Consider the following 1,152,581-nt stretch of genomic DNA (forward strand, 5'->3'; position numbering starts at 1 on the left):
GGTCAAAATAATGGGTCAAGTTGTTGATTGAAAAACCCAGAATTGATTTTGTATTTGCTGGGATAAGCTAGATGTCTTAGTTCATTTTGTGCTGCTATAACAGAATACCACAGACTAACTTCTAAAAAACAGAAATTTTCTTGCAGTTCTGGAGACTGAGAAGTCCAAGATCAAGGCACTGGCATCTGGTGAGGGCCTTCTTGCTGTCTCATCACATGGCAGAAGGCAGAAGGGCAAGAGCACAAGACAGAGAACCCATTCCAGAGAGTGCTTTTCATAATGGCATTAATCTATTCTTAAGGGTGGAGCCCTCATGGCCTAAACACCTCCCATTAGGCCTCACTTCCCAGTGCTGTTGCATTTGGGATTCAGTCTCTAACACATGAATATCTGGGAGACACATTCAAACTATGGCACTAGGTTATGCTGTAGTAACAAATTATTCCCTAAACAGGCACAGATGATGGTCCAGGGCAACTGTCCCCTGGTGTGAATCAGCAATTCAGGTCACTTGACTCTTGTGACTGTGGCATCACAGGGAGACAAGAGGTCTCCTTGTTTTCAGCTACAGCAGAAAGCACGAGGAGTATGCAGCCCACCTCTTCTATGCTTGGCCCAGTGGTGATACACAGTGTATCTCTTCTGCTTACAGCCCATTGGCCTGAAATGGTCACGTGGTCCCACTCAAGGGGGAAGGAGGCTGGGAAATGGAAGCTTCTATGTGTCCTGAAAAGAAATGATTGGCATACTGCTGAGCACTACTTATGTTTAAACACACCTATACAATTTTGGAGAAGCTTTCCTTTATTTTTTATCCAGTTGGAAAGACTTTGGTCTCTAAACTTCAGAGCTGCAGATAGTACCTGGTCCTCATTCTAGAGAAAGTAGCTCTGCAGTCCCAGCAGAAAGAAGCCTGACTTGAAGCTCCACCACTTTGGCTATCTGTTGGGTGTTCTTCAAAAGTGAGTGCCAATTCACTGTAGTACCCGGCACCTGGCCTTCCATGCTTTCATTATTAGGGAAACTAGATTCGTAGCACAGCTACTGGAGAGTACTAGGATCCTAGTAAGCTGGCTTTACAAACATGGTGTGTACTGCCTATTTTTGCTTTTATTTCAGAGAAAATAAAATGTAAGATAATAGGAACAAATACACGTGAACTGCCGGACGACTATTCAAAAACAGTTTGCCAGAGTAACTGGTAAGCCTGAAATATGTGTAGCCATGAAACGGCTCATCATCGGCTTAATTCTGAAGCAAAACTTGGTGAAACACGTGGTGGTTATCTTGGAGGTAAAATGCTGGCTTCCCGATGGGAAGTGAAAGTGTCAATCAAGTTGTGTTGGGAGATGTGATAAAGGCTGAGGCAGTCTTGCAGCTCATGATTTTATGCAGGGGCTAAGATGAGAAGGATGTTCAAAACAACCAGGGGATATTATTCTAGCTTTTGAGCATGAGACAGCCTCAAAGCACTGGGAAAGCTGGATGCTAGCAGGAGGCAGTAGAAATGCAGGTGTGAGAAAAATAAAAGCTGGGCCAGCGTGCTGGCAGGAAATGGATTCGAAAGGTAGGTCTGATAAATGTTTCAGAAAAAGAGAGCTGTCAGGATGAGGTAGAGTGAGCTTGGCAGCCTGGGATTTGGCATGCCATTGATGGTCAAGACCAAATGCTGCTTCTCCTATCCAGCCAGAAATTTTGCTTTAGAAATCATACTAGGGTTTTGCTCACAACAACCACTGTCCTCTCTCTCATTCTTCCTCTCACTGGGTTACCTCCTCCTTGTCAATGACCTCTTCTCTGATACTGACTCTTCAATCCATCATGGGTTTTTCCTCTGATTTTTTAAGAATAAGTGGAAATACCTATATTGTTTGTTCTTTCAGTTGTAGAAAATATTGAAAACCAAAAGGAAAGAATTTAAAAACACTGTAATTGCACTACCAAAAAGCACTTATTTTGGTATACAGCCGTGAGTTGCTTAATGGTGGGGATATATTTTGAGAAATGTTTTATTAGGTGACTTCATCATTGTACAGATATCATAGAGAGTACTTACACAAACCCAGATTGTATAGCTGACTACACACCTGTGATATATGGTATAGCTGAGTGCTCCTAGTCTGCAAACCTGTACAGCATGTTACTGTATTGAATAAGGTAGGAAATTGTAACACAATAGGAATCATTTGTTTATTTAAATATATCAAAACATAAAAAGGTACAGTAAAAATACAATATAAAAGATAAAAAATGGTAGGTACTCGCATAGGGCACCTACCATGAATAGAGCTTGCAGGTGGAAGTTGCTCTGGGTGAGTCAGTGAGTGGTGAATGGATGTGAAGGCCTAGGACACGGCTGCACACTACTGTACAATTCATAAGCACTACACTTAGGCACACTAAATTTATAAAAAATATTTTTCTTTAATAGAAAATTAAACTTAGCTTACTGTAATTTGTTACTTTATAAACTTTTTAACTTTTAACAACTTTTAGATTGTTTTTTAAGCAATATTTAGCTTAAAACACGAACTCATGTACAGCTGTACAAAAATATTTTCTTTTTAAATATCCTTACTCTATAAGCTTTTTTCATTAAAAAAAATTTTTACTTTTAAATTTTTTTTGTTAAAAACAAAGACACAAATACACACATTAGCCTGGGTCTACGCAGGGTCAGGATCATCAATATCACTGTCTTCCACCTCCACATCTTGTCCTGCTGGAAGGTGTTCAGGGGCAATAACAGGCACGGAGCTGTCATCTCCTATGATAACAGTGCCCTCTTCTGGAGTACCTCCTCAAGGAACTGCCTGAGGCTATTTTAGAGTTAACTTAAAAAAATAAGTAGAAGGAGCACACTCTAACAATAAAAAGTATGTAAATACATAAACCCAGTAATAGTCTATTATGATTGTTATGTACTATACATAAATATATATGCTATACTATTGTAAGACTGGCAGTGCAGTAGGATTGTTTACTTACAGCATCACCACAAACGTGAGCAATGCATTGTGCTACAATGTTCTGATGGCTATGACATCATTAGATGATAGGAATTTTTCAGTTTCGTTATGATCTTACGGAACAACTCTTGTATCTGTGGTCCATTGTTGGCCAAGGTGTCATCAGGAGTTGCATGACTGTATCTCCTTCCAGACTTGTGTTTATGTGTGTGCTTTTACAAAAATGGAATATACACACTATTCTGGGAACTCCTTTTCTCATTTAATATTCTGTGAAAAGCTAGACTTATTTATGAATGCTTATGAGATGTTTTACTGGCATTTCACACTCAATGTGACAACACCATCCTTATCATTTCTAACCTATGCCTCATTTTTTTCATTTTTCATTTCATTAACTTTTTCAACATCTTTTGAGCCCACAGTAGGGGCCTAACCACTTGATAATTGTCTTAGTTTATTTTCTGTTGCTATAACAGAATACCATGGACTGGGTAGTTTATAAAGAAAAGAAGTTTATTTAGCTCGTGGTTCTGGAGGCTAGGAAGTCCAAGATCATGGCACCACCAGCATCTGGTGTGGGTCGTCCCATGGCAGAAGCGGGGAAGGACAGAAGGTGGAAGCTAGTGCACAAGACAGAGAGAAAACTGGGTCAAATTCATCCTTTTTATGAGGTGCCCACTCCTGTGATAACTAACCCACTTTCATGATAATGACATTAATTCATTAATCCATATAATCACCTCTTAAAGTTCCCACCTCTCAACACTGTTACAATGGGGATTAAGTTTTCAACACAAATTTTTGGGAGGACACATTCAAACCATAGCAATGGTTAAAAATAAGCTCAGATACTCTCTTTTTTCCCTTCTCACATTTAATTGTCTCGAAATCACTCATTCATTCAATAAATATATTTTTCATCTGTCCTTACATGGCCTGTGTGCAGCCTGTGCCCTCATGATTTTCTCATTCAGTGAAATTGAGCACCTACTATGTGCCAGACTTTGTTTTTGGCTCTGGGCATACCACAGTGAACCAAATGGGGAAGGTACCTTCTATCATGGTGCTAGTATTCTAGAGGGGGAATAAATAATACTTCAATATATTAGCTATCCATTATTGCACAGCAAATTACCCCAAAACTTAGTGACTTACAATAATGACATTTACTATTTTACTGTGTTTGTGGGTTAGGAGTTGGGGCATGCTTTAGCAGGTCCTCTGCTTTAGGGTGTCTCACAGGCTGCACTCATCTCAAGGCTCGACTAGGGGAGAACTGGCTTTCAAAGTCTTTCATGTGGTTGTTGGCAGGATTCCATTTCTTGCTGTGTTGGCTACAGGCTACTGCCAATCCTGGCCACATGCACCTCTCTGTTAGGGCAGCTCACAATAGGGCAGCTTGCTTCATCAGAGTAAGCAAGCAAGCAAGAGCCAGAGAGAGAGAGAACGAGAGGGAGAGTGCCGGTAAAACAAGAGTCATGGTCCTTTATGACCAATCTTGAAGTGACATCCCATCACTGTGCCATATCCTATTTGTTAGGAACAAGTCCCTAGGTGGCCCATTGAAGGGGAGGGTGTTACACAGGGTTTGAATACCAGGAAATGGGGATCATTGTGAGCCATTTTAGAAGGCTGCCTCCCACAGTCAAGAAACAAGACAATTCCAGATCATACTCAGTGCTAGAGAGAAAATAGGATTGAGATAAGACAAAGAGCATCTGGGAGTGTTGGGGAGGTAGTCTTTAGTGAGTGTTTAGAGAGGACCTCACTGAGGAGATAACAATGAAGCAGAGAACTAAAGGGCAAGAAAGGGCCCACCTGGAAAGATTCAAGCCTTCCAGACAGAGGAAACAGAAAAGGCAAAGTGGCAGAATGAGCTCTGCCTGTTTGAGGAAGAGAGTGGAGCCCAGTGACATGGAGTGAATGAGCACGAAGGAAGTGGGCGCCTGCTGAGATGAGGCCCCGGTAATGAGTACATGAAGTGAATAGTGTCTGTGTTTTGAAATACTGAGTAACTTCCCTATGTCACAGCTTGTAAGTGACACAGCACTCACAAGGATTTGAACCCGAGTGCATCTGATGCTAAAATCCATGTTTCTGCCACACTAGTGTCTTGCAGAATTTACTAGAAGGGGATGCTGCTGGGTGGTGGTCAGCCACTCCAGGTGCTCACGATGTAAATAAGACTTTCAAGGCTAAAACCAGGATAGTCCTGAGGAAATTGGGATAGCTGGTCACCCTCAAGACACGACAGGAACACTGAGTTCTCTGACGTGATATGAAACTGAGGACGAGCCGGCAGCCCTGAGTCAGCCTGATGAAAAGTCGGCTGCGCCTTTTGTTACCAAGAAAACAAAACCATAGCATAACCCCACCTTGTTGTTAAAACAAAATGTTTACATTCTTCTGTTCTACTTCGCTCAAGTCATTCCTGTGGGACAAGTCGACCTAACATACAGGTGTAGTCAGGGGCTAGGAGAGACCTAGGCAGGCCCTTGTCCATTCTCAGTCACTGAAGTGAGACCTAGGGACTCAGGAAGGACTCTGAGTTCCCTTAGTCATCATTCCCTCCGGGCATCCTGCTTTTGGCATAATTACTGATAGGAGCACCTCCTGTCCCCTCCTGAATTAACCTACCCCCCTGCCTCCCCTCTCCATGCAAATGCTTAGCACAGTATCTGGCCCATGGAAGTGACTTCATAGAAATTCAGGGGATGAATGACTGAACAATGAACAGCGCACAGCAATGTGTGGTGTGACAGAAAAGGCTGCACTAGCAAAAATTGGAAGCTGATCTTTGGGTATTTCCTTGCTTTGGCCACTTTGCAATTTCCTGGGTGCTTGAAACAGGAAGTCAGTGACTCTAAGCCCCTGTGGGATCTGGCACCTCACATCAAGATATCTGAAAAGTCCTCATTCTTCGCTTCTCCATGCGATCCTACCCTATAGACCAGCCCTCCTTTTGGAACCTCTCCTGCTACACATTCTGTGACCCTGAGACTCTCTTTTATTTTATTTATTTATTTTTATATTCCCGTGTTTCCAAAGGAATAATAGGGCAGTTAAATATAGCTACAACTATGCCTTTCCATAGCCCAGAAAAGTCTGGAAAACTGGGAATATCCAAAGCTCAGGATGATATTGTGCACACAAAAAGTACTAGGCAGAGTAATGTTTAGATAGAAAGCAGGCTCAGTCATATAAAATATATGCATATATAGCATGATCTGCATTTCTGTGATGCTTCTGAAGTACAGAAGCATTCAGCACTTTAGTAACTCTTATTGCAAGTTACCTCTTCAATCATTTTTTAAAATGCTTTAAAAATTTTTTTGAGCTTATTGAGGTATGACTGACAACAATTTTATATATTTAAAGTGTACAACATGTTTTGATATATGTATACATTGTGAAATGATTACCACAATTAAGCTAATAAACATATCCATTATCTCATGTTACATTTGTGTCTCACTATATACATAGTGAGAACACTTAAGATCTACTCTTAGCAAATACCAAGTATTTCAAGTATATCAAGTATGCAATATATTACTATACACTCACCATGCTGTACATTAGATCTTCAGAACTTATTTACCTTATAACTGAAAGTTTGTACACTTTGACCAATGTCCCCATTTCCACCATTCCTAGTGACCACTGTTCTACTCTGTTTTTATGAGTCTGGCTTTTTTTAGATTCCACATGTAAGTAAGATTATACAGTATTTGTTTTTCTGTGACTGGCTTATTTTACTTAGCATAATGTCCTGCTGGTTCATCCATGTTATTGCAAATGGCAAGATTTCCTTATTTTTTTAAGGCTGAATAGTATTTCATTGTGTATATATACACCACATTTCTTTATCCATTCATTCACTGAGGGACACTTAACGTTGATTCCAAATTTTGGCTATTGTGAATAATGCTGCAATCAACATAGGAGTGTAGACAGCTCTTTGACATATTGATTTCATTTTCCCTGGGTATATGCCTAGAAGAGGGATTGCTGGATCATATGGTGGTTCTAGTTTTAATATTTTGAGGAACCTCCATATTGTTTTCTATGATGGCTATACCAATTTACATTCCCGCCAATAATGTGTAACAGTTCCCTTTCTCCACATCCTTGCCAACACTTATCTTTTGGCTTTTTGGTACTAGCCGTCCTAACAGGTATGAGGTGATATTTTATTGTGGTTTTGATTTGCATTTCCCTGATGATTAGTGATGTAGAGCACATTTTTATATACCTGTTGGCCATTTTTATGTCTTCTTTGGGAAAATGTCTATTCAGATTATTTTCCCACTTTAAATCCAGTTATTTGTTTTTTTGCTATTGAATTGTATGAATTTTTTATGTATTTTGGATAGTAACCCTTTATTACATATAAGGTTTACAAATTTTCTCCCATTCTACAGGTTCTTTTTTTCTTTATTTTACTACAAATTTAAAATTTTGTTTTAATTTTTGTGGGTACATAGTAGGTGTATATATTTATGAGGTATGTGAGATGTTTTGATACAGACAAATTTTGTCACAGAAAATCCCCTCAAGCATTTATCTTTTGTCTTATGATACAATTAAACTCTTAGTTATTTTAAAATGTACAATTAAATTATTGACTATAGTCACCCTGCTGTACTATCAAATAGTCGGTCTTATTCATTCTTTCTAACTATTTTTTTGGGTACTCATTAACCATCCCTACCCCCCCACCTCCCCCTTGCCCCCCTCTATAGGTTCTTTTCATTTTGTTAATTTTTTTCCTTTGCTGTGCAGAATAAAATGCTTTTTCAAAGCAAGTTAAAGCTGCTGTCTACTTAGATTAAGAAATCAACTTAAAGTATAATAAACAAAATATTTAAAAAAAAGAAAAAAAAAAGAAATCAAAACATCTGAAGTGGCTCCAGCAGAAGGAAAGGCAAGATGGGAATCAACAAAGTTTAATCTACATTCTTTCTTCTTCTCCTTTTCTACCAACACTGTGTTCAACTGCATAACAATAGTACCAATGAGCACGAGAAAGATAGTTTTTAGTTTAAAGACTATTTCAGTTTTAGTCAGACTACTTCAGACCTTAGACTCCAGACTTCATACTCCAGACTTTGGACAACAGACTCCACACTCCAGACAACAGACTCCACGCTCCAGACAACAGACTCCACACTCCAGACAACAGACTCCACACTCCAGACAGACTTTCAGACTCTAGCTTCAGACTTCAGACTCCAGATCGCACACTTCAGGCAGCAGACTCTAGACAACAGACTCCAGTCTCCACATTCCAAACAACAGACTACAGACTCCACACTCCAGACAACAGACTCCACACTCCAGACAACAGACTCTACACTCCAGACAACAGACTTTTAGACTCCAGATCAGACTTCGAACTTCAGATTCACTCCAGCCTTCAGACTCCAGACCCAGATTTCAGACTTTAAACTTCAGATTCCAGACTTAAGACTCCAGACCAGATTTCAGATTTCGGACTCCAGACCAAGCTTCTGACTTCAGACTTCAGACTCCATACTCCTGACCCCGGATTTCGGACTCCAGGCTTCAGAGTGTGGACTTTGGACTACTTCAGCTTTAGTCAGACAGACAACTTCAGTCAGACCACTTTTCATCTCTACCATCTAATCTCATCTTTTAAACAACCCCCTAAAAAGGTAACATTCCCAAGAAATCGAGGCCAAGAAACACTGAATGACATAGTCAAGACTACCCACCTAGTAAAGGGGAGGCCACAGTTTCCCTTACCCTGGCAACATGCACATGGCAGACCCTTCACTTAGCTGGTAGAAAGAACACAGGCTTGGGAAGGAGATGTCTGATGTTCACTCCCTGATGACCCTCTTGCTTGCTTCTCTGATCTCTCTGAGACTTGGGTGGCCCATCTGCTAAACAGGGATAAGTTACTTCCTGGGGATGCTAAGAGACTTCTGCCTCATGCCTTCAGTGCTGCTCATGTTGCCCCCTTGGAATTACATGTTCAACTTCTTTCTTCCCCGCTAGACTGTGAGCTTCTTCAGGGCAAAGACCAGGACTTTCTTGCCGTTAACCCCAGAAACTAGCACCATGCCTGACCAAAGGGCATGCTGATGACAATAAACACTGATTGTCCAAAATCACGTGCCTGGTCCCCAGTAGGCACTTGCTGATTACTGCTTTCTTCCTATCCTCCCTCTGCCACCCCTACCTCTCTGAGTCTGGAGGGGATGGCCATGTACTAGGCGGGGGGCAGTGTCCATAGGAAATTCAGGTCCTTTGCAGCAGTCAGTTTCATTTCCTATGATTGAAATTTCTGTGAAACATATTATGCAAGAGCAGAATTTTAATATAGTCATTCCCTGGACGATCTGGGCAAGACAGACCTACCCTGTACCAGTTCCTGGCACAGCTGGTGTTGGCCCAGTTACGCAAGTTTCTGAGGTTTAAAACAGAACAACAGCCTTCCAGTGTTTCTTTCAATGCCAAAGCAAACTTTCTCAGCAGAGCGGTCCCTCATTCTTGGAAAAGAGAGGAATGTCCTTTTCTTTTCCCTGTCTCCTCTTCTCTGAGAGAAAAGTGATAATTTATTATTGAGATTGCAGATTGGGCCTTGACCCCTCCTTTGACAAAGAGGCAAAACACTCCTAGAAATAAAGTTTTCATTAATGCATTCCTCTCTCCCCTTTCTCTGTCCTCTCCTCCCCTTTCCTGTTCTCTATGTCTCTGCTTCTGAATGTATCCCCAACTTCTTTCCAAATACTTCCTCCTGCATTGTCCCACCTGAACCTCTGCTACGTAATGCCCTCTGCTCCCTTTTTGCCATCGATAGTCTCATTTCCTGAGAGACACTGAGCTCATCAAGTTGGTTAGAAGAAAACATTATGATTGATCTAATTCATATTAAAGTGTGAATGACTGAAAGCCCAATATATTTACATTACTTCATATAATTGCCTTTTTACCAAAGGGGCTTATTAATCCAAGTAAACACTTTCCACTAGAATTCCCCTAAAGAATTTTGGGCTAGTTACTCCTCTGCATGTCCCTCAGGGAATGACTATTTCTTCATAACTTCTGTCTTTCTTTTCAAGAGTAAAATGAAGGGAAGGGTCAGTAATCTCATATTGGGTCTACACTGGGGATTATGCCCTCAGTGAGCTAGAGATGGGACAAGTTTAGGGACTGATTTTCTTTTTTTTTTTTTTTTTTGGTGTTAACTGGTTATTTATGTGAGAAAGAAATACTCCTATCTTACATTTTTAACAGATTTCAATTACAGGCAGATTTTAAATTTTAAGGTGAAGTTGAAAACAATATTTCTAGTAGGTGACATAGATAAATATGTTCATGACCTTGGCACAGGCCAGGATTTCTTAGGACACAAAGTGCATTAACCTTCAAGACAAAAACATGACAAATTGGACCTTATTAGGATTAAAACCTTCTCTTCATAAAAAAAAACCTTCAGGAGAGTAGAAAGGTGAGAACACAGTGGAAATCAACATTTGCCATATATTTATGTGGCAAAAGCCTTATATCTAGATTATTTAACTAAATCCCATCAATTAATAAACAAAGATGCAATGCATTGAAAAAAATTGGCAAACATGTGACTAGGAGTTCCACATACAGAACCAAAGGGCCAATAAGTAGATGAACATATCCACATCCTTATGCATCAGAAAAATGCATATTACAAATACAATTTAATACCACTATGCAATAGTTAACATTTTTGAAAACTGACAAAATTAAGTACTAGTGATGATGTCAAGCAACTGGAACTTTCTTATACCATTCCGTATGTAACCTGTTATAATCTCTTGAGTAGTATCTCCTTACATACAAGATGTACGTAAGCACACTCTAAAACCCAGCAACTCCACTGTTAGGTATATACACCCAATAGAAATGCCAGCATCTTGTGCAATGCAGAAAAGTGCTCAAAGCAGCATTATTTGGTAGTTTTCCAAACTGAAAAAAAATCAAAGTTGCATCAATAATAAAATAAATAAATAAAACAGCTACATGTTCCTTTATAAGGGGACATTATACAGATATAAAATTAATTAGACATATTAAAATGTATAAAAATCTCACAAACACAATTTAATTAGATTTAAAAGTCCTAGCCAGAGCAATCAGACAACAGGAAAAAAAAGTTGAATTCTCTCTCTCCACTTGCAATATGAGTCTCTACATAGAAGATCCTAAAGCCTCTCCAAAACTCCTTTTGGAGAAAACTTGAAAGGCCTCCTGAAATATATAAACAAGTAAAGTTTTAGAACACAAAATCAATGTACAAAAATCAGTAGCATTTCTATGCACCAGTAACATTGAATTCCTGAACATTTTCTATTTTTATTGCATTTTCAATTTCTTCCCTCAGTTACCTATATATTTTTTGATTTTTTAGCTAAACGAATTTATTTTTCTGTGCAATTTCACCTAGTTAATAAGTCCCAGGGCCAAAAAGTGAGAATAAAGTATTTGTATGCATCCTGTTTCCTCATTTTTTTTTTTTTGTCAGTTTGACATTTTTTTTTTTTATTATACTTTAAGTTTTAGGGTACATGTGCACAATGTGCAGGTTAGTTACATATGTATACATGTGCCATGCTGGTGTGCTGCACCCATTAACTCGTCATTTAGCATTAGGTATATCTCCTAATGCTATCCGTCCCCCCCCCCCACCCCACAACAGTCCCCAGAGTGTGATGTTCCCCTTCCTGTGTCCATGTGCTCTCATTGTTCAATTCCCATCTATGAGTGAGAACATGCGGTGTTTGGTTTTTTGTCCTTGCGATAGTTTACTGAGGATGATGATTTCCAATTTCATCCATGTCCCTACAAAGGACATGAACTCATCATTTTTTATGGCTGCATAGTATTCCATGGTGTATATGTGCCACATTTTCTTAATCCAGTCTATCATTCTTGGACATTTGGGTTGGTTCCAAGTCTTTGCTATTGTGAACAGTGCTGCAATAAACATACGTGTGCATGTGTCTTTATAGCAGCATGATTTATGGTCCTTTGGGTATATACCCAGTAATAGGATGGCTGGGTCAAATGGTATTTCTAGTTCTAGATCCCTGAGGAATCGCCACACTGACTTCCACAATGGTTGAACTAGTTTACAGTCCCACCAACAGTGTAAAAGTGTTCCTATTTCTCCACATCCTCTCCAGCACCTGTTGTTTCCTGACTTTTTAATGATCGCCATTCTAACTGGTGTGAGATGGCATCTCATTGTGATTTTGATTTGCATTTGTCTGATGGCCAGTGATGATGAGCATTTTTTCATGTGTCTTTTGGCAGCATAAATGTCTTCTTTTGAGAAGTGTCTGTTCATATCCTTCACCCACTTTTTGATGGGGTTGTTTGTTTTTTTCTTGTAAATTTGTTGGAGTTCATTGTAGATTCTGGATATTAGCCCTTTGTCAGATGAGTAGGTTGCGAGAATTTTCTCCCATTTTGTAGGTTGCCTGTTCATTCTGATGGTAGTTTCTTTTGCTGTGCAGAAGCTCTTTAGTTTAATGAGATCCCATTTGTCAATTTTGGCTTTTGTTGCCATTGCTTTTGGTGTTTTAGACATGAAGTCCTTGCCCATGCCTATGTCCTGAATGGTAATGCCTAGGTTTTCTTCTAGGGTTTTTATGGTTTTAGGTCTAACGTTTAAGTCTTTAATCCATCTTGAATTGATTTTTGTATAAGGTGTAAGGAAGGGATCCAGTTTCAGCTTTCTACATATGGCTAGCCAGTTTTCCCAGCATCATTTATTAAATAAGGAATCCTTTCCCCATTTCTTGTTTTTGTCAGGTTTGTCAAAGATCAGATAGCTGTAGATATGCGGCATTATTTCTGAGGGCTCTGTTCTGTTCCATTGGTCTATATCTCTGTTTTGGTACCAGTACCATGCTGTTTTTGTTACTGTAGCCTTGTAGTATAGTTTGAAGTCAGGTAGCGTGATGCCTCCAGCTTTGTTCTTTTGGCTTAGGATTGACTTGGCAATGTGGGCTCTTTTTTGGTTCCATGTGAACTCTAAAGTAGTTTTTTCCAATTCTGTGAAGAAAGTCATTGGTAGCTTGATGGGGATGGCATTGAATCTGTAAATTACCTTGGGTAGTATGGCCATTTTCACGATATTGATTCTTCCTACCCATGAGCATGGAATATTCTTCCGTTTGTTTGTATCCTCTTTTATTTCATTGAGCAGTGGTTTGTAGTTCTCCTTGAAGAGGCCCTTCACGTCCCTTGTAAGTTGGATTCCTAAGTATATTATTGTCTTTGAAGCAATTGTGAATGGGAGTTCACTCATGATTTGGCTCTCTGTTTGTCTGTTATTGGTGTATAAGAATGCTTGTGATTTTTGCACATTGATTTTGTATCCTGAGACTTTGCTGAAGCTGCTTATCAGCTTAAGGAGATTTTGGGCTGAGACAATGGGGTTTTCTAGATATACAATCATGTTGTCTGCAAACAGGGACAATTTGACTTCCTCTTTTCCTAATTGAATACCCTTTATTTCCTCCCCCTGCCTAACTGCCCTGGCCAGAACTTCCAACACTATGTTGAATAGGAGTGGTGAGAAAGGGCATCCCTGTCTTGTGCCAGTTTTCAAAGGGAATGCTTCCAGTTTTTGCCCATTCAGTATGATATTGGCTGTGGGTTTGTCATAGATAGCTCTTATTATTTTGAGATACGTCCCATCAATACGTAATTTATTGAGAGTTTTTAGCATGAAGTGTTGTTGAATTTTGTCAAAGGCCTTTTCTGCATCTATTGAGATAATCATGTGGTTTTTGTCTTTGGTTCTGTTTATATGCTGGATTACATTTATTGATTTGCGTATATTGAACTAGCCTTGCATCCCATGGATGAAGCCCACTTGATCATAGTGGATAAGCTTTTTGATGTGCTGCTGGATTCGGTTTGCCAGTATTTTATTCAGGATTTTTGCATCAATGTTCATCAAGGATATTGGTCTAAAATTCTCTTTTTTGGTTGTGTCTCTGCCCGGCTTTGGTATCAGGATGATGCTGGCCTCATAAAATGAGTTAGGGAGGATTCCCTCTTTTTCTGTTGATTGGAATAGTTTCAGAAGGAATGGTACCAGTTCCTCCTTGTACCTCTGGTAGAATTCAGCTGTGAATCTATCTGGTCCTAGACTCTTTTTGTTGGTAAGCTATTGATTATTGCCACAATTTCAGAGCCTGTTATTAGTCTATTCAGAGATTCAACTTCTTCCTGGTTTAGTCTTGGGAGAGTGTATGTGTCGAGGAATTTATCCATTTCTTCTAGATTTTCTAGTTTATTTGCGTAGAAGTGTTTTTATTATTCTCTGATGGTAGTTTGTATTTTTGTGGGATCAGTGATGATATCCCCTTTATCATTTTTTATTGCATCTATTTATTCTCTCTTTTTTCTTTATTAGTCTTACTAGCGGTCTATCAATTTTGTTGATCCTTTCAAAAAACCAGCTCCTGGATTCATTAATTTTTTGAAGCGTTTTTTTTTTGTCTCTATTTTCTTCAATTCTGCTCTGATTTTAGTTATTTCTTGCCTTCTGCTAGCTTTTGAAAGTGTTTGCTCTTGCTTTTCTAGTTCTTTTAATTGTGATGTTAGGGTGTCAATTTTGGATCTTTCCTGTTTTCTCTTATGGGCATTTAGTGCTATAAATTTCCCTCTACACACTGGTTTGAATGTGTCCCAGAGATTCTGGTATGTTGTGTCTTTGTTCTCGTTGGTTTCAAAGAACATCTTTATTTCTGCCTTCATTTTGTTATGTACCCGGTAGTCATTCAGGAGCAGGTTGTTCAGTTTCCATGTAGTTGAGCGGTTTTGAGGAGTTTCTTAATCCTGAGTTCTAGTTTGATTGCACTGTGGTCTGAGAGACAGTTTGTTATAATTTCTGTTCTTTTACATTTGCTGAGGAGAGCTTTACTTCCAACTATGTGGTCAATTTTGGAATAGCTGTGGTGTGGTGCTGAAAAAAATGTATATTCTGTTGATTTGGGGTGGAGAGTTCTGTAGATGTCTATTAGGTCCACTTGGTGCAGAACTGAGTTCAATTCCTGGGTATCCTTGTTAACTTTCTGTCTCATTGATCTGTCTAATGTTGACAGTGGGGTGTTAAAGTCTCCCATTATTATTGTGTGGGAGTCTAAGTCTCTTTGTAGGTCACTAAGGACTTGCTTTATGAATCTGGGTGCTCCTGTATTGGGTGCATATATATTTAGGATAGTTAGCTCTTCTTGTTGAATTGATCCCTTTACCATTGTGTAATGGCCTTCTTTGTCTCTTTTGATCTTTGTTGGTTTAAAGTCTGTTTTATCAGAGACTAGGATTGCAACCCCTGCCTTTTTTTGTTTTTCATTTGCTTGGTAGATCTTCCTCCATCCTTTTATTTTGAGCCTATGTGTGTCTCTGCACGTGAGATGGGTTTCCTGAATACAGCACACTGATGGGTCTTGACTTTATCCAATTTGCCAGTCTGTGTCTTTTAATTGGAGAATTTAGTCCATTTACATTTAAAGTTAATATTGTTATGTGTGAATCTGATCCTGTCATTATGATGTTAGCTGGTTATTTTGCTCGTTAGTTGATGCAGTTTCTTCCTAGTCTCGATGGTCTTTACATTTTGGCATGATTTTGCAGTGGCTGTTACCGGTTGTGCCTTTCCATGTTTAGTGCTTCCTTCAGGAGCTCTTTTAGGGCAGGCCTGGTGGTGACAAAATCTCTCAGCATTTGCTTGTCTGTAAAGTATTTTATTTCTCCTTCACTTATGAAGCTTAGTTTGGCTGGATATTAAATTCTGGGTTGAAAATTCTTTTCTTTAAGAATGTTAAATATTGGCCCCTACTCTCTTCTGGCTTGTAGAGTTTCTGCCAAGAGATCCGCTGTTAGTCTGATGGGCTTCCATTTGTGGGTAACCTGACCTTTCTCTCTGGCTGCCCTTAACATTTTTTCCTTCATTTCAACTTTGGTGAATCTGACAATTATGTGTCTTGGAGTTGCTCTTCTCGAGGAGTATCTTTGTGGCGTTCTCTGTATTTCCTGAATCTGAATGTTGGCCTGCCTTGCTAGATTGGGTAAGTTCTCCTGGATAATATCCTGCAGAGTGTTTTCCAACTTGGTTCCATTCTCCCCGTCACTTTCAGGTACACCAATCAGACGCAGATTTGGTCTTTTCACATAGTCCCATATTTCTTGGAGGCTTTGTTCAGTTTTTTATTCTTTTTTCTCTAAACTTCCCTTCTTGCTTCATTTCATTCATTTCATCTTCCATCACTGATACCCTTTCTTCCAGTTGATTGCATCGGCTCCTGAGCCTTCTGCATTCTTCACGTAGTTCTTGAGCCTTGGCTTTCAGCTCCATCAGCTCCTTTAAGCACTTCTCTGTATTGGTTATTCTAGTTATATAATCGTCTAAAGTTTTTTCAAAGTTTTCAACTTCTTTGCCTTTGGTTTGAATTTCCTCCTGTAGCTCGGAGTAGTTTGATCGTCTGAAGCCTTCTTCTCTCAACTCGTCAAAGTCATTCTCTGTCCAGCTTTGTTCCGTTGCTGGTGAGAAACTGCGTTCTTTTGGAGGAGGAGAGGTGCTCTGCTTTTTAGAGTTTCCAGTTTTTCTGCTCTGTTTTTTCCCCATCTTTGTGGTTTTATCTACTTTTTGTCTTTGATGATGGTAATGTACAGATGGGTTTTTGGTGTGGATGTCTTTTCTGTTTGTTAGTTTTCCTTCTAACAGACAGGACCCTCAGCTGCAGGTCTGTTGGAGTTTGCTAGAGGTCCACTCCAGACCCTGTTTTCCTGGGTATCAGCAGCGGTGTCTGCAGAACCACGGAATTTCGTGATCTGCGAATGCTGCTGTCTGATTGTTCCTCTGGAAGTTTTGTCTCAGAGGAGTACCCGGCCGTGTGAGGTGTCAGTCTGCCCCTGCTGGGGGGGTGCCTCCCAGTTAGGCTGCTCGGGGGTCAGGGGTCAGGGACCCATTTGAAGAGGCAGTCTGCCCATTCTCAGATCTCCAGCTGCGTGCTGGGAGAACCACTGCTCTCCTCAAAGCTCTCAGACAGGGACATTTAAGTCTGCAGAGGTTACTGCTGTCTTTTTGTTTGTCTGTGCCCTGCCCCCAGAGGTGGAGCCTACAGAGGCAGGCAGGCCTCCTTGAGCTGTGGTGGGCTCCACTCAGTTCAAGCTGCCCGGCTGCTTTGTTTACCTAAGGGAGCCTGGGCAATGGCGGGCGCCCCTCCCCCAGCCTCGCTGCTGCCTTGCAGTTTGATCTCAGACTGCTGTGCTAGCAATCAGCGAGACTCTGTGGGCATAGGACCCTCCGAGCCAGGTGCGGGCTATAATCTCCTGGTGCGCCGTTTCCTAAGCCCATCGGAAAAGCACAGTATTCGGGTGGGAGTGGCCCGATTTTCCAGGTGCCATTTGTCACCCCTTTCCTTGACCAGGAAAGGGAATTCCTGACCCCTTGCACTTCCTGAGTGAGGCAATGCCTCGCCCTGCTTCGGCTGGCGCACGGTGCACTGCACCTACTGTCTCGCGCCCGCTGTCTGGCACTCCCTAGTGAGATGAACCCGGTACCTCACATGGAAATGCAGAAATCAGCTGTCTTCTGCATCGCTCACGCTGGGAGCTGTGGACTGGAGCTGTTCCTATTTGGCCATCTTGGCTCCTCCCTGGGACTGATTTTCTTAGAGGCAATCATTACCTGGTAATTTTCCTGTCAATTGAATTATGATCTTAGAAACAAATGCTTTTAAACAAAAGGTCAGCTAGGTATGGTGGCTCATGCCTGTAATCCCAGCAATTTGGGAGGCCAAGGCAGGCAGATCACTTGAGGTCAGGAGTTCAAGACCAGCCTGGCCAACATGGTGAAATTCTGTCTTTACTAAAAAAAAAAAAAAAAGTACAAAAATTAGCCTGGCATGGTTGTGCACACCTGTAATCTCAGCTACTAGGGAGGCAGGAGAATTGCTTGAACCTGGGAGGTGGAGGTTGCAGTGAGCCAAGATTGCACCACTGCACTCCAGCCTGGGTGAAAGAGCAAGACTCTGTCTCAAAAAAAAAAAAAAAAAAAAGAAAAAGTAAATTAAAAAAATAAAAGGTGGAGGAAAATTTTCATAGTGTTTGATTTTCTCTTACAATTTTTATTCTTTGCCAATACAGCTTTGAAACTCTGTAGTTTCCTTAGTAACTCTGTAGTGTCTAAAAGTTCCTCAGTCAACTGACATATAACTCCTCTCTTTCATGTCGTTCACCACATAATTATGTACTTTTGTCAAGCTATCATTATAATTAGGATTCATATGCCTAATGTTTTTGCATATCTGTTGTATAGACAGGCAGCTTTGTTTCTCCACTCGATTCTTCTTTTTTGTTATTTTTTTAAACAAAAGTTTATTCTTACATGTACAGCAGGCTGCAAGACAACAGTTCATTCTAACTATAGGTGGCAAAAGATGTTATGGCAGGAAATGCAGAGGTTTAAATAGCAATGGAATCAAGGGTCATCATCGCCTCAGTCACAAGGAACAGCTTTTTTTTTTTTTCCCTCAGGTTTCTTATTTATTTATTTTCAACTCTTATTATAGATTCGGGGGCACATGAGCAGGTTTGTTACCTGGATATATTGTGTGGTGTTGAGGTTTGTGTTACAAATAATCTCATCACTCAGGTACTGAACATACTACTCAATATTTCGTTTTTCAACCCTTAACCTCCTTCCTGCCCGCTCTAGTATCCCCAGTTTCTATCATTGCCATCTTTATGGCCATGAGTACAAAGTTTAGCTCCCACTTATAAGTGAGAACACATGGTATTTGGTTTTCAGTCTATGCATTAATTTGCTTAGGATAATACTTTTTGCCAGATTTCTTAATTCCACTTGTGGCCAGGAGTCCCTTCCCTGCGTCCTTTGCTTTTAGCTCCTCAAGTTTCTTCTGCTCCTCTTTTTGCTTCTGCTTGGAAGCCTGTCTTCCTCCTCCACCTCTTTGGCCTGTTTCTTGGTCTCTTCTTGCCACCTTTGCAGCCGGACATGGCACTTGCTGCTCTTTCCCCAGACCCTATCACCAGATTCGTTTTTTATAAAACAAACATACTTATTCATTTGGCTCTACTTACCAACGAACTCACATCTAGCACTTACAAACATTAGGTACTGGCAGGCGGCACCGACAGCTGGGGCCTGGATCGGGGACACGTGGAGGTCAGGCTGGTGAAGGCGGCAGGAAGCTGGAGCACGATCCCAGGGGAAACAATCCTGGACCTTGACTCAACAGCCACTTCGAGGAGTGACCAGCCTGCATTTCAACCAAGACCAAAGCTGCTTTTGCTGCGCCATGGAGACAGGTGTGCGCATCTACAACGTGGAGCCCTTGATGGAGAAGGGGCATCTGGACCACGAGCAGGTGGCAGCATGGGCTTGGTGGAGATGCTGCACCGCTGCAACCTTCTGGCCTTGGTGGGCGGTGGTAGTAGCCCCAAGTTCTCAGAGATCTCAGTGCTGATCTGGGATGATGCCCGGGAGGGCAAGGACTCCAAGGAGAGGCTGGTGCTGGAGTTCACCTTCACCAAGCCAGTGCTTTCTGTGTGCATGCGCCATGACAAGATCGTGACCGTGCTGAAGAACCGCATCTATGTATACTCCTTCCCAGACAATCCTCGAAAGCTGTTTGAGTTTGATACCTGGGTCAACCCCAACAGGCTCTGTGACCTCTGCTCCAGCCTGGAGAAGCAACTGTTAGTGTTCCCGGGACACAAGTGTGGGAGTCTGCAACTTGTGGACCTGGCGAGCACAAAGCCTGGCACCTTGTCTGCTCCATTCACCATCAATGCACATCAGAGTGACATAACCTGTGTGTCTCTAAACCAGCCAGGCACTGTAGTGGCCTCAGCCTCCCAGAAGGGTACCCTTATTCGCCTCTTTGACACACGATTCAAAGAGAAACTGGTGGAGCTGTGCCGAGGCACTGACCCTGCCATCCTCTACTGCATTAACTTTAGCCACGACTCCTCCTTCCTCTGAGCTTCCAGTGATAAGGGCACCATCCATATCTTTGCTCTCAAGGATACCTGCCTTAACCGCTGCTCCGCGCTGGCTCCGTGGGCAAGGTGGGGCCTGTGATTGGGCAGTACGTGGACTCTCAGTGGAGCCTGGCAAGCTTCACTGTGCCTGCTGAGTCAGCTTGCATCTGCGCCTTCGGTTGCAATACTTCCAAGAAAGTCAACTCTGTCATTGCCATCTGCGTAGATGGGACCTTCCACAAATATGTCTTCACTCCTGATGGAAACTGCAACAGAGAGGCTTTCGATATGTACTTTGACATCTGTGATGATGATGACTTTTAAGGACCCTGGGAGCTATGCTAGAGACCTGCAGTGGCAGCCTGCAGAGCTGAGCCTTGGCAGTGAGCAAGCATTAGTGGGGCCAGTGCCCACTTTCCACTCAGCAGAGCTATGTCTAAATAAAGAGCTCACTTCCCCCCAGCACTTCTTGATGACTGTGTGCCCTAAGGGCCAGGCCAGAGACCCAGGAAGGCAGCGACCCCTTAGGATCCCTAACCTGGAGGAAATTGCCAGGGACCCAGAGGGAGTGCCCTAATCCAACCTGGGGATTTTTTAAAAGCTTCCTAGGAAGAGATGATCTCCGATGTGATGAATACAAATAAAAGGCCCTTAATGGCAAAACAAACAAACAAACATCAGGTACTGTTGGTAATTTACATGTGCCATCTCACCAAATTTTCAACCCTATGAAGTCCATTTTACAGAGATGATAACTTGCTCAAAATCATGCAGTTAGCAAGATGGCTCAGAATCTCTATTCATAACCTCTATACATACTGCCTTTGTTATGTTTCATGTTATCAGAAATGTTTAAAAATCACTTTGGAACGTTATTTATCACAACAAACAAAAGTTACATCATCCTAAGCTTCTAAAAGCCAATCTGAACAGTTTGACCAAATGAAAACTTAAGGTAGACTAAGATCCCATTGTACCCAACCTTGCATACTCAAGGTTGATGAGGTACTATTCCTGCTATTCTCTAGTTACTTGGTGAGACCATCACTAATCTCAACAGATTCTGGAGGTTTGAAGGCAGTGGCCACCTGAATCAAGAAATAAAATGTTGACTACAAGCAGAGCAAGTAACTGTATGATATTCCTTTTTCCCCAGGACAAATGTTTCCACTATTTTCATTCTGATCCATCAACAATGTGATTAGACTTCCTGGTCCCACTGAAAAATGGAACAGAGTTCTCACAATTTAAATCCTAAGGCCTTTCTTGAAAATAATAGCTAACACTGAACATTTAACCAGGTTCTAGGCACTATTCTGGATAAGAATTATCTCCATTTAATAAATGTGAAAACTGAGTCTTGGGAGATCTGCTCACTTATAAAGATAACATGTGGAAGAATTAAGATTTGAATCCAAGTCTGTCTGACTGCAAACGTTTTGCCCTTACAAACCATGCTACGTTGCTCCCATAATGTGGAGGCTGGGCATGACTGAATCGTGCTGAGCCCCAGGAATCAGTAGACATAACCTTGGATCTGAGGCACGTAGGCCACAGTTGATGGCTGCCTTGAGACAATCTAGAAGCTGATCTATGGCAGTGATTCATAGTGTGTCCTTCCTTTAGAGCAGGAGTCCCCAACCCCATGGTACTGGTCCGTGGCCTGCTAGGAACCAGGCCGCACAGCAGGACGTGAGAGGCAGGCAAGTAAGCATTACTGCCTGAGCTCTGCCTCCTGTCAAATCAGTGGCAGCATTAGATTCTCATGGGAGCATGAGCCCTATTGTGAACTGCACATGCAAGGGATCTAGGTTGTGTGCTCCTTATGAGAATCTAATGCCTCCAAAACCATTCGTCCCCCTCCCCGGTCTGTGGAACTGGTCCCTGGTGCCAAAAAGGTTGGAGACTGTTGCTTTAGAGCCAGTATAGCATATTTTAAAGATACTATATTTTAGTATTATGCAATAAATGAATGAAAAATTGCAATGAAGAGTTCTTGCTATGTTGCAGGTCAGGGATGATGACGATGATGGTGATGATACTAGCTAACAATGATTGAATTCTTTCTTTGTGTCAAGCATTCTGTTAAGCACATTATATGCATAACTTCATTTAAACAGGAAAGAAAATCACATGTCCTTTGAGTGGTATCCGGTACTTGAGCCATTACTCAATCATCATTTGACTTCCTTCTTGGACTTAAAATAGCATATGGCATTGTTTCAGGCAAGATTTGTTATTGCTTAAAATTCTCATATGAGGCAATCGTACCTGAATTGTGCAATGCATTTGGGCAATATTTGTATGAAGAAACCATGTGACAAAATGGGAACATGCACACACACATACAAAACAAACAAACAACAATAAAATAAATAAAAATAAAGAATTCAGCCTTTTCAGGAGAATCGCTTAAACCCAGGATGCAGAGGTTGCAATGAGTCGAGATCATGCTACTGCACTCCAGTCTGAGTGACACAGTGAGACTCTGTCTTAAAAACAACAACAAAAAAATGCAGCCTTTTGTATTATTTGAGTGTTTGGTTATGCTCTCATGGAATAAAAAGATTATGAAGCATGGGAAGTTGGTTTATGGAGATTTAGTGAAATGCATGGCATGTAGGCTTTGAAATCAGGTGGAGGTTCCAATCCTAACTATGTTACTTGGCAAGTTTGTGAACTCTTCTGAGCCTCCTTGACTAAAATGCTGATAATACCTGCCTCATAGACTTCTTATAGGATTAAACAAACACACTTAAAACAACCAGAAGAGATCTTAGCTCAAGATAGGGTCCTAACAGAAGTAATTGACTTCCACTCCCCAACCTTACTCTGGATTCTACCTGCCAAACTCTACAGTGTTTACTGACTTCTCCTTCCTTCACCCTCTATTCTATATCCCATTTTTATAGTTTTGTATTTCCTAATTACTTTTATTTACTCATTTATTGATTCAAAGGTATTTACTGAACAACTGCTATATATGAGATACTAGAGTAAGCACTGAGGAGGCAATGGTAAGCTAAACCAAACAGAATTCCTGGTTATGGCCTAGTGAGAGAGACAGGCATTAATCACACAAGCAGGAAGAAAGCTACAAGCTGAGCTACATGCTTTGAAGGAAAAGATCACATCTCTAGGCTGAAAAGTGAGGGAAGTGAAGTTGGGTGGGAGCCTGAAGAGAAGGAGCGTGGTCTATGATAGGTGGTGCTGGTGCTAGTGGATGTGGTGGTGATGGTGGAGTTGATGGTGATGATGGAGGTGGTAGTGATGGTGGAGTTGATGGTGGTGATGGTGATGATAAGGTGGTGGTGAAGGTGGAGCTGATGGTGATGATGGAGGTGGTGGTGATGGTGGAGTTGATGGTGGTGATAGAGGTGGTGGTGATGGTGGAGTTGATGGTCATAAGGTGGTGGTGATGGTGGAGTTGATGGTGATGATGGAGGTGGTGGTGATGGTGGAGTTGGTGGTGGTGATAGTGGAGTTGATGGTGATGATGGAGGTGGTGATGGTGGAGTTGATGGTGGTGATGGAAGTGGTGGTGGTGATGGTGGAGTTGATGGTGATGATGAGGTGGTAGTGATGGTGGAGTTGATGATGGTGATGGAGGTAGTGGTGATGGTAGAGTTGATGGTAATGATGGAGGTGGTGGTGATGGTGGAATTGATGGTGGTGATAAGGTGATGGTGGAGTTGATGGTGATGATGGAGGTAGTGGTGATGGTAGGGTTGATGGTAATAATGAGGTAGTGGTGATGGTAGAGTTGATGGCAATGATATGGTGATGGTGAAGTTGATGGTGATGGTAAGGTGGTGGTGAAAGTGGAGTTGATGGTGATGATGAAGGTGGTGGTGATGGTGGAGTTGATGGTGATGGAGGTGGTGATGATGGTGGAGTTGATGGCAATGATGAGGCGGTGGTGGTGATGATAGTGGAGGTACTGGTGATGATGGAGGGAATGTGGTAAAAAGTAGCATTCACAACAGAGGGAAGAGTATATTCAAAGAATCAGTAGTGGCGGAACCTCTGCATGTCTGAGAAGCTGAAGGATTAGTGTGGCTGGCATGTAGATGGTGAGAGAGAAGGAGCAGAGACAAAAAGGAAAGCAGAATCCACACCACAGACCCTGGAGGGCCTTGTAGAATATATTAGGCATTTGGATCCTAGTCCTAAGAACAACTAGATGCCACAGAAAAGCTTAAACATGGGGTGAGGTGAGGTGATCAGATTTGCATTGTGAAAAGATCATTCTAATTCTTTATGATCCAATAATGGTAGCTACTAGCTACACATGGCTACTGAACACTGAAATATTGCTAGTTTTAGTAGAGATGTAAAATATACACTGGATTTCAAAGACTTAGTATAAAAAACATAAAATATCTCATTAATTTAAAAATATTAATTATATCTTAAAAAAGTATTTCAGATTAAATGTAATTAAAATCAATTTAAAAATTATTTTTAAAAACAATTACTAGGCCAGGAGTGATGGCTCTTGCCTCTAATCCTAGCACTTTGGGAGGCTGAGGTGGTAGGATTGCTTGAGCCCAGGAGTTCGAGACCAGACTGGGAAACATAGGGAGACCCTGTCTCCAATAAAACAAAAAAGTTAGCTGGGTGTGGTGGCACACACCTATGGTCCCAGCTACTCGGGAGGTTAAGGCAGGAGGATCACTCGAGCCTAGGAGGTCAAAACTGCAGGGAGCCATGATCGTGCCATTGTACTCCAGTCTGGATGGAAGAGCAAGACCCTGTCTCAAAAACAAACAAACAAAACCCATTTCCCCCACTCCCCAAAAAACCAATTACCTGTTTCTTGTTAACATTTTAAAATATAGCTATTAAAAATTAAAAATTGGGGGTGGGTATGGTGGCTCACACCTATAATCCCAGCACTTTGGAAGGCCGAGGCAGGTGGATCACTTGAGGTCAGGAGTTTGAGACCAGCCTGGCCAACATGGTGAAACCCTGTCTCTACTAAAAACACAAAAATTAGCCAGGTGCGTTGGTGGGAGCCTGTAATCCCAGCTACTCTGGAGGCTGAGACAGGAGAATTGCTCAGACTCAGGACGTGGAGTTTGCAGTGAGCCAAAATCACACCACTGCACTCCAGCCTGGGTGACAGAGTGAGACTCCATCTCAAAATAATAATAAAAAAATTAAAAATTGCATATGTGGCTCCCATTGTATTTGAACTCGATGGTGCTACTCTAAGTGCAGTGTGGAGAAGGTGCTACGGAGAAGGCACAGTAGAGGAGAACATTTAGGAAGTTGTTTTTGTACTCCAGGAAAGAGAGGAGGAGGTAGCTTGAACTAGGATGATGGCAGTGGGTATAAAAAGAGTTGGATGAATTCAAGGTAAAATGAGCATGACTAAGAGCTGCAGCAGATGCATCTGGATGGATGGTGGAGCTTCATGTTGAAATACAGAACACCAGAAAAAAATCAGCCTTGGTGATATGGTTTGGCTCTGTGTCCTTACCCAAATCTCATCTTGAATTGTACTTCCCATTCCCATGTGTTGTGGGAGGGACCTGGTGGGAGATTCCCATGTATTGTGGGAGGGACCTGGTGGGAGATAATTTGAATCATGGGGGCAGTTTCCCCCATACTGTTTTCGTGGTAGTGAATAAGTCTCATGAGATCTGATGGTTTTATCAGGTTTCTGCTTTTGCATCTTCCTCATTTTCTCTTGCTGCCACCATGTAAAAAGTACCTTTTGCCTCCTGCCATGATTCTGAGGCCTCCCCAGCCATGTGGAACTGTGAGTCCAATTAAACCTCTTTTTTTCTTTCCAGTCTTGGGTATGTCTTTATCAGCAGTGTGAAAATAGACTAATATAGTAAATTGGTACCAGTAGAGTGGGGTGCTGCTGAAAAGACATGCAAAAATGTGGAAGCAACTTTGGAACTGGGTAACAGGCAGAGGTTGGAACAGTTTGGAGGGCTCAGAAGAAGACAGGAAAATGTGGGAAAGTTTGGAACTTCCTAGAGACTTATTGAATGGCTTTGACCAAAAGCATGATAGCAATATGTACAATAAAGTCTAGGCTGAGGTAGTCTCAGATGGAGATGAGGAACTTGTTGGGAACTGGAGCAAAGGTGACTCTTGTTATGTTTTAGCAAAGAGACTGGTGGCATTTTGTCCCTGCCTTAGAGATTTGTGGAACTTTGAACTTGACAGAGATGATTTAGGGTATCTGGCAGAAGAAGTTTCTAAGCAGCAAAGCATTTAAGAGGTGACTTGGGTGCTGCTAAAGGCATTCTGTTTTATACTGGAAGCATAGCAGAAAATTTGTAGCCTGACAATATGACAGAAAAGAAAAACCTGTTTTCTGAGGAGAAATACAAGCCACTGCAGAAATCTGCATAAGTAATGAGGAGCTGAATGTTAATCCCCAAGATAATAGGGAAAATGTCTCCAGAGGTCTTCACAGCAGCCCCTCCCATCACAGGCCCAAAGGCCTAAAAGAAAATGGTTTTGTGGGCCAGGCCCAGGTCCCCATGCTGTGTGCAGTCTAAGGATTTGGTGCCCTGTGTCCCAGACACTCCAGCCATGACTAAAAGGAGCCAAGGTACAGCTTGGGCTGTTGCTTCAGAGGGTGGAAGCCCCAAGCTTTGGCAGCTTCCACATGGTGTTGAGCCTGCGGGTGCACCAAAGTCAAGAATTGAGGTTTGAGGAACCTCCACCTACATTTCAGAAGATGTATGGAAATGCCTGGATGTCCAGGCAAAAGTTTGCTGCAGGGGCAGGGCCCAGATGGAGAACCTCTGCTAGGGCAGTGCGGAAGGGAAATGTGGGGTTGGAGCTGTCACACAGAGTCTCTACTGGGGTACTGCCTAGTGGAGCTGTGAGAAGAGGGCCATTGTCCTCCAGACCCTAGAATGGTAGATCTGCCGACAGCTTGCATCATGCAACTGGAAAAGCCACAGACGCTCAACACCAGCCCATGAAAACAGCCAGGAGGGGAGCCATACCCTGCAAAGCCACAGGGGTGGAGCTGCCTGAGGCCATGGGAACCCATCTCTTGCATCAGCGTGACCCAGATGTGAGACGTGGTGTCAAAGGAGATCATTTTGGAGCTTTAAGATTTGACTGCCCTGCTGGATTTCAGACTTGTAAGGGGCCAGTAGCCTTTTTCTTTTGGCCAATTTCTCCCATTTGGAATGGCTGTATTTACCCAATGCCTGTATCCCCATTGTATCTAGGAAGTAACTAACTTGCTTCTGATTTTACAGGCTCATAGGTGGAAGGGACTTGCCTTGTTTCAGATAAGACTTTGGACAGTGGACTTTTGAGTTAATGATGAAATGAGTTAAGACTTTGGGGGAACTGTTAGTTTTGAAATGTGAGGACATGAGATTTGGATGGGCCAGGGGCAGAATGATATGGTTTGGCTCTGTGTCCCCACTGAAATCTCATCTTGAATTGAACTCTCATAATTCCCACATGTTGTGGGAGGGACCTGGTGGGAGATAATTTGAATCATGGGGGCAGTTTCCGCCATACTGTTCTCATGGTAGTGAATAAGTCCCATGAGATCTGATGGTTTTATCAGGGGTTTCTGCTTTTGCATCTTCCTCATTTTTTCTTGCCGCCACCATGTAAGAAGTGCCTTTTGCCTCCTGCCATGATTCTGAGGCCTCCCCAGCCATGTGGAATTGTAAGTCCAATTAAACCTCTTTTCTTTCCCAGTCTCAGGTATGTCTTTATCAGCAGTGTGAAAATGGACTAATACACCTGGCAAAAATATTTTGAGCTCAGATTGGGACATATTGAATGTGCATGCTCTGAGACAAATGTCTCAAGTAAGCAGTTGCCTATCTAGGTCTGGAGGTCAGGTGAGATATTTGGGCGAGATATTTGGGCAAGATATTTAAATTGGAAAGTTATTGGGTTACAGACAGCATAAATGAGATTCATTAAGAAGAAAGCAGCCAGTGAGAAGTGGCCTCGGACCTAGACTTGGGAAATGGGGCAGAGAAGGAGATAACCTTGAAAAAGAGGGTTTAAAGGAAAGACTAAGTATGTGGTCATATAAGCAAAAGGAGAGAACATTTAAGAAAGGAGAGGCCAGCTGGGTGTGGTGGCTCATGCCTGTAATCTCAGCACTTTGGGAGGCCAAGGTGGGTGAATCACCTGAGGTCAGGAGTTCCAGACCAGCCTGGCCAACATGGTGAAACCCCGTCTCTACTGAAAATACAAAAATTAGCCAGGTGTGGTGGTGCATGCTTGTAATCCCAACTACTTGGGAGCTGAGGTAGGAGAATCGCTTGAACCTGGGAGGTGGAGGTTGCAATAAGCCGATGAGCCAAGATTGTGCCACTACACTCCAGCCTGGGCGACACAGTAAGACTTTGTCTCCAAAAAAAAAAGAAAGAAAGAAAAGAAAAAGAAAGGAGTGGTCAATCACGTCTGCTCTGAGAGGTTAAGCAACATGAGGACCAAAAAATGTCTGGGGGAGTGAGCAATGCAGTGGTCCCTGGTAACCTTTGCAAGTGCTGTTTGGATGGAGTGATGGGGTGGAAGCCAGAGTGGAATAGAGGGAAGACTGGGTAAAAGGAGAGGAGATAGAGACAGTAGGTACAGAAAACTCTTTAAAGGTGTTGGGCTGTGAAGTGGAGAGAGAGAGAAAGAAGTTTGAAGGAGACCAAAAACATTTTTTGCTGTTGTTCATTTTAAAAATAAATATGGAAAACTTGAGCATGTGTGAATATTGGTAGGAATGGTCTGGATAAGATGGAATAGTAGAACACAAAAGAAAAGAGAGGGATAATAAGCAGAGCATCTAGATAACATCTACATAAGACAAGTGGGTACCCAGCATCCTTGGAGGTCCCCTCTTCTACTGTGGTAGGAAGGTGGAGGGGGTGTTTGGGTATAAGTTCAGGTGTGGGAAGTTAGAATTTCTCTAGATGGCTTTAATTTTCTCTGTGAAATAAGAGATAAAGTCATTCCTGGAAAGGATGTGAGGAGGCAGAAGCTGCTGGTGGCTGGACAAGAGTGGAGTAAGCTTGAGATAGTGTTGCAGGAATTGCAAGAGAGCTGGCTCAAGAAATGCAATAAAGTACCTGGTCTCCTCTAAGAAGGCATGTCACAGGGTTCTTTTAGGTTTGGGGTTTTGTCACATAGGGACATAAGGAAAAGAGACAGTGGTGGCTCCAGAATTTCTGTTTAGTAGAGCTTTTAGAAGAAGCAATCTGATTTGGGGATAGGAGGGCTTGAAGCATCTTGTACAGTATTTTACGTTAGGTATATTAAGAAAACATCCATCAATTGTTCATATAGAAGAACAGGGAAGATGTAGGAAAATTGAGAATGAGGTAAAGCCCTCTCCTGCAACCTTGTGTTCACCACCACCACCGGAAAGAGTTTCTGGTTTTGGCAAGGGTGATATGGAGATTCTGAAGTCTGGGAGCTCTTCCAAAAGCCAGTAAGAAGGGCTGTGCACTATCTGAACTTCCCTGAAGTAGTTCATTCCAGCACTCCTGGGCAGCTGGCATTCATGTTCAGACCATCTGGTGGTCACACTCAGGATGGATTTTTTCCCCTATAAAAAGGGGTCAGATCTCTCTGTTTTGCAATTAGCAATTTGGGGGGCCAAGTATGACTCCCCATAGTATGCTATGAGAATGGGAAGCCCACGGATATGCTGATTCTTCTGCTGTGAGCTCCAACTTGAACCAAGTGTTTGTCTGAGAAGAATGGAGGTAACAAATGGATTGGAAAGAGGAGGGATCAGTGGACTCTGATCAAGATGCAGGAGATTTGAATGGGTCGTTCTGAAGGCTGGGTAACTGTAGGTAATGACAAAGTCCAGGGCGTGGCTGAAGTGGCATAGAGGAGAAGATCCCTGCAGAGGAGGAGGTAAAGGAACTGAGCAGCCAGGGTGTTGGGTAGGTCATCTGTGGGAACACTGAAGGCATTGGGTCTCCTGGAAGATCTTGAGAAGAACAAGACTCTGAGCAGGTCCCAAAGTCTTCAAAAAGTAAGAGGAGTAACTAGGAGGTCAGCAGATGGTGACAGAAGTTGAAGGGCATGAGGACAATGTGGTCCAGTGGCATGAGACTAGAGCCTCACGGGAACTGGTTTTCTTACACCATGTAGCCCAGGCTGGTCTCAAACTCTTGGCCTCAGGTGATTCCAGAGGGGCCTCCCAAAGTGCTAGGATTACAGGTCTAAGCCATCACACCTGGCCTGTTTTTAGTTAATTTTTTTTTTTCTAAGACAGAGTCTGGCTCTGTAACCCAGGCTGGAGTGCAGTGGCATGATCTTTGCTCACTGCAACCTCCATCGCCCGGGTTCAAGCAATTCTCCTGCCTCAGCCTCCTGAGTAGCTGGGATTACAGGTACCTGCCACCATGGCTAGCTAATTTTTGTATTTTCAGTAGAGATGGGGTTTCACCATGTTGGCCAGGCTGATCTGGAACTCCTGAGCTCAGGTGATCCACCAGCCTTGGCCTCCCAAAGTGCTGTGATTACACGTGTGAGCCACCGTGCCCGGCTATTTTTAGTTTTTAAAGGAACCTCCATACTGTTTTCCATAGTGGCTTTATTAATTTACATTCCTACCAACAGTGTACAATGGTTCCCTTTTCTCCACATCCTTACCAGCTCTGATATTCTGTCTTTTTGATAAAAGCCATTCTAACTGAGATGGTATCTCATTGTGGTTTTGATTTGCATTTCTTTGATGATTCATGATAATGAACATTTTTTCCTATACCCATTGGCCATTTATATATTTTCTTTTAGGAAATGTCAACTCATATCTTTTTTCCCATATTTTAATGAGTTTTTTTTTTTGCTGTGGAGTTGTTTGAGCTCCTTATATATTCTGATTATTAATCCCTTGTCAAATGGATAGTTTGCAAATATTTTCTTTCACTCTGTGAGTTGTCTCTTTACTTGGTTGTTTTCCTTGCTGTGTGTAAGCTTTTTCGCTTGATAAAATTCTATGTTTATTTTTGCTTTGGTTGCCTGTACTTTTGAGATCTTATGTAAAAATCCTTTGCCCAGACCAATGTTCTAGAGCGGTCCCTAAAGGTTTCTTCTAGAACTTTCATAGCTTCAGGTCTTAGACATAAGTCTTTAATCCATTTTTATTTGATTGTTGCATATGGTAAGAGATAGGAGTTTAGTTTCATTCTTCTGCATATAGATATCCAGTTGTCTCAGCATCATTTATTGAAGAGACTGCGCTTTCCCCATTGTATGCTCTGGTACCTTTGTAAAAAATTAGTTGGCTGTAAATGTGTGGATTTATAGCTGGGTTCTCCATGCTGTTCCATTGGTCTGTGTGTCTTTTTTTAATGCCAATATCATGCTGATTTTGTTACTATGGCTTTGTAGTATATTTTGAAGCCAGATAGAGTGATGCCTCTGGCTTCATTCTTTTTGCTCAGGACTGCTTTGGCTATTCAGAGTCTTTTGTGATTCCATATAAATTTTAGGATTGTTTTTCTATTTTTGTGAAGAATGTCATTAGTCTTTTCATAAGGATTGTACTGAATCTATAAATTGCTTTGGATAGTATTGTCATTTTAACAATATTAATTATTTCAATCCTTGAGCATGAAATATCTTTCCATTTTTTGGTGTGTGTTCTCTTCAACTTCTTTTCCCAGTGTGTTATAATTTTCTTTGTGTGGATAAATGAAATTGCTTTCTTGATTTCTTTTTCAGATTGTTCACTGTTAGTGTATATAAATGCTACTGATTTTTTTTTTTTTTTTTGATACAGGGCCTGGCTCTGTTGCCTAGAATGGAGGGCAGTGGTGCAATCTTAGCTCACTGCAACCTCCACATCTGGGGCCTGTGATCCTCTCACTTCAGCCTCCCAAGTAGCTGCAGGTGCACGCCACCATCGCCAGGTAATTTTTGTATTTTTTTTGGTATAGACAGGGTATCACCATGTCACTCAGGCTGGTTTTGAACTCCTGAGCTCAAGCCATTTGCCTGCCTCTGCCTCCCAAAGTGCTGGGATTACGAAGTCAGCTACCATGCCCAGCACTACTGATTTTTTTATTTTGTATCCTGCAATTTTACTGAATTTGTTCATTAGTTCTAATAGCTTTTTTTGGTGTGTGTGCGTGAAGAATTTAGGTTTTCCTAAATATAAGATCGTGTCATCTGTGTACAAGCCTGATTTGATTTCTTCCTTTCCAACTTGGGTGCCCTTGATTTCTTTCTCTTGTCTAATTGCTCTCACCGGTACTTCCAGTATTATGTTGAATAAAAGCAGTCAAAGTGGGTATCCATGTCTTGTTCCAGGTCTTAGAGAGAAGACTTTCCATTTTTCCCCACTCAGTATGATATTGGCTGTGGTTTGCCATATACAGTGAGGTATATTCCTTCTACACCTAGTTCATTGAGGGTTTTTATCATGAAATGATGTTGAATTTTATCAAATGCTTCTTCATCTATTAAAAAGATTATATGGTTTTTGTTCTTGGTTCTGTTAATGCAACAAATCACATATATTGATTTGCTTATGTTGAACCATTCTTGCATCCCTTGGACAAATCCCACTTGATCATAGTGAATGTTCTTTTTAATGTGCTGTTGGATTCAGTTTGCTAGTATTTTGTTGAGGATTTTTGTGTCTATGTTCATCAGTGATATTGGCCTGTAGTTTTCTTTTTGTTGTTGTTGTGTCCTTGTCTGGTTTGGGCCTCAGGACAATGCTGGTTTTGTAGAATGAGTTTGGAAGAATTCCCTCCTCGTCAACTGTTTTTGAGGAGTTTGACTAGAATTGGTATTAGTTATTTAAATATTTGGTAGAATTTAGCAGTGAAGCCATCAGGTCATGGGGTTTTCTTTGAGAGAAACTTTTCATTATGACTTTGATCTCATTACTTGTTATTGGTTTATTGAGGTATTCTATGTATGCACAATTCAGTCTTGGTAGGTTGCATGTGCCTAGGAATTTATCCATTTCTTCTAGGTTTTTCAATTTGTTGGTGTATAATTGTTCATACTAGTCTTTAATGATTCTTTGTATTCTGTGATATCAGTTGTAATGCCCCCCTTTTCATTTCTAATTTTACTTATTTCTTCTCTCTTTTTTCTTAGTCTAGCTAAAGGTTTGTTGATTTTATCTTTTCAAAAAGCCCACTTTTTGTTTTGTTGGTCTTCTGTATGGTTTTTTAAGTCTCAATATCATTTATTTCTGCTATGATCTTTATTATTTCTTTCCTTCTATTAATTTTTGGTTGGTGTAGGCTGGGCACAGTGGCTCATGCCTGTAATCCCAGCACTTTGGGAGGCCGAGGCGGGTGGATCACAAGGTCAGGAGATGGAGACCATCCTGGCTAACACGATGAAACCCTGTCTCTACTAAAAATACAAAAAATTAGCCAGGCGTGGTGGCGGGCGCCTGTAGTCCCAGCTACTAGGGAGACTGAGGCAGGAGAATGGCATGAACCTGGGAGGCAGAGCTTGCAGTGAGCTGAGATCATGCCACTGCACTTCAGCCTGGGTGACAGAGCGAGACTGTCTCAAAAAAAAGAAAAAAAATTTTGGTTGGTGTGGTGGTTAATACTGAGTGTCAACTTGATTGGATTGAAGGATGCAAAATATTGATCCTGGGTGTGTCATGAGGGTGTTGTCAAAAGAGATGAACATTTGAGTTAGTGGACTGGGAAAGGCAGACCCATCCTTAATCTGGGTGGGCACAATCTAATCAGCTGCCAGTGGGCTAGAACATAAGCAGGCAGAAAAATATGAAAAAGAGAGACTGGCCTAGCCTCCCAGCCTACATCTTTCTCCTGTGCTGGATGTCTCCTGCCCTCTAACATTGGACTCCAGGTTCTTCAGTTTTGGAACTCAGACTGGCTCTCCTTGCTCCTCAGCCTGCAGACAGCCTATTGTGGGACCTTGTGATCATGTAAGTTAAAACTTAATAAACTTCCCTTTATATATATATACATAAACGGAATATATATATATATATATATAAAGGGAATATATATAAAAAAGGGTATATATATATATAAAGGGTGTATATATATATAAAGGGTATATATATATATAAAGGGTGTATATATATATATAAAGGGTATATATATATAAAGGGTATATATATATATAAATGGTATATATATATAAAGGGTATATATATATATATAAAGGGTATATATATATATAGGGTGTATATATATATGTAATGGGAAGTTTATATATATATATAAAAAGGGAAGTTTATATATATGTTTTATATATATTCCATTACTTCTGTCCCTCTAGAGAACCCTAATACAGTTGGTTCTTGCTTTTCTAGTTCCTTGAAGTGCATCATTAGGTAAGTTTATTTGATGTTTTTTTACTTTCTTGATGTAGACATTTATTGCTATAAACCTTCTTCTTAGTATTGCTTTTGCTGTATCTTATAGATTTGGGTATGTTATATTTCCATTTTTATTTGTTTCAAGAAATTTTAATTTTTTCTTCTTAATTTCTTCATTGACCCATTGGTCATTCAGGAGCATGCTGTTTCATTTTTATGTGTATGTGTAGTTTCCAAGATTCCTCTTGTTATTGACTTCTAGCTTTATTCCATTGTGGTCAAAAACAATGTTTGATATGATTTCTCCTTTTTGAGTTTGTTGAGACTTGTTTTGTGGGCTAAAATATGGTAGACTCTGGAGAATGTTCCATGTGCTGATTCAAAAGAATGTGTATTCTTCAGCAGTTGGGTGAAATGCTCTGCAAATGTCAGTTAGGTCTATTTGATCTAGTGTATAGTTTAATTCTGATGTTTCCTTGTTGATTTGCTGTCTGCATGACTTGTCCATTGAACTCCCTTACTATTACTGTATTGCAGTCTATGTCTCCCTTGAGCTCCATTAGTGTTTGCCTTATATACTTCGGTGCTCTGCTGTTGGGTGCATAGATATTTATAATTGTTATAGCCTCTTGCAAATCGACCCCTTTATTATATAGTGACCTTCTTTGGCTCTTTTTATAGTTTTTTACTTTATTTTATCTGACATAAGTATAGCTACTCCTGTTTTTTTGTTTGTTTTTACTTGCATGGAATATCATTTTTCATCACTTCACTTTCAATTTACGTGGGTTTTTATAGATGAGGTGGGTTTCTTATAGCTGGATCTTGTTTCATGATCCATTCAGCCATTTTATGTCTTTTAATTGAAGAATTAAATCCATTTACATTTAGTGTTATTATTGATAAGGGCTTACTACTGCTATTTTGTTGCTTGTGTTCTCCTTTTTAAACTCCTTTCTTACTGTCTTCCTTTGTGGTTAAGTGATTGTTTTGGTAGTATGTTTTAATTTGTTGCTTTTTATTTTTAGTGTATCTATTATAGGTTTTTGCATTGTGGTCACCATGAGGCTTACAAAAAATGTCTTATAGATATAACAAGTTATTCTAAAGAGATGATAATTTATCTTAGATCAGAAAAAATAATAGAAACAAAGAACAAACTTAAAAAACAAGAAACCCTCTATACATTGACTCCAATACCTACCACATTTTGACTTTTCTTTTCTCAGTTTACATATTTTTATATTGTCTGTCTCTTAATAAGTTGCTATAGCTATTATTGTTTTTCATATACTTGCCTTGTAGGTTTCCTACTAGAGTTTTGAGTGGATTGCATACCATAATTACAGCACTGGAGTATTCTAGGGTTGTCTTCGTACTAGTGGGTTTTATACCTTCAAATGTTTTCTTTTTGCATGTTAGTGGTTTTTTTTTCTTTCAAATTGAAGAACTCCCTTTAGCATTTCTTGTAAGACAGGTCTGGTGGTTGTGACTTCTCTTAGCTTTTGTTTGTCTGGGAAGAGTTAATTTCTCTTTCATATTTGAAGAATAGCTTTTCCAAATATAGTATTCTTGGGTGGCAGGGTTTTTTCAGAACATTGAAAATGTTGTTGCACACCCTCCTGGCCTGTATGGTTTTCATTGATAAGTCTGTTGCCAGATGAATTGGAGTTTCTTTGTATGTTACTTGCTTCTTTTCTCTTGCTGCTTTTAGGATTCTCTCTTTATCCTTGACATTTGGGAGTTTGATTATTTTATGCCTTGATGTAGTCTTATTTGGGATGAATCCGTTTGGTATTCTCTGACCTTCCTCTACATGGACATTTATATCTTTCTCAATTTTTGGAAAGCTTTCTGTTACTATTTATTTGAATAAGCTTTCTGTCCCTTGCTCTTGCTCAACTACCTCTTGAACAACAATAAATTTTAGATTTGGTCATTTCCACGTATTTTAGGTAATCTTTCTTCCTGTTCAATCTTTTTTGTCTTTTGACTGTGTGATACTGAATAGCCTGTCTTCAAGCCAACTGATTCTTTCCTTTGCTTGATCTATTCTGCTGTTGAGACCCTCTAATAAATTTTTCATTTCAGCAAATGTTTTCTCAGTTCCAAGATTTGTTTGATTTTTAAAATTATTATTTCAATCTCTTTGTTAAATTTCTCTGATAAATTTCTGAATTGCTTTTCTGTGTTATCCTGAAGGCCACTGAGTTTCCTTAAAATTGCTATTTTGAATTATTTGTCAGAGAGCTCATGTATCGCCATCTTCTTAGGGCCTGTCATGGGTATCTTGCTTTGTCCAGTTAGGGAGATTTTGGTTCCCTATTTGCTGTTGTTTCTTGTGGATACAACTCTATGTCTTTGCATTGAAGGATTTGTTATTTATTCCAGTCTTTTCTGGCTTGTTTTGGTTTTTATTTGGTATATTTGCCTAGAGATTCTTTGTAATTTACTTGTTAATTTCTTATTTCCCCCACCACTAAGTTCCCACCTCCTTTTTGGTGCTAGATGATGCCTTAAGCACAGGTTTGCCTCAGCTCTAGCAAAGAATCAGAGTGCTGCAAGTTCCAAATGGAAGAAGTCCCAGTGGGGATATCTTGCCAGTTTGGGAAGGCTGGCTAGAGGTTCATGCCCAAGGGATCTGTGGAAGGTACTTCCTAAAGCTGGTGCTGCTAAACAGTCACTCTGATTTGGCATCTCCTTTGGCTTAATTACAGAGCAGAGTTTCCAGGGCTGGGCAAGGTAGTCCCACCTCTCACCTTGACTTTTGCTGTTTGCAGGGATATTTCTCTCTTCAGGCACTTGTGATGCTTTCTGTGGGTTGAGGCAGGTACAGGTCCCCTGCCAGGGAACCGAAGGTGATGGAGAAGCTGCTTGTCTACCTCTATCTCACTTTTTCCAGGGTAGAAACTATGCGTGGGGAGGAATTTTCCCCATGCTTCATGACAGGCAGATTGTGGGGAGGGGCACCGTGGATGTGGAAATCTGATTCTCTTAGTCTATTCCAGGCTTTTTCACTTGTCTGTGGCCCCAGGAACTGACTCATCCTCATATTTGAGTTCTGGGATATTGCTGGTGATAATATCTGCACTGTCTATTTGTTTTGAGTTTTCTGTGGACAGGGAAATGAAGCCAGTATGCCACCATTTTGGCGCTGAAATTCTCCAAAGTATACATTTTAAGTCGCTATGATAAGCGACTCTCATAGGCCAAATTGTTTTAAACATGACAAGTCTTAAAAAATCAAGTATCCACCGATTCTTTAACACAAAATATTAATATAAATACTAATTATACATCTTCCAGAGGTTGCGCCTAGAAACTTTTTGGAGTAAGTGAGACTGTCCATCTAATTGCCCAATAGGACAGAAACCTTGCAGGCTTTGAAAGATTCTTACACACCCAAAGGAAACAATTACATCATTGTATGTAATTTGGGGAATTCCTTCTTAGATACTTGGCCAGCAATATTGGCTGAGAAGCTGACAGTACTTTTGTCTGTGACCCTGACCAGTACACAATGCGCTCTAGTTACACTTAATAATAGAAACTGAATGAAAAGAAAACAGTGGTTACACAGCTTATATTCCTGACTTTGAATCATATCATGACTCATTGTTTTTCCATCTACATGGAAGTTGGCAACCCCTACACAGACTGGCATACCACAAAGTTGGATTCAGCAGTTATTTGGCTAAGATATATATCTATAGAGAGAGACAGAGAGAGAGAGAGAGATTGAGAGAGATGGAGTCTCACTCTGTCTCGCCCAGGCTGGAGTGCAGTGGCATGATCTCAGCTCACTGCAGCCTCCACCTCTTAGGTTCAAGTGATTCTCCTGTCTCAGCCTCCCAAGTAGCTGGGAATACAAGCGGGCACTGCCACACCCGGCTAATTTTGTATTTTTAGTAGAGATGGGGTTTCACCATGTTGGCCAGGCTGGTTTCAAACTCCTGACCTCAGGTGATCCACCTGCCTTGGCTTCCCAAAGTGTTGGGATTACAGGCGTGAGCCAGGCTAAGATATTTTAGTACATTTTTCAAGGTGCTCCAAATAAGTTAGAACCTGATAAAATTCTGCCTTCTTTTCATATTCTTCTCTGAAGTGGTCTGAAAGGCCATATAACCCTTATATATATTAAAATGATACCAGTCACTCATGGTTTTGCTTGACTATGTGGGTGAAAATAGTGCACTATATTTCTTCATTCCCATCTTTAAATGAAGTCAGCTCTTGTGTGGTAGAGGCAAGATGCCAGTCAAGACAAGGGGCCTGGTCTAGGCTTCTTTCCCCTGAAGTCTTGTCTCTGCAATGGCTACTTCAGATGTTTATACTCCATTCCTCCAGGTCTAGCCCATATTCTGAAAAGGCAAGGCAATCCACCACTCAACAAGTATTCATTGAGTGCCAGCCATGTTATTGGGGATGAGAATAGTTCAGTGCATAAAAGAAAACAAAATCCCTGCCCCCATAGGATTTACATCCAGTCATACTTAGCAGATGTGTGTGAATCTGGAAGCACCTTTTCTATAGCCTGATAGAATTCTTACAACAGGTGAAAACTACTTGCCTTGTCTTCGGGAGCCTTGTGCATTTGGATCTATCCCTTAACAACTAACCTTGTCTACCATCCTCACAGTCTGGCCCTTTACTTCTGGGATAGTCCATCAGAGATTTGAGGAAATGTTTCTTTCTCTCTTTTTCCATTTTCCCAAATTTAAATTCATGAAATATACATAAGTTCTCTAAATTAAAAACAACAGGATATTTTACCAACTTTCTGTTCTGAACTAACTTAAAATTTATGTTTCCAATCCCCAGAGATATGAACTAAAAAGCCTGAAATAAATGTAGATCAGTCACTTGAGCTGACATATGAAGCAGTCAACTTTACTCTGAGATGTTTTGGTTGATCTTTCAAGTTTCTAAAAGTATTTGGAAGTGGGAAACACTGTTCTTCATATGAGATAAAAGGAAGAAAAAAGGACCTTATAGTCAGGCTCATTGTGAAAAAACTAATATTAAGATAAGCTGAAGCAATCAAACGAGAGCATTTGCAAATCACTTGTTGGAGGTAAAGCTGGAAGCCTATGTAGTTCAGGAAAATGGAAGATGAGATGGCTGAGATCCCATGAACAGACCAGGTCTAATAGAAACTGTAATAAAACAGAGCTCAGCTACAGGAATTTTCAATGATGACAAAATTTTAAAGACATGCTTCTACTTTTGTATTGACTAAAGATCTTCAGGTTGAAAGTGTCAAGATCTGCTTAATAGCATATCCTCTGTTGCAACATTCAAAATCATCAGGATACTTAGATCTCAGTGAAAAATTGATGGTTGAAGAATAATTGAAGTATTCAGTCCATAAGGAAGCCTGAAGCTCCCTATACACCTTGAATTTCATGCTAAATAATCTACAAGTTCTGGAAAATGCTGCTTAACTCTAGAAAAACTGATTAATCTTGATCTTGGTCAGCTTATACTTGGTTCTTTACATATCACTTATCAATGGTCAGAAAGGGAAGAATACTTGAACTTATCCAACACAAAAATTCACAATTTAACCAATTGTTTCCCAGACACGAGGCTTACTAGATGTGAGCCTTGTAAACTTTTATTTAGCTGCAATTTAAAGAACTTTACATTTTCAGATATGTGTTGAAGACCCTACCAGATGCTTTCTTCCTCTTTGAGAAGAAGCAGGAAAAGAAAACTTTCTCTAAAGGGCAACTTGACTCTTTTCACACACTGAAGACTTTGGAAGCTGGTGGCAACAACTTCATTTGCTCCTGTGAATTCCTCTCCTTCACTCAGGAGCAGCAAGCACTGGCCAAAGTTCTTATCGGCTGGCCAGCAAACTACCTGTGTGACTCTCCATCCCATGTGTGTGGCCAACAGGTTCAGGACGTCTGCCTTTTGGTGTCAGAGTGCCACAGGGTGGCACTGGTGTCTGGCATGTGCTGTGCCCTGTTCCTGCTGATCCTGCCCACAGGGGTTCTGTGCCACTGTTTCCACAGCCTGTGGTACATGAAAATGATGTGGGCCTGGCTCCAGGCCAAAAGGAAGCACAGGAAAGCTCCCAGCAGGGACATCTGCTATGACGCATTTGTTTCTTACAGTGAGTGGGATGCCTACTGGGTGGAGAACCTTATGGTCCAGGAGCTGGAGAACTTCAATCCCCCCTCCAAGTTGTGTCTTCATAAGCGGGACTTCATTCCTGGCAAGTGGATCATTGACAATATCATTGACTCCATTGAAAAGAGCCACAAAACTCTCTTTGTGCTTTCTGAAAACTTTGTGAAGAGTGAGTGGTGCAAGAATGACCTGGACTTCTCCATTTCCGTCTTTTTGATGAGAACAATGGTGCTGCCATTCTCATTCTTCTGGAGCCCATTAAGAAGCCATTTGCCTTAGTCAATCTGGGCTGCTATAGCAAAAATGCCAATAGACTGGGTAGTTTATAGATAAGAGAAATTCATTTCTCACAGATCTAGAGGCTGGGAAGTCCAAGATCAAGGTGTTGGCAGATTTGGTATCTGGTATGGAACTCTTTCAGGCTCAAAGATAGCTGTCTTCTCACTGTGTTCTTACATGGTGGAAGGGGTGAGGGAGCTCTCTGAAGTTTCTTTTGTAAGGGAACTAATCCCATTCATGAAGCTTCTGCCCTCATGACCTAATCACTCATCAAAGGGCCCACCTCCAGTACCTCACATTGGGGGTTAGGATTTCAACAGATGAATTTCAGGAGGACACAGGCCTTCAGTCTATGGCTAGGATCATTCCCCAGCACTTCCGTTAAGCCGCAGAAGATAATTAACACCTAGACCTGCCTGGAGTGGCCACTAATGAAGCTCAGCAGGAAGGGTTTTAGTTAAAGAAAACTCCTAGTTTTTAGTTCAACCATTGTGGAAGACAGTGTGGTGATTCCTCAAAGATCTAGAACTAGAAATACCATTTGACCCAGCCATCCCATTACTGGGTATATACCCAAAGGATTATAAATCATGCTACTATAAAGACACATGCACACGTATGTTTATTGCGGTACTGTTCACTATAACAAAGACTTGGAACCAACCCAAATGTCCATCAATGATAGACTGGATTAAGAAAATGTGGCACATATACACCATGGAATACTATGCAGCCATAAAAAAGGATGAGTTCATGTCCTTTGTAGGGACATGGATGAAGCTGGAAACCATCATTATGAGCAAACTGTCACAAGGACAAAAAACCAAACACCGCATGTTCTCATTCATAGGTGGGGAACATCACACACCAGGGCCTAATGTGGGGTGGGGGGCTGGGGGAGGGGTAGCATTAGGAGAAATACCTAATGTAAATGATGAGTTAATGGGTGCAGCATACCAACATGGCACATGTATACATATGAAACAAACCTGCACGTTGTGCACGTGTACCCTAGAACTTAAAGTATAATAATAATAAAAAATAAAACATATTAAAAAAAAGAAAAATGAGCTTGGGAGTCATCATGCCTCCTGATCCCTTCCCCTGCCCCCAGCCCCACTTCTGGCTGGGACCTTTGAAGAGTGCAGTTCCCTTTTCTCCATAATTCATTCTGTCCATCTACTCATTCCAGCACACTTTTTGATCTGATTTCTATGGCTCAGCTCCAAGGTGCTTGTTTCAGTCCCCTGGGTTGCAGGAGCCCACAAAAAAAAAAAAAAAAGAAAGAAAGAAAGAAAACTCCTAGTTTTTAAAAGGGAAATATATACAACATGAAATATTCTGTTTCAGAACTTGGTTCTATGTTAACTTAGAAGTTTACTACTATTATTTTGCATAGGCAGTATTTTTGAAATGTCTTAAAAAATTACAGACATACTGACATCTGTGCAGAGTAAAAAAATTTTGAAGAATGTATGTTCATGTATAAAGATCTGTAAAATAATGCAGGATTTATGGCATATTTTCATTAAGTGGTTTTTGGTGGATGAGTTTCTTCTTATTTCATCTGACAATTACAATATACTTTATGTGAAAAAGACATAGACTGTGTGTTTTGTTTTGTTTTTTTCGAAACAGAGTCTCACTCTTATCTCCCAGCCTCAACCCCCTGGACTCAAATGATCCTCCCACCTCAGCCTCCTGAGTAGCTGGGGTTACAGCCACAAACCACCATGGCTGGCTAATTTTTGAATTTTTGTAGAGATGAGGGTCTCCCTGTTTTGCCCAGGCTGGTCTCAAACTCCTGGACTCAAGTGATCCTCCTGTCTTGGGCTCCCAAAGTGCCGGGATTACAGGTGTGAACCACCACGTTGGCCTTGCATTTTCGGATAACTTTCAGATAACAGCTTAGGATTTCAGTTAGATGCTCAAAACTATGAATATATACAATGAAAGTTACCCTTTCCCCAAATATTAGTACATTTCATATGCTGTGTTGATTTCCTAACTTTAATCAACATTTTTTTTTTTTTTTTTTTTGGTAGAGAGTTATAGGAGGTCTTATATCTAGATACAGAAGGAGACTTGGAGTCTAACCTGGGATTTGCCACATGTTAACTGTGAGCCATGCGACTCTGGGCAAGTTCTCTAATCACTTTAACCAAAGGAATAGTAATATCAGAATTATTTATTACATGTGTTCAGATGAAATTATAGATGTGAAGGTGCTTCAAAAATGTCAAGAACTAGGCCGGGTGCTGTGGCTCACACCTGTAATCCCAGCACTTTGGGAGGCCTAGGCTGGTGGATCACTTGGTGCCAGGAGTTCGAGACCAGCCTGGTCAACATAGCAAAACGCTGTCTCTACCAAAAATACAAAAATTAGCCAGGCGTGGTGGCACGCGCCTGTAATCCCACCTACTTGGGAGGCTGAGGCAGAGAACTGCTTGAATCTGGGAGGTGGAGACTGCAGTGAGGTGAGATTGTACCACTGCACTCCAGCCTGAGTGACAAAACGAGACTCCATCTCAGAAAAAAAAAAAAAAAGTCAAGAACTGAACAAGTATAAGGACTATGTCTGAGTTGGACGTGCTAATAGCTTTGTGGACAGTGTACAACTACCTTCAATATATGCAGAGGACACTGATAATAATTTGTGGCTAAATAAATGATTTCTATCTGACTTTGCCAGAAAATTCTAATTGACTTTGGGATTATAGAGCAATAGCATCAAAATCCACCTTAGGCAGTTCAACTAGGGAACAGAAATAAAGAAAAAACAAGTTTTTAGTTTCAGGAGAAATAATTTGAAGGAAGTTTTCTTGTGTCACAAATCACAAGGTAGAGAGCTGGAGATTTGGAATTAATAAGAAAGCATTTTCAGCCAGCGGGACAACCTGATGGTCAGGATAAAGAAAAATAGTAAGATAGTGACCTGTATACAAAAACCTCTCAATTTCATATTTATGTCTATTGATTAAGTTTCCCTGATGTTCCAACCATCAGAGTGGATTAGGGATGTGGAACAGGGTAGGAGAAACAGCTCTGGCTTTAAGGTAAAATTCTGGTTTCAAATCTCAGTTCTGTCATATATTATGCAATGCACATGACATTTTCTTGTGTAAGGGAGGAACAAGGATGCTTGCTCTGCTTCATATCTCACTTCGTGAAAATCAAATGTAATTACGAACATAAAAGGTAGATTATTAATATTAAGGCAGTTGAATTTTAAAAGCTCGTTTTCTTCCCTTATACATATTCCTAACCGTGGAGACAGCTAGGTTCTGTGGCAATGAAGAAAATTGATCAATGACTGTTTTGGTATTACTTTGGGAAGTAGGGATGGAATAGGGGCAAGGGAAGGGCTTAGCTTCAAACTGTAGATAGAAGTGGGAAGAGCAAATCTTTTCATGGTGAGAAGTGGGATGGAATGTAGGTGCTAGAGATGGCGCACCAGTAGGGACTGTCACAGGATTGCGGAAAAAAATCCGGGGCTGTACTTATCTGCTCCCTTAGGCAAAATGGTTCTGTGTTAGTCTGGAGGGTGAACCTATTTTAATGCAGGAGAGCATAGACTTTTGGGTGGAAGCGGACCCTGGAGATGTACTGGCAGGTGAATAGAGTGTGGAAAAGTGGGGAAAGGAGAAGCAGGATTCATGAGCCTGAGTTCGGGCTTCCATGGATGGAGAAGCATCAGGAGTGGAGTTTAAAGACGGTGTGTTTCAGGTGATGTGAGGTCCTGGATGCCCGAAGCTTCAAGAAAATACTGGTTGGGCACTTAGCCTTCCGTCTGGTTGCCAACCCCACACAGGCCGCCTCTAGCGTCTCGATTCGCTTTTCCCTGACCTGGAACCTCCGCCAAGCCCCCAGCTCTCTTCTTCGACCCAGCCTTGCACGGGGCAGCTGTCGGGGCAGGACCCGCCTCTGGCCTGTCGCAGCCTAGCTCACAGTCAAGGGCGGGAGACTGCCGGGAAGCACTGCTGCGGCGGCTCGCTTGGGGCCACCTGCCTGGAACGCGGCGCGAGGTCCAGCGTTCCCTCCCGCTGCACGGCGGCGCGCGTGCCCCGTGGAAGGGGCGGTGTCCGCACCCCAGAAGGAGGGGGCGCCCGGCCGCGCGGACTTTCCCTTTTGCTTACTTCCTAGTCCCGGGCAGGCCGGCTCGGAGGCAGCGAGAAAGCGCAGACAGGCGGCTGTTCGGCGTTCTCCCAGGCGGCTGTTCGGCGTTCTCCCAGGTACGTCGTGCGCGCCCCGCTCCTGTGGTCTCTCTGCACCCCTTCCTGGGGTCGGGTCGGGCAGGGGCGGAGGGGAGCCGCAGCCCGGTCACGGGCTCCAGGGACCCCGGGCTCCCGTTCGGCTGCACCTGGGCCCCTAGCTCCTGTCCGGGCGGGGATAGCGGGAAGCGCACCAGCCCCCGGGACGCCGGTGCTTCTTTGCGCGGCCCGGCGCGGGAATGTGGACACCAGCGAAGCCGGCTCAGGTCGGCCCTGGGGAGAAGCGGGGGCTACACTGAAAGGGAGCCCGCGGGTCCTGCGGAGCCCGAGGTCGGGACCCCGCGCGTGCAGTGCCAATGGGCTGTGGCTGGGCCGAGCGCTCTTCCAGCCTTGCAGGCCCCGGGGGGTTGCCGCGGGGAGCTTCCGCTGGGGCTCCGGGCCTCTGGCCGCCACCTCCCTCGGGAGGCCGAGGTGGGCGGTAGCCCCGGCCCGGCCCTCCCGCTTCCCTGATTCCCGGTAGGGTCGCCCTCCCTGTCTCCTGGCCCCTCTTGGCTCGGAGCGCGGATGACAAAGATTGGGTAAAGGCTTTCAACGAGCCAGTGGAGTTGAACGCTAGCGTCTCGCAGGGGGTGTGTCCTCGCTCACTGGTTACTGCTAGGATGGAGCTTGGATTTTGGTCACCGTGGCTCAGAGGTGGGAAAGGTTTCGTGCTCTGGGTCTGTCCAGGACTCTGGCTCCCTAACCCAAGTCTGGCCTCTGCTCCCTGGCAGGCTTCGCCCCACCTCTGCGTTCCTTCATTCTTAGGATGTGTGAGTTAGGTCTCTGATTAGAAAACAACTTACAGCGTTTAAGCAAAGTCGAGTTCTTCAAGTAAGAATGCTTTGAAGTGCCCTTTACAACTTCTTCAACTTCTAAACACAAATATGAACTTGTGTTTAGAACTTAAATGTAAGCCAGGAAAGTCTTTTTCCTGTTTGAAAGAGAGAGGAAAAGAGAGAAAGAGGTGATTGGAAGTGGTGGGTGGAGGCGGAGAAAGAGGAGAGTAATTGTTCTGGGTGTAGACAACTCAGTTTGCTGAGATGACTAATCTTTTGACTCTGTTATTAAGATTTTTACCAAAGAGCAACTGTAGACATGGTGGCCTGACTTGAAGGGACAGACCAAACAAACAACAAAACACAAAACAAAACAAACAAACAACAAAAGCAAGAGCAGAAACTATTGGAAAATGATTTATTCACCAATATTTTAAAGTTTCTTCCTGTTATAAGCAAGGAACATCTTTAAGTTCTTTATAATGTACCCGTTTTACATTTACAAAAACTGCCAGAAGTTGACAGCATGTTTTGGGGGTTTCCAAGCTATCAGTTAGTTTTTTGGGGTACAGTTTTATTGATAAACTAACAGAGGATAAAAAAATCTAATGGAATACCCCCAAATTTAAAAGAGGGCAAGAAAAGAGAGACAATAGAACATAAAACAAATGGGACAAGAATAAAGTACATAGTTGTCATAGTCCCTTTGGTGCTGCTGTAACAAAATACCTGAGACTGGGTAATTTACAAAGAACAGAAATTTATCCATTCATGGTTCTGGAGTCTGGGAAGTCCCAAGATTGAAGGGGCTGCATCTGGTGAGGGTCGTCTGGCTACATTATAACATGATGGAAAGCATCACATGGTGAGAGAGAGCAAGAGAAGACAGAACTTACTTTTATAACAAACTCATTCTCACAATAACCTGCCCCCTTGGTGATAACATTAATCCATTTATGAGGGTAGAGCCTTCATGACTTAATCACCTCTTAAAAGGTTCCACCTCTTAGCTTGAAGTGAGCCGAGATCGCGCCACTGCACTCCAGCCTGGGTGACAGAGCGAGACTCCATCTCAAAACAAACAAACAAACAAAAATTCCACCTCTCAACACTGTTGCATTGAAGATGAAATTTCCAATACATGAGCTTTGGGGCACACATTCAAACCATAGCAATAGTTCAATTACTTTAAAGCCCAAAATGTCAGTAATTATATTAAATGCAATTTAATACATCAGTAACTAAATGAGACAGACTAAATTTTATGATAATCAGACTAATATTTTCAGACTAGACTTCAGAACAACCCAACAATTATATGCTGTTTACAAGAGACACATTTATGGATACTAAAAGGTATAAAGTGAACAGACGCAACCATTTATCAAAAGAAAGCTGTTGTGGCAATATTACTATTAGACAAAATAGAATTAGGAAAAAAAATCGTAACTGTAGATAAAGAGAAACATTTCACTAAGTTAAAGGTTTCACTGAGAAGAAATAAAAATTCCGAATTTATAAGTACCTATAACACAACATTAAGAAACTAGAAAATAGAAAAAGAATAGAGCCAAATTGACTGAACTAGAAAAATATAGAAAAATAGAAAATTCATAGAAAAATCCACAATCATAGTGGGAGATTTTATCATACATCTCTCAGTAACTGATAGAAAAACCAGACAAAAGATCAATAAGGATAAAGAAAATGCGAACACAATGTAGTTCACATAAGGAACCTATACTACTTCCAACAGCTGCTGAAATCACAGAGCATACTTAAAATCTGACCATATACTGGCTGATAGAGTAAATTGCAATACGTTTTAGAGAATTGAAATCATACAGAATATGTCTTCTGACCATAATGCAATTAAAGTAGAAAAGAACAGAAAAACTTATAGAAAATTCTCATATATTTGGAAATTAGTAAATACATTTCTGAATAACCCATGGGTCAAAAAAAAAATCAGAATGAAAATCAGAAAATATTTTTAATGAATTATGAAAAAAATTACATATAAAAACTTGTCAGATGCACCTAAACTACTGCTTAAAGAAACTTATAACCTTAAGTACATATATTAGAAATGAAGAGTGACTAAAAATGAATGAACAAGCAAATACCTTAAAAACTAGAAAAGGAATAGTAAAATAAATCCAGAGAAATCAGAACAGGGGAAATAATAATATAAGAATAGAAATTAATGAGCTAGAAAATAGAGGATCTATCAAGTCAGAAGTTAATTTTTTGAAAATGCTAATAAAACCTCTGGCAAGACAATAAAAGGCTGGTACAAATAACTCATCTAAGGAATAAAATTGAGGACTTCTCTTTTGTTAAATGACGTAAGCAGGAGGCCATTATCCTGAGATTGTCTCTATACTTTGAGTTCTTACATAATAAACTGCAACCTAACTTAGTTACTACATAAACAAACTGAAACCTAACTTAGGAGTCTTTTTTTTTGTAATTAATAGCCAAATTTCCACCAAATCATAAATAGCCAAGCTTTAGCCAATCACAGGCAGCCAGCTGATCAGACTATGCCCAAACAAGGTAAATGCCTATTGCACCATGCCCAAATAAGGCAGACTCCTAGCTGAAGCCCATCAGGTGATTACTGTGCTCTCGTGTTTGGTCTATAAAAGCTCACTGCTCACACTGTTGGGTGCTCTCTGAAACTTTTGTGAATCTGAGTGCTGCCTGATTCATGAATCATTCTTTGCTAAAATAAACTCTGTCAAATTTAATTTGTCTGAAGTTTCTCTTTTAACAGTTTTTGGTGTTGCAAGCAGGATCCAAAGGAGACCTATAGTGACCCTCAGGAGCTCTTAGTGACCAAGTGAATGTACCTGCGGGGTTCATTGTGCCCATTGCTCTTTCACTGCAACTGGTAGTTGTGGGTAAGTTCCTGCTCAGACTTGAGCGCTTTACATTTGCATTTTCAGCTCTCTGACTTTATTTGAGCAATTCTTTGACTGGATTGTCTCCGGAATTGGATTGGATTCAGTGAAGAAACTGAAACTGGACTGGTGCTCTAGGAGGCCTCCAGTAGATAAGGTTACTAGAAGACAGGGAATCATGGGCTTATCTGGATTTAAGGAGTCTACAACTCCATCTGCAACTCCAGCCGATTTCATTTATAAGAATTATGGACCAAGAACCTGTGCTTTTCTAGAGAAATGTGTGAGCCTTACTAAAGGTAACTTAGAATTACAGTGGACTGCCAAGATCAGCTTGGTCGTGGAGACCCTAACCCAGCAGCGCTAGAGGAATTAAAGACACACACACAGAAATATAGAGTGTGGAGTGGGAAATCAGGGGACTCACAGCCTTCGGAGCTGAGAGCCCCGAACAGAGATTTACCCACATATTTATTGACAGCAAGCCAGTGATAAGCATTATTTCTATAGATTATAGATTAACTAAAAGTATTCCTTACAGGAAACAAAGGGATGGGCCGAAACAAAGGGATGGGCTCTGGCTAGATATCTGCAGCAGGAACATGTCCTTAAGGCACAGATCGCTCCTGCTATTGTTTGTGGCTTAGGAACATGTTAAGTGGTTTTCCACCTTGGATGGACCAGTTGTTCCTTGCCCTCGTTCCAGTAAACCCACAACCTTCAGCGTGGGCGTCATGGCCATCACGAACATGTCAGAGTGCTGCAGAGATTTTGTTTATGGCCAGATCTGGGGCTAGTTTATGGCCAGATTTGGGGGCCTGTTCCCAACATGTCCCCCTTTTTTGTTTTGCAAAGCAATAAAAGCAAAGGCAGCTTTGTCACGGTGAGCTACTTCTTGCAGGAGTCGGGATTTGCATCTGCATACCATACAAACAACACAGATTAAAAGTATAACCATCATTGAAATCACAGAGCCTCCAAGTGTCTTTATCTATTTTAATGGGTTAATCGCTGCTAATCTGTCTGCAGCTCCTTCAAGCACTGCAGTTCCTGGCATTAAGGTCAGGTGTGCTTGGGATGCTTTAAATATTTGTTCTTTTAATTTTGCAATATCCAAAGACAAGTTTGTAGAGTGTCCTTCTAGATGCTTTTTTATTCTTTCCTGAATTTTGATCTTATTTAAGAGCCATTAATAGTTTCCACAAATCCTTATGTTTAGCTCCTACAGCAGGCCATATCATATGATGGTGAGGTGCCACTATACCGTCATGTTTCCAGATAATAGGAACTCTTGCCATATTTCTTACTATTTCTACCATCTGACCATTTTGTTTAGACCAGCTGAACATAGTGTGGCCATGGCACGCAGACTGAGAGGTGCAATTTAAGCTAAACATCCCGTTAGGGGACCAATCAATAATGATTCCATAGGAATCGTTGCGCAGCACCTCTGCCTGTTCTGCAATGCAATCTTCCCAAACAAGTATGTTCATTATTTCTGGCCAGGTCCAATTCTGTTTACAAATAGGTTTTTGAGGGCAGTATGCCTCAATTATAGAAACAGATTTATTATGGTAAATACTGAGATCAGAAAGCATGTGTAACTGTGTCATAGAATGATTACATCCAGGCATTATTGCCAGCCAAGATTGATAAATATGCCCAATAAGTATAATTGTTCTCTGTGTCAGCCCTTGTTGAAGGAATACTCATGGCAATGGTGATCACCGCTATCATAGCTATCATTAAATTACTCATTGTGGCTGGTTGTCCCACTTTCCTCAGGTTTTCTTCTACCATCTGTGACAGTTTCTTGATCTATCCCCAGGTAGGTGGCTCTGTGTTCGATGGTTGTTGCTTGTGATAGTTTGGGTCCTCCTCAGCGTCAGTCTCAACATGGCTGCAACCAGGGGGTCCTCGGGATCCTCCCAGAATCTCTTCTTTGGCATCTGGCTCATGATAAGGTCTCAGGTGTCTTGATGGCATCCAAATTGGCTGTTGATTCTGGCCTGGAGAAACACAAGCATAACCTCTACCCCTAGTTATTATTTTACCTATTTCCCAACTTTTTGTTGTCAGATCTCTGCACCAAGCCAGTTGTTCTGCTTCTGTCTTTGCAGCTCGTTTCTGTAGATGCTGTTCAGCTGCTGATAGCATCTGGCCTTTAGGCAGGCTCAAAAAATTTAAAGTCAATAATGCTAGATTCAATTGTATGTGGGGTGTCCCGTAATCCCTGTTTCCCCTTTTTGCTTTTGCAACTGCTGTTTCAGGGAGAGATTCATTATTTCTACAATGGTTTGTCCTTGAGAATTATATGGGATGCCAGTAATGTATTTAATATTCCATATAGAGAAAAATGTAGCTAGAGCTTGGCTAGTATAGCCTGGGGCATTATCTGTTTTAATAGAAGGTGGAATGCCCATCACTGCAAAACACTGCAAAAGGTGATGCTTAACACAGGCAGAAGACTCTCCTAATTGGCATGTAGCCCAGACAAAGTGAGAAAAGGTATCCACACATACATGTACATAAGCTAGTCTCCCAAACGAGGGAACATGTGTGACATCCATTTGCTAAAGATAATTAGGTTCCAATCCTTGAGGATTAACTCCTCCTGTAAAAGATGAGGGATGCACCATTTGGCAAGTTGTGCATCACCGGATAATAGCTTTAGCTGCTTTCCAAGTACTGTTGTATCTGCGTTTGAGACCAGAGGCATTAACGTGGGTTAAAGTGTGAAAGTGTCTAGCATTAGATATTGCAGTAGCAACTAGGCGATCAGCCATTTGATTCCCTTCAGTTAAAGGTCCTGGAAGAGGTGTATGAGCCCTAATGTGAGTGATGTAAAAAGGGTGCATTCTACTCCTAACTGCTGTTTGCAATTGGGTAAATAAAGTCATCAGTTGTTCATCTGTATGAAATCATAACTGAGCATTTTCAATTAATTGTGTGGAATGAACCACATATGAAGAATCAGAAATCACATTAATAGGCATATCAAAAGCAGTCAATACCTCAATTATAGCTACAAGCTCCGCTTTTTGAGCTGAAGTATAGGGCGTCTGAAAAACTTTACCTTTCGATCCAGAATAAGAGGCTTTACCATTACTAGACCCATCTGTAAAAACATTCTCAGCACCTTCAGTTGGCTTAAATTTAGTTATTTTGGGGAGAATCTAATTAGTTAATTTCAAAAATGGAAATAATTTCATTTTAGGAAAATGATTATCGAGAATACCCACAAAGTCAACTAAATGGGTTTGCCAAGTAAGACTATTTATAAAAGCTTGCTGTATTTGTGCCTTCATGAGAGGGACAATAATTTTTCCAGGATCGTATCCATGTAATTTAACAATCTAAGTTCTCCCATTTCTTATCATCGTAGCAATTTGATCCAAATAAGGAGTTAGAGTCTGTGGCTAGATATCTGCAGCAGGAGCATGTCCTTAAGGCACAGATCGCTCATGCTATTGTTTGTGGCTTAGGAATGCCTTAAGTGGTTCTCTGTCTTGGGTGGACCAGGTGTTCCTTGCCCTCATTCCAGTAAACCCACAACCTTCAGTGTGGGCGTCATGGTCATCACAAACATGTCACGGTGCTGCAGAGATTTTGTTTATGGCCAGATCTGGAGCCAGTTTATGGCCAGATTTGGGAGCTTGTTCCCAACAGTGGACAAAGAAGAAAAGCTTCTTAAGGCAAACAGGCACTTATTTTTTAAAGCTACAGTAGCTAGACAAACCAAGAGAATCCCGTGTATGCTTTACTTTTGTATTTTTATTTTTAATATTTGTGGATACATAGTAGGTGTATATATTTATGGGGCACTTGAGATATTTTGATACAGGCATACAATGGATAATAATAACATCATGGTAAAAGGGGTATCCATTACCTCAAGCATTTATCCTTTCTTTGTGTTATAAACAATCCAATTAAACTCTTTTAGTTATCATAAAATGTACAATAATTATTGTTGACTATAGTCACCCTGTTTTGCTATCAAAGAATAAATCTTATTCATTTTATCTAACTATATTTGTGTACCCATTAACCATCCCAATCCCCCTGCACCTCCAACTACACTTCCCAGCCTCTGTTAACCATCATTTTACTCTCTTATCTCCATGAGTTCAATTGTTTTAATTTGTAGCTCCCACAAATAAGTGAGAACGTGGGATGTTTGTCTTTCTGTGCCTTATTTCACTTAACATAATAACCTCCTGTTCCATCCATGTTGTTGTATGACAGGATCTCATTCTTTCTTATGGCTGATTAGTACCCCATTGTATATACCTACCACATTTTCTTTATCCATTCATGTGCAGATGGACACCTGGATTGCTTCTAAATCTTGGCTACTGTGAATAGTGTGGCACTAAACATGGGAGTGCAGGTATCTCCTTGATATATTGATATCCTTTATTTTGGGTATATACCTAGCAGTGGGATTGCTGGATCGTGTGGTAGCTCTACTATTAGTCTTTTGAGGAACCTCCAAATTGTTCTCCATAGTGGTTGTACTAATTTACATTCCCACCCACCAACATTGTCCAAGGGTTCTCTTTTCTCCACATCCTTGCAGCATTTTTATTGCCTGTCTTTTGGATAAAAGCCATTTTAACTGGGGTGAGATGATATCTCATTGTAGTTTTGATTAGCATTTCTCTGATTATCAAGGAAGTTGAGCACCTTTTCATATATGTTTGCCATTCATGCGCCTTCTTTTGAGCAATGTCTATTTAGATCTTTTGCCCATTTAAAAAATTGGATTATTAGATTTTTTCCTATTGAGTTATTTGATTTCCTTGTATATTCTGGTTATTAATCCCCTTTCAAATGGATAGTTTGTGAATATTTTCTCCCATTCTGTGTATTGCCTCTGCACTTTGTTGATTATTTGATTTGCTATGCAGAAACTTTTTAACTTGATGTGATCCCTTTTGTTCATTTTTGCTTTGGTTGCCTATGCTTATGGGGTATGACTTAAGAAATCTTTGCCCAGACCAATGTCATGGAGAGTTTTCTTAATGTTTTCTTTTAATAGTTTCATAGTTTGAGGTCTTAGATTTAAGTCTTTAATCTATTTTGTTTTTATTTTTGTATATGGCAAGATACAGGGGTCTAGTTTCTTCTGCATATGGATATCTACTTTTCCCAGTACCATTTATTGAAGAGACTGTCCTTTCTGCAATGTATGTTCTTGACACTTTTATTGAAAATGAATTCACTGTAGATGTATGGATTTGTTTCTGGGTTCTGTATTCTGTTCTATTGTTCTGTGTGTCTGTTTTTATGCCAGTACCATTCTGTTTTAGTTACTATAGCTCTGTAGTATAATTTTAAATCAGATAATGTGATTCCTCCAGTTTTGTTCTTTTTGCTTAGAATAGCTCTGGCTATTCTGGGTCTTTTGTGGTTTCACGTAAATTTTAGGATTATATTTTATTAACATATTTCTGTGAAGAATGTCATTGGTATTTTGATATGAACTGCATTAAATCTATAGATTGCTTTGGGTAGTAGGGACATTTTAACAATATTGATTTTTCCAGTTGATGAACATGGAATATCTTTCCATTTTTTGGTGTCCTCTTTAATTTCTTGCATCAGTGTTTATAGTGTTTCTTGCATCAGTGTTTACAGTTTTCATTGTAGAGATCTTTTACTCCTTTGATTAAGTTTATTCCTGGGTATTTAATTTGTAGCTATTGTAAACGAGATTACTATCTTGATTTCTTTTTCAGATTGTTCACTGTTGGCATATAGAAATGCTACTGATTTTTGTATGTTGATTTCGTATACTACAATTTCATTGAATTTGCTTATTACAGAGAGACTAAAGATAGTTGGGTCTGTTACTAAGTGTGTTTTCTGTCACACTGAAAAATTATACCATGAGAAGGTACATGCTTCTAGAAATTACAGTTCATAGATACGTCAATGTACAGAATGCTGGTATGACAGTTAACAATTGTTTGCTTTGTAGTTTTCACTGGAAATTAAAGTTACTAAGGGTAAAGTAATCCCAGCACCGTGGGAAGCTGAGGCAGGATGATTGCTTAATGCCAGGAGTTTGAGACCAGCTGGGGCAATGTAGCATGACCCCATCTACAAAAAAAAAAAAAGAATTCTAATTAATATATGGTACTAGAATTACCAGAAATAATAAGGGAAACAACTCTGAAAAGAAGGTAAGATGTGTTTTGGGTAAGAACAGCTATAAAGTATGAGGGGATGTTTTGTTTTGTTAAGGAAAAAATAAAATAATATTTTTCCTAAAGTAGAATGCCTGGTTGTTAAGACAATGAGAAAGAGAAAGAGTATAGAAGAAAAACCGAATGAGTATAAGAAAGTTGTAGAAGGCTGTGGGATAGGAATCCTGGGAAGGGAATTTTATATGTGATCAAACTAAGATTTGAAGAAAAATCTAAGTTTTTTTTTTTAAATTGAGCATTAATATCAAAAACATACTGATACAGAACTAGAAATTTGTCCTCTATGTTAAAACAACAAGGTTTTCTTGGAGTATTGGTCTGCTCTTAATAAGAAATCGAAAGACTTTTCTTTACCTGCTGAGTAATTGGCTTAGGAAATGAAGATTCTGTGTTTTATCGAGGTAATTTATTGTGCTTCATGTTGTCTTTATTAGATCTTTGACTGCCTCAGAGACCTGAGTTCACCTTATTGAAAGAGCAAGAGTTTCTACAATTATGTGGCTTTATTTGCCTTTGAAGTCTTTTACCAATCACTCTAGTTAAATGAATAAATATTGTTCCATAGGGACCTGTGATCCTATTTTAATCAAATATTTTAAACCTCTTGATATTTTTGACTTCTCAAAATCAAATTATAAATTAAAACCTTTTGATGTTGAACAAACTTTGGAAGCTTCTAGATGGGCTTCTGGAATATCTCAAAAGAAATTGTTTTTTCTCCTGATAAAAAAAGAGAGATATTAAACTAATTAGGCTTATTTGATATGTTATATTGCATGGGAAGCATTGTTAAATTATAAGTGATGCTGAACTTTCTTTAAGTCATATTGTATGAGTATATTATTAATATGTGCTTCAGAAATTATATGAAATTCTTAGAAACCAGATAGTCATGGTATAATACTATCAGCCAAAATTCTATTTATCATGAAATATTATATGTTGCAGAAGTAATGCAATTTCCTTATCAATTGCATTATTGTGAACTCTCATCATATCTTTAACCAAGTCCATTTTAAGCTTTGTCATCTACAAAGAGTCACTTGTTTTACTCTGGTACTTTCCAGAACACTATGAAAAACAATTATATAAAGTTGTGTGGACCTATAGACAACCAACCAACGAAACAAAAATCGTCAAGTGTTCTTTTAAAAGATTCATGAAAACGACTCTGACAAGTATAGGTTTCTGATAACTTTAAGATCATACTACTGGACTGGGTAAGAATTTCCAGAACTCTAGTGAAGAAATGGATTGGTTCATAAAACTGCCAACCCAACATCAAGCAGAATAAGAATTAATTGAATACCAGGGAAATGCGTTGGCAGATTTCCATGCTAAGTCAGCCAGCACTGACATTGTTAAGATATGCAATTTGAAAGAACACTATAATATTCATCTGAATCAAATTATCTATGATAACCTATTTAAATGAACAGCATCATGCACCTGAATTGGAGAAACAAAAATGATATTTAAAAGGATATAAATTTAGTGTTAAATGTGGCCTCATGGATTAGACAGCTGTCTGGTCCTTTCTGAGTTCATATAGCTGCCATTATTAAAAGTTCTGCACTCTATGACTCATCACAGAATAGATAACATGAAATTATGAAAAAATATTGGTGTTATGAGTGTTCTAAAATTGCTAAAATGGCTTATAATCAATGTTTGGTTTGTCAAATCCACAATTTTTATAAGATAATAAAAACCTCAGTTGGTACATTTCCACCATCCACTGGACTATTTGAACATTTACAGATGGATTGCATTCAGTTGCCTCATTGGGAATCTGCAGGAAACTTAAGTAAGTGCTGGATATGTCATGTTGAACCAAATACTAATATGCTTTTAAAGATCTCCTAATTCACCCTATAACAGATTTCACTGATATTCCAAGTGTGACTACCTGTTCAAATTGCACATCTGGTCTTTCTATAGGGTTAGGCTTTTTGAATCACATATTCAGATTTCGTGTTTAAAGCTAACAGTAGACAAAACATATAGGAGAGGCTTTACAGTTAAATTATTCCAGAAACTGAATAAGAAAACCAAAAGGAGAGATAATTAGATAGTTTGTAGATGAATTCATAACCCTAATTCTCTAATTGTTGGTAGCCTCCATTGATGATAATTAATAGTGGAGCCTTAGATAAATACTACTATTGCTTCCCCATTGATGACCCCTGTAGCACACAGTGTCCCACAGTGTCTCTTATGCCCCTCTAGCATATATTTTTATCTGTGAAGGATTTAACTATCAATCATAGGCACAGGCAACTCCATGTCCCAATCAGTAGGAAATAAGAAGTCAGTGTGGATTAGGGATTCTAACAGTACTACTGTCACTACATAACCAACTGGAAATTTGACATTGTTCTATCCCTCTTAATTTGCACTATGGTATAAAAAGGAACTTTCTAGCAGGTGCGAATCCCTCTAAATGGGCATCTTTTGTTCAAATGCTCCTTCCCTGGCTTGGAATAAATGTAAATGAGGTTATGATTAGAAATCCCTTTCAAACATTAGCTACTACAGCTGACTGTACTGGAAAGGCTATAGTTGCCCAGTGAAGTTCTCTAAATTCTCTTGCTAAAGTTTCTTTAAAAAACAGGATTGCCTTGAACTATCTTTTGGTTCGTAGTGGGGTGTGGGGTGTGATAGGGGACACGGTGTATAATAGCTAATACATCCTACTGCACTTGCATAAAGGAATCTGTTATAAAGAAAATGAAATAAGGGTATAAAAGTTGGAAAGAAGAAAACCATCATTATGTCTTGAGGATGATTGGGGATACAGAAAATGAGAAGAATCCACACACTATTAGAATTACTAAGTTAATTTAGCAAGGTTGCTCAATGCACGGTCAGTATACAAAATTTAATTGAATTTCTACATATATGTATATGCCATATTGTGTTAGATTGTTTTGCATTGCTATAAGGGAATACCTGAGGCTGTGTAATTTATAAAGAAAAGAGGTTTATTTGGCTCATGGTTCTGCAGGCTGTACAAGCATGGCACTAGCATCTGCTTGACCTTAGGAAGCCTTTACTCATGGTGGAGGAAGGGGGAGCAGGCATGTCATATAGTGAGAGAGGGAGTGAGAGGGAGGGAGCAAGAGTGAAAGGGGAGGTCCCAGACTCTTTTTAAACAACCTGAAATCCTGTGAACAGAGTGAAAACTAACTTATTACCATGAAGAGCACACCAAGCCATTCATGAGGGATACACCTTCATGACCCAAACACTTTCCACCAGGTCCTACCTTCAACACTGGGGATCACATTTCAACAATGAGATTTGGAGAGGACAAACATCCAAACCATATCACATATATAAATATGTAAAACTATTTTAAATGTTTTTAAAGTATCGAATAGAAATAAATCTCACAAAATATGCTTAAGAACTTTAAGCAAAAACCATAAAATACTATTGTGATAAGTTAAAGAAGACCTAAATAAATGGAGAGATCTGTCATGCTCATGGATTGGAAGATTCAATACTGTAATGATGTGAATAGTTCCCAAATTGTTCTATAGATTCAAAACATTGCCAATTAAAATCTCAGTGGACTTTGTTTTTTGAAACTGACAAGCTGATTCTGCCATTTATAATAATATTCAAAGGGGCAAGAATAACCGAGACACATTTGAAGAAGAACAAGGAGGAAGAAGAACGTATTTGAAGAAGAATAAGGAACTCTATTAAGTGTATATATCCTAGATATTGAGATACACATTTGAAATACATCTATCACCTAGATATTGAGATATATTATACATTTAATATAGTGTGTTGCTGGTATAGGGATAGACAAATGAACATTGGATCAGAATAGCACTGAAACAAGATCTACCCCTATATGGGCATGTGCCTATTGACAAAGAAAATATTGTTGATTATTTCCCCAAGATGATCTGTAAAAAACAAGTTAATTGAACATCCATATGGGAAAAAAGTGAATCCTTCTGCTACCTCAAATATCAACCCCAGGTAGATTATAGATCTAAAAGTGAAAGGCAAAGCAATAAAGATTTTAGAAAATAACAAAGAGAATATCTTTATGAAAATACAGAAATATTTTAAAAATAGGCTAGAAAACTCAGTATTAAAATATATAAAATATAAGAACATCTGTTCATCAAAAGTACTATAGTTTGAATAGCGGTGTCTCCTCCAAAATTCATATTGAAACTTAATCCCCATTGTAACAGTACTAATCCTAAAACTAAGTATTAAGACGTGTGACCTGTGGGAAGTGACTAAGTCATGAGGGGTCTTTCCTCAGGTATGGGATTAGCATCCTTATAAAAGGCCTTGAGATGGAAGGTAGTGCCCCTTTGCCCTCTTGCGTTCTCCCATGTGAGGACACAGCAACAAGGCACCATCTTGGAAGGAGAGAGAAGCCCTCACCAGACAACAGTGCACATGCCTTGATCTTAGACTTCCCAGCCTCCAGAGCTATAATAAATACATTTCTGTTCTTTATAAATTACTTGGTCTCTGGTATTTTGTTATAGAAGCACTAATGGACTAAGACAAAAAGATTCCATTATGAAAGTGTAAAGGCAACCACAGAGTGGCAGAAGCTTTTGGAGATGATGAATATGTTTACTTCCTGGATTGCGGTGATGATACCATGAATGTATACATATGTATGTATACATAATGTATACAAATTGTGTTCATTGATTATGTACAGTTTCTTTGTATACCAATTATACCTTAATAAAGCTAAGGAAAAAGAAAATCCAGAATAAATATGCATGGTATGACCCATTTATTTAAAAAAAAAAAAAAAGAGGGAATGCGAAGCAGTGGTTTTGGTGCGAACACAAAAATTCTGGCTTCAACAGCATTTAAATTCCCAAACCAAGCATGTTTATGTTTTAATTCTTTGTGGCCATAAATTGTACAGCTCAGGCCTTTATAATCTCTCAGATTCTGTCAATGTGGGGAATTAGTTTTACTCATAAAAAGTTTTCTTCTTGGGGATAAATTTTTTAAAAAATTTTTTGTATAGTTAGCACACTGAGAAAATACAGACAAAGGCATACAGATGCAAGGAATGGGGTAGCTGAATAGAGCCAAAGAATGATATAGGGCCCAGAAGGTGGGCAAAGAGAAGGTTGTTGGGTTTATGGTTACAAGTAAACTAGCAGTTGTGGTGCAGATAGTTTTATTTCCCCCACATTAATCTGAACAGCCCATCCAGACTTAAACACTGCTTTTTGCATTTACTTCTAGGCAGGAAGACAGGGTTCTGATGGTGTGAGTCTCCTTCAACCTAGCAAACCACCTTGGTCTGCCTGGAGTTTCCAACACCCCTCCTGCCTGCTAGGGATAGGTGTGAGGCAGGTTGATGAACATGGAACTTTTTTCTTTTGGTCCCAAAGCATGCTACTCCTGGAGTTTCATTCAGTGAATGAGAACTATAGTTTGGTTCTGTGAGATCTCTGTGAATCAAGGTGGCCACTGAAGCGGAGAAAAGAAATGCTTAAATGTTAAGAAAGTTTGAAGTGCAGAAAAAGGTGATTGTAAATCCATATGGTTAAGCTTAGCCCATTTCTTAAAAGGCTTGATTGCTCATTCCTCCATTCATTGATTTACTCACTCTTCGAATCCATGTTATTGAGTCTTGCTCTATATTTCCAGATGGTTGTGCTTTTAAGTACTGCATACTGGTTGTATATCTGTGTTAGCATTGCTGAATGTATCAGGGAATTCATTTTTTTATCCCCATTCATTCGTTCCATTCATCTGTTTCTCTCTCTCTCTCTCTCTCTGTGTGTGTGTGTGTGTGTGTGTGTGTTATGCCTAGAAAACATTTCTCAAGAATTAGAATTACGATATGCTGTCAAACACAATGACTTATTTGAACCTCTTTTATTTGTAGGTTGAATCACTGGACAATGCCACATACTTTGTGGATGGTGTGGGTCTTGGGGGTCATCATCAGCCTCTCCAAGGAAGAATCCTCCAGTCAGGCTCTGTCTTGTGACCGCAATGGTATCTGCAAGGGCAGCTCAGGATCTTTAAACTCCATTCCCTCAGGGCTCACAGAAGCTGTAAAAAGCCTTGACCTGTCCAACAACAGGATCACCTACATTAGCAACAGTGACCTACAGAGGTGTGTGAACCTCCAGGCTCTGGTGCTGACATCCAATGGAATTAACACAATAGAGGAAGATTCTTTTTCTTCCCTGGGCAGTCTTGAACATTTAGACTTATCCTATAATTACTTATCTAATTTATCGTCTTCCTGGTTCAAGACCCTTTCTTCTTTGACATTCTTAAACTTACTGGGAAATCCTTACAAAACCCTAGGGGAAACATCTCTTTTTTCTCATCTCACAAAATTGCGAATCCTGAGAGTAGGAAATATGGACACCTTCACTAAGATTCAAAGAAAAGATTTTGCTGGACTTACCTTCCTTGAGGAACTTGAGATTGATGCTTCAGATCTACAGAGCTATGAGCCAAAAAGTTTGAAGTCAATTCAGAACGTAAGTCATCTGATCCTTCATATGAAGCAGCATACTTTACTGCTGGAGATTTTTGTAGATGTTACAAGTTCCGTGGAATGTTTGGAACTGCGAGATACTGATTTGGACACTTTCCATTTTTCAGAACTATCCACTGGTGAAACAAATTCATTGATTAAAAAGTTTACATTTAGAAATGTGAAAATCACCGATGAAGGTTTGTTTCAGGTCATGAAACTTTTGAATCAGATTTCTGGATTGTTAGAATTAGAGTTTGATGACTGTACCCTTAATGGAGTTGGTAATTTTAGAGCATCTGATAATGACAGAGTTATAGATCCAGGTAAAGTGGAAACGTTAACAATTCGGAGGCTGCATATTCCAAGGTTTTACTTATTTTATGATCTGAGCACTTTATATTCACTCACAGAAAGAGTTAAAAGAATCACAGTAGAAAACAGTAAAGTTTTTCTGGTTCCTTGTTCACTTTCACGACATTTAAAATCATTAGAATACTTGGATCTCAGTGAAAATTTGATGGTTGAAGAATACTTGAAAAATTCAGCCTGTGAGGATGCCTGGCCCTCTCTACGAACTTTAATTTTAAGGCAAAATCATTTGGCATCATTGGAAAAAACCGGAGAGACTTTGCTTACTCTGAAAAACTTGACTAACCTTGATATCAGTAAGAATAGTTTTCATTCTATGCCTGAAACTTGTCAGTGGCCAGAAAAGATGAAATATTTGAACTTATCCAGCACACGAATACACAGTGTAACAGGCTGCATTCCCAAGACACTGGAAATTTTAGATGTTAGCAACAACAATCTCAATTTATTTTCTTTGAATTTGCCGCAACTCAAAGAACTTTATATTTCCAGAAATAAGTTGATGACTCTACCAGATGCCTCCCTCTTACCCATGTTACTAGTATTGAAAATCAGTAGGAATACAATAACTACGTTTTCTAAGGAGCAACTTGACTCATTTCACACACTGAAGACTTTGGAAGCTGGTGGCAATAACTTCATTTGCTCCTGTGAATTCCTCTCCTTCACTCAGGAGCAGCAAGCACTGGCCAAAGTCCTGATTGATTGGCCAGCAAATTACCTGTGTGACTCTCCATCCCATGTGCATGGCCAGCGGGTTCAGGACGTCCGCCTCTCGGTGTCGGAATGTCACAGGACAGCACTGGTGTCTGGCATGTGCTGTGCTCTGTTCCTGCTGATCCTGCTCACGGGGGTCCTGTGCCACCGTTTCCATGGCCTGTGGTACATGAAAATGATGTGGGCCTGGCTCCAGGCCAAAAGGAAGCCCAGGAAAGCTCCCAGCAGGGACATCTGCTATGATGCATTTGTTTCTTACAGTGAGCGTGATGCCTACTGGGTGGAGAACCTTATGGTCCAGGAGCTGGAGAACTTCAATCCCCCCTTCAAGTTGTGTCTTCATAAGCGGGACTTCATTCCTGGCAAGTGGATCATTGACAATATCATTGACTCCATTGAAAAGAGCCACAAAACTGTCTTTGTGCTTTCTGAAAACTTTGTGAAGAGTGAGTGGTGCAAGTATGAACTGGACTTCTCCCATTTCCGTCTTTTTGATGAGAACAATGATGCTGCCATTCTCATTCTTCTGGAGCCCATTGAGAAAAAAGCCATTCCCCAGCGCTTCTGCAAGCTGCGGAAGATAATGAACACCAAGACCTACCTGGAGTGGCCCATGGATGAGGCTCAGCGGGAAGGGTTTTGGGTAAATCTGAGAGCTGCGATAAAGTCCTAGGTTCCCATATTTAAGGCCAGTCTTTGTCTAGTTGAGATCTTTATGTCACTAGTTGTAGTTAAGTTCATTCAGACATAATTATATAAAAACTACATGGATGTACCGTCATTTGAGGACTTGCTTACTAAAACTACAAAACTTCAAATTTTGTCTAGGGTGCTGTTTTATAAACATATGCCAGATTTAAAAATTGGTTTTTGGTTTTTCTTTTTTCTATGAGATAACCATGATCATAAGTCTATTATTGATATCTGAATAGAGTCCCTTGGTATCCAAGGGAATTGGTTGCAGGATCCTTGTGGATATCAAAATTCATAGATGATCAAGTCCCTTATAAGAGTGGCATAGTATTTGCACATAATCTGTGTACATTCTCCTGTATACTTTAAATCGTCTCTAGATTACTTATGATACCCAATACAATGTAAATACTATGTAAATAGTTGTACTGTCTTTTTATTTATATTATTATTGTATTGTTATTTTTTATTTTCAAAATGTTTAAAACATACTTTTGATCCACAGTTGGTTGACTTCATGGATGCAGAACCCATGGATATAGAGGGCCAACTGTAATCTGTAGCAACTGGCTTAGTTCATTAGGAAACAGCACAAATGAACTTAAGATTCTCAATGACTGTCTCATTCTTTCTTCCTGCTAAGAGACTCCTCTGTGGCCACAAAAAGCATTCTCTGTCCCATCTAGCTGTCACTTCTCTGTGCAACTGATTTCAAGAGCAACAAGGCAAAGTATCTGGGGCACTTCCCCAAACTTGTTGCTATTCCTAGAAAAAAGTGCTGTGTATTTCCTATTAAACTTTACAGGATGAGAAATACCTAGAGGGTGTATTTTCATGTGATCTGGATCTGTCTTTCTGGCTATTTGATAGGTTTCTCCAGCCATAGTTACTTGAGAGATTACACAGTGCAAGGTACAGTAAATTATGTATTTCTGTAATTTAACAAAATAAATACTCAGTTTAGGAGAATTTGAAATACACTTCCCACATCCGGACTCTGGTCTTCCTCAGCCTCTAACTACCTTTTGAGTTCTAGTTATTGTCCAATCACTCTGACTCTCAGTTCCTGTTTTTTAGTCTATATCTCCTGCATCTTGTTGCTTTTTCTTTCTTTGAAAAGTCTTGTTTTTAATTCTAAAAAAGCCTGCCCTTTTTCCCCTTCTGAATATTTTTAAAAGTACATGTGAGCTAAATAGATTTTTAAGCAAATATATACCTAGAGGTTCCTCATAATGACTCAAAAATAGTTCGATACACAGTAATTTAAAGGTATATACTACTACCATATGTTAATTTTGCAGTCTAGGTATAATAATACCACACATTAAATTTTGATGCAACTCTCTTTGGTAAGAGCTATTTGCTGATTCTATGTAACTTTCTTCTTAAGCTGGGAACCATGTGAAAGGAAGTGAGCCTTCTTTGACCCCTGCTCAATTCTCAACCAGAACTGGGTGTATGTGGTTAATTGGGCACTGGAGTCAGAAAGACCTGGGTTAGTAGATATGTAATCTTTGGCAGGTCACTTGACATGACCCAAAAAGTTTTTCTGTCTTTAAAATAGGGATGATGATCTCTATATCCTAAGATACTGAGAGTATGAGATGTAGGAATGTAAGTAAACCATTAGCCTAAGCTCCTTGATTCCCATTTTCTCTGGAGGGGTGTGGAGGGCAAGAGTACCACGCCTAAGAGAATGGGCACTTGGGTTCGTGTGTGGGGTGAGGGTGATGTCTGTAGTAGATGTTAGCTATTATTATTATTATTTTCCAAGAAGAGATTTCATTCCCTTATATATTATGGCTTGTAAATGGATATTTCTCTGTTATGGATACTAGCAGGGATATAAGGGATCCTGCTGTTTGCAGAAAAATACCACAAAGAAATATATGCTCATTAAGTGCAGAACAAGCTTGTCCTTAGGGAACTCGCATAGGGCTGCTGCTGTTTCACATGACTTCCCAGAAGAGTGTTATGGAGGAAACGGTAGCCAGCCTTAAAAAAAAATCAGGCCCGGTGTAATCCCAGCACTTTGGGAGGCTGAGGCAGGAGGATTGCTTGAGTCCAGGAGTTGGAGACCAGCGTGGGCAACATTGCAAAACCCTGTCTCTTCCAAAAAATACAAAATATTAGCAGGGCATGGTGGCATGTGCCTCTGGTCCTAGCTACTTGGGAGGCTGAGGTGGGAGGATCACCTGAGCCCAGGAGGTCCAGGCTGCAGTGAGCTGTGATTGTACCACTGCACTCCAGCCTGGGTGACAGAGCAAGACACTGTCTCAAAAAGCAAAACAAGCAAAAAACAAGTTTAGAAGAAGGAAACTTGAGATTCCACAGACACCAAACACAGTAATGGACTTTCTGCTTTACTTCTCTGTTTCCTACATTAAGCACCATGTTAATTACGAGAACAAAGTAGATTTAACATTGACTTGATCTATGTTTAATTTCAAGAACTTAAAATAGCAACTGAAATAGCTTCATAGTTAATTGATAGATTTAAAATAATCTTTAAAAAATAATCTTTAGGATGGGCGTGGTAGCTCACGCCTGTAATCCCAGCACTTGGGAGGCTGAGGTGGGAGGATCACCTGAGGTGATGTGGTGCCTATTCACATTAAAGGTGGATCTTCCTCTCCCGGTCCACTGACTCAAATGTTAATCTCCTCTGGCAACACCCTCACAGACACACCAGAAACAATACTTTACCAGCTATCCAGGCATCTTTCAATCCAATCAAGTTGACACCTAGTATTAGCCATAATACTCTCCAATCTTTTTTCAGTGTATATATACACACTGCTTTACAAAATTGGGATTAGATTGTAAATACTTCAACTTTATAAAGAAAATGGCATCTTCATTTTTTTCTGAGGCTGTTTAGTGATTATCTGACATTCCTGAACTCTGAGGGTCATTGTGAATCCCATTCAGATAAATACTGGCTTATTTGCCCAGGGTTCTAAATGGTTCTAAAAGCTACCATTGTGGCTATACATAAAAGATAAGTGGGAACTAAATTAGAGATCAGTTTAAGGGTTCTTTTTTTGTTTAACAGGAGAAAAACTAATTTTTTGTTAGTGCTTTATCCAAATGTGAAGTCTTTTATTTGTCAATAGAATATAAGCTCAAGAATCTTGTTTTATCTCCCTACCCCTTGAACATGCCTACTATATAGTAAGTATTGAATTATTGGGATGTTTTCAGAGTAGAGAAATAAGCAATTAAAAATTCTGTAGTCTGGGTGCTGAATCAATCATAATGAGAGAGGAGAAAATGAAAAGTCAGTTGGGTAGACAGCTAAGGCTAGTCTTCAGAGAAGCAGCCTGCCTGAAAAATCACAGCTACAGGCAAAAATAGAGCAGTCTGGGGAAAATTCAGACTGCACCTGCACAGATAAGCAGGCAAGGTCCAGCAGAGAAGCCTTTTGTTCTTTGTGTGATTAGCAGGCTCCCAGGAAAATGTTTTCTCTCTTTTTCAGATATGAACACGAGGGGCTCCATGGGAGACTGCACTGGAAACAGAGGGGGTTTACCTAAAACAAACCCACAATTATTCAAACAAGAAAAAAGGTATGCTTTGTGCTTACCTAGAGACATCTCACAGCTGTATAGATAGGTAGAGTTGTGCAGACAGGTTTTCAAATAAGAGAAGTTACTCAAACAGCTACAGAGATGAGAGGAGTGTCTTATAAAAGCTTTTGCATTCAACTGTAAAATGGCACCCCACTTGGGCTCTCCTCTCCACTGTGGAGAGCTTTCTTCTTTCACTTATTAAACTTTTGCTCCAACCTCACCCTTTGCGTCCATGCTCCTTAATTTTCTCAGTCATGACACAGTAAGTTCAAATAATACCTTAGACAACGAGACCATGGACCCTGACCTATTTCAATAATACTGAAGCATTGGGCAGTTTGAAAGAGGAAAGTTCTCAACAGTTAGAAATTGTAGTGTGAGTTATCTTAATGATGGACCTTTGAATAGCATTAAGTATAGTGCCAATATCTGAACAAGGAAAATAATCATTGTATTTCCTTTCTATTTCATACAAGTGTAATGGCTTCAAGTATTGCAGAGTAGATGTCTGGTGTTAATGTATACAGTGTTGGCTGTTTAAAAAAATGACCAGTAATTTAAAACAAATTAATTTTGAGAGTCTAACATATCATTCATGGGTTAATTCTTTCTGACTGGTCTTCTCTATTCAGTTAATTTTGTTCCCTTCTGCCAGATTAATTTACTCTTTCAACAAATATTTTTTGAGTGCCTATTATGTGCTAGGCAGTGCTCAAAGTGCAGGGGATATGGTAGGGAAAAAAACAGATAAAATTCCTTATCTTCATGGAGGAGAAGACAATAAATTTATGATAGGATTTCAGGTATTGATAAGTGCTATGAAGAAAATAAAAGCAGAGTGCCACAGTGGAATGACTGTGCATGTGTATGTGTGCACGTGCACGCAGAGTGGAACAAAAGAAAAGTGATTCTTCTTGCTTTAGTACAGCTGTTGCATAGGTTTGAGCACTTTTGGCAGCTCCAGGAAACCCAAAGTACCTGTGGCCCATTGAGAAGGTGTGGCACCTGCTGCCAGAGGCTTTGGGAGTAACCCACTTTCTACAGAAGAGCTCTGTGGTGCAGAAGCTGCCACATGGTAACTAGCACATGGAGCAGAAGACAAGCACAATGTCCTTAACCATAGATTACTTTACAACTCCACCTACTTTAAAGACGTTGAACTGATGAGAAAGTATTAGCTATGGCTAAATGTTGTATGTGAGAAGTACTTTGCAAACCTCTGAAACACTTTACAGATATTGTTATCAGTCAAACTGGAAGTAGAATGTCCACAGTGCAGTGTAACAAATGTGACATGTGCATGAGTTAAGAAACTGCTGTAATGGGAAAGATGAAAAAACATGCTTTATTTGTTTATTCCATTGTTCAGCTTCTCTTTAAATTCTTTCCACATGGACAAATTACTTGACAACAAAGTTTACTTAGTTTTCCAAACACTTGGGATCATCTCTAAAATTAAAAAAATTAATATTAAATGTTGGACCACGGATTTCAACCATGCAGTATGTTGCTTCTGGGGTCTGCTGTCCTATTCCAGCCCTAGTGAATAGTTAATGCCTTGAACTATTCCTATCACCACAGGTTGCCAGGCCACCAAATAACGAAGCCAATCCAGGATTTGTCCATACAGAAAATGTGTGCGCTCCCAGCTAAATCTCAGTTAAGGAGGTTGTTCTATATACAGCCAAGTAGCAGAAATATTCATAAATGTCATTTGCAAATATAATAAACAATGTAATGAATGGGTATTTCCTTTCTTGTTAATTCTATGTGCTCAATTAAAAGCCCCTTATGTGAGTTTTATAGCATTATGGTTATCATTGTTACTTACACCACACCGAATTTCTGAAAATAAATTGAAGTTCTTTACAATAAAATCCCAAACTAGAAAACAAGAGTCAAAGGCAAGGGTATATGCTAAAAGAAGGAAGAAGAGGGGAATGACTATATTGGAAAACCAAGGATAGTGGAAACTGCTCTAAATGAGCAAAAACAGCTCTGGGCTTTCCTGTAGTCATACATCAGAATGAACCCATTGTATATTACAAAGAATAACACTGGTTCATCAGATAAGAGAGACCTTTTTCTGCTGTCTTTGATAAACTGTGCTAGGGAGCTTAATGAACGCATAGTGTCTCTGACAACAATTTTACAAACAAAATGACAGCTTTTTCACATGTAGTTTTTTCTTATATTGAGTCTCAATAAAAGAGTAGTACATGTTTTATTCAACAGTTTATTTTCTCAAGACTACATAAAGAAATGAATTGCCCTTTGTTAAAGTATCACTTGAGGTGACATTTATGATCATATTATCACCAATTTTATAACAAAGATTTATGCATTGAGGTTTTATAGGTTAATAACCAAAAACTGTTGTGGACTTGGTGTCCTCGTTTTAGAAGAGGAATTCCGGGACTGTGGATGAACAGGAAGGTGGAAGGATCATCACACACTTTTAGCCTTGAGTTGGGCTTGAGTGGCACTGACTCACCGAGAAAGGCCAGGTCTGTGGACGGAGTGGGTACTGCAGAGGGTGGTCTCTTGCAATGGTATGGGCCTTGAGACCCAAAGATCCACTGATGTTGCCTCCTTCTCTGATGCCCTCCTTGAATCCCTCCCTGATCTGCAGTGCCCAGAGATGAGGGCATTGCTGCCAGTAGCCATTGTTAAACCATATGTATAGGGTTAGTGAGGAACAGGGGAGCAGAAAGCAAGGAAGGTGATTCCTTTAGCATTGTAAAATTTAGCTGTTACTTAGAAAGTACAGAAAGGCTGTCTCTTAGAGAAGAGATGGTACTTGGCAGGTTGATGCCAACCTCTCAGGGCTCTTCTGCTTAAGGGAGGATATGTTTTAATTCCATTCCCACCCCGCTTCCTGAACGAGATATACTATGGTCTTGAGATAGTGAGGTTGAAGACAAAGTCTTTCTAGTTAGCTCTGGATGGGGGCCATTACCTTCCTGCGACCTTAATGTGACTTGAGTTTATTCTGTTGCGCACCTCTGATGTCTATACAAATCTCAGCTGCTGCCAGAAGCTGACCAACTCTGTAGATCTTTATTTCTTTTCAATATTGTTATCACTAGTGTTTGGCCTAAGAAGAGATGATGCATGGCATGGAATTTAAAAAGCCAAAATCCAGACGGGGAAATACCTACTCATTTCTGGGAATAATAAAATTTGGTACACCCTAACTAACATATTTTAAAAATAGTTTTCTGTACTGTAGTTCACATTTCAGCTTTTAAAATTTCAATTCCAATTTTTCTATTTATGCACCTATCCACCTACCCATCCAATTCACCCATTTATTCATCCATCCATCCATCTACCCATCCTGAATATTATTCCATATATTTTACCTATTTTTTGCAATGTCTCATCACATTTCCACTACAGCCCTTAATGTGGAAAATATAGAACATAAAGAATGGAATGTTTTCTGGCATTTAACTTTCTAACCAGAATAGTAATATAGGCACAGAGGAGAAAAGAGACCATAAGTCATTTTGAAATAGGTGGTTAGGGAAAACAAAAAATTTTCTGCTGGAACTATACAAAAACACTGAAAGTTTTCATTGAAGAATATATCCCCAGAAACATTCAAGATAATCTCTTATAACCTTTTTGTTTTAAAGGATATGGATTACTGATCATCCTCTTCAAATCAACCTTCTCTTTGCAGTAAGGGCAAGTCTGCTTTTTCCCAACGATACACCAACCTCGGATGCAGAATTCATGAAAGCTGAAGCATCTTGTTAGGGAGGCTTCTAGATATGAAAAGGCAATGTCTGGTTCATGATGGCATGGAATGGTCCCATCTTCAGGGTCTAGTGGTGGAGTCATGACTTGATGAGGCACATCGCTTTTTTCGGGAGGTTCTGTAAGGGACCTGACAATGACAGTGAGCCTGGAGTCACAGCTGCATTTGCTTTATGACCCTGAGGAATTTACTTAGCTTCTTGGCCTTCTTGCCTCACTTGATTCGGGTAAGAATTAGATTAGATAAAGAATATGAGTCCTTTTTTTTTTTTCCTTTACAGTGATGTCTTCCATAAGTGTATTGTTATATTTCCCCACCTTGTTATTGTGCATTTCTCATGCATTTACCATAGCATTTCTCTGTTCTACTTTTTGTGCATTATTCATTAGCTTCATGTAATCAGACTTGTCTTAGGCACTTAGACAAGTTAAAATTATTTGTGGTCATAAAGTTACAAATATTTGCATTAACTTCATAATTTTTTTTCTTGACTTTTAAAAGTACTGATAAGGAGCCAATTATTTTTAATAGAATATATACCTACTAAACTTAACTTCTCAAACTCTAGGCATTTACAGATCCATTTGTATACGTCTCCTGGTCCAGAAAGTCTGACCCTTTGTCCCCAAACCTGAGTGAACCCTATGTGTTCTCACAGCACCAGGGACTTACTCTAGTGTAGCAGGACTTTTGGTACTTACATGTTTCTCCTAGACCATGTGTTACCTGTAGGACTATGTCTCATTCATTTCAGTGTCCTCAGCACCTTAAGCCATGCCTAAGAAATATTTATTGAATGAACATTTGAATGACTCTTTCAAAACTGATTATTTTTGGAAATATATATTTCCATGTTCCCTGATACTATGTATTTTCACAAAATGAACTATAATGAAATTCATCCTACTGATTTGTTTATTTCTACAATCGCTGCTCCCAATGTGACTTTCTGGGCCAAGATCACATGATCTTCTGACTGGCCTGCTACACACCCAGGTGAACAGCAACGATGTAGAAGTTCCCTCCCTAACAAATGGAGGAGCTTGGAGGTGTGGCAAGTCAAGGCCATGTATATAACTCCTCAGTATTAAATTTCAAGGTAACCAGGAGTTTCCATTATTTTATGTTCTTGGAATTGGGGTCATTTTTGCAATATGCTTTAAAATAAAGTGGTGTATTATAACGAAGATTTTGAACCAAAACTCAAACAGCCTTTCATTCAAAAGGGCTCGAATACAGCCCCATCTTCCACAGAGGTATAGAATTCAGGGGCCTTGAGCCAGCGCTGAAATGTCCACATTCTCTCTAATGTTCTTTTTCATTTTCAAAATCTCAATGCTGAAAAACTTGCACACTGGCAGAACTGCTGCAGAGCAAGACTCAGATAACCCATCCTTGTTAATATGACTCATATTTGCCCATTTCTCACTAATATGACTCATGCTAAAATGGGCCATTAATAATACTCCCGGAAAAGCAAATTTAAAGGTGACTACATTTTAGATTATATATGCACACATGTACAACAATCCCTAAGGGCTTTTAAAGGTGGAGAGAGAAAATATTTCCATTTGCAAATGGCAGAAGGGGCTCTGTTCCAACATTTGAAAAATAAATCATATTTAAAACTAGGGCCAGACTTGGAAACTTGCTGCAAAGAATGAGTTTTTTGGGAAAGGTATCACACTGAAAAAACCACTACAGAAATCCATATGGGGTATCTTTGTGTTTCTTCCCTTAAGATTTTAAGGTTTATGTGTTGGAGTAAAGGCTCCTATTACTTTTGAGATGCATTTGGTCCAGGTTTTACTCTCAGGATTGAATAAGTGGAAACTGTCCAGATTAAACAGAATTGAATCACAGGTACTGGACACTGAGGTATGACTGACTAAATTAAGTGGGCTTTAGGCAAAAGACAGATGGTTTAACCATCTCATAATGCCAGAGCTTTGAACTAACTGGGTACATAGTGATGACATTATTAAATTGATACTGTACTATAAAGATAAATAATACCCTTTTTTTGTATTTAAGAAGAATTAAAATACTGATGATTGGCCAACCTAAGCCTAACTTTGGTATCCATAGCAAAAGTAGTATCAACACAGGTTGATTTGTTCAGGGGTCTCGATGCCAGCATTTTTCAGCACATTGAGGCTTTCCTTAATGGTTACTGGAGTTCCCATAGAATGCTGGTTTCCAGGCTCAGGCTGTCTGGTACCTATCATATGAAGATCCCTCAGCCAATGGATAGCTATTTGGGATAGAACCCATTGGTGGAGGAGCCCATGGTCCAAGAACAAATGTCCAAATTTTGGTCCCTGCTTTTGTAATCCAAGGTGTCTTGCTGCCTGTGGCTGTATCTTCTTCTAAAGACTGAAGCTGAGAAGAAGGCTTGGTTTCCTCCCTTGGCTGCCCCCAAGACTACTGTTGCCACAGGTAGGTTCCTAGGATTATTTCTAGGCAAAGCACTCTTTGTATTTCTTGATCTGCTAAGATTCAGACCTTGGGCTCCACTTGGATAGTCTTAAGTTCCCCCCTGCACCTGATACTTCACTCTTTTTCTCACCTCCAAACCCCTTCTTTCCCTGATCTTTCTTGGCTATCTGCTCGCTTATGACTTCCACCAATTTCCTCTGCCAGCACCCTGCTCAGATACTGCCTTCCTGTCTATGTGGCATGAAGAGTCCTCTTTAGAAAGGAAATTACTGGAGGAGGAGGTTCACCTTAATTAGTTCATTATTCAGCAGGGACAAACAGGAAGACTCGACTGGGCTGGAGGATAAAGGACTGGGGTTTGGGCATGGAAGGTAAGCAAGATGGAGGAGATGAGGACAGGAGGAGGAGAAGGAGGAAAGAAGGAGGCTTGATGAAGGCCAAGCGATTTCCTTTGAAAAGGATACACATGATTACAGGAAAGCTGGTAGGTATTTTCAATGAGCCCTTCTTCATCAAGCTCCACAATGATCTTCTGCCCACAGACTGCACAGATATTGTCCGATAAGCTCCTTGTAGGCAACCCGCTGACACTGTAGAACTATCAGAGGAAATGGACAGAGCACAGTTGGAAAGGAGAGCACATGCCACTCTCTGAATGCAGGAAGCCACTGCCAGGCACTGGGACAGGCAGCCCTTGGCACATAGAATCTCCACTGCGGCCGGGCACGGTGGCTCATGCCTGTAATCCCAGCACTTTGGGAGGCTGAGGCAGGTGGATCACAAGGTCAGGAGTTTGAGACCAGCATGGCCAATGGGGTGAAACCCTGTCTCTACTAAAAATACAAAAAAATTAGCCAGGTGCGGTGGTGGGTGCCTGTAATCCCAGCTACTCGGGAGGCTGAGGCAGGACAATCGGTTGAACCCGGGAGGCGGAGGTTGCAGTGAGCTGAGATTGCGCCACTGCACTGTAGCCTGGGTGACAGAGCAAGACTCTGTCTCAAAAAAAAAAAAAAAGAATCTCCACTGCTTCTAAGATAGTTTAGAATGTGAGACACCGTTTCCTATAAGAAGAATGCTACAGAGGGGTTAAGGTTTCCAGGCAAAAACTCATTGAATTCCAAATGGACCCAAAGCACATTGCCAATTATAAGCTCTCATCTAACCTCCACATTGAGGAATCCTTTCACAGGAATCGTTTTTATCCAGGGCTGGAGTTAAGAGGAAGCTTCAGAGGAAGCCTTTGAGTTTAATCTATAGATTGGCCCTTCCCTTTATTGTCCTGGAGATTCTGATTCAGATCTCTGGAGTAAACCAAGGCATCTCTCTGTCATTTAAATCCCCATGTTTTTATTGGGTGCGTGCCGAGCAATCACCATTGGAAGGCAATGCATTTAGAACTTTACCTTGGGATATCTGCATCTTCCCGTACTGTGGGTAAGGAGTGGTTCTCAACACTGGCGGCATATTAGAATCCCTAGGAAGCTTTTTTTTTTTTCCAAACAAAGTTATTTTATAATAGTTTTAGATTTAAAGAAAAGATACAAAAATATTACAGAGATTGGCTATATACCACATATCTAGTTTCCCTATATTATTATTAGATTGATTTTAAGGAATTGGCCCACACATTTGTGGGCAAGTCAGAAATTTGCAGAGCAGGTTGGCAGGCCAGCAGGCTGGAAACTCTGGCAAGATTGATGTTGCAGTCTTGAGGCAGAATTCCTTTTTCTCTAGGAAGCCTCAGTTTTTGCTTTTAAGGCCTTCAACTGATTGGCTGAGGTCTATGTAGAATATTAAGGGTAATCTCCTTCATGTAAAGTGAATTGATTATAGATATTAATCATATCTGCAAAATAACTTTGCATCAACATGTAGACTAGTGATTTTACCAAACAAGTGGGTATCACAGCCTAGGCAAACTGACTCTAAAATTTAATCATCACAACCTCGTTAAGGGAGGAGAATTTATATAAATTATGTGGAATTCTTTTGCACAGATTTGACTGTTCTCTTCCACTTATTTATTTATTCAATCATTTATTTGATATCAACATGGACTCATGGATATTTATTTTATGCTTTGGGTTATAACCCAATACTACTACTATTACTATTTTGTTGCTCAAATTCCAGCTTTGGCCATTGGGAGCTCTTTCAGTTGGCTCCTGTGTCTCTTTGACATATCCCCAATCACTGTGGAGTTCTTTTGTTTTGTTTTTAGCATTTTCTTGCTTTTGGTCACTATGAGATGCTCCAGGCTTATATTGTGTATTCTTTGCCCAGACCTATAATGAGCGATTTCTTCAAGGAGCCCCAGTTCCATTTATTGTAGAATGATATTAGAAAACAAGATCTGGACACTATGTATGTTCATTGTTGCTGGGGTGTCATTGCCCCTAGGACCTCTTAGCTGACAGAACAAGGAATTCATCTGTATATACTAACACACACACACACAGATACACACACACACACACACACACACATACATATCTGTAAATATTTCTATATCTATCCATGTATATCTATATTAAGCTAAACAATTACAATTACAGAATACATGTATGGTGGTATCAAAATTGTTAACCCATAGACTTGACAGCAACAACTTTATCAACTAGAGCACAGTGCTTATGACACAGTTTCTTTTGTTTTTGGTCTTATGATCTCCATTCATTTCAGAGTTACTTAGGTCAGCACCTTTTTTCCCACCCCTTTCAATGAGGTTATTTCAAACATTTGGAATATGGTTAGATTCTTTTGGCATGATCTGAATTCCATCCTTGGATTCTCTGACTTCCTAAATTATTTTTAAAATTTGCATAAATTTAAGGTTCACACTTTCTATGGATTTTGAGAAATGTATAGTGTTATGTATCCACCATTATCGTATCACACAGAAGAGTTTCACCACTCTAAATTTCCTGTGCTTCACCTGTTCAACCACGCTCCTTCCCTAAAGCCTTGGCAACCATGGATCTGTTTAGCAACTCTATAGTTGCACCTTTTCTAAAATGTCATATAAATGCAGTCATACAGGATGGAGCCTTTTCAGACTGGTTTCTGTCACTCAGCAACATGCATTTAAGATTCACCCCATGGTTTTGGATGGCTTAATAGCTCATTCCTTTTCCTAAGGAGTTTTTTTGTTTGTTTGGTTTTTGTTTTTTTTTTGGAAGCAGATGCACTGGCTCTACTCCCAGAGATTCTGATTTACTTGCTCTGCTGTGGGGCTTAGGCACTGATATGTGAATGGAGATTGTATCTCCTTACCTTGGTCACAAGCACATGCACAAGTGTCTGTGAACACACACACACCCCCCTCATTAATCCAAGTCACTGGTGGCTGTACCAATGGCTTGAGGCAGTGGTTTTTATAGATTTGGTAGCTGGAATAAACAGACAGGATGACAAGATGTTAAGAACTGGTCAGGTTGGATCAGGTGAGAAGTTTCCCAAAAGCTGGTGCTTAAAGACTTGGTTGTCTTGCCAGGTAAAGTCTCTTTCTCTTGGTCCACTTGAGAACAGCCACATATAATTCTAATCTTCCTTTTCTGTCCATAAACAGGCTTTGGGAATTTTCCAAGGGGTATAACTTCTGTTTTTCATCGGAGAAACTGGAGTAAAAATGCTCCTTCCTGTGCTCACATTAAACCTTATAAGAAAGGCAGTTGTACTGTTCCAGCATTTCACCACAGAATTTGGGCTGCAGGCTTTAGGAAAAGAGTAAGATAGAGCCTATGGTGGAGGGGAAGGACAAATGCTGTGGGGAGGAAGTCAAGGTCATAGCCACTTAGGTCCTGCTCCAGAAATGGAGGGAGCAGTCCAGAAGTTCACCCTTTTCTTGCTACTTACACTGTTTTTTTCTTTTTTTAAAAAAATTAAATTTAATTTAAAATTCCAGGATACGCATGCAGGTTTGTTGCATAGGTAAACATGTGCCATGGTGGTTTGCTGCACCTGTCAACCCATCAGCTAGGTATTAAGACCCACATGCATTAGCTATTTTTCCTAATGCTCTCCCTTCCCCTCCTCTGACAGGCCCCAGTGTGTGTTGTTCCCCTCTCTGTGTCCATGTGTTCTCATTGTTCAGCTTCCGTGTACAAGTGAGAATAGGCAGTCTTCGGTTTTCTCTTCCTGTGTTAGTTTGCTGAGGATAATGGCTTCCAGCTCCATCCATGTCCCTGCAAAGGACATAATCTCATTCTTTTTTATGGCTGCATAGTATTCCATGGTGTATACATACCACACTTTCTTTATCCAGTCTATCATTGATGGGTTGTTTCCATGTCTTTGCTTTACACTGGCTTTTCTACTTCACATCTGGCTGTGTACCAGGAGACACATGTAGAGGACAGAGATATGGAATTCTTGAAACTACTAAGTCATCCCTAAAGCCTTTAGTTTGTAAGTTTTTAAGAGATATGCATGAGTCAGACATAGATAAATGCCCCTGATATCTGAATCAGGAATACATCTAACTACAAAGTATGTCCATTCTGAATTTTAATCTTAAAAGAGTTCAAAAAAAGAAAAGAAAAACAACTGTTAGGGATTAAAAAAATTCTAGGTAACAGTATAGAGTCAGAATGCATCTAGCACACTTTTTATATCTTCTACTTCTTCAGATGCTATATAATGTGACTGGTATTTATAATAAGTATTACCCAGAGGCACTGTTGATTCTCAACTGTTTTATGCAGCATCAAATATAGTTTTTATTTGCATTAGGCAGGGTTTCCGACAGAGCTAAAAGGTTTTGGTTATTGTTAATGTTTTACTAATCCTTAAATGTTGGCAATTGGAGTATGCTAGATACAATAACATATATAATTTGCATATTTTATTTTAAAAGATGCCTTATTCCACAAGTATTCTATATACATAAGACATGTATTTTCCAATTAATTAACAAAGAATTTTATGATGAAAGGAGAATCCAGGGAGCAACTGGGCTAGGTGAACCAAAAGAGTTCCAAAGGAAATGATAATCAGTATATGGAGAAAGACTTATTTATTTCTGAAAATGGATGCATACATGTAAGATGAGACCATTTCTCTTTGTGTCATACATGGTTTCAGAAAATGAAAGCAACACTTACCCCTATAGTGGAAGCCATGTAGTCTGAGCAGATCTCGGCAAAGTCTCTCCCCATTACTCCATAGTAGAGGCCGTAGAACAAAGACACAATGCCAAAATCCATGGAATCTCTAGCTTTGATTCTATTGAAAACAACAGTATAAGGAAATAAGAATGTGGCATATTTCCAAACAGCTGGAGTTTGGAAAATATTTCCTGTTGATGGTATCTAAGAGAACCTTGTGGGTATTTTTTTTTTCATTTATTTGTTTGATTTTTCTTTTTTAAATGAAATAATTTAAAATTCTCTGAATTTCCCTCAAATTGTAGCACTCAGTGCCGACTGGACAAAGGAATTCTTGAGATAGCCTTCAAGTGCTTCTTAGGACTGCAGTGCCTAGACAAGCCGACTCTGACCAGTGGTTTCAGGCTCAGCTATAGGTAGGCCTCAGCAGCTTGTAACAGTTTCCATCTCCAGGCCACACCCCAGGTAACTCCAATGGGCAGCTAACATTAAGAACCACTAGAGCAATAGTTCTCAGCCCTAAACATATATTAGCATCACCTGGGAAGATTTATAAGTGCATTAACATATGGGCCCACCACCAAGGACTGGAGTTTAGTTAATCCGGCTTGGGGTCTGGACAGCAGTATTTTTAAAGAGCTTGTCAAGTGATTGATTCTTTAATACAACAAGGATTGAGTATGTCTGCTGTAGAACTTAGATTTTTATAAAATGCTTTCTAATGATCTTTCCTAACAAGTGCTTGAGATAGATATTATCACCCCCACTTTGCATGTGAAAACATGGAGACTTAGAAAACATTATTTGCTTGACACAACAATTGGTACATCACAAAGCCACAAATCAAGCTCACATCTTGAAGCCCTTGATTACCATGCCAGAGTTGCTATGTATTAACTGAAAAAAACTTTTTGCAAGTTAAATCATATTTCAATTATACCAGTATTCTTTGTGATCATTCCCCCAGCCAGTTTGTTTTTTCTTAAGGGAAAGATCTCTTTTAAAAGTGAATAATTTGCCCTAAATTTAATTTATGAATCTAAATAATTGCACATTTGGTTTGCTCTATCTATAAAACAATCTCAAATATCAGTGGTGAGCCTTGGTGGTTCTGATTGATTCAGGGAAAGGAGGAAAATGTGGACAAGAGTTGGGTAGTCTCTCTCTAAAACCTATTTCTGTTTTCTGTTCATTGCAGGAAGAAATGGTGAAGACAGACAGCTTTGTAGATTTAGAAGGTACAGATTTTTGGGTGATATGAACTGAGGCTTCCAACACAGGTGGTAGCTTCATCCTTTCAGGATTTGTCTGCGTATATCTGAAAATTAGGACAGTGGGGGAAATGAAGAGTATCTTCCCTCCATGTCCAGGGAAATATGTATCAATAATTTTATTGATAAAAAGTATGGTAACACACTTGTGGCTCCCTAGGAAAAAAGCTTAATACAATGATAATCATTAAGTAGTGAAAAAAAATAGTTCCTTTTCTAAAGGGTTAAGTTTTTGGTATGCCTTACTGTAGGAAAATTCATGAATAAGGATCTTGAAATCTTATGAGGTAATAATCTTGGAACAGCTATAGTTCCCAGTGATTTCAAAAAAATCCTTATGAGTATTTTTATGTTCACTAAAATAAACCAGTATAGACAGTATGTTAATAAAGACATTACAGTATCTCTCTATATCCCAACCTAGCAATAATAGATCTGTACAATTACTTTCTACCCCTTTCCTGCTAGAAAATGTTAGTTGCTCCCGCTCTGAAAGTTTTATGAAATGCTTATAAAATCAGATTGCTATGCTGCCATAGGAAGAGCCCTTTCACCCAGGGCTGACTCTCCATCCAATTGCTTTCCCTGTTTTCTGAGTAAAGGGTTGATGATCTCTCCTTTTCAATTTCTGTTATGGTCCCGGAAGTTTAGAGTAACTTTGATGTGAGAGCTATTCTGGGGGATTTGTATTTGAGCTGCTTTCCATAGCTGTGTGGTATGTCTTCATTCCCCTTTCCAGGACACAGGCTGGTTACTCAGCCTCAGTCGTGTCCCTGAGAATGCCATCCACAGCATGTCTCAGCAACCACCTTAAGTGGGAGCACAGCTCTTGGTCAAAGATATGGTTATCCCTACTTCCTTTATTTCTCCCTAGACTTTCTTACTCTTTTATACCTTTACTTGTCTTTCAATTGCTTTTTTAAAACTCCCCATCTATTAAACAATAGATATTGACATGTTTTCTATCCTTCAAATCTTTTTTATTTATCTGGTTTCCCAGCTTATATTTTTTTTCCAATTAAAATTATTTTTGAGACGAGGTCTGGCCATGTTGACCAGGCTGGTCTTGAACTCCTGGCTTCAAGCAATCCTCCCACCTCTGCCTCCCAGGTAGCTGGGATTACAGGCATGAGCCACGGCGCCCAGCCTCTTACAATTTCGAAGCACTCGCTTTTCCTCCTTTTCCAAGTATCCCCAACACAAGGCATTTCATGACTATCAGAAACCAAATTCAAGAGACCAGTGCTGTCCAATGGAAATACAGCCACAAATATAATTTTAAATTTTCTGGTAGGTGCATTTAATAAGTCAAAACAAAACAAAACAAAACAAAAAGCAGGTGAAATTAATCTCACCAATACATTTAAATACTAAAATTTCAAAATATGATTGATATAAAAATGTTTTTTATGTAAGTCTTTGAAATTCAGTATGTATTTTACACTTAGAGTACATCTTATTTCATATTTTAGGTGTTTAGTAGTCACATGAGCTAGTGGCTACTATACTGGACAACATAATTCTAGAGGTTTTAGATAAGAAGATATATATAAAAGGAGATCTAGGTACTTGAGAATTTTGTAGAAGAGAAATTAGTTCAGTAAGAATTACTAGCACAATTGTAGGTACACTGTTAATAGTAATCTTTTAAATTTGCAGACCAAATATAAATTCTCCTTAAAGCTCCTAATTTTAAAAAATTATTTTGTAGGGTGCTTCTTTCTTCCCTTTCTATTGGTTTTCCCCAGAGAAGACTATGTGTGGATATCTACTATAAAACACGTGTGCATGGAAAATTGTAGGGCCAGATGCTTCTGGATTAAGAGAACATGACCAGGTGAGTGTGCCAAGCAAGTGCTTGGAGATATTAATGTCTTAATTGGAGATACTTACTTGAAAAACAGATTGAATCCACACATTGTAAACATGATCACCAAGTAACCCACAACACCAAATGCATAGCTGAGTTTGTAGATCAAAAGAAACCATTTGTAGACCAATCTGTGGAGTGAAAAATGGGGAGAAACACAGAACGTGGTAATATTATAAAATATTTTATCTTTTTCAAAGACTTACAAATCAGTTCTTAGTTTCTAAAAGTATATTTATAACACACAGAACACAGATGTATATAGCAATAAGCATTATATGAATAGAACTGTCATGCTCATGTGTTTCTGTGTATAGGCATATGTGAATTCTTTTTAAATTTGTCTACGTCCCTCACGTGCTTCACTGAAAAATAGCCTTCAGGAATGGTTACTCTCCCTGGGACCCTGCCTCCCCACAGCGCCCCCTTCTCATTTGGTCCTAGGGTTAACCTTGAGTGGTTTCAGCAGGAGTGCCTTGGAGGTGAACAAAAAGTGGGATGAGAAGTCAAAGGGGAGTCCAGAACCTCTTCCCCAGGAGTTTTTCTTCCCTCTTGTTCTGTTGCCCCTTTTGCCCCAGCCCGAGTGCAGATATCACCAGTAGTGGGCCCAGCCCTCATCCCATGTCCCCTCCACCCAAAGAGCCCTCCCCTAGCCCAGGGGATGAAATGATGAGAGCCCCAGGCTATTTCCTTCTGCTGTGTGGAAGGGTCCTGCTTGTACCCCAGCACCTTCTGTGACCTTCCAAGGCCTTTCCTTGTTCCCAAAGGGTCTAAGTGGAGAAGGAAAAGGCTGAGGATGGAGGGTGAGTGGAGAGAATCCAGAAGGAAGCCCTCCCCTCTGCTGGTTTCCTTCTTCATTGGCAGTAAAGGCCCTTAGAAAAAAACTACAAGAAGGACCATGTGACAGCTTCATGTCTAGGAGGATGGGGGAAGAGGTTGGGAGCCCAGTTCCATTCTTGGAGGGCCATAGCAGAGGGGCTGTGCCCATTGGTACAAGAGGTGGTGGATGGAAAAGCTGGGGGCTTATCTTTGTTGCTCAAAGAAAATGAAGAGGTGGCTGGAAAGCTGCTTACAAGGGTGTGCAATGGCAGAAGGCCCTGTTTGCCTCACATCCCTTTCCCTGCACATCCTCTTGGAGTCTCTTTCCTGCTTTTCACTCCAAACTGCATTCAGAGTCTCGCTCCAGAGATTTAGCCCCACCCTCTCACCCCCAAGCCCTGAGCCCTGTCTCTGACTCTCTCACCTTCCCCAGCTCACTCCCTGTTGGCGCCATTGCACCAAATGCTTAAGATCTATGATATTACTAGCATAAGGTTTCAATATGATTTTAATAGGTGCTCTATTTCACTGAGTTCTAGTCAGAAGGGACCTTCTGAACATCATGGTTTAAATGGGTTGTGGGCTAGCCGGTGAAATGAGTTGTCATATACATCACTTCTATGGTGAACCGCCTTCTGCACTTGAAGCAACTGATATTCAAGGGCCGTCTGTGCTGCCACCTCCTCCACCAGGTGTGATCCTGCCCCAGGGGGGAGTAGGCAGGGGTGAGCTACGTGGGGGACCGGGCAGAGGTGAGCTACGTGGGGGAGCAGGCAGGGGTGAGCTACGTGGGGTACCAGGCAGAGGTGAGCTACATGGGGGAGCGGGCAGAGGTGAGCTACGTGGGGCAGCGGGCAGGGGTGAGCTATGTGGGGGAGCGGGCAGGGGTGAGCTGCGTGGGGGAGCGGGCGGGGTGAGTTACGTGGAGACAGAAACTTGCATGGGCTGCAGAAGTTGGCTGAAATTACTGTGAGGCTGTGTGGCCTCAAAAGGAGGCCAGAGAAGGCTTTTGGGGTCTTTCTGCCACAGTGACTCTTGAGCCATGGGTTCTTTTCATTTTTCAGTACTGAGAAGCTTAGATCATTGCTCAGGGCAGCCAGATCAAGGCGGAGGTTTATGTTGCTAAAAGTGGTGATGGTGGAGAAACAGGCAAGCTCTGAGAAGGTCCCCTCTACTAGGCCCCCAACACCTGCCAGTACCAGAATATGGTTCCTTGAACTCCACACACACTGGTGACCCATCTCCTTGCCTTAAGGGGCCTCTCTCAAACTTCTGCCAGCATTAGAGATGTTCTAGGACTAATAACCTTTAAACTGCAGGGTTTCTCTGTGCAAAGCGGTTTGTTGAATTAATGAAGCCATAGCATGCTTTTGGGAGCAGGAGCTTTGCAGCCAAGTAGTTCTTTGGTCTGATCCAAGGCTTTGCTGCTTACTGCCCATGGGACTTTGGTCAATTTACTTGGCATTCCTTCCTATGATTGCCTAATTTATAACGTGAGGATAACACTAGCTCCTAAAGTTCTTCTGAAGATAGTGTGAGCTAATGTATTGATGTTTATTGACTTGGCACACTAAATGCTCAATATGTCATATCACTGTTATGGATGTGTTCAGTTTTCCAAATCTCAAGCCCTACTTCTTCTGCCATTTTCCTGCTTATTGGGGGTACCTATTTTCAGGAACAGTAGAGTCCAGAACTTCCTTTCTACCCAGACTTACACTGTAAGGCAGATAAGCCAGATAGGAGATTGTTTAACTGCTTCAGAGCAGACTCCAAAAGGAAAGCTTGGCCTTGGGTTGGATTCGATGTGATCAAGCCCAGCTCTTTGTGGCTAGTGTGTGTGTGTGTGTGTGTGTTTTGTTTTTGTTTTTGTTTTTTTTTTTTAGGTGGAGTCCTGCTCTGTTGCCCCGGCTGGAGTGCAGTGGCGTGATCCTGGCTCACTGCAACCTCTGCCTCTGGGTTCAAGTGATTCTCCTGCCTCAGCCTCCTGAGTAGCTGGGATTACAAGCACCTGCCACCACACCCGGCTAATTTTTGTATTTTTAGTTGAGACAGGACTTCACCATGTTGGCCAGGCTGGTCTCAAACTCCTGACCTCAGGCGATCCACCCACCTCGGCCTCCCAAAGTGCTGGGATTACACGTGTGAGCCACCGCATGTGTGGCTTATTTCTGACCCTGAACTTCACTGCTTGCCAGGCAAACCAACTGTAGTTGAGAGGAAACTCACTTCCCCTTCTTTGGGCACCCTATCCTGAAACAAGAGCTTGATGTGCTCTCAAAGAGAAACAGTAGGCTTTGAACTGCTGGTGCTGGAGACCACTGCTCATGGGTCTGCCTTCTACAGCAATGCTGATTTCTTCATCCAGCTCCCCTAGCCTGTAATGAAATCCTCTGCTTCCAAATGGAAGATAGTTAAAATGTGACTCACCTGTAATACAATAATTAAGCAAAGATCCATGGTAATTCTGGGGCCTATTGCCTCTTATGTACAGGAGCTCCATCCTGACTGCTCTTCTAGAAGAGGCCCTACTTCACCTTGCTCACTGATGTCTCTTCAAATGGCAGCTGAGTTTGCTTTACAAAGTCAGTGGAGCCTCTTGACTCTCAGACTATCCTCTAGAGCTTGGAGTTGTGCAGGCAGGAAGAAGCTGAGAGGACATGCTTTGGGCATGGGAAAGAGAGCGGACATATGCAAGCCATCAAGGGTAATGAGGCAGCATTTGGATATTTCTTGTAAAAAAGTTCCTCTGCATTGCACGAACTGATGTGCACAAAAACACTGCCTTTAGGTAGGGTAATTCATTATACAGTGGATAGGCGAACCATTCTCACAGAAATACAACATAGATTATATCCAGGGGATGAAAACAAGCACATTTTGATTCATCCCAAACTCAGAGCACTTTCACAAATCTTAAATAACTTAGAATATTTTCTAAGAAGGAGAAAGGTACCATACATTCACTTTACCGACTGATAAGCCAGACACTACAAGGGCTGTCCAAGATCCCAAATTGGCCAGTTTATAAGGTCTCCTACCACCACCCAGACCTCTTCCTCTTTAGTTTAGTGGAACTGAACTAAAATACTCATAACATGAATTCATGTATTTGGATATCCATTTTTATCATCACATTTATTTACCTGATTTCTCATTGGATATTTTTCCTTCTCCTAACTTGAAGGAAAAGTTGACATATGTGTTTCCTACTTTTTTAGAGGACGAAAACAAATGTCTAAATAATCATAAAAGTATTTCACTGAAGCTTATGATGTATTCTTCCAAAAGGTCAAACTTAGCATTATTTTATCACTATTTTAAATTTTACACACTTTATCTCATTCCAGTTTTATCTTGATGAGGATATGGATTTTATCCACAGAACAGGAAGGGCAAAAGCAAGCCTGTGGGCGCAGTATGTGATGATAAGCACTTTGGAAAGATTTGTGAATGATACGATGGAGTTATACAAATCTTTGGAGGCTGACAATGGTAATTAAAGTGACCATTGGAATATTAAACCATCATTTGTTATTAGAGTAATAAGTTGTCCATGACTTATGATTTATTATATATTTTCAGGTTGAAACACAACTTTCAACTCTTGCTCTATTTTAAAATGTGTGACACAACTTATAGTGGAATAAAGAAAAATGCTGAGGTAAAAATAAACTTGCAAATAATGCTCTAGAAATTTTAAACAATAGTTTCACTTCTCTTTCTTCTGCATTTCACTAGCTAATATTTGAAGTAATAAATTTTACATGCATCTCTGAATTGCCATTAAATAACGAAGGCAAACTAAGACCAGTGTAGCTAATTTCTCAATTGTTTTGCTACCAAAGGTAAAAGACACGTAAAAGAAATGTAACCCCCCCACTCCCCAACCCAGGAAAATGGCAATAAAATATGCTTTTTAATATTTAAAATAAAGGGGCTCCTGGGGAAGGAATGTATGGAATACATACCGTGGTGTCTTTCCTGAGAGAGGTTTTCGGGTAGCTCTGAAGAGGATGTAACTGGTAATAACGGAGAACATCCCCCACATAGACAGAAACCGCCACCAGTATAATTTTATCGTGAAATATAAGGGGACAACCCACATCTGCAACAAGGTCACCAGCTGTCAGAGAAATGAACAGGAAGTCTCTTTCAATGACCAAGTGCCTGAATGGCATCTCCATTATTAAATGAGTCTGAAGCATCTCTGGGAGAACCACCTTCACCATCATGTCTGTACCATGCAACTGGTTCACCATCAAACTGTAAGCTTCCCTAGACAGACCAGGCTATGGGGAGTATGGGCACAATTATCTGAAAATTCCAATGGGAAACAATCCAAAATACCCGCCTTCTGTCACTTCCTTTCATCTGACTATTTTAGATGAAAGGCCTTTGGGGCCTCCATAGAGATGTGATTTTGGACAAGGGAGCCTCACTTTAGTTGTATAATTGGGGGTACAGATGCCTGCACTGCTTCCCTGCACTCACTGAGGCAGGGATCAAATGAGATCAGGAATGGAAAGCACTCTGAAAACCATACTGCACTACACAGAGCCCAGGGGCTTTGTTACTATCATGTACCCATATGAAAGTGACAGCAATGTCAAAGGAGGAAGTGGAGGTCAGAGTTTCAGAGAAGCCCCTGGGATGTCTTCTGCCTGCAGTCCCAGGGCACTCTGCAAGGTTTCCTGTTCATTTGGTGCATAAACCCTTTGTGATCTATGCCATTGACCTGAGTCCAAGTAGCCTTCAGAGGGTCCTTTAATCTGGTCCCATTCCCATAGGTCAGGGAGCAGGGCAGAGTGAACTGACTGTCTGTGGGTCACTGATGTGATATGGTTACCATAGCTACACTCCTATTCTTCGAAGCAGGCCTAGTACCAGCTAGCCACCCCTCTTGGGAAAAGCAGACAGCTTTAATCAATAGCAATACCCTTTGGTCTTTTATGTTTTCTCGCATTCAGACTAACCACCTATTATTTGCTCAGAATGAACATAAGGGGAATGGCAAAGAGGTTTTTGTCTCAAGGGTGTACGTTAACTAATTTTTAGTGGCAGCCTGCAGCGCTCTGTTGAGGATTCTGAGCCTGGATCCTGGTTTAGAGGTAAAGTCTTATGATCAGTTAATGAAGTCTGCCAGCAATGTGGGAAGAGTGGTTAGAGCTTGTTTATCGCATATTCATCATCCTGAGTATTAAAAAGGCTGCTGCCATTTGTTTTCTTTACCTTCTCAATCTTCGCAATAGAGAGGCTTAGAACAAAAGAGTCTATGGATATATTGTTGGATCCTTTAAACAGGTCTTGGTGATAATAGTCTAAGGTCAATAACTAAAGCTCTTGGACAGGACTTCAAGATAGAAATGAGAAAGGCAAGGCCACAGCCATTCTTCTTTCAATGTCAGATAAGAAGACATTTCCCAGGCTCATCATTCTCTTTTGATTGGTTCATCCTCATAAATGATCTGAAGTCTTCTTAGAATTGCTCTGAATCTTCTTTCAGAGAACCCTATAGTTGTTATCATAGATATGCACTTGAACAAAAACACACACGGAGCAAGTCTGAGGTGAGTATCTGAGGAGTTTGGGAACAAATCCTATAACTTAAATTTTTGTTTTTTTTAACTTCAAGGAATACTTTCAGGGAAAAAAATCCACTGTTTAATCTTGCCTCCATTTATCAGGTAACTGCTTTAAATTTCTGTCCTACTTTGTGGGTGTGGAAAATGAATGAGTTAGCACCTTTATGAAATTGAGATAAATACACATACACAAATAGGAAAAACAAGCTTTACTTAAGGAAGTAGAATAGTTTTCAAGAGGACCCGAAACCATATGCTAAGTAACGAAGACTCAAGATGTGCTTACTTAAGCATTCAGCAACTTTGACCCTCTGCTATTGACAGTAAAAGTATGCAGTACCATGGCCTGGTATGGTGGCTCATGCCTGTAATCCCAGCAGTTTGGGAGACTGGGGTGGATGGATTTCTTGAGCTCAGGAGCTTGAGACCAGCCTGGGCAACATGGCCAAACCCTGTCTCTACAAAAATTAGCCAGGCATGGTGGTATGTGCCTGCAGTCCCAGCTACTCAGGAGGCAGAGGTGGGAGGACCACCTGAGCCCTTGAGGTTGAGGCTGCAGTGAGTTGAGATCATGACACTGCACTGGGTGACAAAGTTAGACCCTGTCTTAAAAAAAAAAAGTGTGTAGCACCTTAACAAAAATCTCATCAGCATATTGGTCATTTATTTTCTGTAGCTGATTTTGGAGATAGTTCTTTATCATAAATTATACATTTGCTGACTTAAAAGATCATTACTTTTGGTAGTAAAGAAGGAAATGGACATGAACTTCATCTTTCAAAGTCTGATGATCTGTCATTTGCATTTTTCCTCTTTCTATTTTAAGAATTTGATTCATTCTTATATTTCCCCATAAAATACTGGAGTTTTTTAAAATAAAAACTTGAGTTGGTTCATTTTAATTCAGTGGAACTACTATGCTCTTATATTTTGTACTTTAGATCTAAGCCAAAATATAAGACTAATCAATTTCTTCTAATCCATGGAGTTACAATCCATGATAGTTTGGAGCTACAGCTGGACTATATTTTAATAAAACCAGTTCTCTTCCTATAGATCTATAAGTATGAACAATTTCTAGAAGATGTCAAATTTCTCTTGATGCCTAGATTTAATTAATAGTGAATAACAATGTTCAATGTACAGACATAGTACTTTTAAAAATAGGCTTTGGAGATCAAAAAGGAAAAGAAAGCAAAAAATCATTAGAATGTATTATGTATGCAAATATTTTCTTAACTATCTTTAAAATGTAACCCAGCACCATATTTTCTCAATATATGAAGGGAAAGTTCAGAAATTTGCTCTGTGAATTCAGTGATTGCATGGGTAGTCATTTTGAAATGAGAGACACATTTCATATCAATTTAAAAGATACTTTATCAATTTCCAGAGCAGTTAAAAGTTCTCATTTTAAGTAGTAACTGCCATATATGAAATGTAGGAATGCTGTCCCTCATAAATAAACACATGAAATACGTGAAATCGAGGCACATACGGAAGGAATGCCAGAAGGAAGCCTGGCATCTGGAACTCATTAATAATGCCACAGGGGTCACCATCTGGGCATGTGTGTATAAAACACATCTGCACTACTGGCAACGGGTAGCTCATGCATCTGGATCATATCACTCACGTTCTCCTAAACCACATATCATAGCAGGAGGAATTTCCTGATGAATCAGATGCTGCCCAAAAGTACCATGGTTTTTTTGTGTTGCCATGCACATAATGAACCTGAAAAGAATTACAGATCAAGCCAAAACAAAGATACCTTTCATTTGTCTAATTGTACAGAATGATGAATGGGCCGTGCAATATTAAAAGAAGGAAAGAGAAAGAAAGAAAGAGAGAGAGAGAGGGAGGGAGGGAGGGAGGAAGGAAGGAAGGAAACAAGGAAACAAGGAAAAAAATAAATATGTGTGTTCATTTCCTCTGCACTGCAAATCCCAAACTATCTGCAATCATTTGTGTGTGGAGGGTGGTGGGATGGTGGAGGGAGGGCATTGGTGTGCTCAGAGGTAAGCAGTAAATTATCATAAAAAAATACCCAGGAAACAATGCTGCTATTAGTAAAAGACAATGAAGGAGAGTGTGAATATAAAGCAAGTAGGAAGAAAGTATGGGTTGGCATGTGGTGACTCATGCCTGTAGTCTGAGGACTTCGGGAGGCCGAGACGGGTGGATCCCTTGAGGCCAGAAGTTTGAGACCAGCCTGGGCAACATGGTGAAACCCCATCTCTACTAAAAATACAAAAATTAGCTGGGCGAGGTGGCACACGCCTGGAATCCCAGCTACTCGGGTGGCTGAGGCGTGAGAGTTGTTTGAACCTGGGAAGCGGAGGTTGCAGTGAGCCGACATCGTGCCACTGCACTCCAGCCTGGGTAACAGAGCAAGACTCTGTCTCAAAAAAAAAAAAAAAAAAAAAAAAAAAAGAAGAAGAAGAAAATATTGAAATGGAATGTTGGCATAGACAAAGGTTCCTTAGAAATTCAGTTGGTTCAATTTTTTTAATCTCCACATCAATCTGGATGGCTGATTTTGTTATTTAAACTTTTAAAGGAGATTCTGCAATGTTATGTACATATGTATTTAAGTATGTATGTATTTGTGTCTTGCTTCATTTTAAAAAGATTTGAGCAGACACAATGCTTTATTGGCCCAGTAATATTTTCTAGTATTTCACAGCTATTAATAGGCAGGAAGTTTGATTTAAATAGAGCTATGCTTCAATCTGGAAAATTATTTGCACTGTTTTGAGGCAAGTTAATAGTGTGTCTGAAACCCAAGTTCTGGGCATGTAGTCATCAGGCCTTCTACTGATTTGTGAAGTCAGAGAAGATTCTTTTTTGGCAGTCTTCTGTCTACTTGCTGCAGATATGGAAAGTAACTGCACATAAAAGAAGGTGGAGAGGGTGATGTTGAATGAAATTTTATTTCTAGTTAAATGCTGTTCAAAGCATTTGGAAATGATTTAACTTTGAGGCTTTGCCTACATCTATAACATATCAAGATTACCAGCTGGAAAGGGAAAAATTCAAATACCCAGATGCTTGGACTATGCTGTGCTAAAAATGTGACTATTTGAAAACATCCAGGTATTTAGTAGTATCCCACATAAAATAAGAATTTTCCACCTTCTTTCCACTTTTGACATCACATAGGAGCAGTTAACATTATATTTCTATGCTTTATTTTCTAAATAAACCATTTCTTTTGCTTTAGGTATTTATAATAAGCTGCTCTGATATACACAGCTCCTACAGACCACAGAACATAATCTATCTAGACAAATTTAAAAGACCACTTCAGAAGACGGGCATACGTGTTAAAAAGTTGTATCTCAAAATATTCTGAGCTTTTTGAATTAGTCTGTGTCCTCTTTAAGTACATGATCTGAATTATGCATAAAAGAATGTGAAAATAATAATCCTTTATAATGAATAATACCTTCAGGTAAAAATAATATGTATAAATAATAATACATCCAGTGTACAAAGCTTTTACACATATTACTATAAGTGCACTTCCTACTTTTTTTCCAACTTCCATCCCTTGCTTTTCTGTAAACTCCCATTTCAACAGTAAGTAACCTGGCTCCCACTAGCTGCTATTTACTTAATTGTTCAATTCCTGTGTACATACACAGCAGTATGAAAATTTTTCATTTGTATCCCCATGGGGAACAATTTTATCAAGTGGAATACAGTGCTTTTTTGCAGTTCCTATTGCCTTCATCTTACAGACTCTGCTCATTTCCAAAGTTACTTAGAGACGGGACAATACTTTTCCCCTCTCTACCCTTCAGTGAGGTTGTTTTCCATATTTTTAATGCAGTTAGATCCTCTTGCACAGTCTGCATTTCTCCCTGGAATCCCCCAATCTCCTAAATGATTCTTAAAAATGTTCCTATTTTGAAGTCCAGTTTTTGTGCTGTACAGGTCTATGACATTTGACAAATGCATAATATATTGTATCCACAAATACAATATTACACAAATTAATTTTACTACTCCAAAATTCCTGACCTACTTATTTTCCTCTCTTCCCCCCAAACCACTGATTGTTTTACTGTCTCTATAGTTTTGTGGTTTTCAGAATGTCATATAATTGAAACCATACAGTATGTAGCTTTTTCACATTGGTTTGTTTCACTATGACTTGTTTCACCAAAGTTCATCCATGTCTTTTCATGACACGATAGCTTATTTCTTTTTATTATTGAATAGTATTCCATTGCATGAATGTACCACAGTTTATTTATCCAGCTTTTAAAGGATATCTTGGTTGCTACCAGTTTTGGGCAATTATGAATAAAGGTGCTGTAAATATTTGCATGCAGGTTTTTGTGTGAATGTAGGTTTTCAGTTTAACTGGGTAAATACCCAGTAGAGTGATTATATAGTAAGCCTATGTTTAGCTTTGTGGGAGACTGCCAAACAGCCTTCAAAAATAGCTTTACCATTATTTGCATTCCCAACAACGAGAGTTCCTGCTGCTCCACATTGTTATCAGTATTTGGTATCGTCAGTTTTTTGAATTTTAGCTATTCTAATAGGTGTGTAGTGTTATCTTATTATTACCTTAATTCTCTAATGACACATGATGAGATGATGAGCTCCTTTTCATATGCATATTTGCCATCTGTAAGTTTTCCTTAGTAGGAATTGATTAATTACATGTGTAATTAATTACATAAGTTAATCCAGATCTTTTGCCATTTTTAATGAGTTGTTTTCTCATGGTTGAGTTTTAAGTATATTTTGGATATAAGTCCTTTATCAGATATATGTGTTTGCAAATATTTTCTCCGAGTCTGGCTTGTTTTTTCATTCTCTTTTTTTTTTTTTGAGATGTTGTCTTGCTCTGTCGCCCCGGCTGGAGTGCAGTGGCGTGATCTCGGCTCACTGCAAGCTCTGCCTCCTGGGTTCACACCATTCTCCTGCCTCAGCCTCCCAAGTAGCTGGGACTACAGGCACCCGCCACCACACCCAGATAATTTTTTGTATTTTTTAGTAGAGACGAGGTTTCACCGTGTTAGCCAGGATGGTCTCGATCTCCTGACCTAGTGATCTGCCCGCCTCGGCCTCCCAAAATGCGGGGATTACAGGCTTGAGCCACCATGCCCGGCCTCATTCTCTTAACAGTATTTTTCCATAGCAGTTTTTAATTTCAGTAAAATCTACCTTATTTATCTTTTCTCTGATGGATCATGCTTTTGGTACCATATCTAAAAACTCATCATCAAATACAAGTAAACCTAGATTTTTTTCCTATGCTATCTTCTCAAAGTCTTATAGTTTTGCATTTTACATTTAGGCCCAAGATTCATTTTGAATTAATTTTTCTAAAAGGTGTATTGTATGTTCTGTGTCTGTGTCTATTTTTTTTTTTGCATATGAAAATCCAGTTGTTCCACAACCATTTGTTGGAAAGACTATCTTTTCTCTATTGAATTGCCTTTGGTCCTTTGTCATGGATCAGTTGACTGTATTTGTTTGGGGGTCTATTTGTGGGCTCTCTATTCTGTTCCATTGACCTATGTGTCTATTCTTTCACCAGTACCATGCTATATTTATTACTTTAGCTTTACAGTAAGTCTTGAAATTGGGCAGTGTCAGTCCTCCAACTTTGTCTTTCAGTGTTGTGTTGTCTGTTGTGGGTCTTTTGCTTTTCCACATAAACTGTAGAATCAGTTTGTTGATATACACAAAGTACCTTGCTGAGATTTTAGTTGAGATTGTGTTTAATCTATAGATCAAGTCAGGAAGACTGGGCATATTAATGATATTGAATCTTCCAATCTATGAATATGGAATAATCTTTCCATTAATTTATATCTCTTTTCTCTGTATAGATCCTGTGCATATTTTGATAGATTTATGCCTAAGTATTTATATTTTTTTGGTGCAACTGTAAATGGTATTGTGTTTTAATTTCAAATTCCAATGGTTCATTACTGGTAACAATTGACTTTTGTATATTTACTTTGTATCTTCCAACCTTGCTATAATCACTTATTTCTATGAGTTTATGTTAGTTCTTTGAGATTTTCCATATAGACAATCATGTAAGATGGTTTTAATTTTTCTTTCTAATATGCATACCTTTTATTTCCTATCTTGCTGCACTAGCAAGGACTTCCTGTACAATGTTGAATAGGAGTGGTGAGACAGGACATTCTTTCCTTTTTCCTTATCTTAGAGGGAAATCATCCAGTTTCTCACCATTAAGTATGTTAGTTCTAGGCTTTCTGTAGGCACTCTTTATCAAGTTGGGAAATTCCCTTTTATTCCTAGTTTGCTGAGAGTTTTACATGAATGCATGCTAGACCTTGCGAAATGCTTCTGCTACATCTATTGATATGATCACAGGACTTTCTTCTTTAGCCTCTTGATGTGATTATTTACATAAATTGATTTTTAATTGTTGAGTCCGCCTTTCATATCTGGAATAAATCTCACTTGATTGTGGTATATAATTAATTTTATACATTGTTGGATTTGACTTGCTAATATTTTGATGAGGATTTTTGGATTTATGTTTTTGAGAGATTTTGGTCTACAGTTTCCTTTTCTTCTAATGTCTTCATATGGTAAGACTTGAAATTGGGCAGTGTCAGGCCTCCAACTTTGTCTTTCTGGTTTTTTTATGAGGGTAATGCTGGCCTCAATGAATGAATTTGCAAGTACTCCCTCTGTTTCTATTTTCTGGGAGAGATTGTAGAGAACTGGTATCATTTCTTCTTTAAATATTTGGTAGAGTTTACCAGTGAAACTCTCTGGGCTTGGTGCTTTCTTTTTTGGAAGGTTATTAATTATTGATTGAAATTTTAAATTGATATAGGCCTATTCAGTTCATCTATTTCTCCTTGTGCGAGTTTTGGTATAGTTTGTGTCTTTCAAAGAATTAGCCCACTTCATCTAATTTATCCAAATTTGTGGGCATAGAATTGTTTGTAGCCTTTTCTTTTTATGTCCATGGGATCAGTAATGATGATCTCATTTTCTTTTCTCTTTTTTTAGGGAGACAGGGCCTCACTCTGTGACCCAGGCTGGAATGCAGTGGCATAATCATAGCTCACTGTACCTCCAACTCCTGGGCTTAAGCAATCCTCCTGCCTCAGCCTCCTGAGTAGCTAGGACTACAGGCACATGCCATGATGCCTGGCTAATTTTCAAATTTTTTGTAGAGATGGGGTCTCATTATGTTGCCCAGGCTGGTCTTGAACTCTTGGCCTCAAGTGATCCTCCCACCTCAGCCTCCCAAGTGCTGGGATGACAGGCGTGAGTCACTAAGCCTAGCCCAATTTCTTTTATAATATTAATTATAAAAGTAATTTGTGTTTTCTCTTTTTTCTTCGTTAGTCTGGCTAGAGGTGTATCAAATTTATTGATCTTTTCAAAGAACCAGCTTTTGGTTTCATTGTGTTTCCTCTACTGATTTCCTATTTTTAATTTCATCAATTTTTGCCAAAATTTCTATTATTTATTTTCTGTTTGTTGTAGGCATAAATTACTCTTCCTTTTCTAATTTCCTCAGGTGGATTTTTAGATTTTTGATTTTAGACTTTTCTTCTTTTCTAATATATGCATTTAATGGTATAAATTTTCCTCTAAGCACTGCTTTTGCTGCATCCCAGAAATTTTGATAAGTTGCATCTTCATTTTCATTTAAATTATTTTAAAATTTCTCTGGAGTTTCTTCTTTGACCCATGTGTTATTTAGTATTATGTTATTTAATCTGCAAATATTTTTGAATTTTCCATGCTTTCTGTTATTAATTTCTAGTTTGATTCATTGTGGTTTGAGAGCATAGATTGTATAATTTCTATTCTTTTAAATTTATTTTGGAGTGTTTTATGGCTCAGAATGTGGTGTATTTTGGTGAATGTTCCATGTGATGTCAAGAAGAATATATACTCTGTTGTTGTTGGATGAAGTATTCTATAAATGTCATTTAGAGCAAGCTGATGAATGGAACTGTTCAGTCAATTATGTCCTTACTAATTTTATGCCTGCTTGATCTATCAACTACTAAAAGAGACATATTAAAATCTTTAACTATAATGGCCAATTTGTTGCTTTCTCTTTGCAGTTCTATCAGTTTTTGTCTCATATATTTTGATGCTCTTTTGTTAGATGCATACATATTAAGAATATCTTCTTGAATAACTGACCCCTTTATCATTATGTAATGCCCTTTCTTTCTTCCTTCCTTCCTTTCTTTTTTTGAGGCAGAGTCTCACTCTGTTGCCCAGGCTGGAGTGCAGTGGAGAGATCATGGCTCATTGCAGCATTGACCTCCTGGGCTCAAGCCATTTTCCCATCTCAGCGTCTGGAGTAGCTGGGACTACAGGAGCGTGCCACTATGCCTGGCTAATTTTTAAATTATTTATAGAGATGGGGTTTCATCATGTTACCCAAGCTGGTTTTGAACTCCTAGGCTCAAGCGATCCTCCCTCCTCAGCGTCCAAGTAGCTGGAACTACAGGTGCATGCTGCTACACCTGGCTAATTTGTTTTTTTTTTTGGTAGAGATAGGGTGTCACTTTGTTGCCCAAGCTGGTCTCGAGCTCTTGGCTCAAGCAATCCTCCTACCTTGGGCTCTCAAAGTGCTGGAATTACAGGCATGAGCCACTGTGCCAAGCCAAATGCCCTTTCTTATCCCTGATAATTTTCCTTGTTCTGAAGTCCACTTTGTCTGAAATTAATATAGCTGGTCCAGCTTTCTTTTGATTAGTGTTAGTATGGAATATCTTTTTCCAAATCTTTACTGTTGATATATCTGTAACAACATATAATTGCATCTTGTTTTTGAAAATTAATCCACTCTGACAATCTTTGTATTTTAATTTTTATATTTAGACCATTCACATTTGAAGTGATTATTGATATAGTTGGATTAATATCTACCATGTATGTAACTATTTTCTATTTGTTGCACTTGTTCCTTGCATCTTTCTCTCTCTCTCTCTGCCTTTTCTGGTTTTAACTGGGTATTTTATGAGATTCCATTTTCTCTCCTCTATTAGTATGTCAATTATACTCCTTTACAATTATTTCTAGTGGTTTCTCTAGAGTTTGCAAAATACATCCATAACTAATCCAAGTCCATTCTCAAATAACACTATACAGCTTTGTTGGTATTATAGGTACCTTATAACAGAAATCCCAATTCCTCCCTCCCATTTCTTATAATACTGCTATCATTCATTTCAGTTATCCATATAACATAATCACCCAATACACTGTTCCTATGTTTACTTTGAAAAATTAATCTATTAGAGGAATTAAGAATAAGAAATAGGGCCGGATGCGGTGGCTCACGCCTGTAATCCCAGCACTTTGGGAGGCCGAGGTGGGCGGATCATGAGGTCAGGAGTTTGAGACCAGCCTGACCAACATGGTGAAACCTCATCTCTACTAAAAATACAAAAATTAGCCGGGTGTTGGGGCAGGCGCCTGTAATCCCAGCTACTCGGGGGGCTGAGGCAGGAGAATCGCTTGAACCCGGGAGGCGACGGGCACAGTGAGCCGAGATCACGCCATTGTACTGCAGCGACAGAGTGAGACTCCGTCTCAAAAGAAAAAATAAAAAAAAGAAAGAAAGAAAAAGTTTTATTTTATCTCTATTTATTCTTTCTCTGACATTCTTTCTTTCTTTATGTAGATTATCTGAATTTCTGGACTAAATCACTTTACTTCTTTCTGAAGAACTTTTAAGAAACACTTCTTACAGGCCAGAACTACTGGTAATGAATTACTCATTTTTTGTTTGCCTGATAAAGTCTTTATTTCTCTTTCACTTTGAAGTGAATTTCTCTGAATATAGAACCCTAGACTGCTGGGATTTTTTCTTTCAATACTTTAAATATTTTACTTCACTTTCTTCTTGTTTGCATGGTTTGTTTTTTCCCCTCTCTGGCTGCTTTTAAGGTTTTCTCTTCATCTTTAGCTTTCCGTAGCGTGAATTTGATATACCCAGGTATAGATTTCTTGGTATCTACCCTACTTGCTGTTCTCTGAGTTTCTTGGATTTGTGGTTTGGTGTCTCCTTAATCTTGAAAAATTATTGATCATTATTATTTCAAATATTTTTTCAGTTCCATTATCTCTTTCTTCTCCTTTTGGTATTCCAGTATGTGTATGTTATATTTTTTGAAAATGTTCCATAGTTCTTAGATATCCTGTTCTATTTTCTTTTCACTCTTTTTTTCTCTTTGCATCTCATTTTGGGAAGTTTCTACTGACATTATCTTCAAGCTCACTAATTCCTTCCTCAGCTTTGTCCAATCTATTGATGAGGCCATTCAAGACATTCTTCCTTTCTGGTACCATTTTTTTTTTATTTTTTGTTTTATTTTTAGCATTTTAAAAGGTTCTTTGTAAGTTTCCACTTCTCTGATTACATTACCTATCTATACTTGGATGTTGTCTACTTTTTCCATTAGAGATCTTAGCATATTAGCCATAATTATTTTAAGTTTTATTTTATTTTTAATTGAAAAATAATAATTGTATATATTTATGAAGTACAATGTGATGTTTCTGTACATGTATACATTATGAAATGATCAAATTGGGCTAATTAGCATATCTATCACCTCAAATATTTATCTTTTTTTGCAGTTTTAAATTTAATTTAAAATTTAATTTTAATTTTAATTTAATTTAAATTTAAAATTTAAATTTAATTTAAAATTAATTTTTTTGCAGATTTAAAAATCCTCTCTTAGCTATTTTGGGACATTCAATACATTTATGTTAACTACAGTCACCATGCTGTGCAATAGAATACCAGAATTTATTCCTCATATCTAACTGAAACTTTGTACTTGTTTACCAATATCTCCCCTTTCCCCATCTACCCACCCCCCATGGCCTCTGGTAGCCACCATTCTACTCTACTTCTGTGAGTTTGACTTTTTAATCATAATTATTTTAAATTCCTGGTCTGATAATTCCAAAATATCTGCCATATCTGAGTCTGGTTCTTTGTCTCTTCAGACTGTGTTTTTTTTCTCCTTCTAGCATGACTTGTAATATTTGGTTGAAAAGCAGACATGATGTATTGAGTAACAGAAGCTGAGATAAACAGGCCTTTAGTGTGAGGTTTTGTATTAATTTGGCTAGGAGTTGGGCTGTGTTTAATGTTTGCTGTAGTTGTAGGTGTCAAAGGCTTCAATTTCCACTAGTGTCCTTGTTTCTGTCTCTGCTGTTGTCTTTGGGTTTCCCTAAACATTCCTTCTTATATAGAGTCTAAGCCTTGCAGCTCTTTCAGCTCTAACTTTTGGCTATTACACTGGACACCTGTTGATGTGGTGGCAGGGTGTAATGCTAGTGGGAGCATTCTGTTATCATATGGTCAAGTCTCTTTTAGGCCTGTGTCCCTGGGGTGGCCTTTACAAGTGTTTCTCAACTATTTTGTTTCCCCTTAGGTGACACAGGAAGGCTAGAGGGAGCTGGAGTTGGGTTATTTCTCTCCCCTTATATTGGATGAGGCTCTGATCAATCTTTTCCCTTGCTGTGGTAGGCCTTGTTTTGGAGAACATTCTGGATCTGCTTCAAAGTGGTCACTTTTTCCCTCCCCTGCTGGAAGCATGAGAGCACTTCTTGGGTTTTTATCGTAAGACCCTGGTGGAGTAGCTGGAGGTAAAACCTAAACAAAATTTGGGGTCCCTGACTGTGGCTCCCAGGAGTTTCTCACTCTCACACTACTCTATGCACTGCTTCCAGCAATCCTTCAGAGTTACTACATTTGATATGGCATTGTCGCTTCTGCTTTCAGGGAGGAAATCTCAGCTGTGATTTCCTGCATTCACCTGTCTCTCTAGATTTTGAGGTGGTGGTTTTCCCTGTGACCTTAATTCTCTGACAGGTCCAAGAAAAGCCATTGATAATCAGTTTGGCCCGTTTTTTTCTTGTTGTAAGATAAAAGTGCTGACTTCCAAGCTTTTTATATGTTGGAGCTGAAACCAGAAGTCCTTCCTATTTTTTAAAATTTCATCATTTTAAATATTAGGAAACAAAGGCTCCTCGTGGTTAAATGAGTAGCTAGAATCTTCCCACTTCTAAGCCAGTACTCTTTCCTTTCACCATCCTGCCACATTAGGTTGGTGCAAAAGTAATTGCTGTTTTTGCTATTAAAAGTAATGGGAAAAACCACAATCACTTTTGCACCATCCTACTATATCTCACAAAATCAGCCCAGGAAAATGTCCTCAGAAAAAGCATGAGACTGAATAGCTGGGCATGGAGGCTCACGCCTGTAATCCCAGCACTTTGGGAGGCCAGCCGAGGCAGGCGGATCACCTGAGGTCAGGAGTTTGAAAGCAGCCTGGCCAACATAGTGAAACCTTATCTCTACTAAAATAAAAAAATTAGCTGGGCGCAGTGTCAGGCACCTGTAATCCCAGCTACTCAGGAGGCTGAGGCAGGAGAATCTCTTGAACCTGGGAGGCAGAGGTTGCAGTGAGCCGAGATCATGCCACTGCACTCCACCTGGGTGACAGAGTAAGATTCTGTTCAAAAAAAAAAAAAAAAATTGAGGCAGAATAGAAGGGGGTGGCAAGGCAAGATAAGCAGATGTACTGTTTTGAAAAACAACAATTCATTATCTCCTCATAGAGGATGTAAAGCAATGGTTGAGCATTCTCTCTAGCTTTACAAAAGTGTCCAGAAAAGGATTCTTTTATTATCAAACTGCTTTTACAGCATATGATTACGTTTGCACAAATGTTATATACAAACAGTATCTCTTGGATGCTTTCGGAGTCAACTAATAGTACTGAACACTTACTATGGATCAGCCACTGTACTAGAAATTCAGAGATATTTAATGAGCTTGTTCTTGATATGAGAGCAAGTAACTAGTGAGGTTGGATTCTAGCCTCTCTGCAACTAGTTAGTTATATGCCCTTGGCCAAGGTTTTTAATTTCTCTGAACTATATTTCACAAAGGGGATAAAAAATAATTACCTCTCAAGGTAACTGAAGTAATGTACAGAAAGCACTTATCACAGCTGTAATAATAATAGTAATTTATATATAAATTTATATATAGTAATTTTATGTATAATTATTTTGAATATTATAGTAATTATAATATATATTAATATGTTACTAATATTGATAGAGGTTACAATATCAAGTCATGGAGATAAATTTCACTATGTAGCTCCTTGTAGAAAAGAGCCAGCAATATTGTGAATCTTATAAACATGTTCAAAGCTCTCAGTAGCTAGTCTTATATATGCCAAGAAAAACAATTAAAAGCTAGCTTCTCTCTGGATAGGGCAATTTAGGTCAGCATTTGTGGACACATGTCTGTCAAATTCCATCCCAAGGACTTTAAATTCAGTAGTGTATTAGGCCGTGGTTTTTTGGGATATTGTTCACCCAAGTATAAGAAAGCTGGAAACCAGTGTTAGAATAAGCTAGTGGTACTCTAGGAACAATTTCAAGCTCAAATAGTTGCAGACATCACCAAGAGTGCCTGAAATGGCTGTGCTCTGATGACCACTCTGGAGGTGAATCCCCAAGAAGGAATGCAAAGCATGGGGCAAAGTCAAGACTGCAGCATGGGAAAACCTGGCCTCTCATCTTGAGCCACAGATTGAGTAGTCCCTCAATAGAGACATGCAGGGGAATGGGGCTACTCAGCCTGTTCCTTTGGGACAATACCAATAATTAGATGGATTGATGTGCAAAGAAGTAGAATATATTCCAGAGACCAACAAAGTCTATGAGCTAACCCAGCAGTGTCTCAAGGCACCACGAGACCTGAATCTGTCCTTGACTATGGTGGGGGCAACTTTATGCAGGCTCCTGGCTTTGTCCAAGTGCTAGACAGGATCACCATGATCATTATCATCATGAGAGGCATGATAACAGGCACCTGGTCACCTCCAAGGTGATCCTTAGGACTACAGAGCCCCACTGGGTAGCCATAAAACATAGGAGCTGTGTGACAGAGGGACATAGACATAGCAACCTTAGAGAGCAAAAGTGGGGTGACTAAAGGAGTCAGGGGGAGGTGGCAGTCAAAAGCAAGTCCCTGGAGAGGCACTGCAGGTAGCACAACTTGTGCAGTTAGCAACAGGAAACAACTCAGATGACTCCAGCTAACCAACAGAGGTCAGGGTCCAGGGTGTCCACTTAGTCCAGTGTAGCCTGAGTCATCTAAGGTCAGACCCTTCAATGGCCACAAGTCCTTAAAGGGGATTCTGAGGCATAGGCAGGTCTGTCTTTGGCCAGGTAGAGCCAGTGTGTAAGTGCCACACTTACACTTACTGGTGCAGTGACACACACCCTCCAAGAGTTGACACAAGAGCAGCTGCTTCAAATATAAGACAAGGATGGTCTTTGTGCATATGCCACCTCAAAAATCATCAAATCTGGCCAGGTGCAGTGGCTCATACCTGTAATCCCAGCACTTTGGGAGGCCAAGGTGGGTGGATCACCTGAGGTTAGGAGTTTGAGACCAGCCTGGCCAACATGGTGAAACCCCATCTCTACTAAAAAATACAAAATTAGCCAGGTGTGGTGGTGGGCGCCTGTAATCTCAGCTACTCGGGAGGCTGAGGCTGGAGAATTGCTTGAACCCGGGAGATGGAGGTTGCAGTGAGCCGAGATCGCGCCATTGCACTCCAGCCTGGGCAACAAGAGCAAAACTCCATCTCAAAGAAAAAAAAAATCATCAAACGAAAATGTTGCAGGAGTGGTGCGACACAGTGCGAGTCAAGGTCTCCTGGAGCATTGTTTCCTTTCAAGGTCAGGGGGCTTCCTATGCAAAATCCACACCTGTGTTACTATGGAAAAAGAACATTTTTTTCTACATCAATTTAGAGATAATGATTAATTATAAAGAAAGAATGCATAAGGCTATGAACTGATTCCTTATGAATCCAGGTTTCTTCCTACATGAGGACTCTAGAAATTTTATCTTAGATACTTCCATTTTGCAGATAAGGAAACCATAGTTAAGATATATTTAAAGAACTTTTCTTTGATATGAGTGAAGAACTAGTGAGGTTTGATTCTAGTTTCATTCACTTAAAAACATTATCCAAGTGCAATATAAAGCATGTTTATTATAATTGATAAGACAACGGTGACATGGCAGAAAATGGATACATTTGCTTTAAAACAATAAAATGAGATTCCCCTTTCTAAAGAAAATGTTCAAAATTGCCTAAACTTCAATATAATAGAGAACTCAAAAGAATTCCTTTAGACCCTGTACTATATAGGAAATAAATTCTATGACAGGTAATAATAAAATAATATATTGGTCTAAGTCAACACTTCATATGTTGCAGGCAAGTTGAGTCCCTCAGTCTCTATAATGGCCATTCCAAGACCCAGAACCATGTAGAGTGTTAACTGAGGACCTTTTCCCTTGGCAACACTTCTCCATTTAATCCATGTTTGAATCTAAACCAGAGGATTTTAAAGTGTGGTTCCAGGACCGGCAGCCTCAACATTACCAGCACCATGAGGGAACTTGTTAGACATGCAAATTCTTGGGTCCCTATTGAATCGGAAACTCTACGGACAGGACCTGGGAACTTGATTTAACAAGCTCTCTAGATGATTCTGATGCACCCTGCTCTAACCATTGAGAAATACTACTCTAAACATTATGATGGCAAGGTCTCAGGCCCAACAAGGCCCACAGTATGACTCTGGCTCTGGTGGTGAACATGCTTGAATGAGATTGGTCTGTGAAAACGAAATCTTGTTCCATGTTGCTGAGGTCAGTGCAGTGTGTGCATGAACACATTTCCATGGATATGCAAACCATTAATGCCAAGATAGTTTACTGCTAATGAAACAACATTAGACAGTGTCTTAGTCCATTTTGTGCTGCTATACTAGAATATAACAGATTGGGTAATTTACAATGAAAAGAAATTTATTTCTCACAGTTCTGGAGGCTCAGAAGTCCAAGATTGAATGGCTAGCATCTGGTAAGGGCCATCTTGCTGCATCATCTCATGGCATAAGACAAGAGGGCCAGAAAATGAGAGAGAGAAAAGGTGGCTGAACTCATCCTTTTATAAGGAACCTACTCCTGCAATAAAGGCATTAGTCCATTCATGAAGGCAGAGCCCTCATGACCTAATTGCTTCTCATTAGGCCCCACCTCCCAACACTGTTGCATTGAGTATTATGTTTCCAACACATGAACTTTGGGGGACACTCTCAAACCACAGCATTCTGCTCTGGCTCCAAATTCATGTTTTTCTCACACATAAAATGTATTCATTTCATCCCAATTGCCCCAAAGTCTTAACTTGTTCTGGTAAAAGTCCAGTGTCTCATCTAAATCAGATATGGATGAGACTCAAGGCACAATTCATCCTGAGGCAAATTCCCCTCTAGCTTTGAGCCTGTGAAATTAACAAGTTCTCTTCTTCCAAAATAGAATGACAGGTCAGGCAGAGGATAGACATTCCCATTCCAAAAGGGAGAAATAGGCAAGAAGAAAGGAGTAACAGGCCCCAAGCAAGTCTAAAACTTAACAAGATAAACAATACTAAATCCTAAGACTTGAGGATAATCTTCTTTGACTCCATGTCCTACTTTCTGGGCATAGTGAGTTAGGGTTTGGAACCTTGAGGCCTCAGGAACAGCCTTGCCCCCATGGCTTTGCTAGGCTTAGCCCACACAGCTCTCACAGGTTGGAATCTCATGTCCATAGCTCTCCTAGGCTGGAGTTGCATGCTGCATGCCCATAGCTCTCCTAGGCTGGAGTTGCATGCTGGTAGTTGTATAGTTCTGGGACTTGGGGGCATCCCCACCCCGAAGGGCTCCCCTAGGCCTAGTGAGGACTCTCTGCTATGGCTGTGACTCCACACTTCTGCTGGGCATTGTCCTCCTAGGCACTCTCTGTGGCAGCTCTGCCCCAAGACGTCTTTGCCTAGGCCCTCTGGTTGTCTGCAACATCCTTTGAAATCTAAGTGGAGGCTGCCATGGCCTCACAGCATGTGCCTATAGAATTAGCGCCACCAAAGTTTATAGCTTGTACATTCCAGAGCCACAGGTTGAGCTGCACCTGGGCTCCCTGGAGCCACAGCTGAAGCAGCCAAGGAGAATGATGCTGGAATTCAAGGAGCAGAGTCCTGAGCTGGCCCTGCTCACTGGTCCTGTGTAGGGCACAATGGGGAGTCACCCCAAACCATTCTGCTCTCCTAGAGCTCTGGGCTTGTGATGGGAGGGGCATCCTTGAAGGTCACTGAAATGCCTTCAGGGTCATTTTCCTGTTGTCTTGATTACTTGCACCTGGCTTCCTTCTAGCTGTGTTAATCCCCTTTATCAAAGGGTCACTTGGCTGTACCCTTGCAAGCCTTTTTATTCTTTACGTAGCCAGGCTGTGAGTTTTCCAAATTTTATATTGTTTCTCTTTTACTTATAAATTCCATCTTTAAATCATTTATCTCTTCTTTCATTTTACTATATGCAGTTAAAAGAAGCCATGCAGGTCCTTCAGTATATTGCTTAGAAATTTCTTTCACCAGATACCCTGGTTCATTGCTCTTAAATCTGCCTTCCATAAAGCCCTGCAGCATGGACACAGTTAAGCCAAGTTCTTTGTGACTTTATAATAAGGATGGCCATTACTTCAGTTTCCAATACGTTGTTCCTCATTTTCTGTCTGAGACTTCAGGAGAATGGCTTCTACTGTTCATATTTCTACCAACATTCGGACCATGACCACTTAAGTGATCGATAAAAAGTTTCAGCCTTTCTCTATAGTTCTTTTCTTCTTCTGAGCCCTCACCAGACTTGCCTTTAATACTCCATTACAGCAAGACCAGCTGTTTCTAGCCTGCTCCTTCAGACTCTTCCAGCCTCTGCCCAATTACACAGTTCCAAAGCTGCTTCCCCATTTTCAGGCATTTGTTATAGTAATAGCCCCACTTTTTGGTATCAATTTTCTTTCTTAGTCTGTTTTCTGCTGTTATAACAGAATACCACAGACTGGGTAATAAATAATAAACAGCAATGTATTGCCTCATGGTCGAGGCTGGAAAGTACAAGACAGAGGGATTTGCATCTTGCAAGGGCCTTCTTGCTGTGTCATCTCATGGCAGAAGGTGAGAAGGCAAGAGAGAATGAGAGAGAAAATGGGCCCACATTCATGTTTTTATAATAAACCCACTCCCACAATAATTAATGGCATTAATCCATTCACAGGGGCAGAGCCCTTAAGGCCAAATCGCCTCTTATTAGGCCCCACCTCCCAGCACTGTTGCATTGGGGATTAAATCTCCAACACAAGAACTTTGCGGGATACATTCAAACCATAGCAGACAGCCTAAACCATTTCTTTTGGCTATTCCTAATCCTCCTTTTCCTGGACTGTTGGCAGAAGTTGTTCATGCATGAAAGGAAAACTGGTTTACTTAAACCAGGGTTTTTCAGTCTTGGGACCATTGACATTTTAGGCCAGATAATTTTTGTTGTGGGGAGCTGTTCTGCATTGGAGGATGTTTACCAGCATCCCTGGCCTCTATCCACCAGGTGCCAGTTGCAACTTCCCTCCCCTTTTCACCCCCCACAAGTCTTGACAGTCAAAAATGTTTCCAGACATTGCCAAATGTCTCCTGGGAGTGAAATTGCACTTGGTTGAGGACCACTGACTTAAACCAAGGCAGTTCCTTCAAAGTGCTAACCAAGGGAGAACATGTCCTGGAAAAAAACAATCAAGCTGATACAAGCTGGAGCAGGCTCCCAGCAGCCACGGGGGTGACTCACATTGTAGGATCGGCCATGCCTCTGTCTCCACTGAACCAGCACTATCTGGGCAATGACCAGAACGCAGAGGAAGATCAAGATCATTTCCACGTGCATGGAATCGTGGCCCCGGTGCATCTTGTACATCCTCTCCTGCTGCAGGCTGGAACCAGCAAAATGAGGTCATCTGAAAAAGCCCTCAACCTTGTGCATTTAGCAAAAAAAAAAAAAAAAAAAAAAAATTAACAAGTTTGGCTTACAAAAAGCAACAGGGGATTTCAAATATAAGGGTTGGTAAGCTTTGATTGTAAAGTTTTTCTAAGTTTTTCTTGGTTTCTTCCCTTTCGCTAGATCTGGAGAAGGAGCAGCTGGGAGGAGGTGCCTGACTCTCTTAGCAAAACCAGTTCCTTTGCTTTCCCATGTGGTTGGCCTCTGCCTTGTCTTTTAAGTTAAGTGATGGGGCTAAAAAAACTAATGATCCCAGGAGGACCTGGGGTCCAGTCCCTGATCTGCCACTTCATTGCCTCACAACCTTGGGGAAGTCATTTATCCTCTCTGAGCCTCAGTTTCCTCATTTGCAAATTTCAAATAACCATCCTTCTGTAACTGACAAGGGTGTTTTAAGACTATAAAGCACATGTTATTTTATTTGTGTCTATATGAGGAATAATTATTATTGAGCTGCATCGTATGAAACTTCAATTTTTGAAAGTCAAAAACAGTCAAACGTTGGTAATTTTAAATCATTTGCTACTATTTCAAGTAAAAGGAAACCCTGCAGATGGTGCTTATGCCAGAGGAGAGAATATTATCCACGGGGCAATGGAAAGCTTCTGAATGAGTTGTGTAAATTGTTACAGGACTATTATAGAGAGAAAGAATAGGCTTAAGTATTATCTTAGACATTCACAAACATTCCCATGATGGCTGAATGTTCCCTTTTTAGTTGGATGCTTAGTTTTGCACAATTATAGAGAAAATCAACAAAATAGTTTGTCATCTGGTTTGATGTTCTGGGGTAGCCTTGATGAAAACCTAGAGCAGTGGTTCTCGACCTTGTCTGTAAGGTAGGAATCACTGGGAAGCTTTAAAAAAACCTTAACCCCCCATAACCAGATCAATTAGATGACCATTTCTGGGTGTTGGGGGCTGAATTGCACCCTCTGAAAATTCATACACCAACGTCCTAATCCCCTGTACTTCAACATGCCAACCAAAACCTGCCAGCACCTTAATCTTGGACTTTCAGCCTCCAGAACTGCGAGAAAATAAATTTCTGATTTTTAAGCCACCTATTCTGTGGTATTTTGTTATGGTATTCCTAGCAAATTAATACAGATTTGCAGAATGGGATGTGACATCAGGAATTTTTCAGGCGTCCCATGTGATTTTAAGGGGCAGCCAAGATTGAGAACCACGAGCCTAGCAGAAGAGAAAGAGGCCCAGGGTCAAGATGAGTGAACATGGGGAAAAATTATGAATGCCGTCAATTACTTTCTACATACTGGTTATCATTATCTTTCATCCCTAGTGTGGCACCATCAGTCACAAAATCTCTTAAAGTTAAGTTTCCACTTACGTCTGGTTACAGTATGCAGTTAGCTAGTGCACCACCCAGAAAACACCACAAGTTAACAGTCTGTGCCGTGAGACAGTGACCTTTTAAAGGCACTTGATGGGTATGTGGGTTGGGTTCTCTCCCTCTGCCAGCATTTCTACAGCTACTCCAAAGAGCGGTGAATGCCTCAGAAAAGGGTCTCATCCAAATCCCAAGGGTGCCCCCTGCTGGAAAAGGTGTAGAAATCAGCCCACAGAGCCCAGTAAATACTCCTGCTCAAATTCAGTTTCTTTGAAAGGGATTCTCAGAATGTCAGTGCTGGAAGTTACCATAGGTGGAATCAATCTCCCTCATTTATCAAATGACGAAGCTGAAATCCATATCAGGTAAGCAACTTGAATAAAATTACATGGCTCTTAGTCTCTCTATTGGAAGTTGAGCTCAGGAGACAGGAATGATTTCTGGAAGCTCATTTAAACAAATAAACAAACAAACAAGCAAAAAACAAACTTGTTCCCCTGAAGATATGGGAAGAAAAATGAAAAGAGTACAAGTGCTTAGTTGTGGTTTATACAGCTCCAAATCTAAAATAGCTATTTAATATTCTATATAATTAATAGACTTTGAACTTAGGGCATATAGATAAAAGAGTGACTTCATCATCAGTCTAAAATAGGACTTGCATAGATATAAAATAAAATATGCTTTATGAGATTAATCTATTAATCTATTATATCAGACTAATCTATAATAAAAATGCATCTCAAATTGGTTAGCCTATGTTGAAGTACTTTGAAAAGTATATATTGGTGTACAAATGTAGTAAGCATTTTCTTTTTTGAGTAGGAATACATCCAAAATTGACTCCTGTAATACAAAAAAGGAGGAGCTTTTCATTCTTATTTCACTTCATGTGGTGCTCACAGGGCCCAATGGCCGTACAGTATGCACCAGAACACAGGGGCAATGGTATAGGAAAAAAACCAGTGTATCTTGTGCCTAAAATAAATAGTAACTTGACACAGCCATATTTTGAAGGATATATTAATCCACCTTTGTGGGACTGCATGATCTTTTCCTACAGATCATGCTGTAGAAAACAGATGAAATCCATGCATTTTGGTCTATAGTATTTGTGTATCCTACCCCATCTTCTCTATCCTGGAAAATTTACAAATAAAATGATGACTTCATTCATTTTGTCAACTGTTAAGATAAAAATCTAATTTTTAGCAAAACAACTCTTAAAAAATACTAATTACTTACTTCCATGCGTCTTCTGCAGAAAGCTTTGTATGAGAGAGCTGAAAAACATAAAAAGGGCCCTTATCAAAAAATGTCCTTATTTTCTTGGTTTTTCTGTGAAAGCAATATATGGGAAACCCAGACCATGAAAAATAACAATGCCACATAGTATTTGAATAATTTGGGATAAAAGTCCTAGTAAAATAATTTGCTTACAGAACTAAAACAACACAAACAAAAAAAGAGTAATCAGGTCACTATTAGTAAATATTTGATCCTGTTCCTGGATCAGAGAATCAGATGAGGCTCCATTTCAGTGGTTTTTTTTGGCAAATCAGTCAAAGTTACAGAGAGTGGTCTCCCAATAGTCCATGCTACTCTGGCTTCTAGGATATGAAGTATGAGTCTGAGCATCCCGAAAAAACATCTGTTTTGCTGGTATCTTAAATGATTGCAGTGAGTAAATATCTCCAATCTCAGTGAGTAAATATCATTTCCAAGTTCAAAGTTTCAGAGACAGAGCTGACCAGAGGCTCCATTGATTTGGAGCATTCTTGTACGCTCCTGTTAAGAAGGCATCATTACTGACCCCTGGGAAGGGAGTAATCTGGGCTTGTGCCCTTACAAATTGCTGGAAAGCACAGAGATCATCTCCAGAACCATGCTTTTTGGATGACCTGCAGAGTCCACCCATGAACTACCTTTTCTAGATTATTGCTAACCCACTACATTTGGTCATTTGAAACCTTTAAGGCCAATCATTGGAAAGACATAATCATGTAACTTTGGTGGAGAGCACAGAAGAGCATAGACAACCAATGTTTTTGCCCCCAAAGCAGAAGTTAGCAGAAAGGGACCTGTGGAACAAAGGAGGAGACTCATGCACCTTGACTACCTGAGGCTTGCTTCACTCCTGGAACTCAACACTTGAGCCCAGCTGTTGTGACTTCCATTTGAACATTAGGGACCCACCTGGTGGGATCACCTGGGGGCAGGGAGCCATGGAGAAGTTGCCAGTATTACCCCCTGTGCCACCCACTTCTTCTTTCCTGGCATCACCCAGAAAGGTCCTGGCATTGTGCAAATATTGCCTAAACTTGTACTTTTCTATTTCATCCAAAGCCTTGTTCTCTCTTAAACATGAGAAAGAAAACCTTAAAAGTACTGGAAGAAAACATGGGTAAACATGTTTATAATTCTGCAGTGGAAAAGGCATTTTTAAGTATAATGTAGAGCCCAGAAATTATAAAGTTAAAAAAATGACAGATTTTGAGGACATTTAAAATAAAATACATTATAGTCCTCAATATTTGAAAGGCAAATTGAACTGGGGAAAGCATAACATGTGAGGGGCAAAAAACTAATAAGCATATGTAAAAAGGGCTTTTATAATTTAATCAAAAAGAGACAGTCCAAAAGGGCAAAGTACATGAATGAGAAATTCACGAATTGAGATATACAAATGACCAACAAATTTATGGAAAGGTGTTCAAACTCACTAGTAATAACTGTGTTTAAAAAAAAAGTAAAAACGAGGACTTCTATTGAAACATGGTAAATAAAAAAAGTGCACTTACCTCCTCTCCCTCCCCAAACACCACTAGAACAATAGCAAAAGGACATAAGCCTCCAAGTCCAAGGAGAATGAGAGGAGTCCAGAGCAGCCAATTCTGAAACTGACCAGCAGATGGGCCAGCAGAAAGGGACACTGGGACACCATAGGGCAAAAGACACCGAAGCCCACCAGCATGCAGGCAGTGCAGAGCAGAATGTGTGTGCTAAGACCCTCAGGAGGGCTGTGGATTGCAGGGTCCTAGGGCATCTAGAAGTGGGGGATGCAACCGGGATTAGTAACAGAAGGTTCACTGAAAGTCAGTTTAAGGTTTGGAAGCCCCCACACTAGCAGAATACTAGTGGTTAAACCAGAGGCACAGGCTGAGAGGCACCAGGCATGTGGAGGGAGAGCAGAGGACACTGGCAGCCCTCATCTGAGTCTAGAGAGCCCTAGCACCATCCTCCCTGGCAGCATCACCTCTAGATCAGACTGCAGGGGCCCTGCCTTGCTTTAGAGGACCCCAGACATCTCAAACCCTGAAACACAAAATAACTGTGTTTTTATCTTTTCTCTCTCTCTCTTTTTTTTTTTCTTTTTTTTCTGAGGTGGAGTCTTGCTTTTGTCGCCCAGGCTAGAGTGCAATGGTGCGATCTCAGCTCACTGCAACTTCCACCTCCCAGGTTCAAGTGATTCTCCTGCATTAGCCTCTTGAGTAGCTGGGACTACAGGCACCTACCACCATGCCCGGCTAAATTTTTCTATTTTTAGTAAAGATGGGGTTTTGCCGTGTTGGCCAGGCTGGTCTCGAACTCCTGACTTCAGGTGATCCGCCCACCTCGGTCTCTCAAAGTGCTGGGATTACAGGCATGAGCAACTGTGCCCGGTGTCTTTTCTGTCTCTTAAGAAAATATTTTGAGTCCGGGCGCGGTGGCTCACGCCTGTAATCCCAGCATTTTGGGAGGCGGAGGCTGGAGGATCACGAGGTCAGGAGATCGAGACCATCCTGGCTAACACGGTTAAACCCTGTCTCTACTAAAAATACAAAAAATTAGCCGGGTGTGGTTGCGGGCGCCTGTAGTCTCAGCTACTCAGGAGACTGAGGCAGGAGAATGCTGTGAACCCGGGAGGCGGAGCTTGCAGTGAGCCAAGATCGTGCCACTGCACTCCAGCCTGGGCGACAGAGCGAGACTCCGTCTCAAAAAAAAAAAAAAAAAAAAAAAAAGAAAATATTATGAAAGTCTGGTAACTGATTGAGTGAGTAGACCTTGACTGGAGAGAGATGATGTAGGGCTGACACCCCAGGGGGCTGGCAGGTTGGTGAGAAGAAAAAGAATAGCCTGTGCTCTGGGAAACTGGAGATAAAAGTTTTGAAATTTGCCCATCCCAAACCATCTAAGTGGGATCTTGGCTGACCAGGCTCCTCAATTAACCGCAGTGAGGTAGTCTGGGAGCAGCTTGGAACTGCTTGGAAATCCCGAGTCTGAAAAGTGAGATGTGTGGTGGGAGATCCTATCTACCACAGCTTCCTTGGGAGTCAGTGGGGTCAGTCTGCATCCCTGGTTTAGGCACTGTAATGGGTTGAATGGTGTCATCCCAAAAGATATGTTTGAGTCCTAACCCCCAGTACCTGTGAATGTGATCTTATTTGGCAATAGGGTATTTGCAGATGTAATTGAGGACCTCAGAATAAGACCATCTGGATTTAGGGCAAGTGCTAAATCCAATGACTAGTGTCCTTACAAGAGAAAAGAACGGAAGATTTGACATCCAGAGACAGACACAGAGTAGCAAGGCAGAGTAGATGATGGCCGTGTGAAGACAGAAGCAGGAACCAGAGTGATGCAGCCACAAGCCAGGAACACCTGGAGTCACCAGAGACTGAAAGGGGCAAGTAAGAAGTCTCCCCTAGAGTCTTTGGAGGGAGCATGACTCTGTTGACACCTAGATTTTGAACTCCTGGCCTCCAGAACTGTGAGATAATACATTTTTTGTTGTTATGGCAGCCCTAGGAAACTAGTACAGGTACATTGAAACTTCCATCTTCCCTGTCCCAGTAGATCGTTGCTACCATTCAAGCCTGCAGCCAGCAGTGCAGGTAGGGAGAGTGCGGCTACATGGGCCACAGGTGGACCTGTAGGCAGGGCTGTGAGAACAGATCAGTTGATAATACTTAGACATGTGGCACGAGGGCCTCCACTTGTGCTCTTGGCCTAGGCATGTTAGACATAGGCTTGCCCACTTGGCTGGCAGCCAGACATACTCCTTACACACGGAATGAATCAATCTAAGCCAAGAGAAAAGACCTATAGATATGGACAGTCCTTGTTCTCCCTACGAAAAGGCCCAGCCAGGTCACCCTCCACTGAAGCCTGCCTGTCAACAAGCTTTCCCTGCTAGCAAGAGCTTAACAGTGCTGTACTGTCTCACCTTAGATACAAGTGAACAATCAAACATCACAAGACGTTTGAGACAGGAAAGAGTTCTGCACCCATGATGACAAGAACACTGTGCTTTAAAGAATATAGAAAAACAACCAAAAGCTCTTAGAAATTAAAAACAGGAATACAGAAATAAAAACTCAAATGAAGAATTGAAGATAAATTGAAGAACTCAGAAAGAATTAAAAAAAAACTCAAAGAGATGGAAAACAGAAGAGAAAATATAAGAATATTAGCAAATTGGGCTAGGAAATCTCCTCACATCCAAAAAAAAAAAAAAAAAAAAAAAAGAGTTCTAGAACCAGAGAAGAAGATAACAGATTGCAGGAAGTTTAAAAGAAATTATACAAGAAAATTTCCAAGGACTGAAAGATACCTGTTTTAAAAATGAAATGCTCACCAAGTACCCAGGCTGATGGATGAAAAAGACCCATATTTTTGTATATCTACATAAAAGAATCTGTAAGATCTACAAAATGATAACACAGATTCATATTTACTGACAGAAATATTTTCATGACATATTCTTAACAGAAAAAGCATGCTTCAAAACAGTTGTGTATAATCTGAGCTTATGTATATAAATGTATAGTTACATAAAGAGACACCTGTAATAAAAAAGCCCAGAAGAATGGCTCCCAAGACATTAACAGGAATGCTCCATGGATGGTGATACATCCTGGGCATTTACCTTCTTTTTTATACTTCTTTATATTAAGTGTATTCTACATGAACATATGTCACTAAAAAGTACAATACAAAAGTAAGCTTGCCTCTGTCCTGTCTTTTATCCCTTTCCGTGTCTGATCAGTTGCCATGTCCTTTTTTTCCCTGTTCCAGCACAGTATTTGTATGGATCTCTCATATCTTTCTTTTGGCTAGCTAAATCTGGGTGAGCTCCAGATGCTTCTGAATGCCTCCTACATAGCCCCACTTGGGACTCTCTCTCTCAGATATGTGAATTAACCTGCCCTAAAGTGAACATACTTGTTTCCCCACAAGCTGCTCCCACTTCGGTGTCCCCTCTCCGCCATCTCAGTTAATAGCATCCTGTCCTATCTATCCAATTGCTCAAAGCAGAAAAGCCTGGGACATCATCCTTGCCCCTAACCAGCACAGTACCTCCAACCCACTACGCTCCTGTTGACCCTACCTATAAATGCCTCACAAACACGCCCCCTTCTCTCCACCCCATGGCTGCTATGCCATTCATTTTGTCATTCATTTAGCAAATATGGAGTGGTGCCTCCTGTGTGCCAGCCGCTGGGTTAAGAGCTGGCATTGAAGGGTGAGAAAGACAGACAAGGTGCCTGTTCTCATGAACAGGACCTTGTGTTCTAGAGGAAATGATGCACAATAAACACGCAAACAAAACAACTGCCTAATGAAGTAAATGATATGAAGAAAATAAAATGTGTGATAAAGAATAACCAGCAGTGGGCAAGGGCTGTCACTCTTTAGATAGGGTGGCTAGGGGAGGATGAGCCGAAGGCCAGCATGCAAGGTGTCCCCCTCCTCTGAGGCCCTTGCCTTCACTCTTCCCTCTCCAAACAGTAAGAGTGCTCCCATTAAAGGTAGACTGATCCTATTGTCTTCCTGCCTGAAATCCAACATGGGTCACAAGGCCTTGTATCCCATTTCAGCCTCCCCTCTCTCCACTGCCCCTGTACATCCTCTGCTCCAGCCAAGCAGAGCTTTCCTGTCCCTGAATGCTCTCCCTCCACTCCCAGCCTCCATGCTGGGTTGCCTCATTTCTGCTCACCCTTGGATCCCACTTACTCCAGGACACCCTTTCAGTGAGGCCCCTCCCAGGATATCTACTGACCTTGAACATTGTTACCAGACTGCATTGTTGATGACTTATTTACTTACCTGAATCTGTAGGGGGCCAGTGCTGGCCTCATTCCCCCACTTAATCCTCATGTCTGGCGCATGGCACACTCAATGTGTTTGGAGACTGCCACCCCGCCCCTGGAATTGGCTTTCATTATCTCTCACCTGAACTGCTGCCTCCAAACTGATTTGGTCACTTTCAACTCTTCCCTCACAAAACCCACCTGTTAGAAAAATCTTTCTAAACCAAGTGGCAAAGCCAGAACAATGAACTTAGAAACTAGTGATGACCCTGGACCACATGTGAGTGCCAGGTAGGAATGTTAGGTTTAGAGGGCTGTATTCATTGGTAAGGAATTCATGTCACAAGGCAAGGCTGCATGCCTGTGGGTGGAGAGGAGGGGCTGTGTATGGCCTACCCCAAGGCAGAGAGCAGTTTTGAGGAAGTGGTGGGTCCTCTCAGCTCTCAGGAGAAATCCAAGCCTGGAAAGCAAGCCTTAGACAAGCAGAAGAGGGAACTCCTAAACCCATGGTCTCTGCTCTCTTACACTCCAAATTTAAGGAGTTTCAAACATACCTAACCAGTTGCAGGCTCAAAAGACCCCAGGGGTTGTAGCTGGGGAGGTGGAGGATGGGGAATAGGGAGATGGTGTTTGTCCAGTAAGGTATGCTGGAGTTAGGGTCTCACATCATAAGATTGCATGTTACTGTTCATTTATTCATTCAATAAATATTTATTGAGGCCCTGCCATTTGCTGAGACTGTTCTAGGTCCTGGAAATACAGGAGCGAGCAAGGCAGACCACATGGCTTCTCTGCTGGAGCTTTCATGCTGAAGGAGGTTCTTAGACAATCAAATACACACATAGACATACTTCAGGTAGTGATAAGGGTGATGAAGGAAAATAAAATAGGGTGAGGTTCAAACTAAAGGGAAGCTATCAGATAATAGGCTGGTCAGTAACTATCTCTATTTTCCCTTTCTTATCCCTAGCTCTAGTAACATCAAGAAACCAGCACTTCTTGAACTTTGATGTGCAAATAAATCACCCTGGGATCTGGTTAAAATGCGGATTTCAGTTCAGTGGGTCTGGCGTGGGAAATGAGACTCTGCATTTTTAACAGGCTCCCAGGTAACTCCTTGGCTGCTGGGTCCTGGACCACACTGTCTTGACATATGGGATTAAGGAAAAAGCTGGGAGTCCCTCCTAGGGCAGCCTCAACAGAGAGGCCATACCTCCTGAGGGCAGCAGACTAGGCAGTGATGCCAGCCTTAAGGAAGAGCAAAGATCAGCAGCAAATCCACCAGTACTAGATCCTCTGACACTCCTGGCACGCATTCATCAATTCAGAACCTCCCTTTCGATAATCTGGGTTTGAAACCAGCAAGAAAGTCATGGAGTTTCATTTTAAGTTTCCCCATTTGGTGGTACACAAGCCCCTCCACAGCCTAGCCCACTCTTATTTTTTGCTATAAGCATTCCTGACCCCTAGGTTTCTGCCAGTCAGAGTGGACAGTCCCCTCTCTCTGCCTTGTCCCATGGCCATCCATCCCAACATTAAAAAAAAAATCTCCAAGCCATTTGGTACTGCTGTTCCCTCCATCTAGAATTCTCCCGCCCATGAGGTCAGATCCTGTCCATTCACCAACACCCAGCTCGAACACCACGCCCTCACGGGTTGGAGGAGAAGGGGGGAAGTCAGGAGCAAGCCCTTCTCAGAAATCCTACAGCTCTTTGCCTGAACCTATTTTGGGACACTAATCTCTTCCTACCCGCTCTATGAGTGATTTTTGTTGTTGTTTAAGGGTTATCTTTGCCCTTAAGAGTTATTTTTCCCTCGTTTTACAGATGGCATTTGGGTTCCTCCAGGTAAGACCTACCCTCCTCCACCCCCAAATCCTCCTGGTACCTGGATGTAGCCTAAGAAGAATTGTCCTATGAATGAAGAATAAATTAAGATTGGGTTTGCAATGGACGCCAGCAGAAGCAGAAATGGGCTAGGTTGAGCACCAGGCAAGACAAGCTGACGATCAGAGTACACATCTTGAATCAGAAACCCTGGGGACAGACCAGCAGTCTGCGTGTTAACAGGCCCTTCGAGTGATTCTGATGACACTCGAGTTTGAGAACCAGGGCAGTCTAGCCAAGAGCCTGCAGTACACCCTTTCCCCTCCCTCGCAGCTTACGACCTTGACCGTGGGCCCTGGGGGCTTCCGCCGAGGAGGGAGGAGGGCACAGGCGGTCACTAAGGAGGGCGGGAGTGGAAGGGGTGATTCTGGAAGAGAAAGTGCGAGGATGCGAGAAGAGGGATGGAGCGAAGGAAGAGGATCAGAAAGAGGAAAGGAAGGTAGCGGGGAGGGCACAGAAGTGGGGAGGGAGGGAGTGGAGGAGGGACTGGCACCCCTCACGGTGGCATCTTCCAGAAGGTCATCCGTCCGTCCCCACGTCTTTCCAGGGCCGGTTCTCCCCGGTGGGGCCCAGGGTCTTGGAGACCAGTCTGTGCAGCCTGCCCGGCACCAGTGTGAGCCCCGGGACCCCGGCCTGGCGTCCCCCCCGCCCGCGACCCCGCGCCCCCGCGCCAGTACCTGCTCCTGCTGCAGGGGCGCCTCCAGCACCGGCGCTGTCTTCCGCGCCGCCGCCCCCGCGGCCATGCCTGCGCCGCTGTGCCTTCTCCAGGGCACAGCGCCTGCGGGGGAGGGTCCCGCAGAGTCCGCAGAAGGAGGCGCCGCGGGGCCTCGGGAGCCGAGGGTGGGAGCCGGATCTGCGGCGGCGGCGGCGGAGCGGCGGCCCCGCCCGGGTTGTGCGGGGCGGGAGACGGGAACCTCCCGGCGCGCCCCACCTCCGCCCCCTGCACGCTGGCCAGCGTCCTCCCCAGCAGCGGCCTCCAGGTCCCGGTCGCCAGCACCCCCGGTTCCTTCAGGACCTCAGGCCTCCCATTCAGCCAGCCATTGTCGCCAGTAAAGCGTCCTGAGTCCTACCGGGTGCGTGTGGCGGGAACCCCGGTTTTGTTACCGGGCGGCAGGACTGGAGGAGGGGTCAGAGGTGGGTAGGGAGAGAGAGGGGAGTAGAGGAGTGAGAAATGGCGGTGGGGGTGGGGGGGGGCGAGGGGTGCTGGGGAGGAAGAGGAGAGAGAGAGAGAAAGAGAGAGAGTGTTTCCTCTCCCTCAGAGGTGTTTATTAGGAGGCAGGAGATCGGGTGGCTGTGCAGATAGACTTTCCTCAGTTATCTGTGCTTCCTCCAAAGATAATGAAGGAGAGAAACTCCAGTCTAGGGAGAGCGCGGACCCTCTTGGCCCCTATGCTGCTCCAGGCCATGCAGGGCTCCTGGGACGCAAGCATCTTGCCTTTGCCCCTCTACCTCCAGGGTCTCCCCTCCCCCCTTTACAGCTTAGGCCTAAGCCTGGCTTCAAGGTTGAGAACAAGCTGGAACGTTTAGACAAGCCTTTAGAAATACGTGGGTGTTGATATGGGGAAACAGAAAAGAGGAGCACAGAATTAGATGATGTGTCCTACGAAATATGGCTTACCCCTTTCCAGTTTGTGATGGCTCGTATTTGTCAACACCTACAAAGGAGATGAACGGACCAAGATGGACATTTCTCTGCCATTGTGGAACGTAGAGCCTAACAGGGGATAGAGAAAAATAAGCATCTCAGTACAATTTATCACGGATGGTTCCTTGGTTTTCCAGCCTTAACTGGGCATCAGAATCCTATGGAGGATTGCTGAGTTTGTTAAAACTCAAGAGTGCTGGCCAAGCACAGTGGCTGATGCCTTTAATCCCAGCACTTTGGGAGGACAGGGCGGGCGGATTGCTTGAACCTAGGAGTTTGAGACCAGCCTAGGCAACATGGCGAAACCCCATCTCTATAAAATATACAAAAGTGAGCTGGGCGTGGTACACCTGTAGTCCCAGCTACTCAGGAGGTTGAGGCTGGAGGATCGCCGGAGCCCGGGAGGTTCAGGCTGCAGTGAGCCGTGATGGAACCACTGCACTTCTGCCTGGACAACAGAGCAAGACTCTATCAAAAAACAAAACAAAAATCTTCAGATTGCTGGAGTTGAGCCCTAGAGTTTTTAATATAGTAGGTCTAGGGTGGGGCCTGAGCATTTGTCTTTTAAACAAATTTTCAGGTGCCTTTGGGGCTGTTACCCACATCTGAAGACTGCCTTGTAGCATGATCAGAGTGTGTTGGAAAGAGTGTCTGAGATGGAGAGAACAGCGGATGCAAGGGCCAGGAGGCTGGAGAAGGCATAATGAATTGGAGAAAGAAAAATCATGGTTAACACTGATAGAATGCTTACTGTGTGCCAGGTGCCGTCCTGAGCACTCTACCTGTGTTAGCTCATTCAGTCTTCCTGACAATCCTCTGAGGTGGGCATTGTGACTGTCTGTGTTTTACACGGGAGAACACTGAAGCACAGAGAAGTCCAGAAGTTTGTTCAAGTTTTGAAGCTAATAGGTGGGGCAGTGGGAATTTGAACCCAGAGAAAACTGACTTCATGGTCTGGGTTCTTAATCTCTCAAGGAAGTAGCTGCGAAGGTCAGCAAGGGCCAGATCCATGTAAATCATATTAAACAGTTTGGACTGTAGCCTCAGGAGAATGAGAAGCCATTACTGAGTTTTAAGCAAGAAAATGACATTACCCGACTTGCCTTTTGGCTTCAAGAGTGGGGAAGAGGGCTATGACTATGACTCAAGACAGAGAGACCAGCCAGAAAGCTGTTGCTGTAGTTTCAGCTCTAAGGATGACAGTGGCCTTGGTGGTGAGAGTGAGTGTGTGCAGGGACAGAGTGGAGGGGAGATGGAGAGATGTGTTTGGGGATGGGAGATCTAGGTAATAGAATCTACTGTACTTGACTCATCTCTAAGGATGGTGCCCAGGCGTGTGGCTTGGGCAGTGTAGCATTTGGGCAGACAGTGCTGCCATTGCTGAGAATGGGAACATTGAAAGAGCAGCAGATTTGGGGACACAAAAATAGTGGGTTCATTTGGACATGTTACATCTCTACCTATCTTGTGGCCTGCCTTCATGTGGCAAGAGCCGTTTTTTCTCTCCAGCCCAGGATATCCTCACATTCATCTAGATTCTCCCAAGGCAGCAAAATAATAAAATGAAAATAGTCCATATGGAGATGGATATTCCCTTTCTATAAAATTCTGACCTGTTATTGTTATATAAGTCTTAGGTCCCTGATTTGAAACTCTCTCTCCTGGTTGATTGGCACCAAAAAGACCCACATACTTCCCTGGAGACCCATGTATGCACAAAGGTATCATCTTCCTTCTGGCTTCAGCTCAGCAATCATATCAGAATAAAACTCAAAAAGTGCATTTCTTTCCCATCAGTAACGATGGCTTTGCTCTAATCTATCCTCCTCTTATACCTGGTTTCTTCTATGATCAAATTGCAGATATTCAGAACGAAGATTTAATTTCCCAGTAAGTTAGGCAATGCTTCTGGAGTAGCTCACTGAAACAAGGTTAATTAATTTGAAATTTTGTTTTCCAAATCAAATGGTTGGCGGCTGACTTCGTCTTCTGTCCTGGAATAAATGAACTGTATTCTGCTGCTTAACACTAATCTCTTCAGCATTTTAGCTGTAGTCTGTGCATCCTCCTTCATGTCCTGCAATCTAGAGTCCTGAGGTGGTTGTAATGATGTAATGGAAGAAATTAGCTAATGTGGTAAATGTGTTTGAGAAACAAGCTGGGGTCAAGAATCACTAGTCAGTTGATTGTCATATTTGGTGCAGGAATCAACAGACTCAAGGAACAGAATGGGCACATACATTTATGGAAAACTAGTTTTATGAGAGGAGTAGCAAATCAACAGAAAAAAATAGATTATTTAGTAATTGGTTTATCCATAAGAAAAAAAAAGTTATACCATACCAACACAAAACTCGTGGTTAGAAAGCAAAAGTTTATCTAAAAGAATGTTTTTATGGTCTCAAGATAAGAAAAGATATATTAAACAAGACTCACAAAGAACAAATAGCAAAGAAAAAAGTTTGCCTGTATTAAAATGAAAAATTTCTGTACAACAGAAACTTGCTGTTAAAAAAGAGGCAAGCCATGAACCAGAATATATTTGTATATATCTCATTGACAAAGGACTAGTACTCAGAATAAGTAAAACTGCTAGAAATTAATTTTTAAAAAGCATAGATCAATAGAAATGGGCAAGGGATATAAATCAATTTGTATAAATAAAATTGTGAGACTTTAAAAATAATTTTAAGGGAATTAATGATTGAATTTATGAATAAGTGGATTAATTCAGAGTACACACTTCACAGGAATGCTTGTATATGTTCAGTTGCTTGTTCTGCTGTGGCTCCCTTCAGCCTTCCTACCCACAGACCACTCAGCAATTTTCCCCATTTTTCCTCCACTTTCTTGGGGCCACCAAACTTCCTTGGGCCAATGGTGCCACCTAATGGTTAGATCTTGCAGAATTCCATTGTATTGCTTTACAAATGCTCTTTTTCAAGTAACTTCCATTTTCAATTTACTCCTTTCCTCATTTCTCCTCTTTTTCATATTTCATATACCATATACAGATATCTCATGTCTTTTTCATATTCCCAGATAAAATGTGTATTTGACCCCTAGCATTAAGCTAGAATAAATGATTCAGAATGTCTCCAGCCAGGTGCAGTGCTGGTCACATGTGCAGTAGGATGGCAGAGGGAGACTCCAGGCAACTGGCAGAACTTCTCCTCTGTGAAGGGGATAGCAAGAGCAGGTTCGTCTACATGCGGGCAGGGCAGGGAGGTAAAAATCCATCCAGGCTGTGTGAATATCCAAGAGCTTGTCTGATCTCAGAAATCAGTATGAAAAAGACACCAAACTTTCTGGACTCCAGTGGTTCTTGGGGCCAGGGTTGGCTTTGTTATAAATAGGAATGATCACCCAAGAGGGGAGGAACGCTGAAGCCAGGTCCCATCTTGGCTGATGAAATAGCTGCATAGGAATGACTAGGCTAACTTCTTTTCAATCATCCTAACCCTCCATTCCACCCCCTCCCCAAACTCCTTTCTGGGTGCTAGGTTGGTCTTCACATGCAGACACTAGTTCCTTAGAACTGACAGAAATCCTGCAAGTTGGTCTGATTCCCAGCTGTCCGGGTTCCCGACTTACAGTCCCAGTTTTCCTTGGTCCCTCTGCCTAACTGGATGGACATTTTCATCTTCCTTTAATTAAATCTGTTTTTGCCTAAGCACTAGTACTCAGAACAAATGAAAGATTTTTTTATCTCATCCTTTAGTTATTAGTATTGTAACACTATTGGTTTCCACTCTTTTGGGCTAAAATGTATGGTGTTTAGCTATATTATGGTTACATGGCTTTTTGTGAGCTGGCTTGTAGCCCTAATTGCCATTTATAACATTGCTTCTATGGGAAAGTGCATTCTGCCTTTCAAACCACAGCCTTCCAAACACACGAACACAGTTCATTTGTGAGCTGGGAACCATCAGTATTAATGTCTCTTGGCCCATGGCAGCCCCACAACCAAATGACATGTGGTTTAAGGTTCGTGTAACAGCCGGTTCATTTAAATAATGTTAGCTAGGACTCAGCTTTCAGGTTCTCGGATTTCTGGTTAATTTCGAATAGAAGAGGCAGCAGAGTTGCAGCATTCAGACAGTGTATGCATGGTGCTCCCTGCTTCTTATCGAGTAATGGCACATTCTTTCTTTTAATGGTTTACCCTGCAGGTTTTAGGAGTCACCTCTTCCGAGGGCAAGCTTTTCAGTTCTGTTGAACAATTGATCTTGAAAAAGAAGAACTCCTTTTAAAAAACAACTATACTTTCAAGCCTGGAAGTTCAGCTAGGGTCATTCCAGTTTATTGAGTCCAGGGCCCCTCTCAGCAGGAGGGAAAACCACATTTAAATCCTTGATGGGGCTCCTTCTCCTCCTTTCTCCTTGTCTTCCTTTCCCCAGTGCCTCTTCTCAGAAGTTTCTTCTTTACTAAGTTAGAAGCCAAACAGCCCGTCCCAGGCAAGCTAGTCTCCACTGTGCTAGCTATAAAAAGAGTCAATATTTATCAAACACCAACAGTGTGCCAAGGCACTGGCTAAGTGTGATATATGTCTGTTATCATTTAATCCTCAAAAGGACTCCCAGTGATAGGTATCACCATCCACAGTTTACAGATGAAGACATTTAAGTCAAAAGAGATGAATTGCTTTATCTAAGAATGTGTAGCAGCAACCACTGCTGTTCCAGTGGCCTAACCCCTAGGTTGTGTGGGGAGGCCCATTGTTTCACTGGAGGTGCCCCCAGGAAACCTTGTCCTGATACCGTGTCCTGTGTTTTTTTTTCATTTCTAGTTAAGACCAAGAACTTGCCCTCATAATTCCTATACTTCAGATTAATTGCCAGAGGTGCAAGATCATGTGCACCTCTGTCCCAAAAAGTCACATTCTGGTGAAAGAAAAGTAATAATATTCTTATTTTCTCTTGACTTTAGATATTTGTCTTCCCTAGGGGCTTGAAACAATCAGTTATAGAAGCACCAAGAGCACACAGTTATTTTTACCCTCCAGTGCACACTGCTGGCCTGGAGGCCTGAAGTGTGACCTCTTACCTCTTACTCTGCTTTCTACCCACGACAATAGCTAAAACATTTTATACTCCTGAATAGTGCCAGGTGCTTTACATATATTTAATCCTAAAACAACACTATTGAGGAGGGAGAATAGGGTCTGAAGGCAGGGAACGTAAGGCCAATTCACGCAAATTTCCTGGAACTAAATTAAAAGGAAGAACCTGCACTCTGGCCTACTGTTGGTCCATTCTAGGACCTTTATTTGCATAAGGCACCAGTCCACGCCAGCATCTGATTGGCTATGGGCCAAACCTGCACTCTGGCCTATGAGTGGTCCATTCTAGGACTTTCATTTGCATAGGGTGCCAATCATACCATTCGTGGATTGGCTGCAGCCCAGTTCACTTTGGCCTCTAATTGGCGGTGAGCTAGCCCTTCATTTACGTATGGTGTAACCAATGAGAGACCTCTGCAGAGTACTGAAACCCCAGAAGACTTTGCTACCGGGGCTGTTGAGCCACTTGCTGGGGCTTCTCCCGTTCTGTGGAGTGTACTTTCGCTCCTATTGCCTTCCGCTTCAGTAAATCTAGGCTTTCATTGCTTGCTTGCGGGTGCTGTTCAATTCTTTGTTCAACGCATAAAGAACCAGGACAACTCATGATTAGAACCTTCCTTCCACTCGGTACCAGGTAGGTTATTATTATAATCCTCATTTTACAAATAAAGATGAATAAGGACTTCTGGGCCATCCCCTATGCTTGTGAAGCCCTTTCGTTTCCTTATTTAAATCTGCCGAGGTCCCACCCCTCCCCTGTTCCCTCCCCAGGCTTTCCCAGAACCCAGTGGCAATACATCTCTCAGCCCTTTGCTCCCAGCTTTTTGCATCAGCCTCTATTCCAGACTGCTTTGTTTTAAAGGTGCTTGTAAGTACGTCTTTGTCAGCCACCCACTGCAACGCATGGAGAGCAGAGACCATCTTTCATTAATCTTCATTGCACCCCTACAGCTAGTAAATGCCTGGCCTGGAGCCAAATCAACTGCCCCCAGGCCCCTCACTGGCTTATGCAGGGAGAGTGAGGACAGGTGGCTTTCTTTAGCTCATCACCTGCAGAAGTTCCTCCAGGAAGGAGAGGGGGTCGTTGTCAGTGTGGCCACAGCCTTTCCTTATCTACCCATTACAGGACCGTTGAGAACTTGGCACAGGATACAGACTTTAAATAAGATAAGAGACATAAAATGTTCTTTTCAATTCGCAATTGCAAAAATATGGAACCAGCCCAAATGCTTATCAATCAATGAGTGGATAAAGAAACTGTGGTATATACGTACACGATGGAATACTACTCAGCCATAAAAAGGAATGAATCAATGGCACTTGCAGCAACCTGGATGGGACTGGAGATTATTATTCTAAGTAAAGTAACTCAGGAATGGAAAACCAAACATCGTATGTCCTCGCTTATAAGTGGGAGCTAAGCTATGAGGATGAAAAGGCATAAGAATGATACAATGGACTTTGAGGACTCAAGGAGAGAGGGTGGGAAGGGGTTGAGGGATAAAAGGATACAAATTGTGTTCAGAGTATACTCTGCTTGGGTGCTGGGTGCGCCATAATTTCACAAATCACCACTGAAGAATTTACTCATAGAAACCAAATACTACCTGTTCCCCAAAAACCTATAAAATTTTTTTAAAAATGTGCTCTTAACATTATTCCATGCACTGCAGAGTGTATACTCCTTATTTTATAATGAGTTTATACTTATATATATATATATTCTTATAATACTCGTATTTTATAATATATTCTTATAAGCAACTACTACTTCTTATTTATTACTCAAAATGGGATATATTTTTGCTATCACTTAGAGATGCCAAGATGTGGATGGGAGAAGGCAAGCAGTGCGAAGGATAAGGCCTGGGTCTGCTCAATTCTACCTGTTCTCTTAGCCTTGTATTGAATGAACATAAATTTTGGTATTTAGCCATGTAACTGCTAAAAATATGTGGCACAAGTTAGTGTTGGCGATACAGTTGCTTTTTAAATTTATCCTATAAATGCAGTAATCCTAGCACTTTGCAGAATAGCTGGAATAGTGCACACAGGGAAATAAAACACATATTTACATTATTTGGGAGTATCGGAAATAGAATATCAGTGTTTTGGGTTTTTGTTGTTGTTGGTTTTGCCTTTTCTGTGGAAAGGATTTCAAATATTCCAAGTTACTAAGTGGTTATAAACAAAAATTTTGTTCTCGGCATGTTATCTAAATAGGAGTATTTTTCTTTTTCTTTTCCTTTCTTTCTTTTTTTTTTTTTTTTTTTTGAGACGGGATCTCATTCTGTCACCCAGGCTGAAGTGCTGTGGCATGATCTCTGCTCACTACAACCTCCTCCTCCCGGGTTCAAGCAATTCTCCAGCCTCAGCCTCCTGAGTACCTGGGATTACAGGCACCTGCCACCACGCCCAGCTAATTTTTGTGTTTTTAGTAGAGACCAGGTTTCACCATGTTGGCCAGCCTGGTCTCAAACTCCTGACCTCAGGTGATCCACCCACCTCGGCCTCCCAAAGTGCTGGGATTACAGGCATGAGCTACTGCCACCGGCCTAAATTTGAGTGTTTTAAAAATTTAATATGTTGATATAAAATTGCTTAATATGTTCAATTTTTGTAGTAAAAACATTCTATGGGGCTTTGAAAGAAGGAAAATTTTAGAAACCATCCTGGATGTGATGGTTAGTAGGTAATCTAAGGAATAGTTAGGCTTTACTAGTGTAAGATTTTTCTGACGATCTTACAGATATCCTTTAAAGTGGCCATGGTTTTGGTGATGACTTTAAGTGAACAACTCAAAGGAAGCTTTAGCCTGTGATAAATGTGGGAGGAGGACAGTGTCTGGGTCCACACACTCACTACAAGACTTGAATAAGAGCCCTCCCTCTCCTACTTGCTCTCTGGACTGTTTTGGAGAGAGGGTCTCTATTTTTTCCTCTTGGTTAATTTGTGTCTGTACTGTAAGTATATTAAGGCATTATTAGCAGTGAAATGAAATGGAAAAATTCTCTTAGTAATACGTCGTTTGCGTGAAGAATCGCCAAATAACATGGTCAGAACTGGTAGCCTAAGCATGAAAAACTTGATCATTTACTGAACTTAGGGTGAGGTAATTATCTTTGCTTTCTGAATGGCCTGAGCACTGGAAAGGTCGCCCCAGCCAATAAGGAATTAACTACCGATAAGACTATCCAGAAAAGGAAGAAAAGGTTGTGTAAAGTGAAGTTAAGTTTGGTTTAATGTATATTGATTTTGAGACACCTCCAGGCTACACAGACATAGTTGTCCACAGAAGACAAACTGAAGTCAGGAGAAAGGTTAGAGATTAGAGATTTAGTTTTCGACAGTGGCAAACTTTCCAGGAGTGAATGACATTTCCTAGGAAGTCTATAATGTGAGAAAGGAAGGAGGTCCAGGAATATAGTTGGTGGTTAAGACAGTGGGATTTAGGATCAAACATATTTGGCCTCAAGTGTTAATTATAATATACTCTAACTCTGTAATCTTGGAACATTTGCCTTTGGAAAAAAAAAACAGGCTTGAGGTATAATTTTTATACTTTATGATTCAGCCTTTTAAAAACAGTTTGATTCTATGTTTTTTTAGTATATTCACAAAATGACTATCACCACTATCTAATTCCAGAACATTTTTATTACCCCAAAAAGAAACCTTATATTCATTAGCAGTCACTCCCCATTTCCCCCTTCTTCTATCCCCTGGCAGCCACGAGTCTACTTTCTGTCTCTATGGTTTGTAATAAACATTATGTATAAATAGCATCATACAAGAAGCCTTTGTGCTTGGCTTCATAGCATAATTATTTCAAGGTTCCTCCATGTTGTAGTATGTATCAGTACTTCATTCCTTTTTATAATTGAATAATATTTCATTACATAGATATACTACATTCTATCTATCCACTCATCAATTGATAGACTTTTCAGTTTTTTCCACTTTTTGGTTATTATGAATAATGATGCTATGAAAATACATATACAAATGTTTGGTGAATATATGTTTTTAATTCTCTTGAGTATATCTCTACAAGTGCAGCCGTTGGTTCATATGGTAACTCTACATTTAAGATTTTGAAGAACTGCTAAACTGTTTTCTGGTGTAGCTGCATCATTTCACAAACCCATTAGCAGTGTATGTGGGTTCTGATTACTTCACATTCTCACCAACAGTTATGATCTGACTTTTTGACTCTGGCCCTTCTGGTGGGTATAAAGTCATATCTCATTGTGGCTTTGATTTGTATTAAATATTTTCCTAGAGACTAATAATACCAAGCATCTTTTTGTGTGATTATTGGCCATTTGAATGTCTTTTTTTTTTTTTTTTTTTTTGAGACAAGGTCTCACTTTGTTGCCTGGGCTGGAGTGCAGGGTGTGACAGTGATTTCTCTTGCCTCAGCCTCCCCAGTAGCTAGGACTACAGGCACGTGCCACCGTGCCTGGCTAATTTTTAGTTTTTTTATAGAGACAAGGTCTTGCTGTGTTGCCCAGGTTGACCATTTGAATATCTCTGGAGAAGAGTCTATTCAGTTCCTTTGTCCATTTTTAAATTGAGTTATTAGTTACTTTATTGTTGAATTTTAAGTGTTCTTTATATATTCTATGTGACAGTCTTTTATTAGATATATGCTTTGCAAATTTTTTTCTCATTCTTTGGGTTGTCTTTTCATTTTTTTGATAAAACTTTCAAAACATGAAAATTTGAAATTTACTCATGTGTTCTTTTGGTGTCATATCTAAAAAACCATTGCCTAATCCGGGGTCAAGAAGAATTATTCCTATGTTTCTTCTAAGAGTTTATAATTTTAGTTCTTAGATTTAGGTCTTTGATTGAGTTTGAATCAATTTTTTTTCTTTTTTTTTGAGACAAAGTCTCACTCTGTCGCGCAGGCTGGAGTGCAGTGGCATGATCTCAGCTCACTGCAACCTCTGCCTCCTGGGTTCAAGGGGTTCTTATGCCTCAGCCTCCTGAGTAGCTAGGATTACAGGCAGCTGCCATGACGCCCAGCTCATTTTTGTATTTTTTTTAGTAGCGATGGAGTTTCACCATCTTGGCCAGGATGGTCTCGATCTGCTGACCTCAGGTGATCCACTCACCTTAGCCTCCCAAAGTGCTGGGATTACAGGCGTGAGTCACCGTGCCTGGCCGAGTTTGAATCAATTTTTATATTTGGTGTGAGGTAGGGGTCCAAGTTCATTTTAGTTTCTTCTTTCATTTTTTTTTTCCTCATGTGGCTATCCAGTTGTCCTGGCACCATTTGTTATTTGTTGTAAAGACTATTCTTTTCCCATTGAATTCCTGTCTTGGCACCCTTGTGAAAAATCAATTGATCATAATATAATGGTTTATTTTGGAACTCTCAATTCAATTTTATCAGTTTATATGCCAATCCTTATGTCAGTACCACAGTGTGTTGATTATTGTGGCTTTGTATTAAGTGTTAAGAAAGGAAAGTGTGAGTCATCCAACTTTGCTCTTTCTCCTCCCTCCCACCAACTGTGTTCTTCTTTTGCAAGATTTTCTTAGCTATTCTTGGTGCCTTGCATTATCATAAGAATTTTAGAATCAGTTTGTCAGTTTCTGCCAAAAAGGCAGCTAGAATATTGACAAGATTATATTGAATCTATAGACCAATTTGGGAATATCACCGTATTAATACTAAGTCTTCCAATTCAGGAATGTGGGATGCTTTTCTATTTATTTAGTTTTAAAATTTATTTCAATTATGTTTTGTAGTTTTCAGTTTACAAGTTTACACTTTTCATTTGTTAAACTTATTACTAATTATTTTATTCTTTTTAATGCTAGAGTTGTTTTCTTAATTTTATTTTTGTATTGTTGATTGCTATAGAAATACATTTGATTTTTGCATATTGATTATGTATCCTGTAAACTTGCTGAACTCCTATTAGTTGTAGTAGTTTTTCAGTGGCTTCCTTAGAATTTTTTATATATAAATCATGTTTTCTGTGAATAGAAGTAGTTGTTTTACTTCTTCCTTTCCAATCTGGATTCTCATGCTCTCTCTCTTTCCTCTCTTCTGCCTTCTTCTTTCATTTTTTTCTTTTCTCTTTTTTCCATTTTGTGTTGCCTAGAAATTCTAGTACTATACTGAATAAGAGTGGTGAGAGTGTACCATACTTGTATTTTCCTGATCTTAAAGGGAAAGTATTCAGCCATTCACCATTAAGTATGATGTTAACCATGAGATTTATGTAGATGGCTTTATCAGGTTGAGGAATTTCCTTTTTATTGCTAGTTTACTGAGTGTTATTATCTGAAAAGATATTGGATTTTTTCAAGTGCTTTTCAGCATCCATTGATACAGTCATGTGACTTTTCTCTCTTATTCCATGAATATAGTCTCTTACATTTATTGTTCTTTATATGATAAATCAACCTGGCATTCCTGGGATGAATGCCACTTGATCATGTTGTATAATTCTTTTAATATACGGCTTCATTGTTAAGGATATTTGCATCTATGTTCATAAGGAATATTGGTCTACAGTTTTCCTTCCTTGTGATTTCTTTGTCTGGTTTTGGTATCAGGTTAACGTTGGCCTCATAGAATAACTTGGGAAGTGTTCCCTCCTCTTCTGTTTTTTTTTTTTTTTTTTGGAAAAGTTTGTGAATGACTGATGTTAATTCTTCCTTAAATGTTTGGAATTCACCAGTGAAACCATCTGGCCCTGAACTTTTCTTTGTGGGAAGTTTTTTTGATTACTGATTCAATCTCTTTCCTTGTTGTAGATCTATAAAGATTTTCTACTTGCTCTTGAGTCAGTTTTGAAATTTTGTGTCTTTCTAAGAATTTGTCAATTTTGTCTAGGTTATCCAATTTTTTGGCATATAATTGTTCATTTTATTGTCTTATAATCTCTTTTATTTCTGAAAGGTTGGTAGTAATAGTCCACTTTCATCCCTGATTTTAGTAATTTAGGTTTTTTCTCTTTTTATTTTGGTCAGACTAGCTGAAGTTTTGTCAATTTTATTGATCTTTTAAAAGAATAAACTTTTCATTGATTTTGTCTATTATTTTCCTATTCTCAATTTTATTTACATCTGTTATAATCTTTACAATTTCATTTCCCCTGCTTGCTTTGGGCTTAGTTTACTCTTATTTTTTAAGGTAGCAGGTTAGATTATTGCTTTAAGATCTTTTTTCTTTTTAAATATAGGCATTTGCAGCTATTTCCCTCTGAGCATTGCTTTAGCTGCATCCTATACATTTTGGCTTTGTTGGGTTTTTGTTTTCATTCACCTAAATGTCAAACACATTTAGGAATGTGTTGTTTAATTTCTGTATCTTTGTGAGTTCTTCAAATTTCCTTCTGTTATTTATTTCTAATTCCATTTCATTGTGGTTGGAGAGCATACTTTGTGTGGGTTTATAAGGTCCTTCTAAGTTTATTGAGGCTTGTTATACAGCCTAATGTGGTGTATCCTGGGGAATGCTCCAGTTGTACTTGTGTGGTAAGTTCAAGGATTTGGGGGCTAATCAAGGAAAGACAGGAGCACAAGATGGCAGTGTTGTACAATAAGCTTTTTTGGTGGTATTTGAACAGGGTTGCAGGAGAGGGGAAGTCTCTCACAGCAGGAGACCTTCCAGAGATAGGGCCACTGTCCAAAAGGGGAAAAGGGTAAGGGAACTCCTAGAGGAGAGGGGAATTGGAGGTGGGGCTCATGTGTCTAGGTGATGTCACTCAGCAGCAAGGTGGAGAGTTTCGGGATCAGATGGCTTTGAAGGGCAGTATTGGGTGGGGTGTGTTCTAGCCACAGAGTTTGTCTTATCTATGACAAGCAGATATGGGACTACATTTAGAGCCTATCCTGTTTTGCAAAACTGCAGGGCATGCAAAACAGGATAGGCAGTAAATGACAAAAATATACTTATTTAGGATATATTTAAGGCAATTAGATGTAAGAATTTAGTGTGGTCCTGGTGGGCTTTCAACTATGGTCCCAGCCTCTTGTGAAGAAGTAAACAACATGAGGGCCAATATACAGAGACCATCTTTGGCCCATTTATGTAACAACTTGAGAAAAGTTGGCTGATAGTATCATTCAAGTCTTCTATTTCCTCATTGATCTTCTGTTCTTATTTGTTCATTCCATTATTGAAAGTATGGTTTTGAAGTCTCCAGCTATTATTGTTGAATTGTCTATTTTCTCTACTTTGTCTTTTATCAGCACATCCATCCTACCTTCTTCTTTGCCCACATAACTCCTTATATCATAAAGGATTCATATTGGTCATCTGTCTGGCTTTGTTGGGCAGAGGGTAACTTTACTGGTTTGGGGATGGTTTTGTTTAATTTTTCTTTTCTAGCCTTGCATTGCTGTGAGCCAGTGCACACATTCTAATCCTCTGTAGGACAAGTGTTTAGTGGTATTAGACCAGGAAATGTAATAGAGACCATGCTTTACTCGGAGCCCTGCCCTGCTTTTCACTTTCATCAATGAGTGTTAAAATTGTTAGAAGTTGAAAACATTTAGAAGATTATTATGACCTCCCCGCACCATTCCCATATTTTTATTCCATAAACAAAAACACCAAAACCCATTAACTTATTTTTAAAAATATAAATAAGTATACAATTATCTGGTTTTCTCTCATGATGACTATTTTGATGATTTTTTTGAAAAAAGAAAAAATTAAGTGCTTTTTTCTTTTCCTGCTTTTGGAATTCTCACTTTATTGGCACCCTAAACACAAAGCTTTGTCCATTATGGAGGCACTATAAGAAAACCTCCTTTGTCCCATAGGACCTGGATGGCAAGTATCCAGGATATAGCTACCACTCCCTCCTCCCATGCCTGTGGCAGACACCATCACAACCATACGTACATCCTCTTCCATGAAATGTCTGTACATGCTTTGCTCATTTTCTAAGTGCTTCGTTTGATTTTTTTACTGTTAAGTTTTGTGGGTTCTTTATATATTCTAGATACAAGTCTTTTATTCCTAATCTGTAATTTGTTTTTTTACCCTCTTAACAGGGCCTTTTACATAGCCAAAGTTTTACCTTTTTATGAGGTTCAATTTATTCATTTTTCCTTTTGTGGATTGTACTTTTGGTATCAAATCTAAGAACTCTTTGCCACGTTCTAGGTCTTAAAAAGATAAATTTGTCTCATTTTTCAAAAACTTTTATAGTTTTCTATTTTACACTTAAGTTAATAGTTCATTTGAGTTAACTTTTGTATGCAATGTTAGACTTAGATTTTTAATTTTTTTATTTGCCTATGGAATAGCCAATTGCTCCAGCACCATTTGTTGAAAAGACGATTTCTACTCCATTGAATTACATTCACATCTTTGTCAAAAGTTAATTGAGTATATTTGTCTGGATTCATTTCTGGATTCTCTGTTCTATTCCACTGATCTGTGTCTGTCCCCCACACTGTCCTGATTACTGTAGATATATAGGAAGCCTTAACATGGGAAGAATGATTTCTCCCACTATATTATTTTTCAAAATAATTTTGGCTAGTTTAGAGCATTTTTGTTTTAACATATATTTTACAATAAGATTACCCATGTTTACAAAAAGCTTGCTGAGATTTTGATAGGAATTGCTTTAAATCTGTCAGTCAGTTTGGGGAGAATTGATATCTTTACTATATTAAGTCTTCAAATCTATGAAGATAGCATATCTCTCCAATTATGTAGGTCGTCCTTGATGTCTTTCATCAGCATTTTGGATTTATAAAAACATAGAACCTGTACATACACTGTTAGATTTATACCTAAGTATTTTATTTTCTTTGGAGCAATTCTAAATGGTTATAGTGTTTTACACTAACAACAAAACAACTTGTTGGTATGTATAAATTCAGTCACTTTTGTGTGTCAATCTTGTATCCTGTGACCTTACCCAACTCACTTATTAGTTCTCAGAGTGTTTTGTAGATTCCTTGGGATTTTTAAAATGTAGATAATTGTATTTGTAAATAGACAACGTTTTTTTTTTTTAAAACCCAGTTTGTATGTCAGTTTGTATGTCCTTGCCTCATTTGACTGCCTAGAACTTCCAATATGATGTTGAATAAGAATGGAGAGAGTGGACATCCTTGCCTTGTTCTTGATCTTAGAATGAAATCACTCAGTCATTTACCATTAAGTACGATATTAACTGTAGGATTGTTGGTAGATGCTCTTTGAGGTTAAGGAAGTTCCCCTGTATTCTTAGTTTGCTGACAGATTTTATCATGAATGAATATTGAATTTTATAAGCTTTTTTTTATCACATCAGTTGATATGATCATGATTTTTTTCTTTAGCCTGTTGATATAATAGATTACATGAATTAATTTTTGAATATTGTACCAGGCTTGCATACCTTAAATAAACCAGCATGGTTATAGTATATTGTTCTTTTTATGTATTGCTGGATTTGGTTTGCTAACATTTTGTTGAAGATTTTCATGTCTAAGTTAACAGGAGACACTGATTTGTAGTTTTCTTTTTTGTGTGTGCTGTCTTTGTCTGGTTTAAGTGTTAGGGCAATACTAGTCTTATAAGACGAGTTGGGAGGCATCCCTTCCTCTTCTGTTTTCTGGAAGAGATTGTGTAAAATTGTCATTAGTTGTTTTTTAAATGTTTGGTAAAATTCTCCAGTGAAACTTTCTGGGCTTGGAGATTTTGGTTTTTAGTGTTATTTTAATGTGAACTTATTGGTACCCATAAGAACAAATGGGGCCCAGGAAGACTGTGTTTAGGGGCATCTGGGGAGGTTTGGGTCTCAGTTACTATTGTCCATCACATGTGTTTGTTACATTAGATCATGAGCTTCTTGAAGGCTAGCCATGGTGTGTTGGTCATCATTGGAATCCCAGCACCTAGGACAGTGCCTTGCACATACTGAGTACTCAGTGTAAGGTTGCTGAGTAATGGAACTGACTATCAGCACTTTGATTGTTGCAGACTAGAACCCTGATGCTTCTTAGGGAAGCCAAGGGAGAAGAAGGCAGCACAAAAATGCCTGAGTCTTATTTTAGGGGTGGAAAAGTCTCTTTGGAAGAAGAGAGAAGTAGATAATATTTGTGATCTCATTCTTCCTCTTGCCTGCTTGAACTGCTACCATTCAGGCCTTGAACAACCCAGTGTACCAAGAAGCCGGTGTGTGGAGCACTGGTGGTGGGGAAGAACAGATGCAGACTAGCGCCCCTTCCTGCTGTGGGTGTCTTCAAACACAGAAACAAGCTCTGAGAATTATGCTTCAACATAGAAGATGGAAAGGAGATGAGAATGTATCAAGCTTAGGCATAACTTACTGAGTAATTGTTCTTAATTATTTATAGATGAGAAGACTGAGGCTTGAAGAAACTATTGACTTACCTAGGTCTCTCTGAATTTCGAAAGCTACACCAATGAACTTGACACTTTTACTGCAGCTTCTAGTCTGTTAAGTGGTTTATCTTGATATACTTTAGATGATACAGCTGTAGAAAATTTTGTACCAGTTACTGACACCAAGCTCTAGTGCTTTTCTCATTTCATAACATAAAATGATAAATTAATGGTTATTACTACTCTGAATTGGAACATCTTGAGACAGATTCTTTGATTTGTCCTTCTGATTAACTGATTAACTGATACCTTTATTAATTGAACTTTTTAGCACTTACCTATCTGTATCACTCTCTGGACAGTAATGGAGTGCATTTTAAAGTATTTTATTTTATTATGTTTAGTTATTATTTGTTTCTGAGCAATAAGGTATGTAATCATTTTGCAAGTTGAGAATTTTTTAATGTTATTGACTCTAAAATCTGTGGGTCTTATGCTAGATTTATTTGTAGCATCTAGGGCAATAGCTTCAGCATAATATTGCACAATATCATTGTTGATTTGTCAATATGTAAAACTGATGATACTTAATTTCTAAGGCTCTGTCTTAATAGAAGATATTCTGGTTCAACTTATTAAAAATTCTCTTCTTATAAGTACATTTACCCAGATCCTAATCTCCACTTAAACCCAACATTCTATTTTCAACTCAAGTGAACCACTCTCTCTTCTAAGTCATCCCTGGTGCGCGTACACATCTGCCTCTTAACATAGAGCATTGGAGTTATTTGTTTGCATGCCTCTCTTCCTTACTGGATTATGAGTTCCTTTTGGGAACAATTTATTGCTGTATTACCAGTGCCTAACACAATCCCTGTGGAGTACAAGCTGAAGGATGGCAGAATCATTGTGTACCCACCATCCAGACCAGTGTCTGGCATGTGGTAAGCACTCAATGCATATTTATTGAATGAATAAGCCAATGTCAATAGTTTGTGCTCAATAAGTAGTTGCTGAGTTAATAAATTAATTTGTATTTGTGCAATGTGTTTCATAGGCAAAAATCAAACTGTTCAATAATCCAGATTCAGTGACTACATGAGGATACATATGCCAGGATTTGCTTTTCAAGGTAACCCCATCCATTAAGAGCATTGAAAACTTGATAGTAAATAAGAGTTGAAAGATAAAAAGGCCAGCCAAATTGTCATCTAATGAGAGAATAGGGAATCAGGAATTGCTATAGTTTGAATGTATACCCTAAAATTCATGTGTTGGGAAGTTAATCTCCAGTGCAACAGTGTTGAGAGGTGAGATCTTTAAGAGGTGATTAAGTCATGACGATTCTGCCCTGTGAATAAATGAATGCCATTATTGCAGATGTGGGTTTATTGTGGAAGTGGGTTCCTGATAAAAAGAATAAGTTTAGTCCCTTTCCATTCTGTGTCTTGCACACTCTCTTACTCTTTCTCCTTTTACTACGGGATGACACAGCATGAAGGCCTTTATTGGATGCCAGCACCATGCTCTTGAACTCTTGAACTTCCCGACCTCCAGAACCATGAGGCACATAAATTTTTATTGTTTGTAAATTACCCAGTCTGTGATATTTTGTTACAGCAGCAGAAAACAAACTAAGACAGAAATGGAGGGTGTTTTTAGACAGAACTGATCTTTCTTAATCCTGTGAATTTCAATATACTGGTTTGTGCATGTAGACACTGCTTTCATCTTTTGTTCACTTAGAAAATGCGGCCCTAAAACCTTTTATAAATATCTCTTATAGAACAACTCATTTCTCAAGCTAGTTATTAAAGGGAAGGGGAATTAAATGCATAGCAGATATGTAGTTTTAAAAAAACTTTTTTTGAGAGACAGGGTCTTGCTATGTTGCCCAGGCTGGTCTCAAACTCCTGGCCTCAAACGATCCTCTTACATCGGCCTCCCATGTAGCTGGGATTACAGATATGAGCCACTATACCTGGCTATTTAGGCTAATCCCCACTTTGGGCATTTTAAGTTTATTAATGGGTCATGAGTCATCTTAGGAAACTCAGAAATCCAATATCCTTGATTACTTGCTGTCTTCTTCCAATAGTGGTTGGACATTCATGTTTTCATCTGCCCACAAAAGAAATCTGATAGTTGAAAATGTAAGAATATAATCATGATTATTGATATAATATAATCATGATCAAACAAAAACCTACTTGCTCTGCCCCAATGAGCATGTCTCATTGGCTTGTGCCCTCGTCAAAGACAGGAACAAGAGGCACGAGGTAGAAGACTTGGAAAGTGTATGGAGAGACATATAGTCATGCACCACTAATAACATTTTGGTCAATGATAGACTGTGTATACAGTAGTGGTCCCTTAAAATTATAATGGAGCTGCCCTATACAGGTGTACCATATTTTATCTTTTATACCATATTTTTCCGTACCTTTTCTATATTTAGATATGTTTAGAAACACAAGTACTTACCATTGTGTTACAGTTGACTACAGTATTAAGTACAGTAACATGCTGTACAGGTCTGTAGCCTAGGAGCAATAGGCTCTACCATATAGCCTAGATGTGTAGTAGGCTATACCATCTAGGACTGTGTGTGTACACTCTACAGTGTTCACTCAATGACAAAATGGTTTCACAATGTGTTTCTCAGAACACTCCCCTGTTCTTAAGTTCTTATATATGACAAGAGGCAGACATTTGGGTGATGCCAGAGCTGCTAACTCCTCAAAACATGACCAAAGGTTGAGCCCCATGAATAGCATTAGTACCCTTTTAAAATAGGCTAGAGGGAGCTTGTTCACCCCTTCTGCCACGTGAGGACACAGCAAGAAGGCACCATCTGTGAAGCAGAGAGCCCTCATTAGACACCAAAATCTGCTGCCACCTTGATGTTGGACTTTGCAGCCTCTGGAACTGTGAGAAGTAAATTTCTGTTGTTTATAAACTACCCAGTATATAGTATTTTGTTATAGCAGTCGGAAAGGACTAAGAGACATTTAATGGACAGATGTCTGTCTCTCCCTTTTTACCCTAATTCAAGTTTTCACCATCTCCTTCCTCCTCCTTGCATTCCAGTGGATACTCTCTAAATCATGGCTCTCTCTATCTGAGGGTTAGATTTGAGTCGGGGAAGGAATTAACATTTTTGCAGTGGTGATTCTTTTTTGGTATGAAAAATCTCAGGAAATGAAAAGCACAACTGTAAAGCTCATAAACCTTAAGTTTAGGGTACTGTTTCCACATAGCTGCAGCTGGACTGCTCAGAAGGGTCAAAAGAAGGCAATCCCTTTCTAGAGGCTGCAAGTCGCTGCTTCTGCAGGGTCAGCAGTGGTGAAATCTGTGAGATGTGGGGCATGGTGGTGGAGGGGGAGACACTTTCTGAGTCACTTGAGAAGTAGATCTCTTTAAACTGCTGGAGGGCTGGGCTCATGGAAGGAAGTGACCACCCATGCATAGCTCCATTCCCAGTTCCTTTTACTAAGACAAGACAGAAGACAAAGAATAGGTAAAACAGGATGTAAAGTTTATATACAAGAATATAATGTTTATCTGAAATATTTACAGTGTTGGTTAAAGCAATATTTTTACAACTTTTAAAGGTAAACTACTATGTATATTACAGGTAAGCTACAATGGGTTTAATTTGCAAAAGTTAAGTAAGAAATGTTTTAAACAAGGCTTAAAGTACTCAAGTCAATTATAAAATTTGTATCTTTTGCCTTTTACTTGAAGAAATCATGCTATAGAAATGGTTAATGTGCTTTTAATAAATGGAAGCACTGTAGCTGGAATGTAATACATGTAACAGTTTAAGTTCCCATTGAAGGTATAAAATGATGAATTGTTGTAAGACTTAGACACTGAGTCTCAGTCTGGAGCTGATGAAAATGTTGAGATAACAGCCAGCTTTATCTCAACAGGGTTTGTGACCCACAAGTTTGGGCCACAGAGCAAATTGAAGCAATTTGCATGTTGTGACCTCAGTGGGAAGTGAAAATCAGCTGACTCAAAACAACAAACAACAACAAACAACCAGACCCAAGTCACAGTTGCACCTATTCAAAACTAGCTTTAAAGTGAGCTATTTTTAAACTTCATAAAAATATTCATGATTTTATTAGTTTGAATATTTCTACAAGATTCGGGTGGGCTTTTCCTTTATGTGAAAACAGCTATCCACTCCTGTGGCCTCCTGGGGCCTTATTAACTCAGGAAATGCTGGGGATGCAAACGTGCAAAAGGCAGGGGGAAGCTGCCCAGGCTGAGGCTGGAGCAGCTGGGAGTGTGCTTGGGAAACGGGAGCTGAGATCCCGGAGCAGAAATGGTCAGCCGTGCTCTGGAGCAGGCCTGTCGGAGCCATCAGGATGCCGGGACTAGCACTGCAGCTTGCGGATGCTGCGGGAGATGCGCTTGAACTCTCTCTGCCCCTTCTGCCACCGCTTCACCGAGGTGATCACCAGCTCCCCACCCTGTTTCTGTCCCATGACCAGATAGGGCGCGTTGATGTCGTTCATCTCCTCACAGGTGCACTGCAAGCTGTCTTTGAGCCACAGCACCGATTTCTTCAGGTCCCTTTCGGACACACCGTTCAGCTTGTAAATGGTCTTGCTCTTGGTCTCCAGGATGATTTTGGTATCTCGGTTGATGTAGGTTATCTCCTTCACTTTTATTTTTAGTGCTATGAGAGAGGGCAGAAAGAATCGTGCCGGTTATAATGAGGGAATACAGTATACCTCCCCCCATTCTGCCTACTCGTGTGACTTGGCCTGGATGAGGAAAGAGAGGTTCCTAGAGCTAATGGGACCCTCAGAGGCTGCAGATCGGGGGTTGGGAGCTAGGGACAGCAGGTGGCTCCACTGCTAAAGCCTCAAAGCATTTGCCAGGCACTTTGTTTCCAATCAGCCATTTTTTCAAAACTCTTTCTCTTTGCGGGACTCAATTAACTTTTCTTCTCCTTTCCTCACCCACCCTTGTGTTTGTAAGAAAGTTGCATGTGGTGCCTGCTCTCCCCAACAAATGACTTCCTCTGTTGGAAACTTAAGCACGAAAAGAAATGCCTGACTTTTAGGTGAAATATGATCCCTCTGTGGCTGTAAAATTTAAACTCAATTTATTATGCAGGAGGTTTTTGGACAAACCTGTGAGGAAACTGTGTCACACAGTCATTGTTTTCTAAAGAACAGATTACAGGGAAGGAGAATTGATCTTACAGCTGCATTTGATTTGGTAAAGTAGGAGAAAAATATGCAAGTCTCTTTTTAACAGCACATGTTTAGTCATAAAAGTGTTTTTCTGAAGACCTCATCCTTATATGCTCTCATTTGCCTGTCCAAGGCCAAGGCGTTTACAGATCATGTATGTACGGTTTCCAAAATGTATATGTAGACTCGTTAGAATGCGAAGACCAAAAGTAAGTGGTTTACTATAAAGGACACGTTTTATAGTCATGAACAGTATGCTCTGGGAAAGAAAGCCCTACAAACGTGTATGCTGGAATTAAATTTCAAGACTCCATGAAAGCAGGAAAAGAATAGAATTTTAAGGTTAGAAGGGATCATCCCATTAAAATCGCTTGTTAATACACAAAGAATCTTAAATCCAGAGAAGTTTAGTGACTTGCATGAGGTCACCCAGTTTAGGTTGTCTGCTAGAACTCCGGTTGCCAAACCTCCTCCTGTAATACCACTGTGGTGTCTTGAGGCAATCTCAATGTTTTTGTAGTGGTTGCAGCATAAACTTGACCAGCTGCAATGTGTCCTAAGACCCTGGGTGCCCCTGACAGCTATTCTGTATAAATGATGTGTAAGTATGACTTCCTGACTTTGATGGAGTTTAATCTATGTTTAAATTAGTAATAGAGGAAGATTTTCCTGTGTTGCGTACAACTGTTTTTGAGATTTTCTTTTTCTTTTTTTAAATATCAGAATGGGAATTTGACTGAGTATGGCTTTCTAGTCAACCAGGAAATTATAGAAGCTCTATCAGGTAAATCAAAGATACTATGACTTGGCCAACCATGGTTTTGTCTAGTATGATATGCATCTGAACTGTGGTACTGAGTTCTCAGTTTTTGAGACTCAAGTCGTGGAATAAGCCATACTTGTGGAAATGTTTCATGCTCTTGTGTCCTCTGCATTGGGAGTAGGGTGTTGGATAGACCTCACCATGATGGGAGAAATGGACTGATTACACTTTACCTGGGAGCCTTGTCTGTAGTACAGATAGGGCATATATAAGATTTCACCTGGCCAAATGAAACATTCTCAAGCTCCAAACATCAGAAAAAAACCATCACTTTTAACCAGGAGGAAGATTTATTGGTCATCTTTGTCTAGGTCTAAAATAACTAATTTTGCAAATGTTTATCATGAGAAAACATTAGGGATTTTCTCCTTGGATTTTCAGCTAGGCCCAAACAGAGAGAATTGAATCCCCCACATAACCTTTCCTGTCCTGGAGGATGTGACTGAGGATGCAGAATGTGATAGGAGGCAGAGGTGATGATACTTTCTGGTCCTACAATGGGTTGTATATATAGGAAGGTAGTTCTGAACCATTTTTTATTCACCAGTACTTTCACCACTGAATTTCCCTTGTACTTCAGGAGCACAGTAGGGAAGAGGTGATGCCTTCCCAGAGTAGTCAAGTCAAATAAATCAGATTTCTATGCTTGTTCCTCCTACTCTTCCGTTATTCACAAAGAACAGAGGCAAGATGGAATAGTGCTTATAAACCAACAATCTTATGATGCAGTTCTTAAAATCCTGCTTCATTATCCCTCTATGGGTCAAAAAGAGTGAAGAAATAGAAAACAAAGCTTGTGAGGTATCTATGCATGTGATACCTGAAGTGTGATAACTTCTGTGTTGTTTTGAAAGGCTTTCTCTCTGTAAGGAGAGAGCACACTAAGGCACACAGGCATCCATGTTTTGGCTCATGTCTTGATAGGGCATCCTTAGAAAGGGGGTCTTCTGTAAGGTCAGCCACAAAGCAAGCAAGTAATAGGTGTGTGTGTGTGTTTCCCAAAGCCAATTGTTATGGAGCTCCACAGTGTAACAATCAACTTTTCATGGAAGTCAGGAAGGATCTGTTTTATGTGCAGTGCAAAGGATATAAACTGCCAGAAGAATATATTTTATAGGCTTTTTAATAGAAATTTTATAAAATGATATTTTTCTATCTTGCCCTTAATGAAATAATGTAGCATGGGGGCTGAGAACTGTGTTTTGGTAAGGCTCTGGTGATTTGGAATTATCTGCTGCTAACATGCCTGGCCCTCAGCCAGTTTGAGCGTTGTATACATTTGAAAACAGGCATATGAAACCCCGTCAGCCCCATTTGTGGCTCCACCTGAGGGGAAAAGTTGCTAAGGACTTTGAGCTACCTCCCTTCTTTCTCCTTCCTCAGCAGTGTGAAGCCTTTCCCAACACTGGGACTATGATAGTTCTGGGACCAGTCAGAGTTAAACCCAGGACACTTTCTGGAAGAGACCTGGAGCTGTCAAAGAGCAGGGATTGGATGGTTCCAGAGTTTTAGGGACCTGACCAGGCCTGAGATTTCTGGGATGGCAAGATAAGGACAGTGAGAGCTGGAGTGATTTCCCTCAGTCTTGAGGACTATGTTGAATATGTAGAAGTGTTAATATGGGTCTAGTAGACTCCATTATTGATTGACAGATCAGGGAACATACCTGCTTATGAGTAAGTTCAGCCTTGTGCCTGAATAAATACTTTTTAAAAAGGTACCAATAATTCCAACACTCCAAAAGGTACCTGCCCTTGGAAAAGGATAAAAGCAAGAATACCTCTGGGTGAAGTTCCTGGTCGTTCCCAACTCTGAATTTAGCATTGATCCTGTGTCTAGCTGGGCTCCTCTTCTGACCTGAGAGCCCTGAAGTCAGCAGATGAGGTGCTGGTGGAGTTCTATGTAGACAAAATCCCACTCTCTTTCCCCTTATAATCCTGTCTTCAGGGGAGTGACTTGCAACTTATGGAACCTATCACACATGTTTTTTATTGTCCCCAAATACCATGTCATCTATCATGTATCTTGCTAAAGTAAATTTCTAAGCTTTTTTTTTCTTTTTAAAACTATTTTCAAAACTGTGGCAAATGTGTCTAGACTTAGTCATACAAAATTTACAAAAACCTTTTAAAAGGGATTTTAAGATGGTGTTTTAAGGTTGTTAGGTGTTCCATGTTAGGTGTCTTCTCAGTAAGCCACTCTTCTTTTTCAATTTAAGGAACCCCTCCTCGACAAATTATTAATCAGTGCCTTGGATATATTCACTAATGGTAGAACACAGAGGAGCAAATCATTATGGGTTATAAAGTAAAAATATTTTTATTTGTGGCCAATTTAATGCCTTGAATCTGTTTGGCTGGGGCTAATATTTACACTTCCATCCCTGGTGCACATGTTAAGTAATCAAAAGAAAATAGAACTTGGGATTATGCCTGTCAGCAAAAAAAAAAAAAAAAAAAAAAAGGATTTAAAATGTGCCATCGGAAATTGATAATCTGAATAATTTTCATTATTTGATTATTGGCTTAACAGAACAATGAGTCTCACCTAACAAGATACAACTCAATGCTAGACAGTTACATAAGGAGGAAACTAGGATAGATCAAGTTAGATGATTTTGGGATACATGAGCTATAATGGTGTTTTACCCAACCTTTATCCAGCAACATCATAATGATTTGTACCTTGAAATTTTACTGGTAAATAAAACTTCTGAATGTGAAATCTGTTGTTGTTATTGTATTACTTACCAAAATCATTTTTACAAAGTGTTTCCATTATGTCGTTGTCATCATCATTTTTATTTTTGCAGGCTTCACATACCTTTGGAGCTAGAAATGTGAAAAACAGTCTTTAGTAAGTTTGCTTAAAAGAGAACAGCAGGTGGCGTTTGTAAACAACTCAAAGGGACTTATCCAGGCAAAAGTAGCAATTGTCCTATTTAACCTCAGCTTCTGCCGCCTCTATAAAAGCAGGAACACTCATTCCTAAGAAAGTTCTCCCATGCTTCCCAATTTTTTTGGGGGGGCGGTGGTGGGAGCAAAATGAGAATGCCTATATGTTGTTGTGTTTAATAAAGTATGACTCTCAAATAAAAAGGGAGTTGTGGGCAGAGTATACAAGTGTATGTAGTTATAGTTAACTGAGACACGGTGCAGCTTTTCGGCTCATCCTCCCAACCTCTGGGAAATTCAGTCTGAAAAAGTTATTCCCAAGGCCTTTTGAAGGAGAAAGCACCCAAAGAACCAAAGATCCTTGAGGGGTTTGGGAAAACTGGTAACTAGAAAATATAAACAAAAGATTGTCTTTCTCAGCCACAGGACACCAGTGTAGCTGGCTCTACTTGGCAGAGCTCTGTATCTCAGGGGGGCCAAATGTAGACTGGGAGGGGTGACTGGCTAGCGTTCCACATATGGGCTGTTTCCACCTTGAAAACACATCTCACTAATTACAACAGCCTGCTCTAAGTGGTTCTGTGTCACCTTGTGCCTTCTGCCGAGATTGTGCTTGAGTTAGGCAGCATTCATTTCATTGTTATCTGCAAGCTCCCTGGTACAGGTTCTTCTTGGCCTTCTGTGCCTGTTTCAAACTCTCAAACAAACAAATAAACAAACAAACCTGTTTCTGAAGCTAATCAAAGATGAAGCAAAATGGTTTAGTGGTCTGATCAAACCTAGGGATTGTATACTAGCACAATTATCAGAAGACCTGCTAAAAGCTCTTCTAAGAGTCTGATTTCTTGGGAAAAGTAAAAAAAGAACAATTATATTGCCCTTCTCTCATTTATAAATGTGTTAATTACGTCTTTAAAATTTAGGTGAAATTAGATTTTCACTAATGTGAAATTTAATGTTCATAGAAAACTATGTGACTTAATAGAAGTGTTATTTGTCAAATTAGAAAAATCACAAAGATGGAATTTTGAAGAACATAAACTTTTATTTTGAAGGAGAAAAGTGGCTTTTTGGAGAAATGTAAGATGCATAATGTTGCTGCTGATAGTGGGAAGAAATAAAAGCAACATACATAAAACTGCCCTTAAGTCCCCTCACCCAAACAAAATCAAACATTTCCAATTTGGAGCTCTGAGAATGTATATAAAATGTTACTAACCTGTATTGGTTGGTCTATGGTACATGTTGGACAAATGTTTGAAAAATGCCAAACATTTGCAATAAATTAGAAATCTAACCAATAAGATGATTGCAAACTCATGGTCCCTGCCAGGAAAGATTGCTAAAGAACTTTGCATTTGCTTTAACTAATGATGTCTGTAGGAAAACTACTAGAGATTGAAAGGAAGAGGCTGCTGAAGCCCTGAAAGGGATTAGGAAGCTCCCTTTTCCAACCCAGGGGACCCAAATCAGCTCAGAGGCATTGTATATGTTTTCCTTTCAGAAAAAATATCGAAAGCCCATGAGGTTTTCATTGCTTTGATGGTTTTTGCACAGGAACTCTCCCTCCGTTTTCTAAAAACTTGGGAATCTCTTTTGCATGATTTTCTCCAGCTAATCAAAACCACTCCTAAGTTAAAAACTGATAGCAATAGAAAAGTGATTTCCAGAGATTCCCTTTATGCCCTCTTCCTCAAGTATCTGAGCAGTTACAACCAATGCTCAATTTTCCACACACTCCGTGTCAGTCCCGGTTTTATTTCCAAAATCTAAATTGACAAAGGACAAAAAGACCCTTAAAAGGTTATCTACTTGTGCATCCTGGTTTTCCTTCCTGTACAGGAAATGTTCCTGTGACTAGAATCCTGTCCAGTGGTAGGAAGGTGCAGAATGAGGCTGAGCGAGGGGCCTCTGGCCAGAATGCTCACCACCAACTCCTCCACCAAACACCACTTCCAACGCTCTGCGCGGCTCCAGTGCTAGCATCTTTTAACAATAATTGTGTATCTATTTTTTTTTTAAACCGCCGTTCAGTTCTTCTTTTTTATTTATTTTATTTTATTTTTTAAACTACCCTTAAGTATAACTAGTACAACTCGGGAGGAGAATGCGAGACTTGGGCGGCGTGGGAGGGGTGCCTCAAATTTGATACAGGCTTGTCGTGATGACAGACCAGGTCAGGAAGAACTTCTGCCCTTCCCGCTACTGGCACCCCAAGCAGGGATGCACTGGGATGCGTGGCAGGGGCGGGATCTCCTGGAGCGTCTCAGCCGAGCAGGGAGTGGGGAAGCAAGAGGGAAGGCTTACCTTCCTCGGTGGCCGGCAGGATGTGGTCGCTGCTAGCGAGGGGGATGCAGAGGTCGTTGTCCTGGGGGAAACGGTCGCACTCAAGCATGTCGGGCCAGGGGAAGCCGAAGGCGGACATGACCGGGGCGCAGCGGTCCTTCACCTGCACGCAGAGCGAGTGGCACGGCTGGATGGTCTCGTCTAGGTCATCGAGGCAGACGGGGGCGAAGAGCGAGCACAGGAACTTCTTGGTGTCCGGGTGGCACTGCTTCATGACCAGCGGGATCCAAGCGCCGGCCTGCTCCAGCACCTCCTTCATGGTCTCGTGGCCCAGCAGGTTGGGCAGCCGCATGTTCTGGTATTCGATGCCGTGGCACAGCTGCAGGTTGGCCGGGATGGGCTTGCAATTGCTGCGCTTGTAGGAGAAGTCTGGCTGGCCGAAGAGGAAGAGCCCGCGTGCCGAGCCCAGGCAGCAGTGCGAGGCGAGGAAGAGCAGCAGCAGCGAGCCAGGGCCCTGCAGCATCGTGGGCGCGCGACCCCGAGGGGGCAGAGGGAGCGGAGCCGGGGAAGGGCAAGGCGGCCGGAGTTCGAGCTTGTCCCGGGCCCGCTCTCTTCGCTGGGTGTGACTCCGGGGGCCCGTAAAGCTGGCAGCCGGCGGCCGGGGCGCAGAGAAGCGGGACACCGGGAGGACCGCGCGGGCGAGACGCTGCAAGACCGCGAGCAGCTCCGGGGGGCTCCGACCCGGGGGAGCAGAATGAGCCGCTGCTGGGGCACAGCCAGAGTTTTCTTGGCCTTTTTTATGCAAATCTGGAGGGGGGGAGCAAGGGAGGAGCCAATGAAGGGTAATCCGAGGAGGGCTGGTCACTACTTTCTGGGTCTGGTTTTGCGTTGAGAATGCCCCTCATGCGCTTGCTGGAAGGGAATTCTGGCTGTGCCCCCCCCTCCACCCCAGATGCCACCGCGCGCCCGCCCTAGGATTTCTTTAAACAACAAACAGAGAAGCCTGGCCGCTGCGCCCCCACAGTGAGCAAGCAGGGCGTGGGCTGCGGGAGTGGGGGGCACGCAAGGCACCCCGCGAGCGGCCTCGCTTCCTCGCCCCGCGTGCCGCAGGGGCCCGGGCTTGTTTTGCCCCAGTCCGAAGTTGCTGCTGGGTTGCCAGGCATGAGTGGGAGAGTGTGTGTGTGTGTGTGTGTGTGTGTGTGTGTGTGTGTGTTGGGGGTTGGGGGGCTGCGTCCTTGGTAGCCGCGGAGCCGGCAGCCCCTGGGCTCTTTGTGCCCTGTGGTTGAGCCCGGGACCTGCCCGCCCGAGGCCGCCTCGGCGAACTTCGTTTTCCCTCGAATCTCCAGCCACCGTTCAGCAGCCTGTTGGTGTGCTCCCCAATGCCCTAAAAAAAAAAATCAGAATTATAAATATATTCGTATGAGCAGAACTTTACATGGAAAACAAAATACTAATAAAATGGGCTTGTTATTTTGTTGGGGTGAGTGCCTAGGAAGGGTTTTGTCTTTGTAGAAACGCCCCTACAAGAGTCTCACCAGTCACACAGGACTGCCCACCATTTCCCCGTTTTGGAGAAGAGATTTTTCCTTCTTAAATGAATGGCATGACTCAATACTCGAAGGCATCACGGGCTCTAACACACAGCCGCCCTTGCAGCTGTGCGCTCTGGAAAGCTGGAGTATGGGCCCCCAGGGCACTGTTTGTAAAGACTGGTGGCCGGCACTAAAGACGGGCACAAAAGATGGGCAGGCTGGGAGGGAGGGAGGGAGCGAGGTAGAGGAAGGAGTCCTGCCTAGAGATCCACGAGGGCTAGAATTAGCTCATTCATCCCCTACGTACCAGGGGGCACCATGCTGGGCGCTGGATGTGCAGAAATAAACAGGCCGGGAGCCTGGGATCTAGTGTCTCTGACTGCAAACAGTAAGTTCACAGCTGTAAACCAGGAATAAGGTGCCAGGAAAGGCAAAGTGAACGTGTGTGTGTGTGTGTGTGTGTGTGTGTGTGTGTGTGTGTGTGTGTGTGTGTGTACAGCTGTAAACCAGGAATAAGGTGCCAGGAAAGGCAAAGTGAACGTGTGTGTGTGTGTGCACGCGCGCTCGCTCTGGGTTGTGGGGGTGGGCTCCTTTTGCCTGATAGTCCCTAGTCTCCCTATGGGGACAGGAGGCCTTCGCTCTCCTCAGCCTCTGTCTCCGGGTAGCTGTGAAGATCCAAAGAGATAATCTCCGGAGGGCGAAGTTCTTTCATATGTAAGGTGGGCGCCTTGTTATTACTTCCCGACCGCTTAAGAGCCATTCACAGGCTCAGATCCCGGCTTCCTAATTTCCCTCCTTCCGGAAGATGCATTGGCCTTGGCGGCTCCCAGGCCCAAGTTATCAGGCACGCTTTGTGGTCCAGCTGCTTAGATGAGCCAGGTAATGAATGAGTGGGTGGCAAAAGCCCACTCAGTGTTATCTGCTGACCGTAAACACGCCAGGAAAATCGCCATCTAGAGAGAATGCACATTCTGAACTCCAAGCATCTGCGTCCCCAAGAGCCCAGCTTCCGGGTGCTCTGTTGGGGAAGGGCCCGGGGTAGCTGCAAAAGGCCTCTTTCCCCAAATTGGTCCAGGGCCTTTTCGTCTCTAACGAAAGCACCAAGAGGCCTAAAAGCCCCTTCCCAACATAAACTACTTTGCAATGAAACCACAAAGGAAACAGAAGCACACCAAACGAAAGAGCTAATAAAGAGCCTGAGCTCTGAGAGGTGCTACAACTTGGGCCTGGGAGTGGGACAAGGGCCCTCTCGCTTTCACGTCCCCCCCACCCCCCGCCGGCCCCGGCCAACCCCTAAATCCCCAACGCCCCCCGCTGGGGTCACCTCCTCCCCGCAGAGCCCCTTGCTGGGAGTTCAAGGAGCCCGAAGTGGGTCTGGCTGGTTTGAGCCCCGCGCTACCGCACGCCCGGGAGTGGCTGGGCACCCCCCACCCCCTGCCAGCGCTCCGCGCGCCTGCTGCATTGTTTTGGGAGCCCTCGCTGCACGGCTCACCGCCAGGAGGCGCTGGGAGTCGCGCCTGAGTCTCCATCCCTGCCGTGCGCAGTGTCCACCTCTGGCCAGCTTGTTTGCCCAGCCCGCGGCGTCCCCTGCGGTCCATCGCTGCTCCTCCCGGAACCCGCGCCACTTATTCTCTTCCCGACCCCTGCACTCGCTGCTGCTTGCCTTTCCCACCTCAAGTCGCGCTCCCCACTCCCTTCCTTCTGCTTTTGGGCCAAGACCGGTCCAGTTCATCACTGGGGAACAGGGCACTAACCTCCCGCGGAGGCTGGGACGCGCCCATATGAGCAGTGCACGGACTGGGACACTGGGTGACCATCCCAGCGCGCCTCCCCAGACTGGTCCCTGAGATGCTCACACGTGGCACGGCCCCGCGGCGGCGCCTTCACGAACCCGGACTCTTCTCTGCTGCCAGTTGACCTCAGTTCCACAGGTCTCCTTCGATCCTTGCAATTGATCAAAACCCACCAAAGGCTTTTATTTGTACCAATGGACCGTCCATGTTTACCCCCTCCCTGCCCATTTAGTCCCTGCCCGTTTTAGGCATGGAAAATCTATTCGCCCAAGCCCAGGGTAAGTGATGGTGGATGCCCACTCCACCGGGCATCTTGCTTAAAGGGGCCTGCCCATAGGTCCCTGGAGAGGGGCTTGGTCCAGACCACACACAGAATGAACATCATCCCACCCCAACGCTGCAGGCCTACGGAAGAGCCTCGACCTCCCGTGTCCTGGGTTTGGCTCTGCTTCTCTGCTTGAGTGTTTCCTGTGCTCAGAGCACTGAAGAAGCTTGAGGCACAAAGAAAGCCCCCAGCAATCTCTCCAGAACAGTTTGGCTTCTTGTTTAAACCTGTGCTGGCTACAAGAATTTCTGGACAGGCAAGAGCTTCACTCTCACGTTCAGATTCTGTCCTGTCGGGGAGTCCGCTTGGCCTCCACGAAGAGCTGGGAAAAGCGAGCCTCCCACCCCCACTCGCGAGTCGTAAAATGAAAGCGGATGGACCCTTATTTCTGAGGAGTGAAAGCGAGAAGAACGATGCGTGTAATATGCTAGTTCCTTAATTCACACAATCCAGCACCGGCTCCCGGATGATCATTTTGCACAGAAGCAGTCACTAGGAAACTGATGCACGGAGAAGTTAAGTAACGAACCGGGCCACACCGTAAGTGGTACAGCTGCTGACGTTACATGTGCCTCGGTGAGGTGAAGTGACTACCGGGCTAGCCTTGGGGACCTGTCGCGACTTGTCGGGTGTCTCCAACCGCGTTGCCGCCTGGCTTTCAGCCTTGCGCTGGCCAGCCGGGCAGGTGACGTCACCTCTCCCCGGGTCAGTGCACCCAGGCCTTCCCTGCTCCGGGTGAGTATTTTTTCATGGGATTCAGCCATCTGGGGGCGCCATTTCCCAAAACAGAGATTGTCCCTTTGTGGTTGCAAGTCAGGTTCCTTTACGCTGAGATCCTTTACATTTTTACTTGTAGGAAGGTTTTTTCGAGGGGTGGGGGGATGACCTCATTCCTTCGCCTTTGACCCTCCCTCTACCCGGCCCCACAACGAGGACGCCCCCGCCGCTGGCTGGGCCGCTTCCTCTCGCCACGCGGGGGGACCTGTGCCCGTGGCCGTGCACCTCCGTGTACGCTTCTGCTCCTCGGACCCCATCGGTTCAGACGCGGATTTCCGAGAACGAGACCAGAGTCAGCGTCTGGAGAGCCTTTGCCCCTCATCTTAGGAAGAGTCTAGTCTGAGAACAAACAGTTTGCCAACTCCTACCCCGAGCTCTTGCGCGTATCTCCTTAAATATTTCAAGGGTCTGGGCCCCAGATCGGTGCTCGGAAAGCAAACGAAGCGTCCAGGGAGGCCGAGGCCGACGCGGGGCTCAGCGCCCCCTTCTTGCCTGAAGGGGCGCGCTGGAGGAGGAAGGGCGCGGCGGAGACGCAGAAGGCAGTTCCTTGGGGGCAAAGCAGGAGCCAGCCTGGGGCCTACCCCTCCTCGCCCCGAGGGATTCCGCCCTGGAGAGAACTGTAATTGCCCAGGTCTGTGTAAGCAATCTGGTCTGTGGGTTCAAAGCCAGTGTGAACCCCACGTTCCCGAGACCTCTTTGCCCCAAGTACAGCGAAGTTTTGAAGCTCAGTAGAAAATGACTAAAAAACAGTCCAAACTCCAAAATGATAAAAACAAGTACACCTACAAGGATAATCTCCTGCAACAGAACATTTTCTAGTATTTCCCCACCCCATGAGTGTTTTAGTCCACAGCTGACCGGGAATAGACTGAACGCTATTTTGCACCACGCTTCTCTCGGGAAGATAGAGGCACATCATGGAGGCTGGCTGTGGGTTGGTGCCTTGGGAGAGACCAGTTTCTGTTTCTTCTGTTGTTCCTTCAATAAGAAAATAGCCCTAGAAATTTTGGGAGAAGGAATGGGGCGAAGGCATGGCATGTCTTTTTTGTATCTTTGGGCTGCTTCTGATTAAAAAAAAAAACACAAAAAACCTCGAGGGCAGTTCGGAGAGTTCGACTTGTGGGAAGGAAATTCCATTTCTGTTTAGTGCATACGTCCTTACTCTAGCCTTTTATTTATAGCATAAGGTCTCAAATTTGCTGGACCAGTAGAAATTCTTTGGTCTTTGCATTCCAAAATTTGAAATTTATGTTAACGGTGTACATCTATTTTGCAATCTTAAATACTGAAATATTTATTGGCACTTCTTTTCTCTCCCCTGTCCCTTTCTTCCCAACTTTCCCTGTCTCTTTTGGGGGTCCTAGTAGGTTATTGCTCACTGATGTGTTGCAACTACTGATGAGACCCTTGAAATGAAGTATCTCTTAATTGTTCACGTTAGGAAATCCTGAATGGAAACAGCAAAAACCCAAGGCCATTCATGCAGGGTGGTCCACAAACCACAGAGTGTCTCCAAAAAGACCCGTTCCATTGTCTGATTTGAACAGCAGGGGTCACTGGCTAAGCTGGTGTTTCACTCTGGTGAGAATTTATTGCCATCAGATAAGAGCACAAAGTCAAGACAATAAAGCCTGTAGGCTCTAAAGCAACAGATGGAATCTGAGTTCCTGCACACATGTATGATCTTTCCAGAGACAAATCCCAGAATAAAAAGCCCTTTGTCATTCTTACTGAAGTGACTTTTAGGAACACTTTTCCATACCCTACCTGTGTGTGTCTGTTTGGGTCTTTCTCTATAATGATAGGTTTTTATGCTGCCTAAACTGAGACATTTGTCAGAATCATTAAAGCAATTTATCCTTTTATGACATATACTCAGCTTTAGTAAGTCACAGGATTCACAGCAACACAATTAAATCTGTTAATCAGAAAAGCATGTGTTTTTGGCTGATTTAGAGCTAAGTGTGTAATCTGTAATTTCAAACCATAGTATCCAGCATATGCAGATTTAGCACTCTGACTGAATTTATTGGCACTACCAACCAAGTTTCATTAGTAGGCCTAATATTTCCGAATAGTTTGTAAATCTCTGGTGGTACAATGGGGAGTGACATATTATATAGAAATAATATTTCCAAATGTTAAATTTGGTTCCTGGTGGATTAGGTTCCTTGGTAGTCTGTGAAATGTCTAGTGATCATCTTGGCTATGTTGTCCAGAGTTTTGCTGTTTTGCCTTAGTTTCCTGGAAACTTAATGAATTAAAGAAATTTATGATTAAGTTCTGCTGTGGAAGAAAATAAGAGAGTGCTTTTGTGAGTATAGTTGATTTGTTATTATTCTTTATGTCCCAGTTTGTCTAGAGTTTGAAGATGAGCAAGATTATCTGAGGTTTTTCTATTACCAATTCTTGTCTGGAACACATACTGAAAACCTGTCTTTAATTCCTTTCCATTGGTATTAATAAGTTGAAACCCTTTGCTTGTTATGCTAGTTATTGTTCCATTCAGAGGAATTAAGGGTAGTGGGGATGGGGTAGGGAAGAAGAAGGAGGGAGTCACTCTTGCTTGTACCCAGCTTCAAAATCAGATTCCTTGCATTTTGAATTTTTTTGGGAAAGGGTACATTATTCCTCAGGATATTCCCATGGTGTCTGAATGATTCCATAGGTAGTCACTGGAATGATTTTCATGGGATGTCACCATATCACCACAGGCAAGACAAGTATTCTGCTCTGCTCTTCTCTTTAACCATAGCTGATATAATTAGCAACCTGAAACCTTAAAGATGGAATTCCCCAAGTTCTTTGGGGTTTAATTTCATTAATCCAGTCAAAAGACTGTTGGGCCTCTACCATGTGCTATGAGGGTAATAAAAAAGATCTATGCCTTTGAGGGATTTGTCTTAGTATTTGCAGGTAAAAGTAAAATTTCTGCTTGTCTGAATTTAGCTTAAAGGTGAAAAAGGCACATATTTCTGAGAGTAAAGCCTTGTTCCCAGTATACTTGGATAAAGGGTGAAGGCTTATGAAGAACCTCATACTGTGAAATAATCAGTGTTGCTCAGTAAAGGAGTAACCAAGCAAAGGCTAACAATTCATTTGCTGGTCATGTCTGAGGACTTCAGTTGCTTTTTGAATTGTGATCGAATAAGCTTTATTAGAAAGCAGACTACTAGAGAAAAATTCTGGAAAAGATCTTGAGAAATTTGTTCCTTGCTCTTCTATAAGACCAGCTTAAATGAACAAAGGGAGATTATACTCTGTTCAGTTTATAAATTTACTTTCAGAGAATTACATTCCATCTTAAAAACCCTAAATTGTAGTAGATACATAGGAAGTTCTCATGACCTACAGGATGAATGATGGATCTTGAACAATTGCATTTCCCCAAAAAACAGCTGAGAAATATGCTGATAGTCATATTGTGTTTCCCAAATCAACAGGAATGAATTTAAAATTAAACTGAGTTAATATGAAGCTTTTCACTCACAGCTTGCTTCCCCCACCCCAAATGCTTCTTTTTGTGTATAAAAGTTATACAACTCCATGTAAAAATTTCAGACAAGACAGAAAGTTATCAAGAGAAAAGTGGAAATCTCTAATGTCACTGCCTGGATCCACACAAAAAAGTTATATTCTTTTAACTTAAGAAAATAAACATACATGAAGCTGTATAAAAATGCAGTAACATGGCACATACTATTTGTAACAACTTTCCACGTGTCAAAATGGAGATCTAAGCTCTAATAAGTTACCTTTGAATATACTATTCAAGTCATATTCAGTTTCGGGAGTGGATGCGTATTATTGATGGCTCCTCTCTAGTTTCCTCCCGTTCTCAGGTGGCGCTGCTTGCACAGTAGCTGAATTATGCATTGTGATCAGGATGGCTCTGGGTGAGCATCTTACTGTCCAGATTTCTGCCAATATGCAAGTCTGATTATAATACCTCTGACACTTGGGCAGATTGGCCAGAACTCAGAAACTGTTTTTCTTGTACTTTTCAATATGGTATTTCCTGTATCAACTTATTTGAAAACAGGAATTTTAGATTTGCAAGGAAAAAAAGAGCTGTTCTGTTAACCTCAAAAATGACGTGGTTAGAATTTGAGAAGGGTTAGCTCTTACTTTTCTGAATCAATTTTTCCCATCCATGTATTTCAAATATTGCTTTGTGCAGAGAATGTACTTTGGGAATCAGAATTTTCTGGTTCCTGGAGAACAGGCTTGGAAGGCCCAATTCTGCCTTCCATGAGGGTGATTGACAGGGAAGGTGGGGGGAAGTTGAGGCAATGTAGTCTGGGAGACGAAGGTGTTCACTGTTAAGTGTAGCTTTGGAAGGGGACAGTGTCAGAATAGATCTGACACTCACAGGAGTGGTGCTCCTTTTGTTTACAGAGTGTGTGCCTACAAGTCCTCTAATAAGGATCTTTATGTTGGCATGAAATAGCTGGTAACTGATTTTTATGTTGTGTCTATCTATAGTTTTTCAGAATTAATTTAGCTCAAATAGATTTTTGATTTACAAGATATACAGGGCTATCCTTTATGCACAAGGAAGGTCCTGTGAACATTGATCACTAAGATATATGCCATTACTTGTTTTTATAGAAGTAAAGAAAATGTATACTGATTGATGCAAATCATCTTTCCCAATTCTCCTTAGAAGCACACATTAGTACTCATTTTTTTAATGCAGTAGGGTTAAAATGATGTTTGGCCATTTATAGAGCAAGTTGACTAGTTTACTCAGAAATTGTACCTATGGCTCTGGGCTTCAGTGTGATGCAAATCATGGAACACACACAGTACTGTATTATAATCACCACCAAACAACTAAAGTTTGTCTCTCACTAATGCAGTTTTCTGTGGAGGAGAGGGGCCTTCTAGGGCAGCGGTTTTCCCAGTTCAGCATTCTTAGCTGCTTGATATCGTGGTACTCCCATATCAAGATATGCTCCTGTAATCACTGAATAGGCAAAGAGAAGGCTGGTGAATCCATCACTGGAAGTTAAATAGTTTCCTTCAGAAGTGACACATCACTTTCACTCATATTCTATTAGCCAAATCAGTAAGAAGGCCAGCCCTAGCTTCAGAAGGGTAGAACATGTAGTCCTGCCAGTGGCTAGAAGTGGAGAAGAACTGGCTATTAGGGACTGATGCTTACCACATATATGTTCACATTTCATATGTATTGCTTTGAATAGCGCTTAAGACACTATTGATCAGTACCTGTCAAGTGATGAATAAACATTGTTGAGATTTATAGATTGACGTGCTGAAAAGTTGGGGCTAGTGAACAGACTGACAGTTGGGAAATATTACATGAAACTTTTTCTATGGTTATGCTTTGGTTTCTATCAGAGCAGAATCTATAGGTTATGATCCAGTTCCACTGCATTTGTAACTGGCAATGTCAACTGACATGAAGAAATAAAAATAGGCTACTGTTAGGAGAGCTACAGAAATATAATGTAACTCCCTAGAACTAGCATGCCTATGCTGATGGTCCTATGAAAGTTTTCCTACATTTCTAATGGATAATTTTAATTAACTCCTATAGGAGTTTCCCATAGGAACAACTATAGGAAATCAAAGCATTACCAAGAAGACATAGCACAGAAAATGTGCTTTAAAAATCTTCTTATATTATGGATCTGAGAAAGAGAGTGCTTACAAAAATGTAACCTGGGGGAGTAAAGCACTTTTAAGAAAGAAAAGTACTTTCTGAAATAACTTTCTTTAATCAAATAAAATCCTTGAGCCAACTGAAATGTTATGGGGCTGTAGCTAGGGATACACATTTATGATATATTTGTATAGCATGCATTACTGGTCCTCATGAATTAAATTTTCTTTTTGCATTTCGAGGTGATCCAGCTATGAAAATATGTTCATGAAATGTAAACTGCCAGGAGATTAGATAAATACCATAGATTGAAGGAAGGAAGATAAAGGAACCCTCCAAGATATTTTGATGCTCTTGTTTTCTGTGGAACAAGGAATGGCAAAAAGAGGAAGAACATGCTTCAACACTCCCCAGGGGAGGGGAGTCAGAGTCTTATCGTCAGAGAGGGGGAAATGAGGATTGCAGATGTTTTCTTAAATTCTCTTCTTCAGCATTGTTACAACCAAAGAAAGCAAATCCTGTGGTTTAATTTCAGATATATATTTGGTGCTGGGACTTATCAGTGTCTCCTAGGCTGATATCTGGGACAGACTGATAGGAAGAACTCAATTTGTGTTCAAATCTCGTTTCACTACTTTCCAGCTGTGAGATCCTGAACAAATCATGTAAACTCTTCATGCCTCAGTTTCCTCATCTATAAAATGGGGTTAATAATAGCACCTAGTGAGGATTAAAAAAGAAAAAGCACTTAGAAGAAATACATAGTGTTTTCTGTGTGTGTTATTTTTATTTCATCAGGTATACAGTAGTGTAGCCAACTCCACCCACAGAAGCTTCCTCTGGGAACTTATTGTGCAGATGTAATGAGGTGTTAGGAGACTTACCCAGGTCATAAATAAAGTCCCAAATCATTAGCAGAGTTGGAGTGCTGCTCTGCTGTTAAGGTTGGGGCTGGGAATGAACTCCCAGTATCATCCCAGGCAGGGAAGGATGTTAAGGATGGGGCTGGGAATGAACTCCACAGCATCATCCCAGGCAGGGAAAACAAATTTGACTCACATTTTGTTGCATGTTCAAAAGAAAATCAGGCTCACTAAATTAAAAAGAGATCTAATTATTTAAAAAATGTTGTTACTGTTGTTGGAATTTGAATTTGAAATCAAAATTATATTGCAAAATAGATGACAAGTAGTTGAAATATTAACTGAGGGAAACAGTTTTGGCACTCCAAGAAAAACCCTTGTAATTAATCTTCACTGGTAATCTCCTCAGGCTAACCATTGCTAATTAGAAACATGTTTTGTCAACCCATCCAGACTTTAAGCCTGGTGATGGTAGGAGTATATTTTTTTGTACTGCCATAGCCCCAAGACTGAGTAGTATGCTTTGCATACAGCAAGTGTATAATCAATGAAGTTTGTTACTACTTTGCACTGAGGGCTAAACATAACATCATACCCTTAAGGCAAACACAGAACAGAACGCTTTTCCTGGAATGGAGCTATTCTCTTTTCCAATCACGTGCTGTTGTTGAGAGACCATCTATGTGGAAAGAGTGATTTGGTTCTGACAGTGTGAGCCACAACATCTGCAGGCTGGCCCTCCACCCCAGGCCTTGACCTTCTCAGTCAGAAACAGTGATAAATAGTGCTTGTAAAAAATGATTTAATCAGCAAAAAGATGCAACCTTGTAAAATCCACGAGGGCAACATGACTGGTGTTTTGCAGATAAGTTCATACTGAGTATCATTCTTAGCATGAAGGCATTTACAGTCTTTACTTGATAAGTTATCAGAGGAGGCTTCTGTGCTTTGGGTGCAGATGATATAATTCTCAGCTTCCCATTCCTACCTGCTCTACTTTGCTGACCAACATGGTTTTATTAACCATGCCCCTTCCTACTCTCTTAGAAGGCTGGCATGCTTACAGGTGCTCTCTTATGTGATTCAGACTTTGTGTTACTTTTTTTTTATTGTGGTAAAATACACTGTATGTTAACATAAAATTTACCATTTTAACCTTTTAAAAATTTTTTTTAATTTTTAATTTTTTAAAGAGACAGGGTCTTGCTCTGTCACCCAGGCTGGAGTGCAGTGGCATGATCATAGCTCACTGCAGCCTAAAACTTCTGGGCTCAGGGGATCCTCTTGCCTCAGCCTTCCAAAGTGCTGGGATTACAGGCATAAGCCATTGTGCCTGGCCCCATTTTAATCATTTTAAAGTGTACAGTTCAGTGGCATTAAGTATATGTGTCCACTTTAAAAATCAAAATATTATTCACATTTTGGGGCATTTACTACTCATTAACAGTTTTACCAAAGGAAAACCTGGCACAGAAGAGCAGAGCAGGGACACCCTCATCACATGAGTTCTCTCAGCAGCAGCTTATTGTAAAATGAGTTGGTGGAGTAGGAATTAGAATTTATTGACTAAAGCAGAAATGTTGTGTTAGCCATAGCCATTATTCTTTTTTTTTTGATTTCTCGAAATTTTTATTAATTTTTTGTTTTTTTACAGCTTGATCCTCTTATGAAAAGGAAAGAATTTAAAGATGAATAATTACATTTTTGTTTAAACAGCAATTAATCCTCATTACTGAGAACAAAAGATCTGTGGCACATTGTCTTTGGAAAGATCTTTTGCAGATTTTTCTTCTAAAAAAACTATAATTCTTTCACAGATCACATATTCTCTTTACAAAGCAGCTAAATTTTATTCACAATGCCCCAAGTTGCAGTTCCACTGCTGAGGTAAGTAAAATACACGGAGTTCCCCTTAATTTGTGTTGCACATCTTCCCATTGAGAGCATCACTGCTTCCCTACCCTATGTGCAAAATCATTGTGTTGATGATAGCTGGCACGTTATTCCACAGTAGTTAAAGAACAACTCATTATTTTAAAGATAGACCAGTGATTTTCACTTATCAACTGGAAAATTTACTCCTTTTTAAAACAATTTTAATAATACCAAGATTTGACTTTCCTCCAAAGTTATAAGAAAGCAAAAAATATATAATATAATATAATATAATATGATATAATATAATATATAATGGTAATAAATAAAAAAAGGCAACCCTGCTCAGGTATCATCCAAAACATGATCACATTCAGAAAAAAAAAATTAAAACAAGATTTGGGACACATGCGTGCATACATACACACACGCATACACACACACACACCCCCCAACATGAACTGTGTATACTTGATATCTGAGGGGGATGTGCAGTAGTTTTAACAATACATGTTGATGGCCTGAACAAAAGGTGAAGTTAATACTGCCTGTGTTAAGCATTGCTTAAAAAATCTACTTTTAAGCAAAGCAAGTTGTCTTCCTTAGGTCAGCCACTGCCTGGTCCAACCAGTGCAGCTTGGCCAGCCTCACTATGAGTCGTCTTATTCCCTTGTCCTCTCCAGGCCGATATACTAATATATAGGCTCACAAGGAGCTGTAGGGTTTCCCTCCTGCCCTCTTAGGTAGAGAAATATAGGCACTTCTCTATCCAGTACAGTGCCTGCTGACCTCTGACGCTCAGTGGAACAGAATATAGTGTCATTTCCCCCTGACAATAAGAAACTTATAGCCGCCTAAAGAAAAGCAGTAGTTGGTATTTGTCAACTCACCATAAATAAGAACTGAAGAACATGGTCAGTGCTCACAATTCATGAAGAGATGAACACTCTAAGTCACCGAGAAACCAACACAACTGGATCGCATATTTGAGGTTCACATGGTGGCAATACCACTTGCAGTGTTTGAAGGAAAACCCCCAACACTATGCTATTCTGCCATTACACCTCCTTCCAATAGAATGACACAAAATAAAGGCACAGGAAAAATACCTTACATCCATTAATCCTAAGTGGGACCCAAAACAAAAGAGGCAACTGGCTCAAGAACAGGAGGGGAAAAAAGGTACTGCCATAATTGATCCTAGCATCCCTTCATGGCTGCAATGCGTAGCTCCCACTTTTCAGTGAGAAAAATCTATACTCTTGTGTTTCTAAAGGAAGCACAAAATATTCTTGCAAGATTTAAATACTGCTAATCAGTGGCAAAGAGTGTAAACAGATGAAACGGCAAAGTTTTAAAAGTTTTTTTGTAGTGTTTGGGAAAATAAAGAATCTGTGGTAGGAAGCAAGCAGGTTTAAGTACATTAAAAACAAACAAACAAACAAAAAAACCGAAAGCCCAGCCTCAAGCCTTAATCTACTTTAAGATGCACAAATACAACTCAAACTTCATAAAGCAGAAGAGTAAAATGTGCAAGAGCCATGTAGCATCCCTGAAGCCAACCATAGCCATTATTCTTGCTATTCTTTTCTCTCAACAGAATTGGTTAGACTTTCTAATAACTTCACGGAGATCACAGCTCTCTAAGCTGAGTGACTCTTTAGAATGAACACAGAAGCAGATCTGTAGAACTTTAAGCCAGGTGGAAAATTCTGGAATACTGTTTTCCTGTGGTAACTGCAGTTTTTGAAAGACCACCTCACCTTTCCGTGACTCTGACGGTAGAGACAGGGCGACATCACCTTCCTTCCTACCTGGAAAGACAGTCCTCAGTCCTTTTTCTCTCATTTGGTAAGAGCCAATCTGTGCTTTAACGCCTATTCCAAACATTTGTGTCCAAAAAGTAGGGCAAAGATGATGGCAGCAGTAAGAGAGAATGCGCTTGAGAAATTTAGGAGCCAAAGGAAGGAGGGGAGAGAGGGAGTCAAGTGAAAGTCTTTAAATGTGCTTTTGTTTTCATTTTAATTTCTAGATAGGAGAGTATATTTGATGATGGAAGTGATAATTCTCTTCCGTGGAGAAATCAAAGTTTGTAGAGAAAAATGATAGAATCGAAATGTTGGAAGCCAGCTGGTCTATTCTCCACCCAGTGTTATGTCCCTGATGGGGAATCCAAATTTCTCCTGGACACACACAGGGATGGGGAGCTCCCTCTTGAGCTATTCTCAAGATTACCTAACTCCCTTCACTGTCTCCTGCATTCACCAAGCAACCCTGATCTAGGGAAAGATACTGTATTAATTTGCTAAGGCTGCCATAAGAAAATACTACAGACAGCATGGCTTAAACAGCAGAAATTAATTTTCTCACAAATCTTAAGGGTAGAAGTCCAAGATCAGAGTGCTGGCAGGGTTAGTTTCTTCTGAGTCCTTTCTCCTTGGCTTGCAGATGGCTGCCTCTTGTTGCCTCATCACAGGGTTGTTCCTCTGTATAAGCACATCCCTGGTGTCTCTCCCTCTTATTAGCACACCAGTCATATTGGATTAGGACCCAACCTCAATGACCTAATTTTAATTTAATCACCTCCTGAAAGAGTTTATCTTCAAACATGGTTACATTCTGAGGTACTGGGAGTTGGGATTTCAATATACAAATTTTGGGAGGTAGAGGACACATTTCAGCCCCTAAGAGATGCTCTGGATGGAGTCATACCAGGGCACTCCAGTGAGCCACAGAAATCTTACAGATGTGCTGTGGTATCGATTCCTTTAGTCTTTGAGGTGGCTGTTTAGGGTGAGGGGCTACTGGGCACCAAGAGGAGCTGCCAAATTTTACTCCAGTGTGTCTTTCAAAGATCAACGTTTCGGGCTCTGCTTGGCCTCCAAGGCTTTCTCTAGAGGCTGCTCTGACTTTCCCTCCCCGTGACTCGCCTCACCCTCATGCTCATGAAATAGAAGGACTGCTTGGGAACCTCCAGACCACACCAAGATGTCTCTACTCTCTATGGCTTTTGTCTTTCTCGGTCCCTCTTCTTTTCTCCACGCTTATCCCTTCCCCACCCCTAACTCAGTCGGCTTCATGAACATGTACTCCTCTTTCAAGAAGAAGTAGCTTCAACATCTCTCCCTCCAGAAAGCCTTTCCTTGACAATCAGTGAGGAGCATCTCTGCCCGGCCGCCCATCGTCTGGGAGGTGAGGAGCGCCTCTGCCTGGCCGCCACCCCGTCTGGGAGGAAGTGAGGAGCACCTCTGCCCAGCTGCCCCATCTGGGAAGTGAGGAGCACCTCTGCCCGGCTGCCACCCCCTATGGGAAGTGAGGAGCGCCTCTGCCCGGCCGCCCACTCTGGGAAGTGAGGAACGCCTCTGCCCGGCCGCCCCGTCTGGGAGGTGAGGAGCGCCTCTGCCTGGCCACTCCGTCTGGGAAGGGAGGAGCGCCTCTGCCCGGCCGCCCCGTCTGGGAGGTGAGGAGCGCCTCTGCCCGGCCGCCACCCCGTCTGGGAGGAACTGAGGAGCACCTCTGCCCGGCCGCCCCGTCTGGGAAGTGAGGAGCGCCTCTGCCTGGCCGCCACCCCGTCTGGGAGGAAGTGAGGAGCGCCTCTGCCCGGCTGCCCCATCTGGGAAGTGAGGAGCGCCTCTGCCCGGCTGCCACCCCGTATGGGAAGTGAGGAGCGCCTCTGCCCGGCCGCCCCGTCTGGGAGGTGAGGAGCGCCTCTGCCTGGCCACCCCGTCTGGGAAGTGAGGAGCGCCTCTGTCTGGCCGCCACCCCGTCTGGGAGGAAGTGAGGAGCGCCTCTGCCCGGCCGCCACCCCGTATGGGAAGTGAGGAGCGCCTCTGCCCGGCCGCCCCATCTGGGAGGTGAGGAGTGCCTCTGCCCGGCTGCCACCCCGTCTGGGAGGAAGTGAGGAGCACCTATGCCCGGCTGCCCCGTCTGGGAGATGAGGAGCACCTCTGCCCGGCCGCCCCGTCTGGGAGGTGAGGAGTGCCTCTGCCTGGCCGCCACCCCGTCTGGGAGGAAGTGAGGAGCGCCTCTGCCCGGCTGCCCCATCTGGGAAGTGAGGAGCGCCTCAGCCTGGCCGCCACCCCGTCTGGGAAGTGAGGAGCGCCTCTGCCTGGCTGCCACCCCGTCTGGGAGGAAGTGAGGAGCGCCTCTGCCCGGCCGCCCCGTCTGGGAAGCGAGGAGCGCCTCTGCCCGGGCGGCCCCGTCTGGGAAGCGAGGAGCGCCTCTGCCCGGGCGGCCCCGTCTGGGAAGCGAGGAGCGCCTCTGCCCGGGCGGCCCCGTCTGGGAAGCGAGGAGCGCCTCTGCCCGGCCGCCCTGTCTGGGAGGTGAGGAGCGCCTCTGCCCGGCTGCCCTGTCTGGGAGGTGTACCCAACAGCTCCGAAGAGACAGCGACCATCGGGAGCGGGCCATGAGGACGATGGCGGTTTTGTTGAAGAGAAGAGGCGGAAGTGTGGGGAAAGGAAGGAGAGATCAGATTGTTGCTGTGTCTGTGTAGAAAGGGGTGGGCACAGGAGACTCCATTTTGTTCTGACTAGGAGAAATTCTTCTGCCTTGGGATGCTGTTGATCTATGGCCTTTCCCCCAGCCCCATGCTCTCTGAAACATATGCTGTGTCAACTCAGGGTTAAATGGATTAAGGGCGGTGCAAGATGTGCTTTGTTAAACAGATGCTTGAAGGCAGCATGCTCTTTAAGAGTCATCACCACTCCCTAATCTCAAGTACTCAGGGGCACAAACACTGCAGAAGGCCGCAGGGTCCTCTGCCTAGGAAAACCAGAGACCTTTGTTCATGTGTTTATCTCCTGACCTTCTCTCCACTATTATCCTATGACCCTGCCACATCCCCCTCTCCGAGAAACACCCAAGAATGATCAATAAATTCTTCATAAATTAAAAAAAAAAAAAAAAAAGATCAACGTTTCTATTAGTAGCACAATGCAAAAAATATTGTGAAGCACTGGTGGAAGACCCATATATTCCAGTAACTAGAAAGATTATGTTTATTATTCTAAATTAATATGTTGTCTCGCAAAGTGGACATGAACACTCATCACCACTGTTATGCAGTGTGAATGTAAGATAGGATTTATTTGGAGGAGAAAACTTAAAGCAGAGAAGTGCACAGGAACCTCCAAGCTCTCATGATCCCACATAGAGACACACTTAGGCTAGGCCCAGCTGGAATGGTTGTATCATGAATGGACCCACCCTGTCTTAGTCCATTTGTATCACTATACCAGTATACCACAGACTGGGTAGTTTATAAAGAAAAGAAGCTTATTCCTTATAGTTCTGGAGGCTGGGAAGTCCAATATCAAGATGGTGGCACCTGGCAAGGGTCTTCTTGCTGTGTCATCCCAAGGTGGAGGATGAGAGAGGGAGAAAGGGGAAGAAGGCAAGCAAGAGAGGGCTGAACTCCATTGATAAAAAACTCACTCTTGCAATAATAAGTCCATTCCTGCGATAGCAGCATTAATCTATTCATGAGAACAGAACCCTCAGGACCTAATCACCCTTTAAAGGTCCCAGTTCTTAACACTATTGCATTGGGGATTACAGTTTCCAGAAGTGGGCTTGGGGGCACACATTCAAACCATAGCACACCTGTACAATGCTCTATGTCAGTGCTGCTCACGGTGTACTCCATTGGCTGGCAGTTAGTTGCCAGTCCATGAGGGACACAAGGAGATGGCACCAGTATGTAAATCTACTATGTCCCTAAGCACAATGTGTAGTTCAGCAGGCATTTTATTTTCTTATAGCAAGGCTTCCTTGATGAAGAGAGTAGTGTGTTGATTTACAGTGTGATACAACTTTCAGGCCAGTATCAAACAGTTCCAGTCTGTCCTTTGAGCATAGGGACATATGAGCAGAAAGCATTAATGGAAGCCTCTGGTGGAGGAAGTGGCCTCATTAGGAAAGAAAGTCTTTGAGGCTCAGCAGCTGCTGTCAGCCTGGATTCCTCTGAGCTAACTCAGATTTGCTGAGTCAGCTTCTAAGCTAACAAACGTTGGAAGAAGTGAGCCTTCAGGGTTGTCCAGCTTTATTTCTCCTCACATACTATCCTTTAGGCTTATTATCAATTTCTTTAGTACGTGATAAGCCTCCGATCAATTCTCTATGCACTGACAGATTGTGTTTCTGGATCTGCAATACTGAAGACCATGCTCTGGTCTATGGTGACACAGGAAACTACTGCCACCTTTTGAGCAGCTGACCTTCCACCCAGCCACACTTTCTGACATCTTTCCATCAGGAAATACTTGACACACAGTATTTTCTCTTTTCTCATTTTCTACAGGATCTGATTAATTTAACAGTTTCCTTTGCCATGTTTCAGTCATGAGCCTTGATGCTATCTTTGTTTGACACTGTACTTACCTCCTTTATCTTTTTAATTATCATTTTAAACATCCTTAACTTGTTATTCAATTTGTGTGTGCGGGTAATAAGTAGTGTTCACAAACATTTTTCTATTTACTCCCAAGAATTGTTAGAAGCTGCTGATAATATTTTCTGTCTTAATTGTTTTTTGACCATGGAATTTGGTATTATGGCTGCATTTGGATGATTCATCCCTCCTTCTCAGATTTTCATTTGATGTCTTGCTCTTTTTCCGATGAGGAAGCTGCCTTTGAAGTGCATTTCCACCTGACTTTCCACTCTTCACCTATCAGTGGTCCAGTATTTAGGCATCATAAACCAGGATCTAGACAAGTGAACTTATTCTTTGACATTATTTACATAGCAAGTTGCTCATTTTCTATGCCCTCTTCCTTCCCAAATTGTTATCTCCAACTGGAAAGACATGAAAATTCAAGATAGGTCTCCATGTGCCAGTTTGTGCAGGATTTCAAAGCCACTTCAGGTGCAATCCATATTTCTTTGAGGAACGTTAAGTGGCCTGAAAATTGAAGGAGAAAAAAGATGGAATATCTCCTCAAGCGTACAGATGAAGACAGCCAGGTGACCTTGAGAAAGTTACTTTACCTCTTTATCTTGCTTTCTTTCTCTGTGAAATGAAAATCATGTATAATGAAATAAAACACATAGGAAACAAATGCTTAATTATGTTTGTGCATTTATGAAGTTGAGTTGACTTATTTCATGTGTATGTACATTTTGAGAGGTGACAACGTGCTAACAGCCCTGGCTCGCTCTCAGTGCCTCCTTGGCCTTGGCGTCCGCTCTGGCCATGCTCGAGGAGCCCTTCAGCCCTCCGCTGCGCTGTGGGGTCCCCTCTCTGGGGTTGGCCGAGGCCGAAGCCGGCTCCCTCTGCTCGCGGGGAGGTGTGGAGGGAAAGGCGCGGGCGGGAGCCGGGAAGGCGCGGGTTCCAGATGGGTGCGGCCCCGCACTCGGCGCGACCAGCTGGCACCTGCTGGGCTTGATCGAAGGTTGGGTCCTGTGCATGGACCACCGCTCCCTCTTCGCGGGGTCATTGGCCACGATGGCGGGTCTCCATCTCTTTCTCGCTTCCTCTCTTTTCCTCTTGGTTGTCTGGGATGAGCTCCCTCTGGGCTGCCAGAGTGTCCGGGATAGGCGCTGCAAAGTCCAGCGGGGGTACCAGTGAGAGGTGAAGCTGGCTGGGTTTCTCCCACGGGTGGGGACTTGGAGAACTTTTCTGTCTAGCTAAACGATTGTAAATGCACCATTAAGCCCTCTGTGTCTAGCTAAAGGTTTGTAAATGCACCAATCAGCACTCTGTCAAAACAGACCAATCAGCTCTCTGTAAAACAGACCAATCAGCTCTCTGTAAAACAGACCAATCAGCTCTCGGTAAAATGGACCAATCAGCAGGATGTGGGTGGGGCCAGATAAAGGAATAAAAGTAGGCCACGTGAGTCAGCAGTGGATGCCCACTCGGGTGTCTTTCGTAATGGTGGAAGCTTTGTTCTTTTGCTCTTAGCAATAAATCTTGCTGCTGGTCACCTTTTGGGTTTATGCTGCCTTTGTAAGATGTAACACTCATTGGGAAGGTCTGCGGTTTCACTCCCAAAGCCAGTGAGACTACAAACCCACTGGAAGGAACGAGCAACTTCAGATGCACCGTGTGTAAGAGCTGTAACACTCACAGTGAAGGTCTGCAGCTTCACTCCTGAAGTCAGCGAGACCACGAACCCACCAGTAGGAAGAAACTCCTGACACGTCCGAACATCAGAAGGAACAAAATCCAGACACACCGTCTTTAAGAACTGTAACACACACTGCGAGGGTCTGCAGCTTCATTCTTGAAATCAGTGAGACCAAGAACCCACCAATTTCGGACACAATTTCATTGTAGAGGATTTTAATTGAAAATAAAAACTAACTTATAATACCAAGTCTTTGTATAATGCTCACACTACGAGGACCTGTTTAAGTCCTTTGCATTTATTTATGTAGCTCATGCTCTTCTATGGGGTAGGTATGATTGTCTCCATTTTATGAATGAAGAAGCAAGGCATGAAGATGTTAAAGATCTTGCCTAGGGTCACACAGCTAGCAGGTGCTGTCAAGTTATGGAGTCTGTGTCCTTAGAACCTCTATAGCATGGGGCAGATTTGTTTTTCACATGCAGTGTACAAAGTAAAGCCCACTGGGGCTTTCAGAGCCAGATACCACTCTTCTTAGGATAGAAGTCATTCATGAATATTGAATACATGACATTTAGACTACCTACTTAAACCAGGTAGGGTTTAGTTAGGAAAAAGTTAAGAACATTTTGGGATCACAAGACAAATTATACTTTTTAGGTCATGGCTTGGTCCATATTATGCAAGAAAACCAAAGACCAGATCATGAAAATCTGAATTCTAATACATAGAAATCAGAATAGCAGTGAAATTTCTTAGGGATACATACAACTATATAATTTAGATTTAAAAAAGAAAAATTGGCCAGGCGCGGTGGCTCAAACCTGTAATCCCAGCACTTTGGGGGGCCGAGGTGGGTGGATCACGAGGTCAGGAGATTGAGATCATCCTGGCCAACGATGTGAAACCTCGTCTCTACTAAAAATACAAAAATTAGTTGGGTATGGTGGTGGGTGCCTACAGTCCCAGCTACTCGGGAGGCTGGGGCAGGAGAATGGCTTGAACCTGGGAGGTGGAGGTTGCAGTGAGCCCAGATTGTGCTACTGCACTCCAGCCTGGAGACAGAGCAAGACTCTGTCTCAAAAAAACAAACAAACAAACAAACAAAAAGAAGAATCACATAATTTTTTAAAGCTAGAAAAGGCTTTTGGTATTGTTTATAATAACGCTTCACTTTACAGTAAAGGAAGCTCAGGCTCAGAAAAGTTGAAATACTTGACCAAAGTCATGCAGAGAGTTTGTGAGAGAACTCCTGGTTCATGGCTAAATATTCTCAACAGCCTTGGTGAGCCATGTTTTATGGCGTAGTCTGGGGTTAGATAGCACAACAAAAATCCACTCTGATCGTCTGCGTTAATCAGGCTGACTGCATAGTTACTGAAGCTGCACTTCACCTTGAGTTGTGTACACAAAAGTGTTGAGTTAAAGCCTTTCTGGCCATCATCATGCCAGTCAGAAAGAGAGAATCAAATTTAAAAGGGGAGAAAGTAAAAGAAAATAATAGAAGACTGAAACTGCAATAACAAGGAATCCCCATGTTTCTGACCTTCCTGTCCCCCTTAGAGTGGACATAATTTTCTTCAGGAAAAAAAAAAAGACAAGTAGGAACCATGGTCACCTCTCTTGGACTTCAGTTTATCCCTTCTTCTGTTTTTAAAAAATGCATTCTCTAAAAAGCCCTGAGGATCTAACTTAAAATGGATTTCCTTCCTTCCTTCCTTCCTTCCTTCCTTCTTTCCTCTTTCCCTCCCTCTCTCCCTCCTTCCTTCCTTCCCTCTCTCTGTGCGATTTGTTTTTTTTTTCTTTGTTTATTTGAGAGAGGGTCTCACTCTGTTTCCCAGGCTGGGGTGCAGTGGCATGATCATGGTTCATGGCAGCCTTGATCTCCTGGGCTCAAGCAATCCTCCCACCTCAACCTCCTGCATATCTGGGACTACAGGCGTGTGCTAAATTTTGTGTGGTGTTTTTTTTTTTTTTTTTTTTTGAGATGGGATTTCGCCATGCTGTCCAGGCTGGTCTTGAATTCTTGGGTTCAAGTGATCCACCCATCTTGGCCTCCCAAAGTGCTGGGATTACAGGCATGAGTCACTGCACCTGGCTATCTGTGCTGTTTTTAAAAATACATTTTTTTGTATATAAAAAGTGGCATCACTTAAAGCTTTTAAAATTTGTGAATGAAATACAGGTATCCTGTTTCTCTATCATAGGCTGTGAGTCCAGCAAAGTGTTTAGCACAGAGTAAGTATTCTATACTCAAATGCATCAAAGTGAAATGATCTGAAATTCATGTCTTTATTCACTAGATGGTCTATGAGAATCAGTAAGAGGTCAAAAAGGTTGGAAGAAAGTGAGAAAACAACCTCATGATGGTGCCTGGGCGCATCAGTACTCTTGCAGCTTGAAATTGAGATGAGCCATTGATTTTCCATGTGGTTGAGCACATGATACCATCAGGTAGGTTTTAAGCAAGTCTTCTGGGATTTCATACTTAATCAGTAATGCAGTGAGTTTCCATTGCAACTGAAAGGCATTTATATTGGAAACGGGTGCCAGCTCTAGTGTGATGATTTCTTATTTCCAACTAGCTAGGGAGAGATAATTGCAGGTATTGATAAAGCCAACAGATTCGCTCTGTATGGTTCAGTGAACTGCTTTTTTTATTCTGTGTAGACAAATGTTATTATCGTTTATTTATGACCTGTGAGCAGGTTGTTATATCCTAGATTACTTATATTCAATGAGGCATCCTCTTTTATTATGCTTATTTCTTTGCCCTTCTCATTTAATGACTTCTACAAACTCTTCAGTGCAATAGGTTCTTCTATAGCAGCAGAAGAATCATCCTGCTTTGCCTAATGATGCACTGCTCGGTTTCAGCCATCATTGGTTGTTCAGTTGGTGGAGGCTGCATCCATCCGGCTTCCCTGTTTCTTGTTATGTACTCTCCTTTCTAATGTCACAGACACCCTTATGTGATGGGCACTTTCATTTTCTTTATTTGCTTCTGCTTCTGTTCTGGTGTCCATTCCTATTTTTTTCATGTTACTATGAATTTTGAAAAGTCAATTCTTAAAAAATACTTTTAATTCCATAAAATAAATATTTCAAAACCAACATATTATTTTCACCTTCACTATCCATTTTTTTTTCATTTGGACCTAGTTAGCGAATATGGAGGATAAAATTTGTTCATATTGCTCAGAGTATAGTGGTGATTATTCTCCCTGACCTTTGAATATCATGCACCGAAGAATACGGAAGTAGTCTTCTAGAACTGAGAATGAAGCATAAATAAGTTCACATGCTGCACTGTTGCTTAAAGCCATAGGAAATTGTGTTGACAGTCAAGAGAATGCTGGCAGTCACAGGACACTTCCCCTGTTATTTACACAAAGGCATAGTGCAGGTTCAGTAGCATAGCCTATGTGGCTTGTGGTTCATGAATCAGACTGCCTAATCCCTGGAACCACAAGGGACATCTGTAAATCCATTGGCCAGTTCCTGAGGTAAGGGCCCACAGGCAAACAGACTATTTCTAGAAAATGGACAGTAGGAAAAGCCTGATGTGGGGTGGGGGATATCAAAAAATGATATTAATTTTCATAAACATTTTATGAGATTAAAATACCATGTGTATTTTAATGTGAGACAAACCTCACATTGAGTGTGATAAAATAGAATAAAATAATTATGAAAAATTAAAATGGTGACATGCTAATAAACCCACAACAATGAAATCCTTTTGTCAAAGGAATGGGAAAAACTCAATAGAAATATTAGAAAAGTATGTAAATAATATTTCTTTAGGGAATAAAGAATTAATGTTACCAGTATTTTATTCAACAGAACTGAATAGGATTAAAATAATAATTTAGGCTAGGCATGGTGGCTCCTAGTCACCTAGCCTAATCCTAGCATTTTGAGAGACTGAGGTGGAAGGATCATTCGAGGCCAGGAGTTTGAGACTAGCCTGGGCAACATAGTAAGACTTCCATCTCTAAAAAAAAAAACTAGTCAGACATAGTGGCATGCACCTGTTATCCCAGCTACTCTGGAGGCTGAGGGAGGAGGATCGCTTGAGCCCAGGAGTTCAAGGTTACAGTGAGCTATGATCTCACCACTACCCTCCAGCCTGGGCTACAGAGTGAGACTCTGTCTCAAAAAAAAAAAAAGTTTAAAAAACTTAAAATTGTTTCTCTATATGGAAATCGCTTGATTGTCAGACTTCCAGGAAATACCCTGAACAATACCTTGCTAATATTCTTGTACAGATTTGCACATTTCTGAGTTTTTATGTTTTTACCAACTCTGAATGTACAAAACATGCATGCAAAGTGTGTATATTTCTTTCGGTGAGAACTAATAACATGGTAGTTTTCATATGTGAAGGATGGTTATTGCAAGATTGGGATTCTGTTGCAGTTAGCTGTGTAACTCTCTGTTAAGTGGAGAAGAGGGTATGTGGTTGAGGCGTAGGGAGGATGTCATCAACAGATATTTTCTTTCCGAAATTCTCCCTGCAAAATCCTGTTTTTGTTATATAACTGAAGACTGACATTCAACCTTAGAGTTCTTGAGACCCTGGCTGTTGATTAACAGGCTCCTGTGAGCAGTCTTCTTGATGGCCCAGTTTTTTGCTGTGATAGCTAAATGACAGCAGCAACAATGGCAACCTAGACACCTGCAACAACACTGCCACCCATCGAGGCTTGTAAGAAACTTGTGGTGCCCGCCCGTGGACTGGTGAATAGGCGAATTCCCCCACTTTGTCCCATAACGTGATGACTTGGGGACATTTTCAAAGGGGATAGGCCGTCAAGACCAGTCCTCCCAGTGTGTTACCTCACTCTTACGACATTTCAGCAAGTTATTAAGCAATTTTATTTTTTTACAAGGAAAAATTCAATTTTCCAGTCCTGGACTGTTTTACAGATGTTACTTGGAGGCATAATTTTTCATTTAGGCTTATGAGTGCCACTACACTTATGACAGGCTGAACTGAGCAACAGCCTGGAATGATAATGCACAAGTCGATCCAACTAAATTTGGCTTCAAGGTCCTCAAACATCACTGGCATTGGTTACAAGTGAAGCAAGTGTTCCCATTAATTTAATATCTGAAAAGATTTGTGTATCATCTTCTAATGTTCTTTAGATTGGCCTTGGAGGTTGGGAAGGTGATGCAGGTGGTCACATTGCATAGAACATTTATGTTCTCCTTTGACAACCAACTCACCTCTGGGCTCCTGGGAGCAGTTTCCACTGGAATGGAGAGCAGAGAGAATCATAATTATGTCTCAGCCCTGGTTCATCACCCAATGGGGACCTGTATTTCTACATGTGCCCTTATAAATATTTTGGCTAAATCAGGATCTCAAATGTAAAATCTAGTTCCCTGGGGAACTTTTTAATATAAACCAAAGTCTGGTTTAGGCTGATTTAAAAAAAAAAAAAAAAAACTTTGTGAAATGTATTTACTCATGATAATTGCAGATTTAAAACAAAGTCTTATTTATTTTACATGACACTAAAAACTAAAACAAAAAACCCCAGATGAACAAAAGTGGAAACATACTTCAAACACCTTATGACACATGATCAAATTCCTTATAAACTTAAATTTATGAAAATATAGTTTGGAAGTGGATAGGATATTCAGAGGAAGCACAATATTTATGGGCAATGCTATCATCATTGTTTTGCATTCTAATGGAATGTTTTTACTTTCTTATAATATGCACCCCTGAAGAGATAAAGTAGTGGAAATATAACATGCTTACCCATTCTGACTGTTCTTGTGTCCTGCAACAACCATAAAATCTGATAATCAGTTAACCAACTGACTCAGTTGGGATTTAGTCCAGGTTAAAGCCTGGGCAAGTAGCATTCTGGAGTACATCTCGTAAGTAGCTCTATCTGATGATGTCCTGACTATCCTCAAAGGAAGAGATTCTGTTTGTTCAGCATTTTGGGAGCCAAATGTTCTTTTAAAATCTGGATTGTCTGATGCTCATGTCAAAATCCAGACAGAGTGATAAATTACTCATAAATAAAAACAGAGGAAACTATTGCAGTGATGGTCGCTGGCTATGATCTTGGTAATTCCAGTTCTATAGCTCTACTTTTAGATACAGATCATTTTCATATTGAACATTTGATTCCCGATTAGAACCTCTGAATTTGAATGGCAGAAGAAGTTGCTGGAAGCTGTTAGCAAAAACTGTGCTGCCTGCAAATGATCCTTGGAATCTCAAGAATCCGGCAAAAAAAAAAAAAAAAAAAAAAAAGAAAACCTAGGGACTGGCCGGGCGCAGTGGCTCACGCCTGTAATCCCAGCATTTTGGGAGGCCAAGGCCGGTGGATCACGAGGTCAGGAGATCGAGAGCATCCTGGCTAACACGGTGAAACCCCATCTCTACTAAAAATACAAAAAATTAGTCAGGCATGATGGCAGGTGCCTGTAGTCCCAGCTACTCAGGAGGCTGAGGCAGGAGAATTGCTTGAACCCGGGAGGCAGAAGTTGCAGTGAGTGGAGATCACACCACTGCACTCCAGCCTGGGCGACACAGACTCCGTCTCAAAAACAAAAAACTAGAAACAAAAAACAAAAAACAACAACCTAGGGACCACCAAAAGCCATGTGAACTGCAGAGTACAAATAACTTGCATTTTCTGGAGAATAGATGACTATATTTATTTAATCGTTTCAATTATGACTCTGCTTATTAGCTGCAAACCCCAGAATCATAAATTTAATAGGAATCTTTAAAAAAGACACGTGTTAAAATTAGAGAATAAAGTTACACATTTGCAGAATTCAAGATTTATTGGGATGAGTATCTGTCTCATATGTTAGATAGAGTCTTCATAGGGAATATTGGCTTCTGGCACATACTCTCTTGGCTTCTGTGTTCTTTCTGTCTGCACAAAGTGCTTTTTGTTCCTCAAACCAGTAGAAACTATTTAAGCCTTAAGTGATTCTCCCTCCATTCAGCATCATGTAAACTATAAACATACATGTTATGTAAAGATACAAGAAAGGGTCCTAGCAAGTAAGTTTGTAGTGTTAGTAATATACTTCTATATGTTAGCACACTACCTATTTTGGAGTAATTTTTTTTTGGTCTGAGTGTTTTTGTTAATTCGCTTTGAATTTATAAATTTTAATTTGGTTCAAAAGTTTATTTTCTGTTTTTTTGTTTTTGTTTCTTTCCTCTTTTGAGACAGGGTCTTGCTGTGTCACCTAGGCTGGTCTTGAACTCCTGGCTCAAGTGATCCTCTTGCCTTGGCCTCCCAAAGTGTTGGGAATAGAGGCGTGAGCCATGCACCTGGCCTTCTGTGTTCTTTTGTTTGTTTGTTTGGTTTTAGCCTCCTAAGTAGCTGGGACTACAGGTGCATGCCACCACATCCAGCTAATTTTTTTGGTATTTTTGGTAGAGACCGTGGTCTCACCATGTTGCCCAGGCTGGTGTCAAACTCTTAGACTCCAACGATCCACCCTCTTTGGCCTCCCAAAGTGCTGGGATTACAGGTGTGAGCCACCACCCTGGCCTTATTTTCTATTTTTAATATGTGCTAGGATGCTGTAAATGAGTAAGACAGAAGAAATATAAATGAAGAATTAGCACATAGAAAAATTTCAACCTCAGGAGTCATCAAATGAATGTGATGAATGTACATTAAAAAGTCCCCCCCACCATCAGATTAACTAAGGTTTTTAAAAAAGCCCGTTGGTGAGACTAGGATGCTAGGGACAATTTGTTGTACTGCTGTTGGAGTGAATGTCATAAGAGAGATCCAAATAAAAATCCCTGGGGGAAAGATCGAGATTGGAAACAGCAGAGAAAATTTCTGGAGGGATTAGTGCTTCAGGAAGATTTGAAGGAGGAATAGAATTCAAAGAGATCGAAGGTAAAAATGGAAGGCAAAGCAGAGAGCTTGATTAAGGGTAGTACTTTTTCACTCCAGCATGTTTTGGAGATTTATCCCATTCATTTTAATGTTTTTATAGCATTCCATTGGATGAATATATAACAATTTATTTACTTATTCCCCTTCTGGTAGACAATTATGTTGCTTCCAAATTTTTATTGCAAACAAAGCTGTTTTGTGAACATCTTTGTATTTGTCTTCTTGTGCACATTTGAGAGATTTTTTTTCCTGGATGTACGCTGAGGAATAGAAGTGCTGAGCTATGGGGTATGCATTAGATAGTCCAAATTGCTCTCTAAAGTGCCTGTGCCAATTGAAACTACCACTGGCAGTGTTTGAGAGTTCTTATTTTCCCACATCCTTATACTTGATATTGGCAGACACATACATTTTTATCAATTTGATAGGTGTGAATGAATATCATAATCGTTTTTTCAGTTCCCTCATTACAGGTGAGACTTGCAATATTTTTCACATATTTATGGCTCATTCAATTTCTTCTTGAGCACATTGTTTTTCTCTATTTTGTATTTTTTGTCATTTTCTTTATTGATTTGTAGGTCTTTATAAATTCTTGATGTCATGTTTTTAAAAATACGTATTCTTGATGTCATGGTTTTTAGAAATCTATTAAGTGAATTGCAAATATCTCCACTCCTTCTTAGTCTTGTTTTTAAAAATGTTATTATGGTCTTTTCTCTCATCCAGAAGTAATTGTAATTTAGATAAAATTATCAATCTTTTTCTTTATAGTTTATGCTCTGTATGACTTGCTTAAGAAATTCTTTCCTAACATATTTTCTAAAGAGAGTGTTCTACCATTCTTTGCAGAATTTTTGCTTTTTCATATTCAAATCTTTACTTGGCTTGGAATTGATTTTTGTGTATGGTGTGAGGAAGGCTTGTAGTATTTTTTTCCCAAAAGATTGGCCAACTCTCTAAGCTCATAAATAATTCTTTTTCTATTTTATTTTTGTTATGTATGCATCACATGCCTGGCAAGTTATACAGGTTTCAGTGAACAAAACTATGGAAATCCTCTCAACGGCAAAGAGTGTGTGCATATCCCTATAGTCTGGGTGTTCCAGAAGCAGCTAGAGATGAGGAATACAGATCTGATTGAGTTTGAGTTCCAACTCTGTCATTTACAAACCAAGCAGGGTAAAAAGATATTAACAGAATGAATTGATTTGCAAAAGTTGGAACTGAAATAAATATTATTGGGCAAAAGTTTGGGATAGAAATATAGCGTATCCACATCAATTTCAAATAGTTGGAAGGGGTGGAATATGAGGTTCTTCACTGGGCTCTGAAAGTATGGGAATGAAATGAAGAGAACCTTTAATAATACTAACTCCGAGAGCCTAAATAAAAACACTGAATTAAATCAGTTGAATGAAACAATATCAATGGAGTGCAAGGTGGTATGTATGTGAAAACCATTTGTTATTGGAAAAAGAGCTGTTTGCATATAGCATCAGGACTTGGCTTACTCAGCTCCATTCCCAACTGACTTTTCCCTTGCCTTCCCCTTTTGTAAAGGCTAAAAGTGAAACACTCCGTTTTCTTAGGCACCTCCTGCCTGAGGTGACCACTTGGCTCAGCTCTAGCCAGTGATGCAAATGGACAACATTTCTTTCCACACAAAAAGACAAAAGCTGCCTGGGAAAAGGCCTTTAGCCCTCTCACCTTCTTCCTTCCTGAAAATTGGATGTGGGGTCTGGAAGTGCAGAGGCCATCGTGAGATACTAAGGACAGTGACTTGTGGAATTCTGAGCTACTTTGACAGCCCTCGTGTTTCTACCCTTAGACTTCTTGTTGCCAGAAACAAAATAAACCTGTATCTTTTTAACTTCTTGCAGTGAAGGTTTTAATTTTTTTATAGCTAAAAATATGCATACCTGATATAGCTTTGATACCTCATTCCTTCATTTGTTCAATATTGTTATCACTGAAAACATTATAGTAATGGATGTATGTTAGTGAAGTGATGGAGGATTGAACAGAGGAAGGGAAAGAAGAAGATGGAACATGTACATTGTGTATGTGGAGTTTAATTTGTAATAGGAAGAATAAGACATCAACACAGTAAGAGATAGTTTATGTACCAACATTTGGCCCCAAGTTTTATCAGATAATCTTTTACAAGCATGTGGGATTCATTGTGGCAGTTTGGGTATTACATGGACATCTTTGTGCAGCACTTTTTCCTGGGAACACATGCTATGTGCTCTGAAGGTTACATCAGGACTATTTTGTAGTATGAGATGTCAGTATGTAGTATGAGTGATAGTATGAGTGATAACCAATATTGACATACTCATACTACATACTCTGGCCACATGGCTCAGCTCAGTTACATCAGGACTATTTTGTAGTATGAGATATCTAAAGGCATGTTTTCTGCTACAAAGCAATCCATAAAAAATTTCAACAAACAATTCCATCTACCTGTTATAGACACAGGATGTCCCTCTTCCATTGATGTGGCTTTGAAAGAAATAAGCAGCCTGCTGTCATTTTGTGTTACCATCCTAAGCAGGCAGCAAGAATGCAGGAAAAAAACCTGCTTACAGCCAAGGGTCAGGATTAGGATGTAAACTCCTGGGAGTGTGTGTGTGTGTTTTATCCTGGTATCTCTCATGGTGAGTAATTCCTTGCTTGTATATTTCAAGAGCTCAAAATATTTTTGCTCTTTGCAATGGTCTGAATGTGTTCCCCCAAAATTCATATGTTGAGACTTAATTGCCAATGTGATAGTACTGGCCAGTAATGCAATAAATCAGATTATATCTTTGTAAGATTTAAGAGATAATTAAGTTATGAGGGTAGAGCCTTCATGGAAGGAATTAAGGCTCTTACAAATGGGCTTAAGGGAGTGGGTTCATTACCTTCTATCCCTTCCTCCATGTGAGGACACGGCATTTACTCCCTCTGGAGCATGCAGCAACAACATACCATCTTGGAAGCAGACCACAGTGCAATCAAATTGGAACACAAGATTAAGAAACTCACTCAAAACCACACACCTACATGGAAATTGAACAATCTGCTCCTGAATGACTTCTGGGTAAATAATGAAATTAAGGTAGAAATCAAGAAGTTCTTTGAAACCAGTGAGAACAAAGAGACAATGTACCAGAATCTTTGGGACGCAGTTAAAGCAGTGTTGAGGGAAATTTATAGCACTGAGTGCCCACATCAAAAAGCTAGAAAGATCTCAGATCAACACTATAACATCACAACTAAAAGAACTAGAGAACCAAGAGCAAATAAACCCCAAAGCTAGCAGAAGACAAAAAAAAAAATAATCAAGATCAGAGCAGAACTGAAGGAGATAGAGACACGAAAAACCCTTAAAAAATCAATGAATCCAGGGGCTGTTTTTTTGAAAAAATTAATAAAATAGACCACTAGCTAGACTAATAAAGAAGAAAAGAGAGAAGAACCAGGTAGACACAATAAAAAATGATTAAGGGTATATCACCACTCAGCCCACAGAAATACAAACAGCCATCAGAGAATACTATAAACACCTTTATGCAAATAAACTAGAAAATCTAGAAGAAATGGATAAATTCCTGGACACACACACCCTCCCAAGATTAAACCAGCAAGAAGCTGAATCCCTGAATAGATCAATAACAAGTTCTGAAATTGAGGCAGTAATAAATAGTCTACCAACCAAAAAAAGCCCGGGGCCAGACAGATTTACAGCTGAATTCTACCAGAGGTACAAAGGGGAGCTGGTACCATTTCTTCTGAAACTGTTCCAAACAATTGAAAAGGAGGGATTCTTCCATAACTCATTTTAGAGGCCAGCATCATCCTGATATCAAAAGCTGGCAGAGATACAACAAAAAAAGAAAACTTCAGGTCAATATCCTTAATAAACATTAATGCAAAAATTCTCAATAATATACTGGCAAACTGAATCCAGCAGAACATCAAAAAGCTTATCCACCACGATCAAGTTGGCTTCATCACTGGGATGCAAGCCTGGTTCAACATACACAAAACAATAAACGCAATTCATCACATAAATAGAACTACAGACAAAAACCACATGATTATCTCAATAGATTCAGAAAAGGCCTTCGATAAAATTCACCATCCCTTCATATTAAAAACTCTCAATAAACTAGGTATTGAAAGAACATACCTCAAAATAATAAGAGGCATTTATGACAAGCCCACAGCCAATATCATATGGAATGGGCAAAAGCTGGAAATATTCCCCTTGAAAACCAGCACAAAACAAGGATGCCCTCTCTCATCACTCCTATTCAACATAGTATTGGAAGTTCTGGCCAGGACAATCAGGCAAGAGAGAGAAATGAAAGCTATTCAAATAGGAACAGGGGAAGTCAACCTGCCTCTGTTTGCAGAGGGCATGATCCTATGTCAAGAAAACCCCATCATCTCAGGCCAAAGGCTTCTTAAGCTGATAAGCAAATTCAGGAGAGTCTCAGGATACAAAATCAATGTTCAAAAATCACAAGCATTCCTATACACCAGCAACAGACAAGCAGAGAGCCAAATCATGAATGAACTCCCATTCACAATTGCTACAGAGAGAATAAAATACCTAGGAATACAGCTAACAAGGGAAGTAAATGACCTTTTCAAGGAGAACTACAAGCCACTGCTTAAGGAAATCAGAGAGGAAACAAAAAAATGGAAAAATATTCCATGCTCCTGGATAGGAAGAATCAAAATGGCCATACTGCCCAAAGTAATTTATAGATTCAATGCTATTCCCATTAAACTACCATTGACATTTTTCACAGAATTAGAAAAAACTACTTTAAAATTAACATGGAACCAAAAAAGAGCCCATATAGCCAAGACAATCTTAAGCAAAAAGAACAAAGCTGGAGGCACCACACTACCTGACTTCAAACTATACTCCAAGGCTACAGTAACCAAAACAGCATGGTACTGGTACAAAAACAGACACAAAGACCAATAGAACAGAATAGAGAACTCAGAAGTAAGACCACACTTGTACAACCATCTGATCTTCAAAAACCTGACAAAAACAAGCAATGGGGAAAGGATTCCCTATTTAATAAATGGTGTTGGGAGAACTGGCTAGCCATATGCAGAAAATTGAGACTGGACTCCTTCCTTACACCTTATATAAAAATTAACTCATGTGGATTAAAGACTTAAATGTAAAACCTGAAACCATAGAAACCCTAGGAGAAAATCTAGGCAACACCATTCAGGACATAGGCATGGGCAAAGATTTCATGATGAAAATACCAAAAGCAAAAATTGACAAATGGGACCTAATTAAACTAAAGAGCTTCTGCACAGCAAAAGAAACTATCATCAGAGTGAACAGACTGTCTGATAATAAAATATCAAAGAAAAACACCTATTTTTTTCCTCCAAGACTTGAGTAAACAGGAGAAAATTTTTGCAATCTATCCATCTGACAAAGGTCTAATATCCAGAATCTACAAGGAACTTAAACAAATTTACACACAAAAAAACCAAACAACTCCAGTAAAAAGTGGGCAAAAGACATGAATAGACACTTCTCAAAAGAAGACATTTATGTGGCCAAAAAACATGAAAAAAAGCTCAACATCACGGATAATTAGAGAAATGCAAATCACAACAACGAGACACCATCTCATGCCAGTTAGAATGGTGATTATTAAAAAGTCAAGAAACAACAGATGTTGGCAAGGCTGTGGAGAAATAGGAAGATTTTTACACTGTTGGTGGGAATGTAAATTAGTTAAATCATTGTGGAAGACAGTGTGACGATTCCTCAAAGACCAAGAACCAGAAATACCATTTGACCCAGCAATCCCATTACTGAGTATGTACCCAAAAGAATATAAATCATTCTATTACAGAGATACATGCATGCATATGTTCATTGCAGCAATAGTCACAATACCAAAGACATGAAATCAACCCAAATGCCCATCAATGATAGACTGGATAAAGAAAATGTGGTACATATACACCACAGAATACTATGTAGCCATAAAAAGGAATGAGATCATGTTTTTTGCAGGGACATGGTTGGAGCTGGAAGCCTTTATTTTCAGCATACTAACGTAGGAACAGAAAACCAAACACCACATGTTCTCACTTGTAAGTGGGAGCTGAACAATGAGAACACATAGATACAGGGAGGGGAACAACACAGAGTGGGGCCTGTTGTGGGGTTGGGGGAGGGAGAGCATCAGGAAAAATAGCTAATGCATGCTGGCCTTAATAGTTAGCTGATGGGTTGATAGGTGCAGCAAACCACCATGGCACATGTTTACCTGTGCAACAAACCTGCACATCCTGCACATCCTGCACAAGTACCCTGGAACTAAAAAAAAAAAAAAAAAAATTGATGAATCCCAGTGTTGGTTAACATTAGTATTGGCCCACACTGAAATTCATATTGACCTCAGAGTGGAAGTTTATCTTTTTTTTTTTTTTTTTTTTTTTGAGACGGAGTCTTGCTTTTTTTGTCGTTGCCCAGGCTGGAGTGCAGTGGCACCATCTCGGCTCACTGCAACCTCTGCCTCCTGGGTTCAAGCGATTCTCCTGCCTCAGCCTCCCAAGTAGCTGGGATTACAGGCATGAGCTACCACACCCAGCTAATTTTTGTATTTTTAGTAGAGACGGGGTTTCGCCATGTTGGCCACACTGGTCTTGAACTCCTGACCTCAGGTGATCTCCACCTCAGCCTCCCAAAGTGCTGGGATTACAGGGGTGAGCCGCCATGCCTGGCGGAAGTTTATCTTTTGTGGTTGCTTTGACTTTGGGGGAGGATGGATATTGGAACTTCCCATGGGGAATACTGCTTGCTTGACTTATTTTTCTTCTCCATGATGTTAGGAGAAAAATCTCTCTGACCAGAAGGCTAACTCCTCAGCCAAAGTGGCAGTCCATCTGCCGTATCACTGGCTTTACAGGGGAAATAATCCCAAGAGGTCAGTTGATCCAGGATCCAGTCCTAGGCTGGGAAGACATTTCTGCTGTTTTACAGGTGAGGTACCTGAGGCCCCAAGAAGGCCAAGCAACTTAGCCAAATCACTAAGAATGATGCTGATGGTGGAGCGGAGATGCAGTGGGTGTAGGGGAAGACAGGGGTTGTAGTAGTGAGCGAATGAGAGTAGATGCTAGAATTCCTGGTTCTCAATTCAAGTCTACCAATCTGTATTGCAGAGCTGTCGTAGGTCAGCTTGTTGAGTGGTCCTGATGCTGATCTATAGGAATCGGAGACTAAGGTCCAGGCTGGATGGTGAGGAAGACAAAGCTTGTCTTGCTACCCTCTCCTGTTTGATAATTGTTCACTACCTCTTGTTTTTCAAAATCTCTTTAATAAAATATCAAAGAAAAACACCAATTTTTTTTCCTCCAAGACTTGAGTAAATTCTCTGCTACGGTTTCTTCATTGACTGTGTTCCTTTAGGAATCTTTTTTGTTGTTGTCCACTATACTTACAGTCTCTCCTTCTGTGACAAGTCTTCCTTGCAGTTTACAAGCATATTCAAGTCCCTCCTTATTAAGAAAAAAAACTCTATTCTGCATCCCTCATTATGCATTTATTCATGTCTTAGCTTCTTGAATGAGTCTTCACTTATTTTTTCCACTTCCTCACCACAAATTTACATTGAGCCAGCTGCAGTCTCTGCTTTGATAATTTTATTTTAACAGTGCTGTCAAAGGTCACTGTGATATCCTAATTATCAGTTGAGTAGATTCAGTTTTGGTTCTTATTTGACTTCTCTATGTCATTTGGCAGCTTTTCACTCAATTTGGGGTGGATCTTGAATATAACTCATAACATTTAAGGTAAAAATCTAGCTTCTTTTTCAACATTAACCCTCAATTATTAGCACAGATGTTAATTGAACTTAAGTTACTCAACATAAACATGTTTTAAAAAATAATTAATTGACTTGATTTTTTAGAATGGAAATTGAGGGGAAGATATAGAGATTTCCCATGTACCTCCTTTCTCCCTGCACAGATTCCTCTATTATTAGCATCTTACATTAGTATGGTGTATTTCTGATAACTGATCAGTCAATATTGACACATTTTTGTTAACTAGGTCCATAGTTTACATACAGGTTCACTCTTTGTGTTGTATATTCTGTGGGTTTTAACAAATGCATAATGTCATGTATCCACCATTACAGTATCATACAGATGAGCTTCGCTGCTCATCTAAAAATCTAAAAATCCCCTGTGCTTCACTTCCCTCTCTCCCTCCCTTCTGCAAGCCCAACCATGGATCGTTTTACTCTCTCCATAGTTTTGCCTTTTCCAGAATGTCATATAGCTGGAATAATACAGGATGTAGCCTTTTCAGATTGGCTTTTTTCACTTAGCAATATGCATTTAAGGTTCCTCCATATTTGCCTGTATCTTGATAGCTCATTTCTTTTTATCACAGAGTAATATTCCCTTGTAAGTATGCACCACAGTTTGTTTAGCTACTCATCTGCTGAAGGACATTTTGGCGATTATGAATAAAGCTGCTATTAACATTCATGTGCATGTTTTTGTGTAAACATATATTTTCAAATTATTTGGTAATTGTCACTCAATTTTGAAAGCTTCTCCTTTCTTGACTTTTATGGCATCCTTCTCCCTTTTGTTCTCCTCTTACTTCTTTGAGTATTCCTTCCTGTTTCCCTTTGCTGATGCCTCCTCTTCTGCCAGCTTCTCAATGGTGGTGTTTCCTAGGGTTCTATGCTGGGCCTTTAAATATCTTTTTATATTTTTCACATATCCTTCAGAGATGGTCTCATCCACTCCCAGGGCTTCAGCCATCACCTCACTGTTGTGCCCTAGCTTGTATTTCATTGCAGACCTTTTGCTGAATCCCAGACACACATGCACACTTTGCTTCTTAGATGTCTCCTGTACTGGATGTGGGAAACACCCCAGAGAGGAAGGTCATTCAATTCTGGGGACTGTTTGCCACATGGAAGTAAAAATATTTCTGTTTTTCTGACAAATACATGAGTGATGAAGCTTTTCTATTCTATTTCCTCTATGTAGGGTTTCTCAACCTCAGCATTATTGACATTTTGGGCCATGTAATTTTTTGTTGTAGGGGCTATTCCATGCATTGTAGGATGTTTGGCAGCATGGCTGGCCTCTACTTGCTACATACAAGCAGAACCTTCTCCCTGCAGCCCTCAGCCCCAGGTAGTGACAACCATAAATCCCTTCAGACATTGCCAAATGCCCTCAGGGGGTGGGAGGCAGCTCAAATCACTCCCCAATGAAAACACTTCTCTAACATAATATGTTTTCTCCCACTCAGTGTCTTTGCTTACACTTCTTCCTCTTCCTGAGTTGCCCTTCCCCAAGGGGAAAAATCTACCCATCCTTTAAGACTTGGCTCATTCGTCATCTCCTGGAAGAAGTCTTCTCTCATATCTCTCTCCCTTCCTTTCTCTGTAGAATTCCCTATTCCTTTGTGCCTTATTGTCCTCCTGTGATATTCCTGTGCCAACTGTTTACATGGTGATGCTCTTCTCTGCATTGCTAGTTGATTGGGGATTGGCATCATGCCTTCATCTTTGAATCCCTGGCACCTTCACAGTGTGTGGCAATTAATGTGCCCAATTAATATTGTTGAATAAATGAACCATAATGGCCTCCTCTGGTCAAAATCCTCTATGATAAATTCTCATAACATTACGTATCGTTCTTTCAAAGTATTTGTTACAGTAACAACTTTCCATTTTTTTGGAGTGTGATTATTAAATCAATGTATTTCCCCTTCACTAGACAGACCATAATAAGCTCTATGAAGTTTTTAGTAATCACTGAATCATGCAGTGCTTAGCACTTAATAGGTGCTTGGGACATATTTGTAGAATGAATAAATGATCTTGGGCAATAATGGCCTTGGGAGGTTCAGTTTGGGATTAATAATGGCAGCAGCAGCAAAAACTAGTATTAGTTTAAAGTGTTTTCATAGGTATTATTTTCATTTAATAATTTAAAAACTCCTACTAAAAAGATATTATTTCTATCATATAGATGAAAAAACTGAGGAAGATCAGAGAGGTTAAACATCTTAAAGTCTCATACTTTATGATCACAGTATTACAAATGTGGGCCCTGGGTTATTTCTTGTCCATACAGCCAGACTTGCAGAGATCGGTAAATGTTTTATGGCACATGAAGTGAATGAGAGAATATGTGATTCTTTTGTATTTTTTGTGTATTGGTTTAGAGCAAAAGCATTTTTACATATGAGAAGAGCTCACTGGAATTGATAATAAGGGCTCACACCCCCTCACTGGCCCTGTAGTAACACAAACACTATCTTCATTTGTATTCCAGGGGCCAGCAGAAATGGTTGATGTAAGATGTCTTATAGGTCCAGCTGATGCTAACAACCAATGAGAGAAAAATTTTCATGCTTTGAAGACTAAAATACTTTCTCTGTATGAATTTATAATATAAATGATTGACAACCTGAATAAGATAAGGGAGGCCTAGGTCCATGGTTCTTAAGATTTTGTGGCACATAGAATCATTTGATGGGACACAGACTAATGCAGACCCCTTAATCTGGTGATTTCTTACTACTAGAAACATGGGGATAACAATGGTCACTCCCACTAATGTGGAAATAGTGGAAAGGATGGATTTGCATGTATGAGTGCCTTATGGGTAAATTATAAATATATTCCTGAAATTGACTAGAGACGTGAGCACCTTGTGAACTTGAACGCTATAGGAGACCAGCAGAAGCTCCTTTGTGGAACATTGGAATTCCCAGGCCGCAGCCAAATGCCACTGGCTAATCACCTTAGAGTTTTAATTCAGGAATGATGGGTTGAATCTTGAAAATACATGAATGTAGAAAAGGTGAAAGGGGATGTCAAGTGTATACTAATGACCTTTAGAAGACGTATTAGAAATGGGATTGGATTCTTATGAAGTGGACAATTATTACTACCTGGTAATACGCTTTATTTCACCATGCCAGTTCAATGAAGGCATTCAACAGTTACTTGTTGAATAAAATAGGACCTCCATTCTATCATATGAATGCCTAGCTAGAGAAAAGCCTTCCCAGATCAAGAAACTTACCTCTATTTCATGTAATATTTGCTGAGGTGTACGGAAATCTATCCTGTGATGACACCAAAAGAGTCTATATTCTGTCATTTTATGTCTTACATAAAAAAGGATGGCATCAGAGACATTTGAGATGACATGTGGAATTCCTGTAAAACATTCTTGATGAGGCTGACAAAGACAATTCCTTAATGATGTTTGGCTCATTTTTGATATAAATGGAAAGACTGAAGACAAATGTGAACGAAGGAAAGTGTTTCTAATAATAACAATAATATGAATATATGAGGTATCAATCTTTGCGTTACTGATCATTGATTGATTTCTTGGTGAGATCTTTATCACAGGATGACCTTGTTGCCAAAAATTACCAAGTGTTGGGAAAATGTGTAGCTACTGATAGGAGCATGTGCAGATTTGCTTTTTGTCAGTGTGTGTTTATGTTACATGTAGATATTGTTACTTTATTTAGCAAGGCATTCTTTCTTCTTGAGTCAAGAATATAATGTAAACTCAAGTGAATTTCTCTTTAGTGAGAAGAGTGTTTTATTTTGTCCTTTCTGACCCTTATATTCATACTTTTGGCCACCCACAGGAGAATCCAGGAGAACCAGAGATAACTTCCATAGACTGGAAAACCAGGATGAAATTGTGTATATTTCAGTTTAAAAGATTCCTTTCAGGGGAATTATCACTGTGATGTTGGAAGATATTCTTTCATTCACAAGGCATTTGCAAGATCTATTATGTATGAGATTACTCACATGTAAATATTTTGTAGATGTAAAGCAAATTTGCTCCCTGCAAAATGGACCCAGTGGTGGGAACCAGTTTGAGGAGATGAGGCTGTATTTCCCTTCTCTAAGCATCACCAACAGAGCTGCTTATTCTGAGTCTGGAAGAGATCCAGTGGGATTTAGTTTTATGAGTTTTAATGTAAAGGTGTTGTATTTCATGAGATGAAATCATAACACAGTGGATTGCAAGAATTTTGAGAGATTATTTTTTCAGAGTGTTGGCAAGCACCATCCTCTAGAGAATTTTGTGTCTAAAAAAGAAATATAGATATTCTTTCATAGGATTCACATGATAACTAACCATTAATTCCTTCTAGATGGTCAGGGTTTGACTGGAGAGGCTGATTTGGAACATCTGGAGCAGGTCTCACCTCTCTAGTTGGCCTTTATTGAATTTGTGACTTCCACAGCATCCTAAAACTTCAAGGTACATGGGCAATGCATTTTTTTGGGGTCTTCTACTCCTAAGCCATGATTACAGTTCTTTTTATTTATTTATAGATTGTACTTCACCTTTAGTCTTCATGCACAGTTTGATTATCTATGAATTTTGACAATCCAAATGAATATTTGGCCAAGACAAGAAATGTTATCAAGCTGTATCTCAGGTTTCTTTCCTCTCCTGTTCTTGTTATGTTTTCAGCTGAGAAGAAGTTCTCTGTCTCTGTTTTAGAGAAAGCTGAGCCATTTCCTTGACTTAAGTTTGACCTTTTTTTGCTTCATTCTGGAACACGAATAACTGTCCTTAGGCTAAACATCTCTCTACTTTTGTGACTGTCTCATCTCCAATTTCCCTGTAATGCAACATGTTGGAATAGGTTTCTCATGAATGGCAGGGGAGAAACAAGACACTCTGGGGGATATCTGGCACTTCTTCTGATTTTGATGTATGTGGAAGGGAGTTTGTGTTCTATGTAGCTGAGAGCGTTCTTGAAACATGGCTCAGGCAAGAAAGTTTCGGAAGTGCAATTAGTTCAGCATGGGAGTCTAGCAAAACGAATGTATGCCCCAATGTATGTAGCTCTTTTCCCAGGGAGATTTGTTCCTACCTTATTTCAGAAATAATAGATGAACTCTTAAGACTTTATAAAAGTTCTGCAGCGGCTGACATATCATCTGTAAAGATAAAAAGATGTGTACATCAGCACAGATGTGTTTGTATGAAATCGTGCACATGATAGACCTCATGTGGAGCCTCTAGTGAATTCTCATGGTAACGCTGATGAAATTGGTGTTATGGAGGAAGGGAAAGGGGAGTTATGAGTTATTACCATCAAGCAACAAATGTTACATTCCTTATCTTTCTCAAATGCTGTCTTGCAAATGCATATCAGAGGAGGCTGTGATTGGAGAGAGTCCAGGCATTAGTATGCTGAGGGAGTCAAGCTGAGGGAGATTAAGCAGCTAGGGTATGAGCAGCAAGAGGAGCAAGCTTACTTGCAGCTGTAGACTATCACCTATCACCTTGCTTTCCAAACTTGCCTGCTTACCTGGGGAGTGTGTTAAAAATGGAGATTCTTGCAGACTTAGCAAATCAAAGTCTCCAGGGGAAGGACCTGGAAAATAGATTTTTTTTTTTTTTTTTACTTTCTCTGTCTACAAGGTTGATATGCAATGCCACTGAAATAATGTAGATGACACAGCCTCGAAAAACAGAAAGGGGTTTGTTTGTTTTTTTAACCACATTCTGAGATTTTATTTATTTATTTTTATTTTTAAAAATTTACTTTAAGTTCTGGGATACATGTGCAGAATGTGCAGGTTTGTTACATAGGTATACACGTGCCATGGTGGTTTGCTGCACCTATCAACCCATCATTTACATTAGGTATTTCTCCTAATGCTATCCCTCCTCTAGCCCCCACCCTCCAACAGGCCCTGGTGTGTAATGTTCCCCTCTTTGTGTCCATGTGTTCTCATTGTTTAACTCCCACTTATGAGTGAGAACATGCAGTGTTTGATTTTCTGTTCCTGTGTTAGTTTGCTGAGAATGATGGTTTCCAGTTTCATCCATGTCTCTGCAAAGGACATGAACTCATCCTTTTTTACAGCTGCATATATTCCAATTGCTACAAAGAGAATAAAATACCTAGGAATACAGCTTACAAGGGAAGTGAAGGGCCTCTTAAAGGAGAATTACAAACCACTGCTCAAGGAAATAAGAGAGGACACAAACAAATGGAAAAACATTCCATGCTTCTGGATAGGAAGAATCAATATCATGAAAATGGCCATACTGCCTAAAGTAATTTATAGATTCGATGCTATCCTCATCAAGCTACCATTGACTTTCTTCAAAGAATTAGAAAAAATCTACTTTAAAATTCATATGAACCAAAAAAGAACCTGTATAGCCAAGACAATCCTAAGCAAAAGAACAAAGCTGGAGGCATCACACTACCTGACTTCAAACTATACTGCAAGGCTACAGTAACCAGAACAGCATGGTACTGGTACCAAAACAGATAAACAGACCAATGGAACAGAACAGAGGCTTCATAAATAACACCACACATCTACAACCATCTGATCTTTGACAAACCTGACAAAAACATGAAATGGAAAAAGGATTCCGTATTTAATAAATGGTGTTGGGAAAGCTGGCTACCCATATACAGAAAACTGAAGCTGGATGCCTTCCTTACACCTTATACAAAAATTAACTCAAGATGGATTCAAGACTTTAATACCTAAAACCATAAAAACCCTAGAAGAAAACCTAGGCAACACCACTCAGGACATAGGCATGGGCAAAGACTTCATGACTAAAACACCAAAAGCAATTGCAACAAAAGCCAAAATTGACAAATGGGATCTAATTAAACAAAGAGTTTCTTCACAGCAAAAGAAACTATCATCAGAGTGAACAGGCAACCTACAGAATGGGATTTTTGCAATCTATCCATCTGACAAAGGGCTAATATTAAAAATCTACAAAGAACTTAAACAAATTTACAAGAAAAAAACAACCCCATCAAAAAGTGGGCAAAGGATATGAATAGATACTTCTCAAAAGAAGACATTTATGTGGCCAACAAATACATGAAAAAAAGCTCATCATCACTGGTCATTAGAGAAATGCATATCAAAACCACAATGAGATACCATCTCATGCCAGTTAGAATGGTGATAATTAAAAAGTCAGGAAACAGATGCTGGAGAAGATGTGGAGAAATAGGAATGCTTTCACACTGTTGGTGGGAGTGTAAATTAGTTCAACCATTGCGGAAGACAATGTGGCGATTCCTCAAGGGTCTAGAACCAGAAATACCATTTGACCCAGCAATCCCATTACTGTGTATATGCGTATATATCCAAAGGATTATAAATCATTCTACTGTAAAGACACATGCACATGTATGTTTATGGCAGCACTGTTCACAATAGCAAAGACTTGGAACCAGTCCAAATGCCTGTCAATGATAGACTGGATAAAGAAAATAGAATTTTTAACAAGCTGACCAGCTGATTGCTATGATCAGGTAAGTCTTGGAACCCACTCACTGAGTGTAATCAGACGGGCATTGAAAAAAGGTTGGGTTTTGTGAGTATGGGTGTCAAGGGTGGGTATGGATGCTAAATAACATAGTCAAAGGGACATTTCCAATGCTGTGTTTGTTGAAGAACACTGACTTTATGTTCTTCAATGCCCCATCTGTAATGCCCCACCCATTATATTTCTTTCAAAATTGATTCAAGAAAGACCTTTGTCTTTCCCAAGAAGATGGTTTATGTCATTTATGAGATGAAATGTTGCCACTTCCTGAGCTCCCATTCCCTCAGTTTCCAGGAAATGTGATGCCAGGTTTTATGCTCTATCACTATTACCACATCTACTACTATTATTGGCCTGTTAGATTTTCTTTTCCCACCATTTTTACCTTCTTTTAAAACCCTATTTTGATTAATTTTTATTTGTTTTGTAAGTGACTTCCAATTTCTTTTTTTCCCTGAAAAGTGGCAGAGTATAAATGTATTAAATTGAACCCATAATTAGTAGTTGCTAATGGAAGGAAAATAAGATGGTGATTAAATGATGACAAATTTAAATAACTTTCATTTCTGAATGCAGTTGTACCTGTACCAAACATACGTGCATTTTATCCTTACTCCTGCCAATGACCTAATGTGGGTTAGGGAGAGAGCCAGAGAGGCCTAGGTCAAGTACGGATACTTGGGAAAATGCATATTTTAAAGCTAACTGATGTAATTTGCATCTGCAAATAATAATAACAGTTCTATATAATAACAATAGGTTATAATAATATAATAGTTCTAATAATAATAATAGCTCTATATAGGTAGGGTGACTTTTTCCCTTTTATTCATAATTCACAATTATGTGTGTAATTAGAGATATGGTAGGCAGCATTTTTACTTCTTTTGTTTTCACATTAAAATAAAGATCCACCCAGGGAATGCACAAAAGCAAGAAACACAAAGCAGACAAAGGAATTTCTAATGAAAATCAAGCCCCTCACCCATTCTGTCCAACAACAGTCCTTATCAGAGGTTGTCACTTTGAACTGCTTCAGTTTTCAATTATGTCAGTGGCCACTTGATAATTTCAGGTAGTATGGATATACCATTGTTTTTGAATTTATCTTCTTTTGCTCTTTGCTGTTTTGAGATTTCATTTCTGTGTCCAAGTGGTTCCCTTTATATGCAGCGTATTCCATGAGCCCACACAAATAGAAGACTCACTTTCTTCAGGTCTGAGAATATTTGATTATTATTTCCCTAATAATCTCTCACTCTTCATTTTCTCTATTCTCCCTTTTAGGAAATCCTACTGGATCGTTCCTCCTCATGTCTTCCCTCCCTCCATCCTGCTCCCTTTCTTTCCGTTGCTTAGAGAAGATTTTGTTTTTCTTCCTGGAAGGTAAACACTGGCTTACCTACCTCTCTGTGAACAGGGTAACTGGTCCAACTTTTCTATTGCCAGGTATTCAACTAATTCCTTGTTTTCAGTTCTGTGCCTCACACTTGTCCTCCTCCTTGATGGCATTTGTAGGTTTCTTCTGCAAAGGCTGTTTCCCACCTCCACTGTAGACTTAACCTGCACATACTGGGACTGTAGCTGTCTCTCCTCTATTTGTCATCAATTGCCCCCCTGGGCCTTCTCTCTTTCAGAATGTATTTATGAATTTATCTCCTGTGGATTTCCTTACTTTCACTAAGTTTTTAGTCTATTAGTCAGAGTGGGTCACATTATGATGCATTAACAAACAAACCCTGAAATTTCAGTGGCTTCATACAATCAAGGTATATTTCTGCCTCACACAAAGTCCAGTTTGATGCTCCTGTTTGGGCAGCACTTCTGGTCATTTCTCAAAGCTGTGAGTCCTTCACTTCTTTTTTTTTCTGCTTTGCTATTCTATTAAGTATATATATCATATTTTACTAAAGCATCACCTGATCATTGGATCTTTAGATGACTCCAATGTTTTGCTTTTATAAACATTGCTGCTACAAACTTTTTAAAACATACTTTAAATTTTTCTTGACTTAGAATTTTTCCTTAGACATGGAATTACTTAATGAAGAGTCTAAAAAATTTTAACGTCTACCAAATTGCTCTCCAGAAGGCTTTTTCAATTTATTCTCCCACAGCATTATTATTGTTATTTTCTAATTTAATTTTGTACTTGAAGAATCTTTATTTTATTGAAGTTTTATGCATGGGAGAGAAGATTTCCTCCCTTTTGTAACAAATTACATTTCCTCTTTTTATATTGTTTGTTCATGTAACTTTAACATTTTTTCTAATGGAAATTATCAATTTTTAAAATGAACTCTTCATATATTAAGCCTAGTAACCCTTTAGATAACTCATTTTATCATGTGCTAGAGGCTTGTATAAAAACACGCAAACTTGGTTTCAATTTACAAAAAACTGCTGGCTATTTTATCTTTTCTCCTTTGCTGTTTTTCAGTAATGGAAGAATGAGCTATAAACCCACTTTAGAGGATTTATAGTTTCTCTTTTTTCTTCAAGAGGTTATGAACAAAGTTTTCCTAGAAAGTTTATTTATCAGTTTTGCTTAGAGGAGTGAGTGTAGTGTATAGTTTATTGGGAGAAGGTGAAGCAACGTTTTAGGACTGAGAGACAATGGTGGAATGGGGGCAAGGAGAGTAGCTAGCAGAGAATAAAAGGTGAATCTTTTTAGATATTTGGAAATGAAATGGCTGAGTGTCAGAGTGGAGACGGAGGGGTGTGATGGGGTCAAATCTCGAGATTGGGAAATTGTTAAATGAGACTATAACATATAAAATAGTTAAATGACAATGAGACTATATTGCAGAGAAATGTCTGCCACAATCAGAGCTTCAGCTAAAACCACACAGGGGACTTAATGATTGTTAAAAGCATTAAGGAAAGGTGAAACCTAATCAGTTTTTTATACTTCACTCTTAATGTGTTAATGACTTGTTCTGATTCTTTCCTGAGAATGCCCTTTGGTAGGAGGAGGGAGCAAACCTGCAGCACTGGCGTACGACTTGGAGATAACAATGAGAAGGAAAAGTCAGAGAGAGAGAGGTGGAGGATCCAAAGGCACATTTTCCCCTTTTGGTTGAGTGCGATGCATTCTGGACAATGACTTGGGCGCCACCAGGAAACGTGAGAATGTAAAGGGCAGGCAATATATGGAGGCTGTTCCCTGAGGAAGTGCTGGAGAGCACGCCACAGCTTGAGAAAACTAGTTTCTGAGGTAGGTAGGATGCAGAAAACCATGGCAAATGCAAAGGCTGCCCCAGGAGCCATGTGGGTGGATGTCTTCCATTTTAGCAGTGAAAGCTGCAGGGATATAGTTACAGCAGGATCATCAGGGATGCCTCTGTTTCTGATTCTCTGTGTGTCAAAACCTGCCAACTCTGCAAAAAAGATCCCAAACAAAAAGATACAGTTGATTTATTCTGTCTAGGTTCAGAGTAGAAGTTTATATAATATATTGGTCAATGATACTGAAAGAGCCAAAAATATGACAGTAGGGATTAAATGTCAAGCCAGATTTATCTTGTGTGACCATTTCTGGAGGATGTAAAATAGCACACTATCTTTAGTTTGGAAGCATATTAATTTATCTGGATTTTTTTTTTTTACTTGAGGGGTAAACTCATGTTGAGCATTTCATTAAAAATGGGTAATTCAATCCAACAACTAGACCTTATGTGGGGTGATTCTTTTTTACTTTAAGGTGGGAGAGCAAAGAGTATTTTTCAAAAACTAATTTCCTAATTCTCAATTTCTAGAGATCTCTTAAAGCCATCAGAACTATTACTGCCTAAAACACGCATGGCAAACAAAAGTGTCTCACTAGATTTCAAATAAGGGGAATAATCAATGTTAAGTGCTGCCTTATTGGATTTCTTCCTGATTTTTTCGAAGCTCCAGTAAATCTTTATAATTTCGCTTTTATGCACTAAATTGTGGTTATACTCTAGAATGTATCTCATTGTGAAGCAGATATAATACTAGCTGATACATATTAAAATGGTTAGGAAACATTGCTTTTAAACAATTGTGACTCACACCAAAATTTGTATTTAGTAACCTAAATACACTTATAAAACAGATGATATCCTGTTGTCCTAATTGCAGCTGATGCTCTGAAGCTGAGTACAAAGCAATAACTACCTCCTACATTCCAGAGGCGGGTGGATTAGTGACCTTCCTGCTGGATTTATAAGAGGATAGCAGAGCCAGTCACAAAACGATCAACCCTGTCTCTCACCTTCAAGCCATCCAAAATAAGGTTAGACCTTTGAAAGATGGGTTGGAGAAAGCCATCAAGGTAAACAGTTAAAGGTAAAAGGGTTGTGTCAGCCCAGGAGGTAGTGGCTGTGTGTGTGCATGTATGTGTGCATGTGCATGTGTGTGTGTATGTGTGTGTATGTGCGTGCGTGTGTGCGTGTGTGTGCGCACATGTATACATGGCCAGGGAGGTGGGCAGTAGCACTTCAAGAGAACTGCTCATAGATATTTGGCATATTCTTAAAAAAGAGAGAGAATCTCATTTCCTTTCCCGCCTGGCTGTTTGCTGAGCCACAGAAGTTTGTCAGCTCACTCCAGGTACTGGAGTGGAGCTCATAGAGATTTTTCTGGAAGCTGCCTGGCTCTGGCAAAGGGGTGGCAGCTGCAGGGCCTGTATTCCCACTGGTAAGAACGGCAAGGATGTGAATTTTCCACAGGTCAGCTAGACATTGAGGAGTGAACCCAGGTTGGAGTCATTGTTATGGACTATTAAATTAAGTCTAGCCTAAAGCTGCCTCCTTACATATTTTAAGTTCAGCCTAAAGGTTTCTCTGTACATAGTGAAGTGTGACCTAACTGGATGTGTAAATAGGCAAACATGGAGCTGAAACCAATCCAGCTGTTTCTCTACCTCCCTTCCATTTTTGTACATCACTTTCGTTTTTCTGTTCACAAATCTTTTTTAACCACATGGCAGCACTGGAGTCTCTCTGAACCTCCTCTGGTTCAGGGGCTGTCTGAGTCACAAGTTGTTCTTTGCTCAACTAAACTCCAAATTAGCTAGGCACGGTGGCTCACACCTGTAATCCCAGCACCTGGGGAGGCCTAGGTGGGGGGGTCACTTGAGGTCAGGAGTTCCAGACCAGCCTGAACAACATGGTGAAATCCCCTCTACTAAAAATACAAAAATTAGCAGGGCTTGGTGGTTCATGCCTGTAATCCCAGCTGCTTGGGGGGGCTGAGGCAAGAGAATTGCTTGAACCTGGGAGGCAGAGGTTGCAGTGAGCCAAGATCGCAGCACTGGCACTCCAACCTGGGCGACAGAGTGAAACTGTGTCTCAAAACAAAACGAAACAAAACCAAACCCTCCAGATTTAATTTGTCTAAAGGTTTTCTTTTAACATGCCTAAGAGGGCAAACTTCAGGCCTGAGGTCCAGAAGCCCCTTAAAAAAGAGTTTAAATCTCATCCAAAGCTGATGTTCACACCTATCCTGATGCATCTGACTATCACTGTAACAGAGGCTTACCCCATGGGAACCTGGTTCAAGGCAGATTAGGAACAGGGTCCCTGGGAGAAAGTTACCCTCAGTGAACAAGGAGTTGGAAAGGATGGGGAAGACCAAGACTGCAACCCAATGTCAGGATGGCACACGGGATCTAAGATGGACAACTATGCCCTCCTGCCCACACCCATGTGTTCTGTGTAAGAGGATCGTGTATGAGGAAGATGCAAAATAATAATGCCACAAGAGCCCCCAACCCCATTGTTGTGAGTGCCCTTGATTCTTCTGAACAGAAAGGACATTAAGAAAGAAGCTGCTGCCCTGAGATATTAGCAGGAGAGAGGCAATAGTGGCCACCACAAGATGGAGGCCAATGCCTGTGGCTGGCAGTGCAGAGAGGGCTGAGGCTTGGTAGCCAAGAGCAGGTGAGCACAGGATGTAGTCGCCTCAGTAATCCCACAGCAATGGCATTGGAACCCAGGAACCCCAGAACTGTGTGATGGAGAAAGCAGTTAGAGAGCAGGACTGGGCTGGTCAGATGATGGCTCCACTCTGAAAATAGTACCATCACCACTGTGTCTGCTCTCTTGGAGCCTCTCAGACACCCTGGGGCTGGGAGCTTGAAGGTAATTCCTATTTAGTAGATGAGGACCATTCATTCAGCCCACCTAGCCATACAGTGTCAAAGTGCTCTTCTACGATTCTCAAGCTGCATGGGACCTTGGGAACCCCTGGGTTACACTACAAACTCAAGTGTGACTCACCCATCCCCAAGGAGGGTATTTCTTTAGAAAGCCTCTGTGATACTCATTAGAGACCACTGTAGGATCTTGATAAGGAGGACAAGTGTGGCAACTTTCAACATTTAGTGGGCTTTAAAATAGTTTTTCCCAGACTATAATCTAAGACTAAAAACTCTAATGTTCATGAAGAAGTTAACATCGAATAAATCTCTGGTTGAGAAAAAAAGGGAAAGAAGTATACCTCAAATGCTTTGAGGTGTTGCTCTACTTGCTTCTCTTCTGGAGGACAGTGACTCACAAGTGAGATTCCTTGTAGGAGCCTTGAAACGGTGCAACAGCTGGTTTTATTGGAAAGAAGGGGTGCCAGTGCATATCAGACACCTCTCCCTGTCCATCAGATAGATTTCCTAGATGGCTGCAGGGTCAATGTGCAGTCTATGATAAATGCACTCACATATTGTAACCCAAAGAGAAACATGAAATGATTCCTTTGTCCAGGAGAATTTCAGAGGCTGAAAACTCCATGACCCTCTAACCTCTCAATCCCTTTCCTCTGTGCACTCTCTTTCCTCTTGCCTTGTTTTGTTGAGGGATTTTCTTTTGTCTTCTGATTCTGCTTCATTTGGCCAGCTCTCTGCGGGTCTTTGGCACCTGGGAAGGTCTGAATGTGGCCTTTGTGTTTGCTGAACTGCACTGTGCCCAGCCAGGCAGAGATGATCACTAAGCTTTTCTATAGCTTCATAACTGCAAATTGCTCAGCCATTTGTTGTTTAATCCTCACAAGCCCTTTGTCCTGGAGGCAGTGTGGCGTTATCATCACCCTTCATTTTCCAGTCGAGAAGGCGGACGATATGTGACTTGTTCAAGGACACAGGTTGAGTTGAGAATCTGTCTGCTTGGGCTACGGGAGACTTGCAAGTGAACACAATAGCAGTGAAGCCCAACTGGGAAGAGTGGGTTAAACTGGGCTAGGCTGAAGTTTGCATCCTTTTGAAGAAATTCTGATACCCTAAATTGAAGGTGTGAAAGAGTTACTGGTTGAAGACCTCTAGGGGGGGAATCATGCCACAAAGAGAGCTTGTAAACTCAGATTATTTCTGGGTGGTAGCACTTATAGAGATATAATTTTGAGGTTAGTGCCATATAGGTTCCTTGATTACTTTAGGTGATCTATCCAGGCAATAATGAGTCAATAAAAGTCTCTAGCTTGTACTCCCATCCTGCCTATTGTGAAGGCTTTGTCCCTTCCCCTGGACCATGTCATTTTCCCCCCCTTTTGAAGGTATCTTTGTTTTCTGCTTCAGGAGATATACCTAATGCTAAATGACGAGTTAATGGGTGCAGCACACCAGCATGGCACATGTATACATATGTAACTAACCTGCACATTGTGCACATGTACCCTAAAACTTAAAGTATAATAATAATAATAATAATAATAATAATAAAGAAAATCTAACTCACCAGGCTTTTAGCTTCCTCATTCTTCTCCTTTTCATCTTTTCTAAGCTGTCCTTTTATTAATCCTACCTCCTGTCCTTCCGTTTTCAAGAAAAAGTGGATCTGTCCTTTTGTCTGGGGGCAATCTTACCTTCCTCCCCTTGGTTGCCTTTGATTTACCTTCTCAGTGATTTCCTTCACTGTCCCCAGTCCCCTCTTCCTCTCTGGCATATAAAGCCTCTTCTATTGACTCCAATCCCTACACATATGCATTCACGATGCTCCTTTACCTTGATTCAGGTGATCCTAATAGTCCTTCCAGCTGCCTGAGTATTTTCCTCTTTCCTCCTTTTGTAAAGCTTTTGAACCAGAAGACTCCACTATTTGTCTCCGCTTCTTACCTCCCACCTTCAACTTCTCGTGGTCTTGCTCTGACATCACATGCTGTGGATGCTGCACTCATTCTTCTGTGTGTTTGGTCTCCAATGACCTGTGATTGGCCATACACAGGTTTTTTTTTTCTTGCCTTCATATGTGATTATTGTATGCAACATTTGCCATTGTAGATTATCCCATGCTCTTGGAATATTTTTCTCATTGAGTCCCATAATGCAACCTGTCCTTGTCCCTTTCTGTGTTGGACTGTTCCCTATGTCCTTCATAAGCCCCTTCAACCATATCCAGAGGTGATTTCTTATCTTATGTCCCTCACAGAATTCACTTAGGGCTTTCTCTAATGATCCACTATTATGACAACATGACACCTAAGTCTCTACTTCTACCTTGAAATACCCTGCTGTGCTCCAACTCCTAATTTCAGACTTGTCACTGGACATTTCCAAATTGATGACATGACAGCAGCTGAGGCAAAATGTACGTAAAATGGAATTCATCATCTGCCCTCTAAAGTCTGCTTCTTCCTCCTGAGTTCCCATTTCTGTTAATTATGTCACCAAGGGCTAAATCTTAGGGCCATCTTTGATCCCTTTCTCTCCTTGTCTCCTATCATCCAATTAAGTCCTGTCACTTCCTCCATCACAGTGTGCCTTGGATGTGTCCTTTGCCCTCACACTGCCGTGGTCCTGGTGCACTGCCTCTGACCTTGGCCTTCCTCATCTGTATCACTTGCTCCCTGGCCTCCCTCTCTCCAGGCTCTCCTCTACAATCCATGCAGCACATTCTCTAGAATTTCCCTGCATTTCCAGTTACAGAGTGACAGTTATTTTGTTCACATTGTTTCCTGGTTCAGAAATTAGCAGTAGTTTCTTATGACTTCTGAAATCAGCTTCAAACGTAGCTGCCTTCAGACTCTCTGCCTCTGGGCCCTGCCATACATTTCTAGCCTGTTCTCCTCCTTAATGTCCCATAAGATTCTGCTCCACTCAAACTCAAAATCCCTGAAATGCTCCTGGTTCTTTTTCACATCTTTGTTTTGGTTTATGGCATTTCCTCCTCCTCTGACGCGCTTTCTCTATTCTCCATCCCCAACGCTTCAAAACTGCCTATTCTTCATGACCCAGTCCAAATGCTGCTTAACTCAAGGGGCCAATTCAGGTGAGAGGAAGGAAGGAAGGAAGGAGATCCCTACAATGTCCTGACAGCTGTGCACTGGCACCCTCAGCCATCCATGTACTGTGTGTCTCTCCATTGCTCTTGTAAGCAGTGCTTCTCAACCTCAGCTGCACAATAGAATCACCTGGGAGCTTCTAAAAAGTACCAAAGCTCAGGCTCCATCCCAGACCAGTGAAATCAGAATATCTGGGGCCATGACCCAGTGATTCGTATTTTTAAGGCTCATTGAGTGACTCCTCTGTGCAGCCAAGGATTAATGTCTACTACTATGTGAATTTTTGTAGATTATTTTTAGTGGCTCTGCATTTTTTTCCTTTTTTCCAACTTTGGTTCTTGTGGGATTCTTTGTTTTTTAGCCTCTGGGATGTCTAGCACTGTTGTTTGTTTGTTTGCTTTGAGACGGAGTCTCGCTCTGTTGCCCAGGCTGGAGTGCAGTGGTGCTATCTTGGCTTACTGCAACCTCCACCTCCCTGGTTCAAGCAATTCCCCTGCCTTAGCCTCCCAAGTAGCTGGGATTACAGGTGCACACCACTACGCCTGGCTAATTTTTTTGTATTTTAGTAGAGACGGGGTTTCACCATGTTGGCCAGACTGGTCTTGAACTCCTGACCTCAGGCAATCTGCCTGCCTCTGCCTCCCAAAGTGCTGAGATTATAGGCATGAGCCACCGCTCCCGGCCAGCACTGTTTTTTATACTCAGTGGAACTTCAAAGAAAAAAAGTGTTAAGATTTAAGAATGGAAGACAAATAAAAAGAGTTGATTTTTAGGGAAGGAATGCCAACTGGCTCAGTGGCTATCCCACACTGGAAATGTCGAGTTAAGGGTCTTTTGTATGTTAAATAACCGACTTCAAGTGTTTGGTGTAAACTATTTGTATCCAAGCAGTTAATATGCCAATTAAGCATTTATTAACATTTGTCTCATGAAGCCTTACTTGCCCATGTAATAATATTAGTTTGGTGCAAAAGTTAATTGTGGTTTTTCCTTTAAAAGTAATTGTGTGTAGCAATTAATATAATGCTACATACAACTCAAATACCTTGGATGAGTACCTGTTCTACCTCTTGGGTTGTTCTCAAGATTAAACACACAAAACTTCTGGGAAAAAACGAAAGCTTTAAAAACCATGGTTAGATATTATTTTTAATGAAGCTGTATTTTTTTTTAAAGAAATGAATCTTAAAGAGCTCCTATTCAATGCATTCTCCTTTTCAGGAACACCATTGAATACCTTAACTCAAAAGGAAAACTTGTCTTGTGGTGGGCATATCTGCTTCTCTCCCTATGCTATATTTCTGATAACAATTTGTGGATGTTGCAGAGTTCATTTTAGTCTAGGGGATGGGAATGAATTTAAATTCATTTCTACCTCAGGTGAGGCAGACCCTTTCAGAAAAAAATAGGAAGTAAAGAAGGAAGACTGCTGAGAAAATTCTGTTTTCAACTTAGAAAAGCACAGAATGCCTCTTGGAGAGTGATTTAATGGCCTGGACTCTGTAGCTTATAGATTCATGTTCAAAATCTGGCTCAGTTTACCAGCTATGTTGATCTTGGACAAAGTGCTTGGCCTCTCTGTGCTTTGGTGTCCTCAGCTGTGCATAGAGAGTAACATTTAGGTCTCAACGTTGGGAGGATTGAGCCATATGATATATGGAAGGTAGCTGACACTTAGTAGGACCTCACAGAAGTTCCCTTTTCCTTAAGGCACCATGGATATCAATGAGTCCTGTTTTTGTCGTGACCTTGGCAGGCTTCCTCTTAGTGTTTTTCAGGGCATGCATTTTACTGGTATGTTTGTAAACAGAAATATACACTTTCACTTTGGGTCTGAGAGGTTTTCATTATTTTTTGAACCACATAATGATTTTCTTTCTTTCCTCTTCTGTAAATTCATTGAATGTTGGAATTCCTTTGCAGTACCTTAGCCATAAATTCTACTTACTACATATAATTTAAATCAAGCAGGTATAACATAGTTGCCCTCATTAGGAGACTGTAGGACGGTATACTAACTTTGCTTCCAAGGAATTCACATTGCCATTTGAAAAAATTTCGAAACTGATTTTCTCAGTTGCAGAAGTTTCTGGAAACTTGGATTGAAGAGTCTGCGTACTTTGGTGGGCTTCTAGTTAATGTATTGCCTTGAACATAGATTTGTTGAATGAGTCACAGTAGTCTCTTGTAAATCACAAAGAAAAGTTCATCCTCATTCTAGTTACAAGTCCTACACCATGAATCAAATCTTAGCAAAGACCAGCTTAGAAATCTTGAAAAAGGCCTGACATTTTGTTAAAATGACAGGCAACTAGATTCCTCCTGCCCTTCCTCCTCACATTTCCTTTCCTTGTTCAATAACAGTACAATTTGTGTAGTGGTATTTTCAGTCTTCTTTTTCTATACTGAAAGTAATTTTTTAAGCATGAAACTGGGTACTTTGTTGCCCCCATACAGAAAGACTTTACAAGTTTAGCTGGAATAGAGTTGAAGAGCACATAAAGTTGATGTCAAGGCCTACTTACATTGAAGTAAAATTAGATTTATGGATTGAAATGGGAAGCCTAATTTGTATGTGCCTCCTTCCTAAAAGCCAGCTCTAATCTAGAGGGAAAACTATCTGAACCAATCTGAGTGAACCCAACCCATTTCATCTTCTAAGACTGGTTTGTTCATTACTTACGGGATAAAGACAGAGACTAGCTCATGGGGATTAAGAATGACAGAGTGACCCTCCAACGCTAAGCTATAAATGTATTAGCATATTTTAGTACCTTGCCCAGATAGCCTGGGTCTTTCAAAAAAATTATTTTTTAAAGAATGATAGGATACATTTTTCCTCCACCCCAATTTAAATTTTCTGAATTTCTATTCACTGTTCAATATTTCCAATTCCTGGGTAACTCATCAATTTTTTTATTATTGTTTCTTTCCTAGCTTCTTCTGTTTCAGAGCTATGTTTCCCCAGTGGGCTACCACATCTTTGGGTTTCCAGTACTTGGAATTTTGCTTTCCAGTTGCAGAGCTAAGAAGCCAATTCACATTCCATCGTTGTCCGAAAGTCTTTTTCCTATTTTGAATACCCCATCTTGTCTGGATTTATCAAGGGGTAAGAAATATGTATTACTTTGGCCTGAAAAATTTCTTGCTGAGTCCCACTCCATTAGAAAATAATAATATTTGAAAGAAATCGGCCAGTCACAATTCCTAGGCCTGAACAGTTCAGACGATTTCAGAGAGAGTCTTTTTGTGATTGTTTCTCTTCACATAGTGACTGAAACAATTCAGGCTTAAAACACACCCTGATCATTAGTTGTTATTACAGATGGTAGGACAAGCAATTATGCTGAATTGAATTTTTCCCGTCTTATCTATTTCAGGTAAAAGAGTCAGTGTAGAGGATGAGCTCTTAGACGAGGTTTTCCGACGTTCCAAAGTTTTCCAACCCAGATGAAGTTTCTATCTGAGCTCCTGGCAAATCTTGAAGTTTTCCCTTCAATCCTGATAGGTTTCACCACAATTCTGATACATATTCCTTGGTTTAATTATGTGCCGTAGTCACAGAATTTTGGAAGCAGAAAGAAGCTTAAGGGTATCTAGTTAAATGCCCTCCTCCATATTCTACAGATGAGAACATGGAGTTTGAATGGGATCTCAGAGAAAAATGAACTAGGGTATTTTTTTGTTTAACTTTCCTCCCAAGGAAATAATCCTTATCTCAATATTTTCTAAATTAGACCAGCCACATTTTTCTTGCCTTGACATTCTCATTTCCCTTTGGACAGAGTAGGTTAGCCAAAATTTAGTGAAATGATAGACAATGATATTGCTATTTAATTCAGATTCTGTTTTTTTTTTTGAGACAGAGTCTCGCTCTGTTGCCCAGGCCGGAATGCAGTAGCGTGATCTCAGCTCACTGCAAGCTCCGCCTCCTGTGTTCACGCCATTCTCCTGCCTCAGCCTCCCGAGTAGCTGGGACTACAGGCGCCCGCCACCACACCCGGCTAATTTTTTGTATTTTTAGTAGAGACGGGGTTTCACTGTGTTAGCCAGGATGGTGTCGACCTCCTGACCTCGTGATCCACCTGCCTCAGCCTCCCAAAGTGCTGGGATTACATGAGCCACTGTGCCTGGCCTAATTCAGATTCTTTAGCACAAGAATTTATCCTAAGTAAAGGCAAAAGGTAACATTATTGGCAGTATTCAAACTGCCCTTGATTAGTGCCGTCTATGTAACTTTCCTGATTTATTTCTTGAAAAGCAGTCATTTGGTGTAAATATGCCCAACCTCTTACCCCTGAAAATGGCACCCCCATTTATTTTGCTCCTTTTGTCTAAATAAATAAGTTGATCTATACAAGTGTACTACTTCAATGACAATATATTTTGTAACACCTTTATTGAGATATAAATCACATACCAAATGATTCACTCGTTTACAGTGTATAAGTCAATGGTTTTTAGTATATTCAAGGAGTTGTATAATCGTTACCACAATCAATTTTAGAACATTTTTATTACTTTCCACAGAAACCCAGCATCCTTTAGCCATCACCACTCCTCAATACCCACTCCTCCAACCACTAATCTACTTTCTGTTTTTATGGATTTGTCTATTTTAGATAGTTCATACAAAAGAAATAATACAATATATAGTCTTTTGTGACTGCCTTTTTTTTCCCCTCTCAGCATAATGCTTTCAGGGTTCATCCATGTTGTAGCATGTATTAGTACTTCATTCTTTTTCATGGCCACTTAGTATTTCATTATGTAGATATACCACATTTTGTTTATCTATTTATCAGTTGATGAACATTTAAGCTATTTATACTTTTTCACTATTACATATAATGCTGCTATGAACAATTGTTTATAAGTTTTTCTTTTTTTTTTTGAGACAGGGTCTTGCTCTGTTGCCGAGGCTGGAGTGCAGTGGTGCAATCATGGCTTACTGCAGCCTCAACCTCTTGGGCTCAAGCAATCCTTCCACGTCAGTAGGAGCTACATGTCATCCTCCCAAGTAGCTGGGACTATAGGTGCATGCCACCACACCTGGATAATTTTTTATTTTATTTTGTAGAGATGGGGTCTTGCTATAATGGCCAGGCTTATATAAGTTTTTTTTTTTTTGTGGATGTATGTTTTATTTCTTTTGGGTAAATATGTAGAAGCAGAATTGCTGGGTCAAATGGTAACTTTATGTTTAACTACCAGCCTGTTTTCCAAAGTGGCTGTACCATTTTAAATTCCAACCAGCAGTATAAGAGGGTTTCAATTTTTCCACATCCTTGTCAATACTTGTCATCGTCTTTCTTTTTGATTATAGTCGTTCTAGTGGATGTGAAGTGGTATCTCATTGTGGTTTTGAATTGCATTTTCCTGATTACTAATGATGTACATTTTCATGTTTTTTTTTGCCATTTGCATATCTTTTTTCAATGAAATGTATTCAGATGATAACAATATGTTTAGGAAGAAAAAAATGCATGTCATTGGTAATTCAGATGAAAAGATTGGGAATAAGGACTGTTAATAGGAGATTAACATTTGACTACAGAAATCCAAGGAAAAGATTTAATTCTGTGTGGTTGTTATAACTTTTGTGTATTGAAAAAAAGACATTAGAGGAAACAAGTATGTGTGTATAATAATATATGCCTACATGTACACACCTCATATATATAAATACATGTACAATTAGATATTGAAAAAAATATATATATGTATTCTTCACTGCCTGGGATTCACATTTGGAATCCATACATATATCTATATCTATATCTATATGCATATCTACATATTATATCTATATATTCCCTACCTTCCAAAAAGTGACCTGAGGCAATAAAATAGGAATTTAAATTCATCCATCTGTTCAGTCAGCACTAGCTGTATCCTAAGAATCATGCTCAGTTCATAGGATAAACTAAATGAATATGACAGGCTAAATAACTTTAAGGCAAGTAACCAAAAACATCTTATAGCACACATGTCATCTAAAACTTTATATTCTACTACTCATGGGCTGCAGAATCCTGAAGTAGATGGAGTCACCTTGATTTGTCCAGTTGCATTCAGCCTGCACAATGGATGCATCACGAAGTCTTACTGATTTTTGTTTTGAAATATAATTTCATTTTTATTACTATAACCCTAGATTAGGCATTTATTACTTTGTGCTTGTAATATTGCTTTGGTTGGCCTCAGAAGTCTAGTCTCTGTACTTCATTTTATTCCAAAGACACAACAAGACTAATCTTATAAAACAAAACCAAGCTTAGCTTTTATTGTTTCATCCTTTTTGCTCAAAAATATTAATGACTCCCTTTTTCTTATTTCATAGTCTAAATGTTCTGCCAGGTTTAAAGTTCTCTGTCACCTTGCCTCTCCTTGCATCCATTAGTCTATTCATTAATTCATTCAATATATATTTTTGGGTACCTACTTTGTGCCAAGCACTATGCCAGGGTAGAGACTATTTCATTGAACAAGGTCCCTGCCCTCACAGAACTCACCATCTACTGGGGAGCCTGGAAGGTCAGTCGAGGAATAGACAAGGATGAGAGAAGAAAGCTCAGATCATAGTAGGACTGAGCTTAGAGGATGGGTGTTATGACCTCCCTTGGGAGTTGAAAATGAGAGACTTCTTGGTGGAAGTGGCAGAATGTGAATCCCAGCAAATGAAGAGAAGAATAACATTATTCTTCTGTGTAGTAGAGGACTGGAGGTGAGAATGAGCCTGCTTACTTGCTAATGGGAGTGAGAAGTTAAGACAGTACAAGAAGCAGAGGAGAATGGGGAATCAGTAGGCAAGGTCCCTGAGAAGTGGGTGGCATGGAAGGAAGAAGGAGGGATGAAAGGATGGGGTGCTAATTTAATTGGGTTGGTGATGGGAAGTGAAGGCAGGTATTCTGTTTTTGTATGGCTCTTACTTTTTCCGTGAAGCAGAAGTTGAGGGCCTCAGCTTCATCTGGGAGGTGGGGGTTAGAAGAAGGAGGCCTGAGGATAATGAGGATGTAGAGTAGCTGCTGTGTTATGAGAAGAACAGCACTGTAGGGTGCTAGAGACTGCCAACAGTGGTCCACGCTGTGCTGGTGAGGAGCACAGGCTCTGAGATAAGACATGCCTGGGCTCATTCCCTGTGAGTCCCTACTCTGACATCATGTGTGTTAATGTGGGCAAGGATGTAATGTCTTTGATCATCAGTTTCTTCCAAGAATGGAGATAATGAGTACACTGAGTTGTTCATGGGGTAGTTGTGAGCTTAGATAGCACTTGTAAAGCATTTAGTACAGTGTCTGGTAGGTAGTAAGCACTTAATAAATATTCCTCTTCTTCTTTTTGTTGTTGTTGTCATTTTTATTGCTGTTATGTTAACTTATGAGTTGAGTCTCTAGCAGTGCTAAGCAGCATAGATGTGGCATGCAGAAGGTAGAGAGTTTTTTGTACACAGAGCTGGGCTTTTCCAGGCCAGAGGTGATGGAAGGCCAGGTGGGCAAGTGAGTTGATGATATTGCAAGGAGCGGTCAGATGACAGAGTCCAAGCTGGATAATATGACAGATGGGGCTGATTGATAGCTGTGTCAGGAGTAATTCAGTGAGAGACCTAGGGCAGGAGATTGTGAGAAGACATCAGGAAGTTTGAATGGAATATTTCAGAGTTGGAGTGATCACAGATAAAGATATTTACTCTATGTCAGTATGACTATCTACTCAAGATGATCAGACTTGATAAACTGTCTAGTAAAATCTTTCATTACCTCTGAACCCCTAAGGAGCAGTCATGTGAAGGAACTGAGAGGCTAGGATGGAGTTTTGAGATTCCCACAGTGTGGGAGCATTTGCAGGTTGGGATGAAGACAGTAAGTGGGTTCTTCATGTTAAATGAAAGTGAGGAGTGACTGGGACATATGGCAGATAAAGATGAGGGGGATGAAGAAGAGTAGGGTTTTCCCAGAAAGTTGGAAGAGGAATGATCTGGAAGAAGTATTAGGGAATAAGAAAGATAGCTTCACCCTTGAAGGCTGTGGAAGAATATGAGGCCTCCACTTGGGAGTGGGAGCAGGTTCTCAACGACTCGCAGGATTCTCCTGAGGCAGGGAGGTCAAGGACAGAGAGCAGCTGTGGTCCCTAGGTGAAGATTGAGGGTATGGCGGAAGCTGAGTTAACAATGAAGTGCAGCACACAGCAGAGGGAGGTAAAAAGGGCCAGTGGGTGCTCCTCCAACTGGATTTCACTTTCTTCTTTGGGGTTTTCTGTGTGCAAATTAGTGGTGATTCATGAGGTCAGAAAGCTGTGCTGAGGCAGGGGGTTCGCATTGTTTATTGTCATCTTCGTGTTCAACTGTAACAATATTTGTACTGTAAGAGATAAGATGATCTTATAAGAGCTTCTTAAAAGATAAGAAGCATTTGTCCTTAAATTCTAAATTATAAAAGTTGCATTTGGTTTGACATGTTTTTCATTTTTAAAAATTATTTTTGCTAATAATCAATGAAGTTTTAGCTAAAATCTGCCAGGGGAGAGAAATTGATGTTAGCTCTTCTAGAAATGCTTATGATGATTTTGTTTTGCATCTAAGCATTCCATGTGTTTTCAGAGTTCATAAAAAAAATTTAATAAATTTTATTGGTTATTACATGTGTTCTCTATCAGATGAGAAAAAGAAAAAGAGAGTGAATTAAGAAACTTACTTGCTCACTTTAAATTTTTGAATAAAATCTTTTTCTTTTCTATATGCCTTATTCTCATGAAAGAAATCATAATTATTTTATTTTTTCTGTTCATCAATATGATACATGGTCAGTGTAGAACATTTTTAAAACATCTACAAGGTAGGACATAAAAGAATAAAGTATATACTCCTTCAACTCCCACGACTCAAAGGGGAAAAACATTGCTAACACCTTTTAAAGAATGACCTATAAAAAAAATGGTGGTGTGTAACTCAAAAGAAATTATGGAGAAAGGTTAACGATACATGGTTTAAGGTTTCTCTGCGATTATTATTGTCTTTTTTTTTGCCCTTAAAACTTGGTCTTTGCATCATGTAAGTGCAGCAAAAGTGTGTATGCTTCCCAGTGGAAATGAATCCACCAGGAGGCCTCTGTGGACTTGCTGCTAGTCCTGCCATGGGAGGGCATCTGTTTAAGTGCTGGACAACCTAATAGTCAGGAAGGTCTTTTTTATATGGCTTGTGCTTGTTAGAAAACATTTACCTGTGGTCAGATTTATGGTTAACAAAACAAAACAAAACAACCTGATGAATACCACTAGCTCAATATCTAGAATCTCTTAGTGTAGGGACTGTATTTGAGGAACCAATCTGGGACATTTCAGACTCAGAAGAATACTATTCAATACCTTATTGCCGCAGGGCACTAAACTTTAGTAGGATTGAACATATTGGTTTCCTTTCATTGAAAAATGACTTGAATGTTTTCAAAGGATGTCTAACAAAAACCAAGAAGTCCAGTGACTGCTAGTGCTATTGGGACTGGGACATAAGAACCCTGCCCAATTCATGAGAGCCCCTCAGTGGCTGCTAGGAGACAGCTCTGGGAAATATATTCCTCAATGGGATTTGGTAGACTGGAGGTGTGCTATCTTATTTTGAACTGTGATCCTCTGTGACACTTGCATCTCCCATGTGAATTTATGACAAAGTTATCTGTCTATGGGGCAGAAAGGAGGTGATCAGAAAAGGTCAGAGGAGAGTATGGAATAGCTCTGTGGTCAGTTATTCCAAAGCTAGGCTACAGGTGGGTGAAATAGTGGATGGCATGAGCTGGGGACATGGGCAGGATGAAGATGAACTTACCTGGAATTATGTATTCCATGGGCCTGCACAAATACCCCGATCCCCTTTTATAGATGTAGAAATCACCTGCTAAGATTCACCTACTTTCCTGGAGACACAGAACTGTACGGGGGAAGGAGCTTGGGTTTACATGTCAGGCAAGTATCATCCTAATGCTGGTCCTATAAACTACTCAATCTTAGAGGCAGGAGAGAGTCACTAGCATTCTCTTTTCCCTGAAAAATGAAAAGATCAAAAATATATGGCTGTTGACATGGATTTGTCCCTGTGCAATGCTGCAACAGTCTCCTTGAAGCTTTTGTCCACATTCCTAGCTGCAAAGGCAACGTATGTAAGCTCTGTGAGGGCAAGGTCATGTCTATTGGGTCCACAGATGTATCTCCAGGGCCTGGCACAGTGCATGCTCAATAAATATTTCTTGACAAAGAGAGAGAAGGTGGGAATAGTCAGAGTAATAGAGGTGGAAAGTAGAATAGTGTTTACCAGGGGCTGGAGGAGGCGGTAATGGGGAGTTATTGATGAACAAATCCAGAACTTCAGTTTGGGATGATGAAAAATTCTGGAGATGGACAGGGGTGGTAGTTGCACAACAATATGAATGTAGGGAACTTAAAGACACTGAACTGCACACACAGAAATGGTTAAAATGATAAATTTTATGTCATGCATATTTTAAACCCCCCACCCCCAGACAAGATGGATGTGTCTCTGTGGAAATAACATTTCCTGGCTGAGTGAGATTTCATTATTTTCTTACTTGCAGCTTATGTAAACAAACCAAAACATTTTGTCATCAACAACTGTAGTACATGTTTTCATAAGATTTTATGTTTTCTACATTAGTGGACTCACTTTAGCCATACTTTCTTCTGAGAGGTAGGCAGGGCAGGGTGGGTATTAACTGTCTCTAAAGCATGGGGCTTGTTTACATAGCAAGTTAAGAGCATTATTTGACTTAGAAATGGAATTAGTTTCCTAAGGCTTTTGGAGAATGTACATAATTTTACACAATAAGCAGCAAGAGGTAACATGAAGGTCTTGGATGAGAAGTGCCACAATGTTCTGGAGTAAGGATTTCAATTTGGTGGTAAAGAGAACACTTGCCTGCTCAGTGTTGATCTAAGGTTGACTGAGTAGAGCATCTTTTATGATGTTTTGCTCAAGGGAAACGAGACTGGCTCTGATCTCTGTTGGCCTGAGGAGGCTTCTACTCTTTTCCACAACCTCTATTCCTTCTTTCTGTAGTTCTTCACAGCATTGCCTATTCCTTGTGCCACCTGAGGCAGCAGATAATGTTTTAAGTTTTATTTAACTGCTGTTGCTTTTCTGCTTTCCTATTTATGTCAGAGATGATTATGGCTCAGAGAATCTCCATGTTCCCTCACATTTTCTAGCCTTTTGTAGCTAGGCAGGGCTATGAGATAACTGGCCAATGGGTAGAGCAGAAGCAATCCTTGTCACTTTCAGACTCAAGCATTTAAGGATCCATGTGAAGCCCTCCAGCTCCTTCTTCCACTGCTGTAGTGATTTGGAACATGTTGAGATGTGAAGCATCTGTCAGTGTTGGTCCCTGAGTCACCGTGTGGAGCAGATCCTCCCTCCCCTCTCTTTAGCCCTCTCCCACTGTGCAAGCATGAGTGAGAAACATATCCTTGGTATGTTAAAATTCTGAGACCTCAGGGTCAATTTGTTAACACCTATCTTGACTCACTCCCTATTAGACAGACTCACCCCCTATTCTCCTTGAGATCAGGAGTTACATGCATGTACTTCTAAAAATCTTTGTATCCTGGGTACCTCACACAGTGTTTTCCATGTGGTAGATGCTGAGTACATGCTTATTGAATGAATAAATGCATGAAAAGATAACTGAATGCATTCATAATTGGCCATGATAGGTATTCACATTGAACACAACATGAGCTGTCTTATCTACTTCTGGGTGTCGATAGCCACCTAGAGTCCTTAGAGTCTCCTTTGTCTACGACCTCCCTTCTCAGACTTGTTCTCATCTGTAAGGGTGCAGAGTGCTGACTGACCCATGTGGCATGCTGGGAAAGAAAAGCATAGAAAACACTTGACATTATATTTTGCTACTACCCCTGCTCAGCCAATCCTCTGAGCCTCAGCTATCTCCATTTTTATAATTCTGCCCCTGAACTGGGATTGAGACAAACCTTTTGCTTCTATTTGACATTTTCCTCTGCTTTAAAAAATGGGGAACAAATAATTATAATTTTGACAGCTGGCCTCTTACACTGTGCCATGCACTGTAATAAGTGCTTTACTTGAATTATTTTATTTAATTTTCATGACACTCGGTGAGATAACTACTCTTAGAACCCCAGTTTAGAGGGGAGGAAACTGAGGCCCCTGAGCTGGACTTGCCCTAGGTCTCATGGCAAGGGGAGCAGAGTAGCAGAGCTGGAATCTCTGTCATGGGCTCTCTGGGGTCAAGGCTGATATTCCTAAACATTAAACTGTTCTCTAATGCCATGTCCCTATTTGCAACTTTTCCAGAGCTTCCGTGCTGCAGGACTCAGTGTCTGGACTCCACACCTCCAACAACCTGGCCCCCAGGCACTTCACGGCCACATGGCTCACAGCCCCACATCTTCTGGCTTCTTTATTAAAGTGATTCTTTCACACAGTTCTTGCTGGACACTGTGCTAACTGCCTGGCCAGCTGATGTGTCCCCGAGTCTTTTAGACTGGGCAGTCTCCCTACCTGCTGCTCTGTGAAATCTTTCCGTCCCCTGGTTAGATTCCCTCAGATGTCTCAATTGTTTCCAGGCATTAGCCATTGAGAGGATCATGCTTTGAGGCAGATTTTCTGGCCTCCTCCTCACCTGTGTGCACTGAGCTCTTAGGTCTCCCTCGTTCATTTGATGGACAGCCATCAGATCACATTGCTTGGCTTGTGTCTAAAGTGATATTGTTCTCATTGCTAGAGGATTTCATGTAGTCATCTTTGAATATTCTTAAGACTTGGACACCTCCTCCACAGACATGCATATAATGGTTGCTGAGAATACCTCCTGCTGCTTTTAAGATGTTACAGTCAAGAGAAACCCAAAGTGAAGCTTTTATTTATTATTTTCTGAACACTCTACATCAATTTAGTCTTACTTTTTTATATTGAGGTATGACAGTAAGTGGACATGTCTTCAGGCACAGTTTTCAGTAAGACCTAGTTTAGGGAGTTGAGTTTTTAGAAGTGAATTCCCTTAAAATCTCCCTGAATCCATGGTCCCCATGGTAAGTCTTCACGATCTCAAAAGAAAAGTCCTATTTCCCTTCTGACTTTATATAACACTTATTAAATGACTTTTCTGTTTTTTTTTTTTTAAGTAATATATGCTCACTGTAGAAAATGCAGAGAAGTTCTGTAGAGCTCTTTGTCCAAGTCTGGTGGGTTTTTTTCTGAAATTTTAAATTAAGGTCTCTGTACATAAATCTCTGTTCTTCATTTAAATCAGCTGACACTAAACTGACTTTAAAGTCAGACCACTAGATCTTGGATTCAAGGCAGCAACTGAGGGCCCTCTTTGGGTTGAATTATGCATTGTAAGCTATTCAGAAGAAGGTCAAAAGTGCAAGCCCGAGGAGACAGGGAGGCCCCCAAAGGAGTGTGATTGTGCTGCCCCAGATAGCTCTCACCCTGAGCAGCACCATCTCCAGAAATAACATGTGTGGGTGAAAGCAATCAACAGCACTCAGATATGGAATTCCAGACAGCCACAAACATATCAACCTAAATGTAAAGTGGCACTGCTAACAGTCCATCTATAATTACATCTCATTTTATTAGTTGCAAAGGGTAATTGTATCCAGAAAATTCCTAATGCAAATATATGCTACAGAGATAATGTATATGTTGCTCTGAGAAAACAATGTGGTAGAGAAGTTTCAATAATGCTAGGTGATTTTCTAGCACTTATCACTGATTAAGCGCCATCTGGGCTGTAGGAAAACAGTGGGAAGGGGAGTTGCCAGAAGTTAGGATGTCTGAATTCTCTCTGGACTCTCAAATCTTTTAATCTCTCAACTCTTTCCCTTAAGTGTCCTGAGGGAGGGGAATGGCTTTGGAAAACACCAGGCAAGCAGTTATATTCTTGGGACTGGATGCTCAGGCAACTGGTTTTGGTACAGCTGAGGTTTAGGCCAACCCTGATGCATGCACCATTGGCAAAGTGATAATCATAACATGCCCTTTCAAGACAGCCTACGCAGCTCTGAAGGGATGTTGAATGCCATGCCTTTCTTCATCTAAGCTATATGAGTACAGATCTAATGATTAATATAATTGTTTTAAGCGCTGGCTTTTAGGAGCTAAGAGATGTTAGAGATCAAACTCCATATCTGTGAATGTTAGAATTGTATTAGGATTGAGCTACAATGTCCTATTACTGAGGTAGATATGAAATAGAGAGCAGAGAGCATAGCACTTTACAAAGAGATGCTCAGAAAATGTTATTGTTAATAATGAAATTATCCAGAAACTCAAATTACTCATATGCCTAGTAGAAAAATCATAATCCACTTTCAAATGGTTTTCAAATACAATGGCAGTTTTCACTATCATAGTTTCTGTATTTATTTATTTATTTTGTCATATTAGACATTCTTCTAAAAATAGATTATATGTTTTTAAGGCTGTTTTTAAGAAATGATTGCCTATTCTTAGAGCCAATGAGGCAATAATTTGAAATAGTTAAAATTACCTTTTTGAATACATCTGACAACAATTACAAAGAAATTGTAAAGAAATTACCTGTTGTGTGCATCAGTTGATCAGTGCAATATGTTTAGTTTCCACTGGAATCTGTCTGAAGAGTTGCTGTAGGATGAGTGACGCAAGGCACTTGAGTTGGGAGAAAGGCATGCATGGAATTAATATGTTCCTTTTTACTGTTTTTTGGAGATGCTAAAGACCTCTTCTTCTTTCCCTTACTATGTTCAGTCATTTGATAATGAAAGAGAGTGTGTGGAGGAAAGGGAAAGGAAGGAGAGTGCCAGAGGGCATAAGCAAGGCCCGTCTTCACCATGGGAGCTGAAATATGGGCATTCCATGCCTGCCATATGTCCGTTTCTTGCATTTTGGAGAGGGGCTCAGTGAGGGGCCTAGAGATTCTCGTGGGCCTAAGGGGAATACCTTCAGCCAATTCAGATGTTTCTAGATACACAAGGAAGGATGTAGGGGTGAGCCTCTTTAAGGATTCTAGCAGCTTAATGGGAAAGAAAAATGCTTGGCTCTTTTGCCCATTAGGATGGGCAGCTAGTCCCAGCACCAATGCCTTTCAGCCACTGATAAGGGTTGAACTTCCATGTTGTGACTTGGAAGCCAGAAGCTACATGGTGAAGGGGTGACAGCAGGTGGGAGGTTCCCGGGGATCATTCTTCGAGCCCAGACTTGAGAGACAGAGATACCCATGTGTTGGAATTTCTGCAGAGTAATTCTAGTATGCCTTCTATGTATGTATATATATCATAGGTGTGCATATATATGTAGTATATCATAGGTGTGCATATGTATGTATGTAATGAACATGGGCTAGGGAATGACTGCAATGTGTGAGTGACCATGTGGGAAGGCAGCCCTTGTTTAGTGTGAGATGACCACAAGGACTCACCCTCTTCTCCTGCTAATACTGATTTCATCCCTGTGTCTCTCCTTCTTGCCAACATAGATAGATCATCATGCCTGGGACTGTTTTCCTTCAACCTCACTCCTTATTTTCCATTTTACCTCTGCTGGTTCAGAGTGGAATTTGTGATTGCAGAACTCTGGGAGGCAGAAGTAGGGATAGCAGCTTTCTAAATGTACAGTGGCATGCCTAGTAGCACATCTATAATCATGTTTTATTAGTTGTAGAGGGCAATTGCATCCAGAGTGGCTTTTTTCCTAGCCACGCTGAAATGCTGCCTCTGTGTGATGTTGTCACAAATGGATGACTAAAGGACTTTGGGGGCATGCTTATCTTATTTTTGCCTTATTATTCTTTTTTTATTTTTATTTTATTTTATTTTTATTGTTTTATTTCAATAGGTTTCGGAGAACAGGTGGTGTTTGGTTACAAGAGTAAGTTCTTTAGTGGTGATTTCTGAGATTTTGGTGTACCCATTACCTGAGCAGTTTACACTGTACCCATTCTGTAGTCTTTTATCCCTCACCCCTCCCACTCTTTCCCCTGAGTCCCCAAAGTCCATTGTATTATTCTTATGCCGTTGCATCCTCGTAGCTTAGCTCCCACTTCTAAGTGAGAACATACAATGTTTGGTTTTACATTCCTGCGTTACTTCACTTAGAATAATGGTCTCCAGTTCCATTCAGTTCTCTGCAAATGCCATTATTTCAATACTATTCATGGCTGAATAGTATTCCATGACACACACACACACATGCACATGCACACGTACACACACGCCCCCCCCATATATCTATATCTATATCTACCACATTTTCTTTATTCGCTCATTGATTGATTGGCATTTGGGCTGGTTCCATATTTTTGCAATTGCTTATTGTGCTGCTATATACATGTGTGTGCAGGTATCTTTTTCATATAATGACTTCCATTCCTCTGAGTAGATACCCAGGGGTGGGATTGCTGGATCAAATGGTAGATCTACTTTTAGTTCTTTAAGGAATCTCCAAACTGTTTTCCATAGTGGTTGTACTAGTTTACATTTTCACCAACAGTGTAAAAGTGTTCCCATTTCACCACATCCACTCCGACATCTATTGTTTTTTGATTTTTTTGATTATGGCTGTTCTTGCAGGAGTGAGGTGGTATCACATTGTGGTTTTAATTTGCATTTCCCTGATAATTAGTAATGTTGAGCATTTTTCATATGTTTGTTGCCTATTTGTATATCTTCTTTTGAGAATTGTCTATTCATGTTGTTAGTCCACTTTTTGATGGGATTGTCTTCCACAATGGTTGAATTAATTTACACTCCCACCAACAGAGTAAAATTGTTCCAATTTCTCCACATCCTCTCCAGCATCTGTTGTTTCCTGACTTTTTAATGATCGCCATTCTAACTGGTGTGAGATGGTATCTCACTGTGGTTTTGATTTGCATTTCTCTAATGACCATTAATGATGAGCTTTTTTTCATGTTTTTTGGCTGCATAAATATCTTCTTTTAAGAAGTGTCTGTTCATATCCTTCGCCCACTTTTTGATGGGGTTGTTTGATTTTTTCTTGTAAATTTGTTTAAGTTCTTTGTAGATTCTGGATATTAGCCCTTTGTCAGATGGATAGATTGCAAATTTTTTCTCCCATCCTGTAGGTTGCCTGTTTACTCTGATGATAGTTTCTTTTGTTGTGAAGAAGTTCTTTAGTTTAATTAGATCCCATTTGTCTATTTTGGCTTTTGTTGCCATTGCTTTTGGTGTTTTAGCTGTGAAGTCTTTGCCCATGCCTATGTCTTGAGTGGTATTGCCTAGGTTTTCTTCTAGGGTTTTTATGGTTTTAGGTCTTATGTTTAAGTCTTTAATCCATTTGGAGTTAATTTTTGTATAATGTGTAAGGAAGGAGTCTAGTTTCAGTTTTCTGCATATGGGTAGCCAGTTTTCCCAACACCATTTATTAAATAGGGAATCCTTTCCCCATTGCTTGTTTTTGTCAGGTTTGTCAAAGATCTGATGCTTGTAGATGTGTGGCATTATTTATGAGGCTTCTGTTCTGTTCCATTGGTCTATATATCTGTTTTGGTACCAGTACCATGCTGTTTTGGTTACTGTTGCCTTGTAGTATAGTTTGAAGTCAGGTAGCTTGATGCCTCCAGCTTTGTTCTTTTTGCTTAGGATTGTCTTGGCTACACAGGCTCTTCTTTGGTTCCATGTGAAATTTCAAGTAGATTTTTCTCATTCTGTGAAGAAAGTCAATGGTAGCTTGATGGGAATAGCATTGAATCTATAAATTACTCTGGGCAGTATGGCCATTTTCACGATACTGATTCTTCCTATCCATGAGCATGGAATGTTTTTCCATTTTTTTGTTTCCTCTCCTGTTTCCTTGAGCAATAGTTTGTAGTTCTCCTTGAAGAGGTCCTTCACATCCCTTGTAAGTTGTATTCCTAGGTATTTTATTCTCTTTGTAGCAATTGTGAATGGGAGTTCACACATGATTTGGTTCTCTGTCTGTTGTTGGTGTGTAGGAATGCTTTTTGCACATTGATTTTGTATCCTGAGACTTTGCTGAAGTTGCTTATCAGCTTAAGGAGATTTTGGGCTGAGACAATGGGGTCTTCTAAATATACAATCATGTCGTCTGCAAACAGAGACAATTTGACTTCCTCTCTTCCTATTTGAATATCCTTTATTTCTTTATCTTGCCTGATTGCCCTGGCCAAAACTTCCAATACTATGTTGAATAGGAGTGGTGAGAATGGGCATCCTTGTCTTGTGCCAGTTTTCAAAGGGAATGCATCCCATTTTTGCCCATTCAGTATGATATTGACTGTGGGTTTGTCATAAATAGCTTTTATTATTTTGAGATACTTTCCATCAATACCTAGTTTATTGACAGTTTTCAGCATGAAGGGCTGTTGAATTTTATCAAAGGCCTTTTTTGCATCTATTGAGATAATCATGTGGATTTTGTCCTTGGTTCTGTTTATGTGATGGATAACATTTATTGATTTGCATCTGTTGGACGAACCTTGCATCCCAGGGATGAAGCTGACTTGATCATGGTGGATAAGCTTTTTGATGTGCTTCTGGATTCAATTTGCTAGTATTTTATTGAGGATTTTTGTATTGGTGTTTGTCAGGGATATTGGCCTGAAATTTTCTTTTTTTCTTGTGTCTCTGCCAGGTTTTGGTATCAGGATGATGCTGGCCTCATAAAATGAGTTAGGGAGGAGTCCCTCTCTTTCTATTGTTTGGAGTAGTTTCAGAAGGAATGGTACCAGCTCCTCTTTGTACCTCTGGTATAATTCAGCTGTGAATCCATCTGGTCCTGGGTTTTTTTTGGTTGTTGTTGGTAGGCTATTAATTACTGCCTCGATTTCAGAACTTGTTATTGGTTTATTCAGGGATTCAACTTCTTCTTGGTTTAGTCTTGGGAGGGTGTATTTATCTATTTCTTCTGGAATTTTTCCATTTCTTCTAGGTTGTCTGGTTTATTTGCATAGAGGTGTTTATAGTGTTCTCTGAAGGCAGTTTGTATTTCTGTGGGATCAGTGGTGATATCCTCTTTATGATTTTTTATTGTATCTATTTGATTCTTCTCTCTTTTCTTCTTTATTAGTCTGGCTAGCAGTCTATTTTGTTGATCTTTTGAAGAAACCAGCTCCTGCATTCACCGATTTTTTGATGGGTTTTTCATTTCTCTATCTCCTTCAGTTCTGCTCTGACCTTAGTTATTTCTTGTCTTCTGCTAGCTTTTGAATTTGTTTGCTCTTGCTTCTCTAGTTCTTTTAATTGTGATGTTAGGGTGTCAATTTTAGATCTTTCCTGCTGTATCCTGTGGGCATTTAGTGCTATAAATTTCCCTCTAAACACCACTTTAGCTGTGTCCCAGAGATTCTGGTATGTTGTGTCTTTGTTCTCATTGGTTTCAAAGAACTTATTTATTTCTGCCTTCATTTTGTTATTTGCCCAGTAGTCATTCAGGAGCAGGTTTTTCAGTATCCATGGGGTTGTGTGGTTTTGAGCGAGTTTCTTAATCCTGAGTTCTAATTTGATTGCACTGTGGTCTGAGAGACTGTTATCATTTCTGTTCTTTTGCATTTGCTGAAGAGTGTTTTACTTCCAATTATGTGGTCAATTTTAGAATAAGTGCGAGGTGGTGCTGAGAAGAATGTATATTCTGTTGATTTGGGGTGGCGAGTTCTGTAGATTTCTATTAGGTCTGCTTGGTCCAGAGCTGAGTGCAAGTCCTGTATATCCTTGTTAATTTTCTGTCTCATTGATCTTTCTAATATTGACAGTGGGGTGCTAAAGTCTCCCAGTATTATTGTGTGGGAATCTAAGTCTCTTTGTAGGTCTCTAAGAACTTGCTTTATGAATCTGGGTGCTCCTATATTGGGCGCATATATATGTAGGATAGTTCATTCTTCTTGTTGCATTGATACCTTTACCATTATGTAATGGCCTTCTTTGTCTCTTTTGCTCTTTGTTGGTTTTAGTCTGTTTTATCAGAGACTCGGATTGCAACCCCTGCTTTTTTTTTTTTTTTTTTTTTTTTTTTACTTTCCATTTGCTTGGTAAATATTTCTCCATCCCTTTATTTTGAGCCTGTGTGTGTCTTTGCATATGAGATGGGTTTCCTGAATATGGCACACCAATGGTCTTGACTCTAGGCAATTTGCCAGTCTATGTCTTTTAATTGGGGAATTTATCCCATTAACATTTAAGGTTAGTATCGTTATGTGTGAATTTGATCCTATCATTATGATGCTAGCTGGTTATTTTTCCCTTTAGTTGATGCAGTTTCTTCAGTGTTGATGGTCTTTACAATTTGGCATGTTATTGCAGTGGCTGGTACTGGTTTTTCCTTTCCATGTTTAGTGCTTCCTTCAGGAGCTCTTGTAAGGCAGGCCTGGTGATGACAAAATCTCTCAGCAGTTGCTTGTCTGTGAAGGATTTTATTTCTCTTTCTCTTATGAAGCTTAGCTTGGCTGGATATGAAATTCTGGGTTTAAAATTCTTTTCTTTAAGAATGTTGAATATTGGCCCCCACTCTCTTCTGGCTTGTAGGGTTTCCGCCGAGAGATATGCTGTTAGTCTGATTGGCTTCCCTTTGTGGGTAACCTGATGTTTATCTCTGGCTGCCCTTAACATTTTTTCTTTCATTTCAACCTTGGTGAATCTGATGATTATATGTCTTGGGGTTGCTCTTCTTGAGGAGTATCTGTGGTGTTCTTTGTATTTCATGAATTTGAATGTTGGTCTGTCTTGCTAGGTTGGGGAAGTTCTCCTGGATAATATCCTGAAGAGTGTTTTCTAAGTTGGTTCCATTCCCCCCATCACTTTCAGGTACACCAATCAAACGTAGGTTTGGTCTTTTCACATAGTCTCATATTTCTTGAAGCTTTGTTCGTTCCTTTTCATTCTTTTTTCTCTAATCTTGTCTTCAGGCTTTATTTCATTAAGTTGATCTTCAATCTCTGATATCCTTTCTTCCACTTGATTGATTCAGCTATTGATACTTGTGTATGCTTCATGAAGTTCTTGTGCTGTGTTTTTCAGCTCCATCAGGTCATTTATGTTCTTCTCTAAACTGGTTATTCTAGTTAGCAATTCCTCTAACTTTTTTCAAGGTTCTTAGCTTCCTTTATTGGGTTATAACATGCTCCTTTAGCTCAGAGCATTTGTTATTACCCACCTTCTGAAGCCTACTTCTGTCAATTTGTCAAACTAATTCTCTGTCCAGTTTTGTTCCCTTGCTGGTGAGGAGTTGTGATCCTTTGGAGGAGAAGAGGCATTCTGGTTTTTGGAATTTTCAAACTTTCTGTGCTGGTTTTTCCTCATCTTCATGGATTTATCTTCCTTTGGTCTTTGATGCTGATGATCTTTGGATGGGGTTTCTGTATGGATGTCCTTTTTGTTGATGTTGATGCTTTCCTTTCTGTTTGTTAGTTTTCCTCCTACCAGTCAGGTTCCTCTGCTGCAGGTCTGTTGGAGTTTGCTGGAGGTCCACTCCAGACCCTGTTTGCCTGGGTATCACCAACGGAGGCTGCAGAACAGCAGAGATTGCTGCCTGTTCCTTCCTCTGGAAGCTTCGTCCTGGAGGGGCATCCTCCAGATGCCAGCCAGAGCTCTTCTGTATGAGGTGTCTGTCGACCTCTGCTGGGAGGTGTCTCCCAGTCAGGAGGCACAGGGGTCAGGGACCCACTTGAGGAGGCAGTCTTTCCCTTAGCAGAATTCGAGTGCTGTGCTGGGAGATCCACTGCTCTCTTCAGAGCTGGCAGGCAGGAATGTTTGAGTCTCCTGAAGCTGCACCCACAGCTGCCCCTTGCCCCAGGTTCTCTGTCCCAGGGAGATGGGAGTTTTATCTATAAGCCCCTGACTGGGGTTGCTGCCTTTTTTTCAGAGGTGCCCTGCCCAGAGAGGAGGAATCTAGAGAGGCAGTCTGGCTACAGTGGCTTTGCTGAGCTGTGGTGGGCTCCACCCTATTTGAACTTCCTGGTAGTTTTGTTCACACTGTGGGGGGATAACTGCCTACTGAAGCCTCAGTAATGGCGGACACCCCTTCCCCCACCAAGCTTAAGGATCTCAGGTTGACTTCAGATTGCTGTGCTGGCAGCGAGAATTTCAGGCCAGGGGATTTAACTTGCCTGGCTCCATGGGGGTGGGATCTGCTGAGATAGATCACTTGGCTCCCTGGCTTCAGCTCCCTTTCCAGGGGTGTGAACGGTTCTGTCTCGCTAGCATTCCAGATGCCACTGGGGTATGAAATGAAACTCCTGCAGCTAGCTTGGTGTCTGTTCAAAGGGTTGCCCCGTTTTGTGCTTGATACCCAGGGCCCTGGTGGCATAGGCACCTGAGGGAATCTCCTGGTTTGTGGGTTGTGAAGACTGGGAAAATCGTAGTGTATGGGGCCAGAGTGCACCGTCCCTTACAGCACAGTCCCTCATGGCTTCCCTTGGCTAGGGGATGGAGTTCCCCAACACCTTGTGCTTCCTGGCTTAGGCAATGCCTCACCCTGCTTCAGCTCACTCTCTGTGGGCTGCACCCACTGTCTAACCAGTCCCAATGAGATGAGCCAGGTACCTCAGTTGGAAATGCATAAATCACTGACCTTCTGCATTGATCTCGCTGGAAGCTGCAAACTGAAACTGTTCCTATCTGGCCATCTTGCCAGCCACACTACTATGCCACTTTAAAAGATCCAGTTTCATTTTTCTACATGTGGCTTGCCAATTATCCCAGCACCATTTGTTGAATAGGGTATCCTTTCTCCACTTTATGTTTTTATTTGCTTTGTCGAAGATCAATTGACTGTAAGTATTTGGCTTTATTTCTGGGTTCTCTATTTTGTTACATTGATCTATATGCCTGTTTTTATACCAGTACCATGCTGTTTTGGTGACTATGGTCTTATAGTGTAGTTTGAAGTCAGGTAATGTAATGCCTCCAGATTTGTTCTTTTTGCTTAGTCTTACTTTGGCTATGTGGGCTCTTTTTCGTTTCCTTATGAATTTTCAGATTTTTTTTCTAGCTCTGTGAAGAATGATGGTGGTATTTTGATGGGGATTGCATTGAATTTGTAGATTGCTTTTAGCAGTATGTTCATTTTCACAATATGGATTCTACCAATCCGTGAGCATGGGATGTTTCCATTTGTTTTTGTCACCTATGATTTCTTTCAGCAGTGTTTTGTAGTTTTGCTTGTAGAGGTCTTTCACCTCCTTGGTTAAGTATATTTCTAAGTATTTTATTTTAATTTTTGCAGCTATTATAAAAGCAGTTGGGTTCTTTTTTTTTTTTTTTTTTTTTGAGACATAGTCTTGCTCTGTCACCCAGGCTGGAGTGCAGTGGTGTGACCTCATCTTACTCCAAGCTCCGCCTCCTGGCTTCATGCCATTCTCCTGCCTCAGCCTCCCAAGTAGCTGGGACTACAGGCGCCCACCACCATGCCTGGCTAATTTTTTTTTTTTGGATTTTTAGTAGAGATGGGGTTTCACCGTGTTAGCCAGGATGGTCTCAATCTCCTGACCTCGTGATCTGCCTGCCTCGGCCTCCCAAAGTGCTGGGATTACAGGCATGAGCCCCCATGCCCAGCCAGAGTTTGGGTTCTTGATTTGATTCTCAGCTTGGTTGCTGTTGGTATATAGCAGGGCTTTGATTTGTGAACGTTAATTTCTTATCCTGAAACGTTGCTGCATTTATTTACCAGTTTGAGGAGCTTTTTGAATGAGTCTTTAGGGTTTTCCAGGTATATGATCATGTCATCAGCAGAGACAGTTTAATTTCCTCATTACCAATTTGGATGCCCTTTATTCCTTTCTCTTGTCTTATTGCTCTGGCTAGGACTTCCAGTACTGTGTTGAAAAGAAGTGGTGAAAGTGGGCATCCCTGACTTGTTCCAGTTCTCAGGAGAATGCTTTCAACTTTTCCCCATTCAGTATGATGTTGACTATGGGTTTGTCATAGATGGCTTTTATTACCTTAAAGTTTGTCCCTTTTATGCCGATTATGCTGAGGTTTTTAGTCATAAAGGGATGCTGGGTTTTTTTCAAATGCTTTTTCTGTGTCTATTGAGATGACCATGTGATTTTCATTTTTAATTCTGTTTATATGTTTAATTCTGTTTGTATCACATTTATTGACTTGTGGATTATTAAACTATCCCTGCATCCCTGGAATGAAAGCCACTTGATCATGGTGGATTATCTTTTTGATATGCTGTTGGATTTGGTTAGCTGGTATTTTGTAGAGAATTTTTACATCTATGTTTATCAGGGATATTGGTCTGTAGTTTTCTTTTGTTGTTATGTCCTTTCCTGGTTTTGGTATTAGGGTGATACTGGCTTCACAGAATGATTTAGGGAAGATTTCCTCTTTTTCTATCTTTTGGAATAGTGTCAATAGGATTGGTCCCAATTTTTCTTTGAATGTCTGATAGAATTCAGGTATGAATCCATCTGGTCCTGGACCTTTTTTTCTTGGTAACTTTTAAATTTTCATTTCAAACTTGCTGCTTGTTATTGGTCTGTTCAGAGTTTCTATTTCTTCCTGGTTTAATCTAGGAGGGTTGTATATTTTCAGGAATTTATCCATCTCCTTTAGGTTTTCTAGCGTATGCACATAAAGGTATTGGTAATAGCCTTGAATGATCTGTTGTATTTCTGTGGTATTTGTTATAATATCTTCCATTCCATTTCTAATTGAGCCTATTTGGATCTTTTCTTTTCTTTTCTTGATTAATTTCACTAATGGTCTACCAATTTTATTTATCTTTTCAAAGAAACAGTTTTTGTTTCATTTATCTTTTGTATTTTTGTTTGTTTGTTTCAGTTTCATTTCATTTCATTCAGTGCTGCCCTGATCTTCCTTATTTCTTTTATTCTGCTGGGTTTGGATTTGGTTTGTTCTTGTTTCTTTAGTTCCTTGAGGTATGTCCTAAGATTGTCTATTTGTTCTCTTTCACACTTTTTGATGAAGGCATTTGATCCTATGATATTTCCTCTTAGCACCACTTTGCTGGATCCCAGAGGTTTTGATAGGTTGTGCCACTATTATCGTTCAGTTCAAAGAACTTTTTAATTTCCATCTTGATTTTATTGTTGACCCAGTGATCGTTCAGGAGCAGGTTTGTAATTTCTATGCATTTGCATGGTTTTGAGGGTTCCTTTTGGAGTTGATTTTCAATTTTATTCCACTGTGGTCTGAGAGAGTACTTGGTATAATTTTGATTTTCTTAAATTTTTTGAGACTTGCTTTGTGGCCTATCATATGGTCTATCTTGGAGAATGTTCCCTGTGCTGATGGATAGAATGTATGTTCTGCAGTTGTTGGGTAGAATGTTCTGTAAGTATCTGTTAAGTCCATTTGTTCTAGGGTATAGTTTAAGTCCATTGTTTCTTCGTTGATTTTCTGTCTTGCTGACCTTTCTAGTGCTGTCAGTGGAGTACTGAAGTCCCCTGCTATTGTTGTGTTGCTGTCTATTTCATTTCTTAGGTCTAGTAGTAATTGTTTTATACATTTGGGAACTTCAGTGTTAGGCGTGTATATATTTAGGATTGTGGTATTTTTCTGTTGGACTAATCATTTTATCATTATATAATGTCCTTCATTGTCTTTTTTAACTGCTTTTGCTTTAAAGTTTGTTTTGTCTGATATAAGAATAGCTACCCCTGATTGATTGCTTTTGGTGTCCATTTGTATGGAATATCTTTTTCCACCCCGTTACCTTAAGTTTATGTGAGTCCTTGTGTGACAGGTGAGTCTCCTGAAGTCAGCAGATATTTGATTGGTGAGTTCTTATTCATTCGGCCATTCTGTATCTTTCAACTGGAGCATTTAGGCCATTATATACATTCAATGTTAATATTGATATGTGAGGGACTATTCTATTCATCATGCTATTTCATTTAGAGTTCCTGTTAGCAGTTCTTGTAGTGCTGGCTTGGTAATGGCGAGTTCTCTCAGCATTTGTTTATCTGAAAAAGACTGTATCTTTCCTTCATTTATGAAGCTTAGTTTCACTGGATACAAAATTCTTGGCTGATAATTGTTTTGTTTAAGGAGGCTAAAGATAGGACCCCAATCCCTTCTAGCTTGGAGGTTCTTTGCTGAGAAATCAGCTGCTATCTGATAGGTTTTCCTTTATAGGTTACTTGGTGCTTTTGCCTCACATCTCTTAAGATTCCTTTGTCTTGACTTTACATAACCTGATGACTATGTGCCTAGGTGATGATCTTTTTGCAATGAATTTCCCAGGTATTCTTGGAACTTTTTCTATTTGACTGTCTAGATCTCTAGCAAGGCCAGGGAAGTTTCCCTCAATTATTCTCTCAAATATGTTTTCCAAACTTTTAGATTTCTCTTTTTCCTTGGGAATTCCAATTATTCTTAGGTTTGGTCATTTAACATAATCCCAAACTTCTTGGAGGCTTTGTTCATTAAAAAATTTCTTTTTCTTTGTCTCTGTTGGATTGGGTTAATTTGAAAACCTTGTCTTCAAGCTCTGAAGTTCTTTCTTCTGCTTGTTGATTCTATTGATGAGACTTTCTAGTGCATTTTGCATTTCTCTAAGTGTCCTTGATTTCCAGAAGTTGTGATTGCTTTTTATTTATGCTATCTATTTCACTGGAGGTTTTCCCATTCATATCCTGTATCCTTTTTTGAAAAATTTCTTTAAGTTGGATTTCACCATTCTCTGATGCCTCCTTGATTGGCTTAATAATCAACCTTCTGAATTCTTTCTATGGTATTTCAGAGATTTCATCTTGGTTTGGATCCATTGCATGTTAGCTAGTGTGATCTTCTGGGGGGTGTTAAAGAACATTGTTTTGTCATATTACCAGAATTGTTTTTCTGGTTCCTTTTCATTTGGACTATGTCAGAGGGAAGATCTGGAACTCAAGGGCTGCTGTTCAGATTCTTTTGCCCCACAGGGTGCTCCCTTGATATGGTGCTCTCCTCTTTCCCCTAGGGATGGGGGTTCCTGAGAGCCAAACTGCAGTGGTAGTTATTTCTCCTCTGGATCTAGCTACCCAGCAGAGCTACCAGACTCTGGGCTAGTACTGGGGACCATCTATAAAGATTCCTGTGATGTGATCTGTCTTCAGGTACTAGTACCTATTTTGGAGAGGTAGCAGGGGAGTGAAGTGGACTTTGTGAGGGTCCTTGGTTGTATTTTTGTTAAATGTGCTGGTTTTGTGTTGGTTGGCCTCCAGCCAGGAGGTGGTACTTTCAAGAATGCAGCTCTGGTTATACAGGGAGGATCATGCAGTGGGTGGGACCATAGAGCTCCCAAGACATTATGCCCTTTGTCTTGGGCTACGAGGGCGGGTAGAGAAAGCCCATCAGGTAGGGGCAGGGTTAGGTGTGTCTGAGCTCAGACTCTCCCTGGGCAGGGCTTTCTATGGCTGCTGTGGGGGATAGGGGTTTGGTTCCCAGACCAATGGAGTTATGTTCTCGGGGGGATCATGGCTGTCTCTACTGTGTCACACAGGTCACTATGGAAGTGGGAGAAATCTATATCCCACAGCCCAAAAGGCCAGTCTCACTCCCACCATGCCCCACCAACAGCACCAAATTTATTTCCAGGCAGCCAGTGATCAGGGCTGAGAACTTGCCCCGGGCTACAAGCCTCCTAGCTGAGAAAGCAAGCAGGCTTACATTTTCGTGGCTGTCCCACGGAGCCTGCAGCAACAATCCATCTCCTTCAAAGGGTCTGTGGATTCTCTTGGCTTTCCTGGTATGTTCCTGTGGTAGTTCTTGGAGCAAAAGTTCATGATGTGGGTCTCCACACGTTGCTCTGTCTGTCTGAGTGGGAACTGCAAGTTAGTCCTGTCTCTTATCTGCCATTTTTTCCTATCTCCCCTAATTATTCTTTTAGGTTTTTTCCATTGCTCCAAGTCTCTGCACTACATTGTTAGTGTGGTTTTCTTCTCCCTTTCAAGTGCAGAGTCTTTCTGAGTACTTTCATTATTGTATAATTGGAGCTTTAAAATATTTTGGGAGGGCGTCTTTTAGACATCCCAGTAAATACTGAAGGACATTATTAATCCAACCCCTTTTAAATGTCCAGCAAGAAAAGGAGAAAAGTGCATACATTTCTCTCCAATCTGATTTAATTTGCTTTATGTAAGGCATCCTCCTGGATAAAGCTACTGCTCTGGGACAAAAGACTTCTGGAAGAATTTTAGAACTTCTCACTCTTAACAAACTTAGAGGTGGCTTAATTGTTGGTTTATTCATTCATTTATTAATCAGTATTTATCACATACTTATTGTGTGCCAGTTGCTGTAGTGGGCACTGTAATACAAAGGTGAATGAGGCACAGTCTTTAACTTTCAATGGAGAAGACAGAGTCATAAGTAATAGTTGTGATACTATGTGTGGAGAGGATGGTAGAGACAAGAACAGGATGTCATGGGAGACCTGGCCCAGAGGGCCACTCAACCAAGCTGAGGGTCTGGGCAGGCTCAGTGGAGAGAGTGAGGCCTGAACTGACACATGAAGGATGAGGAGGCTGAAGAAAGGACAATAAAGTATAGGGGGAGAGGGACTCAAGTCCAGTGGATTTGGGAATTAGGAAACCATTAGTAACATCAGCCAGAGCAGTTTCAATAGAATGGTGGGGGTTTTTCAATAGAAAGCTGGATTGTAGCAGACTAGAGAGTGGCCAGAGACTGAGAAAGTGGAGATGAAAGGGAAAGGGTGAAGGCAAGAAGGATGGTGGCCTCCAGAGAGTCTTGGGGTCAAGGATGTATTTATTTTTATTTTTTATTTTTTAGGGCTTGAAAAATTTGTGCAGTGTTCCAAAAGCAGAGTAAAGGAGGAAAGGCCAGGAAGTATGGGAGAGAGCCAGGCAAGTGGTGAGAGTCAAGGGTTCAGGTAAATGAAAAGGCTTTACATAATGGGAGTTGCCCTGGCAGAGAAAATTTGGATCTGCCCGGTCTGTACAATAAGATTTTCTTTTTGGTGCCTGTTTGGTATAATGGGACAGGAGGCATTGATATGTTTTGGCTCTGTGTCCCTACCAAAATCTCACCTTGAAATGTAATAATCCCCCTATGTCATGGGAGGGACCCAATGGGGGGTAATTGAATCATGGGGGTGGGCTTTTCCCATGCTGTTCTTATGATAGTGAATAAGTCTCATGAGATCTGATGGTTTTATAAAGGGGAGTTCCCTGACACACACTCTCTCTTGCCTGCTGCCATATAAGACGTGCCTTTTGCTTTCCACCATGATTGTGAAGCCTCCCCTGCCATGTAAAACTGTGAGTCTATTGTGAATAATGCCACAATAAACATACGTGTGCATGTGTCTTTATAGCAGCATGATTTATAGTCCTTTGGGTATATACCCAGTAATGGGATGGCTGGGTCAAATGGAATTTCTAGTTCTAGATCCCTGAGGAACCAACCCAAATGTCCAAGAATGATAGACTGGATTAAGAAAATGTGGCACATATACACCATGGAATACTATGCAGCCATAAAAAATGATGAGTTCACGTCCTTTGTAGGGACATGGATGAAATTGGAAATCATCATTCTCAGTAAACTATCGCAAGAACAAAAAACCAAACACCGCATATTCTCACTCATAGGTGGGAATTGAACAATGAGAACAGATGGACACAGGAAGGGGAACATCACACTCTGGGGACTGTTGTGGGGTGGGGGGAGGGGGGAGGGATAGCATTGGGAGATATACCTAATGCTAGATGACGAGTTGGTGGGTGCAGCGCACCAGCATGGCACATGTATACATATGTAACTTACCTGCACATTGCGCACATGTACCATAAAACCTAAAGTATAATAATAATAATAATAAAAGAAAAAAAAAAAGAAAAAAAAAAAAAAAACAAAAAAACTGTGAGTCTGTTAAATCTCTTTTTCTTTATAAATTGCCCAGTCTTGGGTATGTCTTTACTAGCAGTGTAAGAACAGACTAATACAGTAAATTGGTACCAGGAGTGGGGTGCTTCTGTAAAGATACCTGAAAATGTGGAAGTGACTTTGGAACTGGGTATCAGGGAGAGGTTGGAACAGTTTAGAGTGCTCAGAAGAAGACAGGAAGATGTGGGAAAATTTGGAACTTCCTAGAGATTTGTTGAATGGCTTTGACCAAGATGTTGACAATGAAATTCAGGCTGAGGTGATCTCAGGTGGAGATAAGGAACTTGTTGGTAACTGGAACAAAGGTGACTCTTGTTATGCGTTAGCAAAGAAACTGGCAGCATTTTCCCTTGCCCTAGAGATTTGTGGAACTTTAAACTTGAGAGAGATGATTTAGGGTATCTGGTAGAAGAAATGTCTTAACAGCAAAGTGTTCAAGAAGTGACTTGGGTGGTCTTAAAAGAATTCAGTTTTATAAAGGAAACAAAGCCTAAAAGTTCAGAAAATTTGCAGCCTGATAATGTTATAGAAAAGAAAAACCCATTTTCTGAGGAGAAATTCAAGCAGGCTGCAGAAATTTGCATAGGTAATGAAGAGTCGAATGTTAATTGCCAAAACAATGGGGAAAATGTCTTCAGGGCATGTCTTCATGGCAGCCCCTCCCATCACAAACCTGGAGGCCTAGGAGGAAAAAATGGTTTCATGGGCCAGGCCCAGGGCCCCTGTGTTGTGTGCAGCCTAGGTACTTGGTGCCCTGAGTCCCAGCCACAACAGCTGTGGCTAAAAGGGGCCAAGGTGCAGCTTGGGCTGTGGCTCCAGAGGGTGCAAGCCCCAAGCCTTGGCAGCTTTTATGTGATGTTGAGTCTTCAAGTGCACAGAAGTTAAGAATTGAGATTTGGGAACCTCTGCCTAGTTTTCAGAAGATGTATGGAAATGCCTCGATGTTCAGGCAGAAACTTACCGCAGGGATGGGGGCCTCATGGAGAGCCTCTGCTAGGGCAGTGTGTAAGGTAAGTGTGGGGTTGAATCCCCCACACAGAATCCCCACTGGGGCACTGCCTAGTGGTACTGTGAGAAGGGAGCCACCATCCTCCAGACCCCAGAATGGTAGATCTATTGACAGCTTGCACCATGATCCTTGTAAAAGCCACAGATGCTCAATGCCAGCCCATGAAAGGAGCCAGTAGGGGGTTGTACTCTGCAAAGCCACAGGGATGGAGCTGCCCAAGACCATGGGAACTCACCTCTTGTATTGGTGTGACCTAGATGTGAGACATGGTGTCAAAGGAGATCATTTTGGAGCTTTAAGCTTTGACTGTCCTGCTGGATTTCAGACTTGCATGGGGCCTGTAGCCCCTTCATTTTGGCCAATTTCTCCCATTTGGAATGGGTGTATTTACCCAATGCCTGTACCTCCATTGTATCTAGGACACAACTAACTTGCTTTTATTTTACAGGCTTATAGGTGGAAGAGACTTGCCTTGTTTCAGATGAGACTTTGGTCTGTGGACTTTTGGGTTCTTGCTGAAATGAGCTAAGACTCTGGGGGTTTGATACATGAAAATGCCAGGATAAACCTAATCCTTAAAAATGGCTTTCTAGATCAGAGGTTACAAACAGTTGCTCAGGAGCCAAATTAGGCCCACAGATGTATTTTATTTGACACATATGCTGTTTTGTATCAAATAAATTCAAATAAAATCATGATCATTCATAATTGGTTTTGAAATGTGAAGACATGAGATTTAGGAGGGGCTGGGTTGGAATGATATGATTTGTCTCTTTGTCCTCACCCAAATATCACCTTGAATTGTAATAATCCCCACGTGTCATGGGAGGGACCTTGTGGGAGGTAATCGAATCATGGGGGTGAGTTTTTCCCATGATGTTTTTGTGGTGGTGAATAAGTTTCATGAAATCTGATGGCTTTATAAAGGGGAGTTCCCCTGCATGTGATGTCTCTTGCCTGCTGCCATGTAAGACATGCCTTTTGCCTTCTGCCATGATTGTGAGACCTCCCCAGCCATGTGGAACTGTGAGTCCATTAAACCTCTTTTTCTTTACAAATTGCCCAGTCTCGGGTGTGTCTTTATTAGCAGCATGAGAACAGACTAGTACAGACACCCTCTTCCCAGTCTGGAAGCCCTTTGAATAGGATATAAGGCAGAAATCACAATCTCTAGTATTCGTGAAGTGAGGCAGGTGGGGAGGCCTGTGCCCTTCTGCTGGGTGGCTGCTGTTTTACTCCGGTCGTATTTGCCAGGGCCCATTTGCTGGATCAAGAAAAGCCAGAATTCTGGATTTCTCTGTGAAATCTCCTAGTTTTGAAATTTTGGCAAATATTTAAAACAAAGCATTAAACAAAACAGCATATGTATCAAATAAAATATATCTGCTGGCCTAATTTGGCCCCTGGGCAACAGTGAGTTTCTAACTCTGATTTAGAAAGCCTCTTTTAGGGATTAGGTTTATCCTGGCATTTTCATGTATCCACTCTATCCTCTCTGTACAACTATGGAGGAAAATGTTAATATGGAAAATAACATGGATTGTTGGAGAAAAGAAGCACAATGATGTGTTTAATCCTCCTAAATCTAGTTATTTGTTATGACTTCTCCAGAACATTAATTTTACTAAGTTGATTGCCTTATGTCCATGCTTTTTAACTGAATTTTCTTTGTTCATCTTAAAGTTCTATGAAAAGTTGGATTGCTTCAGGAACCAGAAAGGACATAAATACCCAGCTTATTACTAAAAATAAAATGGAAAATAGTATATTTTTTTAATTGGGTCCCTTATATTACAGGGCAAGTCTGAGAAGAATTACAAATACTGAGGGAGAAGACATCTGCATGTTCCAAAGGAAGCAGATAACTTTTATAATTTGTGTTCTGCTTAGCTTTGATTATTAGTCATTTGTTTGTGGCAGGATAATGATTGATGATACATAAAACCTGATAAACCTTGCATCAAGGATCTAGTAAAGATGCTGCAATTCCAAAATTTGATATGTATCACGACAGTGGATCTCAGAGTTTACTGTGCATGAGAATCACCTGGTGGGCTTGGCTTGTTAACACACAGGTTGCTTGGCCCTGTCCCTGGAGTTTCTGATTTAGTAGGTTTGAAGTGAGCCCAAGACTTTAAATTTCTAATAAGTTCCCAGTTATGCTGATGCTACTGATTCAGGGACCACCCTTTGAAAACCACTGTTCTAGAAAATCTACAGGCTTTACTATTTACAGATAACACATCTGAACCATATTATGTTTACATTTACTGAAATTCATCCAGTCTTTTTGTTGATAAATGCTAAAGCTGATATATGTCTTTGGACCACTGGTTATGTGAACAGATCTGCTGGTTCAAGCAGAAGAGGTTCTTTATTACACATGGCCCAGGTTGTCTCTTCTCTTGGATGCTGTTGTTTCATCCAGGGTGGTCTGGTGATGTGTTCTCTAGGTTCCCTTGGCATAGTGACCCTGCAGAGGGAGGACCCAGATCTCCAAGGAAATGTGCTGCACATTGGAGGAAGGAGCCTGCTGGGCAGCACATTTCCTTGGAGGTCTGGGTCCTCCCTCTGCAGGATCACTATTCCAGGTCTCCAGGTTCTAATAATTCCAGTTGCTTCTCTTTGCTCTCCCTGCCCGAGAGTGGTTGCTGCTGTCTACAGTAACTATTTCTATGCTACCACAGAGTTCCCTTTTGCTTTTCAGTCCTCTAATATTTGTTGAAACCATTCCCTGTATTAAAGTCTCTCTGTTAAAACAGCAACTAATGTTGTTTCTACTTTTTTGACTGCTCCCTAAAGAACAGTGATGTCCATCTTATGTGATGTTAGACTGACCTCTATTCTGGAATTTAAAGGCAAATTCTGGAATGGATAAATTCCAGAATGGGACCCAGGAAGCATATAAACTGCTCTCTTTTTCTGGCTATAGTTTCATGGACTGCTTGAAGCAGAAACATAATCATCTGGGGTGCTAGTTAAAAATGCAGATCCTTGGGCCCCAACCCCAGACCTTAAACATTTTAAATAAACTTTCTAGGTGAGTTTCCATGATAGGTGATTCCTAATTTTTTTTTTTTTTTTTTTTGAGATGGAGTCTTTCTCTGTTGCCCAGGCTGGAGTGCAGTGGTGAGATCTCGGCTCACTGCAACCTCTGTCTCCCGGGTTCATGCCATTCTCCTGCCTCAGCCTCCTGATTAGCTAGGACTACAGGTGCCTGCCACCATGCCTGGCTAATTTTTTTTGTATTTTTTAGTAGAGATGGGGTTTCACCATGTTAGCCAGGATCACAGGCACTCCTGTGCCTGGAACATGAAGCCTTCTGGTGACAATTTTAGAGCAGAGAAGACTGTAGGAATGCTTTGGAACAATTAATTAGTTTGTACATTCATTTAAAAAACTACTTCTCATGTGCCTACCATGGGCCTAGAACCATTCCAAGCACTGGGCATATTATAATGTACAGGTCAAGTCTAAACCACACTCCCCAGAGTGTGATTGTCTCACTCCATAGGACTCTCCAGATGCATCTTCTTGAGCAATTGAAAAAGTAAAGCTTTGTATTCATTTTAAAGGTCCATGGCTATCCTCGTCCCACTCTTCTATGCCAAAATTTCGACGCTAGCCATTATAAATATACCTCCCTGCTGACTCCATACTTTATGAATATGTCTTTAGCCTTAGAGTTAGGTCTCTTGGCATTTATTTCTTAGAGTAGAGGTTTTCTCTCATTTTAGTAAAATTATTTTAAGTTAAATTTAAGAAGTACTTACTATGTGCCAGATGTTATGTTAAATACCTTTCTCTCTGAGAGTTCATAGTTTATGTAGGAAAAGATGGATAATAAACTAACTTAAAACACAGAAGAGGTGTTCTAGAGGCATGTATGTGGTATCCTGAGAGGATGGGGAGGGCTCCATCCTGAAGTCGGCAGTGGAAGGTAACTTCTCTATTGAATGAACGTGATTTGAAATAAGACTTCTCTTGAGTTGATGAGTTATATTGCTTTGTATAAGAACTGCAGAATCAAGCCACAAGGTACCCTATTACTTCACCCTGCAAGACAGGTTCTAAAGTTGGTTTCTGTTGGTTCTTGCTTTATATGGTGTCAGACTCATTGCTGAGAGGGGAATGGCGGGGAGGGGAAGAGGGAGGTATTGAAAATGAAGTTGTTCGAGGATGATAACATTGAGTCTTGATCCCATGTTTTCTGATCATCCATTATTCTCTTGGTTTCCTTTTGCCTCTTTCTTTTATACGTTTAGGATAACTTTTAAGCACCATATATAAAAAGGTTAGGTAATAATGATTCTTATTGATAAGATGGCATGTTTTCTTCGAATGTGGTTTCTAGTTAAGTGCTAGGTTCCAAGTTTCTCATAAAAAACAGATTTTTGAAGGAGTGTGCTGCCTATTTCGTGTGTAGATAAGGAAGAGCTGGAATAGGCTAGTATATAAGGAATACATGCATCCTGAAGCAAAGATGTTTCATTCACATGTTTAAACACAATTTTAAGTTACTACATCCTACTTCAAAATGTATGTTTAAATATAATTTTTTGAAATCACATGGTTGATGTTCAAATTAAGGAAGGTGAAAGAAAAGTTTAATGCTTGACTTAGTCACTAACGAAAACCAGAGAATTTATGCATCAGAAATATCTTGTGCCACAATATCTGAGTTAGTCGTCGTTTATGAAGATGATACCAGAAAAGGCATGCTATTAATATCCATTTAAAAAATCTTAAATAATCACATTTTATTAAAGGAGTCCAAGTCCTTATCATTTTATATTTTAACTACTTATTGCATTTATATATAAACTTGTTTATTGCTATTCACAGATACCGTGTTTTGTTACAAATTGAAGGTTTGTGGTAACCTTGCATTGAACAAGTCTGTAGGTGTCATTTTCCCAATAGCATGTGCTCACTTTGTGTGTCTGTGTCACATGTTGGTAATTCACACAATATTTTGAACTTTTTCATTTTTTTTTTATGGTGATCTGTGATCACAGATGTTTGGTGTTACTGTTGTAATTGTTTTGGGGTAACATGAGCTGCACCCATATGAGATGGTGGACTTAATCAATAAATGTTGTGTGTGTTCTGAATGCTCCACCAACTGGCTGTTCCCTCATCTCTCTCCCTCTCTACAGGCCTCCCTGTTCCCTGAGATACAGAAAAATTGAAATTAGGCCAATTAATAACCCTACAGTGGCATCTGTTTGTTCAAGCGAAAGGAAAAGTCACACATCTCTCACTTTAAATCAAAAGCTAGAAAGGATAAAGCCTAGTGAGGAAGGCATGTCAAAAGCCAAGATAGGCCAAAAGCTAGGTCTCTTGTACTAAACAATTAGCTAAGTGGTAGATGCAATTAAAAGTTTTTGAAGGAAATTAGAAGTGCTACTTCAGTGAACACATGAATGATAAGAAAGCAAAACAGTTTCATTGCTGGTATGGAGAAAGTTTGAGTGGTCTGGATAGAAGATCAAACCAGCCACAACATTCCCTTAAGCCAAAGCCTAATCCAGAGCAAGGCCCTAACTCTTCAACTCCATGAAGGCTGAGGAAGGTGAGAAAGCTGCAGAGGAAAAGTTGGAAGCTAGCAGAGATTGGTTCCTGGGGTTTAAGGAAAGAAGCCATCTCTATAACATACTGTAAAAATGCAAGGTGAAGCAGCAAGTGCTGATGGAGAAGTTGCAGCCAGTTATCTGCAAGATCTACCTAAGATAATTGATAAAGGTGGCTGCATTAATCAACAGATTTTCAATGTAGATAAAACAGTCTTCTATTTTAAGAAGATAGGACTTTCACAGCTAGAGAGGAGTAAAAGCCTGGCTTCAGAGGCTCAAAGAACAGGCTGACTCTCCGGCTGGGTGCTAATGCTGCTGATGATTTTAAGTTGCATGCAGTGCTCATTCACCATTCTAAAAAATCCTATGGCCCTTCAGAATTATGCTGTATCTACTCTGCCTGTGCTCTATGAATGGAACAACAAAGCCTGGATTAAGCACATCTATTTACAGTATGGTTTACTGAAGATTTTAAGCCCACAACCTGCTGCTCAGAAAAAAAGAAAAGATTCCTTTCAAAGTAATCCTGTTCATTGACAATGCACAAGGTCACCCAAGGGCACTGATAGTGATGTAAAGGAAATTCGTGTTGTTTTAATGCTTGCTAACACAGCATCCATTCTGCAGCCCACAGATCAAGGAGTAATTCCAACTTTAAAATCTTATCATCTAGGAAATACATTTTGTCAGGCTATAGCTGCCACAGATAGTGACTCCTCAATGGATCTGGGCAAAATAAATGGAAAACCTCTGGAAAGGATTCACCATTTGAGATGCCATTGAGAACATTCATGATTCACGGGAGGAGGTCAAAATATCAACATTAGCAGGAGGTTGGAAGAAGTTGATTCCAACCCTCATGGATGATTTTGAGGGGTTCAAGACTTCAGTGGAGATAGTCACTGCAGATGTGGTGAGATAGCAAGAGAGCTAGAATTAGTAGTGGAGCCTAAAGATATGGCTGAATTGCTGCAATCTCATGATAAAACTTGAATAGATGAGCAAAAAACGTGGTTTCTTGAGATGGAATCTATTTCTGGTGAAGATGCTGTGAACATTGTTGAAATTACAACAAAGGATTTAGAATATTACATAAACTTAGTTGATAAAGGATTTAGAATATTACATAAACTTAGTTGATAAAGCAGCAGCAGGGTTTGAGAAGATTGACTCCAATTTTGAAAGAAGTTCTACTGTAGGTAAAATACTGTCAAACAGCACCACATGCTGTGGAGAAATCTTTCGTGAGAGTCAATTGATGAAGCAAACTTTATTGTTACCTTATTTTAAGAAATTGCCACAGCCACTCCAACCTTTAACAACTACTATCCTGATCGGCCATCAGCCTTTAATATGGAAGTGAAACTGGCAAAATGATTATGATTCACTGAAGGCTCAGATGATAATTGGCTTTTATTTTTTAGCAATAAAGTATTTTAAAATTAAGGTATGTATTTTGTTTTTTCAGGCATAATGCTATTGCACACTTAGTAGGCTACAGTATACAGTATAAACATAACTTTTATATGCACTGGGCAACCAAAATGTTGTGTGACCCAAAATATTTGCAATATTCACTTTTTTTGCAGTAGTCTGGAACTTAACCTGCAATATCTCCAAGGTATACTTGTGTGTTATAAATATATATATGTATGTATATGTCTATACATACATATGTGCATATACAGACACACACATACATATATGCACAAAGTTATCACATATCACAAGTGAACAGCTTGAGAAATGTTTAATAGCTGAACTCACTCATCTAACCAGCATTTGGATAAAGGCACAGAATATCACCAATACCCTAGAAGCCCTTTTATGTTCCTTTAAGTCATACCCCTCCCTGAGGGTAGCCACTGTCCTCTTCCTAATAGCATAGATTAGTTTTACCTGTGTTGTATTTTGTATATGGAATCATATGATATACACTATTTTGGTTATATTTTGTTTAATCACTTTGATTTGGATGTATACATTGATTCATGTCAGTCAACATTTGAATAAAACTACGAGAAGCCCTTTTCAAATGTTGAAAACATGTTTTTTGAGACACATTTAAGATACATATTCCAATTTCTGCTTCTCAAAAGCTCTCAATTCTTTTAGGGCTTTTCTCTAAACTCTAGTGCATCACAGCCAGTGAGAGCAGAGAGATATGAAAAATAGAATATAAAATATTAATATTTATGTTACATCTTGAAATAATATTTTGGATATATTGGGCTAAATAAGACATATTATTAAAATTAATTTTATCTGTTTCTTTTGACTTTTTAAAATATGGCAACTAGGAAATTAGTTACCTTTGAGATTTGCACTGTATTTCTATTAGAAGCCTTTATTTAAAGTGTCAGCAGGACTAAGAGAGACTTAGTGGGTTGAACAGTAAAGATTCCAAGTAACATCCTCTCTATGAGACCACCAAACTTTTTAATTTGTCCCCGAGAAAGGGTCTTGCCCTAACTCTGGCACAAAAGGCAATGTGTCTGTAGTTCCCAGATTTGGATGAGATGGAGACTCGCTTGCCTTCCTATGTATTTTGCCACATTTTCAAAACCAAGTTACTTCATAAATGCATCAGTTTAACCACCAGTTTCTGCATATGTCGTGTTTGTCCTGACTCCTGTCTAGCTTCCTGTGGCTCCTATCAGCAGGAAGGGACTCCTTTCTTCTGTCTGAACCATCAGGTTTCACCTGTCCCTCACCTCTTCTCTCTGCCCTCTTTTCTAGCTGGAAAGCTAGAATAGGCACAGATTCCAAAAGACTTAATTTGCAAAATTTGTTGCAGGTCGATATTTGGTTCTCAGTGTACATTTTCACTTGGAAGCAATGTTTTTTTTTGTTTGTTTGTTTTTGCTGTTTTTTTTTTTGAGATGGAGTTTCATTCCTGTTGCCCAGGCTGGAGTGCAATGGCATAATCTTGGCTCACTGCAACCTCTGCCTCCCGGGTTCAAGTGATTCTCCTGCCTCAGCCTCCCGAGTAGCTGGGATTACAGGCACCCACCAACACGCCTGGCTTATTTTTGTATTTTTAGTAGAGACAGGGTGTCACCATGTTGGCCAGGCTGGTCTCAAATTCCTGACCTCAAGTGATCCGCCCACCTCGGCCTCCCAAAGTGTTGGGATTACAGGCGTGAGCCACCGCGCCCAGCAGAAGCAATGTTATACATTGTGGCTGAGGTCTTTGGCCAGTTGATGAGGCCTATTTTACTCATAATATATCTGAAGTATAGTATTTACATTTCTATTTCACACATGCTAACCAGAGGTGCAGGAGACATAGTAGCTCAGTCCTTGTCATAAGGGAGGGGAGGGTGGGTAACTGCACACTGATGATTTATTCATTCTCTGCATAAAAGGAGAAATTGTAATCACTTAAGCATTCAACTTGGGTGAAATAGAGAACTGCTGCTCTGGACATAGAATCCATGAAAAGGTTAGGTTAATTATTGTGCTTCCTATTTATAACATTAAAAAATACATTCTCACCCTCATTCAGCACCTATCACTTAATTAGCATCTATTTACTTCTAGTCAGTTGCATAGGAGAGTAACCCTACCTAAGTTTTTTTTGAGCCATGACTTTCAAGTGTACTTGACTTTTTTGCTTTTCACAAATACCCCATCTCTCTCTCTCTTTGTGTAATGGTGGTCACCAGCTGGGAAATGGATGAGAAGGCCACATCCTTAAGGCACTAATTTTTGCTCTGAGTTTCTTTTCTTTTCCTTTTTTTTTTTTTTTTCTGAAGGGTTCTACAAAGTACCATACTCTTAGGCTGGTCTTTACTTTGTGTCACTGGGGGCCCTTGACTCTCAAAATCCTTCTCTATTTCTGGGAGAAGAAAATCTGGGATTGAAAAAACTGTAGACTTTTCCAACTTTGCAACACCACCTGTATTTCTGAAATACTTATTTGCAAACCAGGCAATTCCTTCTTGAGTACATTTATTTCTTGTAATTTCTTGTCAATCACAATTAATAACAACTAACACACGTTACTAAGTTTCTGTTTTCTAACCCATTCCCCCTTAGGCCACCAAGTTCATTAAGTACATGGTCTACTTCCCTGGTTACTGCAGGCAACAGTTACCAAAGGTGACAGCAGTGATTATCTTTAAAGCTTCTCATATCAGTTTTCTACTGCCTGCTGCCTGACCACGAATGTCACCTATTTTAAGTTTTTTTAAAACATCAGCATTTTACAACTGCATATCTATATCTGTGTCAAGATAGACAAAATTATAACGTTTTGTATTTACTAACCTCAGAGGCTTAACACACAAAGAATTGTTTCTTGATTACACAAAATTCTGTTAGGCAGAACACAGAATTCTCCAAGAAACCCTCCAAGAAAGCTTTCTTCATGTGGTGCCATAGGATTGAAATTGCTTCTCTCTTCTGGCCCTGGACCTCAACTCATAACCCCCACCCCACATCTAAGGAGGAAGAGAAAGCAGGAGGGTCATGTTGCTTAGGAAGTTTCTAAGTTAAGGAGTGACTTACATCCTCTGAGAAAACTGCATACTGTAGAGTGTTTCTCCATATTCTCTCACAGAACACTTCTGAAACCAGGTGTGCAAGTTTTTCCCTCACCAACACCAGCTGGGTGTCCCACAGTTCAATTCAATTCTGACATTATCTGTCTGGAATTAGTGTAGACCTCACAGCTTAAGGGCTCAGTGCCACAGGACTTTTCCCACTTCAGATGCCAATTGCAAATCCAGGACTTCTGATTGACTGGCTATATATTGGGGATTCCCATGACCGCTTCCTTGCTTCAATAATTTGCTAGAATGGCTCACGAGAACTCAGAGAAACACTTTACTTACATTTACTGGTTAATTATAAAGGATGCAGAGGGCAAAGTATGGATAGGACAGTAGAGCTTCCAGGGCTGTCTCCAGGATGTGCCACCTCGCAGCAATTCCATGGGCTTCTTTGGCAGACCAGAAGCTCATCTAATCATGTTATTCAAGAGTTTGTATGGAGTTTAAGCACATACCTACCCTTTGCCTTCCTGGAGATTGGGAGGTAGGGCTGAAAGTTCCAACCCTCTAATTACTTGGTCATTCTGGTGACCAGCCCCATTCCAAGGCTATCTAGGGGGCCCCACCCTGAGTCACCTGATCAGCATAAACTCAGTGTGCCTACATTTTCCATTTTCCAGAGTTCTGGATGTAATTTAGGTTCAGTCAGTTAGAGGTACCTGTATGAGATTTGGAAAATGGAAATAACATGAAACCTCATGAGACCAGACTCATATTTCTGTTTCTTTCATGGCAAGGAATGGCCGTGAAAGTATTTTATTTTTCTGTGGTAACTGTAGTAGAGGCTCCAGTGTCTTATTCCTGGCTTCATGGCTATTGGGAGGCAGAAGATAGAAGATACATTTTGCTGGAGTGGATTGTGACAAAGGTGGCATGGTCCTGTGTCCACTAACTAAAGTGATGGTTTCCAATTTCACCTGGAGTCTTCCTGATTTTACAGCATTTTGGTCATGGCAGAGGTATTGGCTTCCTTGGTGGCCTGGTTCTGTCATTACTGGAAGCTTAGCCTTAAGTCTGTCTTTTCAAGTTTCCCATTTACTTGGCAAGCCATTTTATAACTTCTTATAAAATTTCCTTTCTACTTAAGTTGGCTGGAAAATTTGGGCCTAGTTTTCAGAAGGTTTTATATGATTTGTTGGCATTACCTGAATGTAGATATTGACAGTTCTACAGCCCCACTTCTGGGTGGCTTTGAAGGAACAGCAGTGAAGAGAAGGCCTCCCAGTGGGTTGAACATTGATTATTGTACACACTTCCTCATTTGGCCTGGAAGAAGAAATGTCCTGATTAATGGATGAGGATTAATGGTTTGACTAGACTCTCAAAGACTTGGAAGGAACACAATTGGTAACCCGGTGACAAAGCAATCTGGGGAAGAGATATGTGGATGGATCTTTCCAAGTAGGCAGAACATAAATATATTTGTGTCCTGTATGAATGCTCACCAAAGAGCAGCCTTAGTCAGGATGAACTCAGTGATTGGGTAGACAAGTTCAGTGAACTTCCCTTTGGTTCTCCCCAGCCACCTTTGTTGTTGCTCAGTGTGCTTATGGATAAAGTGGCCAGAGTAGCAAGGATAGAGATTAGGTATGGTCTCAGCAACACAGATTTCCATGCACTAAGGGGAATGCAACTATAGAATAGCAGATTTTTTAGCCTGCCAACAGCAGAGAACAACATCTAGCCTTCAATATGGCAGAATTATCCAGGGACCAGCTGGCCACTATTGGCAGTTTGATTACACTGGACTACTTCAACTGTGGAAGGAACAGCACTCATTCTCACTTGAATATACACTTACTCTGTGATATGGTTAGGTTTTGTGTCCCCACCCATATCTCATCTTCAATTGTAATCCCCATAATCCCCATGTGTCAAGGGTGGGATCAGGTGGAGGTAATTGAATCACAGGGGTGGTTTCCCCCATGCTGTTCTCATGAGAGTGAGTTCTCACGAGATTTGATGGTTTTAAAAGCATCTGCAACTTCCCTGGTTGTCCTTCTCTTTCCTGCCACCTTGTGAAGAAGGTGTTTTGATTTTCCTTTGCCTTCAACCAGGATTGTAAGGTTCCAAAGGCCTCCACAGCCATGCTGAAGTGTTAGTCTATTAAACCTCTTTCCTTTATAAATTACTCAGCCTCAGGAAGTTCTTTATAGCAGTATGAAAATGGACTAATACAGTAAATTGGTACTAAGGTGGTGGGGTGCTGTTGTAAAGATACCTGAAAATGTGGAAGCAACTTTGGAAGTGGGTAACAGGCAGAAGTTGTAACAGTTTGGAGGGCTCAGAAGAAGACAGGAAGATTTGGGAAAGTTTGGAACTTCCTAGAGATTTGTTGATGGTTTTGACCAAAATGCTGATAGTGATAGGGACAATAAAGTCCAGGCTGAGGTGGTCTCAGAGGGAGATGAGGAGATTTTCGGGAACTGGAATAAAGGTGACTCTTGCTATGCTTCAGCAGAGAGACTGGCTCATTTTGCCTCTGCCCTAGATCTGTAGAACTTTGAACTTGAGAGAGATGATTTAGGGTTTCTGGCAGAAGGAATTTCTAAGCAATAAAATGTTCAAGAGTTGACTTGGGTGCTCTTAAAAGCACTCAGTTTTATGTTTTCACAAAGATATGGTTTGGAATTGAAACTTATGTTTAAAAGGGAAGCAGAATATAAAAGTTCAAAAAATTTGAAGCCTAATGATGCAATAGAAAAGACAAACCCATTTTCGGAGGAGAAATTCAAGCTGGCAGCAGAAATTTGCATAAGTTAACCAGGAGCCAAATGTTAATCACCAAGACCATGGGGAAAATATCTCCATGGCATGTCATAGGTCTTTATGGCAGCCCCTCCCATCACAGGCCTGGAGGCCTAGGAGGGAAAAATGGTTTCATGGGCCAGGCCCAGGGCCTTGCTGCTTTGTGTAGTCTCAGGACTTGGTGCCCTGCATCCTAGCTGTGGCTACAAGGGGCCAAGGTACAACTCAGGCCATTGCTTCAGAGGATGCAAACCCCAAGCCTTGGCACCTTACACATGGTGTTGGGCCTGTAGGTACACAGAAGTCAATAATTGAGGTTTGGAAACCTCTGCCTAGGTTTCAGAAGATGTACGGAAATGCCTGGATGTCCAGGCAGAACTCTGATGCAGAGGTGGAGCCCTCATGGAGAACTTCTGCTAGGACAGTGCAGAAGGGAAATGTGAGGTAGGAGCTCCCACATAGAGTCCCAACTGGGGCACTGCCTAGTCGAGCTGTGAAAAGAGGGCCACCGTATTCCAGACCCCAGAATGGTAGATTCACTGACAGCTTGCACCAAGTGCCTGGAAAAGCCTCAGACACCTAACACCAGCTGTGAAAGCAGAGATCATTTTGCAACTTTAAGGTTTAATGACTGCCCTATTGGATTCCAGACTTGGATGGGGCCTGTAGCCCCTTCATCTTGGCCATTTTCTCCCATTTGGAATGGGTGTATTTACCCAATTCCTGTGACCCCATTGTATCTAGGAAGTAACTAATTTGCTTTTGATTTTACAGGTTCATAGGCAGAAGGGACTTGCCTTGTTTCAGATCAGACTTTGGACTTAGACTTTTGGGTTAATACTGGAATGAATTAAGACTTTGGGGAACTATTGGGAAGGCATGATTGATTTTGAAATGTGAAGGAGACATGAGATTTAGGAGGGGCCATGGGCAGAATGATATGGTTAGGTTTGTGTCTCCACACATATCTCATCTTGAATTGTAATTCCCATAATCTCCACATATCAAGGGCAAGACCATGTGGAGGTAATTGAGTCATGGGGCAGTTTCCCCTGTGCTCTTCTCATGATAGTGAGTGAGTTCTCGTGACATCTGATAGTTTTATAAACATCTGGCTTTTCTCCTGCTTGTGCTCACTCTGTCCTGTCACCCTGTGAAGAAGGTTCCTCGTTCTCCTTTGCCTTCTGCTATGATTGTAAGTTTCTTGAGGCCTCCCTAGCAATGCAGAACTGTGAGCCAATTAAATCTCTTTTCTTTAAATTACCCAGTCTTGGGTATTTCTTCATAGCAGCATGAGAATGGACTAATACATTCTGGATACAGATTTACCTTTCCTGCTTCTGCCCAAATCACTCTCTGTGGACTTTCAGAATACCTTATTCATCATCATAGTATTTGATGCAATATTACTTCTGACCACTGGACTCACTTTATTGCCAATGAAGTGCAGCAATGAGTTCCTGCTCATGCAATTCACTGGCCTTAGAAAATCCCCAATACCCTGAAGCAGTTGGCCAGATAGAATGGTAGAGTGGCCTTTTGAAGATTCAGTTACAATGCCAGTTGGGTGGGAACACCTTATGTGGCTGCTATAAAGCAGCAACTAATCTCTCCATTACCAAGATTTATATATCCAGGAAATCAAGGAGTGGAAATAAGAGTAGCTCCACTTACTATTAACCCTAGAGTTTTAGTAGTGAAAATTTTGCTTCCCATCTCAGTGACTTTGTATTCCACAAACATAGAAGACTTAGTTCCCAAAGGAGGAAGATTTCCTCCAGGGGATACATCCATGGTTCCCTTAAACTGGGAGTTGAATTTGCCATCTGCTCACTTGGGCCCCTCATACCATCAAATGAATAAGCAGTGGTTGGGGGAGGAGGGAGTATTGCTATAATGACTGGAGTGATTGATTCTGGCTTGTTGAGGGTTGCTGCTAAACAGTGCAGCAAGGAGAAATATGTCTGAGCTAAGATGTCTGCTGAGGCAAAAGGAATATGGAATGGATAATGGAAGAAGAAAAGTATAAATATCAGCTAAGACCATATGACTAGTTGAAATAAAACATCATAATATTATGAGTGTTTCTTTCTTATTTTGATATGAACACACACATAAACAAATTCTTTTCTTGCCCTCCTCCATTTCTCTACCACCTAACCTCATACCTCTCTCTTTTTTGGAGACAGGGTCTCACTTTATTGCCCAGGCTGAAGTGCAGTGGCACAATCATGGCTAGACCTCCTGGGCTCAAGCAATCCTCCCACCTCAGCCTCCCAAGTAGCTGGGACCACAGGCACATCTCCCTGTGTTGCCCAGGCTGGTCTTGAACTCCTAGGCTCAAGTGATACTTCTGCCTCAGCCTCCCAAGGTACTGGGATTACAAGAGTGAGCCACTGTGCCTGGACTAACCTTGTATCTTACTAGCTAAGTTATGGAATATCAAAGGGGGAGGTATGACTCAAGTGGAAAAGGAATGAGCATCACCAAAAGACAGATAAAGGGGCTTTGAATATTTTTGATACAAACAGGGTCAGCGTTTCAGGTTGGAGGAGAATTGTATGATGTCAGGTAGAAGCATGATGTTGTTATTATTTTTATTTGCATGGTAAGTATAGTTAAAAGAGTGACATAGAAAAGGGGCAGAATGCAACGCCTTTGTTATGTGTCGACTAAGCTGGAACTATGTTTCCCAGAATTTATTTCCTGTATGGGTTTTGGTAAGATAAAGCTGGGGCTGGCTACAAAATAAATTTGCAAGATTTGGAAGGTGGAAGTGCAATAGCAGGTATTACACTCTGAAGCCTGGTGGAGGGTACAAGGGACCTGCTGCTCCTCCACACGAGGCAGCCACTGGGCCCACATTCTCCTAGCTCCTGTCAGACCTTTTCCTTCAGTTTTTCTGAATCTTAGGTCAGGTGTGTTTACAGCTTCGTGGTGAAGTGTGCCAGCACTTTCTGCACATCCCCATTGAGATTGGGGATGTTGAGAGACAGATACAGGTTACAGTTTGTCTTTCTGGGTTCCCCTACTTCACACTTACCTCTTCTTTGCTTTCCAGTCCACAGATTTACAACTTCAGGTGGCCTGCACCAGACCCACAGGGCAGTAACAGTCTTCCGTTGAATTCTTTAGCAGTTTCTACAGTTGCATAAGGTCAGTCACTTTAATAATTCCCTTATTCCATATCACTCATACTGGCATTGCTTTTCTGCTAAAACCTTGACTAAAATAAATGAATTCTGGTTTTTTTGAACCAAACTCTGACCAATATAACTTAAAAGGTAATGGCCTATCTTTGTAGTTCATTTAACAGACAGAGTTAAAAGTTCATTCTGGACTTATTCTTCACTACCAAACACATGTTTTCTAATCACTTATTACTAATTCATATATGCATCCAACCATTGTTTGCCAGATATTGCGTGAGTCCAACAATGAATAGAGTTGGTTCTTGCCTTCAAAAGCTAATGGAAAAAGACAAAAAACAAAGACAAAAACAGACGTGGTAAATGTGACTTTTATTGCCACTGCTCCACTAAACTACTCATTCAAGGTTACTGAAGATTGACTACTGAAGGTCCTTTAAGTGCCAAATCTAGTAGCTATTTGTTTATTCTTATCCCATTTTACATCTCCAGAAGCAATGAACATTGAGCATTGCTAACTGTTGTCTAGAAAGTGAGCTCTCTAAGAGCAGGGTTCTTTTTTTGTCTTGTTTTGTGCTGTGTTCCCAGCACACAAAATAATACCTGGCATGCAGAGGAGGAGTTAATACTTGTTGAATAAGGCTGGGCATGGTGGCTTACGCCTGTAATCCCAGCACTTTGGGAGACTGAGGCAGGCAGATCACTTGAGGTCAGGAGTTTGAGACCAGCCCATCTCTACTAAAAATATAGAAGTTAGCCAGATGTGGTGGCTGTGCCTGTGATCCCAGCTACTCAGGAGGCTGGGGCACGAGAATTGCTTGAACCTGGGAGGTGGAGGTTGCACTGAGCTGAGTTTGTGTCACTGCACCACAGCCTCAGCCTCAGTGACAGTGAGACCCTGTTTTTTTAAAAAATATTGTTGAATAAATGATTGAATACATTTGTTTGTTCTTAAGATTTGCTCTTTCATTGGTTTTTGAGATATTGTAGTCTTCCTGTATTTCTTTTACTAATTTCTCCCCTCTATTTTCATTAACCTTTCCTTGATAAATTGAAGCCTTCCTCAATATTCAACCTCTGCTTACTTACTTCTTTTGTATTACATTTCTTGATTACACAAATACTTAATGAGTACTTAATCTGCATCAGGAATTATGCTGGTCACTTGTGACCCAACAGTGAACAGGTCAAGTGTGCTTCTCTGATTTCATCCAATTCCCTTCAGACAGAGCTATCTCCATGAAGGTGACTTCCAAAATTTCAGCTACCTCCTGGAACTTTTTAAAAAATAGAAGCCCTTGCTCAAATTCAACATGCCCATTACAGAACTTGACATCGTTCACCAAAATATTCTTACATATAGGCACCGGCACCCTTGTGTTCATCCTGCTGACTCTACATCTCTTGAGCCTACATCTGAGGCTCTCCATCTTCTGTCCCTAAATCTCCTGGTCTATATTTATCCATTCATTTCACTATTTTCCACCCTTCCTGGACTTGTGGCCATTTCTTGGTACTTTATTTTGCTAAGAGCTGATGCTCCTTCCTCCGTCTGGAATATCCTTCATTCTTCATGTCTTTTTACAATGGAAATCCTCTTTTTCTGTCAAAGTTCAGCCAATCACTACCCAAGAAATGCTCAAATTAACCCAGTAGGAATAAATCATTTTTACCCACTTCACTTGCACTTTTTTTCTGTCTTTCATTCAAGTAATTACTAACTTGTTTTCCTCCCCTAATAGATGGTCAGCTTCTTAAAGGGTTTTATTTTTATGGCTCTGACAGTAGCATCTAACATAATAGTAACTGACCATGGTAGGTACTCAATAAATATTTAATAAAAAAATATACAGGGGCAAGAATGAAGCACTTTACCAAGGGAGGAGGCTGAATATGAAAGTAAGGTAGGAAGAGAATCCACCAGTGGGACCAAGCACAGTACTTGGAACCTGGGACTGTCAGATGCAGACTGTCACAAGGTCAGCTGGGCACAGGCAGGGGTTTTGAAGACGTCTGCATGAGGAAGGGAGTGGAGTTCAGCTGTAGAAGGTTTGAAACACTTTTGACCCCAGAGGTCATTCTCATACTGGAATTCATGGAAACTCCTCTCAGTTTTTGAGGGAGAGTCTACTCTTGACCTGTCCCAGCATCAGCCAGATCTGTATTCTCTCTCTCTCTTCATTTCTATACCACGCTAGAACCTCTCAGTCATACATGAAAAGGTACTGACTGGTGGAGAGATTATAAAAGCTGGAAGGACATATTTGTTGCCTGAATTTCTCTGTCTCTAGAATATCTTTCTATGTCTTCTCTATAAATAAACACATCTTCCAAGTAGAAGTTAGAAATCTCAAGTGTTATTATCTTATCAAGTGTGAGGGTTATGCATTTGGCTGAATATTATCTCTCCATATACACACACACACAGACACACACACACACACACACACACACACACACACACAAGACTTGAGGAAATGGACATGTCTCATTGTGTTCTGTCACATCCATTGCAAAGGGAACTTGCCTAAGCTGTTCATTCATAAGTCTGACTCAGTGAGGAGTGGCTTTCTTGGGCTTGTATACATGATCAGGCCTCTTTGAACTGTTGGCTCTGTTACTTTGAAAAACTTTTATTTTTTCCAAAACAGACAGAAAAATGCAGTTTGCTTTTTTGAGCAGAGATAGTGGCAAGGAAAGTCATTTATGAGTTATTGCAAAATACCACAAGGAACAGCAGCTGAGGAAGGAAAGGGCAACTTGGGCAACACATTGACAACTATCTGGATGAATTAGAAAAGTGTGTTCCAGCAAGAGTTGGGATTAATAACAAATAAAACCACATCCTCCACAGAAAATATTAAACTTGGGACTAGACTATGTTTTATGTCTTTGTCCAGACATCAGGATTTTAGAGCTTGTGACAAGAATGATTTTGGTGAAATGTTTTGTGATGGAAGATGTATTATGATGATGATGACTGTTCATTATGCTCATACATTTTAATTTGGGATTATTAGCACTGGGTACTCTTTTGCAAAAAAGGGACGATTTCTACTGGACTTATTGTAAGATGCATTCTTTAGCCATCTTTTTTTGAAAATAATGAATTGTTGTGGATGAAATTTATGTATAGCAAGACAGCTTGTATTTCTCTCACCATTTCAAGAGTCCCAGTGGCGTTGCTCTCAGTATGTTAGAGGTTTGATTGTTTATGTGGGCTATTCTGTTTTCGTCCAGAGTCTGTGTATATAATCTACTTAGATTTTGGGGGTCTGCTGTCTCTGGCCACTCCAATTCTGGGTCTGACATCATATACATGTGTATGGTTTGCACTGAGGTGCTGCTTCTCTTTTGGTCTGCTCTTTACCAACAGGCAGTAATCCTCAGTTGCCAGAGTCAGTCCTAACTGGAATCCATCTGGCTCTCTGCAGCCCAGCATCCTTGCCTAGAAATATTGAGCAATCAACACTTTATATTTTTTCACCCATAATTATGATTTCTCACTTAGATCATGTTTAGGGTTCCTAAACTCTTCTCTAGAAGAGATTAATTATATTTTGCAAAGAAGTGGGAAGAGCTAATTCATTTGATGTGTTTATTTCATAACATTTCTAAAGATCTTAATTTATGTTTTGTGCACAAACATCACTCTAGTCATTAACCAATGGTCAGTGTCATCTTTGTTTTAGTGAGGGAGACCAGAAGCCTGAAGACATGATCATCTTACCTCATGGCCCAGCCTAGCCACTTAGCCTGTGGAAGGGTCAGGGTCCCTGTCTTTTAGGTCTTGTCACTTAAGTATTAACCATGTACCCTCCACGATCTCTTTCAGCTCATTCTCCACAAGCAGTAGCCAGGTAACAAACATTACAGGGAGTCAGACATAGAAAATGTTCCAAAAATCATAACTTTGTTACATCTTATTCTTTCAGGGGGAAAAAAAAAACTTTGAACTTAGCGTCTGGACCTAAAAATGAACCACGTAATTAGAACAAGGTTTCTTAAAAGCAGAACAAGTATTTCTTATTTACTTTAGGTTTCTGTAATTTCAGACTTGAGAGTTTTGTATAAAATGCTTGAAAAAAGAAATAGACCGTATAAGAAGTGTGCTAAAAGTTGAACAGTAATTAGCCCCTCTGTTGTAAAAGGAAAATGAAGGAAGCATTGAGGTTTGATTGTGCGAGACACAGTCAGGAGAGAAGGAGAAAAGAGAAATAAGGTAGAAACTCATTTTGGCTTATTTTGTTTTGTTTTGTTTTACCCCGATTTTTTGCAGAAGCCAAGATTAGTGGTAGACAGGACTCGTCTGTATATCTTAGGAAGATTTTCATAAGGATCACCTTTGCCTGTGTATACCCTCCAACTGTTCCTTGAGATTTCATTTGAAATCCAGGGGTCCCTTTGGTGTCTACTCTATCCTTTCACACTTACCTGCACTCTCAGAACACTTTGTCTGGCAGCCTCATGTCTGCGGAAGTATGACAGTACTATTCCAGCTCACAGACTCAGAACAAAAGGTGAGACAGAGAGTGTGCTTTTTCATGGAGTTTTGAACAATCAATTTGATCCCTAAAGTGCACGCATACATGCTTAGTTCATGAATAAAACCAATTTTACCTCTTTTTAAAAATGATTAATTCATCTACATAATAGTAGAAAACCCTTTGCCATGTGCCAATGAAAAGTAGCTTACCTTTTCTCTTCATTTTCCTCAACTGTAAAAGAGGGATTTGACAGGTTTCCTTCCATCACTGAAATATATGAGTCTATTTTTACTCTGTTACTAATTGAAGCAAATGATCGTATTTTCTCTTGTAAATGGGAAGGGTGATTCTGCTATTTATCTGGGTAGTCTTGCAAGTTGTGCAATCTCAAGCACTGAGCTATTGGTGTGGACTTTGCTTCTAAGCCATTCGCTGTCTTTTATTTTTTATTTTTTTATAGTTACTCATTCTCTATGAACTATACTAATACTTCCTAAAAGACGTTAGAGGAAGTCATGAGATGTTCATAAAATTCTGCATGACTTACAGAGCAAGTGCTGAATAAGTATAAGGTTTGATTATTCCTAGCAGCAGTTGCCTGCAAATCTGGGCCATGCCTTTGAGGGTAATTTTTTTTTAAATAAATTCTACCATCTTTATAATTTTCAAGTCTGTAGTTCAGTGGGCAATCTCTTTTGGTGAGAAATAACAGAATGAGTTATTTTTCAAAGCATATTTTCTAAACTGAGAGGTTGAAGGGAGTGATAATTTGGTTCCTTGAAGGATAAAATCTGAACCCTCCCTCAGGACTGGCAAGGCCCTACTGGACCTGGCTCATGCTGATAGGACTGTTTTCACCCCCTACCATGCATCTGTCTACATGCCAGCCAGCTTGCCTTCTTCCTGTCCCTTGGATGCTCCAGATCGTTCCTACATTAGGGCCTGAGCACTTTCTCTTGCTTCTGAATGCAATGCCCTGTCCCTGGATTTCCATGGCTGCCTCTTTCTTGTCATTTGACATTCTGCTTATTGTTACCTCCTAAATGAAGGCTTCAGTGGCTACCTAATTAAAACTAAACTAAAAAATTAAAACTTGCCCCCATCTCCACCTCACCTCCAGTCCAGTCAATTGTCTACCCTATCACCTGGTTGTATTCAATTAATGCTAGGTAAAATGATCTTGTCCATTTATTTGTCTTATTGTTTCTTGTCTGTCTACCTCTTGTAGAATGTAAATTCCTTGAGGGCACAAACTTTGTTTTGGTGACCACTGCATTCAACAACTGTTTACTGAGTGGATAAATAAATGATTACCCTCTGCCAGTGCTGTCCAAGTGAACTGATGAAGATGTTCTATCATTTGCACTATTCAATATGGCAGCCCCTAGTCATATGTGCCTATTGAATGCTTGAAATGTGGCTACTGTACTAAAAACTGAAGTTGAAGTTTTATTTAATTTTAATTAATTTAATTTTTAAATCATCACATGTGGCTAGTAGCTACTGTATTGGACCTTAAAGCTGTGTTTGGCCTATGGTACTTAGTAACTGAATCAATCAGTAGCAAGATATCAATAGTGATGTCAACAGCAAGAGCAGCAGCAACTTTTGGAGTGTCCTCTTCCTCTTTCATGATGCTTTTCTCTTTTTCTCTCTCAGTGGGATCAGTGAAGTAGAAAATCTTCATCCAACAAGACTGTGAAATACCATCTTTTGAAATGCTTTTTAGCATCCTTCAATGTGAGCAGTAGAGGAAGTTTAATTAATTGTCCTATGCTTTTCTGGGCTGCTAAAATGCATATTTATCATATATATTTTTTTCTGCTAATAACCTGTTAATTGTGAGGAATTACATATCTAGTAGTTTCATAAGAGGTAGGATGTCAAATGGCTTTCAACTAAAAGTTTAAAAAGTATATGCATCTTTTCAGAGGAAGACATTCACTATTATGCAGCACTCTTACTACAAGCTGTAATTTATTCAGAGGAAGCAAGGAGAACCAACATCCCCATTCATAGTTAAGTCAGGACAAAGCTCTTTTGTAAAGAAACTGTTTATGTACCTTCAACACTTTAAGGCATCATTTGGGGTGTATTACCTTACAGGTGATTTACATTTTCTGTTTAGTATCACTTCTTTTCCTTAGTCTGTGAAAGGAGGCTGAATGGAGAATTTTTTCCAGGTTTGCAGCTTTCTGCTGCTTAAGCCTGTAGAAATACTCCATGTATTTGGAAGTGTGCTGTTAGGGGAATAACAGTTTTTAGACTGCTGACTTGTCCATCGTTTATCATCATTATATGGTGTCTGTCAACAGAAAACCATTTCTCAGAATTCCACAAGGAGTCATTCCATGTAGAAGTATGGAGTCTTGTGAGAAGAAAAAGGCATTGCAATGAAAAGTAATAAGAAAGGGGGTGGAGGGATAAACAGAAGCTTTTAGAGCTAATTCATGGCTGGCGTCATCTCCATTAGCATTGGGACTGTTTGACATTGAGTTCAGAGAACATGACCAGGGCTGGTTTCCATCTGTCACGGTGATTAATGGGAGTATTGTTAGGTAATAATAATTTAATAACATAGCTGGAGCCAAAGAGGCACACCAAAAGTGTGTATGTAATTCTAAAACCAAGAGGAACACAAGAGCCAGGAAATTGGGGTCCTGTTCTCAGCTCTACCTCTTAGAAAAGGGCAGCCAGTAAGAAATTTTCCCCTAAGTTGAAAATGGGTAAGAGTCTACCAATGGGTAAAAAGGGTCATTTCAGCTCTTAGGAAGGATGGCCATCTTGGTGGTTTTAATGTACTTGTATCTCACGGATTGAAAAAGTTTGTTAAATTATAACTCTTCTGAGACATGGGAGTAATGGCAGCCAATGAATCAGACAGGGAAATAGACAATTCTTTACGTGAATAGGCTGGATTCAATTCTTCCAAATAATATCCAGATTGCATTATATGATTGGTCCCACACTTGACTCAGTGTCTATCATTAATGTGAAACCTAAATGAAGTTTTCTTGCTCTTCTGGGGCTGCAAGAGGCAAAATCTGGTCAACCTATAACAACATATTTCAATGAAGTTGCCCTTTCCCTCAGCTGGCAGCAACCGTGGGAGGGTCACAGACCCAACATGACCCATACAAACCCAGAACCTACACCATACGGGCTTTTACTCTACAATGTTGGAGCTTTTAAAGTGAGAAATCACTTTTCTTTCTTCTTCTTCTTTTTTTTTCTGAGACGGAGTCTTGCTCTGTTGCTCAGGCTGGAGTGCAGTGGCATGATCTTGGCTCACTGCAACCTCCGCCTCCCAGGTTCAAGCAATTCTCCTGCCTCAGCCTCCTGAGTAGCTGGGATTACAGGCACCCACCACCACATGTGGCTAATTATTGTGTTTTTAGTAGAGATGGGGTTTCACCGTGTTGGCCAGGCTGGTCTCAAACTCCTGACCTCAGGTGATCTGCTCACCTTGGCCTCCGAAGTGTTGGGATTACAGGCGTGAGTCATGCATCCAGCCAAAAAATCACTTTTCTTACCGGAAATTGGCAAAGTGAGACTATTTATATGTTGGCTTTCCTTCCTGTCAGTTTTTACTCAGTTTTTAATCCAGTTTTTACTTAGAAAATTTCCCCCAAATGGATCTAAGCACGAATGGAAAAAGGTTTCAGGAAGTAAGAGTGGGTTTATGTGAAAGGGGAGGATGGAACCTGGCCAAATGCCCTCTGGACCAAGTGGCATGTGTTGACCCTAATAGCTATTGCTCCTTGTTTAGTCTTTCATGGAATCGGGGTAGCTTGAACTCCTGTGGGAGAGAGAGGCCAAAATGCACTAAAGCAAACAAAGGAAGATTGAAAGTAAACTGCAATCCAAGAGAAGGAATAAGAGGGCTTTATTTTTGTTGTAGTTGTTGTTGTCTTTTTTTTTTTTCCTCAGTGGTTTGAACTATATTTCTTTTCCCCAGTGGTTTGAACTAAATTTCTTTTCCTGCTTCCAAATGGATGTTCTGGGGGCTAAGAAAATTAGGACAAAAATTCAGTGTTCTCAGATCAGGTAAAGGATTTTATTATATATTTGCAGACAGGGTAGGTGCTCTTCATCTCCTATGCCTGAGCAAAAGCAAATGGCTATCTGAAGGCAATCAGGGATACTTTCTATCACTCACAATCAGGGGGAGGTGATGCTGGGTGTCTAGCCTGTAGGCTTCTATTTAAATCTGGTCTCAGTTGGGATGTGTTTACACTATACAGAGTTCAATGGGGAATTTGACTTTAGTGGCAGCACAAGGTTTTGTATTAGCTTTTTCTTCCCCAGGGCAAGTCAAGGGGAGGAGTTCTGATGAGAATGAATTAGGGTCAAGGATATTGATTGGCCCACAGTATGAGGCTGTGGAGCTTTGGTGTAATTGGAGAATGAGTTCAGGGTCTGAACTTGTGTTGGTTTTGTTTTAGACTTTTCCTTCCTAAAGAGGCCTTGTGGAAGGAAGTTAGACAAGTCCTAGGCCCCACAGGCAAATTCTTGCTTTCCCTTCATTTCCCTTGGCATATTTCCTTGGACTAAGCTTTGGTTGCCATCAGAGTGATAAGATGAAGAGGAGACTTCAGTGTAGGCTGGGGCAATAAATAGAGGGGTAAGAGGCCACTTGATCTTTCTCTGGCCTTGACACAAGTGGAACTATCATGGGCTTTGGCACAAAGGCCTCTGGGTAATAAAGGTGCATTTTCCTGGTCTTCCTTTCTGAACATGCATTGCTCTCAGAAACATTGAAGGGATGACTGGGTTGAAGGACTGTGGATCCCCAGCTATTATTCAATTTTTAACTTAAGACATGATTTGTAAAGTAAACACTTCCAGTATCTACTTTGATGCTGCTTCTATTTCTCAAGTAGACTGCCACATATTCTTGACTTCAAGCTGAGCAGGCATGGATGGATCTATCTGTGATCTGAGTTACAGAAACCATAAGAGAATAAAATGACATTCTTATGGTAGTCAAGTCAAAGGATAGATTTGTCTCCTTTTCCCTCTCTTTTGTTAATTTACTATAAATCAGTGCAGTCAGCTTGCTGTAGTGCAGTGAGCACCAGCTTGGAAGTCAGATGCTGTGTTCAAGCTTTTGGTCCTCCTTCACCAGAGTGCGTAGCCATCCAAATCCTCACTCTATAACACAGAAAGGTTGAAGTGGAGAATCACCAGGTTCCCTTTCAACAGCACCATGCCAACACAACGAAGCAGACAACTGAGGCAATTCCAAAAGAAAATTTATGTCCAAAGACTTGTTTGCTTGAAATATAAACATCAAGGCATAAAAACAGCTCTAGCAGTTTAGTTTTAAAAGTTAATTTCAAGTTCCTTATTAAATTAAGTAATTAGAAAAGTTTTCTAACTGCTGTTAGTTGAGGCAAAGACACTTTGAGAGTTTGTGTGTGTTTTACTTAAAATTGCTATATAATTATTTCTTGACTTAATTTCAAAAACAAAGATTATAACATTCACAGAACTATTATATACTTTACAAGATTTAATCATCTGTTTAATATCCATGTTATCTCCCAAAGACATAGTTGGTTACTCTCCACATCAAGTACCTATTCATTTGTGTTCATCTCCCCAGCTCCTTGTCTTTCTTGATGACCGAGTCTTATTACTGTTATCTTCTATTCAGCTCCCTGAGGCCTCTCAGAGGGGTAAGGTGTAGAACATGCTAACAAGACTATAGGTTTGGTCTCCACACAGGTCACCTGTTTTGCCCTGTTCTTTGACCATAGCTTATGCCTTTTCTCTACCAGCTACTCACAAATGAGCCCAGGAGAATATGGATGGATCTGCAAAAATCCATCACCTCTGTGGGAAACAACAGTTTAAAGTGGGCTTTATTCTCATGATGATGGGTCAGTAATAATGAGATCATTGTTGTCAGGCTAAGAAAATATGAAAGTCTGCCAGAAGAAACCATTTTGGCACCCCCCCGAGTATATTAGGCCGTTTTCACAGTGCTATAGAGATACTACCCAAGACTGAGTAATTTATAAAGGAAAGAGGTTTAATTGACTCACAGTTCTGCAGGACTGGGGAGGCCTCAGGAAACTTACAATCATGGTGGAAGGCAAAGGGGAAGCAAGGCACCTTCTTCACGAGGCAGCGGGAAAGAAAGAAACGCCCAGGGGAAACTGCCATTTATAAAATCGTCAGATTTCGTGAGAACTCACTCACTATCACGAGAATAGTATGGGGGAACTGCCCCCATGATCCAATCACCTCCCACCAGTTCCCTCCCTTGACACGTGGGGATTATGGGGATTAAAATTTGAGATGAGATTTGGGTGGGGACACAGCCAAACCATATCACCCAGTGACAGTCACATGCAGAAGGCTGGAAAAGAGAATCAAATGAGACAGCCCTTCTCAGTTCTATTGCCTGGTCTGGTTACTTCTAGGTGATGGACATGGGGCACGCTTCATGGCTGGTTTACTGAACTGACAATGACTGAGCCTCATATGCTCTAACAGAGCAGTATGCTAGCTATCTGGGGTGGCAGCAACAGAAAAGAGGCCCCAAATGTAATCTCTGCTTTACAGTGATCATTCATTATTGTGCTTTACGTGACTGCAATGTCTTGACTGGAGAAAGTTCTCTCTTGTTTGTATGTGGTGATTATTTGTATGGTTTACTGTGAAACTGTGAGTTTTAAAGTTTCCATAGCTATATTCCTTTCTGGGCAGGAATTTCCTCAACCTTTCTATCTAAAAATTTCCAGTGAGAAATTGATAGAAGAAATCCAGGAAAGACACAATTATTTGTTACAGAAGAGGATTCTTGTATCTTACCATTAAAATTTTTTCCTAGAGAAAGAAAAGTACTGTGCCAAAATTGGAAAAAATGGTGAAGTACTTTTAAAGCTGTGAAAGTTTGGATGTGAGTGATTGGAAAAAGCTGCCCTTCCCCCATTTTTGTATATTGATTTTTGGTTTTAGCCTGGCCAGTGTTAAATTTTCCCTAGGTCAAATTGCCCTCCATTAATGCAATTTTAATTGAAGCAGAGAACTGAGGTAATAATTTCATCTTTAGCAGAAACTTTTTTCTCTTTTTTTTTTTTTTGAGAGTTAAGTTAGAATCTTATCCTTCTAAAGCCCAGTGACTTCATATGCAAAGAGTACATTAATTATGGAAGTTAATTCTGCATGAGCACTTTGCTAAGAATTTTTCAAACCCCACATTTTCGTCATTTTTGTTGTTGATTTTGCACCTTAATTGCTGTTATGCAAAATAGAGACATAGCATAAAACATACAATGCATATAACCTGGCTGAGAGAAAGTGCTTTTTAGGAAATTAATATGAGGAAAGTTTTAACGTTGTGTTTGTCTTTGCTTTTTTGAAGAGAAAAAGAACAAAACCAGCAACAAAAAACCCAAAACTTGGTCTGGCCACCACAGAGCACAGTAAAATCTGCCGAGATTCTGGGCTGCACCTTTCTACTGTTGAAAGTCTTTTATAACCTGGCTAGGAATTAGGCAGCTTTTAAATTTGGCAGGTCTCTGGGTTCCATTAAGAACTCATTTAAATCCTTTTTCAGTTGAGCCTGAATTTTAACTACCCCTTGTGGGTTTCAATTAGGATTGTTATAGAATTAGGTGAGGATGGAAATTAGATTAATGTAAAGAAACAACAGAAAAGATACTATGTTAGAAAATGTATGATTCACATATCTAGATTTTACCATAGTCATCAAACCATAAATAATATAGAAATGAATTATTAACCTGATAAAACATGTCAGGCAATTGATGAAATTACTGCATACTTTGGAAACCTGTAGTAACAATAAAAGCACGTATAGTTTTATGGCTCTGAAGCAAATTGCCTGCATCACCTGCAGCAGGTTTAGTTGAAATAACTAAACTAATTAGATAAGAAATAATGAATGAAAATAAATATAAAGGTCTAGGTCAGGTGAAGAAAAGCTGTATATAAAATCTGTATGTTATATTTGTATTAAGGTCTTGTTTTAAGGTATGTGAGAAAGGAAATTGCAAATTAAGTCTGGTGCTACGTATACTGAGAGCCCAAGTTGTAAAACTGTACAGTATTGTTTGGCATAAAATATTTTCTTTCTCCCAGCCCCCTCTTCTTTATTCCCAACACACAACAAATACTGTTTATCTCCTTGGAGTGGATGAATGCAAAATCAGACCCTGGTTGACCCTATTTTCAGAAAAATAATGACTAATGATGCCTAGTTAACTTCTCTGGCAAAACACTTAGTTATAACAAATCATGTAGTAAAATGGGCTTTTTAATTCATTTTGTGTTCGGTTATATGAATTTTAACACATTTATGGATTTGCGTTGCAACTACCACAATCAGGTTATGGAACAGTTCCATCACCCCTAAAAACTCCCTTCAGGTACTTTTCCCCTGAAGTCACATTCTTCCTCCATCTGGAAGAGTGCTTTTTGAGTTTTTGAGTGGAGATGTCATTGAGACACATCCCTAACTTGACATGTTCAAAACACGACACTTTCAAACCATTGTAAAAGTGTATTATCTCTTTCGCTCTCATTTTGGCATCTGTTCATATGTTAAGTGCTCCTCCCCGAGAGTGCTATACAATTGACAAATTTCCTCAAAACTAAATGGGATTGAATTGAATATGATCAACTGACCCAAAGGCAGTGCATGCAGAAATGTTACTGGAGTAGTGTTGCAAATTGTAATTCAAGGGATTAAGCTGCTAGGAATTAGCAATAGTCAAGGGAAGGGCTTATGATTTGGGATAGGTAGGACTTAAACCCGGGGAACAGAATGGGAAATGGATATTCCAGGCTGAGGAACTTCATGAGCAAAGCATACAGGTGGGAAAGTGTGAGATCTGGCTGAACACAGCAGGTAGCTCTGCATGGCTAATATGAAAGATCTGTGGAAGGTGATAGTGGAAAAGAAGCCCAAAGGTATACCAGAGTATGGATTTTCTCTAATTGATGGTGGGAGATCATTGACTTCTTTCTGAGTAGGTAGGAGATTTGATATGAATTGTGATTCCAGAAAAATAAATGTGTAGGACACACCCTGCTTTGGGGACAAGAATATGTGAGACATCCAGAAAAGGATCCCAATGACACCAGAAGTTTTCTTTAGCTGCTCCTCAGTGAATTCGAGCCTGCTTGGTATCAGAACCTTCTGCGTGTGTCTTATGCTTAGGTATGGAGACGCATGAAGATTAGATTTCATGTTGGTCTTAAAATATCCTTTGGTTACCCGTATTAAGTTTAGGATTAAAGAACCCTTGCAGTAGTGTTAAAGAGAAATACCAGGTGGTATTTTTCCAGTTATTAGAGTCAAGAGTCTAATGTCAAAAGGGGAAAAAACCCAGATCAGTAGCATTTCTTTTATTTTGTATAATTCCAACTTTTATTTTAGATTCAGGGGTACATGTACAGGTTTATTACATGGGTTTATTGCAGGATGCTGAGGTTTGGGGTACAAATGATCCCATCACCTAAGTAGAAGGATGGAAACCCTGAGGGTAGTTTTTTTTAGCCCTTGCCCTCCTCCCTCTGTTCTCCCTTTTGGATTCCCCAGTGTCTATTGTTGCCATATTTATTGCCCATGTGTACCCACTGTTTAGCTCCCACTTATGAATGAGAACATGTGGTATTTGGTTTTCTGTTCCTGCATTAATTTGCATAGGATAATAGCCACCAACTGCATTCACGTTGCTGGAAAGGTCATGATTTCATTATTTTTTATGGCTGTGTAGTATTCTATAGTGTATATGTACCACATTTTCTTTACCCAATTATTTGCTGATGGGCACCTAGGTTGATTCCATGTCTTTGCTATGGTGAATAGTGCAGCACTTCTTAGAGACATTATTTTACAAGACTTATTCTTGTCTGAGTGAGCTGTACATCATACATATAGGAAAATAATAGCAAACCTATACCTCAGATCTGCAGGAACTCATTCATACAAAAGCATGCAAGTGCATATACTATATATGGGGTATACATATTTTCTGGAAGCCCAGTTGTGGGTTAGGCTAGACTTTAGAAAACGGTGGCAGCCATCTCCTGGCACCTCAGCCTAAGTTATCCTGGCTAGGCCATTCAGCTCTCATCTTCTCAGTAACCAGAGAATGTCCCATCATTATTAAGGTCTTTTTGGACATTGGTCCTTTTTTGATGACTTTCTTACATTTTATTCTTTCTTCCTCCATTTCCTGCTAGCTTCCAGGTTCCTGATCCAGTCTCTTGAATCCTGCCTCAGTTGGCCTCCTGCATAATCTGCCTGGTTCATTCCTGCCCACCCAGCCCATACTTCCACTGGATCCTTACTCTTGCCTGTGTCTGGCCTCTGATGGACTTACCTGGTGTTGACTCCTGACCTATTTCTGATGTTACCCAAATGAGGCATATTACTACCGAGGATCTCTAGTCTGATTTATTTCAGATCACTGACTAAACTTTGAGCAGTGGATTAAAGTTCCATCTTCCACCACTGTTTGTACTTTTTACTCTAGTAATATGAAATTGTTTTCAGGCCTCCATGCCCCACTGTCTCCAAAAGAAGCATGTGACACCAGGATGTTTCGTAACTGCTTTACTCAAATGGCATGAAGAGTTGGTTTGGGGCACATTTAGTTCAGAAAAGAGTCCTGTTTTGGTTTGTTTGAGATAGGGTCTTGCTCTGTTGACCAGGCTAGAGTGCAGTGGTGCCATCATAGCTCAATGCAACTTTGGCCTCCTGGGCTCAAATGATCCTCCCACCTCAGCCTCCCAAGTAGTTGGGACTATAGGCATGCACCACTATGCCTGGCTATTTTTTTTTTTTTTTTTTTTTTTTTGGTAGAGATGAGGTTTCACTGTGTCACCCAGGCTAGAGAAGAGTTTTAAAAATTCTAGTTTAAGGCCAGGCACAGTGGCTTCCGCCTGTAATCCTAGCACTTTGAGAGGCTGAGGCAGGTGAATCACTTGAGGTCAGGAGTTTGAGACCAGCCTGGCCAACATAGTGAAACCCCGTCTCTACTAAAAATACAAAAATTAGCCGGATGTGGTGGTGTGTGCCTGTAATCCCAACAGTAGCTGGGCAGGAGGGAGGCTGAGGCAGGATAATTGCTTGAACCTGGGAGACGGAGGTTGCAGTGAGCTGAGATCATGCCACTGCACTCGAGCCTGGGCGACAGAGCAAGACTCCATCTCAAATAAATAAAAAAATAAATAAATTAAAATAAAATTCTAGTTTACTTCCAGATTAATAATCAGGAAACTGGATTTGCTTCTGCTTTAGATAGATTCAAGAGAGCTTAGAAAAGAGCCTTGGTTCAAAATTGGGTTAAAAAATGCATTTAGTTCTAGGGCCAGGGAATGAGAATGGTTTCTTTTAGTTTTAGATTCATGATATTTTTTGGGTTTTGCTTGGATTAAAAGGACAAAGACAAGATGGATATTCAGACTGTAGTAACTAGGTGACATGTCACCTGAGGGGCCGTGCAACAGTAGGAGTAAAATTTATTTTCTAAGTGATTGACTGTGGCACTGTGTAATATAAATGTTCCACACGATTACAGTCCTGTATCCAAAGCACAAGGAGGAGAGAGAAGATGCTAACACATGTGACATGACACCGCAAACAACCATTCCCCTTTGGGCCAAAGAAGACAGTTGATCTTTGTTGTCCCACAGAGGGGAAACTGATTTCAAGAGATCTGTGGAACATGTGTTCTGCTCATGTCTCTAAGGACTACCAAGAAGAGTAGTGTCTTGCTTAGGAAAACACTGAGACCTGGGTGTTAGGGTCAAATTGACCTCTTGAAAAGACGACTACCTTCTTCTGTGTGACCTTAAAACTGTCTCTTAAGAGCACTTGAAACTCCCTCAACCCCAGAGACATCCATCATAGCTTGGTATGATTAAGGAGGCCTTTTCCCCCTTTCAGAGCAAAATGACTGTTTTGAAGCTCTCCTGAATAGCTGAAGGGGAACGTTGTCACTTTGGTTATTCTTTCTAAAGACTGAGCACTTCCAGGGATATTCTGCAAATGTGGGGGTAGGAGGAAAGCACAGCTTTTTGCAATTGGATTTTTCCATGTCCCTGGGACACAGAGTATGTCTTTACTCACTGAACGTGTAAGTCCACCCAAGCTTCGTTGCTTGCCCTGCTAGCATGTGTCAACCATGCACAGTGAGATTATAGGGACTGGCGAAACAAAGGAAGGCTCTCCCAGGAGGGGAGGGAGTGGGAGTTAGTAAAGATGCATGTCTTATACAGCAGCAGATAATGGGACTGTCTCTGGATGCTATGTCATTACAGCTTTGCACTGAGACAGCTCAGTCCACTTCTACACACCTGCTTCTTCTCAGGCAGAGGGAGGGAGAGGACCAGCATGCAGAGCTGCACTTGCCCAGCATCAGGTCTGTGCTCCTTCCCTTTCAACAAAGCCCCATTCGCCAAGTCAGGCACTGACTTTCTTCCTGGCACTGAGTGAAGGGCTCCACAATCACCCTGCCATTCAATCCCTTACAGTGGGCTCTGCTATTATCCTTGCTCTATGGGTGGGGAAACTGAGGCTTAGAGGTGTTAATGACCTTCTCTGGGTCACAGAGATAACATATGTGAAGCCCGAATTCAAGTCCAGGTCAAATTTTTGGTTAGAGAACCTTAGCTTGTATCCACTAGAATTATAGAATTAAATTTCCCTGTACCTGAAATTGCAATGAAGTGAGATTGTTACTCTGATGACTAAAGTGCCTTTCAATTAAAAAAAAATTGGCTTGCTGTTTGTGATTTATGCCTCCAGATTAGGGGCTTGAGGATTAGGTAAACTAATTCTTTCAAGTCTGACTGTTTCCTCCTCATCTCTTTGTCCTACTTCCTCCATAGGACTTTCTTGGCAGCAGTTAGGTCTCTGTTCCTGTTGCCTCCCCTGACAGCCTATAGCTTCAGTGGGCACTGAAAATACACTTGCTTGCACTGTTGCTTCAGGGCTCTTGCACGAGGTGCTATGTGGTATGGAGAAAGACAGATTAGAACTGGGTAAGGAGAAGCCAGTGTGCCCAGGTGGAGGTGGGGCTGCAGTGTTACACACGACGGTCAGGGTAGGCCTCCTGGGGACCATGATATTTGAAGAAAGATTGGAAGAGCTGTGTGTGTGTGTGTGTGTGTGAGATGTGATGTGTCTTAACACCAAACTAGATCGTGAACTCCTCGACAGAGGTCCTGTTTTATATTACCTGGCATTCTGTATGCTGTGTTCATAGTAGGCACCCAGATGTATTTATTAACCTTAGTGTATACGAAATTTAGTAAATTGCTACCAGGAATGAATTAGGTATGAGTGAATAGTGGGATGATTTATTTTCTTTTAAGAGCCTCTCTTTCTTTTAACAAATAACATTCTTGTTCTTCTTTCCTCTGGCCATAATGGCAATATTTGCTTTCTGTAGAAAACTGTGGAAACCCTGCAAACATAAAGAAGAAAATAAAAATCACTCACAATTCCAGCTCTCAGTATAATCACTGCCATGCATTTTGGTGTATTTTCTCTCTTTACACACACACACACACACACACACACACACATATAAGTTAAAACATAGGATCATATTCAGTAATGATATTTAAAATTTTGAATGACCTGTGTATCAGAGGCACTGATCCGCTGTAACCCTTCAGCGGTTGGATGGTGGGGATGGTCGAGGGATCCTAGAGGATGGGTCAATGCAGCAGGAGGACACCATTTACTAGTACTAGGCCAGGTTGGCCATATCAGCACATCTGGAGTGACCACCAGCCCTGAGTGTACTGTATGTAGTTTTGTACCTTACTTCTTTTCATCTAACAAAACACAATCACAGTGTGATTACAAGTCTCTTAACTAAGTTTGTAATTTTAAAAATGTCTTTATTGTAGATGTTAACTTTCATCATGGCACTATAAGTATCAGCTAAAAATATCTAAATGCTTTTAATGACTTTTATCTTGGGCAAAGCAACACAACAGATCCTACCTTTCCACTGTTCCCCAGATCCTAGCTGGCTCAAGAGTCTTCTTGCCTCTGCTGCAGCAGTTACTTGGCTTGGTGTGTAGATGTCTGAATGCCATGAAATTTAGAGAGGAAAAGATGACAAGAGCAAAGTAAACAAACAAGAAAGGCCGTGGATCTTGGTTGATGCCAACAGATGCCGTGTCGTGAAGATGCTCTGAAGGAAAGGTGTTGACGGGGTCTCCTCACTCTCCTGGGCCCTTCTGACTAGTGACTGTCTCCTCACTGCTGCTGCTACCAGTGCCCAATTTGTTGCCTGAAGCCAAAAGCTGAAAGCTCACATAATCTTTTGAAGAGTACTACATAAGTAAATTGAGTTCTCATAATGAAGAATAGCTGAGTAAACAATGCCACACCATGTGGCTACATGCATTTCCTAAGATTAAAAACATTTGCAGTCACAGAAACAGACATGGGATAGGAAACACAGGTCTATTTTATTATGTGGGTTTTGAAATTAAACCAATTGTTTACAGTGAAGGTGCTGAAGTTCTGCAGATTAAAAGAATGAATTAAATGTATTTATTCAACAAATATTTATTGATCATCCACTACATGCCAGACACTGAGCCAGGTGCCAAAGACAAGCATGGGTCATAGAGCTTTCATGGTGCTTCCAGGGAAATTTATTAAATGGAGACAGAGCAGTGATTATGCTTTTCTTCATTTCATAAATATGAATAAGAGTATATAGTTGTTTCTCAGCGAAATGTTGATTTTCTTTATTTTAGGGCTTCAGCTGCTTCTGTATAAGAGAAACTTTACTTTCAGCCCCAGAAGTTCATTCCAGTGTGTTTTCGTGAATTTACAGCTATATCACAAACATTGCAACATATTGTTGTGCTTCAAATCCTCCAAGAGGGGACACTTTTGATGTGCTGAGACATTTAAAGTTGGAAGGCTGTTTAGGAAATTGATGCAAAGACATGTGCATTATCATATGTGGAGAGAAAAAGAAATGGCATCTTGAGAGAGGTGCACATATGCCAGGTTAGCCGTGTCCCACCTCATGGGATGAAGAGCTTGAGGAACCAAGGGAGATGCTAATCCGGAGCCCATGTCTGCTTTCAGACCATATTCTGAGGACCCAGAACTTCAGATTCCCTTGCCCAGGGTCTCTGAGTCCATGATCAGAGCCTGTGAGGGCTTCTTTTGTAGGTCTGCCGTTTTGAATGTTGACTGCTATCACTGTGCTGGTGTGTGCACCCAAGCATAGAAGATCCCCTCCAAGTAGGATGCAGATGGGAAAAGGGAAGGTGGCTGGACCACCACTGATGTTAGGTATGGGCCTGCATGTAGCTATGGAAATTTTCTCATTGGTTAAAAAAAATGATAAAGCAAGGTGATGTGTGTGTGTGTATGTGTGTGTGTGTGTGCATGTGTTTAATCTTTTCAACATTTCCCATTACTTCCTAGATTTATCCTCTGAGAATTTAGATGAAAGGGAGGTGACCTTTCATTAAATAGAGGATTCTGTTTATTAATGTATCCTCTACAGTTAAAGAACTCTTTTAGAGGAAAACTAAAGTTGAGCATTTTATTTTGTGCATCATTGTGTTCTTTGAAGCAATGGATTACATCTTAATCCTGCACACATTCTTAAGATGAGGACTCCATCTGGGAGGACTAACCTTCCACAGAAATGTCTGGGTTACACATGTCCATCCAGTCCTTTGCCAAGTGCTTAATGGAGCACGCAATTGTTGGTGAGATATACTGAGGTCCTCTGGGGAAACCTAAAAGAGAATCAAGGGACTCAGAGCAGCCTGGCGTGCACATCGTTTGGGTCCAGCTTCGATCGCTCAAGCCATTTGTTTTAAATAATTACAATTAGACACTCTTCTCTTTATGCTGTTTCTATTTTTAATTCCATTAAGTTTGAAATAATGGAGGTTATTTTACTCTGTCAGTTTTACAATTTTCCTTTGGGTTCATTTCTGTCACTGAAGTTAAAACTAGATAAGAGTTCCAGAATCCTTAAATCAAGAATCTAATGATTCTGTCTTCACACTGCTCTGGAAAATGCAGGAAATGCACTTCCAGTAAATACTTCTTCCTAAGCCTTATGGAGTCCTGCAGCCATAATTCATGACAAACTATCTCTTGCATTGAGACTGATTGCAGAATCATGAACTGTCAGAGCTGACAGGGATCTGAGAGTTCATATGGTGTCATTGCCTTATTTCACAGGGGAGGCATGAGGATTCAGAGAGGGGAAATGCTTGCCCAAGGTCACAGAGCAAGTATAAGTTGAGCTAGGACCCAGGACTCCATGATGTACTTTTCCATCTTCAGTTCATGCGATTGCAATGAATGATCAGGTGGTTCAAATTGTTTCATTGTTGTTTCTTGGTTTAGGCCTGAGAAACCCAAACAAAACCTCAACACCTTGCCCATCCCCTAAATTTTTGTGCTTATAACAAACCATTTTGAGTAAATTAGGAGTTCTTGGCTTATTTCAGCCTTATCCCTACACTGTCAATTCTTGTTATTTGTAGTAGTTATGTTCTGTAAGGTTGCCATAAATATCACTGCTCCTAGAGGAAACAGTTAGGTTCCCGTGAACCTCTGGTCACAACATTTTCATCAAGCAATCAATACGTAACCTTGCTTATATGTGTCTCTGCTTAAAGACACCTTATTTAATATACGTTGTTGATTCATTAACATTTAACTCATGGCCAACATCACTGTAACTCACGCCAGAATGGGGCTTATCTAGCACGTGTATTTTCTCTGTAAAGCACATCACAGCACAGCCTTCTTGTGCTTAGGAACACCAGACAGCACTTCAGCACTGTGCCTAGGGGCCGTTTTACCAGACAGCCCTTCAGCACTGTGCCTAGGGACCGTTTTACACAGAGAAGTCACCTACAACAAGCACAGACACATGAAATCTTGGCATTGCATAGACTCTGAAGAGGAGATGTGTTTATAGCATGAGAGCCGAAAGAAGAAGGCAGAGCGTTGGCTTCTTCCACCTCAGCTGGGAACGTGCACGTCAGGGACTCAGTTTTTTGGCCACTCCACGCGTACCTATGAGTGACCACAAAAGTGCTGTGAGTATTGATTTTGGGTGTTACAAATACATTTTCAGTTGGTGAATTTGCATATACAGAGTTTGTGAATAATGAGGATCGACTGTACACACAAGCTTGCACATATCACCACACATTATAATTTCATCCATGAATTTTTAGGTTTCACTTCTGGTTCCATGTGGAGCACTTTCAATCCCACATTGGTGGTGCAGTTTTGTTGGGAGCCTTTACACAGGCTTCCTAAAAGTCATTCTTCTAAGTGCACCTAGTTTCTAATAGTTGTGTTGCTGAAAGACCCCTTACAGTAGAGCCAGGCTCCATCTTCCTAATCCCAGAACTTCACAGAGTGGGAACCCTCTCTTGGAACCACTATCTATACTCTTCTCTCTCCGGTTATGCTGGCTTGTTACGGGTGAAGAGGTGGGTCTCTATACAAACTTGTCCCAAGCAGACTGCTTCATACCTGCTTTTGCCCCCAGAGTTCTGTTCTCAGCCCTCTTCTTACTTGAGCCTCACTTAGGAGTGCTTGTTAGTCCCATGCCTGACCCTAGCCAGGCCCATGACTCCCAAATCCTTACCTCTGGTAAGACCTGTCTTCTGCTCTCCAGATCTCCCTCTCCAGTTTCCTCCTTGACATTTCTACCAGAAAGACCCACTGGGACCTCAATATGTCCCAAAGAGTTCTCACTGCCTCCAGCCCCACTCCAAAGCCTGCTCCTTCTTCTCTTCTGCTGGAGGCCTTGGCACCTTGGGCCATTGCCAACCACTCACACAAGCTTGAATTTTGAGTGTCATTCTTAATTGCTCCTTCTCCTTTATTCCCAGCTTCTGCTATCTTGTGAAGTCCCACAGATAGTGCTCTTGCTCCCATCTGCCCATGCCTCTCAAGTGTCAATTACATGGCTCTATTCCAGTTCTTATTGAGTGTGGTTGTCAGTCTTGCATGCCTCTGAGCCACTCTCCACAGTGCTCCCAGAAGGATCTCTTGGGAACACAAATGTGACCATTTAACTCTCCTTCTTTAGATCTTTCAGTAACTTCTCATTGACTACTGGATACAATTTCAATTTAATAAAGGCCTTTTATAATATGACTCCTGCTTCCTCTCCTGTTGCATCTTCTATCACCACCCGTACACCAGCTACATTCTTTGAAATTCTTAAAACACCTCATGCCCTTCCTGCCTGCTTGCCTTTCTGTGTGCTCTGCTCTGCCTGCAATCCTGTTCCTGCACCCATTCCTCTTGTGAGCTCCTGCTCACTATTCAACACGTGGCTCAAGGTTTGCCTCTTCTACGAAGCCTTCCTTGACACCTACACACAATGTAGTCAGTTCTCCCACGTTTGAGCTTCTAGAGACCTTTGAGCAAACATAAATTATATCACTCTATTTTGGAATTTTAAAATAATGGATCTAGTTTTGGACATGTGTTTTAGATGCTTTGGGGCACATCCATGAAGAAATACTCAGTAGGCAGTCCCACAGAGTCAGGGTACGTAACTCCTAGGACATAAAGAAAATCCAACAAATCTTAAGACTTTATGGCACCCTAGTAGCCATTATTTCAAATTTGCAGGAGACATCCCTCTTTTTTCCTCTTCCTGCTTATTAGTTATTTTCATTCACGTGGCTACACTCATATCTGAGCCACATGGAATGAATTTGACTAATAAATTTCATGAATTACATTGTCACATACCCTTTCCCTAGTTCAGAGTTACAATTACTTTTGAGAGAGTATTGCCGATTTCATGTCTCCTTTTGCCTATTATGCATTTAAATTTCCCTGTTTTTCTCCATGAAGTTTCCAGACACAGCTATGAGAAAGCTGTTCTTGGTCTCATTAACTCCCTTGAAAGGACAACCATGCTTAGTGAGCACCAGGGGACTATTGCTGGAGTCTGGTCCCAGGGGTCCCAATCAAGGGGTAGAATAGGCATTTCTGAGCTAATTATTCAAGCCCAAAACATTGTACCCCTAGCAATGATCTTCCACTGGAAGACTGAAACTGTGCAGGTTGTATTTTGTCTGACTTTATCTCCATTTCCTGGTGCAAATTGCCCTTCTTCTTGCTCTTTTTTTTTGATTTCCTTCCTTCTCTGAGCCTCAAATTGTACTACAAAGCTTGTCACATAGTAGAGGCTCAAAAAAAGGTCTGTTGAGCTAAATTAGAATGAATTTTTAAGCTATGTGAAGGCCAGTTCCTCACAATGGCAAATTCTTACTTTGTGTTCTCTACCCTATGAGACTTCCTTCTCATGTAAATATGCCTATAGAAAAATTCCTTGGAAATGGTATTTATCCTTTACTTTTGTGTTTGAGCTTGTGATTAAAGGGGGTTGAAGAGAAGCTTTAGCTTCCTTGGCCACTTGCTGTGGTCTCTGACATTGTAGGTATCCCATGCTTATCGGAAAGTTCACTCTTCCGACCAAACTTGATTTGTAACAGGAAACTCCTTCCCCAGAGCCAAACAGCACTTGCTCCAAATATGTCTAGAGGGAAATTCAGATTCAAATCAATCATTCTCCCAAAGTCTTTTCTTACCAAAATATTCTATATATTGGAACAGTGATTTAGTCCATGTTGATGTGACCCTTGACACTTCTATATGGTTGATCTTCTTTCTCCAGGATGTCACATTGTGCTTAGACATTCTCAGTTTGTGAAAAATTATGAGGCTCATGACCCCCCTGAGAAGCCCACCTTGGAAATGAAGATGTCTATTGAGAGAGGAAATGGTCTCATATCTCAGGTAATGCAAAAAATTGTATTCATTTGTAGTCAGGGCATGGAAAAATTTCTGTAAATCATTCAAACTTTTCATCTTACACTTTTAATCCTGATTTATACTTTTATTACTAAAATATCCCTTAGTCCATCTAAATATTGACTATGTTCTATAAGAAAGAAGTAACAGTTATAACCATGAGGAATAAAATAATTCTTTTTGGGTCTCTCTTTTCATACTGTCTATTTTGTCAGTACCTGTCTTTCTAAAATTCTGTTTAATCTGCTGAATGGTTCCCTTGTCTTTCAACTTACTATTACTCTCTGATGTTGTTTTCTCCATATTTTAGGCAATATTTAAAAAATTCCTATAATCAATCATTCTCTGATTCCTTTAGTTAGTTCTATTCAGTCAGCAAAATTTCAAAGTGCAGTGAAATTAAAAATTACAAGCACTGCCAAATTCCAAACCTACTGACCTTGCCAAATGGACTTGAGAAAATGTTCTCCAATATAAACTTTAATTTTTTCCTATTGGTTAAAAATTCTTTCCAAAGGATGTCAGAAAGTAATAAAGAGGGAAACATTTTTAGGTCTAACTAATTAATATTTTAGACAAATTAAGGTTCTTATGATGGAGACCCCACTGTTTATTTAAACAAAGAAGCAGAAAGATAAATGTCACAGGACCTGTATATGAGGCATTTATAATTAATAATAAGTCTATTCCTTCAGAACCATCCTTATGTAGTTTTTCTAGCCAAAATGAGAAAATGTTCTCAGCTTGTGAGTTTATAGGTTAAGTTGAAGTGAAAGGATTTTACCTTCTTTGTTGTACCGATTGATCCTAAATGCTAGTCTTAGGCTGAACACTCAACAGGACAATTCTGACCACTCAAAGAGGATAATTGGGGTTCACTAGAGTTCTTCCCATGCCAGTGTTCAAATCATGTGTTTGCTTTTAAGCTCTGTTGCATTTTCATCAGGCATGTGTTGGCTTCTTTCTGCTAAGATCAATCACCTCATTCCTCTGTGTATTTCAAATTAAATGCATTTTTTTTCCCCCCAAACCAATGCTGGCATCACCATTTAAGGAACTGGAATAAAGAGCTGTGGATTCTAGGTTGCCAATAACTTTCTTCAAGAAGTCTAGCTGATTACGTGGAAAGCCAGGTGCAAGGTATATTGGGAGAAAGAAAGAATAAAGAGTTTAAAATTTGGTTAGGAGGAAAAGAGAAATATATGAAAATATAGCTAGTTAACATGGCATATGATAAGGGCAAATTAGTCTTGCATTGTTCTCAGTTTATTTACATTGGACTAGGGAAGCCTCATCAATGAGTTTGGTTTTGAAATAACTCTGATTTGAAACAAATGAGACATTTTAGTAGAATTCTGAATTGTTAAAAAAAATTTGGCCTAACTCCTGGGAGATAGATTATATATTTTTTCAAATGTTGTTCTCAAAAGCACAGTCTATTATATCTTGTTAGTAAATATTAGATGAAAGTTTGAAAGAGATAATGATGAATCAGCCTTTGGGTTTAGTTTCCTCATGTGTGAAATGTGGTTAGCAACTAGATGATTTACACATCTCTCTTACTCTTAGTTCCATGAGTTTAATATGGAGCTGTACGTAAGAGAGAAAAGCAAAATTAAGAGGATCTCCAAAATAATATTAGATTTAAAAATCCATTTTGTCTTTTGGGTAAAAGCAAGCAAACAAAAAGGACTAGAAATATCAAGTTATTGAGAAGATTAAAGAAAGTATACATATATATATATATACACACATACACATATATATGTGTATATATAATTGTTTAAAAAAACCATATTTGTACCAATAATTCTATCATATAAATTAAATATGACTAAAAGTCAGGTTGAATTTCCTTGTTTCCATGGTCTCAAACAGAGTGGACTGGGGAGTTCCACATTTCTGTCTTTTCTAAGCCAATCTTGATATCATAGTTAATTGCAATGACATCTTTTGTTCAAATAAACGGCAGTTGACAGAGATACAGCCTCTTTTGACCAATAAGTTTGAAGCGTAACGCCAAGAGCAAGAGACATAATTTGTGAGGGGTAAATCAGTGGAGTAATGGCATTCCATTAAAAAGATAATGCTAGTACAGAAATCCTGAGATAATGGAAGCAATTGCCTAGAAGGCTTATTTTCCCTTCTTTTAGCTTCATTAATCAGAAAAGGAGAATCAAGCCTGGACTGAAGACTACAGTTCATAGTAAGAGGAAGAATCTTATTTTTCCATCTTTAATTTCTATGATTGTCCAAATCTATATTAAAAACACTGGGAACATTCAAAATATTCATGAAGTATTTTAAGCAACAATAATAGCGCAATATAGTACACTATGTATAGAGAAAAGAAAGAGAATAGCCTATCACCAACTTTATGAAATTTACTGACTCTAAGTAGAGAGCGAGCCGGTCAGGTTTCAAGTTTTTCTTAAATGTCAATATTCTAAAAAAGAAAGCTGATTCTTGGGGAGTCTAAGGAAATGAATGATTCTTCAAGCATTTGCATATTTTATGACTAAAATCATAGGCAACTTGTTCCTCACAACATGAAACTAATTTTACATGTGTCTACTTAATGAAATATGTTTTTTGGAAATAATCTTATTTATTTCCCTGTATCCCATGAAGCCAAATCTCTCCTCAAATCAATCTCTTTCTTTCTCTCCTTTTTAGTATAACAAACATTTCTTGTTTTTGCTATTGGGACCTGGGTAGTTAAAAAATTTGATTATCCACTCAAAATTTCCAAGGTACCTATTTTCTTATGGGAAGTGATGGATAGATGTCATAAAATGCAATGCTAATGTCATGAGACATTAAAAACAATAAGCGTCCAGAACTTTAATCGCTAACTGAATAAGGCTTCCATCAAAGTAGTCACCTTTGGAGACAAGATGCTTGGATGATCATGGCCCTGCTCTAAACAATGTTGGAACTTTTCTTTTGGGAAGAACTTTGGAGTAAGGAATGGGCAATGTCAAAAATTATTTCTAAGATTGTACCGACTAACTATCTTTTGTATGAGAAGTCATATTACCCAGCATAATCACCCACATGCAGACTTGACTTTTTTATCAGTCAGGGTTCAAGCAAGAAATATATTGCTCACTTACATAATGTGTGTGTGTGTGTGTTTAATTGAGGACCTTTTAACAAATGTCTATTTATAAAAGATGTGGAAATGATAATGGGAAACCAGTAAGGGATGGGGGAGCCTTTACTTTTCCTAGGTTTGGATTGGATAAAAGTAGGGAGGTGCTATCGGCATGTTGAGTCAGATGTAGGTAAGAGCTTTCCCACTGCACCTGGGGACTACAGAGGAGGAAGGCAGCCACACCTCTGAGCTCACTCTCCTCTTTACCTTCAAAATTCTGATGGTGCTTCCTTTTGTCCATTCTTGATGGAAAGCTGGAGAGCCAGGGACCCTCCTTCCTTCAGCCCATACAGATCAGTCTGCTGGGACACAGAGCAGAGTAGAAAAGCACGGAGAGTGATCTGGAGGGGCGAATGGAGAATACCAAGCACAGCCATTCCTGGCTCATCTGTTCACAGTGATCCTCATTGCTCCACCAAGGACTGTGTGTAGCTGTGGAAGGCAGTTCTAAGAGAAGGATTCCTTACATAAATGGAAAATGGAAACTCACTGGAATAAGCATGCAGCCAACAGGGGAAATGAGTATGTTTTAGTTCATTCATTATGATTCAGCCTTATTCCTTTACCTTATTCCTTTACAGCCATGTCTTAGCTTTTGACAGGAACATATGTGAATGGCTTTTAATACATTCAAACTAAGACATTTTCATTGTTCTTTAGGTGAAACAAATGTATTTTTTTTGTGAAGACTTTTAATAGAGAGTGGAAAACTACAAAATGATGAATCAAAAGTGTGTGTGTTTGGTGTGTGTGTGCAGTCATCTCCATAAATTAACTATGCACATAGAGTCTTGAAAATCTCACTTGGATTTGGGAATTGGAGATTAAAAACAAAAATTTTGGACATCTGTAATAATCCAAATCTGCCTGCTCTTGACAGTTTTTATTTCCTTGAACCAGTTTCAGTGCCTTGGCAGGTTCAGTGATGTTTTATTTTTGCTAGAAAATAGGAGCAGGGCAGTAGTCATGACTGCCAGGGACAGAAAAGACAAATTATCCTGAGTGTGCTCTGGAAAACATTGAGAGCATTGATGTACAAGCCTTGATTTGCTGGACAGAGGTATGGATTACCTAATAGGGCTTCTACTTCTCTGGCACAATTAGGCTATCTTTCATCCAAATCAAGAGATTGAACATTTTTCCTATGAAAATCAGGTCAATTTTTGGTCTTGGTAATTCATCAGTTATTGTGCAGTTACTATCTCTGTCTGTTGAGTAACAGTGGTTCAAAGGTCCTAAATGAGATACTAGGAGGAAGCGTTTATTGTATATTCTTTTGAGTAATTGAGACAGAATAGAGAGTGATATAAAAACTGGTTTTTGTCCTTAAGAAAACTCGAGGTACAGATGGATTCAGTGGTAACTTCTAGCAAATATTTAAGGGAGCGATGCCAATCTTATACAAATTCTTTCAGAAAATAGAGGAGGAGAAAATGTGTCCCAACCTGCCTTATGAGCCAGCGTAGCCCTAATGCCAAAACCTGTCAAAGATATTACCAAAAAAAAAAAAAAAAAGAAAAGACAGGAAAATTGCAGACCAATATTTCTCATGAACATAGGGACCAGATTCTCAATGAAATATCAACAAATTAAATCAATAGCACATAAAAGAATATTACATAATAACAATGTGGAAGTTATCCCAGAAATGCAAGATTGATTTAATCCTTAAAAATCAATCAATGTAATTCACCATATTAACAAAATAAAGGAGAAAATTTAAATGATCATTTTCATAAATGCAAATTTGTCTTTATGTGCTTTTCTTTACATATATGTGAATTTATGATAAAACATTGCCCTTTAAAAACTTTCTGTCTCACTTTTTTTAATAAAAAAAGTAAAAAAAGTAAAGACAAGCTCTATAGTTTAGTTTAAAACTCTGTTTAAAGATTAGGTTAGTTTCTTTATAAGTAAAGATTATACTTAATTTTTTAAAAATTGCAGAAAGAGTGAAATTTATAAAAATCCTAATTGCTTACATAGTAGGGGTCAGATTTGACCTCAACTGGATCTGGAATGGATCTGTCGTCCATACTGTACACACCCACAGAATGCATTTTTCCTTTGCTCCACGTCCACATTCAGCCTGCGGTAAGTGAGCTCCCACATCTGTCCAAGTCAAGGTGCTGGGGTCTGAGGGCCTCTTTGGATGTGACTGGTGTCAACCTAAAAAAAGATGGGAGAGGTGTCCAAATCAGGGGTGCAGCTCAATGGAAAGCAACTCCCTGCTTCTTTCCCTCCCTCCCTTTCTCCAGCCATTCATCTGTGTAATAAATAGCTGAGGATCTACCTTGTGAAAGGCACAAGAGAAAAGAAGCTGCTGCCCTCCTGGAATGTATATTCTAAGAGGATTACTCATAGCAATAATAATATGCTTATCTTTCTCTTATGTATCAGAAACCCAAGGAGTAAATGTGGTGGTAATTTTTGGTCTACCACAGTTTAGATGGCTCTTGAATGGGCTAGAATATAACTTCCAGTTTTGTTCATTTCATTTCTGGCCAAAGACTATCTGCTTTCTTATCTTCCTTCCCCTTTCTCATTTCTGTACAGGATTCTACCTGTTTTAAGAGTTGGTTCTACCTTTCTTCTTGATCCACTTGATCACAAAGCAACCTTTCTAGAACATCGTTTTCTCCATCACAAGACAGTTGGTTCCAGATGGTAAAGCCTGATCATTTATGAACTCTTGATGGAAACATTTTGTGAATAGGCAAATAGTTTCAGTGTTTTTTTTCTTTTTTGGTTCTGCATTGACTCCTCAGAGATTCGGTTGGAAGTTGTAGGCCTAGTTTTCCTTGGAACATTACATAGTCAATAAATCCCTTGATTAATCTTACTTTGTGTCATGGAAGAACATGGAATTTCTTTGATATTTAATCTGTAAAGTTTCAAAGAAAGTCTTTAGGGCCTATCAAGGTAGCATAACAATATTTAAGCGAGAACAACAATAGAAATTAAGCTGAACTCTTGAAGAATTTCTATAGATATGTGATTATTTTGGACCTTGGGTGTTATGAATGATGTGGTATGACATACGACATTGTGAATATATGGCATGACACGATGTATCTCTCAGGGGAATAATATTGAAATTATTTATAAAATAATTTCTTCTAAGTTAGTTCCATTGTTTTCTTGTTCTGTTTGGTTGTTTATTCCAGGGTTCCTCTGTGAATTTTCTGAAACGTTTTAGGTTGAAACCTGAAGCACTGTTACTCTGTACGTTTTATGAGATTCAACTGAATATGTCTAGTTCTTGACAGCTAATTATTTCTTTTTTTTTTTTTTGTCCATGAGGCATTTTATTTGTAAATATATGTATTACATCCCTAGAAAAAGAATCCCAGGATTTTCCCTCCTGTGTGTTTTCGTCTTGCTTCTTCATGGTCCATGATGCCAGCTGAGGTTGTCAGTACAATGAAACCAAACTGGCGGGATGGAAGCAGATTATTCTGCCATTTTTCCAGGTCTTTGAGTTGCACGTCAAATCTGGGGCTGATCACCCCACACTTGTTTAGCCTGCCTGTGAGGTTCACAACAATTTTCCCAGCTCTGTGGTCATCAATGATTTCAAATTTGCCAATGTAACCATGCTTCATCATCACAGTGAGAAACCGGACGATGACTTTGGAGCACGGCCTAATAAGCACCTGGCGTTTGCCTCTCTTTTCGGCATTGTTGATGCTCTTGAGAGCATCTGCCAGGACATTCATGTGCACCATTGTGGCGGCGCAGAAAGATGGCAGAAAGAGGACTGACAGCTAATTATTTCTATACACAGGTTCCTAATGATTATTAGGCTTCATCCTGTCTCAAGGGTTTTTTCTCCTAAATGGAAATTTGTGTTTATCTAATAACACCATACTAGTTATTTAATGGACTATTGTCTGTCAACATTGCCTGTTTTGCTGAATATTGGGTCTGTACTTATCACTTCCACAGACGTTTCATTTTTGGCTTTTTTTGGGGGGTTAGATTATTCTCTGTCTTGAAGGAAATAATTATGTTTATAATGACAGGAACAGAACCTTTTCTTAGGTGAGTTACTTTCCTAGGTAGATGGTGCAATTTAATCCTCTGTTATATATTTATATTTTGTTGATAAGATGAAGTGAAAATCACCTATCCTCTGAAACATTCAACTTTTATTCCAGACGCAGTTTATGTAATAGTCCTTAAGGATTTTTCTGGAGGCTCCATTTTTCCCTACATGTCTTGTTAAGCTATGGCCAAACTGCAAATTACCCAGCCTTTGAGAGCAGGTGATAAATAAAATAACTGGATTGAGGTAGTCCAAAGAGATTTTGCAAAGTCATCTACTCTATCATATATTTTTGACTGTTCTTCAGGTGAAAAGTAGTTTATAATTAATAGATGAACCAAATCAATTCAAGATTATTAATTGAAAATGTGCAAGTAGGCAGGAAACCAGCATTTTCTGAGATCATTGTATCATTTAATCTTTCAACAACCTTCTAAGGAAAAATGTTACTTTTTCCTGTGTCACTGATGATAAACTAATGATAACTTGCTCACTATCAGGCATTGAGTTAGAAACAAGAGTAAGATTATAATCCAGGCTTATGGCATGCTGCTATGAACTGAATGTGTCTCCCTTAAATGCATATGTTGAAGCCTTAAATCCCCAATGTGGTGGTATTAGGAGGTGGGGCCTTTGGGAGGTGATTAGGTTTACAGGCGGCTATTAGGGTGGAGCCCCCACAATAGGATTAACATCCTTATAAGCAGAGACCAGAGAGAGAACGTCTCTTCTCCATCCCCCATGTGAGGATACAGCAAGAAGGCATCTGTTTGCAAGAAAGCCCTCACCAGAAACCGAATTGGCTGACATCTTGATCTTGGACTTTCCAGCCTCCAGAATTGTGAGAAATACATTTCTCTTGCTTAAGCAACTCAGTCTGTGGCATTTTGTTACAGTAGCCTGAGCTGATTAAGACAGCTGACTTGTTTAGGAATAGCAATCTTGCCTCTGCTTAGGGAATTTCTACTTTGAAGATTACCAGAAACAAGGGAAAGAGGAAACCACTTGGTCATCACAATTTGAAAAAAATTGTATAGAGTTTATCAGTGCTGAAAAAAAAAAGATAACAAATGAGCAATTTAACTAGAAAGGAAGAGAAAAGAATAGAAAATTCTCTCTGAGACCCTTGCCTCGCCTTTGGAAAAGGATTCGAGCTGGTATATGGCAAATAAAACTTTCAGCCTGGGGCTTGCCAAAATGTCAGAGGAGATTTCAATGTCTTTTTACTCTTGTCAGTGCAGTCTCTCCAGCTCAAGGAAAACAATTGTGTAACCACTAAATTCCTTGTGTCACTCATATGAACTAACAGTACTTCCTGAAGTGGGTATTCCATTGTCTGAAAGCAAACTGCTTATTCAGGCCAGACAAATGAGCTCTTTTCAAGTGCCATGCAATGTACTCCCTCAAAGCTGAATGATTCTTCTCTTCCCTCTCCTCTGTCTTTTGATGGACAAAAATCTGCTCAAAATCGGAAGACATTGTCACAGCCTGTGGTTTCTTTTCCTTTCTTTATTTTTTGGAATATTATAAGCATTTATCTTAATTTCTTTTCCAGATAGATCTACGATCTCTAATTCCTGAGATGCCAAGTCTCCCATTGTTTGGTGGTTTGTTTTCTCTCCATGGCTCGTTATGTTTTCTTGTTAACTCATCTGCAGCAGAGGGCGCTTCCTGAGCCCTAGGAACCCTGGGCCATTGAAGTGGCCTTGTAGAGTGGTGTGGGGTTGCAGGACCCTACAGATCTCAGTGTTTCAGGGCACTTTTTATGTTAATGTGTTACTCTTCAATTTCTGTTCCACTTAGCAGTAGAATTTAGACCCCACATCTGAGCATGGGCTGGGGTTCAGGCTTTAATTACTCAGAGATCACTTATTTCATCCACCGGCTCAGGGAGAAGGTAAGATTTGTGACGCTTGTCCAGGCCAGTTCACAGAGGTGTTCTATTTCCCATCTTAAATATGGGTGGTCCTTATGCTCTTGGGAGTTTTCAGAAGACTCATTTCAAGCCCTCCTTTTTCTCGGGCTTAATTTCTCATGTTTTGTCTCTCTGAGTGTGTTACCCCAGATGCCAGCCTCTTGGGCCTACATCTGAGACTGAAACCCTGTGAGTCATGGCCTTCAGCTCCTCACTCTTGTTTTGAGGTCTTTTCTATTTCTGGCACATGGAAATTTCTTTCTTGTTTTCACCCTCAGCTTATTTTTTGGTCATTTTATCTTTTATTTAGCATTTCTATGTGTTTTGGAGTAGCATGTACTGTGTCAATGCAGTCTACCATATTGATTGGAGGTTTCCCATTACTGAAAGTGTGATATTTTTATTCTATTTATGGTTACCTGTTGATTTTCCTGAACATTTTGTTATTCTAACCTTGGTTACACTTGTGAGATGACTATATATATACTTTGATAGAAAACTATGTCTATAATGTGCTGGCTCATTAAGAAATAACTTATTTAATTATGTAGTTAAACAGATATTAATTCAGAAACCACATAAGCCTAGAAAATAATGTGAAATATATTTAAGCTTAGAATTTACAAGAAGGCTCTTAGAAAGGTTGAAAGCAAAATTTGCAGAGTGCCTAAGGGTTGAAAGTTTCATTGACTCTTTCGAGCAATGAAACTTTGGCAAAGGATATGTTTTAATGAGTCTTTTTTTTCCCCCTGAGAGAGAAGACTGGAGTTCTACTTGCTGTATATAAAACTCCCTATAACCTCTTAACAGGTGTTCCAAGAATAAAGGAAACTACTGTTCTGCTCTCCTTGGAGACATCTTACCTGACACACAGATCCAGATTCAACCACAAGGGTAGAGTAGGGGATTACACGATTAAATTGGACCTTTTCTTCAGCTTCAGAATCAGAACAGAAAGGAGATTCCCATTTTGGATCTGAAATCAAGTGGCTTTGACAATACTTATTGTTATACTTTGTCCTTGTCCATTTATTTAACTCTTGGGTTTCAGGGGGAAGATTTTAATGTTTAATGAAGATATAATTCAGTTCATCTACTTTCAAGTTAAATTTATCTTTTTAAAACTATGCCCAGTGAAAAGCTTTATTTGCTCTACATTCTAGAAATACAATGCTAACAAATAAAGAGGACTGGAAAGCTGCAATTCTTTGGAACAGAATATTCCAGAACAGAACTGAAACCATGTGCCTATTTCAAGCATATTTGAAAAAGCTTGTATCACATTTTGTCTCGTCATGGGTTTAATGTCATTGGCAGGAAAGGGAAGGTAAAAATAACCGTCTAAACTCTCACTAAAGATTCTTGACCTGTTAAGAATTTCTCTTCAGATGCAGGAAATGAGATTATCATCTTTTCAGAGGGGTCAACACCAGGGGAAGGGTTAGAAGAGTGTGTGGCAATCAAAACAAAAACAAAATGAAAACGGAACACACTCCTTCTCTGCCCTAACACCTCATAAAAGTAAAATCCCAACCTAAACAATGAAAATCCAAGAGCTGTAAATAAGACCTAGTACACTGAAAGATCCAAATAAAATATGTAGTACTATATATATATAGATATACATAAAGTAACAGGATGTTTTGAAAGCTGTGGGACATCTGGCCAGGTGAGGAAGGAGTATAAAAACGTAGAAAAGAGTAAGGTCCTATTGTAAACATAAGGAGTTTCCTTAAACCTCTGGAAGAAACCTTAAAGGCAGGGTCTGTGAATTCCACACCATATGTGAAGACACTTTGCCAGTTTTGGTTTCTTTACCTTTGGGGCTCATCAGTGAGTTTGCTACAAGCTAAGAACTTATTTGGAAGTATGCGTGACCCTCTTGTACAGGGAAATCAAAACTAAAAGTTTCTGTAATGCCATGTAGTGAAAAGCACAGTGTCTGCTTTTCTTAGCTTGGGTCACATTTTTATTTTTATTTATTTATTTATTTATTTATTTATTTATTTTGAGACGGAGTCTCGCTCTGTCGCCCAGGCTGGAGTGCAGTGGCACAATCTCGGCTCACTGCAAGCCCCGCCTCCCGGGTTCAGGCCATTCTCCTGCCTCAGCCTCCCGAGTAGCTGGGACTACAGGCGCCCGCCACCACGCCCGGCTAATTTTTTGTATTTTTAGTAGAGACGGGGTTTCACATTTTTATTTTTATAAGCAGAGTGTTTCTGCAACCAAGTCGGTTTCCAAGGAATCTGAGAAATAATCTCTCTTTATTTCATTATATCATTTCATTATAAAGAAAGAAACTGATGACTTTGGCCAAAATTATGGCCAAAATGATATTGTGGCTGTGCATTTGGATAAAGTCATATTCTAGGTATTTCTAATAGTACTGGCACAACCTACCAAAGAATTAAACCTTGAGAAGGAGGAATCTGAGTTGAGTCTTCTAGTTTTTTCAGTTTGGGAGGTTTCTGCTTTAAAAGGGCAAATGTTTGTATGTGCCAACTCATGCGAAAAGTTAGGTTATCAGGTACATAATCTCCTTTTCCCTTTTCAAAAATACAGTTGCTTATTAAATTCTTATACATGTAACAGAACCAACACAAATGACATTTTTGGTGAAAACATAATTCTGTCTCTATTTCACATCTTCTTCTCACAATTCTCCAGGCCAGAGTTTTGAGATTGCCCTTTCTCTACTCTGAATTCTCTTTCTCCGCAGGATTATAAACTCATGGCCCTGTGATAATAGACTAAGAGGACTTTCCTCTGTACTATGATAGATGACATTGTGACTCAAGTCCTTCCAGAGAGATTTTTTTTGGTCTTGTCTGAAATGAATATAGTACCTCTTCATGGCCTGGGCAAATCTGAATATGAGTATGATAAGAGTGTCGAAGTGGAACATACAGTCTCAAGAATTCTTACCATTCCCACTATTTTCTATTTGGTGACTTGGATTTCTAAAATAAAATACACATGGTGTAAGTGTGGGAAGGGACCATAGATATAAAGCAATCTAACCTCCAACAATTAATGATGAAGAATCATTAACTGTTTTAATTATTTAATTGTAAACAAATCATTAGGCTTCTTGGTTCTAGACTCAAAGATCTAGAGAAGTTTGAGTCTAGAACCAAGAAGCCTAATTATTTGTTTCACAAACTCTCCTAGTGTTCATGTTTGGTTAGGGACTTTTGTGGATGAATCCAAAGGATAATGATTACTCCAAGAGGGAAAGGAAATAAGTGTCAGTGATCCATAATCTCTGTTTATCCCAGTTCTCCACAGATATCTAAGGGCATCATCTCAAGAGCTAATAATGCAAATGATTATCTAATTAATAATTTTGTGCTGTTCTTTGGAAAAAATACGCAAGGTTATTCCTGCAGCAAGTACTTTATAGACTTCAATAAATTTCATAAGATTTATTTCTATAATCCCTGCCTCGTACTGCTTGCCCCACAACTCAAATCTTAGTTATGCAGTTTGGGTTATTTTGCTCGTGGACATTTGATGTTTAAGTGGGATAGGGTAGGGTTCAAAACTTAATAAAGTATCTGGATTTTGTTATGGAATGATGCAAACTTTGGTGAATCTCTTGACAATATTGGGATTGGGAAATCTGCCAAGAATATTGCTTCTACTTGGTGACTAAACATTATAAGGCTTTCTCCGGTATGGCAAGTATTGAGAAATGTGGATTTTCATAGTTTATGAAACCTCTTAGTAAAAAAAAAAAGTAACTTTTTTTGCAAAATACTTTGAAAAAAGGAAAATTTCTATTGATCATTTGTGAGTTTATATCTATATTTTGGTGCTTCTCATCTAGGGGCAAAGTTGCCCCTGAGGGAACATTTGGCAATGTGTAGAGGCATTTTTTGTAGTCATGACTTGGGTGGAGGATGCTACTGGCATCTGGTGGATCGAGGACAGGGATGTTGCTAAACATCATACATGTACATGTAGCACTTCGCCCTAAAAAAGAATTATGTGTCCTAAATGTCAGTATTTCTGAGGTTGAGAAGCATTTCATAATTTTTTATTCTTTTTTAGAATATTAACAGTTTGCATAATTTGTGATGGCCTGGTAACTCTAATTTATACACCATACATGTTTGAAGGCCAGCACATGCCAAGCCCATCTTTTCAATGTTCTTCAATGTATAGTTTTATAGATCATAGAAGGTGGTACTAGGCAAGCCCTCTGTCTCCTCCCGACTCTTCAAAACACCCTCCTGCGAGGTTAGATCCTCTACTGGCATTTTACAAACACTGAAATTAAGCACACTTTGTAACTTCAAAAAGCATGACCTACGAATTACTTAAAAAGCAAAAGAAAATGGCTGAACCCTTATCCTTCTCTCACCTCCCACAAATATACCAGAGTCAGCCTGCACCATCACTAGCCTTTTAGTCTTTCAAAACAAACAAAAAAAGAGAAGGAAAGAGACTCCTTTCTCCTCCTTGTCTTAAGTCTGTTAAACTGTAGCATATTTAGGATAAAGGATTTTGCATTTTGTGACCACCTAGTTTACTATAAAAGAGGAACGTCAACAATCCTTACCTAATTTCTAAGTTGCACATTGTCCAGGTTTAGCCGATGGTTGGAGCATATTCATCCTTTCCCACACACTTGAATAGAAAAGGAAAAGATGTATTTGTCTCTTTGTTGTATTCTGAAATGCTTATTTGTAGTTGTTATGTTAGTACCAGTTTCCTAGGTCTGGACTGTTCTTATTTCCATAGTAACCAGATAGCCTATAACTCCTTTAAAAGGTGATCTATTTTTTTTTTTCTAGTAAATTAGAATTTCTTGCCTTTGTGCTCTGCTTTTTAAAAAAATCCATGGTTTGGGATTGTGAGCAAGTAGAGAGATGAGAGGATGCCACACACACTGAATGAAATGTGTATTTAACCTGTAAGAAATATGTGTGGGTTCCCTTTGTGTTAGGTAGTTTTTCTCTAAGATTATTTTTTAATCTACTTGACATAATAAACTACATATAACATCCAGATGTTCAGCATATTCAGTACAATGAACATTATCAATAATATGCGACATTCTGATGTCTACAACATGCCAGCTTTGTGCTGAATTCTTCCTTTATATCATCTACTTTAAAACAATTTCTTAGAACAACCCCATGGGGAAGATGCTATTATTATCCCCATTCTACAGATGAGGAAATAAAGATCGGAAAAGTCAGGAAATAAAGCTGGTATCAACTGATTATTGAGTGGTAGTGGTGGAAATAGAATCCAGTCTGTCACTGAACCATGAAGCTACTGTACCTCACCATTCAGTAAGCATCGATTGCAGGCAGGCTAGGGGCTGGGGCTGGAAAGATGAACGATACAGTGCCTTCCTTTAAGGAACTCACAGCTGAGTGAGGAAGATGGATACACAAACAGATAACTGTTTCAGCCTGAAAATATGCACAGGATGTTACCAGCGTACAGAACGTCTGACCTAGAAACTGGATTGGGTGCCTTATAAATGACCCCGCTACAGGGCCCTCTCTCTTCAATTACATTAAACCCAGGAACATGTCCAGCTTGGCCTCTGTGCTTCATGGAGGGTGCTGTGAGCCTACAGAGGGATGGAAGCCAGGTAGGAGGGTGGTCTGATGCCTCCCCCTGCAAAGTTAAGGACCACAAATGCCAGGTTCAGATGAGGTTGCTATCCTCTGGGAACACTGATCTTCAGTCAAGATGCTTGGAGGAAGTGGATCAGGGTCTGTGATTCTTATGTGTACGGGATATAGAGATTACCAGCAATGGTCCTGTGTGGATTGGTGATGGCTATAGGAAAGTTCTCTTGGACACAGGCAGCTCTGGGAACTCTCTAAGACCACAGAACAAATCCTGCATTTTTATAGATGGGGAAGATAAGACTTGTCTTAGGTAAGAGTTCCTTATAAAATGAAGGGAGCTTGTCTTGCTTGGCCAAGAGCATGTAAGCATCAGAGAGGGATTTGAATCCACACAGCTTATGGACAGATTCCATGCTCTTAATCAGAGACTGACAGCCTCTCGTTGAAATATAGCTGGCCCATTTTGGGCTGGCACAGACTACAGTTGAAGTTACAGGATTGTCTATTAAAGTCTTGAGGTTTCCTCATTTTCCCATTCAGCACTTTGCTCTCATTTGCATCTGTGTCTTTTCTGCATGTGGCGTTATTGATGTTATCTGTCCCTCAAGTTCTTCCTGTCCTTTAACTTTCCCTCTGACTTCTGTCACCAATTTTTCCATCTCTTTCTGTGTAAGTCTTTCCTAACCAAAGTTCTGCTAGTATATTTTATTAAATAATTCCTCTGTGAAAAAGACACCCCAAACTTCCAATTTCTTGGCCATATCCACTTCCCCATTTCCTCATAGCCTTCAAGAGGAACCCACCCCATGCCATCTTGATTTCAGACCTCTGGCCTCCAGAATGGTGAGACAACACAGTGCTATTGTTTAAGCCACTCAGTTCATCATACTTTGTTATAGCAGCCCTGGGAGAAAAATATGCCTTTCATTCAGCACAGATGCCATGATCTGACATCATAGCCACCCCACAAATCCCATATCCACTTTTGTCATACTTGCCTGGCATTCCCTCCTGTTGCATCCTGGTGAGATACATTTATTTGCATACTCTGGGGCTGAACTTGTGCAACAGAACATCATGGGAAGGAAACACATCCCTGCAAACTGGTCTTGCTTACCTTGAGGTTGCCCAGGCTGGCTAACCTCAAGTGGGCCCTTGGTGTTGCCCAGCTACCATGCTACCTCTCCCTAGAGTCAGCTCTCTCTCCTGCCATCTGACGTGACCATTATAGACCTCTCTCTTCAACCTTTCAGCACTTCCTTCCCACCTGCCTGATCCAGTGATGACTCTGCTGCCCAGCTCATGGAGAAAATGGAAGTAATTGGGAGAGAACTTCTATATGCTCCCCACCATGCACATCCACCCTTCTGTATCTGTATCAAGGTTTTCTGCTTTCTCTCTTGTTATTATGAGGAGCCACCCATGTCCTGTCTTCAGCCTGCTTCTTTCTTTTGCACCTGATTCCATCCCTCTTTGCCTGTTCCAGAATATTGTTGAAAAACTACCTATCAGGTACTATGCTCAGTACCTGGGTGATGAGATCGCTCATATCCCAAACCTCAGTGACACGCAAGTTACCCATGTGACAAACCTGCACATGTACCCTGAACCTAAAATAAACATTGAAAAAAAAAAGGAATATCATTTCAGCAATTTTCTCTGGGATTTTTCTCAACAGTTGTTATATGCTCATTTGTTTTCCCCGAAAATTCATATGTAAAGTCCTAACCCCCAGTACCTCAGAAGGTGACTGTATTTGGAGACAGGGTCTTTACAATAGGTAATTAAGTTTAAAGGAGGTCATTGGAGTGGGCCCTAATCCAATATGACTGGTGTCCTTAATAAAGAGATCAGGATGCAGACGCACACAAAGGGAAGACCATGTGAAGGCACCAAAAGACAATGGCCATCTGCAAGCTGAGAAGAGAGGCCTCGGAAGAAACCAACCCTGACGCCACCTTGATCTTGTACTTCTACTGTCCAGGACCATGAGAAAATAAATGTCTGTTGTTTAAGTCACTCAGTCTGTGGTGCTTTGTCATGCCAGCTGTAGCAGACTGAGACAAGGTTACAAATGTGCTGCCATTTCTCTCATCTTCAGCAGCCTGACCCTTTCCTTTTTTTTTTTTTTTTTGAGACAAGGTCTCACTCTGTTGCCCAGGCTGGAGTGCAGTGGCACAATCTTGGCTCACTGCAACCTCTGCCTCCTGGGATCAAGTGATTCTTTTGCCTCAGCCTCCCGAATAGCTGGAATTACAGGCGTGCACCACCATGCCCAGCTAATTTTTGTATTTTTAGTAGAGATGGGGTTTTGCCATGTTGGCCAGGCTCTTACCCTTTCTTGATTCCTCATCTCCTTTACTCTGCTCCTTTCCAGAAAGACCTTGAGTTTTCTGTGTTGGCTGTGTCCACTTCCTCTCCTGTCTGTTTTTCTTCCATCTCATTTTCAGATCTCTGAGTACTGGAGTGTCCCAGGGATTAGGCTTTGAACCTCTCCATTTCTTTCCCCATAATTACTTCCTGTGTGAATTAATTTAGTCTCATGGCTTTAAACACTACTCATCAGCTGCCAACAGCTTAGTTCATCTCTCCCTTGCCCATTGGGTATGTATACAACTGCTCACTCAAGACCTCTACTTGGAGGCCTAATCGCCAACTTCAACTTAAAACATCCCAAACTAAACTTCTGATTTCCATTTCCCATCCCCCTAAGACCCCAAATTCTGCTCTCCTGCCATCGTCTGCATCTCTTAGATGGCTATGCTCTCTATTTGTCTACACAAAGACAGACAAAACAAAAAAAAATAACTTTGGAGTTATCCTTGAATGCTCCCATTGTCTTATACTGGTCACTAGTCTATCGGCAAATCCTCTTGAATTATCTTACAAATATATCTAGAGTCTGACACTTATCACCTCTACAACCACCACTCTGGTCTAATCCTCCACCATCTTTCATCGGCATTATTGTAATTGGCACCCAACATATTTCTCTGCTTCAGTCCTTGCCTTTACTAGTCCTTCATTTTAGCCTCCATATAGCAAGCAGAGTGAGCCTTTAGAAATATAAGTCAATCATGTAACTGCTTGCCTTAGATCTCTCCAACAGCTCTCTTTTTCACTTAGAGTAAAAGCCAGAGTCCTTACTCCAGAAGGACTAGAAGAAGTCAACAACTAGAATCTGCTCCTCCATCCCCTGAATCCATTACCTCTGTGAACACATCACTTCCCTTACTTCATCCTCATTCACTCAGTTCCAGCCATGCTGATTGCCCTGCAATTTCTTAAAGATACGAGCATGCTCCCACCTTGGGCCCTTGCTCCTGCTAAACCCTCTTTCTGGGATGCTTTCCCCATAAGGAGAGACAGCACTTGTACTGTGCTAACTTTGGGCCAAAGCACTTTGCAGGTAAGAACATATTTGATCTGCATGTCTCATGCCTCGACTTCCTTCAGATCTTTGCTCAGTGTTGTGAGAAATGCCCTCTCTGACTACTACATGTATATGTATATATACACACATATATAAACTTATATATAGAATATATAGCTTATATATTTATATATAGTTTATATAGTTTATATATTTACAAACTATATATTCTATATATGGTTTATATATGTTTATATATATTTGTATATATATATATAAACCCCTCCCCATCTACCTCCCTCATCTCCCTATCCTCTTTACTGTGTGTTTTCCCCCAATCCTGTCATCATCATTCATGAAATACATTTACTTGTTTATTTTCTTATATGTTTCCTTCACTAGAATTATTATACACTCATGAGGCAGGGCTTTTTTGGTTCTCTGCTTCTGAAATCACTGACTGACTGACTGAATTTTATACTTGGTGCTATTGGCAAGCCTACCTGAAATCAGTAATGCATTATCAGGGTCTTACAGCAATCTTCTGCGGCCCTAGCACTGTATGTGCCAGACAGGCTTTGCAGGAGTGTGCAGGGGATGAGAGTGAGTGTTTAAAAAACATTTAAGGCCCTCCTCTCAAAGACCTTTTGGTTAGGTTGATAGCACTGCTCAAATACATGTGACACAGTGATGATTTTTCTTTGTGGGGTTAGGAATGGAACATGGGGAGCTCATATAGCCAGGCACAGCTTCTGTGAAGAAGAGAATTTTGAGCCAGTCTTTAAAGAATGGCCAGGGTTTAGTAACAGCACAGTGTGAGATGGGACACAGAGTGGAGAGAAAGCCAGGGTTTTGCGAGAATATATATGGAGATGTTTGCATGTATTCACATACACATTTAGCCACTATTTAGTCCTACTACAAACACAGAGAACACATGCACACACACACACATTTACAGAATAGAATGTTATTTTATTAAATGTTCTGTAACTTTCTAAAACTAATAATAAATTGACAGTACCTTTTTGAGACAAGTCACCTCCAATCTTATTGAATTTGCTTCTGCAACTATAAAATAGGCATAATAGTGCCTGTTTCCTCAGGTTCGTGATTCAAATTCTGTCTCTGCTGCTTTCTAGCTGTATGACCTTGGACAAGTCATTTAACCTCTGTATGCCTCAATTTCCTTATATGTGAAATGGGGATGATAATAAGTGCCTCATAAGATTGCTTTAAGAATTCAGGCTGGGCACAGTGGCTCACACCTTTAATCCCAGCACTTTGGGAGGCCAAGGTGGGCAGATCATGAGCTCAGGAATTCGAGACCATCCTGGGCAACATAGTAAGACCCTGTCTCTACTAAAAATACAAAAATTAGCCAGGTGTGGTGGCCTGCGCCTGTAATCCCAGCAACTCGGGAGGCTGAGGCATGAGAATCGTTTGAACCTGAGAGGTGAAGGCTGCAGTGAGCTGAGATGGCACCACTGCACTCCAGCCTGGGCAACAGAGTGAGACTCTGTCTCAAGAAAAAAAATTCAATGAATGAATACACGTGAAGTGTTAGAGCAGAGTCTGGCATATAGTGCTATATAGAGGTTAGCTGTCATTGTCACTAGGTGAGAATGAACTATGATAATGAACTCACCCACCTATTACTAGGCAAAGATTAAGTATAAAGCCTGTGAAAAGTGATGTATCACATTACACAAATGTATGCATGTGTATATCTGTGAGGAGTTTCAAGCGAGTATGTGTAAGTGTGTGCATTTTTCACCCTTGCCACAGCATTGAATGGTGGTTAACATGAATAGGCTCTTAGACATATAGTCTAGAATCTAATCCTGAATCCACTGTGTACCAGCTGTGTATCCACTGGGAAATTACTCAATCTCTCTGTTCCTAAATATCCTCATTTGTAAAGTGGGATTAATAACAACAACCACCATAATAATAATACCTCCTTTACTGGGTGGTTATGTGGCATAAATGCAATAGTATACATAAAGTGCTTTTCCCAGTGGCTTGGTGTAGCCAGCACTCAGTGAAGGTTAGCTGTTATTACTAGGTTAGCTGTTATTACATGATGAATCTATGTAACTGGGACCTTAATGTAGCAGCTCTATTAACCCCCCAAGTTTTACAACATAGTCTGACCTTGTGTGTCCCTTTTGGCTAGTAAAGCGGTTGGTGAGAGGCTGAATAATAAGTCCAAGCCTTGGGTTGAGCTTATCCTGCCTCATAACATGCAAACACTTAATACTAATCTGAATTTTTCCCACCCCGGCTAATCATTACTTCTCAAAAATGCTGACCAAATCTGAAAATAATCTTCAGTTCTGTCATTAATTTAAAAAGTAATATTTTCCAGTGTGGCTAGCTTTCTCAAACCGTTCTTCCAGTGAATTACATTCATTACTGTGGTGGGTATTCATTTTTGTTAAATTAATCTTTTAAGAGTGAGTAATGACCATAGAGTTGAAATATTTTTCCTCTGTGAGTGGGAATGCAGTTAGAAATTCATCATGGCCTGATTAGAATAGTAGAGATCTGTGAATGGGCATGATGAGGGTTGTTGTTGTTGCTATCTTTAAACAATTGTTGTGTTACCTAGTATGATGTCCTGATGTGTCATTGGCTGCATAGACTCTCCAAGATGCTTCATTCAAAATAATGGTAACCTTTGTCTGCTAACTGGCTTTCACTGGGTCTGTACTCTGAAACTGGTAAAAACCAAAGTGTATTTTGTGTGTGTGTGTGTGTATGTGTGTGTGTGTGTGTGTGTACATGCTTGACAGAGAATGAATCAATTCAAATCCAAAATATAATTTACAATTTTTGCCTACAATAGCTCTATTTCTATAGCTAAACATTCATACCTAATTAATTTTCTCTAGAAATGCATCTCTAGCCTGTGTGCTTTCTTTCATATGCAGGCTATCTGCATATTGCAATATTAATTTGGGTTTCATTTCTATTGCTGTAGGGTTTTACTTTTATCCACGTAATGTAGCCAGGCATTTGTGTTCCCATAGCTCAGGGGCCTTGGGGTTACAGGCTAAAAGGAGAAATTTCCAGTCACCCAAAAGCAACCACCCACCTCATCACTGGGTTTTGAAAGCCTGGGTTCACCGAGAGGATATCTTTGGCTCTTCTGCTGTGGAGAGAGGGTGGAGGATGGTACTTTAGGAGGCAGAGGCCATAGCAGGCACACTGCGCGGAGGGTAGATTTTCTGAGAGGAGAGTGTGGATTGATTGGAGGCTGTCAGTGTTTGTGCAGCAGCCCCTCTGTGGGGGCATGAGAAGGCTGACAAGGGGGTACTTTGTGCCCTTCAGCCTCAATGGTGAGGCTCTCTGAGGTCCAGGCTATGGTCAGAGGAATGCCTGCTGAGGGGCAATCTCTGGGCTTCCTGGGAGCCAAGGCGCATCAGCTAGGGGAAGGAACAGTGGGAATAATGGCAACCCTAAAACTGACACCTTGCTCAGAGTTTGCTGGCACTAAGAGCACCCCATATTTGAGTATGATTCCTTAGCGCCCCATATTTGAGTGTGATTCCTTTGAGGGTGGGGAGGGATTCTTAATACTGAGTGCCCAGTTTGTCAGTAGGCTCTTTGGGTAAGAGCTTAGAGCAGATTTAATTTGATTTAGAAAAACAAATGAATCGGAGATTTCCTGTATCCAAGTGTTGTGGGAAAAAATCCATACTGGCCATATTTATAAGCCTGTAAAAGGAAGGTAGTAAACAGTTAATTTAACCTAGAAGTTACCATGAAGTTTAGCAGCATGGCCTAACTGAAGCCTGTCCCAGTAAATGAAGACATGTCTGTTCCCCTCTCAGAGGGGATCTAGCCCATCTTTGTGTGATACTGTGCAGAATAGGAGAGCTCAGAAGACCATGAGGACACCTAGCTGTAACCTCTAAACCTGGAGGCACAGAGAAAGTGACAGCAAGGGTGATGGGGGTACTTCTCAGGTGCATCTTGAAGCACTTGTTTTAAGAAACCTATTTCTCACTCCAAACTTAGGAAACAAACATCTGCTTTTGTTTCTGTATCTCACCAGAAAAAGATGGAAGTTTCATATTTGAATATAAAATGGAACATCCATTGGACAATATTGAAAACGACTTGGAGAAAAGGAGATTAAGTAAAACAATAGATTTTTCTAACCATATCAGCCTCCATTTAAACCACGAGCAAACTCTGGTCAGAAATCTTTCACTGCCAGGGTTTTTTGCTTTTTTCATGTGTGGCATGGACCTCTTTGGCAGTTGAGCAGAGCCTTTTAGAACGATCTTTTAAAATGCAATGATAAACTACATAAATTGAAAAAGAAACAAGATATGTTGGAAGGGAATTATTAAAATATTAAGAAAAACAAACTTGTGCTATGTTAACATTTTTCTTCTTTGTTAAGGCATCCGATAACAATGTCTAGCAACAGGGCTAGCAATTACCATAATTTTGAAGTGTTGATCTCTTTACAAAGAGATGCCTGTGGGGAAATCGTCTAAGGCTAGAGAAACTTCAGGCTTTCTCTTGGAGTCTTTGGATTTGGCGACAAGCTCAGCCACTCTGGAGTCAGAACAAATGGAGGCAGTGATCCAGAACAAAAATGAAAAGAAATTTTAAGACCTCTGCCTGGGAGAAGGAAAGGGGGTCAAGGGTCAGGCTGCCAAAGAGAAAAGACCTATGCCTTCTGATTTATTCCCTTTTAGGGAGGGTGGGACGTCTGCTGAAGTGATGGCAGTTTCTGAACCAGCACAAGCGGCAGCATCAGCAAGCTGAGCTATCGCTTTCACAGGGATTTATCTTACAGAAGGAGAATTGAATGTTTCTTCATGTTCATTTTGATGCTCCTTTGAGGAGAAGCCCTGTTTATTATTTTCTATGAAAACCAAGCCACATGGACTTAGGTATTTTTCCATAGCAGCAGTAGAATTCCATTGTTTACCTGCAGAAACATATGACAAACTGCTCACTAAGTTCTTCAAGTGATATCTTTTGGAGCAAGCACTCAGCTGAGATATTTGTCTGAGGGTGTTTCTCTACCCTGTAGCTTTCTCTCTCTCTCTCTTTCTCACTTACCCACCCACTTACACACAAAAATGCATACTCACATGCTTTTCTGTTTGTTGTGCATAAATTCTATTATTTTTGTCTGTTACACTTGAAATTCATGTTTTTAAGGAAGGTTAGGGAAAACAGTTTCATGAAACACTAATATCAGATATTTAAGAATTATCAGTGCCATTTTAAAACAAAACAAAAGCATGATTACAAGGCAACCAATGGAGCTAAAGCTGAATTTAGCTTTAGAAATGATTGCAGGCTGAATTATATGCCATGTATACAGATATGCTTCTAGATTTAGCAATCAAGAAGCCAAGTATAAATATATATACAAGTAGACTTCTCTCTTATGACAGTAAATGTACATGTGGACACAAGCATGAAAATCCCGTCGTATGTATTGTTGTGGAAAAAAAGGAATTTAAATGTCTGAGTAGTATGAGCTGGAGGCTGGCATAGAAGTAAAATAAAGGGTTTAGGTTTGGTTTAGATTCTAGGTAGCACCTCTGCTCCCAAATATTATGATCTGTACCCTGTTGCAGCACTTAAGCTGTTGATTCCAGGCAGTCTGGCATTAAGCATAAATAATATCATTGGATGCATTCAACAAACTTGTGACCAGAAGAGCCCCCTTCCAATAAAGACATTGGAAGTGAGTATATTGGCAGGGCTGCAGGAGCATCATCCTGAAGACACTCGGTAGTGCATTCAGGGTCTTTGGAAGGAGAGATAGGTACTTTTGGGCTGTTGGAGGTCCTTCCCTGTAGGGATACCCAATATCATGTCTCAGGGTTTGGAGTAACAATTCTCTTTTCTCTTCTAGAACACCCCATTTCAGATAAAATGTCAGCTTTAAGAAATCTGTTATGGATGGGTCGCTCAAGACATTTTATTTTGCCAAGAATAAATTGGTAGCCCACAAAGCTAACTTCATTTATTTGACTTTCAAATTCCCCATTCTCAGAATTAAGATTCATGTAGTTCTTTAAGTTTGGAAATTCTATTTTTTTCTGCTAATTGGGATTGTGGGACTAGAAGTCTCTTCCCTCTTTAATTTACCTTTCATTTTGGATATCTGGATATTTTAATTAGAAAAATGATTGTTCACTTTAACTGCAGGTCATATACTAGCCATTCACTTGCAGATAATCTAGTAGGAATCTGATCTTAAATCAACGTGCCTGTTTTTCCCCCTTTATGGGAAAATATAGGTTAAGCTAGCTCATGCTTTTTCATAAGTAAACTCAATACAACTTTTAATAGGTATGTACAAATACACTTGCATCAATTACTTAAGAGTTAAATCTTCCTGGAAAATGAGATAATAGTAAACTAGAAGAAGAATTTTGTTTATTGAACTTATTGTACAAACTACAACAAGAGGAAAAGAGAATTTTCTGATTGATAAAAAGGCACCCACTATTGATAGATTTCCAAATAGCATTTTTTCAGACATGATCTCAACCATATTAATCTTTCAGGGGCAAAATAAATAGGTGACCAAGAATTATTTGCCACACTTTGGAAATCACACTGCTGGGGCTGAGGTAGCAACTGCCTGCCACCAAGCAGCCTAGGGCTTAGCGGTGTTCAAGATGGAACGCAAATTCCCCATCTTATATAGTGAGCAATGCCATTAGTCTGTTAGATTGTATGATGTCATTTCAGTTGTTTAAAAAAGGCAGGACAGTCTTCTCAAGGAAAACCTTGGAGTTCACATTTGAATGATTGCATAACCACTTCTTAGCAATGTGTACTCAGAGCCCTTCAGTGTTATGGACAATTTATTTTTTATTAAGTCACTTAGCAGTGATCCTGATAAAGTCATTATTCTAAGTATGTTATGGTGGTTATTTCAGACAGTTAAGCACCAAAAAAAAAAAAAAAAAAAAAGATTAATGCTGACACCGACGAAACTGGTCTTGGTCCATTTAACTGCTTATGTGTGCTGAGACAGCCAGCTGGAGCCTAGATATGCTTCTGGGATACTTTTAGGCTTCTTTTTTTTTTTTGAGACGGAGTCTTGCTCTGTTGCCCAGGCTGGAGTGCAATGGCGTGATCTTGGCTCACTGCAACCTCCGCCTCTGGGGTTCAAGTGATTCTCCTGCCTCAGTCTCCTGAGTAGTTGGGATTACAGGTGCTCACCACCACGCCCAGCTAATTTTTATATTTTTAGTAGCATACATTGAATAACTTACCTATTTTTCTATTTATTTTGTATACATTTTCCACTTTACAGCCACCTAAGTTACAGTTTTGGGCAATAAAGTGGGATGATCATATTCAGGGCTTCTATAGCTTGTCTATTATTGTCTTTAAAACAGGTAAGATTTACTTTCTTATCACAAAAGTGACCCTTAATCATTGTAGAAAATTTAGGATATTCAGAGCTAGCATTTTGGAGCATATATACATATATAGCTTTATATTTTAAAATAAATTTGAATCACACTATGCATACTATTTTTGAATGCTTTTTCATGAAAATATGTTGTGAATATTTTCCATATATTTTAAGTAGTTCTCTATAGTATATATAGTTTCAAAGATTGCATAGTATTTTATTGTATGTATGCTGCATAATTTAGTCAATACTCTCTTTTTAAACATTTAGGTAGATTCTAATTTTCATCTGTGATAAACAATGCTCCGATGAACGTATTTGTAGACAAATCTTTGAGTGCATTCATAGTGATTTCTTTAGAATAAGCTTCTAAAGGTAAAAGGATTGTGTTAGAGAACATTATTAAGTCTTTTCATGTGTGTTGTCAAATTTCCCTCCTGAAAAGCTGTACCAAGTGACAACCTGCACCAGCCATCTCCTCCTTGCCTTTCCTTCCTTTCACCTGCAACTGGTTTGCCACTTCTCCCTTTTAGTTTGATGTTTTGTCACAAAATTGCAACCCCTAGTTTTCAAGTGAAGTGATATATTTCCCCCTATTTGTTATACTTTTCCCTGAATGCAGATATGTCCTCAAAACACTTTTCAACACAAATTTTAGACGTAAGAGGCTAACGATTAGAATTGTCCCACAAGAGGAAACCTATTTGCCATCACTGCTTTATGGCTGTGAATGTGGCCATAACTGGGCTGAAATAAGACAACAGGTGATTAGAGGCCAGTCAATCAATGGTATCACGTGACGCTATCCACTGTTTAGGCTTGGATGTGTTTCAGGGCAGGACAGGGCTGAGCAGGGGGCCAGCTGTAGTGGTTTTGTGTGTACTAAGCCATCACCTTCTCATACAAAGATGGGCGAGGGCTCTTGCTTGTGGGCTTCATTTCAGATTCAAAGCTGGGCTATTGCACAGGGATCTGAAGGAGGTAGAGGAAAAACTAGACAAATTCCTCAGGGATTAGGTGGCCTAAGAGGGCTTCGCAATGGAAGCTTCCCACTTTGTTAGCTAGTAGAACACGTACCCACTCCTAAAATGGCAGTTAGTTTTAAAATCCAGGTTAAGCTGCTGTATCCTTTTCCTGTGTCTGAGTTTTCTGCTGAAATTTGTCCAGCGGTATTATGGAGGAGCTACTGAAGGGAGCCCCAGCTGCTTCTGGATGGGAGGGGTCAGCTCTGGGCACAAGGCAAAGGTTATCGGTTCAGGATCAGACATGAGCCCTGAATGAGCCTCCCTGTGGATGCTGTCTGCTCCTAGGCTGCTTGCTAGGCTAATGGCCCAGAGAACCTGAGCTTTCAACCTCTGCACCACACGTACCCTAGGAGACCTGGCTTCTCTGGCCAGGCCCGAACATCGGAAAGCAGGAAGTGGGATGTGAGGGCCGGCTTGTGACATAGACCAAAACCAAAGCACTTTGAAAATCAATTTTTAACTGCCTTAGCTCCCACTTTGTAAAGCATTTCTCAACAGCGTTCTCTTTGTTGCGACAATGAAATGTTTCTTCTGCCAACATTTTAAAACCCTTTTAATTTTAATGGATTGCTTTATTTTTCCAAAAAATCTGTGTATGCACAATAATTCAGAAAAAAAAACTCTTGAACTTTTGTCAGCTAGATTTCTGGCAGGCTTATAGAAGCTTCTTCCTCTTCTTTTTTTTGTAATTGCAAAATATTCTAGGAAGCAGAGAATGTTTTTATTCCTAATTCAGATATTCTTGTTGAGAGAAAACATGGTTTTTCAGAGAAGCTTTTACCTTCCTACCTTTCTATTAACTCTGCTGTGAATGAGGCTCAACCTCGGTGTTGGCAGAGCCCAGCCTGTGCTGGAGTGGATTCTGCCCCTTGCCTGCCCTGCTCTCCTTCCCCTTCTCTTCCCTGCCTTGTCTTCCCCCTTCTCCGTGGCTCTTTTCTCTTCAGTTCCCACTGGTTCTGCTGCCTTTCATTGTGATTTGATGTGGCTCTTGATAGTTTTAAAACTGAGTCATTGAAAGCAAGCATCTAGCCTGTTTTCTGGGACTTTGTGTGTGTATAATAACAACTTAGTGTCATACGTGTGTCGTCTCTCTTACTTACTCAATTATATGAACCAATAACTGAAACATGAGAAAGAAGCAAATTTCATGTCTGACTGTTGCCTCATATTGGAATCCTCCTGCCTCTTCAAAATGAAACAAGGAAGGCTTTAAGAGGAGAAGTTTCACAGGAAATGTGTGTGTGTGTGTGTGTATTTTTTTTTTTTTTTGAGACAGTGTCTCACTTTGTCACCCAGGCTGGAGTGCAGTGACATGATCACGGCTCACTGCAGCCTTGATCTCCTGGGTTCAAGCCATCTTCCCACCTCAGCCTCTCAAGAGAAGCTAACTTTTTGGTATTTTTTGTAGAGACAGGGTTTTGGTATGTTGCCCAGGCTGGTCTCAAACTCCTGAGCTCAAGCAATCTGCCTGCCTTGGCCCTCCAAAGTGCTGGCATTACAGGCATGAGCCACCACGCCCAGTCTCACAGGGAATATTTGCTACCTACTTTTGTATATTTTATCTTCGCTCTCTTTGTGTTTATCTTCTTTCTCAATGCAGTGACCTCCTCCCCAAACTCCAGACAAGCCCTTTTTGTAGCTCTAAGTAGTATCTTTTTGTGCATGAATTTAGGTCATTGTCATACCTTGGTCTCTGACTTTAGTTCTATTCTCAATACTAAATTCAAGTAAAAATAAGGACATTTTCTCCCATTTTGTAGGTTGCCTGTTCACTCTGATGGTAGTTTCCTTTGCTGTGCAAAAGCTCTTTAGTTTAATTAGATCCCATTTGTCAATTTTGGCTTTTGTTGCCATTGCTTTTGGTGTTTTAGACATGAAGTCCTTGCCCATGCCTATGTCCTGAATGGTAATGCCTAGGTTTTCTTCTAGGGTTTTTATGGTTTTAGGTCTAACGTTTAAGTCTTTAATCCATCTTGAATTAATTTTTGTATAAGGTGTAAGGAAGGGATCCAGTTTCAGCTTCCTACATATGGCTAGCCAGTTTTCCCAGCACCATTTATTAAATAGGGAATCCTTTCCCCATTGCTTGTTTTTGTCAGGTTTGTCAAAGATCAGATAGTTGTAGATATGCGGCATTATTTCTGAGGGCTCTGTTCTGTTCCATTGATCTATATCTCTGTTTTGGTACGAGTACCATGCTGTTTTGGTTACTGTAGCCTTGTAGTATAGTTTGAAGTCAGGTAGCATGATGCCTCCAGCTTTGTTCTTTTGGCTTAGGATTGACTTGGCGACACGGGCTCTTTTTTGGTTCCATATGAACTTGAAAGTAGTTTTTTCCAATTCTGTGAAGAAAGTCATATGAACTTGAAAGTAGTTTTTTCCAATTCTGTGAAGAAAGGCATTGAATCTATAAACAACCTACTCATCTGACAAAGGGCTAATATCCAGAATCTACAATGAACTCAAACAAATTTACAAGAAAAAAACAAACAACCCCATCAAAAAGTGGGCAAAGGATATGAACAGACACTTCTCAAAAGAAGACATTTATGCAGCCAAAAGACACATGAAAAAATGCTCATCATCACTGGCCATCAGAGAAATGCAAATCAAAACCACAATGAGATACCATCTCACACCAGTTAGAATGGCGATCATCAAAAAGTCAGGAAACAACAGGTGCTGGAGAGGATGTGGAGAAATAGGAACACTTTTACACTGTTCTTGGGACTGTAAACTAGTTCAACATTGTGGAAGTCAGTGTGGCGATTCCTCAGGGATCTAGAACTAGAAATACCATTTGACCCAGCCATCCCATTAGTGGGTATATACCCAAAGGACTATAAATCATGCTGCTATAAAGACACATGCACATGTATGTTTATTGTGGCACTATTCACAATAGCAAAGACTTGGAACCAACCCAAATGTCCAACAATGATAGACTGGATTAAGAAAATGTGGCACATATACACCATGGAATACTATGCAGCCATAAAAAATGATGAGTTCATGTCCTTTGTAGGGACATGGATGAAATTGGAAATCATCATTCTCAGTAAACTATCGCAAGGACAAAAAACCAAACACCGCATGTTCTCACTCATAGATGGGAATTGAACAATGAGAACACATGGACACAGGAAGGGGAACATCACACTCTGGGGACTGTTGTGGGGTGGGGGGAGTGGGGAGGGATGGCATTAGGAGATATACCTAATGCTAAATGGTGAGTTAATGGGTGCAGCACACCAGCATGGCACATGTATACATATGTAACTAACCTGCACATTGTGCACATGTACCCTAAAACTTAAAGTATAATAATAAAAAAATAAATAAAAATAAGGACAGAGAGAAAGGGAACATGACATCATTCATTTGCCGTGGTTTGTTTTTCTGATACCTAGTGAATGAATTGGCATTGTTTCAAACAAGGCCAATAGTTAGCGGGATTGAAAGCCAGGTCCTGTACCATGTTAACATGCATGAAAGGCATTTATTCTGTGGGTGTTAATCTCATGAAAACCAATGCGCATGCCAACTCTCCCCTCTTCTGCTGTCTACATGATCAGGAAAAAGAGAACAATTCCCTAGGAAGTAAACTCCATTGAGGCCTCATTAATTAAGAAAGAAGATCATGCATATTTGTAGTAGTTCAATAAGAATTGAGCTAAAGCTTGTGTTTATACTATCTTCTGTGGAAGCTTGTTGAACAAGAAAATCATGTCCACAAAGTAAAGAAAACATTTATTTTACTTAAAACAACATATTAAGCAGGTCAGAAGCATACTTTCTTTTACAAATAATTGTTAAGATAATTAGTTAAGATAATTAAAACAATTTTTACATTATCATTACACTATAAAAAACTCAGAGTAATAAAGCCAGATTTTAAAAATGTGGGTAATAACAATCATAAGCCTATGTAAAGGCTTATGTAAAGGCTTACATAAATCCATGTAAAGATAAGGTTAACAAATATTTGTTTCAATATTCTTCTTTTAGTCTTACAATAATCTGAAGTAGTATGACAGAAACTATTATCCCCATGCACTAGTTGGGTTAATTAACTGTAGCTGCCATAGCAGGGAAACCCTGATATGTCAGTGGTTTAACACAACAGAGGTTTCTTTCTCCCTCAGGAAAAGTGTGATGGTAATTGGATGAACCACCTTGATCTTGCAGCTATACCAAATAGAACATCTGACACATGTGGCCTCTGAGGTTGCTTCAGCTGAGGGAGGGCTGGAGGAGGTACACTGCTTTGTACCCGCCTTGACCTGGAGAGATTCAAGTCGTGTGCTTTCGGATTTCACCAGCTTGAGTTAGTCACATGGTCTCACCCTGACTGCAGGGAGGTGGAGTGATATATCTGGAAAGCATTGTCCTTCTCTGTCAAACACAATTTTACAAATAAGAGAACTGTAAATAATCAGTAACGTGTGCAAATTCACACAGATACCAAATGGAGAAGCTGGATTTTTACAAAGGTCTTTTAACCCCAGTTCCAATGAACATATACAATATTGTCTCTCTACATAATCTAATAATAGTATCTCTCTACATAATCTAATAATGTCTAATAATAGTTTACTAAATCAAATAGACTCTCATTTAATCCCAAAGACATTGAGACAGTTGTGTTTGTTCACATTTAGGAGAAAATATAAGAAGAACCCTGATTATTCCTGTTATAAGTATTATGTGGAATTCTAATTTAATGATAACACTTAATACTTCGTAGGCTTGTTATGTTTCCTATTCTCCCAATGTAACCAGATTTGTGATGGGACAGTGTGGTAGAGTGGAAAGACCATTGGCTTTGGTGCCAGATAGATTTCTATTCACATTCCTGTATCAACACTTACCAGTGGTGTAATGTTTTGAGCAAGTTATCTAACTTCTATTATTTTCATTCTCTTCATTTATGTAATAGAGACAACAATATCATGTAGGCTTTTTAAATGTATAAACAAGTTAATATTTATAAATTCCCTGGAAATAGTAGTTATTTTTTTATTTCCCTTAAAAAGCAGCATGTTCAAGTTCATAAAGCAAGATATCTTAGAATTAGATGATGAAATGCAAAATCAGACTTAATGCAAAGAAATTCCATCAAATTAAAAAATATATATAAGTACAAATACCCAGCGGAGAAAACTGCCCAAGCCAGCAATAAAAAAGCAATGTGAATTGATGAAGAAATCCAGATATATAGCCACCAGCTGGGTTTGTGAGGTTAGATTGATGAAACACAGGCTGATCTATATTTCTTGGAGTTGATGAGTGCAGGTTTTGATGGATCATCTGGTAGTATTTGCTCTGCACAGCCCCTGTTTTCATGTGGTTGATTATCTGTATTACACAGGAAGAAACAACGGGATGATAAAGTCCAACTGCAACAGTAAGTTTCCATGTGCGAGTCTGAAGTTGCTGTCGGTTGGTGTAACCAGAAGATGCTCTGGGAAACATCAGGGCTGGGCTGGGGAAGGGTGGCAGTGGAGCGCTGGGTGTGTTTCATTTGGAGGTCATCACCAATGCCCCCTGTGTCCCAAAGCCATTATCATGTGAGGATAAATATCTTCTGGTTTTCTTGAGCAATAAAAACAGTGCTAGATTTTAAGCATATGGTGGTAGAATATACTCATAGCTGTATGGAAAATGTATATGTTGACATATGGAATCCAGCAGAGAGATACATATACTGTCAGATTTCCCTGAGTTGAACATTCTCAAAGTCCAGGTCTTAAGTTTAATCCAAGATCCTATTGGGAAGGGGTTTTAACTTTACCCTTCTTCCTTTGGAGAGTGATATGGTCACCTTGGCTTGTTTTGTTGTAAAGTGAACAGTGAAAATAGAATTATGAGAATTGCACAGAAGTTAGAATTTGGCCTCTTCCAGAATTACTTTTCATAGAAATTACCAAAAGCAGATAGAAGATACCCAAGATGCTTTGGGCAAATTGTTCCAGGGTCTTATGATGCTTCTTATTAGAGTAGTCTGGATGTGATAGTCAAGGAGTCTTCCTCCGTGAAGTGTGGTATGAACTGGAGGTAAACTGGTTACTATAAATCAGGGTGGGTATATATTTAATAGAAATAAAAGCAATATCTCGAAGAGGTATATCCACTCACATGTTCATTGCAGAATTATTCACAACAGCCAAAATATGGAATCAACCTCTGTCCATTGAAGGTTGATTGGATAAAGAAAATGTGGCATATATACACAATGGAATATTATTCAGCCATAAAAAAGAAGGAAATCCTGTCATTTGTGACAACATGTATGAACCTGGAGGACATTATGTTAAGTGGAATAAGCTGGGCATGTAACAACAAATGCCATATGATCTCACTTATATGTGAAATCTAAAAAAGAGAGACTCAAAGAAATAGAAAGTGAAATGGTGGTTGGTGGGTTTAGGGTGAGGAAAATGGGGAAATGTTGATCAAAGTCATAGTTATTCAGGATGAGTAAGTTCTAGAGATCTAATGCTCAGCATGGTGACTGTAGTTAATAATACTGTATTGTATACTTGCAATTTGCTAAAAGAGTAGATCTTTAATGTTCTCACCACAACAAAAAAGAAAATAGCTATGTGAGGTGATGGATATGTCACTTAGCTTGATTGTGGTGCTCATTTCACAGTGTGTATATATATATAATGTTATACACTGTAAACATACACAATTTTTATGTATAATTATACCTCAATAAAGCTAGAAAAAAAGAAATCAATTACTGCTCTCTGTTCACAGACCTTCCTCTTAAGGTTTTTAAAACCAATTTTTAAAAGTTTTGATTTTTGTTAAAGATCTATCCTGAGCTTTCCAGATAGATGGGAAAATAGCATTTTGTGAGTTAAGGTGGAATTTTTGTTTTGTTTTATTTTTGTTTCATAACATTTGCCCCCTAAAATATCCACTGACAGTCACATTTTCATTTTGCTTTTTAGTTGATTGAGCTACAGTGTTTTAAGCTCTGGGGACACAGAAATAAACAGGAGAGGTCTCTGCTGTCATGGAGCTCATGCCATAGCACTCGGTCTAACATGCGGTGCGTGAGCTGCCAGCTCATCCATTATTCATTCACATCATTGAGCATTTGTACATGATGGGTGGTTTTCCATGTTCAGGTCATTCTTTTTTACCTACCCATCCATTTGTTTATTAATCGAGGGCCCAGAACTTACCTAGGACTTCTGAATAAATGCCTTCTACAATCACCAAAGAAAGAGATCACAGCCTTCCCAAGATTTCAGTGTTCCGTGGAATAATTTTTTATCTGTGGTTCCAACTTAGTGATGCTGGAACCTGGAGGTGATGAAGGCTTACTGAGAATAACAAAATCCATTGTTCTGAGGCTCATGCTATTATGAGGAGTTTAAAATGTGGAAAATAGCTTTACAGAAAATAAAAATCACAATCAAAAGGGGTACAAGTTATTGAAGATGACTTAACCAGAATATATTCAAGTTATTAAACTTAGAGCTGGGAACTTGAGAGACCTCCTTCCCTTCCAACGTTCCAATGTCCTCTTCCACTGTGTTCCAAAGCACGATAAAGAGAAAAACCCACTGGCTAAGAAAAATATTGCCTAGCTGTGCTGTAATTCAAAGCAGGTTTCTCAATCTTTTCCTTCTGAAATTTCTTTTGAGTCTCAGAGCAAAAAGGGTAACCACAGGCCCTGTGCGGGAATGATCCTGCCCGAATGAGGGCTGGGAATCCAGAACTTTTTAACAAATACTTTGTCAAGGCAATATTTATTTATCATAAAAATCAAACCAATTTTCTGTAGCTTCCATCTGTCTTAGCCTGCCTGTGAACCTGTGCATCTGCATTCAATGAGTTAAAGAGCTCTTTGCTGAATGGATTTCTAAACAGAAATTTGAACACAGTGGTTTAACAAGTGAGACAGAAATATATCTTTTTCTATCTCCTGCCCGCTCCTTCTGGCTTTTCTGTTTTTGCTAAAAGTACTACACATTCTTTGGCCTATCAGCATGGAGCCATCTATGAACACTCTTCTTTCTTTGCTCCCATCATCTATTGGCAGAAAATTTTAAAACGCAGAAGTACAAAAAAATAAATGTGAAAGTTTACTTTCACTCCTCCATCCTCAGTAGTTCTTTAAACTCAGTTACTTTTAACCATTTGTATTTTTAATTCTTATGCTTTACCCCCAATACTCTGAATAATATATTCACACCTCTGCTAATTAACATGTTAACTTTAGATAGCATTTATTCATTCCTTACAATGAAAGAAGAATAATTAGCTTGCTTATAGTACCCAACTTTTACCCTCCACATTTTTTGTTTTATGCTATTTATATTTGTTCTATTGCTTATCTTTATAAAATACTTAAACTACTTCTAGATAAATTATCAATTTTAGAAGATATTGCTTGCCTTACTATGAAAGACCAGGAAATAATCATGCCTGTACCTTTCCACTTTATTTCCTCCATGTAGCTTCTCTGAGCTACGCACTTCTTCCTATTCACTTTGCTTTCCTTAATTCTTTCCCTGTTTTCCTACCTTTGATTATGGTGATCAAATTTTCTCTGTTCCTTGGGTCCGTTTACTGATCTGAAAAGTTATGCATACACTTTATATTCTTTCTAAAGTTTACCCTTAAAATTTCAATATGCATGTTTCATGTGACCTAACATTAATCCATGTCTCTATCCTCTTCTAAAAGAAGGTCAAATCATAACATGCTTTAACCCAAACTCCTTCTTCCTGTCTTCTATGTTAACTATTATTTGAAATTTTAGTTGAACTTAGTTTTATAACTTCCCCAAAGAGATCATTTAGATTTACCAAATGCGAGAGCCTGGGAGGTGCCCTGCTCAGATGTCCCTTTAAGTTAGAACTTGCTGCAAGGAGTGTAGTGAGCTGGCAGCCTGCATTTGCTGTACTTTCAGGATCCGTGGCAGTGTTCATGCTGAAGCTCTGCTCTGCATGGGCCATCTCCAGCCAGTGGCTGAGCTCAGGAGGAGCATGCGAACCCATCATTGCTGCCTGACACGGGACTCCTTCACAGGCTGCTTTGCTCTGCCTTCCTGCAGTGGCCTGAGACTCTCAGAGGTGCACTGCTACCTCGGGGTCTTCCTTTCCGATCCTTCTTCATTTGCCCCTCTCCTTTCACAGATATCAGATCTGTGTCATGGTCTGAAGGATTTCCCTGACTACTCTTGCTTCATCTCTGCTTTCCTTTTCATGGGATTTCTCTGCAGCAGATCTCTTGCATTTCTGATTCCATGATGGTGTGTCTGCTTCCTGGAGAGCTCAAAATGACACCAGCGTTTTCTAATCATTCCTTTTTTCCCTTGAGCTTCTTGTACTCCTGCCATCTGTTCCACCCGGATGCTTTCTTAGCATACCATTCTCATTATCCTTAGTTTGTCCTACAAAGTCCTGTATGACCAGGTACCTCCTTACTGTCCAACGTTATCCTCACCCCATCAGTAAATATAGCTCAGCCTCATAGCCCTCCTTTTAGCTTCTCAAATGAACTAAGCTCTTTCTTTCTTGAGAGTTTTTCTGTGCTGGCTGCTTTTCCAGGAACCCTTTTCTCCCGGTCTTTGTAGAACCAAATCCTCATCTTTACATCTCTTGTATCATCACTTCAGGGATGCCTTTCCCTGATCACTCCCCTTCTGCGGCTTTTTTATGTGGTAACGCAGCAGCTGGTTGTTTTTATTTCCAAAATGATATTTTGCAATTATTTGTCTCTTTTCCACTATGTAGCAAGCAGAGATTATATTCGTTTCATTCACCACTGTAGACTTAGCACTTAGCACAGGACCTGGGACAAAACAGATAGTAAAGATCCATTTCGTGAATGAATAGTCCCCTCTTTCATGTTCACTGACACCATTCTTACCTCTTGTCTTTTCATTGCTATAATGTCCTTAACAGTCTTACTATTCACCACAGCTAGATTAGTCTTCCCTGAGTATAGCCCCTTTTAGTGTTCATTTCTGCTCAAAAAACCACCAAGGAGTTCCCATTCCTCATGACTTAGGTACAGATGTCTCAGCCTGGCACTCAAGGAAGCCACAAGGTCCATCTTTCTAGCCTCATCTCCCTGTGATGGTCTCTCTCTCAAGTCAAACTGGACAATCACCAGTCACCAAGCACATTCTGACATTCTGGGCTTTCTTCTCACCACATCTTGGGCTATGCTAGTTTGATCACCATACTTTTTTTCCCCATCCCTCTTCCATCTCACTATGTTGTTGAGTCAAAATCTATATGGACCCTCCCAGTGGAAATTCTTCCTTATCATTCTAAATTAATGTGCCAGCTTCTACTCTAAAATCCCATGGCCCATTGTTTGAGATTTAGGGCATTTTCAAACTTACTTTATATTAAAGTGATTATTTACTTGCCTTTTCTTAACCTTGCCAAAGTCCATGATCCTTCATGACAGGGACTCTCTTATACATCTTTTGTGGCCTCTACAGCACTGAGCCTATACCTTCTTACTCTTACATTTTTATTTTTAAAATTTTACTTTTATTTATAAATAATACTTTAATATAATTACCACTTTATTTGTATGAGTATAAAATAACATATATATTATGGAAGACATGAGAGACATAAAATATTAGAGAATAAGAAATAAACTGCAATTGCATCACCTGCCAATCATCATTTCTTAGCATTCTATTGTATTTCTTTTTGTTTTTATTTTTCAATAGATAATGTTTGTATTAGAAGAGATCATATTGAATATACAATTTTGTGTTTTGGAGAGTTCCAGGTGCAGTTGAAAAGTCTAGTTCTAAATTTTCTCTTTTTTTTTCTAGAAAATAAACAATAGGAGAACTAAAAACAACAAGAAAAAAAAAACCCTAAAAATACATTTAATCAAAAGTAAGAGAAAAAAGAAACCCAAGAAAATTCCAGATTTCTTTTAAGTGCTGCCAAAAGCAGAGCTGAACAGGAAGCCCATGTTGTTCTTCAGGTAAGACCAGAGGTTTCAAAGGGCAGTAAGGGCTGGAAGTTCTCAGAGCTGTCCAGCAAATATTCCTTTTGAACAAGAGGTCTCCACGCTGAAAGGGACAAGATAAAGCAGAGCAAGTTCTTTTGCTGAAGGAGGCAGAAGCCAGGTGCGGTGGCTCATGCCTGTAATCCCAGAACTTTGGGATCACCTGAGGTCAGGAGTTCAAGGCCAGCCTGGTCAACACGGTGAAACCTTGTCTCCACTAAAAATACAAAAATTAGCTGGGCGGGGTGGCCCATGCCTGTAGTCCCAGCTACTCAGGAGGCCGACGCGGGAGAATCGCTTCAACCTGGGAGGTGGAGGTTGCAGTGAGCTGAGATTGTGCCACTGCACCCTAGCCTGGGTGACAGAGCAAGACTTAATCTCAAAAAAAAAAAAAAAAAGGGAGGCAGAGAGGGAAGATTCAGAGCACAACCTGGGACTCTGGGAGTCCACAGGTGGCAATTCTTAGATAGCAATTGCAAAATATGACTTCCAAAATGGTATGACAAGCAAGAACAATGTGGGGAGTTCAGAAGCCCAGAGCCAGTGGTAGAAACTCTTTTGAACAAAGCTGTGCCCTGAGACCTTGTTTGTGGCAATGTTTGATTATTTTAAATTGAGTTACAGGCAATGTGTATAGAAATTATAGAGATAATTTGGACAGATAATGTTATGTTTTTTCCAAGAGGGTTTATGTTTGCTTTTGACAGGCATTTAGGTTACAGGGAATTCACCTTAATTCAATTCAGGATTGAGCTGATTTGAAACTAGGTTTTATTCTTTGTGATGACTGGTCTACTTATGATTCACCCTGATTCTTAGATCCTTCCTCCTTGGTTGACCTTTGTAGTAGTTTCCTAGGGCTTCTGTGTTAGGCTGTTCTTGCATTGCTATAAAGAAATACCCGAGCCTAGGTAATTTATAAGGAAAAGAGGTTTAATTGGCTGATGTTTTAGCAGGCTGTACAAGCATGGCTCCAGCATCTGCTTCTGGTGAGGGCCCCAGGAAGCTTACAATCACGGCAGAAGATAAAGGAGGAGCAGGCATATCATGTGACGAAAGCAGGAGCAAAAGAGAAGGGGAGGTGCCACACACTTTTAAACAACCAGCTTTCATGAGAACTCACTCACTTATTATCACAAGGACAGCACCAAGCCATGCATGAGGGATCTGCCCCCATGACCCAAACACCTCCCACCAGACCCCACCTCCAACATTAGGCATGAGATTTGGAGAGGACAAACATCCAAACTATATTAGCTGCCATAAAATATTTACCACGAAGGTGGCTTAGAACAACAGAAATTTATTCTGTCACAGTTCTAGAGGCTAGAAGTCCAAAATCAAAGTGTTGGCATGGTCATGCTCCCTTTGAAGGCTCCAGGGAAGAAGGATTCTTTGCCTCTTTCTAATTTTGGTGGTTGCAGAAATCCTTGGCATTCCTTGGCTTGGAGCTGCATCACTGTAGTCTCTGCTTCCATTGTTACATGACCTTCTGCTCTGAGTGTCTGTCTTCATGTCTCTTCTCTTACAAGGATACCAATCATATTGAATTTAGGGCCCACCCTACTCTACTATGCCCTCATCTTAGTTTTTAAAGGTCTTTTAAACAACCAAATCTCATGGGAACTCACTCACTATCACAAGGACAGCACCAAGCCATTCATGAGGGATCTGCCCCCATGACCTAAATATCTCCCACCAGGGCCACACCTTATAAGTAATGGCAAAAACTGCAATTATCTTTTGCATCCACCTAATAATTACAACTGTAAAGACCCTATTTTCAAAAATTTAACATTCTTAGGTTCTAGGTAGACATGAATTATTTTATTTTATTTTTTTGAGACAGAGTCTCACTCTGTTGTCCAGGCTGGAGTGCAGTGGCATGATCTTGGCTCACTGCAACCTCTGCCTCCTGGGTTCAAGCGATTCTCCCGCCCCAGCCTCCCAAGTAGCTGAGATTACAGGCACCTGCCACTATGAATTTTTGTGGGGGGAACACTATTCAACGTAATGCAATCTTGAACTCCATTCTGGGCTCCAGCCCTGTGAAAGTTCTGAAAATCCTGTTCAACTTCTTAGTGTTTTAGCCATTACTTCTGAACAAATGCCTTGAGGGCATATGTGCACCAAATGTCTGGCTTACCCTCCTGTGTTTCTTTCCTTAAGTTTGTTTGTTTGTTTTATTTTTTAATGGGGGAAGGTTAGTTTGATACAAGCTTATTAATCATAGCCTGAAATGGATATCTATTATAATGTTTTGATTTAGTATTTTCCATTATCATTTTTATTGCTCTTTATTCCTTCTTGAGTATTTAATTTTCATTTTGGATCATTTCTATTCAGCCTGAAGAACTTTCTTTAGATTCCTTGTAGTATGGAGTCTACTTTTCTCTGCCAGTTTTCTACCAAAATTATCTTGGTTTCTTTTAACTTAAAATGTCTTTACTTTGTCTCATTATTGAAAGATATTTTGTGGAGTATAGATTTCTGGATTGACAGTATTTTTTAAAAAAATCACTAAAAATGTTGCTCACTCTCTTCTGGCCTTCATAGTTTCATAGTGAGGAGTTGACTTATAATTGAAGCACTGTCCCCCTATATATAATGCCCCATTTTTCTCTTGCTGCTTTCCAGCTTTACTATTTATATTTGGCTTCTGACTCTGACTCCTAACTTCCGAGTCTGACTGTGATGTGTCTCAATGTGGTTATCCTTCTTGGTTTTCATGGAGTACCTTGGATCTGTAAATTTATGTCTTTCATCAAATTTGGAAAATGTTTGGCTATCACTTTTTCAAGTAGTTTTCTCCCCATTTTTTCTTGATTCTCCTGTTTCTGGGACTATAATTCATGCATGCAATTAGGTTTAACAGGTGCCTGAGGCTCTGTTCATTTCTTCCCCCTAATCTTTCCTCCACATTGATCTGTGTGCCCATTGGATTACAAATCCAGAAATGCTCTAGGTAAGTATACTTGCAATTGCAAATAGGAAACAATGTGTGCTAGAGTAAAGAATAGTTATGTAAGTGTGGCAATAAGGAAAAAGATATATAGAGATATGAGGAGAGGGTGGTCTTCTCAATGAGCCTATTGAATTTTTCCATCTCCCAGATAAAATATTTATTGTAATTGGCAGAAATATGAAGAAACACACAATGAATAGCATATTAAATAAGTTTTATTGAGAAATTAGGGGAAGAAATCTAATTTCCATTTTGTGACAATACCTACTAGTACAGCATTCATTTGTGAGTTCTCTTCCCACCGCTACCCCATCTCTATTTAAGTTGTGATATACATTTTCTTGGGGAAGGTTTTGGTTAGTACAGTGTATCTGAATGGAAATGTGGTGAGGCAGGAGAGATGGAAGGAAGTTTGGAGAGTGTCACATAACTCAGAAAAATCAAAGGGAGGTAAACTAGGAGGCTCCAGTCTTGCTAACATGGGAACAGAAAGGTAAAAACAGTATTGAAAGACGATAACTTTTCTGTAGAAGTCAAAAGTTTAGTTGTCTCAGGATTTTATGTATATGTAATTCCATAATTAGAAATTATATAACTGTTCTCAACTTCATCAGTTTTTAAAATTGTTATTTCTCTACTTAATCAGTTTTTAAATAATCCTTATAGATTTTCTCTTCTCCTTTAAAATTCTATAAATCCTGTTTCATCATCTTGGCTTTATTCATATGTATTTGGTTAAAGGTAGAGTATGGATGCTGTGAAATATTTGAAGACAAAGCTCAAATAACACTCTGATAGTACTCGTATCCAAACACTGACCCAAATAGGGCTAGCTGGATACACTCATGTACATGAGGGCATTTATCTCAAGGGAAAAATGTTGCTATATGTTTTGAAACGTTTTTTGGTAAAATATATTAATTTTTAATGTAGTAGAGTACATTGGTTATAGCATAAATGTAAATAAAGCTGTCCTCTACCCCAATCCATTAATGCTCAATTTAAATGTAAGTATTTCAAGATAAACTAATCAGGAACAGTTTTTCTCAAATCAAGCCAACCATCAAACTCCATTTGAAAAACACATTTTCCTCCTTTGTTTGAGAGTAGCATTGATCTTTCACTTGTTGCTTTATTTGTGAGCAAATGAAAGCATCTGAGGGGCAGGGAAGCCCCTGGGAGTGTGACCTTCTCACAGACGTTAGGCCTGCAGGTGGAATCCTCGATCTCCTGACATGGGGCTTAGCCTTGAAAAGGGCCTCTCTTTCCCACTCCTGGGAGTGCTTACTTCTGAAGCAAGGAGTGTCAGGAAGTGGAGCCAGCAAGAGAGGAATTTAGGTCCTCTGGAGACCTTATGGGGAATACTTTGGTTTCCCTTGAGAGCTCTGGCACCTTGAGCTCTTCTACCTTCTTGTTTGTCACAGGCCTAAAGTTGGGAGTTGGGGAGAGGAGTGGCTGTCAGTGAGACTAGGGCTGGAGTCTTGATGCAGACACCCGGGAGGAAGCTCTTGCTTAGTCTCCAGCAAGTGGTTCTTGTCTGGTTTCCTGGCTGTGGGTCGTGACTATCATTTGCTAAAACTTTAGGGAAGAAGGAGTGCTCAGATAGTGAGGTGTCCTGATTATATAACTCCTGGTTTGCTCAGAGTTAAGCAGGCCTCCTTCTTTGTGCCCAACTCTCTTGCTTTCTCCTTTCAACACTTCTTTTCACAACTCTCAGGCCTTGGGTCCTCATCTTAATGCTCAGTCTATGGAACCTCAGGAAAGAATCTAATATCAACCATTTGCCCTTTTTTGGGGTTGGGACAGGGGTGGGTAGTTCTTTTATTTTAAGACTTAGATCCCACTGTGGGAAAGCCTTTGCTTGCTACTAACCAAATTAGTAGGAGGTATTTGGGAGAGAAATTGGTTCATCTAATCTATTTAGGAGAAAATTTGACTTTAGAGTGAGGATGTAATCCCAAAAGTTTGTGTATGAGTTGTGAATTTCTAAAATGTGATCTTTAGGTGCTCAGGGGATTCTGGTGCAGGTGCTAGATGAGATGAGTTGGCAGTTAATTGTAACTTTCCTGTGGCAAAACAGAAAATCTCAACACAGCATTTCCTGATGACCAGTTTCACTCTTATTTGTCTCATAGACTACACACTACTTGCTCAGATGCTGCACCAATACTTTGCTAAGGAAATTCAATCTCTTAGTGCAATTTCCAAGACATATTTATTAATTGAGGCTGACTCATCATCCCAGAGTTCTAATATCATTAATAGGCCATCCAATGTCCAATGACATCAGTTTTGAAAATGTTCCTTCAGGTATTTGCACTAGTCCATTAACCCTGCTCCTCTTGTCTCCTGGAGCTGCAATCCTAGCTTAATCCCAATTTTGGACATTCATTTATGTATTCATTCATTCACTCAGTTCAAGCATTTAATATTTATTGGGTGTCAGCTCTTGTTGCTGTGCTAAACCCTAAGGTACTAAGATGAGTAAAACCTCAGAATTCCATAATCATTGAAGACCTTAGAGATCATCCAGTGAAAAGCAAGAAAATCAGGATAAAGTATCTCATGATGCATGAAAAAATAGCTCCTCTGCTCAAGAGAGGTGAGAAGCCAAGAATAACTCTGTGTGCCAATTTCCCAGACTCTGAGAATTTTATAGGCTTAAAGTTCCATGGAGATTCTGTTGTCGTTTATGCTTTTTTTCTATTTGTGTTACAGTTAACAAGATCAACCTTGCTGGGAAATGAACAAGCGACCAGGTGAGCTCAAGAGTCCTTTCCTTTTTCCCCAAACTTTTGGATTTCTCAAATAGAAACTGAGGTCATTGCATATTTTAGGGATGTTTAAATAGACTTAAAGGTAACAGGGGTGTTAACTGAAATCTTTCCCTTTTTGGAAAAGTGAGGGAAGAGAAAGGACTGGAGGGCACTGATAATTTGGGTGAAGTGTTTCTACTCAGAAGGGAAAGTGAAAAATTTGGATGAAGTCAGTTTTATTAAAGAGCTAGTAGCCTGTTAAACAGAGCTATAGTTAAACTTGTGTTAATACAGCTAAATGCAGATCTTTACATACTTAAACTACCCAGAGAGTTGCTCATTAGAATAGTGAGCTCATATTTATACTGAGCATTAAGGGAATGGTTTTGAATATTAAAAATGCTCTGCAATAGCAATTTTTATTGTGATTTGAAATGCTTGTCTCTATTACCTTTTTAGGAATTAGTGGATGATAGTCTTGTTCTCTTCTGGCATTTGTGAAACACGGCTTTCTTCTCTATAGTTCTCCTATTCCTAGAAACTGTGCATGTGCACGCATGCACACACACACACACACACACACACACACCTCATTAAAAAGGAATAACAATTCAGGATTTCTGAACATCTTTATTTAGACAATTTTATGTCAAAACGATAAAATGCATTAAATGTCCTTTTTAATGAAAGAGAAAGCAAACACTAAAATATATAACATCTGCTGGAAATAGAATCTAAATTAAAAACTCGTGTAGACGTAAGAACCAAGGGACAAAATACAGGGGCAGGAAGTATGGCAAGATGTTAGTGTTAAAAATAGTTTTTTAAAACATTATGCCTGATAGCAAGTGCATAGATGAAATATTTTTGGAGTAAAAAAACTCATTCTGAATCTTATCTGAAGATTGACGGCAATGTTTATTTGCTCAAGGCATAATTAATCTTTTAATGTATTCCCACTGAGTTTTCAGATTTTAATAGATGGAAAGGCCATATTCACTGACTATTTGAGGATTAAAATTTTCTTTCAGGAATAGTCATTCTTACCTGAATTATTAAAATGATTAATCCCTTACAAGTGACTAAGAACCACTGCTTACTTCTTTCCCACTTTACTCATCTAAATGAGGTTTGTGTTTATCAGCTGATATAATGTAGCCCCTTAAGTGAACAGTATCATCCAGTCGTTTTGGTAAGAGACCTTCTGTTTGGGGTAGGAAATAGAAAACTAATTGGAAGACAGATTTGTTTTACCTAACAAGGAAGAGGTATCATGAGGATCAAGTGAGAAAAAAGTGTATTGAAAAATTATAAAGCACATAATGAAATGCAAGATGAAATTATGCTGTCTGATGGCTCGTGCATAGCTGCAGTGAAATGCAGTGTTGTATAACCTGCAAGCTTTGGAGGCTAGTCCTGTAGGTGGATAAATGAGACAGCCTCTGATGTGGTATAATTTCAAGATTTCCATAAGCTCTACTCACTTCCTCAACAATAGAACCACAGCTTTGGACTGAGATGTTGGCTCCAGAAAGCCTCTGTTGAAAGGACTTTCCTACAAGGTAGAGAAAACAAATGAACTGACTTTATCAGACTAACCAGCTCTCACCTAAAGAAAGCCTATGAGGGAGGGAAGCACAAGATAGATAATTTTTGAAGGCATGAGTGTGAGATTAAGATGGAAAGTTCTGTGCATGCAGGTTAAGATGGAAAGTTTATTCTGGGGAGGACAAGCCCTCAGCAGTATCCTGGTAGGAGGTTCTGGTAATCTAGGGACAGCATGAGAGCACTGTGTCACTTGTCTGGAAAAGAAGATAGAGGAGAGGAAGTTTGGAAGTGAGGGACACACCCAGGGCCTACACTGCCTGTGCCACAGTTCAGCTGCAGCCCAATCCTGCATGCCTGACCTCAGTTCATTGATCTCTGAGCATGCCCATTCTCTTCATAAAGCACCTTTGTTTTCTGCCCAGTGCACAAACATCACGACCCGTGTCTGAGAATGTTGGGAATTTTATTAGGTCCATAAAGTTTTAGCTGTGGTCTAGTCCACTGAGGCCAAAATAAATAAATAGAGAGAGTGTAAAAGTAACATTAAAAAAAAAAGCCTGGCTTAAAGAAAGAAAAACTACTGAAGCTCTAAAATAACTTTGTCACAGTGGTTTTAGAGGGGATTTCTCCTTACCAGCTAAGAACTCTGTAAAGTGCAGGCTGAGAAACTGCAGTATAATTGCAGCCAACAAATTCACTTTTCATATTTTTCTGAGAATATTCTGTTCTGTGGAGTTAGGTTTAGAGGTTAAAATGATTGACAACTGATTGGCCACAGGCCTAAAGCTAACTGGATAAAAAAGCAAAATGCCTTGGCTTTAAGAGTCAGGCTTTCTGGGAAAATATTAAAGATAAAATTAATTACTATTGATAATGTAATGCATTTTCCTGTGAACCCTTTTTCTTAACTACTTTCTTCAGGTTCAAAATTCGTATCACTCAAATTTTCTCCTGCTTACATATTTAGTTTCGTAATAATAATATTAATTATGATTACTATTAAATATAATCATGATTTGAGTGCTTACTATGTGTCAGGCACTATTCTAAGACCTTGAAATGCATTAATTAATTTACTTCTCACTACGTAAATTAGCTACTGGTATTATCCTTCATTTTATAGTTGAGAAAACTGAGAGACAGACCAGTGAGGTGACTTGCCTTAGATCTCAGAACTAGGAAGTTGAGGCCTGAAATGAAAAAATATATATTTAGCTATGAGCTCTTAAGCTCATACAAATGAATTTGTAACTACACTACTTGCTTGGTGTCTTTCCCCATTGTCATCATTATCAAAATCCTTTTTGGGTGTTCGGTATGTGTCCTAAGAATGCAATTAATTAGTAGTGGAAAAATCATAATGTTGAGTGGAAAAAACAAGATTCAGAACAATAGTAGAATATGATGCCCCCTGTGCAAAATTTAAATTCCATACTTAAAAAACCATATAATGTTCATATCACATATGGGTTTTTGTAAAAGCCATATCAACTTCATGAGAGTAGGGCTTTCTGGTCCATGAGGAGGGGATTGGAGGGGATTGGAGGTGTTGGTGGTGAGTCTAGAAGCAAAAATTTGAAATGGGGACAGTTGTTAATTCTGAGTGATATGACTATTGTTCTCTGGATTTATTGTATTTCTTAAATTTCTATTAAAATTTTTTTTTTTAGGGATGGAGTCTCACTATATTGCTCAGGCTGGTTTCAAACTCCTGGCCTCAAGCAATCCTCCCTCCTCAGCATCTTGAGTAGCTGGGATTACAGGTGAGAGCCACCATGCCTGGCTAAATTTCTAAAAATATGATAAGCAGGAATATATATGAAGGACACTGATTCCTGTGCCAAAGAGGCCTTCAATTCAGTTAGAGAGTCAGGATGTGTAGATAAGGAGGAGACTAAGACAAGGTGTCAAATTAGTGCCATAGCGTGTAAGACTGCGGAGTTTCACAAGAGAGATCACTCAACGTGAGCAGAAGTAGGTACAGCTACATGGAAGAGGGAGATGTGAGTTGGGCCTTGAAGCTTTAACCTAGACAAGCGGAGAGGAGAGAATCCCAGGCAGAGAGCTGGACAGAAGGCCAGACTGAGTGGGGAAATCTAGCGGTGGCATTCACAGCAGTGGTGAGAGTCAAACGAAACAATGTATGCAGAACATCTAGTGTGGACTTTTATCAGTACAATACTGATAAATGTAATTCAGGCAATACCAAACAACAAAAGAGGCATTATCCAGGCTCTGTACTGATGTTCATGATCCCGGTGGCCTGTTGTTGAGAGTCACACCCAGGGGCATTTATTACCTTCATTTGAACCTCAAAGGAACCATAAGTGTTTAAGGGGTCATTTTGTTTATAAAGACAACGTCCCACTTTAAGACCTATTGCAAAAATGGCCACCATATGTTTCTAGAATATCGCCTCTGTTTTATCTCCAGAGCTAGCTTGGAAGTGGTATGAGAAAAAACTTAGAAAACAGTTATTTTTTGGCCGGGCGCAGTGGCTCACGCCTGTAATCCCAGCACTTTGGGAGAGCGAGCTGGGCAGATCACGAGGTCCTGGCCAACATGGTGAAACCCTGTCTCTGCTAAAAATACAAAAATTAGCTGGGTGTGGCAGTGCATGCCTGTAATCCCAGCTACTTGGGAGGCTGAGGCAGGAGAATCGCTTGAATCTGGGAGGCAGAGGTTGCAGTGAGCCTAGATTGCGCCACTGCACTCCAGCCTGGCGACACAGCTAGGCTCAGTCTCAAAAAAAAAAAAAAACCAAACAAACAAAAAAACAAAAACCAGTTATTTTTCATTTTTCACTCATTGAATTCTAACCATATGCCCTCAAAGACTGTCAGAAGAGTGAGGACACACACACAACTGAAGGAGGAGGCAGAAGGAGAAAAGGCCAATGGGAGGCAAGGGTGAATTCATGTGAGAGTTTAGAAGGAGGACAACTGTAGCCTCATTGAGTGATCTTGGAAAGATTAGTTCCTGATTGTTCCATGGTTTTCTAATTGGGCGAGTAGTTGACTTCACAACTGTGGCAGCATATCTCCTCTGAGTTAGCTGAGGAGTTTGTGTATCAGGACACACACTGTGAACAATTCTTCTTAGCCCGTTCACCTGGTATGATCATATGGGGCATTTACCACAAGGCCCCTGAAAAAGAAAATAGGTGTATTCATGGCTGTCTGGGCATTATGACATTGTGACACCAGACCCAACTCCTCCCGGTCGCCTCCCATCCTGCAAAACATACCCTTAGTCTCTTCCTAGTCCCAGTTCTCAGTGTTCTCACAGTCTGGGTGTTTCTTTTTAGGATGTAGGTGTTAGGCGATCGATTGGAATATGCATGGCCCCTATTGGACTACAACTTGGGTGATGCCTATTTTGTGGTTGGTCTGTTTCTCTGAGAGAAGGTAAATGGATCTGAGGTGGGTCTCAGAACACCACAGGGACACTCCATTGCACTCACAGTGGCAGCTCCCCACAAGCAGGGCTGGGTTTCTTTACCGGGAGTGCTTCTGCCCTTAGTGCAATTGCACTTTATTCCTTTCATTTTTACTGGGATCAGCTTTTCATTGGTCTTTTTCCCCTAAGACTGCCATATGGGAAGTGGTATCTTAGCTCTCATTGGCTTATTTTGTGTGGAGGTAGAGTGAGGGAGTCCAATTATTATTGTCTCAATAAGAGACATATTGAGACAATAATATTATTGTCTCTTGTCTATTATTATTGTTTATTGTTATTATTGAGATAATAATAATTAGACCCCCTCACCCTACCTCTGCTCAAGATAAGCTTTAGTTTACTCAGAAAAGCAAATTTAGCAACACCAATGAAAAAACATTTTTACAGTAAATTTTGTTAATCTCTAATGTATTTTCACACACATAAATATATCCTATTCTGGACCTAAATACATAGAATATAATTTTTACTTCTCTTTTGTCCAAGATGGGAAAAATGAAAGTAATAGTATTTTGAAAACTTCCCCATACACCTGCCATTCACTTTGTTTTTGTATATTCCTTATTGATGCTCATTGAGTGGTCTTTGAAAGGCTAGTTCTTGATTATTCTTTGGTTTTCTAATTCAGTGAGTAGTTGGTTTCACAACTGTGGCATCATATCTTCTCTGAGTTAGTGGAGCCACTGAGATGACTCTTAAAAGAAAACCCACAAGGCTATCTGGTAGTCAATCCAAATGGAATAACTTTAATACAGACAGTGGAAGAGCCAGTAGAGATGTCCTCAGTCCTTGTTCACAGCCCTGAAGCTAAAGGAGTTTAAGGCTAATTGAAGTTTTGGAGGAGAAGAACCTGAAGTCCTTCACGTATTGCAAGGTAGATTAGCAAAATGTCTGAAATGTATGGAATCTGGAACCAGACTACCTGGTTAGAATCTTGGCTCCTGATACTACTGGTTATGTAACCCTGTTCTTCAATGCTTTCATGGGTAAAATGCATGTTCCAGGCTAAGCTGTGTGGAAGCAGATGATAAGATGGAGTTTGGTGTGCAGGGCATTGATTAGAGATTAGGACCTGTAAAGGGAAAAGGGAGGAAGGGAATTGGGCGAGCGAGAATTCAAACAGTGATTCAGGCCTGACAATATAGGGAATAGCTCAGTGGGGAGTCCTGGAGTGAATATTGTCCATCAGTGTTACCCCAGGTCAGGCTGCAGTGGCCAGGTCTATCTTTCCCCAACTCATTCTGCTGACACAGGGTTCGTATTTGAAGAACATGACTCTGGACAGTACAGCTCTACAGTTGAGACAGACCCTGAAGGAGCTGGAGGCTACCTGCAGCTGAGAAGTGAGTCCTTTTTTGGAGTGAGATCTTGGTGACAAATTTCCATGTCTATCAAAAAAACAAGTAATAATAATACCTACCTCATAGGGTTATGATGAGGATTAAGTGAGCTATTATCTGGAGAGTTCTTAGAAGAGCTTTTGCTGCTATTATTGGATGTGCATATGTGTGTGCAAGTGAATGTATGCAATGCTACTGCTCCATCAACAGAATCTTAGAGAATGATTTCTAGAATGTAGTGAACTAAAGCAAGTGTTTCGAAATCTCGTTTGCTCTCTCTGTTATTGCAAATTCTGCTGCTGGAAGCTCATGGGTTATTTTATGCATTACTTTGTTACACAATTCAGGCGGGTCTTGACTTTGTCTTCTGGACATTATGAGCGTTACAAATCTTTTGAATCACCCTGGGCAGTCAAGATATAAACCTTGGCCCGTTTTTCCTACTAGATGATAAAATGTGAACAGTAGGAGCCAAGCAGAACTAAGGAAGGATGTGACTTAGGTTGGGGCTCCTAGGGAATGTTGAACAGATTGTGAAAGGAAGCAAACAATTTTGGAATAAGTGTGATGTGGTGCTGAGAAAAATGTATATTCTGTTGATTTGGTGTGGAGAGTTCTGTAGATGTCTATTAGGTCCGCTTGGTGCAGAGCCGAGTTCAATTCCTGGATATCTTTGTTAACTTTCTGTCTCATTGATCTGTCTAATGTTGACAGTGGGGTGTTAAAGTCTCCCATTATTATTGTGTGGGAGTCTAACAAATGTAAAAGAACAGAAATTATAACAAACTGTCTCTCAGACCACAGTGCAATCAAATTAGAACTCAGCATTAAGAAACTCACTAAAAACCACTCAACTATATGGAAACTGAACAACCTGCTCCTGAATGACTACTGGGTACATAACGAAATGAAGGCAGAAATAAAGATGTTCTTTGAAACCAACGAGAACAAAGAAACAACATACCATAATCTCTGGGCCGCACTTAAAGCAGTGTGTAGAGGGAAATTCATAGCACTAAATGCCCACTAGAGAAAGCAGGAAAGATCTAAAATTGACACCCTAACATCACAATTGAAAGAACTAGAGAAGCAAGAGCAAACACATTCAAAAGCTAGCAGAAGGCAAGAAATAACTAAGATCAGAGCAGAACTGAAGGAGATAGAGACACAAAAAAACCTTCAAAAAAATCAATGAATCCAGGAGCTTGTTTTTTGAAAAGATCAACAAAATTGATAGACCGCTAGCAAGACTAATAAAGAAGAAAAGAGAGAAGAATCAAATAGATGCAATAGAAAATGATAAGGGGGATATTACCACTGATCCCACAGAAATACAAACTACCATCAGAATATACTATAAACACCTCTATGCAAATAAACTAGAAAATCTAGAAGAAATGGATAAATTCCTTGACATATACACCCTCCCAAGACTAAACCAAGAAGAAGTTGAATCCCTGAATAGACCAATAACAGACTCTGAAATTGAGGCAATAATTAATAGCCTACCAACCAAAAAAAGTCCAGGACCAGAGGGATTCACAGCAGAATTCTACCAGAGGCACAAGGAGGAGCTGGTACCATAACTTCTGAAACTATTCCAATCAATAGAAAAAGAGGGAATCCTCTCTAACTCATTTTGTGAGGCCAGCATCATCCTGATACCAAAGCCTGCAGAGACACAACAAAAAAAGAGAATTTTAGACCAATATCCCTGATGAACATTGATGTAAAAATCCTCAATAAAATACTGGCAAACTGAATCCAGCAGCACATCAAAAAGCTTATCCACCATGATCAAGTGGGCTTCATCCCTGGGATGCAAGGCTGGTTCAACATATGCAAATCAGTAAACATAATCCAGCATATAAACAGAACCAAAGACAAAAATCACATGATTATTTCAATAGATGCAGAAAAGGCCTTTGACAAAATTCAGCAGCGCTTCATGCTAAAAACTCTCAATAAATTAGGTATTGATGGGATGTATCTCAAAATAATAAGAGCTATTTATGACAAACCCATAGCCAACATCATACTGAATGGGGAAAAACTGGAAGGATTCCCTTTGAAAACTGGCACAAGACAGGGATGCCCTCTCTCACCACTCCTATTCAACATAGTGTTGGAAGTTCTGGCCAGGGCAATCAGGCAGGAGAAAGAAATAAAGGGTATTTAATTAGGAAAAGAGGAAGTCAAATTGTCCCTGTTTGCAGATGACGTGATTGTATATTTAGAACACCCCATCGTCTCAGCCCAAAATCTCCTTAAGCTGATAAGCAACTTCAACAAAGTCTCAGGATACAAAATCAATGTGCAAACATCACAAGCATTCTTACGCACCAATAACAGACAAACAGAGAGCCAAATCATGGGTGAAGTCCCATTCACAATTGCTTCAAGGAGAATAAAATACCTAGGAATCCAACTTAAAAGGGATGTGAAGGACCTCTTCAAGGAGAACTACAAACTGCTGCTCAATGAAATAAAAGAGGATGCAAACAAATGGAAGAGCATTCCATGCTCATGGATAGGAAGAATCAATGTCGTGAAAATGGCCATACTGTCCAAGGTAATTTATAGATTCAATGCCATCCCTATCAAGCTACCAATGACTTTCTTCACAGAATTGGAAAAAACTACTTTAAAGTTCATATGGAACCAAAAAAAAGCCCGCATTGCCAAGTCAATCCTAAGCCAAAAGAACAAAGCTGGAGGCATCACGCTACCTGACTTCAAACTATACTACCAGTCTACAGTAACCAAAACAGCATGGTACTGTTACCAAAACAGAGATATGGACCAATGGAACAGAACAGAGCCCTCAGAAATAATACCACACATCTACAACCATCTGATCTTTGACAAACCTGACAAAAACAAGCAATGGGGAAAGGATTCCCTATTTAACAAATGGTGCTGGGAAAACTGGCTAGCCATATGTAGAAAGCTGAAACTGGATCCCTTCCTTACACCTTACACAAAAATTAATTCAAGATGGATGAAAGACTTAAATGTTAGACCTAAAACCATAAAAACCCTAGAAGAAAACCTAGGCAATACCATTCAGGACATAGGCATGGGCAAGGACTTCATTTCTAAAACACCAAAAGCAATGGCAACAAAAGCCAAAATTGACAAATGGGATCTCATTAAACTAAAGAGCTTCTGCACAGCAAAAGAAACCACCATCAGAGTGAACAGGCAACCTACAGAATGGGAGAAGATTTTTGCAATCTACTCATCTGACAAAGGGCTAATATCCAGAATTTACAAAGAACTCCAACAAATTTACAAGAAAAAAATAAACAACCCCATCAAAAAGTGGGCAAAGGATATGAACAGACACTTCTCAAAAGAAGACATTTATGCAGCCAACAGATACATGAAAAAATGCTCATCATCACTGGCCATCAGAGAAATGCAAATCAAAACCACATTGAGATATGATCTCACACCAGTTAGAATGGCGATCATTAAAAAGTCAGGAAACAACAGGTGCTGGAGAGGATGTGGAGAAATATGAACGCTTTTACACTGTTGGTGGGACTGTGAACTAGTTCAACCATTGTGGAAGACAGTGTGGCATTTCCTCAAGGATCTAGAACTAGAAATGCCATTTGACCCAGCCATCCCATTACTGGGTATATACCGAAAGGATTATAAATCATGCTGCTATAAAGACACATGCACACGTATGTTTATTGTGGCACTATTCACAATTGCAAAAACTTGGAACCAACCCAAATGTCCATCAATAATAGACTGGATTAAGAAAATGTGGCACATATTCACTGTGGAATACTATACAGCCATAAAAAGGATGAGTTCATATCCTTTGTAGGGACATGGATGAAGCTGGAAACCATCATTATCAACAAACTATCGCAAGGACAGAAAACCAAACACTGCATGTTCTCACTCATAGATGGGAATTGAACAATGAGAACACTTGGACACAGGAAGGGAAACATCACACACCAGCGCCTGTAGTGGGGTGGAGGGAGAGGGGAGGGATAGCATTAGGAGATATACCTAACGTAAATGACGAGTTAACGGGTGCAGCACACCAACATGGTGCATGTATACATATGTAACAAACCTGCACGTTGTGCACATGTACCCTAAAACTTAAAGTATAATAAAAAAAATAAACAGAAAGGAAGCAAACAAAATTCTGTGTACTGAATCCTCAATTCAGACTCTAGGAGAGCAGGGGGCTCTGTAGGGCTGACTTAAATCAAGAAGCCTGGTGGTTAGGGTGCACAGAAGGCCCAGCCTAGCTCTGTAGATTGGCTGGCTTTTGAAATTCCAGACTCTGGTTCAAGTTTTACCTGTGCTTGTCTCAAATGCTGTAGGCTCAAGGAGCAAAGAACTTCACCCTTTGAAACTGTCTGAGGTTACTTTTCAGATTGAATCGGGTAACAAAGGACTCACTCTTGTTGACAAAGAACAGAGGATGTTTGCTTCCTGGGGCATAGTGGTTGGTGCTAGGATATATTCATTTAAAGAATGAAGCTGTGAATAAAAGTTTTGATTTTGGAGGAGCTCACAGTCTGAAGAAAGGAGAGCAAAAATTGAGAAAAATGTGTGCATAAAAATATGAACTTAAATGTGAACACTGAAAGAGTGAGGACTACCTTGTGGCTAGGTGAGGTCTGAAGGTGTTTTTAGAAGAGGCTCTGAAGAGGGGAGTCTGGGAAGACTATGAGTAAAATAAACATTTTGAAGAACACTTTGAAGGAGGGAAGGAGATCATGACTTGTTGAAAAAGAGACCCCCTTAATAATACATATTTGTGAGTTCCTTATACAGCTGAACCGTGGACAACACCATTGTTAGGGGTACTGACCCACACACACAGTAAAAAATTCATGGATAACTTTTGACTCCCCCAGAACTGAACTACTAATAGCCTACTGTTGACCGGAAGCCTTACTAGTAACATGAACAGTGGATTAACAAGTATTTAGTATGTTATATGTATTATATATTGTATCCTTACGATGAAGTAAGCTGAAGAAAAGAAAATGTTATTAAAATCATAAGAAAGGGAAAACATTTACTATTCAACAAGTGAGAGAGGATCGTGGTAAGTTTCTTTATCATCATCATTTATGTTGAGTAGACTGAGGAGTAGGAGAATTTTTTATTTTGATTTTGCTGTCTCAGGGGTGGCAGAGGTGGGGAGATGGAGGAGGTGTCAGGGGAGACAGGAGAGGCAGGCACTCTCGGTATAACTTTTATTGAAAAACATTCATGTATAAATGGATCCATGCAGTTAAAACTTGTGTTGTTTAGGAGTCAACTCTATGCAGAAATCATATATCTGTCACTTTGGTATCCCTAGAACTTTACATAGCATTTGGTACATGGTAGGTTTCAAAAAATGTAGGTTGAACTGAGGGCAATCACTCAGGCTACTGCATAGGGGATGGGTTGGAGTAGATGGGGACAAAGGCAAAGAGAGATGTGACCATGAGCCAAGGATAAGAGGTCTAGAGAGGGCATGGCTAGGACACCAGGAATGGACAAAGGAAGTCTAACACGTGTGTGGATCTGTGTTTCCCAATCAGGGTCTATAGATACATTCTCAAGGCCCAGCAAGTGCTCCCTAAGATTTTGAAAAGGCTGCCTTTTCTTTTTGATCATCTGAGTAAAACATATTGTAACTAACCCTGCTGTATGATTTAGATGCTATATTTTCTTTGTATTTGTAGTTGAGAATTGGCACCATGTAATTGCCAAAATGACAGCATTTAACTTTTAATGTGCTGTTAGGCACGCCTGGTTGCCACTGGGTTGGTTGCTCCTAAGTCAAAATCATAGTAACTATTCCTTGGCTGCCACTGTTCAGCAGATGACTGTTTACCCAGGAGTCTGAACACTAGCAATGCTCAAAGAACAAAATTGTCCTACATGACTTTAAAATATATATTTTAAACTCTTTATGTAACAATGATGAGCTCTGGTGCATTTGCTCCTGTGGATGCCTGGGATTCAGGGGTCCAGACAGCATAGGGTATCAAGGAGGTGTGAATGACTATAAATGGTCACTATAGAATGATAGCAGTTTCCCTACAACCCCCTTGTCTCTGGCTTTCTGTCTTTCTCTTATAAGATTGAGTTGTGGTGCTTCTGGGATATTCATTATTTTGGCAGGTAACAGCTAAGCAAAAGTGCTAAAATGTTAAGTTGAAATTTGGCAAATATATTTTACATATCCCATTGTTTCTTCTAAATGCTGGAAAGAAAAAATAAGGGGATCATTATATGAAATATTGGGGTGGAGCAGTGTTTTCCATCCTTGTGTGCTTTTGGAATTAAGGCTGTAGAAATATAGGGAATCCTGATGAAGCTATAGACCAGGACATGCAAAAAAAAAAAAAAATGACCAGAGTGTGCAGGTCAAATTTTAAAAATCAGTTGCAAAGGCACAATTTCTCCTTTGCAGTGAAATTTGCCCTCAGAAGGAACTTTCATAGAGCAAGATTTTGGTTCCTTGAGTATTTGATGTACGGACTTGTTGATTTGTTTTGCAAGAAAATGGGATGGTGTGGCAGAGTGATCTATTGTTAAAATGTTGAAGCTTAATGAGAAAAGAAAAGGGTGGGTTCAATATGTAAATGATGTGATTGTACCACATGATATTATGGTTCATTATATGGAGGAAATGTTTGCAGTTACTGGAATACAGACAAAAGGTTGTAGAATTGGGTTATTATGTGGTAAATGGTGGCATAGATAAGCTGAACTCAAATGACGTTGGTTAGTAGCAGTTAGTTTCATAGAGTCCCTTGTGAATTGTGTGTGGTTTGGGCATGTTAATATTACCTGGTTCTTTCAGAATTATCAATATACTGAAGTGTGTAAGTGTAATCCATGCGGTCAGCTACTTTTGTCTGTTTTGTTTATCACTGTGTCTCTAGCACTTTCGACAGTATCTGGTACATAATAGATACTCAATAAAAACCTTTTGGAATGAATAAATTAAAATTTTATTGGTTTTATACTTTCATTGTGTTTAGTTCGTAGATTTGTTTTTGTTTTATGATTGCATAAGAACTTTATGCTTAAGAACTTGCAACCTAGTTCTACATTGTGCACATTGAAATGAAATTAAAATAGTTAAATTCAACCAGAGTCTGTGAAAGTGTTTATTTTTATTGGTGTCTATATCTTACTCTAGTTTGTCAAGTACTGCAATGGAGCAGGAGTAATCAAGTTACAAACTCTGTTTTGTGTGTGTTAGAGGGGAAGGGAAGTGGAAAGCGAAACAAAGAAAAGAGAAAAGGAGAGAGCTTAGACATGAAGCCAAGACTATGAAACTCAGGAGTTTCCAGGGACTGACACCACTGCTTCTGTAGTGGGTTAAATATCCCCCACCCCCCCGCAAAAGAATGTGAAACCAGAATTGTGAAGGTGACCTTATTTGGAGTAAGAGTTTTTGCCATTGTGATTAAGGCAAGGATCTAGAGATCATATCATCCTGGATGAGGAAGGGCCCTAAATTCAATGATGGGTGTCCTCATAAGAGAAAAGGAAGAGACACACAGAGACACAGAGAGGAAGGCCATGAGAAGAAGAAAGCAGAGGTTGGAGTGACGCATTTACAAGCTCAGAAGCACCAAGAACTATGGGCAGCCACCAGATGCTGGAGGAGAGGTGGGGAGCAGGTCCTCCCTCAGAGCCTCCAGAAGGAACCAACCCTGCTGACGCTTTCACTTCAGACTTCTGGTCCCTGGAACTGTAAGGGCATACATTTCTATGGTTCTAAGCTACCACATTTGTGGTAATTACTGCCCTAGGAAGCTAATACAGCAGTGGGATATTGAGATAAACAGAACCCATCCCTAGAACTGATGAAACACTAATACACTTGCTTATTAATAAATAATTTATTTTGTTACAGAAGTTTTTAAAATATTGTGTCTCCTAAGTGGATTCACATTTGAGAAGCTCTGCACAAGGCCCTTTAAAAACCACCCAACTCCCACAAAGCAGATTTCTGACATGAAGGACTTTTTCCCTTTGTCCAGAGCCTCAGTTACTGCCCTACACCCCCGCCTGTCCGTTGAGCACACATTGGCTTGAGTGCGCTCATGCACTCCAGGCAAGGCTCCTCTTTCATCGTGCCTCTCCTTTGAGGTAAAGAAAGAGCAAAATGAGGTGACTGGTTTGCTAAAGGAGCTATTCCAAATGATTATTGCTAACACCCAAACCCAAAGTCAGATACAATCCCATGAGTCATTCTTGACTAACATTATAATCGGTCCATGGACTTAATAATTGTCGCATTTCTGTGTATTGTCTTCTAATCATTAATCTCTTTCTGCATGTGAGGAGTACTTTTCAATGTGGATGTCCAGAAGTTAAGACTTGAAAAGAGTATATTTTCTCTTTATAGAAGTTTTAAAACTCAATTTAAAAATATTTCCAAATATGCCGGGAATATCTAAAATATCAAATAATCATTGAATAAGTGCCACATCCATGAGGGTTTTTTTTTCTTTTTTTTTCCTGGCAGGAAGATACATAAATTAGATCAGCATGGGTCCTGCAATCTTCTTTTAAGAAACCTGTACATTCCTTTCCTGTCACAATGGCTAGAAAAGGCACTTTATATTCCACATCCCAAATAGAGTCTCGGGTTTAGAAATGCTAGTGTTTTCATCTGCTTAAATCAGAGAGGACTCTGAAGGGTGGGGAAGAAGTATCATTTTTCATTTCAACTATTTTAAAGAATTAACTTTCCAGAAGAACTTTTGTTCCTATAATAAACCTAATTAGACCTACTTATTCATTTGAAAAAAAAAAAAAGAAAAAAAAACTTGGAAGAGCCAAGAATCTGCCAGCTCCATAATATAGTGGTTGACAAAGCTCTGGCGTTGAACTCTTGCAAGATTTCTGCAGGGCAAGAGGACTTTTGGAGTGGAAGCAAGTCTTACAAGGAAGCAAACCCAGGGCGACAAGATCTGGGTTTGACTCTGTTGCTAATGTGCTCTGCAGTCAGGGAAGAAAGGTTTCATCTCTGAATTTAATTTATCTGTTAGGATATTTCCCAAAGTGAAACTGCCTTCTCCCCTGACCCAAAGGCAAGTGGACTGTCTTGCAGCAAAGCAGCCCTCAGTGGAGGAGAAGCTTAAGAGATGCTATGCACGTGTTCCTAAAGCTGGGTGTAAAGGAACTTGAAATGTTGAATGAGGTTTTCAATGGATTGGCAAGCTTGGTATTGAGGTGTCTTCTGTGTTTAATCTGTGGGTGAAATAACTACCTTTTGTATTATGTTTTCATACACAATAAAACCCCTGGATCAGGAGGCCGAGGAGGCAAGCTGCATAGTAGAGAGACAGCTCTACGTGGGCTCAAATCCTACCTCTCTCTCTTCCTAGCTGGGTGACCTTAGAAAAAAGACTTAAGTCGCCTGACTATTCTTTCAGTTGTGAAATGGTCATAGCTATGGAGAATTCAGAGAGTTGATGCTGGGGGATGAAACAAGTTCGTGTGTCCAGATGCCAAGCATGGTGCTTGGCCCCAGGGTGGTCCTCTCCATGAAGGCACAACAACAAATTCTTATCTCTCCATTCTCTCACCAAGTGAGCATCCTCCAGTGCCTCACTTAGGTTCCTTATATCCTGGCACACTTAAATATTACTTCATTTCTAGACTTAGTTAAGATTTGGTTTGGCTGTAGGTCATAGAGGCTCCAAATATCAGCAGCTTAAACTGGATACAAATTGATTTCTCTGTAGTAGAAATATGCAGTAGACAATACGGGTGATCATTCTGCTCATGAGTCCTGGGGGACCTGGGCAACTGCTCTTTTCTTTCTCCCTCATGCAAGCCTCTCATCTCATTTCCCATCTTCAGTAAAAGAATAGAAGAGATTGCAAAAATTTTCTCCCATTCTGTAGGTTGCCTGTTCACTCTGATGGTAGTTTCTTTTGCTGTGCAGAAGCTCTTTAGTTTAATTAGATCCCATTTGTCAATTTTGGCTTTTGTTGCCATTTCTTTTGGTGTTTTAGAAATGAAGTCCTTGCCCATGCCTATGTCCTGAATGGTATTGCCTAGGTTTTCTTCTAGGGTTTTTATAGTTTTAGGTCTAACATTTAAGTCTTTCATCCATCTTGAATTAATTTTTGTGTAAGGTGTAAGGAAGGGATCCAGTTTCAGCTTTCTACATATGGCTAGCCAGTTTTCCCAGCACCATTTGTTAAATAGGGAATCCTTTCCACATTTCTTGTTTTTGTCAGGTTTATCAAAGATCAGATAGCACACACTGGGGCCTGTTGTGGGGTGTGGGGAGTAGGGAGGGATAGCATTAGGAGATATACCTAATGTAAACGACGAGTTAATGGGTGCAGCACACCAACATGGCACAAGTATACATATGTAACAAACCTGCACATTGTTCACATGTACCCTAGAACTTAAAGTATAATCAAAATATTAAAAAAAAAAATAAGAGAAGAGAATGTGGCCAAGAGGCAAAGGAAGTCAGATCTGAGAACTACGAATAGTGAGTTTTGATAATTTTTCAGTCCTTTGTAGTCCTTGAGGCCAACTCCACCCCAATATCTCAGTTTGATATCTCCAACAAGTCTGTGTTTTGCTTCAATGTGATTTTCTGTCATTGTAACGGATTGACTCATGACAAATTTATGCCTCTAGTTCAAAACTCATGGGAAGCACTGCTCATAGACCTGGCTGTGAGTCTGGGCTAAGTTAAAGTACTTTGGTTTTAAACCTAACATTAAAAAAAATCATATCATCTGTAAATGTACTAAGCAAGTTTATCATTTCAAAATGTAAGCTTAGCCATGAGGTTAGGAGCATGCAGTGTGGCGCCAGGGTACCTTGGTGCAAATCTGAGTCCTTTCACTTAACTAGAGGATGATTCTGGCAAACCACTTCATCTGTCAGTGTCTCAGAGAGATGCTAACCAATCTACCTCATAGGATTGTTCTGAGGATTAAAGGAATTAATATCGGTACAAGTTAAAATAGTGCTTGGATCATATCAGCTATAATACTTTATAAGATACTTGTATAAATTACTAAGATCTGTTTTGGGGGCTCTCAGTGCAGGCAGAGGTTGAAATTAATTTCACTCTTCTGTTCGTGGAAAAATTAATAACCATTAATTAGTTACTTTATAAAAACTTTACTGGTAATTTAAAAATATTTTTAAGTAACTACTCTAGAATTTACCAACTTAATATTGCCAGATTTTAATATATTGGGGTTGCTTCATACAAGATAAATCTACACACTTAGAATTAAAATATGGCACAGTTTCCCTGATAAAATATGGCATGGTTTTATTTTGCTATAAAAGTATCCACATAAATCCAGTATTATGGATGGAATGCAGCTTTTGCAAGCTATTTTATCATTGCCATTACCTTTTCTTTCAGTAATATTTTCTGGAGGCTTATTTGGAAAGCTGGGGTTGAGGAGTGTTACAGGCCATAGCCAGTACTTTCACAATAGCAGGCCTGGTGAATTGAGAATGATAAAGGCAGCTGACTCTGCAGACAGTGAGCAGAGCTTGAGAAATTATGAAGTATCAGGATTCCAAATCAGTAAAAGAGCTGGACTCCAATGAGGAGATATTAATAATTAGTTTACATTAATAAAATCTGTATCTGGCCAACTGACACTTTCTGAATCTCATTGAGGAGGATGTCAACTGTGTGATATGTCCTGGAATTAAACATAATCTGGGTGCATGTTGAGAAGGAACACCAGCTCTTGGTTAAATATGTGTAAAACTCTCAAGACTCAGCAAGGGAAAGATAACCCAGAAATGTACACTTAAATGTTAATGCTCCTGCAAAGAATTGTAGACCCTCATACAAACATCTAAATGAACAACCTCTTAGCCCTAGCTCAGGCAGCATCTGCATTATCATTAGTAAGGGATTGTCCTGACCTGCAACGAGAGTCTCTCGTAATATTCTCACAGCTAGTTGTTTTCAATTACTTCAACTTTTTCCCAAAACCAAGCTGCAGAATGTCAGAGCCTGAGACAACTGGAGCAATCCTCTTCACTCCCTGCATTATTTTACAGATGAGGGAACGGAGGCTTAGAGAGGAAGAATGGTCCAAGATGGTGCAGCAAATGGCAGCCTCAGGAAGAGGATCCTGACCAGTTCCCTGAAAGGTGGCCAACCATTATTAGTAATTAAAACAGAGGGGCAGTTTTCTCTGTGATGTGATTTGCATATGACATACTAGCATTATTTGCAGATCCTACTGAATCAGTAAGTCCGAGGAATAGCTAACCAGGAATTTGAGCCAGCAGGGACAATCCAAAATGCAACTCCAGGACAGACCTGCCACTGTAACTGACATGGCAGTCTGACTTGTCACCCCTAAAGGAAGGCTTTCCAAAGGGTAGCTACCTGGGAACTGTCATGCTTGTCATCAAAACAGAGGGTAAAGCATTTTGTTAGATAAACCCAGCCTGTTTATAGTATTCTACAGTGTATATAAAAGTCAATCGTTGGTTACTAGCTTGTGGTAAATAGTTATAGGCAGGAAAATGCTATCCTATATGGTTGGCATAAAGTCTAAATGATATTTCCACATCTAAATGTATTCTCAAAGGTAATAACATGTTGCTCGTGATTACTGCAGAGCTGATAGCACTGCCAAATTTAGATTTTTAAAACCATTCCTATTATAAACTTTTTGACTCTTGATTGCTATGCAAGCTGGGGTTTTCTTACTAGCTGGCCTGTTGAAGAAATTGGAGCTGGGGTACAAGAGAAGGTGTAAGGCAAGAAAATAATTGTGATTTACATGTTATTTTATTTAGAAATTGAGCAAATATTTATAAGGAGAGAAATTCTCTGATATAGTTGTTATTGAAAGTAACTTTTAAAAGACAAAGGCTTGATTCTTAAATGCATCTTACCTGTATTTCCTTAATGTCGCCTTAATTTTCTACACATTCATGAGCACAATTTATTTTCTTGTTAGTCTTCTCTTTCTTTATCTTTAGTCCTTCCAAATTTCCTTTCACAATATCTAGCTTGGAATCTAGGGTAGAGCCAAACGCCCGTGTGATCCCCAGCCATGAGGCACTAGGTATTAGTTCTGCTGCCTGGGTGGGTTTTCTTCTGTCCTTGACAACCCAGCTCTGATGCTATGGGGGACATGAGGCATAGGGTACAGTTGTGGTTGATGTCTCCCTAGTCCTCTCCTGGGAATGATTGTGTGGCCAACTGAGACCATCAGCAGTGGCAGTGGCGGTGGCAGGTCACATAGTCTAGTGGGTGGAAAGAGCCCTGTACTCAGGGTAAGGTTAGCTGGGTTCTGGTCCTCACTTCTGTGTGGTCCTGGGCAGATCACTCAATTTCTCTGAGAATCTTTTTCCTCATCTATTAAGTGACAGTGTTGGATGATGTAATCTCTAATTCCTTTCCATTTCCAATGTTCACGATTCAGGAGACTCAATTTGATCCAAGGCGTATCCAATTCTATTTAATAAGAGTCGTGTTATGATGGGATTCCTCTCTACATTCTCAAAATAAAATAAAAATAGATATTTATTTTGGAGTTATAGTAATTGAATGTGACTGCTTTTGGTGAAATTCCAGAATCAGGGAGCTTACTAAGCATTAATGAAGGAGCATAATGAGCCGAGGTCTCAGTCTGATTTTTCATTTTAAATTGAATATGATTGTTTCATCTCCCACTTATGTACCCTGAAAATATCAGATAGCAACAGAGCACAGTCAGAATTCCATGCAAATCTGTTATTCTCATGGCAGGTAGAGTTGCGCAAGTCTCTAGAAGGGAGAGTATCATGGTAGTTAGTGGGGACCCCTGTCTCAAATGTCTCCTTAGTTAGTGTAAGGAGCTATAATCACTCCAGCTCTCTGTACTTCATTGCATGTGTTCACATAGATGAAAATTGTTGGACAAAACAGCCAAACTTGTGGTGGAATCCTAGTGATTGGAGAGAAAAGACAGAACTAAATAAGAGCTCTCATTTATAAAATGTTGAAAAGAAAATCAGGCTGGGTGCAGTGGTTCATGCCTGTAATCACAAGACTTTGAGATACTGAAGCATGAGGATTGCTTGAGCCTAGGAGTTTGAGGTTGTAGTGAGCTACGATTGCACTACTGCACTCCAGCCTGGGTGACAGAGTGAGATCCCAACTTAAAAAAAAATGAGTACCATCTAGGAATCTGATTCATACAATCATCTAAACCAGAGGCTCTCAGCCTGATATAAGGACACACTGGTGAGTCTCCATTTTTTGGGATGTGTTGCAAATAATGTGTTCAGATGTATTAGGTATAATAGATAAAGTAATCTAGTTGCAAAATTTCACATGAAAACAATTAGAGCAGATTCAAAGTTATCCCTTTAATATTTTTATTTCTTTCATTTGAAGTCCAGTGTTTTTAAAAGTGAGAGGAAAAGGGGGTTTAATTACAACTAGGGTACAGGGAACTATGTATTACTTTGGGGTTTCCATGGGACTGAGTCTTGCATATGAACTCATCTTGCCTGGCAGGAAAAAAAAGTTGAAAACTGCTGAACTGAAAGATCACTTGTGAAACAATCTCATAGCAACCTAGATTGAGCAATCACTAGGGACTCAGTGAGTACTAAAATTGATAGATGTATCATTATTTGTCACTGGGGTGATCACACACACACATTCAACTTGCCTTTATAATATAAGGTACACATATTCACTGTAAAGGAATATTTAGATATTTGGAATATTTAGATATAAAAAGTAAATCATAATCCCAGATGCAATCATAGTAATCTATCTCTAAGAATTACTCTGATAATTAAATGAGTGAATATAACTGTCAAACAGTACAGCTGTGCCTGGCCCAGAGCCAGTAAGCACATCTGAGTGTAAACTGGGATCATGATCATGAACTTGGGCAAACATCCTTTTGATTACCCCTATAGCTGCTCCTCCTCCAGCATTTCCTAACTCAGTAAGTGGCACTCTCATGTTTTAAAGTTATTCAGGCCGAAACTTCACTCTTTCTATGTCTCTCACTGTGTATCCAGTACATTAGATAATCCTACTGATTTTACCTTTAATATATATCCACGCATCATACAAAGATTAATAATTAATTGAAACAATGTCTTATTAATGAAACTTTGGATTGATTTCAAATTTTTCCCATCATAAAAACTGCTGGCGTAAGCATCTTTAGGAACACTCCTAATTACCACAGAATAAGTTGTTGGAAGTGAAGGGTGACCTCAGATATAATTATTTGCAGGCTTTTACTACACTACAGAGTCCCAGATTCTCTTTTAGGGTAGTTGTGCCATATCTGATTCCACCATCAATATAGAGACAACCTTTATTATAAAGCTTGTGTTTGCACAGAAAGATTCCAGAGGTGAAGTTTTATTTATTGAGCTTGAATTGCACCAGAAAAGGTCAAATGTACTCAGCAGCATTTCAGATGCTTTGGGGGTGGCAAATATGAAAAATATGATGGAGATAATTTTGATTTGAAGCATTAATGCACTTCGGGACTGTCGATTTGCAGAACAGTGAAAGGACTGACAGTCCTCAAAGCCAGGCAAGCACAGCAACCACTCTTCTCCCAAACGCAAAAAGCCTGTAAGACAAACTATTTCTAAAGCTGATAATTCTGCCCTAACACAGGATGGTTACATCACCTCAAGTTTGAGTAAGGAGGAAAGAGAGATTTTTTTCCAGGAAATACTGCATGGTTTCAAGGATTCTTGAGCAAAGATAGCCAGAGAACATTCGTGAAGATGTATATAGGCGGTTCAGTCTTGCTTGCATGACTTTCTCTAAGATATACCAGCCCCCATGATCCAAGTGTTTCCCTTGTAATGTTGGTTAAAATCAGAGATTTCCATGCCAAGTATGAATGAGTTAAAAAAATGTGCATTTTTGTGGTGCTTTATCTATTGGTCTTTAATAGACTTTTAACAGAAGTGGGAATGGAAGTGGGTCAACCTGCTGGCCCTAGGGAGGCCTAGTAGCCACCTGGTTTAATACTTACGGTTAGAAATATAAAACTACCCTTGCAGTTTTGTGCAACTTGTGTTCGGAGAGCAGGGCTGGAAAAATTTGGTATTCCAGAGGGCCTGCAGTAGGTTCTTCAGAAATTCCTGTGAGCCAGTGTCAGGAGAACAAGGAAGACTGTTACAGGAAAGCTATGAATGTCTATAGAATTGTACCCTTTTCTTTTATCCCTATTCTATTGCTTGGAGACTTTGGTGTTTTTTTTTTTTTTTTTTTTTTTTTTTTTTTTTTTTTTTTCTGAGGATCCGAGGGTCGGGGGTGACATTAGATCTGTGTTTCCTGGACATAGGGCCATAGCCTCCTCATACTCACACATGCTCGTCCTCTTAAACCTGGCAAGAGACTTTAGATAGGTAACCACCCTGCCACATGGTTAGGGGTAGATACACTTCTCTAGATGTTATTCCATCATCTCTCTAGTCTTAGGAAGCATCTCTGTGAGCAATAAAGTTAACTGACTCCAAATTTTTCTGATTAAGAGCAGAACAGAATCCTGCTAACATCACCATTACCGTAAAGTTCTTAGACAAGAAAGAGGATCTTTTGGAAATATTTTGTAATCCACCCTGCTCTTTGTGAATGCTCTACAGTACTTAATCCATACAAGTACTTTTTTCTTGGGAATAATTTTAAATTTATTATTGTGGAAGCCCTAGTGATAAGGTGTGTAATTCCGATTCCTGCCCAGAGATGTGGAATCGGCCAAGGGAAACTACGAGAATGAACCCAATTTCCCAACAATTTCATATGTTGGAGAATTTACTCATCCCATGTTCCAAGTGTTGCCCTAAGAGCCAGCGTGGAGCAGGAGACATGCATTAGCTCCATACCCCCTGCTTCCTGGACTCACAGAGTGGAAACTGGTCTCTCCATGACTCAGGGTGAGGAGGTTGGACTGGGGGCCCTGCTGTTCCCCCTCAGGGTGTCTGATTTTTATCTCCATGATTTCACAGTTTGTTAACCTTTTCAAAAGTTCTGTGGGCTCCAAAATTGTTTACATAGCTTTATTTTATTTTTGGCACTAAAGATTTAATTTTGCTATTTTGTGAGAGTGAAAATTCTCTTGTCCTGTAATTTAAAGTGTGTGACATTTCAGTGTTAAGTCCTGGACTGGAGAGCTGTAAATTGACATTTTTGGGGCCACTTAAAGGTGAGCTAAATGGTTCTCTCTTGTTCTGGAGAAAGGGCCTTCCCTTGCAGAAGCTGCATCCAGACAGCCCTTGTACAAGTCACATGCATGGTGCCTAGAAAGAGGAAGGTTGGGAGCTTGATTCTACTGGAATCAACCTGTGCTAATGGGCTAATGAACTAGGTGAGACCCCTTCAGAGCCTTGCCTGCTTCAGTCAATAGACTTTCAGTGAGCATTTCGTATGTGCCGTGCACAGTGTATGAGGTGCTGGGGGTACAAACAGGGAGAAGACACAGTTTGTGTCTCCCAAAGGCTCAGAGTAGGGAGTTGTAATTGGAGTCTGGGGCCACATTGCAGCTCTGCTGCTTACTCATTGTATGACAAAGTCAGTCATTGACCTTGGTGGGTCTCAATTTTCTCATATGTAAAATGACTCCACACATCTGAGTTGTGATGAGAATCAGTTGTCAGATGCCGTCCACAGTCCTCTGAAGTTCACAATCGGAAATATAAATGAGTGCTTGCAATTATGTTCTTCATCCTTCAAAGACTTAGTCCTTCATCTGTAAAATAATTTCTCTACTCCACAGGGTCGTGGTGAAGATGAAGCAGAATGATCTCTGAAAATCTTCTCTAATGGTGCTAGCATGCACTAGGTGCTTGATAAGTATTACTTTTCTACCCTTCAAAACCTTCCTGTGGCCCAGATGCCTGATCTGGCATAGAGAGGCTAGTTAGGGAGGTACGTTGTTTGAACACTGAGGTGTCCTCCTACCTTTCTATCTGTTAATTTTGTATTAATTTTTAACAGATATTAAACTTGGGAGTTTCCAATAAAATTCTGGTTTCCTGTTTCTCCCTTTTAAATATGTTGCCAAAAGCAATACATATACAGAATTATAAAAAGCTAAATAGTAGATAAGAATTAGAAATATCAGTTTCCTACCTTCCCATCCTAAGTCAGATTCCCCAGAGACAGCTGTTTTTGTTTATTTTAGCTTTATTCCTTAATATGTAGTTCTGTATTTCTAAATAATATGATACTGCTACTTCTCATTATAATTATTGACTTTTCTTATAAAAGATAAAAATTTAAATACCTTAAATAACTCATGATATGGCTTGGCTCTGTGTCCCCACCCAAATCTCATGTTGAATTGTCATCCCTAGTGTTGGAGAAGGGGCCTGGTGGGAGGTGGTTGGATCATGGAGACAGATTTCCCCCTCAATGCTGCTCTCATGATAGTGAGTGAGTGCTTGAAGATTGGTTGTTTAAAAGTGTGGCACCTCCCCTGTTTCTCTCTCCTGCTTCATCATATGAGGACAGTGCCTCCTTCCTCTTCACCATCTGCCATGACTGTAAGTTTTCTGAGGCCTCCCCATAAGCAGAAACCTGTACAGCCTGCAGTCATGTGAGCCAAGTAAACTTCTTTTCTTTATAAATTGCCCAGTCTCAGGTAGCAGTGTGAGAACAGACTAACACAGAAAATTGGTACCAGAGAAATTGGGTATTGCTATAAAGAGATCTGAAAATGTGGAAGGGACTTTGGAACCGGGTAATGGGCAGACGTTGGAACAGTTTAGAGGGCTCAGAAGAAGACAGGAAGACGTGAGAAAGTTTGGAACTTCCTAGAGACTTGTTGAATGGTTGTGACCAAAATGCTGATAGTGATAGGGACAGTGAAGTACAGGCTGAGGTAGTTTCAGATAGAGATGCAGAACTTATTGGGAAATGGAGTAAAGGTCACTCTTGCTATTCTTTAGCAAGAAAAAACAAAAAAACAAAATAAAACAAACAAACAAAAAACTGGCAGCATTGTGCCCTGTTCTAGAGATCTGAGGAACTTTGACCTTGAGAGAGATGATTTATGGTATCTGGTGGAAGAAATTTCTAAGCAGCAAAGGGTTCATGATGTGGCCTGGCTGCTTTGAAAATCCTATAATCATATGCATATGCCAAGAAATGACCTAAACTGGAACTTATATCTAAAAAGAAAGCAGACCATAAAAGTTTGGAAAATTTGCAGCCCGGCCATGTGGTAGAAAAGAATAACCCATTTTCTGGGGAGGAATTCAAGACAGCTGCAGAAATTTGCATAAGTAAAGAGGAGCCGAATATTAATAGCCAAGACAATGGGGAAAATTTCTGGAAGGGATTTCAGAGAGCTTTGCAGCAGCCTTTCCCATCACAGGCCCAGAGGCCTAGGAGGAAAGAATGGTTCTGTGGGCTGGGCCCAGGGCCCTGCTGCCTGGCGCAACCTTGGGGCACTGCTCCCTGCATCCCGGCTGTTCCAGCTTTGGCTAAAGTGTCCCAGATACATCTCAGGCCACTGCTCCAGAGGGGACAAGCTGGAAGCTGCCAAGCCTTCCACATGGTGTTAAGCCTGTGGGTGCGCAGAGGACAAGAGTTGAGTTTTGGGAGCCTCTGCCTTGATTTCAGGGGATGTATGGAAATGCCTGTATGTCCAAGCAGAATTCTGCTGCAGAGGTAGAGCCCTCATGAAGAATCCCTACTAGAGCAGTGCAGAGGGGAAATGTTGGGCTGGAGTCCCCACACAGAGTCCCTACTGGGGCATCACCTAGTGGAGCTGTGAGAAGAGGACCACTGTCATCCAGAACCCAGAATAGTAGATCCACCAACAGCTTGCAGTGTGTGCCTGGTAAAGCTGCAGGCACTGAATGCCAGCCCATGAAAGCAGCCATGGGGACTGTATCTTGCAGAGCCATAGGGGCAGAGCTACTTGAAGACCTGGGAAACCCACAGTTTGTATCAGTGTGATCTGGATGTGAGACATGCATGAGTCAAAGGAGATTTTTTTTGAGCTTTAAGATTTAATTACTGCCCTGCCGGGTTTCAGAATAGCATGGGGCCTGAAGTCCCTTTGTTTTGGCTGATTTCTCGCTTTTGGAAAGAGACTATTTACCCAATGCATATACCATCATTGTATCTTGGAAGTAACTAACTTGTTTTTGATTTTACAGGCTCATAGGTGGAAGGGATTTATCTTGTCTCAGATGAGACTTTGGATGGTGGACTTTTCAGTTAATGCTAAAATGAGTTAAGACTTTGGGGTACTGTTGGAAAGGCATGATTGTGTTTTGAAATGTGAGAAAGATGTGAGATTTGGGAGGGGCCAGGGGCAGAATGATATGATTTGGCTCTGTGTCTCCACCCAAATCTCATGTTAATTTGTAATCCCCAGTCTTGGAGGAGGGGCCTCATGGGAGGTGGTTGAATCATGGGAGCAGATACCCCCTCAGTGCTGCTCTTGTGATACTGAGTGAGTGCTCAGAGACTTGGTTGTTTAAAAGTATGTGGCATCTTCCCCATCGCCCCTCTTTCTCTCCTGTTCTGCCATATAAGGATGATGGCTCCTTCCTCTTTGGCTTCTACCATGGTTGTAAGTGATGTAATTTGGCTGTGTCTCCACCCAAATCTTATCTTGAATTCCCATGTGTTGTGGGAGGAACTGGGTGGAAGGTAATTGGATCATGAGGACAGGTCTTTTCTGTGCTGTTCTCATGATAGTGAATAAGTCTCACAAGATCTGATGGTTTTAAAAATGGGAGTCTCCCTGCACAAGCTCTCTTCTTTTGTTTGCCACCATGTGAGATGTGCCTTTCACCTTCTGCTATAATTGTGATGCCTTCCCAGCCATGTGGCACTGTAAGTCCATTAAATCTCATTCTTTTGTAAATTGCCCAGACTCAGGTATGTCTTTATCAGCAGCATAAAAATGGACTAATACAGTAAATTTCTTGAGGCCTCCCCGTAAGCCAAAACTTGTACAGCCCACCCACAGAACTGTGAGCCAATTAAGCCTCTTTGCTTTATAAATTACCCAGTCTCAGTTAGTTTTTTTTATGGCAATGCAAGAATGGACTAATACAACTCATAAACACACCAACTTCTCTCCAGTGTCATTCACCCAAGGCAGTTATGTCATAATTATTTTTTAAATTAGCACTCAATATTTACATTATTAGGTTGATGTAAATATTACTCACAGCTCACCATGACTACTTTTCTTTCTTGTACCAGCTTTTTGTTTTTCTTGGAGTTTAAATTATCTCTTTCTCTAAATAAATCTGTCTAGTGTTATGCACCTATACTAATTAGTTTCCACATTCTCCAGGAGAAGATGGTTTTAGAAATTGATTCCACTTCTTTCCTTGGTGATATTTCTTCTGGAGTATTTCATTTTCCTGTTGTAATCTGAACTGCAGGAATTTCCAGGCCTGCTGCATAGGTGCAGATCTGGGTATTCCCATTATTGTTATTCTTAGACGTCTCTTCACAGCTCTTCTGAAACTATATTTCTCATTTTCTGCATGTCTCTGTTTACTGTCTTATTTTTGTGAAGCCATGTGTCAGTAGCTTTCTGACATAGGGTTACATGGGAGGTAATATTTTTTGAGACCTTGGCCATCAGAAAATTTTTTATTGTACATTTACACTTGATTATGCTGATAATAGAATTTTAGATTAAAATATTTTAAAAAGTTAGAATATTGCTAGCATTGCTCCAACATCTTCATTTCAGAGTGCTTTTGAAAAATTCAGTGTCTTATTGACACCTGACTCTTAGTATATGCCTGGTTTTTCTGTCTGAAATTTCTTAGGATTTCTTTTTATTCCTAATATTTAGAAATTTCACAGTGGTTTGCTTTGGTGTGGTTTGTTTTTCATTTATTGTTCTGAGCACTTGGTAGGACATTTCAATTTGGAAACTCATGGCCTTTAGTTCTGGGAAAGTTCTCTATATTGTCTGATTTTTACTTCCATCTGTTTACTTGGTGTTCTTTCTGGAATGCCTATTAGTCAGAGGCCAGACCATCCAAATCAATCCTCTATTTTAAAAAACCTTTTCTCTCCTATTTTCCATTGTGTTATTTTTTGGTCCTATTTCCTTTAAGATGTTCTCAACTTTACCCTCTTTTTATTCTATGTTTAAGATTTTTGCCTCCATATTTCTTATTCCAACAATTCTTTCTTATGCTCAGAAAGTTCCTTTCTTTTCTTTCTAAAATAATATACTATTCTTATTATTCCTCATCAAGAAGGCAATATTTTCTTTTGTCTCTGAGAATTTTAGGTTGAGGTTTAAGTTTCCTTCTTTCTCTGCATGGTCTCTGTTTCATCCAGGTTTCTTTTTGGTTTGTTAATTTTGGTCTTTGTATTTATTTCACGTATCTGATGATCATTGCTGACTGTGCTGATACAGGAGTAAGGTAGGGTTCAAATCAGGGGTGTACCTAGCATATTTAATATCTGGATCAGATCAATTTATGCACATGTATGAATATATTTATTTATTATAATACATATATGTGTCTATATGTGTACATATATAGCAAAATTATTGTCAGTAATGATAAAATCAGTTATTTTTTGGTTAGTTCTTTAGCTGAAAAACAATGAATAGAAAGAATAAATTTCTGTTTTAAAGATTTTATTCAAATTAAGTGAAATATTTTATGTATAAAATAAATTTTGCAATTGCCAAACAAAAGTATTATTCTTCACAGTTCTCTGTGTCACTGCTTTAATTTGTAAACATAAATAAAAACTCCAAGTGGTTATGTAGAATGACAAAATTAAGTAATTCAAGGATTCTTTTTCTTCACAATTACTTGGTGGTGGTGGTGTTTTTATTTTTATTTTTATTTTTATTTATTTATTTATTTTTAAATTTTATTTTATTTTATTATTATTATACTTTAAGTTTTAGGATACATGTGCACAATGTGCAGGTTTGTTACATATGTATACATGTGCCATGTTGGTGTGCTGCACCCATTTACACGTCATTTAGCATTAGGTATATCTCCTAATGCTATCCCTCCCCCCTCTCCCCACCCCACAACAGTCCCTGGTGTGTGATGTTCCCCTTCCTGTGTCCATGTGTTCTCATTGTTCAATTCCCATCTATGAGTGAGAACATGCAGTGTTTGATTTTTTGTCCTTGCAATAGTTTGCTGAGAATGATGGTTTCCAGCTTCATCCATGTCCCTACAAAGGACATGAACTCATTTTTTATGGCTGCATAGTATTCCATGGTGTATATGTGCCACATTTTCTTAATCCAGTCTATCATTGTCAGACATTTGGGTTGGTTCCAAGTCTTTGCTATCATGAGTAGTGCCACAATAAACATACCTGTGCATGTGTCTTTTTAGCAGCATGATTTATAATCCTTTGGGTATATACCCAGTAATGAGATGGCTGGGTCAAATGGTATTTCTAGTTCTAGATCCCTGAGGAATCACCACACTGACTTCCACAATGGTTGAACTAGTTTACAGTCCCACCAACAGTGTAAAAGCATTTGTATTTCTCCACATCCTCTCCAGCACCTGTTGTTTCCTGACTTTTTAATGATCTCCATTCTAAATGGTGTGAGATGGTATCTCATTGTGGTTTTGATTTGCATTTCTCTGATGGCCAGTGATGATGAGCATTTTTTCATGTGTCTGTTGGCTGCATAAATGTCTTCTTTTGAGAAGTGTCTGTTCATATCCTTCACCCACTTTTTGATGGGATTGTTTGTTTTTTCTTATAAATTTCTTTGAGTTCATTGTAGATTCTAGATATTAGCCCTTTGTCAGATGCATAGATTGCAAAAATCTTCTCCCATTCTGTAGGTTGCCTGTTCACTCCAATGGTAGTTTCTTTTGCTGTGCAGAAGCTCTTTAGTTTAATTAGATCCCATTTGTCAATTTTGGCTTTTGTTGCCATTGCTTTGGTGTTTTAGAAATGAAGTCCTTGCACATGCCTATGTCCTGAATGGTATTGCCTAGGTTTTCTTCTAGGGTTTTTATAGTTTTAGATCTAACATTTAAGTCTTTAATCCATCTTGAATTAATTTTTGTGTAAGGTGTAAGGAAGGGATCCAGTTTCAGCTTTTTACATATGGCTAGCCAGTTTTCCCAGCACCATTTATTAAATAGGGAATCTTTTCCCCATTGCTTGTTTTTGTCAGGTTTGTCCAAGATCAGATAGTTGTAGATATGTGGCATTATTTCTGAGGGCTCTGTTCTGTTCCATTGGTCTATATCTCTGTTTTGGTATCAGTACCATGCTGTTTTGGTTACTGTAGCCTTGTAGTATAGTTTGAAGTCAGGTAGCATGATGCCTCCAGCTTTGTTCTTTTGGCTTGGGATTGACTTGGCAATGCAGGCTCTTTTTTGGTTCCATATGAACTTGAAAGTAGTTTTTTCCAATTCTGTGAAGAAAGTCATTGGTAGCTTGATGGGGATGGCATTGAATCTATAAACTACCTTTGGCAGTATGGCCATTATCACGATATTGATTCTTCCTACCCATGAGCATGGACTGTTCTTCCATTTGTTTGTATCCTCTTTTATTTCATTGAGCAGCAGTTTGTAGTTCTCCTTGAAGAGGTCCTTCACATCCATTGTAAGTTGGATTCCTAGGTATTTTCTTCTCTTTGAAACAATTGTGAGTGGGAGCTCACTCATGATTTGGCTCTCTGTTTGTCTGTTATTGGTGCATAAGAATGCTTGTGATTTTTGTACATTGATTTTGTATCCTGAGACTTTGTTGAAGTTGCTTATCAGCTTAAGGAGATTTTCGGCTGAGACAATGAGGTTTTCTAGATATACAATCATATCATCTGCAAACAGGGACAATTTGACTTCCTCTTTTCCTAACTGAATGCCCTTTATTTCCTTCTCCTGCCTGATTGCCCTGGCCAGGACTTCCAACATTATGTTGAATAGGAGTGGTGAGAGAGGGCATCCCTGTCTTGTTCCAGTTTTCAAAGGGAATGCTTCCAGTTCTTGTCCATTCAGTATGATATTGGCTGTGGGTGTGTCATAAATAGCTCTTATTATTTTGCCATCAATACCTAATTTATTGAGAGTTTTTAGCATGAAGCACTGCTGAATTTTGTCAAAGGCCTTTTCTGCATCTATTGAGATAATCATGTGATTTTTGTCTTTGGTTCTGTTTATATGCTGTATCACGTTTATTGATTTTCGTATGTTGAACCAGCCTTGCATCCCAGGGATGAAGCCCACTTGATCATGGTGGATAAGCTTTTTGATGTGCTGCTGGATTCAGTTTGCCAGTATTTTATTGAGGATTTTTACATCAATGTTCATCAGGGATATTGGTCTAAAATTCTCTTTTGTTGTTGTGTCTCTGCCAGGCTTTGGTATCAGGATGATGCTGGCTTCATAAAATGAGTCAGGGAGTATTCCCTCTTTTTCTGTTGATTGGAATAGTTTCAGAAGGAATGGTACCAGTTCCTCCTTTTACCTCTGGTAGAATTCGGCTGTGAATCCATCTGGTCCTGGAGTTTTTTTGGTTGGTAAGCTATTAATTATTGCCTCAATTTCAGAGTCTGTTATTGGTCTATTCAGAGATTCAACTTCTTCCTGGTTTAGTCTTGGGAGGGTGTATGTGTGCAGTAATTTATCCATTTCTTCTAGATTTTCTAGTTTATTTGCATAGAGGTGTTTACAGTATTCTCTGATAGTAGTTTGTATTTCTGTGGGATTGGTGGTGATATCCCCTTTATCATTTTTTATTGTGTCTATTTGATTCTTCTCTCTTTTCTTCTTCATTAGTCTTGCTAGCGGTCTATCAATTCTGTTGACCTTTTCAAAAAACCAGCTCCTGGATTCATTGATTTTTTGAAGGTTTTTTTGTGTCTCTATCTCCTTCAGTTCTGCTCTGATCTTAGTTATTTCTTGCCTTCTGCTAGCTTTTGAATGTGTTTGCCCTTGCTTTTCTAGTTCTTTTAATTGTGATATTAGGGTGTCAATTTTGGATCTTTACTGCTTTCTCTTGTGGGCATTTAGTGCTATAAATGTCCCTCTACACACTGCTTTGAAAGTGTCCCAGAGATTCTGGTATGTTGTGTCTTTGTTCTCGTTGGTTTCAAAGAACACCTTTATTTCTGCCTTCATTTTGTTATGTACTCAGTAGTCATTCAGGAGCAGGTTGTTCAGTTTCCATGTAGTTGAGCGGTTTTGAGGTTTTGAGTGAGTTTCTTAATGCTGAGTTCTAATTTGACTGCAATGTGGTCTGAGAGACAGTTTGTTGTAATTTGTGTTCTTTTACATTTGCTGAGGAGAGCTTTATTTCCAAGTATGTGGTCAATTTTTGAATAGGTGTGGTGTGGTGCTGAAAAGAATGTACATTCTGTTGATTTGGGGTGGAGAGTTCTGTAGATGTCTATTAGGTCCGCTTGGTGCAGAGCTGAGTTCAATTCCTGGATATCCTTGTTAACTTTCTGTCTCGTTGATCTGTCTAATGTTGACAGTGGGGTGTTAAAGTCTCCCATTATTATTGTGTGGGAGTCTACATCTCTTTTTAGGTCACTAAGGACTTCCTTTATGAATCTGGGTGCTCCTGTATTGGGTGCATATATATTTAGGATAGTTAGTTCTTGTTGAATTGATCCCTTTACCATTGTGTAATGGCCTTCTTTGTCTCTTTTGATCTTTGTTGGTTTAAAGTCTGTTTTGTCCGAGACTAGGATTGCAACCCCTGCCTTTTTTTGGTTTCCATTTGCTTGGTAGATCTTCCTCCATCCCTTTATTTTGAGCCTATACATGTCTCTGCACATGAGATGGGTTCCTGAATACAGCACACTGATGGGTCTTGACTCTTTATCCACTTTACCAGTCTGTGCCTTTTAATTAGAGCATTTAGCCCACTTTCATTTAAGGTTAGTATTGTTATGTGTGAATTTGAGCCTGTCATTATGATGTTAGCTGGTTATTTTGCTCGTTAGTTGATGCAGTTTCTTCCTAGCCTTGATGGTCTTTGCAATTTTGGCATGTTTTTGCAGTGGCTGGTACTGGTTGTTCCTTTCCATGTTTAGTGCTTCCTTCAGGAGCTCTTTTAGGGCAGGCCTGGTGGTGACAAAATCTCTCAGCATTTGCTTGTCTGTAAAGTATTTTATTTCTCCTTCACTTATGAAGCTTAGTTTGGCTGGATATGAAATTCTGGGTTGAAAATTGTTTTCTTTAAGAATTTTGCATATTGGCCCCCACTGTCTTCTGGCTTGTAGAGTTTCTGCCGAGAGATCCGCTGTTAGTCTGATGGGCTTCCCTTTGAGGGTAACCCGACCTTTCTCTCTGGCTGTCCTTAACATTTTTTCCTTCATTTCAACTTTGGTGAGTCTGACAATTATGTGTCTAGGAGTTCCTCTTCTCGAGGAGTATCTTTGTGGCGTTCTCTGTATTTCCTGAATTTGAATGTTGGCCTGCCTTGTTATGTTGGGGAAGTTCTCCTGGATAATATCCTGCAGTGCTTTCCAACTTGGTTCCATTCTCCCCGTCACTTTCAGGTATACCAATCAGATGTAGATTTGGTCTTTTCACATAGTCCCATATTTCTTGGAGGCTTTGTTCATTTCTTTTTATTCTTTTTTCTCTAAACATCTCTTCATGTTTCATTTCATTCATTTTGTCTTCCATCGCTGATACCCTTTCTTCCAGTTGATCGCATTGGTTACTGAGGCTTGTGCATTTGTCACGTAGTTCTCATGCAGTGGTTTTCAGCTCCATCAGGTCCTTTAAGGACTTCTCTGCATTGGTTATTCTAGTTATCCATTTGTCTAATTGTTTTTCAAAGTTTTTAACTTCTTTGCCATTGGTTCGAACTTCCTCCTTTAGCTTGGAGTAGTTTGATCTTCTGAAGCCTTCTTCTCTCAACTTGTCAAAGTCATTCTCTGTCCAGCTTTGTTCCATTACTGGTGAGGAGCTGTGTTCCTTTGGAGGAGGAGAGGCACTCTGATTTTTAGAGTTTCCAGTTTTTCTGCTCTGTTTTTTCCCCATCTTTGTGGTTTTATCTACCTTTGGTCTTTGATGATGGTGGCGTACAGATGGGTTTTTGGTGTGGATGTCCTTTCTGTTGGTTAGTTTTCCTTCTAACAGTCAGGACCCTCAGCTGCAGGTCTATTGGAGTTTGCTGGAGGTCCACTCCAGACCCTGTTTTCCTGGGTATCAGCAGCAGTGGCTGCAGAACAGCAGAAATTGGTGAACCACAAGTGCTGCTGCCTGATCGTTCCTCTGGAAGTTTTGTCTCAGAGGAGTACCCGGCCGTATGAGGTGTCAGTCCATCCCTACTTGGGGGGGGTGCCTCCCAGGTAGGCTACTCGGGGGTCAGGGACCCACTTGAGGGGGCAGTCTGCCCGTTCTCAGATCTCAAGCTGTGTGCTGGGAGAACCACCGCTCTCTTCAAAGCTGTCACACAGGGACATTTAAATCTGCAGAGGTTATTGCTGTCTTTTGTTTGTGCCCTGCCCCCAGAGGTGGAGCCTACAGAGGCAGGCAGGCCTCCGTGAGCTGTGGTGGGCTCCACCCAGTTCCAGCTTCCCAGCCACTTTGTTTACCTACTCAAGCTTGGGCAATGGTGGGCAATCCTCCCCCAGCCTCGCTGCCGCCTTGCAGTTTGATCTCAGACTGCTGTGCTAGCAATGAGCGAGGCTCTGTGGGCATAGGACCCTCTGAGCCAGGTGCAGGATATAATCTCTTGGTGTGCCATTTGTTGAGCCCATTGAAAAAGTGCAGTATTAGGGTGGGATTGACCCGATTTTCTAGGTGCCCTCTGTCACCCCTTTCTTTGACTAGGAAAGGGAATTCCCTGACCCCTTGCGCTTCTCGGGTGAGGCGATGCCTCGCCCTACTTCGGCTCATGCACAGTGCGCTGCACCCACTGTCCTGCCCCCACTGTCCAGCACTCCCCAGTGAGATGAACCCAGTACCTCAGTTGGAAATGCAGAAATAACTCGTCTTCTGCGTTGTTTATGCTGGGAGCTGTAGACTGGAGCTGTTCCTATTCGGCCATCTTGGCTCCCCCCCCCCGCCCCGGTGTTTGTTTTTTGATCTACTGCTTAAACACAGGAATATGTAGTGCCACAGGGATTGGAGACATGGACTGAGCTAAATCAAAGTGGAAGAATTTGGCCCTTTGAACTTACTCTCAAAGGTAACATATACAGCTGAGTTTGTGTTAGTTGGAAATTGACTGAATAACAGGGAGTTTTCTGAATGAACTTTCAGGTAGAACACTAAAATGTGCCAAGTTGAAGTTTACATTTATGTTACTAATATTCAATTATAGTCACAGCACTTGCAAAACTTAGACCCAGAAAAGATTTTTTTTGGAGGAGTACTGTATCACTGAAGTTGAGCCATGTTACTCAGGACTCCTGCACAGAGTAAAAATAAAAAGCAAACCAACTTTTAATCAATTTAATTATTGGTTTTAAATTATCTATAAACAGTTCTTCATTGCTCACACCCTAGGCTTATGGCTCCCATCCTGCCCTTGCTGTGCAACAGGGGCCAGTCACCTGGATTTTTCACTTGGTGTTCCATAGATGTCATTTTTTAGGCCTTTTCTCTAGGGTCAGATTTTCTGGGGAGTATATGGCTGCCAGCATTTTGGGAGCTGCATGAAGGAACAAGGCTAGGTAGCTATGTTCAACATGTAGAGTCTTACTTAATCCCCCTCTTTTCAGTAGGTGGCTTCCATCCCACAGTTTGCTCAGTCAACCATTGCTCAGTGGTTCTGTTTTAGTTTTTTTCATGAAATAAACCTTCCATCTGCTTCTAAGATTAGGGATTGAGGGCCACCTGGAAGCACAGGTAAAGTAGGATCTAAGTGCTCCCTAAATGGACTTTCAACCACTTTCTTCTGCTTTTCTTCCCAATCTTCAACTCTGCTTTTAGAGATACAGGTGCATCGATTCCTGGCCATCCCTAGAAGTTTGTGTACCAAATCTGAATTTTTGTTCGCTTGGCATTCTCCTCTGTTGTCACTTTAAATCTTAACTTTTCTACTCAGCTAGGTTATTTTGTTTTGTTGTTGTTGTTGTTGTTTGTATTTTAAGACAGGGTCTTGCTGTTGCCAAGGCTGGAGTGTAGTGGTGTAATCTCAGCTCACTGAAGCCTTGACATCCTGGGCTCAAGCGATGCTCCCACCTCAGCCTCCTGATGGGACTAGAGGCTTGTGCCACCCCACTTAGCTAATTTCTGTGTTTTTTGTAGAGATGGGGTTTTGCCATGTTGCCCAGGCTGGTTTTGAACTCCTGGACTCAAGCAATCCTCCTGCCTTGGCCTCCCAAAGGGTTGGGATTACAGGTGTGAGCCACTGTGCCCAGCCTAGGTTAGTTTTAATCAATTGATTTCCATCTTCTCCAGTTTGGCTGGCATTTCTTTGATCTCTCTCTCTTTTTAGGTTGATGTTGCATAACATTTTTCATGACATTTTGAGATGGAGCAAAGACAAATGTATTGTTTCATCTATTTTATGTAATTGGAAGTCCCTTAGTAAGTAATTCTATTTATTATTTTTATGTAAAAGTAGACATTGGCATTTTAGGGAACAAAATGTAAAATTTAAGGTTTAAACTAATGTTTTGATAAAAACAATTTCAGAGCTATTTTAAAGTTGAATTGTGCCACTTCTTCTACCATCAGACCCTGAAGAGAATGAATTTGCTCCGCTAATAGGGGTACACATGTGTGAGAATCCATTATGAGGCAAATAAATTTAGATAAATGCTTTTGGATACAGGTTCTCACTGAGAAGGAATCAGCAGGTCAGAAAAATCCCTCCTCTAGTTAACTTAACCAGAAACAGTCACGCTTTACAAAATTATATGTTTTCCACCAAGCATCCCATAAGACTTGAGGGTCATAATACAAAATGATCAGAGTAATTAAAAGAGGGAAATAGCCATCCAGCTAAATTCCTATGAGCCCTGGTTCATATGAGAATCCTCACCCAGCTTATAGCTCACAGTTAAGAGCTAGCTCAACTGGGGGGACTCTGGAGAAACTTATTTACTTTTCTTGTCATATAAGGTTGGACCCTAAAAGGTGTTTTGTTTCATGCTATTTGCTTATTTTTTTTTGAATAGAAACATTTATTTCCAGTTCAAAAACACTCCTTAGGACCTGTACATTGAACAACAGTACAATACCATCTCACACCTTATATAAAATAACATTAAAACATCTGAAACTATGTTTGGAAACTATGTTTGCAAAAATGTATGGAAAGAGAACTTTCATAAACTCCTGGTGGGAGTTTAAAATGGTCAAATCGCTTTGAACAAATATTTGGTAGTATCTAGGAACACTGATAACCTACATACTATATGACCAAGGAATTCTACTCCAGGGTATATATACTAGAGAAATTCTTCATTTTATTTTATTTTATTTTATTATTATTATACTTATATCTCCCAATGCTATCCCTCCCCCCTCCCCCCACCCCACAACAGTCCCCAGAGTGTGATGTTCCCCTTCTTGTGTCCATGTGTTCTCATTGTTCACTTCCCACCTATGAGTGAGAATATGCGGTGTTTGGTTTTTTGTTCTTGCGATAGTTTACTGAGAATGATGATTTCCAATTTCATCCATGTCCCTACAAAGGACATACACTCATCATTTTTTATGGCTGCATAGTATTCCATGGTGTATATGTGCCACATTTTCTTAATCCAGTCTATCATTGTTGGACATTTGGGTTGGTTCCAAGTCTTTGCTATTGTGAATAATGCCACAATAAACATACGTGTGCATGTGTCTTTATAGCAGCATGATTTACAGTCCTTTGGGTATATACCCAGTAATGGGATGGCTGGGTCAAATGGCATTTCTAGTTCTAGATCCCTGAGGAATCACCACACTGACTTCCACAAGGGTTGAACTAGTTTAGAGTCCCACCAACAGTGTAAAAGTGTTCCTATTTCTCCACATCCTCTCCAGCACCTGTTGTTTCCTGATTTTTTAATGATTGCCATTCTAAATGGTGTGAGATGGTATCTCATTGTGGTTTTGTTTTGCATTTCTCTGATGGCCAGTGATGGTGAGCATTTTTTCATGTGTTTTTTGGCTGCATAAATGTCTTCTTTTGAGAAGTGTCTGTTCATATCCTTCACCCACTTTTTGATGGGGTTGTTTGTTTTTTTCTTGTAAATTTCTTTGAGTTCATTGTAGATTCTGGATATTAGCCCTTTGTCAGATGAGTAGGTTGCGAAAATTTTCTCCCATTTTGTAGGTTGCCTGTTCACTCTGATGGTAGTTTCTTTTGCTGTGCAGAAGCTCTTGAATTTAATTAGATCCCATTTGTCAATTTTGGCTTTTGTTGCCATTGCTTTTGGTGTTTTAGAAATGAAGTCCTTGCCCATGCCTATGTCCTGAATGGTAATGCCTAGGTTTTCTTCTAGGATTTTTATGGTTTCAGGTCTAACATTTAAGTCTTTAATCCATCTTGAATTGATTTTTGTATAAGGTGTAAGGAAGGGATGCAGTTTCAGCTTTCTATTTATGGCTAGCCAGTTTTCCCAGCACCATTTATTAAATAGGGAATCCTTTCCCCATTTCTTGTTTTTGTCAGGTTTGTCAAAGATCAGATAGTTGTAGATATGCGGCATTATTTCTGAGGGCTCTGTTCTGTTCCGTTGATCTATATCTCTGTTTTGGTACCAGTACCATGCTGTTTTTGTTACTGTAGCCTTGTAGTATAATTTGAAGTCAGGTAGTGTGATGCCTCCAGCTTTGTTCTTTTGGCTTAGAATTGACTTGGTGATGCGGGCTCTTTTTTGGTTCCATATGAACTTGAAAGTAGTTTTTTCCAATTCTGTGAAGAAAGTCATTGGTAGCTTGGTGGGGATGGCATTGAATCTGTAAATTACCTTGGGCAGTATGGCCATTTTCACGATATTGATTCTTCCTACCCATGAGCATGGAATGTTCTTCCATTTGTTTGTATCCTCTTTTATTTCCTTGAGCATTGGTTTGTAGTTCTCCTTGAAGAGGTCCTTCACATCCCTTGTAAGTTGGATTCCTAGGTATTTTATTCTCTTTGAAGCAATTGTGAATGGGAGTTCACTCATGATTTGGCTCTCTGTCTGTTATTGGTGCATAAGAATGCTTGTGATTTTTGTACATTGATTTTGTATCCTGAGACTTTGCTGAAGTTGCTTATCAGCTTAAGGAGATTTTGGGCTGAGACAATGGGGTTTTCTAGATATACCATCATGTCATCTGCAAACAGGGACAATTTGACTTCCTCTTTTCCTAATTGAATACCCATTATTTCCTTCTACTGCCTAATTGCCCTGGCCAGAACTTCCAACACTATGTTGAATAGGAGTGGTGAGAGAGGGCATCCCTGTCTTGTTCCAGTTTTCAAAGGGAATGCTTCCAGTTTTTGCCCATTCAGTATGATATTGGCTGTGGTTTTGTCATAGATAGCTGTTATTATTTTGAGATACGTCCCATCAACACCTAATTTATTGAGAGTTTTTAGCATGAAGCATTTTTGAATTTTGTCAAAGGCCTTTTCTGCATCTATTGAGATAATCATGTGGTTTTTGTCTTTGGTTCTGTTTATATGCTGGATTACATTTATTGATTTGCGTATATTGAACCAGCCTTGCATCCCAGGGATGAAGCCCACTTGATCATGGTGGATAAGCTTTTTGATGTGCTGCTGGATTCGGTTTGCCAGTATTTTATTGAGGATTTTTGCATCAATGTTCATCAAGGATATTGGTCTAAAATTCTCTTTTTTGGTTGTGTCTCTGCCAGGCTTTGGTATCAGGATGATGCTGGCCTCATAAAATGAGTTAGGGAGGATTCCCTCTTTTTCTGTTGATTGGAATAGTTTCAGAAGGAATGGTACCAGTTCCTCCTTGTACCTCTGGTAGAATTCGGCTGTGAATCCATCTGGTCCTGAACTCTTTTTGGTTGGTAAGCTATTGATTATTGCCACAATTTCAGCTCCTGTTATTGGTCAATTCAGAGATTCAACTTCTTCTTAGTTTAGTCTTGGGAGAGTGTATGTGTCGAGGAATTTATCCATTTCTTCTAGATTTTCTAGTTTATTTGCATAGATGTGTTTGTAATATTCTCTGATAGTAGTTTGTATTTCTGTGGGATCAGTGGTGATATCCCCTTTATCATTTTTTATTGCATCTATTTGATTCTTCTCTCTTTTTTTCTTTATTAGTCTTGCTAGCGGTCTATCAATTTTGTCGATCCTTTCAGAAAACCAGCTCCTGGATTCATTAATTTTTTGAAGGGTTTTTTGTGTCTCTATTTCCTTCAGTTCTGCTCTGATCTTAGTTCTTTCTTGCCTTCTGCTAGCTTTTGAATATGTTTGCTCTTGCTTTTCTAGTTCTTTTAATTGTGATATTAGGGTGTCAATTTTGGATCTTTCCTGCTTTCTCTTTTGGGCATTTAGTGCTATAAATTTCCCTCTACACACTGCTTTGAATGCATCCCAGAGATTCTGGTATGTTGTGTCTTTGTTCTCGTTGGTTTCAAAGAACATCTTTATTTCTGCCTTCATTTCGTTATGTACCCAGTAGTCATTCAGGAGCAGGTTGTTCAGTTTCCATGTAGTTGAGCGGTTTTGAGTGAGATTCTTAATCCTGAGTTCTAGCTTGATTGCACTGTGATCTGAGAGATAGTTTGTTATAATTTCTGTTCTTTTACATTTGCTGAGGAGAGCTTTACTTCCAAGTATGTGGTCAATTTTGGAATAGGTGTGGTGTGGTGCTGAAAAAAATGTATATTCTGTTGATTTGGGGTGGAGAGTTCTGTAGATGTCTATTAGGTCCACTTGGTGCAGAGCTGAGTTCAATTCCTGGGTATCCTTGTTGACTTTCTGTCTCATTGATCTGTCTAATGTTGACAGTGGGGTGTTAAAGTCTCCCATTATTAATGTGTGGGAGTCTAAGTCTCTGTGTAGGTCACTCAGGACTTGCTTTATGAATCTGGGTGCTCTTGTATTGGGTCCATATATATTTAGGATAGTTAGTTCTTCTTGTTGAATTGATCCCTTTACCATTATGTAATGACCTTCTTTGTCTCTTTTGATCTTTGTTGGTTTAAAGTCTATTTTATCAGAGACTAGGATGGCAACCCCTGCCATTTTGTGCTTTCCATTTGCTTGGTAGATCTTCCTCCATCCTTTTATTTTGAGCCTATGTGTGTCTCTGCACGTGAGATGGGTTTCCTGAATACAGCACACTGATGGGTCTTGACTCTTTATCCAATTTTGCCAGTCTGTGTCTTTTAATTGGAGCATTTAGTCCATTTACATTTAAAGTTAATATTATTATGTGTGAATTTGATCCTGTCATTATGATGTTAGCTGGTTATTTTGCTCATTAGTTGATGCAGTCTCTTCCTAGTCTCGATGATCTTTACATTTTGGCATGATTTTGCAGTGGCTGGTACCAGTTGTGCCTTTCCATGTTTAGCGCTTCCTTCAGGAGCTCTTTTAGGGCAGGCCTGGTGGTGACAAAATCTCTCAGCATTTGCTTGTCTGTAAAGTATTTTATTTCTCCTTCACTTATGAAGCTTAGTTTGGCTGGATATGAAATTCTGGGTTGAAAATTCTTTTCTTTAAGAATGTTGAATATTGGCCCCCGCTCTCTTCTGGCTTGTAGAGTTTCTACCAAGAGATCCGCTGTTAGTCTGATGGGCTTCCCTTTGAGGGTAACCCGACCTTTCTCTCTGGCTGCCCTTAACATTTTTTCCTTCATTTCAACTTTGGTGAATCTGACAATTATGTGTCTTGGAGTTGCTCTTCTCGAGGAGTATCTTTGTGGCATTCTCTGTATTTCCTGAATCTGAATGTTGGCCTGCCTTGCTAGATTGGGGAAGTTCTCCCAGATAATATCTTGCAGAGTGTTTTCCAACTTGGTTCCATTCTCCCCATCACTTTCAGGTACACCAATCAGACGTAGATTTGGTCTTTTCACATAGTCCCATATTTCTTGGAGGCTTTGCTCATTTCTTTTTATTCTTTTTTCTCTAAACTTCCCTTCTCACTTCATTTCATTCACTTCATCTTCCATCATTGATACCCTTTCTTCCATTTGATCACATCGGCTTCTGAGGCTTCTGCATTCTTCACGTCGTTCTTGAGCCTTGGTTTTCAGCTCCATCAGCTCCTTTAAGCACTTCTCTGTATTGGTTATTCTAGTTATACATTCTTCTAAATTTTTTTCAAAGTTTTCAACTTCTTTGCCTTTGGTTTGAATATCCTCCCATGGCTCGGAGTAATTTGATCATCTGAAGCCTTCTTCTCTCAGCTCGTCAAAGTCATTCTCCGTCCAGCTTTGTTCTGTTGCTGGTGAGGAACTGAGTTCCTTTGGAGGAGGAGAGGTGCTCTGATTTTTAGAGTTTCCAGTTTTTCTGCTCTGTTTTTTCCCCATCTTTGTGGTTTTATCTACTTTTGGTCTTTGATGATGGTGATGTACAGATGGGTTTTTGGTGTGGATGTCCTTTCTGTTTGTTAGTTTTCCTTCTAACAGACAGGACCCTCAGCTGCAGGTCTGTTGGAGTACCCAGCCGTGTGAGGTGTCAGTCTGCCCTTGCTGGGGGGTGCCTCCCAGTTAGGCTGCTCGGGGGTCAGGGGTCAGGGACCCACTTGAGGAGGCAGTCTGCTCATTCTCAGATCTCCAGCTGCATGCTGGGACAACCACTGCTCTCTTCAAAGCTGTCAGACAGGGACATTTAAGTCTGCAGAGGTTACTGCTGTCTTTTTGTTTGTCTGTGCCCTGCCCCTAGAGGTGGGGCCTACAGAGGCAGGCAGGCCTCCTTGAGCTGTGGTGGGCTCCACCCAGTTTGAGCTTCCCGGTTGCTTTGTTTACCTAAGCAAGCCTGGGCAATGGCGGGCGCCCCTCCCCCAGCCTCGCTGCCACCTGGCAGTTTGATCTCAGGCTGCTGTGTTAGCAATCAGCAAGACTCCATGGGCATAGGACCCTCTGAGCAAGGTGTGGGATATAATCTCCTGGTGTGCCGTTTTTTTTTTTTTTTTTTGATAATAATAAAGGTTTATTAGCTTGATCTTAACACAGCAAAACCACAAGACGGATACGATTATTATCCCTATTTTATAGCCAAGGAATCTGAGATACAGAGGCCCAAGGCCACACACAGCTAGTTAGTGGCAGAACTAGGATACAAATTCAGGTAATCAGGCCAGAAGCTGCCCTCTTAACCACTATAACCATACTAATTAAATAATAAAGAATAACTCAAGCACAGTTATTCACTTCAAAGTCTATTTTTAATTTATGAGGAAAATGTTTTTAAAAGTAAACATTGCTAAATCTTGAAATACAAGTTCCTCATCTTGTTTTAGTTGGTTGTTTGGATACCCAAAGTATTAAGGTAGCATGTTTCATTGATGTGTTTTTAGTAAGCTATGCTTTTCTAGCAACTTCTGTTTTTTTTTGTTTGTTTTTTTCTTTTTATTATTATTATTATTATTATTATACTTTAGGCTCTATGGTACATGTGCGCAATGTGCAGGTAAGTTACATATGTATACATGTGCCATGCTGGTGCGCTGCACCCACCAACTTGTCATCTAGCATTAGGTGTATCTCCCAATGCTATCCCTCCCCCCTCCCCCCACCCCACAACAGTACCCAAAGTGTGATGTTCCCCTTCCTGTGTCCATGTGTTCTCATTGTTCAATTCCCACCTATGAGTGAGAATATGCGGTGTTTGGTTTTTTGTTCTTGCGATAGTTTACTGAGAATGATGATTTCCAATTTCATCCATGTCCCTACAAAGGACGTGAACTCATCATTTTTTATGGCTGCATAGTATTCCATGGTGTATATGTGCCACATTTTCTTAATCCAGTCTATCATTGTTGGACATTTGGGTTGGTTCCAAGTCTTTGCTATTGTGAATAATGCCGCAATAAACATACGTGTGCATGTGTCTTTATAGCAGCATGATTTATAGTCCTTTGGGTATATACCCAGTAATGGGATGGCTGGGTCAAATGGAATTTCTAGTTCTAGATCCCTGAGGAATCACCACACTGACTTCCACAAGGGTTGAACTAGTTTACAGTCCCACCAACAGTGTAAAAGTGTTCCTATTTCTCCACATCCTCTCCAGCACCTGTTGTTTCCTGACTTTTTAATGATCTCCATTCTAACTGGTGTGAGATGGTATCTCATTGTGGTTTTGATTTGCATTTCTCTGATGGCCAGTGATGGTGAGCATTTTTTCATGTGTTTTTAAATAATGCCACATATCTACAACTATCTGATCTTTGACAAACCTGACAAAAACAAGAAATGGGGAAAGGATTCCCTATTTAATAAATGGTGCTGGGAAAACTGGCTAGCCATATGTAGAAAGCTGAAACTGGATCCCTTCCTAACATCTTATACAAAAATCAATTCAAGATGGATTAAAGACTTAAATGTTAGACCTAAAACCATAAAAACCCTAGAAGAAAACCTAGGCAATACCATTCAGGACATAGGCATGGGCAAGGACTTCATGTCTAAAACACCAAAAGCAATGGCAACAAAAGCCAAAATTGACAAATGGGATCTAATTAAACTAAAGAGCTTCTGCACAGCAAAGGAAACTACCATCAGAGTGAACAGGCAACCTACAAAATGGGAGAAAATTTTCACAACCTACTCATCTGACAAAGGGCTAATATCCAGAATCTACAATGAACTCAAACAAATTTACAAGAAAAAAACAAACAACCCCATCAAAAAGTGGGCGAAGGACATGAACAGACACTTTTCAAAAGAAGACATTTATGATGTGCCATTTTTTAAGCCCGTTGGAAAAGTGCAGTATTCGGGTGGGAGTGACCCGATTTTCCAGGTGCCGTCTGTCACCCCTTTGACCAGGAAAGGGAACTCCCTGACCCCTTGTGCTTCCCGAGCGAGGCAATGCCTTGCCCTTCTTCAGCTCGTGCACGGTGTGTGCATCCACTGACCTGCGCCCACTGTCTGGCACTCCCTAGTGAGATGAACCCGGTACCTCAGATGGAAATGCAGAAATCACCCGTCTTCTGCGTCGCTCACGCTGGGAGCTGTAGACCGGAGCTGTTCCTATTCGGCCATCTTGGCTCCTCCCCTATTTGCTTATTTTAATTGATAATAGCCAATGTTTGGAAGCACCTGGAAACTAGAACTCTAATAGCTGCTATTGGAAGCTTTATTGGAAACAGTTCTTGGTTGCAAACAACGTAATTCACTATAAGTACTGCAAGGAAAAAGAAAAAAAAGAATTTATTTAAGGATACTAAGTATCTTGCAAGTTATGTCTCTAGGACAATGTGAAAAGCTTAAGAAATGTGCAGGGGAAGAAACAAGGAAACATTTATTTATCAGCTCCTAGTTCCTATAGTGAAGATTTGGCTATGGAGTGTTAACTATCTTGCACTACAAGATTGCATGTGGGTGAGTGCAGAATGGATTCCTGTGGTTCTCAGGAAAGCTTTGGGTAGGGGAGACCTAAAGGAAAAAGAAAGTCTGTGCTAATTCTTTTTAAAGGAAGAGTTTAGGATTGAAGGTTGAGAATGAAATACATAGAGCTTTGAGGAAGTTGCAAATAAGATTGATATTGAGAGGGAAAATAATGGAGAAAGAGGGCTTTAAGAAATATCATTGTGGGTTATAAATGGATTTTCCTTTGACATCTTGTGAGAAATTCAAGAAAATATTGGAATTGCTTTTAATTCCTTATAGTTCTAGGACTGTATTTACTTGAATGCTATAACTTGCAGAGACTGGACCACATGGGGCTCTAGTTTATAAACAGTTGTTAAAAGTACAAAGTACTCTTCAGTTAGTGAGAATGAGGTTCTTCAGTAAGAACACACCCATCTTCAGCCTCAATGGATTTCTGACATGAATTTTCTAATGGCTCTCAAACACCTGAATTGTATCACAAGCAGGACAACTTAAAAACAGTCTCTGGAGATTTGACTCAGGTTGTATTGTTTGAAAATGAGCTACGTTGAAAATCACTTAATCAACCTTTAACTAATTGGGTGCTTATTCCATTTTTTTTCTCCTAACAATTCAGGAGACAGCCACAGGACACTGGATTCTTTGGGAAATATCACCAAAAAAAGAAGGAAGATGTAAACATTTAGAAGAAAAATCTAGAGAATTTAAAAGTCATATAATGACATCTAGAAGCCTAGACCTACATAAAAGCTTACTTTCATCTTTGATCACCCAGACCATTGCAAAGAACTTGCAAGGAAGAGAACACATAGACTCAGTGATTCAGGGGCCTGGAATCTCCCTTTCTCTTGAGAGAGCTAAGGGTTATGTCCATACATAACAATGAGGGGAAAACTAGGCACCCAGTCTGACTTGTGGGATCAGGAAGATGTCCAAAATCAGAGCAGGCAAGTCTGGAAAAATAAGTAAGGAATTAAAGGTCACAGCAGATAATGATCTGAGCCCAGAAAAATCAGATCAAACTGGAGTGACTGGAAGGCTGTGAAAAGTTGAAACAGAACACATCTAGCCTTCAAGAGGTTGTATAATTCCAGGATGTGGCATTGGCCAGGAGAAATGATTCTAAGTTAGAAGTTTTAGAGAAATACATTATTTACCACTTATTAGCTATATGACCTTGGGCAAATCATTTAATCTCTACGAGCCCCTTCCTTTCATGGTAAAGTGAGAATAGTAAGGCTTATCTTCTTGTAAGGATTAACATATGCAAAATGTCTGGAATAGATCTTGATTGATAGGTGCTCAAAAATTATAAGATTATTTCTAAGACTGAAGCTCTTTCACATCAGGAAACCTTGTGCCTGTCTCCATGTGCTTCTACTGTAACCTATTATGCTCTCAGTGCGGCTTCAGAGAAAGGATAAAGCTACTACGACCTCCCCTTCCCCCACCTCCTACCTTCACCCTCTTCACATGCCTCTGACTCTTCTCTGCTAAACTCAAATAAAACATTTAGAGACAGATGATGGCATCTGTATAGATGTGGCTCAGCTTGAAATTTCTTACTGACCTTGACTGTAAGAGTGACCAGGATAGGGAAGAACCTCAAAATCATATCATATGAGGATTGAATTCACAGTGGAAAAAAATGGGGAAATTTCATTTGGAACGGAAATGATAAAAATCAAGGAATGTATGATAGCCGTCATAAAATATTTGGTTCAATTTGGGTCTATTCTGGGGAAATAGTGATGTCTTTACCCCTGGGTGGCCACTTCTGGGGGATTTGAAAAGAGAGTCCTTTACGTAAGAAAGAGTGAGACTCTAAGAATCTCCAAGGTCTCTTGACTTGAGATTCTATGGTTTTAGGAGCACAGCTGGCCCATGTGGTGTGTGTGGCATGGGCAAAGGTGCTGAGTTCTTAGGAAGCAGCTCTGGGCATGGTTCAGCCTTCAGGCATGAGCCATGCCACAAAATTTGCTCTTGGCATGCAGGGTTGTGGCCTTAGAATCCTTCTTACCATAATTCTCTCAGCGCTGTCTCAATGCATTTCCTTTCCATTCTTCTTTGTCACCAGTTGGCAATTACACGCTACAGAAAATGTACACAGAAGGGGTTTGTTTTGGTTACCATGTAGCAGGGTGGGAGGGAGCTACGGCTGGTGGCTGATTCTCTGGGGTGACTGGGCATGGGTTATGGGAATGGAGGATGATGTCCCTCATCGGTTCCCAGATAGTTGCCTCACTAGCACCCTGGAGCCTGTGAATAGTGTTTAAATCAATGGTCAAAGTGAAGAGGGCAGCTTAGTCCTCATTACTCCCCAGGACTAATTGACCTCTTCTGAAAAGGTCCATTCTTGATTTGGTGAGACTCTTCCTCATCCGGAAAGGCCAGTGAAGCAAAAAGATCTAATGTGAAAGGGTGGGGGCGAGGGGTCAAGGGTGGCATTGAAGGGAGGGAAAGGTGCAGAGCATTCACTAAATCATTTCCACCAGAACAGAGGAGAACAAAGGCATCACCATCCTGAGAGTGTTTGTGAAGGACTCATACAGACCGAGCACTGCGCAGAGCCTAATGACCTTTTCCTGCCCTGGAGATTCTCAGTTTTGTCATTTTGATGAATCTCTCAGTTGTGTTCACTGTGAGTATATCTTATAGCAAGTAAGCAATTTAACATAAAAGGTCCTTTGAAAGAAATGCATCAAAATTGAGTCAGGCTCAATGCTGCTCCAAAACATGCCATTTATTTTTAATTGTTCCCCCCCCCCATCCATCTCAGCTATTAAGAAAGAAAGAGAGAAGGGAGAAAATAAAATGAAATTAAAAGAAGCAAGACACAAAAATGAAGTTTGATTTCTTTCTGAATCCTCTATTGGTGATATAAAGCTCAGATATTTATGCTACCATCCCCCAAGAGCCAAAACATTCATTCAATTTGTGGGAATCAAATCTCAGAGAAGTCATGTTGAATATTCAATTTGATGCCTCCCATGAGAGTGTATATTTAAGAATACAGAGCACCATAAGAACATGAGTTCCAAATAAAAAGCATAATGTTGCCATCCATGGACAACTTTGTTCTTTTATCAGTGTGATGTTAATAATACCAAAGAAACATTGAGAATCCATTAGTCTGCAATTTGATGGAGATTCTACCCACAGGCTGTCCAGGAAACCTTACATTTACAACTTGTTTCTAGGTCTTTCTCTCTCTTTCTTTAGTCAGGACTTTGGTTCCTAAGAGTTTTTGAGAAATAAAATTGGCACTGTTTAGGCGCACTGGCTATTTAGATAGTCACTAGCTATGCATAGTTATTTAAATTTAAATCCACATATTTAAATAAAATTAAAACTTAGTTTCTTAGTCATACTAGTCACCTTTCAAGTGCTCAGTAGCTGCATGTGGAGTGGCTGCCTTATTGAAAATTACAGATATAGAGCATTTCCATTATCATAGAAAGTCCTATTAGACAGTACTGACCTGTAGCCTTGTTTATAGAAATGTGGGTCTTTGAAATGTACTTCCTCATCATAGGAGAAGCATGTTGTCATCTAAATCCCTAAAGTGGAAATCTAATGGACATATTGATACTTCGTTTTACTTTTCCTTTTTAGAGAGAGGTCATCAATGAATAAGGATGGCTTCTCCCATAATCTTTAGTTAATGGTAACCAAGGATGCAAGCAAAATAACAAAAATCCCTCACCGTTGTATAAATGGCATGGTCTTTCTGTTACTTAGAAGAAAAGACCCCCATGGCTGTGCCATTTTATTTCCTTGGCTCTTTTAAAAATTATTTTAAAATGTTTGTTTTTATTTGACACACAATAATTGTACATACTTATGAGGTAGAATGTTACACTTCAATACATGGATACATTATGTAATGATCAAATCAGGGAAATTAGCATTTCTATCACCTCAAACATTTATCAGTTCTTTGTAGTGAGGAATATCCAAATTCCTGTCTTCTCACTATTTTGAAATATACAATACATTATTATTAACTATAGTCACCACATTGTGCATTAAAATACCAGAACTTATTTCTCCTATCATTCATGTTTTTGCATGAATGATAGGAGAAATCACTTATTGTAAATGGGAGAATTTCATTCTTTATGACTGAATAATATTTCATTACACACACACACACACACACACACCTTCAACACACACATGACATTTTCTTTCTCTCTTTCTTTCTTTTTTTCTTTCTTTCTTTCTTTCTTTTTCTTTCTTTCTTTCTCTTTTCTCTCCTTTCCTTTCCTTTCCTTTTCTTTTCTTTTCTTTCTCATCTTCCTTTCTTTCAACAGGGTCTCACTCTGTTGCCCAGGCTGGAGTGCAGTGGCACCATCGTGGCTCACTGCAGCCTCAACTTCCTGGGCATAGGTGATTCTCCCACCTTAGCCTCCCAAATAGCTGAGACTACAGACGTGGATTACCGTACCCAGCTAATTTTTTGTACTTTTATAGAGATGGGGTTTCACCATGTTGCCCAGGCTTGTCTCAAACTCTTGGGCTTAATGAATCCACTTGCCTCAGCTTCCCAAAGTGCTGGAATTACAGTCATGAACAACTGTGCCTGGCCTATACCACATTTTCTTTATTCATTCATCCATTGATGAATACTTAGGTTGATTCCATATCTTGATTATTGTGAACCATGTTGTGATAAACATAGGAGTGCAGACAGCTCTTCAATATACTGATTTCATATTCTTTGGATACATACCCAGTAGTGAGATTGCTGGATCGTGAACATGTGATAGTTCTATTTTTAATTTTGGGAGAAACCTCCTACTATTTTCCATAATGTCTAATTTACATTCCCAACAACAGTTCCTTTTCTCCACATCTTTGCCAACACTTGTTTTTTCTTGACTTTTTTGATAATAGCCATTCAAACTAGAGTGAAGTGTTAGCTTGTGGTTTTGATTTGCATGTCCCTGATGATTAGTGATGTTGAGCATTTTTTCACATACTTGTTGACAATTTTATGTCTTTTTTTGAGAAATGTTTATTCAGGTCTTTTGCCCATTTTTAAGTGAGTTATTTATTATTCTGCTATTGAGTTGTTTGAGCTCCTTATGTATTTTAGATATTGGTCCCTTACTGGATGTACAGTTTGCAAATATGTTTTTGCATGTCATAGGGTGTCTCTTCACTCTGTTGATTGTTTCTCTTGCTGTGCAGAAGCTTTTTAGTTTTATGTAATTCCACTTGTCTATTATTGCTTTTGCTGGCTGTGCTTTTGAGGTCTTATTCAAAAAATCATAGCTTAGACCAATGTCATTGAGATTTTTCCTTATTTTTTCTTCTATTAGTTTCATAGTATTGGGCCTTACATTTAAGTCTTTAATCCATCTTGAGTTTATTTGTGTATATGGTGAGAAATAAGAGTCTAATTTTATTCTTCCATATGTGGATATCCAGTTTTCCCAAGCCCATTTATTAAAGAGTCTGTCTTTTCCTTATTGTGTGCTCTTGGCACCTCTGTTGAAAATCAATTTGCTGTACATGCATGGCTTTATTTCTGAGGTCTCTTTTCTGTTCCATTGGTCTATGTGTCTGTTTTTATACCAGTACCATGTTGTTTTGGTTATTATAGGTTTATAGTACCATTTGAAGTCAGGTGGTGTGATGTCTTGAGCATTGTTTTTTTTTAATGCAAGACTGCTATGGCTATTTGGAGTCTTTTTTTTGGTTCCATGCAAACTTTGTGATTGTTTTTTCTATTTCTATGAAAAATGTCATTGGTATTTTGATAGGGGTGGCATTGAAACTGTAGATTGCTTTGGGTAATGTGGACTTTTTAACAATATTTATTCTTCCATTCATGAACATGGACTATCTTTCCATTTATTTGTGTCTTTTTCAATGTATTCAATTAATGTTTTATAGTTTTCAGTGTTGCAATCTCTCATCTGCTTAGTTAAATTTATTACAAGGTGCTTTATTTTTTGTAGCTTCCATAAATGGGATTGTGTCCTTGACTTCTTTTTTTCTCCAGAAAATGTGCCATTAGTGTATAGCAGTGCTATTGATTTTTGTATGTTGATTTTGTATATTTCTACTTTACTAAATTTATTTATTATATCTATCAGTTTTTTGGTGGAGTCTTTAGGGTTTTCTACATATAACATCACATTGTCCACAAAGAGAGACAATATAACTTTTTCCTTTCTAATTTGGTTGTCTTTTGTTTCTTTCTCTTGTATGGACTTCTAGTACTATCTTGAGTACAAGTGGGGAGAGTGGGCATCCTTGTCTTGGTTCCAGATCTTAAGGGAAAAGCTTTCAAATTTTTCCCATTCATTATGATGTTAGCTGTTGGTATGTCATATAAGGCCTCTATTGTGTTGAGGTACATTCCTTGTATACCTAATTTGTTGAGAGTTTTTATTACAAAAGGATGTTGAATTTTGTCGTATGTTTTTCTGTATCTACAGAAATGACCACATGGGTTTTGTTCTTTATTCTGTTGATGTGATGCATCACATTTATTGATATGTGTGTGTTGAACTATCCTCTCATCCCTGTTAATCCTACTTGATCATGGAAAAACTCTTTTTTGGGGATGGAGTCTTGCTCTGTCACCCAGGCTGGAGTGCAGTGGCACGTTCTCGGCTCACTGCAAACTCCGCCTCCCAGGTTCAAACGATTCTCCTGCCTCAGCCTCCTGAGTAGCTGGGATTACAGGCATGCAACACCATGCCTGGCTAATTTTTTTTTTTTGGTAGAGATGGGGTTTTGCTGTGTTGGTCAGGCTGTTCTAAAACTACTGACCTCAGATGAGCCACCTGCCTTGACTTCCTAAAGTGCTGGGATTACAGGCATGGGCCACCATGCCTGGTCCCCCCAACACCGTCTTTATTTTCAAAGACTGAAAGTTTTATTGTACTCTTGGCAGCACTGGTTATTAGCATTTATTTTCATTCTTTGTCAATCTGATGAGGGAGGGGTCTCTTTCTGTAATTTAATTAGGTAAAGTTGAATTTTTGCTCACGTATTCATAGGAATAACTTTACTACCTTAAGGACTTGTAATTCTTGGTCTTTTAATTAAGAAGTAAGATTGCATTTAGTTCTTTTTTTTCAGAATACATATAGCTTTATTTTTATTTATTTATTTATTTTTAATTTGCTTTCAGAGGTTTTTTTCTATAGGTTATTGGGGTACAGGTGGTGTTTGGTTACATGAGTAAGTTCTTTAGTGGTGATTTGTGAGAGCTTGGTGCACCCATCACCCAAGCAGTACACACTGTACCCTATTTGTAGTCTTTTATCCCTCACCCCCTTCCCACCCTTCTCCCCTTGTCCCCAAAGTTCATTGCATTATTTTTATGCCTTTGTGTTCTCATAGCTTAGCTCTCATATATTGCTGAGAACATACGATGCTTGGTTTTCCATTCCTGTGTTACTTCACTTAGAATAATAGTCTCCAATCTCATCCAGGTGGCTGCAAATGCCGTTAATTCATTCCTTTTTATGGCTGAGTAGTATCCCATTGTGTATATATATAGCACAGTTTCTTTATCTACTCATTGATTGATGGACATTTGGGTTGGTTCCATGATTTTGCAATTGCAAATGGTGCTGCTATAAACATGTGTGTGTGCAAGTATCTTTTTCGTATAATGACTTCTTTTCCTATGGGTATATACTCAGTAGTGGGATTGCTGGATCAAATGGTAGTTCTACTTTTAGCTCTTTAAGGAATATCCACACTGGTTTCTATAGTTGCTGTACTAGTTTACATTCCCACCAGCAGAGTAGATATGTTCCCTGATCACTGCATCCATGCCAATGTCTACTGTTTTTTGATTTTTTTGATTATGATCATTCTTGTAGGATTAAGGTGGTATTGCATTGTGGTTTTCATTTGCATTTCCCTGATCATCAGTGATGTTGAGGATTTTTTCACATGTTTTTTGGCATTTGTATATCTTCTTTTGAGAGTTGTCTATTCATGTTCTTGCATACTTTTTGATGGGATTGTTTGTTTTTTGCTTACTGATTTGTTTGAGTCTGTTGTAGATTCTGGATATTAGTCCTTTGGTCAGATTTATAGATTGTGAAGATTTTCTCCCACTCTGTGGGCTGTCTGTTTACTGCTGATTATTTCTTTTGTTGTGCTGAAGCTTTTTAGTTTAATGGTTCTGTCTATTTATCTTTGTTTTTGTTGCATTTGCTTTGGGTTCTTGGTCATGAAGTCTTTGCATAAGCCAATGTCTAGAAGGGTTTTTCCAATGTTATCTGCTAGAATTTTTATAGTTTCAGGTCTTAGATTTAAGTCTTTGATCCATCTTGAGTTGATTTTTGTATAGGGTGAGAGATGAGGATCCAGTTCCATTCTTCTACATGTGGTTTGCCAACTATCCCAGCACCATTTGTTGAATAGGGTGTCCTTCCTCCACTTTATATTTTTGTTTGTGTTGTTGAAAATCAGTTGACTGTAAGTATTTGGCTTGATTTCTGGGTTCTCTATTCTGTTCCATTGGTCTATATTCCTGTTTTAATACCAGTACCATGCTGGTTTGGTGACTATGGGCTTATAGTACAGTTTGAAGTCAGTTAATATAATGCCTCCAGATTTGTTCTTTTTGCTTAGTCTTGCTTTGGCTATGTGGGCTCTTTTTTATTTCCATATGAATTTTAGGATTGTTTTTTCTAATTCTGTGAAGAATGATGATGGTATTTTGATGGGGATTGCACTTAATTTGTAGATTGTTTTTGGCAGTATGGTCATTTTCACAATATTGATTCTACCCATCCAGGAGCATGGGATGTGTTTGCATTTGTTTGTGTCATCTGTGATTTCTCTCAGCAGTGTTTTGTAGTTTCCTGGTAGAGATTTTTCATGTCCTTGGTTAGGTATATTCTTAAGTATTTTATTTTATTTTTTCAGCTATTGTAAAAGAGTTGAGTTCTTAATTTGATTCTCAGCTTGGTCACCGTTGGTGTATAGAAGAGCTACTGATTTGTGTACATTAATCTTGTATCCTAAAACTATGCTGAATTTTTTTTTATCAGTTCTAGAAGCTCTGTGGAGGAATCATTGGGGTTTTTGAGATAAATGATCATATCATAATCAAACAGTGACAGTTTGACTTCCCCTATACCAATTTGGGTGCCTTTTATTTCTTTCTCTTGTCTGATTGCTCTGGCTAAGACTTCCAGTACTATGTTGAAGAGGAGTGGTGAGAGTGGGCATCCTTGCTTTGTTCCAGTTCTCAGAGGGAATGCTTTCAACTTTTCCCCATTCAGTATTATGTTGGCTGTGGGTTTGTCATGGATGGCTTTTATTACATTGAGGTATGTCCCTTGTATGCCAGTTTTGCTAAGAGTTTTAATCATAAAGGGATGCTGGATTTTGTTGAATGCTTTTTTCTGTATCTATTGAGATGGTCATGTGATTTTTGTTTTTAATTCTGTTTATATGGTGTCTCATATTTATTGACTTGCATATGTTAAACCATCCCTGCATTCCTGATATGAGACCTACTTGATCATGTGGATTATCTTTTTGATATGTTGTTGGATTTGGTTAGCTAGTATTTTGTTAAAGATTTTAGCATCTACCTCCATCAAGAAAATTGTTGTGTAGTTTCCTTTTTTGGTTATGTCCTTTCATGGTTTTGGTATTAGGGTAATGATGGCTACATATGATGAATTAGGGAGGGTTCCCTCTTTCTCTTACCTTGTGGAATAGTGTCAAAAGGATGGATACCAGTTTTTCTTTGAATGTCTGGCAGAATTCTGCTGTGAATCCCTCTGGTCCTGGAATTTTTCTGTTGGTAATTTTAAAATTACCATTTCAATCTCACTGCTTGTTATTTGTCTAATTCTTATTGATTTACGCTAGGAGGGTTGTATTTTTCCAGGAATTTATCCATCTTTTCTAGATTTTCCAGTTTATGTACATAAAGGTGTTCATAGTAGCCTTGAATGATCTTTTATATTTCTGTGGTGTCAGTTGTAATATCTCCCATTTCATTTCTTAATGAGGTTATTTGGATTTTTTCTCTTCTTTTCTTGGTTAATCTTGCTAATGGTTTATCAATTTTATTTATCTTTTCAAAGAACCAGCTTTTTGTTTCATTTATCTTTCGTATTGTTTGTTTGTTTGTTTCAAATTTATTTAGTTCTGCTCTGATCTTCATTATTTCTTTTATTCTGCTAGGTTTGGGTTTGGTTTGTTCTTGTTTCTCTAGTTCCTTGAGGTATGACCTTAGATTGTCTATTTGTCCTCTTTCACACTTTTTGACGAAGGTATTTGATCCTATGAACTTTCCTCTTAGCACTGCTTTTGCTGAATCCCAGAGGTTTTGATAGCTTATGCCACTATTATCATTCATTTCAAAGAATTTTTTTAATTTCCATCTTGATTTTATTGTTGACCCAATGATCATTCAGGAGCAGGTTATGTAATTTCCACATATTTGCATGGTTTTGAGGGTTCCTTTTGGAGTTGATTTTCAATTTTATTCCACTGTGGTCTGAGAGAGTACTTGGTATAATTTTAATTTTCTTAATTTTTTTGAGACTTGTTTTGTGGCCTATCATATTGTCTATTTTGGAGACTGTTCCATATGCTGATGAATAGAATGTATGTTCTGCAGTTGTTGGGTAGAATGTTGTGTAAATATCTGTTAAGTCCATTTGTTCTAGGATATAGTTTAAGTCCATTGTTTCTTTGTTGATTTTCTGTCTTGATAGCCTGTCTAGTGCTGTCAGTGGAGTATTGAAGTCCCCTGCTATTGTTGTGTTGCTGTCCATCTCATTTCTTAGGTCTAGTAGTAATTGTTCCAGTGTTAGGCACGTATATATTTAGGATTGTGATATTTTTCTGTTGGACTAGTCATTTATCATTATATAATGTCCTTCTTTGTCTTTTTTTAACTGCTGTTGCTTTAAAGTTTGTTTTGTCTGTTATAAGAATAGCTACCCCTGATTGATTGCTTTTGGTCTCCATTTGCATGGAATATCTTTTTCCACCCCTTCCTTAAGTTTATGTGAGTCCTTATGTGTTAGATGAGTTTCCTGAAGGCAGCAGATTGTTGGTTGGTGAGTTCTTATCTATTCTGCAGTTCTATATCTTTTAATTGGGGCATTTAGGCCATTTATATTCAAAGTTAGTATTGAGATGTGAGATACCATTGCATTCATCATGCTATTTGTTGCCTGTGTACCTTGCTTTTTTGTTTCTGCTTTTTAAATTGTATTTTGTTTTATGGGTCCTGTGAGATTTATGCTACAAAGAGGTTCTGTTTTTATGTATTTCCAGAATTTGTTTCAAGATTAGAGCTCTTTTAGCAGTTCTTGTAGTGGTGGCTTGGTAGTGGCAAATTCTCTCAGCATTTGTTTGTCTGAAAAAGACTGTATCTTTCCTTTGTATATGATGCTTAGTTTTGCTGGATACAAAATTCTTGGCTGATAATTGTTTTGTTTGAGGAAGCTGAAGATGGGGTCTCAATCCTTTCTAGCTTGTAGGGTTTCTGCTGAGAAATCTGGTGTTAATCTGCTAGGTTTTCCTTTATAGGTTACCTGGTGCTTTTGTCTCATGGCTCTTAAGATTCTTTCCTTCATCTTAACTTTAGATAACCTGATGACAATGTGCCTAGGTGATGATCTTTTTGCAATGAAATTCCCAGGTGTTCTTTGTGCTTCTTGTATTTGGATGGCTAGGTCTCTAGCAAGGCTAGGGAAATTTTCCTCAATTATTACCCCAAATATGTTTTCCTAACTTTTGGATTTCTCTTCTTTCTCAGAAACACCAATTATTCTTAGGTTTGGTCATTTATCACAATCCCAGACTTCTTGGAGACTTTGTTCTTATTTTCTTATTCTTTTTTTTTTTGTCTTCGTTGGGTTGAGTTAATTTGGAGATCATGTCTTTGAGCTCTGCATTTCTTTCTTCTACTTGTTCAATTCTATTGCCAAGACTTTCCAGAGCATTTTGCATTTGTATAAGTGTCTCCAATATTTCCTGAAGTTTTGATTGGTTTTTCTTTATGCTCCCTATTTCCTTGAATATTTCTCCCTTCACTTCTTGTATCATTTTTTGGATTTCCTTGCATTGGGCTTCACCTTCTTCTGGTGCCTGCCTGATTAGCTTAATAACTAACCTCCTGATTTCTTTTTCAGGTAAATCAGGGATTTCCTCTTGGATTGGTTCCAGTGCTGGTTAGCTAGTGAGATGATTTTGGGGGTACTAAAGAGCCTTGTTTTGTCATATTATGAGAGTTGGTTTTCTGGTTCCTTCTTATTTGTGTAGACTCTGTCAGAGGGAAGGTCTAGGGCTGAAGGCTGTTGTTCAGATTCTTTTGTCCCATGGGGTGTTCCCTTGATATAGTACTCTCACCCTTTTCCTATGGATGTGGCTTCCTGTGAACCAAGCTGCAGTGATTGTTATCTGTCTTGTGGGTCTAGCCATCCAGCAAGTCTACCTGGCTCCGGGCTGGTACTGGGGGTCACCTGCACAGAGTCCTGTCATGTGAACCATTTATGGGTCTCTCAGCCATGGATACCAACACCTGTTCTGGTGGAGGTGGCAGGGGGGTGAAATTGACTCTATGAGTGTTCTTAGCTTTGGTGGTTTAATGTTCTGTTTTTGTGCTGGTTGGCCTTCTGCTGGGAGATGGTGCTTTCCAGAGAGCATCAGCTGTGGTAGTATGGGGAGGAACTGGTGGTAGGCAGGGCCCTAGAACTCCCAAAAGTATATGCCCTTTGTCTTCAGCTACCAGGGTGGATAGGGAAGGCTCGTCATGTGGGGGCAGGGCTAGGTGTGTCTGAGCTCAGACTCTCCTTGGGTGGGTCTTGTTGTGGCTGCTGTGGGGTATGGGGGTGAGGTTCCCAAGTCAATGGAGTTGTGTACCTAGGAGGATTATGGCTGCCTCTGCTGAGTCATGCAAGTTGTCAGGGAAGTTGGGGAAAGCCAGCAGTTATAGGCCTTACCCAGCTGCCATGCAATCTGATCGTCCAGTCTCACTCCCACCATGCCCCCCATAACAGCCCTGAGTCTGTTTCCAGGCAGTGGGTGAGCCAGGCTTGAGAGCTTGCCCCAGGCTACCCACCTCCCACTGTGAAAGAACAGGACTTTGGTTCTTCCCCTACTTGTGGAGTCTGCACACCAGATTCGCTTCCTCCCTGCCACCAAGTTCTGGCAAGGAGGCTTCTCACCTGTTTCCAGTTATTACAGAGTTCAGCTAGTGACTTCCTTTTTCTTGTAGGATTTTTCTCCATGCCTCTAGCTGTCCTTCTGAAGGGTCCTTGTGGTACCAGGCAGGAATGGCCTGGGGACCCAGTGAGCTTTCATGGTCTTTCCTGCTGCTTTCTCTACCCCTGTGTTTTGCTAGGTTCTCTAATTTGACTCAGCTTCAGGTAAGGTTGGAAACTTGTCCCACAAACTAGATCTTTATTTTCTCCAGTGGGGGTGTGTGTTTGGGAGTGGAGGGTCTCCCTTTCCTACTTCCAAAGTTTGGGGCACTCACAGTAGTTGGGGTGTCTCCCAGGTCCTGCAGGAGCAGTCTACTTCCTTCAGAGGCTCTGTGGGTCCTCTCAGGATTCCTGTTTTGTTCTTGCAGTCATTCTGGAGCTAAAATTCATGATTTGAGCCTCTGCACGCTGCTCTGTCTGAGTCAGAGCTATAATTTAGTCCTGCCTCCCATCCACCATGATGATCTGTGGAAAACCTTTTTGATGTACAATTGAATTTGGCTTGTTAGGATTTTGTTGAGGATTTTTGCATCTAAGTTCATCAGAAATATTCATTTGCAGTTTTCCTTTTTAGTGTGTATCTTTGTCAGGTTTGGCATCAAATTTATTCATAGGATAAATTTGGAAGTATTCCATCCTCTTCAATTTTTTGGAATAGTTTAAGAAGAATTGGTATTAGTTCTTCTTTACATGTTTTGTAGAATCCAGCAGTGAAGCAGTCAGGTTCTGGGTGGAACCTTTGATGGAAGACATTTTATAGTATTATTACTGGTTCAATCTCCTCACTAACTATTGATCTTTTCAGATTTTTTATTTCTTCATGATTCAATTTTGGTATATTGTATGTGTATTTATTAATTTCTTCTAGATTATCGAGTTTGTCGGTGTATAATTGTTTATAATAATCTCATGATTTTTTGCATTTCTGTGGTACCAGCTGTAATGTCTTCTTTTTCATCTTTGATTTTATTAAGTCTTTTCTTTAGCCAGTCTTCTTAGTCTGGCTGAAGGTTTGTCAATTTTATCTTTCCACAAAGCCAACCCTTTGTTTCATTGATCTTTGTATTGCTTTTTAAATCTCTATTTCTGCTCGATTTTTATTAATTTTTCTTTCTACTAACCTTGGGTTGAGTTTGTTCTGGTTCCTTGAGATACAGTATTAGATTGTTTATTTGAGATCTTTCTTCTTTCTTGATGTAGGTGTTTGTTGCTATAAACTTCCCTCTTAGGACTGCTTTTGCCATATCCTATAGTTTTTCATATGATGCATTTCCATTTTAATTTGCCTCAAGGAATTTTAAAATTTCTCTTTTAATTTCTTCTTCTACCCATTGGGTATTCAATAGTGCATTGTCTCGTTTCCATGTACTTGTAAATTTTCCAAATTTCCTCCTGTCATTGATTTCCAGTTTTATACCATTTTGGTAGGATTCAAATCTTCTTTAATTTGTTAAGATTAAGTTTGTGACCTAACATATGATCTATCCTGGAGAAAGTTCCATGGGCAATTGAGAGGAATGTGTATTCAGTGGCTGTTAGATGAACCGTTCTGTAAATGTCTCTTTCCACTTCTATTCGACATTGTCCTAGAGGGTCTAGTCAGTGCAATAAGGCAAGAAAAGGAAATAAAATAAATACAATTTGTAACATAAGCAATAAAACTCTTTCAGATGACATGATGGCTTACATTGAAAATCTCAATCTAGAATAATGCTATTAGATCCAATAAGTGCATTTAACTGGATTGCAGCATACAAATTCATTATATTAAAATCAACTGTACTTCTGTATACCAGCAATGAGTAATTTGAAATTGAAATAAAAACTTTAAAAAGAGCTTGCTAAGTTTCTTATAAGGTTAAATATACTTATCATAAGACTTAGCAATCCTACTCCTAGATTTTACCTTTCCCCTCCTTCCTCCACCTGTTTGTGTATTTCTTCAATCTCTGGTGCTAGAGGGCTGCGTTCCAGTCTTGCTTAGCATTTCTTAGCTGCATGACTGGACCAGTTTCAAACTCCTGCCTAAAATGAGGAGAACCACAGGACTTACTGCACTGGAGAGTTGTGAGGATTAAATGAGTTACCTCAGGTGAAGGGCCCAGAGAGGATTCTGAATATGGTGTCACCCAATGCATGTTAGTTTTATGGTCACTGCCAGCACCCATCAGGATGCAGATATTTTGTGAAATTCAGAGACATTCTCTTCCTAGTATATCTGCTAAAACACAAACTCAAACCTACCCTTGAAGTCACCTTTTTTTTTTCAGCACTATGTTATAAAAACATGCCAGAGGTGGAAAAATTTATGAACCTTCCAAGCCTTTTCATATATATATACATACATACACACAAATGTTTCAGAATAAGAAAATGTCAACTTTTCACGGACAACAATATACAGGCAACAGTCATGCCTTCTCAGGGAGGTTACCGAGAGCTTCATCACTGCCTGGGCAGATGTGGGGTGGCCCAGGGAAAGGGGGCTCATCATGAAGTCATGAGCAGTTGACCATCTTTATCGAGTATGTGTGTGTGTGTGTGTGCATGAGAGAGAGAGAGAGAGAGGAATTTTTTTTTGGCTAGGTTGCTCTGGATTCTGTCAAAATGACATTCATTCTTCTCATGGTCCCCACCAACATTCCAGAAGAGATGAGAGCAAAATGCAATAAAATCAAATCCAGGTCCACATGGCAGCCCTTCCCATAGATGGTTTTGTTTTTCAAGATCATGAAAATGGCACAGGCTAAGAATTCCCAAGCCCATCCGGAACAAAAATCTAGCGTACTTGAGATTAAAAAGCTTGCTCTAAAATGAATTTTAATTTCTTTTATCTTCTACTCTTCCTTCTCATCCCTCCTAGCTTCCCATCCCTTCTTTTCCTCTTTCTGTTTCCTCTCTTCTTTCTCCTTATTTCCAGGAAAGGAAGGAATTTTGGGGGTCAGGAATCAGATAGTTGTGAAAGTTCTGCTCTGGTGCTGTTACTATGGTTTGAATTTATTGGAAACTTAATCCCCAAATTCATATGTTGATTGGACATTGGGCCTTCTGGAGGAAATTAGGTTTAGATAAGATCATCAGAGTGGGGGGTCCCCAAAATGGGATGGGTGGCTTTATAAGAAGAGGAAGAAAGACCCTAGCTGACCTGCACATTCTTGCTCTCACCACGTGATGCCCTCCATTGTGTTATGATGCAGTGAGAAGTCCCTCACTGGATGTCAACCTTAAACTTCCCAGCCTCCAGAACCAGGAGAAATAATTCTTCTTTATAAATCACCGAGTCTAAGGTATTCTGTCATAGGAATGGAAAACAGACTGAGATGGCTGTTATTTTAAGAAATAAAGCTGGCATATATTCCCCTCACTCAAAGTACTTCTAAAATGCAGATGTCCACCACCAAAGGGCATTGCATGTAGGTGCATATGCACAAACATAGACATCACCATTGCTAAATAGCAGGTACCATGGAGAACAGAGCAATGAACCATTTCCTTACATGGAAAGAAAATACCCAATAAAACCCAAGCAAAGAGTCCAAAATAGCTCCACTTTATTTTTGAGCACTCTTATGTAGAGCCATTTAGCCAGGGCCGGGAATAATTGGTGCCAAGTGCCTTGTAGAGATGCCAGGTTCATGGATTTCTCACTCTCTTTATGGGAGGATGACTTAATAACACATCTTTGTCTGCTGAATGTTTGAATCTTATTTCTGAGATTATACCCAAAGATGACAGCCCTCCTCTGCATGAGTAAATCACATTGAAAATAGGAAAAAGAGTCCAGGCAATCAATGCCTGTCTCAGCTGAAACATAATTATAGGTCCACTGTGCTTAGAGGTAATACTTTATTAAAAAGAATATCAGGACTGGGTGCAGTGACTCATGCCTGCAATCCCAGCACTTTGGGAGGCCAGTGTGGGCAGATCACAAGGTCAGGAGTTCGAGACCAGCCTGGCCAACATAGTGAAACCCTGTCTCTACTAAAAATACAATAAATTAGCTGGGTGTGGTGGTGGGTGCCTGTAATCTCAGCTACTTGGGAGGCTGAGGCAGGAGAATCGCTTGAACCTGGGAAGCAGAGGTTGCAGTGAGCTGAGATTATGCCATTGCACTCCAGTCTGGCAACAGTGCGAGACTCCATCTCAAAAAAAAAAAAAAAAAAAAAAACTCTCTCTCTCTCTCTCTATATATATATATGTATATATATCAGAGCTACATTATTAGTTTGGTGGCTAAGTCATAATTGTAGAAATCTATTTTCCAATAAATCCTTCCCTTGAACCTAAATATATAAAAGAGATAAGGTGTGGAGCTGCTCTGGTTATATTGGGGGTTGGGGTCCAAGGCACTGCCCATTTAGCTTCTTCCTTGGCTCCCACTTAAGCCACTACTCACCCTCCCCACAAGCTCCCCATGGAGCTCCTCTAACAGAGCGTGAAGGGTACTGACTGTTACGCTGGTTATTAGTGAATACATAGTACCCATTACTACACGGGGGAAACTGAGGCCTGGAAAATGAAGTGTGATGCCAAAGTGTTGGAGCTGGTGCTGCTGCTGGGACCTGCCACCTCCTGTACAGCACTAAGTGTCAGTGAGCACTAAGTGTCATACTCTGTGACCCTTAGTAAGGCAGCCACTCTTGGGACAGCACATGCACCCTGCTCTCCAACAGGAAGCAAACATTTAAACCAGTTTAACCTTGAATGTAAAGCCATGGAGTGAAATAGTCTACTTAGCAGAGCCCTTCAGGGCGTTCTCCTTTTCCTGTCAATTCAGTATTTTAGTTTTGGAAAACAAAAATGTTCTGTAACAGGAGCTCTGGTTTGGTTCACAAGCCTGTGCTAGTAATAGGAGAACTTGGATAGCCAGGCATCCTGCTGTCTTGCTCCTCCACACCCCTTCTTCCTCACCTTTGCCAGGTGCCACCTGGCCTGGTGGAATGGTGGGCAAGTACTGCAAGAACACGCTCTAAGCCACGGGGTGGTGGAGCCTGCCCGCCCAGGCCCCTTGGCAGGAAGCTGGCAAACAGGCATCTCATCTCAGAGACAGGACAGTGAAGTGGACAGACTCGTGTGTGTGTGTATGTGTGCACGCGCTTAAATAGCATGATTTTCCTCTCTAATTGAAAAAATGAAATTTACAAGGAAAATTTATACCATATAATAAGGATAAAGAGAACGTCACTATATAGAGAAGCATTTTTTTTTTTTAGACGGAGTCTCGCTCTGTCGCCCAGGCTGGAGTGCAGTGGTGTGATCTCGGCTCACTGCAACCTCCACCTCCCAGGTTCATGCTGTTCTCCTGCCTCAGCCTCCCGAGTAGCTGGGACTATAGGTGCCCGCCACCATGCCTGGCTAATTTTTTGTATTTTTAGTAGAGATGGGGTTTCACCATGTTAGTCAGGATGGTCTCGATCTCCTGACCTTGTGATCTGCCCGCCTCGGCCTCCCAAAGTGCTGGGATTACAGGCAAGAAGCATTTTAAAATACATATCCTTAGATTCTTTCTTTTCCTCCCTCCCTCCCCTGTCTTTATTTTCTCTCTTCCTACTTGTTTTTCACTATTTCATTTCGCCAAAATGAGATCATACTGCTTGTGATCCCCTTTTATTTACTTCATGTATTGTGAATACATTTTTTGTGATAAATACATAATAATGTATACTTATTATTGGTTTAGAAGTATTCCTTTGTGTTATAACTCATTCAAGTACATTTCTACTTTTTAACATTTGTTTTTTCTGCCTTTATAAATAACATTTTTGTTACTAGTTTGAGTCCTAAATCATTGCATATTTCTCTAGCAGGAATTCCTAGAGATGGAATTGGTGGATATATAAGAAGAACCGTAGAGATTGTGAATAACCAGAACTATGGAACTGACTCTTCTGTCTTTAAACATTTGCTAATTACCGCACCTGACCAGCCCAATCCAGGCAGGCAGTTGATGGCAGCTCTTGGCAATCGATACCCTCTCCATTTATCAAAGAGATAAATGGAATCATCAAATAGGAAATTCATTATTTTAAAGAGTTCATCTAAAATGGGGTCAGAGAGAGAATGTGACAAAGTCGAAAAAGCAGGCCCCTCAGAGGAGAAGGGGAAGGGGCAGGGGTGAAATGGAAATTCTCCAACTCCTCAGGCTTCCCTTTATCCTTCTCTTGAAGTCTTGTGCATCTGCCCTGACTCCAGGCCTCCTCAGCAGATGGTGCCGGGCAGCACCTTCCATTTCCTGCCCAGGGAGGTGACAAAGTTCCAGCTAGCGTGACCACAGGATGGATCTCCATTACTTCTTAGCTGATCCATGTTAAACTCAAGATGACTGTGGTCAGACTTAGTTTTCCACTGAGATTTAATTAACAAATTTTCTGGGCTGTGTTCCCTGGGGCATATTTAGAGTCATGCTCAATGTCTAACTTTCTGGGGAGTTTTCAGCTCTACGAACTTCTTTCTACTTGGACATAGCACATAGCCACAGAAACGTGTGGGGAGACTAGTGCATGAGAAGAAGCCAGCATGTAACTCTGTGAATAGAAGCTCTTTCTATGTACGGGGATTTGGGGAGCAAAGGCCTCCTTTCTGCTCCTTGAGGCAGGGGGTGTGACTGGTTTCGAGAGGTGGGCTCTGTCGGTGTTGGTAGACAGGCCACCTTAACCTCCCTCAAAGGGGCAGTGGAGCAAGCTAATGAGTATCCTCTGTGAGCTTGAGAGGTGCACATGCATTCACTTAAAGCAAGGTGGGACCCTGCCAATTTGTCCGGATTCACTGCCAGTTGGCAGTAAGATTGAATCCTCCCTGAGGAGAGCCAGAGAGAGTGGAAGGCCTGGCCTGGGGTTCTGGCCTGACCAGCGAGCAGTAGCTTTCATGTATGGGGAGGCCGCATTTTAGCATAGATGGGCCGAGATGGGCCCAGTCTCTAGCAATTACCTTCATGGTTTTCTGCCAGAGGCTATTTTTTTCCAAGGGAAAACTTCCCATTTGTTTTTTGTATTTTTAAAGTGTGTGTGTGAGTGTTTGCTCTTTGTGCTAAGGGTACATGTTCAGCAGAAGGAACTGGCAGGAGCATGTGCTCCCTCTCTCTCTCACTTTGCATGCTTGACCCTGAGACCTTGTGTTCTCCTGAAGCCTCTGCCACGCAATCTCTTCCATCTTCTTCCTGTCTGATGATTTCCCCTGGACTCTCCCATGGGCATTTTTATGTCAATAGATTGGAATGTTTCTCTCCTCACTGGGAAAAGCTCCTTTGGTCTCAGTGAACTCAGAGGTGGAGAAAGTCATAAGAATCAGGGAGCCTGCCCCAAACTGCCTCCTATGATAACTTTCCACAAAGACTGGAGGGGAGGCTTAGAACATCTTCCTGCAATGTCCAGCAAGACAGCGAGGCAGACTCCCTTTCTCCTGCCAAAGCCACGTGGAGCCAGACAGAACCACAAGCATACCTGTGGTGCTTGGAGGCCCAAGTAGAAACTTGAATGCTCACGGCTGCATTGGCAGCTTCTACTTGCCTGCCTGGATCACTGTTTCTCATGAGAACTTGGAAAAGCAGGACTATCATTCTTGCTTGACAGACGAAGAAACCAAGCCTCAGGTAGGTAGTCAGTTTCCCAAAGTAACATATTGTAGTGGATGGCAGGGTGGATGTGACAGTCAGCTTTGTTTGACTTTGAACTGAGTGGCATTATAAGGTTGTACTGGTCACATGGGAGACCTGACCATCCTGGGGACCCTGAAACACCTAGGCCTAGCCAATCCTTAAGGCAGTTCATACCCAAAGCAGGATAGTTGGTGATCTGATTTTAGGTGGCACCAGGAAACTCCAACACTATCTTTGTGAGGTTCCACAATTTAGTGTCATTCTTTGGTTAATGGATTGTCTGTAATTACAATGAAAATATCTTTGTGTATATAATCATTTAAGCAGCCATTTCCAGCTAAGTGTGAATTAATTTATTGTCTTATTCAATGTAACAGCTAGCTGAGGCTTGATTTTATTTTCCTTCATGCATTTATTCTTTTAATCGGTATACATTTAATGAACATCTGAGGACAAGGCACTATGTGAGTTCAAGGAGGAGTAAGACATGCACTCTGCCCTAAATGAGCTTACAGGTTAAAAGGGAACTGAAGTCACCATAAATAGCAGCATACAGTAAGTGACATAAGAACAGCACAAATAGAAAAAATCAGTTGAGGGCAGGAACCGAGGTGTTTAGGGAGCACCCACTGGAGGAACCAACATGTAGGATGAGTCTTTGTGAAGGATGGTCATGATTTCAACTAGAACCTGTAGTGTTACAGAGGGCAGGCAGAGAAGGGAGAGGAAGGCATTGCCGGAGTGAAGGCAAGGAGCAAAGACATGGGGTGAGAAACTGACATGTTTGTTTGGAGCATTCACGTGGTTCCCTTTAACTTAAGTATAGTGTATGTGGAGGGGAGTAACAAGAGATAAAGATAAAAGGTGTTTTGTGGCCTATTTTTAGAAGACTGTCGGTGCCAGGCTAAGGAGGATGGTGTCTTACCTCGTCGGCAGTGGGAGCCTTTGAAAGTGTGTGAACAGTAAAGTGCCATGACTCCAACTGTGTCTTAGGAACGATGGGTCAGAGGTTCCTGGAGAATGTTTATTTCAGGCTGAAATAATCAAGGCCGGAGCTTAAATAATAGTGGTGAGAACTGCCAGGAGGGAATGGTGCAGAAGATAGCCCGATATTGTGATATCATACAAAAATATATCCTTGGTCTTCAGCCCTGGCTCTAGTTCCTTACACAGAGCTCTTAAAACCTTTGGAATTCCCTGAATGATGGGATGAGAGGAGTGTGTTTTTTTATTCATAAGCCCCTTTCAACCACACATGAGTGGATGCTAGTGAGATGGCTGGGGGACTCTAGATAGCTTCTGGCTGGGGGCTGGTTCCCAGGAAGACCAAGGCAGGATAAAAGAGTTGGAACTTTCAACCTCACTTCCACCCCTCAACCTCTGAAGAAAGAAGAGGAGATACAGATTGAGTCAATCGCCAATGGCCAATGATTTAATCAGTCATGCCTATGTAATGAAACCTCCATAAAATCCCCAAACAGTGGGATTTGAAGGGCTTCTTGGTCAGCAAACACATCGACGTGTGAAGAGGGCACAAAAGCTCCGCGTCCTCACCCCCATCCCTGGCCCTATGCATCTCTTCCATTTGGTTTTTCCCTAGTTGTAGCTTTTATAAGACATAAGCAATGGGAAGTAAACTGGTTTTCTGAGTTCTGTGAGCTGTTCTAGCAAACCATTGAAACTGAGGAAGGCGTTGTGGGAACCTCTGACTTTATGACTGGTTTATCAGAAGTATGGGTGGCTGGGACTTGTGATTGGTTTCTGAAGTGGGACAGTCTTGTGGGACTGAGGCTGTAACCTGTGGGTTCTGAATTAACTCTGGGTACCTAGTGTCAGAATGGAATGTAATCATTGGATACCCAGTTGGTGTCTGGAAAGCTGGAGAACTGTTTGTGGGTGTGGAAAAAAACTTATATATTTTGGTGTCAGGGTGTTGTGAGTAGAAACAGATCATGTCAACAGATGCGCTATTTTTTTAAAAAAAATTTTTTTTACATTTCTTTTTTTCGTTCTACATTTTTTCTCTTTAAGCTTTATTTTTGATACACAATAATTGTATATATTTATGGGGTACAGTGTGATGTTTTGTTACATGTATGCAATGTGCAATGATCAAATCAGCACAATTGGGATATCTATCACTTCAAATATTTATTATTTCTTTTGGTGAGAACATTCCAAATCTTCTTTTCTAGCTATTTTAAAATATACAGTAAATTATTGTTAACTATAGTCACCCTATTATGCTACTGAACACTAGATTACATTCCTTCTATAATATCTAAGTGTGTTTTCGTTCCCATTCCCCCTCCTCACTACCCTCTGAGCCTCTAATAACTATCATTCTGTTTGCTATCTCCATGTGATTCATTTATTTAGACTCCATATATAAGTGAGAACATGTGACATTTGTCTTTCTGTGCTTGGCTTATTTTACTTAACACAGTGTCCTCCAGTTCCATCCATGTTGTTGCAAATGGCAGGATTTTGTTCTTTTTTACAGTTAAATAGCATTCCATTGTGTATATATATGAGATTTTCTTTATCCGTTCATCCTTTGATGGATACTTCAGTTGATTCCATATCTTGGCTATTGTGAAGAGTGCTGTGGTAAACATGGAAGTGCAGATATTTCTTCAAAATATTTGACTTCCTTTCCTTTGGCTATATACACAGTAGTGGATTGCTGGATCTTATAGTAGTTTATATTCTTAATTTTTTGAGGGAATGCTATACTGTTTTCTGTAATGACTGTATTAATTTACATTTCCACCAACAGTGTATAAGAATTCTCCTTTCCCCACGTCCTCACCATCATTGGTTTATTTTTTTGTCTTTTTGATAATAGTCATTTTAACTGGAGTGAGATGATAGCAGATGGGCTCTTGTTTAAGAGTAGTTGTGGTATATAAGGGAGAGGGAGATGTTAAAGATGGCCAAGTGTCAAGTCAGGGTAAGTTGAAGGTGTGCAAGATTAAGAGGAAGCCCAGGAGAAAGAACTGCTGAGGGTGGGAATAGGAAGTGTGCCAATTTAGACATGTTGACTGGAGGTAGCTGCTGGCCTGCAGGCACAGCAGGGCCTCATATGTGGGGAGAGCGTTCAGTGAGCATGAGAGGGTGCTGACAGAAGAATCAAGGAGAGACCCGTGGTCACAGGGAGGCAAAGGGATTCCAAATCTGTCTCATTCCAAAACATTTTCCTGTGTAAGGCCACTATTCTAAATCCTGAGATTCATATGAGCAAGGACAAGTCGCTCTTCTCATGGAGCGTTCCTTCTTATACAGCAATTGGTAGGACCCAAGTCTTCTGCAGAGCCCTAAAGTGTAGCTTTCCTTCACTAGTTGTCATTCTCAATGTGGAAACATTCAGCCTCCACTCCATCACAACCTGAAGGAAGGGCTCCCAGCTCCTCAAACAATCTGGACCCTTCCCTGTCAATCCCCTGGCACCTGGCCACCCATACACCACCACCCATCCCCCGTCAGGAGTTTCTCCTATTCTGACTTCTATCATCATAGATTTGTTCTGTCTGGTCTTGAACTTTCATATGAATGTAATCACACATTTTGGGAAGCCTTCATTTGTTCACTATTGTGTGGTTGAGTAGAGTTGTAGCTTTTTTTAATATTCCTTTTTTTGGGGGTATTATTCCATTGCAAATACCCTACCTTCTATTTGTCAATTCTCCTACTTGAAGATTTGGGTTGTTTTTTGGACTATTACGAATAAATCTGCTATGAACCAGCTGGGGAAGCTCACCTAAAAAAGCAGTCACATCAACTGATAGCAGGAGTGAGTACTCAGAAAAAAAGGGGGATGTAAGATACACTTTCAACTTTCCCGGTACTTAAAGCACAGCATGCAACAGCCAGGGAGAACCACACTCAGCTTGAGCAACAACACGCTCCCTGGAGATGTGTGATTAATACCCAACTGCTCTGGTAGCCCTTAGGGCACATGAGACTTGGGATAGGGTGAGTTTTGTGTGGAGATTGGGAGGAGGGAAGTGAGGAGATCAGCTTGAGCTGCGAAGGGGCCTGGTAGGCCCATTCCTCAGGTGTATTTCTTGGTCTGGCATGGATTTCTGCCCTTGATCTCTGGCTCTGGAGGTGACTGGGATAATTGAGGCCTTATGCCCCACTCCCTGAAGACTGGTTTTGGCACATATGCAACCCGCATTTTAATATTATTCCTTATGACTGGAAGCATTTGGAACGAGTCCTTGCCCCTAGTTTTAAAAGGTGGCATTATTTTATGAACATTTAGACATTGATTAATAAAATTCCGAACCCATTAACTAATGGGGAAATGCCAAACTTTTTTGTGAATCCAAGAAAGTAAATGTAATAAAAACTATCCCAAAAGGTAAGTTAAATTATAGTCTTTGCTTTTTCTCTCCTGATAGTCCCACCAGATGTTTTTCAAATGCAGGACACAGACCCTTTTTTCTGTTTTCTCCAGGGAAAGAGGACAGAAAGCTTGGCTCAGCTATACTAACTTTCAGAAGGAGAAAAAAGCACCACGTTAGGACAGGGCCTGTTGGGAATCGCCGTGCTGCTGGTTCATAAATCTGAAGAGAAGGGAACTAGACCTCTGTCAATTTCCAATCTCTTTTTCCTATTGACCCCCACCCACTCTTCCCAGATCACCACTGAGAATTTAGCTCTGATTTTGAATGCTGGGAACAGAGCTTGTGAAGACCCTGTAAGCCCTGGGAGGTTGAAAGGCGGCTATTTGGTTTCTTCTCTGTGGAGAAGGGCAGGGGCTCCCTGCCCAGGCAAGGCCTCCATTTGAGGACTCGCCTCGCAGGAGCCGAGCCCATGGCCGGATGGCTATGTGGTCACTGAAGATTGGAATCGGCACCTCTCCCCAAACAGTCTGCTCAGGGCTCTAAGTTCCTCTTGCAAATGGGGATCTTGATTTCTCCACCCTCCCTCAACCCCAATCCAAGTTTTCTGAGTTTGGAAAGAAATAAAACAGCTATAAAGTTGAGGGACAGGATATGTCCAATCCTCGTGGCCCTGCGGTCACATCCTCTGCTTTTGCCGTGATGAGCCATGGAAATGTTTATAACCTGGCTGCAGTTCCTGGGCCTTAGCTCCAAGAGCGGAGCTTCCTCTCCCTCCCACGGCTTCCCCACCTCCCTGCCTTCCCTGACTGATCTGAAAAGCCAACTTGTCATCCGAAATGAAATGCAGAAGTCAGGGATTCTCTTAAATTTCTCCCTAAGAGGAGCGTTCCCAAGTTCCCAAGAAGCTTTCTCTCACATATTGCGCTGGAGCTGGGCTTCAGAACAGTTCAAAAGAAACGGGACGGTGGGCCTAGGAGTGCCGCTCCTTTCCTTCCACAGACCCCACTCCTCTCCAGGATGATGGCATTGTCGCCAACACAACGTGGAAGCTAGGGCGCTGTGGGGGACCACCCTGTCCCAGGGAAAAGTAAAGCAGGATCCCTCACGGTTTTTGGTGTGGGAACGGTCTCTACATGGGAGGAGCTGATGGAGCATAAAGTTTCCATTTTTGTTCCTCCGTATTTGTCTTCCCTTTGGGCAGTGCTTCCTATTCCTGCTGTCCTGAGAATCACTTGGGATGCCTAAACAATGATAACACGGCCGGGCGCGGTGGCTCACGCCTGTAATCCCAGCACTTTGGGAGGCCAAGGAGGGCGGATCACGAGGTCAGGAGATCGAGACCATCCTGGCTAACACGGTGAAACCCTGTCTCTACTAAAAATACAAAATATTAGCTGGGCGTGGTGGCGGGCGCCAGTAGTCCCAGCTGCTGGGGAGGCTGAGGCAGGAGAATGGCATGAACCCAGGAGGCGGAGCTTGCAGTTAGCCGAGATCGGGCCACTGCACTCCAGCCTGGGCGACAGAACGAGACTCCATCTCAAAAAAAACCAAACCAAACAAACAAACAAACAAAAAATTATAAAAACACATCAAGCACAAGAGCAGGTGAGGAAGCTGGAGATGGCTGGCAGGATGATCTGGCTTAGTTCAATTGGCTGGCCTATTTGTGCCACTGTCTTGTTTTAGGGCATAATTACATGTTGTGTTAACTATAGCCACAAAAATATACCATTTAGGGGAAGAAGTGTTCCGTTGAATCAAAAGATGGCAGGCAAACAAGGGATGGAAATGATATTCATGGATGGACTTTTCTTGGTCTTGAACTGCAAGTGGTTTTGCAACCCATTCTTAATTCTTGGTTCTGAATGACTCCCGTCTTAACCTCCCACGTGTGAGGATTTACTGGTGCCCTGATCCCATAACTTAATTTTTGTCCTCTCTTTTTTTTTTGGATTATGAATGTCTGCTGAAGTTAAGCTGCAATAACATAATTTGTCATTGTCTAACATGCAGTGTTATGTTTGAGCCTTTTGACTGAGCAGCATAAATTAGTGTCCTATTTTATTAATGGTATAAACTCATAGGAGCAGGTTTATTTAAAGTGAGAGATAAGCTGCATAGCAAGGGAAAACTGAAAATGCCACTTGTAGAAAGAAGTTGCTTAATTTTCTGCCACTCTCCCATTAGGCCAATCATCCCCTTTATAGGAATCTACCTACAGGCAATTTTCAAAGTCCTAAGCAAGAAACCTTATCATATTTTCCACTGTATTATAGACATTACTTTTTCATTTCTGTAGTTCTTGGGGGCAGTGGATAAAATGGCCTTTCTTCACTCAGTATGTGGAGTGCTACAATCTCCTCTTCTTGAAAGCCTCCATCTCTTACTCAGCCCTTCCTTCAACTCTACTGCCAAAGTTATTTCACACCCTGTGTTTGCTCAGTGCATTCAACCTGATCCCCATGCCTCAGAGGGCCATCCAGTGGCTCTGCAAAAGAAGGCTCGGGGTCTCATCTTTTGCTCCAAAGTCTAACCCTTTTCTTACTAATGCTGAACAATGCCCTCTGCCTCTAGTCACATTTCCCCCCAAAGCCACACCCTAGTGTCTTGGTGTTCTAGTCATTCTTTCTTCATTCCCACAATATACAGAAATTCCTTTTTTTTTAATGAGGCCCTTCCCAACTGCTTTGTAAAAGAATGGGTCTTGCTTCTGGAAGGTAAGCAACATGGCCCCTTTGCCACTCCATTGCCTCTTGCATAGTAAAAATGACAATAATTGTCTCAATGGCTAACACTTATGTAGCACCAATTATGTGCCAGTCACAGTCCTAAGCATTTTATATATCAACTGATTTAATCCTGGCAAAAGTCCTTTTAAGTGATGGGATGGTTAATTGTTTGTGTCCAATTAACTTGGCCATGGTGCCCAGATATGTGGTCAAACATTTTACTGAATGTTTCTGTGAGGGTGTTTTTGGTTGAGATTAACATTTACCTGGGTAGACTGAACAAAGCGGATTGACCTTCATAATGCAGGTGGGCCTCATCCAATCAGTTGAAACCCTGAATAGAATACAAGACTGACTTCCCTCAGGCAAAAGGAAATTCTGCTAGGAGATGGCCTTTGGACTTGAACCACAGCATCAGCTCTTCCTCGGTCTCCAGTCTTCCAGTCCACCCTGCAGATTTTGGACTTGCCAACCTCTGTAATCACATGAGCCAATTCCTTAAATCCCTTTACAGACACACACACACACACACACACATAAACACACACACACCCAATTGTTTCTGATTCTCTGGAGAACCCTGACTAATACAGGTGGGTATTTTTATGATTATCCCACTTTACAGATGTGATAACTGGGCACAGAGATGTTAGGAAACTTGTCCAAGGTCATTATCAGTACCAGTATGTGGTGCAGTTGGGATTCTGTGTGACTCCTGAGTCTGTGCTCTTAACCACAAGATTAAATACATACTTATATTCAGACTTATTTGTTCATTGGTCTGCCTCACATATCATTTTTGCTGGGTTATTTTATGTTTTCAGTTGTCAGTTTTGAGAAGACAGAATCTGCCCATCTGGCTAATGTACCATGGAGAGGCCTAGCCTAGACTTTTAAAAGGAAGTTTAGAAAAGTGTCTGATGAGATTGACTCCTGTGTATTCCTCTAAGATTTTTATAATTTTATCTGTTATATGTAAGCCTATGGTTCAGTTAGAGTTAATTTTTGTGTATGGTGTGAGGAAGGGGTCTAACCTCATTCTTTTGCATATGGCTATCTACTTATCCCAGCATTATCTATTGTAGTGTAGGGTGCGACTGCCCAACCTCCTGTCTCTCCTGCACTATGGTTGGAACTCTATCCAGCTAAATGGTTCTCCCAGGTGTCTCCCCTGATGAAATCCTCTCATGTGAATTCCATCTTGGCATCTGCTTTCTCCAGGGAGCTGGATTAACAATTGGGTTTATCAGCTGAAATTAGATTTCATTATATTCAGTATTCCTATAATAGTAACATTCAGTACATCCTTTAACACATCAAAAGTGATAAATTGCAACATTTGGTTATTGGGTCTGTCAATTCTTCTGTGCATTTAGCTTGTTGATTTTTTTTTTCATTCTATATAAGGAATTTGGGCAATGCCCCAATTTTTTATCTTAAAAAATTTCCTTTTTAAGATAAAAAAGAAAAAATAATTGGATGACACATAAATGGTGCTTATTATAAAGGTAGTTAATATTCCAGATTGTCAACTCCTCAATTTCTTCCTTTCAATCTGATTATTGTCTCAAGACAAGTGAGTAAAATCCCATAATTTTACCAGTGGACAAAATTTTAGTCAGAATTTTAGGATTACATCTTGGAATCCCAAAAGACATATTTTGGAACAAAAGATGCTCAAAATTTTAGAAGAGTTGGATCTTTAAATGTCTACACATATGTGCTTGCTCTCTGTACATTGTACAGCACAGTGCAAACGGGTCAAAACGATGTTCTTCTATTCCTAGGGAATCAATCTTCTATTCCTAGGGAAATGGCACTGCTCCAGGAAATGGAGCCGTCTGAGGAGACCCAAGCTGAGGGAGGGTCCTCCAGCTCCGAAGACAGCATCTCCCTCTCAGCCCTGTGGTACAGCCTCATCTCCGGGGTGGAAGTGTAGAAGCTGGTTTCCTAAGCTAAAGTTCATGCTTGCTTGCTTTCATACATTAGCTTAATGGAATTGTGTTTCACATGAGCCCTTGATGCAGGCATTTTGTTTCTAAAAATCCGTGAAAGTTTCGTGACTTCAACAGCTTGTTGGAAGTTTTCATCTTGGAGCAGTTTACATTTTCCACTGGCCTGATATGGCGATTTTCACAGACATTTTATTGTATTTTCTGAGGTACATTCTCAGGACCAGCAGGGCAGGAGTGGGCACCTAGTAGCAGCAGACCTCTGTCTCCCTTTCTCTCTCTCCTCACAGACACACACACACACCACACACACACGGCACACACACACACACACACACACACATCTCCTATAAGCAGTTCACCACAGCACTATTTTCAGCCTTTCAGGCTATCAGGCACCAGAGTGTTTAAAGTTTTAATAGGCTTAGAGGTGACTCTAGAGTCCACCAACATCTGCATTCATCTATAATTTATGGCTGCCTCTTATTTAGTTGGTTTAGTAAATTGTACCTAAGAGTATTCTTTGAGACTTGGCAGCCTGGTGTACAGTTTCACGATTCAGCTGTGTTTTTGCCAACTATTTGGCTTTTTTTTTTTTTTCTCTTGGATGACATTCTCAAATACTTAATTTGGAGCTTTGGTCTGGAACACACTTTATCAGACACCTCTTGTGTGCCAAAGACCCCTTATATTCTGTTAAGTCTAACTTTCCACAAGCTAACACATTTGTTTCTAAATTGCTTTTAAAGTCACCATATTTCCAAATAGCAGAAGGTAGAGTGTGGTGAGTTTGGACTATGTCTTTCTTGTGGTCTCCGTGTCCCACACCCTCCACCCTTCTTCTCTGGATTTTAGTGAAGGGAAAATTCCTCTGTAAGTGGAAAGGTGAGGGTAATGGTGCCTAACCAAACCATAACATGAATGTCTGTTGCAAAAATAAAAAGGCTCACTTTCTTATGAGTTAGGTGAGGAAATGTTTTGGCCTTATTTCATTTGCTCAGCCTAACCATGCCCTAAAGATTAAATCAAGGCTATTATGGGTATAATTTATTTCTCTTCCAAGTCTGTCATCATATGTGTAGATTTGGGGTATTATGTTTTCCCATTTTCAGGGGTAAGGTCCATATCTGGCAAACACAGATTTAAGACCTTCTATGAAAAGTCCCTGAGGCAGTTTGTTTACAGTTTCACAGAATATGATTTTCTAGCTGAATCTGTGACTAACTGACTACTCCCTTTTCTTTTCAATAAGCATTACGGAGAAGTCAACTTTCCAGAATTGAACACTCCGTTGTGTTGTTGCCTCCAAACAAGAGAACGTGTAATTCATCTGCATCATGATGAATACACTATAATCATGTAATCTGTTAGGAAAATGCAATCTTAAGACAAAAAAATTGTAATACAATTAAATCCTCCACTCACACCATAAATCTTGTCTTAAGGTCTGAGGAGGAATTAGACGTTAAAATAAATCTTTTAACATTCTTTCTTATGAGGAGAATAATTAATTTAGCCACTTTAGCTGTTTGTAATGGTGGAATGGGAATTTAGGTTTTAAGCTTGAAATGCACACTTTCCTCCACATTTTCTTTGGGGTTTGGGTCTTCTTCATCCCATTACACTTGTGGGCTGACTGAGAAGTATCTGACGCCACACGTGCAATCCACTCTGAAACCCACCCCTGTACTGTGTTGCTGCCTCAGGTGCCTGGCTGCTGCCTCTTGGGCTTGTCTCCTGGTGCAGAGATGCCTGATGTAAATATAGTGTGTGCACACTGGTGGCCCAGGCATGGACAACATGTGTCTAGGATCCTTGATTCTTTTTGAATCTGATTTCTCTTCCACATCAATCCTGAATGCCAGGAGTAGAGAAATTGTTATATCAGTATGACAAAGGACATTCAAAGATACCTGAAGAAGGAATAAATGGAATAGGTACATTTTCCTTTTACTCAGGGACTCCAAATACCTAAGCCCATGCAGAGGCTTCTATGTATCAAATGTGTATCATTTGTAGGACACGAGGTGCCAGAGTCAGCCTCCCTACCTGGTGTAGCCCCTCCCCTCACATCCACAAACTTTCTAGGGGAGAGGCATGCAATTGGGAGGCTGACCCAAGTGGTATTTTTTGTGGCTATAGCTAATGCAAACATGTAATTATTTTGTTAAAAATACTCACAAACCTTTTTTTCTGCTAGAAAGTAAGGAAGTGCTCAAAAGTTAGTGAAGACCTATGGAAAGGACATAGAAATCAGCTTAAAGAGCTTCCTACTGGCCAATGTGGGTCAATTTAAGCATAATAATAAGTTATCATAATGGATCATAACACATTACATAAAATATAAATATATGGATTCTTATTGGCAAAAGTAAAAAATAAATGGAATAGATTTTAGAGATCTACTAGATCTATAGTTATAAAGCCTATAGTTAACATTGTTGTGTTGTATTGTATACTTAAAAATTTGCTAAGGGAGTAGATCTTATGGTCAGTGCTCTTACCACAAAAGAAAAAAATCTTAAACAAAATAAAGGGGCAGAAGGAACTTTTGGAGGTGGTGAGTAAGTTTATGGCCTTGATTGTGGTGATGGTCACATCAGTGTATACTTAACTCCTAACTCATTAAGCTGTGTACATTAAATATGTACAGCTTGTTGTATGTCAATCATACCTCAAAAAAATGGTCTTAGAAAAACAAAAACAATATAAATAATCCCTGGATTACCTTATGAATTACAATTGTTAGGACAAAAAGAAAAAAAAGGAAAACCACAATAAGCATGTAAATCGCCAAAATACAGATATACATAAATGAAAATAAAATGCTAATAATAATTATAGAATCAGTAATAATAAAAATAATAAAATAGAATAACATGCCATAACTATAGAAGGAATGATGGACTTAGAAAATCAACAATGGTTGCTAAAACAAGTGAGTGAAAGTTTGATGAGGAACAAGATGCGTTCGTGATCTCAGTGTCTCCTTTCAAATTACTTATTAATTACACAGGGAAAAATAATTACAGTGAGAAATCTGGTAAATATCACCTTATCCAAGTGATAAAACTCAATTATCACTCAAAATGAAGCAAACTGGTAGCATGTGTCTCCTGATATGAAGGGCATGGTATCACTCTGTGACATTTCTGCCAAAAAAATGCATAATCTGAATCTAATCATGAAGAAACAGCCATCAATGCCAAATTGAGGAACATCTATAAAGTAACTGGCCTGTAATCTTCCAGATTGAAAAAGTCAACAAAAGCAAAGGCTAAGGAAATGTTTCTGATTGAAGGAGACTAAGGAGGCATGACCACCAAATGCAATGTGTCTTCCTGGATGGAATCCTGGACTGGAAAACAATTGGCTCTACAGTATATTTTGGGAACTTTTGACAAACATTGGGAATGGACTGTAGATCTGATAATAGATTTGCAACAAAATTAAATATCCTGATTTTTAAAATTATATTGCAGTTATATAAGGAAATGTCCTTGGTTTCTAAGATAGACACACAAAAGTATTAAGGGGTAAAGTCACATGATAACTTCAAGTTGCTCTCAAGTGGTTCAAAAAATAATATATACACACATATGTCTATATACATATATAAACATACATAGAGATATGTATACATGCACATATGTGCATATGTAAACATACATAGAGCTGTGTATACACATACATAGAGTTATGTATACACGCACATCACTATGTATGTTTATATATGGAGAGATTATATATATATATATTTATATATGGAGAGACAGAGAGAAAATGACAGTGGAAATAGGACAAAATAGGATAAAATAAACAACTGATAACTCCCGGAGTAAAGGGTATACTGGGGAGACCTTGTACCATTTTTGTAACCTCTCTGTATGTTTGACATCATTTCAAAGTAAAAAAGTGACAAAAAACATTCATAAGATTAAACTTGGTTAAACTTGATATCACCAAACACTTGGGAAACTCGATATTATTCCATACTTGTGTTCTACATGACCATACTGGCTATTCTTGTCTCTGTCTGCTTAGAATTATAGACAGAGTGCAGATTCATTTCCTCAAATCATAGGTATTTAATTTTGTTGCAATTCTATTATCCTCAGTCTGTTTTCACTGTTTGTCAAATGTTCCCAAAATAAAAATAAGTAAAACAAAAGGAAGCATCCTTGACAGGTTTGGTCATTCTCAGTCCCAGCAGCGAGGAAGAAGGCTCCTAACTCAGGGGAGGGAAAGGGGAGGGACACCCTAGCTCCAGGCAGGGTGTCGAACACAGATGGCAGAGAGGAGGCGATGGGCACCCTCTGGTGGTCTGTGGACTTTTGAGAAGTGTTGGGTCTAACTTGCCCAGACAGGGGAGGCATGGAAATCATGGCAGGGGGTTGCAATAGCAACCACAGAAGCTGTACACTCTCCAGAGAGGATGTGAGGGGTGTTTATCTACAGTGCTAGCTGGGTGCTGTTTTGGCAAAGGCGAACAGGCATTCACCAGGCAATGTCACACATGGACACATGACCCATTCTTGCAGATGTTGCCTCTAAAACCAGTCACACTTAAACAGTATTTGTACCATAATTCAAACAGCTGTTTCACAAAATTACATTATCTTACTTAAAATTTAGCACCTATAGGAATCACTTAATTTGGGGGTTAATCTATTGATCAAAGAGAATGTGCATAGCTAAAATGTAATGTTAGTTTGGCCTTAGGCCCTGCAATACAAGATTTTCTGATATTTTCACAACATATTAGTCTTTTATTTTTGTTGAGCAGAAACAAGAATCACGGTCTAGATCATTGTCAACAGGTCAGTTGCTAATATTGTAATCAGTTTAAGTCAGGGTGAACATCAGCTGTAATCAATTGTTGGAGCGGGGGCTGATTTGTAGCTCAGGGAACAGGAATGTGAGGGAGTATTTTGGGTATCAAGAGATTTTCAAGTGTTCTTGAAAAATCGCTAGTAAATTTCACTTCCTGAAATATACTAATGTTTTTCTAGTTTGCTTCTTTTCACAAGAGATTCAAAGTGATTTACAATAAGACAATGTTAGGTATCTTGGCAGTTAATAATAATAATAGCAGTTTCTCTTTGTCGAGCTCCCAGTATATAGCAGGCACTGTGTTATATTGTTTAATTATCTCGGTCACCCTAAGAGATAGGATCATTTTATGAAGAGGATTCAAATCCAGTGCTCTCTGTTTGTCAACCCATCGACACTTAACTATGTGCAGAGCAGCCCACTAGAAGCAAGTCATGGTGAAACCCACTGGTGGAGCCCAGAGACTTCCGCACATTAGAACTGTGTCCACTTACCTATGGGAGTGACGTTGATACAGAGCTCATTCGCTGCAGGTTTCCTGCTGCAGACTTACTCCTTATTTAACTGTCATATCATGCATGGAGATTCATTTTATTTTGGCAAGAGCAGTGCATTACAACACATAAATAAACGTTTCTTTTCCCTTGGTGTGCAAACATCCCACAGGAAAGTCATCAACTAATCCTGCCATTTCCCAAATACATTTTTTTTTCTTTGAGATGCAGTTTTGCTTTTGTTGCCCAGGCTGGAGTGCAATGGCGCCATCTCAGCTCACCGCAACCTCCGCCTTCCCGGTTCAAGCGATTCTGCTGCCTTAGCCTCCCGAGTAGCTAGGATTACAGGCATGTGCCACCATGTCCAGCTAATTTTGTATTTTTAGTAGAGACGGGTTTTCTCCATGTTGGTCAGGCTGGTCTCGAACTCTCGACCTCAGGTAATCTGCCTGCTGTGGCCTCCCAAGGTGCTGGGATTACAGGCATGAGCCACTGCACCCGGCCCCAAAATACATTTTTAAATAAACATATAACTTTCAAATCTTGATGGACAGACACTGTAGAAGTAAAAAGTGGGAAATTTAGACAGTAAGTAATTGAAATGGAAGAAAAAATGAAAATCACAGTGTATTAGTTTCCAAGGGCTGCCAGAACAAAGTACCGTAAACTGGGTAACTTATAACAACAGAAGTATACTCTTACAGTTCTGGCGGCTAGAAGTCTACACTCAAGGTATGGGCAGGGCCATGTTCTCTCTGAAGGCTCCAGGATCCTTCCTTGGCTCTTTTTGCTTCTCATGTTTTTAGACAATCCTTGGCATTCCTTGGCTTGTAGATGATCACTCCAGTGTCTGCTTCTGCCTTCATGTGGGCTTCTTTCTTTTATATCCATGCATCTGCATTTTCCTCTCATTATAAGAGCACTAGTCATTGGATTAAGGCCCATCCCAATCCAGTATGTCCTCACCTTAATGAGATTACATCTGCAGAACCCCTATTTCAAATGAGGTCACATTCACAGGTACCAGGGGTTCAGTCTTCAACATAGCTTTTGAGGGAATACAGTTCAACCCACGACACAATCATATATATATAATTTTTTTTTTTTTTTTTTTTTTTTTTTTTTTGAGACGGAGTCTCACTCTGTCACCCAGGCTGGAGTGCAGCAGCACGATCTTGGCTCACTGCAAACTCCATGTCCCGGATTCAAGCAATTCTCCTGCCTCAGCCTCCTGAGTAGCTGGGATTAAAGATGTGTGCCACCACACCCGGCTAATGTTTTTGTATTTTTAGTAGAGACAGGACTTCACCATGTTGGTCAGGCTGGTCTCGAACTCCTGACCTCATGATCCACCCACCTCAGCCTCCCAAAGTGCTGGGATTACAGGCTTGAGCCACAGTGCCCGACTCACACAATCCAATATTTTAACAGAGAAAAAATATGACCCAAGTTGTATTTAGAGAAAATAGGACCTAAATCCTGGAGAGCAACGACTGCCATTGGTATGCTCTCCATTCATATTTTGGCACCTGCAGTTCAGTCTTTTCTTTGCTTGCTCTGAATTGTAGGTGAGGCAAGGATAAAGATTCTGTTGACCTGAGACTGAAAGCAATAACCAAGACTGTACTGGCTCAATGATCACTGCTACATACTTGGTTTTCAAAAAATATAAGGCATACCTTTAGGCAACAAAACATGTAGCCTTCAGTCAAGTCACTACATACAGCAGCTCCATGTTCCTGGGGTTAGGACTGGAAAGAACAGTCAAGGAGACAAACTTGTAACTGATCAAATCACCTAACCTGATTATTATGTCAAATTCCAAAACTGATAAGAAAAAGAAAATCCACTTGGGTACTTAACTGCCTGATATGGCTCCCTACTGTGATTATATTAATATCATAACTGCTGGGTCTTCAGAAATCTATAATGAAAAGACATATATTTTGGTTATGCCTGGGCAGTATTAAAAAACTGAACATTTTCAAGTTCATTACCAAACCCATGACTGAATTGCTGAATTGTCGATGCAACCCTTTTTGCAGTAATTGAATCAAATACGCTATTCAATTACATGTTTGGCATTTGATTTAGGGATAGTCTAAACTCCCCATTTAGTTCTCTGTTTTCACAACATATTAGTCTCTTATATTTGGGAAATGTTTCCTGATGTTCAATGGATGCACTAGAGAATAAAAATCTAGTGCCACCTACAAATAAATCTGTGACGAACTGTTTATTCAGAGGAAGTATTTCAGGGACTGACATGAAGCTGACAAATACAGTGTCAATATTTTACTGTAGAGTCTTTTTTAATATATTGAAAACATTCAAACCCAAATGTCAAGGAAACAATTTTACTTTGACTCAAGGGCCAAGGCTTATATTTTAATGTAGTTAGTGTTGAAAGTTGGTAAATAACTCTCATTTTTCATAAAGATTGGCTTGGATCAGTTGAGAAAACTCCCCTAACTGCTGCACTGGGCAGCGAATGGTAACTTAATTTATTTTTTGGAAGTTCAATAACTCCCCCTTGTTATTAGAGGAGCTAGCTCTAACAATGTGTGGAGTGCAGGACCATTGGAATTCTGGGCTGGTTTAGATTAAGGGGCTTCCTTTCTTTGTGTTCTTAGAGAGCCTGTTGGAGAACACCTAATTTTTCTCTGTCGCTCACGTCAACACAAGTAGAAAAACCTGTCACAGATTAAGCCAGTCAGTCTCACCTTGAAGAAGAGTTTTTGCGGAATGTTTAATTTTGGGGGTGTGAAAGAGGAAGGGGATTAGCATGTTCTCAAGCAGTCTCAGCAAGAGACTATGTATCCGGGGAGAGTCTCCAGGAAGTGTCCTCAGAAGCAAAGAGCGAGAGCTGGGAGCCAATGAGGGCGGCAGGAGAATGGGAAAAACCCTACATCACCAGGGAGCCAAGTGGTTGTGGCTTGAAGTGTCCTGCATCGTACTCTTTTTGACTTTTTCCAGAAAAAGCTGGCAATGAGAATAGAAGAATTGCAAACAATGTAGCAGGCCCTTGCCAAGATTTAAATACAGAAGAAACATTCAAAAGGATGGTATCAAATTATCTGCAAAGATGAAGAAAGTAATGACTTACATTCTCCATCCCCTGGCTGGGTGACTCACCAAAGTGGAAAATGAAGCACTTGGAGATTAAAGTTACCCCCAAAAAGAGGGGGAAAGGGATGGGCTCTGGAGAAGCCAATCTAGTTACAAGTTAACATGCCACTGGAACATCTGTGATGGGAGGTGGCAGCTAAATGCTTCGTGTCTCTTTGTGTTCTCCAGAATCTTCAAGTAAGAAAGTCTAGCCCTGCCTCAGCATTCTTCATCTGGACCACAGATGTGTTAAAAAGCACCTACTGCGTGCAGGGTATCATGTGAGGATATGCAGGTGATGATTGTTGTGCATCCACGCTTAGAACACAGAGTGAAAACAGGTGTCCCTGACCACTCTACTTAAAAAGGCTGCTCTCTGTAGTCTCTGTTTAGTTTTGTAATGGTCATATTGATATATAACTCACACATTATACAATCTACCCACTGGTATTTTGTTATATATATGTGTTAACTTCTTTAAAATACAGGCTCCATGAAGATAACAACCAGATGTCTTTTGTTCATCAGTGGACACCCAGCAGCTATCACAACGCACAATGCAGCCACTCAGTAATGATGCGGAATGGGGAAGGGAAGTGCTGGGAAGGGAAGGGCGTGGTCCCTTTAAATGATACTGGAAGCGGCGAAGACCGGGGCCTGTGCCCATGGACCTAGGTGAGGATAGGCATTTTTGTTTTCCTGCCCAAATGTTGCATTTCCCAAGACCACCCTGGCCTGCCACGCCCCCATCCTGTGTCTATAAAATCCCCCAGACCCTAGCAAGCAGACATACAGGAGGCTGGACTTGGAGAGCAGCATTTCAGCAGAGGCACACGTGGGCAGCTGGACATCTAGAGGAACGCACCGACAGGCACCGGCACACCACCAGGCCACTGACTGGCAGAACTGAGAGGTGACAGCGTGCTGGCAGTCCTCACAGCCCTTGCTCGCTCTTGGTGCCTCCTCTGCCGGGGCTACCATTTTGGCGGCACTTGAGGAGCCCTTCAGCCCACCGCTGCACTGTGGGAGCCCCTTTCTGGGCTGGCCAAGGCCGGAGCCCACTCCCTCAACTTGCAGGGAGGTGTGGAGGGAGAGGCGCGAGTGGGAACCGGGGTTGCATGCGGCGCTTGCGGGCCAGCTGGAGTTCCGGGTGGGCGTGGGTTTGGCGGCCCTGCACTCGGAGCAGCCAGCCAGCCCTGCCGACCCTGGGCAATGAGGGGCTCAGCACCCGGGCCAGCGGCTGCGGAGGGTGTACTGGGACCCCCAGCAGTGCCAGCCCACAGGCGCTGCGCTCGATTTCTCGCCGGGCCTTAGGTGCCTTCCCGTTGGGCAGGCCTCGGGACTGCAGCCCTCCATGCCTGAGCCTTCCCCCACCTCCGTGGGTTCCTGTGCAGCCCGAGCCTCCCCGACGAGCGCAGCACCCTGCTCCATGGCGCCCAGTCGTATCGACCACCCAAGGGCTGAGGAGTGCGAGCGCACAGCACGGGACTGGCAGGCAGCTCCACCAGCAGCCCCTGTGCGGGATCCACTGGGTGCGGCCAGCTGGGCTCCTGAGTCTGGTGAGGATGTGGAGAGTCTTTATATCTAGCTCAGGGATTGTAAACACACTAATCAGCACCCTGTGTTTAGCTCAGGGTTTGTGAGTGCACCAGTCGACACTGTATCTAGCTGCTCTGGTGGGGCCTTGGAGAACCTTTATGTCTAGCTCAGGGATTATAAATACACCAATTGGCACTCTGTATCTAGCTCAAGGTTTGTAAACACACCAATCAGCACCCTGTGTTTAGCTCAAGGTTTGTGAGTGCACCAATCAACACTCTGTAGCTAGCTGCTCTTGTGGGGCCTTGGAGAACCTTTATGTCTAGCTCAGGGATTGTAAATACACCAATTGGCACTCTGTATCTAGCTCAAGGTTTGTAAACACACCAATCAGCACCCTGTGTGTTTAGCTCAAGGTTTGTGAGTGCACCAATGGACACTGTAGCTAGCTGCTCTGGTGGGGCCTTGGAGAACCTTTATGTCTAGCTCAAGGATTGTAAATACACCAATCGGCACTCTGTATTTAGCTCAAGGTTTGTAAACACACCAATCAGCACCTTGTGTTTAGCTCAAGGTTTGTGAGTGCACCAATTGATACTCTGTATCTAGCTGCTCTGGTGGGGCCTTGGAGAACCTGTGTGTCCAAACTCTATCTAATCTGATGGGGACGTGGAGAACCTTTGTAGCTAGCTCAGGGATTGTAAACGCACCAATCAGTACCCTGTCAAAACAGGCCACTCGGCTCTACCAATCAGCAGGAGGTGGGTGGGGCCAGATAAGAGAATAAAAGCAGGCTGCCTGAGCCAGCAGTGGCAACGTGCTCGGGTCCCCTTCCACACTGTGGAAGCTTTGTTCTTTCGCTCTTTGCAATAAATCTCGCTACTGCTCACGCTTTGGGTCCACACTGCTTTTATGAGCTGTAACACTCACCGCGAAGATCTGCAGCTTCACTCCTGAAGCCAATGAGACCACCGGGAGGAACGAACAACTCCAGACACGCTGCCTTAAGAGCTGTAACACTCACTGCGAGGGTCTGCAGCTTTACTTCTGAGCCAGTGAGACCACGAACCCACCAGAAGGAAGACACTCCGAACACATCCGAACATCAGAAGGAACAAACTCCAGACGCACCACCTTAAGAGCTGTAACACTCACCGCGAGGGTCCGCGGCTTCATTCTTGAAGTCAGTGAGACCAAGAACCCACCAATTCCGGACACAGAACCACGTGGAGTTTGGCCAGGGAAGCTGGAGGAGAGCCTGGGCGGCCAAGCAGCCTGACTCCAGGGGAAAACCATCTCCCTTCTGGCTCCCCCATCTGCTGAGAGCTACTTCCACTCAATAAAACCTTGCGCTCATTCTCCAAGCCCACGTGTGATCTGATTCTTCTGGTACACCAAGGAAAGAACCCCGGGATACAGAAAGCCCTCTGTTCTTGTGATAAGGCAGGGGGGTTTAACTGAGCTTTCACAAGCCACCTATGATGGCTAAACTAAAAGAGCACCCTGTAATACATGCCCACTGGGGCTTCAGCTGTAAACATTCAGCCCTAGACACTGCCCCCACTGCCAGTCTGTATGCTCCCCCTAGAGGTTTGAGAAGCAGGGCACTGAAGAAGTGAGCCACACCCCCATCACGTGCTCTGTGAGGGGGACAAAGGAACTTTTGCCATTTCAGTACCAATATATTTTTAGTAAATTCATAATTAATGAATAGACAAGAACAAGATGTCTAAGGCTCAGAAATTGGCTTTAATAAACTTCACATTCTTGTGTTTTCCTCCAAAATTATAGGCAATATGTTTTAAACAGATGAGGCCTTACTGTGCAGCCCAGGCTGAACTCCAAGCCCTGGGCTCATGGAATCTTTCCACTTCTGCTTCCCGCAGAGCTGAGCCCATAGGCCCTTGCTGCCATGCCCGGCTAACAGGCCATTTTAAACCTCAAGAGGTAACAAAGAAAGAAGAAAGTCCTGGCCAGGCGCGGTGGTTCACACCTGTAATCTCAGCACTTTGGGAGCCCAAGGTGGGTGGATCACTTGAGGTCAGGAGTTCAAGACCAGCCTGGGCAACATGGCAAAACCCCATCTCTACTAAAAATACAAAAATTAGCCAGGCGTGGTAGTGGGCGGCTGTAATCCCAGCTACTTGGGAGGCTGAGGCAGGAGAATCACTTGAACCTGGGAGACAGGGGTTGCAGTGAGCCAAGATCATGCCACTGCACTCCAGTCTGGGTGGCAGAGTAAGTGAGATTCTGTAAAAAACAACAACAACAACAAACTAACCTAAAAAAAAGTCCCTATTTGGTAGGAGGAAAACAATACGGACCTACTCATTCTCTCAACCACTTCTCACTTTCTAATGTGCTACAGTTTAACCCCAAATCTGAGCAGAGGGGACTTTGGTGGGAAAGTCTCTCACTCTCTTTGTGTGCTCAGGAAAGCAGAAGAGGTCAGATCTTTGTCTTGGAAGGGGTTTGATTTTCTGTGCTTTTACTCTTCATGGTTCAGTTTGAATCAATTCAACTCAGCAAGGAATCCCTGAGTGAGGCTTACGCTAAGGCCATGAGGAAAACAAAAGTATGAGATGCCTCCTGGTCTTTCTAGCTTGCTATCTCAGTGGGACAGCAAAACATATGTCCCTGAACTAGAGTCAAAGAAAGGACAATGAGACTTAGAGCCAAGCAGTCAGGTCAGACTTGATGCAGAAGGAATTCAGGGAAAGAAAAGAGAATGGTGCTTTGGAAGGTCAGGAAATGCTGTGCTGAGGAGATGGGGCTTGGGCAGCATCCGGGAAAGCAAAGCAAAGATGACAAGGCCTGTGCTGCATTCAGGGGACCCTGGGGGCACTGGCCCTGCTGCAGTGGAGGGGCCAGGCTGGGGTCGGTGAGAGGGGCATTGGGATGGGCACTGGAGTTTTGTGTGCTCGTGCTGAGGGAGAGGAGTTGCAGCAACCCAAAGGCTTTTTTTTTACTTCTACTTCTGTAGGAACCCCATTCTTCTCTCCCTTCTTTCAGCAATGCTCCCTACCAGGCTGTTTTGTTGTTGTTTTTTTGAGACAGAGTCTGTCTCTGTCACCCAGGCTGGAATGCAGTGGCACAATCTTGGGTCACTGCAACCTCTGCCTCCTGGGTTCAAGCAATTCTCCTGCCTCAGCCTCCTGAGTAGCTGGGATTACAGGTGCCCGCCACCACACCTGGCTGATTTTTGTATTTTTGGTAGAGACGAGGTTTCACCATGTTGCCCAGGCTGGTCTGGAATTCCTGACCTCGTGATCCACCTGCCTTGTCTTCCCAAAGTGCTGGGATTACAGGCATGAGCCACCGCGCCCGGCTGCTTTGTTGTTTTTGTTTTGTCCCTTCTGTTACTGGGGAGACAGGAACAGCCTCGCCCACAGAGAGAGAGGCATTTCTGTGGAGCAAAGTTTGTAAATCATCTAAATCAGTCACATTCCAGAAAGAAGCAGCGATAGATCCTGTCTCCTCCTGCCACGAGAAGGAAACAATCCCATAAGCACTCTGTCATCGGCTTGGCACAAGCCTATCATTTGCATTAAACATCTAAAGCCATTATTGAGTAGCTCTATGCATACCCTTTAACATTATGCTTTCTTCTCAATCATAAAGCCATTTTGTTCCTTTGGTTAAGGCAAATAAATATAAGAATCATCATTATTATCAATAAAGGGTACTAGTGTCACTATTTTAAAAGAGATAAAGCGACAAATTTCATGACAGCATCAGCAGAAGTCTGTGGAAAGATTCAAATCTCAAGAGAGCACTGAATTAGCTTCATGCAACCCATGGATTCTCACTATGTCTACCTTGGTGGGCACAGAGAACGTATAGTGAATATGGATAAAAAATAGAGTTGGTTTTCTTTTCCCAGAAACAACTTGTCATGATATTTAAATCGCTTAATATTTCAAATTTGCAAAATGAGGTTCTCTAGATCCTAATGCGAGCTTCTTTAAGTAGTTTTATTCCCCCTTTCTCTGTAGAAATCTTCATTCGCCTTTTCCTTGCTGACTTTTAAACGTGTGATAAAAATCTAACAGGGAGAAGGAGTTGTGGGCACTTAGCTCAATAAAAACTGTTTAAGATGACTTTTTCTTCTTTCTCGTTTGGCTTTAGCAAAGTTGAGAGTAGTGCTGTGCAGATAGCAAGTATAGAAGCTTTGTGAATAAAAGCTGGTCATGGTTAGCCCTCAGACTGTAGCTCTAAGATGCTTTAAGAATGTGTTCTGAGCCCTTCGAGAGCTGTGAAATGAATATGGCCATTTATGAGGCAGTAATAAGAACCTTCAGTGATAGTTTGACTCAGAAGCTAATCTTAAGGGTTGTGAGTTTTTATCAATCACTCATCCTTTTCCTGGACATGTGGCTTAAAACAACCTCTTCCTTGGATGAATCCTCCATGTTCTATTTTTCTTCTCATTATCTGTCTGGTGTTGTTGTTGTTGTTGTTGTCATTCCTACTGTTCATTCCCTCTTTCACTGCAACTTTTGTATTTGGTTCATCTTTACCTTCTTATTTTCACGATTTCTCTGACTGGCAATCACTCCGTAGAAAGCTTCATAAATCATGTCAAGCTGTCACCATCTCCTTCTTATTCTGTTCCTTTTGCTACTTTTCACTCATTTTCTTTTCAGTTTTGTAGGCTCCTACCAGTGAAAGCCTCCTCACAACTCTCTTCTTCTCCCCAAGGTAAGTAACTGCTTTTTCTTCTTCCACTCTTTCTTTCATTCCAGAGCCATTCTCTCTGCATAACCTCTATTGATGAGCTTCGTTTGCTGCTGTTTTCTTACCCTCAACCACCTCCTCCCTCAGCCACAGAAGTACAATCCATTGTTCTTTGTCTCTACCATGTCCTTCTAGGATTTTTACCACAAAATAAGGCTGTTTTATTATGTCATTCTACCCCTCGCTTCGACCATTTTAGATATATTATTTAAGCAGAATCGTGTAGTAGTAGTCTTTCTGTGTCTGGCTTATTTCACTTAGCATAATGTCCTCCAGGTTCATTCATGTTGTAGTGTTGAGTATATTTGATATACAAAAATACTTCACATATTTAATGTATATAATTTGCTGAGTTCAGACATATGCATATACCCATTATATTGTCACTGAAATCAAAGTTATATATATATATATATATATATATACACATCACCTCCCAAAATTTTCTTGTGTCCCTTTGCTTCGTATGTGGGGGTATGTGTGTGGTAAAAACGCTTAACATGAGATCTACCCTCTGAAAACATTTTTAAGTGCACAGAATTGTACTGTTAACTACAGGTACTACATTGTACAACAGACTTCTAGATCTTATTCATTTTGCATAACTTGAAATTTTATACCCGTTGAACAGCAACTCCCTATTTCCCCCTTCCCTCAGCCCCTGAACAACCATTTTACTCTTGGCTTCTATGAGTTTGACAATTTTAGATATATCATTTCGGTGGAATCATACAGTATTCATCGTTCATGTCTGGTTTATTTCACTTAGCATAATGTCTTCCTGGTTGATCCATGTTGTGGCATATGGCAGGATTTCCTTCTTTTTTAAAGGCTAAATAATATTCCATTTTATGAATATACCACATATTCTTTACTCACTCATCTGTTGATGGACATTTGGGTTGACTCCACATCTTGGCTATTGTGAATTATGCTGCAATGAATCTAGGAGTGTAAATATCTCTTTGAGATCCTGATTTCAGATTTTGGAGATATATACCCAGGAGTGAAAAGCTTCTGCACAGCAAGGAAAACTATCAACAGGCTGAGAAGGAAACCCAAAGAATGGGAGAAAATATTTGAAAACCATATATCTGATAAGGGGTTAGTCTCTGAAATATATAAGGAATTTCCTCAACAAAATAGCAAAAAAAGAAAGAAAGAAAGAAAGAAAATAGAGGAGAAAACCCACCAAAATCCAGATAACCAGTTTTTAAAATGGATAAAGGATTTGAATAGACATTTCCCAAAGAAGAGATACAAATAGCTAATGGGTATATGAAAAGGTGCTTAACCTCAATAATCATTAAGGAAATGCAAATCAAAACTGAAATGAGATATCCCTTCCCCTCACACCTGTTAGGATTTTAGAACTCTTGTCCACTGTTGGTGGGAATGTAAAATGGCATAGCCACTCTGAAAAACAGTATGAAGCTTCCTTAAAAAATTAAAAATAGAACTATTATATGATCTAAAGCAGACCTTCTGAATATGGATCCAGAACTTTCCAGAGGAACCGCTGTCAGTGAGGGCATTGCATTCCTCACCAAAAACTCATCCTTGGAGAAGGCATAGCTATCACCTGCTTTTCAAACCAAACCAAAGATTCAACAACCACAAAACTGCACATTTTACTTAACTGGTAAATTTGTAAAGCTAATCTCCACCATGGGAACTTTGAATCTCAAAGGACCTCAGTCATCATTCATTTAATCCAGGTGTTAGTGAACTTTTTCTTTTTTAAGTCAAAATCCCTTTTTGATCAAAGAAAATCTTACAGAATGAACAAGTTTGAAGTCCGATTATAATAGAACTGCCTTGGCTTGCTCTTCTGTGCTTATCCTATGGCCCCACCTCACCCCTGAGGCCTTGAGGAGGTTGTCCAACTCTGCAACTCACAAATGAGGAAACTGAGGCTCAAGATCAAGGAGCTAAAAGCAGAAGGGCTCAGCACTTCACAATCTTCATTTTCAAATAAGCAGAAATGTAGGCACATGCTGACTATAACCAGAGGGTGGAAAACTTTGCTTAGCAATGCCAAAAGTAGAGAAGCTAAGGTTTAGTATATCTAAAATGAGACTCATTTAAAAGGACTATGCTAGCAACCAGAAGCATTTAATTAGTTTTAAAAATGTGTTTGCATCCTTAGTCTTCAGGTGGAATCCTGTGTTAACTTTTAAGACTCACATCTATTTAAAAGTCATCCAGAAAATTTGGACTGATGATTCTTTTTCCTTTCAATGAATCTTCCCTAATAAGCAAAGGCTTCAGAACAATTCTGTCCACCAGACTTTTAAGAAAGCAATTATAGATAGCATCTACATATTTAAAAAATCATTGTTAAGAAAATTTGTTGTGAGCATTTGAAGAATAGGAGTTTCTTGAATCTGGTCCTTCCTGTTTTGCTTTTTCTCTTCCTAAGAGTGAAGGCAGCTTCACAGGGGAATCAGACAGAGACCTTTTAAGCAGAATGTCTGGGGAAGGGAAGAGAAAGATGGGGCCAAACATCTGCCTTGATTATAATAAAGACTGTGCCTATTTATGGACTGGCTGCTTTACAAAAAATTATTAAGAAAAATCTCTTCCACCCCCACCTGAGTTGTCAAACATTCATTTAAACGATATTTCTTGAATATCTATAGTATACAGTATAGATATTAGGAATATGCCCTTTTATAGAAAATAAGAACATTTACTGAGAATTAGCACAGTTCATTAAAGATAGTAAGTGGTGGGTAACACCCAAAGTACTGAATCATGGGCAATTGTGGTTCTTGTGTTTGCTTTTCTATTGTTCTGTTAATGACCAGAGGAAATTGTTTCCTTTCCTGAGATTTATCTGGTCACACTCTAGAGGGTAAACTAAAGGTGATGCTTGGAGGTAGAAGTGCACCTTCTAACAAGGGTCTTAAAACATCAGGACCTGGGCATTTGGTAGGGATAACATGCAAGTTATTTTAGATGTCTCGATACTCCCAACATGCCAGCTAATGATGATCTAATTTTCACTACCTTAGATAAGACATGATGAAAAAAAAATCAAGAAAGAAAAGTCCTTTTTATCCCTTTTTATACACAACCGAATGGGTTCTTGACTGGAAGTGTCTGTAGGCACAGAATCATTCAACATGCTTAGCAACCACCTGTGTAAAAATATGTAGCCGATTTTACAAAGCTCTTAACTAAGCCTTGGAAACTGGAGGGACATTTAATATGCTCTCTGGGAGAGGAGATTCTGTGGTGCTAAGAGTAAGATATTACAATTTCCTCAACAAAGAAAAAATATGCACATACACCTGTGAGGCTGAGTGGAAATCACTTACTGGGGCCATAAAACTGCACTTTACAGTCGAACTGTTTACCTTAAGGTAACTGTCAGCTCTGATGTGCCTCCTTGGAGCTGATACTCCTCTGTGGGTTGGAGCTCTGACTCAGGATGCTCATTTCAGCCCTGATGTAATTTAAACAGCAGTTTCTTCTTGTCAGCAGCATCGGAAGCCCCAGGGAGATGTGGATCAGTGATTCACGGAGTGCCAAGAACAAGGAGGTGATGGGGATCCCAAATGTTTATAAAACCATTTTTTGTTCAACATCAGGTTAGCCCTACAAATTTTTAGTTGTTGGAGAGAATTCTGCTAATAAGCTCCCAGATAAGCAAATGCAGTAGACACACAATAAATGTTTTCCTAGGGAAAAATAATCTTGACTTAAAATGAAACAAGATGGAGTGTGTATGGTTGAGGGAGGAATGGGGTTGGAGGCTGAATTGTGTTTTCAAACCCACAAAAGAAGCTTGCTTCATAGTCAATATTCATCTTTTGATGTATACTTTATGTAAGTCTTGCTCATCACATATTATCTCAGGCACACTCTTTTTCTTTTTTTTATTTCAAATTTTATTTTAGATTCAGGGGGTATATGTGTGGGTTTGTGTGATGCTGAGGTTTGGGGTACAATTGATCCTGTCACCCAGGTAGTGAACATAGTACCTGAAAGGTAGTTTTTCCATCCTTAGTTCTCTCCCTCCCTCCCCCATCTAGTAGTCTTCAGTGTCAATTGTCATCTTTATGTCCACGAATACCCAATATTTAGCTCCCACTTATTGGAGAGAATATGCAGTATTTGGTTTTCTGTTCCTGCATTAATTTGCTTAAGATAATGGCCTCTAGCTGCATCCATGTTGCTGCAAAGGAGATAATTTTATATTTTATGGCTGTGTAGTATTCCATGGTGTATATGTACCATATTTTCTTTATCTGATCCACCACTGATGGGCACCTGGGTTGATTCCATGTCTGTGCTATTGCAAATAGTGCAGTGGCAAACATATGAGGGTCTTTTTGGTGGAACGATTTATTTTCCTTTGGGTATATACCTGGTAATGGGATTGCTGGGTCAAATGGTAGTTTTTTAAGTTCTTTGAGAAATTTCCAAACTGCTTTCTACAGTAGACGAACTAATTTACGCTCCCACCAACAGTGTACAAAGGTTCCTTTTCTCTGCAACCTCACCAGAATCTTTTTTTTTTTGACTTTTTAATAATAACCATCTGATTGGTGTGAGATGGTATCTCATTGTGGTTTTGATTTGCATTTCTCTGATGATTAGTGATGTTGAGCATTTTTTGATATGTTTGTTGTTTGCTTGTATGTTGCCTTTTGAGAAGTGTCTGTTTATGTCCTTCGCCCATTTTTTAAATGGGGTTGTTTTTGGCTTGTTGAATTAAGTTCCTTATAGAATCTGGATATTAGACCTTTGTTGAATGTAGAATATGCAAATATTTTCCCCCATTCTGTAGGTTGTCTGTTTGCTCTGTTGACAGTTTCTTTTGCTGTGCAGAGCCCTGTAGTTTAATTAAATACCATTAGTCAAGTTTTGTTTTTGTTGCAATTGCTTTTGAGGACTTAGTCGTAAATTCTTTGCCAAGGTCAATGTCCAGAATGATATTTTCTAGGTTTTCTTTTAGGATTTTTACAGTTTTGGTCTTAAATTTAAGTCTTTAATCCATCTTCAGTTAATTTTTATATATGGTGAAAGGTAGGGGTCCAGTTTCATTCTTCTGCATATGGCTAGCCAGCTATCTCAGCACAATTTATCGAATCAGGAATCATTTTGCCATTGCTTATTTCTGTCAACTTTGTCGAAGCTCAAATGGTTGTAGGTGTATGACTTTATTTATGGTTTCACTATTCTGTTCCATTGGTCTATGTTTCTATTTTTGTACCAGTACAGTGCTGTTTTGGTCACTGTAGACCTGTAATATAGTTTGAAGTTGTGCAATATGATGTCAGGTGCACTTTAAATGATAGCTTCACATTTGTAAATGATCTGTGGTAGATTAAAAACATTTACTTCAAAATTCCTGAAAAAGACTCAAATTTGCTTTTTTTTTTTTTTTTTAATAGGTGGGGTCTTGATATATTGCCCAGGGCTCAAGCTGTCATCTTGCCTCAGCCTCCTGAGTAGCTTTTAAGAGAAAGGTATGGAGGCAGGGAGTGGGCTGCAGGCCTGGCTCTTAGGCCAGTTGTGTGGGTTCTCTGAAGAAGCTGTGAGAAGGCAGGTGGTGTGGCTCTTGTGAATCAAGGCATTCAAGTCAGTGCAATTACTTATTAGAATGATGGGCTGGGCATGGTGGCTCACACCTATAATCCCAGCACTTTGGGAGGCTGAGGTGAGTGGATCACTTGAGCCCAGGAGTTCAGGACCAGCCTGGCCAACATGGCAAACTCCATCTCTAATAAAAATACAAAAATTAGCTGGGTGTGATGGCGCATGCCTATATTCTCAGCTATTTGGGAGGCTGAGGCATATGAATCACTTGAACCCAGGAGGCAGAGGCTGTAGTGAGCTGAGATTGTGCCATTGCACTGTAGCCTGGGTGACAGAGCGAGACTTGGTCTCAAAAAAAAAAAAAAGAAAAAAAGAATGGTGGCGAAATGCCAGAATAACAACCACTGAGGCATTCTCCTCATCTGAGGAGTCACACCCATGTGGTTGTGCCCTCAATTCTGGGGTTCTGTAGACGTGTTGTTAACAGGCTTCTTTCTTTTATTGAGGCTAGGATGTCCCCTTAATTCATTTTAGCTCTCGCCTTTACTTTTTTCACAGGATACTTCCTGAATGGAAGCTATTCTGCAAAGCAGCCACGCTGGACCTGTCCTGCTTGGGTGGGAAGCTCAGCCAGCTTACTGCTTCTCAGCCTCCAGGGGAATAGTCCTGGGTGGGGTAAAAGGGCAGTCATTAGCTTGAATGAGGTTGGGCTTGAGAGAGAAAGCAGAGGTCCTGCCCGGAATCTCTTCTGCCTCCTTCCAGGGGGATGAGACAGCTGGGTAGGTGCCCACCACTCTTATTGGTCAGAAGCTCTGCCACATTTTCTACCCTAGACTACGAGGTCCTGGGAGGCAGGGGCTGAGCTTTATGTGCCTACTGTAGGTCCCCTTGGAACTCAACACGGTGCTGGGTTCAAGGGGGAGTGCCAGAAAAAGTCTATTAGAGCAGAATTAAGCACAGGTTGTGTATACTGCAAAGCTGTGTTCTAAACTGGGCAGTGCTTAGAGAAGGCAGAATTAGGGAAGTAACACAGAAGAAAGCCCTAGAACCAAATTGCTTTGGTCGAGCTATGTAACTCTGAGTAAGTTGCTCAATTCTTCTGTGCCTTGGTTTTTGCATTAGTAAAACAGGGACAGTGATAGCATTAAATGGGTTAACATATGTAAAGGGCTTAGAACAGTGTTTCAGAACAGTGATAACTGCTGAATAAATGCTAGCTATTATTTTTAATCTTCAGACTGGACTTCAGACTGAATTTCTGGGGTCTTCAGGTCTTCCTTTTATGCCTAGCATATGAACTATATGTGTGACATATAGTATGTATGTATGTATTCCCTACTTTTTTCCAGAAATAATTTAAGCTGGCATTTACGTTCTGTCTGAAAGGATACATTTCCATAAGGCACCTATAATCATCTAGAGATGGAGGACTGATCTGATGACTCATCCCAGTGTACCCAAATCACTTGGGCCAAACCAACTCATCCTTTTGTTCTCCAAGGAGGTTAAGTATCTAGAAGGCAGCGCCTGGGAAGCTGAACACTCTTATACAGTGGCATTATTGAGGGTTTTCATACTACTCAATTACAGGCAGAATTATCCTCTGGCTCAAGTCACTTGGAAAAAATTCCATGGCATAGAGATATAAAACTGTATTTATTTTCCAAGGATGGAGGTCTTCTTAAAAAATCTGCTTGCCTAATGTATTTTTTTTCTTTTTAAATAAAATGCTCTCTGCTGGTCTGGGTAATCTGGTTTACTGAAAATGGAGGATATTTAGTTTGCCTCTAAATGGATCCTTTCTTCTAAGGACCCCAAAGGATTTGGGGAGCCCTACCAGGGGAGGTAGGGCTCTTACTTGAATAATGTCTGAGGTAGGGCAAGAGGGGGCTCCATACAGGTCTGGACAACTGTCCTCAACCTAATAAGGTAGAGCCAGCATTAACAATAGTACTAATTAAATTGTTAAAAATTATATCAATAAGAAAACCAATCTTGATATCTTATTATATGAGTAAGACTGTGCTAACAGCTGTAGGTGATAGACCATGTCCTCAAGGATCATAAATTTAGCATAAATGCTTTCTTTTTAAAAATTCCATAAGTGAATAGTGAGTCAGGGCTCTGAAATCTGTGCTGTCAATGTCCCATTGCAAATCTGCGTGATTACTGAGGTTGACATAGTGAGGTGAGAGATCATCAGTGAAAACATCAAGCAGATTCTATCTGCAGCACAAGAAAATATATTATCATATTTGGAATGCAACTGGCTTAGGCTTGAGCTATCAAATGTTCAAGTTCTCTGGTCCAAATAGTTTAAGTGGGATGGCTTTAATTCGAAAGGCTCCCTTGCTTATTTTAATTAGGTAGAAGCAGAATTTAAGATGAGTTATTCACTGATTGTTAACCAAGGAAGATGGTCCGAAGCACCACTCAGTCCCCAAGAATTTCTCAAGTGCTCTTTTCTGGCTGTGAAAACAGTATTTCACATCCAGGAAAAATATAGAGGGCTTATTTAGGGAAAATGATGCCTAGAAACTGTCAACTTTGTATCATCATAAACTATATAGAATATGAAAACAAACTGTCTAAATATGATTATATACACTCTTTGGTATGTGCATGTATAGATCTGTGTGTAATCAGGGGACCTCCATCCCTAAACCAGCCTTTCATTAGACAGTCATGAAGAATAAAGCCTGTGGGGGAGGAGGGGAAAGGGGAGAGAAGAGCAAAACGGAGAGGGTAAAGGAGACAAGGTGTGTGTGCACTTAGGCGGCCTGTCCTGCAGGGACCCACTCATGCACACTAAGTTGGAACGTTGCCTCTTGGCTGTGCCTTCTCAGTCCTTCCCTGGAGTGCACAACTTCTCAATGAGCATGGGCCATTTTTAGTTCCCCCATCTTGGAGTGAGAAAGGGGCAAGTGACAGTAAAGTGAGTTAAAGCTATGCTAGCGACATCCCTGTCCTCCCACCTGGAATGTGGGAAAACTCAAGGAGGAAGATCTGATGGGGGAGCCCAAAGGAGAGAAGGGAAGAGAGAACAAAGGGGGTAGAATTGGTCATTTGTTCATGCCTCCATTTATTAATTCAATCCAAGGCCTATAGCAAACCCTACCTTAGGGTGTGGCAATCCAAAATCAATTTACTTGTTTATGCATTCGTTTATTCAACATGTATTTGTTAAATTGCCAGTATGTTTCAGATGGTATTTTGGACACTGGGATTCAGTTATGAACAAGACAGGAGGCATTGCTCTCATGGAGTCCGCCTAATGGAATTTAGGGTGAGAGACAGACAAGCTAACAGGCAGATCTGACACATAGGATCTGCACCTATCCAGCCTGGGGGGTTAGGGAAAGCTTTCAGGAGGAAACTGAATTAAGATGGAATGGATGAGAGGGTAGACAGGTGAGACTATCTTCAAGCTAGATCTTCAGAAGAGACCCTAATATATTTCTTCTGGAGCCTTGCACATCACTTATTTTTTTTCTTAGTACAGAACATTTGGAGACTATTTAGATTGAGCTAGTGCAATTTTCATTCTATTCCTTTTGCAATTTAATAATATTATCACATTCTTTCTAAAAAGAAAATATCTCCTATATACTCAAATATACATCATTGTTTTTAAAATTTGGGAAGAATTTTGGAAGCAATGGACCCAAGAATGTAGAGAAGTTTCCTTCTATTTTATAAAATATGATATTCTTTCTTAATGAACTTGCATCCAAGTACCAGATATGGTTAGGGAGGTGAAGACAGAACAGTTGTGTGCCATAAGTGGGAGTATCACTTGGCACAGCCTTTTTAGGGAGCAACCTGGCAGGACTCAGTTACATTAATGCATTCCATTCCTGAGGATGTGTTCCAAATACATTCTCACAGGTGTCCATAAAGAGACATGTGCAATGCTATGTGTGGTTGAAGGTAGGTGGAGGCAGTCACTGCTCCATCACCACCCAGGTGCCATGTCGTGCCTGCACACCATGAAGTGCTATGCAGCTGGCAGAAGCAGCAGACAAGGTATTAAAATTGAGATGCTGAGTGACAATTATAAGTAACATGAGGTTTATAATACCACTCAGATAAATTAAAAGACATGTACAGAGAAGTACCTTATGAAATTTATAAGAACATACATAATAAGATTTGTATTAAACATTAGAATGGTTAACTGGGGTGAGTAGGGGAAAAGGAAAAGGGAATGGGAGACAAGGGATAACTAACTAACTAACTAACTAACTAACTAACTAACTAACTAACTAAGAGAGCAGCCTTCCTTGGATCCGTATAGAGAATGCACCATAAACTAAAAGGTGTGATTAGTCTTTCTGAGGTTCCCTAGTAAAGGAAGGAAGAAGGGAGGGAGGTGGGTGGAGCAGGAAGGGTGGAAAGGAAGGAGGGCATCTCCCAGTGTGCAAGGCCATTCTCCAACCTCCCTCTCCTTTGCCATCCTAGGAAGGAAGCTGCTGCCCCACGTTCCCATCCAGCTGCAGAGCAGGGCAGTAGAGAAGAGTTCAAACTCACTATCCGATGCTGAAGAGCCTGTCAAGATTTGCAAGACAGAACAGGGAGCTTGGGGCTTAGTACGCCTAATAGAGAAAAAAGAAACTTTAGGGAAAATAAGGAGTTAAGGGTGTTGAGGCTGAGGGAAGGGGAGTGGAGAGGGCAGCAGTGTGAGGAAGGGAAAAAGGGGTCCTTGTGGAATCATCTGCCTCACCACCCTATTCCAGGACAGCTGGCCTGGGGAGAAGGGCAGTGCTGTCCATCAGTCAGGGTGAATGATACTCTCTTTCTGGTCCTTGTACTCCCCAGGGATCAGCTCAATAGAACCAGGATGCCCCATCTTCTCAGGAGTCTTTCTAAGAGCTTGAGGGGCATCTCTGCCAGGGAAGAAGATCCCTCAAGCCAAGCTTCATGCAGAACTTTCCCTGGGCCCCAAGAAGGAGAGGAACAGACAGCTCTGTATACCAGTATGTATAGACAGCATCTGTTTCACCAGGGGGAGTCTTATCTGAAGGTCATATTATTTGACAATTTAATGAGAAATCCTAGAATCGCTAATATGAGAAGGGTTGTTAGTGACTACTTCTGACATTTTCTAGCTGAGAAAGCTGGGGATCAGTAGATTCAAAAGACCTAATTTCTGTTTCCCTCTGGCATTGCCTAGACCTGACATTGGGATATTCTTACTATGAAAGTCAATATTGAGGGGCAGAGGGGAGATTCCAATCTGAAGGGAGTGAGGAGTAGGAAAAGGAAAGTGCCTATGCTTCCAAGATTCTGTTTATGGAAAATTATTTTTATTACTTTTAAAAGAGCAAACACTAAAAATACTTGACATATCAGCACATTCAATCTTAAATTGATTATTTTTCAAGGTTTTCCATACGACACCAGAAATGAATTAAATTTCTATTCCTAAAAACATCCAACAGAAGAAATTCATACCTGACATATCATGTAATGAAAAAGAACACGAGCATGGCATTTGTTCCTTTTTCCTGCAGAAGAAAAAGAAAATTTTCTTTAGAAATATTTCACCCAGGCGTAGTGGCTCACGCCTGTAATTCCAGCACTTTGGGAGGCCGAGGTGGGCAGATTGCTTGAGTACAGGAGTTCGAGACCAGCCTGGGAAGAAAAAAAAAAAAAAAAAAGGAAGAAAATTAGCTGGGCGTAGTGGTGGGCACCTGCGGTCCCAGCTACTCGGGAGGCTGAGGTGAGATAACTTGAGCCAGGGAGGTGGAGGCTGCAGTGAGCCATGATCGTGCCACTGCATTCTAGTTGGGGCTACAGAGCTGACCCTCTCTCTCAATCTCTCTCTCAATCCATATATATATATATGTATATATATTCCTTGGGATTTTTGAATTCAAACATCTGCAGGCAGCTCATTTTTATAATTGGGAAAGTTGTTTTTCACCCCTGTCCTCTGCCTCACCACTTCCTGTTCTTTCACTTCCAGAGGCATGGAATAGCTAGCTCCTAAAATGGTTAACCAAGTCTGTCTTATCCTACCTGTTTTCATTTTCCTATTTGTGGATTCATTTCTTCCTTTCATAGTCAGCTCAGTAAAACATTTGCTTTTAATAAGAAAAAGTGTTGCTTAAATATTTTTTTTTGTCAAAACTTACAAGTTTATTTCTGGCATTTGCTTCTAGCAGAGTTCATTAATTTACTATTGTCAGATTAATAGCCTTTTAATTAGCAGTTATTAATATAAAATGCAATCTTTATCCTCTCATCCAAGAAAAGAGAAAAACTCATATATTTCATTTGTATTTTTTGGCCCTTTGCCATTTTGGTAGCGAAGAAAAAAATAAATGTATATGTTATAGTAAACACACATTTGTTGCATTACATTCTGGAGTATACCATCTGTATTTGTCTGTGTATGTGAGAAAATTATATATTGTTCACCTGGGTAGCAATTTGTGTTCTGGCAAATCTTTATTTGCTCTCAGGGGATCCTATTTAATGTAATTACATTTAATTGATATTTGCGGTGGTGGATTAAGGAAAAAGGAACCGTCATTTAATATGCTTCAGGATTTTATGGGTCTTGTATTTCTTGGCTTGGTTTTCAAAATACATGTAACCACATTTTTTAAAGCTAGGTACTTAGATAAATTCAGTCATTATTAAAATAGTGCATGAAAATGGGTGGGTGGAGTTTAGAACTATCTAACATCTTTCTGGTAAAACGATGAAGAAAGAATTAAATCTTTCTCCTCCCAAGTGTTCTCTTACATAATTGTGTTGTCTAAAGGTTTATATGATTAAAACATATTGCTCATGGTTTAGCTGACAGTTTGGCTCCCATCCAAACACATAGGAAAAGAATAGTTAGCTGTTGGGAGGATTAGCACACTGACTTTTCCACCTTCCTTACATTCTCAACTGTGAATTTGGTTTTCTGCTTATGTCAAATTGCAACAGAAGTTTTCCATTCTTTTGTTGCCTGTCAATGTGCAATGGTTGATTTATTTAACGGATGGCTCTAGGTAATAGTTAAGGCTGCCATATATGTAAAAGCTGGTAAAACAATAATTGGTGTTTGTATCACTGTTTTGTTCATGAAGTTATTTGATTTTAGTTCGTTTTATAATATAAGCACTCCTAGTGAGCAAAGCAGCCACCAGTTAAATAAACAAACACTCCTAGTGAGCAAAGCAGCCACCAGTTAAATAAACAATTATGTATAAAATGTAATGGAGGACAGTTAATCAGTTAATGTTGATGCATGACAGGCTTTGGACACACTCAGACCTGAAGACAAAATCAGGTTAGAGCAGCAGCTGGAAAGATTAGTATATTTACATCTGAGCATATTAATTTCACTTGCAATGGGAGAAATAATTATTAACTAAGACCTATGAGACACATTTTTTTTTCTGATTTTCAAGGAAATGATGCCATTTATAAATGACAAGAGTCCTAGAAAAGGCAGAATGCTTCACCCAAGATGAAATTTCCCTTGGCTTGTTTTTCCCTAAGAGCACTGCCTTCATTATCTTGAGACAATTATCAGGGCCATTTCCCCAATAAAAACATCCAGTTGATCTGTCTTCTTGTTTTTCCCCTTGTACCCATAAAAATGCATAAGTGAGAGATTTCCACCTAACATCTCCAAGGTATCCATTCATCATTCTCTTGTTAAGATTCCATTTGCCAAAAAGTTCAGGGAACACTAGTTCTCAAGCTGAGTACTGTAATTCTAACCCAGGTGTCTGGGAGACAGCATCAGGCCCCCTGTGTGTGGGAACAGCCGGAGACGGTGAGCTGGGGGATGTGGGTTTCTGACTCCTGATATTTCTGGACTTTACCTTCCATCTCTAGAATAAGGAAATGCTCAGAGGATCTCTGTGAGCCCTTCCAGCTCTAGGTTTACTTGGAATTTTATTTATTTTGTTACCTCTTTAGATGTCATGTATACAAATCTCTAGTTTTAATATAGTTTCTACATATAAACTAATAATTGTCAATTTTCTGGGAAAGACTTAGATAGTTTTCTATTCATTCTTTGTTCTCAGGAGGCAGCCAAAATTTCCCAAGCTGAGGTCATGAAGCACATCATTAAATATCAAATTGCCCACCTCTTCCCCACCACACACCACCCATTTTCACAGGTGAAGAAACTGAGGCCTGGAGAAGTCAGGTGACTGACCCACAGTGTCAGGAACTAGACCCACTGCCCCAGGTGAGAGACTTCCTGCCAGCCAGCTGTGCTGTAATTATTTAATGTTGGACCATTTCATTTGGCACACAGTAATCCTAAAAGCAGGATAAGCCAACTCCCGGTCTTGTATTTGGGTTGTTGGATGTTGTGAGCACTTTTGAGAATTTTTGTGGGGACAGGGAGGGAGCAAGTGGGGAGGGGAAGAGAGAGAGAGACAGAGACAGAGACACAATGAGATTTTTGTTTCCATTGAAGAAGATAAAGATTCTTCTTCCTTTGATGGAAAGAGACTCATCTTTGGAGACATGAGATTATATTTCCTGCTTCCCCCTTCCATCGCAGGGCTAGTGCTCCCACTAAGAAATCAGTGTCCAAGAGATTAGGGCAGTGTCAAACTGTTACTTAGAATTCCCAGGTGGAATAACTTGTTCTTGAAAGCAGTGTGAGTAGGTTTACGTATGAAATTCCTGGGCTGTCATGTCATTTTGCATTAAACCATCAATTTCTTGGTCTGAGATGATAAGCATATGACACGTCCAAATAATTTTTCTGTCAAGTCTATTCAGACAAAGAGCAGAGATGAAGTATGAGAAAGCAAGTTCAAGGAGACGAAGTTCCTTCTGATGGATGGAATGGAACATTTTCTCCCTGTTTTTAATTTAAGGTTTTGAAACTATGGCTCTTCACTCTGGAAACTGACAAGTTCCCAGGCTTGGAATGATGCTGTTTAACATAACGAAGGGTGACAGGGTAACAAGGGTATACTCAGTCGGTGGTTTCAAAAGCCACAGGGCTCATAGGCTCACAGGCAAGAGAGAAGAATCACCTGAATTTAACAAAATACAGTTTTGGAGGAAGACTGTCCTTGGGCTGATATGGACATGCGACGAGTTTCTGTTCTCCCTACTCCAATAACCTGCCCTATGAGTTGAGATCACTTGACTTTAAGCATGAAAAAGGCACATATACAGATAGAAATAAAGCTGGAATAATTGTGAGGATCACGGAAACATCTTTGCCTAGCTGAGAAAATCAAATGGTGCCTGAGAGTCCACCACCCAAAATGAGAATTACAATATCATGCTGACCAGAGAGCTTTTTAGGAGGGCTGAATATGTTTCTGTCAAAAATGCACAGGGCTTTGAAGTCCGTGTTCCATCTTTTTTTGTTTGTTTGTTTGTTTTTGAGACACGGTCTCACTCTATCACCCAGGCTGGATTGCAGTGGCACGATCTCGGCTCACTGCAACCTCCGCCTCCCAGGCTCAAGCGATTCTCCTGCCTCAGCCTCCTGAGTAGCTGGGACTACAGGCATGTGCCACCACGCCTGGCTAATTTTTTATATTTTTAGCAGAGACGTGGTTTCACCATGTTGGCGATGACTGGTCTTGAACTTCTGACTTCAAGTGATCCAACAGCCTCAGCCTCCCAAAGTGCTGAAATTACAGGCATCAGCCACCGCATGTGGCCCGTTTTCCATCTTTTACAGACAACAAGATCTTGGAGAAGTTACTATTCTCTTCTGAGCCTTAAGGTCCTCATCTTGAAAATGAGAATGAAAAACCTAGGGCCTCACAGAATTGTTGTGAAAATGATGACAATCATTTAGTGGGTGCTTCCCACACGTCAGACACTGAGTAAAGCTGTTTGTGCCTATTATCTAATTTAGTCCTCAACATAGGCCCAAGAGATAAATATTATTAACCTTGTATCATAGATGTGTAAACTGAGGCTTAGGGGTTGCCCAGATTCACCTGACTATGAAGTAAAAGATTTGGATTTGAGCCTGAGTTCGTCTGATGCCATGACTGACCACTCTTAACTACGAGTCTTGTAAAAAAAAGTTCTTTGTGAGATGCAGGCCATTATACAACAGTTAGTAGTTCTTGTAATGACTTTAAAGTAATCTTGTAAGGTAACTTCAGTTACTTTACTCATTCTCCTTAGGCTACAAGCACCATTTATTTGGCAACTAGCATTTTTAAAAAAAATAATAATACCATTAATAAATATTGAGTGCCTATGCTGGGCCAGGCCCTGTTTTAAGACCTTGAAATGTTTGGACTTATTTACTCCTCACAACAGCTTTATGAAGTAGCTGCCATTATTATCCTCATTTCACCAATGTGGAAATAAGAACACTGAGACTTTGAATAACTTGCCCAAAGCCCCATTGGTGGTAAGTGGCAGAGCTGGGATTTAACTCAAGGCAGTTGTAGAACCAAAGTGTGTATTGTCTCCTCATGTGAAGCATAGCTCTAGAAATTGGCAGAGTGAAATCATCAATTGAGTTCTTGCTTATCTCTCTCGGGAACTGGAGTGGTTGCTGATGATGCAGGGCTGATAGCGGGAGCCCTTCTGTGTATCCCCATTTGTCTGGGACACCCGGCCATGGGAACTGTGGTTTTTCCCTCTGATGGTCTCCTGAGTATTCCTCCAAGCTTTATTAATCACAGGATTCTTAAAAACTCCCCAGTCACAGTTGGTCCCAGGCAACCCCAATTGTTACGATGACCCCTGACTGTTTGGGGTCATTCCCCAGCCTGGATCTTGCCTTCATAAGCCGGATAATTGGGAGCATGAGGACTAGAACAGTAGGGAGGTTATGAGAAGGTGTACCCAGTTCATAAAGCCTATGTCTCTGGTCTCTATAATGTTCTATGATGCACAGGGAAGGAGTCCCAAAACTCTAGAAAGCAAGTAAAATTATATTTCCTAACAATCAGTGTTCTCAATTCTAAATGGGAATTTTCCTATTTTAAGTTATCTTAATCCAAAAATGAACTTATCAGGGGGCTGCTGGGTAGTTCACAGAAGGGTGGGAAAGCCAGCAAAACTGACTCAGAAATGGAAAAGGAAGCTCAAAGGGATGCACGTAGAGATGGGCTGGTCAGGAGCCACAGCCACTGCTGGAGGGCACTAGACCCCACCCCGTGGCCAGGAACCTGGAGGCCACTGCTCTACCAAACGGAATTCTGCAACTGCCCTTGTTTGTTTGCTTGTTTGTTTTATCACTTCTTCAGATGTAAAGTCCTGGGTTAGATAACAAATTGGCACTTTTTCAAATCCTGTGTCTGCATAGTAGTTGCCAGATGTCAGGAAGAGCAAAGACTGGCTTTTCCACTTCTGATTCAGAGGTTGGGCAATCAAAAAAAGCATGACCGCTGCACACCACATAGTTACTGATCTATCTGCCGGGAACCTAAGTGGTCACATTTAATCTTGAGTAAACTCTGCTGGATAAATAGCTCCATTCTCTAACTGTGAACTACAGTTAGGGAGGTAGTAACTTAACCAATTTTACACAATTCCTAATGTCAGACCTACCTTTTGCAATTTGCTCCTCAGCTCAAGAAACACTGGCTTAGGCAGGAGGAGTTATGCTTTTATTCATAGATTGCTTGGATGGAACCTTACCTGTTCTCTCCATGGAACTAAGAAACAGTCCCCTGTAAAGTACTCCAGTGTCTTCGGCATTCTGGCAGGAGCATGGCCTGAGGTATCCAAAGGGGAAGCAAGTTAATATGAAATGCAGTCTATAAAATGCACAATTTATTTCTATATATTCATTTGCATCTGGTGCACACACAGCTGTTAAATATATTCCCGAAGAAGAGAAACATTATCCATTTCCATAATTTTTGAATTATAGAAATATTTAGTAAAACTGAAAATACAGCGAGCTTTTATAGGCCGTTATACTGATTGAAAGGCCCTGACAACTTCTCATAGTTCACAATCATGGGAAACAGATGTGCAGATCTCCTTGAGGGAGCAAAGATGTGAGAGCATCGTGGGGACTGGGGGGAGAAGCTTTCTGTAAGATTTCAGAAGGTACTGAGACCAAGGAAGGACCTCAGAGATCAAGAGGAAAGATTTTCAGCTTAAGACATATTATCAATAGGCCCCAAAGTGGGAGAGGCAATACCAACAATACATTCTAGACCAGCAAGCCTGGAGAGATGTGGCCAGCCTGATGGGCTAGCAAAACATGTTCCCTGCACAACACCAGAATGGGGACGCTTCCAAGATTGTTTCAGGAATGTGACTGTTTTTTCAGCAAGCTTTCTGTGCTGTGTCACATTTATGAAAAGAAACACATTTTCCTAACTTGTCTTCTTTGTAGGAAGAAAGGCAACATGACAAAGAGAGACCACATGGTTTAGTCAGAAGCCAGAAGACATGTTCGAGAGCTGGGCCCACCACTGACTGGCTGTTTTGGTCTTGGGTATATTGTGGCAATTTTTCTGAGTCTCAGATCTTCATTTACCTCACAGGATTAAGTTAGATGAATTCAAAAATGCCCATGCAACTTAAAGCAATCTTCAATTGTGAGGTGTTATTCATAAATGGAAATGTGGCCAGTCATAATTTAAGTATAATTTGGAACATAGTTTCTCCTAAAGTTCAAGTTAAAAACTCAGTAGACACACAGAATACACAATGGATCAATGTATTGATCCGTAAGACCCCAAATGATAGTAAGCATGGGACATCTGTAGTGAAGATGATGGTAGATCACACATCTATGCTCTACTGAAATGTCAATTAAATAACAGCGAAAGGATGTGTTAAAGGCATATGCTCACAAGGAAGGGAAGAATAGTGGGGAGAAAACAGCAATAAAACTTAGGAGTCTGAAAAGCAATTGAGTGAGTGGTAAAGGATTTATAGAAAAGGGAATATTAATAGGTAACAGGGGAACTTAGGCAGCAGCAAAACCTAGACTGCAGAGTCCACCAGTGCTTCAGGAGCTGACAACACAGGGTACCTCTGAAGTGAGAGTGAGATGCATCTAAAATGTGGAAGATTGGCTGAAAGTCTGTTTAAAAAGCCATTGACCTCTGGGTTCCTTCTCCCACCACACTCAGCCAGAAGACTGTCCTTCTCCTATCCAACCAAACACGGGAGGTCTCTGGGGAGATTGAAACAGAGGGTGTCTGGCATGATTGAGAATTAAGTGAATGATGTGTACTTTGTAGTGAGGACTCAGCCCTCTTTTTCCAGTGGATTCCCAGAACTCACTGGATAGCCAGGCCTTCACCACTCTGCCGGAGTTAGGGAAAGTGCTTTATTGGGAGTCTAACCAGCCTGAGATATAAAACTTACAGATATTAACTTTGAAGCTTCTCTAATAAATTACCCAGCCGTATTTATCTAACTAATATTTACTGAAAGCCTATGATATGCCAAGGATTTTTCTAAGTCCAAGGGTTTCAGCAGAAAAAAATAAAGAAAAAAGAAATTCTTCACTTTGGGAGGCCAATGCAGGAGGATCACTTGAGCCTAGGAGTTCAAGACCAGCCTGGGCAACATAGTGAGATGCCACCTCTATAAAAAATAAAAAATTAGCCAGATGTGGTGGCACATGCATGTAGTCCCAGTTACTCAGGAGGGTGAGGTGGCAGGATCGTTTGAGCCTAGGAGGTTGAGGCTGCAGTGAGGTGTGATCACACCACTGCACTCCAGCCTGGATGACAGAGTGAGACCTTGTCTCAAAAAAAAGAAAGAAATTCTTTCCCTCATAAAGCCTACATTTAAGAGGAGTGAAATAGAAAATAAAAGAAGTAAATGAGTAAAATATATGATAAGCTAGATGACAATAATTACTCTGGGAAAAAATAAATTAGGGAAGGTGACAAGAAGTGTCTAGGGATAAGGGAGGGAACTGAACATTTAAATAAGGTGGCCAGAAAAGTGCTCCGTGAGAAGGCGATGTTTGCGCAAAGGGCTGGAGGAGGGGAAGGAATGAGTGTCAAAGCTCACTAGGGAATGGGCCACCTCGCAGAGGGAGCAGCCAGGGCAAGGACTCTAGTGTCTGGGAGATGCTGAAGGGCCAGAGGCCAGGGTGGCAAGAGAGGAGAGAGTCCAGGGTCAAGGAGGCCAAAATGAGGGCAAATTGGAGAAGGGATGTGGTGGGCTGAATAATGACTCCCAAGATGTCCACATTGTAATCCTCAGAACATGGACTGTGTTACCTTACCTAGCAGAAGGGACTTTGCGGATATGGTTAGGACTTGAGATGGGGAGATTATCTTGGACTATCAGAGTGGGCCAATATAATCACAAGTGTCTTTATAAATGAAAGGAGGAGGCAAGAGATCTAGTGAGAGAAGGAGATGGGAAGGTGGGAGCCGAGATGGCAAGAGGAGAGATGCCAGGAAGGGGCCAGAAGCTAAAGAATGTGGGCAGCTTCTAGAAGCTAGCAAAGGCAAGGAAACAGATTCTCCCTGAGGATCCCCCAAGCCAAAAAAGCATAGCTCCGCTGACACCTTGATTTTATGAGTGCTGACCTCCAGAATGGTAAAATAATAAGTATGTGTTGCTTTAAGCCACTAAATTTGGGGTAATTTGTTATGGAAGCCGTAGGAAACTAATAGAAACTAAAGTAAGAGGGAGGGGAACAGATCCCCTGTTTTGATAAAGTGAGAAAATTTTTAAAATTCGCCTTATTTTTAATGCAAGTATAAAAATTCCCATCATAAAACTCTTCTGAAGTGTTTATTGTTTTGAATACATAATCCTAAAACATTATTTAACATGAAGCAATTTAAATCTCTTGAGCAAAGCTTTCAAATATTTTCCCCTTTGATACATAAGAATCTGTTCTCCCCATAAGCATATTATCCAGGCATGACTAGATAATTTAAGTAAATATTAATCTATGTTTATCCTTCCAGTGTTTTCCCCTATTTCATGGAGCTGGTCAGGATGGTAGGAGCTCTGCTCTGAGGGTTTTTTGTAAGTGCTGAGCAGAGGTTGCTAAAGCCCAGGGCTGTAGATCTACTGAGAGGTCATACCTGGGGTTTGGGGAAAGGGTGGGTGGAGGGAGGGGAAGCTTCAGACGCAGAGGCTTCTGAGGATTCCAACATATAAGAAAGAAAGAGCGTTTGCATTTTTGGCCCCTTAATGGAGATTCTAACCTGATAGGGAATAGAGGCCAGTGCTTTGGGCTGAAGGGAGTTGCTGCTCTGCAGGGGTGGGGAGAGGATTTATCTTCCTAGAGACCCAGAGGGGCTAAGCATGGGGTGGGGTGCATGTGGACAGTGTTTTGCAGCCAAAGGATACAGGAGGAGGATGGACACTAAATGCCTTTATAGGATGTGGAAGGTCTCTGGGGGACCTCCACCTGCCTTGGTCCATGGAGCAGACTTGGGAGGAATGTCTTAGAAGTTATCCAGAGCAGCAGTGATTGACAGACAGAGAACAACTAGTCTTCACCAGCTGCCTCCTGTAGGGAGAGCAGTGACTTGGAGTCTAGGTCTCTTGCCTAGACTCTTGTAGGCCCTATATAAGCTACTGGGGATCTTATACCATTCTAGGAAGGGGAGTTTTAACACCTGCTACAACTCTGTGTCATTCAGTAGATGCCACGCAGACTAACCTTTGCTTCCAGATAGTTGAGACATTGTGTGATTTAAATGAGGGGAGCAGCAGCTGGGAAGCTGTCTTATTCCTGCCTCAGTCATCAACCAGCTGAGTGACACTGATAAGAGCCTTAATTATAGGGGCCTCATTTCCTCTCCTCTGTCAGGGGGAAAGACCAAGACATAAGGTTTCAGAATTGCAATTTTTTTTTGAGATAGAGTCTCACTCTGTCACCCAGGCTAGAGTGCAGTGGCACCATCTCGGCTCACTGCAACCTCTGCATCCTGGGTTCAAGAGATTCTTCCGCCTCAGCCTCCTGAGTAGCTGGGACTACAGGTGTGCATGGCCATGCCTGACTAATTTTTTGTATTTTTAGTAGAGACGGGCTTTCACTATGTTGGCCAGGCTGGTCTCGAATTCCTTACCTCAGGTGATCCGCCCACCTCGGCCTCCCAAAGTGCTGGGAATACAGGCGTGAGCCACTGCGCCCAGCCCAGAACTGCAAAATTTTGAGCTGAGTGGAAGAATTCTGTTATATTCTTTCTCTCCCAACAAACCCAACCTAAAGCAAAGCAGGTGAAGCCAATAAACAAACAGCAGCAGCAACTAAAACAAAAAAGAGATAGGTTAAAGTATCTTTGAAAATTGCAGTGTCATCCAGGAAGTACCACAAAATATGGAGAAAAAAATCATGTAGGGACAGTTTAGAAAAAATGAGATTCAATAACATAAAGTTGTCACCAAGTCTCATAAAATCCATTGATTCATAATACTTCTGATATGCCATAGGTGTCTGGGATGGCAGTGTAGACAGGGTGAACTATTTCAGAGGATCCTCTCTTGCATAGGATATGGAGAAAAATCTTTCAAGTGGCAAAATTTCATAGCTTGAGAAAATAATTGGCTTTGAGTAGAAAATATGATCCTCTGGTAGAGCCTCAGCTTTGGGCTTCTAGAATTACATCGCTGTCAGTCATTGCTCCAAACTGCCCGAAGACAGTGATTTCACACAGCAAACTTGGACTAGCACATTGGAGCCCAGTGCTCTGGGTGTTAGCAAAAGCTTTGGTATTCAAATGTTGCTGCCAAGAAATTTCAAGGTTATTTAAGAATTGCAAAAATCTAGAGCTGTGTAGATATTATGCAAAGCACCGTGAAGAAATATACCTTAATTTTTTTGACCAAATGTTGATACTGAAACCATATATATGATGGAATTTGAATTATTCTTTTCTAAGTTAATTACGTCAAGGCTCTAAGAAGGAATTAAACAGAGCCACCATCACTGGAGCCACCAAGCACTGGTGTCTGCTCTTGTTGCAGGGACCTGGGAGTAGCTGGTCTGTTATCTCTGGATTCAGTTCTGATCTCCCTTTCTAGTCTTGCTGCCCCCAGGTGGCTGTTTCCTTGTCACTCCCCTGTAGACCATGCCCAGCTCAGTTCCCTATCCGATGCCTTGTCAGAACTCAAGTCTTCCCATTTTGTAGTGTTATTTGTTCTGGATTTTGAGGGGCTAGTACAGTCTACAAATGAGAAAGGCCCCATACCCCTGGGATCTTGGAAGAATGCATTTGCTTAACTGCAGAACAGCTCATTCTCCATGCCTACTCTCTCAGATAACATCCAGAGGCAATTCTTTGCTTCAATTGTAGACTCCTTGATTATTATAATGATACTTTATTCATTTTACTAGTCAAGACTTAGTAATCAAGATAAATATTTCAATGCAATATTTTCTTAAAATAAAAATTAATACCCCCAATGGATGATAAACAAAATATCAGCATTTTAAGTAGAGATGAGGTCAGTATTAGTGTTCTTTCTCTTACCTCTGGCTCTCCTATGGCGTGGCACAACAGTGTCACTGATCCCATTTGTGTGTTGTTTTCTTATACCACTTCTGACACCAAATGTGATTTTTCTTTGACACCAAGTAATTATAGTTTTCCACACCCATTCTCCAACACCAATTGGTGTCCAATAATTTAATTCAATTCTGACACTAACTCCTGGAGTTAGTGCAGACCCCATAGGTGAAGGGCTCAGTCCCACAAGGCTGCCACCACTTTAGATGCCAGTCACAAATAGAGCACCCAGGCTACTCCCACTTCTGTCCACCAACTGCCAATTTGGGGGTCCCCATGACTCCTTTCTCAGGTTTCTTAAATCACCAGAATGACTCATAGAACTCAGAAGAGCACTTTACTTACTATTACTGGTTTACTCTAAAGGATACAACCCAGAAACAGCCAAATGGAAGAGACACATAGGGTAAGGTTTGGGGGCTGTAGGGTACAGAGTTTCCAAGCCTTCTCAGAGCATATCAATGCCTTGATGCCTTCATTAATCTGGAAGCTCCCTAAACCCCATCATTTGTGGGTTTTTATAAAGTTTTCATTTTGTAGACATACTTGAAAATTATTGGCCACTGGTAATTGAAGTCAACCTTAAGGCTCTCTCTCCACCCCGAAGGGCTGGGAATAGGGCTCAAAGTTGTAACTCTGTAATCACATAGTTGTTTCCTCTGGTGACTAGTCCCCAGACTGAAACTATTTAGGGACCAACCAAAATTTACCTCATTAGGATAAACTCAAGTATTGTTGAAAGGGGCTCATTATGAATAACAAAAGATGCACCTATGAGTCAGGAAACTCCAAAGGCTTTAGAAGCTCTGTGCCAGGAATGCAGAGACAAAAGCCAAATATATATTATTATACCACACTATCTTTATTTAAAATTTTGAGTTTTTCATACATTTTCCCACTATTTTTGATATTTTAAAATATCACATTAAAATATTTTAATTGACAAAAAATAATTATACATATTTATGGGGTACATGGTGATGTTTCAATACATGTAATATATAGTGATCAGATTAGGATAATGAGCATATCCATCATCTCAAACATTTATAATTTCCTTGGGTTGGGAACATTCAATATCCTCCTGCTATCTAATTGAAACTATATATTACTGTTAGCTATAGTCACCCTATAGTGCTAAAGAGCCCTGGAGTTTATTCCTCCTATCTAGCTGTAATTTTGTATCCTTTAACAGATCTCTCCCTTTCCCTTACTTCCCCTTTCCTTACCAGCCTCTAGTATTTTCTGTTCTACTTTTTACTTCAATGGGATAAATGTTTTTTAGCTTCCACACATAAGAACAAGTGGTGTTTAACTCTCTGTTCCTGGCTTATTTCATATAACATAATATCTTCCAGTTTCATTTATGTTACTGCGAATAACAGGATTTCATTCTTTATGACTGAATAGTATTCCATTGTGTGTATATGCATATTTTATCTGTTCATCTTATTGGACAACTAGATTGATTCCATATCTTGGCTATTGTGAGTAGTTATGTAACACACATGGGGGTACAGATGTCTCTTCAATATAATGGTTTCCCTTTCTTTGGATAAATGCCCAGTAGTGGGATTACTGGATCATATGATGTTTTTATCTGCAGTTTTTGAGGAACCTTCCCACTGTTTTTCATAGTGACTACACTAGTTTACATTCTTACCAACAGTGCATAAGGGATCCCTTTTATTTGCATCCTTGCCAACATTTTTGTGTGTGTGTGTTTTCAATAATGGCCATCCCAATTAGGGTGAGATGATACCCCATCATGGTTTGATTTGCAGTTCCCTGCTAATTAGTGATGACAATCATTTTTTTTCATGTATTATTTGGCTGTTTGTATGTGTTCTTTTGAGAAATGTCTGTTCAGATCATTTACCCATTTTCTAATTGCATTGTTTGTGGGTTTTTTGCTGTTGATGTTTGAGTCCTTGCATATTTTGGATATTAATCTCTGTCAGGTGAATAGTTTGAAAGTGTCTTGTCCCATCCTGTAGATTATTTTTTTAATATGTGGATTGTTTCTTTTGCTTTGCATAAGCTTTTTAGTTTGATATAATTCCGTTTGTTTATTTTTGCTTTGGATGTCTATGTTTTCTGGTCGTATTCATAAAATCTTTCCCAAATTCAAGTCCTGAAGCATTTCCCCTATGTTTTCTTCTAGTACTTTTATAGGTTTGGGTCTCACAATTAGGTCTTTGGTCCAGTTTGAGTTAATTTTGGTATAAGGTTAGAGGTAGGGAGTCTAGTTTTATTCTCTGCTTATGGATATCCAGTTTTCCCAGCACTATTTATTGAAGAGACTGTCCTTTCCCCAGTGCATGTTCTTGGTGACTTTGTAAAAAATCAGTTGGCTGTAGATATGTGGATTATCTTCTGAGTTCCCTATTCTGCTGCACTGTTTTGTGTATCTTTTTATGCTGTTTTAGTTACTATAGATTTGCAGTATATTTTGAAGTCCGGTAGTGTCATACCTCCAACTTCGTTCTTGTTGCTCAGGATTTCTTTGGCTACTTGGTGTCTTTCATGGTTCCATACAAATTTTAGGATTTTTTTCCTATTTCTGTGAAGAATGTCCTTTTTATTTTTATAGGGATTTTAATGACTTTATAGATTGGTTAGGATAGTATTGTCATTTTAACAATATTACTTCTTTTGATCCATGAGCATGGGAGGAGGATTTTATGTCCTTAGCTAAATTTATTTTTAGTTTTTTTTTCTTTTTGCTATTATAAATAGGATTGTTGTCTTGATTTCTTTTTCAGCTAACTTGTTCATGTATAAAAATACTACTAATTTTTGTATATTAATATTATATTTTGTATATTAATTTTGTATTCTGCAACTTTATTAAATTTGTCAGTTTTGAGAGTTTTTTTTCAAGTCTTTAGGTCTTTCTGTATATAAGATCATGTCATCTACAAACAGGGACAATCTGACTTCCTCCTTTCCAGTTGGGATGCCTGTTATTTCTCTTGCTTAATTGCTCTAGCTAGACTACCCAGTACTATGTTGAAAAAGAGTGGTGAGAGGCAACATCCTGGTTTTGTTCCAGTTTTTAAAGGAAAGGCTGAAAGCTTTCCCTCAATCTGTAAGATATTAGCTGTGGGTTTGTCATTTATGACTTTTATTATTTTGAGGTACTTTCCTTCTATTCCTAATAAGAGTTTTTTTTTTTTTAATCGTGGAGGAAGGTTGAATTTTATCAAAACTTTTTCTGTATCTATTGCATGATCATATGGCTTTGGTCTTCATTGGATTGATGTGATATGACATTTGTTGATTTGTATATGTCAAATCATCCTTGCATTCCTGGGATAAATCCTGCTTGACCATAATGTATTACCTTTTTGATGTGTTGTTAGATTCAATTTGATAGTATTTTGTTGAGGATTTTCTCATCTATGTTCATTAGAGATTTTGGTCTGTAGTTTTCTTTTTTTGTTGTGTCCTTGTCTGGTTTCAGTATTAGGATTATGCTCACCATATAGAATGAGTTAGGAGGAATTCTCTCTGCTTTAATTTTTTGAAATAGTTTGGAAAATTGGTATTAATTCTTCTTTAAAGGATCAGAAGAATTTAGCTGTGAAGCCATCCAGTTCTGGACTTTTCTTTGTTGGAAGACATTTTATTACTGAGTAAATCTCATTGCTTCTTATAAGTCTGTTCAGGTTTTCTATTTCTTCTTGTTTCAATCTTAGTAGGTTACATGTACCCAATAATTTATTCAGTTCCTCTAGGTTTTCAAGTTTATTGTCATATAGTTGTTCATGGTAGTCTCTAATGATCATTTGTATTTATTTTTTCCATCTGATTTTATTTATTTGAGTCTTAGCTATTTTTTTCTTAGCTAACCTAGGTAATGATTTGTTGATTTTGTGTATCTTTTCAAAAAACTAACTTTTTGTTTCATTCATCTTTATTGTTTTTTTAGTCTCCACTTTGTGTATTTTCTGTTATTTGTTTCTCTTGCTTAGTTGCCCTGGCTAAAATACCCAGTACTATGTTGAATAAGTGTGGTGGGAGTTGACATCCTTGTCTTGTTCAGTCTTAAAGGAAACATTGAAAGCTTTTCCGTAAGATATTAGCTATGCATTTGTCACTTTGATAGTAACATTAAATTAATCTTTAATTTAAACTTTACTATTTCTTTCCTCTACTAATTTGGAGTTTGGTTTGGTCTTGCTTTCCTAGTCTCTTTGTCCATTGTTAGGTAGGTTGTTTATTTGAAGTCTTTCTAGTTTTGATATAGGCTTTTTTGCTGTAAACTTGCCTCTTACTACTGCTTTTCCTGTGTCCCATAGGTTTTGGTATGTTGTGTTTCTATTTTCTTTTGTTTCAAGGAATTTTAAAATTTTATTCTTAATTTCTTCCATTACCCATTGATCAGTCAGGAATATGTTGCTTAATTTCATGTATTGGTATAATTTCAAATGTTACTTTTGATATTGATTTTTAGTTTTATTCCCTGGTGGTCAGATGAAACACTTGATATGATTTTGACTTTTTAAAGCTTTTTAAGACTTCTTTTGTGTCCTGACATAATGGTCAGTCTTGGAGAATGTTTCATGTGCTGATGAAAAGAATGACTGCTCTGCAGCTGTTGGGTGAAATGTTCTGTAAATGTCTGTTAGGTCTATTTCGTCTATGGTGCAGTTTAAATCTGATATTTCCTTGTTTATTTTCCATCTAGCTGCTCTATCCAGTGCTGAAAATGGGGTGTTGGAGTCCTCAATTATTATTATATTGAAGTCTATCTCTCCCTGTAGATCTAACAATATTTGTTTTATATATCTGAGTGTGCTAGTGTTTGGTGCATATATATTTACAATTGTTATATTCCCTTGCTGAATTGATTCTGTTATTATTTATACAATGTCCTTCTTTGTCTCTTTTTACTGCTTTCAACTTGAAGTCTGTTTTGTCTGATATAAGTATAGCTGTTCTTGCTCACGTTTGGCTTCAATTTGCATAAAATATATTTTTCCATCCTTTCATTTTTCAGTCTATATGTGTCTTTACAGGTGAGGTATGTTTCTTGTAGGCAGCATATTTTTTGGGGGGAGATCTTGTATTTTTATCCATTCAGCCAGTCTATCTCTTTTAAGTGGGGAATTTAAGCCATTTACATTCAATGTTATTATTGATAGGTGAGAACTTCTTCCATTTTATTGATTGTGTTCTGGTTATTTTCATATTCTTTGCTCCTTTCTCTCTTATTGTTTATTTTTGAGTTGAGTGGTTTTCAGTAATGACAAGTTTTGATTCCTTTCTCTTTTTCCTTTATGCATCAGCTCTACCAGGGAGTGATATAGTTTGGATATTTTTCCCCACTGAAATCTCTTGTTGAATTGTAATCTCCAGTGTTGAAGGTGGGGTCTGGTGGGAGGTGTTTGAGTCACGGGGGTAGATCCCTCATGTTTTGGTGATGTCCTTGTAATAGTGAGTACTCACAAGATCTGGTTGTTTAAGTGTATGGCACTTCCCCTCTACTCTCTGGATTGCTCCTGCTTTTGCCATGTGATGTGCCTGCTCCCTCTTCACCTTCTACCATTATTGACAGCTCTCTGAGGCTTCATCAGAAGCTGAGCAGATGCCAGCATCATGCCTCCTGTAAAGTCTGTAGAACTGTGAGGCAATTAAAACTCTTTTCTTTATAAATTACTGTCTCAGGTATTTCTTTATAGCAATGCAAGAATGGCTTAACACAGAAAATTGGTACCAGGGGTGGGACATTGCTGTGTCAGGTCTCTGAGCCCAAGCTAAACCATCATAACCCCTCTGACCTGCACGTATACATCCAGAAGGCCTCGAGCAACTGAAGAACCACAAAAGATGACATTCCACCATTGTGATTTGTTCCTGCCCCACCCCAACTAATCAACCGTCCTTGTGACATTCCTCCCCTGGACAATGAGTCTCATGATCTCCCCACCCTGCACCTTGTGACTCCTGCCGCTGCCTGCAAGAGATAACCACCTTTAACTATAATTTTCCACTATCTACCCAAATCCTATAAAAAGTGCCCCACCCCTGTCTCCCTTTGCTGACTCCTTTTTTGGACTCAGCCCGCCTGCACCTAGGTGATTAAAAAGCTTTATTACTCACACAAAGCCTGTTTGGTGGTCTCTTCACATGGACTTGTGTGACATTTTGTACTGGAGACCCAGGACAGGGGGACTCCTTTGGGAGACTGGTCCCCGGTCCTCACCCTCTCTTTGTGAGGAGATCCACCTACAATGTCAGGTCCTCAGACTAGCCTAAGGAACATCTCACCAATTTTAAATCGGGTAAGCAGCCTCTTTTTATTCTCTTCTCCAACCTTTCTCGCTATCCTTCCACCCTTCAATCTCTCCCTTCCTTAATTTTGTTTCCTTTCTCTTTCTGGTAGAGAGAGAGGAGACGCGTTTTATCTGTGTACTCAAAACTGTGGTGCTGGTCATGGATTCGGGAAGACAGTCTTCCTTTGGTGTCTAATCACTGCAGGGATGCCTGCCTGATTATTCACCCACATTCCAGATGTGTCTGATCACCACAGGGACCCCTGCCTTGATCCTTCACCTTGGTGGCAAGTACTACCTCCCCTTGGTGGCAAGTACCACCTCCTGTGGGTGGCAAGTACCACCTCCCTCCCTCCGTGTCTCTACCCTATCTTTTCTCTAAACTTACCTTTTTACTATGGGCAACCTTCTGCCCTCCAATCCTCTGTCTTTTCCCTTAGCCTGTGTTCCAAAAAACTTGAAACCTCTTCAACTCTCACCTGACCTAAAACCTAAGCCTCTTATTTTCTTCTGCAATACCGCTTGGCCCCAATACAAACTCGACAATGGCTCTAAATGGTCAGAAAATGACACTTTCAATTCCTCCATCCTACAAGATCTAGATAATTTTTGTCGTAAAATGGGCAAATGGCCTGAGGTGCCTGATGTCCAGGCATTCTTTTACACATTGGTCCCTCCCTAGTCTCTGCTCCCAATGCAACTCGTCCCAAATCTTTTTTCTTTCTCCTTTCTCTCCTGTCTGTCCCTTCAGTCTCCACCCCAAGCTCTGAGTCCTTTGAATCCTCCTTTTCTACAGACCTATCTGACCTCTCCCTCCTCCCCAGGCTGCTCCTGGCCAGGCCAAGCCAAGTCCCAATTCTTCCTCAGTCTCCACTCCCCCACCCTATAATCCTTCTATCACCTCCCCTCCTCACACCCAGTCCAGCTTACAGTTTTGCTCCATGACTAGCCCTCCCAACAATCTCCTCTTAGAGAGGTGGCTGGAGCTGAAGGCATTGTCAAGGTTAATGCTCCTTTTCTTTATCCACCCTCTCCCAAATCAGTTAGTGTTTGGGCTCATTTTCATCAAATATAAAAACCCAGCCCAGTTCATGGCCCGTTTGGCAACAACCCTTAGATGCTTTACTGCCCTAGCCCCAGAGGGGCCAGAAGGCCGTCTTATTCTCAATATGCATTTTATTACCCAATCTGCTCCTGATATTAGAAAAAGCTCCAAAAATTAGATTTCAGCCCTCAAACCCCACAACAGGATTTAATTAACCTCGCCTTCAAGGTGTACAATAATAGAGAAGAGGCAGTCAAGCAACAACATATTTCTGAGTTGCAATTACTTGCTTCTGCTGTGAGAGAAACCCAAGCCACATCTCCAGCACACAAGAACTTCAAAATGCCTAAGCTGCAGCAGCCAGGCATTCCTCCAGGACCTCCTCCCTCAGGATCTTGCTTCAAGTGCTGGAAATCTGGCCACTGGGCCAAGAAATGCCCGCAGCCCAGGATTCCTCCTAAGCCATGTCCCATCTGTGTGGGACCCCACTGGAAATTGGACTATCCAACTTGCCCAGCAGCCACTCCCAGAGCCCCTGGAACTCTGGCCCAAGGCTCTTGGACTGACTCCTTTCCAGATCTTCTCAGCTTAGTGGCTGAAGACTGACACGGCCCAATTGCGTTGGAAACCTCCTGGACCATCACAGATGCTTTGGGTAACTTTTACAGTGGAGGGTAAGTCTGTCCCCTTCTTAATCAATACAGAGGCTACCCACTCCACATTACCTTCTTTTCAAGGGCCTGTTTCCCTTGCCTTCATAATTGTTGCGGGTATTGATGGCCAGGCTGCTAGACCCCTTAAAACTCCCCCACTCTGGTGCCAACTTGGACAACATTCTTTTATGCACTCTTTTTCAGTTTTCCCCACCTGCCCAGTTCCCTTATTAGGCCGAGACATTTTAACTAAATTATCTGCTTCCCTGACTATTCCTGGACTATAGCCACATCTCATTGCTGCCCTTCTCCCCAACCCAAAGCCTCCTTCATGTCTTCCTCTTATATCCCCCAACCTTAATCCACAAGTCTGGGACACCTCTACTCCTTCCCTGGCAACCGATCACATGCCCATTACTATCCCATTAAAACCTGATCACCCTTACCCGCTCAATGCCAGTATCCCATCCCACACAGGCTTTAAGGGGACTAAAGCCTGTTATCACCCACCTGTTACAACATGGCCTCTTAAAGCCTACAAATTCTCCTTATAACTCCCCTATGCTACCCATCCAGAAACTGGACAAGTCTTACAGGTTGGTTCAGGATCTTTGCCTTATTAATCAAATCGTCCTTCCCATCCATCCTATAGTGCCAAACCTGTACACCCTCCTATCTTCAATACCTCCTTCCACAATTCACTATTCCATTCTTGATCTTAAAGATGCTTTTTTCACTATTCCCCTGCACCCCTTGTCCCATCCTCTCTTTGCTTTTACCTGGACTGACCCTGATATCCATCAGTCCCAGCAGCTTACCTGGGCTATACTGCCACAAGGCTTCAGGGACAGCCCTCATTAGTTCAGCCAAGCTCTTTCTCATGATTTACTTTCTTTCCACCCCTCTGCTTCTCACCTTATTCAATATATTGATGACCTTCTGCTTTGTAGCCCTTCCTTTGAATCTTCTCAACAAGACACCCTCCTGTTCCTTCAACATTTATTCTCCAAGGGATATCGTGTATCCCCCTCCAAAGCTCAAATTTCTTCCTCATCTCTTACCTACCTTGGCATAATTCTTCATGAAAACACAAGTGCGCTTCCCACCAATTGTGGCTGGCTGATCTCTCTAACCCCAACCCCTTCTACAAAGCAACAACTTCTTTCCTTCCTAGGCATGGTTGGATACTTTCGCCTTTGGATACCTGGTTTTGCCATCCTAAAAAAACCATTATATAAACTCACAATGGGAAACCTAGCTGACCCCATAGATCCTAAATCCTTTCCCCACTCCTCTTTCCATTCCTTAAAAACAGCTCAAGAGACTCCTCCCACACTAGCTCTCCCTGACTCATCCTAACCTTTTTCATTACACACAGCCAAAGTGCAGGGCTGTGTAGTCAGAATTCTTACACAAGGATCGGGACCACGCCCTGTAGCCTTTTTGTCCAAACAACTTGACCTTACTGTTTTAGGCTGGCTGTCATGTCCGCATGTGGCAGCTGCTGCTGCTCTAATACTTTTAGAGGCCCTCAAAATCAGAAACTATGCTCAACTCACTCTTTACAGTTCTCATAACTTTCAAAATGTATTTTCTTCCTCACACGTGATGCATATACTTTCTGCCCCCCAGCTCCTCAGCTGTACTCACTCTTTGTTGAGTCTCCTACAATTACCATTGTTCCTGGCCCGGACTTCAATCCAGCCTCCCACATTATTCCTGATACCACACCTGATCCGTGTGACTGTATCTCTCTGATCCACCTGACATTCACTCCATTACCCATATTTCCTTCTTTCCTGTTCCTCACCCTGATCACACTTGGTTTATTGTTGGCAGTACCACCAGGCCTAATCACCATTTACCAGCAAAGGCAGGCTATGCTATAGTATCTTCCACATCTATCATTGAGGCTACCACTCTGCCCCACTCCACTACCTCTCAGCAAGCCAAACTCCTAGCCTTAACTGAAGTCCTCACTCTTGCAAAATGACTGCATGTCAATATTTATACTGACTTTAAATATGCCTTCCATATCCTGCACCACCATGCTGTTATATGGGCTGAAAGAGGTTTTCTCACTACGCAAGGGTCCTCCATCATTAATGCCTCTTTAATAAAAACTCTTCACAAGGCTGCTTTACTTCCAAAGGAAGCTGGAGTCCTTCACTGCAAAGGCCATCAAAGGGCCTCAGACCCCATTGCTGAAGGCAACAATTATGCTGATAAGACAGCTAAAGAAGCAGCCAGTATTCCTACCTCTTTCACTCATGGCCAGTTTTTCTCTTTCTCATCAGTCATTCCTACTTACTCTCCCACTGAAGTTTCCACCTATCAATCCCTCCCCACTCAAGGCAAATGATTGTTGGACCAAGGAAGGTATCTCCTTCCAGCCTCACAGGCCCATTCTATTCTGTCATCCTTTCATAACCTCTCCCAGGTAGGTTACAAGCCACTAGCCCATCTCTCAGAACCTCTCATTTCCTTTCCATCATGGAAATCTATCCTTGAGGAAATCACTTCTCAGTGTTCCATCTGCTATTCTACTACTCCTCAGGGATTGTACAGGCCCCCTCCCTTCCCTACACATCAAGCTCAGGGGTTTGCCCCCTGCCCAGGACTGGGAAATTGACTTTACTCACATGCTCCAAGTCAGGAAACTAAAATACCTCTTGGTCTGGGTAGATACTTTCACTGGATGGGTAGAGGCCTTTCCTACAGCATCTGAGAAGGCCACCATGGTCATTTTTTCCCTTCTATTAGACATAATTCCTCAGTTTCACCTTCCCACCTCTATACAGTTCAATAGTGGACTGGCCTTTATTAGTCAAATCACCCAAGCAGTTTCTCAGGCTCTTGGTATTCAGTGGAACCTTCATACCCCTTAGCGTCCTCAATCTTCAGGAAAGGTAGAACAGACTAATGGTCTTTTAAAGACACACCTCACCAACCTCAGTGACCAACTTAAAAAGGACTGGATGGTACTTTTACCTCTTGCCCTTCTCAGAATTAATCTGTCCTTGAGATGCTACAGGGTACAGTCCACTTGAACTTTTATATGGATGCACTTTCTTGCTCAGCCCCAACCTCGTCCCAGACACCAGCTCTCTAGATGACTATCTTCCAGTCCTCCAGCAGATGAGACAGGAAATTCACCTGCCTTGCCTACTCCAGATTCTCTTGCCTACTCCAGATTCTCAGCCATATGAAGACACCCTAGCTGAACGATCAGTTCTTGTTAAGAATCTGACCCCTCAAACTCTACAACCTCAATGGACCGGACCCTACTTAGTCATCTATAGTACCCCAACTGCTGTCTGCCTGCAGGACCCTCTCCATTGCTGTTCTAGTGATATGTCCCCCTCTATATCACTGTTCCAGAATAAAGCTGTATCTGTCAGCCAGCCAGCCTGATCTGTCCTCTTCCTCCTGGAAGTCGCAAGTACTCACCCCTACTTCCCTTAAACTCACTCTCATTTCTGAAGAACAGTAATAACCCTTTTGAGCCTAATATATCTCTTCATTCTATTACATCTATTCATCCTTACCCTACTTTTTGCAACAGGGCTTTACACAGTCACCCCCACTACTTGGACTGCACCCTAAAAACTTGTCATCCCTACTATCTTCTGTCTAGTCATACTCCTATTCACCATTCCCAACTACTCGTAAATGCCCTGCCCTTGTTTACACTGCCAGTTGACACTTTTTCTCTAAACCATCATAACTTATATCTCCTGGTTTTACCTCAAACTGCCATTCTTGACTCCCTCTTGGAGTGGGTAGGTGATCTTTCCTGACAGGGCACCCTCCAATACTTTCACCCTGATGAAGTCCTATTCTTTACTTGTATACTCACTCTTATTCTCATTCCTGTTCTTATGCCACCCTCTACCTCTCCCCAGCTATCTCTACCACACTGTCAATCTCACTCACTCTCTCCTAGCTGTTTCTAATCCTTCTTTAACAAACAATTGCTGGCTTTGCATTTCTCTTTCCTCCAAAACCACCTAGGCCTCAACTTACTCACTGCTAAAAAAAAAAAGAGGACTGTGTATATTTTTAAATAAAGAATGTTGTTTTTACCTAAATCAATCTGGTGTGGTATATAACAACATAAAAAAAAAAAAAAAACCTCAAGGATAGAGCCCAAAAACTTGCCAGCCAAGCAAATAATTACACTGAACCCCCTTGGATACTCTCTAATTGGATGTCCTGGGTCCTCCCAATTCTTAGTCCTATAATACCTGTTTTTCTCCTTCTTTTATTCAGACCTTGTGTCTTCTGTTTAGTTTCTCAATTCATACAAAACCACATCCAGGCCATCACCAATCATTCTATATGACAAATGCTCCTTCTAACAACCCCACAATATCACCCCTTACCGCAAAATCTTTCTTCAGTTTAATCTCTCCCACTCAAGTTCCCACATTGCCCCTAATCCTACTCAAAGCAGCCCTGAGAAACATCATCCATTATCTCTCCATACCACCCCCAAAATTTTTTGCCACCCCAACACTTCACCACTATTTTGTTTTGTTTTTCTTACTAATATAAGAAGACAGGAATGTCAGGCCTCTTAGCCCAAGCTAAGCCATCATAACCCCTCTGACCTGCATGTATACATCCAGAGGGCCTGGAGCAACTGAAGAACCACAAAAGATGATATTCCACCATTGTGATTTGTTCCTGCCCCATCCCAACTAATAAATTGACCTTGTAACATTCCTCCCCTGGACAATGAGTCTCATGATCTCCCCATCCTGCACCTTGTGACCCCCGCCCCTGCCTGCCTTGCAAGAGATAACCACCTTTAACTGTAATTTTCCACTACCTACACAAATCCTATAAAACTGCCCCACCTCTATCTCCCTCTGCTGACTCTCTTTTCGGACTCAGCCCACTTGCACCCAAGTGAAATAAGCAGCCTTGCTACTCACACAAAGCCTGTTGGTGGACTCTCCTCACACATACTTACGTGACACTATGAAGATACCTGAAAATGTGGAGGTGACTGTAGAACTGGATACTGGGCAGAAGTTGCAAGAGTTTGGAAGGCTCACAAGAAGACAGGAAGATGAGGGAAAGTTTGGAACTTCAGAGACTGGTTAAATGGTTGAGACAAAAATTCTGAAGGTGATATAGACAATTGAATCCAGGCTGCTGAGGTCTCATATGGAAATGAAGAAGTTTTTGGGAACTGAAGCAAAGGTCACCGTTGTCATGCCTTAGCAAAGAACTTGACTCTATTGTGTCCATGACCTAGAGATCTGTAGAAATTTAAACTTGAGAGTGATGACCTAGGGGATCTGGTGGAAGAAATCTCTTAGTAGCAAAGTTTTCAAGAAGTTGACTGGTTTGCTTCTAACAACCTATACTGAGATGTGGGAGCAAAGAAATGACTTAAAGTTGGAATTTATATTTAAACAGGAAACAGAGCATAAAATTTTGAAAAATTTGCAGCCTAGCCTTGTGGCAAAGAAAGAAAAAGCTTTTTCAGGAGAGGAATTCAAGCAGGCTGTGGAGCAACTACTTGTTAGAGATATTTGCATAACTAAAAGGGAGCCAAATGTTAATATCCAAGACTAACAAGGAAAAGGCCTTAGAGGCATTTCAGAGAACTTTGATGCAGCCCCTCCCATCACAGGGAAGGCCCCCTCCCTCCTAAGGCCTAGGAGGATTAAACAGTTTCATGGGCCATGCCCAAGGTTCTGCTGCCCTGCACAGCCTCAAGACACTGCTTCCTCCATCCCTGCTCCTCTTTGGGAGCCCCCTCCTCACACCAGTGTGCCCTGAATTGTGGGAGACAGAGTCAATGAAGATTACTTTGAAGCTTTGAGATTTAATGATTGCCCTGCTGGGTATTGAACTGGCATGGGGCCTGTAGGTCCTTTTTTTTTTTTTTGGCCAATTTTCCCCTTTTAGAATGGGGATATATGTATATACCCCTATTGTATCTTGGAAGTAAATAACTTGTTTCTGATTTTAAAGGTTTGTAGGTGGAAGGGACTTGCCTTGTCTCAGATGGGACTTTGGACTTTTGAGTTAACACTGGAATGAGTTACCACTTGGTAACATTTGGAAGAGTGTTGTAAAGGCATGATTGTATTCTGCAGTGTGAGAAAGACATGAAATTTGGGGAGGCCAGGGATAGAATGATATAGCTTGGATATTTGTCCCCACTCAAATCTCATGTTGAATTATAATCCCCAGTGTTGGAGGTGGGGCTTGGTTGGAGGTGTTTTAGTCATGAGGGAAGCTCTCTCATGGCTCAGTGCTATCTTTGCAATAGTGAGTGCCTTGCGCGATCTGGTTGTTTGTGTATGACACCTGCGTCCCTTCTCTTGCTTACCTCTGCTTTCACCATGTGATGTGCCTGTTCCTTTTTTACCTTCTCCCATGATTGAAACTTCTTGAGGCTTCACCAGAAGCCAAGCAGATGAAAGCACCATGCTTCCTATAAAGCCTGAAACACCATGAGCCAATTAAGCCTCTTTTCTTTATAAATTACCCAGTTTCAGGTATTTCTTTATAGCAATGCAAGAATGGCCTAACACAGGGAATTTTATGGTTTCACATGTTTTCATAAGATGGTTATTGTCTTTTCACTTCTAGATGTAAGATTCTTTTGAGCATTTCTTGTAAACCTGTTCTAGTGGTGATCAATTCCCTTAGTGTTTGCTTATCTGTGCAAGATTTTTATTTCTCTGAAGGATAGCTTTGCTGGATATAGCATTTTTGGCTGGCAGTTTCTTCTTTTAAGAAATTTGAACATATAATTTTATTCTTTTGGTTTCTGCCTAGAAATCCACTTTTAATCTAATGGAAATTATCTTACATGTTACTTTATGCTTTTTCCTTGCTTTGTCTTTGACTTTTGACAATTTCACTATAACATGCCTCAGAGAGGATCTGTCTAAATTGAATCTATTTGAGGTTCTTTAAGCTTACTGGACCTGGATGTACATCTCTCTCCCAAGATTCAGAAAGTTTTCTACTATTATTTCAATAAATGTGTTTTCCTCACTTTTCCCTTCTCTTCTCCTTCTGAAAGGCCCATAATATGAATATTTGTTAGTTTAATGGTATTCCATAAATCCTATAGGCTTTCTTTATTATTTTTATTCTATTTTCCTTTTCTTGCCTGCTTGTATTATTTCAAAAGAGCTGTCTTCAAGTTCAGAATTTTTTTTTCCTGCTTGATCTAGTCTGTTGTTGAAGGTCATGATTGTATTTTTAAATTTCATTCATTGAATTTTTCAGCTCTAGGATTTCTGTTTGGTTCTATTTTATGATATCTAGCTCTTTGCTATATTTCTCATTCAAATCAGGAATTATTTTCCTGGTTTCATTGAATTGTGTATCTGTATTCTCTTGTATCTCACTGAGTTTCCTTAAGATTATTATTTTGAATTCTGTTTCTGGTATTTCACATATTGTCTTATGATTGGGATCTGTTACCTCCTTTGGAGGTAACATATGTACTTACTTTTTCATGGTTGATATGTTTCTACATTGATTCCTATTCATCTGGGGGAAAAGTCACCTCTTGTAATTTTATGGAATAGGCTTTGTAGGGACTTATTTGTATGAATAGGTCTTGTGGTATTGGTCTGATGGGGTACACTGATCTTGGCTCTAGGTGGATGCAGTATATAGTCTCTGTGTAGTTTCTTCAGCAGTAATCCACATTAGTGGTATTTGTGAGTTTCTCAGTGGCCTAGGCTGAGAGAATCTGTGGTGATGGTGGTTTAGCTTAGCCGAAGTTAGGCTTGTCTGACTATTTCTCTAGCTGGGGTTGAGTCAGCTAACTTGGGGTCTGTCTCTCTGGGATTGAGGCCATGGGCTATCTGGCCAGGAGCATAGACATACAGTTGCTTGGCCAGCTTGAAGTTATGCCTGCCAGGAGCAGTATGCAGCATTGTTTCTCAGGCCCAGGACACTGCTTACCCTGCTCAGTTTTTCTAGTGGTGTGTTTTCTAAGGGCAGAGCACATGGCTATTTTTCAGGCCTAAGATGTAATAAGATGGCTTCTCAGCTGGCCTGGGTGCATGTTCACTGAGGGTGGCCCATGGGGCTGTTTCCCCATCTTGGACATGGGCACACTGCTGCTCAGCCAGCCTGGGGGTGTGTCTGCTGGGGGCGGCCCATCGGGCTGCTTCTCAGGCTCAAGATGTGGGCACAAGACTGTTTGACTGGCTTAGGGACATTTCTGTAGGTGGTAGTCCATGGAGCTGCTTTTTAGGCCTGGGACACAGGTACAGGTCCACTTTTTCAGTCTGGTGGTGTGCTCACCAGAGGTGCTACCTACAGATTTGTTTCTCAGGCCTGTTTCTTGAGCCTGGGATGTGGTTGCATAGCTTCTCAAGCTGGCTTGGGTGCATGTCTGCTAAGGGCAGCCTACATTTTTTTTCAGGTCTGGAATGCAGGTGTGAGGCTGTTCAGCCAGTTCAGAGGCATGCCCACTAGGGGCAGCCTGAAGGGCTGTTTCTCAGGCCCAGTATGCAGGCACATGTCTGCTTGACTTGTCTGGGATATGTCCCCCAGGAGTGGCCCACAGGGCTGTTTTCAGGTCTGAGACATGGGCTCTTGGCTGTTCAGCCAGCCTTGGACTATGCTTATCAGAGGCAGCTTATGGGATTGTTTTGCAGGTCCTTATGGGTGGAGGGTCATTGGGAAGGCCAGGGGTGTCTGCAGAGGGGCAGGGTACTGTGGGGCTGTTTCTCAGGTCCTGAGCCCAGATCCATAGCCTCTCTGTTGGCCCAGGGTTGTATCAGCTGCTTGGAAGCTCAGGGGCCTCTCCCATTTGGGGGAGATCTCAGTAGTTTGGCCAATTCAAGGGCAGATTTGAACTGGGCAGAGCTGGAAGACTATTCCTCCATCTGAAAGTATGGAGGCGGGAATTGGTTTTTCTGCTGTGCAGGACTGAAGTCACAGCTGATACTGGGTTCAACTCTGCAGAGCTGGGGGTATGACATTTAGCCACTCAGGTAGGCTTGGTGAAATAAAAATGGAGTCCCAGTGCTGAAGAGGTGCAGTGACTGCTGGTCCCCAGAGTAGGGAGGACTCAAGAGGTGGCTCTGGTCTCAAGACGGTGCTGTGCCATAACAGCTTGTCTCCCAGGGGGTGGGTGGGGGGTGCACAACTTGTGTTTCTAATCTGGGGCAATGAAGCTGCATGAATTCTCTCCAAACTGGGCTCAGGGATTGTGAAGACTGTGGGATTCTTCTGTAGTAAGAACCTTAGGTATTTGCAGTGGCAATGGGAGCTGGTGGGGATCTTCTCTTACCTTTCCCTTGCAACAGAAAGTCCCTCCTGTCTCTGAGCAGATTCAATCTAGGTTGGGGAGACAGTGCTGCAGAGGCTTGGCCCCTCCCTGCTGCTTTCCTGGACTTCCAGTCACCACAGTTGCATCTTCACTTCCCTGTTGCACTCTAGCACTCTCGTTTCAAATATTAGCTGTTTGTTCTGTGCCTTGGTTCTTTCTTGTAAGAAGGGCAAATCCAGGCATCTCTAGTCAGCCATCTTGCTGATGCCACTGCAAAAGAAAAAAAAAACAAATATTATTTATCTTGATTACTGAGCTTTCTGGATCCCCTTAAATTTGATTTCTGTGTTGACTGCCTCATTGACCTTATCCTAGTCCTGGCCCTGATTCTCAGCCCCCATCTTTGGGACCCTTAGGTGCCAGACAAAAGTGGTAATGGCATTAAGGGAAAGGCCCTTAATATAGGCTATATGCCACATTATTTAGTAGCCTCTATAATGTGGACATCAGTTAGTTTTATCTGTACAAAACTGCAAATGAGTGGAATCTATGAGCAGGGCAAATGTCTAGCAGTTGGTTCCATAAAAAGAAAAGGAGGGAAAGTGATACCTTCCAAGTGGGAGATGGGAGGAGCATTGAGCAGTACACTTAGGGTCAAACTGCCACCTCCTTTATTCTCATGGGCTGGAGAGCTCTGGGCAATTTGGTTACACTAGGAAGTTACTTCCAGCCTCAGTTCAGCTAGGAGGCTTTGGATGAAATTCTCTCTGGGCCTTGATTTTCTTTTATGTAAAATTAGAAGATTTTTGATTAGCTATTTCTGTTCTTTGTCACAATACTAAATATGTGTGACTTGATTTTGTTTTTCCAATGGTGATTTTCTAAAAATCAGCTCTTAAAAGTAACAGTGTTGGCCAGGCGCAGTGGCTCACGCCTGTAATCCCAGCACTTTGGGAGGCCAAGGCAGGTGGATCATGAGGTCAGAAGATCAAAACCATCCTAGCTATCACGGTGAAACCCTGTCTCTATTAAAAATACAAAAAATTAGCCAGGCGTGGTGGCGCACCTGTAGTCCCAGCTACTCAGGAGGCTGAGGCAGGAGAATCGCTTGAACCTGGGAGGTGGAGGTTGCAGTGAGCTGAGATGGCACCACTGAACTCCAGCCTCACTGACAGAGTGAGACGTCATCTCAAAAAAGAAAAAAAATACAATGTCTTCATTATAAATGATAGCAAATTTGGAAAATCAGAAAAGTGCAAAGAGAAAAAAAATTGTTCATTATTCTACTTCTCAGAGATAACTGCTATTGATATTTTGGTGTATCTAGTCCACACACACACTGTATATAAAACATACACTAATTTTGGTAACCTTTACAGATTTGGAGGAGAGTGGCTAGAAAAGTGGTAGTGAAGGAAATCTTAATTTGTTTAGAGTCTCCTTTGGAAAAGCTCTGGATTAAAGTTTAATTTTCACAACTGGTGAGGTATTCATTTTTATTTCCATTTTACTAATGAGAAAACTGAGATTCAGAAAAATTGAGTGGCCTTCCCTAGGTCCCTAGTGAATAAATAAGCAAGGCAGGGTAACGGCTCAAGGCTATCTGTAGGAAATACCTAGATTATCTGCAGCCCACCAGACTGTTTCCATCACTCTCATTGGGAAAATAAGTCTGGCAATAAAAGCCGTATTCCATGCATAGGTAAATACATTTTTACTAAAATTAAATATATTGTGGGACTCTGAGAATTCAAATTTAGATAAAGTCTATAAGATACTCAAAAGGGTTTGTTTTTCTCTGCTATTTCTAGAAAATATTTTTTCTTGGGCAGACTTAAATTCAGGTTATGGCAAAAATGCCTGCACGAAATTTTTTTCTGAATGGAAGAAAAGCAATTTTTTATTGAATTTGGAAAGCATATACTTAACATCAATACTGATTGCAAGAGATTAGGCAAAACTTTCTTTTCTATTTTAAAACTTTAATTCAAAATGTGCTGTTGAGAGTGGAGTCAAAATCAGTGCCTTGGTGAAGTCTCTAGGGTTCAGGTGCTATGCAGGTTCTTACATTAGGTATTTGAACCACACATTCTAAGGTAATGATCTCACAGCTGCCTTAAAAATGTACTAATTATAGAAGGAGGAGACATGCAGAAACTGAACATTAGCTGGTGGAACTATGGGAACTCTTTTAGGAGCTGAACTTCAATATGCTTGAATGCTTGAGTTAACTATTACTTCAAGAGAATCTAGATTTAGGAAAAGACAGAATTTTATAGGCTAAACTGAAGCATTTGAGTCTACAGTGGGCATTTTGTTAAAAAGTTCTTCCCATTCCCCAACACACTAAAAAGACAGAAAGTTGAGTTGCACTGGTAAGGAGAGCAGGGTAGGACATAAGGCTGACTCTCGGCCCTTGCTGAGGGGGGCTGTAAATTAGCTCCTTCATTTTTATGTCTTGGGTTTCCCATCAGTGAAACCCATGATACAAAACTTTCTGCTACCTTCTCAACTCTCACCTTCAATGGCATGTTTTGAGAAGATGATTATCTACCTATATATCCAGACAGTTAATTCCAAGAAAAAACAGTGCATAAAAAATCAATGGTATTTTGCTCTTCATCCCTTCTTTCTTTCTGCCATGGCTAGGACAAGGCAATCCAAGTGGGGAAGTGTGGAGGAAGGGATCCCCCTTCCAGAGTCTGCTCAAAGGGCAGCTCACTACACAGGTGGGAGAGTCAGGTTGTAACTTCATCTCCTTAGCTGCAAATAACCTTGCCCATGTCCCAGTTTCTTCATCTGCAAATTGGAACTAATATTTATGTTGTAGCTCAAAGGGATTTAGTCAGGCCTAATGAGATCAGTTGTGCGGCGGGTTTGGTGCTTGTTGGATGAAAGACATTATATAAATACATCGTCATTTTCATTAGGATTATTTTCATCATCATTCTATGGTAAACACAGCTGTGGCAACATATGTTTTAAAGATTTAAATAAACATTCCTAAATTTGTGAAACCTGATTCACTTTTGCCCAATTTGGCTAAATTTGCCATCATTTTGAATATTCTGAAGGCAAGCCTTTCAATGCACAAAGCCTACCTCCGTAACAAGGACCTATTCACTGACAAGCACAATTTTCTTTCTTGCAAGCTCTTGAAAAACAGCAAAATTGCCCAAAGTGATGGCCTGGTCATTTGGAGGTGTGGCTCCCTTATAGGAATGGTGTGAAGGAGGATCATTTATAAAAGTGACACTGGAGTGCATCCCAATCTTGCCTACCTCCTACACAAAAGCTTGATTCCTGGAAAGGTAGAACAAATCAACTGAAGGGGCTTAAGTAGTTGTTTTGTTTGGTTGTTTCTGTGTTTTAACTTGGAGATCAAATCATGGCTATGTCTTTAGCGGTTCAAAATATTGGCTATGGGCTACTTGTATTTTGGGTCATATCATAACTATTTACTTCATGTTTTCCCAGCATTAAGCATGTGGTGACCCAGCTGCACAATTTAAATGGCCCAAAACATTGAATCCTTTGTGCCCTGTGTGAGTTACATGGAACCAGCTGTAGGCAGTGTTGCACCAGTAAAAAGGACTCACACCTTTTTTGGCTCTTTCTCCAAAGACATTGTCTTCAGTGCTTTGGGTGGCAGAACCATAATTCTCAAGTTTCTTCTGGGGCAATGCAGATAAGTAATCAGCTAAATCAGGGACAATTGAAGGACTCCATATTTTGGCTTTTCCCGATATGCCCATAATTGAACAAACTCAGTGTCAGGGCAGTGATTAATTAGGTTTGCAACCCTGCTGTTGATTACTTATGTATCTTTACACAAACTTGTTCTCAGTCTTGAGTACATTGCATAAACTGGTGATTACCTGTCTTGGTTTTATAACATTCCACACTATCTCCAGTTGCCTTAGAGTTGTACATTTTAAAAATAATTTTATTTAATTTATTGGAAGAATAAATACATGTCCTAGAGTGCTTTTAGGGAGAAACATTTTCAAGCCAAATAATAATAATAGTTTGGGAGTATCTCGCATAGAGAGATAGTGGTAGTGATGACCAGATTTAGAGCTTTTGCCTTAATTTAGGCTTCAGGGTGTGCCCTGGGAAAGGGTCACCTAGAGGGGGAAAAAAAAGAACATGCTTAGGAAGAGGAAGATGAAACATTCTTATCAGGAGACAAAAGGAGGAGGATGTTTTGCTTTTCTCTATAAAGCTAATACTATTTGTTAAGCCAAAGAATCTCAAACCTCATGAAAACGTTACCTCAGAATCTCATTCTTGGGTTGAGAGTACAGCCAGGAATGTTCAGCTTAACAAATTTGCTAGGTGATCCTGTTGGAAGTGGTTCCTATAATTGCAATTTGAGAATAACTGATTTAAATGCCATCTCTTCTAATCCAGTTCAAAATGAGAGCAATAGTAAATCAGTGTTCTCCAAGAAGACACTAGCTGTATTGTTCTTAGAGAGCTATCCTCCACACTCCACCTTTGCCCTTCATCCAAGAAGAGGAACAGGAGGTAGGAAATGAAAGATGTCCCTGGAGACTCCAAGAAATATCTGGGTGAGCTTTTGGGGCAGGGGGAGACAGGTGAGATAGGTCCTCGTTATCTCATGGTCCTGCAAAGAGATAGGGCCTCCAGGAAGTGGAGGAATGGAGAGCCACTGTAATTCTGGCCTTTGTGTGGTATGAACCCAATGGGGCTATGGTAGGCTGAATAATGCCTCCTTATCCCCAAAGATGTCCAAGTTCCAATATCTGGAACCTCTGACTGTGTTACCTTACATGGTAAAGGGGACTTTGTAGATGTGATTAAGTTAAGGATTTTGAGTTGGAAAGACCCTGGATTGTCTGGGTGGTTCCAATGTAATCACAGGGCTACTTGTAAGAGTGGGGTGAGAAAGGAGGGTCAGAGGAAGGATATAAGGCAATGGAGTGACCAAAGTAGGGATATAGAGAGATTGGAAGATGCTACCCTTCTGCATTTGAAGATGAGACCATGAGCCAACAAATGCGAACGGCCTCTAGAAGCTCTAGAAGAGGCAAGGAAATAGATTCTCCCTTGAGCCTCCAGAAGGAATGCAGCCCTGCTGTATTAGTCTGTTCTCATGCTGCTGATAAAGACACACCCAATTGGGTAATTTATAAAGAAAAGAGGTTTAATTGACTCACAGTTCCACATGGCTGGGGGGGCCTCATAATCATGGTAGAAGGCGAATGAGGAGCAAAGTCACATCTTACATGGTGGCAGGCAAGAGATCATGTGCAGGGGAACTGCTGTTTATAAAACCATCATATCTCATGAGACTTATTCACGTCATGAGAACAGCATGGGAAAAACCTGCCCCCATGATTCAATTACCTCCCACGGAGTTCCTCCCAGGACACATGGGGATTGTGTGAGCTACAGTTCAAGATGAGATTTGGGTGGGGACACAGCCAAACCATATCACCTGCTGAAACATTTTAGACTTCTGACCTTAAGAACTACAAGAGAATAGATTTGCATTGTTTAAAGCCACCAACTTTGTAGTAATATCTTATAGCAGCAATAGAAAACGGCATGGGAGGGATTTCCCCAAAATGACTCAGGCTTGATGACTCACTACAAGGACTCACAGGTCTAAGAAAAGCTGTTATACTCATGGTTATAGTTTATTACAGCAGAAGAATCCTGATTAAAATCAGTCAAGGAAAAAGGCACATGGGATATTCACCGTGAGTTAGATGTGCTAGCCTAAAATATTTGATCAAACTAATACAGTGTGGTTCAAGACCTCAGGCATACAAAAACCCTTTATTAGGGAGCACATTCAAAGGGTTCAGACATTGTCTCCTAAGAGTTGCTTATTTTTCTTGCATATCTTCTCTTTAGACATTTGTCAAAATGCTCATGGTTATAATAATACCTACCTCTTATGGCTGAGGGTCTTGAAGAAGATGCATTGTTTAGAAACACTTTTAAAATATAAAGTATAATTATCATCTTCATAATTCCTGATTACCAATTCAGAATGACAAATTAAACCAACAAAGAATTGGGAATTAGAAGGCTCTCTATGCCACTATACACCTGGAAGTCTTTGGGTGCTTCGCTTAACCTCAGCCTGTAAAATAAGGCGATTGTTCTAGGTGAGTGGTTCTCAACTGACATATTTTGACACCAAGGGGTGGTAGAATCACTGTGAGCTAGCTAGAAATTGTGCAATATCCATAGCTTGTAGACACACGTGAACGTGTGAAGGAGTGTGTCCCACATGTGAATGTTATCAGAAGAAAGGGGGAAATTGACCACATGAATAATCGGTAAGGTCTAGCTTGCTCTAAGAAGTTTATTCCGTTATGTTTGATGTATTCTACCTAAAAAGATGTTGAAGTGTACAGTACATCACAGAATAATTTTGGCCAAAAACACTTCAATGTAAAACATTCAAGATTATACTAAATGGCACATTAATTTGCGGAAATAGAGATTATGTTGAATTCTACTTATACTGGGTTTCTGTATTTTTGTTTTATATTTTGTTTTCAGCAATAATCAATTTTTGCTCATATTTAGTTTTTCATCACTTCTGCCCTGCAGGCCTTTTTCTGATTAACAAGTGCCTTGACTGACTCTACTTAATTTGTCTGTTGGTTTATTTGTTTTTGCTGTGGATTATTTGATCTTCTATTGTCTTTAGTATCTTGTAAGAAAAATTTTTATAATTTATCAGCATCAACTTTCTATTGTATTACTGCTTCCTATATTAACTGCAAATATTTCAGGCAAAGCCAAGGGAAAAATTAACATATTCAATCTGGATATAGTTGTGGAAGTGTTCAACATTTCCGCAATTATAGAAGTGTAGTAACATTTCAGATGCTCAAAAAATCCATTCTATTTGATTTGTTTTTTGGCTTTTGTTTTTTGGTGAGTGTAGGTATATCTGATATTCAGGAAGTTCATGCATCTTCAAATTCAAAGACTGAATATAGAATATGAATGCCTGAAAAGAAAATAGGACACATGCTGAGTGTGTTATTCCAGACCTTCCTAGCTAAATATCTATTACGTTTTCACCACAGACATAAAATATATAGCAACATTTTTCAGACTGAAGAGCTACCCATTGTTTCTGTCCCCACCCCCCATAATCCCTTTGTTTTCTGCTTGCTGAGTCCTTTTGCTTTCTCATTTAATGTATGTGTTTGCATTAGGAGAATTGATTGACTGTTTTGAATCCATACAGATGAGGGGCTGATTACAGAGTACATTAACATAAAATAAAATTTAAGATGAGAATTCACTCCTATTTTTATTTTTAAAACTTAGGCTGCAACATGGTTAGGCACTGAGCACAAGTACCAAGAACTCAGAGGTAAACTAGTAATAAGTTTTCAACTTTAAGAAACTCACAGCTCAGTGGAGAAGTCAGATGCAAATAAATACAATAAATACTGTGAGTTGGAGTTAAGGGGCCCATTTCCTGTGGTCACACGCAATATAATTAGCTTCTGATATGTTTCCTTCTTTAGGTCACGTGTTCATTGAAAGCAGGAATTGTGTTTTCTATTAAGCTACCCACAACATTCAGCAAAATTCCTGGCATGCAGAGGTTCCTCAATAACTGATTTCTGATTAAATGTACAGAAATGATGGAGAAAAAGAGGAGAGGATGGCCCCTGTGCCTGAGAAGTTGAGGGAAGACATTCTAGAGGAGGTAGCATTTGAGCCCCACTGGGTGGAAAAGAATGGGCATTTCAAGTGGAGGAATAGCAAGGATACAGGAACAGAGGTATTAATAAAAAGAACACATAGCGTCAGACTATAGACTGGATGGTTCATGCCGGAGAGTGTCATGGGATGAGGCTGGAACAAACATTAAGGACAAGTCACCAGGAGCTTATTTGGAGATTAGATTGAAGCATCAGGGAGACTCTTGCCTGAAAATGTTGTGACTTAGTTGAAACAGTAAATATTTATCAAGTCAAGAACATTTTATATAAGACAGTTTATTTCTCAAGAGTATTTCTTTTGATTTACATATTTCTGTAGGCCATTGATGTCATCTAGTGCAGCAGCTTGTGACTTTAGTTAACATTAAAGTTAAGTAATCAAACAAGCACACAAATTTAAAATTGCAACTGTGATAGCCTATATAATTCAGGGATTTGAAATAAATCATATTTAATCTGAGATCTGAGGGCTGCACAGTGTGTAGGGAGGAACCAGACTATGAAGGACATTGAGGAGCAAGTTAGGGTCTATGATGTTTATTTTAAGAACCACAGGGCACCACTGAATATGTTAATGAGAGATGATTTCATTAGAATTGCGTTTTGTCAGAGATCACTCTAATTGTGGTGAGGAGAACAGGTGAGAAGGGGAATAAACTGGACATGAAGAGGCCTTTTGTGCTGCAGTGAAGGTGAAATATGGCAACTGACTCCCTTGTGGTGTTGGTCCTAGAGAAGGATGGATATAAGAGCTACTTAGGAGATATTTAAGAGGCAAAATCAACAGGGCTTGTTGATGAATTGCATGTGGCAGAGTGGGACTCCAGTAGATTTCTGGTGTGTACAACTAGATTTGTGTTATGCATTAATGGAAACAAGAAACACTGAAAGAAGACCAGGGCTTTTGTGAGGTGGTGAGTAGAGGGAAATCTTAGTTCAGTGTTGTACATACTGAGTTTGCAAGGCCTTAAAGACGTCTAAGTGGTGACATCAAGTAGGCAGTGGATATAAAAAATACAAAAATTAGCCAGGCGTGGTGGCACGCACCTGTAATCCCAGCTACTCAGAAGACTGAGGCAGGAGAATTGCTTGAACTCTGGAGGTGGAGGTTGCAGTGAGCCAAGATCAAACCATTGCACTCCAGCCTGGGCAACAGAGTAAGACTCCATCTCAAACAAACAAACAAACAAAAAAAACCCCAACCCCCCCCCCCCCACCACCACCACCACCACCACCAACAACAAAAAACAACTCAGAAGAGGTCAGGATAGAGTCATAAATCTGTGAGTCATTGGCATGTAAGTTTTAACTATGGGTCTGATGACATCAGTTTGGAAGAAAGTATTGAATGACGGGATATGGTTACAAAATCCTTAAAATTCCTCAAAGAAGTCAACAAAAACTTGATGTTTACATGGATGCAAAACCTTGAAGAAGGTTGAATTTTAGATAAAGTTTCATCTGATGAATTGATAATTAGAGGAAATGGTTTTAAACAAAATAATTTTAGGGTGCAAACTATGGAAGGGCGATATTAGATATTGTTAGTTATGAGGCTCTTGCACTTGCAGAAACAAAGAGATGGTAGGAATCTGACCAAGGAGGTGGCAAAGAAAATGGAGATGAGGGAATGGAGTGAAAGCCTATTTAGAAGGTAGAATGAACAAGACTAGGTGTAAAATGGGATCTGGGACAGAAGAGAGAAAGAGGACTATTGGATGGCTCTGAGAATCCCAGCAGGAGTAACTGAAAAGAGGGTGATAATATAAACACAGAAAGGGCACAGGGAGGAAGAGGAAGCTTGTGGCAACAAGAGTGTTTGAGATGTCAGTTTAAGGTACCCTTGAGAGGACCTAGTAAGACATCCACCTGATCCCTGGAAATACAGTTGTGCCACCCAGGGCAGGGTCTAGGGTGGAAATATCAATTGCAAGTTACAGGCATGGGCAGGAGGAAGAAGAGTAAATGGGTGATAGGGAAAGGAAGTGGCCAGTATAACTAGCGAAGGGCTAGAGGGAAATGGGGTGGAAGGCAGTGTGGCCAGGAAAAGCCTGAAAACTCAGATTAGCCCCAAGTCACTCCCAGGGTGGCTAATTCAGAGCTTGGGTGACTGTACCAGCAAGTAGTGGAGCACCCAGCTTGCAGGGAAGAGACACGGATTGAAGTGGGATCAAGGCCCCACTTCCTTTCCTCCTGTCAGAAGTCTTCATGAAGGGGACAGCCTGTACACTGCCTTTCAGCATTTCTTTGAAAATGAAGGCCTCAGGTAAAACTACTGTAAATTTCTTACAGAAAATTTCTCCCCAGAAACAGGTCCTCCCTGAGACTGCCCTATTTATGAAAGATATTGGATTTCTGGGGGCAATTATGAGAACTGTGGCCTCCTTGGGTCTTGAGCCACCAGGATTCAGCTATGGTGTGCGGACAGCTGAGTGCTGGCCATTAGGCTTGGGCTTTCAAACCACTGTACTATGGAGCTTGTGCACCACTTAGGTGCTCCTGCCTGCCCATCGCATTTCCCTGGACCTTCAGGCTACAGGAGAGAGGGATCAACAGAAGGGGAACATTGGAGAGTTAAATGAACTGGGGGAAGCCAGAAGGGGAAAAAAATAAACCTCCCAGAACCTGCAATATCCTTTAATCTACAAATCTCACACTTAAACCACCTCTTCTATAAATATGATCAGCCAGCTCCAGGTCTAGGTCCATTCTGCCCACGTGCGGTAAATCAATCACAGTCACATGGGTTTTGCAAAAAAGAAAAGATTTCTTCACAAGGCCACAGAGTTCTTGCGGAATTGAGACGTGGGAGAACAGCTCTCAATTCCACTTCCCTAAAGATAAGGCTTAGGGATATCTATGGGTTAGGGAAGTGGGGTGGTTTAAGGCATGGGGAAAGCTGATTGGCAGTGGGGAAAAATGAAGTGACAGGTTTATTCTGTGCAAGCTTCGTCAGGGTTTATGGCATTTCATAGGACATGTACAGAAAATGGCGGTATTAGCATGATCTAACGGTGGAGATTTTGGCCCTCTGATGTGAAAAGGCCACCTCTTACGTACTTGCACAGTCCTATGTGAAGGGTTGGTGGTTTCAATGGTTTGAACTGGATAGGAGCTGGCCCAAGTCCCTGAAAAACAACTGAAATGACTGTCACAATGGCGACTTATGAATGTCATCTATAAAGTGGCCAGTGAAGATTAAATTTCAGCATTTAGGGGCATAGCCTTCAGCTACCACAACTTTCAATTTCATAGAAAAAGCACAGCAAAGCAAAACAAAAAGCAAGCAACCCAAAGCAAGCAGAACAGGCAGACCTGATCAAATTAATCCCTTGGGTTCATTAAGAAACCTAAACCAAGACATCATTAACCCTATTGTTACATAATAGATAAAATGACTTCTGGTTATTACATTTCTAATAACTGAAAGCAAGCATATTGACCACACTTTTTTCCTCCTATCTTTTCCTGTAAATAAGATATTTAGTTAAAGACTTACTAAAATATACACTATTGTTTAGATAGACCCCAGACAATGTTCTTTGCATCTGGACATTTAATTAGTGGTATGTTTAAAGTGTCAGCGTTATCTGTCTGCTACTAGAAAAGAGCCTAGAATTTGAATTCTACAGGGGCACCTGTGACCTTGACCAGCTCCTTTATTATGTTAAATCTTTGCATCTTCAAAGGAGAAGCAGGGACTTGGTCTCTGGGGTCTGTGTTCAAAAGGTAGTAATGTCAGTGGAGTCCTTAGAGCATTCCAGAGTCAAATGGCCAGATGTGGCAAACCTCTGGGTCATGCAGTTCCTACGCAGTGAGGGCCCAGGAGGACGGGTCACAGGGCCTGCTGTCCAGTGATGAACTGACAACAAATCTCCCATCTTCTCATTGCAATAGCAGGACAAAAAAATCTTGGATTCATTTTCAGCCTCTGTGTAAAAACTAAAAGCATGTGGACTTTAAACGTGTTTAAAATATTAAGAGTCTATTAAAGCCCAAACTGCAGAAGCTTATAAAGTAATATATAAGCAGTTATTTGAAATATTCTGTACAAGTCTGACTGATCACCTGCCAATGCCGTCACTGATTTCATCCAGCCCCACACTGTGCTCTGGGCAACAGCCCCATTCTGATGAGTTAAGTTGGGCAAACAGGCTTGGAGAACGGTTCCTTCAGAATCAGCCAAACAGTTTCTGTTAAATGTACTTCCCATGAAATTACTCAAAGACATTTTGATGATATTCTGCATTGGTCAAAACTCAATGTAATTAAATATAGCAATGTAATTAAATGTAATTAAAATTTACAACATAGCATGTTTAGGAAACAGTGTGATTTTGATTTGTGTGCTTTTTATTGTTCCCATGCTGGTCACATCCAAATGCAGTTGACATGAACCATTTTACAGATGAGTTTCTTGGAAGATAGAAGTCATGTTCGACATGAATTCAATAAGCATCTAGGGTCCCTTAAAACCTGGCTTGTCTTATCTTTTTTGATTTATTGCTGTTAATTTGCCTCCCACTTTAAAGTTACTGTTTCTGCTCTGGGCTTTCCTTGTCCTTTGTTCTTTAATTTTTTTCTTTCTTTCTTTTTTGAAACAAGATCTCACTCTGTCACCCAGGCTGGAGTGCGGTGGCACAGTCTCAGCGCACTGCAGCCTCTGACCCCAGGCTCAATCGATCATCCCACCTTAGCCTCCGGAGTAGCTGGGACCACAGGGGTGTGCCACCACACCCGGCTAATTTTTGCATTTTTTTTTGTAGAGACAGGGTTTCACCGTGTTGCACAGGCTGATCTCGAGCTCCTGGGCTCAAGTGATCCTTCCACCTCCACTTCCCAAAGTGCTGGAATTACGGGAATAAGCCACTCCTGTATTAGGCTCAGCCACAGTCCTACAGCCCAGATGCTTATAGTTGTATTTAAAGCATCAGGTTTCCAATTGTATTAGTTTTCTATAGCCACCACAACAAAGTACCACCAACCTGGTGACTTAAACCTCAGAAATGTGGTGTCTCCCAGTTCTGCAGGCAAGAAATCCAAGATCAAGGAGTTGGCAGGGTTTGTTCCTTCTGACGGCTGTGAAGTGGGAGCCTGTCTCAGATCTCACCTCTAGCTTTTGGAGGTTTGCTGGCAATCTTTGGTGTTCCTTGGCTTATAGAAGCATATCACACCCATCTCTTCCTTCTCCCTCACGTGGTGTTATCCGTGTGTGTGTCTGTGTCCAAATTTCTCTTTTTTATAAAGACACTAGTCATATTGAATTAGGGTCTGCCCAATTCTGGGATGACTCATCTTAACTAATTATATCTGTACCAACCTTATTTACAAGCAAGGTCACACTGTGAGGGTTAAAACTTCAACATATGAATTTTTGGGGAGGGTATGTGATACATAATTCAACCCGTAACACAAATAAATATTTCTTTAAGGATCAGAAGTGGAAAGAAATTAGTGAAGGGATTCTAATATACAAGTTCTCTTAAAATAACACTTAAAATATTAAGCATAAAGTTTTTTTAATTAAAAAATTGTTTTATTCTTAATTGACTAATAATTGTATATATTTATGGGGTACAATATAATGTTCCAATACATGTATACATTGTAGAATGAACAAATCAGGCTAACTAGCATATCTATTACCTGAAATATATATCATTTCTTTGTCACGAGAACATTTAAAAGCCTCTCTTTTAGCTATTTTGAAATGACAATACATATTGTTTACTTTAGTCATTGGACTATGGAATAGAATCTGAAGTTTCAGTTAGGAGGAAAAATCCCTTTCGTTTCCCAATTCTATTTCTCTTCTCCTTCATCTGTTTGTGGCAGATTGGATGGGGTCTCTCTCTTACCCCCAACCAACAGAAGAGATGTTTGGGGGTTAGAAATTAACAATCTGGGGCTGATACTATATCCCTGAGACTTCAGACAAACCCACGTTCAGTTGATATGGTTGTTTCAAATATAAGTAAGATCAGAGAGAACAAAGATGCTGGGATTATTATTTCTCAATAATATACTCAATAGTATACTCCTCCACATGAGGCTATTCTGGGTTTTTCTTGGGAGGGAAATTAACATTCACTGTGGTGAAGTGTGAGAAAACTGGACACAACCCTTACTAGTGGAAAGACAGAGCTGGAATTGACAGTGTTCATTTCCTCCCACTCTCCACCCTCTTCGTGATATCAGGGCTCACCCTTGGCACCTTCCCAGTGAGAAAAAATATTGTCCATCATCACTTGGCCAAAGCCTGAGATGCTGGCTTCTAAGATAAAAGAAAGGGCCAAAGGCCAAGTTGTATATCCATGCTATCAGGTATATAGAGATGGAGTTTTCTGGTGGAGACAAGTGCAGACACTTGAGGATGAAGGCTTGAAGTAGGGCTATGGGAAGAGGATGGAGGGGAGTGAATGGTGAGGCAGAGTGAGATGAGGGGCAAGATGGCATTCGTGTAGAGTACATGAGGCCACAGCTCCTGCTGGGCAGCCTGGCTTTCTCTAGGTTCCAGTCCCCTCTTTTTTCCCTTTGGGCTTAGGGATGGTAATAGCTCCCCTCTATTACCATCTAATTGCTGGGTACTTCATCATCCCCTACGGTTCCCCTAACATTATCCACATCTTCATAAAGATTAAATGCTCCATCCATCTGACTGTGGCCTCGAGTTCCTGCCTGTGTTCAGGTTGCATCTCCCCAAGGAGATTTTACATTTCTGGAAGGCAGAGATCAAGTCTTGCTCACCTTTGAATCTACATAGCATTGCATGAAAAGCCTTGTGGAAAACTCTCCATGAATAGTGAAGACAGAAAAGGAAAAAGGGGAAGAGTGGGTGAGGAAAGAAGAGCAAGGAAAGCAGAAAGGAAGGACAGGAAAACATACAGGAAAGTGGAAGGATGGCGGAAAGGTGGTATAACACAAAAACGGGAACCCAACTCATTTCTCCAGGATTATGCTCTCTGACTATCAAGGTAAAGCCAAAACAGCCAGGAAGAACAGGGGCCCAACCTGCCATCTTGTTAGGCCCTGCATAGACAGATCTTTCTTATTTACTGCCCTGCCCAGCTCCTCATTCTGCAAAGTGCTTTTACTGCCCCCAGTGACTGTCATACAGTACTGGGGAGTAGCTTGGGCTTCTCTCTCTGAGTTAGAGGCCTGGGGACCTCCCCTGGGAGCCCACTCAGCACTGCATTGCATGATGTCAATCTTAGCAAGCTGGGCTATCCTGGAATAGCAGCCGCAGGCCCTCTGACTGCAATCATTGTGTTCCTGCTATGTGCAGACTCTTGTAAGTCTTAAGGGTAGAAAGATATACAGGAGACTCCTTCACCCTCAAAAGGTATAGTGGCACCATCCAGGGTCCGTGAGACAAGTAGAGGGAGTATTTACAGAGCATCACATCAACCCAAATGGGTGAATTAGGAAGGTCAAGTGAAGCAGTATCAGGCAAGTGAAGTGCAGAGTGCAGATGGGAATAGTCATGAGGGATGACTCAGAAGGACTGGCGAGATTTTTTAGCTATATTTGTGGTCAGAACACTGAACCAGGTAGCTTGGAAAATATATTAGAAAGCAATCAATCAGTGTCAAGCACTGTCCTCAGGAATGTGGGCTTCTAGGTCCTCTGAGGATGCTTTATTGCTGGTGGAATAAAAACTATTATATAAGGATGTGTTCAAGGTTCAGTGTGGATATTTTTTTTTAGTTTGGCAGTCTACCAATAATGGTACACAGTAGAATTAAAGGGCGATTGGAAATTCTCTTCCTAGAACCCAGATGATACATATTGATGGGTATGCTGTTTTGTATCTATTCCTATTTATTCATTTACCAGCTCTGCTGGTAAGCTGATGGTGTGCCCAGCATGTCAGAGGAGTCATTGATCCTGCCTCAAATAAAATAGACTAATGCATATTTATTTTTCCATTTTCATTATTAAGTGAAATGCCAGAAAACATTTCAATATAACCTCTAGAGAAAACAAACCACTTTCCTGAAACCAGCTCTGTCTCTTCATAAAATGGAATGAAATATTTGGAAATCCTTCATTTCTTCCAGGCCAAAGGCACATCCATTCTCCTCATGCTGTTTCAAAGCTCTGATGAATGGAGTTCCTGTCCTGGCTCTCCTTCAGGAAGTCATTGATCTCCAGAACCCAATAAATAATGGGAAAAAGAATGAATGGCATATATATGCATTGAGAAAGGACTTAAACTTTCACAATTTTTCTTTTTTGGTGTAGTCTCACAGGTACTCTTTTATTGACGAAAGCAACAAAAGATGGCTCCATTTGTTTCTGTGTTAATTATAAAACTGACAAGTTAGCTCCACAGCACATGAGAAGTATGTTTAACAAATCATATTAAAGAAAAAACAGAGCCAGAAACTGGGCCAGTTTGACCATTACTTTAGAAAATACCACAGGACTGTTACTAGGAAGAACCAAGAGGCCTAGACATAGCGTATTAACTAGAGATGAAGGAGCTTCCATTGTCTCAACCACTTATTCATTCAAAAGCTGTATCCTAAGGACTGCCTCTAGATTCTGGGAATAAAAGAGTGAATAACACATTAAAAATACCTAGTGCTAGAGACACAATAAATCAGACAAATGAACAGGGTAGGGACTTACCTGTAGGTCTTGCTGCCTGTCAATCTCACAATATTCTGCATACAATAAGAGCACAATGACTGTAGTTAGGGGGCCAGTGGCTGCTGCTCCAGGGCTCCAGCTTGCTGGGGTTGGGGCTTGTGTAGCACTGAGTGGGCTCTTCCAAGTGGAGGTTTCCAGGGCCTCTATCGTAGAGAGAGAAGCCCAAGATACTTCTCTAGCATTGTGTGGAAGCCATGGGGGACAGTAAAGTCATTTACAGACTCAGAAGCCAAATAAACAATGGTAAAATATAAGGTATGCTAGATGGGGCGGAGAAGAAAAATGAAGTATGGAAGGGGACTAGGAAATGTTAAGGGGATGCACAATTTGAGACACTTTTAATTAGAACAAAAGAAATCTCTGCCATCTATCAACAAAGAAGACTGGGAAATATCATGAAAGCATGAACTTACTAAGCACCTAGTCAACAGTGAGACCCAAACTACACCTATGTAGTTGACATTCTATGCATTCAGCAGGAGCAGGATGCAGGGTACTGAGTCAGAAGTCCTGGCCCAGGTTGTCAGTTCTGGCCAGATGAACTTGGGTGAATCATCTAACCTCTCTGAGCCACTGATTCATCATCTGCATAAGGAAGAAAGCATCTTCATAGTCCACAGCACAGGGTTATAAAGAAAACCTAATAAATATTGAATTTGGAAATTTTTTGCTGAAATCAGAGCACTGAGAGTGTGCTTGGGAAACACATATTGCCAGGGATTTCTTCCAAGAACTTCTGGTTCAGTAGATTAGAGAGAGAGACAGAGTCTAATCCAGCAGTTCTCAATGTTGGATGAACATTAGGATCACCTGAGAAGTTCCCAAAAAATACAGCTGCCAAAGGCCCACACAAGACTAACTAAATCAGGATTTCTGGGGCACAGGCATAGGTACTTTTTAAAAAAGCTCTCCAGGCTATTCAAATGTGTAGACAGTTTGATAATCAACAGTCTAGTGAAGTCCATGTTACTGTGAATGATTAAAGTTACAAAAAATTACAAGCTGCTAAAAGGTCTCAACCACAACTTTATCTGAAATATTAGAAGAGTGGGACACCCACACTTCATGTATATTAAGTGCTCAGGTAGTTCCAGGGTGGAAAGTGGCTTTCCAAGTAGCAGACAGATGCTTAAACATCTGCAAGTATGCAAGAATCTCCTATTTTGTGGGCATTTTCCTCCTCCTAGAGGCGTTGGCTCCCTCTCCCCATTATTTAATCACCCCATGATGAGGAACCCACCCTTTAGACATCCTAAGTCCCGATTGCCTCAGCATGATGATGCAGCACTATAGGAAATGGGCACGCCATGTGAGCATCTAGATGTAAAGATTGAGTCAAGTAGTAGCACAAGGATGCAACTTTAATAGTACGTTTCCTTACTTTTCATTATCTTTTATTGGAAATAGAAATAAACGAAGTGAAATGTATCAGTGCTGAAAACAATCCTGTATTAAAGTATCCATGAAGCATCAAGTGCAACTTGCTGAAGGAAGATAGGCATAGCCTACTGTCTACAATACTGACCAAAAAGGCTTATTTGCAAGCAGGAATGTTTCTTAAAAAAATAAAAAAGACAAAGGAAAGATGATAAAACTGGGTCAGATGATTGTGTAAAGTTTTCTACTTAGATGCAAATATCAAATGATGAAATTTCCTTCTCTTTCCCTGTATAAATCTTTCAGTGTCTTGAAATTATTCTGGATCATTTTCTCTCTATTTCATTTATTTTATAATTTTGCCAGATACTTTTGTATGGGAAAATGGGAAGCTTTGACAGGAAGAAAAAAGGAGTACTGATATCGGGTTCCTGTACTGGGGAGCAGTTTCTGTGAGTTGTGGAGCTGAGGTGGGAGCTGGGAGGAGCTAGAAGCCTGTGTTGTCTTAAGCTCTGTTAAAGGCCATACAAGGTAGTCAGGAAGCCGTTTCCCAAAGGTTGTTTTTCTGATTCACCACAATGTAAATAAAACCCCCAAAGCTCAAACAGTTATCTGCTGAGACCAGGTTATCCCTGGAGTCCTTTACACATCCCAATGTAACATCTTTCAACACTTGAATCCGTTTTTTAACTGTCTTGTTTTCCTATAGTAACTACTGCATTAAATTACCACGCGGGAGAAAGATTTTAATCTTGGCTTCTCAGTTTTGTGAAAGCTTATTTTATAACCCCAGATCAGCCCTGTTTTTACATTTTAAAAAGTGAGACAAGAAACATCTCATCCTTTGCAAAGAAGGGCAGGTCTTCCATTTGGTTGTTTGAGAGCTGGTTAAAAAGGTCCCTCATAGCACATTTCAATAAAATACATATAAATGGAAATAGCTGATTTCTATTTTTCAGAAAAACAACAACAACAACAATGACAAAACCCAGCTGGGCGTGGTGGCTCACACGTGTAATCCCAGCAGTTTGGAAGGCCGAGGTGGGCAGATAACCTGAGGTCAGGAGTTCGAAATCAGCCTGGCCAACATGGCGAAACCCCGCCTCTACTAAAAATACAAAAATTAGCTGGGTGCAGTGGTGGGCGCCTGTAATCTCAGTGGCTTGGGAGGCTGAGGCAGGAGACTCACTTGAACTCAGGTGGCAGAGGTTGAAGTGAGCCGAGATTGCGCCATTGCACTCCATCCTGAATGACAGAGCAAGACTGCATCTAAAAAAAAAAAAAAAATTAAAAAACAAACAAACAAACAAAAAACCCATTGTGTTTAGAAAGAGAATATTTTGTTAAAATTTCAAGGCTAAATTTTATTATTTAGAATATCTTTTTAAAGTGCTCTATGGAGCTTATACTGTAAACTATGCCACTTACATTCAGTCATCTTTCAATGTAGTAATTTTGGCCTTATGCTACTCTTACTTAAAAGCTATTCAAATTATTATGTTGTGACTCTACATTTCTTCATTTTTGACTATTGTTCTGTTATTCTTACTCATTTAGAAGCTCCAAAGAAGATTGTTCCCAGCATATAAGTACACATGAACATATTGTGTTAAATTTCTCTTTGCTTATTTTCTTCCCATCTTCTACCCATTCAAAAAAATCAGTCAAGAATGAGTCAGAGATAACTGAATGGAGTTTGCAGTTCTGCATTAAAATTGAAGCCAAAATTAAGAACACTTTCTGAAGGACTGATTTCAGAAGAAATAATTTGATTCTTATTTCTTAGATGAAAATTGGTTCTCCCTACTAAGCTACATCAGACAAATCCAAATTACATAAATTTACCTTAGTTATATGACTATTTCTGAAGACATCATTATAATCATTGCTATGTTTTGTATGCTTTCAGTTTGTACTCTTTGATGGTATTAGAATACCCTTTCTCTATATCTAGCACTCAGTAGGCATTTGATAAATCTTTACTGACTAAATAGTTATCTCTTTAGCTACTTTCAAGCCTATTTCTATCTTTTCTATCCCTTCTTCTTACTATTTCCATGAGGTAGGCAGAACTGACTACCTCCATTCTCAAGGATGAAGAATCTATGGCCCAGGGAGGTAGAAGACCATCCCCAGTCCTTCTAATAACTTATGCAATATCTTTCCTCTTTTCACCAGCCTCCTTCGCATTCATGATTCTCAACTGGGAGTAATTTTTTCCCTTCCTCCCTCTTAGGGGACGTTGTCTGGAGACATTTTTGGTTGTCACAAGAGGGGTCCTACTTGCAACAAGTAGGTAGCGGTCAGAGATGCTGCTAAACATCCTACAATATATAGGACAGTCCAGCAAAAAGAATTGTCTGGCCCAAATATCAGTAGTATTGCTGTTGAGAAACACTGTTTTGCATGTGCCTGCAATGCCTTTGATGGTCCTCAAAGCCCATGACACCTGAGGACCTCAGCTCCTGTGGCAGGCTGGTGGACTGGCTGGTTGTGAATGCAAGAGCCCAGTGGTAGGTAGCTGAGGGTCCACCTTTTTTCTGGAGGTTGAAGTCACTTGACATATTAATGGATGGAGATTATTTAATTTTAAATATTTTTATCTTTAATTGCAAAAGGAACACATGCTCCATGCGTACAACTTATGTCAATGACCATCTTTGGCCAAAGACCACGAGAAACACACCTATTCTAAAAGTTAGATTTATTGATTTTGCTGTAGCAAGGGAGGCTGCTGAAAACCATAGCAGTAAGAGGCTGTTACAGGGGCTTGTTAGGATTAGCTTGTGTTGGGTATTTTGGGTAGGGTTCGAGGATGTGTGGATTGGGAGGAAGTGGAAGAAGGGGAATTCTATGATTATATTACAAGTTTTTATCTTAGGAGGTAGAAGAACAGAGTAGGTTAACAAACACTATAGTCAGCAAGGAAGTTGAAGTCACTCATATTTGGCTCTTTGTGGTTTGCACAGTGTTTTTATTTTTGTCTGTGTTCAGACATGTTTACAGAGTGGTCCTGTGTTTGTTTTACTTCATCATGGTTACAGATAAAGGTCACATGCTGTTGGTGCAGTGTGAAATTATGTTCATCAGGAGAACAGTATGATGCAGCTATTAGAGCCAGTCCAGCTTCCAGCTGATAGCTGTCAGGGGCTTTTTTTTTTTTTTTTTGGAACACATGAAAAGGCACAAATAAAAACAACAAACAAATAAGCAGAAAATACCTTATAATTGCACCATTCTGAAATAAGAAAATTCAGATGTTTGCTGTAGGTCTTTTCAGTATTTTCCCAGGCATGTAACTATCATCAAAATGATAGTATAATTTATCAAACAAGGTTTAGTAGCCTGCTTTTTCACTTAGCAAGATATTAAAAACATTTTTCTCATGTCAGCAAATATTTTCCTGCAACATGATTTTTTATTGGTTGCAAAACATTCTATGAGATTAATAAGGCTATAACTTACTTAATCAATTCCATATTGTTAAACATGTACATTATTCAAATTTTTTACTATTATAAAAGTATTGAGATATATATCCTTGTACAACGTGTTATTTTCCTCAGAATAAATTTCTAAAAGTATAATCAGTAGGTCAAAGAATAACCACATTTTTAAAGAATTTTTATGTTGAAATAATTATATTTTAGGATGATAGCCTTTGTCTGCTGGTCAGAAGAAAATCATAAGAAATTGGGTTAAGTGATTATTATGGAGATCTTCCTTGCCAAGTTTTGTGTTAGAATCCTGAGTCTAGAAAAGGACAAATAATAATAAGTACAAATTTATATAACTGGAGAAAATCTCTTAAGCTCGATGAGGGATTTGGGGAGAAAACTTATTTTCATCACGTGAAATGTATCAGAAAGTTTTAGCCTCTTACGGAAAAATCAACTACAAATCAGAAAAGGAAACCTGTTGATATCTTCCTCCGCCTACCCATGGAGCATCAAGTTAACTGCTTTTCTCTCTGACAATTAGAAGAGAGGGTGTCTCTGACTCAAAGCAGAGGAGAGTGGTGACTTGATTCCTCAAAAGTGAAGGTACATGTTGGATGAGGTGAGTTCGGATGAAGAGAGGGAAACTTTAAGCAGGAGAGTGAAGCTTTGATTCTTCTTTTCTAATTCCTACAAGTTTTACTTCCTTTTCTGGGCTAGTTATATTAGACAGCATCCTCAGGTATAAAACTGCATAGCAATGGAGATTAAGGGGCATCTGGTTCCTGATTTAATGAAACTGGATTAACAGTTTTACAACTAATGTACTGTTTGATCCAACTTTTTGATAGGAACTCTTTTCCAAGTTAAAGAAGTTTTCTTTTATGCCTAGTTTACCAAGAATTTTAATCATAAGGGAGTAAATGTTGAATTTTATCAAAAAAATTGTGCATCAGTTAGACAAACATTTTTCTTTTAATCTGTTAATGTTGTGTAAAAGATCAGTAGATTTTCTGATATTCAACCATTCTTCTATCCTTGTACTAAACCCAACTTGGTCAATATGAAAATGACTAAATTCAGCTGACTAATATTTTTGTATCTCTATTTGTAAGTAAATTTGGACTATAGTTATATTGTCCTTTTTTATTTTGGGGTCAACTAGCTTTCTAGAAGTATTGGGCAACTTTCTTTCATTGTCAATTATCTAAAACAGTTTTTATAAAATAGAGATTATCTGTTCCTTGTAAATTTGTTATAACTTGCTTCTAAAATCATGTCCTCTTACATTCTTACCCCATTCTCAACCCCCACCAATAGAATAATTGATAGTCAACATTTTAAATGGTTACTCATTTGGGAAAATTTTAATAATTAATATTTTATGGAATATTATACCATTTCATCCACATTTTTGAAAATTAATTAGAATATATATAGTATTTTAATATTTTCTTTTAAAAATTTCCACTGTTTCTATAGTTATGTCTCCTCTCATTTTTCCTGATAATGTTTATTTGTGTATATTCATGTTATTTTTCTTATTTGTCTTGCTAGAGGTTGCTGTATTTCATTAGATTTTTCTAAAGACTAGTTTTGGAGGTCTTAATTCTTTATATTTTTTTCTGATTTATTAATTCTGTGTTCTGTAGGTTTATTTGTATTTTCTTTTCCTATGTGTTTGGGTTTAATGTATTGAGTTTCCATTTTTCTTATTGAAAAAAATTATACAAGTGCCACTTGAATTGCTTCCTATAAATTTTTGCATGCGCTAACTTCACTGACATCTCATTCTAAATAATTTCCGCTGTGATTCCTCTTTATTTAATCAGTAATTTAAGATTTGAATTTTATATTACCTAGGATATGAAATTTTAAAATTTTATTTTATTTGTTACTTAATCAATTTATGGTTAGAGAATGTGACTTGTATGGTTCTGAATCTCCGTAATTTGTTAAGATATCTTTTATGAGCTAGAATGTGGTCAGTTCTGAAAATGCATTTATTAGCTCAAGCTTCTTAGTTTTGTGGTTCAGATTTTTAAGTCCATGCTATTTTTTTTCACTTAATCTATTATTATCTTATAGAAATATGTCAAAATATCTACTACAATTGTGGATCTGTAAATTTCTGTCATGATTTTGTCCATTTATGTGTATATGTATGTGGGTGTGTGTGTGTGTGTGAGACTATGTGTATTCAAGTGTATATTGTTGGCACATGTAAGTTCATTATTGTTATAATTCTTATTTTACTTTTATTATTATATTGTTTCCCTCTGTTTTCCAATAAAGCCTTCTCTCTTAACATCTATTTTGTCTGACGTAAATATTGTTATGTCAGTATTCCTTTCTGTGTGGTTTGTTTCAGGTGCTTTCCTTTTAAAGTACATATAACTTGATATTATATACATATATATGGTTATATAGACATCTATCTATATCAATCAATCAGTCTATAGGTCTCTTTCTTGTCTCTCTCACCACACGCACACACTCATCACACACACACACAAAGTGTATTCACATGAACCAATTTAAACATCTAGGTTCTTCAATAGCTAAGCATAATCAATTACATTGATTGTGATTAAGGATATATTTATCTCTATTTTCATCATCTTAATTTGTATTTTTGATTTATGATCATTTACCTTTGTTTCTATTTTTCTCCTTCTCTTTGGTCTTTTGAGTCAATAATATTTTCTGCAATTATTTTCCTACCTCTGCTGGTAAGGCAGCTAAAGATTATACTTTTAAAAAATTTTATCTTTAAACTTGTTTTTTTTCTGAATCAATTTAGAAAGTTTATTTTCCTAAGGATAAGGACATGCTTGTGACACAGCCTCAGAAGGTCCTAATGACATATGCCCAAGGTGGTCAGGGTATAGCATGATTCTATACATTTTAGGGAGACATGAGACATCAAACAGTGTGTGTTACATGTGCATTGGTTTTATATATCTACATACTTAAGTATAAACTTTTCAACAAAATTAAAATTGCTGGGTATTTTCAGTCTCCTCCTGAACAAGGGTCTTAGCACTCTTTAACTATACATTGAACTACACACCTGTTTTATAACTGTTAAAAGTTTCAATATTTTTGTAACAGGAAATGTTTATTATTTATTTTTATAGCTAATACTTGATTAAATTTATTGGCATTTTAAATGATTTTTCTGCTCATCATTGCTTCCTATATTCTTCCCTACTTCCTGGGTTTACTTTTTAAAAGTATTTTTTTTCAATAATTATTTTCTGTGGAAGGTAAACTATTTTTATTCTTATATGAGATATGTAGTCTTATCATTCTTATATATTCTGAAAGTTTCTTTATTTTGCCCCCTTTTAAAATGATGGTTTAGTTGAATACAGCCATAATACAACCCCTGTTTTCAGGGAGCATTTAGGAATTTTTTTGTCCTCTGGCATGTATTGTTTCTCTCAAGAAATGTGGATCGTTCTGGTTGTTCCTTTGTAGATAACATGTCTTTTTACTACAAGATGATATTTTTCCTTGATGTTTTACAGTTTTCCTATAATGGGTTTCTGTGGGATAATTTTATTTATTCTTATTGGTATTTACAGTGGATTTTTAATCTGAGGTGTCATGATTTCACTTTTGAAAAACTCTCAATAAATATTTCTTCATATTCCTTCCATTTTCTTTTTTCAAACTCTCATTAAATAAATATTGGTGTTTCTCAAACAATCCTGATTCTAAACTCTCATGTTCCTGATTTCAGTACCTTTGTGTTGTGGGTGAATTTCTTAGTGCCATCTTTTAGTACTCAAATTCACTCTTCAACCACTTCTTATCTAGCATATATGTAGTATGTTGCATTTTTATTTTATATATTTTACTTTTCATTCTTAAGATTTCTGATTTTTATTTTTTCTATTTATTATACCTAATTTCTTATTATTTTGTCATTTTTGTTTTTAATTTATATATTGCATCTTATTCTTTCTTATTTCTTATCTTTTTGAGTTTCTAAATATACTTCTATTAATACTTTATCAGACTACTCTATAAAATTAGCTTTACCTTGGGTCAATTTGTATCCTAGTTGTTAGTTTCTCTATTTTAGTTTTGGCTCACAGCGGACACTTTTAGCTGCAATCATTTCATAGGAGCCAATTTTTGTTCACTCCCCCTACTTTGATTCCTACCTTCTAATACTAGATTTCAGCATGCCCAAGACTTCATCTCTACTCACCAGTTTACATTTATGATCTATTTGTGGTCAATAGAAATGTCTTATTTTTTGAGCCTAGCTATGTCTTTATGATTTTTTCTTTATGTATTTCATCTGTAGTTGCTATGCTTTTAGTATAGAGAGTGCTTGTATGTGTGTACGTGCTTTTAGGCATGAATTTCCTGTGTCTTTCTGACCAAAATTATCCCTACAGTCCCTCCCAATCCCTCTCTTCCAATAGGTGATTTTTCCAAATTATTACTTTTCAAACAGTCAGTAAATGCTCATAATCACAAAGCATACTATTCTCTTGTGTTTAGGACCTAATGGTACATTTCAAGTATGTACAAGAATAAAAGACAAGGTTCCTGACCTCAAAGAATTTACATCTAGTCACAGAGACAAGTGAGAAGGACAGTACACAGGGTAGTAAGGATTAATTACAATAGCATAGATTTCCAAGAACATATAGGCACTTGATATGGTCTGGCTCTGTGTCCCCACCCAAATCTCATCTCAAATTATAATCCCCACATGTTGAGGGAGAGACCTGTAATCCCCACATGTCAGGGAGGGAGGTGATTGGATCATGGGGGTGGTTTCCCCCATGCTGTTCTCATGATAGTGAGTTTTCATGAGATCTGATAGTTCTATATGCGTTTGACAGTTCTTCCTTTGCACACTCTCTCTCCTGCTGCTTTGTGAAGAAGATGCCTGCTTCCCCTTCCACCATGATTGTAAGTTCCCTAAGGCCTCCCAGCCATGCATCTTTCCTTTATAAGTTACCCAATCTCAGGGATTTCCTTATAGCAGTGTGAAAATGAACTAATACAGCACCCAATACTTATTTCTTATGTTTCTATGTCTTTGTCCATGAATTATAGGAGGCAGGTGAAATTATATATATATATATGTGTGTGTGTGTGTGTATATATATGTGTGTGTGTGTATATATATGTGTGTGTGTGTATGTATATACACATATACACATAGATAGATAGATAGATATAGATATACATATATAGACTTTTGTGCCAGATAGACAAAGTTGAGATGCTCAGTTTTACTTATGAGTTTAAAGATCATAGACAAATAATTTTAACTCTTAAAGTCTCAATATTCTCATTTCTAAAATTGGGATAATAATGTCTGTTATTATGTTAGAATCTGTAGATACAAATTTGAAACAAAAAGATCTTGCCTCTTCTCTCATGAAGCTTTCAATCATTGGGGAAGACAGGTGTTTAGTAAATGGCTCAAAGTGCTCTGAGTATTATCATGGAGAGGTTTAGGGTGCCATAGGAGCTGATCAAGAGTGAGGAGTCTGAGAAGACTAGGGTTGTGGAGGAAATAACATTTTACCTGAGACCTAGAGCATGCATTATTCAGGGAAAGAAAGTTGGCAGGTAGAAGCAGCAAGTGTGAATCCTCAGGGGCAGGAAGAAGTATGGTATGTTTGAAAAACTGAAAGAAGCCCAGTGTATCTAGAGGGTAGAGCATGGAGAGAAGTAGGTGAAAGGAGGCCCCTGGGCCCTCAGGCCCTGCTCTTTTGTTTGTTTGTTAGGGGTGTGTGTCTTTGTGTGTGTGTTTTAATCCTAAGCAAAATGGAAAGCCATGGAAGATTTTTAGCCAAGTGAATGTTATGCTCACACTTCTGGGTTCAATCATGGTGGATGAAGTAAAAAGGAGTCATTGGGAGGCAATTGCAGTAGCCTTTGGAGAGATGGAAGTGGCTGAGACAAGAGCTGGTGTGTAGAATGGAGAGGATAGAAAATATTGAGAGAGATTGAGAGGGCCAAATCAGCGGGACTTGGTGTTGATTGGATGGGAGTCCAGGGATACAATGTGAGTGAAATATCTCTTCCATGCATCCATTTCTATCTGGAATTTCTGCTCCTTTTCCTCCATTCTCTCACATAATAAATTTAATGGATTGAACTCATTAAAAAGATTATTAAAAGTTGTCTTACAGAGAATGCTTTCCTTGTGGATGACAAAAGACATACATTTAATATGCTTTTATTTGTTCAGTTGGTTTCCTTAATATTCTGGGCTTAAAAGAAGCGATGATTCCTTTAAGTAATGGCCGTTCAGTGTCAAGCACTCCATGTTTACTATATAGTAGCTTAGAGTTGCCTGCCATCTACTTCACCCAAAGGCTCCAAGTAGGTAAAGTGTGTGATGTCTTTGGTGCAGTGACTGCATGTCCCTCTGCTTCTTCTCTAGAATGTGCTAAAGGCCTTCGTTTTCCCCTTCTCCAGCCACCATTCCCTGGATTGGAGAAAAGGTGGAGTTAAAGGATGAGATCAAATTGTAATTCTGTAAGTAGGAGAGACCATTCAGGTTGATGTCTTTCTCCCCTGGTCAAATTTCATCCATCAGTAGTCATCTAATAGTGTTGTCCTATGCAGCCCATGTTCCCAGGACAACAGTAAAGAATGGAGCTTGATCCTTTATAGATATGATATCCTGGCAGGCACTTTAGAAGCATTCCTGGGGTTTCTCTATAACTGCAGCAGTTCTAATCTTTGAAGAACAATGAGGCCAATATAAAATTTCTGCCTTTTCTAGGACAAGAGATTTGGGGTACTGAATTAGATTTTTTTTTTTTCAAGTACCAGAGTAAATATATAGCTATGTTTATATGGAAACTCTGGAGTTTTGTAATCTATTTCCTCGTGAGAACCCCAGGTGGAACTTGTCAATGTTCTACTGGCAATTGGACCTTCTTTTTGGGATGTACTTTCAGTTGGCACTCAGAACCCCATCCAATATATCAAGTTCAAAACATCTAATGCTCTCATCAAAAACTAAGATGAAGGAAATTGCCTACAGAGAAGTTATCTGAAGCAGAAATTCTCAAGTGAAAGGAGGCAGGTCTATCCCTTGAAGAGTGGTCTTTCAGAATATCTGGTAGCACCTTTCTATCACTCTTGTCCCATCCATTTGAAAATCACTGTGTATTATAGGGAGCATTATTGGTGGAACTACAAATGCTGTGGGAAGAGAGAAAAAAAATGTGTGATCTCTAAAATGAAGGGGGTAAGCTGCTTATAATTACATTCACAGACTAACACACACATGTATGTTCTTCCATTTCAGAGCATGTAAGGAAGTCTATTCAGATATCATTCATTAAATGCAAAGATCCTTACTTTCCTGTGGATCAATTTACATCTCTAAGTTCTAACTTTGACTCAAATTAGACACTTAGAATGCAGAATACTTTGTTCATTCTAAGTTATGCTTTAATAGTATTATTTCAGCTTTTAGCAAAAGAATAAAAAATTGCTACATGAAACAAGCAGATGACATTCACTATTTAATTTGCTCTGCAAAAAATACATGACAATTATTCTTTATATAACTTAATGCTTTCAGAACAAAGCTCCATGTGAGAAATTTCTTCTAGAGTTTAAGAGGTTTATTTTCTTCCTTAAACAACTGATTTGACTCCTTTTTCCAATAATGAGAGTAATGCAACCAATTATGTTTCCATTTTTGCCTTGACTGCAAGGAAACTATATAGGCACATTTTTAGCTTCAGCATTTGAATTAATATACTTACACCCTCCTGTTTTATTTGTTTATGAATTGATATTTCTATTTTACTCATCTTTTTGTTAATTGGCTTCTTTTTAAACTAACTCAAAATTTCTTTTTAAGGAGAAAAATTAGGGCTAAATGTAATATGCTAGTAGACATTATGTGGCTAGCTTCAAAGTCCAAGGTTTGCAGCAGCCCTGTAGAAAGGAAGCCATTTGGGACTTTCTCACCTGCCATTCTAGCTGAAATCCTCAATCTGGAATTACACCTTATTCACAATCCCATAGAAGCTACTATTGAAGCACTGCCCTCTGTTGAATTTCACTCTTGAACAGATCTAGTGTCAAGAGGCTTAAAAGTACTCCAGGAAGCTTCATATGCAGCCTCCAACTCTAACACAAATCACTCAAGGTGGACTTGCCCAACAAACCTGTACATGTGATGTTTTAAAAATCTTGTTCCAATGTTCAGCCACCTTGAAAGTTTAGGGTTTGTTTTGCCTGAATTTTTTTTTATTCTTCTCTTTTTTTAATTGACATATAATAATTGTACATATTTCAGGAGTAGATATGATATTTCAATACATATAATATATAGTGATCATGTCAGGATAATTAGCATGTCCATCATTTGAACACTAATCATTTTTTGTGTTGGGAACAGTCAATATCCTCCTTCTAGCTATTTAAACTGTATATTGTTAACAGTAGTCATCCTACAGTGGTACAAAACTCTAGAACTTATTCTTTCATCTAGCTGTAACTTTGCATCCTTTAACAAATCTCCCCCTATCTCCCTTTTCCCCGGCCCTTCCCAGCCTCTAGTATCCTCTGTTCTACTTGGTACTTCTATGAGATCAACTATTTTTAAGCATCCACATATGAGTGAGAACATGAGTGTTTAACTTTCTGTTCCTGGCTTATTTCACTTAACATAATGTCCTCCAATTCCATTCATGTCGACAAGACTTCACTCTTTTTGTGACTGACTAGTATTCCATTGTGTGTGTGTGTGTGTGTGTGTGTGTGTTTTCATTCAACTGTTGTTGGACACCTAGGTTGATTCCAAATCTTGGCTATTGTGAATAATGCTGTCGTAAACGGGGATGCAGATGTCTCTTCAATACTCTGATTTCCCTTCCTTTAGATAAATGCCAGTAATGGGACTGCTGGATCATATGGTAGTTCTATTTGTGGTTATTTGCAGAACTTCCATACTGTTCTCCATTGTGCATTGTGGCTATCCAAGTTTACATTCCCACTAACGGTGTGCAAGATTTGGTGGGAATCCTTGCCAGCCTGCTTTTGTTTGTTTGTTTGTTTGTTTGTTTTTGACGGAGTCTTGCTCTGTTGCCAGGCTGGAGTGCAGTGGCATGATCTTGGCTCACTGTAACCTTTGTCTCCCAGGTTCAAGTGATTCTCCTATCTCAGCCTCCCGAGTAGCTGGGATTACAGACGCACATCACTACACCCAGCTAATTTTTGTATTTCTAGTAGAGATGGGGTTTCACCATGTTGGCCAGGATGGTCTCGATCTCCTGACCTCGTGATCTGCCTGCTTTTGTCTCTCAAAGTGCTGGGATTATAGGCGTGAGCCACTGTGCCTGCCCCCACCCCCATTTTTTTTTTGTCCTTTTGTTAATTGCTATTCTAACTAGATTGCGGTGACACCTCATTGTGGTTTTGATTTGTATTTCCCTGCTGATTGGTGAGGTTGAACATTTAAAAAATATATTTGTTGGCCATTTGCACATCTATGTATTCTTTCAAGAAATGACTGTTTAGGTCATTTTACTCTTTCTAAATCGGCTTGTTTGTACTTTTGCTGTTGAGATGTTTGAGTTCCTTGTATATCTGGATATTAATCCCCTGTCAGATGAATAGTTTGTAAATATTTTGTCCTATTCTTTATGGTGGCTTTTCATTCTGTTGATTTTTTGCTTGGCAGAAGATTTTTGGTGTGCTGTGCAGAAGCTTGTTAGTTTAGTATAATCTCTTTTTTTTTTTTTGAAAAAATACTTGAAATGTTGACATTTTATTGCAGTGAACAGCATTCCACAATATTCATTTCACATTGTGTAAGAGCCCTATAACTCAAGGCAACACAACACTCAAATTGAATAATACCCCAGCATTTTCACTTTCAGAATTATTTGACTGGAGCTTTGTTTCAAACTAGCTAAAATAGCATTTCTCAAAGGGTGGTCTTTGGACTCCCTGCATCAGAATCACATGGATACTTGTTAAAATGGAGATTCTTGAGTCCCTCCTCGAGACATACTAAATCAGATCCCTTGGGGTTGAGGTCCCTGAATCCACATTTTAACAAGTGTCCCAGGTGATTTTTGTGCCCTCTAAAATTTGAGAATTTCTAGGTGAAAGAGAAACACCCATGGAGGCAAATGACAAAACACAAGCATGTGAGGACTTGAGTTCAAAGATAGATCTGGGCCAGGTGCGTTGGCTCACACCTGTAATCCCAGCACTTTGAGAGGCCAAGGCAGGAAGATTGCTTGAGCCTGGGAAGTTGAGGCTTTGAGCTCTGATCTCACCACTACACTCCAGCCTGGGTGACAGAGTGAGACTCTGTCTCAGAAAAGAAACCACACACACACAAAAAAAACAAAACAAAAAACAGTGTATCAGTTAATAGGAAAAGGAATAGTCAGAATACAACAGGGCTTAAGTCTAAGAGTACTGGTCTATTAATCAGAAAAAGGAGCTCTGCTAACCTTGTGTCTGAGAATGACTCACAATCCTTCAAGTTCCTTATCCTTCAAACGAGGATAAGGAACACATTTGTAATTGTGGTAGCTTTCACCCATAATCGTGATGTCTCTCACCAGTAATGGCAGCACTTTGGGAGGCTGAGGTAGGTAGATCACTTGAGCCTGGGAGTTGGAGACCAGTCTGGGCAACATAGGGAGAACCCATCTCTACCAAAAATTTTAAAAATTAGCCAGGCATGGTGGTGCGCCTGGGACCTGTGGTCCCAGCTACTCAGGAGGCCGAGGCGGGAGGATCACTTGAGCTCTGGAGGTGGAGTGATGGCCACTGCACTCCAACCTGGGCAACAGAATAAGACCCTGTTTCAAAAAAGGAAAAGAAAAAAGAAAATACATGTACCAGAAGTTTCTTTTTGTAAGGTCTAATTCTGTGCCAAGGAATCATATAGTGTTTTTCTTAATTTGGGAAAAGAATCCTCTGTAATAAGCCATTTCTGTGGACCTCAATGCTCTGTATTGCAAATTAAGACTTTCTAGAGTTCAGATTTTATTTTTAGACTGTGATCATTAACTTTTTCTTTTACATATCTGATTAGGCTTAATGAGTTAGCTAGGTTCATGACGTGTAAGGTCCCAACAACAATTTTAAAAAAGATATACATGCACCCAAGTATACATGATTGTAAGGTCCAGGTAAAAGAACAAATTTAACAGTGCTTCATCAGTTTTATTATTGTTAATAATAGAATTGGAGGAAGTGCTAGTAGTGGTCAGCATCTGGAAGGTGTGGCACCAGAAACCAGTGAGTCAGTGTTGACAAGTGTAGAGTTTAAGGTCAAGTAATACAGCCCCAGAAATGAGTTGAAGTAGCGGGATGGAGAAGGGAGGGAGAACGCAGGAAATCAATTGAAGAGCTGTTAAAGTCAGAAGGAGCACAAGTTATTGACAGGATCTACATCAAAAGTGGAACAAAATGTCTCAGTCTGAGTGATGTGATGTGTTGTGAACTGAGTGATGTGAATAGTCACCAAGTTGCATTGCCTTTCCCCTCCCTCATTTAGAGTCTGGATTGGGTTGGTGCATGAAGTGAGGGCACACCTGTAAGAGGTGACTACATAAAACTAGTTCCCAGAATTAGGGAATTGAGAGATATGGGGGTTGAGAGGTGGTGGAGGGAGTCCAGGCATGTATTTTTCTGTTGTCACACCTTCAGGAAAGGGGAAATATGCTTTCTGAGCAATGTAATTTCCCTTCTGACCTCCATCCTCTTTAGGATTTCAGTTGCCTTTATTTATTACAAAATTACTATATTCCAGTGTCATCAAATCTCAGAGGGTAACAAAGAAACTATATAGCAGTAAATATAGAGATGCATAGTTATTTGAACCCTTCTGAGGCAAGCTCCATTCATAAAGTGTAGTGGAAAGGATGTGGGATTCAAGTCTGTCAGGAACCCCTTAAATTATTCCTGAGTTGGAATTCTTTCTCAATTTCCCACTATCTGTGTGATCTTGAATATGATGTATATGAGCCACATTTTTTGAAATCTGGAAAATGGAGATAAACATTTTTATTTAAATAGTTATTTGAAGATTAAATAAGACATAATAGAAAAAGAACCTGGTACAATGACTGGTACATGGTAAGGACCAGTATCCTTTTTAAATTGATTGATCAAATTTCAATAAGTCTTATCCGATTTTCCAGTATAGTGCCTCAACTCATTACTTTAGCCTTATTCTGTGGCGTCTTCAATTCTTCCTCACTAGTTTTAGCATTTTTTGCTTGATCTCACCATCTATCTCCTTTTTTTTTTTTTTTTAGTTGAAAGGAGTTTACTGTGAATAACAAAAGACGCTCCTCTTAGGTCAGAGATTCCAAGAGTTTTAGGAGTTCTGTGCCAGTAATTGGGATGAAGACCAAATACGTATCTTTCATTATATCACAATATCACAGATGTCTTATTTTGTGAAGGGCCTATAAAAATATAAATTTTTTTTCTTTTTTTTTTCCCTTTTTCTTTTTCTTTTCTTTCTTTCTTTTTTTTTTTTGAGACGGAGTCTTGCTCTGTTGCCTAGGCTCTGGAGTGCAGTGGTGCAATCTCGGCTCACTGCAAGCTCCACCTCCAGGGTTCACGCCATTCTCCCGCCTCAGCCTCCTGAGTAGCTGGGACCACAGGCACCTATCACCACGCCCAGCTAATTTTTTGTATTTTTTTAATGAAGTATTTATTGATCATTCTTGGGTGTTTCTTGGAGAGGGGGATATGGCAGGGTCATAGGATAATAGTGGAGAGAAGGTCAGGAGATAAACACATGAACAAAGGTCTCTGGTTTTCCTAGGCAGAGGTCCCTGCGGCCTTCTGCAGTGTTTGTGTCCCTGGGTACTTGAGATTAGGGAGTGGTGATGACTCTTAAAGAGCATGCTGCCTTCAAGCATCTGTTTAACAACGCACATCTTGCACCGCCCTTAATCCATTTAACCCTGAGTTGACACAGCACATGTTTCAGAGAGCAGGGGGCTGGGGGAAAGGCCATAGATCAACAGCATCCCAAGGCAGAAGAATTTCTCCTAGTCAGAACAAAATGGAGTCTCCTATGCCCGCCTCTTTCTACACAGACACAGCAACAATCTGATCTCTCCTTCCTTTCCCCACACTTCCCCCCCTTCTCTTCAACAAAACCGCCATCATCCTCACGGCCCACTCCCGATGGTCGCTGTCTCTTTGGAGCTGTTGGCGGCCGGGCAGAGGCGCTCCTCACATCCCAGAGGGGGTGGCCAGGCAGAGGCGCTCCTCACATCCCAGATGATGGGTGGCCGGGTAGAGGCGCTCCTCACCTCCCAGACGGGGCGGCCGGGCAGAGGCGCTCCTCACCTCCCAGACGGGGCGGCCGGGCAGAGGCGCTCCTCACCTCCCAGGCGGGGCGGCCGGGCAGAGGCGCTCCTCACCTCCCAGGCGGGGCGGCCGGGCAGAGGCGCTCCTCACCTCCCAGACGGGGCGGCCGGGCAGAGGCGCTCCTCACCTCCCAGACGGGGCGGCCGGGCAGAGGCGCTCCTCACTTCCCAGATGGGGAGGCCGGGCAGAGGCGCTCCTCACCTCCCAGACAGGGCTGCCAGGCAGAGGCGCTCCTCACCTCCCAGATGGGGCTGCCGGGCAGAGGCGCTCCTCACTTCCTCCCAGACGGGGTGGCGGCCTGGCAGAGGTGCTCCTCACTTCCCAGACGGGGCGGCCAGGCAGACGTGCTCCTCACTTCCCAGACGATGGGCAGCCGGGCAGAGGCGCTCCTCACTTCCCAGACGATGGGCGGCTGGGCAGAGGTGCTCCTCACCTCCCAGACGGGGCGGCCGGGCAGAGGCGCTCCTCACTTCCTCCCAGACGAGGTGGCGGCCAGGCAGAGGTGCTCCTCACCTCCCAGACGGGGCGGCTGGGCAGAGGTGCTCCTCAATTCCCAGACATTGGGCAGCCAGGCAGAGGCGCTCCTCTTCTCCCTGACGGGGCGGCCGGGCAGAGGTGCTCCTCACTTCCCAGATGGGGCAGCCAGGCAGAAGCGCTCCTCACTTTCCAGACGGGGCGGCCAGGTACAGGTACTCCTCACTTCCCAGATGGGGCGGCCGGGCAGAGGCGCTCCTCACTTCCTCCCAGACAGGGTGGCGGCCAGGTAGAGGTGCTCCTCGCCTCCCAGATGGGGCGGCCGGGCAGAGGTGCTCCTCACTTCCCAGACGGGGCGACTGGGCAGAGGCACTCCTCACTTCCCAGATGGGGCGACTGGGCAGAGGCGCTCCTCACTTCCCAGACAGGGCGGCCGGGTACAGGGGCTCCTCACATCCCAGAGGATGGGCGGCCAGGCAGAGACGCTCCTCACTTCCTAGACGGGGTGGCGGCGGGGCAGAGGCTGTAATCTTAGCACTTTAGGAGGCCAAGGCAGGCGGCTGGGAGGTGGAGGTTGTAGCGAGCCGAGATCACGCCACTGCACTCCAGCCTCAGCAACATTGAGCATTGAGTGAGCGAGACTCCGTCTGCAATCCCAGCACCTCGGGAGGCCGAGGTGGGCAGATCACTCCAGGCCAGGAGCTGGAGACCAGCCCGGTCGACACAGCGAAACCCCGTCTCCACCAAAAACACAAAAACCAGTCAGGCGTGGTGGCACGCGCCTGCAATCCCAGGCACTGGGCAGGCCGAGGCAGGAGAATCACAGGAGCCCGAGGCACGGAGGTTGCAGTGAGCCGAGATCACGGCAGTACAGTCAAGCTTCGGCAACAGAGGGAGACCGAAAAAAGAAGGAGAGGGAGACTGAAGAAAGGGGGGAGAGGGAGAGGGAGAAGGAGAGGGAGAGGGAGAGGGAGAGGAGTTTAGTATAATCTCATTTGTTTATTTTTGCATTTGTTGCTTGTGCTTTTGAAGTCTCATTCCTAAAATCTTTTCCCAGACCAGTGTCCTGAAGTGTTTCTTCTATATTTTCTTCTAATAGTTTTATAGTTTTGTGTCTTACATTTAGGTCTTTTATCCACTTTGAGAAGATTTTTGTATAGAGTGAGAGGTGAGGGTCTAGTGTCATTCTTTAGCATATGGATATCCAGTTTTCCCAGCACCATTTATTGAAGAGACTCTCCTTTCCCCATGAAGTGTTCTTGGTGCCTTTGTCAAAAATCAGTTGACTATAGGTTGGGTGTGGTGGCTCATGCCTGTAATCCTGACACTTTGGGAGGCCAAGGCTGGTGGATCACTTGAGCCCAGAGTTCAAGACCAACCTGGGCAATATGGTGAAACCCCATCTCTTTAAAAAAATCAGTTGACTGTAGATATGTGGATTATTTTCTGGGTTCTGTATTCTGTTCCATTGTTCTATATATCTGTTTTTATGCCAGTACCATGCTGTTTCAGTTACTATAGCTTTGTAGTATATTTTGAAGTGTGGTAGTGTGATTTCTCTAGCTTTGTTCTTTTTCCTCAGGATTGCTTTGGATATTTGGTATATTTTTAAATTCCCTACAACTTTTAAATTTTTATACTACATTTCAATAGAATTTATTTGTGTTTGGGCCACATCTAGATGCAATTCTGACCCATATGCCCTGTTCAATAACTCGGAGCACTTTTAGGACAGGATAACACTGTGCCTAATAGGGTGCCTGGTGCATAGTAGGTGATCACTAAATTGAATTGCCTTATGATGCTTCTCATCATTCTGTCTTTAAGGAAAAAAAGTGATGTCAAGTATTCTTGTTAATTTTGGTCTGCATGTGGCTTCCAAAAGCCTCCAAATGCAGAGCTCGTATAGCACTGCATGAAACTCCAGGGATGCTTTTTCGGAATGCTTGTTCAGGCTCACAAAAGCCCTTTATGGGTTCCTCCTCAGGCTCATATCATCCTCTAAGCCATTAAATCAATCTATTTCAATTAGATAATGACTCCCACTTTGAATCTGTGTAAAATCCATCCCACCTCACTGTGTATCTCCAGCAGCAGATTTCCAATGTCTTGACAGCAGCAGGGCTTTTGTCTTCCCTGTATCCCTGCAGCCACGAGGGGCCAAAGACCAATTTGCTGTAATGAATTTAATATGTTTAGTCTGAGCCATATAATTCCAGGCCAAGCAGAGAGGGCCCCTGTTAGGGTTACTTTCCATTAAGTGAATCAAAGAGGCATGTTAGCAACTGCAGGCTGAATGTGCAAACCCTCTTGATGCCAACCTCATTTTAAATCCAGCCAGCTTCCAGTCACTTTATGGACTGCCTCAAGACCATTTTGGCAGTAGTTTATTGTGCCTCTGGCTCCTAGAAACTACACTAGACCACTCCCAAGCATGTACTGCAACTCTTGGAAGACGAGCTCGTTGATTTCTCATCTAAGAGTTGGCTCTTGTTAGTGACAAGAGGTGGTTTTACAAGCAATCAATTTATTTGGATATCTTGGAAACCTGTTTCTGTGTGTGTGTGAGGCAAAATATATCTGATAATTTTGTTTTCAAAGGAAGGCAAATACAGAAAAGGGTAAGGATTGCCATACTTTAAGGATTTTAAGAGAGTATCCATTCTAGGTCTATACCTCTAGAAATAGACTTAGACTTCCAGTGCTCAGGACATTCATCTTAAGTGGACATTCCAAAGTCCTTGACAAGGTAGATGCTGAATATCTGTTAGATGCATCCAATCATGAATTTTTTTATTTTGCCAACCTTAGCAGCAGGTACCTGGCTAAGTGTTAGGGAAATCAAAGATGAATTTAAAAAGACACCTGTGTTTAAGGAGCTCACAGTTTGAATCTGGTATAGGAAACACAAACAAGAATGATGTTATGAGGGCTTTCATAAAGATACAGGAACATTCTTATTATCAAAGGAAACTTGGAACCAAGAAAAGTCCCTTTAAATTGAATCCATTTAAAGTGGAGACCAAATTTCTAATTCCAAGTAAATTGGAAAAGGTTTGTTTGAGAATTTGTCTTGAAAAATAAAGCTAAAAATATAAAAAGAATTTTTATGTATTAAACTAAATTTAGATTATTATTTAATTTTGTCTATATTGTCATTCCTAGAACAAACAAATAATCAGAATAACATTTTTGATGGAAAGTAGCATTACGGCAGGAAGGTAATACATAACAGAGGGTTATTTTGCAAAAATATTTGGAGTTTAATTGGTTTTTCCAAAGACCAGTGTTAACTTTTGATATCCAAATCATTTTATTTCACATTCCTATATTTCATTGTCTATTGATTTTTGTTGTCTTCAATGGCTAATGCATCTAAACCTCCTGGATTTTTGTTCATCAGTAACTTTCCATGTGATTCCAGCAGTTTTCTAAGAAAAAACTTTTCTCACTTTTGCAAAATCCTTCATTGTTTGCAAGATTTGCCATTTCATGTGCAGTTGAAAAGACTTTGGAACCAGAGGAAGGAGGATAGACTCCAGGATGAAGTTGGGTGGCATGTTTTGGTGGGGATTTATATTGTTGATAAACAGTTGATTAGTAAACATTTTCATGTTGTGATGACGATTGGTACTTTTCAAATTCTTAGTTATCGGGATTTTGACAATGAATATTTAGATAATAATAATAATCTGCAATCCACCAAGAGCTCAGGTGGCACAAAAACTCAGATGCCAGAATTTAAAAAAAAATTACATTTACTACTAGGTAAGAAGTGGTTGTATTCTCATGACTGATTCAAATGATAAATTCCTGTATGAATAATATGAGTTATCCATTAACATGATCAATATTAGTTGCAACTAGACTAGTGGTACTAAACTTGTTTGAGATCACAGGAGTTATGGTTCTTTCACTTACAACCAAACATGTCCCTGAGGTTTTCTAATTCTGAAGTCAGTGAGTACTGTTTCACCACACGATTGGCTCCCAAATGTATCCTGGGAGATACTACTTTTATTACTCTATTGGATTACTTTCCCAGAATCTCAATCCTTACAGGATGCTAGAAAGATAGCTCAAAGTGTCTTTTTAAGTTATTTTTATTATACTTTAAGCTCTAGGGTACATGTGCACAATGTTCAGGTTTGTTACATACATATACATGTGCCATGTTGGTGTGCTGCACCCATTAACTCATCATTTACATTCCGTATATCTCCTAATGCTATCCCTCCCCTCTCCCCCAACCCCACAACCAGCCATGGTGTGTGATGTTCCCTTTCCTGTGTCCAAGTGTTATCACTGTTCAATTCCCACCTATGAATGAGAACATGTGGTGTTTGGTTTTTTGTCCTTGCGATAGTTTGTTGAGAATGATGGTTTCCAGCTTCATCCATGTCCCTACAAAGGACATGAACTCATCCTTTTTATGGCTGCATAGTATTCCATGGTGTATATGTGCCATATTTTCTTAATCCAGTCTATCATTGATGGACATTTGGGTTGGTTCCAAGTCTTTGCTATTGTGAATAGTGCTGAAATAATCATACGTGTGCATGTGTCTTTATAGCAGCATGATTTATAATTCTTTGGGTATAGACCCAGTAATGGGATTGCTGGGTCAAATGGTATTTCTGGTTCTAGAGCCTTGAGGAATCACCACACTGACTTCCACAATGGTTGAACTAGTTTACAGCCCACTAACAGTGTAAAAGCGTTCATATTTCTCTACATCCTCTCCAGCACCTGTTGTTTCTGGACTTTTTAATGATCACCATTCTAACTGGTGTGAGATGGTATCTCATTGTGGTTTTGATTTGCATTTCTCTGATGGCCAGTGATGATGAGCATTTTTTCATGTGTCTGTTGGCTGCATAAATGTCTTCTTTTGAGAAGTGTCTGTTCATATCCTTCACCCACTTTTTGATGGGGTTGTTTGATTTTTTCTTGTAAATTTGTTTAAGTTCTTTGTAGATTCTGGATATTAGCCCTTTGTCAGATGGGTAGATTGCAAAAATGTTCTCCCATTCTGTAGGTTGCCTGTTCACTCTGATGGTAGTTTCTTTTGCTGTGCAGAAGCTCTTTAGTTTAATTAGATCCCATTTGTCAATTTTGGCTTTTGTTGCCATTGCTTTTGGTGTTTTAGACATGAAGTCCTTGCCCATGCCTGTGTCCTGAATGGTATTGCCTAGGTTTTCTTCTAGGGTTTTTATGGTTTTAGGTCTAATATTTAAGTCTTTAATCCATCTTGAATTAATTTTTGTATAAGGTGTAAGGAAGGGATCCAGTTTCAGCTTTCTACATATGGCTAGCCAGTTTTCCCAGCACTGTTTGTTGAATAAGGAATCCTTTTCCCATTTCTTGTTTTTGTCAGGTTTGTCAAAGATCAGATGGTTGTAGATGTGTGGTATTATTTCTGAGGGCTCTGTTCTGTTCCATTGGTCTATATCTCTGTTTTGATACCAGTAGCATGCTGTTTTGGTTACTGTAGCCTAGTAGTATAGTTTGAAGTCAGGTAGCATGATGCCTCCAGCTTTGTTCCTTTGGTTTAGGATTGTTTTGGCAATGTGGGCCTTTTTTGATTCCATATGACCTTTAAACCACTGCTCAATGAAATAAAAGAGGACACAAACAAATGGAAGAACATTCCATGCTCATGGATAGGAAGAATCAATATGGTGAAAATGGCCATACTGCCCAAGGTAATTTATAGATTCAATGCCATCCCCATCAAGTTACCAATGACTTTCTTCACAGAATTCAAAGTGTCTTTTTTTAAACATGCCAACCAAGCATTGTTTTAGTAAAACAATAAAGATGTCTCCTAGAGTGGTAGAATTCTACTGAATCAAGTAGCAAACCATTTGCTAGTTTGTTAAGTGGAGTATCTTGTTAAATGGACTACCATGAAGTAGAATATTTTAGGTAGATTATGCATAATTATTTGTGGTAGATTATGCACAAATAATTATGCATAATCATAAATATCTACCTAAAATATTCAAGAGTTTAATCGGTTTTTCCCAGGACCAGTGTTCACTTTTGATATCCAGAGTTTTAGGTAGATTAAGCACAAATATTTATTAGATTTTCATGATACCAAGGTGTATTATTCTTAATCTTTCAGAATGTTTATTATGCATATGTTATACAAGATATACCCTTTAAGGTCTTGTGGGAAAATAGTTTGAAAAAATAGAGTCAGACCAATAGCCAAAGTGAGATGACTGCGGGCAGAAGATTATCCAAGTAACAGAAACCAACTATAGTGGTCCCATGCCAGAGTGGGAAGACAACATTAGCTTTAGGGGCTGCAGGTTTAGGACTGCCTTTTAGTTTCAAGTGGGAAAAATCTAACACAAGCTAACTTTAACTCAAAAATGGGAATTTATAGGCTCATAAAACCAAATTCAGGACAAAGGATAATACTGGCCTCGGGAATGACAATGCTGGTGGCCCTTGATGCTCTCAAGGCTCCCTCTCTCCATTTCGGTCTGGCATCTGCTTTTCATCTGTGCTGACTTCACTCTCTTACCTCTGCATCATCTTTCTGCACGTGATGGGCAACAGGAATCCTTCAAGTCAACCCAACAACTCTGCCACCAGAAGAGTAAAGAAGTTCTGTCCCATTAATCTCAGGTGGAAAAATTTCAGGGCAGATCTTAGTTAGGGTCAGTTGCAACTGACCATCACTGACCATCAGTTGTCATCCTGGCTTCCACGTCTGAGAACAGGAGGATACACTAACTGGGCTAGCCCCGGTCTTCTGAACTCTCATGAGGCCAAAGGGATAGATTATGTTACCGGAGAAATGCAGAGAAGCTGGGCAGAAACAGACAACAGCCACTGCAAGGATAAAATCCTTACCTTCTATTACTTTTTGTCTGTCATCTCTTAGTTGTATGGTTTTACATGTTGCATATGTATTCTCATATAGGCCAGTTAAACTTAGGTTAATCTGACTTGGACTTGAGTTACATTTTCATTAGTTTAGGACCAGATTGTGAAACAGGGTTTATGTGGGAAGTAATTTACAGATGGCCTGACTTTGGTTTTGTGAGCCTATTTACTGTATCTAAACCTGAGAAACAGCATGGGTTTTTTCCTCCTTTAATTTAATTTTAGCTGTGATTTGATACATTAGGTGTGTCAAGAAACACATTGAAAGTCTCAGTTCAAAATAAATTTGTTTCTAAAAATGTCCCATTTTCTCTCAAAATGCTATGAGAAAAATTCAATAAAACCTCTTTCATATCCTTAAATGAAGAGACCAATAGTAATTTAAATGGATTTTAACAGTATTTATGGTTTTTAATGTTTATGCTGTCAGTATATTTATTAATATACATATGGGCTACATTTCTTTATGGCCTTGAAACTAGTTTTAAAAGTCATTAAGTACACCAAAAATTATTTAGCTGGTAAAATTTTCCCTTGGCTTTGTTTAAAGAATCAGTCTACCCTCAGACAAATAAATACATATTGAGCATTCAGTAGTCCTGAACTCTGAACTAGGAACAGTAACAGACAAAGCAAAAGGCTTCAATGAGTTTGCTATGTAGTTAAGGAGACAGGTCAAAGGCTTGAAATAAGAGAGAAATATGCATGGCCTTGTATCACATGTACATAAGCCAGCAATATGACGAAAGGCATTCAAGAGCATGATCAGCTGCACAGGCTTCAAGGCACTAGTTAGGTAGGGAGAACATTGCAATCAAATAATAATGACATTACTTTTCAGTCATTCTCACATTCCTGCTGACTTATGCTAGCTTAAGTCCCCATTTGTGTTTGTAGCACACATATTTAAACTAAGGTGGTGCAAGGTGATGTGACAAACAAACCCTAAATTATATAATGGCTTAGACATAATAAAGCTTAATATGGGTGTTCATGATTGCCAGTTAGTGACTCAGAAACTCAGCCTTCTTCTGCCTTATGGCTCTGCCATCTTCAAAACAGCTTCCAAAAGGATGCTTTGCTCATCGGAGCCAATCCGGAGGAAGGAGGGAACACCAGGAAAGAGCATCCGTTGCAGGTTTTTATGAGCCAAGCCTGGAAGTGGCACACATTCCTTCTGTTCACATTCTGATGAGTGGAAGTCAGGTCCATGGCTTTGTCTAACTGGCTAAGAAATGTCACCTTGGTGTAGGCCAAGGATGAAGAGACAGGTTAGGTGAATAGTTAGCCATAACATCTGTAAACATCAAATTCAAGAAACAAAAAGAAAGGGGGGACAAAGTACTACTTGACATGTGTTTGTTGATGACTCACCCACCATCATTTAATAAACTTGTACTCTGAATCTTATTAGTTTTGTAATCTGAATCTTATTAATTTCTCCAATGCCAGACAGTGATTTGTGGAATGGGTTCAAAGACGGATGAACGTCATTTAGATATGCTGAGCTTGTACACATGTATATATGCACAGCTAGGGAAGCATGACAGTAAAGCCTCATCACACCCTCATGCAGAAGTCTGTGTGGTATAAGATTGTGTGTTTGTGTGTGTGAGAGTTAAGTGGATGGGTGCATGTGTATCTCCACAAATAATACACATATATATGAAACCTTGCTATTATGCATGTTTCTCAAATTAAGTGGATATAAATTTTAATATTCCCAGTAGAAACATAAATAATAACTTTTCAAAACTTGTTCTTTCATTTACACAAGGTAATTTTAACATTTTGGTGGAATTGAAACACCCTGTTTTGGAGATGCTGGTTATTATGGGTTAAATTGTGTTCCTCATGATGATATCTTAAAATCTTAACCCCTTATACCTGTGAATGTGACCTTATTTGGAGATAGGGTCTTTGTAGATATAATTGGGCTAATATGAGGTCATACTGGATTACAGTGAGCACTAACCCATTGACTAGTTTCTTTAGACAGTAGGCTTAGAGGATATTTGGACTCAGGGAAACACAGAGCACTCACTTTGTGAGTCCTCCTCACAAAGCAGAGGACACCAGGAGAAGATGAAAGCAGTCATTGGAGTGATGTGTCCCTAGCCAAAGAACATCAAGGGTTACCAGTGACCACCAGAACCTAGAAGAGAGCATGGAACAGATTCTCCCTCAGAACTTCCATAACAGACCAACCCTGCCAACACTGAATTTCAGATTTCTAGCTTCCAGAATTGTGAGAGAATAAATTTCTGCTGTTGTAAGCCATTTAGTTTGTGGTAATTTGCTATGGCAGCCCAGGAAACTAATATATATGTTATACATTTATTTATAGTATGGGTGTTTTCCTCTTATAAATGTTCAACTTACACATTTTCATGAATATAAAGAAAGGTATGAACACCATAAGCACTGTAACTATTCCCACTGCCAAAAAATAAGGCTAATAGTTGCCTTTATAAAATCACTCTGGGTGGCTGGCAAGATAGTGGAAGAGGAACAGCTCCAGTCTGCAGCTCCCAGTGAGATCAACGCAGAAGATGGGTGATTTCTGCATTTCCAACTGAAGTACCTGGCTCATCTCATTGGGACTGGTTAGTCAGTGGGTGCAGCCCATGGAGGGCAAGCTGAAGCAGGGTGGGGTGTTGCCTCACCTGGGAAGTGCAAGGGGTGGGGGATTTCCCTTTCCTAGCCAAGGGAAGCCATGAGGGAATGTGCCATGAGGAACGGTGCATTCTGGCCCAGATACTACTTTTCCCATGGTCTTCACAACCCACAGACCAGGAGATTCCTTAAGGTGTCTGCACCACCAGGGCCCTGGGTTTCAAGCACCAAACTGGACGGCCATTTGGGCAGACACCGAGCTAGCTGCAGGAGTTGTTTTTCATACCCCAGTGGCACCTGGAACACCAGTGAGACAGAACTGTTCACTCCCCTGGAAAAGGGGCTGAAGCCAGGGAGCCAAGTGGTCTAGCTCAGCAGATCCCACCCCCATGGAGCCCAGCAAGCTAAGATCCACTGGCTTGAAATTCTTGCTGCCAGCACAGCAGTCTGAAGTCGACGTGGGATGCTCGAGGTTGGTGGGGGGAGGGGCGTCTGCCATTACTGAGGCTTGAGTAGGTGGTTTCCCCCTCACAGTGTAAACAAAACTGCCTGGAAGTTCAAACTGGGTGGAGCCCATGGCAGTTTGGCAAAGCCACTGTAGCCAGACTGCCTCTCTAGATTCCTCCTCTCTGGGCAGGACATCTTGGAAAAAAAGGCAGCAGCCCCAGTCAGGGGCTTATAGATAAAACTCTCATCTACCTGGGAAAGAGCACCTGGGGGAAGGGTTGGCTGTGGGCACAGCTTCAGCAGATTTAAACGTTCGTGCTGCTGGCTCTGAAGAGAGCAGGGGATCTCCCAGCACAGTGCCTGAGCTGTGCTAAGGGACAGACTGCCTCCTCAAGTGGGTCCCTGACCCCCATGCCTCCTGACTGGGAGACACCTCCCAGCAGCGGTCGACAGACACCTCATACAGGAGAGCTCTGGCTGGCATCTGGCAGGTGGCCCTCTGGGATGAAGCTTCCAGAGGAAGGAATAGGCAGCAATCTTTGCTGTTCTACAGCCTCCGCTGGTGATACCCAGGCAAACAGGGCCAGAAGTGGACCTGCAGCAAACTACAGCAGACCTGCAGCAGAGAGGCCTATTAGAAGGAAAACTAACAAACAGAATGGAATAACATCAACATCAACAAAAAGGATGTCCATGCAGAAACCAATCCGAAGGTCACCAGCATCAAAGACCAAAGGTAGATAAATCCAAGAAGATGAGGAAAAACCAGCACAAAAAGGTTGAAAAAAATCCAAAAACCAGAATAGCTCTTCTCCTCCAAAGGATCCCGACTCCTCACAAGCAAGGGAACAAAACTGGACAGAGAATGAGTTTGGTGACTTGACAGAAGTAGACTTCCAAAAGTGGGTAATAACAAACTCCTCTACACTAAAGGAGCATGTTCTAACCCAATGCAAGGAAGCTAAGAACATTGAAAAAAGGGTTGAGGAACTGATAACTAGAATAACTAGTTTAGATAAGAACATAAATGATCTGATGGAGCTGAAAAACACAGCATGAGAATTTCGTGAAGCATACACAAGTATCAATAGCTGAATTGATCAATCAGAAGAAAGGATATCAGAGATTGAAGATCAACTTAATGAAATAAAATGTGAAGACAAGATTAGAGAAGAAAGAATGAAAAGGAATGAACAAAGCCTCCAAGAAATATGAGACTATGTGAAAAAACCAAACCCATGTTTGATTGGTGTACCTGAAAGTGATAGGGAGAATGGAACCAATTTGGAAAACACTCTTCAGGATATTATCAAGGAGAACTTCCCCAGCCTAGCAAGACAGGCCAACATTCAAATTCAGGAAATACGGAGAACACTACAAAGTTACTCCTTGAGAAGAACAACCCCAAGACACATAATCATCAGATTCACCAAGGTTGAAATGAAGGAAAAAATGTTAAGCGTGGCCAGAGAGAAAGGTCAGGTTACCCACAAAGGGATGCCCATCAGACTACCAGGGGATCTCTCTGCAGAAACCCTACAAGCCAGAAGACAGCAGGGGCCAATATTCAACCTTCTTAAAGAGGATAATTTTCAACCCAGAATTCCAGCCAAACTAAGCTTCATAAGTGAAGGAGAAATAAAATCCTTTACAGACAAGCAAATGCTGAGAGATTTTTGTCACCACCAGGCCTGCCTTACAAGAGCTCCTGAAGGAAGCACTAAATATGGAAAAGAAAAACAGGTATCAGACACTGCAAAAACATACCAAATTGTAAAGACCATCGACGCTATGAAGAAACTGCATCAACTAACAGGCAAAATAACCAGCAAGCATCATAATGACAGGATCAAATTCACACATAGCAATATTAACCTTAAATGTAAATGGGCTAAATGCCCCAATTAAAAGACACAGACTGGCAAATTGGATAAAGTGTCAAGACCCATCAGTGTTCTGTATTCAGGAGACCCATCTCACATGCAAAGACACACATAGGCTCAAAATAAAGGGATGGAGGAACATTTACCAAGCAAATGGAAAGCAAAAAAAAAAAAAAAAAAAAGCAGGGGTTGCAATCCTAGTCTCTGATAAAACAGACTGTAAACCAACAAAGATAAAAAAAAAAAAAGAAAAAACAAAAAAGGGCATTACATAATGGTAAAGGGATCAATGCAACAAGAAGAGCTATCCTAAATATATATGCACCCAATACAGGAGCACCCAGATTCATAAAGCAAGTTCTTAGAGATCTACAAAGAGACTTAGACTCCCACACAATAATAGTGGGAGACTTTAATGCCTCACTGTCAATATTAGATCAATGAGAAAGAAAATTAACAAGGATATTTAGGACTTGAACTCAGCTCTGGACCAAGTGGACCTAATAGACATCTACAGAACTCTCCACCCCAATCAACAGAGTATACATTCTTCTCAGCACCACATCACACTTATTCTAAAATTGACCACATAATTGGAAGTAAAACACTCCTCAGCAATGCAAAAGAAGAGAAATCATAACAGTCTCTCAGACCACAATGCAATCAAATTAGAATTCAGGATTAAGAAACTCACTCAAAACCACACAACTACATGGAAACTGAACAACCTGCTCCTGAATGACTACTGGGTAAATAACAAAATTAAGGCAGAAATAAATAAGTTCTTTGAAACCAATGAGAACAAAGTTACAATGTACCAAAATTTCTGGGACACAGCTAAAGCAGTGTGTAGAGGGAAATTTATAGCACTAAATGCCCACAGGAGAAGGCAGGAAAGATCTGAAATCGACACCCAATATCACAATGAAAAGAGCTAGAGAAGCAAGAGCAAACAAATTCAAAAGCTAGCAGAAGACAAGAAATAACTAAAATCAGAGCAGAACTGAAGGAAATGGAGACATGAAAACCCCTTCAAAAAATCAATGAATCCAGGAACGGTTTTTTTGAAAAGATTAACAAAATAAACTGCTAGCCAGACTACTAAGAAAAGAGAGAAGAGTCAAATAGACATATAAAAAATGATAAAGGGGATATCACCACTGATCCCACAGAAATACAAACTACCATCTGAGAATATTATAAATACCTCTATGCAAATAAACTAGAAAATCTAGAAGAAATGGATAAATTACTGCACACATAAACCCTCCCAAGACTTAACCAGGAAGAAGTCAAATCCCTGAACAGACCAATAACGAGTTCTGAAATTGAGGCAGTAATTAATAGCCTACCAACAAAAAAAGCCCAGGACCAGATGGATTCACAGCCGAATTCTACCAGAGGTACAAAGAGGAGCTGGCACCATTCCTTCTGAAACTATTCCAAACAATAGAAAAAGAGGAAATCCTTCCTAACTAATTTTATGAGGCCAGCATCATCCTGATACCAAAACCTGGCATAGACACAACAAAAAAAGAAAATTTCAGGCCAATATCCCTGATGAACATTGATGTGAAAATCCTCAATAAAATACTGGCAAACTGAATTCAGCAGCACATCAAAAGGCTTATCCACCATGATCAAGTTTGCTTTATCCCTGGGATGCAAGGCTGGTTCAACATATGCAAACCAATAAGCATAATCCATAACATAAACAGAACCAATGACAAAAACCACATGATTATGTCAATAGATGCAGAAAAGGTCTTCGATAAAATTCAACACCCCTTTATACTAAAAACTCTCAATAAACTACATATTGATGGAACGTATCTCAAAATAATAAGAGCTATTTATGACAAACCCACAGTATCATACTGAATGGGCAAAAGCTGGAAGCATTCCCTTTGAAAACCAACACAAGACAAGGATGCCCTCTCTCAGCACTCCTATTCAACATAGTATTGGAAGTTCTGGCCAGGGCAATCAGGCAAGAGAAAGAAATAAAGGATATTCAAATAAGAAGAGGAAGTCAAATTGTCTCTGTTTGCAGATGACATGATTGTATATTTAGAAAATCCCATCATCTCACCTCAAAATCTCCTGAAGCTGATAAGCAACTTCAGCAAAGTCTCAGAATATAAAATTCATGTGCAAAAATGACAAGCATTCCTATACACCAATAATAGACAAACAGAGAGCCAAATCATGAGTGAACTCCCATTCACAATTGCAACAAAGAGAATAAAATACCTAGGAATACAGCTTACAAGAGATGTGAAGGACCTCTTCAAGGAGAACTACAAACCACTGTTCAAGGAAAACAAAGAGGACAAAAACAAATGGAAAAACATTCCATGCTCATGGATAGGAAGAATCAATATCATGAAAATGGCCATACTGCCCAAAGTAATTTATAGATTAAATGCTATCCCGATCAAGCTACCATTGACTTTCTTTACAGAAAGAGAAAAAACTACTTTAAATTTCATATGGAACCAAAAAAGAGCCTGTATAGCCAAGACAATCCTAAGCAAAAAGAACAAAGCTGGAAGCATCATGCTACCTGATTTCAAACTATACTATAAGGCTACAGTAACCAAAACAGCATGGTACTCGTACCAAAACAGATAGACCAATGGAACAGAACAGAGGCCTCAGGAATAATGCCACACAGCATGGTGCTGGTACCAAAACAGTTACATAGACCAATGGAACAGAACAGAGGCCTCAGAAATAACACCACACATCTACAACCATCTGATCTTTGACAAACCTGACACAAACAAGCAATGAAAGGATTACCTATTTAATAAATGGTGTTGGGAAAACTGGCTAGTCATATGCAGAAAACACAAACTGGACCCCTTCCTTACACGTTATTCAAAAATTAACTCAAGATGGATTAAAGACTTAAACATGACACCTAAAACCATAAAAATCCTAGAAGAAAACCTAGGCAATACCATTCAGGACGTAGGCATGGGCAAAGACTTCATGACTAAACACCAAAAGCAACAATAAAAGCCAAAATTGACACATGGGATCTGATTAAATGAAAGAACTTCTGCACAGCAAAAGAAACTATCATCAGAATGAACAGGCAACATACAGAATGGGAGAACATTTTTGCAATCTATCCAACTGACAAAGGGTTATTATCCAGAATCTACAAGGAACTTAAAGAAATTTACAAGAAAAAAAAACACAACCCCATCAAAAAGTGGGTGAAGGATATGAACAGACACTTCTCAAAAGAAGACATTTATGCAGCCAACGGACAAAAAAAGTTCATCATCACTGGTCATTAGAAAAATGCAAATAAAAACCACAATGAGATACCATCTCACGCCAGTTAGAATGGCAATTATTAAAAAGTCAGGAAACAACAGATGCTGGATAGGATGTGGAGAAATAGGAATGCTTTTACACTGTTGGTGGGAGTGTAAATTAGTTCAACCATTGTGCAAGACAGTGCGGTGATTCCTCAAGAATCTAGAACCAGAAATACCATTTGACCCAGCAATCCCATTACTGGGTATATACCCAAAGGATTATAAATCATTCTACTCTGAAGACACATGCACACATATGTGTATTGCGGCACTATTCACAATAGCAAAGACTTGGAAACAACCCAAATGCCCATCAATGATAGACTGGATTAAGAGAATGTGACACATATATACCATGGAATACTACGCAGCCATAAAAAGGATGAGCTCATGTCCTTCGCAGGGACATGGATGAAGCTGGAAACCATCATTCTCAGCAAACTAACAAAGGCACAGAAAACCAAACACCACATGTTCTCACTCATAAGTGGGAGGTGAACAATGAGAACACATAGACACAAGGAAGGGAACATCACACACTGGGGCCTGTGGCGGGTGGGGAGCTAGGGGAGGGATGACATTAGGAGAATTACCTAATGTAGAATTAGGGTTGATGGGTGCGGCAAACCACCATGGCACTTGTATGCCTACGTAACAAACCTGCACGTTCTGCACATGTATCCCAGAACTTAAAGCATAATAAAAAAAGAGAACGTTCAAACAAAAAAATATTAAAAAAAATAAAATCACTTTGGTCTTATAAATAAATTGACTCTGAGAATACTTTCCACAACCTAACCAGAGTGCAAGCAAAGGAGCGTCTGTATCATTCAAGTCATTCATATACATTTATCTTATGAGAGATGTACCTAATTGCGTTACATATATAGAAGGAACAGAAAACTATATAGAAAATCAATTCTTCTTTTTCCAATTTATGGAATGTCTTGGAAGGTGGGAATTTCACTTTTCTTACAAATGAGCATTCAAAACCCCCAAACTAGCAATTCCTGTAGACCTATTTTCAAAAAATCAGTCAAGACTTAATGCCTCTAAGCTTCACTTGAGGTAAACTGGATGTTGACCTGCCAGCCAGGGGTCCCTAAGTGTTTCAGGTTGTCCTGTCTCCATGAGACCAATGAATCTGATCCTGATGTCAACAGTGACAGGGCTGTGTCTCAGGCTGGGCCACACTGAGGAGTTGTCCTCACTTTCCAATCACCTAGCCCTGTCCATTGCAGTGGATCAGACACACTACATTTGAGAGTAGGAGGTAGACATTCGTGATGGTTTTGTAAGCAAATGTGCCTTTTCTTCCTTCTTTTTAGAATGCATTTGGCACTTCCAGAATAGTTACTATTTGAGGAGCTCCCTACTTTTATTGAGGAACTGGTACAGGCAGCTGAAGCTTGTAGCAGCATTTTAGATTTTATATTTGCTTATGATTACATTCATGGAAGAACACACTTGTATGTTCTTCAATTTCAGAACATGTAAGAAAGTTTACTCAGATACTGTTCAGTTTGACATGATTATTGACAGAAATGCTAGGATAAAAAATATTCACATTAATGATGCCAGGTACAGCATCAGTTTTTCAGGTCACAGCACTTGGTGAAGTAGCATAAACTGCAATTAATTTAAAAGGTTGAATTTCTGATTCCCTGCATAAGTTGACATGTAAATCTTATAGTTTACCTGAGAGTAAGAATGAATGAATTGAGATTGCGTCATTTCTCAAGAAGATTGGGTGAAGAATAGGCAAGATTCTTTGTACTGAGCCATAAAGTATTAAGAAAGTAGTAATTGCAAAGATTTCTCTCATCCATTCTTTTAAAGCACAGGGAATACATGAAAACAATTTCCTGTACTTTTTCTTTTGATTTAATGCTTGCTATACACATGTGTTACATTTTAATGGGGGTGTGGTTAGAAGAGAAATTGTACTCAATCAATACAGTCAACAAAAGTGTAGTGCATAAGTTTCCCACAGAGGTGGTAACAATTATATTATTGACAACATAAATTTGATTTGGGATACTTGACAAAATTCTAGTATCTATTTCCATGTTGTTTATAATGCTGAGACCCCTTTGCTTCTAAGAAAGGTCCCCTATAATTCTTTCTCCTGCTGGTTTGTTTTGTTGATTTAAGTAAGCACCTTTTACAAGGGGATGCTTGGGATTGGGTCATGTATAATGTTTGTGGCAGAAGAAAAGACATTGACAATACACAACAACAACAACAAACTAATGGGGTTGGAAGTTTATAAATAGAAGTACTAGTTGAACTAAAAATGGAAAATCCAAATATGAAACTTAATTTTAAAAGTGACAATCTTAGAGTGTATGTTTCTCAGAGTTCTGAAGACTCCTTTTTTCATTTTACTTTCCTGAAATGTTTAACTCATAAAATAGCAAAGGAATAAAATAAAATATAGGCTCAAGGTTTAAAACACTCTCCTAAAGGTGGAGCAAATTTTCTTCTAGAGTGTTGACTTTTCATTTGGACCTAGCAATATGTAGGAAAATGCCCCAGAGTTTGGAAATATTCTTTTACCGTGAATTAATATCTTAATTGTTTCTAAAATCATCTTAACTGGCCTGTCACTTCTGCTAATAAAAAATACCACAAAAATGATATAGTCTAGATGAATTATGCCAAAGTATGATTCTAAAAGAGTTTGTATCTCAGAACAGTTTGACATGATTATTGACAGAAAGGCTAGGACCAAAATATTCACATTAATGGTGCCAAGCACAGCATCAGTTTTTCAGGTCACGGCACTTGGTGAAGTAGCATAAACTGCAGCTAATTTAAAAGGTTGAATTTCTGATTCCCTGCATAAGTTGACATAGCTTTATCATCTCATGCTGGGAGACAGTAACTTTTACCATTTATTTCTATCAGAAGACAGAACTACGAAGGAAATATAATAAATGAATTGAAAAAAAGAAAACCAGAAAGAAAGGAAGAAAGAAAAGCCAGAATCCCCAACTAGGAATTTAAAAAATAATTTCTTAGAATTCAAAGCAAATAGTTCAGTCAGCTAATAGAGAACAGTAAAAAATAGGTACTACTGCAAGGCATTTGGTGTCTTCATCTTTTCGGAGTGCTGATTGGGGCACTCAGATAAACCTGAATTTTTCCAATTATACAGGGCACAGAAAAACTTTACCTTTACTCAGGAACACATAAGTCACAGAAGGAGGAAACACATAAAGCTGTCACATGTATTTTTATATCCAAAATTAAGTAATGCAGATCAAAATATCCAGTTAGCAAGGTTTGCTTTTTATGCTAAAATTGAGCACTGATAAGAGGTTGGGTGAGATGGTTACTTTTATACATGGTTGTCTGGAAGATGTTACCAAATAATTTGACAATAGGTGTAAAAGAGCTTAAAAATGTTCATACACTGTTGCCAAGTAGTTCTATTTTTAGAAAGTAGTCGAGATGTATTCAAGGATGTATGAACAAAGATGTTCATTGTGGTTATTTACATCAGGGAAAAAAGTAGAAATAAAAGCCCTACCTGTCAGATAAGAGGAGGAAGCCGGCCTGGCGTGGTGGCTCATGCCTGTGGTCCCAGCACTCTGGGAGGCCGAGGTGGGCAGATTACCTAATGTTAGGAGTTCAAGACCAGCCTGGCCAACATAGCGAAACCCCATCTCTACTGAAAATACAAAAATTAGCCGGGCGTGGTGGTGTGCACCTGTCATCCCAGCTACTTGGGAGGCTGAGACAGGAGAATTGCTTGAACCTGGGAGGCAGAGTCGAGTGAACCGAGATTGTGCCACCTCACTCCAGCCTGGGCAACAGAGTGAGACTGTCTCAAAAAAAAAAAAAAAGGAGAAAGCCTAAATAAATTGTCATATGTCTGTGTAATAGACTATTCATCAACCATTAAACAAGTGAGACTCAACTCAGAGCCCTAGGGTTCATGAGTAAAACTTGGATTTGGCTCAGAATGTGCCAGCTCTCATCATCTCAAACATCCTAGAAGAGGGAACAAAGGTTGAGCCTGTGAGTGAGACCTCAAAGAACTGAAACCTGAAGCCCAACTCCAACACAGCTGCCTGTTTAGGGGGTCTAAGCTATCAGGGCATGACAGCAGCAGCGACTTGTCATAGTCCATTGGACTGTGAGAAGAGGGGACGTGTTCAACATGTGAAGATGCAGTAAGAAGACCCTCACCAGATGCCAGAACCTTGATCTTGAACTTCCCAGCCTTGAGAACTGAGAAATTTCTGTTCTTTATAAATTACTTAGCCTCAGGCACTCATATAGCAGCACAAAAACAGACTAAAACACACATACTACACATACTTTGAAGAAATTTATAGAGGAAAAAGTTTATGTTGTCAACTTAAAATGTATACTGTTTATGTTGTCTTATACAGTCTGGTTTTTGAATGTCAGTACCTGTATTCTATTGTGTTTACTAATCATAACTTACTTTATAAATCTCTCATATAATTAGATTTAGTTTTTCCTAGGATTTTTGTAATTATAAGTAACACTGAAAATGAAAGCATTTAAAAGTGCTCACAGGTCTCAGGCTAAAGAGTGAAGATGAAGGCTTTTAATTGCCAAGCCATTGGAAGGGTGCCTACTGGTGCAGGCATGGAAATGCATCTTATATTGATGTGATATATTCACTAATAAACCCAAAAGGCAGAAACCTTTTGTTATGTTTACATTTGAATATTCACCGGAGGCTACAACAGTGGTTACAATGGTTACAAGTGATAAATTCCATTGGTTTTCCACAACGAGAACAAAACCTTTGAATAGAATGTGTGCAGGCATGCCTTGTTCTATGCCCAGCAGAGTGACCATTCCACGTGGGCTGATTTGGTGTCTCACCATTCTTTCTGCATTCAGCCTGAGGCCAGGCGTGCTCCTGGAGAAGTCATACGAGCTAGGGAATGACCATGGGCCTCTTCATTACCTATCTCAACCCTGCCTCTTGGAGCCTCACTGCTCCGGCCTGTAAAAGACAAGTAACAGTAGTTTCCATCATCATTGTTATCTCACATGAATAAACAATATGACAGCATGCCATATATATGCACATCTGCTTAGTGAATTTCATAGGTAATCTTTACCAGTGAAGGTGAGCTGGGAGGAGGAAGGACAGGAGGTAGTGGCATTGTTCCCCTCAGGGAGTCCCTGCCTCAGCCTGAGCTGTAAGGTAGCTATGTCCTCGGGGTCTCCCTTCTCCTGCTCCTCAGATGGTGAGTGCTCCACCCAGAGGAAAGAGACATGCACAGCATCCTTTAATGTAGCACCTGAATGCAAGCACCATCTTCATTTGGTGCTCAAAGAAATAGATCTGTTCCAAGCTGGAGATTTTCAAGTGCAGTATTGATAATACGGGTGTTGTTTTGCTTTATGTGCAGACTTTGAAACCAAAATCCCTTGTCACTCTTCTCAGAAGCAATTCCTTTGTTACCCTCATTGTATGGAGGAGAAAGCTGGCACCCCAGAGACTGCCAGTCACCTGAGGCAGCAGGGTCATATCCACTGACTTCCAGGTCAACATCACTGCAAAATGGCGGCATGCACGAAGACCCTTCATTTTTACCTGTGGGTGTCCCAGAAAGTCGTGAAACAGAAAATTTCACTGATGTCAAAGGGTCTTCTTCCCCTGGAAGGCCCTAATGAGTAAAGGTGCCCATGAAAACAAAAATTTAATATGGGAGAAACAAAAGTTCTGGTAAATCCATGTATGATAAAGGATCATTTGTTCTGGAGAGGTTTTTACTTCCATCAATCACCCTTCATCTCACTTGGGGATTTCTTAAGTGTTGCTGGGGGAGGAGAGTGAGAGCTGTCTTGTGGCTTGGCTGAGGGATGACTCTCTGGGAGTCTGCCTGGCCACCAGGACAATTGGGCCCCAAGAGGACTTAGTTTTCCTTGAGTTTGAGGATTTGAATTATTTTTCATCTATTTCATTGCAAAAGGGTTAATGTCCTTGTGGTTCCTGGCTCATGGCAAAAATTCCTCCATGACTGACAGTTTTATAGATGCTGGTGAATTTGGTCTGGGATAACATCTTACTAGTTTACCAGGTAAATGCTGGCTTTCCTTGTCTAAATGGAAAATTTAGTGTGAAACTGATTTAGTTGCAGGTGAAAATTGACTGTGTGTATCACAGAGGCGGTTTCTCACCACTGAAAAAACCATGTCCTGCTTGGGAAAGAAAGCACCAAAAACCAAAACCGCCTTTCGTTTTCATAAGCAATTTTCTGCCAAAAGGAAAAGCAGTTTTATTTTTTGTGAACCCACAAAAATGTGATATTCGCCAGTGAGGAAATCACATTTGTATAACTGTATTACAGATGTTTTGCTTATCCAGGCAAATGGAGAGAATTTTACCTGGAACTACTTTGGGGGCAGGAGCAAGAGATAATGCTTTTATATGTTTTAAAAAATAGTCTTCCTTGTCTTGGAAATAGAAATTGCTCTAAAAAGCAGACTCAGAAGCACTTTCTAGTCTCTCTGCAGCTGTTAGTCCATCATTGACTCAGGTTTAAGTAGAACTTCCACAAACCACACTTTGAACTTTTTTTTAGTGAAACATTTTTGACGGATTTAAGCTGTGGCTTAAATCAGTGGCATGAAAGTATGGACGTGACAAGATCACATTTCCAAAGAACACAAGATCATCGGATACTTCCTGGGGGAGGTAGGCATGCTCTCCAAGTCGAGTTGCCTGCAGGAAGCAGACCACACTGGCTTCCCAAACTTGTCCTCTTGCTAATTGGTTCTACTGGGCACTCCAGGGTAGTAAACACTGATCTCCAGGGTCCAGATGAGAATGCATGATTTCTGAGGTCCCACCCTTCTGGAACTTATAACCACCCATGGCTCTGCAATGCTGGCCTGTATGCCACAGGGTGTGGCAAATCCAGAACCACAGGCCAGATGGTCTGTGAGGGAGGGAGTTGCCTACTCTTGCTTAGCTTTAGGAAGGGGCAGGCCTGCCCCCAGCATGTCTCCTCCTTATGCAAGCACAGTCCAATGTCAGGTCTCGGCTCAGTGTTTTCAAAGCAGTCAGAGGCTGTGGCCTTCGTGCCAACAGGGGCCTTCTCAGATTCTGCCTCCTGGAATGGTTCTTAACCTGTCCCTGCTTTTAAATAATTCATATCTCATTCTGTCTATTCTCAGTCCAGAGCTTCTTTACCTAGAGAGCTCTGGACTGAGAATAGATTGAGATGCCTCTCAAAAACTGGTGCATGCTCTTGTTATGTTCCTGCTACCCACTCTGTTTAAAGGAGCCCTGGAGAGTGAAGAGTAGAAGAATGCTAATCACAACCAGGTTTATCATTCAGTTTAAATTGAGTGAATAAAGAAAGGAGAGTTTATGATACACTAACATTTGGATATTAATGATGGTGGGTATCAGCTATAGTTTTCATGAGGAACAAAAAATGCCCTTAAATATCAATATAACAGGTTAGTGAGCATTTGATATTAGCATAAATTGCTGAAGAGAGGCTGTGACAGCTCCAACTGAAGGTAGCTTCATAAATTTAGAGCATTGACGGCCTAATAGATCTCGTTTGAAATGCCACAGTTCTGCTTTAAGGAAGATGATGTGGACAACATATTGTCATCCCTGCCAGCCTTGGTGTTAAAAAGAGAAAAGCCTAAGAGGCAGAAATATGCTGGAAATCAGTTAGCTTCACCCCCTCCCTCAGTACAGAGCCTGCTGGAGTACTTGAGTTGACCAGGAGGACTTCCATTGACCACACAAGTGAGCCTCTTCCATTGCCAGACAGACCCAACTGCCCGAACACTGCTTTTTATATTAAATTAAAATCCACTTTGTGCGAACTTTCACCAAGTCCAATCTCTGGAGTCCCACAGCTCCCATCTCATTCCCCTCCTTCGTGTGAGCTGCAACAGTCCCCAGTTTGTAGTGATGAGTGTTCCGGCTCAGCCATCGACATCCCATGGCAGGTGATGTAAACCATGCAAGCTAGTCAATTTTGAAAACATAAATCACAAGCCTAAAAGTGACTGAATACCAGCAACTTGGGTCTCTACTGCCTGTGTTGGCTACAAGGATATTTATTATAACCCAAATGGCTCCAAATTTTACCAGTCTGCATCAATGAATATTGTCACCTCCACATGAATACTAGAACCAGGCTGCTCCAGTCCTCGCCTGCTTGTACCTGAGTTTCAATCCCAGGAACCGTCCTGTACCCCATTCCATTGCCCAGGTGAGTTAATCTGGAATGCCTATCTGCCTCCGTGAATCAGTTTGGGATTTTCTGTTGCTATGGCCGCAGCGACTTCCCTCAGGCCTCCCTGCACCCACTTCCCTGCTGCTCTGGTCCAAGTTGCTCTGTGTGCTCCCACTTCCACCCCAGCCATTTCTGCTGTTCGTCCTCAACGTGCTGTGCTAGCTTAACTGTTCCTTGCATAATGAGATGTGAAACTCACTCATTAGTGAGGAAGCCTGCTTCATTTTTGGGGTAGTTAACATTAGAAAAACTTATATTTATCTGAAATTCATATTCTTATATTTTCTACAAACATTTGTTCCCTTGTCTTTTGGAGCAGTTTAGACCAAGTTTCTTTGTTTGTAGGGTATGGCATAGCCTACGTGTGTAATTTCTCTCTCTCTTGCTCTCACTGTTATCTCTTTCTTTCTTGAGATTCCTAGATGGCAGAATATGTATCTTGATGACTGGCCTGTAATTTTTGTGTAGGAGAATGCCACATTTAAACAGAAGCTTCAGCTAAGCATAGTGGCTCATGTCTATAATCCCAGCACATTGGGAGGCCGAGATGGCAGGATCAATTGAGACCAGAAGTTTGAGACCAGCCTGGGCAACATAGTACCTAGTCTTCACACATACACAAAAAATTAGCTGGGCATGATGACATGCACCTGTAGTTCCCGCTACTCGAGAGGTTGAGGTGATTGCTTGATCCTGCAAGGTGGAGGCTGTAGTGAGCAGAAATCACACTACTCCACTCCAGCCTGGGTGACAGAGTGAGATCCTGTCTCAAATAATAAGAATAAGAATAAGAATAAGAATAAGAATAAGAATAAGAAGAAAAGTAAAAAACAGAAAAAAAAACCCAGAAACTTTATATATGCTCTAGATGATTATAAAAATTATATAGCCAGGGTGGATTGCAGGTGACTCCCTTCGCAGTGTGATATAGACAGTCCCACAAATTTCTTCCCCTCTTTAAAATACCTCCTTTATTAGTGTGCCTGTCTATCTGCAATTCCAAGGATTCCATCACTACATCCATGTTCAGATGATGTCCTGGGGCCTTTCAGATGAACATCTGTTTCTGTGGCACAAACACACTAACACAAATCAAAACATTGCTCTAACAGGATTCTAGGAGGAGCTACCTCTACTACTTATACCTAAGTGATGGGAAGAGGGACCTGAAAAGTTTCAGTGAAAGGATCCTGGTCGAAGAACAGATCCTCTTAAGGTGTCTTAGGGGGTGTCTGTTGCAAATTGGGGTGGTGGGTTCCAAAGAAACTGCCAGGCACGTTTAGATTTGCAGCCTTGCATTAGCCTGTTTCTAGCTTCTGTGAATTTGATGCTTTAACCTGCCCTACATGCTAGGCATACCCTGTTCTGGACAACCTCATAATACCCTTGAGTCGCCCTGCCTTTCTGCCTCCCTTGTCACCTCCCTACACCCTTTGGTAGGAGTCCTCCTCCTCCTGTCTCTGAGATCTTTTCTTAAGTATTACCTTAGCATGCCTACTGGACTCTCTTTGGAGGAGGACACGGTGTCTCTACCAAACCTTCCCATTGCCCCTATTGCACTTCCTCTTTTTTGTCCTTCCTAAGGCCTCTCCCTGGCCCTTCTCAATCCCAGCCCCCATGTAGTCAGTCTCATTTATTCTGCTAGTAATTGTCCTCATCACTAGCCTTTCCTCCTCACAGAGTGGTCTCATCAAAATGTAAAGTAGACTGTATTTTATTTTATTTATTTATTTATTTTTAAGATGGAGTCTTGCTTTGTAGCCCAGACTGGAGTGCAGTGATGCGATCTCGGCTCACCACAACCTCCGCCTCTCAGGTTCAAGCAATTCCCCTTCCTCAGCCTCCCGAGTAGCTGGGATTACAGGGACTCACCACCACGCCCTGCTAATTTTTTGTATTTTTAGTAGAGATGGGGTTTCACCATGTCGGTCAGGCTGTTTTCAAACTCCTGATCTCAAATAATCTGCCCGCCTCAGCCTCTCAAAGTGCCGGGATTACAGGCATGAGCCACCACCCCCGGCCAATATTGTATTTTAATAGGTTTCATTATTATTTAGGGATGTCATGACCAATGGTCTTAGGCCATTCCAGCTGCTGTAATAAAAATAGCATAGACTGGGTAGCTTAATATTTATTTCTCACAGTCCTGGAAGCTGGGAATCTAAGATGAAGTTACCAGCAGATTTGGTATGTGGTGAAGGCCTGCTTTATGATTCACAGATGACTGTTTTCTCACTGTGTCCTCATGAGTCAGAAGGAGTGAGAAATCTCTCTGGAGTCTCTTTTGTAAAGGACACTAACCCCATTCATGAGGTCTCTACCCTCATGACTTAATCACCTCCTAAAGGTCCCACCTCCTAAGACCATCACACTGGGGGTCTAGATTTCAACATATAAATTTGGGGGGAACAAAAGCATTCAGAGCACCAGAGGACCAACAGATCAAGAGACAACAGCCATTGAGAAGGTAGTCTGCTATACTCCCAGATCCCAGGAAAGGGAGGGCACATCATGCCACAGGCCACACAGGGAGGCACGGGGAGGAGTCTGGAGGCAGAGAAGGGATGCTGTGGGTGAGATTCTCTACTGTGGCTCCTACAGGAAGGAACAGACATGCAGGAGAAGCAGATGTAGGACTGGCTGGTTTGAATGATTTCAGTGACTCTGGGGCACAGGGGCTGCCCCTGGTTGTCTAGTTCTTGACCTAGAGGTGTTTTGGGCAGGTGGACAGGGGCCCAGCGTGTGAGAGCCTGGTAGAGAAGGTGCTTAGGGGTGTGAACTGTGGATTGGTTGGTTTTGTGCATTTGAAAAAACTGTGCATTTGAAAAATGTGCCCTAGGAGGGGGAACACGGTCTACTTTACATTTTGATGAAGACCACTCTGTGAGGAGGAAAGGCTAGTGATGAGGACAATTACTAGGAGAATAAATGAGACTGACTACGTGGGGGCTGGGATTGAGAAGGGCCAGGGAGGAGCCTTAGGAGGGACAAAAAAGAGGAAGTGCAATAGGGGCAATGGGAAGGTTTGGTAAAGACACCGTGTCCTCCTCCAAAGAGAGTCCAGTAGGCATGCTGAGGTAATATGTAAGAAAAGATCTCAGAGACAGGCAAAAATAAAAGCTGCCTATGCAAAAGATATACATTGAGGAAAATTAGAGAGAAAGAGCCCATCGGGAAGAAATCCATTCCCTCAGTGCAAGGAGCCCAGTACTGTAGAGGAACTTACTCTGACAAATATGCCTGCCCTGCATTTCCAGGAAGTTCCCCCAGGTGAAGGCTCAGGCTTGTTTCTGTTTCCTTTTCTGAGGTTTTAGAACGGCTCTGTCTAAACATTTAAAGATCACAGAGAACACCTGCTGTTGTGTGTCCTATGTGAGGTGACTCTGGCAGGAAAGGCCCTAGTATCCCGTGTCCCTGCATCCCTGGACCCTGGCCCGGGGTGGCGGTCGTCTGTTCTGAATGGGCATGTCCGGGGTTTGCCAGATCTCAACCCTAATGGGCCATGTTGTGTCTCTTATTTACTCTTAGCATGGGGCTTTCTATATCCCGTCTCCTTCATCAGTGAGCAAAGCCTCCTTGTTGGCTGACAAGTGTCAGGGAGCTCATTAAGAGCTTTTGGGGTACTCTTCAATGAGCATTCCCCATCCCCATTCTGTTCAGCTTCACTCCATCTATTTTTCCTTCTGTTTATAGCAGGGCCCCCAGTTTAAACCTAAACTTTGAGCAGAGGATCTGGCATGGATGGTGGGTTAATTGATTTGTATGAGTCCATTCAGCTAAAGAATTTACTCTTTGACTCAGTTTTTCCTCCAACTGTGCTCCTGCTCCATCTCAGAAAATGATCCCAACCTTTACTCAGGTCTCAGATCATCCCTGCCTTCTTTCTTTCTCACACCCAATTCATCAGGAAGTCTAGTCAGCTTGGCATTCAAATGATCCGTGAATTCACCCATGAATCACCTCCTTCACTGTTGTTACCCTTGGCCAAGCAGCCACCCTGTCTTGTCTAGACCACTATCTGTCTCCCTGCTTCCACTCTTTCTTTTTAGTAACAGGGTCTCACTCTGCTACCCAGGTTGGAGTACAGTGGCAAACTAACTACAACCTTGACCTCCCAGGCTCAAGTGATTCTCCCACCTCAGCCTCCCAACTATTTCTACTCTGCAGGTCATTATTTTAATTCTTAACACAGAAGCCAGAGTGACCTTTTACAATTTGAAATCAGATCATGTAAAACCGCAACTCAAAACCCTCTGTCTTCCCAACATGCTTGAGATAAAATTCAAACCCTTCAAACTGCCTGGCCTCTGTCCATATCTGCACTTGCCTTCCTACCAGTATCTCCACACCCCTCTGAAATGGGAGAGTTCCCTGACCCCCTCACAGGATATGTGACAGTGGTGTGGTTCATCTGTTTGGGTGGCTGCTGCACTGTGTGCTGAACCCCTTACGGGAGGGGGAACACACAGACAGGCAGGAGCAGGAGCCAGGGTGAGTGCTTCTGGTCTCCAGCCTCATGGTAGTGTCTACAGATTGGTGCCTGTGACTCTTGAATCCCCAGTAGGCATACTACAGTGCTCTTTCAACTCTGCTGTCTGCTGGTTAACTAAGTGTTAACCAGCTCATTGCCCGGTTGGTACTTGGGTTTTTGTTTAATGTCCAGAAAGAATCAGGTCACACACAGACTTGAAAGATTGTGAATGTGGGGATTTTATTGCCAGATGAAGGTGGCTCTCAGCGGGATGGATGGGGAACTAGAAAGGGGATGGAGTGGAAAGATGATCTCCCCCTGGAGTTTGGCTGTCCCACAGCTGATTTCCTCTCCAACCATCCCCAGCTGAACTCTTCTCAACGTTCAGATGCTCCTTCTCTTCTCTCCCTCTTTGCTGCGCCACTTTTCTGTTCCTCTGCTCTTATGTTCATCTGCTCATCTGCTCATGGAGCCCGGGGTTTGAGGTTTATAGGGGTACAGGATAGGGGGTTGTGTTGTGCCAAAAGGCAACATTTGGGCTCAAAAACAGGAAAACCTATTCCCATTTAGGGCCGCAGGTTTCTAGGCTTGAGGATGGGGGCTTTGCTGGGGAACTGCCCTCTTCTACCCAGTATTTCCTGTCCGTATCACCTCCACTGCAGCCACACTGGCCTTCTTGCTGCTTCTCTAAAAGGTCATGTTCATTGCCATCTCGGGTCCTTTGCATTTGCTTTCTTGTTTGGAAAGTTCTTCCTTTAGATCTTCACTCAGATGTCATTTAAGATGTTACCCCTCAGACAGGTCTTCCCTTATGATGTGGGTTCACATAGAATCTTTTTCCCTGGTCATTCTCTTGCTTTGTTCTTTCCACATAAAATGCATGTATGTATTAATAGGTTGCTGTTTCTTCTCTTACCGGAATGTACATGCTGCGAGGTCAAGATTTGTCTGCATTGCTCATTGCTATATCCTAGAGTTTTGAATGGCATCAGTCAGCATTCCCAGCAATGTTCAACTCTTGCTCTAGGTTCTTCCTGGCAAATCCATAAGTTGCCAAAGTTGTGTTAAAATTCATTCAGGGGCAGAGATTGAAATCTCTTAAAAAGAGTACAACTGACTATGCTAAGCAAGAAAAGGGGAAGGAGCTGTGTGAAGTTTAGAGGCACGTGAAGGCAGGGACTGAGCTGGCCTCCTCTTCAGGAGTGTTGTAAATGGCCGTGCATGGAGGGAAATGGCTTGGACGGATCAAGGCAGGGGTGGCAGCAGGCAGTCCTAGGGCTGGCTCACTGGGAGGCAGGCTGGGGTAGGAGATGAAAAGTCTTTCTCAGCAATGCCAGTTTGGACAGAGCTTTGCAGATTCCTGGAGTGTTCCAGCATGGGGCCAGGGAGGACAGGTCAGGAGGGTGGGGTGATGTGAGTTGGGAGATGTTAGAGGGAAACAAGACCAACAGTCTTCCAACAAGTAACAGAAGAAAGTGGCAAAGTGAAAACAAAGGAGGCAGCTCCAATCACATTATGGATATTTCTGTTAATTTGCAAATAAATCAATATTTTAGATTCCAAGAATTCTCAACACTCCTACTCTTTGGTGAGATGGGATGCCCCTAGAGCAGTGTTTCTCCAAGTGTAGTCCTCAGACTTCAGATAGCAAAATCAGCCTCACTTGGGAACTTCTTATAAAAGCAAATTCTCAAGCTCCACCCCAGACTTCTGAATGAGAAACCCTGGAGGAAGGGCCCAGAAATCTGTGTTTCCACAAGCCCACCAGAGGATTCTGGTGCACATTAAAGTTTGGAAACCAGTGCTCCAGAGTAGGCCTTCTCAGACGTTAAGGTACATGGGAATCACCAGGTGATCTTGTTATATAAAAATACAAATTCTGATCAGTAGGTCTGGGTTGGGACGGAGATTCCATGTTTCTTTCTTTTTTTTGAGAGGGAGTCTCACTCTGTCACCTAGGCTGGAGAGTCTACATTTCTAACAAGTGCCCAGATGCCACTGATGCTGCTGGACCACGGAGCCCACAAAGTGAGGGTCTGTGATCAGAACAAGACCAAGAGTTCATGACCTGTGTCATGGGCTTTGTGGGAGCTTTTCTACATGGCCAGGGAGGGAATAGAAGCTAAGTATAACCTCCTCTAGGAGTCCCTTGTGGGGTGATGAGGGCTGGACTGCAGGTCTTGATGCTGCTTTCTGGTCTGTGGGCAGGTGGGAGAGGGGCTGAGTTGGTGGTAGTAGAGTTAAGAGCAGCCACATCTGGAAAACATTTGCTAGATCTGGCCTTGTGGGGAAGGACCCTGGAGTACTTCCACTCAAATTCCTTCTGGGGGTTTCCATGGATGCATCAGTTTCATGCTCTAGACTGTGATTTGAAGTTTCTTTCTTTCCTGGGGGTATAGAGGAAGATGGGAGGAGGCAAACAAAAACAAAAATCAAAAAGTTTGGAGGGAAATTGGCTTGAGAATCTCACAAAAGATGTTTGTTATATTTAATTGGAAAGCAAAGGGTTTAAGGTGGAAATAGGTGTCCAGAGTCAGATTATTTTTATTTCTGATCTAATTAGTTGCTTAATGTAGTACTAACATGAACAAGTTTTAATAAAGCAAAATGGAAAGACTTCTAGGCAAGACTGAAATCCACATTGCATTTTCTTTTGACCAGGAGATTTTCTTTGTAGTTGAATAGGAAAGCAAATGAGACTGGATGGTCTGGTATTAACCCCAATTTGGATGGACAAGAGACTCCTTGAACTTCAGTGCATAAGCAAAGAATGAAGTTGAAGTAGCTGAGGATATCTGACTCCCCGTGTAACTGCAGAAACAGAATTGCCGTGTAAATGGGTTTGTGATCATATGGCAGAGAGAATGTTCGTTCAGTGTTTAGTGCTATGTTAGAAAACAAGAAAGCTTTTTTTACTTTCTCCATTCTGGTGAAAGTTAAGTATGTGCTTTCTTCTTTAAATGAAAAGCAAAGGCAAGAGTGTTGCTCTTTTACCTTCAATTTTTATGACACTGGAACGAATCTCTCAGACTCCTGAATTATACAAGTCTAGAAGGAACACAGGTTATTCTTCAGGCTAATTTAATACAAATTAATATGAGTTGCTTAAATTTATGTCATGTGTGTCAGTCTTGTGGGACCTTTGCCTTTAAAGTACTATGATTATTGTTCAACAAAACAATATTAAGGGGTCTGACTTCAGGTGGGAGAGTTCTCAAAACATCTAAGTGGAGAGCTACAATTCCTGGAACAAGATGACCTTCCTTTTCTTTGCTTTTGAGTATGTCTCAAAAATTAGATATGACATCATACTTAATGTGAGAGGCTAGATGCTTCCTTGCTAAGATCAGGAGCAAGACAAGAACATCTGCTTTCACCAATTCCATTCAACATTATATCGGATGTTTTAGCTAGGTCATTTGGACAAGAAAAATAAATAAAAAAAATCAGATTGGAAAGGAAGAAATAAAACTGTTTCTTTCTTTTTCTTTTTCTTTTTTTTTTTTTTTTGAGACGGAGTTTCACTCTTGTTTCCCAGGCTGGAGTGCAATGGCACAATCTCAGCTCACTGCAATCTCCGCCTCCCGGGTTCAAGTGATTCTCCTGCCTCAGCCTTCTGAGTAGCTGGAATTACAGGTGCCCGCCACCGCACCCGGCTAAGTTTTGTGTTTTTAGTAGAGACAGGGTTTCACCGTGTTAGCCACAATGGTCTCAATCTCCTGACCTCATGATCTGCCTGCCTCGACCTCCCAAAGTGCTGGGATTACAGGCGTGAGACACCGCACCCAGCCTAAAACTATTTTTATTCACAGATGATATGATCTTGTATATGGTAAATGTTAAGAATTCCATGAAATAACTCTTCAAACCAATCAATCAGGTCAGCCAAGTTGCAGGATACAAGATGAGCAATAAAATTAAAATTAACTGTCTTTCTACACACTGGCAATGAGTAATTTGAAAAGGAAATTGAAAAAACAATTCAATTTAAAGTAGCATCAAAATGAATACTATACCTAGGAGTAAATTTATCAAAAGAAGTTCAAGACTTGTACATGAAAAACTTACAAGACACTGTTGAAAGAAATTCAGCATCTGAATACACAGACATCTCATGTTCATGGATTAGAAGACTTAATGTTGTAAAGATAGCAATGCTTCTCAAATTAATCTACAGATTCAACGCGATCCCTATAAAAATCCAAATAGCTTTTTTTTTTTTTTGGAGAAACAGAAAAGCTGATCATAAAATTCATATGGAAATGTAAGAAACCAAGAAGAGCCAAAACAATTGTGAAGAAGACAACATTGCGGGACTCACACTTCTGACCTTCAAAATTTGCTACAAAGCTACAGTAATCAAGACATAGTGCTGGCATAAGGATAGACATAAATAGCAATGCAATAGAATTGAGAGTCTAGAAACAAAACACTTACATTTATGGTTGATTGATGTTCAACAGGATGCTAAGACAATTCAACACATAGTAAGTCTTTTCAACAAATGACATTGGGACAACTATATATCCATATGCAAAAGAACGAAACTGGATTACTTTATATTGTGAAATTAACTCAAATGGATAAAAGATAAACACTTAAGAGCTAAAAGTGTAAAACTCTTAGAAAAAAGCAGTAGTAAATTTTGATAATCTTGGATTAAGTAGTGATTTCTTAGATTTGGCACCAAAATTAAAAGCAACCAAAGGAGAAACAGCTGAGTTGAATTACATCATAATTAAGCAAGTTTTGTAATAAAGTGATAAAATTGAGAAAGTGAAAATACAATATACAGAATGAAAAAAGGTTGCAAATTATGTATCTGATAAGGGAGCTGTATCTGGAATATATAAAGAAATTTTAAAACTGAATAATGAAAAGAAAGCCCAATTAAAAAGTGAGCAAAGGATTTGCATAAACATTTCTCCAAAGAAGATATGCAGCCAATAAGCACATAAATATACCCATTATTATTAATAATTAGAGAAATTGAAATTAAAACCATAATGAGACACTACTTGCCATACGCTAGGATGACTGTAATAGAAAAGACAGACAAGAACAAATGTTCATAAGATGCAGAGAAGTTGGAACCCTCATAAATTTGTTGGAGGGAATGTAAAATGGTGCAGCCATTTTGGAAACAGCTTGGCAATGGAGAATTATCATGTGACTAAGCAATTTTACTCCTAGGTTTTTATCTAAGAGAAATGAAAACATCCAACCCCAAAAAACTTGTACATGAAAATTCATAGCAGCATATATGAATGTTCATAACAATGTTTGGTTATTATGAATAATGATATCCAATAATAATAATAATTATGAATAATAACCAAACATTGGGGACCACCTTAAACTGATAAATGCATAAATAAAATAAAATGTGCTATATCTATACAATGAGATATTGCTCTGAAATGAAATGAAGTTTTGACACATGGTATGACATAGTTGAAACTTGAAAAGTAAAAAAGGCCAGAAGCCAGCTGCAAAACCCCCACATATTTCATGATTCCAATAATATGAAATGTTTGAAATACACAAATCCGTATCTAGAGGAAGTAGATTAGTGGTGACTCAGGCTGTGGAGGAGGGAGTTGGGGGGAATAAGGTGGGACTGCTAGTGTGATGGCTGTGGCGTTTCCTTTGGGGTGATGAAAACATTCTAAACTTAGATTGTGGTAATGGTCACACATATCTGTGAATATGCTAAAACCATTGAAATGTCCAGTTTAAACAGGTGAATTCCTTGATATGTGAATTATATCTTAATAAACATATTTAAGAATAAATAGGATTTTAAGTACGGAAATCTAAGTTGTGCACTACATAATAATTTTCTCTTCCTATTTCTCCTTGTTTGGTTGATATTAAAATGAATGTATGATTATTTTTTCTACTTATAGGTGGCCAATCACATATGGTTAGTTCCCTTTCTTATGCAGAGCTTCATTGTGTGTAAGCAAAGAGCAGATCACTACAGAGTGAAGAGGAAAAAGTTATATTCCCTAAACACTGAAAGCCTGATTGCAGTATGTGCCTAGTGCTTGGTGCTCCAAAATAAAAGAGACTTCCTGTCTCAAAAACTTTTTTCTTTATTTATTATCTAATGTATCGATTAGGTCTAATCAACAATGAAACCTTGACAATCCAATACAGGATGGTAAATGGAGTTTTACAAATAGTGAATAAGAATAAGGATAAGAAAGTTTTATTCTAAGTCTTATTATAAGAAATAGAATAAGACTCAGCTTTGGAATGTTGTAAAGGTGAGGTGTGTCTCATTCCATGGACATGTTTCATTGAAGAGGCAGAGTAATAATAACTCAGTAAAAATCACTGCAAACATTCGTACTACTCTTTTTCTAGTTTGCATGGCCCCTTGCCTAGCCATTACCATTGCTTTGCTTAATGCTCCCAGCATCCTATGTAAGGTAAATATTGCTACATCCAATGTAAAGAAGAGGCAAGGGAGGCTATGCACTAAGATCCCCTACTTCAAACTCTGGGCCACTACTGGAAGTCAGTGATTCTGTGAGATTTTACATGGAATAATTTTGGAGAATACTTGGAAGACAATTTTTTAAAAAAGCAAATAGGAAAAACCTTACTGAGGGAGTAAATTCAGGCAGCCCAGCCAATCTCTAGAAAATGGGTAAGACATTCCTCTGTAAATTGTAACACCATCACTGAAGCACCTCACAGTAGAGATAAAGAGTTTCATTGATTTGGACACCTACTTAAAGGCTCATTTTGCTCAATGAGGAGCCTTTGTTAAGTTTGTTATTTTTCTCACTACAGAGAGAAAGCAATAATTGAAATTGCTACTTCGTTTTAAATCTGAATCATAACATAGATCCAGGTGGTATCTGGAAATAATGGGAACTGTAGAAAAGTGTGAAAAGGTTATCACTGAATGATTCTGTCCAGAAATGGATGTGTTAGGCATCAGACTTAACTTGGAGTTTGGGAAAGCAGTTTCAAAAAAGTCAGTAAAAAGTTGGATAATTCCATAGCCAGAGACTCTAAAGGGAAGATGCCCAAGAGGTATGGAAAGTTCTGACAGGCAAAATTCTGACCTTTAAACCTGAAGAGTAAAAAAAGAAAAAGACTCGAGAAAGCGGCATGTTTTCCCAGGGTGCTCTTTGAGAAACTGGGGAAGGACTCAGCCTAAAAGGTGGAAGGAGGGTCCCAAAATTGTGGCTATAAAATCATGGCATGTTCTCTGATAATAATGCCAGCTAAGCACAGCATCAGAGTGGGCTGAAGTTTTCTAAAAATACCAGAGAAATTTAAAAAGAGACATTTTTAAAAGTGTTGATTGAAAACAACAAGAAATTATGGGGCTCGTAACAAGGACAATAGAGGTGTAAAGAGACCTCTAAAATAGCACCACTCTTCTCCTGCCCAAGTCCGTATTCTCCACAAGAGGGAAAGAACTTTAAAAGCAATGGGTGCCCAGACTCAGTGGAGATGAGACCACCAGAAACTCAGCACACATAGCTAAGGAGCATGTCGACCCTAACTGAGGTGGTTGCATGGAGGAAATGAGAAAAGAAGTAAATAAGCAAATAAATAATACAAAAGTAAGTGTGTTTGTTAACTGGCAATTCAATATGAGGCTACACAGCACAATGACGTAACCACATAATGAGTGGGTTTGAAAAACAGTCAAAACTGCGGCTTTGTGAGTAGACTGAGAGTGTTGAAAGTGGAACAGGCAGTCTTACCCTTCAGTGCTGGCTAGACCACATTTAGAGTGTTGTGTTCCATTCTGCGACCCACACTTCAAGAGGGGACACAAGAAACTGGAGCACATTATTCTTGTTGGAATAGAGAAGGAGTTGAGGGTAGATAGACAAAATGGTGTCGAGTCCCTTCTAATGCTATGATGGAAGAACCCTTGAAAATTCCCTTCCTAGCACTGTGCACCTCCCAAGCCCTAGCAAAGTAACTGCCTTTCCTCCAGGAATGCTCTCTGCTAAAGGGGAGCGACTCAGCTCTTCCATGTGAAGGTAGGAGCAGCCTCTGGCCTGGACTCTCCTGGGAGACAGCAATGTAGCAGGTGTGAGAGAGTCAAAGCAAAGCCACCATGACTGCGGTGCTGCTGAGGACCTGAGGGAAGTCCCTTTCTTCTGCACCTCATTTTGCTCAATTGCAAAATGCGGAGAATATGTAGGGAATTTACTCCAGTGGTTGACATGTGGAAAACCACCAGAAACACGCATGGAGATGTTTAATTTTGGAAAGAGTCTACGCTGAGCTAGTCCAGCAGCGCCAGTCATCCTTCTTCCTACAGTCCTGTCTGTACTCCACGCCTTTCAGAAATACCATCCCATTCGGGGTGGGCCAATGCATCCCGAAGAAAAGAGGGAGAGGACGGATCAAAGGTACCGTCTGCTACTTACTAAGCAATTTCAGATTCCAGTTCTGCATTCACTTTTCTCAAGGTTGGATTCATTCCCCACTGCTACCGAAATAGAGACAATGGAGGCATTCTCCGCTGCTAATCACCCCCTTGGTCTCAATATTGATATTTAATAGGGTCATGTGGGCTGCAGGGGGCTTGGCTCTCAAGTCCTCAGGGTTACCAAGATTCACGGAGGCAGGGCTGGAATTTCGAAACACTCAGTTCTGACCCAAGCGCTAAAATGGCAAGGACCTTCCTGACTACTATTAATAATTGGTCCCTGTGCCCAGCAGAGTCTGACGGCACCGTGGCGCCAGGGCCTGGGGTGGCAGTGCGTCGTGCCAGACCCGGCAGGTGGACCTAGTGGGCTCCGGGAAGGGCTGAGCGTGAACCATTCCCGCTTCTGCGCTGGGGCGCCCAGCACACCAACCCGCTCCAAGTAGAAGGGCCTACTGGGGCTCTCGGACGCCAAAGAAATGTTAGAGAGTAGCATTTTAATGAACTGAGTGTAAATGAATTAAAAACACATGGAATTAATGCTCCTTGAAATAAACATAGGTTTAAAAAAATGAGGAAAGCAAATGTTTTGGCAAAACACAGTCTGGGTTTTTTGAACCCCAAATATTTGAAAACTATTCATGCAATCTTAATCCAGAGTGCCATTTAGCTCTCCTGTGGTGACGAATAATATGAAAGTAGGAAAATTCAGCGTCTTTCTCTATATTCATGGGATTTCCACAAAGACACAGACCAACAGGAAGGCTTTCAGGGAACAGTTTAAAAAATACTTAGGAAAGGCAGGTTTCGGTGTTTGAAAAGAAATGACAGGAGGTAAACGTGTGTTATTGGATTGATGGAAGGCAAAGGAGTAAATAGCTGCCATATTATTAATTTGAACGCTGAGGTGCAGCACTAACCAAACACTGAAGCTTAATGCATATGACTCAAAAAGCCACGATGTTATTTAAAAAGAATAAAAATATGAAAAAACCCTTTCTCAATACATTTTGAAATCCTGTATTTATGTATGGGACTTGACAAGAAAGTAAAACTGAAATAGGAGAGTTCCCTGATCCCCCTTGCAGGACATGCTCACCTGCCTGTAGGACAGGCTCACCTGCCTATCAAACCCCTAGCGGGAGGGGGAGCACGCCGACAGGCAGGTGCAGAGGCAGGGGGAGTGCTTTGGGCTCTGGCCCCGAGGTAGTGTCTAGGGGTGGGTGCTTGCAACCCCAGAGTTACAAAGCTCTTTCAGCTTTGCTATCTACAGATGGCTTGAGTGTTAAACAGCTCAGTGGACCCTCTGCTTTTTTGCAAAGGCAGAAGACCAGTGTGACAGCTTTCTGTATACTGAGCTCTTGCCCAGCATCCTGGAAAAATTGGGTCACACTCAGGCTTGAAGGGTGAATGTGAGATTTTATTGAGTGGTGGAGGTGGCTTTCAGTGGAATGGATGGGGAGCTGAAAGCGGGGGTTGGAGTGGGACGGTAATCTTCCCCTGGAGTCAGGCCACCCAGTGGTTGGACTCCTCTCCAACCAACCCAGCCAGACTCCTCTCGGCATTCAGACGATCCTCCTCTTCTGTCTTTCTCTGTTGTGTTGTTCCACCATCCCTCTGCTGGTCTGCTGGCTTGCTGGTCGGCTTCTGGAGCCTGGGGTTCGGGGTGTATATGGGTGCAGCATAGCGGGCATGGCAGGCCAAAAGGCAACTTTTTGGGCATGAAAACAGGAATGCCTGTCCTCATTTAGGACCATGGGTCTTCAGGCTTGAAGGTGGGGCCTTTGCTGGGGAACTGGCCTCTTCTACCCAGTATTTTCCTGTTTCCTATCTGTATCAAAACTACCTGGAAGGCTGAGGGCACTGAGGCCAGGAGCACACCCACCTGCCATATGCCCCACCTGGGTCTGTACTTTGACCACCAGGCCCAAGAAAGATAGACCCCTTCAACCCTCTCCACCACCTGTTTGGAGTGCTCACTGACAACTGACATTCCTAACCCACTCCTAGTGCCAGATCCAGCCCTGGAAATCTGACAGTTTGAGCTTCATCACCCTAAGGTCCTTCAGCTGTCCTCCAGCTGCCCCTACTATTTCCCCACCTCTCTAGGAACTGATTTCCCAATAGGCACGTGCTCTCAGATGGCTGTTGGCTCAGGTGTTAGCTAATAAGCAAGGCGTTTGCTGACAAGGGCTTAACGCCTCCCAGAGGCATTTGTATTTTAATAGGGACTGTTACAAGAATTCAACCCTCAAGGAACGAAGTTATGATGGTAAAATGCCAGGAACCCACGTGGATATTTCAGAGCAGGGAGCCCTCTCCTTGGATCCTAACACCTGGTTAGCTAGCCTTGTCTATAGCTCTCTGGAGTGGAACATGAGATCATTTCTCTTCAACCTGCAGGGGCTGGCAATCAGCTCACAAAATGAGGTAGCCATCTCTAAACAGCGGGATCCAGAGTCCCAGAAATCTTGACTCAGCCAGATGGAATGTCAGAGGAAGCTTCTGAGGAACTGGAGACCAGTTACGGGAAGCCACTATGGAACATCTCTGGGCCAGATTCGGTGTTATCTTAAAGGTACCAGTTTCTAAGCAGTTCCTGACCTCAGGGAACTCTCTGTTTAGTGGAGGGTGGGCCCTCTCAATGAAGATACAGGAGCACAAAGAGGGAGAAGGGGTTTCTGCAGTTGGCTGGGGGAGCTCTCATCTTTCTCCCCGCACAAGCTATTCACCACGCCACTGCTCCGTCTCATCTGTGCTCCTTGCATCTTGCTCCCTGCCACCTTATGCACATTTGGGGCCTTTTTAAAGTTATAAAACTAAGGTAACTTTATTTTAGAAATTTTCAAATTACAGAAAAGCACAAAGCAGGAGATAAAAATCACCAGTAATATCACCATCCCTGGGATCACAGGATTAACTACTATTTTATGTTCTTCTAATCTTTAATCTACACTTAGGGATCTATTTTTTATAAGCTAAAGATCATAAATATATAATTAATACAAATATATTAAATTCTTATAATTTGTAAAAGTCCCATATTGTTAAACATACTTTGAAAATGTATGTTTTTATACATATTCCATATTATGAAAGGTGATGATCCATCTTACAAAAGGTAATAATTAACAAAGAACTTTGCAATATGTTTAGGTTTTAGCAAAATGTCTTTAATTCTTTATTAAATAGTCAAGCTTATGGTGAAGGAAATTGTAAAACTGTAAAAATCTTAAACACAGGAGCTTGTATTGAGCAATATATAACATTTTAGGATGATGCATCTCTTAAAGAAGGTTTGATAATGTTGCATTTTCATTGAAATTAACTCATAGAAATGTGAAACATTATCATTTTTCATTCCAGCCATTGTTTTGTGATTTATATTACCTAAAGTGTAAGTTAACCTTGAGGTTAATTTAGGTTAGAGGTCTGTATTGCATAACAGAGAAAAACCAACAAGTCTTACTATTTCTAGGAGAATTTAGTATCTTTTTTCCCTCGAATGTCAGAATCTTAGGGAACAATGAGGCAACATACTTTGCTAGCAAAAAGTGTATTTGCTTTGAGATTTTTTTCCCCTTTGGCTTAACATATCTGGCAACAAGGATCTTACACGAATTTATTTTCTTAAAGGGAAACTCACACTTCTGTAACAAATACATGTTTTTCTTCTGAAAGAGGAGCTTTCTTGCTACTGCCCATAGTATGTATGGGTGTAGCCAGCCACTTGTCTAAGACAAAGCTTATTGTACAAACTATATGTTTGGAAAACATACTTTGACTCTTCATAGTATCTCAGTATCTCAACCATGACTATAAACAAGAATCACCTGGAAAGCCTGTTACAATGTCCCAGGCCTTATATTCCAACTCATTATTGGGGTGCAGAATAGGAGGCAGGGGTCCTTATTTTCACGAAGCCACACAGGGGATTCTAATGTCCAAGGGCCACACTTTGAGAAACACTGCCCTACTGAATAAAAGCCCAACTCCTTAGCATGGGATGCAAGTCCCTCCTTAATCTCACTCCTATCAGGCCCATCTCCCAACACTAGACCCATCCATTCTTTGTCACACTGATGACTCATTCTTCCCTAACACACCATTCTGCTCCATGCCTTCATCCCTTTGGTCAAGTAGCATAGCTGTCTTTTCCTTTCTGGTCTTAAGAACAAGTAATTCTTGTTCTTAAGAATTTTTCTGCTAATTGGTGCATATCATCCTATCCTGTGCCTGGTGGTTTCCTAGTGCTGTTCTAAGCAATATATATGTGTGTGTGAATATGTATATTTATATAAAAATAAATTTATGTTTATATATAAATTTATAATTTATATAAAATTATATAAATAACATAAATCATACATAATTTCCATATAAATGTATAATATATAAATTATATAAAATATACATTATATATAATTTATATATGATAATTCATATAATATAATTTATATGTTCATATATATGTATAAACGTATATGTTAATATATTATATATAATTATATATAATTTTTAAATATAATATAAAATATTATATAAAAATTATGCTATATACATTATAAATTTATTTATGTATATATCTTTATAAATATAAGTATTAAAATATTGATAAATTAAAATATTAAACATTAAATATTTATGTAGAAATTTATATATAAATATATACACACACACACATAAAAATTTATTTCCTCCTCCCCACCTCTCTATTAATGTATTATCATTCTTATATTGCAGCTTAATAAACTATGGCTGAATTAAATGAGTAAAGAGATGAATGAATATTATGAATATTTGTTCAATGTAAAAACAGCTGGAGTAGTGGAGGGGAACAGACCCCACGTCCTAGGCCTGAGACTCGGGGGACATGGGAAATGACTGTTCACATTTCATAGGAATACAAAGATAGTGGGTGCTATGGTCTGCATGTATGTTCCCCAAAATTCATGTGTTGAAATCCTCACCCGCAAATTGATGATATTAAGAGATGGGGCCTTTTTGGGACATGATTAGGTCACGGGAGGAGACCCGCCCTAAATGGAATTAGTGTCCTTATAAAAGAAGCAGGAAGAGTTTGTTTGTCTTCCACCACAAGGACACAGTGACAAGGTGCCATCTGTGAACCAGGAAGTGGATCTTCACTAGACACTGAATATGCTGGCACCTTAATCTTGGACTTCTCAGCTTCCAAAACTGTGAATAAATTTCTGTTGTTTATAAGCCATCCTATTTATGGTATTTGTCCAAAAGAACTATGATAACGGGATGCTGATCATTCAGAATTTGAAAGAAAAGTATTTTAAAAACATCTGTCTCAATTTTTTGTACATATTGTGTTGAAATTACAGCATAGCAATGCAAATCTTTTTATAATTTTTCACACCTACTAAAAAATATGCTATGGAGACCTTTATTTATGGGCATAAAATATGTTGCTTCCTAAGCCTGTTCTTCAGGGGAGGCTTTTCTTCTGGCCCTGAACTGCTCTTTAATCAAGCCTCTCTGTGTGCCAGACACAGTGGCCTCCTCTCAGCTCCTCAGACACATCATTTTCTCTCTACCTCAGAGCCCTGACACATGTGGGCCCCCTGCGTAGAGGCTTTCTTCTTGCTTAGTTTCAACTTGTCTTGCAAAGCCCAGATCAGATGGCCCCACCCCTAACATTTTTAGGGCTGGAAGCAAGAATGCAAATGGAAACACATGCTATAGACAGAATTTAGACTTCTCAGATTCCATGCAGTTTCACACGAGAGCGCTGTGGTGTAAGAACAGGGGCTCCTGACTTGTGGCCGAAGCCTCATCTTTCTACTTTCCCCATCCTTGGCTCCTTCTCTCATCATGAAAGGAAGAGCTTGTGAATATCCCAGTGTGTACATCAAAATCCACACATACACACACTGCAAGCAATCTCTCTTGGTCACCACCCTGAAGCCTTCAGGTGTACCTATTTGTCTTAGTCCCCACTGGCATGATAGACCCAGGGAAGAGGCTTGAGGTGCTTTCAGGAATTCAGAGGTACAGGGCACCCTGAGCCTGGTCTAGAATGGAGGTGTGGGCTTCTTTAAAGTGCTGGTTGTGGTGACTCTTGCCTGGGGCCATGGGTGGCACTAAGCTCAAACATCCGTTTCTCCAAGTTTAATCTTCCAGATAAACTTTCATACTTCTCTTTGAAGTACTTAATAAGGAGAACTCATTCAAAGTTTAATGAGTTATTGTTCAAACTGGTGGTATAAGGTCTGACTCCCTTGCAAAAAAATCAGTTTCACAAGGGCAGAGCTGAATCTTGTCTCGTTCACCTCTGTTTTTTCTGTTGTCCAAAACAATGTCTGGCAAACAAATGGTGCTCATCATATATTTGTTGAATGGATTAATGAAAGGAAAGTCTGCTGAGACTTCTAGAAATAGTTTGGGTCTCTCAAAAATATTTTAAAAACTCTGCTTGGCTTTTTCTTGTATATCTGAATTATTATCAACATTAACAGATTTACAGACTAAAAGTTTAAATATCACAGAAGATTTTTCTAGCACTTTGGATCTAAAGATAAAGTCCTCAGTGGGAACTGTAGGGATAAAGGATTTAGGTAAGATTCCCAGGCACAGGCCCATACAAATATGTGTGGTGTAAATCCTATAACAGAATGCCAATATCATATACAGAACTTTTTCTTTCTGGCAAATTACAAAGTTAGCATTAAAAAAATCAAACTGGAGGTGAAAAAGAATAACATTTATCCTTCACAGGACTGCGTGCAATTCTACTTAGAGATCTTCACAACATCTTAAGGGAAAAATCCTTTTTGAAAGAAAAACAACTCTGGGTGGTGCTTGAAAATTCAGAAGGCAGCTAGAAACTTTGCCAGTGACAACTGTAAGTAATAACACAGTATTAAATTTTATTTTCCATTTTTAAGACTGAATTTTTTAAAAGCAGGTATGTTGAGTGATATTTCTAACAGACGTTCTGAAAAAAAATAAATAGTTTTATTTATCTTGGTTGGTATGAAAACTTTGACCTTCAAGGGTAAGGTTTTGATTCATTGAGAGATGGGATCCTTATGGACAGAGGCCTGAATGCCTCCGTTTTGGGTTTTAGTTATTATCAAAGTTTTTGTCCTCTTTTTCCACCTTACTGATTAGTGGGCAAAAATTATCATCTAAATTTGAAATTCTATTCTCACTTGAAGCTTATTCTGTAATTCTGAATAGTCTAGAAAAGATAATATTGTCTATATATCGGTCTTCTTGCAAAAAACACCAAGAGATGACAAGGCCACTTTAGCCGGAAGCCACTGTGGACAATGACTATCCTTATTTATTGAAAACTGTATTACAAGCCATGGAAATTCAAAGTGCTGCAGGAACAAACACTCTTCCTTCAGAACCTGCTGAATTTCCCAGGAGCTTAACAGAACTCTATCTTATATTCTCTCTGGGAAAGATAAAATAGCAAACAACAAAACTCAAGGTCTAAAAATAAAACCAGTTAAATCAACACACAGTGTAGCAGAACACTGCCACTCATCTGGTCACCTCTGTAAGACTCACCTGTCTAACCCTGCAACCCAGAGTTTCTCAGCATTGGCACAGTCAACACTTTGGGTTGGATAACCCTCATTTAACTTCTCTCCTTTAACTCCTACTTTTTCTCATTGTGATAAATATGCACAACATAGAATTGATCATTTTAACAATTTTTGAGTGGCAGTTCAGTGGCTTTAAGTACATTTATATTGTTGTGCAACCATCACCGCCATCTAGCTCCAGAAATTTCTCATCTTCCCCAACTGAAACTCCATGCCATTAAATAATAACTCCCTGTCATGTCCTGCCCCTAGTCCTGGGAACCACTTTTTTTTTTTTTTTTTTTAATTCTAAAACTACCCACATCCTTGAGGCAAAAGTAAAGTGTGAAGGTGCATGAGTGTGCTCATATGGGTGTGAGTGTCATGATAATTTCATTAATTTAAAGGGCCAAGGACCAAGTGCTTTCCTTCCCACGCATGAATGTTCTATGGGGATTAGAAGACCAGGCTGTACCATCAAACTGCCCAGCTTCAATCCTGCCCAAACCCATTGTTGACTAATGTGAAGGATGTTTCAGATCTGCCTGCCTCAGTTTCCTCATCTAAGCAGGATTGGTTATAGTACTATCACGTAGAGTTTGTGTAAGGATTAAGTGAGTTAAACACTAAGTGCTAGGACTACCTCACAATCCATCAAGTTCAAATTCTGCACAGCAGTGATCTCCAGATCAGTTGCTGATTTTGGCCAAAAGCCTCATGGCAGAACAGTTTGTTGCCATAGACATAGTAGATATTTAATCCCACTGTCTTCTCCTTGTTACAATGGATATCTAACTTGGAGTGTAATATGTTAGCTACAAGAATCTGGATTTCGTTTTCACACTCTGGGATCAGAAGACATAATCATGAGCAGACTTGGACTGCGACTCAAACGCGTGCAGTGTATACAGACGCGATGGCTGCCAACTCAGCCAGGAGACCAGCGTTCTTGAATCAGATGTTTCTGTTGTCCTGCAGGTGCATAAATGCAAACTACAAACTTCACTGAGCTCCCCCTCTTCTCTCTCCATAGTGTGAGCCCCAGGCACATGGTTCCTCCCTATTCTTCACCCTGTAAATGCTGTTTCCTCTTTAACCATGTAATTTAAATAAATTAACATAGAGCCTGAGAGATACTAAAAGTTGGTGATTATTATCTAACTTCAGATTTCACATATTTGAATGCTCCTTCCACCACTTGACTGCCTATGTAACCTTAGAAAACATTTTACCCTTAGTTTCTTATCTAAAGAATCGAAAGAATCATGGTTCCTGCCTCACATGATTATTGTGAGAAATAATGAGATAACCAAATATAATATGCTTGGCATGCAAATGCTACCTTTCTTGTCCATGGGAATACCAAGACTTAGCAGGCACACATCACTCCCATTGCCTAGACAGGTGTAAGATGAGTTCAGCAAAAATCAAAGTTTCTCAAGTAATATCTATCAGCACTAAATGTATTAGTACTGTGAACCAAATTGAATACTATTCTAGAAAGAAAGCATCTAGAGTAAAAAAGAAATGCTATCAGTAATTGTGTATTATGTGCTAGGAACTGTGTTAGTGATTTCACAAATATTTTCTTGTTCAAATTTTCATATGGTCTACTTGAGAGAAGATATTATCCCTATTTTTCTTTTTTTTTATTATACTTTAAGTTTTAGGGTACATGTGCACAACGTGCAGGCTTGTTACATATGTATACATGTGCCATGTTGGTGTGCTGCACCCATTAACTCGTCATTTAGCATTAGGTATATCTCCTAATGCTATCCCTCCCCCCTCCCCTCACCACACAACAGGTACCGGTGTGTGATGTTCCCCTTCCTGTGTCCATGTGTTCTCATTGTTCAATTCCCACCTATGAGTGAGAACATGCAGTGTTTGGTTTTTTGTCCTTGCGATAGTTTGCTGAGAATGATGGTTTCCAGCTTCATCCATGTCCCTACAAAGGACACGAACTCATCATTTTTTATGGCTGCATAGTATTCCATGGTGTATATGTGCCACATTTTTTTAATCCAGTCTATCATTGTTGGACATTTGGGTTGGTTCTAAGTCTTTGCTATTGTGAATAGTGCCACAGTAAACATACGTGTGCATGTGTCTTTATAGCAGCATGATTTATAATCCTTTGGGTATATACCCAGTAATGGGATAGCTGGGTCAAATGGTATTTCTAGTTCTAGATCCCTGAGGAATCACCAGACTGACTTCCACAATGGTTGAACTATTTTACAGTCCCAAGAACAGTGTAAAAGTGTTCCTATTTCTCCATATCCTCTCCAGCACCTGTTGTTTCCTGACTTTTTAATGATCGCCATTCTAACTGGTGTGAGATGGTGTCTCATTGTGGTTTTGATTTGCATTTCTCTGATGGCCAGTGATGATGAGCATTTTTTCATGTGTCTTTTGGCTGCATAAATGTCTTCTTTTGAGAAGTGTCTGTTCATATCCTTTGCCCACTTTTTAATGAGGTTGTTTGTTTTTTTCTTGTAAATTTGTTTCAGTTCATTGTAGATTCTGGATATTAGCCCTTTTTCAGATGAGTAGATTGCAGAAATTTTCTCCCATTCTATAGGTTGCCTGTTCACTCTGATGGCAGTTTCTTTTGCTGTGCAGAAGCTCTTGAGTTTAATTAGATCCCATTTGTCAATTTTGGCTTTTGTTGCCAATGCTTTTGGTGTTTTAGACATGAAGTCCTTGCCCATGCCTGTGTCCTGAATGGTATTGCCTAGGTTTTCTTCTAGGGTTTTTATGGTTTTAGGTCTAACATGTAAGTCTTTAATCCATCTTGAATGAATTTTTGTTTAAGGTGTAAGGAAGGGATCCAGTTTCAGCTTTCTACATATGGCTAGCCAGTTTTCCCAGCACCATTTATTAAATAGGGAATCGTTTCCCCATTTCTTGTTTTTGTCAGGTTTGTCAAAGATCAGATAGTTGTAGATATGTGGCATTATTTCTGAGGGCTCTGTTCTGTTCCATTGGTGTATATCTCTGTTTTGGTACCAGTACCATGCTGTTTTGGTTACTGTCGCCTTGTAGTATAGTTTGAAGTCAGGTAGCATGATGCCTCCAGCTTTGTTCTTTTGGCTTCGGATTGACTTGGCAATGTGAGCTCTTTTTTGGTTCCTTATGAACTTTAAAGTAGTTCTTTCCAATTCTGTGAAGAAAGTCATTGGTAGCTTGATGGGGATGGCATTCAATGTATAAATTACCTTGGGCAGTATGGCCATTTTCATGATATTGATTCTTCCTACCCATGAGCATGGAATGTTTTTCTATTTGTTTGTATCCTCTTTTATTTCATTGAGCAGCAGTTTGTAGTTCTCCTTGAAGAGGTCCTTCACGTCCCTTGTAAGTTGGATTCCTAGGTATTTTATTCTTTTGAAGCAATTGTGAATGGGAGTTCACTCATGATTTGGCTGTTTGTCTGTTATTGGTGTATAAGAATGCTTGTGATTTTTGCACATTGATTTTGTATCCTGAGACGTTGCTAAAGTTGCCCATCAGCTTAAGGAGATTTTGGGCTGAGACGATGGGGTTTTCTAGATATACAGTCATGTCATCTGCAAACAGTCATGTCATTTGACTTCCTCTTTTCCTAATTGAATACCGTTTATTTCTTTCTCCTGCCTGATTTCCCTGGTGAGAACTTCCAACACTACATTGAATAGGAGTGGTGAGAGAGGGCATCCCTGTCTTGTGCCAGTTTTCAAAGGGAATGCTTCCAGTTTTTGTCCATTCAGTATGATATTGGCTGTGAGTGTGTCATAGATAGCTCTTATTATTTTGAGATATGTCCCATCAATATGTAATTTATTGAGAGTTTTTAGCATGAAGGTTGTTGAATTTTGTCAAAGGCCTTTTCTGCATCTATTGAGATAATCATGTGGTTTTTGTCGTTGGTTCTGTTTATATGCTGGATTAGGTTTATTGATTTGTGTATGTTGAACCAGCCTTGCATCCAAGGGATGAAGCCCACTTGATCATGGTGGATAAGCTTTTTGATGTGCTGCTGGATTAGCTTTGCCTGTATTTTATTGAGGATTTTTGCCTCAATGTTCATCAGGGATATTGGTCTAAAATTCTCTTTTGTTGTTGTGTCTCTGCCAGGCTTTGGTATCAGGATGATGCTGGCCTCATAAAATGAGTTAGGGAGGATTCCCTCTTTTTCTGTTGATTGGAATAGTTTCAGAAGGAATGGTACCAGCTCCTCCTTGTACCTCTGGTAGAATTTGGCTGTGAATCCATCTGGTTGGTCCTGGACTTTTTCTGGTTGGTAAGCTATTAATTATTGCCTCAATTTCAGAGCCTGTTATTGGTCTATTCAGAGATTCAACTTCTTCCTGGTTTAGTCTTGGGAGGGTGTATGTGTCGAGGAATTTATCCATTTCTTCTAGATTTTCTAGTTTATTTGCGTAGAGGTGTTTATAGTATTCTCTGATGGTAGTTTGTATTTCTGTGGGATCGGTGGTGATATCCTCTTTATCATTTTTTATTGCTTCTATTTGATTCTTCTCTCTTTTCTTCTTTATTAGTCTTGCTAGCGGTCTATCAATTTTGTTGATCTTTTCAAAAAACCAGCTCCTGGACTCATTGATTTTTTGAAGGGTTTTTTGTGTCTCTATTTCCTTCAGTTTGCTCTGATCTTAGTTCTTTCTTGCCTTCTGCTAGCTTTTGAATGTGTTTGCTCTTGCTTCTCTAGTTCTTTTCATTGTGATGTTAGTGTGTCAATTGTAGATCTTTCCTGCTTTCTCTTGTGGGCATTTAGTGCTATAAATTTCCCTCTACACACTGCTTTGAATGTGTCCCAGAGATTCTGGTATGTTGTGTCTTTGTTCTCATTGGTTTCAAAGAACATCTTTATTTCTGCCTTCATTTCGTTATGTACCCTGTAGTCATTCAGGAGCAGGTTGTTCAGTTTCCATGTAGTTGAGCGGTTTTGAGTGAGTTTCTTAATCGTGAGTTCTAGTTTGATTGCACTGTGGTCTGAGAGACAGTTTGTTATAATTTCTGTTCTTTTACATTTGCTGAGGAGTGCTTTACTTCCAACTCTGTGGTCAATTTTGGAATAAGTGCGATATGGTGCTAAGAAGAATGTATATTGTGTTGATTTGGGGTGGAGAGTTCTGTAGATGCCTATTAGGTCTGCTTGGTGCAGAGCTGAGTTGAATTCCTGGATATCCTTGTTAACCTTCTGTCTCGTTGATCTGTCTAATGTTGACAGTGGGGTGTTAAAGTCTCCCATTATTATTGTGTGGGAGTCTAAGTCTCTTTGTAGGTCTCTAAGGACTTGTTTTATGAATCTGGGTGTTCCTGTATTGGGTGCATATATATTTAGGATAGTTAGCTCTTCTTGTTGAATTGATCCCTTTACCATTATGTAATGGCCTTCTTTGTCTCTTTTGATCTTTGTTCATTTAAAGTCAGTTTTATCAGAGACTAGGATTGCGACCCCTGCCTTTTTTTGTTTTCCATTTGCTTGGTAGATCTTCCTCCATCCCTTTATTTTGAGCCTATGTGTGTCTCTGCACGTGAGATGGGTTTCCTGAATACAGCATGCTGATGGGTCTTAACTCTTTATCCAATTTGCCAGTCTGTGCCTTTTAATTGGGGCATTTAGCCCATTTACATTTAAGGTTAATATTGTTATGTGTGAATTTGATCCTGTCATTATGATGTTAGCTGGTTATTTTGCTTGTTAGTTGATGCAGTTTCTTCCTAGCCTCGATGGTCTTTACAATTTGGCATGTTTTTGCAGTGGCTGGTACCAGTTGTTCCTTTCCATGTTTAGTGCTTCTTTCAGGAGCTCTTGTAAGGCTGGCCTAGTGGTGACAAAATCTCTCAGCATTTGCTTGTCTGTAAAGTATTTTATTTCTCCTTCACTTATGAAGCTTAGTTTGGCTGGATATGAAATTCTGGGTTGAAAATTCTTTCCTTTAAGAATGTTGAATATTGGCCCCCACTCTCTTCTGGCTTGTATAGTTTCTGCCGAGAGATCTGCTGTTAGTCTGATGGGCTTCCCTTTGTGGGTAACCCGACCCTTCTCTCTGGCTGCCCTTAACATTTTTTCCTTCATTTCAACTTTGGTGAATCTGACAAGTATGTGTCTTGGAGTTGCTCTTCTCGAGGAGTATCTTTGTGGTGTTCTCTGTATTTCCTGAATTTGAATGTTGGCCTGCCTTGCTAGATTGGGGAAGTTCTCCTGGATAATATCCTGCAGAGTGTTTTCCAACTTGTTTCCATTCTCCCCGTCACTTTCAGGTACACCAATCAGACGTAGATTTGGTGTTTTCACATAGTCCCATGTTTCTTGAAGGCTTTGTTCATTTCTTTTTATTCTTTTTTCTCTAAACTTCTCTTCTCACTTCATTTCATTCATTTGATCTTCCATCACTGATACCCTTTCTTCCAGTGGATCGAATTGGCTACTGAGGCTGTACATTCATCACATAGATCTCATGCTGTGGTTTTCAGCTCCATCAGGTCCTTTAAGGACTTCTCTTCATTGGTTATTCTAGTTAGCCATTCGTCTAATTTTTTTCAAGGTTTTTAACTTCTTTGCCATGGGTTTGAACTTCCTCCTTTAGCTCGGAGTAGTTTGAGCGTCTGAAGCCTTCTTCTCTCAGTTCGTCAAAGTCATTCTCCGTCCAGCTTTGTTCTGTTGCTGGTGAGGAGCTGCGTTCCTTTGGAGGAGGAGAGGTGCTCTGATTTTTAGAGTTTCCAGTTTTTCTGCTCTGTTTTTTCCCCATCTTTGTGGTTTTATCTACCTTTGCTCTTTGATGATGATGTACAGATGGGGTTTTGGTGTGGATGTCCTTTCTGTTTGCTAGTTTTCCTTCTAACAGTCAGGACTCTCAGCTGCAGGTCTGTTGGAGTTTGCTGGAGGTCCACTCCAGACCCTGTTTGCCTGGGTATCAGCAGCGGAGGCTGCAGAACAGTGGATATTGGTGAACAGCAAATGTTGCTGCCTGACCATTCCTCTGGAAGTTTTGTCTCAGAGGAGTACCCGGCCGTGTGAGGTGTCAGTCTGTCCCTACTAGGGGGTGCCTCGCAGTTAGTCTACTCGGGGGTCAGGGGCCCACTTGAGGAGGCAGTCCATCCATTCTCAGATCTCTAGTTGCGTGCTGGGAGAACCACTACTCTCTTCAAAGCTCAGTTGGAAATGCAGAAATCACCCGTCTTCTGCGTTGCTCACGCTGGGAGCTGTAGACTGGAGCTGTTCCTATTCAGCCATCTTGGCTCTACCCCTATTATCCCTATTTTTCAAATGGGGAAACTTGGGCAGCAGGAGGTTAATGAACATGCCAAAGGTAACAGAACCAGTAAATAGCAGGACAAAATACAGCTTGGTCATATTCTCATCTCCTGTGTAACATTGCCTCCATGCTAAAGTGTTGACTGATGAGACCCTGTAATGCAGTAATGATAAATAATGAAATAATAATTATATTATATTGTATCATATATCATACTATGCAGTGCTACAATACACATAAAATTCCCATGTTATCTTTTAAAGGAAATCTATTTATATGGGTACTTGCAAACTGAAACTAATTTTTATTTCCATGTATAACATACATTTAACTATAGTATTTGGTCCAAACTAAAACAAAATATGTTAATGATATTAGCGTTCTTTTTTTGCTTTGAAATTTGGTGATTATAATGCTGCTCTGTGCACAGCTTTTGCTTGATTTCTGCTCACTAGTTCAGGCTTAAAAACCTAATATCTCTATATAGTCATTGTTGAATAGATCTTCACATTTTGATGAATGAAACTGGTTGAATTTGAAAAATCTACTGTTTGAGATTGGCACATAACCAAATTATAACTTTAGGAGGAAAAAATACCTGATTGCTTGTTACTTTCCAAATTTTTGGCATGTTTTCAATGTTACAAAGCTGTTTCTAAATAAAATTTGTTGGGGGGCAGAAATCTTGAGAACTCCACAATATACAATTTGCGTCATTTGCTTTTCTAAATTGTTGTTTCTCGCCAGTGTCAATAAACTGCTGTAAGTGGTTAAGCATGTTTGGTTGGCTGTACTTACATATAAAATAAACAACGTGGCTAGTATTCTCTTTACAATTGATGACCATGGGTGCTGTGTAACTATGCTATATAACCCTTAATGAGAGAATACTGAAATTTACCTTGCAGAGGTATCAAAAAGCAAACATGTTTTTCTAGTGCCTGGGTCCATGACTAATTTCCCAATTTCCGTGTAAGAATTTTATATATAGGATGTCTTAAATTCCAATCCACATGCCTAACAAGCATTTTAAAACCTGTGCTTGTCTTATCTGGAATGACATTGGAGTGATTAATTTTTTTTAATCTTTTAGAATGGTGTCAGCTGGGATTGAGAAATTAATCAAGGGTAATCAAAGTCTGAAGAAAATTTGAACTGTTGAATTAAGACAAGATGTTTGCACTGAGTGCCAGCAGGAATGGGGTACTATATGTAGTAACTTGTTAAAAAAGTCATGCATTGAGGTATTTACATAAATTTTCATAGGAATATATTAGTTATACTTTTAAATTATACAGTTAAGGCTTGAGAACAACAGGCAATACATTGTGTAAAAGTTTGTCCGAAGAAACATCAGGTGGATTTGGAAGCACAAGGCAAACTCATTTTTCAAATTATAAAATCTAGTGTCAAAGGGATAGAGTTTTAGTTTTGTTGTTTTTTAAAAGGTATAATAATAAACAAAATGCCAATAAAAAGTATATTTGAGTTATCTTAAACATAATTATTTTTTCAGAAAAAAATGGCAACAGTTAATTACTTTGTTGCGTGAGAATCTTTGTGATTCTTAAGGCTGACCAAAAAAGGGAAGGGATTTTTAATAAGTAGGTTTGGAAGGCCAAGCTCATGGTGTCGTTCCAAGCTGGATAAATCAGGCAGCATGCTCCTTACCAATAAAGGGATGGTCTTTTGGAAGAAAGGATAATCAAGCTAGATTCCTTCTACTCGGCATAAACATCAAAGTCCTTGTAGTGGTTCAAAGAAGAAGAATCTACTTCCATACATTTGGCCAGATTTTTGGCACCTGGTTAAAGAGATTGAGCAACAAAAAGCTTGGCTTGAATTTCATTAAAATTGAGTATTAAAAGCATACTCTTACAATTGAAGTGGAGTGGATTGAGTCTCTTGATGGGGATGGACCCTTAGTATATATGCATGGCTTGGATAACTTTCTTCATTTGTTTAATTGGAAAACTTGCTGTTTTTATCTCTCTGTCCAACCATAGCCCCCTCTCTCCACAATATTCTTTGAAGAACATCTAGCTCTCCATAAAATATCTAGCAAAAGAGAGAGAAAAAAATACTTTCACAAATGCTTGTCAAAATAAAAGAAAGCAAACGGAATTACATACCAAGTTTTTATTTCCTCTTAGACCTAAATTTGATTAGATGTGATGCTAATGATTAGGCTAAAATGAGTGATGGTAAGCTTCTTTGTTAAACTAATTAATGGCATAAATGTGACTTCCCAAAACAATCCCGCTGAAATCCTGCCTCAGGTTTCCAAAGAAGCCTGTGCTTTCCATCCATTCCCATGGAATTTGAGGGGAGCCACCCATTTTTGCCAGTGGTTTAGCTAGAATTAAAATTAATAACGTTTTGGCCCCCTGCCTTTGCTGAAACTGCTGGGAAGCACAGACTTCTGTTGTTCAGTGCTACAAGCATCTTCCAGATTCTCAATTGGGAAAAATGCGAAGTCCACATTCTGGCCTTGGGCAATAGAACGTTAGGCATGGAAATCAGCGCCTCGGGTTTTTACAGCAACGTCAGCCCCTCACAGGTCAGCAACCACAGCGGCTAACCTCTTTCTCCCAACCGCAACACAGAATGCATTTTCCAATGAGATGCCAATACATCTCTCAGGGCTTTGCTTCATTGGGATTGAGAGTTATTTTTTCTGTCTCCAAACATTTTGTTTTGAAAGTTTCAAAATTTACATAAAAGATAAAGACTAGTACAATAAAAAAAGTATATATCCTAATCTAGACTTATCAGTTGTTCCCACTTTGCCATTATTTTCCCTCAATATCTCCTATTTATTTATTTATGTATTTTTGCTGAACAATTTGCAAGTAAGTTGCAGACACTATGAAATTTCACTTCTGTGTACCTTATCATGCATCTCTTAAGTATGAGCTCATAAGCACAGCACCATTTTTTACATGCAAAAATTAACATGCATTATGTTTAATATGAACTCCATATCAAAATTCCCCAATTATTTCTCAAATGTATTTTGTTTTCTTTATCTGCAGGATTCAGTGAAGTTTGATGCATTTCATTTGGTTGTAATCACTTTTTAGTTTTGTTAAAGCAAACCAAATATGGCCTGAGAAGGACTCCATACTTCTATATTTGAGTCCTTGAGGATGAACTGCAACCTAACTTAATAGGTAGACAAGATTGAAAACCTAACTTAAAAGTATGCACCTGTAACAATCGCTGAGCAGGTCAGCGATTGGCCAATCCCAGCAGCCTTATTTCAGCCACTCATACACTGCTGAGTGTTTAAACTGTGTTTAAATAAGACAAACGCCAAGCTGTAACCAATCCAGTTGTTTCTACACCTCACTTCCGATTTCTGTACGTCACCTTACTTTTTCTGTCTATAAATTTATTCTGACCAGGAGGCACCCCTGGAGTCTCTCTGAATCTGCTGTGATTCTTGAGGCTGCCCTATTTGTGAATTGTTCATTGCTTAAACTCCTTTAAATTTAATTCAGCTGAAGTTTTTCTTTTAACAGTTTCTTTTAATCTAGAACAGGTTCCTCACATTTTGTTTTGTTGTTCTCATGATAAATACTTTTCTGAAGAATCCAGGTTCATTTTCTTGTGGAATTTTCTACGTTGTGAAGTTACCTGATTAATCTTTTTCATTGTTAGATTCAGGTTAAACATGCTTTGGCAAGAATACTCTATCAGTGTTGTACATTTCTCAGTGCTTCATATACATGATGTTAGACTGTTCCACCATAATGATGCTAAGTTAGGCCACTTGGTTAAGGTGATGATCGCAAAGATCTCTTCATTGTGAGGTAGATTTTCTCCTCTGGGATTAGTAAATAATTTGCAGAAGAATACCTTGACTGTGTGACTAATCTGTTCCCTAACCTTTCATGTTATATTTTCATGATCTGTTAATCATCCTTGCTTGCTACACTTATTACTTAGGGGTTGCAGAATGGCATTTTTTCCAATTCTATTATTCCTTCTTCATTTATTAGTTGATATTCTCTCACATTTTCTTATTTCTCTATCTTGTTTCTGCTCTATTATCATTATGAACTCATTTAAAAAAATTCACTAACCTGGATTTTTCAGAAAAGTCATTATCATGAGAACAACAAAACAAACAAAATGTGAAGAACCTGTTCTAGATTTAAACAAAGTGTTAAAAGAAAAACTTTAGCCGAATTAAATTTAAAGGAGTTTAAGCAATGAACGATTCACAAATAGGGCAGCTCCAAGAATCACAGCAGATTCATATTAATGTATTACAATTAATTACCATCATTGTTCTTTTATAGACTCAAATGTGCAAAATTTGCTTCATGGGAGCCACTTTAACAGGCTCATGTGCTCCTCTGACATGGTCTTAGTATTTGAGCACTTAGAAACAAGTAAACTACATTTTATTTTCCTTGCTCTGGACTTGGAATTAGCCATTACTATAACAAGTTATGATATTTTATACTGTGGAATGATGTCTAGAAATCAATAGCTGAACATGAACTCTGTTCATTCCTATTGGAGTGTCATTATTTCTACCTGCTTTAGGTAGAGAGTGCTATAATACATGTGAATTTTATATTCAATTAAAATTAGTATTGCAAGATTGTTTACTTTCTTTAATTTTATATTAATACCTCTTTTACAGTTCAAATCTTAAATTTAATATGCTTAGTATTTGCATTAAAATTGGTAGTATAATTATGAAACTATCTTGTGTATAGTGTACGATAAGTATAGGATCTCTTAATGGGATATTAATCCTGCACTATACATAACATTTCATTTCAGTTATTTTTGTCCTTGAATATATGCCACAGAGAATGTACAATCAGAGGAATTATATTAAAAACTTACTTTAATTATTTTCTTCATTTGATTATCTACAATTTTTGTCATTTTATTGAGGTATACTTTACACATGATAACACTTACCCTTGTAGAGTTCCAAGAATTTTGACAATTGCATGCAGTCAGGTAGCCATACTACAAACAAGGTATAATGCACTTCCATCACCCCACTGTTTCCTCATTCCCCCTCCTATTTAATCCCCTTCCTCCAACACCCAGCCCCTGGCAACCACTAATTTGTCTTCTGTCTCTATGGTTTAGTCTTTTGCAGAATGTCATATGAACAGACTCATATGTAACCACTGAGTCTGACTTCTTTCATTTAGTATAGTGCAATAGTATTGTGCAACTTAGTTCACTCAGATCATTTTTTTTTATTGATAGGTAGTATTTCATTGTATTGGTGTACCAAAATTTTTTTTAAAAAATCTATTCAGCATTTGGACATTTGGCTTGATTTTTGAATAAAGCCATTACAAATATTTATACGGACACATTTTCTTTTCTCTTAGGTGAATAGCTAGGAGTGGAATTGCTAATTTTTAGATGCATTTTTAACCTTATAAAACACCTCTAAATTATTTTCCAAAGCGTCTGTACCTATTTTTATTTCTGCCAGCAATGTACAAGAGCTCTATTTGCCTTTCACATCCTTATTAGCACCTGTTATTGTCAAAAGTGGTTTGTTTATTTGCTTCTCTATTTCTTTCCTTGTTTACCTTTTTGAGATGGAGTCTTGCTCTGTTGCCCAGGCTGGAATGCAGTGGTGCAATTTTGGCTCACTGTAGCCTCCGCCTCCTGGGTTCAAGCAATTTTCTGCCTCAGGCTCCCGAGTAGCTGGGATTACAGGCACCTGCCGCCACGCCCAGCTAATTTTTGTATTTTTAGTAGAGATGGCATTTCACTATGTTGGCCAGGCTGGTCTTGAACTCCTGACCTCATGGTCCACCCACCTTAGCCTCCCAAAGTGCTGGGATGACAGGTGTGAGTCACCACTCCCGGCCTCTTTTTTCTTTCTTATCATTGTGATAGTTATGTAGTGGTACTTCACTGTGGTTTTAGCTTGCATTTCTGTAAAGACTAATGATATTAAAAATTATTTTACATATTTATTTGCCTCTGTGTATCTTCTTTGGCAAAGAATCTGTAAAATATTTTCTCCAGTATTTTAAAATTCGATTGTTTGGTTTCTTACTGTTGATTTTTTTTTTTATTTCAACATGCATCTTTTTTTTATTTTTATTTTTAAAATTCCTCCTACTTAGGAGGAAGGTAGGGTTTAGCAATGTGGTTTATTTTATTTTTTATTTTTATTTTTATTTATTTATTTTTTATTTTTTTAACATGTTCCTTTTCATTACTATTATACTTTAAGTTCTAGGGTACATGTGCACAACGTGCAGGTTTCTTACATATGTATGCATGTGCCATGTTGGTGTGCTGCACCCATTAACTCATCATTTAGCATTAGGTATATCTCCTAATGCTATCCCTCCCCCTCCCCACACCACACAACAGGCACCGGTGTGTGATGTTCCCCTTCCTGTTCTGTGTGTTCTCATTGTTCAATTCCCACCTATGAGTGAGAACATGCAGTGTTTGGTTTTTTGTCTTTGTGATAGTTTGCCGAGAATGATGGTTTCCAGCTTCATCCATGTCCCTACAAAGGACATGAACTCATCCTTTTTTATGGCTGCATAGTATTCCATGGTGTATATGTGCCACATTTTTTTAATCCAGTCTATTATTGTTGGACATTTGGGTTGGTTCCAAGTCTTTGCTATTGTGAATAGTGCCGCAATAAACATACGTGTGCATGTGTCTTTATAGCAGCATGATTTATAGTCCTTTGGGTATATACCCAGTAATGGGATAGCTGGGTCAAATGGTATTTCTAGTTCTAGATCCTTGAGGAATCACCAGACTGACTTCCACAATGGTTGAACTAGTTTACAGTCCCAACAACAGTGTAAAAGTGTTCCTATTTCTCCATATCCTCTCCAGCACCTGTTGTTTCCTGACTTTTTAATGATTGCCATTCTAACTGGTGTGAGATGGTATCTCATTGTGGTTTTGATTTGCATTTCTCTGATGGCCAGTGATGATGAGCATTTTTTCATGTGTCTTTTGGCTGCATAAATGTCTTCTTTTGAGAAGTGTCTGTTCACATCCTTTGCCCACTTTTTGATGGGGTTGTTTGATTTTTTTCTTGTAAATTAGTTTAAGTTATTTGTAGATTCTGGATATTAGCCCTTTGTCAGATGGGTAGATTGCAAAAAATTTCTCCCATTCTGTAGGTTGTCTGTTCACTCTGATGGCAGTTTCTTTTGCTGTGCAGAAGCTCTTGAGTTTAATTAGATCCCATTTCTCAATTTTGGCTTTTGTTGCCATAGCTTTGGGGGTTTTAGACATGAAGTCCTTGCCAATGCCTGTGTCCTGAATGGTATTGCCTAGGTTTTCTTCTCGGGTTTTTATGGTTTTAGGTCTGACATTTAAGTCTTTAATCCATCTTGAATTAATTTTTATATAAGGTGTAAGGAAGGAATCCAGTTTCAGCTTTCTACATATGGCTAGCCAGTTTTCCCAACACCATTTGTTAAATGAGAAATCCTTTCCCCATTTCTTGTTTTTGTCAGGTTTGTCAAAGATCAGATGGTTGTAGATGTGTGGTATTATTTCTGAGGGCTCTGTTCTGTTCCATTGGTCTATATCTCTGTTTTGGTACTAGTACCATGCTGTTTTGGTTACTGTAGCCTTGTAGGATAGTTGGAAGTCATTCAGGAGCACATTGCTCAGTTTCCATGTAGTTGAGCAGTTTTGAGTGAGTTTCTTAATCCTGAGTTCTAGTTTGATTGCACTGTGATCTGAGAGACAGTTTGTTATAATTTCTGTTCTTTTACATTTGCTGAGGAGTGCTTTACTTCCAACTCTGTGGTCACTTTTGGAATAAGTGCGATATGGTGCTAAGAAGAATGTATATTGTGTTGATTTGGGGTGGAGAGTTCTGTAGATGTCTATTAGGTCTGCTTGGTGCAGAGCTGAGTTGAATTCCTGGATATCCTTGTTAACCTTCTGTCTCGTTGATCTGTCTAATGTTGACATGGGGTGTTAAAGTCTCCCTTTATTATTGTGTGGGAGTCTAAGTCTCTTTGTAGGTCTTCAAGGACTTGTTTTATGAATCTGGGCGTTCCTGTATTGGGTGCATATATATTTAGGATAGTTAGCTCTTCTTGTTGAATTGATCCCTTTACCATTATGTAATGGCCTTCTTTGTCTCTTTTGATCTTTGTTCATTTAAAGTCTGTTTTATCAGAGACTAGGATTGCAACCCCTGCTTTTTTTTTTTGTTTGTTTTCCATTTGCTTGGTAGATCTTCCTCCATCCCTTTATTTTGAGCCTATGTGTGTCTCTGCATGTGAGATGGGTCTCCTGAATACAGCACACTGATGGGTCTTGACTCTTTATCCAATTTGCCAGTCTGTGTCTTTAATTGGGGCATTTAGCCCATTTACATTTAAGGTTAATATTGTTATGTGTGAATCTGATCCTGTCATTATGATGTTAGCTGGTTATTTTGCTCATTAGTTGATGCAGTTTCTTCCTAGCATTGATGGTCTTTACAATTTGGCATGTTTTTGCAGTGGCTGGTACCGGTTGTTCCTTTCCATGTTTAGTCCTTCTTTCAGGAGCTCTTGTAAGGCAGGCCTAGTGGTGACAAAATCTCTCAGCATTTGCTTGTCTGTAAAGTATTTTATTTCTCCTTCACTTATGAAGCTTAGTTTGGCAGGATATGAAATTGTGGGTTGAAATTTCTTTTCTTCAAGAATGTTGAATATTGGCCCCCACTCTCTTCTGGCTTGTATAGTTTCTGCCGAGAGATCTGCTGTTAGTCTGATGGGCTTCCCTTTGTGGGTAACCCGACCTTTCTCTCTGGCTGCCCTTAACATTTTTTCCTTCATTTCAACTTTGGTGAATCTGACAATTATGTGTCTTGGAGTTGCTTTTCTCAAGGAGTATCTTTGTGGCGTTCTGTGTATTTCTTGAATTTGAATGTTGGCCTGCCTTGCTAGATTGGGGAAGTTCTCCTGGATAATGTCCTGAAGAGTGTTTTCCAACTTGGTTCCATTCTCCCCGTCACTTTCAGGTACACCAATCAGATGTAGATTTGGTCTTTTCACATAGTCCCATTTTCCGGATGCTTTGTTCATTTCTTTTTACTCTTTTTTCTCTAAACTTCTCTTCTCACTTCATTTCATTCATTTGATCTTCAATCACTGATACCCTTTCTTCCAGTTGATCAAATCAGCTACTGAAGCTTGTGCACGCGTCACGTTGTTCTTGTGCCATGGTTTCCAGCTCCATCAGGTCATTTAAGGTCTTCCCTGTGCTGTTTATTCTTGTTAGCCAGTCGTCCAATCTTTTTTCAAGGTTTTTAGCTTCTTTGCGATGGGTTGAAACATCCTCCTTTAGCTCGGAGAAGTTTGTTATTACTAATCTTCTGAAGCCTTCTTCTCTGAACTCATCAAAGTCATTCTCTGTCCAGCTTTGTTCCGTTGCTGGTGAGGAGCTGTGTTCCTTTGGAGGAGAAGAGGCACTCTGATTTTTAGAATTTTCAGCTTTTCTGCTCTGGTTTCTCCCCATCTTTGTGCTTTTTATCTACCTTTGATCTTTGATGATGGTGACGTACAGATGTGGTTTTGGTGTGGATGTCCTTTCTGTTTGTTAGTTTTCCTTCTAACAGTCAGGACCCTCAGCTGCAGGTCTGTTGGAGTTTGCTGGAGTTCCACTCCAGACCCTGTTTGCCTGGGTATCATCAGCAGAGGCTGCAGAACCGCAAATATTGCAGAACGGTAAGTGTTGCTGCCTGATCGTTCCTCTGGAAGCTTATTCTCAGTGGGGCACCCGCCCGTATGAGGTGTCAGTCGGCCCCTACTGGGAGGTGCCTCCCAGTTAGGCTACTTAAGGGTCAGGGATTCACTAGAGGAGGCAGTCTGTCCGTTCTCAGATCTCAAACTCTGTGCTGGAAGAAGCACTACTCTCTTCAAAGCTGTCAGACAGGGACGTTTAAGTCTGCAGAAGTTTCTGCTGCCTTTTGTTCAGCTATGCCCTGCCCCCAGAGGTGGCGTCTACAGAGGCAGGCAGGCCTCCTTGAGCTGCGGTGGGCTCCACCCAGTTCGAGCTTCCCAGCCACTTTGTTTATCTACTCAAGCCTCAGCAATGGTGGGCACCCCTCCCCCAGCCTCACTGCCAAGTTGCAGTTCGATCTCAGACTGCTGTGCTAGCAGTGAGCAAGGCTCTGTGGGTGTGGGATCCTCCGAGCCAGGCGCAGGATATAATCTGGTGTGCCATTTGCTAAGACTGTTGGAAAAGCGCAGTATTAGGGTGGGTGTAACCTGATTTTCCCAGTGCCGTCTGTCATGGCTTCCCTTGGCTAGGAAAGGGAATTCCCCGACCCCTTGTGCTTCCCGGGCGAGGTGATGCCTCACCCTGCTTCAGCTCACAGTCTGTGGGCTGCACCCACTGTCCTGCCCCCAGTGTCCAACAAGCCCCAGTGAGATGAACCCAGTACCTCAGTTGGAAATGCAGAAATCACCCATCTTCTGCGTCGCTCATGCTGGGAGCTGTAGACTGGAGCTGTTCCTATTCGGCAGTCTTGGAACCTCCCCACTATTGAGTTTTGAGTCATTTATATCTTCTAGATACCAGCATTTATATGTTCTAGATACCAGTCCTATATCAGATATGTGTTTTGCAAATATTTTCTGCAAGTTTATGTTTTATGTTTTTAACATTATTCTTTGAAGAAGAAAAGTTTTTAATTTTAATGAAGTCCAATTAACCAATTTTAAAAATAATTTGTGCTTTTTGTGTCCTGTGTAAGAATCTCTGTCTGACTTAAAATGGCAAAGATTATCTCCTGAATTTTCTGGTAGTAATTTTATACTTGTATATTTTAAATTTATAGATATGATCCATTTTGACTTAGTATTTGCATATGGTACATGGTAGTTAGATGTCAAGCTTTATTTACTTGTATATAGATATCAGATTGTTCCATCACCATATATGGAAAATAATATCATTTCTGCATTAAATTTACTTAGTACCTATGGCAAAAAGCAATTGAGTATATATGTGAGAATCTATTTCTAAAATCTTTATTCTGTTCCACTGATATACATGCCTATCCTTTTGTCAATATCATATTACTTTAATTATTATAGATTTGTAGTAAGTTTGAAACCAGATAGTGTTAGTCTTCCAACTTATTTTTTTCAAAATCGTTTTGACCAGTCCCTGCTTTTCTGGTTATTCATTTCTTTATCTTAATAATTTGATACTCAGCTTGTCAATTTCTACAAAAATAGCCTACCCAGAATCTTGCCTGGTGTGCTGTGAATCTATATATTGGTTCAAAGGAAAATTAACTTACTAAGAAATTGAGTCTTCCTTGTGTTGATTTATTTTGCTCTTCTTTGATTTCTCTCATCAATGTGTTTTAGTTTTCAATACAAACACTCCACATATTTTGTTATATATAATAATTTTATATTTTGTGTATTATGGTAAATCATACTGTTTTCCTAACTTCAATGTTCAATTCTGTATATTAGCTATATAGAGAAGTACAATTAATTTTTGAATATTAACATTCCTAAATTCATATATTAGTTCTAGTTGCTTTTTAATAAATTCTTAGGGTTTTTCTATGTAGCCAATCATACAATCTATGAAAAAAGGCAGTTTTAATTCTTCCTTTTAAATCTATATGTCCTTTTTTTCTCTTGTCTTATGAGACTGGCTAGGTCTTCCAGGTGACACTGAATAGGAACCATAAAAGAATATATTCTTGCTTTGCTACTGACATTAAGGTGGAAAGCTTTCAGGATTTCACTCTGAATTAAGGTATTAACTGTAAATTTTTCAAAGATGCCTTTTATCAAGAATTAAATTCCTTTTAATTTCTCATTTGCTTAGAGGCTTTTTAAAAATCATGAATGGACTTTGAATTTTGTTAAATTTTTTTTGGCATCTATTGAGATGGTCTTTTTTATCCTTTAGCCTATTGATATGATGAATTATATTGCTTTTCAAATATCAAATCAACTTTATGTTTTTGTGGTAAACCCTCACTTGGTCATGATGTCTTATCTTCTTTATAAATTGCTGAATTTGACTTATTAATAATTGGTGAAGATTTTTAGGAGTGTTTTTATGAAGAGTAGGTTTTTCTCTTATAATATCTTTGTCAGTGTTCCATTTTGGTTGCTTTCTATTGAACTATCTCTAAGTTCACTGGCTTATCCCTCAGATCAAGTTTAGTCATAACCACATTAATGACATTCTTCATCTCTTACATATTCATCTCTATGCCACATTTGTTATATATAGCATTTCTAGTTAAGTCCTTCTTTTAGTTTTTATCACTTTGCTGAAGTTTCCCATCTGTTTGTACATGTGGTAAATCTTTTCCACTAGATCCACTAGAAGTTTTACATATTAGTCATAGTTATTTTATCATTTCTTTCTGATAGTTTCACATCCACATCATCTCTGGCTCTGGTTAAGCTGATTGCTTTGTCTCTTAATAATGTTTCCCACCTTGTATGTGTATGTGTCTCATGATTTTTTACTAAATATTAAACATTTTTGTGTAAAACAGGAGACTGATGTAAATAGCATGTATGCCTGGAAGTAGGCATACCTCCTTTCAGACAGCTACAGCAGAAAATTGAGTCAATTTAGTCAGGATCTGAGCTAGGTTTGAGTTTTTTGTTGCTTTGATTAAATTTCCTCTAGTGATGTCTTATGCTTAAAACTCAGATGGAAGTGATGGAGACTCTGTCTCAATATTTTGCTTCCTTCTCAGCTTCCATCTCTATCCACTTGTACCACAGAGAGGATCTTTCTCTGTGGTCTCACCCCTTCCACAATGACAGACTGCTCTTTCTTGTTAATCAGTTCTTGCTAGTCTGGAGTTGGGGGCTAGGGGAGTTCTCTGTTGTCCTGATGCAGCCTCAGTCTTAGATAGACCTTATACGTTTGGGCCTCAGGGGTGAAGTTTTCTGCCCTTCCTTCCCAAGGCAGGCAGTCAAACACCACCTTTTATCTATAGCAGGTCTTGGCTAGGAGACCTAGCCACCTTCCTCTCCTCCAGGAGTACTATAATAGTGTTGATATGGAATCCTGGGTTCAGGACTCTTTCTTACCCATTTGCCAGGACTAGAGGGTTCTCTCCCTTTCTCCTTTTCCCAGCAACAAGGTGTTTCTACCTGTGCTCTGAGTCCATAGGGTTTACTACCTCTCCCTAGAAGCTTAGGGCTTTGAAGAGAAGAATCCAAGCAGAGGACGGGCTTTGTGACATTCCCACAGTGGTGGCTGATCCACACCAGGGTTTTCCTGGCAATTGTATGTTTTTGTTTGCCTAATAAGAACCTTAGAATCAACCTATGAAGCTTGAGGTGAAAAAAATCTGTGGTATATTTATCACTATATATTCACACTTTACTTGGTGAGAAGTGGTATTATTAATATGTTCAGTTCTCCTAGCCAAAAACAAAGTATATCTTTTTTATTTGTTCAAATCTACTTTTATGTCTTTCAGCCATATTTTTAAGTTTTCTTCACAAACTTTTTTTGTTAGTTTGCCTTAAAGTACTATATATATATGTATGTATATATATATTTTCATCTCTTATATATTTGTATATATATTCATCTCCATGCTATATATATAAATATATATATACACACACAGTGGCTCTTATGACTCTTGTAAATGATGGGGGTTTTTCTGATGCCCCCAAATCCAGGTCAGAATAGACTCTCAAGGCAGATTTACATGTTGGTTTTCCAATTCTGTAGTCAGTCTTGTGATCCAAGACTGGAATATCTTTCTCTCAAGGCTTCAATAATGATATTTTTTAAAGTCCTTATTAAGGAAAATCTTACCAGTAGAGATTAGAAGCCCTTGAGTTCTTCCTGTTCTTTTTGGTTAGCTCATTTCATGGGTCCAACTGAGCAGAGGTGGGCTATGAAGCACAGCTAAAGTGCTTTGTAGCACTTCAGCTACGGGGGATATCCTTGTTTTCTGGCTGGTCAAGAATCCTAATGATGGCAGGCAGTGGGGGATAACAGTGCTATAATCCAGATAGGCTGGCCTTCAGGGAATGGAAACTGGGTAACATGTTCTCTGAGTTAATCCCATTTCTTGCTATTCAGCACCATCAAATTCAACACACACAGACACTGGCAAAACATTTTTAGCTTAGTTGAACTACAGCTGAGTTCCCCATTTCTCAGTGACTCTACGGGACCCCTGGTAAATGATACTTCCATGAATTGTTATGGTGCATGGGATATAGACAAAATTAAAAGATCATTAGAGTGTTTCAGAAAAGCAGGAGGCACTTTGGCACCAGGTGCTAGCCTAGCAGTTTCGGTTAAGGAGGTGATTTGCACATAGATGTACCACCAGGAGGAGGCCAAGGCATGGTCAAGAAAGGCATGGGGGAGGCATGGAGGAGTGATGCTAAGGGGAGAAGCCAGATGACTAACTCCAAAGAGCTCCACAGTGTAGCCTCTTTACCTTGCAGATTTTGTGTGTGGCTGAGTTTGGCCTTTAACCTTACAGGCTTTGACACAGGACTGCAGGGCTCCATCTCTCAAAGACAGACTGGCATTCACTGAAGAACAACACTGACTATATCATCAGAATAAATAGGTGCTATAGCAGTGATCTTCATTGGCATTATCAGGAGAGCTTGTTACAATGCAGATTGGGGGCTCAGCTCCAGAGTTTCTCATTCAGTAGATCCAGGTTGGACATGAGAATCTGTATGTTTAACCATCTCTCAGGTCCTGTTGGTGCTGCTGGCATTGAACATCCGGTATTTACAACTTGAGTTACAGAAAGGAGTCACCTGTGGAGCTCTTAAAAACACTGTTGCCTGGGCTTACCACAGACCAATTAAATAGGGACCTCTGGGGGCACAGCCCAGGCACTTTTATGCTTTTAAGTTGAGCTTCTCTGGTGATTTTCGTTTTTTTTTTTTTTTTATTTTTTTTTCCCCAGAGATGGAGTCTCAATCTGTTGCCCAGGCTGGAGTGCAGTGGTGCGATCTCAGCTCACTGCAACCTCTGCCTTCCAGATTCAAACAATTCTCTGCCTCAGCCTCCCGAGTAGCTGGGACTACAGGTGCACACTGCCATACCCAGCTAAGCTTTTTGTATTTTAGTAGAGACAGGGTTTCACCGTGTTGCCCAGGCTGGTCTCGAACTCCTGAGCTCAGTCAATCCGCCTGCCTTGGCCTCCCAAAGTGCTAGGATTACAGGCATGAGCCACCGCGCCTGGACTCTCAGGTGATTTTCTTATGCAGAAAGTATTGAGAACTACCAGTATAGGCATCACAGAATTTTTCCTCCTGGAACATTCACCACTTTCAGCTAGCTAACTTCTTTCCTGTCCTTCAAATGTCACCCGAAGTGTCGCTTCATTTTTTATTAGCCCTAAAATATCTGTGTCTCTTTCCTTCAGAAACTGTCTCAGATTGTAACAGTGGGTCATTAGTATGATTATTTAGACACTTCCTCTTTCCTTAAAAGGCTCTAAGCTTCATGTGTCTACTGGGTTCATCACTGAAGCCTCAGCCACCCTCCCACAGCATGGGTTTGAAAATCAGCACTTAACTAAATGGAACCTCCAAATAATGAAGAAAGACCAACCAAGTTGGTCACTGTGGTAACTCTTTTAATATCTTCTTTTTAATTTCCAAGTATGTTTTAAAGGTTTTGTGCTCATTATTTGCTTGCCTGGGCTTTACTGGCTTTAAGAATATGCTTAGTCTCCTTGTTGAACAATAAGCATTGGGAGAACAGCGTGTGCCAAGGTAGTGGGGATGGGGAGATAAAATGAAACATTCAAAGAACTGAGGAGGGCAGGCTGGATGAGCACAGTGTAATTAAAATGAAAGGCGGTACCAAAGGGGATTGAAACCCAGGGAAAGGCACAAGGCCAAGGATGGGCTCTAAGTAGTGTACTTAGACATGTATTTTGCAAAGATCAGTTTGATTGTTGTGTGGGAAGTGGTCTAAATGGTCTCAGAATGAATGCTAGTCCACAGGCAGTCACAGTCAAGATGAATAATGATGGGGACTTGTGGGTGAATGTTTGGGTCCTAAACTCCGGAGCAGAATCTCATTCAGGTAGGTTGGTAGATTGAGGTTTTTTAAAAGAAGGACCATTGAATAGTGAGGCTGGTAAGACAGTGTGAGACGAGCCAGCCACACTAGTGGGTGTAGTTCTCATCTACACCCACTAGAGCAGGACGTGTAGATGAGAACGAGGAATAAAATAAATCATCAACGTTTCCTGGAGACATGTCAAATATTCTTAGCCCCATCTCCCTGACGTCTCATCTCAGTGTGACCATAGTGAGGCCCAGAGCAATACTGTTCACATGCTCCCAAGTGACTCCATCCATCAGCCAGGATTGGGGAACCATTTAAATAGATGGAGCTCAGAGTGGACAGGGTAAGGTTGAAAAGATGACTGGCAACCAAACTGGGCAGGCCCTTATGCTATTCCTCAGAAGTGATGATGATGACATAATGTGGAGTAATAAGAACACTACCATATTGGGGCGGGGCTGTTGAGGGAAGAGCCCTGGCAGTTGGAAATGGGTGCAGAGCATGTTTTTATCCCGTGCGTCAGCATAGAGTGGGAAGTTTGCAAAATTTTGTACTCTAAAGCCTATAGGTGTTCCTCTGGATGACTCCATTATTGAAGCATCTTGGAAATAGTTTGTGAAGAAGTCTGAGCACTAGAAACAAAGTAGGCAGCTGTTGCCTTTAAATAGTCCTCCACACCAACTGCAGTGCATTCTCCAGAAGAACTCTCTAACAACTGCCGTCAAGCTAGAGGAGGAATAACCGCCAGCATTCAGAGATGCACCAAGTAGCTCCTGCCCTCAATCTCCAAGTGCTCTTAGCCTTCCTTTTAAACATCCTCTTTTAGAGTTTATTGAAACCCACTAATGACGTTTGTATGGTTAATTTACATGGTCTAGTGTTTAGCCAGTTTACCGTCACGTAGTAAAATATGTATGGCTTTTTTTTTCCTCATGATCTAAAGCAAGTTCTGGGAGGGTGAGTGTGCACAGGTGGGTATTGACTGGGGTATAGACAGAGCAGAGGGGATGGAAGGAAGATGCAGGGAATGGTGTTAGTTTCTGGGCTTTACTAAGTGACACTGAAGGGAGGAGGGCCTGAAGTGTAGGTGGAAGGAGAATCCAGGATTAGGGAATAGGGGTAGGAAGGACAAGGAGCATCCCAAAATAAATCAGCACAAGTTTTTCCAAGGGCTTGCCCAGCCTGCCTGAACTCATAGGAGTTTATTATTTCTATGTTCATAAACAACTCCCTTGTTCCTTGGCCCCAGGAGCAAATCCAGGTTTTTTGGGGTTTGAAGCTTATATAATTTGGGGTAGTTCCTCTTTGAGACAAAAATTCAGATTATGATATGAAAGTGAATATTATGAGATAGGTAATCATAGAAAATTACAAAATTTAAAAATACTATAATCACATTGCAAACTTCCTAAAATTACATAATTTAATTAATTAACTTCATGGCTCACCTATAAAATACTTTTTCCTACTTTTTGTCTGCACACTCTTTGATCACTTCATATCAGAATGCTTTTGTTATATTATTTTCTAATGAGAGAAAAGAAAGATAATTTAATATTTCCTTTAGCATGGATGATCAAAATTTTTTATTATTGTTTAATGCATTCTTTTAGCTTTACAACTTGTTAATGGTATGCTATATAAATGTTGAAGATTATTGCCAAATTTGAAACAAGCGCCTTTTTCATTAGAACTGTAAGACTGAAGTTATTTCAAGTTTCATTGTGCAAGGATGAGCCTTAAATTCTCTTTGAATTTGATGATATTCAAACACCAGTTTGTTACCACAAGCATATATTACTTCTTCAAACTTTACAATTCTATGAATGTTTTACTGCATTGCTGGGGCTCTTTCCAGGTGAGAGGGGTGCAAGCATCATTAGATCCACCTCTGATTGCTTCACGTGCTTGTGTCTTATTGTTAAAAAAAGATAGATAATAAAAGCTAACATTTGCTGAACAGGTTCGCTAAATTGCCTCATTTAATTCGACATTTTTTTTTTTTTTTTTGAGATAGAAATTAGTGTCCCCCTGTACAGATGAGCAAACTGCTATTCAGTGAAGTTGACTTTGGCCAAGCAAGCACCTGAAATTAACTGAAATTTCCTGGGTGTCATTCCATCCATAGAGCTCTACTCCTTGCTTTTCTCTTCATTGCTGCCTATGAACTTTGAACTGTTCTTTGCAAACCAAACCAAAATCTCCACAGAGAACCCTATAAGTCTGCTAAGAATAAAGAATAATCACGGATATTTTATGGATTTGGGCAAAGAAGGTAACCAGTTCTTCACAAGAGACTTTCAACATCTTGACTTTGAGTCTCTGTTTTATCCCTAAGTGAGAGGGAAACATCCCAGATTCAGACTCCAGAAGGATCACAGAAGTCCTATCAGGGGCTCGGCTATTTGCACGTCCAACAATGTGAGGCCCAGAGGCTGGGAGTGTTTGGCAAATGTGATGTCTTAATGGGCCAAAGCTGTTCAGTGGGATTTGTAACTAAAAAGAGATTTCAGCCCATCTGACTGAATGTTAATGGATTGGTCTGAGGCAGATTTTTAAAAATATACTGTTTTATCTACTCATAACAGAGTTAACAGGTTTTGATGACTCTGGCCCTTTCTTTTTGCTCTGTGTATGTTGCCAGGCCAAATAACCTAGCTGTGTTGGAAACGAGTTTCAAATTACTTGCAGGTGGCTGGAGGCAGATGAAAGCTGCCATAGAGGTGTTCCTCATTCTATTCTCTAGTCCCCAGACTATCGGGCCATGTGCTGACACTTGGATGCTTGTTTTACAATATCATTTGACAAGTGGGATTTATGTGTCAAAACTTCAGTAGAAGCCAAGAAAATGTCAGAGTAAGCAAAGAGAGGCAGCATGAGAAAAGGGGGAGGGGGCTGCTTTTTAAACCCAGGAGTGTGTGAGTTAAACTGTGCCAAATCCCTACTCTGTATGAAACACACAGGGAGATTAACCTGGCTGCCAAAAGCCCGAGATTTCTTTGGTGTGTTTTTGTGTAGTGCTGTTACTGCCTTTATCATTAAGGAAACAATGTAATACAAATGAGAACTTTTCCCTGAATACATTAATAAAGATAACTTATTGGTCCTGGTCCCAAACCACTGGAGCCACATTTAATTTGCTGCGTTTATTGTTCTGGGCTCTGGTATACAGAGGTGCTCAGGAGCACAGCAACATCACTGGAAACACTGATAGAAAGGACAGAAGGAAAGGTTCCTGTTCTTACTTAGAATTTCCAAAATGCCCTAGTTACTAAATATTCATCAATCCTCCTAAATTTGTTTGAACTTTCCCCAAAGTTTTTATCTTATGGTTATTTTAAAAAGATTAAACACCTACACATATACACAAGTCCCCAAACCTTACCTGAAACTGTTAGAGTGTCCCATTAATTCCCACTTAAAATAACTTTTCCCGTATTCTTTTTTTTTGGTGTAGGGGAGGGAGAGGTGGCAAGAGATTGAATGTTTAAGTTTCTCTAAACCGTGTGCTGTTGCTCACCATATTAAGAGCATGTGTGCATTACTTCATAAACTATCAGATGACATGCAACTTTATTTATACTCAATAAAAAAGAATAATGAGTTACGCAAAGTTATTTCTGACACAGGGCAAAATAACTTTGCAAAAAGGCACCATTCATGGGGGCCATCCCAGCCTGGCTCAGGGGCCATCATCCACTAGCTCCAAACAAATTTAAGAAAGAATTACAGCTGTGGACACCATGTCATGTGCCAAGGGTAATATGTACAAGTCATGATCAAGCATAATAACAAAAGCCCTTATGCCCTCTATTCTATTCCTCTCTGCAGATTAAGGGCCTCCAGGGTCAGGACCAACTGCCTAGGGAAGGCTTAGGAAGTCTGAGTTTGTGTATTCTCCAAATTTATGAAAGACAACATCACAGTGGCCATCAGCCTGGGGTTTGAAAATATCTAAACTGAAAAAGCTGAGATTTAGCCAAAGTATGAAGTACATTGGATCTCCTTATAATCTGTTTTTTTTTTGTCTGTTTGTTTGTTTTGTTTTTTGCTTAATGACAACCAAGATTTAAGTCAAGAGGTAATTAAGTGAACACTTAAGTTTAGCTGATAAGGAGGGGCAAATACTGAGGTTTCTTTGTGGGATGTCATACCTTTGTATTTTTCTCAACCATCCTACGAGAAACATAGAGTGTGTTTCTGCCAGGATCCGGGGCCATCAACATGTCAATTTTTCTGATCTGCAAATGTCTAATTTCTCTTAGTAGAAATGGTGTTTACGGGGAAAATATCATGTGTACAGCTAGTTGTTGCTTAGTTAAAATGAATTCTGGGAAACATACTTGGGGCTCCTAGGTATCATAAATACCTTATAAAGTAGCCCCAGAGTAGGCTTGCTAATTTAGAAATTTTGGAAATAAAAAGATTGAGATTTTGGAAAACTCCCACTTCATGTGATATCAGCAGGTTAACTATGTGCTGTTAATTGCTGATAACTGGCATTTCATTACTGATGGAACTACTACCAACTGCCTACTGGGAGGGTGTATAGAAACACCATGACCAAACCTAGCATGCACCAGTACTTATTTTTCCCTGAGCTCTATTAAGGTGATTTATTACTAAATATTAAGATGATTTATTACTATTAAGGTGATTTATTACTAAATAAAGGCACTAATTTCATGGGCTCATATGAACTTAAATCCATGTCTGTATGTGTCTCTCTGTGTGTGTATTTCTTTCTCTGTGTGTGTGTGTGTAACTTAGAGAAAATTAGGCAAAGACGTTCGATTAGCAAGTACAAAGAGGGAAAGAGGGAAGTTTAGTTTCTCCCAGTAAAATGATTATTTTTAATGTTTCTGTACAATCAATAGGAAAAGAGGATGTGGGTGAAAGGGGAAAGTCATAGGTATTTATATCTAAATAGCTCCATAGGTTTTAGAGAAGGTTAAAGAAGGTAAGGGTGGTGATGTGTTTATTGGAGGTGGGAAGGTGGAAGTTGGAGGAGTGTACATCAATGGGCCCTTTTTTGTTTAGTGTCCTGGGAAATGCGGCCATTTCTGAAAGTCACGTGAGTCACATGGAAGAGGTAATTTGAGAACTCTGATATTGCTGATATACAGGAAATAAGAAATAGGATGAGAATAAAAAGATTGAGCTGTAATGAAGGCCCATGTGAGAGTGGAAATGACAAATGTACACTAGTGGTTAATTGTTACAATGTTGTCATTTTATTCAACTGAGCTCAACATATCAGGAGCAGAAAAAATGAATGTGATAGGATTAAGTAAGGTGTATTAGTCTGTTCTCTCATTGCTATAAAGAAATACCTGAGACTGAGTAATTTATAAAGAAACAAGGTTTAATTGGCTCACAGTTCTGCAACTGTACAGGAAACATGATTCTGGCATTTGCTTGGCTTCTGGGGAGACCTCGGGAAACTTACAATCATGGAGGAAGGTGAAGGAGAGGCAAGCCTGTCTTACGTGGCGGAAACAGGAGGAAGAGAAAGAGGGAAATTCCTGGTTTCCCAGAAAGTCTGTGACTCTAAATCATATTCAGTTTCAGCAGAATATTTGTGTCTAATCTTTCCCATGCTGCTGCTACACACTTTTAAACAACCAGATCTCTTGAGAGCTCACTCACCATACAGTACCAAGGGAGGATGGTGCTAAGCCATTCATGAGAACTCCACCCCCATGATCAAATCATCTCTCGTGAGGCTCCTTCATCAGGACTGAGAATTACAATTCAACATGAGATTTGGGTGGGAACACAGATACAAACCACATCAGAAGGATTTGCTGGACCCAACACCCAGGAATCAGGAAGGTGGGAGACAAAGATGTTGCAAAGACATGGCTGAAATTATTGACTGTGTGGTCCAAGCTGGATGAGAAAATTGAAACCAAGAGGAATTTAAGAGGGTGGGGAGGCATGATAAGAGTGAAAATGTCACAGTACAGACATAGTTAGAGTGTGAGAAGTGGAAGAATTAGAAGTAGAGATTGGAGAGTGAAATTTTACTAAGAGAATCTGCTAGGGTCTGAATGTTTGTGTCCCCTTAAAATTCGTATGCTGAAAACCTAATCATCAAGGTGATGATATTAGGGGATGGGGTTCTTGGGAGGTGATTAGATCACGAGGGTGGGGCCTTCATGAATGGGGTTAGTGTCCTGATGAAGGAGGCCCCAAAGAGTTCCCTTGCTCCCTTTCACCATGTGAGGACACAGCTAAAAGGCATGACCTATGAGGCAAAAAGCAGGCCAATGGCAAACATGGAAACTGCTGGCACCTTAATCTTGGACATTATAGCCTCAAGAACTCTAAGAAATATTTCTCTTGTTTACAACCCACCCAGTGTATAGTATTTTGTCATAGCAGTCTGAACTGACTTTGACAGACAATTCCTGGTAGTGGCTGGTATCTGGACTGTGGCCCTGGGAGTGGACTGATGTGTAAGAATGAAGGCAAAGTTCGATGATCTGTGAGGCTGGGAAGATACCCAAATCAACACATACATCGCCTCATGTAGGATACATTAAGACTCTGGTTAAAGAGAAAGTCTGCATCAATTTAGATCACTTGGCCTCTGAAAAGATGTTGCCCTTGTTGATTTTCTCTGTATATATTGCTGAGTCTTTGGTTGATAATGCTCTTTTTTTTAAATTCTCAAGAGTCAAAAAGTCCCCACAGAGAAGACCCACATGCTAATCCTGAGCAGACCATGCAGTGGAAGCATCTTGAGGCAGAGTGGTGAAGTTGAAAGCCCTCGACTAGGAACTGGAATTGTAGAGTCCTGCTGTGGTTCTGCTGTTGACTTACTTGTTTAAATCAGAGATGAAAAACAATCTCTCTGGGCCTCTTATCTGTGAAATGAGAGGTTTGGCTAATGTGGTTTCCCAGGAATTTTCTGGCTCTAAGTTACATTCAATTTCAGCAGAATATTTGTTTCTAACCTTTCCCATGCTGCTGCAGAGTTGGCCTAATTGCTAGCCCTCCACTGATTTCATTCTGCCCCACCCCACCCTCAGATGACTCCTTCTTTCCACTTAGAGATAACAGCACCAATTAACTCAGGATAATTTCCCTCACTGCCAAAACTATTTCCAAAATGCAAACTTGTGGCTGCTGATTCATGCTGCTAGAGAAGCACTGTTTCTTTCTGACTGGCTTCACGTGTGTTGACACTACAGAAAAAGACCAAGTCACTGGTAAAAAGCTAGGGTAACCAGGAAAAATGGCCCCTTCAGATGACACTATGAGAGTCAACAAGGTAAGAAAGAGGAAGCTTTAAAATCACCAACATCATCATTTCTGAAATGTGGAAAGTTAGTTATGCATGGTGCTTGCCCTTGGGTACCTTAAAATTGAAAACATATAAGCAAAACACCATATATGGCCTGGTACAGTGACTCATGCCTATAAATCCCAGCACTTTGGGAGGTGGAGGTGGGTGGATGGCTTGAGCCCAGGAGTTTGAGATCAGCTTGTGCAATATGGTGAAAGCCTGTATCTACCAAAAAAAAAAAAAAAAAAAGAAAAGAAACACACAAAAATTAGCCGGGTGCAGTAGTGCGTACCTGTAGTTCCAGCTACTCAGAAGGCTGAGGCAAGGAGAACGCTTGAGCCCGGGAGTTTGAGGATGCAGTGAGCCATGATTGCACCACTGCACTCCAGCCTAGGTGGCAGACCAAGACCCTGTCTCAAAAGAAAAAAAAATCAAAAACCAACAAAAACCGAAAACCATATAAACATCATCTTGTAAAGTGAATAAATATATAAGTGATTTAGGAGTCAACACATATTACTCAAGAGCACCCTATTGAGGCCCCAAGTCTCATTGACAAGATCTAATTGGAGTTTATATGTGTAAGGCCAATACTATGAGAATGAATGGGGTGATGAGCAGAAAAATAGTAGGGCTGGGGAGGGGACACAAAGAGAGACATTCTCAGCACAATGCCCAAAGGAGCTCCTTCTTTTTCATGGCTAGATGACAAGAGGAAGTGATGAAGTCATAAAAGGAGTCAATGAGAGAGAAAGAAATGGGTGAGCGAAGTTCCTCAGTATCAAAGAAAATGTAGTTCAAAGGAGGAGAGGCTGGTGGGAAGAAGAAAATGACAAAGATGAGTCAAAAAAGCTAGGCCTGGAATAGGTTTTTGGAATTATCCATTATGAGGTCATTGACAACTTTGTCATAAGAGTTTCTGTGGAATTACAGGGCAAGATCCAGACAACATGAATTTACATAGCAAATGTTTGGAATGAAAGTGATGTTTCTAAGTCAAGACTATTCTTTCAGAAAGATTAACAGCAAAGTTTGGTACTGATGGGGATAATAAAAACAAGGGAAAAATTTTGAGGAGGAATAAACCTTGGCCTGAGGTTAAAATAAAAGGGAAGAATTGATTGGAAGCAGGGCATTAACAATACATAGAAGAAGAATGGCACAATGGATGAAGCAGAAACCAGAGAAAGGAGACGAGATCACAACCCTGGGTGAAGGAATGAGGGGAAAAGAGGGTAAAGAGATTCTGAGTTTTCAAGAATAAAGGGTATCAGCAGAGAGGCAGATATAAAGCTGGCCAGTAACTTTTATGTGGAGAGTTTCTTGAAGATTTCAAGCACAGGAAGACGGAAGAAGAGCAGAGTGCCATGATCCAAGATCTAGGCTTAGAAAGTTCCAGAAGAAGAAGAATTAGAAAAAGTAATTGGCTTATCTCCAAATATGCCCAAAGATGGGACTGAAGACATTGCCTCACCTGCATAACAGGGAACAATTTACTGTAAAACTAGAAATGACTGGAACAAAGGTTGATTCTCTCACCTCTTATTACTGTTGTCTCCATCTCTATTACTAACATAGAGGGGCAGGAAAAAACAAACAAACAAAAAACATTGCTGATCCTAGCAAGGACTTCTGCACATATGTGACCAACTGCTCTGTAGAGTGTATATTTGACAACCCAGAGTTCTGCTGGTGTGACATACAACCATTAAATTACCTAAAACTTCTCGTTAGCTAGAAAATTGTTTCTACTTATATCATTTGTAAGTATACTCTAATTTTTTGCTGACTGGAGACCTATTTTGGGAAATATATACAGGTCCTCAACTCCTTATTGAAACAGCACCTAAGTAAGGCTCAGCCTCTTCTACTGAGTTTCACACACTATAGTAGTAGTCAATAAACTTTATTCTCAGATATACATTCAAAGGTTTTAAAGAAAAAATACATACTCTTTCATAAATTTTTAAGTTAACATCTAAAATTTTTCATTAACACTATAAATGATTACAAAGGATATCATTTTCCTGTGTGTTATAAATGAATGACATTGAAAGTTAGAACCATTACTTCATTTTTTGAAAGGTACTAATGATATCAAAATACCATAGAGATCATTTAAAAACAAATTTTTGATTGACATATAACATTTAAAAATGTACCAAATTATGAGTGTACATCCCACTGGTTCCACAGAGTTAAGACACTCATGTAACTAGCAAACAAACAGTTTAAGAAGTTCTTCGCTCCTTCTAAGACAGTCCTTTGCCACAAAGGTAACCGCTATTGGGACTTTAGTATCACAGATTAGCTTCCTGTTTTTAAACTTTATGTAAATGGGATGATACAGTAGTTATTCTTTTAAATATGGCTTCTTTTGCTCAGTATTAAGTTTATGGAATTTATTGTTGGGAGTAGAAATACGTCATTCTCCTTGCTGTATTGTAGTCCTTAGTAGGAATATACTGCAATTTATTTATTACATTTTTAGTGTACATTTGAATTATTTTCAATTTGAGGCTATTATGGGTAGTGCTGCTGTACATATTTTTATTCATGCTTTTTTGTGATGTATGTAAACATTTATGTTAGTTATATGTCTAACAGTGAAACTGTTGGAAGACAGGGCCATGCATATATTCAGCTTTATTAGCTATTACCAGACATTTTTTAGGGTATTTGTACCAAATTATCTTTTTATTAGAAGTATGTGAGAGTTTTAGCTGCTCTGCATCATTTGATAGTCTCTGTTTATTTTTCCTTTTACCTATTCTAGTGAGTATAAAATTTGAGTACTTTTCAAATTTTTTTGGTTCTTTGGATATCCTCTTTTTGTAAGTCTCTTTCCATTTTTCTATTTGGTTATTCTTTTTCTTATTGATCTGTTGGTACTCTCTATATAGCTTCTATATAAGCTCTTTGATGTACATATTGCAAATATCCTATTTCATTCTTTGCCTTTCAATTTTACTAGTGGTGTCTTTTATATGCAAGTTATTAATTTTGATGTGTACCAATTTTTAACTATTTTCCTGTATGATTAGTACCTTTTATATCCTGTATAAGAAATTTCTGCCAACTCAAGATTATGAAAGTGTTCTTGCAAGTATTGATCTAGAGGTTATATTATTTCAGCATTCACAAAAATATAAATATAATCTCAATATTATATAATATAAAATTACTACTGTATTACATAATTAATTAGGTAAAAATCAATTTTAAATGACTTTTGTGTACTGTGTGAGGCAGAAGTAAAAGTAATTCTCCCCTGCTTCATAGCCAATTGACCCAAGAATATTTACTAAAATGGCATTTATTTCCACAACACAGCAAGGCCATCTTTGTCATAAATTAGGCAACCTTATATTTGTGGCTATGTTTCTATTTGGCTATTGTTGTGCAGATACAATGTCATCTTAATCACTATAGATTTATAATGTGATCTGGTGATTCTTGTAATTATAATTCTTTTTCAATATTGCTTTGGCTATTCTCTACCCTTTAAATTTCTATACAAAGTTTAGTATCTTCTGGTCACTGTAAACACACACATCCACACCCTATCTGGAATTTTTATTGAGATTATATATTGTGATATATACATTATATATTAGATTAATTTGGGAATATCTTTATACTATTGTATCTTCTAACTCATGAATATGGTATGTCCACCATTTACTTAAATCTTGTTTAATTTTTCTTAATAATGTTTTGTAGTTTTTAATGTAGAGGAATATGTGTAGATATATTTCTTTAATCTTATAACTAATTGTATCTTTTTAAGATTTAATTTATCCTTATTGTTGAAATATAGAAATATGCTTAATTTTTGTATATTAATCTTATATCCAGCCACCTTGTAAATTTTTTACTTTTTAATTTTAATAATGTTTAAATTGTGAAGGGGGTTATATGCATGCAGTCATATAATCTCCTAATGTCAGTTTTATTTCTCTCTTCCCATTTATTAAAACTCTATTTTTCTAATCAAAATGGGTAAGACCTCAAATACAGAGTTGAAAAGAAAAGGTGATAGTATCTTTTGACTTATTCTAATCTCATGGTGATAGCTTTCAATATGAAATGATTAAATATGGTGTCTGCTATAGTTTTTCTAATTATTCTTTGTCAAATAAGAAAATTTGTATCTATTCCTAGTTTACTAAAAGTTTTTTAAGATCATGAATTAGCACCAAATTCAATTAAATATTATTTTCTGCATTTATTGAGTTAATTATGTAATTTTCCTGCTTTTTTCTGTTAATATAGTAAATTACCTTGTCATTATATGTGTATATGTGTATGATATGTATCTAGATTTAATTTGTTAATATTTTCACAGATTTTAAAATTTTATGTCCTTAAGGGATTGGTTCATAATTTTGCTCTCTATGGCCTTGTCATATTTTGAAATCACAGTTTTAGTGCTCTCAGTAAATAAACAATTACTTTTGTAATTGCTTATTTAATGAAGGCATTAAAAGTTTGTGTAAGATTTGTATCTTTTTTTTTCTTAAATATTTTGGAGAACTTATCTACAAAGCCAGGTGGGACTGGAGATATCTTTGGCAGAAGGTTCTTAAATACAGATTCAGTTTCTTTAATGAATGCAAGAAAATGTTTTTCTTGTGTTAGTTTTGGTAATTTGTGTTTTTTGAGGTATGTATAGATTCATTTAAACTTTTAAATATTTTACAATAAAATTATTAATAATATTCTCTTATTATCTCTTTTTGTTAGTAGGCTTTACACTTTATAATAGTTCTAGATTAACAGAAAAATTGAGTAGATTATAGAGAGTTCCTATATAGCTTCACACATAGTTTTTCTTATTAACATTTTATGTTAGCATAGTATGTTTCCTATAATTAACGAATTAATGTTGATACAGAATTATTAACTAGAGCTCATAGTTTATTCCAACTTCCTTAGTTTTTAACCTAATATTTATTTTGTGTTTTGAGACCTTGTCTAGGATACCACGGTACACTTAATTGTGATGTCTCCCTAGGCTTCTCTTAGCTGTGATCGTTTTGTAGACTTCTTGTTTGTTTTTTGATCACCTTGACAGTTTTGAGCAGTACTAGTCAGATGTATCATAGTATGCCACTTTATTAGAATTTTTCTGATGTTTTTCTTATAATTAAACTGGACTTATTTCTTTTTTTTCTTGTTTTCTAAGGTGAAAGCTTAGATTATTGATTTTAAATCTTTTCTAATACACATATTTAATACTATAATTACCCTTCTAAGCACAACATTAGCTGCAATCCACAGATTTGTGTTTTTTCATTTCATTTTCATTTAGTCTGAAACATTAAAAAAATTATCTTGAAACTTCATGAATTCTTGTGTTATTTAGACATGTTATTATATTTAGAAGTTATTTAATATCCAAATATTTGGGTTTTTTTTCCAGTTATCTAGTTTAATTCTATCATGGTATAAGATAATACCTTGTATAATTTCTATTCTTTTAAATTTATTAAGATGTGCTTTATGGCCCAGAATGTGGTCTATCTTGGTGAATGTTCCATGTACACTTGAGAAGAGTACATATTCTGCAATTGTTTGATGAAGTACTCTATAAATGTCAATTAGGTGCAGTTGATGGTACTGTTCAGTTCAACTATATCCTTAATGATTTTCTGCTTACTGGGCCTATCAATTACTAAAATAGGAGTGTTGAAGTCTCCAGTCATGATAGTATATTTGTCTGTTTCTCCTTGAAGTACTATCAGTTTTCGCTTCACATATTTTGAGGCTCTCTTGTTAGGTGCGTGCATATCAAGGATTGCTGTGTTTTCTTAAATAATTGATCTCCATTTTCACGATATCGATTCTTCCTACCCATGAGCATGGAATGTTCTTCCATTTGTTTGTATCCTCTTTTATTTCATTGAGCAGTAGTTTGTAGTTCTCCTTGAAGAGGTCCTTCACGTCCCTTGTAAGTTGGATTCCTAGGTATTTTATTCCTTTGAAGTGATTGTGAATGGGAGTTCACTCATGTTTTGGCTCTCTGTTTGTCTGTTATTGGTGTATAAGAATGCTTGTGATTTTTGTACATTGATTTTGTATCCTGAGACTTTGCTGAAGTTGCTTATCAGCTTAAGGAGATTTTGGGCTGAGACAATGGGGTTTTCTAGATATACAATCATGTCGTCTGCAAACAGGGACAATTTGACTTCCTCTTTTCCTAATTGAATACCCTTTATTTCCTTCTCCTGCCTAATTGCCCTGGCCAGAACTTCCAACACTATGTTAAGTCAGGAAACAACAGGTGCTGGAGAGGCTGTGGATAAATAGGAACACTTTTACACTGTTGGTGGGACTGTAAACTAGTTCAACCATTGTGGAAGTCAGTGTGGCGATTCCTCAGGGATCTAGAGCTAGAAATACCATTTGACCTAGCCATCCCATTACTGGGTATATACCCAAAGGACTATAAATCATGCTGCTATAAAGACACATGCACACATGTTTATTGTGGCACTATTCACGATAGCAAAGACTTGGAACCAACCCAAATGTCCAACAATGATAGACTGAATTAAGAAAATGTGGCACATATACACCATGGAATACTATGCAGCCATAAAAAATGATGAGTTCATGTCCTTTGTAGGGACATGGATGAAATTGGAAATCATCATTCTCGGTAAACTATCACAAGGACAAAAAAACAAACACTGCATGTTCTCACTCATAGATGGGAATTGAACAATGAGAACACATGGACACAGGAAGGGGAACATCACACTCTGGGGACTGTTGTGGGGGGTCGGGGGAGGGGGGAGGGATAGCATTAGGAGATATACCTAATGCTAAATGACAAGTTAATGGGTGCAGCACACCAGCATGGCACATGTATACGTATGTAACTAACCTGCACATTGTGCACATGTACCCTAAAACTTGAAGTATAATAAAAAAAAGAAAACAAATAATAATAATTGATCTCTTTAAGAGATAAACCCTTTTATCCCTGATAATTTTGCTTGTTTTGAAGTATTCTTTATCTGAAATTATTGTAGCTAATCCAGCTTTTTTTGTTAAGTATTAGCATGATATATTGTTTTTAACCTATCTGTGTATTTGTATTTAAAGTGGGATTCTTATAGGTACCATAGGGTTAGACTAAAAATGGTTTTTAAAAAATCAACTCTGATACTTTCTGCTTGGTAATTGGTACATTTAGACTATTCACATTATAAGTTATTATTGATTTAACTGGTTTAATATCTACCATAATATAACTGGTTTAATGTGGCAGATATAGCTTGTTTCTGTGTGTTGCCTTGTTGTTTCTTTTTTTCTCTCCTTTTTTCTGCCTTTTCTGGTTTTAATGAAGCATTTAAATGATTCTATTTTCTTTATTTTAATGCCATACAAATTATAATTATTTTTAAAAATGTTAGTAGCTAGAGTTCACAATATAAATTTATAACTAATCTAAACCCACTCTCAAATACCACTGTACTGCTTCAGAGGTGGTACAGGTATTTCATAACAGAGTAGCCCCAATACCTCCCTTTCTCTCTCTCTCTTTTTTTTTTTTTCTGGAACGGAGTCTCGCTCTGTCACCCAGGCTGGAGTGCAGTGGCACAATCTCGGCTCACTGCAAGCTCTGCCTCGCGGTTTCACACATTCTCCTGCCTCAGCCTCCCTAGTAGATGGGACTACAGGTGCCCGCCACCACGCCCGGCTAATTTTTTCTTTTTGAATTTTTAATGGAGACGGGGTTTCACCATGTTAGCCAGGATGGTTTTGATCTCCTGACCTCGTGATCCGCCCGCCTCGGCCTCCCAAAGTGCTGGGATTACAGGCATGAGCCACTGTGCCCGGACCCTTTTTTTCTTTTACAACATTCCTGTCATTCATTTTAGGTTATCCGTATACTGTAATTATCCAATATACTTACTCTATTATTACCTTGAACAAATAATTACCTACGTAGTAACATATTTCAAAATGGTTACTTTTCCTTCTTCTGCCTGGAACATGAGGAAGATTTTTCTCATTTCTTCACCATGAGAATCTGATTTGGTCCCTGGCAGTAAAACCCACAAAACTGAGTCCCCAGAAGTTCACCCACTCTTAAGCTAGTCCACAGGCATACTGCAACAGTTCCTCAACAATTAAGTGTTCCTACAATTTATGGCTCCAAGTGGCTTCTGCTTAAGGTGAGCTGATCTCAACTGTGATTCTCTGTATTCACTTATCTCTTCAAATTTCATAGTAGCTGTTTGTCTTGCAACCTCAGTTTTTTGATGGATCTAAGAAAAGTCATTTATTTTCAGTTTCTTTAGTGTTTTTTTGTAGTTGTTGCAAGGGTGGAAGAGACAACTTCTAGGCTCTTGTTGAAACTGAAACAAGAAGTCATCCTATCTTTTTAATGTCTAAAAAAATCAGTGGTAATATCCCATTTTTTGTTCATGATATTGGTAATATATGACTTTCCCCTTCTCTTCCCTTCCCTTCCCTTCCCTCCCTCCCCTCCCCTCCCCTCCCCTACCCTACCCTTCCCTCCCCTTCCCTGCCTTTTCCTTCTTCTTTCTTTCTTTCTTTCTTTTCCTTTTACTTTGGTTTTTGTTGTTGTTGTTGTTGTTGTTGTTGTTTTCAGAGTCTTGCTCTGTTGCCCAGGCTGGAGTGCAGTGATGCGATCTCGGATCCCTGCAACCTCCGCCTCCCGGGTTCAAGCAATTCCCTTGCCTCAGCCTCCAGAGTAGCTGGGATTACAGGCATATACCACCATGCCCGGCTAATTTTCTTGTATTTTTAGTAGAGAACAAGTTTCACCATGTTGGTCAGGCTGGTCTTGAATTCCTGACCTCAAATGATCCACCCGCCTCAGCCTCTGAAAGTGCTAAGATTACAGGCGTAAGCCACCCACTCAGCCTTTTTTTTTCTTCATAGTTCCTGTCAGAAGTTTATTAATTTTATTAATCTTATAAAATAAGTACTTTTGTTGACTCTATTATATATATATATTTTTCTTTTTTTTTATTATACTTTAAGTTTTAGGGTACATGTGCACAATGTACAGGTTAGTTACATGTGTATACATGTGCCATGTTGGTGTGCTGCACCCATTAACTCGTCAATTAACATTAGGTATATCTCCTAATGCTTTGCCTCCTCCCTCCTCCGACCCCACAACAGGCCCCGATGTGTGATGTTCCCCTTTCTGTGTCCATGTGTTCTCATTGTTCAATTCCCACCTATGAGTGAGAATATGTGGTGTTTTGTTTTTTGTCCTTGCCATAGTTTGCTGAGAATGATGGTTTCCAGCTTCATCCATGTCCCTACAAAGACATGAACTCATCATTTTTTATGGCTGCATGGTATTCCATGGTGTATATGTGCCACATTTTCTTAATCCAGTCTATCATTGTTGGACATTTGGGTTGGTTCCAAGTCTTTACTATCATGAATAGTTCTGCAATAAACATATGTGTGCATGTGTCTTTATAGCAGCATGATTTATAATCCTTTGGGTATATACCCAGTAATGGGATAGCTGGGTCAAATGGTATTTCTAGTTCTAGATCCCTGAGGAATCACCAGACTGACTTCCACAATGGTTGAACTAGTTTACAGTCCCAACAACAGTATAAAAGTGTTCCTATTTCTCCATATCCTCTCCAGCGCCTGTTGTTTCCTGACTTTTTAATGATCGCCATTCTAACTGGTGTGAGATGGTGTCTCATTGTGGTTTTGATTTGCATTTCTCTGATGGCCAGTGATGGTGAGCATTTTTTCATGTGTCTTTTGGCTGCATAAATGTCTTCTTTTGAGAAGTGTCTGTTCATATCCTTTGCCCACTTTTTGATGAGGTTGTTTGTTTTTTTCTTGTAAATTTGTTTGAGTTCATTATAGATTCTGGATATTAGCCCTTTGTCAGATGAGTAGATTGCAAAAATGTTCTCCCATTCTGTAGGTTGCCTGTTCATTCCAATGGTAGTTTCTTTTGCTGTGCAGAAGCTCTTGAGTTTAATTAGATCCCATTTGTCAATTTTGGCTTTTGTTGCCATTGCTTTTGGTGTTTTAGACATGAAGTCCTTGCCCATGCCTGTGTCCTGAATGGTATTGCCTAGGTTTTCTTCTAGGGTTTTTATGGTTTCAGGTCTAACATTTAAGTCTTTAATCCATCTTGAATTAATTTTTGTATAAGGCGTAAGGAAGGGATCCAGTTTCAGCTTTCTACATATGGCTAGCCAGTTTTCCCAGCGCCATTTATTAAATAGGGAATCATTTCCCCATTTCTTGTTTTTGTCAGGTTTGTCAAAGATCAGATAGTTGTAGATATGTGGCATTATTTCTGAGGGCTCTGTTCTGTTCCATTGGTCTATATCTCTGTTTTGGTACCAGTACCATGCTGTTTTGGTTGCTGTAGCCTTGTAGTATAGTTTGAAGTCAGGTAGCGTGATGCCTCCAGCTTTGTTCTTTTGGCTGAGGATTGACTTGGCAATGCAGGCTCTTTTTTGGTTCCACATGAACTTGAAAGTAGTTTTTTCCAATTCTGTGAAGAAAGTCATTGGTAGCTTGATGGGGATGGCATTGAATCTATAAATTACCTTGGGCAGTATGGCCATTTTCACAATATTGATTCTTCCTACCCATGAGCAAGGAATGTTCTTCCATTTGTTTGTATCCTCTTTTATTTCATTGAGCAGCGGTTTATAGTTCTCCTTGAAGAGGTCCTTCACGTCCCCTGTAAGTTGGATTCCTAGGTATTTTATTCTCTTTGAAGCAATTGTGAATGGGAGTTCACTCATGATTTGGCTCTCTGTTTGTCTGTTATTGGTGTATAAGAATGCTTGTGATTTTTGCACATTGATTTTGTATCCTGAGATTTTGTTGAAGTTGCTTATCAGCTTAAGGAGATTTTGGGCTGAGACGATGGGTTTTTCTAAACATACAGTCATGTCATCTGCAAACAGTCATGTCATTTGACTTCCTCTTTTCCTAATTGAATACCCTTTATTTCTTTCTCCTGCCTAACTACCCTGGCCAGAACTTCCAACACTATGTTGAATAGGAGTGGTGAGAGAGGGCATCCCTGTCTTGTGCCAGTTTTCAAAGAGAGTGCTTCCAATTTTTGCCCATTCAGTATGATATTGCCTGTGGGTTTGTCATAGATAGCTCTTATTATTTTGAGATATATCCCATCAATACCTAACTTATTGAGAGTTTTTAGCATGAAGGTTGTTGAATTTTGTCAAAGGCCTTTTCTGCATCTATTGAGATAATCATATGGTTTTTGTCGTTGGTTCTGTTTATATGCTGGATTACGTTTATTGATTTGCATATGTTGAACCAGCCTTGCATCCCAGAGACGAAGCCCAGTTGATCATGGTGGATAAGCTTTTTGATATGCTGCTGGATTCAGTTTGCCAGTATTTTGTTGAGGATTTTTGCATCAATGTTCATCAGGGATATTGGTCTAAAATTCTCTTTTGTTGTTGTGTCTCTGCCAGGCTTTGGTATCAGGATGACGCTGGCCTCATAAAATGAGTTAGGAAGCATTCCCTCTTTTTCTATTGATTGAGATAGTTTCAGAAGGAATGGTATCAGCTCCTCCTTGTACCTCTGGTAGAATTCGGCTGTGAATCCATCTGGTCCTGGACTTTTTTTGGTTGGTAAGCTATTAATTATTGCCTCAATTTCAGAGCCTGTTATTGGTCTATTCAGAGATTCAACTTCTTCCTGGTATTTTCAATATTATTAATTTCTACTTAAAAAAATTATTTTTGCCTTCCTACTAATTTTTGTGGGTTTAACTTGTCCTTCCTCTAAACTTACATAATAATTACACCATAGACTTTCATTCTTTTTTGTTTTCTAATATATGTATTTAAAGATATAATTTCTCTCTTAACATTGTTATGTGTATCCTACAACTTCATACACATAATGTTTTTATATTTATTCCGTTTAAAAAATAATGCCATATTTTTGTTATCATTAATTTCAAATTATTTTCTGAATTCGTTGTGATTTTCTCTTTTGGATTATTTAGAATTGGATGCTTAATTTACAAAAAGAAAATCTTAGTATTTGGATAATTACTTTATGTTATTAATGGCTAGCTTAATTTCAGATAATATATTCTAAATGATTTTAATCCTTTTAAATGCATTGAGTTTTATTTTATAGCCAAATATAGTTGATATGGGTAAATATTTTAAATGTACTTGAAAGGAATGTGAATTCTTTTGTAAGTACATTGTTCTATATATGTCAGTTAAGTTTGTTAATTGTGTTGTTCAGATTTGTGTCATTAATTTGTTGTTGATTTGCAAATGGTGAGAGATGGATGTTAGTCATCCACTTCTATTTCTCCGTTTAGTTCTTTCAACTTTTGCTTTTTGTATTTTGAGGCTATGTTATTCATTGTATAGAGATATAGAATTTTTATATCTTATAAACTATCTCTATTTTTAGTAATGTTTCTTGCCTTTTTATTTAAAGACTACTATGATGTAAGTGTAGCTACACCAGCTTTCTTTTGGTTATTGTTACCATGTTATCTTTTCCATTCTTTTACTAACAACTTTTCTGTGGCCTTATTCCTAATACATGGATTTTAGAAGAAGAATCTGTTTTCTAAAAAATCTAGCCTGATAATTTTTGTGTTTTATTTTGAGTATTTAGTATCTTATATTTAACGCAATTTTTATACACTTCAGTTTTTACTTTCTATGTTCCCTTTCTCTCTTTCCTAGCCTTTGGTTGTATTAATCAAATATTTTTATTGTTCCATTTCATTGCTTTATTATATTGGTAATTGTACGTTTATATTGTTGTTTGGTGATTATCCTAGAGATTATCGCATATATCTTGAATTCTTTGTAGTCTTAATATAAATTAGTATATTTATCCATTCCCAGATAGGACCTTGGAGCACTTTTATTCTATTTACTTTCCGCCTTTTATGTTACTTTCCCAGGGATTTTAACTCTACATATATTTTTGATACCACAACTCATTATTATTATTGTTCCATATAGTCAATTTTTTTTGTATTTATCAATCTGTTTGGTTTTGACTCCTTCTTACATTCTATTCTTTTCCTTTGGTTGGGGAGGAGGGGATATTATATTATTTTTCCTTTTGCTGTAAAAATTCTCAGCATTTCTTTCAGTAAACATCTGCTAGTGAGGAATTGTCTGTTTTTGAAGAGCTAAAAAAATCATTTTGCCTTGTTTTTGTGACAGATATTGTTACCAGGTATAGATTTCTATGATGACAGTTGTTTTCTTCCCATACTCTAAAGATGTTTTTTCTGTTGCCCTCTGTAGACAAGTCAGCTGTCCATCTTATTGTAGCTCATTTGAAGATAATGCCTTTTTTCTTTGGCTTGCTTTAAAATTTTTATCTTTTGTCTTTGGTTTTAACAGTTTTTTTCTCTAATATGCCTAGATGTCATTTTCTTTGTATTGACTCTACTTTAGTTTGTAGCACTTTTCATTCTGGAGGAAGGATTTTCATCCTGGAGGTGTGTTTACATCTGTAGACCAATTTCATTATGCCCCAGATATCTCTTTTTTTCTCTTTCTCTCTAGAATATCTATTATTCTGTCTTTTAGTTCACTAATTTTTTTTTGCATGTCCAATCTGCTGTCAAAATCTTCTCTTGAGTTCCTTATTTAAAATATTAAATGTTTCACTTTCATAGTTTCCATTTGATGTTTTAAAACATTTAGTTTCCAGCTGAAATTCTTCACTTTAATAACTATTTTCTTGAACATGTCCATCACATACATTTTAAAGTCTGTTTCAATAAATGGGCCATCTATAATTCTTTATTTGCTTTTTGGTTTCATTTCTTGATATGCTTGCCAAACTTTTAAAATAAACTACTTTTTAGAGAACTTTTAGGGTCACAGCAGAATTGAAAAGAAAGAACAGTGAGTTACCATCTTCCACTTGCCCACACACTCACTTGCACCGTGTCCCCCACTATTAACATCCTACCCCAGAGTTGTACATTTGTTACAATCATTGAATCTACATTGACACATCCTTATCACCCAAAGTCCATAGTTTTCATTAGAATTCATTCTTGTTGTTGTTTATTCTGTGGGTTTGACAAACATATAATGACTTGTACCCACCTCTATACTATTAGACAGAATAGTCTCACTACTATAAAAATCATCTGTGCTCCATTTATTTGTTCCTCCCTCCTTCCTTACCTCTGGCAGTCACCATCTGATCTATTGTCTCCATGGCTTTGCCAGCCTGCTTAGCAATTTGTGAGTGAATGGAAGAATTTTTGAGTGAATGTAAGAGGAAGTACAGAGGCTCTGGATGATGTTGCCTTCTTCTGGAGGGGCATCATTTTTATTTCTTGATAGGCAGCCAGGGTGACACAGATTATTTCAATCCAATCAATGACTGAACTGACTGAGGCTGAGTTTCAGTTTTGTGAGGCCTAGTCAATTCTTTTTATCTTTGCCCTGGAGTGTATAGTGTATAGCAGCCTCACCGAGAATTTGGGATGCTTCTTTGGAGGTTTCTAAATGTTTTTCCTTTCAGCTCTCTGAGACAGCTAACATACCACTCTGCTTTTCAGAAACTTTTTGCACAGTTACATAGAATTCTACTCTGGCAAATTCCTCTGAGGGAAACAAACACTAAGTATTGGCCATATTTATTTGTATTTTCTTCCTCCTTGATCTTAGCCCCTCAAGCCCTGGATGTCTTTACTCCCATAAGTATTATTTTTGTCCCTGCAGCCCATCAGATTGCCTAAAACTCTGCTGGCTTCTATGCCTCCCCTCCATGTTGTTCTACTTTGGTTTTTAGCCTCCTGTCCAGGACTAGAATTAACAAATGGCTCATGGGGAAATTTGTTTCAGTGAATGTTAGCTCATTCTTCTTCCTTTCCTCTGAGATCATGGCCCATGAAGTCTAGGTTGCTTTAGTATATCTTTGATACCTCTAAGAGAATTTTTGTTTGTCTTTTATTTAGCTTTTTTAGTTGCTTCATCAGAAACATGGTCTGCTGGAAGCTACTCTACCTTAGCAGAATGTGACAATGATTTGATAAACACCATTATCCTTTTTTTAAAAAACAAGCCCTACAATGCTGGAAATTTTACATTGTTCCTTTTGTTCTTTGGACTGGTTTATGTCCATATTTTATTCTGCTTCCTCCATAGGAATCCTATGTGATTTAGGATTCTAATGTGGTATAACTTTTTACTAAAATGTCTATGCATCACCCTATAATAGTTTTCTGAAACAAAATGGACACATACAATATTTTTAAAACATTTAACATCTTATTATCAATAGTCTCTAATTCATGAAGTCTCTAATTCTGTATTTCTCAATGTTACATAGTTGAATTACCTAAGAACATTTAAAAATTGCTGATGTAATTTTTGTCCTAACCCTAGAGATTCTAACTTAATTGATCTGGGGTGCAGCTTTGCCACTGAGATGTCTTTACATCTCTTCAAGTAGTTATAACGTGAAGGGAATCCTGCTGTAACTGCTAAAAAAAGGTTCTTCTGGTTTGAGTAACCATTGCAAATGTGTTGGTACACAATCACAATAAATGAAATACGTTATATATTTTGACAAAAGATAGTTCACAAACTCTCTTTCAAATTGTACCTTTGTCACTTTAAAAGTTTTCATAGGTAAGGGTAATACATAAGTGTGGATAAGAGGCATGCCTTTTGTTCCAGATAGGTAAGATACGTCTTTTCTTTTCTTTTCTTTCTTTTTTTTTTTTTTTTTTTCTCTGAGATGGAGTCTCGCTCTGTTGCCCAGGCTGGAGTGCAATGGTACAATCTTGGTTCACTGCAACTTCCGCCTCCCAGGCTCAAGCGATTCTCCTGCCTCAGCCCCCCTAGTAGCTGGGATTACGGGCACACTCCACTGCACCCAGCTAATTTTTGTATTTCTAGTAGAGATGGGGTTTCACCATGTTGCCCAGGTTGGTCTTGAACTCCTGACAGGTGATTCACCTGCCTTGGCCTCCCAAAGTGCTGGGATTATAGGCATGAGCCACAGTGCCTGGCTGTTTTTTCTTTCTTTTTCTTTTTCTTTTTTTTAAAGGTGAATAAGGGCATTTGTAAAAGGGATAGTAGGAAAGAAGTGGCCACAACCAAAGGCATATTCTCAGGCAGATTAATATTAGGAAAGAATACAAATGCAGCTGGAGGATCTGGAACTGGATAGACTTAAAGCTGTTCTTGCCACATACCCCTAGGAAAATCTTCATGTATCCCCCAAATTAGGTAAGGGGTATATTACTTTGAAAACTCTATTTTATAATATGTTAGATAATGTTCTTTTTCCCTTCCAAATTAATTGTTCACCCTCTTCCTCCCTGCTCTCTGCCTCTGGAGGCTGACCTCAATGAATGCCAGCAGACTTTCTTGCCCTCTGGCTTCTGGTTAGGTTTATTCAATGGATTAGGGAACAGATCAGGTCAAGGTGTTTATTTTCCAAGCTCCCTTTCAGCAGGGTTTTCAGTCAGCAGGAAGGCTGACTCCCTTGATTCAAGGTCACAGTTCCTCCTAGGTGGCCATCTCTACCTGACTTTCTTCTTGTTCTTGGTAGTCATTCCATCTACTTCTCCCCTTGAGAAGGTAACACCCCCAGGGTATTATATAATGCTTCTGATTTTCCCATAACATTTGAAAACAGCCTCTGCATGAAATCCTCCTTAAATTATCCTAGTTTGCCTGGCTGGTACACATAGGAACAATGGTATTCTCGGTGGGACTCAGTGGTTTCCACAGAGGTTAACTGGGATCAGGAATGTTATTGAACAGGATTTCTAGTTCCTCATCCTCTCTAATTAGACAGTACAATAATCTTTTATGAACTAAACCTCAATTTTGCCTGACAAACCTGGTATTATGGCTCTGTCGATACACAGATCCCAGAGAATGAATGCTTCAGCTGATATCATTTCAAACTAATACGAGGAGAACATGGGTATTCTGTTCCGGATCATTTCCTGCCCACATCTTTATCCTTGGCAAATGAGGGATAATTTGACAAACACTAAAGGAGGAATGTCAAACCTATACAATACGTACATTCCTCTGTCACTTTTCCCCCGCTTACCCCTTATTTATATGCAATTCTGTCTTTTATTGTTTGTAAATTGTTTCTTGGACGTCAGTCTCTTCTTAGCTAGATTGTAAGTTTCATGGGGACATCAGCCGCAAACTTATATGTCTTTGCAGTGTATGCAGCCTGAAAATTTTCTACTCAGCTCTCTTCCAGCCCACCTATCTTTTGCATGTCCAATCTGGTGTCAAGCTCATTTAGTGAGTTCTTAGTTTTAATTATTACATTTTCTTCATTTATTTGTTCAACAAAAATATTGAGCACCCATTCCATGCTAGGGATTGGGTGGATTGTAGGATATAAAAGTGAACAAGGACCCTGACTAGTATTATTAAATAAGGATAATAACTGATTTTAGAAGACTGGTTGCTTTAAAAGGGTCACATGCCCTTATTCATCTTTCATGAAACCACATCCACCCTCATGGTGGTTGCCAAGGATTTTGGTTGAAAACAATATAAACCAACTTTTGTGTAAGGACTTTATTGTAGATTACAGACTTCACCAAAAGTTGGAACACCGGGTGATATGGCTTGGATTTGTGTCCCTACCAAAATCTCATGTTGAATTGTAATCCCCAGTGTTGGAGGAGGGGCTTGGTTGGAGGTGACTGGATCATGGGAATGGACTTTCCCCTAGCAGTTCTTGTGATAGTGAGTTTTCACGAGATCTGGTTGTCTAAAAATGTGGGGCATTTCTCTCTCTTCCTTCTCCCTCTGCTTTGGCCATGTAAGATGTACGTCATTCCTTTTTGCCTTCTATCATGATTATAAATTTCCTGAGGCCTCCCCAGCCATACTTCCTGTATAGCCTGCAGAATGGTCAGCCAATTAAACCTCTTTTCATTATAAATTACCCAGTCTCAGATATTTCTTTATAGTAGTGTGAGAATGGGCTAATACACAGGCAGAAAACAGGTAGAGACATAAGGAGTCTACCAGGTGAGAATTTAGTCAGAGCACACAGGGGGTCACAGCACTGAAGATGAACACCTGGCTGTATGACTGACTCTAATGTCGCTCTAGAAACTGGACATCAGAAGTCAGTACTTCCCCTGATTCAGGAGGATGTTGTCAACTGTCTGTTCTCCTTGGGTCATACTTAGTCCAGACTCTAGGATCCCATGGTGATTATCTGTGGAGCTGAGTTTAGGTCCCTACCAGTTGCTAGGGATCTGGAAGAACAAGGATATTCAGGGATTCTGAGAAGTGACATTCCACTTCAAATTATGACTCACATAGTAGAAGATTTCCCCAATATGGGAAGGGGCCCCAAATGCTTAGTAGCCAAAAAGTGCTCATAACTGTCCACCCCACTTATAATAAAGTTTGCAGCCAACACATTGGCAATGGTATTATGTGCAGGTAAACTACTTTGAAAGTGCTGAATATTTCAGATGCCCTTGAAGCCAGCATTTTTGGGATAAATATTAGTGACTTCTTTAGGAATGGAACTATTCAGAGCAAGATTTTCAGTTCACCCAAATATTTGTAAGGACAGAACAGAGCACAATGAATTCATTCATTTACTTCTGTAAATATGTATTGACCACATGTTAAATGCAAGGTCAAGAGTAGAAAGGACATAGCTGCCCCACCCCCGACCATCCCAGCATCAGCTTCTAGCCTAGTTTTGGGAGCTGTGAAATTACAAGGATTTCACTTTACTAAAATTTAACCCAGAACATTCTCTCTCTCTCTCCCTCTTTCTCTCTGTCACTCTGTGTTATTATACTTAGTGTTTCTCTTATTGAGAAACTAGTATTAGTTTTCTAGTTTACTAGGTAACTAGTAAAATGCAGAAAATGACTCAGTGTCAGAAAATTTACTACCCAAAATAAAAATTTTGGGTAAAAAACATCAAAGAAACCCAAAAGTGAATGCTGGCAACAAAGATAATGATATAAAAGAGAAAATACATCTATAAAGCAAAAGTGAATGCTGGCAACAAAGATAATGATATAAAAGAGAAAATACATCTATAAAGCAAAAAATTGGAAAGATTTTTGCTTTTCTTTTTCCCCTGTATTCAACATCCACTGGATGGCAGCTCTAAGGTAACATCATGAGAATGTGGCCATTGCAGCTGCTGAGATAGAGCAGCTAATCTGTCCCGTGCAACTGACTAGGCTCTTCATGATTTCACTTGGACTTTACAACAATCCTATGAAGTAGTAGATATTATTATCCTGACTTTCTAATTAACAAACTGATTCTTCAAGAGGATAAGTACCTAATGTAATCACACAGTTAGTAAATAACAGAGCAAGGAGTCAAAATCATCTTTACCTGACTGTAAAGCTGAGCTCTTAATGATAGCTCTATACATCTTCTCATTGAAAAGGCAAGGTCTGTGGCAAATACATGTCTGGAAGATGTTTGTTGAACTTGAAACAGACATCTCTGCAGGTGGCCCTGGGATCTGGTTTGATAGGAGGTGGTGGTTGGGACATTTTATTTTTGAATGTGCATGTGTAAGCTTGTTCTTTGGAAGAATGTTGATGATGCCATTTTTAGCCATTCAACTGGTTACTGAGCATGTGCCAATGAGGCATTTTGTTGTATTGTGTCCTGACTGCTGTCTTATATGTCTTTATATAACTACATGATCATGGTGAAGACACAGCCTAGAGATTTCTGTGACTGCCTGCATCTGGCTGTAGTGTGTACAAGGTAAATTCTAAGGAAATGGCCTTCTGGTTATTTCTGTGGAAGATTTCTTTTGCTATGGACTCACAATCTCCAGTCTTTTATCTTATCAATATTACTGCTTTATTTGCAAGTATCTTAAAAATAAAAGAAAGGCTGCTTCTTGGACTTGACTTTATAGAACACCGCACGTGCCAAAGCCATTCCAAATCTTACCTCATTTTGAAATGCCTTTGTGGCTGGTTTTATTTTTCCTTCCTTTCCCTTATTTTAGATCATTATAACACATTTTATAGGTCGGCGTCAAACAGCAAGGCTTCAACAGTGTGGGGACTATTGCTGGAAGTCATGCCAGAACACACAACTGTAATCCACTAAGTTAATGGAAATGCAACATTATGACTGAGATTTTATGTGTGTGGAAATCGTGAAAACTCACAAACCCAATTCGTGCGACACAAAGAGAAAAGAGAACTGCCCTCTCTTCTATAAGCAGCTGGCCCGCACGCGGTTAAAGACTCCATTTGTGGGGTAGGAGACCCTTGGTAGTTCACATTTCAATAGATCATAAGCTTTTACATGCATATTAAACACCAAAGGGCTTGCAACCATTTCGCTATTATCTACATCTATTGAATTTTCACTGATGTCATCAAAAACCAAAGTGCAAGACAAAAAGCTGTTTTATTAAAAACTTTACATTTGATCAGATCAACATCTCCAATGTCCCCAGGAGAGTAGCAACATGGAAAAGAAGGTTTTGTAGTCCCATTTGAGCTCACTGTATGCTCTGTTTTACAACTGCGGTTTTCATCCCGATACAAACCTCACATCTTTTTGCTAAGCAGAGTTAGCAGGGAAAAAAAACTTTAAAGCAATGGTTCTCAACCTTGGCTGCACTGGAATCATCTGGAAAGTTTTATGAATCCCGATGCTTAGGCTGCACCCAGACCAATTACAGCAGAATCGTTGAGGGTGGGACCAGGGCATTCATATTTTCTTAAAACTTCCCATGTGAACATGAGCCCATGCTGAGGCTCCTGTTGCAAACTTTGCTCATGGTAGTATTTCTTTTTTCCTTTTCCATGCCTCCTTTGTTATTCATTGGGTTCCCCCACTTGCAGATCTGTCTGGGAAGTTCCCTGAACTCCAAAATAATTTTTTACCCTTCATAAACTATTTCATAATAACATGAAAGCTTAATGTTTTCTTTAAAGGAAAATGATCTCCAAGGAGGGAAAATGTTTTAAATGGAACACCTGATTTCCAATACCATCACAGGGCCAATATCAGAGAGGTTGTGATGTGGATTTTATCTCTCTCTTCAACCTCAAGGCACTTCATGAAAGAAATGGTCTGTTCTGACTATTTCAAGAAAACTCGGTTGCTGTGGATATACATGCAGTATGAATAAGAGCAGCATTTTAAAATATGTGGGCCATGGGCCATTGCATCAGTCACCTGGGCTCCAACTCCAGACACCTGAATGTCTCAAATAGGGGCCTGGTTATTTGCATTCTAATAAGCTCCCCAGTGATGCTTATGTAAGCACATTTTGAAAAGTCTGGAACCAGCACGTTAACTCTCTGACAGGAGTGCCTTCTGTATAATATCAGTGATATGGTCTGCCTGTGTCCCCACTCATATCGCATCTTGAACTGTAGTTCCCATAATCCCCATGTGTCATGGGAGGGACCCAGTGGGAGGTAATTGGATCATGGGGGTGGTTACCTCCATGCTGTTGTTATGACAGTGAGTGAATTCTTACAAGAGCTGATGGTTTGATAAGGGGCTTTCCCTCCCACCTTTCACTCTGCACTTCTCCTTCCTGCCACCATGTGAAGAAGGACGTATTTGCTTCCCCTTCTGCCATGATTGTAAATTTCCTAAGGCTTCCCTAGCCATGCTGTACTGAGTCAATCAAACCTCTTTCCTTTATAAATTACCCAGTCTCAGGTATGTTTTTATTAGCAGTGTGAGAACAGACTAATACAATCATTTCATACAAAATATAAGAAAATTAAAGTGGAAGAAATATTGAGTCCTATGCTAATACAATTAATAGGTGGGAATGAATTTTTATAAAGAGTTAAAATACAACAGAAATATCTATCGTCCATGAAGCTGTTGGGTTTCACTGATGATAAACGTATTTGACTGTGTGTTTTGGTGGATAAATAAAAGGGTCTTCGAGGGGATTTGCATCATCAAATTCCATGCACTAAAATTTCATGCTTCTATGTCAAAATCTATGTTTGGCTAGGCATGATGGCTCACACCTGTAATTTCAGTGCCCTGGGAGGCCAAGGTGAGAGGATCACTTGAGTACAAGAGTTTGAGACCAGCCTGGGTAACACAGTTAAACCTCATCTCTACAAAAAATTAAAAAAATTAGCCAGGCACAGTGGCACATGCCTGTAGACCCAGCTATTCAGGAGGCTGAGGGAGGAGGATTGCTGAAGTCCAGCAGCTTGAGATTGCAGTGAGCTGTGATCCTATGACTATGCCACTGCACACCAGCTTGGGTGACAGTAAGAAACCCTGTCTCAAAAAAAAAAAAAAAAAAGAATCTGTGGTTTGATACAGCCTTGGCCATTCTCTGTGTGACCTTGGACAAATTACCCAATCCCTCAATTATCATTGTCAGATGGGGGCCCCAGTGCCTCACAGACTATGTAAAAATGTAATTAGATGATTTATGTGCTTTATAACTGTAATGCACTACACAAGTAGTGGCTACCCCTGAAGATCCCATTGTCCAGACCCACATCATGCTGCACAGAGCTCAAGAAAGGTCTAGTCTTAATGAGGGGCACATCAATCAGTTTAGTGGCTGGGCTGGGACAGCAACCCAGGACTACTGGCTGTATCCAGTCTTTTTTCCACTCCCCCCTCCAACATCTAAATTGAGATGTTTGGCTCAAATTTGTATCATATGGAGCAAGGAACTCAGAGCAATGATTTGAATTCCTTGTGTGACAGAGAAAAGTAAAATTTAAGTATTTTCAATCCTTCCTTTCTCATGTCTTCTAAAGAGAAGGGACACTTTTTCAAGTTAGGTACCTGAAGTTTGTTCTGCTAAAGAAAGAGGTAATAGGTAGAGAGAGTGGGAAGCGCTGAGAAGGCCAAATTGTGCTACAGGAGAGAAGGCTAAGAGCAAAAACCAAGATGAGAGGTAAGAGGAACTAAGCAGAAGAGGGCAAGGAGGATGAGGAGATAGGAGAAGCAGGTGGAGACGGGGGAAGGCAGTGGGCACTGCCTCAAGGAGTGGAATTCCTGGAAGAAAAAAGATGTTCAAGGAGGATTTTTAGGAAACTTTGCTTTCCAAAGATGCACAACACAATCTCTTTCTTCTCTCTGCAAGGCACCTTCAGGGATGACCTGCATTGCTTTTAAGTGCTTTTAGTGTCCAATTTGGGTTTACCTGTATGTTTGTTTTTCAGAATGCATTGGTGTATTGAGTTTGGCATAAGAAAAGAGTAAAAATTTAAGATAGTTACATCTATTTAGATAAATGTTTTATCACCATTTTTCTCTCTGAGGCTTAAAAAAAATTACCAAAGGTAAATAAACCACCATTCAAAACAAAATAAACATAAATTCACACACAGTAAAGGCTTGTTAAGTGGGTCAGGCCTTGTCTTTATTTCTGGAGTTCCCCTGCTCCCCCGCAGGATAAGGAGACAACCCTAGGCTAGGCCCTCAGAACAAACAGAGTTTTGCAATTCCTTTGTCTGTTAAATCTGTGGTTCCAGCATGAGGCATTCTGAGACTTTCAGTGCTCATCCAGTGTCACAATTTTCTATAACTGTTACCATCTCACTGCCTTTCTGCCTCATGACCATCTATATCGTGATTGTTTTGCATCACTGCTATGGTTTGAAAAATGTTGTCCCCTCCAAAATTTATATTGAAACTTAATTCCCATTGTGGCAGTATTAAGAGGTAGGGCCTGTATTAATCTATTATCACACTGCTTTAAAGAACTAGTGGAGACTGAGTGATTTATAAAGAAAAGATGTTTGATCGACTCACAGTTCCACAGGCTGAGGCATGGCTGGGGAAGCCTTAGGAAACTTACAATCATAGCAGAAGGGCGGAGGGGAAGCAAGCACATCTTCCCATGGCAGCAGGAGAGACAGAGAGAGAGAGAGAGAAAGAGAGAGAGAGAAGGAGAAGAAGAAGAAGGAGGAGGAGCAGGAGGAGGAGAAGGAGGAGGGAAAGGAGGAGGAGAAGGAGCTACACACTTTCAAACAACCAGATCTCATAAGAACTCACTCTCTATCATGAGAACAGCAAGGAGGATATCCGCCCCCATGATCCAATCACCTCTACCAGGTCCCTCCCTCAACATTAAGGATTACAATTCAACATGAGATTTGGATGGGGACACAGAGCCAAGCCATATCAGGGCCTTTTGGAAAGTGACTAAGTCGTGAGGGCTTTTGCCTCATGAATGGATTAATGCCCTTATAGAAGAGGCTTCAGAGAGAATGTGCCCTTTCCTGGTCCTCTGCCTTCTGCCATGTGAGGATGCAACAAGAAGGCTCTCACCATATATCAAATGCTGACACCTTGATCCTGAACTTCCCAGCCTCCAGGACTGTGAGAAATAAATTTCTCTTTATAAATTACCTAGTTTCAAGTATTTTGTCATAGCAGCACAAATGAACTAAGACAGAAATTGGTACCAAAGAGGTGGAGTGTTGCTTTAACAAATACCTGAAAATGCAGAAGCAGTTTTGGAACTCGGTAATGGGTAGAGGCTAAAATGGTTTTGAAATAAATGCCAGAAAAAAACCTACATTACCACTAATAGAGAATCAAGGGCAATTCTGGTGAGGGCTCAGAAGAAGAGAGCTATGGAGAGAGCCTAAATCTTGGAGATTATCTAAGATGTGAACAGAAATGTTGGTAGAAATGTAGACAGTGAAAGCCATTTTGATGAAGTCTTAGACAAAAATGAGGAATATATTATTGAAAGCTGGAGGGAAGGCCATCCTTGTTACAAAGTGACAAAGAACTTAGTTAAATTGTGTCCATGTCCTACTGCTTTAAGAAATGCAGAATTTGAGAGCTATGAACTAGGATATTTGACAGAAGTAATCTCTAAGCAGAGTGTTCAGGGCACTGCGTGACTTCTCTTAACTGCTTATAGTAAAATGTGAGAAGAGAAAAACAAGTTCAAGATGGAATTTATAATCAAAAGAAAAAGTGAACGTAAACATTCTGGAAAATTCCCAGCTTGGCCATGTAAAGAATAAAAAAATTGCTTAGAAGAGGAAACCAAGGGTGTGGCCAAGTGACCTTTTGATGAGGAGATTAGTGTGGCTAGAAGGAAGCCAGATGCTATTCATTAAGAAAATTGGAGAATAACCCCAAAGGCATTTCAGAGGTAATCAATGCTGCTACTCTCATCACAGGCCCACAGCACTAGGACCTTAAAGACAGGACCCTTTCAAGGGAGTAAGGGACCCAGGGCTTCCTCACGTCTCTTCTTCCTGCATTCCAGTGCAGCACTCCTCTGTCCACTCCCCCCACCCTCTCACCGCACTGCTGGGGCTCCAGTGAGCTGAGGTGCAGCACAGGGTGTCCCCCTGGAGGGCACATCTACAAACCTTGGCAGTGTCCACATAGTGCTAACTCTGCAGGTGCTCAGAGTGCATGAGCTGTGCAGGCATGGCTACCTCTACCTGGATTTCATAGGATGCTTCAGAGAGTCGCAGGGTCCTGGCAGAGAATTGCCACAGGGTCAGAGGCATGTGAACCAGAGCAACTCCATCTTCAATAGGAGCTGGGTAAAATGAGGCTGAGACCTACTGGGCTGCATTCCCAAATGGTTAAGGCATTCTAAGTCACTGAATGAGATAGGAGGTCATCACAAGACACAGGTCATAAAGACCTTGCTGATAATACAGGTTGCAGTAAAGAAGCTGGCTAAAACTCACCAAAACCAAGATGGCTATGACAGTGACTTCTGGTCGTCCTCACTGCTACACTTCTACCAGTGCCATGACAGTTTACAAATGCCATGGCAATGTCAGGAAGTTACTCTATATGGTCTAAAAAGGGGAGACATGAATAACCCACCCTTTGTTTAGCATATCATCAAGAAATAACCATAAAAATGGGCAACTAGCAGCCCTCGGGGCTGCTCTGTCTATGGAGTGGCCATTCTTTTATTCTTTTACTTTCTTAATAAACTTGCTTTCACTTTACTGTGTGGACTCTCCCTGAATTCTTTCTTGTGTGAGATCAAAGAACCCTCTCTGGGTCTGGATCCGAACCCCTTTCCTGCAACAACAGGGGTAGGGACACTGCAGCGAACCCCCAAAAGGGCAATGCCTCATGGAATTGTATGGTGCAGGGCTACTCCTGAGATGCTAGATCTGTAAAGCAACCATCATGCAATTCCCCATCCTGGGGAGAGCCACAGACACTCAACGCCAGCACATGAGAGCTGCAGTATGGGCTGTGCCCAGTAACACCATGCAGGTGGAGTCCCTGAAGCCTGGGGGACCCAAACTTCACCCTAGTGTGTCTGGAAGGTGCAATCTGGAGTCAATAAAGATTGTTCTCAAGCTTCAAAGTTTAATGTTGTGTGCCTTGTTGGATTTTGGACTTACTTGGGAAGCTATTACTCCTTTCTTTTTGCATATTTCTCCCTTTTGGAATGGGAATGTCTATCCTATGCCTATCCCATCATTGTATTTTGGAAGCACATATTGTTTGATTTCACAGGCTCACAGCTGGAGAGTAATTTGCTTCAGGATGAAGAGTACCTTGAATCTCACCCATATCTGATTTAGATGAGATTCTAGAGTTTAGACATTTGAGTTGATGCTGGAAACAGTTAAGACTTTGGAGGCAATTTGAATGGAATGAATGTACTTTGTGGGTAGCAAGGTTATGGATTTCTGGGGGGCCAGCGGTGGAATGCCATGGTTCAAATGATGATGTCACCTCCAAAATTTATGTTCAACCTTAGTCCCCATTGCGATGGTATTTAGAGGTAGGCCCTTGGGGAAGTAATTAAATAATAAAGACTCCACCCTCATGAATGGATTAATGCCTTTATAAAAGAGGCTTTGGAGAGAATGTGCCCTTTTCCTGCCCTCTGTCTTTTGCCATGTGAGTGAGGATGCTGCAAGAGGGCCCTCACCAGACACCAAATGTCAGAACCTTGATCATGACCTCCCCTGACTCCAGAAATGCAAAAAATTAATTTCTATTCTTTATAAATTACCCAGTCTCATGATTTTGTGATAGCAGCAAAAGCAAACTATGACAATCATAGTCCATTTTTAATCCGTATCATACTACAGTTTTCATCTATACCCAGTCTCTTTGGTTTCTGATCCTTGGCCCAGTTTTCCATTTATAATATATAGTTTGTACTAGTTTCTCAAACTGGTTTCCTCTCCTTCATCCCAAGGACTAACTTCTGGCTTTCACCATTCTCTGTGGTTCCTGTGCACCTCTTTGACTTACTTGCTCTCAGACCTTTCTGGCAACACCTTCCACCATTCCAACTCCCCACCAGGCCTTATTTCCAAGACCAAGACCCAGAAGTTAGCTAACAGCTCTTGTTAACCTCACTCCTACCCCAAAAGCACCAAGGAAAAGGTCCATGTCCCTTTGAAAACAAGGCTACAGGGTATTGTATTCCCTATCCATACTTTAATATCTCAAGGACTGGACTTGCATGTTAAATGTAGGCATCTACACACCTGACTGGAATAACCATATCTGTTGTAGTTCTGAGGCAGTAATGAGTAAACACACACACCCAAGAAAACTACTCCTGTGCCTCCACACTTAAGTATGTGTGTGTTCATGCTAGTGCATGACTCTATCTAGACCTCTACATTTGGTGTTTATTAATTTTTAAGATATTTTAATTAGAAAACACTACATGTGTTCTACGCTATTTTCATTTGTTGATAAATTCTTTAATTCTTAACCAATTCTATTCAAGCTTAGCAAAGACGAACAAAGATACATTTTGTATTCTTAAAACCCCATCTGTTTTCTCATGTATCAAAATAGAAGAGAAAAAGAAGAGGAAAACCTCACTTGGACTATGCCATTTTTCCCATGAGATGATCTTGGTGGTCACATTCTTTTCACCATTATTTCCAAGTTGCCCTCTGAGGGCAGAAGCATAATGCAATTGAGCTCCAAAGCTAATTTGAGCAAAACTATTTATAGTCTGAATAAAATATTTTTATAGACTTAAGTAGCATTAAAATCAACAGCAAAACAGCTGTATTTTTGTGAGAAATAAGAAGTGAGTCTACAGAACTGTATCATGGATGCTCTTTACTACCTTTTAAAATCAGCACATTTTCACCATTAGCACTACTACATTCTTCCTTAGACACCCAGCCCCACATTTCAGCTCTGCCTCTTCACTAGGGAACACATGAGGGGGATGCAGAAGAGAGATAATTGCAAAAACATGGCGCTTTATGCTTCAGTTGCCAGCTTTTCCCACCCCAAATAATACACTGGAATCTCAAGTCATGTGTAATTCTTTGTGGAGGAAGCATAGAATTATTTTGAAGGAAAATGCATAAAGAAAAAGTGATTTGTTTGAAGGGAGAAAAATGCTACTTTTTCCTGTTGTCAGGATTATCAAACTTTTTGTTTTTAACTGCTTTTATCCCTGTATGAGATAAAGAGAAGTCAAAATGAATTCATTCAAGTCACGTGAGCTTATTTTTCAGGAGATGGGTATTAATATTTTATTTTAGAGTCTCTGTCATTCAATCTGACAGGTGTGGCCAGGCAGGGTTGCTGAAACCAACTCATCCGCACTCTGGTCTCATTTCCTCTCCTTGGATAACAGTCACAGCAGCCACATGCCAGTGTGCTGAGAGTCACATTTTCCATCAGCAGCATTTTGCTAAAGTCCTCAAGCAGTTGTGCCGGCTGCCTTGGAGTTGCCTGCAATATGGCTCATGTGTTCCTCACAGACCGCCTGGGAAGCTTTGTTAGTCTCAGAGGCATTTATTACATGTCTAAAACAAAGGCAAGTTACCTTTGTCTGTCAAATCTGTTTCTGAACATGATCTTGAGTTACTCTGTGTTTCAGGATAGCGCAATAATTCTGTGATGATAAACGAGAATTGGATTTGAAAACAAAGCACCAGTTGTTCCTACTTCTGTCCTTTTCTGCAGAAGGAGCTCTGTGTTGTGTAATTCAGCTTTCATATGTGCCTCTTCTGGCACCTGTTTTTGCATTAGGATATAGAGTACGCAGAAATTTATTGTTTGCCTAGAAATTTGTTATGTTCACAAGTTGATTGCTGCTCAATCTGTGGCTCAATGGATGAATATGAAGTGTAAAAATAGTTAAAAACATTTCTAAACATTTAGTTTCATTGTTTTGTTTCATTAGTTCAGTGTTCACAGCAATAAATGGTTCTTAAAACATCTCTGAAAAGTCCAGTGGAAAACAGAAAGTATGAAGGAGGAAATGACCCTTTCTAGCAGAGGGTAGGTGCAGAATCTCAAACCTCCCTTTCTTTTCCTGATTCCATTTGTCAGTGCTCTGCAGAAGTGGCCCCTAGAGAAAAGTTTCTCTACACATGTCTGGGTGATAGTGTGGAAGCTCAGCTAAGGTGCACCCAATCTTCAAGGTCCTGAGTAAAATAATGAGAATCTCTTCACCACTTGGCTAAAAATTTATTCTCCAGGAAGAATCTAAACATTGGGAAAACAAATTAATTAATAGCAGACAATGAAAACATCCCCCAGATTGGTACTTCGTTACTGAAATCAGTCTCTGAGCCATCCTGAAGACTCTGGAAGGGATAAACAAGGGACTGGTTCAAGTTTCTATCGTTTCTGGCATGATCTCCCACAAACCTGTCAAGGAATTTCCCTTTAATCCAATGTTCACATAAAAGATAACAAATAAAAAACCTTAAAGAAAATCAGAAAGAGAAAAATTTACAAAGAATTATCAAGAATGTTTGGTGTATTATTGGTGAGTAAGATGCGTTACCTGTATGGGGAGTAGGACTTACCAGAGAGAACCTATTGATCAGTTCCATTTGTCCAATAGCTGTGACTGCTCAAAATGCTGAGGTACCACCCCAGCCACCTGCAACAAAGTCTGAGGCCAGAGGTGGCCAAATTGACCAAGTGTGCAGTGACTTCAATGTAGTAGGTACATTGTATTGTACCTGGGACAGTGGAATGCAGAGAAGACCTCTATTAGACATGCCCTCTGTCTTTCCTAATTCAGCAGTGATTTTATGAATTAGATAATTGGTTTTCCTCTGCAGATGTTTGCAAGCTTTAAGCAATTAGTCTCAATATTTGCATGAACGTGGATGAAGGTTGCCCACTGGCATCCACAGCAATGATGTCCTTGCTTCCCAAAGTGTACACATTCTTTGCTGGTGAGTGAGCAGACTGGGTTGTGGCATCCTTCCTGCCCCCACACATGAAGACACATTCCTTCTGCTCTCTAAATAACCTTGAAATAGGCTAAGCTTTCCAGAGCTCCTTTATAGAAATCCTCGATTTATGCAAACACAGTATCATGCAAAAGAATTAGAAAGGAGAAACAGAATTTTGAAATAGTAGTGCAAGGGAAGAGCTCAATGAGGACCACCCTGGAGATGGAGAAAAGATCCAAAGTCAGTTTCCAATTATGAGCTTCTAGGAGGAGAATGAGTTGTATTTAAAGTAGTTCCAAACCAGGTGAGGATGGAGAGGTCATCTGTGTTGAAGAGGGGTGGGGCAGCATGGTTGGTGGCAAGTTGTGACCCTTGTTTATAACTAAAATTAGATAAGTTTGCATACAAACAAAAAACAATGTGCCTTTTGGGTATAGTGACTACAGTTGGGCAGACAGAATGGGGAAATAGAGAAAGGCTTCACTTAGGATGAAGGAGAGAGGGTCAGACCGGTGTTATTAAAACATTTCGAGTGGGAAATCCTGGCTTTGTGTCTGAGCTCTGCCAGGTTGTAGTTACTTTGGGTGATCCGTTTCAACTCTGTGGGTCACAGCTGAGTTATCTTTCAGTGGTGGTATTAGCCAGTGATTCTCAAACTTTTTGATCTAAGGATGGCTTAACACACTTAAAAACTGTTGAGACTCCAAAGAGTTTTTGTTTATGTGGAATCTATGTGTTGATAATTATATTAGAAATTAAAATGATGAATTTAAATAAAAATATGTATTAATTTATTTATTATAACAGTAATAAGCACTTTTCATATTAACATAAGATATATTTAAGAAAATTAACTATATTTTCCAGAACAAAAAACAGTTTTGTGAAAATGAGAGACAGGACTAGCTGGATTTCCTAGGCCGACTAAGAATTCCTAAGCCTAGTTGGGGAAGGTGACCATAATCACCTTTAAACAGGGGCTTGTAACTCAGCTCACACCTGACCAATCAGGTAGTAGAGAGGGCTCACTAAAATACCAATTAGGCTAAAATCAGGAGGTAAAGAAATAGTCAAATCATCTATCATCTGAGAGCACAGGGGTTGGGACGATGATTGGGATATAAACCCCGGGCATTCAAGCTGGGAGTGGGCAAGCCCCTTTAGGTTCCCTCCCATTGTATGGGATCTCTGTTTTCACTCTATTAAATCTTGCAACTGCACACTTTTCTGGTCCGTGAATGTTCCGGCTCGAGCTGAGCTTTCGCTCATCATCCACTGATGTTCACCATCGTGGCAGGCCCGCCATTGACTTCTACCCCTCCAGATCCGACAGGGTGTCCACTGCATTTCTGATCCAGCAAGGCGCCCATTGCCCATTGCTGCTCCTGTTTGGGCTAGAGACTCGCCATTGTTCCTGCATGGCTAAGTGCCCGGGTTCATCCTAATCGAGCTGAACACTAGTGGCTGGGTTCCACTGTTCTCTTCCGTGACGCACAGCTTCTAATAGAGCTATAACACTCACTGCATGGCCCAAGGTTCCATTCCTTGAAATCTGTAAGGCCAAGAACCCCAGGTCAGAGAACAAAAGGCTTGCTGCCATGTTGGGAGTGGCCGCCACCATCTTGGGAGTGGCCCACCACCATCTTGGGAGCTCTAAGAACAAAGACCCACCCAATAACAAAAAGAGTAATGTTGGTTTGCATTTTTGCAAATCTCTGTAATGCAGCTAGATTCTCATATCTGCTTCTGTAGATTGTGTGTTACAATATCACATATCATGTAGTCTCTGGAAAACTCCACTGTGTAAGATAAAGAATGAATAAGTGAAACAATAACTAAGTATTATGAAAATCGTTTTGACCTTGCAGACTCCCAGAAAGGGTCTTGGGAATGGGAAAGCTTAAGTTTACATTCCCAAGGCATAATAATATCACTGTCTTCATTTTGTGCATGTAAGATCCTCACAAAGTCTTTGGTCATTATGCACCTATTCCTTTATCTGTGATCTTCAGACCCTTGGCAAAAGGAGAGATATATTAGAGTCCTAAACTTCCCCCTCTATCCTCCTTCATCCTTCAAATAATGCAGTGGAATCTTCCCAGGACACCTCAGGCGACTCTAGGCCCCAATACCACCTGGTATCGCCCTATCCATTTCTTATTCTGGAAGCTAGTCTCTCAGAACAGACAGGCAGAAGAGGTAACTCTGACCTGACTTCAGCAATGCTCCTGAGCTAAGGGCATTATTTCATCACTTTACTCTGACCCTGATGTAGTGGAGAAACATGGGCTTTTGAATTGGACAGGATTGGACTGAATTCCAGTTCTTGATTTATGTGGACTTGGGCACATTAATTAATATCTTTGACACCCATTTTTCTTGTTTGCAAGAAGTTAATATATATGGTTGCATAAGGATTAAATGTGATACTATATGCAGTGCTTGTGAGACTCACGGAAGCACTTAAAAATGATAATCATTGCCGGGCATGGTGGCTCACGCCTGTAATCCCAGCACTTCAGGAGGCTGAAGCAGGTGGATCACCTGAGGTCAGGAAGTTCGAGACCAGCCTGACCAACATGCAGAAACCCCATCTCTACTAAAAAAAAAAAAAAAAAAAAAAAAAAACCGAAAAACAACAACAACAAAAAACTAATTAGCCAGGTGTGGTGGTGCATGCCTGTAATTCCAGCTACTCGGGACGCTGAAGCAGGAGAATTGCTTGAACCTGGGAGGTAGAGGTTGTGGTGAGCTGAGATTGTGCCATTGCACTCCAGCCTGGGCAACAACTCCTTCTCGAAAAAAAAAAGATAATCATTATTATTAGAAAAGAGTATCCATAAGCCCTGGAGAATAAATAATGAAGAGAACTATTTGAGAGGGACATACTCCCCACCATTCATTTGTGCCTATGTGAGAAGTTCCAGTAGGTCAGTGGTACTTAATCATTTTTGCTTTTAGGAGCCCTTTACGTTCTTAACAATTCTTAAAACCAAAAAGAACTCTTGTTAATGTGGGTTCAATCTACAATGTTTACCATAATAGAGTTTTTCCTTTTTTGATTTTTAAATTAATATATGATTTAAATACAGTGAATTTTACCTTTCTAAGTTTTATAATTAAGTCTATGATCTATTTTCAAGTTAATATGGTAGAGTACAAAATATAAATAGAAGTTCATTTACACAGAGACAGGGTATCAGAAATGTGCAGACAGCTCCCTCAAGTCTTCATCTGAGTATTAATGAGCATACATATAAAAGAATACAATACTGAGAAAGAACTATCTGAAAGGAACACCCAGAACCATTCACGAGACTCACACCTGGCTGGCAGTAGTTTGTGTCCCCAAGAGTCAAAGTGGAAAAATAATTCTGTAATATGTAGGCACTGGGTACTCAGAACTATATAGCTTCAGTACTAAGGAAAAATTAGCCCTAGACTAAAAGTTCCTTTGATCTCCCTTAAAAAAAGATGAAAAGTACACCTCAAAAGGGTTAAGCTATTTACGAGAAACTTAACTGCATCTCAGAACAAAGCTAAAAAATATTTTAAGTTATATTAGTTATTTAAAAATATTATGTTATATTAAGTTACTATAACTTAAAATATTATAAAATATTATAAAATTTATTATTTAATTTACTTATTAAAAATAATATAAAATATTGTACAATATTTAAGTTATATTATGTATTATTATATCCAGCACCCAACAAGATAAGATTCACAATGTTTATATCTAATCAAAAGTGACTAGGCATACAATGAAGCAGTATGATATAATTCATACTGAAAATGACAGTATATTTTTCATCAAAAATAATCCAACTTAGAATTATATGCTGAAAAAAATACATCTTTTAAAATGAAGACAAAATTAATACTTTTGCAGACGTTCAAAAACTGAAAATATTCATTATTAGCATACCTGATTTGCAGGAAATGATAAAGTCCATCAGGCAGAGAGAAAATAATACTGGAGGGAAATATGTATCTACATGCAGTAATGAAGGGCACTGGATATGGTTTTTTGCAACTGCTTTTGAGGACTAAGTCATAAATTCTTTGCCAAGGCCAATTTCTAGACACATACTTCCTAGGTTTTGTTCTAGGATTTTCATAGTTTGAGGTCTTACATTTAAGTGTTTAATCCCATCTTGAGTTAATTTCTGCATTTGTAGGGATTCAGTTTCAGTCTTCTGCATATGGCTAGCCAGTTTTCCCAGAACTATTTATTGACTAGGGGATCCTTTTCCTGTTGTTTTTTTATGGGTTGATTTTGTCAAAGATCAGATGCCTGTAGGCACGTGACTTTATTTTGGGATTCTCTAGTCTGTTCCATTGCTCTGTCTATTTTTATATCAGTGCCATGCTGTTCTGGTTACTGTAGCCTTACAGTATGGTTTGAAATTTGATAATGTGAAGCCTCTGGCTCTGTTCTTTTTGTTTGGGATTACTTTGTCTATTCATGCTCTTTTTTTGGTTCCATATGAATTTTAGAATAGTTTTATTTTTAAGTCTGTGAAAAAATGACGTAGGTAATTTGATAGAAGTAGCATGGAAACTGTAGATTGCTCTGGGCAGTATGGTCATTTCAAGGACATTGATTCTTCCAATCTATGAGCATGGAATATTTTTCCATTTTTTTGGTGTCATCTATGATTTCTGTCAGCCGTGTTTTGTAGTTCTCCTTGTAAAGATCTTTCAACTCCTTGGTTAGCTATATAAGGTATTTTATTTTTTTGTGGCTATTGTAAATGGGATTATGTTCTTGATTTGGCTCACAGCCTGTATGTTATTGGTGTACAGAAAAACCGATTTTTGTATGTTGATTTTGTATCTTGAAATGTTACTAAAGTTGTTTATCAGGTCTAGGTGCCCTTTGGTGGAGGCTTCAGGGTTTTTTAGGTAAATAGTCATATCATCAACAAAGGGAGATAATTCGACTTCCTCTTTTCCTACTTAGATGGCTTTTATTTATTTCTCTTGCCTGATTGCTGTGGGTAGGACTTCCAGTACTATGTTGAATAGAAGTGGTGAGAGTGGACATTCTTTTTGTGTTTCAGTTGTTGGAGAAATGCTTCCAGCTTTTTCCCAGTCAGTATGATGTTGACTGTGGGTTTGTCATCAATGACTCTTATTATTTTGAGGTATGTTCCCTCAATGCCTAATTTGTTGAGTTTTTTTTTTTTTTTTTATCGTGAAGAGCCGTTGAATTTTTATTGAACGCTTTTTGGCATCTATTGAGTTGATCATATCTTTTTTGTTTTTATTTGTGTTTATGTTGTGAATCATATTTATTGAGTTGTGTATGTTGAGCCAACTTTGCATCCAGGAATGAAGCCTACTTGATCATGGTGAAATAACTTTTTGATATGCTGCTGGATTTGATTTGCTCATATTTTGTGGAGGATTTTATTAGGATTATTGGCCTGCAGTTTTCTTTTTTTGGTGTCTATTTCACTGATTTTGGTATTAGGATGATACTGGTTTCATAGAATGGGTTAGGGAGTGATATGGTTTGACTGTGTCCCCATCCAAATCGCATCTTGAATTGTAGCTCCCATAATTTCCATTTGTTGTGGAAGGAACCCAGTGGAAGATAATTGAATCATGGCGGTGGTTTCCCCCATACTGTTCTCTTGGTAGTGAATAAGTCTCATGAGATCTGATGGTTTCATAAGAGGAAACCTCTTTTGCTTGGTTTCTCATTCTCTCTCATGACTGTTGCCATGTAAGACATGCCTTTTGCCTTCTGCCATGATTGTGACGCCTCCCCAGCCACATGGAACTGTGAGTCCATTAAACCTCTTTTTCTTTATAAATTACCCAGTCTCGGGTATGTCTTTATCAGCAGTGTGAAAATGGACTAATACAGAAAGGAATCCTTCCTCCTTGACTTTTTGGAATAGTTTCAGTAGGCTTGGTACTGGCTTTTCACTGGTAGAATTTGCCTATTAATCCATCTAATCTAGAGCTTTTTTGTTTGGTAGGTTTTTTTTTTTATTACTGATTCAATTTCATAACCATTCTTAATCTGTCTAGGGTTTCAATTTTTTCCTATTCCATCATGTGAGACTGTGTGTTTCCATGATTATATTCATTTTCTCTAGATTTTCCAGTTTGCGCACATAGAGGTATTCATAGCAGTCTCTGAGGATCTTTTGAATTTCTCTGGGATCATTTGTAATCTGTTCTTTGTCATTTCTGGTTGTACTCCTTTGGATCTTCTCTTTTTTTTTTCTTTGTTAATCTAGCTAGTGGTCTATCAATCTTGTTTTTCCTTTCAAATAACTAACTTTTTATTTTGTTGATACTTTGTATGATTTTTTGAGTCTTGATTTTGTTTCGTTTGACTCTGATTTTAGTTATTTCTTTTCTTCTGCTAGCTTTGGAACTATTCTTTCTTTTCTAGTTCCTTACATATGATATTAGACTGTTAATGTGAGATCTTTCTATCTTCTTGAAGTAGGTTTTTAACTTTATAGACTTTCCTCTTAACACTGCTTTAGATACATCCTAGAGGTTTTGGTATGTAGTGCCTCTATTTTCATTTATTTCAAAGAATTTTTAAATTTCTGCCTTATTTTTTGTGTATCCAAAAGTCATTCAGGAGCAAGTTGTTTAGTTTCCATGTAATTGTGTGGCTTTGAGAATTCTTTTATTGTTGGTTTCTATTTTAATTCCACTGTGGTTGGAGAATATGCTTGTTATAATTTCAATTTTTTTGAATTTATTGAGACTTTTTTATGAATGAATATGTGGTTGATCTTAGAGTATGTTTCATGTACAGATAAGAATAATTTAAATTCTGTGGTCGTTGGGTGGAATATTCTTTATAAGGTCCTATCGGTTAAGTGTTCACTTTTTAAGTCCAGAATTACTTTGTTAGTTTTCTAACTTGGTGATCTGTCTAATGCTGTCAGTGGGATATTGAAGTTCCTCACTGTTATTGTGTGGCTAAGTCTCTTCCTAGGTTTAGAAGTAATTGTTTTATAAACCTGGGAGCTCCAATGTTGGTGCATATATACTTAGGATAAGTAAGTCTTCTTGTTGAATTGAACTATTTATCATTGTGTAATTCCCTTTTTTACCATTGTTGGTTTAAAGTGTGTTTTATCTAATACAAGAATAGTGACTCTTGCTCTTTTTTTTTTTTTTTTTTTTTTTTGAGATCTTGCTCTGTCTCCCAGGCTGAGTGTAGTGGTGCGATCTCGGCTCACTGCAAGCTCCACCTCCTGGGTTCACGCCATTCTCCTGCCTCAGCCTCCCGAATAGCTGGGACTACAGGTGCCTGCCATCACGCCTGGCTAATTTTTTGTATTTTTAGTAGAGACTGGGTTTCACCATGTTAGCCAGGATGGTCTCGATATCCTGACCTCATGATCTGCCCCCCTCGGCCTCCCAAAGTGCTGGGATTACAGGTGTGAGCCACTGCCCCCGGCCGACTCTTGCTCTTTTTTGTTTTTCATTTTCATGACAGATCTTTCTTAATCTCTTTACTTTGAGCTTTTGGGTGTCATTGCATGTGAGATGGGTCTCTTGAAGACAGCAGAAGGTTCTGTCTTGCTTTATTTAAATCCAGTTTGCAACTTTGTGTCTTAAGTGGTGTGTTTGGACTGTTTACATTCAAGATTAATATTTATATGTGTGGTTTTGTTCCTGTCATGGTGTTGTCACCTTGTTGCTTTGTAGACTTGATTGTGTAGTTGCTTTATAAGGTCTGTGGGCTGTGTACTTACATGAGTTTTTGTTTTAGCAGGTGTCCTTTTTTCATTTCTATGTTTAAAACTCCCTTAAGCATCTCTTGTAAGGCCTGTCTAGTGGTAATGAACTCTGTTAGTGATTGCTTATCTGGGAAATATTTAATTTCTCCTTTGCTTATGAAGCCTAATTTGGCAGGATATGAAATTCTTGGTTGAAATGTTGTTTTCTTTAATAATGCTAAAAGTAGACCCTGATCTCTTCTGTCTTATAAGGTTTCTGCTGAGAAGTTTGCTGTTAAGCTGATGGGATTCCATTTGTAGGTAACATGACCCTTTTCTCTAGCTGCCTTTAAGATTTTTTTTCCCGCATTGACCTTGGAAAGCCTGATACCTATGTGCCTTCAGGATGGTCATCTTGCATAGTATCTTGCAGGAGTTCTCTGAACTTATTGAATCTGCATGTCAACCTCTCTGGTAATATTGGGAACACTTTTGTGGATTATATTCTCAAATATGTTCTGCAGGTTGTTTATTCTCTCTTCTTCTCTTTCAGGTATGCCATTGAGTTGTGGATTTGGTTACTTTATATAATCCCGCTTTGTCCATTTTAAAATTTATTAGGTTTTCTTCATTTTTGTCTGGCTTGATTGATTCAGAGGACTGATCCTTGAGCTCTGAAATTCTTTCCTCTGTTTGGTCTAGCCTATTGTTAAGGCTTCAAATTATATTTTGAAATTTCTCTAGTGAATTTTAAAATTCTAGACATTCAGTTTGGTTATTTCTTAATATATCTATGCCATCTTTCAAATCTAGGATTGTGTTTCTGGTTTCACTGGATTGGATTTCCACTTTCTCTTAGATCTTGTTGAGTTTCCTCACTATCTAGGTTCTGAATTCTATGTCTGTCATTTCAGACATTTCAATCTCATTAGGATCCATTGCTAGGAAGCTAGTGTGATCCTTTGGATGTAATGAAATGCTCTAGCTTTTTGAATTGCCAGATGAACTTATGGTTTTTAACAAATACATGACAGATAGATAGATGGATAAATAGACATTAGTTTGTATACATACATATATTTCTATACTGTAGGGTCTGGAAACAGTGATATTCCCACAGCAATGAGGACACCCAGCACTCAGAGATCTTGATTTCTAAATACCGTCTTCAGTAAAAGGAACTAGGCTTCTTGGGAGAACTGGTTGATCCAGGGCTGGAGCAGGAAAAGTACAAAATGAGGTTGAAACATTTTGTGGTATCAGATAGTAAGAAAGTCTCAGAGGAACAAGTGAGCCAATAAGAAAAATTTCCAATGGCCAAAGATGGAACAATTGGAGCAATAACGTAATTTATGATAATATATGCAATCTAAAGAATAAAATAAATGCCCATGACTCCACATTGATATGTTAATGATTGAATAAATAAATAAGTGAGCGATAAAGAACAACATTTACAGAGTTATTTAAACTACATATTTACATGGTGTATTAGTCCATTTTCATACTGCTATGAAGAAATACCCTAGACTGGTTAATTTATAGGCAAAAAGAGGTTTAATAGAATCACAATTCCACATGGCTGGGGAGGCCTCACAGTTATGGCAGAGGTGAAGGACATCTTACATGACAGCAGGCAAGAGAGCATGTGCAAGGGAACTGCCCTGTATAAAACCATCAGATCTCATGAGATGTTTTTGCTATCAGGAGCACAGCCTGGGTTTTTGCTATCAGGAGCACAGCCTGGGAAAAACCACCCCCATGATTAAATTACCTCCCACTGGGTCCTTTCCACAATATGTGGGGATTAGGGGAGCTACAATTTAAGATGAGATTTGGGTGGGGACACAGCCAAACCACATCAAATGAAATGAGGGAAATAGGAAATCACCATTAGAACACCATAATAATAATTACTTCAAGCAATCCACCAATAAATGCTAAAATTAGTGGGCAAAAGTTTAAGGAGAAATAAGATTTTGCATAGACCAAATTTTTATTGATTACAAAGTGAAAAGTTGTGATTTACTATGGAGAAACCTGGTAGACACAGCCTTAACCAAATAATTAAATTTATTATCACCAGTGTCAAGACATATTGATATCATACATTCCTGGAGAAATACACAACACCACCTCTGTGGCATTCCCTTCCCATATCCATAACTTTAATCTAATCATGAGAAAATGTCAGACAAACCCAAGTTGAGGGCCATTCTACAAAATCTCTTACCAGTACTGCTTTAAAATGTCAAGGTCATGCAGGACAAGTACAACTGACTATCAGATCAGACAATGCTAAAGAGATATGACTACTAAATGCAATGTAGTACCATGGACTAGATCCTGGATCAGAGTAAATATGTTAATGTAAAATCTTGTGAAATCCAAATAAATTCTGTAGTTTAGTTAGTAGTATTATATCAATGTTGATTCCTTAGTTTTGGTAGCTGCATTATGATTATATGAAATGTTGACAGAGGAAACTGGGTGAAGGGTATACTGGAACTGTTTGTGCTATCTTTGTAACTCTTCCGTAAGCTTAAAATGATGTCCAAAACTAAAAGCGTTTAAAATAGTTCAAGAAATAACCTAGTGAGAAAAGTGGCATTGTTTTACATTTTTGAAAATCAATTTAATGAATGTCTTTAATGGGAATCAGATGGATTCTGAATTTTACATTCAATCTGTTACAATATTATGTGTCATGTAGCCTCTGGAAACCCAACTATATATTTGTAAGAAAATGGGAGTGAAAAAGGCAATGGTGTCATTATAAAAGTAATTTTGACTTTGTGGATTCCTGGAAAGGGTTTATGGGTCCCTTGGCCCTGTAACACATTTGAGAACCAGTGAATTAGAGTAACACTCTTGAGTTCTCTTTACCATTTGGGGTGATTGCTGAGTTCCAGAGACAGACTGGGCTTCTGCTTTCTTTTGGTGGAGGTGTCTGCTTGCAGAAAATTTATGTTCTGGGGTGATTATTTAATTTTGAATAACATTATCAAGCCCATTTTTGGCTACATCTAACTGTATTGAAAAAAATAACTTTGTTACTATTAAATGAGACCTATTGATCTCTATCTACAAGAGTCCTGATGTACATCTTGGTTAATTCAGAGCTTGGCTACATCTAACTATTGAACAAATAGCTTTGTTACTATTAAATCAGACCTATTGGTCTCTATCCACAAGAGTCCTGCTGTATGTCTTGGTTAATTCAGAGCTTGGCCTGGGATCAGAGGTGTTATTTTCCTCCTACGTCCATGATATGAGCTTGTGTGATTCACAATGGAAGGATAAAGGAGGGCAACACGGCAATAAATAGGGAGTGATGGGAAAAATTGTCCAGAGTAAAGTATCAGGTTCACCAGGGTAATCCATGGATCCTTTCTCTGAGTTCATTCCAGCCCAAAGAAGGATTCCTTCTTTGTGTGATATCTGCAATACTAAATTTACTTAGGTTCAAAAGCATTAATAATAAAGTAAATGACTATCATATGTGTCTGGTTATAAATCTTTTCTTTCTCCCATGATGAAAGCTTGGCTACTCATTTTTACTCTGAAGTTCATAGTCATCTTCCTCTTTAACTAAATTCTGGGGAAAGATTGATAAGCCATTTCAATATGGCATCCTATGACAAATAAAGCTTTGGAAACTCAGACATTTAGCGCCTTCCAAACTCAGACGACAGCTGCTACCCACACGGTCACTCAGTAATCACAACATGATCCCAAATCTTGCTTTGTGGCTGAATTTTTAAAGTACCTCTAGAGTTATGATTGGACAATCTGTTTCTGTTTTACTATAATTACTATTTAATTTGTACTCTACTAATCCAGAATTTTGCATAAACATCCCTCCTATGATTCCTGTTTAATAGAATATTGAAAATTATTTCCTCGTTGAAAATGTTTTGGGCTATTAAGAATGAAATACTCTATTTTCAGAGCAGTTTTTACATTTTCCAAACTAAGGGAGCTGAAACAGTAAAGATTCTTTTAGCTTGCCTTTCATTTTCAGGACTAGCAGGTTCCTGTAATATAAAGGTCTTTGGGGTTTTTAGTGCAAGCCTATTGAGAACTATAATTTATTTCACCTCATTTCACTTATAAATAATACTATTTTACATATTCTATGTAAAAGAAAAAATAATATTTCCTTAAAAATTATTCTATACATTCCTTATAATTTAGCCTTGTGTGTGATGATGACCTTTTTCTATAAAAGAAAAATGTATGTAAATGCTGCTTTAAGTTAAGTTAATTATAAATAACGTTGTTGACATGTACAACTTAAGGAACACTTAGAAAATGTATTCATATAGCTGGGCGCGGTGGCTCATGCCTGTAATCCCGGCACTTTGGGAGGCCGAGACAGGTGAATCACGAGGTCAGGGGTTCCAGACCAGCCTGGCCAACATGGTGAAACCCCATCTCTACTAAAAATACAAAAAATTAGCTGGGCATGGTAGTGGGTGCCTGTAATCCCAGCTACTCAGGAGGCTGAGGCAGGAGAATGGCATGAACCCAGGAGGTGGAGGTTGCAGTGAGCTGAGATCACGCCCCTTCACTCCAGCCCAGGCGACAGTGCATGACTCCATCTCAAAAAGAAAAAAAAAAAAAAAACAGAAAGAAAGAAAGAAAGAAAAGAAAATATGTTCATTTAACCCTGATTTTGGTAAAACACATTTCTACATATTCATTTCTGAGGCACAGGATTTCTTATATAGTCACCTGTTTTGAGGTATTTAAAACACTTTTTAGTTTTGTGCTAGTTGCAAAAAACAACATTTTAACATAAACTATCAGTTTTACTTGCAGAGTTTGGTGTAAAAAATATGAAGATTTTATCCCAAAATTAAGATACTTCTATATACCTTTCCACATGTCTCAAATTTGTGAAGTTTAAGAGGATTTTAGAAGTGATCAGTATCAGTTTACAAAATTACTTGGAACATGTGTTAATCAGTCATCTTCGTTTGCCAAACTGACTCTGAAATTCATGGAATGTACCTACACACCAAACTTTAAGTGATTGCATATGATAGCTTCTAAATATTTTGAAGGATTCTTTCAATTGTAGCATTTTGGGTGCTAGCAAATGGTCTATTCCCATTACCAAATTCCTAAGCACAATGTTGTTTCATTATCAAAGAAAATAACATCTTTTGGGGGCTGTAAATACTCTGTGAGGACAAATGGATTTTCTAAAGGAGACTACTGACCATGTGTTAAACTATGGCATTTCAATACACTTGTTTGATTGTTGGTCAAAAACATACTCAAAGGTAAACAACTTGAGGAAATAATAGGCAACTGAAGTTGACCATTTAAAGAGAGGGACAATGAGCATGAAAAATCAAGATGAATGCATTGCTTCAATTTCATAGACAACGTGAATTAAACGGAAGCCACTGCCATTCTGCTTTAATTTAAATAAATCAAATGTTTTCACTGTCGCAGAAAACTAGTTTTTTCAATAACATTTATGACGTATTTTTCTTGGTTTGTGCACCTATTTGGAAAAGCATCACCGAGAGAGTTGTTGGTTATGAAAAAATACAATTCCCTTAGCCATTTACTGGACTACATCAGCTGGTGGAAAACAGATTTCTCAAGATAAATTGTTATTGGTCATTAAAAACATATAATGCTTCTCCTTAGACAGACTAAATTTATCTGATATGTTTGTATTCCAGGATGAAATCAGAAAAGTGACTGACGGCAGGGAAACAGGATAAGATCTATTTTCACACCAGATTTGTTATTCACGTTAGCTTCAGAACTGTTAATAAATATTTCCAAGAGCAGTTTTCATCAACTTAGATTAGACCAAGAATTATGACCACAGACCACAGACCCTCTGCCATCCCAGCTGGCCTCTCCCATCAAGTAGTGCAATAGGGCTATCAAATTTTTTATTTTATTTTAGTTCTTCTAAAAACTATTTATTTATTCTAAAACCTATTTCTATTTATTTTAGTTCTTCTAAAAAAATGGGTATACATGTGCAGAACATGCAGTTTTGTTACATAAGCCATTACATGGGTATACGTGTGCCATGGTGGTTTGCTGCACCTATTGACCCCTCCTCTAAGTTTCCTCCCTTCAACCCCCACCCGCCAACAGGCTCTGGTGTGTAATGTTCCCCTCCCTGTGTCCATGTGTTCTCATTGTTCAACTCCCACTTATGAGTAAGAACATGCAGTGTTTGGTTTTCTGTTCCTGTGTTAGTTTGTTGAGGATGATGGCTTCATCCATGTCCCTACAAAGGACAGGATTTCATTCCTTTTTATGGCTGCATAGTGTTCTGTGGTGTATATGTACTACATTTTCTTTACCCAGTCTGTCATTGATGGACATTTGGGTTGGTTCCATGTCTTTACTATTGTAAATAGTGCTGCAGTAAACATAAGTGTGCATGTGTCTTTATAGTAGAATGATTTATATTCTTTTGGGTAGGGGCTATCAAATTTTTTATGAAGACTAGGTGGCCAGACAGCATATCTGCTCAGTTGTTCCTCCATTCCTACCCATTTTCCATACTCTCTCACACTCACTTTCACCCTCATCCTCACCAAAGGATGATAAAGCAAATGCCTACAATTGCAAGTGAGTGAGCGAGCAAGTCAAATGGAGAAAGACGAGCTATAGGAAGCTAAGCAGAATCATATGCTAAAACAGGGAGATGCCTGCTTCGCTTGGGATAAAGCCAGAAGCTTCCTTCCATCTCTTTGGTATCATTTCAGGCCTAGTTGAAAGTAAACGTGAACAGTGAAACGGGTGACCTTGAGCACAAGCTTATGGATAATGATAGTAAAAAAGGAATTTTAAGTGTTTCACAAAACCACAGGTTTCAGTCCCTTGAGTTTCTGAGAAAGTAAAGAAGGAAGCTGACACATGACAGCATATCTTGAGAGCACACTCAAAGAATTTTTAGACACTTGTGATAAGAAGCTTTTTGGGGAATGTTTAGTTGTTTTTCCCTCCACACAGAAGCAGTGGGAGGCAGAGTTTAGATTTCTGAGTATTCCAGAACCTGGGGAGGGTCATAGCTGCTGCTGTTGCTAGAGAAGTCTGTGGTGTTAAGAGCAATAAAAGCAGTAAAAATAAAACCTAAAATAAGTATTTGCCCTTCTGTTCCTCAGCCTTCTCACTGTGTGAGGCTCTTAGACTTCCTCACTACTAAACAGTGGGCCAGACCTGCCTTCACTGTCATTTTCACCCTTGATTTATCTGTTTTCTTCAATGGAATTTTTGTTTGTTTTGTTGTTGTTGTTGTTTTTTGTTTGTTTGTTTGTTTTTGAGACAGAGTGTCGCTCTGTCACCCAGGCTGGAGTGGCACGATCTCGGCTCACTGCAACCTCCGCCTCCCTGGTTCAAGCGAGTCTCCTGCCTCAGCCTCCTGAGTAGCTGGGACTACAGGCGTGCACCACCACGCCCAGCTAATTTTTTGTATTTTTAGTAGAGATGAGGTTTCACTATGTTGGCCAGGATGGTCTTGATCTCCTGACCTCGTGATCTGCCTGCCTCAGCCTCCCAAAGTGCTGGGATTACAGGTGTGAGTCAGCATGCCCGGCCTCAATTGAATTTTTAGTGAACCCCTCAGAGGTTCACTTTGTATCCGAATAATTACTAGGCGAGGTTTAGATATATCGAGTATGGTCAACTTCATTTGAACACATGAAAGTTGTGACTATTTTCTTCTCCCTCAGTTAGTTCATATCATCCTGTTTCTCTAGTGATAAAATATGAAAGATTCCAAAAGTTATAAAAGGAGAGAAAACAGGAATACAGAAGCAGGGAGTGCATAGGGAAGATAAGGAGAGTGGCAGGGAACTAAATCTTGAGAAAGCACAGAACTCAACAGACACAGACCGAAAACCTTGTTTGTTATTAAATCTTACATTAGATTGAACAAGTGAAACTCCATCCCTGAGAAAGCTCACCTGTGAACTGGGCAATTTCAGTGCAGTCTTTTTTTTTTTTCTTAGAGTTATTAATAAGATGAATTGAGATAATGCCAATGCCTTTTGGAAATAAGAACCAAACAAATGCAAGGTGGCCTGGAAAATTGTCTCCAAAAAAAGGCAGTGAGACCCCCATGAAACATTTTTAACTATATTTTTCAAAATTGCTTTTGTTTTCAAAGATTTACAACTTCAGGGAGACAAAGGAAACTCCAGGTCATCTCCCACATCATTGATTGAGAGGACCATTTTCTGACTCTCTGCACACGTAAGTACCTTGCTTTCATTAGTTAGAAGCTCTTGCACTCCAGTCCTTACCTCCTGGTGCACTTTGTTCCTTATAGTCTGTCTGTGACTAATGTAGGTAACTTCCAACTACACCTGTCACATTTTAATCTAAGCTAAAGGGAGAATTATAGCCTAAAGGCACAGTAGGTAATTTCATGAACTTGTTTCTGAAAAATAGAGAATGACTGAGTAATGGAAAATTGTGAGATCCTTCTGTCTCAACTCAGTGCATTACCAAATTGAGTGCTGGAGGAAGATCCCAAGGAAAGGAGAAAGAAGGACCAATTAGGGAGAAATCATAAATACTCGAATAGTTAGATAAGCTTCCCATTAATTATAGAAAAAAATAAGTTATGAAGAGATAAAAGAAAATTATGAAGGAGAGCAGAGAAAAAGCACCATGTGAGGAAGCTTGTAATTAAAAACAGAATGAATGAAAACGGATCACAACTGGCTAAGTGGATGAAAAGAGAGGAATGGAAAAATAACATAGTTTTAAAAAATGACAATGATAGAGGTAAAGACTCTTCCCACAAAAAGCAAGGATTAAAAAAAAAGAGATGATCTTCAAAGCAAAAAGAGACCCAAAAGGCTACCTGAAACTGAATGACAGAAACAAGAAAGAAAAATCCTGAAAAGGGGAAAAAAGACAAAACATACAGGAGAAGTAAGTAGACCCAGAAACACACATAAGAAAACATTGTAAAGCAGACCTATCTTATTCAAACATTAATGAAAGAATGAAGCTCTGAGAGTAATAATATATTAATTATTATCCCACTACCTGCTAGTCTGTCTCTGCTGGCAGCTTTAGCATATCTACTTGTTTGACAACCTCCTGTCTTTGCTATTTCTCGCACTTTTTAAAGTCCCTCTCCCCAGGGGAGAACTTATTTTACTCTTATAGAACCAGCATAAATAATAGGCCAAGAAATCTTCTGTTTTGAAGATTGACTGAGAAAAAAATTTCCAAAATGTTCTCCAAGTTGAAAAAGATGTAGAAGCCGTAGACAAAATGGTAGGTCAATACCCAGAATATTCCCAAATAGATTTGTATCTGTAATTGGAAATAATGGCAATGTCTAGGGTTATTTGAGGACAAAATGAGATTATACACTTAGAACATGTCTGGCATCTAGCACACACACAATAAATATTAGCTGTTATTGTAAGCAAGGACACTCATTTTTATCAGATGGTGGGCCAAACCCTGTTGGACTGTGACATACTTATTGTTTCTTCCTGGGTCTCTCAACCCAAGTGAGAAGTCAGCAAAGAAATCATTTGGGAAACCCTCTGTTTTTGTTTGTTTGTTTGTTTGTTTTTAATACCATAATTAGATTAACTAATGCTTGTTCCATTATTTCCTATGAACAATCCAAGTTTTTTCTTTCAGGAAGCTGTGCCCTGTGGTCAGGGCCAGACATGTTTCTGTGCTTTTCCTCTCCATCTGCTTCTCCCTTGTGATGCAGAGGGGAAGGGGCTGTGGGTGTGGCTGAGTGCTCAGGAGGGCGCCGCCCAGTGAGGTCAGTGAGTGTCAGTGACTCATGTCCGCCTAGAATTGCCCCCACCAGGGCCTTGCTGAGTCTTCTCCCTGCTGCTGGGAATTTTGTCCCGCCTTCATGTAGATGTGCATTACTGAGTTTATCTGTATAGGAAGGGATATGAGCTCTGAGTTCCTGGACTCTTCCTCCTCTCAGGTTCCTTAGAACGATTTAGGAGTAGGATTCTGAGCATCTTGGGGAGCTCTCCTGGGGGGTCTAATTGCCCATGTCTCAGGGACATGGGAAGGCCTAACAATCAAAGTGCACTTGGTGCTAGACATAGAAGTGGCAAGAAAGTGGAGAACAGATGAACAGGAGGCTGGCTATCTGGATATCTGGATGATGCGCCCAAAGGACCATAGAGACCACCCAACCCATGGGATAGACAAAGAATGGGCAGTGTCCAGAGGCAGAACTGGAAAGACCCCCATACACACACGGCCCACCCATGCTAGATTTTCAATCCCTGGAATCAACACTGCCACTGACAAATATGTTATTTCTGGGAGATTCTCTGACCTCACTTATCCTTAGTTTCTTCATGTATATAGCGGGAATTTTATAACTCATTTGTCAATCATTTCTTGGAATAAAAACAAATGAGATACAGAAATGCTTTCTAAGCAGATGAACTAAATAAATACATCCAGAGAACTGGCAAACTGTACTGCTCCTTCCTACCCACTTCTTTGCTAAGTTTTGGAAGAAGGTTTGTGGACAAACATCCTATTTTACATCTCCCATCTGGGGACAATATATCAAATGACTTACAACATTTTAATCATGTAACACAAGTCTACTGTTATGAGTATTTAAAGTGTTGAAGAGTTAAAAAGAAATGAAAATGACAATGCCTTCATTTAAAAGTGGAATGTTCTCTGAAAAAGTCAGAAAGAACTCCAAACTCAATTATTATTATTGAATCATATTTATTAAACCGTGTATGCTGTGTCCTCAAGAAAGAGACTACACACACAAACAGATTAAGAAACACAAAACTCCAAACCCCAGAACCAACACTATGGTTGAAAATGCCCAGAGCACATGTAACTTTTCAGGAACCTCTGATGACCCTGAAGCCATAGACAGGGAACCCTGGCTCTAGACTGTTAGCAACTCCAGACAGGAACAATGCTTTATTTGTTATTGTACCCCAAATCCCAGCACAGTGCCAGGCATCTAAGAGATGTCACTCTGAATTGGCAGGGCTAGACTCATTGTTATTTATGCTCTTTTAACTCAAGCACAGGTATGAAGGACAGCTTTGGACCAGGGATTCAGAGGTAGGATAACAATAGCTGAAGAGTTTGAAAAGCAAGACAAGAGCACAGGTATCCAAACTGCTGAGAAGTGACTCCACTTCTCAGCTAACTATGAAGGTGTGGTGGACAGGGACAGTCCTAACAGCCAGCTAAGAAATCAGGAGAACACCTGAGGACAAGATCTTGATACAGTTATTGGAACCACGGTACAAGATGAGGTGTGACTAAGGGCAAGCCAGACCAGAGGCTAGTTAAAGAAAATGGGTGCAAATCATAGAGAAGGGTATTCCCAGCCTCCTAGGGTAGGGTAATGAAGGGTCTAGGAGTCAGGGAAATAATTGCAGGAGGCTCTGTCTTTGACTGTGCCTGGGACTGGAAGAGATCACTCAGCTTCTCTGAGGTTGTTCCATGGAGCTTGCAAGTTTTCAAAGCACTCTTAGGCCCACTTTTAGAGGTTCATAAATACAAGACAGCTTCTTAGTTTCGATTGCTCCTACCTTATGCCAGGCATATGGTACTGAAAAAATTAAACAGTAGACATTTTTTTACAATAATCAGTTGTCAAAATAATCAATTGGTGATATTAAAATGTTGTTTACCCGTATTCATCCTTCCACGTAGTATAGTCTAACAGACGTCATTTAACCTCAACACTTAATCATCTGCTCCTAAAACTCTGCTACTCTTGTGGGGTATTATACTCCATTATTCTAAGACTAGGGAGTACTTGGAAGAGAAGATCCAGAAGAGTGGCATCATAGTTGGGTAGGCTGGGCTACATCTCATGAAGATGCATTTATAAGAACAAAACTCATTTGAAGGGAAAATAGAAATGATACCTACATTAGCTGATAAATAGAAGCTAATTAAGAGATTTTCTATAAATTTTAAGTTTACAGACTGTTAGAATCAGAAGGGATCTTGGAAATTATCACATTGCCAATTACTAATTTTCAATTGAAGAACCAGGTTTTAAGGTTGAGTGGGTTGCTGAAGGCCAGGAAGTTAGAGGAAAGGAATAGGATCTGTTTCCTCTCATCCCAATCAATGCTCCTTCCGGGGATCTCCCTGGCTGGAGGAAATGGGGTGGGGATAATAACCAGGAGGAGAGATGTGTAGATTACTCCTTTCTTCTCAATGTCCACCATACAGAAGTCATTTTGTCCAGTGGGGGAACTGTAAGGAAAAAACCATATTTTAAAATTCCCTAACAAATATGACATCACAAGTCAGGTTTCTTCTCTAGAATTTCTAGGTGTTTCTAATGACAACCTTATTTATTAACTCCCATAGCATTATTTTTACTTGTTTTCTAAGAAAAATAAAGGTTTTGAAAGTAATATTTTTGAGTTGGAAAAAACTAGGAGATCAAAAACTGAGAAAAACATGAACAAAATTATTTTAAAATTTGTGTTTCCATTTAAATTGTATTACTTTTTATAGAATAAACCCATTTTAAGCAGTATTATATTAATGAAGTTTACATTGTGGCAAAATTAGCTTTTGATTTATTACAAACAATATTTCTGATAATATTTTTTGAGGAATTTGTAACCCCATTAAAATTTTCCTTACATCTCTACTTGAATGTCTGTAGTTTCTGGTTAAGACTGATTAAATCTAAGGAAATGTTCTTCCTAGATGAAAGAAGGGGTTCAATGCGTCATGCTTCCTCTGTAAATGCTTTTGCTAATGGAGTGCTCATGTTCAACCAGATGTGGGAAAATTCTATCGACAGGCCCTTGAATAACTAATTGACAATTACCATGGGAAGTCTTTTGATAGAAGGCCACTTGACATTTATTAAATGTCAAACTTCCTTAGACCACAGATATCACATGTTTCTAACGTGACTTGAATCTTTTGAGAGAAAGAAATCAGTCATGTCTGATGCCAGGGTTAATATAGATTTGGGGCTGTCTTTATTCTTTAAGGAGGATGACAGCTAACATTTATGGAGTACTTATCATGTGCAAGTCTCTGTTCTAAGTATTTTATATGGATTAACAACATTATTATTGTCCCAATCTTACTGTTGAGGGAAACAAGGCACAACAGGTTAAGAACTTGGCTAAGATACACAGCTCATAAAGAAGTCTAGGTCCAGAGACTGTGCCCTTTTATGTTATACTGCCTTCTTCTTTTTTTTTTTTTCTTAGGCTATTAAATTACTGTAATTGTGTTTTTTAGTGGAGAAAGACGGCTAGATATAATTTATTATAGGTGGTGTATTCCGTGAATTCTGGATCTGTTTGCTTCCTACGGTTTTTTAATTTTTATTTATTTTTATTATTATACTTTAAGTTTTAGGGTACATGTGCACAACGTGCAGGTTAGTTACATATGTATACATGTGCCATGTTGGTGTGCTGCACCCATTAACTCATCATTTAACATTACATATATCTCCTAATGCTATCCTTCCCCTCTCCCTGCACCCAGCAACAGGCCCCGGTGTGTGATGTTCCCCTTCCTGTGTCCATGTGTTCTCATTGTTCAATTCCCACCTATGAGTGAGAACATGCAGTGTTTGGTTTTTAGTCCTTGTGATAGTTTGCTGATAGTTTCCAGCTTCATCCATGTCCCTACAAAGGACATGAACTCATCATTTTTTATGGCTGCATAGTATTCCATGGTGTATATGTGCCACATTTTCTTAATCCAGTCTATCATTCTTGGACATTTGGCTTGGTTCCAAGTCTTTGCTATTGTGAATAGTGCCGCAATAAACATACGTGTGCATGTGTCTTTATAGCAGCATGATTTATAATCCTTTGGGTATATACCCAGTAATGGGATGGCTGGGTCAAATGGTATTTCTAGTTGTAGATCCCGGAGGAATCGCCACACTGACTTCCACAATGGTTGAACTAGTTCACAGTCCCACCAACAGTGTAAAAGTGTTCCTATTTCTCCACATCCTCTCCAGCACCTGTTATTTCCTGACTTTTTAATGATTGCCATTCTAACTGGTAATACTGCCTTCTGTGAGTAAAAATTTCTATACATTGTTATCATTGTCCCTAATAGGGCATGATTTTAGATTATTCACTAGGGTTCTACTAAATAAAGAAAATATGGATCCTTAAATTAACTCATTATCTCTATTGTCCCCTCTACATGAGCAGTGATAGCAATGATGGCTATTATTATTATTTTGGACTTTTAAAATAAGTTTTTATTTCCAGTGGAAATAGAACCTTGTCACCATTATTAATCTAGCATTGTACTGCACAGTACAGTTGGCATTAGTTTCCTGTGGCTATTTAAAATGAAATTAATTACAATTAAGTACTGTCATACTCTGTTTTCTGTTGCTTCTAAAAGAATAACTGAAACTGGGTAATTTATAGAGAAAAATAATTTATTCCTTATGTTATATAGGCTGGTAAATCCAAGGTCAAGAGGCTACATCTGGTGAGGGCCTTCTGGCTAGTGAGGACTCTCTGCAGAGTCCCAAGGCAGTTCAGGGCATCACATGGTTAGGAGCTAAGCTTGCTAGCTTGGGTCTGTCTTCCTCTTGTTATAAAGCCACAAATCCCACTCCCATGCACCCACTAATCCATTAACATATTAATCCATTAATTCATGAATGAATTAATCTATTCATGAGGGCAGAGCCCCCATGACCCACTCACCTCTTAAAGGCCCTACCTGTCAATTCTGCCACTTTGGAGATTAACTTTCAACATGAGTTTTGAAGGGGACAAACATTCAAACCATATCAAGTACAATTTAAAAAGTAGTTCTCAGTCATACTAGCTATGTTTTTAGTCCTTAATAGTCACAGGTGGATACTGGCTACCATAGATATAAAAAACTTCTATCATAATAGAGAGTTCTGTTGAACAGCAATGTGTTTTAGAATGCTCAGCTGCTTTATATGTAACTAAACAAATCAATTACTATCTGCAGAATGCAGCCAGGAGACAGAACTTCATCTATTTGGGGGGGAAAAAAAACAAACTCATAAATTTATCTTTAAACTTGTGAGGTTGGAACTAATTAAAGTTTCCTGTTTGACCTTGAACCAAGTCAACATAAAGTGAGAAAGTTACAAGTGAGAGGAGACAGATTGGCTGATGATTTGATGAATCAGTAAGTTATTTATGTAAAGAAGGGAGGATCTTTTCCATGGAGCTAAAGGGAGTGTGTTAAAAGGACTCTTTGCTCCCCAAAACTAGAATAACTCACTTTTGATGTGTAGTAACATGGATATATATACCATTTAGAATGTCAAAATGAGCAGAATATTTTTGCCATAGGAACATGTTTTGAAGATTTCTGAAAAAGAAATGGGATTTTAAGATCTTTTCCAGTCATGTGAAAGGGACTTGTTTTAGTCAGCTTTCTCCAGAGAGACAGAAACTATAGAATATAGACAGTAATACGTATAAAGGGATTTGTTAGAGGAATTGGCTCCCTTGATTATGGAAGCTGGGAAGTCTCAAGATAGGCTGTTTGCAAGCTGGAGAACCAGGAAAGCAGATAGCATGGCTTGGCCCATGTCTAAAGGCCTCAGGACCAAGGAAGCCAATGGTGTAACCCTCAGTCAGAAGCTGAAGGTCTAACAGCATGAGGATGGGGAGGTGGGTGTCACATAAGTCCTGGAGTCCAAAGGCCAGAGAACCTGATGTTTTGATACCCAAGGGCAGGAAAAGAAGAATGTCTTGGCACTGGAAGAGAGATTAAATTTGCCCTTTCTTCATCTTTTTGTTCCATACAGGCCTCCATCCAATTGGATGGCACCTGTCCACATTGAGGGCAGATCTTCCCACTCAGTCCACTGGCTCATATACCAATGTCCTCTGGAAACACCCTTATAGACACACCTGGAACAGCCCCATCATTCTAATCAAAAGAAACACAGGAAGGGGAACATCACACACTGGGGCCTGTGGTGGGGTGGGGGGAGGGGGGAAGGATAGCATTAGGAGATGTACCTAATGTTAAATGACGAGTTAATGGGTGCAGCACACCAACATGGCACATGTATACATATGTAACTAACCTGCACATTGTGCACATGTACCCTAAAACTTAAAGTATAATAAATAAATAAAAAATAAAAAAAAATGTGGTAAAAAATACCCCCCCTCCCCGCCAAAAAAAAAAAAAGCAAATCCACCTGGGTTTTCCTTTCAGCAGAAGCAAGACAGGCTCAGTACCTACCGGTGCATTGAGAATAATTGATGCTTTACCAGCTATCTGGATATCCCTCAATCTAGTCAAGTTGACCCCCAAAATTAACCATCACAGTATAAAAGGACTGACTTGTTTAGGATTATGCAGGTCAGACTGGCTTTTAGATTTCTGTGTTGGGACCAAAGATACCAGGATCTGTGGTCATGATTCACTCTGGTGAGGGAAAAATGTTGTGGGTGAGGTATTATCTTTTGTGCAAGAGGTAATTTTGACTCCAGGTCTGTTTGTCCACCAAAAGCCTGTCTTCCCACTATGGCACATGTCATTGGTACATATCCCACAAGTTTAGCAAATTTAATTGGGGAAGTCAGAAAAGATGTCACCCGGAAGAATGGCCTCAGGAAGAGGAAAGAGTGGGGGCCACAGGCTGATTGGATGTAACAGGAGAGCTGCTCTAGGGAAGAAGATTGGCCAAAGTGGAGGCAGTGGGATGGGGAGGAGGAGACACAACACATTTAATAGCTCTCCTTTGGCCACAGTAGCCTTGAAGAAATGGAAATTAGTATTTAAATTATGTAGGAAGGTAGACTATAGTACTGAGCACAAGAGACGATTTTCCCTACTATTGCTGTCCAAAGGTGTTATCCTGTGAAGAAGCTGAGACTGACTGCATCAACAATAACTAGCCTTCGTTATGGAGGTTTCCTATGGTCCTAAACTTGACTTCAAGGTTAAGTTCTGTGAGGCACTAGCACTCCAGAAGGGTCAACCTCCTCTGAATCCTGATGCATTCATTTATGTCTCAATTAAGGAAAATGACATCATTTTAGAGAATTGGCACTTTCAAGGTGGTCAGTAAGTAAACTTACAGTATTAAATGGACTCGTCAAATGGCAAACAACAGACTTTCCAGTGCACAGAAATAAGCAATGTTTTCCTCTGAGACTCCTCTTTTCCTCCTCCGCCATAGGTAACAATCCTAGACCAGTATTATTCAATATTCCTCTAGGTACCCTCTTTATTTTCCTGAGAAGGTAGAACATTCTTCTGTTTAGCATTTGTTTTCCTGTCTTTTCATCTAAAAACCATCTGCTGTATTTTCAGAAAAGGGTTTCTCAGGAGGCAAGGAGTTAGGACTGATGTAGAGGTGATGTGAAGTGGAGGTGGAAAAGAAAATGAATCAGTCGAGCTGCTTGTGAAAGCTGACACAAAGTCTGTATTAAGCCTTTTGGCTCAAGTTTTTGTATATTTTTGGGTGCATTCTAGGTTTACAGAAATAATTTTTAAAAGCAAAAATAAAAATAATAATTGAGAGCTAGGCTGGGCACGGTGGCTCACACCTGTAATCCCAGTGCTTTGGGAGGCTGAAGCAGGCAGATCACCTGAGGTCTGGAGATCGAGACCAGCCTGACCAACGTGGAGAAACCCTGTCTCTACTAAAAATACAAAATTAGCTGGACGTGGTGGTGCGTGCCTGTAATCCTAGCTACTCAAGAGGCTGAGGCAGGAGAGTTGCTTGAACCTGGGAGGTGGAGGTTGTGGTGAGCCAAGATTGTGCCATTGTACTCCAGCCTGGGCAAGAGCGAAACTCCAACTCAAAATAATAATAATAATAATAATAATTGAGAGCTAAAACATATGTCACCTATAGGGCACTACCTCAATCTATTCTGGGACTGAGATCATTTGGGGCTGCTGAGAGAAAAGCCAACATAAAATGAATTTTTGTGGCCTTGTTTAATGTGTAAGGTTATAAAAATGAGTATCACCACCTCAGATTGGAGCAGAAATGCCAAAAGTCAGCTTCTTTGTGCCTTTTATCAAAACCACGCCTGCACTATGAATCATGGTCAGCTTGTGGGTCCACCAATAATATCGGTATTGTGAATAGTTTCGGGTTAATATGTCCAGAGATATTTTAGTGATTGAAGTGGAGATCTTTGGCTCTACAAACCCATTGGTGCTGGCAGGCATTTGTTGCACGTGGAACCAAGTGTCTCTGCACACAGACTAGCATATTCCAATCGGTGGAAAGGATGCTGGGGATGGGCTCTTCCTCTTCCCGGTCCCACATAGTCATCAGTGTGTGATTGTGCTTTTGGAATGACCATGGGTACGCCAGGAACCCACTTGTTGCCAGACACTTCTTGTGGGCTTGCAATAGTTTCACTCTCCTGAGAAAACTGGGGCTTGCTTGGCCATAGTGAATACCATACCCTTTCCTTCCACCTACCTCCCCTTGAAGGAAGCTTTATGCTCAAAGAGATAGTAGCTACTAAACATCTCTTTTCCTTTAAAGGAACGGGACGTGGAGTTACAAAAATATGACTCTAAATCTGTGTTTGTCTTTTCTCTACTTCCAGGATTGTTAGGTTACCATTGTAAAACAGTTTTCAGCATACAAAGCGCTGTCCTGTACATTTTTCTTTTTTTTCAATTTTTTTTTTTTTTTTTTTTTTTTTTTTTTTGAGACAGAGTCTCACTCTGTCACCCAGGACGGAGTGCAGTGGCGTGATCTCCGCTTACTGCAAGCTCCGCCTCCCGGGTTCACGCCATTCTCCCTGCCTCAGCCTCCAGAGTGGCTGGGACTACAGGCACCCGCCACTACGCCCGGCTAATTTTTTGTATTTTTAGTGTAGATGGGGTTTCACTGTGTTAGCCAGGATGGTCTCGATCTCCTGACCTCGTGATCCACCCGCCTCGGCCTCCCAAAATGCTAAATTATTTATTTTATTCTGGCAGGAAGATGTCAGTCATAATTCTGCTAGGATGCAACATCTGTGTATGTAAAGATATGTCAAGGACCTAGACACTTAAATTGGCCCATTTATTAATAGAGGCAAGGCAGTTAAGGGAGAAATATCACATTGGCAGCATTTAGCTAGAAGGACAAATTCTCAGTCATCATTAAATGCCCAGATGATACAAAGACTCAGCTTTTTCCTGGGAGAACTATGGCAGCTAAATAATAGGATAAACACCCTGCTTATCTATACCAAACAAATCTCCCAAACTTATACTTCTTTGGAGACATACCTCCTCTTCTTATTCATTTTTACATAGGCAAGTAAAAATGTAGACATGATTAAGAAATCAAGGACTCAGCTTCCAACAAATGCAATTAAGGCCACAAACAAAACTACACTTAATTACGAAGTTGAATGGTGACATGATCATTCTCCATGTGCTTTCTATGGGTCACTTGCCAATCAGAAAATGCCACATCTCATTCATCACAGAAACAAGGGGCTCTTTTGCTCAAAGTTAAAATGTGTGTTTTAAAAACCCCAACAGTTCTCAGGTTCTGTGGTTCACCCCTAGTAATGTTGTAGAGTTACATGATTGCATTCACTACTGACATTCTTTGTAATGTGAAAGAAAAGAAAACTCATTGGCAGAGGATGCTGATTAAAGATATGCCTAAAAAATTTTCCACAGCACTTAAATGCTTAAAGATTCGTTGCCACAGTTTGCATAGAAAAAACACTGTTTTAGAAGACAAGTTAGTTTTCCTAAGTAAGCAGTATGAATATGAATTTAGAAGCAGCCAAGTTTTTAAAGTAAAATCTTTTTATTTGATATTGATACTTGTAGTCATTATTTTTTACTTGAAAAATACTACCAACTACTCAGCTCTGTGAAAGCTTACTATGTTGCTAGATTTGCTTCAGATCTTTAAAAGTAATAAAATATTACAACCACATTTGAAGACCCCATGCTCCTGTCTTCCCAATGGTGAGCACCATTGTGTACTTGTATGACATTGAACATGTATATGTTTATTGACTATACAAATTTCCTTTTCTGTAATTTTTCTTTGTCATTTATCTATTAAGCTAGCACTTTCTTACTAATTTGTTATTAGGTTGTTGCAAAAGTAATTGCTGTTTTTGCCACTACTTTCAATGGCAAAAACTGTTTTGCACCAACCTAAAAAAGGTTATGGATATTAAGGCTTTTTTTCATGATGTATATTATAAATGTCTTCTTCTAGGTTATGGATTCTTTTATAACTTTGTATAGCATGATTGTTTCAACACTACTTCTTAATTTTAAAGTAATTTATGAATCTTTTCTTGTGTTTTTGTATTTTGTATTTTGTTTAACAGTCTTTCCTACTCTAAGACTATAAAGATACTCTCCGATATTTTAATCTCAAAGTTTAAAATTTAATTTTAATTTCGTATATGTGATGAAGAGATCAATTTCATTTTCTTTTTTATAAAAATAACAATAATTCAGCACCATTTATTAAATTATACACTCTCTATTTACTAAGCTATCTCCGTATCAAATTTCCACACAGGTGTGTATTTCTAGGCTACTCTAATCTATTCACATCTTTCTATCTCATAGGATCCTCCTATCCTATCTTTTTTCTTCAAAGTTGTCTTCATTGTTCTTGTATCTTTATTCTTCTGTATTAACTTTTAAATAGTATTGTCAAATTCCACAAAAATCCAGACTGGCCCTTTGATTAAATTGCATTGAGTTTATAAATGAATTCATAGAGAATTATCACAGTTAAATTATTATTATTTTCCACTATATATCATCATTTAATAAGGTATTTTATTTCCTAAAATAATAATTTAAAATTTTTTTCCAAAAGATCTTCAAAATGTTGTTATATTTATTCTTAAACACCTTATAGTCCTTGTTATTGTGAATGAGATTATGAGCTTTTCTTCTATTACATTTTCCATTTGATTGTATATAAAGGTGTTAAAGATATTTGATATTGATCTTGTATTCACAAATGTTATGAGTTCTCTGTTCTAATAGTTTACATAAAGAATAGATGTCTAGATAGTGCTATTGGCTATAAATATGGACTGTTGACAGTTTTTTTTCCCAAATTTCCCTCCTTCCCTCCCTCCCTCCCACCCTTCTTTCCTTCCTTCCTTCCTTCTTTCCTTCCTTCCTTCCTTCCATCCTTCCTGACTGCCTGCCTACCTTCCTTTCTTTTTTCCCTACTATTATATACAGCTATTGGTACACTTTTAAATAGTAATAGAAGTGATCCTTAAGTCATGGGCAGATTGACTTAGTTCTTATTCATGAGATCGAGTGTCTATCCAGGTTCTCAAGTTCTCAGGTGGTCAGCAACTTATCTTGTTCTATCCTTTTTTGGAGGAGGGAGCTCAGCAGCCCTAACCTGCTTCTGGTTTTAAGCACTTAGCTTAGCTATGTTCCCCATCTTGCAAAGAACATTTTAAGCACTTTCCTTCATAAATGTAAAATGTCCATGTCTAGCAATGCCTACTTCCTGGAGTAGACCAGGCCCAAACTTCAGCCTTGCACACTGCTCATTTCTTGTTCAATATCTTGGGAGATTTTTCTCTAGAGTACATACCAAGAAATGAAATTATCCCACTTTCTAAGATATCTTCAACTTTACTGGATATTGCCATGGAGATGATTTTCTTGTGTTTTAATTTGCCTATGCCATTTTTACTTTTATTTGTGCTTTAAGCATTTTATCTCTTGTTGCTATTTTTCTGCAGTGAAAACTGAAGCAATATATGAACTTTTGGAGCCATTTTGGCCAGAAAAGTCATCAGTTCTATTTTAAACATGACTTTCTTTGTATGTAAGAAAAGGTGGGAATCAGAACAATTATATTTATGTGTCTGCAGAATAATCCTTCAATTATGAATTCACTATGACTATAGATTCCAACACAAGGAAAATATCTGCCCAATGGCCATATGGCTTATTTATCATTTGTTGAACATGATCTGTGCATATTAAAGAATTTTTAAAACAGGATCTGACATACAGTGGATATTTGTCCAAAGCTCATGTTGAAAGGTGATCCCTAATGTTGGAGGCAGGGCCCAGTCGGTGCTCTTTGGTCATGGGGGTGGATCCCTCATGAATAGGTTGGTGCCCTCCCTGTGAGTTCTTGCTCTGTTAGTACACACAGAGCTGGTTTTTTAAAAAAGCATGGCTCCTCCTCCCCGTCTCTCTTGATCCTTCTTTCACCACGTGACGTGCCACTTCCCTTCCCCTTCCACCATGGTTAGATACTTCTTGAAGCCCTCACCAGAAGCAGATGCTGGCACTACACTTTTTGTACAGCCTGCAGAACCATGAGCCAAATAAATCTATTTTCTTTATAAATTGCCCCTTCTCAAGTGTTCTTTATACCAGCACAAAATGGAATAACTTAGGGCCACTATAAGTTTATTGTTTTAAAAATTAGACCTTCCTAAGGTGCTTTCAAGTGTGTAAAAGACACACTTTAAGACAATGTAGTGAAGGGGTTAAGAGAAGCGCTTCCAGTCACACCACTGAGTTGGAGTCCGGGTTCCACCAATTACTAGCCATGGTTTCCTTATTAATAAAATGGGACCCTATTAGTACCTACCCTGAAGGGTTATTTTGAAGATTAAACAAAATATACTACACTTAAAACATTTAGCACCGGATTTGGCACATAACAAACACTCAATAAAATTTAGCTATTATTTATTTAAGTTCACAAAGGTTAATATATTATCTTTTATGTGACACATAATCTGACAATAATCTGAAACCTTTATTTTCATTACTTTCAATTTGTCCATTTCATAAAATTAACCACATATGCTTCCTGTAATTAACATTTAGGATAGGGGTTTTCCATAATTTTTAGATAAAAATAGAAGCTATACTTTTACATAAATTAAATCAGAAAAAGTTGAACTTCATAATCAAAGTCTATTTGCTTGTGTCTCATTGCTGAAGATTACTTTAATATTCTAATAATAGGCAAATTATTTCCATTATATTAGCTGAAGAGAAAAATGAATGACAGAGTAAAAATGATAGATAAGGAAATGAGAAATAAAAATTAAAAGCCAAGTTTAGAGATTACCTGCAGATTCAATTACTAGCATTATGAGGCTTTACTCTTCTGCTCTGCTCTGTGCAATAGCACTTAAAACTGGTGAATTCATGGTTTAGCCAGGTATACTTACAAATCTGTGTTATAAGTGAACATGCAACATAAAAATAGTATCGAATTGATGGTGTTATAGTGACAGAAGTATGTTCCTTTGAGGAACTGGCCTTTCTCCACCAAGTGCTTGTCAATCACATGACCCAAACTTTCACATCACAAGATTGACATGAGGCCAGAGAACCCATCCTCCTGAATATTGTAATTGATTTAGAGTTTGTTTTTGCCATGCAAAATATTTTTTAGTCAAATTTGTCACCAATTTCTGTTATTGCTTCTGGATTTTGAGTTTATCAGAAAATATTGGCTGGGCGTGATGGCTCACGCCTGTAATCCCAGCACTTTGGAAGCCGAGGCAGTTGGAGCACCTGAGGTTGGGAGTTCGAGACCAGCCTGACCAATATGGAGAAACCCCATATCTACTAAAAATACAAAATTAGCCAGGCGTGGTGGCACATGCCTGTAATCCAAGCCATTGCACTCCAGCCTGGGCAACAAGGGTGAAACTCTGTCTCAAAAAAAAAAAAAAAAAAGAAAATATTTTCCTATTCCCAGTTTATGCACTTGGGTTTTCTTCTAGTATTTACTTATATTTATTTGTATAGTTTATCCTGGTGTGTGGTATGAATTCAGCTTGATCTTTTTTCATAAAACTCTCCAGTTACATCAACCACACTGATTTAAAAATTCCTCTTTTCTTAAATGTATGGCCTTTATCATGTGTTATATTTCCATATGCACTCAGTTCTTTGAAGATAATGTGTCATTTCTCTCTGAATGATTTTAAGATATTTTTATTTTGTTTTATAGCAGTTTTGCTGTGATGTGCTTCATCATGGTTTTCTTTTTGTTTATCATGTCTGTGGTGTGTAGCACATACAAAATTGTGATTAAATGTCAGTTTTGAAAGATTCTCAGCTGCTGTCTTATCAAATATTTCTGCTGGCCCATTATCTCCATCCTCTTTTTGAGATTCCAATTACACATAGAATCTGTGTGTAATAAATTAAGGTTTATGTTAGATCTTTTTATTTTGTTCCACTCATCCCTTATTTTCTTTACAGTATTTTCCAAACATCTCTCCGTGTTTCAGTCTGTATATTTTCATTAGCTATATCTTCTAATTTACTAATCCTCTCTTTATTTGTGTCTAATCTAATGCAAACATCGAGTTCTTAATTTTCACTGTATCTTAACTCATTTATTAATATATAATTCATATATAATATAATTCACACATCATGTAATATTTCACCTATTTAAACTGTACAATCAATAGATTTTAGTATATTCACAGTCATATAACCACCACTACAATTAATTTTATAACATTTTTATTATCAAAAAAGAAACCCCATACCCATTAGCAGTCATTCACCATCTTCTCCCAACTCTCCAACCTCTAAGCCCCACTAATCTGCTTTCTGTTTCTCTATATATTTGCTTTTTCTGGAAATTACACATAAACAATCATAAAATATGTGATCTTTTGTGACTGGATTTTTTCACTTTGCATAATTTTTCTCAAGTTCATCTGTCTTACAGCATGTGTCAGTACTTCATTTATTTTTGCTGAATAATATTCAATTTTATCGCTATACCAAATTTGGTTTATATATTAATCAGTTAATTGACATTTGGGTTGTTTGCACTTTTTGGCTTTTATAAATAATATTGCTATAAACATTCCTGGACAAATGTTCATATGAACATAACTTTTATTTCTATTGGATATATACCTAGGAATGGAATTACAGAGTATTATGATTTGACTTTTTGAGAACTTCCTGGACAGTTTCCATACAGACTGTACCATTTTACATTCCCATCAGCAGTATATGAGAGTTCCGATTTCTCCGTATCATCACTAACTCTCACCTGTTATTATCTTTCTTTTTATTATAGCTATCTTAGTAGGTGTGAAGTGGCAGTTGTATTTTATAATTTGGAATTTCTTTTTCATTAAAAAAATAGTTTTCAGTTCTCTCCTGATATTCTCTTTTATGGCATCTAATTTCTTGAACAGCTATTTGAAAGTCCACATGGGATAATGCAATACATGAATTTCCTGTTGCCTGTTTCTATTATGTATTTATAATAGAATATGCATTTTATAATATTATATATAATATATTATATAATATTATGATATATAATATATAATATAATATATAATATATTATACTATATTATATATAGTATTATATATAGTATATATACAGTATATATATAGTATATATAGTATATATATTATATATAGTATATAGTATATATAGTATATAGTATAGTATATAGTATAGTATATAGTATACAGTATAGTATATAGTATATAGTATAGTATATAGTATATAGTATATATATACTATATATACTATATATAGTATAGTATATATAGTATATAATATAGTACATATTATATATTATATATAGTATAATATATAATATATTATACTATATTATATATAGTATAATATATAATATATATTATAATATTATTATATAATATATAATAATATTATAATATAATTATATAATGTATAATATATATTATAATATAATTATATTATATAATATATTATATGGTATAATATATAATAATATATATTATTGTAATTATAATTATAATAATATATTATATATCATTATAATTATTATAATTATAATATATATTATATATCATTATAATTATTATAATTATAATATATATTATATATCATTATAATTATTGTAATTATAATGATATATAATATATATTATATATCATTATAATTAATATTATAATATTATAATAATTATTATAATATTACAATAATTATAATGATATATAATATAATTATTATAATTATAATAATTATAATGATATATAATATATATCATTATAATTATTATAATTATAATAATATATAATATATTTTATATATTATATATAATTATAATCATATATAATATATTTTATATATTATATATAATTATAATCATATGTAATATATTTTATATATTATATATAATTATAATCATATATAATATATTTTATATATGATTATAATTATATATATTATATATTATATATAATTATAATAATATATAATATATTTTATATATTATATTATTATGTAATATATTATATATTATATAATATATATCTGATATATTATATTATATATTATATATAATGATATATAATTACAATTATAATAATATATTATATATTATAATTATTATAATATATTATAATTGTTATAATTATTATAATATATTGTATATTATTATAATTATTATAAGATATTGTATATTATTATAATTATAATAATATATTATATATTATTATAATTATTGTAATATATATTATTATAATTATTATAATATATATTATTATATATAAATATATATATAATTATAATATATATTATATGTCATAATAATTATAATATATAATATATATTATAATATATAATAACATATTATTATTATTATAATATATGATATATAATTATATATTGTAATTATATATATAATTACAATATATAATTATATGATACATATAATTATATTATAATATAATTTTATATAATATACAATATATATATTATATATAAGCTGTGGTCATGTGGCCTTTTCCTCAGTATCTCTAGCAATTTTGGATTGAATGCTGGACATTGTTGTGAATAATCACAAATGCTCTGAATGATTTTATCTTCTATAGAGGTCTAAATATTATTTTTGGCAGGCAGTTAGAGTAGTGACAGATTACCAGACTCAAATACGTGATTGATTTTATTTGAAACTTGGCAATATACTTTGTGAGAGCTTGTCTTTTCTGGTTTACCTCTGCTCCTGAGGTGTAGCTTTCTAAGATTTCCAACTTACAGGCTGGCATATTTATCAAAGGCCTGCCTCCTTGGTAAGCAAATCAAAAATAAAATTCTAAGACCCCAATTATCTGAATGAATTCCTCCTCTCAATCAACAGCATTCCAAAGTTAACCTGAATAACTAGTTCAGGCCATGATAGGAAGTGGGAGTTGGAGATGCCTAATTTTACCTCCTGTCTTTTGGAATTCAGGAAAAGCCAACCAACATTCACCTCAACACAGACTTTAAGTCTGGTAAGAAATATTTACAGTTTATTCTCTCTGAAATCAGCTACCTTGAGTCTTCATCTACATGATAAAACTTTGGTCTCCATGACCCCTTATTGTAACACAGACATTCCTTTCTACTGATGCCAGGTGTTTAGATAATTTCACTCTTTCAAGCAATTGCCAATCACAAAATCTTTAACTGTTCCTATGACCTGGGAACCCCCACTTTGAGTTGTCTTGCTTTGCACATTGAATCAACGTACATCTTACATGCATTGATTGATGTATTATGTCTCCCTAAAACGTATAAAAACGCAAGCTGTACCACAAGCACCTTGGGAACATGTCATCAGGATCTTTCAAGGCTATGTCATGAGCATGTCCTTAACCTTGGTAAAATAAATTTTCTAAATTGATTGATACCTGTCTCAGATACGTTTGGGTTTACAACCCTTAACTCTAATTTTTGTCCCCATGAAATTGCCACAAGTTCTGTTTAGCTACTTCACCTTGCAGTTGACATTGCTGCTGAGCCTCAAGGGGATTAGAGGCACAGTGTACTATTAGGTTTACCTCTCTGTGTTTCTCATCTTTCCAGGAGCATGGCATCTCAAGTCTTAACTGCCTTGGTGGTTCTCTGATGCTTCACATACAAACACACATACACAAAACTGTTTCTTTTTCTTCTTCTCCTTTTCCTTCTACTCTTATGCCTCTAGCTTCCACTCCTCCTCTGTCCTTCCTCCTTTTTTTAATCCAGCTTTTTGTACTTATTCTCAGTGGTGGGGTTGGTATACAACAACCTAATTCATCATTACAGGAAGCCTTCCATGCACTTGGATCCATTTTTGTATTTTCTATTCTGTTCCATTAGTCTATCTAGTCATGCCCCAGTGCCATCCTATTTTAATTATTGAGGCTTTAATAATACATTTGTTATCTGATAAGGTTAGTGCATGAGTGCATGTTTGTTACACATGCGTACGCACACACACAGCTTTTTTTAGTGTTTCCCAGTTATCTTGTCTGTTTATACTTCCAAATAAACAGTATAATCAAGTTCTTGAACTCCAGAAAAAAATATAATAAGTATATTAAGATAAGGTTAAATTTGTAAATTTACTTAGGAACAACTGGCATTTTTCTAACATTTACTATTTCTATTCAAAAACATCTACTCGAGTTTACTCTATGCACTTCTGGAGATATAATTTTCCTCACATAGAAGTTAGACATTTTTGGGGCTAAGTTTTTGCTTAGATTTCTTTAATTGTAAATGGAATCTTCTCTTTCATTCATCCTCTGATTGTTATTCATATATGTAAAGAGTAGTGATGTAATTTCTTGCATATTTATTTTATATCTTGCAACTTTACTAATTTTTTTTGTTTATGGTAGTTTTCCATCAATTATTTTGAGCTTTCCAGAAAAATAACACAGTGTACCAATCGAGATAGTTTCACCTTATTCTTTCAAACTCTGATGTTTCTAATTGCTGTCTTGTCTACTTGTATGGACTAATTTCTACAATACAACATTAAATTTTAGCAGAGAGACTAGGCATGTTTTCTTGTTCTTCCTTTCACCAGAAAGAATCTAGAGTGTCTCCATTGGGGAAGATCTGGCTTTTGGATTAAATATCATTTTAAGGATGATAATGATTTTAAAATTTAAATGATATTTAAAATAACGATTTTAAGGATTAATCATTGATGATTATTGAGTGCTTTTTACATCACTGGGTATTGGGTTTTGTTAAGTGCCTATTTGCCACTTAAGAAAATGTTCTTATTTTTTTTTCCCACAGCTCTATTAATGTGAATTACATTGATTGTTTTCTTAATATTGAATCATTTTGTGTTTATGAAATAAATCCTACATGTTTTGAGGTATTATTTTAAAATATGCTATTAATTCTTTTTGCTAATATTTTATTTTAGAATTTTGCTTACCTATTTATAAGTGGGAATAGTTATAGTCTTCTATTTTGTACAGTTTTTAAGATTTTGGTATGAATTCTACATTCAATTCATTAAAATATTTTAAATATTTTCCTTATTTTTTCTTGCTTTGGAATAGTTTATATAGCATTTGGATGATCTAGGATTTAAAGGATTTTTAAGATGTCACGCTGAAACTTCGTGAGGGTGCTTCTTTATATCTTTATTTTTTTCTTTTAAGTTTGGTCTATTTAGATTCTGTGTTTACTGAGATCAATTTTAGTAAATTAAATTTTCCTATAAAATGCATTTTTAAATATTTCAATAAATTTCTATATAGTTGTGAAGAAAAGTCTCTTTTGATGTTAACTCCTCTCTTTGGTGGCTCTCATTATCCCCTGTTTGCTCTTTCTTATTTTGTATGCTATTATTTTTTACTTTCTCACATTTAATTTATTTAATTTTATTGATTTTTAGGGAACAAGATTTATTTATTCATAAATTCTGTGAGTTTTTTGTTAATTTTTTAACCTTTAATATTTCTTTTCTTCTAATTTCTTCATTTTTCTAATTTATGGCAATAGCTGTTACTCCCAGTTAATACCTATCAGGCAATAAGAAAGCATTCTATTTCCATATACTCTACCTTTCTTCTCTCATTTTTGTAGTTAAAATTTATTCAGATTATCAGGGCATATATTAAGCATATACTATTCTATCACCTTTATGTCCACCATCACCTCTACAGTTAAATATCTTTAGTGGCCTTATGGTGGACCTGCCCCAGTATTTCCCAGTTGTCTGAAACTCATTTTCTACTTGATTCTTGAAAAATGTTCCTTGAGGTCTTACATACTCATAGCCTTCTCTATGATATATGTATATATATAATGTCGTGTGTGTGTATATATGTGTATACACATATGTCTATGACATATGGTATAATTTATCATATTTATCATATGGCATGAATTTACTATATTTTCAATTCCATTTGATTTTTAATATTTTTTCCTTTCCATTTTCTATTTCTCTTACTGTATTTTCATTGGGGTTTATTTACTTTTGTTCTTTCCAGTTTAGTCTTCTGAATTTTTCTCTCATTTTCAATTTTTTTGTTTACACTTTTTTATTTTTAATTATTACAGATACTAGTTGTACAGTTATATATATTTATGTGGTACATGTGATATTTTGATAAAAGCATATAATGCATAATGATCAAATCAGGGAAACTGGGATATTCATCACCTCAAGCATTTATCATTTCTTCGTATTAGGAACATTCCAATTTTATGCTTTCCGTTATTTTGAAATAATCTTATTCCTTCTATCTAACTGTATTTTTGTATCTATTCGCCATACCCTCTTTATCCCCCCTCCCCACTACCCTTCCTGCCCTCTGGTAACCATCATTCTACTCTGTATCTCCATGAGTTTAGTAATTTTTAGCTCCCACATATTAGTGAGAACCTCAATATTTGTCTTTCTGTGTCAGGCTTATTTCACTTAGCATAATGTCCTCCAGTTCCACCCATGTTGCTGCAAATGACAGAATTTCATTCTGATTTTATGGCTGAGTAATATTCTATTGTGCATCTACCTGTACTACATTTTCTTTATCCATTCATCCACTGATAGACACTTGGGTTGATTCCATATCTTGGCTATTGTGAGTAGTGCTGCAATAAACATGGGAGTGAAGATATCTCTTTGATGTACTGATTTCCTTTGTTTTGAATATATACCTAGCAATAGGATTGCTGGATCACATGGTAGTTCTATGTTTTTGTTTTTTGAGGAACAGAGGAAGAGGAACCCTCTACAATGTTGGTGAGAATGTAAATTGGTACCTCCACTAGGAGAACAGTATGGAGGTTCCTCAATTATTTCTTGAGGAATAATTTTTTTAGTATCCTCCTCTTGGTTAGCCTTTTAATTTTCACCTTGTCTGATTGATTATGCAACCTTTACAGTTTTTATTATTTTCCTAATGTTCTTTAGCTGGTTTTGAAATATTAAGTAAAAAATACTTTTATTGGCCTTTTTGCTATATTTTTCTAGTGTATCTTCACTGTTCATTATTGTGTCAGTCAGCACATGTACGAAATAAAATGTCTTTGCTTGCAAGACATTTTATTCTGGAATTATTTCCTGTTGCTCATGTTTTATTGAGATGGATTATATTATATTTTAGGGGTTATAATGTAAGGGCGGTAGCAGACCAGAATAGCCTTCCTAGATTCATGCATGGCTTTAAGACTTCTTCTTCTTTTGTTTCTGCAAAATATTTACAAATAAGGCCTCTTTGTACCTTCTGCTTTCTCTGGTCCCTTTTCTCCTTTATATCTAGGACTTCTCTCCATTTTCTATTTATGTGGATTTGAATTCTATTTTCAGTAGACTTTACTTAGTGTGGGGTTCTCTTCTTACAGAAGGAAATTTTGGTTGACTATTTCCAGAGGCTCTGGGACTTGAGTGCCCCTGCATAATCTGATTTCACTTTAGTTTTTCTACACCCATCTATAGAGTTGCTGCTCTGTAACCTCTCTCTAGTTTTGGCAATTATTCTCAGACCTGCCTGCTAGGTTTCCATCCAAGAGCAGACTTCTGCTTTAGTAGGTGAGTACTTGTGGATTCTTGGTACTCCAGCTCACAGAAAGTTGGAAGTTCCCCCTTTCTCCTCTCTGCTACTGCCAATAGTTGGTAATTTTTCTTACCTACCCATGCTCTAGAATTTGTAAGAATGACCCTTGTTTTTGTTGAAGATGACCATGAGGTTTTACTTTTACTATTCTAGATGCTCTAACCATTTTGTAAGGGGAATTGGGATGGTTTAAAAGTCTGCACTGATGCTGCCATGTTGCCCTGACTAAAACCTAAATCACTTTCTTTATTTAGTTTTGGAGAGACATCATACTACACTGTCTTTCTATCCTATCTCACTAGGCTGGTTTTTCTGAGAATTACTTGTTTGTGGTGTGAGGAGAAATTTCATGTTTACTCCCTTCCCTAATACCCTGGCACACACTTATGAGATAATCTGTATTTGTTTAAAATGTTACCCTTGACGCACACTAAGTATATGCACATATAGAATATCCCTCATAAATTCCTTATGTTGTTTGTACTTTAAATATTGATACATTTCAATGTAAACATTCTAGGCATATCTACTGAACTGCATTTTGTTATCATACTGATAGAACTTCATTCTGCCATGCTGCTATAGGGCAGTTACAGTTTATTATGAGATCAGAAATTAAATTAAACCAATGTGCTTGGTCATGTCATGTTGCTGTCTCAGACAATATGCTTTTGAATGTCATATATAGCTTGTTTCTCTTATGTCTAAACTTCACAAGATATACATGTATATTGTGGGGAAGGCAAAGAGAAGGAAAAAAACCAAACCAGATTACAGAAGAAATTACTATTCCTTTGGCATTTTATAAGATATTCTATAATATTTTGATATAATGTTTAAACTTACTTTCTCTCTGCTTTGTGACTGGCTAAAATCACAGAACTATTGTAGCATTCTCACCTCATGGGTTCAAGGCTATGTATCACATCCTTGCATTACAGCATCCTCTGTGCCCGTTCACATATGTACTCATTCATTCTAAAAACCATCTGTACCTCATAATGCAAGTGGAGACAGGCCCTGAGGGTTTACTATCTAACAATGAAATACATTTATTTAGTTTTCTAACCAAAATAATGCTTTCTCATTCAAGAGATGTACTTGTGCATCTGCTATTTATTTGGCATGCCTTTCCCCTCTCTATTACTCACTTCACAGTTTTGGTTTAGCAAATGCATTGGGTGAAATGAATAAAGATATGTAGACCAAAACAGTAGGAAGTGTTAATTGTCATCAAATAGCCAAGTTCTGAGTTTATAAGAGAAAGGTATAGTTTGATACTCCAGCCACTTTAGGCTGGATCTTTCTAAGATGGCCACATTCTGTTTCTAATAGACAAATTTATTTGATCTATATGGAATAATTTAATTTATGAATAATTTATGCACCAGAATTCAAATAAAATTGACAATGTTTGAGAACAAACTATTGACCATGCCCTTGTGTTATTTTATACTGTGGTTTAAAAGTGATATAAAATGTAATATTTTAACATAAACTCACAACTGTCAAGCATGCACTCATTTTAAAAACGGACCAGCCATCAGGAAAAAAGATTAGGTAATGAAATTCCACATTCTGACCCACTGTCTTCTGAATGTCAATTTACTTGTTTGTGTGACTGAAAGCAACTACTTAAAACTGTGTCATTCTCAATGCCAGTGTAGAGTGGGAAATAAGGTAATCATTCCTACCTTTTTGTTCTGAAATTCACCCAAAAAAACACAATAAATGCAAGTTTTCATGGTCAAATGTATTCTCATTCATTATCATCTAGCTTTCAATTCACAGCTTGATACATCTAAATTGTCAGACAATGGAGAGAGAGATTTGAGAGGAACACAAAGGAAGGAGGAAAAGAGATTCTTCAAAAGGATGAATCTGTGAAGGGCAAATGACTCAGAAAAATCTTCATACACTAAAAATTACTTACTTTTTAAAAGTCCTTACCCATCTACTTTCTTGTATTTCTTTACTTGTGTCCTAATTATTCATTTTAAGATTTAATTGTCTATTTCTCTTCTGTCCCTCCCTGCCTCTGCCCCTCCCTTCCTCTTTCACTTTTCTACTTCCATCTTTGTGGTGGGTAAAAACTCCTACTGAAATGCTTCGTTTGGGTCCTAAGCAAATCTTCTGCAACTCCGCTGGATCCCAGTATCCCTCCTGTACAGGACCATCTTCCATTCTAATTTCCTTCAGTTATGGCCAAATAGATGGCTCTATACCTTTGAGCTCAAGTAAAACATGCTGTGAAAATAAACTCAATTTGCTTATCTGGAATATCACGTGAGAATACACTGACCATATTAACACCATATATTTTATTGCTTTGAAGTGGATTATCTTAGATCCTTAGTTATGTCTTGCTTTTTAAAGTTAAGGTATGTATAGAATGGCAGAACAAAAGTAACAAAGCGTCTGTTTGGATGAAAATAATTTTAAAATTTACAATTAATTCTCATTGCTATAACTTCTAGAAAACACAGCAAGGAGGGCTAAAGGTGAAGGTGCTGAGAAACACAAATCCTGTCTCAACTGGATGTCTATTATAGATTGAATATGAATACATGGAGGCAGCCAGTAATGTAGAGTGCATTTTAATAATTTTTAAAAGAGTTAAATGATCAAATCCCTAAAGATACAGAATTTTTCTTTCTCTTTGCCCAGGAATCTGTTTTGGACGCCAATTCAATGATTACTACTAGGACATGGAATTTTGATATCCATTTGGTACTGATTTATACCAGTATTTTTAAGGCTGCCAACAAGAAAGTCCAGAATTTCAGGCAGCCAAAATTCCACAAGAGACAACTGTCTTTTATTTTATAGCTTATGAATTTGGGGCTTAATATGATTTTCCACTAACAAGTTCTGTACCCCTTCCAGAGTGCTAAAGCCAGTGCATAGATCAGCAAAGTAACCCAGAACATATGAGGCAAGTTAATATTAAACTTGAAGGAAAAATGTACAAATTATATTGTTTACTTAGGAAAAAAAAGCACTGTAGTTGAAAGAGCTGACATACGATTTATTGCAAACACTTAACCAGCGTGTTCACATTTTTACCCCCAATCCCACTTGTAGTACTTGTTTGGTGGCATCGTGGCACTGGATGCAGACTAATAAACCCATCAATTAAAAATCCATTAAATATTGGTAAAAAAGCTCTATTACATGTCTTCTGTTGTTATGCAATGGCTAGAAAACATACAGAATCACATCCATAATGAGTAAATAAATCACAGTAATAAATAACTTAGGGAATAGGTACACGAATAACTCTTTTTAAGCATAAGTAAATGAAGAACCTGTTTAATTAAAAACAACAAAATGTTCTTGGTTTCCAGAAATAATTCTATTGTGAAAAAAACTTCTATATATAATTAGGAAAAAATAGTATAGGGTTTCTTTCTATGCTCAAAGCAATGTTTTCAAAAGAGTCAGAGATAATAAATACTGGAACACATAAATGATTAAATATGTGTGGGTTTGTTTTTTTTTTTAACATAAGTCATGAAATCTTCTTCCCCAGATGCCAGGAAGAAAAGGAGAAACATATATCAGTCCCATAATATTTAAATTTTCTACTCCTAAAGGATTTTTCCTAGGATTTCAGGCTTATTCAAAAACCTTCATGTTTCGTACAATTTGTAATATAGCTTTATACATTTGTTCTCAATCTGAGTCAGCATAGATAGATAATAGAAAATATCAGCATAGGAAGCTGTAGAATTATTTATCTACAAAACCAGATATCAAACACTGCACCCTGCAATATTTTTTAGTAAAGAGAAATTATGTCAAAAAATTTCACAGATGAGGCCTATGGAAGAAGAACACAAAGGAATTATTTCTGTAGTAGAAGCCCATCCTAACTACTAAGAAAGCCACACGATACCCTTTAGATTTCACATTAGAATTCCTAAACTGTTAGCCTAACACCTGGCCCTGGTGCTGACCACGGGAAGAGGACTTCTGAACCACCATTGTCAGGATGCCCTCCATCTTCCTGACAGGCATGAGAATCTGCGAAGGATTCCCAGGCTCATCAGAAAGAAGGCTAGAGCATTGTATATGAGCACCATCTAGCACTGCTATATTTCTAAAATAGTAATTGTACAGAGTCATTTTAACCATGTGCCAAACTGCTCCATCTAATGACAGTTAAAGCTGCACATGTGTGTGAGCAAATGGTAAAAAGACTTGTGACTTCTATTCGTAACTTTTATAGTAGAAACATTTCCATAAAAAAACTTCATTTAAAAATATATTGCTAAATTACTCTATGAGATTTTTCATTAGCTAATAACATGATTTTTATCTACAGAAACTTTAAAAACTAACACTGAGTGGATACATTATTTCACACAAAAGTTACTGTATCTAGAAGAAAATACAATGAAGAAATTGCTATAAATTAACCTTTGAAGTTTAATGTCTTTACCCACACCGACTTATAAGACAAGACCTGAAAAAAAAATCCATTCTGTTTGCAAAGAAGGCCAAGATAATACGTCTCAGGTGGTAGCAAACCACATAAATATTGTATCAATCCTGGCCCTCTATCAGGAACGTGCATTTCTGGTTTATTTAACCAAGAGTAATTATTTATATTACCTATCATTATAAATCCTATTTGTTTCTCCCTATTGGCACAGAGTTATGACAAATTTCCTTCTGAATTTTTTATTAGTTTTCCAAAAAACTCCACATTGAAATTCAATTACGGCTAAACTCTACAGGTATGGTATATGGGGAAAGATGGAGAAATACTCCTCTAAATATATCAGATCCACCGACTGTTGCTCTATCTTAAAGTGAAAGTTTATTCCTCTAGACTTCCCCTCTCTGTTATAATATGTTCTGACCTAAACTCATTCTCCATTTAGCCTTTACTAATTTGTTTTTGATATAGCAGTGTGATCAGCAGCAACGTGACCAGAGTACACTGTATTTTGTTTCCATATAAACATTCTGGCAGTCAGTTAAGTTCACTGTGTTCTTTGGAAGTCTAATCATACAGACAACAGGTCTGACAGAATATACACTACTTAATATATACAAATGTGAGTCCTGAGAGCAACACATAAGGATTAAAAGAGGAAATAACTTTTCATTAAGGCTGGAAGAAATTTGAGAAACTTTAATGGGGAAGTTTTAAAAACTCTAACTAAATTACATCACTTGCTTTTAGATAAAAATGAGCCCAATCTCGAGTTGCTGGTTTGAAAACATTTTGTTCATTCATTCATGACCGATGGTGAGCAGGTACTTGCCATCCCAGTGGTTTCATATTTGAACTTCATCTTCTGCTTTAAGTTCATGGCATGTACCACTGACGTGTGTTCCTAATAATTCTCCTTCTGACAACAGTGGAGACAAGGCAGGAGGCTGCATTGTCAATAGGGAAAGAGATGGAGAAAAACTGGGAGTCATGGCTTCTGGCAGAGAACCAAGATGGTAGGGGATGGGAGAGCGTGGGTGTTTTGGAGGCACCCGCCCCAGGGTTACTGCTGGCATTCTTGGTGGGACTGCTTTAATCCCAGGCTGGGCTACTGCTGTTATCAAAGGGGGTGGAAAAACAAAAGATTTCTTCTCTCTTGGAATGCCAGGCATATGCAAATGTTCATCCTTTAGTTTTGCAATATCATTAAATACTGAGGCAAGAGGTTGGAATTTGGGCTCCCAACTGAGAAGATAATTCCAGTGATAGTTGCCTTTTCCATCATGATCAGAGGTTGTCTGAGTTGAAAGAGCTGCACACCTTACTTCCTGATCACCTGAAATAAAGACAGACTCTTTTCTAACATCAGCCAGGATGCTCTCTTTTGCCTCTCTCTTCTGAACTGTCTGGGGTAACACATTATTTTGAGCACAGGTGGTGCTGCAGCCTTCCCCTTGATCTCCTTCCCCAAATGTTTGGCTGGCTTCTGCTGTTTCGGCAGTCACCATCACATCGGTTTCCCCAGATAGGCAGGAGAGCTGGTCTGAGTCCCTCGGGATACCCGAGTCTGGCACCCTGGACTCGCGGTCACTCAGAGCTGAGTCTGAGCCCTTTCTGTAGGGATGCTCATTTATCCTCTGGATTTCCTTATCTTCTGCAGTTTCTCCTTCCACAGAACAGTGGCCACTGGAGTTTGAGTGTCTGTACAGATTGACAATGTCCTTCTCCATGATACTTATTAAACTCAACCATTCCGGCGTGGCATCCACAGGGACCACCTCGTTACTGCAGTCGTCAGTTTTCTGGAAGGCTTTGAGCACACTGGCATCCCGGGTCACTCTCAAGTCCATATCTAAAGATGAGGTTTTCTTCTCCTCATAATTGTTTATTGTGTCTTTTTGTTTATGTCTTAAAATCATTACAATTAGAATGCAGATGAGTATCAGAAACACTAAAAAGGAGACCACCAGGCTGATCGAAAAGCTGCTGGCGAACACTGCCAAGGGTGTGCCTTCATAGGAGAAAGACACATTCACAAAAACAGTGCAAGATGAAAACTTGGAGTCTGATTTGGGACTATGAGCGATTATTTTCATTTCCATGGTGTCTTCTTTGTTGAGTTGACTTTTTATTAGGGGAAGGGCTCTAATCAAATAAATATTTCCATTGGTTTTATTTACTGAAAAGAAAGGAGATGAGGTTCCAAGGGAGTAAAGAATGACTCCATCAATACCAGCATCTGCATCTGAGGCTTCCACTCTGCCGATCAACTGTCTGTCTTTATTCTTTTCTGGGAGGGTGAAAAAATACTGATCTTGAGTGAAAATCGGCTCAAATTCATCTATCCCTTCAATATCCACCCAGACCACTAAGGAGGCTGTTGCATCACCTTTGTCTTTGGCTTGGACTGTGAGGCAGTATTTATTGCCATTTTCATAGTCAAGGATTTGCTTAGCATGAATATCCCCTGTCAAAGGGTCAATGAGGAAGAGATTGTGATCGTAAGACATTCCATGAGTGAGAAAACAGGGTGATACAATAGAATAGGTCAATTCTCCATACGGACCTGCGTCAAAATCCAGAGCATTTATAGAGCATATGGTAGAGGAAATAGGCAGATTTTCTGGAACAATACAGCTGAAGCTTGAGAACATAAACTGAGGTGCATGGTCGTTATCGTCCAGGACACTGACAAACACAACTGCAAAAGAAAAGTGTTTCTTTTCTGCATCTGAAGCTTGGACAGTTAAGGTGAATTTTGTCATTTCTTCATAATCCAGAGGTTTAATCAAATAAAGAACTCCAGTGTTTTCTTCTAAGTAAAAATGTCCCTTCTCATTTCCAGAGATGATGTTGTAGATGATTTCTGCATGTGACCCTGTGTCACAGTCATTTGCTGAGACCACAGTGATGTGACTCCCTAGAGGGGTGCTTTCCTTGACATGGGTGTGATAGCTCAGGCTGCTGAAGTTTGGAGGATTGTCATTGACATCAACTACTTGTATTGATATGACAGCTGTGGAACTCAATGGAGGGCGGCCACTGTCAGATGCCAGAATGACAAGCTCATGGCTAGCACTTGCTTCTCTGTCCAGACTGTGAAGCAACACAAGATAACCGACTTGCTTATGAGGATATTCTGAATGAAAGAAATTAGTTTCCACATGAAAATCGTTCTGTGAATTACCACTGATGATGGAATATTCAACATATGTGTTTTCACGGGTCCAGTCATGGTCGATGTTTGAAAACGTAACAAGCGTGCTTCCAACCAGAGCATCCTCACTTAGGCTAAGATTATAGGATTTGACTGTGAATTCAGGGGCATAATTGTTCATATCTTGTATTCCTATCTCCACTAAAGTAAGAGCTCTCAGGTCAGGATTTCCACCATCACTGGCTTCAACAAGAAATTGAGTTGTTGATATTGTATCCAGAAGTAATACGGGACTGATAGTAAATATTGTGCCTGAAAAATAAGACATAGTATTTCAACACTGTGAGGTGCAGTTTTGATGATCCATTTAATCGGCAGTTGATTATCCAATGTCTACTAATATGTGTTTAATTCTTTGTTAGATTTGTTAAGTCACAATGAACAATGACTCCAAATAGAAATACAAATTATTGTATTTATATGTTTATAACATGTAAGATACAGAAATAATATTCATGACATTCACTCTGTGAAATATGTGTGCCGCTTGAGGTTGCTTTTGCCACAAATTCCTCTGAATTTTATTTTTGTATAGTAAGTGGTTCCACTATTCTTAAAAAATATTTTTGTTTGTAAAATTTATACCCCATTCTACTACCCACAAACACATGTATAAAGATATTCTGGCATAAAGATACTTATTCTGGAAATACTTGTTGATATTCAAGCCAAATGAAAGCAGTAAAAATGATAATGCTGAGTTACTATTATACTATTGCTTAATTAGAGAGATGGGCTTTCCTACAGATCATGCAAGTCGATATTTCCCTTATTGCTGAAATGTAGTTAATAAAGTTTATTGTACTAAATATAGAAATATTTAATTTTTATAAATATGTGTGTTAAAACATTTTTAAGATAAATATGTCTTAAGGATGGTCACTAAGAAAGAATACAGAATGCTGACATTTAAATGCCATGTTTCAGTTAGAGTCTCACCATGAACTAAATCAGCCATCATTTAATGTTTTAAAAATATTTGAATCAATAGCTTAGTGCGTTTAATGTTTTAAACATTGCATTTAATATTTTCAACATTGCCTTTAATGTTTTAAACATTGCATTTAATGTTTTAAATTAAACATTTAATGTTTTAAAAATATTTGAATTAATAGCTCAGTGCAAAATTTGTCAATAGCACATGTCAAGTAAAAGTGTTGCTAAGGATTGAGTGCTCAGAAGAACTGCCTTGCACACTGTGATTTGCTGTGGCCAGGGTGGCAGTTGCCATCATCTGAGACTAGAGAAAGAGAGACAGAGAGAGAGAGAGAGAGAGAGAGAGAAAAGACGGTGGGGTGGTGAGGTGGGGATACAGAGAGAAGAATAGAAAAGCCAAATTCGTGATATGTTTGTAATCATGCAGTAATCGTTCATCCACAGGCAGCATGATACAGGACGTAATTCTCCATTTACAACACCCGGTGGGCTTCATGCTGGTATTTTGGGACTAAATTCCCCTTTCAGGTAATCCCAAGGTTAATTTTTCAATGAATTCTCACTTGTGAAATGATACAATGGTGGATAGAGATGGGGAACACAGAGTGTGATGTCTCCCAGGCCCTGTTATTTTCTAGTATGCTCTGCTAGGGACATTGTTTTGCTAATTATTCATCTTCATAAAATTTAGCTTTTAAATTAAATTAAATGTCCACTCACTGTTCAACTTTCTCTATATACTGTTTAATTGAATGTAGAATCACTTGCCTGAAGGCATTTCACAACCACGAATGTCTTGGTCTCTGATAAAAAGACAAAAGCCTTGGGAAGCATCAAATAAACCAAAACACCACAGTGGTTTCTAGTTGGTAGAGATGCTTAAATAATTTTCTTTTTAAAATTATTCTTGTGCTTATTGAACATATAATGCTATTACTGATTTTTTTAACTTGGCTTGGGAAAAAAGCATCCAAACTCTAGTCATATGAAATCATCAGCACTATCTTAATCCCTTCAACATCATTTTGATTCTTGCTGAATCCTGGGATAATTGCCTGAACTGGGCTTGGTTGGACGGATGTAACTGGGTGTTTATTATACTGGGGTCTCTGAATTTGTGAGCATTTACCAGCATTTAAACAGTGACATTTGCTTTCCAGCCACTGAGATGTTGGAGAAGAGAAATAACACTGGCATTTGCTACTGCAGCACTTGATGTGAAGAGTAATGAAACAGTCGTGCTTATAATTCCGTGGGGGGTGGGGAGGTGGGGAACTTTTATAGAGGCATTTAGAAAGGGTTATTTCAGGTTTCTACTTTGAAAACCAAACCTATGAGCACTAATGCAACTATAAATAACTCACCATTCTTAGGATCAATGGAGAATTCCTTAGAAGAGGATAGAATTCTGTAAGAAATGTTCTCATTGCTTTCTAAGTCTGTGGCTGACAGAGTCAGCACTGAATACCCCACAGGTATTGATTCAGGAACTGTGACCTGAGGGAAAAAGAGAAAAATAGGGACATCACGCTTAAAGGCTGAAGGTATTTTCACAAACAGGGACAGAACATGAGGTCATTTGATTCATTTTGATTATGGAAACCATACAATACAACCTGACTTTGTTAGACATACTAATTTATGGAATTGACATATTAAAAAGATTGTGTGAATAGTCCCTGGATTCAGAAAAAAAGGTGTTGTTTTGTTTTGTTTTGTTTGAGATGCAATCTTGCTCTGTTGCCCAGGCTGGAGTGCAGTGGCTTGGTCTTAGCTCACTGCATCCTCTGCCTCCCAGGTTCAAGCAATTCTCCTGCCTCAGCTTCCCATGTAGCTGGGACTACAGGTGCCTGTCACCACACCAGGCTAATTTTTGTAATTTTAGTAGAGATGGGGTTTCACCATGTTGGCCAGGCTGGTCTTGAACTCCTGATCTCAGGTGATCTGCCCACCTCAGCCTCCCAAAGCGCTGGGATTACAGGCATGAGCCACCACGCCTGGCCAGAAAAATATGTTTTAAAAATAATTTTATTCAGTTTTTTTTTACTATGAAAAAAAGTTCTTCTAAACTATTTCTATGTGGCAGAGAATAGTTAATACATTCGCTAATATATTATTCCATTACATGCATGGCGTAATTCAAGCAAGCCTTCACAGGGGATCATTACTTAGGTTACCCTCCCCTTGTGTTTACACTTAAATCTTGCATTTGCTACATTCAAAAGTTCTGGAGTCCATTTGCAAGTATTGAGTTGAATGCTATCCTGGACCTTACTTCTATAAACATATACTATGCTCTAAAAGCTAAAATTTCCACTTTATAGTTTTGTTCGTGATTTTTTTTCTGTAAAATTTTAATCAATGCATTCCAAAAATATGCCTATGAAAGAAAGAATTTTCCCAAATTAACTGCAGATAATGCAAACAATCTTATCAGTGGTTTTGCAAATATTAGGCAGGTTCCAATTGTCATGACAAACTGGACTACAACCTCTAAAAACTAAAAAAAAAAACAAACAAAACATATGTAGTAAACTAAACCGAATGAGACATTCATTTCCATATGTACTTATAGACTCCGTGATATTAAGTGTAAAACTCTCAGCGTTAACTTAGGCACTAAAAACAGTGAATGCTGTCTATCTGAATTAGTCTATCGGAAATGGAAGACTTACATTATTCTCTATTCTTTCTAGTTTTGGCTTTGGTTTCAGCATCACTTTAAGCCCTTTACCTGATAGAAATCTTGAGAAAACACTGGTGGATTATCATTGACATCCAGCACACGAACTACGAGTGCTCCCTCTGTGTGGTGCACCGAATCAGAGATTTGGATGAGCAGCTTGTATTCAGACATTTCTTCAAAATCCAATGTTTTCACCAACACCACCACTCCAGTGTTCTGATCAATAGCAAACTTGGTTCCAGGATTACTCTCTTTGGCAAAACTGAATATGAAAGCTGAATTCAAATCCACATCATGAACTGACACATGAGTCACAATTACACCAGGCAAAGAATCTGAAATAGTCATGACCAGTGTCAGTCTCCATTAAAATTCATCCTTTGAAATACATTTCTTTAGTAGTTCCATCCAAGTATTTTTATTCTAAGTCCAATATGATTTGCTCTTTCTTGGCTTGATTTCTCATACAAAGTTCATTATGCACTGAACAAAAACTCTGAAGAATTTATGAGACCAATAAAAGTGAACATTTACCACTGAGTAGGGAATTGAGGAGGTAGGGTATATTCAATTTTTATATTACATTATTTTCATTATATGCTTACAACACAATTCCAGTACCAAGAAACATTCTAAGCCACTTATTTATAATATACAGTTTCTATATCAAAATCATATCTTCATGGGGGATATGAATGGGATGAAGGGTATTACTCAGGGACATTAATACAAAACATGGCATTTTCAAAAATAGGCCAGGTTTAAATATTTGGCCACTAATGTTCGAATTAGATACTTATTTCCTTATATTTATTTTTGTACAATTATTTATTTTGGAGTGGTGCACACACTGCTTCCTTTTCTTAAATCTGACTCTCAAAATTATTAAGACTATAGAAAAACAAAGTCTACATAGTACTAGTGAGGAAAGCAAATCTCAAATATTATTCACCAAAAAATTACAAAATAGATGAAATGTTCAGTGCCTCACTCACCACATATGTTCTCTAGCCTAAACAGCCCATGAAAGGGACTTTGTTTTTAAGCTCACAGATATGGTACAGCTAGAAAGAATATGCCAAGATGCTCAGAATAGTTCCATTGTATATGAAACCCATAATTTTCCATTTTCAAGCTTGAACACTCTCGATGTGCACCAACCACACCGTACCCTATTCAGTATGTTTTGATTTATGTAGTTTCTTCTTGTGATATATTTATATTAGGCCCATTGCTATATATTTTTTTTTTGCTTCCCCAGAAATATAATTTTATTTATTTTATTTTTTTAGCTTTAATTTACATCTTTATTATATTATAAATAAAGTTGTACATTTTTTCATATGAATTCTCTTTGCTAATTTTTCTACTGGATTATTTTCTAGTTCTTTGTATTAAGAGGAACTTAGCCCTTTGTGAAGTATACAAATAAGTTTTACTAGTCTGTTTCTCTTTTAACTTTGTTTGATTTTTCCCCCTATACAGAATTTTATTTTTATGTCCTAAAATCCAGCAACCCAGTATGCTATTAAAGGACTTCACCAATCCTGGATTATGTAAAAAATAATTACCCTACGCCCATTGCTATATTTTAACATTAATTGCATGTGCTGAAAAATAGAACCTTCAATAAAATCAAATGAAAATATATCAAATATGCAAAAGGCAAAACTAGAGAATTTATTTTATTTGTAGGCTGTAATATTTGTAGATATCTCTATGCATAGACATGTCTGGAATATTTCCCTCTGTGAAAGGTTATGGTTGTACTTTGTTTAGAAAGTGAACATGATAAAATGTTAGAGACATTTTAGGAATTAATGTAGTATCACAAGTGAAGTAGAGAGGCAAATGAGGGATCACCATTATTTTCATCTTCAACTATAAAGACTTAGGTTATGTTTCACCAGCGTAGCCGTTGACCATGGACAACTTTGGGTCCACAGACTATGGGACCACTGTGTAACCCACAGACCCAAATAATGAAGATTAACCAGCATCTCACTTAAAAATTTCTAGTTTCAACCTCTACCATTAGTGTGGTACAAACATTGAAGATAAGGTTATTCTGGGAAAAATGATGGCTTTGTGCAATAAACATCTAATTCACTTCACTAATTAGTTGTTATTCGTATCCTGAAAAGACTGACAGTTATGAATGTTGATTCTTCTTAGACGAGGTTCACGATGGTTATCACAGTCAACAAAATATGCTTCTTCATAGAGTAGATATAATTTGTAAGAAATGTCTGCATTATAAACAGATACTATAAGGGATGATGGTTGGAGCATGGGGACTTGGCCTTCAGCTGATCTGAGTGCAAATCTCAGCTTTGACATTTTACTCCTTTGACATTTAATATTTAACTTATGATCATCCATTTTTTATTCTGCAAAATGAAGACAAAAATGATCTAGTTTGCATGGTTGTTGAGGATTAGCACTCATGTTAATACAGTGTCTGGCTAAAGAAAATAGTAAATGAGATTATACAAGTTAATCAAAACCACTATGCCAAATTGTCACACTTACCTTCTGTAATTTCCACTGCTTCAGAGGGGAGAAAAGCTGGGGCATTGTCATTTATATCAGTCACCTGTACCTTGATTATAGTCGTATTAGAAAGCCTGGGCATCCCTTTATCTGTGGCTTGGACAATCAAGCTGGTTTAGAAAAAGAATCAAAGAATGTGATTCATCATCCAGGAATTAGAAAAACAACATAAATATCAAATATCTAGTTGAAAATTTTAAAATGAGCTGACTAGCTACTTTTATTTCTCTCTTGGATTTTCTAAATGGCATCATTTAAAATGTGTTTCATAAGAATGGTACTCTGAAATTTATTTATTTTTGGCATGTTCAGAGAACCAAATCCAGCAAGCTGCCAGGGATCATGAGGCATTAATGTCAAAATGGACCATTTCAGAGAGCCAGACTGTAAAATTCAATCCTGTCCTGTGAAGAATAATCTTAAAAAATAGAAACACCAATACCTGTACTTTGGATATGTAGATGTCTCCACCTTGCCATGCCATGGTCTGGATATTGCTACATATTTCCATCTTACTGAACCAACAAAAGATGTAGCCACTAAAAGATTGCTTTGTACTGATATTTTTGGATCCAAATAGCAAATCAATCGAAATGCTAGAATTAAGACAGGACACCGCTATGATGAACGCACTTACAGAAGATGCATGATTGGCTAGGATTGTGAAATAGAGGTAAAAGTCCATGATCTGAAAGAATTTACATAGAGTAATTTAATCTCTCTTGGGTGATGCTACAATGAGCTTCTCCATCAAACAAACTACAAACCTTGTTACTGTCTTCAACTTCTCCCTTTCTCTCACTACCCTTCCAATGTTCAACTAATTATGTGTCTTATCAGTATTACCTCCTGGATGTCACTTGGATTAGTGTCCCCAGCCATTTCACTCCTACCTTCAGAGCCCTCGTGTATGGTAATCAGCACATTTTGCTTTGTCTGGGAGTGAAGAATTTCCTGGGACATGAGACTTGCAGTGTTTTTAAAACCAAGATACTCCAGGCAAACTGGACATAGGACTTTCAGTGCTACATCCACTAAAGTCCCAGGCATACCCGGACAAGCCAGTCCCGTGTAGCCTCAGCCCCTCACCATTTTTACCTGGAATGCTTTATATGTATTGTATCTTTTCTCACCAGGAGTACCTGATAAATTACCAACCTCCCTACTGTGAGTCTCCTCTTGTTCCATCCACCCTCTATATTGCGCTCAGTTGCTCTAACTAAGATCCTAATTTAAAAACCTGACCTCCCTATTTAAAACCCTTCTTTAGCTCTCCATGTCTGTAAGAGGTTATCCAAACCCCTGAACATGTTCACATAAACTTTTTTGTTCTTGCTTTTACATGGAATCCCAGCCCTTACACCTTCTTGGGTTTTCAAAGCTCACATCTCTGCGAAGTTGTCATGGACCTTTCATTTGATTTAAGTGCACTTTTATGTATTCGCATAGCACCCTGTACATTCTTCTGCCATAGCAATCATCACTCTTTTTTCTTAATAACATATTTGTCTGCCTCTTCTGTAAGTTTCTTATGGGCAGGGAGCTGCCTTATTTGCTTTTTTTAGTAAGTATTGAATGTTGGTTTCTCAAGATTTCCCCCAGGTTATACATATATTATATAACAGAGCTGGGATGCAGGCTCATGTGTTGGTCAACTGGAAACCTGTGCTTCATAATACTTGTTGAACATGCTTCTCTTATTGTGTATATATCACATTCTAATGTATAATTATTGGCTTATTTTTCACTCCCCTCTAAACATGATGAAGGCTAGGAGGGTGGCTGAGTAATAAAATGAGTTATTAATTAGAAGATGCTCTTTATTTCAGAAGTGGAATTAGTCTCAGCTAGTTGTGGGAACCACCTTTTAAGAAACTATGTCTTGAAAGTTGATACACTTTCACTTTGTTTTCATTGTTAGCTCACTTGATGAATGTTCTTTCTCTTTCCAATCCTAAATTTAAAAATGACATGAAATAAACATCAACTCCTTCTTGGTTCGAATTCCACTTAATATTAAATCATCAGGGCTTATCTACTATTCATGAAGAACACAGGCTGCCTTCTGCATTATCAGAGTTGGAATATTAGTAGAACAACCACCTGAATCTCACATTTCTGGAGCCTAACTTCTGGAATAATTATATGCTGAAAGTTTATTTTGTTAGTATGAATGTCAGTCAGATACATATGGAAATATTTTACCAAAAATAATCAACTCATACTGCTTTCTCCCCTGCTGCTTGCCCCTTCCAATGTCATCTAAAGTCTCAGCGAAGACATCAAAGTTAAGTTTCTATCAACTCTTCTACTGTAGCCATAATTACTGTTATTTTCACAATGTTACAACTTCAGGCATCCTACATAATGTCTTGTCAGATTAAAAAGAAGTGAGATTCTTTGATATGGAGAGAAATATGTTGTTTAGCATCAAAATAAATGGGAAAGGAAAAGATTTCTCAATGACTTGAAGAACAAATAAAAAAATACGAAGGTAGATGTGCAGATATTCTGTACACAACCTCTGTAAGACTTCAAGCCATCTATGATGGCTCTTTCGCAGTTGTGAAACTGTTGGTTGTAGCCAGTCCAACTCACTCCATGTTCCACAACTGTCGCCCTGATTACTATTATCACTAGAGACAATAAATGAAACTGATCAGATTTAGAACAGGCCCATTCTAAGCCTTTTAAATTCAGAGCATTTTTTTCTATTCTATCAACCATGGGAAGCTTCTTTTACCATGTTAAACTTTAAATAAGGCCTTTGACCAGGAAGGATCTTTTTGACTGTCTTAACAAGTACTAAACTTCTTGGTAGAGGATTTTTCAAAACTCTCAATTATATCTTAAACATCTAGCAGGAATTTTCTATTCCTTCTGAAATTCTGAAAAAAATTAAAATATCAGCCACCAGCAGAAATAACTATGAAAAGAAAAACTATGATTTCTGGTTAAAGACAGCAACCTGACTACACTGGTTTTATCTTCTCTTCCTCTCAAGATTCTTCTAAAATGATATCAGAAACCTTTTATAATAAGTTATAAAATGAATGAGAAATATCATAATAAGTTATGAAATGAATGAGAAATATCAACAATTTCTGGAAGATACAGGCAGATTGAAAAGTGGTTGCAGATGAGTGGGCCAAAGGAAATCAGAGATTAAAATCCACTCAGAATGTACAACATCAAGAGTGGATCCCACTGAAAACTGTAAATCTGAGTGATAATGATGTGTCAGTGTAGCTTCATCAAATGTAACAAATGCACCACTCTGGTGGGGATTTTGATAACGGGGGAGGCTGTGCATGTGTGTGGGCAGAGATATACAGGAAATCTCTGCACCGTCTCCCAATTTTGCTGTGGACCTAAAACCACTTTAAAAGAAGTCTTTTAAAATGCATTCAGAGGAGCATAAAGATACGTGAGGAGCAGAGCTGCTCCCAGGTCACCAAGGAGAGGCTCAAGACATGGCAAAAATTGCAGTGAGGTATTGAGATAAAAATAGGAAGAATATTTTAAATTCAGATTATTTAAATAGAAAGATTATTTATGTTATTTTAAATACAGGGTAGTTATGTCCCTCTTGCCCATTACTCTGCATTCTCAGCCAAAGAATGCCTTTGATTCATACTTGGGGTTAGTAATATTGAAAGACCTTCTCTGGAGAACTGAAAGTCCCCTCCCAGAGAAGAGTGAACTCCATATACTGCCATTTGTATGTCATCCTGAAAAATAGTCGACTTCCCCTGTGGTTCATCTGAAAGTGAAGTGCACTAGTCAAGTCCCTCTAGCCCACTCAGAGGTTCTAATGACTTTGACATTGCCTCACTTATACCTAAGAATCAACACTTATTTACAGAAAGCCTTCAGCATGAAAAAGAGAGCTCAATATAGACAAATTAAAAAAAAGGGACCCAGGGGAACAGATATTGAAAGGAACAAAAGAAAATTTAAAACAATTCTAATTAATACCTTGGAGAGATATCAGAAGACAACATGTGCATAAAACAAGAGTTGGATATTATTTAAAAAGTCAAACATCAAAGAAGAGCTTTTAGAAGTAAAAACAAATATATAACATCGTCTCCATTTTTAATTAGAAAATAAGAAATTTTAGAAGATTAAAATTCAGGAAATATCTTCCCAGAATAAAACAACAAAAACTAAACCCACACACAAACAGTAAATGGAAAGTAGGAAATAAAATATAACTAACAAAGAATCCATCTAGGCAATCCAATACCTAATTGAATAGGATTCAGGAAAACGAAACAGGGCAAAACAACAAAACAAAACTAAAAAAAGGGGAGGAAATTTTCAATGAATTTCCTCCCCTTTTCAATAATACAAGAAAATTAAAAGAAACATGTCTTTTTATTAAAAGGGAACACTGAATGCACAGCACAAGGAGAAACCCACATCAAAATATGTACTCATATTTTAAAATATTATGGATGATAAGTATAACCTATAAATTTCTAGAGAGAGAGAAAAATTATACAAAGTAAAAGAATCAGAATGGCGGCCAGAAAGGCACAGTGGCTCATGCCTTTAATCCCAGCACTTTGGGAGGCTGAGGCAGGTGGATCATAAGGTCAGGAGTTCGAGACCAGCCTGGCCAATTTGGTGAAACCCCATCTCTACTAAAAATATAAAAATTAGCTGGGTGTGGTAGCGGGTGCCTGTAACCCCAGCTACTCAGGAGGCTGAGGCAGGAGAGTCGCTTGAACCCGGGAGGCAGAGGTTGCACTGAGCCAAGATCACACCACTCCAGCCTGGGCGAAGAGCAAGACTCTGTCTCAAAAAAAAAAAAAAAAAAAATGAATTAGAATGGCACCAGACTTGTTAATAGCAACACTGGGTTTCAGAGAATAACACAGCAGTGCCTTCAAAGTTCTAAAAGATACTTTCAACTTCTGTATTGTCCATTGCATATATTACATGAAAGAGTAGAATAAAGACATTTTCAGACATGCAAAGGCTCAGATAATTTACTTCTCTGGCACCTTTTCCTGCAAACCTATCGGAAGAGAAAGACATGGGATCTGGAAGTGCTGGCCTGACCTAGGAGAGCTATAAACCAAAGTTATGGGATCTCAGCCTTGCAATAGGTTTATTAACCCAAACTGTTCATGCTAGATGGAGAGGGCATAAAGCAGTAGGAACCAGGTCCTCATGAAAAAAGAGGGCTTGATAGAATATTTGATGAAAGGCAGTTAGAGGAAAAATTAGATGCAGATAACAGAGCTTATGGGATATTTACAAGGAATTAAGTGCATAGATATAGCCAATTGGGCAATCAAGAAAGAAACTGGGGGCTTGAGGAGTAGTGATAAAAGTAAAAAAATCATATAATATGATCTGACCATGAAGTAAACATGAATATATTCATATAATATAAACACTAATTACTGATTAAATGAAAAACAGTGATATGAATATAGAAAGAGTTGGAGTGTGAGAAAGTAAGGATTTTACACCTATATCTATTATAACAGGAAGTTAAGAGATAAGGTTTAAAGTTACAAATTATTACATACTTGTATTTATAATATCAGAGAAAATCAGTTAATAGTGTGTTTCTGGAGGGCTTTAGCCTTCAGAGAGGTGAGGCAGTGGTTGCTGACTTTCATCTACACTCTATACACTATTTGATTTTTTAAAAAATTTATATATTGCTTTGATAATAATAAAAGTCAAATTAAGAAAATATGCTTAGATCAAAATATTTAATCTTTATGTATCTATTGAATACTTTTCTGCCTAAACAGGCTCTATCCTAAGCAAAAAGAAGAAAGCCGGAGGCACCATATTACCTGACTTCAAACTGTACTATAAGGCTACAGTAATCAAAATAGCATGGTACTAGTATAAATGCAAACACACAGACTGACAGAACAGAATAGAAAACTTAGAAATAGAACCACACACCTACAACCATTCAATCTTTGACAAAGCCAGCAAAAACAAGCAATGAGGAAAGCACTCCCTATTCAATAAGTGGTACTGGGATAACTGGCTAACCAGATGCAGAAGAATGAAACTAGATCCTTACATTTTACCATATACAAAAATTGACTGAAGATGAATTGAAGATTTAAATATAAGACCTCAAGCTATAGAAATCCTAGAAGAAAACCTAAGAAATACCCTTCTTGAAATTGGCCCTGGCAAGAAATTTTTGGCTAAGTCCTCAAAAGCAATTGTAACAAAAAACAAAAATTGACAAATGGGATCTAATTAAACTAAAGAGCTTCTGCACAATAAAAGAAATAATCAACAGAGTAAAGAGACAACCTACAGAATGAGAGAAAATATTCACTAATTATGCATCTGGCAAAGGTCTAATATCCAGAATCTACAAGGAACTTAAATCAACAAGCAAAAACCAAATAATCCCATTAAAAAATGGGCAAAGGACATGAGCAGACACTTTTCAAAGAAAGACATAGAAGCAGCCAACAAACATAAAAAAATGCTCATCATCACTAATCATCAGAGAAATACAAATCAAAACATAATGAGATACCAGTCAGAATGGCTATTATTAAAAAGTCAGAAAACAACAGATGCTGGTGAGATTGTGAAGAAAAGGGAACATTAATACATTGTTGGGAATGTAAAATAGTTCAGCCACTGTGGAAAGCAGTTTGGAGATCCCTCAAAGAACTTACCACAAAGTACCATTGGACCCAGCAATCCTATTGCTGGGTATATTCCCAAAGGAAGGTAGATCATTATAGCAAAAAGATACATACATTTATATGTTCATCACCACGCTATTCACAATAGCAAAAAGGCAACCTAGGTGCCTGTTAATGGTGGATTGGATAAGGAAAATGTGATCTATGCAGCCATAAAAAAGAATGAAATCATGTCTTTTGCAGAAACATGGATAGAGCTGGAGGCTATAATCCTAAACAAATTAACACATAAACAAAAAACCAAAATAGCTCATGTTCTCACTTACAAATGGGAGCTAAACATTGAGCACACATGGACATAAACATGGGAATAATGGACACTGTGAACTGCTGAGGGGGAGGGAGGGAGGGGGCACGGGTTGAAAAACTACCTGAGTACTGTGCTCACTACGTGGTACAATACACCTCTGTAACAAACCTGCACACATGTCTCCTGTATCTAAAATAAAATTTGAAATTAAATAAATAAAAATAAACTATACGAGAGGATTGCACAGGTAATATGCAAATACTATGCCATTTTATATAAGAAATGTGAGCATCCATAGATTTTTGTATGGGGGAGTGGGAGGGATGCAGTGGAGAATCCCACAACCAATACCTCATGGATACTGAGAGATGACTGTATTTTTAGTGATTCTAATGCAAACACATTTTGAAGTCTTCTTTCATTCAGCCCAACCTCTCCCCTTGGTCTCCATGACATTATCTTTTTCTAGATCTTTCTATTCCCTAAATATATTTTGCAGTTCCTATTTATCGGCCGAATCCTGAGGTGGTGATAAGTCACCACTCCTCAATTCTCATTTTACGTATTCTCCCTAGGTAATTCATTTTACACATTTTCCCTGGATGAATCTCAAATCCATATCTTAAGTGAAGACCCCTACCCTGAGTTACAGATTATTATTTTCAATTGCCAAAAGGGTATCTTCACTTTTGTCCTTGTATTGGTCCTTTCACCTCAAAATACCCAGAATAAAAAAATCATAATCTCCATCTGTTCCTCTCCCTTCCTTTCCTAAGCAGAAATTTCAGGACCATTCTATCTCTTTTCTTGCTCAATAAATTCAATTGGTGATCAAGTTCCTATGGATTCCATATTTGAATCAACATTTTAGTATGTACCTTCCTTCTGTCCGCACTGCACCATCCATGTAACAGACTTTTCATTGCTGCAGTCTAGCTCAGCTTGTTGGCCTAAGCTAGTTCTGTCTCTTGCAGTGCATCCATTACGAGGTGTCTTTAGAAATAAAGATACAAACATTCGTTCAACTGCTTACAGTTGTATGTAGTTCACGGAATAATGTTTAGTTTCCACTATGAGACACAGAAAGTCTTTCAAAACTTGCCTGCTGCCTCTTTTATTACCCCACACTTAGTTGCTTCTTTGGTGTGCTGTACCACTTGCTACTTCCAAACATACCAAACACTTTCACGTTCCCATGCCTTTGGCCCCAAATCCTTTTTATTCCCTTTTTCTCAGGGCATCAATAGACTGGGATTCCAATCCCAGCTTTTCTTTTCATGAATTGTGTATTTTGAAAAAGATAATTAACATCTCAGTCCATTTCCTACGTTGCCTGTAAAATTGTTTTCTCCCACAGTCATAATGAGCATTCAATGGGGAATACGCTGAGTTTAGCATTGCTCCTGAAAATAACTGCTTGCCTTGAATATTTATTTATTTTGTAAATGTACATGCATATGCTTTTAAGATTCATTCACATCATAAGATAAGCCCTGCAATCATTCACATTGGCTAGAATCATGTTCTACCGTGTACTAGTTTTGGATTCTTGGCCAAACCACTTTACCTCTCTGAGTTCCCATTTCTTTATTTTATAAGTCATGTCTATTACAAGAATTCAATTAGATAATTAATAAATGTGAAGCAGGAGTTCCATAAATGGCAACTATTGTGATTATTAATGTGCCTTCTGCCATATATTTTACTAGGACTTGATTTTCTTTTTCTTTTTTTGAGACAAAAAGTCTTACTCTTGTTGCCCAGGCTGGAGTGAGTGGTGCGATCTCAGCTCACTGCAATCTCCACCTTCCGGGTTCAAGCGATTCTCCTGCCTCAGCCTCCCGAGTAGCTGGGATTACAGGAGCCCGCCACCATGCCCAGCTAATTTTTGAACTTTTAGTTGAGACGGGATTTTGCCATGTTGGCCAGGCTGGTGTCGAACGCCTGACCTCAGGTGATCTGCCCACCTCAGCCTCCCAAAGTGCTAGGATTACAGGCATGAGTCACTGCACCCAGCCAGGACTCGATTTTCAAACTCCTTGAGAACAAGGGCTGTTACATTTGTCTTTGTGTCCCCAGCTTCATGCTTGATAAATAGCTTTTTATATATTCATAAACATTAGACAGAAATTAATGCCTATTTTATAATTTGTCATCGAATTTCCACTGGATTTTCTTCTATGTGGCTTAATATGAAAACTAAAAATTATTTAACACATTCATATTTAGTAGAATCATGACTGACACTATCTCCCTTTTTCCATTTTATGTTTTAATTTGTTATTATTTTAAAAAATGTATCACTAATTAAAGGTTAAATTGCCCAAGTCTTGGAAATTGAAGAGTATAATAGGAAATCTTTTCTTTTTCAATTTTTAATTTTTGTGGGTACATAGTAGGTATATACATTTATGGGTTACATGAGATATTTTGATACAGGCATGCAATGTGTAATAATTACATCAGGGTAAATGGAGTATCCATCACCTCAAGCATTTATCCTTTGTGTTACAAACAATCCAAATCTTTTAGTTATTTATTTTTAGTTATAATCTTTTTGTTATTTTTAAATGTATAGTTAAATTTTTGACTATAGTTACCCTTTTGTACCAGCAAATACTGGGTCTTATTCATTCATTCCAACTATATTTTGTAACCTTTAACCATCCCCACTTCCCCTCAATCCTCCCTGACCCTTCCCAGCCTCTGGTAACCATCCTTCTACTCCCTATCTGCTTGAGTTCATTTGTTGTAATTTTTAGCTCCCACAAATAAGTGAGAACATGTGATGTTTGTATTTCACTTAACATAATGACTTCCGGTTCCATCCATGTTGTTGCAAGTGACTGGATCTCATTCTTCTTTTTTTTTAATAGCTAAATAATACTCCATTGTGTATATGTATCCCATTTTCTTTATCCATTCACCTGTTAACGGACACTTAGGTTGCTTCCAAATCTCGGCTATTGTGAATATTACTGCAATAAATTGTCAATATAGTGATTTTTTTTTGGTGGGTATACACCTAGGAGCAGAAATGCTAGATTGTATGGTAGCTCTATTTTTTTGAGGAAATGTTTTATATTTTAAAACAAAGGGCTGGAATTGGGATACTTTCCTCGATCAGACAAAATAGCAATACTTCAAAAGTAAAAAGCTGAAAGCTAAATGAGACTGTTTCCAAAATATTCACTAAAGGTGTGGCAGACTAGGGAAAATCCTCCTTTATTTCTTATTGCCTTCAATATCAAGAAAAGCACTAAAGGATAGAAGCCACGCCACAGCAGGTGTTGTGGGGTGGGGGTGGGGGGCGGGTTGTGGGGAGAGCCCAGGGAGGCAGGAGGTTTAAAATAATTCCTTGCCTTGGTGATGCTTGGGAGGGAGAGAGAGAAAAAAAAAGAGAGAGAGAGAGAGAGAGTGTGTGTGTGTGTGTGTGTGTGTGTGTGTGTGTGTGTGTGTTGTTACCTGTGTGTATCTCTCTGTGGCAGTGTGTAGGGGGTTCATCTTTTCTCAGTTCTTGCTTCTTCAAGCCTAGAGTTAAATTCTTCATGGGGATGGGAGAGAGTCACTTTTTAATGCTGGGACCAATTTAATATTGTGAACATAGAAACCATGACGCAAATAGGAAAAAGTTGAAAGAAATTAGATTTAATTGTTAATTAGGTTCCATTGAGTAAGAAGAACACTGTAACAGAAAGTCCTTAAAATCAGAAAATGCTTAGTTCTTAGAACTTGGCAGACCTTTAATAATTCCTGAATTTGTAATCACTCAATTAGATTGAGATGTATCTGCAGTCATCCATGGAAGAGGAGAAAAGTTTCATGCTTAAACAATTAGTATAGAAACAATGTAGCAGGGAATAGGTTTTAATATATCTAAACAATAAGTACCAATAGCTATTATGCTAAAATATTATTTTAAAATTTATAATAGTTAATACAGGATAAAGTCTTAAACTTTTAAAATACTTTTGAAGTATATTAAACAAAAAACTAAACATTTAAATTTTTAGCATTGGGAGGTTTTCCAGAGGGTAATTAATCCAATATATCCAGTAAGATATTCCAATTTAATCAGCTCTCATTGCTCAACCACATGCACATATTATAATTTTTTCATAAAACATAAAAGTAGTCTGGTGTAGAAGCATAGTGACACTCACTGTCTTTGGTATACTGTACCTGTGTTTTCCTTAAATAGGACGTCTGCTTTGGAGCCCTACAGTGGAAAGAGTGTGGCTTAGAAGCAGAATACTTAAGTGCAAGTTCACGTTTGAACCTCAAATTATCCTATGACCCTGAGCAAGCCACTGTATTTCTGTTGCCTTATCAGCAAATAAGAAAATGCCCACCTTAACATCCTCATGAGGTGCTTGCGAGGATTAAATAGAATACAGTATGAGCAACGCATTTTGGAAAAACCCAAAAATACAACATCTATCTAAAGCATGCTAAAATGTTCAGTAAGAGAGCTAAGCCTCTCTTGGACCACAGGCTGCCTGATTGCTTCTCCAGAGACAAATAAGGTGAACAGTTTCTTATATTTTCTTCCAGAAGCATTCTCAATATGCGGGTGTGCTTTTACTCAAACAGACATGCTGGATGAGCACAGTAGTGGGTCTCGTTACTGCCTTCACTTAGTCACATATCCTAGAGCTCCATCCTCATCGGCACATAGAGTTATGCCTCTTTCTTTTGCAAAATCAGCTTCATGGTATTTCATAGTATTCTATTCCAGGGTTTTGTTAATTCTTTAAGCAGTCCTCACTCATGGATATTTTAGAATTCTTAAGAGTCTTTTGCTGGCTGGGTGCAGTGGCTCATGCCTGTAATCCCAGCACTTTGGAAGGCCAAGACAGGTGGATCACTTGAGGTCAGGAGTTTGAGACCAGCCTGGCCAATATGGTGGAACCCCATCTCTACTGAAAATACAAAAATTAACCACGCATGGTGGCAGGTGGCTGTAATCCCAGCCACTTGGGAGGCTGAGGCAGGAGAATTGCTTGAATCCAGGAGACAGAGGCTGCAGTGAACTGAGATTGTGCCACTACACTCCAGTCTGGGTAACAGAATAAGACTCTGTCTCAGAAAAGGAAAAAAAAAAGCCTTTTGCTTCCACAAATTGTGATGCCATAACTATCTCTCTGTATAAGTCTAGTCTTTTGTAGCACTGATTTTTTTAAACGCCAAGAAAACTTAAACACTATTATTATTTCCTTCATTGAATTCTGTATAAGGCTGGCATATCTTAGATTCTAGGCACAAAGTTTTAATGTTAAATGTATGCTTTTAATAATATCTTTTCTACTAGAACACAGAACTGCAACAGCACCTTGAAGACAGCGTTGTACTTTCACATTCAAGAATAAAGAATCAAAAAGCAAGGTATCCCTCAGCCTTCACCGTTTTTAAAAAACAATAACAACAAACACCTGCAGAGGGCTCTCTAGTTCATTAGACATCTCACAAACATTATCTTTTTAGTGTCCCCCATTTAGTGCTTAATAGCATCACAAATTCATAAAATCTTAGAACTAGAAGGGACCTTAAAGTTTTGCTATTTTAATCACTTTTTCCAAATACAAATAATTGCTGAGACTATTTTTAATATCAAAAAGAGTGGATCAAAGAGAATATCAACAAATTGGATCAAAGGGATAACACATTTTATTACAACTAAGCTTACGTAACAGGAAGTTACGAACAAAACAGCAATGTTGTCAGTAAGCAGGCAGAATAAATGGAGCCAATGGATCTGAACCCTGGACCAACCTGTAGGAGCTGGTGAGCTCGTAATCTAGAATCGCTTTTGTTGTTATCACACCACTCAGTGCATCAATCTGGAATGCTTCTTCTTGGTTGCCAGAGAGAATAGAATACTCAATCAGGCCGTTCAAACCGCTGTCCAGGTCGGTAGCAAAAACCTGTGAGGAACCAACTGTTTCATTAGATAAGATTTATTCTGCAATATGGGTTCAGTCTGTTTTTCAGAGACATGCATTAAGAGAGAATCACAGCTTGTCAAACATATTTTAAAAACAATGATTAAACGAAATACCAACAGGCAACTGAAGCTTACATTTAACTTTATGATAAACTGAGTGATGGGGAAATTCTTCATCCAAAGAATTTCCAAATAGCTCTCAGTAGACATGGTACATGTTTTTGAGGTATAATTTTGTGCAGTGAGAAGAAATATTTTTAAAAACATCTAAGTTGCTTGAATAAGAGAGTTCCAATAGTGTATATGAATTCATGCTAGCACAAGTAAAGGAAAAAAATGTTATGGGAAATCTCCACATAGTGAGTGATAATTTTTTTCACTTGCTCTTTTTTTTCTGCTTAAAGAATTACCTATAAAATTGGCCAGGTATGAATTTTTTTATATTGTATTTAAAGTTTTATTTTATTTTATTTTATTTTTGAGATAGAGTCTGGCTCTGTCACCCAGGGTGGAGTGCAGTGATGTGATTCATGGTTCACTGCAGCCTCAGCCTGCTGGGCTTAAGTGATCCTCACACTTTAGCCTCCCAAGTAGCATGCACCACCACGCCCAGCTAATTTTTGTATTTTTTTGTAGAGATGGGGTTTTCCCATTTTGCCCAGGCTGGTCTTGAACTCCTAGGCTCAAGCGATCCACCTGCATCGGCCTCCCAAAGTGCTGGGATAACAGGTGTGAGCCACTGTGGCTGGCCCTAAAGTTTCATTTTAAAGGGATCACTAAATAAGTGAAACAAAACCTGGATTTAGTGCTAAGAAATGTAGATCCTGATCATGTATTTGATGAGTTATCAAAGTTGTGTTGAGGATAAAACAGAAGTTTTACATCATTCTCCATCATTTTGCAATAAACTTTAATCACTAAACCAATTATGTTACTGGATTCGATATCTTGATTAAGAACTAGTTGACAAATTAATTAATTACTTTTTACTTGTTTATATCTTCTATGCCCCTGAGCCTTAGTCTTAGCTCATGTCCCCTGTCATCTCTCTCCTGGGCTACTATACTGATGAATGTCCCAGTGGGTTTTCATTCTAATTTCCTGCCATCTCAATTTATCCTTCACTTTGCTGCCAGAGTTCTCAGGGGACCCTGAGTGACCCAGGTGCAGTATCCAGGCGCTCATCAGACAGGGGACAGCTCTTGGGACTGAAAGGCTGCAATATGCAGTTTCCTTTGGGATCACCAAGAAGAGAAACCAGTCTGCATCAAAGTCCACTGTATCCCTTGGAGCTGTACATTTAAAAGTGCTACAGAAGCACTTTGGGAGGCCGAGGCGGGTGGATTATGAGGTTAAGAGATCAAGACCATCCTGGCCAACATGGTGAAACCCCATCTCCACTAAAAATACAAAAATTAGCTGGGCATGGTGGCACACACCTGTAGTCCCAGCTACTCAGGAGGCTGAGGCAGGAGAATTGCTTGTACCTGGGAGGCGGAGGTTGCAGTGAGCCGAGATCGTGCCCCCCCACTCCAGCCTGGCGACAGAGCAAGACTTCGTCTCAAAAAAAAAAAAAAAAAAAAGTGCTACAGAGAATATCTCTGGATGGTCTATCAGCTACGGTTCTAGGGTACTGGCAACACATCTTAACTAGGGCTAACCAAACCGGGGAGAGATGTATCAGAAAGACAGTGCCCAGTGAATACAAGAGCCTGAGCAGCTCTCTAGGGAATGTAAAGCACAGCTTCTTTGAGTTGTGGTCATCAAGATGAATTGGCTGTAATTTGTCTCTGTCTTGGTGTCCCTTCACCCAAGATTCAAATTTCAGGGAGAGAAAGTCTGTGTGACTGAGAGAAGCAAGGCAGTTCACCACACCTTTGGCGGGATGGGAGTGGGAAGCAGGTCAATATCTTGACGACAACCCCACCAGGACTGCATCGACAGAGGGTCAGACCCTCAAAGGAAGTTTGTGGGGCTGTAACCAAAGGAAGGCATTGAGCAGTGTGGGGGCAAAAACCAGGAAGCAACCACCACAACTGGTATGAGTTCCAGAGCCTCTGCCATTTCTAATTTTCTGAACAAGACACAGCAGAATGGTAGTGCTAGCTTCCTGGGAACTCAATGATTGAAAAATGGAAAGAAAAAAGTTCATTCTATCTGTCCCTGACTCAGCCTTCTACAATTCTGCCATAATTTGAAGTGCTGGTGGGTCAGGCTCTCTCTCATTCAGTGCACCCGGGCTTTATATGGGTCTTTGCCTTCACTTATTTCACACTGAGCAATTTAGCTCCATCCCAGTTAGCATGTGGGACAGAGAAATGAAACGATGCAGGGCCCCAGTGTGGGGATCCTCTTGTGACAATGTGGCATTGGAGGCATCTGTCATCCCCACTGATCAGCCTCACTGGGCAGGGATGATAAAGACTGGAAAAGTAAATGTCCTCACTTTCTTCTGAAACATCTGAGTCACGGCTGAAACCAGGGTAAAGACACAGCACATCTGGAACAGGCTGGTGACTAGAGCAATCAGGCTGGTATAATACAAAATACCTCTGCAGTCATAGCCTAGGGGATCCCAGATATCCTGGACGGAGTGTAGGGGCACAGAGCTAAAACTCCAAGGCAGCTGAGACTCTGTTGGTCTTGTTTTCACCAACAGCAGGGATATGTGCATCAGAAACTGGAATTGCAGTAAAAGAAAGGCTTTTTTTTTTTTTTTTTTGAAACTGAGTTTTGCTCTTATTGCCCAGGCTGGAGTGCAATGGCATGATCTCAGCTCACTGCAACTTCTGCCTTCCGGGTTCAAGCAATTCTCCTGCCTCAGCCTCCCCAGTAGCTGGGACTACAGGTACCCACCACCACACCAGGATAGTTTTTGTATTTTTAGTAGAGATGGGGTTTCACCATGTTGGTCAGACTAGTCTCGAACTCCTGACCTCAGGTGATCCACCTGCCTTGGCCTCCCAAAGTGCTGAGATTACAGTTGTGAGTCACTGCAGGGTCTTTTTATACAATGAGGTGAAGGTGTCTGCACAGTAAAGAACTGTTGCAGGTTTTGTCCAGAAAATATGCTGGCATGCCATGTAAACGCCTTACACCACCTAGCCCAGAGAAAAAGGGGTGTAATAAGCATGAAGTGCTGACCACAGCCATGACATTCCAGGGGCCAAAAGGAATGACCCTCCCTGTGGCTAACTTTGCCTGGAAGTTGGATTTATACTCATTTCCTTTCCAAAGTCACGGGAGGTTAGAGATTTCCTAATGCCCAGCTTCATGACTACAAAAACTCAATTCAGTCGTGGAGGGAAAGACGAAACAAACACTTGTCCTGAGGCAGGTGGAGAAAGTATCAAGGATGAGTGGGTTTTACAGTATGAACAAAACTGCCCTGTGAATGGATGCCTCTCCAGGACTTGGGGCCTTTTACTGAGATGGGGCTAGTCCTGAAAGCAGATCCGTCCACATGCCTGTTCACCTTGAAGACTTAGTGTAAATATCACTATTCTGTGAAGTCTTATACTTTTCCTCCAGGAGGAGGCTGTGTCTCCTCTTTTCACTCATTACACTAAATGCATACTTCTATTGCATTAATAAATGCATACTTCTAGTGCTCAACAGTGCTCCTAGAGAAAGCAGGTGTCAGTAACTGAGCACTGAATAAATAAAGAGGAAGAGACAGTGCAAGAATTTCAGATTTTCTTTAAGGTTTCATCCCATCTATAAAATGTACATGCCCTGGAAAGACTGTTGGACCACAGGGCTTGGAAATTTTGATGTACATTGACTTGTAATAATTCTCTCTCTCTCTCTCTCTCTCTCTCTCTCTCACACACACACACACACACACACACACACAAATGTATTTCTGTTACCTGTATGACATGAGCATTGTAGAGTTGGCCTTCAGACACTGATGCTTGGTAAACACTTTGTTCAAAGCATGGTGAATTATCATTCTCATCCTGTATCAAGACTGCTACTTTGCAATAGGCTCTATGCCCACTACTTTCAGCTAAAACGATGAGTTGTACCTCATTTCTGACTTCAAAATCAAGGAACTTGGGTTCTTTCACAGTGAGTTGTCCTATTTTTATTTCCAAGGAGAAAAAAAAGAAAATTATGTTGTAGTTATTCTTTTATTTTTTATTTTATTTATTTATTTAGTTAGTTAGTTTTGAGACAGAGTCTTGCACTATCGCCCAGGCTGGAGTGCAGTGGTGAAATCTCGGCTCACTGCAACCTCCACCTCCTGGGTTCAAGCGATTCTCCTGCCTCAGCCTCTTGAGTAGTTGGAGTTACAGGCACCCGCCACCATGCCCAGCCAATTTTTTGTATTTTTAGTAGAGACGGGGTTTCACCATGTTGGCCAGTCTGGTCTCGAGCTCCTGATCTCGTGATTCACCCGCCTTGGCCTCTGAAAGTGCTCGGATTATAGGCATGAGCCACAGCACCTGGCCGTAGTTATTCTTAAAATGACTCAAAGCATCTTTGCCTCATGTGCTCACAGCTCACCTGTCCCGCAGAAGCCTCCCATTGGCGAGCCTCCTTTCCCCACCAACCGGGGTCATTGTGAAAAGATTTGGGATCTTGCAGATGTTTGCAGGTTCAAATATGCAGAGAGAAAGAAACTATGAAATACCAAGACCTGGGAGCTATCTCTCTCCATATTTACCCCCTGGCCCTGTCTGGAAAGTCTATCTTTCAAATATATCTTCACTCCGGCCCCATTACTGCTGCCTTCCTTCAAGCCACCAGCACTTCCCACCTTGTCCCCTGCATTAGCCACAAAACTGGTCTCTCCCTAATCCAGTTTTCATTCTGAATTTAATAATAAAAAAAAAAGATGCTGTCGTTGTTCTGCATGAAACCCTTCCATGATCATAATATGCATCTGATCCTTGAATGCTTATTAAAGAGTCATCACGCATGCGGTTCCATCAGCCTGGAATGGCTCCCACAGCTATCCTTCCTCAGGGATTTTTCCAGATCACCATCCCTGTACCATCAGCCTCCCAAAAGTCTGTTACAAAGCCTCTGCATTTCCCAGCAGCTGCATCATCACTTTGTTCACCTTCACCTGTTTTTGTCCTATTATTCCTCTTGTTTATAAGCTCCATACACCATCTCTTACGTACCATCATATCTCCAATGTCTGGCTCAGGGTCTGCCCTCCAGAAGGCACACAGTAATACTTTTATGCCCGCATATAAAAGGCAGATCCAGGTTAGGGAAGCAGATTTTTGAGGGTGATGCCATGCTCTAGTTTCCCCCACCCCTGGCAAATTAAGAAACTTACTCTTTTAACATAATTTCCTTGTCTAGTTTTTACTGTTTTTTCCTCCACTTTACAACAAAATTTCCGACTCAATGTATTATTTTTATTTACTTGGCTTTCACTGTCAGCAAGTCCATCAAATAGAGAGTTGCTGAATGAACACTAATTTGGAGTTAGAGAAACCTGAAACCAGGCATAAATCCCAGGCCTAGAAATTTAATTTAGGTCAATTACCTGGCTCCACCACCTCCTAACTTTGTGACCTGGACAAGTTATGCAGTTGACGTAAAGCTGAGTCTCCTTTTCTATATAAAATGGGATGTTAACAATGACTTCAAAGAGTGGCTGTGAGGAGCAGGTGACATAATGCATATTTGGAATGTCTCTTTGTAGTAACATGTAGATTCCACGATGTGTTACTCGTGTTTGTCTGCCCCTCATCATCACATATGGATTTAATATCTCTGTGAACTCTGAATTTAGAAAGAGAACATTTAATAGCCATAAACTACTAGAAGTTCGATCCTCTGGTGAAAGAATCTGTACTGTTTCCGGAACTATGGCCTGGGAGCTGCAGTTTTTATTGCTGTATCTGAATCAGCTTCCCCAGATAACCTAGTCCAAGAAGCTTTAGGTCATCTGGCACCTACTTGAATTCTAGTGGGAGGCATATCCTGTTCAAATATTCTATCTTTGTTATTGGGTGTTTTGGGGGAGATTTTGTAGCTTATATTCTGTTAGAAAAAAAACAATATATTATATATTAACTCACTATACTACCAAATTTAAAATTTCATAAACTCAGTATCATTTTTTGATATCAAATTTAGTTATCAATTTAGTACTAGAACCAAACTACTTCACAAACCACAGTCCGTTGTGACCAACAACCCTGGCAGAAAATTTAGAGTAGCTCTAACTTTGGCCCCTGGAGAATAATTAAGTTGCCTTTTGATATGCTGGTGATGAAACTAGGTGGTCTTCAGAAACCTCCCTGAAACAAAGGCTGATTCCCACACCCCAAAATGTCACCAGAGCCTGAGTCTGAGGTGGGTCCACAGCTCTCACCTAGATCTCTTGTCTCCACCAAACAGAGCACTTGCCTGGCTATCATGTTCTGTTACTGTTTGTAAAGGAAAAATAGAATAGAAATGCAACACTAAATTGCCCATGTCACTGAGTAGAAAGTGTGCCAATTATAGTGCAGATCAAAGTCGATTTTTAATAAAAGGCTTGTGTTTAGGCTTTGATAATTGGAATTTTGCACTTGGAATGGATCGACGGTTCTAATGCTTTCCTTGCATGGTTTTTATTTTTGGGGTAATAACTGTCATATGCTGTGAAAGTCGTGCAAGTAGAAAAGACAATAACCAGTCTGTGGGATGATTCAAGGCTGCTAGATCCACGTTTTTCCTTGGATAATACATGTGTAGTTTTCACAAAGACATCAAGCGTGTACTGTCATCAGTGAGAGGAAAGTACTACTGGACTCTGTCTAATGGTATACGCAGAAACTAACACCTTCCTTAGAGTAAGAAGCCTCACAAATACTAACTTCATGTTCTTGCTTATATGTTAATGTGCCAGTTATGTAATAACTTGAGAAAAAAATGGTAGTAACATTTTCTTCTAAAAAATACGTACGTTGTATAGCTTTTGGCAAAGTTATGAAATACACATCCAAATGAGATTAAGATTCATCAAATGCTACATGCTTGATAACATACTCAGGTTACTTCCATCCATCAGTTATATACTGTGTACATGCATTTGTACAAACCAAAGCAGAATGTGATAAATATTTATGTTATTCAGTAGCTTTCAAACCCTCTCCTACTTAAACAATGTCTTTGAAACATTGAAAGTTTGATCAGTTTTGTTTTGCGCCACTCTAATAAATACTAAAATGAATGCTGCCATCTGTTATTTACATAAAAAACCTTAGTCAAGCTCTAAAATTGCTGCTGGTTTAGACAGTGAGAAATACATGTTTTTACACTAAAGTGGTATGAAGTTTAAATACAGAGTCAACTTGGTTTGTGACTATAGAACAGAGGGTAAACTGGCACAAATTGCCAGAAAACAGAGTTCTCATCAGAGATCTGTCTAATGACAACTTATTAAACTAATTACTAATAAAATGGTTTTCTCATACTTTTATTCTTAAGTTACTATAATCTTAGAGATAAATATTATTGATTTATTATACATATCAGTCTCACCTTTTAAGTGGTGTATGTTTAAAATACATACATTCAGAAAACCTATACAATTAGATACAATTTTAATGATAATTTGTCAAAGGCAGCATAAAAGATGCATTTAATATCATAATTAAAGTTTTAAAAAAGCTTTCTTGACAGCAGTATGGTAAACTATATACTTGACCAATCTTCATGATAAAAACAACTAAAATGCATGATAAATTATATATATAATACATATATATGCATAGACATATATGTGTATGTATTACAATGCATTATTGAGTTGGTACAGTTGTAAGAATTCTACAGAGGACAAAACAGAAATGAAGACAGAAATCCTGAGTGGTTAGTAAGTACTAACAGCTCATTTTTGTTCCAAAGATTTCTACCACAACCTTCCATCTTACTATTCATTTCTGATAGTTGCATGGAGTGTGGAAAATAAGGTGAGAACCCACAAAAGGTGAAGGGGCTAATAGGAAAAACTAGCATAGAGCTGGAAATCTAAAGGCTACATATATTCCAAATCAGTGGCCATTATTGAAAAAAAAAAGAAACAAAACTGAAACTGAAGCAGAATTAGCAATGTGGACATAACTGAAATTTGCTGAAGTGTTTCAAATTGTGTAGATATTAAAGAACAAACTCATGAATACAATCCACAGATGGAATGCAGCATCAAAGTCACCCGTATGATCACAGAAGGATTACAATCTGCAGCAACAGTGATGAGTTAAAAAGAAAGAGACTACAACTTCTAATTACAACGTTCTTCCAAAAGGTTTTGGCCAAAAAACCACCAGAAGCTTGACTTTTTTTTTTTTTTAACCTTGGTGTTGATTGAAAGGGAGAAAAAAAATCTTCCGTATTAGTTTAAGCCTGAATTTATGGTAGCTATACTATCATAATTATACACATTTAAAACTCTTAGGAATTAAATTTAAACTAGCTTCTCCCTGATGATTCTCCAGGTGAATTGCAGAAAAGGAAGCAAATCCTCTTTTAAGGGCATAAATTCAACTGAGGCTTCAAAGAATCGTCAAAGAGCTTTCAAGGATAATGAGTAGCTCATAGTCTACAACCACTAAAATCATAGAGAAACAAGGCACCATAAATGACAGCAAGCAAACCCATAGACAACAGAACCAAACATCAAAGATTTCAGATGCAGGAATTGTTGGGCACATAATTATTATATATGTTTAAATACATTAAAAACCCTTGGAAATATGAGCAAGGAACAAGAGGCTATTTTTCAAAAGACAAAGAAGAGTTGAAAAAGAACTCAACAGAACTTCTGGAAATGAAAAATACAATTCCCCAGAATGAAGAGAAAGACAGATGAAAAATATGAAAAAGAGATGTAGCAGAGAGTCACATAGCCCAATATTTGTCTAATTGGAGTTCCAAGAAAAGATACAAATGAATGGTGTTTAGATCAACAGCTGGCTTCTTAATGCAACAATGGGATGCCAGAAGCCAGTAGAATAATATCTTACTATGATGAGATAAAATAACTGTGAGTCTAGAATTACAAGACCAGCAAAAGTATTTTAAAAGCATGGATTAAATAACTACATTTTTTAACTACCTGAATCTGAGAGAGCTTACTATACAAACCCTCACTAAAGGAGATAGTTCAAGCAGCAAAAAAATAATACTAGAAGAAAGGCTGAGATGTAAGAAAGAATGGTTAGCAGAGACATCAGCAAGGATGCAGCTAAATTAACTGAAAAATACTAATAATGCCTTATTTGAAAGAACCAAAATTGTGGCCACAAAAGCATGGAAATTGAAATAGGAGCACTTCGAGATCAATAATTGCAAATCTCTTGTATTACTCAGGAAGAGAATACTGATTAATGTTGGACTTTATATATGTTAAAATAACTAGGCTAGCCACTGAAATAAGAAAAATAACTACATAACTTCAGACAGGGGGAAGTGGTCATTTTCAGATATGATTTTGTGTGTCAAATATACAGAAAAATGTCAGTCTCTAGTTTGCAATTTGCCAGACAAAAAATCAAAAGACAAAAATCAGTTTCAAATACATACAACAGCACCGTCAGGAAAAGCATTTTTTTCGTTTACCATAGCGAGAAATAGTATAATGTACTTAGGAGAAATCTAAGAAGAGACATACAAGCCTGTACATTTCATTCTTTGCTATTTCTCTTTAACATGTAATGGTTTATGCACTGTAAGTCGTAGTAAAAATGTTGAGCAAAGGAATAAAGTCATAGAAGAGTACGTAGCATGATTCTATTATCATACTTAAGTCAAGGTAAAAGTAAATGACATATTGTTTAGAAATTCAAATACAGTGGAAAAATTATAACCAAAAGTGTCAGTGATCAGTTGGGTGCAGTGGCTCATGCCTATAATCCCAGAACTTCAGGAGGCCAAGGCAAGGAGATTGCTTGAGTTCAGGAGTTTGAGGCCAGCCTGTGCAACATAGTGAGAACCTGTCTTTCTTTATGAGAAAAAAAGAAGCCAGTGATCAATACAAATTCAAGTTACTAATTATCTCTGGGACAAAAAAAAAGAGAGACATAAAGTGATGTGTATGTTAATTGGCTCAATTTAGATATTCTGCAATGTACACATATTTCGGAACAACAACAAAAAAAAAAAGAAAGGAAAAAAGAGATATAAAAAGGAAGAGGCACACAGAGGCTTTTGAAAATTCAAAAATTCTATTACAGTAGTTCCCCCTTCCCTGTGGGGGATATATTCTAAGACCCCCAGTGAATGTTTGAAACTGTGGATGGTACCAAACCCTATATATACTATGCTTTTTTCTATATATGCATACTTATGATGAAGTTTAATTTCTAAATTAGGCACAGTAAGAGATTAACAATGACTAATAAAATTGAACAATTATACTGTAATAAAAGTTACGTGAATGTGGTCTCTCTTGCAAAATATCGTATTGTACTGTATTCATCCTTCTTCTTCTTGTGATGATGTGAGATGACAAAATGCCCACATGATAAGGTAAAGTGAGGTGAATGACGTGGGCACTGTGACGTAGCAGTAGGCTACTACTGAACTTCTGATGGTATGTCAGGAGGAGGATCAACATCTGCTTCAAGTGGTCCTGGATCACCGAGCCACGATGATGTCGATGGTTGGATGTCAGGAGCAGATGATGTTGATGGTTAGGAGTACCTGAGAGTTGCAGGGGTTTTTTTTTGTTATTGTTGTTGTTGTTGTTTTGCCAAAACCTTTTGGAAATCATTGTAATAAAAGCTTATCAGTTTTTGGCCGGGCGCGATGGCTCACGCCTGTAATCCCAGAACTTTGGGAGGCCGAACTGGGCGGATCACGAGGACAGGAGATTGAGACCATCCTGGCTAACACAGTGAAATCCCGTCTCTACTAAAATTACAAAAAATTACCTGGGTGTGGTGGTGCACAACTGTAGTCCTAGCTACTTGGGAGGCTGAGGCAGGAGAATCACTTGAACCCAGGAGGTGGAGGTGGCAGAGAACCGAGATCATGCCACTGCACTCCAGCCTGGGCAACACAGCAAGACTCCGTCTCAAAAAAAAAAAAAAAAAAAAAGAAAGCTTGTCAGTTTTTAATCAAAGTGTTAGTACAGAGGTTATAATCCTGTGATCATATGGGTGACTTCAATCCTGCACTTTATCTGAGGATTGTATTCTATAATTTTGTCTTTTCATATCTGTGTGATTTGAAACACTTGAGCAAATTTCAGTAATGTCTACATTGTTGGTTCTGCTTTAGTTCTTCTTTGTCTTCCCTTTCTCTGTAGATGACTCAAAAAGTTCTTCCTCATTTATTAACACTTCTCAATGGCCTTCAATATGTTCTTCTACTTCTTCATCAAGCATGTCGGCAAACCCTTCTCCACCAACTTGTCTTGCTGTGTGAATTATTTTCCTAACTTTTCCATCAATCCCCAGGAAGCCATTAAAATCATTCATGACTTCACTCTAGAAGTTCTTCCAGCAGGCATTTACAGTTTCTGGTTTTAATTCATGCATGGCGGCTTTGATGAATGTTACTGCGTCAGCAACAGTGAATGATTTCCAGCATTACATTACATCCAGATTATGATCTGCATCAATTAATGGCTGATCAAATACCAGGCAGGTGTGTGACCTTGACAAACCAAATGATGCCTGCTCAAGGGGCTGAAGCAATGAGGTTTTATTTGGAGGTAAAAATACAACCTCAACATTTTCATTTTCATAGCAAGATGGCCAGGTGCATTGTCTAATATTAACAGAACTTTGAATTCCAACCTTTCCTCATCCAAGTATTTTTTTTTTTAACCTCTGGAATGAAGCACTGGTGGAACCATTCCATAAACAAGATGTGTGTCACCCATGCTTTCTTATTATGTTGCCAGAACATAGGCAGATAATGTTTTGTTTTAGAGAGCATGTGGGTTCTTCACTTTGTATACTACACTTGATTTTATCATATGTCCTGCAGTGTTACCACATAGTACCAGAGTTCATCTGTCCCTCCATGTTTTATGCCCTGGTGCTTCCTTTGTACATTTATGAATGTAGGTTCCATTGGACATCTTCTTCCCGAAAAACCTAGTTTTACGGCAATTAGAGATTTGCTTTAGATGGTTTCCTTTCTCCTTATTCAACATTTTCAGAAATGTGGCAGCACCTTCTTTGTTGGCAGATGCAGCCTCTCCAGTAGTTTTTGTATTCTTCAGTCCAAACGTATTTCCAAATCTGTGTAGCCATCTCTTACTTGCAGTAAATGGCTTAGGGTCACTCATTTCAGGGGATTCCTTGCTGAAGCCTTCATAGAGGGCTCAATGCTTTCTGGTGCAACATGTTACTGTCAAATTGAACACGTTTTTCTGTTCAGGTCTTCCACCCCCAAATTTAATGCCTTTTCATTCTTAACTAAGCATTTACCATGCCCTGTGGCCATGACTTTTGCATCGTGAGGTGCCATAGCAAAACTAGCACAAATTTTTTTTTCTTTCTTCACAATTTCACAAGTAGAATATTCATTCTTACTGTAGATCTTAGCAACCTCAGCATACAATCTTTTTCTCTTTTCTTATTAAATCGAGAACTTTCACCTTTCACTTCAAAAAAAAAAAAAAAAAAAAACACTTTACCACTTCTCTTCGGCATATCCAAATTGCCAGAATCCAGAATACTACACTTGTGCTTTGGGGCCATTATTAAGTTACATAAGAGTGACATGAATATAAGTACTGCAATATATGACAGTGAAACTGAGAATTGAGACAGCTACTGACTAATAGACAGGGAGCACGTACAGTGTGGAGACCCTGGACAAAAGGAGGATTTACTTCTGGGTGGGACAGAGTAGGATGATGTGAGATTTCATCACACTACTCAGAATAGTGAGAAATTTAAAACATATGAATTGTTTATTTCTAGAGCTTCCCATTTAACATTTTTGGGCCATGGTTGACCACAGGTGACTAAGCCTGGAGAAAAAGAAACTAAGGATAAGGGGGGACTACCTTAATGTCTATTTCCAAAGATGGGTGGCATGCATATGGGTTTTTATTTTACTATTGTCCATTAAACAGTCTTACATGTTTCAACATACCGTCTGGCAGATATTTCACAATAAAATTTTAAAACTCAATGTAAATAAGTTATCTAATCAAAAAATAAAGATGTTCCTGTGAATGACCTCTTTGGACTAACCCTAGGAAGATTTTATCTGCATTTTAATGATGGACTGTAGAAGAAATAAGACCGGGTCTGGGCCATGTTAGGAGTGCGGCGGCAGAGGGTCTTGATAGCCTGGGAAAACATGCCAGCTCTGCTACTCTTCTCTGTTCCTAAGCATTTTAATCTGGGCTGCTTTCCCAGAACCCTCAGACACCTGGACTGCAAGAAAATTAAGACTTGGTGATGTTCACAGATGATCCTTTTGAGAACAGATTTCCTATACAACCCTTTAATGCAACAATGGGACGAAGAGATGAAGACTTCTAGCAGGCTACCTCAGAAAGGTTGCTGACCAAAGGCTGTGTGGACCAAAAAGTCATAACACCACCCTGGATGACAGGACATTTACCTAAGGAATTACCCTCTCTCAATTCTTCCCAGGTGCATGTAGTATAGATTAAATAAGGTGGTTGTATGGCAACATAGACATTATTAGAAACATTCTTCTTGAAGTTTGACAACAAAGCAGTAGATGTGTATCTACTACAGAGTTGTTAGTGAAAAAAAGTATGTTTGAAATAATCAATTGGTATTCATTTAAAATAGTAATGGTCTTACTGAAGCTAAGTTTAATACATGCTGTATTTGGAAGTAATTTCTTTACCACTGTGTAGAAACCTTCTCAGCTGTTCTTTTTTTTGTTGTGTTGTTGACATTCAGTAGCAAATTACAAGAATCTCCGATGAAAATTCCTTACAGCTAGACGTGTTCTTATTTTGAATTCAGACTCAGTGTCAATGATTTCACTACTCTATCTCCAATTTCCCCAAATACATGGGTAAATTGTAAGTGGAAGCTAATTTATCTTCAAAAGTTTGAAGGGCAGGATAGACACTGTCTAATTTGGAAATATTAAGAATATAATTCTTAGTGAATATAAATAAATAGTTCTTGATTTCCCATAACTTTTCATAGGCTAGCGTAAAAAATTCTTTCTTGCTTACCTTTTAAATTATTTAGCTCTAACAATTTCTACTTTGCAAATTTTGCAGAAATAACATTAAATGGAGCAGAAAATAAAGCTAGCATAGGGTAGAGAAGGATTACCTGACTTAGAGCACAGGGAAAGAACTCCATCTTCATTTCCACTAAAAATTGAATATTTCATGCTGTCCTGAATTGAGTCAGGAGCAAAAGCTTTTACAGTCACAACAGAAGTACCTGTAAAAATTAGGTAAAAAAAGAACTCCATTAGGATAAAAAAATTTCATGAAAACACAAGAGAAAATACTGATTATTTATTATTTGCCTACTATGTTTTCACTTGGTCATTTATTCAACAATAACTTATTGTCTTCAATGAGCCAGATTCCATGCTAGGTGCTGGGGATATACTAGCAAACGAGATAGAAAAGATCTCTGTCCTCATGGTGGTTATTAACTTGTGTAAAGAGACAGACAATAAACCATTAAAACATACATAATCATAGAAAAGTTTCAATTGTTCCAGGCTCCTAGAAAGAGAGAAATAAGGTTACTTGATAGAAGGTACTTCTTTTTCAGGGGAAGCACTAGACTTTAGAGAGGTCTGGGGACAGTGAAGGATGAGAAGCCATAGAAACAGCTGGAAGAAGAGGATTTTAGGAAAAAGAGCCACCACCACAAAGGCTGTGGGCTAGGAAAGGGCTTGGTTGGGTAAAGCACAACGAGTAGCGGAAGAGGAAGAAGGTGGAGATGGCAGGATAAGCAAGGGTCAGATTTTATTGTAAGTGCAAAGAGAAGTCATGGAAGCATTTTAAGGAGTAGAGTAAAATATGATTTACTTTTTAAAAATATCATACTAAGTGCTGTGAGAACAGAGAAGAGAGGGGTAAGAATGGAGCAGAGAGGCCAATTAAGATAATACTGCAAAAGTCCAAGCAGAAGACAATGACCTAGGACTGTGGGATGGGAGATGGAAAGACATGGACAGATTAAAGACATTTGACACACTGCCCCAAAACACTGGAGGTGGGAGTGGGAAAGGAGGCTATGGGAGCATAAAGAAAAGGAATATTCCCTCAACCAGCTTCCGATCTAGCTGTAGGTAAAAGCAACCCAACTAGAGAGTAACCAACAACTTAACTGCAAGACATGAATTAATTCAAGATTTATTCAGATAGAGCGGGGGCAAAGAGATAACTTTAAGGGAGAAACAGAAATTCAGTTAGGTATAGGAATTGGAAAGACAAAAGAGAAGGAAGTCATTTTAAGTTATGGGAACAGACTAAATACCAACATGAAAGAAGAATTAGCAAGGACTGATAGAGGCAAGAAGACAATCCTTGTAATTAGATCTAGAACCAAATAAGGCAGGAGTGGGGAATAAATTTAAATAGGAAGTATAAATACAGTGTGAAGAAGGGTAAGAGAGGTAGGCAAGAGAATGAGAGAGCTTGAGAGCCAGGGAGATAAGTGTGGCTTTATGTCAAGAATCAGCTAATTTTTCTGTCAAGGGCCAGATATTAATTATTTTAGGCTTTACAGGTCACACAGTCCTGTTGCAAATACTCAAATCTGCTATTGTAGCATGAAAGTAGTCACAGACAATGCATAACCAAGTGAGTGTGGCTGTGTTTCAATAAAACTTTATTTACCAGAATAAGTAGATGAACAGATTCTCGCTTTATGTGACAGGAAGCAATGAAGAAATGCAAAGTTCTTGAGGGGACTGATATACTAAGAGAAGATGCCGAGTGCCTTTAAGGCAAACTGGGTAGGGCAGCTGTCTGTATGGGAAGCTCTGGGGAAAAAGTCATCTACAGCAGCTGGAAGGGTCCCATGGATTCATTTGGTCCCCAAGTTAGTACTTTGATGTCCTTGTAATATTTTATATCCTTTACTGCTCATCTTTCCCAGTTGTCTATGTGTCACTCTCCTAGGATTGCCTGCCTTGTTTTGTAAAAGTATTTTTTTACTTAATCAATTTCATTTATGTGAAATTTACATACAATAATCTGTACATATTTTAAATATACAGTTCTATGAATCTTGAAAATATATACACCTGTGTAATCAGTATCATAAGCATAGAATATTTTCTATGATCAGTGTCATGATCATAGAATATATTCAACACCTCAAAATGCTTTCTTATGCCCATTTCAGTTTTCTCTCACTTTTGGCCCCAGTAAATCACTGATCTGCTTTCTATAACTCTACATTAATTATGCCTCTTAAATTTCATACATTTGTGAATTACAAATGTGAGGAAAAAAATAGACATCCATATTCATGATACTTAAAGGACTATACATAGGATAAATCCAAAAAAGTCTACATGAGAACACATTAAAATCCAACTGTATATGTCAAAGATAAAGAGAAAATCTTAATAAAAAAAAAAGAGAAAGAAAAAGTGACTCATCCTGAACAAGGGAGCTCCCATAATATTAAGTGGATTTCTCAGCAGAGACAATAGAGATCAGAAGGGAGTAGGATGATGTACTCAAACGGCTGAAAGTAAGAAAACTGCCAACCAAGAATACCACGTCTTCCAAAACTGTCCTTCATAAATGAAGGAGAGGTGACTTTCCTAGATAAACAAACATTGAGGGATTTCAGGTCTATTAAACCTGCATTACAGGATACGAGAAAGTGAGTCCTTCAAGTTGAAACAAAAGGACACTAGACAGTAAATGAAAACAAAAAAATATATATACAGCACTTGCAAAGGTAAATATAATATGGCAATAGTGATGAAAAAATCACTTTTATTCTGGTATAGAATTTAAAAGATAAAAGAATAAAAATATAACTACTAACTAGGTTAATGGATATGAAATATAAAAGATGTAATCTGTAACACTGATAATATAGAATGTGTTGGGGATGTAAAGGAGCAGAGTTTTTTGTATGTAATTGAGCTAGAGCTGTTAGAAATATAAAGTAAATTGTTATTAATATGATATTTTATATAGTCTCCATAGGAACCACAAAGAAAATATGTATAGAAGAAACACAAAAGGAAATAAAAAAAATCAAGGTATGTTGCTACAAAAAATTAACAAAACACAAAGGAAGGTAACGAGAAGAAAATAAAGAAATGAAAAATAAGATCCAGCTATATGCTGCCTATTAGAGACTCACTTTACATAGAAGAACACACAAATAAGCTGAAAATGAAAGCATAAAAATATTCCATACAAATGCTATCCAAAAGAGCGTAGGGGTGGCCATACTTTTATCAGGAAAAATTGGCTTTAAGTTAAAAACTGTCACAAGATGTAAATAAGAACATTATATAATAATAAAAAGTCCATTCAACCACATGGAATGAAACTCAAAATCATTAGCAAAAGGAAAACTAGTAAATTGTCAAGTACATGGAAATTAAACAACACATTCTTGAACTACTGATACATCAAAAGGAAATCAAAAGAAAATTTAGAAAATATATTGAGATAAAAACAGAAACAAAACATACCAAAAGTTATGGGATGCAATGATAGTAATACTAAGAGGAAAGTTAATAGTGGTAAACACTTACATTAAAAAAGAAGAAAGATCTCAAATTTACAATCTAACATTACAACACAAGGAACCAGAGAAAGAACAAACTTAACCCAAAGTTAGTAGAAGGATGGAAATAATAAATACTAAAGCAGAAATAAATGAAATTATAGAAAAACAATAGAAAAAAACAATGGAACTAAGTTATTTTTTGAAAAGGTTAATAAAATTGGCAAAGCCTTAGCTAGACTAATGAGACAGAGAAAGAGAGAGAGAGAAAAAAAAAATGAATCCTTAATTAAAGAGGAGACATTAAAACCAATGCCACAGAAATCCAAAGGGATCATAAGAGACTAATTTGAACAATTATACAGCAACAAATTAGATAACCTAGATGAAATGGATAAATTTCTGGAAATATATAACCTACCAAGACTGAATCATGAATAAATAGAAAATCTCAAGAAACCTGTAATTAGTAAGGTGATTGAGTCAATAATCAAAACCTCTCAACAAAGAAAACTCCAGGACCGGATGGCATCACTGGAGAATTCTAAGAAACATTTAAAGAATTAATGTCAATTCTTCTTAAACTCTTTCAAGAAATTGAAGAGGAGAGAATACTTTGAAACTCATATTATGAGGCCAGCATTATTCTCATTCCAAAGTCAGACAAAGATACTAAAAAGAAAGAAAGTTTTCTTCAGACCAATCTCCCTGATAAATATATATGCAAAATTTATCAATAAAATACTAGCAAGCATAATTCAACAGCACATTAAAAGGATTATACACCATGACCAAGTGGGGTTTGTCCCTGGGATGCAAGAATTGTTCAACATACAAAAACAAATTAATGCGATACACCACATTAACAGAAAAAAAATTAAAATTACATGATCATCTCAGTAGATGCAGAAAAAGCATATAACAAAATTCCTCATGTTTTCATGGTAAAAACTCAAAACAAACTAGGAATAGAAGGAAATTATTTCAACATAATGAAGGCCACATATAAAAATCCCACAGCTAACACAACACTCAACAGTGAAAAACCGAAAACATTCATGCTAAGATAAGGAACAAGACAAGAATGCTCACTTCTTTTTTTTTTTTTTTTTTAAGACGGAGTCTTACTCTGTCACCCAGGCTAGAGTGCAATGGCATGATCTCAGTTCACTGCAACCTCCGCCCCCAAGGTTGAAGTGATTCTCCCACCTCAGCCTCCTGAGTAGTCAGGATTACAGGCACCCGCCATCATACCCGGCTAATTTTTGTATTTTTGTGGAGACAATGTTTCACCATGTTGGCCAGGCTGGTCTTGAACTCCTGAACTCAGGTGATCCGCCCACCTCAGCCTCCCAAAGTGCTGAGATTACAGGCGTGAGCCACTATGCCCAGCCAGAATGCCCACTATTACCACTTCTATTTAACACACTATACAAGTCCTATGAGCAATTAGACAAGAGAAAGAAGAAGAAGAAAAAAAATAGCATGCAAACTAAAAAGAAAAACAAAGTAAAATTATCTGTGCAGACAACATAATCCTATATGTGGAAAACCCTAAAGATTCCACAAGAAAAACTAATAAACAAATTCAGCAAAATTGCAGGATACAAAATCAATATGCAAATATTAGTTGTGTTTCTATCCAGTAACAATAAGCAATCTGAAAAGAAAATTAGAATAACAATACCATTTATAACATCATCAAACAGAATAAAATACTTAAGAATAAACTTAATGAGGTAAAATATTTATATGTTGAAAATTTCAAAACATTACTGAAGGAAACCAAAGAAGTCACAAATAAATGGAAAACCATTCCATGTTTATGAAGTGGAAGACAATATTGTTAAAGTGACCATAGTACCAAAAGGAATCTACAGATTCAATTCAATCCCTACCAAATCTCCAATGTCATTTTTTGTAGAGTTCATATAAGCTACCCTAAAATAAATATGGAATGTCAAAGGACCCTGAATAGTCAAAATAATCTTGAGAAAGTAAAACAAAGCTAGAGGCCTCATACTTACTGACTTCGAAACATTTTACAAAGCTACACCAATCAAAATGTATGATACTGGAATGAAGACAGACATATAGACTAATGCAACAGAATATAAGGCCTAGAAATAAACCCACATGTATACGATCAAATGAACTTCAATAAGGGTGCCAAGGTTACACAATAGGGTATGAATAGTATCTTCAACAAATGGCGTTGGAAAACTGAATATCCACATACGAAATGCTAAAATTGGACCCCTTTCTTATACAATCTACAAAGATCCACTCAGAATGAATTAGAGACTTAAATGTAAGAGCTGAAACTCTGAAGTTAATATAATATAGGAGGACAGCTTCATGATATTTAATTTAGCAATGATTCATTCTTTGGATATAAGACAAAAGCATAGGCAACAAAAGCAAAAAAATAGACAAATAGGAGTATATCAAACTGAAAGCTCTTTCACAGCACAGGAAACAATCAACAGATTAAAAAGGGAACTTATGTAATAGGAGAAAATAGTTGCAAGCCATATATCTGATGAGAGGTTAATATCCATAGTATATAAATAACTCTTGCAAATAAACAAGAGAACAAAAACAAATAACTTGACTAAAAATGAACAAAGGACTTGAACAAACATTTCTCCAAAGACGATATCCAAACTGTCAATATCATTAAATATCAGGGAAGTAAAAATCAAAACCACAAGATATTACCTTATACCCATTAGGATGGCATTTATTTTATATCAAAAATTAAAAAAAAACCAGAAAATAACAAATGTCGACAAGGATGTTGAGAAATTGGAACCTTTGTGCACTGTTGCTGGGAATGTAAAATGGTGCAGCCCACTATGGAACATAGTACAGAGGTTCCTCAAAAAATTAAAAATAGAATTACTTTATGATCCAGCAATTCCACTTCAGGATATATATCTCCAAGAATTGAAAACAGGATCTCAAAGGGATATCAGCATACTCATGTTCCTTGCAGCATTTTTTTAAGTAATAAATGAGAGGGAAAAGCAACCTAAATGTCCCTCAATGAATGAATGGATAGCCAAAATGTAGTATATACATTCAATGAAATATTATTTGGCCTTTAAAAAGAAGGAAATGAAATCCTGTTATATGCTACAAAATGGATAAAGCTTAAGGACATTATGTGAAATAAGCCAGTTACAAAAACAAATACTGTCTGATTCCACTTATATGAAGTATTTAAATAGACTCTTAGAAACAGAAAGTAGAATGACATTTGCTAAGGGTTGGTGGAGGGGGCAGAAGAAAATAGCTCAGTGGGCACAATTTGAATTTTACAAAATGAAAAATATCTAGAGATCTGTTGTGTAACAATGTGCACACAGTTAACACTGTCGTAGACTTAGAAATAAACAAGATGGTAAATTTTATGTTATGTGTTTTTAACACAATAAGAAAAGAAGAAATGCATTGATTTTTTTCTACCACCTTCCTATCATTAAAAATGGCTGAACCGTTACTAAGACTTTTAAAAAAAATCACTCCTGATGTGAGACAAAGCATGGAAAATGTATGCTCAAAAGAAATAATTTTCCAAAATTTGTGGATAGGTGAAAATCATGCTTTAAAATGAAAATGGTATACATTCTTAAACTTATTTGCTTTTGTGAACACCTAAAGAAGTAATACAGAAGCCAGAAAACTGCTTATTTTTTTATAAGTTTTAGCAAAAAAAAAAAGATGTGCAGAAAAACCAAAATAAAGTTAATGCATGCAATGAGAAGTAAACACAATTGATTAAGTCTGAAATAGGTTTTTAATAGGATTATAGATTTTAATGGGCAACTTTCAAAGAAGTGATTATAAATTGTTGCACTTAATTATTTAAAAACGCACACATAGCAACTTAGAGAAAGGCAGGTGCTAAAATGATCCCTAGATGTTCCAACTACATCTCTAATTTTGTGATTTACAGAAGACTGTATTTAAGACATGAGTTTGAGAATTTTCACTGCTGCTTCAGTGTTGGATCAGAGTCAACATCTTGCCTGTGGACCTGGTGCTGCCAATTTTCCCTCACTTCCCAACCATTTCTTGTATGGGCTGTTATCCCAAAGTCGACACTCAGACTTTAGATTCCCTGAATTTTCAGGAGCCATCCTCATTATCTTTTCCAGCTCCCGGAACTCCAGATCAAGCTAGAATCCAGAGCCTGCATGTGTTCAGAAAGAAAGGTTGCACAATTTTTCTATGTGAGTAATTCTCAACTTTGGTTTTGAGATAACCCAGAACATTTCCAATTATCTCAAAAAACAAGGTAAATGTATCTACCAAAATGTACAGTTACACTTCACTTAAAGAAATGCCTTTTAAGATGTTTTTAGTTGCCAAATAATAAAAACTACACTACAGTATTTCCATAATTCAATGATTATTGCAGCAGCTCTTCATGAAAATAGCATTTTTATCCTCAAAATAATCTAAAATCAGACTTCAGACATCCACAAACAATAGATGCCAATTAAAAACAAAAATAAAATCCCGTTATTTCTACCAAATGTTTTATTCTATTTTTGACTTAAATATTAATAAGGAGGTTAAGCAAGATGGCAAAATAGAAGTCTCCACAGATTGTCCTCCCAACAGGAAAACAAAATTGAACAATTATCTACATAAAAAAGGACCTTCATAAGAACCAAAAATCAGATGAGCAATCACAGTACCTGGTTTTTACTTCATATCACCAAAAGAGGCACTGAGGAGTGTAGGGACAGTCTTGAATTGAATACACCCCCACCTTCCCCATCTCCTGGCAGTGGCCATGTGCTGAAGAGAGAGAATCTGTGCCCTTGGGAGAGGGTGAGCATGGTGACTGTGGGACTCTGCATTGGAACTCAGTGCTGTCCTGTCACAGCAGAAAGCAACACTGGGCAGAACTCAGCCAGCTCCCATGGAGGGAACATTTAGTCCAACCCTGGTGATAGGGGAATCTCCTATCTCAGCAGTTGGAACCTGAATTCCAGCAAGCCTTGCCACTGCAGGCTAAAGAGCTCTGGAAAGGTTGTCTAGGCCACAAGGACCACAATTCCTGGATAAGGAATTGTGCGGGGCTTGAAGCCAGTGGGCTTGGGGGAGCACATGACCTACTGAGACACCAACTGGGGTGGCCAAGGGAGTACTTTCACCACCCCTCCCCTAACCCCAGGAAGCACAGCTTATAACTCCAGGACAGACTCTTTCCTTCCACTTGAGCAGAGGAGAGGGAAGAGTAAAGAAGACTTTGTCTTGCAACTTGGATACCAGCTCAGCCACAGTATGATAGGGCATTAGGCAGAGTGCTGAGGCCCCCATCCCAAGCCCTAGCTCCCAGACAACATTTCTAGACACACCCTGGGCCAGAAAGAAACCTGCTGTCTTGAAGGGAAATACCTAGTCCTGACAAGATTCACCACCTGCTAATGAAAGAGCCCTTGGGCCCTGAAGTACTCCTTGGTAGCCAGGAGTACTCGCCATGAACCCTGGGTGAGACTCAGAGATGTGCTGGCTTCATGTGTGACCCAGCATATTCCCAGATGTGGTGGCTATGGGGAGAGACCCCTTCTGCTAGAGAAAAAGAGAGGGAAGGGGAAAGGGGACTTTGTCTTGCAGTCTAGGTTCCAGCTCAGCCACAGTGGGACAGAGCACCAAGTGGACTCTTAGGATCATTGATTCCAGGCCTTGGCTCTTGGACAGCATTTCTTGAACTGCCCCAAGGCAGAGGGGAGCCTACTGCCTTGAAGGGAGAGTTCCAGGTCTGGCAATATTCATCACAAGCTGACTAAAGATTCCTTTGGCCTTGAGTGAACATTAGCAGTAGCCAGACACTATTCCTCATGGGCCTGGAGTGGTGGTGGCCCTATGAGAGAGACTCTTATGCTTGTAGAAAGGAGGGGGAAGAATAGGAAGGACTTTTGTCTTGTGGCTTGGGTGCCAGCTCAGTTGCAGTAGAATAGAGCACCAGGTAGGTGTGTCAGGAGTCCTGACTTTCTGATGACATCTCTGTATCCTAGGCTTCAGGGGAACTCACTGCCATGAAGGAAAGGACACAAGCTTGGCTGGCTTCAACACCCACTGTAGAGCCCTGGGGCCTTGAGCGAACATAGCTGGTAGCAAGGCAGTGGTTACTATAGGCCTTCGATGGGACCCAGTGCTGTGCTGGCTTCAGGTATGACCCAGTGCAGTCTCAGTGGTGGTGGTCACAGGGCTTCTTGGGTCACTCCTTCCACAGCTTCAGGCAGCTCAGCACAGAGCAAAAGAATATGTTTGGGAAGAAGTAAGAGAAGAGAACAAGAGTCTCTGCCTGGTAATCAAGATAATTATTCTGGGCTATATCCAGGACCACCAAGGTGGTGCCTCTGCATTAGGAACCCCCTAATGCAGATATGACTGCAGTGACCAAAAACTTAGATCACAACACCAAAGTCACTTCGAATACCTGGAAAGTCTTGCCAAGAAGAAGAGGTGCACACAACCTAGATGACAAAGACTATAATAAATACCTACTCTTCAATGTGCAGACACTGAAGAACATCCATAAGCATCAGTACCATCCAGGAAAACATGACCTCACCAAATGAACTAAATAAGGCACCAGGGACAAATCCTGGAGAAACTGAGATAGGTGACCTTTCAGACAGAGAATTCAAAACAGCTGTTCTGCAAAAACTCAAAGAATTTTAAGATAACACAGAGAGGGAGTTCTGAATTCTATTGGATAACTTTAACAAAGAGATTTAAATAATTGAAAAAATTCAAGCAGAAATTCTGGAGTTGAAAAATGCAACTGACATACTTAAGAATGCATTACAGTCTCTAAGCAACAGAACAGATCAAGCAGAAGAATTAGTGAGCTTGAAGGCAGGCTATTTGAAAATAAACAGAGGAGACAAAAGAAAAAAGGATGAAAAAGAATAAAGCACGTCTACAAGATCTAGAAAATAGCCTCAAAAGGGCAAATCTAAGAGTTACTGGCCTTAAAGGGAAAGTAGAGAAAGAGGTAAGAGTAGAAAGTTTATTCAAAGGGATGATAACAGAGAACTCCTCAAACTTAGAGAAAGATACCAATATATAAGTATAAGAAGGTTATAGAACACCAAGCAGTTTTAACCCAAAGAAGACTACCTCAAGGCATTTAATAAACTCCCAAATGTCAAGGACAAAGAAAGGATTCGAAAAGCAGCCCAAGAAAAGAAAGAACATGCAGTGGAGCTCCAATACATCCGGAAGTAGATTTTTCAGTGGAAACCTTACAGGAAAAGAGAGGGTGGCATGACATATTTAAAGTTTTGGAAGAAATAAGCTTTTTTTTTTTATTATTATACTTTAGGCTCTATGGTACATGTGCGCAACGTGCAGGTAAGTTACATATGTATACATGTGCCATGCTGGTGCGCTGCACCCACCAACTCATCATCTAGCATTAGGTATATCTCACAATGCTATCCCTCCCCCCTCCCCCCACCCCACAACAGTCCCCAAAGTGTGATGTTCCCCTTCCTGTGTCCATGTGTTCTCATTGTTCAATTCCCACCTATGAGTGAGAATATGCGGTGTTTGGTTTTTTGTTCTTGCAATAGTTTACTGAGAATGATGATTTCCAATTTCATCCATGTCCCTACAAAGGACATGAACTCATCATTTTTTATGGCTGCATAGTATTCCATGGTGTATATGTGCCACATTTTCTTAATCCAGTCTATCATTGTTGGACATTTGGGTTGGTTCCAAGTCTTTGCTATTGTGAATAATGCTGCAATAAACATACGTGTGCATGTGTCTTTATAGCAGCATGATTTATAGTCCTTTGGGTATATACCCAGTAGTGGGATGGCTGGGTCAAATGGAATTTCTAGTTCTAGATCCCTGAGGAATCGCCACACTGACTTCCACAAGGGTTGAACTAGTTTACAGTCCCACCAACAGTGTAAAAGTGTTCCTATTTCTCCACATCCTCTCCAGCACCTGTTGTTTTCTGACTTTCTAATGATTGCCATTCTAACTGGTGTGAGATGGTATCTCATTGTGGTTTTGATTTGCATTTCTCTGATGGCCAGTGATGGTGAGCATTTTTTCATGTGTTTTTTGGCTGCATAAATGTCTTCTTTTGAGAAGTGTCTGTTCATGTCCTTCGCCCACTTTTTGATGGGGTTGTTTGTTTTTTTCTTGTAAATTTGTTGGAGTTCATTGTAGATTCTGGATATTAGCCCTTTGTCAGATGAGTAGGTTGCGAAAATTTTCTCCCATTTTGTAGGTTGCCTGTTCACTCTGATGGTAGTTTCCTTTGCTGTGCAGAAGCTCTTTAGTTTAATTAGATCCCATTTGTCAATTTTGGCTTTTGTTGCCATTGCTTTTGGTGTTTTAGACATGAAGTCCTTGCCCATGCCTATGTCCTGAATGGTAATGCCTAGGTTTTCTTCTAGGGTTTTTATGGTTTTAGGTCTAACATTTAAGTCTTTAATCCATCTTGAATTGATTTTTGTATAAGGTGTAAGGAAGGGATCCAGTTTCAGCTTTCTACATATGGCTAGCCAGTTTTCCCAGCACCATTTATTAAATAGGGAATCCTTTCCCCATTTCTTGTTTTTGTCAGGTTTGTCAAAGATCAGATAGTTGTAGATATGTGGCATTATTTCTGAAGGCTCTGTTCTGTTCCATTGATCTATATCTCTGTTTTGGTACCAGTACCATGCTGTTTTGGTTACTGTAGCCTTGTAGTATAGTTTGAAGTCAGGTAGTGTGATGCCTCCAGCTTTGTTCTTTTGGCTTAGGATTGACTTGGCAATGCGGGCTCTTTTTTGGTTCCATATGAACTTTAAAGTAGTTTTTTCCAATTCTGTGAAGAAAGTCATTGGTAACTTGATGGGGATGGCATTGAATCTGTAAATTACCTTGGGAAGGATGGCCATTTTCACGATATTGATTCTTCCTACCCATGAGCATGGAATGTTCTTCCATTTGTTTGTATCCTCTTTTATTTCCTTGAGCAGTGGTTTGTAGTTCTCCTTGAAGAGGTCCTTCACATCCCTTGTAAGTTGGATTCCTAGGTATTTTATTCTCTTTGAAGCAATTGTGAATGGGAGTTCACTCATGATTTGGCTCTCTGTTTGTCTGTTATTGATGTATAAGAATGGTTGTGATTTTTGTACATTGATTTTGTATCCTGAGACTTTGCTGAAGTTGCTTATCAGCTTAAGGAGATTTTGGGCTGAGACAATGGGGTTTTCTAGATATACTATCATGTCATCTGCAAACAGGGACAATTTGACTTCCTCTTTTCCTAATTGAATACCCTTGATTTCCTTCTCCTGCCTAATTGCCCTGGCCAGAACTTCCAACACTATGTTGAATAGAAGTGGTGAGAGAGGGCATCCCTGTCTTGTGCCAGTTTTCAAAGGGAATGCTTCCAGTTTTTGCCCATTCAGTATGATATTGGCTGTGGGTTTGTCATAAATAGCTCTTATTATTTTGAGATACGTCCCGTCAATACCTAATTTATTGAGAGTTTTTAGCATGAAGGGTTGTTGAATTTTGTCAAAGGCCTTTTCTGCATGTATTGAAATAATCATGTGGTTTTTGTCTTTGGTTCTGTTTATATGCTGGATTACATTTATTGATTTGCGTATATTGAACCAGCCTTGCATCCCAGGGATGAAGCCCACTTGATCATGGTGGATAAGCTTTTTGATGTGCTGCTGGATTCTGTTTGCCAGTATTTTATTGAGGATTTTTGCATCAATGTTCATCAAGGATATTGGTCTAAAATTCTCTTTGTTTGTTGTGTCTCTGCCAGGCTTTGGTATCAGGATGATGCTGGCCTCATAAAATGAGTTAGGGAGGATTCCCTCTTTTTCTATTGATTGGAATAGCTTCAGAAGGAATGGTACCAGCTCCTCCTTGTACCTCTGGTAGAATTCAGCTGTGAACCCATCTGGTCCTGGACTTTTTTTGGTTGGTAAGCTATTGATTATTGCCACAATTTCAGCTCCTGTTATTGGTCTATTCAGAGATTCAACTTCTTCCTGGTTTAGTCTTGGGAGGGTGTATGTGTTGAGGAATTTATCCATTTCTTCTAGATTTTCTAGTTTATTTGCGTAGAGGTGTTTGTAATATTCTCTGATGGTAGTTTGTATTTCTGTGGGATCGGTGGTGATATCCCCTTTATCATTTTTTATTGCATCTATTTGATTCTTCTTCTCTTTTTTTCTTTATTAACCTTGCTAGCGGTCTATCAATTTTGTTGATCCTTTCAAAAAACCAGCTCCTGGATTCATTTATTTTTTGAAGGGTTTTTTGTGTCTCTATTTCCTTCAGTTCTGCTCTGATTTTAGTTATTTCTTGCCTTCTGCTAGCTTTTGAATATGTTTGCTCTTGCTTTTCTAGTTCTTTTAATTGTGATGTTAGGGTGTCAATTTTGGATCTTTCCTGCTTTCTCTTGTGGGCATTTAGTGCTATAAATTTCCCTCTACACACTGCTTTGAATGCATCCCAGAGATTCTGGTATGTTGTGTCTTTCTTCTCGTTGGTTTCAAAGAACATCTTTATTTCTGCCTTCATTTCGTTATGTACCCAGTAGTCATTCAGGAGCAGGTTGTTCAGTTTCCATGTAGTTGAGCGGTTTTGAGTGAGATTCTTAATCCTGAGTTCTAGCTTGATTGCACTGTGATCTGAGAGATAGTTTGTTATAATTTCTGTTCTTTTACATTTATTGAGGAGAGCTTTACTTCCAAGTATATGGTCAATTTTGGAATAGGTGTGGTGTGGTGCTGAAAAAAATGTATATTGTGTTGATTTGGGGTGGAGAGTTCTGTAGATGTCTATTAGGTCCGCTTGGTGCAGAGCTGAGTTCAATTCCTGGGTATCCTTGTTGACTTTCTGTCTCGTTGATCTGTCTAATGTTGACAGTGGGGTGTTAAAGTCTCCCATTATTAATGTGTGGGAGTCTAAGTCTCTTTGTAGGTCACTCAGGACTTGCTTTATGAATCTGGGTGCTCCTGTATTGGGTGCATATATATTTAGGATAGTTAGCTCTTCTTGTTGAATTAATCCCTTTACCATTATGTAATGGCCTTCTTTGTCTCTTTTGATCTTTGTTGGTTTAAAGTCTGTTTTATCAGAGACTAGGATTGCAACCCCTGCCTTTTTTTGTTTTCCATTTGCTTGGTAGATCTTCCTCCATCCTTTTATTCTGAGCCTATGTGTGTCTCTGCACGTGAGATGGGTTTCCTGAATACAGCACACTGATGGGTCTTGAGTCTTTATCCAATTTGCCAGTCTGTGTCTTTTAATTGGAGCATTTAGTCCATTTACATTTAAAGTTAATATTGTTATGTGTGAATCTGATCCTGTCATTATGATGTTAGCTGGTTATTTTGCTCATTAGTTGATGCAGTCTCTTCCTAGTCTCGATGGTCTTTACATTTCGGTATGATTTTGCAGTGGCTGGTACCGGTTGTGCCTTTCCATGTTTAGTGCTTCCTTCAGGAGCTCTTTTAGGGCAGGCCTGGTGGTGACAAAATCTCTCAGCATTTGGTTGTCTGTAAAGTATTTTATTTCTCCTTCACTTACGAAGCTTAGTTTGGCAGGATATGAAATTCTGGGTTGAAAATTCTTTTCTTGAAGAATGTTGAATATTGGCCCCCACTCTCTTCTGGCTTGTAGGGTTTCTGCCGAGAGATCCACTGTTAGTCTGATGGGCTTCCCTTTGATGGTAACCCGACCTTCCTCTCTGGCTGCCGTTAACATTTTTTCCTTCATTTCAACTTTGGTGAATCTGACAATTATGTGTCTTGGAGTTGCTCTTCTCGAGGAGTATCTTTGTGGCGTTCTCTGTATTTCCTGAATCTGAATGTTGGCCTGCCTTGCTAGATTGGGGAAGTTCTCCTGGATAATATCCTGCAGAGTGTTTTCCAACTTGTTTCCATTCTCCCCGTCACTTTCAGGTACACCAATGAGAGGTAGATTTGGTCTTTTCACATAGTCCCACATTTCCTGGAGGCTTTGCTCGTTTCTTTTTATTCTTTTTTCTCTAAACTTCCCTTCTTGCTTCATTTCATTCATTTCATCTTCCAGGGCTGATACCCTTTCTTCCATTTGATCGCATCGGCTCCTGAGGCTTCTGCATTCTTCACGTAATTCTCGAGCCTTGGTTTTCAGCTCCATCAGCTCCTTTAAGCACTTCTCTGTATTGGTTATTCTAGTTATACATTCTTCTAAATTTTTTTCAAAGTTTTCAACTTCTTTGCCTTTGGTTTGAATATCCTCCCATAGCTCGGAGTAATTTGATCGTCTGAAGCCTTCTTCTCTCAGCTCGTCAAAGTCATTCTCCGTCCAGCTTTGTTCGGTTGCTGGTGAGGAACTGCGTTCCTTTGGAGGAGGAGAGGTACTCTGCTTTTTAGAGTTTCCAGTTTTTCTGCTCTGTTTTTTCCCCATCTTTGTGGTTTTATCTGCTTTTGGTCTTTGATGATGGTGATGTACAGATGGGTTTTTGGTGTGGATGTCCTTTCTGTTAGTTTTCCTTCTAACAGACAGGACCCTCAGCTGCAGGACTGTTGGAGTACCTGGCCGGCCGTGTGAGGTGTCAGTCTGCCCCTGCTGGCGGGTGCCTCCCAGTTAGGCTGCTCGGGGGTCAGGGGTCAGGGACCCACTTGAGGAGGCAGTCAGCCCGTTCTCAGATCTCCAGCTGCGTGCTGGGAGAACCACTGCTCTCCTCAAAGCTGTCAGACAGGGACATTTAAGTCTGCAGAGGTTACTGCTGTCTTTTTGTTTGTCTGTGCCCTGCCCCCAGAGGTGGAGCCTACAGAGGCAGGCAGGCCTCCTTGAGCTGTGATGGGCTCCACCCAGTTCAAGCTTCCAGGCTGCTTTGTTTACCTAAGCGAGCCTGGGCAATGGCGGGCGCCCCTCCCCCAGCCTTGCTGCTGACTTGCTGTTTGATCTCAGACTGCTGTGCTAGCAATCAGCGAGACTCTGTGGGCGTAGGACCCTCTGAGGCAGGTGCGGGCTACACTCTCCTGGGGCTCCGTTTCCTAAGCCCGTCGGAAAAGCACAGTATTTGGGTGGGAGTGGCCCGATTTTCCAGGTGCCGTCTGTCACCCCTGGAAAGGGAACTCCCTGACCCCTTGCGCTTCCCGAGTGAGGCAATGCCTCGCCCCTGCTTCGGCTGGCGCACGGTGCACTCACCCACTGACCTGCACCCACTGTCTGGCACTCCCTAGTGAGATGAACACGGTATCTCAGATGGAAATGCAGAAATCACCCGTCTTCTGCGTCACTCGCGCTGGGAGCTGTAGACCAGAGCTGTTCCTATTCGGCCATCTTGGCTCCTCCCCAGAAATAAGCTTTTATCCTAGAATACCATACTCAGTGAAAATATCATTCAAATATGAAGGAGAAATAAAGACTTTTCCATACAAACAAAAGCTGAGGGATTTCATCAACACCAGACCTGTCCTACAAGAAATCCTACATGGAGTATTTCAATCAGAAAGAAAAGGACATTAATGAGTAATAAGAAATCATCTTAAGGTACAAAACTCACTGGTAATAGTACACAGAAAAACACAGAATATTGTAACACTGTAACTGTGGTGTGTAAGCTATTCTTGTGGTAAGTAGAAAGACTAAACAATGAACCAACCAAAAATAATAACTACAACAACTTTTCAAGACATAGTCAAGACAGTACAATAAGATATAAATAGAAACAACAAAAAGTTGAAAAGTGAGAGAACAAAGTTAAGTATAGTCTTCTTTAAAAATTTTTGATAAGGAGCCTTACTCTCTCTCCCAGGTTGGAGTGCAGTGGTATGATCTTGACTCACTGCAAACTCCGCCTCCCAGGTTCAAGTGATACTTGTACATCTGCTTTCCAAGTAGCTGAGATTACAGTTATGTGCACCATGCCTGGCTAATTTTTCTATTTCTTTAAGTAGAGATGGGTTTCATCATGCTGGCCAGACTGGTCATGAACTCCTGGCCTCAAGTGATCCACCTGCCTCAGCCTCTTGACATCCTGGGATTATAGGTGTGAGCCACAGCACCCTGCCTAAAGTGTAGTCTTTATTAGTTTTCTCTTTGTTTGGTTGATAGTTTGTTTATGCATTCGGTGCCAAGTTATCATCAGTTTAAAATAATAGGCTATGAGATATTATTTGCAAGCCACATGGTAACCTCAAATCAAAAAATATACAATGAAAACAAAAAAGCTAGAAATTAAAATACACAATCAGAGAAAATCACCTTCACTAAAAGGAAGTCAGGAAGATAAGAAAAAGGGAAGAGAAGACCATAAGACAATCAGAAAACAAATAACAAAATGGCAGGAGTAAATCCTTACTTCGCAATAATAACACTGAATGTAACTGGACTAAACTCCCCAATCAAAAGACATAGTATGGTTAAATGGATATAAGAAGAAGACACAATGGTCTTTTGCCTACTAGAAACACACCTCACCTATGAAGAGACACACAGACTGAAAATAAAGAGCTGGAAAAAGATACTCCATGCAAATGGAAACAAAAAAAGAGAAAAAGTAGCTATATTTATATCACATACAATAGATTTCAACACAAAAACTATAAATATAGACAAGGAAGGTCATTATGCAACGATAAAGGAATCAATTCAGCAAAAGGATATAATGTTTGTAAATATATATGCACCCACCACTGGAGGACCCAGATATATAAGGAAAATATTATTAGACCTAAAGAGAGATTGACCCCAGTACAATAATAGCTGAAGACTTCAATACTCCACTTTCAGCATTGGATAGATCATCCAGACAGACAATCGACAAAGAAATAGCGGACTTAATAGGCACCATAGACCAAATGGACCCAATAGATATTTACAGAACATTTCATCCAATGAAATGAATGGAGAATACGCATTCTTCTCCTCAGCACATGGATCACTCTCAAGGACAGACCATATGTTAGGCTGCAAAACAAGTCTTGACAAAATATTGACAATAATTAAAATCATATAAAGTATCTTCTCTGACTGCAAAGGAATAAAATTAGAAATCAATAACAAAAAGTATTTTGGAAATTATACAAACACATGAAAATTAAACAATATACTCCTGAATGACCAGTGATTCAATGGAAAAATTTAAAAGAAAATTTAAACATTTCTTGAAACAAACGATAGTGGAAAGACAAAATATAAAATCCTGTGGGATTCAGCAAAAGCAGTACAAAGAGTAAAGTTTATAGCTGTAAGTGCCTACATCAAAAAAGTAGAAAAATGTCAAATAAACAATCTAACAATGCATCTTAAAGAATTAAAAAAGCAAGAGCAAAACAAACTCAAAATTGGTAGAAGAAAAGAAATAACAAAGATCAGAACAGAAATAAATGAAACTTAAATGAAGAAAACAATACAAAGATCAATGAAACAAAAAATTGGCTTTTTGAAAAGATAAACAAAATCAACAAACCTTTAGCCAGACTCAGAAGAAAAGGGAGAAGACCTAAATAAATAAAATCAGAGGTAAAAAAGAAGGCATTCCGACAGACACTACAAAAATTTGAAGGATCATTAGTGGCTACTATGAACAATTATACACCAATAAATTAGAAAACATAGAATAAATGGATAAATTCATAGACACATATAACCTACCGATATTGAACTATAAAGAAATCCAAAGCCTGAACAGACCAATAATATGTAATGAGATCAAAGCTGTAATAAAAAGTCTCCCAGCAAAGAAAATCCCAGGACCTGATGACTTTACTGATGAATTTTACCAAACATTTACAGAAGAACTAACACCTATAACACTCAAACTATTCCAAAAAATAGAGCAAGAGTGAATACTACCAAACTCATTCTACCAGGTCATTATTATCTTCATACCAAAATCAGACTAAGAGACATCAAAAAAAAGAGAAAAGTAAAGGCCATATCTCTGATGAACACTGATGCAAAAATCCTCAACAAAATACAAGCAAACCAATTCAACAACACATTAAAAAGATCATTCATCATGACCAAGTGGGATTCATCCCAGGGATGCAAGGATGGTTCAACTTACATAAACCAATGGATGTGATACATCATGTCAACAAAATAAAGGACCATATGATTATTTCAATTTATGCTGAAAAAGCATTTGATGAAATTCAACATCCCTTCATGATAAACACCTTCAACAAACTGGGTATAGAAGAAACATACCTCAGCAAAACAGAGCAATCAGACAAGAGAAAGAAATAAAGGACATCCAAATTGGAAAGGAAAAAGTCAAATTATTCTTGTTTGCAGATGATATGATCTTATATTTGGAAAAACCTAAAGACTCCTCCAAAAAACTATTAGAACTGATAAACAAATTCAGCAAAGTTGCAGGATACAAAATCAACATACAAAAATTCATGGCATATTGCCATGCCAGCAGCAAACAATATGAAAAAGAAACAAGAAAGTAATATCATTTACAATAGCTACAAATAAAATACCTAGGAATTAACTTAACCAAAGAAGTGAAAGACTTCTGCAATGAAAACTATAAAAGATTGATGAAAGAAATTGAGGAGGCTTCACAAAAAAGGAAAAGATATTCCATGTTCATGGATTGAAGAAACACTATTGTTAAAATGTCCATACTATCAAAAGCAACCTACAGATTCAATGCAATCCCTACCAAGATACCAACGACGTTCTTCACAGAAATAGAGAGAAAAAATCTAAAATTTATATGAAATTATAAAAGACCCATCATAGTCAAAGCTATCCTGAGCAAAAAGAACAAAACAAAGGGAATCACATTACCTGGCTTCAAATTATACTACAGAACTATAGTAACAAAACAGCATGGTTCTGGCATAAAAAGAAACACATAAACCAGTGAAACAGAATAGAGAATCCAGAAACAAATCCAGACATCTACAGTGAACTCATTTTTCATAAAGGTGCCAAGAACATACACTGGAGAAAGAACAGTCTCTTCAACAAATGGTGCTGGAAAAACTGTATATCCATGTGCAAAAGATTAAAACTAGACCCCTACCTCTCACCACATACTAAAATTCAATCAAAATGGATTAAAGATTTAAACTTAAGACCTCAAACTATAAAACTACTAAAAGAAAACATTGGGGAAATGCTCTAGGAAATTGGAGTGGGAGTAGATTTCTTGAGTAGTGCCCCACAATCACAGGCAACCAAAGCAAAAATAGAAAAATGAGATCATATCAAGTTAAAAAGCTTCTGCATTGCAAAGGAAAGAATCAGAAAAGTGAAGCGACAACCCACTGAAGGGAGAAAATACTTGCAAACTATCTATCTGACAAGGGATTAATAACTAGAATGTATAAGAAGCTCAAATAACTCTTTGGAAGAAAATCTAATAATCCAATTAAAAAATGGGCAAAACACCCAAATAGACATCTCTCGAAAGAAGACATACAAATGGCAAACAGGTATAAGAAAAGGTGCTCAACACCAATGATTATCAGAGAAATGCAAATCAAAAAACTACAGTGAGATATCATCTCACCTCATTTAAAATGGCTTATATCCAAAAGACAGGAAAAAAAAAATGCTAGTGAGGACGTTGAGAAAGGGGAATCCTTATACGCTGTTGCTGGGAACGTAAATTAGCTCAACAACTATAAATAAATAACAGTGTGAAGGTTCCTCAAAAACCTAAAAATAGAACTATCATATGATCCAGCAATTACACTGTTAGGTTATATACTTAAAAGAGAGAAAATCAGTATATTGAAGATATCTGTACTTCTATGTTTATTGCAGCACTGTTCACAACAGCCAAGATTTGGAAGCAACCTAAGTGTCCATCAACAGTTGAAGGGATAAAGAAAATGTGGTACATATACACAATAGAGTAGCATCCAGCCATAAAAAAGAATGAGACCCAGTCATCTGCAACAACATGGATGGAACTGGAGGTCATTATGTTAAGTGAAATAAGCCAGGCACTGACAGAAAACCTTCATATGTTCTCACTTATTTGTGGGGGCTAAAAATTACAATAATTGAACTCATAGAAATAGAGAGAAGAAGGATGGTTACCAGAAGCTGGAAAGGGTAGTGGGAGGTTAGAGGAGAAGTGGAAATGGTTAATGGGTACAAAAATATAGTTAGATACAATGAATAAGGTCTAGTATTTGATAGCACAACAGGGTTCTTACCGTCAACAATAATTTATTGTACATGTAAAATTAGCGAAGAGTATAACTGGATTGTTTGCAACACAAAGAAAGTACACAAGCTTGAGGAGATGGATACTCCATTTAGCCTGATATGATTATTACACATTGCATGCCTGTATCAAAATATTTCACATACCCCATAAATATATATACCTACTACATACCTGCATAAATTAAAAATTAAAATTTTTTGAAATGTAAAAAAACAAATTTTCTATAATAAAAAAATAATGAAAGTTTCTTGTAAATTTTCCAGTGCTTTAAATCACAAATACCCAAACCTGTTCCTGCTTTCAGAAACAGAACAAAATAACCCTCTGATTCTTCAGGGTTCTTCAAGCTATTGCCACTTTTCTTTCTTTCCCTTCATAGGAAAAGCTTGTGAAAAATAAACTGATGTCCTTGTCTGATTTCAGGGACTGATTTCACTTTTTCACTCTGCACTTCACTATATTCTGGCTTTTAAAATAAATCTCTATGGAATTAGTCCACTCCCAAAATCCCAATTCCCTCCCAAGTTCTTGGCACCTTTGTGAAAAATGAGTTCACTGTAGATGTCTGGATTTGTTTCTGAATTCTCTATTCTGTTTCACTGGTTTATGTGTTTGTTTTTATGCCAGAACCATGCTGTTTTGTTTTAGCTATGAAGAATTCCTATAAGAAGCCACAGCTGACTCCAGAATTCACATTAGAAAGCCTGGGCTGCTGGTATCTATTCTTGGCCCAAATCCTGAACAACTTCAACAGAGCAAACTTACTCCTCAAAACTTCCTCTCTAGACTCTCCAAGCACCTTATTTTGCTTTTAGTGCCATTCCTTTATTGTCTTATCCTCTATATTTAACACATGGACTTGTTATTTCAGACATGCCTTCCTTTCTCCCATGTTCATACCTCCCGATACCAAGATGACATCCCCAGAACATCTCAGGTAATGTTCTTCCCAACTCAACCAAACCCAGGGACTCAGTGAGCTGTAGCCCCACTCCCAGCAGGTGGCAGCCCACTATCTCACTTACTTCTGCTTTTGGGACAGGCCCCCAAATGAACCAGTAGCCATTTTTCCGTCTCTATCTTACCTAGCCCCTGCTCTATATTAAATATGGTTGACCGCCCCGTTTCTTAAATGTGCCACTTTCTTGTTTCTCTAACACCATCCTCCCAGGAATTGTCACTACCACCCTAGCCCCCCATCTCAATCTCCTTTTTAAATACATTATTTCGTCAACTCCTGTAAAATATTGATGTTACTTTAGATTTTCTTCTCAGCCCTCCCTCTTCCTTCATGCTTGGCTGCACATTGGAATCGCATGGGAGCTTCTACAAATAAACAATGGGTGGTCTACCTTCAACGATTACCATTTAACTGGATGCAGGAAAGGGGTGGATGTCCAGGTATTCAAATTTTTTTTTTTTTTCTCTGAGATGCAGTTTCGCTCTTGTTGCCCAGGCTGGAGTGCAATGGCGTGATCTTGGCTCACCGCAACCTCTGCCTCCCAGGTTCAAGCGATTCTCCTGGATTACAGGCAAGTGTCAGCATGCCCGGCTAATTATTTGTATTTTTAGTAGAGATGGGTTTCTCCATGTTGGTCAGGCTGGTCTCAAACTCCTGACCTCTGGTGATCCACCCACCCCGGCCTCCCAAAATGCTGGGATTACAGGCATGAACCACTGCGCCCGGCTGGTATTGGTAACTTTTTAAAGCTCCCCTGGTATTTCGATGTGTAGTCCTGGTTGAGAACCTCAGTTATAAACAACCCCCAGGCCTCATTGAGGCTGTCTTGGAAACACATGAGAAGCACATTCCTCCTTGTCATCCCTCACTGCTGTGGCTTTCTTCAGGCCTGGGTCATTATCATGTAAATCACCACAGCATCCTCCTAATTCATCTCTCTCCTCCAAGGTACACTCCACACAGCTTCCAAAATGAGCTTTCTACAATGTCAAGGTTGATTTTGATAATTTAAAGGCCATCAGTGTCTCTCTCTTCCAAGTTATCACTGGAAAGCACATGAGGCTCTGTGCACGCTGCTCTCCAGCTATTCCAGATGAGACGCTTGGTCGCGGGGTCAACTCACCACACCCCCTGGAGGCCCCAAGCTTTGTGCATGACATTTCCACTGCCTGGCACAACTGTCTCCCCGACCCTTCCTTCTTACCCCATGAGTTTTTTTTTCTTCATTTGTGCATATATATGCCTTTCGTTATCTTAGAAGTAATGGTTAAATGGTAAAATGATATCAATAAACATTTGGGGAATACCCACTAGGAGCAAACATCCTCTAGCTCTGCTATCCACAGGGTCTGGCTGCACTTTCATCTTCATATCTTAGACTTATAACTACTGGTAATCATGATGGTGAAATGCTTTAGAGATTACAAAGTGCTCATTTGATCATCAAAACCACCTTTTAAGACACTAAATGAATAGATGTTTGAGGCCCCTTAAAATTGAATATTGTGTATAATATATCAAATATATAGTCAACATATAATAGGAAGTATGTTGGGGAAGGAGAAAAACTGTGAGGGGTATCCTCAGGAATACTGATGAGTGGCCTTAATAGTTAAAGATGTATGAAGCAGAGTTACAGTTTTAAACAGTACAGCTGATATGCACACAAAATTAATTGATTTCTTGATGCTTGATCTAATATTTTTTATGAGCCCCACTCAGTATTTTATCAAAGGCAGAATATCCTCTCTTTGTACTCCTGCTATAATAATCCTAATGCTATCCGCAGCAAATGGATGTGTTTTGTAGAATAGGCGGAAGGTCTTATCCACAGATAGGCAACAGAAGAGTATTAATATAGTTCCAAAATATTAACCCTTTACATTTATAAACAAAGCACAACAGTTCAGAACAGAGTTATGCAAAATCATCATAAAAAATCATAAGTGGCTTCCAGGGCCGAGCCTTGACAGAGGTGTTAAAACACCAACATGGAATGTGTAAATCAAAAGGAAATTGGTGAGTAATGGATGCCCAGACAGTCAATGAAGGCATCATAAAATCTGACTTGGCAGGGCTGGGTAAGCTCTGCCTGAGGAAAGAGTAATGTAGGCTGATGACACTCAATACTTGAATGACATCCTACTCCAAATTGTTGAGGATTAGCAAGTAACTTTCTGTTTACAACTTGGCTTCTTGTGTCTTTTATTCCTAGAAAGAGAAAACTGGTCATTCCAATATGACTACTGTAATCCACCTAACAATCATAGCTCACCAAATAAATAACAAAACTGTCATGGTGTATATATCAGTCTCTTTCATATTGGTGAATAAGTTCCCACCCCTGGGGAAAGGAACTCCTTGGTGGGTTAATCAAATGAGGTCTTGTGCCTGTATGGCTGAGGGCCAGTGTGGGACTTGGGTGAATTTGCAAAGATAAAAACTGCTTTGTGAAGTACGTACCTTCTTCTGAGAATAAGACGTTTCTCTATCTTTCTTCTCCAGAGCTAACTTGGAGTCATGTGATTAAATTCCACACCATTTTAGATGCCTAGTTAGATAATGCTCATTCCAATGAATTTATAATAAAATATGAGACAGTCCCTAAATAACAAAATAGCAATGACAGATAACACGTGCTTCCCTCTTTCATTATCATAGGAATTCATACGTGGAAACATTCATACATTCCAAAGCTGAGAATAACACTGTGTTTATGGAGAAATTCATCGCCTTGGAAAGTATCATTCTTATTTGATTTGAAGACAAAATAAGATGTACCGTAGGCCCCTAACAACCACTAGTTCACTGTTGTAATATAATTGTTATGTAACAACTGGTTGCTCTGGTGAGAATTTATACCCAACTAACTTTACAAAATTCATAGACTTGGGACAGGAAGATAACAAAAATAACAACCAAAGGAAGCAATGACTAGTATCCTCTTAAAACTTAATCTTTACAGTATCCCTGTGAGGAAGTTATCAAAGAGAATATGCCCAGTAGAGCTATCACAGAGACCGACCCACTCAACTACACTAACTGGTGTCACGAGTTTCACACTCTAACACACATGTGCCCAGCCTTACCAAGAGTGGAGCCTGAATTCAACAGATCAACTACCAAAGGGCTGGAAGAAGCATTTTTCCTTCAAAACATCAAGATCTAATTTATGTATTGTACAATAGTAAATACATTTTACTAGTGAGAGTCCTCCCATGTGTCATCAGGTTTTCATTTTATTTCATTTTCAAAGTCTCAGTATTTACTTTTAATCGGGGTATCAGTATCATTCATAATTTCAGTTTCTCCCCTCCTGGCAATTCAATGAAATGCATGAAGTTGTGAATAGTCCACATCATGGACTATGGTTGCTGATTCATTTTTATCATGACAACCAAAGCACCGGAAATGAAACCGAAGAAATAAAAGCTGGTTTCTAGGAGATTCGTTTAAATTGTTTAGTTGAGTTAAACATCATGGGCAACCAAATGGTTCATCCTTAACTTTTAAAGAGATTCAGAACAGTTACGTTTTCTCTAATCTGGCTTGGAAATGTGGAGGGTGGGGGGGTAGTCAGGAGGGGTGGCATTCACAGTAAAGAGTGGGGAGTCACTTGGTTAACTTTTCTTGTCACACTGCTGTGGGGCCAGCCTGTGTCTTACCAGAAATTCTGAGTGCCTCTTCCTACAATTAAGTAAACATTTCATGACCGACTCTTAAAGAAATTTTACCAACCAAAAGGCTGATTTTAAAATAGAAACTATACATTATTTTAAACAATTGAGGTGTTAAGTTTAATAATGTTAATAGATGAATGCAATGTTAATCAAAAGCTGAACCTGTGGGCTTTCCAACAAAGAAATGTTAAACAAATAACAATACACTGGAGTTATTTGTTTTAACTTTTAATTTTTTGTTTTCTTAAAAGAATAAGAAAATGTTAAAAGCAGTGTGAAGTGATGAAAATGTATGATAATACCAAAAATAATTCACTCAGGATGCCAAGTGGTGCCTACTCATAGATCAAATGTGTGAGTGGCCCACAGAAAACTTAAGCTTCCGATAGGCATCTATTTTTCATTTGAAAATAAAGGTTAAAATTGCAGGCATATTTGGGGAGAAAGTAATGCTGGCAGCTATAAAATGTTATTAAATAATTTATATCAAGGCTATTCTAACACTGGTAGGTGGATTTACAATCTTTTAAAACCACTAGAATTTGGGAATTTGAAAGCAAAAAATGAACAAATGAGGAAAAATAATCTTCGGGTGTCTAAAATATGATCTGGCAGTTTGTAATGAGTTCATGTTCCAAGCAAAGCATCAGCCAGCTTGAAATGTCAATCAATATTTTATGATGTTGTCATTATTTTTCACAGGGACTCAAGAAACCCTGCTGACCCAGGTGTAGATTAATTACATCTAGTCAGCTTCAGCAGCCTCCTTAACTGTCATTCTTTCCTTTTGCCTTTCTCTTTCCTGTTACACCTGCAACTTTTAGTTCGCCTCTCAATTTAGACTTACGCCCTTCACACGTTATATTTGCTCTTCAAAGAGAGATCCCAACCTATTGCTTCAGATGTCTTGACATGTACACCTACCTGGGTATTTATGGATACCACATGCTTATATTATTTCCAGAAGTATCTATAGCCTTTTTTACGTGTAATATTTAATAAAGGAATTTTCAGAGTAAGTTCTATTAAAAAGACAAAAGCTAAATTTAATTAAGTAATTCCAAACATAAGGGAACTAAGAACAACTCTGACAAGAGGTCAAGAAAACACAGTAAGAATATCAGATTGAAGGCTCCCCATCCACTTATTCATTAGCTTTTCTAACTGAATCTTTAATGGGAGGGCCCTCCTTTAGAGGTCAGAAGGAATTTGGTCCTCACTGTCTTCTGCCCTGTCATTTCATCTCAGACCAGGTTCCATTTAACCATGTTTATTCCAATATCAAGAACAGGCATTGAACTAAAAAATGTATAACTGAATGTGCAATGGCACTCTTGCAGTAAAATCCGTACTCTTAAGCATTTTGTCTAAACAGGTACAATGTATGAAAAACTTGAAGGGACACTCACCTGCCTCACAATTTTCAGTCACGAGCCCTTTGTACAGATGGTGGCTGAAGGAAATCTTTACATCTTCTCCTTCCATGTGAATGACCAAGAGACCTGTGGTTGTCCTGGCTGGAATGCCCTGGTCTGTAACTTTTAACTGCAGCCAGATAGGGAAGTATTCTGAAGATGGATTTTGCTGAAACTGAATTTCTCCTGTGTATTTATCAATAGAAAACACAGACTGGGTCTCTGCAAAACTAAAAACCACAGTTCCATTGGGCCCTAAGTCCAGGTCATCAGCTCTCACAATGACAGTTGTCTGGTTTGTAGGCGACTGGGGAGAAAGAAACACATCAAAAGGGTTCTGTTCCAAAACTGGATCATTGTCATTAACATCAGTGACATACACTTTTATAATTACGGTGGTGCTTCGTGAACCCTGGATGCTACAGTCTCTGGCCACAGCACTAAATGTATGCTGAGATCTGGCTTCACGGTCAAGGGCGCTGCTGGTTTTCAATGTGCCTGACATGGGATCAATGGTGAATGCACCAGAAGCCTCATCAGTCAGAAAATACTCAGTTTGCCCATTCAGGCCTTCATCCTTGTCCACAGCTGAAAGCACAAGAACCACTGTTCCCACTTCAGCATCTTCTCTCACAGAGGACTGGTAATAAAGTGTGGGAAAAGAAGGACTGTGGTCATTGGCATCCAAAACTCTAACTTGCAGGTGTATTACAGAGCTCCTAGGTGGATCTCCCAGGTCAGAGCACAGAATGGCAAGGGTAAAATTGCTGACTTGCTCCCGGTCCAAAGCACGAGTGGTTGAGAGTTCTCCTGACATCTCATTTATAGCAAAGTACTCATCGGTATTTCCATCTATTAAAGAAAACAATTACAAATTCATTTGAATTGAAAAAGTAGCAGCTCTTTGCTAGCACTATCTATGGTATTCATTTATACATTCATTAAAAAATATATTTATTCCCGATTATGTTGTATCCTAGCACTTTTGTAAATATTGGGGATATAACAGTAAACATGATAAAGGCTCTGCCCTCATGAAACTTCTATTCTATTGAGGGGATAAACAGAATAATATGATTCAATGCCTATCTTTAACCAGTCAATAATTAGAACACTTGCTTTCACTGATTTGCAGCCGTATAATTTTTTGTGTGCATCTACAACTTTTAATTTTAATATATTTTTCCTCATAAGAGGATGAAGATGTATGTTTTATTTAACACAAAACAATAGTTGAGGATAAACAACAGAATATAATGTCCTTTTTTAAGATATCAATCAGAAATGAACAGATTTGATTTGTAGTTATTTTCTCAAATATTACCCACTACAGATTTCATGCCTGTTATACTATTGCAGTAAGCCTTCTCTTCTACATGTCCACAGCATTTTGTACATGAATCATAACACTTTGGTTAGAGTTAGTTGGACACTTGACTATTTCTTCCAAAACATAAATAAGGACATTGTTCTATTCATCTATTCCTTAAAAAAATCTGCCCTTTATTATATTCCAGCGTATCAAGTAGAATAAAACTTAAAATTGAACACAGGGACAAAAAGCTTTCAAAGACATTTTTAAATAACCCTGAAAATTAGTGAGGAAAAATGTGGTTCATATGCTTGCCAGCCACATTCTTGGATGAAGAGCAGGCCCAATAGTGTGGGAACTTACTAGAGTCTGCATATCAGAGGCATATGAGGACCAAGTGGAATGGCATTCAGAGGAAACAACAGCAATAGGTAGTTTTAGGGAGGAGGAGAGGGCCCTGCATTTGTATTCATGAGGCATAGTTAATTTACATCAAAAGTAGAGATGATTGGACAAACCCACATTTCTGTAGTATTTGTGGCTGATAAAGTGATTCAGTCATTCAGCAAACATTTGATGAGCATCTACTATGTGCCAAGTTTGTGCTCAAGATCACAGATATGAAGGGAGTAAGACATGATCTAGCTCCAAGAGTTCACAGTCTAAAAGGAAAGGCTGGTCAATACTCGGGTATTAAAGTACCATGTGAAAATCATATGTGCAGAGTGCTAAATGAGTACATATAGATAGTGCTAGCCAAGGGGTGCTGTTTCTCTGAGAAGTACAGAGAAAGGGCACATAGTCCTATGTTAGTAAGTTCAAGAAGTGCTTATTGGAAAAAGTGACATCAAATCTCACTCCTAAAGTGGAGAAAGCCATACTACAAGTTTTGGGGAGAGTGTTCTATGCAGAGGAAAGAGCCTGTGAGAAGTTCTAGGAATATAGGAATTAACAGGCTGCAAATGTTTGGGTGTGACTAGTACACAGGGTTCTTGGGTGTTTGTATGTGGCAAGCAGGAAAAGGGCTGGCAGTAGCAGTAGAGGAAAGACATGAATTTGGGAGGTAAGCAGGGGGTCAAATTGTGAAGTGCTCTCTGTATACTGCTGAAGATGCTATAGTTTCTCCTGAAATCCATGAGGGAGCCCACTGAAGGATTTTGGACAGGAAAGTGTCATGAATCAAATTTCTATTTTAAGAATAGTATTGAGGCAGCAATGTCAAAGTTTGTTTAGAAAATAGGATGGTTCCTGTAATCCCAGAACTTTTGGAGACCAAGGCGGGAGGATTGCTTGAGTCCAGGAATTTGAGTCCAGCCTGGGCAACATAGTGAGACCTCATCTCTATGAAAAAAAAAATGTTTTTAAGTTATTCAGGCATGGTGACATGTGCCTGTATTCCCCACTGCTCAGGAGGCTGGGGTGGGAGAATTGCTTGAGCCTGACAGAGGGTAGAGGCTGCAGTGAGCTGTGATTGTGCTGCTGCAGTGAGCTGTGAATGCACCACTGCACAGCCTTGGTGACAGAGTGACAGCCTGTCTTTAAAGAAAAAAGAAAAGAAAATGAAAATGGGAAGGTTAGGAGTCATAGTAATCTACTTGTGCAACAAGGAGTATCAGAAACAATATGTGCGTGCAGGAAGTGAACACATTGCAAAGATATTAAGGAGAAAACATAAGAAGTTACGGAGAAAGGATTCATGATCTGTCTTAGGCGAATACGTGAAGGGTGTTTAGACCAGTCAATCATCTTTAAAATGAGGGCTGAGTACAGCTAGGTTACTTGAAGTTTTCTAAGGAATTCACTTGGAAACAGATAGTTTCGTGGTAATCTCCGGAAGTTCAATTTAAATATCCTTATTCCTAAAATTGCTCTACCTGAGAGCGCACCTGGGATCATGGAATTTATCTTTCCCACATTCACCTTTATAAGCACTCTTCTCGCAAATTAAAAAAGAAAGTCTCCCTCTCACCCAAATAAATGGCTGCCAAATAAAGTGGTCATTCCCAATGTTGAAAGTTCAATGTCAAAACAGTGACTGACTTTAATGCCTGGGAAAATATCCTTATGCAGTGGGAGAGTGTCTCTGCTATCAACCAAATTACAGAGCCTATTCAAGTTTTCAAGTGGTAGATAAATAAAAAATAAAGACTATTCATTAAGTTTTTGGCATACAACTCAGAAGGCGTACAAGTACTAAATTAACTTCTGTAACAATACTTCCATTTTTAAAAAGGTGAGCAAGAATTTTCAGTTCTTACATCTGTAACAAACAGAAACAGCAACAGACCTGGCACTGTGCTTTGCCTTTTGCCTTATTTTTATTTATTTATTTATTTATTTATTTCTACATTAATTAATTAATTTATTTATTTATTTTTATTTTTTGAGACAGAGTTTCGCTCTTGTTGCCCAGGCTGGAGTGCAATGGTGCAATCTCAGCTCACCTCAGCCTCTGCCTACTGGGTTCAAGCGATTCTCCTGCCTCAGCCTCCCGAGTAGCTGGGATTACAGGCATGTGCCACTGGCTAATTTTGTATTTTTAGTAGAGATGAGGTTTCTCCATGTTGGTCAGGCTGGTCTCAAACTCCAGATCTCAGGTGATCTGCCCACCTTGGCATCCCAAAGTGGTGGGATTACAGGTATGAGCCACTGCGCCCAGCCGCTTTGCCTTATTTTAGCAAAAAGGAACATGCATTCTGAGAATCATGAACTCACTGGAAAAAAGGATCCCATTAATCTGATTCAGAGATGCATTTACAACACAATTTTACTTTTTATGTTATTATTGGTCAAAATTGGAATACACTTTTGCTATTTTAATCTTACAATCATAATAATAACAATCTAATATAATTTTCAAAACTGAGACCTTATGTTCATTGGAAATTTTTAGAAATCTTAAATTTATCCACATATTTTAATTGTAGAAAAGTATAATAAAATGATCAATACTTTAAGCATAAAAGTCCATTACATTATGGTAAAATTCTGCAAGGATGTAGAAAGGTAATATTGATTGAAGAAGTAAAAATGCAAAACATGTAACTGAAAATGCTCATTCATACATATAATTGAAAAAAACTAAAGTAAAATTCTACATTTTTATTAACTTAAAAAAATCATATTTCAAACAGTAGAGTCTGTGAGCTACGAAAATGTACAATTCACTTGGCATTCCCAGTGCCCTGTGCTCCCTGTGACTGCGCTGTGCAGGTGTCTTGGTTTGTGCAGGGTGGTTCTCATCCTTACCAGCATCCCCTTCCCCTTTCTCCCCTTACGCACCTCATTCCCTTCTTTGCCGAGTTGCGGGGGCTGTTTTAGGCCTGGGTTCTGTTTTTGGAAGAGCAGGTTTAGCAGACAACCCTGCCTATCTCCTGTGTGGCTCCTCTATCACCTTTGCTGTGTCACCTTTTTAGCCTGTTTCCTGGGCATGGTGGCTTGGCAGGCAGCTTTGCCAATCCAAGGTATGCTCTCTGCTCCTGGAAAGATTTCTGAGTCCCACGGCCATCCGAGGGCTACGGAGCTCCCAGTTTCCAACCTGGCTGAGAAGGTGGCCTCAGCTTGGGCAGAACAGGTGGAGACTTTGGGACCATGAAGAGACATGCAGAGCCAGGAAAAAGGGAGGTGACACAAGGGGAGGGTGCCTTTCATATATATATACACACGCATAGATATGAAATATATATGAAATAATATATATAATAAATATATATGAAATGTATATGTATATAAGTATACTTATATATACACACACGCATAGATATGAAATATATATGAAATAATAATATATAATATAATAAATATATATGAAATATATAAGTATATATACTTATATATACGTATATATATAAGTATATAAGTATACATATATACACATATATATATGAAATATATACTCTGATGGCAAAGACACACTTTATATGAAATATATATGAAATATATATACATGTATATATACACACATATATGAAATATATATACACATACGTGTGTATATATAGATATACACACGTATATATATATGTGTGTGTATATATAGATATATACACGTATATATATATATATATATATTTTTTTTTTTTTCTGAGACAAAGTGTCACTCTTTTCCCCCAGGAAGGAGTGCAATGGCATGATCTCAGCTCACTGCAACCTCTGCCTCCTGAGTTCAAGTGATTCTCCTGCCTCAGCCTCCCGAGTAGCTGGGATTACAGGTGCCTGCCACCATGCCCGGCTAATTTTTGTGTTTTTTAGTAGAGGCGGGGTTTCACCATGTTGGCCAGGCTGGTCTCGAACTCCTGACCTCAGGTGATCCGCCCGCCTTGGCCTCCCAAAGTGCTGGGATGACAGCCATGACCCACCGCACCTGGCCGCCTTTCATATATTTTTAAGGTATTTTTTATTCTATCAAATACTTTTAAAAGGTGATATAACAGTCTTACTTTAATGTGTCAATATTTAGGATATGCAGGGAAACACACCTTGGTTACTCTTTAAGCTTATGGGAAAAAGTTTAGTTGACAACATAAAAATATGTCTGTGTTGGTACATAAGTTTTCAAGATTATTTTAAGGGTAAGTGAAGCAAAAAAAAAATAGCTGAAGCTCACTGGCAGAGACTAACAGAAGGACCCAGACCATGATGGGGGAGGTAGAAAGGGGGTGAGGCTGATGTGTCATTTTGGACACATTGATAATGCAATGCTGTTGGATATAAAGACTGGGTCCTTGGAGCTGTTAGGAAATTGTGAAACAATTTGAAATAGGAGGAACAAGATGAGTAGGTGTCCTGGTATTGAAGAAAGAAGGGTGGGGCACAGGTGCCCAGTATGTCTTTGCCATCAGAGTGCTGTTCCACCTTCACCGCATTTTGACCACTCTGTAAATTGTTGAAAACTGATCATAATGTAAATGATTCTTGTCCACAGAAATGCAAGTAAATCTGGTGAAATGCACTGATTGTTGTCTTGCAAATACACCTTTTCTGCATTTCAGAATTCCTTATTCCCTTTGTGTGTGTATGTGCCTGTGTATGGCTCTTGGAATTCTCCTTGAACCCATTTTAACATCTTTTTGGTTTACTTATTCACTAGTGAATTAAATAAAAGTTATGTGCAGGTACCATTTTTATATTTGTATGAGAGTTATTACTTTACTTTTAAAAACAATATCCTTTAATGGGACCTAGATCTAGGATGCAGATAGAGATGGGAGCCATTGGCATCCCAGTGGTAGCTAAAGACAGGGACTGGATGAAATGACCCAGTAAGAATCTGTCTATGAGACGAGAAAAATTAAAAAAAATTAAAACTGATCACATGAAAGCAACAAAAATAGAAAAACATTATCTGTTCCATCCTTACATCCACTAATGTTAGCATAGAAAAAAATTCACAGCAGTTTGCAAAGGCAGATTTTTAAAGAATGTGGAGGGCAGTGGTTCAAGGTGGCTGTGAGAAGGAGGTAGAGAGAAAGCTCATGGCACCAGTCAGTTCTGACTGGGTGTGTATTTTGTAGAGAAAAGCAATAGGTATCAAACACAGAGTAATCAACAGAGAGTGTGTGTCAACTCAGTCAGCATCCTGGAAGAAATTTTAATTTAAAAATACTTACCAATTTGGGAGGCTGAGGCACAAGAATTGCTTGAACCTGGGAGGTGAAGTTGCAGTGAGCCATCGCGCCACTGCACTCCAGCCTGGGTGACAGAGTGAGACTCTGTCTTAAAAAAACAAACAAACAAACAAACAAACTTACCAATTATGTGATATTCAACAGCTCTGTTATTGCCAGCATCCATATCAGAGGCTAAAACAGTATAGACAACCTCTGGTTCCTGGTTTTCCAGAACCTCAATGTCATAACTGGAAACTATAAACTCTGGTGCATGATCGTTTTCATCTTCAACAGTGCAGAGGATTGTTGTGGTACTGGACAATGAAGGGAATCCCCCATCTCGTACTAGTACTGACATAGAACACAAAGACGGCATGAATTGTGGCCTTTGATTCATACCTAAAATGTGTTGTTCTAACTAGACAATGTCAGGCTAACCAGGTAGCACTGGTTCAATAATATTTTATTTAAAAACACCCCAACAAAATATAACATTTCACCACTTAACAGGTTCTTTTAAATTTTATTGTTTATTTTTATTTTTTAGCATAGTCAAAGAATCCCTTACCTCGAAGGGTGAAGACTTCTTGAATTTCTCTGTCAAGTATGGTGGTCGTCACTACCTCTCCAGTGTCAGAATTTATCTCGAATGATTCAAATGAAGCACCTGGCACAATTTCAAACTGAAGCTTGGAATTGACTCCTTAAGAAAAATATAAAGAAAAACTTAGCAATCATTTCTTTGAAATACATTTATCCACTTTCCTATTTCTTTTCCTTGGAACATGTTAAGCCATAGATGAAAATGGCAAGATTCTCAAACAGCCTTTAAATTAAGGTAAAAGAAAATCTCTTTTGGCTGTTCTTGCTAAAATAAAAGCCTCATGGGCTGAAATGCTTGATTTTCAAAAGTCTTATGAGACTTCCCCACAGTGAATGCTTAGAATTTTTTCCTTCCCATAAAAAATTTCTTATGAGTGTACAACTCTACAACATATTCCTAATTACTCCTTCTAACACCCCTGATTGTGATTTAATGACTTAATTGTAAGCTTGCAGGGCAAATGACAATTTCTGTAGATTGACCTGCTGTTTGAAAGCCCGTGCTAAGTTATATAGAACTCTGTTTATGCTCAACCTCAAGAAGCAAGCACCTAGAATTGCTTATATACGTATTTCTGTTTGTTTTGTTTTCCACTTAGTGTTCAGTCTGCTATCTGGAGTGAGAAATGTGGTACCACATTATTACGCATTTTGGAAATAATTCTTCCCATATTTTTGTGGTTTCATTTCTCCCCCAAGAAAAGTATCACGTCATTTCCATCTCTGGTTATGAAGATAATTCATACTACTAATTTTAATGAGTCTGTCCCATGCCATTGTAATTTATTTGCATTTTACACAAGTTCCTCTCAGTTATTTTCCTATGTTCCTTTCTTAACTGACAAGAATCTAGGTGTGCACACAGTACTGAGAATATATGATGTTATACTTTAATAAAAGATGAAATGTCATTCTTTTGGCCTTAACAAAAAATCTTCAATTACAGATCTCCATCTTGCCAGTCTTAAAAAGCAAATTTTCATTACATTATGATCTGGCAGATATTATATAGGACTGAGAGCTGAAAGGAGTGAAATAGAATTCTAGTTTTATATAAGAATGAATATACATATCTTATTACTATATAACTTGGAGGAGAAATATATTTGAGATATAATCCACAGGCATTGGAATTACCCTGAGAAAAAAAGTCTAATAACATAGGACCAATGTATTTGATATGACATTTTCAGAGGTCACCAAAATGTTTCATTCTATTATTAGGCATTAGGCATATTATTAATGATATTACTGAAGAGTCAGTGATTATTTCGGTAACTTAAGGATCACATAATCTATTCTATAGCCAAGACAGAATTTCTTAAAGTTCCAGGTTGTTAAAATTTGTTATTCCTATCTCTGCCTACATTATAAAAATGGGAACAATATTATCTTATATTTACTTTCCTCTTCCTCAAAAAAAAGAGAGAAATATCAGTTGCCAAGCATAGTACTGTGTGCCAAAGACAGAGTGCTGAGTCAGATATGACCGCTGTCTTCAGAAAGATTACATGGATCTTTTAAATGAATGAGCTCCTTGCGATAGTTTACTGAGAATGATGGTTTCCAATTTCATCCATGTTGTGGGGTGGGGGGAGGGGGAGGGATAGCATCAGGAGATATACCTAATGCTAAATGACGAGTTAATGGGTGCAGCACACCAGCATGGCACATGTATACATATGTAACTAACCTGCACATTGTGCACATGTACCCTAAAACTTAAAGTATAATTAAAAAAATAATAAATAAATAAATAAATAAATTATAATAATTATTTATATTTCAAAAGTATAAAAAAAGAATGAGCTCATTTATATGATTTTGTTACACATTATATATACACACCATTTCATATTATTTTATATGATTTTCTTACACATTATATATACCATTGCATATTATGTATTGTATTACATATTATAGAATGCTATATATTATACATTTTTAATTCTCACCACTTGCCAAACCTAGAAAATGTCTTCAATTGTTTATACATAAATTCAGATCTTTCTGCTGTCCCTTCCCACTATCCTCTAATGTGCTTCACCACTCTACTCAATATTTCTCTGACTTTTTAGAAACTTCCAGATTTTATTTTTTTCTATTATTCTATACAGGCTTTTTATCCCTAAGATAACAATACATTAACCTTCAATCCTCCTAGTATATTATTAAGGATAAATAAGATCTTTACCTATAACTGTAGTCTGCATACACACATTTTTCATATCTCAAATTTCATACCCTTTACAACTAAGGAAGTAAATTGAATGTATTTTACTATGGCTTATTTGGAATTTAACTAGTGCCTTGGTTTTTCCTCCTTACACCCTTATAATCCTACAGAACAAACATAGCATCATCAAACTTGAGAAATAAGAAAATAAAAATTAAAAAGAGGTTATTTGGTCTCATTCTATCACCTCACTGAGCAAATTGGAAATTTGGATCTGAAGATATTTAGTGATATCCTTATGACACATGCCCACTAAAGGATATGTGTGTGTGTGTGTGCCTGTGTATATATGCCCATACCTATGTGTGTATGCACGCCAGTGTGAATACACACACACACTCACACATATCTACCTTCTCTTAGACTTCAAGACCTGCAGTCCCATGACTTCTTAATCCTCCCGCTCTAGGATACCTCTCCTCAATTCATTTCTCTCCTTCTCCAGTCCGGCCCCATGAGCTATTCCTCTAGCAACCTTGCATAGTTTCTCAGGTCCTGGGGCTTTCTGCCAAAGATTTCCAGCAAAGCTTCAGCCTGGGATCATTCCAACCATCTCTTTATTCCATTTGAATATCCAACAGATGGCTGGGGCTACAGAAAATTTCACAACAGAATGGATTGAAACAACTGCGGTGCTGTTGTATCTGGCAGTCTTTCCAGGTGTCCATAATCACCCCTCTTCCATTCAGGTCTCCTACCTGACCACTACCTGGCTTACTCTCACAGATAACTTCCCTTTCCATTTCCCAGAGAGAAAGGAGGCATTGGGAAATAACTCCCTCACCCTCTGCACCTGTACTCAACTGTACCCCTTACTCCCTGTCTCAATGGCAAAAGTCATTCTTCAAACACACTCTCAGAATTTTCCTGTCAGGTCTAGTCTTTCTCCTAAAATTTTTTCCCTTAAATTATATCCTTCTCTAGCTATAAGAATTAGGCTTTTATCTCCTCCTCTTTGTGGCCAAATTTCTTTTGAAAATCATATTCAGTCTGAAGCTGGCTTCAAACCATGCCATTCCCAGTTACTCTTTCTACAGCGACCAATGACCTCTGATTATAAAGTCTACTGGCCATTTCTAGTTCTTACCTAACTTGTCTTCTCTGTGGCATCACATATGGCTGACCAATTTAAAAAAAAAAAACAAAAAACAAAGAAACAAAAGAAGGGAGGGGAGGAAGGCATGAGGAAGAGAGAAGTAAAAAATAAAAGAAAAATAATATTTTTGTTTGTTTCTCTATGACATATTTTTCTCCTGGTTCCAGGAGTGGGGTGCATTGACAATCAATGTGCTGGCCATCATGCCATTGTCATTTCACTCTACACATTCATGTCTTCAGTTTGCATCCATATCTATTTGGTTGGTTCATTCATTTATTCATTAATGTGTTCATTTATGAATGCACAGATACTGAGTGTCAGGTACTGGAAAGGCACCACTGAATAGTTACCTTGGTCCTCAGAGTTTCTCTCTAGAGTGGAAGATGATTAAATCAATGAGTAATGGAAAGTGTGATGGAATATATGAAATCATTGAGGGAGTGGATCATAGAAGACTTATCTCAGGTGTATAGTTTGTCATTAATTATCTCATTGTATTAACATATGTAAAGAGTGATCTTAGGTGCCAAGGTACCATACCGTGTGCTAAAAATATAACTGCTAGTAAACAGATAAATTCTCTAGCCTCACGGTGCTTACAATATAGCACTGGATACAGATAAGCAAGCTGGCAGTGACAATTCCCCCTGAATAGACATGATGGGTAAGTTGAGTTGCCTTGATATAACCGGAAACCCTAAAGATGAATAGGAGTTAATGGGTAAGAGGGAAAAAAAGTATGTTTGAATGAGTTCAAAATAAAATCTAAATACCTTACCACAGTCCGCAAAGTCCCATATGATGTGAGCTCTGCGTATCTTTCCAACCTCTTTTCATGGACTTGCTCTCTTGCTATATTCTTATTCCACTGGCTTCCTTTCTGTTCTCAGAACATACTAAGCATCTTTCTGCTGAGGCCTTTGTAGTGGCTGTTCCCTTCTGCCTGCTCTTTTCTGTTCTTCACATGGTGTATTATTTATTAAACCATAGTGTCTCAGATCCAAATCTGTTCTTCTGTACTCCACCCTGTGATGCTGGGTCTGGGGATCTGCGAACCACATTCTCCATCGCCAACTACCTCTCTCCTAGGGTTTGCCACAAAAGGACACTAGAAGGAGACTGAAAGTCAGAAGGACAGAAAACGGGACTTCCTTCTTCCTAGTTACTTACTGTCGTCATCAGCAATGCTATTCAGTCTGTTTTGCTACTCCTTTGCAAGGCCCCCTCTCTCATTTCCTTCCTAGGGTCTGATAATCCAAACCTCTTCTTCTTTCCCAGTATTAGGGGTGGTAGCTGCCTTCTAGAGTTTTGTTTTTGTCTTTTTGGTTACCTCAGTATTCCCTTCTTGCTTCCTCATTCATCCAACACCTGTTTGTAGCATCTATTCTTCCTGACTAAATGTGGCTGATAGAGTACTTGGCACCAGAATTGGGTCTCAGGTAACAGGGACTCTGAGATTGGTTTTGTTATGTCTTAGGCTTTGAATGCAGCGATGAGTTCCTTAACCATGGGAAATGGAATGCTAGGAATTCAATACTTGGAGTGCTGTCACGATTAATTAAATTATCAATCATGTTTGACTGTGATAAAGTGACTATTAAAGGACTCAAATTCCTTAGAGAACCAAATGGCGCTGACTTTGACCACACAATAGTAAAAAGGACGATGATGCAGAAGACTGTTTTTCAAAGGACTAGGAAATTATAGTACGATAACTACGAGCTGAGGCTTTAAACCTGTAACTCAAGTCATGGTTAGAAAGCTGGAAAGCTCCTATATAGAAGGCCTAAAATTAATCTCCCTGAAGATCAGACCCAAATTGAGTAGCAGGTGTAACAAATACCTTGTAAGGAGATGACTATTCGCGTAAATACCCATAACCAGAGTCAGACTTCAACATAACTCAGGTAGCCAAGTGCAAATCTGACTCAGTCAAAGAAGCTTATAGTTTCAAAGAATAGTAATATTTTCTAAGTTATATTGGCATAAACCTGGGGAATATGTGTGAAAATCAATTCTAAGAATGTGAGACCTAGGAAGATATAACATTGGTTTGGGCTGGATTTATTGATAGATAAATAGACAATATTGATACTGTTTGCTAGAGAGTCAGAATTTAATGTGTTAGCCCATAGAGCTGTGTCTCTTGAGAGTTTCTTTGATTGGTTGGATTCAATGGGAGCCTATAATCACTGAGGTTGAGACATTAGGTCTTCCTTTGAATACTATAAATAATCCAAAGCTTAAGGAAATGAGAATGTTAGAGTGAACTTATCATGCATGACATGCTCACCAAACACCCCCACTACCTTTCCCAAGAGATCAGAGGACCCTCCCTTCATAAGTACACTGGGAAAGGTATTAGAAGGCCACCAGCATCCTGGAAAAGCAGAATGGGTGCTGTTTTCTGTAGACTGGGGATGGATCATGGTGCCACTGGTCCCAGGGACCACCTTTTGAGAAGCAACATTTGATACTAATTTATAAGAACTATCAGAACTCATTTGCTTTCACCCATCTTTATGCAAACTCTCCCACCGTTGACATCATCTAATTGGTAGAAATATTATGATGACATCATGATAATTGGATCTGATGAGCAGAAAGTAGCAAGTAACTTAGATGTCTTAATTAGACACATGCATTAGACTAGGGATTGGCAAACTACAGTCCAGTGATCAAATCTGGCCTGCTCCCTGTTTTTGTAGTTTTATTGAAATACAGGCACAATATTAACTATGGCTGCTGTCTTGCTATAGTGTCAGAGTTGCACAAAGGAGACTGTAAGGCACACAAAGCCTAAAATATTTACTATCTGGTCCTTTAAAGGAAAAAGTTTTCCAGAATTCTATCCTAGAGTAAAAGGTGGGAGAGTGATAGGAGCTAAGAACAGACAGGAAAGCTGATTGTTAAGCTAAAAGGGATAAAACTTTATCCTCCTCTTCCTCAAACTATGGGGAATTAATAAAGAATTCTTTTCAGGGTTGTGTTATTTTTAGGAAGATCATTTTCCTTTTCTTTTCTTTTTTTAAGACAGCATCTCACTCTGCCACCCAGGCTGGAGTGTGCAGAGGCACAATCTTTGCTCACTGCAGCAAATTCCTGGGCTCAAGCCATCCTTCTGCTTCAGCTTCCTGAGTAGCTGAGACTACAGGAGCATGCCACCATACCCAACTAATTTTTATATTTTTTTTTGTAAAGATGAGGTCTTGCTATGTTGCCCAAGCTGGTCTTGAACTCCTGGCTTCAAGCAATCCTCCCACCTCGGCCTTCCAAAGCACCAGTATTACAGGCATGAGCCACCGTGCCCAGCCAAGATTCTTTTTTGTGTAATGCCTCAACTGTACAGTGCCCTCACAATCAGGCATTTCTAAAGCAAAAATAGAATTATGCCTGGTTGATTTAATAAAGGAATAAATAATAAATAAATTCTAAACAGTGAGGGCAGCTTGAGGAAGCTTATGTCATACGTGCTTCAGTTTCTCAGACCATATGGTCAAAACTACTTATTGAGTTCCTATGTCATATCTTGCACTACTCTAAGAACCTGGAATAAATGTATTAATAGATAAAAAGTCCTGAATCCAGGAGAAGTTCACAGCCTAGAGAAAAAGCAGATGAATAAACATTTACACAATTATGATACTATATATTAAATGTATTAAGAATATATACCAAAGTTTTAACAGTGATTGTCTCTGAGTGAGTGAGGTTATGACTGGTCCTTATTCTTTTTCATCTCCTTATTTTTGATATTTATGTAAATGTATTTATAATAGAATTTTTTTATATATATAGAGAGAAAATTTATATAGACAGAGCCAAGGAAAACATAACAGCACTAAGGGATTAGCAGAAATACTGCAGCCTAAGTAGGTGATGGCTTCAATTAGCATGTTGTTGTGACTTTCTCTAGCAAATGTTCCATAGCCTTGGATTGGGAAATTCAACTTTTGAAATGCTCTATAATCTAGCCCGCCTTTAAATCCTTCTCTGGGACTTCAGTATAATGGAGGTTGCTAGAATGGCACAAAGCCAGTAAGATCGGCTTGTGCTTGAATCCTATGGACCTCCTTATGTGCCCCTGGATTAATTAGATTGAATCTAAAATGATGGACAAATGCCACTGGGGAAAGAATGAGGGGGCACGTCAATGAATAACTACTAATAAAGTGCAGAGAGACCCAGAGCGGTGGCTCAGAACTGTAATCCCTCCACTTTGGGAGGCGGAGGCTGGAGGATGGCTTGAAGCCAGGCATTTGAGGCTACAGTGAGCCATGATTGGGCCACTGCCCTCCAGCCTGGGGAACAGAGCAAGATTCCGTCTGTATAAAAATAAAAAACAAATAAATAAAAATAAAGGATCAGGGATATGTTCTCTTTAAATGAAGTATGGAGGAAAGTTGATGGATATTTTGCCTGAGTATATGATACGGAGAAAATATCACTCCATAAAGAAACATTTAAAATAAACTGAATAGCCAGATAGTATTGTCCACTCAAATGAGAAACTGTTATTACAAAATGCCATAGATTCAGATATTTTAGCATCCTTATCCTTTATTCTTTGGTATGCACACAAATTAAGTCACCTTCTAAAGGGTATACAGAATGGCACCTTATAACTTCCTATGAAGATAAAGCTATCAGCCCAGTGGAAGTATTCCAAAATTAGATGCATCTTACAATTAATGGTGTCTTAGATTTGATGAAATAAGGTGTTTCTCCCTGGCTCCAAGTGTAGACTTAGGCGGTGCAGCTGTACATCTGGTGCAGCTGTACATCTAGTGCAGCACCAGGGATTCCAGAAAACCAGATGTAGTTTATTGAAGATGACCTCAGATAGAGAATACATTCTTATGGAATACAGAATAACATCTCACTAATGAATTCTATATTTCAGTGTGGCAATGTACTGTTAAGTTATTTTATGTTCGACACCCTTGAGCGAATGTAAGTGAGTGGTATACCCAGTGGGGCACCCTTTTCTCTTGGGAGTGGGGGAAGGGCACTGCAGGGGGAGATCTTTTTTCACTAACAATGGAGCTCTTGTTGGTGGCACCAAATGCTGCAGCAGTTTTAATACCTTAGTTAAAATCTGGTAGTTGCTTTTTCCTTAATACAAGAAGAAACTCCTGCTAGAGCTAGTGTGAGTCATACACCGTAAACATTCAGTGCTCAAATCCCTGTGGGTTTTGAATGCCAAATAACACTGTATACTTACATTTTTACAAACTGCATCGTAGAATGCTAGAAAACACATGTTAAGCTCTCTAGTATTAAGGAACACTGTGGCATTTTTTTTTTTTAAATACGTACTATAAAGTAAACCATTCATAAATTCCAGTGTAATGCCAGTTATGTTAAAATCTTGACTACGTCATTTAATTCTCAGGCATAATCCTGTTTCATTGTTTTAACCCAATAATCAAAAAAGAAAAAAAAAGACTGAGGGAAAATATATTCGAAAGTATGTGCATACACACAAATATTCACATGTGTTTACATAACCACCTACTTAACAGATCTGGCCTCATTAAAAACACTGAGATTTCCAGTAAATCAAAATTGTCTCCAAAATATGTAAGGTTACATGAGACTCATGAAGATGTTAATGTGTATTTCAAACATCCATTAATTCAGAAAAACAATAATTTTGTATCTAAATTCTCAGTTGGCATACCATAATCTCTAGAATAATAAAGTTTCAGTTCAATTACAATTAGCAGGTTGCAGATAATTCATTCTAAATGAAAATAACATTAACACTGGGCAACTTGACAGTAAAAATCAGAAGAATATATTTATGGTAATTGTCTTTGGTTAATATATGCAAATTTTGAGAGAAATTCTTTTCTCCCTCTTCAAGCGTTAAAGCAAGAGGAGCCTTTTTAGTAGAATCCATTACAAAAAAATAAAATTCATAAAATAAAGCAAGGCCAAAGGGAGGAAGCATTTTGCATATCTTGCTGTTTGCAAAATCACACAACATCAGCAATAAGTTCAGTATATGTCTATATACTTTGGGAAGGAGTTTTTGCATTGCTCAGCACCCTGTATTGCTCTGTTTCTACAAAGAACACTCTAAGAGAACTTTACTGGGCTGAAATTATTGTGAAACACAAAGCTTATGTATATTCTTCATTGTTCCTGACACTCTAAAAATGAATACTGCCAAAAATGTGCTAAGTTCTAAGCACAGATTGGAGCAAACAATCATTAGCATGCTTCGGACTCAACTCTTAGAAAAGCCCTTTGATTACACTGCCCCACTCTGGTCAAAGATAGAAAATTGGGTTAGCCCTTGAAAAGAGTGTTAGTAGCATCACATACAAATTCATGTAAAATGCATTTCGTTAAAAGATAATGTTTTCCAAGAGGGCAAAGTATTCCAATATTTTATAATTTACTTTAAAATTTCAAGTAAATGTATCTTTTGCCCCTTAAATTAAAAATGTACAAGGAAATGCTATTGTTAATACTATTTCCATAAAAATATCTATTACAATTCTTGCAAAACTATAACAAAATATTACATTGATATATAATGCCATTTGCTATATACAAACGTAAATTTTAAAAGACCAGATTATTAAACTGAACTAACACGAATAGTTTATATTCATATAATATTCACGTTTACATTAGTTCAGTGTTTCACATGTGAATGGGACTATAAACTATTCATATTAGTTCAGATGGAAAAATTCAGCATGTTCTATGAATAAGAAACACAGCACTGTAATTTTTGTAATTATTCTGTTTAAGATAAAAAACAGAATATGGTTAAAGTTGCTGAACCTTAGTTGCCAAAACAGCCACAGTGATGTTGAAAAGCAAGTCTAAGAAATTTATAAATTCCTAGCCATAGTAACTATTTACTCCAAAGTCATTTGTCTGGACACAGTGTTTGAAAATAGTAAAAATAGTAACAAAGTTAACATATTGACCATTTATTGTGTCAGACACTGGTCTAAGCTCTTTACATGTAATAATTCATTCATACTCATAACAGAACTATAATTTAGGCACTGTTATTATCTCCATATCACAGATAAGTAGGGAAATAGAATTAGTAACTTGTTCAAGGTCACATGGCATAAGTAAATGGTAATTTTGGATTCAAATCTAGGCGGTCTGACACCAGCACCATGCCTCTTCCACTATGCTATATACAGTGGAAATAAAGAACCATTTATCTTCTTCTTCTCAATGTATCTAACTATTATACTCCGAAAGAAATGTAATGCTTTGTCCATACTTCGATTATCAAGATGAATTCAATAAAGTGTATGTTAATTAGGTGTGTATCACCCTAATATAAATAATAATAGTTAATACAAGCAAATCTTATGTGATATATCTGTATCTTTACAGGTGTATGTGTTTCTGTGTGGATGCAAATGAAATAAGTATTAGAAATTTGAGATAACTAGCAACTGTTCATTTTTTCTGAGCCATAACTATTAAGAAATGCAAATCAAAACCACAATGAGATACCATCTCACACCAGTTAGAATGGCGATCATTAAAAAGTCAGGAAACAACAGGTGCTGGAGAGGATGTGGAGAAATAGGAACACTTTTACACTGTTGGTGGGACTGTAAACTAGTTCAACCCTTGTGGAAGTCAGTGTGGCGATTCCTCAGGGATCTAGAACTAGAAATTCCATTCGACCCAGCCATCCCATTATTGGGTATATACCCAAAGGACTATAAATCATGCTGCTATAAAGACACATGCACACGTATGTTTATTGCCACATTATTCACAATAGCAAAGACTTGGAACCAACCCAAATGTCCAACAATGATAGACTGGATTAAGAAAATGTGGCACATCTACACCATGGAATACTATGCAGCCATAAGAAATGATGAGTTCATGTCCTTTGTAGGGACATGGATGAAATTGGAAATCATCATTCTCAGTAAACTATCGCAAGAACAAAAAACCAAACACCGCATATTCTCACTCATAGGTGGGAATTGAACAATGAGAACACATGGACACAGGAAGGGGAACATCACACTTCAGGGACTGTTGTGGGTTGGGGGGAGGGGGGAGGGATAACATTGGGAGATATACCTAATGCTAGATGACGAGTTAGTGGGTGCAGTGCACCAGCATGGCACATGTATATATATGTAACTTACTGCACATTGGGCACATGTACCATAAAACCTAAAGTATAATAATAATAATAATAATAATAATAATTACAATAAAAGAAAAAAAATTATGTCAATTATAATCTTCAATTTTTTTAAGCATTAAATGCCCAGTTTCTGTATTTTTAAATTACCTGAATCTCTGTCCAGAGCTTCAACCCTGGTAACAAACTCCCCTGGTTTTTGGTTTTCTTTCACTGAAGCTTCATACAGGTGCTGCTTAAATACTGGAGCTTCATCATTTACATCAAGAACAGTAATTGTCAAAGTCTGGGATGAAGAAAGTGCTGGTGTGCCGTCATCCAGTGCCAGAACAGTCAGAATATGCTGAGTTTTCATTTCATAATCCAAAGGACAGGTTGTAGTTAGTAAGCCTGTTTTGAAAATGGAAGAAAAGCAACATGTAATGAATATTCTTTAGAGAAGTCATGCTTACTCCACTTATATCTAACTTGTCTACCTAATAAAAATTCAGAAGTCTTAACTACTAAAATATGAACTGCATTAAATAATCTTTAAATGTATACACTATCTACAATTAAAAGCAAACATTTTTAGTCAGAAAAGTCATCTCAATTTAAATTATATCAAACAAAACAATTCAAGAATAATCAATGTTATGCAATTATCTACTGAGAGGATTACATTAAAATTATCTAGCCAACATCTACCTCCTTTTTAAAAAATATCTAGGATACTAACAATATATATCTTCATGTCACATAACACCTCATGTATAAAAGCGACCAAGTTACAAAAATGTGGGTATGGCTATATTCTTTAAGACAGTTGATTTTTGTTAAAGAATTATGACCTCTTAATATTTATTCTCAGTTAACTGGATTTTTTTAACAATAAAGAGCAGGCTGGGTGTAGTGGCTTAGGCTGGGTGTGGTGGCTTACACCTGTAATCCCAGCACTTTGGGAGGCCAAGGCAGGAGGATCACTTGAGGTTAGGCATTCAAGACCAGCCTGGCCAACATGGTGAAACTCCATCTCTACTAAAAACACAAAAAACTAGCCAGGCATGGTGGCGGGTGCCTGTAATCTCAGCTACTCGGGAGGCTGAGGCAGGAGAATCACTGGAACCTGGGAGGCAGAAGCTATAGTGAGCTGAGATTGTGCCACTGCACTCTAGCCCAGGCAACAGGGCAAGACTCCATCTCAATAAAAAAAAAAAATTAAAAAAAATGCGAAGATGTTATAACTCAGACAATACACTTCACAAGTAAAACATGTCTCTATCCCACTGCCATTTAAGCATATAACCCACATAAGTCAGATGTAATACATACTGGCACACAGATAGCCATTATATGATTCCAATTATCACATTTTTCTTTTAGGATTGCTGTTTGCTTCTCCCTTTTATAAGAATTTTTCTTGAAATAATGAAAGAAGTTTACTGAATTCTATTTTATAAAATAATTTTTCAATAATTACTCATCACTTTATATTTCACAGCCATAGCCACCAAAAAAACTCACTGTCTTCTTTATAAGAAATATGAGCTTTGTGAGAGAAAAAAAATCCCATCTCGTATGAATGCATTTGACAATTATCATTTTATGTCTTTGAAAAACATCTCCATTGAAACAGTCACTGCAATCACTCAAGAGATTCACATTACCTATATTACCAAAACACAAGTCTAATTTTATCCATTCTTTTTAACAATCTGAAATATACCTTCCTTAGCCATCTTGGAACACATTCCAAGTATTACTGAAACAGGTCCTTGCAGAGCCTCAGCTCTAACAGATATCAGCAGCCTGTGTCTGGACTATTTCTCTGTCAGTTGGGCATTTAGGTGGTGTCCATGCATGCCTCAGAATGAAACCATATGTACAGGATTTAATAAATATTTTGATGAAATTTTCCAATGGAATATAGCCAGACTATAATCATGACTTCCAAATCCTCCACATTTAATTCCATTCCAAATAATGCTTTTAACTAACAGTTGGGCCAAATGGTGTATATCTGAGATTTTTTTCATTCATGTAGAAATAACTTTATTTTTTAGTGAATAAGATGAGAGTTTATTAATTTTTCAATATTCCCTGAAAATCAGGTAGAAGGAGGTTCATTTTTAAAGTCACAAGACTGAAAATTTGTACATTTACTCTTCCATCAAACTACATAAAAAACGTATAGTAGATGTTATCTAGCAACATGGTGACAGCCAGACAAGTGAAGTTGAGGGTGAGTGACATTTCTGCAGAGTACCTGACAGTGAATAAATGCTTCTTCAAAAAAAGAAATGTTACAATTGATGTGAAAAGCAGGGGTCTTAATGTCCAAATGAATTCAGCCATTAAAAATATATATTATTTCCAATATTTACAAATACATGTTTGTATAATCTCAAAGATAAATTTCCATACCAAAGTCTTTGAACAATGCTGTCGATTTGTCATACTGCTACCTGATTCACTATTGGTACCATATCCTACCCTGCAAGGACTCACAATGGGGGCAAAGAAGTTTTCTGTTGTATATTCAGCCCATAGTGTCAGCTAGCTACACAGCATAGTTAATATTAACAAACAGGACCATTAAAGTTAGTTCTCCAAATACAAACTCTGTGTCTATTATATATATATACACACATATATACATATGTATATATGTGTGTATATATGTATATACATACACGTATATATATAAGTTAAACAACAGAAGTCAAAAATGTTTAAAGCATATGTATCTTAAGAACCATCATTTTAAGAGAAGAAAATGAAAAATTTAAATATAAGCAAGCGATGAGAGGGTTTAATTGAAAGTGGCAGAAAAAGAAATGAAAGCCATCCAAATCAGAAAGGAAGAAGTACAATTATCCCTGTTTGTAGATTACATGATCTTATATATAGGAAACCCTAAAGACTCCACCAAAAAACTGTTAGAACAAATAAATTCAGAAAAGGCAAGATACAAAAATCAGCTGCATTTCTATACACTAACAAGGAACTATCTGAAAAGGAAATTAGAAAAACAATTCCATTGACAATAGCACAAAAAGGAATAAAATAAAACACTTAGGGATAAAGCTAGCTGAGGAGGTGAGTACCTTGCATATTGAAAGCCACAAAACAATGATGAAAGAAATTAAAGAAGATACAAATGGAAAGACATGTATGTTCATAGAGTGAAAGGTCTAATATTATTAATATGTTCATACTACCCAAACTGATCTACAGATTCAATGCAATCTCTACCAAAATCTCAGTGGCTTTTGTTGTAGAAATAGAAAAAAATATCGCAATTCAAATGGAATCTCAAAGAACCCCAAACAGTGAAAATAATCTTGAGAAAGAACAAAGCTGGAGGCATCACACTTCCTGGCTTTGATATATTACAAAGCTACCATAATCAAAACAGTATGGTATTGGCGTAGGACAAACATTTAGGCCAATGGAACAGAGTAGAGAGCCCAGAAGTAAATCCACCCATATATGGTCAATTGATTTTTGAACAAGGTTTCCAATCATACACGTTAGAAAAAGGCTAATCTCTTCAACAAATGATGTGGGGAAATCGGATATCCACATGCAAAAGAATGAAGTTGTATCTTTATCTTACACCATACAAAAATAAAACAAAATAAAATGGATTAAAGACTTAAATGTAATACCTGATACTATAAAGGTCCTAGAAGGAAACACAGAGGGGAAAGCTTTGTGAAGTGGGTCTTGGCAATTATTTCATGGGTAGACAACAAAAACACAGACTACAAATCAAAAATAAACAGGGGGATTACATACAATTAAGAAGCTTCTGCACAGCAAAGAAAAAGGCAACCTATAGAATGGGAGAAAGTATTTGTAAACCATCTATCTGATGAGGGGTTAATATCCAGAGTATATATTAAAAAACTCCTACAACTAAACATAAAAACACCCTAATTTTAAAATGGACAAAAGACTTGAATAGAAACATCTCCAAAAAAGACATACAAATGGCTAACAGGTATATGAAAAAATGCTCCATGGCACTAATTATTTGAGAAATGCAAGTCAAAACCACAACGAGATATCGCTCATACCTTCATACCTGTTAGGATGGCTATTACTAAAAAAAAAAAAAAAAAAAAAAAGACAACAAGAATTGGTGATGGCATAGAGAAATTGGAACCCTTGTACACTGTTGGTGGGAATTCAAAATGTTACAGCCACTATGGAAAGTAGTATGGATGTTCCTCAAAACATAAAACTAGAACTACCATATGGCCCAGCAACTCCACTTTTGGATATTTATACAAAAGAATTGAAATCAGGATCTTGAAGAGAGAGTAGCACACCCATGTTTACTGCAGCACCATCCACAATAGCTAAGATGTGGAAACAACCTAAAAATGTTAATCAGCAGATGAATGGATAAAGAAAATGTGGTATGTGCATACCACTGAAGACAATTCAGCCTTAAAAGAGAAAGACATTCTACAAGATGTGACAGTATGGATAAATCTTGAGGACATTTTGCTAGGTAAAATAAGCCAGTCACAAAAAGACAAAACTCCATTATTCCATTTACATGAAGTATCTAAAATAGTCTAATTCATGGAATCAAAGAGTGCAGTGGTGATTGTCAGAGGCTGGATGGAAGGGAAAATGGGAGAAACTAAAGTTTCAGTTAAGCAAGGTGAATAATCTCTAGAGATACAATGTGCAACATTGAACTCACAGTCAACAACAATGTATTGTACACTTAAAACTTTGTTAGGAGGGTGGGTCTCATGTTGTCTTAGCACAATAAAATAAAATATTTTTAAAAGTGACATGTAGAGCACTGTACCTGATGACTCATCTAGCATAAACGCCATGTTTTCATTTCCTGAGAGGATGCTGTATGTTACTTTTCCATTCCTTCCTTCGTCTGGATCGTGAGCAGTTATGTGGTGCACCAAGGAGCCCACTGTGACATCCTCTTTGACATGGGCAATGGGGAAAGACATAAAAGTGGGGTTGTGGTCATTTACATCCAAAATCACTATTTGTGCTGTCAGTGATCTCAGTCGCCGGTCTGTCACATTCACAGCCTGATCAGACGCTGTTACTGTCAGGATGACAGTTGGAATGCTCTCTCTGTCAAGAGGGGACACAGTGACTAGTGTGCCAAATGAGGGGTGGATGAGAAATGGATTCGTGCCAGGGTTGTGGGATTCAATGTAGTATTGTATTCTACTGTTCAAAAAACTGCCGTCACCATCTTTGGCATTGAAGACATATACCAGGGTTCCTATGGGAACATTCTCCTCTACGCTGATCACAATGAGCTCATCCTGGAAAGATGGGGAATGGTCATTCTGATCTTCCACATCAATACTAAGGAAGACTGTGCTACTCAGGGAAAGGTTTTTGCTATGGTCTGTAGTAATCACTCTGAAAAGATAATGAGATGTCGTCTCATAATCAAGTTCCTTAGAAAGAAACAAGTCTCCGGTTGAGCTGTCTATTTCAAAGTGTCCATCCTTATCATCTGCAACAATACTAAAATGTAACTTTCCATTATAATGCTGTTGAAGGTGATCAGGTGACTTTATCAAGCTCATTATTTTTGCGGGCTTCAAATTTTCTGGTATAACTAAATGTCTAATATTCTGAGACATGATTGCTCTCCCTTTGGATAGTGGGATCACCTGAAATATGAATAAAAGAGATATTAATTTGGGGTATTTTTAAAACAGTTTAATCAATATATGTAATAATACTATTTTGAAAGCAAATTCCTTCCATGTATGTGATCATATGTTAATTAGTGAGAAAAATATCATTTTTATGTTATATAATTCCAGTATGTCTCAGAAGATCAAAAACTGCATAATATTTAGGAGATAAGAGCTACAGAGTTTTCTATTTCCGAGTTTGCTGTATTGTGTGAAATGACAGTTTGGTAAAGCCATGTTATAGTTAAGCTGAACTGTAACCTTGTGATTCTTCAATGGGAGTGCAGGGTAGCTAGTTCTCCAAATTATTTTAAATACTACAGACCAATCTATCCATAATGACAACATCTGTGTACATTTAAGTATCATATGTCTTTGTTTGTCTGAAACAAGAAACTGGAGGTATGACCATATAGATTTTTCTCTTAACCCACACATCCCTAAGCAGTAAAGAATATAATTTGGAAACAGAGTTCTTGTGGATATATATCCTTGGTTATTGTATATACCTGTATTAATATTTCTGATTATCACATGCACGCACAAAGAAACTAACTATGCACAGTCATCTTCTTTTTGAGTGGTTGGTGTAATTTTTTTTCCTACTATGGAGACTTCCCACAACTTGCTTGCCCATTATGATTAGAGTAAAGCCTTAAAATATGAATCTGAAGTTACTTTTCTAAATTAAAAAAAATTACAAAAAATTGTCATTTATTATATGGCCATTTGTTTACATACAAGTGTCTCCTGCAAATTTACCAGGTCCTTCACATTAGAAATAAGCACAAGAAAAGATACCTTTTGTCCATTATAAACAAAGCAACATAAATGCCAATATAGTGATGATTATCTTGTCAAGAACTGTACAAAGCTAATTTGCAAAATAATTTGGATCTAAATCATTTCTCTAGTGATAGCAAAAAGCTAAGTATGCTATGTGCAATGCTCTCTTAAAATAGCATTCGTGTCACATACATACGTACTCATATACACACATATTACACGTATCTTCACTCTATAAACTTGTAATAAAAGTCAAATGAAATCTTTGGATGTCCTTCCATATTTTATGGTGACAACATTACCTGAATATTAACAATTGCCTGTCCTTGAAGAGGAGGCACTCCCTGGTCAGTGGCAATGACAGTCATTCTGTAGGAAGGTTTATAATCATATGAAAGTATTGTGGTTGTTCTTATTTCACCACTGTTGGCGTCAATCTTAAAGTGATCAGAACTATCTTCTATACACACAAGAAAATTAAGAAATGAATGTTAATTGACAATGCAGAAAACAGAAAATCAATTAATCCAATATACCGATCATTTGGAAGATTTATTTGCTTTGAATTCTATGACAGTATGAATACAAAAATGACATTAAAAATAGACAACAAACATCACTTTTTAAAAAGTTTTATTATGGAAAATGCATATAAAAAAGTGGATAAAATGGTATAATAAACTTTCACGAGTCCACCACCTAGCTTCAACAATGATCTTATTGTTGAAACAATGATCTTATTGTTGAAATAGATGAAATGGCCAATCTTATTTCATCTATTCCCCACGTATGTACTTCTTTTCTCCCATTTTTTTTGAAGTAAGTTCTAGAAGTCATATTATGTCTTCTGTATATATTTCAAAATGCATCTCTAAAAAATAAATATTTTTAACACAATCACAGTACCATATTATACCTTAAAAATTAATAATGATTCACTAATATCACCAAATATCCAGTAAGTTTTCAAATTTTCAACAATCCCATAAATACTCTTTATTTTTCTTGTTTGTTTACATTAAGATCAAAATAAAGTCCATATATTGCATATTTCTTTAATCTGCAGATTCCTGCCACTCATCTCTATTTGTCCTTGCAATTTATTGGTTGAATAAACTGGAACTTGTATCCTGACATTTTCCATGATCTAGATTTGCTGTTGCATCTCCAATGTATAGCATAATATGTTCCTCTATTCTCTGTGTTTTCCTTAAATTGGGAGGTAGATTTAGAGAACTGACCAGATTTAGGTCAGGATTTTGTTTGTTTGTTTGTTTTTTGCACAACTGCTTCACAAATGCTATTTTTCCTTTCAGAGGCATATGTCTAGCTGCCAAAAAAAAAAGATGAGGTCTCTTTCTGTTACCCAGGCTGGAGTGCAATTGTGCAATTGTGCCATGATAGCTCACTGGAGCCTGGAGTTCAGGGTCGCAAGCTATCCTCACACTTTGGCCTCCCAGATAGCTGGGACTACAGGCATGAGCCAAAAGCTAGTTGTTTTTGATGTTGGCCCCCACTGATGCACAGCCTAGATCCATTAATTATTCTTTAAGTTTTGTGAAGCATAATGCAAGTTGACATACCAAATCCAAAAAATATGAGATCCAAAATATTCCAAAATCCAAAACTTTTTGAGTACTGACATGACGCTACAACAAGGAAAACTCTACGCCTGATTCATCTGATGGGTTGCAGTCAAAACACAGTCTAAACTTTGTTTCATGTACAAAGTTATAAAAAATATTGTATAAAATTACCTTCAAGCTATGCATATAGATGTATATAAAAAATGAATTTCATGTTTAGACTTGGGTCTAATTCCCAAGATATCTCATTATATATATGCAAATATCCCTCCCCCCAAAAAAACCCACCAAAAAAAAAAAAAATCCAAAAGCTGACACACTTCTGGTGCCAAGCATTTTAGATTAAGGATACTCAATATGCACTGCATTCTGGTTTATCATCCCTTTTTCATATATTAGCTGGAATATTTCAATAAATAGAAACTTTCAGAGGAGTTCATCATAAGAAAGGCAGGATAAATGCTTGATGAGTTAAACTTTTATTTAACAGTTTTTGAAATAATGGGTTAGTTCACTAACATCCACCAATGTTCCAACTATGATAAGTAAAATTTTGTCTTGCTTTTGTTTTGGAAATCATTAAGCATGATTTCAATATATTGCCATTATTATCCTTATTGATGCTCAAATTGTCCCATCGCCGAATATTGGGATCTTCTTAAAGTTGGTTCCTGGGTCTCTTTCCATGATCCTAATAGTGTTTAGTAGCCTCCTTGTAACTGGTATGACAAAATGGTGCAGACTCATCTTGTAGATTTCTTGACCGTGACCTGACATCACCATTTCTCCAAGGACACCTGGTTCCTTTTGGTGGAAAATAGTTTTGGGAGAACATATTTGGGACATTAGGGGTGCTCATTGTTTCTGGGTTTGTCATCACTTCTAGGCCTTTTCAGTGCATGGAGAATACACATGCACACATCTGTACATTCATATTGATGCTTACAATTTAGATTGGTATCACAAGGTTTTGAGTTAAATAACAGATTTGTATTCGTCAATAAAATCTGAACATTTCAAACAGTTCAAACCTCAGACAAGTCTTGAGTGGAAGCTCCCCTCCATTCTTTAGTTCAACAGTTGCTGAGTCATTACGATGGAACAAATACCTTAACAGTTATTAGGGATATAAAAGCAAATAAAAAAGAAGCCCTGTCTTCAAGAAACTCATAGCATGGAGCAGGCAATTACGTAACATTTATTAGTTGTATTTCTATGCTTTAATCGATTGATTTTGTTCTCATAGAAATACTATAGAATGCATTCATGAATATGACACATACCTTTATTCCCCTTATACCAATTTTCATCTCGTTATTTTACCATATATTTTGTAGTTGCTTCTATTTTACTATCAGATAAAAAATAAAGATAGGAATAATGTAATATATATCTCCATATTTTTGTATTGACGTGCCTCAAGTATCATTTAAAAGCTAATTTTTAAAAAAGAATATTTTGATGAACACCAAAGTATCACTTCTTAGACTGATTAGTTTTCAATATTTTTTCAATTTTTTCCAAGAAATGGCAGAGTATGAATAAAGGAGTGGATCTGTATATAGCTCCAAATCTCATTCCCCTCCTCTTTCCCTGTAGAAAGTCACTTTTACAACTGAAGTTGAGGTTTATCTTTCCAGTCCATACATCCATAAATAACATATACCATGGCTTTGCTTGCTTTTAAATACTGGTATTATAGCAGGATTATAGCTGTGTGTGTGTGTGTGTGTGTGTGTGTGTGTGTGTGTATCTTCCCTCTTCACCATCACTGTCCTTCACAGGCACACTATGTTGTCTTCTCCACCCCAAAATAAGATAGGAAAAAAAGATATAAAGATCTTATTGACCTAACTGACCTCATAGCCAGAGGAAGATTCTTGAATGCATACCTGCAAAGCCAGTTTTTCTTCCTCCCAAGGACCAGATTAAAATAAGCTAAGACAATAAAAAGAGAAATTTGAGAAGTAACAAAAGGGAAGACAAAAAAAGAGGGGGAGGATGGGGAAAGACTCTCTGAAGGAGGGGACAGCAGGAACACAGAGGAAGGGCTGTCTCCAAATGTGGATCTGCTGCAGGCTCACTACCTCTGTATAATCCCCCACTCAAGTGTCCTGAAAACTTGGGAAGACATTTATAGGTAAATAAATTCAGATGGTTTATATGGGCATAGAAACGTCAGAGAAGAATTTGGTTCCCTGACCAAGGAGGTATTGAGAAGAACTGCATATGTAACTTTTCCAAGGAAAAGCAATGCAATGAACTCAGAGCTGCTGTCTGCGTCAAATTCTTTTTATCTTCTGTAAAATCCTTGCCTTCCTTGCTTAACTTTGGATTCAATATTTATCCACACTGCCATGTATGAAACTGTATTGTATTCATTTTCATTGCTGTATAGTATTCCGTGAATATACCATATTATGCAAACAACTGAAACAATTCTTCAATGAATATCCTGTTACAGTCTCACTCTGCACATATAGAGTTCCTCCAGGGTAACAGAAGTAGAACTGCAAGGGTATAGCATAAGCACATCTCCAATCTTATCAGATATTGCTTCATTGTTCTTCAAAGTCATCACATCAAGGAGTCTGGGCATGCTTTTAAAACCCTTTTAATTATTCAGGCTTCTTTTCTTTGAGTTGTCTGTTAACATTCTTTGTCTAGTTTTATTATTTATTTACTGGTTTTTCTTACTAGTTTGCAGGAGTTCTTAATAAATTCTGAATACCAATTTTGTATTGGTTACTGGACTGTAATTATCTTTTCCCAACTTGTGATTTGACTAATTAAATTGTAAACAATGGCATATTTTGCAGTGTTTTCAATTTTCATGTAGTTTTATTTATCTATTTCTTTTTGAGCTTCTGCGTTTCTTCTTGTTAAACCACCTTCTTTATTTTCAATGCCATATATATAACCAGTCTCATATTTTCTTTTGTAAGAGTTAAAGATTTCTACATTTAATAAGACTCATCTTTGATATGCTGAGAGTAGAGACATTTTTCTTTGTAGGTAACCAATCACATCAGCATCACGTATTGATAGTCCATCTTTTCCCCATTTATTTTCTACCCCCCATATGCCAAGTTTCCATATGTGTAAACTGTGACCCCTACTCTTTTCAACTGGTCCATTTATTAATGAGTGAATCAATACAATAGTGTTTTAATTATGAAATTTTATAAATTAAGACTGGGTAAGGCCAACTTCCCACTTGTTCTTTGGACATTGTCTTAGTTATTCCTTGTCTTTTGCTCTTCCACGTGACTTTTAGAATCAGCTTGTCAAATTCTATCAAAACCTCACTGAAAATTTGATTGAAATCATACTGAATTAATAATTATATTTTTGTTAAGAATTGTCATCTTTAGGATATTGAGTCTTCCCAAGCATGAACATGATACAGCTTTTCATTTCATTGGTTTATGTACTTCATTAATATTTTGTACTTTTCTGTATGAAAGTCTTGTACAAGTTATATTGGAATTTTTTCTATGCCCCTAATAGAGACAGATCCTATTTGTGTTGTTTTGAAGTTTGTATAGTTTGAGAGGCACTCCTTAAGAAAAATAAATTGTCCACTTCCCGCTCCCTGGGGAGGCTATGCAAGTAAAACACCGCAAAACTAAGCTTCATTAGTTTCACAGTAGATCTGCCCCCACACCCTTTGATTTTCTTGGTGAATTCACCATAGTGAATGAGACCTTTGGAAACTGCTAAGTTTTAAAAATACCAGTGAGTTTCGTATGTTGACATTATTCTCAGAAAATTGGCTATTTTATTAATTACAAAGGGTTGCCTATAGCATCTCTTGGGTTTTCCACCAAGACAATCAAATTATCTGTGGGTAAGGGCAATGTTATCTCTCCTTTCCTATGTCCTATATTTGTGTTAAACATGACAAGGCATCAAATGTCTTTTAAAATGATACAAAACACAATGCCAACTAAAGTAAATAACTGGAAAAAATCTGGGGCCTGCACATTCCAACAGAAAACATAACAGTAAGCCCACTTCAATAAAATTTCCCCATACACACATGTATGTATACATGTGACATTTTCTAGGCATGATTTACTCTGACCTTACAAGTATTCAGTCTTCATAAAGATTCATAGATGCTTGGAACTCTTAATCACACTTAATACCAATTCTTATCCCCTAACTAACACTTTCCTATCAATAAAAGTAAATTTGTACTTCACATTATTGCAAATTATTCACTAAAGATGAATGGTTTCTATTAAGAACGTAAAAAGCTACTCTGATTTTTTATTAAACTTTAAATTATTTTTCAAAAACTGAAAGTAGTTCTTGACAATAGCAAATGTATTTTGTTCGTAACTTGGTGTTTTTTCAAAACTAAGTACAGCATTCAAAGTAATCAAAATAGAACCTCTTTTCCCAGAAAGGGATAGTTGATAAATGAAAGCAGAAATCCTAAAAGTTCTTAATCCTGTATGAACAGTAAATTTTACCTGAAGATACTGAGTATATAACTTCTGCATTATTTCCTTCATCAGGATCCTTTGCAAACACAGTTGTAACCAACATATTTACTGGTTGACCTTCCAGAACCTGCCATTAAAATGAACAGCTTACAAATGAGTCAGCAAAAGTTTAAAAAGAAATATCAGTGGACCTTTAAATGAATGAATACATTATACTAAACATTTTAAACTATCTTAAAATCCACATATAATTCAAATGCATACCATGTAAAAGTTATATGGGCGTATGTCCATGAAAAGAATCCTCCTTACATATTAAATCTTGTATTCAATTAGAATGAATTATCTGAGGCATCTGAACTAATTCTGACCAAAAGCAAAAGAAATTGAACTTACTAAACAATCTTAGATTTTTGGTGTATTTTAAGATTTCTAGCATATTCTCATTCATCATCTCTTAGGACATTTTTTGAAAGGTGGTTGCTATGGCTTAAAATATGCTTAAAATAAGTATGAACCTTTAATTCAGAAAACAAAACTCATGCAGGACATATCAATTATCAGGAGCTGTCCTGGAATATTGAAATGCACATGTGAAGTTCAACTGCATGTTTAGAGTCCAACTGCCCAATTAAGCCACAGGACATTTTAATGATATGATTAAAAAGTGTAATGATAATATAATAATATTTTGCTTTGTTAGAATTTTTCTTTAAAGCTGGATTCAGAAGATCAGTTTAAAGTTATGAGTTCCTCAATACTTCCGTTGAGTTGTTCAATATGTATATTTGAGCACAATTTGAATATGTAATTCAATTGTTCTGGAACAGTAGCTTCTAAACTTTTCATTATTATAACCCATCCACTAAAAAAATTGTTAGTAGGTCCAAACATATTTATTAATTATGTGAATGAACTGATATTCTAATATATTATGTATATTATAAAACATACAAAAAGACAAATGAAAAAGATGAGATAATATAAATATAATTGCAAGTTTGTGCATGTGATCAAAAGGATCAACTTTTACTATCTCTGGATGTCCACCTACCCACTTTAGAGCTACAGGTTGTTCCCCTACCCTTAAGTAACTATCTTAGAGACATGTATCAATTGCCCTTAAGAAGCTCTGCACAAAGAGATGCACGTAAACTACTGGAAAAACAAGCCATTTCTGAGCATTATCCTGAAGCACCATTCAGTTTGTGTAAAAAGGGCTGAACTAAACTTATTATTATAAAGCAACTGGAGGTACAATGCCAAAGAGCACATATACTCATTTACTTTTTAAAAATTTTCTTTTAAAATAACATGTGCACAATATCTAGGTCTTCTAGAAAAAGTATGTTTTGCCACACCAAGACTGACGTGATAAATTCACATGTTTTACCACAAGATGGTGCTCAAAACAAATGACTTAAGATATTACAAATTCATTGCAAGGTTACTTCACAAACCTTTAAGTGTAACTCCTTTCCAGGGACACACTGGGGGAAGAAGGGCCTGTTATCATTGATGTCAGTAACTGAGACATAAACCGCCATGGTGGCATTTCGTGGTGGGGAGCCGCAGTCTGTCACTAGCACAGTCATCTGATGGTGCCCCCGGTGCTCACGATCCAGTGCCACCCAATTGATCAACTCTCCTGGGGAGTACAGAGCAGAACAAGACACAGGCACTGTGTACCAGGTGCACCACGGCCAGAACAATTTCCAGAAGGAAAACCAAGTACAAAGCTTCGAGCAAACATGCGACTTCTAAGGCTATCTACATAGTAGTTTGGCTCTATTGTACTGTTGAAAAAATTTTCTCAAGTTGCTTCTGAATATGTCACTTTAAATTTGTTATTCTTTGTATTTCAAATTATCATCCATTAATCATTTGAACTAATAAACAATGAATTCATAAAAATGATAAAACTCTGTGGGAACTTAGTAATGATTTGGAAGATTTAAAACTGCTGCTTATCCCTCTTTATGCTGCTATACAGAATGATGGAAAGCATGTGAGCTCTGACACAAGTTCTGGATTTGGGCCCCAGTTTCCCCACCTCAGACATGGAATGACCCCTCTGAGCCTGGGACTGCTGTCAGGAAGAAATGTAATCACACATTTAAAAGTATTGTGCAAGCTATACATGACGACACAAATGGCAGCTGTTATCACTACTTTAACATAATGGCTAAATACCTTTCTGGAAATCAAATAATATTCCTTAGGCAATAGTTTGTGTTTTATGTACACAAGTATTTGTTTTTTATCTCACAGAATATACATGTAGCAATGGATAGTGACTTCCTAAAAACTCTTAATGCTTTAGAAGCTTTATTTCAAATACTTCTGCCTAGAGCTATACTATCTTTGGTAACTTTCCTCTTGTGTCAGCCATGCAGACCCAGGCATAACATCTAACTGCCTTTCCCTATTGCCAGGGACCTTGGGAAGACAAGCACTTGGTCCAATAGCCTGTCAGAGCTCTGCCAAGCATTGATTTCCTCACCATTTATGAAAAAAAAAAAAAATGTACCTGTGAGAATGTGAGCATGAAGCAGCTACCAACAAACTTTCCTATGGCTAAAAACCTTTTTCCTCTTAATACAAATAAAATAGCATTGCATAAAAAAAAAAGTGGAAACAAGGAACAAAAATGAAAATTCTCCTTTAGGTAAGTTGCTGAATTGGTGAGCTTAAATGCAGTGTTTATCATAACTGTTTACTGTTAATATATAAACTATATTTATAGTGTTTACTCTGCGGTTTTAATATAGATCATACACATAATTGCTTTTTTTAAATTCCAAACTATAATTTTCCTCTGAAGACCTTAACTTCTGAATGGCAAACAGATTTTTATTCATAAAGCAAATCTGATGGATAAGCAGCAGCCTTGGAGGTTGGGGATGTAAAAGACTGTGCAGCTCAGGCTGCAGCTGGGGATGGGTGACACCAGGGTATGAATCCACGGGAGCTCAAGTCCTGGTCACTTGTAAGACTGTCCAGAGAACTGGATGAAAAGGGGGTATGCCTCCCAGGCTCTGAAGGACACCCTCCACCCTGCCTTGCCATGCTGTCCTTGGGAGGAGGAACAGTTTACAAGCACATAGTCTTCCAAGCCCCTTCATACTCTTTAGCTCTTTACCCCTCAAAGCATGGCACAGGGCATGTCAGCAATTGTCTCCTATATTCATGGTAAGGAAGCAGCTCTGAGCTTAAGCTACTTGCTTAAAGCCATACAATGAAATTAGGAATGGACACCTGGTCTTCTTGCAGGGGAGGGAAGATCACGGGGGAATCAACTGTAGTTTGCCTATTTTAAAGAAAAAAAACGAGTGAAATAGAAGACCTTGAAAACTAGCCATATGGAAGTAAAGTGCAAACAGGGTCATCCTGTATAGCTGTATGGTTTGTGCCCTTGCAGAAGGAGTCTCAGCTTAGGGAGTGAATGAGAGTGGAAAGGCAGCTTGCAACCTTCTTGGCAAGCCACGTGCCCTGTGAAAACCTCCATCTGCTGTGAAAGGTCACCTTCTCCTAACTCACAGAACAGAGACTTGAGAAAAAAGGCTTGAAGTTCATCAGAACTGAATGCAAAGTCTGTCCCACTAAAGGCAGTGGCACCATCTGCCCAGGTTATGACATAGATGGTGCCTGCTGGACCTGCACAAAAGGGAGCTTCCTCTCATCTTACCAGCTCCATGACCTTGGGTGTACTACTTGAGCTGTCGGAGTTTCAGTTTTCCCGGGTATGTATTTGCAGTATAGATATATTTCATTGTAAGGATTAAATAAACTGCCCGTAAACTTATTCAACATAAATTTTAAAATATAGTGACTTTTAATCTTTGATTTCTTAATTCAGACTTCAAAAATTTCACTGTAATTATTCCCCCTTTTCCTCTGGTTCCCCTGTCAGAATGAGAAAAAGGATATATATTCTTAGACTGATTTTGAAATCTTAACCAATGAATTGATTTCTAGCTTTACACTGATGATATTTATATTTCACAAAATACGTTTTGACATTTTTTAAATGTCTACAAATGGAAAAGGATGGTTGTTGAAAAAATTAGCCTTTACACAAGGATATATTCAATCCAGTTCTGACTATACCTCTAGTTCAGAAAAAGAACCGTATATTGGCAAGATGCGGATGTGATGCAGAGAAAGTATGAGTTATTATGGGTGCAACTCTATTCAATTTTTAATCCATTTTTAAGACCTCACAATACAGTAATCGAATACCTTATTTATTAAAAACCATTATTTCAATTGCATGTATGCACTAATGCTATACCTAACGATTTGAGTTTTCTCAATCCTGATTTTGTTTAATTTTAATTTTTGTTTTTACTTAAAGACCAGTGTGATAGTACTCAATCCTCATTTTAAAGGAATAGGTGGAAACTATGAAGTGCTACCTGTATTAGGATTCATCTTGAAGAATTTTCCATCAGACAAAAGGAAATATAATAGCTGTCCATTCTTTCCAGAGTCCATGTCAATAGCTGTAATTTTGCCTATTACCCCTTGGGGAACGGGGCTCTCTTCGACTTTCAAAAACAACACATCATGCAAGAAGGTGGGGGAATTGTCATTCTCATCCCGGACACGAACAATGACTGTAGTGCTCACATTTTGCAACAATCCGTCCTCGGGGATCCAAGCAAACACTCTAAAATTATATGTTTGGGTGGATTCATAGTCAAACTGTCGCCGCAAATAAATCCAGCCAGTGTAAGGGCGGATTCCAAATATAGCAGAGTCTACGCTGGGTTCCAGCGAGTACCTAAGCGGCGAGGCTGCACGCTGGGGGCCAGGTGGGTGCGCCTGTGTTTGCAGTATTTGTGTCATCGGTGAGAGAGACTCACTGACTTCCACTTGATAGACCAAATGTTCGAAAGCCCAGGATGGGCTGTGTTCGTGTTTCTCGATAACGACTGTCAGCACCAGCAGGGCTGCCTGAGGAGGCACGCCTTGGTCCTCGGCCCTGAGAGTCAGCGCGAGCTCCCGGTGCTTGCTCGCGCCCAGGCTGCCGTTGAGGAACAGCACCCCCAGGGCTCTGTCGATGGCAAAGACGCCCGGCTGCGGGCTGGCGATGGAGTACCGGATGAGTCCGTTCCGCCCACTGTCTCTGTCTTCCGCACGTGCGAGGTACAAGGCTGTGCCAGGGGCCGTGGTCTGGGATATTCTAATCTCATCCGAGGCCCTGAGGAACGCTGGGTGGTTGTCATTGACATCCACGACTGTTATGTTGACCTCCGTGCTGCTGCAAGCTGGGGCGCTGCTGAGCTGCGCCTGCACCGTGAGCACAACCACGGGCTGCGTCTCGTGATCCAGGGGCTTCCGGGTGCGAATAGTGCCCAGCCACGGGTGAATGGAGAACATTCCGCCGAGATCACCAGAAGAAATCCTGTAAAAGATTGGTTCTGAGGAGTCTGAAAAAGAAAGAGGGGACAACCACTGTATGTCAAAAGGGTGGACTCACTGGAAACTTAGAAATTGAAATATTAATACAGTCATCCGCTGCCTAATGACACTTCAGTCAATGATGGACCGCATATACTATGATGGTTCTGTAAGATTCTGACACCGTATTTTATTGTACCTTTTCTATGTTCACATACATAAATCCTTACCATTGGGGTACAACTGCCTACAGTATTAAGTGCAGTAATATGCTGTGCAGGTTTGTAGCCTGGGAGCAATCGACTATAACATTTAGCCTAGGTGTCTGGTAGGCCACACCATCTAGGTTCGTGTGAGTACACTCTGTGATGTCTGCACACTGACAAAATTTTCTAATGAGGCATTTCTCAAAACATTTCCCATCGTTAAGGACGTGTGATTGTATGTTCTCCATCTACAGAGACTACTGTGCAATGTCTTACTTCCTCCGCTCTCCAAAACCTGTTGAAAAGTGGATACATGGTTTTAAGAATTTTTTGGTGTATTAAAAGAATGCCCAATGGGCAAAGAGCAAGCCACAGGTTTCACTTTCTTCCTTCATCCCTCTTGCATTAGATAAAAGGGAAAGATATTCAGAAAATAATTCGGGTACCTTTTTTTATATATTTGAGGAAGTCAAGTTAAATTTATGTTGATGTTTCTCTATTATATCTATCTATGAAGGGCAAATACTCTCCATAGAGACTGAAGGAAGGGAGAGAGGAAGGAACAGGAGGGGACCAGGAGGAGGACAAGCTCTTTGGAAAGGTAATTCATTTCTAGGAATTTATCCTGCAGAGCTTCCTCTACAAGTGTGAAAAAGACACACATGGCTATTTGCTCAAGTACTATTTGGACTAGCAAGATTTTTTAAATCATTCAAATTGGTAACAAATGTAAACATAAAACATATCTAAGTTGAAATACTATAAACTGTCTTTTAAGGAGACAGAATGGCATCCAGTTATCTGGAAAGTTGTTCAGTATATACTAAGTGGGGAAAGAAGCTCTATAACAACAAATACAGAAGGATGCATTTTTGTCAAAAATTTGTAAATTGTGTGTGCATGTGTGTGTTTTTGTGAGTGGGTTATAGGAGACATATATTTTGCATATTATAATCTGTATTGTTTTAAACATTCTTTTTAAAATGCCTATTATTTTTGTGGTCAGAAAAAAAATTGTGGGATGGACAGGAACAATGTTGGAAGAACAAAGAACAACCCACAGGTTGTGTTATCTCCCTTGTTTTGACTTGTGTGGAAAGAAGAAAAAAATTATTCAAGATTGTACCGCCTAGGAAAAAACAAGAAGTATTCCAATAATGGACTTCCATGCAGCATAAGAAATAAGTACTTACTCAAGGGCTCTCTTGCTTTCACTGTTCCAATGGGACTATCTTCAGGCACATCTTCATAAACTAAGAAAGTGTACTTAGGCCTTTCAAACTCAGCAGGTGCCAGAGTTGTCTGGAAAATGTGTATGGTGATGTCGGCATTAATGACAGCTGTGAGCCCACCACCGTCTTGAGCAGAGACCATCAACGAAATTGTGGTAGATTCCAAATGACTAAGAGGTGATGTTAAGTAAATAATTCCTGGGTAAGAAAAAGAAAACATTGGTAAACAGATAACATGTAATAAATACTGATGAGCAATAGTAACACCTGGTCTGTTAAGTGTATTGTGATGTTTTATTTTCTGTGTTAACTGGGCCACAGGATGTCCAGACATTTGTTCAAACATTATTTTGAGTATGTCTGTGAGGGTGCTTTTGGATGACATTAACATTTAAATCTGTAGACTGAATAAGGCAGATCATCCTCCCTAATGTGGGCGGGCCTCATCCAATCCATTGAAGGCCTGAATAGAACAAAAAAGCTGACTAAGAGAGAATGGCTCCTGCTCCCAACCTGGGGCACTGGTTTTTCTCCAGCCTTCAGATTCAGATAGAAGCATTGGCTTTTCCTAGGTCTCCAGCCTGCTGGTCTTCAGTCTCAAACTATATGACTGGCTCTCCTGGCTCTCTCAGGTCTTTGGACTGAGACTGAAGCAACACTGCCAGCTCTCCTGGCTCAGCTTGATGGATCTGCTCACCCTGCAGATCTTGGGACTTGCCAGCCTTCATAATCACATGAGCCAATTCCTTGTGATCAGTCTCCTCATACATAAACACACATATACACACATACGTCCTGTTGATTCTGTTCTCTGAAGATGAACTGATACATGTATTTGCCAACCAAAGAACTTGAGCATATTTGCAAAACAATGTCAAATTATGTTAGGTAAGCAATATTTTCCTAGAGCTAAAACATTAGACATTTTAGAAGTATATACAGGCACTAGAAAAAATATAAATTGTGTTGTCTTTTTTAGGGCTTACCATATCACCAGCCCGAGATGACAGAAGATCAGATTACATCCCATAGTCCAGTGTATTCTAATGCAGGCTAGCACGGGGTTGTAGGGTGATTACAACCTGCTCAAGTGCCAGAATCCCAAGTCTACAGGATGAAACTAAAATTTTATCTTCTGAGGTATTTGACATTTGCCCTGAACTAGACCGTGTAGGGTAGCTCTCTTTTTAAACTGACTCCACTCACCTTTGTTGGTGAGAAGATATAATACAATAGCTGTGTACAACAAAACTTCAGCAAATGTAAAGACAAAGGGGACAAGAGTGATGACTTAGGCTTATGTATGCAGAGTATGTGAGAGGAGAACGTATTTATGGCTAAGTTGGGAAGAGATTCGGTAATACTGACACAAATGAATTATTTAATATTATTAATACTACCACTTAGTGTACTAGTTTAAAAACCTGAAAACAGATCTAATGCAATCAACTTAATGTTAAATGATGAGTTAATGGGTGCATCACACCAGCATGGCACACGTATACATATGTAACTAACCTGCACATTGTGCACATGTACCCTAAAACTTAAAGTATAATAATAAAATTTAAAAAAAAAGGAATGAACCTGTTAGTTTTGTTTAATGAGAAAAAGGTATGCAAACTTATTAAATGAATTTGCAAACAAATACGTATGGCTGGCCTTTATGGAATTCATCATGTACAACTGGCCATAACAATTAGTTAAATGAATGAATACTGCAGTCTTTGCCAGTTTAGGAGAAGTTGGCAAAAACATCAGGGATATCAGTTTCTAGGCATTAAAAGGTGACATCCATTTGATTTCTTCCTTTTTTATATAAAAATCTGCCCTCTTGCAACTTAAATTTCTTGTTTCTGTTTCTATTAGAAATTTAATAAAATATTCTTATTTATTGAAATCAAATATCTTACTTGGCCTGCTCTAGACACATACTCATTTTCCTTTTTTCCCCAGCTTTCTTAAGGTATAGTTGACCAATAAAATTACATACGTTTAAGGTGTACAATTTGACAATTTGTGATATATGTACATATACATACATATATAACCATTTTCTTTAATGATTCCTTATCTAATATGATTTTAAGTCATTTCTCTCACAGTTGTTTCTCCTAAACATGGTCCAAGTTGATCATCTCAATTTTGACACCCAAAGTGAACAAACTTTGTTTCCAGATACAATTTTACTATTAGAAAGCAGAGTATAAACACTCTTTACTAGAATACTATAAAATACAAATGTAAACAGCTATTAGTACACCAGCTTTTAGTAGCCATAGTCACATCTGGTTTCAGACTGATTTGATGGTCCATCAAAGCGCTCAGTACTTAACACAAAAAATTTCCAAGTCAGATCTTTCTCATCTGTTATTGCTGCAGTTTTTAAAAAATATTGCTTTAGTATTAAAGTCTCTGATTGATTGAAAAATAAAACTTGAATATACACAAATGTGTACAGAAGAAAAGAAAAAGTCCCTCTACCCCAAACATCCCCACTCGCCAGGTATATATTCTTCCAGAGCTACTACTAAATTCCAATTACAGAGAAATTTTAAAAGATTTTATGTTGACCTCTGATGATTCTGACAGTGAAAAACTTAATGTCTGCCTCAACACAACCTGGTCTTCGTGCGTCCTGATTGACTCCTTCTGAACTATTTTTATATTTGTGTTAGACCAGTCTTCTTGAAATCCAAATCTAGACACATCGATGGCTCCCCAGGTTTTCAGGGTAAAGCTTAAATGCCTTATCTTAACATACCAAGCCATTCATAAATGGCCCCTCTCCCTCTCTGTAACCCCATCTCATAGCTCTCTGTGTCATAGCTCTCTGTACAGTACCTTTTTCTCTACGCAAAGTGAACAACTTGTAATTTCCAGAAAAGACCTTGCTGTCTTCCATCCGGATTGCTGCGTCCTCTTCCCAGAACAACTTCTTCATCTTCTTTGATGTAACAATTTCTAGCCATATTTTATTATTATTATTATTGAGACAAAGTTTCACTCTGTTGCCCAGGTTGGAGTACAGTGGCATGATCTCGGCTTACTGTGACCTCCACCTCTTGGGTTCAAGTGATTCTCCTGCCTCAGCCTCCAGAGTAGCTGGCATTACAGGCATGTATCATCATGCCTGGCTAATTTTTGTATTTTTAGTAGAGACAGGGTTTCACCATGTTGGCCAGCCTGGTCTCGAACTCCTGACCTTGTGATTTGCCCGCCTCAGACTCCCAAAGTGCTGGGATTATAGGTGTGAGCCACTGCGCTTGGCCTCTAGTCATATTTTAAAACACAGCTCAGGTTTCATCTGGTGCAGCTGGCCTTCTTTTTCTCTCCACTTAGCTCTAGCTATCACTATTCTATGATCCCACAGCAGCCTGGGTACATGTGCCTGTTATGAACTTAACATGCCTTACTTAATTACCAGTTTTTAATATTTTATATCAGTCCTTCATTTACTCATTAGTTTACTCAATGATTTATAAATAAAATTAAAAGACATTTTGAAAATACATAAACAACAATTTACTATACATAAGGAGAAGAGAGTTCTGTAAGCAAAATGGAAAATAACTGAAAGTTAGATTAGCAGTGGATAAGAACAGGTAGTTTAGACAAGAAACAATAAAATTTTAATAAATATAATACTGCCTAAAATCACTAATAATAATGAAAATACAAAATTAAAACGACTACCTCATTTTTACCTCTCTGTTTTCCTAAAATATTTAAGTGACAATACCCAGAGTTAATAGCAGGTTGTTATTTATGTACATTCTCCAAAAGGCACTTTGGTGATATTTATCAAAATTTTAATTGTTCATATTCAATAACTCAGAAATCTACCCTATATTTGTGTAAGTACACAGAAATAAATCAAGAGGATGTCATTTGGAACACTGAAAATGACCTTAATATCCATCAAGAAAAGAATGGATGGTGCACTCTATTGTGGTATATCAATACAATAGAATATTGTGTAGCATCAAAATGAAGTAAACATACATGTTTTCACCTAGAAAGACTTTACACACTACACTTTATGTGAAAAACAAGTTGCAAAAGTGAGTCTATGTTATCAATCCATTGTGCTTAAAAAAATAATGTCAGTACAGCATTAGCCAGGATTCTCCAGAGAAGCAAACCAATGGGATCTCTCTCTCTCTGTAGATATAGATATCTATAGATCTTATATCTCTCATATCTACATATAGAGATAGATAGATAGACATCAATAGATAGATATAAAGTGAGATTTACGTTAAGGAATTGGCTGAGATTATGAAGTCTGAGAAGTCCCATGTTCACCCATCTGCAAGCTGGAGACCTAGAAAAGCTGATGGTATAGTTTGAAAGCCTGAGAGCCAGGTAGTCAGTGGTGTAGATTCTAGTCAGGGTCTGATGGCCTGAGAGCCAGGAGCACTGAGGGCAAGAGACTGATGTCTCAGCTCAAGCTGTTAGGCAGAGAGCAAATTCAACCTTCCTCCGCCTTTTTGTTCTTTTTCAGGCCCTCAGTGAATTAGATGATGCTCACCCATTCTAGGGCCGGCCATCTGCTTTACACAGTTCACCAATTCAAATGAAAATCCACCCACAGAGACACCCAGAAACAGTGTTTAATCAGCTATCTGGGCATCTCGTGGACTATTCAAGTTAACACAAAAAGTAATAATCACATGAACAAACTTTTTTTTTTTTTTTTTTTGAGATGGAGTCTCACTCTGTTGCCCAGGCTGGAGTGCAGTGGCGCGATCTCGGCTCACTGCAACCTCTGCCTCCTGGATTCAAGCGATTCTCCCGCCTCAGCCTCCTGAGTAGCTAGGACTACAGGCGCCCACCACCACGCCTAGCTAATTTTTGTATTTTTAGTAGAGACGGGTTTCACCATATTGGCCAGGCTGGTCTCAAACTCCTGACCTCGTGGTCTGCCCATCTCGGCCTCCCAGAGTGCTGGGATTACAGGTGTGAGCCACCGCACCCAGCCAAACATTTTAAAAATCATGGTATATCTCTATTTAATGTAAAAGAAAAATTCATGAAAACCTGCTGAGAATATTTGATTACAGAACACTACATAAAGTTTGAGTACAAACACTAATACATATACGATGTGTATACACACAGAACTATGCATACTGAAAAATATGAAAGGATAGGAACTGTCAAGGGAAGTCATCTTTGTGTGTTGAGATTACGGGAAGCTCACTTTTTACTTCTTACATTCCTATAGTTTAAAATTTTTTAATAATTGTATGTTAACTTTGTAAATGAAAAAATATATTTTAAAGATATTCAGCAAAAGAAGATATGTTTGGTTATTTATTTAACTTTTTCAGGACTATGAAGGAAACTTGTAAGCTATAGTGTAAACTAAGATTGGACATTAAAATGTGGGCTTTTAAAAATAATTGCAGAGCACACTTCCTTAAAAAGAGGATTCTTATTCTACAAAAAATTTCAAGAATGAATATCATGGATATTTCAGAACCATCAGATAAAGATATTAAAGGGATTAATTTCCATTAAATCAATCCCTGAGGTTATAATAAACAAACTCTGGAGAAGCTGTCTATATAAAGCTGAACATGAAAAATAATGTTTCAAATACTCAAATTACTAAAATGTGTCTTAGTAACATATGGCAAATTGTGAAGTCTAATAAAATTGATATCTATACTATATTCACTCTGCTACTGAAAAGCATTCTCTCTGGTAGGACTATTTGGTGTCTAATTATACCCCCTCCAAATCCCCAAACTGGCATTTTTAATTGAGACAGTTTAATAATAGTTTTTGAGGTTCCCGATGATTTGACATTGGGGAGCAAGAAGCAACACATCACTTATTTTATCCTTGATACCACCTAGAATGTTAGTCCATGAAGCAAAATTAAGTTTACTGTCTTAACAAAATTTTACTGATGAATGTCCATTTTATTTGCCATATTATGAGTTAACAAATAAATTTGAAGGAAAGGAAAAGGGAAGAAAAAGGGAGACATGACATCAATTACAGAGAGTTATACAAATGTAACCTTTTCAAGAATCTTTACCCTTAAAGAATTTATACAAGCCAATCAGTAACTAAGTGTAATGTCAACAAAGACAAATAAGCTGTCGGTTATAGATGAGCAGGAGATAACGAAATTTAAAGTTGTATGTAAACAGTGAAACATCACACAAATGTTAGCTACTACGAAGAGGGCTTAGCTTAGAACCTTGCATATGGTAGCCACTCAAAGAAATGAATTTATGTGGGGGGAGAATCGTGAACCTTACTTCTCAAAGGGAAGTGCCTTGTTAATAATTTGAAAAAACGTTTTCGCCCGGGCGCAGTGGCTCACGCCTGTAATCCCAGCACTCTGGGAGGCCGAGGCGGGTGGATCACGAGGTCAGGAGATGGAGACCATACTGGCTAACACAGTGAAACTCTGTCTCTACTAAAAATACAGAAAAATTAGCCGGGCGTGGTGGAGGGCGCCTTCAGTCCCAGCTATTTGGGAGGCTGAGGCAGGAGAATGGCGTGAACCCGGGAGATGGAGGTTGCAGTGAGCGGAGACCGCGCCACTGCACTCCAGCCTGAGAGACAGAGGGAGACTCCGTCTCAAAAAAAAAAAAAAAAAAAAAAAAAGAACGTTTTCAAGTATTTCAAAACACTGCTCTATAAGCACCTAACCATAAAAGGTAAATCTCTGAAATCTCAGTTTTCTGCTAGGTTTTAAAAAGAAAATGCCTGTTATCATATTCCTCCATTTTTCATTTCATAGAAGTCTTAGAAGTAGAGACCATCACTCTATATACTGTATATGTATCTTAATGCATACATTCATATATATACACACACATTCATATATATACACACACATATCTATCTATATATAATATGTTGATCTATCAAAAATTCCTGTGTGGTAATGGGATTATAAATATTGTGTGAACAAAAAACCTGTCCATCTATTGCTAGGCTCTAAGTAATTTTTCAGTAACATGAGAAACTCCACTGTTTTCTGTGCATACCCACAGGCTAATCACTTAAACCTACCATGGTTTTACCTTAATCCCCCCGGTAATATCGGACAGAAGTATTTCCTGTCTGAAAGTGCTCAATCCTTGGGTTAATTATTTCCAGAAGCCCAAAAGTTTAGTCTTTTTAATTTTTTTTTTTTATTAAATGAAAGCATTATACTCAACTAAATATAACCATCAAAAGAAATCAACACAATTGGTAAATTCACTTGTCTTTGAACTTGAAGGGCTTTAGAGATACTGTGGGCTTTATTCCAGACCACTGCATTAAAGCCAATACTGCAAAAAAAAGTGAGACACTGAAATTTTTTGATTTTCCAGTGCATAAAAAGTTATGTTTACACTATGTTGTAGCCTATTCAGTGTGCAATAACAGTAAGTCTAAAGAAAACAACATATATACCTTAATTTAAAAATACTTTATTGGTAAAAAAGAAAAAAGTGTTAATGGTCATTTGAGATTTTAGTGAGTGGTAATCTTTTTGTTGGTGGAGGGGCTTGCCTCAATGTAGATGGGTACTAACTGGTCAGTGTGGTGGTTACTGAAGGTGGTGGTGGCTGTGGCAGTTTCTTAAAATAAGACAACAATGAAGGTTGCCACAGTGATTGACTCTTCCTTCCACAAAATATTTTTTTCTGTAGCATGCAATGCTGTTTGCTAATAGTTTACCCACATTAGAACTTCTTTAAAATTGGAGCCAATCCTCCTAGGCCCTGCTGCTGATTTATCAACTAAGTATATGGAATATTCTAACTCCTTTGTTGTCATTTCAACAATGTTCACAACATCTTCCCCAGGAGTAGATTCCATCTCAAGAAACCATTTTCTTTGCTCATCCAAAAAAGCAATTCCTCATCAGTTTAAGTGTTATCACGAGATTGCAACAATTCTGTCACCTCTTCAGGCTCCACTTCTAATTCTATGTCTCTTGCTATTTTTACCACTTCACCGAAGTGGTGATTCCCTCAAAGTCATCTGTGAGGGTTGGAGTCAACTTCTTCCAAACTCCTATGTTAACCTCCCTCCATGAATCACAAATGTTCTTAATGGCATCTAGAATGGTGCATCCTTTCCAGAAAGTTTTCAATGTATTTTACCCAAATATATCAGAGGACTCACTATCTATGGCAGCTATAGCCTTAGGAAATGTATTTCTTAAATAAAATACTTGAAAGTCAAAATTACTCCTTGATGGGTGCATGGATTGTAGAATGAACCTTGTGTTAGGAGGCATTAAGAAAAAACCTCCTTGTATATCTTCATCAGACCTCTTAGGTAGCCATGTGCATTGTCAGTGAGCAGTAATGTTTTGAAAGAATTTTTTGTGAATAATAGGTCTCAACAGTGGGTTTAAAATATTCTGTAAACCAGGCTATAGACAGATGATATCTGTAAACAGATAACATCTGTTTGTCATCCAGGCTCTGTTGTTCCTTTTATAAAGCATAGTCAGAGTGGATACAGTATATTTCTTAAGAGCCCTAGGACTTTCAGAATGATAAATTAGCATTGTTCCACTTAAAGTCACCAGCTGCATTAGCTCCTAAACAAGAGAGTCAGCCTGCCCTTTTAAGCTTTGAAGCCAGGCATTGACTTCTCCTCTCTAGCTATGAAAGTCCTAGATGGCATCTTATTTCATATAAGGCTGTTTCATCTACATTGAAAATCTATTGTTTAGTGTAACCACCTTCAACAATAATCTTAGCTAGATTTTCTAGATACCTTGCTGCAGCTTCTCCATCAGCACTTGCTGCTTCATCTTGCACTTTTAGGTAATGGAGATGGCGTCTTCCCTTAAACCTCATAAACCAACCTCTGCTAGCTTCAAATTTTTTTTCTGCAGCTTCCTCATCTCTTTCAGCCTTCCTATATTTAAAAAGAGTTAGGACCTTGCTCTGGATTAGGCTTTGGCTTAAGGGAATGATGTGGCTGCTTTGATCTATCCAGACCACTCAAACTTTCTGACTCAGCAATGAGTCTCTTTTGCTTTCTTATCATTTGTGTGTTCACTGGAGTGTACTTTTAATTCCCTTTGAGAACTTTTTCTTTACATTCACAATTCGGATGACTGTGCAAGATGCCTAGCTGTTGGCTTATCTGCACTTTTGACATGCCTTTGTCACTATGCTTAATCATATCTAGCTTTTCATTTAAAGAGAGAGATATGCCACTCTTCCTTTCATTCGGACACTTAGAAGCCATTATAGGGTTATTAACTGCCAAATTTCAACATTGCTGTGTCTTGGGGATTAGGGCAGCCTGGGAAGAGAGAGAGAGACAGGAAACAGCCAACGGGTGGAGCAATCAGAGCACACACAACATTTATCAATTATGTTAGCAGTCTTTCATGGCTATGGTTTGTGGCATCCCCAAACAATTACAATAGTAATATCAAAAATTATTGATCACAGATCACCATAACACATATAATAATAATAATGAAAAAGTTTGAAATATTGTGAGAATTATCAAAATGTGACACAGAGACACAAAGTGTCCCCATAACACTAATAAATTTTCTTGAGGAGAGTGGCCACAAACCATGAATTTGTAAAAAGCACACTATCTGTGAAGCACAATGAAGTGGGGTATGCCTGTATAAATAGGCTGGGCTTAGATCTGAGCATGGCTACTAAGTCATTTATCAGCAAATATGCATATCTATACATTCAGTCACTTCCTTCATTTCTTGAATTATATTCAATATATTTGTTTTGGTCAGGGTCTAATCAGGGAAACTGAAACTGTCCTAAGAATTTTAGAGGCTATTTAATTAAAGAAACTGATTACACAAGTATGGGAAAGCCAAAAGAATAAGAAGGGGATGATGAACAGTAACTCCAAGAACCTGCAACCTTCTCCAGGGTTGCAGAAACAGAAGGAAAAAGGCAGTATTGCTACCTCTATCAAAAAGAGGAGGAGGGTGAGCCATGGTGTGTCTTGGAGCCCTGCGGCAGTGCCACAGGACTGGCATCCACAGCTCCGAGGCGTCTCTGCGCAGCTGAGACTCAGGTGTCTCAGAGGATGAGTGCACAGCTATGTTCAAACCTTTAATGGCAGGATCCAGGAAGTACTCTGGTCACCATGGTGTGGCTGCTATAACCCGAGGAGGCCTGGTGAGGGCAGTGCTCACTGTCCAAAAGGTCTTGCGTGGCTGATATAGCTGATGGTGGCATTTCTGAGGAAAATGGTGCAGTTGGTGCCAAAGGACTTGGGAGGAATGCTAAACACAGAAGAAAGCATGAAAAAGCCCCTTCTCTCCTCCTCCTGATGTCCAGTTTCCTACCAGTACCTGCCACTGGTGAAACAGATCTGAAAGCCGGCATAACAGTGTCTTGGGGCGTCAGTCCCCATCTGGCTGTGCCTTCTCCCAAGATGTCTAGGTCCCAGCTCTGCAGGGCCTCCTCACTAATGCTAAGTTTTGATGATGCCAAATGTTTAGCTTAGTTCCCCCAGCCTAGGGGTGATAGTTGCTTCCACCATATGTTAACCTTGGTGTTTCCTTTTTGCCTTTTCTGTCTTCCATTATCCACTTAACAAGCTGTCTATATTAAATTACTTCTGTTACTATAAATGTTATTGTTTCTGTTTTCCTGACTGGATGCTGACTGGCGCTGATCTAACTGATTCTAGTGGCCTGCCTTGTACTAATTAGATGTAATAATCACTATGGCTTGAAGGGATGTGATGTTTGACCAATGTCACCTTGTTCACATGTCAAGGTTCTCCAAGCAAATAAACAAGTGCATGCTGGGCAGACAAAAACTACAAGTCCTAATTATGCCACCCTTACAAAACAGGCTCTTGTTATTCTCTGCCTAACTCCCCTGTTGTTTCCTTCATGAAACCTATCATAACCTGTGGTATTTTCTGTTTTCCTGTTTTCGTTTGTCCCCTTCCACAAGTTAAGGCCCATGAGAGCAAGGACTATGTCTGTCTCATTCACCACTACCAAACAGGGTCTGGCACAGTCCCAGGCTCAGAAAAGGTGCTTGGTAATTATTTGTTGAATTAATTAACAAATGAACAAACCAACCTGGAAAAAATCATGGCTTCAGATTAGTCAGAATTACACAAAGAAGAAATAAGATGTCTTAGTCAGTTTGGCTGCTATAGCAAAAGTAGCATAGACTGGGTCGCTCACACTTCTGGAGGCTGGGAAGCCCTAGATCATGGTGCTAGCAGATTCAGTGTCTGGACAGGGCTCTCTTCCTGGTTTGCAGACAGCCATTTTCTTGTATCCTCACATGGCAGAAGAAGCAAGCTCTAGTCCCTCTCTTCATATAAGCCACTCATCCCATTGTGGAGCACCACCATTATGACTTTATCTAAACGTAATTAACTCCCAAAGACCCTGTCTCCTAATTCCATCCCATTAGGGGTGAGGGCTTCAACATATGAATTTTGGAGGGGCACAAACATGTAGTCCATAGCAGAAGAGTAATGTGGTGTCAGAACTCCAGATCAAATATTTACATAATTATACATCTGTAACAATTTATAGTGTGGGCTACCAAGGCAAGAATAGATAATAGAATGGAACAGATAGCCCCTACAAAGATGCTAGTCTACTTAAGTGGCAGTTATGATATTATTGAAGGAATTCCTCTAGGTCCTGATGTATTACATTTAAAAATCAGTCAACTCAGAGAGGGAAAATCAATCCACAACAACTTTGTCCCATGCAATGTAGTTTCAGTGTATAAAATCACTTTTGTCCCTTTGGTAAAAACATGTCCTTATTTAGTCAACATATATAATTATTTTTAATACATTATACATGAATTCTACCTAATTGCCCATTTAATAAAGAAAGTCACCAGATCAGGTGCCTATGTAAGTAACTCTTCATGCTTAAAGTCGAATTCATGGAACCCTGAAAAGTCATTTATTGAGCTGCTTCTACTTAAGACCACAAAATTTGTCCCTGGACAGTGGGAAGCTATTTTATGTTCAAAAACTATAGAGAAATAATTCATAATTCCTAGATACCCATCAAAAAGTCTACCCCATATTTAACTGTACTCATTTGCATTTTAAACCCATACTCCCCCTCTTGATGTGGAGTATTTACCATAACAAGCTGCAAACTTTGTGTCACAAAACTGGACCTTTAAAATACCCTGATTTTTAATGATAATGTCTGACCTTCAGATTTGTATGTACCTAACTCTTGTGAACCTGCTTAGGATGATATATTAAAGATATGTCTGTGACAGTTAGAAGACCACTTTAATCAATGCAATATATTCAGAGGATATAATCATTATTTCGGTTTAAAATACGAGTCTCCCTCCTGCATCAGTACTGCACAAACAAATGAGTGACGTTTGTAATGTTTTTAATCCTTGCCTTCAAATGCTATGAATGTTAGATTTCTGATTCTATATGCTAATTTTATGTTCTCAGTGCTAGGTTTATGTGGGAATGATTTTGATTAAATCTTAGCAGAACCAGACTTCCTACATAAACCTGGCATCCTAGATATTTTCCATATGGGGAATGGCTTCTTAAAAGCAAGGCAAGAAATCTATTATTTAGGGTTGATGGAGTAAGAAAAGAGCATAGAGTCAGATTTTTGCATCAGATACAGCTGGGTTCAAATTTTGGTTCTATCAATCCCTAGTTTGATCTTCAGCAGTTTCTTAAGTGCTCTGAGCTTCTGTTTATCACTTTAAACAGACTGAAGAATCAGACTAATACCATTTACTGTGCAGAACTGCTATGAGGATAAAATTACATCGTATATACAAACAAAGTACTGTTGTACTACAGTATAGTACTACAAAGTACTGTAGCATAGTGTCTGACATATACTGACTGCTTAATACAATACTAGTTCCCTTCCTTCTCTCCTAAGGACTACAAGGTATTAGATGGGTAATTCCATGCACCAAGAAATAATCAATAATGAATGATTTAAAAATATTTTGGGGAAAGGGAAAGTAGGAGGAACTGGAGTAGCATCAATACTTCACTGCAAAGCATGCATAGGAAGTCCGCTGGAAGAGCTGACCAGTGGCCAATCTGACCTGGTCAGATTAAGCCCCTCTACTTAAATGGTACAGATTTCTGGTCCATAGACTTATCTAAACCAGTCCTGGATAGATGTATATTTTGCATTTGTCCCACTACTGCAGATGGCGGACTCTTATAGTTTGCATGGGGTTTACAATGTGTTCCCCTAAGTTAATATTTCAAAATCTTTTCAATAAATCTTTCTGATTTTATAAAGCTGGATAGTGACACAAGTTGGCAACAGGGATGTGGGCTGATAGTCCCTTTTTGGGAGGCCCAAATACATTTCCAGTGGACACAGATGGCTTAACTATTATTCTCTCTCACTTTGTCATTTGAAACACTGATCATTTGAGAGAATCAACTCTGAACACCACTATTTACACCAACCTACCACCACCAACAGACATAACACTGATTTAAATATTCAGTTTAAAGGAAATAATTTACTTAAAGCAAAACCCAAAACCCTTGAAGACCTGGACCTGACAGTGGTCCTCACAGTTGGGAGTACCATGGAAAGGTCATAAATTTGGCAATAATTGAGAAAAGAATCGAGTATTATTTTAAGATAACATACTTTTAGAACGGTAATATAGTAAGTTGGATCATGTCTCACCAACTTTATGTCCACTTGGATCCTCAGAATATGACCTTATTTGGAAAAGGGTCTTTGTAGATATAATTAGTTAAGGATCTCAAGAGGAAATCATCCTGGTTTTAAGGGTGCCCTAAATCCAGTGACCAGTGTCCATCCACAAGGAAGGACACAAGAAGACACAGAAAAGAAGGCCATACAAAAATGGAAACAGAGACGAGAGTTACGCTGCCATAGACCAAGGAGTGCCAAAGATCACCAACAAACACCAGAAGCTAAGGGAGGTTCCGGAAGGAAATAATCCTGTTGACACCTTGATTTCAGACTTCTGGCCTCCAGAACTGTTAGAGAATGAGATTCTGCTGTCTAAGCCACCCAGTGCGTAGTGCTTTGTTATGGCAGTCCTAGGACATGAACACCGGCAGGAGGCATACGGTAAGGTGGGAACTCTGAAGCCAGACTGTCTCAGTTCACATTTTGGTTGTCACTTTCTCATCATGTTTATGGGCTGCTGATCTTTTTTGGATTCGTTTGCTCATTTGTGAAATGGAGACAAAAATAGTTCCTACATCAAAGGTTTGGCATGACAGTTAAATCGGGCAGTTAATGCTCAATAAATATTGCCAAAAGACAAAATGACAACAAATTTAGTTTAAATATCTTAATTGGCTTTTATTTGCAATTCTAGAATTGAGAAAAACCTTGATGTGTTCCAACGAGCTGAACAGAAGTGGCTGGCTTTATAGACAGGAAGTGGCTGGCTTTACAGACAGAAAAGGAAAGCAGAAACAGAGAACAAAAAGTTGTTTCACAGTTACTTTCCTTGTAAAGGTTAAATCAGACGGGACTTTCTTATCATGCCAGCTAAAACTGGCTCGTTTGGGGATTTGGCTATTTAATATCCCTCTCTCTTCTGATTTCTCGGAAGGTGAAATAACTTCATTTCAGCTTGGTGGCCATGAAACTTTAGCATGAGTGGCGCCATTTTGGTCTGGTCCATTGGGCCTAGTGCAGGAGCTCCATTCAAACCAATGGCTTCCTATAAATTTTATTTAACAACACTCATTATGATTTACAGACTGTGTCTCTATGTCCCTGTATCTTCAAAAGCATATTATTTCTGCCTTCTCCTTCCTTCATGGGAAGATTTGTGACAATGGACATGAACTAATATTTTTATAAACATGGTGAATATGACCAAGCCCGTGTTTCTATTACTACTATCCTTTCATGTCTACTTAGGGTTCAACAACTAAGGGAAATCACAGCCTTTATGGTAAAACTCATGCATTTTATTGTGTGACAGTTGTAACCAAATGCTGATTCACATGATATGTATTTCAATGTATTGCTATGATTACTTTAAGAAAATAACAGATAGTTGATGAATACTATTTAAGTAATAAACCAGAAGCCTTATTTTGGAGTTTTTGAAAAACAAAAGTTAGAAAATGCATAGCTAATTCCAGAAATAAAATCTTTGTGAAATGATGATAAATAAAAATGCCTTCCACTTCCTTGAATTTCATTCTACAGTTTTGGTTCTATCTCAGAGTCTGGAATCTGCTCATTTGAAGTTTTCTATTGTGATAAGGTGAGCAGGTCCTGGCTGCTCCACCTACTGATGTTACTTGATAGAAATCATGAAACTTCTCTCAGCATCTGCTTCTTCATTGGAAACATAAGGAAACGTGTAGGCTCTACCTTATGGAGCTCTGAGGAACTCAGCTGACAGGACACAAGTAAAGAAAGAACTAGAGCATGAGCACATGGCGACTGTTCAACAACTTTCTGAAAAAGTTGCTCTTATCTCCAAGACATTTTACCCTGAATTTCTCTGATTTTAATTACCTTAACATGAAAGATCTCATCACAATCCACAACCTAGATTATACATTTAACAACTAGTACCAAAAACAAACAAATCATTGGAAAACATCTCTGCAGAAAGAACTACATAATTAAAGAAAAATCTGTGAAGATCTATAGTTATTTTTTTAAATTGTTTTCAACTTGAAGGTGAAATTTTACATCTATGCTTTGCCAACTGACTACTTTCTGGGGCTGATTTGAGTCATGTGCACACACTGGTCCCCAGACACACAAAACAGAAGCAAGGCCTTGGCTTACGGTGACATTGCATGTGTAAGAGTTATGTAAATACCTGCTACTCGGTATCTTCTACATCTTAAATATTTATTTTTATTCTAAAGCCAACCTACATATCCATAACTGCACAGCAACGATTTATACATCTCCATATTTGTGATTTTGATTTTTAGACAACACTTACCATCTATTTTTTTTTGCTATCGATCTCATCACAAAAGGTATAATCACATGTATTTTGTATATTGGAAAGTAAATTTACCAATATTAAATTTAGGTAGAAGATGTCAGAAAATCCTTTTAATATTATTTTTGACCTTTATTTTCACCAACAGCAATAGGTTAGTGTCCATTAAAAAGATGAGCTTTACGAAAGTGCAAGGTTTCAAAAATTATCTGAGAAGTCAGATCTCAGGGAAAATGCAGGAAAAGAAGGGATGGCCAGAGGTTCAGGAAGAGGGACACCCATTGGCCATGCCTTCAGGAAGTTCTTGTTCTGGTTTGCTGGCATGAAAGCTATGTCAAGGAAACTGCCTTCTAGTGATGAAAAGGTTCATTTAGACAATGGCATTTGTGATGGATTTGTCTTATGTTCAGCATGACCAACGAGAAGCAGAGGGATTTGGGGAATGGTGGACAACAGGCGGGAAAAAGGGGGCAATTGAAGGAAAAGCTTTTAAGTGACTCCAATAAAGTATGAACCAAAAGATGGTCCTTTTGTCAGGAAATGCTAGTAAGGGATTACACTACAGGCTCTCAATGGGAGTGTAAAGAGGAGGTGTGTGGGTAAATTTGGAGGGGGTTATAGTCTGGAAAGCGTATTCAAATACTTGCCATTTTTATAATACAGTTCAAAAATTGCAGAAATTAATGCAACTGCAATAAAAACATTACAAAAATATTTAGAGTGGTATTAATACTGAAAATAGAAATCTATAGATGATATAGGTTTAGCAGTTTGAAAAATGCTGCCTTCATAAACAGTTTCTTCTGAATAGATGCCTTCTTATACAATAGTTTTTAGCTATTCAATATATTTAACCTCCAAATCAGTGATCTTCAACCTTTTTGGTACTAGGGACCGGTTTCGTGGAAGACAATTTTTCCACAGGACAGGGCTGGCGGGGGAATGGTTTCAGGATAAAAGTGGTCCACCTCAGATCATCAGGCATTAGTTAGATTCTCATAAGAAGCACGCAACCTAGATCTCCTGCATGCGTAGTTCATGATAGGGTTAGTGCTCCTATAAGAATCTAATGCTTACACTGATCTGACAGGAGGTAGAGCTCAGGCGGTAATGCTCACTCACCTCCCATTGTGCAGCCTGGTTCCCAACAGGCCACAGACCAGTACCAGTCAGTGGCCCAGGGGGTGGGAACCCCTGCCCTATGAAGGCACTGATTGCTTTTAGTCATTTTGTTATTTCTATGAATTATGTATATTAGGCAATTTAATCACAGTTATAGCTAGGTGCGTTCAACTCACCTGAGTATAGCATGAACTAACTCCACACACACACAGACACATGCACACACACATACACACATACACACACAGAGAGACTTGCATACACACACAAATTATGAAGGACTCCATGTTTGTCCAGCAATAAATGGCTTATTATTGTTATTATGTGCTTCGTTAACTTTTTATTTTCTATATGGACTTTCAAGAATTTCTAGTTCCCTACTAGTTCCATCACCCCACAAGTCACCCCAACCTGCCAGACTAAATATGGAATCTTCTCTAAACCAATAAGGCTGAGATAATAAGAAGCAACAGCTTGCTTTATCCTCATCCTCTGAGAAGCTCAGGCTTCTGGGAAGAAATGAGTAGCCACCCCCTCTAATCGCAGAAGGTGTTGAATCTAGAATCTATTTGTCCTTACAGAAAAATCAAGTGTCCAGATAAAGACTCCCTTACCTGTCTTATTTGTAAATGTTCCCAATTTCTGGTAAATGCAGAGGTTCCTCTTGGGCCTCTTTCATGGCCCCCAGGTAATATTGGTAAGATTAAGTGTAAAATAAAACAAACACAGACAGATAATTTATATCTCACAGACCATCACTGAAAGGACTACTAAAGGAAAGTTTTGTGTTCTAGCACTAGGGACTCTGACTAACCTTCCTCCTGAAAGCAAGTGCTCCATAAAATATAAAAACACATCCTCATAAATGCTTCAATAAATTGACAATAAAGAAGGCAAAAAGTTTAAGTGATGTCAGAAACCTAGAGAATAAGCAGCATACTGAATTTGGCTTTGGCCCTCAGGACATTCGCAAAATCCTAGTGACCTTAAACTTTCCTTTTACTGACCTTGTGGAGCACATGGAGGGCAGAAGACAAGACCAGAGCCATCTGAGGGTACAAGTAGACTGGGGATGGAGAATCTCAGAAGAGTTTCTCCAATAAAATTAGGTCCACAAAGGTTTCAGTTTAAGGGTGAACTAGAAATAAGCTTCTGTATCCCCAGTAGATTGCAAATAAAATTGTCTGGCTTGAAATTCAGTGATAAATAAGAGGTGGTAAAAATTTCCTTTGAGAATTCCTAACTATAAACCAGATTCACACCAGTTTTTAGTCTGAACTCACAATATAGGATGATGTGAAAAATTTCAAGCCAAGAATTTAGATTAAAATGGTAGGGAGAAGTATGTCTCTAGGACACTCGGGCAAAAGAAACACAAATACCTAAATACCTTCGAAAGAAACCCACCTTCATCCAAGGATTCGAAGAATTCTCTCAGATAAAGATCCAAGCCCACAATTAAAAAAAAAAATCACACAAAAAATGAGGAAATATGTCAACATGAGTGAGACCAAGAACCAATGGCAGATTTAAAGGAGGAAAGACTTCAGAAAAGACAAACAGACAAAATGCTCTAGTTAAAAGACAAACATTATCAGAGTGGATTTCAAAATAAATCCAACCATATGTTGTGTATAAGAAGCACCCCTGAAACAAAAGAATACAGACAGGGTGAAAGTGAAAGACAGCCAACTGGAGGTCATCTCCACCCTCATGTTCCCTAACTCCTATTATCTATCAGAGCCATGATGACCCCTTGCTCTTTGTCTCTTTCCTTTGGTTATATTACAGTTTTCTTTTTTGCCTTCCCTAACAATCCCCTGGACTTTTCCAATAGTCCTCCTTCCTCCTCAGACTTCTAAGCATTCCTCTAGCAAAGTGCTACGCTCTTTGTTCTATTCCCTGGAGGGTCTCAAAGGGTGTCCCCTGACTACCTGCATTAAAATCATTTTGGCTACTTGTAAAAACAGAATTTCCTGGGCAATTAGCCAGACATTCTGATTTTTAGATTTGGGAAAGGATCTAGGAATTGCATTTTTAACAAGCTCCACCAGTAATTATTATATATTCTAAAGTTTGAAGACCTTTTTTTAATTGTTGTTTTTATTTTTCAGACAGGATCTCACTCTGTCACCCAGGCTAGAGTGCAGTGGTATGATCTCAGCTCACTGCACCCTCCGCCTCCTGTGCTCAAGCAATCCTTCCACCTCAGCCTCCAGAGTAGCTGGGACTACAGGCATGTGCCACCACGCCCGGTTAACATTGTATTTTTAGTGGAGACAGGGTTTCACCATGTTGCCCAGGCTGGCCTCGAGTTCCTGGGTTCAAGCCATCCGCCTGCCTCAGCTTCCCAAAGTGCTAGGATTACAGGCATGAGCCACTGCACCCGGCTTGAAGATCATTTTTATGTATTCTTTCTTTCAAAATGTTCATGTTTTCATGTTTCATGGCTTTAATAATTGTTAATACTTTATTTTAGTATTTTCCCCTGTCCTGTCATCTAAATTACAGTTCTGTATTTTAGGTGGCACTTCTAAGGCATTTGTCAACTTGATGTCAACTGGACCATCAATCACGTTAGTTAAAATTAAGAAATTATGTATGGCTCATCCTTTCATTAATAAATCCAATTAGTTACAACTCATGTTCTTTTCCTGTAAAATATCCCTAAGTTCCTTTGGCTCTGTCTTTATTGCTATCTCTTTAGCACGACCCTCGATACTTTACACATGGATTTTTATAACCAGTTTTTCTATTCAAATGTTCTAGTCCTACAATCCATCTAGGACACTGCTGCCAGAATAATTTTCCTTAAATATCACTTTCACCATATCACACCGATGCCAAATATCTTCATATCATTCCTTAGTTCCTTAATAATCAAATTTAAACTTGTCTGTCATGTTTTTGAACTTCAGAATCCACTCCACTCAATGTGCCTTCCCATCATCCAGTAGTCCATACTCTCTACGTCAGACATACTGCTCTCCTGCTGTCATGAATGCATGCAGCAAGTATGATGACAAAGCACAACTCGTGGCAGGCAATCACAGAGTGACTTTTTTTTTATTTTTTATTTTTTTTTTCCATTTTTAATTTTTTTATTTTTATTTTTTGCTATTGAGTTGAAAAGTTTCCTTACATGTTTTGGAATATTAGCCCTTTATCAAATATATGGTTTACAAATATATTCCCCCATTCTGTAGGTTTCCTCTTCACTCTGTCATTTCCTTTACTGTGTAGAAGCTTTTTAACTTGATATAGCCCCACTGTCTGTTTTTGCTTTTATTGCCTGTGCCTTTGGTGTCTTATCCAATAAATCATTGCTAATACCAGTGTCAATGAGATTTTCCCCTATGTTTTCTTCTAGGAGTTTTAGAGTTTCCAGTCTTACATTTAAGTCATTAATCCATTGAGAGTTGATTTTTGTTTATGGTATTAAGCAAAAGTCTAATTTCAATTCTTTTGCATGTGAATATCCAGTTTTCCCAACACCATTTGCTGAAGACTATTCTTTCCTCATTGTGTATTCTTTTTTTTTTTTTCAGAATTTTTTTTTCTTTTATTATTATTATTATTATTATACTTTAGGTTTTATGGTACATGTGCGCAATGTGCAGGTAAGTTACATATGTATACATGTGCCATGCTGGTGCAACCCAAATGTCCAACAATGATTGACTGGATTAAGAAAATGTGGCACATATACACCATGGAATACTATGCAGCCATAAAAAAATGATGAGTTCGTGTCCTTTGTAGGGACATGGATGAAATTGGAAATCATCATTCTCAGTAAACTATCGCAAGAATAAAAAACCAAACAGCGCATGTTCTCACTCATAGGTGGGAATTGAACAATGAGAACACATGGACACAGGAAGGGGAACATCACACTTCGGGGACTGTTGTGGGGTGGGGGGAGGGGGGAGGGATAGCATTGGGAGATATACCTAATGCTAGATGACTTTTTTTTTAAATTTAAATTTATGTTGTGCAGCTAGCTGTTTTTCCCCTACTCCTAAGTGAAAATTTAGGAAGCTCCTATGCCTTCCACAGCTGCCATCAACCAATTAAAATTCTTAGTTATTATCAGTGATGAAACAGTCTCAATTTAATACTGATATTAGAGGTGCTTGAACCAGAGTGACTCCATCTTGAATAGGGGCTGGGTAAAATGAGGCTGAGACCTACTGGGCTGCATTCCCTGGAGGTTAGGCATTCTTAGTCACGAGATGAGATAGGAGGTCAGCACAAGATACCAGTCACAAAGACTCTGCTGATAAATAGGATGCCATAAAGAAGCAGGCCAAAACCCACCAAGACCAAGAAGGCAATGAAAGCAACCTATGGTTATCCTCTCTGCTCATTATATGCTAATTATAATGCATTAGCATGCTAAGAGGCACTACCATCAGCACTATGACAGTTTGCAAATGCCATGGCCACGTCAGGAAGTTACTCTATATAGTCTAAAAGGAAGAGAAATCCTCAATTTGGAGAATTTCCTGCCCCTTTCCCAGAAAACTCAGAAATAATCCATGCCTTGTTTGGCATATAATCAAGAAATAACTGTAAAAATAGCCAACCAGCCACCCTCAGGGCTGCTCTGCCTATTTTATTCCTTTACTTTCTTAACAAACTTGCTTTCACTTTACTCTATGAACTTACCCTGAATTCATTCTTGTGTGAGGTCCAAGAACCCTCTCTTGGGGTCTAGACCAGGATCAGCATTCCGGTAACACTGTCACATACACAATGACATTTTGGTCAACAATGGCCCACGCACTTATGATGGTGGTCCTATAAGATTATAATGGAGCTAAAAAATTCCTGTTACTTAGTGATGTCATAACAGTCCTAATGTCATAATGTAATGCATTACTCACGTGCTTGTGGTTATGTTGTAAATATACCTACTGCACTGTCAGTTGTATAAAAGTATGGTACATGCTTATGTACATAAGTACATAATTAAGTATATGATACTTGATAATGATAATAAATGGCCATATTACTGGTTTATGTATTTATTATACTATATTTTTCATTATTTTAGAGTCTTTTCTACTGATTGAAAAAAGAAGTTAATTGTAGAACAGCCACAGACAGGTCCTTCAGGAGATATTTCTGAATGCATTGCTATCATAGGAGATGACAGCTCCATGTGCGTTACTGGCTCTGAAGACCTTCCAGTGGGACAAGATGTGGAGGTAGAAGACAGTGGTATTCATGATCTTGACCCTGTGTAGGCCTAGGCTAATGTGTGTGTTTGTGTCTCATTTTTAATTAAAAAGTTTAAAAAGTTAAAAAAATTAAAAACAGAGAAAAGCTTAACAATAAGGATACAAAAAAAGAAAATATGGTTGTACAACTATACAACATGTTTGTCTTTCAAGCTAAGTGTTACTACAAAAAGTCAAAAACTTTAAAAAAATTAAAGTTTATAAAGTTAAAAAGTTATCATAAGCTGAGGTTAATTTATTTTTGAAGAAAAAATTTAAAGAAATTTGATGTAGCCTAAGTGTAGTATTTCTAAAGTCTACAGTAGTGTACAGTAATGTCCTTCACATTCATTCACCACTCACTGTCTCACCCAGAACACCTTCCAGTCCTGTGAGCTTTATTCATAATCTGTGCCCTATACAGGTGTACTATTTTAAATCTTTAATATTGCCTTTTTACTCTACCTTTTCTAAGTTTAGATATACAAATTCTTACCATAGTGAAACAGTTGCCTATGGTAGTCAATGCGGTAACATGCTATATAGGTTTGTAGCCTAGGAGCAATAGGCTATGCCATATAGCCTAGGTGTGTACTGGGCTATGCCATCTAGGTTTATGAAAGTACACTTTATGATGTTCACACAACGACGAAATCACCAAATGATGCATGTCTCAGAATGTATCCCCATCCTTGAGCAATGCATGACTAAAATTAGATATAAATGACCACATAATAATCCAAATTCTAAACTTACTTTTAAGTTTGGAGAAGCACAGACTACAGGTCAGCAGTAGTTGGCTTCTCTCCTTATCTAGTAGTTGTTTTCTTCCTTCATCATTTTGTTAAACTAAATCTCTGAATCATCCAGGATTAAAGCAAGGGAAAAGAAGAGGAGGAGAGAGGGCCAGAAATGTGCTTTCTTGACAAGCACTACTATAATAATCTAACATCAACGAACCTTTGGCCTGCAAAGTTGTTTAAAACTCACCTTCTCATATAGGTGCTTTCATGGCCTTTTTGGTGAATGCTTCTGACTCTGGCTTTTTTGGAGAAGGCTAACCTCTACTTGAAGTGCCTTAGCAGAGGTAAAAACATCACTAAACTGTTCATTACTTCCCTGTCTGCTGAAAAGTTGACAGTACTCAGAATTTCTACCTCTGGACTATAGAGTCCTAATTAGGGAAAAGGAGCCAGGCTGGTGGGAGCAGGGAAAAGCAAAAAGAAAAAGCAGGTAAGCTGTAAGTCTGCCTTTCTTCATAGTCCAGGACACATAGCACTCTTGTGCAAATAATTCACAATCTTTCTGAGCCCAGCTATCACCAGACCCTTGGATGACAGTAAAACGCAGGTTAGTTCACTGCAACCTTGGTGTTATCAGTACTGCACAAAGCCCTCTTTAGCACATCACAGAAAATCCCCAGCAAGCTTTTGTCTCCTTACAGTCAGCTCCTTTCTTGCTGACCTGCCCGTTGTACGCTTGCAATGTATTTTCATACTTTCTTGAATAATCCTGCCTTTCTTTACCTACAACTGTCTTGGTAAATTCTTCTTACTGCCCATGCCACTGGCCCCAGATGGTTGCTGATCACTTGCAGTATGGCCCTTTCTGGACAGGGCTTAAAAACAACTCTATACTAGCTCTCCCTCAAAAATGATCCATATTCAGAAGAAAAACTTAAATACTCTTTGCACCTACAAACTCCTGGAATGTAGTGCGTCTCCACTTCAGAAACTTCTGCTTTATTCTGTCAGTCATTCCTTTCTTCAGATTTCTCAGGTGAGAATCAGACAGGAGCCTACAGTTAGCCAGCAGACTGCAGGGAATACATAGTAAGTTCTCTGAGTAGCTGGTAAGGTGCAGGTACCCCATCCTGGTACCCCAAAATCAACAGCAGCTCTCTCCAAATTATCAACCTTTTATACCATTGACAAGGTAGATCTCCTTTGTAAATCTTGCACAAAGTTTCTGTGGAATGTAGAATTTGTATATATCTTAGTTTCTCAGTCCAAAATTATATTTTCATTTCTCATTACAAATGCTTAATAATTTCCATCTTCATGTGTATTGTTTTCCTCTCTGGAATCTATCTATTCTTTCCCAACTTGCTTATCCAAATCTGAGCTATCCTGCAAGGTTGTGCTCAAGTTCCATCTTATTTATGCTCTCTTGCCTGACTGTTTTAGATTTTCCAGCATTCTCTTTGGAAGCCCTACACTACTTGCAGAAGTTACTGTAATCAATACATAAAGTTTGCCTTTAGCATTTCTTTTTCATGAAAGAAATACAGGCACCTTCATGAGACAGTGACTCTGTGGCCTACAAACTTAATTGTACTTGAAATACAAAAATATCTTTGAAAAATGTGCTGACCCAAAAGGTGACTTATAAGTCTAAGAAATGTGGGACAAAGAGAGGCAAATGTTAGGCATGCACATCTAGGTTCATTACATTTCTTTGAATGAACACTCATCACTTAGAAGAGAAGGGAAGTATTAGGATAAAGCTGGTTGTTCTATATTATATATGCTGAATATTTCAAACATTCACTTTTTTAAACATTTATATATAAACAGGAGCTAGGAAACCTATTTACTTGACTCTAACTTTTTTTTCAACTTTATTGAGTATAACTGACTAGTAATTGTATATTTGAATCCAACATGCTTAAATAAACTAAGCTCTCTATTAGAAGTTGAGGGGCCAGAAAACATGTAACTCCCATATTTTTTATTAATTGTTTACTATATATAAATATGCATATATGTAATATATGTGTGTATCATAATAATTCATGTTATTTATTAATAATAAATAATAAAATCATAAATAAAATGAATAACTCTCTTTGCCTATATATTGGTCAGAGTAAAATTTATGACACTATATTTTAATACTTTAAAGTACAGTGATTATTTAGCTCACATTTTTCATGACACTTGCAAATGGTAATTAACCACCAGTGCAGGGACCAACATTAACTTTAAAAAATGTCATTAATTAATTTACAGAGCACGGGTTATTTTCTATTTTAATGACTCCTTGGATTTATACATACCAATTATAATATATAATGTTCGTCTATGCTCCTCATCTTGTCACTTTTTATTTAAATAGAGGAAACTGTTGTAATCAAAAAATGTTTTGAACAGATGCAGTACTAAATGAACTTAAAGACATATATAAGTATATAATCATGCTCTTCTACTAAGCAATACTGACTTTCAGAATAAAATATCCTGGAAAAATGGAATTTTTAACCAAGGTAGCAATTCATAATTAGAAAATAATCAGTAAATCATTACTAAAATTATAAGCTATGAAATAGTTAAGAACAAAAATAAGGACAAAATCATGACCTTCAACAGATACGGAGTTTATAAGTGAGGTTCTCTCACAAACAGATACAAACCAAAAGCTACAGGATATCAATACCAATTTCTTATTAGTTGTAGATATTTATGAAGTATCTCCTATATTCAGTTTGTGAGAATATAAAAACTTATTTACCAAATAGATTACACTGTGCTATTTATTTGGCACACAAATCTTAGTGACTAAGTAGTATTGGCTGAAAAAACTAGAATGGATTTGAAATTCTATCTCATATTGAGAATTTTAAAAAATTCTTAAGAAAAAATGTACCTGTTTTGAAAAAGTCCACTGAGTTCTACTTACTCAATTGGAAAGAGTAAATAAAATTCAACAGATAATTTGGTGTTTAGGTAGTCTCATAAAGAAATTCCTGTCACAATGAGAGGTCATTTTTCTAACTTATTTAGTTGAATCAATAGAACCTATATTTATCTTAGCTTCATCTTTAGTGTTTTTTTTAAGTCATAATTATGAAACAAGCCTTGAAATGGAAGTGCAAGAAGTAAATTCAAGTGTCAGGTTTACTACTGTGTCTTTGAGTAAGTCACTAAGACTTTTAGAGTCTTCAGTCTCTTAATCTGCAAATGAACATAAAAATATTTGCCTTGTTTATCCCATGTAATTAATGTAAGACTCAAATAGGCAATATCACATATGGAAAAGACACGGAAAAGTATTATTATCTAAGACAGAGCAGCACAGGAACAGATCACAGGTTTAGAATGGGGTTCAGGTCCAATTCCACCATCACCAACAGTGTATCTTTAGATAAGTCATCAAGTCCCTTCCAGCCTCAATTTCTTCCTCCACTAAATGAGGCAGCTAATTTGTAAGGTTCTTTCCATCTTTATATGAGTCTGTGATCTGGTACGAGAAAGCTAATGAAGAAATTCTCTAACATGCTTTTGTTTCCTATGAAAGTAACATACACTGATTAGGTGCTCATGATTAATTTTAGACTCTGTCTTGCAAATAAGAGAAAGTCATCATTTATTTGGCAGGAACAGGCTCACATCCCTTATGAAATGAGGTGTGGTATTAATTTATTAACTGTATACCAGAATGTTCAATGTTAAATGTAGGAAGGTGGCATTCATGAAGAATTAAAAGAATCATTACATGGTATAAAATCTGAGCATAAAACTAACATTGGAAAAGAATATGCCCTTGAAATACAGAAAACAAGTCTGTAGTACATTACTTACTGTCTATGTTAAAATCACACACCCCATACAAACAAAAGATTACAACTAAACACTGAGGATCAGCTGCCCTTGTCTGGCAGTTTGATATCCTTTCAATTACTTGTTTTTCTGTAGTGCTAAACTTGGATTTTGTGTACACCACAACTAAATATAGAACAGACAAAGGCTAAGCCACATAAGCTTGTTGCTGTAAGTGCTACAAGAGCAGGGATTCTTGTCTGTTTTATTCACTGATGTATCCCAAACACCTAGAACACGGCTTGCTGCATCATAAGCACGGAATAAATATGTATTGAACAGATGAGCTGGCTTCCATTCATTCCTTGAATAGATAAGCTACATTCTGTTTATGACTTTTATTGATTTGCATTTATATCATTAACATGCTTCTATAAAAAAAGAGATAAACCACAAGATTTAACCAATGGTTGCCTGAATAAAAGAGATGGTTTGGGATGAAAATAAATGACCAACACAAAAGCTTGAAACCTGCCTGTTGCCTTAAAATGATCTGAATTCCTCAAACCTCAAACCTTGGCATTATGCATTATACCCAGGTAACTTCACCTGCACATGTATCCCCTGAATCTAAAATAAAAGTTGAAAAAAAAGTAGTTTCTTCCAGTGTAAAACTACAGAATAAACAGGACAAACCCCAAAGCTAAAGAACTGCTCTTCTAATGTTACTGAAGAGAGCACTTCAAACAATGGAGGAAGAAATCTACATATAATTCACAAAATGGGATTAAAAATACATGAAAAAAGAGCTATTAATAAATATGCCTCTTGTGTTTCTTCCCGTTAAAACTCAAAACAGTGTGGTCTGCCTTGTGCCCACATCAAAGAAAGCCAGTGAACTAAGAATAAGAGAAATGAAGGCTCAACTCAGTATCTCTCTCATGGCGCCTAAACACATTTTACAAAAATGTTCTTTGAACCAGCAACAAACCCAGAAAACTAGAAACAGAACAGGAAGATAAACCCACAAGAGAAAACAACCATGACATCGCCACACCCCCTTCTAGTTTTCTCCAAAACATTTTTCATACCAGATGAACACAGTAAGTCAAACAGCTCTATTTTTAATGCATGAGTCTTGGTTGTGGCATAACAGATCAATGAGAAATCTTTTGTCTTCAGGAAAACACAAGCCTATAACAGAAAGCACGTAAGTTTATAAAATAGCAGGTCTGATAGAGAAAGCATCAAAATAAAGAATGAATGAACCAGTGTGCAAATGAAATCTCTAAGAGAGAATTCTAGAGTAATTCAGGAAGAAGTAGCAATGTATAAACGGGTTCATCAATTCTCAATCTTCTTCTCATATGATATAACATCTCAACCTGCCTATATAAGAACTTAGGATAAAAAGGAAGAAGGAAAATTAAAAGGTGTTGAGACTAGCTTGAACAATTCCCATTGTCAAGGGCAGAGAGTTATTCTGGAAGAGAATAGAATAAATCCAGAGACAAAGGGAGGTAAGAAAAAGTAAAGTGCCAGCACAGGTAGGCTGGAGAGAAAGTCTAGGGAGAGTTTTGAGGAAATGTGGGGTAGGCCATAGAGTCACTTACTATGCTGTGATTCAGAAAGAGGATTTTAAATAAAGTTTTGCTCTATATATCAATGAAACTTCCATGCAATTTTTAAGAGGCTGTAGGAAGGATTTAAGGTACTTTTTCAATATTTCTAGATGTTATTTATTCATTTATTCCACAAATATATGATAGGGGCACTTTCTTAGGACTGTGTTTACACTGGCAGCCTCTGTAGAGACCGGCCATATGATGGGAGCAAGAAAGTCCAGCTTTATGTAGGTTCCTGAAAGAAAATATCCAGAAGAGGAAGACTACAGTTGAGCCTTGAATAATATGGGTTTGAACTGCGTGAGTCCACTTATACACGGATACTTTTCAACAACAGTTACAAGTATGCCTGCCTCTCCTGCCTGCCCTTTCCTACGTCTCTACCACCTCCACCACCCACGAGACCGAAAGACCAACTCTTCCCCCCTTCCTCTTCCTCCTCGGCCATCTCAACATGAAGATGATGAGGATGAAGACCTTTATTTAATGAATAGTAAATATATTTTCTCTTCTTGATGATTTCCTTAATAATAACTTCCCATCTCTAGCTAATTTTATTGTAAGAATACAGTATATAATACATAAAACACACAAAATATGTGTTAACAGCAGTTAAGTTTTGGAGGAGCCAGAAGTTATGCACAGATTTTCAACTTTGTGGAGGGTTAGCCTCTCTACCCTCTGCATTGTTCAAGAATCAGCTGTATATTCTAATACTGCTTCTTGTTCTATTCTTTGAGAACATCCTTGTATAGAAAATGTGTTACAGTCATTATGGAAAAGAGTATGGAGGTTCCTTTAAAAGTTAAAAATACAACTAAAATATGATCCAGAAAGTCTACTTCTGAGTACATATCCAAAGGAAAAAAAATCAGTATGTCAAAGATATATTTGCACTAGTATGTTCATTGCAGCATTATTTGCAATAGCCAAGATATAGAATCAACCAAAGGGTCCATCCATAGATAAATGGATAATGAAAATGTGGTATATATAGAGTACTATTCAGCTTTAAAACAGGACAGCCTATCATTTGTGACAATAATGGATGAACCTCAAGAACATTATGCTAAATAAATAAACCAGGCACAGAAAGACAAATACTGCATGGTCTCACTTTTACATGTGGCATTTAGAAATATTGAACTCATAGAAACAGAGAGTAGAATGGTGGTTGCCAAGGGCTGGGGTAATTGGAGATGTTGGCCAAAGGTTACAAAGGTTCAGTTAGACACGATGAGTAAGTTCTGAAGATCTATTTTATAGCATTAATAATAACGTATTAATAATAATATATTCTATACTTGAAAATTACTAAGAGAGTAGGTCTTAAATATTCTCACCACAAAAAATTGTAAGTGTGAGAGGTGATGGATATGTTAACCAGCTTGATTTAATCACTTCACAATATACATATAGCAAAACATCACCTTGTACACCATAATTATATACAATGTGTTCTCAGTTGCTGTCAACCAACAGATGAACTTTCAGAACTCAACCATTCAACTTAGGGGCTGCCTGTTCACCGGACAACTTTTTCCCATAGCTACTCACGATGCTTTTTCATTCTCTTCTAAAGGTTAAAGTAAAGCACTACGAGTCCTCATGAATTTCTCATGAGTTATGATTAAGTGCGACCAAATTCCAAGCACTATTTGACTGAGAAATGTCTTCAATCTAAATACACGGGTATCAAAACGGCCAACAATAACAACCCAAGGCTATTTCCATATAAATTTGGTCTTTGCTTAAAAATAAAATTCCATGAAAGTTCCCTAAGATAATGACCCACACAGAGTGTTTTCCACGATTAACAATGGCATTTGTGCTATAGTCGTTGCCAGGAAGGGAAGCATGAGTCTGGCTTCGGCCGGGACAGCAAGAGAGATCTCTTCTAAACACAGAATACAGTATAGCTCATTCTTCCAGATCTTCCAGGGAAAACTGAATGATGAGTGTGAGAATGTCTTTTTAAAACAATCTGTTAAATGCTTTTAGATCCTGTGCCCTGATTACTGGCTGACCTATATATTTTTGGCAATGCTAGTGCCCTAGAGGGCCTGATGATTTGATGGGCAGTTAAGTCCTCAGTTAAGATGAATTTTGAAAAAGCTGAGATTAAACAGACTAATTTCCCACAAAAGTATTTTCTTCTGATCTTTGAAATGTTAAAGGGGCCACATCAGTGTATTATTTTGAGCAAGGAAAGTTTTGCCTTACAAAGACTGCCAGTATAAACAACTAATCCCTGGCCAGTTGCACAAGCCAGACAAAGCACAGTTTCCAGGCAGAAGCAGCGGCTCTCTACCTAATGGGGCTGGGTGAGAGGGCACACTCACATAGCACATTAGATTTCCTGTGTAAATTATCATTTGTTTCTACCGTATATGGCTATTACAAATCATGTTGTGAAGATCCAATAAGACAATGTACAGAAAATGTCTAGTGTAGCATCTGACATTATCCTTATCATTACAATAGAAACACATTCTACCCATTATTTGGATCAGGTGGAAAAATGCAAAAGAAAAAAATTCTTTTTTTTTCCTTTTTTTGCAGCCTCATTTTTGGACCAGAGTATCTCTAAGTATCTCAAAAGTATTGTAATGTCATATTATATATTTGAAATTTTTTATTTTCTTATAATTAAATATTTAAACCATTATTTTGTTAGCAACAAGCTAGTGAATAGAAAATGGAAGGTAACTTCTTAAATATTCATTATTTCTGAAAGACAGCTTGCCCACTAGGATTCTTTGGCAGATATGCAATTACCATTGTAGAGAACTAAAAGGAGCCTTAGGTATCATTTTTAAAACAAGGAAACTAAAACCCAAAGAGACTAAGGGAATGCCAGACCTAGTACAAAGAAAATGATCTACTTTGGACGCCTGTACAAATGTCTTTGCACTAATCTTAGCTATTAATACATCCAAATGAGGCTCAGTCACCCTCGAGTCACCCTCAGATGGCATGATCATACAAAAAAAGGGAAATTAACATTTGCAAAGTAAATACTGGCCAACCGTTTCTACATAAATTACTGTCTTTAGTTCTCTCACAAAAACTTTGCAACATAGGTATTATCAGTGCTACTTTTTTGTTTTTTTTTGGAGACAGGGTTTTGCTCTGTCACTCAGGCTGGAGGACAGTGGCCTGATCATAGCTACATAGCTCACTGCAGCCTCAAACTCCTGGTCTCGAGCCATCTTCCTACCTCAGCCTCCCAAGTAGCTGGGATTACAGGAGTCAGCCACAGAGCCCAGATAACACTACTTTTCTTTTTCTTTTTTTTAGACGGAGTCTCTCTGTCACCCAGGCTGGAGGGCAGTGGCGTGATCTCAGCTCACTGCAACCTCGGTTTCCCGGGTACAAGCAATTCTCTGTCTTAGCCTCCTGAGAACCTGAGATTACAGGTGCCCACCACCACGTCTGGCTAATTTTTTTTTTTTTTTTTTTTTAATAGAGACAGGGTTTCACCATCTTGGCCAGGCTAGTCTTGAACTCCTGACCTTGTGATTCACCCACCTCGGCCCTCCAAAGTGCTGGGATTACAGGCGTGAGCCACCGCACCCGGCCAACACTACTTTTAAGGTAAGGACACAGGCCAATAAAGACCACAGGATCAGTAGTAGGCAAAGCTGGGACTCAGATCCAGGTCTAACCCACTACAAAGCCTCAGCCCTTTTCAATATACTTCAGTGTCTGCTAGAAGGTTAAGTGAGTCCTGCAACACCCCCATTATTGAAAAAAAAGTCACTTTTTCTAATTTTCTGGCTGTTAAGTAGTTAAGCAGAAACTTTATAGCCAAAGGATGAAAACTGTTCCAAGATCACATACCTGTGGTGGAGTCAACGGTAAAAAGGGACGACACGTCTCCTGGAATAAGCTCATAAGCCACTGTCCCATATATCCCAGAGTCCTGGTCAGTGGCAAGAACATTGATGATCTCGGTGCCTGGCTGGGTCTCATCACTGATGCTCGTCACATAGGTTGATGGGTTAAACACGGGATGATTATCATTCACGTCCTCCAGGTCCACACGAACAAAGGCTTGGGCACTTAGCCCACCCTGGTGGATGAATGAGCGGTGATTACAAATGGGTTTTTGCTGAACACTAGGATGTAGAATAATTGACAATGGCCATACAATAGTCTTGAAACAACAGAATTTGAATATGTGGGGGTGTGTATATGTATATGTGTGTATACACATATACACACACCCCCATATATACACATTTTGTCATTTCAAAAGTGTGTATATATACATACACACACACACATACACAACCACAAACACGTCTATATATTCATTTTATTTTCAACCTTGATGTATGAATTCATAGGTAATAGCATGGTATGTATACTTCACTGCTGATTCTTAAGCATGGAATGAGATTTCCACTTAGAGCAGCTGTGAGGCAAAAATTTCAGAGTAGAGGCCAAATACATTCAAGGAAATTTGTCCTGATGTCCAAAAAGAAATCAAAATCATTTTTATCCCTAAGATAATTTTTAAATGAATGCTGGTAAGTGCTAAGAAGAAGGTGTGAGGGAGCATGGGCGGGGGTGTTCCCTGGTGAACCCTCACTAGGAAGGTACCATTGGTGTGCAGACCAACCCACATGAGGCAGCTAGACTTTAGTTACCAGAAAGGAAAGAATAACAGGCAGAGGAAAGAGCAGAGCCAAAGGCCCTGAGGCAGGAACGTGGTGTGCCTCTCAGGCCCGCTCAGCCACAGCAAGGAAGCAGGAAGGGCTGAGGTCAGAGAGGCAGGAGTGAGTCCTAGGGACCTCTGCAGGTCTCTGGAAGGACATGGTTCTTCCCCACAGGAGGGCTTTGAGCACAAGAGTGGCCTGATTCCACTGAGATGTTAACACTGCTCTAGCTGCAGTGTTCAGAACAGACCGAAGAGCAGCAGGGTGGAAGGACGGAGAACGGGCAGGAGGAGGCTCTTTGAATCAAGTCCAGAGTGGATGGGGCCTGAAGGAGGACAGGAGCAGTGCAGGTACTCATCCCAGATCCTGGGGGCCAGATTTGTTTGGGAATTCTGAATTTTTCAAGTTTTAGAAGCGAATACAGCACCTAGAGTAGTGAGAAGTGGATCCCATACTGCTTATATTGTGTTGCCTCCATCTAAAATCAAGGAGAAAGAGAGCAAATGAAATAGAAGAAAATAATCCTCTGCAATTTTTACTTTTCTAAAGTAAAACACATGTTCCTACTTTAAAGCACCATTTTCCTTTTCTATCTGGTACATTTTGACACTTTCATCTTTGACAAAAATCCTTGGTAAGTCACAACAGCCTGGGTTTTCTCACTCATGTATCCTCCCCCTCCTCATCTTTTTTGTTTCCTTTTTCTACTCTGGCAGGGAGGCACAGAGCAAGGAGGAGAAAGGACAAGGAGGAAGAATTGGCAAGAGACAAAGGGAGAACTGCTGCCATGCAGAGAGGAAGCACTTGTGGACAGGGAAGGAGGCAGGGAGGGCAATAATGAAGATTGTATGGGAGGAAGGTAAGGCAAACCCAGAAATGGCTGTCCTACTCTGAGCTCTGAGCTCTGAGGTCCCCTGTACTCCAGGCTTTGAGGACTAAAAAATGATGGGGAAATAATTCAGAAATAGTCTGATTTTCCATGTTCTGAGTTGAATAAAGTGCCAGAGCCATGCCGAGTATCAATTAGAATAGGAGAAATCGGGCTGGTTATGATTCCACAAAGAACAATGCAAGTTCATCCATCTGGCCTTTATGCTTAAAATGCAGGGTGGTCCTATATCTGCAGCCACCTGAAGTAACCTGTATGTCTCCAGGTTCGACGTAGTAAGAGGGGACTGCGAACTGGTGATAAGCTTATAGAAAATATTCCTTCACCTCTGCCACAGACCCTGCTGCTGCTCCAAACTGCCTTCCTTCTCAGTTTTGCTTTCCCTTTTCCTTTCCCCTTCCTCTTTCTTTTTTATTTCTCCTCAAATTCAAGAAGTCACTTAGGGTTGAGGTAAGAGAAGTAATGAAAAAGTGGGGAAATATGAAGAAATGAATATTGCCCCAGCTTAAGATATTTAAAAACAAAGATCCTAAATCAGGCAATGCTGTAAAAAATAAGCAAATGTTAGATGCACAAAGTAGAAAACGTATAATACTTTTTTTTTTTTTTTTTTTTTTGAGATGGAGTTTCTCTCTTTTGCCCAGGCTGGAGTGCAATGGCACGATCTTGGCTCACCACAACCTCTGCCTCCCGGGTTCAAGTGATTCTCCTGCCTCAACCTCCTGAATAGCTGGAATTACAGGCACGCGCCACCACACCCGGCTAATTTTGTATTTTTAGTAGAGATGGAGTTTCTTCATGTTGGTCCGACTGGTCTCGAATTCCTGACCTCAGGTGATCCACCCACCTTGGCCTCCCAAAGTGCTGGGATTACAGGCATGAGCCACCATGCCTGGCCAACAATACATTTTAATTGCTGGTAGGGTAAGCACACTAGTGGGGCTAGAGAGAGCTGGATGTGTAGTGACAGAGGCTGGGCAGAATCCAGAGGACAGGCTTGGCAGTCAGATTCCTCTCACCTGATTTAAGTGCTAAGAAGGACAGATTTATTCTACACAGCAGTAGACTCCATCAGTATAAAATGCGGTGTGTACATTCTTAATATATATTTTTTATCTGTTAATAAACTGTATATACATTTATTGTGCTAATGTATTATTTATATTACAAATATCAGAAAAATAAAATGTAAAAGGACAGAATTCTAATGTTGTCTTCTTAAACACCCACATGGGACACCTATTGCTGTCCTCAATGAAATGACAGGATCAAATCTAGATTTTAGAAAGAGGTATCTGGGATAGGGAAGAAGACATGCATCTTTACAAAAAAATAAAGAAGTTCCTCAGACAAAAAGGTGGGAAAATGCTGAATTCACCAAGTTAAGTGGATGCATTCTATGCCTCAGAACTTCTCACAGAGCCTTTTGCATGTACATTTCTAGAGGGAGTGAGTTCTGAGGTGTTCCCCACTCTTTTTAGGCCCCAGAATGCTCTTTGAAAGAAACATGTTGGGAAACCAGTTTCCCACAGAACACAGTGCAGGAATAGCTGATCTAAACTAATTTTCTCCATCCACTTAGAGTGTGCACTTCCCAATGCTGTGTAGCTAAACTTCTGTCCAGCTCATGGAAACTGTTTCGATAATGCAACCTCACGAGAGACTGAGTCAGAGCCACCCAGCAAAGCCACTTGCAGGTTCCTGGCCCTTAGAAACTATATAAGATAATGAATGTTTGCTATTTTAAGCTGCTAGATTCAGGAATAATTTGTTATACAGCAATAGGTAGCTAATACATCCCATAAATACCATGCATGAGTATGTCTTAATTTTGTCTTATCATTTCTTTTTCCACCAATGATTCATGTGGCATTTTTATTTCATTTTCAGCATTTAATTGTGAGGATTATGGTAGGAAACCCAATTTCCTCAAGTTATACTGTAAAAGATGAAAGTAGTTTGCGAAAGCTCCAAGCTTGAAAACATATAATATTGGAGGCAGGAGGGTCGCCTAGGGCAGTCAGCAGGTAGGGAACATTTTCTACTGTTACTTCTACTTTGGTAATTGTCTGCTTTCCATTCTCTTTGTTCTTGCCTTCTGGGACTCCTGAATAGTAGAATATTAATAACATCTCTCCTTCACATCTCTCAGCTCTTGTGAGCTGTGGTTTCATTCCAGTGAGCTTTCTATGTCAACGAACTCCAGTCTATGTTTCATGATTCAATAAACAAAGGTGGAAGGAAATGAGGTTCCAGCTTCTTAAAGGGGAAAAAAAAGAAACATAAGTTGTGACATCACCAAATCCAAGAGAAGCGGCATCTAAAGAATATTTTCAAATTCATTGAGAGGATGAATCAGATAAAAATAAATAAAGAATCCCAGGTTATGGCACGACAGTAACCATGTAGAGAAAAGCAGTCTTATAGAACAGGTAGAGAGGCAAAAATAGATCAAATAAAGATTGAAAAGTGAGGAAATAGAGACAACTATTTTAGTAGACTTGCTGTGAAGGAAAGAAGAGGAATAAAATGGTTTTCTGAAAAGGTACATGACATCAAAAGGAATCCAGAGTATTTTTTACGATAGAGACTATTATTGTGCCCTGTATGCTTATGAGGGTCATCCAAAAGAGCTTGATAAATTAATGATGCAGGAAAAAAAGAGAAAATCATTATAGAAATGTTATCTGTAAGAAGGCCAGAATGGATGGGACCCTAAACAGTAGAGAGATTTGCTTTTGATGCAAGCAGGGACATCTCTAAAAAGATAATAGAAAAGAAAGCAAAGAATGTGAGCTGATACACAGGTAGGTTAGTGGATTTGGTGGCAGGAAGGTAAGACCTTCCTCTCTCAAGCAGACCTGTTATTTTTCTCCAAGTACTTCAGCTGCTGAGGTGGAAGGGCAGAAAATGCAGAGTCAAATTTACGTAGGGCTGGGGTTTTACCAGGAGAGTTCTACTGAATGGGAAAACTAAAGGGAGTTTGCAACTGAGTGACTTTAGTGATGGGTAACAAATCAATGATCTTAACATGGGAGAAGAATTATTGATTAAAGCTGACGTGCTATAGTAAATTAGACAGAAAGATAAAAATGTTTATCAGATACAGCATGCTTGAAGCCAAGATCTCAAAGCTGTGCAATTACTGGTGACAATCCTTGGAAATGAGAAAGTCAAGGAACTGAGAGGCTCAGGGTGCTGGGTTGTTCAGCAAATGAATAGTAAAGTCTCCTAGAATGATGAGGAAACTGGTGAAGAGGAAGACTGTGAATGAAGTGTGAAAGTCCTAAGTGATAAGGAGGTTTAAGTCATGACAGGAAAAAAAGAAAAGAGGAGAAGTATCTATGGTATAGTCAGACAACAAGAACTTCAAAAGGGATTTGTTTTTGATGGAGAAAGGAGTAGAAATTATTTGGATGCTGCCCTGGGCAATAAGCAGGGCACCCAACTCACTTCCTGTCGGCTTGTGGTTGGTGGACTAAGGGCTTCCTTGTGAAAGTGCAGAAAGGAATGGGTATCCTTTGGGGGTAGATTGTTTTTAATCAGGGCCGTAAGTTAAAGGAACAATCAGAGACCAGCTTAAGTTCATAAAGGAGTTTGCTAAATAATGGAACACGAGTTCCAAAGGGCATGGTAGAAGCATTTCGAAGGGCAGAGAAGGCAGGTAGGTGTATTAGTCTATTCTCACATTGCTATAAAAAAAGAAATCTGAGACTGATTAATTTATAAGAAAAGAGGTTTAATTGGCTCATGGTTCTGCAGGTGAACAGGAAGCATAGCAGCTTCAGCTTCTGGGAAGGCCTCAGGAAGCTTCCAATCATGGCAGAAGGCAAAGGGGGAGCAAGACATCTTAAGTGGTAGGAGCAGGAGCAAGAGAGAAGGCGGAGGCGGAGGGGTGTTGCTACACACTTTTAAATAACTAGATCTCATGAGAACTCACTCACTATCAGGAGAACAGTACCAACGGGGTTGGTGCTAAACTATTCATGAGAAATCCACCCTCATGATCCAAACATCTCCCACAAGGCCCCACCTCCAACACTGGGGATTACAATTCGACATGAGATTTGATGGGACACAGATCCAAACCACATCAGTAAGAGATTGATTCAAATTAAGGGATGAACTGGGCAGGGTGGGGAGGAGAATATGGATAATAATAAATGGCTTGGATGCTTAAACTTTTAGAGATTAGAAGGAGGTAAAGGAGTATTGAAGATATTTTGGGATACATCCTGGTCATATATTAAAGAATGATGGGAAATCTAAGACATGGTCCAGGCAATTTAGTTAGAAAACATGGGACAATGGGGCGACGGGGCAACTGCTCATTCCTAGAACAGGTGGAGGGTGCTAATGAAGGAAACGAAAGACAGGAATAAGCATTTGAACATTTGTTAGAAAGTGAAAGAACATAATCTATTAAAATGAAAATGAATGTGCCTTTTTACTCAGCAAGTTTACTTTTTGGTAGTAACTGCATTGCACACGAACTATGAGCACAACTTCAGTAGCCAACTTTTCTCATGAATGTAAAAAACAGTGAAGAGCTCAGTCTGTTTACTTCCTTCCTTGCTCATCTGACAAAATCCTCTCTTAAACCTTCAGTGGTGAGATGTAGTTGAAATAGCTTTATCTCAAACACATATGTCAGCTACAGAATCCGGGATGTAACAAAAAATAGAGATAGAGTGTTAATAAGCATACACACCAAAAAATATATATTTGGTAAAAATGAATGGGAAAAGGAAACAAAAAATTAGATATAAGCATGGAATAATTAAACTGTAGAGCTTTATTGTGAAAAACCACTTGATTGCCAATGTAATTCAATTGTTTGGTTCCATTATGTAATTTTATAGCATTCTCATGACTTATGAGATAAATAGCAGCAGCAGTAGCAGCAAAAATAGAGTATTTCTTCAGAAGTAATATCAGTAGAGTAGAAGTGACTCAGTTGAAAAAATATTGACAGTCATCACAAGGATAAATAGAGCAGTAGCAACGAACATCAATGTATATTACAAGAAAAATTCTTTTATTGGCAGATAAAAATCTCTTAGTACCCACCAGCAAATGGGTTCTCAGCAATTTTCTTCTAAAGAGCTTTCAGGACATTTATTAGAAAGAGAAGGAATCAGAGGAAAAACCAGAGATTGTCAAGGTAATAATATAAAGTTAAAAGACTTCTGTCAAGGTTCAGTTTATTGTTTTAAATAAATTCATTATGGCCTAGAATCCAACAATGTAAACCTAAAATATCCTGTCTGCCTTAATTTATTCTTTGAATGCAGTCTACATTGCTTTCAGGGGAAGACTACTGAGTCATTACCAATCTTGTCATCTTTCTCTTTACCAACCTTTTTGACTATGCATTTCTGAGGGACATGTACTGCTAATTAATATTGCAAAGAATAATTATTATAGATGCAGAAATCACCCTGTAAAAACTCAGTTCATCACAGAAGAAATTCATGAGGATTGTGCAATCAACAGAATAAATGCTGCACACTGGATAACCTTGTATTTGTATATATGTTTACATACATATATACATACTATATGTGTATACATACACATACACTCACATGAAAACACATATGTTGCTTTCTCTCCATATATTCTGAGGCAAACATAAGGAATGCTGGAGGCAGTTTTAGGTCCAGAGTGAAGGTTGGGGATTTGTTAAAAGCCTGTGATGTGGAGGCTTTTCTAGAATTTGTTTTTGCATCCCTGAGATGGTGCCAGGCCCCGTTTTCACATAAACCTACTTCCAGGAGGGGTCCTGCTTCCAGGAGGGGACCTGCTCACAAGAGAGTTCCCTCCTGCACACAGCTCCCTGCCTGGATCTCCATTCAGCCTCATACCTGCAAGACAGGCAAGAGGGCAAGAAGGAGAAAATCACAGCCAAGATGGAGAAGGTGTGCAAGCACTTATGGAAGAAGGAAAACTCGAAGCTCTGATAACCCATTTCCAGGAACCAGATGTTAAAAAGACTCAGATTATAGAAACATCACGTTCCTCACCTTCACCAGGGCTAAATGTGTCATTCTCTGCTCATCCTGAAAACAATGAATTGATCCTTTTTGGAGGTGAATATTTTAATAGCAAAAAATCTTGCTTATATAACCACCTCTATATCTACAATACCAGAAAAGACACCTGGATTAAAGTCAAAATTCCCAATGCACTTCTGGGGCACTGTGCTCTCCAGGCTGTGGTGGTGCATTGATGTGACAGACAGGTTATGCATGTTTGCAGGGGAGCTTGCTTCTCCTGATGGACAGCAGTTCTACCACTACAAGGATCTCTGTGTCCTGCATCTGGCCACCAAAACCTGGGAGCTAGTTGAATCAACAGGGGCTCGTTTAGATCACAGTGGACAACAGACAGTAGCCTGGAAGACACAGATAATTCTTTTTGGTGGTTTTCACGAGAGTAGTGTTTTAAACGCATTATTCAATTCTAGGATGGCATTATACAATTGTCTCAAAATCTATAAAGAATACATTTCTAAAGCCTTGGATTAATATTTGAGTGTGTGTCTATCGGGCTTCAAATAATTACATAGACTTGAATTACTATAAATTCTGTTTACTCCTATTTTTTGTTTCCTACATATTTTCTTACATAGAGTCAGAGATTCCTGAAACCACATAGTAAGGTATTGGCAAAAATCTAACCAAACAGATCATGAATATTTTATTGAATATAAAGGGCTTTACTTCATGTTCATTTTTACATGTTTACTTGCAATATGTTTAGACTCATTCTTGAATCGGTGGATTCTCTCACTAATTTCAAAAGAGAATGATTAGACCAGAGAGGTGTTTGTAGGGTCCGTCTATACAAAGGAGTAGTAAGCAGATGAAAAAGAAACAAGGAAGGTCTTCAAAATGTATAAGTGAAAAATATACTTAAAGTCTGCAAAATGAAATAAGTGAAAAAAAATCAAAGTGCAGAACGGTGTGTATAGTAGGTCACCTTTTCTGTAAAAAATACAAATTGAACGCATTGTTTCTAAACTGTATTTGGAAATGTAAATGGTCAAGAATAGTCAAGGCAATCTTAAATTAGGATAAAGCTAGAAGAATGTATGATACCATGACCTATGATAAAGCTAAAATAATTGAGAGATGTTGCTAGCACTATGGTGGATAAATAGGTAAAAGTGAGAATAACCATTTCAGTAAGTGGTGCTGAGTTAACCATAGGGAAAAAAATAACAAAACTTCTTCCCACTAGATTGAAAAAAAGGAAGTATGAAAGGTAAAACAAAACAAAAGTTTTGGAAGAAAACAATAAGAGAACATCTTCATATCCCCAAGATAAGCAAATATTTCTTAAAAGAACACAAAAATCACTAGCTATAAAGGGAAACAAACTGAGAAACAACTAAGCTCTATTATAATGAAGAACTTCTGTTCCTCAAAAGAAACCATTAAGGATAGAAAAGGCCAGCCATGGAATGTGAGAAAAATATATAAAATAAATATATCTAACAAAGGACTTTCAGGCCAAAAATATAAAGAACTCATGCAAGTCAGTAAGAAAAAGATCCAACAATAACAATGGAAAATGAATAAAGGATTTTCTTCTGTGAAGAATAGACACTTCACAAATTATACAAATAGCAATAAACATTAAAAAAACCTCATTAATTATCAAACAAATACAAAGTAAAACCCCAATGTGATATACCATTACATAAGTACTATTATTGCTATAATAGAAAAGGCATTAAATATCAAATGTTAGGGAGAATGTGTAGCAAATGAAACTTTCATACTTTACTGGTGGGAGTGTAATTCTATTCCTAAGTATATACTCAAGAGAAGTGCTTACATTTGGCCACCACATTGCAAGTATAAAAATGTTAAAAGAAGCATAGCCTAAAATGGATACCATCAATTATAGAATAGGTTAAAATTATTGTATATTCACATAAAGGCATACTATAAACCAGTGAGAATGAGTGAACTATTGCTATACACAACAGCATAAATGATTCTGGTAAATAATGTTCAGCAAAAGAAACTCGATAGAAACACATACTGTATGATTCCATTCACTGAAAGTTAAAAAAATTGGTATACTAATGCTTGGTGTTAGAAGTCAACAGTGGTTTCTAAAAAGGCAGGGATGGGGGGATGGAGGGGTGCAGTGGGGACAGTTACAACAAGAGGCAAAGAGGGGGCTTCTGGGTTCTGGTAACATTTTCTCATTTGCTTTTATGGGTCTGTTCATTTTGCAAAAATCCATCGAGTTATACATTTATTATTTGTGCATTTCTCTGTATGCATTTTATATATCAATTAAAAAGTTTAACAACAAAAAAAGACAAAGGAATCAAATTGAAACTGCCTTCATTGATCAAGAATGGGTCAATGAGAACATCAGAAAGGATAGGGTCAGCAATGTATTGAAATACATCAAATTTTTTAAAATCCAGGAATTTATACTCAAACTAGGAAAAAAAAATTATTGTTTACCTTTGGAGATAGTTAAGACAGCAAGTTACTATTCAAAAAAAACTGGTAAAATAAAAACAAATAATCAAGCCTTATCCTGCAATTCCTGTATGAATTATACTTAAGAGTAATCAAATAGTTGTTGTGAGAACATTTTCCTTATTTGAAGAATTCCAGATGATAAATGCAAAAGGAATAATAAAATTCAAAAGTTACCATTTTTCAGCCTCTAATAAAATAATGGTATGTGTCTGCTGTTGCAATAAGAAGCAAATGGCATCACCTAAATGAATCTGAAAACAATCAGCACTCTGTCTCTAATGTCAGTTTATAAGAAATAGAGGGAATGAAAGAACACAGTAAATGAATCCCAAGGATGTAATCAGCCACATTTAGCATGTGGAAAATCTACCAGACAAATGACTTGGTTTTTTAAAAAAGCCATAGGAGAACAGGTAAGAGGCCTGTTATAGATGGAAACTTAAAGAATATATCAATTAAATCAATTTGTGAACTTATTTGGATCTTCATTCAAAGAAACCAACTATAAAAGACATGTTTCCACAATCAAGAAAATTTAACATAGAAAGGATATCAGATATCATTAAAGCATTATCATTAATGTTTTGTAGTTCTGTGTTTTTAAAGTCATTTTTTAGAGATATTATTGAATTATTTACAGGTGAAATAACATGCTTGATATTTGCTTCAAAAAAATTCAGCAAAAGAAAGAGGGAGTGACACATGAAACAGAATGACCCAATTGTTGATCATCATTGATCCTCTGTGATGTATACACAGTGGCTCACTTGTGATTATGTTTAAAATAAACTTCATATGTAAAAACTTACCCCATCCTTAGCTTTCACCAGGAGATCATAGGTAGCTGGATCCCTTTCCCTGTCGATATCTTGAGAAACACAGATTTGCGCATCATGAGGGTCGATCCGGAATGCCTGAGGTGCTTCATAGCTCAGGAATCCATCATAAAGAGAATACTCAATAAAGCCATAGAGTCCTGAATCTGCATCAGAGGCTGTCACCTATGAGACAGGAGGGTGATCAGGAGGAAATAGAAATGCTAGCATTACTTTTCAGTTAGTCACGAATTATTAAAATAATTTGCACAACCACATAACCCCCATAGCTATTCACAAAGCCTAGGCTTTGGTTTCATATCTCTCTCCTCGCTTACCTTCTGTGATAATTCCCCCTTCACTTTTCTTCTTTCTTTGTGAGTTCTCCTTTTCAATATCTCTTGCCCACTCCTATCTTTTCAGATGATCTCTGAAAGTTTGAGGTCCTTAGGGCTCAGCCCTGTGTTCTTTTGTCTTTTTATTTCATTCACTATACCTAACTAATCTCATCCAGTCTCAAAGATTTAAGAATACCCATAGGATTAAGGACTTGACAGCCAAGCTGTTGATTCCCTCTCATACCTAGGCCTTCAGGTGATAGGCTTGATGCCCGCCACCTTTGAGAGCAGCAAGGGGAGGGCCAAGAAATCAAGACAGTAAATGCCACCATTACTAGAAACCCAATCCCAGTGACAGAATTCTCACTGGAATGTGAGAGTTGAGTCTCCCTGGCCAGCTTTCCTTCTGGGAGTAATGTCCCAGTCAGGGCCCTGCACAGTGGCATAGCATTCAGTCTGCAGGTGCCTGTAGGTACATGGGGAATGAAATGCAGCCCATGCTGTGCTCGCCAAAACAGGCACAAACACTGACATGCCCAGAGGAAAAGGCACTGTCTTATTTTGCCATAGGTACCACTTATGTTACCAGCAATCCTGTGCCTGATAGAAAAGATGAAGCAAGTGAAATTATGAAAGCACTTAACTTATTTATACTAACTGTGGGAGTATATGGTGAGAAATACAGCAGGCTCTATAGAACTCAAAAAATTCTCAAGCTCATAGGCTTATGATAGATAATGCTTTTAATTTACAACCCAACTAACAGTAAGAGCAAACACCTACATAGCACTTACAATAAAAGCAGCACTTTAAGGGAAGACAGAAAGGAAGAGAGGAAGAGAGGGAGGAGGGAAGGAAGGAAGAAAGGAAGGAAGGAGGGAGGGAGGGAGGCAGGCAGGGAAGGAGGGAAGGAAGGAAGGACGGAAGGACGGAAGGAAGGAAGGAGTCTATGCTACAGAACACATACTCTTATAAGAGCTAAAAGTACATTACGTACTTGCAACCTATAGGTACTAACGTTCATTCTTCAGATCAGACAAGTCAGGCTCAAAGAGTTTATGTAATGGGCCAAAGGTCACATAACGAATAAATGTCAAAACTGAAATTCATATCCATACAATTGGCAGCAGAGGGCATGCTCTAATGACCATGATCTATGTGCTGCCTCCCAAGTCTGACACCTTGTCATATAATCCTTTATTTACAGAAAAATCAGACCCCAAATCTCCTGACCTTCCTCTGATGCAGAATGTGCTAGATTATGTGTAGCACCATTCCAAGTAAATGTTTACCCCAGGTATATGTTGTTTCTCACCATAATATCATTAACATGAAGAAAGGCAACTAGTAGTGGTGCCTGTGCTCTTAAGTCTTAGCTGAACCTTCTATTCCATGTGATCAAATTCCAAATGGGTTCCAGAAAGCAGAAATATAAAGTGATGACAATTGGAAATGAAAGAGAATTAAGCAGATTAATTCAGAAAGTCCAACTTCCCACTAATGGACATCACAGAAAAAGAGAAGAGAAAACAGATAAAATGGAAAAAAAAGGAGCAAAGGAGCAGCTATTTCTTTGGTTCACAAGGACACATATACGCAAGGTCCCCAAAGTCACTCTGACAGGGAAGGAGAGAGATGGAAGAGGCATTCTGGCTTTTAACTTCTTTGGCCCAGAAGCTGTGCTCAGCTCACATTCCACTGGGCAGAACCAGTTATGTGTCCCCAGCTTAGCTGCAAGGGAGGCTGAGAAAAGGAGAGGAGCATAAGGATATTTGGTGCATACAAATAGTCTTTGTCATACATATCATTTAGTCTAGAATATATGAAGACAGGCACATAAGATCATGTAGGTCTCCAAGTAGATGTAGTGAAACTTAAGCAAGAGGAAAGTTATACCCAGAAATGGCTACCCAATGCCACCCTACTGTAGATTTAGTTTTGGAAAATAATTCTGGCTGTCTTGCATATATTTGTAAGGCTTTTAGGAGGGAGGCAAAAATTAAAGACAATTTCATCGCCTACAATATTTGTGCTCCTATTATACTCATTTAACTCTGGACTGAAAACAAAATAATCAGCTTTTCATCAATATCATATACATGCAGGAGCCACACCTTAATTACAGTACTTCCCTAATAAAGCTTCATCCCGATAACATGTTCAACAAAGTTTTCAATAAACCTTCTCCTTCATCCTGTTCCATCTTGAGCATATAACCAGAATGTGACTTTTGGAGCTATTTTGAAGTAGTCTAGCTTAGTGGTTCTCAACTAGGGACAAGTTTGCCCCCCAAGAAGACATTTAGTATGTCTACAGACATTTTTGATTGTCACAACTGGGGAGGGGTTTCTACTTTCATTTAATGGATTAATTTAATGGGTTAATTCGAGAGATACTGCTACAATGTATTATATAACATCCTACAATACATAAGATAGACTTCACAACAAAGAATTATCTGACCCAAAATGTTAGTAGTGCCTAGACTGAGAACCCCTGGGCATGATGAAACTCCTACCAATTGGCAGTGTTATTTTCCCACTTTAATTGTCTATTTCTTAAACTGATGATACAGCCTTTAAATTTATCTTTTCTCTCATCTATCTCATATTCTGTAGCAAAATTATTCATCCTGTGCAACCATCTAACATATTTATAAGTTCTTCTTATCACTTCTTCTCATATTGTGATTCTTCTCATCAGTTGGGCTGAAGCAGGAAATCCACAAATTTCCCCACTACAAAGAACTAAACTCCAAATACATTTGGTCTATTCTATTCTGACAGCTGTTAATAATTTAGCAGCTTCAGGTTCCTGAAGACACCAAATATATCTTCTAAAGCCATATGGTATTCTCAATAACTTTGGCTTCATTGAAAGACACATACGATGAACTTTTAAATTCTAAAATTCATTCTTAGCCTTTAATAGTACATATTAATAAGTGATTCAGCTTATATAAAACAAATTTCCTTACTTCCACTTTCAAGACCTTTTTCTCATCTGGACTTTTGGCAAAGCAAAATGTAAGGAGACAAAAGTAGGATAAGAGTACTGATCTTAATTTATGTTAGCAATTCATATTCTGAGTTTCAGAATCATAATATAAGAATGTTTTTCTCCCTGTTTTGACCAAAATACCTAAAAATATTGACCTAGTATTCTCAATAACATATCCCACCTATAGGGTCTTGAATGCCTAGAATTAATATTGAGTCATGAATGCCTAGAATTAATTTGACATCTTTCTAAGATTTATATTTTCCAATATCCATTGACTGATGCATAAAATTTAGGCAGATTGAATAATAGAAAATGGAAATGGCTTTGTCAAAGCTTCAAGAGGAAATCTTGCTTAGTTAATAAGCTCCGTGGGTCCTTTCTCCAAAGATGGTTGTTTAAACTGAAGCAAGAGGCACCTGGCCAACTCTATTATCGCAATCTTATGGTGCTGATTGAGCATCAGAGGATATCTCAAGAGGATTTTATCCCTACTTCTACTTACTGAGCCACATTACAGCACTCTCAATAACATTCCTGTGTTCTTCATCCTAATCCCAATTTACCTATTTTAGACAGAGATGAATCTGATACTTTTTACTGTAAACTTCTTCCAATTCAGAATTGTTCTCCCCAAGTCTGATCTTTCACAAGTTTGATGGAAACATTATAAAAATTAAAATCCCCCGATTCCATTGTTAGCTTTCTGAGATTTAAATAATTTTTATCAGACAAGGATATACACTCTCACCACTCCTATTCAACATAGTATTGGAAGTCCTAGCCAGAGCAATCGGGCAACAGAAAGAAATAAAAAGCATCCAAATAGGAAAAGAAGCCAAACTATCTCTCTTTACTGACAACATAATTCTATAGCTAGAGAATTTGTAAGACTCTGCCAAAAGGCTCCTGGAACTGATAAACAACTTCAGTAAAGTTTCAGGATATGAAATCAATATACAAAAATCAGTAGCATTCCTATACAGCAATAATGTTCAAGCTGAGAGCCAAATCAAGAACACAATCCCATTTACAATAGCCACCAAAAAATAAAATACCTAGGAATAAATCTAACCAAGGAGGTAAAAGATCTTTACAAGGAGAACTACAAAACACTGCTGAAAGAAATCATAGATGACACAAACAAATGGAAAAACATTCCATGCTCATTGATTAGAAGAATCAATATTGTTAAAATGGCCAGACCGTCTAAAGCAATCTATAGATTCAATGCCATTCCTGTCAAACTACCAATGTAATTTTTCACGGAATTATAAAAAAACATTCTAAAATTCATACGGAACTGAAAAAAATGCCCAAATAGTCAAAGTAATCCTAAGCAAAAAGAACAAAGCTGGAGGCATCACATTATCCAACGTCAAATTATACTATAGGGCTACAGTAATCAAAACAGCATGGTACTGGTACAAAAACAGAAACATAGACCAATGGAACAGAAGAGAGAACCCAGAAATAAAACATCACACCTACAGCCATCTGATCTTTGACAAAGTTGAATAAGCAATAAGGAAAGGACTCCTTATTCAATAAATGGTGCTGGAGTAGCTGGCTAGCCATATACAGAAGATTGAAACTGGATCCCCACCTTTCACCATATACAAAAATTAAATGAATTTTAATTTCAACTAGATGAATTTTAATTTTAGTACACAATAATTCACAATATACAAATATTTAAATGGACTAAATATTAAAATGTAAGACCTCAAACTATAAGGATCCTAGAAGAAAACCTAGGAAACAACATTCTGGACATTGGCCTTGGCAAAGAGTTTATGACTAAGTCCTCAAAAGCAATTGCAACCAAAACAAAAATTGACAAGTGGGATCTAATTAAACTAAAGAGCTTCTGCACAGTATAAGAAAATTTCAACAGAGTAAACAGACAACCCACAGAATGGGAGAAAACAATCACAAACTATGCATCTGACAAAGGTCTAATATCCAGAATCTATAAGGAACTTAAATAATTCAACCAGCAAAAAACAAATAACCCCATTAAAAAGTGGGCAAAAGACATTAACAGACACTTCTCAAAAGACGACATACAAGCAGCCAACAAACATATGAAAAAAATGCTCAATATCACTAATCATCAGAGAAATGCAAATCAATACCACAATGAGATGCCATCTCGCACCAGTCAGAATAGCTATTATTGAAAAGTCAAAAAATAACAGATGCTGATGAGGCCATGAAGAAAAGTGGACACTTATACACTCTTGGTGAGAATGCAAATTAGTTCAGCCACTGTGGAAAGAAGGATGGAGATTTATTAAAGAGCTACCATTCAAACAATAATCCAATTACTGAGTAAATATCCAAAGGAAAATAAATTATTCTACCAAAAAGACACATGCACTTGCATATTCATCACAGTGCTATTCACAATAGCAAAAACATAGAATCGACCTAGGGACACATCAGTCATGGAATAGACAAAGAAAGTGTGGAACATATGCACTATGGAATGCTACACAGCCATAAAAAAGAAAAATATCATGTCCTTTGCAGAAACATGAATGCAGCTGGCTGCCATTATCCTAAGGGAATTAACACAGGAACAGAAAACCAAATACTGCAGTTCTCACTCATAAGTGGGAGTTAAACATTATGTACATATGGGTATAAAGATGGGGACAATAAACACAGGAGACTACTAGAAGGGGGAGGTTGGAAGAGGGTTGAAAGTCTACCCATTGGTTGCAAGTTCATTGCCTGGGTGATGGGATCAATTGTACCCCAAACCTCAGCATCACACAATACACTCACATGACAAATCTGCACATGTACCACTTGAATCTAAAATAAAGGTTGAAATTACAAAAAATAAAGTAAAATACAAATAAATAATTTTTATTACTTCCTTCATAGTAACATCTAGGTAAGAATTCCTCCCTATGAATGTGTCGTGAAGACAGGAGACAAATTGAAATCACTGGCCCTTGAAGGCATGTTCCATGGTTTTTGGATGTTCTACAAGTGGAATTGATCTGCTTACATCCCCCTCATCAGGATAACAGGGCTTCCTCCCCTTCAACATCAGTGGTCAGTCCAGCCATTTATACCAGCCAGACTCCACCCAAAAGGCACGATGTGACAGGGTTGGCCATAATTCCTGTATCTACTCCTAAGCAACTGTATACCTAACTCAGCAAAATTTGTGAAAAAAAAAAAAAAAAAAAGTTCTCAGAGCCCAGTAGCCCAGTAAAAAAGAGTAATAAAACAGGAGTTCTAGTGGGAAAAAAATAGCAGCACTTGCAATGAAATTTAAAATTAAATAACCCACTTTAATTTTTTTCTTATTACAATTTCCAGTTTTTCTATCCATGAGCATTTAACAAGTTGTTTGAAGAAACAAAGTTATTAACACAAAACACACATAGAACTTTACATAGAAAAGAAGAAAAAAATCATTAAATAACGTTTTACATTTGAAGCACTGGACAACCACTGACCCTGCAGCTGAAATAGGACTATAATATTCCAGTGGAACTTGGAATCAGCATCGGGGCCCACAACTAATGCAAGTGCGCCACTCTCTGAACACCACTTGGCAAGTTCACCAAGTTCCAAAGTCTAATGATCGAGGCTTGATCTTTATTTTCTGAATCATTTGGCAGCCTTTCACACAGCTAGTCATTGCCTCCTTATTGAAACACATCCTTCATCAGACACCACGTTATGGCCCTCCTTCTCATGCACCACCTTACTGACCTCACCTCAGTTTCCTTCACTGGTTTTGTGTTCTCTTCCTGGCTTCTGAACACTATAGCACCCCAGAGCTCAGTCTTGGGACTACCTCTTTTCAATCCACACTGACTGCTTGTAGGGGACTGAATGCTGGCCTCCAAAAAAACTCTGTCAATGTTCTAATCCCCAGAACCTGTGAGATTATCAAATAAGAGAAATAACTATTCTCTTATTTGATAAAGTAGTGACTACTACCTTATATGGCAACAGACATGATTAAGTTGAGGATTTTGAGAGGAGAATCTTATCCTTGCTTATCTGGGTGGGTCCTATATCCAACAAATGTCCTTACAAGAGATAGGCAGAGGAAGGTCTGCCCAACAGAAGAGGAGGAGGCAATGTAACCAGGGAAGCAGAGATTGAAGGGATGTGGCCACAAGTCAAGGAACACCGACAGCCACCAGAAGCTGGAGGAGATAAAGAATGGATTGACCCCAGAGTCCCCAGAAGGAGCAAAGCCCTGCTGGATTGCAGACTTTTAGTCTCCAGAACTGTGAGAAAGAATAATTTCCACTGTTTTTTTTTAATATGGAAATGTTTTTTATTTTTATTTTTATTTTTTTTATTACACTTTAAGTTTTAGGGTACATGTGCACAATGTGCAGGTTTGTTACATATGTATACATGTGCCATGTTGGTGTGCTGCACCCGTTAACTCATCATTTAACATTAGGTATATCTCCTACTGCTATCCCTTCACCCTCCCCCCACCCCACAACAGGCCCCGGTGTGTGATGTTCCCCTTCCTGTGTCCATGTGTTCTCATTGTTCAATTCCCACCTATGAGTGAGAGCATGTGGTGTTTGGTTTTTTGTCCTTGCGATAGTTTGCTGAGAATGATGGTTTCCAGCTTCATCCATGTCCCTACAAAGGACATGAGCTCATCCTTTTTTGTGGCTGCATAGTATTCCATGGTGTATATGTGCCACATTTTCTTAATCCAGTCTATCATTGTTGAACATTTGTGTTGGTCCCAAGTCTTTGCTATTGTGAATAGTGCCGCAATAAACATACGTGTACATGTGTCTTTATAGCAGCATGTTTTATAATCCTTTGGGTATATACCCAGTAATGGGATGGCTGGGTCAAATGGTATTTCTAGTTCTAGATCCCTGAGGAATCGCCACACTGACTTCCACAATGGTTGAACTCCGTTCTCCAGGCTGGAGTGCAGTGGCTCAATCTCAGCTCACTGCAACCTCCGCCTCTTGGATTCAAGCAATTCTCCTGACTCAGCCTTCCAAGCAGCTAGGACTACAGGTGCATGCCACCATGCTCAACTAATTTTTTTTTTTTTTTTTGCATTTTTAGTAGAGACAAGGTTTCACCATGTTGGCCAGGATAGTCTTGATCTCTTGACCTCGTGACCCACCCACCTCAAGCTCCCAAAGTGCTAGGATTAAAGGTGTGAGCCACCATGCCCAGTCCAATTTCTGCTGTTTTAAGCCACCAAATTCTTGGTAATTTGTTACTGCAGCCCTAGGAAATTAACACACTCCCTGAGTGGTCTGACCAGCCCACGGCACTACACCAGTCTCTGTGCCAATGACTCCCCAGTTCTAAATCTCCATCTGGGCTCCAGACTCTGCATCCTCCTATGCCAACTCACACCTCACACATCTCAAGTGACTAATTGGCATCTCAAATGCAACCTGCTCAAAGGGAACTCCTGATTCCCACCCCACTCCACCCCACAATCTGCTACCCTCCCGGTCTTTTTAGTAAATGATACCACCACTCACTTTCTGCTACACGCAGTCAGAGAGATACTGTCTAAAATGACACCAAATCCTATTACTCTCTTGCTAAGAATCTTTCAACAACTTCCCATCCTACCCAACATAATCCAAGTCTTTAATCTGATCCCTGGCTACTTCTCTGATCTCATCCTCCACTCCTGTCCGACTCTCTCACTCCCCTCTGGACACACCGGTCTCCTCGACAGTCCTGGAAAACACTGGCTTGTTCCCACCTTAGGGCCTTGTACTTGGTGTTCTCTGTGCCTGCAAGGCCTTTCCTCCACCCTTTAGTATAACATGCTCACATCTCTTTACTCTTTGTACACCTAATCAGACAGGCCTTGCTTGATGCTCTAGTCAAGGGTCACTTTACCTCTGTCTCACCTTTTTTTTTTCTTAACCCTGCTTTGCTTTCTTCAGAGAACTTATGTCCAAGATATGTTGCATTATATATTTTTATTTATTTGTATATTGATAATAACATGTCTTCCCCACTGGAATTTAAGCTTCGGGACAACCATTACACTGATCTCGCCCCACCCCTAACCACCCCTGCTGCATCTCCAGCAGCCATAGCACTGGTGCCTAGTTCATACTGAGGTGCTAGAAATGTTTGTTGCATGAATTAATGAATCTAATACTGTGTATAGGATACAAGCACGTTTAAGAAATAATCTTTATGACTATTCTTTCTGTTTGCCCTTCAGAGGAAACACATAAGAACAAGATGGTTCATGATACTCATCAAAAACTCATTGAGGAATAATATTTTTACTCATAAAACACTATCTATTAATGAAGCTATATTATCATACAATAAGATCCATAATGCTTTTTCAAAGGCACTAAATGCTACGACTAAAATCAGCTAGGCAAAAAGAAAAGTATCTCAAAGCATGTGGAACTATTAAGATATTGGAAACAGAACATCTTTTAAAAGGTTTTACCTTTTAAAATGTATGTTGAGAGAGACTCTCACAGCTATTAGATGAATAGGCTGAATACATATCCTCAAGTTACAGCCTGCAAAAGTTGTTATAATAGCATGTTTTTATTGCCTTAACTGAAGAATGAGTTTAAGCAAACACGAATTCTACTACTTAATTATTGTCCTTTCTTCCCACCTCAAAAAAGCAGTCTAAGGAAATTTTTTGAAAGGAGACCAATGGGGTTTAGGGAGATGGAAAGTAACTTGTCCTATAAGGTGTTACAAAATAAACAATTAAAATAGTGTGATCTAATAAAAGAATTGGCAGGCAGATCAATAGAACACAAAAGCAAGACCTGAAACAGATCCTACTAAAACTAAAAGTGTATATAATAAAGAAAACCATTGAAGAATGTGGGTTTATTCACATAAATTGCTAGAAAAATTGGCAAAGTACATGAGGAAAAATCAGGATTGATATTAACCTCAAACCAAAATAAATTCTACAGCAGTATGTTAATTTTAAATAATGAAATCATTTAAAGCACAAAGAATATATAAAGAAATATTTGGCTGATCCTTACATTGAAAAGAAATTTCAAAGCAAAGAAGAATTTCAAAATTAAAGCAGATCACAAAGGAAAAGGTCAATAAATTGACTACATAAAGGCTTGAACACCATTATGTCAAAAATATACACAAAATATTAAAGGCAAATGAGGTATATCTGCAACAAATATATAGTAAAATGTTAATGTCCTTAATATAGAAAGAGGACTTCAAAAATAAAAATAATACAAATTTCCCAGTAAAAACAAATAGCCAAAGGACATGAACAGACAATTCATAGAAAAATATATTTAAGATATTCAACTTCACTTGTAATTAAATAAATAAAAATAAAATAATACTTTTGCCTTCCAAATTGGCAATCATTAAAATAATATATTAAGTTGTAGAAAGATGTATTAAGTATATGCTTCTTCTTACAGCCCATCTGAAAAGTAACTTTGTGTTTACCACATATACATGTTAAACATTCTCCCAAATCTAAAAATATTCATCTCCTTTGACTCTGTTGGCATATTTCTAAGAATATACATAGAAAGATATTTGTATGAAAAACACATAATGTGGCATTATTTATTCTAAAATCCAAATGTCCAATCAGAAAAGAGTTGTTAAATAAATTAAAATTCATTCATAAGACAGAATTCAATGTAGGCATGAAAATTGTATATTTAAAGGCACAATAAAATGTCCAAAATATTGTGGTGAGTAAAAAAAAAAAAAGGTAACTAAAAATTACATATACAAATCCCATTTATGCAAAAAAATTCAATGTATAGAATTAAAAACTGAAAGGAAATAAGCAAAGGGTTAAGTGATTTAATGTGGGGAATAGGTGATTTTTTTTTATTCCATTCATTTCTTTCCCAAATTTTCAAAAATACATGTAATTTTTTTTTTTTTTTTTTTTTTTGAGATGGAGTCTCCCTCTGTCACCCAGGCTGGAGTGCATTGGTGCAATCTCAGCTCACTGCAACCTCTGCCTCCCAGGTTCAAGTGATTCTCCTGCCTCAGCCTCCCGAGTAGCTGGGATTACAGGCGCACACCACCATGGCTGTCTAATTTTTTGTATTTTTAGTAGAGATGGGGTTTCACCGTGTTAGCCAGGATGGTCTCCATCTCCTGACCTTGTGATCCACCTGCCTTGGCCTCCCAAAGTGCTGGGATTACAGGCGTAAGCCACTGTGCCCACCCAAATATGTGTAATTTTATGGAAACATTATTACGAAAAAGAAGATGAGCATCAAAAAATATTAATCCTACAAAGAAATTGTATTTGATAGGCATTGGCCGTCTGTCTATTGAACTATTGTGAGTGCATCTTCACAGTACTGGGTTCTTGAAGATCCACTACAGCATGATGGGGAGGAGTCACAGGGCTGAAGGCATTACTGAGGTCTAAACCAGGGGTGAGCAAGGGCCTGACAGTAAATATTTTAGGCTGCACAAGCCATAAAGCCTCTGTTACAACTACTCAACTCTGCCATTTTAGCATGAAAGAGCCGTGGACAATAAGTAAATGAATGGCTGTGTTCCAGTAGAACATACCAATATTTGAATTTCATGTCATTTTCAATTGTCATGAAATATTATTTCTCTCTCTCTTTTTTCAACCATTTAAAAACGTAAAAACCATTCTTAGCTTTTGTACCAGGTGGTACAAAAACAGACAGGAGGCTGGATCTGGCCCATGTGCCATGGTTTGCTAACCCCTGATCTAAAGCATAAGAAGTAATCTTAGAAAAACAGTCAACACTGCAGGCCCAGGAATACCACTTCAGAATGACCTCAGTCCAGTGCATATCAGGGGCTTGTTTGACATCCTGGATTTGAGCTGGTCTCACAGGCAGGTTTACTCTCCATTTATTGCTGTCTGTATGTTCTATTCCTAAAGACAAAGGCTTTATATATATATTATATATATATATATATATAAAAAACCTTTTTTTAAGGACCTAAACTATTTGACTTCAAAATGCTTTCACTGAGTGAAATTTTTATATCATGACTTTATATTTTACAAAAATTTCATTTTAATCGTTTGTCATTGGAAAAACTAAAACAGAAAATGGATCTATTACAGGATCCAGTAATTCTTTTATCAAGATCCTTTTAACTTTAAATCTAATCACGCTCCATGACCCCCACCCCTCCATGAAAAACACACACACAAATCAAACAAAACAAAAACCTCTCATGGTACCTATGCTAAAAGGAATTGAAGGAAGTTAAAGTTAGAGGAATAGAGTGTCTGCACAGGAGCTCTCATTCCAGAGCTCTTCTCTACCAAACACCCTGTTTCAATAAGGCCTTGTCTGCCCTCACAGGTAAGATACTCATATTGAAGAGAATAATTAATTTATATTTATGGCATAAAAATTAGGTTGCTGGTAGCTGATCCACAGACTGGCACTTCAACATCTTTTTAGATTACTTGCTTTTGAGTTATTAAATTATTTCAGTGAACTGACCTAGGCTGTTGATACTCTTAATCCTGTGGCCAAAGAATATATCAAAATACTGGTAGCAATTGTAAGTAACTGGCTGACTAATGCTGAAAAGTTACCTCACTTTTATATCACTAAGTCATTCACACACACACACACATGCACACACACACACTAGCCCAAATACACCTACATCATCTTTCATTTCCAGATACTACTGAAAAACAAGTTATGACGCCTACTTTCCCAAGTTCTTACTATATGACTTCATATTCTCTTTTTAACTGTTTATTATTTAGCATTAACAGTGTTAGTAACAAGTGAAGTTCTCTTAGTTCTGGTTCATATGATCATTTGTCATGTACAACTCTAATTATTCAGGACAACAATCATTTTCAAATACATTTGTACTATTCTTCATCACCAAACAATAATAAAATAAAGAGAAAGCAACCATATGTAAACAACAAAGCAATCCATGACTGAATATTTTCATAGTATTCTTACAGGTATCTGGAAACACAAAAAAAGTATATGATCAGAAAATTTTATTTATCCAAAAATGAATTTGGATACAAATACTATATGTCTATCATAGATATTGGTAACATCTAATACCATAAATCTTTAAATGACAAACAAATTCATGAGAGGATCCTAGCTAAGTATTTCTTCCAAGGCTTTATTTCCCTGAAGCTCAGAAGTAAATTCTTTGGCCAGTATGAATCTCATATGTAATTTAGCAGAAGGAACAGACTTATAAAAGCTGATGCTTATTTTTAATTTTTGTTCTTACCTCTAAGATTTCACAATGGAATTTATTTTCACATATGCCTCATATACACAGGCATCAGTACTTTCAAACTGCTGAGTAAACATCTTCTTTTCTCCGTCTTCTTTCTCTGGTTTGGTTATCTCATCCAGTCTCATGATTTTAAATATCTCCTATATGAGGGTAGCTTCAACTTCATGTCTCTGGCATGAACCCTTTCTTTGTGCTACAGATTCACATATGGAAATACTTCCATGACTTTCCCATTTGTAGCATAAAGAAAGCGTTCAAAACTAAAAATAGGCAGATCAGAGAGTCACTGATGCTGAGTTTGCAAGAGGAGGCAAAGTGCTGAAGGAGAAGAGGAAGAGTTAAAAAGACTGAGGCAAAGGAGTGCTTCTCCAGGAGAGGGACCATATGCAAATGAAAACAAAAGTCCAGGCAAAAAGACAAGGCGATGGGCAACTGGGCCAGCCAACCTCATCTGACATCTCAACACCATCTCGACACCTTATGGGTTGGATTGCATTGCAAGAATCCAAAGCAAAAGGTGACTTTCAATGTTTTGTGGGTTCTGTGTGTTCCCAGCAGACGAAGAAAACAAGGTATTGTTTTCCCTGCAATCACCTGTACTCCACCAATGTGAACTGCAGGAGATGAAGGCGATGGGCCATGTGATGGCCCTGCCTTGTTGAAAGCTAAAGCTCATTTCCTTTTGACCATATTCTAACTCAAGATAGAAGACCATTGTGCAGAGTTACATAAATGTTACTATTCCCAGAGAAAATAAAAATCTGAATAACATACCCCAAACTACTAACAGGTGTTCTCTCTTGGGGTACAATCATGGGAAAAGTTAACTTATAAAATGACACAGTTTTGTAAACAATGTTTTACACTGAGCCTGATTTACTTTATATAGACCAAAAGCTTCCACGTGCTATGATTGTTAAGGGCCACCCTCTTCCCACTCCACCCACAAAGATACCTTGAAATGCCCATGAAGTCCAGAGAGGAGAGCTGGTTGTTGATTTTTTTCCAAGCGATTCACATTTAAGCATCTCCCTCCTTTTTGGGAATGAGTATCATAATTCAGAATCATTTGACTTTTATCTTTTAGCTGTACCTTCCCATATATGTTTTGTAAAACAAAGAGATACCCTAAATTTATGCACAAAGGTCTTCCCAGTGGAAGGATGCATTCCCAGATATAAACATGAACAGGTGCACTCTAAACTCAAGGGAAACCCATCGTTTTAAAAAAAAATTCTAATGAAAAAGACAAAGAGTAGGAAGGCAAAGTAAGTAAGTTCACAATATAACCTTAAGGGCTGTGATTTCCAATATGGACTGTGACTGACTGCACTATAGCTAACTGCTTCAGTTTTCACACCTGCAAAAGGGTCATAGTCACAATGGTCAAATATTAAGGTTTGGAAACCTATTCTTAATTTAGCAGCTTTGCTTCATGGAGGAAAAGAGAAAGCCATGCACATAGATCTAACTATGGAAGTGTGGGATGCACTGTTTTTTATACCAGCTCCCAATACAATCACTTTTACAGAACTGTATATTTATTGTAAACATACTATTTATGGGACTTCCTATTACATTTTAGAGTCTGCTTTATAAAGACTTACAGGAAAAACATTTCCTCAGGGCTTAGTGTCAGGGAAAGTCAATGCTGCTTCTCCTGATCTGTTAGGAATGTTTCTAACTTGGGGACTATATGAGTCTTACCACTTCATTGATGTAGCTTTAATACTTGTGCATAATCTTGCATAATCCACTTGCATGTACTAAGGCTTCCTGATTTCATCTCACTATTCCACTTGACTTTTGTCCTGATTTCTTTAATTTTATCTTCATCTCACTGAGTTATTGTAGTTTTGTTAGTAGCTCATATTATATTTTTTAAGTAGATTGATAATAAAATACATTAACTTAACAAACAGTATCCAACAGAAATGGATGTTACAAGCATACAGCTATATGATTAATACCTGATTAAAGAATTTAAACTAGGAAATGTTTTCAGCCCAGAAGAGACCAACAGATAACTCTAAACATGCCACTAAAATGAATTTTGTGTAAAGCCCATTCCTTGCAAGTTAGAACTTCTACATGTTGATTCAAGTCCCATTCACATGGCTCTTCAACTAATCTCTAAGTGTTTCAAGTCAATGATTGGGCTTGAAACCTTTTGGTTGGGGAAAAAAATGGGCTTCATATTTTAACACATACGGAGTTAAGACAAAGACAGTATGGAGATATAAAGTGATTCTTTTAAAAAGATTCTCTTTATGTAATAGTTTAATCAGATGTTGTATTTCATGGTGTGATAGTCACAATGTCTTCAACATCCCAATGTCATAAGTGCTGCCTAAGTTCTGGCTATGTCCAAAAGGTACTTTTAAGCCAAAAAGCAGGATTTTCCTGCCAAGGTACCCTATAGGACATTTCATTATGTCATATGCTAGTCTAATCTCTACAGTCTTCCAGAAATGTCCCACCAGTCTACTCTTTCGCTGTTTCAGCCTGACTTGGACATGCTCTTGTCCATGATCCTGAAGTCTAAGATGTGCCACATCACCACTCCCAACAGCATGTCCAAGGACTCCCAGAATTAATTACATTATGTCCTGATGGTGTCTGTCTCTACAAGGAAGAGGACTGACTCTTAAGGTGACTTTATTCTTAGGCAGGTATAAACCATCAAGTAATAATATTTATGTATATAAATATTTATGATGCACATATGGGATAATTCCTCTGTCTCAGACACATCCATACTCAAGAATTAAAGGAATCAATCTAAGTAAGATTTATCATGCAGTTAAAAACACAGTTGACAAAAACTAAAATTTTACACATCCATTGGATAGATACTCCCTCAAATCTGTAATCACAGGTAAAGAGGAGGTGTGGAACAGAAGGCTAGGAGAGGACCCATCACATTTCTCTTCTGCTGCTTCATAACTGTTATTAATGAGGGAGCCACAGTCCAGGGAGGCCTCAGGGTCATCAATAATCTTACTCTAGGCCAGACTAACAACACTGTACAGCAAATTTTTATTCTTGAAATGCAATGCACTTAAATCAGCACTATTCTGCTCATACAGAATTGAAATGTCAAGGTCAGTGCAAAGGGATTACAGCTGGTCATTAGGCACAAGGCCCCCCTCAGGACTCAGACAGGTTTTGGACTCTGGTTTTCCCTCTTAGCAGCTATGTGACCTTGGACAGTAACTTAACTTCTCTGTGCTTCAATTTTGTAGAAACCGAATAACTCATCTCTAGGCATTCTCTTGGTTACAAGTAACAGAAAATCCAACAGGAATATCTTAAACAATAAGGACATTTATTATCCCTCTTTGTCAAGATCTGGGCAGTGGTGGGGTGGGCAGTTCCAAGACTGGTTAATTCAGTAGCTCAATAATCCTATCAGGGTTATAGGTCCTGTGTATCTCACTCCTTCCATTCTCTGACCATACTTGATGCATTGGCTTATCCTCTTTAGCCTGGTCCTCACATTGGGCCAAGTTGCTGTTTGGTGCTATACATCAGTTGCCAATGACAATATCCACAGATAGAAAGGACAACATATTTACCTTGCATACATATTTTAGAGCAAGAAAACTCTTCTCATAAATTCTCAACAGTGTTTCCCTCAAGTCTCAAAACTGCATGGCCTTTCCAGGCCTAGCCAATTATTTGGCAAGTCAAATTAGACCACTATGATTTGTTTATACCAATTACAATTTACTCCAAGTGGAGGGACTGAGAAAGAGCCAACCAGAATGTGCCCATTTGGAGAAAGGTGAAAAGCAATAGGGACTCTGTAGCAAGGACAAAAGGCGTGAGACTGTTGGACAGGAAACTACTAAATCTGCCACTGTCTTCTTGAAGCTATTTTGAGTTTTAAATGAGATAATGTGTGTAAAGCTCCTAACACAATGCTTAGCCGCTAGTGCAGAGAAGTAAAAATATGTTAGCTGTTTATATCATTAAGGGCATTATTAATAACATCATTAAGTATGAGTACCACATAGTCTTTCCACAACGTTCATAATCCGTTTATTTAAACACTTAACACCTGCCTGGTCGCACTCCACCTGGAGAATCTGATGAACTTTTCTGCCAATCTAGCATGCAGCTACAGGTGTGTGCCTCTGTAGTGACCATACACACACATTTTTCTATACTGTTTCAGCTGAAGTTTCTTGGCCCTCTGAATGCCATCTAGGAGACTCTGGATTAAATCTTTAAAAAATACTTCCTTATATAGGTCTTCCCACTGATCCTCCTATCTCCTGGATTGCTCCCCCATCACACTTGTGGTCTGCCTCCTGCCATAGCCCATAAGATCTACAAGGAGAGAGACCATCTCTATATCCTTCAATGCTAGTTCCCACTGCCCAGTAGGGTTTTTGATTCAGCACGTTGACCAAATTCCATTTGTAAAACTGAGAAGTTGTCAACTTTAAATAATGAGTTAAAGCATTTTCAAAGCACAAGCAAATTTTCTTTCCAATGCAAAGTTGCTATAAGACTATTATATAAAACTCAAGGGTGGGTTTCTTGGAAAGCCCTCAAATATCCTTAGTGGAGAAAAGCAGGCAAGAAGGAAAGTAGATGAATGAATAAGAGGACAAAGAGGAATTATGGTAATAAGAGTTGCTAAGTAAGAAGAGGGAAGAAAACATAAGGTTTATTAACTCAACTTGTCTCTATGTGTGAACAGTATGCTAAGATATTCAATGTGCTTTCATTTGACTTAAAAAATGGAAGAGTTATTCAAGGGAAGAGTTCGTATTACCATTTTGTAGGTTAGGAAATTGAGCGAGGTAAACATTTGTCATTTCTGTGGTTATACAGCATCCTGAGTTTAGGAGAAGAAATTGAGCATGATCAGCTGAAGCTTTTCTGGGATTTTTCTTTTCAGATCTGGTCTGCCTTAAGAAGACTTGAACTCTTTCTTAAATGTAAGTCTTATGTCTTTCTTGTTCAATACTTTATTCTCAGCAGTAGAAGTGTACCTGGCACATAATAAGTACTCAATATATATAGAAGAAAAGAAGAAACAAAGGAAGGGAGGGAGGGAGGGAGAGATGGGAGATGGAAGGAAGGGTGGGGGAAGAAGGAAGGAATTGAACAATTTCTGATGTCTGTCGCATGGTACAGGTTCTGCCCACAAAAGAGAGGCCTTCGGTTGACCAGTAATTTTGTCTAATGCAAGGGTGGAGTATTAATAAGCCCACTTGGCCACCAATTAAAAGTCCATTCTCTAACCAGCTCTAACAGTACTGATGATGGCATTATAACTCCAATTTGTTGACACCTAAAACCTCTTAATTGGCTCTGAATTCAGGAAGGGAAACAGTTTATTGAGCTCCCAATGCCAACACTTTGTGCTCAAAGTTTCGACGGTGTCTCTAACCTCCTTTATAGCCTTTTCTCTTATTTTTTGCAACGCCTGTTCCTGCCAAAATACACAATCCACTGTTTCACACACTCCTCACTCCAGTGTTTGCCTCATGGTGTTCTCTTTGCATGAAATTCCCTTTCCCACTCTACTTCAGTATAACAAAATGCTACTCATAATTCATTTATTTGAATACAAAGGCCCAATGCAATTGTTACCACTCCAAAAACTCTTCCCAGATGCCCGCAGCTGAGGTAATCTTCCCTTCCTCTGAATTCTCAGCGCCACTTCTCTGTATCATTCTGATAGTGACCATCTCCTATTTGATTTATTTGTATATCCTAAACCTTCCTGATATGACTTCTTCAAACAGGATCTGAAGGAATTGGTAGGAATAATAGCCTAAGAGAAGAAAGGCATCATTGTTGAAATCAGCCTGAGCAAAAAGTAAGACTCATGACTGTCTAACTCATGTTCATGTGGAGTGCAGGAAGCACAGGGGCATGTAATATAAGCTAAGAGTAGAAAAGGACACCGCACTAATCTAATTACACTAATGCTAATGACAATGGGAAGCCAACACAAGTTAGCATAGGAAAGAGACATAAACAGTAATATGGGCAAACATTTACCAGGCTAAACAGATTCTTACATATTTGTCAAAATCTATTTCATTCACACATACCATTTGTGCTAAGACTTACTGATTGATTGTTTTCTCTATTTCTGTTCTTAATTTCTTTTGCAAATTAAGCCAAAAGTTTGAACTAAGTTTAGTCTAGGTCTAGAATACCTATTCTATATTTGAAAAGAGAGCCCATTTGTATACCTGAAATTGACCCAATTTAGGATATGGGCTCAATTTAAGTAAAATATTGCATCATATTAAATAAAAAAGCTCACTTATACTTCTCATAATAAGGAGATGAGGGAGGTGGTTGAGCAGTAGTTTTTTCTTCTCTTTCATTCCCCTGAAAATGAATAATGAAAACCTGGCACAAAATCTCAGAATATCTGCTCATCTCTGTGTTGGGTAGAGTAAACCTACAAAGAAGGAAAATGGCAAGTGAGGGGAGAGTTTGAAGGCATAAAAAGAAAGAGTTAATAAATAGACCAAGGACTGAGAACGGAAAAGGAGACAATAATGGGCATGAAAGTAGATATGCTTTGTTTTGTTTCTGTTTTGGCTTTAAGGAGGAAAAATCCCATCTGATACATGTTTATCTTCTACGTTTTCTCAGAGATTCTGAAATCTATGTCGCCATAAGGCCTTACACTATGATCAATGGATATTTGTTGATTTCATTTTAATTTCATTCAAATCAAGAATTGTACCCATAAATTCTCTCCATGCCCTTATAGGAGTAGAAAAGAGGAGTTTGAATCCTGGGTCCACCGTGTACAGACTTTATCAAAGTTAACTAGCCACTTCCCAGGGTCGCTGCAAAGATTCAGTGAAATAATGTGCAGCAAGTGTCCAATGCCTGACATATAATAAGCACTCAATAAAACATAGTTATTGTTATTATTCTTGTTCTCATTTTCCTTCCAACTTCCCTGTCTTTAACGAACACAGCCCCAGCCCTTCGACTGTGACACTGTGGTTCCGTAATTCTCAACCACCACACCTCAACACATCATTGTTGGGATCAGCAATGAGGCATGCCTCAACTAATGTGCTTATGATATAGAATAACTTCCAAAATTTTTGAATGATTTTTTGGAAAATAAATGTTATTGAATTCCTATCCCTGTAAAGCTATCCCCATGATAATATCACTCTTAGTCATTCACATTCCAGTGCGCTCTCAAGTAGGACCTTCTCCCCAAAACTGACTGCCAGCCCTAACCAATGAAGTCACATTTACTATGTAAAGAGACTTAAGTCTCCATTCCTACTTAGAACTAAGGTCTGAGTCTAAATCTGCATAAGCAAAAACTCACTAAGTTTTTCTACTAAATAGAGGATTATAGGTCTATATCCCTCCAGCCAAAACACTGGCAGAGGCTTTAAAAGGACAGTTTTTCCTTTGACATGCTCAAATTCTTAGGCAGGACCCTGCTCGTCATCACCCCTGCCTTCTCACTAGGTCTAAGGGAAAATGGGAACAGAACGATCAGCACGAGCCCTCCGTGTCTGTGGGCTTTTTCCATGCCTCCAAAAAAACATCATCTTAAGAGGAGATTTGGAGTTTCATGAACAATTTCATGATATATGACTTCTGGGAGAACTGGAAACAGAAACTGAGCTGTAAATGCTAGACTGTCATGCCTGAGAGCAACTTCCATTTTCCATTCTGGATTGGTTTTAAAATATGGTATCATTCCCAGAACCGTTAAGAATAATTCAACTTTTACCTACCCACCCTCTCCCTTTGCTTTTAATCCTTCCCCCAAATCAGATGCCATGCAAGAGTTTAACATTCAAATCTGCCAAAAAATATAAAAAACTAGTGAGTACAAATCTGTTAAGAGTTAGAGACAGTTTATGGAAATACATATTTTAAGTACTCTGCATTAAAAAGAGAGAGAGAGAGCACATTATCTGAGACATGCCTCACTGGTGACCCCAACAACGATGTGTTGAGGCGTGGTGATTCAGAACTACAGAACCATACAGTATGACCTTAGAGGGCTGGAGGTAATGGCTAAAAACAGGAAAGTGGGAAGGAACATGAGAACTGCGAATAATAAAGTAAGTTTCATTGAGTGCTCACTTACAAGTGAACATCATCTTGTTTTTGTTTGGAGTTGCTATCTTTAATATTCCAAGGAAATACAAGACCAGCAGAGGGAGTTGGTGACAAAGGGATTCATGCACCAAAGCAGAATCCGAAACCAATGTTGGTCTATAGTGGCTGAGAAATAAACAAAGTAAATTCCAGCAGCTCCCGGAACATTCTGCTGAGGTTTTCATAGAATTTCAAGTTGTTTCAGAACAGCAAGGGAAACCTAGGGGGATCCCTCGGTGAGCAAACGAATAGAGAGGATATGCTACGCTGCTGTGAATGAGCTGTGAGAGGGTATAAATCCATAGGGCATTTCGCTCTGTTCAAGCAACCCATGATGGAATCACCAGGATTCTTCACTTATAAATCCAGAGTAGGATTTTCCTTTAAAAGTAAGTAGGCTTTCACGGCCGGGCGTTGTGGCTCACGCCTGTAATCCCAGCACTTTGGGAGGCCGAGGCGGACGGATCACGAGGTCAGAGATGGAGACCATCCTGGCTAACACGGTGAAACCCCGTCTCTACTAAAAATACAAAAAATTAGCCGGGCGTGGTGGCGGGTGCCTGTAGTCCCAGTTACTCGGGAAGCTGAGGCAGGAGAATGGCGTGAACCCGGGAGGCGGAGCCTGCAAGGAGCCGAGATCGCGCCACTGCACTCCAGCCTGGGCGACACAGCGAGACTCCGTGTCAAAAAAAAAAAAAAAAAAAGGAAGTAGGCTTTCAAGACTAGCCCTTATTGTTTGATGATATAAGGACCCCTGCAGAATGTCTTTCCAGGGTCCTTCTCATCCAGGAAATCAGAAATGTACACTACACTCTTCAGTAACCACCCATCGACCCTTGGCCCCCATGCTGTCAGGGTGTTGAGTTATTTGATGATTAAATGAGAGTTGGATGCTACCTGACACCCTTGCAAATCAGAGTCCTCATACAACTAGCCTCGGTATAGTGACACTTTCAAAAGCAATAGGAACCTACTCTGAACACCAAAAAGAAGGATGCGGCTCTTGACTTCGGGTTTTCTTGAAGGGATAATGAGAATCTACATGCGGCTTCAAACAAATAAAACTTCCTTAAAATCTGCCTTAGACATCCTTCTCCTTCCTCTAAGGTTTCACACTCATGCTAGCTACAAAATCCCTCCCTCTGTCTCATGTAACGTTGCACACATTCACTCTTTTTTTACCCTGTCCCCACCAGTTTGCTCTCTGTCCACCTACTCCATGCTCCCAACTTGGGAACTGCCAACTGCATGCAGTTCCAGAAAATTAAGAAGTCCATTCTCTCAGCCAAACCTTTTCTCATCACTTTAATTGCAGTAAATTTATATTCAGAGTTATGCATTGACCTTAAGGTATAGTTAGATAAGTTTTGAAATGTGTATGTGCAATCAACACACCAATCAAAATAGAGAACATTTAAATCAGCCCAGAAAGCTTCCTTGTTCCTCCTCCCAGTCACTCCCACGCCCCTAAGCAACCACAGCTTTCATTTCTATCACCGTAGATTAATTTTGCTCGTCCTTAACTTTACATAATGAGATCACACATGTGCTTTTTTTCATTCAACATAAGTTTTGAGATTCATCCCTATTGTTTCATGTTTTAGTAGTATTCTATTCACTCTATACACCATAATTTATTTATCCATTCACCACTGACATCTGTTATTTCCATTTTGGAGTGACTATGAGTGAAGCTGCCATGAATATTATCGTATGAGTCTTTTTGTAGACATGTTTTCATTTTGGGGGGGGGTAAAAATCTAGGAGCAGAATTGGAGGGTCATAGGGTACCCATCTAACTGCTACAGAAACTACCAAAACACTTCTAAGTATTTTACCAGTAACACATGAGTTCCAGCTGCTGCTCCACATCCTCATCAACATTGGTGTTATCAGATTATATTCTCCCAATATGTAGCAGGCCTTTTTATTTTCTTAATGATGTCTTTTGATGAGCAAATTTTTTAAATTTTGATGAAGTTCAATTTTAGCAGTCTTCTTTTTCTTTTATGGTTTGGGCTTTTTGTTTCCTCTCCAAGAAATACTTTTATCTCAAAAACTGCACTGTCTCAAAAGTGCAATGGTGGCCAGGTGTGGTAGCTCATGCCTGTAATCCCAGCACTTTGGGAGGCCAAGGCGGGCAGATCACTTGAGGTCAGGAATTCAAGACCAGCCTGGTCAACGTGGTGAAACCCCGTCTCTATTAAAAATACAAAAATTATTCTGGCGTGGTGGCGCATGCCTGTAGTCCCAGCTACTTGGGAAGCTGAAGCAAGAGAACCGCTTGAACCCAAGAGGTAGAGGTTGCAGTGAGCTGAGATCATGCAACTTCACTCCAGCCTGGGCAACAGAAAAGAAAAAGTGCAATGGTATTCTGCTGTGTTGTCTTCTAGAAGCTTTAAAGAAACTTTTAATCTTTGGGTCTATAAGCAATCTCAAATTAATTTTCATGTGTGAGATTGTGAAGTTTTTCCCCAAACAGATGTCCAATCATTCCAGAATGATTTATTGAAAAGATTTTCTTTTTACCACTAAATTGCCCTGGTACCCTTGTCAAAACTCAATATGAGGATATCTTTCTGCACTCTAATTCTGTTGCACTGAATTATTTGTCTTTCTTAATGCTTATTCTGCACTCTCTTGATTAATATAGCTTTATACAAGGTTTTAAATCAAGTAGGGAAAGTTCCCCAACTCCCAACCCCCAAATGTTTGGCTGTCCTAGATCCACTATATTACCATATAGATTTTAGAATCAACTCACAACTTTCATAAAATAAGCTTGTTGGAAATGTCAATTGGGACAGTGATAAAGGTATAGATCAATTTGGGAAGTAGTGACATCTTAAAAGTACTAAGTATACTGTATTAGTCTGCTCTCACACTGCTAACAAAGACATACCTGAGACTGGTATAAAGGAAGGAGGCTTAATGGACTCACAGTTCCATGTGGATGGGGAGGCCTCACAATCAGGGCAGAAGGTGAATGAGGAGCAAAATCCCATCTTACATGGCAGCAGGGACTTGCCTTGTCTCAAATGAGGGTTTGGACTTGGACTTCTGAGTTAATGCTAGAATAAGTTAAGACTTTGGGGAACTGTTGGGAAGGCGTGCTTTGTTTTGAAATGTGGGGACATGAGATTTGGGGTGGGGACACAGCCAACCATATACACTAATGCATGAACATTATATACCTCTTCATTTATTTAGATCTCCTTTATTTTCTCTAAGCAGAATTTTGTAGTTTTCAGTGTACAAGTCCTCATGCATTTTATTAAATTTATTCTTAGTTATCTTATTTTTGATACTATTTAACAATTGAATTTTTAAAATTTCATTTACTACTTTTATGCTGACATATAGCAAAACAATTGCTTGTGGTGTATTGACCTTGTATCCTCACATCTTGCTAAATTCACTTATTTGTAAATTATAGATTACTTAGGCTTTTCAACATAATCATGTCATCTGTGACTAAAGATTATTTTATTTATCCTTTCCAATATTTTGCCTTTTACTTCTTTTCCTTGCCTTACTATTCTGACAAGGACCTTCATATTACAATACTGATTAGAAGTGGTGAGAAAAGCACATTTTTCTTTTCCCTAATCTTAGGAGGAAAGCATTTAGTGTTTCATGTAAGTATAAAATTAGCTATAAATTTTGGGTAGATGCCCTTATTAGGTCCTACTTTCAGTTTGTTGACAACTGTTTTATTTTAATCTCAAATAAGTGTTGTTTTTTCACACACTTTTGCTGCATTTATTTAGATGATTATATAAAATTTTCTCTTTTTTCTAGTAATGTGGCTAATTTACATTGATTTTCAAATGTTGAACCACTTATATTCCTGGGATAAACTCCACCTGGTTTTATGATCCTTTTCATACATGATTGGATTTGATTTTCTAATATCTTACTGAGGATTTTTATGTCTATGTTCATTGGAGATACTGGCTGTAATTTTGTTTACCTGTAATGCTTTGGTCATGTTGTGACATTAGGATGATCCTGGCCTTATAACATGAGTTGGGAAACATTCTGTCACCCTATATTTTCTGAGTTTGTCTGACATTAGTACCAGTAAACTATTTGGGCCTGGTATTTCAAGGAAAAAGAGTGGGTAATTATTAAAAATTCTATGTCTTAAGTAGATACAGAGCTATTGAGATTTTTCATTTCTTTTTGTGTCAGTTTTGTAGACTTGGTAATTTGCCCATTTCATGTAAGTTGTCAAATTTACTGAAACAAGTTTACATACCCTTTTTAAGGTATGTAGGATCTGCCATTATATCCTCACTTTCATTCCTGCTATTAATAACTTATTTTCCCTCTCTTTTTTTCTTGATTATGCTTGCTATGGGCTTATCAATTTTTTTCAAAAAAACTTTCCTATGGTAATTTTCTCTAATATTTGTGTTCTACTTCATAGGATTTCCTCTTTATAATTCTTTGCTTCTATTTTCTACCTTGCTCTGTCTTATTTCTTTTTTCTTTTCTAATATAAATATGTAAAACATTTCCCTCTAATAATTACTTTAACTGAAGTTCACAAATTTTTATATTGTATTTTTATTACCATTCAATTCAAAATATTTTCTAATTTCCATTTTAATTTCTTCTTTGACTCATGGATTATTTAGAGGAGTATTGATTGATTTTCAAATACTTGGGATGTTTTCTTCTTTCTAGAAATCCTGTGGTTATTTATTTCTAATTTAATTCCATTATGATTACAGAACATAGTCTATGACTTCAGTCCTTTAAGTGCATTGGTAATTTTTCATGGTCCAACAAGTGATCTATGATGCTGAACATTCCATGTGTACTTGAAAACAATATGTTCTGCAACTGTTACATAGAAAGTTCTATAAATGCCAACTGTGTTAAGTGGAGGAAAGAGTTGTTCAAATCTATATTCTTGGATTTTTTGTTTGTACTTTTGCTTACTTGACCAATCAATCACTAAAGAAGAGTGTTAACATATCTAATTTATGTATTTTATTCTTTCTCCCTGCACTTTTTTCAGATTTTTCCCCAAGTATTTTGAAGCTATTATTAGGTCCATGCACATTTGGGATTATTATGTCTCCAATGATTAATTGACCTTTGATGGTTATGAAATATCTTCCTTTATTTGTGGTAATAATATTTGTATTGAAGTCTACTTCATCTGAAAAGACAAAGCCACACCAGCTTTATCGTGCTTATTGTCTAGATAGTGTATTTGCTAACCTGTCATTCCCTGCTACGTAATGTGTTTCCCCTACCTTCACTCGCACTTCTACCCCAGACTCTGGCCACTTTAAACATTTTCTCTTGGCGTGGGCACAGTGGCTCATGCCTGTAATCCCAGAACTTTGGGAGGCTGAGGTGGCTGGATCACCTGAGGTCAGGAGTTTGAGACCAGCTTGGCAAACATGGTGAAACCCCCTCTTTACTAAAAATACAAAAAAAATTAGCCAGGCATGGTGGTGGTCACCTGTAATTCCATCTACTCGGGAGGCAGAGGCAGGAAAATCACTTGAACCTGGGAGGTTGAGGTTGCAAGTGAGCTGAGATCACGCCATTGCACTCCAGCCTGGGCAACAGAGCAAAACTCCATCTCAAAATAAATAAATAAATAAATAAATAAATAAATAAATAAATAAAAATAAAAAATAAAATTTTATCTTTATCTTTGGTTTTTTAGCAGTTTGAGGATGATTTGCTGAAGTGTATTTTGCCTTTTATTTTCCCTGTTTGGGATTTGCTAATGTTCTTAGATACAGACATTGATGTTTTTTTCCAAATTTGGGAGATTTTTAGCCCTTATTTATTCATATATATATATATATATATTTTAATTGCTCCATTCACTCTCTTCTCCCTAAGGGATGCCAATTATATGTAAGATAGATTGCTAAATATTGTGTCAGAGTTAACTAATGTTTTAAAAATATTTTTTAAATCTTTTTTCTTTTCATTCTACAGATTAGACTTATTTCAGATATTATCTTTTTCATTTCTGAATTTCCTTAGCTAATTTTCATAGTTTTTATTTTCTACTGTCATTCCCACATATTCTCTCATTAGAACCATGCTGTCCTTTAAGTCCTTGAACACATTTTTTAGCAGCTGTTTAAAAGTCCTTGTCTGCTAAATCTAACATTTGTGTCAACTTGGGTTATTTTTCAGGGTTTGATGTTGGATCACACAGTTTCCTGCTTCTTAACACGTCTCATAAGTTTTTTTTATTGTATGCTGAATATTGTGCGAGATACATTGTAAATAGCCTGAATTACGTTGTCTCCCTTTAAAGAGTTGACATTTTGTCCTTAGGGGATGGCCCTTACTTGAAGGCATAATCCTTATTGCTAAGGTGTGGGTTTTCTGTAATCTCAAAAGAATGCCCAAGTTGTACAGCAAATCTCTTCACCTCTGTCATGGAAAACCAATATCTCCTAGCACTGAATGAACTCTGGCTTCTCCATGTCAGCTCTCTTCCCAGCTGCATCTGTTCTCTGCTGCACCTCAGAGTCTCGGCCAGCATATGCACAGCCCAGGCCTAGGCCATGGTCCTATGGTAAATACCCACGCAGATTTTCAGAACTCCCCTCTGAGCAACTTCCTTTTCTCTAGCACTCTACCCGCAAAGCTTAGCAGCCCTCAAGTCCCAATCACTGCCTCTCAGTTCAGCAAGAACACTGCTCCTTAAACTCCGCCTCATTTTGCTACAATTAGAAAGGCGCCCTGAATCAAAGTGCCAGGGCCAACAAAGGTATCATTCCTGTTCTCTTCTCTCAAGAATCCCAGTCCTGCTCTGCCTATTGTCCAACACCTGAAAACATCTGTCTCATATATTCTGTCTGATTTTATAGTTGTTTGTGGTGGGAGGACAAGTCCAGTATTGGCTACTCTGTTGTAGCTCTGAAGTGCAAATGATATAGCTCTTATTGTTTTTCTTGTGAAAATCAACCCCACCCAAGAATGTTAATGACTGAATTCCTTCATCTCATTACATCTTACTCCAGGAAAGTTTTTTGGAATCCTGACAAATCTATTACACAGTTTTCTCTCAGAGGACTTACATGCTATATGTACTTGTGGAAAACAAATCTCTTCTGCCTTGCAGCATAGATCCTACCTTCCTTTCTTCTTTTGCTATTGTGTTGGACAACATTGTCAATTTCTCAATGGCATCTGACTGTATATCCCACAGTTTCTTCCAACAAATCTTGAGACTGAGATATAAGTGACTGTGTTGGAAAGGAAGTTATCAGCATCAGGTTCCAATCTTCCCCACCTTGGGGTCTCTCTCACAAAAGAAAAAAGATGCCAGGTCTATCAATCATTTTCCTCGTGAATGCAGTGAGATACCAAATACTGCAAGAACTATGAAAGCACCCACGCTCCCAAGTTCTAGGCAATCCTGAGACTGTCCCACACGTACTGGCATCTGCAATGAGTCAAAGAATAAGTGGTCACAAAAATCTGTTTTATGGCAACATGAGGGAGGACAGTATACACAAGGAAATGCCCAAATTCTGGGACTCAGGCATCTTTTGCTTGGGATTGAGGGCTCTCTAGCTCCTTCACCACCATGGGGATTTTCTTACTTGTTACAAATCTGGCTTTAGAAGGTTGAGTCATATGGACCTTAACTTCTATTTCTCCCAGGTATCTTGTATATGATCTCTGTTAATTTGCTATTGAAAGGTTGCTATGTTCTCCTCCTTTTTTATATCAACCCCAACTTGCTTAACCAAGAGCAAAAACTTGGAGCTTCTCAGGTATGTGGTGGAGGCAGAGGTTATGGTTAACTCTGAACTATCACATAGCCCTCGTCCAAGTAGACATTCCAAGCTGAACATACACATAAAACCTTTTCTTTTTCTTGTGACAGGAAGTCATACTTTTTTCTAAATCCCAGGACTGCTCTGCCTTTCCACATACTTGTTTTAAAGTAGTCACACATTTCACCAGAAACAAAGTCCTGGTTGCTTTCTGTCACAGCTGAGAGCACTGACTCTGAAAATCCCCCACTATGCCAGTGAGGTGGCCCACACAACCCCGAGACTCTCCCCCTCAGTCTTGGTACAGTGCTTCCTATAAGTTCCTGCAGCGTCTGGGAGGGTGCGGTTGCACCAGTGCTTGCAAATATCTGCTTAATGGCAAACTCCACAGTGGCAGTCCCTGGGAAACCATTTTCTATTGGTAGGTCAGGGCAAAAGCCCTGCATAAAGATATGCATTCCCTTTACTAAATCCCACATTTTCTCTTTTTTCATGACCCCTTTCCTCCTCATCTCCTTACAAATGCAAAAGTTTCTATAACTAGACCCTCCCTACTGTTCCTCCCACCCACCCCAAGTACCATCCACCTCTCACCCTCAGACTGCCCATGTCATGGGAAGTTTCTCTGGGTTTCTGCTCAAATAGTATCTTTCATCTCTGTATGTATTTGATATGGAATTAACCTTAGAAAACAAGTTTAAGAATGGAAAGTTAATACTAATATAACTTTAAAATTAACTTCTCAATACCTAGGTTCCAGAATTTTAGTGATAAAAATGCAAATTTAAAACACTTCTCTCATGTGTGAAAAACATTCAGCCAGATAATTTTAAAATTACATTAATCATATTATCTCATTTTTCACTCAATGATTACTCTGATTTAAATATTATGATGGTGCCAGAGCTATATTTAATGAGCAAATTTAATAAGAATAGCACTGAAACTCTATCCAAGAAGCTTAATAGTCCTTGAGGAAAACTTTCATAGGAGATCAATCTGTAATTCGTATATGTTGACCATGGAAAATAAAATGTACTGGCTTTTCCTAATATAGGCCATCATTATTTTGTATATAACTTATTTTTTAAATTAATAGTTGAAAGTTAAAAAGGAAAGACTTAAGAATTATGAGAGGAAAGGTCAAATGCAATAGAGCAAGATAGCCAACTAGAAGCCCTTAGCACTCATTCCCACACAAATACAGCCAAAACAAAAAATAAACAACTACATCTTGAGGAAAGTAACTAAAGGAGAGTGCTGGAGTACATCAAAGGAATAGCAGAAACCCTGTGGAGCGCAGTAACCTAGGACAGACACAAAGAAAAGAGAGGAAAACATCTGGCCTCCACCACCTCATCACCCAGTTGGGATCAGCTTGGAACTAGGAGGTACTTTTTTTTTGCAGAGAAAAGGTAAGCAAGGGGACCCCAACAGTCCTCATCACCACTTTTGACACCTATAGACCTCACCACTGGGAACATCTGAGGTTCTCACAGAGGCTAAGCCCAGATGAATGAGCTGCATGGAGTTCCCCTGGGGAGATGACGCCTTGGATGCCCAGAGCAGCCACACGCAATGGGCCTGAGATAAAGGAGCACATCATCTCCTGTGGAATGAGTGCCTTGGACAAGCCAAGCAGTCAAGCATCCCAGGACTAAGCTGATGTGGAGCCCCACGTCCTAGAGAAACCGAGCATTGGCTGAGCTCAGACACCTAGTCCTACAGGCCAAGCAACTGCAGTACCTTGTTTCCCTGGAAGTGGAGTAGAGTCTGGGCTGCTGGGAGGGAGTGGAGTCATTACTGTGTTGCCCCCTGCCTCCCAGGGCCCAAGTGACAGCTATGCTCCACCATTCCAGAGTACTTGCTGCTGCCATACTTGACCCCACAGAATCTGAGATACTGCCATGTCCCATCATCCTAGGGTCCAGAGTCACCATTATGCAGTGTCTTATCTTGTGGGGCCTGAGTTTCCACTGTGCCCTATTGGCTCTGGTTCCTAAATTGTGATTGTACCCTGTTTACCAAACTCAAACCTCCAGAGAATCTCTTCTTTCCCAGAGACAGGCCAATACTGTGCTCTGTCCCCAAGGGTCAGCTACAACCTGGCCTCCTGAGCCTGAGCTGACAGGGGATTCCTCAGAGTAACAGATCCCAATGTTGTGGGTAATCTTTATCCAAACATGCCTTGGAGACTCACCCTGTACCCCAAGACCCTGGTGCCATAATAGGCTCATAAGCTCTTGAGCACAGGACTCTGGCTCCACAGCCACTCTGAGCATTTGTGTCCTGGAACCCCTCACCAATGCAGTTGCTTAAGGGTCATGTCAGACATGACACCAAGAGGGATCCCCTCAACTAAGATTACCCATTATAGGGAAAACAAGAAGAAAAGGTCCCAAAAGCCCTCACCTCTGAGGACCCTAACAACCTATGCTTTTGCCACCACTGCCACAAACTCCTGTAGCCTAGCCCACTGAAACACCACAGTCATCACTGACATTGATTGCAGCTGAAGAAGCTGCACAGAGGCTATACTACTGCATCTACTTGGAACCAAAGTCATCACACTGTTCCCAACTGGCACACTAAGACCCATCTGTAGTGAAAGTTTTTCCCTACAAAAGCCACTCCGTAAAGTTTGGAAGAAGTGATTATTCCACCAGATGCTCAGCCAGCAATGCAGGGCCACAAAAGAATGAAAAAGCAAGGAAACATGATACCACCAAAAGAACACATGTCTAGTAACTGACCCCAAAGAAAAGTAAATTTATAAATTGCCTGAAAAGGAATTTAAAATAATAATCTTAAGGAAACTCAGCAAGATACAAGAGAATACAGATAGAAAATTCAATAAAATCAAGAAAAAAATTCATTACCTTAATGAGAAATTCAGCAAAGAGATGGATATCATACAAAAGAACCAAGCAGAAATCTTGAAGCTGAAACATTCAATGAATAATATAAGAAATAAAATAGAGAATTTCAACAGTAGACTACATCAAGAAGAAAAAAGAATCTCTAAACTTCAAGATAGGTATTTTGAAAATACCCAGAGGGCAAAAAAAAAAAAAAAGAAAATATAATGAAAAAGAGTGAAGACGGCTGGGCGTGGTGGCTCACACCTGTAATCCCAGTACTTTGACAGAGCAAGACTCCATCTCAAAAAAAAAAAAAAAGAAAAAAAAGAATGAAGGCAGCCTATGAGACTTATGGGACACCAATAAGCAAACAGACATTCACATTATGAGAGTTGCAGAAAGAGAAGAGAGAAAGATAGGGACAGAAGTTTATTTAATGAAATAATTGCCAAAAGTTTCTCAAATCTTAGAAGAGATATGGACATTGACATCCATGAAGTTCAAAAGTCTCCAAATAGATTCAATTCAAAGGGGTGTTCTCTGAAGCACATTATAATTAATCTGTCAAAAATCAAAGACAAAGAATTTTTAAAGCAGCAAGAGAAGTGTCAAGTATCGACATATACAGGAATCCCCACTAGACTACTAGTGAATTTCCCAGCAGTAACCTTGCAGACCAGGAGAGAATGAGATGTTATACTCAAAATGATATAAGGAAAAACAACAAAAAACTGTCAGCCAAGAATACTATACCCAGGAAATACGTCCTTCAGAAATGATGGAGGAGATTCTGCCATTTGTTATAAATGCCATTTGCTATAAACCTGGAGAACATTATGCTAAATGAAAGAAGTCAGACACAGAAAGAAAAATATTGCATGATCTCACTTACATGCAAAATCCTTTTTTAAAAGGTCAAATACATAGTGATAGAGAATAAAACAGTGGTTATCAGGGTAGGATTGGGATGGGTGGGAGGAAATAAGGAGATGTAAGTCAAAGAATACAAAGTAGCAAATAAAAAGAATAAACAAGTCTGGGGTGGGGCACTGTGGCTCATGCCTATAATCCCAGTACTTTGGGAGGCCGAGGTGGGCGGATCACAAGGTCAGGAGTTCAAGACCAGCCTGGTCAATATGGTGAAACCCTGTCTCTTCTAAAAATACAAAAATTAGCCAGCTTTGGTGGCGCGTGCCTGTAGTCCCAGCTACTCGGGAGGCTGAGGCAGAAGAATTGCTTGAACCTGAGAGGCAGAGATTGCAATAAGCCAAGATCATACCACTGACTCCAGCCTCGGTGACAGAGACTCCCTCTTAAAAGAAAAAAGAAAAGACTAAACAAGTCTGAACAAGTCAAACGACCTAATCTACAACACAGGCTATAGTTAATAACAGTGTATTATATTCAGGATATTTGCTAAATGAGTAGATTATAGCTGCTCTTGCCACCAGGTGAAGGGAAATGTATAACTATGTGAGATGATGAATGTTAATTTGTTCCACTACAGTAACAATTTTACTATATACAGTATATGTATCATATAACATCATGCTGTACACCTTACATATACAAAATACATTTTATTTTCTAAAAAAGCCTGAAGGTTTTATTTATAGAAATAAAGAAAACACAATTTATTTAGTGTAAAAACACAGAATTATTCTTACATGCAATTGACCCAATTAACATTTTATAATGTAATGTTTATGGGTTTACTTTCAGAGGAATAGAGTTTAATATAGGGCTTAAATAATTTTTAAAAAATGAATTCTATGTTCTAATTTACCATATCATGCATTCTCAAATATGAAATAAATTTGATTTGGTTTAATTATAAGAAGAAAGATAGTTATAAGGGAAATACAGTTCTCAAAGAGAGAGAGAAAAAAAAGCACAAAATTGCTAAGATCTCTTTTTCCAAGTGAATTCTCTCTCGTCAACATTGGGAATAAAGAGAAACCTCTGCACTGCATGTCTCTAAAGAAGTATCTCTCTGAGCACAGAGCAAAATCTTATTTCTCACCTCCTCTGTAGAGGACCCAACAACGTTTTACCCCCATCAATTTCAGCATGTCCTCAAGCTGAGCCTCCAGAGTGAGGAATCCTCTTTTCAGTCTAGCTGTCTTTCTCATTCCCCACCATCAAGATGTTTGGAATTCCAGAAAAAGAGGAAGAGAAGGAAATGTTTCCATTGAGTGAAAGGATATCACTCTGGACCCAAACTCAATTTCAATGGGCCCCTCACCGAGAAAATGTTCCTCATCCATAATATACACAAAATTGAAATCTTATCCACACTTGATAAGCAGTAGGTTGTCCAGTCAATTTAATATTTCAGCAAACGAGCACTTTTAAAACAATCAAACATAGCTTTATAGGGCTAAAATGTGGGAGATCATTTCAGTAATCCCTTCTAAGCTTTTCACATGTTCTTCCTAAGACAAACCAAGTCTCCTTGAATAAGAACAGTATCTGGCATATAACAAATGTTCACATAAATGTTTGCATTATTATTACCTTGTTGAATTACTGAGAAACCCTGTGGAATGCTGAAGTTCAAACTAAACTCGCTGATAAAGTAGAAAACATGGTCTTGTTCGACACAGTGACATACTGCTTACTTATTGCAACTATGCAAATCATGGGCGCTCAATACATTTTTGTTGAAAAACACAGAAGAAAGAAGAGAGGAGAAAGAGAAATAGAGAAGAAAAGGAAGAGGAGGAGGAAGGAAGAAAGCTAGCCAGCACTGACAGACATAATTTCTACACTGGGTAGGGAGGTTAGAAGAGAGCAGGCTTATTTTTAATTACAAGTCTGATTCTGAAAGGATTATAGAAACATCCAACCACTGGAGCCAATTTATTTCTAAAACATGTCCTATCTGTGCACTTTGGCCCATGACATTTTGTATTCCTGGGATGCTTCCTTCTTCCTTTCCAACTATTAACAATCTATCCATTCCTTAAGCCCAATTTCAATTATACTCCACTAAATGTTTCCTCTTCTTCCAAAGTAGAAGCAATCATTTCCTGTTCTCAAATGTAAGAGTTATGGTGTAGATGAACACCACTTTTTGTCACCTATATCCAGTTCTATATTGCTACTTATATTTTCATGAATTTATTTTTAATCACCTTAAATAAACTGTCAGCATCTTTGAGACATTGCATTTTAGGTCACCAAGAAATGCAAGTTTTATATAACATCTCATTTCTCTCTGATGCTGGATATCGCCAGGTGGCTCCAGAGCCACATGCTCCACCTTTCTCCCACTTGATCTGTGTCCCAGAAGGCTGACCTGTAGGGATGGATTATGTCATCCAGCTCCCTTGCAATCTGACTTCCAGTAGGTTAGGCCAATGTGGGAGCCAGTGAGTTTGGGTACTTACTTCTCCAGTTCCTTCCCTGCAGAAACCCAAGGGCTGGCTGAGGCCCTCACTGAAGGTCAGAACCCCTACAAGATGGCCCTCCTTGCCTGGCCTCCCTGTCCCTCACATAACTATGCCCTCCACTTCAGGGTTTACTTCTGTTACTAACCCCAAAGCACTGCATTAATTTATAGCTTCCTACCATGCCCTTACCCTTACCCTTACCCTTGTAAACAGAACTTTTATTAAACTTTTCTTAAATTATACTAATTTGCATGCTCTGTCTTCTTGAGACCCTGGTTAATATATGTGCTTTATTTTCCTTCTTGCACTTAAGATCTGAAATAATCTCATTCATTTATTTGCTTACTGGGGTTTATTTTCAAGACTCCTTTCCTCCCTACAAAAAAAAAACAATAAATTCCATATGGCAGGCCTTTTTTCTTATTCACCACTATTACCTCAGCTTCTAGAATAGTGCAGATAGAGGGCAAAGAGTCAATAAATATTTCTTGAAGAAATAAATCAAATAAATCAATTATATATATAGATTATATATATAGATATATAGATAGATAGATAGGTATATGTTCCAATTCAGAGTGATATCTCTTTATGTTTAGAAGAAGATTCCAAAACACTAGCTCAGTTACTAATCTACTTTTTCAAGATTTAAAACAAAGTACTAACTCAGAGCTTAAATCTAGCATTTCTTTAAGCCCAATCAAAACACAAAATGCTTAACACTATACATTATCCTCCTAGGTTGAGTTTCTAACATTAAAGGAAGCAAAGCAGAAAATTCCCAGAGAGTGTAATATAAAGTGAAGACAAAAAATATCTCCATACAACTTTTTTTTTTTTGGCCAAGGGACATATGATAACTGCCAAAAATTAGGCTGTAATTCAAGAAGCATTCCTGACATCAGTGTACACTTGTTTCTCTACTCAAAACACAAATTTATCACTAACTGTCACTGGACTGCTATCCAACTACAACTTCCCCATCTCATGCGTAAAACTATGCTTTTAAAGTACTAAAACATTAATACCCACCAAGATGGGGCATAGGCCTTTTCTTACATGAATATCTAAAAGTTGATTTAGGTATTCGTGATAGAGAAGTGAAGGAAAGACTGAAAATGAGACCTTGCTCACCTCTTTGCCAAATGGGATACTGCAAGTTATAAGGAAAATCAAGAGTGGATAGAGAAAAGGGAGTTTAGAATGATCTGAACCTGTGTTGGCAGTCACGCCACTGGGGAACGCAGCCATTCAACCGTGGAAGTACTTGCCTTCCTTGACAGCTGCTAAGAAGGTGATGCTGCGGCTACAGCTCCCAGATGAGCTCATGTGGGTATGGCAAAAGGTTCACCCCTGTAACATACTGTCCTCTTTAGCAGCTGTTCAACTGTCTAACACATGGCTATTTTCTCTGCCTAAATCAGTATCATTTAGTTATACTAGTGAAGACTGGGAGGGACCTGATATAACTGATGTTATTTGCAAATCAATAGATGAGGAAACTAAATATAAAAATTTTTTCAGAAATCTGATAGCAATTTGAACAGTATTTTCAATCAATTACAAGGATTCATTTCTAATCTTCTCTCAAATATTGATTAAACATTTCATAATTTGTTTTGACCTATACATAGATTTAATTGCATATACATTTAATTGGAGCCCATGACTCATTAGCAATAGAATTTCCTAACTTGCTCCACATTTTCAGTAGCCTCAGGTTTCCCAGAGACCCAGCCTTTCTCAGTTGCCATGGATTTCCTGCCTCTGGGGGTGCCGCCACATTATTGCTTAGAGGCATTCCTACTCCTAAATCTGCTCTTGAATGAGCTGGCATTTGACAGAATTCCTCCTTGCTTGGAGAAGCAACCAGAGGCAGTCTGAGATTATTCAGATATTTATCTTTGACTTCTGGTACTGGGGGAAAGACAGAAAGACTTAGCTAAAGAATCTCAAGTAAGACTGACCTCGGGTACTGGGGACCTAAAGCTATGGTATCTCCAGGTCCCGAGCGTCAGTAAGATGGAGCTAATTAGGAGGAAACCGAGGCCGGTGAGGAAAATGACTATGAGATCAGATTCAGACCAAAGTGTGGCCAGGAATCAGCTCCACCCAGAGGTCTCCAAAAAGTGGCAGAACACTCTGAGTTTTCTCCAAGGGAATTGATGGACAGAGTTGTAGGAAGAAAACATAAATTCACTTAAACAAGTTTTTTACCTCTTCCATTTTATTATTATGTTTTTAAATATTTTTATCTTATATATTTTAAATTCATATTTTATCTTCTATATTCATTTTTATTTATATATACATTCACATTTATACACCTGTATACAAAATTCTTGCACGTGGTTTATAAGGAAATAAACCTATACTGGAGATGAGTACTCAAAACTTTTATTAATAGGTACAGTCAGTCCAAAAAGTTTGAAGGCTGATGCAGTAGAACTGAGATGAGTACAAGAGAAGGGGTAGGAAGAGGGCGCTAAGTCAAATGGTCATGATCAGCTGTCTGAAAGTTGGGGAGATCCCACAGGAAGAGAGCCCAGAGACGGGGGACAGGATAGGCCCCGAGGACAGCCTGGAAGGAGGGTCCACACCAGAAACAGAGGAGCACAGCTGCATCAGTCCCGTCTTCTATTTCCTGCCAGAGGGACGCAGTTGACCTCACAGCGCCCCCACCTCCCATCCCAGGATCATTAGCAGCTGACAGCGCAGGGAGGTTGTGTTTATCCAACATCTTTTCTTTTTCTTTTCCTTCAGGCCTCTGGTGTTATTCCCCACCCGATGAGGAATACGTCTTTCTTCTGTTATTAAATCTTCAGGCTCCCTGAGTCCTGCTACTATTGTTTCCTCTTTTGTGCCATCTGATCCTCCAAACACCTTGTCCTAGGCTCTAGCCGGACATTTCTGACATCTCAAGACTTGAGACTTTGATTTCTGAGCCCCTCAGATCACACGGTAGCTCCACCCACTTTCCTAAGCAACCAACTTGGTACCACAGAAGAGGAACTGGGGAAAATCAAACTGAATAAACACTTATAAATAAGCTAGTTTCCCCATGTGTAACAGCACGGTTTCCCCGGTGCTGCTTGTTTAAATCTCCGAGCTGGCGGCGCCAGGCAGGGAAGTGTCTGCTCCAGCTCCTAGCTGCACCTTCCTCATATAATCTTGGCGAACGTTCACATTTCCAGTCAGCGTGGCTCATTTTATTTCCCAGATGTTTTTACACTCCAAGGCCAAAACTAACACGAAATCGCTCCTTTCCTGTCACCCCCGGCCTCTGTCTGTCCCCGTCACTCCCGTCCTCCCATTACCCCCTCCCAGCTGCAGGGATCACCGGACGCCAAGCGGCACTATTTTACTAGGAGCTGCGACTACAACCACAGGATCGCGGCGGGGTCGCCCTCTGTGAGAAGCCACACAAAAACGAATCACATGGCTAAAACCACACAAAAGCCACCTGTCACCACCTCAGGCCGGTCCCGAGTGTGTGTGTGTGTGTGTGTGTGTGTGTGTGTGTGTGTGTGTGAGAGAGAGAGAGAGACCCGTCAGGGGAACTGGGAGTCATTCTTCCCGTTTACAGTGTAGACTCCCAAGTGCACTGTGAGCACATTTTTGACAGTTTAACGTTCAGGATTAGTAGCCTTACCAGACTTCTGTGGCCAAATTCAAGAACTATTTCCATTTAAGCCAAAGCACTTTGTTATTACTCAACAGTTATTTTAATTAACTCCCTCAGAGCAACTGTGGCCCCAATAAGCTGCTTCAAGGCAGGGATCTCACGATATTTTTGGACCTCACACAAGAAAAACCTACAAACATTAGTAGTGGACTGGTTAATCTGAGCTGTTTTAGAAATCAGATTGTTTTATGCACTATTTGGGACATGATTATACTAAAAACAAAACAAAAAACTATTCCTTGTTTATCTGAAATTCAGATTTCACTGAGCACCCTGTCTTTTTCTTTGCTAAACTGAACAACCCTAACGTGGCCAGGGGGAAAAAAGTGTCCTGGTTCTGTGAGAATTAGTATTGTCTTAGGAAGACCTGGAAAACAAAACATAAAAACCTTCTAATAGCAGAAATTATCTTAAAAATCAACTAGGCTTTCAATTCTCTTTCTATATTCTACTACCAGAATATGGTATTTTCTCAACTTTCAGAGAACAAACTAATTAAAATTTCTCAATGTTAAGCTTTTTTCCCCAATATTTTTTCTAACCATTTCCTCTTTGCTTATTTGCCAGAAAACACCAGTGGATGTCAGAAAAAGTGAACAATCCTTAAATGATATTAGTAGGAAAAATGACCAACCCATTCTTAGTTTGGAAAGTTGACTTTTTCTGGACAAATATTCTTATTTTTGTTACATTTATATAATATGGTCAAATTTCTGTCAGTAAAATTATTTCTAGTTAATACAATAACTTTAAATGCACCTGTATGTCATGGTATTCTTCTAGGGACATAGTTATCAGAATAAATGTGAAAACCAGCAAATAACTGCATGTATTTCTTTCATTTTACATATGTAGAAACCAAGGCTCAGAAAACCGATGAATGTGCCCAGAGTTAGGCACATGGCCCCGGTGTATCAGCACTAACGCCAGGTGTCTCAGTGCCCAGCTCACTACCTGATTAAAAACAGGACACTGCTTTTCAAATGGCAGAGGCTCCTTGCCGGGTGTTGCCAGCTGAGAGTGCCTTTAATCCACTCACTAAGACTCCCTTTTCCTCTTCCACCATTTAGAAAGGATGATTATCACACCACTGCAGCTAAAACACAAAGGAACATATCAAAGGAATTTGTAAAGTATGTATTAAAAACATTTATTTCAGAAGAGCCAATGTAACAAAATTTTGCTATTAGAAAATTGACACAAAATGCCAGTTGTTCTCCTCTTTTAGATCCACGCACTCTTTTTAGTTAAGTATTTTGTAATATCTCCTTTTCTACCCTGATATAAATTTTTTATGACATCGATATAATGTCCTAGCTGTAATATAAAGGGAAAATAAAAGTGATTCATAGTAAAATAGCATGTATTTCAATATGTAATTATGCAGGTATGACTACAATAGGAAACACAATGAGGTAGATATTTGCACATATTTTTAATGAGTAAGTTTGGAGTTATGAAAAGACACCATTCAATAAGATTTTGTACATATTTTACAATTTGAAATAAGGACTAAATAAAGCTATACACATAGAAAAACAGCATGAATGCTGAACATGAATGAATGCTTCATATTTGACATTTTAAAAGAAAAACCAAATAAGCCTATATGCATGTGTACATGTGTGCATGTGGGTGCACACGCAAACACACATGCAATCAGCATGAATGTAATAGCTACAAAAATAGGCCTCCTGAGTTGGTGACTCAATTTAATAGGCAATGCTGCCATCAGTGATGCATTTTGCAAAATGGTAAAGTTACAAATAAAGTTTCATCTTACCTCAATTTACTCAGTAGTTGTATTCTTGGGTAATTCAAAGTATATAAAGTCAGCACAAAAATTATTTTGTGTGTTTATATAGAAAATAGAGTAAGGTTCTGGACTTAGGTAGGTTATTATAAGCAGGTTTTTCACCTGCTTGGATATCAAACTACTCATTCAAAATTTATGAGGAACTCAAGCAACTTTTACATTGTGTGAAAAAATGAGATGCAGCAATTATATTTAAAAAATGCTACTTTGTGAGGCTGAGGCGGGTGGATCACCTAAGGTCAGGAGTTCAAGACCAGCCTGGCCAATGTGGTGAAACCCCGTCTCTACTAAAAATACAAAAGTTAGCCGGGTGTGGTGGTGGGCACCTGTAATCCCAGCTACTTGGGAGGCTGAGGCAGAAGAATCGTTGAACCTGGAAGGCGGAGGTTGCAGTGAGCTGAGATCACACCATTGCATTCCAGCCTGGGCAAAAGGAGCAAAACTCCATCTCAAAAAAAAAAAAAAAAAAAATGCTGGATGCCATTACGAAGGATGTGCAGGACACTGCAGGAATATAGAGGAAAGGAGTCATCTAAGTCCACACGAAGATGGTGAAGAAGGTTTCCAGGACAGAAAGCAGGGTGATGCTAGAACTAAATGTTTGAACTAGAACAAGACCAAAAAAAAAAAAAGCCAGAGAAGAACGTATGAGTGGACAAGGATTGGGGCATGAGGGACTGTGGTGTGTAGGGGGATGGACATATATAAGCAGGGAGGAGATGATGAAAAATCAGAGTATACCCTGGAGTCCTTCAAGCTGGAGTGACATCCAGTTTGCATTTAAGAACATCCTCTTTGGTAGCAGTACAGAATGATTTCTAAGAAGGTAAATTAGATAAGTTAGGAGATTGTTAGTTTAACACAGGTAGAAATAGTTAAGGCTTAAAGTAACAGCCATGGGGGCTGACTGAACAGGGCAGACTTGACATATATTTAGAGGTAGATTTGATGGACTGGGGAGACCAGATGGAGAGAAGAAGTGAGAGAAAAAAGGAGTCAGAGTTCTCCAGAGAAACAGAACCGATGGGAGATAGATAGATAGATAGATAGAGAGATAGATAGATAGATATACATACATACATATGTACGTACGTACGTACGTACATACATATGTACATATGTACGTACATACATACATACATACATACATACATAGATGGATGTGAGAGAATTTAACACGGGAATTGGCTCACACAGTTATAGAAGCCAAGAAGTTCCACAGTGTGCTATCTGCAAGCTGGAAAACCAGGGAAGAGAATGGTATACCTCAGTACGTGTCCAAAACCCTGAGAACCAGAGAAGACAAAGATGTAACTCTCAGTCCAAAGCCAAAGGCCTGAGATTTGGGGCAGGACACTAGTACAAGTCCCAGAGTCTAAAGACTGGAAAACCTGGAGTTCTGATGTCTACAGGCAGGAGAAGATAGTCCCAGCTCCAGGAGAGTCAGTGAATTCACCTTTCTTCTGCTTTTTTGCTCTATCTGGGCCCTCAACTGATGGGACAGTGCCCACTTACATTGGATGAGGGCAGATCTTCCTTACTCGGTCCACTGATTCAAATGCCAATCTCTTTCAGAAACACTCTCACAGCCGTACCCAGAAGTAATGTTTTTCCAGATACCTGGGTATCCCTTAACCCAGTCAAGCTGACACCTAAAATTAACCATCACACCTTCATAGTAGGACAGTTGTAGAGGACTGGTAGCTATGCAGGGAAGATACTCTTTTAGCATGAGTGGATGGTGCATACTAACTAAACTAGTAATTACCAAATTACTAGTGCCTACTTGTAACCTGGTAATTACTACTACTACATATAATATATACACTACCATCATTGGAAAAAAAAGGCCCAGAAATCACACTCACTGACAGTGATTTGAATAACACAATTCAGCAATTTTTATTGACATAGTTGCTATGATAGGTATTATCTAGATACTGGGGAAGCATAGTGAAGAAGACTCAAAATGCAGCTTTATGGAACTTTAGCTACCTAGAGGACTTATAGAAAGTATCCTGAGAGCAGAAACTGGTTTTCATTGATATAATCCTAGTTGTAGCATATTGCCTAGTAAAAAGTAAAAGTTCAGGAAATATTTATAATATAAAATACTTCATTAAACATCAAAATAGTTTTTTAAAGAATCACTCCTTTGCAGTCTGAAAATTTCCTCTCTTTATTAGACCCTTCTCATCTGTGTTAATTTAATTAATTTATTTATTTGAGAGGAGTCTCACTCTGTCGCCCAGGCTGGAGTGCAATGGCATGATCCCGGCTCACTGCAACCTCTGCCTCCATGGTTTAAGCAATTCTCCCACCTCAGCCTCCTGAGTAGCTGGGATTACAGGTGCCAGCTACCATGTCTGGCTAATTTTTGTATTTTTAGTAGAGACAGGGTTTCTCTATGTTGGCCAGGCTGGTCTCGAACTCCTGACCTCAAACAATCCACCGCCTTGGCCTCCCAAAGTGCTGGGATTACAGGAGTAAGCCACCACGCCCGGACTCATCTGTGTTTAAACATGCTTTCGTCTGCTTTAAAAAATAAAAACACTAACCTTGCACCCATTTTCCCTTCTAGCCACAGCCTTTTCTCTCTCCATCCTGTTGCAGCTGAACATTTCAAAATGGTTTTCACATGCTCTCTTTCTATTTTCTCACTTCTCACTTCCTCTTTAATCTGCTGAAATCTGGTTTAAAATCCCATCACTCCATTAAAGTAATTATTGCTAAAATCACAAATAGCCAAAGTTGATACATCCAATAAATATTTTCTATCCTCTTTTTATTTAACCTCTCAGCATCATTCAATAAAGGTCACCACTCTTTACTTCATGATAGAAAGTTTCTTCACCTAATTTCATTGAATAATACTCTTGGTTTTCTTCCTACTTCTCTAAATATCCTTTTTCAGTCTCCTAGGCTGATGCACCCTCTTCTAGTCAACCCTAAGTGTTAGAGTTCCTCCAAGGTTGGGTCTTCAATCTCTTCTTAGGTTATACTCTCTGCTTAAGCTATTTCATCTGCCCATGATCTCAAGCCCATATGATGCCAGCTTTTGGATTTTATCACCTGTCCAGCACATTCATCTGAGCTCTAGTACTCTAAATACAACTCTTCAGCATCTTCACTTGAGTGACCACAGCTCCCTCGAACTCAATATGAACTCATCAAGACATACTGGTCAGAAACCTAAGAGTCACCCTTGAGTCACCCTTTTCTTTACCCAGTAACCCACTCCATCAGCAAGTTCTATTGCCTCTACATTCAAAATATATCCTGAAACATCCACTATTCTCCTTCTCTATCAGAACCCTGGGATATTACATTAATCTCCAAAGGTCTCCCAGTCTCCATTCTTGGTCCCCATCCAATCCATACTCCACCCAAAAGCAAGAGTGATCTAGAAAACATATATATACCCATTCATGATTGAGGCTGTTTAGTAATCTTTTATTGTTTTAGCATAAAAATCAAAGTCTTCTATGTGACCTGGCCTTGATGCCTCACCAGGCTTGCTCATGACGCTCTCCCACCTCAGCCCCATGCTCCATTCCACTAGCCTGTCAGGTCCTCAGATGTTCTATGTGCTTCCTGCCATAGGCCCCAAGCAATGCCACCCTTTCTGCCTGGAATTCTCTGTGGCCCCACTACACTTGTCCAGGCAATTCCCACGCATTCACCAAAGCTTAGCTGAAGGGACACACAGTCAAAGAAACCTGCCTGTCCAGGCCTGAAGTCTCCATTGTACACACTCAGAGCACCCAAGACTCCTCCATAGCTCTACCCAAAATAATTTTAACAGTATTATAACTGTTAAAATTTTATGATATGTGAGATATAACTCACATACCATAAAATATATTTATTGTATTGATTTAAAATATAACTCATACCATAAACTCCACCCATTTAAACTGTACACTTCAATGGTATTTAGTAGGTATGTACATTTTAGAAGTTTTCATCACCTTGAAAAGAAACTCTGTAGCCTTTAGCTATCACTGCCTGACCCTCCAGTCCACTGGCCTAGCCCAATGCTAACATTTGACCAATTTCTGCCTCTATAGATTTCCGTATCCTGGACTTTTCATATGAAAGGAGTCATGTGATATGTGGTCCTTTGTGACCAGTTTCTTTCCTAGAACATAAAGTTTTCAATGTTTATCCATTTTGTAGCATGTGTCAGCACTTCATTCCTTTTTATGACCCCCAAATTATTTTTAATAGTTGAATAATTGGTTGTCTCTCCTGCTAAAATGTAAGTCCTACAAAACCAGAGACCATGTCTCATTGCTTCCCGTATCACACAGAGAGGTGATCAAAAATGATTTGTTGAACTACTAACAAATCAAAAAAGTGAACTTGGCTCAAAGCCTATGCAATACATCACTCCAATTTTGAAGGCTAAGAATCCAGCTGAGCTTCTTTTCATCACTGAAATAATAAAACTCATTCTGCATTCTGTATTGGTACACTGTAGCAATAATTAGAAAATAATTAAAATCTAGGAATATATCCTCAAATTTGTGTTATACAACTCTGTACACATTTCTTATATGCATATGTTAAAATGCATATACTTATACATACTTATATGTGTGCATTAAAATGCATATAAACCACTTGGGGATCTTGGTAAAGTGGAGATTCTGATTCCCTAAATCTGGGATGGAGCCTGAGATTCTACATTTCTAACAAGCTCCTGGGTAATGCCAGTACTGCTGGTCCAGGGACCAAACTTTCAGCAGGAGGGTCGTAAAATATCATGGTTTATCTTCTTCAAGCCTGCTGGCATTTTAGAAATATCTTCAAATCATTTTTGATAAATTATTGTACTTACAATATACATGGTAGGAGCTTAACAAATGCTTGATGAATTAGTACTTAGTAAATGTATAAATTGCCTCCAGACATAACAAGGTTTCATTGCTGCATCCTTGGTCTGATTTATGTACACAAACAACAAAAAAATAGGGCTGAAACATCAAGTAAAAGCAAGGAGCTTTGAGAATCAAAGAATTCAAGAAAAAGAAAAAGTAAATCAGATCCTAAACTACTGTAATTCAGGGATATAAGTAGAATATGTAACTAAGCTGAAAGTAAAGGACAGTAAAAAGGAAGCCAGAAAAGAACATCTTAACATTCCAAGCAAATGTGTGTACTATCTAAAAAAGAAATAAAAAGCTTACCTTGTCTTTATGCGGTGATTAGAAGGAGCAAAAGAAAATGAGACAATTAGGATGTGCAAAAATGAAACTTTACAGTGGATAGGAAAAACTGTGCAAGAACCAGAAAATGAAGATGAAAGCAAGCTACAGATCCAAACAACTAAAATGAGATCTCTTTTGAGAAAATGAATCAGGCAGACATTAAATTGAATTACTAAATCAAACTAGAATCTCTTGGATTTTAGAACAAACAGCACAAAGGCACACTGTGAAGAAGTAAATGAATACTGACACTGGAGGTTCTAAAAACTGCAACTTGTCAGAAACCTTATAGGGTCTCAGTAAATTAGTTAGGTCTATGTGTTCAAGTAAGCCTTTACTTCAAATCAGATGTTTGGCAGAAAACAGAAAGAGTATCTTCATTCAAACCCTCCTATTTAAGATTCAGGATTGTGTTATCTGCAAAGTCTGTGCACTCCTCTATCACAAGGTAATGGCAGCTGGAAGTCTCCAGCTACAGAGACCCTTCCCATGATAATGACATCTACAACAGGTACAGAGTCAAAGATAACGTGAACGCAATAATTCACTTCTGGCAGCTCTATTTCTTTTTAATTAACATCTTTTCCACGCAAGAGAGAAGACTGCACTGCAGAAAGCAGATTCCTGATAAGCACACCTTGACAGCAGCAGATAAACAGGATCGCTGGGCTGGGGGGATCACGGCCAAATAACAGGTGACAGCAGTTATTCACCATGGCTGTGCAACAGGATCTAGAGGGGTCTACCCCTTCAGTAAAGAGAGTGACAATGAAAGTCATCCCAAAGTCACAGCTGAATGAAAGGACGAACTTCTTTTCAAGGCTCTAGCCCCATCCGAAGAATAGGTAGCTCTGTACCATGCCTGCGTTGTGCAAACGCTTAGAGCCCTCATGGTTATACCCAGTCCCTAAAGTAGCGTGTGGAGGACTCTTCTCTATATTTAAAACTTCTAAGCTAAGTAAAATTTCTGAGCTGAGTGCATTTCTTCCGGATAGGATAATTTAATCTACTGAGGTCACTTGCATTTCCAAATGTTGCTGAAAAACATCTAGAAAAAGTACAAACTCACTGCCCTATTTAGAAGCCAAATGCCAATTAGCAGGTGCCCTTCATCATTAAAACCTGAGCTGTGAAACTGACAGGGTAGTTAGCTCATTTGGAGATCTCAGCGTTTAACACTTAGCAGGGACTGAATTTCCATTCCACCCGATCTCTACATTATATAATAGAAAGTGCATTTCTGGTTCATCAGGCTCCACGTAACTAAGGCAAAACACACAGCTCTGAGGGAACTTGCAAAGCCACAATGCTTAAATGAACCATAACCAATTTTAAGCAGAGCTTTTTAAAAGTAATACTGTCATCAGCTTCTCAGTGTGCACACCACAGACCCCTGGCCCCAGCCAAGTGTGGCTAATTGCATCTTTGCTAGGCCCACCCACAGTCTGAGAGCTGTTCTGACCCTGGGCAAAAAAATGAGGAAGAATTCAGTATCACACTCAATTTTACTGTTAAAGCATTCCATTAGCCTGCCTGCACCTTTAGATTTGGCTGCGTTGGGGCCCAGGCTACATGGATCCCTGGGCCTTTCTTTGATCGCCCTCCCCTGCCCTATTTTTTGTTTCCTTCCTTGGTTGCTCTCTTGGCCTCTGTTTTTTTCTCAGGATTAATGTGCAGCCTGTCTAAACCAGAACTACAAGCCAGACTCTTCCAGGAGCTTCAACACTGTTCCCTCACTCTCAACCCCCACCCCAGACCCCACTTCTACTGGCCTATTGCCACCAAAGTCCTTGAATGACTAACAGGTGACAAAAAATTCTAGTTCATTTTATCACATCTAAAAATACACTGATATATCTCATGTCTTCTTCAATTAGTTTTTAGTAGCAGACAGTGAAAGGCTGTAGTGAATACCTAACAGAGAAAAGTTGCCATCAGTTGGTGACAGTAATAGTACCATAGATTCTTTAAAGTCACCTGTTTTCTCACTTTGCAGTCTTTAGATTGGGAGGCATTCCATTCATCATGATGATCTAGGTAACATAAGGGAATAAGCAGGAAGCTACACAGGTCTCCGCATAAGGTTATATATGAAGAATTGTAATACAAAGTGCAGGTCCACAAAGGGGAGAAAAATGCCATGTAATTAGTACAAATATATAACTAGATAGAATAAGATTATTTGACAGCACAACTAGGTGACTATAGTCAACAATAACTTATTGTACATTTTAAAATAACTGGTCAGGTGCGATGGCTCATGCCTGTAATCCCAACACCTTGGGAGGCTGAGGTGGGAGGATTCCTTGAGCTCAGGCATTTGAGACCAGCCTGGGCAACATAGTGAGACTTTGTCTCTACAAAATAAAAATAAAAATAATATAAAATAACTGAAAGAGTATAATTGGATTATTTATAACACAAAGAAAGGATAAATGCTTGAGGTGATGGATTCCCCGTTTACCCTGATGTGATTATTATGCATTGTATGACTGTATCCAACTATCTCATGTGCCCCATAAATATATACACCCACAAAATTTTTACATTTAAATTTTTTTAAATGCCATACAAAATCAGAAGAGGTAGAGATTTCTCAGAGCCACAGTGATTCATCAATGTTTCACTTGATAAATGTTTGAGGTGATGGATAGGCTAAACACTGTGATTTGATCATTACACACTGTATACATGTATGGAAACATCACAAGTACCCCTAAATACATACAATTATTATGTGTCAATTAAAGAAAAATAACATGTTTCACTGAGAAGTGGTAAATTAAGTCTAGCCTAAAGCTGCCTCCTTACATATTTTAAGTTCAGCTTTAAGGTTTCTCTGTACATAGTGAACTGTAACCTAACTGGATGTATAAATAGACTGACTTGCTCTTGTACCACTACAGAGTTTCAGCCACTCACAGGTGAAATGTTCAAACTGTGTTAAAATAAGGCAAACGCCGAGCTCTGACCAATCTAACGGCTCTAAGAGAAGAGCTGTTCTGTACCGCCCTTCTCTTTTCTGTATGTCACTTTCCTTTTTCCATCCATGACTATTGACTGACCACGCAGCAACCCGGGGAGTCACTCCGAACCTATTCTGGTTCTGAGGGCTGCCCAATTTGCGAATCATTCTTTGCTCAATTAACTCCGTTAATTTGTCTAAAGTTTTTCTTTTAACAGAGGTAGCTCTGATTTATGTCTTGAAAGATGGGAAAATTTAGTCTTATTGAAGTAAAAGGAAAGGGGATCCAAGACAGAGTGAACTGAAAAAGCCAACAGACAGAGGTGATAGTGTCCTGATGAGAGCAAAGGCTCTGAGCTAGAAAGAGTGGGTCTGAAGACTCCCTCTACCACCTCCGTCAGAGACCTGGGGAGAGGCCTATAATGTTAACTACCTTTCTCTCCATCTGTAAAATGGAAAATATAAAACCTTGTCACATAGGAATGTTGCGATTGAAATAAATACTAGAAACAATCAACAAAATCAATTGCTCTATACATTGAGAGCAAACAAGGTATAGATTATTCATTCACAGTTCAGCTGGAGAGAAGTGCATATGAAGGCAGTCTGGAGATGTGCTCTGGAGCCATGCCATGTGGTTCTTTGAACTCAAACTCAGGAGGCTACAGCCATTGAATAGTGGAGAGCAAGAGAGTCATAGAACTGGAGCTGAGCTTCAGAGTAACTTAATTTGGTAGAAAAAGGAAAGGCAGACTGGAAGAGAGACACACTGGAGATATGAAATCTGGTAGATATAAAGCAAGTCATACAAAAAAATAACAAGGGTGAAAATAAAAAGAGAGGGCCAATTCTAGAGGCGAAAAAAGACTGGCCAGGCACAATGGGTCATGCTTATAGTCCCAGCACTTTGGAAGTTGGGGCGGGAGGATCGTTTGAGGCCAAGAGTTCAAGACCAGCTTGGGTAACACAGTGAGAACCCCCATCTCTACAAAAATAAAAATTAGCAGGTGTGGTGGTGTGTGCCTGTGATTTCATCTACCCAGGAGGCAGAGGCAGGAGGATTGCTTCAGTCTAGGAGTTCGAGGCTGCAGTGAGCTATGATTGTACCACTGCACTCCAGCTTGGGTAACAAAGTGAGACCCTGTCTAATAAAAACAAAAACAAGAACAAAGAAACAAAACATAACTGCTGAGGTTTGGTAAATATGTGGTTGTTGAGGCCAATGAAAATGAAAAAAAGGAAAGTGGATACTGTAATCCCAGCACTTTGGAAGGGCAAGGCGAGTGTATCATTTGAGGTCAGGAGTTCAAGACCAGCCAATCAACATGGTGAAACCCCGTCTCTACTAAAAATACAAAAAAAAAAAAAAAAAAAAAAAGCCAGGAATGTGGCACGTGCCTGTAATCCCAGCTACTCAAGAGGCTGAGGCAGGAGAATCGCTTGAACCCAGGAGGTGGAGGTTGCAGCGAGCCGAGATCGCGCCACTGCACTTCAGCCTGGGCCCTGGGTGACAGAGCGAGATTCCATCTCAAAGAAAAAAAAGGAAAGTGGGTAAAAAGGCAAAGCTACTGACAGAGAACCAAAAGAAGGGGTAAGTTTAAAAAGAAAAAGGAGATGAATGAAATTAAGTTCAGGGTTCTAGCAGAATAGTTGTTAATAGTTCTAAACACACAAAGAAATCTTCAAAAGCAAGAGTACAATCTGGCAATGGTTTATAAACGGGGTCACTTATGTCCTATGCAACTATGAGGGGCTATTGTTTAATGTCTTTAATCTGGCTTATGCACACAGCTCTCCTATTTGCTGGCATAGAATGTGAGTGCCTATTGGGCCACTTTTGGTAGACAGAACTGGTGCTTCGGGATGAACACATGACAGCAAATTGGAGAGCCGAAATGACTGCTCATCATTTTTTTGGCTGCTTGACACCTACCTGCCCTCTTTCCTTCCTTTTGTGGGGGACATCCTCAGTGCATGGGAAGCCAAGTCCTACTTCTCACTACAAAAGCCAGAGGAGGCCAGATACTCCCTCTCCTCATTCTTGGCAGATAGACCGTGGACAGGTGTCCTAGGTTTAACCAAACAAAATGTTTCCACACAAAAACTTAGATTTGTGAGGAAAGGACACATGGAAAAGGAGGCAGCATAGAACTCAGCCTCAGCAGCAGCACCCAGCGGCAGCACATTTCTTAGACCACCTTAGCCATCTGACCCAGCTCTCCCGGCTTCTGCCCAAACTCTTTATTCTCGTTTTCTAGATTTTAGATCAATTTTTTAAAGTTACTCGATATCCTTCCCATAAGTTTTTTTTTTCTATTAGATACGGTCTGTTTCCATTGTCATATAATTTCAAAATTTCAAAACTTCTCTTCTGTCATCAATGTCTCTGGTGTATAACAAGGATCATCCAGTAGTGAGTAGCCACGACTCTGGAATAAATCCCTGCTGGGTTTTCCCCTAGCTCTCCTCCTTACTAGCTGTGTAATCTTATGCAAGCCACTCACACACTGTGCCTCAGTTTCCGCATCTGCAAAATATGGGTCATAACATTAACCCATGTCATGGTGGTGTGTGAATAAATGAGATAATATGAAGTGCTTACCACAGGGCTTGACACCTAGTAACCATGAATGTTGGGGGTGATTATGATAGTGTGATGACAAGAGTAATGTAGGTGTCTCCTAAATAAGCCATGACCTCTGTCCTTAGCACTTTGGGACCTAAGTGAAGAGGCAAGAGGCATACATGTGAAATATTCCATAAGTAGAAAAGAATGGCATAGCATGTTTGCAAATGACACAAATGTGAGTCTAAAACCTGTTGTCATGTCAATTCATAAAATGCTCTTTTTTCAACCAGCCATATTTATGCCACTGAAATATTAGGCCATACCCTACAGCCATGAAAAGTTTTCAGAGTCTAACTGAGAACTTCTGACAGGCTAAGATCAAAAGAGAAAACTAGAAAAAGGTATTCATTTCAAGCCTGGGCAGCATCAAAAATCCAAAAGCACTCCCCAGGAACATGAGTCTGTTTCCATGTGCCGTAGGGATTCTGGTCAGGCATATGGAGACCCAAGGCAGAATAAAATTAAAATATGACCCCACAGGATCCTCCCTGGGGAATGTGGGAAATAATCCCCCTGGATGAAGAGTTATCTCCAAAAGTAGTCTCTTCTGTAGAGCAGACAATGCTGTAGAATTCTTGGACCTGTTCTCACAGCAAAAGTCTGAATTATGTACCTTTCAAATTCTAAGCATGAGTTGTGTGATGTAGCATCTATCAATATTCTTCAAAATATATCCATCCCCCACTTATCTAAAACAATTACTTATAGGAATTCAATTTCAGGATCATCTAGTACATTGCTTTTGGGGATTCAATTTCATCTTTTCACTCTAAATTCCCAATTATTCCAGAACCATTTTTTACAAAAGACCATCCTACCCTGTGGCCCTGCAGAGCCACTTCTGAAATAAATCAAGTGTCCACACGTGCAAGTGCTTCTGGGCTCTCTTCTGTTCCGTTGATTGATCTGTCTATTCCCACACCAGCAATGCCCTATCTTAATTGCTATGCTTTTATTATTAGCCTTCTTATCTGGTAGCTCAAGTCTCCTCACCTTGTCCTTCTTTCAAACGTCTCAATTATTCTTAGCTGTCTACATGTTTATGTGTATTTTAGAATCAGCTTGTCAAATTCTACCCAAAAAAATCTGCTGAGATTTTTCTTGGGATTGCATTGAATCTACAGATCAATTTAGGGCAGCATTAGCATCTTTACAATATTGAAAACTAGAGTGAACAGACCTCAGCTTGGATGCAGGCAGGGGGAGATTTAACACTAAATTTTCTAAGTTTGGACAATTACAGGAGGGTTGGGATCCTGTTTACTGAAACAAGACAGTGTGTGTGACTTAAAGAAATCATAAAACTTATTTCATAAAGAAAACATAAAACTTATATCATAAGCGGTAGTACTGGTTCAACATACCAGTATCATTCAGCACTAATATATACTTTTCTCTTTGTTAGATACTTATATATATGTTGTTAGATATATCACACATCTTTTGTTAGATATATTCCCAGTAATCTTCTTTTATATTTTCTTATTCCTTATATTATTGTATATAGGAATACTCCTGAGTTTTTATGTTAATCTTATATATTGTAAAAAATCTTCTTATAATTAGTTGATATATTTTCTCGGAATTCTCTATGCAGATAATAACATCAGTCCCAGTTAAATCTCTTCCAGGACTTGTAATGGTGTTTCAGGATTCTTGTCCCATGAGGACATAGGGATATCATGATTCCAGCCTCAAAGCCCACAGATGGCCTGAATCAGTTTTTGGTCACCTGGCTCTAAGTTCCCAGACTCCATGGGCCTTCAGCCTTCTTTACATACAGAAGCTGAATTCTTAGCCATCACTTTCTGCTTTCAGACCAGCCCAAGCCGAATGCCCAATAAGCCTGAGGCCTTGGTTCCAATGAACATTTAAAAAATTTCTGTCCTATTTGTATTCCACAGAGAGGAAGGTGTTCATTTTAAGCCTGGATACATATTTTTGTTTCATATTTTAATATTTACCTGCCATTGTTATTTGTTTATAAAGAAGGGAATGCATCAAGAGATAAACCACCTGTGCCACTTTGTCAGAAGTTAATACAACCACTCTTACTATCTCTCGACTATGGGAAATGTTTTGAACAAATACTGTGTCAAAAAAATTAGCATGAAGTTCTAAGAGACCATAAAACAAATCATTTTAAAAAGATGATGTTAGCTATTTTGTCTAAAGAGCAACTTGAATAGTCCATCTTTTTACATATTCTCCTGGAGGTTACAACATAGATTATATCTTATCTTTATATTCCTAGAGTCAGGCATGTAATAATGCTAAAGACTGTCAGCTTATCTACAACTATGATTTGTCAATTTAATTTTAAAAAATTAAAATAAAAACTCAGTGGTGTGCTGGTTGTCTTAAAACAAGCCACATAACTTTCAGTGCCTCATTTTCTTTATCAGACAAAAGTTGTGTTATAATAACAACTATTTCAAATAAACCATGATGACATATAAGTTGGGAGGGAATAATAGGAGTTAAAGATCTTACATTGTTCAGTAAGAGAGTAAAGGTCCTAATTTGTTTTAGACTTTAAGTTAAATATGCATGTTAAAATAGGCCAGGTGAACACTAAAAGAATAGGCACAAATAATAAAATTTTCAGGATAATGGAGTAATAGAATGAAAAAAAAAATTAGAAAAAGACAGAGAATCTCAATCAATCCAACAGCTGTGCCCCAGATCCAGTCCTAACCCTTCTCCACCAGGATCTGTGCCCTTCAAGCCTAATCTTGCATGGACCACAGACTGAGACTCCCTTGCTTCTGGAGTTCCAGTGAGCTCAGCCATCCAATAGGAGAAAGCAGAGAGAAGAAAGGGAGGGAAAGCAGGGTGTCTACTCCCTGGCTCCATTTTACAGGGCCGTCAGCTTCTAGAGGGAAGGGTCTACAGATCTCTATATATATACCTGGTTCCAGTAACTGCTACCTTCCTTAGTGGGTTGAATCATGTCCTGCAAAAAGATGTGTTCAAATCATAAACTCCGGTACCTGTGAGTGAAACTTTATTTGAAAATAAGTTCTTTGCAGATGCAGTAGGGTTAAGAAGAGGACATACTGGATTAGGTGGACCCTAAACCCAATGACTGAATTTTTATTTATAAAAAGAGAAGAAAAGGGACTTCAGTTACAGAACCAGAGAGGAAACAGGCCATGTGACAATGGAGGCAGTTTGGAATGATACAGCCACAAGCCAAGGAGGGAGGAAGGATTACTGAGAGCCCCCAGAAGCTTGGAGGAAATGAGGAAGAGCTCTACCTTGGAGACTTCAGAGGGACCATGGCCCTGCCAAGTACATTCATTTCGGACTTCTCATCTCCAAAACTGTGAGAAAACAAATAACTAGTTTTGTTTTGTTTTGTTTTTCCTTTTTTTTTTTTTTTGAGATGGAGTCTTGCTCTGTCACCAGGTTGGAGTGCAGTGGCGTGATCTCCACTTACTGCAACCTCCGCTTCCTGGGTTCAAGTGATTCTTCTGACTCAGCCTCTCAAGTAGCTGGGCCTACAGGCGTGCACCACCACGCCCAGCTAATTTATGTACTTTTAGTAGAGACGAGGTTTCACCATGTTGGCCAGGTTGGTCTACGATCTCTTGACCTCTTGATCCACCTGCCTCAGCCTCCCAAAGTGCTGGGATTACAGGCGTAAGCCACTGCGCCAGGCCAGTAACCGTTGTTTTAAGCCACTCAGTTTGTGATAATTTGTTGCATAGCCCTAGGAAACTAATGCACTCCTCTCACTAGGCTCCTGCAGTGGCCTCGCTGCTCTCACTGGCTCCGGGCCACCTTCTATCTCTTGTGGTTTTCCTACACCTTGTCCATGCCTTCATAAATAGTCACGTAAACAACAATCTACAAATTACCAAAATACCCAGTTTCAGAGTTCATCAGTTTCATGCCAGAACCTTGACCGATACAGAAAGCAAAAGAGAAAAGGAAAAAAGAAACACAAAAACTTGACAAAGAGAAAGTGCATATGGTGGTAGATGAAGATAGTCAATCCAAATATCAGTCGTAGACATGGATAAATGTCATGAACTAAAATTGAGCAAAATAAATCAAGTTACAGAGAATACATACAAAATTACATGTTTACATGAAATTCAAAAACTGGCAAATAATGGGCTGGGCATGATGGCTCATGCCTGTAATCCCAACACTTTGGGAGACTGAGGGGGGATGATTGCTTGAGACCAACCTGGGCAATAGAGTGAGACCCTGTCACTACAGAAAATTTTTAAAATGTAGCCAAGCATGGAGGCACACACCTGTAGTCCCAGCTACTTGCGGGGGGCTGAGGTGGGAGGATCGCTTGAGCCTGGGAGGTGGATACTGCAGTGAGGTATGATTGTGCCACAGCACTATAGTTTGGGTGACAGAGTGAGACCCTGTCTCAGAAAAAAAATAAGTCACTGGCAAAAATAATACAATATATTGTTTAAATTATACATATTGAAGTAGTAAATTTTATGAGAAAGATTAATATAAAATTTAGAATTATAGCTATAAAGGTGGAATACAGAAAATTTCCAAGGTGTTGGTTTCTTAAGCTGGGTAAAGGGTACATGAGTGTTTTTTTTTTTATCATAATTAACCTGTACCTATATGTATTCTGTGTACTCTTATGAAGATAATGTGCTTCCCAATAAAAATTGTAAGGTTAAAAAGTGAGTTAACATTATCAGTGATAAGCCATGTTGATAGCATGTACTTCTGATATGATGTGATGAAAATGGTATTTTACCTCTGTGGTCTTCTTTCCCCATAATTTATCAGCCCAGTCAGATCCTGAGAAAAATGTAGGACAAATCCCAAATTAAGGGGCATTCTACAAAATACCTGATGAGTAATCATCAAAACTAGCAAGGTCATCAAAACCAAGGAAAGTCTGGGAAACTGTCACAGACCAGAGGAACCCAGGGAGACACGCTGCATAAAGGTAATGTGGTGTCCTCAATGGGATCTCGCAATGGAGAAAGGACAAGACGGGAAAACTAGGGATATTAAGAATGGAATTCAGTCCATAGTAATGCACCAAGGTTGGTTTCCTTGTTTTGACAAATGCACCATGGAAATATACGAGGTTAACAATAGGGAAAACTGGATGAGGGGTACACAGAGAATCTGTACTATCCTTGCAATTCTTCTGTAAATCTAAAACAATTCTAAAAAAAATTATAAAAGTTATTAGAAGCAAAAACAAAGCTAACTTTTTAAGACTGATCAGCAAATTCTCAGTCATCACAGTTACTACGCCAGATAACATTTAAAAATTACAGAAATTATGGCTGGGCGCGGTGGCTCATACCTGTAATCCCAGCACTTTGGGAGGCTGAGGCGGGCAGATCACAATGTCAGGAGATCGAGACCATCCTGGCTTACGTGGTGAAACCCCGACTCTACTAAAATACAAAAAAAATTAGCTGGGTATGGTGGTGGGCGCCTGTAGTCCCAGCTACTCAGGAGGCTGAGGCAGGAGAATGGCGTGAACCCGGGAGGTGGAGCTTACAGTGAGCCCAGATCGCGCCACTGCACTCCAGCCTGGGCAACAGAGTGAGACTCCATCTCAAAAAAAAAAAAAAAAAAAATACAGAAATTGTAAGACTAATATTACTTTAGAAATAATGAATACCTCTGGCCAATAAAAAAAGGGTACAGATTTTATATCCTCTTATTTACCTCCCAACAAAATAATCCAAATTGTACCTACCAGCTACCAAAAATTAAAACCGATAAACTAGATTAGCATCTTGAAGATTTTGTAGAGGACTTGTTACACAAATGTTAAATGCAAGCTGCAAAAATTTATCTTGTTGTTAGTGCCAGTATTATTTGAGTCTGAGCTTGATGAGAAACCTGAAATAGGCTCAGTGACAGCAAAAAGTGAAGGCCAAGGCAGAGTGGAAAGTAGTATAGCTAAGTGTTGAAGGCATACGATATAATCATATATAACATCATGATAAACATCCTTATTCACAAACTTTGTAAACCTCTCTGCTTCTTTTGCTAAATTCCCCAAAGTAGAAGCAATGCTGGGTCAAAGGGTAACCTTTGCTGCTCTCTGTAGGGAAATCCTGTCAGGGGGTTCCCCAAAGACTGAACTAACCTGCCCTCTACCTTCATGTTATTTTTCCCACAGTAATGCTCAATTGATAAATCTCACTGCTAGTTTTAATGTTTTTATCAATAATAAGGTTGAATTTTTAAAATTTTATTGGTCCTTTGTGTGTCTTTCAACAAATTATTATATCATGTACACTGCCCATTTTTCTTAAAAATATTAAGTAGCTCTTTATAGTTTAAGTATATTGTCTATACTATATGTTGTAAGTACTTTTTTCCATCATCATTGCTTGATTTCTAATTTGGGATGCAGTGTTTCTGATTAATTAAATGTTAGATAGATTTGACTACATGAAAAGCTATTATTTTATTTTATGGCTGCTTTTCCCTGTGTTTTCATGTTAAAAAATACCTCGTGGTACTCTCAATATCAGAAAATGTGTCACCTATATTTCAACCACATTACTGTATGGTTTATTTAAAAATCCTTTATCCAGAAATTTATTTTGGAATATGTGACGTGATATATACATATACAATAAACATATACTGTAAACATGTATTTGGCTCGTATACATTAAGTAGGAACCAGCATGTCCAAATTTTTATTTGGGCTAAAATTTGTGTAAATCAGAAAGGATTCTTTTACTGTTTTATGGTTCAATATGGTAGCTAGTAGCCACACGTGGTTACTAAGTGCTTGAAATGTGGCTGTATTACAGTGCACATGGAGGTATATTGTAAGTATAAAATACACAGGGGATTTCAAAACTTAATTTGAAAACAAAGTATGTAAAATATCTCAATAATTTCTTCCATCGATTCCATGTTGAAATAATAAGATTTGGGATATATTCTTTAAATAACGTATATTATAGTATTACAATTAATTTCACCTGTTTCCTCTTCCTTCTTTTGGTGTGAGTACTGGAAAATTTTAAATCATGTATCTGGCTCACATCGGTGGCTCATACTACATTTCTTCCAGACAGTGCTGATTTAGTTCCTACATTCAAGTTAGGCCTCCTTGGCTCCTTTTCAGTTTAGCCCCTTGCTACTCAAAGTGTGAGCCCTAGACCAGCCTTAGACAGTTCACCCAGGAGCTTATTAAAAATGCAGAATCTCAGGTCCCACTCCTGAACTACTAAATCAGAATCTGTATTTTAAGGAGACACCTCCAGGTGACTCCTTTGCACAATAAAATGAGAACCACTGCTTTCATCAATAAACGTCCAAAACTTGGCCATCTCACTCTTACCATTAACCACCCTCATGATGAAAAAAGGATAGGAAACATAAATTCAGTGACAGGGAAGGGAGGGCAGCGACTACTGAAAGCCTAAAACAAAACAAGCCCTATCTAGGCTTTCTCTGGCTAGAAAGAACTCCCTAGAGCAATGATCCAAAATCAGGTAATTCAACAAAACAAAGACCTTTGCTTATTGGGTTTATGTTTCTAATCAAGCAATATAAATACTTTATGTATTTTATAGGTTTCTTTGGAGGTGAAATGTTTTAGAATCTATACAACCAATTTGTGCTATGGCCCCTGACATTTTTTCCATTCCTGCAAATAAACTTTGATTTTGAGTAACATACTCATTGAAACTGGCTTACTTTGTTCTTCCTTGACTGACTTACAGTACCTCTTTCAACTCTTCTCTAAAATAATATGTTTTTAAATCATTATATATAAGGAAAACTGAAAAAGTATTCCTTAGTCTCCTACATAGAAACACACTATTCCAAAAATTCTTTTTTCTTAGAGGCTCAACGGTTATACAGTAGATATTTGAGTATTATTTCTAAAACTACTCCCTAACTGGGCATGGTGGCTCATGCCTGTAATCCCAACACTTTGGAAGGCCAAGGCAGGAGGACCACTTGAGCCCAGGAGTTCAAGACCAGCCTGGGCAACATAGTGAGAACCTGTCTCTTAAAAAAAATTAATAAAATAAAAATAAATAAATGAGATTACTCCTCTCAGTCCCTCTGTACACTTCCTCACTGTCAGTCACCCTCCTTAAGGAGGTTAGGGTAACAAGACATTTGCCCCTAAAATCATCTTGCCAGGTAAACCTAATCAAATGGTCATCCTCTGCCTGCCCTACCTAATACCAAATACTGAAATGGCACAAGGTATGGTGGAAAGTGCAAAGGAGACAGGGCTGAGTCTGGCCCACTTTGAGTGATAATAAAGAGCTTGGAAGGCTAAATGTGAATCTCTAGTAGGAAAATGGCAAGCGATGCCCAAGAGACTGTAGAGGCCAGGCCACTAATTTCTGGCTTTCCATTCTGTTAAGTGGATCTTCTTGTTTAATCATGAGCCAACAGTTTGCCATTTTCATTACTTTAATTTTAGGGTAGCTTTAATATCTGGTTGTACAGGCATACTCTTACAATTCTTTTTCAAGATTTTCTTGGTTATTCTCACCTACATTTTTTGTTCTTGCAGAACTTTAGGATAATTTTGCCAAGTTTAATTTCCCATGGGTTTTGACTAGATTTGCACTAACATCGGTAAACTTATATTGAATCATTCAATTCACCAACATGTTACAACTCTCCATTTATTCAGGTCTTCTTTTATATACATCCATAAAATTTAATAGTTCTCTTTCCAAAAGTCCTGCACATTTCCTAGTAGTTTTATTCCTAAGTTGTCTATATTGCTGTTGTTGTAGCAGATGTAATCTTTTTTAAATTTTTTTCTCTTACTTAATTATGCAGCAATACATGAATACAAAGTCATTACAAAACATTACAGAAGAGTAAAAACAAACACTCTTGTCATTAATCCTACAAACCCTCACTCCTCCCACCAAAGGGGACATCTATAAAGAGTTGGGCTCATGTCCATCAAGACAATTTTCCATGCCCCTTAACTACTGTTGAGTTTGTGGCTTTGTTATGTTTTGCATAAACAAGATTGTACTATGTATTTTCTTTATGACTTTTCATACAGAAGTGTTGTCTTAGAAAAGTTTCCAGGTGCATAGATATGGCTATACCTGTAGTTGCATATTATGCTATTATAAGAATTTGACAATACATTTAATACATTTCCCTACTAATGGACATTTAAGTCACTTGAGGCTTTTCAGTGAAAGCACTATTTCACCAAACATACACATACATAGATTTATGTACATATTTATGCCAGTATTTTTGTAGGTGAGATTTATAAAGATGGGAGTTCTCGGTCAACATAAGAGCATTTTAAGAAATTGAAAGATACCATCAAATTGCCCTGAAATAAGGATTTACCACCTTCTGCCAACATTCTGAAAAAGTCCATTTTCCCATACCATATATATTTTACATTTTCACTCTTAATTTTTGGCAATTTGCCAAAATGCTATTAAATAACTGTTTTTTAGTTAATATTGCACTGAAGAACAGAGAGATGTTTATATTTGCATTGGCTATATCAATATTTTCTCCTATAATCTGTCTTTTCCTAGCTCCTGTTTGATAAGCCATGAATTTTCTCCTTAATCCCATGAATCTGCTGAAGGAGCTCTATTTTATTATGAATATGGATTTCTTGTCTGTTATATATGCATTCCATACTGTCATTTTCCTTCTAACTTTGTGGTGTCCCTTGTCAAACAGAATTTTTGCATTTTACATAGTTAAATCTGAGCTATACAAAATATGTGCTTTATTAACAAAATGTTAAGTAACAAAATCTAGAGGTGTGTCTAGTAACTACTATAATTTCAAAGTAGTTATGACCACAAACAATATTTCAAGATATCTGCAACAACCATAATGCTCTATGGAAATAGCTAGTATTTCTATTGTTGACAAAATCCAGGTCCTGCTAATACTACTGAGGTTTGCCACATTGTAATTAAAGGAAACAGTAAATTTTAGATGTGGTTAATTGATAACAAAGATGTGGTTATTTTCCCATTCAATTTTGCAAACTCCTTGGTCCAAAGTCATCTATTTATTGAATTCTTTCCTAACCACCTTCTGGCAAAGTTAACTATTTTTCCTCTGTGATCCCACAGCTGTCTACACTTGTACTCACAGAATGATCCATGCCAAGTGCTTCACTTTCCTTATCTCATTTCCCTCAAAAGACAGCTCCTGGAGGAAAGGACTAGAGTGAGATGAAGCTGACGGAGCCAGTGCCCTGCGTTAGAACCCTGGCATACATGGCCTAGTGTGAGTTATAAAGAGGCTGATGTACTAAAAAAAGTGTAAGATTGATGGTTAGCAAACAAATGAAACTGTACTTGTAATGCACAATTGGAATTTATTTTCAAAATCTGTCTATAGTCCCATTGTGCTGGTGGCTCACATTTTATTGTGGTGCTGAGCTTCTATTTCAAAAGACTCTATCAGCGATTCTCAACCTTGTTTTGAAATTATTGTCCCTCAAAAGGGCCTTTTTGGGCATTTTTTTCCTAATTGCCCGCATGAAATTTTAATATTACAGACTATAATATACATGTATAGCTTATTCATGTACCATGACCCTTTGGAGGGCCAAAAACCATTGTTGTTAATTTTTTTTATTTCTCCAAACCAAGTTTTGCCCCTTCTAAGGATTCATAGACTAAAATGAAATTCTAAGAAGGATGAGTATATCTGTATTCTATTTTAATGAGACATCAAAATCATAAGCCATTGTGTTTCTTACACAGAAACAATGTTATGTTGTACCCTTCTTATCCCTACAGGCTAAGAAGTTGTAAGACCGAAGAACAGAGCATTAAAGAAAATATAGAGAGGCGTTTAAAAAAAATCACAATTGAACCCTATACTCCTTGACACATAACTCAAGACTCTCTCAGTTTCACCAAATAATGTCTTTCACATGTTTATTATTCCATATGTCATTAGAGAAAGTACAGGATGCCTGGAGTTATAATGTGCAAAAGGCATACACATATATCTCACCAGTAAGTTGAGAGTTACTATGAAGTCTCTTTGAACTTTGCCAGCATTTTAGAAAAATGACTCAAACTTTTGCTGGCATGGGCAAAAATAAAGCAGAGTCACAGCACTGACAGTCCTTTGATATTAGATTGTTGTTAAAAGAAAGGATGCAAAGTCTTTGTTGGAATCATGTACTAAAATAGAACGGAAAGCCTCATTGACTTAAAAGCTAAATGGAAATTGGTTTGGTCATATTTTAAAACTGTAGCCAAAATATCTTCAATATGATAATACAGTATGTTCAAAAGATTTCTGCATCAACTGTAGCAACCTGTTGAGTCTTTGAGAGCAAAAAAGATAACACTCTGAATCAGCATTTTGGGAAGAAAAGGGATTACACAGTTCATGAATTAATTAAACACAGTAAATAATGTTCTTTTTCCCCAACCTTCTTAAATCAAATACATGTAAAGTCTATTTTTTAAAAGCACACAGTATGCAAAATATTTGTCATAAAAAAAAGTAAACTGAAAATTGGTAAAGCTCTTTCTTTGTATTTGCTGTGATGATTGCTGGCAAATAGGATAACATAAATAAAAGTTTTTCAGAAAAGTTTTTTCCTATTTTCATTTTGAAAACTCCTCTTGTACCAGAACATTCTTTCCCCAAATTAAAAAAAAACTATTACACAACATTTATCAGTTAGCAAAACTCAATTTAATTTAGTTTAAAACTATTAAATTTGTATTGAACGAGCTATGTCACCCTTTATTAGGCTGTTATTTTTTTTACTTGAAAGTCTCAGTGTTTATAAAGCATTTCTTGTTTTATAAAAACAGCTATTTATTTATTAATAAACATAAATGTACATGTATGATCAATAAGCTCTTGTGGTTGAAAGGTTTGAGGAGGGAAAAAGACATAAACAGGGGCCACAGTCGATTGTATCCAGGTAATATTCTGGTGAGTGATATCACCGGGAAGAACTGAGCTTTGTTTTGCCTCTATCTTCAATAACCATTGGGTAAATAAATGGGTAAATTTTATTTACCGCTAAACCGAAGTCTCCTCCATATCCTCATCAAATATACCACACTCATCCCCTACTCCAAACATCATTATATCATCTTCATCTGGGTGACCTTTCAGCCTTGTTACCACTGGTGACAAAATTTAGTGGGCAGGTACACAGAATTCAACTTGCTCCCAGTCAGACCACCACTTATCCTTCCTAACTCATGGTGCCCCATTTTACTGCCTAAATGAGTCATCCCAAGGAAGCTACAATCTTCTGATCATCTGTCTCCCCTATGTGACTTTCAGGGCAGACCTTACTATCATTCCTCCATCTTGTTGACCTCAATTCCCATAAAAATGTAGAGTCTCAATCCGTAGACTCTCTTACCCTACATGGCTGTGTATATCCTGTAACTGACTCAAACATGCCCTTCCTGAATCCCCCAAACCCCTCGACTGTACCTTGAATAATCCAGGTTTATGACCTCAGGAAAATCCCCTATGTTCTCACCCTCTTCTCTGAATATTCTCTTCACTTTTTTGCTGTCACTGAAAAGTGGACACCGCCCCCCCCCCCCGCCCACACACACACACATACACACACACCAGGACATTGCTTACGTTGACACCTTCTTGTCTAGCAGCTGTTATTTTTCCCCCATATCTCTAGTGCCAGTGGGCTGGAAGTGAGGTGCATATCCTCTTTGCTGCTTCCAAGCTATTTCTCTTTCCTCCTTCTTGGAATCCATAATCCCTTTAAGGCACATGTCATCAGATACACAAGCTACCTCTCCCTATGATAATTATCTACTATATTCCTGAGGACTCGCCACTTATTGTTGGAAGATTTTGCTACGGTTCCCTGTCTTTCTCTTGGTCACTAGTTTTCTTATCTGCATAGATGACTCATCCAGAACCCTGGTGCCAAGGTCCATGCCCTCCTCATGCAGAAAACTCCTGTCTCCCAGTCCTCCTCAGGCACACACCCTTCTGCTCATGCCTGTCATCATGAATGCCAATAACTGCACCACCTACAAACACCCCAAACTCAATTTTCCATTTCTTTAACCACCTCTTCCCCTCTCTCCAGCCTACTCACTCCAGTATCCACTCCAACCACCTCCAACAACCACCACCGCCTCATGCCCTCACTTCCGCCTTGTATTATTTATATTCTGTGGTCCACTGTTAAAGTCACTCCCATGCCCAAACCCTTACTCCCATTGCTCCTAAGTTAGTTAAACCCAACTCTTCACCTATTAGATGTTTCTCTAGACCAATATGGCTAAACAGAAAAACAGTTACACTGGCTCAACTCCCTTAAAACTTATTAACACAACCTCAAGTGACAATTGAAGCTACCTGGAAAATAAAATAAATTACCACTTAAGGTTGTGGTAAAATAAATTTCTCTGCTGAGTGGACATTTTCATTCTCACATACACATTGTGGAATGCTCTGTCTTCAAAAGGCTCTATTCCCTCCACCACCTGCACTCTGAGATGACTGTCAATCCTGTTTCTCTTATTTCCCTGAGAACACAAAAGGTAGCCAGAAGAGAATTTCCATATTTTCTTACCCACAAACTACCATCCCCACTGCAAACATACCCAGAGACTACACCTTTCCCATAGAAATGGATTAATTGTACTCTCTCCACTAGGGCTCTGGGCCCCATCCCATCTCACCTACTCCAGGACTCTGCACCTGCAATTATTACATATCATAGGCATCATCAATTGTTCCCTTTCTCAGGATCATTCTTTCAGTATACAACACGCTGTTAGTTCTCAAAAAATCTCCATTGAGACCACACAGTTCTCCAGCTACACCACCCTCCCCATTCTGCAATCCAAATGAGTCATTGAAAGTGAGGAGTGTCTTCTTCTCTTTATATTCCATCCCATTAAAACTGATTGTCAAGATCACCAATGAGCTGCTCACTGCTTGTGGCCCATTCTTAGCCCTCATTTGTATCCAGCTTTCATTTGACAGAATTGATCACTTGCTGATTATCGAAAACATTTCATTCTCTTTGCTTCCAGGATCCAGTATTCTCCTGATTCCTCTCATCCCTGCCCAGCTGCTTTTTCTCAGCCTCCTTGCTTCCTCCTTCTGTTTTGGGTTGGACTACTGCATGGCTCAGCCCATGGGCCTCTTTCCTATTTACATTCAACGCACTGGCGATGGAGCTCAAACTAATGGTTTTGATACCATCTGCTAGCTGATGACCCACAAATTCATATCTCCAACTCAAACCTCTTCTGAATTTCAGAATTGTATATCCAAGTGCCTAGCTGTTATCTCACTTGGATGTTTTGTAGGTTTCTCAAAATTAACATGCCCCCAAATCAACTCCTAACTTCTTCCCCTAAACCTGTTCCCTCAGGTGCCTGCATTTTCATTCATCCCATTACTCAGGCCAAAATTCATACAGACAGTCTTTCTGGCATTACCCTCATCCAGTTCATCAGCCAATCTTGTCTTCTCCACAATGAGAACATATCCTTAATCTGATTTCTTCTGCCCACTTCCACCTCCACTTCTACCACCCTGGGCTGAGCCAGCACCACCTTGCACCTGCATTACTGCAACAGCCTCTTCACAGCTCTCCCTGCTTGGAATCATGCTGTATCACCCCCTGCACCACCCTCACAACACCATCCCACCACACAGCTCCAGGTGATCTCCTCAAAGGATAAATCAGATCATGTTACTTTGCTGGTCTCAAAAGCCTCCACTCACTTTCCTCCACTCTCAGGATAAGATGCAAAGTTGTTGCTGTGGCCTACGAGGCAGGCCTCATATCGGCTGGCCCCTGACCATCTCTCCACATCTCTTCCATGCTCCCCTTTCATTCCTCATTTAGCTCCAGCCACACTGCCCTTCTGGAGTTCTGCAAACCCAGCCAGTAGGCTACCACCTCAGAGTGTTTGCCCTTTACTTGCTGTCTCTTCTACCTAGATGACTGGTCCCACACAGTTGGGCATGGCAGCTGGCACCTCACCACACTCAGGTCTTGCACCAACGGTTACCTCTTTAGAGAGGCCTTCCTGACCACCTTATCTGGAAGAGCAATGGCTGTCACTCCGTCATGCTGCTTTAATTCTACTCATACATTTGTCACTATGCACCATGAGTTGTTACTTCATTATCTTTCTCTCCCACTAGACTGGCTCCCTTAAGGCAGAGATATTGGCCCACGGTGTTATCTTTAGGGCTTAGAATCGAGTCTGGAACCTAGTAAAGTCCCCATAAATAAATATTTCCTGAATGAATTAATTCATAAATCAATCTTGTCTTCATGCTCTGAGAAAACCAACCCTACTGAACAGGAAATCAATTTCTCTAGGGCATTTAAGAAAGGAGGCAATTTCCCAGGTCACTTACGCAGGTAACCAAAGGAAACTTTTGTTTTGTTCTTAATGTATAATTCATTCTTCTTGCTCCTCCAAGCACCTCCTAGAAAAGCCTCAAATAGCTGGTTTTCTAAGTGCACCTCCCCTTACAACGAAAGCATAGGCCATGCTGGGCATGGTGGTTCACACTTGATCCCAGTGCTTTGGGAGGCCAAGGTGAGGGGATCACTTGAGCCCAGTAGTTCAAGACTAGCGTGGGCAACATAGTGTGACCCTGTCTCTATAAAAAATAGAAAATAATTAGCTGGCTGTGGTGTTGTGTACCTGTAGTCCCAGATACTGGGGAGGCTGAAGTGGGAGGATCACTTGAGCCTAGTAGTTCCAGGCTGCAGTGAGCTGTGATCAGGCCACTGTGCTCCATGCTCCAGCCTGAGTGACAGAGCAAGACGATGTCTCAAACAAACAAACAAACAAACAAAACAACGAAAGAAAGCAAGCATAAGCCACCTGCCCTTCTGGTCGAGCCACCAACATCCCTCGAGTAAAACAAAAACTGATTACAGAATCCTCATTATAAGAGTGCATTTGTCTACCCCTGAAAAATGACTTCAAAAACTCTCAGGGTATAATCAGAAAAAGAGTTTCATTACTGAATTTATAGAAGATGAGAATATTCCTTGGAGAACTTCTTTAAATAATTTCATCTACATTTTCCTGTCAGAAAGAACTCTTCACCTTCTCCTTTTCCAATAATGAGTCTAACTCTCCTATGTTAGACATGTGGCGTCAGCTCTTCATAAATCAATAAGATTTCTCAGGAAGTAGATAAGATTTAAAAGTCTAATCCATAATAGCTTACATTAGAAATCTGAAGGTTAAAGAGGTTGCCTTTAAGGCTTTTATCATGGCTCTGAAATGGAATTTCATGAATCAATACATCCTTGAGAGTCAAATGTAGAGCAACATATTTCGATTTGTACCAAAAGTTAAACATACACTAAAGTTATCACAACCTGCTGTCAAGAGAAAGTCTTGCTTTACACAGAGTGAAGAAAGTAAAGCCCAGAGTCTGTTTCTGGAATTTTCACTGACAGACAGATTATAGTTTTGAAAGAATTAACTGTAAAAATAATGAGGCAGTTCTCAGTTACACAGTATACTATTTAATCCTCAGAACAACTTCAGTAGGTGGGTCCTATTATCATCTGCATTTTACAGCTGAGGAAACCGAGTCAGAGAGTGCTTATGACCTGCCTGAGATCACATACAGAGAGTAAGGGATTGAGCTGGAACCTGAGTGCAGGCGGTCTGGCTGGAGTCCAAGCTCAGCAAGTAACCAAAGGATCCTCCATATGACATTACATGATGGGACCTACAATGCTGCCTCTCCTGACATTTGGAAATTATCGGATTTCAAGAGTAAAGCAAGTTACTGGCTAGAAAAAAAAGGAGGCAAATAAATTAGTTAGAGTTGCTCTTCGACCTATTCGTTTAAAATTTACTATCAACTATGCAAACTTAGAGTGTTAGCTTGTTTTCTCATCAAATTACTTTTGACTGAGGTAGTGGACACACAAACCTACACCTGTGATGAAGGTGTATAGAACTACATACATGCACACTCATACACACACACACACACACACATAATAAGTGCAAGTAAAACTAGGGAAACTGGGCCGTGCACAGTGGCTCACGCCTGTAATCCCAGCATTTTGGGAGGCCGAGGCGGGCAGATCACTTGAGGTCAGGAGTTCGAGACCAGCCTGAACAACATTGCAAAACCTCATCTCTACTAAAAATACAAAAACTAGCCAGACATGGTGGCATGCACCTGTAATCCCAACTACTTGGGAGGCTGAGGCAGGAGAATCGCTTGAACCTGGGAGGCAGGGGATGCAGTGAGCTGAGATTGTGCCACTGTGCTCCAGCCTGGGCAACAGAGCCAAACTGTCTAAAAAATAAATAAATGAATCAAAAGAAAAAAACTAGGGAAATCTAAATAAGTGGTTTATATCAATGTCTATATCCTGGTTATAATATTATACTATAGTTTTGCCTCTATGTTGCTGCTGAGGTAAGCCGAATAAATAGTACGTGGATGTCTCTGTATTCATTATTCCTCCCAAATACATGCACATCTACAATTATCTCAATAAAAATTTCAATTAAAAATTATTAAAAATATATATCTTTAGGGTTTTTGCTATTTTAGAAAATCACTTTCAAATGGATTTGGATTCTCCATACTGAATTTCAAACCATTTTTTGCTCTTAACAAGATGGAGTTTGAGGAAAAATCACCTGGAAACTTTATACTGTGAGGTGTTCTCAAGAGGGCTTTAATAACAATATTCAACTGCAGTTCTGATGTGGTGCTGTCTTTACTGAGACGTTAAAACTATTATATGATGGTCAGTGATGTGGAAGGCGCACTACCTTTTTAGATAATTTTTACGTAACTGAAATAGATGAATAAGAAAATTGTAAACAAGGAAGGATACCTTTTCGAAACAACCTGAATGTGGCAGACACCTTTTGATCATAAAACATATCCCTTAAACAAACTCCCTCAATCCTACATTTCTTTCCATGCAGAAGACAAAATTCTCCAAAGAACTGCCAAATTCCATGTTGACTTCCTTTCCTCACCTCCTATTCCCTCTTCAAACGACCTCAGTCCTGTTTCAACCCTCACAACTCATCCCATTAAATTCAACTGAAAATTACTGCACTCAGTTCCTTGCCTTGTCCTCACCCTCCAAGGCTGCTTTCCCTCCCTGCTTCTGCATTCCCTCTTCCGTGGCTCTTCTGGTTTCCTCCACATCTCAGGTGCTCCTTTGCACTCTGCCCTGCGAGCTTGCCCTCCCATTCCTGGCTATGACATGTGGGCGCTCCTCTCTCCCTAGGTAATCTGATGCAGGCCCATGACTTCATTTTATATCTATAAATTTATCTTTTGCTCACTATTTTATGTCTCAAGACGAGAACTCTATATCTCAGATGCCTCAAGTGTCCTCAATATGAAATCTGGATGTATGATCTTTTCCCCTTTACAGAAGCAAGTAACCCAAGAGTTCTTTTACACCACTCTCAATATCCAACCCCTTAGCAACCCACTTACCCGCTTATCCTTATAAGGATTTCTCAAATCTGTGCACTCCTCTCCATCACTCCTGCCACCACCGATATCCCAGCTACCACTATTTGTCACCTCAACTAAAGCAAGAGCCTGCTAACATATCTCCCTGGCTTCACTCCTGCCCCGACCTCCATCCAAGTGAGCTTCTTGTGACCCCTGTGCTTAAAACACTTTGATGACTTTTTACTATAAAGACAAAATCCTTAACATGGCCCCCTGCTCTCTACTCCAGCCATATGAGCACTTCTTTGTGGTTTTCACAGAAGCTGTCTCTGTTTCCTCTGGCTGAGCCAATCTTTCCAGTTTGTTTGCCAAATGAATTTCTACTCACCCTTCAGCTCCATGAACAATATTTCCTCAGGCAGGACGTGCCTGTCCTCTCCATCCCCCAATATAGGCTCACACATTGCCATATGCCATACTTTGTAGCACTCATTGATATTTAAATGCAACTTCCATCTGTGTGATTGTATGGTTAATGCGTGCCTCCTTACTGGACTGTAAACTCCCAGGGAAGAATCATGTTTATATGTACTCATCACTGAACTCATGCTTGACACACTCCCACAGACACACCAATATTAAGGAAATAGCATCAAAAATAAAAGGTAGATTTTAGAAATGGTAGAAATGGTGCCTCTGCCTTTCTGCCCCTTCGCACCCTGGCTGGAGAAGAATATGAGGTTTTACAATTATATACATTATAAAATTTGTCATTTAAACATCTCCAAAACTGAAATCAAAACACTCATTGATATGACTGTTATTTAAATATTACCATTCATGTTTTAATTGAATTATGATATTTTCAATTAATCTTGATTTTTCCCCATATCTCCATTCCACAGGTAATAAAGAAGTAAAAAAAAATGAGTAAGAAAGTTTTTTAATTAATTTTTTTTTTTTTTAGACAGTGTTTCTGTCACTCAGGCTGGAGTGCAATGGCACAATCATGGCTCACTGCCATCTCCACTTCCCAGGCTCAAGGGACCCTCCCACCTCAGCCTCCCTAGTAGCTGGGACTACAGGTGCGTGCCACCACACTCGGCTAATTTTTGTAATTTTTTGCAGAGATGAGGTTTCATGATGTTGCCTAGGCTAGTCTCGAACTCCTGGGCTCGAGCAATACTCTTGCCTCGGCCTCCCAAAGTGCTGGGATTACAGGGATAAGCCACCATGCCCAGCCAATCTTTATTTTCTCTCAAAATTTTAATTCACAAGTAAAAGCTGAAAATGTGTATAAATAAGGAGTTTTATATTGTTAAAATAATAATACATGCAATTTTCAGATTTTTAAATTATTAGACAAATGGCATTGCTAAAAATTTCCCTTAGGGCATCATTTGTTTGCCTTCACGATTGTGATAATCAACGTCATAATTTTATCAGCGCCTTCATAGCTTTTGTAACTACACAAAAAATCATTAACATGAGCATCACACCCTTTCCTCCTTCCACTCTCACCTTTCCACAAACAAGAGAGAGTTACCAGCTTAGCCTTACCCTGTCCCTTGTGGCTTTGAGTACAGAAAGTGGGAAATTCCATGCAAGTGGATCTTCAAGAGGAAAACGGTTAAAGAACTATACTCCTCATGGGCTGAACATGCAGAAGGAGCCGACCCCTGGGAGAAGGTTACCCTGGGGAAACAGCACAGAGTTGCTGAGAATCCAAAGAGAAAGGCAACAGTGGGAAAGGGAAGATAACATAGATGAAGAAAACACTTCTTGGCTAGGAGGGCTCCAGTCTCCCAGTTATAAGTGCCAAAGAATAGGAAGGGGACAAGGGACTTTAATGAGATTTGACTTGAACAGTACTTGAATGCTGTTAAGTACTGGAGGGAGTTTCAGGTGGACTGGAATTCTTGCTTGGACTGTGCATCTTCCAGTGGACAGGCTCACATCACACTTTCTTTACCAATCACTAAAAATAGGAATACTTATTCTGCACTTATTCGGTGCTGGATACTACAGAGAATGTTCCTGGTTCTAGCAACTATTCTAGATTTACTAGTAAGAATTTTTTTTTTTTTTTGCCAGAAGGTGAGAAATGCATCCATCAAAAATTTAGGAGCCAGCCAGGTGCGGTGGCTCATGCCTGTAATCCCAGCACTTTGGGAGGCCAAGATGGGCGGATTACCTGAGGTCAGGAGTTCAAGACCAGCCTAACCAACATGGTGAAACCCCATCTCTACTAAAAATACAAAAATTAGCCAGGCATGGTGGCACATGCCTGTAATCCCAGCTACTTGGGAAGCTGAGGCAGTAGAATTGCTTGAATGCGGGAGGCAGAGGTTGCAGTGAGCCATTGCACTCCAGCTTGGGCAACAAGAGTGAAACTCCCATCTCAGGAAAAAAAAAGAAAGAAAAAAAAATAGGAGGCTTCCACCTCCTATTTTAGGTGATATTCTAGGGGTCCAGTGGTGTAGGGCACATTGAGATATCCCTTCTAAGATGAAGGATAATTTGTTGCATCTGGTCCCTCCTACAACCAAGAAAGAGGCATATGCCTGGTGATCCTCTTTGGATTTTGGAGGCAACATATTTCCCGTTTGAGTGTGCTACTCCAGTCCATTCACTGAGTGACCCAAAAAGCTGCTAGTTTTCAGTGGGTCCTGAACAGAATAAGGTTCTGTAACAAGTCCAGGCTGCTGTGCTGGCTGCTCTGATTCTTGGGCCAAAGGATCTGGCAGATTCAATGGCTTGACGTGCCACGGGCAGACAGGGATACTGTCTGGAGCCTTTGGCAGGCCCAGCTAGGTGAATCACAGCACAAGCCCTTAGGATTTTAGAGCAAAGTCCTGCCATTCTCTGCAGACAACTACTCTCCCTTTTGAGAAATAGCTTTTGGCTTGCTACTGGGCCTTAATAGAAATTGGACACTTAACCATGGGCCACCAAGTTACTACGCTCATCATGAACAGGTTGTTAATGACCTTCCAAGATATAAAGTTGGGTATGCATAACAGTAATCCACTATCAAATGGAAGTGTTATTAATATATATAGGCTCAAAGTGGCACTGAAAGTACAAGTAAGTTACATGAGGAAGTGGCCCAGATCCCCATGGACCTGACTCCTGCTATGTTATGTCCTCTCCTTCTGTCCACAACTATGACCTTATGGGAGAAAACTTGGGCCTGTTCACAGATGCTTCCGCATGACATACAGGCACCATCTGAAAGTGGACGGCTACAGCACTATAGCCCATTTCAGGAACACCTATAAAGGACAGCAGCGAAGGGAAATCCTCCCAGAGGGCAGAACTTCAAATACTGCGTCTGGTTGTTTATTTTGCTTGGAAGGAGAAATGGCCAAATGTACAGTTCTATACTGATAAATGGGATGAGGCCAGTGATTTAGTCATATGTCGAGAAACTTGGAACATGATTGGAAAATTGGTGAAAAGGTCAGGGGAAGAGGTATGAGGACAGACTTCTGTAAATGGGCAAAAATACTTGAAGATATTTGTGTCCCACGTGCATGCTCATCAAAGGGTGGTTTCAGCAGAGAAAGAGTTTAATATCAAGAGGACAGGATGACTTGTTGTGTTGATACCAGTCAGCCACTTTCCCTAGACACTCCTGTCATTGCCCAAAAGGCTGATGTACAAAGTGGCCACACAGTCACCTAGTGCTTATGACACACCACAACATAAACACAAAATCCATAATGCCAATTATCATCATGGGTTTGTTCCCATGTTGATATATATAGCTCATCATATAGCTTCATACTATAGTTCCGCACAATTTCAACACAGAATGGAAAGAATATATTTGTTTATTTACATCTTTAATATAAGGTAGCATTAAGCCTCTAACAAATATTCGTTTGTCAATCTAATACTCTCCTAACATGTATTAACTTGTCAGTTTAGCACCCTACTAAAGAAGCTTTAAAAATTAAAGGTTGAGGCTGTAATTCCAGCAATTTGGGAGGCCCAGGCGGGTGGATCACCTGGGGTCAGGAGTTCAAGACCAGCCTGACCAACATGGTGAAACCTCATCTTTAATAAAAATACAAAAATTAGCCAGGTGTGGTGGCACGTGCCTGTAGTCCCAGCTACTAAGGAGGCTGAGGCATGAGAATCACTTGAACCCAGGAGACAGAGGTTGCAGTGAGCCAAGATTGTGCTGCTGCACTCCAGCCTGGGCAACAAGGCAAGACTCCAACACACACACACACACAAAAAAACTATTAAAGGTTGAGTTTTATTTCATATATCTCAAATGTGAAAAATCTAAATCCATCCAAATAACCCTAAATTTTTTTTCTGAAACTAAGAAGGATCTACATAAGTGTTCCAGGAACAAAATGTTGTGAGAAAAACAAGCAGTACTTGTTACTTATTACAAATATGAGTATGATAGAACCAGGCAGCTGGAAGTCCTTTTATTTGACAATCACAAAAGCATCGTCTTCAGGACAACAGCTTTACAAACATCTCAAAGGACACAGTAAGCACTTCTACTTCAAGCAGTATGAAATGCCAGATATTCTAAGAATCCCTCAGGCAATAAGTCAAAGAGAAACTGGACTGACTACAACAAGCTTATTGCCTTGCTAAGCTCACAGCAAAGTGTAAGCTGAAGTCCAGGTCTTGGGAAAGAGGAGCATTAAGAATAAAGAGATGCAGCTAAACTTTGAGACCATCCCGTGCATGCAGGCAAAAATGGAGAGCCAAACCTGAGAGGCCCACATCCAGCTGGAACTCCTGAAGGAAGCACTGTCTTTCCTATTTAACAAGGGCCTTACGGGACTGCAGTTAGACATTTTAGGGGACTGCATAGTAATACAACACTGCTGGAGACAGAAAGGGGCAGACACAGGGGCCCTATTGCATCCTAGATGTGAAATCTATTTAAGGGGGTGGAGGTGGTGGGCAAAGATAGAGAGAGCTCAAGAGGGTTATATTTAGGAAATCGTAAAGATTTTTTTCACCATTTCTAGCAAGACAAGGATTCCAGACATCTTCAGAGTATCCAGCAGTTAGCTGACAGCCTCCAGCTGCCATGCCTTCAGGATCTGTGGCAGCATCCTGTCCCCAAACCTCTCCTCGTCAATGCCTAAATGTGTTGGGGCTGGGCTTTCCTGCTCAATGGTTGACTCATCTGCTGCGCAATCTTTGCTGTAGAGGACCCCCTGGTCTAACCAAGATTTTTTCAAAGCTATATTCAGTCTGAGTCTCTTCCTGCCCAACCTCCTTCCTTCCTTCTTTCCATTCACAAGTGTCAGACCTGCATCACAGTCTGAGTCCTACCCAGCTATTCCTGCTCCCTTGTTCCTGTGTGCTTCACAAACTTGTCTCCCAAAGAATCTCTTGCCTATCTAATTCCATCATGGAGCCTGATCCTCAGAACATCTCTGAACTGACATAATAATCAACAGTGCTATTTTGTATTTGTTTTATTTTATAAGAAGGAAATACTGTTACTGTGATAAAAGCACATTAAACTTCATGAATGCTATGTAATTACTTATTTTTAAAGCATTAATGTGACAAATACTAATATAGCTCTTAGCTTTCATACACTAAAACTAGTAAATTATTTAACACATGCAATTGATGAAAATGAAATATTAAATAGAAACTATAACTAGTTATGTACGATGGTCCAATCATTTTATATATTCCCATCATTCAAATAGCATTTACACACATACACACACACACACACCCCTTGCCAGGATATCAATGTACTCAGCATAACATGTTCAGGCCTTTCAAAAGAAATTGTTTTAATCAGAGAAATAAGACAACAATCTGCCTATTCTTTTGTTTTGAGATGGTGTATCTCTCTATCACCCAGGCTGAAGTTCAGTGGCATGAATATAGTTCACTGCAGCCTCATACTCCTGAGCTCAAATGATCCTCCTGCCTCAGCCTCCCAAGTAGCTGAAACCACAGGTGTATGCCATCATGTTTGGTTAATTTTTCTTTTTTTTTATAGAGATGGGGTCTCACCGTGTTGCCCAGGCTAACAATCTACCTTTTAACCCCAAATTAAATATTATTCTACATATGGACTTAATAATTATTACATTTGTAATCTGAATTATGTTAGTTATCACCAAACAAATATTAATTTTGTTTCAATAGCACCCTGGGTACTACAACCAGGCAAAATTGCAAAGCAGATGAAGCTGAAGCTGCCTATGACCCCCTCCCATTCTTTTTTAGTCTTTCCAAGTTCTTCTCCCCAGATGCTTCTCCATCCCAGTACTACTTCAAGGCTATAAACGAGGCTCCCCAGAGTCCACAAAATGTTCCCTCCAAGGGGACATCCTCTAAAGTATTAACAAGTGATACCAGCTCATAGTACAGTTGCTTTTCAGAAAGAAAATAATCTGAGCTGCAGTGAAAACTCTCCCACAGATCTAACCCTGTGACCTGGATCTGAGGGGATTAAAGGCAAAGCTCATTGATTTGAAAAGTGAAATACAGCTGACTTCAGCTTTCCTGCTGAACCACAGCTTTCTAACTATTCCCTGTCAAAATGTGTGTCGCTACAGGCTTTGTCATCAATGATGTCAATGTGAGGCAGCAGCTAAAGAACTGCGTGAAGACAAAAATGTTAAATAAGAAAAATGCACATATAAACTTTCAATTACCTGTAAATATGTCAGAAGTCCAGTGTAGTAAACACTCTTTCACAGGTCTTAAAAATCCAAACCTCTGTTAAATTCACCAGGTCTAGGCCTACTTTCTGGTACTGGTGTTCAGTTCATAACACTGGATTTCCTTCTTTGAATTTATAATTCATTTACCAACCATTTAGGCTCAGTAACAAACCTACTTTAGAAAGAGCCAGGCCAGCTCAAGAGAACAACTGGATCTGGGCCATTTTGTGTAAACAAAGAATCATCTGACTTCATGAATTGTCAAGGGAAATACCATAGGAAGGAAGAAATGGGAATGGAAAAATTAAATACTTCTGGCAATTGCTTGGATCCTGTCTTTTAACATGCATTTTGTGATATGAGTTCCCACCATGTCTGCAAGTGATTTTGTTTAATAAATGCCCTTCACACACATTATTTTATTTAATTATGAAAACAATTCTATGTTGTAGGTTTGCTTGGCTCCATTTTGCAAAAAAGGAAATCACTTCTGGTGGAATTTTAGTGATTTAGATGAAACTCACACTTGCCATGTGGCAGACTGGGGAGTAGACTCCAAATAAGAACTGTACTACGCAGCTTCTTTGCAAAATGCCACGCAGCACTTTTCTTTCGCTCAACACAATATTTCAAAAAGGTATTCACAACTGCTCAAGAAAGTGTTTCTTGGCCACAAAAGATTACCACACTATAGGATTTAAAAGATTAAAAGTAATAATTTGGGGCTGGGTGCAGTGACTCACGACTGTAATCTTAGCACTTTGGGAAGCAGAGGCAGGTGGATCACTTGAGGCCAGGAGTTTGAGCCCAGCCTGGCCAACATGGTGAAACCCTGTCTCTATTAAAAATACAAAAATTAGCTGAGCATGGTGGCACATGCCTGTAAATCCCAGCTACTCAGGAGGCTGAGGTAAGAGAATTGCTTGAACCTGGAAGACAGAGCTTGCAATGAGCTGAGATCACGCCACTTCACTCCAGCCTGGGCAACAGAGCAAGACTCCATTAAAAAAAAAAAAAGTAATAATTTGTTCTCCAGCCTGCGCTTCTATCTAGGCTTCTTTATATATAGTGTATAGGTTTTCTGTTTTGCCTTTTGTTGTAAAGTTGTCAGGAGTCTGTCTTCGCTGCTATAATATCTCTCCACCAGGAAACTTTCTTTCAATTTGCTATCTCTCAGGGGCTGTGAGATTGGAAACCAGACTACCATGTTAAAATCATTCATGTAGCAAGCATTTATTGAGCCCCTTTTATTTATCATCAACAGTGCAGTAGCTGCTGATGATCTGAGCTCCTTGAGACGCAGTCCCTGTCCTCCAGGAATCTGCAGTCCAACAAAGCACACAGAGAGAGGAACCCAACAGTGGAGCTCCAGATGCTAATGCAGATATGACATGCTGCTGTGAGTGCACAGGAGATGCGGAAACTAGCTCAGTCTCTGAGAATGGTTCTCGGAAGTGAGATGTGAGCTGGATTTTGAAGAATACATACAATTTTATTAAGCGAAACAGAGGAAGTGAGGGCATTACAGGCACAAAAGAACAGCATGAGAAAAGTCATGGTGTACTGGAAGGACTTGATGGATTCAGAAAAGGTAGACAACTTAAAAGTAACAAGTCAAGGAAGTTGTTCTATAAAAAACTATGAGTCAGAGCTATAGGTAAAGGGCATGAGGTTAGTAGATGAACTTGTTGACATCTCTTTTGGGTTTGCAGAGGACTTTTTTCTTACTTTCTGGTTAGATGTGTTTGATATTATAATATATTTGGGCTATAAGTAGGTAAACTGTTATTGCCATATGGGGCTTTTTGCATTGTGATTTTTTCCACTAATCAACCTCAGTTTACTCATAAGTACCCATGTATAGCTTACCTATAACATGTGCATACTAAAATATAACTGCAACCCACTAGAGTATGAGTTCCGTGAAGGCATGGCCATCTGTTTTCTTCATTGTTGATTCCCCAGCCCCTACAGCACTTAAATGTTTGTTGACTGAATAAATGCACAAGTTCATTTATGTTGTGCTTTACGTAAGTTTACCTACTTATAGTCTGATTATATAGTAATTTCAAACACATCTAACCAAAAAGTAAGAAAACAGGCCTCTGTGAACCCAAAATAGATGTCAACGAGTTCCTCTACTAACCTCATGCCCTTTAGCTCTAGTTCTGACTCAAAGTTTATTTTATAAAACATATTCCTCAACTGGTAACTTTAAGTTGTCTACCTTTTCTAAATCCATCAAGTCGTGCAAATCATTTTCATGTCTATTACCTTCTTTTATCCGATTAATATGACACAAATAAAAGCAAGCACCATTTTAACTAAATGAGAAAGTACTCACCCATGCCTGGTTCCTCTAGCTCCCATCACTACGGCCTTAATGCTTCCGTGGCAGCATTTAAGAACGGCGCACACATCCCTGCCTTTAGAGCTACTATTGGCTCATCCCCAAAACAGACATGCAAATTTTTCTTCACATGAAAGGCCTCTACAAATCCAAAAACCAGCAGCGGTAGTGTTGACGATTTTGTTTTTTAGAGTATCGATGCCATCTGTTACATCTGGCTTATAACAGGGTGAGCTGAATTGACAAGTGATACCCAATTACAGTAATTATTCTAGGGTCCACAGAATCACCTGGAGGGCTTGTTAAAGCACAAATTGCTTCTCTCCCCCGCCTCTTCCTACTGCCAGTTTCTGCTTCAGTACACCAGGGGGGAGCACGAGAATTTGCATTTTTAACGAGTTCTCAGGTGTTGTTGATGCTGCTGGTCCAGGGACCACACCTTGAGAACCGCTGATCTGGAAAATCAGGATAATCCATTCACTCTACTATTGTAATTACATCAGTATGCCCTCTGCCTTTTTGTTTAACTTTTTTTCCTATTTTTAATCCATATCAATCTTCAGTCATATACAGAAATAAATGTTCAGATATAGAAATAAATGTTAATTCGAATACATTATTTTATGAAAACTGAAGTTTCATTCACCTTCTTGCTAATTAAAATGAATTAAAGGAAGAAAAAAGTACACAAGAGGGGTAGGTAACTGCAGAGAATTAGTATAACACTATTTTTAAATGAAATACTTCAATTTAGAACAAGTTTCTAGCACCAAAAGAGAAACAATATTTTGCTAAAATTCTAAATAAAATTCTCTAACTGTATTAATAGAAAATCAAACCCATATTTCCAAATGAATGGAATTTTCATTATGGAATCAAGTTACTTGGTTCATAAACTTAGTATGTAGAAGCTCTATGCTTCCTAAGGACAAACTGGAAAACAGCTGTTATGGTTTTTCTTCTCCAAGCCTTAATTTCACAGAGAAGCGCTAATATTCTCTTGTTCATTATATCATATAAGCACCTCACAGTGTTTCCCATTATGAGATTTATCTTGTTTGTTTTGAAGTTCAAAAGGGAATGATTGTCTGGCCAAGTCAGGACTCATGAAGTTCTAAAAGTCGATGAGCTCAATTTTGAAATAAAATGCCGTCTCTTGCACACACCATATTAAATCTAGGAATCTGTATTTATGTGGCTGTTAAATGATCTTTCATGTTACAATCCAAATATCTACATATACTATACAAATATGTGCAGATATATGCTGAAAACTCTAAAGAAAATAAAACAAATGGAATTCTCTGTTTTCAAGTGTTGATAATTAGAATGTTCACTGATTCTAAAGTTCATTAGACTGGTGGTAGTATCAGTTCAAATACTATCCTCTAAGGTTGCAGTTTCTCAGGTGCACACACAAATATTCCACAGATGGATACAAAGCAGATTTAATCCCCACAAAACAATAAAAACATCATTACAATACTCTGATGTACCCAATCTTCTGATCTAAAAAATACCAAATGGAGATTTGACAACAGAAAATACTACAGTGATAACTGCTTTCATCAACTGACCCAAAAATATTCTATGATATTTCCAAGAAGATAATGTCTTTGCAGTTACATAATGGAGGCCAGAATTTTAAAGAATTATGAAGAATTACTACTCCCCATGTGTGGAAATAAGCCAGATCAGAAAGTAGCAGCTCCCACAGAACATTTCAACATTAGGTTTGTCAGGGGAGTTATGCTTCCTCTGAAGCATATTCTCATGACAAAATGGAATAGCCCTGAAGGTAGAGTGTATTTGAGAATCTCTCGTTTAAAAACCCTGAGAGGGAAGGTTAGGATTGAAGCATTTGTCCAAGTGATAAAACTCCCGCCTTCAAAACTCTCATTATAGAATTTCTTAAAAGGAATTTTACGTTTCATTAAAAAAAAATGAAACAAAGGAGACTTTAAAAAAACATCAAAAAATCCAAAAATCAAAGTTTTTGCTCTTCTCTTCTCAACAAAAGGGAAAGCAAAGGCAAACAGCCCCGACCACCTTCCCCACAAATGCTGTGCCAGTCCTCTCTGTCTTATATCAGACCCTTCCCTTCCCTTGCCCTGCTCTGCCTTGCCCTTCCCAGGAATGACCCTGCAGGCTACCTCTCTCAGGCACCCCTGAGAAGTGGCTTCTAGTTAGATTTACATAATGGGATGTGGCAGGAGACTGAGGGCCAAAGGAAGGTCAACTCCAAGATGTGGCAGCCCTTTTCTCTGTCTCCAGCAGGATCTACACATTCTCTCTCTCTCTCTCTCTCTCTCTTTCTCTGTCTCTATGTCTCTCTCCCTCTCTCTCTCTCTTTCTCTCGCTCATTGTTTCCAACTACAAAACCCAATCCAGATGTAAAAATAGAATATTCAAGACCTAAATGGACCCACTTAACCCAACAAGTACTAATCTAGTACTTAGGTCGGGTCTTCCCAACATTAAATCTGCCAGGCCACCAATTCTACACCTGATGGACCAGCAGCTGATTGGAGCTTTTCTCTGCATTGTAACCAATATTATTAGCATGAATAGCTCAGCAATACCAAGGTTGTACACAGAGCACTGGTACATTTCTACTGTTACAAATGAATTAATACCCTATCTATGAACCTGAGCTTCAGTGCCCCATCTTAAGCTGGCATTAATTATACTGGTTCAACTGACAAAAGTCTCCAATGATTTAATTAGAGATGGATACAGAAGGGAAAAAGCAAAGAAAAACACAAATATATACTGCTATGTAAATGCTAAGTGTTATTTTGATGAGCTCAAGTTCCAACCCCTTCTTAGACACACTTTGTGCTGAATGATTTTGTCAATGCTGATACAAACATTTTCCATGTGAAGTGGAACATCTTCCTAAGGGAGATTTGTTTCCTGAGACATTTGTAAACCTCCTTAATATCACCAATTAGGCATCCTGACTCCACCATTTATGATCTGTTTGACCTCAGGCATATTATTTCACTGATATTAAAGCCTCAGTTTCCACATCTATAAAATGGTTTAGTAACAGGACCAACCTCATGGGGTTTTAGTGAAGAACTTTGAAGTTTAGCCATGCTATTACTTAGTATGGGTCAGGGACTAGGATTGGAAAGGGCTCTGCTTGAGCTCTCTTTGGAGCATCCTAAGGCTGGTGGAAATCGTTTTCTGAAAACTTGGTGGTTGTCAGAAACTTGTGCTTCTGACTCATAAATGGGTTAAATAAGATATTCCATATAAAGTTAAATGGTATTGCCTAGCATATAGTAAGAAGTAAATAAATCTTAGCTATGATATTATTGCCAGCTACAACTTCATGCCAGTAACTGGAAAGGAATATAATAAGAAAAAGTTGCTGATCTATATGTTATTTGGTTAAAACAATAATAATAAAAAAACTAGCAGGGTAAAATATCTACAGAACATGTAAAAACCCTATTTTCAGCCTCCACTTTCAACTGAAAGGCATAATTGAATCACTGTATGCCATTGTTCCCAAAATGGGCTTCCAGACCAAGAAAAGCTCAAATGTGTTTAAAAGGAGAAGCAATTCAGTAAGCAGAGGAATAATATACGAATCACAAGCTTCTGACAAACATCAGGTCTTCAGAAAACTACTTCCACCAGCCTTAGGGAGCCCCAAAGAGGACTCAGGCAGAGCCCTTTCCAATCCTAGGCCCTGACCCATACTAAGCAATAGTATCACTAAAATTCAAATGCAATTTTAGGCCGGTCATCTAACAATCTAGAATTTTTCATTGAAAACACATTTATCCTTTTCTTCTATGAAATATCATTTCTGTTTTCCTTCAGTGTCCATTTGTTATATATCTAATATGTAGCCATCTAGGGCTTAGCTAAATAAAGCTGATGGATATAGTTTTTTTTTTTTTTAAAAAAAACATAGTTCTGAAACTGTAAAAACAAATAATTCTACTTTGTATCTCAGGATATATCAGTATTTAGTATATCTCAGTGGGAAATTTATATTTATCTACACTTTAAAAGCTAACATTTGTTTTTCTATCCTACTAAGTCTATTTTCTGAAAGAGAGTAGGAAAGAAAGAGAAAATATATAAAATGGAAAAGATTGTGACATGGTATAATGACAGATCATAACTTAGAATAGAAGGTATATAGGTTATTAAATTTAAGAAATAGAACATATTTTTATAAACTAAAATGAAATACACTCTAAACATTATAGGTTTAAATCCATGTATTGTAAGAAGGGATAAAGATGTTGCCTTTTTTTTTCCTTTGTGCTCTTAAGATTATTACCATCTGGCTGCAGCAGATAGCTCCTTAAGTAACTGTATTTATCATTTAGAGAAACACAGAGCAAGAACCTGGACATTTGCGGTGGATTGTCCAAGGGATAGGTGAGGAGGGGACATTTGCAAGAGGAAGACTTTCCCATACTTATTCACTTTCCAAGGCTTCCCAGAAAGTTCTCCCTGAGGTCAGGAGCTGACATTCAATGCCCTGCACTTGATGTTAAACTTATCAAAGGCACAAGAGGGAGGTCATGCTTTTAAAATTCAGAGGAAGGAAAGTGACAGAAACCACCTGGTGGGAACACATCCACCTCACCTACCCCACTCCCAACAAGATGAGGTGCCTTCCTTCCCTTCTCTTCAGTACAACAAATATCTTTTATTATCCAGAATTTTTATCCCCTTAACATACAGTATCTTTGGTTGCTCTTTTTCTCAAGTTACAAATGATGTATCTAAGTTTTGCCTTAGATTTTTGGCTTCATAAATATTATCTGACTCCTTCAATGTCTTTTCTTATTTCAAAATATGGGAAAATTGGACATCTCAACTCAGTGGTCTTTACTTAACACTCTACAGTCAAGCAAAGCACTACGAACAATCACACTTTATGTTTGCATATTGTTTTACAGCATACGAAAGCTTTCATGTATATTCTCTTTTGTTCCTCATCACAAACATATAAGGTAGGTAAGAAAGATGGCATCATTATTTATGTTCTCTGAGAGAAAACTGAGGGTCTGAAAAATAGTTGTGAATGTTGACTCTATGCACATGGACAGACAGAGAAACAGAAGAGTTGGAAATGGTTAAATTTCCCATACAAGGTCTTACAGCTATTAAGTGATAGAATTTAAATTCCTTCCAGAATGTCTGACTCTGGATTTTGTATATACAAATTGACAACTGTTCCAATCCAAAATGTGGCTTAGGGAGATTTAGCAACTTTAATACATATAACCAAAAAGCATTAAACACTGGGATAGAGGGGAAAACATTATCTAATAGATTTAAAATTTATACTATCCATAGCTAAAGACATAAATATATAAACCCAATATGTAGTAAAAAGACTATGAAAGACAGATCCTAAAACAAGATGATAAAAGGAAATAATTGTATATAGTTCTCTACAACTAATGTAAGATTGCACAACTAATACATATATGCTCAATGTTTAAAGTAACTAGCTAGTTAATTGGGAAAATGACATGAAGTGAGAAAAAGCCAAAACCTCAAAGATGAATCATGAAAAAGTAAAACTCTTCCCCATACTAAATCCTCAACCTCATTCCTCAATTTCCTCTGTATCCTTCTAAATGTTTTGTTTACATTTATAAGTATGTACATATATATGTGTGTATATATACATATATGTATACATATATACATATATATACACACACACATATATATATATACACACACCCACCCACACACACACAGGAATTTGGAGGGTTTTGTTTTTGTTCTACACCAATGGCAGCATACTATAGAACTGCTTTTTTCATTCAGGATATATCAGCACATTTTCTAAATCAATATACATAAATCTACTTCTTTAAAAAATTATATAGGCTTTTTTTCCCCAATATAAGACCTTAAGATCCCCAACTATTAATTTCCCTATCATAGCATTCTTCAGGGACATAAATTGCATGACTAGAGAATGAACACTTTATTGTCATGAAACTAATTCATACCAAGCCTGACATATTTTTAACAAAACTAAGTAGGAGCATGTAATAAAAACTGTATGCTAACAATTTCAAAACTCTTTAAGAAAGCCTCTTTTCATTGATTTCTTGAAGGAGAATCAGAATCTTTTGGAAAACAGCACTGAGCTATTAAAATGTTAATAGGAATGTATCCCTTAAGTCTTAGTACACATAGTACAAGCAGAGGTCATTAGGGAAACTAAAAATCATATAAGCTATTCTCTCTTTTCTCTCTCTTTCTCTCTCTCTCTCACTCTCTCTCTCTCTGTCCCCTTCTCTCTCTCTCCCCAAACCAAAGTTGATATAATACAACAAATTTTTAAAAGTCAGGGCTCTATATACATCAGCATAGAGACTTCATATAGATTCCATGTGATTTGGATTTTATGCTTAACTCAGAACAAGCTTATTTACTTCTTTACTAAAAAGCGTGTGTAAAAATAAAAACCATCAATAGTGACTTTGCAGAGAATAGCAAATATTCAAAGAGATAGAATATGATATCTACTTCCCTATTACCCAAGTAACATCAAAATACAACTCTAGCCTTCCAAAGTATGAGTTGGAAAATGAGTGAATGTCAGAATTAACACCTTAATGCACATGTATTGTTGGAAAACAGCAATGTCACCATGTAAAATGTGTGAGCGGGCCAAATTAGATTGGTCACCAAAAAAGCACTCTCCAGCATGTTAGATAGAGGGTACACTGAATTCCTATAGAATTCAATAAACAGCCATACTGAAACATATCACCAAAAATGCTTTGCGACTTAAGTAGTATTTGCAGGAAAAACACTTTTCCCTCATTGCTTTTTAACTTCCCTGAGAGAAATGAATGTGGAGTTTGACTCCTACTTTTGATTACACAAGATTCCTGATTAAAGAATAATTTGAGGAAAATTCACAGCAAGAGATAGCTCCAATTACATCCAGAGATCATTCTAACTAACCTGGTATACATTTTTTTAAATAGAAAAAAATCAAAATGTGTGCAAGGATATAAAATCCATGTATATGTTTATGGAATATATTAGCATAGAATAGAAAACTAAGAAACTAAGTGATTCAATCCTCTCAGAGGATGACTAGAAAAATTGGACAAAATATTTAAAGAAATAGCCCATTAAAGGCACACAGATCTCTCAAGTATAGTAAAGATTTACTGGGAAAAGAGTCTAGGAAAATATAAGTTTGAAGCAACTTCTTTCCATGGGAACTTACATGGATTCCAGCAGGGAGAACTAGAGACTGAGGCTGAACAAGATTTGCAATATCCTCTTGGTGCCAGGCCACAGAGATTGGTCTCCAGGGCCTATAAAGGGTTGGGGAAAGCCCTGCTGAACTCCCTCACTTTTGGCTATGATCCCTAAAGGCCGTTTCTGAGGAGTAAAGGTGAACCACAACTTCAGCCCCTACAACTCAGCTTTGAATTATTGCAATATTTGAGACTGGAAAAGAGATCTTTCTTTTTTTTTTTTTTTTTTTGAGAGGAAGTCTCGCTCTGTTGCCCAGGCTGGAGTGCAGTGGCGCAATCTGGGCTCACTGCAAGCTCCGCCTCCCGGGTTCACGCCATTCTCCTGCCTCAGCCTCCCGATTAGCTGGGACTACAGGCGCCTGCCACTACGCCCGGCTAATTTTTTTGTATTTTTAGTAGAGATGGGGTTTCACCGTGGTCTCGACCTCCTGACCTTGTGATCCGCCCGCCTCGGCCTCCCAAAGTGCTGGGATTACAGGCGTGAGCCACCGCGCCAGGCTGAGATCTTTCTACCTCCTAGTCTCCCCAGGTTTCTTAAAGTGTTAGCACCCCCAGGCAACTGGCAGAAGGAAATATAAACCCTACTATTAAAAAGAGATCATCATCTGCATTAGTTATCAATTGCTGCATACAACATTATTCCAAATTTAGTGGCTTAAAACAAGATATATTTATCATCTCACAGTTTTGAGTCAGGAATCTACAAGTAGCTTAGCTTGGTGGTTTTGCTTCAGGACTTCCAACAGGCTGCAATCACGGTGCCAGATCGAGCCGCAATCATCTAAGCCTTGACTGGGTCTGAAGGAGCCACCTCCAAGTTGACTCATCTGGCTGTTGGCAGGAGCTTCAGTTCCTCACTGTGTGGGTTCACCATAGGGCTGCTCTCAATGTGCTTCTCCCAGAGGGATCTAAGAGCACAAGAGGGAGTCCAATATGGAAGCCACAATCTCAAAAGTGACATACTGGCCAAGTGCAGTGCCTCACTTCTGTAATCCTAGCAGTTTGGGAGGCCGAGGCAGGTGAGTCACCTGAGGTCAGGAGCTCGAGACCAGCCTGGACAACATCGTGAAACCCTGTCTCTACTAAAAGTGCAAAAATTAGCCAGGCATGGTGGTGCACCCCTGTAATCCCAGCTACCTGGGAGGCTGAGGTGGAGAATTGTTTGAACCTGCGAGGTGGAGGCTGCAGTGACCCGAGATCTCGCCACTACACTCCAGCCTGGGTGACAGAGCAGGACCCCATCTCAAAAAAAAAAAAAAGTGACATACCATTACTTCTACCATTTGCTATTAGTCAGAATTGAGTTACTAAGTCCAGCTCACCCTCAATAAAGGACAATACACAAGGATTGATGTCGTTGGGGGCTATCTTAGAGCCTGGATGCCTCATCATGCTGGGCCTCAAAGTATTTTTACAAACAGCTTTTCAAACACAATATCCACATACAATCAAAGGTAACCAGGAATACAAAGAAAAAAGACAAAAAGAAAAATACACTAGAAACAACAGATCCGTAAAGCTTCAGATATTAAAGCTGCGTTGTCAGACAGAGGCTTTAAAAGCTGTATATTTTTTGTTGTTGTTGATAAGGAAAAGATGATAAATTTTAACAGATAACTGCCAAAAAATAATTAATTAATTTAAATTAATTAAGTTTCAAATTTCTACTTCCCAGCATGCTGCTGTAACTGGGACTGGACCTACCCTTTTGTCATAAACAACTAGAAAACTGGACAAAATATAGGAACTAGCTCCTCTAAGACAACAGAGAACAAGCAGGACAAAATTGTGATCCCTGGGCTGAGAGAAACAAGGTGATTCTTACAATTACCCAGTTTAGAGGCTGGGAGAAGACACAAGACTCCTGGATCAGAAATGAAAGACTTCATTACTCATAGCAAAAGCAGTAGCCACATATCAGCATATTCATATCAATTACCCAAGCCTAAGTTTTAAGGGCAAGGTAGATGGCCAGATGATGCCTGCACACAGAGTAGAAACACTGAGCCTAAAGAACCCATCACTTTATAGCAAGCGGTAAAGAAGCCAGCTCCTCATTCTGAATGGAGACATTACCTCATCCCTTGAGACTGCTTGCTGAAAATGCAACCCTGATAAATAATCCAGGTAAAGAGTAGACAAGACCTTGCATTCTTGGCATACCCAGCAAGACATGTAGGACCTATGGGAAAACTGATCTAGTCGAACGCTAAGTGCATTTCATGTCGGGTAGATTAGAATGATAGCTCTAAAAGCTGAACTATTTTTTGCCAACTTAAAAAACCAGACTGTTTATATTCAATATTTTTATTAATCAAGTAAGACAATTATTGTTAAAGCTAGGTTTTAAGAAACAGAGACAAGACTTTTTGTTTTAGTTCAAGAAATATAGGTAGTTCATTTATACTTCTTATACAAAAGGAAGCTTAAGGTTTAACTAGATTTTACTCTAATTCCTTTTCTATTTTAGCTTCCTTTACTGGCATACAAGTAATACTTGGTCAAAAAAGTTCCAAGAGAGCTTTCTTTCCCATATTCACAGGTATTAAGTATTAAACACAAAAAGTTTGTCAGCATCTGGTACAGTATTTAGTGCAGCATCTATGAAGGTTACACAAGATTCCTGATTAAAGAAAAACTTGAGGAAAATCCACAGCAAGAGATAGCTCCAATTACATCCAGAGATCACTCCAACTAATCTGGTATACATTTTTTAAATAGAAAAAATCAAAATGTGTACAAGGATATAAAATCCATTTATATGTTTATGGAGTATATTGGTATAGAATAGAAAATAATTTATAAGCTTAATATACAATCCACCTGATGGCTGTCGAGTTGTCCTATACTTTGGATAGAGATCCTACTACTAAGTTGCATATTTAACTTCAGTCTTTTACAAGTAAGCAAGGATTGCCAGGCGTGAAATGATACCAGGTTATATTTCTTATTAGCAAAATAAGGTATATCTCAATAATTTACTGTTTTATACTATATTTTAAGTGGCTTTAATTCTAAATATATACTCTATAGCCACTGTAATAATTTAAATACGGAAGCCTATCAATTAAAATTGCTAAAATAATGAAAATATTCAAAAGAAGCATTAGCCAATTCTTTTAAGGAATTTGCAGAAATGTCAAAAGTTTAAACAATGTTTGTAATTTTACCAAGAAGAAAGAGGTATATTATGTCCAAGTATAATACTTAATATATTTACATGTTTCTGGAAAAAGTGGAATGAAAATAGGTATTTGTAGGTTGAATTATAATTTGAATGCATGATGAAAATTATACCTAAAGGCAATTTTGAAGAAATCATTTATAAAAAAAATAATCTCTTCATAAAATAAGTGTATTTTTATAAATCAGACTTGTTTAAAGCAAGGTATGTCTTATATGCTTTATAAATGTTTGCAGAATGATATTCAATATCATAATCCCTGTAGTCCGATGAAATCATTCTGTCATACGTTCATGCCAAGATTATTGAATAAGCATGAAACAGTTTTGAAGATACATGCACATTTAGTCATTGTGATGTGTAAAATCTGGCAGGTACACATTTAAATGAGTCTGACTAGGTAGTTGGTTTGAATGCCTGACCACCATTACCCTAAAAGCAAAACCTCATCAGCTTGCTATTTGGTGTCCACAGTTTTCTCTGATTAGTTGTTTCATATACAAAGGATTATTAAATATGGGCAGTTCTCCAGCCAGACATTCTTACCCAATGACTAGAGAGTTTTATTGCACATACATGTTTCATGAGCAGTAATATCACATTTTGAATGGTTTAGAATGTTTTTTCAGCTCATCTAGATACAAATCATAAAATAATCAAGTCCAAAATGTGCAGCAGTATTACTGAATGCATAAGGTACAATCATATACAATTACACATAGAAAAGTTTAAGCATTTTCTTTTAAAATTTTTTCCAGGATTTTCTTTGAACACTCATGTCATCTAAATGTCCCCAATGCAGAATTTTCTCCTCAGAATCATTCTTTTGCCTGACCATTTCTCTATGTTAGCTTCTAATTATTCACTGGACACTTTTCTTTATGAATGTGTTCATTAAAATTCTCATCTGCCATACAGTATAGAATTTCATTTGCTCTAAAGTCATGTTTTGATGGGATATCATGTTAATTTATGTTATACTAGCATCCAGTTAAATAAGACAAGATTAGTCCATTTCATAATGATAATATTTCTTTATTGCTATTGATACAATGGTTTCTCTTAAAAATCCTACATTCATTAACTAATTTATTAAATTTATTCACTGATTCCTTCTCTGAATACCAACTTGGCTCTATTTGTTAGGTCTCCTAGGCATAATAGTAACATATTACAAACTATTCATTAAAATACCAAATATTTGTTGCCTACTATGTACCAGGCATTGGGTTCCTAGGACTACTAAAACACGGATCATGCTATTGTGAAGGCACTTAGAGACTGGTGGAAGAAGGGAGGAAGGGAGAGACAGTGAAGAAGGAAGGAAATGGTAACTATGTAAAGTGATGAATATGTTAATTAGCCTAATTGTGATCATTTCACAACTTACATATATATCAAAACATCAAGTTGTACACCTTAAATATATACAATTTTTATTTGAGAATTATAGCTCGATAAAGCTGAAAGATAGCATATATATATATTTATACTTGCTTGTATATGCACGAAGAAACACTGGAAAGACATAAGAAACTAAGAGAAAAGGTTGTTTATTGGGGTCAAGGGAGGCTGGTGAACTGGGTAGACACAGGAATGCAAACAAATCTTCCCAATATACAAACTTCTATTTTTTTTTTTACTTTTGGATGTCATAAATGTCCAAAATTTATGACATTTAATTTAAAATTTTAAAAAGTGTATTCAATACAACAGTGTACAATAATCTATAATTACTGGACGAAAGAAGCAAATTAGCTTTGAACTTCCTAGAGGTCATATCAAATGGAGAATTATGTTGTTTCAAAATTCAGATTTTCTCAATATTAAGACCTGAAAGGAATTTCTCTACTGTATTCTCATTAATTGGATATTCTGTGATGTAGTGAATGAGAATCAACATCTTCTTAATACATACTTGTAAGTTTCAAATCATTCTCGTGCTTAAACTCTCAATACCCTCCAATTTGATTGGAATAAATCCAAATCTCTTATCGCAGTCTGTGACAGCCTACGTGACGTGGCCCTCACCTGTTCTCCCCTTTGATCACAAAGCTCCAACAGCACTGGTCTTCCTTCTGTCTCTTGACCATAGCAAACTCCTACCTGTCTCAGTGCCTTTGTACTTACTGGTCCTTCTCACCTTTGATGTCATTCTCCCAGGTAGTATTAGCACGGCTGCCTCCTTATCATTCAGTTCTCAACTGTAACACCAACCTGTTAGACAAACCTTTTCTTCCTACTCTCAATAAGAGCACATCACCTTGTCGCCAGCCACTCTTGAGCCCATCCTGCTGTTTTTATTCTTTAAGCACTTTTTACAGTCTTCTATTTTATTATTTCTATTTTCTGTCTGTCTTCTCCCCAAGAAAATAACTCCTAAAAGTTGTTGACTACCATCTTGCATCACCTGCTTTCTACAACAGGACCTGAGACGTAGTGGGTGGTGAATAAATAGTTGAATGAATCAGTGAATGACAATGAATTAGTGATTGTGAAAGAGAATGAGAGAAGGAAGAAAGGGAAAGCTGGAGAGCGATAAGAGAGAGAAAGGAAGGAATCTCTTAATATTCAACAATTTTTAGCTAGGCACAGTGGCTCATTCCTGTAATTCCAGCACTTTGGGAGGCTGAGCTGGGAGGATCAATTGAGCCTCAACTGAGGAGTTTGAGGCTAGCCTGGGCAACAAAGCAAGACCCTGTCTGTACAAAAATAAAATAAAATAATTAGCCAGGTGTTGTGGCACTTGCCTGTAGTCCTAGCTACTCAGGTGGCTGAGGCAGGAGGATCACTTGAGCCTAGAAGTTCTAGGCTGCAGTGAGCCATGATTGCACCACTGTACTTCAGCCTGAGTGACAGAGCAAGACCCTGTCTCAAAAAAAAAAAAATGTCAAACAGCTGTGGCTAATATTAAATAAGATCTGTCAGCTAATTCTGATATTACCTTACATGAGGTTTTTAGACTTCAATGGCTTATACACAATATTTAACCAATATTTACTTAGAGTACAAAGTTTTAATGCTGCTGTACATATGTCATTCATCTCATAAGCTATGTATCTCAAGAAAATTATTATTGGAAAAGTCCTAAAAGTTTAACTAATACCTGTAGTTAGATTAGATTTATCATAAATTTATGTTTGTCAAACCATCTTCCCCCCAAAAAAAGAATTCATGAAGCAAGACTAAGGATTCTGAAAAAGATTTTACCACCTACCACCATACTTTTCCATTGTAATACTTGGTCAAAGTTAACTAACAATTATTACAGTATAGCTAGAGCTTCACGTAGACTGGATTTGGGCAACCACATTTGGATATCAAGAGAAGGAACCTGAACAAGGATCTACTGGATCACTGGATTTCTGCAGTTGCACAATAGAAGCCATGTAACATCAAAATTTACCTTCTTCCAGCCCTTCGCAGTGGATGAAGAGAAGAAGCCTACAAATGGTTTCTATTGAATTTCACATCCTTTATTTCTTTGTGTGCTGGCTAGATTTTATAACCATTGCCATGTGGGTTCAGGACAAACTGACTTGCTTAAAATCACACATTAAAAATGTTTCAACTCCACAGTGTCTCTGACAGCCCAGTTTTTGTTTCAGAATGATTCCACAATCTACACAATATGTAAAATTACTCATACAAAGATTACTCCCTATTATTTGCATCTGTTAAGGTTCATGTGTATTATTTATTGCAGCATAGGTCTGAAATAAATTATGGTTTAAAAATATGTTTCTGACAATGCCCTTTTCATATCACAGCATGAGGGCAACTGGTGTGAAAGCCTTCCCACTTTTGATCAAACCATGCTTCCCTTTATTTTCAAGGTCAGCTATAACAAGAGTTATGTTTCTAACTGAGTTAGAAATGGTTTATCGTAGTACCTTAACTGGCTATACTCAGTCACAGATGATTTTTACTTTTCAGTTAATAAATCCAGGGTTAAATTTAATATCCATTGGCCCTCCTGAGACACATATGCACAATCCTAAGAGGACATCTGTCTCAGAGAGCAAACATCTCTGCCATCCTCAAAACTAAAGTCTAATTATGGTCACGTGCAGAGCATTTGTTTTGTGTCTTTTCCATTCTGTAAACTTTAGAGAATGCTTTAGAGTGTGAGATTGAACTTTTCCCTGGAAGAGTAATTGTTCATGGAAATCTGTGCCCAATCTTCACAATAAGTGTGGAAAAAATATGCAAGCAGAAGCAGAGAACAGCAATGCTCACAGTCCAGATTTTAAAGGTGATGCATAGTTAGGTCAGTGATTTGAACACTGCTGGAGCTTTCAGACTGAAAAATCATCTTCTTATTTCAATAGTAATGGCATTAAGGATTCTACTATACTACTACAAATATTGTACGCCTTATGTCCTGTTAGTCTCTAACAAAAACAACTTGCTATTTAAAGTACAGCTCTGGGCAAAAAAAGGTGGTTTGGATTGCAAGAAGTTATTAATTAACATGACAGCAAAGCTTCAGGACATGAAACCACAAAGCAGCTCTCTGGCTGGTTGTCAACAGTGTCACACATATGTAAATAATCCACAGTTTTAAAAGGCTGTTTTCTCTTCTATACTTTATCCCCTTGACAATGATTGTAATTTTCTGTACTGAGATCTCTTCCAAGTCTAACATTTGTGACTACAGAACAGTATGAAAGTAATCTTGGTTCCAATTGTTTCGTTTTAAATCTCATAATAATAAAAGCATCCTAGAAATGAGCTCTGTCATATTCTTAAAGACAGCTGAGACAACTGTCAGTATATCTATCCACTGTAATCTCAGCTAGCAGGTAACAATTAAATTAAATTAAATTAAACGTTGTGGGATATTTTAAGCCATTTTTAAAGAACACTACATTTTTGTCAACATATTAGAAAGTCCTCATTTTTCCCCTAAACTTTTGGCATACACGATATTTCCAGGAAACTGTTCATTAAGACTAACTGCAAGAGAAAGACTCACTCTCTCACCAAAATGTCTACAATTGAGTACATTTTATAATAGTAATTTTTTAATGAACCGCTAACACTGACAGAAGCATAAAGACTTTGTAAAACTGCCTTGGATATGAAAACCCATATTAAATATGTAGGTTTCAGAGATGACCCCACCCTGCCCACAATACACAAACACCCACACATACACATTCACACACACACACATACCACATCACACATAGAGAATAAAATCTCTCAATTGGCTTCATTAGAATAACTTTTCAGTTAGAAACCAAATTTGAAAATCATTCAACAGAAATGTATATTTTAAGTATCAGCCAACTCATATTCATTATTAAGTAAAATTAATCCATGTGAAGTCAGGGGAAGCCGCACAGTGCCTCACCAAGATGGGAGTGTCCAGGGCCCAGTTCAGCTGCTGCTCAGCTGTGTGACCCTGGATAAGCTACAGCACCTCCCTGAGCCTATAGAAATGAGGAAAGCCAATCAGGTGGGCTCTATCATCTCTTCAGCCACTGCTCCAGAAATCCTCAGGCTAGGGTTACTTCAAAGCATCCCTTCTGCATAGCTGGTTCTACTGACTACTCCAACTCTATGTGAAAAACCTTGGCCACCACCACAACTCTGGGCTCAGTGCATTCAGACACTCCGATTCCCAGAGTCAGGGAGCACTTCCCCATGGGACACAGTGATCATTCCATTAAACTAAGCAGAGGCTGCTATCTGGTTGGTTATTCGGTCTTCTTGTGCCAAGCGACCAGCTGCAAGGAAAGAAGTTACTATGCTGTCAGGAATAATGGACTCTGATCATTAAGAGGAAGGGAGAGCTAATATTATACAATGCAGACGGGAGAATTCATTTGACACCCAGGTGACACATGGAAATATTTTTTGGTACTGCCTTGCCCAATTTTGATAGCAAATGGACAAATGTAGTGGATACAGCCCTAGAAGGGTTATGGTATTCAGGTGTTTGACCCCTCCAGGATGAAGATCTGAGTCACACCACCTTGACGGAGAGGGGTGCTAGCCAAGCGTGAGGGGATTCTAGAATGGGCAGGAGAAGAGGAAGACGATGAGTATCAGCTGCAGTCCCAAAACCATCTGCAGCAGAGAGTTATGGCTCCTCCCACTGATCTTCTTGTAAGTTTCCCCAGAAAAAGAAACCGACCAGAGTCCAGAGTCTTGGAGGAGCAGTTCCCGGATGGAATAAACAAACATTTAGGAAGTAAGTGGACCCAGGAAGCCCAAGAGGCGCTATATTCATTTCCTTAGGTGCCAAAATAAAGTACCACAAACTAACTGGCTTGAGACAACAGAAATTCATTATCTCACAGTTCTTGAGGACAGAAATCTGAAATCTGAGCTGATATTAAAGGTAAGTAGGTATCAGCAGGGCCATGCTCCCTCCAAGGGCTCTAAGAAACAATCCTGCCTTGCCCTTTTCAGCTGTTGGTGACTCCTGGCATTTCTTGCTTTATGGCAGTGTAACTCCAGTCTCTGCTGCCATCTTTACATGTCCTTCTCCCCTGTCTCAAACTTCCCTTTCCCTTGTCTTACACACCAATAACTGGAATTAGGGTCCACTCTAAATCCAGTGTGATCTCATCTTCAGAGCGTTAACTTACATCAACAAAGTTCCTATTTCTAAATAAGGTCACAGTCACAGGTGGGCTGCAGTGGATGGCCCAGTGCCCCGCCCAGAATCCCCTTTCAAGCCCAGGCACTTATTCCTCCATCAGGCAGTGTAGTGTCCCCCAGAAAAATGCCCTCAGCTAAAGGGAGCTTCCTCACGCAAGGCTATGCCCCTTCCTCAGGGGCAGCCCCCTGACTCAACTGAGCACAGATCTGAAGGGCGCCTCCAACCCAGAGCTCCCTACAGGAGAGGCTGAGGTCTTGCTGTGTTTGCATCATGGTTCACCTTCCACTATGCCCGACGCTGCTGCCCTCACTGCTTTCCAGGTGTTGTTCCCAAGAGCACACACCAATAAACTACGTCCATCTTCACCTCAGCAGTTGTTTCCGGGGAACCTGACCCTCAGGCTCCCTGACCCCAGGCCAAGCCTCTTGGCCACTTACTAGCTGGAGAATTTTGGACAGGATACTTAACCATGCTACTCCCAATTTTTCTTATCCATGAAATTAGGATAATAGCAATACCTTCCATGTAGGGTGTTGTGAGAATGAAACAAGTTAATTAATCCAAATCTCTTAGAATACTGCCTGGCAATATAGGAAGTGCTCCATAAATGTTGATTACAAGCTATTATTATAAGCATGTTTTCTTCTGTAGGAAAAACATTCATTAAGGAATGAATTCATTTTTATATTATTATTGTATTTTTTAGCTTTTCCTAAGTTATGAATCAGTAGGACAATGAATCTAAAATCAAGTTATAATTTACATTATTTCTGATAATCTAATTATAATAAAATTAAGGTATTACTACTTTTTAAAATCGCTATTACCTTATCCTAATTGCCACATTAATTAATTTTCAGCAAGGGAATGTAATAAGTGGTTTTTGAATTTTTTATACGTATCAAAGAAACAAATGTACTGAACTCCTTCTGTAAACTTATATATTTACTCTAAATTTAATATATCAAACCCAACAAAATCAGAAAGGGGCAAAACTGTAATTTAAACTGAAGGTTTAATATTTCAGAGTGGCTCTGGATCTTAAAATTTATTAGCCAATTAAAGTATCAAAAAAGTACCCTATAGAGTTCTTCCCATCAAGGCTATAAATTAACCCTTGGAGAACAATATAAAGTTTCAAGGGTAGAGTCATTTAATTCATAAGCTTAAAGGACTGAAATCTTAAAGGAATAAATTAGCCACACTTTTTTTTTTGCATTTAGTACAGCCATATCTTAAATTAGTTTTTCTCAGGATTAGGGTGTATTATTTATGACCACGTCCAGTCCCATTATTTGTTAAGACAAAAGCAAGTAAGTCCTAGTTAGTCAAAGTAAATCAAGAAAATTAACCCAGCAGACAGAGGACTCACATGCTATTTACCTTTATGTAGTAAATATTTCCCACATTGCTTCACCCAGAAATCTCACCCAGTCCAGTAAGAGCCAGTCCTAACAACAATGACTGGTTGACTTTCCATGCCTCCACTTATAAGAAATAGCTGAAACTTTTTAAGTGCTTACATGTGCTAGTGCTTTAAATACATTATCTTCAATTCTCAAAATAACCCTTCAAAGTACATACTATTATCCCATTTTCTAGATTAATAAAATGAGGTTCAATACACACAGCTTATGAAACACAGAGCCAGATAGATTCAAGCCTATCTGTTCTTTCCTCTTGCTGTGTCTCACTGAGCACATAACTATTAATAAATCAACTCATATTCTGCTTAAAAGGATTGGGAAAGTGCCTCACAATATTGGCATTTCTCCAAAAACAAGAGGAAATATATCTACTATAATTGTTTTTTTAAGTTTTCAATTGTTTTATTTTTCAAACTAGAGAACAGAATAAACTAAAAAGTTAAAATATTGTGTTCTCAAATCTGCCACCCAAATTTTTTGCATAACAATGAGAAATATATATGCTTTTTAAAAAGTGATTTCTTACAAGTGGAGACATGGAAACTCAAGGTTAAAAGACAAAACAGCAGATTATTAACTTGAGACATTTAAGAAACAAAATCACTCTGGTAATATTTCTGTTAATATGCAAAATTCATAGCTTCATATTCTAACAGTAAAGAGGCACAGACAAAGATCATGTTTTTTACATGAAATGGAAAGATCTGTCTGATACTAAATTACAACACAAAAAGGGTATTAATTGTCTTACTGTTGTATAATGCTTATGGCAGGCATTTCGATGACAGCACTGCTTTTCAGAAAGCTGTAAGAACATGAAAGATTATAGACTTCACTGTTACCCTGCAGAATGTGCCCAATTCTTCAAGCAATCAACACTCTTTTATGTGGCTACCATGCAGGATATTTCACTTTATCATTGAACAAATTTTACTTTTATTATGTGCCAAGCATTTTACTAAGCACTCAGCAGTAGGCAAGATGGGTAAGGTCTCTGCCATCATCTCATGATGCTTATAATGAGCAGGGAAGCAGATACTAAGTGGTTACCTGTGAGGAATGCTGCAGAACATAATACGCATTACGCGGTATCAGGAAATGTCAGGTTCTATCTGATATATGATAAGAGATATTATCTTTGCTATCGCATAATGCATATTATCTTTAGGTGTTTATAAGATGGGAACTTAACTAACAGTGGGCAAGTGGGGAGCTTAGGTGGTCAAGGAAGGCTTCCTAAGGACATGATATTTTTAAGAAACAAGTAAAAGTTAGCTAGGGGAAGGGGAGACTCATGGCAGAGAGGACAAGGACAGCATATTCACTGCAAAGGGAAGAACTAGAGTGTCTTACTCAGCTCAGGCTGTCATAACAAAATACTGTAGGCTGGGTAGCTTAAACACTTAAACAACAGAAGTTTATTTCTCATGGTTCTGGAGGCTGAAAGTCCAAACTCAAAGTGCCAATATGGTTTGGTTCTGGTGAGGGCCCTCCTCCTGGTTTGTGGACAGGTGACCTCTTGATGTAGCCTCACGTGGCAGAAAGAGATTCACCTCCTCTCTCTTTCTCTTATAAGGACACTAATTCCATCATGCAGATGCAACCCTCATAACTTCATCTAAACCTAATTATCTCACAAAGGCCCCACCTCCCAAAAGGATCCCATTGAGGATTAGGACTTCAACGTATGAATTTTGGAGACATACAAACATTCGGACCATAACATAGCACAAAGGCCTGAGCTGAGAAAAAGCATGGTGCCTTTTTGAAATACAGAGAACTGGGGAAGAGTCCCTTGAAACAAGGATAGAGAGGCAGGCAGAATGGGTTAGATGTGAACTTGATCTTACAAGTAGTGCAAAGCCACGGAAGGTGCTCAGCATGAGTAACATAATCAGATTTGTGTTATAGATGATTTGGAAAGAAAGCAATTATCAAAGGAAATGTCAGTTTCTATCTGATACATGATAAGAGAACATCGTACTCTGTGAGAGATATTTGGGTCCCAGAGCATTGACTCTCAAAAAGAGAAATAGCAAAATAAATTTCTACTTAAGATGAAAGTGTCTTTGGCATTCAAAACTTAGTCTTTACGATTTTTAACAGTCTTAGGTGGTTCTAATCATGTGGTCAGGGCTTGCTAAAGACTGATGTTCCTCAAATGGGCCACAGTGAATGACTTTTCCTGTATGTCCTAGTCAATCCCAAATAGGGTGGGAAATATTATCAGCTAATTCATGGAGTTGATTTCTATTTCTACTTTTCCGTGAAGGATTATCACAATTATTCAATTAAAATTCCATAATCATAAATACATGCAATAATTTGTTCACACTAGGTGAAGCTTAAAAATACTTAAATAATTTTAAACTGTTAGCATTTACTACTAGTAACACTAGTTAATCCAAAACACATTGACCTAGTAAACCTTTGCAGCTGTGCACAATAGCTATCACTCAAGAACAATATAATATATTATACAACTAGAGTAAAATTCTACAGGCTTTATTTTCAAAGGACTCTTAATATTAAGTCTTAGTCATCTGAATCTCATTGAAATTAATAGAAATTGAAATGCAAGAATAAAGCAGGAGTTCTGCTTCTGGTATGACTGAGTATACGCCTACTGAAACCTACCCTCCTGCATGTAACAACTGTAAACTTTAAATAAAACAGAAACAAAAAATATTTGAACCTTCTAGGGGCAAGTAAAAGCATTCAACTTTTTACAAGGGGTCCAAAATGGAAGAATGGACTTATATGGAGTGAGTTTCCCATTTTTTGAGGATTATTTATTTGGGCTGTGAACCTGAGGGTGAGTAGCAGTCAAGGTACCATGCAGGCTGGCTAGAGTCACTAGAAACACACAGTCTTTCTGGACACAAGAACCTTAGGATAGGGTTCCAGGCAACCATAGCCATTAGAGAGAAAGACGGAAATCTTAGAGAGGGGAAATCCAGGCAAGCTCGAAATTCTGTACATAAACTATGCCCAAATTTCTGACCGACCTCTGAGCTCCACATGCATGGGATATGGACTGAAAACAGCCCAGTTAAGAAAAAACAGAACTGAAATGGGGCTTTCACAGGTGCCTGAGAGTCAGAATTTGCAGTGTGAGTCCAATCAAGTTGATTACCTGCTAAAACAAAAACATCAACATTATTCAGAAGAACGTAACACTCAGAAGAATCTACAGTCTCCACAACATAATGCACACAATGTCCGGAATACAAGGAAAAAGTATTAAATATCTGAAAAACTAGAGAAATATGATACATTTACAAGACAAAAAACAATTAAAGAAGCCAAACACAGATGACTAGATTTCACAGATAAAAACTTTAAAGCAGCTATTATAGTTATATGAGGTAAAGGAAGACACTCTTGTAATGAATGAAAAGATAGATAATATCAGCAAAGAAACAGAAACTATAAGACAGAATAAAATGAAAATTGTATAAGTGAAAAATATAATAAATTAAAAATGTGTTAGAAGGGCTTAACAGCAGGATGGTGATGAAGAACATGACAGTGAATTTGAAAATAATACAAGCCATCTGATCTGAAGAATAGAAAAGAAAATTATTGAAAAGAAAAATGAACAGAGCCTCAAGGCCTCAGATCTAAAGGTCTAATGTGTATATTTGGAATCTCTGAAAGAGAGAAAAGAAAGAATAGAGCAGAAAAAAATTTTTAAAATAAAGAAAAAGCACTCTCTAGAAAGATTCCTGTTGGCACATGGAATAAGGTATCTCATTTAAAAAAAAGTTTTCTTCACAAGTAACAGACAAATGTGGTAACTGTACTTCAGATGTTAAAACACATTTAGAGAAATAATGATAAAGTAGCCTTAAGATATTATGAATTTAGATTAGAGCACAGTTGTACTCCTCTGTATAAATGGCAAATCTGAATACTACTGTGTTCCAAAAAAATTATCTTTCTTTTAAAATCTACTAAGATTCAAGACTCAAGGTAAACTTATTAAATTCATGTTGTGGTATTAAGAGTATGCTGTGATATATGTAGAATCTATACGTTTAATGCCAGCAAGCAAATTACCTCTAATACCGTCAAACATTAATTTATAAATTGGCCTCCCTGTCACCTCTCTTCTTTATGCTGGACGCTGATAGAGGCAGTGGAAGTGAAACAGACATAAGCATGACAATTAGATTCTACACAAGAAAAATGCCATATAAAAATTCTTGTAAGATGAGTCCAGGAAATATATCTGACAGCACTGAAATATTGTGTTCTTGTTTATACACAATGTAACAGAACAGCCTTTGTATTATTTTTAACTGTTCCTACTTAAAATAATCTGTACTTCAAAGGAGAGTAAACAGTGCATAAGCTTAGGTTGCTCTTTACCTCATAACTTGGTTCTTGTATAATAGATATTCTTAGGACCAGACAAGTCAATCTCTAAATAAACATTAACTTCCTCTGTGTTTCCAAATGTAGAAATAAAGATGAACATAAAACATGAGGAGTTTCTAACTAAACAATTGTTAAAAATCAAATCGTGTTTAAGGCCATATACGGTAAGGCTAAAAATAATATTTAATCTCTTGAAATCATACCCATAACAATTGCTAATTCTACACAGTTAATTGAAATAAAGAACAAAGGAAATTTCAGAATAATCTGAACAAAAGAGCTTTGAAAGTTGGAGGACGGTTTGTCATATTGAACAGAATTTTTAGATTAACTGTCATCAGTAATGAAGCCACTCAAAAATTGCCAAGTTCTGTTTTGTTCTTTCTTCTTAGCTATTCTCATGAAAGTGAAGCTCTACTACAGGTCTTCCCTGCCTTTTGCCGTAATACATTTTTCAAAAGCATCAAGGAGATGGCATTTTCTAATCTGAGAATTTAGCATGAGATAAATCAACAGTGTCATCAAAGCAAGTATGCAATAATTACAAATTACTATAGCCATTTAAAATAGAAAATAAAGATTTTAATTTCTATAAAGCATGTATAAACAATTTACTTGATTGCATGAAGGGCTATCAATATATCTAGTACACACACAATACAAATCAATTCAACTGAAAAAAGTTTTACATTAATATTCTTTTTAAAATGTATTTTCTTGAAATAGAGATAGGGTTTTGTTATGTTGCCCAGGCTGGCCTCAAACTCCTGGCCTCAAGCACTCACCAACATAGGCCTCCCAAAGTGCTGAGATTACAGGCATGAGCCACTGCCTGGCCTAATATTCTAATTACAATAATATGTTAACAATTATTTTAATAATGTTTCCTTTAATATGCAAAAGAACTTTTAAGGAAAGATTTGTGTTGTTCAGCTTTCTTAAAAGTGGTATACAAATAATTTTTAACTGATGTCCCTTTTTGTTAGTAAATTTTGTACAAACAGCTCCTGTTTAGTTGTCCAAGGTAGGAAGCTGACTGAATTTGGGATGGAAGCCCTGGGTATTAATTAGGACAATGGTTTTCCTAGAGTATCTATTGAGATCATATCTCTAGCCATTTAACATGACTAGCCATAGGAATTTTTAAAAGAAAGAACTGACTTTTATTTTATTTTATTATTTAATTTTATTTTATTGGAGACAGGGTCTTGCTCTGTCACCCAGGCTGGGGTGCAGTGGCGCAATCATGGCTCACTGCAGCCTCGACCTCCCAGGCTCAACTGATCCTCCCATCTCAGCCTCCCAAGTAGCTGGGACTACAGGTGCACATCACCACACCTGGCTAATTCTTGTATTTTTTGTAGAGGTTTTGCTCTGTTGCCCAGGCTGGTCTCAAACTTCCTGGGCTCAAGCTGTCCATCCACCTCAGCCTCCCAAAGTGCTGGGATTACAGACAAAAGCCACCATGCCCAGCCCGACGTTTCTTTTTCTCACTCTCTCTTAGCTCCATAGTTTAATCACACTCAAGTGAAATTACATATAATGGTAAACTTTCCTGGGAGTTTATCATGTGCTAGGCAGTGCTCTGTGTCCTGGATATGCATCATCTCATTTAATCTCCACAATAACCCTACCAGGTGAATCCCATTATTATCCCTATTTTATGGATGACAAAATTGAGGCTTACAAAGGTTTAGGAATTTACTTGAGGTTAAGCTATTAAGTAACAGAGCTGAAATTTAAACTTGGGTATGTTTCACTCTGCATTGCAAGCTTTTATCCACTGGATTACTCGTCTTCTGTCCAAATGAAGGACACCTGGAAATAATGAGAACGAGCAAACCTCTTCCATCCTCTCTACCAAAGAGCTTTCACACACTTCATCAGTGGACTCTGAGATCTGCATGTTTATGGGAAAGTGATAAAGCCTGAAATGAAGGTAACAGCCTGGGCTATTTAAAAGGAAATTCAAAACAGAATTATTGAGAAAGGAAGACACGGTGTCTTACTGTACATATATGGTAGGGTTAGTATGCCCAAAAACCATCCAGTAAAAAGTGAATGTAGCAAGATGATTTAAACAATAATCAAGACTAAGACACTTTTGCCTATTCAATAGAATATACTATTTTGCTTGATTCAACCATTTCTTCTCATATGAAACATATTAGTTAATGGCTTCCATCAATTACAGTGTATAACATTAAGAAATGAGCAAAAATAAATTCCATATGTCATTTCTTACACTTTAGCAGCTACATTTTTTTCACAACTTGTTGACACTAACAAATGAGAAAGAAGGCCACTTTTACTCAAGAACCAAAACAGAGTACTGAGTCCATCATCAAGAGATATCAGATATTGGTTTGATAGCAGCACAGGTTTCCAGAACTCTTCTTTGATTAGGAAAGGCCTGGGGAAAAAAATGGGCCAACAGGTAGCGGACATCAACTCCTACAGGACATTGAGGAAAGAAGTGAGTGAAAAAGACCCTCACATACTTAGTTTTTAAATATTACAAACTATGAGTCATGTTATATGCTAAGAGAATAAGTAAGTATAGAGGTAGAGGTAAAAGATAAAGGAGAAATGGAGTGATTGAGAATCCATGTCAGAGAAGATGGAATAGGGGATTGTTGGATGGATGGATAGATGGATGGGAGAATATGAATGGGTGAGTTTGATTTGGACAAAGAAAAATCACCTAGTCCCTAGGGATTGGATGGTGCATTTACAAAAAGCCTCATGGTGGCAGGCAAAAACACAAGCAAGTTTTCAACTACTAGCGTCTACTAAGTAGGAAGCATAGTTACCTGTAAAGAGTAAAGGCAGCAGGCTATGATGCTTAAAGCGAATGAGGTTGTGGAAGAGATGCTTAGATGAATACAACAAAATTACTCAACAGAGTTGAGGGCCTGGCTGATACTAAAATACCATACTTAAATTCTACTCTAAGTAGACTCTGTTATCACTTGGAATTACTCGAGCAGTCCCCTGTAGTCTGAGTGTTTCAGAGAGTGTGTGGGGCAGAGGGAGATATAGTTGGAGAGATCTACTGTTGGTGATATGTATACAAGTATGGAAGAGGAAGGATTAGTTTGGTGCATAGAAGAATTACAACTGAACAGAGAAGGAACTAAAGCAAGGAGGGGAGTGATATACAAGAAGAGAAAAGAAAGAGCAAGTAGTCTAGAAAAAAATCTAGATTAAAAAATAAATGCAAACCAAATCAAAGGCTGAGAAAGCGGAAAGGCCGGCAAGCTGTGATCAGAGAATGAGATGAGACATAAGAGGTAGAGTTGTTCTAAATGATTCCAGATTACAGGGAATGGCTGTAGGGTAGGGTTCCCGGAGAGGAAGTAACAATAAGGACATCAAAACTGGGTCAACTGAAGAAACATGAGACCAAATTGCCTGGATGACAAGAGTTACAATGGGGACAACAATGACTAAAACAGGCTGTCATTGTCTTCACTGCACATGGGGACTGACCAGATGGTCCATAGGAAACAGGAATAAGAGGAGAGAGAAACAGGCAGATTCAAATAACGAGTGCCTTAATGCCTGGGATTGTGGCATGGGAGGCTGAATATCTCAGAAGCTGTGTTGAGGAGCTCAGAAAATGGACTAAGATTCCAACCATCTCTCTGGGTTGTGGTCCTTAAGGCTCAGGAATACAAGCACATAGCATTATCATCACAGAGACCTGCCCCCCAACATCATATGAGTCGCAAGACCCTCGTCCCAGCCAGCGTCCTTAGCCATTGACTCTTCTCTCATTATCCTGTCACTTTCACAGCTTTAAGTATCACCTCCACATGAGTAACTTCCAAGTTTATGTCTCCAACCTTACACTCTCTCCTGTTAGTAGTTCTGAAGCTCTAAGTATCCTTCAAGATGTATTTTCCTATACTACTGGCCATTAATTCACACTGAAATAAAAAACTCAAGAGAGCCAGCATCTTTCCCCCAAAACTCTCTCCTCCAGCTTTTCCTATTCTTCCGACTAATCCAGATGGAAAACGTGGTGTCATTTTTTACTCCTTCCACCAGTTTCTCACTCACATCTATATATTTATTCCTTTGTGATACCTCTAAGGCCATCCTTCCTCTTACGCTTCACTACCATTCCCCTAATTCAGGCCCACGTAGCTGAATATGTGTTATTACAAGAGACTCAGAACTCTCCTACCTGGTTTCCCTCCTTACTTCTTTCTATTCTTTCTACTAATTTAAGATGACTCTTCCTAAAACGTTACTTTTCACATGTCAATCTCTATTCACAAACCTCCCATATCTCCCATGTATTTCCATAATAATAAAGGCCAAACTCTGTGCAAACACTGACATCTCCCATGTCTCCAAAACGGCCTCCCATTACTTCACTACAGGAACCAGACACACCGTGATTATTCCAATTCCTCCTATCCCCATGGATTACATAGATTTTCAATTAATTTATATTTCCGATTATATTTACCTGATCTACTTTCACTACAAAGCACATATTTTGATTAAATGAATATTTTAATTCAGTAAGATTCAAATAACCTGGCATTTGTAAAAATGATTTAGCATAATTTCCCTAATGGGCTATGAAAATATAAATTACTTCCACAGTTGCTCACTTTTCATTTATAATTTAAAAGGTGAGGGGACCATTAATAGACATCTGGAGTTTAGTTGTTAGTGAAATCAACTTATTGTAAGATTTCAATCTTCAGAGAAGGGAAATCTTACTGATCACAACTTTCTGAAGTCCATCCTAAGTGGTTCTCTTTTGGAGATGATCATACCTAGAAATGCATTACACATTACTACATACACGCAAAATGTGCAGCTGCAGTGGAATGCATCCATGACAGGTTGTAAATAAAAATGTATATAACAGAGAATCCCCGACCTACTGGATAGATCTACTTTCCCACCCATAAAGCTCTACATACCACTTTCCACCGTGAAATACCAGTTATCTCCAATCCTTACATCCATGTGGTGTTATGAGGTTTTTTTTTAAAATAAACTTCTGGGAATATACAGGAAGAGATTATAGAAAGGCAAGGAGTGAGGGGAAGACAGAGCCTTTGGGAATGCCTCTACCACATTGAGTGTGGGGTGGCACAAGAGAAAAAAGGAAAAAGAGGAATTGGCAAGAGAGAGGCAGAATGTAAGGAGACAATGGGCAGTGAAAAAGATGCACGCAAGAAAGAGGAAGTGGTCAGCAGTCCAAAATGCTTCAGAGAGCATGAGGGAGATTATGACTAAGTAAAGCCCATTGGATTTGAAAGAAACATAGATACACGCCTCTTGAAAGGCAGAATTTAGTACAGTGATGGGAGAAGGTCAGAACACATGGAGAAGGGGTGATCAGCAAGTGGGAGTCAGGCACATGTCATTCATTCACAAGGACTGACAGAGAAGGGAAGGAGATGGAGAACACACACTATAAGCTCTGCTAGCAAGCACCTTGCCCGTTTTGCTTATTGCTGTCCCCAGCACCAAGAACAGTTCCTGGCATGTAATAGATATTCAATAAGTATTTGCTGGTTAGATGTTGTTGAATTCAATCAATGTTATTGAATTAATGAATGTTGTTGTTTGGATAAATAAATGAATTAATGAAAGAACATAGTACTTGTATTTGAAGGAGTATGAAAGAATACTCTTCATGTTATCACATGTAATTCAGGTCTCAATGCTGGAGCTATACTTAGTACAGACTAAGATCTGGTTATGAGATAAAAGTTGCAAATGCAGCTCACAACATCAGACTTAGTGTAGGGTGGAGGATGGAGATCTTGTCTAGAGGTTGAAGTTAATCTTTTTGACAGTTATCTGAGCGAAAATGGAATCTTTCAGACCAAACATGAGAACTGGAGGAAAATCTCTGGGTGTCTTCAGAGTGGAATTCCCTCTCTGTCTTGACCAAGAAGGCAGCAAGATATTGAAAGGAACTCCTGAGGGGTGGATTGTTAAGAAGAGGCTGTCCACCTGAGACAGGCAGGGACTGAGTTATTAAGAAGTCCAGACGAGTGCCTACAATGTTGTAAAAACCTTTTGCAGCTAGAGGTTATCTATCTCAGTTTGCTAATGGTTCTTGTCCTCTGCATTAATTCCCTCAGTTCTGCCTCACTCATAAGTCTTTGGAAAGGTCTCGTCTGGGCATGAGAATATAAGAGTTCAGCCAGCACTCGGAGAGGGGAGGGTGGCCAGCACCATAGTGCCAGCAGGAGCAGCAACTACAGTGGTAGGACCCCAAACATTGGGGATGTGGAGTAACCACTAAGACAACTTGAAGTTTAAGGGTTTGTTTTTATCAGACGACGTGGTATTATCTTACAGGAAATCTAGGAAAGATTTTGTTTTTCCTGTATTTCCTTTGCTTTGTTTGATTTTGACAAAGTCATCTTGAGCAGATATAAGCTGTAAAGGAGGAAAACTTGTAGATGGCAACAGAAAGAAGGTACAGTTACACGGAATGTATGTAATGTCATTAAGCAAAGCCATGGAACACAGGAGGTGTCATGAGATTCAAAGGCAAGATGGGGGAGTTGGTTTTCGCAAAGTGGTATAAAGAAAGATTGAGAGAGTAGAAAGAAGGATGACGCTTCTTTGAATCTCATATGGAAATTAGGGGGTAAGTCAGCTGCGGGGCATACAGAACACAGAAAGTTCATATAGCTGCCTTGGAGAGGCCACCAGAGAGCCCAGTGACTAAAAGCCTTTTGCAAATCTTGAGGGGCTAGATCGCTGGAATTTCCAGAAATTCTAGTCAGCACAATTTAATGCTGTCTGCAGCAATACTTGGCAACCTGGAAAGGTCTGTTGCAATTGTTGGAGGTGCAGTCCTACATGTAAGCCAAGCTGAGCTCACCATAATGGATCTACCACATACAGAGTCGTAACAATGGGATAAACTCACACCTCATAGAAGAATCGTCTCACGATGATAGAAACCACTCTAAAGACAGGCTTTCATCAAAAAAGTCATAATTAATCCACCCTGCTTATTTTTCTTCCAATGGAGCCAAGTTGTACTATTCATACCAAGATCTTCAGGGAGTTCCAGGTGGAAGGAATATTGGAAGTCAGCTTGTGCAACCTGTCACTATTTATGACTTTCATTTTTAGAAATCCATGGAAGAAACTATCAGTGGGCACTGGCATACCTGGGCTCCTCTACATTTCTCAGCCTCCTTTGCAGTACATCTGAGGCTGCATGGCTGAGCTCTGGCTAATGTGACATTGGCGGAAGTTGTGTAAGTCACTCTCAGGCCTGGCTCTCTCAGATGGAGGAGAAACAGCCAAGTTGCTTCACATCAGACTCTGCTTGAGAGAGAAATATACTTTGACAATGTTAGTCACTAATATTTGTGGATTTGTCCATTTCATCAGCAAGCATTAATTCATATCAAGACACTTTTTAATAATCTAGCAACTCAGAGCTGTCAATCACTCTAAAGAAAGGGATGGAGATTATTATCACCCATATACCCAAAAGATTAAAATGGTGGAAGCAGTCATGAAACCCACTTTTAGTTTGCAGTAGCACCTCAATTATCTAAAGGTTATTATTTGAGACAACTTGCAAAGCTAAAGCCTGAACTCCCTAACTGAGAACCAGAAAGTAAGCAGCAAACATCTTAAAACAACCCAGGCTGACAGCAAAATAAAGCTTTAGAGCTTCATTCCCTGGTAAGTTCTTCAGGCTAGATGTATTTACTCAAGTTATTTCAGAGTAAATAAATCAATCTTGGAAATTTGATTATCTCCATCAAATACGAAATAAGAAATTGGCCAGGCATGGTGGCTTATGCCTGTAATCCCAGCACTTTGAGAGGCTGAGGCGGGAGAATCACTTGAGCCCAGGAGTTGGAGACCAGCCTGGGGAACACAGCTAGACCTCGTCCCTACAAATTATTTAAAAATTAGCCAGCCATGTTGGTGCATGCCTGTGCTTGCAGCTACTTGGAAGACTGAGGTGGGAGAATCACTTTACCCTGGGAGGTCCAGGCTTCAGTGAGCCATGATTGTGCCACTGTACTCCATTTTGGGCCACAAAGCAAGACCCTGTCTCAAAAAAATAAAAAAGAAACAAATAGGAAATCAGAAGCAAAAAAAAGTAATGGCCTGGAAGGGGCAAAACATGCCATTCTGATAGTGAAGGAGAGATCAGGAAAACCACAAAAGGCAAAACACCCAAATCAAAAAGCAGTGTACAGTGCCCCATTTTATAAAGGGTAATTGAATCCCACTGCCCCTCAGAGTCCTGAAAGCGTCATGGAAGGAGCTTAGCTCACACCTGATGCTAACTAATAAAGATGACTTCGGTCTTCATCCAACCTTTGTAAGCTTCGAAGGAAGGTAGGAAAACATGTAAGAAGTCTCTGGAAATGGTAACTCAAAACAGTGTCAGTGTATAAAGACATACACTTGGTCATTTGAAAAACTCACTTATGAGAACTACCTTATTCCCTAGGTTGCCTCATAAAGCTGTTAAAAAAAAAATATATGAGACATTGCTGGGCGTGGTGGCTCACCCCTGTAATCCCAGCATTTTGGGAGGTTGAGGAGGGCAGATCACCTGAGGTCAGGAGTTCGAGACCAGCCTGGCAAACATGGTGAAATGCCATCTCCACTAAAAAAATACAAAAATTAACCAGGTATGGTGGCAGGCAGGAGAATTGCTTGAGTCTGGGAAAAGGAGGTTGCAGTGAGCCAAGATTGAGCCACTGCACTCCGGCCTGGGCAACAGAGTGACACTCTGACAAAATACATATATATATATGCGTGTGTGTGTGTTTTATATATATATATATGCATGTGTGTGTATACATATATTTATATGATATGATGTGAGACATTGTCAGTTGGAAGAGATCTGATTTAGAATGGGCGGTTCCTCCTGAACCTATTTAGGTGCACACATCCAGCATGAAAGAAATCAGGCTTCAATAAGATAAATCAAGATCTAAAAGTCAAGTTGAAAGGACCTTAGTGATCATGTAGCCAAGACCCTGGCAAAAAAAAGTTAGGTGACTAGTGACAGTTCCTCTCACTGTAGAGGGGGAACTACAGCCAGTCTTGTGTTTGAGAGCCGGAATATTATCCTCGACATCACAATATCCTAGGCCAACTCACAACCCTCTCCATCCCTTCCCAAGCCTTCAGGTTGGCCCACAGGCCTGATGCACTCACCTGCAGAAAGCAGTGTCCAACCGGGGCATGCTCTGCAATGGTGGCATTGTACACCTGCCTCCAGAAGATGGGCTCATTGTCATTCACATCATCTACAGTGATGCTCACCAGGCAGGTGGCAGAGAGTGGGGGCTCTCCGAGGTCCTGGGCCACCACTCTCAGCTCCACCACCTCCTGGACCTCTCGGTCTAGAGTCCGGATAGTGCTGATCGCACCGCTTTCGGAATCAATGGCAAAAGATGGTCCACACTCTGCGGTGGGCAGAGCCCCTTGATTGCAGGGAGCCGAGAGTTGGACTACAGTGTAGCGCAGCCAGGCGTGATCAGTGCCTGCCTCGTCGGCATCGGAGGCGCTGACCCACATGACTACAGTGCCAGGGGCCGCGGCCTCGGACACTGAGGCCTTGTAATGCTGTTGGGTGAAGAGAGGTGGTTGGTCATTGAGGTCAGCGACCCGGAGCAGCAGCGTCTCCTCCGTGCTCAGCGGCGGGGATCCCGCGTCCGTGGCCACCAGTAGTAACTCATACAGATCGCGGCTCTCTCTGTCCAGGGGCCCCTCCACGCACAGGAAAAATACCCCTGGGGGGCCCCCGGGCAGCAACGCGAAGTCTCCCTCTCCTCCTTCCAAGGACAGCGAGATGCTCCCGTCTCCAAGACCCACACCAAGCTCCCCTGTGGCCTTATCTTCCTTCTCCCAGTCACCGTCCGCGTCAGACACCGAGACGCGAGCCACGTAGTCGCCCGGTCGGGCGCCTTCAGAGACATGGGCGACGCCTCCCTCTGTGAGAAAGAGCACGTGAATTGATGGCCGGTTGTCATTCACGTCCAGCACGGCGATGGACACGCGCACCGTGGCAACCTCAGGCTCGGCGCCTCCATCGCGGGCCTCCACCACCAGCTGGTGCCAGGCCTGTGCCTCACGGTCCAGAGGTCTCCGCACTCGCACCACGCCGCTCAGCTCCTCCACGGCGAAGTAGGCCGCGTCGCCCAGTGCCCCGCCGCTGCTACCCGCCCCGGGCACTTGCCGGGCGCGGACGCTGTAGCGCACGAAGCCATTGGGCCCCAGGTCGCGGTCGGTGGCGCGCACGCGACAGACCTCGGCGCCCGGCTGGGCGTCCTCGCGCACCGCGGCGCGGTACTCGTCCTGCTCAAAGACCGGCGGGTTGTCGTTCTCATCCAGCACGCGCAGCTCCACGCTCAGGAGGCCGGTGCGCCGGGGGCGGCCGCCGTCCCATGCCTCGATCTGCAGCCGGTGCGCCGCCTCCTCCTCTCGGTCCAAGCGCCGCAGCAGCACCAGATCTAGAGGCTCCAGGGGCGACGAGGAGCCTGGCAAAAGCGGTGACGGTAGTGGCCCCGGAGTCCGGTAGCGCAACTGGAAGAACGGGCCTGCGGGGTCCTTGGGCAGGTCGGACGGTTGCACCAGGGTGTAGCCCTGAGTGCTGAACAGTCCGGCGTCGGGATCGTGGGCACCTGGCAGGCGGAAGGCGGTCCCTGGCGGGCTGAGCTCGGAGACGTCGAGTTGCAGGGAGTCGAGGGGAAAGCGGGGCGAGTGGTCATTCACGTCGTTGACGTGAATCTCCACCTGCACCACAGCGCCCAGCAGCGTGGCGGCGACGAAGCTGTAGTGGTCCCGCCGCTCGCGGTCCAGGCGCCGCGCAGTGCGGATGATGCCGGTGTCCGGGTGCACGTGGAAGTCGTCCAGCAGCGGGGAGTCATCGGAGTCCTCCGACAGAAAGAAGCCGCTCCCCTCCTGCTGCTGCGCGGCCGGCAGCCCGGCGCGGATGTCACCTACCAGCGTGTCCGGGGGAAGCCCCTCGTCTACGGAAAGGGCGAGGTTGAACAACTGGGCAGACGAGCCCGAGGCCGCCCACAGCCACACGTGCACCAAGAGCCAGAGCAGGGAGCGCTGCGTCCTGGCGCTGCTGCTGCCTGACCGCCCATGGGGTGTATCTCTCCTCCCCGGGAGCAGAAGGAGCTTCCCGACGGGAGCCCGCCGCTGCTGACGACCTTCGCCCATCTTCCGCCCACAAGGGCTCATTTCTCCTCCAGCTCCTTGGGAAGGCTCTCGGGTAACTGCCAGCTTGTGGCGGGATCGCAGAAAAATCCAGGAGCCTCTTCAGTGTCTGAGCCAGAGAAGAAAAGACTTTGTTTGGCAAACAAACCGACGGACCCAGGAATTCCCGAGGTTACATCTGCAACTGGTGAAAGCGTCCTCTGCCTGCAGCTCACGCACACAGGGAAGCTCTAGCTGCTTCTGCCGCGGCAGCCACCTCTTCTGCCCCTGGATTTCTTTAAACGAGTCTCATCTCTTTTTCTCTCTCCTTTTATTCCTTTTACATCTGTTCCTTGTTCTACTCGGCTGGTTGTTCCCACCTGGTAAAGTCAGGTGCATTACTTCTTTTGCCAAAAAGGAGGAGATTATTTGAAGCGCGCACACACAAGGAGAGGATGGGGATCTGGCCGGAGTAGGGGGTGGAGAAAGGGCGGGGAGGCAAGGAGTCAGGGCGCTGGGGAGGAGGGAGAGAGGGAGGGGGGAAAGGAGGTCTGCGGCCCTGTCCACTGCTCCGGGGGCGGGGCGGTCGTTCCCTGCGGTGTCTCCGGGCGCCAGGGACCGGACCGCGCGACTCCTGCTCCGACCCAGCCTCCGCCGCCTGCCTTCCCCTGCCCGCCTTGTGACGCGGCGCACACGAGGGCAAACTCCAACCTGCGAGCCGCGCTCTGCAGCAGGGCGGAAGAGAAGCAAATGCAAAAGCACTGGGAGACGTGCACCGCGGGGCGGGTGGGGGACGCGCAGGCGGGGCATCTGCCTGGGCTTGGCCAAGTGCCAAGTGATGATGGGTGCGGGGAGGTGAGGGGAGCAGCCTCTCAGCGGCCTCCCCCTCCATTCCCTTGACCGTCCCTCTGCAGGCCTGACGCTTGGCTCGCTCTGAGCCGAGAAGGTAGGGGTTATCATCACTTTGGGGTGCCAAACTTGTGTTCTCCATTTGGCGAGAGGGAGTCCCGTCCGCAGCGGAAGGACAGATGGAGTCAAAGGCCGATGCACAGCTGGGGCCAGGATGGCTGCAAAGGGGAGAAGGCGGAACTTGGAAAAACCTTCCAGAAAACCCGAGAAATCTGTGGCACACATGGTGCAAACCACACTTTATTATGCGTGCTACTACTCAGCGACGTGTGAGCCTCTTGTCACTCCCCTCTGCCACCAGGAATGACGACAATATATCCGCCCTGAAAACCCTTTTTCCACATTCAGCGCCATCATAACACTTCAGGATGTCTGACTATGCTGATTGATGAGCAGAAAGCCCTGGTGGCTGACACCCCCGCAAGCCCTCAGCGCTCCACCACCACCCCTAGGCAAGGAAGTTTGCAAGCGGGATAACTCTACGGATACCACTTTCAAAACTAGCTTCTGTCTGAGCCGAACGCAAATGCCAATAAATAGCCATAGTCGCAGATTTCCCTTCAATTAACCGTAATAATCGGTAGAAACTGATCAATGGCCTCTAATAAAGTATGCCTGAGAAAAGGCTTTCTGGACTCTTAAGAATGGCTGGCCATATTTAGCAAGTGGTTTCTGCAATTTTGCATTTGGGCCTGAGAGAAGAATTAATTTCCTAGATACCGTTTCTCTCCTTTAGGGAGGACCAAAAGCCCTGCATAGTGGTTTCTTGCAGCAACAATAAAATGCCTTTTTAAATGTGCAGTGGAGTTATATATAATTGCTAATCCACAGCCACACCGTTATCTCTACCTGTGACCAAATAGCAATAAAATAATTGACTTTGTAGCATATATGTTGCCGAAAATGGGGACATTATTAAAATAAATTCAGCTTTCTTTCCCCCAGTGAACTCTCTTTAACCATTAAAAAGATTTGTTATGAGTCTTTAGAGTTTTTTTATCTTCAGTCTCTGCATTTGCACCCTAACTAGTCCCTCCCCTCCCACTCTTGCCCCTTTTTAAGTAATTCTTTTTTGTTTTTGCTATTGTTGTTGTTGTTGCTGTTTTGTTTTCTGAGTCAGGGTCTCACTCTGTCACCCAGGCTGGAGTGCGGTGGTGCAATCATGGCACACTGCAACCTCTGTCTCGTGGACTCAAGTGATTCCATCACCTCAGCTTCCAGAGTAGCTGGGACTACAGGTGCCCACCACTATACCTGGCAAATTTTATTTTATTTTATTAATTTATTTGTTTTTTTTTTTTACTTTTTGTAGAGATGAGGTCTCACTATATTGCCCAGGCTGGTCTCGAACTCCTGGGGCCAAACAGTCCTCCTGCCTAGGCCTCCCAAAGTGCTGGGATTACAGGCTTGAGCCACCGCAACCAGCCTATAAGTAATTCTTGAACAAGCATCTGGATTAATGTTTTTAAAGCTGTCTCAAATCATATTACCTCCTGCTTAGAACCTGAAATGACTCCATTATACTTAGATTATAATTCAGACTCCTTCAATCAAGCTCCTTTTAATAGTACAGGATCCTATCCATCTTTCTGACCTTGCCTCATACCACCACTCTGGACTCAGCCATCTGCCTTCTTTTTCATCTTGTACCTTTGAATTGTTAGAACTTTCCATGCCTGGGAGTTCTTTTTTCTGCTTTGGAAAGATCTAGCTCTTTCTCATTCAGGTCTCAACTCCAATGCCCTCTGTTAAGAAAGATCTCCCCTAATCACCCTACTTCAGATAGCCTTTCCACTATAAACCCTATATCCTTTCAGTATATTTCATTCACAACACCTATCAGCATCTGAAATCAACTTGCTTTTTTCATTTATTAGATTATTACAACCTCAAAACCCTCATTCTGCTTTATCTCAGCACCTAGAACAGTACCTAGCATCTAGTGTGTCTCTATTTACTAAATATGTGTTGGACAGATGGTTGGTTGAACCTATGGGTAAGTGAATGCATTTGTCTGTTAAAGTAGAAGTTTGAAGCCATAACCAAGAGTGAATTGGCCATGAGAATCTTCACTGTGATGAATTATATCTTTGCAATCTTACTCATCTTAATTATTTCATAGGACTTCTTGAACTTATTTTTCAGCTTCGTCAACTTACTTTGTAAACCATTGTATTAGTCTGTTCTTGCATTGCTATAAAGAACCTGAGACTGGGTAATTTATAAAGAAAAAATGTTTAATTGGCTCATGGTTCTGCAGGCTGTACAGGAAGCATGGTGGGATCAGCTTCTGGGGAGGCCTCAGGAAACTTACAATCATAGCAGAAAGTGAAGGGGAAGTAGGCAGGAGGAAGAAAATGAATGGGGAGGTGCTATACAGTTTTAAACAAACACATCTCATGAGAACTCGCTTTCATGAAGACAGCATCAGGGGATAATGCTAAAACATTCATAAGAAACTGCCTCATGATCCAGTCACCTCCCACCAGGTCCCACCTCTAACACTGGGATTACCATTCAACATGAGATTTGGGCAGGGACACAGATCCAAACCGTATCAACCATATTGTTAACAAATATTTACTTGAGTCTAAAAATAAAGGAAAAGAAGCATCTTTTACTGCATCTTTCACTGACACATTCTTTGTAAACAGTGGTTTAGTTTAGAAACAGTGGAAAACAAATGGAAAATCAAGAACCTCAGACATCTATTTTCCCATTAGTTCTAAAGCTTTATATTTCCAGCATGTACAATTCAAGGTCTCCCGTCCATTTCACAATTACCCTTCATTGAACGTCCTGAATGTCCTTAATTATAGAATTAAGAATTCAATTTGTAAAGTAAGAGAAATAAGAGCATTTCTCAGATATGTGAAAAATAATTTTAGATAATACAGAAGCCAACAGCCTGCAAGAAATAGGTCAAAGTGTGATCCTTGTAAGGGAAGCATCATGGCGTAACTGGCCAGAGTTTTAGCTTTAAAGTTGGAAAACCCTTATTCTGCTCTATAATTTGGGGCAAGTTATTTAAATCTTAAGCCTTAGAGTTTCCTCCTTTCTAAATTGGGGATGATACATCTAATTTACAGGGATGTCATGGGCCTTAAATGAGGCAATATATGTGGGTTGGTACATAGAATGCATGTGGTAAATTGTATTTTTCTTGCCCTCTGTTGTTTGTATGATTAAATGTTTTAGGAGTGAATTATTTTGGAATTCTCAATAGTATCAAACTCCCACTTCTTAGCCCCCCAGAGTGTGTGAAGGGGGAGGATATAAAATTCCCACTATCTGGCTGGATACAGTGGCTCATGCCTGTAATCCCAGCACTTTCAGAGGCCAAGGCAGGAGGATTGCTTGAGCCCAGGAAGTAAAAACAAGCCTAGGCAATGTGGCAAGACCTTCTCTCTACCAAAAAAAAAAAAAAAAAAAAAAAAAAAAAAAAAAAAAATGTAAAAATAGCCAGGCACGCTGATGCATACCTGTAGTCCCAGCTACTCAGGAGGCTGAGATGCCAGGATGGCTTGAACCCAAGACATTGAGCTGTGTCATTGCCACTGCACTCCAGCTTGGATGACAGAGCGAGAGCCCATCTCAAAAAAAAAAAAAACAAATCCCCAGTATTGTAAACAGAAACTTGGACAAAAAGGCTCAAGGCATTTCTTCACTTTGTGTTATTCAGTTTAAGTAATACAGGAAGTCCATCTTCAGAAACATTTTCCCTCAGACTGTAGGTAGCCCTCAGCTTTGTAATAGTTAATTTAAATAGTGTAGTTACTAAGTGCTCAAAGCAGTGTTCAAAGCACCTCATATCAACCTTTTAGGAAAGGAGTTATAATTAGTATTCCCATCTTACAGATGAGGAAACTGAGGTTCAGGAGCATTGCAAGTCATGTGACCAAAGTCCCACAGGTAGTAGAATTGGAACCTGAACCCAGCTTTGCTCCAGTGTCCATGGTGTTCACTGGTCATTTATTGTCTTCATGATTTTCTTTAATAAGATTGTCTTCTTCTGAATTCTTGATGAAATCAGTACGGTGATATAGTGAGTTTTGGGAAGACCTGGGAGAACTACAGAAGGAGGAACTTGTGAGCATGTTAGTGGGAGTGGTGGGGAGGCACAAGAAAATAGTCACACGTCAGTACTTGAAAACGCAACCAAAAAAAAAAAACCAACTCCGTACTTAGAAATGGTACTTAAAGGCCAGTAAGGAGAATCCTGTGACATGGAGGGCTTCTTCCCAACTTCTCACCCACGGGGATGGCCCTCTGAGGGTTAAGAAGGGTGCATGATACCAGGAAGCCCCCCTACTCCCTTGACTCACATGTCATCTTTCTGAAAATGTTTGAGCCAAAGAGTGTTTGGAGCTTGTGATGGTTAAATGTGATGTGTCAAGTTGGCCAAGGCTACAGTGCCCACATTGTTTGGTGAAACACTGGTCTAGATGCTGCTAGGAAGGTTATGTCATGCTGGGAAGAACCCTAACTAATATAGAGCTTTGTGAAAGTGGAGATAATTTAGTATTTAACATTATAGCTGGTATTTAGAATCTACAAAAATTTTGTGTTCTTAAAGTTTTTAAAATCAGAATCCTGGACATAATAGGGATCTTAATAAGTAATCAAGCACATCTTTCTGTCTTAGATTCTAAGCCACTCAAAAGAGATGATAGTCTTTTCCTTTTTTTAACATTGAGAACCAATTCCGCACATGCCTGTATGATATTGTCAACTCCACAGAATATGATCACATTTTACAGATTATGAATCTCTGATTTGAATATCAACATATAGTTATTTGCTTTGATTTTTGGGAAGAAGAAGAAAAACTGGTCGATAATTTTTTATGCCAACACTTCATCATATAGTTGAAAGGAACTATAACAAGGCTTATCGTTAAGTTGGTTTTATCATACTATATTGAATCATAGTTTGAGATCTAGCAGAAGCTGGAATGTAAGAAGTGCATATACCAAAGTTGTCCCTGCTTTTGAAGATTGTGGTGTTTGTAGATCTCAGAACCCCTAGCTAAGGTAATTCCTGCCTAATTTCCCCTTTTCTGTCCTAACTTGCTTATTCTCCTTCCCAATGCTCGGTAAAGCAGACCAACTTCTCCCCATTCCCTCCAACAGACTCAGGATGGCCTACAAAGGCCAATCGAACCTGCTCAACCACATAGGCTCTACAATTTGGCTTTTCTAATTCTGTCTTTGGCACATACCCCATTTTGCCTTTTGTAAAAGCTTTTCTTTAGATGAAATAATCCCAGCTCCTCATTCCCTCAACCCTTTAATCATTTTGTTTCTGTTCTCTGAACTCTTTCCAATTTTCCTATATATTGTATCAGATGCGGAAACCAAAACCACACACCATTTTCTAACAGGGCCTATGCATTGCCAAACCTGGGGAGGCTGACTTACTTCTTCAACCAGAAATTGAAGCCAAGTCCAAAAGGTTAACAAGTGAATGTTGGAACAGGTGTGACACCCCCATTCCAATAAAGCAACACTTTCTGAGTTGGTAATTATTCAGTGTGGAAAGTGTAAACTACTCGCTTTCACATAAAAGAAATTTTAGAATATTCATGTATTTGTATAAGACAGCATGATAGATAAAGCTGGTGAAGAAAAAGATAAATAGCATTGGATCCTGCCAATATTTTTCTAAGTGCTATTGTTCTTTGTGAGAAGTTAAGGAAGCCGATCTGTTTCCTGGGACAAAGTAAAGTTCACTGAAATATATATATATATATATATATATATATATATATATATATATATATATATATAAAATATATGTTATAATAATTCCAGGCAAGAGAAAGCAAAGGAAATACCCAGGACCCTGCCAATCCCACAAATATTCAGTGAGAAGAACACCTGGATTCTCCCCAAGCCACAGCTGTTTGTTGGAAAATGCCTGGTTCCCATTGAATCAAGGCAGTCAGGGAAAAGAGCCACATCCGGCCCAGTGTGTCTACTGCATACGACACACACACATGAATCCTATTTGATCAAGACACAGTTATTTTGGAAATAAATAGATCCTGCTGGATTCAAGCACAGTTCATGACTAGCACACACAGATGGGGGTGTACTGAGTGCAGATATTATCTATGAGAAACTCCAATACACAGATATTTGGTAAGGAAACTTATGCCACAGATTTTTGGGCTCTGTTACTATCTCGGTTATTTCTCTCCTGGAACATATCTGGGTTTGGCAGTGCTGCTCCTTGATTAAGTTTGCTTGGATCACCAAGATCTGAGCATGTCCACTCAGATTCTTTAGGTCGAGCAGCGAGTATATGTAAAATGAATGCAAAATTGAGAAGTCAATCTTGTTTTCCTTTAGTATACAATCAACAATATAGTAGCATAATCATAATAGGAAAGTTCCAGGACTTTCTGAACATATGTGAATTAGGAAAAAGCCTGTATCTCTATCATCACAATGTACACTTTCCACATATTCCCGTCTTTTCCTTTACTGGCATAAACTTTTTTTGTGTCAAAAGGACACATTTTCACTACATTTTCCAAATAACTTTTCGTCAATCCATTATTTAAAAAAAAACCACTGTTGGCCCTGAAATTAATCTGAAAGTTAGGCAGATATTTCCAATGAATTAAGTAATCATTTATACTTAAGATTTACCTACTTTAAATCCTACAGAGGTTTCTTATTGTTAACATAATTTGTAAGGAGTGAGTCAGTGGTTAATCCCTTTAAAGGTGTTTTTAGTTTGCTATCCAAAATCAACCTGAGGAGAGAACCTGTGTTTTGAGAAATCACAGACTTCACATCTGAGGGCTCTAGAATCCTGAGGCCTTGGGAGAATTTCTTTTATCCAATTACTTGCTCCAGAAATCAGGAGAGGTTATGGTGGAAGCAGCTTCATGAATTCAGGTTCTCCTCATCTTTCCTCTGTTGACTGCCAATTCCTTATTTCCCATAACTCTTTGTATCTCAGTGCAAAAAAAAAAGGAGAGAAAGAAAAGTAGAGGAATGATATTGCAGAAGCTTCTAGCCTCAAAGGATGCATTCAATTAATAAACAGTAATCTTTCAGGAAAGCAAGCCTAAATCCCCTGGTCAACAATGTCCATTCTGACCACTGCACATTGAGTGTTTTAGCCATCAAGCTGACCTCCAGGGTATCTGCAGTAGCATTACTGCATGTGCAGGAGCTTCTCTTCAAACACAGCTTCCTGTGTTTGCAAATGTATATGTATAATTTTTTTCTCTGACTTCAAGGACTTTTATCCCCGACCCTGTACTTTTTTTTAAATAAATGTAGCTTCCACGTTTTTGCTGTGTGCTTTATCTTGAAAATCCTTTTTGAAGGCCTCCAGCCTCTCTTCTCATGCATTTTCATCCCCAGTCTGCCCTGTTTCACCTGTGGGCTTTATTCACTGTTCTTCCTTCTGTTAAGCCCTGGTCTCTTATCCAGGCATAATGGAGAAGCTTAAAAATAGCCATCAAAAATGTAGTTTAGAAGAGATGCTTTAAAGCTCAAATGATAAAGCCCTTCAGGGGGCACAGATGAATGTTAAATGCTGGGAAGCAAACACCAGTAATCAGAGATGTAATCGTTCATTTTTGAGCAGTGCATTGTGTGGCCCAAGAGGAAAAAGGCAGAGCTGTAAACGGCTGCAGAGTGGCCACAGCTGCCAATCCTTGAACTTTGCAGGTGCCCAGAGTGAATGATTCCAGGAACTCAGCTCTCCTTCTGTAAGAATATCACCAGCAGAAAAGCCATATTCACAAATCAAGGGAACCTGAAGGATTATTCTAGACCTAATCTCCATAGTCCCCTGTGGTAGGCAGAATGATTTCTCCTCCCCCACACCCACAAAGATGTCTTTGTCATAATCCACTGAATCTGTAAATACATTACTTGACAAAAGGGACTTTGCAGATGTGATTAAGTTAAGGAATTTGAGATGTGGAGATTGTCTAGGCGGACCCAATGTAATCCCAGGAGGCCTTAGAAGGGAAAAGGGGAGGAAGGAAAGTCAGAGCCAGAGGAGGAGATGGGGCAAGAGGTTGGAGTGAAGGAGCCATGAGCCAAAGAACTCAGGCAGTCTCTCAAAGCTGGCAAAGGCAAGGAATTGGATTCTCCCCAGAGCATCCAGAAGGAACACAGTTCTGACAACACCTTGATTTTGGCCCAGTGAGACCTGTGTGGGATTTCTAACCTACAGAACTGTAAGATAATACATTTGTGTTGTTTTAAGCCACTAAATTTGTGATAATTTGTTACAGCAGCCACAGGAAACTAATATACCGCTTGGCAGTGCCGAGACCAGTTTTTCCTCTTCACTGAATTCTCTGAAGTAAATATTCACATTCCCAGTGCCATTGTTCCCTCTCGAACATGAACATGTACGTTCTCACTGAAAAGAAGACAGAAATTATCACAGCATCAGTTTTTGCCTCCAGCCAACAATATCTCAAGAGATCAATTCCTGCTGGAAATTTGGGCAGATTCCTTTCATAGAAAGTGTCTCTCAACAGTGTCAAGATGAAGTTTTTCTTTGATTTAAATGCATTATTTGAAGTTATGTCTTTGTAAACATGTTTTTTAGAAAAAAACCTGTCACAAAACAACACTTTTGTTTAAAATGCTAAAGATATAACAATCATGATTGTTAAAACTTTAACTAGATGTGATTTGGGGATAATATTGAGTTAGCCATAATTTATCAGACGGAGAGAATAGAGTATTTGGGAAAGAGAGTCAAGGACACAAAGGTTCTGTTTAAATCAAAGGGCTTGACCTAACAGCCAGAAAATGGGGTTCTGGTTATACTGTGGAGAGAAATAAATCCCTACTGTGGAAACAAATCTAAGTGCTGTATAATGGGCAATGAAATCTATTCAATGGGAGTCAGTGGCTCCAGAGGTGGGAACCTGCTAGTGTGTACACAAAGAATCTGTTTCTTTTCATCTCCTCATACTCAAATGTAAATGTGGTGGTTTCCAAACTTTTCTGACGCACCTTAAATAATATATTTTATATCATAGGCCACATATACACATATACAATGTAATTAAAACCATAGTTTCATGACATCTTACTTACCCTTGCAATGTGAGCTATATTCTGATATTTCCTAATTCTTCTTGTTATTTTTCATTGATGTTCGTTCATTTATTTATTTTTCATTTTTAAAATGCTAGTCAGGATCAACTAAGTGGTCATGACTTGGAGTTTGAAAACATAGCTTCAGTAGGACTATTATCAAGAAGGTAGGTATTTTCTTTGGGTTGTAGTAGTAACAGTTATTCATTACTACCTAGTAACTTCAAACAAAATGATAGCTTGGAACTCAATACCTTTAAGGTCTAAGTCTGTAATTTATAGTTTTTCATCAAAAGAAATAATACTTTACCTAAAGTTTTTTTTAATAAAATAAAGCAATGACTAATAACTTGAAACCTTCTCTCCAGCAAGTTTGTTTAATTTTAAAAAATGGTTTTACTAAGATAATTCTGATTCTGTCTCGGTCTTCAATTATTAATTCTAAACCCCAAACATGTCTTTCTAATCAAAATCAGGAATTATTGAAATTTTTGGCACACCTTTTTTATCACATTGTTCATTTGTGTTTCTGAATTTTGATTTCAGGAGTTGGGGAACTAGAATCTCTCCTAACGGATAAAGCATTTTGAGTCACTTCCAGAGAGTGTTTTGATTTATGCTGTAGCCAATATCACCTTGAAATTGTCCTCCCCTTCTCATCACTAATATTGCTGAAGGCAGGTGAAGCTAGTGTCCTAAGACTCACAGAGAAACTGCTCACTTTCACTTTGTTTTTAACAATTATGCTGCACAACATACTTCTCAGATTCTTGCCTGTAAAATAAAAGTGATGCTAAACTCTCAGGGCTGAAGAATAGCTAATAAACTGTGCTAACCCTTCAGAGATGCAAAACAATAGCAATCACTCATCAGTTTGCTGAGAGGTGACAAATTCCAATTTCCTATTTTTCCAGAGACACTCTCCTCGTTACCAAGCAAAATCAGACCAGTTAACTTGCCCAAGATCTATAGCTTGCTGCAGTGATCTCATCGGTCTGTGTCCCTGATGGGAACTCAAGCAGGTGGTGCAGAGAGCAGCGAGATGACATATGGAGGCATATTGCCTAAATAGGCTGATCCACCAGGCCAACTAATTTTCCTTCTGAGAAGAGCAATTATTTTAAATTGCCATATATCAAAATGACTTTGTTCTTGCCACTAAAATATAACATCAATAAACCATAATGTAAATGAGTCCCTCCTGCTACACTGATTTTTAAAAATTAAAGATTAAAAAAATTAAGAAGGAGAAGCAGAGCTCACATTGCTTCATTTAGAATTAAGACAGGATCACAATTCAAGGCATTACAACATTAAGCTGGGATGTGTAACTCACACTATTTTAGAAGCCTTTTGACAATATCACAAAACTACTCTGTAACTTTGTTTTTAAATCGTATTAATTCTGTTGAAAAGTGTCCTTTTGTGTGAGAGAACATGGTCTCTTATAGAAAGTGATAGATACAAAAATAAGGATGCTGGAAAGTAGATGTTGGATACAAGAGAGATTAAAAAAACTCACCTGCCCAATCTGTCTAGAACCAGAACTTAGGCTGGTTCAATCAAATACTCCTTATGAAAGAAATGCATTCAGAATTCCAAATAAGGATTTTGAAGGAAAATTTTGATATCTGTATTTAGATGTAGTGGCCCTAAAGGGAAATAGGGTGTTGATTTATGAAATTGAGAGAAATTTTAAGCAGCTGGAACATTAAGGGCACATTGTCAGAGTTTTCATTGCCAATTTGGAATGAAGTTCCAGCATAGTCCAGCGCCATGATTTAAACACATAAGATCTTAGACGCCCCAATCTAGTTAATTTTAGCATATGTAATATCCAATCCTTGGATTATTTGATTGACAGAGCCATTAAAGATACAGCAGTTAAAGATAGATACAGAATGTAGTTAAATTTCATTACATTTTACAGTTTTTTCTTTAGAGATAACTATTTTTTAACTGACAATGAATGATTTTTGAAATAAAAGACATTTTAACAGAACGACTGAGTAAAAATAAAGTCTGAAAATCTTTTTATTAATTCTAGAGAGCTTGACAATCAAACTACAAAGCTGTTCCCGAGGTAAAGTATCTAAATGCATATAAGCTTCCTCATGTGGGCTGAGCTTGCAGCAGAGACATAAAACAATAAGAAGAACGTTTCAGGGTAGACAAAGACATAATTATCTTCTATATTATTGAATAAATACATTACTGCATAATAAATCATCTTAACCCCTTTTTCTTCAAATTCGGATAAAAATTGTTTTCCCAGCTTCTTGCAAAGAGCTTCCAAATAATACATCCATTCCTGATCTCTTGGTTTTCTCCCAGAAATCTTTAAATCAAATCAAGATAAGCAGTTTAAACCATTGGATTCGTTCTGTTATCTTTAAGGATTTTCTCTAACATTACTCTTCATTTGTCTGGACAAACAAGTTACCTGGGGTTGTGGAGGACCCTATCATCTCCCTACACAAGAGGAAGATCATTTGGGGTATATTAGACTACCACAAGGGGGAGTGAGTGCTAAATATTTTCGGTTGGGATTTTAGAAGGAAACCATCCTGACCTATGAAGTATTTATATTAGGAATTCAAGGAAGAATCTGGTGGAGAAGGTCCCTTCCCTGGAAGAACCCAGGATCTAGTAAGGAAGTAGGTAACAAAAATTAATTACATTACAAGACAAATAATGCTGTGGGAATAAAGACTTATGGAACTTAGAAGACAGCTTCGCTTTCATTCATATCCAATCTGGCTAACAGAGTTCATTGCTTCAACCGTCTCTTAGCAACATACCTTAATATCCTTGGCAGCTGGTCCTTCCAAGGCATTGTCCCCTTCCACAGTCTCCTCGTTCCCCACATCCTTTTGGATTAATCCAAACAAGTGTTTCCTTTTGTTTGGCCTTCCTTGAGGTGCTACCTGCTCCTGTCTGTGTCTCGCCGCTGCTGTTTGTTTCCTGCAACAGCACTTATCACTTTCTAAAATGAACATCTTTGTTGAGTTACCTGTTTACTGTCCGCCTTCTCTCTAAAATGTACGATTCTGGTGAATTTTTACTCACTTCTCTGTCCTCAGTGCCTACAACAGCATTGACTGAATTTATGAATTCATGCAAACTGAAATCATTTTAAATCTATAGATTCCAATCCCAATTGGGTCCCCACTGCTGTTCAACAAACCTTTAGTCAACAAATTCCTTTCCTTGAGTTATAAGAACCTCCTTCACCACTGTTACAAATTCACTTCAGCAAACGATCTGGTCCTTCACACCCCAGTGGCAGCCCCTCTAAGGACCTCATGGGTTTAGGGATATTTAGGGTACTGTCCGGTCTGTCTCGTAGTTAGCATCTCTGCTGCATTAGGCAAGGTTTCCCAGTCTCTCTTTTAAATCCTTCTCCTGTGGCTTACACAAAACCATTCTCTCTTGGTTTTCATTCCTCAGACCTGCTGGATCAAAATCTCCATAGACAAGGCCCAAGTGTGTAGTGTGTGTGTGTGTGTGTATTTCAAGACAGAGTCTTGCTCTGTCACTTCACCCAGGCTGGAGTGCAGTGGCAGAGTCATGGCTCATTGCAGCCTTGACCTGCTGGGCTTAAGTGATTCTCCCACTTCAGCCTCCCAATAGCTGGGTCTACAGGCATGATCCGCCATGCCCATCCAATTTTTTTAATTTTTATCTTTTTAGTAGAGATAAAATCTCACTATGTTGCCCAGGCTGGTCTCAAACTCTTGAGCTCAAGCGATCCTCCCAGCTCAGCCTCCCAAAGTGCAAGGATTACAGGCATGAGCCACTGTGCCTGGCCTGTTTGGTTTTTGTTTTAAGAGCCACTGATACACAGGTAGGATTGACAACTTCCTCTGGATTTCTTCTCTTCTCCTTTTCTTGTCCAGGGACAGCTTTAAACTTAGCAACTGGGTAAAAGCCAAGGTAAGGTTACAGGGGGCTGGGCTTGGGGGGGACACATTTTGCCTTAAAACTGCCTTTGCATGACAAACGCATCTCTTTTATTTGGATTACATGTTTCCAGATCATTACAAATAGGAAATTTTAATCAAGATGACCATATACACAGCTTACATAAAGGCAATTGCAAGATACATGTATTCAATATTTATATGTTTCAGAAAATATTAGTTGCCATATGGAAGAATATTGCTATGCCATGGTGATTATCATTTGGGGGAAAATCATTCAAAGGGATGAGCCTCAGAAGGACCAGGCGCCAAGGATGTTAAGGTATGTTGCTTAGAGATGGGGTGTCCCCACTATTGACATCCCCTCATTTTCCCACTCTCTTAGCTTCAGCTTCCTACCTAGACCCCAACGATACTCAAATCTATGACTTTAAGAACACATAGCCTCTTTCTCCCTCAAATGTGAATTCCTCATTCTCAATGGATGACGAATCTTTTCCAACTGATATTTAACAGGCCCCATTCTCTCCTAAACTTTCTCTCCTAAACTTCTTTTCTCTCCTAAACTTCCTTTCTTTCACTGAGTCCAATGGACTATATTTTTGATTTAAATTTTTTCTCCATCTCTCCACCATTTCTTGAATCTGGATAATCAGGTCTTATTTAAATGATTGGAATTGCTTTTTGACAAGCCAGCCTACCTCCAATACCTAAAGATGTTCCCTCCCTCCACTGACAAACTACTAAATACTTCCATAGTTATCTTTCCAAACAGACAATCTGATTATTTCCACTACCATCCCCTCTTGTTTTAAAACCCTTCAGTGGCTCTCTCATTAAGGGCTAGAGTCATATCTCCTTATTCCTGCATGCAATATCCTTTGTGATCAGATCTCAGCTCATTTCCCAGGCTCATCACCCTCCTGTCCTCCCCAGGCCTTAACCAGCTCTCATTATGTGAGAGTTTGAGAAGATGTCACTAAATTGTAGCCTTTCAAATGCCTTCAACTCCTAGGCATGGACTTATGCCTCCAAAAATGCAAAGTAATAAAATATGGAAAATAATCAGTTTATTTTTATTTGCTGGTTGGTTTTATTTCACATGCTAAGGTTCTTCTAAATTTATTCTGGCTTCCCTGCAGCAATTCTGCCCAATTCCATTTTACGTGAAATGATAACAGCAGCAAAGCTCAGAAATACTGCCACCTTGTGATCACAGAGTAGGTGAAAAGCCAAGTGGTCCTCCCTTTATAAACATGTTTATAAACAGAGGAGCTGAGAACTGGAGAGATTCCCTGACCAGTCCCTCTTCCCAGGCCTTAAAACTAGCAGCCACTTGATTACTGCTAGAAACTCAAAATTGCAAAACTCTACCTTTAGTGTCTACTTTTAGTGACTCTCTTTTGTAGAGTTTTGTTGATTTCCCTCTACCAGATTATTTAAAGATACTGAAGGACACACTTATTTAAGCCATCTTGAGGTTCAGGTCCTTTGAAGCCCAGAGAACTTTTTTAAGCCTTTTACTTTTAGGAGGTATGTGCTCCAGACCATACCTGTCAACTGTATTAGGACAGCGGTGAGTTGATGCTGTTTGCCAATACAAACCCAAAACAGGGTGCGTAAGAAGTCCTCAAGAGCTACTTATTGAGAGAATTAATGAGTAAACAAATGAACGGCAGATACGATGATGATTTTAAGAGTGGAGAAAAATGTTTCTAATGTTTTTGAAAGCAGTCATTTGATTTTGAAATGTCCAGTCCATCTTGAAACATTGACATATTCTATACTCTTGAGCTATTTAAGGTGGGTTTGAATAAAAGAATAATGGAGGTGTAGAGAGGCGAAGTGACCTATGTCTAGTGGCATACCAGCAATAAATAGGTTCAGGGAAACTCAGGGCATTGCAAAGATGGGTGAGGCTGAAAGGAAATGTAAAACATATTAATTCAAACCCCTTTTGGTACTGCTTTGCAAAAACAGGTTCATCTAGTTCTTCCTTTCTCTCTCTCTGTCTCTCTCTCTCTTTCTTGAGACAGGATCTTACTCTGTCACCCAGGCTGAAGTGTAGTGGTGTGATCATGACTCACTGTAGCCTCAATCTCCCAGGCTCAAACAATTCTTATGCCTCAGCCTCCACACCTGGCTAATATTTTGATTTTTTGTAAAAACGGGTGCCCATGCTGGCTCAAATTCCTGAGCTCAAGTGATCCATGCACTTCGGCCTCCCAAAGTGCTGGGATTACAGGCAACACCCAGCCTTCTTCCGTTCTTTGACTCTATTGTTAACTATTATTTCATCACATAGACTAGCTTATTTTTTAAGGTTTGTTCTCAGAATGATTGTTTTCAAATGACTTAGAACTGGATCTCTCATAAGCAGCATAGTAGCCACTGGAGACTTTTGTACACAGGTAGAGAATAAGCTGCTTTGAAAAGTCATTGGTCATTCCAAAACTCATTTGTATCATGAGACATCACAGAATATATGCTTCGTAAATAATTTGTTTTTCAGAGTCAATAACTAATTACCAGTTCATGCCCTATAAATAAATCAATATTGGAAATTATGTCTAAGTAGATTCATCACAGAAACGATTGGCCAACTGACCAAACAGCAAACTTCATGATTTACTTCTTGGCTTAGCTGCTCTCTTTGCATTTCTTTTTTAAGCAGTCCTCCTCCCCCGTCATTATTATGATAAAGAATGAAAATGGACAAGGTGAGGCAAGGCTAGACAGGCGTGAATTAAAAAATCACTGATCCTAGAAAATGTTTGCAGCTTTTGGGTTGTAAGAAAGTGAAGTAGACCTGACATGCTGGCTCATGCCTGTAATCCCAGCACTTTGGGAGGCTCAGTCAGGAGGATCACTTGAGCCTAGGAGTTTGAGACCAGCCTGGCAATATATGGAGACCCCATCTCTACTGAAAGTACAAATAAAAAATTAGCAAGTCATGGTGGAGCATCCCTGTGGTCCTAGTTACTCAGGAGGCTGAGGTAGGAGAATTGCTTGAGCCCAGGAGGTCGAGGCTACAGCAAGCTGTGTTCGCAAGGAAGAAGATGAAGCAGGTTCTGTGACACAGAACTGGGCAAGTGCAGGGCTGGGCAGCCTCACACTGTAATTCACAGTCAGGGCAATAAACAGAAAATAATTTTCAGAATGAAATCATGGCATTGATCTTGTCATCATCTCTGAGCACTTGAGTTTTTGAAACAAATTAACATTGTCTCCTTAAATGCAATGTATCCTTCTTAGGCTGCTTAAGGAACTTTGCCATTTAAAAAAATTAAGTTTTCAAGATAAAGAGAACTACTCTGGTCACAGTGAAGATTATGACTAACCAATTGGCAAATGCCAGAAGAAATCCATGTCTTTCTTTTCCTTTCACTCTGCCCATGTTCCACGTATATCAGTTCCACTTAGCTAAGTTGTCTGCTCCTTTTGACTTGCTGGAATATCACAATGCAAGTCTGGTGGGCACAGAAATTCTGGGATAGTGTCTAGCCTTAATTAAACACCCCCAACTGTGGTGCAGTCAAACTTTGAGATTTTCATGACTACTGAGACCTGGACAAAAAACAAGTATTTTTTGCCCAGTAGAGTTGAAAGCCGAAATAAGCAGACAAGAAGGAGGAAACAAATAAGTAGGAGATTGCAAAGGCAGAGAGGTAAAGATGGCTTCGCTCCAGGTGGTCAATGATGCTCTATCCAGATGAGGGGCTTTGGGGCCCAGAACCTACATGTCCTGATGGGTTTTCAATTCTGAGCACAAGATGTTCATCTGAAATGCTAATTTTCCATTTTCAGACATTTGCCATCCGGGTAAAATTCCCAGCACAGCTTCTGCACAAACTCAGGATAAGGTGGCAAGTTCTTAACTGCCTTGACTGGTAAACCATGTAACTAACCCCTTTTCTTTGTTTTTTTTCACAGGCAAGATAGAGTAGTCTTTCTAATATTAACTTCAGCATAAATATTGAAACTCACATCACTTGAATATTGAAAAAAACTTCCAAATGGTCTTTGAATTTAAATAACACCTTGAGACTCATAGGCCCCAGAACAGCTCTAAATATCAAATGACTAACCAACTTGCCATTCTTTGCCTTCTCTAATTTCTATATTTCTTTTTTTTTGTGCTAATAATGAGCCATCTCCCACATTCTTGATCACGTGTAAACAGTAGACCAGGCATGGTGGAGAGAGCAGCTAATTAATATCATTCAGATGGAAGGGCTTTCATTTTCTGCCTGCTGTTGGGAAATTATTCCCTGGAAGAATTTCTTTGTATGGAGATATTGGGCAATCCTATGTCCATCCTGTGGACAACAGGAGATATTGTCTGGGGTCTGTAACATGGATTTGATAATTCCAACTGTCTGCTTTTAGCAGTGTGTGATAACACATGGTCGGATGGCTTGCCCTGCCCTAACATATGCACAATCATGGTTCAATATCACTTCACTGGAGTACCCAAATGTTTCTGGTTTACCTGCAAAAAATTCAACTTTTTTTAAACAAAATTGGGAAATAGTATAGGTCGTGTACAGCATTCCAGTCATGCACCAAGCACACACCAAGGATTGTTTAGTAGGTGGCCCCATGTTGGGTACAGTTCTCTCCCTAAAACTACAGGAAAGGCACTCCATTCTCACACATTGGATACTTCTTGCACTTTCATTCTTACACGTAACAAATCTCCCACAGGCAGACAGTTCGCAAAGACCATATGGATAGAGAGGCATTTTGTCTTATTTTTTTTAATTTTTTTTTTTTACAAAACTGATATGCAGATTTAATAAACTATCTAACAGTATTGTCAAGGGAGTTGGGCAAAATTTTCAGATAATTATATTTGGCCCCATTTCACATGAAAATATCCTTTATGACTTAGAGTACATTCTTGGTGTATATATTTTAATGTATTACTCACATTCTGCCTTTTAAATAAAATATGCTGAACTTGAAGTATCCTCCATGAATCTTTGATGTAACTAAGAATATCTGATTCTTCCACTCCCCAGTGCCCCCAGGGCCTGCTTAGGTATTTGAAGCTGTTTCTTGCTACATAAAACATCCCAGACTGATTTTTTGGGCTGTCTTTTTAAGTTGTAACATACTTTGTTTCTTGGAGCCACTCTTGGTGTTTTCATTGTGTTGATTTCTGGTGGCCTTGCTCCTGAATATTTTCTAGGTTAAGCCTTGCATTGCTGTGATAGGTGATTATTTTATACTTACTGGCACACAGCAGGACATTTATACGTATCCACATTTATGGCTATCTTGATAGTTCATTATTTTACCCCTAATACACAGAAAAATCTACTTTTATGTTTGCAGAACAAAACTTGGAGATGTGAGTTCTGGTGGTTTCAGGCTCACATATTTGTGGCCCTGTGTGACATGTTGGGCAGGATTTAAAAATTGTACTAATAAAATTTAAAAGAGCTACAGGTAACACACTTCAAAAAGTAGATATGCAAATGACAAGGATCCAATACATTGCATTTATACCTACAGTCACAGATGATTTAATTAATGACAATTCAACTCTCTTCAGGAGCCAGTGAGTAATATAAATGTGTGAATGAGCCAAGGTTAAGATTGCAGGGAGTAAATGAAACCAGGAGTGCGTGCTCCTCCTAATAATACAGATACCTTTAGAATTCGTGCTGGCTCAGGCAAACACATCTCCAAGTCTAATATGGCCTCTGGAGCATTATAATTTTATTTTTTAGGCTATCTCCGTCACTGGTTTGCTTGGTTTTTTTTGTTGTTTTTTTTTTCATTTAAGGGCAACATAACGTCATTTGCCCTTATATGGGCAAGATCAACTGAAGAGCTTTTTCTTTTTGAATGTTCTGGTAGAATTTTATTCTGGAAGTGATCTTCCTTTGAAAGTGTGAAACAGTATATAGTTAACATAATATGGTGGAAATGCTCTGATAATTGTTTTAGTTCTTCTGCAGTTTGGGGGATGTTCATGACACTCAGGGAGGGAGGAATATGGTAGGTGATTCTGAACAAGGGCCCCAGAGTCAGATTGCAGAGGTTCGCATCCCTTCTCCTCTAGTTCCCAGCTGGACAATCCTGGTCACATGTGCTGTCCTTCCTGAGACTGGGGATTTCTTCATCTGTAAAGTAGAATGGGAGGCCAGGGATGGTAGCTCACACCTGGAATGCCAGCCAAGGCGGGAGGACCACATGAAGTCAGGAGTTTGAGATCAGCCTGGTCAACAAAGTGAGACCCTGTTGCTACAAAAAATATATATATTGTTTTTTAATTAGCCAGATATGTATGTGCCCACCTGTAGTCCCAGCTACTCAGGAGGCTGAGGTGGGGAGGATCACTGAACCAGGAGGGCCATGACTGCAGTGAGCCATAATCGCACAACTGCACTGCAGCCTAGGTGACAGAGTGAGACCCTATCTCAGGAAAAAAAAAAAAAAAAAGTATGATGGGAGCAGTGCCTACTTCACAGAATTGGTCTGAGGATTACATGAGACAAAGGAAAATCTCACAACAGTGCATGGCAAATAATAAAAGCTCAACATATGATGGTTATCACCATTATCATCATTATAGCATTATATTTGACCTTGTAACTAATGTATTTTCTTTATTCCCTGTGATTCTAGTATTTTCTAGTAGCCTCTGGGATTGGCACCCAATTAATCAAAGGCATTCATTGTTCCCAGGAGGAAGGTGGGTAAAACCTACAACAAAGACATCAATTAAAGTGCTAAATTAATTTCTGTCCCTCTCTAACATAAATAACAAACTAGAAAGCAAGGCATTCATTTGCAGGAGGCTGGCTTTGTTAAGAGAGACAAAGATTTGTGTTTCCAAAGAGCTGGAGAGTGGAGCACTGGAGGCTTTGGGCATGCAGTAAGTCACAGGGAGAGGAAGAATGCACACGTGTGTGAACAGTTTCCTTCTACACTGAGGACAGACAGCAGCCGTCCCTGGAGGGCTGGAGGGAGGATGGAAAAGAAAGGAGAGAGCAAAGGCATTTAGACACCAATAAAACGGTGACTCACTGCCCCCGCCATCCCATACCTCATCCCCAGCATCTACCCCCAGAAAGAGGCAATATTGAACCCCCAAGTTTGTTCTGTGTATTCAAAACTATGGGAAATCCATGCCCCAATTCCTGTATAGAGCTCTAGGAGAGCAGTTTCAGAGTGGACGGTGTAATACCATAAACCACAGTAGAGAAAAATAGCTGCTTCTCAGATTTCAGACACAGGAAGAACATGCATGGATGTCTAGGTGTGTGTGTGAAGGAGGAGGGTTTCGTAAGGTTGAATTCTGACCTGACTGTATTTCAAACCAGAAGCGATTGAGTTTTGTTGAACTGGCAAGGTTGTTTTTCTACCACTGGGCCAAAATAGGGCTTGCAGTTTGATTAGCATAAAAATAAAGGAAGTTACCAATCTGAGTCTAATGAATGTTTAAAATGCTTCCCCTTTTATTACGATCTATTCATTTATTTCCAGGAAGGTGTTTTTTGCTTTGCTTCCCTGTGCTCTGGATTGCTGGCTGCTGGCTCTAGTTGTTAAGGAAACAAGATCATGACCCTGAAACTTTTAGACACTCAACCAACTCTGTGCATCTGTTTTTTCTCTGCCATGATCTGCTGTCTGTATTTTGCAGCCACATGGAAAGAGCAATGTTTTAAACCTTCATTAGTGCTATGGATCAATTCTGGCTTGGATTCTCATTTGGAATTGATTCCCCTTGGGCAGGAATGTGGGTGCTATATCACTCCCTGAGCATGTCAGTAAACATCCTCCCTGTCAGCATTGCTATTCAATCATGTCTTGTCCAGCACCCTGCAGGTACAAGAGATCAAAGAGCCTTACATTTGGCCATTTTCTAGGAAGCCACACTTTTATACATTAAGTCAAATTCTCAGGTATCTCTTGGTTTTGCTCTATTCTCACCTCTCAAGCCGACATATATTTTCTAAAATTAAGTCTTCCAGAGACTTATCTGTAAAAATATTTTCTTAAGAAATATTTTTCATTTTATGGAAGAAGAAATATCAACTTAGAACTACTTTGTGACAGCATCCAGGCTGGGTGTGATGGCTCACGCCTGTAATCACTTTGAGTGGCTGAGGCAGGAGGATTGCTTGAGCCCAGGAGTTCAAGACCAGCCTCCTAGGAAACATAGTGAAACTCTATCTCTACCAAAAAAAAAAAAAAATACAAAAATTAGCTGGGTGTGGTGGCACATGCCTGTAGTCCAGCTACTCAGGAGGCTGAGGTAGTAGGATCACTTGAGCCCAGGACACTGAGGCTGCTGTGAGCTGTGATTGTACTACTGCAGCCCAGCCTGGGCAACAGAGGGAAACCCTGTCTCAAAAATTAAAAAAAAAAAAAAAGAGAGTAAGAGCATCCATTTTTGACAGGCACACATTTACTGCTTGGCCCCCATAGCCATGTGGGAGCTAAGGCTCCAGTTGGGGGATCTGTGCTGGCAGTGGCCTGAGCTGGATATTTCACTGACCGGTCCTTATGTAATCATCCAGTGGGTTCTTTCTGCCCACTGCACAGACAAAATCAATTCATTGAGATCATGGCATTGCAGTAAAGATGGAGTTTAATCCATGGGAGGCCAGCCAAGAGGGAAACAGAGCTATTACTTAAATCAGTCTCCCTGAAGGCTTGGAGTTCAGGTTTTTCAAGGAAAGTTTGGTGGGCAGGGGGCTACGGAATAGGTGCTGCTGATTGGTTGAAGAAGCAATCGTAGGTGTGGAAAATGGTCCCATGCGCTGAGTCTACCTCTGAGTGGGGCCATAGGACTGACTGAGTCATGAGGGTCCATGTGGACCCTCATCAGAAACGCAGAAAAAACATCTCAGAAAAACATCTCAAAAGGCCAATCTTAGGTTCTACAAATAGTGCTGTTATCTATAGGAGGAATTGGAGAAGTTACAAACCTTGTGACCTCTGGAACAATGGTTAGTCATTGTTTAATTACACCTACATCTTCACAGATTTCAGGCCCCTCTCTCATGATCCTAACCTTGTGGCTTTTCTTTAGTTTTACAAAGGCAGTTTAGTTTTCGGAAGGGTTATTACCATCTTTACTTTAAGGTTAAACTATAAATTAAATTCCTTCCAAAGTTAGCTTGGCCTATGCCCAGAGATGACTGAGGAAAGCTCTGAAGTTACAAGCAAGATGGAATCAACTATGTCAGATTTCTCTTGCTGTCATAATTTTGCAAAGGCGGTTTCACTGTTGTCTAATACCCAAGTCCTCTCAAGGTCTCAGTCCGGATGGATTTGGAATACAGGATCACTGCAATCCAGTTCTGCTTCATCTTCTCCTCCAAGGCACTGAGTTATTTCACGTGCATAGGGCATCAAAGCAGCTTATTAACGTGGTGTATAAGTAGAAAGAAAAATAGACTAGGAAATCCAGAAGAAAATCATGTTATATCTTTTGAAATTCGTATTCATTCCCAAACATGAATGCCAGCATTTGCTCATGTGCTGGCCAACTAATGGAAACCAAAAATGGAATAAAAAATAACAATGTCTAAGGCTTTCAGACTATCCCATATTAACTTATCTTGAGGTAGAATTTTATTGTTTCTGACCTGCTGCTCCTACTAGTACCATAAACTTTCAGATTTAAATTTACAGAAAACATCAATTGCATGATTGTCCCAAAGTACTTGTCCTCTCCCGTTCTTGCCCTCTGCAACTCTTAGTTGTATTCATAATGTTAACTTACCAGTTTCCAAAATTCCTTTTTCAACTGGATAGGACTATATGAAAAAAAAACCTAATGTGTAAATATGGTGAGAAAAATCTAAGGATGAAAGTAAAATTCAGAGAGGAAATTTCAATGCCCCTCATACAATGAAACCCTTTCTACCTGAAATTTCTGTATCCAAATCTAATCTGTGGACGCTCTCCAGAGCAGCCTCTGGAGCAGCATTGAACTTTCTGGAATGAAGGAAATGTTCTAAAACTGACCTGTCCAATATAGCAACCATTAGCCACGTGTGGCTATTAAACACTTGAAATGTGGCTGATGTGAGTGAGGAACTGCTTTTTTATTTAATTTCAGGTAATTAAAATTTCAATCTTTTAATTTAAATAGCCATGTATGATATGATAAGAAATATATATTTTGGTCTTCTTTCCCCATTTCTTGGCACATAGCTCTTAAAACCCTTGCAATCTCTGAAGTAATCATGTCTTTCTATACACTAATTAGATGACTGGTGTCTGGGGGCCCTGGACAGCCTCAGAATAGCGGGATGGGTGCCAGGGAATCCAACCACATGATTAGAGAGTTGGAACTTTGAGCTCCAATCCACCCGCCTCTGGAAGGGAAGAGGGCCTAAAGGTTGAGTTGATCCCAGTGCTCAACGATTTGATTAATTACACCCACAAGATGAAGCTTTCATAAAAACCCAAAAGGATGGGGTTTGAAACGCTTCTGGGTTGGTGAATGCGTGGAGGTGCTGTGAAAGACAGTGGCCCAGAGAGGTCATGGAAGCTCCTCATCCCTTCTCCCGTACCTCGCCCAATGTGTCTCTTCCCTCTGGCTGTACCTAAATTGTATTCTTTGTAATAAACTGGTAATCTTGTAAGTAAACTGTTTTCCTGAGTTCCGTGAGCTGCCTTTGCCAGAGGGGACCTGTTATTATTAGCTAAGTCATACGGAAGTTATGGGCAACCTGGGGCTCACTACTTGTGATTGACATCTGAAGTGGGGGACCATCTTGGGGGACTGAGTCCTTAACCTGTGGGATCAGATGCTGTCTCCTGGTAGATGGTGTCAGAATTGAGTTAAATTGTAGGACATCCAGTTGGTGTCCTCAGAGAATTGGAGAATTGCTTGTCATAGGAAAAAGCTCTACACATTTTGGTGACCAGAAGTGTTGTGGTGGTATAGAAGAGAAAATACTGGTTTTCCCCCTAAAACCATGAGGCTGGTAGCTGCCATTTTTGACAGCACTACTGCGGAGGATTTTACTTTTAAGGTTAGAAAGAGCAAAGCTCCAAGGGGCTGGGAGGGAAGAGGCCCCAGCACCAGGCCTAGGCATAAGGTAAGCCACTACATTTGACCTTGCTGGCGACTCTGGAGCTTCTGAGAATCCCCAAAGCTGACAGTGGGAGAATGGAAATGGGCTAAGATGCCCTTTATGAATCTCTTCCAGGCTCATGAGAATTCTGTTTTATTCATTGTGTAATTGTAGTTTCTCCCTTCCTCCAGACATTTTTCTCATTTGGAGAAGTGTTGGTTGCTAGGAGACTGAACTGCCTTTTCAAGGAGAGTACTTTAGAGAGAAACAATGCACATGATTTTCTTCTTTTATAAAATGAAAATTTGTAAAATATTTGCAATGCATAGTGAAAAAGTCAAGCTTTTACATTTCTTTGTATATTTGTTTTAGCAATCATAGAACTTTTCAATTACTTTTCCCACTGCTTCACACTGCAAGAAAGAAAACAAAAACTGACTGCCCTTTCTGTAGTATTTCTTAAGAAAAAATAACATTCCCAGGCTTGTTTCCAGAAATGGTGAGGTGATATCTATCCTGCTTACCTCACAAGGGAGCTGGGAGTGAGAATCAAAAATAATGACATTTATAATGGAAATGGAAATTGCAAAGCACCATCCACCAGAAATAAATCAGTATTGCACCCAACAGCTCATAGTTTTATCCAACTACTTATTCTTACCATGATTTTCATAAACTTACAAAATCATGCAGTTTGAACACATCATTTAATAAATAAAAGAGCCACGACTTGGAGAAATGAATAGGTCTCTTAGGTTTCTAACTTCCAGACAAAGATGCCATTATACTGCAATGACTTCTCCGAGAATGTGAACAAAACTCCTTTAAATGTTCGACTAGCTCTTGTAATCACTGTCAACAACATTTAAACCTTGGATAGGGAGTAGTCAGCATGAAACGACGTTTCCTCTCTAACTCACCTAATACGATGCCTGGCACACAGTAGGTGCTCATTAAAGAGTAGTTGTTAATAATGATGATAATATCCTAGCTAATAAGGATCTTTTCTTTCAAATTTCTTGGCCCCTGCTTTAAAAATCCAGCTGTAGTAATTTTTTTATTGACCAACTGCAAAATTCTTTAATGTTTGAAAAATTTGCCTATGTTAATTGACAGTTTGAAGCAAAAGAGCTTTCTTTCTTTGTATATATGAGCAGCAGAAGAGCCACCAAAGAGGAGACTAGGAACAAATTATTTTACAAAGAAATATTTTGGCCAGGCGTGGTGGCTCATGCCTGTAATCTCAACACTCTGGGAGGCTGAGGCAGGAGGATCATTTGAGCCTAGAATCCCAAGACCAGCCTGGGTAACATAATGAGACTGTCTCTACAAAAAACAAACAAACAAACAAACAAACTATCTGGGCATGTTGGCACACACCTGTAGTCCCAGCTACATGGGAGGCTGAGGTGGGAGAAATGCTTGAGCCTGGGTGTTTGAGGCTGCAGTGAGTCGTGTTCACACCACTGCACTCTAGCTTGGGAGCCTGGCCAACAGAGTGAGACTCTGTGTCAAGAAAAAAAAAAGGAAAGAATTTATAATGTAAGAATAATATGGTTGGAAGAACCTATTTGATAATTATCATAGATGCTATATTTTTTCAGGTTACCCATGGCTTTTGTGGAGCCCATACTCCTTAGAAAGAGTTCAGCACAGGAGAGCAACCCACTGGTCCTCTTTTGTTAGATGAGCTAGTATTTTAAAAGTACTTACATGTAGACAAGCTCCTCAGGCTGACAACTACCTTACAAACAGCATCCCACAAGCACACAAAGCCAATTTCATACTTCCCCAATGTCTCCAGACCTGCCTAGGGTCTCTACCATGACTGGGCATTAGAACTACCCAGCGAACTTTAAGAAACATTGATGTCCGAGCCCAGATCAATCGGTCCCTGTTTCTGGGAGGTGAGGCAGGTCTAGGCAGCTTTTAAAACTCCCTGGGTGGATCTAATGTGAAGCCAGAGTTAAGAATGAAGTCCTTAAGCTGTTCTGACTCCAGGTTTCTTTGATCTAAACCAAACACTTGTAGGTCCACAGCACTAGCTAAAAGAACTGAGAGATCAAAAGTTTCTCTGCCCCATCTGAAATTGCCAACATCAGATCCTCACTGAATCTCCTGCACTCCTAATTCTGCTCCTCTCTCTCCCCCTTTTTCTCCCTGCCTTACTCTTTCCCTTTGTCCCGTGCTTTCTTTTCTCCCTTGCTCTCATCTCCTTTTCTCTCTCCTTACTCTCTCAGTTCTGCTTTGAGAAATCTTCCCCCTCAATATGTCCTTTGATCCCTTTCACTTTCTTCCTTTCTGATAGTTTATCTCAGGAATCCACCTTTCTTATTTTTCATTTATTGGTCCATTTTTGTTTCATTTGTGAGCCAAACTAAAAGATTGTGTGTGTGGTGAGGGAAGAGCAGGAAGGTTGGAGGGCAACAATCCAGACATACACATAAAAACATTGAAAAGAAAAAAGTTCAAAAGGAATCAATGCCACCAACTTTCAAAGCACTTGAAAGCAGCCACAAGTCCCATTCCAAATCTCCCTATCCTCCTCTAATTAGACTTTCCTTTCCTTAATCACCAGCATTCAAGAAAACAAAAAACAAAACAAAACAAAAAAGCCCACAATTTTGTTTTTAATGTAATTTGATGCTCTTCTCTTTTAATTAAGGGTACTACAACACCACTGTGCTAGTCTTGGCTGCTTTCAGTATTCATTTCTCCAGTTCAGTGGCTGAATGCCTGCCACCATGGTGGCTGTAGAGAGCTGCAGATTGAGAAATTTAAGATCTTAAGGAAAAACTGTTTGGAGGTCATCAAGATTGAGAGTAAAACCATTAGTAATGATAAGTTCTATACCATGAATTTCCATTTGACATCTCTTGCTCTCTGGAATCTCTTGAGGATCTCCCACATAGGCCATTTTAGTGAGGTGCTCATAAATCTGTTTAGCATTGTTGAAGATAAAACGCAGACTAAAATGTGTCTGTACTACCATCCCAAGTGCCCCACATATTCGATAGTTTCACTTAGCGAGTGTTTGTGCTTATCTCTTCCTCCACTGTCCTCAGTCCTCTGTGCTGGAATTATTCTCCAGTTGTCACATTTGCTCCAGGAACAGCCGTCTGAGACTGCAGCTCACATTCTGTGCTCATTTTTGCCATCCCTGTCTATTTCTCCCATTACCTCATTTAACCCTGGAAAGAGTGACTTAAAACTTACTCAATAAAAACCTAATTCCTTGGATTGTTGTAAACATATACAGAGAAGACTTCAGTATACTAGGATTTTTAAATAATATATAAAAGAAAAAAGGGGAAGAGTCAGACTGGTTCAGGTTCCCTGGGCTTTTGCCAACTGACCTAGGAACCCAGACACAAGAATGGGAATGTTTCTGGAAAATGCTTCCTGAGTTCCAAACAATGAACTTACAGCAAATATAGGGCATAAAGTCAGCATACAGCTATTCAGTCAATAATTGCTGTTCTGGGAGTTGTGAATTGAGGACTGCCTAACGTGATGGGAATCCAAGTGTGCTGTTTGAATAAATAAGACAATTTTGGCTTGTAAAGCCTTCTTAGCCTGTGGGGGATGCTTAAATGGTGCTGGCTAAGATTATTTGGAGAATCAACACTGACGGCCTTGGGGATGAGAGAAGTCAAAGGAGAAGGACCATACCAGGGAAGTGGATGGGTTCCAACAGTTTCCACCTCCCTGGTGTGGGCCCTTGCTGCTGCTGTCACCCTGTCTCAGACTTCCTTGTTGCCAACAAAAACTAATAATAACCTGACTCCTCTCAGGAAACCAAAAGATAAAGGAAAACAAATAAAGCAGGATTCAATGAGCTAAGGATCAAATGTTTAAGAACAATAATCTTTCAAACTAACTAGTTAATAATGGATGCAACAAATAAAAAATAAGCAAACATGATGAAAAAAGCAAAAGTAATATTTTTTTTTCTTTTTTATTCTTTTTATTATTATTATTATTATTATACTTTAGGCTCTATGGTACATGTGCGCAATGTGCAGGTAAGTTACATATGTATACATGTGCCATGCTGGTGCGCTGCACCCACCAAACTCGTCATCTAGCATTAGGTATATCTCCCAATGCTATCCCTCCCCCCTCCCCCCACCCCACAACAGTCCCTGAAGTGTGATGTTCCCCTTCCTGTGACCATGTGTTCTCATTGTTCAATTCCCACCTATGAGTGAGAATATGCGGTGTTTGGTTTTTTGTTCTTGCGATAGTTTACTGAGAATGATGATTTCCAATTTCATCCATGTCCCTACAAAGGACATGAACTCATCATTTTTTATGGCTGCATAGTATTCCATGGTGTATATGTGCCACATTTTCTTAATCCAGTCTATCATTGTTGGACATTTGGGTTGGTTCCAAGTCTTTGCTATTGTGAATAATGCTGCAATAAACATACGTGTGCATGTGTCTTTATAGCAGCATGATTTATAGTCCTTTGGGTATATACCCAGTAATGGGATGGCTGGGTCAAATGGAATTTCTAGTTCTAGATCCCTGAGGAATCGCCACACTGACTTCCACAAGGGTTGAACTAGTTTACAGTCCCACCAACAGTGTAAAAGTGTTCCTATTTCTCCACATCCTCTCCAGCACCTGTTGTTTCCTGACTTTTTAATGATTGCCATTCTAACTGGTGTGAGATGGTATCTCATTGTGGTTTTGATTTGCATTTCTCTGATGGCCAGTGATGGTGAGCATTTTTTCATGTGTTTTTTGGCTGCATAAATGTCTTCTTTTGAGAAGTGTCTGTTCATGTCCTTTGCCCACTTTTTGATGGGGTTGTTTGTTTTTTTCTTGTAAATTTGTTGGAGTTCATTGTAGATTCCGGATATTAGCCCTTTGTCAGATGAGTAGGTTGCAAAAATTTTCTCCCATTTTGTAGGTTGCCTGTTCACTCTGATGGTAGTTTCCTTTGCTGTGCAGAAGCTCTTTAGTTTAATTAGATCCCATTTGTCAATTTTGGCTTTTGTTGCCATTGCTTTTGGTGTTTTAGACATGAAGTCCTTGCCCATGCCTATGTCCTGAATGGTAATGCCTAGGTTTTCTTCTAGGGTTTTTATGGTTTTAGGTCTAACATTTAAGTCTTTAATCCATCTTGAATTGATTTTTGTATAAGGTGTAAGGAAGGGATCCAGTTTCAGCTTTCTACATATGGCTAGCCAGTTTTCCCAGCACCATTTATTAAATAGGGAATCCTTTCCCCATTTCTTGTTTTTGTCAGGTTTGTCAAAGATCAGATAGTTGTAGATATGTGACATTATTTCTGACGGCTCTGTTTGTTCCATTGATCTATATCTCTGTTTTGGTACCAGTACCATGCTGTTTTGGTTACTGTAGCCTTGTAGTATAGTTTGAAGTCAGGTAGTGTGATGCCTCCAGCTTTGTTCTTTTGGCTTAGGATTGACTTGGCGATGCGGGCTCTTTTTTGGTTCCATATGAACTTTAAAGTAGTTTTTTCCAATTCTGTGAAGAAAGTCATTGGTAACTTGATGGGGATGGCATTGAATCTGTAAATTACCTTGGGAAGGATGGCCATTTTCATGATATTGATTCTTCCTACCCATGAGCATGGAATGTTCTTCCCTTTGTTTGTATCCTCTTTTATTTCCTTGAGCAGTGGTTCGTAGTTCTCCTTGAAGAGGTCCTTCACATCCCTTGTAAGTTGGATTCCTAGGTATTTTATTCTCTTTGAAGCAATTGTGAATGGTAGTTCACTCATGATTTGGCTCTCTGTTTGTCTGTTATTGATGTATAAGAATGCTTGTGATTTTTGTACATTGATTTTGTATCCTGAGACTTTGCTGAAGTTGCTTATCAGCTCAAGGAGATTTTGGGCTGAGACAATGGGGTTTTCTAGATATACTATCATGTCATCTGCAAACAGGGACAATTTGACTTCCTCTTTTCCTACTTGAATACCCTTGATTTCCTTCTCCTGCCTAATTGCCCTGGCCAGAACTTCCAACACTATGTTGAATAGAAGTGGTGAGAGAGGGCATCCCTGTCTTGTGCCAGTTTTCAAAGGGAATGCTTCCAGTTTTTGCCCATTCAGCATGATATTGGCTGTGGGTTTGTCATAAATAGCTCTTATTATTTTGAGATACGTCCCATCAATACCTAATTTATTGAGAGTTTTTAGCATGAAGCGTTGTTGAATTTTGTCAAAGGCCTTTTCTGCATCTATTGAGATAATCATGTGGTTTTTGTCTTTGGTTCTGTTTATATGCTGGATTACATTTATTGATTTGCGTATATTGAACCAGCCTTGCATCCCAGGGATGAAGCCCACTTGATCATGGTGGATAAGCTTTTTGATGTGCTGCTGGATTCTGTTTGCCAGTATTTTATTGAGGATTTTTGCATCAATGTTCATCAAGGATATTGGTCTAAAATTCTCTTTTTTGGTTGTGTCTCTGCCAGGCTTTGGTATCAGGATGATGCTGGCCTCATAAAATGAGTTAGGGAGGATTCCCTCTTTTTCTATTGATTGGAATAGTTTCAGAAGGAATGGTACCAGCTCCTCCTTGTACCTCTGGTAGAATTCGGCTGTGAACCCATCTGGTCCTGGACTTTTTTTGGTTGGTAAGCTATTGATTATTGCCACAATTTCAGATCCTGTTATTGGTCTATTCAGAGATTCAACTTCTTCCTGGTTTAGTCTTGGGAGGGTGTATGTGTTGAGGAATTTATCCATTTCTTCTAGATTTTCTAGTTTATTTGCATAGAGGTGTTTGTAGTATTCTCTGATGGTAGTTTGTATTTCTGTGGGATTGGTGGTGATATCCCCTTTATCATTTTTTATTGCATCTATTTGATTCTTCTCTCTTTTTTTCTTTATTAATCTTGCTAGCGGTGTATCAATTTTGTTGATCCTTTCAAAAAACCAGCTCCTGGATTCATTTATTTTTTGAAGGGTTTTTTGTGTCTCTATTTCCTTCAGTTCTGCTCTGATTTTAGTTATTTCTTGCCTTCTGCTAGCTTTTGAATGTGTTTGCTCTTGCTTTTCTAGTTCTTTTAATTGTGATGTTAGGGTGTCAATTTTGGATCTTTCCTGCTTTCTCTTGTGGGCATTTAGTGCTATAAATTTCCCTCTACACACTGCTTTGAATGCATCCCAGAGATTCTGGTATGTTGTGTCTTGGTTCTTGTTGGTTTCAAAGAACATCTTTATTTCTGCCTTCATTTCGTTATGTACCCAGTAGTCATTCAGGAGCAGGTTGTTCAGTTTCCATGTAGATGAGCGGTTTTGAGTGAGATTCTTAATCCTGAGTTCTAGCTTGATTGCACTGTGATCTGAGAGACAGTTTGTTACAATTTCTGTTCTTTTACATTTATTGAGGAGAGCTTTACTTCCAAGTATATGGTCAATTTTGGAATAGGTGTGGTGTGGTGCTGAAAAAAATGTATATTCTGTTGATTTGGGGTGGAGAGTTCTGTAGATGTCTATTAGGTCCGCTTGGTGCAGAGCTGAGTTCAATTCCTGGGTATCCTTGTTGACTTTCTGTCTCGTTGATCTGTCTAATGTTGACAGTGGGGTGTTAAAGACTCCCATTATTAATGTGTGGGAGTCTAAGTCTCTTTGTAGGTCACTCAGGACTTGCTTTATGAATCTGGGTGCTCCTGTATTGGGTGCATATATATTTAGGATAGTTAGCTCTTCTTGTTGAATTAATCCCTTTACCATTATGTAATGGCCTTCTTTGTCTCTTTTGATCTCGGTTGGTTTAAAGTCTGTTTTATCAGAGACTAGGATTGCAACCCCTGCCTTTTTTTGTTTTCCATTTGCTTGGTAGATCTTCCTCCATCCTTTTATTTTGAGCCTATGTGTGTCTCTGCACGTGAGATGGGTTTCCTGAATACAGCACACTGATGAGTCTTGAGTCTTTATCCAATTTACCAGTCTGTGTCTTTTAATTGGAGCATTTAGTCCATTTACATTTAAAGTTAATATTGTTATGTGTGAATCTGATCCTGTCATTATGATGTTAGCTGGTTATTTTGCTTGTTAGTTGATGCAGTCTCTTCGTAGTCTCGATGGTCTTTACATTTCGGTATGATTTTGCAGTGGCTGGTACCGGTTGTGCCTTTCCATGTTTAGCGCTTCCTTCAGGAGCTCTTTTAGGGCAGGCCTGGTGGTGACAAAATCTCTCAGCATTTGCTTGTCTGTAAAGTATTTTATTTCTCCTTCACTTATGAAGCTTAGTTTGGCTGGATATGAAATTCTGGGTTGAAAATTCTTTTCTTTAAGAATGTTGAATATTGGCCCCCACTCTCTTCTGGCTTGTAGGGTTTCTGCCGAGAGATCCGCTGTTAGTCTGATGGGCTTCCCTTTGATGGTAACCCGACCTTTCTCTCTGGCTGCCCTTAACATTTTTTCCTTCATTTCAACTTTGGTGAATCTGACAATTATGTGTCTTGGAGTTGCTCTTCTCGAGGAGTATCTTTGTGGCGTTCTCTGTATTTCCTGAATCTGAATGTTGGCCTGCCTTGCTAGATTGGGGAAGTTCTCCTGGATAATATCCTGCAGAGTGTTTTCCAACTTGTTTCCATTCTCCCCGTCACTTTCAGGTACACCAATCAGACGTAGATTTTGTCTTTTCACATAGTCCCACATTTCTTGGAGGCTTTGCTCGTTTCTTTTTATTCTTTTTTCTCTAAATTTCCCTTCTCGCTTCATTTCATTCATTTCATCTTCCAGGGCTGACACCCTTTCTTCCATTTGATCGCATCGGCTCCTGAGGCTTCTGCATTCTTCACGTAGTTCTCGAGCCTTGGTTTTCAGCTCCATCAGCTCCTTTAAGCACTTCTCTGTATTGGTTATTCTAGTTATACATTCTTCTAAATTTTTTTCAAAGTTTTCAACTTCTTTGCCTTTGGTTTGAATATCCTCCCGTAGCTCGGAGTAATTTGATCGTCTGAAGCCTTCTTCTCTCAGCTCGTCGAAGTCATTCTCCGTCCAGCTTTGTTCCGTTGCTGGTGAGGAACTGCATTCCTTTGGAGGAGGAGAGGTACTCTGCTTTTTAGAGTTTCCAGTTTTTCTGCTCTGTTTTTTCCCCATCTTTGTGGTTTTATCTACTTTTGGTCTTTGATGATGGTGATGTACAGATGGGTTTTTGGTGTGGGTGTCCTTTCTGTTAGTTTTCCTTCTAACAGACAGGACCCTCAGCTGCAGGTCTGTTGGAGTACCTGGCCGGCCGTGTGAGGTGTCAGTCTGCCCCTGCTGGGGGGTGCCTCCCAGTAAGGCTGCTCGGGGGTCAGGGGTCAGGGACCCACTTGAGGAGGCAGTCAGCCCGTTCTCAGATCTCCAGTTGTGTGCTGGGAGAACCACTGCTCTCCTCACAGCTGTCAGACAGGGCCATTTAAGTCTGCAGAGGTTACTGCTGTCTTTTTGTTTGTCTGTGCCCTGCCCCCAGAGGTGGAGCCTACAGAGGCAGGCAGGCCTCCTTGAGCTGTGGTGGGCTCCACCCAGTTCAACCTTCCAGGCTGCTTTGTTTACCTAAGGGAGCCTGGGCAATGGCGGGCTTGCTGTTTGATCTCAGACTGCTGTGCTAGCAATCAGCGAGACTCCGTGGGCGTAGGACCCTCTGAGCCAGGTGTGGGCTATATTCTCCTGGGGCACTGTTTCCTAAGCCCGTCTGAAAAGCACAGTATTCGGGTGGGAGTGGCCCGATTTTCCAGGTGCCGTTTGTCACCCCTGGAAAGGGAACTCCCTGACCCCTTGCGCAATGCCTTGCCCCTGCTTCGGCTGGCGCACGGTGCACTCACCCACTGACCTGCGCCCACTCTCTGGCACTCCCTAGTGAGATGAACACGGTACCTCAGATGGAAATGCAGAAATCATCCGTCTTCTGCGTCGCTCGCGCTGGGAGCTGTAGACCGGAGCTGCTCCTACTCGGCCATCTTGGCTCACAAAAGTAATATTAAAAGAGCTCAAAGAATAACTGAAAGAATAAAATTTTAAATAATTCAGAGCACATTTAAATAAAAATACTGTAAAGAATAATTAGTATGGTGAAATAAACAAATCGTTATTAAATACCTATTTTTTCTTTTTTTTTTTTGAGACGGAGGTCCCCCAGGTTGGAGTACAGTGGTGTGATCTCGGCTCTCTGCAACGTCTGTCTCCCAGGTTCAACCAATTTTCTTGCATCAGCCTCCTGAATAGCTGGGACTATAGGCATGAGCAACCATGCCTGGGTAATTTTTTTTTTTTTTTTTTTTTTTGCATTTTTAGTAGAGATGGGGTTTCACCATGTTAGTCAGGCTGGTCTCAAACTCCTGACCTCAAATGATCCACTTGTCTCGGCCACCCAGATTGCTGGGATTACAGGTGTGAGCCGCTGCACCTGGCCAAATACCTAATATTTTAAAAGGAAAAATATTCTATATAAATTCAAACTCTGTTAATGGGTATTGTGCCAGAAATAGGCTATCAGTGTAAATATCAGCTACTAAATGCTTAAAGTATTCATTTGTTCACCAGCGTATATCAAGGAAACATTAGTCAGCCAGCTGAATTATGAAAATTCTCTCCCTATAATTAAATTATCATAGTACTAATGAAAACAAGTGTATACTTTTTATGCCTGCATGTCCTTAAACAAATGTCCACTTCTATCTAGCCAAACACTAAATGAATGTATTGTAAACATTGCATGAATTCTAAATCCCAAAGACCAATGCACGTAACAATTTCATTTTGCTTTTCAAGATAGCAAAAAGACTGAGAATAAGTCTCGCTCACCCATATGAATTTCCTATGCCGGCATTATTCCCGGGTTATCTAGAGTTGAATTGTTAATGCTATTTAATTTTAATAGCCTTCTCAATTTTAAATCCTACTTGCAGAATGTATACTCCATTTATGCTATTTCATGCTTGACTTGTCTACATACCTGGGGAAAATTTTTATTTTGATTTGCGTTCAGAATTAAAAAAAAATTCACAACTTGGAAACAACTAATATCTGAAAGCACAACCAAATAAACCTTCTCTCATTCATAGCACCCAGGAAAGCCAAGATTGGCATGAATGAATATGCCTTCCAAGCCTTGGCTTTTCTTGGGATCAAGAAGATTTTGCCTTGTATTTTTGCATGTACAGAAATAAAAACAAAAAGCACAAATATATATTCAATTTTCGCACTAAGTTTTGGGCTGCTTATACAACTTAGAAATATTTCTGTATGTATCCATCTTTCTATTGTTAGGTAGAGTCCAATGCCATGAAAGGAGCTATGCTGAGTGGAAGAACATCAACTATGTTTTTAATGGTCATTAAATGAAGTCTCAAAAGTGAAGATATCTAATCAAGTCCAATCCCTGGAACAATGTAGAAAAGATGGACCTAAGAAACTAAAATTGAAATGTCTTTTTCATGGATTTAGTGCAGATTCCCTTTAAGAAATTGATAAATTTCACTGTGGACTAGTTGCTAGGATACCCCTAAAAATCTATTAAAGTAAGCTCTTTCCTTTAAAGGACTGGGCAGGGTTTCCATTATTTCAAAATGACTTTGAAAATCATGATGGGTGTTCCATCTAAGTGAATGAAACAGGTAAATGAATGGCCCTTAAGAAAAATAAATGACCATGAAGGTTCTAAAAAATAATTAGGCTCTCTCATAATGATATATTTAAAAGTTAGCTTTGTCAAGGAGATTCAGATTTTCAAACCTGAAAGGAAGAAATAAAAATCAAATGTGAAATGGAAAATGTGAAGTTCCTTGGGGGTAGTTAAAGGCCTACTGTTGTAGAAAGCAAGGGACAGAGTTTACATTTAAAGTGGGCATGTTGTTTGCCACTTATCATCTTAAACGTCATTTTTCTCTGGAACGAAAAGTAGCATGGGTACTTAAAACATTTCACATTTTGAATTTCTGTCAATTAGTGAAAATTTGGTAAGCGCTCTTACAGGAGTGTTCATATCCAGTTCTGTTACAAGGAAGGCAGGCTGGGGTAAAAAAGATGAATGAGTTCTAGAAAGGAAACTAGAAGCCTGACTCCTGAACTGAGGACACAGAGTGAATGTTCTTTGATATTTTGATATTTACATCTCTGGAAACTCATTACATATGGCTGCTTTCCTTATCTCTTTTTGTCAACTATGGAAAAAAATTCTGAAATCAAGAGTGATCCTGTATCACCAAAAATGGGAACTTTGATGTCAATACTACCCAAAGTAATCTACAAATTTAATGCAATCCCTATCAGAATCCCAATATTTTTGCTTAAGCAGAAAAAAATCCATCCTAAGACTCATATGGAATCTCAAGGGACCCAGAATAGCCAAAACAATCTTAAAAAGAACAACTTCAGAGGTTTCACACTTCCCAGTATCAAAATGTATTACAAAGATATAGTAATCAAAATAGTGTGGTACTGGCATAAAGGGACATATAGACCAATGGAACAGAATAGAAAGCCTAGAAATAAGTTATCCATATGTGGTCAAATGATTTTCAACAAGGCTGCCAAGACCAGTAAATGGGGAAAGGACAGTCTTTTCAACAAATGGCGTTGGGAAAACCAGATATCCACATGCAAAAGAATAAAGTTGGACCCGTAGGTAACACCATATACAAAAATTAACTCAAAATGGATTAAAAACTTAAATTGAAGAGCTAAAACTATAAAACTCTTAGAACACAACATCGGAGAAAAGCTTCATGACACTGGATTTGGCCATGATTTCTTGCACCTGACACCAAAAGCACAGGCAACAAAAGTACAAATAGATAAATTGGACTACATAAAAAGTAATCATTGTGCATCAAAAGACACAATAAACGGAATGAAATGGCAACGAATGAAATGGAAGAAAGTATTTGCAAATCATATATCTGGTAAGGGTTTAATATCCAGAATAGATAAGAGCTCCTACAACTTAACAATAAAAAAAAAAAAAACATGATTTAAAAACGGACAAAGGACTTCAATAGAGATTTCTCCAAAGAAGACATACAAATGGACAATAAGCACATACAAATATGCTCAGCAGTACTAAACACCAGGGGAATGCAAATTAAAACCATGAGATACCATCTCATACCGATTAGGATGGCTACTATCAAGGGGAAAACAACAACAACAATAACAACAACAACCAAAAGTAAACAGGAGGTGCAGCACGTGGGAGTTACTACCGGAGCAGAATCCAGTTTGGAGTTGGAACCCTGGAGATGCCGAAGGAAACCCATCTTCCCTACCGCCCCCTAACGCACCGGCCTGCATGGAATGCAGTTGGAGGCTGCGCGGTACGTGTCCCATGGGGGCTTCTGCTCCGGGTCCTCCAGTCTCAGTGGCCGCTGCTGAGCCGACTCCCTCTGACTTTTTTTTTTTTTTTTTTTTTTTTTTAGACGGAGTCTCGCTCTGTCGCCCATGCTGGAGTGCAGTGGCGCGATATCGGCTCACTGCAAGCTCCGCCTCCCGGGTTCATGCCATTCTCCTGCCTCAGCCTCTCGAGTAGCTGGGACTACATGCGCCTGCCACCACGCCTGGCTAATTTTGTGTGTGTGTTTTTAGTAGAGGCGGGGTTTCACCGTGTTAGCCAGGAAGGTGTCGACCTCCTGACCTTGTGATCCGCCCGCCTCGGCCTCCCAAAGTGCTGGGATTACAGGCGTGAGCCACCGCGCTCGGTCCCCTCTGCCTTTTTAAGGACCCCTGTGCCACCCCCAAAGAAGGCTTCTGCTCTGCTGGAGCCCAGATGGAGGCTGGAGTGGCTGACCTCACTTGGATGGAGGAGAGAGTTATCATAGCGGCTTCTGATTCAGGTGCTGGTGAGTTGTGGGAGGTGGATGAGAACGAGCCACTTATCGTCAGCAAGTTCTGCAAGTATGAGCATGGCGACATTGTGTCTACCCTCAGTGCTCTCGGCTGTCAGCGGCAGCAAAGACTTCAGCATCAAGGATTGGGACCTTTCTCAGCAGGTGGCACTGAATTCATACCGATCTCATGTTGGGCAGGTCACCTGTGCTGCTGCCTCTCCCCGCAAGGACTCTGTGTTTCTTTCCTGCAGTGAGGACAGTAGAATTTTATTCGGCGATACTCTCTGTCCCAAGCCGACGTCACAGGTGGGCTGCAGTGCCTCTGGCTGCCTTCCTACCTCACTGGCTTGGCATCCTCAGCAAAGTGAAGTCTTCATCTTTGTGATGGGAATGGGACAGTCTCCCTTGTGGACACCAAGAGAGGGAGAGGTGCCCTTGGCTCAGCTGTACAAGACCAATGTGTCATTGGGCTGGTGTTTTCCTCACACCATGTTCCCTTCCCAGCCTCTTACAGCGAAGATGGCTCACTAGCTGTGCTGGACTCCAGCCTTTCTGAGGTGTTTAGAAGCCGAGGCCACAGTGACCTTGCGAGAGATGCTGCTTGATCCCCACTCAATCACTTTCTGCTTACCACAATGGGCTGGGACCATCAGGTCGTCTGCCACAAGTGCCCACAGAACCTCTCCCAGCCCCTGGACCTGAGAGCGTTGCTGAGTAGATTGGACTTAAGACAAACAGCAAGTCCCCCATGAGAATCCACTTCTTTGCCCTGTCCCCTCAGCTTGTGAGATAACACAGGAGCCTTCTGTAGTATGTTGAAACGTTAGATCTGTGCTATTAATTGGCATCGTCTTGCAGCCTGAAGGAGGCTGGATGCTGGGATCCTGTAGTCACAGGGAGGCAAAGCTTTCTTAAAAATGGGCATGCAGGTGCATCTGAGTGTGTGTGTGTAGGTTTTGGTGGGGAGGTGGGGCAGTGGGGGAGGGATTAAAAAAAATCTATCCCACATCTCCCCTGAACACCATCTCTCCCTCACTCCCCAAAAAAATTGACAGAAGGGTTTTATTCTTCCCATGTAGCCTTCTGAGAAATTGGCCATGTCTGGGTGGGTTATGGAATGTGGGCATCCCTAGGTTCCTGGAAGCAGCTCTTATGCTACTCATAGAGATGGGATTGATTTTATTTTTTTATAGCACTTAATTCACCATTATGGGAAATGCTTCCAATCACAAAAATTCAGCCCAGCTCGTTTTGAGGAAGAGGCAGGACATGTTATAGTTTTATACAACTCCTTGCCATTAAACTGAATCAGAAATCCTTTTTCTGGATGAATTAAAAATGTGGCCTGTGCCTGTCTAATGTCCACTCCTTTCTGCCCACTCCCTTCCTTCTGCTCCCTGCTGGTGTTGTGTATATGAAAGAGGAGTGTTTTTCTGTCATAGATGCCATAGAAGAAATTTTGTGGATGATGGAGAGCTTAAAGGCATTTCAATTATTAGAAAACTGACACAAACTGTTACGGAGAAATCTTTGCCACTTTTCCCACCCAAAACCAGTCTGGGGCCTGACCTCTTCTGCTCTCAGCCCCTTTCTCTGGATATAGAAAGTCTAAATGCAGTATGTATAGACTTCTAAAGTTTTAAAATTCAGCCTCAGGAAGAAAATCAGAAATACTGGCTGGTGAAATAAACAGTTGAGGCATCTTGTAAGCCTGCCTTTTTTGAAAAACAACAAAACAAAGTAAATGTTGGTGAGGATGTGGAAAAATTGGAACCCTTGTGCACTGTTCATGGGAATTGAAAATGGTACAGCCATTATGGAAAACAATGTGACAATTCCTCAAAAAATGAAAAATACAATTACCATGTGATCCAGCAATTCAATTTCTGGATATACATCCAAAAAAATGAAAGTAAGATCTCAAAGAGATATTGTTATACCCATGTTTAGAGCAGCATTATTCACAACGGTCAAAAGGTGGAAGCTCCCCGAGTGTCCATTGACACATGAGTAGATGAATAAAATGTGGTATATACATAAAATGGAATATTATTCAGCCTTAAAAGGCAAGGAAATTCTGACATGGGCTACAACATGGATGAACCTTGAGGACACCATGCTGAGTGAAATAGACTAGCTATAAAAAGATAAATGCAATTCCACTCATATGAGGAACCTAGAGTAATCAAATTCATAAAGACAGAAAGTAAACAGGTGGTTTCCAGGAGCTGCGAGGAAAGGGGAATGGGGGTTTATTGTTTAATTGGTGCAGAGTTTCAGTTTTGCAGATGAAAAGCGTTCTCAGGATTGGTTGCACAACAATGTAAATGTACACAGCACTACTGATGTGTCTAATTAAAAATGGTTATGATAAATTCTATGTGTATTTCACCACAATTTAAAAAAATAAAATACATGAAAATTCTTTGGAAAGTATAAGATATTACAGACAAGAGGCCTCAATTATTGAAAAAAAAATTAAACATTGTCCTGAATATCCCAAGGGGAACAAAATCTTGAGCATGTCACCTTTGACAGCAGCATCCTGATCCATGTGTACTAAACCAAGTCTAGCATGATATAAAGCTCCATAGGCTGCATGTGGTATTATGTGCTACCCTTCAAAATTGATTTCAATCCAGGAATGAGAACAAATCTTGATTCCCAAGTCTTTCCACAACTTGCTTGCTTTTCAAACATAAATCATACATATTAAATTTAACCATTGTCTATAAAAAGCCAACCACACATTTAAAATGTGTTACTGGTAATAGAGCAGCTTGAGGAGGAAAAGGAGGAAGAGGATGAGGGAACCGAAGGCAAGCGGAGGGAGGTCTGTGGAGTGGGCGGGGTGGGGTTACCTGCCAGGCTCTGGGAAGATAAAGGACATTGACAAAAAAGAACAGATTTACCATCACAGAAAAGATGAGGATAAAAAAAACAACAAACAAGCAAAACAACAGGTTACAGGACAGGACATGAGGGCAGACCAACCGTTTAAGGAAAAGAAGTCTCATTAGAGGGTTAGAAACATTAAAAAACTTTTTTCACTTTATCCTCTGAGGAGAATATTTCCAAAATTTCTGCTTATGGTTATATAAAACTGGGTTGAGGATTTTTTAAAAGTAAAGTTGGTAGCAGACTTTGATTGGATATTTTCATATTTGTTTTTCTGCCTTTAATAAAATAGTGTGTATGTTTTATTTCAGAAGATATCAAAGACCACATTTCGATTGGTCCACACAATCAAACCAGAAGAATGTTCCAGTTTATTGAATTTGTCTCCTTATTTAAGATAAAGAAAATTAAGCCAGGAGAAGTTAGAGCTCCATCCACCAGCTGGGTCTTTGATGAAGGGAAGTGAAATGAGGATTCTGCACAGGTGGGCGGTAGCTGGTGGAGTGAGCGCCCTGCAGTGCAAGTCATGACAACAAATGGGGAAGGATGCTGTGAAGACATTGCCCCATTGTGTTAGGAGAATTCCCAGACACCGCGTTCCACTCCTCCAGCTCTCTCCAGGATGGAAGAATGGGGAACTATGAGGTGCATGCACCATCCAGGAAGAATCCTAAGTCACATTTACCCTGAAAAGCATGATTCTGTCCATGAATGTCTTCCACCCTATGGCTGGGGCTTGGGGGCGGGTAGGGAACAGTGTGGCTGGTGATATTTATATTTTTCTTTATTTACCAAGAATCTTGTAAGTGGATCTCTTTCTTTTTTATAAGTCAGTGTTAATGAGTGTAGACCTCAGAGATTTAAAATGAACTATCTGCAAATCTGTGACGTTACACTAGAATAAATGTTTTATTACCCCCTCAAATCCAAGTCTCACTTAAAAGATGTTGAACAGAAAGTGCTTAAAGGAATATCTTACATTTTTCATCCATAGTTCAAGTTAAATGATAGGGTAATACTAACACATTAGCTGTCCTTTTTACATATTAATCAATAATGCAGTTTTATTATAAATAATTGATTTAAGTCTCAGTAGTGGACAATTTTAAAACAGTCTCAATGTGAAAGCCTTCAGCATTCTAATTGTTCACAGACAAGCAAGTTAGTGTGAACATATGACACTATCTAAATGACAATATATACATCCAAGTTTAAGTGTATAGTCCAATATAAGGTTACAATTATGTCAAGTCTTAGAAGAATTTTTTTCATAGATATGGACTTCTAACCTATGTATCTCACTCTTCTGTTACTATACTTGATAAAATACATTTTGCTAGCTAGAATAGACTTATACTTAGAAAGTTCCATTCACAGTTACACAATTTAATAAAGTTTGATTAAATGAACTAGCAAAATCTGTAATGTTATAAAGTAATAAAATGTAAAACTAAAACTATGGCACATCTGAAAATCAAGAATGACTTGTTGGCCCACATTATAATTCCTGTATACTAGAATAATAATGTATGTTATGTAGTAATTTTTCATAAATGATTTTTCAAAATTCAGCAATAATTTTAAATAAATGTGTGCATATATATACATTTTGTATATAGTTACACAGGTTTCCCAACTGAAATAAGTAGAAGAAATAAAAACAGAGAAAAACCTGCCTCTGTGCTGGAAGGAGCGAAGGGTGACATGTCAATAAGTGTTTGTTGAATGAGTGAATGAATCACGCAAAGATCTAATATCTTAGTAAAATAAGATAGGAGATAACCTGCCATAGCTAGGACCCAGAAATAAATAAAACAGAGTTACTTTCATTGTATCTGGGGATCATCCCTTAGCTATTTCTCTCAGTATTTTGAGCCTATGTTAATAATAGTTGGATATCAAATTTTTCAAACACCAGCAGAGGACAAGGAAGAGCTAACATTCTGACCCCAGTGAAAGTGGACTCTGGTACTTTCATTTAGTCACAGGCTCGCTCAGGGAGTCTTGTTTCTTATTTCTCACTAATAGTCCCAGTCATATGAGTACTTGAGATTATTTTGGCTCCATCCTACTTCCCTGTAGCTACTATGGCCTCCCACTCTCTCATGGACATTCATCATATTTTGCTCTTGCAACATTCCCTCTCTTGGCCACACTCCAATGTAAACAGTTTACTGTAATACATCTCCACCTTCACACCTTGTACAAATGAAATGAAAAATCCTACAAGTAATTCCTAAGGAAAACAGTACCTTCTAATGCCACCAAAGGTATTGGAAGCAATTATTATTAATTAATAATATAATTATTATTAATTGCAATTGTCATTGCAAACAGCTTCCAAGAGGATGGTAGAGAGCCAAGACTTTTTATTCAAATAGCTGTTTTCATTCATAAAGCAATCTACTAAATGATAATGTCATGCTTTTTGGCAACGTCAGTATTTATGGGTTCTCCTTGTAAGAATTTTCTCTTACATTTGGCATGCTCAGTACAGGACAATACTTCTTAGGAAGTTTGATGGATATTTTTCTTTTGTATTTTTTTAATCAACAGAAACTATGCTGATTTTGATTTGCTTAAACGAAAGTATTTTTTCATATTAACAATCATTTTACCATAGTGTTAGAAGACACCATGGTGGAGGTACTTGTAGTGAGATAACATCCTGTGTATTAATCCTTGTGTTTTTCTCTCCTCCACTTCCTGACTCTTCCCCTCATCAGTTGGAGGCAATCATGTTGCCTGGGAGAGAATTAAGATTGTTAAAGCAGGAATTTAAGGAGAAAGAAAGTATTTTAATATTATTTTTGAAGTAGAAACTAGGGTTTTAAGATTCAAAAGAGAAGCTCCAAGGAGAACAGAACAGAGAGTTTATAACCTCTTCAAAAAGAAAGAGTCAGCCAAGACTCAGCTCCACCCCTTGGAAACATCAAGAAGCCCAGCCAACACCTACAGACCATCCCTTGCCATTCCTGTGAGCTTATCATCATGCCCCTGGCAGAAAAGCTACAAGTTTCTTCTCGTGACTTTCCTATGAATGCCTTCCTCGTGTTGTTGCCTATACATGGACCGTTGTTCATTCAACAAAAGCCAACTTCTCACCATTCCTCACCCTGTCTCCTGCCCTGAGACTTTAATGAGCTCCCATCTGAATTGCCATGGATATGTACCCACTTCTGGAGGCACTCAAAAGCAAGTCCCCTGGGTCTGTTAAGAAACAATGTGGCTGCCTATAAAATAGAAAAGTCAAAATAACGGTAGCTTAAGGAAGATAGAAGTTTATTTATCTATGATGTAATAGATATCTAAAGGTGAGCAGTCTAGAATTGGAATAGCAGCATTGTATTCGTAATGACCTCAGGCTGCTTCTGTATCCCTGCTGCATTATCCTAACGCTGGCTTCCATTTTCAGGGTCACCTCTTGTCCTAAGATGGTGGGACAAGCTGTCACATTTATATGCCCCAGCTATCACATTTGCTTTCCTGACAGGAGAAAGGGTGAATGCCCACATCTCCCAGGTGAGTCAACAACTTTAAACAAACTTTCTGAAAGTCCCACACAACATTTCTGATTAAATCTCACTGGCTAGGACTTGCCTTCATGGCCACACATAACTGAATAAAAGTCTGAGAAACATAGCATTTTATGTGGATGCATCCCCTACACCTTCCCCACCGACCCCTGCCAAAAAAAAAAAAAAAGAATTAAGTGAAAAAAGTGAAAGAGGAAGATGCTTATTGGAAATTAACTCACCCTACCATATGCCCCTCTCCTAAAAAAAAAAAAAATAGAGCTAGCTCTTTAAAGAGAGTTGATGTGGAATTAATTCACAGGTACATATCTAGGGGAGGACTGGATAGTGGGGAAAATTAATCCTTGTTTCATAAAAAATATATAGATAAATAACCAAGTAATTAAGGTTCCATTAAGATTTTTAAATGGCAATTAACAAAGTCAAATATTTCAAGTGTGTTATATATAATACAATTATCTATGTTACATGTAAAGATGAAGATGATTATATAAAATATAAATTATATTAAAAATAAACATACAGTAAATTATGTATAATGTATGTGTATAAATTCTGTGGGGGAAAAGTAGTATGTGGGAAGATATGGAAACACATTTGTAAGGGGAGCCTGAAAATAACATAGATGCCCCCTCCAAGGCATCTATGTTATTTTCTCCTTGAATGCTCAACATGACATTCACCAGAAACTGGGTATGTCTAGAGACATCTTGATTTGCACCTAAAACATGAAGAGCCGCTTTACCAAAGGCCTTGGGAGAGACGGGTGTCCTAAAGTCTAGAACTAATTCAGCAGCTCAAGATAGAAAGGAGAGCAAAGAACCTGTGACAACCATAAAAAACTTCGCAGCAGTAACCAATCATGATGGCAATTAACATATCCAGCAAAATAATAGCTAATATTCATAGAGTGTTTACTATTTGGTAGGCCCTGCAATGACTTTACTCTTTAATAGGCACAACAACTCGATGGAACTAGAACTATTATCACCCGTTTCACCAGTGAGAAAACTGAGAAACAGAAAAATGCAGTCACTGAAGTCACTTGTAGATGAGCACATTGCACAATTAATCAGTGTCAGAGCCAAGAATAAACTCAGGGTGAATTGTTCTGCTCTGAACTACACCTTCCCTTCCAGAAGTGCAGACATCTGATCAGAAGAAAAGATCACATGATATCACCAAATCATCAGGATGGTGCTGAAGATGAACAAACTGAAATGTCCGAAAGTTTTTAAGAAACTCATAGGCTGTCTTTTAAGTATGATGTTAGAGATGCCAACCAAATATTGCTCTTCTCAGGGGTGGGTCATTTCAATTTCATTTTCAGAAATTTCCGGTTGATACTTATCACCACAAATGATAGCTATAAAGAAAGGCTACTTGAAATGCATGTCAGTCCTTGTCTTTAATAAATTCAGTTTATGGTGAAGCCACAAGACAAAATATGTTTATCCCCAGGGGGTATAAACAACTCAGTGCAGGTTATAGGAATCTCAGTTTTGTATCCAAACAGGTGAAATGTTTTTACCACTGACTTTCAGACCATCCTCACTTATCTGAATTTCTGAATTTCAGACAAAAATTAGGCAAGGATGTAATGCATACTCTATTTACTTATATTATTTATATATATTCAGAGCTAAATTTTTTAGAAATGCAAACACTATCTTTGTTTGTGAGACAGGGTCTCACTCTGTTGTCAACTGCACTGGAGTGCAGTGGTTCCATCACGGCTCACTGAAGCCTCGACCTCCCAGGCTCCAGTGATCCTCCCACCTCAGCCTCTCAAGTAGCTGGGACTACAGGCTTGTGCTAACATGCTTAGCTAATTTTTTTAAAAAAAATTTGTAGAGACTGGGTCTCACTATGTTGCCCAGTCTGGTTTTGAACTCCTGGGGCCAAGTAATCCTCCTGCCTTGGTCTCCCAAATTGCGGGGATTACAGGTGCAAGCCATCATGCCCAGCTGACACTATCTTTTAACCGTAAGCTATTTAAAAAAAAGAGCAGTAGAGGATACAGTTTGTTCAAAGAAGAAAATTTTACTTCTTGAAAAATTGAACAGTACAAATGCTGTGAGATTGTAACTCACACTTTCTAAATTCAGCTTAATCACATCAAAGTATCTTCCAAATCTGTGAGTTTGCTGTTAAATGTTAATTACATTTTAAATTCATAAATGTATAAATTAACCTTGTTAAAATTACTTCTGAAATCCCATTGTTTAATAATTCATTCAATAATTTGCTTTTGTTACAAAAGTTTAAAAATTCAAATCAGATAACTGAAGGTGATTCTTCCAATTTCCTAATTATTAAAATTTCTGACTTCAGTTATCTAACAAAACATAGTGAATACCAGCCAACACACTGGTGATTAAGATAGACCTGTTATTTTGCAGCTTACATTCTATTGGGTGAAACAAACAATAAAAAATAATAATTGAGAAAAATAGAGCAGAAATAGGCGATAGCTAGGGTGTACTACGTGATTTAGATAGGAGAGTCACAATTTTAAATCAAGCAGAAAGCACATCCATTCCCCCCATTCTAAGGCAGAGGAGTCCAGTAAACTTCAGTTTTTACAAAATTGAAGTATAATTTATGACTCTTAGGTATCAATATTTCTATTTGATATGTTAATTAGGTAACAAATTATTCTCAGTGAAAGAAAGACAGAAATTCTCCATGAGAATTCTGGTTTTCAGCTTTCTAAATTCTCCTAAAGAAGTTTCAGGAGAAATTTCCTCTGACCAAGTTAAGAAAGAAGAGTCGTATTTAATCAAAATATCTATCTACTGCTATGGTAAGTTTCTTAACCAAGAATAAATTTCAAATTATATGGAGAATTTCCGGAACCCAGGAGGCAGAGGGTGCAGTGAGTCACGACTGTGCCACTGCACTCCAGCCTGGGCAACAGAGCAAGACTCTGTCTCAAAAAAAAATATATATATATATATATATATGCTTTTTCTATATATAGAAACCCTTCTTTGGCATCAGTGAAGATGCTCATATTTTCTACCTTATCTAAATCAATATAGCTAATTATCAATATAGCTAATTAACTTAATTAGCTATATTAATTAATAGTAAACCATCCTTGCATTCTTAGAATAATCTCCACTTGGGTATGTGGCTTGATTCTTTTATTAAACTTTCCTAATAATATTTGCATCCATAAGTGAGATGAAACCACAATTTATTTGTTCTTTATTGGATTTAGGTGTCTTTGTTATAGTAACATTTAAAAACACACAAAAGATTTCCTTCTTTATCTAGGTCCTAGGAAAAATTTCAAGTGCATTGAAATTATTTTAGGATTCAATTCTGAAGTTCTTCGGGTTTAGTGATGTATGTGTTATTGATGGTAGAGGTGGCTGTCTTTGACAACTTCTTTTTTTTATGGCAATTAATCTGTTTATGTTTTCTGTATCTTTTTGAACTAGTCATAGGCTATTTTTTTCTTTGAAACTAATCATTTTGTTTGGCGAATGGCATGGAATCAGACAGAGCTCTTTTAACTATTACTTCCCTCCTCCCTTTGTTTCTATTATGTATACTTCTGTTTAACTGGCTTATCTAGTTTTACCTATTTTTGTACCAAAAAAATCAGTATTTATTTACTATTTTTCCTTATTTCATTAACTTACCAATTCCTTTTTTCAAAAGAAAAATGTTTAACACATTTTCATTTTTTTTTTTTTGCAGTTGGTTGAAAAAATGTAAAGTGAGGAAATAGAAATAAGTTTATCAAAAACTCTTAAGAGTTTGGCTGTAAGAGTAGAGAAATGGGTATATTTCTAGAGGGAAACAATAGGTTTAGTGATTTTTTTTTTTCTAAGAAGCAGTATTGCAACCTATTTGTTGATGACACTCATATAGGGCAGAGGGAAGAAATTCATGGTACAGGAGAGAAAGAGTTTAATCATGGGAGCAATGTCCTTGAGTGGGCAAGAGTGTATGGCAACAACTGCACAGAGGGAATTGTTGTGAGGCAGATTGCTCATCCTCTGTAACAGCAGGCAAAAGGCATTAACTACGGAAATGTGTATTTGGTCATTATTGATGGCCCACTTGAGATATGTGGTTACAGACCAAGAATGAGTCCAGTCAGTGGAGTTGTTTTTCTTTGGTAACATTTTATAGCTTGACTACACTCAAGCTATACAGAATGGGCAGTGGAAGATTTGAGCTTAACCCTGGTTGGGTGTCTGTCAGGTAAGTAAAAGGGCACATGCATGAAATTCTGCATCTTTCACAGGGTCCATGAACACATTATGGTAGATGAACTTAATGCAACAGAGGATTCAAGAACACTGTAATACAGGGCAGCGTGGAGCAGGGAAACAGATTATTTTTTAATGCTTTTCAGAATTTGATACGTATACCTAACTTGAACACAATAGTTGAAGCTTTGCCAGACAGGTTGGTAGGGGCTTTCTCATCTCCTTGTACTAGTAATTTCTTCTTGGCCTTTAGAGATGGAACAACATCCACCTCTGATTTTTCTTATTAGAAGGCATATCAGAATCTCTCAGGAATGCAAGTGTAGTTTTTTTTTCTTTATTTAAGTTTATGAAATACATGCTTATAGAAAATTAAAACATTATAGAAATATGTAAAGCCAGCCATGAAAGTTCTTCCATAATTCTGCTTCCTAACAAAGCCACTGTTAGTAATGTGGTGTTACTTATATTTTAGAGCATCAAGTTGTTCACAAAAATGCTTGCACAACTTTTTTTTTACCCAAAAGTTTAGAAATCTTGCCCTAATAATCCAGACATTCTTCACTCTCTTAATGAATACTTAGAAACAAATTGCATAAAGGTACCATCTATTAAACCAGTCCCTTATTGACAGGGCATTTGGGCTAGTTTTAAGTATTAAAAACAAAGGTGCAATGAATTTGCTTGTGTGCACTTGTCATATTATTCCCATTCGGCAGTTTCCTAGAAATGAACTTAGTAGGCCAAAAGTTCCAGTTTCAATAAATCCTAGAAAACTACATTCCTAAAGGCTGTGCCAATTCTACTCCCACCTATGGCATGCAAGATGGGTAATGTAACTGGAAGTGCTCGTTCAAAATCATGGTGCAATTTTTTAATTTGGAAAATTTTAAAAATTGACTGTTCTTATAACTGTGTTTTCTAATTATAGAAGGTGAAGTCTGACAAATCTTCTTGACTAATGGGGAATCAGGATCCCAGGGCAGGATTTATAAAACTTGTATTTACCAAAAAGAGGCATCAGTATTAGAAACTTTAAAACTTCTCTTTAAAATCTCCACAAGATTGCAGCCCTTGCTACAGCTTTAAATAGCTGCACTGGTATCTCCAGTTATTTTCCCCAAGTTTCAACACCAGTACTGGTATCCTACTAGTTGAGGAATAAAATCCATACTTATATGAGCTTTCCCGAGAACAAGCCAGCTTTACTCCCCATTATTCGACAGTAGCAGAACATTCTTTGTCCCAGAACATACCGCACACTTTCTTGTGCCTGGTTTCATCACTTTATGCCTCATCTCTTTTCCTTCTTTTTCCTCCTTCGCTTCAAGGTAATCTCCAATGCCACTTACTCTATGAAGTCTTCCACAATCCTTCCTGAGAAAAATAAATGGTCTTATCCCTTCTGCTCCCCCAGCATTTCACCTGCACCTCTGTTACAGAATTTCTATACTAAGCTACCAAACTGGAAGTCTTAGAGGATAGACACATCTTACTTGTTTATTTCCTGAACAGTATCTAGTGCAGAACTTTGTAGAACATACACTCAAAAACTGTTTTTGGAATAAACATACATAAATTAAGACTTCAAATCTTTTAATCTCAAATTATTAGTCACAGATATTAGTTTTTAAAGGATTAAAAAAAAAGCTACTGCTCCTTCAAATGTCCTAATAATCAGTTTCATACATTTTTTTTAAAAGGGGGGTTTTCTAATAAGACTGTCAAAATATTACATCTAGAATAGTTATGTTCAATAAACCTGCATTTACTTGATATCTGCATCTTCCTAGTATCACAAATTGTTTTAGAAATAAAAACACAGGGGTAGGGGACAGGGGACAGTTTATTGTAAAATATGAAGCAGCAATGATTGAAGCAAGTGAATTTCTCCTTTATATTCCCAGCCAGAACACAAAATGACTGGATATCCTCATCAACGCCAAGCTTTTTTTTTTTAATTAAAAAAAAAAAAAAAAGAGAAAAAATTCCACATTCATTAAAATCTCTTTCTCTTGATAATTTCTGGTTTCCAGCTGACTGGATGAGTTTCTTCTGTCTAAAAATAGAAAAGTGAGTTAAAATAAAGTATTATTAGTTTGCTTCATGTCTAATAGCCTTCCTTTCTAACAAAAATAAGGTATCTACTCTAACATTATTCATTGGCATTATACACTTAGTTCTCTGACAGTTTTAGGAAGACCTGATAAACTTCTGGCATTATCCAAGTCTAATAACAGATGGATGGATTCATCATGTTTAGTTTGTAGTTTTCCATCTAAAATAACATTTCTACTTGGATATTCTACTAACACCAAAGCTTATGATTCTCGAATTAATTTACATAGCAATCTATTTATTTGCTGTTATTCTTGGTGCAACATTTCCCAGCAACTATAACAAAGAAAGTTGGGATAAAATTAAAGCCATCCATGGATTCACTGGCATCAGTGAAACAATATAGAAATCTATAAATGGACACTATTCAAGAAGACAAATATCCTAAATACTATAAAGATTATTTTTCCTTCTGATAATTAAATGAGAATACGCTGCCAAATTGGTATAGCTGTTTTACTTAACAAATGTGAAACAGAGAACTTACGGCTGTGTCATCCTCTCTGTATACTTTAATGGTTTTATCAGCTTCAGCTGTTAGTAATCGACTTTCAGACTGATCAAAAGCACAAGCAAATATTCCTGATTCACTGTCCAAAGACCCAGGTTGCACAGCTGCATGAACTCTCTGAAAATTGTAGCCAGTTCTCCAGTCCCAAAGATGCATGGTGCCATTGTCAGCTTAAAGGGAAAAATCTAGTTACACCTGGTATCCCCTCAGCAGTACAGCTTGACAAACATTTATTAAGCATCATTAGCCCAAGCATGGGAATACTATGGTTATAAAAATACCTAAGACACAGGCACTCCACCTTCTCTTAATATTAGTTTGTCTACTTTCATTTGTGCTGGGTTCAGAATTTATAGATCTTAAAAAGCACCTCAAAATCTGACATCCAATTCCAGAATAATAAACAAAATTTTAAGCAATTCCCAGCATAAATCACTGAGATTCATTAGATGGGAACTCAAAGAGGACTAAGCTATGAAATATACTACATGTATTATGAATATGCATGAACACACATAGTAACATGCAAATATGCCCTAACCAGGCAAGTGCTGCTATAATACTTAAGTGTGACAGCTTAGAAGCATTACAAATGTTTATTCATCATTAAAAGAAAAAATAACAGACTAAACATATTTATTATAAAAATCTTATTTTACCTCCAGATACAAGTACTCCATCAGAATTTACTGTCAATGTGTTAATAATAGCATTATGACCGGAAAGATTTTGAATGAAACTTCCATCAGGGAATTTCCACTGCTTTATGTTATCTGGAGAACCAGATGCAAATGTGTAACTGAAATAATATTAAAAAGAATTAATGACAAAGTAAACCAAGTTAAATGAAGTGGGTTTTAAAAAGCTTATTTCAGTTATATTTTGCATTGTGTACTCAATGATTTCTATACTCAGCAAAATAGTCATATCAAAATGTAAAAATATTAAGCCATTTGTTCAAAGTTAAATCAGACCTTCACATTTTTAACAGTATATTTTAAGTCCTAGATTAATGCTGTATTCTCCTTTCATTTCCTTAATGCTCTGCACTAAGCCAGAGCAATAAATGTGCAGAAGACCTATTTCACATGAAGGGCAATGTGTTATGCAACTCTTTTGGAGGGAGGGAGAGCAAGACAGGAACAGGAAGAAAGGGAGAAAAGGAATAGAGGGCAAGAGGAAGAGACAGAACGGGAGGGAGGAGAGGAGAAATGGGAGTGAGAAAGATAAGCAAAGGAAGAAGAGAGGTGGAAAAGGGTATGGAGAGTAGAAGACAGAGAAAAGGAAAGGGAGTAGAGAAAGAGTATGAATATAACCAGAGAAGTGTCAGAGTGATCTGATACAACAAACAATAGTTGTGATATTATGCTCCACCTTTTTGGATACCCTGACTATAATGTTCACGGTTCTTATTATTTCTCTTTCTACATATATTAACTTCCTCCTTAAGAATTAAACTATTCAATGAATGTCTCAGTGTCCAATATCATTTATGTCCAAAACATTAAGCCCAGCCACTAATATCTTTTATTTTGACATGCAGCATTTAATCATGATTTACATTGTCTCATTTGACATTATTTATTTGTTATCAAGTAGAAGGCTTTCCTCATGTTTTATAGGGCATGAAGCAAAATAGTGCATGAGGAAAATAAAAGAAACACACGTTCCTATGCGGCACAGGCCTAGAAATGACAGCAGCTAAATGACTGCCAAAAGCAGTGCTAATACCACTAGCATTTCAGCATTATATTAAGAACTGAAGAAAAACAAGAAGCTAATTAGGAAAATACACTTACTGTCTTGGATGTAAAACCACAGCTCTAACTGATTTTTTGTGATTTGTTAATGTCACTCTTGTTTTTCCAGCCACCAGATCCCATAATCGAATTGTAGTATCATGGCTTCCTGTAATGAAAACACATATATCCCTCAAAACATAGACCAGGAAAAATAATGCAAAAGTTAAATAAAATACAAAGCATTCTTCCAAAACACGTATGTTCTAAATGAAAGTCATATCACATGCAAATTAGTCTTGGCTAATTTCTTCATAGTTTCAAATTTTTAGGTTGATTTTAATTCTTTAAAAAAATGCAATGCAACATTGATTCACTGTCAATTGAACAGCTAAAACACATGCAAATAACAAATAAATATACGATTGTATACCCTAGTGAAAAGGAAAAACTTCAATGATTTTTTTAAGTTAATAAAATACATCAGGCAAAGGAATTATTTTCTAGTATTAAAGATCCATTGTTACTAACTTTATTTAGAGCAAAGTAAGATTCAAATCAGTTCTAAAGGTTACTAGTCTCAAGGTATTTTGTCTTCTAACTTCAATTTCCTAGAAAAATAATTTTGACACTATAAAATAATACTTAATTGTTCACAACACAGTATTCTAGTCAGACATTACAGGATACTATGTATGGCATACTCTATGATATGTAAAAAGCATGAGGTAAAAACAGTGGAATGAAATTCCATTTGAATACATTTCAATTGTCTATGTTTAAAATATGACACAGAAACACTGTAAACACAATACAGAGCAAGAGTCATCATGAATATGAAAAGTACATGTATAATAACATGGATTCTGACATGAATATTCTGTAAACTTGAAAAGTATCAATCATACCTGTAATAATTTGTGGTTCTGCAGCCTGACATCTCACTGTAGCAACTGCATTTGTATGTCCAGATAATGTGTGTACACTGGCTTTAGTTCTCACATCCCAAATCTATAAAAACACAATAGACATATTAGGAAAAAGAATAGGTATTCATTATCTCAAGAAGATAACTGGATCAATTCAAGGCTGAAAATTTACTACACAACTAGTGCCTGAATATAATAAAGAAAATGCTTAAGTGAAAGATAATGATTTATAAACTGGAGGACGAATATAAATAGCAGACAACTTGCAAGAATTCTAAAAAGCTAAAAGATCAGGTACTGAAAATCTAAGAATGGGTATGATGGGACTACTTTTTAAGACTATTGAATGAAAGAACTAATGGACAATAGTTGTTACAGAATGCAACGTGAGAATATCACATTTCAGGGGCAGGGCACTAGTAACACTAACATGGTGAGGCCACAGAACTGAAGACTAGGGTGGAAAAAAATGCAAGTTAAGAAACTTAGGGACTAGGATATTGATGACTCAAGACAACTATCTTTCATTCTCTATCAATCAGTTGAAGACTCTGAAACCAAACGTGCACCCTAGAAGATGCAATATATTTACAGGTAACTACACAACTCTATTCCGTTTACCCGTGCAGTTGAATCTCGGCTACAGGTTACCAACACATCGATTGTTGGGTGCAAATCCAAACCATACACTGCACTTAAATGTCCATGATAATGCCGTATAACCTAAAGACAAAGCAGGAAAGTTAAAACTTCTAGAATTAGAAAGATAAACAGTAGTTCATAATGTTTTAAATCCTTAACTCCAAGCTTACCTTATTGTATTCGAGATCCCAGCATTTCACTTGTTTGTCTTCTCCACAAGAGAACAGGTATGGGCTCCTTGTGCTTACTATCACGCCCCGCACAGTACTAATATGCCCAGTCAATGACAGTTTTAATTTGCCACTAGCCAAGTCCCAGATCTGCAATCAAAGAATATTTAATTTTTTCTTTCACTGGTTACTGCAAAACAAAATTTTAGAATCCTGATTATTAAAAATGAGCTTTCAAAGAGAAAAGGAAAAAAGATAACAAATATGTAAAAATAAAAAATTTTGCAAAATGACTGCCCTCCAAATAAAAGAAAAAAACTGGCATGCTCAAACTGGAAAAATACTTGCAATTAGATGACAAAAGGTTAACCTTCTTATTATATAAATGATATCTTTGATAATAACAGTAAGAAAAGTATGGTATTAAATTAACTGAGGATGGCAACAACTTAAAGAAATCCTAAAAGCAGCAAACACAGATATGAAAAAGTTCAAACTCATTAGAAATTTTATACAAGGTTTTTAAAAAAGATTAAATATCCATTTTTTGCTTACCATATTAGATATTTGTAAAGGAATGTACAACCAATGTGCTGAAAAGGATCCTCTCATACACTGCAAGTATCAATTCACCCATTTGGAAAGTAATTTGTACTTTGGGTATCAGCTTCAAAAATATTTGACCCATTTATTCCATTTATGGAACTCTACCATAACAAAATAATTTAAAATACAGAAAAAGTCTTATATACAAAACTTAACAGCATTACTTGTAATGGTGAAAATCAGACTAAAAACTCTACTGTCCAATAACAGGAAAACAGATTATAGACTATCTAAATGATATAATATTATGCAACCACTTTAAAAGATGGTAAATTTTTCACAGGAATATGCCTTTGATACAATGTTAAGTGAAAAAAGCAAGATACAAAATTACATACTAAGAATGAGTTTTTAAAAGATACACACACAGGAAAAGAGCTTAGAAGTAAAGGTATTGATACTTACAGAAATAAATACTAAAATGAAACTCATCCAAATATCTAACAATGGTAGGATTATATACAGGTCTATGTACTTCACAATTCTCTATATTTTCCACATTTTCTATGAATGAGCATGCTCTTAATTTTGTAACCAGTCGGAGAGAACAATGTAAGTATAAAGGAATTAGTGGTAGGTATTCAGTAGGTAAAGAAAAAGTGGTTTAAATAGCACTTTTCAAACAGATATTTACTTAGAACACTTACTAGTATAAATGATAAATGTTACTCCTTATTCAGGTCTAAAATAACAGAGGAACTGCAATAGCAATTCCTGCCACAGGAAATAATAACTGATTAAACTTACATGACAAACACAAAGTCATGTTTATTTTTTCTTCCTTCATTATTACCTTTATAGTTCTGTCAGCAGATCCAGTAACAAACCACTGATTTCCAGGTTCCACAGCAATACATCGAACCCAGCCAAGATGCCCACTGATAACCTGCATAAAACAAAGTAGAATGGGCAGGCTAACATAGAAGTTAAAATGTATTTAAGTTTAACTGCAGCCCGAGTTTGAATTGCCCTCCCATCTTCAAATCATAAATTTAAAACATAATGACTATTATATTTTACAATAATATGAAATTATCTTCAGTGAGTTAATAGATAACACAAATTGTGGCTCATCTATATAATGTATACTACTCAGTAATAAAAAGGAATACATTATTAATACTTGCAACAACTTCAATGACTCACAAAGGTATTAAGCTGTGTGAAGGAAGCCAGTCTCAAAAAGTACATATTGTATGATTTCATTGATATGACATAGTCAAAAAGACACAGCTAAACCAACCTAGGTGTCCATCAAGAGGTGAATGGATAAATAAAATGTGGTACATACACACAATGGAATACTATTCAGCCATAAAAAAGAATGATATTCTGTTATTTGCAAAAACATGGATGGAACTGGAAGACATTATGTTAAGTGAAACAAGCCAGGCACAGAAAAACAAATATTGCATGCTCTCTCTCATATATGGTAGCTAAAAAATAAACGATCTTGAGAGTTGAATGATGGCTACCAGAGGTTGGGAAGAATAGTGGGAAGGCAGAAGATAAAGAAGGGGTGGATCACAAGTACAAAAATACAGTTAGATAAACGTAGTAAGATTTAGTGTTTGGTAGCACTAGTTTGGTAGCACTAGTTTGGCTAGTTAGCTTGGTAGCACAATAGGGTGACTACAGTTAAGAGTAATTTATTGTATATTTCAAAATAACTAGAAGAGTAAAACTGGAATGTTCCTAATACAAAGAAATAATATCCCAATTACCGTGGAGATAAATATCCCAATTACCGTGATTTGATCATTACACACTGTATGTTTTTCTTTGTTTTTTGTTTTGAGATAGGGTGTCACTCTGTTGCTCAGGCTGGGGTGCAGCAGCATGATCCGGGCTCACTGCAACCTCCGCCTCCTGAGCCCAAGTGATCCTCCCACTTCAGCCTCTGGAGTAGCTGGGACTACAGGTGTGCACCACTACACATAGCCAATTTTTGTATTTTTTTGCAGAGACGGGGTTTTGCTGTGTTGCCCAGGCAGGTACTGAACTCCTAGGCTCAAGAGATGCGCTTGCCTAGGCCTCCCAAAGCACTGGGATTATAGGCATGAGCCACCATGCCTGGCCTACACACTGTATGCTTGTACCAAATTTGATATGTAGCCCATAAATATGCACATCTATTATGTTAGCCATAAAAATTAAAAATAAATTAGAACTGAAATTATTGAAAAACAATAAGACAACTATAGTGGTAGAAAACAGATCAGTGATTGTCAGAGGTGAAAGAAAGTGTAACTACAAAAGAATAGCACAAGGGTGTTTTCTGAGGTGATGTAACATCTGTATCCTAATTGTGGTAGTGGTTACCCAAATCAGTACATCTATTACAATTCGTTAGACCAGTATGTCAAACAAAAAGGCTCTTACTGTACAATCATTTGAAGAATAAAATTTTTAAAATATGTATTAAATTATGTGTAGCTGTACATTTCCTACTATGTACATTTTCTTTTTTAAAATTTTCTGTTTTTAATTTTTGTGGGTACACAGTAGAAATATATTTATGGGGTACATGAGATATTTTGGTACAGGCAAGCAATGCAAAATAAACAGTATGGAACACTTCACGAATCCGTGTTATCCTTGTGGAAGGGCCATGCTCATCTTCTCTGTACCATTCCAATTTTAGTATATGTGCTGCTGAAGTTAGCATGCATGTCCATTTTCTTTTAGATGATAAACGCTGAATCATTTTCATTTACTGTAGTTGAAAGAATAACTGGTAGGCCCAAATAAATTTCTTTATATGGTGTTTTCCCCCTTCACCTTCAAACTAAATACTTTGAACACTTTTTCTAAATTTATTTAGTCTGCCATCCATATTTAGTAGCTTTATCTTGACATTTCATACTATTTTATATAAAATACAAGTATAACTTTTACTTAAGGAAGTCGCCTTCCCAAGAGATCTTTTAAGATACTCCCTAAGACTCTTCTCAATCCACCTCAGATCGCTCTACCAGCTTTTCATATTCACTCTTTTTCCTCCTTATTCTATTCTTCAGTGCTTGTCAACTAGAAAGCAATCATGGTTAACATAATAAAATAAATGCAGAGTCACTCACTCTGTAGAGTTTCCACGGTGGGTGCCACTGGGGTTTTGGCATTGTAGGGGCTTTTTTAGCCATCAGTGCAGAGTTCTTGGTATTGCCAGTCTCCATGACAATCTAGACACAGAAGAGACATTATTATTATTAAAGACATCATACCTAAGGCTTCATGATACCAATTCAGAAATGGAAATGGAAAGAGGGAACTTACAAAAGAATTTTTCCATAAATGAAGAAATAAAATTTTCTGTATGTTAATTTAAAAAAGCAATTATAAAATCACAGAGAGGCAGAACATCAGACTTAAGAGCGCACATCACTGTGTATGGGTTCAAAACCCAGCTTGGCCAATTACTAGCTGTTTGACATTAGGTAACAATTATGTAACCTCTATGTAGCTCACCTGTAAAATGGGAAGAATAGTGCCTATTTCATAGGGTTACTACAAAGATTTAAAAAGTAGTAAATGCTCCATGTAAGCTCCCAATATTAAAGTCATTTTAAGTGTATTAATGCCACTGCCTTTCATTGTCATATTTTAACATTATTGGTTTAATATAGCAAAGACTGACAGTTCCTTCTATTTATCTTCTAATACAATATTTAAATACCATTTTAACAGGTATACTGCCTGATATACCATCTATTGTTAGCAGTCATCTCGTCATCCAAAAAATAAATAAGCCCATAAAGTTCCTGCCCTCAAGAAGCTTAAATTATACCCTCATAAGGAGGGTAGAGAGCCTGGACAGAAAATGTGCTCTGAATGGAATAAAGGAGGAAATGAGATGTGGCAGTTACACATGCATTCACTGCATAAAGTCAAATCAATTGCATAATGAACTGAGAAGCAAAACCAGCACTTATTTCAAGTGGCCGCATATTTTATTATGCTGCAGATAAATCAATAAAATAACTATAGAAAATAATTCAACAACTATTTCTACCATACTAATACCAGTTGCCATTTACTTACAAACAGATAAACTTATTTCTAAATGCTCATTTATAAGACTAGTTGTATAGCCCATGAATAGTACAACACTAACAGCACTCAACATAACTGTACACACCAACTTAAAATTTAATAAAAAAAAAGACTTTCATATTTAATACATACTAACACAAGTTTCAGAAAAACTCCCCTTGCATTTTTAATAGTGGGCAATAAATACCAACATCACATTATCTTTATCAAAATATATATTACACACAATGTACAAGTAGACAAATAACAGAATTAAATTCCAAAAAATACATTAATTTACTACCAACTTGAGTTTTAGGGCTATGAAATATGAATGACTAGCCCAGGCTGCTATTTATCTTAATAATTCCAAAGAAGAGGGAAATAAGGCAACATGTCCCAAAAGTTAGAAACCTGCTATTTGATGCAGAAAAACTTACTGAATTCATTGCTGTAGGCTGTGGACGGTCAGAAGCCCCAGGATGTCGGTATTCACTTCCACTAGGTGCAGTACGATTTGCATCAGCCCTGAGGCAAAAGAAATAATATATTCAAAGTAACTAATGCCTCCAGTCATGTATTCTGCAAAACTAACCCTTTATTTAAAATTGTTATTAAGTCCTGATAAAGGAAAATGTCATATAACAGTTATAAAGAAATTTTAAAAAGGAAAAATGTGAACAGTGAAATATGCTTTTAAGATCTTTGTAATTATATTTCATACTTGGTCTGCGAAGGTAATGCCACCGCTAAGGACTGTGCAGCTGATTCACTTGGCATTCTCTGGATCTTAGTATCTGCTGTCAAAGCAACCCCTATTAAAATGAAAAATCAACTTCTTTTAGTAGCTGTGTATTATTCATTTACATGCACTTAAAATAAAATGATGAAGGAAAACATATACCAAATGTTTATTATCTCCAGGCAGTGATATTATACAAATTTTGATTAAGTTTTGCTCATCTTTGTTTTTAATTTCTACAATAAATACTGCTTAATAACACGCAACTCAAATTTGATTTGATCACAGCCCACATGGTATTAAAGCAGCCCAGAATAGTAAAGTTAATTTCCATTATATTTGGGTATTAGTTTCAAAAGTCAGTATTAAGCAGTTCCTCAAATACTAACAGAATGTTTCCAAGAGTGGATGTAACTTACTAAAACTAGAAACACCCAATTTCCCTGTACTTTCTTTACATACTAAGCCTTTTGTCCTCTACCCTGTTATACTGGCCACTCCATCTGTGGACCAATGCCTTAATACAGACAGAGGACATGTTTCTCAGATACTGCTTCTAACATTTCCATCATTTTTATAAGCTTAGTGATATTTACATGTCTGCCTAAACCACCAGATAATAAATAACTAGGCCTGCAACAGTTTGACTGTCTTTGAATTCCTAGCACATTGCCTGAAAAATTATATGTACTTAAGAATGTTTGCTGAATGAAGGCATATGAGTATTCATTATCACCTACAAAGCTATGCATGGATGCTTGGCTATTGAGCTTATCTTGCATTTTATAGGCAACAAGAATCTCATTATTGGCTCGTTAGTGAAAATATATGTGACATTTTTAAGACATTTTCAATATATAACAGCTCACTAACCAGGTCCTGGTGGGTATGGATGTGTACCTGCCACAAAGTATTCAACTTCTTGTCCTAGAAAAAAGACAAAAAAAAATCAACAGTAGTGAATTTATCTTATACAAAAGTTATCATCTCTTTAAATGTATCAAGTAATATTAAATTTTCAACTGGATCTATCAAATTTTCTCAATTAAAGTCAAGCCTCAGAAATAAGGTAAGTTGATCACTTTTGCTTTGATCTCTGTAAACCATGTCCTTGACCATTTGCTATATAGCAATGGTATACAAAGAAGCCCTCCTATCAAGTGACAATCCACTCTGGTATTTCTTCCAAGCAAATGGTTTCTTGTGGAATCTTGAATTCTCTTTACTTACTAAGATTTCAGTATTTAATTTCATCTTTCTGAATTACAGACAAGATAGATGGTATCCCCACAGGTTAAGAATATTTTCCAATTTTTTCCTTTAATCTCTACTGTGACCTTCTCCACATTCTAAGAATCTCTGCCATCATTATACTACCATTTTTATTTCCTATAAGAAAAAAGTCATCAACAGTATTCCCATGAGGTCAAAACTTCCATTATAATACTGGTACGGCCATTAAATACTGTACGACCACAATAAGTCCTGCCAGGAGGGGCAAAAATAACACATTTTATTTTTCTGTTTTTAAAATTCACATATAAGTCTGACATTTCTGATAATACCATACTCACCTTGATTGGCAGGGTACTGTTTATGAACATATGAATCCGATGCATTCTGAGGACCCTTCTCTTTAAGATTTTCTTTTGAAGTAGGCATATGCAACACAGGACCATACTCATTACGAAGCTTGATTGCCATTTTTCGTTTGTGACTATTTAGAAATTATAAACATAAGAACGTATCCATAAATACTTTAAAACAAACACTTAGCTTAAGTTTGCCCATTCATGTAGAAAAAGTTTGTAGTACGATTTTAAGTAGTATTTAAAAGAATCAAAAATTTCCAAGTGCATTTCCCCACCATATCTGTTCTTTTGCTTACATTCGACCACACAGCATTCATTAAACCTAAGTAATATTTTAGTTTGTTACCTAATAAATAGAAAACCTTTTATGATAAATTGTCAAAGGTCTGACTGAAAGATATACAGAAACTAACAAATCCTTTAAGAAACCTCAAAGTCAATATACTTTCCTTCAAAATATAAATATAGTAAAAACTCTATAGCAACCTTTACTAGATGTATCCAAACAGGTTAGTTAGAACTAATCAAAATACTTAATTGGTTCAATATCTTAAAAAGAAATGCACTTATATTACTTTTAAAAATAGTCTACTTTATAAATTAAATATAAATGCTTGTTTGAGGAGTTAAGTAGATTTTAAAAGGGTAAAGGACAAAGAAGGAACACTGCACGTAATGCAATCCCAGACTGGAGCTGGATATGTAGAACCAAAAATATGCCACCACTCAAAAATCTTCATCATACTAACGAGAAAAGATGGGAGTAGAGGTACTGGCCAGGTACAATTTCAGCTCAGCAAGGCTCTGAGAGCAGCGGGAAGCTGAAAGCACATACAAAGTGATTGATTATAAAATAAAATACCTAAGAGGAACTCTCTTAATTACTGGGTATTTGTAAAATGCAATTAATTAATGGAACTTTTACTGTAAAAGGCCAAAAAAAAAAGTTAAATCAGTTTAAATTATGCCAAAACACCACTCATTATTGAATAATTAGCCCATGAGTAGCTTTATCTTTAAAGGTCTCCCTCTCCCTGCTCTCTTCCCCCAGTATTAGAATGTTAAGTATTTTAGCAATTGAAAAAAAAAAAAAAACGACACCAACCTCTCTTCATCTAAAGGCACAGGTTTTCCATTATCAGCTACAAACATGTCATGGGTCCTCTTCAATGACCTGAACACAAGGGTGTGTACAGAATGTTTCTGTACCTCCTAAAAAAAAAGAACGTGATTACACACCTATCTACAAATTACACAAATCATAACCTAACGTCAGATTGATTACACACTTCACATGTTTAAATATGTAAAAAACTTTATACCACTCACCATAGCTATTTGTTGCAAGCTACAGGAGTCAAGTTCAGAGAAGAGGAGGAAGCTCCTCTTTGGCTAGAACCTCAGGTATAGCAACTGAGTGATGCCGGAGTTTAACTTATTCAATAAATATTTACTGAGCTCCTACTGTGTGTCTGGCAGGTATTGTGCTAGAATCTCACAATAGAATGATAAAAAGGTGGTCATGGTCCCTGTGCTCAAGAGGAAACAGACAAATAAAAAGTAAAATAATTCCACATTTTGACAAGTGCTATGAAGGCAACAAGCAAGGCGCTGAGTCAGGGATCGAAGGACTAAGTATAATTGTGAAAGATTTCACTAAGGTGATATTTAAGCAGAAAGGGAGTTAGCCTTGCACAAAACAGAGGTAAGAACGAACCAGGCTGATGGAAATGTCATGTAAAAAAAAGTTCAGTTAACTGAAATAATACAAGGAGCGCAGTACAGCTGTGTATGGTGGATGAGATGGTGCTCTGTAGTTGCAAGGGTAGACAAGGTCCAGATTAGGTAAGGTCTTTTAGACTATTACAACAGCCTATATTTTGTTCTAGCAACATAGGGTCAGTAAAGGGTTTTAAACAAGAAAGGTATGAACAACTTACGTTTTAAACAGAACAACTTATAGAACAAAATGGAAGCAAGGAAACCAACCAACGGGGAGCTAATGCACCAGTCCAGGTGAAACATGATGTTGGTCTCGATTAAGGTGGACTGCAGCGGATATGGAGAAGAGTGAATGGAATCAATAAACATGTGGGGTAAGATGGACAAGACCAGCTAACAGCGTGGCTGCTCATGCCAGGGAAAGATGTAAAGAATGGCAAGTTTTTCTGGGGGTAGAGGTGAAATAAGAGACGGCCTGAACGCAAGATAGAGAAGACTACCAATCTTTTAGGGCACAGAATCACTGACACTGCCCCGAGGGCGGCGAGTACCAGTGGTCGAACACCAACAGAGGCCCCGCCTCCAAGGACAGTTTCCAGCTCCCAAGAGTCAAACGAGGACTGGACGGATTACCTCAGGCTTCGCGGCCGGACTGAACCTCCGACTCGGGTTCTCATCCGGCTTCTACCTCTTCCCCGAAAACCCGAAGAAGAGACCACCCGGCCTTGGCCAAATAGTTCCCCTCGTAGCCTCTTTTCTCTCTGGACTCCAAGTACTCTCAATCCCCCACGCCCACTGCCAAAAAAACAGTCCAGAGACAAACGACTCTTGAGAGCCCCAGTGTCACTTTACCTCGACCATGATGCTACCGTGTATCCCACCTCCGGCAGGGAAGAAACCCTAATCACTAACGCAGTACCCGCCGCCACAGATGTGCTGCACCTTCCGGAATTGGGCGCCCAGGCGGCGGATGTGATGCAAGCTCTGCGCATGCGCGCTAGTTCCCTCGACCATCAAGGATCAGGAGGCGGGTCTCCCTCCTCGGGACCGCCTCTAGGGCGGGGTCTCGAGGCTTAAAGCCGGAGACTCCTGGAAGGGCTTGGGGGGAGGGTTTCACTCGCCCCTCTGAAGAAATCTTAGAATTATGTTTTCTGCCTTAGCTGGGGTCCTGGTTATTCGTGCTGTATTCCCCGGAAGCTTAACGCTTTTTATTCAGAGAACCTAAGCGTCTGGAGAGCAAACTCCCGTGGGCTCTATCTAAGGCACTTCCACTACCTTGATCTCTGGAGGTCGCCTGCGTGCTTTGTGTCTCCTGGTTCTAATCCTGGCGAGAAGCAGTTGGACACTTGTAGGCTTAACACCTGAAAACGATTTCGCTTAAACAGTCCAGTAAACACTTGTTAAGTGAATGTTGAGGAATAGCTGTTTTAATTTGGAAAATTTTGACATGTAGATATAACAAAACCCCATATTTATTTTCTGCTAATAGATTTTTTTTTTTTTTCTCAAAACTTCATAGCTCTTGGCCATTTCCTAGTTGCCTGCTGATTATTGTGGCTTCAACAATGCCAGGGTACAGCTTTTCAAAGCTGGTAGAAGAAAGACACAATTGGAGACTTTAGCCATTTTTATTTATTCATATCCTTGTGCCAAGTATTGGTATTGTTGCTTTCTACCCTGGTAAAATCTGTGGTTTGTGATCAACCCTACCCAATTATTTTTCTATGTAAAAAAAAAAAATGGATGGACTTGGGCATTTGCAAACTTAAATAGACAAACATTTTACTGGCCCTGTTTCAGTTTCACTAATCCTGTCCTGAGAGCATACTGCTTACACTTTGAGAGGGGGAAAAAATCTAGCAAAAGAATAGCAATATAAATCAACCTCACTTGGAAATTCATTAAAAACACTAAGGTCATGGGTTTTTGTTTGAGACGGAGTTTTGCTCTTGTCGCCCAGGCTGGAGTGCCATGGCGCGATCTTGGCTCACTGCAACCTCAGCATCCCAGGTTCAAGCTATTCTCCTGCCTTAGCCTCTGGAGTAGCTGGGATTACAGGCGCCTGCCACCATGCCCGGCTAATTTTTGTATTTTTAGTAGAGACAGGGTTTCACCATGTTGGCCAGGCTGGTCTTGAACTCTTGACCTCAGGTGATCCGCCCGCCTAGGCCTCCCAAAGTGCTAGGATTACAGGCATGAGCCACCGTGCCCTGCCTTAAGGTCATGTTTTTACTTGAAGATACAACATCTCTGAATTTAACTGTGAGTTTGGCCTAAGAATTGATTTTCTGTAAAGGTGGCAAGTGATGGTATTTCCTTGCAAGAAAATACCATAGTTATAAAATATATACTTGATGAACTAAATAATATACTCACCTATTAATAACAACTATAGAAAATAACATGATTTGAAATGACAATAAAACCATAGAAACCTAAGCAAGACTAATATCTATGGCAATATATTAATTGTCTAGTTAGACCTATTAACTTTTTACATATTTAATCATCCTGGAGACATTAATTTAATTTCTCAATAACAACATGGTAATGATTGAGGTAAATTGCCTCGAATTTGCTCCTTTTAAAACACTGTCGTGAATTTATAGAATTATGTCATCCACTTGAAAGTTTATAATATTTTAGGTAAATATAGAACTCAAGTGACCCTATTATTTAGTTCAGGGATTCGTGAATTATGTATATTGTAGGAAAATTTTGTATTTATGTGGGAATATGTTTTATTTTCTGGAGAAAGGATCCACAAGTTTAATTGGATTCCTGAAGGGCTCCAGGATACACACATGGCCTGGCTGACACCCCAAGCTGCCTTATTTGAACAGCAGGTGTCACTACTGCTCTTCATACGGGCCCTCAGGGTTGTCCTTAAAGCAGACATGGCAAGTAACTTATTATATAAATTATTAGTATTATGTCTGTGTAAAACCAAGAATACAAGTTTTAAGGAAAGCCCTCCTTCTTTAGGCAAGATTTTTTAAACTCACCAATACAGAAACTCTTTTTATTCTCCTTCAAATATTGTCCTTTGCTCTTGAACAGTGATAGGTCATATAAGTATAGATTTGAGTGCCATTTTCATCAGCTTTTTATGATATTTTTATAGGAAGTGTTTTCTGATTCTTATAAAATAATAAATATTACTATTTATTTTCCTGTTTCAACTTAGAGGGTTAAATATACAAGCTTTAAAAAACACTATATGCAATGTTCTTTAGAGTTGTGTGGCTCGGTATGTCCATCCCTTAAATTTCATATTTGAAATTGTTCATTAATTCAAAAGGAAGTAATCATGGAAGTTATCACTGTTTATTTGAATTTCTGAGGTCAAAACCTGTGAAAAATGATACTTGGACATTTCTTCCAAAAGTTTGGTCTTTAATTGTTTAGCACAATGCTATGAATTTGCCTAAATACTAAGGTAGTGTTAGCAGATACCTTCTTGTAGCATAGTTGAAACAAGCTTCTGGGACTATAAGGAACAGCGAAGGGGCTGTTCTTCCTGTTAATGCCTGGAAAGACTTTGGGAATAATTAGATTGTACTATCAGTTATAAACTGTCAGTTATAAATATCTTAGCAGGGTGTATGTGAGAGAGAAAGAGAGAGAGACAGAGAAAGAGAGAGTCCTTGGGTCTTACTTATCACAATTTCACCATCCTCTACTACATGAAGCCCCATCTCATGTGTATTAGTTTGCTAGGGCTGATGTAACAAAGTACCACAAACTGGATGGCTTAGACAACAAATATTTATTGTCTCACGGTTCTGGAGGCAAGAGGCTTGAAATAAAGGTGTTGGCAAAGTTGGTTCCTTCTAAGGGCTGTGAGAGAGAATGTGTTCTATGCCTCTCCCCTAACTTCCAGTAGTTCTCTGGCAGTCTTTGCTGTTTCTTGGCTTCTGCTGCATCACTCTCATATCTGCCTTCATCTTCACATTTCGTTCTCGCTGTGCATATGCCTATGCCAAATTTCTCCTTCTTAAAGAACATCAATCATATTGAATTAAAGGCCCACCCTACTCCAGTATGGCTTCATCTTAACTAATTCCATCCAGAAATACCCTATTTCCAAATAAGGTCACATTCTTAGGTACTGGGGGTTAGGAATTCATAATGTGAATTTGGGGGGACACAATTCAACCCACAACACTATATCACAAAATAAGTGACAATATTGAATATAATCATGACTTTTGTTGTTTACCTTTACAAATAAGAATTTGTACTTACAAATATTTGCAGGCATTTACAAATGTTTTTATTTTACAGAAATATTTTTGGTGTTTGTACTGCCACAGAAGAAATAACAATGTCTTGGTTCCAGCTTTCTTAGCTGAATGTTTGGTTGTAGTATTTGTTTAAATATCTGTATTTCCCAGTAGACTTATGGGGTGAATATGGCATGATGTTTACTATCACACAGTCAGAATCTAATTGACTTGCAACTGGTAAGTTTTCAATATTTATTGAATGAATGAATAAGTAAGCTATTATATTGTACACTTAAATATGGGTTTAGGTGGCTTTGAGAGCTTAATTTTTTTTGAGACGGAGTCTGGCTGTGTCGGCCAGGTTGAAGTGCAGTGGCACCATCCCGGCTCACTGCAATCTCTGCCTCCTGGATTCAAATGATTCTCCTGCCTCAGCGTCCGGAGTAGCTGGGAATACAGGTGTGCACCACCACGCCTGGCTAATTACTTGTATTTTTAGTAGAGATGGGGTTTTACCATGTTGGCCAGGCTAGTCTCGCACTCCCGACCTTAGGTGATCCACCTGTCTCAGCCTCTCAAAGTGCTGGGATTACAGGTGTGAACCACTGAGCCCAGCCGAGACTTTAATTTTGATTTGGAGTTGCAGCTACTGAACATATAGGAAGGATAGTCTGTGTGTGTGTGCGTGTGTGTGTGTGTGTGATGTGCTCACCCCGAAAAGTCGCTATTTCAGTAACCATTAATTTAATCACAGTCTTTGTGTGTGTGTAATGCAGATAATTGCTTATAAAAGGACTGTTCAGTTCTGTATTTCTGATCTTTGTAAATTTTATGACAATGAAAAATATTTTCCATTACATCTAAGTAAATTCTAAATTTTATTTAGTTTCTATAAAACTTAGCAACTTAGTTACAAAATACAATTTATCTGTAGAAATATTTTCAACAGTCAGTTTAGCTAGCAGAAATACCTTTTGACATGAATAATTAAGAAGAGTAAGGCATTTGATTGACTATTTTACTATTATTATTAATTCATATTTATAGATCCCATTATATTTATATTACATAATGCTATTTAGACACTTTAGGCTTTATTTTAGAAATATGCTACCAAAAGCCAGTATCATGTTCACAGAGAAACATCAAAAATATTAGTCACAATACAAGGATGTCCACCATCACCACTATTATCCATGTTTATTTTTTATGAAAGTACTAGTCATTCAATTGGACAAAAAAATTAAATTGAGTAAAATAGGAAATAGGGATGCAAAGTTATCTTTATTTGCAAATGGTATGACTTTATACCTAAAAAACCAATTGAAAAAACTATTGGAAACAATATGAAAATTCACTAAGCTGAGTATAGGAATGTTATTAAAAATCAATAGCTTTCCTTTATGCAGTTAAAAATACAGCAGGGAAAGGAATTTTTATTTTAAATAGCAATAAATTTTAAAATGTGCAAGGCCTAAAGGAAAAAAAAAATTAAGAGACGTGAAAACGTGAATCAGGGACCTCCCTCCTGCCTGTGCATGTGGCCCCACTACTGCTGCTTCTGAAGGGACTGCAAAAGCTCTCAGGGATGCTGGTCTGGCAGTCAGAGAGGTCTCTGAGCTGACAGGATTTCCTGAAATGCTGTGAAAATTTTGCATCCTGAAATCCATGCTGGAATCCTGGCTCATAAGATCCCAAAAGGTAATGCTGACACGGCCAGGCCTGATTGTTGCCTGTAATCTCTATCCCTTCCTGAAGACAGTGGCTTCTCCAGGTGTTAACGGTTGAGAGGCTGTTGAGCAAACTGATACTGGTAGAGTAACTTTACTGAGAGATGCCACCAAAAACCACAATGCAGTGACAGTGGTGTGTCAGAGGACTATGAGGCAGTGTCCACAGAGAGGCAGAGCTCCAAGAGTAAGGACACCTTCTTGGAGACTAGATGCCAGTTAGTCTTGAAGGCATTCACATTCACTTATATGGCACAATATGATGAAGCAATTTCAGATTACCTCAGGAAATAGCACAGTAAAGGAATATCCCAGATGCCCTTGCAGTATAGAATGATCCCTCATCAGACTCCTGTGCAGCTATCCACACTGAAGCCTAAGCTTCCCATCACAGTTCTAAATGGAGCCCCTGGATTTAAAAAACTTGTGTGATGCTTTGAATGCCTGGCAGCTGGTGAAGGAACTCAAAGAGGTATTAGGCATTCTAGCTGCTGCCTTTTTCAAACATGTCAGCCCAGCAGATGCTGCTGTTGAAATTCCACTCAGTGAAAATGAGGCCAAAGTCTGCATATATCATAAGCAAAGTTAAAAGACAAATGAAAAATTGGGAAATATATGTAATGTGTATGTTAGCCACAGGGCTAATTTTCTTAATATGAAAAGAGCTCTCATGAATCAACAGAAAAAATGAACAACTCAAAAGACAAGGCACATGGACAGGCAGTTCACAGAAAGACCACTGACATTGTGGCTGATGTGTAAATTGAAAAGATTCTCAGTGTGCTCATGATGAAGGAAATTTTAATCACAATAACAATAAGATAACATATTTCACCTAACAGGTTGGTGAAAAAATTTTAAAATTTGACAAGAACAAGTGATGGCAAGGATGAGGGACAACCTAAATATTCATGAGAGTATAAATGGTGGCAATCATTTTCATAGGCAGATTAGCAATAAGCTGACAATTTTTTTCGAGACAGGGTCTTTCTCTGTGGCCCAGGCTAGACTTCAGTGGATGACCTCCTGGGGTCAGGCAGATCCTCCTACCTCAGCCTCCCAAATAGCTGGAACTACAGGTGTGCACTATGATGCCTGGCTAATTTTTAAATTTTTTTGTAGAGACAGGGGTCTCACTATGTTGCCTAGGCTGCTCTCGAACTCCTGGGCTCAAGCACCCTTTCTGCCTTGGCCTCCCAAAGTGCTGGGATTACAGGTGTGAGCCACCACTCCTGGCCCCAAAATTGTTTGCATACCTTTTGTTACAATGGATTTACTTTCTAAAAATGTCCTTGGTATGTATGTATGTGTGTTGGTGTGTTTGTGTGACAGTGTGTATGTCTGTGTGAATGCACATATGTATTATATACAATCTTCACAGAAGGATGCAAAGATATACATACACAGGTGTTCATTTTGCTAAAGTAGGAACACCACATCAATACAAGAGAAAAAATAGCTTTGTGCACAACAGGAAGAAACTGTCCATCATAGTAGGTAAGGGTATAGAGTCAGAATGCCATGATTCAACTCCTTCTCTGCCAGTTACCTGCAGCATCATCTTGGGCAACTTTCTTCTTTTTGTACTTCAGTTCTCCCATCTGTAAAATGGGAATAATAGTACTACTCTACCTCATAGAGTTATTGTAAGAATTAAGTGTAACGTACTAGTAACAGAGACTGGCACAGAATTACTTGACCTGTAAGCATTAGTTATATGATAATAATTATCCCCGTTGTTCTAAAAGGGGAGAAAGCTGCATAAATGTAACCTAGAAGTCAGAGGTCAACACAGGCAGCGTCTATTTTCATCCTAATCTAAACCTAAAGTGGACCTCGATTCTCCCCACAAGGAAACCTAGTACACAAAATACTAGTTAGCACATATATTAGTCTGTTCTCACACTACTAATAAATACATACCAAAAGTGGGTAATTTATAAAGGGAAGAAGTTTAATTGACTCACAGTTCTACAGAGCTGGGAAGCCCTCAGGAAACTTACAATCAAGGCAGAAGGGGCAACAAACATGCCCTTCTTCACATGACAGCAGGAAGGAGAAGTGCGGAATGAAACAGGGAAATCCCCTTATAAAACCATTCAATCTCATGAGAACTCACTCATTATCACAAGAACAGTGTGAGGGTAACTGCACCCATGATTCAATTACCTCCCAACAGGTCCCTCCCACAACATATTAGGATTATGGGAACTATAATTCAAAGTGAGATTTGGGTGGGAACACAGCCAATCCATATCAGCAAAGTAGATTGAAACATTGAGCAAATAACAAAGGATTGAAGGGAGATCCTGGACCCAATAGCATACTTTGTCCATCCTCATTCAACCTGCCTCTTTTTCTTAGTTTGTCGTTACCTCTTTATTATGTGGAGAGGATGGAGATTTTTCTGCCCACGTCTCCCCCTTCCCTAACACTGTATCCGTGTTTCTAGAAACCAGCCTTTCTGGCTTTCTTTGACTTATATCTAGGTTCCATATATTTTTCAAGTACATGTTTGTGTTTTTTTAAATATATATATGGATATATATACATGTATATATATCTTTCGCCCATTTTTATCTATAGGGCTCATGCTTTCTTATCAAACTGTAACTCTTCACAAAAATTTTATTAAACCTTTGTCTAATCCTGTGCACATTTTACAGAAAATATTGTTAATCTAATTCAAGAAATACTTATAAGTTATTAAATTGTGAAAGATTTTTGAAATTTTTGAAATGCATGTTACTGACATACACCAAAATAAAAGTTCCCATTTTCCCTAGAGTTTCACTGCTAATACTATCAGACTGGCTGTCTTATTTTTAAGCATAAATTCCATGTTGGAAAGAGAAGCTTTATATTCAAATAATGTAATCAATCACTAAAAGTTTTCATATACTAAGTATATGGGCTGGGCATGGTGGCTCACAGCTGTAATTCCAGCACTTTGGGAGGCCAAGGCTGGTGGATCACTTGAGGCCAGCAGTTCAAGACCAGTCTGGGCAACATGGTGAAACCCTATCTCTACAAAAAAATACATACATACATACATATATACATATATATATAGAGAGAGAGAGAGAGAGACAGAGAGAGACAGACAGGGTCTTGCTTTGTCACTAAGGCTGGTGTATAGTGGTGCAATCTCAGCTCATTGCAGCCTCAACCTCCCAGGCCCAAGCAATCCTCCCACCTCTCAGCCTCCCAAGTAGCTGGAGTGGCTGAAACTGCAAGTGTGTGCCACCATGCCCAGATAATTTTTTCATTTTTTGTATAGATAGGGTTTCACCACGTTGCCCAAGGTGGTCTCGAACTCCTGGGCTCAAGTGATCCTTGACCTCCCAAAGTGCTGGAATTACAGCTGTGAGCCACTGCGCCCAGCCCATATGCTTAATATATGAAAACTTTTAGTGATTGATTACATTATTTGAATATAAAGCTTCTCTTTCTAACATGCAATTTATGCTTAAAAATAAGACAGCCAGTCTGATTCTTAAAAATTTGATCTTAATTTTTTCAACAAATGCCAAAAATCATCTCAGTCAAAGTTAATGAAAGGTAAAATGAGTACTATAGAAAGGACATCAGGTGTCTCACAGATTGGGCTGTGAAGAATCAATTTATTATGTTTGGAAGTTTTGGTTACTTCTGTTGATGCAGTTAGTAGGCTTTCCCTCTAAAATGCCATGGATATAACATAAGGCCAATTAACCCAGTTCCCTTCCCCTTCCCCTTCTCCTCCTCCTGCTCCTCCTTCTCCTTCTTCTTCCAGCAAATATCAAATTTGGAGAGACAATCTGGTAGATTTAGCTTGGGTAAGGGGTCTGTCTACCCCTAGCTTGGTCACCTGTGGTTAGAGCATCAGGGTGTTGTAGTACTGACAGGACCACTGGAGCTTCACACCTCCATTTTAGGGGTCATTCCAGGAGAAGGGAGCAGCACTCCCAGAGGTGTTCATTACACCCTTAATGGCTGTGGGTCTCAATGTGACAAAAGCAGAAGAGCAACTCTATCTTTTCTTAGCTCTTGTGATCTCCATCCAGTTGGAGGAGAACATGTCCTATTATCCCTTATTACCATGCTCTATGTCAGCTCCCATAAGAAATGGAAACTGACATCTAAGCCAGTAGAGGGAGACATTCCACAAGAGATGGCATCATCTCCTATTTCTTCCCCACCATATGCTTTCCCACTAAAGATGACTAACAAATTGCAGGTGTCACCACTGCACTGGTCTCAGGCTTGCCCCAAGAGCTCTGGTCCAGCCTGGCCTCCAACTCTTCAGTGTTAATTTCCCTTTGGATAGTAGTTCTCAAACTGTTTTTCAAGGTAACACAAGGAAAATATATACAGAGACTAACAACTTATTACAATACCTCAAAACCTATGCATATTTAGACAGTGAGAATCAGTATTCCTTTTAGTCATTCGTTTATTTATATATTCATGAATTTGCTCAACCGATATTTATTAAATACTGGCTATGTGCCAGGTTCATGACATAAACTCTACAGTCATTCAAACCAAGTTTCAAGTCTAAAAGCCCTTTTCCTTTGAAGTTTGTTTCCCCCTGAAGAAAGTTAGATCCTTAAGTTACCAGTCCCAAAGCCTCACCTCCCCCAGTCTTAGGCTCAACACTAATTATTGTAAGTAGTTTTCATTTTCTGTCTTTCCTTTTAGACTTAAGGCTTCGCCAAGGTCTCCCCGGCCCCTAGCAAACTACCTGCTATGAAGTAGATGCTCTGTAAATAGTTGTTAAGCCCAAATTGCCTTGTGCTATGGAGACTGGGCCTGACATGACTTGTAAAAGTATCAACAAGTGTATTGACAATTGCTATCGGCAAGTCTTTGCCCTTCCAGCCATAGAGCTGCTGGGCAGGACAGATTATCTCTGTTTTCTCTGTCACTGATTTACCACCCTTGACTTATGCAACGACATCAGCTAATGTGAAGAACACTGCACTAATGACCTCAAAATAACTGAACAAATAGTACTCCCTTTCCCCTCCACCAATGGCATCAACATTCTAAAAAAATTTAAGCATCTTAGTAAGCAGTGTCTCTGCAAATATATTTCTTCCCTGAAAACATGATCATCTTCTTTGTAATATTAGGCAATTTAGATTCTCAGTGTAACTGTATATAACTCTACAGAAAAAAGACATATCTAACAAGAACTAGAATTAAAGAAACTCATTATCACTGCATTGCACATGCCTCACACAGACATGAATACTATACCCACACATGAGGGTAAAAAGATAAGTGAAAGTAAAAGCTATGAGTGAGTGTGTCAGCCTGATACATTATAGTCCCAAGATGACGGGCTGGCCAAAAAACTCCAAAAGAACAAACAAACAAAAAGAAGGTAGAGGTAAATTTTTATAATGTTTATATCCTGTTGGGCATTGTGATGTAATGGGCACAGAGTGTGGACTGTAGAGTCAGACAGTCATGGGTCAAGTCCTCATACCAGCACCTACTACCTATATGCTCTGGGGTAGTTTACTTAACCTCTCTGAACCTGTTTCACCACCTGTAGAACATAGTGGTTTCAAGAATTAAATACGATAAATGACTACCATAATTTGGCATCTGAGGCTTGTACCAGTGATGGCTAGTTCACTCATTCATCCCGTAATTATGTATTGAATGCCTACTATGTCTGTCTTGCTCACCAATGCATTCCCAGCCCCTATCACACTACCTGTCACTGAGGAGACTCTCAAGAACTATTTGTAAGATGAATATTAAGTCTGTGCTGTTACGGTGCATGCGTGCTAGATTTAATCCATCCTCCTTCTGACCATAGGAAGAATGCCAATCAGAGTAGAACAAAGTAGGAAAGTAAAGGAACCTTCACTTTAGTATTGAACAAGAGTCTATTATAGACTAGAAAAAACTTTCCAAATTTACAGACTTCTGAAAGTTAAATGATGATTCTATTGTTAGTTGATCAAACATCAGTCATTGAAAATGTGCTAATATGTTACCTCAAAATGAAAAAAAAGGTTAGAGTTTTCTTAACAGATAATTCTTTTTAAATCTGTAAGAATCTGTACATCACTAAAATAAAATCCTGTCCAGATTATTAAAATAAACTTTGTTATCAGTTATATTTTCATGGGAAATGTTCCTGTATATTTATTAATTAATATCCACATAGATATTTGCTTTTTCTGTCAGATCATATATCCCTTTAAGAAACATTAAAGCTAAAGAAAAAAATCTTAAAATATAATATTTACTCATTGCTAATAAAGGGAACACAAATTTGGAAAGACTCAATATTTTTTTCTTAATTTAAACTGAGAACTTTGTCTCTATTAAGCTAAGTTAAAAGAATTTGGGAGGACAACCTATGCTACCAAGAGAATAATTTGTTTCTAGGAATCTGAGTTAAAAGAATTTGGGAATGCAATCTCTGCTACCTTTTCTTTCTAGAGAAGAAAGAAAAATGTAGTGGGTCCCACACCATTCTCAAGACTCTGTTTCAAAGCATTGTTTCAATACTCTGCTGATCCAAACCCTGATAACCTGCCATCTTTTTAATAAAATAATTTTTAAATTTAATGAGAATGTTTCACTTTCCATACAAAAAACAGAAAAATGCTTTGAATCAATGCACTTACTGGGATTTGGATTACTGACTGGTGTTCCTATTGATTCTTGTAGGAGTTATTAATCCTGATTGCAACACACAAGTGAACAGACAAGAGAGATAAATTTTGTGGCTTGTGGGAAATGAAGGAAAATGGGCCTCATTTAGTCTGTGAGCATACTAATTGAAACAGATATATGAAGACTTCGCCAGTGTTAAAATAACATTGTTTTTATAAATCATATGATATAAACTATATAACAATAAAATAGAATGTTAAATATGTATTTAATCATCATCATAATTTTGATTCAGAAATCTATAATTTATTAGTTATCTGAATAATGTTTAGAACTTGTTGAACATTTTACCTTATGTGAATTAAGGACAAAATATAAAAGCTATTCAGCACAAAAAAAAGGTCTTTCTGATATTTATCTTTCATAGAATAGGATATGAATTTGTTATTTTGTTATTTTGATTAATGCCTAAAACAAAAGATAAACACATTATGATATAACATTACTATTGATTTTAATGGCCCCTTTTGAAATAGAATTATGTGATTATCACAAAACATAAGCATTTATGGTATATCATTAATGAGTCACGATTTCAGTGATTGCCTTGTGAGTAGGTAAAATTTACTAAGCTTAGATTTGTTTTCTCACATATTCTTTCAGAGCTTGTGTAGTTTCCACATTAATTTACCAGAAATAAGATACACATCTCTCTTTGAGGAATGCCCTAACTTCCCATCATTTTGTCCAATTAAATGAATTGAAGAAATTTAATGTTTCTAAACTAGACCAACAGAGAATAATAGTTGTATGGCAAGTAAATAAGTTTTGCTGGGAAGATGTTGCTTAAGTGATAAAATGGTTCAGCCAACAAGTGAACCAAAAATTAAATATTAACTAAGGAAAGGTAACCATTTCTAAAGTCATTCCTAGCAGAGGACTCAGATATATATAGGATTGAAGATCTCTCAGTTAAGTCTACATGAAAAGGATGGTTTCTTGGAGCTTCCACAAACTTAAAACCATGAAACATCTATTATTGCTACTATTGTGTGTTTTTCTAGTTAAATCCCAAGGTGTCAACGACAATGAACAGGTGAATTTTTTAAAGCATTATTATATTATTAGTAGTATTATTAATATAAGATGTAACATAATCATATTATGTGCTTATTTTAATGAAATTAGCATTGCTTATAGTTATGAAATGAAATTGTTAACCTCTGACTTATTGTATTTAAAGAATGTTTCATAGTATTTCTTATATAAAAACAAAGTAATTTCTTGTTTTCTAGTTTATCACCTTTGTTTTCTTAAGATGAAGATGGCTTAGCTAATGTAAGGTGTGCTTTTCTCACTTGCTATTCGGAGTACTGTGATTTTCATTTACTTCTAGCAATACAGGATTACAATTAAGAGGACAAGATCTGAAAATCTCAGAAACTATAAAATAATAAAAGAGCAGAATTTTAAAATAAAAAAAACTGGTGGTAGGTAGATTGTTCTTTGGTGAAGGAAGGTAATATATATTGTTATTGAGGTTATTAAGCCTAAAAGCAAAATACATCAAGTGTAATGATAGAAAATGAAATATTGCTTTTGTCAGATGAAAAGTTCAAATTAGAGTTAGTGTGTATTGTTATTATCAATAGTTATGAAACACGGTTCAGTCTAATTTATTTATTTGTAGAACAGTTTGTCCTCAACTATTATTTTTGCTGACTTATTGCTGTTAATTTGCTGTTACTAAAAATACAGAAATGCATTTTGGACAATGAATATTTAAGAAATTTAAATTTTATCATCAAACCTATCATGGCCAAATTTCTTACATATGGCATAATATCATTAAACTAGAAATAAGAATACACAATAATATTTAAATAAAGTGATTCATTTTGGATCATTATTGAGTTTCAAGGGAACTTAAGTGTTGTACTTATCAGACTCTACGTGTAAGAACATATAGTTAATCTGGTTGTATGTGTAAAAACATATGGTTAATCTGGTTAAGTCTGTTTAATCATATTAGGTAAGAACAATGTAAAGAATGTGTAAGACTAAATTTTTGTAAAGTACTCTGCAAAGCACTTTCACATTTCTGCTTATCAACTAAACCTCGCAGAGATAGTTTAGTAGTTTAGGCTTCAAAATGGATTTCGATTATTCAACAAGTGGCCTTCATAATTTCTTTAAGTGTTTTTCTTTAAGTATATACTTTCTTTAAATATTTTTTAAAATTTCCTTTTCTCTAGTAAAGCCAGACCATCCATGCTACCTCTCTAGTGGCACTCTGAAATAAAAAGAAAAGAGTTTTCTCTTGTTATAATTGTATTTGTAATAAGCAGATGAATCACATTTCTTAAAATTTGTTTTAGAGAGGGTAAGCTCTGACTAGGACCATGCCTTCAATGTGAAATATGTATATATCCTCCAAATCTTTACATATTAAGGATGTATATAGTCAACTGGTTAAACAGGAAAATCTAGAACCAGCCTGGCTGGGTTTTAATCCTAGCACCATGCTACTAAATGTTAAATAATATTATAATCTAATGAATAAATGACAATGCAATTCCAAACAGAGTTCATCTGATGACTTCCAGACTCACAAAATTGCAAGAGAGCTCAGTTGCTCAGTTGTTCCAAATCATGTCGTTTGTTAATTTGTAATTAAGCTCCAAAGGATGTATAGCTACTGACAAAAAAAAAAAAGAATGTAGTTAATCCAAATCAAAACTTTCCTATTGCAATGCATATTTTCTGCTTCATTATCTTTTAATATAATATTTTAAGTCAGCAAGTAATTTTAACTATAATGCACAAGCCTTGAGAATTATTTTAAATATAAGAAAATCATAATGTTTGATAAAGAAATCATGTAAGAAATTTCAAGATAATGGTTTAACCAATAATTTTGTTGATAGAAGATAAGACTAAAAGTGAAATTCGCAGTGGAGAGGACACTTAAACTGTAGTACTTGTTATGTGTGATTCCAATAAAAATAGTAATGAGCACTTATTATTGCCAAGTACTGTTCTGAGGATACCATATGCAATAAGTTATTTAATCCTTACAATAATCTTGTAAGGCAGATTCAAACTATCATTACACTTATTTTACAGATGAGAAAACTGGGGCAGAGATAAAGCAACTTGCCCAAGGTCTCATAGCTGTAAGTCAACCCTGCGGTCAAGACTTACAAGTAGCCAAGCTCCAGAGTACCTTATGAGGGTCAAAGATTGTCTTATTACAAATAAATTCCAAGTAGAATCAACCTTTAATAAGTCTTTAATGTCTCTTAAATATGTTTATATAGGAGTCTAATCATCAATTCACAAAAATGAAAGTAGGGAAATGATTAACAATAATCATAGGAATCTAACAATCCAAGTGGCTTGAGAATATTCATTCTTCTTGACAGTATAGATTCGTTAAAATTTCGTAAGTTCCAATGTATGTTTTAGGAATACGAGGTCATTACTATTCATAATCTGATACAGCTTTATCCTAAGGCCTCTCTTTAAAAGCTACACTGCATCATAGCTTTTTTGTGCAGTTGGTCTTTCTACTGTTACTGAACAGTAAGCAACCTACAGATTCACTATCACCAACCAGCCAGTTGATGGATCTTAAGCAAATCATCAAGCTTGTGATAACCTAAATTATAAAATGAGGGTGTTGGAATAGTTACATTCCAAATCTTCTCTAACACTCTGTATTATATTTCTGCCTCATTCCTTGTAGGGTCTCTTCGGTGCCCGTGGTCATCGACCCCTTGACAAGAAGAGAGAAGAGGCTCCCAGCCTGAGGCCTGCCCCACCGCCCATCAGTGGAGGTGGCTATCGCGCTCGTCCAGCCAAAGCAGCTGCCACTCAAAAGAAAGTAGAAAGAAAAGCCCCTGATGCTGGAGGCTGTCTTCACGCTGACCCAGACCTGGTGGGTGCACTGATGTTTCTTGCAGTGGTGGCTCTCTCATGCAGAGAAAGCCTGTAGTCATGGCAGTCTCCTAATGTTTCACCGACCCACATTACGATCACTGTTATTTTGTTTATTTATTTTGGAAATAAAATTCAAAACATAAACATATTGTGCCTTTGGTTTAGGCTTGCTTTCTTGTTTTCTGTGGTCTGGGCCCAAAATTTCAAATTAGGATATGTGGGTGCCACCTTTCCATTTGTATTTTGCCCACTGCCTTTGTTCAGTTGGTAAAATTTTCATAGCCCAATTATATTTTTTCTGTGGTAAGGAATATTTTAAATCTCTATAAGAGTATGATGATGACTTTCAAATTTCTGGTCTTACAGAAAACCAAATAATAAATTTTTATGTTGGCTAATCGTATCGCTGAATTTTCCTATGTGCTATTTTAACAAATGTCCATGACCCAAATCCTTCATCTAATGCCTGCTATTTTCTCTGTTTTTAGGGGGTGTTGTGTCCTACAGGATGTCAGTTGCAAGAGGCTTTGCTACAACAGGAAAGGCCAATCAGAAATAGTGTTGATCAGTTAAATAACGATGTGGGAACTATTTCCCAGACCTCCTCTTCTACCTTTCAGTACATGTATTTGCTGAAAGACCTGTGGCAAAAGAGGCAGAAGCAAGTAAAAGGTAGATATCCTTGTGCTTTCCATTTGATTTTCAGCTATAAAATTGGAACCGTTAGACTGCCACAAGAATGCGTGGTTGTGAGAAGATTAACATTTCTGGGTTAGTTGAATAGCATTCATACTGCTTTTGGGCACCTTCTCCTGCAACTTGCCAGATAAGCACTATTCAGCTCTTATTCCCAGTCTGACATCAGCAAGTATGATTTTCTATGAAAAATTCTACTACGACTCCTTATTTTAAGTATGCAAGAAACTTGTGACTCAGAAGATAATATTTACAGAGTGGAAAAAAAAACCCTAGCATTTATAGTTTTAACATTTGAGGTTTTGAATGAGAGAGTTATTCATAATATATTCAGTAGTGTTGTGGATAATGACACCTAACCTGTGAATCTTGAGGTCAGAATGTTGAGTGCTGTTGACTTGGTGGTCAGGAAACAGCTAGTGCGTGAGCCTGGCACAGGCATCTCAGTGAGTAGCGTACCCACAGTTGGAAATTTTTCAAAGAAATCTAAGGAATCATGACATCTTATAAATTTCAAGGTTCTGCTATACTTATGTGAAATGGATAAATAAATCAAGTATATCCAGTCTGTAAGATTGAACTTCTCAGATGGAAGACCCCAATACTGCTTTCTCCTCTTTTCCCTCACCAAAGAAATAAACAACCTATTTCATTTATTACTGGACACAATCTTTAGCTTATACCTATGGTAAATTACTTGCATGGTAGTTAGGATTTATGTTAATTTGTATATGTCATGGGCCAAATCATTTCCCCTAAATATGACTATATATCATAACTGCTTGGTGGTAGCTCAGTGTTTAATAGTTTATTCTCAGAAAATCAAAATCATATAGTTAAATACATTAGTTTTGTGAGGCAAAAATGCTGACTATTTCTACATAATTTCATTTTTCCAGATAATGAAAATGTAGTCAATGAGTACTCCTCAGAACTGGAAAAGCACCAATTATATATAGATGAGACTGTGAATAGTAATATCCCAACTAACCTTCGTGTGCTTCGTTCAATCCTGGAAAACCTGAGAAGCAAAATACAAAAGTTAGAATCTGATGTCTCAGCTCAAATGGAATATTGTCGCACCCCATGCACTGTCAGTTGCAATATTCCTGTGGTGTCTGGCAAAGGTAACCGATTCATAAACATATTTTTAGAGAGTTCCAGAAGAACTCACACACCAAAAATAAGAGAACAACAACAACAAAAATGTTGAGTGGATTTTCCCAACAGATCATAATGACATTACAGTACATCACAAAAATATCCTTAGCCGGTTGTGTTTTGGACTGGCCTGGTGCATTTGCTGGTTTTGATGAGCAGGATGGGGCACAGTAGTCCCAGGGGTGGCTGATGTGTGCATCTGCGTACTGGCTTGAACAGATGGCAGAACCACAGATAGATGTAGAAGTTTCTCCATTTTGTGTGTTCTGGGAGCTCATGGATATTCCAGGACACAAAAGGTGGAGAAGAGCTTTTTTCATCCTCTTAGCAGATAAACGTCCTCAAAACTGGCTTGGACTTACTAAAGTAAAATGAAAATCTAATATTTGTTATATTATTCTCAAAGGTCTATAATAAAACACTCCTTAGTAACTTATGTAATGTTATTTTAAAGAATTGGTGACTAAATACAAAGTAATTATGTCATAAATCCCTGAACATAATGTTGTCTTACATTTGCAGAATGTGAGGAAATTATCAGGAAAGGAGGTGAAACATCTGAAATGTATCTCATTCAACCCGACAGTTCTGTCAAACCGTATAGAGTATACTGTGATATGAACACAGAAAATGGAGGTAAGCTTTCGACAGTTGTTGACCTGTTGATCTGTAATTATTTGGATACCATAAAATGCCAGGAAACAAGGCCAGGTGTGGTGGCTTATGCCTGTAATTCCAGCACTTTGGGAGGCCAAAGTGGGCTGATAGCTTGAGCCTAGGAGTTTGAAACTAGTCTGGGCAACATAATGAGACCCCAACTCTACAAAAAAAAATACCAAAAAAAAAAAAAAAACAGCTGGGTTGGTAGTATGTGCCTGTAGTCCCAGCTATCCAGGAGGCTAAGATGGGAGATCACCTGAGCCCACAACCTGGAGTCTTGATCATGCTACTGCACTGTAGCCTGGGCAACAGAGGATAGTGAGATCCTGTCTCAAAAAAAAAATTAATTAAAAAGCCAGGAAACAAGACTTAGCTCTAACATCTAACATAGCCAACAATGAGTAATTTTATTTGGAATTCAACCTGATATTTAAAAAGTTATAAAATATCTATAATTCACAATTTGGGGTAAGATAAAGCACTTGCAGCTTCCAAAGATTTTACAAGTTTTCCTCTCATATTTATTTCCTTATTGTATCTATTTTAGAGCACCAAATATATAATAAATGGAATAGACAGGGGATTCAGATATTCTTTTCAAAGTGACATCTATTTTAGAGCACCAAATATATAATAAATGGAATGGACAGGGGATTCAGATATTCTTTTCAAAGTGACATTATTTGCTGTTGGTTAATATATGCTCTTTTTGTTTCTGTCAACCAAAGGATGGACAGTGATTCAGAACCGTCAAGACGGTAGTGTTGACTTTGGTAGGAAATGGGATCCATATAAACAGGGATTTGGAAATGTTGCAACCAACACAGATGGGAAGAATTACTGTGGCCTACCAGGTAACAAACAGGCATGCAAAATAAAATCGTTCTATTTGAAACGGGTTTTTTTTTTTTATTAAAAAACATACATTGTTGGAAGCCTGTTTTAGGCAGTTAAGAGGAGTTTCCTGACAAAAATGTGGAAGCTAAAGATAAGGGAAGAAAGGCAGTTTTTAGTTTCCCAAAATTTTATTTTTGGTGAGATTTTATTTTGTTTTTCTTTTAGGTGAGTATTGGCTTGGAAATGACAAAATTAGCCAGCTTACCAGGATGGGACCCACAGAACTTTTGATAGAAATGGAGGACTGGAAAGGAGACAAAGTAAAGGCTCACTATGGAGGATTCACTGTACAGAATGAGGCCAACAAATACCAGATCTCAGTGAACAAATATAGAGGAACAGCCGGCAATGCCCTCATGGATGGAGCATCTCAGCTGACGGGAGAAAACAGGACCATGACCATTCACAACGGCATGTTCTTCAGCACGTATGACAGAGACAATGATGGCTGGTATGTGTGGCACTCTTTGCTCCTGCTCTAAAAATCCCACTAATATCATTGCTCAGAATCATTAACAATATTTTTAATAGCTACCACTTCCTGGGCACTTACTGTCAGCCACTGTACTAAGCTCTTTATGCATCACTCGAAAGCATTTAAACTATAAGGTAGACATTCTTATTCTCATTTTACAGATGAGATTTAGAGAGATTATGTGATTTGTCCAATGTCACACAACTACCCAGAGATAGAACTAGAATTTGAACACAGTTACTTTCTGAGTAATGAGCATTTAGATAAATACCTATATCTCTGTATTCTAAAGTGTGTGTGAAAACTTTCATTTTCATTTCCAGGGTTCTCTGATACTAAGGGTTGTAAAAGCTACTATTCCAGTATAAAGTAACCAACGCAGTCCCTAGATGGATTGGCCACAAAGGCCCAGTTCTCTCTCTTTCTTGCTATAGGGCACAGGAGGTCTTTGGTGTATTAGTGTGACTCTCTGTATAGCACCCAAAGGAAAGAGTACTGTGCACATGAGTGTAGCACTCTTTTATGGGTAATCTGCAAAACGTAACTTGACCACCGTAGTTCTGTTTCTAATAACGCCAAACACATTTTCTTTCAGGTTAACAACAGATCCCAGAAAACAGTGTTCTAAAGAAGACGGTGGTGGATGGTGGTATAATAGATGTCATGCAGCCAATCCAAATGGCAGATACTACTGGGGTGGACAGTACACCTGGGACATGGCAAAGCATGGCACAGATGATGGTGTAGTATGGATGAATTGGAAGGGGTCATGGTACTCAATGAAGAAGATGAGTATGAAGATCAGGCCCTTCTTCCCACAGCAATAGTCCCCAAAACGTAGATTTTTCTCTTCTGTATGTGACAACATTTTTGTACATTATGTTATTGGAATTTTCTTTCATACATTATATTCCTCTAAAACTCTCAAGCAGATGTGAGTGTGACTTTTTGAAAAAAGTATAGGATAAATTACATTAAAATAGCACATGATTTTCTTTTGTTTTCTTCATTTCTCTTGCTCACCAAAAAGTAACAAAAGTATAGTTTTGACAGAGTCGGTGTTCATAATTTCCGTTCTAGTTGATTGCGAGAAGTTTCAAATAAGGAAGAGGGGTCTTTTATCCTTGTTGTAGGAAAACCATGAGGGAAAGGAAAAACCGATGTTTAAAAGTCCACTTTTAAAACTATATTTATTTATGTAGGATCTGTCAAAGAAAACTTCCAAGATTTATTAATTAAACCAGACTCTGTTGCAATAAGTTAATGTTTCCTTGTTTTGTAATCCATACATTCAATGAGTTAGGCTTTGCACTCGTAAGGAAGCAGAAGTGTTCACAACCTCAAATAGCTAATAAACCGGTCTTGAATATTTGAAGATTTAAAATCTGACTCTAGGCCCGGCACGGTAGCTCATGACTATAATCCCAACACTTTGGGAGGCCGAGGCAGGTGGTCACAAGGTCAGGAGTTCAAGACCAGCCTGACCAATATGGTGAAAACCCGTCTCTACTAAAAATACAAAAATTAGCCGGGCATGGTGGCAGGTGCCTGTAGTCCCAGCTACTTGGAGGCTGAGGCAGGAGAATCGCTTGAACCTGTGAGGCGGAGATTGCATTGAGCCAAGATCTCAACACTGCACTCCAGCCTGGGCAACAGCGTGAGACTCCATCTCAGACGAGATCGGGCGCGTTCAGGGTGGTATGGCCGTAGACGAGACTCCATCTCAAAAAAAAAAAAAAAAAAAATCTGACTCTATACCATGGAAAAGCCACCACTCTGCCACTTAAATAGACATCAGGATCAGAGATTCCAAGCGGACAATCTGGATCAAGTCTTCACCAAGTGTTTTTTAAGGGAAATAATGAAATAGGGAGCAGAATGTGCCTGTTGCCCATAGAAATGAGGTCTATTCTTGTCCTCAATTAGGCTTTTTTTTTTTCGTAGTTACACCGGCACTAAAGTAAAAGTGGTTTTTCTGCTCTTTCTACTTCTCCCGATGAAATGGGCATATCATCTCAACACTTCACTCCAACTCCCCATGGGCAACCTTATGACCCCAGGTCCTCCACCCCTAATGTATCATCATTGCCACCCATTTTTATGGTACTTATTGTTCTTAAGCTTATCCTCTTAATCTTTGCATGTAAGCAAAGCTCATTAATTTCTATCTTGGAAATGCTACTACTCTCTTTAATTACTCATCAAATCCAACTTTAACTTTTGACCTGGTTTCCTGCCACAAGTTCTGTCCCATTGGAGCCCATACTCACCTACCGCTTTGCCATCACATTTAACAGAAAACTCTTATCAAGTTACTTTCCTGCTTAACATTAGCTCCTTCCTATCTATATCCAAATTTCTTAAATTCAAATTTTTTAGTTGGAGTAAAAATGGTCCCAGTACCATTTCCTGTTCCCTTCACTATAACCTACATTTTTGTCACATTAAGTTTTTCGCCATTCCAGGACAGGTCAGGCCCTTTAAAAATTTCAACAGCTTTACTGAGATATAATTGATATAATTTTAAAAATCCTGCACATGTGTCATGCTGGAGCCCTATTGATTCCAACAGGGATGGCACCATGTCCAAGAAGAGACCCGGAGCCAGTGAATGGGACATAGGGTTTATTTAGGACTTAAATACAGATGTGGTCCAGTGGCAGTGGGCTGGACAGGACCGCTACTGTTTGTAAAGAGTATGCAGTTTATATAACATTTCTACTTAGCACTCTCCACCTAGCAACCTCCATTTAACCCAAAATAAAAGGCCTTGGTTCCTTGCACATCCTGAGTTCCAACGGACAGGCAGGGAGTTCAAGTGTCCTTCACAGATAAGAAGTGAATCTCTCTGGGTTGGCCATTCCTGGATTCCTTAGCTTAGGACTCTGTATGGTCTTCTTAGACCATACAGTCATCCTCAGGGTATGCTTGAGTTATTGCTGTCAGATGCATCTGTCATACAAAGTGTTTAACGTGCAATTTTATGATTTTGGAAATATACATACACCCATGATATCACTGGCGCAGTCAAGATATTAAATATATCCATCACCTCCAAAAGTTTCCTTGTGTTCATTTATTTCAGTTTTTCATGGTAAGAACATTTAATATGAAATATTATCAACAAATTTTTAAGTGCACAATACTGTATTATTAATTTTTGGCACTATGTTGTACAGCAGATCTCTAGAACGTATTCATCTACTAAAAATGAAATTTTATCTCCATTTCCCCCTACCTCCCATCCCCTGGCAACTACCATTCTATTTTCCGCTTAGACTGTTTCAGATACCTCATGTAAGTGAAATCACACAGTATCCTTCCACACTGTTGTTGGGGATGTAAAACGGTGCAGCCACCATGGGAAGAAATGTGGAGGCTCCTAAAAAATTTTTTAAAAATTCTAATTATCATATGATCCAGCAATCTCACTTCTAGGTATCTATCCAAAAGAACTGATATCAGGATCTGGAAGTGATATTTGTGCATCTGTGATCATTGCAACATTATTCACAATGTTCAGGTCCTTTCATATGATGCCCTCATTGCAGCAATGTCTTCCTCCCAACACCATCTGACAAACTGCTATTTGTTTTTAAACCTCACTTTAACTGTCACCGCCCAGAGAAGACTTTCTAAAACATTTGGGCAAATTTTATTACTTTTTGACAATGAATGCCTGAGGCTTATCCAGCTTTGATTCCAGAATCATCAGCCTGTCAGAATGGCTAATTTTCATGCGTTTGTGAATGCTGGATGGCTAAATCCAGTGATTTTCAAAGTCTCGAATATCCTCCTTTTTAAATGTAGAACCCATTTTCCAATAAAGCCACAAACAGAAACTCAACATGCAAAATTCTTGAATATAGAACTTTTGGGGCAATACTGAGAGTCACAAAAGTTCACTGAATGAAAGATGGGGGTTGGGAAGACTGCAGTCATCAGACCTTTGCTCACTCCTTACGTGTTCATGAGGATCAAATGAATCCCTAGAGCTTGAAGTAATGCCATAGAAGAAAAACCACTAAAGTAGATAATCTGATGGTCAATTCTTAGTTAATGTACAGATAGAAAAAACACAGAGACCACTCCCAGGTAATATGGAAGTCTATCTAGAAAGAAATGCACTTTCTTGGCTGGGCACAGTGGCTCCCATCTGCAAACCCAGAACTTTGCCGGGATGAGGTAAGAAGATTGCTTCAGGCCAGGAGTTAGAGGTCAGCTTGGCAACATAGTGAGACCCTGTCTCTACTATAAAACTTGTAAAAACAAACGAAAATACAATAGCAAAAAAAAGAAATGCACTTTCTTAAGGTGTCATTTGGTAAGAAATGTTATGTGTCTGATTTTGCCCCTGCACAATTTTGAATATAATAAAAAAGATAGCTTCCCCTAGTTAGAATATGTAAAACAGTATCAACAAGATTATATAACTCATGGTTTTAAGATGATAATAGAAAGATTAGTTGAAAGTTTTTAATCCCACACTCTGGCACGAGAACTATTTTATATATATATACATATATATTTTATATATATATACATATATAATTATATATACATATATTTTATATATGTATATATAATTTTATATATATACACATATATAATTATACAATTAGGACTGAAAGTCTGCAACAAACTATAATGGATGTATGCACTTGGGACATAAGCCTCTAGTTCCTCTTTATTTATGAACCAAGAGAAACAGCTAACTCAGGTACTGTTTTTAAACTGACTACAGATTCCCACCATGGGGCAAAAATATGAGTGACATGACACATCACCAGCTGCAGTAGCTCAGCTCACATTTCTGTTTAAGCATTACACATGTAATATCCTGTATGCTGATCATTTAAACCTACTGACGCTTATAATCCCAGCACTTTGGGAGGCCGAGGCAGGCAGATCATGACGTCAGGAAATTGAGACGATCCTGGACAATATGGTGAAACCGAAACCGTGTCTCTACTAAAAATACAAAAATTAGCTGGGTGTGGTGATGTGCACCTGTAATCCCAGCTACTCAGGAGGCTGAGGCAGGAGAATCACTTGAACCTGGGAGGTGGAGGTTGCAGTGAGCTGAGATCACTCCACTGCACTCCAGCCTGGGCATCAGACTGAGATTCCAAGTCAAAAAAAAAATGCAGATTTCTTGGTACTAACCTAGGTTTATTACATCAGAGACTCTAAGGGCAAAGAGCCTGAGTCTCCATTTTAAAATAAATGTCCCTGAGAGTTACTGATGACTGGTTGGATTTCAGAGTTACCGATAGAGACTACATTTGTATTTACCTGAGACTCCCTTGATATTTCTTACCTAGTATCCTTTTCACTCAAATAGTGACCATGAGGCAATATTTTGAGCAAATAGTCATCCTTAAAGTTACCTTGAATAACTTCATAGGTGACCACTGCTTATGTTTAGGACTGGACTTGGGTTTAACATGTCTCCAAATGCTAGAATCACTATTTCCACTATACTTCCACTAGTCTCTGGTGATTCTCTGAACTGGACTTCAAATTCTCTTGCAGTATAGAAAAGAATTACAGATGCTACCTCTCATATGTACATAGAGCAGACACTTCAGTTTTTGAATTCCAACCTCCCCCTCACTGTTGCATGTGATCTGATGCTCTTGCTTGAACTTCTTGTGGTGTGCAGCTCTGCACCGAATAGCAATGAATTGGTACATAGTAATGCATACACATGGAAAGTGGAATCACTGATTTTTTTTTTTTTTTTTTTGAGACGGAGTTTTGCTCTTGTTGCCCAGGCTGGAGTACAATGGCATTCACGATCTCGGCTCCCGGCAACCTCTGCCTCCCCGGTTCAAGCAATTTTCCTGCCTCAGCCTCCCGAGTAGCTGGGATTACAGGCACGCACCACCACGCCTGGATAATTTCATATTTTTAGTAGAGACGGGGTTTCTCCACGTTGGTCAGGCTGGCCCCAAACTCCCGACCTCAGGTGATCCACCTGCCTAGGCCTCCCAAAGTGCTGGGATTACAGGCATGAGCCACCATGCTTGACCAACTGACATTTATTTTAACAACATTAATTGTGGTATTAAATAATGAAAGTAGCCCGTATTCTTTGTAGACATTTTGGGAAATATAGAAATGATTAGACCCATTTATAATTTCAGCACAAGCAGTGGAACAGCTAATACCTTCATTTATGTTTTTTGTCTTACCCTGTACATGTTTTAGTACCTGAATTTTTCACACTGAGTCACAAAAAGTTTTCCATATTATTTAACATTCTTCTATAGTATCACTTTCTGTAATTTGCTTTTTAATGGCCATATAATATTCCATTATGGGAATTTATTTAAACAGTCTCCTCTCATTTCACCTTTAGGTTTTTTCCAACCTTTTTCTATTAAAGAGAGTACTGACATTAACATCTTTCTCCAAAAACCTTTTGTGCATATATATTATATAATACATTGTATACATTATTTATAATATAAATTTATTTTATATTTTAAAATATTTATTTTATAATATTGTTTACACATTATAAATGTATATTTATAATATTTATGTATTTATTTCTAGGATAAATTACTTGAAGCAGAATATCTGGAGGAAATAAAAGGTTTTGGGTTCAGCGTAGTAGCTCATGCCTGTAATCCTAGCACTTTGGAAGGCTGAGGTGGCAGGATTGCTTGGCCCAGGCTGCAGTGACCCTTGACTGTGCTACTGCTAGAGCACTACAGCCTGGATGACAGAGTGAGAACCTGCCTCAAAAAAAAGAATGCTTTTGGCATTTTAAACTTAAAATATATGTATATATATATATATATATATATAGCCAAGTAACTCTCCAGAAAGATTGTACCGATTTACCTTTGATGCACAGAATAACATATTTAATTTTTATTTTGCTTCTCCATCACTAATATTATGGTTAAAATATTAGTAATTACTTTAATTTTAATATCTTTAATTAGTGGTACAAGTAAGAGATTTAAAAATGTTTAATGACAATTTTACTATCTTCTGTGAATTGCCTATCCATGTCCTTTGCTCAATTTTCTTTTTTTTCTTTTTGTTTTTTCTTTTCTTCTCTTTTTTCTGAGACAAGGTCTCGCTCTGTTGCCCAGGCTGGAGTACAGTGGCGTGATCTTGGCTCACTGCAACTTCTGCTTTCTGGGGTCAGGTGATTCTCCCACCTCAGCCTCCCAAATAGCTGGGACCACAGGCATGCACCACCATACCTAACTAATCTTTTTGTATTTTTTGTAGAGACTGGGTTTCGCCATGTTGCCCAAGCTGGTCTCGGACTCCTGGACTAAAGCGATCTGCTCTCCCTGACCTCCCGAAGTGCTGGGATTATAAGCATGAGCCACTCCTCCTGGCCCTTTCCTCAATTTTCCATTAGCAAAGTCATCTTTTATATGAGTTACTCATTTTGTAATATGTAGGATAGCAATCAGAAACATGGTATTTTCCTCTATACAAATATTTTAATTTGTAAGTGATTACACTGGGAGTCATATACTTATGCAAATAATCTTAACTGGTACTGATATTCACCATCAGACACTTTCTTTTCTTCTCCCAGCCAAGATGTGATGAACAGGCAATACATCTTTTTGTTTGTTTTTTGATTCAATTATGTTTATTTCTGCCCCAAACTTTTTATTTTGAACAGTTTATACTCTACAGAGAAATTGCAAGAATTTTAATAAATACCTCTCTGTCCTTCTCCTAGCTTCACCCATTGTTTGTCGAAAGGAGATACTTTAGTGCAGTATTGCAACAGCTTATGTAGACATGCAACCTTGAGGTCATAGACCTATGAGGGATTGAGACAAAGGTGAATTTAGCAAATATTTTCCAGAGTACTCTGCTGCAATAACCATGTACCCACCTTCAGTAATGACCTGGTGAACAGGGTGACTACTGCTTAGTAACCAAGCAATTCTCAGCTCAAATCTGGCAGGTTCTAAGTTTTCTTGCCTCTGTGGTTTTGAATGGTTGCTCTTACTATGTGAAAATGGAAGACATCATGTCCTGTTCATGTTTAAGAATTAATTGAGATTTCCCCAGGGGCAAATTCTTCACGATACTGCTTTCCTCAGTGATATTTAATGCACTTCCAGCCCTCATCCCTAATTAATTAAGCATTTTCCTCTATACATGAGATTTATAAAGTACTTGGAATTCCATTAAAAAGAGATAATATGTGACTTAAATGAATGCATAAACAAATACATCAAATATAAGATATCACAGAAATGATTTCTGTGTAAATTTTGTTATCCACAAGCAACTTGTACTATGTTCATGGCTACGAGAAATTTAAATGTGGCTGCTTCCCAAGCTGTTTCAGCAAGTAATAAACATTGTATTACTTTATTTGAATATAACAAAGCTTTAATTTATGATTGCATGTGCTTACATTGACACCTTGGCATTTCCTTTCAGGCTTTTCTAGACATGAAAAAGGTGAGTGAACTTGGCTGGATGGGTCTTTCTGTTCTGATTCACCAGCTGCATCCATAGCATCAGCTAACTAACTTGGAAATATATTTTGTTTTGGTGGGGAACCTATGACAAAAGATAATTAGATCAGTGATACCACTGGGCCAATAATGAAAAGCAAATGCTATATACAATAGTGTCATGTTTATTTATGAAGTGTAGTATCATTATCCCAGAATGAATAATGAGGCATGGAACTTACGTGGTTAGAACCTGTAAGAACAATACTGTGGGCTTCATCCCCAGGTGTCCTCCTTTTCATCACATTGTTTCACCTCCTTAAACTACTATTTACTCACCTGAAAAATCAGTTCATAAAATGTTCTCACCTTCATTAAAAGAACAGTAGTAATAATTGATTATCCATTAAAAGTATCCACATATTTGGGGGGAAACTTGTAATTATTTATTCTAAAGAGTTTCCAGGAAATGAAAGTAAATACATAAACACAAGACTTGGATTAAAATGTAAATAATACCTTTTAATAAGAACCCAACAAGGCATCTTAACTTCATTATATTATGCATTCTGCAGAAAGTTAAAACAGATGATAAGTTCCTTGTTTCGTTTTGTTTGAGATGGTGTTTCACGCTGTTGCCCAGGCTTGAGGGCGTGGCACAATCACGGCTCACTGCAACCTCAAACTTGATCTCCTGGGCTCAAGTGATCCTCCCACCTCAGCTTCCCGAGTAGCTGGGATCATAAGTATGCAACACCACATGCAGCTTATTTATTTATTTATTTATTTATTTATTTATTTATTTAGTAGAGACAGCATCTCACTATGTTGTCCAGGCTGGTCTTGCACTCCTGGTCTCAAGCTATCCTTCTTCCACAGCCTCCCAAAGTGCTGGGATTACAGGCATGAGCCTGTGCCTGGTCCCAAAAGTTCCTTTTTAACTGTTAGATTCCTTAGCTCACAAAAATTTATTGAGTCATTATTATGTGTCAGGCCTTGTGTTAAGTACTAGATATCAAATACAGTTCCTATACCTAAGAAAAGAATAACATATACTATAGTATACTAAAGGAGAACATCAACGACAGCTTCAGGCTAAAGGATGGAGATAGATTTACCGGGAAGTAAAATTAAAATCTAGCCAGATGTTTTTTCTTTTCCTGACTCAGGATTAAAAACCCCAATTCAACGTTTTTCTCTCTAGCAGAAATATTTAAAACCATGTCTTTTCGTGGCAAAATTTTCACATTCATGTCTGTTTTGTTCATTAATCCATTCATTCAGCTAAGGACTAATTTGAAATGGATAGCCTGAATAGAACTTGCACGTTAATGGAGGGAGCCCATCTTATATAAGTAAGGGAGCAAAAGTTAAGGAAAGAGGAAACATTGAATCTGTAAATTACCTTGGGCAGTATGGCCATTTTCACGATATTGATTCTTCCTACCCATGAGCATGGAATGTTCTTCCATTTGTTTGTATCCTCTTTTATTTCCTTGAGCAGTGGTTTGTAGTTCTCCTTGAAGAGATCCTTCGCATCCCTTGTAAGTTGGATTCCTAGGTATTTTATTCTCTTTGAAGCAATTGTGAATGGGAGTTGACTCATGATTTGGCTCTCTGTTTGTCTGTTATTGGTGTATAAGAATGCTTGTGATTTCAACCCAAATGTCCAACAATGATAGACTGGATTAAGAAAATGTGGCACATATACACCATGGAATACTATGCAGCCATAAAAAATGATGAGTTCATGTCCTTTGTAGGGACATGGATGAAATTGGAAATCATCATTCTCAGTAAACTATCGCAAGAACAAAAAACCAAACACCGCATATTCTCACTCATAGCTGGGAAATGAACAATGAGAACACATGGACACAGGAAGGGGAACATCACACTTCGGGGACTGTTGTGGGGTGGGGGGATGGGGGAGGGATAGCATTGGCAGATACACCTAATGCTAGATGACGAGTTAGTGGGTGCAGCGCACCAGCATGGCACATGTATACATATGTAACTAACCTGCACATTGCGCACATATACCATAAACCTAAAGTATAATAATAATAATAAATAAATAAATAAATAAATAAAAAGGAAAGAGGAAACAATAATATTTTAATGTAAATGTAAAATAATTGTTTTAAAATTTATTATTTATAAGAAAGTATTCTAAATAAGATGAAAAATAAATCTTGAAAATAAAGGGATATATAAAACTTAAGAAAAGGGAAAACAATGGTAAAATAAAATCATGTTTAAAAATTCATCTGTTATTTTGGGAAAGTCTTCTAAACAAAGTGACAGAAATTATGTTGAAAATGAAATGACATGTCAAGACATGTAGGCAAATTCAAAGAAAAGAAAATCGAAAGTGATGACAATGTTGATATTTCACCAGATGGAATTTAATTCGAAAAGGAGAAATGGAAAAAAAAAGAGAAACATTACGTAATGATAGAAAGTACAATTTGTGAAGAAGATATAACAGTCATAAACTTTCATGCACTGTATAAGGAAGGAGCCAACCGTATGAAACAGAATTCCTAAAATGCAGAGACCACACACATGCACAAAACCACAGAGTGAGGTCTTTTTATACACACACACACAAAAACATGATGAAAATCTCATAACTATAATCCCAGTGCTTTGGGAGGCCAAGGCAAGAGGCCAGGAGTTTGAGCCTCCAGTGAGCTATGATTGCACCACTGCACTCTTCCAGCCTAGGTAACAGAGTGAGACTCTCTCTCTTAAAAAAAGATACATAAAAAGGAAAAGATAAAGGATATTTAAATAACACCATCAATAGGCTTGGTAATATGGAATATTATAACATATGGATGTGATAATATACATTCTTTTCACCTATGAAACATTTGCAAAAGTTAACATAAACTTGTCCACAAAGAAAACCTTAAAAATTCTATACTTTGGGAGACTGAGACAGGAGGATTGCTTGAGGCCAGGAGTTCAAGACCAGCCTGGGCAACATAGCAAGACTCTGTCCCTACAAAAAATGAAAAAATTAGCTGGACAAGGTGGTGTGTGACTGTAGTCCCAGCTCCTCAGGAGGCTGAGATGGGAGAATTGCTTGAGCCCAGGAGGTAGAGGCTGCAATGAGCCATGATTATACCACTGCAATAAAATTAATTAATCAATTAATTAAGAAAATCTAAAATGCTTAGAATGAAACAGTTGGTTAAATTAACAAAATTTATAAAATACTTGAAAGCTAATGATTGAAAGATGACTCACTCTAACCCCCTAAAAAAATAACAAATTGGGTTTTAAGATGAGAAAACTGGAAATTAAGAAAAACTTCTCTAAGTAGTCCCAGAACAACAAAATAAATAAAAATTAAAAATACAATTTTACAGACTAAAAAAAAAAGGAAAAAAAATGGGGAATAGGATGGAGACTACTTCATCCAAACTCTGTACTTGAAATGTGAGCAAGGAGGTATAAGCACAGGAGAGAGTTTATATATAGATCCCAAGAAAATCTTATAGAAAAAAATTGACATTTTAATTCTATGCACAAAGAATGCTTTCTTTATTAAAGGATCCCAGTATAACTGGCTATCCATCCACAAGAAGACAAGAGTAGTTTTTCTTCATGACATATCAAAATAAATTCTAGGTTAAATATATACATGCAAAAGAAAAAACAGGAAAAAGAAAAAACATTTAAAAATTTAAGGAAGTATTTGAAAGACTGTATAATCTTAGAATGGGGAAACATTTTGTGTAGGACAGGATGCACTATATAAATGAGCTCTGTCCCAAAGGAATTCATAACCTAGTGCCACAAATAATATAAATATGTTAGAGTTAGGGATAGAATATGCTATTTTTGAGATAAGAACAAAAACAGTGAGGACCTAGAGGACAATTCCATTCATTCTATGATGGGCACTGGGGAAGGGTTCACAGAAGCAGCATTATTTGAGCTGTTTTTAAAGGGGTGAGTGGGTGCCTTCTAGGTAGTTTGTGAAAAGGCCCCAAATCATTAAAAGACCTAGTATTTCAGTGCCAGTGAGAAATTCAGTGTAACTAATGTGTAGAATGAATGATTGCAGAGGTTGAAAATGGACCAATTTTTGAAAGAGTTTATATTCCAAGCTAAGAAGTTTTAAGTTAATCTTAATGTCTGCCTCCTGCTTAAGGCCACTGATTGTAGTTGAAGCTATGGTGATTGTCAGATCAATCAAGGAGAAAGAGAAGAGTGAGAAAATGTTTGGCCAAGACTGGTAATTGCAGAATTCCTTATCTATTCTCCCTCTTTTCCTTATTAGCAGAATCCTGATTTTAGTTAGGACAGTCTTGTACCCAAGCTAACAGTCAACTTGCCTCAGCTTCTCCTGCAACTAAGCTTATCTATGTGACTAAGTTGTGGCTAATATAAGCAGAAGTGCTGTTTAGAACACTCAAGAAAGTTCCTTAAAAGGAGAAGGTACTCCTTTGCCCTTCTTTCTTTTCTCCTTCTTCCAGATTGCCAGAGGACATGATATTTGGATTACAAGTTGAACCAAGGGATAGAAGTCTTTTATTAAAATGACGGCTTTCTGAAGACTATGCGGACATACTCCTACATAGGCTTTTCTGTGAGCAGGAAATGAATTTCTGCCTTGTTGAAGTCAGATGTGCCAAACCTAATCCCAAATGATAAAGCTGAGATCCAATGTAAATGCAATGAGAAACCCCTACATTTAAGAAGTGGTCCGAGAAGAAATTACCAGTTAAAAACACTGAAAAGAGTGAGACGGGAAGAAATGGTATAGAAACCAAGACAAACGGACAGGCCCAAGAGGCAGGATAAGGGCAAAATAAGTAGCAGATATTTAAAACAGAGAAGTAGAAAGAGGCTTGAATGCAGCACATTAAATTTAGAATTGCAAAGTTGTGTTGATTTGAGATCAATTTCAAGAGTGTGGTAATTGCATGAAAACCAGGTTGAAATGGGCTTCTGAGTGAATAAGAGCCAGGGAGCTAAATTAATATTTAATTTCAGAAAAAATGAAATAGAAGGCTAAAGACAAGGTGAAAAGAAAAATAGATGTTTCATGTCTTTTCTCACAACCAAATTGTATCTCCAGTTCTCATGATCCTGCTAATATTGGCTACCATTTATTAAATTAAAAGAGGTTTATCTAATCCTTTGATAAACTCAAAATCTTCTAAATAACTAGAAATGAATGGCCCTTCCCATTCATAATCACTTTCATTCCAGGAACCAATTATATTCCTACGTAGTATGCTATTCTGGAAAACAAAATATTTTCTAGTCTCAAATTCTGTCAAGGCAATACGTGTGAGTGTAAGTGGAGTGGGGATAGAGATAGCATGAAGTTCTGATGTCTCAAAGAAGTGAAGCTTCATTTGATTCTGAAGAAGTTCTTTTCCAAGTATCCAACCATTTGAAGGTATAGCATGTAGTTTGTATCAGAGATTTACAATTCCCCATAAAGAAATGCAAGAACTCTGGGGTTCATCTGTGATACATTTGCAAGGTTATTTCCCCTTTGATCCCCAGGCTCTGGCCCCTAGCTGTAGCCTCCTTTTTCCTCCTCCCTCTCTTCTCCTCTCCTTCCCTCCCTCTCTCCTTCCTCCTTTGAGAAATAATGCAGTTATATCAGAATAGAAGCTATGTAAGAAAGGGTGGTATACTGGATTGCTTGGGATATTTTAATACATATTCAGGAGAAAATGGCAAATATATCTTAATAGAAAAGGATACAAATTAAAAATCAGAAGGCAAGGCCACCAGGATTAAAGATGCAACTTAGATCAAATATTGACCAATGTAAATGGGTTGAATTTTGAATATAGCATAGATCATACTTAGTGAGATGCTTTCGAACTAATGACTTACATTTAATAATAATTAACATGTCACAGAATATAGTTTACGATTGTTAGAAAAATGAAGTTAAATCAATACTTGGGAGATTGTTTATTAATGTGTGAATTATATCTTTTTTTAATATTCATAAATAGTTTTAAAATTTTAAATGTGTTTTAGAAAGAAATTGGTTACACCTTGGGAAAAAAATAAGTGTGCATTACAATGTCTAGTGGAAGAGTTTAAAGGACAGATTTTCATTTATATTTAGGAAAGAATGTTTCTCCTGCCTTCCTGGATTTGCTCCATAGCAAAAGACATAAATACATATTGTAATTATAAATTGTGCATTGTAATTATAAGTTGTAAGTTCTACTACAAAGGTCAGCTATGGTTAGATTCAGTGAGTTTTACCTTAAAATATTGGCTTAAAACCATTCAAATCAAATGGATAAAATAACTTTTTTGCTTTCCAACGGCATTTTGACTTTGGGTGGTATGGGAAGAGAAGTTCTCAAACCAATACTCTTCAAGGTTTCAGAGAGAAGCTTCTGTCTGCCACTTTCCTGATGTACTGAATGGCCCTTGGTGTATCTTTATAAAAATGTTAAAACCCACAGAGCTATTTAAAGATTAAAAAAACCTTACATAACTTTATTTTTCAAAGACTAATACGTCTCAGGTACATTTAGCTACAGTACAAAGGATAAGAAAATAGCACCTAGGAATTTTTTAGGTTGTAGAGAAACTCAACTGCTTTACCTTTTGAATTTTCTCTCCACTTCTCTAGCAAAGAAGACAGAGTGCTCCCATTCCCACTTCTTCAGCCTATTGGGTCGCAGGGGGCCTAATTTTCATGCGAACAGCCCTGAGGGAATAATCTGCCCCTCTAAAGGAAACCCAGACCACTCCATTCTCAATCTCATAAGGACTGTTATTCCTTGGGTCATAGGAGCCCCCAAGGTAGTAGATGCCATTGAGATTGGCTGCTTGGCAGTTGTTATACCACCAGCCTCCCCCATAGACTTCTGCACAGTTCTCTTCCCACTGGTCTGCATCCCTGTCAAAGGTGCTGAACTGCATGTTGTTGTGAGAGGTGTACTCTGTCCCTTCCTCTACGGAACCCTCAATCAGAGCATCACCCGCAGTGCCTTCATAGGAGGAGACTTGGAGGGCGTAGCCCTCAGCCTCAGAGCCTACCCGGAAGTGATATTCTGCATAAGCTTTGTTCCCAGCCCAGTCCTCTAATTCAACCCTAAGAACAGAGCCCCTTTGGGTTAGTAAGTGGAGGTAGTCATTGCCTAGCCAGAATTCTCCTTCCCCCTCGTCATTCAGGCTGCCGAAACCTCTCTTGTAGTCTTGCCAGGTCCGGTTAAAATTCAGTGATCCATCCATTCTTTGCTGGATCAAAAGCCATCCTCCCAAACTGGTCTCTTGATCGCAATAAACAGAAAAAATCTTACTGGATCCCGGTAGCTTGATATTGAAAATGCCACTTTGGGTACCTGAAGGATGTGTTTGGAGGACATCATCACAGTCTAAAAAAAAAATTAAGCTGGTTGGAAGAAGTTATTCTCATTTAACTTTACAAAGATAGGCACGGCTCAGATTAAATAAGGCAAACACTGTTTCTTTCCCTTCCTTTCTTTCTTCCTCCTTTCCTTCCCTCCATAGGGAAAGGATGCACTTACAGTGGGATAGAACTTATGCAAATAAGGGGTTATTTATACCTACAAATTGCAAAGGGGATTTTCCTCAAATGGATTTGGAATTTTACTTGCACAAACTAATAGCAAGTAACCAGTACAGGTAGCTAAGCATCAATTAATAATAACACAACTTGTTTTTAGCCTGACCTAAATGTCAACTGAGAGACATACTAAAAATGTGATTAATCAATTGGGTGACAATTCTAATAGCACACACTTTGAATAGTGAAAGAATTTGATTAAATAAGCTCAAATAGAGTTTCAGAGGAATTCATTCATCCATTTAACATGTATTTATTGAGTCATGACTCTGTACTGTTAGGCATTTTGGAATACAGAGATGAGACAGACAAAGGCCCTGCCCCCAAGGAACTTACAGTCTAGCACAAAAACAGACCAAAAAAGTGTAGTTTCAATGACATGTAACAGAGAGTTAAGAAGGAAATGCAAGGGGCCACGGGAACACTGTGCAGAAATATTTAACTTAGTCTAGGGGGACAGGGAAGGCTTCCCCAAAGGAGAAGTGTGGATACCTCTGACAGGGCGAGATTTAGCATGGCCTCTCTTGGTGCTATGTGTTCCTTCATGATCGGCTTCACTTCCGGCCTCATCTGCCATTTTATAGCTCTTGCTTTCAAATGTGGAGCCTTCTCTGTTGTAACTCGTGCTAGTAATAAATTGTTTGCTGTGACTTGAAGTTTTACCACTGGAAGGAAATTCAGCTATTCCAGGGTGACGAGAACTGGATTCCTTTGTATTTGTGAAGATGCCAGATTCTGAGCCCATAGACTCAGTCTCACTGACAAACTCTCTGAACATAGGTGAGAAGAAACCTGGGAATGTTTTTCCAGTTGAGGCAGTTTCGAAGAAGGCGGCTTCATCAGGGTGCCTATGGCGGAACTCATCCAGAGTACCTATGCCAGACAATGTGCCTAAATCTATTCCCTCGGGACAGTCAGAACCATCTTCGGAGGTCACCACTTCTTTGGTAACTTCTTTGTGACCATCAGGACCAATAACAGTCTTAGTTACGGTTTTAGAGCATGAACGACGCGTGGTGGTTGTGCTACCAGAGGTGACCTTCTCTTTACCAGTCGTGAGCTCTTCATCTCCTTTAGAAGTGACCAGTTTATCTGTGTGGTACTCTCTCTTTGTCCCTGGACTTACATTTCCTGACACCTCTTCAAATGTGCCCCAGTCTGGGTTGGTAGGCCTCATATTCCCAGAGCCTGAGCTATCTGGCCTAAAACTTCCAGATTCAGAGTGCCAATGTCCAGTACTACCAGATACAGAGCTCTCAGAGCTCCAGTGCCCAGCACTTCCATGTCCAGAGCTGCTAGGATTCCAGGTTCCGGTACTACCAGGTCTAGGGCTCCCAGGGTTTTGGTTTCCAGTACTTACAGTTCCAGAGCTCCCAGAGTTCCAGGCTCCAGTACTTCCAGATCCAGAACTCCCAGGTTTCCAGGTTCCAGTACTTCCAGTTCCAGAGCTCCCAGGCTTCCAGATTCCAGTACTACCAGTTCCAGAGCTTCCAGGGTTCCAGGTTCCAGTACTACCAGTCCCAGAGCTCCCAGGGTTCCAGGTTCCAGTACTCCCAGTCCCAGAGCTCCCAGGGTTTCGGTTTCCAGTACTTCCAGGTCCAGAGCTCCCAGGGTTCCAGCTTCCAGCACTGCTAGGGTTCCTGGGGCTTTCCATCTCTGATCCAGTTCCATAAGAGGTGGAGTCTCCTCGAGTAACCTCATTTCTACCAGGTCTCTCTAACTCCATTCTCATCTGCGGCATGTCTGTTAATGCCCTCCACTCTGGGGGTGCCTTATTAAGCTGGCTCTTAAAATTTCCAGGAACCAAGTCTGGAACTGGTTTCATTTTTATCAGTGGTAAGTGTTGCCTATCTCTAGAGGGAAGTAAGTCTTTGGCAATGACCTGTTCAAGTTGCTTCTGCTGATCTTCATAGTCCTTCAGATCTACTTCACGAGCTAAAGCCCTACTGCATGACCCTCGACAAGACCGGATCTTAATGTCAATGTCCACCTAGAGAGAGGGGAGAAAAATAAAGAGAAAATGTAGATACAACTACATAAACTACGTCCATTGAGTTCCTGGTAGTTAATTTTCCTTCTGGAAACTGGTTTCATTTTTTTTGACTCGGAGACCTACCACTTAATATTCTGTTTTCTGCTTATCGAGCACTCTCGGTGGAAGAGATGTTGGGTATTGCAGGGCTAGCCAGGATAAGCAATGGATGCTATTTAATTCATCTTAGCCTCAGAATGGATCAAGAGTAAGGTGCTATTCCCTCTCAAAGGAAACGCTAATTAAATGATCCTTGGTGAAACTCAGGCTGAAGGCTCAGAAGCATGGTGATGTAATGGGCTTTGGAATTAGACAGGGACTGAACATTTGCTTTTGAAATTTACTATCTATGCACCGTTGGAAAATTTACTTAATATCTGAATTTTTTTTCTTCAGCCGTGGAGTGAGGAAAATAATACCTACTTTTAGGTAGATGATGGATATAACACTTTTCTCTGCATATAGTAGACACTCAATGCATAACTATCGCCTTTCTTTTCCCTCTACTCAAAAACAAGGACATCTGGGACCACAGCCACATACTTACCTCCAGTCGTTTCATATCAACCAACTGAGCTCTAACATTTTTCTGCAGAAGTTGGATATGCTGTACTTTTTCTATGACTTTGCGCTTCAGGACTTCAATTCTGCTTCTCAGATCTTCTGACACTCGGTTATAGGTATTATCACGGTCTGAAATCGAAAATATGGTTATTGAAGTAGCTGCTGAGTGATTTTTCTGTAATTGCCAGCAAAAAAGAAAGGAAGGAAGGAAGGAAGGAACGAAGGAAGGAAGGGAGGAAGGAGAAAGAAAGAAGGACAGAAAGAAAGAAAGAAAGAAAGAAAGAAAGAAAGAAAGAAAGAAAAGAAAAGAAAAGAAAGAGAAAGAGAAAGAAACTAGCTTGTAAATATTCCTAATTTTATTTTGGTTACAATTTAATCTGTGAGTTCAAAACCTATGGGGCATTTGACTTTTGGATAATGTTATGCCCTGCAGCCTTCCATGAATGCCAGTTAAGAAGTCCTAATAGCAATTAGTAATCCCAAATAAATATAGAAGAAGAACTTTCTTTGGAATTTTAAAGGTGTAATTTGGAGTTAAAATAATTGGTTTGATTGCATTCCAATTATTTTATAATATCCTTAATCAAGGGACTTGAACATATTGGATTTTCTTACTGATGAGCTTTTCTTTTTAATCTATAGATTTGAAATGGTTCCTAAGCTGTTTTGGGTCAAGAGGATCACTCACTTGCCAGCTAGTGTTGCATCACTGATTTTAAATGTCAAGTGTTTGTGAAGGTGTAAAAAGGCAAAGCAAAACTTGAGAAACTGAGGCCTCCCTAGACTTGCTGTCCATGCCCAGAGTGAATGCGATGTTTCCTAACCCTAATGAGTAGACTGTGAGAATGATGCAGCTTGACTCTATATTTTAAATTTAAAAATCTACCTAATCAGCTCAGTGGAGTCTGGGGGTTGAACTCCCAGCTCTGTGTCTTTGAACAAGTTCCTTGACCTCTCAGTTTTCACCTCTACAAGGCAGAAACAAAAATATCAACTCAAAGAGTCTGACCCATCCTACTTGCAGTATATACTGTTGAAAAGAACACATTTAAATTCTTGTTTTTAATCCAAAATTCTGACTTATTTTGTGACCTTAAACAATCTCAGTTAACATCTTTTACTTTGAAAAAATAACAAAAACAAAAGCTCCACCTTAAAATTTTCGGGGATATTATGAAGGCATGTGTTTCTACACTAAGTACTTTGGGATGAAATTGTCATGGATATAAGCAGATATCATATTTATTTAGGATTTTTGTTGTTTCTGTTATAAAGTCAAAGCAGTAAATATGTAATACTTACTATTGGCTGAGGAAAAATCGCCTCTCAAAATTTCCATTATATTAGTGGTCAACGAATTAGAATCCTTATTGTTCTTCTGATATTCAAATAGTGAATTTTTGAGCTTATTTATTCTGTTTGTAAAATCTTGATTGACTTCATCAATCAACCCTTTCATCCTGCAGCCAGAAGGGCATTTGTAGTTCTGAAAGTGAAGGGAGAAAATTACAGTAAGGATCTATCTCTTGGATTCAGAATAATTTTGCATGTTTCCATGCAGCCCTCATTTCTTCCTACCCTATCTCTTCCAGATAAGTTGGCTTAAAAGTAGGTAAGAGGACTTGTTAGAGGTCGCAGAGAAACTCTGGAATGAGGGTCCACTTAGCCATAAATTAGGTGCCAGGAAATTGAGGCCACAATACTCAGGAGCCTGGTTTTGCCTGAGCATGCTACTGAAATCCTGTCTGTTCACCCACTAATGATCCAGAGTTGGGGAGGTAATTAAACAGTGCTCTTGGGAGTAGGTTCCTTTTCTTTATTTGCTATGTAGGTAACTATTCAATTATTTTCTATTTAAAAAAGTTTCTGGGACCAATAGGGTCAGCCTGTGAGCCCCTCTAGCATCAGAGGGAAGGAATCTCCTGCTTCCCCCGCTAACTGCTTACCCAGTCTTCATCAGAGCAGAAGGGCCAATCTGAATCTTTGCAGGCAGATTGATGTCTTTCCACAACCCTTGGGCCACGCACGCCTCCTCCTTCAGCTAGAAAGTCACCTTCACCACTATCGGCAGTCTTCAAAGATTCATTCACATACACAAAAGAGAGCAACAGCAATGTTAGCCAGAAGAGGAGACACTGGCACGCCTGCAAGTCCCCAGGAAGAGATGGCACTCTCACAGAGATTAAGGGCAGCAGCCACAGGTCTTCAGCAAGCTTCAGGTTTCTTATCTTCAAAAGGAAATCCTAGGACCTATTTTATGGAGTTGTTATGAGAATGAAAGGAGACAAGGTGTACAAATTTCTTAACTGTGTATGACACTAAATAAGCATTTGATAAATATTAGGAGTTTTAAAGAATCCATCCTAAAAGGAAAATTATTTGAATCTATAAAATCAGTTAAATTTTACCTTTTCATTTTTACTAATTACTGCAGACAGAAAGTTGAAAACTACTGTAGAGCTCTTTCTCCTGTAATTGCTGCTTCAGTAGAAAAACCTACACTATCTTAACTGAATGTTCCTCTCTCCTTCAAGTTTCTATGTAACCTTTAGAGATGGATTCATAATTTAAAAGAATACCATTACAGCCAAAAATCATGTTGCATTACTAACTAATCTTTTCTGATACTGCAAAGATGTTTCCAAAGATAATTCATTTGCTTTTTCTTCTGTCTTGACAAACACAAAAATAACCTTTCAGCAAAACTGTACTAAAACTAAAAGTTCTGCTTATTATGGACAAGTAGCAAGCCATTAATAATTAAAGAAAACAAATCTTACCATAAAATGTTTTATTCCATTAACTAGCATTATAATGCACCAAGGCTTTATAGGTACAAGAATGGCAAAGAATTCTTGCCCTTTTCAAAACAAAACAAAACAAAATGTGGTAAGACTGAAGGACAGATGCTAAACTTTCCCTTGTGAGTTTGTACACTCTCATCCATCTAAGATCTTCCTCTTGGGGTCATACTACCCTGTATTCTTGAGGTGTCAAGCCCATCCAGGAACTTTCCTCCCAGGCCTGGAGTTCATAAAGCTAAGAGTGTGTCAGGACATAGAGCAGGTAGACTCTGACCTCCAAGCTCTTTGTGGAATAAACACCAGAGAGAAAGCAAGAAGAGAAAATGAAAAGGAACATACCCATGCTGTGCCCACCACACTTAGGACCAGGAAGAGGATCCTCACGGAAAACATCTTTTCTAAGAATGGGGCTGGCTCCTGAGGAGCACTCCAGCTGAAAGAAAGGATTGCCTCCACTCCTGGTTCCCATCCCATTTAAATCTGCAGGAGGTTTGGTTAATCATTGCCTTTGTCTTGTGTAGACAGTCAACCCTCCCTCTACATCCTTTGTTCCTCCTATGCTGTCAGTATCCCAGAAATTCTTGCTCAATTCCCCTCAGTTTGTTTGCCTCTGATAAGCTGTTGCAAAGGTAGCATTTGATTCTCCAGCCAACAATTAGGAGAAGATCTCACATTCCAGGAACAGGGTGGCTTTGAGAATGAAAAGAGGAGCATAGGAGGGTATATCCATATTTCTATACGTGAAAGAATATAGAAGGTGCTTAGGTAAGCTAGCTGTAGCCCCCAGTAGTAGTGATTTAGCAAACAATATTTCACTTTATGCAGAAATTAGGGTTGGGTGATCTGGCTTGTAAAAAATAACTTTGGTGATAAGCTGGCCCTGAAGGCTTTCTATAGGTTTATTTAGAACATATTACTTTTCTCTATTTAAAATATTAAGATGACAGCAGCCCCAGGAACAAAACATCTTAGGTTCATAATCCAAGCTGCACCACTTCCCTGCTCTATGTTCTTGGACAAGTTACTTTACCTCTTTATACATCAGTTTCCTCATTTGTAAAATAAGGATGCTGATAAGCTACCCCATGCTTTTGTGAAGAATAAATGAGTTAATTCTTGTAAATCTCTCAGAACAGTGACTGTCACATAGGAAATACTCAGTGAATTACGGGAGATCATAAAGTGTCATGAAAAATACCATTTATTTCCTGTTTCTGTGCCAGCAATCTCATTTCTGAGTGTATTTCCAAAGGAAATGAAATCAGGATCTTGAAGAGACACCTGCATTCCCACGTTCATTGCAGCTTCATTGACAATAGCCGAGATATGAAAACAACCTAAGTGTCCACTGATGGATGAGTAGATAAAGAAAATGTGGTGTGTATATATATACACACACACAATGGAGTATTACTCAGCCTTGAAAAACAAGGAAATTCTGTCATTTGCAGTAACATAGATGAACCTAGAGGACATTATCCTAAGTGAAATGAACAGATATAGAAAGACAAATACTGCTTAGCCGGTCGTGGTGACGGGCACTTGTAATCCCAGCTACTCAGGAGGCTGAGGCAGGAAGAATCACTTGAACTTGAACCCGGGAGGTGGAGGAGGTTGCAGTGAGCCGAGATTGCATCATTGCACTCCAGCCTGGGCCACAGAGCGAGACTCCCTCTCAAAAAAAAAAAAAAAAAAAAAAGAAAAAAAAAAGAAAGAAAAAAAGAAAAGAAAAGAAAGACAAATACTGTATGATCTTTCTTACATGTGAAATCTAAAATAGTCAAACTCACAGAAGAAAAGAGTAGAATGGTGGTGGCCAGGGCCTGAGGCATAGGAGAAATGGGGGAGATATTGATTAGAGGGCACAAAGTTTGAGTTAATGCAATATAAATAAGTTCTAGAGTCTAATGTGCAGCGTGGTGACTATAGTTGATAATATGATGCTGTATATTTGAAATTTGCTAAAAAGGTAGATCTTAAGTCTTCTCACCACACAAAAAGGTAACTATATGAGGTGTTTTATGTGCCAATTAGATTGTGGTAATCATTTCACAATGTTTATGTGTATCAAAACACCAATCAGAGAGAAGTTCCCCTTTAGAGGAAAAGAAAAAAACAAACATCAAGCTGTACAACTTAAATCATGCAATTTTTATTTGTCAATTATACTTCAATAAAAGTAAAAAAAATCTTCAGCTTAGATTTGCCAGATGTATTAGGTTGGTGCAAATAGAAAATAAAAATAAGGGTGTCCCAGTTAAATTTGAATTTCAGATAAACAGCAAATCTATTTTAGTATAAGTATGTCTCATGTGATATTTGAGACACACTTAAAATTTTTTTGTTGTTCATCTGAAATTCAAACTTTACTGGACATCCTGTGCTTTATCTGGCAATCCTACCTTGCCTCAAATTCTGCTTCCTATGTGAAGCCAGTCCTAATAAGAGTAGTAGCTAATGAGTATTGAATGTTTACTAAGTCTTGGGTTCTTTGCTAGACATTTTGCAGGGTACCTGATTCAATGTCCAATTAAACGCAATCTCATATTATTTCATACTTCCTTAGACCGTGCACCACTAATGGCATTTATCATTATAAGAGTACTGTCTGTCTCCTCCACTAGATCATAAACTTGAGAATTGAAATGTTTTATTGGTCTTTATATTCTCCCCAAAAGGTGTGGGCCCTCATTGAGCAAGAAAGCATAAGTGGGTTCCAGAGATGCGAAGTTGCCTGGCTGCCTCCCCCAGCACTGCAGATGTGTGAAGCTTTCTATAAATGGATGGAAGCCCTGGTGCAAGGCAGTACACTGTCTGCTCTATGGAAGACTCCTTGTCTGATCAAGCTCATCCCTGAAGCAGCTTGCTATGATTTTAGAGTTAATTGCAGAGCAAAGAGGAAGACCCAGAGCCCCATCCAGGTTCCAGAGGGTAATGATTCCATGAAAAGCTGGGTTATACTCACTCACAATGACTGCACTGGCAAAATGTCAGGATTAGATAGGAAGGTGAGGCTTTATCTCTGCACACATTTTCCTATGCCCACAAGAAGTGCCCCTTTGGGGGTGAACATGGTATATAGCAAAGAAGTTCCCGAGAGTAACCTGGTAGGCCTTAGGTGAGTCAGCTGAACATAATCTGATTGAAGGTAAACTAACAGAAAACAATTTGGTTGAATGCTACCACCCTAGTGCCATGTCAGGGTGTTTCCAAGGATGCCACCTCAGGGCTTTATCCTTGCCTCTCAGAATCAGCAAATCTCACGCCCTTTCTTACTCCTGGCCTCTGCTCACATGGCATCTACTCGGAGAGGCCTTCTCTGGCCACCTGATCTAAAGAGCTGCCACTCTTGCACGTCATTCCATTGACTCTGCTTGGTTTTTCCACACAGTACCTTATAACTCCTGGACAACGTGCATTTGGGAAGGTATTTGTTTATTCTGTATCTTGCCTACACTAAGCTTCCTGAGGCCAAGGCACAAGGACTAGCACAAATGCCAGGCATAGAGCAATTGCTGCTCAGTATCTGCTGGAGAAATGGAAGGCTGTCACCATACAGTGGTGACAATGCATGGTGGGCTTTCCAGCATGTGAGACCTGGATTCCAGCTAAGTGACATGGGCAAACTATTTAAATTCTCTGAGCTATAAATGGGATGATGATATTTCTCTTGCAGGATTGCTGTGAAGATTATGTAAAATGGTATATGTAAAATGTTGGCCATACACAGCAGGATCTCTAGAAACAGTAGCTTTTATTGTTCCTAGAATATCCCAATGCTCCATGAAAAAATGTTCCCTTGTTTTGACTCTAGTGCCAGGAGTCCCTAATGAGGCACTTTTGTAGGTCACTCTTCGGCCCCACACTGCAGGCTGCTTACCAGGCTGGGCTCTCTGCCCCATGAACAGGCTGTATTATAAGCTTTGGAGGAGTAGGTTTTGTTTAGATGGAAAACCATGCAAATTAATAGGCATGATACGAGTATCGTTTTTTAAAAAGCATGTGACAATAAGGATATCTTTAAATGTGCAAAACTGGAAAAAAGATTGAAGAAATTTTCAGTTACTTAAATTATAATCTGCTGTGCTTTGGCTTTTTCTTTTTGAGATGGAGTCTCGCTCTGCCACCCAGGCTGGAGTGCGACGGTGCCATCTCGGCTCACTGCAACCTCTGCCTCCTGGGTGCAAGCGATTCTCCTGCCTCAGCCTCCCAAGTAGCTGGGATTACAGGTGCCCACCACCATGACTGGCTAATTTTTTGTATTTTTAGTAGAAATGGGGTTTCCCCATGTTGACCAGGCTGGTCTTGAACTCCTGACCTCAGGTGCTCCACCCACCTCAGCCTCCCAAAGTGCTGGGATTACAGGCATGAGCCACTGCACCAGGTTTGTCTTTTTCCTATAGGTAACTACATCTTACTTACCTTAGCTCTAATGAGAAGGATGTTTGATATATCTATCTTTTTGAAGTTAATGTAATATAAACATTTAAATATAAATGTTAATCTAAACATTTGAATGCAGGAATTTACACATTTGTTATGCCATAACTTTTGGCATGACTAGAATAGTTTTTACTAGTTTTAATAGCTTTATTTGTATGGTATATAATGTATACAGAAAGAGTAGAAATTCTATAGCTATATGTTTCAGTTTTAAACTATATCTACTCATCACAACTTCCACAGGAAAAGTAAAATATATAACCAGTTATCTAGATATTTGCAATTGTATAAATACAACTTAAAAATACAAAACAAAACAGTAGTGTTATTTTGAATGGAATATTTGTCTTACCCTGGGCTAACACCAGAAATTAAATGTATTGATTTCTGAGAGCAGCTCACTCATTCACTCATTAGTCTAAATTTAGCAATCATTTATCCTAAGTATATTATTTCTCTAGTCCTGCTACTATGTGCTTAAGATAAAAAGGCAAATAATGTATAGTCTTTTACCTTCAAGTCGCTTACAATTGGCAAGCAAGTCAAATACATTATGCAGCTGAGAATTAAGTTAAACTATGTAAACTTGACATTTTTGTAGGTCAAAACAATAATATCTGCAGTTTTATATGGTTTAATCTAATATAAAACAATGGAAAAAATCTGTAAGCTATATGCTGAGTTCTGTTAGAACACACAGCAGAGAGTGACATATCACTTACGTATTGCTTTTTATTTTGTTTGTGTGAGATATTTCTTAAAAAGTCAGATTTAATTCAGGTCTCAAAATACATGATGTTTCTGAAAAATTCTTATGTCATCTATTATAAAAATCTACATGAATCTGTACATTCTTTCCAAAGACATTTGGTATCCTAATAACAAGAAGATAATGGTACTTTGACAGGAACTATTTTGTTAAAACAATATTAAGTGCATTCTTGGAAAGTACTAAAATTATTTTCTAAATTTTGACATGACTAAATTATAAAAATTTACAAGATTTTGGCATTTATAAATACAGTCTGATCTATAATGAATTCACTGGACAACATTGGCAAAGCCATTTAACTTTCTGTAGTTTTTTATTTTTCTTTTTTGTTTTTTTTTTTTTTAGAGACAGGGTCTTGCTCTGTTGCCCAAGCTGGAGTGTAGTGGCACAATCATGGCTTACTGCAGCCTGAACTCCTTGGGCTCAAGGGATCATCTCACCTCAGCTGCCTGAGTAGCTGGGATTACCAGCTTGTGTATCTTATTTTCTCTATTTGTCTTGTGCATCTCAAGGGTATTGCAAAAGTTTGTCTTTACCAAGCTGCTTACTGTGAAAGGTAAATGAACTGGTAGGATGACCTATGTAAGTGTGACTAATGGAGTGTTTAATGTTTATTTTCAGAACTCATCAATTTTCTGACCTCAAATGGTTTCCCCAGAAGTTACAGCTGCAAAGACAAAATAGAAATTTCCTTAATACCCAGAAGTGATTCTGAGTTGCACTTAAGAAAGTGAGGAGGAAAAAAAAAGAGTTTTTTGTGATCTTGATTGATTCCATCACACTGTATTTCTCTTTAATCTCTTTATTCAGGAAAGACACCCACCTTATTTTTTGTAGTTGAACTGACTTTAGATTAATGGCCACTTAATTGAATAACTTTTTATCATTTTTGAGATTAAAATCTATTCTGTTCCAATAATATAATAATAATTCCGTTTTTATCCTTAGGCATAATTTTCATGGTCTTTTACTTCAGCACTTTTAGTCAAGTTCTCATTAAGTAGTTATGAGAGTGTGTGTGTGTGTGTGTGTGTGTGTGTGTGTGTGTGTGGAGAGAGGGAGAAAAAGAGAGGTGAAAGTAGAGTCTGAGTTTTTCTTACTGTTTTATCTCTTTTCGTGTTTAACTGCAGTATCAATTACATAATTCATTTTTCAAGATTAATTTATCTTACCTATAATGTGCTTGATCTAGATTTACTAATTTTTGGCACTTAACATATATTAAAACTTAAATGCTAGTTTTGAAAAGTAAAACCATTATACAGATAATCAATTGATGTATTAATATCAACAAGATGGATTCATTCTCACATCGTATCTATTAAATCAATGATATTCAGCACATTGCTAGATGGTTTCACTGTGGTTCTTCTATTAAAGATTGTCAAACAAAATCTATCGGTTGGTGTTGGTTTAACAGTGACATGTTAAAAATTGGAGAAATATCATCTGCAAGGTATGTGGAATTTCCACAAACAAGGAATTATATGAAAAAAAGGGGTAAGTCAATTACCAAGATCCATATAACTATCCGTGGTATTTATTGGGCCCTATATTAATGGAAGGTTTTACATAAAAATTTTACTTAGATAAAATTTGACAAAAAGTTACTGAGAAAAACAGCAGAGAAACCTAAATTGAGGGACATTTTACAAAATTCATGACTGGTACACCAGAACAGACTTCCTTAATTTGTGAAGGTTGTGAAATGACAAAGAAAGACTAAGAAACAGGGAACCAGAGGTGGTTAAGGAGATGTGACAACTAAAGGTAATGTGGTATTTGGATGAGATCCTGGACGGAAAAGGGACAGTAGTGTAAAAATTGTTGAAATCTGAATAAAGTGTGAAAGTCACGCAGTAGCAAGGTACCTGAGTTGGTTTCTTAGTTTTGACGAATGTACTATAGTAATGTAAGACACTAACGTTAAAGAAAACAGGGGCAGGGTGCGGTGGCTCACCCCTGCAACTGGGGCCAGGTGCAGTGGCTCACGCCTGTTGGTGCCAGGCATGGTGGCTCACGCCTATAATCCCAGCACTTTAGGAGGCCGAGGTGGGCACATCACCTGAGGTCAGGAGTTCAAGACCAGCTTGGTCAACATGGTGAAACCTTGTCTCTACCAAAAATACAAAACTTAGCCGGGTGTGGTGGCAGGTGCCTGTAATCCCAGCTACTCGGGAGGCTGAGGCAGGAGAATCACTTGAGCCTGGGAGGTGGAGGTTGCAGTGAGCTGAGATCATACCACTGCACTCCAGCCTGGGCAACAGAGTGAGACTCAGAAAGAAAGAAAGAAAAGGAAGAAAGAAAGAAAGAAAGAAAGAAAGAAAGAAAGAAAGAAAGAAAGAAAGAAAGAAAGAAAGAAAGAAAGAAAGAAAGAAAGAAAGAAAGAAAGAAAGAAAGAAAGAAAGAAAGAAAGAAAGGAAGGAAGGAAGGAAAAGGAACTAGGTGATAGTCTAGTGAACTCTGTATAATACCTTTACACATTTTCTGCAAATAAAAACATGATTCCAAAATTAAAGCTTTATTTGAAACCAAAAGCAAGCAAATATTAAAGTTTTAAAATTATATTTCCCAACTTAACATAATTCAAACCCCACACAGCAATACCAATCTTAAGAGTAAAACACAACAAGAGTAAAAAAAAAAAAAAAATTTGTTTTATTGTCTCTGAAACAGTTACACATATTATCTCACTTGACCCTTACCACAGTTTTGTGATGTAAGGAGAACAAATTATGAAGGAAAACATTTCCAGTCCAAGGTCTCTTAAATGTTAGGTCATATTGTCTTAATGTCACATTTTAACTATTTGTCCTGAAATATTTCAAAGAAGCCACTTTCATAACAGAGTGGAATCTGCCCTCCTATGTTTATCTAAGTAGAGTCAACATTTAGATTTATTTAGTGAGGATTCTCTACTTGCCTCAGTTCACCTCATGCTTTAAAGTTGCCAGTAGAAGAAAATCTGGGTGAGGATCTGGGAAATAGGAGTGAGGGACAAGGATACTGGATTTTGGATTTGGGAAACACATTTTTGACCCAGCTGTAGATATGATTAAATGTCATGATCCTGAATTTACCACATTTCTTCCTTCAAATATTTCCCAATGAAATTGAGGTGAGCAAGAGCTTAAAATTGTGCCAGCTACCCTTCCCAGAAAGCTTTCCAGGTTGCTACAGAGCAGTGTTCTGTAGGCCATGGTCGAGCCTACCATCAATGCCCAGAATGAGCCAATGGCAACAGTACCATTTGGGCCAAAGCTCATGTTTATGATAACGATTAGTCTATCTTTTAACTAATTTTTTTTTTTGGGGGGGACAGAGTCTCACTGTGTCGCCCAGGCTGGAGTGCAGTGGCGTGATTTCGGCTCACTGCAACCTCCCAGGTTCAAGCGATTCTCCTGCCTCAGCCTCCTGAGTAGCTGGGACAGGCACACATCACCATGCCTGGCTAATTTTTGTATTTTTTAATAGAAATGGGGTTTCACCATATTGCCTGGCTAACTTTTGTGTATTTTAATAGAAATGGGGTTTCACCATGTTGCCCAGGCTGTTCTTGAACTCCTGACCTTGTGATCCACCCTCCTTAGCCTCCCAAAGCGCTGGGATTACAGGCGTGAGCCATCATGCCCGGCCCCTTCTTTTTTTTAAATTTTTTAAAAATTTTTTTATTTTGAGACAGGGTTTCGTGCTGTTGCTTAAGCTGGAGTGCAGTGGTGCAATCATGGCTCACAGCAGCCTTGGCTTCCTGGGCGCAAATGATCTTCCCGCTTCAGCCTCCTGAGTAGCCAGCACCACACCATTCCCAGCTAATTTTGGAATTTTTCTGTATAGATGGGGTTTCTCAATGTTGCGCACAATGATCTGGAACTGCTGGGCTCAAGTGATCCTCCTGCCTTCGCCTCCCAAAGTGCTGGGATCATAAGTGTGAGCCACCACGCCTGATGTTTTTTTCCTTCTTAAAGCAAAAAAAATTAACAGGCTTCCAGTATATAGATCATTAGTGGGGAATAATTACAATTGATGTACACTTTTATGAGGTGAGTTAATTCTGTAACAAACATTTGTTCCAAAATAATTTGTGAAATCTCTCTCCTGAGAATCAATATCATCAAAACTATGTTCTCTGATTATAATGCAATAACTTTAGATAATAATTAAAAATAGACAGTTGAAAAACTCAAAAACTTTAGAACCAAAAAGTGTTCACTTCATAACCCTTGGGTTCAAAAGGAAATCAAGGAAAATTATGAAATACTCAGATTGTAGATAGATTTTTTTTTTCTTTTCATTCTGCTTTCAAACCACAAATTCATATGTGGATAGATCTTAAAAACACAATGCTGAAATAAAAAAGTAATAAGTATGATGAAGACTTCAGCAGTGATTGTCAAAGGATTTGTGGTGAAGGACTAGTTTTATTAAAATTCTAATCAGCGGCAGGCCAGGTTTTTATAGAATACAATAAAAATAATTACTAAAAAAATGAAATGTTAAAAAGTAATGATATTTAAAATATAGGCCCATATTTTTATTATGAGATTTGAAAGATATAAAATTCTATCTCAATAAGTATAATCAGAACAAATATAACATACGAAAAAGTTTCTCCATGCTAATTCTCAATTTTTGTACTTAGTGCAGAAGAGTAACAGAAGTTTCGGGACCAGTATTCTAAGTAACACTAACTTATAGCATAATGTCATTTGCATAATTTAAAAATACATACACACACAAAAAACCATGATTTATAAGAATGCATTCAAATAAAGAAACAAACATCAAACCTATTAAGGTGATTGTTTATTAAGGGGAAGATGGAACAAAAAGGAAATCTGAATAAATAAGAATCAATCAATCAACAGAGTGACCCAGCATAGAGCAATGAGAATGATGTACTGGGAGTGTAGTAACTCAGCTTCTGTCTCTGCATGCATACACACACACACACACACACACACACATATGCATGCACAAACACAAAGAGATAAATGAAACGTAGTCTTTCCCACGCTCTTGGTCTCTTTCACCAACTTATTTATTTATTTATTTTGAGATGGAGTCTCCCTCTGTTGCCCAGGCTGGAGTGCAATCTTGGCTCACTGCAACCTCCACCTCCTGGGTTCAAGTGATTCTCCTGCCTCAGCCTCCCAAGTAGCTGAAACTACAGGTATGCACCACCACGCCCAGCTAATTTTTTGGTATTTTTAGTAGAGATGGGGTTTCACCATGTTGGCCAGGATGGTCTCGATCTCTTGACTTCGTGATCTGCCCGCCTCGGCCTCCCAAAGCAGCTTATTATTTTCCATCCACTTTGACTCATCTTACTATCTTTAACTTTTTCTCCCTCTTTGAGCTACATCAAAGTGATAAGACATCAACAGGTACACGTATTTCCCACAGGGTTAAATATGTATTTTGTTTTCACCCTTTTCATCTGAATAAACTGGGGGTATCTATTATAAATACCTTGGCTAGTTTTTACTAATTAGAATCAGAGCAAAAGAATTTTGGATCTTGGAAAGATTTCAACTATGCTGTCCATACATTTATTTTTTCATTTCTCGCTCACTTTCAACCCACCCACAGGTATGAAACAGAATCTTCACAGGTATATTTTAAAATCTTGGTATTTGGTCAGTAAGTCATCACCCCTCTCTGTTGATTCAAGAACTCTGCTCTGTAGTTGTATAGTTTAAAGTCACAGTATCGCTACACCTGATATCTTCCTTTGTAGAAGCTTCCCTCCGTAGGTTTGTCACGGTGTAAGACACTACGCATCTGCTTTGCACTTCGCCTCACTACTTTTCAGTGACTAGAGTTTTTCTGTGTCCAGGAAAATAAAGACGGGGCTTAGCAATAGTCACCTGTGATCTGAGCTGTGAAAAAAATATATAATCTGTCTCTGGAAGACCCCAAACTCTTTTTTTCACTTAAAAGGTTTTTTGGTTGATTTCCCAACATAACCCTTTCAATTGTCACTTTGAGGAGACATGATGCAACTGAGTCTAGAAGGGTTTTTCATGCTTTAGTTCTTACTGTAGCCTTTCAGTGCTCACTGCTGGATATTATTAACTAAACAAGTAGAATTTTGAAATTCTATTTTTTGTCTCTGCCTCACTGGGTTGCAAAGTGAACCACAAAATTAATATGTACTCATTATAACAAGCCAAACAATGCAGAGATATCTAAAGAAAAAGTTAGTAGCCCCTTTCTACCAATGAATGCTGGATTATTCAACATGCAGATCAAGCTTATACTCAGGATGCCTACAAAAATCAGGAGACTCCTAAATGTTTTTGGAAGAATTCTATATTTGATATTTCAGAAGACGCATTGGACAAGTAATAATGGGAGACATCAGGAATCTTTTGACTTCTTTATATTTATTTTGTATTTTAGTATTTTTTTGTTTTTGAGACAAGGTCTCACTCACTCTGTTGCCCAGGTTGGAGTGCAGTGGCACAATCACGGCTCACTGCAGGCTCAATTCCCCAGGCTCAAGTGATCCTCCCACCTCAGTGTTCCTGGTAGCTATGACTGCGGGTGTGCACCATCAGGCCTGGCTAACTTTTTTTGGTATTTTTTATGGAGACGGTTTTACCATGTCGCCCAGGCTGGTCTCAAACTCCTGGGCTCAAGTGATCTTCCCACCTTGGCCTCCCAAGTGTTGAGATTACAAGCGTGAGACATCATGTCCAGCCATGTTTTAGAATTTTAATATAATTATATATTGTGGATTGGTTGAGAGGAGAACAAGTATGTACAAATAAGGATATATGTCAAGATTATATTTTGTTCATAAAGTATATGTATATATAACTTTACATAATTTTTATTTTAGAATTATTTTTACATCCTAATATTTCACTTATTTTGTAAATATTTCCATTTTCATAAAAAGCTGTTGTGCTCATATAATCATTATATTCTATTTTATTTACTAATAAACTGTCTTGCCTGTCCATTCTTCCACTGTTAAATATTTTCTTAATTTCCTATTAATATGAAATTTACATCTATATTTTTATTTCCATATATAACTATTTTCTTTTTAAAAAATGATTTTCTTGGGATAAATCACTAGAGTGATACTGCATGAAAACTCATGAATATTTGTATATCTCTTCATAGCTATGACCAAATTGCTCACACAAAGGATTTTATAGGTTCACAAAGGGTAAACTGTATGCATTCTGGGTTTAGAAGTGGGTTGGAGGAGGATGAGATGGTAGCAGGTAAGGCTGGATGTAAGAAAGGGAACAGGAAGTGGGTGATTGCCCTTATCCTGGCAAGAGATGTGTATCTCAACTACAATGGTGACAATCGGTATAGAGGAAAAAAGTGAATATGATAAATATTTAGGAGGTGAATTCAGCAGGCTTGATGAGTAATTGTATATGGGGAGGTAGAAATTGGATATGGGGAGGAAGATTGGAGGATGAGTCACTGTTTTTTTTTTTGCATTTGAGGACTGGATGGAATAGAACAGGTTTGGGAGAGTGCAGAATACTAAGCATACCATGTACTATATTCCCAAATCCAACACAATGGCTACCACAAGGAAGGCATTCAATAAATGTTAATTGAATAAATGCTTTGTGCATACATGTGTATATGAAGGCTGCAAACAATGAATCAATGTTTCTATTTTCCAAAGCCTCCCACGTCTTTGGTTGTGTATCTAGAAGCTGACTTACTGTTTTTATCTCCTCAATAGGATATCTTAAATTCAGCACTCCTGATAACAAGAAAGTGAAAAGATTAAGAAGGAAATTGTGGGCCTGGCATGGTAGCTCATGCCTGTAATCCCAGCACTTGGGGAGGCCAAGGCAGGAGGATCACTTGAGGCCAGGCATTTGAGACCAGCCTGGGCAACATAGTGAGACCCTTTCTCTACAAAAATAAAAATTAAAAAAAATTAGCCAGGTGTGTTGGTGCACTCCTGTAGTTGCAGCTACTCAGGAGGCTGAGGAAGGAGGATCACTTGAGCCCAGGAGTTCAAGGCTGGCTGCAGTGAGCTATTATTGTGCCACTGCATTCCAGACTGGGTGACAGAGTGAGACCCTATCTCTAAAAAAAAAAAGGAAAGGAAAGAAGAAAGAACTGTGGAAAGAAAGACAGTGCAAAGCCAAAGCTCAGGACTTCGGAACAACCAGACCCATCTCTCATAAAATTAGCCAATTACTTCCCACAATCAGCCTTTTGCTAAGTTATGTAGATTTAGCTATTCCTTAGAGAGTTGGCAAATGAACCTGAAATCAGGCTGCTAAAAAGTCAATATCCCTGAATCAGAAGGAAGAGATGGTTCCATTCAGCTCACCTCATGACTAGTGAGGGATAGGGCAAATAGCTCCCTAAGCTCTCTGCTCTGAGTTGCAGTCTTAGAGTGACCAGGTCCCACCACAGGTGTTTGAAGCTAAAAGGTTCTGCTGGGAGACTCCTCAAGCAGCTTTCCTGTCTCCAGCTGCACTTTGGATACCATGCATCTTAGTTGTGTGGCTGTGACTCCTGCTTAGTGATTATGTTCTTGTATAGAATATTGTCAATTTGGGTTGCTGTATTTTCCTGTATTTGTCCTATACCTCCTAGAGGGCAAAAGCCATAATTGCTATTTCCTTTGTAACTCCCAAAGAGTTAGGCATAACATTGAGCATAAAATGAGGACTCAATTACTACTGATGGTTGCCCAATTGTAATTAGTAAATTGGCAAAAACTGATGGTTTTTAATGGTTAATAAAGGTACCATGTATCTAGTCTTAGGAAACAAAAGGTTTATTGAAATGCATGTAGATAAATTATCATCAGCATAAAACTGTTATGGAGTTTTCAACATGGGGTCTTTTGCTCTTAAAATGAAGTGAAGCTTTGCAAGTCCATTGTCCAATAGGAAAAATATTATATCTCTCTGTTCAGATAAAGTCCTTTAAAAAAGTAAATCTCTTTTGAAACGGTCTTTTAAACGTCTCCAGCCTGTGAATATATAACAAAACAAAAACCATATTAAAAAGATATAATTTTTGCCATTTAAAAAGAAGAATTAAATAGGAATGATTTAGGGGTAATAAACAATGAAAATACCTAGGAATTTGAAACTCTAAAATTTTCTCCTATTTTATTAAGTACATACTAAAATATTTGATATAATAAAAATAATTTACCAAGACAAAATAAATGACAAGTGGTCATAAAAATGCAAATAAAGTCAATCATTTTATTATTACATATTTAGGAACAAAATTGAAATGTTATCTCCTCAAATAAACAATTTTTAAATAATTCTGATGTCAGTAATTTGGAAATACAGTCCTAAATGAGTTTTAATTTCCATTAAAGGCTAAATATCTTTACTAGAAGACTTGAAATCAATAAATATAGTAAGATAAAATAGGAAGAAACTTTCAGAAAATTTCTGAAACTTTGTGGGTCAATAGAAATTAGCAGTTAATTTTCTACAAATCATCCTCAGGGTAAAGTGAGTCATATTCTGTTTCCACAGGGTGCTCTGATCTGACCTGTTTGGCTCCCCCCAGGTGGTGTTGCTGTCCTTCTCCAATGGTGAGTCTGTTGAATGGGATTATCTTCATAGTGGTTTTCTTCATGGAATACCACCGGGTTTTCCAAGTGGCCCAAATAATGCCATTATCATAACCATTAGGAGTAGATGCTTTTGAGTAAGTGCCACCTAAAACAAGTCGTAGATGTACATATCATTATTCTGGAATCTTTTTACCTCTGCAAGTCTATGAAGAGCTGTCTATTACGAAGTGCATTGCCAGTTACATAAAATTTATAGCATTATCTGCTAACTGAAAATATCCCCAAAGATTCCTAAAATATCAATTTATAAAATAAACATTATTAAACAACATCTGTGCTGTGACTCATGGTCACATCCACACTTTAAATTTATTCACTACTAGTAGGGCTAGAAACCCAAAGTTCCCTAATTGGCCTCTGTCCCTAAGCTTATCCATCCTGGACTCAGCTACTGTGGACCATCTTTCCTCAGGCAGGTTAGAAGAGAAGGAGCCACAAAATTCCTGATGAGGTCATCTCAGGTTATTTGCAAGCACAATTTTATTGGTTGATTGAGGAGCTTTAGGAAATAGTTCTGGCATGTTATTTTATGTCTCCATGATAAAGTGCAGCCTCTGTTGATTTGCCTTCTCCTTGTCCTAGGGAAGCAGATCTCGTGTAATTCTGTAAAAGGCTTGTCAGAGCACAGCACTGGCATGAACTACAACTCTGGCATGGCTCCCCAGGTCACACAGATCAAGCATTTTCCCTTAGAGTTTCTTCTCATTATATGGTTTGTGAGTGCAAAGATAAGTTATGTTTCTCCAATTTAAAAATGTTGTGAAAACCAAACAGTTACTTTAAATAAACTTTGCAAAGTTTCCTAGTTGGTGATTGGCTAGGACATTAGGAGGTAAGGTTGCTCATCTCAGTAGGTGAGGAAACTATGGTTTGCTACAAGCCTGGAATGGTTTGGAACACTGGTTTCACTCATCCACCCAGCAGATCTGTGTGGGAAAGCCCTACTGATGCCAAACAGGTCTGGTCTGACTGTTTGGCTTTCCCCGGGTGGTGTTGCTGTCCTTCTCCAACGGAGAGTCTGTTGCATGAGATTATCTTCATAGTGGTTTTATTCATGGAATACCACTGGGATTTCCAAATAATGCCTTTATTGTAACATGGATCCTTTAGCATCGGTAAGGCTTCCCCACACATAACTGCTGGGCAGGTGAGTGAAACCAGTGTTCCAAACCATCCTAGGCTTATAGCAAACCATAGCCTCCTCATCCAACCCCCATCCTAAAATAAGTGTCTAGTATCCTCAGACTGGTCTCTTCTCTCAAGCTTTTACAAACCCCTGCCCTTACCAGTACTTGCCTGCTGTTTATTCCATTCCTCCAAACACCTGTTCACTGCATGTATCTGACACAAAGCTCATGGGAAGTCAGGTTAATGTGTCAACAAGCATCCATATAGTAATATTAATTCACCCAGATCATATATGTGGTATGTCTAAAGGAGATACCACAACCCGCAGTGCCAGCTATGATGGTGATAGTTTCACATATAATGCCAAACTACTGGATATTTTGCAGCAGGTAGATTTCTTTAGAAGGGCTAATTTTAGGCATGAACTTGGTATTATCCACTTCCAGTTTCAAAGAACTTAGTTGAAATAAAGAACATGATAAAATCCCTACTATCTTTATAAATTATTCTTCATTTCTTCATATCTATTTATTATTTTTTATGAAAATACTATATACTGTACATTAACTTGGAATCTAAGAAAGGAAAACATACCTTGGTAATAAACTCCATTGAGGTGGCCAGCATGACACTTGTTCATCCACCAACCAGATCCATCCTGTTCAGCACAGTTGCCTTCAAACTTATCATTGTCATTGTCCCAGGTACTGAACTGCATGCCATTGTGGGATGTGAAAAACTTGTCACTAGGATCATCGCCAAAATCATAGCCATCAAAGGCATCTCCAGCATCTCCACCAGCGAAGTGGGTATATGTTAGGCGGTACTTGTCAGCTTCAGGTCCCACCTTGAACAGGGCATAGTCTGCAGTACTGAGAAGAAGGAAATACAACCATCGCATGCTGACCCTCCTCAGGGATCTCAGAAGTTCCCTCTTTCGTAGGACAGTTCCTTGGAATTTTTGACTTTGTTTCTTAAGGCTGAAATTTGCTCATTGAGTAAAGTTTTTTGCAAATCAGGCAAGAGGCAATAGATATGTGAACCAGTCCACAGCTCATTAACACTTCCCGGGATGGGCCTAGAAGCCTTTGAAGCATCTCAGTGAAAACTAATAATTGCACTCACTTGAATGCTTTTTTGCTTGTTTCATTCTAAGATCAAATCCAGATGTATAGATGACTCTAATTTCATATTTTCTACTTTTATTGAAATGTTATGTGTTGCACACACATTATCATAGATCACAGAAATTATCTGACAGTGAGTGACCCTTAATTATTGCACAAAACTTGAAGGAGGTACAGTTCCATTAGCCACTCATACCACCTGAAGTGTTAGGTGCTAAAGGGATTTTCTTTCTCAAATCAGTGTGGTAGTGGCAAGAAGGAGAGCTTCTGAGGGCATTACACAATCAAAGTCTTCCCTGTGTGGTCCAAAGCATGTAAGCTGAAGGAGTTAGAGAGATTCTTTCCTGGAAAAAATTGTGGAAGTGGACAATACTTCTATAGAGTGGGGGGAAGGATGGGCCTTAATGAATGAACGGAAATTTCCAGAAAATATTTAGCTTCTTTTCTAATCTCCAGTACCTGGGAAATGGAAGGTCATTTCCTAGAAGAAGGTCTACTGACTATAGCACTTTCTGGATTAAAAACCAACCAAGCAATTAAAAAAAAAATTCATGTGTTTGAAGACAATATATTTCACTATTCCTTAAACATAACAAGAGGGTTGGATATTTTTCTGCATTTTAATTAGGTAACAATGCTTAAAACCTTCAAATGTATCAAGCAAAAAGAAGCCTCTAGATCACCAAAAGAGCTAGCTGGTTTAATTTTAGGGTAGCTCATGATTTGACAGAGTAAATGGCCATTAAGGCACTGGGAAGTCTGAAGAGGCTGTATTTGCTTTTCAACCAGGATAGTTGTTAAGAGGACAGGCTCTAAAGTTAAACGACTTGAGTTCGAATTCTACCTCTACCATGTATCAGCAATGTGACTTTGAGCAAGTTAATATGTAAAATGGGATTAATAATAATACCTGTTTCATGAAGTAGTAATTTAGACTAGATAAAATTATAATTTTATTCTCAATTTCTGGGACTGATTAAAAGTTCAGTAATTAGCTATTATTCTGAATGGTTCCAGGGAAATTAGATTGTACCAATACACTTAGATTCATCCTGAATAGAATTTACCTTTTTGGATTGCCCAAGAACCAAACTGACTCCTGGAGAAAATGGTGGCTGGATGTGCTGTTTGCATTTGTCAGGCGGCATTTGCCGTTGTCTATTGATAGTTGGAAAGTGCACATTCCAGGCAATCTTTATAATAAAAAGTTAGAAGTCATTTCAAAACAGTACCTGGTTCTGCCATTCCAGTCTTCCAGTTCCACTCTTAATGCATATGGGATGGCAGACTGTGTGCTTATCAAATGAATCTTCTCATTTCCGAGCCAAAATTCTGTTGTGCCAGTAGGAGACAGATGTCCAAATCCTTCTTTATATTGAATCCAGTTTTTCTTGAAATCCACACTGCCATCAAGTCTCTAATTACACATTTGCATGGGCAAAAGGAGAAAATAGACTATCAACGCATGTAAAGAGAATGCTATCAACATTTTGTCAAAAATATGGAGCACTAGTTCTATCAATTCCCAACTAAGTGATCTTGGCCAAGCTACCTCAGTTTCCTCATGTATCAAATAGGAAAAATGATGGTTACTTCTTAGGGTTGCTGCAAGGATCATGAGAGAGAATATAAGAGAAATACTTAAGAGAGTTCCTGGTACATCATAAATTCTAAATTAGTGGTAGTATTAAAAACACACCTAGACGACTTCAGAACTCTAGCTGGATATTACTGATTCTTACACTTATGATGGAACCCATTGCTCAATCGTTGTCTGGCAACTAATACTTCCACCATTCATTCCCTCTGAGCACCCCCTGTAGGAACAGTTGTAACAGTGGCGGGAGGTAAACAGAAAGTAAAGGAGCCAAGATTCCTAGTGGGTATTAGCAAGTGGCAGATGCAACACAGGTTCCTTGTCTTGGAGCAGCCCAAGTGTATCCTCTGGTGTGTGAAAGGGTTGTGGTGGTAGCGGGGTGGTGGGGGTGGCGGGGTGGTGGGGGGTGGTGTTGGGCTTCATCATCTTGTGATGGGCAACCTCAGGTCTTGACCTACCTGACAAAAGAGTTTCCTTCTTTTTCTTTGTCACTGTGGTACTATGATTATGTGCCACCATGAATCTACAAAGTCAGTGCCAGTATAATATAGAGTCAAGTCACAAACTCTGAAACTATACTGCATAGGTTCAAATGCTGACTCTGTTGCTTATTAGTTATGTGGTCTTGGGCAAGTTATTTAACCTTGTGTGCCTCAGTTTCCTTTTCTGTAAATAGGAGTAACAGAAGTACCTTCCTCTTAGGGCTATTGCAAGGATTAAATGAGCTACGGTTCACAAGGTGCTTAGAAAAGTATCTGCCATATGGCAGAAACAATGTTGGAACTTATTAAATACACATGGTGGGGAAAAAATTACCTTCTGAAACACAGTCCATCCATTTCCAGACCCATCAATTTCACAGTAGACTAAGAATTGCTGGTTAGCTTTCAGAGGTTTGATAAAGTAAAGCCCGCTCTGTTTAGCTCCCTTATTGGCAATGTCTTGACAATCTAGAGAAGGAGAATCGACTTTTATTGTGGTTTGAAATGCAGGTAAGACTGTGCCAGCCTTGAAAAATAGCTTTTAACCTGTAGTAAACTATTCATTTTCCAAGAATAATTTTCTTACTTTTCACATCACTATTCCTTTTAAACTGTTTTTTAGCTATTCAAGAAAGGTCTAGACAACTGAAATTCTTAGACTTAATGGGTAGCCACTTTCTAAACTATTCCTATACATTCCAGTACATACTTTCTCCTTTACATTATTTACTCTGATGAACCTAATCCCAATATAACCTTCATCAGTTACCTTTCCCAGTGATATCATGGATTTGCACCGTGTCTTTGCAAGGTTCCTGGCACTGTGCTTCAAGCTGGGCTACCTTCTCTTTCAGGTTAACAATCTTTTGATTATTTGAATTATATATTTCCTGCAAAAATCTACAAACAGAAACATAAGATAACAAAAATAAGAAGACAAAAATAAGTATTCCTTTCAGAAGAGTAATTTTATATTTTCTTTGGAAACTGCTAACTAAGTATTTTCTTAAGAATTACTTTCTGATAAATTATTCCATTCTTGGGGAAAATGTAAAATTATATTACTAAATTAACATGAATTAAAATTATAAACTTTTTGAAAAAGAAAAACAAATCAAAAAATCAATTAAAACAGGAATACAATGTGGACCTGAATCTTTTTACTTAGAATGGGGCATATTGTCTCAACTCCCAACACAAATAACAAAGTCCTTGTCAATAAGCAAATGTCATTGACATTTTGCTTTTTACTTTATGCATAAGGGACAGCAGATAGCAACCTGCAAGAGTGACGAGACTGGTTAACAGGAACACCCCCTGATGCTTTAGAAGCAGGAAGGCCTCAGTTCAGTAATTCACACGTGCTGAAGCAGTATATCTTTCACTTGTGGATCTACTGAGGCTATACATATAAGCTTCGATCTAAAATATAACTTACACATGGACATGATCTGGAACGTTATTGTATGTAAAATAAAACAACAGATACTTCCCCTTTCTTCTTTAATGCTTCTGGTTACATAGCTTTGGGAATGGACTGGGGGAAGTAAAAAACCCTCCTTTTGTAGTTACTTACAGGGTGGCTTGTAAATATTCAAAAAGTGATAGAAAACTGTCTACAATGCATAAACTGTTCTTTCTTTGAAGTAAAAAAGGGTAGACAAACTATTTGTCCACATTTTCCCTCTACCTTGTCTTAGGCAATTTCTGTACAATAACCTCCTTCAACTTCAATGATGGACAATAATAATGCAAGTAATAATAATAACAATAATAACAAGGGCCCTCTGATAGCAAAAAGAGGAGAAATCGTTCCTGGGCCACTTCTCCCTAGCTACTATTTATCTCAATTTCTCAAGCTGCTTTGAGAAAAATTTAGAAAAAAAAATTGGGGAAAAATATTAAAACTGTATCTGAGACCTTATGTTCAGAAAGTTTATGAGTCCCTGAGAAGCTGTTAACAGAGACATTCACTTCCAAATGAAGGGAAGAGACTATGCAGGTTCATTCTGCAATGATCAACATGAGCTTTGCAATGTTTGCTACACTTAGTCTCTCAAGACATGTTTCTTCCTGCTCCACATTCAATATAATTTACTTTAGGAGCCAAAATCCTTACTATGCCTCTGCTTGCTAATTTTTTTAACCACCAATTTGTCAACATTTTTATAAAGAGGATTTTATTTTCAACACCCAGATTCCTATGAGATTGATTTTATGTTGTAAGATAAATGGGGGACGGGGAAAAAATTTTCGATAAATATGGTGAAACTAGCATTTGAAGACATCTAGAACATCTTTCCTCAATGTGATTATTAATAAGCAATTATAATCCAGTATAATTTATATTGCACTAAAAACTTCTATCTCTACTATGCTCAACATAATCAGGCATAATGTCACTGGGATATTATAAATGGGGAAAACACATTAAAAATTACTTTCACTCAAGTATAGAATATTAAATAAAAACTAAATCAGTCTTGCAGAGCAAATTAAAACAAAAATCCTTACCGAATACTTGAGTCATGTGTTAAAATCAATGCTTCATATTTCATAATTTCTTCTAACATTTTCCTGGACTTCAGAGTAGCAGAGTCTATCGTATCTGTAATATAGGATCAGAGACATAAACATCCTTAAGCAAATAAAACAACTAAAACAACAGCAAAAGAACTTCACAGATTATTATTAGTAGTTTTTGGTCAGTAGTCTTTATTTTCTCACTTGGTTTTGATGGTTCATCAGGATTATAACTGAGTTGGATTGCTTTTATCAGCTCTTTGACTTCTGATGTTTTGTTTTCAACTTGATGTAAGATGTCTTCCAAAGACAGTAGATCCTTGTCTACTTTGGTTTGATAAGTAGACAGGAAATCTGCAATGCCACAGGTAGTTGGACAATAACTACCCTGAAAATATAACAGTGATTAAAAATGTTGACAGATGCTACACTTAAAATCTATTAAGAAAAATAGGTAAAACCTGTTGTTTTTAAAAAGTTGCAAGTGCCAGATGATATTTACGAGGGAATTGTTTCTATTCCTCTTCCCCTCTCCAGTTCACACACAAAGGGAGAAACATAAAAACTACTTACGAATCTTTCATCTAAGATGCAGCAGTTGTCTCTGGTAGCAACATACTAAAAGAGAAAAAATACAGAAATTTCACTAGTTTATTATCTGTTCTACTTTCCAGCTTTCCACTTAAAACAATGTTTTGTGAAGAGCACACTTACTGCCACACATGTTGAAGAGAGAAATAAAAGAGCATAAAAGTAGAGAATTAAATTCCTGGGGTTCAAGGACCAACTCATGATGTCTGAGTGCCCGGAGCTCCGAGCCTTGTAGCGTCAGCACTGTCACCTCTCAGGCTCCAATTGTCCCTTTATGTAAGCTCCTGGGATAGCCAGGACTGCAAGTGGCTGGAGCTGATCACGGGGCCTCCTTACCAGAAGGGTGGGGAGGTCTTTCCCGTACCTTTTTCCTCATCCTGGCCTCCAACCTGTACTGTCAGGTTCCCAGATTTTGCACACAGGTTGAAGCTCCTCCTTTTTGGCCCAGCTCAAGGTTTTTTCTCTGATCCAAAATTATCTGCAAAGGCTAGTGAAGCATTATCCATTGCTGTGAGGAGGAGGGCCATCCTGGAGGCTGTGTGATGCAACTTCTTCCAGTACATGGCTGAGAGCAAACAGATATGACCTCGAACTGAGCAAACCTAGCCTATCCTTAAGATGGGGCCTGCTGCCATCACCCAAATTACCAAAAAAACTTTCTTAGCCTAGGGATCAGTTAACATTATTATTTTAGCCTAGGGATCAGTTAACATTATTAGTTTTAACCTGTGGCTGTGGCAGGAGGAGACAGACATCCCCCATGTCCCAGTTGACTATTCCCAGGAACGAAGGAACGAATGACCCTGGAAATACATTCCTGTCCCTCTGTGTCGACCATGTTCACAGGCTCTCAGTTCTCAGGGAGCTTTTGAGCTCAATCTTCCCTTTGTCTGAAGATGGGCATGGCACCCCATCTGCCACAGAGAAAAGAGCCATGAGCCCACTTCATTGTTCCTGTGGTTCCATCAAGCTATCTCAGAGGAGAGAAAAATCCACCTCCCTTGTATCTGAGGAGAGTAGAGGCACAGCTGAAGGAAGAGGGGCAAAATGAGATGCTGGGGAGGGGCCAACATCTCTGTTTGGCCCTTACAGCATCCTTGTGTTTGGGAAAACATGTCTGTCATCACTGCCTATTAAGAATTATCACTGTGCATTACACTATTATTAATGTCTCTATTTTTGGTTATCCCTCATTTCTTCCTCTGGAACCAAGCTTATTATAAGTTTTGATGAAATATGTTAGTGGGAGAAATGCCTCCAGTTTGAAAGAAATACTAATACTTTAATGTTTAATTCTGTCTTTACAAAGGTATATTTATGTGACTCAAAAACAAAGATAAATGTTCATATTCAGTAAATAATCAATAATTATAACAAAGTGAACACATCAAAACCAGATTTAGTTGCTTTTCTTCTCCTCCTTAATATGTCCCTCTCTGACTTAGCAGTTATTGTCAATCATATCACCATACACCAGCCAATTAAGTCTCACAATCTTTCTCATCCATCTTTTCCACTCAGTTAATCAGTTGTCAATCAAGTCAGTTGAATTAAACATTAAAGTATTAGTATTCTTTTAAAAAGCTCTACCTCAGATAGCATTTGTAGCAACCTTATATTATATGTATGCATGCTGTATCCACTGCATTAGATTGTAAACTGATTTCTGTGGCTACAGCATCTAACATATACAGCTGTACTTAACATAGCTGTAGTTAACACTCAATAACTATGTAATGACTTGAATCAGTTGCCTCTGTGAAGAAGTATGGGATGCAGAGGTGGAGGACAGGATTGGAAAAAAAGGCTTTATTTTTCTCTGTAAACTTTCTATATTTAGAATTTTTAATGTATATAAATATTATCTACTAAAATATATAATCAAAATACGTAATTATTGATCATTCACAAAGATTTACATAGTACACTGATAATTACATCTTGCTAACTTTTTAATATTATTTGAATATGAAAGGTGACTCAGGCATTGCCTTTGCCTTCAAGGAGTGTATAGCTCAATTGGAGAATGTATAAATAAATAGTTGTTAAGGCTCTGGAGTCCATCTCCCTAGGTTTGAATCCCATCTTTACAATTTACTGGCTGTGTGATTCAGTACAAGTTACTCAATCTCCTTGAGTTCCATTATCCATGTCAGTAAAAGAGAGATAATACTATGATATGGTATTTACTTAATAGGGCTATTACTAAGATTTAGTGGGATAATGTGTTGAGCACATTACCCAATTCATGGTAAGTGTTAAGTAAATGTTTGTAAGGTTTAGGAATTACCAAATGTATTTGGTATAAAATCTAGGTAAATAGGAAATTCTTTTAATAGAACTATTATTGGTAGATTTGGTTCACAGGGAACAAGCTTTGTTGTTCCAGCTACAGAAAGTTCTCTTTAATAAAAAATCTGTTGCAACTAACTGCAGTCTCCTTCTGTAAGATTCCCCAGAGGAGAAAACACCTGGTCATTTAGATTAGGAAATTCTATCCAAATTGATTTTACCAGTCAAAGATCAAATGATAATATAAATGGACTGCATGCCTTGTGAGAAGGTATACTTCCTATCTGTAAGAATGTTCAAGCAAAGTGTGTTTAGACAGAGCATGTCTTTGTGGTTCTTTTTGCTGAAGACCATAAAATATTAGTTTGTTGAATTTAGGGTAACAATTCATGCAGCCACAGGTTGGGTTTTGAGCTCCTTAACATCATAAAGTTTCACTGGTTGTGTTAAGATATACAATATTCACAAAGTTGATAAACATTTAAATTGAGGACATTAGAAATTCTATCTTATCCCATAATTTTAGAAGTGGAATACTTGTATTACAGGCTTTTAACGGACTTATATTGGAATCTAGATGTGTTATCACAATTTTGAAGAAAAGAATTTCCTTTTACTACAATCTCAAGTCCTAAATCCAAATCATATAAGACAAGATGCTTGCTCTCTGAGAAAAAAAAATGGTCAACAGTGATTTAGCAGTCTACCTTGGCCCTGCATTCAATCTAGTATCACTTAGGTTTATTAAATTTTAACTAGTTTTTTCATGTTTGGGCCAATTTTTTCTTTGAAAAATGATAAATGATTGATGAATTCCACGAATGAAGAATATTTCTTAAATCACAGTTCTTCTACTTCCAGGTATGTTTTTTGAGATAATAGCATAGGTAGTATTTAAGCCAAAATAATCATTTACTGTAACTCTGAGGTCAGTGGGCTTGTTTATTGAAATAATAATGTCCCAAATTCCCTATCGTCCAACTGTTTGTGTTCTGATTTGGAAACACAAATCTATAGCTAACAGTCTTCGTGTATATTGATAATTTACTCTGTGAGCCAAGTCTGTTACATTCATCTTTGCTCCAAAATTATTTGCTGAATTTAAATTTGATCATGTAGAAGACTTCTTGACCTGGTGACAAATGATATAGGCCCTAAGGAATAATAGAAAGAACTACCAATTTTGAGCATCTTCTTTATGCTAGATATTATGTGGTAGTATAGTTTTTGTTGTCATGTATATTCTGTCATTTAATCCTCACCACAAGCCTAGGAAGTAGACATAATTACCTGTATCTTATAATGAAAAAAGAAAGGCCTAGAGATGTTGTGTAACATATGCAGGGTCAGTGTGCCAGAACAGGAACTCAAACCCATGGGGCCCAATGCCTGTGCTCTTAACCATGAGTCTTAATACAACCATGAAGCCCTTCTTAATTTAAAATAATGCACAGATACAAGATGTTATGAGACTCAAAGTTATTCACTGATAGAATGGATTTTAAAGATGTGTGTATGCATCTGCATAAGTGTGTGCATGATTATTTGAACACACATTTACATCTATCTATCAACTTATCTATCTTCTTCTCTCGGTTAGAGACAAGATTTTGTGAATTATCTTTTACAGTCTTTGAGTATTTCTCAAACCTAGATTTGTGTTGTTTTATGATTAGCTTGTGTTTACGGTCCTTTTTTTTCTCTCTCTTTAGAGATGCAGCCTAGCTTTGTTGCTCAGTCTGGCCTCAAACTGAACTCCTGGGCTCAAGCAATCCTCTTGCCTCAGCCTCCTGAGTAGCTTGGACTATGGGCATGTGCCACTGCACCTGGCTTCAGTCCAATTTTAGATGGAAGCAGTTTTTCAATGCTAACTGTGTGGTTCAAGTTTAATAGGACTTGATAAATTGAATTCCGTCAGTAGGTTAAAGGGAGAGACAGCCACTGCGTGGTCAAGGAAGCTCAAATCAATGGCGACAATGATATATCTGTTTTTCTAACAAGTAAACCATTTCTAGATCTAAGCTAAATTTATAGCCTGAACCCTCAGAACTGGATTTCCTAAAAACTGGCAGAAAGAAAATGACCTATTGGCATATTGAAAGCCAGTCCAACCTAATAGTAAAAATATCCCATTAAGGGCAACAGAGTTGTCTGTTAGAATATTTGCTTTGTGTATAAAAATAGCCCAGAGAAAGTGAAAACACAAAAGTTTCTTGGTAGTCTGTGAACAATGTGCTTTTAGTTTCACTATGTAAATCAAAGACAAAAACAACATTGGGCACAAGTAAAATGGACTCCCTCACTGGCAGCAGAACAGCAGCCACAGGTTGAGTTTTGCACTTCTTAACTTCATAAAGTTTCATTACATGTGTCATTTGGGGGATATGTCCTAGTGGCAGGGATGGTGAAAAATCTCTGCTGTGATTAGAATTTAGGAAATAAAGTAACTGGTTGCCTAGAGAAAGAAGGATTATCCCATTGGTAATTACAGAGGCCAAAGAGGCTGGAAATTAGCCATTTTTAATACTAGTTTGAGACTAAGCAATGATCTGAGGTGTCCTGGATTGAGACAAATTGGAACAGAGAAGTTGGATTTAAGTGTTTTGCTGTGCTACATTGGTATCTGCTACTGGTTTGTTTGTGTTTTTCCATCTTTGTGTAATCTACAATTTCAAATCTCTCACTCCATGAAAGAATTTTCATGACTAAATATGATTAGCAGGAGATTTACAGGAGCAAATGAGTTTGGGGGGAAAAAAACCACCACCAACCAAGGGGCCAAGTTATATTCACAAGAATGTGCTCTGGAAAGAAGAAACTTTTTAAGCCTTTGAGTAGAAATGCTGGCCTATGTTGAAAGTGGACAGGCCTCTGTTTGAGAAAAACTGTAGTTATTTTGTCATATAAACTATCTTTGGAGGAAAAAAAAAATATATATATATTTCTAAAGAAGGAGAGAAAATAAGAATAGAAAATGCTATCAGATCATCAAAGCAATTCAGTCATCTTATCTAGCTTAATGCACACATTTGCTTTAACCTGCAATTTTGAATGAGGACAAACAAAACATTTATGAGATTTAGATCTTTGTTTTAAATTCTAACTACTTGGGTTAGTTTATTGTCTTAGTGTAATTGCACTATAGTCCTTTCAAAGTTAAATCCATATAAGATTTGCTGTGTACAAGGGCTAACTTTCTATTGACATTTTGAAGGACTTTGCTTCACCCATGAAAGGTGACATATCTCTGTCTTCTTCAAGTGTAGATTTCTGTGTATACTTTACCTTGAGTAGTGGAGCAGTGACCTCTGCTAAGTAAACAAAGATACGATTTGCAAAACCAGATTAAGTCAAAGACCCAAATATTTATTGAATGTTGTGCAAGAAAGCCTAGAGTGTAAACCACACTCTTGATGGATAACACTATGGCTGCAAGTTACCGAAGAATGGTCTGGCTTCAGGGCTGACCAGAGCAAGCTCATTCACAAAGAAACAAGGTTAGGTCAAAATTTAGAACACTGCGTTTTACCTTTTATAAACAGCAGAGAGGAAATTCTGTTGACCAAGATCCAGGAAACCGATTGCTTAATTATGCATCCTTCTGGGTCGGAAAACTACCTGATATTTACATATCAATACTTCCTGTGGATCTCACTATGCTTTATAAGGCTAATGTCCTCATTAGTACTTTATTGATATTTAATACTACAACATCTAATTATGGCTATGGAAGGCCCCATACCCCTCCTCATATTAACCTGATATGTTAAGCCATTTCTAGCTCTGACCGAGAAACTTTATAGAATTTATCTAGGATAATAACTAAAATAATGCTGAATCAAATATGCACCACAAAATTTGGCTGCCGGGAAACTGCACACTGTCCCACGGTGTTCCTCTGCTGGATGCTCAGATCAAAGTGGTCATTCACTTAGTAAATACATATTGGGCATATACTATTTGCCAGGCCCTGTTCTACACAATGAAACAAAGTCCCTGCTGATAAGTTTACATTCTAATGGAGAGAAAGAGGATATAAACAAAATATTATATAATGTCAATTGGTGACACGGGCTGTGAACAAAAATGAAGAAGGATTAAGGAAATGAGAGACTAGAGGAGGTGCTGTTTTAGATATGGTGGTCGGGCAGCGCTCTAGGTTAAGGTGACATTTGCTGGGTCTCTGGTGAGGCAAGTTACCAAGCTCATGGCTGGCTCACTATTGCCACCTGCAGGCCCCAATACATCTGGAGGATGAATGATTTAAAGCCAGCAGACACATATTTTTTATTTGGAGCTGTCAGAGATTTGACAAGTGTAGGTAAGTAATAGAATGAGAAGTGTACTAAGAGAGGAACACTGAGCAAGTCAGCCAGAAAATACCACAATGACCATCTACACGTTACTATTAAGCCTGCAAGTTATGCCATTCTCCTCATCAAAATCCTCTGAGGAATTCCCATTTCCTATCCAATTAAATATAAACTTCTCAGCCTTGTATTTAAGCGTCTCCAAAAAAAAAAAAAAAAGCCCAATATAACTTGTTAGGTATATCTTATAAATTGGACTGAGGTAGCACATCCCATAAAATTTCAAAATTTCGCCTTCATAAGGCTGACATAAAGGGTATTTTAATTATTATACAATTATTATTATATAATAATACCTTAATTAAATAGCTTCATAATCATATAATAATACCATAATTGAAGTAAATTTTATGTAAGCCTCATGAAGGCAAGGATTTTTAATCTGTTATTATCTGTGGTGCTTGATCAATGCACCCAATAAATACTTGTTGAGTGAATAAAATATATTTTACTAAAATATTACTAATTACTAAATATTACTAAAACACTAACATAAAATACTAAAATGCAGTTTGAGGCAGAGAACATGACCATTAAGCAGATAACAAAGTCAGTCAAGAAAAGGAAATACACCCATTTCAAAACCATCTGTTTCAGAGCAAAAATCTGTAGCAAGGCAATCAGATCTCACAGTGTGGGTCAGTGATAGAGCTGATGGAGAGTACCGGGGAGGGACCACGGTGATCCACCTGACTCCATTTGAGTGGATCAGGAGAGGAGCGAGACATTCACCGTGATTTGTTGACTGAAGGAAACTTTATATGTATTTAATTTTTGGAAAGCTAAAGCAAAATTGTGTCACATTTTAAAACAACTCCAAGTTTGAATGATAAACATAAAATAGAGTGGGCAAGTCCTAGAATATCACAACACTAGGAAGAATTGCCTAGAGCCATTGGTCACTGTTTCTCCTGATTTGCTCTATAAAATTTAAGGAGAGAAAGCTCCACGTAGGCCTCTGAACCACTCCTGCTTGACTGGAACAGGTGGGCTGCCCTAACCAAACAGTACAACTTTAACAAAGGTCAATCAAATCCTAGAAGATGGGGAAATGAGGGAGTTTCTAGCATTGTGTTGTGCATATTCTCTAGAATATGCAGAACTAGGGCTAGAATGTGTCATAGAGAATGCCAAGTAACCTTCACCTGGCCTTTTCCTTAGGTTTGTCTGTCTTGGTCCCATGCTTTAGCTCAGCTCACTCAGCTGTGCTCCAAGTCAGCAAGTGGTCATGACCTACATTTGGGACACTACTGCAGCACCTTGTGTCACCCACTGCACTCCATTTCTCAACTAGAATTTGCAATTGGGCCTCAGGCTGCCACAGCCTCTGGCTACTGTCAGGAAATGCACCAGTGCATCCCAGCCTGGCCCCAGCACCCAACCCTACTTAGGTTTGTTGTGGTCCCTTCTTTCTCCATTCAGGAATCTGTCTCTACTTCCTGCTCTCCCAACGACAGGATCTGGTAAACTCATATGAAGTAAGGTAGGAAAGACTGACCTCACCTAAGGTATTATTTCTACCAAGACTGAAATTTAAACTTGAGAAAAACTCGGAAACTGAAGACATCAGAATCTAAAGAGAGAATTTTACAAAACAGTCAGCTATTAGAAGAGAATTATGGGATCAAATACAAATTAGGTAACTAAGAGCAGTTGTATAAAGCCATTTAATGATGTAAAGACAATGTTTTATTTCTATTTTAAGTACTTAGAATTTCTTCTAAGCGACTATTTCTTAAAATCCTCCTTAGATTACTCTGTTTCACTTTGTTAAAAATGTTAGATTCCTCAGCCCCTTTCCAGATCTACCGAAGAAGAGTATCTGGGAGTGGACCCCAAGAATCTTCATTTTATTAACAAACTTCCCCAGATGATTATTATACACAGTAAAATAGGAGAACCACTGCCCTACACAGGAGAGTAACCATATCTGCTTTACCTAAGAAGGCCTTATTTCCATTAGACAATCTCAAATCTTGTATACTTCCTCTTTGTTAGAGTATTTAATACTGAAGGTATGCCATAATCATTTCTTGTTGCAAAAAGAATTTAAAAACCACCTGTATCAGTTTTTTTCTATTGAAGTTTAAAATTAGATTTTGGTAATTCAGAAACAAAGAGACAAATACAGCATGTTCTCAGTTATAAGTGGGAGCTAAAAATCTGCACACATGCACATACAGAGTGGATTAATAGACACTGGAGACTCCAAAGGGTGGGAGGGTCGGAGAGGGGTCAGGGATGAGAAATTACCTATTGAGTACGTGTACATCATTCAGGTGATGGTTACACTAAAAGCCCACCCAGACTTCACCACTACACAATATATCTGTGTAACAAAACTGCACTGGTAACCCCTAAATCTATGAAAATAAAAAACAAAACAAAAACAAAATAGATTGTGGATAATCCAGTTTACTGATGCATATTGCTTTATTGATGAATATGGCATCGATGCTGTCCAAAGAATAAAAAGTAGACTGGCCCCAAGCCCCAGTGCCATAACACATTACAGAAGTAGGTGTTCAAGAAATTCAATCGCTTTACAGAAATAGAATAGAAAGGACTTAGGGAAAGACTGAATGAAGATGTAGGAGAGGGGTAAAAGTTTCACGGATAATAACTCCAAGAAACAGTAAATATGAGAGAACACTAACATAAATAGGAAAATGAGAAGAGGAACTGGTTTGCTGAAGAGAGAAAATGATGAGTCCAATTTCCAACATTTTAAGTTTGGATGGGAGTGAGACCTGTAAGAGGAGATGGCGTCAGAATGCTGGAGATGATAGAGCTTTGGGAATGACAACTAGTGGTGAGTTGATGGAAGGCGAAGTGAGTTTCCAAGGAGAAAACAACCTGAGGACAGAATTTGGACTGAATTTAAGAGCTGGCAGAACAGGCAGAGAGGGGAAGAATGGCTCTGACTGTACCTCATGGCCCTGTGCCTACACAAAAGCCAAAGACTTTCACATCTCCAAATGACACCGCTTGGATGTGATTTAGCTATTTATCTGTCTCTTGGAATGCTTTCAAATGAAAGAATTATAAACAATATTTCATATATATATACACAGATATATGTATACACATTATATATACATATACATACATATGAAACCTTTGCTGTTAGATATGTCAGATAATACAGAATGAGTGGTAGTCGTTTTACCCATTTCATGTTCCATGCTGCCAGAAATGGGTAGGCTGTCTAGTAAATAGATTTTGTTAATTAGTACATTCTGTGATACAATCTAGTTGTGCTGAATTTCCTGAGATTCTTGGAGGAATCTGTTGGATTTCATTGTGAATGGATTTTTATGTTGCATATGTCATTACAGATTTTGAAGAACACATAGGGTTTATTAGGGCTAATTCAAACCAAAATTCAAATAACTTAGAAACATAGTACTCTATTTTAGCTGGGTGCTGTGGCTCACGCCTGTAATCCCAGTACTTTGGGAGGCTGAGGTGGGAGGATCGCTTAAACCCAGGAGTTCAAGACCAGTATGGGCAACAAAATGAGACTACAAAAAGTAACAAAATTAGATGGGTGTGGCAGTGTGTGCCTGTGGTCCCAGCTACACAGGAGGCTGAGACAGGAGGATTCCTTGAGCCCAATAGGTCCAGGCTGCAGTGAGCTGTGTTTGAATCACTGCATTGCTTTTCAGAGCCTGGGTGATAGAGTGAAACCCTGTCTCAACTTTGTCTCAAAAAAAAAAAAAAAAAGACAAGAAAAGAACTGTACTTTAAGGCACTTTGCTGGAAGCCCAGTCCTCTCTAATGGTTAGTGTAATAGAGCCACCTGCTGGTGAAGTTATTACTAGACAGCAACAGCCACTTCTGTGGATACACCTGTGCACTCAAATTGCCACATAGATTCTTGTAGATTAAATATCCCCCACCCATTCTTTTTGTATGTGTGTAAGTTCTTATCCACATGTTAGGTTTCTCTGTTTTTGTGCTGAAGGGGTGGAGAAGTAGATATTTTTCTTAGTGTCAATCAACTGCATTTGAAATGGGTCCTCAGGTCAAAATCTGAAATTCAGAATTTGGGATTCTCTGTGTGTTTGGAGGTACTTCCAACCTAGCAGTTAGGGTATAATAAATGACCCCCAAATGGCCTCTGTATATTGACTGCTAAGCTGTTGATTTATTTTGTATTTTTTCCAATTTATTATTATTATTTTAAGGGATGGGTGGGAGTGGGGGCTTTTGCCCTGTCACCCAGCCTGGAGTGCAGTGGTGCAATCATAGCTCACTGTAATCTCCAACTCCTGGGCTCTAGTGATTGTTCAGTCTCAGCCTTTTGAGTAGCTGGGACTACAGGCACATGCCACCATGCCCAGCTTATTAAAAAAAAAAAAAGGTAAAGATGGGATCTCACTGTGTTGCCAAGGTTGGTAAGGTTATTGAGTTTTGTTTTAATGGCAGGTTGTCAACAAGTCAAATGTTCATATATCTTAATGTTTTAAACACAGCCTAAATAAACAGATTTTCAGCTATTTAGAAACTGCCTGCTTTGCATACCCTGAGCAACTGCACCCAAGGTCTGCTAGCCATAGATAAGATAAACTTTACAGCTAAAAAGACCCCACTCAGCAGCTGCCCTTTGAGGGTATCTGATCCTGAGATTTTGCAGTGTGTTGAGGGACGTTACCTAAATACAGAAGTCCCCTCTCTGATTCCTCTTCTTCAGGGCTTCCTTTATCCTCCTCCCCTTCTGGGTGGTGGCCTCCATGCTGCCAGAGCTCTGGATGGGTCCACGCTGTGTGGGACTCCCCCTCACCACACAAACCTGTTAAAGTGCTTCCAAAATAGAGCTCATTGTGTGCTACTCCCACTTCGTGATTATGTTTTTTTCCTTGATCAGCCTCAAAATCCCTTGAAAAACTCATTCTATCAGGTGAGAAAGGCCTCACCTCAGCAGTGAGAAAGAAATGAATGTCATAAACTCTGGTAACTCCGGTTGTTCATATGGTCATGGCCCTAAGTTACCCTCTGTGCCTCTTCTTCAATTACTGTTGTTCCCCTGCAGAAAGCAACATTATTTCCTCCAAAAGGGCAAAGGTTATTTGGTGATACTGGTGCCCCTAGTTGTCCCTTCCCAAAGTGTCCAGGAGACCTGGTCACAGAAGGGATGAGAGCGCACCATGTGCCACACCATGTGCCCCACTGTGTGGAGGCTTTTTTTATGCCCTGGCCTCCTAAGGGAACAGTTGTTCCAGCTGTAGGTAATACAGCTGGACCTTAGTCTGGCCCTGAGTTTGGTGAAGGGCTCTTTATGCTCTTGGCATTGCTAGTGGAGAGCAGGAAGGGAAGAGCTGCTTAAACAGACAGTTCAGCCCAATGTCAGGCCTCAACTCTCAGGGACTCAGCCTGAAGCCCAGGTGGATCATTCAGGGTTCTCTAGAGGGACAGGACTAATAAGATAGATGTGTATGTGATGTATATATGAAAGGGACTTTATTAAGGAGAACTGACTCACATAATCTCAAGGTGAAGTCCCACAATAGGTCATCTGCAAGCTGAGGAGCAAGGAAGTCAGTCTGAGTCCCAAAACCTCAAAAGTAGGGAAGCCGAAAGTGCAGCCTTCAGTCTGTGGCTGAAGGCCTGAGAGCCCCGGCAAACCACTGGTGTAAGTGCAAGAGTCCAAAAGCTGAAGAACTTGGAGTCCGATGTTCTAGGGCAGGAAGCATCCAGTATGGGAGAAATATGAAGGCCAGAAGACTCAGCCAGTCTATTCCTCCCACATTCCTCTGCCTGCTTTTATCCTAGCTGCGCTGGCAGCTGATTGGATGGTGCCCACCTACATTGAGGGTGGGTCTGCCTTGCCCAGTCCACTGACTCAAATGTTAATCTCCTTTGGCAACACCCTCACAGACACACCCAGGATCAATACTTTGCATCCTTCAATCTAATCAAGGGGCTGGATTTGTTTAACCATCACACAAGGGGCTGTTTTTGTTTTTGTTATTGTTTAAGAGATGAGCTCTCCCTCTGCCGCCCAGGCTGCTGTGCTGTGGCACAATTAAAGCTCACTGCAGCTTTAAACTCCTGTTCTCAAGCAATCCTCCCACCTCAGCCTCCCATGTAGCTGGGACTACAGGCATGCATCACCACGCCCAGCTAAATTTTTTAAATTTCTTAGTTTTGTAGAGATAGGGTCTCACAATGTTGTCCTGGTAGTTGCCTAGACTGGTTTCAAATTCCTGGCCTCAAGCAATCCTTGGACTCCCCAAATGCTGAGATTATAGGCAAGAGCCACCATGCCCAACTGGGCTCACTAATTGAAGGTTATGAAAGCATCACACACTTTCTAGGCAATTCCTTCTCCCTGTGTATGGTTGAATGTAGGAAAAAAGTATCTCCCTCCCTTGGTTAGTTAAGGATCAGACTCACTGTTCTAATCTTGCCTGTACAAGTTAGTAGCTCTGTGTTCCTGGACTATTAGTTAACCTCTCTGTGCTTGTTTCCTTTTTTCAGACTGACTTCCTTGCTCCTCAGCTTGCAGATGGCCTATTGTGGGACTTCACCTTGTGATTATGTGAGTCAATTCTCCTTAATAAACTCCCTTTCATATATACATCATATATACATCTATCCTATTAGTCCTGTCCCTCTAGAGTACCCTGAATGATCCACCAGGCTGTTGGGGCTTAAATTCCAGCTTTATAACTTACTTCTAGCTGTGTGACCTTAGGAAATGTTCCTGCTTCTTTGTCTCAAGTTCCTCAATTGTAAAAAGGAGATAATATTATTACCCATCTCATAGGGTTGTTTTGTCTAATGTGTTAATAAATGTAAACATTTAAAACATTACGTAAGAGCTGATTTTATTATTATTATAAAAAAGCTCTTAAAACAGTTTCTGGTCGGCCGTAAGGACTCAATAAACGTTAACGATTAATATTAGTCATGTAACTATCCAGATAATCCATAAACTGTATTAGTCATCCTGTTAAGAAGAAAGGAAGGCCTGGTTTGTTTTCTTCCTTTTATTATACAATTTTACTGCTTCTAATTTAAACTCTTGCCTCCCTAAGTTCAATCCAGGAAGAAAGTCAGGATGAAAGGACTATAAGGAAAGACAAGAGTGCTGATGGAAACAAAACTACTCAAATAGTAGGTGTTAAAGAGAGAGAGAGAGAGGGAGAGAGAGACAGACTTTCTTTGTCAGCTAAAAATTAACTAGACTGTCAGCTCCTGCGTCTTTTGCATTCCTTTCAGAACCTGGAAAAAAATATTTGCAGTGGTCCTCATGTCCGCAGCAGGCCTTGCTCCGATGGTTTTGCAGAGTAGGAAGTGAAGATTTCCAAAAGGCGGAAGAGCGGGATAAGAGAAGAAAAAGAGATAAGCTAGCACAGGAACAAGACTCAGAGCAGGAAAGTTACCAGGACAGAACAGGGAGGGACTGACTGTCACAGGGCAGGGAGCAGGAGGAAAGAAGCCACTTTTCAGTGAAAGGTATTTGTAATTACAAGAAAGCCAGGTTCTTCAGGGCCCTGGAGAAACAGAAATACAGTTCCCTGGCTTCTGGGGAGAGCACTTAGGGGCTCCCATATCCTCATCTCTTTGGATTTTCCCTTCTCAAACGCCAGAATTTGGGAAAGGGTGGGGAGGGTCTTTAAATTATTTGGCACAAACTCCAAAAAAGTGGAGAGGCTGTGAGCCAGCCACCCTCCGACTAGGTTTTGCGGTGACGGTTGCTGAAATCACTTGCGCACAGGATGACAGGAGCTGGGAACCTCGAGGTAGGTGAGCCTGCCAAGACGCGGGTCCGGGACGCGGCTGGGGCTCAGATGGAGCCCGCCGGGTAGGGGGTGTGCGGGGCCGTGTTTCCTGGGCTCCGGCCCCCAGCCCAGCCCAGCCGCCGCAGGAGCGCTCGGCCAGTAGGTGTCTCTGCTCCTCGAGCGGCCTTGAGCAGTGCCCAACGTTGAGCGTGAGGCTCGTGCTCCGGGTCTCGCGGGCGGCCGCCTCGGGCGTCGTGCTCCGGGTCTCGCGGGCGGCCGCCTCGGGCGTCGAGTCCCGGAGATTGGACAGACACCAGAGCCTGGGGACCGCGGAGTGACCGGGTGGGGCTGGAGGGCGGCGCCGCGCCTTCTGAGGAGACGCGGAGGTATCAGGTAATCCCCTGGCGGCCTGCGCCCGGCAGTCATGACCAGCCGAGGCCTGGGACCCTTTTCACCTCCTCTTTCCAGGGAGGAAAGGCGGCAAGGGAGGCGCGAGGAGTTAGTTGCAGCCCTGGAGGCAGACACAGAACTCCAAGATATGCCACTTGGACTCTGGAAGTGGGCTCTTCTCTACCGCGCGAACCAGCTTAGCTTTTTCCTTCTCTCCAGAGGTAGAGAGGGCCGGGTGCCAACTCCTTCCCCAACTTCTCACTGGAAAAGTGGCTGCCTTCCTCCGTCTCCCTCCCCTGGGCTCCGGCCAGGGGAGCAAGGCCCGCTGTGGACATGAGGAACTCCCTGCCCTGTCCTGGTAACTTTCCTATTCTGCGCCTTCCCTTTGCTAGCTTGTCTACCTCCTCTTCTTCGCTCTTCCTCCCACTGGAAATCTTCACTTCCTAGTCCGCAAAACCGTCCAGCGGAGGTTTGCAACAGAGTCGGTCTTGCAGTCATAGCCCTCTTAGGTTGGTGGTGGTTGTGGATTTGAGGGCAGCAGTAGGGACGATTAAAACTAGTTTTGAATACTTAAATGGTTTAGGGCTTTCTTGTGCCTTTGTTCTGCCTAAACGTTAGTTTGATTTACTAAAATCCTCCCCTACCCCATTTCTGGCAACTTGGTAAAGAAACCAAGTGAAGGTAATCAGGCCTCGGGTATTTATGTGTGTAGAAATCATCTAGCAAAATAGAATGAATAGATCATTTCTATTGAGGGCCATAAATTTTTTTGTATGTTGAAGTGTGTTTTGATACTTGGGTGTTCCCTGGTTGCTGTGGCTGCCTGTTTCATTTGATTTGAGGGCCTTTGAGCATTGTCTGTCATTGACATTCTACTACTGAAGTTTATTCCTTTTGTTTAAAGTCTTAATATTCTTTTCCAGTCCCCCTAACGAATAACAGTTACCATGAGAAGGATGACCTCATGTTATTGAAGAAAAGTCCTGGTCTGAGATTCAGGAAACAAGATTCAGCTGGCCTGTGTTCAGTGTTTAGTTCTGGACCCATTTCTGGGGCTAAGTGGCTATGTGATTTTGGTTGTTCAATTTATTTAACTTCTCAGAACGTTGGTTTTCTCATTTCAGGGAATCTGGGACCAATAACCTCCATCCATTGTTATATGACTGCTAAATTCAGCCTTCAATTCTTGGCTGTCTTCTTCCTTGATTACCAGTGGCATTTAACAAGAGTGATCATTGTCTCCTTGAAATACTGTCTTCTTGAAGTCTCATGAGGTCTTCCTCCTTCCTCCTTGTCCACTACTTCTCAGTCTCCTTGACTGGTTCCTCATCAGCTCTAAAAGCTAAAGTTTGATGTGTACTAGGCCTCTTCTCTGACTCAGTCCTCTCTAAGTGCTCTCCATCTATGACATTTAACATCACCATCTTGGAAGAATCCCACACTTATGCCTCCAACATGGACTTGTCCTCCTCTAAAATCCATACTCAGGTATCCAGCTGCCTTCTTGACATCTTCATTGGCATCTCAAAAGTAACATGTTCAGAATGGAACTCCTGATCTTTACCCGAAATCTGATTCTTCCCAAGTCTTGTTCAACTCATTAAATGGAATCCCTATCTTTCCATGCTCGAGACAAAATCTTTGCAGTCAAACTTGATGTCCACCATCATCCTAGTCCACACCTCCATCTCTCTAGTTGATCTATATCAATAGCCTCTGATCTAGTCATCCCAGTTGCTCTCTTGCACTCCCAAAGTTTTTTTTCTGCACACAGCTGCAAGAGTACCCATGCAGGAGAATCATATCCCTCATTGGACGAAAACTTCCCAGTGGTTTATCTCATTTAGAGATCTGCAAGACTGATTTAGTTTCATCTTCTTTTCTGGTCTTATCTATTTCTACTCTCCCTTTTGCTCACCAACACCGCAGGCACGTTGGTTTCCCAGTTATGACTCCAATATGCCAAGCACATCCCTGTCTTGGGAACTTTGCACATACTTGCCCCTCGGTGTGGAACACTCTTTCCCCAGACAGTGCATGGCAAGCACTTCACTTCCTTCAGGTCTCTACTCATTCAAATATTATCATATCAAAGATGCTGTCCCCTGACCACTCTACATCCAATAGCTACAATTCTATGGGATTCCTCTTGGTATTATTCTTTTAACTGAGACAGGGTCTTGCTTTGTCACCCAGGCTAGAGTGCAATAGCATGAACATAGTTCAAGGCAGCCTCAAACTCCTGTCTAAAGCAATCCTCCTGCCTCAGTCTCCCAAGTAGCTGGGACTACAGGTGTGTGCCACCACAATTGGCTAATTTTAAGATTTTTTTTCTTTTCTTTCCTTTTTTTTCTGGGTAGAGATTTTGTCTTGCTATGTTGCTCAGGCTGGTCTCAACCTCCTGGGCTCAAGTGATCCTCCCACTTGGCCTCTGAAAGTATTGGAATTACAGGTGTAAGAGATGCTGTGCCCAGCCTTCTTGGTACTTCCTAACCCCTTACCTGGCTTTAGTTTTCTCCACAGTACTTGACAGCTGACAAATATTTTGTTGTTGTTTCTTTTCCTACCTGTACTCCAGAAAGTGAACTCCAAAGAGGGCAGAGGTTGTGTCCATTTTGATCACTGCATTGTCTCCAGTGCCTAGAACACAGCTTGGTATGCAAGATTACCAATGTATCTTTATTGAATAAATTATATTCATAATATTTATACCATAGCGCTAAAGTGAAGATCACATTGTGAGGCCAGTTTGTATACTGGAAAAAACCTTGGCTTTACAATTAGTGAAACCTGGTTTCCAATCATGGTTGCACACTCACTGGTAATGTGAACTTCTCAGAAGGTCCATTTTCCACACTTGTGTGATGGCTATAATACAGTATCTTGAAGGTTTATTTTAGGCGTAAGGTGTAACAAAAATGTTCATAAAGGACTCAGCTATGAGGAGGCTAGAAAATGAGCAGTTTTGAGAATATATGTGTGAATCTATTTTGTAGGCTGTAAAGCCACATGTATACATATAGAACTAATATTACTGGGGACAGTTGTGTGAAATGTACTGTGCAAAGCATTTCAGGGTGAGTGGTTTCAGTGCTTGTAGCATACTGAAAATTAGCAAATGAATAATGGCTGGGATCTATACCTATATTTACACATTCTAATGGAATTGAATGTCTGACTTCCTATTATTTCTGCATAATTTTCCCAGTAACCCGTAGTCCTGTTGTGCCTGAGAAGGCAGTACATTATCATATTGTATCTTATCTTATTATCTCAATCTGTCAAAAAAAAGTGCACAAATTCAGCCACTTAACATATTCACATGAAACCCAAGTAATTAGCTGGTGACAAGCTGCCAGTCACCACTTCCTCAGCATGGTCCTGCTAGATGAGTACTGACTGGTTTATTTTAGTTCAGCACACATTGCTAGGTTTTGAGGATTCAAAGGGAAATATAGTATGTCCTTATTTTCAGGGTACTCATAGTCTCTTGCTATAGTCTAGCCTAGCTTTACAAGGGGTATACAATTCAGGCTCTTTGAGGACAGGAAGGAGGTCAGCTAGCATATAGGTCTGTAAGAGCTTTTAACTGCCACAGTTTGAAGACAGCAGGAAGGCAGACAGGTACTATGCTGATTCCCCTTTTCATCTTGAGTTTTTCCATGAAAACTTCAAGGTATAGGCCATATTCTTTAGACTATGAGTTAGATTTGAAGCCTTAAGACACAAAGAGTTGTGAGTTGAGGGTCCCTGAAATCCAGGTTCAGTTCTGTATTCTTGTTTGTTGAAGTTTAAGAATCACAGACTACAGGACTCTTAGGTAAATGCGGACAGCTTCAGAACCCAAGTCATCTTGTCTTGGTTGTGATGTACCCTTTCCCTGGTTTGCAGTCCCTTCCCCAATGACCACATGGGCTCAGAACAGGACTTAAAGAACTCAGATACATTGCTGAACTATCTGTGTCCACCTGCCCCCCAAACCCTTCTCACCTGCTGCCTCCTCAGCAGCCCCACCTCCCCAAATAAGGTTGTGCTTCTTCCAAATGTGGAGGTTAAGGAGAAAATGCTGCAAGGTCACCAGAAGATGATCTCCACATATGAGGGCTCAACCAGGGTGGAGTTGTTCTAGATCTGGACAGCAGAACAGCTTGCTTGACCGTGAGACAGTGCACTTCAAGTTAAAAGAAATTCTTCAATGAAGAAGTTGGCTGTGGCCAGTAAATGCCTTCATTTCCCTATCAAGTAAAATAGCCTTGTAAGCACTCTCAGAACAGGGACCAGGATTTATTCATCCTTGCCTGGCACAGTATTGATCAACTGTACATAGTTTTATTCTCTAGGAATATTCATTGCCTCACATTTATTCATCAGGAATTCTGATACAACTACATAATGTGAAATACGTAGACATTGTTTTGGCCTCACATTTACTTGGCAATAAATATTTCTTGAGCACTGTGCTAGATCTTGGGAGTACAAACCAGAATACGACCTATTTCCTGAACCCAGGATACTGTCTTGGTGTATTTTTATTTCCAGATTTATACCAAAATTAACACATTTTTTACCTTTTTAAAATCCATGGCTGGTATAAATATAAACCATAGAGAAGTACTTTAAGATGATTACTTCTGTTGTCTTCTCATCTCTATTTACTTTTTAAAAACTCTGATGAACACAGCATATAAGCACATTCATTCATTGAATTCTTTAGTAACTTTCAACTCCACAGTTGGAGTGAGACAGAGTCCAGCTGAGCTCCCCAGGGCTCCATCCCTTGTAGAGAATGACTTACTTTAGGGAGGGCACAGTGCAGCCCTTGGGAGAGGGTTGTCTAGCTAGACCTCTGCTGCTGCTGTATCCTTGAACCTTAACAGCTTGGCTTTGGACTGCTTGCCGATTCTTGTACACTGAAGGGAAGGAAGGAAGACTGACAGCCCATTTGACTGCTTTTTGAGTTTTCCACTGTGTCTTCAACTTATTCAAATGCCTTTCCTGAAGAAAGCAAATTTCATGGACCACTCCATTTGATTCTGGACTATTGAGACACTGGCAGATATGATTTAAGAATCTGAACACGGAAACATTTAAAAATACATGACACTAATTTGCAGTGCAGTTTACATCTTCGTCTCGGATTTTACATTGTCTCTGGAACCTACAGCAGTCATTTGAATTATCCATCATTCACAAAGCCAGCTTTGTCTGATTTTTGTGGCATCCATTTGTTCTTGTCTTTCTTTTCTTCCTTTCCACAATATTCCCACGATCACTGACACAACTGTTTGTTGTGCCCTGTTTGAATTTCGCACTTGAATCTCTTTTACTAAAAATCTCAATGTCAAATCCCAAGGTGAGATTTTTCTTCCTTCGCTGAAACCTTTGATGAAAAGTTACTGTTTTGTGTGCAGTTTGTAGAATTGCTTAATTGGAGATTGTCAGAGTTTCACTGGATGGTATTGCATCTCATTTTGAAATAGTTGCTGTTGATTTTTCTGAGCTCAAGTGCTCTAAAAACAGGCGAGCTGTGTTTAAGTTATCATTATTATCCATGATAAATAATGTATAATTAATTATGGGACCATTTATCTTTCAGTATTTCCTTTCTTATATCTTAATGGTTTTCCATACGCATATTACATAATGTCTGAGTTTACTCTTTTATGATTGTAAAAGCCATCCAGCTTATAGGGTATTGCAGTTGCATTATACAGAAAAAAATGTGTAAATGTATATTTCAATAATTAAAAAATACTTTTAATGCTGCTTTTATGTATTTACATAAGACTGCTATGCCAACGCCTCTGACCTAGTGGAAAATATTTCCATCTTTGGTAAATCTTTACCTAAAATCTTTATGGTAGGTTTTAGGAATTCCAACATTTCAAAATAAAAGCTTCTATGGTAGTTAATAAGAAATTAGAGACAAGGAATCCTGGAGTATGCCATGAGAGCTTATGAAAAGTGAGAGATATGAAATGAAGAAACTTTAAGGTGGAGAGCTGTTTTAAAATGTGCTTTCGTATTCATTCAACCATCATTCAGCCAACATTTGCTAAGTGCTCATCAGGTACAGTCAAAGAGACTAGGGACACACACATCAAGACAAAGCTCCTACCTTTAAAATACTGTTTTAGAAGAAAACACTGTCTTGTGATGGTACTTTTTCTTTAGGCTTTTATAGCTCTTTTTTGGTACTCTTGGAACTGCCTTTGCATAACATTTTTACATAAGGAAGTAACTTGAAGAAAACCAGTTATTTTAGGATTATGGAAAACTAGGGGCTTGGTAACAGCAAATCTTTCCTTTGAGGATGCTACTGACCCCTCATATTTACATCATATGTCAATAAGCAGGATCAATTTTTGCCTTAATTAATTATGAGTTTGGAATAGCAAAGACAGTTGTACATTGGATAAAGGAAATATGTAATTTGTTTTAAAATGAGACCTTTGCCATTGGAAGGAAATAATTCCTGGAGATCACTGGGAATAGGGAAATCTGCTACCACTGCTATATTTTCCTTACTTGTCTGTTACCATATAATAATTTACTTTTAGTCAGCATAATTAAGTATATGGATTACCACTCTAATATGCCAGTGGTTGAAATTTAAAGTACAGTGACAACTCATTGAGATAGAGAGGGTTGGCAGGAAATACCCCAAATGAATAAAAATATATCTACAACTTCTATATTTGGATAATGTACTGTAAAATAATATTTTACTCATACATTTTTTCAACTTTGATTAATTCATTGTTAAATTTAAATTTTAAAACGTAAAATACACTTTGTGTTTTTCTTCCAGTTCCTCGGCTTCTGCTATGGTTTGGCTTTGTGTCCCCAACCAAATGGCATCTTGAATTATAATCCCCACGTGTGTCCAGAAGGGACCTGGTGGGAGGTGATTGGATCACCTGGGTGATTTCTCCCATACCGTTCTCTTGATAGTGAGGGAGTTCTCACGAGATCTGGTTGTTTGATAAGTATCTGGTGTTTCTCCCTTCTCTCCTTCTGTCTTTCTCCTCCCACCATGTAAGACATGTCTTGCTTCCTCTTTGCCTTCCACCACAATTGTAAGTTTCTTGAGGCCTCTCCAGCCATGTGGAACTGTGAGTCAGTTAAACCTCCTTTGGTTATAAATTACCCAATCTCACATAGCATCTTTACAGCAGTGTGAAAACGGCTAAGACAGCTACTGTATGGAAAGAAGCTAGATTCTTTTCTTTTTTTGAGACAGAATCTTGCTCTGTCACTCAAGCTGGAGTGAACTGGTGCTATCTCAGCTTACTGCAGCCTCTACCTCCCAGGCGATCCTCCCACCTCAGCCTCCTGAGTAGCTGGGACTACAGGTGCACCACCACACCTGGCTAATATATATATATATATTATATATATATATATATATTTTTTTTTTGTAGATTCTTTCTATATTTCCCCAGGCTGGTTTCTAACTCCTGGGCTCAAGCAATCTGCCTGCCTTGGCCAGCCTATTTGATTTTTTATTATCTCTCAGAGATAAACTATGTTCCTGCTAACTGCTACAAAAGTAAAATCACCTATAAGTTAACTATTGTAGTCACCTTAATAGCCCCCTAGCCTTATCTCTAAGGCTAGACCTTAAAGACAATACCTTAAAGGCTAATTATACAAGGAGGTGTTTATGTAAGTGATTTATTGTAAAACTTTAAAAATGTTAGGTGCTATTGTTGTTAGAAAAAAGGTAAGTAGTTTGGTTATTTACCATCTTTATGTCAGAATATCTTAAGGAAATATAGCTAATTATAGAACTTTTGTTCACAGAGATGGATATGGTAGCCTTATTTATAACACACACACACAAAAGGAAAGACCTAAATGCTTAACAATAAGGAAACGGTTAAATAAATGAGGAGAGAGTCAGGCAATAGAATCTTACACAGCCATTAAAATTTTATTTATGGAAAACCTTATTACCGTGGAGAACTGCTTATGCTGTCATATATTGTACCTGATAAATGTCTTAGTCTTAATTTTGAAATATTTCAGTTGCTATAGATGGATTAAATTTTCTTATTTTAATATTTAAGGCCTAGAAATTGGCCTGAGGCATGGAATATCTCGGCAGAAATTCCATTTAGACAAGAGAACCATTCAAATTATTTAGCTTGTTAGAGAATATGTAAGTATTATTATAGCTATAGCATCAACTTTGTGATTTTTAGTTTATGTAAGAAGCTGCTTTGATTTGGTGAAATTAATTTAAAAAGTCCCTGTCATAACATACCTAGATTAATTATCTAGTTTGTGCTTTAAAGGGCAGTTTGATCACAAAGGAGGTACTTTTGAATAGCTACATCACCTATGGTAACTCTTACTCCAATCTACCCTTTTGGTTTTCTGTATCTGTTTCTATAATCTATCAACTAAATGTGAAATTACTGGTTTCTCTAAGAAATAGTGTAGACTTTTAGTAATGAATGTTCAGGGCATGTAAAATGTTGGTAACTTTAGGTTTTAGTGAAACTTCGGAGTTAAAACTGCAGCTAGTTGGGTGCGGTAGCTCATGCCTGTAATCTCAGCACTTTTGGAAGCTGAGGTGGGAGGATCACTTGAGCCCAGGAGTTCAAGAGCAGCCGGGGCAACATAGTGAGACCCTGTCTCTACAAAACAATTTTCTTAAAAATGAGATGGGAGGATCGCTTGAGCCTGGGAGGTTGGGGCTGCAATGAGCTGTGCTTGTGCCACTGCACTCCCTCCTGGGTGACACAGCGGGACCCTGCCTCAGAAACAAGTGAACAAAAAAGCTGCTAATAGATCACAAAAGAGAAGTGGTTACTTTGTTTAGTTCTTTTAAAGCCCAATTTTTTCACTTTGGTGGTAATGAAAGTTTAGTGTATCTTGAACATAATACCAGATCCCAGATCTTTCCATCAATTGATTATATTTCAAATTCACATAGGATTAGTTCATATCAAACAACATAAATATTACAAATTTTGTTCATTATTAATGTTCATTATGGCCTTGGAAACATTAAAAGGTTGACTAGTCTGCATTATTGCCTTTAATAGCCAAATATATTTTATAGTGAATAATACATTTCTTTTTATATTTTAGGACCTGGGCTATGCTCCTGATTTTATACAGACTGCCATGGCTCCAGATATAAAAGACCAAATAAAAAGGTAATTTGAAAACTATTTTTCATGTAGATTATCTTAATTTTTTGTATTCAGTAGAATGTCAAATTTTAAGATGGAAGCACACACACACACACACTTACTAAAACTGTTTGATTTATATAGTCACAAAAAGTAAATAACTTGAACCTTTAAAAGGCCTTTAATAGACACATGCACATATATGTTTATTGCAGCACTGTTTACAATGGCAAAGTCATGGAACCAACCCAAATGCCCATCAATAATAGACTGGATAAAGAAAATGTGGTACATGTATACCATGGACTACTATGCAGCCATAAAAAGGAATGAGTTCATGTCCTTTGTGGGGACATGGATGAAGCTTGAAACCATCATCCTCAGCAAACTAACACAGGAACAGAAAACCAAACACTGCATGTTCTCACTCATAAGTGGGAGTTGAACAATGAGAACACATGGACACAGGGAGGGGAATAACACACACCAGGGCCTGTTGTGGGGTAGGGGACAAGGGTAGGGAACTTAGAGGTCGTGTCAATAGGTGCAGCAAACCACCATGGCACAGGTATACCTATGTGACAAACCTGCATGTTCTGCACATGTATCCTGGAGCTTAAAGTAAAATTTTTTTAAAAAGGGCTTTGTTGGCCGGGCGCAGTGGCTCACGCCTGTAATCCCAGCATTTTGGGATGCCGAGGCGAGAGGATCACGAGGTCAGGAGATCGAGACCATCCTGGCTACCACGATGAAACCCCGTCTCCACTAAAAATACAAAAAAAAAAAAAAAAAAAGTTAGCTGGGCGTGGTAGCGGGCGCCTGTAGTCCCAGCCACTCGGGAGGCTGAGGCAGGAGAATGGCGTGAACCCGGGAGGCGGAGCTTGTAGTGAGCCGAGATCGCGCCACCGCATCCAGCCAGGGCGACAGAGCGAAACTCCGTCTCCAAAAAAAACGGCTTTGTTAGCCGCCTTGTGGTTCTGAGGAAAGAAGGCAGTTGCCATTATGTGAAAGAATTTTTAGAAATACAAAGCCACTTTTAATGCCCCAGCATTTTGGGGGGGTGATTCCCAGTCGGAGAAAGTTAGAACTGAACTGTTTGCCCTCTGACACTCTGGATATCCTGTGACTCAGGACAAATCATTTTATGATGACTCCCGGGAGTTAGTGTGAAACTTGAGGCTATTAAACCAGTCAAAGCAGCTTCCCAAACTAGAACCAAATCCAGGAGTCTGGCCTCATTATCACAGTGGTTTGATTTATTGAGCTAATGAAGAAAGTCTTTTGTAATTGAGTACTGAATATCAAATGGTGTTACTGAATATCTCCTTTTGAAGTACTGAAAATGTACTTCTGCTTAAGAAGGAGCAATTCCTTAGAACGTGCTGTTGTTTTAGATCTACATGAGGAGCTCTGAATAATTAACAGTCTGGATGTTGTTGCTATGTACGACTTAGTTTTATTAATGACACATTTCAGAATGCACCATAGAGTTGGAAGGGCTGTATTTAAAATATCATTATCATCCATGAGGGGGAGCTATATCTTCTTTTAAGAAATCAGTTGCCCAGAAAAAAGAATAAAACTAGTTATACTACCTTGCAAAAAAAGAAAGCAAAGCTTCATTTGAAAAAGTAAATTCTGTCAAATTTGCAAAACTTCTTATAAAATCACCAGAATTGTTGCTAAATTTTCTATTTGTATACTTTCACTTTTTTTTTTCTATTTGTATACTATCTTCACTGAGATGTGAGGAAACCCTCATGTCAGTTAATCCACATTTATACTGCTCTTGCTATCTATGTATGTGCCAAATATAGAGCTGGACATCACCGGGCACAAGCAGTGTTCAAGTCACCAGTACCTCATAGATGAGAGGATGGAAATAGGAACAGGTTGGGGGAGGAAATTATATTCAATAGAGGTACCTGTTGAAACTATTATTGGGAAGTATTTCTGTAAACAGGGTGAGAATGGTGTCAACCTAAATTGAGCAATAGAGATTAATTCTCAGACTTATTAGGGAAGAGCAAGGAACTGCAATCAACATAATACGTAATACATGCCTGCTATGGAGAACCATAAGAGCATCCGAGGGAGGTGGGAAAAAAAGGAAGCTTTTAAAGGCAAAAAGATATCCGTGTACCTGTTTTGAAATAAAGACCAGTGGCTACAGGGTCTTGTTACATGCAGTGGCATTTGCTCATTAGTGGTACTGGCTGTTGGTAGGAGTTTTCAGAGGAGTGGCTTAACTGGAAATTTCCAGTTGAGGAAGTCGTTTCTGGCAGTTCCTGGTGCAGGCACACATGTGTGAGGGCCCTTCCTTCATGGCCTCGCACTGCATTTTGTTAGGGTTTGACATAAGTGACTCCATTTTGGGTACTGACAATTTTCACAGGAGTTCTATTCAATAGAAGTAACAGTAAGAAGGTTGAGAATGGATATAAAGGAGAGTAGGATTGAGCTTTAGGGAAGCCCTGGAGAGAGGAGAAAGGGTAGCAGCTAAGGAGATAACAAATGGGAGAGGATACCAGGTGTGGTGCCTCGTGCCTGTAATCCTAGCACTTTGCGGGGTGGAGGCAGGATGATTGCTTGAGCTTAGGAGTTCAAGACCAGCCTGGGCAACATAGCAAGACACCTTCTCTGCAAAAAATGCAAAACTTAGCTGGAACCATGGTGCATGCCTATAGTCCCAGCTGCTAGAGACGCTGAGGCGGGAGGATCGCTTGAGTCCAGGAGTTTGAGGCTTCAGTGAGCTGGGATTGCATCACTGCACTCCAGCCTAGGTGACAGAGCAAGACTTTGTCTCTTAAAAACACACACACACACGAGGGGAGGGAGGTGAACCCTGGAAGAAGTGGGAAGAATCTGGATGATCACAGGAACCCTGGAAGGAGGGAGTTTTAAGAAAGTAGTGGTGCTGGGGGAGGAGGCTAGGAAGATAGAGTGAGTTCACATGAACCTGAATAGGTTCAGGAGAATGCACACAGAGAAAAAGATTTTGTATTTGGTTAGAAAGAGGACTAGTGGGTATAAATTCTAATTATAGACCTTAGTAACCATTCTTTGGTCAGTTGATAGGAGTGGTTTAGTAGAACATTTAAGTCCGCATAGAGCTTGATGCAGCAGATGACAGCAGACAAGGAGCAGGAAAAGCAGGGTTTCCATCTTGCCTCTGTCACTAACAAGCCGCATGACCCTGGTTGAGTCACTTCGTCTCTCTTCTCCTTAATTGCTTCATCTATAAATGAAGTTTCTTAAATTGATGTCCAAGGATGAGCTTCAGAGAATCTGAGATGTCTGAAATTATAAGCTTAAAAAAAAGGGGGGGTTTCCCTCTAGGGAGAAGGTCTATAGCTTTGATCAGATCCCCCAAAGTGATAATGCATCCTAAAAAGTTAAGGACCACTGGATTAGGTGATCATTAGAGTCCTGCTTAGTATAGAGTATCAGGAATTTTTAATCTCTAACTTTCATTTCTCTATTGTATTCCATATGGCCTGTCTCCCAAATCACTCTCAGAGACCACTCTAAGGATTAGATTTTCTGAAATGTAATTGGCTGTCTCAGTCATCCCCAGGGGATTATTTCGAAAATCCAGGCAATTTTTAAAATTAAAGTTAATCATTTCTTTAGTAGTCCACAGATATTTTCATTAGGACACAACCTTTATATCACTATTTATGTCATTTACTAGCCATGCATCTAATGATCATAAACACCAGAAGTGGCTGTAGCCACTTAAACACATGTGGATGTCATTGCCTTTAATGTTTTCCCTCCAAAAGGAAATAACATTGGGAAGAAAAAGCAGTTTATTGAATGTAAACTGGTGACTGAGCTCCCATCAGAGTGATTGCTTTGGTGGTTCTCTTCTGGCAGGCATGTAAGCTCTTAGCAGTACAGGGGTACTGAGCCCCCAAGTATGCTGCTAACCTTCATAAGATGACCAGGAAGGCCGGTGTGGATTTGAATACAACAGTTGTCACTGTAGATAATGTCATGGGAGATGTTATTGACATTTATATTATATGCTTCTAAGCAAGAAGCCATCCTGCCATGTAATATACAATTATGATAATTTAATTTGGTGTAATTAATAGATAACTCTTAGGATTGAGCTCTAGAAATCCCTTTCAGGTCTCTTGTTACTTTATTCTATAAAATCTGGTATGTCAGCTGCCTTTACTGGTTAACGATTTATGTCTATAAACCACCTATGTGGATGGTATTCAAGATGTATTGTTTCACTGAAAGCAATGTTTAAAATAACTCTGGACATTTCTAATTCACACAGAAGGTTAAGCTGAAATTGTGCTTCTTATAAATCATAAAGTTATTTAGCACAATCTGTTATCCACCTTTCTCATCTTACCATCATTTGGTTCCAACTGATGGATTTTGCTGCAAGTGATACATTCTACGTGTCACAACAGAAAGGGAAATGAAGTTAATAAATACTTTTATTAACACTTCAGTTTGAAAAGCTAAATGTTGAAGGCAAGTGTCATATTTTCCTTGGAGCTGTTTCTTTAGCACCGTCTTTAGCTCCCAGTGAAATGCAAGAGGTGGAAAATCCCACCTGTGAAATCCAAACACAGTTCTTGCTGGCCATGGATATTTGCAATATTGGTATGAGCTGTCAGGTGCACAAAATGCTAATTTGTTTGCATGTAGACACAAGAATTCTGCTAATAATTTATCTTTCTAAAGCCATTGTCCTCCCTCACAGGGGCCTGCTAAATGTGCTGTCTATGCAGAAGGTTTAGATTTGTGAAAATTGTTCTGGAGATAATGTTGTAGAGTTGTTCTATTGCTGTGTAGATAGTGTATTTTGAGTTTATCTTTATCCTTCTTCTAAAAAGAGGTTCTTGTTTTTACACTACTGACGTAGTAACTGGATGAGTGATTTCACTGCCATAACTGCTTGTTGGTTTATTTTAAATATGATGTTTGTTAGCATGTGGCAGACTTCTGCTTTCATGATCACAATGTGACGACAAAAATGCTAAATCTTATCCAGTGGAATTACAACATGGACCCGTTTTTGCCTTATGGAAAGGAAAATACCCCTCAGAGATTTTAATTTGCTCATAAAAAGCAAATGTGGAAACAGAAACACCTTGAACAGAGAGGAGAAGTAGGAACCTGCCTGGGAATGTAGAATTTAATAGCTGAAATTCTATTTCCTGTTGTGATAGTAACTGAAGATAACATAAAATATACTTGTCAAAATAATAACACTCTTTAAAATTCCACATTGGTGATTTAAGGATGGAGAAGTTTCAGCTTTAATTTTTGGTAGGGAACTTGCTTTTTGACTTTGATTGCTATGGACAGGCAATCCACAGCAGTCAGTCAATGTGGAGTAGCAGAAAATGTCCTCGGCAGCTATAATGGCTTGATGAGGTGATATGCAGTTTTTATGAATGGCTGTACCCAAGCAGCATCAGCTGATGCTATGGTGGCTTAGAAATTTTCACAGGCTTTTATCTGTTTTCCATAACTCTAGCCAAGCACCCTCCTTTTTGAGGTGATACAGAGATCACCCTTTATAAAAAGGCCCTCTCTAGTGCTTTGGCACTTAGCCTGGGAAAACATGCCTGCTTCAGGAATCCCTGGACACATGCCTCATGATTATAAGAGAGATTACAAACCTCATGTCTTTTCAGGAAATATATTGATAGTTTATTCTTAACTTTGGCTTGATAGGGAGCATCATTCTTTACTAGGCATAGACTACTGGTACCTTCCAAATATGGTAAATCGCTTTGCAAGAACAAGAAGAGATTATTCTATGTGTTTATAACAACCCTATGAAACAGATAACTGTCAGTGTCCTACTTTAAAGATGAAGCAATTTCCATCCTTTTGTAGAGAGCTAAAAAAAAAAAGAAAAGAAAGATGAAGAAACTTGGGGATAGAAAAGTCAAGTGGGTTGCCTAGGGTCCAGAGCCTACACTTTAAACCACCAGGCTTCACTTTTCATTATGTTTCTAAGGCCCTAACAACATGCTTATTGTTACTAGAGAATTGATGAATGTTATGAAAGTGAGGTAGGAGACTGGCAGGACTTGTTTTCTGGTCACAATCCTGCTGACCAAAACAGGATCTGATCCAGACAGGATAAAGTGAAAAACTAGCAGGAGCCAGCAGATGGCAACAAAAGCCATCCCTAGCTGCCCTCATTGCTTATTGGCATAAGATACTCCCACCAGTGCCATGACAGTGACTAGAAAGTGACCACTCATTTCTGTGGCAATGACTCAGAAGTTACTGCCCCTTTCTAGAAAGTTCTAATTTACCCATTCCTCAATTTATATTGACCCACTCCTTAATTTGCATGTAATTGACATTGGATTTACATGAATATAAATACAGCCGACAAGAGCCCATACATTGCTGACTCTGGGCACACTGCCTATGTGTTAGCCCTGCTCTACAACTGTTCAATAAAAGATTGCTAACACCATTGGCTTGCCCTTGAATTCTTTCCTGGGTGAAGCTAAGAACCCTCCTGGGCTAAGTCCCAGTGTTGGGGCTTCCCTGTCCTGCATGAAAAGGGACATGAAATGTCCCTGCATGAAAATGTTCAGGGAGCTTAGAAAATTTATAACTGGGGGTCCTAACATGTTCTGAAGGGGATGAGGATGGTCTTTCAGCAGAAGTGATGTTGAAATTGAGACCTTTAGGGTGAATATAATTTTCTCTGGAAAAAATAAAAGGTTTCAAGTAGAAAAGACTACACTGCACACTTTAAGCCCTGGAGGGATATGCTGGAGGGATGCAGGAACTGAGAAGTCCAGAATGGTGACATGCAGAGAAAGGAGGGTGATGTGCCTGGAGAGATAGGCGGGAGCCAGAGGGGAGAGGACTCTGAAGGTCATGGTTCTGATTTTGTACTTTACTTTGAACACGAATAAAAAACAACTAAAGAAAAGTAAAAGCAGATAAGTTATATGATCAGATGTGAGCTCTGAAGATATCGTTCTGGCTACAAAGTGGTTTAGAGGCAAGAGATGGAAATAAGGAGTTTACTGATGAAAGGCAATTGAGAACTAGTGGCTTGGGCATGAGGAAGAACTGTGAGTAGTGTATTGATTGAAGAAATTTTTAGGAGGTAGAACTGGCAAGATTTCATAATAGAGGGAATATAAAAAGTTAGAGAAAAGTAGGTCTCAGTCTTATACACAATGCCAGTCTCATTACATTTAATAAAGTAATATTAAAGAGACATAAACCCATACACACTTTAAAATCTCTAAGTTAGGAAATGACTAAGCAAACTCTTTGCTCTACTGAGTAACATGTCATCATTAATTATTGTGTTTATAACAGTTATAAGACATACAAAAGGCATATTATTTAATTTCAGGTAAATAATGAGTGCATGATGATAAAAGTATACCAGTAGTCTGATTTAATATATGCCGAAAACATAAAGATGTCAAAATCCTATGCATAGGGAAGAATCAGGAAAGAATTTACAAAAGGTGGTATGAGTAATTTATACCAGCTGCTATGAGTAATTTCTTCTTCTCTCCTTTATTTATTTATTTAATTTTATTTTTGAGACAGAGTCTCATTCTGTCACCCAGGCTGGAGTGCAGTGGCATGATCTTGGCTCACTGCAACTTCCACCTCCTGGGTTCAAGAGATTCTCCTGCCCCTGCCTCCCAAGCAGCTGGGATTACAGGCATGTGCCGCCACACCCAGCTAATTTTGTGTACTTTTAGGAGAGAAAGGGTTTCACCATGTTGGCCAGGCTGGTCTCAAACTCCTGACTCAGATGATCCACCTGCCTCAGCCACCCAAGGTGCAGGGATTACAAGTGTGAGCCACCGCGCCTGGCCTTCTCTCCTTTTTTAAATTTTCACATTTTCTTTGATGACCAAGTACCACTTTTATAACAAGAAACTATTTTTACAATAAAATAGTATGGAAAAGAGCAGCTACTTTAAAGAAAATTCATTTGTCATTTGCCCTTTGTTATTTGTATACATCTGAATTTTTATTTGCAGCATGTTTAAAATGAGACAAGCCTGCATACATTTCCTTTTTTTAAGGAAAGGGTTTCATTATTCATTTCTTGCTTATGTTAAAATGTCTAACAATAAGGAAAAAGTTAAGCAAACTGGTCTATGTTATCATTAATTATTATGTTTATAACAATTATAAGACATAGGAAAATGACTTCTGCTAAGTGGTCAGAATTAACTGACTTTAGAACGTTTGGAATGGTTTCTGTGTTGAACACCATTAAGCACCTCATATAATCCTCAAGTGAATCCATGGAGGGCTGCTGCAAATGTTGTTTGTGAACCACACCGTTTATACGAGCATGTGTGGAAGCCCTAAGAGATAGAGGAGTCTGGGAACCCAGGTCTGCCAGGGTTTAGACCCATGCATGTAACCAGTGCACACTCAATGCTGTATCTCTATGGCCCTTCTGTACCAAAAGCTGCATGCAGACAGGAGCTGTCTATTGTTCACTGCTGTATCTTCACGGCCTGAGCACATGGTAAGCTCTTAAGAAACTTTGTTGAACAAGTGAATATATTTGTTTATCAGTGTATACAATGATTTTCTTAGGTTGGTTCTAGAAATCAAATTAGTGTGTTAAAGGTTATGGACATTTTACATTTCTGAGGTCCTTATAATGTATTACCAAATTACTTTGCAGAAGGCTTGTACCAATTTATACTTACTCGCTAGAAGTATTATTTTGTTTGTTTAACCATTCCTTTACCAGCACTATGTATCTTTATTTTCTTAAGATTTTAAATGTTTTTGATAAAAACAGATAAGACCTGTTTTCTCAATTTCTGAGTTTTAATCTAATTTTCATGGTTTGTTTTATTTTATAAAACAAAAAGTTCATTTAAAAATATGGTTAATAAGAAAAAAATAAATGCAATAATGATCCAACTACACATAGCTACAGTCAATATTTTGGTATATATTGTTTCAGCCATCTATATTTAGACTTATTTACATATATTTTATGTATAATCCATTATTATATATGTATAATAAAAAGTCAGACTCCATTTTTGATGTTTGACTGCTGGCAGCTTTCAAGCCCCACCACGCCCCCTTCCCCTGCTCCCCTACATTTGGGCAAGCAAGTAAAAAAGACCTGTTGCTTCTTCCTCTGGCTCCAATGAGAAGGACACAACACACAAACCTTGGCCAACATGTGGGAGCCTTCACCCCAGCTTTATCTCTTCATTGCAATAAAATCTAAGCTGATCTTCTTTTCTACTCTCTCAAATCATTTGTGAATCTGCTTGGGAGCCTTTCTCGCTCTCCCCAGAAAGCCTGATTATGCAAGTAGTAAATGTTTGCATATCCTCTTGGTGTGTATGTAGCATTATCATCAGTCTCTATATGTGACTCCAATTCAGGTGTTTAGGGGTGAAGGGAGTGTATCATGTCTTCTTGTGGAGACCACAACAATACAGATTATAAAAATGGAGTTTAACATATATATCTCAAACAAGAATGAGATTATACTGTACATATTTTGTAATAATCTGATTTTTATGTAATAATGTATTTTCAAAAATATCATTAAATAATTTTCACAATACCATATTTAATGACAGTATATTATACCAGTGTATTGTACAAATGATCTAACTGACTTGTTATTGGATACATATGTTGGTTCCATTTTTTTTTGGGTATTTTAAATAAGTTACAGTGAATAAACATCCAGCTATACTTTTGTATCTATTCTTGATGATTTCGTAAGATAGCTTTACATTTAAGTATTAATGCATCATAAGCACATTCACTAAACATTTATGAAGTACGTGAAATGCACAATTTTTGGGACTCCTAAACATAAAAGACATCCAATTTTCTTGCAGGGAAGTCCCAATATAATAAGGGATCCAGAAAAATATTTACAAATTAAAAAATCGAATTTTTGGTTAAACCAATATTGGTTTTAACTGTCTGCATTAAAAAAAACACAATAGCTTTTTTATTTGTGTAAAATTTTATTAGGTGTGAAGTTTTTCAGGGTGGCACTAGTACATTTCTATTTATTTGTGACATGTTAATGAGCAGTTTCTTCTCTGATCTATTTTTAGTGAGTTATAACTGGAAAAGTAGGTTTCATTTGACATTTAAAAAATTAGATTACATAAAAATATAACCACAAGGCAGGATTTTTATAATACTCAAGTATTACATATGTTTTTATAACTACAGAACCTGACAAGTGATTTGCTTTTTTGAAAACTGAACTCACATTACTGAACATAGTGTGTATGTATATGTGCAAATTTATGTACATATGAGGATGAAATAACTAATTTACAGAGTTAGGTTTACTTTCTGACCTAGTGTCTAACTGAAATTTCAGGTTCATATGTTTGTTTTTTTAAAAGATGAGGGAGAGGGAGGGACCAAGATGGCTGACCAGAAGCAGTTGCAGTTGGAGACTCCCACCAAGAAGAAAGAAAAAGGTGAGTGAATCCTGCACTGGCAACTGAGGTATCCAGGTTCTCTCACTGGGACTGACTAGGTGGTTGGCATGACCCACAGAGAGTGAGAAAAAGGAGGGTAGAGCAATGGTCCACCTGGTAGCCACATGGGGCAAGGGAAGCTCCCACCCCCAGCCAAGGGAGGCGGTGAGTGATTCTGCTACCCCACCTTGGAAACCATACTTATTCCAATGATCTGTGCAAACCACAGGTCAGGAGATCCCCTCATGAGCCCATGCCACCAGGGCCTTGGGTCCCAAGCACAGAGCTGTGCAGATTCCCTATGGCTGCTCAGCTAGAGACGGTTTAGGGCTACCCAGTTCTCAGGGGGAGGGGAAACCATCATCACTGATGCCTAAGAAAATTGGGGAGACTGGGCAGTTTGGACCCAGGAGGAATTCCCCATAACACAGTGGTTGTGGCAGATTGTGGCCAGATTGCCTCTTTAGGCTAGACCCTAACCCATCCCTGCTCAATGGGTAGGGCCTCCTTGTGGGAATTTCAGCAACTCTAGCCAGGGGTTTCCTGACAGAACTCTGATCTTTCTGGGATGGAGTGCCTATGGGGAGGGGTGGCTGTGATCTCTGCAGATCAGCAGACTTAGTCTTTCTTCCTGCTTGCTCTGAGGAATCCAGGCAATATGGACAAGTGGGATTCCCCCCAGTATAGTGCACTCCCTCTGCCAAGGGGCAGCCAGAGTGCTTCATTAAGTTGGTCCCTAATCCCATGACTCCTGACTGGGTGAGACCCTCCAACAGGGTCACCGGACACTTTATACAGGAGCGTTCCTGCTGGCATCAGGTTGTTGCCCTTCTGGGACACAGCTCCCAGAGGAAGGAGCAGCAACCATCTTTGCTATTCTCCAGCCTTCTTGGATGACACCTCCATGTGTGAGAAGGACCCAGGTGAATAGGGTCTGGAGTGGACCCCCAGCAAACTGCAGTAGCCCTATGGAAGAGGGACTTGACTGTTAAAAGAAAAACAAACAGAAAGCAACAAAAGCAACAGGGTCAAAAATAGTCCCCACAAAAACCCCATCCAAAGGTCAGCAGCCTCAAAGATCAAAGCTAGATAAACTCATGAAGAGGAGAAAGAATCAATGAAAAGACTCTGAAAACTCAAAAAGCCAGAGTACCTCTTCTTCTCTGAATGATCACGACACCTCTCAGCAAGGGCACAGAACTGGGAGGAGGCTGAGACGGTTGAATTGGCAGAAGTAGGCTTCAGGAGGTGGGTAATAATGAAGTTTGCTGAGCTAAAGGAGCATGTTCTAACCCAATGCAAAGAAGCTAAGAATGATGATAAAACATTACAGGAACTGTTAACCAGAATAACCAGTTTGGAGAGGAACATAAGTGGATCTGAAAAATACAACTCAAGGACTTCACAATGCAACCACAAGTATCACTAGCTGAATAGACCAAGCAGAGGAAGGAATTTCAAAGCTTGAAGGCTATCTTGCTGAAATAAGACAGTCAGACAAGACTAGAGTAAAAAGAATGAAAAGGAACAAACAAAATCTCTGAGAACTATGGAATTATGTAAAAAGACCAAACTGTGACTGATTGGGGTATGTGAAGGAGATGGGGAGAATGAAACCAAGTTGGCAGGGAGAATGAAATCAAGTTGGAAAACATACTTCAGGATATCATCTTGGAGAACTTCCCCAACCTAACAAGACAAGCCAATATGCAAATTCAGGAAATCCAGAGAACCCCAGTAAGATACTCCATGAGAACATTAACCCCAAGACACATAATCATCAGATTCTCTAAGGTTGAAATGAAGGAAAAAATGTTAAGGGCAGCCAGAGAGAAAGGCCAGGTCACCTACAAAGGGGAACCCATCAGACTAACAGCAGAACTCTCAGCAGAAACCCTACAAGCCAGAAGAGGTTGGGGGCCAATATTCAATATTCTTAAAGGAAAGAATTTCCAATCCAGAATTTCATATCTGGCCAAACTAAGCTTTATAAGCAAAGCAGAAATAGAATCCTTTTCAGACAAACAAATGCTGAGGGAATTTATCACCACCAGGCCTGCCTGGCAAGAGCTCCTGAAGGAAGCAATAAATTTGGAAAGGAAAAACCACTACCAGCCACTACAAAAACACACCGAAGTACAAAGGCCAATGACGCTATGAAACAACTACATTAACAAGTCTGCAAAGTAACCAGCTAGCATCATGATGACAGGATCAAATTAACACATAAAAATATTAACCTTAAATGTAAATGGGCTAAATGCCCCAATTAAAAGACACAGAATAGCAATCTAGATAAAGAGTCAAGACTCATCCGTGCGCTGTATTCAAAGGACCAATCTTAGTGCAAAGACACACATAGGCTCAAAATAAGGGATGGAGGAAAATTTACCAAGCAAATAGAAAAGAGAAAAAAGCAGGAGTTGCAATCCTAGTTTCTGACAAAACAGACTTTAAACCAACAGAGATAAAAAAGACAAGGGCATTATGTGATAGTAAAGATTCAATTCAACAAGAAGTACTAACTATTCTAAATATATATGCACCCAATACAGGAGCACCCAGATTCATAAAGCTAGTTCTTAGAGATCTACAAAGAGACTCAGACTCTCACACAATAATAGTGGGAGACTTTAACACTCCATTGTCAATATTAGATGGATCAACGAGACAGAAAATTAACTGGATCAAGTGGACCTGATAGACATCTACAGAACTCTCCACCCCAAAACAACAGAATATACATTCTTCTCATTGTCACATGGCACTTACCCTAAAATCAATCACATAATTGGAAGTAAAACACTCCTTAGCAAATGCAAAAGACCTGAAGTCATAACGGTCTCTCAGACCACAGCACAAATTGGAACTCAAGATTAAGAAACTCACTCAGAACCACACAACTACATGGAAATTCAACAATCTGCTCCTGAATGACTCCTGGGTAAATAATGAAATTAAGGCAGAAATCAAAAGTTCTTTGAAACCAATGAGAACAAAGAGACAACATACCAGAATCTCTGGGAGGCAGCTAACGCAGTGTTAAGAGGGAAATTTATAGCACTAAGTGCCCACATCAAAAAACTAGAAAGATCTTAAATGGATATTCTAACATCATAACTAAAAAAACTAGAGAACCAAGAGCAAACAGACCCCAAAGACAGCAGGAGACAAGAAATAACCAAGATCAGAGCTGAACTGAAGGAGACAGAGACATGAAAAACCTTTCAAAAAAAATCAGCTGGTTTTTTGAAAAATAAATAAATAAATAAAATAAACCACTAGCTGCACTAATAAAGAAGAAAAGGGAAAAGAATCAACTAGACACAATAAAAATTGATAAATAGGATATCACCGCTGACCCCTGAAAACTAGACAACCATCAGAGAATACTATAAACATCTCTGTGCAGATAAACTAGAAAATCCAGAAGAAATGGATAAATTCTTGGATACACGCACCCTCCCAAGATTGAACCAGGAAGAAGTTGAGTCCCTGAATAGACCTATAACAAGTTCTGAAATTGAGGCAGTAATAAATAGTCTACCAACCAAAAAAAAGCCCAGGACCAGATGGATTTACAGCTGAATTCTACCAGAGGTACAAAGAGGAGCTGGTACCATTTCCTCTGAAACTATTCCAAGAAATTGAAAAGGAGGGACTCCTCCATAACTCATTTTATGAAACCAGCATCATCCAGATACCAAAACCTGGCAGAGATCAACAAAAAAAGAAAACTTCAGGACAATATTCCTGATGAACATCAATGCAAAAATCCCCAATAAAATAGTGGCAAACTGAATCCAGCAGCATATCAAAAAGCTTATCCACCACGATCAAGTCAGTTTCATCCCTGGGATGCAAGGCTGGTTCAACATATGCAAATCAGGAAGCATGATTCATCACATAAACAGAACTAAAGACAAAAACCATATCTCAATAGACGCAGAAAAGGCCTTTGAAAAAATTCAACATCCATTCATGTTAAAAACTCTAAATAAACTAGGTATTGATGGAACATACCTTAGGTATTGATGGAACATGACTCAAGATAATAAGAGTCATCTGTGACAAACCCACAGCCAATATCATACTGAATGAACAAAAGCTTGAAGCATTCCCCTTGAAAACTGGCACAAGGCAAGGATGCCCTTTCTTGCCACTTCTATTCAACATAGGTATAAGTTCTGGCCAGGGCAATCAGGTAAGAGAAAGAAATAAAGAATATTCAAATAGGAAGAGGGGAAGTTAAACTGTCTCTGTTTGCAGATGACATGATCCTATATTTAGAAAACCCCATCATCTCAGCCCAAAAGCTTCTTAAGCTGATAAGCAACTTCAACAAAGTCTCAGGATACAAAATGAATTTGCAAAAATTACAGGCATTCCTATATGCCAACAATAGACAAGCAGAGAGCCAAATCATGAATGAACTCCCATTCACAATTGCTACAAAGAGAATAAAATACCTATGAATACAGTTAACAAGGAACATGAAGGACCTTCTCAAGGGGAACTACAAACCACTGCTTGAGGAAATCAGAGAAGATATAAACATTCCATGCTCATGGTTGGAAAGAATCAATATCATGAAAATGGCCATACTGCCTAAAGTAATTTATAGATTAAATGCTATTTCCATTAAACTACCATTGACATTCTTCACAGAATTAGAAAAATCTACTTTCAAATTTATATGGAACCAAAAAAGAACCTGTATAGCCAAGACAATCCTAAGCAAAAAGAACAAAGCTGGACACTTCATGGTACCTGCCTTCAAACTATACTACAAGGCTACAGTAACTAAAACAGCATGGTACTGGTACAAGAAAAGACACATAGACCAATGGAACAGAATAGAGACCTCAGAAATAAGACCACACATCTATGACCATCTGATCTTTGACAAACCTTATGAAAACAAGCAATAGGGAAAGGATTCCCTAGTAATAAATGGTTCTGGGAGAACTGGCTAGCCAAATGCAGAAAATTGAAACTGGACCCCTTCCTTACACCTTATACAAAAATTAACTCAAAATAGATTAAAGGCTTAAATGTAAAACCCAAAACTATAAAAACCCTAGAAGAAAATCTAGGCAATACCATTTAGGACATAGGCACAGGCAAAGATTTCATGAAAAAAACGTCAAAAACAATTGCAACAAAAGCAAAAATTGACAAGTGGGGTCTAATTAAAACTGAAGAACTTCTGCACAGCAAAAGAAACTATCATCTGAGTGAACAAACAACCTATAGAATGGGAGAAATTTTTTGCAATCTATCCGTCTGACAAAGGTCTAATATTAAGAGTCTACAAAGTACTTAAACAAATTTACAAGAAAAAAAAACCATTAAAAAGTGGGCAAAGGACATGAACAGACACTTTTCAAAAGAAGACATTTATGTGGCCAACAAATGTGAAAAAAAGCGCAACATCACTGATCATTAGAGAAATGCAAATCAAAACCACAATGAGATACCATCTCATGCCAGTCAGAATGGCAATTATTAAAAAGTCAAGAAACAATAGATGCTGGCAAGGCTGTGGAGAAATAGAAATGCTTTTACACTGTTGGTGGGAATGTAAATTAGTTCAACCATTGTGGAAGACAGTGTGGTGATTCCTCAAAGACCTAGGACCAGAAATACCATTTGACCCAGGAATCCCATTACTGGGTATATACCCAAAGGAATATAAATCATTCTATTATAAAGATACATGCATGCCTATGTTCATTGCAGCACTATTCACAATAGCAAAGACATGGAATCAACTCAAATGCCCATCAATGATAGGCTTGATAAAGAAAATGTGGTACATATACACCATGGAATACTATGCATCCATAAAAAGGAATGAGATCATGCCCTTTGCAGGGACATGGATGGAGCTGGAAGCCATTATCTTCAGCAAACTAATGCAGAAACAGGAAATCAAACACTGGATGTTCTCACTTATAAGTGGGAGGTGAACAGTGAGAATACATGGACACAGGGAGGGGAACAACACACACTGGGACCTGTTTTGGGGTGGGGCAGAGCATCGGGAAAAATAGCTAATGCATGCTGGGCTTAAATACCTAAGTGTTAGGTTGATAGGTGTAGCAAACCACCATGGCCCATGTTTACCTATGTAACAAACCTGCATGTCCTGCACTTGTATCTCGGAACCTAAAATTAAATTAATTTTTTTTTTCAAAAAAGAGACTGGGGTCTGGGTATGTTGCCCAGGCTGGCCTGAAAGCACTCCTCTGGCCTTAGCTTCTTGAGTGGCTTGGACTTCAAGTGCTTACCACCACACCTGCTTTAATATTTCCTTAAATTAAGGATCCTCGGTAGTCCATTCTGGCTCTCTTATGCCCCATTAAAATTGTGGGGACAGGGAAGATTCGGGAAGTGTACTCTATACTAGCTTCTTCCCACCCGTGAACATTCTGATAATGCCCCTGTTGGCATTTCCTTCCCTCCTGGGCAACCACTGGTTTAGGGGAGCGCCTGTTGACAGGAAGTGTCCTCTCCGGTGTGCCTGGATGAAAAAAAAGGCTAAACGCTATCTTTTTTAGATATATCTTTTGAAAATCATTTTAAGTGATTACTTTAAACAGTTATGATATTTTATAAACTAATATTAAAAAACTAGTTAAAAAAATTAAAAATATTTTTAAAATAAAATAATTGATGGTATACATAGACATAAATTCTTGAAATAGAATTGGATTATAAATTCTTCCTTTGCTTAAAAGAAATAAATATTTCTAAAGTGGTTTTAATCTAGATGTTTTATTAGTCCATCGTCAAGGATTAATTTTAAATGTCTTTAGATATAAATTTGTTAATTCATTATTCTGTACTTTACATTTCCTTCATTATAAGAAAAAAATATGCCAAGAAAATATTCATTGTGCTTTAAGTTAATGAATTCCACTGAATGGTTATATTATTGGAGGGATGATTTTAGGTTAGTGCATGTAATATTTTTTCATGATTGTCTTTTTTAAAAACAGTATTATTGGCTGGGTGTGGTGGCTTACACCTGCAATCCCAACACTTTGGGAGGCTGAGGCAGGAGGATTTCTTGAGGCCAGGAGTTCAAGACTAGCCTGGACAACATAGGGAGACTCTGTCTCTACAAAAATAGAAGTAAAACATTATCTTAGCGTGGGGGCTCACACCATTGGTCCCAGCTACTTGGGAGGCTGAGTCAGGAGAACTGTTTGGACCTGGGAGGTCGAGGCTGCAGTGAGCTCTGATTGTGCCACTGCACTTCAGCCTCAGTGACTGAGAGAGACCTTGTCTCAAAAAACAAACAAACAAAAAACTCCCCAGCATTACTGAGGTATAACTGACATGCAGTAAACTATACATATTTAAAGTGTACAGTTTGAAAAGTTTGGACAGATGTATACACTATTTATTTCCTCTAGTGACTTTTAAAAATAAAGTTTTAAATTTTGATAAGAGGTTCAATTTATTAGTTCTTTCTTTCGTAGATCATGCTTTTAGTGTTGTAATTAAAAAATCATTGCCTAACTCAAAATCACAAAGACTTTATCCTGTGTTTTCTTCTGGAAATAGTTTTAGCTTTTACATTTGGGTCTATGGTCCATTTTTATTAATTTTTGCATAAAGTGCAAGGTATGGATAAAAGTTCTTTTTTTTTCATGTGGATATTCAATTGTTCTAGCAGTATTTTTAGAAAAAAAAAATCCTTTCTCTACTAAATTGCCTTTACATCTTTGGGCAAAATCAGTTGACCATGGATTCTTTTTTGTGTTCCATTGATTTATTCATCATTGCAATGCAAATATTACACTGTCTTGATTAATGCAGCTTTATAATAAGTCCTGAAATCACATAAGTCATCTTTGCCCTTTTTTGACATTGTTTTTGGTCTTTGCATTTCAATATGAATTTTAAAATTGACTTGTTAATTTCTACGAAAAATGTTGATATTTTGTTTGAGATTGCCTGGAATCTGCAGATGAATTTTTAAAGAATTGACATCTTAACAATATTGATTGTTTGGGCCCTTGAACAGTGTGTACCTCTCCATTTATTTAGATCTTTAATTTCCCTCAGAAATGTTTTGTAGTTTTCAGTGTACAGGGCTTGCACATCTTTTAACAGATTTTTCACCATTTCATATTTTTATGCTATTGTTAATTATGTTGCTTTATGATTTCAATATCTGATTATTTATTGCTACTATATAGCAATACAGTTGCTTTCTGAATATTGACCTTGTATCAGGCCTGAATCATTGCTCAACTCACTGGTTAGTTTAGTAGTATTTTTGAAGATTTCGTGGGATTTTCTGCATAGATGATCATGTTGTCTGCAAAAAAGTGTTATTTCTTTCTTTCCTATCTGAATGCCTTTTATTTTCTGCCTTGACTTGTGACCTGGTTAGAACCTCCAGTACAATGTTTAATACAAATAGTTAAAGCAGTTATGCTAACAAGTATGCTTTTCTTGTTTATGATCTTAAGCAAAAGCATTCTCATGTTTCATTATTAAGTATAATGCTAGCTGTAGAGTTTTTATCAGGTCGAGAAAGCTCCTTTCTATTCCTAGTTTGCTAAGAATTTTTATCTTGAATGGATGTTTGGATTTTGTGAAATCTTTTAAAATGTCTGTTAAGATGAGTATGTATTTTTTTCTTTTTCAATCTGTTAATATAATGATTAATATTAATTGATTTTTCATCTTTTATCTTATTTTAAAATTTTAAATTATTTTAATTGACAAATTAAAATTGTATAAATTTGTGGTATACAAATGATGTTTCAAAATATATATGCTTTGTGAAATGGATAAATCAAGATAATTAACATACGCATTACTCACATCTTTACCATTTATTTGTGTAGTCATTGAATTTTTTTCTTTTTTGTAGAGACAACATCTCCCTATATTGTGCAGGTTGGCCTCAAGAGATCCTCCCACCTCGGTCACCCAAAGTGTTGGGATTACAGGCATGAGCCACCATGCCTGGACTGTCATTGATTTTTTAATATTAAACTAATCTTCATGCCTAGGATAAATCTCACTTGGCCATGATATAGTATCCTTTATATATGTTGTTTGATTTACTTTTCAGAAATTTGTATTATAATTTTTGTATCTATGTTCATGAGGGATACTGGTCTACATTTTTATTGAAATATCTTTGTCAAGATTTTGGTCTCATGGTAATGCTTATATCAAAGACTTGTGAAGTATTCCCTCCTCTTTGATTTTCTGGGAGAGTTTTGTAGAATTGGTATTATTTCTTCCATAAGTGTTTGGTAGTATTTACAGTGAAGCCACCTTAGCCTGGAGATTTCTTTGTGGGAAGGTTTCTAGCTACAAATTTAATTTTTAAAATAAAGTCATGGCTATTCAGATTATCTATTTCCTTTTTAGTAAACTTTGGTTACTTCTGTCTTTTAAGGAAATGTGTATATTGCATCTCTAGGTTGTCAAATTTATTGCATGAGATCATATATATTTCCTTATTTTTCACCATCTGTGGAATCTTAGTTATGTTATTTCTGTCACCCCCAATATTGGTAATTTGTGTTTGCTCTCTTTTTTCCTACTCAGTTTGGCTAGAGGTTTATCAATTTTATTGATCTTCTTAGGAAATCAGCTTTGGGTTTCACTAATTTTCTCTTATATTTTGCTTTTTTCAACTTCATTGATCTCTGCTGTGGTTTTTATATTTCCTTTTTTCTGCTTACTTTGGGTTTCATTTACTTTTCTTTTTCTAGTGTCTTAGAATGAAAACTGGAGGTCACTGACTTGAGATTTTCCTTCTTTTATAATAGAGGCCTTTACATGCTGTTTACCTCTAAATTTTACCTTAGTGGTGTGGAGGCAGAATAATGCCCCTACCCAGAGGTGTCCATATTATAATTCCCAGAAGCTGTGAATATATTACCTTACATGGCAAAAGGGATTTTGCAGAAATGATTAAGTTGAGGATTTTGAAATGAGGAGAGTATTCTGGATTCTCTAGGTGATGCCAATTTAATCACAAAAGTTCTTCTCATTGGGAGGCAGAAGGGTCAGAGTCAGAGGAGATGTGATGAGGGAAGCAGAGGTTGGAGTGATGCAACTGCTGGTTTTCAAGATGGAAGAGAGCCCCAAGACGAGACATGTGGGCAGCCTGTAGAAGCTGGAAAAGACAAGGAAATGATTCTCACCTTGTGCCCCTGGAAGGGACACAGCCCACTTCACACTTTGATTTTAACCCAGCGAGACTCCTAATTTCTAGAAATGTATGATAATAAACTCATGTAGTTTTAAGCCACTACATTTGTGATAATGTCTTAGAGCAGCAATAGGAAACGCATACATGTGGCATCCCCCAAGTTTTGGTATGTTGTGTTTTTGTCTTCAGTCAGTTCAAAACACTTTTAAATTTCCTATACACTTTTAAATTTCCTATTTGATTTCATCTGGACCCATTGATTATTTAGTAGTGGGTAGTTTGAGGGATTCTGTAGATTTTCCAGATATCTTTCTGTTAGTGATTTCTTATCCAATTCCATTGTGGTCAGAGCACATATTTTGTATGACTTGAATCCTTTTAAACTTATTGGGACTTGTTTTATGACCCAGAATATAGTTTGTCTTGGTAAAACATCAAGTACACTTGAAAGTGTATTCTATTGTTGTTGGGTGGAATATTCTACACATGTCAAGTTGGCTGAATTGTGTTGCTCAAATCTACATTCTTACTTATTTTCTGTCTACTGGTATCATTTATTGAGAGAGAGAGAGGGCTATTAAAATCTCTGATTATAGTTTTAGATTTGCACAGTTATATTTACAATTATTTTGTGTTTTCTGATTAAATGACTTCTTTATCAATATGAAATTACCTTCTGTATTCCTGGTAATTGTCTTTTCTCTGAAATCGACCCTGTTTGATACTAATGTAGCCATGTTAACTTTCTTATGAGCTTAGTTTTTTATCTAATCTGATAACCTTTCAACTGGGATGTTTAGACCATTTGCTTTAATGTGACTACTGATATTGTTAGGTTTAAATGTCATCTTCTTGTTTGTTTTCTATTTACCCTATCTATTCTTTGTTCCCCTTTTTCTGCCTTGTTTGGGTTTTTTAAAGATGATTTCATTTTATCTCCATTGTTGGCTTATGAACTGTAACTCTTTATGTTCTTTTAGTTGTGACTTTAGCATTTGTTGTCTATCTCTTCAATGTAATAGTCTACTTTCAAGTGATACTACAATACTTCACATAGAGTATAAGAACTTTATAATTGTATAATTCTGTTTCTCCCTTCTCATCTTTTGTGCCTTTGTTTTCATACATTTTGCCTCTAAATATGTTATAAACCCAACAATAGGTTGTTTTTATTTAGTATTGTTATAGTTTACTAGTATTATTATAATAAATTATCTTTTTAAATGACTTAAATACTAAGAAAAAATCTTGTATATTTACCCTTGTAATGAACATTTATAGTGTTCTTCAGGGTTTCCTGTGGATGAATATTTCCATTTGCTATCATTTTCCTTCTGCCTAAAGAACTTCCTTTAACATATAATATAAAGGAAGTATTATACATAGTATTTATGTAATATATATCTGCTGGTTATTAATTCTTTCAGCTTTGTATCCCTGGAAAAGTTTTTATTCCATCATTGTTTGTGAAAGATACTTTCACTGGGTATAGAATTCTAGGTTGATAGGTTTCTTTTTTCTTTCAGTACTTTAAAATTTTTGCTCTGCTGCCTTTTCACTTGCATTGCTTCTGATGATAAATCTACTGTCATTCTTATCTTTGTACCCCATCTTTGTACATATCTTCTTTTGTTTGGGCTGCTTTTGAGATTTTGTCTTTATCACTGGTATTGAACATTTTATTGTATGTGCCTTTTCTTCATGTTTATTCTTGTTGGTGTTTGTGAATCTCTTTGAATCTGAATTTATGGTTTTCATCAAATTTGAAAAAAATTAGCTTTTATTCCTTCAAATATGTTTTCTTTTCCTCGTCCTTTCCTGGGACTCTAATTACACATATTTATGTCACTTAAAGTTGTTTGACAGCTCACTGATTCTCTTTTCATTTTAAAAATACTTTTTTCTCCCAATGTTTCCTTTTGAATAGTCTCTATTGCTATGTGTTCAAGTTAACTGATCTTTTCTTCTGCTATTGTCTATGTCTAATCTGCTATTATCACATTCCATGTTTTTTTCCTCTCAGAACTGTAGGTTTCATCTTTAGCAGTTCACATGTGGATTTTTGAAATGAGATTTTGTTTTGGATCTGTTTTATAGGCATGTTTTCAACTTAGGGAATATAGTTATAGTAATGCTTTTAATGACCTTGTCTACTAATTCTAACATCTGTGTCAGATATGAGTCTGTTTTAATTGACGGATTTCTTTTCCCTCAATGTGAGCCTATTTTCCTGCTTTTTTGCATACCTGCTAATTTTGGTTAGGAAGACAGACATTGTGAATTTTACCTTGTTAGTTGCAAGTTATGTTCATATCTTGAGCTTTGTTCTGGATTGTGATTAAATTACTTTGAAACTGGTCCATTTTGGTCATGCTTTTAAGATATGTTAGGTGGGACCAGAGCAGCATTTAGTCTAGGACTAAATTCTCCACTTTTGAGGCAAAGCCTTCTGAACATTCTACCTATTTTCCTATGAATTGTGAGGTTTTCCAGTCTAGCTAGTGAGAATAGGCACTACTGTCAGACTTAGGTAACTTCTTCATACCCATGCACTGCTAGTTCTCTGCGGAATACTTCAGAGGGACCCTCTGTAGATGTCCAGAGTTGTCTATCTGTATAGCAGATGTCTGTCTCTCTCCTGCAATCTGTCCTGTGAACTCCCTGGACTTCCTGGTAATCGGTTTATGTTCTTCTTGGACTCTTAGTTCCTCAACTCGGGGAATCTGCCATTCCCCATCTGAGTTCCTCCTCCTGGTGCATGACCTGGAAACTCAATCATACACACATTTCATTTGTTTTATATCTCTTAGGGATCACTGTTCTTTGTTGCTTGATATCCAGTATCTTTAAAACTGTTGTTTTATATATTTTGTCTGTTTTCTTGGTTATTTCAATCAGGAATATAAATTTGGTCCATGTTACTCCATCTTTTCTGGAGTGAAATTTCTACTTCAAGTGTTTATGAAAAGGTTTTTGTTAGTTTTGCCATATAATTTTCTATTTGAATTTAGGCAGTAGTCTAAATTGTACTTTAGATTAAGAAAGGAATGAATTACTTTATGTCAAATACATATTTATGTAAAGAAATATTCTACATACAAAAGGTGTATTGTAAATAAAATAATTAACTTTTGTGTTTTTTCATAGTTTGGTTGGAAAAGTAATTATTTTGATTTATTAGCAGCTGTAAGGTAAGTCTAATAATAATAGTAGCAGTAATTTTACACTTTTAACTATATTACAGTAAGTTTTTTTTTTAAATTAAAATACATATGTCTGGAGGTCATGCCAAATACATTTTAAACTGAATATATTTATAGTTTTTAATGCTGCAGATTATTAAAGCTGAATAAATAAGCCTTATGCAAAGACTTAAGGGGTGGGGGGAGGGGGGAGGGATAGCATTGGGAGATATACCTAATGCTAGATGACGAGTTAGTGGGTGCAGTGCACCAGCATGGCACATGTATACATATTTAACTAACCTGCACATTGTGCACATGTACCCTAAAACTTAAAGTATAATAATAATAATAATAATAATAATAATAATAAAGAAATTTTCTGAAACAAAGTAACTATCACTTACTGAGTGTGTACTTTGTGGCAGGTACTTCATAAAATTATTTTTTATTCTCATAATGTATTTATTAGGTAGATATCATTATCCTCATTTTAGAAATGAGGAAACTGATATCTAATAGGGTTATATAATTTGCCAAAGTTACAGAGTAAGTTAAATGGTAGAGCCTGGATTTAAACAGGTCAGATAACTAAAACCCAAAGTATTTTATTATGCCGTGCTGGTCAAAATTCTCAACTCTATAAAGAACTTGCAATTATTAAGATTTTTAAGAATGTGTTTGGTAATGAATTTTTTGGTTAGTTTTAGCTTATTAACATACCAAGTAGGAGAATAAGATTTTATAAATTTTCTCTCCTGTAATGTAATGATAATTTGATGTCACACCTCAGGTCTGGTTATAACTCACATTTTGAAACAGTTTGCAGCTTCCATGGTGCTTCCACATGGTTTTATCTATTAATTCTCATAGCCACATGGGTATGACATTAACCTCATTTTGCTCAAACTTTACCACCTGGTCTAGGTTCCCATGATTCTTAGATGAGTGTTTTTTCTGATTCCAAGCTAGCCTTTTTCTGTCATTAACTTATTTTATTAAGACAAATAAGCAAAACCAAAATGACACTGATATAAAATCAAATCATTTTCCCCGCTTTTATCATAATACCTTTAAAAATAAAGTTTTATTTGTAATATATTCTTTTTATATTTGAACATGTATTAAAACATTTTTCTCGCTATAGTAATGCTAGTTTTTTATTTGCTTTGCAGTCTTGCAGGCAATCTCACTGAATGTGGTACTCAGAGTACTGGTGGAATATTCACCGATTATCATTTGGTGCCAGACTGACAGGAAGCAATGAATAGGTTATAGCATGGCATATAGTATCTACATTTTATAAATTTTATTGTTCGTTTATTAAACTGTATTTAAGTAGTGCCCATTTAAAAATATCTTTGTATTGTGAAACACAGCAAATGTTATATCCTAGTCATTATTATCTTATTAGGATCCAGAACTAAGTTGTAGGAGAGTTCTGTTTTTTTTTTTCTTCGAGACGGAGTCTCGCTCTGTCGCCCAGGCTGGAGTGCAGTGGTGTGATCTTGGCTCACGGCAACCTCCGACTCTCTGGTTCAAGCGATTCTCCTGCCTCAGCCTCCCGAGTAGCTGGGATTACAGGCACGTACCACCACACCTAGCTAATGTTTATATTTTTAGTAGAGATGGGGTTTTGCCATGTTGGCCAGGATGATCTTGATCTTCTGACCTCGTGATCTGCCTGCCTTGGACTCTCAAAGTACTGGGATTATAGGCATGAGCCACTGCCCCTGGCCGTAGGAGAATTCTTTAAGGCATCTTAAAGATCATACTTCCTCAAAATAATATGCAATATTTTTGTACTCTTATTATAATATTATGATGTCCAACTTATTATCAATGTTTGTTGTTATTAAACCATTATTATATCTGTTATGGGTTGAATTGTATCCCCCCAAAAAGATACAGTATGTTGAAGTCCTAACCCCCAGTGCCTAAGAATATGACCTTATTTGGAGATAGGGTCTTCAAAGAGGTAATCAAGTTAAAATGAAGTCATTAGGGAGAGCGATCAACCAATATGAATGGTGTCCTTGTTAGAAGGGATATTTGGACAGACAGAAGATGGGAGTGATGCATTTAAAACCATGGAACACCAGAGATTGGTGGCAAACACCAGAAGCTGGGAAGGGGCAAGGAAGGATTCTCACCTAGAACTGTCAGAGAGAGCATGGCCCTGCCTGCTGATACCTTGATTTTGAATTTCTAGCCTCCAGAACTGGGAGCCTATAAATTCCTGTTGTTTTAAGTCACCCAGTTTTTGGTACTTTGTTATGGCTGCCCTAGGAAAGTAATATAGTACCTGAAATAGAAATAGAACCTCTCCCTTTAAGGACTGAATACACTGAATATACTGAGACTTAAATGCCAGGACATGCTCATGACTTACTTTTTCTCTCACCCTATTCCATCCAAGGCTCCATTGTTAGAAGTAGCAGAAGGCCCTTGGTCCTAGAAGCTCCTTGCTCTCAGAAGCTCCTGCAATATGCACCAGCAAAGTCGGCTTCACTTACCAATATGAAGCTTACAATACTCAGGCCTCTGCTTTAGTGGACAACATGAGCCTTTAGATGACATTCCAAAGCGCTGTCAGTCTAGACAGTAGATCTTTCCAGTCTTGTCTCCACTTTTACTCTGTGAGCCTTGTCTATAGCCAGACAGGCACTGCTCACTCTTCTCTCTATCATTTCTTTTTCCTCCTCCTTGGCTGTCATGTGGTGCCAGATTGGCAGGAAGCAGTGAAAACACGAGTGTCAGAGCACTGATGGGAATGTGGCTGAGGCCCTTTGCTGTTAGGGCTCTGCGTTGTCTCCCTCAGGGGGAGCATCTGCGGTCTCAGTGTGGAGAGCAGGTGGCTCCCACACGTTATAGCTACTGCCCTGGCCTCTCACGGGAGCTTCTGAATCACAACTCCACTAGAAAGATCTGAATAGATTTGACTTTATTTATAATTTTATTCTTACCTTAAAATCATCCACCCCTGTTGAAGACATGTCCATTTCTGACAGTGACATGGTCAGTCGGCCACTAATTCAGACTCAGGCAATCTTTGTTCTCTTCCATGGTCTTCTTTATCTCATCAATCACCAAATGAGGTCAGTGTTTCAATCCATAATATTTCTCACTTTGTTCCTTTCATATTCACTCACACTTGCCAGTTTCCTCATCTAGATTCTGCAGGCTATTATAATAGCCTTTTAATTGGTTTCCCTGTCTCTTGTTTCTAGTGCCAGAGCTTTCCAACTCTGAAGTAGTTGATAGTCTTATCTATTCAACCAGATTGTAAACTCTTTGAAGAGATGAATCTTTGCATATGTAGGAATTTATCATAATAGCATTGTCTCACCCAAAATAGCAATTAAAAACCATAAATTCTACAGACATTACCTGGAATCCTAGTTTTACCACTTATTAGCTCTGTGAGATGGGTCAAGCTACTTAACTTCTGTTTGCCTCAATTCATCTATCTGTAGAATAAGAATAATCTATGCTAGTTAGGTTGTAGAATCGGAAGGTGGTGTGAATCAAATAATAAATGTAAAGCACTTAGGACAGTGCCAAAGATATGTAGTAAGTTTTCAGTAAAATGTTCACCTCTATTTTACTGTTTTGCACTTAGATGTTCATCAAATATTTGTAAATGAATCAAACTGATATTATATTAACACAAGAACAGACATGTGCTTTGACTGCATCTGAACATATGTTGCCTATCTTAATTGTGGTGATGTAGTCTTGAGGTTTTTGAGTTCCTCAAGCATAAAATTAGGATAATACCTACTCACAGGGTTGTTTAAAGAGGAAAATAAATGAGCTGCCATTGGTAAGGACTGAGTCCAGTGCCTGACATATAGTAAACACTAAATAAATGGCACCCAGTAGAAATAGAAATAATGGCAGTACTATTGGTAGTAAAGCAGTGGTAGCAGTGATGGTGGTGGTTTTAACGGTAGCAATAATAGTAGTAATGGAGCGGGCAGCGGTATTTCATTTAGTTTCTTATAACTGTGGGACATATAAGAAATTGAGAGTAGCTTGGGGGAATGTGAGGAAAAGACATCAAGATTTACTTGAGATTGGGTGAGCATTGATAGTTGAAGCCACGGAAGTGGATGAGGTGGCTTGGGAATGTAGAGGACCACAAGGGGAGAATCAAGGAATCAAGGGAAGGGAAGGACAAGGGGAAAGTTGAGTGTATTGGGAAGTCGAGGGTTGGGTTTTAGTAAGTTCTTGTCCATCTTATTCAGAGGTAGTGGGAGGAAGCACATAAGTTCTAAGAGGGGCAGCTGTGATAAGAGAGTTAAGGAAGAGAGCTGGTAGGCTGTGCTATAGTGCCTGCCCAGCCTGCATCTCCAGTCATTTCTCAACCATGTTCTCATCTTTCCACCTTTCTCTGACTTTGTCTCCTTTCCTTCTTAACATTTAAAGAATTAATTTCTTTATCTGTATACCCATCTAAAAGATTTATCATAAATGAATAAATCTGGTCATATTCCATCTGCTTTCTTTAATGCAGTTCTCTTATTATTTTTTGTTTGCCTCTTCTTTTCCCACTGCTCCTCTCTCCTGCTTATTAGCATCGCTTCTGCCTATGTAATCATGCTATAGACCAAACACGTATTCTTTTGTACTTTGTATTTACCCTCAGATAATCATATACGGATGTGAATGCATATACACATATTAACATATTGGTGTATAATAAAATATTCTCGGCCGGGCGCGGTGGCTCACACCTATAATCCCAGCACTTTGGGAGGCAGAGGTGGGCGGATCACGAGGTCAGGAGATGGAGACCATCCTGGCTAACATGGTGAAACCCCATCTCTACTAAAAATACAACAACAAAAAAATAAAAATAAAAGTAAAATGTTCTCATATCTGATAAGCCAAGCCCTTCCTCATCCCCTTTTCTTAAAAAATATTTTTTTGCGGCCGGGCACGGTGGCTTGTGCCTGTAATCCCAGCACTTTGGGAGGCCAAGGTGGGTGGATCACCTGAGATCGGGAGTTCAAGACCAGCCTGACCAACATGGAGAAACCGCGTCTCTATTAAAAATACAAAAAAAATTAGCCAGACATAGTGGTGCATGCCTGTAATCCCAGCTGCTTGGGAGGTGGAGGCAGGAGAATCACTTGAACCTGGGAGACGGAGGTTGCGGTGAGCTGAGATCGCGCCATTGCACTCCAGCCTGGGCAACAAGAGCAAAACTCCGTCTCAAAAAATATATATATTTTTTGCTATTGTTTGGCATTTGTTCTTTCACATGAGCCTTAAGATTATCTTGTCCAAAGGAGGAAATTCTAACTGGATTTGTTTTGAGTGTATAATTAACTTGGTAGAACTGACATTTTATTATAATGTCTTTCCATCTAAGAAAATGGTTTTTTTTTCCATTTTTATAGATCTTGTTTTATTTTTCTTCAATACATTTTAGAAATATGTGCCATGGATCATATCACAGAATTGTCAACTTACTTCCACACTTTGCTTAGAAAGGATGGTATGAAGTTGGAAACAATTGCAGTTTTGTATGATAAAGACTGGAGTGTGTGCGTGCATGTGTGTGTGTGTGTGTGTGTAGATGTAGCATTTAAGAACAAAACCGTATTATTCACTGACCTGGAATTTCAGTAGGAGACACTTGGGAAGAGTCACAAGTTACATCTGCTGAGGATCACCAACTTCATACGATAGCTGTTCAGCCACTGTACCAAAGGAGAAAATCCCCCCCAAGCGGGGGGCTTGGGTATGAGGAACTGTCCATGGGAAAGCTTTCCAGTATGGGAAATCATATATTGTGCATAGGTGAAAAACGGGGAAAACTATGGTTCAGAGCAGCCAGGAGGAAAACCCGAGGAAAAGTGGCTACATTATACCAAATGATACATTTGATGAATAACAATTATCCAAACTGTGTATTTTACATATTCAATTTCTATATTTAATATTACACCTCTTAAAATCACATGATGACTTATCAGTGTGTGATAAGGACTAAATTCAGATGATGCCTGGGAGCCAAAGAGAAAGAAAGCATACGGAGAGGAATGGATGTATTTCGTATAGAAATTCAGTTAATGTTTTTCTAAAGGTGCGGAAACGGCGTCTGGCTCCTTGCGATGAGAATCCTAGCTGGATGGAGCAGGGATTCAAGGGAAAGAAGTCAGAGAAATAGGACTGCATGAGCTGTGATGCCTGGCAAGCGCTATGCATGATTGGTTCCTGCCCAGTCAAATTGAAGCAGGAGAATACAGTCTGGAGGCTGGGAACCTAAGGATGTTTCACACCGACTTCCCATAACTAATTGAAAGGAAAACCCTAACTTTCCAAGCCTAAGTAACAAAAGGACCAGAGGCTACTCACTTTGTAAACCCCCCACCTTTTCTGCACTGGCAGATGGGAAATTGGCTGTCCACAGCAAAGCCGACTGATTGCTGGTGGAGTCTTCATTTGCAACTTTGTAACTTCACTCCAGCCTCTGAATGGTTGCTGTCCACAACCAATCAGACTGGTTGCCTGCCGAGTCTTCATTTGCATAGAAGTATAACTTTGTAACTTCACCCTAGCGTCTGATTGGTTGCTTTGTGCAACCAATCAGATGCTTGCACAGGAGTGTGACCTTTGTAACTTCACTTCAGCCTCTGATTGGCTGCTTTCTGCAACCAATCAGACTGACTGCCGGCTACCGCTTCATTTACATGAAGTGAGCATGAAGTGGCCAATGGGAAATTTCTAGGGGGTATTTGAACCCAAGAAGATTCTGTATCCGGGCCCTTGAGCTGCTGCTCAGGTCAGCTCCCACGCTGTGGAGTGTACTTTCGTTTTTCAATAAATCCCTGTGTTCCTTCTTTTGTTGCTTCGTTCTTTCTTTGCTTGGCTGGGAGTTTTGTTCAATTCTTTGTTCAAAACGCCAAGAATCTGGACAACTTGCAGTCACGACCCTCTATCAGTGACAAAATTCCTCTGGTCCGTGGTGACTTCAGACTGATTCCAGGGCTTACTGCATTGGTGGTCAGATTGATCCCCACTCTCCTCTTACTGCTTGCAGTAAAAGGAAGATTGTTATGAACTCAAGCTGGCAGGACTTAGCCTCAGCTTTCAAATACCCCCTGTGATGTACCAGTACTTTATAGAAAGAAAATATTTTTAATCTTTGAAGCCAGAAATTATCCCGTAAATGTATATATGTGTTCACTATTATTTTCCTTGAAAAGTATTCTTCTACATCTTAAAAAATATTATGGTTTTATCCAAAAGAAAAATCTTAATTTTTGCCTCAGTGATTCAAATCATATTGACGAATGCTGTGTGGTTTAGGTTTTTTCTTAATGGTTCAGTGATTTATTCCAAATAAGACATATTTCTCCTGGCTGCCTACTTCTACTATAAACATCTCACAAATATTGTACCTTAAATAGCATTCTTAGCAACTGCGAATTAAAAATCATCTCTATTCAGCTAAATAGTAAGATGATATCCACTTATTATTTCTGATGTTTCCTCTTTTTTCTGTGTCTCTGTATTTCTGCATTTAAATGTGTGGTTTAAATAAAATATGCAATACAAAATGTAAAATATGACAACTGTTTTACTTTAAATAATATCTAGAACAACCAAGATTTATCTATAATTTTTTCTCTAAGGATAGTCCCAAGGAATAGTATCTTTATCATCTTCTGTAGGGTCCTTTTAATTGTAATTATGCATAGCACATGGCCTTTTAAAACTTGTAATTTTTATTTATGATGCTTAAAAATGTGGTGGTCATAATATAAAATAGCTTCAATTAGTATATTTATTCTTTCTCCACTGCAGTCTTTAAAAACGAATAATAAACTCCCAGTGAACTTTTACCCTATAAATGACCTGATACGACACATTTGAACTTGCAGTGAACTTACACATGAACTTCCAGTTATCCTCTGAGAAATATAGCAGATGGAAAATAGGCAGATTTTTCAAATATTTTCAGAAGCAGGACTTTGACATGCTCAACAGAGGCAACAAGGCCGGTTATCTCTTGGCAGTGTTTACTTTGCTGGCTTTGTTGCACTGCAGGCTGTTTGGTTACATTATATGCCTGAACAGAGAGTTTCAGTTATATTTGTGTTTGACTGACACCTTGATTTTAAACCAGCTCTTGTGTATATATTTAAAGACAAAATTAACTTTCGGTGGCCGAGGCGGGTGGATCATGAGGTGAGGAGTTCAAGACCAGCCTGGCCAAGATGGTGAAACCCTGTCTCTACTAAAAATACAAAAATTAGCCAGGTGTGGTGGCAGGCACCTGTTGTCACAGCTACTGGGGAGGCTGAGGCAGGAGAACTGCTTGAACCCAGGGGGCAGAGGTTGCAGCGAGCCAAGATCGCACCACTGCACTCCAGCCTGGGTGACAGAGTGAGATTCTATCTCAAAAAAAAAAAAAAAAAAAAAAAAGAAAGACAAAACTAATTGGGTCATAAAATACAACAAATTAATTCTAAGAGAACTTTATTGAATCAATTGAAATAATATTGTTTCTAATCATTTAAATATTAGGGGGTTTTAAAAGTTCATTTCAGATTTTAGAATATGAATCAGCTATAACGTCTTTGACTTTGAATAGTTTTCAGCTAGAAATTCAGGTCAAGATGTATGTGGTTTCTGAAAGGTCACTTGGGAAAAGAAGAGAATTAACTGAGCACTGACTAGTCTACTATTATTGCTATGGTGTGAGATAGGCTCCTTAGAGTTACTTAATCCTGACAACTTTCTTCCAATGTAGTTCATTTTACAGAAGACAAAATCATGCTCATTTTACAGAGAAGAGAGACAAAGTTTGAGTAACTTGCCCAAGAAAACACAGCTAACTAGTATTCAACTTTAGTTCTCTCAGACCCTCAAACCCTTGCTCCTTGAACAATTTCATGCTCCCAGAAACAAAATATTTTGTTTGATCAAATAACTGCTAAAGATCAAAGTGTGATAAAACTGTAAGACTTTTATAATCTTCATTTTGAGAATTTAAAGAGTTTCTTTATTCCACAATATCTTTAAATAACTTAGATTGAATAAATTATTTCAGAAAGCTCTCAGTGGTTTGAAGATAGTAGCTAAGATTTCTGCTTCTCTTGATAAAAAAAACTATACATCTATTAAATTTACCAAAAAATGTAGTCGTATATACTATTTATCTTCTGATATGCATCTCTTTCCTTAGAATCAATACTTTTTAACACCCACTTTATTCTCAGATCATAATTTATTCATTCTAAGCAGTGTTTTAGATGTTATTTAGTTGAGAGAGATTATATTTAATGGACATAGATGTGTGAAATGGCACATAACTGCATTTATAAGATCAGAATGTGAACTGTGTTAAGCTATCATTAGCCCAGCTTTTTTGACATTTGACTTAGTAATGGTAGTATCATTGGTCAGGCAGATAAATATCTTTCCATTGTACAAGGATGTGCTCAGAAGGTAATTTATAGATTCAGTGTCATCCCCATCAAGCTACCAATGACTTTCTTCACAGAATTGGAAAAAACTACTTTAAAGTTCATATGGAACCAAAAAAGAGCCCACGTTGCCAAGTCAATCCTAAGCCAAAAGAACATAGCTGGAGGCGTCACGCTACCTGACTTCAAACTATACTACAAGGCTACAGTAACCAAAACAGCATGGTACTGGTACCAAAACAGAGATATAGACCAATGGAACAGAACAGAGCCCTCAGAAATAATGCCGCATATCTACAACTATCTGATCTTTGACAAACCTGACAAAAACAAGAAATGGGGAAAGGATTCCCTATTTAATAAATAGTGCTGGGAAAACTGGCTAGCCATATGTAGAAAGCAGAAACTGGATCCCTTCCTTACACCTTATACAAAAATTAATTCAAGATGGATTAAAAACTTAAATGTTAGACCTGAAACCATAAAAACCCTAGAAGAAAACCTAGGCAATACCATTCAGGACATAGGCATGGGCAAGGACTTCATGTCTAAAACACCAAAAGCAATGGCAACAAAAGCCAAAATTGACAAATGGGATCTAATTAAACTAAAGAACTTCTGCACAGCAAAAGAAACTACCATCAGAGTGAACAGGCAACCTACAGAATAGGAGAAAATTTTTGCAATCTACTCATCTGACAAAGGGCTAATATCCAGAATCTACAATGAATTCAAACAAATTTACAAGAAAAAAACAACCCCATCAACAAGTGGGTAAAGGATATGAACAGACACTTCTCAAAAGAAGACATTTATGCAGCCAACAGACACATGAAAAAATGCTCATCAGCACTGGCCATCAGACAAATGCAAATCAAAACCACAGTGAGATACCATCTCACACCAGTTAGAATGGCGATCATTAAAAAAATCAGGAAACAATAGGTGCTGGAGAGGATGTGGAGAAATAGGAACACTTTTACACTGTTGGTAGGACTGTAAACTACTTCAACCATTGTGGAAGGCAGTGTGGCGATTCCTCAGGGATCTAGAACTAGAAATACCATTTGCCCATCCATCCCATTACTGGGTATATACCCAAAGGATTATAAATCATGCTGCTATAAAGACACATGCACACGTATGTTTATTGAGGCATTATTTACAATAGCAAAGACTTGGAACCAACCCAAATGTCCAACAATGATAGACTAGATTAAGAAAATGTGGCACATATACACCATGGAATGCTATGCAGCCATAAAAAAGGATGAGTTCATGTCCTTTGTAGGGACATGGATGAAGCTGAAAACCATCATTCTCAGCAAACTATCGCAAGGACAGAAAACCAAACACCGCATGTTCTCACTCATAGGTAGGAATTGAACAATGAGAACACATGGACACAGGAAGGGGAACATCACACACCGGGGCCTGTTGTGGGGTGGGGGGAGTGGGGAGGGGGGAGGAATAGCATTAGGAGATATACCTAATGTTAAATGAAGAGTAATGGGTGCAGCAAACCAACATGGCACATGTATACATATGTAACAAACCTGCACGTTGTGCACATGTACCCTGAAACTTATAATAAAAAAAAAAGACCACTGTGATCCTGTCAGTGATGTAATTTAAATGTATAAGAAGTTAAAATAAGTTATTATTCCTTTTAAGGGACTTTCTAATATCCTTCGTTCTTTAATTTTTGCATTTTTTCATTTATTTTTAAAAATAATTTTTTCATTAAAAGTAGGAACAGATTTTATGTTAAAATAAGGTGATGCTGTTTTTCTCTCCAATGTTTAGCTTTGGAAGGTAGAGAAGTGTAGGCTGAAAGAGCAAAGAGGTGTATTCTTTCTTCCTTATTTTTTGTTTCCTAGAGATGTGATCTCTCTTTGTTGTGCAGGTTGGACTTGAACTCCTAGGCTCTGGCCTTAGCTGCCCAGGTAGTTGGTACTACAGGCATGCACTATTGTACCTAGCTCAGTCTTTTGTTAATAAGATCTTCTCTCCTGTTTTATTTTGTTACCTGTTAAGAGTTGAGGGAGGAGCACACTAATTTCCCTATGTACAATACATGGGGAGACTTAGGGGTAAAATATTTACCATAGAAAGTAGGGAGAAGCCTTAGTTGGGGGATAAGTCCACAGACTATCTTTGGTTTCATGACATTGATTAAGATTAATTGGTATACATATATATGTATATAGTTACTTACTCTTCCAAGATGGCAATTTCTTAAATTTGAGGTTTTCATTGTTTATGTTAAATTCCAGGTGTATACTTTGGCACTACAATTATAAAGCATCATAGAGGGGAAGTTTAGTTTGGATTTGAAATGTTAATACAGGAACATATCTGCATGATACTCAAGATGATGTATTTTTTAGACATGATATGCAAATGGCAGAAAACATCAAATTTAAGCATTTTTTAACACTGTAATGAAATTTTTTCTTTTGTCCTTTTACTTTAACACAGGCTTTTGAAAGCTACAAAGCAATATTGTTTCAAATAGTAAAGTGTCAGCTAAAAAAAGCTGACTGTTAATAGAAAGTTAAAATAAAATTTTATTAATTTTCTATTAATAATCTAAAAATATGCTAATTTGGACTTTTTTATTTCAAGTGACAGAAGCTTAAACTAGCATAAACAAAAAAGGGTGGTAGTCACGTGAACATAAATACACATAATATTTGGATCATATTGTATACCATTTTTGCATCTTTTTAAAAATTTTAACATTAGGAGTATTTCTTCATGATTACATACTCTTTAACATTATTTCAAAAGCGCTTCATAGCATTTCATTATTCACATATATCAAAGTGTATGTAACCATCCTACTCTTGTTAGACATTTAGATTGCTTCCAATATGCTGTTTCCAAATTCTCTGCCCGAGCAGAACAAAAAGCGTGATTGGAAACTTAAACAGCAATGAAATTTAAAGCCACAAAATATTTGTCTGAATTCAGAAATAACACTCAAAGGCAGCTGTAATTAGTTATTTAGTATTTAGCTAGTGAATTTTTTTTTTTTTCCTTGGGACAGAGCCTCACTCTGTTGCCAGACTGGAGTACAGTGGCATGATCTCGGCTCACGGCAACCTCTGCCTTCCTGGTTCTCCCGCCTCAGCCTCCCAAGTAACTGGGACTACAGGTGCCTGCCACCATGCCCAGCTAATGTTTTGTATTTTAAGTAGAGACGGGGTTTCACCGTGTTAGCCAGGATGGTTTTGATCTCCTGACTTCATGATCCGCCTGCCTCGGCCTCCCAAAGTGCTGAGATTACAAGCATGAGCCACTGCACCCGGCCACTAGTGAATATTTTTCATTTTTTATTAAATTCAGTGGGACTCAAAAATAGTTTTTAAAGAACGCATTTCTTATGATGAACTTTAAGTCTCAATTTACTTTTGGTCTTTTGTTTGTTTTGGGCTTTTGTCAGTTTGCATTGTGCCAGCCTTTCAAATTTTCTGCATATAATTTTAACCAGTATCGATAACATTTATGCTAAAGTTTGCAGTTACACTTTTAGAGCCATGAGTTACTTGAAATTTTGCTGTAGACCTATTCTCTATATATGCCTTTATTAAAAAATAAAGCCACATAAGATTAAAACAGTTTTTAATTTTTTGTATTTTTCTAATTTTCTACAATGAAATTGTTTCTATTATAATCTCCCCACAATTTTTTCAAACCTCTATTTTATCTCTATAAATATCATTATTATTTCATTATTTAAGAAAACATAATTATTGATTTATATATTTAGAATAGTTTTTGTTTATTTAAAAAAGCTTCTCATGTACAGTAGTATGATCCATTCTAGGGCATGTTATTCCTATGTAATCTCCTTCTTTATATTTGTAAGCTTTGACAATTTTAAATTGTTTATTAAAGTTAGTTTTGACTCAAAAATGGTTCAGGTGAATGCTTGTTACCGTGATGGTTTCAGAGCAACTGCAGTCTGCATGATAGGAGAGCCCCAAAGCAACTGAGAAGGAAATGAGAACAGCTGAAAGTATTTTTTAAAGGTTTGTATGTGAAGCAAAAAGACTGAATGTCCAGTCTAGTTAATTGTTTTTTTTATGGACAGGGTCTTGCTGTGTTGCCCAGGTTGCACTGAAACTCCTGGGCTCAAATGATCCTCCCATCTAAGCCTTCTGAGTAGCTGGGACTAACTAAATTTAAAGTGCCATAGTGATCAAATTATTTGACAAAAGTCATTATTACAGTCAATGTTTTCTCCCAGATTATTTATGTATTCACTCAGCACATTATATATTAAGCAACAGGTACTATTGGCAATACAAATGAGCCCTGTACTAACAACTTTACAGTTTAGTAACGCACAGACCTAGAAAAAAGTTAAGTATTAGGAAAGTTTTATAGATGCCAAGTTTTACCAGAAAAACCTGTACATTTTTTGTCTTGACTTAGAGATTATGTTCAGAAAGGTAACATAATGTACACAGGTGGTAGAATCAGAACTAACAGACCTATTTCTCACTTACATGTTACATCCAACTGTTTGGTGTCTGGAGAGCATTTCATTTGTTTTAGACACTTCTCTTTTTCTTAAAAATATCCAGATAAAGAAATTTTGTATTATTTCTGTAATCAAATTGAATTATATCATGTATTTAAAGTATGTTATATAGTTAATCAAGAAAAGCTAGGTTTAAAAAGGCAAGTCATATTAATAAAAATAAGTGTTGGTGAGAGATATTTTAAAAATTCTATTTTTTCTTTATATGAAAAGAGACTCATATCAAATCATGTCATATTTTTTCAAAAATGAACATCATAAAACATTTAATAATACAAAAAAATGTAAACAGGAAAATAAATGAAAACAGTCTTTGATCTCATCACTCAGTAGAGAATCAAAGTGTTTTTAAATTCAAGATAATCACGGTTGAATTTTTAAGACTATCTATATCGTTAATTCATACATTCAGTCATTTATTCTTTTAACTAACATTATTGAGTCCCTTGCTACATGGCAATCCCTTCTAGGCCCTTGGTATATAGTTGTGAGCAGGATGCACAAGGTACCTAACCTCTTGGGAAGTAGTGAGTGGATAGAAATTATGCTAATAACCTCACAAACAAAGAATTGCAAAATACTTTGAGTAAAAATTAAAGGATACTGTGAAAAAGAATAATAGGGGAACATAATTTAATTTGGCAGCTAAGTAAGGCTTTACCTAAGTGATTTTTTTTACAAACAGAGAAACCTGAAAGATGAGTATGAGTTACCTTCTTAGGCACTTAAAATAACATAAAAGCAATGAAAACATAGTTATATGTCACAATATATGACATTTATTTTGAGTAAATATTGTTGAATCAATAAATGCCTCTTCCAAAACATGAGAAAACAAAGTAAGTGTTAAAAGAGAAAGCATAAAACAAGATTTCTCAAGTTAAATCAAAATTAGAATAGTGGAAATAAACGAATACTATAATACTGCAAGACAGTATCTTGCAGTTGATTAAAATCAGAGCCCAACTAAGTGCTGGGAAGCACATTGAAACAAAAAAGTGCAGGAAAGTTGAAAAAAAAACCAGAATGGGCACGGAACAAGAAGAAAAAGGCAGAGGGGCAAGAAGAGGAGGAGGAGAATGAGAGGGGGAAAAATAGGGGAGATGGAGATGGTATTAATAGTGTGAAGGGAAAATAAATTTTGGGAACCCAAAATCACTAAGCTAAAGGGAAAAGTCAAGCTGGGAACTGCTTAGGACAATCGGGCTGTGTCACAGGCATATCCTTAATTTTGGCAACATAAACTTCCTAAACTGGCTGAGACTTGTCTCAGATATTTTGCGTTAACAATAGTTAAGCTGGATTCAAGTGGCATAAAATATTCACAATGAAGGTAACGTGGTCATGCATTTTCATGTGCCAAATAACATAGCACAGAGGCACTTAAGTCAGATCTATTAGATACCTAAAGAGAAACGAAGAGAAATACAATTACTGTGGAAGATTTTTAACAGATCTTAATATTTTATCAAGTTGATTTTTAACAGGACACAAAATATTAGAATAATATAATATAATAGTATTGAATCCATAGCTGCAGATAGAACATTCCCCCATCAAACCAAGCATACACCTTGTTTCCAAGTATCCTCAAAACTACCTTAATTCTTTTCAGAAAGCAGGTATTTTATAGACCACTTTTTTGGCCATGTGTAGTACAACAAATTAATAATTAAACCTTAAGCAACAACAAACATAAATTCTAATCCTTTATAGATATAAAAAGCGCTGGCATATGTAACTATTGGATCAAAGGGGAAATGTTCAATTTTAGACTAATGACAAAATAAGGATATTGAGTCTATGACATATCAAATGTGGTTTGAAGCTAAAACTATACTAGAATATAACTTATAAGCTTTAAATAATTTAGATTGCCCTGTTGCTTTAACTGTAATTGTTATTGAGATCCAAAATGGGTAAACTCTATCAGGAACCCAAACTAAGGGAATATTAGAATTGATCTACCGCACATTCATGGATATATTTTATTACATACACTTTGGTGCAGAACTAGTGTTATGTTTCAAGAAGCTGGTTAGGTTATAGTGAGGTTCACATTCAGATTTTAGGATCTGAAAAAACATATGTGGCATAAGCTACAATAAATTTAAATGGAGTAAGCAGAACAGATTTCTTATTCCAGTGTAAATGAATGTGTTGGCATATTGTTAATCACATATGTATAAAAATACTTATTGTACAGGCCAACCCAGTTAAGGTTTAATGGGTTATACATTTTGGACTACTTCTGTTTCACAGTGTGTATTTTTTAAAAGGTCTATATTTCTATGACAAGTTTGAATTTTATATTTGTCTATGGCAAACCATATTTTGTAGAGTGTCCCCTACCTACATTTTAAAAATATGAACTTCCATAGGATGAACAATAGAAGATCATTTGTACAATTGGCAGTTTCTGGTGTTTAATAAACAAGGGTTTATGCTTCAATTCAGTGATTTAGGAGATATGATGTTGAAGGCTTAGAGAAAATAATAAAAATTAATACCATTCTATATCCATCACATCAGGAACAAGAAAGTCTCCTTTCATTCTATTCTCTTCCTTTCTTGCTCCACCTTTATATTTGTGCTATGTTCAAGCACTGGGGTGTCACGTATGTGATTTTCTTAAAAAATTCTTAAGGAACTGTGAATCTTTAAATTTTCAACTTCTACTTCTTAATATATGCTGTTCTTTATCAGTAAAAACAGAAGTAATATTTATTCTATTCTTGCTGAAAGTTTTCTAGCTTTTCACTAGAAAAGGGATCAAATATTCAGAATTAGATTTTTTTTGCTTACCTTAAAAAAAATTTTAAAATATAAAGCATGTCTTAATCTATTGTGACTACCCATTAAAAATTAATTTCATTAATCTAATTTAATTTGAGGCTTTTTGAGATTACTTTAAAAATATAAATAAGAGAATTAAACAAAGTATAATCAATATCTTATTAAATTATGGATAATAAATTTGACCTTGTCTAGGTATTTTCTTTCCTCTATCCATATATTTATTCCTAGCAGCATTATTACACGTGTCTTGTATTATTTATAAGCTTTCTATTCACATCTTTTATCTGTTTGAATGATTTTTTAGAACTTTTAATGCCAGTAATCATATTCATGAAGGTTTGGTCCTCTTACTAATTCTGGGATTATTTATAGACATTTTGGTCTATAGTGATTATTTTCATTTAATAAATGTTAATCAAAGATAGGAAAATGTTTGTAAACAACAATGACAACAGTAACAATAACAACACTTAAAATTTATATGTATTGAATACCAGCTTAAATTGCTGAAAGTAACAGAGGGAGAAATTTGCTTTTAAAATAAACCATTAGCTCAATTCCTAGAAACAGGTGTTAACTAAAGCCATTGTTTTCTTGATTTGAGGTACAGTATGTGATGACTTTTCCTTAAATTGCATAAACAGAAATACTTGCAGTGCAGTTAATTACCCTTTACCTGGTTGATTGTGTTCTCTGTTTTAATGGAATGAAAAGAGACTTTCGTGTTCCTGATGTGATGGATATAGAATGTTATTAATTTTTATTATTTTCTCTAAGCCTTCAACATCATATCTCCTAAATCACTGGATTGAAGCATAAAGCCTTGTTTATTAAACACCAGAAACTGCCAATTGTACAAATGATCTTCTATTGTTTATCCTATGGAAGTTCATATTTTTAAAATGTAGGTAGGGGACATTCTACAAATATCTGACTGGTATTTCTCAAAACTAAACTGGTATCAATGCATATAATTTAAGTAAGTTCTAAACAAAAGTTAATTTGAATAACATTTTACTAAAGTAATTTTTATGGCTTTTGTGAAGCAGTTTACATTAGTATATGATTTACACTAGACAAAAATGGGTGAATGTTAAAAGGGAAAGGGTTAGAAAGAGGGAAGATCACTTTGTACTAGTTTCAGGTATCAAAATCCAGAAGTGATTTCTGTAAAAAAAATAATAATAATTATGCTCTTATAGCATAATAACAAATATTATTATTAAAAACGAATTAACACTAATTGAGGGATTAGTATGTGGCAGGCACTATTGTTAAGTGCTTTACTTGTGTTAAGTCATTTAGTGCTCCTGACAAGTTTCTTTTATGTAGGTTCCGTTCGTAGTTCCTTTTAAAGATGAGAAAACAGGCGTAGAGAGATTGAGTCCTACATATATACATGAGGTTATACATAAGTCATACTTAAGATGTTGCAGCTAACGAGGGACAGGGCCAAATATTGAATCCCCTACAGTCTAGTTCCATTTATTGCAAGATTCATTTAGTGTAAAGAATCAATTAAAAATATATAAAATTGTCGTAGCTGAATTATGAAAGCTTGAATAACATGAAAAGATCATTTATTAAATTTTAGAAGAGAATAAAATTAAAATAATGTATTTTAGAGTCCTACATACATTAAAGTAAAAATAACTCAAGTATCTTTATTGAGACTTTTTTCTATTTAGAAAATTTACTCTTCTATATAAAAATAAACTCAACAAAGTATTGGCTAAATATTTTACTTCAAAACACTTTTTGGAGAAAGGCTTCTTGTTTTCATAATTTTTGCAATCTGTTATTAATTTTATTTTATCAAGCTCTAAAAATGACAAGAACTTCTTGTGTTTTATTTTGTAGACTAGTGTGTGGTAAGGTCAAGACATAAACTTAGGGACTATTTAGAATTATATGGGAAACTTTAGATACTTGATAAAATCCAGAAACAGAAACCAGGTGTCATAGTGCAGATATTTCTCTATACACAGGAATATGTGCTCTATTAGTTGCCTGGCAGTGTAATTGCCATATTTTAATTCACTAAATTAAATTTAGTAAATATTGAACTTAAAATGAAAGGTTATTTATTATGAAAGCAACTTACAGTATCTTGTTTAGAAGTTTCTCTTTATTAAACATGCTTGAAAACAATACCTATGTCTATTTTTCATGGTCTGACTATAAACTCCAATTTAGTCACATAATTAAATTGTCAAATGGATTCTTTAAGTTGGATTTTGAGAGAGAGTGAGTGACAATAAACATGATGGGAAAGGTAGAAATTTACTTTGATTATTGGTCTGATTAAAATAATTATATCATATTTGTACTTGAAGAATCGTTTCACATCTGATGGAACTTTTTTTTTCATCATAATAGCTCTAAGAAGCACTTAGGAAGCTGATATGATCTGTGTTTTGCCGAAAGGGCAAATTAAGTTATGAAGAAATGAACTGAATTAAGGACAAGCAGGTATTTAGAATAAGAAGCAGAACTAGACCTTAGACTTCCACTCCTTTCCAGAGACTTTCCAAATGACTACACATTTCAAAGGTGATTGACAAGTTCTTAAAATTTTCAAATTAGATACTTTAATGTACATATTTATAGCATAAGTCTGTTTCAAACTAGGAGAATTGATTTATTCTATAATAAGATACTATTTACTACAGACCATCTTTGTTACAGATACTCTATAGAGGAAATTGAGCTGTCTCCGTTACATACATATCATTTAAAATCAGCAGTCATATGAAACAAAGCAATGGGTATCAGTTAAATAAAAGAGTAAAAAACAAAGGCATTTTACAAATATAATTTATATGATTTTTTTCTAGCTTTCATTATTGTGTGTCAAGTTGTATTCCTAAGATAAAACTAATTACTATTAATTTATGAGGGACCAAAAGGGTTATCCTCGGTTTTCAATAAGTTGTTTATCTTGTGTGTACATGTGTGGCATGATTACAAAAATTTATAACTTTCTCGTAGTAATCATACAAACCAGATGACCCAGAAAAAAATGCTCTTTCATGGTATGCAAATACAAATTTGTGCCTTATTTTGAGGTATGCTCTTATTAATTTCTATTCTTTGTTATTACGGTCCTTTAGAAGGTGCCTTTTGTCTTTCAGTCCATCATAAACAGAAGATGGCAGTGGAAATATTTTCTAGAGAAACTGCACTAGCAGGGACTGGAATGGGTAACTACACATATTTTTACAGTTACAATTCTAAGAATCTCTACTTTTTCTCACCATCATCAGTTATGATACTCATTAGTTAGCCCTTCTGAACTTGGCAATGTGTGCTAAATACATGGGTTATGCAATACTTATAACCTGCTGCCTGTGAGCATGTTAATACCTTTAAGCATTTGTCAAGAATATACCCATTTTTGTAATATTATTTCAAGTTTATCAGCATTAAAACAGTCCTGACATTAATTATGGCAGTATGTATTTGTAGATTGTGTGTAAGCTGAGTTGTGAATTTAGGGTGATGATCCCAGACAGAAAAAAAGCCTGGTAAAGTTCACTTTGGTTTCCTCTGCCCCACCTCCATCCCCATCCTATGTTCCAGTTTCCTCTACATTAGGATCCCACGTCCCCACAAGCCTCTTTTCCTTCCTAGTGCCCTCTAAAGAGGTCTCATGTGTCCTGGGCTGTGCAGCCCTAGGCACATTGGGCCTTTTACCACAGTGCCCTTGCTTTCCCCACACTGCAACTGAAATGGACTTAATTTGGATCTGATCATTAAAGGACCAGGCCTCTCAAGGCTTCAGTTCAGTTTATCCAATGAACTAATTTTTCACTGGACCATAACATTCAATATACCTCAAGCTTCCATGTTTACATATGGAGAGGCTGAGGCTTAGAGAGGTGAAGTGGGGGATGGGAGAAGGCAGGAACCCTACTCTGACTCCTATAAAGAGCAGTAAAATTTCCTAGAAATACTGGTGCCATGGGGAAAATTTCTATTCTGTTTCCACTTCCCTCTTCCTCTCCCAATGATTAAAAATGGAGAGAGAAATCGAATGTTGGCTAAAATATAGTTAAAATACAAAATAATATTACATTTTAAAATTAAAACAAGAACCAGGTTATAGAAAGAGCAGAGGCATATTAACTGTAAAGCTAGTGAAATTTAAACTCCAGGCCCCTCATTGGTGTGGTCCCCTTCCAAGGCCTTACCATTGTGCCCACACAGTCAAGATGTTTTTGTAAGTTTTCTAAGAATAAGATATCTTATCTGCAGTTTTTAACAAAGCTTCCATAACTGGTATTAGCTTCAGGCCTCACAAAAACCTGGATCCATTCTATTTATGGTTAATATTGAGTCTAGTTAACATAATTTTTAATGTTGAGGAAGTTACCAAACTTTTTAAAGTCTCAGTTTCTTTGTGTCTGAAATGAGAAGAATAATAATCATGCTTGCTCAGATGCATGTAGGTTTGTGGGGTTGTAAAAGAAAGACAGCAGGGAGAAGGGGACAAGAGAAAGGAAGAAGGATGGAAAGGGACAGGGGAGAGAATGTGAAAGTATGTTTTGAGCTGCAAAGCAATATACATGAGCAAAATACAAAGTGATCTTAATGAAATATTTCTGCAGCATGTGACCTCCTCCTGTCTCTTCTTAGCGTATTACCCATCGTTTTACTTTTTAACTGATGATTTAGGATTGCTCTGTTGAGCACATGAAATGGATAGATTAATTCTCCCTTTAATGTCGATTATTCTGCAGGTCTGAGAAAAATAAACCCCCACTTTGTTTAAGTCACTGTGGGTTTTATGTGGTTGGTTGGTTGGTTTTTCAGTTTTTGACGTAGTTAAAAATAATCTAAATGATACTGATTTGGGGAAGGAATTTGGGAACTCTGCATACAAAGAATTATTTTCCAAATCCTATTAAACATTTTCATGCTGTACCAAATTTTCCTACTCTTTCTTCTAACAGAACATTTGCAGCACATTGTCTGCTTTCCGAGGGGCAGGGTGGGACAGTTTGACACACTTTGATGTTACTGCATCACAAGAGTTACAGCTTTCTGGTTTCCAATATTTGTATCTTTTCTCTAATCCCCACCTCCTTCAGTAATCCAGTTCTACATTTCAGGTGGCTGCACGCCATTTCCAGGCACTAAATTCTATATAAGTCAAAGTTCTTGGTCTCAAACAGCATTCTAATTTAACCCGAAAGGGGTTTATTGGAAGTTATTAGGTGGCTCACAGAATTGTGGGAATGCCGTATCAACCATTTTGGATACTATTCAGTCAAAACAAAAACTGAAAATACCGAGGGTTCTAGGGAGCTACTGCTGCCCTCGGCAGGTAGGACACAGCATGCCAGAGAGTCCACCTCAGTTTTCTCAGAACCACGTGGCTCCACCTCCATGCTCCCCAGAAGATAAAAATTCCATCTTGATGCTTATTTCTCATCCGAGTCCTGGGCAGACACCTCTGTTTGTCAGAAGCTTAGGCCACATGCCTGCACTCTAGCTTCAGGAAGATGGGGAAATGTTTTCAGTTCCCAGCCTCTATAGTACAGTAAGGCAGCAACAGAAGAGTTAGAATGAGTGCAGAGTAAGCCAGCCTACAGAATCTGCCACAGTGTCTTGCTTCCTTACAGTTCACTGTGGGACTTGGGGCAAGATATTTAACCTCTCTAACTAATCCATGTTCCTAATACGTAACATGAGGATTTGGACCCCATGAATTCCAAGAGTTCTTACCGTAATACAATTCTGGGTCTGTAGTAGTTAGAATTCTGGCTTCTAGTGATGGAATCCTTACATGACCCTGTGAAATTAAGTAAGTAGAATTTATTGGCTCTCCTAACCTAACTGTGGAAGATCAGGGGTGAAGCTGGCTTTAGGGGTGTCTGGCCCATCTGGCCTGCCTCCACTCTCTGCTTTCTCTGTGTGTGGACTATAGAAACCAGCTTGTCCTTGAAGCTGGAGAAGCAGCTGCTTATGGTACTAAGGCTCATATCCAAATAGCTCTGAGGTCAGAGAGGAAAAGAGCTCCTCTTTCTCTGAATCAGTTTCTAAGGTTCAGAAGGACGCTTAGCTAAGCTTGGTTTGTGTGCCCAGTCCTGTGGTCAGGGAGTGGAGTCTTTAACTAGAGAAAGGCAGGCTACCAGAGAAGTGTTTTGAGGCGGTCAGCCACCTCAATCAGTGACCAATGCAGATTCCAAAACGTAGTGTTCCACGATATGTAATGTGGGGTTTATTAATTTGTTTTCAGGCCGTTATTATGTATAATAATGTTGTGTGGGGCTTAATGGGCAATGAGACATCTTTGCAACCTGCATTCAGGGAGCATAAATCGAATTCTATAGATAAAAGCAAACACAGTATGGAGTCTTATCTGCAAATAAACTATGTAATAATGTTTTTAGGGAATGATCTGAATCCTAAAGCAGATGAATATGGAACTTGAAGGAAGAGACTGGCTTTTTTTTTTTTTTTTGCCAAGGATTTTGCCCCAAGTCATATTCCTAAGCCAACTCGTATTTGACTTAAAAGATCACAGGTAAAATCTAAAATTGATTTTTTTTCCTTGAACTTTTTGCTTTTTTATCTTTTTTTTTTTTGGATGTTGACTGTGTTGGTATTTAGAGAGCCTCTTCCTTTGGCAAGTTACATTACTGTACTGGAATATGTTTTGCTTTAGCAATAAATATGACAATATAGCCTTTTGGTCTTATGCTTTATCAACATAGCTTGTATAACAGGAAAAAATATATTTACTCCTTGAAATAAAAAAAAAGGTAGTGCACCCTAAAATATATCTGTACTTTAGTAGCATTTTGCACACTAAGTTATACTTTGTTGGCAATTAGATTGTTGAAAATGTGTGAAAAGTTTCAGCTGATCAAAGTTTCAGCCTTTGGTTCATCATACAAATGTGCTTCTTAGTTTAATAATCTGAAGCACATGCATATTAAGTAGAGAAAACTAATTACAGTAAATCCTGGAAATAATCTGGATGTTTCAATAATGTCACATTGTTTTTTCTGAATTTACTTGTAACACTGTTACATAAGGGTTTTATTTTTACATTGTTTTAAGTCTTGTTGGCCTCTGTTTCTCTGATGATTATTAATAACTATATGATTTAATTAGATTTTATATTTATATGTCATGTCAAGGCTCTTGAGTACATTTTATACATTTTTCTACTTGAACAATGTCTATAGATATAATGAAATATACATATTCTGTATAGTTATTCTTTCTAGAAATTTGTATTGTGATAGGAAATAACTAATTTATATACTTCAGTGATAATGGAGGATCACTCTTTGCTTTTAAACATTGGATATATCCATTCCAGTAAGTGGAATATAACCATTTTTAATGAGACCAAAGTCATTTTAACGACTATGTATTCCAGCATTTTTGTTTCTTTTTCATTTTACAGTAAGTGGTTCTTAAACATAAATGGAAATCTTTCATATTCCATGAAGTTGATCCACAACCTTTGATGAGTGCCAATCATATATAGATAGTTGTTGGCTTGGTGCAAATAAAATTAAAAGCCTAGCATTATAATCGAATTGAAAAGTCTATTGGAAGAGACTGGTTACTAAAGATGAAAAGTATCCTTGTGGAACAAAACAGAAACATTGATAGTGGGAGTCTTATATGTTATAGCAATACACAGCAGAAGCATTCACTGCAGCCTTGGGTACCAGGGAACTAATGCTTAAATTGAGAATGGAAAGATTATTAGTAATGATGCTGAGCCTTGTGGAAAGAATCATAGAGGAAATAACATGTATGAAAGCCCAGAGGTGAAAGAGAGGTTGGCAGCTATGGAGAAACTAAAATAAGTTCCCTTCAGCTGCAGCAGAGAGATGGGGTCAAGCAAGAGAGAGGAGTTAGGGAACTGATAACAGAAAGAGCCTGACCTGGGATGAGATTAGTGGCACTAAGCAAAATGGGCAGATTCAAGAGGAGGACCTACTGATTAACAGGTTTCGAGAAACAAGGGAGAGGAGGGGCATCAAGGATTTTTCCAGACACCTTGGGCAACTGGGTGGATGTGGTTATGTGCATGGAGGAAGACAGCACAGGAGAAGAAGCAGATTTGGGGGGAGTCTTTGGGACGTTTCAGGATGTCCAGTGGGGAGCTGCTTTGGTGATAAAGACTGAGGGGACATCAGCATAAAAATAGTAGTTTCATACCAATACCCAAAGGGTTTGCAAAAGGAGAGGAGGCTTAGAAGGATCTGCCAAAGAGGAGAAGAAAAGCAAAGACAGAATGCTTTTAAACATTCAAGGAAAGAAAGTCTTTCAAATGGGACTGAATGGTCATCATGCCAAATGTTACACAGAGGTCAAATAAGATAAGAACAAAACAGTTCCCATTGGATTTTGCACTGAGGATGTTGCTGGTGACCGCTTGACAGTTTCAGTCAAGTGGTCAAGGGTGAATCCAGATGCAGCGAGTTCAGAAATGAATGGGAAATAAGGAATTGGAGATAGTGAATGTAGACAGCTCTTGTAAGAAGAATGTTAATGAAAGGGAGATAAAGATAAGGCTGTAGTTGGAGGAAGACGGGAGGCCAAGAGACAGTTTCATTTTTTATTTAATATGAGAGAGACCTGAGTGTGTTTAAGCACTGGCGATGTGAAATAACCAGAGGAGAGGGGAAGGCCGAAGATACTGAGGGGCTGGGGGAGGGTTGCAATCAATAGAAGGAGGCCTCTGAGAAGGTGGGAATGATGGGATCCATAGTCCCAGATAAGGGGGCTCTCTTTAATTGTGAAGGGAGGAAAGAGTGGGATCAGTAGCAGTTAGGAGTGCTTTCACTTGCAAATGACAGAAAACCCAGCTACCAATAGTGCCTCACTCAATCAGATATTCATTTGTCTTGTATGACAAGCAATTTAGAGTAAGCAGTTGCTGACATTGCTTCTGCAAGTTGATGTCAGCACTAAGGGGTTGACATCACTGCGTTTCCCTTCATCTTTTCCTTTCAAACTGTGCTCAAGGCAGGAAAAGGGGGAAAGGGATGGTATTAGCTACACTTGGTCATTTAATCAGGAAAATGTTTCCAGAGGCCTCTGGGAGACTTCTGCTTTCATCTCATTGGCCAGTACTGTGTCCCATGGCCACTCATAACTACAAGGGAGACTAGGAAAGATTTTTTTTTTACCCTCATAGTGGGAGAAGTCAAGAGAGATAAGATTTGGGAATGACAGATTAGTTAAATGGCAGCATCTACCACAGAGCAAGTGCAGATAATTTGTAAATTTGGTAGCATGCAGGTGAAGGACTTCCCATCTGATATTTCTGTTGTCTCTGAAATTGGAAATAAGATAATCTGTGAAGTCAGGAATATAACTTTTGAGAGTGGTGAAAAATAGGAAATGCCCTCTTTGGAGAACTTGAAACATGGGACTGATGAAACAGTGATCTCTGAACTACACTGAGATTTAATTAGCGATTAGAGATTGATAGGGCACATGCCTAGAGAATTATGTGACTTATCAAAGAGTGACGACCAGACAATGAGAATATTATTCTTCATTTATATTATACTTCTTGTGAATATAAAACATCCTGCTGAATGCTTTTGATTTTGAATTGTTTGTATAAAATTCATATTGTAATTTTTAAAAAATGTGTTTATGCTGTATAAATCATTACCTACTTGTTTTGTTATAGGTATGTCTCTTATAAATTTACATATATATTTATGTGGATTTTTTCCCACAGCTTTTTTATTTTAAAAACTTTCAAATATATAGAAAACTTGAAAAAGTAGTACAGTGAACACCCCCCATGCCATTCACTGACTTCCACTAATTAACACTTCCCCACATTTTCCTTCCCCTCTTCTTTCTTTCTCTTTCTTTCACACACATCACACACTTTTTTTTTAACCATCTAAAACTTTAAGTTGTAGACAATAAGACACCTCAGCCCTACATACTTCTGCATTCATCCGGCACGAATGAGAACATTCTCCTATATAACCACAATGCAAGAATTTCACCTAATCAGAATGAACGCTAATATCATCCCTAAACTTCAGTGTAAGTTTTCCACTTGTCCTCAAATTGTCTTTTGACTGAAAGAGTCTGAAGCAGAATATTTCTCACTCTGTCACCCAAGCTGGAGTGCAGTGGCGCGATCTCGGCTCACTGAAACCTCCGCCTCCCCGATTCAAGCGATTCTCTTGCTTCAGCCTCCCCAGTAGCTAGGACTACAGGTGCACACCACCACACCTGGCTAATTTTTGTATTTTTAGTAGAGACGGTGTTTCACTACATTGGGCAGGCTGGTCTTGTACCCCTAACCTCAAGTGATTCCCCCGCCTCAGCCTCCCACGGTGCTGGGATTACAGGCATGAGCCACCACGCTCAGCTAAAGAAGAATATTTGAAAACTACATTTCTTTTTTTATAAATTAATCTAACAGGTTTGGAAGTGCCCTTTAGCAGTAGGCTTAATGTTGAAATTTTGTTTCCATTTGCCAAGGCTTTTCCAGTCTTTCTAGATTTTCATTTTAGATGCACACACTAGACAGTATCTGCCTGTGTGTACATAACTGAAACTTATATTGGCTTTTCTCTTCAGCAGTATCCTCTTACTTCCCAATTTGATGACCAACCTTTCCATCCTCCACTTTGACTGTGGCTGAGTACTGTGTGATAGATAAAAGATATCTATATTATCTCTTCCACAAACCAATTAAAGCCTCTATTTGAGTAAATATTATAAACTGTTGCTTTCATTTTTAAATGGTAAATTTAACATACTTTTTATCCAAGTGGATAAAGTAACTGTTTTATAGGCATATTAGAACTATTAATTAATGAAATAGAACCCAGTGACTGAGATGGAGGTATTTCATATGAAAATTAAATTTACTTTGTATAAAATTGAAAATGCTGGTGATTAATGTTCCCTGGATGCAGGATACAGTAGGAAACACTGGGTTTTTCTAAATACAGACATGACTCCTTATCAAGGAACTGGAATTCTAAAACAACATTGAAACGAACATGTAAATAAAAGGCTTGATAAAGAAATGGAGCATGTACACGGAGATTATTTGCCAAATGCAGGAATAAGATTGAAGATATTTAAACAGGCACAAATTTCTTGATGATTTATTTGTCTCTTTTAAATTTTCATACAGATTTAATCTGTTAATAAAAATAGGGTGACTGTGATTTCAGTAACTTTACAAGCATTTTCAAAATTGTGCAAAAGTATACAAAGTTGTCAGATGGGTGGTGTTTGTTCCTGCTGGACTGCTTTGATGTACGCTGTGTTATACGGGACTGGCCACAAGCTTTTGGCCTCTGCAGGTCCCATAAAACTTGAAACTTTTGTGTTCACACTCACCTCCTGGCATCATCAGCCACAGGAGCCCAAGATGCACAGACTCCCCTAATATGCGCCCCGGTTGTTAGCAATGAACTTCTCTGCTCCCAGTGGACTAGTCAGTTTCCAGTGTTTGAATTGTTTATAATTTAAAAACTAGAGACATAAAACTACACTGAAACAGACATGTCTCATCATCTTTTGCTCAGGGCCTTTTGGTGATAAATGCACGCATATGAACTCGGGTTGAAAGATAATTTTGATTGCCTGCCAACTGTGGCCAGCACCTGAGCAGCCAAATCTGGCTGAATAAAAACATGACTGCACTGATGAGGCCTTATTTTAATTTATGACCACAAATCTATGGCCTTTGTGGGTCTGACTCTGTAGCTCAAATCCATTCACTCACCTGCAGAACTAGATCACTGTTTCTTACCTCCTCTGTGTCCCCCTTCACGCACTCTCAACTGGTGGTTTTGCATCATATTTCACTAAGAAAATGAACACAACAGAAGAGAATGGCTTCCTTCTCCCATCATCATCATATCTACAAACTTACCTGAATCTACGTCCATGTAACTGCTTTCCTCTTTAAGCCCACATTTCTCCATTTTCTTTATCTTCACTGACCCGGAGATGAAATTTAGCATTTCTTGCAATTGTGAACCTAGATAGTCAAACCATAGGAATATTAGCTGTAGCTGTCCAATAAAAAAATCTACAGATATTTTCATCTCATTTCACTTCTTACAGATATCTTGAAATAAGTACATGCATGACCTCTTTGAAGTAACTGTAGTTACTATGCTCACTGATTGATCTCATTATTTAATGTGTTAATTGAAAGTATGTATTTTACTATAGAGTAACTTTTAAAATATTTTGATGACATATTTTCTTATAATTTTTCTTTTGTACGAATTCTAGATACACCAAAAATATAAAAATGTTTTATTTTATGCATTTAAAATATTATTCAGGCAGGGCACTGTGGCTCATGCCTGTAATCCCAGCACTTTGGGAGGCTGAGGTGGGCGGATCACGAGGTCAGGAGATCGAGACCATCGTGGCTAAGACAGTGAAACCCTGTCGCTACTTAAAAAAAAAAAAAAAAAAAAAACAAACAAAAAAAAAACTACAAAAAATTAGCCAGGTGTGGTGGCGGGCACCTGTAGTCCCAGCTACTCGGGAGGCTGAGGCAGGAGAATGGCATGAACAAGGGAGGTGGAGCTTGCAGTGAGCCGAGATTGTGCCACTGTACTCCAGCCTGGGTGACACAGTGAGACTCCATCTCAAAAAAAAAAAATTATTCAGAGAAGGAATCTGAGGGTTTTAACAGACTTTCAAAGGGATTCATGAAAGTCCATGCCTCTTTGAAGTATATTTTCTGCCACAGCCTCCCTTTTCAGCTTCTAAATTGATGTATGCAACTGCCTACTCAACATTTCCTCTTGGATATCTAGTTAGAACCTCAAATCTATCATGTCCAAAATCAAGCTCGCTATTCTTACCTACTCCCAAAGCTTGTGCCTCTTACAGTCTTCCCGCCCCCCCGAGTAGCAGGTGATTCCATTCTTCTAGTTGCTCAGACCAAAACCCATGGAATCACCCCTGACTCTTCTCTTTCACAAGCCACATCTAATCTAGTGGCAATTTTGTTGACTTTATCTTCAAAGTCAGTTCCACACTATCCATACTGGTTCGTTTGTTCAGTAGTCTCCTGATAGCACTAACTGCTTCCACTACTGCCTACCCTGCCCCCCAACACACGTACACACACCACACACATACCTTGTGCTAAACCTCAGTCTAAATCCCTCTCCTCTCTTGCCTGGATTGCTGCAAAGACTTTTTATTTTCCTACAGTCACCACCTTTGCGACATCCTGCAGCATGTCTCCACACAGTATCCAGAGTGACCTGTGGTGGTGTCCCACTACCAGTAGAGCAGAAAACAAACTCCTTCCATGGCCACAGAGCCCCCCTCAGAGGGACCATGCCCATCTCACTGAGTTCACCTCCCACCTCTCACACCTAATTAGCTGCCTTCTTGCTCTTTGAACATGCCAAGCCCAGGTTTCTTGTTCTTGCTGCTGCCTCTTCTCTCTGGAAAGTGCTGTTCTGACATCTCATGATTGGGTATCAGCTCAGATGCAACCTCCCCAGAGAGGACAGCCTCTATCACCACAACTACAATAGTGCCTCCCCTACTCACCCTCTGTCCTATTACCCTTCTTATTTTAGTCTGTAATTTACTGCTTACTTGTTCATGTGTTTATTTCTTTCATCTAAAGTGTAAGTTCTCAGAGGGTAAGTTATTGTTGTAATCACTACTGGCTCTCCAGCACTAAGAATCATCCTGGCTCATAGTAGGTGCTCAATACATTTGTGGTCAATGGATGGATGAATGAACTAGGTGCCAATGATGGCAAAAATACTATACAGAAGAATGTATCACTTAGACAGGCTAAAGCTCATTTAAAGGGAACTACATGGGTATATTCAAATACTGTTCCTCATTTGTCATGATTTGAATGCATAGTTCTAAGCCCTTACTTTTTATATGATGGCTCTTATAATAAAATAATTATGTTCAATTTACTATCCTGATGAATATTAGCTAATTTTCTTTATGGTCAAAGTTAAAAATTTAGAAAAAATCTCCAGGTAAACCAGGTATACATATTGGAAGACAAAAGATATTATTTTGTAATTAAACAATAAACCAAGTGAATGAGCTTTAAAAATAAGTAACGTATCTTTATTTTAAAGGCCAACAATTTAACAAAAATTGAAATAATCTTTACAGTATAGGTTCTAGAATGAACAATGAAAAAGTATCCATGCTGTCATATTTTAGATACATAGACAACTGAATTGGTGCTGTGTACATACAAGAGGTTAGTCTTAGATGTACATGTGTCATTATAATCAATGCCAAATATGTAAAGACTATACTGGCTTGTATGTTTGGCTGTTTATAATACTTTAAATACTAATTTGTCTTTTTAATTTTCTTCTATGTACTTTGTTTGTGAACAATCATAATATTCCATGTGACCTAGATAACAGGAGTATGCAATAGTGACTTTGTTGGGAGTTTAAGCAGAGTTCAGTAGCTATAAAGGATTTCACTAATAAGAAAAGAATAAGACAAAGTCTCTGTTGACCTTTGTTTCACATTAAAATGACCGAAGTTTAACACCAAAATGACAGCTGGTTAAAACAGCTTGAGATTTCAAAGTGCTTGAATATATATAAATATTATGACTGATCCCATAAGTGTGTTGGAAGACACTTTAAGAAAGGTCCTTGGTTTAACAGCTTTCTACATTCTCCCATTTTGGTTGAAGGGAAGTATCACTCAAAAAAAGTTTTTTGTCTTCTGAATTTAGAGAAATAGAATAATTTAAAACATGTAGCTGAACTCAACAGAACCAAGATTGAAGGTTAATACTGTGGATGGAAATTACTACTTTGTGGAGAACCCTAAGCTTCAGATTCCTGTAGTTTGATAATACGATAGATACTTCTCTAGATTAACTTTAGGTAATGAGATGCCAATAATATATATATTTTCTGTCTATATATATATATATATATATAGAATGCATTATTAAAATGTGTTTTTACCACTTCCTTTTCTGCAACAGAACATGTTAAGACAAGGCAATTTCTCAGGGATCAAAGGTATATCATGGCAAACTCATTCCTGCACTTTGGTCTCACGGTCTTTCAAAAGGTGCATTCCTATCAAGCCTCAACTCTTTAAAATTATCTTGGCTTTACTACTGAAATTTAAATCAAGTTACTTTTTATTATAAACATTTTATAATAGTTACTTACAGTTTTCTGTTCAGTTTTCCACGGGCAAGGAAAACTTGGGATGACAGAGTAGAAAGAATAGGAAGCGAGAGTGATAAACAGAAGTCTGAATGATGTAATTTGTTATTAGAATAAATTATCAGCAGGACAGAGTTCAAGCAGAAGCTTTCCCATGAGGCATGTAACATTTCTAAAAGGCATTAACATCAATTGGTGAAGAATTAATTCAGAAAGTGGAGGTTGGCTAGGGTCATGTAATCAGAGGGTGAGTGCAGATTTGAGGGTGGGGGCTGCGCAGCAGGCAAAAGGCTGGGCCAGCTTCCCACAGGCAGGTGAAGGGAACAAGAGGGAGATAGCATCTGTGGAAGAAGCTGGGAGGAATGTTTTTCTTTATATGTTTACTTTCTAAGCTTTTAAAAGGCATGCACATAGTACAGATTCAAACAGACAATAGAAAATCTAATGAGAATTAAGTCAACTTTCCACCCCAGCTCCCAGTCCCTGATTCCCCTCCCAAGGGTCAACACTGTCTTGCAAATCCTTCCAGAGGTACTCTACACATGGACAAGCATTTATGTACAGTTCTTCCTTTTTTTTTTTTTTTTTTTACCCAAAAAGTAGCATTCTATACAATGCTTCCACTTTTCATACAGGTGGCATGCAAGGCATACCATTCTACACTGTGCATTCCTAACCAAATAGAGTATAGACTTCATTCCTCTTAATTCCCTTTTAACAGCCACATTATATGCAGATGTGCCTGTCTCCAACTGATGGACATTTAAGTTATTTGGTCCAGGACAGAGAACTTGGAGGTTGTAGGACAGGAATAAGAGGGAGATAATTTTTAATGTATACTATTTTCTTGACTTTGATAATGTGTATGTAGTTTGCATATTCAAGGGGAAAAACATTCAAAGAGTAAAAATATAGTCACATGGCCCCTTTGCTTAACATCCTTCTGTAAATTATTTTACTGTGAGGATAAACCCAGTCCAGACCTACATGGCCTGCTTGGGCGGGCCTGTCTGTCTCCCCAGAGCCTTTTGGGGACTTTGCCCTGGTCCCCACGCTCCAGCCCATCTTTCAGTTCTTCTAACGTGGTCTCTTTTTCACCTCAGCAGTGAGAAAGCTCATGCACCTTTGTGTTCTCCCTGCTCCCTGAACCACTTGTTTCCTTTACTTATTCTCTTTTTGGCCTGCAGGGAAAAGTTCTCCAATCTAAATTGGGTCCCCTTATTAGTTTCTGTCATAGAATGATGAAATTATTTATTGATAGGTCTGGATTTTAGTCTTTGCTGTGGGTACCACTTTTTACTTCATCGGTCTGGGGTAGTGGGAGAAACATTTTGTTGAGATTCAGGAAATCTGAATTCTGATCCTACCACTGCATGGCATAACTGTGGCCTTCAGCTAATCACTTAACTTCCCTGGGCTTCAATTTTCCTACCTGCAAAATGAGAAAAACAGACTGGTTGATTTCTAAGGCCCTATAATTTGTGGTATTAGAACACTGTGAATACATAGTATAAAGTGAAATACATATAAATGTTGAATGCTGGTATACTCTTTATATAACATGGAATGCACTTAAATATTGAATGCTTGTATAAAAGTATTTTATGTTACAAATGAATGTTTAATTTCTTTCTTCAGAGTTACATAACTTCTTGATTATTCCTCACAGAATAGTTTCCTAATTTCTCCCCTAACTTTTACAAATGTGTCAAATCCACAGATACCTAGACAACATTCAAAGATAAACTTAATATACAGACTAGTATATTCTAATATGCCAAATCCTAATTTTCTTATAATGCCCTCCTTGCAATATTTTTATAAGGCATTTATAATTTTTTATTATTATGGATCTATATTAGTTGTACATATTGATGGGCTACATGTGATATTTTGATACAAGCATATAACGTAATAAAATCAAGGTAGTTAGGATATTCATCACCACAAGCATTTATTTGTGTTAGGAATTTTCAATTCCATTCTTTTAGTTCTTTTTAAATATACATTAAATTATTATTAAGTATAGTTGCACTATTGTGCTACTGAACACTAGATCTTATTTGTTCTATCTAACTGTATTTTTGAATCCCCTAACCAACCACTCTTTATCCCCTGCCTCCCAACTACCCTTCCCAGGCTCTGGTAACTGTCATTCTACTCTCTATCTCCATGAGTTCAATTTTTTTTAGCTCCTACATGAGTGAGAACATGCGATGCTTGTCTTTCAATGCCTGGCTTATTTCACTTAACATAATGTCATCCAGTTTCATCCATGTTGCTACAAATGACAGGATTTTATTCTTTTTTATGGCTGAATAGTATTCCCTTGCCTTCTTCCACTCATCCGCTTATGGACACCTAGGTTGATTCCACATCTTGGCTATTGTGAATAGTGCTGCAGTAAACATGGGTATGTAAATATAGCTTTGATATTCTGATTTCCTATCTTTTGGATATGTGCTTAGCAGTGGGATTGCAGGATCATATGGTAATTCTATTTTTAGATTTTTGAGGAACCTCCAAGCTATTCTCCATAGTGGCTCCACTAATTTACCTTCCTACCAGCACCGCATGAGGGTTAAGGCATTCTTTCTATCTAGAGTCTATAATTTGAGTTATTAGCTCATACAGTTATTTCTCATTCTTGTTTTTTATTAAATTCTAGAACCATTAGAGGATGTATATGTTCAGAGAGAACAAAAAGTTCATTTTTTTCTACTCTCGACATAAAGAGCTCATGTGAAAAGTTTCTGTTTGAGGAAAAGACTAAAAATATCTGATTGCATTTTGGTTTTTGGAGCAATGGGAAATTCTCATCAAAAAAGCAACCAAAAAAAAAAAAAAGACTTTTTGCAACACATTTTAAGATTTTTGTTGTCAAAATAGTTAATTCTACAAAGTGAATAGTTAAATTGAAAGAATGTATCCAATAAATACTATTCAATTCAGTAAATGTGATGAAAATTGTCTGCCTTCTTAGCTCTTTCAGCTTTCTCGGCTCTAACAATAATTTGCTCCGATTCCATAAGAATTTTTAATTGTAAAAGTATTCCTTCCTTTACTGATTCTTACTTAAAAATTCTGGACACTGTTTTAACTTGTATTTTCTGAAGAGCTAATAGTGCCTTATATTAGAAAATTAACCCTCTGTTATAATGGACTGCACAGGGTTATATTATAATAACTTAGCAAACTACTATATTGTAAGAAGGAAATTGCTTTGTGTATTCTTTTTTCTTCAGCTCTTGGTCTGACAGCAGCTGTTGAAGGGTGTCCAAAAGTATTTCTGATGATAAGCTAAAGTCAGTCTTTCACATGTAAGTCTTTCCCCTTAGATAGTTGGCTGGATAAAGGTGAGAGCAGGTAGGTGTAGGGGCTGTGGTTCTGGCACATCTTGTTTGTTAACTATCCTGAGCTCACCAGGGGTTCTATTTTTTTTTTTTTTTTTTTTTTTTTTTTTTTTTTTTTTTTTTAGAGGCAGGATCTTGTTATGTTGCCCAGGCTAGAGTGCAACGGCTGCTCACAGATGTAGTCATTGCACACTACAGCCTCGAATTCCTGGGCTCAAGAGATCCTCCCACCTCTGCTTCCTGAGTAGCTGGGACTACAGGCATGCATGAACACACCTGGTTTTCTGTCATGATTCTTGAACGTTAAGCTTGACTTATCTGAGAATCACCTGTATTGATCCTGGATAAATCAACAGGTTAATTGGTCCCTGGGGTTAAAGTTCTCATGAGATAAGTGGCTTTTCTAGCAAATAACATAATAGGACTGAGCTAATCTATTTTTCCAACCACTAATATACAAGTGGGAAAATCTGATTCAATGACAACTAAAGGTGGCTTATTTAGCATCATATAAAATTAGAGAAAGTTGATCAACTCACTTAGGTGAGTATTTCTTCTACCAGGATCCCTAGTTCAGACAGTTTCTCTGGGTGGTTCTTTTTGTTTCTAGAAAGTGAAGCAAACTCTTATACTTAAGTGAACTTTTCTTGCTGCTTTGTGTTCTATCCTTTTGAGATAAGATATGATATGTTTAGATTTCTGGATTCCAGTGTGTACTGGCATCTGTTTAGTCAGGAGTACATGGATTCTCTTTCCGTCTAAAAGTCAGATTAGGCAGAAAATGGCCTCAAAAGAGTTGTCTATGTTGTTTATTCCTTTCTCTCCAGAGCCCTGTACTAGAAGGGTCTCACACCCCCCACACCACTCCTCCAGAACTGCCCAGGCAAGGTCCTCCATAACCTTCATTTTGCCTAATACAATGGTCTATTATTGTCATCATCTTAAATCCTGAGCATAATTTGACACAGTTGGGCACTCCTCCCCTCCTTTACGTACTTTCTCAACTTGGTTTCCAAGCCACTGCCTTTGCATGGATGTCTTCTACCTCATTATCTGATCCTCCACCCACTCCTTTTCCTGACTTCTATACATTGCGGTGCCTCAAGACATGGCCCTTTTTCCTCTCTTCTTTGCTAGCTGCTGTCACTCCCTGGATGATCTGATCTTATTTTTTGCCTTTAAATACCACCTATATGCCAATGGCTCTCCAATTTATTCCTCCAGCTTCTATGTGTCCCTTGAACCTCAAGCTCATATATCAGCTGTGTACTTAGCAACTCCATTTGGGTGCCTAGTCAACATTTCAAACTTAACACATCCCAAACTAAACTGCACTTCCACCCCCATCCAACCAGCTCCCTGCCTCTTCTCAGCAAATGGCAGCTCCAAGCCAAAAATCTTCCTGTTATCCCTGACTGCTCTTTTTTTTTTTTCTCATGCCCTGGATACATGATAGCTGTGCCCGTATCTTCAAAATAAGCCAAGCATCTGACTACTTCTTATCACCTCCTCTGTTGCTACTCTGGTTCTAGCTGCCATCATCTCTGGCTTGAATGACTGTGATAATCTCTTAACTGGTCTCCCTGTTTCTGCTTCCCTACCATCACTCATTCTCGAAAGAGAGTGATTCTTTAAACATGTAAGCCAGGTGATGTCATTCCTTTGTTGCATATCCTCAGTATTACCTAGAATAAAAGCCAAAGTCCTTATAGTGATTTAGAAAGCTCTGCCCAGTCTCTGACCCTCTCCCAGGCACTCAGGCTCCTTCTGCCCTGCTGGCCTCTTTTTCCCAGCACCCACTGCCTTGAGGTCTGTATGCGCTCTTCCCTCCCACTCACATGCTCATCGCCCCCTCCCTCACTTCCAATCTTAGCTAAAAGGTCACATGTTCAAAGGGAACAACCTGACTACCCTATTTAATAGTGCCTAACATCTAACGTTTCCTCTTCCCCTTCCCTTTCCAGCTTTATTTTTCTTGGGGGCACTTATCTTCATGTGACTTACTATCTACTGTACTTATTTTTTCTTTATTATCTGTATTCCCTCCCCTGCCATATTTAGTTAATGTTCATTGTTGTACCCCTAACACTGGAGGAGTTCCTGCCCTATAGCTGGCCCTTAATAGATCTTTGTAACATTAATGCATGATTAAGAAAATGTTTGTGATCAGACATGGTGGCTCACACCTATCATCCCAGCACTTTGGAAAGCCAAGGCGGGAGGATTGCTTAAGGCCAGGAGTTTGAGACCAGCCAGGGCAACATAGTGAGACCCTATCTCTACAAAAATAATAAGAATAATAATACATTAAAAAATTGCCAAGCATAGTGGCATGTACCTGTAGTGCTAGCTACCTGGAAGTCCCAGGTGGGAGGATCACCTGAGCCCAGGAGTTTGAGGCTGCAGTAAGCTATTATTACACCACTGTACTCCAGCCTGGCAACTGAGTGGGACCCTGCCTCTTAAAAAAGAAAGAGTTTGTGTTACTGGATACCCTGATTGGGTGGGATGGAAGCACATTACATCTGTGTTAGAGTCCTAACTATAATATGTGAAGTTTTGCTTTATATGTTTGGCTGACTATTCAACAAATATTAATTGAGCATCTACTCTGTGCCAGGCACTTTGCTTGGCATTAAAGATAGAGCCATGAGCAAAACATGTCTCCATGCTCTTAGGAGCTCAGGAATGTTCCTCCACTGAAAAATTTATTTTGCAATATTTAATATATAAAAATATATTAAAAACATATATTCTTTATATCAAAAACATATAAAGAATAATGAATTCTTGTATGCCTTCCTTACCCATGAAGAGATGAAACATTACCATTGCAGGTAAGCCTCCATTTTACTCCTCTCCATTTCCTCCCTTGCTGCCATAGGTAACTGCTAACCTCAATTTTTTATTTATCAATCTCATGCATTTTAAAAATGTGTTTCCTACATATGGATCCCTAAACCACATATAGTACTATTTTATGTTTAAATGCTGTAAAAATGCAGGTCTGCTTTTTGCTTTGTTCACTCATTGTTATTTATGAGATTCATTTGTGTTGATACACATAAGCATTCATTTTCATTGCTATCTAATATCTCACTTACTCATGGATTTCCCTGTCCCCTGTTGCCTTACTTATCCATTCCTCCATGTCCCCTGCTTCTTAAAAGAGGAATGGATAAGTGAGATATTTGTAGGTTTTTTCCAGTTTTTTGATACCATAAATATTGTTGCCAAAGATGTCCAAAAGAACTTTCTGCAATGATGGAAATGTCCTATATCTGCACTCAACAAGACTGTTGCCACTCGCCACATCTGGCTATGGAGCACTTGAAATGTAGCTAGTGTGACTGAAGAATCACATTCTTAGTCTGTTTAGTTTTAATTAATGAGATTGATAATTACTGTATTGGAGAACACAGTTCTACCTAATGTTATCTTTGGGTACATATGTGAATTAATCTTGGGCTGTAGTTCTTACCACAATCAGACCTGATGTACTCTTTTATTAATAAATATTTTGTATCACCCCACTTACTATCTTGAAATGAAATTCATAACTTATCTGCACACATTTTTAAAAATCACTGCAATACACTTTCTGTGATATAAAGTAAAAATGTAAGAACAGTAATTTTAATAAAACAATATGTATTTCAATATGTCAGTAACCACAAATACACTCCACTACATTAGGAGACATGATGAAGTAGTTCACAGATGAAGAGTGATAGAAGATTGTGAGACTGGGAACTCAAACACCGCAAGTGATGCAACTATTGGTGATGTGAAGAACTCTTGGTAATGTTCTGAACAAAACACAATTCAGGCTGCCTTTATCTAGTAGTTGCATCTCTGAAAAATTTGGTATACAATAAGACCTTACAGAGTACTTATTATTTATATCTAAAACAGGGTTACATTATACTCTTAGATAATTATAATCAGGTTTCCCACCTATATAAATGTTCTACTAGACCTTCTAAAGTCATGAAGGACCCAGGACAATTCTTGTTTGAATGAGACCATCCATATTTCAGGACATACAGGATATCTGGCCCTTACCTACTAAATGGCAGTAATACATACACACACACACACACACACACACACACACACACACACACCCTCCATCACTATTATAAGCAGATCTGCCTCCCAGGTGTGGCACCAGTCCTGTTAAGACCCGTTGGTCTATGGTACATACCCAGCAGCAAAACCACTGTCTCTTAAGATATAATCTTCTTCAACTTTACCAAATATGCGTTTGTTCTCCCAGTTACTCCAAGGTTTTCCAAAGGGTTTAGATCAATTGACATTCCCACTGCAAACATATACAGTGTATCATTTCTCTAAATATATGCAGTTTTTACCTCGAAAGTGACACTTTTCCTAGGTTATAGTTTTGCTAATCTTGACAGTTGGCTGTTAAAAAACATAACTTACCTATGTTCTAAAATATCTCTTTGTACATCTCCCTCCAAAGTAGGACATCCTGCTTTTTAAAAGTAAACACAGAATAGCATGCCTGCTAACCTGAATGCAGATATAGTCTCTTCCACCATTTTTCCCATTGTTGCTATGGCCCTAGAAGTCCCAAATTCTAGCTCCTCTTCACTAACCCCAGGGACTCCTATCTCCATCTCCTTCCACCTCCCTTCAGATTTCACAGGGATCTGATGGAGGTCCCCTGGGTCTTCAGGGCACTAAAATGCCTTGAAATCTGAATCCCTAGTTTCATAGAAAAGTGCAGAGTGACGTAAATGGAGCCAAGTCCATTGCTATTAGAGGAGTCATAACAACCTGACCTTTACACTTCTGATTATAGCTGTAAAACAGTTATTGCCACCATAATGGCAAAATTCTCCCCAGCTCAGTGGCTCACAATAGCAAGCACTTATTCTCACACTCACAGTCAACTTCAGCTGGGCTGATGCAGGTTCAGCCGGGCTGGGCAGCTCTGCTTCAAGTTGCACGTTGGCTGGGTTTGGTTCTAGGTTTTGGGTTGGGTTTGTGTTACCTCCTCATTTTTTATTCTGCAACATAGGATGATGGGGCAGAGGCCAACCAGGCATTGCTCTCCAGGCAGATCACTGGAAAACAAGACAATGTGTCCACCACTCAAGCATATTGAGAGCTGCTGCTTGCGTCACACCTGCTAATTTCCAGTGGCCAAAGCATGTCACATAGCTAAGCCCGAAGGTAGGAAAATATATTCCACTCTGAGGAAAAGGTGGGAGGGAGTGTTTGCAGAACAATAACCCAGTCCAACTCAAAGCAGTAAACTTTTGTAATGGGTTAGAGTTTGTGATTAATAGAACATTTTTTCTTTTATCACCAAAACATAGCAAATGTATCTTGATAATCCCTCTTAACTATATTGTTTATTTGATATAAAAGAGGAAAAACTCTTAGTGGGCCTGGTTGGGGAATGGGTCACTCTAATTACCTGATTGCTCCTGCTAAGTGGAGGTTAACCCTTCCTATCAATTGCATCTGCCTTGACCCTGGACTATGTACATGACTACTCAGATGAGGTGACCGTATGTATCACATCTGGACTTTTTTCTAGGCTCATAAGGTTGTTTTGGATATTGTCTTCATTGTCCACTTTCTAAAAATTGCACTTTGCCAGTCATCTTTAGGTTAGGAATCAGGATGGTATTCATAGTGACAGTATACTCATAAAAATACAAATGTCTCTGATAATTATGTTTTGTTTCAATAAACTTTATTCTTTAGAGCAGCTTCAGGTTCACGGTAAAATTGAGCAAAAGTCATCAGAGAATTCCCATATATCTTCTGTCCTCAGCACACTCACAGCCTCCCCCACTATCAGCGTCTCCCACCAGAGTGGTACATTCGTTATAATAGATGAATCTACATTGACAGATCATCATCACCCAGAGTCCATAATTTACATTAATGTTCACTCTTGACATTGTACACTCTATAGCTTTGGAAAAACGTATAATGGCATGTCTCCACCATTAGAGTATCATACAGAATAGTTTCACTGCCCTAAAAACCCTCTGTGCTCTGCCTATTCATTTCCCTCTTTCCCCTAAACCCTGGCACCCCCTGATCTTTTACTGGCTCCATAGGTTAGCCCTTCCAGAATGTTGCATAGTTGGAATCATACATACACATGGAGCGTTTCAGTTTGTCTTCTTTCACTTAGTAATATGCATTTAAGGTTTCTCCATGTCTTTTCATGGCTGAATTGCTCACTTCCTTTTAGTGCTGAACATTATTTTCTTGTCTGGAGGTACCACGGTTTATTTTTCCATTCACCTACTGAAGGACATTTTAGTTGTTTCCCACTTTGGGCACTTATGAATAAAGTTGCCATAAACATTCATGTGCAGGCTTTTGTGTGGACATGTGTTTTCAGCTCCTCTGGGTAAATACCAAGGAGCACGATTGCTGGATCATATGGTAAGAAAATGTTTAGTTTTGTAAGAAACTGCCAAACTGTCTTCCAAAGTGGCTGTATCATTGGCATTCCCACCAGCAATGAATGAGAATTCCTGTTGCTCCACATCCTTAACCAGCATTCGGTGTTGTCAGGGTTCTGGATTTGGGGCATTCTAATAGGTGTATAGTAGTATCTCGATGCTGTTTTATTTTGCATTTCCCTGATGACAGGATGTGGAGCATCTTTTCAAATGTTTATTTGCCATCTATACCTTTGTTGGAGAGGTGTCTGTGTAGTTCTTTGGTCTATTTTAAAACTGGATTGTTTATATACTTATTGCTGAATTTTAAGATTTATTTGTGTATTCTGAGTAACAGCCCTTTATCTGATATACTTTTGCAAACATTTTCTCCCAGTCTGTGGCTTGTCTTTTCATTTTCTTGACAGGAAACTTTTAATTAAACAGAATAAAGCAAAAAAAAAAGTTTTGAATCACTCATTAAATATAAAATCTCAGAAGCCATAAGCACGTCTGAGACATTAGGTTTCTTTAAAAAGTGATTGTCAAGGTAATCAAAGTGCTTCTGAGTTTCTTGGCAAAATTAGAAAACTTTAAAAACTAACATCAATTGTTAGTAAATTATATGAAGGGGGGATCATATCTGTCTCACTCACCCCTATATCCCTGGCAGAGTGCCTGGCACACAGTAAGTGTTCAAAAAATATTTTTAAGTGAATGAATGTTCATTGTGGGTTAGCAACGTTATAGATGTTATTTTATTTAATCTCCTTGGTAATCTTAAAAGTTAGATTTTGGCCGGGCACGGTGGCTTACGCCTGTAATCTCAGCACTTTGGGAGGCCAAGGCAAGCGGATCACAAGGTCAGGAGATCGAGACCATCCTGGCTAACACGGTGAAACCCCGTCTCTACTAAAAATACAAAAAAAAAAAAATTGCCGGGCATGGTGGCGGGTGCCTGTAGTCCCAGCTACTCAGGAGGCTGAGGCAGGAGTATGGTGTGAATCCGGGAGGAGGAGCTTGCAGTGAGCCAAGATTGCGCTACTGCACTCCAGGCTGGGTGACAGAGCAAGACTCTGTCTCAAAAAAAAAAAAACAAAAAAGAAAAGAAAAGTTACATTTTGGTGTCCTCATCGTGGCTAAATTAGAAAACTGAACTTCTTGGCAAAATTAGAAAACTTTTAAAAACTAACATCAATTGTTAATAAATTATATGAAGGGGGGATCATATCTGTTTAGTTCACCCCTATATCCCTGGCAGAGTGCCTGGCACATAGTAAGCATTCAAAAATATTTTTAAGTGAATGAATGTTCATTGTGGGTTAGCAACATTATAGATGTTATCTTATTTAATCTCCTTGGTAATCTTAAAAGTTAGATTTTGGTGTCCTCATCTTATAGATGAGGAGACTGAATCTCAGGGAGATAAGGAAGGTGCCCAAGGTCACACAACTAGGAAACAGCAGAAATGGAAATCAAATTCCAATGTGCCTGACTCTAAATCCAATATTTGTTCTACTGTGACACTTGTTTTAGCAAAGACTGAGAGTTGCCTATTCAACAGCCATTTCCTTCCCTGTCCTTGAGGATGGACCTTAATTGTATACTAGTGCCCTAGACCCTTAAGTGATTCAAGTAAATCCTCATTGGTCTGCCCCCATTCCCCATTCCTGTAACCAGTTTAGAGGTTTGGAATGTGACCTGGTTTTGGATGTGAGATTGGAGAAAAATATTCTGGTGGTACAGATGGGGGAGGAGTTTGGGAAATGATTTTTGTTGCCTCTTTAACAAAGAAACACAAGAGAGAAACAGACCTTTGTTTGACTCTTAAGTGTTGTTGCATAGGGATGTGATGCCACAGCTACTGAAGCCATCTTGCTGCCGGGGGGGAATGAGAAGACATCCCTAGGCACCTAATAAACCGCTGGACTCCCAGCATTGTTCAGAAAGTAGTAGCTCTCAGTCAAGTCTTTGGTTTTCCTAAGATAGTTACCTGAGCCTTTGGGCTGCCCAGGAACCAGGTAGCTGGAGTATCAGTCACTCTGTGATACATACCCTACCAAAACCAGCTCCACAGTTTTTGAAATCTCTATTACAAACGCACATGTAAAATGAAATGCTATGATAGTTTTTATTGTTACTTCATAGAAATGGGATGTCTTAACTTATTCATTCATTTACTAGCCATTTCCTGTGTGCCAATTGCTGGCAAGCATGGTAAGTACTTGATAGAGGCAGGCACTACAGAAGAGCAAAGGGAGATACTCAACCAGCCTGGTGGTAGGTTCTAAGAGGAAGGGTCTGGGAAGACTCTGTACCATAGCTGACAGTGGTAACACTTGAATGAACCCAAAAAGACCAGTAGGAATTATCTAGGTAGACAAAGAAAAACAGGGCATTCCCTGCAAAGAAGGTAGCATATGAGGTACATGGAGATGTGACAGAATATGGCACAGCTGAGGCAGCACAAGTAATTGAGTGCATAGGGTGCAAGTTAGAAGAATTTGGAGGGAATCTAAAAGAGGTAAACAGAGGCTTGCTCACAAAGCACCTTGGCCAAGCTATAAGTGAGACTTATTCAGAAAGCAGTAGGGAGTTACTGAAGGATAATAAGTATGTGCTGAACATGACGATTCTTGCATATTAGAAAGATCACTTTGGCAACAGAAAGAATATTTTGGAGAGGAGGAAAGGAGACCAATTGAGCTGATGTGCTGCAGAGAAGCAATGAAAAGGGGCTTTTAGATTCAAGACATACTTAGGAAATGGTTTAGAACTTGGTGAGTGTATACGAGAGTTCAGCAAAGAGGGGAGTGCAAGGTTGGCAAAGAAACACAAAGCTAGGTAGGGGCATGGAGGAGGCTGCCAGACTGTTAAGGGCTCAGTTGAGGACACAGACCAAGAATTAATGGCTCTAGTGCACATGGTCGAGTGATTTACTTAGTGTGGTTTTAGGAGCAAAGAAGGATGGATCAATCCACATTTGGGTAAGTGTTGCAGAAGGAAAAGAAAGCAAGAAGAGTGAGAAGTTGAAAGTATTGTTTAAAGAGACAGGTTGAAGAGCTAAACCAAAGCAGAATGAAGGAAGTAAAACCAGAAGAGGAAAGAGAGGGATGAGGCTTCACAATTGTGGAGGAGAAGCAGGCATGATTGGAGCAATGTGGATTGTAGGAGCTGATGGAAAGAAAGTTGAACAGGTGGAGTAGCTCCAGGTAATACTAAGGGGAAGGGGTGAGTTGCTGATATCTGTGTGGAGATGAAGGTCAGTGATGTTGAAGGTAAGGCACTGGGTATTGGAAAGGTCATCCACATGGACACTGAAGACACCAGGATTATGGCAGATTTGGGATGGAGAGAAAATTCATAAACCATGTCAGGAAATGATGAGAACAACAAGAAAAGATGGACAATGGTGAATTTGAGAGGCATAAGTTTCAAAGGAAGAAGGATTTTCATAGGACATTTGAGGAATGTTGAATGAGCAAGTGTTAATAGTTATTTAGCACTTACTGTTTACCAGGTTCTGTTCTAAGTGCTTTACATTTACATTTACTAAATTCATGTAATTCTCATCTTTGAGGTCAATACTGTAACTCCCATTTTACAGGTGAGGAAACTAAGGCTCTGAGACGTTTAATAACTTGCCCAAGGTACATCGCCGTGTCTAACCCAGGCAGTTTGTCTTCTGCACAAAGTCTACACTCTTGCCTATGTCAGTCTTCCTGCTTCTGCCCAGCAGCCCAGCCAGCCCACGTGGTTAAGTGGAAGGTTCAAGAACAAGCAGCCTCCACTTAAGAGTACAGGGAGGAGGTAGTGTCTGAGGTGGGAGCCATTCAAAAAACTCTGACCATAACCAGTCTTTGAGAGCATCACCTCCTTTATGTTTTCCAGGGTCTAATTCATTTAGTACTGAGACATGATAATGTGCCTTTGAACTATGGGTTAATATGTAAACTGCCCCAAAGCCTTTTCAGAAGTGGGTACAGAATACTTTTAAAATAAATGGTTACATAATTATTAACTATAAGTAATCAATTACATAAATGAGTTAATTTGCATGTTTTAGAGAATTTATATACTCCTCTCTACCTAAGAAGTGGCAAAGAACAAACAGAAGTATACAACCGTGAATTATACATAGTTCTGCTTTTTCTCTGGCATTACATACTAAATTTTATGACAAATCAGTTCATGACTATTTTTTGAAAGATAATCTCCCTATTTTTCTTTTTGACTTTAGTTACCTACCAGACACTGACTATCTTAAACACCAAAGCACAAGAATGCTCCAAAGAAGAGGTCTATATTGCTTGGCTCATGTTAACTTCTGTTTATTTTCTTAGGATTAAGGCTCAAACGTTGTTGAAAAATGTTCAGATCCTACAAGACACTGACATGCCAGTTCCTCAGCTTTGATGGAGAAACCAGCTTTCTCTTCTTGCAGAGATACTCTTCATGAAAAGTGGAGCTCCAAGAAGAGTAGACATGAAGAAAATATGAATTTTTACAAAAGGAAATGTATGGTGCAATTATATACTGCAGCATGAACCCATAATTGGAAGTCTACATCTCACAGTTATAGTCAAGAATTCTGGTACATATAAAATAAGTTCTTTCAAAATAGGATTCAGGTATTATTTAGAAATGCATCTACTGAAAAGAAGCATGCCATAAAAATTTATGCTAATTGTGGATGAGATCATGGACAGTTTAATCCAAATTATGAGTTGGATTTGTCAGATGTAGAGTCTCAATCAGGTCACTTGAAAGACCAAATGATTTCCTTTTCATCTGAAAGGTTCAGAGAGGAAGCTTTTGAAAAGACACTATTGAAATCTTCAAGGTAGCTGTTCCTAGCACAGCTTTGATTTCTAAAATAACTAGAAGGACTGTAGACCTACATGAGGGGAGAGAAGAGAAACTGAAGAATTGTTAGAAAACATAAGTATTCTTTACTTCTAGTACCACTCCACGCTTTGTGAAAAAAGTTATTTTATGAAGTCAAGAAGTCAATCAGAAGAAACACCAAGGAAAGTCAACACAAACTGGTTTATCTAATACTTTTTCAGTGTCCAATTTGCAATGCACTGAGTTCCCTGCTAAACTATGTCTATATACTGGGGGCTGGGAGATGAGTAGGTTAAAAATAAATATGAATTGCAAGTCTTTCTCCTTGGGCTACTAATAATATACCTGAATTTTATGTTTGTTTTTGTCTTCCTTGTCTTTATAGTTTTTGCAACTAGTGTATATATGTCTAAACAATCTATTGCTTAAATTTACATGATTTTCAGCTTTACATATGTAGAATCATGCTGTTTGTTTTCTTCTGTACCTCAGTTTTTTTCACTAAAAATTTTCTTCTGAAAAAAAATTGGAGGTATCATACTTCCTGATTTAAAATTATATTACAAAGCTATAGTAAACAAATCAGTATAGTACTTACTCAAAAACAGACACAGTGAAACAGAATGGAGTCCAGAAATAAATTCAAACGTATACAGTAAACTAATTTTTGACAGAGACACCAAGAGGATACAGTGGGAAAAGGATAGGCTCTTCAATAAATTGTGCTGGGAAAATTGAATTTCCACATATATGCAAAATTTATAAAATATAAGACCTAAAACTATAAAATTCCTTAAAAAGAACACAAAAAGCTCCTGGACATTGGCCTTGGAAATAATTTTTTGGATATCACACCAAAAAATGAAAAAAAAAGCTCAGGCTACAAAAACAAAAATAAATAAATGGGACTACATTGAACTACAGAGATTTGCACAGCAAAGTAAATAACCAACAAAATAAAATGACAGCCTATTGATTGGGAAAAATATTTGCAAACCATGTGTCTGATAAGGGGATAATATCCAAAATTAATAAAGAACTCATACAACTCAATAATAGGAAAGCAAATAGCCTGATTTTAAAGTGGGAAAAGAACACTTGTCAACATTTCTCCAAATAAGACATAAAAGTGGCCAACAGATATATGAAAAGGCACCCAACATCATTAATCCTCAGGAGAATGCAAATCAAAACCACTGAGATATCACCTCACACCCATTAGGATGGCTGTTATCAAAAAAACAAAAGACAAATTTTGGTGGAGTTGTGGAGAACAGGGAGCCCTGTTACATTGTTGGTGGGGTTATAGATTGGTACAACCATTATGAAAAATAATATTGAGATGTCTAAAGAAATTTAAATGAGAACCATCATGATCTGATCCAGCAATCCTTCTTCTGAGCATAGACCCAAAGTAAATGAAATAATCACCTCGTAAAGACATCCACACTCCCATGTTCATTGCAGCACTATTCTCAATAGCCAAGATATGACAAGAGCCTGTGTGTCTGTTAATGGACAAATGGATAAACTGTGATATATACGTATACATATACATATAGTTCTCTTACACTGAATGTATATTATTCATTATTGAAAAAGGAGATTCTGCCATTTGCCACACATAGTGAACCTGGAGGATGTTATACTAAGGGAAATAAGTCAGACACAGAAAGAAAAATATTGTGTTATCTCGCTTATTTGTGAAATCTAAAATAAAAAGCCAAGTATACAGAGATAGAGAATAAAACTGTTGTTATGGGCAGGGGATAGGGAGATGTAGGTCAAATATGTGGGCTGTGTAAGATTAGAGATCTAATGTACATCATGAGGAATACAGGTAATAAAATTGCACTGTATTTGGGAAACCTGCTGAGTAGATTTTAGTTACTCTTGCCACAGAAACAAAGAAGAAATAGGTACCTATGTGAGATTATGGATATGTAAATTTGCTTCACTATATGTTACTATCTATATGTATCCCATAACATTATATTGTATACCTTAAATATATACAATAACAATGTATTTTAAAAAATTATCTTCTGGGATTTGTTCATGTTGAGGCATGTAGGAATAATTCATTTTTCATCACTATAGAGTATTCCATTTTATGAATATGTTATAATTTACAGCACAATTTATTTTTGCTTTGGGTGAATGTTGAAATTTTTATAGACTGTTATCTATTTGTGTGTCTGCTTGGCTCTTACAAACACGCCTGCCTTGAACATTCTTGTATATCTCCTGGTATTCATATGCAAAAGTTTATCTAGGTTTATCTACCTAGAAGTAGAATTGTTGAGTTATTGGACATGGGCACCTTTAACTTTAGTTACTGGATAATGCCAACTCATTTTCCAGAGTACTAATTTATACAATTATCCTTCAGTATCTGTGGAGGATTTGTTCCAGGAGTTCCTATAGATATCAATATCCACAGATACTAAAGTCCCTTATGTAGAATGGCATAGTATTTGCATATAACCTATGCATACCCTCCCATATACTTTAATCTTTAGGTTACTGAATATACCCAATACAATGTAAATGTTATGTAAATGGTTGTTTATGCTGTATTGTTTAAGAAATAGTGATAAGGAAAAAAGTTGGTACCTGTTCAGGACAAATGCAAGCACCCTCTTCTTTCCAAATATTTTCTATCCATGGTTGGTTGAATACATGAATATACAACCCATGGATACAGAGGGCCAACTGTACTCATACTTGCCTTCTGTTATTGCTTGAGAATCTCTCCAACACTTGTTATTATCCAACTTTTTAATTATTGCTGGTGTGATTGGTACAAGTAGTATTTTATGTTATTTTAATTTGCATTTCCCATATGTTTGTTGCCAGTCCTGCTGTCTTTCTGGAAAATGCCCATTTGTGTCTTTTGCCCATTTTTTCTATTAGATTGTCTGTGTTTTTTTCAGTGATTTTGAGTTTTAAAAATTATCTTTTGAATTCCATATATTTTGGAGACTAATCCATTGCTAGGTATATATGTCACAATTGGGATTATAGAATTATTCATTTTAATGTAGTTCAATGTATTAACATTTTTCTTTATGATTTGTTTTAGATGTCTTGTTAAAGAAATTCCTACCTATTATGAGGTAATTTATTCTCCTTTATTTCCTTCTAAAAGTTTTAAAGTTTTGCCTTTCACTTGTAAGTCCTTTGTCCAACCTGAAACTCGATAATGCATTTCCAATTAAGTTTTAAAATTTTCTCCATAATTGCCTTACATATTGAGATAATTGTATGTTTTCTTTTTTCATAGTTTGTTAAGGTAGTCTTAGAGTAATAAACTTGAGAACGTTTAATCAACCTGCATTCCTGAAACAAATTCAACTTGAGCCTGATGTACGTTGTATAATTTAGTTTGTGAATATTTCCTTGGTGACTTTCATATATATTCATAAAGGAGATTAATCTATAATTTTCCTTGGTTTTGATCTCATAGTTATTTTAGCCCAAGAAAATCTTTTAATGCTTTTATCCTTAAAGTGTATTTTGTTAATATTAGAATATCAGCATTACCTAAATTTTATTAGTGTGTATGTATATGTATATATATATCTACACATATGTGTTTGTGTAGTCATTAAGCTGTACACTTAGTATTTCTGCATATTGCCATATGTAAATGGTACCCAATAAAGTACTATTGTTGTTTTTAAAAAGAACATAATAAGCAACTAAGAAAACATGGACTATTGAGCTACCACCATCAACTTTCAGTAATGGAGAATGGCAGGTGAAACAAAACAAAGATGCATAAACCAAAGCAAAATTCCAAAATTCTTTCATTTTGGAAACAAAAAACTTTCATTAAAAAATTTCTTTGACGTAAGTCTGTTGGTAGAAATTTCAGTTTTTGTCTTCAAAAAGTTTGTTTATAAGAAACTAGAAGCTTTCCTGCCAAGATCAAGAACAGGGCAAGGATGTCCCTTCTCACCACTCACATTTCAAGATGATACTGGAAGTTCTAACTAATGCAGTAAGATGAGAGAAGGAAATATATATACGGATTGGGAAGGAAGAAATAAACTGTATTCACACATGACATAATTGTTTATCTAGAAAATCTGAAAGAATCAACAACATCAAAAAAATTCCTGGGGCCAGGCATAGTGGCACATGCCTGTAATCCCAGCATTTTGTGAGGCTGAGACAGGAGGATTGCTTGTGGCCAGGAGTTCAAGACCAGCCTGGGCAACAAAGCAAGACCTTGTTTCTACAAAAAGAATTTTTAAAATTACCCAGGTGCAGCAGTGTGCACCTGTAGTCCCAGCTACTTGGGAGGCTGAGGCAGAAAAACCACTTGAGCCCAGGAGTTTGAGGCTGCAGTGAGCTATGATTGCGCCACTGCACTCCAACCTGGGTAACAGAGCAAGACCTGTCTATAAAAAGCAAAAAAACAAAAATGACAACAACAACAAAACAAATTAATAGATTATAGTAAAGTTACAGTATAGAAGGTTAATATACACAAATCAATTGCTTTTCTTTACACTAGCAAAGACCAAGTGGAATTTGAAATCAAAAACATAATACCATTTATATTATCATCTCCAAAAATAAAATGCTTAGGTATAAATTTAATAAAATATGTACAAGATCTATATAAGGAAAACCACAAGACTGCAATGAAAGAAATCAATGAAATAAAAAGATGGAGAGATAGTCCATGTTCAAGTATAGGAAAACCGAAAATTGTCAAGACATCAGTTCTTTTCAATGTAATCTATAGATTCAATGCAATCTTGGTCAAAATCCCAGCAAGTTATTTGGAGGATATCAACAAGCTGATTCTAAAGCTTATAGGAAGAGGCAAAAGACCCAGAATTGCCCACACAATATTTAAAAAGAAGAATGAAGTCAAAAGACTGACATTACCAAATTTCAAGACTTACTCTAAAGCTTTGATAATCAAGACAGTGTGGTATTTGGCAAAACAATAAACTAATAGATCAATGGAACAGAATAGAGAGCTCAAGATTAAACCCACACAAATATAGCCAACTAATCTTGGACAAAGAAGCAAAGGCAATTCAATAGACAAAAGAATCTTTTCAACAAATGGTGCTGGAACATCTGAATAGCAACATGCAAAAAAAAAAAAAAAGAATATGGGACAACTTCACACCTTTCACAAAAATTAACTCAAAATAGATTACAGACCTAAGTGTAAAATTCAAAACTATAAAACTCCTAGAAGATAGCATAGGAAAAAACCTCTGACTTTGGGTATGGTGGTGACTTTTTAGGTACAACACCAAAGGCTGAATTCTTGAAAGAAATAATTGATAAATTGAGTTTCATTACAATTAAAAACTTCTGCTCTGAAAAAGACAATGTCAAGAAAATAAGAAGACAAACCACAGACTGGGAGAAAAATATTTGCAAAAGACCTATTTGCTAAAAGGTATTGTTATCCAAAATATACAAAGAAATCTTAAAACTCAACAAAAGAAAATGAAGAACCCAATTTTTTAAAAATGGGCCAAAGAACTAAGCAATATCTCACCAAAGAAGTTATACAGAGGGCAAATAAGCATATGAAAAGATATTCCACATTGTATGTCATCAGGTAAATGCAAATTAAAACATTGAAATACCACTATACATCTATTAAAATGGCCAAAATTCAAAACTCCGACAACACCAAATGTTGGTGAGAATGTGGAGCAATGGAAACTCTCACTCATTGCTGGTGGGAATGGAAAATGGTACAGGCCCTTTGGAAGACTGTTTTTCAGTTTCTTACAAAACTAAACATACTCTTAACATATGATCCAATAATTGCGCTTGTTGATATTCACCCAGAGGTGATGAAAGCATATGTCCGTGTAAAATCCTGCACATGAAAGTTTATGGCAACTTTATTCATAAGTGCCAAATCTTGGAAACAACCAAGGTCTCCTTCAGTAGGTGAATGGTTAAATAAACTGTGGTACCTTCTGACAATGAAATAATAGTCAGCACTAAAAAAAATTGAGCTAACCAGCCATGAAAAGGCATAGGGTACATTAAACGCAAATTGCTAAAATCCAATCTAAAAGGCTACATACTGTATTATTTCAACGATATGACATTCTGGAAAAGGCAAAACTATACAGACAGTAAAAGATCAGGAGTTGCCAGGGGTTAGCAGAAAAGGAAGGCTGAATTGGTGGTGCACAGAGGATGTTTAGGGCAGTGAAACTATTCTGTATGGTGGATACGTGTCATTACGTTCATCCAGACTCACAGAATGTACAACACCAAGAGTGAACCCTAATGTAAACTATAGACTCTGGGTGATAACGATGTGCCAATGTAGGTTCATCAATTGCAACAAATATGCCATTCTGATGCCAGACGTTGATAGTGGGAGAGGTTGTATGTGTGTAGGGTTGAGGGATATATGGTTACCCTGTACTTTCCACTCAATTTTACTGTCAATTTTATAACTGCCCTAAAAAATAGTCTTTAAAATTGTGTTTATTTCTCCTTTGTTTTTGAAAGATAGTTTCAGTAGAAATATCTGAAAACTTAAGTTGTAAACACTTTGATTATTCCACTATTGCTGCTGAAAAATCAGCTGTCAGTTTGGCAATGTTTTGATGGTAATATCTTTTTCTGGCTTCTTTAAAGGCTTTTTTTATTGTTGGTATTCTGCAGTTTCACCATGTTCTTTCTAGGTGTACATTTCTTCTTATTTGCTTTGTTTGGAATTCACTTTTTTTTTTTGAATCAGAGAGTTTGCTCTTTCATTCATTCTGGAAGATTATAAACAACTGTCTCTCTAAATATTTTGTTTTCTTTTTCTATTGCCTCCTTTTACTCCAATTAGAAATATGTGAGACTCCACCAGTTAGAATGGCAATCATTAAAAAGTCAGGAAACAACAGGTGCTGGAGAGGATGTGGAGAAATAGGAACGTTTTACACTGTTGGTGGGAGTGTAAACTAGTTCAACCATTGTGGAAGACAGTGTGGCGATTCCTCAAGGATCTAGAACCAGAAATACCATTTGACTCAGCGATCCCGTTACTGGGTATATACCCAAAGGACTATAAATCATGCTACTATAAAGACACATGCACACATATGTTCATTGCGGCACTATTCACAATAGCAAAGACTTGGAACCAACCCAAATGTCCATCAATGAGACTGGATTAAGAAAATGTGGCACATATGCGCCATGGAATACTATGCAGCAATAAAAAGGGATGAGTTAATGTCCTTTGCAGGGACATGGATGAAGCTGGAAACCATCATTCTCAGCAAACTGTCGCAGGGACAGAAAACCAAACACCACATGTTCTCACTCATAGGTGGGAATTGAACAATGAGAACACTTGGACACAGGGTGGGGAACATCACACACCTGGGCCTGTTGTGGCATGGGGGGAGGGGGTAGGGATAGCATTAGGAGAAATACTTAATGTAAATGACCAGTTAATGGGTGCAGCACACCAACATGGCACATGTATACATATGTAACAGACCTGCATGATGTGCACATGTACCCTAGAACTTAAATTGTAATAAAAAAAAATATGAGACTCATGGTCTTGTAAAAAACAGCTTCTTAGAATTACTTCATCTTTGTCGAAAGCCATAGAAAATATATCCAGCATAGGAGTTTTTGAACTTGCCCTTATAATCTGCCTGAACTCTAATCTTCCTGAATTATCTTCTGCTGTTAAAAGCCAATTGCATGGAATCTGAGGGGATACAATAACAAATTATAATGTTTTATATTGATGAATTCATTTGTAGGAGTCACATCAACTTGATTATTGACAATATGGATGCTAAGTTTGGGATCTCTATGACGTTATTGAAATGTGAGATGATCCAGTCTCCTTGGTCATGAAAAATGATGAAAATGTGCCATAAGGGAAAAGGAGTGGGTAGTGCCACTGATCAATGCCATCTGCAGATTTTTAAAATATAGTTTTTAGAAATTTGGGCCATAACAAATTAATAAGGAGTTTCTAGGGCTTCCAGTATATGGCATGGATACAACACTAATTTTTAAAAGAGATTTACAACTCTTTTTTATTATTTGATTTTTAGAAGGCATTTCTTTACTCATTAATAAAAAGAACCACTCATCTGTTCCTCATAGGCATAAACAATAGGGAAATGGATAGCCTTATTTTCACTGCTGCAGAATGTCTCCATCTGGATATATTTGATAGTATCTCAGGGCAAATATTTAAATGCCACTGCCTCAGTATATTTCTTAACATTTGGAAAGAGCACATCCTGAACGAGACCCTGTAGGCAAGTACCTAGTAACGGTATTCAGGATGGCTGCCTCCGTTTTTGCCAGATCACCTTGTAAAATGAATAAAACTTATTATGCCAGGAATCTAAGCTTTGTCTAGAACTTCCAATGGCAAGTTTTCTGCATATAAAAGTAACAGTGGCACCATTCAATCCACCACTTTTGCCTTAGTAACATTAAGCAAGAAAAGCTAAGTAGCTGTTTTAAATAGAATGAACAGGACAGGAGGCGAGTAAAGATACTATTTGTTTAAGTGGAACAGCTTGGAAATAAAAATAGTCCTGTCATATATACAGAATGGTAAGAGGAATGATTTGATCAATGCAATTATTTATTGCCTGCCTACTCTGCCCAACTTGGTTCCAGTTCTCACAGCACTTGCATTGATCAAAAGTTAATTGCAAGGGCCTGTCCTGAAAAACAGCAAACAAATAAAAAGTGTACAGTTTAGTATAACATTTAGTAAGAGCTTATATACGTTGTAGGCACTCACTGTGCTAGATATTAGGACACAAAGAAGAAAAAGACATGGTTCTTCTCTTGTATAATTATATAAACTAATGTAGTCATATAAGTCACTTTAGAAGACATGCTATTATAGATTCCTGTCACCATGTGAGTTGACTGTACATCAATGTATGAGTCAGGTTCACCACACCCTGACAAAAAGATGAAGCTGACATTGCTTATGGCACAGAAAGCTCCATTGTGTGGGCCTGGCACATGAGAGAAGGTGTGCCTCAGACGTGATTGAATTCTCAGAGGATAGGGTGAAGAAGCTGGAAATGCTCTTCCTGGGAGACTGGACTGATGAGGCAGGCATCAGTCACCAGCCCACGAGAAACAAAGAGTCATTGATTCTGGTGCCAGCCTCAGGGCTTCTGCAGCAGAGTTTGCCCCAGACTATCAGATAGAGTTCATTGCCACTCTCTCTTCACCATCAGCGAGCAGAGTCAGGAATTCCTGAGAAAGGAGTGCTTGTCCAGAAGCAGAAGAGAAGAGGTTGAATGCAGGTTATTTTTTTTTTACTATTATTTTGGCACTAAGTAGAATGACAAAGCAATATACTCCATGTGGTTTCATAAAGCTTCATAAAGCTTTCATAAAACTTCAAAAACAAGAGTGAAGAACTGATCAGTTAGTATTCCAATGAAACTGAATTATAGGTGCCAACCTTCTTATTCATAAAACCTTCTTTTGTTCTCATTTCTTAGCTAGAGAATGGGAGCAAATGAATTTTTTTTTTTTTTTTTTTTTTTTTTCTGAGACAGAGTCTCACTCTGTTGCCCAGGCTGGAGTGCAGTGGCGTGATCTTGGCTCAGTGCAAGCTCCACCTCCTGGGTTCATGCCATTCTCCTGCCTCAGCCTCCCGAGTAGCTGGGACTACAGGCGCCTGCCACCACGCCCCACTAATTTTTTGTATTTTTAGTAGAGACGGGGTTTCACTGTGTTAGCCAGGATGGTCTGGATCTCCTGACCTTGTGATCCAGCTGCCTTGGCCTCCCAAAGTGCTGGGATTACAGGCTTGAGCCACCGCGCCCGGCCAAATGAATTTTTTTAAACAATTTTTTTCCAAGTCATTATCCACATTAATGGGGAACTTGCTGAATTCTTTTGTGAAAATCTCACCTTTACACTGGAGATGTTGGCTTCATACAAATTCTCCCAGGATAGATGATGACCTAAAAGATATGTTCCTTTTCTCTACCTGATATTTTCTGCAAAATCAATTATTTTTCTCATTGTTCATTACTGATTCTATCTCCTAGTATATTGCTGGCAGACACAAATGTGGTATGGGAAGTATGTACACTACTTTGACAGGAAGTACTAACATAGTTTAATCTGCGGTCTGTGATTGGTAGAACCTGAGGGTGGCATACATGTGTGAGCTTGGGGTTGAGTTCATGGAAGATACTGACTAGACTGAGATTCATGAAGAAAAAAATGATGACCTACATTCCACTTGGTCAAAGCAAATATCAAGGTTATTGTTGCATAAATCAAAGATAGGCCTATATTAAGTGGAAGTCTAAAATTTTAGGTTGGATTTCGAGGGATAGACTTTCAAAGAAATGATCTTATCCTAGCTGGGGGAGATCTAACACTCTAGAGAAGGTGGGAAGGGTACAGAAAAGGCAATCATTGTGGAAAGTAGTCACGAAATGGAAATGTTAATTTCCATTAACACGAGAAAGAGAGGGAGATCTTTGCAAAGCTCTCAACCTTTACGGTCAGCTTTAGGTAGCTAAAATAAATCCACAGATCCACTCTGACTTTTCATATTCCTTTCCACATTTGGATCTACTTCCAACATTTTATCCTCTATGCTTTTAAATGTTGTGAAATATCTCTGAGAATTCCTTTAATGTGAAGCTTTGTTTGTTTATTTGTTTTGGCTAGCATCACTACCTCTGGGACATCTTCATCCTTTTAGTCACAATCACTTTCCTCACTTACGTGGATAAATTTGCCTTCTCTAGAGTCTCAAAAGGTCAGCAGTGTCAACATTCTCGCTGTCTGCTCTTTCTTCTGTAGTTACATTTGCAACGGATTCAGATTTTACTTCCAGTGTTATCATGTAACATTTATTTGTGCACTTGCATCTTTCTTGGCCAGTTGTCTCTTGCATTTTTGTAAAATGTCATGTGAGTTTATCACTGGGAGACAAGGAAGCAACACAGCTACGTGGTTTGCTGTGTGTGCATCAACTGTAATAGTTATGCAATTACACCCAGTTAATATATTATGGTAACTGAAATAGGAATCATATTTTTGGGAGCCTAGCACTATTCAACTAATTTGTAATAACTAAAATTTGTGCATACTGGAAATGTGCAATGGGAGGGTTGCCTATATATTCAAAGGACTTACACCGTAATTGTCCATAAGCTTCTTAGCTTAATTTTAACTTTTGTATCCCTATGAAATTTGCTCTAAGGATATTTTATAACTGAGGGTGGCTTTTCTCCACTTGTTTGGAATGGTTTTCTTACTAATTCAAAATAAGGAGGTCTTACTGGTTTTGCATATTTTTTATCTTGTGAACTGGTATGCATTGTATGGTTCTCTGCATAAGTAAATGCTATTCAACCTCAGTGACAATCCAGAAAGTTTTAGTCTCCCATGAAGATGAGATGTGAATTTAGAATGTAGACAAAAGGTAATTATTTCCATGAATTCATTATAAAAAGAAAAAAATCTGAAATGTTATGCTTCCCATTTGTTTACTTGACATGATAGATCTCTTTTCCTTTCTAGCATTTTTGCAGGGCTATTTCAGCTACTCTCACTTTATTATTGGCTTTACCTAAAAATTGGACTTTTTTTCTTAAGCAAAACATGCAATTATGCCTTATAAATGTTAGGTATTTTTGGAGGGCTAAAGAAACATGTCTTTTACCTAGTTTACTGAGAGAAGATTCCTCCAAAAAGGGATTGTCTAACTTTGACAAACTAAGCTGCTCTCTGTAACTTCAGTGTTAGAACAACCATACTCCATAGGACCATCTTTTTATTTTTTGGTATATGTCTTTAATTTTCTTCCATTCATGTATCTACCAAGTGGTTCACTCATACATGACTTCGAAGATCTGGCCGATGCAAGAAGCAGGACAAAGGCAACTCTGCACATATATATGTGCTTTTGCTTATCAAAAACATTTTTGCCCATCTCTAAACTTGATTGCAGTCATTTAATGTTTTCATTTGTATCAAACAATTAAATAAAATCTGTGTTTACTGTATTCAATAATATTAATTAGTCAATTGCTTCAAAGCCATTTTCTTACCAACATAACAGACAAGAAATGTATGCTTCAGATAAGCTGGGGCTCTGAATAATTCATTTTGGCAAAAAAGAAATATATTAAACATATGTGAGGTCAGAAAATCTACTCCTATTTCATAGTATTAATTTATTCATTCTGTTAATTGGTCTTTTGTTAAGAGCTCCTTTTTTCTTTTCTCTAAGTATTCTCTAAATAGTACAGTATTTCTTCATTATCATCATGTTTCTATTTTTTATTCACATATATTTCCTTATTTATATATACTTAAAAACTATCTTTCCCTCTTAAAATTTCTTCTTTCTTTTTTCTTTCCACAAATTGCCAGATCCTTCCCTTATAACTTCTTCTTCCTTTTTAACTTCACTTATCTTGTTACTGAAATCCCAAGAATAATGAGGCTATCTTCTAATAAATGCCTTTAGGTGGACTGTAAAAGCTATTTTCCTTTTGTAAAATTAATATGCAAAAATCAGAGTGGACCTAAAATTCTATTGTGTAGTGAGTTTATAAGCTGAAAAGAATGAAAGTGTACAAATTATTATTAAAGGTGCCCATATTTGTATTTTTATAAACAGTGGCTCCATGTACACTTTGTCTACACCTGGCAAGATATCTGGATTATGGCCAAAGCCAGTTTGTGGACTTCAGCTTCACCAGTAGCTGCTGCCAAGTTATTTGAGCTGAGGTAACTAAAAGAATGAACTAGCCAACCATTTATTACTGATGATAAAAGAGAAGAATTTGCATTTGCTAAAAAATTAAGATATGTATTTCTGTTATTTTTCACTCAAAAATTATTTAGCCTTTACCATTCCCTAGAACATTGCTTTGAGTGGAGTTACATCAGTGAGCATGATAGTCAAGTTTCTTGACCTCACAAAACTTACAGTCTATTGAAATTAATATCCTAACACCATTCATTTGATTTTCTGTTAATCTTTAATCCTGTCTTTGCAAGTTGCACCTATATAGCATATGCTTAGTTTCAAAAATTAAAAGAATGGGAATAAATGTTAGTAGAGTTTCATAACACCCCTTGAGATACTTAGAGTTGCCAGAAAAAATATAGAATTCCCTGTTAAATTTGAATTTCAGATAAACAATAAATAACCTTTTATACATAAGTATGTCTTGTACAATATTTAGGTATATCCTAAATTGGATATACCTAAATCTGGAAAGTCTAAATTAGAGAATCTCTGGATGTCATCAAAGCAGGAAGAGTGACACTCACTATCAACAGATTCACTGTGATGGCAATAGCCTGTCCAGTCTACATCCCACAACCCCTGCCATTCTCATCCCCAACCCTGGCCACCCAATAAAGAGTATTATCTTAGAATCAGATTGATACTGTACTTCAAACTAGCTAGTCATCTCATTCATCTTCAGCATATGTGCTTATTAATGTGATGTTTTGTATATAATAGATATCATACACAGCATCCTGTCTACTATCCATACTTAAAAATATGTCTAACTGATCAGGTCATAGGAGATTACATCCAAAATATTCTGCATAAAGAGCAACCTGAAGGAAAATCAGTAATAAGGCATGGCTCAATTTAAGTGGCTAAATTATCACATTTATATTTTGGGTTTATAAATAGTCCTGAGTATCGATTTTGAATTAGGAGATCAAATGTTTTTATTCCAATTCTAGGACTTTTACCTTTTGTCCACATTTTGGAGGATACAGGAAAACAGAAAACATGATCGTTATCCTCCAAAATGAACTGGTGGTCTTGCTTAATTGACACTCTTTGTACACTTGTGAAATTGACAGGGTTTGCAGCATCTAGAAGTCAACAGGCGACCCTTTGGGGGATAAATGCTCAACTGGGTGTTTCAAACATTAAACCTAGTAGGTGGGAGAGACATGGGATGGGAAAAACTTGGTAGAAATGGTAGGACTTGACAGAAAGAAACATGATCTACCATGTAATTAAAATACAAAGTATGACATATTTTAAAGAAGTACAAGTATAGAAAAACGAAGTTTATATTACAGGTCTTAGTGTAGCAACGTTGCATATGATGTTATATCACCTCTTTAGACATTCCCTCAGTGTCAGAAATCTTATTATCATTGTATCATATGCTGGAAAAATTATATTAATGAAATTGGAGTCTATTTCAGTTGCTCACTCTAAGTGAAATGTAAACAGTCTGATTTTCTTCAAATTAAAGTTTTTTTTTTTAAAGTATAAGAACTATATTCAAGGCCAGGCACGGTTGTTCATGCCTGTAATCCCAACACTTTGGGAGGCTGAGGCGGTCAGATCACCTGAGGTCAGGAGTTCAAGCCTGGCCAACATGGTGAAACCCCGTCTCTACTGAAAATATAAAAATTAGCCAGGCATTGTGGTGGGTGCCTGTAAGCCCAGCTACTCAGGAGGCTGAGACAGGAGAATTGCTTGAACCCAGGAGGGGGGAGGGGCAGAGGTTGTAGTGAGCTGAGATCCCACCACTGCACTCCAGCCTGGGCAACAGATCGAGACTCTGTCTCAAAAAAAAAAAAGAAATATATTCAAAATATGAGATATTATGTGCATGTAAAATTCTAAATTATATATCTGTTGTTTGACATGATTATGTTATGTTTTTGTTAAAAATTAACATTTTCAATAACAAATAAACTACATAATTTTTCTTTTAATCAGTTTATTATTTTATAATTATTTAACTTTATTTTCTGATAGCTGATTTTAGAAATTCATATACCTTAACAGTTTGAGAACAGAGGGTCAAAATAATTAAATGAATTTATTTACACTTCAAAATCAACAATTAGAACATTCAAACCTAAAGGTAGTATGATAGATGCTAGTATTTCTTTATAAATAATCTTTTCTGAAGTCTTTGATTTTGGAATATGATCCTACTTAAGCACACTGCAAGTTTTCTTTTTTTAGCTCATTAGCATTTTGTACTTAACTAAAAGCAACAGTGAAGCTATACTTTATTCTTGGCATTTCTTCACCTAAAATAAAGCCATTGAAAGCCTCATCTTCATATAAATGTAGGTCTTATGGAATGCCTTGGTTACTTTAGACATTTGGAAATGTCAGATCAATAGCTATGGGGGCTGGAATGTGCTACTTCACTTTAATAAACAAGAATTAGAAGGCAGGGAATTGCATTAAGAAGATTTATGCATGAGTTGTGGGAACATAGGCAGAGACCAAAACCAGACAGATCACCATCAGTATTTTGAGTGGGAAAAGTGTTTGAAATGGACTGAGATCGCAACTGAAGAACCACTGGCAAGTTTAATTGAGGGCCATAATTCAGTACACTAGGGTCAAAATAGGGCAAAGCTATGGAGGATGAAGCCCATTGGCTTAGCTATATACGACGAGGTCAGGGAAGGCCAATGTCATCATCAGACAAGTTAGCAAGGCATACTGAGACTTTCTTAATGAACATAAGAAAACCAGATAAGCAGAAGCTGAGGTCTGGCTCTGAGATAATACTATCAGTCTCCATGAGTTATTTTGATAAGAGGCTATCTTTAACTTAGACCTTTTCTCTGCATGGGCTGGTAAAACTCTTCCATCGACAGCTCTGTTACTATGTCAGTATTTCTAGGACTGTGTTTGTTGAGGCAGGTCAGCAGCTGCATTTTCAAACTCCCAAAACCTGACCCATGTTTGTGTTGGGTGCTAGTGCTCTGAACTGAGACCTTAGCAGGGAATCTCCCAGAGGCTAAGTTCTCCAATTCCCTTTTAGCCTCCTTCATGGTACTTTTACTCTGGTCCTGCCCCCACCCTCCAACATCCTGGGCTCAGAGCCAGGCTTAGCATCAGGTTTCAGATGTACATTGCCTATAAAAATGTCTCTGAATTGGCAATAATTACTCTGTGCAACTGTATTTAGCTCTAAAATGCTATGTGTGCTTAGGGATTGCTCTTACTGGAAATAGGCCTATGGAGATAGATTGGGAATGACATAAATATTCTCAATGAATGGAAAAGCATATCTAGAAATATTTCTTTTACTCTTTCCTTATCAAAGCTTTTAAAACAACTAAACTCTGATCTTGGGTTCTGAAGTGTCTCTGGGGAAGGTCGTTTGAATCTGCTGTATTGTCAGGCTGTCTAACATCTGCAAGGTGATTCTCAACCTGGACTCTTGGAAATTAGCATCTGTGTTTTTTGGTTATCACAATGACAAGGGAGTAATACCAGCATTTAGTGGTGATATGGTTTGGATCTTTATCACCTCTAAAACTCGTGTTGAAATGTAATCCCCAGTGTTGGAGGTAGGACCTGGTGGGAGATATTTTGGTCGTGAGGGTGGATCCTCCGTGAATATGTTGGTACTGTCCTCCTGATAATGAGTGAATTCTTGTTCTGAGTTTATATGGGATCCTGGTTGTTAAAAAATGTAGTGCCTCTCCCACTTTGCTCTTGCCCTTGCTACCTGATGCACCTGCCACTTCGTCACCTTCTGCCATGATTGTAAGCTCCCTGAGTCCTTCCCCAGAAGCTAAGCAGATGGCAGCACCATGCTTCCTGTGCAGTCTACAGAACCGTGATTCAATTAAACCTCTTTTCTTTATAAATTACCCGTTCTCAGATATTACTTTATAGTGATACAAAATGGACTAACACAAGTGGAGAAGAGCCAGTGATGCTAAGCTTTCTATAAATGCGCAAGACAAAAATCCTGCACAACCAAGAATTCCCCTAGCACTACCATGATTGGCAATACATGTAGTGATTTCTAGTTGACTCCCGGGGCATTGGCACTGGCATTTGAATGAAACTTCTGCTCTTCCTAAATACACTGGGGATTATCTGCTGTTACAATTTCATATTTTTGGTTTCTCAGACTCTTCATATCAGTCAACAAAAACTTGATTTCCCTCCCTCTTCCCTTTACTATTCTTCATCTGTGTTCACCCTGTTCGCTTTCCTCCACTCTTACAGAAGGAAATCTTTCGTCTTCTTTCCAAAGATAACAACAGCTCCATTCAAAGCTTTGGTAACATGCCACTGCATCTCATCCCTGACTCTGTCTCTTGCGTCTTTAATACCCTGCCAGTCCCTTCTTCTCCTTAGACGCGTGCTTTGTCCCTATCCCAAATATCAAATAAAAGCAAAAACCAAAACTCTTAAACCTGCCACTTAACTCCTTAATGTTCCTTATCATTTCTTCAGCAGACGGCTCAGAGTCTATAAACTGTTTTATGCAATCACTGCCTCTAGTTCCTCACCATCCATTGGATTTTAAATCTCTTGTAATCTGATTTCTACCCTCTAATTCTGCTGTCTTGAGTAATGCCCAGTTGCCAGAACCACTCTCTCTCGCTCTTCAGATTCCTTGGATTTCTCTGCAAAATTGGATCCTTGATAAATCCCTTGTTAAAGATCATTTATTCTCCCTTTGCTTTACTTTACCTCTTGATGCTCCTAGGAAGACCGAGACCACACCAAATGAGCCCCTTCATTTTCTTGAATTCCACTTTAATGTTTCGCTATCTGTATAAATCCAGGATTCTCGCTGTTCCATCTTTGGGGCTCCTATTCCTCATCCTCTTCCCATACACTGGATACTGGGCTTGGGTCCCCTCTGCTGACTGCCCTTAGCCTTCTTCTCATCTAAGTGAATGTTCTGAAAAATACAAACATGGCTAGCCATAACCCCTCTGTTGTACTCCAGGCCAAACTGCCAGCTTCCTGACAGATAACTCCACTTGGATGCCCACTGCTACTCCTGAAATTCAACAAAATGACATCCAAAATATTTTGGCATATTTCTTGTATAGTATTTTGTGTTTAGTGATCATTTTTATACATGACTGTTTCAGCTACCAGCCTGAGACTCCTTAAAGACAAGGATGGTTTCTTATTTTATTTCTTTTAGCGCCTAGCGTCTAGCATAGTGCTCTAAAAAATGTTAATTGGATGATAAAGAAGAGTAAAGACTTGAAGTTCCTTTAGAAAATGGATTGTGTCATATCCGTGGCCCAGTGCCTAGCACAGCTATAGCGCAATGCTGAGCACAACTGTACTAAACAAATATTTTTTGAGCAAATCTGTCATCTCTTCTTCCAAAGCCACCTCTGTTTTCTTTCCTATCAATGTCAATGATACTATCATTTTCCTAGTAACCAATGTCACAAACCTCAATCTTCTCTGATTCTTCCCTGGTCCCTAAATCAAGAGTAAAGTCTGGTAAGTCTTCCTCAAAAATTTTAAATATTTCTCTTTTATTTCATTTCCACTGTCACCATGCTAGTGTGTGCTTTCACTTAGACCAGTATTTCCAATCTGCTCTCTTGCAGTCTATCAAAGGTTCATAGAAGCATACAAAGAAAATGAAAAGAATTCTTAAGGAGCAAATATGTTTTGGAGGTAGACACTGGGTCAGATGAAAGTAACTAGGTTTTATTGCTGAGTATCCTCTCTGAACCTTTCATTTAAAAAATATAAATACCTTCTAAGGCAATATGATATATAGGGGTTTACAAATTCATTTTATAATGGAAGCATTTTTCTGATGCTACATCAATTATCTCCTGAGTGTTCCACAGAACACAAGTCTAGAAAACCTAGAACTAGACTACTAAAATAGCATCTTAATTGCTCTCTCTGACTTGAGCGACTATTTTTTCCTAATCTATAATTTAAAATAATACTTAAACTAGACTTCCTGAAATCCAGCTCTGATTGATAGATTATTATTTTCTTGTTCATCCACACCCCCAAAAAGGAAATTTTTAATGATTCTCAATGACTTAACTAATAAACTTTCCAAATGTCTAGTTATTTTTAGTTTTCTGCCTTTTACAAACACTTCTGTGCCCAAGGAAATTAATTTGTATCATAATAGAGTAATTTTGTCAAAAGAAAGCACTGGGGCTTAGGATGCTCCACCCCAAAATATGACTGTAGGTGACCAGAATGTGCTTCTTTGGCATATTTTGAGTGGTTATTCTGGGAAATTGCAGGCACAGGAGTAGCTCTGAAAAGCTCCCCTTTTATAAAAGAAACTTACATGTATGAAGGAAGTCTACATTAGTAAAAGTATCTGTACCAGGAAGAGAGCTGCTGTGAGACAACTTTTATTACCTAAGAGACTTTTTATCTGCATAATAAGACAATCTTTATTCATCATACATTTCCTCCCCTCACCCTCCTGCAACCTCTCTCTACTATCCACTAGAAGCCCCATGCCCCTATTCCTTTACTGTAGCTCAAGATACAATAGAAGCTTCAATCATCTGGTACTTCTTCAAGTCTCATATTTTGTGGGACTCCTGTGTGCACATAAGAAATTAAATATGGTTTTTCTCCTGTTAATCTATCTTCTGTCAATTTCACTGGTACCGCAGCAAAAGAACCTAGGAAGGTAGAGGGAAGCTATTTTTTCCTTCCCCAACAAAAGCAAACCTTATATATTTTATTGCTCTTTAGTTTCCATTTCAGTGAGTAGATCACTTGGATGCCCACTGCTACTCCTGAAATTCAACAAAATGACATCCAAAATATTTTGGCATATTTCTTGTATAGTATTTTGTGTTTAGTGATCATTTTTATACATGACTGTTTCAGCTACCAGCCTGAGACTCCTTAAAGACAAGGATGGTTTCTTATTTCTTTTAGCCTCTAGCGTCTAGCGTAGTGCTTTAAAAAATGTTAATTGGTATTTGAACAAAGTATATTTTCCGTAAGAATATAATAGTTCCTTAAGTATTTGGCATTGCATGATGCTTCTTCTTGTGTAAGTAGGACTCAGAGTTAGAGATGTGTGCCCACTTTTAGGTTTCTGAAGGAGATGGTTGTACAGTTCAGTAAAACATACATAGTGGCCTAAAGCTTGTGTCATCTAAACCTGCCCACTTTCTAACTTGAGTATTTAAGCAGATGTGATGTATTTATTTATCTCTAAGGATATTGATAAATTTCTACCAGTTAGTTCTACTTTCTCACCCTGTCCCTTTTATTATTTGTAAAACGCATTTTTTGAACGTCCTGAGATTAGAGCCATTTGTACAAGGGACTGAAAAACTACCCTGTGTAATTCCAACCTTGTACTCATTAACAACTTGCTCTAATCAATGCTGGATAACTGGCACCAACAGTGTGGGATGTTGAACTGAATCATTACTCCAGAATACAATAATTTAAAAATAGAATGGCCGTTTTCAGTATCTGGATAATCTTGGAATCTATACTTGAAAAGCCAAATCCTGGGAAATATCTAGACCTGGAAATACACTTTCTGATTTTGTCAACCAGAGAAGCATGTGGCCACCACATGGCTTACCTTCTGGTCAGCAATATCGCCACCATCCACCCACCTCAACCCTCACACACACATTGCTGAAATTTTCCAGAGAACAAAGAGCATGGTTTGTTATTCTTCTTAATAAACTCACTGTAGAAAGAGTAATTCGCTCTTGATGTTTTCTCTAAGTACCAGGGAACAACACACAAAGCATCATTCTGAGTATCTTTGAATGACTCATTTCCTGGGTGTGCTCAATCATGATGCAATCAGGAAAGCTGCAATACATTTAAATTTAAGATTTTTATTTTCTGGATAAGTAAAATTGGAGAAAAATCATATTCTTTTCAGAGGTGGGGCATCTGGTAACTTCACTAAGAAGGAAGGAGTAAATATATTTCTAGTTGCTTTGAGCAAGCCATATGGTGCCAATCAATACCAACATTGGCCAGTGAGAGAGGTATTTCACTCGTGTGTTTCAAGACTTAGTCTGATCCTCTATCATTTCCATTCCTAGATTCTACAGAGATCTATTTTCTTTCTTGTATTCTCATTTAATACTTTCAAAAGATTATCTATTATCAGTTGATATTTTCTATTTTTCTGTACATTTCATCAATAATAATTTAGCCAAAACTAATAAGAAATTCTCCTGAAAGTCTGATCTCTAATGAATACTGAAACCAAGTTCAACACATTAAAGGAAGTAATTAAGAAGGCACCCTATTGGGTTTAGGTATGCTAGGTCAGCCAAAACAGGATTTTTTTATTTTTATGAGTTTTTGTCAAATTTAAAGTATGTCTACATTTTAAAACAAAAATTTAATGAAATTTGTTTGTAGCTATGCTACTCTATAAATATTTATTTTTAAAATTATTCTTCATGTAATTTAAAGATGATTTTTTTGAAGGTAATGGCCTAGACATGCCAATAAAAATACCTATTCAATTTGCAAAAAAAGTATTAAATACCACAGGTATTTTCTACATAATTATATATATATATACACAAGTGGTGTGTGTGCGTGCATGTGTGTGTGTGTGTATACGTGCTGTGTAGCATACTAGCCATGTAATAACTGTTAACTGTGAAAGTTTCTAAGAGGTCAGTCATCTGTTTCATCACCTTACTTCAGAAAGGGCTGTGCCTTTATTAACCGTGGGGCATGGCTAACTAATGTGGCTTCTTACCTCTTACTCTTCCACCTCTTTTTTTTCATTGAAGTCACAGTCATATCTAGCCCATACACAGTGCTCACTGTTTGCCAAGCACGGTTGCACTTTACACATACTGACTCACTTAACTCTTACAGCATCTCTATCAGATAGGTTTTCCATTACTCTTCACATATTACCTTTAAATTCCCTTTCTTTCCCTTGCTTCTGATTTAACCCAATCCTAACTTTAAATAGGCTCACCTCTCTTTATTCTTCTATTCTCATGTTCATACTTCTTATTTTAATTTTTTTCTGACCCATTTTCCCTACTTGTGTCACACTTTATTTTCCTGCATTTTGTTTTATCTCCTTCTTTCTATCACATTTTTTCAGTACTTCTGCTTTTCCTGGAATTTTTAGCTGACAGCCATTGCTGAGCAGTGAGCTCTCAAGGTGCAAAAGGTGCTCAAGACTCCTAAGACTGAGCCGCTCACTTTTTCCCATATCATAGGAGTAGGTGAGGCTGAGAGGCAGGCTGGGTGCCTGGGAAGTCCAGGGGGGTCAGGCAAGTAACACTTCTAAAGAATAGAGCACTCACCATGTTAGATTGTGTTCAGAGATAATCACTCAGTCAGTCAGATTGCTATTCAGATTAGCAATCTTGTGAAAAGAAAGGCCCAACCTTCCCTGATGAGTATTTCAAGTGCACCCTCCCCAGCAAAGATTCTTTAGAGCACTGCTTAAGACCTTGCACTTACATTAGAGTCACCTGGAGAGCTTGTTAAAACAGATCTGTAGGTCTGGGGTGGGGATCACAAATTTGCAATTCTAAGTAGCTCCCAGGCTACACAGATGCTGTCTGCCCACAGACCACTGTTGGAGTAGCAGTACTTTACAGTTTATATATTTTTCTAATTTTTGGTTTAAATAATTCTGGATACAGTTTAAAGCCAATCATCTGTACCCTCCTTCCAGTGACACTGATCTGCCAGACAACTCCTGTTGAGTGACATTCACTTATTAGATTCTGTTTTGTGGCTAAACAACACCAGTTTCTTTAGCTTTTTATAAAATCTATTTTGTAAACCTTGCAGCACTCTTACATCTCTCTTTCATGCCTTCTACCAGTTGTCTACATCTTCCTCCAGTGTGGATAGGCAAACTGAACTGAATCTCTATATATTTTAAATTGGAAAGAGGTTTGATTCAGACTTGGTTTTGCAGATTAACTTTTGGTTCCTATACATTATATTTATTAAACAAAATATGTATTTAGCACTTACATATAATGTAAGTACATATAATGTACTGCACAACGTGAACTGGAGATTTAAAAAAAAAAAAAGAACTGAGACACAGATCCAGAACTCCAGTTGCTTTGAAACTCAGGAGGAAAATAAAACAAAACAAGACAATAACAAAACAAATCACAGAGAAATAGAATTTTGGGAACTAGAGTGGACCAATGAAATACCAAGCATTGAGTAATAATATAAAACTGGAACAGCAATTCAAGGGAAAATAATTGAGTCAGTCGTGTTTAACTAAAAAAAACTCAGGACACAGATAACAATTTTTCATTTGTATATCAGTACCCATATAAATATACTTTCTGTCTATGCCACGCAGTTATTGCTGGATACATAGCCCTTTTTCATCGTTATTTATTATGTCCTACCTCCTCCACTACAATTTAAGGCCCTTCAGGGCAGAGACGATGTCTCACACTTCATATTACCAGCACTTAATATAGCATAAGTATATATTCCCCACTTACTATTGATTAAATATGTGAAAGCGAGTACACAGGGCATAGGCTTATTGGGAAATAAAATGGTCACTGTATCATATTTTTTAAAGCTTATCAAGTAATTTTACCTCAACCATATTAAAGATCTTCACAGGAAGTAGCATCTAAATCTAAGCACAGTATTCTACATGTAGAAAGACTTTGTTAGCATATATTGAGCTAATCATTTCATTCAACAGGTATTATTTATTGAAAGTCTATCTGACCCAGTCATAGCTTTTCAGCACTTACTAATTCACTGATTCCTCCTGGCAACATACTTAGGATACTGGGTAGGAAGTACAGCACACAGTGATGAGATAATCTGCCTAAGGTCACAGTGGTTGGCTGGGATTCAAACCCAGGCAATGCGGCTCCTAAGTCTATGCTCTTGAGCACCGTACTGCACCACCATGCCTCTGGGAAGGAATGCCTGTTACAGTCTGTCTCCCTGCAACCAGGTGACATCCTACGTTGCATTACTTCTTTGTACAGAGTTGGACATTGATGCTTCCCAGGTATAAGTGAGGTGTGTGGTACATGTGGGTTTTGGGCTTTGCCCTCACCTAGCGCTAAGTTGAAAGTGATTCAGATTTGAATACTGTGGTTCCATTGAGCTTAGTTTGATGCTAGTTTGAATAGAATACTGTAACTTATGTACAAAGTCTCTGTTAAAATTTGTTTATAGTTTCTAAATATTAGATTGGATTTTCATTCTTCATTACTTGAAATTTGATTCTATTTTTGTAAGGGAATTGATCCTACCCACAGTTCCCTCTCTATAGCTAGAATACTATCTCTTGCATTATTTCTTTGTGCAGAGTTGGACATTGAGACCTCCAAGGGATAAATGGGATATGGGGTACATGTGTGTTTGGGGCTTTGCTGTGATCTAGCACTAATATGATTAAAGCAATTCAACTTTATACAATATGAATCAGTCTTGTCCACATTTTATCCTACTTTGAGCTCCTAAAGGACTTTATATTATTCCTGTCACACACTGACCTGGATTGTTAGGGAAGGCTGGTATACACCCAGCACAGCAGGACTGAAATATTTGTCCTGTAAATAAGGAAATTAATGAAAAAATCTGGTAGAATTCTGTGTCACCTGAAATTCATAAGCAGACTTTTCTTTTTAAATATAATTGCAGTAATTATGAAAGTATGATTAATAACAGTTCTTACACAATTTCCAGTCTCCTCATTAAGCCCACATTCCTCTTGGTTATATGTGCAAGGAAAAAAATAGGTCAGATTTATATTAACAGCCATCAACTTACAAAGAAAATAGTAAACCTAGAAACTTACAAAGAAAATAGAAAACCTAGGTCAGGTTTTCTTATTTAAAATTAATCTCTGCTTGAAATAACATATTTAGAAATTGCTCTTAAATATAACTTATATTCATTTGAACAATAATGAATGTATTTAGTACTATGTAGCAAAAATTGCACAGTAAAAAGGAAAATATATAAAGTCTAGTTATTTCAGTTCCTTGAAGGTAAAAAGGTTGAGAGGAAAAAAAAATCCTTTTAGATACCAGTCTTATGATACAATAAATGTTCTGTGAAAATGTGAAGAAAAGGTGAAAAATGTAAAAATTTTAAAAATGTGAAAACAGTATTTAAAAAAAAATAGTTTTAAAGACAGATGATGGACCAGGTGTGGTGGCTCACACATGTAATCCCAGCACTTTGGAAGGCTGAGGCAGGTGAATCATGAACTCAGGAGTTTGAGACCAGCCTGGCCAATATGGTGAAACCGTGTCTCTAACAAAAATACAAAAATTCGCTGGGCTTGGTGGCATGTGCCTGTAATCCCAGCTACTCAGGAGGCTGAGGCAGGAGAATCGTTTGAACCCAGGAAGCAGAGGTGGCAGTAAGCAGAGATCATGCCACTGTACTCCAGCCTGGCAACAGAAGGAGACTCCGTCTCAAAAAAAAGAAAGATGATGAAGCTGTCTTCTGCCAATCTTAATGCTAGAATAAATGTTGAATGTGTAAATTCTTGTTGGTGCCTGTGCAATTAATCAAGATATTTATTCTAAATCCATTTTTTGTTTCTATATATCCTTGTATATTTTCAGTTATACTCATTTACATATTCAAGAAATAACAAGAACAATGTTTAACATATCACAAGTAAAGGAAACTATTAGGTTGGTGCAAAAGCAATTGCATTTTTTGCCATTAAATTCAATGGCAAAACCACAATTACTTTTGAACCAACCTAATATTTTGTTGCTGGATGACATCTAAACAACATTCAGGTAATTCAGCCCCCTTTCCCCTTTCATTTAATTTCCCATTTCTACCTCTCCTCCTTTCACAGTTACACATTTTAATCACAATGCCCTGTTTCACACTTCCTTGGTCAGCACCGATATTCTCTGAACTATTTTTCCTGCACAAGCACATATACCCATAAACAGAAATACACATGCATATTAAACAATCCATCACATGACGGATAGCACAGCAGCCTGGTGACATTGTGGGGACGCGGCTGCACGTGGGCTCTGACCCAGCTGGCCTTTTGTTGGTGTTGGAGGCCGCCTCTTCTAAGGTTGCAGCGCAGGTGGCTGGAGGTGGCACAGTGTGTCAGATGGGTGGTGGTGTGCATATCCAGTTTTCCCAACTGACCAGATCCCAGGTGATCTAGGCTGAGGTCCTCAGTGCAACTATACGGTTCTGGATTCTCTGGTGCTTTTGTCATGACTCAGATGCTGTGCTGGGTCACTTTCTATATCCAGAGCCTTCCCAGCGGACAGATGAAGAATTAGGCATCCTTCCTAATGATGAAGACTGAAAGTGTAGACTCAGCTACACTTACAAGAGCCAGGTGAGCATTTCAAGAGATTGTAGACTTCATATTGAAGACAGAAATTAAAGTTGCTTGATCAAGAATAATAATAAAGCTGGGTGTGGTGGCCCAGCACTTTGGGAGGCCAAGGCGGGAGGATTGCTTGAGCCCAAGAGTTTGAGATCAGCCTGGCAACATAGGGAGATCCTGTCCCTACAAAAATCAGCCAGGCACAGTGGCACACACCTGTTTTCCCAGCTACTCAGGAGGCTGAGTTGGGAGGATCTCTTGAGTCCGGGAGGTCGAGGCTGCTGTGAGCCATGATCATACCAATGCACTCCAGCCTCGAAGAGAGTAAGACCCTGTCTAAAAAAATACAATAAATAAATAAAAATAAAATAATCCATTAGGACATACTATTAATGTTTGTGTGTGTGTGTATGTGTGTATGTATGCGTGTATATACGCATATTTTTTCTCATGGTGTAAGTGCAGTGAGCACTGAACAGAAGGTATAAAATAGCTTTGTCCTGTGGTCATTAGTAAATCTTCCTGTGAATACTTTCATGAGCCTCTAGTGAGATATTGTGACTTCTGTGCATACTTTGTGATATCCAGGCTAGTCTATGATCAAAGGATAATAAAGATTGAAGGTAAAAAATTTTGGAGGAAATAATATCCACCCTGATACCACTCTCGTGATTAATATGCTATGTGCAGACTTCTTGTTTTCTCTCACCAACTTTGTGTCCTGGCAAACAACTTTGAATTCTAAGGCTGACAGCAGAATGCTAGTGATAGTGCTGCAACTGCAGCAAAGAAAAAAAAAAAAGATGTTTCTGTATGCAAGTTTTACCATGACTTAAAACTCCTTCAAACTGTCAGTGAAACAGTGAGCAAAAATCAATTTAAGATTGGTGGGAGCCCATTGCCAATATGAAGGGCACTAGTACCGTTGCTGACATTTGGAAGGACTGATCTCTAACTTTGAGGAAGGCAGCTGGAAGAAACTATTGCTAGACAGTAAGTAGGGCTTTATAAGAGGAATTACCAATAGACAGTACTGGACACACATGGCCATAAGGACCATACTAATACCTGGAAAATGCTCTTCAGTCTTGTAAAACGCTCTTCAGTTAAAGCTGCCATTGTTGGGGACATGGTTTTTTGCCTCCCATTCATGATGTGTATGTATACTTAAAATGCCTTTCAACTCTAGAAGGACCCCTGTGGGGTCAGATTACAGGTATTAGGATAAATTCATGGTTTATGTAATAAACCATGATTTTCCATGAGATAGACATGGAGATAGATATAAATGTATGCATGCATGTGTGCATGTATGCATATGTGTGTTTTTATGTCATAAAGGTATTTTCTACGTCTGTCTGCTGAGATAATCTAGAAGCAATGGCACCCCAATAGCAATTACATGCAAAGTGTCCAGATTTTTGTTTCTAAATACCATTCTATACACTAAAAGGAACAAGGGCTACATAAAAAAAAATTATTGATTGTAGAGTGTTGGGGTTGGGAAAGAGCAAGATGAGTCTGGAACATTTTATGGTGGCAGAAGTGCTCAAAGAATGATAGGGGCTGGGTGCAATAGCTCATGCCTGTAATTCCAGCACTTTGGGAGGCCAGTGAGAGGATTTCTTGAAGCCAGGAGTTTGAGAACAGCCTGGGTAACAAAGCAAGACCCCCATCTCTAGAAAAATAAAAAAATTAGCCAGCTGTAGCTACTTGGGAGGCAGAGGCAGGAAGATCGCTTGGCCCCGGGAGTTCAAGTCTGCGGTGAGCTGTGATCAGTCCACTACACTTCAGCCTTCCAGTCAGAGTGACAGAGACCCTGTCTCTCAAACAAACAAACAAACAAACAAACAAAGAATGGTAGGGACAAGTCAGAAGAACACACAGGCCAGCCTGAAGGAACTTTCACAGGACAAACTGGAACAACCTGATCATCAAAATAAATAAAAATATTAATGGATCTAATCCATTGAATAAAATAATACAATGAAGTCCACAGCAATAGTAATAGGCAGGAGAGAATAGAAACCTTTTTCTTATGATGGAAATACAACTCCTTACTGTAGAAAGAATGACTAGAATAATTACCATTTGGCAATCATCATCATAATAACTAATCCAGACAAGAATTATCAATGGATGCTAAAACTAATGGTAGAAACCTTGAGGAGTACCAGGATATGTACATAGTCTCAAAGTATTGCCCCAGAAGAAACATATTAATTACAAAAGGAAAATAGTAACTTTGCATTGCATAAACCTGGCAGACATACTTTAACCAATTGATCAATATTATGATCACTAGTGTCAATGCCTTGTGGCCTAAGACCAACAAGAACATACCTGCAGTTGAACAAGATGAGTTATTAATTATTGTAGTGACAGAGGATACACCTCATGAGAAATCACAGGGACATCTCAGTAAGAAGGTGTTAGACAGGAATTATAGGATTTGGGCTTGTGTTAAATAATTTTGTGGAGGATTTAAAGAATTTCTGGATTGGATGTTCTCAGGAAGCGGGGTAATTCTATGGTTGGATAACTTATTAAATCTAATATAGAAGGAAGGAAGACCAGACTGAAGCTCGAGCTGTAATTGGTAAAGAAGCCACAGGCATACTAGCCAGGATCAAGGAATGATTAGTCATTTGTATGATGATGACAATGTTTATGGTTTTGTCTGTGCTCAGACTTGATAATGAATGGTTTTGTCACAAGGTCACAGAGTGGACTTGACTGATTGCTCTGGTTCAATAAAATGGACCTTGACTGGTGTTCTGGTTAATAGTTTATGTTCAACAAAAGAACTTCAAGTCTCAGCTGTGAGTGCCAGTGTATCTCCTAGCAACACCAAGGTTACTGTGGTATTCTCAGATCCCAGATGTCAGGAACAAATCAACATCACTTGCCTACTGATATCATGCTTTGAAAATGAAACACCATCACTCCTGTGACATTCCTGCTCAAAATTAATAACCTGGATCTAATCATAAGGAAATATGACACTAATACAAATTGCTGGATATTTTACAAAAGAGCATGCCTGTATTCCTCCAAATGTGAATGTCATAAAAGAAAGACAGATTGAGTAATTAATCGTTCTACATCAAAGGAGACTAGCAAGATATAACAACTGATTGCAATGCATAATTTAGAATTTACTTTTGCTTTAAAGGACATCACCGGGATAGTTGGCAAATTCTGAATAAGCCTGTAGATTAGGTAATTTTGTATGTGTTAAATGTTCTGATTTTGATAATTATACTATGATATGTAAGATAATATTTTTACTTTTAGGAAACATATATTGAAGAATTTAAGGGTAAAGGGGCATTATATCTGACCCTTTCTCAAATAGTTCAGAAAAATACATATATTTGTATATGTATATACATGTATGCACATACACACAAACGGAAGAATAAAACAAGATTTGGAAAATCTAGGTAAAGAATATATGAGAATTCCTCACACAATTGTTGCAAATGCTATTGATCATCCGTAATGATGTCAAAATTTAAAGGAAAAAGGAAAAAAATGTATTTCTCTTCCGGTGAATTCAACCTTGTTGTTTGACTCATTGCATTCTTAGGTAAAATGTCTATTTATACACATATTTACATCTAAACCTCCTAGCTTAATTTTTAACGGCCATGATAAGGCTGACGACTTGTGGGGTTTACTCAGAAGTATATACTTCCTTTAGCAGTCCTTGTATTTGGTAAAATGTGTTCTAATTCATCTTTTCTTCTGTAGATATGAATTGCTGGCAACATATGCACTAAACTTCATTTTGAAAAATCCCCTTGATGCCGATCACTGAGGAGTGATCCACAGGTGAGCGTCTGAGCATTGAACATTTTCTATTCTGTGCTTTTTTCTTTCATGTGTTGTTGATATCAGGCTGTTATCAACACATTCTATAAAACAGGACCCTAGGTATATGCATTATAACACACAACTCATTATAACACAGAGTATGAATTAGAGATAAAATAGGAGTGAAATCATTTTTGATAGCTTCTTAGTGAAACATAATTGTCTTTTTTTTTCTTTATTTTTTTAAATTTTTATTTATTTATTTTTATTTTTTTTCTTTTATTATTATTATTATTATCATTATTATACTTTAGGTTTTATGGTACATGTGCGCAATGTGCAGGTAAGTTACATATGTATACATGTGCCATGCTGGTGCGCTGCACCCACCAACTTGTCATCTAGCATTAGGTATATCTCCCAATGCTATCCCTCCCCCCTCCCCCCACCCCACAACAGTCCCCGAAGTGTGATGTTCCTCTTCCTGTGTCCATGCGTTCTCATTGTTCAATTCCCACCTATGAGTGAGAATATGCGGTGTTTGGTTTTTTGTTCTTGCGATAGTTTACTGAGAATGATGATTTTAATGAGTGTTGTTTTAGAGGATTTGAAGATCATAGAGCACAAGAGAAAACATAGTGCTTTTACATTTAAGTTCGTGTGTGTGTGTGCGTGTGTGCTCATAAATGACTTAATTTTAAAGCTAAAGATTATTTAGTATTCTATAGATTAAGATGAATCATTATTTGAGGCAAAGAAAGTTATTATCTTATTAATATATGGTCCAGAATCAGCTAAAGTCAGATACTATGGAAGTGGGTTGACATGTGCCTGTGTCATCCTAAGAAGGAAATAAAATCAGTACTTTAGCTCAGTCCATTGTATCACTTAGCCTTAACATTTGCAAATGATTTCGAAACCTTGCTATATTTAGCTCTTCTTGATCATAATTGACAATTGGTGGTGGCTATATAATTTTTAATAAATGCATAATAAGAATATCTTATTTAGTAGGAGTATCTCTTAGGTTCTCATGAATATGTGAGGGGGACTGCCTTACCTTCAGGACTATACCATCGATCTCACTGGGCCCCATTACCTTGTGGCAATGACCTGAGGTTTGACAAAATTGTAAGAACCAGCCTCAGTAACAGTGTTTCTCCAGGTGTGAGTATTGCCTGCCTTGGAATCAAATGGGGTGCTGATTAGAATGAAGATTCCTGACTCCACCCCATACCTACTCCATTGGAAACTGATTGTGAGACCCAAGAATCTGCTTTTTAAATAAGCTCCCTAAAGTGATTCTTAGGTGCCTAATGTATGAAAAACATTCTCAGAACTTGCCTTAAATTATTTTTTTTTAAATAAATGTACTTTATACTCCTCCATCTCTCTCATATTTCTTTCCACATCACATACTTTATCAATACCTCAAATTAAACACATAAGAAAGCACTGAAATAATTTTATTCATTCAAGATCTTAAAGTCCAGAACTACCTAAGATATCCTCAGTTCAGCTCTTCTGTATTTCTGCTCTCAATCTATTATTTGAATCATCTAAAGATAATGAAGTCATTTTAAGCTATAGTCATTTGATAAGCAAATAATTGTAAAGTTTATTAAAACAGCTCACATTCTTCAGCTATGCTTCTTGTTTCAGCAGATAACCTGCAGGCATCATTGATGAAATTAAAATTAGGGTGAATCATGAGCAGGAGAAGATATTACTTCAGAAGATTATAAGGTCAATCTCAAGCAAAAATATATATATTTCAGTTCCTTTATATGTTCAATTTACTTAGATATTTGTTTATTTTTCCCTGTTTGTGGTGATCCCTAGATTTTTCATTTTCTTGTAACTAGTTCATTCCTGTAAATGAAGAGTTTCTAATTCAGGAACTGCTTCTTTTTGCATACATTAATTTGTAAAATTTTTTTCCACATAGTATTTGTCTACCAAATAATATATTTTACTGTTCCTTAGTATGCATTTTTGAAATGTACTTATTATCATTATATCAAATAAAATCTCATTTACCTAGAGCATTTAAATAGGAGTCACTGTTAAAAATGTGTGACCTGAAAGGTAGTAATTCCAATAATGGAATGCTCAAAACACCCAGTAATGTTCTATTTTGTGCATCAAGGCAAAATATTGGGCAAATGGTACTGGACTTTCAGATCAAAGATATTTCTAATTTAAAGTCATTAGTGGATGGACAAAAGAGCTTTAGCTTTAGAAAACTTATTCTTAGGATAAATGCAAAATTGAATCCCAGATAAAAGAATACACAAGATAGGCAGTATAAATAAACACCAGCATGATAGACTGAATACCAGCATTAACAATGTGGTCATTGGAATGTGGAAGGGAGTAGGTAATTTTTAACAAATGTAGACCAACCATTTCACCAAATATATAACATGTGAGACAAGAAGACTGATATATATATATATGTATTCTGGTCTCATATATATATATGATATATATGTCTTCTTGTCCCATATATATACACATAAACACACACACACACACACACACACACATATATATATATCTCCTGTAGGCATTTGATGAAGATGTTCTTTTTTCTGTAAAGCGTATACTTAAAAACTTTGATAAACTGTGATTTCTTTAACATATTCACGTTTAGAGTATCTTTCTCTGATGCCCAAATCCAAGCTGAACTATTCTTGTCCTCATTTAAGAGTATCTTACCCTTCTTTTTAAATGTGTAGACATCTTATTATTTACTACAAGCAATTTGCATGTATAAGCTTACATTACAAATACATTATTATAAGCTTACATTACATTGTATACATTATACATATAATGTATAATATATTTTTTGTATAAGAAGCAATCTAACAATTACACAATTTTAATGCTTTCATAAGATTCTTGTACTAAATTTGGAGAAATGGAGAAATCTGAATATTTTATCTATCTCAGTCAGAGTTTAAAAAATGAATGGTACAGTGACCTAATACTTTGAGCTCAAATTAAATTCAAGGTTTGCTATAAAACTTTTTGCATTTTACCCCAGAGGACATTTAACCACTTTTAATTAACTACACATATTTTCTGTTCTATAGTACATACCATGATAATGATATTACAGTGATTTTATGCAATAAAAATGTGATTACAAATTTTAACAAATTACTCTGAGCCTAAATTTTCCTAGTGTCTATCATTAATGTGATTCTCTCACCAGCATCCTGCCACATGCCTAGTTTGATACTGAAGATTGACAGCACTAAGGGAGAACTTACTGTTATAACAAACTAGGAGAAAGAAAGATCAAGCTTTTGGGAACATGTATGTAAAATTTTCTACAATTATTAATGCTCTAAATAGGAATAGAATTAAAACTTGTTTTTCATGAAGATTTGTAATATAAGCAAATGACCTACTACTGTCACTCTGTCAATTTATTACACACCAATAACTTCTATAAATTTCCTGGTTACATCAAGCTTTGAGGCATCTACGTGGGCTGGTAGATGACCTCACCAACTGGTTGGGTTTAGGATTTTACTTCTTCAGAATCTACTTTACAAACTAAAGTGGGTGGAAACAAACCCTTTTTGACTTCACTTCCAAATGTTTCTGGAGCTACACTTCTTAATCTCCTTCCTCCTTTCCTGTCTCAGAGGAACAGAAGTCCTTCCTCCTCACCAGTTCTAACTTCCATCTGCAGTTTTGATCCCATGGCTTCCCACCTCCTCTGGACTGATTTCCATCAGTTATTTATTTATTTATTTATTTAGCTGTGTTTTTCCTCTCCATTGAGTCTCCTTTTATGTACAAATATCCTCCTGTGTTCTCCATTTAAAACATATTTAAAAATTAAAAGTAGGCCAGGTGCAGTGGCTCACACCTGTAACACCTCCCAGCACTTTGGGAGGCCAAAGGCAGGAAAATTGCTTGAGCTTAGGCATTTGTGACCAGCTGGGGAAACATAGTAAGATCCTGTCCCTACAAGAGAAAAAAAAATACCTGGTTATGCATGCTTGTAGTCCCAGCTACTTGGAAGACTGAAGTGGGAGGATCACGCGAGCCTGGGAAGTCGAGGCTGCAGTGAGCCGAGATTGTGCCACTGCACTCCAGCCTGGGTAACACAGAGAGACCCCATCTCAAAAAAATAGTAATTAAAAAAAACATAAAAAATGTAAAAGGTGAAAATTGAAAAAGCAAATAACAATAAAAAATCTTTCCATTTTATCCTCTATTTCTCATTTTCTTTACTGCAAAACCTTTAGAAAAGCTTGTCTATTCTTTGCCTAGCCCTTCCCTTTGCCTAACTCCCACTCCCTCAACCCTCAGCAGTCAGGTACTCATGAAACTATTTTCACACTAGTGCCTTCCTTATTGCCTAATCAAATGGTCTCTTGATGCTCTTGCTAACTCCTCTTTGTTTGACACGACTGAACATGCCTCTTCTAATAAGACTTTGTTCGGCCTGGCCATCTCCTACCTCTCATTCCTTCCCCAGCATCTTGGCTGACTCCTTAGTGCTGCCTTCCCTTTATGCAGGGCTCTACCCTGGCTGCCTTCTCACCACATTCTATGTGTTATCCCTGGGCAGTTTTGTCTACTCCAAAGTAGTAGCACCCACACACTTCTGACTCCCAAATCTGTATCTTATGGCCATACTTCTCTCCAGAGATCTTGTTTAATCTATGTATCCATCTACTTAACATCCCAACTTGAAAAGCCATAGACTCCTGAAACTCAACGTGTCCGAGAGTGAACTCATTTGTTCCTCCTGTAAAACCTGCTTTTTCTCCTACCTTCCTCATCCCTATGAAGGGTTTCACTCTTTGCCCAGAGTCATCCCTGGTTCCATTTTATTCTTCTTCCCACTTCTGCCACCACCACTACATCCAGGTGGTCACCAAAAATATCTTTAACTTTTTTCCATGCTCCTCCATCTTGTTTTCCATTACCTTAATCTGGCCCCTTTTCATCTTTTCCCTGGACTACTAAGTGACCTTCTAATTGGTCTCTGCTCCACAGTTGCTTTGGATCACATCATTCCCCTTCTTGAATGTCCCTCATGGCTATTGACTACCTACAGAATAAATTCTGAGCTCCCCACATGGCACAGGAGGCCCTTCACAACCCGGGCCCCACAAGCTCCCAGTGTGGATTTGACCTCTACCCTTAGAGAGGTATAAGCCTTATATTCTAGTTGAGCTGGACTATTTAAATCTCATCTTTGTTCATGCTGCTTCCTTTGCCTGCCCTCTTGGTACCCACCTGCCTACCCCTGTAGATCTAACAAACTCTGACTCCTCATGGTACTGCTTAGGAGCTACTTATTCTGTCACATTCCCTACCCCAAGTAGATGAATTTCTCACCTTTAGTGCATGATGCTTTTCCAACACATCACACAGCATTATGAAAGTTTATTAAGGTCTGTTTCCTCCTTACCAGGCTCTGTGTTCTATTAGGGAGGGGACTGCATCTCATTCATTGCTGTGTTTTGGAATGTCCACATGGAACTTGAGACTAAATGTTCAATAAATACCTGTTGAAGTGGATTCAAGCCTAGAATTCTCCCATCCCCATTTACAGAGTTTCCTACTGCCCTATGGCTCTTTGCCACCTTTTCCAACTTTACATGAGAGTTATAGGCAATGAAGAGATTGCTTTATGTATTCTAGAAGAAAAATATACATAGCCATCATTTCTTGAGTTCTTACTAGGTGCTGCTTTTAAGTAATATATGCATATTAATTCATTTAATCCTTACAACAACCTTATGAGGTAGGCTTCATCTTTATCATCATCCTCACCTTAGAGAGGAGGTAACTGAGACAGAGTAGTTAAATAACTTGCCAAAGGTCACAAAGCTAGGAAGTAGAAGAGCCAGGATTTGAACCCAGGCAAGTTAGCTACAGAGTAGACATTCTTAACCATCATCCCACACTTTTTCCATTTGTAGTGTGCTGTCCCAGCCTACCCTTTTGTCTTCCTTATTTGGTAGCAACAACACATGTGTTTTCAGGAACAGATAAATATTATGTCAGTACGTTTAAATCTATTTGGCTATGTAAACATGGGAATGTTTTATTGATATAATTTTTATACATAATTTGTAATTTTAAAATAGCTAAATAAAATATGTATTGCTTTTGACTTTCTCAAAGAAGTGTAGAAGTTTTGAGTCAAAAGGGACTTTGAAGATCACTTGGAGAGATGACTACTTACCCAAGGTAATAAATGTAAATTTTAAATAGGAATAATTATGGAATATAAGCCAAGAGAGTTAAAAGTTCTTAACTAATCCAAATAAGTGTAACTTACAATATAACTGTTAGATAAAATTGTAAGCAAAAACTTTATTGAATGCCCACTGTGAACTCAGAACACATGAATATGTTGCCTTACTCAAGGAAGATCCATTTCTAGATAATATTGCTAAAATGAGTTATCTAAAGTCACATTTTTGGTAAAGCACATAATTAAAATAGCTTCTTGACAATTAACCTTTCTTTTGTAATATCAGTAATTACTCTTTATTCTTCTTGAATTTGGTTTTCTGAAAAAAGAATAAACCTCTGCTAGACATTTTACATTGGAGGATTCATAAACGAGTAGAGAGAAATTGTCAAGATTTCTATAATTTCACCTATAAAGCAAAATACTTGGTTAAATTATAATTAAGCACCACGTACTTTTTCTAAAAAAGATGAAAAATAGAAAAATTGTTATTTGGAAACCAAATGGTGCAGCCCTAAAAGACATACAAGAAAATCCAGTCCCTTTCAAAACAAATAAAAACAAATGTAAGAGGAGACATAATTTAAGGAAACAGAAAGAGAGTTTGGACTTTGTCATCTTATACTGGACTTGGCAGTGAGATGTGAGAATGACCATCTACAGCTATCACTAGATTGAATTCCAGGAAGGTTCAGAAGCTGAATTGATGATGAGTCACCAGCAGGGGAGTAATGGATAGTATCTATTGCTTTTTCTGTGATGAGTGGACCAGGGCACCAAAGAGTTCAACTGATTTACTTAGAATCATGAAGTAGGTTGTGCCAATATTCTGGGTGACACAGGACTAAAAGGAGGAAATCTAATAACAATCCAGAGGATGTCTAAGTCTGGCTAAACCTTTGGACCGGGTTCCAGGGCCACCCTCTACAGACCCTTCTATAGGTAAGGACCTGCTCAGTGTGGCCTGGCACCCTGAGGTTCACAGCATTATTGGTTTGGTTACTTGCTCTTCTGTGGGAGGCAGGTCACAGTTGGATAAAACTCATGATCTAAGAGACCCCAGGTCACTCTCCCTGCTGATTGTGACCCTGATTTCCTAGGTTCTAATGTATTTAGGGATTATTTTTGAGATGCCATTTGGCCTCTGACGATTAGAACCTGTCGTAATAATATCTGATATGGTTTGGCTGTGTCCCCACCCAAATCTTATCTTGAATTCCCATGTGTTGTGGGAGGGACACAGTGGGAGGTAATCAAATCATGGGGGCAAGTCGTTCCCATGCTGTTCTCGTGATAGTGAATAAGTCTCACGAGATCTGATGGTTTTAAAAACAGAAGTTCTGCTGCACAAGTTCTCTCTCTTTGCCTGCTGTCATTTATGTAAGACATGACTTGCTCCTCCTTGCCTTCCACCATGATTGTGAGGCTTCCCCAGATATGTGGAACTGTAAGTCCAATTAAATCTCTTTCTTTTGTAAATTGCCTACTCTTGGGTATGTCTTTATCAAACATGTGAAAATGGACTAATACAATGTCCTTAGAGGATATCACAGAAAAAAACTAGAGCCCTCTCTTCCAGATTCCAACACCCTAGAATTAAATGAGATAAAAGAATGACAGATGCAAAAGAACAAGTGTAATGTATGTTACAACATGAAATAATTATGACCAAAGGGCAAATATTCTAGATTATTCTTTTTGAAAGTTAAACTAGGTGAACTTTAAAAATGCCCGTGATTTCTGGTTTAAACCGCTATGTAGATTAAAAACTTTATAGGTTTTTAATTTATCTTTAAAGAAAAAGGTTGGGTTGGCCACGGTGGCTCACGCCTGTAATCCTAGCACTTTTGGAGGCCGAGGCGGGTGGATCACAAGGTCAAGAGATTGAGGCCATCCTGGCCAACATGGTGAAACCCCGTCTCTACTAAAAATACAAAAATTAGCTGGGCATGGTGGCGTATGCCTGTAGTCCCAGCTACTGGGGAAGCTGAGGCAGGAGAATCGCTTGAACCCAAAAGGCAGATGTTGCAGTGAGCCAAGATCATGTCACTGCCCTCCAGCCTGGTGGCAGAGTGAGACTCCATCAAAAAAAAAAAAAAAAAAAAAAAAGAGAAAGAAAAAAGAAAGAAAGAAAAAGTTATTGAATTTTAAAAAATTAATCCTATGTGATCCAATTTCAGTTCCACTCACATTCTTTATGAGTAAAGTCTGGATGTTAATAAAATGAAAGTAATTCTATGTAATCTGACTTAAAGGCAAGTCACTGTAGAGGGAAACCAGAATAAAAATAAGTGTACTTAAGTCAAGCGTGCAGTTTGTACCTACAAATGATAAATGTTTGAGGTGATGGATAAATGATAAATGTTTGATAAATGATAAATGATAAATGTTTGAGGTGATGGATATGCTAATTACCCTGATCTGATCATTATGCATGATATGTATCAAAATATCACTATGTACCCCATGATACTGTACAATTGTTATTTTCAACTAAAAAATTTTTAAAAATTTGAAAAAGTAAATGTAACTACAAAAGACCAGAATGGTACACTGACCTCCTTTCAAATTAATTTTAGATATTAGACATTATATTTTCAAAAAACATATCAACAATAAGTATTGCTACAAATCATTGATGAGATAGTGTGCCTATGTCACTTAAAATTTCTCTGCAACTGAAGATACATTATTAAAGGAGCCATTGATTTTCAACATCAATTGCTGCCAAACTCCTGCTCAATCTCTTCTTGTTTTCCTATGGAATTACTCCTTTACTGCAGTATGAATGACTTCTTTTTTCCTTTTAAAACAGTTATTATGGATCCTATTAGGTTTTCTAAGTACTAGACAGTGATTGATCTTCTTTTTCTTATAATTACTCCCCTGAAAATTGACTAGCAGTTAAGACACTCTGAAGGGCCTGAGTAATTTGATTTTTGTAGGCCTGGTGCTCCATGAACCCTTGGAGGGTTTTAGAGAGCATCTCATTCCAGTCTGGCGCAGGCAGGACACTATACACATGAGGTCTCTGAGGCCTCAAGAGGGTCAGCAATCTCACAGAGCATCAGATATGAGTATTTAAAGCAAAGCATGATATTAAAAGTTATTTGTCTTTATGTCTCTAAAATGTCTACCTATTTAGGATTTTTGAAATATAATAGCAACATTCATTGCTGCTGTGGTACTTGGTAGTACTGATGCTTCTCAATGCTGTTCTGTTTGATGATAGCAATACCCAATTTCTCAGTGCATTTCCTATATGAATACAGTGGCACTGCAGCTGTCTTCTGAATTTCTGAATACGTAGCCAAAGGCTATAGTCATATTTCCTTTTGTTAACAATCCTGGGTCATCCAATATTCATATCTATTTTCTTCTTATTATAAGATAATATAATATCTTATTATAAGATAATATTATAATATCTTATTATTATATTATTATTATAATCATAATAATAAATTAGGATCTAAAGCAGACAAGATTAACTTATAAAGTAGTTGCTATATTTCTTCCAAGTGACTAAGAAGTAACATGGCTTGTTGTTTATTGTTTATATTGAAAGTGGAATATGCTATATGTTTTGTCGGCATATCAAATGTTTTACTCATTTCTTGATATCATTTTATCATTTCTGAAATAGACATTTGGGGTGTTTTCTGCTTTGTGAGAGGCATTTTTGAAAAAATGCCAGGTTTTAGTCTTTGTTTTTATGATTATAAACCACTTCATTGGTGAACAGCCAGAGGAGCTGAGCTCTGAGAAAGCTCCCAAATCTCCTGAGTGTGAGTCTCTGTGTGCTGGCTGCATACTGACTGTCTGTGTCCATTTTACTCAACTCCAAAACACTTGCCTGCTTCCTGCTCACCCCTGTGGCTCTGTGCCTGTCCTCAGAAGCTGTCTGTGAGTAAAGGTATGTCCTTTGTCTACACTGCATTCTTGGATGACTGTGCTGTCAAACAAGAAATGGAAAAGCCCCTCTGCCTTACTTTGTTTCTCTGAATAATACAAATATTACAGATGATGCATCACATTATGAATTTTCATAGAATGCTGCAATGTATTTGATTCTGTTTAATTCTCAAAATAGCCCTCTGGAATATTATTTTCATTTTAGAAAGACGGAATTGAGGCTCAGAGGTGGCAAGTGACTTGTCTGAGATTATTTCGTTGTAAATGGCACTTCCAGGCCCTTAACTCAGGATTTCTGCCTTTCTGCCTCTTACCTCTGCATCACAGCTGCCTCAACCTGTTGTTAATTTTATATTAAGCTGTATTAATTGGGGCTAGGAGTCTTCATAATGCTACATGTAAATTCTTTGTTTTGTTCAATGTTCTTATTTTATGGTTGGCAAACAAAAACAACAAAACAACATTGACAACAACAAGAGAAACAACCAACTGAAGCTGCAGCTTTTAATCTTTCTAAAGACAATAGGCTAAAGTGAGGTCCTCATAATAAGATGCTAGTCACCAGGAAGGAAGCCAGGGAAAATCTCCTCCCAGGGGGTAATTGATCCCTATTGGCCTAACACTGCATGTAGCACTGAGTTAGGAGGCTCCATGGAGAAGTGTCTGCTTCTTTTCCTCTGCTGTCAGAACAAAGTTCACAAACACCTTTGTTTTCCCCACACCCTTGGAGTTAGCTAGTTAGGGCCCCTATTTATGTCCAGGGGACCAGACCTGGACATTTGTAAAAGAACTGAATATAGATGTATAGCTAAGAAAAAAACAAATGTTAAGATTATCATTATTTATAGCCCAATGATTTAGTAATCTAAAAAAATCCAAGAACAACAAAATAATCCCTAAGAAGGACAAGAATTTTAAAACATGCAGTTTAGAAAACCAAATTTATCAGGCCTAGAGCTCAAGTAAAAGAAAATCTGAGATATGAAGTCTGGAACACTGGGCCTACATTCTGCTCCTGACTCTGTGCACTTGGGTAAGACATTGAACTTCCCCACCCTAGATTCATGTGTCTAAGGAGGGTGTAGGATTTTGTAGCCTTCCTAGTGATGGCATACTATTAATCAAAACCTTAACCAGCTCTATTCTCACTATCCCAGTAAAATGATGTTAAAAATTAGACCTCGTGACATGAGAGAAGAGGGGAAAGTAATTACAGGTTACAAAGAAAGTGTGGGATCTAAGTTTAAAGTGAGGTGTTTTATTGAACCTCTAGGGTTGGTCATAGCACCTGCCGTATAGCAGGTATTCAATAAATGTGTAGTAGGTGGTTAGACTGATGGAAAGGCAGGCCTTCCCAGTGATGGTAAAGGACCTGGGGCAAAAGAGACCTGTGGTTCAGTCCTGATCCCCACACATTAGCACAGTGACTAGAGGAAGTTATAAGCCTCAATTTCTTCCTGTGTAAAATGGAGATAATACCTCATAGGGTTATAAGGATTAAATAAGAAAATGCTTAGTTCAGTGCCTAATACACAGGAAGCAAACTGTAAATATTAGTTATTATTATTACTAATACTGTGATCATATCTTCCATCCAAAGACTTCTCTGAGGAGCAGGGGGCATCCAGAGATAAGAAGCCTGCAGGTGGGAAATCTGTTAGCCTTCTAGTGCCTTAGGTTTCTGCGGAACCCTGCACCTCTTCCCTGTCCTAGTTCTTAAGAACAGAAACTCTCCAGGGACCTCCGGTGAGGTAGCGGTGGGAAGATGAGGTACAGAAGTAAGCTGGGACCTGTGAGCCTCAATTTCGACCTCTTCTGCGCTGAGACCCAAGCGGATCTTGCTTGGCCTGTATGCGTTACTGGGGGAAATGGACGTGGGCCTGAGCGCCGCAGGTGCGAGGGCGCTGCCCCGGGGCCGACCACCCGGCGGGGACACTGTAGCTGTCATTCCTTCTTCTGCAGGCGGGTAGGGGAAGCGGTGGCCAAAGTGGGAGTCGACCGCTCAGCACAGTCT

The 1,152,581-nt window shown here is 39.0% G+C and overlaps 10 protein-coding genes, 4 long non-coding RNA genes, 1 other non-coding gene and 2 pseudogenes across 29 annotated transcripts; 8 read left to right on the plus strand and 9 right to left on the minus strand.

Moving 5' to 3' along the window:
• Nucleotides 1–18,583: 18,583 nt before the first annotated feature.
• LOC129034617 (WD repeat domain phosphoinositide-interacting protein 4-like) lies at nt 18,584–20,330 on the plus strand (annotated as a pseudogene).
• Nucleotides 20,331–23,600: 3,270 nt separating this feature from the next.
• LOC129034618 (toll-like receptor 2) lies at nt 23,601–40,806 on the plus strand. The gene is given in 3 exon segments (XM_054484081.1): nt 23,601–23,683; nt 39,948–40,627; nt 40,630–40,806. Coding segments are annotated over 3 exon segments (894 nt in total). The 3' UTR covers nt 40,761–40,806.
• A 3,880-nt stretch (nt 40,807–44,686) lies between these two features.
• TLR2 (toll like receptor 2) lies at nt 44,687–64,457 on the plus strand. Of its 5 annotated transcripts, none has more exons than XM_063664218.1 (3): nt 44,841–44,942; nt 48,516–48,642; nt 60,760–63,567. In XM_063664218.1, the coding sequence occupies exon 3, from the start codon at nt 60,776–60,778 to the stop codon at nt 63,125–63,127; it is 2,352 nt and encodes a 783-aa protein (XP_063520288.1). In that variant the 5' UTR covers nt 44,841–44,942; nt 48,516–48,642; nt 60,760–60,775; the 3' UTR covers nt 63,128–63,567. The 5 variants fall into 5 exon arrangements, with proteins under 5 accessions (XP_054341718.1, XP_063520288.1, XP_054341716.1 ...); XM_054485741.2 differs by having other exon boundaries at nt 44,842–44,942; nt 48,501–48,642; nt 60,760–64,457; XM_054485742.1 differs by having other exon boundaries at nt 44,853–44,942; nt 48,535–48,642.
• A 3,582-nt stretch (nt 64,458–68,039) lies between these two features.
• Nucleotides 68,040–117,697, minus strand: RNF175 (ring finger protein 175). Of its 4 annotated transcripts, XM_054485746.2 has the most exons (9): nt 117,534–117,697; nt 109,143–109,180; nt 106,340–106,481; nt 85,961–86,115; nt 81,194–81,301; nt 78,027–78,147; nt 73,389–73,522; nt 70,366–70,467; nt 68,082–68,368 (listed from the first exon to the last, which is right to left on the minus strand). In XM_054485746.2, the coding sequence occupies exons 1-9, from the start codon at nt 117,597–117,599 to the stop codon at nt 68,248–68,250; spliced, it is 987 nt and encodes a 328-aa protein (XP_054341721.1). In that variant the 5' UTR covers nt 117,600–117,697; the 3' UTR covers nt 68,082–68,247. The 4 variants fall into 4 exon arrangements, with proteins under 4 accessions (XP_063520290.1, XP_054341721.1, XP_063520291.1 ...); XM_063664220.1 differs by lacking the exon at nt 70,366–70,467 and having other exon boundaries at nt 68,040–68,368; XM_054485745.2 differs by lacking the exons at nt 68,082–68,368; nt 70,366–70,467 and having other exon boundaries at nt 72,789–73,522; nt 106,340–106,522; nt 117,534–117,606.
• Nucleotides 117,698–138,400: 20,703 nt separating this feature from the next.
• SFRP2 (secreted frizzled related protein 2) lies at nt 138,401–147,279 on the minus strand. The gene is made up of 3 exons (XM_054486226.2): nt 146,124–147,279; nt 143,673–143,753; nt 138,401–139,576 (listed from the first exon to the last, which is right to left on the minus strand). The coding sequence occupies exons 1-3, from the start codon at nt 146,623–146,625 to the stop codon at nt 139,272–139,274; spliced, it is 888 nt and encodes a 295-aa protein (XP_054342201.1). The 5' UTR covers nt 146,626–147,279; the 3' UTR covers nt 138,401–139,271.
• Nucleotides 147,280–277,165: 129,886 nt separating this feature from the next.
• Nucleotides 277,166–277,647, minus strand: LOC129035101 (small ribosomal subunit protein uS8-like). The gene has a single exon (XM_054485211.2). The coding sequence runs from the start codon at nt 277,618–277,620 to the stop codon at nt 277,228–277,230; it is 393 nt and encodes a 130-aa protein (XP_054341186.1). The 5' UTR covers nt 277,621–277,647; the 3' UTR covers nt 277,166–277,227.
• Nucleotides 277,648–380,241: 102,594 nt separating this feature from the next.
• On the plus strand, nt 380,242–687,457 carry LOC129035329 (uncharacterized). Its single transcript, XR_008502167.2, has 4 exons — nt 380,242–380,596; nt 522,672–522,798; nt 600,138–600,223; nt 687,258–687,457. It is a non-coding gene; the product is annotated as an uncharacterized LOC129035329 (long non-coding RNA).
• On the minus strand, nt 415,496–444,708 carry LOC134739475 (uncharacterized). The gene is made up of 3 exons (XR_010126157.1): nt 444,579–444,708; nt 421,495–421,571; nt 415,496–415,530 (listed from the first exon to the last, which is right to left on the minus strand). It is a non-coding gene; the product is annotated as an uncharacterized LOC134739475 (long non-coding RNA).
• On the minus strand, nt 628,937–888,415 carry DCHS2 (dachsous cadherin-related 2). 4 transcript variants are annotated; one of them, XM_054485608.2, is made up of 20 exons: nt 885,733–888,415; nt 774,134–774,325; nt 763,102–763,333; nt 730,772–731,008; nt 728,385–729,401; nt 725,427–725,614; nt 723,994–724,093; nt 718,229–718,386; nt 716,270–717,113; nt 711,610–711,849; nt 699,932–700,066; nt 699,505–699,714; nt 692,437–693,294; nt 664,795–664,908; nt 654,421–654,632; nt 650,377–650,528; nt 637,624–637,754; nt 635,140–635,426; nt 633,770–633,902; nt 628,937–631,721 (listed from the first exon to the last, which is right to left on the minus strand). In XM_054485608.2, exons 1-20 carry the CDS (start codon nt 887,767–887,769, stop codon nt 629,098–629,100), a joined length of 10,101 nt encoding a protein of 3,366 aa, XP_054341583.1. In that variant the 5' UTR covers nt 887,770–888,415; the 3' UTR covers nt 628,937–629,097. The 4 variants fall into 4 exon arrangements, with proteins under 4 accessions (XP_054341583.1, XP_063520293.1, XP_054341585.1 ...); XM_063664223.1 differs by lacking the exon at nt 699,505–699,714; XM_054485610.2 differs by lacking the exons at nt 628,937–631,721; nt 633,770–633,902; nt 635,140–635,426; ... (8 more) ...; nt 716,270–717,113; nt 718,229–718,386 and adding an exon at nt 718,921–719,256.
• LOC129035328 (uncharacterized) lies at nt 728,966–731,072 on the plus strand. The gene is made up of 3 exons (XR_008502166.1): nt 728,966–729,117; nt 730,096–730,179; nt 730,585–731,072. It is a non-coding gene; the product is annotated as an uncharacterized LOC129035328 (long non-coding RNA).
• A 36,855-nt stretch (nt 888,416–925,270) lies between the features above and the next one.
• On the plus strand, nt 925,271–927,214 carry LOC129034619 (methylosome protein WDR77-like; annotated as a pseudogene).
• Nucleotides 927,215–938,987: 11,773 nt separating this feature from the next.
• Nucleotides 938,988–952,950, minus strand: PLRG1 (pleiotropic regulator 1). Of its 3 annotated transcripts, XM_063664224.1 has the most exons (16): nt 952,596–952,624; nt 951,570–951,774; nt 951,346–951,452; nt 950,223–950,365; nt 949,522–949,575; nt 948,631–948,721; nt 948,347–948,434; nt 946,955–947,056; nt 944,668–944,760; nt 943,269–943,418; nt 943,078–943,179; nt 942,436–942,538; nt 941,588–941,696; nt 940,448–940,587; nt 939,765–939,958; nt 938,988–939,218 (listed from the first exon to the last, which is right to left on the minus strand). In XM_063664224.1, exons 2-16 carry the CDS (start codon nt 951,570–951,572, stop codon nt 939,159–939,161), a joined length of 1,539 nt encoding a protein of 512 aa, XP_063520294.1. In that variant the 5' UTR covers nt 951,573–951,774; nt 952,596–952,624; the 3' UTR covers nt 938,988–939,158. The 3 variants fall into 3 exon arrangements, with proteins under 3 accessions (XP_063520294.1, XP_054341676.1, XP_063520295.1); XM_054485701.2 differs by lacking the exons at nt 951,570–951,774; nt 952,596–952,624 and adding an exon at nt 952,815–952,950; XM_063664225.1 differs by having other exon boundaries at nt 951,570–952,950.
• LOC129035904 (U6 spliceosomal RNA) lies at nt 946,438–946,542 on the minus strand. Its single transcript, XR_008502395.1, has one exon. It is a non-coding gene; the product is annotated as a U6 spliceosomal RNA (small nuclear RNA).
• Nucleotides 952,951–965,507: 12,557 nt separating the features above from the next.
• Nucleotides 965,508–973,304, plus strand: FGB (fibrinogen beta chain). Its single transcript, XM_054486166.2, has 8 exons — nt 965,508–965,641; nt 968,294–968,485; nt 968,976–969,159; nt 970,083–970,310; nt 970,867–970,980; nt 971,733–971,858; nt 972,067–972,352; nt 972,972–973,304. The coding sequence occupies exons 1-8, from the start codon at nt 965,528–965,530 to the stop codon at nt 973,201–973,203; spliced, it is 1,476 nt and encodes a 491-aa protein (XP_054342141.1). The 5' UTR covers nt 965,508–965,527; the 3' UTR covers nt 973,204–973,304.
• Nucleotides 973,305–986,496: 13,192 nt separating this feature from the next.
• On the minus strand, nt 986,497–994,290 carry FGA (fibrinogen alpha chain). The gene is made up of 6 exons (XM_054486167.2): nt 994,166–994,290; nt 992,969–993,094; nt 992,325–992,508; nt 991,006–991,151; nt 988,919–990,416; nt 986,497–988,214 (listed from the first exon to the last, which is right to left on the minus strand). The coding sequence occupies exons 1-6, from the start codon at nt 994,217–994,219 to the stop codon at nt 987,505–987,507; spliced, it is 2,718 nt and encodes a 905-aa protein (XP_054342142.1). The 5' UTR covers nt 994,220–994,290; the 3' UTR covers nt 986,497–987,504.
• Nucleotides 994,291–1,007,796: 13,506 nt separating this feature from the next.
• On the minus strand, nt 1,007,797–1,016,349 carry FGG (fibrinogen gamma chain). 2 transcript variants are annotated; one of them, XM_054485312.2, is made up of 10 exons: nt 1,016,214–1,016,349; nt 1,016,073–1,016,117; nt 1,015,704–1,015,887; nt 1,015,491–1,015,584; nt 1,013,746–1,013,876; nt 1,013,311–1,013,444; nt 1,012,130–1,012,314; nt 1,010,365–1,010,642; nt 1,008,558–1,008,727; nt 1,007,797–1,008,015 (listed from the first exon to the last, which is right to left on the minus strand). In XM_054485312.2, exons 1-10 carry the CDS (start codon nt 1,016,289–1,016,291, stop codon nt 1,008,001–1,008,003), a joined length of 1,314 nt encoding a protein of 437 aa, XP_054341287.1. In that variant the 5' UTR covers nt 1,016,292–1,016,349; the 3' UTR covers nt 1,007,797–1,008,000. The 2 variants fall into 2 exon arrangements, with proteins under 2 accessions (XP_054341287.1, XP_054341286.1); XM_054485311.2 differs by lacking the exon at nt 1,007,797–1,008,015 and having other exon boundaries at nt 1,008,237–1,008,727.
• Nucleotides 1,016,350–1,030,339: 13,990 nt separating this feature from the next.
• Nucleotides 1,030,340–1,060,487, plus strand: LOC129035152 (uncharacterized). Of its 2 annotated transcripts, none has more exons than XR_008502126.1 (4): nt 1,030,340–1,030,503; nt 1,039,975–1,040,042; nt 1,050,416–1,050,493; nt 1,059,390–1,059,542. It is a non-coding gene; the product is annotated as an uncharacterized LOC129035152 (long non-coding RNA). The 2 variants fall into 2 exon arrangements; XR_008502127.1 differs by lacking the exon at nt 1,030,340–1,030,503 and adding an exon at nt 1,031,092–1,031,230 and having other exon boundaries at nt 1,059,390–1,060,487.
• Nucleotides 1,060,488–1,152,581: the final 92,094 nt, after the last annotated feature.

This window comes from Pongo pygmaeus, chromosome 3 (assembly GCF_028885625.2).
Source record: "Pongo pygmaeus isolate AG05252 chromosome 3, NHGRI_mPonPyg2-v2.0_pri, whole genome shotgun sequence".
NCBI lineage: Eukaryota > Metazoa > Chordata > Mammalia > Primates > Hominidae > Pongo > Pongo pygmaeus.

Bases quoted from the DNA above. Each gene is read 5' to 3' on its own strand.
- TLR2 (XM_054485743.2), top strand. From the start codon at position 60,776: ATGCCACATACTTTGTGGATGGTGTGGGTCTTGGGGGTCATCATCAGC.
- RNF175 (XM_054485746.2), bottom strand. From the start codon at position 117,599: ATGGCCGCGGGGGCGGCGGCGCGGAAGACAGCGCCGGTGCTGGAGGCG. The intron at 106,482-109,142 runs GTAAGTAATTAG...TGCTGGTTCCAG, and splicing joins TCTGCAGAAGACGCATGGAA to CCTGCAGCAGGAGAGGATGT. The intron at 73,523-78,026 runs GTAAGTGTTGCT...TTCCTCTGATAG, and splicing joins ACATGGCTTCCACTATAGGG to TTCTACAGTGTCAGCGGGTT.
- SFRP2 (XM_054486226.2), bottom strand. From the start codon at position 146,625: ATGCTGCAGGGCCCTGGCTCGCTGCTGCTGCTCTTCCTCGCCTCGCAC. The intron at 143,754-146,123 runs GTAAGCCTTCCC...TCACATTTCTAG, and splicing joins CCTGCCGGCCACCGAGGAAG to CTCCAAAGGTATGTGAAGCC. The intron at 139,577-143,672 runs GTAAGTAATACA...CCTCTCTCATAG, and splicing joins ACTTTGTAAAAATGATTTTG to CACTAAAAATAAAAGTGAAG.
- LOC129035101 (XM_054485211.2), bottom strand. From the start codon at position 277,620: ATGGTGCACATGAATGTCCTGGCAGATGCTCTCAAGAGCATCAACAAT.
- DCHS2 (XM_054485608.2), bottom strand. From the start codon at position 887,769: ATGAGCCCTTGTGGGCGGAAGATGGGCGAAGGTCGTCAGCAGCGGCGG. The intron at 731,009-763,101 runs GTATGTGATCTT...TTTCTTACCCAG, and splicing joins TACCGTTGACTCCACCACAG to GAATTATTTACTTAACATCA. The intron at 635,427-637,623 runs GTAAGTGTGACA...TGACTATTTCAG, and splicing joins AGCAGTGGAAATTACAGAAG to ATTCTTTGCCTGGTGTAATT.
- PLRG1 (XM_054485701.2), bottom strand. The intron at 941,697-942,435 runs GTATGATTGATA...TTTTCATTACAG, and splicing joins AGAACCACAAATTATTACAG to GAAGCCATGATACTACAATT. The intron at 939,219-939,764 runs GTAAGTTCTCTG...TTCTATTTTTAG, and splicing joins ACAGAGAGGATGACACAGCC to ACAGAAGAAACTCATCCAGT.
- FGB (XM_054486166.2), top strand. From the start codon at position 965,528: ATGAAAAGGATGGTTTCTTGGAGCTTCCACAAACTTAAAACCATGAAA. The intron at 969,160-970,082 runs GTAGATATCCTT...TCATTTTTCCAG, and splicing joins GAGGCAGAAGCAAGTAAAAG to ATAATGAAAATGTAGTCAAT. The intron at 970,981-971,732 runs GTAAGCTTTCGA...TGTCAACCAAAG, and splicing joins TATGAACACAGAAAATGGAG to GATGGACAGTGATTCAGAAC.
- FGA (XM_054486167.2), bottom strand. From the start codon at position 994,219: ATGTTTTCCGTGAGGATCCTCTTCCTGGTCCTAAGTGTGGTGGGCACA. The intron at 992,509-992,968 runs GTAAGCAGTTAG...CTTCACTTTCAG, and splicing joins TCTGCTCTGATGAAGACTGG to AACTACAAATGCCCTTCTGG. The intron at 988,215-988,918 runs GTATCCACACTT...TTTTTTTTTTAG, and splicing joins TAAATCTCGCCCTGTCAGAG to ACTGTGATGATGTCCTCCAA.
- FGG (XM_054485311.2), bottom strand. From the start codon at position 1,016,291: ATGAGTTGGTCCTTGAACCCCAGGAATTTAATTCTCTACTTTTATGCT. The intron at 1,016,118-1,016,213 runs GTAAGTGTGCTC...TTTCTCTTTTAG, and splicing joins TCTCTTCAACATGTGTGGCA to TATGTTGCTACCAGAGACAA. The intron at 1,013,445-1,013,745 runs GTAACTGATGAA...CTCCTTCTCTAG, and splicing joins CCATGATATCACTGGGAAAG to ATTGTCAAGACATTGCCAAT.